General features: G+C 38.1%; 4 protein-coding genes, 1 long non-coding RNA gene and 3 pseudogenes across 16 annotated transcripts; 5 read left to right on the top strand and 3 right to left on the bottom strand.

Annotated features, from left to right (window-relative positions):
• Positions 1–81278: 81278 nt before the first annotated feature.
• Positions 81279–123240, bottom strand: YTHDF3 (YTH N6-methyladenosine RNA binding protein F3). 5 transcript variants are annotated; one of them, XM_034966152.3, is made up of 6 exons: positions 122461–122747; positions 121951–121975; positions 118573–118718; positions 115959–116044; positions 105394–106992; positions 81279–84382 (listed from the first exon to the last, which is right to left on the bottom strand). In XM_034966152.3, the coding sequence occupies exons 3-6, from the start codon at positions 118628–118630 to the stop codon at positions 84359–84361; spliced, it is 1767 nt and encodes a 588-aa protein (XP_034822043.1). In that variant the 5' UTR covers positions 118631–118718; positions 121951–121975; positions 122461–122747; the 3' UTR covers positions 81279–84358. The 5 variants fall into 5 exon arrangements, with proteins under 5 accessions (XP_034822043.1, XP_034822044.1, XP_014201447.2 ...); XM_034966153.3 differs by lacking the exon at positions 118573–118718 and having other exon boundaries at positions 122461–123240; XM_014345961.6 differs by lacking the exon at positions 118573–118718 and having other exon boundaries at positions 122548–122721.
• Positions 123241–153313: 30073 nt separating this feature from the next.
• Positions 153314–155169, top strand: LOC100968687 (TAR DNA-binding protein 43-like; annotated as a pseudogene).
• A 49154-nt stretch (positions 155170–204323) lies between these two features.
• Positions 204324–232619, top strand: TTPA (alpha tocopherol transfer protein). Of its 4 annotated transcripts, XM_055116597.2 has the most exons (6): positions 204324–205529; positions 218262–218415; positions 222225–222341; positions 225272–225465; positions 227043–227153; positions 229938–232619. In XM_055116597.2, the coding sequence occupies exons 1-6, from the start codon at positions 205326–205328 to the stop codon at positions 230109–230111; spliced, it is 954 nt and encodes a 317-aa protein (XP_054972572.2). In that variant the 5' UTR covers positions 204324–205325; the 3' UTR covers positions 230112–232619. The 4 variants fall into 4 exon arrangements, with proteins under 4 accessions (XP_054972572.2, XP_054972573.1, XP_003831429.2 ...); XM_055116598.2 differs by lacking the exons at positions 222225–222341; positions 229938–232619 and adding an exon at positions 229188–229909; XM_003831381.5 differs by lacking the exon at positions 222225–222341 and having other exon boundaries at positions 204331–205529.
• A 15635-nt stretch (positions 232620–248254) lies between these two features.
• Positions 248255–276397, top strand: GGH (gamma-glutamyl hydrolase). 3 transcript variants are annotated; one of them, XM_003831382.7, is made up of 9 exons: positions 249613–252874; positions 255765–255879; positions 261251–261301; positions 264196–264280; positions 265165–265303; positions 267273–267379; positions 267462–267552; positions 273842–273979; positions 276022–276397. In XM_003831382.7, exons 1-9 carry the CDS (start codon positions 252766–252768, stop codon positions 276141–276143), a joined length of 957 nt encoding a protein of 318 aa, XP_003831430.3. In that variant the 5' UTR covers positions 249613–252765; the 3' UTR covers positions 276144–276397. The 3 variants fall into 3 exon arrangements, with proteins under 3 accessions (XP_057159007.2, XP_003831430.3, XP_063462852.1); XM_063606782.1 differs by lacking the exon at positions 249613–252874 and adding an exon at positions 252925–253060; XM_057303024.2 differs by lacking the exons at positions 273842–273979; positions 276022–276397 and adding an exon at positions 267720–267948 and having other exon boundaries at positions 248255–252874.
• Positions 276398–306608: 30211 nt separating this feature from the next.
• On the bottom strand, positions 306609–1046108 carry NKAIN3 (sodium/potassium transporting ATPase interacting 3). 3 transcript variants are annotated; one of them, XM_008956737.5, is made up of 7 exons: positions 1044957–1046108; positions 712532–712669; positions 702586–702666; positions 545440–545637; positions 373001–373061; positions 337551–337621; positions 306609–326168 (listed from the first exon to the last, which is right to left on the bottom strand). In XM_008956737.5, the coding sequence occupies exons 1-7, from the start codon at positions 1045008–1045010 to the stop codon at positions 326115–326117; spliced, it is 657 nt and encodes a 218-aa protein (XP_008954985.3). In that variant the 5' UTR covers positions 1045011–1046108; the 3' UTR covers positions 306609–326114. The 3 variants fall into 3 exon arrangements, with proteins under 3 accessions (XP_008954985.3, XP_008954987.1, XP_057159006.1); XM_008956739.5 differs by lacking the exon at positions 337551–337621; XM_057303023.2 differs by lacking the exons at positions 306609–326168; positions 337551–337621 and adding an exon at positions 340941–346132.
• LOC112440698 (SRSF protein kinase 2-like) lies at positions 423758–435598 on the bottom strand (annotated as a pseudogene).
• On the top strand, positions 440237–442728 carry LOC103783808 (X-ray repair cross-complementing protein 6-like; annotated as a pseudogene).
• LOC129398619 (uncharacterized) lies at positions 1045145–1049212 on the top strand. Its single transcript, XR_008626401.2, has 2 exons — positions 1045145–1045278; positions 1046105–1049212. It is a non-coding gene; the product is annotated as an uncharacterized LOC129398619 (long non-coding RNA).
• Positions 1049213–1088753: the final 39541 nt, after the last annotated feature.

Genomic DNA, 1088753 nt, shown 5'->3' with positions numbered 1-1088753 from the left:
GCAGTGTCAAGATTATGGTACCCAAAGCTGGGTTTTAAAAATTATGCTGTGTTGCTGCTGGTGTGTGGTGTCCATCGTACACTCTAATTATTTTCATAAAGTTCTCCCAGGTACCATAAAGAGCAAATTAAACACTCAAGGCCTTTACTCTCAAGAAAATTACAGCTTAAAAGAGTCAACAAACTGAGAAATCAGGAAAATGACTGTTTCAACTCTGACCCAGCTGAACTGACAGACGTCATTAAAATAAATGATTAGACCACAGAAGGATGTGCTGTTCATGGATAATGGAGACCCAAATGCTGTCTTTGCTACCAACTATCTGTTGGGTCCTCGTGCACCACTTCCGTTTTCTGCATCTCAGTTGTATCCATGAAATAACAAAATTTGGATTAGACGATGCTCAGTCTGTTCAAAGTCTGAGCTTATGGAAGGAATATGTAAAGTAAATAGATAAAGAAACTTGGCATTCATGATGTTGGTATTATGGAATGTGTCATTAAGTCCCAAGAACTGAGTGCCACGTGCAATTTGTTTGAAAAAAAAGAAACATATTCTTTCATTTATTAAAAATCATATGCATGCCCAGCACTTTGGGAGGCCAAGGTGGGCGGATCACGAAGTCAGGAGATCGAAACCATCCTGGCTAACACGGTGAAACCCCGTCTCTACTAAAAATACAAAAAAATTAGCTGGGCATGGTGGCAGGTGCCTGTAGTCCCAGCTACTAGGGAGGCTGAGGCAGGAGAATGGCGTGAACCCGGGAGGCAGAGCTTGCAGTGAGCCAAGATCACGCCATTTCACTCCAGCCTGGGCGACAGAGCAAGACTCCATCTCAAAAAAATAAATAAATTTTAAAAAAAATCATATGCATGAAGAAAGAACTTGAAGTGTCTTGGCTCTAGTGCTTCTGTAAGTGTAATATAACTGTGGTTCATATTTTGGTCCCCAGTTATTGGAAGGCCATGAGCCCTGACCTTAGCCTTGTACTCAACAGGCTGTTTAAGTAAAGTATTCTAATAAGTTTTATACCTTTAGTTAGGTCAAATACGAAAAGAAAAAAAAATAGCCTGTTTGCCAAAAAAGCAGAAACCATTTCAAAACATTAAAAGAAACCTTCAAGAATATTAGGGAATGCAACCATATGTTCTGGTCAAAGTACTCCCATAAGGAGCCAAAAGCCAAACTAATTTTGTGGACATTTGAAGGTTTGCTGTCAGTGTAGTCCCACTTGTAGGGCATGGAGAAGACAAGGGGTCCATGTGCTCTTCCCAACCCTTACCAGCATGAAAGAGAACCCTGCTGAGGAGCTAAGATGCTAAACCTTAGCCTAAGCTAATGGCAGAAGTTATTTAATTGTTTTCTCTGACTCTAAAAATAAAGAGAAGGGGCAGAAATTCAGCTTAAGTCTTTTTTTTAACACCTTATAATGGCAGAAACATTTGAATTTCCTAACTGGTGCACAAGAGAGAGGAAGAAAGCATGATGGGTAGAGATTTAAATTCAATTCTTTTTTTCTATTGTCTGAGACTACAGCATCAACAACTGGCAATTGAGAGAAGAGACACATCATTATACTTATTTATAGCATTAACTACTTTACATTCATCCACACAAGTGAAACTGTAAAAAAAAAAATTATAAAGGGAGTGTGTGGTTCTTTCATTAGCTTGTCTGTAATACTGGATTGGTCCATAAATTAATGTGTATAAGAGGATGGGGGGAAAAAGGATTCAAAGCTCTGCCATTCTAATTACAGCTCTTTAAATATCAAAAGACACAAAGAAAGATTCCTTTTGAAAAGCCTACCGACTCTCTTGGCAAGACACTATTAATTACTTGCATAAATCTGCAGTTTGTACACCCAGAGTTATGGGTGACATTATTATATTATCTGAGCTTTTAACAGTCCATGTTGTTCTCAGGGTGTTTCTTTAAACTCTTGTTTACCAAACAATCCCTTTGTAAACTTCAGCTTCCTGCTCAGAGGGAATGAGCAGAGCTCTGAGACAACAGGTACCTTTGAGCCACTCATATTATCTACAACTCTCACAATTCAATTAAAGAAACTGTACCATGCGAATTATTAAATTAGGCTGGAGATCGCCATGGGCAGTAATAATATCACAATCTTATTTAAAAACAACACATATAGCTTCCATAAACAAACTGTTTATAAACAAACCACATGGGCAATGGAAAATACAAAGTAGGCCTCCCATCTAAATTAATAGGTAAAGCCCCAGAGAAATGACATCTAGAGAAATAATTATAGCTTAGAAAACATTGGCCTCCAAATTTCTAACTTTTATGTATACACTTAATCAGAATTGCTCTTTTGAACATCCATTGCATAGAAAAGTTAACAGAATTAAAATCTGGCCCATGGCTCTATATTTTTGCAATAAATACATACTCTAGAGAACATTCTCCAAGCTGCTTTGGAGGACAGAGGAGAAGTGTGCTGCTTGATAAAATTCAAAGCAGCAAATGTGTCCCCTGTTGTGCCCAAGTGCCAAGTTTCAGCTTTAATCATGCACCAGAACATTTTGCAAAATGTTTAAAAAGGGAAATAGACTTATGACCAAACTGGATTGGTCCACATTATCTATTTGGGGAGAAAGAAGCAGGCAAAGCAGGCAACAAGTCAAAACCTAAACTGTCTGAAGGACCCCATGCCAAGGAGGAAGCGGTAGGTACTCTTTCTCTTGGGATCCCCAGTGCAAAACCAAAGATTAAGCTTCCCTCCAGTCAGACCCTTGTAATGACTGTGAGAGTCAAACACTCAAAGGTTGACCCAAGGCAAGTCTGCTCTTACAGCGGTTAAACCTGATGTGACACCATTTAATAATACAAGTTTATGTGTTCCTCCTAATTGGCCAACAAGCCCATCAATTATAAGGCTTGGCCAACAGCCCAATTCTATTGGCATCATGAAACTTAATCATGTAACAAAATGCAACTGCTCCTTTTAATCTTCTCAGTCTTTTCTGCTTTTAATCACATAGATGAACATGGGAATATTTTGAAGTTTGGAGTTATGGGGGAAGGTCAAGAGTGTCCAGATATGTGTGTCAGTAGATAAATCTAGGTGAGTATAGATTGACTCAATAATAGAGATTATAAGACAAAAACAGGTGCCATCTTAAGCAGATGCCTATATATTTGTTAATAACTTGCTGGGAACTATTCACACTAGCAAAGACACGGAGTCAACCTCAATGGCCATCAACAGATGAATGGATAAAGAACATGTATTACAGGCTGGACATGATGGCTCATGCTTGTAATCCCAGAGTTTTGGAAAGCCAAGACAGGAAGATCACTTGAGCTCAGGAGTTCCAGACCAGCCTTGGCAACATAGCAAGACACTGTCTCTACAAAAACAAAGGAAGGAAGGAAGGAAGGAAGGAGGGAAGGAAAGGGAAGGAAAGGCAAGGAAAGGGAAGGGAAGGAAAAGAAAGGAAAAGAAAGGAAAGGAAAGGAAAGGAAAGGAAAGGAAAGGAAAAGAAAGGAAGGGAAAGGAAAGGAAAGGAAAGGAAAGGAGGCCAGTGTATATATATACAATGTAATACTATTTGGCCGTAAAATAGAATAAAATCATGTCATTTGCAGCAACATGGATGAAACTGGGGGTCATTATGTTACATGAAATAAGCTATGCACCCAAAGATAAATTTCATGTTTTCTTACTCATATGTGGGAACTAAAAAAGCTGATCTCATGAATATAGAGAGTATAATGATATATACTAGAGCAGCAGTCCCCAGCCCTTTTGGCACTAGGGACCAGTTTCACGGAAGACAGTTTTTCCACAGACCGGTGGGGGCAGGGATGGTTTGGGGATGATTCAAGTGCATTAAATTTATCATGCACTTTATTTCTATTATTACTACATTGTAATACATAATGAAATAGTTATACAACTCACCATAATGTAGCATCGGTGGGAGCCCTGAGCTTGTTTTTCTGCTCGGGGGAAATCTGGGGATGATGGGAGGCAGTGACAGATCATCAGGCATTAGATTCTTGTAAGGAGTGTGCAACCTAGACCCCTCACATGCGCAGTTCACAATAGGGTTTGCGCTCCTATGAGAATCTAATGCCACTGCCGATCTGACAGGAAGCGGAGCTCAGGCAGTAGTGCTCATTCACCCACTGCTCACCTCCTGCTGTGCAGCCCAGTTCCTAACAGAACACCAACCAGTACCAGTCCATGGCCTGGGAGTTGGGCCCCCCTGTACTAAAGGCTGGGAAGGGTGGGGAGTGGGGGCAGTGAAGGCAGGCTGATTAATAGATACAAACATATGGTTAAATAAAAGGAATAAGTTATAACCATAAAAAATAATAAGTGCTAACATTTGATAGTAGAGTGACTACAGATAATGGCAATATATTGTATATTTTGAAATAGTTAAAAGAGAGGACTTGAAATGTTCACAACACATAGAAATGATGCATGAAATATCTCCAGGTGATAGATATCCTAAAACCTCTGACTTGACCATTACACATTCTACGCTTATAACGAAATATCACATGTACCTCATAAATATGTATAAATACTATGTATCGATGAAAGAAAGAAATCACTGGGAGCTCCCAGTGCCTCCTGGAGAAAGGCTGCAAAACGTTCCAGCTAAAAGATATTCTGTCAATGTGCTGAAGCAACTCCTTTATTTTACTGATAAGGAAATAGATAGGGAAGGTGCATGGTTTTTTCAAATGTTCACAAATAATTGGTAGTAGAGTTACAATTCAAGCTCAGATTTATCTTGTACTCAAGGAGTTTTCTGCTATTATGCTGAGAGTAGAAAGAGATTCTTAAATTTAGCAACTGTTTTTTATCATGGTGGCCATGACTAGCTAAGTAAATATAAAAAGAAAAGAAGACATCAAAGTTGAAACAATAAAGATAAACATATTGTGTGGTGGAAGATGTTTTATTTTTTGGTGTGTTTCTATTTTTTTTTTTTTTTTTTGAGACAAGGTCTCACTCTGTCACCCAGTCTGTAGTGCAGTGGCACCATCTCTGCCCACTTTAGCCTCAAACTCCCAGGCTCAAGTGATCCTCCCACCTCAGCCCCCAAAGTAGTTGGGACTACAGTAGTGTGCCACCACGCCCGGCTAATATTTTTGTATTTTTTTTTAGAGACAGGATTTTACCATGTTACCCAGGCTGGTCTTAATCTCCTCAACTCAGGCAATCTGCCCCCCTCAGCCTCCCAAAATGCTGGGTTTACAGATGTGAGCCTCTGCGTGTGTGGAGGACATTTTAAAGACTGTCTGGAAAAAGAAATAAGAGTCACAAATTGGATCATGTCACTGTCTTACATTTCAATGACATTTTTATTGCTCCTATAAGGTTGGATTCAAACTCCACCCTGGCCTTCCAGGTTCTGCCCCAGCCTTCTCTCCAGTCTACTCACATGACTTTCTCCTTCAGCTTCTGCATTCCTAGGCCATCAGACTTCTAGTTGGTAGTGGTAGCATATTATCATCTTCCTCCCTAGATCATTTGTCCTTGATGTCTAGCCTAGAGCCAGTCATGCAGCTGGTGTTCAGAGTATGTTGAATAAATGTGCGAAATCATACAGGTAAAAATGCATGGAATATTTTCAGGATGCAAACCACTATTAAAATAGGAGGTGTTTCTTCCTTGAGAAGACTTTAAAAGTTCATGGAAAAAATGGAATTAAAAGATACAAATAAAAACTATAAACTTTATTGAATGAAAATGGATGTCCTTTAAAGATTTTTTAAGATTAGGAAACAAAGAGAAGCCAGAAGGAGCCAAATCAGGACTCTAAGGTGGATCTAATGACTTCCCAATGAAACTCTCATAGCCCTTCTTTGATGAGAAGAATGAGCAGGAGCATTGTCGTGGGTAAGGACTCTCAGGTGAAGCTTCCAGGCTTTTTTTCTGCTAAAGCTTTGGCTTTCTCTAAACACTCTCATACTAAGCAGATGTTATTTTTCTTTGGCCCTCCAAAAAGTCAATATAAACTTTTTGTAAAGCATCAAATATTTCATCATTCTTCCACCCAACTTTTAACATAAATTTGATGTTTACTTTTGCTTTGATTTTAGCAAAATTCATGTTTCTCTGATAGGGGCTCTTTTCAAACTGATGTCATATCCTTCTTAATGCCTCAAACTAGATCCTATTCAGACACATTATATTAAGTTAGTATGGGCTTATTTTGGTGTGAAAAAATTTTGAAATCCATGCATAACTTTTTCATAATACTCATTTTCCATGAACTTTTTGATAACCCCTCATATTTATTTCTTAATGCATTTGGAATTTGATTTTCACATACAACTTTTCAGGGACATATTTATGGCCTAAAGATGCATGCATTGTCTTACACTATGATATCTGGATGAGCCAGGGTAATTTAAAATGCACTAGTTTCATCACCTCTCACCCAGCTCTTGTACTAACCAAACTGAGCATTCTTAACTCTAACTCCTATTAAAGAAAAAGAAGGATATTTCTTGTCCAGTTAGCAAAAAAAAAAAGGCATGAACTATTCAACTCCTTTATTTTCCCATTCCTGGCCGTAAGGCAGGGTACTCTCAGTCACACAGTCATCTCTGAGGACAAATGTGTGTGATGGCAAATATGATGTCATTGGTCCACCTCCAAACATGATTTGATGGATTGAGCTGAATTTCTGCCAAGGGTCCACTCTAGGGATTGCAGAAGGTGTCTTGGACATTATCCAAACAGAAAGCAAGGGCCAGCCACATCTTGAACCCCGAAGGAGACTTAGTTCTCCTCCATTGGTTCCCACCTGCTCTTCACTATCAGAGTGGAGCATGCTCCCCATTGGCTCATCTCCCCAAATGCTGTTCAATCAGGAGGTGGACTTACCTCATAAATGTGTGTGTGTGTATATATATATATATATATATATATACATATATATATACACACACACACACACACACACACATTTATTAGTGTGTGCTGTGTAGGTAAAAGGATTAACTGCTTTATCTTGATGGAGGTGCCATGTGAATTAAAGCATTTTAATGTCCAGGTCATGCTGTCCAGTATAGCATTACTTCTGATTGATTTATTTTAAAAGCCCACACAATTAGTATCTTAAGCTAAGCATTTCATTTGTTCATTTATTCAGTTTCTGAGGAAGATGTGTGCGTGTGCATGTGTGTGTGTGAGACATCCCACAAAGTCTCTATGCTAATACAGTTTACATCCTAATTGAGAGAGACAGACAATAAGTATATACATGTCAAAAGTGATAAGTGCTAAAGAGAACAGAAAAGCAGAATAAGAGGAAGATGATGGGGCTGAGGGAGGGAGGGCGAGACTGAATGGATGGTGGTCAGGGAAGACCTGGTGGATAAGCAATCCTGAGCAGAGACTTGGTGATAAAGCGATTCATGCAAATATCTGTGGAGGTGACAGAACTCGCACAGAAATGAGAAGTGCAGTTGTGTGATATGGGAGCATGTCATATTACCTACAGGTTCTTTTTGGTTTTTTTTTTTTTTTTTTTTTTTGAGACACAGTCTTGCTCTATCACCCAGGCTGGTGTGCATTGGTGCAATCTTGGCTCATTGCAATCTCCACCTCCTGGGTTCAAATGATTCTCCTGCCTCAGCCTCCCAAGTAGCTGGGATTACAGGTGCATGCCATCACACCTGGCTTATTTTGTGTTTTTAATAGAGACAGGGTTTCACCATGTTGGCTAGCCTGGTCTTGAACTCCTGACCTCAAGTGATCCGCCCATCTCAACCTCCCAAAATGTTGGGATTACAGGCGTGAGCCACCACACCCAGCTTGCTGTATGTTCTTATTTTTAGAATTTTTGATGGTCTGGCCTCTGGGGCCTTGCTGGATCCTGGAGAGACCACCCCTCCCAGGGTGAGCTAGTTCCTAGAGAGAGCAATGCCTTTCACTTGCAAATCAACCAACCCAAAGCCAATACCTCCAGCCACCTCTTTTATTGAGCTCCTACACTGAGGGCCAATATTCCCATGTCCTAATCACCCCAGGGCCATGTATCAGACAACCAGAGACAGCCTCTGTACTCCAGAGCCTGCTGAAATCATTCAGACTGGTCCATCCTAAGCCTGGTTACTCTGCCTTGCCTTTCCCCATAGAAATCACAGTAAAAGCTTTTCCCCATACCTCCCCTCACCCCTTTGCCTCCTGACTGACACTGGTGCTTCCTGTGTGGCCCAGCATGGCTTACAATGGTCTCCTGCTTCTAGGAACCATGAGTAAATACTTTTTCCTTCATAACAATCATTTCTGTATCTATAAGTCATGCCATACCTGATTAAAACAAATACTGGGTACACATTTTTAAATGCATGCCTGGTGCATTCAAGGAGCAGCTAGAATGCCAGTGTGGCTGGAACAGAGAGTGAGGGGATGAGACAAGGGAGGGAAACAAAGGGCCAGCCCATGTAGACACCTACAAGGATTGGCTGTTAATCTGACTAAAGCAAAGAACCACTGAGAAGTTCAGAAGAGAAAAATGACGTGACTTCATCTACCTTTCAATAAGAACAATCTGGCCACTATGTTGATAATAGAATGAAGAGTGGCAATGGAGAAGCACAGAAGCAACTTGGGGACTTATTACAATAATCTATTCAAGAGATGCTGGTGGACAGGACCAGGGTGGTAACCGGGGGAGGCAGCAAGCAATTGTTGAGTTCTGGATATAAAGTCTTTCGAAAGTGAAGTCAATATGATTTGCTGATGAGTTGATGTGTTGTGAGAGAGAGCAATCATAGATTACTGTAAGGTTTTTTGGCACGTGAAACTATAAAAATGTAGTCACCACTTACTGACACAGCAAAACTGCAGGAAGAATGTACCCGGGATGGGGAGATGGATTGCAAATCAGGAATTCAGTGTGGAACATGTTATGAGATGCTTATTACACATCATTGATTTTATGATTACAGCAAGCAGGAATAGGTAGAAGTAGATCTTGAAGGATAATGAAGCAAGCTTCCATGTTGGAGAAGCTTGCATGGCAAGGAACTGAGGGGGGCCTTCAGGCAGGAGCCAGCCAGGAACTGAGGCCCTGATTCCAACAGCCGAAAAGAACTGAATCCTGCCAGCAATCATGTGAGCTTGGATGCACATCCTTCCTCAGTCAAGCCTTCTGATGAAACCTTAGTCTCTGCTGACACTTTATTGTAACCTGTGAAAAACCCTAAGTTAGAGGACTCAGTAATGTTATGCCCAGATTTCTGACCCACAGAAACTGTAAGATAATAAATGTATATTGTCTTAAGCTGTAAATTTGGGGGCCAATTTGTTATGCAGCAATGGATAACTAATACATGGTAATTGGAATGAATGTAGATAGAAAACAAAATTGGGGCTTGGCCCTGGGTCACACCATTGTTTAGAAGTCAGTAAGATATAGAAGAGCATGTACAGAAAACTGAGAGCAGTCAGTGAAGAAGGGGAAAGAAAAGACTGTACAATAAAGGATTGAAGAAGGAGGAGGAAATTATCAATTGGTCAAGTGCCCTTGATAGGCCAAATATAGATGAGGACTGAGAATTTGTCATTGAAGTCAACAATGTTGAGGTCATTCATACAATAACATTAAGAACAGCAAGGTAAAAAAAAAAAATCTGCACTTTAATTTCTTTTATAAAGATAGCCCAAATTTCATAAATGAGTTTTCCTTTAAGGAAGATAGAGTTCTACCTATTTCTACTTGCTGCAGCAATTTTAACACTGGAGAAAGATTTAGATTTTCAACTTTAAGTATACCTTTTATAGATGAACACAATGTGCTATGTGAATTATCCAAGGTGACATAGCTAACAGAAGAGTTAGGAACTGAAATGAGACTAAAGTTCCTTGATCTACTGCTCTTTCTGCTATGTCAAACTACCCCTTTGATTTCCTACTTCAAGGTGAACAATTAAAAATCTTAAAAAGCTGTATAGCAGTATTAAATACAGTTATGCACCACATAATGATGTTTCGGTCAGTGATGGGCCACAAATACAACGGTGGTCCCGTAAGACTATTGTATCATATTTTTACTGCACCTTTTCTAATTTTAGATATGTTTAGATCACAAATAGCATTGTGTTATAGTTGTCTGCAGTATTCAGGACAGTAACAGGTTTGTAGCCTAGGAGCAATAGACTATATCATATAACCTAGGTGTGTAGTAGTCTAGACCACCTAGATTTGTGTATGTACTCTCTATGAGGTGCATGATGATTAAATCACCTAAAAACAATTTCTCAGAACTTGTTTCTGTCATTAACAACACATGACTGTATAGCTCACCTTTTGTACCTGAAGCTGATTTTTGTATGCTTTCCCTTATTTAAAAATATGTAAAAATCTTATTAAGAGCAAGGTTATGGGATAATTTTTAAGCTACTGAAAGGATCAACATGTAAAATACAGAAGATAGTCATATGAGAGGTCCCAGAATTTAATTTCAAAGCTCAATAAAGCAAATAAGATGCTGTTAGTTAGAACATCTGCCAGTCACTGTAATACTTTAAAGAATGATCTACAAAGCTCATCGTTAACATGTAAAATTACTTACTTCATAAGATTTTCCAGCTTTCTTTGCCTTCAAATGTAAGCTCATGGATCTTGTTGGTCTTGCGCGCTTCTGTATCTCAGGGCATGTAATAGTTCCTGGGAATCAGTAGGAAGTACAATAAGTTTGTTGGATGAATGAATGTTTGAACTGAGACTCAAAGAACTTAAGTGGAGGCACGAAAAGCAGAAGGAAAAGCCTAAACACAGGCGTGGAAGCATAAGAGGACCTGCCATACTAGGAGATATGAAGGGGCTTGGGTCCCTGGACAGAGAATGGTCAATAGGGAGTGGTGGGAAAAACAATTTGTGTAGTTGAGTGGAGTGAGTCTGCATAGTCCTTGAGTGACAGATGAGGAAGTTTGAGGTCTGGCCTCCATTCTTAAAGCTCAGGGGAGCCACTGAAGAGTAATGATAGGGAGAGTAATACACATAACAAGGCCTGGAGTTTAGAAAGGACTTGGACTTGAGGGTGGATGAAAAGCTGAGACTGAGATAGGAAGCAGGAAGATTCATTGGCTTGTTCTGGATTCATTAAAAAAAAAAAAAAAAAGATGCCACCATATACTTGAGCTAAAACAGCAATCAAGATATTGACCGCTCAATGGGATCTCAAGGGACTCACAGTCCAGTGGGGACACAGATGCATCACAGACCATGGCTGCACAGCATGGTAAGTGTAATAAATGAAGTGAACACAGAATGTGGGTGGTGCAAAAAAAGAGGTTCTGAGGGCCGGGCACGGTGGCTCAAGCCTGTAATTCCAGCACTTTGGGAGGCCGAGGCGGGTGGATCACGAGCTCAGGAGATCGAGACCATTCTGGTTAACACGGTGAAACCCCATCTCTACTAAAAATACAAAAAATTAGTCGGGCCTGGTGTTGGGCGCCTGTAGTCCCAGCTACTCGGGAGGCTGAGGCAGGAGAATAGCATGAACCTGAGAGACGGAGCTTGCAGTGAGTCGAGATCCCACCACTGCACTCCAGCCTGGGTGACAGAGCGAGACTCCATCTCAAAAAAAAAAAAAAAAGAGGTTCTGAGCTGAGATTTCACTGCAAGTGACATCTACTCTTGATGCCAGAGGCATATGAGAAGCATCAGTAATCAGGAGGGTAGCCCAGGAAGAGGGAGACACATAATCCACGGACAGCAAGGGCCAATGGAAGAAGAGAGCGTTCAGTGAGAGCAGAAAGCAAGAAGGCAGTCAAGGCATTCAACCCATAATCTCAAAAATCCAGGTGAACGTGAGTGCAAGTGGGGAGGGGATGGAATAGCTCCAGAAACCCATTCGTTTCCTCAGGCCACTTCATAGTCTGTATCTTGCATTCCCATCCCCCTCCTGTGCCCACCACCAGAGAGCCATTATTCTACCTTCTTCACTGTAGATTAATTTTGCCTGTCTTAAATCTCATATAAGCAGAATCATAGAGTATGCACCATTTCTTTTTAATCTGGGTGGTAGTTACACAGGTGTGTCTGTATAGAAATCAAGCCATATGTTTAATATTTGTGCACTTTGCCATAGGTATAGTATATCCAAATTTTCAAAGTGGGGAGAGGAAAGGGAAAATCAAAGATGACTCCTACCTTGTGTCTCTCAAAGTTTCCACCAGGCACTGGTTTCACAGGATGGGGTTACATTTTTTAAAGGGTCCCATGTTCAAATAAACTTGGGAGATGCTAGGTTAAATTGAGTTGAAGCCACTTCATTCTGCAAGTCTTCTCTGAGTTTTTGCTACATTGGGAAGCATTGGGAATCTCCAAAGGGGTGATAAATATCCAGTTTCTCAGACTTTTCCTTTCACAGTCTCTCTTGGGACTCAAATATTAAGGAACTCACGGTGGAAAAATTTTCTAGCCTGAACACTGTGGGAAATGGATTATGTTCATCCAGGGAAATAATTTTCTTAGGCAAATTGAATTTGAGGTGCCAGTGGGTAAATACATCAGGCACCAAGTCTCCAGCAGCCTGAAATGCAGGAAAGCCCTTCCAAACGCGATCAGGCCTGGGGATATATTTGAACTCTCTGACATATGGTTGGTGTCTGAAAATCTGTGGATAGACATGGATTACATCCCCCAAAAAGAGGCATTGCATGAGATGTTCCCGGGGCCCCGGAGGTAGCTGGGTGCAGGGAAAGGAACCAGGAAAATGACAAATAAACAGAAGTTATGGGATAACAGTGCTCCTTCTTGGGGCAACAGTACAGGCTGGATGCCTTCAACAATATTTCTTTCCCATCTTAAGATTTTGCTCAATGCTCATATCAACAGCCAGCACTCAGAGCTCCTTAAATGTCTTTAGAAGTTCCATCATAGGTCAGATGACAGGATTCTTAAGTTGCTAAGAAGAGAAGCTTAGTCCAAAATACAACACTTGCTGGAAGAGTTTACAAATTTCAAACAAATACATGGTTCTGAAATAAAAACATTTCTGCCAGTCTAAAAATTGGTTAAAAACAAAAAGAAGGGGGAGGAGCCAAGATGGCAGAATAGGAACAGCTCCGGTCTACAGCTCCCAGCGTGAGCGACGCAGAAGACGGGTGATTTCTGCATTTCCATCTGAGGTACCGGGTTCATCTCACTAGGAAGTGCCAGACAGTGGGCACAGGTCAGTGGGTGCGCGCACCGTGAGCGAGCCGAAGCAGGGCGAGGCATTGCCTCACTTGGGAAGCGCAAGGGGTCAGGGAGTTCCCTTTCTTAGTCAAAGAAAGGGGTGACGGAGGCACCTGGAAAACCGGGTCACTCCCACCCGAATACTGCGCTTTTCCAACCGGCTTAAAAAACGGTGCACCATGAGATTATATCCCGCACCTGGCTCGGAGGGTCCTACACCCACGGAGTCTCACTGATTGCTAGAACAGCAGTCTGAGATCAAACTGCAAGGTGGCAGCGAGGCTGGGGGAGGGGCGCCTGCCATTGCCCAGGCTTGCTTAGGTAAACAAAGCAGCCAGGAAGCTCGAACTGGGTGGAGCCCACCACAGCTCAAGGAGGCCTGCCTGCCTCTGTAGGCTCCACCTCTGGGGGCAGGGCACAGACAAACAAAAAGACAGCAGTAACCTCTGCAGACTTAAATGTCCCTGTCTGACAGCTTTGAAGAGAGCAGTGGTTCTCCCAGCACGCAGCTGGAGATCTGAGAACGGGCAGACTGCCTCCTCAAGTGGGTCCCTGACCCCTGACCCCCGAGCAGCCTGACTGGGAGGCACCCCCCAGCAGGGGCACACTGACATCTCACATGGCAGGGTATTCCAACAGACCTGCAGCTGAGGGTCCTGTCTGTTAGAAGGAAAACTAACAAACAGAAAGGACATCCACACCAAAAACCCATCTGTACATCACCATCATCAAAGACCAAAAGTAGATAAAACCACAAAGATGGGGAAAAAACAGAACAGAAAAACAGGAAACTCTAAAAAGCAGAGCGCCTCTCCTCCTCCAAAGGAACGCAGTTCCTCACCAGCAACGGAACAAAGCTGGATGGAGAATGACTTTGATGAGCTGAGAGAAGAAGGCTTCAGACGATCAAATTACTCTGAGCTACGGGAGGACATTCAAACCAAAGGCAAAGAAGATGAAAACTTTGAAAAAAATTTAGAAGAATGTATAACTAGAATAACCAATACAGAGAAGTGCTTAAAGGAGCTGATGGAGCTGAAAACCAAGGCTCCAGAACTACGTGAAGAATGCAGAAGCCTCAGGAGCCGATGCGATCAACTGGAAGAAAGGGTATCAGCAATGGAAGATGAAATGAATGAAATGAAGCAAGATGGGAAGTTTAGAGAAAAAAGAATAAAAAGAAATGAGCAAAGCCTCCAAGAAATATGGGACTATGTGAAAAGACCAAATCTATGTCTGATTGGTGTACCTGAAAGTGAGGGGGAGAATGGAACCAAGTTGGAAAACACTCTGCAGGATATTATCCAGGAGAACTTCCCCAATCTAGCAAGGCAGGCCAACGTTCAGATTCAGGAAATACAGAGAACGCCACAAAGATACTCCTCGAGAAGAGCAACTCCAAGACACATAATTGTCAGATTCACCAAAGTTGAAATAAAGGAAAAAATGTTAAGGGCAGCCAGAGAGAAAGACACTTTGAGGGTCTACCCTCAAAGAGAAGCCCATCAGACTAACAGCGGATCTCTCGGCAGAAACCCTACAAGCCAGAAGAGAGTGGGGGTCAATATTCAACATTCTTAAAGAAAAGAATTTTCAACCCAGAATTTCATATCCAGCCAAACTAAGCTTCATAAGCGAAGGAGAAATAAAATACTTTACAGACAAGCAAATGCTGAGAGATTTTGTCACCACCAGGCCTGCCCTAAAAGAGCTCCTGAAGGAAGTGCTAAACATGGAAAGGAACAATGGGTACCAGCCGCCGCAAAATCATGCCAAAATGTAAAGACCATCGAGACTAGGAAGAAACTGCATCAACTAATGAGCAAAATAACCAGCTAACATCATAATGACAGGATCAAATTCACACATAACAATATTAACTTTAAATGTAAATGGACTAAATGCTCCAATTAAAAGACACAGACTGGCAAATTGGATAAAGAGTCAAGACCCATCAGTGTGCTATATTCAGGAAACCCATCTCACGTGCAGAGACACACATAGGCTCAAAATAAAAGGATGGAGGAAGATCTACCAAGCAAATGGAAAACAAAAAAAGGCAGGGGTTGCAATCCTAGTCTCTGATAAAACAGACTTTAAACCAACAAAGATCAAAAGAGACAAAGAAGGCCATTACATAATGGTAAAGGGATCAATTCAACAAGAAGAGCTAACTATCCTAAATATACATGCACCCAATACAGGAGCACCCAGATTCATAAGGCAAGTCCTGAGTGACCTACAATGAGACTTAGACTCCCACACAATAATAATGGGAGACTTTAACACCCCACTGTCAACATTAGAGAGATCGAGACAGAAAGTCAACAAGGATACACAGGAATTGAACTCAGCTCTGCACGAAGCTGACCTAATAGACATCTACAGAACTCTCCACCCCAAATCAACAGAATATACATTTTTTTCAGCACCACACCACACCTATTCCAAAATTGACCACATACTTGGAAGTAAAGCTCTCCTCAGCAAATGTAAAAGAACAGAGATTATAACAAACTATCTCTCAGACCACAGTGCAATCAAACTAGAACTCAGGATTAAGAATCTCACTCAAAACCGCTCAACTACATGGAAACTAAACAACCTGCTCCTGAATGACTACTGGGTACATAACGAAATGAAGGCAGAAATAAAGATGTTCTTTGAAATCAGTGAGAACAAAGACACAACATACCAGAATCTCTGGGACGCATTCAAAGCAGTGTGTAGAGGGAAATTTATAGCACTAAATGCCCACAAGAGAAAGCAGGAAAGATCCAAAATTGAGACCCTAACATCACAATTAAAAGAACTAGAAAAGAAAAAGCAAACACATTCAAAAGCTAGCAGAAGGCAAGAAATAACTAAGATCAGAGCAGAACTGAAGGAAATAGAGACACAAAAAACCCTTCAAAAAATTAATGAATCCAGGAGCTGGTTTTTTGAAAGGATCAACAAAATTATGATAGACCGCTAGCAAGACTAATAAAGAAAAAAAGAGAGAAGAATCAAATAGATGCAATAAAAAATGATAAAGGGGATATCACCACCGATCCCACAGAAATACAAACTACCATCAGAGAATACTACAAACACCTCTACGCAAATAAACTAGAAAATCTACAAGAAAAGGATAAATTCCTTGACACACACACTCTCCCAAGACTAAACCAGGAAGAAATTGAATCTCTGAATAGACCAATAACAGGCTCTGAAATTGTGGCAATAATCAATAGCTTACCAACCAAAAAGAGTCCAGGAGCAGATGGATTCACAGCCGAATTCTACCAGAGGTACAAGGAGGAACTGGTACCATCCCTTCTGAAACTATTTCAATCAATAGAAAAAGAGGGAATCCTCCCTAACTCATTTTATGAGGCCAGCATCATTCTGATACCAAAGCCGGGCAGAGACACAACCAAAAAAGAGAATTTTAGACCAATATCCTTGATGAACATTGATGCAAAAATCCTCAATAAAATACTGGCAAAACGAATCCAGCAGCACATCAAAAAGCTTATCCACCATGATCAAGTGGGCTTCATCCCTGGGATGCAAGGCTGGTTCAATATACGCAAATCAATAAATGTAATCCAGCATATAAACAGAACCAAAGACAAAAACCACATGATTATCTCAATAGATGCAGAAAATGTCTTTGACAAAATTCAACAAGCCTTCATGCTAAAAACTCTCAATAAATTAGGTATTGATGGGACGTATTTCAAAATAATAAGAGCTATCTATGACAAACCCACAGCCAATATCATATTAAATGGGCAAAAACTGGAAGCATTCCCTTTGAAAACTGGCACAAGAAAGGGATGCCCTCTCTCACCACTCCTATTCAACATAGTGTTGGAAGTTCTGGCCAGGGCAATTAGGCAGGAGAAGGAAATAAAGGGTATTCAATTACGAAAAGAGGAAATCAAATTGTCCCTGTTTGCAGATGACATGATTGTATATCTAGAAAACCCCATTGTCTCAGCCCAAAATCTCCTTAAGCTGATAAGCAACTTCAGCAAAGTCTCAGGATACAAAATCAATGTACAAAAATCACAAGCATTCTTATACACCAACAACAGACAAACAGAGAGCCAAATCATGAGTGAACTCCCATTCACAATTGCTTCAAAGAGAATAAAATAACTAGGAATCCAACTTACAAGGGATGTGAAGGACCTCTTCAAGGAGAACTACAAACCACTGCTCAAGGAAATAAAAGAAGATACAAACAAATGGAAGAACATTCCATGTTCATGGGTAGGAAGAATCAATATCGTGAAAATGGCCATACTGCCCAAGGTAATTTACAGATTCAATGCCATCCCCATCAAGCTACCAATGCCTTTCTTCACAGAATTGGAAAAAACTACTTTAAAGTTCATATGGAACCAAAAAAGAGCCTGCATCGCCAAATCAATCCTAAGCCAAAAGAACAAAGCTGGAGGCATCACACTACCTGACTTCAAACTATACTACAAGGCTACAGTAACCAAAACAGCATGGTACTGGTACCAAAACAGAGATATAGATCAATGGAACAGAACAGAGCCCTCAGAAATAACGCCGCATATCTACAACTATCTGATCTTTGACAAACCTGAGAAAAACAAGCAATGGGGAAAGGATTCCCTATTTAATAAATGGTGCTGGGAAAACTGGCTAGCCATATGTAGAAAGCTGAAACTGGATCCCTTCCTTACACCTTACCCAAAAATCAATTCAAGATGGATTAAAGACTTAAACGTTAGACCTAACACCATAAAAACCCTAGAAGAAAACCTAGGCATTACCATTCAGGACATAGGCATGTGCAAGGACTTCATGTCTGAAACACCAAAAGCAATGGCAACAAAAGCCAAAATTGACAAATGGGATCTAATTAAACTAAAGAGCTTCTGCACAGCAAAAGAAACTACCATCAGAGTGAACAGGCAACCTACAAAATGGGAGAAAATTTTCACAACCTACTCATGTGACAAAGGGCTAATATCCAGAATCTACAATGAACTCAAACAAATTTACAAGAAAAAAACAAACAACCCCATCAAAAAGTGGGCAAAGGACATGAACAGACACTTCTCAAAAGAAGACATTTATGCAGCCAAAAAACACATGAAAAAATGCTCATCATCACTGGCCATCAGAGAAATGCAAATCAAAAGCACAATGAGATACCATCTCACACCAGTTAGAATGGCAATCATTAAAAAGTCAGGAAACAACAGGTGCTGGAGAGGATGTGGAGAAATAGGAACACTTTTACACTGTTGGTGGGACTGTAAACTAGTTCAACCATTGTGGAAGTCAGTGTGGCGATTCCTCAGGGATCTAGAACTAGAAATACCATTTGACCCAGCAATCCCATTACTGGTTATATACCCAAAGGACTATAAATCATGCTGCTATAAAGACACATGCACATGTATGTTTATTGTGGCATTATTCACAATAGCAAAGACTTGGAACCAACCCAAATGTCCAACAATGATAGACTGGATTAAGAAAATGTGGCACATATACACCATGGAATACTATGCAGCCGTAAAAAATGATGAGTTCATGTCCTTTGTAGGGACATGGATGAAATTGGAAATCATCATTCTCAGTAAACTATCGCAAGAACAAAAAACCAAACACCACATATTCTCACTCATAGGTGGGAATTGAACAATGAGATCACATGGACACAGGAAGGGGAATATCACACTCTGGGGACTGTTGTGGGATGGGGGGAGGGGGGAGGGATAGCATTGGGAGATATACCTAATGCTAGATGACGAGTTAGTGGGTGCAGTGCACCAGCATGGCACATGTATTCGTATGTAACTAACCTGCACAATGTGCACATGTACCCTAAAACTTAAAGTATAATAAAAAATAAAAAAAAGAAGAAGAAGAGGGGCAATATGAGTGTGATTTGCTTGTATTTTGTACTCTAAAGAGGCAAAGGAATTTTCAAATGTGTAAGCATTTTCAAATGTTGATGACATTAAACATTTCATATAGCTAATACTAATTTAGTACTACTTGATAAATATAGTTATACCAATAGTTTGCTTTCATTTGAATTTCAAAGCAGATACATAAAGATTTGTCCATAAAATATAGCAAAGATGGGTTGAATCTGAAGTTAAATGTTAAGCAAAAGGAAAAAAAAACTAGTCAAAAAGAGGCAGCAGTGACATGAAAAAAATGTTGGTAATATCTTACGAAAAATTTATAAAAATACAATTTTTAATACCAAAGAGACAACCAATAAAGATCTTGTTTCTTCCATCTGACTAATCCGGGAACAGCAGAGAATGTCGTTCATTTTAACCATCTTAAAAAAATGATCTTATAATATTGCCATCTGTTGGCATATGACAGATACAGCATTCCAACGATGCAAATAATGAAGCAAAAATACAGAAAATTAAAGGGACAGATGTGAAAAGCTCACACACTCATTTGGCTTAGCATTTCACATCTGTTCTCTCCAAAGCCTTCCCAGTAACACAAATCTAATTCCTAGATCCAGTATCTTGAAATATTATGCAACGCAGCAGGCAACATATCTATGACTTGCTGAAGATCCATCCATTCCAGCACATCATGTGTTTTCTCATCAATATTGGAAATCTTCTATCCAAAACTCAGTTTCTGTCACAAGGGAGAATCTACATAGGTATACATAGGTGCATACAATGTTGCAATTTATTTATTCATGTTTCTAAAAAATTGCCTCGTAGGCATTTGAAATCAACTGCAACAAGAAACACATAAATATGGTCCTCCATATATTCTACATACCTTTCTATTATTATCCACCTTCTTGACTGGCAAAGAGATGAAAAATAGTACAGATATTAACCAATTCCTGCACAGTGTATAAACTTATTGATTTACACCTCAAAACTTTTTTTTATATACTTTTAAAAGTTTGGACTCAGGAGGCTGAGGAGGGAAGATCACATGAGCCCAGGAAATCGAAGCGACAGTGAGCCATGATTGCACCCCTCCAGCCTGGGTGACCAGGCAAGGCCCAGTCTCTAAAAAAATAAAATAATATTTTGGACCATGTGAACATATTGCCTATTCAAAAAATATAGTTAAAAATGTAATGAAATACATATTTAATTATTTCACACTTGACACACACTTGCTGCAACCAAACCCTTTCTGTCCACTTTTCTGTTGTCAAGGCAGCATTATGAAGACCAACACTGTGAAGATCGGTGCTTCCCTGAGGCCCTCAGACAACTGGGAGTCTTAATTGTACTCTTGATAGCATGAGGATTCCTAGCAAAATATTTAAAGTTGGTGTCGCTGGCCAGGCGCGGTGGCTCACTCCTGTAATCCCAGCACTTTGGGAAGCTGGGGCCGGAGGATCACCTGAGGTCAGGAGTTTGAGACCAGACTGGCCAATATGGCAAAACCCCGTCTCTACTAAAAATACAAAAATCAGCCAGGTGTGGTGGCGAGTGCCTGTAATTCAAGCTACTCGGTAGGCTGAGGCAGGAGAATAACTTGAACCCGAGAGGTGGAGGTTGCAGTGAGCCGAGATTGTGCTACTGCCCTCCAGCCTGGGTGAGAGAGTGAGACTCCATCTAAAAAATAAAAATAAAGATGAAAAAATAAAGTTGGTGTCTCTATTAAACTAACAGCCTTTAAAAAAGTAATAAAACTATAATTTCAGTCAATGGATAACCTTATAATTTAATAGGACCAAGAAATTCTTTCTCCTTTAAAGAGGCCTATTACTTAAATTTGAGAACATTGGTATAAACTGCCTGCCTCAGCATTTGTTTTTATGAATGTGTTGGCACCCCGTGGCACTGTATCTAAGGCTAATGTGAAATTAACAAAAGTGAATTTCATATGGAAATCCTGCTTTTCAGCCAAACGAAGGCCCAATGACATCAGAGGCTGCAAGACAAAAGGCCTTGCAGTAGTTCCCATGGAGAAAAGTGGCAGGAAAATTGGAGTATGGCAGGGCCCGGAGTACAAGAGTCATGCTGATCTCAAAAGTTCTTTTGCCTTCAGTAGTCAGCAGCATATTTGGGCTGCAACAAACAGGAAATCAACATCTCTCTCACATACTATCAGACATATACTTACATTTTTCATCTTAAACTTACATTTTCAGCTTATGCAAATACCAGTATTTAACAGAATAGTTTACATCCAAATAAGGGCCCAATAATTTTTTTTCCTTAAAAGGATTAGTACATTACTTTAGCTTAAGAAAAACTAGTATCAATGTTAAGGCCACAACATTGAGACCTACTGGCTTGGGTTTCCCCAGGCTCTGGCTCTTACCAGCTGTTTGACATGAGGTAAATTATTCAATTACTGAACTAGAAGCTCAGGCAATCAGGGCGGCACTTCTGACTGACCCTCTAAAGCTGTGTCTTCACGGCAATATGGAATAAGAAAAAACAACCTGGTGCTTGTCAGGAAGATAAAATAGATAATGTTTATAAAAGACGTACCACAGGCCGGGCGAGGTAGCTCACACCTGTAATCTCAACACTTTGGGAGGCTGAGGCAGGTGAATAGCTTGAGCTCAGAAGTTCGAGACCAGCCTGAGCAACATGATGAGAACCGCCCCCCTCCATCTCTACTAAAAGTACAAAAATAATAAGCCTGGCGTGGTGGCACATCCCTGTGGTCCCAGCTACTCAGGAGGCTGAGGTAGGAGGATCCCGATCCCTTGAACCCAGGCAGTGGGTGGGCGAGGGCAGTGGTGGAGTTTGCAGTGAGCTAAGATCATACCACTGCACTCCAGATTGGGCAACAGAGCGAGACCCTGTTTCAAAAAAAAAAGAAAAAAAAGACATAGCACAGAGCCTGGCCCAAAACATAAACTCAATATTTGTTCATTATTTTTATTATTTATCCCTCACAATAACACTACAAGGTAGAAATTATTGAGTCCATTTTATAGGTGAGGAAACTGAGACTCAGGAATTTCCAGTAACAATTGCACAGACAGAAACTGAGAAAGCTGTAATATAAGGCTAGATCCGGCTGGGTCTGAAGCCTGTAATCTTTCCACCGTACCACACTGCTCCTCTAAAAGCAGCCCAAGAACTCTCATTTCTCTAGCTGAAGATACACCTCCCTGGCCATTGGTCAGAACCTCCAACTACAGCTTCCTCTCCTCTGTTTCCAGAAGCTGGGGTAATCGAGGCAGCACTTCTGACTATAGTGATTAAAGTATCAGTGGGCCAGGTGTGGTGGCCATGCCTGTAATCCCAGCACCTTGGGTGGCTGAGGCGGGCAGACTGCTTGAGGCCAGGAGTTCAAGATCAGCCTGAGCAACATGGCAAAACTGTATCCTTACAAAAAAATACAAAGACTTAACTGGGTGTGGTGGTACGCGTGTGTGATCCCATTTACTCGGGAGGCTGAAGTGGGAGGATCACTTGAGCCCTGGAGGTTAATGCTGCAGTGAGCCGAGATCATGCCACTGCACTCCAGCCTGGGTGACAGAGCCCGACTCTATCTCAAAAAAAAAAAAAATATATATATATATATATATTAGAGATGATCTACACAGGAGCAGCTTCTCTGGACAAAGCAGAGGCAACTACTTGCTAATGAGACAAAAACTCTTCTATTCCACCTCCTACTCAGCCTCCTTGGGCTACAGGAAGCCATGAGCAGAAAGGCGTCAATGCTGAATCCAATTGAAGGGAATTTCAACTGGATGGCCTGTGAACATTATATTTCCTTTTTCCTGCCAGAGAATTTCCTGGTTATGCATTACAATTTGAGGATCTGTTGAAAACAAAAGTAGAAATAAATACTTGTGGGGTTTTTTTCTGTTTTTTTTTTTTTTCATGGAAAAACCTCCTCTATATTTTGATATGCCCTCAAGAAACTAAGGAAGCAAATGGATGAAGAGTTGAGTCTATAATGAATGTGGTGGCTCACACTGCAGACTTTACACTGTCTTCACCACACAACAGGGAAATAAAATTCTCTAGACTATCAAATGTGACAAGTCTGCAGTGACAGTCAATCCTTTTTATTTCTTGTCATTAAATGTGCTCTGCATCAGTATAATATGTAATAATTGTCCATGAAATGGATGCCTTTAGACTGACTTACTTTCAGTGAAGGGAAATAATAGAGATTTGCAATGAGGAGATATTAGTAGTGGTGAGGAGGAGGAGGATGAGACAGTATTATTAAATGTTATTTGAAACATTATTATTATTCAAGTATTATTTGAAATCTCTTCTTTCAAAGAACTAAACACAGACTATAAAAACGTCTTGACCATAATCCGTGAGCAAGAATTCTACAGCCATTTTTTAAATAAACCCTTGCAATATTGTCATTTATCCTCATCCAATTTCTGTAGGATTCCTATTAATGGCATGAGTCACAATATGGATTAAGAGGCTTACACCATAAACACTCATCTTTGTCTTTGTTCCCATTGCCACGTGGAGACACAGAGGCAGGCCACCGTGATAAGGCCCATGTAAGGAACCCTTACCCTGATGGTGTCCTACTTTCATGCACAGTGCCAGGCTCAGCTTCTTAGAAATGCATTCAACCAGTATTTATGTGAGCCTATGTCATGCCAGGCATTACTAAAGGCATGTGAAGGATGCAAGCCACAAGGAGCTTACAGTCAGCTGAACTGGCCTCTGCAATCAAGTGTAGTGTGTGTGACAATAGAATTAAGTATGGGGTTCTGTGCTAGCACATAGGACGGGCCCCTAATCCAGTCACAGAGGGTCAAGAGAAGACTTCCCAAATGAAGTGCCATCAAAACTGGGACCTGAAGTTTGGATAGGTGATATCTAGGTGCAGAAGGGTCCGAAGGAAGAGTGTTTAGGGCAAAGAGAACACCACGCACAAAGCACAAAGGCAAGAGAGACAGCTTGGCATATTTGACAAATGGTAAGTGACTCAGGATGCCTGGAGGGAGGAGCAAGAGAGAATGGGGAGAAGTGAGGCCTGTGGGCTAAGAAATGGCAAATTAAAAAGTACAACCTTGAAAGCCTGATTAAGGAATTTTGTTTTGGTCTGAGGCTGATGGCTAGCTATCAAAAGGTTTTAAGAAGGGAAGTCACACAAGCAGACCAAAGATTCATAAAACATCATTCTGCAAGTGAGAATAGAATAGAAGGAGGTAAAAACGAGGACCTATTGCAACTAGGAGACAAGTAGAAAAGCTGTGTGAAAGGGTGGTTTGAATTAAAGCAAAGCGCAGTGGTTGGTACACAGGAAATGCCGAATGAATAAGTGGGTAAGTACTACTAATAACACTAACAATGATGTGAAGACAGAAAAAGATGGATGAGGTACGTTAGGAAGAGGAGGACATGTGCCTCATGGTTATTTCACTGAAGGTAATGAGAAAGCAGCAGCAGTCAAGGATGTCATGGGCTTTCTGACTCAAGCAACTAAATGCACGGCTGTGCTGGTCACTGCCATGGAGATGTGGAAGAGGAACAGGTTGGAGGATCACAGATGAGGAGGTTGAATCTATTTGGGGACATGTTCCGCTCACTATGGCAATGAATATCTCCCAGCTTATCTTTTCCAGTCCTCTCTTTTTAAAAAAATTCACCATTTTAACCATTTAAACTGTAAAGTTCAATGGATTTTAGTACATGCAAGATGCTATTCAAATGTCACCACTGTCTAATTCCAGAACATTTTCATCAGCCCAAAAAGAAACCCTATACCTATTAAGCATTCACTCCCATCCTCCCCTCCTCCTATCCCCCTGAAAACCACTAGTCTGCTTTCTGTCTATGGGTTTGCCTATTCTAGATAGTTCATTTGAATGTAACCGCATACAATATGTGATATAACCCAAACAATGGAATATTATTCAGCTGTGGGAAAGAATAAAATACACACTACAACATGTAAGAAATTCAAAAACATAATGCTAAGTGAAAGAAGCCGAACACGAAAGGCCAACTACTGAGAGTGATTCCATTTATGTGAAACATCCAAAATAGGCAAATCCGTAAAAACAGCTGGGCGCAGTAGCTCATGCCTGTAATCCCAGCACTTTGGGAGGCCAAGGTGGGAAGATCATGAGGTCAGGAGATCGAGACCATCCTAGCTAACACTGTGAAACCCCTTCTCTACGAAAATATACAAAAAATTAGCCGGGCGTGGTGGCAGGCACCTGTGGTCCCAGCTACTCAGGAGGCTAAGGCAGGAGAATGGCGTGAACCCGGGAGGCGGAGCTTGCAGTGAGCTGAAATCATGCCACTGCACTCCAGCCTGGGCGACAGAGCGAGACTCCATCTCAAAAAAAAAAAACAAAGACAAAAACAAAAAAAAAACGGAAAGCAGTTCTGTGGTTGCCAGGAGCTGTGGAGGGAGGAAACAGGAAGTGATTGCTTAATGGATACAGGGTTTCTCTTTGGAGTAATGAAACAATTTCGGAATTGTATAGTGGTTGCACAGCATTGCAGAGGTCCTTAATGCCACCAAACTGTACACTTTAAAATGGCAAATTTGGCCGGGTGAAATGGCTCACACCTGTAATCCCAGCACTTTGGGAGGTTGAGACAGGCAGATCACCTGGGGTTAGGGATTCAAGACCAGCCTGGCAAACATGGCGAAACCCTGTCTCTACTAAAAATACAAAAATTATCTGGGCTTGGTGGTGGAGTCCTGCAATTCCAGCTACTAGGGAGGCTGAGGCAGGGAGAATTGCTTGAACCCGGGAGGTGGAGCTTGCAGTGAGCCGAGATTGCACCACTGCACTCTCAGTGACAGAACGAGACTCTGTCTCAAACAAAAACAAAACAAAACAAAGGTAAATTTATCTTATATGTATTTTGTAAAAGAAAAACAGAAACACTGAAGTGCTGATACAATCCCTCTCTGAAGAGTAGTGTTTCCACCTTTGAAGGGAGTAAGAGCTCTCTAATGATCATCACAGGTTCTGGAGTCCAACTGTCTAGATATGAATTATTGTTCCTCCTCTTAATAGATGTGTGAATTTGCACATCTATTACTCAATTTTTCTAACTCAGTCTTTTTCTATAAAATGGAAATAATAATAGTACCTGCATAGGAAGTTATTGTAAAGGTTATGTGAAATCATAAACATACATGTTGAGCATGGTGCCTGCCCCAAAAATAAATGTATTCAACAATGTGGTTACCTTTAAAATTATCGTTGTTGTTATTGTTATTATTATGTGGCCACAGTGATTGGTCTTCAGGGTGAGCACATGTAGTATGGGCCAGGAGGGACTTTCCCAGGTATTTCTGAAATGGAGCTAAAGAGAAGCACTCTTTTCCTCTCGTATTATGGAGCTCTGCAATAGGAGTTATGATCTACCAGCCGTCATCCTGGAGCCAGTACACCAAAAGAAGCCAGGACATGTGATTGCGGCCAGGTTCAATGCACTAGAGTTCCCCATGCCAGGTGCCCATGATTTGGTCACATTATCCAATGGCTTCCCCATTTTGGCCTTAGTGAATTCAGATTTCAGTTTTGTTTCAATATTAATTTGAACCAAATAGAGCTCAATAGTATAACTGTTGCCTGGTAGGACCAATGGTGCTTTGAAGTAGAGATGTTCAGCAGACAGCTGGCTGCCTACATGGATTGAAAAGTAGAATCTGGGGTAGAAACATGGGGATAGGAGCCCTTAGCCTATAGAAAGTAACAAACCTGCGAGAGTAAATAAGATACATAGAGAGACAGCATAGAATGAGAAGATAAGACCAAACTTCAGGGAACAGAAATATCTAATGCAAAGACAGAGACAGGCGAGCTAAAGACAAGATGGGAAAGCTAAGCAGAAAGGACGGAGAAAAGCCAAGTGAGCATAAAATATTAATAACAGAAGCCAAAAGAAGAAAATGTTTTTAGAGGCAACTGGTCAACAGTCAGTTACTGAAGAGAGGCCAAGTATAAAAAGAGGACCCAAACTGTCCTTTGGATTTGCCAGAAAGAAACCACCAGTCTCTAGCACATTCACTTATGAAGACCAGGAAACCACAGGGCCCTTGTCGCCCCTTCTCTTTCCCTTATTTAGGAGCCCTGAACTCCCCCAGACTCTATCCATTCATGCCTCTTGTATGTTGATGCCATTTCTTGGAAGAAGATGAGGGCAATGATTAGGGCCTCTTTTCCCCCTTCCCTCCCACCAGATTGCTCTCCCTCCTTTCATTTCTTCCTCCAGGCTCTACTCTGTCAGCCCTCCCCTTTTTATGCCCCACCGATACACTGGGACCACCCCTTACCTGGGACGGGATGAATGGATCAAAGGAGTGAGTTTGCTAAAGAACATCCTTTTCCCTCTCATTCTATCCCTTTCCTCTCCTTGATTCCTTGTAGAGCTGCTGCAGTTCTGAGAGGGGCAGTTTCACCTCCTCTGTCCCTTGGCAGAAGGACGTTTCTACACCTCTTAGGGGATGGGCATTAAACTTCTTTTGCCCCCTTCTTGTCCCCTTTGAGGGGCATTTAAGGGAGAAATCAGTTGTGGTTTCATTGAATCGTGGTCACCTGTATTTATTGCTGGGAGAAGCCTGAGGGTGGGGGGAGATGATCGTGTGTGCTCGGGGTTGGCTGGAAGCCCTGGGTGGGGGGTTGGGGGACGACTAATGGGGAGTCAGGGGGAATATTTGTGGGTATTTCTTTTACTTCCTCTTGGTTTCCAGCTGTGACACGTTTTGATAAAAGGAGAAACAATAAAAGGATAAACCATAAAAAAAAAAAAAAAGAAAGCACCAGTCTCTTGCATAAAAACCATCTCATGAGGCATGGGCAAGGAATGTGGCTGGGAAAGGAAGTAGGAATGAGCATGGCTTTGAGGTTATCACTCTGATCCCAACACTAGTTGTACAGCCTTGGACAAGTGTTTGCCTTCACTGAGTCTAGGTCTCATTATTCATAAATCTGCAAACGAGAATTGAAATTACAATAATTGAAGGCTACACGTAAAGCACACCTTTTACAAAGGTCAGAATAAATATTAATGTGAACTGGCTAGGGTAGCAAACCCAGTCAAGGACCTCTCAGGAATTTCCCTGAAAACTCCTGGATTTCATTTTGCATAGGTCCAAGTAGGCTTCCTTAAAAAAATAATAATGATGATGAGGACTTTGGGATTTGTAGAACTTCAGTGTGACCCTGCACTGGAAATGCCATAAACCCCTGGATGGGAACAAAGGAAGGAGGGGGTAAGTCCTAAGTCTTCTAGTCATGGATAGTGTGGTGCGCACCACCCAGACACCTTCTGTACGACTGAAGCCCTCACAGCCCAATGCTGAGGACTTAGGTGGCAGACAGAACTTAGCTATAACTCAACCCAAAATTAGCCTCAGTCAGAGAGTCATGTGGCCAAGATCACACCCCGCCCCGCCCCGGAGCAGGCTGCAGCCAAATGACTGGCCAGTGTGGCTCAAAGACCAAAGGGCTGTCCCTACCCAGAGGCCCTCAATCCAGGGAAATTGTGCTGAGCCAGCATCACGGTCCACCTCCACAGCCCCGTCCTGCTACATTCACACCCCTGCAGTTGTGCACCATGACACCAGCCCCAGGGAACCTTCTGCACACAAATCTCTATCCCAGAGTCTGTTCCCTAGGAAACCCCAACTAAGACACCTACATTTAAAAAGTTGATGCTGAAAGAGAAGGAAAGGTAGGCAGACTGGAATTAGGAGTGAGTTAGCTCTGACTGTATCCCCAAATATTCAGCAGCATCAAAAAGGATAACTTGTAAGTGGTGTTTCTCAAGTGCTCCCTGGAGCACTCTCTGAAGACTTAAAACCTGAAAAACCCGGCGACCCTCTATAGAACCTGATACTAAATTTGTAAAGTGAAGGAGAGAGTCTTGCCCCAGCTTGGCCCTGGTTGGAGCCCCAAATCTGTAGTGTCGAGAGTGGCACTGGTGGTGGCAGTAGAGTCATTTTAACAGTCACCAAGAACAGGAGAGCTGCCCAGGGGTCAAACAGGGTTGTGGGGAGAGCAGGTGAGGTCTGAGGCTGAAGGAGCATGCCAACACCTGTGTCCACCCACAGCCCAGATGCTAGAGCAGTTTTCCTGTACACCAGCACCCAGATCCATCTACGGCAAATGAGGATAACGCCAACACAGAGTAATACTTACGGGACAGGAATGTGAACTGCACAAAGCCAAGGCAGCCTGCTTCTACTCATAGATTCCTTTTAAAAAAAATCAGTTCACGATCCTAAATTGTTGAAAAATAATTTACTTTTCACTTCGGTCTCTGAGAAAAAAAAAGCACACCAAAATTTTTCAAAGTCCTCTTTCCTGTCCATCATTCTTCCACCCTACAGACTCTCCTCTATTCAGGTTTTCTTAGATTCGACTCATTCCTTGTCTTTCCTGCCCCTTCACCCTTCTCTGTCATTTTTTCCTGCCAGTGGCTCACTAACCTCAGAGGTACCGCCCCACACCCTCTCGTACTTCTTCAGGGGGTGGGGGCATGTCTGTGCTGGGGGAGAGACACTTTACCTGTTGTCCCCGTGCACAGGACACAATGTCCTGGCCTTTTACTGCCCATGACATGAGCTCCTTTCTTGTGGAACAAGGGCAGCTTCTTTGCTTTCATTCCTGTCATACTAAATTTATTACTTTTAGAGACTGTCCTTTATTTCAGGACATCCTCTCTGCCTTTGAGTGTTGGAATGTCATACCTTTGACAAAATAATGGTAACAGTAAGTGGTAGATATTTTGGCGTTTCTTTTTCATGTATTTTGCTAAATAAAACGTTTGCAGCCCTATGGCAGCTCTCAAAACTCTCCTTAAATTTTACAAGTCCAAAAGTCTGAGAATCATTATAGGAGGACAATATACAAAGACAGACTACAAAGCAGGAAGGAGGAAGAATTTAGGACCATTGGTCGGCAACAATATGACTGCTATCACTCTTGGAAGATGAATTTGAGGAGAGGCCAGGCGCAGTGGCTCACACCTGTAATCCCGCACTTTGGGAGGCCGAGGCCGGTGGATCACTTGAAGCCAGGAGTTCGAGACCAACCTGGCCAACATAGCAAAACCTCGTCTCTACTAAAAATACAAAAAGTAGCCGGGTGTGGTGGTGCACACTTGTAATCCCAGCTACTCGAGAGGCTGAGTCAGGAGAATTGCTTAAACCCAAGAGGCTGAGGTTGCAGTGAGCCAAGATTGTGCCTTTGCATTCCAGTTTGGGCAACAGAGCCAGACTCCATCTCAAAAAATAAACAACAACAACAAAAAACAATAATAATAATAATAATAATAATTTGAGGAGATGCTGGGGAAGAAAAGGAAAGGAACAACAGGGTTTAGTAACACGCCAGTCACTACGTGACGGCTCTTTACATGCATGATTATATGTAGGTATTACCAATGGTACTGATGATGAAACTGAGTTTCAGAGAGGTTAAGGAAATTGTTCAAAACCACTGAGCAGGAAGGTGGCATAGCTGGAGATAGTCGGGGCTGCCTCACAGCAGAGGCAGGACATTAGCAGTTGATTTTGGAGACAATAGAATTAATGGTTGGGTCCTAGGTCAGTGTAGGACCCCCAAAAAAAGGCTTGGGGGAAAGTCTGCCTCATTCCCTAACGATAGACAGGTACATTCTCCTGAAATATAAATCATTTGAAGAGCCTCAGAGATGGAGCCAAGCAAATAAAAGATGATTATCTTCAACCTCACTAAATCACCGCTCATCACACATCTACACACATCCACACAGAGGGTCATACAGAAGTTTAATTCCCCATCCACCAGCTGCTTCTGCTGTGATCTCAACCACAGAACTTTGCCTCAAGTTATCAATAGTTTTTTTTCTTTCTTTCTTTTTGACTGAGCTAGCTCTACCGGTGCATCCTGACAGTATAATTAACACTAGCCTGGGGAGAGGAATTGTTCAGCATTAAAAAAATAAGTATTGTAGACAGATACTTTTAGATCTTCTCGCATGGCTGAGGAAGAATCAGTACACAGAGCGTGAAGTCAAGAGAAGTCAAAGAACAAAAGAAAAAGAATGCTAATGAATTCTCAGATGTGTTGGAAACCTGTTAAGTCCTAGATTTGACACTAGACATGGAGTTAAGTGATTTTTAATTTTTCTAAATTGTAATTTTAAAATTGAATATAATCCAAGAATGCTGTCTGCCACTTTACAAAACCTCACTAATGGTTACACATGAGGGACATATTAACTCCCACCAAAGGGACTCCCCTAGGAGTCAGTCTTCAAGAGTTTGGGACAAACGTGATCTTCCACGAAATTATGCATCTATTTTCCTGTACGTATTTCTAACTGTGCCGCTTATGTTTGTCAGGAGGGCCACATTGCAAAGTCATGAGGTTTTGGAGGTAGATAGGGAGGTTATCTAGTTTAGTATCTCAGTTTAAAAAGCAAGGAAATAGGCATATTACAGTCCAACAACTACGACACCAGTGACAACCATAGGATAAAAACCAGACCCTGTGGATCTTGATCCAAGACCCATTCTGTCTCATCACTGGACAGTTCTGGGGTTCAGGAGTCCTCTCGATACAAGTATCCCCAACTCTCATCTTTCAGATTGTCCTGTGAGTTTAGTGGTAATAAAATGCTGTCTTTCATAAATCAGCAACATCTTAATTGAACACAACGGCATTGTCCCCAAACAATCATCTAGGAAAGTAAGAATTAGAAAAATATTTCCTGGACTAATTCTCTGAGATGTTTCTGAATTCACATGTAAATTAGTCTACTAGCTTTTCATGTAAAATAAGACAATGTATAGGAAAATGCATGGTCGACTATTTAGAACTCTGTTAATGTGATATGTTGTTATTATTATCATTATTATTATCACTTCCACTATTACCATATTTGAATTTGGTGTTGTGTTGAGACATATAGTAAAATAAACACTAATTTAGGTTAGCTGAAAGAGAACAATCTAACTCATACTCTATGTTATTAAAATGTACTCTTGGTATGGTTAAGTCCGTGGTCTGACTCAACATTACTGCTAAAAAGTATAACCAAACACGGGTTTTTGTCTGTCCTGCTACAGGATAAGAAACATTTGTATATGAAACAGTACATTTGCATGCTGTGACTACTGTGCTAGATTCTTTAAAAATAAATTTATTATCTTAATTATTATAAATATGTCTATATATTAAAACCTCTTGAATTCAGGTTTCCAATAATACAGAGCTCAAACTCATTTCCTCTTTGTCAAAATGAAATGTACCTTTTCTTTCAAGGTAATGTAAAGGTATATTTCAGTACAGCACAAGCTGAATTAATGAAATTTAAGTATCTGGTCTCTGGAAAGTAATTCTACTTGAAAGTCTTTCAAAATCCTACATTGCTGCCATCTGGTGGTCAAATGTGGTTCTCTACTATTATTTTTTAAATTATAATGATTTTTCTTGATAAATAACAATGTAAACTCTACCAATAGGTGGATACTGTTGCAAATTTAAATGTATTGTCATAAAGAAAATGCAAGTACATAATTAAAATAATTACCTGCAAAAGTATATGTTTATATTAGTATTTATACCTAAAGAAATTCTTTACTTGGATATGTTCTATAGTGGGTTATTAATTACCACATAGAACAAGGTCCCTGCCTGGTGAATACAACCCCAAAACAAGGAGAAATCATCTTTGCTAATTACACTTTATGTATTTTCTTAGTATACCATAGAGTTTAACAGTTTGTGGATTTTAGAGTTTCATGGCCATGGGTCCAAGGCACATAAGGTCCTACTATTTATTAGCTAAGTGACTTTTGACAGATTGCCTAACTGCTCTGTACTTCCTCTTCTCATCTGGAAAATGAGAATAATTACACTAAACTCTCATATTTGTTGTGAGGTTTAACTGTGCATGTATATAAAGTGTCTGACACTTAGTAAGCATAGAATTAATTATAGCAATTACTGTCCTAAACAGCATTTCTGAGCTAAATGCAACATAGATTAGATGCAAGGAGAATGTACAGTTGGTATATTTTCCCTAACCCTGAATTTTCAGTCAACTTGTACCTAAAGTGCAAATCAAACATCTTCTTTCTACCTTTCCCATGTAAACATTTAGGAAGAGATTGTCTCTTGAAAGACAAAATATTTGTCTTAGTCCATTTCGGGTTACTGTAACAGAATGCCACAGACTGAGTAATTTATAAAGAAAAGAAAATTATTGGCTGGGCGCAGTGGCTCACGCCTGTAATCTCAGCACTTGGGGAGGCTGAGACGGGAGAATCACCTGATGTCAGGGGTTCAAGACCAGCCTGACCAACATGGAGAAACCCCATCTCTACTAAAAATACAAAATTAGCCATGCGTGGTGGCACATGCCTGTAATCCCAGCTACTCAGGAGGCTGAGGCAGGAGAATCACTTGAACCCAGGAGGCTGAAGTTGCGGTGAGCCAAGATCATGCCATTGTACTCCAGCCTGGGCAACAAGAGCAAAACTCTATCAAAAAAAAAAAAAAAAGAAAGAAAGAAAGAAAAGAAAGTAGTATTTTACAGTTCTGGAGGCTGGAAAGTCCAAGGTAGAGGGGCCACCTCTGGTGAGGACCTTTTTGTTGTGGCAGAAGGTTGGGGGGCATAAGAGCACAAGAAAGCAAGAGCAAGACAGGGCTGAAATCACTTTTATAATAAAGCCACCCTCATAATGGCATTCATCTGTTCATGAGCCCTCATGACCTCATCGCTTCTTACTAAGCCCCACCTATCAACACTGTCACATTTCGGATTAAAGAACTTTAGGGGACACATTTGATCCATAGTAATATTTCTTGCTCTTTTCAAAATAGCCAAGAATATAAGAAATTTATACTCAGACATAGGAAGGATGGGAAATCTTCACTGAATTCAGTCTATCAGCCGTCCCCAACCTGTTCTGGCACCAGAGAACAGTTTCATGGAAGGCAATTTTTCCACAGGGAATTGAGGGAGGTTTCGGGATGAAACTGTTTCTCCTCAGATAATCCAGCATTAGTTAGATTCTCATAAGGAGCGCACAACCTAGATCCCCCACATGCGCAGTTCACGATAGGGTTCAGGCTCCTATGAGAATCTAATGCTGCTGATGATCTGACAGGAGGCGGAGCTCAGGTGGTAATGTTCAGTGGCCTGCCACTCACTTCCTACTGTGCAGCCCAGTTCCTAACAGGCCACAGACTGGTACTGGTCCACAGCCAGGCGACTGGGGACCCCTGCTTCAAATGACTGATTTCAAGGGCAAACTAGAGATAGTGACATAATTTAGAGATGTTTTCTGATTCTGACAATTCTCTACCTTTCTGGGCATTCCAAACTAGAAGCAGGTGTTTTCTGGATAGTTGGTTGCTACCCCCTGCTAATCCCTAAAAGAGGTAATCTACCACCCAGGAACTAACATTGACTCATCAGAAATTGTTTCATACACTCTGGTTTCCCAAAGGACTTGACTCAGATGCTTACCCTTAAATTGTTCTGTATTAGGGTATTTTTCAGCAGGAAAAGAGCATGAGAAGTTTGATCTTACTGACATGGCACACTCCAGGTGACTGCAGAACCCACCCAGAACAGCCTGGCCAGACTTGACCCTCCAAATCTAATAACATTCATTAAGTGCCACATGTATGCTTGTGTTGACTACTGTGCTAGATAATAAAGACTGGTCAGTAATAAATAAAGACAATGTCTCTTTTCAAGGAAAATAAGTCAGGCTGGGAAAGTCCAACAGTAGCAAGAAAAGTATGAAGAAACATCATATTATAGTAATATGATGCAGAGACAGTACATGCTTCTGTGCAGTATGAAGAAGGATAAGATCAGAGCACACCGACTGGCATGTTTTTAATGCTCGAGTGTGTCCTACTCACAATAAACATGATTATCAGGTACTTGGTACCTTCTGTCTACCACATAGCTCATCCCTGGTCTACATTTGGCCCCCCCAAAAGTTGAATAGCTGAATCACTTAAAGCATCCTTTATTAACCACCAGTTACTATGTACATGGAGCCTCTGAAACAATTCAGTGTAACATTCTTATTCTAGGGGCATATAAACAGAAATTGGTTTATAAATTTGAGTTAATAAGCTTGAAAACAAACTAGAGAGAAATTAATGTACAGTACAGTTTTCTCATAATCAACCCCCAGATGCGAGAGTCTAGACAGGCAATAATAAAGATTAACAATCTTATCAGGATTGTGAGGCCGCAAATTATTGAAAAAGATATCTATGATTTATTATCATCATCAAAAGAACTATTCCGGAGCCACAGAAAATAATGTGAGTCAAATTCCAGAAGAGACAGAGGCAATTGTTAATCCCTAAGATGACTCGTATCTTGGTATCTCCAAGTTATTTGAAAATGCAACACAGAAATTAATTTTGTCTATCTTGGAAAAAAGGACATGATGTCAAATTATTAGTACACATTTGTAAGAGCCTGAACCACATCAGACCACATCACATCTTTTGACAGAACTGAATGAGTACACAGGAACACCAGGCTAATGATAACTTATTTAGATTTTAACAAAACACTCAACACTGTTTTATGATGAAAATCCATGAGAAGTCTTTAGATATGTAGATAAAGGAGCTAATGTTGAAATAGTAATTAAATAATTGGTTTCTAGAAAGCTTAGATAAATAACAGTGCTGTTGTCTGTTATATTTCTTCTTGGGTTCCAAATGGCAATACAGGGATTTTTTTATGTGTCCCAACTTTGTAAATCAAAAGATGTGTCTCAGAGCACATAAACTCTGAGAGCATGTGACGCATCAAAGAAAAGATATAGTGGAGGGTCATTGAGGGGGAAAATTGCAGAAACCTCAGAAGGTGGCACAGAGAATTCAGAAAAGTTAGGTTGAAAGGAGAATCAGCATCTTGGTTGATCACTGTTCTGTCATATCCTGCAGGACACCATGAAGTCAAATAAATATTCTGAGTTTGTTCCTTTAGCTAATCATGTCCCTCATTCTCGATGACTGAAACCATATTTTCCCTATTTTCGCCTCTGATCTAGGACAGGGGTTTCGTGTGTTTTGTCAACTGCTATATCCCTAGTACTTAGAAAATTGCTTCATAAATAGTTGTTGGATGAATAGTAAATATGGTCATATGCTCACTGAAATTATCTACCCATTGGATACAATGTATTAAATCAATAGCTTTTCTCTGTGGTAATAATAAACACAAATGCAAACGGAAGACTATTCCTTTCCCAAAAATGATAAAAACTATAACATAGTAACAATACAAGCACAGCACATATATGAAGAACAATGTAAATCTTATCAGAAGACACAAAACAAAATTGGAACAAATGCAAAGATGTACCATTGTTGGATGGGAATATAATAATAAAAATGTCATTTCTCCCAAAAGTAATATGTAAATCAATGAAATTCTAATTAGTATCCCAAAAGAATCTTTTATCTCAATACAGCTATCATAAGTTTCATGTGAAAGTGTAAATATCCAGAATAGCCCAAAAAAAGTATTTTAAATATCGAATGACAATAAGAGATAGACTATACCGCCACTGTAATACAGTTGTTATTATGTTGACATGAAAATAGATTAAAAATAATAAGTCAGTGGAATAAAATAAATAACTCAGAAATAAATAGACATAAGTACATATGTGGCAAAGGGATATATTAATTTTCCCTTTAAAACCATTTTTATTGATGCATAAGAGATGTACATAGTTTTGGGGTACATGTGATAATGTAATACATTCATATAATTTGTAAAGATTAAATCGGTATATTTGGAATATCTCAACTAAATATTTGTTTTTTCTTTATGCTAGAATCATTCAAATTATTCTCACCTATTTTGAAATATACAATAGATAATTGGAAACTGTAGTCACCCTACTAATCTATTGAATACTGGGTCTTATTTATTCTATCAAACTGTATATTTACACCTATTAATCAATTTATCTTTATCCCCCAGTCCCTTAAAATATTTTAATTTCTTGAGTAATAAATTTATTATTCAATTTTCTAAATAATATAATAGTATAATAGGAATATAATTTTCTAACCCCTAGAATAATACTGGGGGTAGGAGGAAATAAAGTTGGACCTCTATTTATACTATGTACAAAACAAAAATAAATAAAATTAAAATATTTAAACAAAATGTAAGAGACTACACATACAATATAGGTGTACAGGAAATTATATTCACCAAATGAGAAAAACCAAAAGCTTAAAGAAAAAAACAATGAAGAAAGAAGGATGGAAGAAAGGGAGGGAAGGAGGAAGAGAGGGAGGGAAAATATTTGACAATATAATTTTTAAATTAGAGTAAAAGTTCACAAATAAAATCAATAGATAAAGACTACTTTGGGGGAAAAAACATTTTACACCTTAAGACATCAAAAAGTTATCTATAATATCTGAACACCTCTTACAAAATAATGTACAATAACATAAGTAAAGAATATAAATAGACAGTTCACAGGAGAGCAAGTCTAAGTGACCAGCAAACACATGAAAAGATGTTCAAATTCATTGGTAGTTGAGTAAATGCCAAAAAAGAGGTAACGATGAGATGTCACATCTGACAAAAAGTAAAGCAAAATAAGGATCAAGAATGTCAGGGGAAGGGAGACTCTCCTACATTACCTGAGGGAAATGTCAGCTTTACAGTCTTTCTGAAAGACAATCGAGCAGTATCTGTTATAATTTAATATATTTGCATCCTTTCATCTAGCAATTCTACCGGTCACATAACAATATATCACATTTTATATCATATAAAAATAAAAGCATCAGGCTGGGCATGGTGGCTCACACTTACAATCCCAGCACTTTGTGAGGCCAAGGCAGGTGGATCACTTGAGATCAGGAGTTGGAGACTAGCCTGGCCAACATGGTGAAACTCCTTCTCTACTAAAAATACAAAAATTAGCTGGGTGCAGTGGCGCGTACCTATAATCTCAGCTACCCAGGAGGCTGAGGCACAAGAATCACTTGAACCTGGGAGGTGGAGGTTGCAGTGAGCCGAGATCATGCCACTGCACTTCAGCCTGGGAGACAGAGTGAGACCCTGTCTCAAAAAAATTCATTAATTAATTAAATGGATAAATAAAGGCATTAGTATCTAAAAATACATACAAGTACGTTTACTGTAGCATTGTTGAGAATGGTCAACAACTGCAAGCAAGTGAATGCCCAGCAACTTAGGGAGTGGTTGAATATATTAAGATTAATTTACATAATGAAATATTATGCATCTATTAAAATGAGTTTGGATTTCACTAGATAAGAGAGATTTTCTTGAAGATCCTTTGAGAAAAAGAAAATGCAGAGGAGTAGAAATAATATAATCTCATTTTTTAAAACAACTGAAAAATTGCCTCTATCTGTACAGTTGTGCATATATCAGTGTGCATATATATGTAGCTTCTTTGTAATTATACAGCATGAAGAAAAACAGATTCATAAGAGGTAAGGCCTGTCTGATTTGGAGAAGAGGAAAGGAGAGTGGCTAAAGGAGGCAAACAAAGATAAAAAAAATTATAGCCCTAAAAAATTATGATACGATTCCATTTAGGCATTTATGTAAATGTATGTGTGTGTATGTATGTGTGCATATATATAAAGAAACATTTTAAATAAATTTTAAAAAATTAGAAAAGAGAAAGGAAAGGAATAAAAAGATGGAGCTGGAAAGGGTGACAGGGAGAGACAGAGAAACAGAAAGAAAGAGAGAGACAGAGAGAAATTGACAGTGGCTTTGGCAATCAGCCTTTTTAGACTCACATTACATCAACTGACTACTTCATTTGCTAGTCACTTAAGACTCAACATTGATAGTTTTCTCTGATATATCAGAGAGCTGGGCATTTGCCTGTAGTCCCAGCTACTTGGGAGGCTGAGATGGGAGGGTCACTTGAACCTAGGAGTTTAAATTCAGCCTGGGCAAAGTGAGACTCTGTCTCTACAACATGCACACACACACACACACACACACATCTATATGTATATAATAATATCAGATACTTAAACAACTTTAGTTCAAAATATGAGGACGTTTTTAGTTTTGTAGTTTTTCTTTTCTTTTTCCATTCCTTGTTCTCTTCCCCCTTTTAGAAGCAGGAATAACCCATTCCCAATGTTGAATATCAAGCACATAGCTCAGAACATTCCTAACTGCTTGAAAATCTTTTAAGCTGATATGTCTACCAAATGATTTTCTAAGCATTTTATGGCATATATGAAATCTTAGATAATCTACTAAGTGAGAGGCTTCTCCTAAAAGTAAAACTGTTCAATTTCAAAAAAGCTTATTTTTGCAAAACAACAACAAAAGCCTCAATATCTTCTAAGTTACCAAAGACTAGATGCTGTTTCCAACACAGAAGGAATAATTTCTGAAACACCTTAATAAATCTCAGTAATTGTTAGAACACCATGAAGACAAGCAGAAAACAAAGAAGGATATCAATTTCTTAAAAGATCAAGGTCAATAGAATTGGTTTCAGCAACCATTCAACAATTTATAATGAAATCAAACTTGTCACCAAATATCTTAGGAAAGTAATTACAGTGGACATACTTTGAGGCTATGGGTTAGCATAAGATGTCACCGGGGAATTAAGAATGATGACGATGTTATAGATTTAGAGAACAATGGATAAGAAATACGAATACTGTGGAAAGAGGTTTTAATATGGACAGCAAGTCTGTAGGGCAAAATTAATATAAAACTTGAATTCAGTTTGGTATCAGCCAAATAATCTATGCCCATTAAAATTTTACATTCAACCTTGATCTAGCCATTCATTCAACCTGCCTCCCTCATCCTTTCCTGCTTTAGAAACAGAGAACTGACCCTGAAATACCTTGATTAATAATAATCTCAGCTTATTTTTTGTTGAGTCCCTTCTCTATAAAAAGTGCTCTTAATGTAATCTCATTTAAGTATAGTTGCAATTTTATGAAACAGGTATTTATTTCACCATTTTAAGATGAGAAGACCGAGGCATGGAGAGGTATGACGAATATGGCCAAGGTCGAATGGCTAATAGGTGGCAGAACAGGAATTCACAGTCATAGATAAGTTCAAAATCTGAGCTTTTTCTATTTCACTGCCATAAGTCTTGTTAAGTCAATCGGCCATAGGGATGGCTTAACATAAACAACCTGTCACATCCACAGCTATGTAGCTTCAAGTCACCAACTCATAAAATTTGGATGTGTGTCCCTCCCCAAATCTCATATTGAAATGTAATCCCCAATGTTGGAGGTGGGGCCTGGTGGGAGGTAATTGGATCATAAGGACAGATTTCTCATGAATGGTTTAGCACCATCCCTCTTGGAACTGTCCTGATGATAGTGAATGAATGAGTTCTTGTGAGATCTGGTCATTTAAAAGTGTATGTGGCCAGATGTGGTGCCTCTGGCTGGGCACAGTGGCTCATGCCTGTAATCCTAGCACTTTTGGAGGCCGAGGCAGGCAGATCACCTGATGTCAGGAGTTCGAGACCAGCCTGGCCAACATGGTGAAACCTCATCTCTACTAAAAATACAAAAATTAGCTGGGCGTGATGGTGGGTGCCTGTAATCCCAGCTACTTGGAAGGCTGAGGCAGGAGAATTGCTTGAACTCGGGAGGCAGAGGTTGCAGTGAGTCAAGATCATGCCACTGCACTCCAGCCTGGGTGACACAGCAAGACTCCATCTCAAAAAAAAAAAATAAAATAAAATAAAGTGTGTGACACTTCCCCTCTTGCTCTTCTGGCTCCTACTTTCACTATTTGACATACCTGCTCCCTCTTCACCTTCCACCATGATTGGAAGCTTCCTGAGGCCTCCCTAGAAACAGATGCCACTATGCTTCCTGTACAGCCTATAGAATTGTGAGCCAATTAAATCTCTTTTTCTTGTAAATTACCCAATCTCAGGCATTTCTTTACAGCAATGTAAGAACAGACTAATACATTGACTCAGCAATATTCACAGTAGACCCTTGTTGTTAATTCCTTCAACACCAGCAAGACAAGTCAAAAGCTACCCACCCCCATGAACCTCATCTTTCTTAAGCACCTTTCTTCCAGTGGAAGACACCCAGCCTACTTCCCCCAATCAGTGCACATTCTTCAACCCACCATCATCACCATCCCAAACTCCCAAAACTCATAAGCAAGTGACTTCCAGAAATTAGTCATAACCCATCCCCATATCCTCTTATCTTGGGAAACATATACATTTTGTCCTCCTAAACTTAGAAAATCTCATGAGAAGAAGAATATTAAAGGCTAATGGGTCATTAAAATAAGACTCCAGAATCTTATCTCTGAGAACATCATGGGTTAAGGCACTCAGAGACTCTAACCTAGAGGTCTGTAGTTCGGCACTTTCATTTTGCAACTAAGAAAATGCTCCTGTTTCAAATGGAAGAAATTGGCCAATACAAAGGGGCCACAGGCCCCATGCAAGTCCAAAACCCAGTGGGACAGTCATTAATTCTTAAAGCTGTAAAATGATCTCCTAGAATGGGTGCAGTGGCTCATGGCTGTAATCCTAGAACTTTGGGAGGCCAAGGCAGGTGGATCACCTGAGCTCAGGAGTTCAAGACCAACCTGGCCAACATGGCAAAAACCCATCTTTACTAAAAATATAAAAATTAGCCATGCATGGTTGTGGATACCTGTAATCCCAGCTACTCAGGAGGCTGAGGCAGGGGAATCTCTTGAACCCAGGAGGTGGAGGTTGAAGTGAGCTGAGGTCACATCACTGCATTCTAGCCTGGGCAACAGAGTGAGACCCATCTCAAAAAAAAAAAAAAAATCTCCTTTGACTCCATGTCTCATATCCAGGGCACACTGATGCAAGAGCTGGGTTCCCAAGGCCTCGAGCAGCTCTGCCCCTGAGGCTCTGCAGGGTACAGTCCCCACAGCTGCTTTCACAGGCTGGCATTGAGTGCCTGTGGCTTTTGCAGGCTGATGGTGCAAGTTGTCAGTGTATCTACCATTCTGGGATCTGGAGAATGGTGGCCCTCTTCTCATAGCTCCACTAGGCAGTGCCCCAGTGGGGACTCTGCACTGGGGGTCCAATCCCACATTTCCCTTCTGCACTGCCTAGCAGAGGTTCTCTATGAGGGCTCCGCCCCTGCAGCAAATTTCTGCCTGGACATCTAGGCATTTCCATACATCCTCTGAAATATAGGTGGAGGTTCCCACACCTCAATTCCTGACTTCTGTGCACCCACAGGATCAACATCATGTGAAAGCCACCAAGGCTTGTGTCCTGCACTCTCTGAAGCAATGGCCTGATCTGTACCTTGGGTCCCGGGCCTCACCCACAAAACCATTTTTCCCTCTTAGGCCTCCAGGCCTATGATGGGTAGGGCTGCCATGAAGGTCTCTGACATGCCCTCAAGACATTTTCCCCATTGTCTTGGCTATTAACATTCAGCTCCTTGGTACTTATGCAAATTTCTGCAGCAGGCTTGAATTCTTCCCCAGAAAATGTTTTTTTTTTTTCTTTTCTACCACAGGGTCAAGCTGCAAATTTCCCAAACCTTTATGCTCTGCCTCCCTTTTAAACATGTTTCCATTTCAAACCATCTCTTTGTGAATACATATAACTGAACACTTTCAGAATAAGCCAGGTCATGTCTTGAATGCTTTGCTGCTTAGAAATATCTTCCACCAGATGCCCTACATCATCTCTCTCAAGTTTAAAGTTCCACAGATCTCTAGGACAGGGGCAAAATGCTGCCAGTCTCTTTGCTAAAGCATAGCATGAGTGACCTTTACTCTAGTTCCCAGTAAGTTTCTCATCTCCATCCGAGATCACCTCAGCCTGAACTTCATTGTCCATATCACTATCAGCATTCTGGTCAAAACCATCCAACAAGTGTCTAGAAAGTTCCAAACTTTTTCACATCTTTCCGTCTTCTGAGTCCTCCAAATTGTTTCAACCTCTGCCTGTTACCCAATTCCAAAGTTGCTTCCACATTTTCAGGTTATTGTTATGGCAATACCCCACTCTGCCAGTACCAAATCTCTGTATTAGTTCATTTTCACACTGCTATAAAGAATACCTGAGACTGGGTAACTTATTTAGAAAAGAAGTTTAATTGACTCACAGTTCCAAATGGTTGGGGAGGCCTCAGGAAACTTACAATCATGGCAGAAGGTGAAAGGGAAGAAAGACATGACATGGCAGCAGGAGAGAGAGGAAGGAAGTACCACACTTCAAAATCATCAGCTCTTCTGAGAACTCACTTAGTATTATGAGATCAGCCTGGGGAAAACCACCCCCATGATCCAGTTACCTCCCACCAGGTCCCTCCCTTGACATGTAGGGATTACAATTTGAGATGAGATTTGGGTGGGGACACAAAGCCAAATCATATCATCTCCTCTATAAAGTCTTCCCCCCTTTTCTAGGAACACTTACTGGATTCCTTCTCCTCTGGGCCATCTTTGTACCTATGTCAGTTATTGAAATATCTATGTTGTATTTTAATACTGTCTTTCATATCAGTCTTTCTTCTCTTCCCCAAATACTGAGTTCCTAGAAGGCAAATGGGGATTGTGTCTTATTCATAGTAGCAGTTTTTGCATTTAGTGCAACAGCAAGGGCAAAATAGATTCTCCATATCTGTATGCTGAAGAAATGAATGGCCTGCCTGAGCTTATACAGTAAATTGGTCACGAAACGAGAGATCTCTAGCTTCCTGATTCTCTGCCCCAGGTATTTGTCTTTCTATCCTGCTGCTTCTTTGAATCAATGGAGAAAGGGGCCACAATATGACAGTGCTGAAATATTATAGAGCAGCCTCCTCTGTTTCTCAAAAGGCCTAGATCAGTCAGGGTTCAATCAGGAAACAGAAACTATACAGTAATTTAGACAGAAAAATGTAATATAAAGAATTACAAAAGAATGACAAAGCACTGAAGGGTAACGTTAATAAGTAAGAAAATTCTATACAGTACTCTAAAGAAGAGTCCTCAAGGAAGGAAAAACACTGAAGGGGTCCCCTTCCCAAGATTCAGGTACAGACCTCACTGGAGAAGATATTGTTGCAATCTACTAGATGACAGAGAAGTTTGCTGGTCTACAGTCCTAAGGCAGGCAGGAAGCAACCCTCTGTGGTTCAGGCAAGCTGTAGCTGGTGGGCAGACATACAGGCCTGCAGAGGGAGCCGGGGAGCACCAGTTTAGACAAGAGGCCTAGAGGGCCCAGTGACTGTGTTAGGAGAGCTTCTGGAAACAAACCTGGGATGCAGGGAGTAGAAAAGCACAGGGAGTTGTTGGGATTCAGTGTGGGCAGGGTGCCTAGAGTGCAGTGTCTGTGACCATCAGGATAGGCCAGGGCTGCGGGGTCAGAAAGGGACTGTGCATTCTGGGTTCATGGCTGGGGCAGACCACCACTGAAATCCTCTCCCCTAGTGCAGCCAGCAGAAACAACAGGAAAAGACCTTTCCTCCTGCAATGTCCTTCCCCACCCTTTATGAGAAAGCTTAACATCATGTTCACTGTCAAGAAGAAACGTGTAAAGGCAGTCTGTCCATTATAGCAGAGCAGGTATTAAAATATAAATTTGGAGCTGACAGCTAATAAATTGATAACTGGCACAAAGCCTAAATGGAATTCTAAAGATGCAATAACTGCTTATGCTGAATCTGTTAGTCAGTTAAAATGCCAGTTAAAAGTTAACAACAAGGCTTTACCACTATGCAATATATGCATGTAAGAAATCTACACTTGTACCCCCTAAATATATTTTTAAAAAATTTAATTTAAGTGGAAAAACAGGGTTGATCTGAAGAATAATGAGATAAAACAGATAAAAATGTAGCACAAAATGGACTTTTAATTAATATTTTTATCCAACCCCCTTAATATTGTTATAAAAGTTTGCTGTATTAGTTATCTATTTCTGTGTGACAAATTACCCCAAAATTTAACTTAATACAATGTACATTTATTTTCCCATTGTTTCTGTGCATCAGGAATTGAAGCTCAGCCTAACTTAGTCCTCTCTGTCAGAGCCTCTAAAAAGGCTTCAGTCAAGGTGTCATCAAGGGCTATGGTCTCATCTTAAGGCTTTATTGGAGAAGGATTTGCTTTCATGCTCACTGAAGTGATTGTTGACAGGATTTAGTTTCTCAAGAACTGTTAGACCGATGGCCTCAGTTCTTTGATGGTGGTTGGCTGGAGTTTACCTTCGGTTCCATGCTACGTGGGCCTCTCCAGTTTGTTCCATCAGAGCAAGCACATGAGAGGAGCCAAAGAGAATGCAAATAAGACAGAAGTCACTGGCTTTCCAAACTTAGTTTCATCAACTTTGCCATATTCCACTCACCAGAAGCATGCCACCAAGTCCAGCCCACACATATGGGGAGGAGGTTCCACCAAGGACAGGTACACCAAGAGGTGGGATCGTTACAAGCACTGGCAGAAGTTGTCTGTCACATTGTCTTTTGCTCTTCACTTGTTACTGTTTTCCCTTAGAAAACAAAATGAATACATGAAACTTATTGTTTCAAAAGCCTTATTGGAAACCTAAAGATGTTATTTTGGTGAGGTTAGAGGTGGCAATGCTGGTGGCAAGCCTGTGATCCCACTGCTTTGGGAGGTCAAGGTGGGAGGATCGCTTGAGCCCAGGAATTTGAGACCAGCCTGGGCAACATAGCGAGAGCTCATCTCTACAAAAAATTTAAAAATTAGCCAGGGGAAGAATGGCAGATAGAAGGCAGGATTAACTTGCAGTTCCCACTCAGATAAACAGAGCAGATTGTAGAGACCCAAATTGTGAACTTTTGCTCCAAGAACTATCACAGGAACATACCAGGAGATCCAAGAGAAGCCACAGACCCTCTGAAGGATGTGGATTGCCACTCCAGGCTCCGTGGGACAGCCAAGGAACTGTGAGCTGGCTTGCTTTCCTAGCTTGGAGGCTTGCAGCCTGGGTCAAGTTCCCAGCCTGCTCATTAGCTGCCTGGAAATAAACTTGGTGCTGCTGGAGTGTGGGGGACACCGTGGGAGTGAGACCAGCCTTTTGGGCTGTGGGCTGCACGGGAGCTGGGTGAGGCCTGTGGCTGCTGGCTTTCCCCAACTTCCCTGGTTACCTGTATGACACAGCAGTAGCAGCTATACTCCCCCTGGGAACATAACTTTATTTTCCTAGGACCCACATCCCCATCCCCCACAGCAGCCACAGCAAGCTCCACCCAAGGAGAGTCTGAGTGAAGACATACCCAATCCTGCCCCTACCTGATGGGTCTTTCTCTATCCACCTTGGTAGCCAAAGACAAAAAACAATCCCTTGGGAGCTATATGACCACCCCCCCCCCCACCACCATCTGATCCTCCCTATATCACCACAGCTGGTGCATTCTTGAAAGTGCCACCTCCTGGCTGGAGGCTAACCAACACAACAAAAATACAACTAAGGACCCTCACAGAGACCATTTCACTCCCCGGCTACCTCCACTGGAACAGGTGCTGGAATTCACGCCTGAGAGACTTGAACATGAATCACATCACAGAACTCTTTGCAGACACCCCACAGTACCAGCCCAGTGCCTAGTAGCTCCACTGGGTGGCTAGATCCATAAGAGAAATAGCAATCACAGCCAACATTATACTGAATGGGGAAAAGCTGAAAGTATTGCCCCTGAGAACTGGAACAAGACAAGAATGATCACTTTCACCACTTCTATTCAACACAGAACTGGAAGTCCTAGCCAGAGCAATCAGACAGGAGAAATAAATAAAGGGCATCCAAATTAGTAAAGAGGGTGCCAAACTGTCACTGTTTGCTGATGACATAATTGTATACCTGGAAAACCCTAAAGACTCATCCAAAAAGCTCCTAGAACTGATAAAAAACATTGAGCAAACTTTACAGATACAAAATTAATGTACACAAAATCAGTAGCCCTGCAATACACCAACAGTGAACAAGCTGAAAATCAAATAGGGAACTCAACTCCTTTTACAATAGCTGTAAAACAGATAAAATACTTAGGAATATCTTTAACCAAGGAAGTGAAAGACCTCTACGAGAAAAACTACAAAAGACTGCTGTAAGAAATCATAGATGACACAAACAAATGGAAACACATCCCATGCTCATGGATATTTAGAATCAATCTTGTGAAAATGACCATACTGCCAAAAGCAATCTACAAATTCAATGCAATTCCCATCAAAATACCACCATCAGCTGGGCACAGTGGCTCATGCCTGTAATCCTAGCACTTTGGGAGGCCAAGGCAAGCGGATCACTTGAGATCAGGAGTGTGAGACCAGCCTGGCCAACATGATGAACCTCATCTCTACTAAAAATACAAAAATTAGCTGGGCGCAGTAGCACGTGCCTGTAATCCCAGTTACTCTGGAGGCTGAGGCAAGAGAATTGCTTCAGCCCAGGAGAGAGAGGTTGCAGTGAGCTATGATTGCACCACTGCACTCCAGCCTGGGTGACAGAGGGAGACTCTGTCTCAAAAACAAACCAAAAAACCCACCATTATTCTTCACGGAACAAGAAAAAACAATCCTAAAATTCATACGGACCCAAAAATAGCCTGCATAGCCAAAGCAATTTTAAGCAAAAAGAACAAAAATGGAGGCATTATGTTACCTGACTTTAAACTATACTATAAAGCCATAGTCACCAAAACAGCATGTTACTGGTATAAAAATAAGCATATAGACCAATGGAACAGAATAGAGAACCCAGAAATAAAGCCAAATACTTGGAGTCAACTGATCTTTGACAAAGCAAACGAAAACATAAAACACTGAAAGGACACCCTGTTCAACAAATGATGCTGGCGAGAATTGCTTGAACTTGGTAGGCAGAGGTTGCAGTGAGCCGAGATGACATCCCTGCACTCCAGCCTGAGTGACAAAGTGAGACCCTGTCTCAAAGAAAAAAAAAATATCATGCTGGGAAAACTGGCAACCACATGTAGAAGAATGAAACTGGATCTTCATCTCTCACCTTATACAAAAATCAACTCAAGATGGATCAAAGACTTGAATCTGAGACCTGAAATCATAAAGATTCTAGAAGATAACATCAGAAAAACTCTTCTGGACATTGGCTTAGGCAAAGACTTCATGACCAAGAATCAAAAAGCAAATACAACAAAAACAAAGATAAATAGATAGAACTTAATTAAACTAAAAAGCTTCTGCACAGCAAAAGAAATAATCAGCAGAATAAACAGACAACTCACAAAATGGGAGAAAAATTTCACAATCTATACATCTGACAAAGGACTAATATTCAGCATCTAAAAGGAACACAAACAAATCAGCAAGAAAAGAACAAACAGTCTTATCAAAAAGTGGGCTAAGGACATGAATAGACAATTCTCAAAAGAAGATATACAAATGGCCAACAAACAAATGAAAAAATTCTCAACATTACCTATTATCCAGGAAATGCAAATTAAAACCACAATGCAATACCACCTCCCTTCTGCAAGAATGGCCATAATCAAAAAATAATAGATGTTGGTAGGGATGCGGTGAAAAGGAAACACTTTTACACTGCTGATAGGAATGTAAACTAGTACAACCACTATGGAAAACAGTGTACATATTTTTTAAAGAACTAAAAGTAGCTCTACCATTTGATTCAGCAATCCCACTCTTGGGTATCTACCCAGAGGAAAAAAAATCATTAAACGAAAAAGATACTTGCACACACATGTCTGTAGCAGCACAATTCATAATTGCAAAAATATGGAACCAGCCCAAATGCCCATGAATCGACAAATGGGTAAATAAAATGTGGCATATAGTAATATATACCATGGAATACTACCCAGCCATAAAAAGGAATGAAATAATGGCATTTGCAGCAACCTAGGTGGAATTGGAGACCATTATTCTAAGTGAAGTAACTTAGGAATGGAAAACCAAACATTATATGTTCTCACTCATAAGTAGAAGCTAGGCTATGAGGACGCCACAGCATAATAGTGATACAATAGACTTTGGGGACTCAGGGGAAAGGGTAGGAGAGGGGTGAGGGATAAAAGACTACACATGGGGTACAGTGTACACTGCTCAGGTGATGGGTACACCAAAACCTCAGAAATCACCACTAAAGAACTTATTAATTTAACCAAATACCACCTGTTCCCCAAAAATCTATTGAAATAAAAAAGTAAAATTAAAATTAAGCAAATGAACTAAAAAAAAATCTTTGATAACGTGAGATGTGAATAGAAAACCAATAGAAAAAAAAGTTTCATAGCTGATCCATTGGCTACCAATCAAAGTTAAACTAGTCATATACACTTGTAAATTCTTTCTCAAAAGATTGATTTGCCATTCTGTATTTATAGCTACCCAATATAATTGACTACAAAGCACTATTATCATGGTTAAAGGGTATTTATTTAAGCCTTCAGTTATGCCCACCCCTCTATGCACATAGAGGAGTCTTACTTTTTAGCAGTTCACATTCTAAAAGATATAACTTTGGTATGACTAAACACAGATATAGCAGTAAGGCAGACATCTTATATTGCGCTTCCTTATCTACTCATAACACCCTTCCAGGGTCAATAGATATTCAGAAAATGATACACATGATAAACATTAATTCAACAAATACTTGTTAAATCCCTGTTGTGTGCCAGAAGCTACCTTAAACACTGGGAAAACAGTGGCAAATAAGACAAGAAACATTCTTGCCTGATAGGACTTACTCTGTACTGGGAGAGCTAGACAATAAATATTTAAACAAATAAATAATATAATGACAGGTTGTGATAAGTGCTACCAAGGAAATCAACATGGTTATGCAATATCTGAGAGAGGTTAACCTCTGTAGGGTGGCCGAGAAAGACCTTTGTGACAAGGTGATATTTCACCTGAGGTCTAAAGAATGAAAATGCACTGGATTTCCAGAAGCCCAGAGAAAAAGTATCGCAGACAGAGAGAAAGGTAAGTACAAAGACTGTTTGTGGCAAAGAATTTGAGTGACTACGAAAAAGAAAAGGAGATGGTGCACCTGGTGCACAATGACGATGAAGGAGAGAATATGAAATGAGCTCAGGGAAGTAGGCAGAGGCCAAGCATCCAGGAAGCTTGAAGGCCAGAGAAAAGATTGTGATTTTAAGAACAGACAGGATAGTGGAAGCTGATGTAAATTTTTGAAATCTCCCTGGTTGTTGTGTGTGAATGGATGGGTACATAAACTTAAGAGGAAGTGGTAGGGACTGTGAGGAAGCTGTCCCAGGCGGACAGGTGCCAAGCGATGACAGCTTGGATTAGACTAGTGGCAGTGAAATTGGAAAGAAGTGAGGGATTTCAAGAAATAGGTCTGAGGAGTTAGATGTGAATAGTGAAGAAAAAGGAGGAATCAAGGTGAGCCTCCTAAGTTGGAAGGCTGAGTTTTTGGAGAGACTGAGCAGAAAAGGTTTTGGAGAGAGCAGGGGGCAGCATTGAAGATGTCTGCAGTAGGATTTACAAGTTTGTTGCTCAAGAGACAAAACTGGGCTAGAAATATCAATTCTAATGTAATCAGCAAATCCATGGCATTTCAAACCATGACAGCAGATGAGATACCTGTGGAGAGATTGTAGATGGAGAAAAAAAGAATGCCCATGGGAAAGCCCAGGGGTGTGGAAATAGACATTGGGTAGAGGAGGAAGAAGAATCAGCAGTGGGGGTTAAGCAGGAGGAAAGCCAGGTAGGTGGAAAACCAGGATGTGGTGTCAGGGAACCCAGGAGAGGAGAGCATTTTAAGAAAAGATACTGGTGCCAAATGCTGCTGATCTAAACACTGAGAAACTGTCCTTCATATTCAGTAGGGTGGATCCTGCAATGACTTTGACATAGAAAGCTGGAGTGGCGTGGTAGAGACTGACTGAATTCGAGTAAGCTGAAGAATAAATGCAGAGTGAGAGAGTGGAGACAAGTGGAGACTACTGATCTGAGAAGTATTAAGAAGGCAAGGGAAGCCTTGAATGAAAGGCATTGTCTTCCAGCTCTTTGAATAACTCACCCCAGACCAGCCCCAGGGTTCATGCCTGCAATCCCAGCAGTTTGAGAGGCTGAGGCGGGTAGATTTCTTGAGGCCAGAAGTTCGAGACCAGCTGGGTCGAGACCTCGTCTCTACAAAAATAAAAAAATAATAATAATAATAGCCAAGCACTGTTGAGCTTCTTTGAAGTTCTTTGAATAAATTGAGAGAAAGAGGAAAATGGGGAGATAGCTGAGAGGAAGAAGGTAAAGGGAAGTTGTCGACATCTATAGCAGGGGAGAGTTGAATACATTTAAGTGCCGTTAGAGCCAAAAGGGAGTGAAAGACAGAATGCTGGAGAGAGGTGAGATTGCTGACAGATGGGAGCCTCTGAGCAAGCAAGAGGACACACCATTCAGAGCCCTACTGGTGGAACCAGCTTTGGCCAGAGAAATTCACTTGGCAAGGAGGAATAATAGAGATGAAGCACACGGGTGGGGACGGTGGTGGGCTTGGGGCAGGGGGATTTCTACATTCTATGTGAAACCGGAACAAAAATCATCTGCTATTGGGGAGGAGGAGGAGGACACGTCTCAAGAGAATGCGAACAAGGGTGTATGAATTAGGAATTGGGGAGACAGACTGGGCTGAACTGAAAAAGGAAAGAGAGTGGAATCAAATATCAGACATTCAAATCTCAGCAGGATTTTCCATTTTAGTCAAATACATTTCTTTGTACTGAGAAGCTGTAAAGTTAGTGTAATGGGGACTTTCTCCAAATCGCAAGAGCAGGGTAATGCCAATGCCCCTTCTGCCTACAGCAAATCAGCTCACTGGACTCCCCAGCTGAGAAGCAAGGGAAGCAGCCTTCAAGCCCCTTCCTGCCATTGGGTTCCGATTTTTTCACAAAGTGCTATCTTATCCCTAGTACCATTCCTGGCCCTGCCCTAGGCTTTTGAGGGCCTTGCTCTGGCCTTGCAGCCAGACCCCTTCCCACCAAGCAAGGATCAGGGGCAGAGCTCACACCCCAGACCTCCAGAACAGGGCCAGAGCTGCCTCTTCCCCTGCCACATTCATAGTGGGGCAGATCACTCCGTGGATGTACTCTTCTCTAAGCCTGAGTCGTGCCTGCAAGATGGCTGCTTGAAGGGAGAGGGCTGTGGACAGAGTTGGGGTTGCAGGTGGAGGGGTCCACATACACACTTACACACACACACACACACACAGCACTCCTGGCACAGGATGGAGCTGGGGGTGGCAGATAGAACAAGTGGCGTTGTGAACTGTGTCAGCCACATTCTATTATAATAGGAAATTCTAAGGCATCTAAGAATTTTAAATTAGCCTGGATCTTTTAGGTCATTATGAATGTATATTTATCATGGCGAGAGGATAAAATATATTTGACTTCAAAATGTTTTCTCCTGATTTATAACTTTTAAATATCTGGGTAAATGGCAGGTAAGCCTGCATTTGTTCTCTTGCCTCAGCCTCACAAAAGATAGGGAGGACCACGTGTCCACACAGTCCTCCTGACTGTCCTGTCCCAGGGGGCTGGCGTGAGCACTCTTAATTCCCTTTATACATTGGCATTGCTGCTGCTGTGGCAAACCTGAAGAATTCAAGTTCTAGTCTTGCCAGATCCAGAAAATGCTCTCTGAGAGGGTGTCTCTTACTTTGTGTACCCTGGTCTGCATAGAGTCGGTTCACCATCTTGGTGCCTGCACAGCGATCACTGTTTAGTTCCAGGCTAGAGGTGGAGTTGTTTTCCAACTCTCACTTGAGTGAGGCCTGCACAGTCAAACTCTGTCCCGCCTCTGGGGGTGAGGCTCGGCATTGCAGTAGGTTAGGGCAGCTCCTTCTTCCATTTGCCCTCCACAGCTGATCCTGGCCTCTGTCCAAAGGTTCACTCTCAAATAGGAAAAGCAAATTAATTCTCCTTCTCTCTCTGTGTGTGTGTCGCTCTCCCTAACTTGCACAATGCGAGGATTCAAGTCTCCCATTTCCTATACTCCCTTCTCCTCCTCCATTGCCCTTCCCTTCATTGATTTTTCTATACAGCTGTCACCGTTGATTTTTCTTGATAAGGATTTTGACCACAGATGACTTACCTAAACATTTTTTATATTTCCTCAACCTCCATTTGCAACTTGGGCAGACAAGCTGGAGCTACTTAGTGTAGTCTTGGGAGATATTAAAGAGCATCTTTAAGGTCATTTGTTTGGAATATTCCACACTTGCACATATTGTAATATGAACTACTTGAGGACTTCAATCCAGTTTACTTATGCACCCAAACTAAGGCTCTTGTTGCAAACTCTGGTCTTAAATGCTTCATCCATTCCATGCAAATTCAACTTTATTTTCAGAGTTGGGAGCATGAAACAGATTATTGTCACCATTATTGAAAATGTGTGTAACTCTTCACAACTGCAAAATGATGTACTCATGTAAGAAAGCAGATCACTTTAAATCAGGGTCCGAAGAGGGATGTCACAACAAGAAAATCAGTTATTCACTGTGTCTCCTTCAAGAAACTTGCTAATGACATTTCTAATAAGAGCAATCACAAATGTTTCTCCATGATTCTCTGGGAAATCATTCCTAAACTCTCAAGCCAGTGGGGAGAAACTGCTTAAAAGGCTAATTTGATATCTAAATTATTCTAATTTACCCTTTTCCCTCAAATATGGGAACTTAAGTCTGCTCCAGTAACACATATTAATGTCACATTTTCTGTCATCCAGTTTTAGTTACATTTAAGTGAAACTAATATTCACTTATTTTCCATTTGCTTATAATAAAAAAAAAATTCTGTGGATTTAGGGCAGCACTAAAACTTTAACGAGGTAGAAATTTCTGTTTTGGTCACATTGCCTTCAATTAACATAGCTCTTGCGCTCACTGTTACAATCGCAGACTGCTGAAGAAACTTGACTATTAAAAGTAAAATAAATAATTAATTAATTAATGGATAATATACACACACACATATATATACATACAGGCACACCTCATTTTATTGCACTTCACTTTATTGTGCTTTGCAGACATTGCATTTTTCACAAATTAAGGTTTGTGGCAATCCTGCATTGAGCAAGTCTATCAGCATCATTTTTCCAACAGCATGTGCTTGCTTTGTGTCTCTGTGTCACATTTTAGCAATCCTCACAATATTTCTAACTTTATTATTATTAATACATCCATTATGGTGATCTGTGGTCTATAAGCTTTGATGTTACTATTGTAATTGTTTTGGGACTCCACAAACCCTACTCATATAAGACAGTGAACTTAATGGATAAATGTGTGTATTCTGGCTGCTCTACTGACCGGCCATTACCCTAACTCTCTTCTGCTTCTCAGGCCTCCCTATTCCCTGAGACACAACAGTATTGAAGTTAGGCCAAGTAATAACCCTAAAATGGCCTCTAAGTGCTCAGGTTAAAGAAAGTGTTGCATATCTTTCACTTTAAATCAAAAGCTAAAAATGTTTAAGCATTTCTACTGCTCAGAAAAAATATTATTTCTAAAATATTACTGCTCATTGGCAATGCACCTGGTCACTCAAGAGCTCTCATGGAAGTGTGCAAGGAGATTAATGTTGTTTTCATCCCTGCTAACACAACATCCATTCTGCAGCCCATGAATCCAGGAGGAATTCTGACTTTCAAGTCTTATAATTTAAGAAATACAAATCATAAGGTTATAGCTGCCACAGATAGTGATTCCTCTGATAGATCTGGGCATCTGTGCAAAGTTAATTGAAAGCCTTCTAAAAAGAATTTGCCATTCTACATGCCACTAAGAACATGCATGGTTTATGGGAGGAGGTCAAAATATCCACATTAACAGGAGTCTGGAAGAAGTTGATTCCAGATCTCATGATTGACGTTAAGGGGTTCAAGACTTCAGTGGAAGAAGTAACTGCAGATGTAGTAAAAATAGCAAGAGAACTAGAGTTAGAAGTGGAGCCTGAAGATGTGACTGAATTGCTGCAATCTCATGATAAAACATGAACAGATGAGAAGTTACTTCTTATGGATGAGCAAAGAAACTGGTTTCTTAAGATGAAGTCTACTCCTAGTGAAGATGCTGTAAACATTATTGAAATGTCAACAAAGGATTAACAATATTACATAAACTTAGCTGATAAAGCAGATGCCAGGTTTGAGAGAATTGACCACTTTTGAAAGAAGTTCTACTGTGGGTAAGATGCTATCAAACAGCATCTCATACTACAGAAAAGTCATTCATGAAAGTAAGAGTCCACCAATGCAGCAAAATTCACTGCTGTCACAGCCACCCCAATCTTCAGCAACCATCACCCTAATCGGTCAGCATCTATCAACACCAAGTCAAGGCCCTTGATTAGCAAAAAGATGTACTCACTGAACATTCAACTGAATGTGAGCATTTTTTAGCAATAAAATGTTTTTTAATTAAGGTATGTATATGGCTTTTTAAACATAATGCTATTGCACACTTAATAGACTACAGTATAGCATAAACATAACATTTACATACATTGGGAAACTAAAAAATTCATGTGACTCACTTTATTGTGATATTTGCTTTATTAAGGTGGTCTGGAACACAATATCTCCAAGATTTGCCTGCTAAAGAGAGATTGGCCTGGGATGGTGGCTCACATCTATAATCCCAGCATTTTAGGAGGTCAAGGATGAGAGAATCTCTTGAGGCCAGAAGGCCAGAAGGATCACTTGAGACCACTGGATAGCCAGATCCCATTTTTACATAAAATTAAAAAAACAATTAGCCAAGTGTGGTGGTGTGTACCTACAGTCCCAGCCTCAGGAGGCTAAGGCAGGAGGATTATTACTTAAGCCCAGGAGTTCGAGGCTACAGTGAGTTATGATCACGCCACTGCACTCCAGCCTGGGTAACAGAGCAAGACCCTGTTTCTAAAAGAGAGAGAAATCACTACGTAATGCTAAATTAAAAGTCATATATCATTAAAAATCCTCTCACTACATAGTATTCCATAAGTAGTAGAGATCCAGAACACCAAAGAGAATTATGTCATTGTGATTGGTAAAACTTAGGCGTTGTGAACAAACTTCTGAAAGTAATTCTCTCCTAATCAGGCAAGCAGGCACATAAAAAAAATCTGTGAGAAAAAATGTGCCTTTTTTTGCATTTTATCAACTGTGGAAGAAACATCAAGGACCTGCCACAGTCTCAACTATTAGCTGGACACTATGGGATTTCACCTGCCCTACTTTGAAGAGAAAAAGCTCCCATTGTCCCTTCTACCCTTGCACTTTTTTATGCTTGTAGATATAAAGGATCTCCATTACTTTTACATTCCCTTTGTACAAATTGAAACACTTATTCCATTGTACTATCTTTTTTTTTATATTCCTATCTTCTATTTGTCAGCCCTCTAAGATGGTGAAAATGTTATCAAATGATGAAGAACAGTGGGAATTCTTAAGCACTGCTGGCAGGAGTGTAAATGATTATAACAACCTCTGAAAACAATTTGACAAATTCTAGTCTAGCTGTTAAGTGTCATACCCTAAGACTCAGTAATTCCATTCCTAGATATGTTCCCTAGAGAAAACCTTTGCACATTTACATATAGATATGCACAACAATGTTCAAGACATTGCATCTCTAATAACAAAATAATATAAAGAACTTAAATATCCATTAATTTTAAAAATGAATTAAAAATTACAATGTACTCATATACTGGGATATTATGTTAAAGTAGAAATTAATGGATTACAGCTACATGAATCAACATGAATGAATGTCACAAACAAATTTGAACAACAGCCCGGGCACGGTGGCTCACACCTGTAATCCAAGCACTTTGGGAGGCTGAGGTAGGCAGATCACTTGAGGTCAGGAGTTCGAGACCAGTCTGGCCAACATGGTGAAAACCTGTCTCTACTAAAAATACAAAAATTAGCCCAGTGTGGTGGCACGCATCTGTAGTCCCAGCTACTCAGAAGGCTGAGGCAAGAGTATCACTTGAACCCAGGAGGCGGAGGTTGCAGTGAGCCAAGATTGCGCCACTGCACGCCAGCCTGGGCAACAGAGGGAGACTCTGTCTCAAATAATAAATAAATAAATAAATCCTAACAAAAAACAAGTTACAGAAGGAAAATGCAGTATAATGTTATTTACATAAAGCTTACCAATATGCAAAAAAAGGAAATGCCAGCTGGTCGTGGTGGCTCATGCATGTAATCCCAGCACTTTGGGAGGCCGACACGGGTGAATTACCTGAGGTTGGGAGTTCAAGACCAGCCTGACCAACATGGAGAAAGCCTGTCTCTACTAAAAATACAAAATTAGCTGGGCACAGTGGCGCATGCCTGTATTCCCAGCTACTCGGGAGGCTGAGACAGGAGAATCGCTTGAACCTGGGAGGCAGAGGTTGCGGTGGGCTGACATCGCGCCATTGCACTCCAGCCCAGGCAACCAAAGCAAAACTCCGTCTCAACAACAAAAAAAAAACAACAACAAGGAAATGCCCAAAGAGATGATTAATTTGCCCTGATTTTGCCCTGATCACATGGCATGTAAGAGCAGAGGTGGAATTTGAATACAACTCTGTCTAAAATCAAATGTTATGCACTTCCCAAGACATTCATTGTCTTGACTGATTTTTCTTTGTGGAAGCAACCTTCCTTCTATCTAAGGCCTATGGCTCACTCCACCCCGTAACTCTCAGGATACACATATAATCTATAAATAACCAATCAGAAAAGTCCATACTCAGGCAAAGTAATAGATTCTAAGGAAGACAGGTGGCAGAGCCAGGTAAGTGAAACATAATCCAGGGACTGTTACAAAATTATTGAGAAAGATATCTATTTATGGGGTTTGCTTCAACAATAGAAGACAGTTAAATTAGGTGTTGCAAGTTGCTTTGGTGTCTAGAATGGAGTTGCTAGGCTTATATGATGTAAACCCAGACCACTGGTAGCCATCTTTGTTACCACTTAAAGAGAACCCACTAGAGGATGAAAACAACACAAAGTAAAAAAAAAAAAGACAAATGATGAAAAGAGATAGATCCCTATTGTAGACCTGGACTCTTCACTAAGCCATTAAATTTCCTTTTCATCAGTTCAGCTTCACATAGGTTTCTGTCACTAGCAGCCAAAAGTATCCTAATACAATAATTTATTTTATTATATGCTTTCATATAACTGTGGTCTTTTCATCACATTAGTGGGTAATTATTCATTTATTTAAATGTATTTTGATTACTATCTCTCTTTCTAAAAGTAAGATCGATGAAAGTAAGAATCATGTCATATTTTGCTCACCATGGTAGTATCAATATTGCCCAGAACAACCAATAGGTGCTTATAATATATTTGGGGGTTTTTTTGTTTGTTTCGCTTGTTTGTTTTGTTTTTTTGAGATGGAGTCTTTCTCTGTTGCCCAGGCTGGAGTGCAGTGGCCACAATCTCGGCTCACTGCAACCTCCACCTCCTAGGTTCAAGAGATTCTCCTGCCTCAGCCTCCCAAGTAGCTGGGATTACAGTCACCTGCCACCACGCCCAGCTAATTTTTGTATGTTTAGCAGAGACAGGGTTTCACCATGTTGGCCAGGCTGGTCTAGAACTCCCGACCTCAAGTCATCCTCCTGTCTCGGCCACCCAAAGTCCTGGGATTAAAGACGCCCAACCCTATATATTTGTTGAATTAATAAAAAAGCAAGGAAACATAGAGCTCTCACTTCTTGTGTTCATGGAAGAAGCTCAATAGCAGAGTAAAGTCACACCAACTATCTATGGTAATCCACCTGGTCATTCATTCTTAAACAGAAATTACCAACCAAGGGTCTCCAGATATTTGGAGAAAACACTTCATAGAACTACAATTGTCCCTCAGTATTCATAGGGTCTTGGCTCCAGGACGGCCCCCAGATACCGAAATTCACAGATGCTCAAGTTCCTAATATAAAATGCCATAGTGTTTGCATATAACCCACACACATCCTCTTATATACTTTAAGTCACCTCTAAATTACTTAGAACAACAAATAACAATGCCTACAGGTCACTTCATTTATGTGGATTCAATGTAATACTCAGCATGTTGCAAATCAAGTTTTGTTTTTTGGGACTTTGTAAAATTCTTATTCCCAAATACTTTCCATGCCAGTTGGTTGAATCCATGGATGTAGAATCCACAGATACAGATACAGACACCTGACTGTACTGGGTGAAAAAAAAAATCTATCAAAATGGAGAACTTGAAAACGAAGAAAAGAATTTGATAAAAGAAAAAAGAGGCATGGAAGTTCATTTCAGAAGGTTCAAATCAACTAATATAAAATCCAATAAGAGAGAATAAGTAAAATAAGGGTGAAAGATAATCAAATAAATACAAGAATAGAATATTGCAAAAGTAAAGAATGCCACAAATCCTGTTTGGAAGTACCCAGCACCATGAATTTAAAAAGATCCATATGTACACATATTGTGGAACTTAGGTACCAAAGCAAATGCTACAAAGGAAGACGTTTCAGATTGGCACTGGAGTTTTTATCAATAACACTAGATTTAGCTGTAGTCCCAGCCACTTGAGAGGCTTGTATGGGAGGATGTCTTGAGCCCAGGAGATCTGGGCTGTGTGTGCTATGGTAATCAGATGCCCACACTAAGTTCAGTATGAATATGATGACTTCCAAAGAGTAAAGGGCCACTACGTTGCCTAAGAAGTGGGGCACTGGTCCAGTTTGGAAACCAAGTGGGTCAAAGCTCTCATGCTGATCACTAGTCGGATAGCGCCTGTGAATGGCCACTGCACTCCAGTCTGGGCAACACAGCAAAATCCCATCTCTAAAAAAACCAAAACCAAACCAACCCAAAACAAGCAAACAAACAAAAAACAACACTAGATTTAGGAAGAAAACAAAGCAATGGTTCAAAATTCTGAAAGGAAAACAGTTTTGAATCTAACAATTTTGAATATCAACAAGTGGGATAGAAAACCATTTTTCACACGTGCAAAGGCTCAGAAACTTTACCATGTACTTATCCTTTATGAAAAAAGGATTTCACACTTGCTTGGGGCCTGTAGCCCCTTTGTTTTGGCCAATTTCTCCCATTTGGAATGGCTGTGTTTATCCAATGCCTGTACCTCCATGTATCTAGGAAGCAACTAATTTGCTTTTGATTTTACAGGCTCATAGGCAGAAGGGACTTGCCTTGTCTCAGATGAGACGTTAGACTGTGGACTTTTGAGTTAATGCTGAAATAAGACTTTGGGAGACTGTAAGGAAGGCATGATTGATTTGGAAATATGAGGACGTGAGATTTGGGAGAGACCCGGGGCGGAATGATATGGTTTGGCAGTGTCCCCACCGAAATCACATCTTGAATTCCCACACGTTGTGGGAGGGACCTAGCGGGAGGTAATTGAATCATGGGGGCAGGTCTTTCCCATGCTGTTCTGGTGATAGTGAATTAAGTCTCACGAGATCTGATGGTTTTGAAAATTGGGAGTCTCCCTGCACAAGTTCTCTCTTTGCCTGCCACCATCCATGTAAGACAGGACTTTGTCCTCCTTGTCTTTGACCATGATTGTGAGACTTCCCAGCCACGTGGAACTGTAAGTCCAATTAAACCTCTTTCTTTTGTACATTGCCCATTCTCGGGTATGTCTTTATCAGCAGCATGAAAACGGACTAATACATTTTCTATATATTCTTTATTCATTTTTCATAATTTATACCTTTCAAGGAATTTATCCATTCCATCTAAGTTATCAAATTTATGGGTATAAAGATGATAATAATATTCCTTTATTATATATACTTATAATATACATTTAACATTTATAGGGTCTGTAGTGACATCTCCTCTTTCATTCCTGGTTTTGGTTATTTGGGCATTGTCTCTTTATTACTTGTCCAGTCCAGCTAGATGTGTTATTAATTTTATTTATATTTACAAATAACTGCCTTTTAGGTTCTTTGATTTTCTCAGCTGTTTGTTTCTATTGCATTGATTTCTATTTCTCCCATTATTATTTCCCTCCTTCTTTTCACTTTATTTTTCTTGCCTCTTAAAGTGGAAGCTGAGATCACTGACTTTAAACATTCTTCTTTTCTAATATAAGCACTGGAAACTATAAATTTTCCTCTAAAGCACTTGTCTAGTTTCATTTTGTAAATTTTAATAGATTTTATTTTTGTTTTATAGCTTTCCTTTTGATGTCATCTTTGACCCATGGGTCATTAGAAGAATGAAGCTTAATTGCCAAATATTTGGAGATTTTCCAGATTTTTTTGTTCTCTATATGATTTAAATTCTCCCAAGTTTTTGAGACTTTTTTTATGATCTAGTATGTGATCTATCTTGAGTGTCCCATGTGTACTTTAAAAAATGTGTATTATGTTGTTGTTAGAAGTAGAGTTTTATAAATATAAATTAGGTTGATTGATAGTGCTCCTAAAGTTTTCTATATCCTTACTAATTTTTTTTGTTTTCTTGTTCTCACTGAAAGAAGAGTATTGAGACTCTAAAAGTAATCACGAATCTGTCTATTTATTTTTCCAGTTGTGACAATTATTGCTTTGTTTAATTTTAGGTCTCTGTCAATGTTTTCATAAATTGACATTTTCATCATTAAGAAATTTCTTTCTTTCTTTCTGTTATTATTCCCTGTCCTGAGTCTACTTTGACTGGTTTTTTATAGCCACTCCAGCTATCCCTACACTTCATGTTTTCATGCTACATTTTTCCATTCTTTTTTTAACCTATCTGTGTCTTTACATAATACAAACTAACCCTAGAATAAATACTACTCTAATCTGCCCTAATATATCTTAATAGCAAGCCTCAAAAAAAATCAAGCTAATCCCCAAGTAGCCTGCAAAATAAAATTCAAATATTTTTTAAAGGAAGACAACAACCAGGAAGTCAAGCACTTAAAATGCCAACTAAAAATTACCAGACATGCTAAGCATCAAGAAATGTGATCTCCAATTAGGAGAAAAGTCAGTCAACAAAAATAGACCCAGGAAATGATGGTAATAATAAAATTAATGTATAAGGACAAATTCAGGTAGTGATGCTGCCTGTATAGGCTATGCTAGCCTGATCAGCCACATTGTTTTATTTAGTCTTATTTCAGTATGGACTCTTCCCAAAAGTATTCACATGGATTATATAAATGCCCCATCTGGCTGTAGCAACGCCTTTCCAGAGCCCACAGCCTCACAGAGATGTGTCTTTAACACACCAGTCAGTCATCACCCAGGTATTCAACCAAATAGTTATGCTGTTAGTCACAGCCCAAGAGTGAGTAAAAATAAAACATATATGGCCCTTAGGAGTATTGTCTAGAGTAACAACAGTGGCTTTGAATTTAGGCCATTGTGCTGCTACCCTTATTATAGTCAATTTTCCAAATTTCCTTGGGTCTAGACAGCTGCTGCCATCTAGTAGATAACATTAGCTTTAAATTTGGCTCAGCAGTCAGGAAACCTGTCACTCTTTGCCAAAGGCTCTAATGAGCATAGTTATTAGCAATAGAGATCTGTAGTTCAAAGAGATCCTAGAGTCTATATGCCTCCCAGATTAGGGCTGCTGAAACAGCCAGTCGCACTGCCTCTATCTCTGCTTGCTGCTGAGATCCCCAGCTAAATTTAGCATATTTTCTGGTCACTTTATATATTGGTATCAACAAAATGCCTAAATGAGGTGTGCTATAGATTGAATGTTTACATCCCCCCAAAATTTATATGCTTAAATTGAATCCCCCGTGATGGTATTTAGAGATTGGGCCTTTGGGAGATAATTATGTCATGAGGGAAGATTCCCTCATGAGTGGGATTAATGTCCTTATAAAAGATGCCAGAGAAGTCCCTTGTCCCTTTCACCATATGAGGACACAACAAGAAGGCAGTCATCTATGAACCAGGAAGAGCCCTCACCAGACATTGTATCTGCAAGTATCTTATTTTGGGACTTCCCAGCCCCTGGAACTGTGAGAAATAAATGTTTGTTGTTTACAAGCCACCCAGTATATGGTATTCTGTTATAGCAGCCTTAATAAACTAAGACAAGATGATACTGTCTCCAATATTCAAATAATCAAATGAATTGCTGAGCTCCCTTTTTGGTAGTGATGGCCAGAAGGTAACTCTTCCTTTACTGTCCCAGTGGCCAGGCTTTGAGCCTTGTGACACATTGTTTCCAAGAAATTGGCTGTTCCCTGAATCTTAACAGAATTAACAAGACATCCTGGGCTGTCATGTGAGTTAGGGTATACTGTAAATAAGTCATTGTTGCTTATTTTTTATTGGGGTGTGTAGGGGTGTATTTAGTCAGGGTTTTCTAGAGGGACAGAACTAATAGGATATATGTATATATGCAAGGGAGTTTATTAAGGAGAATTGACTCACAGTCACAAAGTGAAGTCCCACAGTAGGCTGTCTGCAAGTTGAGGAGCAAGGAAGCCAGTGGTGGATCAGTTCCAGTCCCCAAACCTCAAAAATAGAGAGGCTGATAGTGCAACTTTCAGTCTGTGGCCAAAGGCCCAAGAACCCCTGGCAAACCACTGGTGTAAGTCCAAGAGCCCAAAAGCTGAAGAACTTGAAGTCTGATGTTCAAGGGCAGGAAGCATCCTGCATGGGAGAAAGATGAAGGCTGGAAGACTCAGCAAGTCTACCCTTCCAAGTTCCTCGGCCTGCTTTATCCTAGCCATGCTGGCAGCTGATTAGATGGTGCCAACCCAGACTTGAGGGTAGGTCTGCCTCTCCCAGTCCCCTGACTCAAATGTTAATCCCCTTTGGCAACACCCTCACAGACACACCCAGGAACAATACTTTGCATTGGTCAATCCAATCAAGTTGACAATTAATATTAGCCATCCCAGGTGGGGAGACTCTAAGATAGTCTCCAATAATCACCACCTCCTGGTATTCCTAGCCTTATATGATCCTGCCCTTGGTTAGAACTTGCTTCTAACCAATAGAATACCTCAACATCCAGAAGTTGTCAATTCATAATTAGATTACATAAGAGTGTGATTTCTGTCTTGCTAGCAACCTCTCTCCCTTGCTGGCTTCAAGAAGCAAGCTGCTCTGTGGAGAGGCCCACATGGCAAGGAACTGAGGATGGAGCCTTCAGCAAAAACCAGCAAGGAACTGAGGTCCTCTGTTCAAGAATCCCTGAGGAACAAAACCCTACCAACAATCACATAAGCTTAGAAGCAGATCCTTCCCCAGACTTTTACTGAAGGCACCAGCCTTGGTGGACACCTTGATTGCAGTCTCATGAGAGACTCACCTAAGCCATGCCTGATTCCTGACACAAAGAAACTGTGAGGTAGTAAATGTGCTATTCTAAGCTTTTAAGTTTGTATTAATTTGTTACTCAGAACTAGATAACTAATATAGGGCCGCTCTGCATAATTACATCATGTAGTGGAACTAAACTCCCAGAGGGAGAGAAATTCGTTTCATGTTTCCGTCCACCTATTGGTGGGTATGAGAATTCTCATACTCCTGTTGCAGTATCATAAATATGCACTGAAGCCCCAGCCAGGTAAATGCTACTGATCTTAATCTCTTCGTGCATAAAGGATTTAAAAAAAAGGCATTTGCAATGTCCAAGATGACATTCCGGGTGCCAACAGTTTTGATATACAATGTCTGAAATAGCAGGAATATAACAACTGAATTCAATAGTAATAATCTACCATAATGGAAACCTCTAGCTCCTATCAGCCTGTTCAGTGGGCACACTGAACTACTGTAATAAATTGCATCTGTCAATACCCCTGCTGTCTTGAAGTCCTTAATTATGGTTTTGTGTTCCTTTACTCCTCCTGTAATTATACGGTGTTTTTGTTGCACAACATGGATGGAATTGGAGGCCTAGTAAGTGTATTCATCCCACTATCACAAGCAATTCTTCTCAATTGAAATTTATGAGCACTTACAAGTATGCAAAGTATCAATACCAATTGTGCATTCAGCAATAAGAGCAATAATGGCAGTGCCTAAGAATGCTTTAAGCAGCCCAACACAGATGATTACAGTTACTTCCCTTACATATTTCACTCCCCTTTCAAATCTGGCCAGTTGAAGCTGTGGTCCTCCCCGCTCAAAAGAACCTGCTAAGATAATCATGTGAACACTGATACCCAAAAGAGCCATAAAAATTTGTATGCAGGTCGGGCACGGTGGCTCACGCCTGTAATCCCAGCACTTTGGGAGGCCGAGGCGGGCGGATCACGAGGTCAGGAGATCGAGACCATCCTGGCTAACATGGTGAAACCCCATCTCTACTAAAAATACAAAAAAATTAGCCGGCATGGTGGCAGGCGGCTGTGGTCCCAGCTACTGGGGAGGCTGAGGCAGGAGAATGGCATGAACCCAGGAGGTGGAGCTTGCAGTGAGCAGAGATCGTGCCACTGCACTCCAGCCTGGGCGAAAGAGCGAGACTCCATCTCAAAAAAAAAAAAAAAAAAAATTTGTATGCCAGCTAGGCATGATGGCTCACACCTGTAATCCCAGCACTTTGGGAAGCCAAGGCCAGTGGATCACGAGGTCAGGAGTTTGAGACCAACCTGGCCAACATGGTGAAACCCCATCTCTACTAAAAACACAAAAATTAGCTGGGCATCATGGTGGGTGCCTACGATCCCAGCTACTCGGGAGGCTGAGGCAGGAGAATCGCTTGAACCCGGGAGGTGGAGGTTGCAGTGAGCCAAGATCGTGCCACCGTACTCCAGCCTGGGTGACAGAGTGAGACTCTATCTCAAAAAAAGAAAAAAACTATTGTATGCCGAATCCCTCCATCCTATCCCACTGTATCCTCAATGGAATGCAAGGTCTTCAGTAACTTCTAGGATCAGGGACCTTGTCTATCTTCCTCTCATAGGCTGTCAAATCGGGATATAGGAGCAAGGGTCAGGCAGCCTCTTGACTTCTTTTCTCCAGTATTTGGAGGTTGATCATTTTGGAGGAATCTGATTCTAAAGAAGCACCTTCTGTTTCAAGTGGGTGGAAAACTGCCTGCTGAAGCCCACCTGCCCCCGTTAATATCTTGACCCAATTACTCCAAGTGCCAACCCCATCAGTTTCTTCCTTGGGATCCACATCACCTTATCACCAGGTTCCTTTGAAGAGGGTTTGTTTTTATTCCTATCCTTCGTTTTGTCTCATTTTGCAGAGATATTGCTTTGTTTACAGGGTGTGTCAATCTTTATCCTGGGTAATCAATCATTCACAGATTCTTGCACAGTGACTCCAGCTACCAACAACAAAGTTAATGTTCCCAACATTTAGGGGCAGATTTTGGTACAGAGGTCGTTTTTGGAGTTGCCATTTTGTCCATTGTCCAGACTGCCATGACAAGCCAGTCTGGAGAAGCTATAGTTCTTGTGCTGTGATACCATATTCCATAGTACTTTATGGGATTTTATGGCCCTGAAAAAGTCTCCATGAGTTGGCCATAAGTACATCAGTACAATCAGAGGGCCATGGAAACAGAGATCCAAAGCCTTTCTTTGAAGCCTGATCCTACTCCAATTGAATAGTCTGTGTAATGGCTTGAGGCATGGAATCATATATGAGAAGGCCTAGTTGCTGCCTTTCACATCCAACAACATAACTTTCCTCACTTTCTTGTCATACAGACACACCAACCAAGTTTCTAACAGCTTCCTGCTTAGAAATATTTCCTTCAAGTTCTGCTCAAAAACTAAACTGTTTCTTCTTTAGTTCATCTCTATTTTTTCATGCGCAGCCAAAAGAAATCCATTGGTACTTTTTCTTTCACCTGAAAAATTCCTTTAGCCAAATTGTGTTAAAAGTATCTCTCCGCAACTTACCAGATATGATACTGGACAGACATTTAACTTCCTTTAGTTGGGATTTCCTCATTTCGCTAATAGGAATATTGTTCCCATTCTTAACAAGCTGTTCAGAGGAGTATAGTGGATATATGCGAAGAGCTAGGACCATAAGTGTATTAGTTATATTTTCTATTTTCCATGTTTTCAACTTTCTACCAAGCTTTCTGTTATAAGTAACATGAGTCACCTTTTCTCCTAATGACAAGTTCCTTCCTGTCCTAACAGGCTTCCCTAAAATTGTCCTCGAGGCCCTTCCAGCTTCTACCTATCCCAAAGTCAAACTCTCATGTAATAGTTTACCATTAAGACACACTCCACTTCCAAGAAACAATTTCGGTTTTGGTTTCTACTGCGATGTAACAAACCACAACAAAACTGTAGGCACTTAAGAAAACAATCGTTTTATTATCTCTCATACTTGTATAGTTTGAGCTTAGCAGGGAGATTCTGCTGGTTTCTCACTTGGTTGTAGTCAGGAGGGTATGAGACTGAAGTCATTCAGGGCCTTTCCTTGGACAACAGGATAGATCGATATTGGCCTCCATGTAATGTCATGTGGTCTCTCCAACAGGAAGCTAGATTTTTTATATGGCCACTCAGGTTTTCTAAAACTGCAAAACTAAAAGCTGCCAGACATCTTAAAGCTTTGAGCCACTGAGGCAAATGTCAATTCCATTCCATTCTGTTGGTTAAATGGTCACAGGGCAGGCAGATTCAAGGGGAATATAAGCTATACTTTCCCAATGCAGGGCATGACAAGGAAAGCCCGAACAGTCTTATTGAAGATGTACTTTAGAAGTACTTTAGAAAGTACTTGCTAACCAGGCTTAGAACTGGCATATTGACTTGATTGGCAAAGGTTTTGGTAGGGGTAATATGGGAGAATCATCTGACCTCTTGCTAGAACAATACATCTCATTAAGAACAGATTTTGCTATTGTCATTTTATGCAAAAGTATTTTCACTGACTCATTTCCTGGGATAACAATTTTAGATATTAACAAAAATAGACCTTTAATTCATTCTTAGGAAGGAAAAGGGGGTTAAGGTTTAAAACAGACATTTGAAACAAAAGATAAAACAACACATCTCCTGTTGCTGATAAAAAGCAGTGTCCAAATAAACAGAAAAGCTAAAACCAAGCATACTTGTGGCTTAAAGGAACTAAAGGAGACAGGCAGCACTGAATTTTTATGGGATCTATTTCTGACATGTATTTCACTCACCTGGATGCATCACCTTATCACACTGTTGCAGTACCAGATGCCAGAAGCATCTTCTAGACATATGAACTCTGCCAGCAGTGTTTATATGTCTGTGGAATAATCAAGTCAATCGGCGATTCTTACCATCTGAATGCTTCTCAAGAAGCAAAACAGTTTGATGATATCTCACTAAACAAATGACATACAATTAGATGATTGGAAGGACTATCAAACTCTGGGAAAAGTCATGGGTTGATTGATTGATTCATTCAAAAGTCTGTGTTCAGAAAACTCTGATACAGGGCAACTGCTGCTTACAATTTCAAAATAAAAGCATAATAAAAGGCAGTATGGTAGAGTGCCTTTAAAAAGAGGTAATTCATAAGAGAGGGTGACACTTAAAATTAGAAGACCGTCCACGATCTCTGATGCAGGCAGGTGATACTCTCAGTAGCACCACCAATTTGACTGCTCCTCTCTGCTTCATGCTGGACAGATAAAATTCAAACCATGGGCAGATAGTACAATTAGAGACTACCCATATAGCTGGCTTAAAAATGCCAAAGCTCCACTCTGCATTTTCTATAACTGTGCTCTTCCTAATATGATGCCTGGATACCACCATTGCATTCACCTTCAGGTAAGCCATTAGTGGGTTCTTAGAAACATGTCAGCAGGCTTTAGCATTAAGCCATAATCAGGATTGTTCATCCAAACAACTAGCTGAGAGCTGGCTTGGGGTGAATGAGACCATAGTACAGGTACAATTTGATACAGAAGTCTAGAGAATGAAGTCATGTCACAGGAAAAACTCAGAATAAGAAGCATTACTGTGTTTATTCAATAAAGAACCATGGCTTTAAGAATGGAGTAAACAAGGCCGGGCGTGATGGCTCATGCCTGTAATCCCAGCACTTTGGGAGGCCGAGAAGGGCGGATCACAAGGTCAGGAGATTGAGACCATCCTGGCTAACATGGTGAAACCCCATCTCTACTAAAAATTAAAAAAATTAGCTGGGCATGGTTGCAGGCACCTGTAGTCTCAGCTACTCGGGAGGCTGAGGCAGGAGAATGGCCTGAACCCGGGAGGCAGAGCTTGCAGTGAGCCGAGATCGCGCCACTGCACTCCAGCCTGGGCGACAGAGCGAGACTCCGTCTCAAAAAAATTAAAAAAAAAAAAAAAAAAGAATGGAGTAAACAATCTCCATTCTCAATAATAGTACCCATTACTGTTAGAAGTGTTTGAACCAGAGCAACTCCATCTTGAATAGGGGCTGGGTAAAATAAGGCTGACACCTACTGGGCTGCATTCCCAGGAGGTTAAGGCATTCTTAGTCACAGGATGAGATAGGAGGTCAGCACAGGATACAGGTCATAAAGACCTTGCTGATAAAACAGGTTGTAGTAAAGATGCTGGCTAAAACCCACCAAAACTAACAGGTCAACGAGTGACCTCTGGCCATCTCACTACTACACTCCCACCAGCAACATGACAGTTTACAAATGCCATGACAATGTCAAGAAGTTACCCTATATGGTCAAAAAGGGGAGGCATGAATGATCCACCCCTTGTTTAGCATATAATCAAGAAATAACCATAAAAATGGGCAACCAGCAGCTGCTCTGTCTACGGAGTAGTCATCCTTTTATTCCTTTATTTTCCTAATAAACTTGCTTTCACTTTACTCTATGGCCTTTCCCTGAATTCTTTCTTGTGCAAGATCGAAGAACCCTCTTTTCGGGTCTGGATCTGGACCCCTTTCCAGTAACATTACCTCTTATTGAACACCTACATATGCCTGTTGTCTTACAATGACACTTTGCATAAATTCACTCTGCTCCTAAACAATTGTGCAAGATTAACATCAATTTTCCCACTCTTGAAGTAAAGAAACTGAGGCCAAAGGAGATTAAATTTCTTGTCTAATATCACACAGTGGATAAAGGCTGAGTCATACTTTAATCCAGTTTTATCTGACATCAAAGTCCCTACTGGTTCTACTACATTAAGCTGGCTCCAGTAGAGGATTATAAGTCAGTGTCCACAAAGGAAGTCCACCTAAACCAGACCAATGGGACCATGAAAGGCTTCAGGGAGACACTAATGCTGGAACCAAATCTTGGAATATCAGTATATTTAAATTTACATGTATTTATAAATTATAAGGTCTTGCTAGACAGTTCAAACTAAAGAAAGATATAAGGCAAAAAGTAAAACCTCTTCTCTGTCCTCCCTCACAGCCAGCAAGTCTAGCAACATACTTCAGAGGTAACCATTGTTAGGAATATTTTGTACCTATTTCCATTTTCTCTACCTACTAAATCCTTGCAAAATTTGATTTAAACTTGAATTATGTATTAAAATCAAATGCAAAACATATTTCAATTGTGTATTAAATTTTAAAACTCATGGTACAGACCATTATTTGTGTTTTTAAGAAAATGCATTAACATCTTCCCACATTAGCATCAATGGCTACATAGTATTTCATTGTACTGAATTTCACAATTTAATTTTTAGGTGAACAGATTCATTCCCATTTTTTAAATTTGCAATTACAAACAATACCACAAGTAGTATCCCTGTGAACCCACGCGTTTTCCGTGCACTTATAAACAAAAGAACACATTCCAAGAAAAGGAATTCAGAGTTGTGTTTAATAAATGACAACTATGGCTAACGTGTGGAGGATGGACTTGGAGTGAGTAGAATTCTGAGGCTGAAGGACCAGTTAGGAAGCATAGGAATTGTGGGTAGGACAAGGAGAGATAAAAATATCAAGAGCAGAACTGGGTTGTACACATGAAATGTGGCATCAAGATTGTGGAGAAAGACCTGAAACAAACCTTTCACTTCCCTCTTCCTAACTACCACCCACCTGTACACTACACACACACCCCTAGCCTAAGTACAATCCTCATCTTCTAATGAGTACTCCTCACAAAATTCTATGAATTTTAACCCTTTTAGGTCTCATAATCCACCCCCTATAATGGAGGACAGGGCAGAAGACTTTAGAAGCCCAGGAGAGGTCTCCAGGGAGCCTATAAAAACACAATTAGAGACAATGCCCTGTAAAGCAGCTGATCTTGGATGATCCAGATTTACACTAACAAAATAAACACACTTCTAAAATTACAATGGAAAATTATCATTTTTCTTATGCCAACTACATTTATAGGAGTGATGGGGGTGATTAACAGAATTTAAGTGGAGGTAGATAGAAAAAAAAAGCCTCTTCTTACGCCACCCCCACACTCCATATACATTATCCAATATGATAAAACTTTTCCTGCATATTGATGTGAGATGAGAAAGACTAAGTCAAAACATTATAGTTTTTTCTTTTTTTAAAAAAAAAAAAGCAAAACCCAACACAACACAAAACGTAATCAAATCTCAATAGCTCCCTCTGCTGTCCTTTTGTATAATTTTTTGTTTTGTTTTATCTTTTTGTAATTATTCAACTAGGAGCCACATTAAGCTGGGTAGTATAGAAGAGTAGTTGATTAAACGCTTACCACTCTATCTAAAAGTGGAGGCATCACTCCTGTGTTATGACTAATGACCATTTTCTGGTCAAACTTTCTTTTCCTATATGGTAGGTATAGAGGGATTTAGAGTGATTAGATATCTGAAAAGTTCTATATATAGTTTAATAACAAGGAAACATCAACCTCTAAAAACCAGACTAATTTTTAAAAATAAAACTTTTAAGTTTCACCTGTCTAGACAATCTTGGACATGTGAAAGCTGAAAAGCCAATGGCTTTGAAAAGGATTTAGAGGATCTACAGTTGAACGCAGAAAAAGCACTAGCAAATTTAGAGAAAAAAGCAAGTTCTTCTGCATGAGGACAGCCAGGACTCCTAGAAAAAGAGGGGCAGGAGCAAAAGCTAACACAGTGAAGGCTTCAAGATGGACTGGGCCGGCCAGGCACAGTGGCTCACACGCGTAGTCCCAGCACTTTGGGAAGTCTAGGTGGGTAGATTGCCTGAGGTCAGGAGTTCGAGAGAAGCCTGGCCAACATGGTGAAAGCCCGTCTCTACTAAAAATACAAAACTGGCCTAGCGTGGTGGTGCACACCTGTAATCCCAGGTACTTGGAAGGCTGAGGCAGGGGAATCGCTTAAACCCGGGAGGTGGATGTTGCAGTGAGCAGAGATCACGCCAGTGCACTCCAGCCTGGGCAACAACAGTGAAAGAAACTCCATCTCAAAAAAGGGAGAGGAGGGGAAGGGGGAGGGGGAGAGGGGAGGGGGGAGGGGGAAAGGGGAGGGGAGGGGAGAATGATGGGCTGGGCATGGTGGCTCATGGCTATAATCCCAGCACTTTGGGAGGCAGGCATATCACTTGAGGTCATGAGTTCAAGACCAGCCTGGCCTACAGGCTGAAACTCTGTCTCTACTAAAAATATAAAAATTAGCCAGGCATGGCGGTGCACGCTCAGCTACTAGGGAGGTTGAGGCAGGAGAATCGCTTGAGTCTGGGAGGTGGAGGTTGCAGTGAGCCGAGATAGCACCACTGCAGTCCAGTCAGGGTCACAGAGCAAGACTCTGTCTCAAAAAAAAGAAAAAAAGATGTTATGCATTGTGCATTTTGTTCAATTCTCTGATCAATTCTGAGTAAGGATGTTTCTCATTTTAGAAATAAGAAAAATGATAGAGGCACTTAATTGTTGGGTCAGTCAACAACTAAATACGAGTTGAGTATTCCTTATTTGAAATTCTAAACACCAGAGTGTTTCAGATATCCAATTTTTTTCGACTTTGGAAGATTTGCATTATATTTACCAGGTGAACATCCCTAATCCAAAAACCCAAAATCTGAAGGGTACAGATTTAGATGAGCTTGACATTGAAGTAGGAACTAGAAAATCAGGGCTTTTATGAAGTTCTGATTCTCTCACTCACTTGGGAAAGTTATAGCCTTCCAGGCTGTTTCTTCATCTATAAACAGGAAGATGAGATTAAATGACCTGCATTGGTCCTTTCCAGCACTCTATGATCTCAGAGTAAATCACACTGTATTCCTCCCCCTTATCTGACCCAGAAAAAATCTGGTTTAAATGAGAGTCAAAGGTAATTTTGGAAAGTAGAAAACAACGAACGAAGGGAGTGGGGGAGAGAAGGCAGCTTCACAAGAGCAGCCAAATAGAGTATTAAAGTGGAAGTGGGGATATTATCAAGCAGTCAACTTTCCCTTTGGTAAGAAAAATGTAAGTCGCATGGCTTGCTTTCAAGCAGTTACTAGCATCACCAGTTTCACAGACTGACTTCTGGCTCCCTAGCAATGAAGGCTATCATTGCAGCATCAACAGCAATGATCCATTCGTCACAACTTAAGAATGAGCTTGGAGGATAGTCAATGACTCATTCAATCAGTAGCTGTTAAGGATGCTATGTGCCAGGCAGTGTTTACAGCAATAAAGAAGACAAAGTCCCTTCCCTCAGGAATCTCAGTTTATAAAGATGAAGCCATACACAAATTAACTTTAGAAAATTTCTATGAAGTAAATAGAGAATAAGAAAATAGAGGACAGAGTTACTATTTTAGACAGTGATCAAGGACATATTCACTAATAAAGTGTGATTTTAGCAGACCCGTGCAGAAGAAAGGAAACATCTGACACAAGCAGAGAGGACAGAAAAACCCTGAGGTAAAAATGCACCTGAAAGTTTGAGGGAAGACAACGAAGGCAGTGTGGCTGGAGCACAGCGACAGGGCAGAAGATGGGGTGAGTTGACACCTGAGAGGAAGTCAGGGCTGGTTAAAAACAGAAGAGTGCTGTGTTGGACAGAGGAAACACAGTGGAGAAGAGGAATCAATGATGACAATTTCCTCTGCTTTTGTTACCTCTACCTTTGCTTGGAGTTTGATGAGTTAATAGATTAGTGGTACTGAAAGTAGAGCAGAGGAAAAAAAAAAAAAAGAAGCTTTTTTTCCCCTAGGAGAGTTGGGGTTAGAATAGACAAGGAAGACTAAGGTTAAACACAAACATTTCCCTTCAGATACCAAGAATCTTCACAAAAATCCCTTAAAAATACAAATTCGTATAAATTTATGACACAAACACAATTCAAAGCCAGTTTTGATTGTAAAACTACTCGTTATTTTTATGGGCAATGAATCACCAGATAAGGTAAGAAAATGATATGAAGCTGAAGAAAAAAAAAATTCACTGATAACTAAAAGCTATGACTCAATAGATTCCAAGTAGTAGATACATTCCTTGAGATGAGATGTGATTTTATGTTAATGAGATCAAGGAAAGAGACTGGTGTGCATCTGTAGGAGGGTGGGCAGGCCTGTACATGGCCGAGTTGCCCCAAGACAGGGCTGCTCAAGTGATGCAACAGAACCACTTGGGAATACCCATTCACGTAGAGGAGCTCAAACTGCAAACAGTCCATCACCGACATGTATCAGCGAAGAGTGGTTCTCAAAGGACATCTGCAACGCCAAATTTATATTCATAATACTAAGACTTTTTCACTCGTATTCTTTCATGTGTATAGTGTTTTCCAGAGGCTTCCAAGACAAGAGATATCACAATTGAACGCAGAAGCAGAGATGAAAATCCAGCTGCTTTCTATTAAGTGAAACAATGCTTTAAAACTTTTCAGCTTTAATTTCCAATACGGGAAGTATCAACCGACACAACCCACATGAACAAAAAGCTCTTTGGGCTCCTCAACAATTTGTATTTAAAGGAGTCCTGAGAGTAAGAAGTTTTGCTGCCCAACCTGTTAATAAACGTAAGATTATTATATATCATCTATCATGTAAATATTTCAAATTTGATATTAATAATTTTACTCTTAATTATCAGGAGCATACATTAACACCAGACACCTGGGAAAGTGGGTCTGAGGATCAAAACCACTCAAGAACCACTTAGGTGGTAGATGCTTATATGGGTCTATGGTGGGTCTGTGACACTCCTGAATTGTGTTTCGAAAAATAGACCAAAAATGATGAAACACCTGAGGTTTTCCTTCAAAATGGCAAAAGCTGCGACTTCTTTGTGGAGCAGTTTCTTCACCAAACTATATGAATGAACTAAAAGAGAAAGAGTGGCTGTGGTCTCTATGTGAATAAAACTTGACATTAATTTTTTTCAAATGTGAGCCTTTGTTGAAAAGCTGTTCAAATAACTTCTGTAACATCTTTTTTATCTGCTTGCCTATGAAAATCAACAGTGATTGAAGTGATTTATTTCTACATATATATGCTATTGACAAACTTTCTTTTTTTAATGCATGACCTTTCAAATCTTGCCTGGAAGGTAACAGGAAATTAAAACAAAACTACATAATTCCAAGATAGGTATTTAATGGTTAACTTCCTCTTCCTCAGGCAATTTTTTTTTCCTTATTAAAAGGGAGTATTATGGAGGAATAAGTTTATACAACCTCTGAGAACCAAAACGTGCCCTTCTAAAAGAAATGGTTTACTCATGGCAAATCTCAAGACCTGACATGGTTTCAGTGGCTTTAAATTTAGACACCAAGGTTAAGTGGGGAGGCAGATAGCCTGTAATCCCTGCACCTTGGGAGGGTAAGGCAGGTGGATCAGTTGAGGTCAAGAGTTCAAGACCAGCCCGTGCAACATGGTAAAACCCCATCTCTACTAAAATACAAAAAGTTAGCTTGATGTGGTGGCACGTGCCTGTAGTCCTAGCTACTCAGGAGGCTGAGGTGGGAGGATCGCTTGAGCCTGGCAGATGGAGGCTGCAGTGAGCCAAGATTGTGCCACTGACCTCCGGCCTGGGTGACAGAGCCAGACCCTGTCTCTAAATAAATAAATTAATTAATTTAGATACCAAGACTTGATGTTGGGTTAATTTCTTCTCTCCAACATTTCATACACAAAATATTTCTTACAGTTTAGACACTTAATTATGTAAGCGTTAGCACATTTTCTAAGTAGCATGAATACTTATTTTTATTACATTTATTTACAAAGATATCATAACAGCTTATCATTACATTATGTTCACATGCAGCCACATGCAGAAGATGGTCAACTTGTTTAACGCAGAGGAAAAACGTTTTTGGATTTTAAGTGATACAAACCTATCTTAAAGATTTTAATTTAAAAGACACTTTAGTTCAATTATTTGATACAGGTCCAAGACTTTTTCTTTAAATAAGTCTGTTATTTCAACTCCTTAATACTTTTCTTCTCTGAAGCACACTTGTGATGTATCCTCTAAGTGTTCTCAGTGTAATGAGAAGTGAAAAAACACTTGCAAATTAAAAACTTCTACGTTTTTATGATTGTCCCATGGCTTTTAATAGTTTTCATCTACCTAATCAGACAACTCACCTTTACCAGGTATTTCCAAAGCAGTCAACTTAGTCTTCTTAGAAACAATTCTTTTTCAGTCACATTTTATCAACTTACATATTTAAATTTCATAACAAAACAAGTACAACTGGAATCAACAAGTTCAGAAAGAAGCACAAATGACTCTAGGAAGGCATACAAACACGAGCAAACTAGAAAATAGCTGAGATACAAGTACCAATTGTACTCTCAGCACTGGCTGCTTTCCAGCGGACACCAAGTCACTTAATCTGGCAAAGTAGTAATAGCAAACAATATATTTGTTGGGGATAGCAGCTTTAATATTAGCATGCAACAGCATTATGTTGGAGCTAACTTTCATATTTCATGTGTAAACATATAATCTTCCTTTTGAATATTTACTAGAATAGAATTGCCATCTAAGTTTGTGTATACCAAATACCTCTTCCTTTTAAAGTTACACGACTTCACTGAGGAAATATGGAAGTAACACATCTGCATTAGTGTTTCCATTCTGTAATGATACCAGACATAATGAAGTGCTTACAATTTACTTATATATTTAAATGACACTAAATATCAAGGGGCATTTGTAATAAGCAAATCAAAATACATCTTCATCTAATTTTTATCTTTGGTTTCTTTAATTTTATTCTATTGTTTATACGTTTTCTTACCATTATTCCCCCATGTTTGCTTTCCTTTTAATCCAATTCACCTTTGGTTCTGTCATCTGCTCTAGCAGGATAAGCTCTATATTGCTATATTTTACTTGGAAAAGGCATGGCTGTCACTGAATCCTAAAAAATCTTCAATGGCAATCAATAAATTCTAAATTCTCCCAAAGAAACAAAAGAAGGTAGTTAACAACTAACTTTTGAGGGCTTGAAATGGGTCCAGGGATTGTACTAAACACTTGATAATTACCTCATTTAACCTTTCTGAAATAGGTTCTGTTATCATTCTTTCATATTTTTTAATTGACCAGAAAATTGAGGCTTAGAGTTAGTTAAGAAGTGAACCTAGGATTCCAGGACAGATCAATTAGTCTCTAAAATTCAAGGTCTTGGCCATTATATTACACAGCAGGCTCAAAAGTATTTCAAAAGAATTACATCAAAAAGCAGATGCCAAGCTATTTGGAATGTTTTTTCAAGGGAATGCACCATTCTAACCATAATATATTATGGTTTATCTCCCCCAGCTAAATCTGAATGACTGTTTCTACCTATACCATAAGATCAAGATATTTTGCTTTTATCTAAATATTCTCTATGACAACTTCAATCCCTTTAATACACACACAATTAGAATTCAAGAAATACGTATAAGTCTTTAGAATTCAAGAAATATGTATAAGTAAGTCTTCATTACAATTCCTCCAATATCCGACTGCCCTGTTGAAAATGAGGGGAAAATGGGAGGGAGTGTTCTAAAAATATATAGGCAAAAAAAAAAAAAAAAAAAAAGTGTATTGGCACACAAGCCTGCTGAACCCGGGTCACAGACCAGTAGTGTTATATGTAGCCTGCTGGTTTTGACAACACAAAACAATTCTGTAATTTTCCTATCTGAACAAATACCTTAGATAGAGAGCCCAGCAATAATCAGTGCATCACCCAGAGTTGCCATGATCCTATCCACATAAACTATCAATCCCAAGAGGTAATGCAATGTCAGAAAAGCATTCCTTGGTACCAAGAGTGGGGGATTAGGATTATTAGCTACTGCCACTATTTCCTCCTGCTACAAAAAACAAACAGGCCTTCTCTTTCTCTTTTGCTCTAAACTTAGTATCAAAAGCATTTAAGTCAATAAGCTCCTTGGAATGGATTAAAAAATAGGGTAAACTGTTACCCTCCCTCTGTTTACAAAGGGTATGAAGGACAAATGGTATGAAGACAGATTCCTGTCTTCCCCATTAAAAATACCAGGATAAGGCCAGGTGTGGTGGCTCACGCTTGTAATCCCAGTACTTTGGGAGGCTGAGGCAGGCGGATCACCTGAGGTCAGGAGTTCGAGATCAGCCCGACCAACGTGGAGAAACCCCGTCTCTACTAAAAATACAAGAAAATTAGCTGGGTGTGGTGGTGCATGCCTGTAATGCCAGCTACTCCGGAGGCTGATGCAGGAGAATTGCTTGAACCAGGGAGGCGGAGGTTGCGGTGAGCCAAGATCGCGCCATTGCACTCCAGCCTGGGCAACAAGAGTGAAACTCCGTCTCCCAAAAAAAAAAAAAAAAAAAAAAAACCAGGATAAGAGAGACCATAATTTCCTACTCAGATGTGGGCTGTGACTTCCTTCCAAAGAGTACAGTACAGAAAGTAAGTGGGGGGTGGGGGAGGGGGAGGGGAGGGAGAGTAATGTTATAAAGTGGAGAAACCTAACAAACTCCTACTTCAGCCAGGTGATCAAGGTCCAACATCAACGGTCATAAAGTTGGTAGTATGTATCCTTGATTTGACGCAATAGAAATGGCACTTTACTAATGTGGTGTTTCCTCCCCAAAGCCAGTCTAAACATAAGAAAAACACCAGCCAAATTCCAAAGGAGGAGCATTCTGCAAATCTGATGTTCTGGTGCAGATAGGAGTTTTAAAACATTATCTGAGTATGCCTCAATACTATAAAGGTCATCAAAAACAAGAATGAGAAACCATCACAGCCAATAGGAACCCAAGGACACATGACAACTAAAGGTAATGCAGTATCCTTGATGAGATCCTGAACCAGAAAATGGGTATTATGTAAAAACTTACAAATTCTGCAAAAGTACACATTTTAGTTAGTGATAGTGTATACTGGTTCATTCATTTGTAAGATGTTAATAGTGCCAAGTGCAGGGTGCTGGGAACTTTCTGTATGGTCTTTGCAATTTTTCTGCAAGGCTGTACTAAAAATTAAGGTCTATTTTAAAAATACAAATACAATATGAAATGGTAGAATGTAAAAAACAACTTGATTTCTTTGGGACACACATTATCTTGCTTCTCTTTACTAACGCTTAGAAAAGATGGACATTTTGTACCACTAGACTGTAATTCACGGAAAGTGGTAGTCATATTTGATCAGTTCCAAACATTTATTTTCTGGACTATTTATTACACATACTTTGAACAAAGGATGATTATTAAAAATCATACTGGCCGGGTACAGTGGTTCACGCCTATAATCCCAGCACTTTCTAAGGCTGAGGCAGGAGTTCAAAACCAACCTGGGCAGCAAAGGGAGACCCTATTTCTTTAAAAAAAAGAAAAAAAAGAAAAAAAAAAAAGCATGTTTGGAAACTGACATGTTATATATGTATATATAACATCACTTTCAAAAAAAAATTCACCATTGCTAGAATAAAGCACAGCCTACAAAGCTACCTATTTAAATCATAAATTATAAAATATCAGAACTGCAAGGAACTTTAGATGCCTTCTACTCCCACCTCCTGATTTTATTAATATGGATACTTACAATAAAAGAAATGATTTGATCAGTGTTGAGCCTACTGTTGGAAATAACTACGTCTGGTCTTTCAACTCTGAATACTAAAATCTTCCCCCAGACAGTAATTCCGTTCTGGTAATAGATGGGTCTCTTAGAACTATCTAATATTGTTTTAAGTAACATTCTAATATCTAAATCTTTAAGCGTGTTCTATGAAGGAAAAAGTATGGTGGCAGAAGAAGTGGGGAATCCTCCAGTGTTATTAACCCTGCATTCATAACCTTCCTTAAACACTAAGCTTTACAAAAACAATTTTTCATTTACATTTAGTCCTAACGTTATAAAGATAACTTATAAAGGTGGTAAGTTCTGAATTTGGTGCACTACTTACAAATAAACTACATTTAAACTGACACTACTTATGGGTTACATATATATATAGAGAGAGAGAGAGAGAGAGACAGAGAATTCTTTTTCTCACTATTGCACCAAGAGAAATGAGGAAAGAATACATCAAGATTATGCAATGGCAAGTACTGTGATTAGAAAGTAAAGATAACAACTTTGGTCAGTTAACTTCTGACTGCAAGAATATGTTGGTTCATAGACTAGAATCAGTAAATCCAGTATCACTAAGCAACATAAAACCAAGCCAAATTAGGCCCCAACTATGACTGACTAGCCTCAATTTTAATATGCTGATGAGCCATACACCCTTGCTCTCTCTAGATGACCAGTAGTAAAAGGGAGGATTCTGATGCTGCTGCAGTGTAGGCACCTGGAGTGATTCTTTAAGCTTGTGCCCGCGTCACAGGCCAGTAGTGTTATATGTAGCCTGTGGTTTTGACAACACAAAACAATTCTGTAATTTTCCTATCTGAACAAATACCTTAGATAGAGAGCCCAGCAATAATCACTGCATCACCCAGAGTCGCCATGATCCTATCCACATAAACTATCAATCCCAAGAGGTAATGCAGACAATGTCAGAAAAACATTCCTTGGTACCAAGAGTGGGGGATTAGGATTATTAGCTGCTGCCACTATTTCCTCCTGCTACAGAAAACAAACAGGCCTTCTCTTTCTCTTTTGTTCTAACTTAGTATTAAAAGCATGTAAGTCAATAAGCTCCTTGGAATGGATAAAAAATAAGGTAAACTGTTACCCTCCCTCTGATTAACTGCTCTATTTAATTTAAAGTCAACTAGAAGGAGTGATATAATCTATTTGTACGTGAAAGATATGTCAATCAGGAAATCCATAACAGAGTAGGCAAAAATGTTACGTTTTCTGGCAAGCAATACATATTCATGAAGATAAAATGGAAAGAACACAGATATGAGTGAACAATTTTTATTGAAACCCTCAAAGATTAAAGAGGACCAAATGGTGAGTTTGGGTACCATAACAGAAAATCTCACCTAACTGTACCATCATTCACAGGAATGAACAAACCCAAACACGACAAAATTCAAATTCTCATGTAATTGCTACAAGTGAATGTAAATGAACTAATCATTTTATCATAACCTTCCTTTAATCATACGAAAAAGGGAATTTACATGGCATAACAAAAGATATGCAAAACTTAATGAAAACACAATTCTCTTAAATTTCTTAAACTTATTTTTAAAGGATGCAGAATGCACTTGAAATGATTAAATGACTTAAGCTGATTCATTTTTTTTATTGCAAACTGTTTTAACATCAGCTTAACCCCCATGCATGGTATTCAAAAAGAACACAGCTTTCGAATTAGAAAGATCACTTAAATTAAAAAGAGAAATTAAGTACTAAAATTAGGAAAACGCTGGATTTCTTTTGAAAGGAATCTTCAAGTACCAATACGTATAGAGAAATACTAATTTTGGTTACAGTTTCCTCCTTACTGTTAAATATACAAACTATAATACCTTTCAAAATAAAATACCCACATAAGATAGCTTTAATAAGAAATATTCAAGCCAGAACTTGGAAAAACATTAAGCGAGAAATTTACTGGGCTGATAATGTCTTAATTTGTGATCATTCACACATTTGATGATGTGTCTCCTCTTGTAGACCCCAGGCTCTCTCCCTTTTGGTCCCCACAGTTAAGAGACATTCAGTTGGTTGTGCTTGAGACAACCTGTGATAATTTCATTTAGAGGAAAAATATTTTGCAATATAATGACAGACCAAGAAGGAAGAGAAGGTGGGTGCTCTGGAGAAAACTTATATGAGAAAAACACAAAATTATCACTTGAAAATAAAAAGATTTTTTTTTTCCAAAGGAATGCTGCACCCATTTCACTTAAGATTAGAAATCCAGGTTAAAGGCACTGGGATGTACTCCTCACCATGAATAGACTCTCAATTACATTTATTCACATGTCTGAGTCTATTGCAATCAGCCTGCTCGCTGAGTGCTTCCATGACACTCTTACATAAAAACCTAATGTAAATTAAACATGTTTGAAACCGTTTATAAGGTAACTAGTTTTATAAAAATATCCAGAGTTGCTAATAAAGCACCAAGAAAAAGAGAACCTCAGGGGGAGGACTCAGATCCTTCCTACAAGGTCACCCTTTTATAATATTCTCTAATAGGACCTCCAGAATGACAACAGTCATCTTTGACATGTCCTACCTAGATAATCTTAGGGATGTAGAACATTGCTGTGGTGACTATACCCAAATGCCACTTTTCATTATAAATAGTTAAGAGACATGTTACAAGATTTCATGGCTTACTCTTAAAAAGGTAAAATAGGTGCAATTTTCCTTTAAGAAAGTCTTTATTTTATAATATACCATTAATATTTTGATGTTCCCTTCAGTAAACACTGATATAACTACACTGGGACTACCGAAGAACTGTGTAGTAGCTATGGTTATCTACAAATACTGTATTTTTTTCACTTGAATACAGTATTTGCACATTTAAAAAAAACATTTTACAAAATAAAATTATATAAATGAAAGCCTCAAAGAAATATCCATCACTAGGTCTTTGAGCTGAAGTGACCAAAGACCACAGTAAATGAAAACATTTCTAAACATGATGTAAACATAAATGAAGTAATGCAAAACATCAAGGTATTCAAATCTACTGTATTGCTATTTTCACCCTTAATGTATCTTTCTACATAGCTTTCTCCTTTTGGAACAGTAATACATGGGGCAGTACATTATTTTCATAACCTTATGCCATCAAATCAATTAATACAGATGCTTGACACATTTAATTATACAAAATCAATTTGCTTCAAGATACAAAATTAATGTTGATATGTAATTAATGAAAAAAATAAGATGTTAAAAAGATAACTATAAGAATATCCAGATATATGCTGTATTCCCACTTATATAGATCTGATCAATAAAACATCAACACATTCACTTAGATACTGATTTAATCCATGGATCAAGGCCATATTTTCAAAGTATTTTAAGGATGCCAGGACACTGCAAAAGCTGGAGAAAAGAGCTGAGGAACAACATATGCTTGCTAAACAAGAACTATGTTTATTTAGCTAGTGAATACCTAGAGTAATAAATTTTTACTTCATGATAGCAATCAGGCTCGCAAACACCCAGAAATAGGAATTAAGGGTTTTAAATGTAGTTATAAAGGTCATAAAAAGTCTGATTAGACTGAGGTACATTTACTCAAAATTTTGAGATTCATTAAGTGGTAGCAAACAAAATAATTCCTCAGACAAATGCACATTTTTCAGTATACATATTAATGGGGGGAGGAGGGAAGAAGAATGTGCATTAACTGGTGAAATCCACCAAGCTGCATATCAATATTCTGTTACACCAAACAGTTTGAAGACAAGGGAAATGTTCTAATATAATTTCAGATTATGTTTCATTTGGCTAAAATAGAGCTTAAGGTTGCTTTGCCATATTAAAAGTTTACTACAATAATTTTTCACATCAACATTTAGACTTGAACTCCAGGACTAAATATGGCATGATTATTTTGCTTTTAATCCGTCAAATAGCTAAAAATCGACAATTTAAAAACTACAACAAAGAAAAAGTTGAAGCAGTGTGACTCTTACATCATTGAACCACTTCTAATGGTTAACTGTTAGTATTTAACAAATTCAAAGAGTTAATGAATCCTTGCATTCATTCAGTCTTCTGTGCCTTAGCTAGGATGCATAATTACAAAAGACAGCAGATACTGGTAAAAGCTTCAGGACAGAAAGTGCTTGACGAAGTTACAGTTCTCAAGTGTGTTTGGTGAAGAGTATAAGGGCAGATGCGCTGATGAAAACCATTACGAGAAGAGTCAACTTTGTGTTAAAGTGTTCAAAGATGTCACCTTAAGCAGAAAAAAGCTTTAATACGTCTTCTTTGACTTATTAGGCATTTCCAGAGTCTACATCGTTAGTGTTGTAAATTTAACAGGACATCTTCGTACGGTTATTGTTTGTTTCTATTTCTCTCCTGAAAAAAAAACACACACACAAAAAGAATTACAATGAAAAACTCTCATTATTTAAAGATTTAAACTATATGCACATATAATGTAAATCATCTCCATATAAAGTTCAAGTACTAATTCAAGTAATTAAAAACAATTGATAATTACTTCTATATACCATAGTGAGATTATTACCACAAAACATTTTACATAAAGAACTCTCAAACACAAAGACCTATTTCAGGAGAGTATAGATCCTCTCCACATCCCTATTGTTTGTTTATGATGAGAATATAATAACATCTTTTCAGTCCTTTCAAAGAGTTTTTGATCTTGAGGTGTCAAACAGACTAAAAGCTATTGGCTGAGGTAGGGGCAGGAGAAAAAGGTTAAAAGTTACATTAAATTGCAGTACAATTGCATTCAATGAAGATTTCAGATTAATAAAAAAAACTTTAAATCACAAAGAGAGTATCTTACACTCTCTTTCAGCACACGATAACTTTTCACATTAAAAAGTAAGATGAGGCCGGGCGCAGTGGCTCATGCCTGTAATCCCAGCACTTTGGGAGGCCGAGACAGGTGGATCAACTGAGGTCAGGAGTTTGAGATCAGCCTGACCAACATGATGAAACCCCGTCTCTACTAAAAATACAAAAATTAGCTGGGCGTGGTGGCGGATGCCTGTAATCCCAGCTACTGGGGAGGCTGAAGCAGGAAAATCGCTTGAACCCAGGAGGTGGAGGTTGCCATGAGCCAAGATCGCACCATTGCACTCCAGGCTGGGCAACAAGAGCAAAACTCCAACTCAACAACAACAACAACAACAACAACAAAAAAGATGAGTGTTAGACAAATTCAGTCAAATGCTGGCTTATAACATAATTGGGAGAAAAATTATAATTCCTATCTTAAAAAGCAAAAACTACTTGAACAAAAGTTAAACTGAGTTAAACAATGTTTATTAGAAATCAAGTATTTATCTGTAACACTTCTGATGAAAAAAATGACTAGCATTGTACATGCCTATCAACTGAACACATCAAGTAGTTTGTACAACCTTGTTTTAATGTGTAACTTAGTGGTTCTAAAACAAGTATCAGAGTCACCTACCTGGATGGCATGTCTGGGCCCCAGAGGTCTGACGTGGAACCTAAGAATCTGAATTTCTAACAAGTTCACAGGTGGTTCTGGACTGCTGGTCCAGACACTGCACTTTGAAAACCACTGGTGTTTAACACATTAAAAGACTCTCACTTTGCTTTTGCTACTCTCATTTTATTTTTGCATGAGTAAAACATGTTCTGTAACAAATATAAATCATATTTTGCAAGTGGTCAATTTAGTTTTCCATCCTCTGTGACACCACCTAAAAACTGCATTGTAAATTTCAAAGAGAACCTCAGTTCTCTTTGTTACTAAAAGTCCTTTCTTTTTTATTTTAATACATTCCTGGAACTTGAAGAGCATTATTTCATACATAAAGCTAACAAAAGAAATGTCCTACTACATAACTATAAATGAAAACTATTTCATAGACTAACGAGTATCGGTGAGGTACATTGAAATGGAAGACTAAAATAACAAAAACAGAGCTAGCTAGATTAAGTACATTTCAAGAGAGTAAACAAAAACAAAAATCCCACAATATCAGCAAAGGAAGAAAAGATAAAACAAGGATTTGTACCATGAAGCTGTAGTTTAATTTTACGAAGGTCCTGCAACTTTTCACAAACCAGTTCAAACATAAAAGTTTAATTCACTGCTAAAGGAAATAAATAGCTTTGGATGAGAAATTTGGAAGCACACTCTAATAAGCTAGATACAAAATACATAGAGAAATTAAGTAAAAAGATGTAAGGGCAATCTGCTCATTCTCCCCATAAAATAAGTGATCAAAAATTAGAGAAATTTCTCAACTCCATGAAGAGCCCTAGAAACTACAGGAAAAAAATGCAACTCTTCTTAAGGATAAGTCAGACAAAGAGTAGTTTAATGCCAGTGAGATGATCGGTTGTAACAATGAGGACCACATGTTATGCTGTTTCAGTGTGAATTGTAATCAACTATGTACTTTAAATGAATCACTAAAATATATAGATTACATAGATAATACGTCTATATATATAATGCATAACTTCCAACTCAATGGACAAGGGGAGAATAAAGAAAATACCCCAAAAGGACAGAAAAAGAATGAGTTTGAAAAAATCTAGATTAGAAAGCACAAAATAAGAGGGTAGAAATAAACATTTGTATCATTTACACATTTAAACTAGGAGTCACAATAAATGTAGGCCCATCAATGAAACCACCAGATACCGGCAAAGGAAACTTTAAAATCCCATTATACATAATTTATAAGAAATAAACCTAAAACTTAAGGAAAAAGAAGTTAAGACTAATAGAGACATACAATAACACAAAGCAAATGAAGACTCATACAACTATACTAATATCAGACAGTGGACTTAAAGTCAAAACCACTGTTGGAGACACAATGGTCACAACATGCTACATAACAGTTTTTGAAAAGCTGTAACAATACTAAACTAAAACTACAATTTTAAATATATTAGTAAGTTGTCAAGTACAAGGAGAAGCTGACGAATTTTTAAGAGAGCAGGAGAACTTAACACATTTACACATTAGCAAAAATACAGATTAAGTATACAGAATACAGAAAACTGAGACAAATAATTACAAGGTACATATTTTACCAAGGTATACAATGAGCAACTATCAAGTGAATCTTAGTAAATGTCAAAGAATTAGTATACAGATCACATTTCCTGACATCAATTTTGGAAACAAAACAGATAACAAGGAAAAAAACCCATGTTTGGAATTTCTAAAACACGGTTCTAACAGTCTCCAAAACATCATAATGGAAATTAGAAAAGAGAAACAAAATTAAAAGCTGAAGTTTTAGAGGGAAAAAAAAACAATAGAAAAGTCTCTGAAATTACTGATTTTTAAAAAATGAAGTCTAGATATCATGAACACTTATTAGTATTATTAGTAAATGAAAATGTTAATCATGCTAATATGCCAATAAATCTGAATGTTAAAGACAAAAAATTTAAATCATAAAGACAACTTTAATTAGTAACTTTAGTAGAGTTACTAAGAAGTGCCTGGATTCAGTATATATTTGAAAGCAAAGCCAACAAGACTTACTGCTGATGGATTAGGTAAGGGGTTAGAAAGAAGTATCAAGGATGAGCCCAGAACTTTTGGCCTAAGCAACTGAAAGGAGAGTGGTATCATACCCTCTCCCCTACTAAGATGAATGAAGTTTGGAGCAGGCAAAAGAACAGGAGTTACAGCCAGGCACTGTGGCTCACACCTGTAATCCCAGCACTTTGGGAGGCTGAGGCAGGCGGATCACCTGAGGTCGGGGGTTCAAGACCAGCCTGACAAACCCCGTCTCTACTGAAAACACAAAATTAGCTGGCTATGGTGGCACATGTCTGTAATCCCAGCTACTCAGGAGGATGAGGCAGGAGAATCACTTGAACCCAGGAGGCAGAGGTTGCAGTGAGCCAAGATTGCGCCATTGCACTCCAGCCTGGACAACAAGAGCGAAACTCCGTCTCAAAAAACAAAACAAAACAGGAGTTACACTAAATTTAGGCTGCTTATGAGACAACTAAATAAAGATGTCAAATAGGCAACTGGATACATGAGTTAGCAGACAGGAGAAAAGGGTCCAGATGGAATACAAATTTGAAAGTCCACAGTGCATGGTAAAAAGTCCATCAACAGAACACAAATCCTCCAAAAGTTAATGATCCATTTTTTAAGAACTTCTGCTTTAAGACCAAAAAAACCCCACATTTATATTAGCAAGATGGACTGTGCCTGACAGTGTTACTATTAAAATATTTTAACACAATATCTATGGGCATACTATCAGCTACAGACCACTAGAAGTGTGAGACTAAGAAATGATGAGCGACCGGGTGCAGTGGCTCACGCCTGTAATACCAGCACTTAGAGAGGCCAAGGCAGGTGGATCACCTGAGGTCAGGAATTCAAGAACCACCTGGCCAACATGGGGAAACCCTGTCTTTATTAAAAATACAAAAATCAGCCAGGCATGGTGGCATACACCTGTAATCCCAGCCACTCAGGAGGATGAAGCAGGAGAATTGCTTGAACCCACAAGGTGAAGGTTGCAGTGAGCCAAGATTGCACCACTGCACTCCAGCCAGGGCAACAGAGCCAGACCCCATCTCAAAAAAAAAAAAAAAAGAAAGAAAGAAATGATGAGCTATCAGTGATATCATTAACTTTTGATGTTATTATAAAATGAGGTACTGTATAGTTAACATCATAATTACATGTACTGGTATGTTGTTGGAAAGTAACTTGAGGATAAAGGAAACCTGAATTACACAAAAATAGCCATGATCCCATACACCCGGAGAAGGACTAAGCCCCTAGTTATAGTTTAGAAAAAGATGCTTTAGACAGATTCTGAAATTTGAGGGCTGAATCTCTTGAGGAAAAACTGAGTAGTACAGGGCTTCTTCCCCACCGTGAACTAAGCAAATACAATGGACACCAGCAAGGATCCTAGAGCAAAGACTGGAATTTGTCATATGGAAATGAGCCCAGAAGGAAGTTTACTGCCAACTCCTGTCTTTTTCACAGAGGTTAACAAATGAGCTAAGACCCCTAGTCTTCAAACTAGGAAACAGGCTGAAAACCAAGACTTTCTTCAATGTCCTAAGAGGAGCCTACCGCATGCCCTTAACAAGACAAGACAGATAAATGACTTATTTTCCTTGTAATCTTCGGTAGATTTATCACCATTAGCAATATTTCAGTAACCAGATCTGAGCCTAAATGAGCCACAAAGGAAGAAGTCACTGTGTATCTAAAAGGCCATAGCATTCAAAAGGAAAAGAAGAATAAACAGAGAACATAACAATAAAACAGAACTGCCGAAGAAGGCAGTGAACATCTGAAAAAAGAAGCAATCAGACACTTGCTATGAAATGCAACAAACAAGCCAGGTGCGCGGTGGCTCATGCCTGTAAGCCCAACACTTTGGGAGGCCAAGGTGGGCGGATCACCTGAGGTGAGGAGTTCGAGACCATCCTGACCAACATGGAGAAACCCCGTCTCTACTAAATAATACAAAATTAGCTCGGCGTGGTGGCGCATGCCTGTAATCCCAGTTACTGGGAAGGCCGAGGCAGGAAAATCGCTTGAACCCAGGAGATGGAGGGTGCGGTGACCCGAGATCACGCCACTGCACTCCAGCCTGGGCAACAAGAGCAAAACTCCATCTCAAAAAAAAAAAAAAGCAACAAACACACAAAAAAATTTGTAGCTAAGAATCTTGATTTTCAAATTGAACAAATCAGTAGATTAATTAAGGGAGAAATGGTCGCTGCCTCATTTGTGGAGTAGAATATTAAATCCAAGAAATATCTCACATCACAGAGCAAGAATAAAGAAATGGAAAGCACAAAGAAAAAAAAATGAGAGGATAGATCCAAGACAAAAATGAATATTCCAGTAGAAGAAAAAAGAACAAACAGAAGGGTGACAAACAACAAAAAATGTCACAAAGTCTTTGATATTCCTCTTTGCGGTAGGTGGGGCTTGATTTCCTCAAGTATGGGCTGCACAGTGCATGACTTGCCTCTAGGAACAGAGTACACAAAGAGAATAACAACATTTTATGGTGGAGAAACCTAGCAGACACCACTTTAAGCAATCGAAGTTAAGATCACTAGTAATAAGATATAAGATGAGACGAAGAGGATACATCACTTCTGTGGTATACTTCTCAAAAATCCATAACCCCCAGTCTAATCATGAGAAAGTATAAGCCAAACCGAAATTGAGGGATATCTTACAAAATACCTGACAAGTACTCTTTAAAAATGTAATGGGAAACAAAGCAAGACGGAAAAACTGTTAACAGCTTAGAGAGTAAGGAGACATGACAACTAAATGCAACGTTAGTGTCCAGACTAGATCTTGAAAAAGACATTAGTGAGAAAACTGGGAAAATCTCTGTAATTTAGTTAACAATATTGTACCAATGTTCATTTCTTAGTTTAAATAAATGTACTATGATTATGTGTTAATATTAGGGAAAATGAATAACGAATATACAGAAATTCCCTGTAATCTCTGAAACATTTCTGTAAATATAAAATTATTTCAAAATAAAGTTTTTTAAAAATCACTAAATTTAGTAAACTATAACTTGCATACAACTACCAAATAACAAATACCATATTGCAGAAATATATATGTGTGTGTATATATATTCTATAAGGTATTACTATTTTAATGGTTGTCCTGCTTATCCTTATTGTTTATGAGGATAAAAGTGTTACTGAAATTTCACCCAAAAGTTTAAAGCCAGGGAATATATCAGACTGCATTTTTTTTTTTTTTTTTGGGACAGAGTTTCACTCTTGTCACCCAGGCTGGAGTGCGGTGGCACAATCTCGGCTCACTGCAACCTCTGTCTCCCAGGTTCAAGCGATTCTCGTGCCTCAAGCCTCTCCAGTAGCTGGGATCACAGGCGTCTGCCACCATGCTCAGCTAATTTTTGTATTTTTAGTAGAGATGGGTTTTCACCATGATGGCCACGCTGGTCCCAAACTCCTGACCTCAGGTGATCCGCGTGCCTTGGCCTCCCTTAGTGATAGGATTACAGGCACGAGCCACCGTGCCCAGCAGACTGTATTTTAAAATTAAGAAAAGAATAAAAAACACAGTGTGCATGTTTCAAGAAAAGACGATGTTCATAAACGAAGAATGAAATTAAAACATCTAATAGATTCAATTCTTTAGGAAAATTAATGACTTACCAGGAATGAAATCTGCATAGGTGGCTGATAGGTCTAAAAAAATTCATGCTAAAGAGTAGAACAAGGGCCAGGTGCGGTGCCTCATGCCTGTAATCCCAGCACTTTGGGAAGCTCAGGCGGGTGGCTCACCTGAGGTCAGAGGTTTGAGACCAGCCTGACAAACATGTCAAAACCCCGTCTCTACTAAAAATACAAAAAATTAGCTGGGTGTGGTGGCGGGCACCTGTAATCCCAGCTACTTGGGAGGCTGGGACAGGAGAATCGCTTAAACCCAGGAGGCGGAGGTTGCAGTGAGCCAAGATCGTGCCATTGCACTCCAGTCTGGGCAACAAGAGCAAGACTCCATCTCAAAAAAAAAAAAAAAAGAGTAGAACAAGGGCAGTAACAGATGGATAAAACCCCAGCTGCTCAAAAGCCTGCACATATGTCCACCTTTAAAGTGCTAATAATACTTAGATAAGCTTCTAGCATGCACTGTCCCAAGAAAAGGACGGATCCTTTGGCATTAAAAAAGCAAAAGACAAAACTGTAAAGGAAACAAACCAATTCTGCACTGTAAAACTAATTTCAAAACTATATAGTTATCAGGGGAAAGAACAATCATTATGTTTTGGGGATGGAGAGGTTCTGTTTTGGAAATCCACTCTTCAGATTTCTTAAACTTACATTTACATTTTAATGAGGCTCTAGCATTGCAAAATTATCCAGAAAGGAAATAAACATTTGGCTTCCTAAGTAGACTGAGTTCTAAAAAGGGTCATTTATCTTTGGTGGCTTACGGTACCCTTTATTATTTATCTGTTGAATGAGGGAACACAGTTAAGAAAAGAACATGCAGGATCTAAATATATGGTGGCATAGGTTGATTAGAATACAAGATGTGTGCTGGGAGAAATCTCAGGAAAAAAGACCTGGTAACAGAGGCTCTTAAAGCCAAGCAAAGGAATGCATATGCAATTCTATTTGGGATGCCAAACTTTGGGCTCTTTTCGATAAAATAAAAATAATTATTATATTCTAGACTGTCTTTCACATGCAGAATTATTCACTAATAGCTTTTATAGCCTAGTTCTCTAATTGTAGATTTTCACTATGCTTTTTTAATTCCCTCAAGTTATTTCTAATTCAGCACAAAGTATATCAAGCGCGTCAAATGCAGACAATACCAGAGTTGAATCACCTTTCAATAAATTCAGAACTTTCTGCCACCAACAGTGAAGTCAATTTCACTCAGAAATTGGAGTGCAATGTAAAGTTTGGTGAGGATTCTCTACAATGAAAATGATTAACTCAACATCTGGTAAATTATATTTATTAACTAGAGACCAACAGTAAGTACAATTTTATGCATATGTTAACTGTTAACGGAATGAAGAAATAGTAGTAAAATAAAGGTTTTACTGGCATTCACATAATTTCCCATGTAATTGAAAACACAAAGTAAATTTTTATTTATTTATTTTTTATTCTAAATATAGAGACAGGGTCTATGTTGGCCAGCGTGGTCTCGAACTCCTGGCCTCGAGCAATCCTCCCGCCTCACTTTCCCAAATTCCTGGGATCACAGGCATGAGCCACACCTAGCTGTAAATCTCTATATAAACACATGCAATGGCTTAGATACTTCTCTTACTTTTTGCAATCCTTGTTTGATTGAAGGCTTAGATATTTCTAAAGTGACACTTCAACATATCTAATTTGTATGTAACTTCCTTGCTTAAAAACTTTAAAAATGATTCCTCAATACTATCAGACTTTAGCTCCTTGAAGACAGAAATTTTCTTAATGAGCTCTATCCCTTAAGTGTCTAGCATGTTCAAAAATGCCTGCTGAATAACAATTTCTTCGACTTGTGATTCATCTTTCCAACTTTATCTCTTTTTCTGTACTGCCTCCCCTCCCTAAGTTTTAGCTATTTTCGATTACTTCAACATATCACAATACCCTAGGCTCTGAATGCCTGTCTTGACTTTATTATGAAATCCTACATATTATCATTCAAGGCCCATCTTAAAAATTCACCTTGACACTCTGAAACTCCCAATCAAAATTGTATTTGCTAGAAATAAAGATAACATGTTTTAAATTGAATAAGGCTTTAATCTAATTTTTCAGTTTACAAATAAAAATTTGAAAACCTGATAATCATAACAAACACTGCCAGACCACCATAAATTCAAATCAGGTACCATGATTTGATATAACCATATGGTCCACCCATAAAAAGGTTCAAAAGAGTTGTGGCAGGCAATACCACAATGGTCTCTGCATTCAGGTATTCACACCCTTATAAATCCCCTCCCCTGAGTATGGCCTGGACCCAACGAGTGAATTGCTTCTAATCAACAGAATTCAGCAGATGTTCAATCCCCAGTATCTCAAATTAAAGAATAAGGAAAAGAAAAAAGAAAAAAAAGAAAAGAAAAATGAAAGAAATTTAAAAATTACATTTAAAAATAACAATAAAATTAAAAGAAATTTAAAAATTTTAAAAAAAATTCAGCCGAGGCGACAGTGTCACTTCTGTAATTAAGTTACAAAAGACTGTGACTTCTGTCCTGGTAGCTACTGCCTCCTCAGCTTACTCTATTGCCCTCTCAGCTTGCTCACTTTGATGAAGCAAGCCTCCTGTGGGAAAGTCCCATGTGGCAAGGAACACAGTATAGGCAGCCTCTGGCATACAGCCAACAGGAACTGAGGCTCTTAGTCCAACAACGCTTGAGAAACTGAATTCTGCCAACAAACATGAGTTTGGATGCAGATTTTTCACCAGCAGAGTATTCACAATGAGACCTCAAGCCCTGCCTTGACTGCAGCCTTGTGAGAGGCCCTAAAGCTGAGGACCCAGACAAGCTGTGCCCAGATTTCTGACATGCAAAAACTGTAAACTGTATGTTTTAAGCCAATGAGTTTTGGAGAAATCTATTAGACAGTCGTAAATAACTGAGACAGCAATTCACAACAGACCAAACACTATCCCTACTCATTTAATACAACAAAGGCCAAAGTACAGAGAATGGAGCTGTGATATCTTTCCCTAACTTCAACAGTATTCATGTATGAGTAGGGTAAAATACCCAGCAGATTTTTATAAATTAAAAAAAAAATGTTTAAGCCATTCCAAGGAACAGGTAAAGTCAGTTAAGCACCTCAAATGACCCTTATGGAAGAGTAACTCTTATCTTCGGTAACTACAGCTCTTCATTCATGAAAAAATATTCTTTCCTTGGACACACATACCTTAAATTAAGAAACTGAATGTCACATTTAAAATAAACTATTAAACAGGAATAATTCAATAATTTATTTCTGGAAACATAAGATATTTCATATCCACCTAAGGTTAATTATATTGCTACTCAAGTTATCATGTATTTGCTGAAGAAAAAGATAAATGAAACACAGCTGACCCTTCAACAACACTGGTGTGAACTGCAGGAGTCCACTTACAACGAATTATTTCAACGAAAGAGATAAAAAAATGCAGTATTCAAGGGATGTAAAACATGCCTATATGGAGGCAGAAGCGACTGCAGAACTTGAGTATGTGCAGATTTTGGTATTTGCGGGGGTCCTGGAATAATCCCCTGTATATACCAAGAAATGACTATAAATGAAATTCTGTCCAATTTAATCACCTCACAATTATAGTATGGAAGAAGTATCTCCCAAAGATCTATGATTAACTTGATAAAGTTATCAGCATTGGAACATAACCACTATTAATAATCTGAGAAAAAATAAAAACGAATCAATATGTTAATTGAAGCACCCCCTTTCCAATTCTAACTCATAAAAAATATTTACCAAGTTCAGAATAGAGTAATACTGCAGTAAAAACTCAATCATCTTGACTATTCAAAATACCACTCAATGTTTTTATCAAGGAATTATTTAATCAAATATGTTACATTATTTAATTAAATATGTTACATAAAAGTTTATTGTATCAAATGTGTTACATCCTGGGCCCAACTTTACATTCTAGAAAAACATTCTTCAAATTTTACAAAAGTAGATTTTATATATTAAATTTGTTTCTGTTAATTATAATAAACTTTTTCATCAACAGAGAACTACAACCACAGAAAAATTTACCAAAGGGTAATAGAATACACTTCAATCCACGTTACTAAAAACTGCCAGGGAAATGTTTGCTGTTGTCATAAGTATAACTATTTTTGAAGTAATTTCTTCTATGTTAACACAAAGTTGAGTACTCTGAGATAGACCTAACATCATCTCATCTTAAAGTTATTCCAAATATGAAAAAAAATGTATCAGGCACTAAAACTTAAATCTTCAGAAATGCCCAACTTGGCCAGGCACGGTGGCTCAAGTCTGTAATCCCAGCACTTTGGAAGGCAGAGGTGGGCAGATGACCTGAGGTCAGGAGTTTGAGACCAGCCTGGCCAACATGGTGAAACCCCATCTCTACTAAAAATACAAAAATTAGCCAGGCATGGTGGCGCACACCTGTAGTCCTGGCTACTCGGGAGGCTGAGGCATGAGAATCGTTTGAATCCCGAAGGTGGAGACTGCAGTGAGCCCAGATTGTGCCACTGCACTCCAGCCTGGGCAACAGAGCAAGGCTCTGGAAAGAAAAGAAAGGGAAGGGAAGGTGGGGGAGTGGGGAGGGAAAAGGAAAGGAAAGGAAAAAGGAAAGGAAAGGAAAAGAAAAGAAAGAAGAGAAAACAAAGAAATGGTCAACTATGTAACAGCATAAAGAACTAAAATACACAGAAAATTCTAGAGATTTTATTATAATTATGCCTTGCTTATTTCTGCATAAACTGCAGGGCTCCATCTCTTTCTGGAGGAACAGGTAATGCCATGATTTGAAAGTTTATCTCAATGTTATAGGCAATTGAAAACTCTTAATTATTCCTATGTGGAATTAAAAAAGCAACTGAACCAAAAATAGTCTTGGATTATGTTTCCTGATTAATGAAGATTTACAAGAATGAAGGAATACAGGGGGATTTAAATGACTCACATTCACTACAACAATGGAAAAATTTCAAAAGAAAGAATCACCTCAATAGTCAAAAGTAGATTCTACTGCTATGCAGACTATTTGAATTTATACTGGACAAATATACTCAGGATTTTTATTAGTTCTTTTTCTTTTCCCTTCTATTATTCAGTTCCTCTGAGGGGTTGCCATTATAAATTTAAATAGCATACTAATACAAAAATTGCTTATCAATTCAGATGCTATCGATTCCCATTGTACATGAGTAATTTACCATATCACATTGAATATGGTATATCCCACTTCTCTTCTCCTCTCCCGTACTACAAGCCACGCTATTTTTAATTATTCCAGTGGCTGTGCTTATGATTTGAAACAATATGCTTAAGGTACCGTTCTTGATATATCTTTAAACAATTATGTTACTGTCAAAAAGATTAGACAATAAGTGATTTAATCTTCCTTAAACTCTTCCCATTCCATCTCATAACATTTTGTTCTAAATATAATTAAATCTTTTATATCCTACTGTCCATTTCTACAAATGAAAAAAACCAATAGACAGCATTTTACATAACTTCAATGATCAAGTAACAGCGATTACACCTATAAAGAAGAAAAAATTCTACACATTCATACTTTGCAAATGGGAAGAGATTCTTCAAAGCATTTCCAATTTTAACAAATGTCTACTTAAAACCTACTGTGTGCTAAGCATTTTTCTAGGTGCTAGGGATTCAGCAGAGAGCAAAGCCTGCTCTTTCAGCGGTTATCTTCCAATATGACAAAGGCTATCTAGAAATTTTATTTCTTTTTAGCTTCCTTCAATTCTCCAAGGTCAGTGGTTCCCAACCAAGGGCCCACGCTGTCAGGCGTGAAGGACCATAATGCCAATTAAGTAGGCAGGATGAGATGGCCAAAAGTTCTGATCCTCTATAAACAATGCCAACCTGTGTGACATAAAATGCACATAGGGTCCCTGCTGAGAGATATTTGTTCTAGTATAACCAGGTGCTATGGGTTGTTGTTCTTTCTTGAATTCTTTTTCATTCTGCTGAAACACTTTAAGTATGGTTTCATGAACAGTACGTGGCTAAGCTCTTTTAAGTCTACATTTCTTTTACTCCCCCGACCCTCCAACCCACCTCACTGATATAATTAAACACTCATCTTTACAGGTATAATTCCATAAACCACTCCTCTCCACTCCTCTCAACCCAAAAATAAGATTTTAAATTTGAGTATCCAGGGTTATAGAATTCTGATGACAGTCTGATTCTCCTTTCTTTGTAGGTAATTTGTCTTTTATTCAGGAAGCTTTTAAGATTTTGTCTTTGTCCTTTTTTATTCTTTTCCTTTTTTTTTGAGACGGAGTCTTGCTCTGTCGCCCAGGATGGAGTGCAGTGGCGCAATCTTGGCTCACTGCAACTTCCGCCTCCTGGTTTCAAGTGATTCTCCTACCTCAGCCTCCCGAGGAGCTGGGATTACAAGTGCCTGTCAGCACGCCTCGCTAATTTTTGTATTTTTAGTAGAGACAGCATTTCACCATGTTGGCCACGCTGGTCTCAAACTCCTGACCTCAAGTGATCCTCCCGCCTCAGCCTCCGAAAGTGCTGTGATTACAGGCATTGAGCCACCAAGCCCAGCCTTTAATTTTTTTTTTTTTTTAAGAGGCAGACTTCTGTCGCCCAAGCTGGAGTTCAGTGGCACAATCACGGCTAACTGCAGCCTCAACTTCCCAGGATCAAGCAGTACTCCAAACTCAGCCTCCCAAGTAGCTGGGAATACTGGCACTTGCCACCACACTTGGCTAATTTTTAAATTTTTTGTAAAGGCCAGGTGTGGTGATTCATGCCTGTAATCCCAGAACTTCGAGAGGCTGAGGCGGGCAGAGCGCTTGAGTCTGTAAGTTCTAAACCAACCTGGGCGACATGGCAAAATCCTGTCTCTACTAAACAAAGAAAAATTAGATGGGCATGGTGGCACATGCCTGTAGTCACAGGTACTTGGGAGACTGAGGTGGAAGAATCACCTGAGCCTGGGAAGTCGAGGCTGCAGTGAACTTATGATCACACCACTGCACTCCAGCCTGGGCAATGGGAGTGAGACCCTGACACACGCACGCACGCACGCACACACACACGTAAATACAGGGTCTATGTTGCCCAGGGTCACACACACACACACACACACACACGTAAATACAGGGTCTCACTATGTTGCCCAGGGTAGTCTTGAACTCCTGGGCTCATGTATTTCTCCCATTCCATCTGAAAATATTTATCTGTTTTTGTTAATCATTCCTCCTTTTGATTATTGTTTCCTGTATTCTTTTAACACTCTTTCAGAGAAATACTGGAGCACCTCTCTTTCCATCACATCTTTCCCATTCTGTATTTTCATCTCTATTGCTGCACATTTGAAATTTTTCTTTAATCTGAAGTTTCAGATCATCAACTGGATCTAAAACATGACATTTTATTAATCTGGTTACTCAGATTTTTAAATTCTGATAATTATGTTTCTAATTTCCAATAACACTTTCTGGTTTTCTGTTCTTTTTACACAGGAATCCTTCCTAACAACACAAATCACAATTTTGTTTTGTATTTTTAATTATCTTCCACTCCCGGAATTACTACTTCTTTTAATGGGGTATTGGTTATTCATACATCAAGCTTGATTTTACTCAAATATATCAAAATTATGTTTTCAAATATAATACAAATACTAACTAGCATGGATTTCTCCGACAATTTGAAACTTCACCAATACCCTTCACTCTAAAACAGAGGGCCTGACATTCCAAGTTTTATATAAGCAGACAGGATATGACAGGTTGGCTCCTCCACAGGAAGAGCCTTGTTGGCTGGCAAGGCAAGCCGAGGAACTCCTGTTGCCAAAATAATCAGTCAATAAAAAACATCTAGCAATGACAAGAGATGAAATTAGGTTTTTAAAGTCCTTGTTTGTTGTCATAATCAGGCTCAAGAATTTAAAGAAAAACATGAACATAGGAAGGAAATGAAAGAAAGATACAGTAACTATAGACCTCAATGTAAATTTTAGTTAAAATCTCCCCAAACTTGGGGAAAGCAGGTTAGTATAACCCTTCTAAACTTACTATTCAAAATTGTTGTAACCAAGTTAGATCCTTTACCTGATCCTAGACTGGATTCGCTACTAGAAGAAAGCAATAAGCAATTCCATGGATCATCTGACAGAATATTGTGGTTATGCAAGATAATACCCTTATTCTTTCCTATAGGAAAAAAACACTATAGTTTTTTGGGGGAAAGTTATCTCAAGTGGTTCAAAAGAACCATAAAGCAGATGGGGAAGCATGTTAATAATAAGTGAATCTGGATAAAAGGTATGAATGTTTCACATATTCTTATTCCCCCCAAAATTTATTTTTTCTTTTTACTTTTATTTTTTTTTGAGACAGAGTTTCGCTCTTGTTGCCCAAGCTGGAGTGCAATAGCACGAACTCGCCTCACTGCAACCTCCGCCTACCGGGTTGTTCAAGTGATTCTCCTGCCTCAGTCTCCCGAGTAGATGGGATTACAGGCATGCGCCACCACGCCCAGCTAATTTTTTGTATTTTTAGTAGAAAAGGGGTTTCAACATGTTAGCCAGGCTGATCTCGAACTCCTGATCTCAGGTGATCCTCCCGCATCGGCCTCCCGAAATGCTGGGATTACAGGCGTGAGCCACCATGCCCGGCCTCCCCCAAAAAGTTTATTTACAACCAAAAAGATGAACAAAAGTATAGTTACCAATACTTTCGCATGTAACTACAGTTTATTCTGTTATACTGTCTCGGGCACCAATATATTTGGCCATTTTCCTAATGATGGACATTTGAACTGCTGCCATTTTTTTGAAAAAAAAAAAAAAAAAAAAACTATTGATTGCTCCTAACATTCTTATACATGAAAGTTTCTATTAGGTATGTATCCCAGAAAACAACTGCTGAATTATAAGGTAGATTATCTTCAACTTTACAGGAAAATACAAAACTGCTTCTTGAAGTAGATTTATCAATTTAGATTCTCATTTACAACTGTATAAGAGGTCTTGTTGATCTACAATCTTTCCAATACTTGATACTGTCAAACTTCTTAATTTTGCCAAATGAATGGATATAAAATATTCTCACTGTAGTCCTGACTCGTATTCCCTCATTTTTAGTAAGCCTTTATATTCTTATTAGCTACATGTTTTTCCTCTCATTAAATGCCTACTCACATCTTTGACTATTTTTCTATTGGTTATCTTTTCTTAAATTAATTCACAGAATTTCTATATATATTCTTTTAAAAATATATTCGTTTATTTTAGAGATGGGCTCTCATTGTGCTACTCAGGCTGGTCTCAAACTCCTGGGATGAAGCAATCCTTCTGCCTCAGCCTCCTGGGTAGCTGTGAATACAGGCATGCACCACCACACTAGCTTATATACTCTTGATAAAAATCTTTAGTCAGTTAAGTTCAAATTTCTTTTAGTCTTTTAAGAAACATGGCTGCTGCTGCTTTTTTTTTTTTTTTTTTTTGGACGGAGTCTAGCTCTGTCACCCAGGCTGGAGTGGAGTGGTGCAATCCTGGCTTACTGCAATCCACCTCCCTGATTCAACCAATTCTCCTGTCTCAGCCTCCTGAGTAGCTGGGACTACAGGCATGCACCACCATGCCTGGCTAACTTTTGTATTTTTAGTAGAGACAGAGTTTCACCATGTTGGCCAGGCTGGTATCAAACACCTGACCTCAAGCAATCCGTGCGCCTGGGCCTCCCTCCCAAAGTGTTGGGATTACAGATGTGAGCCACCATGCCCAGCCAGGCCTCTTAAACTTTCTTTAAAGCATCTTTTGATGGACAGATTTTAATCTAATCAAATGTAGCAGTCTTTTGCAATTAGTGCTGCCTCCCCCAAGGTTGAGTTTAAGAAACCCAACCTTTACCCAAGGTTTCCAAGATATTCACTTGGGGATATAGTACATCCACATACCAGCTTTGAGAAATTCCAGCTAAATACATGACAGATAAGGCCATATTAAAACCAGACACTAATAATGACTTACAACTACTTTTATTTAAAAAAAAAAAAAAGGCATAAGTAGTAAAGAAAATCCTAGCAAAATACCACTAATTTGTTCTTTTCAATGAAGTGAAGGACCTAGAATAGACAGGCAGCACATCCTTCCTTCAGCACTAAAATGACCAAAGTATTTGAAAGCAGTTATGCTGGGAAGTCCAAATGCAAGCACAAGCATATCAAAGAGAAAATCAACAAATGAAAATACAAATTGTGCCTACACAAGGCTAAAAGTACCAGGAAGAAAACTGGACAAAAACACATGGTACCCTATATGCTAACCAGCTAACAAGCAAGGAAAACTGGTTCCTAACACAGTGGTTTCAAACTTAAGGGACAGTCAAATACCTAGCACAACCCATTATACTGGCTTTCCCTTTTAAATCTCCACAGGCTGGTCAATCACTTAACTGGTAAAATCAATTTACAGCATGACTCTCCCATCTCCACATTTGCAAAGAGAAAGGTATACGCAACTAGCATTCAGCAATGAAAGAAATGGGGTGGGGAGGGTAAAAGTACCCATTCTGAGACAAATAACTGAACTCAATGATTCTCTTACTGGTTCAATGACTAAACACAAAAAGCCCAAAGACAGTCCTGAAGCCACCACAACCACAAAGGAGATTACAAAATTATGAGTCCAGATGAGTGGCTGTCAGGGCTTAGGCATGGGGGAAGCATGGAAAAACAAAAGGCTAGTATATAAGGGAGGGTTTGGGGGATGACGAAACTGTTCTGTATCCTAACTGATAGGGTGGATACTGTAAAGCAAGGCTTATACATAGTACTTTAAGTGAAAAGGCTGTTGACTAGAAAGAATTCTATACCCAGCTAAATGGTTGCTTACATATTCTGACCAAAGACATTTTATGGATCTAAAGGCTTGCTAATAAATAGTAAGTTAAACAAGGTTCAAAATAGAGCTGTCAAAGGTGGGTTAGGCATTAAAAAGGGTGGCAGCAACGTGACAAAAGAAAAACTTCAGCTGAATTAAATTTAAAGGAGATTAACTGAGCAATGAATGTGATTCATGAATCACAGAGCCAGCCAGAGTAGGCTCTGACATTCAAGCACAGCCCTGTGGTGGAAGTTTTATAGACAGAAAAAGGAAAAGTGATATACAGAAAACGGAAGTGAGATAAACAGCTGGATTGGTTACAGGTTGGTATTTGCCTTATTTGAACAGTTGGCTACATTTGATTCAGCCAAAATTTGGTCACTGGCACAAGAGTAGGCTGCGGTCTGTTTATACCTCCACTTGTTACAGTTCGCCATGTACAGAAAAACCTTTAGGCTGGACTTAAAATATGTAAGGAGGCGGCTTTAGGATAAACTTTATTTAACAAAACAATGAAACAATATAAGGGTAATATTAAAGTTTAAATCACTGTTGTGTATATGGCTACAATATATACCATAATACAGCTACAATATATACCTGTCATTAAAAATTTCCTGAAACAACTACATAATATTAACATACTAAATACATTATAACAAAACTAGGATTAAATTTTCAAGTTTGGTAGAAAAAAAAAAAAAGACACAGAAGGGTGATTATCTCCTCAGTGGTGGGCGAAAGAAAAGTTGGTATTTCCTTGCCATGTATCCTTTGTCCTAAGTAATCTCATCCCACTTCCATGCTATTAAACTGTTTAAGAACAAAAGGTCCCCAAATCTGTGACTCGGACATCTAACTGCCTAATCAGAGATTTTGCTGCCTATATTTCTCAAAGGTATCTTAAAATCAGCACAATCTAAAAATGAAGTCTTAACTTGCATCCCACCTTTCATACCTCAAATCATTTCTCCTGATGCGCTACTTGTAATGGCAGTTACAATATGACCACTTTACTTAACTGCTAAACTGAAAGACTCAGTAGCTACTTTTGATCCCATTTCTCTCATTTCTCATATTTAAGTGGGAGAAAACACAATTATATTCAGCAACCCATCTAAAAGGTTCAGCAGAGCCTTAAAGTCATTTGTATTAATTACTCCAAAGCAAAGTTTCCAACAATCCAACACAGCAATCAATAACTAGCACCAGAATCACCTGGAATTTTTATACTTAAAAAGTACACTGCAAGTTCCTTTATCAAATATACCAAGGGATGGGTCTCGAGAATCTGCAATTTCAATAAACACCCCAATTAACACTTATGTGACTTAAGGTTTGGAAACTACTGCTCTAGGGTCATTATTCCAACACCTTCCCTCCGAGGAATGTTGAAGCACTTCCCTGTGCTGCACACAACCACAAAGACAAGATACTCAGCTTCACACACAGAAACAATCACTGATTTTACATAGAGTTAAATTAAGTTACCTCTTTATCTTAATTTCTATATAGGAACAAGCATTCCATAAGAACATGCTTTCCATAGTAACAAGCATTATTTACTGGAGGAGCTTCTAACTTTACCCCTACTAAGTTTCAAAAGAAATTTAAATGTATCCCCTATAGAAAAGCCCATCCATTTTCTCTTTCCACCTAAAAATAGGACCCCAATTTTATGTTACAGTTTGGAAGAGAAAACTTTCCCTAGTTGAACTGACTCTTGTGGCCCTGTGATCAAAGTCTGGCCAATATTTGGAGGGCTAATCCCCATATGGGCCACTCAATAGGATATTTTTAAAAAATAAAAATAAAAATATTCTGGCCAATATAATACAAGGATAAACAGCATGTTTTATTTCAGGAATGTCTCCCTCAATCTTACAGAGGGTATATAACAGAATTAGGAATCAAATTCTGCAAAGCCTCTATTTTGTACAAGTGCTTTAAGTATAAAAATTATAAAAATACTTCAAGAGTTTTATGTTTTAAAAACATATTTTGCCAGACACAGTGGCTCATGCCTGTAATCCCAGCACTTTGGGAGGCCGAGGCGCACGGATCACGAGGTCAGCAGTTCAAGACCAGCCTGGCCAACATGGTGAAACTCGTCTCTATTAAAAATACAAAAATTTGCCAGGCATGGTGGCGTGCGCCTGTAATCCCAGCTACTCGGGAGGCTGAGGCAAGAGAATCACTTGAATCCGGGAGGCGGACGTTGCAGTGAGCCAAGACCACTCCATTGCACTCCAGCCTGGGCGACAGAAAGAGACTCCATCTCACAAAAGAAAAAGAAAAAAAAAAAAAAAAATATATATATATATATATATATATATATATGTAATTTCTTATAAACACAAAATTAGAGTAAAACATTTATTTAAAAGTTGTTTCAGCTGGGTGCAGTGACTCAGGACTGTAATCCCAACATTTTGGGAGGCAGAGGGGTAGGGGCAGATCCTTTGAGCTCAGGAGACCAGCCCGGGCAACATGGTGAAACCCTCTATCTACAATAAATACAAAAATTAGCCAGGCGTGGTGGTGTGTGACCGTAGTCCCAGCTACTCGGGAAGCTGAGGTAGGAGGATCACTTGAGCCCAGCAGATCAAGGCTGCAGTGAGCCATGTTCACGCCAGTACACTCCTGCCGGGACAAGAGAGACCATGTCTGAAAAAAAATTAAATAATATATAAAATATAAATAAATAAAAACTTGTTTTAAGTGCCAGGTTCAGTGGTACAGGTCTGTAGTCCCAGCTACTTGGGAGTCTAAGGCAGGAGGATTGCTTGGGGCCAGGAACTTGAGGCTATACGCCATAACTGCACCTGTGAATAGCCACTGCACTCCAGCCTGGGCAACACAGCAAGATGTCATCTCAAAAAAAAAGTTGTTTGTTTCAAACTCTAAATATATTTTCTCCTATGTTAGTATGATTAATAATATTAATGATTAGAGCCCCTGGTTAGTTCATGAAGTCTGTTTAGTTACAAATGCCAAAATTCATTCAGCTTTGATGATAAACACTGAGGCCCAATGGCCTTTATCATCTAGGGAGTATGAAGAATGAGCAAGAGGCTAACTCAGCGTGAGTTACCCTGGGAAAGGAAAGAAGAAATGGTTCATATAGGACACACATAGATACCTTCAAGGGTGTTTGTTGAGTTGTTTCTTAAGTAGTTGGTTTCCTTCACAGAAAGTTCTTAAACTCAGAATATACCCATCCATGCACCCCACCAGCAATACAAAGACCCCAAACAAAAAATTACTATATTCTTACCCTACGCATGGCTTCCTCCTCTTCTTGACGCTTTTCATAATGTGCAAAGTCATCAAAGATTGAGGTGGTATGCTTGAAAGTAGCAATTATTTTAAGCACTTGCTTAGCTTTTTCTAGGGGTACCTCTTGAGTGTCCCTTGAATTGGTAACCGGTTTGTTGTCATTATTTTCTAAGCGAATATGCCGTAATTGGTTATTGGGAACATCTTTGACAAAGATCCATTTAACTTCAAATTTGCCCTTCCACTTATCCTGAGACCAGACACCAGCATACGCATTATAGTCCACAACAGACTTCATTTCAGCCACTCCACAAAAATGTCCACTGCCATTCACACTGAAGAGTAAATAGAGTGGGCCTTTCCCATTCAGGGAACGGTAAGCTGCATCCAAACGCTTATTACCATGCTCAGTACTACACCAGATAGAGTATTTAATGGAACGATGTATGTCATCCTCAGAGTAGCTTTTAATTATAAACACACGTCCATTCTTCAGATTCCAATCAAAGTCTTTGGGATTATAGTTGTTTATGGCCTTTAGCTTTTCCAGCACGGGATGCACTTCTACACTAGAAGGTGAAGCACTGACAGGTACAACACCTAAACCAAAGTTTTCACTGCCCGCTCCATTGTTCTGGTTGAAGCCTGCTCCCCTGTTACGAGGAGCTACCCAGCGATTCTGCAGCTGCTGCTGTTGAGGCTGCACTTGGTGAGTCTGGGCCTGTGGCTGAGGTCCTTGTTGCTGCTGTGGTTGTGGTGGTTGAGGCTGCTGTTGAGGCAGTTGGCTTTGCACCAATGGTGGTGGTTGAATTAATGGCTGAGGCTGCTGGATTATAGTTTGAGGAGGCAGAACTGGTTGGGTTGGTGGAGCCTTTACCACTGACCCTTTTTCATCCCAAGTTCCAATATTCATGTTGTGTTTTATAGGAGGTGGTGGTACAGCAGAACCCCCAATTCCCACATTGCCCTTGGGTTTAAGTTTCGGTTGAGGTTTGGCAGGCTTTCTGGCGATGGCAGCCCAGGAGGTTGGTTTAGGTGCTGCACTGCTAACTGGGGGCACACTATTGGTTGCAATGCTAGTCATACCACTGCTGCTCAAAGCTGTACCTACAGTTTTTGTCACTGCAGCTGTCAGGTCACCACCAATTTTCAGTCCAGTCATGCCTTGCTCAATACTGCTAATGCCAGGCACCTTACTCAAAGTATCATTGCCAAATCCAGCCTGTCCATCAGTAATAGCTCTCCCAAGAGAACTAGGTGGATAGCCATAACTGCTACTATAAGCAGAACTTTGTGTTGATTGTCCCTGAGATCCACTTGTCCCCCATGTAGAGAAATCAGCATTACCAGGAAAAAAGTTAAATCCATGTTGACCAAGAAATGGAGGGGTATTTCCTAATGCCCCAGGTTGACTAAATACACCATCTGGTATATAGTGATGTTCTCCATTACTCATTTGTCCATAGGTTGTCAGATATGGCATAGGCTGGTCTCCAGCTGTGGACCACGCTGCTTCCCCAAGAGAATATGGAAATCCAATGGATGGAGCATAGTAACTAGGCATGTATGGATCTGACATTGGTGGATAGCTGTTACTCTGCAAAACAAAATATCACAATCAGTAGCGAAAAGTCCTCTTAAAAGAGCAAAAAAAGAAATCTGAAAGATTAAAATCAAGAAGTTTTAAGTAAATGAAAATAAAAGATGTACCTATTCTAGATAAACAAAATTAAAATTTCAAATCCAGTTTTATCAACAGAAAAATATGCTGATGAGTAGTCACATCTTAAAATATTTCTTACAAAATAACCTATATGGCTTTTTTCAGGGATGAGAGTGGGGGTATAATGAGTATTATTTTTGTTGAAGAGCCAGGCCCTCTGTCACAATTTAAAAATATCATAATTTCTACAAAAGGCTAATATATAAACTTTGTGGACACAAAATTACCATTTACAGCCAGCTGTACTTTAATCAAGTGATGTATGCAATCACTTACATACAAGGATTAAATAAACTAGACAACTCTGCCGAATAATAGAGGAATTACAGCTTATCTATATGATGGAATCCAGTTCAGCCATTAGATTTTGTACTTTCATTAAGGAAAAAATGGAGAAATGCTCACAGTCTTGAGAAGATTCAAGATTATGTTTATAGCATGATGCAAATTTCTTTTTGTTTTGCTTTGCCTTGTTCATTTCAAAAAAAGACATAAAACAAATTCCTTATCATAGTTTCTTATTGGTGGAATAACAGACATGACTTTTCTTTATACTCTCCTCTTCCCCAAATTTTACACAATAAACCTATTACAGAACAGGTTTGGGTTTTTTTTTTTAATTTAGTAATAGTGAGTTCATGTAAATTTTTTCCAGAATTACTGCAATTAAATCAACCTTCACTATACTCATCATTTAGTGAACTGCCAAAAATCAAGATACCAAATTTTATTAAAGGAAAAAAAAAGCTCAAATTTGTTACTAGACAATATGAAAATAAAATACTTTAAAGTATTTTAAATACTTATTTCTTTTGAAGTAAGTTTCTTACGCAAAAAAAAAAAGTCTGAAACTAGATTTTCGATCTTTGATTTAGGTGTGCTTTTATTCTATTTTATTTTTGAAACAGGGTCTCACTCTGTCACTCAGGCAGAAGTGCAGCAGCGCTATCTTGGCTCACTGCAACATCCACTTCCTGAGGCTCAAGCAATCCTCCCATTTCAGCTCCCAGAGTAGCTGAGACCACAGGCGTCCGCCACCATGCCCTGCTAATTTTTTGTATTTTTTGTAGAGATGAGGATTTCACCATGTTGCCCAGGCTGGTCTTGAACTCCTGGGCTCAAGCAATCTGCCCGCCTCAGCCACCCAAAGTGTGATTTAGGTGTGATTTTAAAGCACTGCACAGAGCTTCACAATTTGTAGAATTATGCAAAGTGAAAAAAATCCACTAATATTGTCAGTACAACTGGTATGACTTTTCAAGGGTCAATACCATTTTGAAGGCTAATTTACAGAGACAGTCAAAGTTCTTTGGAGTAAAGTTCTTAACCCGTTTCTTCTACTATTTCACTCTTGTCACTATTTCGTGGCTGCTTTTCCACTCATGAATGTGTGACATAACGTCATAGATCCTGCCTGGAACTAATTTTAAATTATTTTTGAAAAGGCTTATCATTGAAAACTGAGATGTTTTATTACTAAGCTACTTGTTTTACTATTAAATTACCTGTGGTATACCCATCTAACTCTTGTAACTGTCTACTGTCTATGAGAAAGCTAACTTAACATATTGTCTTTTGAAATGGTTCTCTGATATGACTAAAATAACTTAAGAACTAAATATAACGTAACAGAGGTTACATTTAAATTAATAATTCTGACAAAGATTTACTGGCTATTGCCAGTAAAGCTTGGACTTAAAAACCAAAAAACTCAACTCTCACTTACTGTTTAAAAGAAAATCACAAAACCATTTTTCAAATACACTGGATGTTAAAAGTATATTTTACAGCACAGTCCTTGACAGACTATGTTGGTTTTTTATTTGTATCATTTTTTATTGTTGTATTGTTATTTGTTTTTCCAACACAATCAGTCCTTCATATCAGTGGGTTCTACATCTGTGGATTCAACCATTCACAGATTGAAAATAGCTGGGAAAAAGAAATGAATAGTTGCATCTGTATTGAACATGTACACAGTTTTTCTTGTCATTATTCCCTAAACAATACAGTATAACCACTTACAAACCATTTACACTGTATTAGGTATTATAAATAACCCAGAGATCATCTAAAGTATACAGGAGGATGTGCATAGGTTACATACAACTAACTATTATACCATTTTATATAAGGTTCTTGAGCATACGCAGATTTTGGTATCCGTTGGGGGTTCTGGAATCAATCTCCCACAGATACCTTGAGACGACTGTATTTTTGATCCACAACTGACTGAATCTGTGAATGTAGACACTGCAGATACGGAGGGCTGACTATATTTAAAACTGGAAAATTCAGGAGTTACTATTTACTAACTGAACACATTCTTCAGCTATAATGGATAATTAGTAACTCTAACTGCAAATATAGTCAAAGAATGTTCACAATATTCACATGAAAGGAATTAACAGCATTTTTACAACTGCAATAGTAGCATCTTACATAAATCAATACTGGAAGTATTGACTGCTATATTTAAATACATCTATAAAGAAAAGCCTGAGGGAAGTTCAAATACACCAACAATAGTTTTTAAAGAAAAAAATCTTGACAAAATTAATGACTAAACTTTGGAAGCTACGAAGACAAACACAAATGCGTAAAATTTGATCACTGAAGTATCTACTAAAAATGGAAAGTACTCATAGTGCTTCATACTGACAAAAAGTCACTGTGATTAAAAAAACTCTCAAAAGTTTAATAAAAATGAGAAGTTCATCTAGTATAAACGAATATATGTAACTGATTAAAAGATAAAACTGGGCTGGACACCGTGGTTCATACCTATAATCCCAGCACTTTGAGAGGCCAAGGCAGGCATATCACCTGAGGTCTGGAGTTCGAGACCAGCCTGGCCAAAACGGTGAAACCCCATCTCTACCAAAATTACAAAAATTAGCTGGCCATGGGAGCATACACCTGTAATCCCAGCTACTCGGGAGGCTGAGTGAGGCAGGAGAATCGCTTGAACCCAGGAGGCAGAGGTTGCAGTGAGCTGCAATGGCACCACTGCACTCCAGCCTGGGTGACAAGCGAGACTGTCTCAAAAAAGAAAAAAAAAAAAAAAAAAGATAAAACTGTCTACTGTCTTCATCCTTTTTTTAAACAGTTAAACATATCCTTTATTTATAATTTTAACTATTTCAACCACTTATCAAATGCATATTTTGTAAAAAACATTGATACAAGATACTCATTCTAAAAGAAAATCTACAGTTAAATGGATAAGACAAGTAATACAGGGAAGTAGATAAATCCCACATGGAGATGCATAGGAAAGGTGGGCTGAATATGAAGGTAACTGGTTTCCAAGTTTTAATTTTGATTGTTGGCAATGAAATCCAGATTCAGTAGTCTTTATCTGGATGTGGGAGTGGAAAAGCACACAAAGTAGGAAGTTTTTATGTTAATTCTTTATAAGAAAGCATTCAGAAAGTTAAACTCAAAATTTATATTGAATATTCTTATTTCACTATGACAAGTGCTGAATTCTACACAACAGTTACACATCAAGCTCTTAATTTGTCTATACCCATAGTATAATTCAGGGGTCAGCAAACTAAGAGGCCAACAAGTAAATCAAGCCACGTTCAGCCCCTGTCACCTATTTGGGTTTTTTTCTTTTAGCAACTCTTTTAAAAACTATTAGCTTAAAGCCAGGCACGGTGGCTTGTGCTTGTAATCCCAGCTACTCAGGAGGCTGGAAAAGGTGGATCAATTGAGTCCAGGAGTTCAAGACCAGCCTGCACAAGAGACTATCTCATTAAAAAAAAAAAAAAAAAAAAAAATAAATTAGCCAGGCATGGTGGTGCACGCCTGTAGACTCAGCTACTTGGGAGGTGAGGTGGGAGGATCGCTTGGGCCCAGGAGTTCGAGGCTGCAGTGAACTATGATCACACTACTGCACTCCAGCATGGGCTACAGACTAAAACCCTCTTAAAAAAAAAATTTAAAAAAAAACACACACACAAAAATTGAAGTGCTTCAAACTCCTGACATGACTTCCGATTTAACAACCAAAAGTGATGTTCATTCTAATTTTAATGCTTGTATTATGCTATGTACTTTCTCCTATTATAATTTTCTAAAAGTATAATTTATGCATATCTAATCATGTCATAAGAAAAATGTCATAATAATATTCAACCTGAGTATTTCACCAACCGTAATTCTTCATTCTCTAATTCTATTAGATAACCTAATCCATCCATTCACTTAATAAACATGAATGCTATATGTGCCAGATACTGTGCTGGTTACTGGAGACAAAAAATAAAGAATGTGGTCTCCAACTGGGAGCACTTCACAGGTATCGTGAGGAAGACTTATTTACCCTATAATGTGATAGCTACTCTAAATGAATTACAAAGAAAGCAAAACAAAACACTTAAGTACAAAGAAGAGGGAGTAAGTAACTGGAAAATCAGAAAAGACTTTCTGTAGGAAATGCCATAGGTGTGTGTACACGTCTGTATAAAACATACATACAAAAATTGAGATCGTGAAAGAAATATTAAGAAAATATTTATACTTTCATAAAATAATGGTAAGTTCTATTTTGCCAATCAGATGGAGAAAGTTGGCAGAAGATGAGCTAGAAAGGGAAGTGGAACCACTTCAAGGGCATTCATATAATAAATGCATCCACTGTTGAGAAGCTATAGTAATTACTTAACATTACAGTGACACAATCAGACTTGGGATTTTAAGACTGCTGAGTGGCAGTATAGAATTACTAGTTAGAAAATCATTTCAATAGACAAAACTAATGAATACCTTAACTAAGGGCAGTGATGACAAGGGCAGAAAATGACAATTTAATTCTCTATAGTACTTCTCTGATAAAGATAGCTAAGAACTTACTTTCCCAAACACACAAGCAGACAAACTCAACTTCAGTTTTTCCAAATTATTCTTCAAATTTATATGCACAAATTACATGGCATATTTAACAGTGCCAATTAAAATCTAAATTTTCCAATCTATTTAGTCATAAAATTATTCTGAAGAACTATAAAGAACTAATTTTAAGAAATGAAGGACTGACATTTACTTTCAAAATTACTATGAACATTATTCCTTCAGAAACTGAACACTACAAAATAGAAGAAATATGCTGCCACATAAGTAGAAAGGCCAACAACTTGTTTTAAAGTACCCTTGGGTTTGATATGAACTAGATCTAAGTATACAAAGCAATTTAAATCATTAGCAAAAGACTTGTTAAACACCTTTCCATCAAAATATTTATTTTTATTTATAATTTTAAAATCAGATAAATGAATTTAATTTTTAAAACACACTGTGTACAGTGTATGAGGACCTAATTAAATAGTTGTCTAACTCTAAATTTGCCAGTATCTTCTTGAGATCTTTCATCAATAAATCCAGTTTTCACTAATCTGTTATAATAGCACTATTTAAAAGGTCCAAACATTTTATTTAATTTTCTAGCTAGGTAATTGAGAGTACTTAAATTCTCATACGACTTACCTTTAAGATTCCAGATAATTTTCAATAAACCCAGTTTTCAACATTCTACAGTATTAATCCTCTTTAAAATGTAAATATGTATCTTGTTAGAGATAATTATTTTTAATATTAAAGAAAGATGACTGCTGAAAATCTATTTAGTACCACAAAGGAGAGGTAGAACAGGCCTTACTGGAATCAAACTTTACAACTTCTCTTCAAACAGGATACAAATATGTTGATTCCAAATATCATGAGTTAAAACAAATCTATTTTACAAATGTTTTGCTCCAACATAACCTGCAATGATGCAGCTGAAAAAATTCATTTGGGTTCACTAAGGTAAATGCCTTTATATCTTTTAAAAAGTAATGGTTTCCCAAACACTTTTTAAAACTATTTTTTTTTTTTACAAGTAAAGTCTTATGCACAATTCCAACATATAGAACAGATAAAACGCAAACCACAGTGCTGGTTGCTACACTGGTGGGATTCAGGCACCCTCCGCTGGTTTTCCCTAGGAAGACACTAAGGTGCCTCTATGGAATACCAGAAATCCTCCTGACAAAAATTCTTCCTCCAGTAGAAACCCTTCTATGTCCTTGTGACAAATAATAAAGAATTGTAAAATATCTGTTATCAAGCAAAACATGCAAGAAGATTACTCAGGTAGCAATTCCAAAACCGTCTTTTACAGTCCACTAAAATTCCTTAAAAAAGAGTTTGAATGGCTGAGTGCGGTGTTCCACACCTGTAATCCCAGCACTTTGGGAGGCCGAGGCAGGTGGATCACTTGACGTCAGGAGTTCAAGACCAGCCTTGCCAATATGGTGAAACCTCACCTCTCCTAAAAATATAAAAATTAGCCAGGCGTGGTAGCATGTGTCTGTAATCCCAGCTACTTGGGAGGCTGAGGCAGGAAAATTTCTTGAACCTGGGCGACAGAGGTTGCAGTGAGCCAAGATTATGCCACTGCACTCCAGCCTAGGCAACAGAGCGAGACTCCGTTTCAAAAAAAAAAAAAAATAAGAGTTTGAACAAGTCAGGATTTTTTATACTATATCTTCATCTTAAGAACTTCATTTTCAATTATAATTTATAAACTATGAAATCAAGTAGCAAAAAAAAACAGTTCAACTGTTTAGCCTCCAAAATTTCTCAAATCTATCTAAACATGGACATCTTTTTGAAGGAATATTTATTACACCTCCTAATATTAAGATTTCTCAGCAAAGTTGGAAAATACTGCCATACTGCCATAAGCGTTAACTGAGATTACTATGTGAGCCAGAATATAGTAAAATCACGCTTATTTTAAAACTTGCACTACATTTCACAACAAATGATCTACTTTCATAATCTTTACGTGGAAAAGTAATTTTGCTGAGATCGTCAAGTTTTTTTCTTTCCCATTTATTTCTTCTCCTCCCATGTATGCTAGGAATGTTGCTCAGTAGATAGGAAGGGGTGGTTAAGGGGAAGTAACCAAGAGGTAGATGAGGTTGAACACAACCACCACTCTCCATAATCCTAAAAATAAACCTGCATCCCACAAATTGGGAACTACTTTTTGTTCAAATTTTCCCTATAACTCTACTGTACAAACTGTTCAGTTCTGTAGTAAGATTTGGTTCCTTGTTCTTTCAGAGTTTCAAAAATCTAGGTTAAAATTTTAGAGTACGTTTTTCATTTTCTCCATATATGCAAGCAGACAAGTCAAACTTCATTCAGTTTTCCAATTTACTCTTCAAATTTACACACACAAACTAATTGGCATCTTTAACAGTGCCAATTAAATCTGAATTTTAGGCTGGGCACGGTGGCTCATGCTTGTAATCCCAGCACTTTGGGAGGCTGAGGCGGGCAGATTACTTGAGGTCAGGAGTTCAAGACCAGCCTGGCCAACATGGTGAAACTCTACCTCTACTAAAAAATACAAAAAGTAGCCAGGCGTGGTGGCATGTGCCTGTAATCCCAGCTATTCAGGAGGCTGAGGCAGAAGAATCACTTGAGCCTGGGAGGCAGAGGTTGGAGTGAGCCAAGATTGCGCCACTGCACTCCAGCCTGGGCAACAAAACAAGACTGTCTCAAAAATTAAAGAAAAAAAAAAAACTGAGTTTCTAATCAAATTAATCATAAAATTATTCCAAAGAACTGAGTTTCTAATCACATTAATCATAAAATTATTCCAAAGAACTACAGAAGTGGGCTGGGCCCAGTGGCTCACACCTGTAATCCCAGCACTTTGGGAGGCTGAGGCGGGCGGATCATGAGGTCAGGAGATCGAGACCATCCTGGCTAACATGGTGAAACCCTGTCTCTACTAAAAATACAAAAAAATTACCCAGGCGTGGTGGCGGGCGCCTGTAGTCCCAGCTACTCCGGGCTGAGGCAGGAGAATGGCGTGAACCCGGGAGGCAGAGCTTGCAGTGAGCTGAGATCGCACCACTGCACTCCAGCCTGGGCGACAGAGCGAGACTCCGTCCCAAAAATAAGTAAATAAATAAGAACTACAGAACTAATTTTAAGACCCAAAGTTCTTGAGCATTTTTTGCTTTTTTAAAGCAAAACAAAGTTTCATTCCACAGTGTTCTCTCTAAAAAAACTGGTGAATACTGAAAATGTATTTTTTCATTTATTTCTATCAGTGGCTTATTTTTAATAACAGACAGAAATGGATGCAGAAATGGCATACAGATACCTAATAGCATTGTTCTTCAATGTTTAAATTGGAATTACGCTTGTACACAAATACTCAAAGCCACCAGTTACCAATTACTTGATTTGATAAAACTGTCCATGTCTACAATACAGAAGTAACTGTGTTTATAAAGCAAGTATGTTTATAAACTCCTTAATTCTATCACCGACATTACCAAGGTATGTTAAAATTTTCAATAGTTATCAATGAATTCAATCTGCAATGTCTTAAAAAAAGAAAACACTACATTTGACCCAAAATTGCAGGCAATTTCAGGTAACGAATCCCTCCTCCAAATACCCAAATTTCTAGCTAATTAAGCCTTTTATAATTAGCTTAAGCTATGAAGATATAGCAGTGACATTAAAAGATTAAGTTCCTTCAATACACACACACAAAAAACCTAACCATAATATATACAAATAATGGTCACCTTCAAATCTTTATTCTATATTTCATAACCTAGTTTCTGGTGCCTACACTTTCTGAAGAAGAACTCTCCTGTGCCATAAATCTGCAACTGCTACTCACTACTCACTTACTATATAGGTACACTAGATGAATGAATCCATGTTATGGTTAATCTCATTAAATAATCTATTTGAAAAATCAACTAATACTAATAAAAGGTTAATTTCCTAAAATCTGAAACTGTCAGAAGACTTACCTGATTTGTCTGGCTACTTAAGTATGGCTCAAAATCATCATCATTTACAGCATCTTTTTGATGAATCGAACCGTTTTGTACTGAAACTAAAAAAATGTTTGTATTAGAAGTGTTGTAGTTATCTTTATGAAACTCGCAGCACAACCTAATGTTTTTAATATTTTTCAAGCCAAAAAAAGTAATCAGAAAAAATAATACTGAGTTATTTTTAAGAACCCTCTTAAGGATAAACTATTTTAGATACAAATATTCATGTGCCCCAAAAACTTAAAAGTCTTTTGATACATAAGCCCAAGATTACATAAACACAAGCCATATATACACTTCCCCTTACCAAAAACTTTAAGTAAATATCCCAATCTCAACACTGTAGTGAGTAAATTGTTACATAAGAATGTTGGAAAGAGTTCCCTAATGCTATATTTGAATGTAAAATAACTATTTCAAGTAGCGTTGTAGGCAATAAAAAAGATTTCTGAATGTTCTCTACCTTTGTTTAAATCTCTAAATTATTTAGTATAATAAAGAATGAAATAACTATTTTCGATCTAATTTGTTATAGTAAATGTCTTAAATGTCTCCAGTAAAGTTTAGGCTAAAATTAACTTGAAACAATATCACAATGAATAGACTTATAATTATGAAATATCTAAATAAAGAGGGCTTTAATTCTAAGCCCCCCAGAATGAAGACTTTCACGTGAAACTACAAACAAAATTAAGACACAAAAGATAGCCATAATTATCCTTGCAACACATGAGAAACAAGTCAGAGAATAATTTTATTCAAAGGTCATCTCCATAAACACTCTAAAGTTGTTATTCTCTGGATGCTGTTTCAGAGTGCTTTTGAGCAGACTCAGAAGTAAGGTCCTGAATTTGAATCTCAAGTCCAGCACTGAGGAGATGATCTCCAGTTAGGGATTTAACCTCTCTAACCTTTGACTGTTCTCTGTTTCAGAAGGTTATGTATGAATAGTACCTACCTCATCTCATCTGATTATTAAATGAGTGTTCAATAATCTTAAATGTAATCACATTAAATATTACAAGATCCAAATAGGACTAATATGACTTTAGAACCATTTAAACAGAAGTGTTACTAAGCTAATACTTGATGAGGTGGCACTATGTAAATATACTATTCTATACTAGTGAAGATAAAGTTGAAAGTTTCCGATGGATGTCTACAAATTAGAAACAAAAAGAACTCAGTATCTAAAGATTTACTGCTCAAAGGTACAACATCACCAAATTTTATGAAGTTAGGAGGGTGACGGGTTTAAATTGCGTATTCCTCTGTAATATAACATTTTTATTATCCTTAAATTTTCCCATGAGTGTAGAGCACCTAAAATGTAATATTATGAGTTAACAGTGGCTTGGGAGCAAAGATATACAAAATCCCTTAAATCTTTGCCATCCAATGAGTGGCAAAGATCAAAGATATGATGTTACTGTGTAAAGCATTCAAAGTAGACTTCTTACTACACCACACTGCCCCTCAGAGGCCACAAGAAGCAACCTGAAGGTCAACTTGATCCTGGCTCCACTAACATAATTTAACTATGTCTGATAAGGACTGCATCAGAACTAGGATTGAGCTAAATATGCTCCATGGAATTTAAATATGTAATAGCCACTAGAAACCAAAATAAAGAGGGTGCCTTAGGTTACTTCTAGTGCCATTATAAGGCTGGGTTATTCATTTCAGTCCAAGAGATTCTGACATACCTATTCTCCTCTGACACTGGCTTTACTGCTCCTAAATCAAAGGTAGGTATGCATGGTCTATTAATTCTTGAAAAAAAATTCTTCACTATTACACTCGTACATGTTAGTCAGTATTTGAAACAGCTAACAACTTAAAAATTATGACTATCTCTCATATCCACTGGGTTCTCGAAAATCTAGTTCATACAAATACAAAAAGTGCCAGGCCAGGAGCTCAAGACCAGCCTGGGCAACATAGCAAGATCCCACCTTTACGAAAAATGTTTAGAAATTAGCCAGGAGTGGTGGCATGTGCCTATAGTCCTAGTTACTCAGGAGTCTAAGGAGGATCACTTGAGCCAAGGCATTCCAGGTTACACTGAGCTATGATTATGCCACTGCACTCCAGCCTGGGGTACAGAGTGAGACTCTGCCTCTATTTAAAAAAAAAAAAGAAAAAGTACTTACTTAAAATTTATCTGTATATATATATATATATATATAATCCTGTTATTCTTATTTTTTCTGTTCTATTATTTCCCTTCTAAGAGGCTAGGCCTGAGAACAACCCATATACTATTATAAATACAGTCTACGGTCATTTTTAAATGATGCATAAATGTCTATAAAGTCTTAAAATATAGTACAAAAAGTCAATCTACTTTAAAAAGTGTTTAATTAAAAGTACTTCACATATACTGAGAAGCAATTTGCATTAAACTAGCCCTTAAGTTTTGGAAGTGTATCTTTAAGAAAACTATCTTAAAGACTTTCGTTTTTGAATATTTACTTAACGACAAGCTAATGTCTTGGAGTCTGAAAACCATTAAATAGAAATGAAATCCAAGCTAGTTCCATAGTCTGTAAAATTTCTTCAGGGGAAAAAAGAACAGATGACTTACATGATTCTTCGCCTGTTTCCTCTGCTCTATGAAACAGAGTCAAATCAAGATAGAACATGGGCCTTAGGAGCCAGGTGATTCTTTGCTCTGGTCCTGACTACATCAAGTTAGGAAAGTCAACAGATCTGTGCATCATGTTTCCCCACCTACAAAAACAGCGACAATACCATATACCCGCTATCTCCTTACAAGGATGTTGTGAGGATTGATAAAATGAAGCCTAAAATAATGACAGTAAAGTGCTTTGAAATCATTTCTCGGGAGGATGAGGAGAGAATACAACAGAATATTGCCAAAATATAAGGCATTTTCCACTACTTTTCGAAAATTAAAACTTAGCCAAATTTAACCTAATTATTTTAAATTACAGTTGTATAAAACAATGCATACGTCTCTCCGTTGGAAGAGAGCGGAGAGGAGGAAAAAGATAAATCCTGTTCCATGAATTTGCTATTTATAAACTTAGAAAGAGGAGAAAGGAGGCAGTAAGGCCTAACACTGTAAGTATGGCATCTGACACTTCCAACCATAGTACTCCCAAATAAAAGTACTGCACACCTTTATTCCAATAAGCAAAAATTCTACTTAATAAAAAAATAAAATACGAAGTGTTATATTATGAACCAATAGGCAAATAATTATCCTTAAATTTCTACTATCCTTTGGTACTACTCTTGCCAAGGATAATAAAGAGTTCTGATATTTAACACAGGGACAGACTATTAATTAAAAAAGAATTCAAACTTATAAAACAAGTAAACCTTGAATTATTACTTATTCTACAAAAAACATTTTTGCCATATCAAAGACAATTATTTAGAATTCCTTTTGGCTTCTGTAATGAATTAAGTAATTAAGGATATATAGAAAATCAAAGACACTAAAACTAGGTGTTAGGCTAAAGCTGTCAACTGAAGACAATTCAGAAAAGAAACAGAATCTCTGATATTATAGTAAGTTGACTGAAAAGGATTATGTGTTCAAAACTTTAACTGACACCAACTTCTCAAGGACATACTATTTTTCATAAGCTTGCTAAGTTCAGAATTCAAGATTACTCATATTTAGAATACTGAGGTTGCAGTTCAAGAAAAATAACTTCATGAAAGTAAACAGAATTGTAAAACAATTTTACTAGCTGGGAACAAGCTAAGGCAGAAAAGCTTTTCTCAAATACACACATAGCTACTTATATCAGGTTCACTGGTAGTGTTGCCTTTGCCTTGTAATTCTCCCTGCAGTCATAAAAATACAAGTAACGTATATTTGTTATTTGTGCACTTGTAGCATCTGCCATTTTTAAGAAACTTAAATAATTAGCAATACTTTCAGGCCAGTAGCATTTTTCCCCTCCTGCCAAGGCTCCATGCAAAGGAGTCTTCCTGCACCTTAAAAATAGATTAAGTGAGGAAAGTGAAAAGAAATCTAGCAAATATAATTGCTACTAGAGCAGTGAACTATTGTAATTACAAGAATCCTAACAACATACTATAGGAATTATGACTAGAGTTATTTTTATTTTATAGAGGGGAGATTCTGACAAACAGGCAGAATGTTTTCAAGCTCACTTGGCAAGTCAGTAGCCAAAGGCAGTATTAGAACTCAGGACTCCAAGGAATCCCAATCCATTATTCTAACCTTAGATGAAATTATTAAACTGAACAACAAGGGGGAAAGAAAGAAAATTTCTTGAGAATAAAGAACTATCAAAATAAACACTTTGTGTATGTGTCTGAATACACCTAACAGAAGCGATACTGATGGATAAAAATTTTTGAAATAACCAAAAAATACTTATTTGCAAACAGTGGATGTATTATGCACTTTATAGATAACTCATATCTAATATCAAAGATGCCACCAGTGCCTACCTAAGTGAAATGACCACTCATAAATCAAACTTATTTTACTGACTTACAGTGCTGTAGAGGCTCTATTTTGTTTTAACAAACAAGTACCTCATAGAACTTGTGTACTTACCTTAAAGCGGGTAACATAAAACACTTAGCATTTCAAATAGCTTTGCAAAGTGCCACCTCCCCACAGATCTAGGATAAAATAATTTATGCTAGGCAATAATGACCACAATTTCACAATCTCCAAGTCTACATAGTTCCTAATGGGTAGACTAGCAAAAGAAGAAATTAATGGATCATTCTTTTTAAAATTCACAAATTTTTAAAAACTCATTTAAAATAAATCAATATCCAATTTTTATTTCAGGTTTATGCTTACAACAAAAAAAATTCTAGAAATGAAATTTTAAAAATTAAAATGTCTAAATATTTACATACTGCAAGAAAACATCTTTAATGAAAACAAACAAAATGTTACCTAATATGGTGCCATGTAACTGGTATGTACAAATTCCATAATTCAGAGGAAATTAATCTACATATCCAAAACCTATTAAATTCACCAAATTTGCAATAGCAAATAAATACCCTAACAAGAATTTAAAGGGCACCAAAGACAATCTATATCTAAAAGGCTATTATAGATCTTAATTTCTAACACTGTGTTACTGAAATCAACAGAAAGCATAATTTTAGTGTAATTTCAAGCACTACAAAATGTTACATATAATTTGCTCTGATGTTATTTAATTGGCACTATCCCAAGAAAGCAGTTATTGTTCTATACTTAACTAAATGTCACATGACTAATGTCATAATGTTTCAGTCAGCTGACTGCACTGTTCCATATTAATACAAAACACACTTTTTAAAAAAACACTTTACTTTCAACGGTACTTTTACTAAAGAGAAAATTATAAAATCCTGGAAGAAATGTCACAAACTATTTTCTTCTCAGCCCTTTATAAAATACCAGATAGAGTCACACCTTGCAATCAGGACAATAGAGCAAGATGGCATGCCTACTTAGTTCTAACCTCTCTCATGTTGTTGCCTCATTACAACTGACTTCAATAGAATCAGTGATTAATAGTACAATTTTCATTAATGTGATGGAATACTATGTAGACTTCCATTTTCCAGTGTAATCCAGACATGTCAAACAAAATGTCCACTTTAAGAATATACTTGTCTATATACACATGTAGAAATTTTTTGTGGCATAAGTTACATAACACAGAAAAACTGGAAAACCAAAGAAATACCACCAGGTTCACACCAATTCCTGCTTAACTGACAAAGAAACTGTTTCTCGTACTACTTTGGTTTCTATAAAGTGGCTTCAAAGCAACGAACTACCGAAGTTCTGGATAGAACTTGGCTACCTTAGCCATGATGAATATTTTCTCTAATCCTACATTTTTTCCCAAGAGGGAGCAAAAACAAACAAAATACCCTCACAGAGTTTAAAAGTAACATTAAGGCAACATTGAGCAATAAGAAAAAAAAAATCCAAACTCACCTTTATTTCCTTGCCCTTTAGGTCTCTGTGTTGCAAGACGAAAGATGCGGTAAAGAGGAGAAAAAGGAAGAAGAGAAAAAGTGTGTTAATCAAAGGCATTATCAAAGACAAGTTATTTTAGACTATCCGCGTAGGAGTAAAAACCCACCATATCCTCCACAGCCACCAATTTCCCAACCACCCCCAGCCTTTAAACCTCCCACCCGCCACTCGGAATCCGTCTCCCAGAGCTCGCCCGGTCTCAGCCCCATGTCTGCCGCCCTCAGGATCTGTCCTAAGGCCCCTAAGACCGGTCCTTGCCCCCACCCGCCGCGGCACCGCGCCCGCCCGCCCGCAGGCTACGGCGCCAGGGCGCACGCCCCGGCCCGGGTAGCTACACCGCAGCAACTTGCGCCCGGGGCACCGTTATGGGGCCGGCAGCGGCGGCGACGGGGAGGAGCCGAAGCCCCGCGCGAGGGTGGAGCTCCGGGGCTCGGGCCTTCGCCAAGCCTGGGGCCTCTGCTCCCTCACCTGATCCACGCTAGTGGCTGACATTCTTCACCGCAACCCGAGAGCCGCCGCCGCCGCCGCTGCCTGGGCCTCTCCCCGTGCACTCACAGCAGTTGGCTGTCGCCCTTGGCCGAGTGATTGTTCCAGCCGCCGCCGCTGCCGCCGTTCGCTGAGAACCCAAAATGAGGGCCTCGCGCTCGGGAGTCGGAGGAAGAGGCCCGTCTTTTCCGCTTGCACGCTCCTCTTCCCCCTCTCGCTCTCTGCTTCTCGGGTCCACAATGGCGGACAGACTCCCTAGTCTCACTTCCGCTCCGAGCCTCCCTGACCTTCCGCTCTCCACTCTGACGTCCGCGCTCACCTCGCTCTTCCTCCCCCACCCTCCCGCCGCTGATCTTGGCTCCGCCTCCTCACCGCCACGTCACCGGAGACCGGACCCGCGCTCACGGCCGGTGGGCGCATGCGTCATGGAGGGAGCGCGTCGGGGCGTCAGCGAGCGCCAACTTTCAGCGTCTTTTCTGCGGCTTCCTTCTATCCCGCTCCGAGGCTGCAGGGCCCTGGCAGAGTGGCGTCAGCTGGAAGGCTGGCCAGAGCCGGATTTTGTTGCACTCCGGGCAGGAAGATGGCCGAGGCGGCGGCTGACGGAGATAGTAGTGCCTTGCTGAAGTCACGGCGGCCGGCGGCGCCCTCCTGGAGGCTGACTGGACGGAGGCAGGGAACTTCCCGGTGAGCCAGCCGGGCCTAGCAGGAGCCTTCGGCGGCTGCCCAAAGCCGTGGGGACGGCTGGCTGACTCAGCCGCTCTCTGGACGGAGTTGCTGCGTCCCCACAAGCCTGCCCGTGCAGCTGAAGTGGCAGGTTAGAGTTGTGGTACTCAAACTTAAGTCCAAGCAAACAGGAGGAGCACCGGCGCGGGTTCAGTCTTTCCAAACCCAGTTCAGCCGTAATCTCTGGAGTCAGATTTCGCCGCCCAATTCATGGATTTGTGCTTTTGACTCCGCTCTGATGTTTTTGAATGAATACAAAGTTGCCTGGGATACTTAAGTATAGTTGCAGAGCGTCTTTTCGGCCCTGAAAAGAGGGAAAGTTTCCATTGAAAAAGTTCTTTATATAAACATATTGGCAAACCCAAAGTATGCCAATTTGCAACGTGTTGACATTTTCATTGAAATATCTACAATAAAGGCAAAGATTCCTTGTCTCAGTGATACAGAGTCCATGGAAGGAAATAATTTAAATGACCAAATACTTTCTGTACTTCAAAACCATCAAATAAGTGATCATTTAGAAAGTAAAATTGTAGAATCATAAGATTAATTTTGTAGTTTACAGTGCAACAGTATCTTAGAAGCACTGAATAATAGAAAAACTTGAGAGGCCACTTTTCATGTAAATCACCAAGAGGCATTTTTAAGTTCTGGTTAGACAGTTTCCCTTGCCCTTCCATTCATTGCCACGGGTCCCAACCTAAGCACCCTTGCATTTCCCAAGACTCCCCCAACCCTTTCTGCTGTTGCTCTCAATGTCTCCCATCCTTCACTCCCAAACAGACCGTTTTAGTTTTAATGAGTTTGCTGGTACATGCTATGAGGCAGGAACTTGAGAGAGAATATACAAGAGGAGGCTTAAATCTTGCACGCCTTGTCTTTGATCCTTAGTATCATGGCTTTGGAACCCAATCAATTCGAGTTTAAATTCTAGTGGAGCAAGAATTAGTGTTATAATCTTGGTAAAGGCACTGAAACTTTCTAAGCTTTAGCTTCCTCATGAGTAAAATTAGGTCCTTCGTGTACAGTTCCTGACACAAAAGTAAGCTTTCAGCAAATTGTGGCTATATACAGGTAATGAATTGTTCCTTCGCTAAAAGATTCCCGGAAATAGTAATCGCTTACATTTATTGAGAACACATTATATGTCATGTTAATTCCCACAGCATCCTTGCAGAAGTGCCATTATAAAAACTGACACAGTGAGGTTAGGAAACACGCCACAAACAACACAGCTAGTCACTATGAGAGCCAGGATTTGAACTCAAGCAGTTTGACTCCCAAGTTCCCACTCTAATAACTACCATATAATACTGCCTAATGACATAATATTATGAGCTTCTATTCTCTTTCATTTTTGCTCAACAAACTTCTTTCTTTATGGCTTTTCTTCCTAGCAATAATACCTACCCTCAGATATAAACCTACTTAATTTAATATTAACAGACTTTTGAAGTACATCTGGGGACTACCTGAAACCATCTCCAATGCCTCCAGGAGTGTATTAGTCCGTTTTCATGCTGCTGATAAAGACATACCCGAGACTGAGAAGAGAAAGAGGGGTTAAATTGTGCTTAAAGTTCCACATGGCTGGGGAGGCCTCAGAATCACGGCAGGAGGCAAAAGGCACTTCTTACATGGAGGGCAGCAGGAGAAAATGAGGAAGAAGCAAAAGTGGGAAACCCCGATAAACCTATCAGATCTCATGAGACTTAATTCACTATAATGAGATTAGCATGGGAAATACCGGTCCCCATGATTCAATTACCTCCCCCTGGGTCCCTCCCACAACACGTGGGAATTCTGGGAGATAAATTCAAGTTGAGATTTGGGTGAGGACATAGCCAAACTATATCATTCTGCCCTGGCCCCTCCAAATCTCATTTCTTACATTTCAAAACCAATCATGCCTTCCCAACAGTACCCCAGAGTCTTAACTCATTTCAGCATTAACCAAAAAGTCTACAGTCCAAAGTCTCATCTGAGACAAGGCAAGTCCCTTTCGCCTATGAGCCTGTAAAATAAAAAGCAAGCCAGCTACTTCCTAGATACAACGGGGGTACAGATATTGGGTAAATACAGCCATTCCAAATGGGAGAAATTGGCCAAAACAAAGGGGTTACAGGGCCCATGCAAAGGGCACTCAAATTTTAAAGCTCCAAAATGATCCCCTTTGACTCCAGGTCACATCCATGTCATGATGATGCAAGAGATGGGTTCCCATGGTCTTGGGCAAGGAGAATGGAGAGGATATTTTGAAAAATGTTGCCACAGAGCCTAGTTTCTAGGTAAAAATGCACTCTTCTAAAGAGCCACTAGGGTGTGTCAGTCTCCTGGAGCACACAGCACAGTGCAAAGCTTGGAAAGGAGAGGGCAGGCTGGATTTAAGGCCCCATTTTTTCCTCAGCCAACTTTGGTGTTTGTGTGTGCGTGTGTTGTTGTTATTTGTTGTTTTGTTGTTTAATTATAGCAACATGTTCTTGCTATGTTGCCCAGGCTGGTCTCCAACTCCTGGGCTCAAGGGATCCTCCCACCTTGGCCTCCCAAAGTGCTGAAATTACAGACAGTGAAGTTCCAGTCTGCACAACTGTAACTTCTGTATGATTACTTGTATCAGTTCAAATTAGGTTCAGCTACAAGTGGTATCAAGTTCAAAATAACAGGAGCCGAAGATAGAAATCTGTTTTTCTCATACAACAGCAGTCTGGATATACTCCAGGACTTGGGTTGCCATTGTATCAGATAATCCAGGCTTCTTCTAGTCTGTTGTTCCACCATCCTGTTATAAATAAAGTTTCGTTGCCACAAAAGAAGTAGCACTCGAATATAGAATTTACTTTTTAATTCTCAGCAAGGCAAGTTACTTCTACAGAAGGGTGCACCCTTACAGATGGAACAACGGTGAGCACAGACTTAGACAAGGGAAGGGAAGGGGTTCTATCCCTGACGCATGTGGCCCCTTCTGCTGTGTCGTTCCCCTATTGGCTAGGGTGAGACCGCACAGGCTAAACTAATTCTGACTGGCTAACTTAAAGAGACTGACGGGGTGAGTGGTTTGGCGGGAAAAATGGTTATGACAGAGCAGGTAATTGGAATGAGTCAGGGTGGCGTAGGTAATCAGAATGAGTCAGGATGGAGCAGGTAATCGAAAAAGGTTGCTTTATGAGGAAGTTAAGTTTAAAAGTAAAAGGCAAAGAATTGAACATACTGACATATTGATTCTTTGAAAAGAAATTTAGAACTCATATCTAACAATCCTCATTATGATACCTCTACCTGTGGCCCATGATGGCTGCTCAACTTCCAGCCATCATAATCACATTCCCACCGCAGAAAAACAAGGTTAAGAAAGCACATTGTTCTCCTTTAAGGACATTTTGTAGAAATTGCATTTTTCCCATTTGTATTAGTCTGTTTTTGCATCACTACAGAGGAATACCCGAGACTGGGAAATTTATAAAGAAAAGAGGTTTCATTGACTTACTGTTCTGCAGGCTATTCAGGAAGCATGGTCCCGCATCTGCTTGGCTTCTGATGAGGCCTCAGAAAGCTTGCAATCATGGCAGAAGGCAAAGGGGGAGCTAGCTTACATATGATGAGAATGGATGCAAGAGTGAGATGGGGGAGGTGACATACACTTTTAAACAACCAGATCTTCTGTGAACTCAGAGAACTCGATCATCACCAAGGGGATGGTGCTAAACCATTCATGAAGGATCTGCCCCAGTGATCCAAATGCCTCTCCACCCTCAACATTGGGGATTACTTTTTTTTTTTTTTTGAGATGGAGTCTTGCTCTGTTGCCCAGGCTGGAGTGCAGTGGCACGATCTCGGCTCACTGTAAGCTCCTCCTCCCAGGTTCACGCCATTCTCCTGCCTCAGCCTCCCAAGTAGCTGGGACTACAGGATCCCGCCACCACGCCCGGCTAATTTTTCATATTTTTAGTAGAGACGGGGTTTCACCATGTTAGCCAGGATGGTCTCGATCTCCTGACCTTGTGATCCGCCCGCCTCGGCCTCCCAAAGTGCTGGGATTACAGGCTTGAGCCACCGCACCCGGCTGGGGATTACATTTAATTGTGAAATTTGGAGGGGACAAACATCCAAACTATATTAACATTTCTGGCTACTTTCTACTAACTAAAACATAGTTTCCTACAAGTATTTAAAGTTAAGTGAAAGCTGGAAAATATATTCTGAGTGGCCATGTGTTCAGTTAAAAATGAGGATGTTTACTACTACGGAAGAGGGGGAGAATGGGTGGAGGGATACTTAGTAATAAACTCTGTGCCTAGTAATTTCCTGGATTTGCTTTGTTAAGTAGCAGCACTTAAACTTATCTTTGAATTTTACCAGTGTTTAAGCCAAAATTTCTAAGGCTTTCTGTTATCCTTAAGTAACATATATAGTACATGAACGAAGTGTAGAGAATTCAGCTTGAGGATTGATCGATGCACTTTTAAAAGGAGGTATTCTTAAATATCATGCATAAGGTAAAACCACTAATAGCTTAGAAGGACACTGAATAAAGTAAAAAATCAGTCAATCAATCTGCTTTGAAACAGAAAAGCCAAAACTTTTCCATTTATTCTTAAGTTTACTGCAGGGAAATTTACAATGGTAAGAAAAAGGCAGCAGAAAACATCAAATAACCTTAAGATTTGCTTAAAGCAATTTCTTCAAACTGTTTCCTTGGGACTAGCAGCAACATCTCCTAGGAACTTATTCAAATGCAGATTCTCAGGACCCAGCTCTTATTTACAGAATCAGAAGCTCTAGGGTTGGACCAAAAGTCCATGTATTAAAAAAAAAAAAAAAAAGCCGACAGTGGTGGTGGTGTGTCTGGAATTGGTGGGTTCTTGGTCTCACTGACTTCAAAAATGAAGCCGCGGACCCTCGCAGTGAGTGTTACAGCTCTTAAGGTGGCGCGTCTGGAGTCTGTCCCTTCTGATGTTCAGATGTGTTCAGAGTTTCTTCCTTCTGGTGGGTTCGTGGTCTCACTGGCTCAGGAGCGAAGCGGCAGACCTTCGCGATGAGTGTTACAGCTCTTAAGGCAGCGCGTCTGGAGTTATTCTTTCCTCCCAGTGGGCTCGTGGTCTCACTGGGCTCAGGAGTGAAGCTGCAGATCTTCGCGGTGAGTGTTACAGCTCATAAAAGCAGTGTAGACCCAAACAGTGAGCAGTAGCAAGATTTATTGCAAAGAACGAAAGAACAAAGCTTCCACAGCGTGGAAAGGGACTCGAGCGGGTTGCCAATGCTGGCTCGAGCAGCCTGCTTTTATTCTCTTATCTGGCCCCACCCACATCCTGCTGATTGGTAGAGCCGAGTGGCCTGTTTTGTCAGGGCGCTGATTGGTGTGTTTACAATCCCTGAGCTAGATACAAAGGTTCTCCACGTCCCCATCAGATTAGTTAGATACAGAGTTTCGACACACAGATCCTCCAAGGCCCCACCAGAGCAGCTAGATACACAGTGTCCATTGGTGCACTCACAAAGCTTGAGCTAAACACAGGGTGCTGATTGGTGTATTTACAATCCCTGAGCTAGACATAAAGACTCTCCAAGGCCCCACCAGAGCAGCTAGATACAGAGTGTTGATTGGTGCACTCACAAACCCTGAGCTAGACACAGGGTGCTGATTGGTGTATTTACAATCCCTGAGCTAGACATAAAGATTCTCCAAGGCCCCACCAGACTCAGGAGCCCAGCTGGCTTCACCTAGTGGATCCCGCACCAGGGCTGCAGGTGGAGCTGCCTGCCAGTCCCGCGTCGTGCGCTTGCATTCCTAAGCCCTTGGGTGGTCGATGGGACTGGGTGCCGTGGAGTAGGGGGTGGTGCTCGTTGGGGAGGCTCGGACCACACGGGAGCCCATGGAGTGGGTGGGAGGCTCAGACATGGCGGGCTGCAGGTCCCGAGCTGTGCCCCGCGGGAAGGCAGCTAAGGCCTGGCGAAAAATCGAGCACAGCGCCAGTGGGCTGGCACTGCTGGGGGACTCAGTACACCCTCCGCAGCCACTAACCTGGGTGCTAAGTCCCCCACTGCCCGGGGCCAGCAGGGCTGGCTGGCTGCTACAAGTTCGGGGCCTACCAAGCCCACGCCCACCCGGAACTCCAGCTGGCCTGCAAGCGTGGCACGCAGCCCCGGTTCCCGCTCGTGCCTCTCCCTCCACACCTCCCTGCAAGCTGAGGGAGTGGGCTCCAGCCTTGGCCTGCCCAGCAAGGGGCTCCCACAGTGCAGTGGGGGGCTGAAGGGCTCCTCAAATGCCACCAAAGTGGGAGCCCAGGCAGGGGAGGTGCCAAGAGCAAGTGAGGGCTCTGAGGACTGCCAGCATGCTGTCACCTCTCAGTGGCTCACGCCTATAATCCCAGCACTTTTGGGAGGCTGAAGCAGGTGGATCGCCTGGGGTCAGGAGTTCAAGACCAGCCTGACCAACATGGTGAAACCCCATCTCTACTAAAAATACAAAAATTAGCCAGGCATGGTGGTGGGTGCCTGTAAGCCCAGCTACTTGGGAGGCTGAGGCATGAGAATCACTTGATCCCAGGAAGTGGAAGTTGCAGTGAGCCAAGATCGTGTCACTGCACTCCAGCCTGGGCAACAGAGTAAAACTGCATCTCAAAAAAAAAAAAAAAAAAGGCATCTTTGGCTGGGCGTGGTGGCTCACACCTGTAATCCCAGCACTTTGGGAGGTCAAGGTGGGAGGATCACTTGAGGTCAGGAGTTCAAGACCAGCCTGACCAACATGGAGAAACCCCGTCTCTACTGAAAATATAAAATTAGCCTGGCATGATGGTGCATGCCTGTAATCCCAGCTACTCGGGAGGCTGAAGCAGGAGAATTGCTTGAACCCGGGAGGTTGCGGTTAGCCGAGATTGGGCCATTTCACTCCAGCCTGGGCAACAAGCAAAAAAAAAAAGAAAAAAGCACCTTTATTTTGAAATAATTTTAAATTTATGGAAGTATTGCAAAGAGAGTTCCTGTGTATTCTTCACTCACCTTTCCTTAATTTTCACATCTTACACAACATTGTAATTATACCAAGATATGGGCTTTAAAAAATTGTAATTGACATGGGTACAATACTTTTAACATGCGTACAATATTGTTAACTATAGAGTTCCTCAGTTTTCCCACGAATATATATATTTTTCTATTCTAGAATACCACATAACATTTCAGTGTCATGTCTATTTAATCCCCTCCAATTTGTCAGTTTCTTGGTCTTTCATTGTTACATGTAGTTAGACTGGCATGAGTAGGGCAGGAGAGGGTTCTTCCCCTACCCACTAGGAATGTCGGGTGATGGTTCAGCAGTTATCACATTGCCTCTCTAAAAGTGATAAATTGGCAGGTGGTGCCAGGAAGAGGCCATTTCCTGATAGTCTACACCTATTGCACTAAAATGTTAATTGAAAGCAGACACTAGGGAGAAGCAACTTCCCAGGCATGTGCATTAAGAGACAAAATGGTGGAGTATGATGTCTCGGGGCACTCCACTGGAAAAGGGAAAAAAGCCTGATTGGCATGCATACAGGCTGGGTGCTGTGGCTCACGCCTGTAATCCCAGCACGTTGAGAGGCCAAGGCGGGTGAATCACTTGAGGTAAGGAGTTGAAGACCAACCTGGTAAACATGGCGAAACCCCATCTCTACTAAAAATACAAAAATTAAGCCGGGCACAGTGCCTCACGCCTGTAATCCCAACACTTTGGGAGGCTGAGGCGGGCGGATCACCTGAGGTTGGGAGTTTGAGACCAGCCTGATCAACATGGTGAAACCCCATCTCTACTAAAAATACAAAAACTACCCGTGGGTGGTGGCTGGCACCTGTAGTCCCAGCTACATGGGAAGCTGAGGCAGGAGAATTGCTTGAACCTGGGAGGCAGAGGTTGCAGTGAGCCGAGATCACGCCATTGCACTCCAGCCTAGGCAACAGAACGAGACTCTGTCTCAAAAAACAAAAACAAAAATTAGCCAGATGTGGTGGTTCATGCCTGTAATCCCAGCTACTCGGGAGGCTGAGGTAGGAGAATCACTTGAACCTGGGAGGCAGAGGTTGCAGTGAGCCAAGATCATGCCACTGCACTCCAGCCTGGGTGACAGTGAGACTCCGTCTCAAAAAAAAAAAAAAAAAAAAGAGAAAAAAAAAAAGATGGGCATACGTACAACTTCCTAAACACACTGCACATGCTCACTTCCCAAGGCTAGGTAGGGCACGTGCATGTGGGCGGCCCATCCTAAGGAAAGAATCATGAGAAAGGGGTGAGCCTATAAAGTCCTAGGATCAAGGTGAAACATCTCACTTGACCTCGGTGCCCGCTTGGGACTCTTCCAAGTGTACCTTTCTTTCCTGTTCTTTTTTTTTTTTTTTTTTTTTTTTTTGATATGAAGTCTCGCTCTGTCTTTCAGGCTGGAGTGCAGTGGCGCAATTTCCACTCACTGCAACCTCCGCCTCCCAGGCTCAAGTGATTCTTTTGCCTTAGCCTCCTGAGGAGCTGAGACTACAGGTGACCGCCACCAAGCCCCGCTATTTTTTTTTTTTTTGTATTTTTAGTAGATACATGGTTTTGCCCTGTTTGCCAGGCTGGTCTTGAGCTTGTGATTTCAGCTGATCCACCCGCGTTGGCCTCCCAGAGTGCTGGGATTGCAGGCATGAGCCACTGTACCCAGCCCCGTTCTAAGCCTTTTTAAATAAACCTTCACTCCTGCTCTGTATACTTGCCTCAGTCTCCTTTTCTGCCTTGTGTCCCTCAGTTGAATTCTTCCTTCTGAGGAGGCAAGAACTGAGGTTGTTGCAGACCCATATGGATTCACCCCTAGCAACTTGAATACCTTCTACCGGTAACAGGAATGCTTTTAACTTTTCCCCATTCAGCATGGTACTGGCTGTGGGTTTGTCACAAATGGCTTTTATTACTTTGATATTCCTTTACTTTCGTAATAAACTTGCTTTCACTTTACCCTGTCAGCTTGCTTTTGAACTCTTTCCTGCATGAAGCCAAGAACCCACTTGTCCTTCCAGGCTGAGCCCCAATTTGTGAGTTCACCCTGCCACAGGAGGACAGTACCACAAGGAGAGGTGCCTTTCTCATCACATCATATGTCATACATGACTTCAGTATGTATATATTGGTGATATTCCTCTTGATCATTTGGTTAAGATGATGTCTGTCAGATTTTTCCATGGCAAAGTTAGTGTTTTCTCCTTAAGATGAGTCATTAAATCCAGCCCATACTCAAGAGGAAGAGAATTAAAACTTCACCTCTTTGGTGGGAGAGTACTTAGATATGTTATTTAGAATTCATATGTAGGTAAGTCTTGCCCCTTCTCCCCCATTTATTCTTTTTTTTTTTTTTTTTTTTTTTTGAGATAGGGTCTCACTCTGTCACCCAGGCTGGAGTGCAGTGAAGTGATCTCAGCTCACTGCAACCTCCGCCTGCCAGTTCCAAGCAATTCTCCCGCCTCAACCTCCTGAGTAGCTGGGAGTACAGGCGCCTGCCACCACGCCTGGCTAATTTTTGTATTTTTAGTAGAGACAGGGTTTCACTATGTTGGCTAGGCTGATCTCGAACTCCTGGCCTTAAGTGGTCCACCCACCTTGGTGTCCCAAAGTGCTGGGATTACGGGTGTGAGACACCACACCCAGCCTCCCCCATTTATTTATATAGCAATGGACTAGGAACCCAAAATATGTAAGACAGGTCATACTCAACTTAGAAAGTTTATTTTGCCAAGGTTAAGGACACATCTATGACACAGCCTCAGGAAGTCCTGTTGACATGTGCCCAAAGGGGTCAGGGCACAGCTTGGTTTTATACATTTTAGGGAGACATGAGACATTAATCAATATATGTAAGATGCACATTTGTTCTGTCCAGAAAGGTGGGACAACTTGAAGTGGGGATGGGCATCCAAGTCATAGTGATACAGAAGGGCTGGGCTCCCTGCTAAACCCCACCGTTAAGCCTGAAACTGAGGCCCTAAGTGAAAACAGCCAACCCCATTTTTTCCACCCAAATGTTGCCTCTTTGATCTGCCATGCCCATATCATGTGCCCATAAAAAGACTTCAGCTGGCAGAGCAATATAAGCGGCCGTTGGGGATACAAGCAGCTGAGCATTGGGGTTACAAGTGGTTGAGTGGTGAGCAGAGAAGCAACTGAGCATTGGAGACTATGTATAGACATGGCTAACTTCAGATGGTGCGGCTTCAGAGAGGGGCCTGGCCAGAGATGGCCAGTTTTCAGGGAAAGATCACTTTCTTCCCATACCATCCATCCCCTTTCTGACTCCCCATCCCACTGAGAGCCACTTCCACTGCCCAATAAAATCCTCCACATACACTACCCTTCAATCCATTCATGTGACATGATTCTTCCTGGATGCCAAACAAGAACCCAGGTACTGAGAGGGCAGGGGCTGCCAACCTGACCCTTTCAACTGGTTGGCACTTGGCCATCCCCAGATGGCAGAGACGAAAGAGTTGTAATATGCTTTGATGCTGCTGAGGGGCTGCACAGAGCCTGCTCCATCAGAGGGGAACAACAGGTGGGTTCCAGAGTTCATTTGGTTCATTTGCTCCGGTTCCCATACTTGCTTGCTTGCATGCTCCCTCTCATGAGGAGTGGCCAGTGGAGGGCTAAGTGAAACAAACCATTCCAGTTCCTGCCCATGAAGGGGGTCAAGGGAATTATCCCATCTAGATAGGTAGATAAGAGACAAACGATTGCATTCTTTTGAGTTTCTGATTAGCCTTTGACTGAATACACAATTTATAGGAATAGTCGCTTATGCCTTCATCTAGCTTAGTGAAACAATAGGGCAAAAGAAGCACCCACATATGCGTTTGTCTCACAGGAGCAGAGGGATGGCTCTGAATTCTTTCTGTCCTTTGTCTACAAGAAATTTCCTTGTGGGAAAGTTGTGAGGGAGGTATACAGCCTTTTTATCTTTGTAGCTATTTTATTTAGGAATACAATGGGAGGCAGTTTTACCTGACAGCTTGACTTTTCCCTTTGGCTTAGTGAATCTGGGGTCCAAAGATATATTTTCCTTCACAGGACTTAGAGATATTTGTTTTATTCTTTAGGTTATAATCCAGTACAGTTATTACTAATTTTGTTGTTCAAATTACTCTCGTTTTAGCCTTTTGAAGATCAGGTTGGTTCTTGCGTCTTTTTGACATGTCCCCAACCATTTTTGTTTTTTGGTAGCACTTCACTTTTGAGCACAACTTTCTCATTCATGGTCAGTTTACTACAGGAAAATTTACAATGACAAAAAATGGTGGGTGTGGTGCAGTGGCTCACACCTGTAATCCCAGCACTTTGAGAGGCTGAGGCAGGGAGATCCCTTGAGCTCAGGACCAGCCTTGGCAATGTGGTGAAACCCCATCTCTACAAAAAATACAAAAATTAGCTGGATGTAGTGGCATGCACCTGTAGTCCCAGATACTTGAGAGGCTAAGGTGGGATGATCACTTGAGCCCAGGAAGTTGAAGCTGCAGTGAGCTGTGTTTGCACCACTAGACTCCAGCCTGGGCAACAAAGTGCGACCCTGTCTCAAAGAAGAAAAAAAAAGGCAGCAGGAAATTATTTCCTGGAATAAGAGCATTAGCAACACAAGGGAGTTCATTGGAAATGCAGATTAAATCTAGGGCCCCACCCCATAGTTACTAAATCAGAAATTTGGGTTGGATCGCAACAATTAGTTTAATAAGCTCTACTCATGATTCTGATGCACACTAAAGTTTTAGAAGCACTACACTAAAATTTCCTCAGAGATGCAGGTGAAAAATCTATCCAAAGAACGACTTAATTCTGTTATTACCCCTGGTGAAAATATTTCTAAAGAACTGCTGGTTATTTACATTAAAAATAATGCAGACAAAGAGATATGGACAGATATTTTACCAAAGAGAATATACAGATGACATGTAAAAACCGTGAGTATATCCAACATCTTTAGCTATTAGAGAAATGCAAATTAAAGCCATGGTAAGATATCATTAACCACCTATTAGAATGGCTAAAATAAAAAAAAGTAAGAGCACCAAATGCTTGTGAAGTTGTAGAGAAACTATGTCATTCCCATGTTGCTGATGGGATTATAAACTGAGGCAGTCACTATGGAAAACTGACAATTTCATATAAAACTATACATACAACTACCATATGAACAAACTGTTGCACTTTTAGGTACTTATGAAACTGTCCTTGTAAAATTATAACTGAGACAGTGAAAGAGATCTTAACTAACCAAGTCCATTTTGCTTCTAACCTCCAAATTATGCTTGCTCATCCCTGGGCATAGGTTGAACTAAATTTGGGAGGAACTTAGTTTATAGTTTAAAACAAAGATGATAAAAGCCCTTTCCCAAAATAGACCTCCTTCTTGTCTGGGGACAGGACTGCCTTTGTAGGACTAACAAATTAGCCATAAGATTAGAAATTATGATTTTGGAGCCATGCACCTGGAGGATAACATTATTATTGTAAAACCTAAGATCAGTGCTTGAGATATTTTGCAGACCCTGCACTTCATGAATCAGCTGGCACTGTCCGAGGTACATGAACCAGAATGACTCCATCTTAAATAGGGGCTGGGTAAAATAAGGCTGAGACCTACTGGGCTGCATTCCAAGGAGGTCAGGCAGTCTAAGTCACAGGATGAGATAGGAGGTCAGCACAAGGTACAGGTCATAAAGACCTTGTTGATAAAAGGATGAGATAAAGAAGCGGTCAAAACCCACCAAAACCAAGATGGTGACAAAAGTGACCTCTGGTCATCCTCACTGCTCATTATACGCTAATTATGATGCATTCACTTGCTGAAACACACTCCCACCAGTGCCATGACAGTTTACAAATGTCACGGCAATGCCAGGAAGTTACCCTATATAGTCGAAAAAGAGGAACCCTCAGTTTTGGGAATTGCTCACCCTTTTTCCAGAAAACTCCTGAATAATCCATGCCTTGTTTAGCATATAATCAAGAAATAACCATTAAAACAGACAAACAGCAGCCCTTGGGGCTACTCTGCCTGTGGAGTAGCCATTCCTTATTCTTTTACTTTCTTAATAAACTTGCTTTCACTTTATGGATTTGCCTCAAGTCGTTTTTTGTGCAAGATCTAAGAACCCTCTCTTGGGGTCTGGATCAGGACCCTCCTCCAGTAACAGCACCACCCAGACTGATAAACTGGCTCATCTGATCTTGTGACTCAGGAACTGACTCCATGCAAGACAGTTTTGACTCCTTGTGATTTCATCTCCGACCCAATCAGTCAGCACTTCTGACTCACTGGCTGTCCCCAACCCACCAAATTATCCTTAAAAACTCTGATCCCTGAATGCTTGGGGAGACTGATTTGGGAAATAATAAAGCTCCAGTCTCCTGCACAGCCGGCTCTGCGTGAATTACTCTTTCTGTATTGCAATTCCCCTGTCTTGGTAAATCAACTCTATCTAGGCAGCAGGCAAGGTGAAACCACTAGGCAGTTACACTTATCTCAGAGAAGTGAAAATTCACTGTGCCCCCCTAAATAATAGCCCCATAATGATGTACACATCCTAATCCACAGAATTTGGGAACACATTACTTCACATGGCAGAGGCTTTTTGCAGAGGTGATTAAATTAGGTGGATTAATGAAGCCAAAAGCAAGAAATGCCAGCAGCCTCTGGAAGGAAAAGACAAAGAATGGATTTTTTTCCCTAGAGACTCCAGAAGAAAGGCAGACCTCTGACCTCCATAAGTGTAAGATAATAAGTTTATATTGTTTTAAGCCACTAAATTTGTGGTGATTTGTTACAGCAGGAATATAAATCTAATGTACTTTCATGTTCATGGAAAAACCTGTACACAAATGTTTATAGTCACTTTATTGGTGAGAAATCAAAATGAAATCCTAAGACCCTCAACCAACTGGACAGACTCCCTCTTGGCCAAGGGAACCCCAGAGAAACCTGGGGTTGGAAACACCTCCTTGTGCCCCTCCTTATACTCCCTCCTTATACTCCTTCCCTTACTAACCACCGTTAGGCTTTTTTTCCTAAGAGTTAAACAGAAACCAGATCTTTGGAAAGACTCACTCCACCCTGATATCAACCAACTGCCTGATGCTGCCCCTCCCTTTTGAAGTTTCAACAAAATAACCAACCAGCATTCCTTACTGATAGAGACCATTGACAATGGAATCATTCTGGCCAGTCTACAGAGGATGCACAGTGAGGGGTTTTGTTTTTACTATTTTTATTAAGACAGGATCTCACCCTGTCACCCAGGCTGGAGTACAGTGGCATGATAATGGCTCACTGCAGCCTCCACTTCCCCAGCTCAGGCAATCCTTCCACCTCAGCCTCTCAAGTAGCTGGCATCACAAGAACGCCCTACCACACCCAGCTAATTTTTTGTATTTTTTGTAGAGACGGGGTTTTGCCATGTTGCCCAGGCTGGTCTTGATCTCCTGGGCTCAATTGATCCACCTGTCTTAGCCTCCAAAAGTGCTGGGATTACAGGCATGAGTCACTGTGTCTAGCTCAGTGAGGCTGTGTCCTCTGCTTCACCTTTTGATGTCGGAGGGCCAAAAACTCTCCCCTCAGATTGTTTTGGCCACCAGTTTTTGAACATGGGTCCCTGGAGAGGCATGAAGCTCAACTGCACATGTGTATGTTTCTCCTTTCATAAATATTCATGACTCCTCCTATCGCTTATTGAATAAGTATATTTTGCTACTTCATTTAGCATAAATCCATGTCTTATTCTTTCTACCCTCAAGTGTCTGTTTTCAGCTTCTGACCAGAGGCTACATTTCCCAGCCTGTGAGAATGGCCACCCTATAGGCTGCAACTCTTTATGAGAAATAAAGCTCTCCTTTCCAAATTTATGAACAGACCAACCAGCCCAAGGAACATCTCACCAATTTTAAATCGGGTAAGTGGCCTCTTTTTACTCTCTTCTCCAACCTCTCTCACTATCCCTCAATCTCTTTCTCCTTTCAATCTTGGCACCACCCTTCAATCTTTCCTTTCTCTTAATTTCAATTCCTTTCATTTTCTGGTACAGACAAAGGAGACACATTTCATCCGTGGACCCAAAACTCTGGCGCCGGTCATGGACTTGGGAAGGCAGCCTTCCCTTGGTGTTTAATCATTATGGGGATGCCTCTCTGATTATTCACCCACGTTCCATTGGTGTCTGATCTCCTTTGGGACGCCTGCCTTGGTCATTCACCCACATTCCCTTGGTGGCAAGTCAATTGTGGGGATGCCTGCTTTGGCTGCTCCCCACCCCCCTTCTCCATGTCTCTACCCTTCTCTTTAAACTTGCCTCCTTCACTATAGGCAACCTTCCACCCTCCATTCCTCCTTCTCCATTAGCCTGTGTTCTCAAGAACTTAAAACCTCTTCAACTCTCGCCTGTCCTAAAATCTAAGCATCTTATTTTCTTCTGCAATACTGCTTCATCCCAATACAAACTCAACAGTAGTTCCAAGTGGCCAGAGAATGGCACTTTCGATTTGTCTATCCTACAAGATCTAGATAAATTTTGTTGAAAAATAGGCAAATGGTCTGAGGTGCCTGACGTCCAGGCATTCTTTTACACATTGGTCCCTCCCTAGCCTCTGTTCCCAATGCGACTCATCCCAAATCTTTCTTCTTTCTCTCCTGTCTGTTCCTTCAGTCTCCAACCCAAGCTCTGAGTCCTTTGAATCCTTCTTTTCTATGGACTCATCTGACCTCTCCCCTTCTCCCCAGGCTGCTCCTCCCCAGGCCAAGCCAGGTCCCAATTCTTCCTCAGCCTCTGCTCCCCAACCCTATAATCCTCCTATCACCTCCCATCCTCACACCCAGTCTGGCTTACAGTTTTGTTCTGCGACTAGCCCTCCCCCACCTGCCCAGCAATTTCCTCTTAAAAAGGTGGCTGGAGCTAAAGGCATAGTCAAGGTTAATGCTCCTTTTTCTTTATCCGACCTCTCCCAAATCAGTTGGCATTTAGGCTCTTTTTCATCAAATATAAAAACCCAGCCCAGTTCATGGCCCATTTGGCCACAACCCTTAGACACTTTACAGCCCTAGACCCTGAAAGGTCACAAGGCCATCTTGTTCTCAATATGCATTTTATTTTGTTACCCAATCTCCTCCTGACATTAGAAAAAGCTCCAAAAATTAGATTCCGGCCCTCAAACCCCACAACAGGACTTAATTAACCTCGCCTTCAAGGTGTACAGTAATAGAGTAGAGGCAGCCAAGTAGCAATGTATTTCTGAGTTGCAATTCCTTGCCTCCACTGTGAGATAAACCCCAGCCAGATCTCCAGCACACAAGAACTCCAAACACCTGAACCACAGCTGCCAGGGGTTCCTCCAGAACTTCCTCCCCCAGGATCTTGCTTCAAGTGCGGGAAATTTGGCCACTGGGCCAAGGAATGCCCACAGCCCGGGATTCCTCCTAAGCCGTGTCCCATCTGTGCAGACCCCATTGGAAATTGGACTGTCTAACTGGCCCAAGGCTCTGATCGACTCCTTCCCAGATCTTCTCAGCTTAGCGATTGAAGACTGACACAGCCCGGTCGCCTCGGAAGCCCCCGGGACCATCATAGATGCCGAGCTTTGGGTAACTCTTACAGTGGAGGGTAAGTCCGTCCCCTTCTTAATCAATATGGAGGCTACTCACTCCGCATTACCTTATTTTCAAGGGCCTGTTTCCCTTGCCTCCACAACTGTTGTGGGCATTGACGGCCAGGCTTCTAAACCTCTTAAAACTCCCCAACTCTGGTGCTAACTTGGACAATATTCTTTTATGCACTCCTTTTTAGTTATACCCACCTGCCCAGCTCCCTTATTAGGCCGAGACATTTTAACTAAATTATCTGCTTCCCTGATTATTCCTGGGCTACAGCCACACCTCATTGCTGCCTTCTGCCCCAGTTCAAGCCTCTTTCACATCCTCTCCTTGTATCTCCCCACCTTAATACACAAGTATAGGATACCTCTACTCCCTCCTTGGCGACAAATGATGCACCCCTTACCATCCCATTAAAACCTAATCACCCTTACCCCACTCAATGCCAATATCCCATCCCACAGCATGCTTTAAAAGGATTAAAGCCTGTTATCACTTGCCTGTTACAGCATGGCCTTTTAAAGCCTATAAACTCTCCTTACAATTCCCCCATTTTACCTGTCCAAAAACCGGACAAGCCTTACAGGTTAGTTCAGGATCTGCGCCTTATCAACCAAATTGTCTTGCCTGTCCACTCCGTGACACCAAACCCACATACTCTCCTATCCTCAGTACCTCTCTGCACAACCCCTCCATAACCCATTATTCTGTTCTGGATCTCAAACATGCTTTCTTTACTATTCCTTGCCCCCTTCATCCCAGCCTCTCTTTGCTTTCGCTTGGACTGACCCCGACACCCATCAGGCTCAGCAAACTACCTGGGCTGTTCTGCCGCAAGGCTTCACAGACAGTCCCCATTACTTCAGTCAAGCCCTCACAGACAGCCCCCATTACTTCAGTCAAGCCCAAATTTCTTCCTCATCTGTTACCTATCTCAGCAGCTAATTCTTCATGAAAACACACGTGCTTTCCCTGCTGATCGTATCTGGCTATCTCCCAAACCCCAACCCCTTCTACAAAACAACTCCTTTCCTTCCTAGGCATAGTTGGGTACTTCCGCCTTTGGATACCTAGTTTTACCATCCTGACTAAACCATTATGTAGACTCACAAAACCAAACCTAGCTGACCCCATAGATCCTAAATCCTTTTGCCACTCCTCTTTCCTTTCCTTAAAAACAGCCCTAGAAGCTGCCCCCACACTAGCTCTCCCTAACTCATCCCAACATTTTTCATTACACACAGCCAAAGTGCAGGGCTGTGCAGTTGGAGTTCTTACACAAAAGCCAGGACCACGCCCTGTAGCCTTTCTGTCCAAACTTGACCTTACTCTTTGAGCCTAGTCCTCATGTCTGCGTGCAGTGGCTGCCGCCGCCCTAATACTTTAAGAGGCCCTCAAAATCACACACTATGCTCAACTCACTTTCTACAGCTCTCATAATTTCCAAAATCTATTTTCTTCCTCATACCTGATGCATATACTTTCTGCTCCCCGGCTCCTTCGGCTATACTCACGCTTTGTTGAGTGTCCCACAGTTACCATTGTTCCTGGCCCGGACTTCAAACCAGCCTCCAACATTATTCCTGATACCACACCTGACCCCCATGACTGTATCTCTCTGATACACTTGGCATTCACTCCATTTCCCTATATTTCCTTCTTTCCTGTTCCTCACCCTGATCACACTTGGTTTATTGATGGCAGTTCCACCAGGCCTAATTGCCACACACCAGCAAAGGCAGGCTATGCTATAGTATCTTCCACATCTATCATTGAGGCTACTGCTCTGCCCCCCTCCACTACCTCTCGGCAAGCCGAACTCATTGCCTTAACTCAGGCCCTCACTCTTGCAAAAGGACTACGCATCAATATTTATACTGACCCCACATCCTGCACCACCATGCTGTTTTATGGGCTGAAAGGTTTCCTCACTACGCAAGGGTCCTCCATCATTAATGCCTCTTTAATTAAAACTCTTCTTCAGGCCGCTTTACTTCCAAAAGAAGCTGAAGTCATTCACTGCAAGGGCCATCAAAAGGCATCAGATCCCATCACTCAGGGCAATGCTTATGCTGATAAGGTAGCTTAAAAAGCAGCTAGCGTTCCAACTTCTAACCCTCACTGCAGTTTTTCTCCTTCTCATCTGGTCACTCCCGCCTACTGCCCCCACTGAAACTTCCACCTATCAATCTCTTCCCACACAAGGCAAATGGTTCTTGGACCAACGAAAATATCTCCTTCCAGCCTCACAGGCCCATTCTATTCTGTCGTCATTTCATAACCTCTTCCATGTAGGTTACAAGCTGCTAACCTGCCTCCTAGAACCTCTCATTTCCTTTCCATCATGGAAATCTATCCTTAAGGAAATCACTTCTCAGTGTTCCATCTGCAGGCCCCCTCCCTTCCCTACACATCAAGCTCGGGGATTTGCCCCTGCCTAGGACTGGCAAATTGACTTTACTCACATGCCTCAAGTCAGGAAACTAAAATACCTCTTGGTCTGGGTAGACACTTTCACTGGATGGGTAGAGGCCTTTCCCACAGGGTTTAAGAAGGCCACCGCAGTCATTTCTTCCCTTCTGTCAGATATAATTCCTCAGTTTGGCCTTCCCACCTCTATACAGTCCAATAACAGACCGTCCTTTACTAGTCAAATCACCCAAGCAGTTTCTCAGGCTCTTGGTATTCAGTGGCGCCTGGTTTTACCTCAAACTGCCACCCTTAAGTCTCTCTTAAAATGGATAGAAGATCTTCAGTGGCAAAGTATACTCCAATACTTTCACCCTGATGAAGTCCTATTCTTTACTTTTATACTTTTATTCTCGTTCCCATTCTTATGCCACCCTCTACCTCTCCCCAGCTATCTCCACCACACTATCAATCTCAGTCACTCTCTCCTAGCCGTTTCTAATCCTTCTTTAACAAACAATTGCTGGCTTTGCATTTCTCTTTCCTCCAAAATTGCTGAGGTCTCGACTTACTCACTGCTAAAAAAAAAAGGGGGGGCTCTATATTTTTAAATGAAGAGTGCTGTTTTTACCTAAATCGATCTGGCCTGGTATATGACAACATTAAAAAAAACTCAAAGATAGAGCCTAAAAGCTTGCAAACCAAGCAAGTAATTATGCTAACCCCCCTTGCACCCCCTTGGACACTCTAATTAGAAGTCCTGGGTCCTCCCAATTCTTAGTCCTTTAATACCTCTTTTTCTCCTTCTCTTACCTTGTGTCTTCCATTTAGTTTCTCAATTCATCCAAAACTGTATCCAGGCCATCACCAATCGTTCTATACGACAAATGTTTCTTCTAACAACCCCACAATATCACCCCTTACCACAAAATCTTCCTTCAGCTTAATCTCTAACAATAACGTTGGACCCCCTTGGACACTCTCTAATTGGACATCCTGGGTACTCCCAATTCTTAGTCCTTTAATACCTGTTTTTCTCCTTCTTTTATTCGGACCTTGTGTCTTTCATTTAGTTTCTCAATTCACACAAAACCACATCCAGGCCATCACCAATAATTCTATACAATAAATGCTCCTTCTAACAACCCCACAATATCACCCCTTACCCCAAAATCTTTCTTCAGTTGAATCTCTCCCACTGTATGTTCCCACTCCGCCCTTAATCCCACTCAAAGCAGTCCTGAGAAACATCGCCCATTATCTCCCCATGCCACCCCCCAAAAAATTTTCGCCACCCCAACACTTTACCACTATTTTGTTTTATTTTTCTTATTAATATGAGAAGACAGGAATGTCAGGCCTCTGAGCCCAAGCTAAGCCATCATATCCCCAGTGACTTGCACGTGTACATCCAGATGGTCTGAAGCAACTGAAGAGCCACAGAAGTGAAAATAGCCTTAACTGATGACATTCCACCATTGTGATTTGTTTCTGTCCCACCCTAACTGATCAATGTACTTTGGAATCTCCCCCACCCTTAAGAAGGTTCTTTATAATCTCCCCCACCCTTAAGAAGTTTCTTTGTAATTCTCCCCACCCTTAAGAATGTATTTTGTGAGATCCATTCCCTGTCCCCAAAACGTTGCTCTTAACTCCACCGCCTATCCCAAAACCTATAAGAACCAATGATAATCCCACCACCCTTTGCTGACTCTCTTTTTAGACTCAGCCCACCTGCACCCAGGTGAAATAAACAGCCTTGTTGCTCACACAAAGCCTGTTTGGTGGTCTCTTCACACAGACACACGTGAGACATTAGCTATAAAAGAACAACACAAATGACCCTTGTTTTGAGGGAAGATTTTGCATCTTAGTATATTGATGTCAATATCCTGATCGTAATTGAAAGATTCTCCCCAGGGCCTGAAAGCTTAAGGGAATGACTAACTTCTCCCTTCTCAGGCCCAGTCCCAAGGCACAAGACCACTTGTGCCAGCAGCCTCAGTCAGCAAGATAGCAGAAGCAGAAAGAGAGCTGGCCAGAAGACACATACCCGCTGAAGACTGAGGAAGAGGCCATCTGGATACCATGCATAGCAGTTACATCAGACTGAGGCACTTCCTGTTTACAGGAGACTATAAAACCCCTGCCCAATTCTCATTTGGTGCTGACGCCGTTTTAGGCCTCAGCCCGCCTGCACCCAGGCGCTCATTAAAACAGCGTGTTGCTCCACACTGCCTCGTGTTGTCTGTTGGCATGCTCTCGGGGTTTGAATTTATACAAGAACATTTCATCTGGTGCTGAAACCCAAGAGGGGCTCCAGTCCATGTCCCCTGTGGACATACCCCTCCACCCTGGACAGCAGACCACAGCAACTGGACAAAGGGAGCTGCTCAGCCTCCAGTCACCTCTATGTGCATGCATGTAGGTCACTGATCTCACCTACAGGTAAGTTCCCCGGGAGCCCAGTTAACAGGGAAAAATCCACATGGCCTCTCTTGGTTTCTCCAGTCCGAAAATCCAATGTCGGTCCAAGAAGGTTCCAATGTGTGCCAGCCCTCTAGACTGCCTCTTATATAAAAAACCCTGCAAACCTTAGGCCTCAGGCAAGATATCCACCCTAAGCACCTTGTCTTTTTTTGCATTTCAGTCTGGCCACAGTACAAATTAGATGGCCTGCAAATGGAACATTCAACTTTGCAATTTTAACTGATTTAAGCAATTATTGCCGAAGACTGGAGAAATGGGGAGAAATTTCTTATGTCCAGGCCTATTTGCACTCAGATCACAACCCGACCTCTGCAATTCTTGCTCACTTGTTCAAATTCTTCTCCTCCATTCTTGCCGTCCAGATCGCCTTTCTCCTCCTGATTCCACCTGTTTTTCCTCACTGGATCCAGCAGACTGCTGTGCATCTCTCCCAGCCCCTACCTCTCCCTCTCAACTGTCTTCTTTAAACCCCCAAGCCACCTCTTTATTTTCTCAGCTGCGATCTTTTCCGCTGCCATCTTCCCAGTCGCCATCTTCTCCATCGCCATCTTCCCAGTGACCATCTTCCCAGTCAGCAGTATCCACTTCTTTTCCTACACCGTCCCCTCCTCAGGACAATTCTAGTATTGCCTGTACCCATTCTCCTCCTTCATTGCCCTCTCCTGAGGCTTGTAAACCCTTCTCGCCACCTTACACCCCTATCTATCCTCCACTGCCTGTTAACTCAACCTCCTTTCCCCCTTCAAACCCTCAATAGGAATCACTTTCAGGTTCTTCCTTCTCTCCTGCCCATACTCGCTCAGGTGCCATCTTTGGCCCATGCCCCCACCCTTACTTTAGCGCCTGTGCTACAGTGCCCCCTTCGGGAAGTAGCAGGAACTGAAGGTATTGTTAGAGTTCATGTTCCCTTCTCCCTCACTGATCTCTCTCAAATTAACAAAAGACTCGGTTCATTTCCAGAACACTCTACCTCTTATATTTGAGTTTCAGTACCTCACCCAGTCTTATGAACTAACTTAAGCTACCTCAATTGTGTTCCGTCAAAAAGGGCCTGGAACTGTACAAACATCACTAACCCTTATGCCACATACCCCCACCTAAGTGCACTATGGGACAATCCTATGAACACCAGCCTACAATGGATTGCCCCGATGGATTCTTTCGGATATGTGGAACCCAGGCTTACTCATGGCTACCTTATCACTGGCAAGGTACTTGCTTCCTAGGCACAATAAAACCTGGATTCTTTTTACTTCCAAAGCAAGCAGGTGACACCTCAGAGTCCCTGTGTATGATAACTTAAACAGAGAAAAACGATCCTTAAAGGTAGGAGGAAGCCAAAGATGGCAAGAGGGCGAACGGCCTCCACAACAGATCATGGAATATAACGGTCCTGCCACTTGGTCTGAGGCTGGTTCATAGGGTTATTGCATTCCCGTATATATCCTAAATAGAATAATTGGACTACAGGCGGTTCTAGAGATAATCACTAACCAAACCGCCTCAGCCCTGGAAATGCTTGTGCAACTACAAAACCAAATGTGCACAGCAATTTATCAAAACAGGCTAGCACTAGACTACTTATTAGCAGAAGAAGGTGGGGTCTGTGGTAAGTTAATATCTCTAATTGCTGTCTTAACATAGACGATAACGGAAAAGCGGTTCTAGAAATTCCTTCAAACATCAGAAAAGCAGCCCATGTACCAGTACAAACCTGGAAGGGATGGGACCCAACAAACCTTTTAGGAGGGTGGTTCTCTAATTTAGGAGGATTTAAAACGCTGGTAGGGACAGTCATCTTCATCATTGGGTTCCTCCTATTTCTCCCCTGTATTATTCCACGGATAATAAAAGCCATTAAAACTCTTGTTGAAACTACAGTTAGCCGCCAGATAATCCAGACGATCCTCCTGCTACAATGACATGATGGATACCAACCCGTCTCTCAAGAATACCCCCAGCTGAGTGCGGTGGCTCACGCCTGTAATCCCAGCACTTTGGGAGGCCGAGGTGGGTGGATCACGAGGTCAGGAGATCGAGATCATCCTGGCTAACACGGTGAAACCCCATCTCTACTAAAAATACAAAAAATTAGCCAGCATGGTGGCGGGTGCCTGTAGTGCCAGCCACTCCGGAGGCTGAGGCGGGAGAATGGCGTGAACCCGGGAGGCGGAGCTTGCAGTGAGCCGATATCGCGCTATTGCACTCCAACCTGGGCAACAGAGCGAGACTCTGTCTCAAAAAAAAAAAAAAAAAAAAAAAAAAAAAAAAGAATACCTCCAAAATTAAGTTCTTCTTTGTTTCCAAGGTGCCCACACCACCCCCCATGTCACACTTAGAGTAGTTATTGAGAAAGTCGTCCCTTTTCCCTTTTTCTATAACCAAATACACAGGAATGAAAGATTCTTCCCAGGGCCTGAACACTTAAGGGAATGAATAACTCCTCCCTTCTCAGGCCCAGTCCCAAGGTGCAAGGCAACTTGTGCCAGCAGCATGCGTCAGCAAGATAGCAGAAGCAGAAAGAGAGCTGGCTGGAAGACACGTACCCCCTGAAGACAGAGAGAGAGGCCGTCCGGGTACCGTCCATAGCAGTTACATCAGACTGACACACTTCCTGTTTGCAGGAGACTGTAAAACCCCTGCCCCGGCCTCATCTGGCGCTGACGCCATTTTAGGCCTCAGCCCACCTGCACCCAAGCGCTCAATAAAACAGCGTGTTGCTCCTCACCGCCTCGTGTTGTCTGCTGGCATGCTCTCAGGGTTCGAACTGATACAAGAACCTTTCAGTAATATTGAACTCCAGTTTTGCAAAATGTTAACATTGGCAGGAAACTAGGTAAAACTGGAAACAAGAAGCACAGAAACTTTTTATTAGTAATTTAAAATATTAAAAAGTTATGTTAAATTAAGTAATGGTAAGCATAAAGAGTCTGAGTCATTTCTAGATAAGATATTAAAAGACTAATTATTAAACATAAGGTAAAATTTATATACTTTGGCATCTTATGTTTAATATTTAAAAACTCAATATACTTAGATCTGCTAATAAAAAAATGAGCAGATATTTTTCTCAAAATTATGAAATGGTTTTAATCTATTGATACTGACATAAAACAGTTCAAATCACTTCCAGTTTTCTCATTGGAAATAGTGCTTACTAAGATTTAACATTATAATTAATATATGTAATTAAAGCTGCCAGATACAAGAGGAAGACTCTTTATGGAAAGTATTAAAAAAAACAGGATGTGGGCTGGGCGTGGTGGCTCACACCTGTAATCCCAGCACTTTGGGAACCTGAGGTGGGCGGATTACCTGAGGTCAAGAGTTCGAGACCAGCCTGGCCAACATGGTGAAACCCTGTCTCTACGAAAAATACAAAAATTAGCCGGGAGTGGTGGCACACGCCTATAATCCCAGCTACTCAGGAGACTGAGGCAGGAGAATTGCTTGAGCCCGGGACGCGGAGGTTGCAGTGAGCTGAGATCATGCCACTGCACTCCAGCCTGGCTGACAGAGTGAGACTCTGTCTCAAAAAAACAAAACAACAAAAACAACAAAAAACAGGATGTATTTTGTGTGAAGAGCATTATAAAAAATACATGAGGATGAGTGAACTCCCATTCACAATTGCTTCAAAGAGAATAAAACATCTAGGAATCCAACTTACAAGGGATGTGAAGGACCTCTTCAAGGAGAACTACAAACCACTGCTCAACAAAATAAAAGAGGACACAAACAAATGGAAGAACATTCTATGCTCACAGATAGGAAGAATCAATATTGTGAAAATGGCCATATTGCCCAAGGTAATTTATAGATTCAATGCCATCTCCATCAAACTACCAATGACTTTCGTCACAGAATTGGAAAAAACTACTTTAAAGTTCATATGGTACCAAAATACAGCCCGCACTGCCAAGTCAATCCTAAGCAAAAAGAACAAAGCTGGAGGCATCACATTACCTGACTTCAAACTATACTACAAGGCTACAGTAATCAAAACAGCATGGTACTGGTACCAAAACAGAGATATAGACCAATGGAACAGAAGAGAGCCCTCGGAAATAATACCACACATCTACAACCATCTGATCTTTGACAAACCTGACAAAAACAAGCAATGGGGAAAGGATTCCCTATTTAATAAATGGTGCTGGGAAAACTGGCTAGCCATATGTAGAAAGCTGAAACTGGATCCCTTCCTTACACCTTATACAAAAATTAATTCAAGATGGATTAAAGACTTAAATGTTAGACCTAAAACCATAAAAACCCTAGAAGAAAACTTGGGCAATACCATTCAGGACATAGGCATGGGCAAGGACTTCATGACTAAAACACAAAAAGCAATGGCAACAAAAGCCAAAATTGACAAATGGGATCTAATTAAACTAAAGAGCTTCTGCACAGCAAAAGAAACTACCATCAGAGTGAACAGGCAACCTACAGAATGGGAGAAAATTTTTGCAATCTACCCATCTGACAAAGGGCTAATATCCAGAATCTACAAAGAACTTAAACAAATTTACAAGAAAAAATGAAACAACCCCATCAAAAATTGGGCAAAGGATATGAATAGACACTTCTCAAAAGAAAACATTTATGCAGCCAACAGACACATGAAAAAATGCTCATCATCACTGGCCATCAGAGAAATGCAAATCAAAACCACAATGAGATACCATCTCACACCAGTTAGAATGGCGATCATTAAAAAGTCAGGAAACAACAGGTGCTGGAGAGGATGTGGAGAAATAGGAACACTTTTACACTGTTGGTGGGACTGTAAACTATTTCAACCTTTGTGGAAGTCAGTGTGGCAATTCCTCAAGGATCTAGAACTAGAAATACCATCTAACCCAGCCATCCCATTACTGGGTATATACCCAAAGGAGTATAAATCATGCTACTATAAAGACACATGCACACGTATGTTTACAGCGGCACTATTCACAATAGCAAAGACCTGGAACCAAGCCAAATGTCGAACAATGATAGACTGGATTAAGAAAATGTGGCATATATATACCATGGAATACTATGCAGCCATAAAAAGGATGAGTTCATGTCCTTTGTAGGGACATGGATGAAGCTAGAAACCATCATTCTGAGCAAATTATTGCAAGGACAGAAAACCAAACACCGCATGTTCTCACTCATAGGTGGGAATTGAACAATGAGAACACTTGGACACAGGGTGTGGAACATCACACACTGCGGCCTGTCGTGGGGTGGGGGGAGGGGGGAGGGATAGCAATGGGAGATATACCTAACGTAAATGACAAGTTAATGGGTGCAGCACACCAACATGGCACATGTATACATATGTAACAAACCTGCACGTTGTGCACATGTACCCTAGAACTTAAAGTATAATAATAATAAAAAAAATACATGATGATATATTTTTTTTAACTTTTATTTTAAGTTGAGGGCTGCAAGTATACTTTTATTACATAGGTAAATTTGTGTAATGGGGTTTGTTGTACAGATTATGTTATTACCCAGTTGATGAAAGGTACTAAGGTATTAAGCTTAGCACCCATTAGTTATTTTTAGTTATTAAATATATTAAGCCTAGTATCCATTAGTTATTTTTCCTGATTCGCTCCTTCCTTCCACCCTCCACCCTCCCAAAGGACCCGGTGTTTGTGCTCCTCTCTATGTGTCCATGTGTTCTCATCATTTAGCTCCCAGAAGATGTAGTTTTTGTTAAATGCAAAGTACTTTTGTCTAGTTTAGAGGCTGGACACATTTCACATTTTAAAAATTATGTAGAAAAACTAAATGAATATAAAAAGTTGGGAAAATAAAAGAATTTTTTTAAATTGGTAAAAAGTTATAAAAGTTTTATAAAAAACTTAGGTGGTCAAAGCAGATTGAGATTGGATAGATTTATTTATGTTTTTATTAAAATTAGCTTTCACATTAATAATATACTAATGCAAAGGTCTAATTTGGTTTTCTTATATGAACAAGATTTTGGTGTAGTATTAATAAGGGATATTAAAAGGTTTTGTTCACCTTTTGTGTAAACTGCCAAAAAAAAAAAAAAAAGAAAGAGAAGGGAGAGAGGGAAAGATAGATTCCACTGGCCTTATGCTGTCTGTATTGGGTCTTTTGATTGGGAAACTGAGTCTCCTCTCTCTCAAAAAGTAAAGGTGTTTGTTTTTTGAAATGTCTTACTTGTCACTTTGGCTAAATGACTGACTTATTTTATGGTGACTTGTGGCCCTATTTTGACATCAATCATTTCATACTTGATCTTAGTCAAAAGGCTGAGAAATGACAAGTATTTTAAATTTTGATATTTGAAATACTTCCCAAAATCAAATTTCAAATTCTAAAATCAAGTCTATTTCACCTGACTAACTTGGATGGAATAATAGGAACCCCTGGAAGTCCAAAAGAGACATATTAGGCTTGTTTGGTATGTTAAAATCATACAGAAAGCATTGTCAAATAAGAAATGGTGTTTAAGTTATATTTTTATACATATACATGGGTTGGTTACATGTGTTCCAATATTCTATGATATTTCTAAATTCTGATATGTCTTGGTATATGTTATCAGTCATAATTATGATTTTATGTTAACTTGTATGCCACAGAAATAATCAAATTTCTTTGTCACTTGCATTTTTTTTTTTTTTTTGGAGACTGAATCTCACTCTGGTGCCCAGGCTGGAGTGCAGTGGCGCAATCTCGGCTCACCACAACCTCTGCCTCCCTGGTTTAAGCGATTCTCCTCCTGCCTCAGCCTCCTGAGTAGCTGGGATTACAGGCATATGCCACCACACCCGGCAAATTTTGCATTTCTAGTAGAGACAGGGTTTCTCCACATTAGTCAGGCTGGTCTTGAACTCCTGACCTCAGGTGATCCGCCCGCCCCGGCCTCCCAAAGTGCTGGGATTACAGGCGTGAGCCATCGCGCCGGGCCCCAGTTGCATCTTTAATCATAGCTATTCTAAGTCTTGTTATCCACAGAGAATTGTTTTTGTTGTTTCTGAGACGGAGTTTAGCTCTTGTTGCCCAGGCTGGAGTGCAATGGCATGATCTTGGCTCTCTGCAACCTCTGCCTCCCAGGTTCAAGTGATTCTCCTGCCTCAGCCTCCTGAGCAGCTGGGATTACAGGCATGTTTCACCGTGCCCGGCTAATTTTGTATTTTTAGTAGAGATGGGGTTTCACCATATTGGTCAGGCTGGTCTCCAACTCCTGACCTCAGGTAATACGCCTGCCTCGGCCTCTCAAAGTGCTGGGAATTACAGGCATCAGCTAACGCGCCCTGCCAAATTGTTTTAATTTGATTCTCTTAAAAAGCCATTTACTATTGGTTAAAGTCTAAACTTTGCCTTTTCAAAGAAATTTATGGAAAGAACACTGACAAGTACTGTTGAATATAGATTTCTGATAACTTTGGAGATCATACCATTGGATGAGGTTAAAAACTTCCGGATCTCTAATTAAAAGCTGATGTATTCATGAAGACTGCTAGGCCAACATCAAACAAAACAAGAATTCATTACATGGGGCTAAACTGATAAAAGACTGATATAATTGTTTATGACTTTTTTTTTCCTGAAACTCTTATGATTCCTTTAAAAAAAATTTTTTTAAGAGACAAAAACTGCCTCTGATTTTCTCTACTGTTCTAATTTTCCTTTTCTTTTTCCTTTTAACTTTAAAATTTTATCCTTAGAAATTGTGTCTAATTATGTTGTCCAGGCTGGACTCAAACTGCTAGTTCAAGAGATCCTCACACCTCAGTCTCCAGAGTAGCTGGGACTACAGACGTGTGCCACCACACTAGGCCTTCTTTTTACATTTTGTTTTCGAGAGTCGATAAATCATTTTATATTTTTCTTTTGAGTCATTTATAGCTTACATTAATTGGGTAAAATATACTTTTGTGAGCAAAATTGAAACATTTACCTTTCTCTCTACCTGATTTCTCCAGAATTTAAAAACTATTCGGGCCGGACGCGGTGGCTCACGCCTGTAATCCCAGCACTTTGGGAGGCTGAGGCGGGCGGATCACCTGAGGTGAGTTCGAGACCAGCCTGACCAACATGCAGAAACTCCGTCTGTACTAAAAATACAAAATTAGCTGGGCGTGGTGGTGCATGCCTGTAATCCCAGCTACTTGGGTGGCTGAGGCAGGAGAATTGCTTGAACCCGGGAGGTGGAGGTTGCGGTGAGCTGAGATCGTGCCACTGCACTCCAGCCTGGGCAACAAAAACGAAACTCTGTCTCCAAAATAAATAAATAAATAAATAAATGAATAATAAAAACTATTCATGAGTATTATTTTATGACACTGTAGTTATTTGTGTAAGTTCAATAAGAATATGTTTTCTTTTGTAACAGGACACTGGAGACACTGGTTATTTTACCAAGGCTTTGATTGGAATGCCATATTTTCAGATATGAATAGACTGCTTGAGGAATTGATGTTGTCTTTATAGAGTTGATAAAAAGCCCCTAGCATTTTGTGCGAGTGAAGTGGTTGTTGGGCTGTGCTTGGATCTGTTGCTGCCTCAGTGTCCCTGTTGGGATTCCCAGCAGCAGCCTAGCAGAAAAGTAAAAGATGTCTGAATATATTCGGGTAACCGAAGATGAGAACAATGAGCCCATTTACATACCTTCAGAAGACGAAGGGACGGTGCTGCTGTCCACTGTTACAGCCCAGGGGCACATGGGCTTTGCTACAGGAATCCAGTGTCTCAATGTATGAGAGGTTTCCGGCTGGTAGAAGGAATTCTACATGCCCCCGATGCTGGCTGGGGAAATCTGGTGTATGTTTTCAACTATCCCAAAGACAACAAAAGCAAAATGGATGAGACAGATGCTTCATCAGCAGTGAAAGTGAAAAGTTTTGGGTCTCCCGTGGGAAACAACTGAACAAGATCTGAAAGAATATTTTAGTACCTTTGGAGAAGTTCTTACGGTGCAGGTCAAGAAAGATATTAAGACTGGTCATTCAGAGGGGTTTGGCTTTATTCATTTTATAGAATATGAAACACAGGTGAAAGTAATGTCACATTGACATATGATAGATGGACAATGGTGTGACTGTAAACTTGCTAATTCTAAGCAAAGACCAGATGAACACTGAGAAGCAGAAAAGTGTTTTTGGGGCAGTACAGAGAACATAACTGTGGATGAGCTGTCGCAATTCTTCTGTCAGTACGGGGAAGTGGTGGATGTCTTCATCCCCAAGCCGTTCAGGGCCTTTGCCTTTGTTACATTTGCAGATGATCAGGTTGCTCAATCTCTCTCTTTTTTTAATTTTTATTATACTTTAAGTTCTAGGGTACATGTGCACAACATGCAGGTTTATTACATAGGTATACATGTGCCATGTTGTTTTGCTGCACCCATCAGCTCATCATTTACATTACGTATATCTCCTAATGCTACCGCTCCCCCAGCCCCGCACCACCTGACAGGCCTGAGTGTGTGATGCTCTCCTCCCTGTGTCCAAGTGTTCTCATTGTTCAATTCCCACCTCTGAGTGAGAACATCCAGTGTTCGGTTTTCTGTCCTCGCGATAGTTTGCTCAGAATGATGCTTTCTAGCTTCATCCATGTCTCTGCAAAGGACATGAACTCATCCTTTTTTATGGCTGCATAGTATTCCATGGTGTATATCTGCCACATTTTCTTAATCCAGTCTATCATTGATGGACATTTAGGTTGGTTCCAAGTCTTTGCTATTGTGAATGTGCTGCAATAAACATATGTGCGTTGCACAATCTCTTTGTGGAGAGGACTTGATCATTAAAGGAATCAGTGTTCAAATACCCAATGCCAACCTAAGCACAATAGCAATAGAAAGAAGTGGAAGATTTGGTGGTAATCCAGGTGGCTCTGGGAATCAGGGTGGATTTGGTAATAGTAGAGGGGATGGAGCTGGTTTGGGAAACAACCAAGGTAGTATTATGGGTGGTGGGATAAACTTTGGTGAGTTCAGCATTAATCCAGCCATGATGGCTGCAGCCCAGGCAGTGCTACAGAGCAGTTGGGGTATCATGGGCATGTTAGCCAGCCAGCAGAGCCAGTCAGGCCCATTGCGTAATAACCAAAGCCAAGGCAACATGCAGAGGGAGCCAAACCAGGCCTTCGATTCTGGAAATAACTCATAGTGGTTCTAATTCTGGGGCAGCAATTGGTTGGGGATCAGCATCAAAAGCAGGGTGGGGCAGTGGTTTTAATGAAGGCTTTGGCTCAAGCATGGATTCTAAGTCTTCTGGCTGGGGAATGTAGATGGTGGGGTTGTGGTTGCTTGGTATAGAATGGTGGGAATTCAAATTTTTCTAAACTCATGGTAAGTATATTGTAAAATACATATGTACTAAGAATTTTCAAAATTGGTTTGTTCAGTGTGTAGTATATTCAGTAGTATTTTTGACATTTTTCTTTAGAAAAAAGAAGAGCTAAAGGAATTTTACGTTTTGTTACGTAAAGGATTGAAATATTGTGGTTGAAAGTGAACTGCTGTTTGCCTGATTGGTAAACCAACACACTACAATTGATATCAAAAGGCTTCTGTAATATTTTATCCCTGGACTTGTCAAGTGAATTCTTTGCATGTTCAAAATGGAAACCATTGATTAGAACTACATTCTTTACTCCTTGTTTTAATTTGAACCCCACCATATGGACTTTTTTTCCTTAAGAAAATCTCTTTTTGGGAGATCATGGTGTCACAGCATTTAGTTCTTTTGTTTCTTAACACTTTTCTTCTCTCATATACAAAAGCACAATAGCCTTCATTTAATCTCTGCAGTTCATCTCATTTCAAATGTTTATGGAAGAAGCACTTCATTGAAAGTAGTGCTGTAAATATTCTGCCATAGGAATACTTCTGTCTACATGCTTTCTCATTTAAGAATTCATCATTGGCTGGACGCGGTGGCTCACGCCTGTAATCCCAGCACTTTGGGAGGCCAAGGCGGGCGGATCACAAGGTCAGGAAATCGAGACCATCCTGGCTAACATGGTGAAACCCTGTCTCTACTAAAAATACAAAAATTACCCGGGTGTGGTGGCAGGCGCCTGTAATCCCAGCTACTCAGAAGGCTGAGGCAGGAGAATCGCTTGAACCCAGGGGAACGGAGGTTGCAGCGAGCCGAGACTGCGCTACTGCACTCCAGCCTGGGTGACGCAGTCAGACCCTGTCTAAAAAAAAAAAAAAAAAAGAATTCGTCATCACGCATCACAGGCCCATTTTTATCTAGTATTCTTTATTTCATGGAGTAGTATCAACGCTATGAATGCAAGGCTGTGATATGGAACCAGAAGGCTGTTACAACTTTTGAAACCTTGTGTGGGACTGATGGTGGTGCGGAGGCATGAAAGGTTAGTATGAGTGAGAAAAGGAGAGAGCGCGTGCAGAGACTTGGTAGTGCATAATGGATATATATATATGTGTGTATATATATACATATATACATATATATTTTTTTTTTTAGATAGAGTTTCACTCTTGTTGTTCAGGCTAGAGTGCAATGGTGCAATCTCAGCTCACTGCAGCCTCCACCTCCCAGGTTCAAGCGATTCTCCTGCCTCAGCCTTCCAAATAGCTGGGATTACAGGCATGCCCCACCATGCCTGGCTAATTTTGTATTTTCAGTAGAGACAGGGTTTCTCCATGTTGGTCAGGGTGGTCTCGAACTCCCAACCTCAGGTGATCTGCCCGCCTCGGCCTCTCAGAGTGTTTTGATTATAGGGGTGAACCACTGCTCCCGGCCAATGGATATTTTTTAACTTAGTGAGATGTGCCTGTCAATCCTGTGGCTTTGATGAGACAGTGTGCAGAAGGCAATGCTAGCAAATAATGTATGAACTTTTTTTGCATTCAAAGGACATCCACATCTGTTGGAAGACTTTAAGTGAGTTTTTGTTCTTGGATAACCCACATTAGTTGAATGTGTTAAGTGAAATTATACTTGTATTCTCCCAACCCCTTTGTCAACTGCTGTGAATGCTGTATGGTGTGTGTTTTCTTCTGTTACTGATAAGTAAGTGTGGTAATGTGAACTGAAGCTGATGGGTTGAGAACATGGACTGAACTTGCAGTGTGTTTTGCAAGAGTACTTGGAAGCAGAGTTCGCCAGTTAGCTTAGGTGTCTCAAAGAAGAGTGGAAGTTCTAATGTCTGTTAGCTACCCATAAGAGTGCTGTTTGCTGCAGTTCTGTGTCCTGTGCTTGGATGCTTTTTATAAGAGTTGTCAATGTTGGAAATTCTTAAAGAAAACTGATTTAATTTAAAAAAAAACCTCTTGGAAAAACTGGCCTGGTACATTGTCTATGCTGTTCTTTCACAAGATTCTTGACCTATGGTAAGTGAAGAATGTTACTTTCTGACAGGCCTAGGAAACTCAAGATATTTTCGAACTTCAAGAAGAGAGAAATTCACCCAATTTGTACATGTATTACAGGCATAGTCTGATGGTGAATCCTTGGCTTGGCTTCCTAGCCTTGAGAGGTTTTAAAAAATCAATCCAGATGGGGCATGTAGTTCATACCTGTAATCCCAGCACTTTGGGAGGCTGAGGCAGGAGGGTTGCTTGAGGCCAGGAGTTCGAGACCACCTGGCCAACACAGCAAGACCGCATCTCTACTGAAAAATAAATAAGCTGGTTGCAGTGACTCATGCCTTTAATTCCAGCATTTTGGGAGGCTGAGGCAGGCAGATCGCTCGAGGCCAGGAGTTCAAGAGGAGCCTGGCTAACATGGTGAAACCTATCTCTACTAAAAATACAAAAGTTAGCTGGGTGTTGTGGTGCATGCCTGTAATCTCAGCTACTTGGAAGGCTGAGGCAGGAGAATTGCTTGAACCTGGGAGGCAGAGGTTGCAGTGAACCGAGATCATACCACTGCACTCTAGGTGACAGAGATTCTGTCTCAAAAAATAAAAATAAAAATAAATAAATAAGTCCTGGCGTGGTGGTTCACGCCTGTAATCCTAGCACTTTGGGAGGCTGAGGTGGGCGGATCACTTGAGGTCAGGAGTTCAAGACCAGCCTGGCCAACATCGTGAAACCCCATCTCTACTAAAAATACACACACACACACACAAATTAGCTGGACATGGTGGTGGGCACTTGTAATCCAAGCTACTCAGGAGGCTGAGGCAGGATAATTGCTCCAGGAGGCAGAAGTTGCAGTGAGCCAAGATCACGCCACTACTCTCCAGCCTGGGCAACAGAGCGAGACTCCATCTCAAAAAAAAAAAAAAAAAAAGTTCCAGCAAAGCCAATTTAAAAGGAGCCTATGGCTGGCCACAGTGGCTCATGCCTGTAGTCCCAGCTACTTGGGAGGCTGAGGCAGGAGAATCACTTGAACCAGGGAGGCAGAAGTTGCAGTGAGCCGAGATCACCACTGCACTCCAACCTGGGCAACAAAGCAAGACTCTGGCTCAAAAAAAATAAAATAAAACAAAACAAAATAAATAAATAAATAAAGAAGCCTATACGGCTAATCACTATTCTTGCTTCACGTTATGCAAATAATCAGGTCAAGTCTAATAATACTAACTTTTTTTTTTTTGCCAATAAATTGGTCTTTCCATGATTTCTCATTGGTAGGACAGGGGGACTATAGTGAGAAAAATTATGCTTCAGAAGAAAACTATAGTGCAACTGTTAGTTATTCAATTCTAGCCCTGATCATCATATTTGAGCTCATATTATCTTCCCACAATTTGGACCAAATTCTGAATTATTTCCTGGCTACAAGAAGTCTCTGCCAGGCGTGGTGGCTAATGCTTTAATCCTAGCACTTTGGGAGGTCAGCGTGGGAGGGTCAGTTGACTCCAGGAGTTCATGATCAGCCTGGGCAACATGGTGAAACCCCATCTCTACAAAAATTCAAAAATTAGCCATGATGGTGTGTCCCTGTAGTCCTAGTTACTCAGGAGGCTGAGGTGAGAGGATCATCTGAACCCTGGCTCATCTGAGCCAAAGCTGCAATGAGCCCTGACTGCCCCAGTCTGGTCGACAGAGTGAGACCTTATCTCAAAAAAACAAAACAAAACAAAACAAAACCCCGCTGGGTTGTCATTTTCTTCATGATGTTTTCAGTTGACTCCTTAATGGAATTTTTTTTTTCTCATTCTGGCATACAAATTCTTTTTTGTTGTTGTTTTTGTGTTTTTTTTGTTTTGTTTTTGTTTTTGCTTATAAATCGTATGTGTTACCAGAAAACTAAAGTCATGAATTCCAAGGACTAAAGATGATTCAATAGGCCATAGCAGCTCTATAAACCAATGATTGACTGAGGTTTCATTTTTGTTGTTCTGTGATGCCATACCAAATCAACTTTTGAGTGCTCTTTAAAAATTCTTCACTAACAGCATGCTGGCTTGTGCCTGTAATTCCTGCTATCTGGGAGGCTGAAGTGGAGATTCACTTAAGTCCAGGAGAGGGAGACCAGCCTGGGCAATATAGTGAGACCCCATGTATACTAAAACAAAATTCCTCATTGAAATGTCTCTTTCTTTCCCTCTTGATGTGGGACAGGACTATCCAAGAATGAGCCTTCCGGGTGACAAAACACCCTAACACTCAGATTTTGGTAATTAATGGTTTCAAGAAGACAGTTTTTAAATTTTTAATATTTAATATTTATTTTTTATTTCTTTTTTTGAGACAGGATATCACTCTGTTGCCCAGGCTGGAGTGCAATGGCGTGATCTCGGCCTCAGGGCAACCTCCATCTCCTGGGCTCAAGTGATCCTCCCACCTCAGCCTCCTGAGGAGCTGGGACTACAGGCACATGCCCTCAAACCCGGCTAATTTTTGTATTTTTCGTAGAGACAGGATTTCCCCCGTTGCCTAAGCTAGTCTCAAACTCCTGAGCTCATGCAATTCTCCCACCTCGACCACTCAAAAAGTGCTGGGATTACAGGCATGAGCCACCACATCTAGCCAAGAGGAAAGATTTTCTTTTTTTAAATCAAAAGGAGAAATGTGGAAAAAAAATAAAAGAAGAGACATTTTATCTGAGGAATATGAGTTCCTTTTAAATTTTCAGGCCCGGAGAAGCATTGGAATAAAACAGCAGTTATGTTACTTCACCTTGAGCCAATAATTACCTCTTGAGGCCTGGCACAGTGGCTCAGGTCTGTAATCTCAGCACTTTGAGAGGCCAAGGAGGGGAGATCTCTTAAGCTTAGGAGTTCAAGACCAGCCTGCGCAATATGGTGAAACCTCGTCTCTGCAAAATATCCAAAAAATTAGCTGGGCATGGAGGCATGCGCCTGTAGTCCCAGCTGCTATGGCGGCTGAGGTGGGAGGATGCCTTGAGCCTGAAAGGCGGAGGTTATAGTGACCTAAGATTGCATTACTGAAATCCAGCCTGGGCAACAGGGCGACAGCCTGTCTCAAAAAGAAAAAAACCAAATCCAAAAAAAAAAAAAAACTGTTAAAGTCACTTGTTATGTGGGCTTTAGACTAATAATGCCAAGCAGCCATAAAATGCCACACACCCTAGAGTTCAACAATGTATCACCAATCACTAACCAATGTTATTTCTGTAAACCAATGAGAATTCCTGACAAAACTTTTGTAATCACTCCCTCTGCTGATTCATCTCTTTTTCTTTAAAAATGTGATCCTCTCCTTTGTTCCCACAGCACTCCTCAAGGTAAGGTGGAAGTACGTCCTGGTCTGCAGTCCTCAAACTTGGCCCAGATAAACTCTCTACATTAATTTTGCCTCAGCTTCTTCCTTTTAAGTTGACAAACTATATACTTTATTGTCTGTATTCTTTCTTACAGCTTATATGAATCTACAATTATCTCAAATGACATTAATTTTAAATAAGTAGTCACATCTCTCTTAAAAAGTAGGGCAGATATAAAAATATGACATTAAATTAGAATGTGTAAAAAGTTATATTTTATTTTACACATACAGACACACACACACACACACACACATTTTTGAGACAGGATCTCCCTCTGTCACCCTTGCTGGACTGCAATGATGCGATCATAGCTCACTGTAGCCTTTACCTTCCAGGGCTCAGGTGATCCTCCCACCTCAGCGTCTCAAGTAGTTGGGATTATAGGCTTGCACCACCATCCCCAGTTAATTTTTGTATTTTTTGGTAGAGACGGGGTTTCACCATGTTTCCCAGGCTGGTCTTGAACTACTGGACTCAAGTGATCTACCTGCCTTGGCTTTCCAAAGTGCTGAGATTACAGTTGTGAACCACCATGCAGAGCCTATTTCACTATATTTTTGAAGAATGTTTAACGTTATTTAAAACAATTTAACTTTATATGAAAAGAAATCTAATCAGAATGATTCCAATCTTTTAATTTATACATAAAAAGACTGAGAAAAAATAAAATGTTAATTCGGTATTAATTTACATGGTTATTTTCTCCTCCTTGTAACTTTTCCAGATTTCAGATTTTCTATTCTTATAATTTTAAAAAGTTAACAGGAATTTAACGTATAAAGTAGATAAGGTTGAAATGATACAATGTCTGGGATTTGTGTCAAATGCAAGGAGGAGAGAAGGAATTAGATGGTTAAAGAGAAAACAAGTTTGGCTGAGTTGGTAATTTTTGAGGCTGGGTGATGATAGGTCCCCAGGGTTTCATTTCTATTCACTTATCTATTTGAAATTTTTCATAATAAAAATTTTTAAAAGAATTAGCCTATACAAGCAAACGTACAGTCAATTTTTTCTTATCCACAGTAGTTCTATAAAGTCATCTCAAACATTGAATTAGACATTACAGAGCCATTGCTCCTGGGCATAACATAGGGTTAGGTTCCCTCAAGCCCCTGGTCACAACATTCTCATCAGGGGATAACCAGGTAACCTTGTTTTATTCCTGTTTCTGTTTAAAGACACCTTATTTAATATAAACTATTGATTCATTAACACTGAACTCATGGCCAAAGCGCTATAACTGCTGCCTGAAGGAAGTTTGTTTAATGTACTTAATTTTCTTCATAAGACACATTACAGCTTCTTCAATTAGGAACACTGGACAGCACTTCAGAACTACACTTGGGAGCCATTTCAGACAACAAAATCACCAAGAAAAAGTACACAAATGTAAAAAATGTGGCACTATGAAGATCACAAAGAATAAACTTGTTTACTGTGTAAGAACTAAAAGAAGGCGGCAGAGCATCACCTGGTTTGAGTTCAGCTGGGAAAATGGGCCTCCTCCAGCAATGCAATTTTTTTTTTCTGTTCTGTGCACGTGTATGTCTGTGACTATGAAAGCACTGGAGTGTTGATTTGGGGGTTACAAATTTTTTTTTTTTTTTACAGATGGGGGGTTGGGGGGTTCGCCATGTTGGTCATGCTGGTCTCGAACTCCTGGCATCAAGTGATCTGCCCGCCTCGGCTTCCCAAGGTGCTGGGTTTACAGGTGTGAGGGAGCATGCCTGGCATACAAATAAATTTTAATGAGTGGGCATATTTGCAAATACAGAATCTGAAAATAATAAAGATTGACTGTATTTAAAGTAACAAGCATAGTGATTGACACATTGTAATAACTAAGTGTTCCTTCTTGTTGATATAGACTATGATACTGAATTATTAAACAAAATTTTACAGGAGTATTGTAGTTCTCTAAGTTAAATATATTAGAAAGCAATGTATAAACAGATATGTCATTTGTAGCTGATTAAAAGTGGTGGTTGGGTCATAGAAAGTTGGACATAACCTCCTAGCCTATGAGAAAATCAGCTTTAACATGAATGTTTTAAAATTAAAGTTTTTTGGCCGGGCATGGTGGTACACGCCTGTAATCCCAGCTACTTGGGAGGCTGAGGCTGGAGAATCGCTTGAAGCCAGGAGGTGGAGGGTGCAGTGAGCCGAGATCATGCCACTGCACTCCAGCCTGGGTGACAGAGTGAGACCCTGTCTCAAATAAATAAATAAAGTAACAAAATAAACAGAAATAATAACCAAATACTGTATTGGACAAACCATGAGTCCAGAATTTTATAAGAGGCAGCGAAAAATAGTGAGAACGCATGGATTTTTCACTTGTATATCTTACTTTGAATCCTGGCCAAGGTACACAATAGCTGTATGGCTTTAAGTAAGGTAGTTAATGCTTCCTCGGTTTCCTTACTTCAATGTTTTACTTTTAAATTATTTATTTATTTGTTTTTAAGAGAAAGGGTCTCTCTCTGTTGCCCAGGCTGGAATTCAGGGGTGCAACCACAGCTCACTATAAACTCAAACTCCTGGCCTTAAGAGATCTTCCTGCCTCAGCCTCCCAAAGTGCTGGGATTACAGTCCTGAACCGCAGCAACAGGCCAGTTTCTTAATTTAAAAAATGGAATCATGGTGCCCATCTCACAGGGTTGCTCTGAATCTTGCGCCCAGTGCCTGAGGCCCACCGGGGACTCACCCAATGCTAGTTCTCTCTGATGCCTGGGGATGTGCTATAAAACAGCAGAGTAATTGCACTTTACCACTTTCACACACTTACAATTAGCAAATAATCTTAAATTCATCTTTAGAAACCCATCACGAATATTTCATTCAGGAGTTTCAATTATACTTATGAAGCAGGAGACTGATTTTGCAATATTTATCGGTCTCTAGCCAAACCCCCTCTTCTCTTTTCTCCATTTTCCTTTTGCTTCTTGATCCTTTTTCCATATTTAAGCAGCAGCGGGACTCTTAGGTTTAAACTCATGGAAAGGATGTGGCTACAGAAAAAATAAAAAGGTTAGGGGGAGTCTCTTCTTGGCTTTTGAGTTTTAAAAGCAGAGACCTACAGATAAAAAGAAACTGAAGAATAGACAGAAGAGTTGGAAGATATCAGAAAGAATACAGCTCTTCCTCTTCCATGTCCCTATACACCCTTTGCAAACAAGAATCCCCAAGGTTGAGAGGAGTTTGGAGAGTCTGAGAGGAGCGTCGTGGGAGGGCCCGAGAGAAACAAATGGCCCCTGCTGAGCTCCAGAAAGAACTATCCCATGTGGGGGCGAGAGGTCCATACCACTTCCTTACTTCCGAGGCGGACTCCAGCAATGCGCCCAGACTCACTGGAAGCAGCTGCGAAGTGTGTCTGTGCAGGTGCGCTCTTAGCCTCAGGGGAGTTCCCCTGAGCCAGGTTTCAGGACCCGGGTAACCGAGTGGGTCCCGTGGATCCAATAATGGAGAGTAGAGGAGAGAGACCCTGGCTCAGAGGAGTCTGGAATAGGAACAAGGTTGACTCCAGAGAAATCTTGGACTAATTCAAAATGGCCAAATGAGAAATGGATATCTCAGTGACCGAAGGGACAGATGACAGTGAGGATAAAAGAGCTTCATTTTAGTAAGACTTTGACTCAATACAATCACGAGAGGAAAAAGAGGGAAAGACATGGAATTAACCAACACAAAATTTGTGTCCGGAATTGGTGGGTTCTTGGTCTCACTGACCTCAAGAATGAAGCCGCGGACACTCGTGGTGAGTGTTACAGCTCTTAAGGTGGCGCGTCTGGAGTTTGTTCCTTCTGATGTTCGGATGTGTTCAGAGTTTCTTCCCTCTGGTGAGTTAGTAGTCTAGCTGACTCAGGAGTGAAGCTGCAGACCTTCGAGGTGAGTGTTACAGCTCTTAAGAGGGCGGGTCTGGAGTTATTCATTCCTCCCGGTGGGCTCGTGGTCTCGCTGGCTTCAGGAGTGAAGCTGCAGACCTTCGCGGTGAGTGTTACAGCTCATAAAAGCAGTGTGAACCCAAAGAGTGAGCAGTGGCAGGATTTATTGCAAAGAGCAAAAGAACAAAGCTTCCACAGTGTGGAAGGGGACCCTAGCGGGTTGCCACTGCTGGCTGGGGCAACCTGTTTTTATTCTCTTATCTGGCCCCACCCACATCTGCTGATTGGTAGAGCCCTGTGGTCTGTTTTGACAGGGCGCTGATTGGTGCACTTACAATCCATGAGCTAGACACAAAGGTTCTCCACGTCCCCACTAGATTAACTAGATACAGAGTGTGGACACAAAGGTTCTCCAAGACCCCACCAGAGTAGCTAGATACAGAGCGTCCATTGGTGCATTCACAAACCCTGAGCTAGACACAGGGTGCTGATTGGTGTATTTACAATCCCTGAGGTAGACATAAAGGTCCCCACCAGACTCAGGAGCCCAGCTGGCTTCACCCAGTGGATCCCGCACCGGGGCTGCAGGTGGAGCTGCCTGCCAGTCCCAGTGCTGTGCACCCACACTCCTCAGCCCTTGAGTGGTGGATGGGACTGGGCGCCGTGGAGCAGGGGATGGCGCTCGTCGGGGAGGCTCGGGCTGCATAGGAGCCCATGGAGGGGGTGGGAGGCTCAGGCATGGCGGGCTGCAGGTCCCAAGCCCTGCCCTGCGGGAAGGCAGCTAAGGCCCGGTGAGAAATCGAGTGCAGCGCAGGTGGGCTGGCACTGCTGGGGGACCCACCCAGTATACCCTCCGCAGCCGCTAATCCTCTCATTGCCCGGGGCCGGCAGGGCAGGCCAGCTGCTCCGAGTGCGGGGTCCTCCAAGCCCCCGCCCACCCGGAACTCCAGCTGACTCGCAAGCACCTCGCGCAGCCCCGGTTCCCGCTGGCGCCTCTCCCTCCACACCTCCCTGCAAGCTGAGGGAGCCGGCTCTGGCCTTGGCCAGCCCAGAAAGGGGCTCCCACAGTGCAGCCGTGGGCTGAAGGGCTCCTCAAGTGCCGCCAAAGTGGGAGCCCAGGCAGAGGAGGCGCCGAGAGCGAGCGCGGGCTGTGAGGCCTGCCAGCAGGCTGTCACCTCTCATTTCTACCAGCCTTGTAAAAGGATGCCGTGAAATAGAAATAAAGTGGAATTGTAGAAATCAAGTTATATTTCTTGCACGTCTGAGTTTGTAGATGGAGATTCTGGCCTAATATGCCTGTTTTATATGTTCAACATATAAAGCTCAATTTAATTTATTTAATATTTACTACGTGCCCCTTATGTGCCAGGCAGTGTCCTTGCCCAAGTTATGATTATAGTCCAGTGGGAGGCAGGTAGTAAAAAATAATTACAAGTCAAATAAATGTTAGCAAAAGGAAGTACATAGGAGCATGTGGCAAAAGCGTTTAAACCTTAAAATGGTATGGTAAGTGCCTTCTTGAGAAAATTAGTAAGTTTCAGCTGAAACATGAAAAATAAGAATACCCAAGGCAAAATGCAGGGGCAGAAGAGTAGTAGAGGGAAGGGAGGGAAGAACACGTTTCAGAATTGAGAGGATAGAATCAGTACGGGTAGAGCACAGAGGGCAAAGGGAAGAATATTAGTGGGTAGGGCTCAAAAAAGTTTTTAGATTTTTATTATATTATTTCTTTTCTAGGCAAGTTGGTTGCAAAATAAGGTAAATTCCATATTTAGGTATAAAACAGGGAGAAAAGTGTAGTAATTATTTAAAATAGCATTCTATCAAAATGTTCCAAATTAACTTGCAATGAAAGTTTCTGAAAGATTCCCCCTCTCCCCCGGGGCCTGAAAGCTTAAGGGAATGAATAACTCCTCCCTTCTCAGGCCCAGTGCCAAGGCCCAAGACCACTTGGCACCAGCAGCGTGTCTCAGCAAGATAGCAGAAGCAGATAGAAGAGAGCTGGCGGAAGACACATACCCCCTGAAGAGAGGCCTTCCGGGTACCGCGTAGCATTTACATCAGACTGAGACACTTCCTGTTTACAGGAGACTGTGAAACCCCTGCCCCGTCCTCATTCGATACTGATGTGATTTTAGGTCTCAGCCCCCCCGCACCCAGGCACTCATTAAAACAGCGTGCTGGCCAGGCGCGGTGGCTCACGCCTGTAATCCCAGCACTTTGGAAGCCGAGGCGGGCAGATCAAAAGGTCAAGAGATCAAGACCATCCTGGCCAACATGGTGAAACCCCGTCTCTACTAAAAATACAGAAAAGAAAAAAATTAGCTGGGCGTGGTGGCGCGCGCATATAGTCCCAGTTGCTCAGGAGGCTGAGGCAGGAGAATCGCTTGAACCCGGGAGGCGGAGGTTGCAATGAGCCTAGATCTGGCCACTGCACTCCAGCCTGGTGACAGAGCGAGACTCCGTCTCAAAAAACCAACCAACCAAACAAAAAACAAAAACAGCGTGTTGCTCCACACTGCCTTGTGTTGTTGGCTTGCTCTCAGGTTCGAACCGACACAAGAGCCTTGCAGTTTCAGAGTAAAAATATTTGCACTCCTACACCCTGTGCCTATCACTAGACATTATCTGTAGCTTTACACGGTTTCCAGATGGGGATTCGCTGAGCTTTTAGAAAGACTGGGTACTCTTGTAATTATGTCACTATCTTTTACAACAATGGATGGTGTTTACAAGTAGAAATGAATTTAGAGCTTTAAACCACTTCCACTGGAAGTCATTACATTTCAAATGTTTCTTTCAATCAGAATATGATAATTTGTTCTACTTCTGGGTTAACGGTATCCAACTATATATATAATATATATATTTATAAAATATATACAACATATACATCTTTATAAAATATATAAAATATATATAATATATGTATAAAATATAAAAAATATATAATATATATTTATAAAATATAAAAATATATAATATATATTTATAAAATATATAATATATATTTATAAAATATAAAAATATATAATATATATTTATAAAATATAAAAAATATAATATATATTTATAAAATATAAAATATATATAATATATATTTATCAAATATAAAATATATATAATATATATTTATCAAATATATAATATATATATTTTTTAGATGGAGTCTCGCTCTGTCACCCAGGCTGTAGTGGATTGGTGCGATCTCGGCTCACTGCAATCTCCACCTCCTGGGTTCAAGCGATTCCTCTGCCTCAGCCTCCAGAGTAGCTGGGACTACAGGCGCCCGCCAACAATATATTTATTGCGTTATATCTGTGTAGGTTGGCAATTTAGAACTTAAAATGCTTTCTTCCACTAAACTAATATAAATGGTGGCCTATACAATGGTATGCATCCTGTAATGTTGCTGAAATGATTTATTCTGCTTGAATTTATTTATTCTTGACATTTGATTGTCATTGTTCATGTGAGATCCATCCTCGAGATCCATCCTCTTCTTTCTGTTCTTTTTTTCTGCATTCCACAAAGTATTAATTTACTAAGCCTGCTCTATTTTACTTCTAAGTATCACTCCAATATGTCGCTTTCTCACCACTCCCATTGCTATTTCTTGAGTTCCACTTTTCATTATTTCTCACTTTGACTCGTATCTCCGGACTGCTTTTCAGCCATCAGCATTTCTCCACCCTGTTGCGGAGGTTTCAGATCTTGTTCACATACTTTCCCACTTAAAACCCTTTATGGTTCCTCTTAGAGTAGTTGTCTTCAAATTTCATTGAACCCATATCCATAACCAGAAAAACAATTTTGAGGATTCAATGTAGCCTAATTTAGTTTTTGTAATTTACATATTTGTATTATTGTACTAATGTTAGATGTAATATAGATTATATCATAAGAAGACATTTAGTTCCTAAAAATAGGAACTAAAAATAAATGAAAATTATAATTTTTCCTTGCTCTATAGTACCTGTGTTGAGCACACCCACTCTGTAAACTTGTCTTCTCATGTTCTTCCTCCTAGCTACTATCAACTCACATACATATATATTCCTACTTCTTTTTCTTCAAATTAAAATTTTCTTTTTTCTTTTTAAGACTGGATCTCACTTTGTCACTCAGGCTGGAGTGCCATGGCATGGTCTTGGTTGGCTCACTGTAACCTCGGCCTCCCAGGCTCAAGGGATCCTCCCACTTTGGCCTCTCGAGGAGCTGGGACTACAAGCATGCACTACCACACCCGACTAATTTATTTTTATTTATTTATTTATTTATTTATTTATTTATTTATTTATTTATTTATTGTAGAGCCAGGGTTTCACCATGTTGCCCAGGCTGGTCTCCAATTCCTGAGCTGACGTGATCTGCCCCCCTTGGCCTCCCAAAGTGCTGGGATTACAGTCATGATGCACCGTGCTGGGCCTATATTCCTATTAGGTTGGTGCAAAATGGTGGCTTTTGTCATTTCTTTTAATAACATTTCCTAGCTGCAATAAAGTATTTAAATTCTCAGTGTACTGTTATTCTCGCTTTGCACAGATTGTTCTCTCTCCCTGGAAATTCTTTTACACTCTCATTGTCCCCAGCCACTTCTTTGCCTAATGCATACTCATCCTTCAGGGCTCATTTCTATTACTATCCTCAAGGATATCTTTCTTTCTCTTTTTTTTTTTTTGAGACGGAGTCTCGCTCTGTCACCCGGGCTGAAGTGCAGTGGTGCTATCTCGGCTCACTGCAAGCTCCGCCTCCCAGGTTCACACCATTCTCCTGCCTCAGCCTCCCAAGTAGCTGGGATTACAGGCGCCCGCCACCACGCCAGGCTAATTTTTTTGTAGTTTTAGTAGAGACGGGGTTTCACCGTGTTAGCCAGCATGGTCTTGATCTCCTGACCTCGTGATCCGCCTGCCTGGGCCTAAGGATATCTTTCTTGATCCTTTATCCAAGATTGGATAGCTTTCTCTGTATATCAGGAGCATTCTGGGAATCCTTTATGTTGCCTGTGTCCCTTAAAGCTCCTTGAAGATAAGGATAAGGTATTTCATCTTTGGGAGCTAAATGACAAGAACTTATGAACACAAAGAAGGAAACAACAGACATTGGGGCCTCCTTGAGGGTGGAGGGTGGGAGGAGGGAGAGGTGCAGAAAAGATAACTATTGGGTACTGGGCTTAATATCTGGGTGATGAAATAATTTGTAAAACAAACCCCTGTGACATGTATTTACCTATGTAACAAACCTTCACATGTACTCCCAAACCTAAAATAAAAACAAATTTTAAGGTATTTTATCTTTAATATCATCATTGGCTAGTATAGTACTCATAGTGAAACATTACTATTTGAAAATAATTTGGAGGAAAGCAAACTGGTCAACATGTCATTTGGGTCATGGGGATGGTTTTGTAATGTTTTATGCATCTTTAAGCATTTTTTTGCCAATTTCTCTCCCTCACCCCCTAACTGTGGCGGGTTGTACTTAAAAAAGAAAAAACAAAACACAAACAAACTAGATTTAATGTACAAAGGGATTGTACTTTTTAATACTAACTTATTTTCATCTACTTTTAACTGCTCTTCAGTGTCATTTCAAAAATTTGGGGTACCCTACATGTCCAATAAATGGTAAATTGCAAAAAAGTATGTGTGACATTAGGTTGTAGAAAAAGGACACATATTCTTTATATAATAGAATATTGAAGGATATAATCTAAGGTATAGGTAATCATATTTTATTACAAAAATAGATTTGCATTATTAAAACTTCCTGCTCCTTACGGAAAATCAGAAACTACAAACTAGCAAATGAATAAAAGAACAGTCAAATTTTGGTGATTTAGAGACAATTGCTACATGGGAAATAATGGGGAAAAAGAAGATATGTATATGAATTGAGGATTAGTGACTATATTAAGAAAAGGTTACTCTCGATAAGATTTTTGGAGGAGGATATAGAATATCAAGTGAATTTGGTGCTAATCTAGGAGGGGTAGCTTGAAATAAATAAGGAACTCTTTTGAAGAATAGTAAAAATGCCTATGGCACAACTTTGCTCAGGGTACCTGTTGTGATGGTGCTCAGTTGTAGCTAACCTGATCTTCCTACCTAAGATTAAAGCACAATTTGTTCACCTACCCCGAATCTGGATGAATTAAGCTGAACATTCCTGAATCTAAATTTCTAGACTTATTTTCTTCTACTTTTCCAGCCAAATAATGTTCCTCATGCTTCTGCTAAATTCTTCCCTTTCTTAATCTAGTCACTAATCCCCAGTTCACATACATATCTTCTCTTGACTTTGTGTCTATGCATAAGTTGTTTCATAGAACCATTGCCATCAATCATTGTGTACTGAAACATGTTCACCTTTCAAAGCTCACCTAAAATGCTTCCTTCCCCATGAAGTATTCACTTCTCACCCCACTCCTACTACTCAACCACAGGGAATCTCTTTCTTTTGATCCTCCATAGTACTTTGTATTTTGCTGATGGCCTTTACATTCCGGTAGCATAGAAAGGGGGGCAGAGAGGTGAATTCACAATGTGTGAATTTACAATGTAAAGTTCTTTGTAAACTGAAAAGCATTGTAGAAATATGTGATGTTACCACTGTCTCATCCTCAGAATTACATTCTATGCTTCTTTAGGGCAGACATGATACCTTATTCAACTTTTTGTCCAGATTACCTAATGTAATGTCCAACACATAGTTATTTTAAAAATATTTGCTAAATAGGCTGGGCGCGGTGGCTCACGCCTGTAATCTCAGCACTTTGGGAGGCCGAGGCGGGCGGATCACGAGGTCAGGAGATCGAGACCATCCTGGCTAACACGGTGAAACCCCGTCGCTACTAAAAATACAACAACAACAAAAATTAGCCGGGTGTGGTGGTGGGCGCCTGTAGTCCCAGCTACTCAGGAGGCTGAGGCAGGAGAATGGTGTGAACCCGGGAGGCGGAGCTTGCAGTGAGCCGAGATCGTGCCACTGCACTCTAGCCTGGGCAACAGAGCGAGACTCTGTCTCAAAAAAAAAAAAAAATTTGCTAAATAGCATATAGTAGTTCTCTTCCGCCTTCCCTGGCACTGACTCTTTAGGAATGGTCATGGATCTGAAAGAAATGCTTCTTGTTTCTCCTAAGCTATTATTCACAAATTCTGTAGAAGTCTTCGCCGGCTATGAATGATGATAAGATATTCATCCTCCCTATTGAGTTTGTGAGGTATTAGTATATAAGGTTTATTTCCAGGCATCATGCCCAAATGTCTACTGTTTGATGAATAGATAATGAGAAGTTCTCTTTGTCCTTTAGATCTGGGGCGGTTTATGGATATGTGCTTGGTATAGGTGAAGGATTTGTAGTGTAATGCTTTCTATAATGCCCTTAGAATACAGACAGCATTCTAAGGGCATTACAGAAAGTGTTACACTATCTGCATGACCCAAATGACGTGTTGACCAGCTTGCTCTTTTCCAAAAGGGCTTTCTATAATGTCCTTAGAATACAAGGAGAGCAGACATGCTTCTCTGAGTGACACATTTCAGGACACCTGCATTCACTTTGGAATATCTGCCGCACATTATCTCTTGCCCCAGATCTTGTTTTATAGTGCTACCAGGATTTTCCCCCTGCCTCTAGGAGGCTGAAAAGGTAACAGATTCCTTCCACACCAGCATTTTAGATGATTTTGTTATTTATGCCCATTATGAACAGGTGGAACTCAACATAAAATGAAGAAGCCTGGCTCTCTCATTCTACTAGCTACTTCTGGACCATACTGAACTACTTAACAAATGACATAAATTTTCGTTTTTAAAATGTGAGTTATAAGAGTGGGAGGGTTGAGACAAATCACTATTAGATACAGAATTATATTGTTAGACAGATTTATTCATCAGAAAATTTCCTTTATAAATGTGCATTCATTCATGCACACATATTTACAGAAACATGTTTGTTTCTGCACAGACCATTCCTTTCAGTTCAGTACCCATTTATCGTAGCCTTAATTTGTGCCAGACACCATGCTATCTCCTGAGCATGGAGAGTTGCATGAATTGCAGCCGTGTCTCATGGAACTTAGATAAACCCTCCCATATGCCTAAGTGTTCACAGGGAATTGGGGAGGACCAGGAATTTTAATTCACTATGACATGTAGGGCAGCAGACACAAAGTATAACAATAGTTCATAGGAAAGTAATCTTATCACAGTCTAAAAGAGCCAAGGAAAACTTCATAAAGATGGTAAAAGTTTTGAAGGATAAGTAGGGGTTCACCAAGCCCAAAAGTGTAAAATAGTGTGGCAGTTTTGGAGTAGTACAGTAAGTAATGTATTTGAGGAGATCTGTGAGATGATCGATTAGAGTACTAGGTAACATATTAGAGCTTCTATTTAAACAGAAATACCAATTAAATATATGCTTAGAAATAATTTCCCTGTCAGATTAGCAAAAATCCATAAATTCTACACACTTTTTTTTTTTCTTTTTGTTTTGAGGTAGCATCTCACTCTGCTGCCCAGGCTGGAGTGCAATGGTATGATCATAGCTCACTATAACCTTGAAATCCTGGGCTCAAGCAATCCTCCCACTTTAGCTTTTCAACTAGATGAGACTACAAGCACGTGCCACCATGGTCACCTAATGTTTGTATTTTTTATACAGATGGAGTCTCACTATATTGCTCGGCTTCTATACACTCTTTTGAGCACCCTCTACACTGCTAGTAGGAATGCAAATTAATACAGCCCCTAAGGAAGGCAATTTTGAAATATCTATCAAAATGACAAACACACATGTCCTCTGACCCAGTAATACACATATATATTTGCACACTTGCAAAATTACATGCGTGATATAGGTTATTCATTCTAGCATCATTTGTAATACTATTGAGATTCATCCATGTTATTGCATGTACCAGCACTCATTCCTTTTTCTTGCTGAACAGTATTTCATTATAAAGAGGTTTATCCATTGTTTTTCCACGTTTATCCGCAATCGGTTTATCTACTTAACAATAGATGGATATGTATTTTTTTCCCAGATTTTGACTACTTTGAATAAACATTCACCTATAGCTCTTTATGGTATTTTGATTTCTCTTGATTGTCTTCTTATTGACTTGTGAGGGTTCTTTCCATATCCCATATAAATGTCCTTCATCAGGACATTTCATGGAGACATTTTCTCCCAGTCTGGGGCTTTTTTTTTTTTTTCCTTTTTCATAGTAGTTCTTCTAAAGACCAGAGTGTTCAATTTTTATTAAGTCCAATTTATCAATTTTATTTTTTATGGTTCATACTTATTGTATCCTATCTAATAAATGTTTGCCTTAAGCAAGGTCACAAATATTTTCTTGTATGTTTTCTTATAGAAGTTTATAGTTTTAGTTCTAACATTTAGAGCTGTTATTTATTTGAATTTAATTATTCTTACGTAGTGTGTACATGTTAATTTCCAATAAAAACCTTAAAGAGTTTCTAACTTTGTTGACCTTTGTTGGTAAGTATTGTTAGATTAGTATTACTCCACCTAGTGGATACCTAAAAACACACATTTTATCTGTCAGTTCTTATGGCATTTTAATTAAAAATACAAAAGTTGTTTTTTTCCATAAAATAAACAAAAGTATTTTGACACCAAATGTTTTTAAAATTATGATATAATTGTATTTTTGGAACAAATATATCACCTATACAAATTCTCATATCTCCACATGCTTAGGAAACTTACTTAGAAACAGAATTTTTAAACATATTCTAAAGTCCTTCACTTTAAAATGAAGCACTTCAGTGAGATTCCAGTGCTTTTAAAAACTTGAAAATAAAGCACCTTCTAGTTAATTGACATTAGGAAACAGCTAATTGACATTAGGAAAAGTGGAAGTATTAAGTTTTCATTGATTTTCAATGAAAACTTTTGAATAAGTATATGAAATTGAATAGCAAGTATTGGATCTACATATTTTTGTGAGGTATCTTTTTATTTTTAATTTTTTTTTTTTTTTTGAGACCGAGTCTTGCTCTGTCGCCCAAGCTGGAGCGCAGTGGTGCGATCTTGGCTCACTGCAACCTCTGCCTCCTGGGTTCAAGTGATTCTCCTGTCTCGCCCTCCCGAGTAGCTGGGACTGCAGGCGCGTGCCACCACACCTGGCTGATTTTTTTTATTTTTAGTAGAGGTGGGGTTTCACCATGTTAGCCAGGATGGTCTCGATCTCCTGACCTCGTGATCTGCCCACCTCGGCCTCCCAAAGTGCTGGGATTACAGGCATGAGCCACCGCACCCAGAGGTATCTTTTAAAAATATAGCTGATTATCAAAATAAGCTGAACTTACAATTTAACTTTTGATTGTTGTATTGAAAAATGATTACTCAAAATAAAAATGATTATGCATATTCACTGAGTACTCAGCAAAAATATTAATAGTAAGAGCAAAAAGTATCTTTATACCATTAGTAAAACTAAACGATTTTAAATTATTTCTTCTTTATATCATACTGTAAAATGCTTGTCTATATTTTATAATATAAATAATTTATAAGCATTTAGTACATAACAAATAGATATATCCTTAGTCCTACAACTTTGGGAGGCCGAGTCAGGAGGATTGCTTGAGGTCAGGAGTTTGAGACCAGCCTGGGCATCGTAGCCAGACCCCATCTGTACAAAAAATTTTAAATTAAAATAGCCAGGCATGGTGGTGCACATCTGTTGTCTCAGCTACTCCAGAGGCTGAAATGGGAAGATTACTTGAGCCCAGGAGTTCGAGGCTACAGAGAGCTATGATCATAACACTGCACTCCAGCCTGGGCAGCAGAGTGAGACTCTGTCTCTTAAAAACAAAAAGGAAAAAGAAAATTCCGAGCTTAGAGATGAGAAGAACGGTGATATCATAGACAGATTTATGAACATATTTAAAAAGATGTCAGTTTGTGATGGGAGAACGTTGAACTCGATTGCAAAGGTTAAATTTGAAGTCGTTTTGGTAAGTCATTATTTTTCTCTACATTTTACTAAAAAAAAAAAACAGATTGAGGAAAAATGGATTGATATCCTTAATGGATAAAGGTCATGTACAAATCAATAGAAAAAAAAAACACATTTTCAATGAAAAATGGGCAAAGACAGTAGCCAGGAATTCATCAGAGAAAATACCCAAATGACCAATAAACATGTGAGAAATGTTCAACCTCATAAATAATTTATGAAACATGAAATCAAAAAAATAATAACTTATAAAGGTGATCAGAATAGGCTTTAGCAGAATTATGTTGCTTCTTTGGAGAAATGATTCTTTTACATAATTAGACTTGAATGCACTTAGAATATACTCAGAATCGCTGACTGATGGAAATGAGAATCTGAGAGGGAGCACAGTAGGGTGATGCCACAGGACAGATGGGCCAGGAATGGACTGAGAGGGGCTGACAGTTGGAGGAATTAATAGTGACTACACCAAGTGGAGAAGGCAATCTTTCCCAACATATCTGGAGAAGTTAAGAAAGCACCGGCTGGGCGCGGTGGCTCACCCCTGTAATCCCAGCACTTTGGGAGGTTGAGGTGGGTGGATCACAAGGTCAGGAGATCGAGACCATCCTGGCTAACATGGTGAAACCCTGTCTCTACTAAAAATACAAAAAATTAGACGGGCATGGTGGTGGGTGCCTGTAGTCCCAGCTACTTGGGAGGCTGAGGCAGGAGAATGGCGTGAACCCGGGAGGCGGAGCTGGCAGTGAGCCGAGATCGTGCCACTGCACTCTAGCCTGGGCAACAGAGCAAGACTCTGTCTCAAAAAAAAAAAAAAAAAAGAAAAGAAAAAAGAAAGCACCAGACAAATAGAAAAGTATTTTGCAAATACTTTTCTGCCAAAAGGTGCAGAATCTTAGGCACATCAATACAGAACATAAAGTTTGTCATGTACACTCCAGTATCCAAGAAATGGAGAAATGTTGTTTGAATATCTAAGAGGATGCCCTAGGAATTCAAAAGAGAAAAATAGATCCTGTTAAAGCATAATCATCGGGGGAAATAGAATTCTTCCAACTCCATTTGGAGTCTATAGAAAACATTAAGGAACACTATAATTATAAAGAAACTTCCTTTCACCAGCTTCAGGACTTGTGGTGCATTTTATGGCAAGTCTTCATCTTGATCAAGATTAATGCAGTTAGCTAGTTTCCTTCTCAACATACTGCTGATTCTTTGAATGTCTTTAGCGACTACCTTCCATTCTAACTGAATGAAGCTTAGAAACCTCAGAGTGCCTCCTCATTTTGCAGGCTGAAATTTTTGAGGCCAAGCTGCCATGCTATGTAGAATGGACTTTCAGGACCTCAAGCCCTTGTTTATCCACCTTTTGGAAAGAAATTTAAAAAAATTATAAGTAGATTCTGGATCTGACCTTCAGCATACATACTTCTTTGGATCATCTATCTCCTTGGAGAAGTAGTGGCCTTCATTCAGATGCAATTTTTGGTTAGTTTTCTCAGTTTTCACAGAGGATGTCAGACCTCTGACTTGCCTGATAACACACATGAGTCTATTTAAGTGACAGCAGAGAAAATCTGCAGTTTCAGTAACGGTCAAGCATTACGTATCAATTGCTGGGATGTTATCAGTATCTCAGCTGAGTGAGAGAAGTCATGTTCTGGGAAGACTGACAGAGAATTTATACTTTGTGCTGGCTGCTGTGGTGTATTGTCCAGATCTGGCCCTTCAGGACTGACACACTCATTTCCCCAGCTGCTCACACTGTTGGCTACTGATGTCTCACTGTTCCTCTTCAGAAATCACCCTTAGCAGAAGAAGGCTGACTTATCCAAGGTTACGTCCTCTCCCTGAAGACAGCTTCCATCCAGCTATTGGTTGGGGTGAGGGCACAGGTGACCTTCTTTCCTTCATCTCTGAAGGGCGATCCAGCTCCAGGTCTCTCTCTGGGATTGACTGAAGCCTCTCCAGCTGCTGCATCACAGTTTAACTTCTGTCCAGTTTACTTCCCTGGCACCCCTATAGGTGTTCCTCCCCAGCGCACGCCCCAATAAACTCCCTGTGTGCAGATCACCATCTCAGACGTTATTTCCACAGAGCCTGAACTAGGATGTACTCCGAATATTCTTTTAGGTATTGTAAACTCAACAGCTGGATCTAGCTGGATCATAAGAGAGATTACTAGTGGTCACCAAAAAATTGCTTACTTTTAATTTGTTTTAAGGAGTTACCTCTGCCTTTGCGGGATGATTCCTTAAAGAACAACCTGTCTGGCACAGGCTGGGAAATTGTGGGAATAATGGCAAGTTACAGCAGCTTATGCTTGTAATCCTAGCACTTTGGGGGGCCAAAGTGGGAGAAGTGCTTGAGGACAGGAGTTCAAGACCAACCTGGGCAACATATTGAGGCATCCCCCACCTCTCCCTCACTACGTAAAATACCAAAAATTAGCCGGCTGATAATGGTGCATGCCTGTGGTCCCAGGGACTGAGGAGGCTGAGTTGCAAGGATCTTTTGACCCCAGAAGTGTGAGGGTATAGTGAGCTATGATTGTACCATTGCACTCCAGACTCAGTGACAGAATGATACTCTACCTCTAAGAAAAAAAAAAGTTATAATCGCTACTCTAAACTTGCCATTATTCCCACAATTTCATTTCTTTTTTAAAAATTAAAAAAAATTGGTCACTATTTTTACAATTTCATTTCTGCATTGGCTGCATGCAAAGATGTATAAATACAGATAATGATCATAACAGTTTATAAATAAGAAAATAATGGAAACTATGAACATTCACCACACATACATTAGTTAAAATTTGAAAACACATGTAACAATATATTCATATTGTTTACTTGTTTAATCTCATTTTTTAAATGCCCTAAATATGTCCAAGAGTGAAGACATATGAAGTATGTCATGACAGGTCATGACATTAGATGTATAGTAATTAAATACATAGAAGTAAAAGCTGAAACCACATTATTCTTACAACTTCATAAAATGGTATGCATTTGACTCATTTTACTTATTTTTTAGAGACAAGGTCTCACTCTGTCACCCAGGCTGGAGTGCAGTGGCATTATCGTAGCTCACTGTAGCCTGGAACTTCTAGGCTGAAGCAATCCTCCCACCTCAGCCTGCTGAGCAGCTGGGACTACAGGCCCACGCCACTGCACCCAGCTCTCATTTTTATTTAATTTCAGACAGATATTATGTTAATAAAACGTGTGCTATAAAAATTTAACATTTTATTAAATCAATTTAATTTTTAAGCAAATTCTATGAATGTTCTTCAAAATAAAGAAGTTTTAAGGCTTAGTTGTGACAGGTTAATTTTAATAACCATGGAATGACTTTCCAGCATAATTAAATTATTTATTTATTTAGAAATGGAGTCTTGCTTTGTAGCCCAGGCTGGAGTGCAGTGGTGCGATCTCGGCTCACTGCAACCTCCACCTCCGGGTTCAAGCAATTCTCCTGTCTGAGCTTCTGGAGTAGTTGAGATTATAGGCCCCCGTCACCATGCCTGGCTAATTTTTGTTTGTTTGTTTGTTTTTAGTGGTTTCATCATGTTGGCCAGGCTGGTCTCCCAGCCTCAAGTAATCTGCCCACCTCAGCCTCCCAAAGTGCTCAGATTACAGGTGTGAGCCACCACACCCGGCCAGCTAAATGATTTTTATATCTATTAAATTTGCATCAACCACCTTATAGCTATAGTTACTATTTATTAATTATCTCTGTATACTAGTTTTTTATTTGCACAATGTGCCATTTATTCCTATTAACCTTATGAAATTGACTTTATTCAAGTTTTATTGAGAACAAACTGACCTTCAACAGATTTAGCCTGAGGTTGCTTATCTAGTTCATAGAATTTTCAGACTCAACTTCCAGCCTATCTTTTTCAAAGTTTTCTCTTTTGCTTATTTGCCAAGATATATGTTCAAATTACATGTATTTTAACTGAATCCATCCATGAAACATTGAATAGATAAATATTTAATAGCTTGATGTAACCAACGAAGTGTTAAATGAAAACAGTACTACAACATAAACTCCATTTTGAAATGTAAATGTATACCCATGGACATAGAAAAAATGTCTGAAATTACATACATACTTGAATGGGGGAATTATGAATGAGTTTTAACCTAGTAGACTTTTTTATTTTGTAAAATACATAAGATGGGTAAGTTTCAACTTATAACTAGAAAAAAAGGAGTTTTACAAATATAAAGTTGCTTCCAGTTTTTTTTTGAGATAAGATTTTACAATGTTGCCCAAGCTGGACTCTAACTCTTGGGCTCAAGTGATCCCCCTCCTCAGCTTCATAAATAGTTGAAACTACAGGGCTTCTTGTTTTTAAATGGAGCATATTCGTTTCCTTGATCACTTTAGGAAGTGCAATTTACTTTGAGCTGACTTTAAAATGAACTCAGGACACTTTACATTTTTCCTTGTTTGAAAGACAGAAAAAAATCCAATTTATTTCTTCAAACTTTCCACTAGGTGGTGCTAAAGTGAAATTAATTAAATTGCCTTTTAAAAAATCCACTAGTTCTCAAACTTTAGATCTTAGTTTGGTGTTCAAGGTGTCTTTGATTTCCCCTCTCAATCTCTTCATTGTGTTACTGCTGATAAACAAAAGCAGATCAACTTGTTGCAAGTCTAGAGCTGATTTAATGCAACACCTATAAGGTGACATCTATCAAGTATTATGGAAAATTAATTGACATGCTACATGACAAAACAAGCAATGATCTATTAAAAACATTTAAGGCCGGGCGCGCTGGCTCACGCCTGTATTCCCAGCACTTTGGGAGGCCGAGGCGGGCGGATCAAACGGTCAGGAGATCGAAACCATCGTGGCTAACACGGTGAAACCCCGTCTCTACTAAAAATACAAAAAAATTAGCCGGGCGTGGTGGCGGGCGCCTGTAGTCCCAGCTGCTCCGGAGGCTGAGGCTGGAGAATGGCATGAATCCAGGAGGCGGAGCTTGCAGTGAGCCGAGATCGCGCCACTGCACTCCAGCCTGGGCGACAGAGGGAGACTCCGTTTCAAAAAAAAAAAAAAAAAAAATTTAAAAGACATAATTCTGATCCTTATAACTGTGAGGTCCTTGGAAATAACAGGTGGTACCTGGACCGTACTTTGTGAGCCATTAATTTACAATATAGAACTTTAAGAAATTTGGATAAGTAATTTTCCAATTACCAGTAGTTCTCAACTTTCAGGTATTCAGCTAAAGTAATAAAAAATTATGGCACACTTCTGATCACATGCACTTATGTGGCATTACCTATGGTATTTAGAGCAGTCTGCAAAAACTGTAACTTACAATCTTCTCCCTCGTGCTGTGGCCCAGAGGTCCTTTATCAGTGAGGCTCAGTAAGTTTCCCCCTTTACTGTATGTTTGTTCCCCAGTGACCTCTCTGGCTCATGACTGCAGATATTACAAAATTACCTCATTGTAATATATGGTCTTCAGCTTTTTTCCTGGTTGTACCATCAATAAATGCAGGTTAATTTTAATGGAATTAGTTGTAGTTTTATGTCATTACACTGATTTAACAACTAAAGAATGTGAAAGTTTATTACTTGTGAATAAATTTATAGAGTATCTATAAAAGGTTTTTGTGGCTGACTGAATAATGGTTCCCAAACATATGAGGGAATTTCAGAAAGTTTATGGAAAAATGGAGTTAAAAGATAAAAATAAAATGATAAACTTTATTTCTCAACATAACTTCCATCAAGGTCAAGATACTTTTTTGTAAGCAATGATACCAGCTGTTTAGTCCCTTCCTAAAGAACTGAAAATCCTGGGAATTTAACCATGTGAATGTAGTCTTTTTTATATTACTAACAGACATGAGCTCTCTTTAAAGATTTTTTAAGATTAGGAAACAAAAAGAAGTTGAAAGGAGTGAAATCAGCACTGTAAGGTAAATACCTAATGATTTCCCATCAAAACTCTCACAAAGTTCCCCTTGTTTGATGAGAGCAATGAGCAGGAGCATTGTCGTGGTGGTGAAGAACACTCTGATAAAGTTTTCTTCCATGTTTTTCTGCTAAAGTTTTGGCTAAATTTCTCAAAAACGCTCTCATAATAAGCAGATGTTATTGCTCTTCGGCCCTCCAGAAAATCAACAGGTAAAATGCTTTGAGCATCCTGATACACTGTTACCATGACTTTTACTCTTGACTAGATAGACCCTTCCACCTCTTGGTAGCCATTGCTTTGATTGTGCTTTGTCTTCAGGGTCATACTGGTAAAGCCATGTTTCACCTCCTGTTACAATTCTTTGAAGAAATCCTTCAGGATCTTGATCCCACTTGGTTAAAATTTCCATTGAAGCTTGTTCTTGTCTGCAGCTGATCTGCATGCAATGGTTTTGGCTTCCATTGACTGGAAAGTTTGTTCAAATTTGTTTCTTCAGTCAGAATTGTGTGAATGAAATCAATTGAGATGTCTATAGTGTTGGCTATTGTTTGTGCTGTTGTCACTTCTCTTGAATTAAGGCATGAACAAGATACATTTTTTTCCCGACAAATTGATGTGGATGGTCTGCCATTCAGGGCTTCATCTTCAACATTGTCTTGTCCCTTCTTAAAACAAATATCCAATTGTAACCTCTGATTCCTTTGAGGCACTGTCCCTGTAAGCTTTTTGTAAAGCATTAATGATTTCGTCTTCTTTCACCTAAGCTTCACGACAACTTTTATGTTTGTTCTTGTGTTAATTTTAGCAGAATTCGTGTTGCTGTGATAGGGGCTTTTCTCAAACTGATGTCTTATACTTTTTAGTGCCTTAAACTAGATTCTGTTTAGACATGTTGTAATAAGTTAGTATGAGCTTATTTTGGTGCAAAAAAACTTAAAGTCCATGCATGGTTTTTTCATAATATGTATTTTCTGTGAGTTTTTTGAAGACCTCTCCTATTTATGTCTTATGCCCTGGAACTTGTAAATGTTACCTTATAAGGCAAAAGACACTTTACAGATATGATTAAATCAGGGATCTTGAGATGGAGAGACTATCCTGATTATCTAGGTGTGCCTGATGTAATTACAGAACTCATTATAAGAGAGATACATGAGGAATCAAAAGTTAGAGAAGAAGGTGATGTGATGAAGAAGTAGATGAGTAGTGATGACATACTTTGAAGATGGAGGAAGAAGCCACAAGCTAAAGAATACAGGCTAGGCTGGGTGCAGTGGCTCATGCCTATAATCCCAGCACTTCGGGAGGCCGAGGTAGGTGGACCACTTGAGGTCAGGAGTTCAAGACCAGCCTGGCTAACATGGTGAAACCCCGTCTCTACTAAAAATACAAAAATTAGCCTGGTGTTGTTGTGGGTGCCTGTAATCCCAGTTACTCGGGAGACTGAGGCATGAGAATCACCTGGACCCGAGACGTGAAGGTTGCAGTGAGCCAAGATTGTGCCACTGCACACCAGCCTGAGTGATAGAGCAAGACTCAGTCTCAAAAAAAGAATACAGGCTAGAAGCAGAAAAATGCAAGAAGATGAATTCTCCTTTAAGATCCTCCAGAAAAAACCCACACCTTGTAAACATCTCAACTATAGCCATGTAAAACTGATTTTGAACTTCCAGCCTCCAAAATTGTAAGAGAATATATTTGTGTTGTCTTTTAGAAACAGGGTCTCACTGTGTTGCCCAGCCTGGAGTGCAGTGGCTATTTACAGGCCTGATCATAGCACACTACATCCTCAAACACTTGGGCCCAAACAATCCTCCTACCTCAGCTTCCTGAGTAGCTGGGACTACAGGCACATGCCACTGCACCTGGCTAAATTTGTGTTATTTTAAGTTACTAAATTTGTGGCAATTTGCTACAATAGCAACAGGAAATTAATATAGTTGCATACTAGATCCTTATATCCATTAATGTAACACTGCTGCATCTATTTCAGATTCATCACTTGCCTATTTTGTTGAAATATAAAAATTGTGATTCATTGGAAATGTATGGTCTACTTTTGGTAGATTTATTAACTAATTTGATTTTACTGGAAGAAGGTTTATCAACATGTATCAAAATCTTTAAAAACATTTATACTCTTTGACTCAGTGATTCTAGATACCTAAGGAAATAACCTGAATTTTAAAACATACTACAAAACTACAGTAATTAATACAATGTGGTACTGGCATGAGGATAGACATATATAGATCAATGGACTAGAATTGAGAGCCTAGAAATAAACACTTTTCATTGATGGTCAGTTGATTTTCAACAAGGGTACCAAGACTGTTCAATGGGGAAAAATAATATTTTCAACAAATGATGTTGAGGCAAATGAATATTCACATGCAAAAGAATCAAGTTTGATCCCTCCCTCACACTTAATACACAAAATTAAGTCAAATGTTAAAGCTAAACGTAAAAGACCTAAACCTAAATGTAAAAGCTAAACTTATAAAACATATAGAAGAAAATGTAAGAGTAAATTTTCATGATTTTGGTACCGGCAAAACCTTCTTAGATGTGACACCTACAGCACAAGTGACAGAACAAAAAAGTAAATTGAATTTCATCAAAATTAGAAATCTTTGCATTTCAAATGACACAAGCAAGAAAGTCAAAAGACAACCCAGAGAATGGGAGAAAATATTTACAAGTCATGTGTCTGATAAGGAATTTACATCTAGAATATATAAAGAACTCTTACAACTCAGTAATAAAAAGACAGATAATTCAATTTAAAAATGAGCAGAGGATATAAACAAATATTTCTTCAAAGAAGAGATACAAATGGCGAATAAGTACATGAAAATATATTCATCATCATTAGACGTCAGGGAAATGAAAATCAAAATCATAATTAGATACCATTTCACACCTGTTAGTATGGCTATAATAAAAAAGTCAGATAATAACAAGTGTTGATGAGGATGTTGAGAAGTCAGAATCCTCATACATTGCTGGTAAGAATATGAAACGTTTCACTACCTTGGAAAACATCCTGACAGTTCCTGAAAAGGTTACACGTAAAGTTATCATAAGATGTTAAGCATGAAGTTACATCAGTAGCAGTTAGCTGGGAATCTTTTTTTGCTCTTTTTTTTTTTTTTGAAACGGAATCTCGCTCTGTCGCCCAGGCTGGAGTGCAGTGGCGCGATCTCTGCTCACTGCAAGCTCCGCCTCCCAGGTTCACGCCATTCTCCTGCCTCAGCCTCCCGAGTAGCTGGGACTACGGGCACCTGACACCACACCCGGCTAATTTTTTGTATTTTTAGTAGAGACGGGGTTTCACCATGTTAGCCAGGATGGTCTCGATCTCCGATCTCCTGACCTCGTGATCCACCCACCTCGGCCTCCCAAAGCGCTGGGATTACAGGCGTGAGCCACCACGGCTGGCCTTTTTTTTTTTTTTTTTTTTTTTTTTTTTGGCTCTTCCTTATCTTTCATCCTTCAACCTCTTCTCCTTGTCCTTTTAAACCCTGAAAGGGCCATAAAGAAGATGGTGTGAAATGAGTGAAATTTTCAGTTAATTTTCCTTTTTCTAACTACAGAAAGCCCAAGCTGGGAGTCAAGTGCAATTTTTTTTTTGTTATTTTTTAATGTTATTATTTGTGCTCTATACATTCAGAGAAACTTCTCTGGTAACAAACGATAGAAATGATCCCTGAAAGTCTTTCAGGTGACAATTTAAATTAAATTCATAGTTGTGGTTATTACATAGGACTAAACATTGTAATTTCTAAATCAAGACTGTTTTGCTGAAAATAAGGGATCATGGGAATGATTTTAAAAATTTTTTCCAGTGGTTGGGAAAGAATTTCTTCCAATAGACAGATTGTAAAGCCATACTAGGATATAAAAATAAAGTTTCCTTCTGATTAACTTCCATGGGTCCTGGTTATTCAATGTATTGGTTACATATTAACTTTTTTTATTATAAATTTATTTTTATAAAATGATGTTTTTATAAAACAATGGGCATTGCCATATTATAGAAATAAAGTTATAGTAGAAAATTATAAATTATTATATATGTGAGATATGATTCACATATGTAATAATTCATCCATTTAAAGTGTATGTCTCAATGGTTTTTAGAATTTTAATATGTTAATAGAGTTATGCAATCATCCCACAATCCATTTTTTGACAGATGTTTAATACTGTACTGACTCTTTCTCTCCTTCTCCATGATATAGATCCGGGTTTCTCAACCACAGCACTCTTGCCATTTGGGCTAGATAATTGTTGTCTCGTATAGGATGTTAATCACCATATCTGGCCTCTACCCGTGAGTGTAACGCTCGTATCAGTTGTGACAACCAAAAATATCTTTGGACATTATCAAATGTCCCCAAGGGTGCAAAATAATCCCCAGTTGAGAAAGCACGGTTATAGATGATGTATTTTCCAACAGCTGAACTCTGCCCCCTCAACTCCTGTTTTCTATTTGTGGTCTGTAGAAGACATACTTCTGCCCACAACATGGTCTGCTTCATACAGACTTTTTTTGGAACCGGATCCCTCCAGACAGCTTCCCTTGGACCGAATTTAAGGCAGCTCCAGGCTAGCTCTTTTTACAAATGTGCTCCGAATCTCATTCACAGGAAACACTCAGCATTTTTTTACCCTAACAAGCTCTGAGAGTGGAGACACTCAGCTTCCCTCCTCTCCTCTTGCCATAAAGCAGCTCATCAACAGGTCTCTGCCTGGTATGTTTTCCAACCAAGAATTAGATGCTAGTCTACGACATCCCCCTAATTACAGGGGAATCATATTAGCCCTCAGAGTGACTCCATTGAGGGCCAACTTTCTTGATGTAAGAAGAAAAAGAGAAAGTCTTCCTTTTCCCTTTCCCACTGGGACTCAGCTTGAATCTCTCTGGAGAACTCCTTTTTATAAATCTTCCTTTTGTCTCCACTTTTGACCCCTTTATATCCTAGATGAGGATAAGGTATTCAAAAGTTATGAGCAAGTTTTCAGACAATTATTTTGATATTTTTACAGAGTAGTTTGTCTTACAAATCACATTGGTATCTGATATCTAAACACCTTAGGGTCTAGAAAACTTCCATTTTATCATCCTGTTCCAAGTTTAACAATGTTGTGAATGGTTAAGTAATTTATAGTGTATGTTATTCGATAAAATATTATGCAATTATTAAAGTTACCCTATAAAGAAATACAATATGTTGGTTAAAGAAAAAGCTATAAAATATTTTTACCTTGTCATTTTATTTTTATTTTTGACATAGGGTCTTATTCTGTCAGCCAGGTTGGAGGGCAGTGGCGTGATCATGGTTCCCTGCAGACTTGAACTCTGAGCTCAAGTGATCCTCTCACCTCAGCCTCCTGAGTAGCTAGGGCTACAGGCATACACCACCATGCCCAGCTAATTTTTTTTATTAATTGTTTTTTTAGAGATGGGATCTCACAATGTTGCCCAGGCTGGTCTCGAGCTGCTGGGCTCAAACAATCCTCCTGCCTCAGCCTCTCAAAGTGCTGGCATTACAGGTGTGAGCCACTGCACCTGCCCTACTTTATCATTTTAATATTTAAAAGCATGTATTTTAGACAAAAAGAAGGAACTATATTGAAATAGTAATTGTGACAATCTCTAGATGGCAGGATTATTTTCTTTTTAATAATTTATGTTGTTCTCAAATTTTTCACTGCAAGTATGTATTTTTAAACAGAAGAAAAAGGTGTTGTGTGATAATAAAATGAAGTTTTGTCATAATTACATTCTCTTCCTCTTCAATTTAAATATTGTTAAAACTCAGGTACAGTTAGACTTCCAGGAAATCTAATTTATTTCTTCTTTGGAAAGCCTCTTGTTGCCTCAGGAACAATCCAAACCTCTTGGCATGGCATTCCAGGCTCTCAGCAGTTGGCCTTTCGCCTGTCATCTGCCTCTTTGCTCTCAGTCCCTATGCCCACCTCTCCCTTCTGTGCCTGGATACATATTTTTGGGCTGAGAGCCTTGGAAACTTTATTTCTCAGACTCTTTTGCTAGCTGGCTTCTGGTCAACTTCTTTCTACCAATGAGAAGATAGTGGGAGATTAGAAGATGGGGGGAAAGGAAAAGGAACACATCCTTCATTGTGTCAATATTCTTTCAGAAGCAGCCAGCTATGGAAAAGTGTCTTTTAACTGTCTCATTATCCAATGGGCACAGCCCATTCCCGGTGCTGACTTCCTCAGTCTCAGCATCAGCACTCAGATCCTGCTCGTGGTCCCAGAACCTGCTAGGGGCCTCTTCCTCATGATCCCAGCAGTGCTCTGTGGTGGTCCCTCCATCTTTCAGTGGATCCAGCAACAGCTCAAGGGCTCTTTCTCTGTGGTCCCAAGCACCACCCAGGTGGCATCTCCTCTACATTTCTGGTCTCTGGTGACACCAACTCTTCCCATTATTCTTCCAATCATGTATGTGGTAGGTGCTTTCTGACATTACTAATCTGTGTATTTCATCACTTTACTCTTCTTTTTACTTTCTGAGCCCTTCCAATACCTGTGCAAGCAATAATCTGCATTAACTTTCTGTTACTAGAAATGCTTTATATCTGTTTTCCTAATTGGCTCTTGACATCACATATCATATCTGCTTAAATTTCACTGGCCGGAATTCAGGCACAAGTCCCACCCAACTGCAAGAGGAGGGTGCATTGGGAAATGTGGTCTAGCTGCCTGTCCAGCAAGGGAATCACAGATACAGGTGGTACCAGTAGTTTCTTCCACACTGCCTAACGAGGCACATAGTAAGTTGACCATAATGCAAATGTAGACGATTAGGAGATTTTTTTTTAAAAGAATATAATTGTCTAAAGAAAATCTAGGTATATATATATGTATATATACGTGTGTGTGTGTGTGTGTGTATATATATATATATATATATATATATATTTTTTTTTTTTTTTTTTTGAGATGGAGTTTCGCTCTTGTTGCCCAGGCTGGAGTGCAATGGCATGATCTTGACTCACCACAACATCTGCCTCCCGGGTTCAAGCAATTCTCCTGCCTCAGCCTCCAGAGTAGCTGGGATTACAGGCATGTGCCACCACGCCTGGCTAATTTTGCATTTTTAGTAGAGACAGGATTTCTCCATGTTGGTCAGGCTGGTCTTGAACTCCCGACCTCAGGTGATTCACCTGCCTCGGCCTCCCAAAGTGCTAGGATTATAGCCATGAGCCACTGCCCAGCCCAAATCTAGGCATATTTAACCAAAGACCTGAAATGAGTTGATTTGTTTTCTTTTTTCTTTTTGTTTTTGACAGGGTCTCACTCTGTTGCCCAGGCTGGAGTGCAGTGGTGCGATCTTGGCTCACTGCAGCCTCAACCTCCTGGGCTCAAGCCATGGTCCTCCTGGGCTCAGGCCATGATCCTCTTACTTCTCTTGTGAATGACACAGCTTGGTCAGCTCTCCCAGAGCTGTAGCAAGAGGATGCCCCCTCTCCTGATTGTTACATTCAGTTAGGGGGATTTCACAACAGAGACTTTAGGCCTTAACTTTTAAATATTTAGCGAGAAATCTCTGAGTTTACCACTTATGCAATGAGCATGTTTGTATGTCGTCCTTTATATTCTTGTCCAGTTATTTCCTCGAAATAAATCTTTGGATTAAATTTCATGCACTTTTTCCCCAGAGCATTTGAATATGAATTGCCAAACAATTTGGACAGGTGTGCCGAACTATACTCCCACTCTCTGTGGTGTATTGTTCTGTGTAAGTATTGGTTTCCTAATGTTCTTCTTAACAATCATGCTGATCTTTAATCTTCCTTTAACCAATTCTAATCTGATGTATTAAAAATAGTATTTCTGGCCAGGCATGGTGGCTCATGCGTATAATCCCAGCACTTTGGGAGGCCGAGGTGGGTAGATCACCTGAACTCAGGAGTTCAAGACCAGCCTGGGCAACATGGCAAAATCCCGTCTCTACCAAAAAAAAAAAATTATTTCCTTGTTTTATTTCTTTGCTTATAGTTCATGCAAGCTGTATAAAAATACATTTTGGACACATTTAAATCAGGAAAATACCAAATTTTTGTGTAGTACAAAAAAGCAAATACTGTTTTGAAGTATTATTTGAACTTGGCTAATAGGATGAAAGTTAATTTGTATAGCTGATGTCCAGAACTAACTCAAAGGGCAAGGTTAAGTAAGCACATGCTGGCATTGGCCTTTGGATATTTACAACACTGGGTAGCCAACTAGTTTAGTACACTACCCTAAAAAAAGTAGATTACCACTAAATAAACAAACTACAGATGCCTGGGTGCCTCATTCTTCTTAAAAACTCTGCGTTCAGATACTTATTCCTATTCCCAGACTATGACGATCTATACAAATGACTTTCATGTAGCAGAATAATTATGTGTTAACATTATTCTCTGAAACCAGACAAACTGGCATTTTTCATATTCTTAATCTGATGTTAAATTATAACTGTAACACAGAAAATAGTTTCCAGCATATAAAATTCCTTTCTCAATTATCACTCTGCTGCTGTCATCCTTGCTGGGAGTGGGGCATCACTTGGGAAGAGGGCTTTTCTTAGTGTGAATTCTAGATGCTACGTGCCAAGTAGATACAGCTATTTAGGTTTGTTTTACTTTTATACCATACAGAAGCTCTTTCATGACAAAGAAGATTTTTATACTTTCTAGATAACATTAGTCATATTAATACTGCCATTTAAGATATTACAGGAGAAAAAGCAAATTTCAGGTTGAATATTTTTGAATATTTTAGAACTATAACATTTATACCTAAGAAAGTGTCTGGTCCAATTCCTCTCTTTTTAGATAAGGAAAACAGATTGAATGATTTTCTGTCACTTCAGTTTTGAAACAAGCTGTTTTAGCTTGGTGATTCCAAAATAAAGTTTCAGATGATCTTGCAGTGTCTACAACACAGAAAGCTCTTACCCACGTATTTTCTATTTCCCATGCTGTCAGTGGCCTTCAATTTCCCTAGACCTCATTTATGCCATGAATACTAGCATGACATTTATCCATGAAACAGGAGGAATTAGTCAAGCTCACGTGTGCTATGCCTTTTAACTTCCTTTACTGTTTGCCTCTGGATCCCTATGATCCAGTTTTCTTTCCTAAGGCTTTGACTCTAAACTTGGAACTGAATTTGGACAAAAATGTGTCTCAGGGGATTGCATGGACTTTTTATCATAAGCCGAATGCTAAGGCAAAGCTGTGGAATTGAGTCCTCCTCCAACAAGGGAGAGAAAAGGATGTCTTGTGACACACCCAGATAACTGGTAGCTAGAATTATGCTTGCTAAGATTCGGGTGCATGGGGCTTGGCTTTGGTTAGTTCCCTTGGTCTTACGGTCCCAAAAAGAAACCTCTGGACTATGGGCACCCTTGGCAGGATTTGCAGGATAATTGCTCAGAACTAGAATATTGATCCAGATTTTTACATTACCCATCCCTTTTGTTCCTTCTGAGCTGCAGTTGTAGATTGCTGGTTGGTTCACAGGAATAAGCAGAGTTAGTTTAAAATGTAGGCAAAAAGTTAATAACAACTAATGAGTACAGAATTTAATGACAAATGTATGATAAGTCCTGAAACACGATTTCTTTCTCTCCAGTCCTCATTTTTTTTTTTTTTTTTTTTTTTTTGAGACAGAATCTCACTCTGTCACCCAGGCTGGAGTGCAGTGGCACGATCTCTGCTCATTGCAAGCTCCGCCTCCCGGGTTCATGAAGTTCTCCTGCGTCAGCCTCCCAAGTAGCTGGGACTACAGGCGTCCGCCACCGTGCCCAGCTAATTTTTTGTGTTTTTAGTAGAGAGGGGGTTTCACCGTGGTCTCGATCTCCTGACCTCGTGATCCGCCCGCCTCAGCCTCCCAAAGTGCTGGGATTACAGGCATGAGCCACCATGCCCGGCCCTCATTTTTGTTAAAAACAAATCATAATGGGACCGAGTTGTTTGTAAAATAAACTTTAATCTTATACTTGGCCTGATTATTTGCATAAAGTGCAGCAAGAATAATTATTTCTACATAGGCTTTTAAAATTGGCTTTCATGGAACTCTATTCCACAAAGAATCTCAGATAGGACTTTCTAAAGCCAAACCCAGCCATGAGTTTGTACCCTCAAGTACCTGTGAGTTGGGTAAACTTCTCTCTTCTTGAGGTCCCAAGAATATGGAGTTCCTGGGCCTGTTAGAAAGTGACATTCTTTTTTTTTTTTTTTTTTTTTTCAATTGAGACAGACTCTTGCTCTGGAGTGCTGTGGCATGATCCTGGCTCACTGCAACCTCTGCCTCCTGGGTTCAAGCGATTCTCGTGCCTCAGCCTCCTGAGTAGCTGGGACTGCAGGTGTGTGCTACCATGCCTAGCTAGTTTTTGTGTTTTTTAGAAGAGACAGTTTCTCCATGTTGGCCAGGCTAGTCTCAAACTCCTGGTCTCAAGTGATCTGCTCGCCTCGGCCTCCCAAAGTGGTGGGATTACAGGCATGAGCCACCGTGCCCAGCCAGAAAGTGACATTCTTTTCTCACTCATTCTTTATTTGCAGATTAGGAACCCTGTACAGGGACTGTGTAGACAAGTCCAGTTTTCCCAAGGGGCTTTTATTGGCTCTGCAAGTCGAGCTTGACTCCTTAAAAGGAAGCACACCCTTCCAGTCAAAGCCTTGGTAAAAAAATCAGTTTCTCCATTTGTGTCCTGTTGCAAAAGAAAATGAATTTTTATTATACTGATGCAAACAACTATATTGCCATAAGTTAAGAACACTCACAACTAGTTTCCAAATTCTGGAGAAGCCAGGCAGAGAGAAACAAATATGCTCCAAATTTTGTTCTCAGGAATATACCTTACTCAATTATTAAGCGCCATAAATAGCTCAAAATCAGTTTCTTTGACTCTGAATAACAAAATAAGGATCAGCAATGTTCCAAGCAAAAGTCAGAAAACATTACTTCAGTTTTCTATTAGTTCAGTCCATTCTGTTAACTCTTGTTCTGTTTGATATTCATGAACATTTCAGCTCTTCATGAGTCCTGTACGTTTTTCCTTTATTTCAATGTCGTAATCTCCAAAGTTATCAGAAACCTGCATTTGAGAGCACCTGTCAAAGTCCTACAGCTGATTATAAACCAACTTTTGAAAAGAATCAAAACAAGACAACAATTGTCTGTGAATAACTGTCCAGGGTAGTTGCAGTTGGAAACATGATTGACAAAGAAATTTGGTTATCTCCATGGTTTGCAATAACTTAACATAACAACTTCATTGTGATTGATAGCATATAATCAGCTTTTCTCATGTGCCCATATGGGCCATGAACATAATGCAAGATTTTTTGCTTTTTAGTTAAGCTAAAATCTGGGTTCTTGTGTCACGACCAGGAAAAATTAGGCACGTGGACACATTGAAAGGTGAGGAGGGTGGTATTTATTTATTTATTTATATTTTTTGAGATGGAGTTTCACTCTTGTTGCCCAAGCTGGAGTGCAATGGCGCAATCTCAGCTCACTGCAACCTCCGCCTCCCAGGTTCAAGCAATTCTCTTGCCCCAGCCTCCAGAGTTGTTGGGATTACAGGCATGTACCACCATGCCCAGCTAATTTTGTATTTTTAGTAGAGACAGGGTTTCTCCACGTTGGTCAAGGTGGTCTTGAACTCCTGACCTCAGGTGATCTGCTCACCTTGGCCTCCCAAATTGTTGGGATTACAGGTGTGAGCCACCGTCCCCAGGGAGAGTGGAATTTATTAAAATAAAGCTCCCAGTGAAAAAAGGACATCCTGCTAACAGGCTCCCATCTCACAGATTGAATACCAGGACACCACACATGAGCTGGAGAGGCCAGGCTCCTCTCCCCTGCATAAGGTGTGAATTCCTGGTGCTCCACCCCATTCTCCTAGTGTGCAAGTAGACTCCTGGTCTGAGCCACTCCACATTTACTTATTTTCCTTAATGCACATTAAGAAAATAATGTGTTAAGGGACAGAATTTTTCACCATGGGCAGGTTTGGGGAAGCCCCCTGTGCACAATGACCTGGGTGGCATTTGGCTGTCTCCTGTCTCTATCACATGTCTCTCCATGCAATTATCATCCCCTATGGCATCAAAATTCAGAATTTATTAAAAGAATCCGTGAAAGCACTAAGCCCCATTGGTTATGAACTCTAAGCCAGCTTTGCAATTAAGTAAAACTACCATATTTTGACTTTGGGAATGTCGAGCACTACATCCGATTTACCAACTCCCCCACCTCTTCCCCATGACCTTTGGTTTATACTCATGACCTGCTGGGTGGCAAGGATTAAAAGATTGTACCAATTAAAGCCTCTATGGAAAACAATGTGTCATTTCCTCAAAAAAGTTAAGTAGAGAACTACTATAGTATCCAGAAAGTCTACTCCTGTGTATATATCCAGAGAAACTGAACATAAAGACTAAAACATATTTGTATACAAATGCTCATAACAGCCCTATTCACAATAACCAAAAGAGGAAGCAACCCAAGGATCCATGGACAGATGAATGGATCAAGAAAATGTGTTGTACACATAAAATGAACTATTATTCAGCCATAAAAGGGATGTAATTTGATACATACTACAACATGGATGGCCCTTGAAAACATTATGTTAAGTAAAATAGGTCAGGCAGAGAAAAACAAATATGGAACCATTCCATGGATTTTTATTGCACTGATGCAAACAACTATATTGCCATAAATTAAGAATACTCACAACTAGTTTCCAAATTCTGGAGAAGCCAGGCAGAGACAGAGAAACAAATATGCTCCAAATTTTGTTCACAGGTATATTATACCTTACTCAATTATTAAAGGCCACAAATAGCTCAAAATCAGTTTCTTTGATTCTGAGAAATGAAACAAGGATCAGTAATGTTCCAGGCAAAAGTAAAAAATATTACTTCAGTTTTCTATTAGAAAACTTTAGCCTTCTATTACATGAGATACCTATAATAGGCAAATTCATAGAGACAGAAAGTAGAATAGAGGTTACCAGAAACTGAGGGAGTAGGAGGAGGGGAATTATTGGTTAATGGGTACAGAGTTTTTGTTGAGAATGATGAAAACGTTGTATGTACAGATAGTAGTGAATAATTTGGGAATGAATATGTTAAACTGAACTTAATTGTATACTTACAAGCGATTAAAATGATAAATATCATGTTACGTATATTTTACCACCAAAAAAATTTGTGTCATTATTTTATCTCTGGTTTTGCTTCCATGTCACAATTTGAAGCCAGAGGTCAAGGGAGCTCATTGAGGAAATCAATGAAGGTCAGTTTTATGGCACACAGAGAATTGTGGGAAAGAATAGTGGGTGCACCTGGAGTGAAAACAGAAACTATTCAGCACACCGGTCTGTTACACTATTATATGTTAGTTGGGTCTGGTGAGCAGGATATAGCCAACAAATGAGGTGTTTTAGTAAGTTGGCACATGCCAGAGGACAGAAATGAACCTCATATTAGTTCAGGTGCTGCCATGTCAGTGAGGAAAGAGGCACATCTGATTGGCCCCTTGGATTTTAGAAGCAACATATTACCACATTGAAGCCTGCTGCTCCAAACTACTTGGCGTCTAGCTGTCAGACTGTCAGTGTTGAATGGGGCATGAAATAAGAAAAGGCTTTGCAGCAGGTCCAAGCTGTAGCACCAACTGCCCTTCCATTTGAGTCTTATGACCCACCCAATGGTGTTGGAAATGACTATGGCAGACAGAGGTGCCTCATTAGGAGAATCACAGTGCATACTTCTAGGATTTTTTAGTAAGGTCACGCCCTGTTCTGCTCACAACATTTCTTCATTCAAATAGAACTCCTGGCTTGCTATAGGGCTCTGGTAGAGACTGGAGGTCTGACCATGGAACACCAAGTGCATATCTAATCTGAATTGTTTTGTTACCTGATCTAATGAATCATAAAACTGAATGTTTGCCGCAGCATTTTGTTGTAAAATGGAAAGAATATATACAAAGCGGGGCTCTAGCAGGTAAGGAAGCATAGAAAAATTTCATAAGTATGCAGCCCAAATCTTCATAGTACCTGACCCTGCTGTTTTGCCTTCTCTCCCGTGACTCCCGGCTATTGTCTTATGGAGAATTCCTGTAATTAGTTAATAGAGGAGGAAAAGTATGGCCCAGTTCATGAATGGGCCTACACCAAAAAGGCACAAACTGGATGTAAACAACTACTTCATGATGCATTCATTCAGGTTACCCCTGAAAGATGATGGTAAATGGAAACCTTTCCAGTGGGCAGAACTTCAGGTACATCTGGTTGTCTGCTTCATGTTGTAGGAGAAAAGCCTGAAATACATATCTACTCTGTTTTATGTACAGTGGCTAATGGGTTGTTGGGATAACAGGCTTGGAAACAACAGTATTAAAGATCTGGCCATCAGGCAGATGGGTGGAAACATGTGGATGTATCTCCTGAGATGGGCAAAGGCTTCAAATATAAATACCTTTTGGAGACAAGGATTTCTGATGGAAAGGTGATGACAAAAGGTTACTAAAGGTTTCCACTGCAGAGGAGTCTCTCAGTAATCAAGAGGATAAGACAACCCATTCTGTGTGTGATCCTTTTTATCGCCAGGCATCCTATTGCCAATTTAATGGGTTCCATTACAAAGTGGCAATTACATGATGGCAGAAATGTGGGCTGTATACATGACTCAAAAACCTGACTTCCCTTCACTAAGTCTGAACTGGTTCTTCCCCAATTTGACATCAATGTAAGCCAACTGAGCCCCAATATAGCACTGTTCTCTGGGGAGACAATTCAGCTGCTGACCTGTTGATTACACTGAACCACTTACATCAGGGAGAGGCAGTAATATGTTCTCATAGAAAAGTTACACATTTCACATATAAATTGGCTTTCCTCACCAAAGTAGCTTCAGAAACACCATTGTGGGTAGATGCTGTTTTGTCATCACTGATGTGTTGTCATCACTGTAGTATCCCACACATCATTGCCTCAGACTGCAGAATTTATTTTATGGCATAGTAGGCATAGCGAAGAGCTCATTCCAACAGAATTCACTGGGCTTGCCAGCTTCTTACCACCTAGATACAGTTGATTGACTTAGAATCAACTAAAGATTGACAAAGAACCAACCTAAGACTCAGTTATGGTGCCACCTGAGATAAAACGTCCTGCAAGATTTATAATTTGCTTTAGAGGATATCGATATACCTTAAACACATGGTCAATATTTGGTGCAGAAACACTATTGCATAAGACAAGGGTCAGGAAACAATAGATAAAAGTGACCATGTGTCTCTTATTATTACATCTAATAACCTACTTACTAAGTTTTGTTTACTGTATCAAAAAGCTTTGATTCAGAAAATTTAGAGGTCCTAGTGCCCGAGAGAATTATTTGATTAGAGAATACAGTTACGGTTGTAATAAATTAGAAACTGAAACTGTCACATAGCCATTTACAGCTTCTCTTACTATTGAATTGACCTTCAGAAAAGGGGAGTCATGGTACTAGCCAAATTCTAGCCCCTCCTGGGCTTTTCATGAAGAGACTTTTCATGATCTGAATTACTAAGGAGAAATTGGGTTTCAGCTGCAGAAGAGGGGTAAGAAAGACCATGTTTGCACCCTAAGGAATTCACCCAAGAGTTCTATGTTATGTAGTAATAATTAAGAAAAACTACATTAACCCAACAAAGTTAGGGCCACCAAGGACTCAGAGCTTATGAAAGAAAGGTTTGGGTTATACCATCAGATAGATTCTGTCCCACTGGTAGAGAATATGAGAACCATGAATAAAAACTGAATGAGATTCTCCTCTTGTCTTGTTTTAATGTTTTTGAGAGCTTGACTTGTGACCAAGTGGGAGCACTGTCATTCAGGGTGTGATTTTCACGTCTTGTCCAGTAGCCCTGTCTGAAAAGTCTGGAACCCAAGACACACACAATTTTAAGCAGCACACTTTTTGTTCCAAATGTGTCAAGCTCTCAGGACAGTTTGTCTTAATAAAAAGTCCCATCCATAAGAGGCTTTTGTCATCTCAACGTTGTTGTCTGGTTAGTCCTGGCAATGTGCAATCCCAGGAGAAGCTACCCAGTGTCATGGATTAACAGGTCTGTTAACAATATCCACAGATTTGTGGGATATTGGCGGCCCTGTATGCACAAATGCTATGTTTTTTTTTTTCTTCTCTGAGACTTCAGCAGAACAAACACTATTCATAGCCATCTGTGGCAACAAGTATTTTACTATCTCAGCCTATTCTTAGGAGTGAATTTTCTTTCTTTCTTTCTTTCTTCCTTTCTTTCTTTCTTTCTTTCTTTCTGTCTGTCTTGGATAATCATTGAGATTGCTTTTTCTATGCTCTCTCCAAGAAACCTCTCTTGCTTATATGGTGAAAACTTATTCTAAATCTGGAAAATTACCCCCTGGGCTTTTCATGAAGAGAGTTATTGGGTTGAGTCGCTACAAGAATAAGTACACCATTGGAAAGTTATACTTCTAAAAAGATACTTTTGGAGGTACTCTTTTGTTACTGATCCTTTTCCCTTTCAACGACAGGTTTTGATTGCCTGTCTTCTTCCATCTCCGAGAGCACATGAGGCTTTTGGGCCTTTGTAGGTAGATGGTCAGTTGAGAAGCTGAGAGCCTAGAGAATATGGCTGTACAGAAACGTGGGTTATTCCCTGTTTGAGGCTAGTAAAACTTTCCTTTCTTTGAGCCATCTTTGTTGTGGTCCTGCATCTTGTGAGAACTGCTTTGCGACTCTTTGGAGCTGTCTAGGGTGTCCTTAGTTTCAGTAATAACCTTAGTTAAGGCTTATTGATTTTAGTGAGTCACTTGGAAAGATACCTTTGGTTTAACAGAAAAAAAAAGTTCAAAAGCCAGGAATATTGGCTGGTTGTGCTGGCGGAAATCTGATAAGAGATTTGAAAACTTTTTTTTTTTTTTTAAAGAACTCTAAGGTCAGAAGCCAGCTTAACTGAAAGCTGATAACAAGTTATGATTTTTTTTTTTTAAAGATCTTTCTACTTTTTCTCTTTCGGGCCCTGTTCCTGGAAAGTTTTTTCAGTCGACTGAAATCATTTTTAATAAGGTGTTAATTTCAGAGGGACTGGTCCCTCTGTTTGCATCCTCTCTTGTTGGCATTTTTTTTAATGAGAAAAATGCAAAACTTCATTCGCCTTTGGAAAGCTTAAAATCTCTCCCAATTGACTCCTCTAAGACTTGTTCTTCCATTTATTTCCACTTTGGCTCCTCCTTCCTTTTGCCACATGAAGAAATCTAGAGATTTCTCGCACCCTTAGACCCCTTGAGGAACCCAGAAAAAGGTGCCACACACCTCCTCTTTAAGGTCTTTTGTCTTCCTCGTGGAGTCGCAAGAGTTATGGACAGGTTTTTCTCAGGTCTAAAGCTCTGCTTTCTTTTGCATTGAGTTCCATGATCTTTCTTTTTTCCTTTCCTTTCCTTTTCCCTCCTTCCCTCCCTCCCTCCCTTCCTTCCTTTCCTCCTTTCCTTTCCTTTCCTTTCCTTTCCTTTCCTTTCCTTTCCTTTTTTTCCTTTCCTTTCCTTTCTTATTTTACTTTAAGTTCTGGGATACATACGTGGATTGTGCAGGTTTGTTACCTAGGTATACATGTGCCATGGTGGTTTGCTGTACCTATCAACCCATCATCTAGGGTTTAAGCCCCGCATGCATTAGGTATTTGTCCTAATGCTCTCCTTCCCCTTGCCCCCCAACCCCCAAAAGGCCCCGGTGTGTGTTTTTCCCCTCCCCATGTCTGTGTGTTCTCATTGTTCAACTCCCACTTATAAGTGAGAACATGCAGTGTTCAGTTTTCTGTTTCTGTGTTAGTTTGCTGAGGATGATGGCTTCCAGCTTCATCCATGTCCCTGCAAAGGACAGGATCTCATTCTTTTTTATGGCTGCATAGTATTCCATGGTGTGTATATGTGTGTATATATATATATATCACATTTTCTTTATCCAGTCTATCATTGATGGGTATTTGGGTTGGTTCCAAGCCTTTGCTATTGTAAATAGTGCTGCAATAGACATATATGTGCATGTGTCTTTAGAGTGGAATGATTTATATTCCTTTGGGTATACACCCAGTCATGAGATTGCTGGGTCAAATGGTATTTCTGGTTCTAGATCCTTGAGGAATCACTACACTGTCTTCCACAATGGTTGAACTAATCTGCAATCTCACTAACAGTGTAAAAGCATTCCTATTTCTCCACAGCCTCACCAGCATCTATTGTTTCCTGACTTTTTAATAATCGCCATTCTGACTGGTGTGAGATGGTATTTTATTGTGGGTTTGATTTGCATTTCTCTACTGATCAGTGATGATGAGCTTTTTAAAATATGCTTGTTGGCGCATAAATGTTTTCTTTTGAGAAGCGTCTGTTCATATCCTTTGCCCACTTTTTGATGGGGTTGTTTGTTTGTTTTTCTTGTAAATTTATTTAAGTTCCTTGCAGATTCTGGATATTAGACCTTTGTCAAATGGGTAGATTGGAAAAATTTTCTCCCATTCTGTAGGTTGCCTCCTCATTCTGATGACAGTTTCTTTTGCTGTGCAGAAGCTTTTTAGTTTAATTAGATCCCATTTGTCAGTTTTGGCTTTTGTTGCAATTGCTTTTTGTGTTTTAGTCATGAAGTCTTTGCCCATGCCTGTGTCCTGAATGCTATTGCCTAGGCTTTCTTCTAGGATTTTTATGGTTTTGGGTTTTACATTTAAGTCTTTAATACATCTTGAGTTCCATGATCTTTTTGGCTTTAGGGGGTACCAGGGATTACTGTGTTTTGTGAGAAAGCACTTAGCCACTGTGTGTGCAATAGCTACCATGTCACTGGCAAGGGCAGCAATTTTGGAGACGTCTGAGAACAGTTGCAGTAAATAGTTATTACTGCAGGGCGCTGTTCATTTCTTTGTGCATTTAGAGGGGGAGAAAGAACAATTCAAACACTTTGAGGCTGTGGAAACATTTGCCTTCTAGGGCAATAAGATTCCCATTGGAGACAGGCAGATCAGAGAGTGAGCTGATTGATGTTGGGTCGTCCACTAGCATCAGGGGAATATCTTTTGAGATGTACCATGGAAGCATTGCATGGTCCATTCTGAAAGCAATTTCCTCTATTGTGAGGATCTACACTGAGAATAAAATATATATTATATACCTTTTCATGTGATGCACCTCATGAAACATTCTTGCCAAAGTAAGATTTAATCTAAATCTAACCAATCCTCTAGATCTAACTATTCTTTACCAGAAACGCAGGGAAAAGAAAAACAATGTAATGATGCCAGTAAGAAGCAATCAGAAAAATCCAGAAGATGGTAAATGCTGAACAAAATTGACCCGGTTATACCGACAAATTAATAGCATTTAAAAAAGAGAGAGGCTATTCTTGACACTTATGCACAGCAACCAAATGCACTGTATGAACTGTATGTGGATCCTAATTTGAAGAACTTAAACGAGATATTTTTGAGATAATCAGGGAATTTTGAATACAGAGTGGGTACTAGATAATACTGGGGAATTGTTGCTAATTTTTAAAGTGTGAAAAATGGTATCGTGGTGATGTAAAAAATTTATTTTGTAGTATTTACAAGAGTATGATATTTAAAATAGTATGATATGTGGGTATGTCTTTAAAATATTTCAGCTTATTAAAAAAGTAGGGGAGGTGGATAAAACAAGATTGGCAAAATATCATTGATTACTGAAGCAGGCTGTATATTGGTATTCATTACTATTATTTTTACATATGGTTGAAATGTTCTGTGGTAAATATAATTTTATAAATTTTACATAGAGTTTCCCAAGTGATGTGGGGTAATATTTGTGCTTCAATGGAAAATTATGCATTACATAGACTCTAGATGGCACCTCCTGCATTATTTGATTCTCATTCTATCGAAGCTATTTTACAATTCTGTGAACTGTAGATAACTGATAGCAATGGCAAATAATTCTTGTCTAATAACATGCTAATTCTGAACTGCCTGGAGGAGTTTTGATTGACCTCTCTCCCTCACTGTGAAAGAAGTTAGTTTTGCCTCCATTTGCACATCCCTTTCAACATCCTTTACTCCATGTAAATGTGTGCTTTTTTTTTTACTTATTTGAACTTGCAATAACATGTGTCTACTTTCCTCCTTACCAGTTGAATAAAATCTTTAACACTTGTTCCGTTTTACATATGTATAAGTGTCATAATTTTATCTCTTTTTGAAAATGTTATCTTTTAACAGTGAAAAATATTTGTCTTTTCTGTGAAGCTGAAAGTAAAATAAACTGGTATACTTATGAATTATTATGCTAATAAATAACTAAATGTTAAATAATTTCAGAGTAAATTGTAAGGTAGCTACAAAAGTCAACTAACTTTTCATTCCAGTTTTGCTTTTATTTCCTCATACCATTAGTTCCAGAAATCCCTTTGGACTCTTTCAGCCAGAGGCCTGGATGCATTTTCGGTAAACACAAGAGCTCACCAGAGTAAAATATGAACATAGAAAATTTGAAAACATTTCAAAACAAAAATTGAGTAACAGCTCTTGAAAGCTTGTGCCAAGAATTCTAAAATTTTTATATAAATCCAAGATAACATTGTTGAAAGACAGAAGCACGATCTGTATAATTTACCCCCAAAGTAATCAAGTTTTAGTGTAAAATTCTCACCTTTTATATCTGCCCCATCAATTCTTCAACTTTTTTCTCTCTTTCCCATAGTCGTGCAATCTTTTCTACCACTGGGCTAACTGCTGACATTGGCATTGCTTCCCACTTGAGTTATAGATATCCACCGCTTCCTCTGCCACCTCTTAGGTATTTAGGAGCCACCTCTCACCACCATCTGGGCTCCATGTTGGCTTCATTTTCACTGAGTTTAATGGCAATCAATCACTCAATCTTATTGATTTCTTAGAAGAGTTTCACAGATGCAGAAATAACAGATTTATCAGTTCTAAAAAGGGATACTAGGCCAGGCACAGTGGCTGACGCCTGAAATCCCAGCACTTTGGGAGGCTGAGGTGGGCTGATCACGAAGTCAAGAGATCGAGACCATCCTGGCCAACATGGTAAAACCCCATCTTTACTAAAAATACAAAAATTAGCTAGGCATGGCGGTGCGCGACTGTGGTCCCAGCTACTCAGGAGGCTGAAGTAAGAGAATCTATTGAACCCTGGAGGCGGAGGTTGCAGTGAACTGAGATTGCGTCACTTCACTCCAGCCTGGCAATAGAGCAAGACTCCGTCTAAAAAAAAAAAAAAAAAAAAAAAAAAAAAAGGGATACTACAATGAAGGAAACCAAAAATATGCCATTCACAATATACTCCTTTGGTCTATTTTGAGATGGCTATTCAGAGGGACTGCCAGCACAAGAATAGCCCTGAAAAGCTGTCTTTTATAGGGGAGATTTGTATCTGTAGAGAAAATCCATATAGGTGAAATAAACATCCAAGCTTTCTCTGAGGCTCCCCTTCTCTGGATCTAGGAAAGATTAACTTTTGGGAAAAAGGGACTAAAAGTTGGACACCTTAAAAGTCCACTAGGGAAACTGTTACTACAGGCTCCTGTCTTATTCTTTCTGAGAGCTCCTCCCTGGAGGATTTTATCTGCAAAACTAGGTAGGCTCTATGCCATGCTTTCCCCCTCACTTTCCCATAACCTGTGTCTCCATCTCTCCTCGAGAAGCCCCAAGCCCCTATTCTTTCTGTAACCTCAGGATGGTATAAAACTTCATTATCTGGCCCCTTCTTTAAGTCTCATACTTTGTGTATGACTCCCTTGTTTACACACGTTAATATACGCATGTGCCTTTTTCCCATTCGTCTGTCTACTGTCAGTTTGTTTTATAGACTAAAATCATGGAACTTTCAGAGGAGAAGAGACATTCTCTTTGCACCTTCAATGGCTATAGCTAGATAATGTCCCCGATCTCTCACTGAACTTTCTGCCCAATTTCAAAAAAGTGGATGCTAATTACTAAAAACAAGTAGGAGAGTGCGTTGAAAATCTTTTGGAAGGGAGGAAAACATGCTCTATAGGCCCTCTCTTATTACTTTTAGACACTTAAAACTTCTAGAGAAGAAAGGCTACCATTGTCTTTTAATTCTTCGGAGCTTCCAGTAAGGCCTTGCACAGTCAGCCCCTCTTGACTAGTACTTTCTTCCTTCCCCCTCTCTCCTTTGGTTGGCAAACATTCCCAGTGCATTCACTAAGGCCACGCAAACAGCCCCTTTGTGAGGCCTTTCCAGATCTCTTAGGCAGTGTCGGTAGTGTTCCTCTGTGTTCTCACACCATGGTCTCCAAACCTGTTTTGTACACTTGTCACATTGACTTGTAAACCTTTACTCAAATAGCTTCCGTCTCACTCTGAGTATAAGCCAAAGCTAGGAATCTTTTGTCCCCATGTATAGTTGCTTTCTGATTGGATTGGGATTATTTACTCTAATGCTTCCCATCTCCCTCAGAACAGAAGCCAAAGCCCACAGCCTTCCAGTCCCAGATACCCCTGGGCCAGCTTGCTCACCTCACTCAGGTGTTTATTCCAACGTCACTGTAGGTGCTGCCCACTTTTTGGCTTTGTTTCCCCGTAGCATTGACTGCCATTTCTTATATCAAATTATTTACTGATTTATCTTGTTAATCATCCATTCCCTCTCCCAAAAGAATGAAAACTCCTTGAAAGCAAGAGTTGTGTCTATTTTGTTCACAGGAGTGCCCTCAGTACCTAGAATAGGATCTGGACACAGTAACCACCCAATCACTCTTTCTTTAATGAATGAAATGGCAGTCTCTTTCTCCACCCTCTGAGCTCCTTAAAAGCAAAGATTTGGTTTAATTTGCTTTTCTCCAAGTCCAGCATTTACCTGGAGCATAGTATGCATTTAATAAGAAACGGTTTCATGGATTCTCTCTTGGGAAGACAAAGCAATTCTAGGCTAGTTCCAATATGGAGAAATCAAGAAAAGGACAACGGAACAGCCTTTCAAGTTTCCACATTATTTCCCTACTTCATCTTCATTCCCCAGGCTTTCATAGACACAATCATATAACAGCTTTGGACTGTCCATTTTAGCGAGTAGACATGCTTAAAGTTTAGTGATGGTGGAGTGTAACAGAGTAAGTTTATGGTGCTAAAAATATATGGAGGCCAGTCATGGTGGCTCAGGCCTGTAATCCCAAAACTTTGGGAGGCCCAGGCGGGAGGATCACTTGAGCCCAGGAGTTGGAGGCTGCTGTGAGCCTTGATCAGACTGCTGCACTCCAGCCTGGGCGACAGTGAGACCCTGTCTCTAAATAAGTAAATAATAAATTAATAAAATATATAAATATATAAATATTGGTGCGGAAGGGGGTCAGGGTACGCGCTAGTCATTTATTTGTGTCAGTAACAGGGGCCGGTGCCAGGATTAGAGAAGTTTTCCCGAATCGGGAGGAAGGGAGAAAAGTGGTGAGGCTGCTAAGGAGGCATTATGGAATGCGTGTTTTAGAATGCATGCTGTAATCCAGTGCGAGGCGAGGGGTCATCAGTCTGGAATCTGATGGAAGGAGAAGGGAGAGGGCTCAGTAGCGCGTCGGCCACTGGCCATTAAAGGCTCGTTCTAAGGCTCCTTTCAGCTCCAAGATTGCAAGAAGGAAGGAAGAATGGAAGGAAGAGAGAGGGAGGAAGGAAAAAGAAAAAAAAAGATTCTCTAGTAGATTGTAAAAATCATCCCAACTAACTTTGACATCGTTTCCTCGGTGTTGAACATCAGTGGCTTCCCTCGCTGGGAAAAAGCTGGGGTCCCTAACTAAAGCTGCTAAACAGGTGGCTAGCACCCGTGGGGACACTGTGCGGTTTCCTTTAAGAGGCAGCTCTGCTCGCCGCGGGTCCGGCGTGCGAGGCCGGAGGCCGCCCTGCCAGGCTGGAGGGTGGTTGTGCGTCGGGCAGCGGCCGCAGAGGCGGGGCCGAGGGTGGCGCGGGGCGCGCGCTTTTCCCGGGTGCCCGGGTAGCTGCGGCCGCAGCAGCGGCGGCGGGCATGGCAGAGGCGCGATCCCAGCCCTCGGCGGGGCCGCAGCTCAACGCGCTACCGGACCACTCGCCGTTGCTGCAGCCGGGCCTGGCGGCGCTGCGGCGCCGGGCCCGGGAAGCTGGCGTCCCGCTCGCGCCGCTGCCGCTCACCGACTCCTTCTTGCTGCGGTTCCTGCGCGCCCGGGATTTCGATCTGGACCTGGCCTGGCGGGTAAGCGTGCGTGCCCCGGGCGCTCGGCAGTGAGCACCTCACCCGCCCCGTCCCCCGCCCCACGACCCCGGATATCTGACCCCTGCCGAAGCCCAGGGTGCAGTCAGGACCCTGGCGGGTAACGCGCCCCTAACCACCCGGCGTGGGCGCTGAGGCTGTAGATGTTCCGAGAATCCAGAGCTGGTCCTCCAGTTTCTCTGGGTCATGGAAACGACAAAGCTAGAAAGTGTTGGAGTCATGGGATAATGGCCCATTTGATCTCAAGCATGGAGAACTCCTGCGCTAGATGAGTCTCCTGAACCTACAAAGTTTGGGGGACATGCCTTCCTCTCCCTGTAGGAAAGCCTGAGGTACAAAGTAACAGCTTAGAAGTTGGAAGCTCAGACTTATCACACGTGACCAGATTAACTACGTGTAGCGGGGAAAATGAAATTGCTGGTAAAACTGAAGTTCTGAAGCCATATAGTAGCAACATAGTATTATTACTAGTAACACTTAAGTGTCAAGACAGTAAAGCAACCCAGTATACTTCGAGTCTGGGTTGTAGTCGGGCAGTTCTTTTGTGTTTCCGGTATGTTACAGCTCATTGAAAGAAGAGGTGATGGAAAGATAGGAATCAGAAAGAGGGATGCGACCTTGAGTTCTGTCACTTTAGGTTCAGTGTCCTTATCTGTTAAATAATGATGGAAATGCCTGTCTCATTGATTGTTTGTGAAGATTGAACATTAACCAGTTTAACAAAACAAGCTGTGCCCAGCACAGTGCCTGGCACACAGTAAGCATTCAGCAGTTCTACCAGATCTAGCCCTTTCTCTAAGTGGCTTGTTCAGTGTCACACAGCTGCCTAGCAGGAAAGATATTATAGTACAAAATTTCAGTGTGTCTCAGTATGAGGTTTTTGAGGGTTTCTCTTGTTTGTTTGTTTTAGAGTGAAAGCAAGTTTATTAAGAGTGTAAAGAAACAAAAGAATGGCTACTCCATAGAGACAGAGCAGGCTGAGGTTGTTTTTAACTTAAGTAAAATTATAGTAAAAATAATCTAGTTAACACAAAATCCTAAAACGTGAAAAGTAAGTTTCTAACAGTAACTTTCTAAAGGAAAAAAGCTCCCTACCTCAAACCTTAGTTTGTCAGTCACATACCCAGAGGCTGGTTAGTGTTACTCATTTATCTTTTTAAACAGCCGGAGGTTGCACAAGCATGTTTGTGTGTGATTTCTATTTTGCCTTTCTTGCCTGTCTTTGAACTAGGAGCATCCCATATCAACTGGTATACATCCATCTTACTCTTTATTGGGCTGCTGTTATTCTACTGGATGGATATATTAGACTATATTAAAATGTATCTAACCTATTATTGGACTTAGGGCTTATTGCTGTTCATTCCTTCATTCAACAATTATTTTTTGGACTCTACAACTTGCCTAGTAGTACACAAGATGCAGGCGGCTGTGGTTTCTTCCATCACTGACTGGGCATTCCTCATGTCCTCATACTTTGTGCATAAATAGGAATATAAATTTACAGGATAAATTCAACCGGTGAAATTGCTGGATGAAATTAGATGTGTATTTTTCAGTGTTGAGTAATATAACAAACTGTCTTCCAAAGAGTTTTCAGTGCCTTCCAAAGGTCGCAGTAGCTCAGGCCTGCAATCCCAGCGCTTTGGGAGGCTGAGGATGGTGGATCAATTGGGCTCAGGAGCTCACGAACAGCCTGTGCAACATGGTGAAACCTCATCTCTACAAAAAAATAACAAAAATTAGCCAGGTGTGGTGGCACGTGCATGTAATCCCAGCTACTTGGGAGGCTGAAGTGGGAGAATCGCTTGAGCCCAGGAGGTGGAGGTTGCAGAGAGCCGAGATTGTGCTACTGCACCACAGCCTGGACAACAGAGTGAGGCCCTGTCTCAAAAAAAAAAAAAAAGAAAAAAAGAAAAAAACTCTATAACTCATCACTCTGACATTACATGATTTTGCCTTTTCCTCCATAACCCACACTGTATTATCAAACACGATTTGAGTATAAACCTGCTAGAAGAGATAGACTTTTTCATTGTTATAATAATATGCATTTATTTAAGTGTGATTAATAATCTTTTATATACATGTAAAATTTCAAAATTTCTTTCCAGTTAACTGAAAATGGCCTGTTTTTGCTTTTGTTCTTTTTTTGTTATAGTTTTAGGGTACATGTGCACAACGTGCAGGTTTGATACATAGATATACATGTGCCATGTTGGTTTGCTGCACCCATCAACTCGTCATTTACATTAGGTATTTCTCCTAATGCTATCCCTCCCCCAGCTCACCACCCTCCAACAGGCCCCAGTGTGCGATGTTCCCCACTGTGTGTCCAAGTGTTCTCATTGTTCAATTCCCACCTCTGAGTGAGAACATGCAGTGTTTGGTTTTCTGTCTTTGTGATAGTTGCTGAGAATGATGGTTTCCAGCCTCGTCCATGTCCCTGCAAAGGACATGAACTCAACCTTCTTTATGGCTGCATAGTATTACATGGTGTATATGTGCCACATTTTCTTAATCCAGTCTATCATTGATGGACATTTGGGTTGGTTCCAAGTCTTTGCTATTGTGAATAGTGCCGCAATAAACATACGTGTGCATGTGTCTTTATAGTAGCATGATTTATAATCCTTTGGGTATATACCCAGTAATGGGATTGCTGGGTCAAATGGTATTTCTAGTTCTAGATCCTTGAGGAATCACCACAGTCTTCCACAGTGGTTGAACTAATTTACACTCCCACTAACAATGTAAAAGCGTTCCTATTTCTCCACATCTTCTCCAGCACCTGTCGTTTCCTGACTTTTCAATGATCACCATTCTAACTGGCGTGAGATGGTATCCCATTGTGGTTTTGATTTGCATTTCTCTGATGACCAGTGATGATGAGCATTTTTTCATGTATCCGTTGGCTGCATAAATGTCTTCTTTTGAGAAGTGTCTGTTCATATCCTTCACCCACTTTTTGATGGGGTTGTTTTTCTTGTAAATTTGTTTAAGTTCCTTGCAGATTCTGGATATTAGCCCTTTGTCAGATGGGTAGATTGCAAAAATTTTCTCCCATTCTGTAGGTTGCCTCTTCATTCTGATGCTAGTTTCTTTTGCCATGCAGAAGCTCTTTAGTTTAATTGGATCCCATTTCTCAGTTTTGGCTTTTGTTGCCATTGCTTTTGGTGTTTTAGTCATGAAGTCCTTGCCCACACCTATGGCCTGAATGGTATTGTGTAGGTTTTCTTCTAGGGTTTTTATGGTTTTAGGTCTAACATTTAAGTCTTTAATCCATCTTGAATTAATTTTTGTATAAGATGTAAGGAAGGGATCCAGTTTCAGCTTTCTACATATGGCTAGCCAGTTTTCCCAGCGCCATTTATTAAATAGGGAATCCTTTCCCCATTTCTTGTTTTTGTCAGATTTGTCAAAGATGAGATGGTTGTAGATGTGTGGTGTTATTTCTGAGTCCTCTGTTCTGTTCCATTGGTCTATATATCTCTTTTGGTACAAGTACCGTGCTGTTTTGGTTACTGTAGCCTTGTAGTGTAGTTTGAAGTCAGGTAGCATGATGCCTCCAGCTTTGTTCTTTCTGCTTAGGATTGTCTTGGCAATGTGGGCTCTTTTTTGGTTCAATATGAACTTTAAAGTAGTTTTTTCCAGTTCTGTGAAGAAAGTCATTGGTAGTTTGATGGGGATGGCATTGAATCTATAAATTACCTTGGGCAGTATGGCCATTTTCACGATATTGATTCTTCCTATCCATGAGCATGGAATATTCTTCCATTTGTTTGTGTCCTCTTTTATTTTGTTGAGCAGTGGTTTGTAGTTCTCCTTGAAGAGGTCCTTCACATTCCTTGTAAGTTGGATTCCTAGGTATTTTATTCTCTTTGTAGCAATTGTGAATGGGAGTTCACTGATTATTTGGTTCTCTGTTTGTCCGTTATTGGTGTATAGGAATGCTTGCGATTTTTGCACATTGATTTTGTATCCTGAGACTTTGCTGAAGTTGCTTATCAGCTTAAGGAGATTTGGGGTTGAGACGATGGGGTTTTCTAAATTTACAGTCATGTCTTCTGCAAACAGGGACAATTTGACTTCCCATTTCCTAATTGAATACCCTTTATTTCTTTCTCTTGTCTGATTGCCCTGGCCAGGACTTCCAACACTATGTTGAATGGGAATGGTGAGAGAGGGCATCCTTGTCTTGTGCCAGTTTTCAAAGGGAATGCTTCCAGTTTTGGCCCATTCGGTATGATACTGACTGTGGGTCTGTCATAAATACCTCTTATTATTTTGAGATACGTTCCATCAATATCTAGTTTTTTGACAGTCTTTAGCATGAAGAGCTGTTGAATTTTGTCAAAGGCCTTTTCTGCATCTATTGAGATAATCATGTGGCATCTATTGAGATAATAATTTTGTCATTGGTTCTGTTTATCTGATGGATTACACTTATTGATTTGTGTATGTTGAACCAGGCTTGCATTCCAGGGATGAAGCCAACTTGATCGTGGTGGATAAGCTTTTTGATGTGCTGCTGGATTCGGTTTGCCAGTATTTTATTGAGGATTTTTGCATCGATGTTCATCAGGGATATTCATCTAAAATTCTCTTTTTTTGTTGTGTCTCTGCCAGGCTTTGATATCAGGATGATGCTGGCCTCATAAAATGAGTTTGTGAGGATCCCCTCTTTTTCTATTGATTGGAATAGTTTCAGAAGGAATGGTACCAGCTCCTTTTTGTACCTCTGGTAGAATTTGTCTGTTAATCGGTCTGTTTTTTTTTTTTTTTTTTTGGTTGGTAGGCTATTAATTATTGCCTCAATTTCAGAGCCTGTTATTGGTCTATTCAGAGATTCAACTTCTTCCTGGTTTAGTCTTGGGAGGGTGTATGTGTCCAGGAATTTATCCATTTCTTCTAGATTTTCCAGTTTATTTGCATAGAGGTGTTTATAGTATTCTCTGATGGCAGTTTGTATTTTGTGGGATCGGTGGTGATATCCCCTTTATCATTTTTTTGGTGTCTATTTGATTATTTGATTCTTCTCTCTTTTCTTCTTTATTAGTCTTTTTTTTTTTTTTTTTTTTTGATACGGAGTCTCACTCCGTCACCCAGGCTGGAGTGCAGTGGCATGATTCGGCTCACTGCAAGCTCTGCCTCCTGGGTTCACGCCATTCTCCCACCTCAGCCTCCCAGTAGCTGGGACTACAGACGCCCGCCACCACGCCCAGCTAATTTTTCTGTATTTTTAGTAGAGACGGGGTTTCACCGTGTTAGCCAGGATGGTCTTGATCTCCCGACGTCGTGATCCGCCTGCCTCGGCCTCCCAAAGTGCTGGGATTACAGGCGTGAGCCACCGTGCCTGGCCTTCTTTATTAGTCTTGCTAGCGGTCTATCAATTTTGTTGATCGTTTCAAAAAACCAGCTTCTAGATTCATTGATTTTTCGAAGGGTTTTTTGTATCTCTATCTCTTTCAGTTCTGCTGTGATCTTAGTTGTTTCTTAACTTCTGCTAGCTTTTGAATTTGTTTGCTCTTGCTTCTCTATTTCTTTTAATTGTGATGTTAGGGTGTCGATTTGAGATCCTTCCTGCTTTCTCTTGTGGTCATTTAGTGCTATAAATTTCCCTCTACACACTGCTTTAAATGTGTCCCAGAGATTCTGGTACGTTGTGTCTTTGTTCTCATTGGTTTCAAAGAACATCTTTATTTCTGCCTTCATTTTGTTATTTACCCAGCAGTCATTCAGGAGCAGGTGGTTCAGTTTCCATGTAGTTGTGCGGTTTTGAGTGAGTTTCTTAATCCTCAGTTCTAATTTGATTGCGCTGTGGTCTGAGACACAGTTTGTTGTGATTTCTTTTCTTTTACATTTGCTAAGGAGTGCTTTACTTCCAATTATGTGGCCAATTTTAGAATAAGTGCGATGTGGTGCTGAGAAGAATGTATATTCTGTTGATTTGGGGTGGAGAGCACTGTAGATGTCTATTAGGTCTCCTTGGTGCAGAGCTGTGTTCAAGTCCTGTATATCCTTGTTAACCTTCGTCTCATTGATCTGTCTAATATTGACAGTGGGGTGTTAAAGTCTCCCATTATTATTGTGTGGGAGTCTAAGTCTCTTTGTAGGTCTCTAAGGACTTGCTTTAAGAATCTGGGTGCTCCTGTATTGGATGCTTACATATTTAGGATAGTTAGCTCTTCTTGTTGAATTGATCCCTTTACCATTATATAATGACCTTCTTTGTCTCTTTTGATCTTTGTTAGTTTAAAGTCTGTTTTATCAGAGACTAGGATTGCAACCCCTGCTTTTTTTTTGCTTTCCATTTGCTTGGTAGATCTTCCTCCATTCCTTTATTTTGAGCCTATATGTGTCTCTGCATGTGAGATGTGCTATAGACATCTGATGGGTCTTGACTGTTTATTCAATTTGCCAGTCTGTATCTTTTAATTGGGACAATTAGCCCATTTACATTTAAGGTTAATATTGTTATGTGTGAATTTGATCCAGTCATTATGATGTTAGCTGGTTATTTTGCCCATTAATTGATGCAGTTTCTTCATAGCATTGATGGTCTTTACAATTCGGCATGTTTTGCAGTGGCTGGTACCGGTTGTTCCTTTCCATGTTTAATGCTTCTTTCAGGAGCTCTTATAAGGCAGCCCTGGTGGTGACAAAATCTCTCAGCTTGTCTGTAAAGAATTGTATTTCTCCTTCACTTATGAAGCTTAGTTTGGCTGGACATGAAATTCTGGGTTGAAAATTCTTTTCTTTAAGAATGTTGAATATTGGCCCCCTACTCTCTTCTGGTTTGTAGGGTTTCTACTGAGAGATCTGCTGTTAGTCTGATGGGCTTCCCTTTGTGGGTAACCCGACTTTTCTCTCTGGCTGCCCTTAACATTTCTTCCTTCATTTCAACCTTGGTGAATCTGACAATTATGTGTCTTGGGGTTGCTCTTCTCGAGGAATATCTTTGTGGTGTTCTCTGTATTTCCTGAATTTGATTGTTGGCCTGACTTGCTAGGTTGGGGAAGTTCTCCTGGATAATATCCTGAAGAGTGTTTTCCAACTGGTTCCACTCTCCCCATCACTTTCAGGTACACCTATCAAAAGTAGATTTGGTCTTTTCACATAGGCCTATATTTCTTGGAGGCTTTGTTCATTTCTTTTTACTCTTTTTTCTCTAACCTTGTCTTCTCGCTTTATTTCATTAATTTGATCTTTAATCACTGATACCCTTCTTTCCACTTGATGGAATCAGCTACTGAAGCTTGTGCATGCATCACGAAGTTCTTGTGCCATGCTTTTCAGTTCCATCAGGTCATTTAAGGTCTTCTCTACACTGTTTATTCTAGTTTGCCATTCGTTTAACCTTTTTTCAAGGATTTTAGCTTCCTCGTGTTGGGTTTGAACATGCTCCTTTAGCTCAGACAAGTTTGTTATTACTGACCTTGTGAAACCTACTTCTGTCAGCTCATCAAAGTCATTCTCCGTCCGGCTTTGTTCTATTGCTGGTGAGGAGCTGTGATCCTTTGGAGGAGAAGAGGCGCTCTGGTTTTTAGAATTTTCAGCTTTTCTGCTCTGGTTTCTCCCCATCTTTGTGGTTTTATCTACCTTTGGTCTTTGACATTCATGACCTACACATGGGATTTTGGTGTGGATGTTCTTTTTGTTGATGTTGGCGCTATTCCTGTCTGTTAGTTAGTTTTCCTTCTAACAGTCAGGTCTCTCAGCTGCAGGTCTGTTGGAGTTTGCTGGAGGTCCATTCCAGACCCTGTTTGCCTTGGTGTCACCAGCGGAGGCTGCAGAACAGTGAATATTGCAGAACAGCAAATATTGCTGCCTGATCCTTCCTCTGGAAGCTTCATCCCAGAGTGTCACCTGCCTATATGAGGTGTCTGTTGGCCCCTACTGGGAGGTGTCTCCCAGTTAGGCTACACGGGGGTCAAGGACCCACTTGAGGAGGCAGTCTGTCCATTCTCAGAGCAGAAATGCCATGCTGGGAGAACCACTGTGCTCTTCAGAACTGTCAGACAGGGACGTTTAAGTCTGCAGAAGCTGTCTGCTGCCTTTTGTTCAGCTATGCCCTGCCCACAGAGGTGGAGTCTATAGAGGCTGTAGGCCTTGCTGTGCTGCAGTGGGCTCCACCCAGTTCGAGCTTTTGGCCCACTTTGTTTACCTACTCAAGCCTCAGCAATGGCGGATGCCCCTCCCCCAGCCAGGCTGCTGCCTTGAAGTTAGATCTCAGACTGCCACGCTAGCAGTGAGCAAGGCTCCATGGGTGTTGGACCCGCCAAGCCATGCACAGGAGAGAATCTCCTTGTGTGCCAGTTGCTAAGACCTTGGGAAAAGTGCAGTATTTGGGTGGAAGCGTCCTGTTTTTCCTGGTACATCCATCATGGCTTCCCTTGGCTAGGAAAGGGAAATCCCCCAACCCTTTGCACTTCCTGGGTGAGGCAATGCACTGCCTTGCTTCAGCCCACCCTCCATGGGCTGCACCCACTGTCCAACCAGTCCCAGTGAGATGAACCAGGTACCTCAGTTGGAAATGCAGAAATCACCCATCTTCTGCATCGATCACACTGGGAGCTGCAGACTGGAGCTGTTCCTATTCGGCCATCTTGGAATGGATCCCATTTTTATGTTTTACTGATTTATAAAATATTTTTATGTATTTTAGGCCTTTTTATATATTTTAGGCCTTTGTCCTTGATTTTTATCTGTTACATTATTTATACTATTTTTTTTCTGTGCAGAATTTAAAATTTTAATGTAATCAAATGAATTGATTTTATTAGTCTTTGATTGCTTCTGGGTTTTATAATCTCTTCTCTTGTCCAAATTTTTTTCTAGTTATTTGTGTCTTCTCTTTTTTATGTTGGGGTCTTTGATCTATTGAGATTTGTTTTTATGTTAGGAGTAAAACAGGAATCCAACTTTATTTATTTTCATTTTTTAGATGGCTATATAAGTATCCCAATATCATGAGTAATAAACTAATATGTACTTAGTAACTACTGAATATGAAAACACAATCTCAGGTCCTATGAAGAATGAAGCTTAAATGAGGCATTAAACATATATATGTATAGAGATAACTAACAATAAAACATGTTTCATTTACTAATTTCATTTTAGCTGTTTTAAAAAAAGTAATGTTTAAATAGAAAAATAAAATTGACCATCAGCCTCTGGGACATAATATATTTTTTTCTGTATTCCTTAAATAAGGAATTGTTTTCATTGTACCATGCCCTTGAGGAATTGGCTAGCAGGACTGTGTCTAAATCCACCGCATAGAAATCAAGTTTCTGTCTGTGAACTCTTTGTCTTGCTTTTCTGCCAACTGGAAAGGAAAAGGAAAGGGTAAGAGTGCAAAACTTTTTTCATTTTCCTCTGCAATAGCACTTAATTCAACTCTAACTTCTTCATTCATAATATAGAAGCCCTATAGTTTTTGTATAAAGAAAGCTTGATAAGTGCCTCAGTCACAATGAAATTTCTCATTATTCTAGTTTTTGTATTTGAAGTTATGATGAATTAATAAGGTTTTATTATATAATCCTAATAGCTAATGTGCTTATAGAATGCAACATACTTTGGTATGAAACTAGGGTTTTCATGGATTATCTTTTATTATTTTCTCATTTTAGACGAAACAGATATAAAGAGTAAGTAACTTGTCTGAAATTATGTAGCCATTAAGTGTTGAAGCAGGGATTTGAATTTGGGTTGGGCTCAGGAGAGAGCCTGCGCTCTCAAATACACTGCACTTGCCTCTTATATTTAAAACAACAAACATATAAAACAGCTAACCGTTCACTTCTCTGCCTGTTCTACAATCTCATGAATTCCTTATATCAAGTGATAGCCTAGTTCCTTTTACTTTTGTTCCATGTGATAAGCTTTTTATGCTATAATTATCTTTATGGTTTTCCCAAAGCTTTCCAAATTCCATAGATTCTCCCTGCTAATTTCTCTCTAAATGCAGCTTCTTTTATAGAATTTTTCATATCATGTGTCCATTTCAGTTTCTACTCTGCTCCTGATAGTTATTGCCTTTGAACAAATGTGTAATTTCTCAGAGCTTTACTCTACTTTTTTTTTTTTTTTCTTGAGACGGAATCTGGCTCTGTCGCCCAGGCTGGAGTGCAGTGGCGCAATCTCGGCTCACTGCAACCTTCGCCTCCCAGGTTCAAGCGATTCTCCTGCCTCAGCCTCCTGAGCACGCACCACCACACCCAGCTAATTTTTGTATTTTTAGAGATGGGGTTTCACCATATTGGCCAGGATGGTCTTGATCTCTTGACCTCGTGATCCATCCGTTTTGGCCTCCCAAAGTGCTGGGATTACAGGCATGAGCCATTGCGCCTGGCTGGAGCTTTACTTTTCTTATTCTTATAATGCCACAACAGTAGCTACTTCTCAGGGTGATGGTGAGGAGGAATTCAAAAGATGGCATTAGACCCTATAAAAGTGCTCCAAATATGGTGGTTCTTATTTTGTTTCAAAGTACATGAAACATGTAAGAAGAAACCCACTCTGTTACAAAACATAGTTAACCCATAACATTTTAAATGTTTATTTACTTCTAATGTTTGCAAAACAGACACCTTCCAATGATGAATATTTATTTTTAGCCACTTCTTTGTTGTTGTTGTGGACATAGGGTGGTTTGTTTGAGAATTGCTCAGTAGCAGTTTATTTACATAATTTATTTATGACAGCTATACTGTGAATTTATGTATCAGTGGATAAGTAAAGACCAAAGTTCCAGGTTTAGATCTTTCAGTTTGCAAAAATTGTGCGAGATAGTGATTTGTGCCTCTTTACAGAAGTCAGTTTTTCAAGTGTGTGGTTCCAGTTGGTTTACTCATGACTTAATTTATTCTTTCATTCAACACGTGTTGTTATCTCCTGGGTGTGCAGCACTCTGCAGAGATGAATAAGCTGAGGCCCCTGCCAGTATTAAACCTAAATGATCCCTTCTAATGAAGCCACAACTTTTATCATTCCACAGGAAAAAAAAACACATTATTTCTATATAGTTACTAATATGCAGCTTCCAGCATTTTACTTGAATTGGAATGAAAAAGACTTTTTATGTCTGAGGAAACTATCAGAAAAGTAAAAAGCATTGTAAAATACTATTAACAGTTATTCTGGTACCCCCTAAGACTGGAGGAGGAAGAGAAATGCACCGTATAGAGTAGAATGAAGATATTAGGACCTACAATGTGCCTGTTGTTCTCATGCTTTTGGAAACTGCTATTTAGGTCACCAATTATTTCTTTGTTGGCAAATTGACTTTTTTCTTTCTTACTCCTCTCTTACATTTAACTCTTAGCAACATTCTCTCTTTTTTCAAAGTTAAGAAAGGTTTATTAAATACAGAAATGAAATAGAGGGAGACAGACAGAGAGAGAAAGAGAGGGAGATAAATCAGAGATGGGGGTGAGGGGGAGCAGAGCAATGCAGATGGCACTGTCCTCCCTCTCGTGTACCAGTGCTGGTTCTCTTCAGGTCCACTCAGTTTCTGTCTTCCTCCAGCCATTCCCAGCCATTAACATTTTCCAAGGCTCAGCATTTCCCTCTCTAGTTTTTGTCGTTTGTAGTTTCTCCTCCAGATCATTGCGATTTTTGTGGTTATAGTTACCTTGTTTATTCCAATTACTCTCAAATATAAAATCTGTCATTTTCTCTGCACTGCAGTCTCACATTAATGTCTCTTTAAACTCAAAACAAATATATTGTAACTTGTGAAAAATTGAGAGTGCCAAAAATCATGAGAATGAAATTAAAATATAAATATAATAATTTTTAAATACATAATTTGCTTTAGTATTTTCCACAATATGCTGGTAGTGTTTGTATTGTTTGCGTATGTGATTAGCTATTTCCGGTGGTTCTTTTGGAAAGAAAGAAAATGGGATTTCTTCAAACCATATTTTGACAAGATCCAGTATCCAAGTATACTGCTCCTGGGCTCTTCTAACTCATTTGATTGATTTCTATACTTCCTTATTTCAAAAAATACTAAAAGTGGTGTTTCAGCTTTCTATTGCTGAGCAACAAGTCACTCCAAGAATTAGTGGCTTAAAACACAATGATTTATTTGTTTTTGATATCACCAGTTTGGGCAGGGCTCAGTGGGAGTGGTTCATCTCTGTTCCACATGGCATTAGATGGGAACTTGGCTGAGGTCGCACTATCCAGGATGTCCTCTCAACCTCCATGCCTCTCTCCACATGAATTGCTATCATTCAGTAATCTCACATAGTGTCTGGATCCCAAATAGTACATTCAGAAGGTACCAGGCTTCTTAAAGCTTGGCCCACACAGTATCACTTCTGCCAGTTGATATTAGATCAAAGCAAGGTGGAAGGCCAGCCTAGATTCAAGGGGAGTGAAGCAAATAGATGCCATCTCTTAATGGGAAGAATGGTGCATGGGTATCAGGAGGGGAGGAATTGGTGGCTGTCTTTGGAGGATATCTACCATGGGTGGTGAATGAAAATTGCTTGGCTCTGAATTTGTGATTAACCCCTGTCACCTCAGATCCTTGATAAAAGAACTTTCAGTTTTCACAGCTGAAAAGATACCCTAGATTAAACTCTTGACATAATGGATGGCAAAGTTTATACACAATGCCAAAGCTTTTCTTCCATTTTTACAAAATCATTACCATGTATGCCATTTGTAGACAATTTTAATTTTATTTTTCAGTTACTAAAAAACTATTATAAGTGGAGAGCAGAATGTCCAGAAATAAGTGCAGATCTACATCCTAGAAGTATTATTGGCCTCCTAAAGGCTGGCTACCATGGAGTCCTGAGATCCAGGGATCCCACTGGCAGCAAAGTTCTTATTTACAGAATCGGTAAGTCATACACAACTCTTTTTTTTTTCTCCTCTCCTCCAGTTCAGTTGTGTTCCCTCCCCTCTCCTCTTCTCTCTTTCTTCCATTTCTTCCTTGAATACCATATAGAAAGCTTCAATGCATTCATCTTTAGGAATTTGGGCTTTAATTTAAAATTTTAGGTTTTAACTTAGGTTTAATTTAGGTCTTAATGTCCCCCAAATATAATAACACTTTGGTAATTGTGAGAAAATTAACAGATACAAGTGAAAATCCTAGTTTCATTCTTCCACACAGTCAACTGTACAAAATAAGAAGAAAGGAAAATAGTGAAGATGAATAGTGTGAGAATATTTTAAAAAATCATGGAAAAGTGTTTCAAAAATGCTTAGTAGGAAGTGCAAATAAGAATTCTGAACTATTGGCTGGGCATGGTGGCTCACACCTGTAATCCCAGCTGAGGTCAGGAGTTCGAGACCAACCTGGCCAACATGGTGAAACCCCGTCTCTACTAAAAGTACAAAAATTAGCTGGGTGTGGTGGTGCATGCCTGTAATCCCAGCTACTCGGGAGGCCGAGGCAGGAGGATTGCATGAACCTGGGAGGCAGAGGTTGCAGTGAGTCAAGATTGCGCCATTGCACTCCAGCCTGGGCAAAAGAACAAGAGTCCGTCTTAAAAAAACAAACAAACAAACAAAAAACAACCAGAATTCTGGGCTATAATGTAAACTCCATGAGATTGTGGATTTCATCTGCTCTGTTTGCTGGTGTATCCCAGGCACTGAAAACATGGTCTGGTACTTGGTAGGTAGTCACTAAATATTTGTGGAATGAGTGAGTGAATGACTAGTTCGAAAATGCCCCAGGCCGAGGAGCAAGAGGCTCATTCTCTTGGGTGGAGGAGGGTGCAGAGGAAAGGCAACTCCTCTGGGAGCTGTTGCAGACACGGTATTCCATTAACTCCTGTTTATTCTCATTGCATCCCCTTTTTTTCTATTAGGTGTTGCTAGTGTTTCTTGTAGGTTGGTGTCTTAGTATATTCAGGCCATTATAACAAAATGCCGTAGACTGGGTGACTTATAAAAACAGAATTTTATTTCTCACAGTTCTGGAGGCTGGGAAATCCAAGATCAAGGCACTGGCAGATTTGGTGTTTGGTGAGGGCCTGCTACCTGGTTCCTAGGTGACATCTCTCACTTTAACCTCACATGTTGGAAGTGAAAAGGCATCTCTCTTGGAACTCATAAGGGCACTAATCCCATTCATGAGGGTTCCATCCTCATGACTTCATCATCTTGCAAAGGGCCCACCTCTTACTACCATCACTTTGGGAGTTAGAATTTCAGCATATGACTGTTGAGGGGATGTAAACATTCAGATCATAGCAGTTGGTGACCTATAACTTCTGTCCTCCCTCAGACCTGCATATGATTAAAAATGGCCAGCACAGGAGAAGGACTCACACTATTCCCAGAATTTCTCATGGCCCAGTTGAAGGACAAAGATAAACCAACATTTCATGACCAGAATTTTTGAATTATAATTTTACAGAAACAACTATATCTTTAAAGATTTAAAATATTTAAATATTTGCATTTCTTGCCTGCTTATAGATAAGATACCTGCCTGTAACTCAACTGCTTGCCATACTGCAAGAAGTTACTGTATTTAATTTTTGAAAGGATATTGGAAGATCGAGTAAAATGATTTGGGGCTGTTTTTTTATTTTTTTTGCCCTAGCTTAAGTGTCAAATAAAATTGAGTTAATCATGAAATCCCATCTATAAAACAGACATCATGATCTTTCTGTTCTTTCATTGCTGCACCAGTGTCAGAGGAAATTGAATGAGCTCATAGCAATGAAGTTCCTTGAGCTTCTTATGGGTAGTCTTGCCAGATTTAACAAAGTACCTATGTTTTATTTAGGAAATAAACCTATATGTTATAAAAATAAAGGATGCCCAGTTACCTTTGAATTTCAGATAAACAACAGTTTTTTTAAAGTATGTATGGAGCATTCTTATGTTAAAAATTATATACTGGTTATCTGAAATTCAACTTTAATTGAGTGTTGTATATTTTTACCTGGCAACTCTACTCAGGGGTCCAAGAAACATAAAACTGAAACCTGCAGCTAATTATTTTTGTAAATGTCTTGGCTCTGCATTGTCTGGCTAGATTTTATTGTTTCTAGTTTGTTCATAAAGTGACTGAGGCAGGTGAAGAAGTAAAAGTGACACCTTGATAGTGAGAAAGCAGATGTGCAGTTTTGATCATAAATACCTTAACACTGAACCAGTAGGGGTATTTTTCTGGGCCTCGTGTAGCACATTAATTTAGAAGTATATTGTTTAACTCAAGAGATTTGAAAATCAAGAAAACATGTAATTTAGTGATGGTCAGAACAGGAAGGTATGTTGCAAATCTCCTGTATGTTCTGTTATTCTAGGATGAAAGGGAGAAACTCAGAAAGTTTTATGAGTAAATTGAAAACTTTTCTAAATTTGATTGAATTAATGGGAGGAGCTAAAGAAGGAAATCTGTGGTGGAACTTTTCGGTAGAACTTTAGCATAACCACCTCCTCTAGATACCATCTCTGTGCAGTAAAAGCAATGAGAAAATGCACACAGCCCTTTCCTCCATGCGGGCCGGGCAACCCAAGGTGAAGCTAAGTTTTGACCTTTATCAGCCAACATGCTGTAGGATATAATTTTATGTCTTTTGAGATCCCATAGTATACTACAGCAGCAAAAGTAAAATTTAACAGTGAGTGTGAAGTTTTGACTGTGGCTTAGTTCTTGTGAATACAGGTTCTGGAGCATGTGACCTGGATTGGAATCTCAGCTCTGCTACATTCTAGCTGTGTGAAACACTATGTAGCTGTAACTGCATTTTCTCATCTGTAAAATGGGCACATTGAAAAGCTGTCACATAGGGTTGCTGTAAGCATTAAATCAATCTATCAGTCTGTCTATCTAAAATATAACAAGAGCATTACCTGGTACATAAAAGCACTCAATACATATTAAGTAGATACTGGAGAAGGAATTCAAAATATAAGGTATATTTTTCTTTTGCCTCAATGGAGCTTAAATTCTAGCCAGCACTGTACCATAGAACTTTCTATGATGATGAAACTGTTCTACAATAGCTACTATTCTTATGTGGCTATTGAGCACTTGAAATGTGACTACTGCAACTAAGAAACAGATTTTTTTTTTTTTTTTTTTTCTAAGCTAGGATCTTACTCTGCCATCTGGGCTAGAGTGCAGTGGCACAATCATAGCTCACTGCAGTCTTGAACTCCTGGGCTCAAGTGATCCTCCCACTTTGGCTTTTGGAGTAGCTGGGACTAGAGGCATGTGCTACCACACCCAGCCAGTTTTTTTATTATTTTTATTTTTTAGAGATGCATTCTCACTATGTTGCCCAGGATGGTCTCACTCCTGGCCTCAAGCAATCCTCCCCCATCAGACCCACAAAGTGCTGGGATTCTAGTGGCATGAACCACTGCACCCGGTGAAACTAAATTTTTAATTTAAATTTGAATGACCACACATGGCTAATGGCTACCATATTAGCCAGTGTAGGCCAAACAATTATGTTGGTTGGCTCAGAACTTAGGACATAAACTATTTTTTTGATTGGCAAACTTCATTTGTTCTGCTTTTTTTTTTTTTAAAAATCATTATAGCATTCAGCCAATGTCTGAAGTTAGTATAGTATTTTTGATCTGGGTTATCCATGGGTTGATTGTTCAAATTCTTATGAGAAATCTGAGGCTTGTTTTTTTTGTTTTGTTTTGTTTTGTTTTGTTTTTTTGAGACAGAGTCTTGTTCTGTTGCCCAGGCTGGAGAGCAGTGGGCCATCTCGACTCACTACAACCTCTGCCTCCCGAGTTCAAGCGATTCTCCTGCCTCAGCTTCCCAAGTAGCTGGGACTACAGGTGTGCGCCACTATGCCCAGCTAATTTTTGTATTTTTAGTAGAGATGAAGTTTCACCATGTTGGCCAGGCTGGTCTTGAACTCCTGGCCTCAAGTGATCTGTCCACCTTGGCCTCCCAAAGTGCTGGGATCACAGGTGTGAGCCACCATGCCCGGCCAGAAATCTGAGGCTTTTAAAAAACACTAACACACCTCCTGAAGGATCCATTAATATGACAGAAAATAAAAATTTTTTAAAAATAGCAATCCCATTGTGGCTTCTTAGGAATATTTCTGTTTATTCTTTCTTTTTCTAGATCTTCAACTTTTCTCTTGCTACTACATGCTACCAGTTAACATTTAAATCAGTTAAGGGCCAGCCACCAAAAACAAAACAAAAACTCTTCATTCGTTCCACAAAACTCTCCCTCCTTCATTACATCTATCTCCCCTCTCTTTGTTAGTGATGTCCACCATCCACATTTTCTCACAGTTTCTCCTCAGCCCACCCCAGTTTGATTTCACTCCCATCCATGCTGAAATGAATGTAACCAACCATTATTGACTTTCTTTTCACCACATCTAATGGACATACTTAGTCCTATTTCACTTAACCTCTCAACAAAGTGAATCACTTCCTCTTTCTTGAAAAATCCTCTTCCCTTGGCTTCTCTGATGCCATGTTCTCTTGGTGTTTTTCTCTGACATCACTGGCTGCTCCTCCTTAATCTCTTTTTCTGGCATTTCCTCTTCTACTCATCCTTTAAACTCTGAATTTTTTTAGGACATTGGCCTCAGCCTTTTCTTTTTATGCTACTTTATCTCTCCGCTTTGATAGAGAAAAACATATCTCTGAGACAATCCCTGTCGTGGATCATCATGTAGGCACAAACAGCCCCCAGATTTGTATCTTCACTCCCATCTTTTCCTTGAGGATCCAGACCCACACAACTAGCTGCTATTCCAGCTGCACCCAGTTGGATGTCTCACAGTCACCATTTTAACATGTCCATACTTATAATCTTTTCCACCCAAACAGGTCTCTTATCTCAATAAATGGTACTGTGTGTACACCATGGAGTACTACACAGCCATAAAACGAATGACATTATGTCCTTTGCAGCAACATGGATGCAGCTGGAGGCCATTATCTTAAGTGAATTAAAACAGGAACAGAAAACCAAATACCACATGTTCTCACTTATAAGTAGGAGCTAAACACTGGGTATTTATGACATAAAGATGGGAACAGTAGACACTGGAGATGACAAGAGAGGAGAGGGAGGGAGGGGAGCAAGCATTGAACAACTAACTATTGGGTACTGTGCTCACATACCTGGGTGACAAGATCATTTATACCTGAAACCTCAGCATCATGCAGTATACCAAAGTAACAAACCTGCACATGCACCCCCTGAATCTAAAATAAAAGTTGAAAATAAATAAATAAATGGTGCCACGATTCTATCCAGTTCCCCGTGCCAGAACTTTTGTTGTTGTTTTTTTTTTCTGAAAATTTACTATTGCTTAGTTATGATTTTTTTTTCTTTTTCGTTCATCCTGTTAGGCACTTCAGTCTGAAGACTTACATGGTTTTTTTTCAGCTTTGGAGAACTTTTCTCTATTGCTATGATTCCTCTCTCCTCTGTTTTCTGTTACTGCCTTCTATAACTTTTATTAGTTGGATGTTGAAACTCCTGGATCCAGCTGCATGTATTTCTTACCTTTCTATTCATACATGTCAACTCTTGGCTCTTTTGTGCCAAATTTGAGACAATTCTTCAACTTGATCTTCCAAACCATTTTTCCTCGATTGGCTCTGTCTTTTCCAGCATTTATCTCATCAATGAATGTTTTTTAAAAAACTTATCTTTTTATTTCTAAGATCTCAATGGAGTCTTTTTAATAATAGCCTGTTCTTATAATAATAGCTTATAGTATTCTCCCCACCCCCGGCTGAAACTATTATGCTTCTTTAAAAAAATTCTTTAAATTTTTTTGCAGACCGGTTCTTGCTATGTTGCCCTGATTAGACTTGAACTCCTGGGCTTCAGTGTTCCCCCTCCCCCCACCTCAGCCACCCGAGTAGCTGGAAATACAGGCACCTACCACTGCACCTGTGCCCGGCTTCTATTATGTTTTTTAGTGTCTCCTGCTTTCTTACTTTCTCGAGTTGATGCCTTTGTCTGTTGAGTTTGGTTTCCCTCTCTTTGTGTGCGTATGGATGTGTTTAATATTCTAATTTTTAAGGAATAGATGTCTTTTAAAAAAGATTATCTGCTTGTCCATCCATTACTGTCATTTCTGCATGGCGTGGCCTGTCCCGGGGTGGTGGGAAGGGATGAGATGAGTGAACAAGAATCTCAGTAACTCCTGTCTTAGCACAGGTACTCCCTGTTTCTCTTTGGTGTGAGCAGCTACCTAAGTGCTTCCGTGGCTCTTCTTTCCCAAGCCCTCAATTCCTGCTCTAGCCTACAGGGACATGACTCTGCTATGTGCTGCTTACTACTGGAAGGCTGTCAGAAGATCAACTTGCCTGTCTGTTCCTCATGCATTTCTCTTAGCAACCTCTTTAGTTACTATGGGGTCCTAATTGCTCTTTATAATCCAGGCCCTTGCTTTTCCATTTCCAACATCTCTGAGCTTGGAGCATACACAATGGCATTCCCATCTTTATGTGAGGTTGTGACTTCATCTTGCAGTCAAATTCAGCCTGTGTCCATTCCTTTTTCCGCAATACTCTTTAAAAGCCATTCTTTGCTAGAATTTGAGGAGGAAGGGAGAAGCAGGCACATGTTCTTGGACGCCAGTTGGATTTATTAATCAATTCTTGATCTTTGTAGATGTTTTTATTTCAACTGATCTTTTAAGAATAAAATGAATTAGTCTCCCTTTGGAAATCTTTCTGAATTTTTACACAATGCTAAGATATGATATGCTTTATTTTTTTAGCACACTGGGACCCCAAAGTTTTTACAGCTTATGACGTATTTCGAGTAAGTCTAATCACATCCGAGCTTATTGTACAGGAGGTAGAAACTCAGCGGAATGGAATCAAGGCTATCTTTGATCTGGAAGGTTGGCAGTTTTCTCATGCTTTTCAAATCACTCCATCTGTAGCCAAGAAGATTGCTGCTGTACTTACGGTAAATGTATATTTTAACTGTCAGGCATAATACTTCCAAATTATAGTTTTAAATTTTGCTATATGTTAGACAAAGAGAAGCAAAAGTACATTTGTTAGAAATTTAAATACAATTTTGGAAATGATGTGTAGAATTCAACAATGCTAAGAGGAAGTAAAACGTTATTAGTTTATAAAAGAAAAAATGTTGCAACAAACTGCAAAAATGTGTTCAAATTAGTAACGAGAGGATTTATGCATCTTAATATGTGGTGACTTTATCTTTTTGTCATTAAATTTTTTTCCTAAATTAAAAATTGATTAAAATATATAGCAATGGCACAATAAAATGTCACATAAGTCTTGGTAGGTGTATATTGATATCTTTTTTTTCAAAAGGTTTTTAAAGTGGTCATCATCTTTGACTCAGTAATTCTATTTCTGGGAAACTAGCTAAGGAATAATATTTAATATATTAAAGATTGCATATAATAATAATAGCTTACTATGTGCCAGGTACTTTGCTAAGTGTTTCAAATGCATTATCTTTTAATGTCCACACTGAGCCTATGACATATAACTATTGTATTTTCCCACTTTACAATTAATAAACTATATCTGAGAAGTGATATAGTGATGCCCAGGCACACACAGTTTGCCAGTAGTGAAGTGAGAATTCCAGCCCAGGTCACCTGAATGTAAAAGTCGTGCTTATAACCACCACTTCTCCTATACACAAAGACAGTTACTGCAGCATCAATTTCAGTACAGAAATAAAATAAATAGTTTATTAGTCCAGAAAATAGAAACATGGTTACTTAAAAAATGTACATTCATTTGATGGATTCTTGCAACAATAATAAAACATGATATTTGCAAAAGCTGTATTATGTCAGTGGAACACAATGGGATGAAGATTATTTAGAAAGCATATTAGCAATTATGTTTAAAAGAAAATTATGCATAGAAGGGATTTGGAAGGACAATCCCCAAATTAATAATACATCTCTGAAAGTGATGCATGGAAAAAATAAAAGAACTTCACATAAAAGAACCTTGGAATGAAAGGTCTCTGTATTAATAATACAATTTGTAGGTAGGAAAACCATCCTTTTCCTTCAACTCTTAACTTTTTAAACTTTCTAAATAAGCCTATATTACTTTGATGCTAAAGACATATACCAATGTCAAAGTTTAAAAGTGTGTGTTTATTGTGCTAGTCTTTCAATATTTGTGTTTTTTTTCTCAAAATAAACATTTTTGGGGAAAAAGTTTATAAATTTCCAAATGACTCATTGGTTCATTAAAAGAACATCTATGTGTGATGGGAAAGGAATTTTCTAGTGAAAGTGTGCAGATATTTTGTAAAATACTTTGCCAAATCTATAAGGAGAAACCTTTTTAGAGATCTTTACTTAATCTACTGACAGTGAACTGTAAGCCAGGCTTTTGTGCTGATGGAATAAATAATTTTGAAGATGAAATCACGCACTTTAGATATTTCCATAAGTTTAGCAAGTGTTCAAAGAAGAAACTTGACATTAGGTATCAGATTGTAATATTTATGTTTTGTTATTAAGATTTTTTTATTTTCAAAAGGATTCATTTCCATTGAAAGTTCGTGGCATCCATTTGATAAATGAACCAGTAATTTTCCATGCTGTCTTTTCCATGATCAAACCATTCCTGACTGAAAAAATTAAGCAACGGGTGAGTAAAACATATTCAAGTCTGTGTTCCTCTACACCAAACATTCCAACCCTTTTTAATTTAAGGATTGCTTTATCATCTTTCCTCGTACCTGCCCATCTATATCATTAGCCCAATATTTTGAATATTTATCTAACAAGCCAACTAAAAAAAAGTAAATTAAAATTTACTTTTAATTTATAAAAATCAAGTATATTGGTTGTAAGACTGTGGGGTAACTGGGCTTTTCATACACTGCTGGTTGGAATGCTTAATGGTATATTCCTATAGAGGGCAGTGTGGCAAAGACATCAAAATCACTGTCTTGAATTACCTATACGTAAACAAAATTACATATGCTAGAGGAGCCACAGCAGCAGACGACTGAAAACCAGGAAGTGTTCACCATTAGGGCATTGGTTAAATAAACATCTACACAACAGAAAACAACCAGATTGCAGGATATTTTGTAAACTGAAATAAACAAAATGTGGAATAGTGTTTATGGCATGCTACCTTTTGTATACAAAGGGGAGAAATAAGAATATATTTCATAAATTTACATTAAAAGGATATACAAAAAATAATATAAGTGGATATCTATAGGGAACAAGAGAAGAGGTGTGAACTACAGTAGATGAGAATAGGTTTGGGAGCAAGATCTCTCACTGTGTATCTTTTATCTTGTTTTGATTTGTAACCATATGAATTTATTATTAATGCAAATAAAAATAAACATTTTTCTTAAACAGTAAAGCCTACTTAACGGTTTCAGTCTAACTGAGAACCACAGTAACTGAGGTATATGACTTAATGTCATGCTAGTTAGAGCAAAGATACTGGATTTTTTCTTCTTTACCTAGCCTATGGAGCCTTATCTCAGAAAAAGCATCTCATATCTCTTAGACTTTTTGAAAGGTTGAAAATAGAGTCCGCGTTCTCAAGAATGGCAACCATTCTAAACTAATCTGTAAAGAAGAATTTTTAGAGCATCTATTTAGACAAACATTGGCATCATCTAATGCCTTGAACACAAAACAATTTGTAAAGGCTTTAACAGTTTAAATCTAAAAAATTACTGAAATGTCAGCAGTGATAATATAAACTGTAATAGCACATTTGGAATTTTAGAAACGATGTTCTTTCATATTAAGAAAATATAACATCTTATACCTGGTCAGAAAGTTATGACCCTAGAGCTTCTTTAGAGGTTATCCAGTGGATACTTCTGTTTGTCTTCAAGAACCACCCTTAAATTGCCTGCTTTAGCAAAAATGGCCACTTTCAGCTACTTTTCATTCTAGTATTTTTATACAAATCAATTTTGTTTGTTCATTTTTTTCTCTCTTCAGTGTAACTTGATAATATCTGGCTTCCCTCTGTTTAATTCTTAGAGATCTAAAAATAACTATTTCTATTTTGAGTAATATTTTAGATAAAAACAAAAACAAGAATAAACTGAACCTAAGAAATAGGAGAATATGGAGAAAAAAGAAGCAAAAGTAAAAAGTTGAGAAGTTAGGGGAAGGATGTCAGTGAAAGTTAGTTGACGGGAAACAGACTTGCCAAAATAGGGAGAAAAAAACTCTGATCCAGCCACTTTTTTCCTTTTCAACTTTTTGGCAATGCCCCATACATTTTCTTATTTTGCCCCTTCCTGAGGAGATAGAATTTCTTCTCAATTACCTGATAATATTTTACATATTTCAGAAAAAATTAAAGATTGGCTTTGTGAGTTTCCTAAGTGAGTATAGGAAACTCATTTCATCCATCAAACCTCATATCCCAGCACATAATAGATGCTTATTAAATGATTGTTGAATACATAGAGGAACATTTTGCCCTAGAAAGTGAAAAAAGGTTATTTATTTATTTTAGCAGGTATGCTTTTGGTTCAAGTTTCTACGGCTTTCTCTTAACTTCAGGGCATTCTATGATCAATTTTTATAGTTTAAAATATTTGAAAAGTTAAGGTTCTCAACTATCATAATTGTTTTTTAATGCTTTTTTAAAATTTGACTTTTTAATTCTTTTAATTCTTTTTTTTTTTTTTAGACAGGGCCTCACTTTGTGCAGTGGCACAATCTTGGCTCACTGCAACCTCCACCTCCTGGGCTCAAGCAATCCTCCTGCCTCAGCCCACCATGTATCTGGGACTACAGTCCTGCACCACCACGCCCAGCTAATTTTTGTATTTTTTTTGTACCAGCCATGTTGCCCAGGCTGGTGTTGAACTCCTGAGCTCAAGTAATCCACCTGCCTTGGCCTCTCAAAGTGTTAGATTACAGGCATGAGCCACTGCACCCGGCTGTCTCTTAACTTTATACTAACTAACAGTATCCATCGACTGTACCATATAAATTGTTTCTCATAGATTTAATTGTGTGCTCAGATATATGCTTCTACTTAATATGAATTAGTACCAGCTAGTACATTTTTATCGTGTATAGAATAGTCCCAAGGTATTAGTTTGGTAAGAATCACTTGCACATAAGGGAATAGAATTTATAAAATAACTTTATTTAATCTTTAAAAATTTACTTATGAAAGAGGAAAATAACTTTTTATAAATTTTATGCAGTTATAAGAATGCAAATCCAAGAAACAGTAAGGTTATTAGATCCACAGTAATACAACCTAAACATAAGTAAAATTATTAGATTCATAACCAGAGGAATAAAGGATGTGGTATCTATTTATACACTCCATTTTAGAAGTTATTAGAATACCTTGTTTTATGAGGTTGATTTTCCACTGGAAATGCATCTAATGCGGATTCCTTCTAAAGTGTTTTGGCTATTTCAGATTCATATGCATGGGAACAACTACAAACAAAGCTTGCTTCAGCATTTCCCAGACATTCTTCCTCTGGAATATGGTGGTGAAGAATTCTCCATGGAGGACATTTGTCAGAAATGGACAAATTTTATAATGAAGTCTGAAGATTATCTCAGCAGCATTTCTGAGAGCATTCAATGAGAAGTTATGTCATGTGAATGGCTTCCTAACTAAAAATACATGAGTGATAGCCAACCTGGTTAAATGAATGAAAGAAAAGGAGCAAATCTTTTAAACTAATGCTTGCCTAAACTTTAAAAATGTAGAAATCTTCTGACATGAGCAACACAGGTGTTTGGAAAGATTTTTTACTTTTTAAATGCTTTTTTCTCTACTTTTGAAGTAATTAAATGTCAGTACATTTTAAGAGCATAAAAATCGGCGATTTTGTACTTGAAGAGAACATGAAAGTTATTGCTAAAGTAGCTGCTCATGTGCATCTTTGTATGTTTCTAGAAAGTTATATTTTAAACAAGTTCTCTGATTAAATTGGTTTAGAAAAAAATTTAGAAATATTCCACTTAAAAATACTAGCACAAGTCAGCTAATGATAAAAAAATTAACACTTGTTTTAAGTGGATGTCAGATTAAATTATAATTCATTATAATTAAAATCTGAATAGAGTTTTATAGTTATTCCTGTGGACCAGCAAGACATTTCATCTCAGGGAAATTTTATTTTAGTATATTAACACGATAGAAACTTTTTTTTTTTTCAGACAGAGTCTTGCTCTGTCGCCCAGGCTAGAGTGCAGTAGTGAGATCTCAGCTCACTGCAACCTCTGCTAGGATTACATGTGCACACCACCACTCCTGGCTAAGTTTTGTATTTTATATAGAGATGGGGTTTTGCCATGTTGGCCAAGCTGGTCTCAAACTCCTGAACTCAAGTAATTTGCCTGCTTCGGCCTCCCAGAGTCCTGGGATTACAGTCGTGAGCCATCGCGCCTGGCCGTGATAGAAACTTTCAGCTGAGGAGTCTATATGCCATACTACTCTATGTGGCATCTTTAGGTCTCTGTGAAATCATGTTGATGTAATTGATTAACAAAAATAATTTAGAAAATACATCAGGCACAGTTGATGGCTTCTCAATATCTGCTTTGCATTTTTAAACAAATCAAGATTGTAATTTTAACTTTCGCTTATGGTCATTCTTATGACTACACGGAAAGGGATGGAATCATACTTACTTGTCTTATACATGGACTGTTTTTAGTTAACAATAACATAACTACACAAAGGAAAGGAAATGTTTACATTTTTAAAAATTACTGTCAATTACATCTGGTATTTTTCAGATTATGCATAAAATAATATGAGTTTGACTATTGTATCAGAATATTTTAATCAAATCCTGCAATTTATATTAACTTAAAAAAACATCTGGTAAAGACTGGGTGTGGCAGCTCACACCTGTAATCCCAGCACTTTGGGAGGCCGAGGCTGGATGGATGATTGCTTGAGCGCAGGAGTTCTAGACCAGCCTGGGCAACACAGGGAGACCCTGTCTCTATTTCAAAAATAAATAAATAGGCCCCAGTGTGTGATGTTCCCCTTCCTGTGCCCATGTGTTCTCAAAAAAAATTAAAAAATAAAAATAAAAATAAATAAATAAATAACCGGTAAAGATGTACTGTTTCTACTGCAGTTTATAATATTTCATTTATTAAGAAAGATATCATCTCAGCTTTCAAATTCAACATAGCTCTCAATTTATGACATAATTTTTATACTTAGTATTTTATAATTTCTTAATTTTGTTATAAACTTGAAAATGTAGAATATGGGGTCCAAAATCTGTTGAACATTTGTTCAGCTAGTTAGGTTTCAACATTAATCATATACATTAATAGTATCTTTATGTAAGGATATGTGAAGGGTGTTTTTCTTTATAAGAAAATTAGTTTAATCAGGTGAGCTGATACTTATGATTATACATATATCTATGATAAAATTGAAAGTAATTGTGGTTGTTCTTTAGAGAACGTGTTTTGATTTTGACTTAGTATTGGGAAGCTAACAACATTATAATTTTTATTAAAAAACTGGACCCTGCCTGTTTTCTAAAAAACACTTTAAAGTATTTTAAAATAAAAGCATACTATTTAAAATTGTATAATTAAAAATAATAAAAGAACAAAATCACTTAAAAAGAATAAACAGTGTCAATAACAAAAAACCTCTGGCTTACCCAACTTTTGTTTCTAGAAGATTTATATCACCAGTTCCACTTCATTTATTTTTGTTTATTTCAAACACTTTCTTATGACTCTGTGGAGGAGTGATTAGTTTAGTACCCAAATAAAGGATAACATTTTAAAATGTCCTTTAAATTAGATTTTTTGGTGATAGGTTCAATAGTAAATAGAATTAAGATAAGTCAGTTAATCTAGGCATATTTTATGATGGAACTTTGAAGTGTTTATAAATGAAGCAATTCACTGAAGAACATTAAAAGAAAATTGAAATGAATGGTCAAATTAATAAAGTGTCAAAGCAAATAATTGTCTAATTGTCTATATTACTTTAGTGATTATACCAGAAGTGCCTTTTAAAAGGTTAACTGTATTATGTGCTCATTGTGTTACTCAACTGCACGTAATTTATTTGTTTTAATATTGTTTGAAAGAAAATAAACATCTTTCACATAAACCATAGTGTACAAGTTATTTTTTAATTTTAAAATATAAATATGAGGCATTCTTTTTCAAAAACTGCTTTTCCTTACAGAAAAAAAATCTTAGCACATCTATTTGTCCATCACTCCAGTGTCAGTTTTTTCTTCATAAGTTTAATGACAGGCTGGTATTCCAGCTGCTTAGTTCAACACCATATTTCTCTAATGTCTTTCGCTGTACATAAAGGGGACCACAAACTAATTACTAAGCCATGGATAGTCAAGAAGTTAAAAATTTTAAGCAAAAAATGCCATAGTTTGCCACTTAATCAGATAATTTTATTTTCTTTAATAGACTTCATTTTTTAGAGCAGTTTTTGGTTCTCAGCAAAATTGAGCACAAAGTACAAGATAGAGCCATTTAATTTCGAAACAATATGCTATTAGCCTAGATCATGATTTCACTTGTCAAACTAGATTTTTCTTCCAGAAATAGCACTGAAGTCCTATTACAAATATCTTTATCTTTGCCAATCACCTAAATTAAGACTGTAGATCATAAAACACGTTAGACATATAACCAAGAACTCCAGCCAATTAGTCAGATGGTATTGTCTGAAACACTCTTTACTGGCCTTATATATTGAATTTTGCCATACCTAGATGCTGTGGAGGAACTAGAAATGAGAGCAATAAAATTAGGATTGGCAGCGGTACAATCCTACAACTTTTCTGGTTAGCAAGGACATACACCATCCTCCTCCCACACCCATACCTAGCACTCAACTGACCTCTTTCTGAGGCAATCATATTAATCTGTTAAATATCTACTTTTGATAACACTGTAGACTGAATTAAGTACTACAGTGACTAGGAAAATTAATCATATGCTACCTAGGAGAGGGAAAAATATATTCCAAATAGCTAGCTAAAGTGCAGTATATTGTAAGGGCCATTAAAGTGATTCCAATAAAGTGTTTTGAGAGTTTAACAGAAGGAAAGATAATTTCCACTTGGGGTATTGAGGATGTGTTCTTAAGGGAGGTATTATTTGAAGCAAAGCCTTTAAGATAGCAATGAAAACTGAGGAGAAGAAGGATACTTAAAGAAAATAAATTGTGTGAGCAAAGACTTAGAGATCAGAAAGAGTAAGGCATGTCTGAGAAACAGTAAATAGCCCTATATTTTTATGGCATGAGTTGTAATGTCTTCTTTTTCATTTCTGAGTTTGTTTATTTGGGTTTTCTCTTTCGTTCTTAGTATAGCTAATGTTTTGTCACTTTTGTTTATCTTTTCAAAAAACCAACTTCTTGTTTTATTGATCTTTTGTATTTTTTTGTTCTCTATTTCATTTATTTCTGCTCTGATTTTTATTATTTCTTTCTTTCTACTAATTTTAAGTTTTATTTGTTGTTGTTTTTTCTGGTTCCTTGAGGTGCATCATTGGGTTATTTATTTGAGATTTAAAGGGACAGATAGACCCCAATATAATAATAGCTGGGGACTTCAACACTTTACTCATAGCATCAGACTGATCATCTAGACAAAAAATCAACAAAGAAACATTGGATTTAAGCTGCACTTTAGAGCAAATGGTCTTAATAGACATATACAGAACATGTCATTCAACAGCTGTAGAATGTATATTCTTCTCATCAGCATGTAGAACATTTTCCAGGATAGACCATATGTTACGTGACAAAACAAGTCTGAACAATTTTTTTTTAAATCATACTAAATCTCTTTTCGGCCCACAATGGAACAAAACTAGAAATCAGTAACAAAAAAACCTTTGGAAACTGTACAAATACCTGGAAATTAAACAATATCCTCCTGAATGACCTATGGGTTAATGAAGAAATTAAGAAGGATATTTAAAAATTTCTTGAAACCAGTGGAAATAGAAACACAACATACCAAAATCTGTGAGATACAGCAAAAGTAGTACCAAGACGGAAATTTATAAGCAGAAATGCCTATATCAAAAAAGCCCTCTGTTTTTGGAGGAAAGAGATGAGTACAGGAGAGTGGTTCATTTGCCTAGAAAGATGCATGTGAATCAAATTATAAGAGGCCTTGAACACCAGCTGAAGGGCGCTAAGGTGTATGAATTACTTATGTGCCAGGGACCATATTAGATTTACATACATGGCATCATTTCATCTTTGCAAAAAAAAAAAAAAATGGTTAAGTGGCATTAGACCCATTTGCACATCTTTTGCCCAGAATCACAGAGCTTTGTAAGGCAGAATCAGACTGAACTCGGCTGGCCTGGCTGTAAAGTCCACATACTCCACAACACCACCATGCTCCTGTTAGACCAGATTCTGCAGGCCATGGAGATCAGTGGTCATCAGATTCTATCAGTCTTACCCATTAATGTCTGACACTGATCCATCTCTGAGGCTTATTATCTTTCATCCAATCTTCTGCAATAGCTTCCTCTTGGACTACAGGTTTTTCATTGTTCCTCCCTTTACCTACTCTTTCCATGCTGCCTGACTTAGCTTTCTGTAAGATTTCATTTCCTGATCTTCAAGGGAGCAGCACTGTAAGCAGGGTAAACTGCTAATTGGCACCCACGGCCCTCCACACCCAGGCCCAACCTATTTTTTCATTCTCATATTGTAGGACTCCTGACTCCACCTGTACTCCAGGCACACCAACATTTTCACCACTGTGATAATATCCCTTCCATATAAGACACATCAGAATTGGCAGAAAGGAGTGGAGGAATGAGGTGGAAGGGAGGTGAGGTATATTTTTGACTGTGAACCTTTGTTCTTTGTTTTCTCTGCTTGATGCCCTTGTTCTGTCTGCTCATATAGAGATATAAGTCGTGCCCCCTTGTCCCCTCTGTGAAACAGTCTCTAACCATCCCCAGTAAGAATTCTTTGCTCCTACTTGTGTGTTCTCCTGTTTGAACTTACAGGCAGTTACCTGCCTCTCTCCCTTCTAGAAAGTATTCTTAAATGCAAACACTGTCTTTTCCATCCTTGTATAATCAGTATCTAACTAGTGTCTAGCACAGGGTCAATACTCACAGGGCAGACTTGACATAGGCATATTTCTTGTTGCAAGGGTGGGTGACAGCCATCAGCAGGGGCAGCCACAGGTCATATGTAGTGCAATGAAGCCTTGCACTATGCTAAATAGAATATCATTTACTGAGAAGTTGGGCTGACCTCAGCAGCCTCCTCATAAGCTCTTAGACTTGACCTTATCCCTCTACTTCTTCCTTCTCATTCTAAATGTTAGCTGTCTTACAATAAGTTCTTACCCGCTAGTCTTTATTTCCATCTCTAACTTCACTCCAATGTCTCTGTTTTAAGTATCTTAACAAATAGGTTTCATTTTTAATTGATTTTGAATTTCAATTATTTTAATCTCATATATATTCATACATATTATAGGCTGGTCCCTAAGGGGTTTTTCGGGAGCCATTAACCATTGTTAAATAAAAACCTGTTGTAATTTGGCTTTTATGTGTGGCTCTCTCTCCAGTCAACAAGAAAACATGTGCTGCTGCTGTGTTGAGCTCTTTTGGTGGGTTTCCCACAGCAGAGCTTTGCTGTGCACTATATCCCTCTCTTTCTCAGAGCATCATGTACTCGAGAAGATGTGGGGGTCTGAGATGGGAATGGTCAGGCATAGCCCCCCATTGTACCTGGTTATCCTTCCCTACTGCTCAGTCTCATCCACTCATGACTCAGGCCAGCCTCATTTGAGGAACTTCAGTCCATCAGTCACCTCTGAAAGTGTCTTAGCCCCAATCTCACCTGAATTCAGAAGGTAGATGACCCCTTCTCAGTTCAACGGTGATTGCCAACACTCAATATTTACTCCAAACTGTTGCCCACAAGGGACATAACATCATTAAACCCAACATAAAATTAACAGCCCTCAAGTGCCTAGGACATGATATCTCCCTTGAAGGACACACTTTATCTTCTAAAAGAATTAACATTGTCATCAATTTCCCTTTCCCCAAGGCCAAAAGACAACTCTGACTATTTCTAGAATACATTGGCTATTGCCAAAACTGGATCCCTAACTTTTCTGCTATTGCTCCTCCCTAACGCCCTCTAATTGGGCTTCTGAGTCTGCATTTCAGAGCCTCAAGTCCTCTCTATCCTCTTCCCTCACTGCTAGATGCCCCAATTACTCATCAACTTTTCCCTTTTTATACATGAAAGGGATGAATACACTTTAGGTGTCCTCAACCAAATCACAGCTCTCTTCTTCACCACCAAAACTGCTGCAAGACTACAAAGAATACAACCTTAGGTTCACATTTCATAATTAAAAAAATACAAGTCTTCAAATAGAAATTCACTCCAAAAGGAAACATTAAATTGGAGGTCTTTCAAGAGCCCCTAGAAGCAGATGATGACATGAGATAGACTGCTTTCCCAAGAACAACTGCATGATGCCATCAGGTGGCTGACTTCTACCCAAGACACCAGAACAAGATCCCCTATGAGTCCTATTTTTAATTCCCTCCATATTCTCCCTTTGTGTCCTTCTTATTGTCCTCATTATCCTTTTGCACTCATAAGTACAAAAGCTTTCTGAGACAGGTCTGCTCTTTTCCTTTTTGCCCTCCCTACCATTTCTTTCTTCTCTATTCCCCATTTACCTACCTTCAGAAAGGATGCTCAAAACTTTTGGATGGCTTGTAGTGAAGAGACTACTCAATCTTAAAATCTTTCTTAAAATCATTGCTTTTATTCATCCTTTTCCCTCTTGGATCAACCATCTGATATAGTTTGGATCTGTGTTCCCACCAAATCTCATGTTGAATTGTAGTCCCCAGTGTTGGAGGTGGGACCCAGTGGGAGGTGGTTGGATCATGGGGGTGGACTTCTCGTGAATGGTTTAGCACCATCCCCTTGGTGCTGTTGTTGAGATAGAGCATGAGTTCTCATTTTTGACATCTGGTTTTTTAAAAATGTGCAGCATCTGTGCCCTCACTCTCTCTTGCTCCTGCTCCTGCCATGTGAGATGCTTCACTCCTTTTTTACCTTTCACCATGATTGGAAACTTCTTGAGGCCTCCCCAGAAGAAGAAGCCACTGTGCTTCCTGTATAGCTTGCAGAACCAGAACAGTAAGCCAATTAAACCTCTTTTCTTTATAAATTGCCCAGGCTCAGTTATTTCTTTATAGCAGTGCAAGACTATACTTTGCACCATCTTCCCCCAAATTACTCTTCTCATTTTTAAAATCTCCACAGCTATTGATTTAGCTGTTTTCCTCTGCACAATGTTAGGAAATTGTTCCTATATTTTGTATCAATCACACAAGCATCCAAATAGAATCTGAACCACTTTTTTAAAAAGTCATTTTTATTTCTCTCACAATTTTACAGACAATAATGCTCTATGTTCTAGTTTCTGGCTTTACAGCATTTACTCTCTCAACTCTGATGACAGTACTTGTAACGATTAATCATTGTCCCAGAGCAAATACAACATTATATGAAGTAAGTTTACCATGGGGAATTGCTATGGGGACACTAAAGATTTACATATGGAAAAGTACCAATCAAGATATTCCCCTTATAGCCATACCCTTTCCTCAACCTAGTATAGTGGAAGAGAATTGCTCCCACTTCACTTGGTTAGCCACAAAAGACAACTATTTCATTTATGGAAGAGGAAACTACTGGTATCTCCTAGAACACTGGACAGGCTCATGTTATCTAGCCAATCTTGTCAACCCCTACCATATATTATCAGGGGAACCCACCCCCAATATTTCAACGTACGTTCTTTCTATTTTCCCTAAGTGTCAGCCGGTCTGAGAAATAAAGAGAAAGAGTACAAAGAAAGGAATTTTACAGCTGGGCCACCGGGGATGACATCACATATCGGTAGGTCCGTGATACCCCCCAAGCCACAAAACCAGCAGGTTTTTATTAAGGACTTCAAAAGGGGAGGAGGTGTATGAACAGGGAGTAGGTCACAAACATCATATGCTTCAAAGGGAAATAAAGATCACAAGGCAAAGGGCAAAGCAAAGATCACAAGGCAAAGGGCAAAATCAAAAACTCCTGATAATGATCTATGTTCAGCTGTGCACGTATTGTCTTGATAAACATCTTAAACAACAGAAAACAGGGTTCAAGAGCAGAGAACTGGTCTGACCTCAAATTTACCAGGGTGGGGTTTCTTCCCAACACTAATAAGCCTGAGGGTACTGCAGGAGACCAGAGCGTATTTCAGTCCTTCTCTCAACCACATAAGACAGATACTCCCAGAGTGGCCATTTATAGACCACCCCCCAGGAATGCATTCCTTCCCCAGGGTATTAATTATTAATATTCCTTGCTGGGAAAAGAATTCAGCGATATCTTCCCTACTTCCATGTCCATTTATAGGCTCTCTGCAAGAAGAAAAATATGGCTCTATTCTGCTTGACCCTGCAGGCAGTCAGACCTTATGGTTGTCTTCCCTTGTTCCCTGAAAATCGCTGTTATTCTGTTCTTTTTCAAGGTGCACTGATTTCATATTGTTCAAACACACGTTTTACAATCAATTTGTACAATAGTGGTCCTGAGGTGACATACATTCTCACCTTACAAAGATAACAGGATTAAGAGATTAAAGTAAAGACAGGCATAAGAAATTATAAGAGTATTATTTGGGAACTCATAAATGTCCATGAAATCTTCACAATTTATGTTCAGAGATGCAGTAAAGACAGGCATAAGAAATTATAAAAGTATTAATTTTGGGAACTGATATGTGTCCATATTAAAATGAAATCTTCGCAATTTATGTTCCTCTACCGCAGCTCCAGCCGGTCCTTCCGTTCGGGGTCCCTGACTTCCTACAACAATATATGTAGCTCAACTACCTTCTTAAACTATTTAAATTCCCCTCTGTCCCTTCTAATGTCTATCATTGGTCTTGATGGTGCACTAGTAACTGTGGCTCCTGAAAATGTAGAAGTTGGCACCAAAATATTACTGCATTCTTCCTTTCATTGCTAGATCTCAGATCTTCCTTGAAAAGGAAGCTGAGATAGTAGGAAATCTCCAGAAATTAGAGCTTCATTTGATCACATTTAGGCTACTTTTGTGTCTGGAGCAGCTGCAGTATGGGATACTCAGAGTGAAGAGAAATTCTCATATCTTCCATGCTCTAATATGGGAGATAACCATGACTGCAAACAACCAAATAAATAACCTCACTCTTTCCACCCCAGAATTCAAAAGACCCAATACACAGAGCTCCATAACTGACTGGCACTCAATATGACCTTGGTATCTAGAGGTGAGACATGCTTTGTTTGGAAGCAGCTGCTACATGATTGTTATCCAAAATGTCTCTGACCTCTACATCATAAACGAGAATATTCAGTTGCTAGTGAGGAAATGCATGCCGCTGCCACCACAGTCCTAACTCAATCAAAAAAGGACCTCGTCACATCAATTTCCTGGAATCCACTAGATTGGATGCTTCCTGGCCTCAAGTCTCAGTTTTACTCCTTAACACACCTCTCATGGTTATTTTTCTGCTTTTGCTTATAAGTATCTCCTGATTAAAGGTCTTGTCTCCAGAAACCTTCTCAGTTCCAGATCACCATCAGAGCCTAATACAGGCATACCTCAGAGATATTGTGGGTTTGGTTCTAGACCACCTCAATAAAGCAAATATTGCAATAAAGCAAGTCATAATTTTTTTTTTTAGTTTCCCAGTACATATGAAAGGTTTGTTTATACTTTACTGTATTTTATTATGTGTGAAATAGCATTGGGTCTAAAAAAAACCCAATGTACACACCTTAAAAATACTTTATTGCTGGCTGGGTGCAGTGGCTCACGCCTGTAATCCCAGCACTTTGGGAGGCCGAAGTGGGTGGATCACGAAGTCAGGAGATCAAGACCATCCTGACTAATGCAGTGAAACCCCGTCTCTACTAAAAATACAAAAAATTAGCCAGGCATCGTGGTGGGTGCCTGTCGTCCCAGCTACTCGGGAGGCTGAGGCAGGAGAATGGCATGAACCCGGGAGGCGGAGCTTTCAGTGAGCCGAGATTGCTCCACTGCACTCCAGCCTGGTTGACAGAGTGAGACTCCATCTCAAAAAAAAAAAAAACTTTATTGCTAAAAAATGCTAATGGATATCTGAGACTTCAACAAATTGTATCTTTTTGCTGGTGGAGGGTCTTGCCTCAGTATTGATGGCTGCTGACTTCATCAGAGTGGTGGTTGCTAAAGGTTGGGGTGGCTGTGGCAATTTCTCAAAATACAATAACAATGAAGTTGGCTGCATCAATTGACTCTTTCACAAAAGATTGATTTCTCTATAGCATGTGATGCTTTTTGTAGCATTTTACCCACAGTAGAACTTCTTTCAAAATTGGAGTCAATCCTGTCAAACCTGGCAGTTGCTTTACCCATTTTCAACAATGTTCACAGCAACTTCTCATCCAATCAAGTTTCATCATTAGATTGCAGCAATTCAGTCACATCTTCAGGCTCAACTTCTAATTCTAGTTATCTTGCTATTTCCACCACACGTGCTATTACTATTTCCACTGAAATCTTAAACCACTCAAAATCATCCATGAGGGTTGGAATCAACTTCTTCTAAATCCCTGTTAATGATGATATTTTGACCTTGCCCCATGAATCAGGAATAGTTTTTTTTGTTGTTGTTTGTTTTTTTTTTTGTTTTTTTTAGATGGAGTCTCGCTCTGTCACCCAGGCTGGAGTGCAGTGGTGTGATCTTGGCTCACTGCAACCTCTGCCTCCTGGATTCAAGTGATTCTCCTGCCTCAGCCTCCTGAGCAGCTGGGATTACAGACATGCATCACTATGCCTAGCTAACTTTTGTGTATTTTTAGTAGAGATGGGGATTCTCCATGTTGGTCAGGCTGGTTTCGAACTCCTGACCTCATGTTATCCACCCACCTCGGCCTCCCAAAGTGCTAGGATTACAGGTGTGAGCCACCTTGCTCAACCAGGAATAGTCTTAATGATGTGTAGAATGGTGAATTTTTTTCAGAAGTGTTTCAACTTATTTTCCCAGATCCATTGGATGAATCACCCCCTATGGTAGCCATAGCTTTATGAAATATATTTCTTTTTCTTTCTTTCTTTCTTTTTTTTTTTTTTTTGAGATGGAGTTTCACTCTATCACCCAGGCTGGAGGGCAGTGGTGCAAACTCAGCTCACTGCAACCTCCACCTGCTGAGTTCAAGCGATTCTCCTGCTTCAGCCTCCTGTATAGCTGGGATTACAGGTGTGCGCCACTGCACCCAGCCTGAAATATCTTTCTTAAATAATAAGATTTGAAAGTCAAAATTACTCCTTGATCCATGGGCTGCAGAATGGAGCCCATGGAGTCCATCCAGGTATTAAGCACAGCAGTGGCTAAGCTTCCTGATGTGCTGCTGGATTTGGTTTGCCAGTATTTTGTTGAGGATTTTTGCATGGATGTTCATCAAGGATATTGGCCTGAAGTTTTCTTTTTTGTTGTTGTGTCTCTGCAGGTTTTGGTATCAAGATGATTCTGGCCTTATAGAATGAGTTAGGAAGGAGTGCCCCCCCACTCAAGTTTTTGGAATAGTCTCAGCAGGAGTGATCCCAGCTCTTCTTTGTACATCTGGTGATCCACAAAGGTGTTTATAATATTCTCTGATGATTATGTGTATTTCTGTGGGGTCAGTGGTAATATTTCCCTTGTTGTTTCTAAATGTGTTAATTTGGGACTTCTCTTTTTTCTTCTTTATTAGTCTAGCTAGCAGTTTATCTATTTTATTAATTTTTTCAAAAAACCAGCTCCTTGATTCATTTATTTATTTATTGAGACGGAGTTTGCTTTTGTTGCCCAGGGTGGAGTGCAATGGCGTGATCTCAGCTCACCACAACCTCCGCCTCCCGGGTTCAAGTGATTCTCCTGCCTCAGCCTCTTGAATATCTGGGATTACAGGCATGCACCACCACGCCCAGGTAATTTTTGTATTTTTAGTAGAGACAGGGTTTCTTCATGTTGGTCAGGCTGGTCTCGAACTCCTGACGTCAGGTGATCTGCCCACTTCAGCCTCCCAAAGTGCTGGGATTATAGGCGTGAGCCACCGTGCCCTGCCTCATTGATTTTTTAAAATGGTTTTTGTATTTAAATCTTCTTCAGTTAATGTCTGATTTTGCTTTTTTCTTGTCTTCTAGTTTTAAGGTTGGGTTTCTCTTGGTTCTTTAGCTCTTTTATTAAGTTGGTGAAAATGTGATTTCAGTTTTTGCATTATTGGAATTTGCTGTTTGATATTGGAATACATTCTTAAATAAAAGTGGTTATGTTGTACATTGTTTCAATGCACATTTCTTGCTTTTTTTTTTGCTAATGACTTATCACTTGCTGTTTATTTTATGTTTATTTTAGACTATGGAAATGATATTAGACAAAAAGCACATTCTAGCAGTTTTCTTATTCGAGTTCAAAATGAGTCATAAAGCAGCAGAGACAACTTGCAGCATCAACGCATTTGGCCTAGGAACTGCTAGTGAATGTACAGGGCAGTGGTGGTTCAAGAAGTTTTGCAAAGGAGATGAGAGCCTTGAAAATGAAGAGTGTAGTGAACTGCCAATGGAATTTGACAATGACCAATTGAGAGCAATTATAGAAGCTGATCCTCTTACAATTACGTGAGAAGTTGCCAAAGAACTCAACATCAACCACTCTATGGTCATTTGGCATTTGAAGCAAATTGGGACAGTGAAAAAGCTCAATAAGTGGGTGCCTCATGAGCTGACTGAAAATAAAAAAAAAATCATTTTAAGTGTCGTCTTCTCTTATTCTATGCAAAAACAATGAACCATTTCTCAATTGGATTGTGATGTGCGACGAAAAGTGGATTTTATATGACAACCAGAGACGACCAGCTCAGTGGTTCGACCAAGAGGAAGCTCCAAAGCACTTCCCAAAGCCAAACTTGCACCAAAAAAAGATCATGGTCACTGTTTGGTGGTCTGCTGCCAGTCTGATCTACTACTATTCAGCTTTCTGAATCCCAGTGAAACCATTACCTCTGAGAAGTATGCTCAGCAAATCAATGAGATGCACTAAAAACTGCAGTGCCTACAACTGGCATTGGTCAACATAAAGGGCCCAAATCTTCTCTATGGCAATGCCTGACCACACGTCACACGACCAAGGCTTCAAAAGTTGAACAAATTGGGCTACGAAGTTTCACCTCGTCCACCATATTCACATGACCTCTCACAATCCAACTACCACTTCTTCAAACATCATCCCCAAGACTCATAATTATCAGAGTCTCCAAGGTCAAAATGAAAGAAAAAATGGTAAAGGCAGCTAGAGAGAAAGGCCAGGTTTTCTACAAAGGGAAGCCCATCATATTAACAGCCAACCTCTCAGCAGAAACCCTACAAGCCAGAAGAGATTGGGGGCCAATAATCAAAATTCTTAAATAAAGAAATTACAATCCAGAATTTCATATCTGGCTAAACTAAACTTCATAAGTGAAGGAGAAATAAGATCCTTTCAAACAAGCAGATACTGTGGGAATTCCTTACCACCAGACCTGCCTTACAAGAGTTCCTGAAGGAAGCACTAAATATGGAAAGGAGAGACTGTTACCAGCCAGTACAAACAAAAAAACACTGAGGCACACAGACCAGTGACAGTATAAAGCAACCACATAAACAAGTCTATGAAATAACCTGCTAACATCATGATGACAGGATCAAATCCACACATAATAATACTAACCTTGAAAGTAAATGGGTTAAATGCCCCAATTAAAAGGCATAGAGGGGCAAGCTGGATAAAGAACCAAGACCTGTTGGTATGCTGTTTTCAAGAGACCCATCTCACATGCAATGACACTCATAGGGTCAAAATAAAAGACGGAGAAAAATCTACCAAGTAAATGGAAAATAACAACAACAGAAAAAACAGGGATTGCAATCCTAACTTCAGACAAAACAGACTTTCAACCAACAGAGATTTTAAAAAGCCAAAGAAGGGCATTATATAATGGTAAAAGGTTCAATTCAACAGGAAGACCTAACTATCCTAAATATATATGAACCCAACACAGGAGCACCCAGATTCATAAAAGAAGTTCTTAGAGACCTTCAAAAAGACTTAGACTCCTACACAACAATAATGAGAGACTTTAACACCCCATTGATGATATTAGACAGATCATTGAGACAGAAAATTAACAAAGATATTCAGGGCCTGAACTTAGCACTGGATCAGATGAACCTGATAGACACCTACAGAACTCTTCACCCAGAAACAACAGAATATACCTTCTCATTGCCACATGACATATACTCTAAAATCGATCAGATAAACAGAAATAAAACACACCTCAGCAAATGCAAAAAACTAAAATCATAATCTCTTGGACTACAGTGCAATAAAATTAGAAATCAAGACTAACAGCAGGGTGTGGTGGCTCACACATGTAATCCCAGCACTTTGAGAGGTTGAGGTGGGTGGATCACCTGAGGTCAGGAGTTCAAGACCAGCCTGGCCAACATAGTGAAACCCCATCTCTACAAAAAACACAAAAATTAACTGGGCATGGTGGCATGTGCCTGTAGTGCCAGCTACTTGGGAGGCTGAGGCATGAGGATTGCTTGAACCCAGGAGGTGGAGTTGCAGTAAGCTGAGATCTTGCCACCGCACTCCAGCCTGGGTGACAGAGTGAGACTCCATCTTGAAAAAAAATAATAATAAAGAGAAATCAAGACTAAGATATTCACTCAAATGTACAATTCCACAGAAATTGAATAACCTGCTCCTAAATGGCTTTTGGGTAAATAATGATATTAAGGCAGAAATAAAGAAAATGAGAACAAAGATACAACATACTGGAATCTCTGGGGCACAGGTAAGGCAGTTTTAAGAGTGAAATTTATAGCACTAAACACCCACATCAAAAAGTCAGAAAGAGCTCAAGTTAACAACCTAACATCACAACTATTAGGTTGGTGCAAATGTAATTGTGGTTTTGGACCATGAATTTTAAATCATTATAACTAGGTGCAAACATATCTTTATTATTATGTAATGCCCTTCTTTGTCTTTTTTTGATTGTTTTTGGCTTAAAGTCTGCTTTGTCTGAAATTAGAATATGAACTCCTTTTTTTTTTGTTTTGTTTTCCATTTGCTTGGTAGATTTTTCTTCATTCATTTACTTTGAACCTACGGCTGTCATTGCATGTGAAATAGGTCTCTTGAAGACAGCATGTGGTGGGGTCTTGTTTCTTTATCCAAGTTGCCACTCTGTGCCTTTTAAGTGGGGTATTTAGCCCATTTATATTCAAGGTTAATATTGATATGTGCACATTTGATCCTGTCATTGTGTTGTTAGCTGGTTGTTATGTATACTTGAATGTGTAATTGCTTTATAATGTCAATGGTTTATGTATTTAAGTGTGTTTTTGTGGTGGCTGGTACTGATCTTTTGTTTCTATATTTAGTACTCCCTTAAGGACCTTTCACAAAGTAGGACTAGTGGTAACAAATTCCCTTAGCATTGGCTTGTCTCTAAAGATCTTATGTCTCCTTCACTTATCAAGTTTAGTTTGGCTGGCTATGAAATTATTAGTTAGAATTTCTTTTCTGAATATAGGCCCCCATCTCTTCTGGTTGTAGGGTTTCTGCTGAAAGGTCTGCTGTTAGCCTGATGATATTCCCTTTATAGGTGACCTACCCATTCTCTCCAGCTGCCTTCAACTTTTTTTGTTTCACATTGACCTTGGAGAATTTGATGACTATGTGTCTTGGGGATGGTCATCTTGTATAGTATCTTTCAGGGGTTCTCTGCATTTCTTGTATTTGAATGTTCTTTCTAGTGAAGTTGGAGACATTTTTGTGGTCAGTATTCTCAAATATGTTTTCCAAGTTGCTTGCTCCTTCTCTCTCTTTCAGGGATGTCAATAAGTTGTAGTTTTGGTCTCTTTATATAATCCCATATTTCTCAGTGGCTTTGTTTATTCTTTTTTATTCTTTTTTCTTTATTTTTGTCTGACTGAGTTGATTCAATGAAACGGTCTTTGAGCTATGAGAGTCTTTCCTCACCTTGGTCTATTCTGCTGTTAATACTTGCAATTTTATTATTATATTATTGTAGTGAGTTTTTCAGCTTCTTCAGATTGGTTTCGTTCTTTCTTAAAATGGTTATTTTGTCTTTCATCTCTTGTATTACTTTATTTCAACTTTCTCCTGAATCTCAATGACCTTCATTCCTATCCAGATTGTGAATTCTATGTCTCTCATTTTAGCCATTTCAGCCTGGTTAAGAAACATTGCTGAGGAGTTAGTACTATCACTTGGATGTAAGAAGACACTCTGACTTTTTGAGTTGCCAGAGTTCTTGCACTGGTTGTTTCTCAGGCCAGGAACACAGTGGCCTGATGTTTCTTTAAACTTTAAAGTTGCTGTTCTTTGGATGGGGTTTTCTGCTTTTATATTCTTTGATACCCTGAGGGTTTGACTGTGGTATAAGTTGGGTTTAGTTGACTGGTTTTCTTTCTGGAAGATTTCAGGGGACCAAAGCTCAGCTAAGTACTCTTGAGCTGCTTGCTATAATCCTGGAGGTCCAGTACCAGGCCCACGGCTTTGTTCTCTGGCCCCTTGAGGTTAAGCACCTACTGCACCTTAGGGGCTAAGGTGCTCCCAGTCTGCTGGTAACAATACTCTGATGAGGAGTGCCAACCAAAGCACTTCATCAGGGTGGTGGCAGTGGAGTCACTTGCACATGCATGTCAGGAACAGCTATTCAGTGGTGTCCAGACAAAACTATTAAAACCAACTGCAGCTGTGGCAAATTATTAAGGAATACAAATTACCAAAAAATTTTGGTATTTGATGTAAATTTTGACATCAAAATAATGAAATGTGGGTGGGAGGGAGTGAAAGTGTAGAGCTTTTATATGCAATTAAAGGCAAGTTTTATCAGATTAAAGTAAACTGTTCTAAGGATAAGCTATATTATGTAAGCCTCATGGTAATCACAAAGCAAAAAATTATAGTAGTTACACACAATATAAAAAGAAAGATAAAAAGTATACAACCATACAAAGCCACCAAACCACAAAGGAAGATAGTAAGAGAGAAAGAAGGAAGCAAAAGACCTATAATACAATCAGAAAAGAAATGACAAAATGGCAGTGGTAAGTTCTTACCTATCCATAATGACTTTCAATGAAAATGGATTATACTCTCCAATAAAATATATAGAGTGGCTGAATGGATTTTTTAAAAAAGCAAGATCTAATCATAAGCTGCACACAAGAGACTCACTTTAGTAATAAGGACACACATAGACTGAAAGTGAAGGGATGGGAAAGATATTCCATGCAAACAGAAACGAAAAGAGCAGAGGTAGCTACACTTATATCAGACAAAATAGATTTAAGTTAGATACTATAAAAAGAGAAAAAGAAGGCTATTACATAATAACAAAGAAGTTAAATCACCACAAAGACATAACTATTGTAAATATACACCCACCTAAAATCAGAGCACCTAAATACATAAAGCAATTACTAAATGATCTAAAGGAAAAAATAGAATTTAATAATATTACAGTAGGGCTCTCCATATTCCACTTTCAGTAATGGACAGATCATCTAGAGAGAAAATCCATAAAGAAACTATGGACTTGAATTACACTTTAGAGTAAATAGACCAAACAGAAATATACAGAACACTGTATCCAATAGCAACAAAATACGCATCCTTCTTAAGTGCACATAGAACATTCTCCAGGATAGCCCATATGTTAATGCACAAATCTTAACAAATTTAAGAGAATTGAAATCATATCAAGTATCTTTTGAGATCACAATGGAATGAAACCAGAAATCAGTAACAGGAGATATCTTGGAAAACACACAAATGTGTGGAAATGAAACAACATGCTCCTAAACAACCAATAGGTTAAAGAAGAAAGCAAATAGAAAATAAAAAATTACTATGAGACAAACGAAAATGGTAAGACAATGTATCAAAACTTATGGGAGACAGCAAAAGCAATCCTAAGAGGGAAATTCATAGCAATGAACACCTATATAAAAAAAGAAAGGTTACAAATAATCTAACATTACCACTCAAGAAACTAGAAAAATAAGTATAAACTAAGCCCAATGATAGCAGAAGAGGGGAAATAACAAAAATCAGCACAGAAATAAATGAAATAGAGACTAGAAAAACAATAGAAAATATCAACAAAAACTAAGTTTTTGAAAAGATAAAGTTGACGAACCCATAGCTAGACTAACTAGGAAAACAAGAGCCTACTCAAACAAGATCAGAAAAGAAAGAGGAGACATTACAATATACATTGCCTATATCTACTATAATACACATATATACACACACAAATCAATATGATATACCACATTAATCAAGGATAAAAATCATATAATGATTTCAATACATGCAGAAAAAACATTTGAAAAATCCCAACATCCTTTTATAATAAAACTCTTAACAAGGCCAGGCGCGGTGGCTCACACCTGTAGTCCCAGCACTTTGGGAGGCCAAGACGGGCAGATCGCGAGGTCAGGAGATTGAGACCATCCTGGCTAACACAGTGAAACCCTGTCTACTAAAAATACAAAAAAATTAGCCCGGTGTAGTGGCGGGCGCCTGTAGTCCCAGCTACTCTGGAGGCTGAGGCAGGAGAATGGCGTGAACCCGGAAGGTGGAGCTTGCAGTAAGCCGAGATCACGCCACTGCACTCCAGCCTGGGCGACTGAGCGAGACTCCATCTCAAAAAAAAAAAAAACAAAACAAAAACAACAACAACAAAAAACTCTTAACAAATTGGGTATAGGTATAGAGGGAATGTACCTCAACACAATAAAGGCTACATATGACAAACCCTTAGCTAGCATCATTCTCAACAGTAAAACACTGAAAGCTTTTCCTCTAAGATCAGTGACAAGTATGGCTACTTTCACCACTTCTTTTCAATATAGTACTGTAAGTCCCAGCTAGAGCAATTAGGCAAGAGGAAAAATTTGAAGCCTAATAGGAAATGAAGAAGTGAAAATATCCCTATTTTCTATGACATGATCTTATATATGAATCCACCAAAAAACTATTAGAACTGATAAATGAACAGTAAAGTTACAGAATACAAAATCAACATATAAAAGTCAGCAGCATTTTTATATAGTAATAACAAATTAAAATGAAATTAACAAAACCATCCCCTTTAAAATAGTAACAAAAAATTAAATACTTAGGTGTAAATTTAATGAGCAGGTAAAAGGCCTGTACACTGAAAACTATAAAACACATAAAAATACAAGTAAATAAGAAAATACAAGCAAATGGAAAGATATCTCATGTTCATGGATTGGAAGAATTAAAATTGGGAACATGTCTATATGACTGACCTACGGCAATCTACAGATTCATTGTAATCTCTACAAAAATTCCAATGTCACTTTTTTCACATAAATGTAAAAGAATCCTTAAATTTGTATGAAACCACAAAAGACCCCACATACCTAAAACAATCTTGAGAAAAAAAATCAAACTTGAAGGCATCATACTCTGATTTCAAGACATATTATAATTATAGTAATTTAATCAAACTAGCATGGTACTGGCATAAAATTACAGGCATTGACCAATGCACCAGGATTGAAGGCCCAAAAATAAACCAATACATATACTGTCAATTGATTTTTGACAAAGGTGCCAAGAACACACAATGGGGAAAGGGCATCTTCTTCAATAAACAGTGTTGGGAAATCTGGAAATTAGACCCTTATCTCTCACCATGAACAAAAATCAACTAAAGTGAATTAAGCAGTTAAATATGAGACCTGAAACTGTAAAATTACTAGAAGAAAACACATGGGAAAAACTTTATGACATTGGTCATTTACATTTAATATTTTACTATTACAAAAAGATGCTCCAAAGAGCATACTTACACATATTTTTTTTTCACATGAGCACGCATTAATCTAGGTACACACTTATATCCAGAAAGTACTGGGTTACAGAACATGTAGATCTTCACCTTTACCAGATATTGCTTAATTTTTCTCAAAAATAGTTATAATAATTACAATTCCACCAGAAATGCAGAGAACTGTCATTTTACTACATCCTTGACTTATTATCAAAGGCTTACATTTTTGTCAATTTACGGAAACCTGCTTCCAAAGATGGAGGAAGCTGGGAGACCAAAGAGGCTGACCAGTTGAATTTCTCAGAAAGAAACACTTAGTAGAGACAAACAGAAGCGACCCCTGCACTTGCCCTCCAGAAAGTATGCTTTATTTAGCAAGCTTCTAGGGTAAAGACAAGTGCAACTAGTTAGCTCTTAGACTATTGTGATCACTGGGGACGTTAGATAAGCATCTTTATGAGGGGTTATATATGTTATGAGCATTGTTTAAAGACCTTTGCTGCAGAACACCTCGGTATGCTGTGGGTCAAACATCAGTCCCCGAGATAGTTTTGCTTCAAGATGGTGTCACTCTTGCCAGGAAACAGGCTGTTTTTCTACACAGTCTAATGGACGTGACATATTATCTTAACTTGCAGTTTTCTGATGACTACAGAAAGTTTGGTTTGCTTTTCACATTCTTTTTCCATTTTTCTATTGTGTCATTGTTCTTATTATTTCTTCGCATATTTTAGAAATACTTTATATTTTATAACTATATTTTCCAAGTTTGTGCTTTAACCTTAATTTTCTTATATAGTCAATTTTTAATTAACATTTTTAATGTTTTATGAAACTCTTCCAACAGCCAAAGTTATGAACATATATTTATATATTTTCTTATCAAAGTATAATATTTTGCTTTCATATTTACATATGCACTTCACCTCGAGTTTATTTTTGTGTGTAACGCCGGGTAAAAAATTTTTCCTATGTGGATAGTCAATTATTCTGGCACCACAAATTCATATTTACAAGGCTACTTGTCTATTTAATCATGCTCAAAACCAGCTCGGCCCTTTCATGTCTTTCATCACATCCTTTGTTGCTTACCTCTCACCACACCCTTCTACAGAAGCGTTATTTTCTTGTTAAACCAGACTATTCACTGCATTTACTCTTCTTGCAACATGCTAAAATTGTTCCTGTTGTCTCTACGAGTCACGCTTTCTGCCTTTTTTCCTTACTGAATTTAAACCTCTTGTGAAAAAGACTGTCCAATTTATGTTTTACACCCTTAATACTGAGCATTGATGTAGTAGGTTTTCAAATATTCTTGTTTTATTCTGAATTTAAGTTGGCCCTTATAGATGGGAACTTTCACTGAGTACAAGCTATATATCCATGTATTTAGGAACAATCACAACAGTTTTAACGAATAGGAACCAGTCATCTTTTCTGCCCCGGTGGATAGGCTTAGTGGTGGTCGGTGGATGGCGCTGACCGCGGTTGATCAGAGGAAGCTGACGCCGTTTGCAGGCGTGGCCTGGGCGTGCCCGCTTCAAAGTAGACGCCCGGAGTTGGCCCAGTTCTGACCCTAGTGATGCGCCTGTGCATGTGTTCCTATCGCCGTCCCGTCTTCTTCACTTCCTACAGATGCCGCGACCCCCCAAATAGCAAGTGTGGACATTCACATTCAGAGGCACAGGCTGTCCGTACAGCGAACGTTGTCACCATTCCCGGAGATAGGGCCCCGATCTTCAAGGGGGCGGTGCGGTTGGCGCGCAGTTCTCAGGCGCCTTCTAGAATCCCCTGCCAGCCTCCCCGCTGCCTGGTTACCAAACTCGGCGGTGGACACCCAACCTCCCCTCTCGAGGACCTGGGTTGGCCAGCCCAGCTTTGTACGGGTGACTGAAGTCCACATCGACGTAACAGTTGAAAGGGAAGGACGCGGAGACCACCCGGTACCGGCCCCAGGCGTTTCCAGAGTCTCCGCTTAGGCGGCCCGTGGGGGTCGCGGTCGCGGTCGCGGTCGCGGTCGCGGACCGGTGACAGAGCAATGGGGCGGGCGCGCAGCGCCGGCTGCACTCCCAGAGCCGCCCACCGCCGCCCCATGGCCGCCTAGCACGCGCCGGGACTGCATTTCCCATAGGCCCACGCTGCGGAGCACCGCCCACCCGAGCCCCACGCGAGTGCGCTGCCGCGAGGTGTCCCTGCCGCAGCCCCCGCCCGCCCGCAGAGCTTTTGAAAGGCGGCGGGAGGCGGCGAGCGCCATGGCCAGTCCGGGTCGCCTGCTGTGCGTGCTGGGCCTGCTACTTTGCGGGGCGGCGAGCCTCGAGCTGTCTAGACCCCACGGCGACACCGCCAAGAAGCCCATCATCGGTAAGGAGGCTGTGCGGGGCCGCAGCAGACTGGGAGGGGCTGGGTGTTGGCGCTGGGCGCCTCCCGCCGCCGCGCTCCAGCTGGCGCGTCCCGCCGGGAAAAACCCCCAGATGTGCTTCGCTTTTGGTGCAAGGAGGAACCCGGGCTGGGCACCATTTAGGTCGTACTGAAATGTACCTGGTTGAGGTACCTCGTTCATTCCTTTAGACTCATATGACTCTTAAAGGTGGGAGGGAGGAGGGTGCACCATGAAGAATCCTGAGGATTTTCTTTTTTTTTGTACACAGCTAGGAATTTCTACTAAAATAAAACATTTCCTTTTCGCACATAGTTGGGAAGTTTTACTCATTTACATCTACAAATTCTGTACATGCATTGCATTCATCAAAATGTATTGATGGCGTATTTAAAATACCAGTGCATTGTAATATAAAATCAAGAAATTAAGGTATAACTTGGATTTTGTCATGTTCAGTAGCAGAGGACAACAGTGGCTAATATCCTAATGTGGGTTCTATTTGGTGTTAAAATGCAGCCCACAATTTTTCGTTTCCAACATATTTGTGTTTTAAAGAGGTAGTAAAATCAGTCTGTGTTACCAAAACACACATTTGAGACAGGCCCAAGGAAAGCTACCTAGGAGATATCATCCTGGGGTTAAAATTTGCCCAAAGAAATTTGTGTGTGGACATTAAGATTAGTTTTATTTTGGCTGTAGGATTATGCCTTTCATACTATTTTTTTTCTATGAATATTATCACTGTATTCTGTAGCTAAACAGAAAGTAGATGAATGTTTTTTCATATAGGTAGTGCCCAGTTTTCAAATGGGTTGCTTACTAATATTTGGAACTTATTTCATAGCTGTTTAACGTGGTGATTTGATTCTCCACGAACTAACTCAAGCTGTAATTAATGTAACAGGTTGCATATTGTGTGTCCAGAGAAGAGAAAAAAAAGCAGAGGGGATTCTTCCCCTTTCCTAGAATCAGGGGTAGCCCTGCGTCAAATATTTAAAAAAGGGACTTTGCTTTTGGTCACTGAGATCAGCACAACATCGTTAACTGAGTACCGACTATGTACACAATCTTGCTCTGGGAAGTGCAAAGGATTGAAAGATGACAAGCCACAAAAGTTGTGAGATGGCCTTAAATTATTGGTGGAATTTTGGTCATATTTTGAGGGACAGGGAGAACAGCTTGAGCTCTTTTCCCAGGGATGGGAAAAGTGAGTATGCGTGGGCCCAGGGGAAGGGGAGATGTTGGTGGAACTCACTCTGATGTACTTCTCTTTCTGGTACCCTTGTGCTCCCATGATGCCCCATGTCTCCTTTGTGGTACCTCACACCATGTACCCTGTACCACTCCATTTCCTATGACACTCCTAGTTCTTCGTTCCCTAGCCAAACTTTGTTATTCCTTAGTGAAGATGATCTTACCTACCAGTAAGGAGAAAAAGTTTTACTGAACAAATTTTGGCGTTTGACATGTTAATCTGAATACCTGATGAATGCCAATTGTAAGAAGCTGGGAATACAAAAGTGAGTAATACAGACAACAGCTCTTCCTATCAGGTGGCCTACAGAGACACTGAAAGTGTTCCAAATGCTGAAGTGCTGAATAGGAGTAGGCACAGGTACTCACCCGACAGACGTGTTTTGATGTATACTGGTTGCTATACTCTGCTGGGGCTGGGTTTCACTGGTAAAAGGAGGCCAGAGAGATGGGTGGGGCAGAGTATACGGGTCTTACAGAGTTTATTAAAGTTTAGGGACCCACTGAGGTAGTTAAACAAAGTGGTGACACCTGCTTGCTGATCTGTCGCTACCTGATGTCCTTTCCTATTGCTTTCTGCTTTCACTCACCTGGCTCTAATAATATGGATTCCTTGCAACGTGACAGGCACAAATCTGACTCCTGGCCTTTGCACTTGCTATTCCTTTGTCCTGGATTGCTCTTTTCCCAGATATATGAATGTGGTTTACTCTGTCACCTCTCTGAAGTCCTGGCTCAAATGTCATGTTTTACCTTCTCAGGGAGGACTTGCCCGGCCACCGTGTTGAAGAGACTGTCCTTTCCTACATAGATAGGCTCTCCTTCCCCACCTTCTTTCTCTCCTTAGTGCTTACGACCAGCCATCACTCTATATATTATGCCTTTTTGTCTTGTTTATTGTTTGTCCTCTTTCCCCTCCCTGCTACACCCTCGAATTAATGCACACAGGGCAGGGGCTTTTGTTTGGTTCACTCATAGTCATGTGTCCCCAGCAGCTAGTTTGTTGCCTGGCATGAGGTATGATTCAACAGTATATATTGAATGACTGTAGGAATAGGAATGGTGATATGATCCGATTTGCTTCTACATGGGGAGCTGCTTGGAGCTTGGGGGGTTTCTTAAGAAAAGATATAACAAGACCTTCTAAGAGTCTATTATGATAGTGTGGTGGGGAGAGGGTAGATATTGATAGCTTGGGCTAAGGTAATGTTGGAGAGGTGTGGATGGAAGATGTTTTCACTCCTTTGCTTCGTTGTCAGGGAATCAGTGTGTCTGTGAGTATGTGTGGGAAAGGAGTGACAGCCTTGTAAATTTAAGGATCTATATTCTTTAGATGGATTCTAGGTCTACAGTTGTGTGAAGGCTGCAAGTGCTATTGTAAGCCTTCTTTGGGGGCTTATTTGGCCTCCCGAATGAGGTGAGAGATAGATCTACTTGAAAGTAAGATCAGCCTCCCCTGCTGCTTTCCCATAGGCTATGGGTGGACTTGGAGGAGAGACTTCCTATTTAGTTCTGTGGATTGAAATAATAAAATATGATATTTTTGCTGTGATATATTTCAGTTTCTGAGCAAGAAGAAAAGGAATTTGCTTGAAACTAAACTTTTTTTGTTATTAGGAATATTAATGCAAAAATGCCGTAATAAAGTCATGAAAAACTATGGAAGATACTATATTGCTGCGTCCTATGTAAAGTACTTGGAGTCTGCAGGTGCAAGAGTTGTACCAGTAAGGTATGATTCAGTGTTTTTTTTTTTTTTTTTTTTACTCTGTATAAAAAATTGCTGCGTACGGGTGCGGTGCCTCATGCCTGTAATCCTAGCACTTTGGGAGGCCAAGGCGGGTGGACTGCTGAGGTCAGGAGTTCGAGACCAGCCAGGCCAACCTGGTGAAGCCCTGTCTCTACTAAAAATACAAAAATTATCTGGGTGCAGTAGTGCACTCCTGTAATCCCAGCTACTGGGGAGGCTGAGGCAGGAGAATCGCTTGAACCAGGGAGGTGGAGGTTGCAGTGAGTTGAGATCGCACCACTGCACTCCAGTTTGGGCAACAGATCGAGACTCCGTCTCAAAATAATAATTACTGCCTAATATCTCTAAAATTTGTGCTTTCTCTCTTATGATTACATTGTTTAAATGCAGTAACATTGCACCTGATTTTTGACACAAACATGTTGCTTAGAGTCTCTCATTGAGTTGTTTAATGTGGGAAGCTGTGTGTTACCTGTAACGTCATTAGAGGTACCGTATGTCATATGCATTAACATCAAGAATGAAATGATAGTTTCCTTTATCCTAGAAAAGGTGGTCCTCACAGACACTATGAAGGTAATGGAGTAAAATAATCTAAAGTGGTTGGGGGGGCGGAGTGAGGGATGAAAAATTACATATTGGGTACGGTGTACATTGCTCGGGTGGCTGGTTCATTGAAATCTCAGACTTCATCACTATACAGTTCATGCATGTAACCAAAAACCATTTTTACCCCAAAGGCTATTGAAATAAGAAAAAAATTTTAATGAATCTACAATTTAACCAGCTTTATTCTATAATATTAGGATAAGAGAACACTTAGGGAATGAAGGAGGTTTTTAGAAGATGACTTTTAAAATACCTTCACACTCTACTTTAAAAGTTTGTAAATTACCAATGCATTAGGGTTGCTTCAGTGTGGATTATAGGTATTGCAGTTTTAAAGGCACTGCATAATTTTTGTGATAAAATGTTCCTATAAGAATAAAATGATTCATCTCATTTTCATTTAGAACTGAATTCTTCCCATATTTTTCATTTGGAAGGAGCTAACAACCAGAATCTTATAAGTATTTATAATATCTTGTCAGCTAAAATTAATGTATTTTAGAATCTTTGAGCACCCTCATCTAATCCATTTTGAGTGATTTCACACATAAAACGCTATTTATTCGGTACAGCCTGTTTTTGCAAACAATTCCTCATCAAAAATTATAACGAAAGTACTGTTCAAATATAATACTACTAATAAAATGCAAATATTACAATTTAGAGAATTGTACCACAAAATGGCTTTAGGTTTAGATTTATAAGAATTATCTTCTTGTATGATCTTTTACATTTGAATTAACTGTTTCTACACCAAGATTGCCATTTGCTTTTGATATTAGTCTTTAATATTTTAGTAGCCTATCTAATTTTTCAAACGAAATTTTATTTGAAGCCCATATAACGCCAGAGTTTTAGAGCTGAGGAAGAGGCTCCAGAGAGTCTTCAGAACAGTGTTTCAAAGTTTTCATCAGGGAAACTTTTTAATGCAAGCTGTTCTTCTGGGATGTTAGTGCTGACCGTGTGGATGGGAGATAGGAGAGACAAAAGGCAGAGCAGCCATAAAAAAAGAATGAAATCATATCCTTTGCTGCAATGTGGATGCAGCTGGAGGCCCAAGTGAATTAATGCAGAAACAGAAAACCAAATACCACATATTCTCACTTATAAGTGGGAGCTAAACATTTGAGTACACATGGACCCAAAGATGGCAGCAATAGATGCTGGCGGCTACTAGAGGAGGAGGGCGATAAGGGCTGAAAAACTACCTATTGGATACTGTGCTCACTACCTGGGTGACAGGATCATTTGTACCCCAAACCTCAGCATCACACAATATACCCATGTAACAAATCTGCACATGTACCCTCTGAATCTAAAATAAAATTATACAAAATAAATGAAGTAAAATCATAACTGAAAGAGGAGACATTACAACTAATGCTACAGAAATAAAAAGGTTCATAAAAGACTACTTACAAGAAACTATATGCCAACAACATGTGTAACCTAGAAGAAATGAATAAATTGTTAGAAACACACAGTCTACCAAGACTGAATCATAAAGAAATAGGTAACAAACCTGTCACTGGTGGAGAGATTGAAATGGTAATCAATAGCCTCTCAACACAGAAAAGCCCAAGACCAGCTGGCTTCACTGGTGAATTCTACCAAATATCTAAAGCAGAATTGATACCAGTCCTTCTCAAACTCATCCAAAAAATTGAAGACAGTACAATTCCAAGAATGAACCCCAGTGTAAACTAGGTCTTGGGCAATTATGATGTGTCAGTGTATTTTTATCAGCTGTTACAGTGTACCACCCAAGATGTTAATGGAGGAAGCTATACATGTTTTGGGGCAGGGGTTATAAGGGAAATACTTAACCTTCTCTTAATTTTGCTGTGAACCTGAAATTACTCTAAAAAATAAAGTCTTTAAAAAAATAAAACAAAATGCCTAAAGGCAGGTAGACCAGTTTAGAGGTAGTTGCAGTAGGGTAGGTGTGAAGTGTTGAGGGCTTGGCTTACACTGGTGGTGTGGGAATGATAGGTAAGTGTTGTTTAAAAAAATCACCAGTGCATGATGACTAATAAAAGGGCACAGGGAGGAAGAAATATATAAGGATGATGGAAGTTTTGAAATCATGGGAGTTTTGAAAGTGGATGACTTTGCAGAATATTGGTATTTATGAGAGATGCTGAGAACACGACTGTCAGCATACAGGTTTATTTCCAAATTGGGTTCTCAGAGTTCATTTAAGGTGTATTGGAATCATGTGATCCTGTAGAAACAGTGTAATACATATGGGCTGAGTTCACAGACTAGCCTGCGAAGGATTACCTGATGCAAAATAAGACTGGATCATGATGATGTTAGGTTCATTTCTGAATTTTGGATGCTGGGAGTCAACTTCTGTGGTTTAGAAGTGAAAAGGAAGAGATGGGAGACCTGGGAAGCATTCTGAAATAGATCCAGAAATTTGTCTTTGGTTTCCTTCTGCCTTCTTTCTGCCCCTTCTGTCTCAGGCGCTTGGTGCTTCAGGTTGTCATAAATGCCCAATGTGGGACTAGTGGAAAACAGAATGTCCTGCTTCCTCAGAGGTAGCATACAGGAGCCCATGGACTGCTGCTTTTGGTTTAAAAACGTGTTTTGTTCACACAGCGTTTTAAAACACGAATCAGGCTGGGCGCGGTGGCTCACGTCTATTATCCCAGCACTTTGGGAGGCCGAGGTGGGAAGATCGCTTAAGTTCATGAGTTTGAGACCAGCTTGGGCAACATGGAAAAACCCCTATCTATAAAAATTTTTTTAAAAATCAGCCGGGAGTGGTGGCGTGCACCTATGGGCCCAGCTACTCAGGAGGCTGAGGTGGGAGGATCACTTGAGCCCAGGAGGTGGAGGTTACAGTGAGCTGAGATGGCGCTACTGCACTCCAGCCTGGGTGACAGAGCCAGACCTTTCTCAAAAAAACCCCAAAGACCACAAATCAGACTTTATAAGAGTCTGAATTTTTGGTTCTTTTGAAGACAGTTATCTAGATTGAGTTTTAAATGGGGCAAACACTCCCCATTGGCAACAATGCCTTACCATCCTTTTCATGCTGCTAAAGCTGTGTGTCATTTGCCATCATCACCAGGCTTAAGCCATTTCGTTACAGTTAAGGAGAGAGTAAACTGTTTCTCATACCTTGTTGAAAGGGACTTTTGTTTCAAAAAATGTCTGACAACATGCAACTAACAGCTGTATTCTCTGCCAGGGCCCCTAGGCACCAGAGTTGTGACATGGCACACTCCTTCCCCTGTGACAATTAGGTCTCTTAATAGTGATACATGGGGACCAAAACTATACTCATGGACAGTGTGGGAGCCATTTATTTAGAATTAATGAAATGGCTGAAACTAGCTTGCACTGCTAGCTGGCAGGAATCCTTGGAGTGCAGCTGTGTGATCTAAATCCATTTTGGTCCCTGATGGCGGTGGTTGCCCATTTTGGTTTAAATATCCATGGGGAGAATTCTGGGTCCTAACTGGTTGGTTCCTTTTTGTTGCCACAATCTGGGGAGATTAGTCTGGCAGAATACTGGGTACATGTATATTGATATTTCACCTCCCTATCACTTCCCAAGGCAGGGCTACCTGTCAGTATTTTCTCCACTTAAGACCATGGTAAGCACCATTCTGGTATCACCCATTGCTTTGTGGCTCTCTGCCAGGAAGAGATTACTATGAACTTGTGAAAGACCTGGACTTGCAAAGCTTGTTTGGACTTAGAGTAGATCCCAGAGTTGTTTGCTGGCAAAACACAACCTGTGTTCTGGATATCACAGGTGTCTAGTTAATAATGGGTGTGAGGGACTTTACCTCCCCCTAAAACTTCTTTGAGGGCAGAAATGGACTAGTTGACATCTAATCATAAGTCTACTTCTTTTAGGGCAGGTTGAGAGGACAGGTACCATTTATTCTCTCACAGAAACAGAAGGCTGCTAAATGTGGGAGAGTTCTTGCAAGGATTTCACTAACTTGGTGCTCTCTTCCCTTATTGTTGCATTTTATTGAACTTTCGGGAGAGCAGATATCTGTGACTTAGTAAATGTTGTCACCATATGTCACAGATTAATCCCATCTTTTTTTTCTGGAGAAAGGGAATAAAGTCACCAATAACATGGCGATTGTTAGGAGGCCCTTAAGGGGTGTTTGATCAAGGGTCTTTCAGAGTAATTACCTGGGCAGTTAGGCTGTTCTACAGTCATCTCTCTGTAGTCCTCAGTTCAGACTAGATGTGAACCGTCCTGACTTTGAAATGCAGAGTAGTCCCTGGACTGTTGCAACTAGTTTGTTGGGGTGGGATCAGGCAGCGACTTGGCATTTATTTATGTATTTTTTAATCTGCCAGAGCTGCCTGTAGTTAAATAGGCATGATAAATAAAGTTATTTAAAGGAGTCTTTACATAAAACTACTGAATATTCTTAAATTTCTTTTTGTAGTTCTTGGTTAGTAGAGAAATTACTGGTGGCCAAATCTCACGGTCTTTACTGTTTTTGCATACTAACACATACTTCACAATATTAAATTACATTAGATCACGGAAAAACATATTTACTTGTCTGATTAGCAAAACAAGGATAGAATGATGTGGCTTTCAAGTGGTTTGCAAAAATGCCTCTAGAAAAGTAGAGAGGTAATATTGTCTAGTAATTAAAAATTTGTTTTTATTTGGCTTTTAAAAAGTAAATGTGGAGACTTCATTTAGAGGTTTACTTCTAAGTTTCACGAATGTAACAATAACTTTTATTGTTTTCAGGCTGGATCTTACAGAGAAAGACTATGAAATACTTTTCAAATCTATTAATGGGTAAGTTGGCAGCATTGGTTTCATACAGTATATGAGTGGTCTACATATGTCTGCTTTTGTAAAAGAAATCATATAAATATTATACATGTTTCTATGTAACTGTCTTAGAGTGGTATAGTATTAGTGTTCTGAGTTATAGGATTTATTTTCTTGGGAGATGCAAAAGTCCTTCAAAAGAGGAAGAGGCAGGTTAGGAAATGTATAATTGTTACATAGTAGACACACATAATTTTTTTAAATGTGTGACTTAATCTTTGTTCTTTTAATGCTTGTCTTAAATGTTTTGAAGCTACCTTGAATGGCGTGGCATACTGCTTGCATATGGGGTTTATAAGTCCAAAGTCTGAGGATGTTGATTTTTTTTTTTCAGGTAAATTGGAAAAAAATGTTCACCATTACTCTTAATTTTAGGAAAGAAGGCTAATTACAGCAATCAAAAACATTTAATTACCATGTTGGCAGAGATCAGAAAATTTGCTTATACTCTATGGGGCCTGTGAGGAAACAAGTGTGCTCATACTTTATTAGAGGGAATGTAAATCAGGTAGTCTTTTTTGGGGTAATATTGCAATACCTATTGAAATTAGAAACACGTATACCCTTTGACCTGGGAACTTGAGGAGGAATTTTATTTTATAAATATATTCCCACCTTGCATGAAGACTTAGACTCAAATCTATGCATTGTATTAGTAGTATTGTCTGACAGTCACCCAGTAGTCCATCAGGTGAGAATTGGTTAAATAAAACAGACTATGTACATTTAATAGAATACTATGCAGGAATTAAAAAATGCGGCTATCTGTAGATGCTGACTTGGATCACCATTGTCCTATGAACAGTGTGATAGTGTTATGTGAAAAAGGCAAGGCACGTGATGGTGTGTATAGCATACACCCCGTTTCCTTTTTGTTAAAGGTAGGGGTGAAGAGATATGCATATTTCTACCAAATCAACACAGCAGATTTTAATGGCAGTCGTTTCTGATTGGGAATAGGGTGGAAGTATTTTACTGTAAAATGTTTTTTAAAAAGAGCTTTATTATTTTTACTTCTAAAACCATGTTAATTTATTCTTTTAAAAAGCTATGTTTAGAAAATTATTTGCCTTCAGTTCAGTTTGGTTCAGTAAATATTTACCATAAAATCAGTTCAATTTAGTAAAACATTTACAATGCCCAGTATGTGCTGTGTGCAAGGTACTTTGGCATGGACAAAGATCATTAAGTCTAGGCTAGAATATAATAGTAGAACCTCAAAAATAGACCTTTTGAAACACTTCATTTTCTTCCCATCCTCTCCCCAGTTGCATTCCTGTTTGGAGAGGAATCTGAATCAAGTAGCAGTGTAGACAGGAATACATACTTTGGGGAGCTAGCCTGTCCAGATGCTCAGTATGTCTTCATGCAAACCAGCAAAAGGAGTCCATTTTCTGTCTTCCTCACTCGTTTTCTGCATTGCCACTAATTGTTGCTCCTGTAGGCCCCTTTTCTCTCTCATGTAGTCACTGAAAGCTGCACTCCAAAGTGGGTTAAATTAGGGGCCTTATTTATATCTCTGAGTGTCACCAGAAAATGAGCCGTATTCTAATGTGACTTCAAAAGCACCTTTTTTGAGTCACTGTTATGCAGTGGACCCCATAGTATTTTGCAGGGGAATGCAGAGATGAAAAGACAGAGCCGTGCTTTAAGGAGTTTGTCATATAGGAGGGACAGTCAGGTTTTGCTGCATGAAAGGAGTTTGGGGTTAGACATACCGTATTTGGTCATAGGCAGCTTTTTAAATACTAAGTTAATGTCTGTAAGCTGAAGACCTGGGATGCAAAACATAAAAGTTAAAAAAAAAATACTGAGTTAATGGAAAGAGAGAATGCTAATGAGTCTTCACTAAGCCACTTTTAATTGTTGGATTTTCTGCTTGGATTTGTGGTAGATATTCTCCCACATAGATGCTTATATGTTTTCTACCAGACTGTGATCTTCCTAACAGCAAAAGCCACTCATGTTTGTCTCTCCAGGCAAGTCGAGTCTAGCTCATGGAAGAAATAGAATATATTTCTTGAATAACAACAATCACACAAGTGATATTTCACATATCTCAAGCTCGTATTTAAATATTTTCAAAATTTTAATATGATTAATACCATTTTTCTTACCTCTTTTGAATATCCTTGGTTCTTTCAAGACCTTGCTATAAATTTTAAATTTAAAGTTTAATTTTAAAAGTTGGTATAAAAACATGGTAAAATATTTTTCTATATTTCACCTTTATAAGTGTGTAAAATAATATCAAATATTTTTGACTGACTTCTTTTCCTAGACTTTTTCTAGAATCGTAATTATGTTTCTTGAAAAAAATGTTCTAATGCTGTGTGTATTTCTGAAGAGACTCGGGGTGATAAGAATTAAATTCTTGTAGAAATTTAATTCTAGCTTAAATATATTTTTATGACCAGCTTGTTCTTTATAGTTAAATTATTTGTGAGCTAAAACCTACCCATAATTATGGACCTGCAATTGATTTGGCATCACAGATCACCTTCATTTAAACCTGGCTATACCTGGAATTTTGTCTGTCTTTGATGTCTAGCTCTGTGTACTCTTGCCCCTCCCCTACTTATTTACTTTTAATTTTCCCACACTCTATTTCATTAAATAAATTTTTTGAAGAAGTTTTTGGAAAATATGCACTAAAGTGTTGTTAACTGCTGTAGTTTCTGAATGGGATTGTAAATATTTTATATTTTCTTTTTTCTTTACTTTTCTAATTTTCTTCAAGGATCTTATTGCATATGTAATAAGAAAAATTGTTTTAAAATAAAAAGATTGTTTTCTGTGTGTGTATGGGTCGGGGGTGGCAAAATACACCCTATTTGATTTATGTAACGTTGTTTCAGAATCCTTTTCCCTGGAGGAAGTGTTGACCTCAGACGCTCAGATTATGCTAAAGTGGCCAAAATATTTTATAACTTGTCCATACAGGTAAATATCAGTTATTGCTTATTATTCCAGACAGGTTTCTGTAAGTTTTTGTGCAAGTGGTTCATTTTTTAAGCAGATGGTAATGCTCCCTTCAAAATTACCCTTAGCCTCATCATACCTTTAATTTTGAGGTGCCTGTTCTTGGCTGCTCCCGCCTATTTTCCATGTGCTTCATCTAATCCTGGGCTTCCAGAGACCCTTCAGAGCCCTGCTGACTGCCCCTCTCTTGATGCTTGTTAATGTGAACCGTGTCCTCATGTAGTGTAGACATTCTGATGTCTCTCTCTGTCCTATTTTTTTTTTATGGGCATTGTTTCTATGTTATTAATTCTCACCTCTTCTTGAAATCTGTTCTTCTTCCCAACTCATTCAATCCTATTGGAACTTTCTTCACAGTTACCATAGACTCCATGTCAAGCAGAGCTTCTGAGCCTCTGACTTCTCCTTTGTAATGTTCACAGTGGGACTGCCTTTGTACCATAGCTCAAACCTTCGCTGTTTCTCTCCTCAACTATTAACAGTGATTTTTAAATTAATCTTGCTGGCCCTAGAATCTTACCAATCCCCCTTAAACATTTCCCTAAATAACTGTTTTTAGCCTTTGAAATACTTGTTTCAAACTTTTAATAGCTAAGGTCAGTAATCTATAGGCTTTTATAGTCTTTGGGTCAAGATATACAGTGTGTCCACAGCTCATGTTTTCCAGCCTGTGTGGGAGCTTGGTCTGAAGAGAGATTAAGTGATAGCCTACTTATGGATCCTGGAGAATTCTTCAGAAATCCATGTGTAACTCAGGTGCCTATTTGGTTATGACAAAATATATGGCTAATTTTTATTTTGAAAAGTTTGAATAAACTTAGTTTTCTCTTTTTCCACTTGCAAAGAGTTTTGATGATGGAGACTATTTTCCTGTGTGGGGCACATGCCTTGGATTTGAAGAGCTTTCACTGCTGATTAGTGGAGAGTGCTTATTAACTGCCACAGATACTGTTGACGTGGCAATGCCGCTGAACTTCACTGGAGGTAAGAGTACTCTTTTCAACCCTTTGAAAAATATTTGCTGGGCAGGATTAGTAAGTAGCAAATATGAAAGTAAAAGTGCTTATTTTTATTTTCTTTTTAGCCTTTTCCCTGAAGGAAAAAATGCTTATAACATTAGCATTTAAATTATTTACACAGGTTGAAGATGTGAATGACCATCCTTGTACTCATTTATGAGGATGACTTAAGGAATTGTGAATTTTAATAACTCATTGCTTCTAGTGATATCAGGACTGTGCGTGATGAAGAACTCTGAAATGGGATCTGGTTTTGACTCCTAGCTTTCTCACTTTTACCTTGAGGAACCATTTTACCTCTCTGAGGTTCAATGTCTGCATTTGCAAAAAGGTCTAATAACGCTTAGGGGTTTTTTTTGTGAAAATTAAATAAGATTTTTTTTTTCTTTTTAAGACAGAGTCTCTCTCTGTCACTCAGTCTGGAGCGCAGTGACGCAATCTCGGCTCACTGCAACCTCTACCTCCAGGGTTCAAGGGATTCTCCTGCCTCAGCCCCCTGAGTAGCTGGGACTACAGGCACCCTACCACACCTGGCTGAATTTTGTATTTTTAGTAGGGACAAGGTTTCACCATATTGGCCAGGCTGGTCTCAAACTCCTGACCTCAGGTGATCCACCCACCTTGGCCTTCCAAAGTGCTGGGATTAGATGATCTACCAGGAAGCACTATATTTACTCAGCAACCAGGAACTCCAGTGAGTTTTGGTGTCTAGAGTTTTTACTGGAACGTTATTATGAAATAATTGATTGAGTCTTTGCCTGTGTGATTGAACTCAATCTCCAGCCCCTCTTTCATACTTGGAGATTGATTGGGCTGGCTCGAAGTTTCAACTTTCTAATCATGAAGTTAGTTTTTCTGATGATTAGTCTTCATCCTGAAATAATTGAGGGACCCACCTTGAATTACCACATTAGCATAACAAAAATACTTATATCATTCCAGGAATTCCAAGGGTTTTAGAAGCTTCCTGTCAGGAACCCAGGACAAAGACCAGATAGATTCTTAATGATATCACTCTGTATAAATAGATAATGATTATTGTAGGTTACTTGATCTCCGAATGCTTAGAAGTGAAGCCACCAGCTATTTCTGTTCTCATAGGGATTTTGCAAGGAAGGTAGCAGTCATACTTAAAACTTGTAGAATGCTTTATGCTTTTGAAAGCTCTTTCTTCCATTGTCTCACTTAATAATTGCAAAAACCTGGTGGGAAGTACATGTATTAGGTCAGAGTACTTTGGTTGTGTGTTGCCAGAACTCAGTTTATACAGAAAAGGAATGTTTCAAGGTGCTGTGGTTTTCATGGAAGTCTCTAGCAAGAATAAGGGGCCTGGTTTGAAACAGCTGGCACTATCGCCTTGAAAACGTCAGTTTCTTTTTTTCAAAATCTGTTTGTTGGTGTTTGAGTCTGTGCAGAACCTTCAGGGTTGACCACTAAGATATATTGCTTTTTGATCTGTTTACTGAGTCAAAATTTCTTGGCTTGGTTCATGTTCTTTTCTACATTGTTTGTATTTTTATTTGTTTGTCCCAGATACCTCTGAAAATATGTTATATTTGAAAGTTTTGGATACTTTCCTGGGCAAATACATACACCCATGGAAAGTTTTAACTGTTTTTCAGAATAGTCTGTGGAAATCTAGTTAAGATTCCCTGCCTGTTCTTTAGCTTGCCAATACTCATATCAGAAGAATTTTACTTATTCATGTTAAAATTCTAGAAGAAGATTACTTATAGCTGGAACATATTTGAGTTTATGTTAAACACATTTTGTGACTTGATTGGAATACGTCTATGGAAATGATGTGTTTTGCATATCATTTGGTCATCTTGATTATGTCTTCATAATGGCTTCTCTTTGGGTGCAGTAAGTGACTTCAGTGGATTTTATTTTTTTGTGTTTAAATTATTTCTCTTGTACTTAAATTATTTCAGGTCAATTGCACAGCAGAATGTTCCAGAATTTTCCTACTGAGTTGTTGCTGTCATTAGCAGTAGAACCTCTGACTGCCAATTTCCATAAGTGGAGCCTCTCCGTGAAGGTATCACACTAATTACACAATGAAATTAATATGTTTAGAATAACTGCAGAAGTAATCATTTTGTTTTATTTTCGTATTCTAGAATTTTACAACGAATGAAAAGTTAAAGAAGTTTTTCAATGTCTTAACTACAAATACAGATGGCAAGATTGAGTTTATTTCAACAATGGAAGGTATATCACTATAACATGTATACTTTATTTCACTTATTTTATATTTTTAAATTTCGATTTTATATGTCTCATCAATAAAATCATATTACTTTGGGGCTTGAAGAGGGGTGTTAGGGCATTTTGGGAGACAGGAGACATGTTTTGTCCATGTTTCAAATTAATTGCAGTTTTCCTGGGTATTTTCCTGAATGGGGTGGTGAAGAAGAAAAGTAAAAGAATAAAGGGGGCAAGGATGAAGAAAGAAATGAAGAAAATGACTTCTGTTTCTAGCAATATTGCAGATTAAATACCTTGACAGACTTTCCTCCAGCCAACAACAAAATAAATTGGGTGATAGAGAAAAACATAGTAAATACGTTGATGAATTGGCAAAGAAATAAAGATACTCAGGTCCAAAATTTTAAGAGTTGAGTGGAATATTTAAACCAGTGTTATTATGGAATCAGGAGAACTTGAGACAAAGTCAGGACTCTCTATACGAATAGTATCTCATGGAGCGGGACCTGGATGTGAATGTAAGGGTGAACTCAAAATACACCTAAAATCCCCCCTACAGAATGGCAAGGAGAATTGCCCATCCTGAGCTTTGGGGCTAAGGGAGTGGGGTGGGGGACAGTGAATAAAGCCTTGAGTGTTTATAATGATGGGCTGTTCTCCTGGTGTGGCCAGCATTATACTAATTGGGAAGTTGGACAAATCTTAAGTAAGTAATTTTGTTCAAGGTTGCCTTAGACTGGTAATGCTCTCATGTGTGAGGCTGAAGCAAATGTAAATAGTTTTTTTGAGAGGACCAGACATTCATCCCAGGCTTCAAGGAATTTCAATATATGAAGTTTGAAGGAAAATGAGTGCTTCACAGCCAAAATACTACTAATGCACAAGCAAGCACTGTGAATGAGAACTTGCAGACATAACAGATGTGGAAGCAGACCTGCACAAATGTTAGATATTAGTATTATGAGATAAAGTATAATATATTTTAAGTTTTAAAGAAAGAAGAATGCTTGAAAATATAGGCATGAAACAATCAGATTTGAAAATAACCAAATTCAGCTATTAGAAATTATAATTGAGGCCAGGTGTGGTGGCTCATGCCTGTAATCCCAGCACTTTAGGAGGCCGGGGCGGATCACCTGAGGTCAGAAGTTCAAGACCAGCCTGGCCAACATGGTGAAACCCCGTCTCTACTGAAAATACAAAAAAAGAAAAAGAAAAAAAGCTGGGCATGGTGGCATGTGCCTGTAGTCCCAGCTACTTGGAGTTGCAGTGAGTCGAGATTGTGCCACTGCACTCCAGCCTGGACGACAAGAGTAAGACTCTGTTTCAAAAAAAAAAAGAAGAAATTATAATTGAAATAAAACCCTCAGTAGACATGTTAATCAGAAGGTTAGACACAGTTGAGGAGAAATTAATGAACTAGAATAGAAGATAGATGTGAAGGGAACATTCAGAATCCAACATAGCCAGATATGTAAATGTAAATGCCAAATGTGTCAGAAGAAAGGTTGGAATCTGGAGGGTAAAGTGATTTCTAACTTACCTAACCAGAACTCTAGAAGGAATGGGAAAAAGTAGGACAGAGACAGACTCTTTTTTCCATATTTAAAAAAAAAATTTTCAGGTGGATAAAAGACCTAAGGAGAAAGGCACACTACAATAAGGTTTTAGAAAAAATAAAGGAGAATGTCTTTATGATCTTGTTTGAGGGAAGGAGTTTTGAAGACAAAATATAAACAAACCATAAAGGAAAAGATTGATGAATTCAATCTAATGAAGAAGTTGTGTTCGTAAAAAAAAAATTACACAGAGAAGAAAAAAGGGAGGTATTTGTAATGCATATAACTGACAAAGGATATGTGTCTAGCTTATATAAAGTAAAGCTGTGATTTAAGAAGAAAAGATAGCTTATTAAAAATGGATATGAGGTCTGGGCATGGTGGCTCATGCCTGTAATCCCAGCACTTTCAGAGACCAAGGCAGGCAGATTGCTTGAGGTCAGGAGTTTGAGACCAGCCTGGCCAACATGGCGAAACCCCGTCTCTACTAAAAATATAAAAATTAGCCAGGCATGGTGGCGCACGCCTGTAATCCCAGCTACTTGGGAGGCTGAGGCAGGAGAATTGCTTGAACCTAGTGGGTGGAGGTTTCAGTGAGCTGAGATTGCACACTGCACTCCAGCTTGGGTGACAGAGCGAGACTCTGCCTCAAAAAAAAAAAAAAAAAAAAAAAAAAAAAAGGATATGAGATTTGAATGGATACCATCCAAAAAAACTTGATTGTCCTGTCCACTTATGGCTTGGTGAGATAAGTTGCTCAGTGTAATTTCTGATCAGGGAATGCAAATGGAAACCAAAGTAAGAAACCATTTATACCCATCAGATTGGTGAAATTAAGAAGCCTGCTGATAACTAGTGTTACCCAGGATGTCGCACAGCAGGTGCTGTCATGCACTTACGATTGGAAAACATTTTGGCATTTCTTAGTAAAATCAAACATTTTCCAGTTTTGTTACCTGGCAGTTTTATTCATTGGTTAAAAAATATCTTAATGAAATAATTTCATGTAGATAGAAATGTACGTGACATTATGTTCATACCAGCAAAAAAATGGAAAACAACTCAAAAGTCCAGTAGTGCAAAGGATAAGTAATACTATACAGCTATTAAAATCAGTGAACACACCTGCATGTACCACTGAATGAATCATGAAGACAATTTTGAGTTAAAGAAGCAAGTCACAAGGGAATACATGCTGTATGTTTTCATTTATATGATGATTAAAATTTGGCAAAAAAACAATGTTCAGTGGTAAATCTAAGGAAAGGTTGGGGTGATGAATAATTATGAGAGTCCTTCTCACTGGGCTGAAGGGGTGGGAGGGACAGTGGAAGGGCTTTGGAAGTATTAATCATGTTTCGTCCTCCCAATCCGATGTACCTCGCTACATCAGCATTAACCACCTGCCACCTGGATTGCTGCAGCAGCAGCCTCTTAAGGCTTCCACAAACCCATCTTCCAGCCACCCACTCGTGGTCTGCTGAAGTGCCAGTCTGATAGTATTGCCTGAACAAAACTCCTCAGTGGCTCCTCTGCATTGGAGGATGAAGTCTAGATTTATGAGCTTATTTCCTCATGCCCTCTCCCTGCCTTCACCTCTAGCTTGTACCCTGCACGACCTGTTTGCTACACACAGTCCTTCCACAGAGCCATGCTTCTTGCCTCCGCACTGCTTCTCATGTGCTTTCCTCTTCTCTGAAAAGCTCCCCCTTTCCCCTATTCCTTTCTCCTGATGAACTCTTAGCCATCTCGAAAAACCCAGGCCACTTGTCATCCCTAGAGGCCTTTTCTACCATTATTCCTCTTCTCCACAACCTTGGTGCTTTGTGCTATGTGGGAACGTTTCTTAATGCATGTATTTGCTCTTGTTCTGTCATCCCTCTAGATGAAAAGCTTGTTGAGATCAGGAACTGTATCTTACTCTCCTTTGTGTTTCTAGGGCTCATAGATGTTGAATGAATGCCTAATTATTTAAATGATAGAATATTGGATTGGAAGTTAGGAAATCAAGTTCCATGTTGGTTCTGCTTTTGACTATGCCATACCTGGCTCATTTGAAAATTTTCTCCCACCTCCAAAATAGGAACTCTTGAGATGCTTTATTATTTGCATATTTTCTTTCCACTCTTGATACTTCTGTCTAAATCAGTGAGGCAGGGCATGATTCCTAGTTTTCAGGAAACTGCACTGGTCTTTTAGTAATGCAGTTTACTAAAGAAGAGTAAATCTCACTCGTTACTGAATGTCAGTGACTTCAAAAAGTTTGTGGGAAAAATGGAATTAAAATATAAAAATAAAAACTGTAAACTTTATTTCTCAAAATAAGCTCTATCAAGTTTAAGACACTTTTGCCCATGATGATACCAACCTTTTAGTTCATCCCTAAAGAACTGAGGGTCCTGTGAATTGAACCACGTCAAATGCGGTCTTTTACATTATTAACAGAAATGAGTGCCCTTTAAAGATTTTTTTAAGATTAGGAAACAAGAATAAGTCAGAAGGAGCCAAATCAGGACCATAAGGTCCTAATGGCTTCCCATCAAAATGCTCACTAAATAGCCCTCGGATGAAAGGAATGAGCAGGAACGTTGTCATGCTGGAGAAGGACTCTGGTGAAGCTTTCTTGGGCGATTTTCTGCTAAAGCTTTGGCTGACTTTCTGAAAACACATAAAAAGCAAACGTTACTGTTCTTTGGTTCTCCAGAAAATCAACAAGCAAAATGCCTTGGAGCATCCAAAAAAACATTATGACCTGTGCCCTTGACCAGTTCACTTTGGCTTTGACTGGACCACTTCCATCTCTTGGTAGCCATTGCTTTGATTGTGTTTTCAGGTTCATACTGGTAAAACCGTGTTTTATCTGCAGTGGCAGTTCTTCAAAGTAATGCTCTAGGATCTTGATCCCACCTGTTAAAAATGTCCATTGAAAGCTCTTCTCTTGTCTGCAGCTGATCTGTGTGCAATGGTTTTGGCACCGATCGAGTGGAAAGTTTGCTCAACTTTAATTTTTCAGTCAGGATTGTGTAAGCTGACCCAACTGAGATGTCTGTGGTATTGGCTGTTGGTTCTGCTGTTTATTTGCGATCTTCTTCAATTAAGACACGAACAAGATACGTATTTTCCTGGCAAATTGATGTGAATAGTCTGCCCTGAGGGCTTCAACATTGTTTCATTCCTTCTTAAAACAAGTTATCCAAGTTACAAGTTATTGTAAACTGCTGATTTCTTTGGAACGTTATCCCCATAAATTTTTCGTAAAGCATCAGCGGTTTTACCATTCTTCCATCCAAGCTTCACCATAAATTTGCTATTTTTTCTGCCTTCAATTTTAGCAAAATTCATATTGCTGTTACAGGGGTTCTTTTAAAATTGATGTCTTATCCTTCTTAGTGCCTCATACTGGATCCTGTTCATACAAGTTACTACAAGTTTATTTTGGTGCAAAAAAATGGTGAAATCCTTGCATAATTTTTTTCATAATACACATTTTCCATGAGCTTTTTGAAGACTTCTTCTTATATATATGTATATTTTCCAACGCATGAAGCATTATTGAGGACAAAAATAGTCTTAAATCATAAAAAGGATTTATATCCAATATACTGGAAGGTCTGCCTTTCAATTAACTCTATGTAACAGTTAATTTCCTAGTCCCCCAGCCTGTGGGTCTCTTGCTGGTAGCTTCACAGGTAGTCCCAGAATAGAGGGGAAAAACGGCAGTGTCACACGGAAGTGAGGGAGGCAGGGAGCTGAGTGCCTGGAGCTGCATGAGGCAGGTGTTTCCTCTCGTGAATACCCACAAAACTGGGATAAAATGTTTCCCTTCTGTGGCCTGCTCTCTAGTCAGAAAGCTGACTGGGATGAGAACAGACAGTGCTCTTACCCCTAGATATCTCTTCTTTCATTAATTCACTTCATTTCTCCAAGTACTTTCTGATGGTGGTCATGGTTACAATTCCAAAGCAGCAAATAATAGAGGGGAGATTTGTTTTTTTCAAATCAAAATGAGGAAAGGCACATCTGAAGAAGAGACAAATATGTACATTTTTCTGAAGGTAACTATTACACATATTCACTTTTTTTTGAATTGTGGAATTGTTCATGAGTATGTAAACATAGAGAGAGTAATATGAACCCTGGGTGTCTATCTATCAGCTTTGACAATTGTCAACAGCTCTGTTTCCCTTCTTGTTTTATGTCTGCTTTTAAACTTCTAAAAAATATTTTAAAAATTTATACCACAAAGTCATCAGTCATTCCATAGACTGAGAGAGAGACACAGTTTAGGCAGTTTAGGCAGGGTGTAAAAGGATACCAGAAGTGCTGCCATACTTCATTCTCATATGAATAAGTCATTATGGGAGGACAGGAAAGCATGCTACAAGACGGGAGAAAGAGACCCACTGCGGAAGAAACTTGTATCACCAATAAAATGTGCATCTGACTTTTGGACAGGGATAGATCCCTCAGCTCAGCTTCTACTTTGCTATGAGTATCTCGAAAAGCAAATCGTCCTACAGATTGTAAAAAGTTGCTAATCAGTGAAATACGTTACTGGGAATTTTCACATTGATTATGAATGGAAATTATTTTGTGTCTGAGAGAATATGTACAATTTTACCTTGTCTGATAATGTGAATTATAAAATGTTTTACATAAGAAATAAACCAATTTCATTATAAGTAACATTTTAAACCATTCTTAGTACTTACTAATTTGTGTTCTTCTTACAGGATATAAGTATCCAGTATATGGTGTCCAGTGGCATCCAGAGAAAGCACCTTATGAGTGGAAGAATTTGGATGGCATTTCCCATGCACCTAATGCTGTGAAAACCGCATTTTATTTAGCAGAGTTTTTTGTTAATGAAGGTAATATGAGGGTACATAATTTTGTTATTCTGGGGTAGTTTTGAAGAAAATTGCCCTTATCTAAACTTTTGCCTACCCTTTTGCTCTATAAATGTTTTGTAAGTTCTATAGGTTTAACTTTAAAGAATAACACAAATGTTAAATAATGTGAAAGCCCTAAAATCGAGATGTAAGGTATTCTAATAAAACCAGGACAGTTACTTCAATTATCATACATGCTTCAGTGGGCAGAATTCTTGAACAACAGTGTAAAGAATGTTGAGAGTTTTTTTTTTGGTTTCTTTTTCTTTGTTGTTTTGTTTTTTGACAGGATCTTGCTCTGTCGCCCAGGCTGAAATGCAGTGATGTGATCAGAGCTTATTGCAGCCTCAAACTCCTGGGCTCAGGGGATCCTCCTGCCTCAGCATCCTGAGTAGCTGGGACTACAGGTGCAGACTACCACACCAAGCTCTTTCTTCTTGGATACTTTTAATTTAGATTCTTCCCCATTACTCTCCATTTCTTAGAATAATGCTTTAATTCTAACAGTGTCTGAGAATTAGGTGTTACTTTTCCAAGACAGTGATACAAATTGAATATATACCCACCAGTTTGTGATTTTAAGGCTACCTCTCTGTAGGCATTGGCATACTGGAGAAAGCAAATAAACTCTGCCTGCTTTTTGGTGATGAAAACACAGACATATTCATGCTGTGTTATGTTTGTGGGAAAAATCGAGAATTTGGTTATAGATGCCTATTTCTTAGTTGAGCATTATAGGTACAGTAAGTCCTACGATTTAAGCAGAACTGTGTGTAGCAGGTCCTTGAACAACATTGTTTACTTTGAAGTCGTTTCATTATAACATTGATAGAAAAAAATTGGTTTTGTTATACATCGTTGTGCTTAAAAGTAGTACAAGAACCTATCGATGACGTTAAGTGAAGACTAGCTGTGTAAGACAGAGGTACAAAAACAACTTGTAAAGGGTAGAGATCACTTTGGTGAGGTATAGCCATTTAAAGACTTCAGTGAACTTTGCTTTCATTCCATCTCCAAGCTTTCCCTAAGTTTTTATCAACTCTCCTGCCATTGCTGGGAAGTCAAGTACTTCCTACTGAGTTCACTCTGCTTTAGAATCATGCAGAGCTGAGTGGATGGTTTTATGACAAAAACTCCAAATTAAAAAAAAAAGTATCCCATATACAGTATTGGTCCAAAGGAACATTTTCATGAGTGCATGGAGTGAATGAGGGCAGCAGTGGCAGTGCCGCATTTGCTGCAGTAGTAGTCACGTGGCATTTGGTCTATGTGGTCTTTTATCTTCCAATATTCTTCTTTCTGAAAATGCCGTAAGAGCCTGTATTTACTTTGACTTTGGGAGCTTTAGGAGCTCTTACCTCCTCACATTCCAGCTTTCATCATGCCACACTTCTCACTGTGCTTCCTGGTTTTTCATAATGCTGCCTTACCAGTGAAAATGTCTCACTTCTCTGTCCGCCTCAGCTTCACCAGTTTCTCCATCTTTTTTACTCTTGTAGCATCCAGTGATGATACACCATACACCATAAAAACATTTTTATCATATGATTCTGTGTGGTTACAAGGCTGAGCTTTTTGAGTGTTAGGACCTGTTCTGTTTATATTTCCATCCCCAGGCTGTGTATCAAGTCTTGTGTACACATAGCCACTTGGTAAGTATTTGAATGAGTTGCGGAGTGAGCATAGCATGGGATATGCTGCAGGGGGAATGCAGCACAGCTGCTGTGTCCATGGGCGACTGTGCCATAAATCGGGCACTGCTTTATTTGGGGAAATTTTGTCAAGCATTTGCCTCCCTCCCTTCCTCGCTTCCTTCTTCTTCTTTTTATTTTTGGAAAGTAAGTTTGTTAGAAAAGTAAAGAAAAAAAAAGATGGCTGTTCTATAGGCAGAGCAGTCGCATTTCTCTTCTTGTTGATATTTTCCCACTTAATAATGCTGATTGCAGGAAGAAATATTATAAAATAGTCTCTTGAAGATTTTGTCATCTGATCTTTTTAAAAATTAACTTTTTTTCTTGCAGCTCGGAAAAACAACCATCATTTTAAATCTGAATCTGAAGAGGAGAAAGCATTGATTTATCAGTTCAGTCCAATTTATACTGGAAATATTTCTTCATTTCAGCAATGTTACATATTTGATTGAAAGTCTTCAATTTGTTAACAGAGCAAATTTGAATAATTCCATGATTAAACTGTTAGAATAACTTGCTACTCATGGCAAGATTAGGAAGTCACAGATTCTTTTCTATAATGTGCCTGGTTCTGATTCTTCATTCTGTATGTGACTATTTATATAACATTAGATAATTAAATAGTGAGACATAAATAGAGTGTTTTTCATGGAAAAGCCTTCTTATATCTGAAGATTGAAAAAAAATAAATTTACTGAAATACAAATATTTTTTCTAATTGATTTGCTTGGGAAATAAATACCATCCCCTACCTGCCCACTCCATCCTCCTTGCTGAAAAAGAAAATAGTCTTTTAAAATCCTACCACTTGTTCATCTTGTTCATTGTGATGTCTCCGTCCTTTGGGTCTGAGGAGTATTTGTGTGTGTGTGTGTGTGTAGGTATGTGTGTATAGATGTGTGTGTGTGTGTGTGTGTAGGTATGTGTGTATAGATGTGTGTGTGTGTGTGTGTGTAGGTATGTGTGTATAGATATGTGTGTGTATGTGTGTATCTACTTTTCTGCCCTGTGTTAACTTCACATTTAAAGCGTACACATCCTGAAAACAGAGTCTGTGTCTTGAACTTTTTATCTTTCACAATGTCCATAATGTCTAGCCCAGCAGGCCCTCAGTAAGTAATTGTCACTAATTATAAGTTTTTTTCCCATGGAAAATAATTTAAAAGCTGTCATATATTTATTTTGGTACACTTTAATGCATTTTTCTTTCTTTTTTTTTTTAAGATGGAGCATCTCTCTTGTTGCCCAGGCTGGAGTGCAATGCTGCAATCTCAGCTCACTGCAACCTCTGCTTCCTGGGTTCAAGCGATTCTCCTGCCTCAGCCCCCTGAGTAGCTGGGATTACAAGCATGTGCCATCACACCCAGCTAAATTTTGTATTTTTAGTAGAGATGGGGTTTCGCCATGTGGCCAGGCTGGTCTCAAACTCCTGACCTCAGGTGATATACCAGCCTCGGCCTCCCAAAGTGCTGGGATTACAGGCGTGAGCTACTGTGCCCAGCCAACATTAATGTATTTTTCAATCCGTGCTACTCTCCTCCACCCCTCACCATCCCATATAACCCTCAGAAGTATGAAATTTAGGAACTCCTTGAGGACAACCAAGCTGCTGGAAGGAAGAGAGAGAGGGTTTGCTGAGCTGTGTCTGGTAAATGGTGTTTATGCATCTGTTCTCTGTGGGCTTCCAGAGCTTCTGCAAGAGAAGGGGAAACAGGAAACTGATTGGGAATGATGTTGGAGGGCATCGTGGATGATTTTACCTGCAACAAGAGAAGAACAATCACCTGCAGACACTGAGCTAAGCCATAATCTTTGGGGAGTGAGGACAAATAGCACATAGAAATTGGAAGATATTAATACATTTAATTAACCAAGAAAGAACCTTACTAGAAATGTGGCAGATTTAGTTTCTGTCCATGAACATGAAGATTCTTTGTTGAGTCTTACTGTTGAATGTGTCTGGCTAAGTTTTTGTCTCCCACCACTAGAAAAAGGTAGTGACACTATTATTGCTCACGGTGCCAGGGTTCTTCCCAGCCCATTTGTGTTGAAACCATATAGAACTGCTTGTCTTTGCAGTTCCCAAGAACAACTTCATCCCGACTCTCTGGATACTCATGATGCTGCATCCTCCATCCTTTTGCCCTGAAGACTGGCTTCCAAAGATTCTTACTGTGCTTCATAGAAGACGACCACAAATGCAAGAAAATGTGTTTTCTGCTCATGTTCAGCTTATTGTTTTTCCCCTCATGTATTTATTTTTTTTTTTTTTGAAGACTTTGTTTGCTAGATCACTTTATTCCAAGAATGGAATCTCTTTCAAAGCTGACCACACCCTTGCCTCTGCCCACCACCACCAGCAGGAAAGATAGGCCAGCTTGAAGGCAAATGAGAGCAGTGCTGTTCAGAAGCCTGGCGTCCCTATACCAGCAGAGGCAGGAGAGGTCGTTGATTAGAGGTGCCTGTTGAAGTTGCTGGGCAGCAGTCCGGAAAGCCGTTAGAGATGGATAGCCACTCCTGGAGGACGGCCTGACGTGGGGAGCCTGGGGAGGAGGGGAGATCACAGCCCTCTGTCAGCAGGAGAGGGCAGAGGCTCAAAGTGTGACTGAGGGAGCAGGTGTGGATTAGAAAGAATAAGAAGAAAGAACAGAAACAGGAAGGACTGGGTGGGTATGGAAGAGATGGCTAATGTGTACCCTTCCCCAGCCAAAGCTGACTTGAGTTTCCAAGGGTTTTTGGAGAGCGATTGCCAAAGCTCTTACCTCCAGCATTTCCAATTCTCTTCCTGTGCAGAATATCCCAAATGGAGTAGAAACGCTGGGCTTCAGAGGCAGACCCTGCACTCATTTCTGCTGAGCCAGATGTTTCTGAGGGCCCACAGCTTCATGTATCTTGAGGGATGGCACAAGATATTTTATAAGGAGATGTTGAGTGTCTCCATTTCCACATAGCAGAGTAGGGAAATCCTCAAAACCTTGTCAGTAGGCCGAATCCGTCGTTGCACAAATGGTGCTATGAGAGTCCTCACACCTGGAGCCTGGTGCACAGAAGGGCTGCATGTGCTTCCCCATCTTCCCTCCCTCCATTGCAATAATCAAGCAGCCCTACCTACATGCTGGGTCTTTCCATTTTTATCGAATTGCAAGTAAATATTTCAAAGAATTTTCTCCTATGGGAAGAATTAAGCAAAAAAGGTCTTTCACTCCTCAGAAACAGCTTTGTTGTTTGCTTGGGATTTCATTTCATTTAAACAAACTTGTTTCAAAAATGAATACAATTTTTGTTCCACATAGCATTTTCATTATTTTTTTGAAACGGAGTCTCGTTCTGTCACCCCAGGCTGGATGGAGTGCAGTGGTGCAATCTCAGCTCACTGCAACCTCTGTCTCCAGGATTCAGATGACTCTCCTGCCTCAGCCTCCCAAGCAGCTGGGATTACAGGCACGCACCACCACAGCTGGCTAAATTTTGTATTTTTAGTAGAGATGGGGTTTCACCATGCTGGTCAGACTGGTCTTGAATTCCTGACTTCAAGTGATCCCCCTGCCTCAGCCTCCTAAAGTGCTGGGATTACAGGTGTGAGTCACTGTGCCTGGCCAGCATTTTTATTTTAATAGTTAAAAATTAACTGGGGTTCTCCAGAGAGGGCCCCACCGCATACCCTGGGGGAAGGAATGCTGACCTTGCGAAGCTTCCATTAAAGCCCAAGAGGATGGAGTTTGGAGAGCTTCTGGATAGCTGAACACAGGGAGGTTCCTGTAGAGTGATGCGCCCAGGGAGGGCATGGAAGCTCTGTGCCCCTTCCCTGGTACCTTGCCCTATGTGTCTCTTCATCTTTGTCCTTTGTAATGTCCTTTATAATAAACCTGTAAACATTAAAAAAGAAAAACTGGAGGTGTTTTGCAGTAATGTATTGGAAACACTAGATGTCAGGAGAGAACAAGCTAACCTAATGTTTAGCTGGTTGTGTTTCCGTTCAATTATTTAGAATAATAGATTTTAGGAAATTGTTAGAAACCTAAGGAATATTTACCAGTAAATTATATTTATTAAATATTGTATTTAATTTAAATATATATTTAAATATAAACATAAACATAGACTTACACCTAATACTGGATATTTTCCACTCTGATCTATGAGGAGGTCCTGATGACTCGTTAAAAACACTTTTAAGCATCTATTAAGGGCCAGGTGCTATCATGTATATAAATCTGTAGATTGTACATACAATTCCAATTTTCTTTCCCCTGATGCTTAACTGGCCAAAATTTAGGCTAGCAGAGTGTTTCTTTGGGTGGGTGAAGAAAGAACCAACACCTCATATAATGAGAGATGCTTCTGGGAAGGTCTGCAGGGAAGGTACCAAATTAATCAAGCATTCCTTGGTCATTTCTAAGGATGTGGGCAGGAGAAGTGCTTCAAATGAACATGAACTTGGTTTGCATTTTTTTTTTCTATAGCATAAGGTTTCTCAACATAATGTACTCTAAATCTCGTCATGGTTTCCTCTCCAAATTCAAGGGAAAGTTTCTAATCATTAGCTTTCCTGTTGAACTTGTTCCTTTTTGCATAAATTTGGCATGCTTTTAGGCTTCCAGTTCTCTGACATTTGTTATAATTTCTCCTAATCTGAATTTAGAGCCAGTTTGTTTCATAGCATAGATTCCCTTTAGAATTTTACAATAACACTGTAACATCTCTTGCTATAGTTCAGCATTCAAGTTAATCCCAGAAGTTTTTCAGGGAGAAACTCAAGGGTTTGAGGGAATTAGAGAATCTCAGAATGGAAGAGAATTTAGATGATCACATTGGGTAGTGGGAAGACTGTATTTTCATTAATGAAGCCTACATAGTGTTTTAGACCAGCCACGTCACTCCTGGATTATTACAATGAACTGTTCACAAACTAAAAATTGCAATTCTTTCTTAACCAGTTTGTATGTCATACGTTCCATCCAGCTTCCCAGTGGAGAAGAGTGGACAGGCCCACCGGAAGTCAGGATGCCAAGGGTCATGTTTTATGTGTGCCATTTACTAACTGTGTAATGTTAGCCATGAAGGTTTCTATTTATATTCTGCATACTTTGAGTCCTTTAAAATTGTCCTTCGTTTTTAAACTGAGAAAAGATGCTTTTTATTTTATAGTCTCTGATAATCTAAAAATTATTTCATACACTTTTAATAAAATTAATAATTTGTACAATAAGTGTTCAACTGAGCAGCTAGAAGAGCAATTTTACTTTGCCAATAGTTAAAACTATCCTTTCTCTTTCAGTTTTGTAAAATGAAGTGAGGATGGGAATTTGCATTTTTTTTCTTCTCTAGTTAAAAGAATCTAAATTACTTGGTTCCTCTTTGCTCATCTCTACCCAAGGACAAAGGAGTTAACAAATAATGTATGCGAATCTGTTAGTATAATTAAATATAATGATTGACCCCAGTTTTGAGGGAAAATAGCCACATAAAACAAGATTTGAACTTAGAATAGACTTCAGAACAATAACAATGTAACGATGATAATAAAAAATTGAATTAAGGAAGTCCTTTTGTTATTTCCCCTTGGCCTATTTTCACACAGTTGCAAATACAGTTTGTGTTCTGCTCCTTTTACTTAACTAGATCAAAAGCACGTTTCCTCATTGCTGCAGGGCCGCCTGAGCTGCTGGGTCTTTACCCTCTGGGAGGGTTGAATTGCCCTGCCGAGTGACTAAGCTCAGCAGGCTAGGATTGGTCACTGTAGGAGGTGGATCCAGGGTGCAGACAGGTCAGGAATTCTACTTTTATGGCCCAAAGTGGGGCAGGGAAGCATATCCAAGTCAAAGTCCACCTGCGGAATCAAAGTGCAAGAGCCAAAAGGACCAGAGCAATTTAGTAACTGGACAATGGAGTCTGGAATTAGGAATGGAACTGAAGAAAGCTTGACATGCAAGCAAGTTCCCACAAGCCAAGAGAGTCCAGGACAAGTGCCCCAGTGTCTGATGGAGATCGCAACTTACTTTATGGTGTTCAGAAGGGTGACTAGGGGCTTGTCTCTCTGTCTTGGAGATACACTATCAAGAATTACACTTTAAAAAATTTTCAGCGACTGCAAGACATGCCATCTGGAAAAGCTGCCAAACACTTGCCTCCTTTGGGCATGAAGGATGGTTCCTTTAAAGCCAACACAGACTGACGGAAACCCTGCTTCTTCCAACATTCAGGTGCAGGCTCCCTGTTGAGGCCTCCTGGGTTAGAATTGCTCTAGGCCACCAGCCACTGCATACCCCAGACCTCTTCTCTTCCACGCTCTCCCTGGTGTCTCCCCCAGAAGGAGTTTGATATTCAGGATTTTTTTCTTATCCAGCACCCTTGGGTGTGTGGATCTTTGGGGTGATTCGACTGGCTTTGTAATTAACTGAGTAATGTAAAAGTTCAGACTGCAGCCCCAGCCTCGGGCTCAGCTGCGCCAGTGTTTGCTGCCTCGTGGTTAGAACATGACTGAGAGCAGAACATTACCACATGTGGGGAAGACTGGACTGCCCAGCCCAGCATTCACTGGGTAAGTTTAGTTCAGGCAGAAGTGGTGAGAGACCTCATTTTGGCCTTGTGCTTAAGCAGTGTAGCTTTACAGAACAAGAAAATTGGCCAAGCATTGGGGCTCATGCCTGTAATCCCAGCAGTTTCGGAGGCTGAGGCATGAGGATTGTTTGAGCCCAGGAATTTGAAACCAGCCTGGGCAATAGAGCGAGACTCTGTCTCTATTTAAGAAGAAAAAAAAAAGAGCAAGAAACTGATTACTGCATTTGAATCCTCTCCCCTGTGTATAGAAAAAACAAAACAAAACAAAACAAACAAACAAACAAACAAAATAAACCCCTGAAGGACCAGGCTTCCTGAGAGTCCTTAATACCTGCACAAAAACAAGCTGCATAAAAGTCCTTGCTCCCCTTTACCTTGGGCTTTGGCTTAAAATCCTTCTGAAAATGAGGTCCACTGCAGTGGCCTAATGTTGCTGCAGCTTCCTGGAGCTGGACCTCACTGCCTTCCTCAGCATACCCTCAGTGTGCCTATCAATGCTTCCCCTGGCTGGCAGGGGCCTCATTTGCAGTGTCTGCCAGGCTCAGTTCCATGTTCATCTAGTCCTCCCACAGGAAGGGGTTCCAAGTCCAGATTGAGGGAGTGCTAACCTTAGGACATCAAGTGGTTTCAGAAGCTCTTGTTTGTTGTGCAACAACTCTATCTTCTCCTAGTTTAGTGGTTTAAAATAACCATTTTATTTAGCTTCTGATGCCGTGCGACCACTGGGCAGTCCTTGTCGTCTGGGCTGGCAGCAAACAGACAACCATGTGTCCTTCCTGAGACCCAAATCCTCCCAGGATAAGCATATGAGATGCTGAAAGCATCATGAGGGGGTTGATTCCTATTGTATCCATAAGATGTCTTTGTCCAAGCGTTGAGCCAGTTAGATACCATGGACCCCTGAAAACAGAGACAAGACTGCTCAAATTTGCCAGCTTGGAAGGAAGCTGAGACTGCCCATGAGCCCCTTTTAAAATGTAGATTTTATTTTTTATTTAGGTATGGTGAGGCCAACAGATCAGGAGACAACTGCCATTGAAATGATAGTTTATTAGAGTTTCCAGGAGGAGGGGGGCAGGTCAGCCACCCATGCAGGCCACAGGAGGGGCTCTGAGGTCGGTTGTAGGCACAGAGAGTGAGGCGAACTGCCACCTGAAAGAGCCTTTTTGTGGTGTTTGCAGGAAAGCGTGGGTGAGGCAGGGTGAGCAGGCTAAGCAGGTTTAAGATTGGCTCACTTGCATAACTCAATGCCCTGCCTGCGCCTGAGGTGATTAGGACAGGGGAATAGTGTCCCCCAGTGCAAGAGCTCATTAAGCAGGGGGTGAGGAGAGGGCTCTGAATTGGTTAGTTTGCTTATGAAAGGCAACCCCACAGGAGGGTTTGTTACCTCTAAGAATTAGCTGGCACTGGGAAAAGTAGCACCCCGACTCCCCCCACAGGCCCCCCTCCCCTTCAGGAAGGCCTCTCAGGTCAAAGCATCCAATATTGAAGCTAGAAAACAGGTGGTTAATCCAGTCACTTCTGTGCCTTCTGTGCCTTGGCCAGGTGACTTGTGCCACATCTGATCTCCAAATGCCCCCAGGAAGTTCTTGCTTGGACTTCTCTTTCTATTTGACTCCTCTTATGGTTGTGAGATTTATGTTACACCCTCATAAAAATGGTAGATGCCGTCCGCTGGAGTGCAAGTCCCCCATTCCCTTCTCCACTGATTACCAGCGACAGCTGATGGCTTTATGGATGGCCAAGCCAGCCAACATTTGATTCCAGTGCTCAGTTTGTGCCTGGATTCTGAAGCCTCTGAGTCAGGTTCATTGTTCAGGATTCTTCATTCATAGACCCAAAGCGAATCAGAGCTTTCAGGTTAGGGCCTAGAGCCCCCTGCATCTGGTCAAGCACATCTCTGCCACCATTGCTGCCCATTTCCCTTTCACATGAACTATGGTTTTTACCCTGACTACTTCCTCACTTCCTCTGATAAGATACATACCTGGCTGCTGGTCACTGCCTGGGACAACCAAAGGGTCACCCAAAGGGACCTCTGGGGTGCCTCTGACCCACAGGGATTAGGGATCATTGCTGCTTTTTGATTCGGCGTCTTCCTTAGCTATGGTGGCATCTGACAGGTTGGGCTACCAGTGTCAAGTGACATCCTGCCCTGGTTCCTGAGCAAGAACTCTGAGATAATTTCCTCAATTTCCAAAATGGGATTATTGGGAAACCTTTGGTTCTTGATTCAATTTCAAAGTTGCTTTCCACAAGAATCAACATATTTTACAGTGTTTCTGACAGCATATTTTGTAATTAATTAATTTATTATTATTATTATTTTGATACAGGGTCTAGCTCTGTCACCCAGGCTGGAGTGCAGTGGTGCAATCACAACTCACTGCAGCCTTGACCTCCCAGGCTCAGGTGATCCTCACACCTCAGCCTCCCAACTAGCTGGGACTACAGGTGCACGCCACCACACCCAGCTAATTTTTTATGCTTCTTGTAGAGATGGGGTTTTGCCATGTTGCCCAGGCTGATCTCAAACTCCTGGGCTCAGGTGATCGTCCCCCCTTGGTCTCCCAAAGTGCTAGAATTACAGGCATGAGCCACTGTGTCTGGCAATACATTATGGCACCAATTTCACCAGACCCTCAGTAGCCTTGAATATTATTGAATACTGCTACAGTCTGAATGTTTGTTTCACGCACAAGTTCATAGGTTGAGATCCTAATCCCCAAGGTGATAGTATGAGGATGTGGGGCCTTTGGAAGGTGATTAGTGTGGAGCCTTTGTGAGTGGCATTAGTGCACTTATAAAAGAGGCCTGAAAGAGACCTACTGCCTCTTCTACCATGTGAGGTTAGAGTAAGAAGCTGTCCAGGAAACAGGCCCTCACCAGACACCAAATCTGCAAGACCCTTGTTCTTGGACTTTCTAGCCTCCAGAACTGTGAGAAATAAGTTTCTGTTGTTTGTAAGCTGCCTAGTCTATGGTATTTTGTTATAGCAGCCTGAATGGACCAAGCAAGAGAAACATTTTATTTCATTATATGCTAATAAATGAAGATAGGTACATTACTGTTTCTCTCATTTTCTTCATTTCTTTGATGGCTAGTGATAATAAATGAGCTCAGTATTTTTTTTTTTTTTCTGAGACAGAGTTTCGCTCTTGTTGCCCAGGCTGGAGTGCAATGGCACGATTTTGGCTCACTGCAACCTCTGCCTCCCGGGTTCAAGCGATTCTCCTGCCTCAGCTTCCCAAGTAGCTGGGATTACAGGCATGCACTACCATGCCCGGCTAATTTTGTATTTTTAGTAGAGACAGTGTTTCTCCATGTTGGTCAGGCTGGTCTCAAACTCCCAACCTCAGGTGATCTGCCCGCCTCGGCCTCCCAAAGTACTGGGATTACAGGCATGAGCCACCGCGCCTGGCAGTATTTGTTTCTTTATTTCTTTAATTATTAATTTTTTTAGAGACAGGGCCTCTTGGTATTGCCCAGCCTGGAATGCAGAGGCTATTCATGAACATAATCATAGTACAGCGTCCATCTTCTGGGCTCAAGTGGTCCTCCTGCCTCAGCCTCCCAAGCAGCTGAGACTATAGGCACACACCACCACACTAGGCTCAATATTTGTTTTATCTATATTGCGAATTAACTATTCATTTCTTTTACTTTTTATTAGTTTCTTAATGTTTACCTTATTTGGTATACAGTTCTTTTTTTCTTTTGGTACGCAATTCTCATTTTATCTTTCTTTTACCCTACTTTCAAGCTAACAAGTTGGGTATATGGTTCTTTACATAACATTATTAACCTCTTACTTGTCATCTTTATAGAAAATGTTTTTATCTCTGTCTTCTTTGACTTTATGTCTTCTTTTTTCATTGACGTAAATAAATTTTTCTTTTTATGTAGCCACATTTTTAGATTTTCTTTCAATGTTTGTTTAGCTCTTTCTTTAAGCCTAGAAAGTATTTCCCTCTTTTTTGTTTTATTTTTTTTTCTGATTTTCTATATTATAATTTTTAACTCTATAACTCAACCACAGTTGATTTTGGGATATGAAGTGAAGTTAGTAACTAATTTTTTGTTCCATATTTACGACCAGTTTTTCCAGGATTATTGTCAAATAATCTTTCTCCAGTTATTCATGATGCTGTCTATAGGATATAATGAATTATTGTAAACACTGTTGTCTGTTTTCTGCCATCAATTTTGTTTCATTAATTTATGCTTATTCTTATGCCAATATCTCTCATTTAATTGCAATATATTTGTAACATATTTTAATATAGGACTGACTTTCCCTTATTGGTTTTCTTTTAAAGAATTTGTTTTGATATCTTTTCCTATTTAAATGTTAAGATGAATTTTAGGATTATTTTCTCAAAATTTCTCCTCTCCCCCACAATATGGATTTTATTGGGAATACAATAAGCCTATGTATTAGTTTGAAAAAAACCCATATCTTTACAATGTTTAGCTTTTTTGATATGGCAATACGCAAAGTGTCTTTTATATCTCCTAGTTCAGCTAAGTAGTTTTTTATATGATACATTTCTCATTGGATTAGTTATTTCATTATCTATTGGTATTTCTCAATGGGATTAATTTATATACTATCTTAAACAGAAAGTTTTAAGTATACACCCCTTGAACCTATCAAAAGAGTATCTCTAAAAATTTTTAAAAGATTTTTTAGGGATGTGGAAGCGGGGAGTTTGTTTCCTAGCATTCCATTGATATGTTTGTCTGTGAATTTTGTACCTATTCTTTTTATTGAGCCATTTATTAATTCTAGCAATTTTAAAATTAATTCCTAAGGGCTTATTATATTATATATAATATATTTACATGTAAATATGCAATTACATATTGTACATAAATATAATACATTACAATTATTCATTTATATTTTTATACATATGAATATTTCCATATTTCATGTAATGGATTTTTTCAGAAATAAAAAAATTGTGCACATTAAATTAAGAGGGAGCTGAATCATTCTGACATTGAAATGGTATAATTAAAGTAGCTTGGTTAAGGCTTACAGACTTCTGCTTTACATGAATAAAAGCATTCCAAGAGGTGATCATCACAGTATGAAGTTTTCCAGAAGGCATGATTCCAAACCAGCTATTTACATGTAGGATCAGTTGTGTGTGCTTTGTTGCTGCTCTGCTACTACAATTAAGCTTTTACCTTTTCTTTGCTTTCAAACAGAAAGGCCTGACAAACTATGAAGGGCTTCAGGGTGCCCAGAAACCACACAAAGGGTGCCCTCCTGTTGAACTGTACCTTAAGGCAAGAACTGATGCTGAGCTAATGAGAGTGTGTCAGGGTATTACCAGTTCAGGTCTCATCACTTCTAATTAGGGCTTCACGAATTCTGTGAACCTTGCCAGGATTCTTGCTTGGGTCATTTTAATGTGTTTCCATTCTAAAGCCTGGCTGCTAATTTAGATTTTTTTTTTCTGTAGGATTTCCTGAATCATTATGACTTAAAATTATTTATTTTGCCTCTTATAATGGAAACTCTTTATTTTGAAATAATTTTAGTCTTACAGAAAAATTGCAAATATTGTACAAAGAATTCCTATTCCCTTCACCCACACCAAAATGTTAACATTTTACACATTCGCATTATTATTCTCTTTCTCTCCTATTCTCTATTCTCTGTGTACGTGTGTGGTTTGTGTGTATATTCACCGACACATATATACATATTATTTTTAACCACTTGAGATTAAATTGCAGATGTGTTGCCTTTTACACCTAAATACCTCAATGTATATTTCTTAAAAGCAACGACATTCTTTTACATAATATTGCATAATTATCAACATCAACACACCTTATTAAAATTTTACACATCGTCCTGACATCGTCCTCTATGCAAATAAAAAAAGTATTTTCGGGTCTAGAATCCAATTCAGAATCACAAGTTGCATTGAATTTTCATGTCTCCATAGTTCTTAATCTGCTCCTCAGTTTTTGTCTTTTATGACCTTGACATTTGTGAAGACTATAGGCCAGTTATTTTGTAGAAACTTTCTCTTAATTATAAACCTTCAACTAATTCCAGAGGCTGACTTTTAACTTGCAATTGAACTCTCTGATTATCTTAATTTTTCCATGTCTAATCTGAAAACATTTATCTCCAGCTTATTGTTAAAGAATTCAAACATACAAGGGCAGAAACATGGGAAGGGAATTGACATTTGCTGAGCACTTGAAAAGCCCTGGTACAGGGCAGTTGATAAACATTTAATCAGCACATCCTCTTGTAACTTATTATTACTGTTATTACTACTACCCCCATTATGCAAATGGGAAAACGGGTGCTCAGAGACTGTGACCTGCCTAAAGCTACACAGTTGGAGATAAGACGTTTTGTAATCCAAATCCTCCCCTTCAGCACACTCCTTCTGAAACTATCCATGAAATTTACCTTGGCCCTCTCCGACACTTGGCTCCATATAGACTTTGACTTTTGCAGGCTCTTCTAGCCTTCCATGGAGCTCACTAATTTAATACCTTTCTTCTCCACTGGACTGGGAGTTAGCTCTTGAGGAGGAAGGGCCACAGTTGTTTACTTTGTAGCCCCTGTGCCTAACTCAAAGCCTGGAATTTAAACTGTATTTCTTGAAGGAAAGCATTTGAGTGTATAAAGTCCAAGGAATAAGCAGCGCATCCTGTGCCTGTGGTCCATATCTGGGACCAAAGCCTCTCCCTGAGCTCTGGAACTGTCCCCGTGCCCCGTGTACAGCGTGAGCCTCAGTGCCACCCAGGGCACAGGACCCCAGCTGGCTCCCCATGGTGAGTTCCAGCCTGGTGCTTTGATGCCATTGTTTGAACTTTGAGATTTAAAACATTCAAAAAAATATTCACCTTGTGAAGTAGAAAGAAATGTTGCACCATTTTCAAGAGGTAAAAAAGATCAAGGACCAAGTTTTTCATGATTTTTCTCACTTGTGAAATTTTGTGAAACAAATGGAAGAAATGTCACCTGCTTCTAGGAAATTTAAGTCTTTTTTTCTTTAATATTTGCCTGTTCTACTTAAGTGTCACCTACCAGAAGTACACATGGTTAAGTCTTCATGTACATGCTTTCCACTCATCTACGTACTTAGGCTGCTGACAGCAGGATAATATCGAGAGCCACACTGAATGTGAGTCTGGAACCATAATCCTTAGGTGAATAAATATCAGTAAAAAGGGAAGGTCAGTGGATACCATCAGATGTGCATTTAATTTCTCAATTTTCTCAAACTCCACTGTGCACAATCAACAAAAAACTATTGAAAACGCTATAAAGATAAAAAATAAAACGCTGTATTTTGTGTATAAATGGCCCCTAAATGCAAATCAATTCTTTCATTTGGTGCGCATTTGAAGAGGACTGAGCTGGTTTTGGCACTACCATAAGCAGGCCTTCAGTGCTACTGTACCACCTGAATACACTTTCCTAGTCTGTTTTCTTCTTCATTCTCCTCGGTAACTGCTTCTCACCCTTCCTGTCAAATCTCCGACACCTTTCCTCTCTCCTCACTGTAAGATAATGAATTTCCTTCTGTCAGCTCAGAAATATTGAAAAGGATTAGAAGAGAACCCCCAACAAGCCCCACTGTTCAGTGCTCCCCCACTGTCATCTGTACCCATATTCTCTCCCTTCCCTACCTGAAGCTCTGGCCAATCACTTATTGTCATCTGAGACCACCTCCTCTACTGTGCACCAGATCCTTTCCCTTTTCTACTATCCAGGGGCATCACACAAGCAAATGGCCCCCTCCTCCTACATCATCAATATTTACGTCTCTCCAGACTCATTCCGGTAATCACACTTACATACTATAGTACCTCCTGCCTTTAAAAGTCATCTGTTGACTCTGCACATTCTCTCATTATCTCCTTAATTTGCTGTATACCTGTACAATAAACCTTCTCGAAAGAGTCATCTATACTTGATGACTCTCGTTTCTCCCCTCCTATCCTCTCTCAAATCTATTCCACAGGACTTTGGTGTTTTCACCCCTGTGCTCTATAGAAATTACTCTTGTCAAGGTTACCAATGACCTCCAGGTGGCTGAATCCAATGTCCCAAGTCCCTGTGTAACTCGATCCTTCATTTGGTGTGGTTGTCCCTCTTTGCTTCTGTAAACACTTTGGCACTGGGAAGACATGCTCCTTAAAATATTTTTATTATTAATATTATTTTTAATTGTAAAATTGTAATTGTATACATTTATGGAGTACAGTGTGATCTTTTGATGTATGTATACAATGTGGAATGATTAAATTCAGTTAAGTAACATCCATTACCTCATTTACTTATCATTTTTTAAGTGAGATGTCTGAAATTTACTCTCAGCAATTTTGAAACATATCACACACTATTATTGGCTATAGTCACCCTGCTGTGCCATAGATCTCAAAAACTTATTCCTCACCCCTGTAATGCTAGCACTTTGGGTGGCCAAGGCAGGCGGATATCTTGAATCGAGGAGTTCAAAACCAGTCTGGGCAACATGGCGAAACCCCATTTCTACTAAAAATAGAAAAATTAGCCAGGTATGGTGGCATATACCTGTAGTCCCAGCTACTTGGGAGACTGAGGTGGGAGAATTGCTTGAATCTGGGAGGCAGAGATTGCAGTGAGTCGAGATCATGCCACTGCCCTCCAGCCTGGATGAGGAAGCGAGACTCTATCTCAAAATAAATAAATAAACAAACAAACAAACCAAAAACCAAGAAACAACAACAATGAAAAACTTATTTCTCCTGCCTAACTAAAATTTTGCTTCTTTTGACTAGTAACTCCCCATTTCCTTTCTTACTTTCCCTCCCCACCCCTGGTAACCACCGTTCTATTCTCTACTTTTATGAATTTGGTTTCTTTCAGATTCAACGTATAAGTGAGACCATGCAGTATTTGTCTTTGTGTGCCTCGCTTACTTCGTTTAACATCATGTCCATCAGCTTCATTCATGTTGTCATAAATGACAGAATTTCCTTCGTTTTAGAGGCTGAATAGTATTCCATTGTGTATATACCACATTTTCTGTATCCATTCATTCATTGATGAACATTTAGGTTGAGTCCGTATCATGTTATCGTGAATAATGCTGCAGTAAACATGGGAGTGCAGCTATCTTTTCCACATATGTATTTCAATTCTTTTGGCTATATATCAGAAGCAGAATTGCTGGATTATATGGTGGTTCTATTTTTAGTCATTTGAGGCACCTCCATACTATTTTCCATTATGGCTGTACTAATGTGTGCTCCTACCAGCAATACATAAGGGGTCCCTTTTCTCTACATTCTGACTAACACCACAAATAAACTCACACATTTATAGTCAGTTGATTTTTGACAAAGGTGCCAAAGACATACAATGGGGAAAGGGCAGTCTCTTCAATAAATGGTGCTGGGAAAATCAGATATCCACATTCAGAAGAGTAAAATTGGATCTCCATCTCACATCATATTAAAAAATAATCTCAAAATTGATTGAAGACTTAAATAGCAGAGCTGAAACTGTAAAACTACTAAAAGAATATATAGGGGGAAGCTTCACAACAATGCTCCGGGCAATACATTTTTAGATAGGTTCCCAAAAGCACAGGCAACAAAAGCAAAAAATAGACAAATGGGATTTCATTAAACAAAGCTTCAGCACAGCAAAGGAAACAATTAACAAAATGAAAAGATAACTCAAGGATGGAAGAAAATATCTGCAAACCATATGATATAGTTTTGATATTTGTCCCCTCCAAATCTCATGTTGAAGTGTCATCTCCAGTGTTAGAGGTGGGAGATAGCAGTGTTTGTGTCATGAGGATGGATCCCTTATAAATAGCTTGATGCCCTCCCCACAGAAATGAGTGAGTTCTCACTCTATTAGTTCACCTGAGAGCTGATTGCTTAAAAGAGCATGACGTCTCTCTTGCTTCCACTCTTGCTATGTGATGTGCCTCCTCCCGCTTTGCCTTCCATCATGAGTAAAAGCTTCCTGAGTCCTTTCCAAAAGCTGAGCAGGTGCCGGCACCATGTTGCTTGTACACCCTGCAGAATCATGAGCCAAATAACTGACTATCTTTTCTTCATAAATTACCCAGCCTTGGGTATTCCTTTATAACAATGCAAAACAGACTAACACACCATACATCTGATAAGGGATTACTATTCAAAATATATAAGGACCCCAAACAAGTCAACAAGAAAATCAATAACCCAATTAAAAAATGAGCAAAGGGCCTGCACAGACATTTCTCAAAAGAAAAATTTAAAAAGGCCAACAGGTTCATGTAAAACTGCTCAAAATCAGTAATTATTAGGGAAATGCAAATTAAAATCACAATGAGATATCACCTTACACTGTTTGAATGGAAGGCACACTTTTTATTCTCTTCTGATATCACTAACTGCTAGTTTTTAGTCTTAGTTGGTTTATCAAGCAGGAAATTTCATCCAGTTTGAGGTGGTGGGATCGTGATGCAGTGGTAGTTTTTAAAACATCTTTCAAGTTATCACTGAAAGACAAATGGACCAACCACCACAGTGAAAGGAAAAAATATGCATGACAATCATCCTCAAGAAAACTGGATGACAGAAAATCTTCCCAAATCACGAATTCATGCATATCAGCCAAACCCCTACCAGCAACAGGACTGGTGAGGGATCAGGCAGTTGTATAGTGCAAGTGATAGAAAAATGAAAAGCAGCCAGGAGCGGTGACTCACACCTGTAATCCCAGCAATTTGGGAGGCCGAGGCGGGTGGATCACTTGAGGTCAGGAGTTCAAGACCAGCCTGTCCAACATGGTGAAATCCCGTCTCTACTAAAAATACAAAAATTAGCTGGGTGTGGTGGTGAGTGCCTGTAATCCCAGCTACTTGGGAGGCTGAGGCATGAGAATCACTTGAACCCAGGAGGTGGAGGTTTCAGTAAGCCGAGATCAGGCCACTGCACTCCAGCCTGGGCGACACAGTGAGACCTCCCTGTGGGAAAAAAAAAGAGAGAGAGAGAGAAAGAAAAATGACTACACTTAGCTTTTGCTTTATGCACTCATTTTACAACTTAACCCTCTGACTAATATTTGACACCATTGTAGAAGACAGTGTCCATATGGCCTCTTTCATAAAATAGATGACAAGAACTTGGAGACACAAGGGGATGTAAAGTCTCTGAGCACAAATGGCAAATGAGTGCTGATGTGAATGGCCCTAAACATGAAATATATTGGAAAAAATGTACTGGGCTCATAGTCTCAATTTTAATAATTCAACCCAAGTAACATGAGGCTTTCTTGCTTCCAACTCAAACCTCATGTCAACCCAGTACCATACTCAGAAAAACCCATAAATCTGACTCCAAAAAGCCCTAAGGGGTAATACAAGTCTTTAGTTGAAGTTTTTATTTTTATGAGGTTCTGGAGGAGGGGGCTATTGCATTGTCAAAAATATGCTCAGATTTCATAACACACTCACCATACATTGTTCCTCCTCCTCCTCTTTTTTTTTTTTTAAAAAAAGAAAAGAGCTCATTTATTTGGTAAACTGAAAACTAATAATAGCCCTAATTAAACACTTTACTTCTCTCACTATAGAGCAAAGTAAGAACAAATGAAAGCATGTCAATCCCTAATGTTAAGTGAATTATCCAGAATGATATAATTTACAGCTGGTGGATCTGAACACTGACTCTGAAAACCCAGGCTCTTCTCACTCCATTACACCTCACTACTACCAAGGTGACCCTCAAGTGAATCATGAGTTCCAAATCCTCTTAATTTGTTTTTCTTTATCACTTTTATTTAGGTGCCTTGTATATTATTGACCTTTTAGTTTTTTAATTAAAACAAACCCAAAATTTTTTTTTTCTGTTCACCTCTTCATTCTTACTCACTGCCATGGTTTTAAAATCTCCTCCCAAATTTCTAGTTTTTTGTTTTTTCAGAAGTTAATCCAAATACACTCCCATTATCACCTGCCTGTCTTTATTATCACTTTCCATCTAAAATTTACAAATTTTATTTGGAGCTTAATTTCTAGAAATGTGCCAGAAGCAACTTTTTTCCAAAGCTGGGTGGGGTGGGGGAAGGAATTTTTTCTTAATATTTCTTTCAGTAAACAGTTCTATTGCCTCCCAAGCTGGTCTTCATAAGACAGCCTCAGGGAGAACCTCTGCTAAGGCAGTGTGGAAAGGAAGTGTGGCACTGGAGCCCCCACACAGAGTCCTCACTGGGGCACTACCTAGTGGAACTGTGAGAAGAGGGCCACCATCCTCCAGACCCTAGAATGGTAGATCCACCAACAGCTTGCACCATGTGCCTGGAAAAGCTGCAGGCACTCCACACCAGCCTGTGAAAGCAGCCGCAGAGGCCATACCCTGCAGAGCTACAGAGGAGGAGCTGCCCAAGGCCATGGGAGCCCACCCCTTGCATCAGCATACCGTGGGTGTGAGACATGGAGTCAAAGGAGATCATTACGGACCTTTAAGATTTAATGACTGCCCCATTAGGTTTTGGACTTGCATGGTGTCTGTGGCCTCTTTGTTTTGGCCAATTTCTCCCATTTTGGAATAGGAACATTTACCCAATACTTGTACCCCCCATTGTATCTTGGAAATAACTAACTTGCTTCTGATTTTACAGGCTCATAGGTGGAAGGGACATACCTTGTCTCAGATGAGACTTTGGACTTGGACTTTCGTGATAATGCTGGAATGAGTTAAGACTTGGGGGGACTGTTGGGAAGGCATGATTGGTTGTGAAATGTGAAAAGGACAGGAGATTTTGGAGGGGCCAGGGCAGAATGATATGGTTTGGCTGTGTCCCCACCTAAATCTCGTCTTGAATTGTAATCCCCAAGTGTAGAGGGAGGGACCTGATGGGAGGTGATTGGATAATGGAGGTGGTTTCGCCATGCTGTTCTCATGATAGTGAGGGAGCTCTCATGTGATCTGATGGTTTTAAAAGGGGCAGCTTTCCCCTGCGCACTCTGTCTCTCTCCTGCCACCATGTAAGCCGTGCCTTCATTCCCTTTCACCTTCTGTCATGATTGTAAGTTTTCTGAGGCCTCCCCAGTCATGCAGAACTATGAGTTAATTAAACCACTTTCCTTTATAAATTACCCAGTTTCAGGTAGTATCTTTTTAGCAGTGTGAAAAAAGACCAATACAGACAGCTTCTAGCAATTTTACATCACTTTTATGTTCAATGGGAATATTTACAACATAGGTCAACCTAGTTATCATGTTAAATAGAAGGTGTGGACCAGTGGTTCTCAGTCTTGAGAGTGCATAAGAATCACCTGCAAAACTTGTTCACAGACTTTTGGGCCCACCCAAGAGTTTCTGATTCAGTCTGAGGTGAGGCTTGAGAATTTGCATTTCTAACAAGCTCCCAGGTGATGCTGATGCTGCTGATTTGGGTACCTCTCTTTTGAAAACTATTATAATGTTTCTAATATTTTAACTATTTTTGGCTTTATGGAAGTATAGTTGAATACAAATTTTATATATCTATGGTGAACAACTTGATGTTTTGATTTACATATAAATTCTGAATTGATTGTCCACTCTTCTTAAAGTTTCTTATATCACTCTAGCCTTTTCTCCTTCCTACCTCTCTAAACTCCCAACCTACCTTTCCTTCTTCCCCCTTGTGTTTACCATTTCCTCCATCTTCCTTCTACCACATATCTCTATGACATTTATGATATAGATCAGTTTAGCTTTTCTTTGTTTTCAGTTCGGCAACAACCCTAGTCCCTGCTCAGCACAACAGACACAGAGCAGTGTGAACAAAGGTCCTCCCTTCCCTCTCAGGCACCAGCTGAGCAGCTTCTACTGTAGCATTCATCTATACCACTGTGTGGATTCTCATTCATCTACTCTCTTGCTTCTTAGCCTTGTTTAATTCCCCAGCTCTTACCATGCAGCCATTTTGAATAAACTCTTGTAAAGTACAGAGGACAGACAGTTGAAATATCCACTTCTCACCATTAAGCATGCAACAGGATATGCTTCTGCCACGCCCATCTAATTGGGGTTTATTTGCTTAATATTAAAATGCTCTCAGATATACACAAGCCATCTGCTTTTCCTCCAGATTCACTGAGCCCTGATGCATTAAGCATCTGTAGAGCTATTTCATTTTATGTCATTAAGGATGGGAATGTGCAAATGTAAATACCAATTGGAAAGCTTAAGTAGTTTTTCAAATTTTTCAATCATGCTGTTTATTATTATTCTGGATTAGTCTACTTTAGGTACAATTTCACAGTATCATCAAAGTCCTACTCCAATATTTAGATCCCAAATGACAAATTTAATGGCCTTAGTTAACACCCCAATGATGTAGGCTTAATTTTATGGTTCACCTATTTTTGCTATTTACTTTCCTGAGCTTGAGCCAAGCTGAAAAAACTATAAGAAAGCAGAGTCTGATTTTCCATGAAATAAAATGCCACCTTCCTTGTAAAGGGAAAACCTAGATTTTCCTAAGATGACACTTGAAAGGACTCTCCAGATGGAGATGGAGGAAATGTAGGTTACATTTCTCTTCTCTTGGTTAATGCCTTAGTCAAATTCCCTTCAAGGAGATGCTCCTTCTTTGGAATGTTCCAGTTCAAATGAGGAGCTGAAACTCTGCTCTCAGTAGCCTTTGACACTGCTGGTTAAAGATCATAACATTTAATGAATGAATGAATGAATGAATGAACTTGAAGTGTCCAAACAGGTTTTATGAGGAAAGCCTAAAATGTCTCCTTCCTTGATCTGTGGTGCCTAGCCACTCAGTCCTTTTTCCCAGAGATGACCAGTGCAACTGATTTCTTTTACATCATTCCTGAGACATTCTACACTTAGACAAATCATCATACAATCCCTTTCCCACTTTTCACGAACATGGTGGCATACTGCACCTACTTCTGCATGTGGCTTTGCCCCTTACCCTATCTTGGAAATACTGCAGCACACAGACTCCATTCTTTTCTGATAGCTGCATAATGACCCATTGCATGGCAGTACCATAATTTATGTAAGCAGTTTTCCCCTGGTAGGCATTTGGGTTGTTTCTAATCTTTTCTTACTACCAAAATGCTTCGATGAAAGCAGTGAATGACTTTTTTACACATATGTGGGTACATTTGCAGGACAACTTTCTAAAAATTTCTGGGTCGAAGGGTATGTGCATCTTTAATGTTAACACATGGTGACAAATCTACACTACTGATATTCCAATTTAAAGTCTTCCCAAAGTAATCAATGCATTTAACGAGCTTATAAAAGGCTCTGGAATAATGTAAGGGCATTAAACCAGTGACCTGAAGTTAGATAAGATGGTTTATAAGCTATGGGGCATGCTTCTTTCATTTGTGCTTTTCTTCCTGGCTCTCAACTTGCTTTTACAGGGCAGAAATTATCTCAATGAGAAAAGGTAGTTACTTCTACCCCCTTATCTGCCTCATTCATTTCTCTAAGTCACAAAGTAACATAGGCTGCCTTAGGTAATGCAACTCAAAGAAGAGAAAGTTACCAGGACTCTTTTAGCATAGTATTTTTCTCATTTCCATCCTTCCAACCCCAACATCCGGCCCAACCAGAACAAATACCAGAGGCCAAGGACAAGAGTGATTCGTTAGCAAAGGGGCCATAGAAGGCTGAAAAGGAGAAACAGGACATGTGAGAGATTTCTCTAGTGCCAGGAGAAAGGGGGCCATATGGTGCCTCTAGAGAATAATGTTGTGGTGGCATTATTTACTATCCTGGTTTACATGTTATTTTTGTAACATGCACAGAGGATGAAGATGAAGACAGTCACTATTATTCTATGGAAACTTAAAGTTTGAGTACATTTTCTTTTTCTCCTAATTTTCCAATTTTCTTAAGTGTTGGTAAAATCCTAATACATCAAATACACATTACAATGTAAAAAATACTAAACGAAACTATTTGTAATAAAAGGTTGTGTGGCAGAGTTTGCTATGTGTTCACTATATTCTATTTCCTTTTCTTTTTGGGCCACAGCTAGATCCTGTTTTTCTGCTTTCCTTGCTGTCTGGTGGGATACTATGATTATGTTCTGGCCTAAGGAATGTGGGCGGAAAGAGGTAATGCGAACGACTTCCAGGCCTGGCCCCTAAAAATTTCCCCATGCAATCACTCCTATTTTCACTCTTTTTTCTTTTGTACCTACAGGCAAAAAAACAAAACAAAACCAAACCTTCAGGATCCTAGGCTTTCACAAAACCAGAACACAGAATGAGACTGGGTCCCTGAATCTGCTTGGAGGTGAGGTACTCAAGAAAGCTTGAGTTTTATGCCCTCATTAACCGGATGTTAGTTTTCCTTTCGGACTGGCCTCTGATGACAGATTGCTCTTATGCACGAAGGCAAGTATAGGATTCAACTTCGTTATGCAGCTTTCCCCAACCAGAAAAAAATCTTGCCTTTAACTAGCAGAAGGGATTAGGTAATTCTTTTTGAAAGAATTCTTTTGAAAGAATTTGCATGCTAGAATATACTTCTGAGTGTATAAACTCTATACTGGTGTCCTCCAGCCCTTGGAACCCATGGGCCACAGGTAGAGTGAATCATGGCTATATGAAAAACTTGACCTATGGCATGGGCAAGGGAAGGGGAGAAAAGGGAAAGTTGAAAGGGTGGGATGGGTGAGGGTGAGGGAACACTAACACTTGGAGGGGACTTATCGATATATCACGGCCTGTGTTGTCTGTTTTCCATAGCAACCCAATGGGACAGGCGTCAGCCTCCCTTTATATAAAGGCAAGAGAACTCAGGCCCTGGGAAGTTTCACTGATTCAAAAATATGGAGTAAATGAATAGTAGAACTGGCACTAAAGTAACATAGAGAGGGGCATCCCCAAGTATAAGAAATACAGAGAGATCAGAGATACAGGAAGGAAAAGTAAAGAATAAAAGAAAAGTGGTTGGGAGTGGTGGCTCATGCCTGTAATCCCAGCACTTTGGGAGGCTGAGGCGGGTGGATCACTTGAGGTCAGGAGTTTGAGACCAGTCTGGCCAACACGGTAAAACCCCGTCTCTACTAAATACAAAAATTAGCTGGGTGTGGTGGTGCATGCCTGTAATCCCAGCTACTCTGGGAGGCAGGAGGGTCACTTAAACCTGGGAGATGTAAGCTGCAGAGTGCTGAGGTCGTGCCACTGCACTGCAGCCTGGACGACAAAGCGAGACTCTGTCTAAAAGAAAAAAATAGAAGAAGAAGAAGAAAAGAGAAGAAAGGGGGGTGGCGAGGGGAACAGCGCTGGGTATGGGCCCCGGATCTCAGTGGCACCTCAACTCCAGCTACTGATTCCTCTTTTTTCTGAACATATTTGCTCTGTACCAATGCCTGCAACTCAAGGAAATTGCTTGAGCTGTTTTTTATTCACCAGGACACTTTGTCCCTTAAAGACACGTTCAATTAAAGAGCTCTAAAAGGATTGCATTAACAGGAGATATCCAGTCTTCTTTTATTTTTCATCACCAAAATGACAAAGACAGAATCAAGCACCATTAGTGCTGATATTTCAGTTCATGTAAGTCTTCATTAGAGCTCTTTAATGTAACCATTTAAAGAGACATCAGCTTTTCAGAAAAACACTCTGAAAACAAACTTAATGAAGTCATTTCTACATAATCTGGAAGCAAAAATGTCTTTTGTGATTGAATTTCCTTTTCCGACATATTGACTAATGTCAGATTATTATGTGTCAGTGAGCTGAGCAAGCACATACTTTGCTCTGCATTGATATCTGTGTATTCTCAAAGGATTAAGATGGCACAAGCTGGGAGGAATGACATTAAATTTAATTTCTGCTCAAGCAGAGGAAGAGTGCAGTGCCCTTTTTCTTTGCCAACAATTCTGGTTTTTAAAGATACATGCAGTTCCTAGTATTTGCTGGTATTTTATACCCAAAGAGGTGGTATTGAGGTGATTAGCCTTACCCACTGCTATTAACACCTAACACCCTCTCATGGTTTCCTAGTGAATAAAACCTCAACTTCTTGCCTTGACCTACAAGGCTCTGAATAATCCAGCTACCTCCTACCTCCCACCTGTCCAGTCTCAAGCCTCTCTCCTAAACTTACTAGGCTCAACCACAGAGGGCTCCTCTCAGTTCCCTGAACATTGTTCACCTCTTTCCCATCTCATGGCCTTTGCACTTACTCTTTTCTCAGATTGGAAGGCATCTCCTGAGGTTCTCTGCATCACTGACTCCTCGTTCTTCAGGTCTCAGCTCAAATGCTGCTTCTTCAGAGAGGTGTTTTCTGGCCATCCTATTGAAGGTAGGGCATCACGATCTCACATCCTTTTCCCCTCTATCACACTGTTCTGTTAATTTTTGTAAAAAATGCTTTCTGGTTCTGTTCATTTTTTTGTGGCACTATAATGTAAATTTATTTTAATGAATTTACTTTTGCTCCAAGTTTACAATGAGAAAAGGTCTAGTTGGTCCCTCAATGTGTAATTACGACACTTCGAATGGATCGATTGTGTCCGTTTGGTGTAAGGCGAGCTCCAGAGCCTGGCACATTATAGAAGTTCAATAACTACTTGTTGAAAGATTGAATAAATAAAACTGCTGGTATAATAAGATCATGGCTTTTGATGAGCTTGGAGGATCTTAGAGGAAGAGAGAGGTGCTACAACACTGAAAATGGGAAATTCACATGAAAATTTTCAAAAAGTAAAATCAGATTTCACAAATCATAAATTGGTGAATTTAGTGGAAATTCCAGGTAAGATGCTAAGATAATTTATAACATTTTATACAAAGCAATGGCAATCTTTAGGAATCAATGTAAATTCTCAAACAGCACTGCCGGTTAAAAAAAACTCATGCTTTTCATAAAATTTATATATTAGACTGCACTAGAAAGATTAGGAAGATGTTGAATCTGGGGTTTAGAATGACACTCTAAAATAATGCATCACCTCAGTTCTTAGGAAGCACATGAGGCTTGACTGATGTGACAATTTGGCGATAATATCTTACTAATTCTTGCTTATTCAATAATTTGCAGCATCTGGATAAAAAGATGTTTGCATACTTGCAGATCACATGAATCTGAGAATAACCACTAAGTTGATTTTTAAAATATCAACATTTAAATTGATCTTATTAGATTGAAATGATTTGCTGAATCAAACAAAATTAAGTGTAATAAAAGTCAATATAAGTGCCTGAAATCAAGTCTAAACATTCATTGAGCAGATACAAGATGAGGAATTTTTACTTAACACTTACCTTTGTGTGCAGGGCAGGGAATGATAACCTTATGGCTCCAGGTTAGAAAGATTTGATGGGAATGAACAAGGTAATGTGATTGCCAAAAAAGCTAATTAGATTCCTATTTACAAAGCACTCAGAGAATTCATGATGTCATAGGTGTATTTAGGGTTCAATGTCTAATAATGGAAGTAATACTAAATTTCTTAGGGTGTAGAAAGACCAATTCTGCCAAGTAGAACCAACATCTTCCACAGAGTAAATGTTCAATAATTATATATATATATATTTTTCTTTTTATTAAAAAATGATTTTTTGAGACAGAGTCTCCCTCTGTTGGAGTGCAGTGGCATGATCTCAGCTCATCGCAAGCTCTGTGATTTGGCTTGGCTGTGTCCCCACCCAAATCTCATCTTAGATTGTAGCTCCCATAATTCCCACATGTTGTGGGAGTTATAGAATCATGGCGGTGGGTCTTTCATGTGCTGATCTTGTGATAGTGAATAAGTCTCATGAGATCTGATGGCTTTGTAAGGGGGAGTTACCCTACACAAGCTCTCTTCCTTGCCACCATGTAAGACATGACTTTGCTCCTCCTTTGCCTTCTGCCATGATTATGTACTCCCAGCCATATGGAACTGTGAGTACATTAAACCTGGTATTTTTTTATAAATTACCCACTCTCGGGTATGTCTTTATTAGTAGAGTGAGAACAGACTAAAACAGTAAATTGATACCAGATGGTGGTGCACCTCTGTAAAGGTACCCGAAAATGTGGAAGTGATGTTGGAACTGGGTAACAGGTGGAACAGTTTGGAAGGCTCAGAAGAAGAAAGGAAGATGTGAGAAAGTTTGGAACTTCCTAGAAATTTGTTGAATGTCTTTGACCAAAATGCTCATAGTGCTATGGATGATAAAGTCCAGGCTGAGGTGGTCTCAGATGGAGATAAGGAACTTGTTGGGAACTGGAATAAAAGTCGTTCTTTACTCCAGTAAAGAGACTGGTGGCATTTTGCCCCTGTCCTAGAGATCTGTGGAACACTGAACTTGAAAGAGATGATTTAGCATATCTGGGGGAAGAAATTTCTAAGCGGTGAAGCATTCAGGAGGAAGCAGAGCCTAAAAGTTTGGAAGATTTGCAGCCTGATGATGTGATAGAAAAGAAAACCCCATTTTCTGGGAAGAAATTGAAGCTGTCTGCAGAAATTTGCATAAGTAATGAGGAGCTGAAATGCTAATCACTAAGACAATGAGGAAGATGTCTCCAGGGCATGTCAGAGATCTTCATAGCTGCCCCTCCCATCACAGGCCCAGAGGCCTAGAAGGAACAAATGGTTTCCTGGGCTGGGCCCAAAGCCCACCTGCTGTGTACATCCAAGGGACTTGGTGCCCTGCCTACCAGCAGCTCCAGCCTTGGCTAAAAGGGGACAAGGTACAGCTCAGGCTGTGGCTTCAGAGGGTGCAAGCCCCAAGCCTTGGCAGCTTCCATGTGGTGTTGAGCTTGTGGGTGCATAGAAGTCAAGAACTGAGGTTTGGGAATCTCCATCTAGATTTCAGAGGATGTATGGAAACACCTGGATATCCAGGCAGAAGTGTGCTGCAGGTGCGGAGCCCTCATGGAGACCCTCTGCTAGGGCAGTGGAGAAGGCAAATGTGGGGTTGGAGCCCTCACACAGGGTGCCCACTGAGGCACTGCCTAGTGGAGCTGCAAGAAGAGGGTCACCATCCTTCAGACCCCAGAATGGTACACCCACTGACAGATTGCACTGTGCATCTGGAAAAGCCATAGACACTCATCACCAGCCCATGAAAGCAGCTGGGAAGGAGGTTGTACCCTGCAAAGCCACAGAAGTGGAGCTGCCCAAGGCTGTGGGAGCCCACCTCTTGCATCAATGTGACCTGGACGTGAGACATGGAGTCAAAGGAGATCATTTTGGAAATTTAAGGTTTAATGACTGCCCCATTGGATTCCAGACTTGCATAGGGCCTATAGCCCTTTGGTTTTTGCCAATTTCTCCAATTTAGAACAGGAGTATTTACCCAATGCCTGTACTCCCCTTGTATCTAGAAAGCAACTAACTTGCTTTTGATTTTTACAGTCTCATAGGCAGAAGGGATTTGCCTTGTCTCAGATGAGACTCTGGAGTTGGGATTTTGTGTTAATGCTGGAACGAGTTAAGACTTTGGGGGACTGTTGGGAAGGCATGACTGTGTTTTGAAATGTGAGGACATGAGATTTGGGAGGGGCTGCGGCAGAATGATATGGTTTGGCTGTGTTCCCCACCCAAATCTCATCTTGAATTGTAGCTGTCATAATTCCCATGTGTTATAGGAGGGACCCAGTGGGAGGTTATTGAATCATGGGGGGGAGGTCTGTCACGTGCTGTGCTCATGATAGTAAATTAGTCTCATGATATCTGATGGTTTTGTAAGGGGGAGTTCCCCTGGACATGATCTCTTCCCTGCTGCTATGTAAGACGTGCCTTTGCTCCTCCTTTGCCTTCTGTCATGATTGTGAGGCCTCCTCAGTCATGTGGAACTGTGAGTCCATCAAACCTCTTATTTTTTATAAGTTACCCAGTCTCAGGTAGGTCTTTATTAGCAGTGTGAAAACAGCCTAATATACTCCACCTCCTGAATTCAAGGATTCTCATGCCTCAGCCTCCCAAGTAGCTGTGATTCTCCAAGAATCAAGTGATTCTCATGCCTCAGCCTCTCAAGTAGAATTACAGGCACACGCCACCACACCCAGTTGATGTTTTTTTTTTTGTATTTTTAGTAGAGATGTGGTTTTGTCATGTTGGCCAGGTTAATCTTAAACTCCTGAACTCAAGTGATTCAGCCACCTCGGCCTCCCAAAGTGCTGGGATTATAGGCATGAGCTACCACACGCAGCCAATAATTATATATTGAGTGCACTTTTAGTAGGACATAATTGAACTTAGGTCTTAAACAATGTGGAAATATATCTAGCATTCAAGATGATATAACCATTATACACGAAGAGCTCCCAAATCATATAAGCATGAAAGAGCAGGGGCAATGTTTGGATAAGAGCAAGAAAGAAACACGTTGTGTGTAAGAGACAAGGCTGATAACCTATGTTGGGTCAGATAATGGATGAGTTTATATATCAAGATGAGAAATTTGGATCTGAGTCTTTATCCTATTTCAAGATTTTAAGCAGGGTGATAAAACAAGGCTCAGATTTCTTACTTTAGAAATATAATACTGAAAAGCAGAGTTTTGGGGGATGGGGGAGGGTCTAAGCTCCATGAAGAGACTATTTAATAAAGGGTACCATAATAAATGCAATGGCAGTGGGATTGCAGAGGAGGAGCAAAGAGATGATTAAGTTATTTTGACACAGGCAAAAGATGAAAGAGAAGAAAAATAATATATACTAGTCTGTAGTTTAAATCATAGCTATGATTAGATTATAGGAACATCTAATATGTGTTGTGCTTGATGTCATTCACTTTGGTAGGGAGGGCACAATGTTTGAGAGGCTGAATAAGAGACCTGAAGCCAGTGAATGAGACGCAGAGTTTATTGAGGGGACTTACATATGGGGCAGTCCAGTGATAGTGGGCTGGAGAGGAGGACTGCAACCACTTGCAAAAAGCATGCAGTTTATATGACATTTTCACTTATCACCGTTCTGCTAGCAACATTCACTTGGCAACATTCATTTAACCCAAAACAAAGGGCCTCAATCTCCTGCATGGGCTGCATTCCACAGGATGGACTAGGGGCTCAGATGTTCCTTATAGATAAGAGATGAATCTCCGGGTTGGCCACTCCTGGATTCTTTAGCACAGATCTCCAAATACACATTCTTCTTAAACCATAGGGTCATTCTTAGGGTATGCTTAAGTTAAGTTGTTGCTGTGAAATGTGTCTGCCATACAATATGATTTCCATTTGTCCAACGAGGCATAGGAATTCAAATCCTCATCCAAGGGAAAAGGCAGTCATATCAGCAATGTAAACTTTTCTTCTTAAAATTTGGCTTGTAAGTAGATAGACACTATGAGACTAGACTATATTTCTACTTTGATAAATGGAAATGGAAAAAAATGTATGAATTTTTATGTTGTTGTGCTTTCATCTCTAAGAGTAGAATCTGGAATATGTCACTAAAACAAGCCTCCCTGCTTCCTTTTAAATAAAGTTGTAGAACTACAAAAAGTTGCAAAAGCAATACAGAAAGTTCCCATAAAAGTTAACAGCCTCCTCCCCCCTTTTTTTTTCTGTGATGAATGAACTGTGAGGTGCTAGCAATTTGTTCAAGACAAATTCATTCACTGTTTTTGGGAAAGTCTGATCTGGGGATGGAATCCCAGTGCAAATGACTCAGGTCAGATGTTAAATGTTCTGTCAAATAATGTAAAGAATAAAGTGTTCTTTTAAATAATCTTTGTGGAGACTACAGTACTCTCATGTTAAAGGGATTTTACTCCCTGGCTGGGCTGTGGTGGAGGATGTTTTGAGGACCTGTCTCAGAGGCAATGAAGAAGTCAAAAGTGGGCAGATTTCCTTGGGAGCAACAAGATAGAGGCAGGGGGCAAGAAGAGTCTGATGGAGACCAGCCTGTGAAGGTGGATTCAGAATGTCTCTGGACTCATTGGTACCTGAGACCTACTTTAAGGTTTTCTTTTCTGGAGTATATTTACCACAAAACCTTAGTAACACTTGTTAGTTACAAAGGTTTGTTTCAACTTTGCTTGTGGAATCAAAAGAGAGGCCGAGTTCCTGTTTTGGGAAGAGGCAGGGTGGAGTGAGTGGCAGGGGTGAGATGTAATTGGAGTCAGGGGCATTGGTGGGGAAGCCCAGAGCAGCTGTCTGCAGTGGGCAGTGGCATCACCTGGGTACATTTGCAGAACATTTAAACGCTCTCCAGGGTTGCTCAGAAATTTCTAGGGGAGGGACCAGGTTTCCTATAGTCATGTAGCTTAAGACTTTTATTTGTGCATGAAATAGGAGGGTAATCCTCCAAAATCTGAAGAATTCAGGAACATTCAAGTTGCATATGGTTTCTAAGTTTACTACAATAAATATATAATATAGTGAGAAAATATATTAAAAACAGTAGTCATCTTGTACTTCAGTGTACATTTTTATTCATAGTTGAAAAGAATAGTCTATTACTGCTAACTTACTGTAAATTTACTTAGAATCAAAGGGTCCAGAGAGACATAAAAAATGTATGTAGTTTCTGTTAAATAACACTTTCTGATCACTTTCAAATATGAGTATAATATACAGGCATTATATGCACAAAAATGTAAATAGTAATTGTGAAAGCAAGTCTTGTTATCAGTTTGTATAAGAAAAAAGACATTTATTTTTTCACAGGCTACCAACATCATATAAGATAGCTCCTGATAGGCTTTGACTTTTTCAATTAATTCATCTCATAACTCAAACATCTGTAGAAAAGAAGTTAATATACAGTGAAGTCACTACACAGTGTTATGGGACAGTAGAAATTCATATCAGTACAAAATATCATTCAAGATTTTTACATTGAATTCCAGTGTCAAGATCAAGAGACATCTTTGCTGGCAAGCAATCTAAGAATTATTTGAAGATTGAGAGATTTAAAAAAAAAATGATTTCTGCTGGTAAAAATGTTAAAGATTAAAAACATGTAGTAGAAATAGAAGGTACTATGTTCTTGTCTTTCTGTCCCTCTTACCAGCAACCTGTGCCTTTGAAATATAATGAAATGCCCTAGGTACTTCCAATATTTTCCATAAGATGGCAGAGTTGGTATTGTGAATGTGAGAGCAAAGTCCCTTTAGTTCTGTCAGTCACAGCAACAAAAAGAGGCTTAGAGTCATTCTCACCACTTAAACATTGCTATCGTGCTTTCAATAATCATCATCAACATAATAATAAAGCAATAATATCTAGTTTTTAGAAACAATAATGAAAAACCCAAAGATGTGTCAATCTGCAATTACATCATGGTTACCCAGGCACTCCCTTTGAGCATTGCTTTTGATCTTTTACTGAGTTCCTTTAGTTGCCTAGTCTGTTAAGTTTTATTTAAACGCTAACCAGTCAAACTGGGTCCAAAGTCACCATTCTCAGATCACCACACATGTAACAAGAAAATGTCTGTTTGTATCACTGAAGCAAGCAGTGTTCATAGTTGTTTTTGATTGTTAGGAGCTGTAGACGTGCTCTTTTTAATGCAAATTCAGAGGTCTGTCAGAAGTGCTTTGCTTTGTATAAAATGGGTGACCGCAGTTCTGAAATGTTAGTCAGGTCCTGAGCAAGAGGGGGCTTATTTTGTCCATTTGCTCCTTCATCCAGAGCCTTAACTACTCAGATGAATGGGGCGGTCTAGGAGGACTTCAGTCTCATAGCACGAACAGGTGTTGGTTGCAGAGGGCAAACTCAAGGAAAGCAAATCATTGACCATGTGAAATCCACACTAGGATGTATCTCCTAAACTCCCTAAATTAAAATGTGAATTTGATTTGTTTTTATCACTCCCCAAGCTTTTTGCACAAGACAGATGGTCACTAAGTGTTTGTTGAATGCTTAGGGAGACAGAAGAGGGTTGCAAATGGGCTCTCCTTCATCCTGGGATCGCTGGGGCTCTGAAACTGGAAGAAGAAAAGCACTGGCACCTCCTATCAGAGCCCGGCTTGTGCAGAGCACTATTGGGGATTTTCTCAGGGCCTTGAGGGTTAATACACCTCTTCACCACTGGACTAGGAGCTCCCGGTGGGTAGAATCTGTTTTTTTTCGCTTTATATTTCTAGTGCCTGCATAGTGACTCACATACAGTAGGTACTCAGCAGGGGTGTTTTCAAAGAAGGACGCAACAATCATAATTTGTCTCCCAGTGGATACTGGCAAGTAGTGTGGCACGAAGGAGGTCATCTAATGCTGTCTCACCTAGGGAGCTAGTTTACCAAATGCTGATATGGTAGCTACCTGCAGTGAAACTTCCAAGTCAGTAGTATCTTCTGGGTATTGTCAGTTTTACACACCGGAGAGAAAATTAGACTTATCCATGAATGAAGAAGAAACATGTCCCAGTTTGATATAAGCTCTACTATCAACAGACAGGAGATGAGATTTCCTTTTACAGAGTGCTGACAGACCAAGAATGTGATGGGAAGCAAGTTTGTTTTGAGTGTGGGCAAGATTTTGTGGAGGATGACAACTTCCCACAGAGAAAGCATGCCACACCCACGCTTGCTATAAATGCTTCTCTTTTCTGTGAAGTATTCCTGGGATTTTGATAACTTTGGAACTGAAAAAAAATCTGGGCATTCTTCTAGAAGAGACAATTTGGCAACAGCTAGGTAAAGGAAAATTTATCAAGGGGAAAATTCTAGAGAACTCATGTCAGGACTCACAATCTTGAAAATCTATTCATTTTTTTTCCAGAGATAGCATCTCATTATACCATAGCTCCTATTCAGAACATGCATGAAGCATGTCTACAGAATTACTGACGCTTTGCCCTTTTATCCATTTTGGAAGGAGAGGCATTTTGGAAGACTCTAAAATATAGTTTACACAAATCTAATTATTTAACAAGACCATAACGACTGCGGGGCCACCACATATCGTTGTGAGGTTATGGAAGAAACAGAAACGCCACATTGAAAGGGCTCTCCATTCAAATTGTAGACATTGAAGATATGTATGGTTATCAGAAAAAGTTTTCCAGCAGATGAAAATAAGATCTTATTTAAGTAGAAGTCAATAATTAATAATTTCAGGACAGATGAAGGGGAAGTATCTGGAGAAAATGGTACCTGTTCTTAATTCATACAAATGAATTTTTAAATTGATAGTCTGAAATCGTCATAATACAAATGAAATGCTGTTTTGTAAAGCAATACAGTGCTGCCTGCAGGCTCTTACCTTAACTATCCCCATAAAACTGTAGTTTAGATTTTTATATGAGTTTTCTATCTCTGTTCTTTTAGGTAGAGATAGTGTGTTTAATTATTGCCACTATTTGGGCTTATTTACATAATATCTACTATACCTTTCTCATTCTCTGTTTCTAATCTGTTATGTGCTTGAAAATTATTTCATTTAGATAATTCGAACTGTGTATCGTTAAGAGTTAATAGGATTTAAACAAAGGGTTAAAGAGTTTTTCTTTCTTTTCTTTTTTTTACTATACTTTAAGTTTTAGGGTACATGTAAAACTCAGGAGTTTTAGAGTATGGATTTTATAAAATCTATTGGGATAGAGATCTTTTTTTTTTTTTTTGGTCCTTAGTTCTGTTGTGGATACATAAGGTTGCCACACAGCAGAGTTCTTGTCACATTTAGGAAGTCTCAGAAAAATTTGACAGGTAAGCTCACCTGAGAATACCATTTTTGTCTTTTTTTTTCCTACCTGCAATGGCAGAAATTCCTTAGTGTTTTCAGATCACAAGTTCTCAATGTGAGTTATCACTCCTAAGTTCCTACCACAGGATGAGAAAGAGCTTTGTTAGTCTGTGTCAGGCATTTTGCTTTAGGAACTGATGTGGATATTAATTCCTTTCAGTTTGGATTTCCCCCAAAGGAGGTAAAGGTATTTCAAAGTGTTAACACCCAAATTTTCTTTGAGTTATACAGGATTAAAATGGAATATCTATGTCTTTAAAAGAAAACGAGACATATTCTTATTACAGTTATCACGGGTGCTATTAATACTCTGGCCTTCTGGTAGCATCTGTCATCTAGCATCATAGATTTGCAGGGGCCCTTTAATGAAAACTCTCCATTTTCTTAAAGGTTGTAATTATTATGTAGCACTATACTTATAGATGTGGAAATACGAGGCTTAGGCAGAATAGAATCAAGGAAGGTTGTAGATGGCCATGAGCACTGAACAAATGAGGACAGAATAAAACGGGACCAGGAGTTATCTTCTCAACACTACCCTGAAACTGCCGCCCAAACTTCCTTTTTGACAAAGATTAACAGGACCAATGCAATTTAAGCTCTGACACTTCAGACCAAAGACTTTGCGGGCCTAGGAACACAAAGAGAAATTTACAGAGGGCCAGGTGATTTTGACTTCTGGGTAAACCTTAGATAATTTGAGCTCCATATTCAATGGCTTTTCTCTGTGTTATTAAAAATTCTAACACCGATTCTTAAAATCCATAACACCAAACAAGTGGCTTAAAATAATAAATGGAATTAATGAGCTTTGCTTGTGCCATAGAAACAAATTAAGCTAAGCATGCCACACAAATTGTCCAACATTCCATTCTCCACAGTTATTTCACTTGGTGCTCCAGACATTATGTTTTGCCTAAAAATATCATGTACAAGGAATATTTTTTTCTGGTTTAGATACATGTCAAAAATAAAAAGCTATATAATAGCATAAATATTAAAAGATATTAGTAGAAGAAATGGGTTAAATATTATGGTTTGTAATAACAAAACCCCTGGACAATGCAAAGAAAAGGCTGCACAACACAACGCAAGTTTTGATGAAGGAACCAGAAAGCTAATCAACATTTACATATGTCATACTCTTATTTGTATTATCATCATCTGAATACAGTAGAAAAATAATTGCAATGATTATGCTTGGTTTCATATGTGATAGATGGTCCTAGTATATTATCTTATAAAACTACATTGCATGACTGCTATTTGAAGTTAAAAGTAGATTTGAGAAGCCAGAAGGAGAAAAGAGCAATCCCCTTTAAAAAGAGTTGTCAAAGAAATGATACCATGTGAGGCAGTTAAAAAGTGACTTTAGCACTGATTTGCAAAATCAATTCCTTAGGAACAAAATTTTTAGAAGAGACTGACACCCAGCAGTTAAAAGTAAGCTATTTTCATGTTTGATGAAAAATCATCGGGAGGCTTGTCTAGGGCATGTGGGATTACATTTAAACCAAGAGTAAAGAAAGAAGGTGGCAGCCAGGACTGAGCTGTTCTGTCTTTTGGGAAGCAAAGAACAGTGATCTGAGGTCTAGGATTTCCTATTTGCCCTGAGAAGACAAAAGCAAAGATGAATAAAAAGCAAAGACAAGACAAAAGCAAGGCAAAGACCCACTGGAAGGTGGCTTTCTGATGCTCAGACCCAAGCAAAGGGAAGGCGAGGAGCGGGTAAGCCAATAGCAGGTGTCTTTCTGCAGCTGCCCTGTAGCCTTGATTAGCAGGGTCCAAACAAACGCAGGCAAAAAAGGCATTGAATTGTAGTCAACAACAAAGCCCTGGTCTAGTCAGGACTTGTTATAGCTGATGGCCACCAAGTGCAGAGGAAAGAAGGCTAGACTGAGAGCTTGCATAGCAGCCCCAGTGGGATGGGACATGAAGCAAAACCACTGTAACTACCAGCCTCAATCTCCTCATCTGAAAACGGGGCAAATGGAATTGCTGAGGTCCTTTTCAATGCTAAAACTGTACTGTATAGAGAAAATGCCGCATCGTATTAGACATATTATTTCTTTTAGCTTTCACTCCCCAAAATAATAATTTACCATTTATTGTTTAAAGAAATGGGCCATATGGCACATTTTAGCAATGTGATTATTTAGAAAAGGGTACACTCGACTGTTGAAGTTTGATTGTGGATGTGTGTGTACATAAATAAGTCACCCAATCTTGTTTAAATCATCAGTGACAGCTGCCAGATTTGCAAACACTAGGTATTAGGAGAATATAACACTTTTCAGCGACTTCATGGGATATTGCTTAATAAGTAGAACCTGGAAGATGACTCTGTTTCTGTTTCGCTGTCTCTGTCTCCTTGTCTCTGTTTCTGTTTCTCTCTCTCTTTCACACACACACACCCAGCCTAGGAAGAATATGCAATAAAATATAATTACAGATTCCCAGGCAAGATGGCCGAATAGGAACAGCTGTCTGCAGCTCCCAGCAAGACCAACACAGAAAGTGGGTGATTTCTGCATTTCCAACTGAGGTACTCGGTTCATCTCACTGGGACTGGTTAGACAGTGGATGCAGCCCACGGAGGGCAAGCAGAAGCAGGGTGGGGCATTGCCTCACCTGGGAAGTGCAAGGGGTTGGGGAACTCCCTCCCCTAGCCAAGGGAAGCCATGAGGGACCATGCCGTGAGTGGGGGTGCACTCCGGTCCAGATACTATGCTTTTCCCACGGTGTTCGCAATCCACAGACAAGGAGATCCCTTGGGTGCCTACACCACAAGGGCCCTGGATTTCAAGCACAAAACTGGGTGGCCATCTGGGCAGACACTGAGCTAGCTGCAGGAGTTTTTTTCGTACCCCAGAGGTGCCTGGAATGCCAGAGAGACAGAACCATTCACTCCCCTGGAAAGGGGGCTGAAACCAGGGAGCCAAGTGGTCTTGATCAGTAGATCCCCCCCCCCCATGGAGCCCAGCAAGCTAAGATCCACTGGATTGAAATTCTTACTTCCAGCACAGCAGTCTGAAGTAGACCTGGGACGCTCAAGCTTGGTGGGGGGAGAGGTATCTGCCATTACTGAGGCTTGAGTAGGCAGTTTTCCCCTCACAGTGTAAACAAAGCTGCCAGGAAGTTCAGTCTGAGTGGAGCCCACTGCAGCGCTGCAAAGCCACTGAAGCCATACTACCTCTCTAGATTCCTCCTCTCTGGGCAGGGCATCTCTGAAAGAAAGCCAGTAGCCCCAGTCAGGGGCTTATAGATAAAACTTCTGTCTCCCAGGGACAGAGCACCTGGGGGAAGGGGCAGCTGTGGGCACAGCTTCAGCAGACTTAAACATTCCCACCTGCCAGCTCTGAAGAGAGCAGCAGATCTCCTAGCACAGCACTGGAGCTCCGCTAAGGGACAGACTGCTTCCACAAGTGGGTCCCTGACCCCCATGCCTCCTGATGGGGAGACATCTCCCAGCAGGGGTCGACAGACACTTCATACAGGAGAGCTCTGGCTAGCATCTGGCAGGTGCCCCTCTGGGACACAGCTTCCAGAAGTAGGAGGAGGCAGCAATCTTTGCTGTTCTGCAGCCTCTGCTGGTGATACCCATGCAAACAGGGTATGGAGTGGACCCCCAGAAAACTCCAGCAGACCAGCAGAAGAAGGGCCTGACTGTTAGAAAGAAAATTAACAAACAGAAAGCAATAGCATCAACATCAACAAAGAGCATGACCATGTAAACACTCCTTCCAAAGGTCACTAATGCCAAAGACCAAAGGTAGATAAAGCCACAAAGATGAGGAAAAACCAGTGCAATAAGGCTGAAAATTCCCAAAACCAGAATGCCTCTTCTCCTCCAAAGGATCACAACTCCTTACCAGCAAGGGAACAATACTGAATGGAGAATGTGTTTGACAAATTGACAGAAGTAGGCTTCAGAAGATGGGTAATAACGAACTCCTCAGAGCGAATGGAACATATAGTAACCCAATACGAGGAAGCTAAGAACCTTGATAAAAGGTTAGAGGAATTGCTAACTAGAATAACCAGTTTAGAGAATAACCAGTTTAGAGAAGAACACAAATGACCTGATGGAGCTGAAAAACACAGCACGAGAACTTCATGAAGCATACACAAGTATCAGTAGCTGAATCGATCAAGCAGAAGAAAGGATATCAGAGACTGAAGATCAACTTAATGAAATAAAGCATGAAGACAAGATTAGAAGAAAAAAATTGAAAAGGAATGAACAGAACCTCTCAGAAATATGGGACTATGTGAAAAGACCAAGCCAACGTTTGATTGGTGTACCTAAAAGTGATGGGGAGAATGGAATCAAGTTGGAAAGCACAATTTAGGATATAATCCAGGAGAACTTCCCCAACCTCGCAAGGCAGGCTTAGGAAATACAGAATACAAATTCAGGAAATACAGAGAACACCACAAAGATACTCTTTGAGAAGAGCAACCCCAAGACACATAATCATCAGATTCACCAAGGTTGAACTGAAAGAAAAAAATGTTAAGGGCAGCCAGAAAGAAAGGTTGGGTTACCTACAAAGGGAAGCCCATCATACTAACAGCAGATCTCTCTTCAGAAACCCTAAAAGCCAGAAGAGATTGGGGGCTAATATTCAACATTCTTAAAGAAAAGAATATTCAACCCAGAATTTCATATCCAGCCAAACTGAGCTTCATAAGTGAAGGAGAAATAAAATCCTTTACAGACAAGCAAATGCTGAGGAATTTTGTCACACCAAGCCTGCCTTTACAAGAGCTTCTGAAAGAAGTACTAAATATGGAAAGGAACAAGCAGTACCAGCCACTGCAAAAACATTCCAAAATGTAAAGACCATCGACACTATGAAGAAGCTGCATCAACTAATGGGCAAAATAACCAGCTATCATCATAATGACAGAATCAAATTCACACATAACAATATTAACCTTAAATGTAAATGGGCTAAATGCCCCAATTAAAAGGCACAGACTGGCAAATTGGATAAAGAGTCAAAACCCATTGGTGTGTTGTATTCGAGACCCATCTCATGTGCAAAGACACACATAGGCTCAAAATAAAGGGATGGAGAGATATTTACCAGGCAAATGGAAAGCAAAAAAAAGCAGGGGTTGCAATCTTAGCCTCTGGTAAAACAGACTTTAAGCCAACAAAGATCAAAACAGACACAAAAGGCCGTTACATAATAGTAAAAGGATCAATGCAACAGGAAGAGCTAACTATCCTAAATATGTATGCACCTAATAGTGGAGCACCCAGATTCATAAAGCAAGTTCTTAGAGACCTACAAAGAGACTTAGACTACCACACAATAATAGTGGGAGACCTTAACACTCCATTGTGTGTATTAGACAGATCACTGAGATAGAAAATTAACAAGGATATTCAGGACTTGAACTCACCTCTTGACCAAGCAGGCCTAATAGATATCTACAGAACTCTCCACCCCAAATCAACAGAATATACATTCTCCTCAGCACCACATAGCACATTTTCCTAAAATCGACCACATAACTGTAAGTAAAACACTCATCAGCAAATGCAAAAGAATGAAAACCATAACAAACAGTCTCTCAGACCACAGTGCAATCAAGTTAGAACTCAGGATTAAGAAACTCACTCAAAACCACACAACTACATGGAAACTGAACAACCTGCTTCTGAATGACTCCTGGGAAAATAATGAGATCACAGCAGAAATAAATAAGTTCTTTGAAACCAACAAGAACAAAGACACAATGTACCAGAATCTCTGGGATAGAGCTTAGAGGGAGTGCTTAGAGGGAAATTTATAGACCTAAGTGCTCACAGGAGAAAGTGGGAAACATCTAAACATCTAAAATCTAAACATCTAAAATCAACACGCTAACATCACAATTAAAAGAATTGAAGAAACAAGAGCAGACTATTTCAAAAGCTAGCAGAAGACAAGAAATAACTAAGATCAGAACAGAACTGAAAGAGATACGAAAAACCCTTCAAAAAATCAATGAATCCAGGAGATGGTTTTTTGAAAAGATTAACAAAATAGTTAGATAGCTAGCCAGGCTAATAAAGAAGAAAAGAGGGAAGAATCAAATAGACACAATAAAAAGTGATAAAGTGGAGATCACCACTAATCCCACAGAAATGCAAACTACCGTCAGAGAATATTACAAACAACTCTATCCAAATAAACTAAAAAATTTAGAAGAAATGGATAAATTCCTGGACACATTCACCCTACCATGACTAACCCAGGAAGAAGTTGAATCCCTGAATAGACCAATAACAAGTTCTGAAATTGAGGCAGTAATTAATAGCTGACCAACTAAAAAAAAAAGCCCAGGACCAGATGGACTCATAGCTGAACTCTACCAGAGTTACAAAGAGGAGCTGGTACCATTCCTTCTGAAACTATTCCAAACAGTAGAAAAGACAGACTCCTCTGTAACTCATATTTTGAGGCCAGCATCATTCTGATACCAATCCCAGGCAGAGACACAACAAAAAATGAAAATTTCAGGCCAATATCCCTGATGAACATCTATGTGAAAATCCCCAGTGAAACACTGGCAAAAGAAATGCAGCAGTACATTAAAAAGCTTACCCACCATGATCAAGTCAGCTTCATCCCTGGGATGCAAGGCTGTTTCAACATATGCAAATGAATGAATGTAATCCATCACATAAACAGAACCAATGACAAAAACCACGTGATTATCTCAATAGATGCAGAAAAGGCCTTCGACAAAATTCAACCCTCCTTCATGCTAAAAACACTCAATAAACTAGGTATTGATGGAACATATCTCAAAATAATAAGAGCTGTTATGACAAACCCACAGCCAATATCACACTGAATGGGCAAAAACTGGAAGCACTCCCTTTGAAAACTGGCGCAAGACAAGGGTGGCTTCTCTCACCACTCCTATTCAACACAGTATTAGAAGTTCTGGCCAGGGCAAACAGGCAAGAGAAAGAAATAAAGTGTATTCGAATAGGAAGAGAGAAAGTCAAATTATCTCTGTTTGCAGATGATATGGTTGTACATTTAGAAAACCCCATTGTCTCAAACCCAAAACTCCTTAAACAGATAAGCAATTTCAGCAAAGTTTCAGTATACAAAATCAATGTGCAAAAATCACAAGCATTCCTATACACCAATAATAGACAAACAAAGAGCCAAATCATGAACAAACTCCCATTCACAATTGCTACAAAGAGAATAAAATACCTAGGAATGCAACTTACAAGGGATGTGAATGACCTCTTCAAGAACTACAAACCACTGCTCAAGGAAATAAGAGAGGACACAAACAAATGGAAAAACATTCCATGCTCATGGATAGGAAGAATCAATATTGTAAAAATGGCCATACTGCCCAAAGTAATTTATAGATTCAATGCTATTCCCATCAAACTAACATTGATTTTCTTCACAGAATTAGAAAAAACTACTTTAAATTTCATAGGGAACCAAAAAGAGCCCATATAGCCAAAACAATCCTAAGCAAAAAGAACAAAGCTGGAGGCATCATGCTACCTAACTTCAAACTATACTACAAGGCTACAGTAACCAAAACAACATGGTACTTTTACTAAAACAGATATATAGACCAATGCAACAGAACAGAGGCCTCAGAAATAACACCACACATCTACAACCATCTGATCTTTGACAAACCTGATAAAAACAAGCAATGGGGAAAGGATTTCCTATTTAATAAATGGTGCTGGGAAAATTAGCTAGCCATACGCAGAAAACTGAAACTGGACCCCTTCCTTACATATTGTACAAAAATTAACTCAAGATGGCTTAAAAACTTAAATGTAAAACCCAAAGCCATTAAAACCCTAGAAGAAAACCTAGGCAATACCATTCAGGACACAGGCATGGGCAAAGACTTCATGACTGAAACCCCAAAAGCAATGTCAACAAAAGCCAAAATTGACAAATGGGATCTAATTAAACTAAAGAGCTTCTGTGCAGCAAAAGAAACTATTATCAGAGTGAACAGGCAACCTACAGAATGGGAGAAAATTTTTGCAACCTATCCATCTGACAAAGGGCTAATATCCAGAATCTACAAGGAACTTAAACAAATTTACAAGAAAAAAAACAACCCCATCAAAAAGTGGGTTAAGGATATGAATAGACACTTCTTAAAAGAAGACATTTATGCAGCCAACAAACGTAAAAAAAAATCTCATCATCACTGGTCATTAGAGAAATGCAAATCAAAACCACAATGAGATACCACCTCACACCAGTTAGAATGGCGATCATTAAAAAGCATACAACAGAGGCTGGAGAGGATGTGGAGAAATAGGAATGCTTTTAACACTGTTGGTGGGAGTGTAATTTACTTCAACCATTGTGGATGACAGTGTGGCAATTCCTCAAGGATCTAGAACTAGAAATACCATTTGATCCAGCAATCCCCTACTGGGTGTATACCCAAAGGATTATAAATCATTCTACTATAATGACACATGCACTCCTATGTTTATTGCAGCAGTATTCACAATAGCAAAGACTTGGAACCAACCCAAATGCCCATCAATGTTAGACCGGATAAAGAAAATGTGGCACATATACACCATGGAATACTATGCAGCCATAAAAAATGAGTTAATGTCCTTTGCAGGGACATGGATGAAGCTGGAAACCATCATTCTCAGCAAACTAACACAGGAACAAAAAACAAACACTGCATGTTCTTACTCTTAAGTGGGAGTTGAACAATGAGAACATATGGGCACAGGGAGGGGAACATCACACACCAGGGCCTGTTGGGGAGTGGGGGACAAGGGGAGGGATAACATTAGGAGATATACCTAATGTAGATGATGAATTGATGGGTGCAGCAAACCACCATGGCACATGTATACCTATGTAACAAACCTGCACATTCTGCACATGTATCCCAGAACTTAAAGTATATATATGAAAAAAGAATGTAAATAAATCATAGAGAATATTGGCAAATACTCAAGATCTGCAAAGGAATTTTGGGGTGGATTTATTCACCACTGTCTCATGTGTATAATCTGCCTTCACAAATGTCAACTGAGAAGCACGTAAATAGACGATGAACTTGATTCAGAGAGAGACAAAAAAATCTTGGGAAGTTTAATTATTGATGTTAGTATCACTTTTCTATTTGAAAAACTAGGAAGATAAAAGACTGGCATTTGATGTATCAACATACTCAATCTGGTGGTTAAAAATAAAAATAAAAAGTCATATTTTGCCCCCCAATATATACATATTTATAATTACAAAAAATTTTATTAATTCCCTCACTTGTATATTTTTTTGGACAATTTGAATACTCATTCCACTTCAGCCGATATTATGTTCTTGAAGAAAAAGAGATGAAGGGAAAAACAGGTCCAACTTATACTGAGAGAAAATAAGAGAAAAGATCATATACTTCTTATTTATCTCTCGTACTCCTGACTTCCCAAGCACTGATGTTGATTATGTACTTGTTAAACTGAATAACAAGAAAATAACAACACTACCAATCAATTCAGAAGAGAAGGCCCTACCAAAATAAAATAGCCAAGTGTTATGACCATAGAAGAATTAATTTATTGTGGCAGCACAATGAGGACCAAGCAAAATGTTAGATTGGCTCTAGAATTTTAAACTCAATTCTAGAGAAGAAAAGCTAAACCTGTCTGCAAAATTATGGGAAACCTAGAAGGATGTAGTGCTATTGATTTATTTTCATTTCTTTCTAACCACAAAGACAAGATAAGGAAACAAGATGAGGCAGAAATTCTCATTTCACATACTTGATGATTAAATCTCTCACAGTACTGAAGAATATATGTACATTTTTTCTAGAATGTGTTATAAAGTACTACAAATGAAAACACTGTTCCAAGAAATCATGTCAATTAGTTTGAACTGTGTGATTGAAACTGCTAAGTATGATTTTATAAATATTTTTCCTTCTCACTAATAAATGAAGCCCCCCCCCCCCGCTTTTTTTTTGAGACAAGGTTTGGCTCCATCTCCCAGGTTGGAGTGCAGTGGCATGATCTTGGCTAACTGCAACCTCCGTCTCCCAGGTTCAAACAACCCTCCTACTTCAGCCTCCCAAGTAGCTGGGACTATAGGCACACACCGCCACAGCTGGCTAATTTTTGTATTTTTTGTAGGTATGGGGTTTTGCCATGTTGCTCAGGCTGGTCTCGAACTCGTAAGCTCAAGTGATCTGCACGCCTTGGCCTTCCAAATTGCTGAAATTACAGGCATAAGCCACCATGTCCAGCGAAGCTCTTAATTTTTAGTTAAGCATAAAGTCATTAAGAATAAAGACTATAATACCCAGGTTTCTTCACTGCAAAGTTGGGGGTGGACCAAGTTTTGGCTAATGAGATGTAAACAGAAGTAGTGTGTGTATTTCTGAGGCATATCCTTAAAGGAAAGAAACACTCCTTTTGTTCCCTCTTCACCTCCAAGGCCAGAATACGAAACCAATGGCTGAAGCTTCAGCAGCCATTTTGAGTCATGTTATGGTCTTAAAAATGGCGGCCACAGAGGATGAAGCAACAAGAGAGGAGTGTCGGTCCTTGTCTCTAGGGAAATCACATCCAGCTCTTTACTGACTGTCTCCAGAATTTTGAAATAAAAAGAGAAACAGACCTCTATGTTATTTAATCCATTGTCATTTTTCTTTTTCTGTCACTTGTAGGTAAGCCTAATCCTAACTAATATAGACTAAGTTGTCTGCCAAAGCAAATTCTATGAGAAGAAATGGATAGATTATTGGTTTCTTTGAACTGTTTCTAAATAACTCTGAAGAGGAAAGGAAAAACATGCCTTACATGGAAAATGATTCAATGTTTTTAGTCAATCAAAGAAACAAGAACAAAATTCTGAGTTAAAAACTGACTGTTCAAATCCCAATTAGGTGACTTTCAACTTTGGATTCTTCCTTCCTGTCTCCTTGTCCATTCCCTTTCTTTCTCTTTCTCTTCCTCATCTTCTCTCCATTTTCCTCTCCCTTCCTTTCTACCTTCTATTCTTTTCTTCTTTTTACTTAACTTAGCTCTCAAGTTTAAGCTAAAGCATATTTTGGATTCTTTAAATATTTCAGATTTTAAAAATGTTTAGCATTTAACATGATTTTTACCCTTTATTTGAATGCAAGTTCAAGAAAGATGATTCAAGTTTTGCCTGCCACCAAATTTTTCTACAAATACCAATATTTAAGAAGCTGTATCCACCTTCAAGAAGTGGCATTTTTCTTTTTAGTCTTCAATAAGAAACTAAGCTTTTTCAGATGAAAAAGAGATGCTACCCATAACTTTTGAATTTTTTGATAATTCCATTTTTTTGAGAATTCTTTATTGATAAATACATTCTTCTAATAATTAAAACATATCTACTTCTCTCTCTCTCTTTTTAGAGACAGGCTCTTGCTGTATTGCCTAGGCTGGAGTGCAGTAGTGCACTCACTGCAGCCTCTAATTCCTGGGCTCAAGTAATCTTCTTCCCTTCCCTCAGTCCCTCAAGTGGGTGGGGTCGTAGGTACATGCCACCATGCTTGGCTAATTTAAATTTTTTTTAGGTATTTTTTGTTTATTTGTTTGTTTTTGTAGAGATATGGTCTCACTATTTTGCCCAAGCTGGTCTTGAACTCCTGGCCTCAAGTGATTCTTTCACCTCAACTTCCCAAAGCTTTGGGATTACAGGCATGAGCCACTGTGTCTGGTCATCTGTTCCCTTTCTAAATTGTTCACTGTGCAGTTATATGAAGAGTACTTTCCTCTGTCAGTTCACTTTTGGGCACAATATCCTTAAGTTGTGGCCTATTTATCACAAATATTTCAACATGGTTCTTAGACACTTCAACAGACCTTCTATCAAACAAAGGTTACAGATAACTTTTAAATTAGATGGAAATAAAACCGCAGGCATTCAAGTTGTTATAGTTTTAAAAGAGCAATTATTTATATTTTTCCTACTTAATTCAGCTATACCTGGAAAGAACGTATCTTGGGCAAAAATGTCAAGTTAGAACATTTGCATTCTGATCAACTATGAAATTTATCCTAGTTACATACTAAAGTGACTCAGAAAAAGTAAGTGGGGATTTGCTTAAAAAATGATTAGCCAGAATAGACCATATTTGGGGACACAATTCATTTTAAAATTAGGTATGAAATGAAGATTTGTTTATTCTTGGCAAGATTCCTTTTTAATTTGCAAAGATTGAAAAGAGAAATTTTGGTTTTTGCTTCTCAAATTAGCAGAGTCATGATTGTTTTCCTCAGATTTGCAATGTACATTTTAGCTAGTTTTAATGAAGACAAATTCTTCTCAATCAGGAGTTTCCCATGCATTAAGTGAGACAGATGACAGCCTTGGTATATTTTGTTAGAGCCAGCCTCTTGAAACTGGCTGCCTCCCTTATTTAGGTCTATAGGAATAGCAGGGCTTATTTTTCTGAAGGAAAAATCAAAGAAGTCAGTATTTTTCTAGGGCAAAGTGTCGAGTATCTTCAAAACAAATGAGCCAACCACCTCCCATATTTGAAGTGGTAAGAAAGTGTGTTTTCATTTCTTTCATTTGAGGGACACATACCCTCACTTTATGTGGTAGGTGGAAGGCTAAGATACTTGGGGATATACACATTTAGAGATTTTCCTAAGAGATGTTTGAGATTTCTCTGATGTGTGCTATTCCACAACCCAAGACGTTTTGTGTCCTTTGGTAATTCTCTAACCCTCCCTGTAACTCCCTTGCTTAGATTTTGATGGCTTTGAAACATGACCAGAAGCTCAAATAAAGAAAAAGTAAGCTCGAAAGCATCCCAGCTTCCTGCGGTGCTGCACGAGGTCAGCAGAAGATGCTTAAGAAAGGATGCATCATTCACACAAGATAGAATGCACGGCCTGAGGAAGTGCTGGCCAAGGTTTACAAGACTCAGTGCTAAGGTGGCTCCAAGAGGAAAAACACTGGCTTTAAATGTTCACCATTCCAGTCAGCACTAGAAGCTAAAGAGCAGTGGATGTCCTGTCTTCAGTTTTGCCAGGGCCACTTCTGAGGAGAGCTATTGAATCTAGAGCTGCACCATCTCTTAAGATAGTTAAGATTCTGACCAATGAATGCAAGCTAAGGGATGCATTCATTTTCCCTTACTCTGACCAGACACACAATTGCATATGGAGAAGCTGAGGTTTGGCAAGAACATACAGTGCATGTAGTGACCATGTCTTTGCTGAAAACCCTACTGGATACGCACAATGCAGAGTGCATTCTATAAGACTGGAGGCAAAAGCAATAACTGCAAATGCTCATTTCCATGGAACAGTAACTGTGACAGTACTTCATTGGAATTACCCAGATTAACGGGTAATCGCCGAGTATTACTGTACAACTCTGCACTTCTTTTTTTCCCTTTGTCTTACAGAAGCATAGCCCTCAAAGAGAAACCAGGAAGATGAAAGGCAGGGAGAAGAAAAGAGAGAAGAGGAGGTGGCAGATCAATCTAACTTGTTTCTGATGAGTGGCAAATATCCAGAATGTTAGGACAATCTTTATGGATTGCTGAGGTTGGAGATTGAAACAGTTATAACTTCATATTTAAGTGAAGAAAGATTAAAAATGAAAACATATACACCATATTAAATAGTTGCCTACATTGAATATTCATAGACAAATCACTAAGGTAAGGATTTTTTCCTCAAAGCTGTTATCTGCACTTAGACTAAGTTGAGACTCTGCAGTGCCTACTAGAACTATGTACAAATTCACGTGAAGATAAAATAGAAACAAAATTTAGTATGGTTCTATTTTGTGAAATGTTAACCATGTTTTATTTGCATGTGTATGTGTGGGGGTAATTAAGTGACAGTTTAAAATATGTCAATACTCATTTTATCCTTTTTTACTGACTCTCTACAGTTTTGATGTTTTATCAGCTTTTTCAATAATCGTAACAATACTAACAATAATTATTGGCATTAGTTTTGGAACTTGAATATTAACGTTATTTTTAAATTAAAGCATTTTTTAGTTTATTTCAAATCATTTAAACTTGGGCAAGGTTTTCCCAGCTGCTTTTTAAAAAACAGAGTTTGTTTTTTCTGTGGGCTCTTCATAGTGCTTGAGTGGAAAGCAAGAGCTCCAGACAGGGTACAGAGGAGTGTTTTGACATTATTAATAATAATCACCTCCTTTAATTGTGGAGTGCTTCACTGTGTACTGAGAATTTTTTTACATTTTTCATTAAATTCTCACCTCACCTTTGGGAGGTAGGGATCATAGTTCCACTTCATTGATGAGGAAAACTGTAGTGCAGAGATGGCAAACACTGTCCAAGAACATGGTGGTGGATGGGACCCAAACCCCAACTTTTGCTCCCATGTTCTCTGTCCACTGGCTATGGCTTTTGCCCCTGTGTACAGATACAGGTTCTGGACAAGTTCACCAAATCCCTTAGGCTTCAGCCCCCTCATCTGCAGAATAGTGGCTTGGATTCCACCATCTTCAAGGTCCCTGCCAGCTTTTCTTTATTTGAATTTGGATTTATTAAGCAGAAAAAAAAGTAATGGGAGTTTGTGGGTACCAATGGATTAAAGGGGTAAAATCTGGAGGCTAGCGAGTAAATTAGGTCTCCAAATGGCTCACTGTGGTTGTGATGAGCTTGGAGGAATGAAGGCAAACTTTGTCACATTAAACTCTGATTCTTAACAGAGTCTCATGAAACCTATAGGCTCCGAAAGAAGAACAAGAAGAAAAAAGACTTTCACACACATACAAATATTTGTAACAGTTTTAGGTGGTTAATAGACAGACTTCTTAGAGATGCATGGGCTGAGTTAATAACCACATATTCACAACTTTCTGGTCTATAGGGAGCTTCACTGTGGTTGTTACACAAAGTGAGCAAAACTTATTTTCATATAAAAAATAGTGATTGAGAAGTGTGGGCAAAAGTGATGTGAAAAGTGTATATATTTTATATTGAGAACAGACCAAATTATCAGTGATGATGAAAATTAGCACAGTGGTTGTCTATGAGAATGTAGGCATTGCCTGAAAGAGGGCATAAGGGAATTTTTTAAAGGACGGAAATGTTCTGCATTTTGATTGAGGCCTTGGTTACATGGGTATGTACATTTTTCAAAACTAATCAAATCGTACCATTAATATTTGTGCATTTTACCATATGTAAGTTTTATGCCAGTTAAAAAAATACAACTGTGATGCGTTTTCAAGACAGTCCTTTTTTCCACAGATAATTGCTTCCCATATCATTTTCTTGGTTATTGGGAAGGGGTAGGAGAAAGAAAAGCTGATGTTGCTCACACGTGAATGTCTCCTTTAGAAGTATTTATAGAGAATGCTACAGCATTTTCAGGCTTCTTTTGAATATCCTAAGAGAAAAGTTCCTGACTGCAGGTCTATGTTTGTGATTTCTGTCCCACAAGCCCATGAGCTGTATGTTTAGGTCTGACAGCAGTGTCAGGAATGGAATAATGAGTAGAAAATATGGACCTCAGAGACACCCATATTCCCTCCAAAGGGGAAAGGGGTTCTACTAATCCTTTTACTCTTCCATGTGCCTACATATATATATATCAGGAAAAACAAGATATGCACGAATCTGAAAATTTAGATTGCCATAATATCGTTCTGGGTTTTAAGAAGTCAGGAACAAAGGAGGACTCCATGTTTTGTTTTATGCTGTTGAAAAAATGACCCATATTCAATCCAAAAGCTGGATCCATTATTTGTACCTATTTATCAGCTGTCACAGGGTCTACCTTGGTGGCTGATAACCACAGGTAATGTCTGCTAAAAGAAATTCATCAGGCCTAGAATAACTTCAACAGTCAGCAGTGCTGACTTAACATCTCCACAGCACACACTGAGATTTCTCTTAGAATTGACTGTAGAAGGTTTTCACAGATTTGCTTTTTCATTTTGCATGCCTCACATTAAATATTGTTAAAAATTTAAAACCAAATTCTGTTTTTTCTTTCTTTTTTTTTTTACAACTTACAAGTGTTCATATAAGAAGAAAACGACTAAAAAAATACCCACCCAAGCACCTAGAACTCATCTAGAGAACAATGCTAATAATACAAAGGCTGTGACCAAAATGCTCCATGATTCGTGGGAAAGCCAGGAAGCACAGTCCAGCCTCTGGAAGGAATGTCAGGCGGGTCGGATCCACCGAGGCGTGCAGTCAATGGTCCTTTGCTCCCTAAGTCAAGTTCAGCAGCCGCATTTCTGGTTCAATGTCATTACTTATTTCGACCTAAAACAGAAAATACGAATTGCTTTCAAGAACTTCAAAGCTGACAGCTAAATATCTTTTATATTCATTGAGGCCTTTTGAAATGCAAAATAGCTCCTGGGTGCACCTGGTGCTGTCTGACTGTAGCAATAAGAAAGTTAAAGACTTGGGCCTTCCTGCTTTTCAGATTAGGGCATGGTAATCGGGCATCATCATCAGAGTTCAGGATGATTTCCTGGGAGAGAAGTGCCAACCACACAGTAATTGTTGTGTGATATAGAGTAGTAGCTATTGCTTTTCTTAAGGGTAAAGATAACAGGGTTGTGTTGTGTGCGCAAACTATGAGATATTCACATAGCCTGTTCTTTCTACAGTATGCTGGGTAATTAAGTGCTCAAGATCATCCTGCTCTTGCTTTCATAACACCCAATCATTGACTTATGTTCCTTACACACATCCCATCCTGTGATGGCTACTTTTATGTGTCAGCATGGCCAGGCCATGGTGTCCAGATGTTTGGTAAAACTTCAGTTTACCTCTCGCTGTAAAGGTGTTTTTTAAAAATTTTTTATTTTGAAAAGTGATTAATTAACACGTAAATCTGTAGACTTTGAGTAAAGCAGATTGCCGTCTGTAATGTGGGTGGGCCTCATGCAGTCGGTATAAGGCCTTAAGAGAAAGGACTGAGGTCTCTTGAGTTAGAAGAAAGTCTGCCTCCAGACTGTCTTTGGACTTGAGCTGCATCTCTTCCTTGGGTCTCCAGTCTGCCAGCCCCCAGATGCACGCATGTGTGGGGAAACACACACACACACACACACACACACACACACTCTCTCTCTCTCTCTCTCTTTCTCTACTGGTTCTGTTTCTCTGGAGAACCCTGACTCATACAGATCCCCATCTCCAATCACTGTTGTCTCCACACTTTTGACAATGACTCTACTTATTCTATCCTAAGCTGTAAGCCTTTGGAATGTTAGGGCATCAGTTTCTGCATCTTTGCACAATGTCAACCTCAACACAGTACCTACTACATAGGTGATACTTCATAAACATCTGTTCAACACTTTTGCTCTCACAGTTTCTCTCCTATGAAAAGTCTTAGCTAATCCAAACCCTACTCACCTTTGAAGGTTGGCTGAAATTTCTTCTCTACTGTGAAGAAGACTTCCAGTTCTCCCTCAGCCATTTTGCTTTCTCATCCTGCTAAGAGCAACTCTCAGGCTATCAGCTCTTCCCCATGTCAGCTGGTGGCATCCAGGCCTCATGATTAATTACTTTACCCAGGCATGCAAGTTTTCTTCCTTCAACTAAATTATAAGCATCATTCCAACAGACTGCGTTTCACACTCACTTCATAACCACATCTAGCAACTTCTTTTCCTCTACTTCAGTTTGATGACTTTATGCCTTGGAGTGAACTCTTCAGTTATAATTTGGAATGGCTGAAAAATTTCCCAAAAGTTTTACTTTTTGGTTGCCACTCTTCTCGCTGTACAGCATGAAGAAAACGACTAAAAAAATACCCACCCAAGCGCCTAGAACTCATCTAGAGAACAACTCCCTCCTCCACGCCCCAGGAGTGGGAATCCTCCAGGCCTCTCCCTGTGCCCCATCACATTTCCTCTGCTCATCTATTCTCTACATTCTGAATCTCAATGTCTACCCTTTCTACTCCTTGGCATGTTAACAGGGATTTAAACTGAAAGAGAAAGGGATGGGATTATAATGGTGGATTTTATAGCTTTATGCAATCTTTATGTTAGAAGGAATTTTCAAGGTTTATTTATCCATCCGATACATGAATCCCTTCAAGAGTGAGGATAAGGCAACAGGAGAAGGTGTTTTTATTTGTTAGCAGTAGTGTCAGTGAGGGTTTGGGGGCACTTCTAGGTATCCATTACATTTATCTTTAACACCAGCTCTGCCTCTAGCTAATATTTTCTGCTTCTGGGTTTTAGCAACATGGATTGGTGAAGCAGTGAAACAGGCTGAGCCTGTTCTTATGATGTCAGGTAGGAATTCTGGAAGTGTTACTTCAGGAGCTGGGAAACATGTCTGTGGGGAGTTTTTGCAGAAGACAGTGAGGCAACTCTGAAAGAAGGCATTCAAAGGAAAACCTATTGGCAAACCTGTGTTAGGTTTTATTAACAGATTGACTTTTAAAAAATCAAACAGGGTTGGGCACAGTGGCTCATGCCTGTAACCTCAGCACTTTGGGAGGCTGAGGCTGGTGGATCACCCGAGGTCAGGAGTTTGAGAGCAGCCTGACCAAAATGGTGAAACCCCGTCTCTACTAAAAATACCAAAAATTAGCCAGGCGTGGTAGCAGGCACCTGTAATCCCAGCTACTAGGGAGGCTGAGGCAGGAGAATCCCTTGAACCTGGGAGGTGGACGTTGCAGTGAGCTGAGGTCATGCCATTGCACTCCAGCCTGGGCAACAAGAGCGAAACTCCATCTCAAAAAAAAAAAAATTCAGACACAAAGATAGACAGAATGGTATTATGAATCTCTACACATTCATCACTCAGCTTCAACTAAAATAAAAGTTATGCTATTAAAGTTTCGCCTATCAACTAGCACCCCCCACAGCCTTTTTTGGCTAGAGTATTTAAAATCAAATCTCAACTATTATATCCTTTCATTCATATCTCCATGCGTCTCTAACTCAGTGATTCTTAACCAGTCGACACTTGCCAGTATCTGGAGACAGTAATGGTTGTCACAGTTTGGTAGGGAATGGTGTTACTGGCATCTAGGCGGTACAGGCCAACAATGCTGTTAAATATCCCACAGTGGCACAGACCCACTGCAAAGAATTACCTTGTCCAAAGTCAAAAGTGTAGAGGTTGAAAGAACCTGCTCAATTGGTAAGAATTTCTTTTCTTCTTTTTACCTATTCATTAGCATACCTATCAAAATTGACAAAAATTTCTTAATATCATTTAATACCCAGCCCATAATCACTTGCTCCAATCATCTAGAAATATCTCATTACAATTGGTTTGTTGAAATTATGCCTTATATGTCTGGCAGCATCACTATGAAGTGCATATATTTATAATTTTCACTAATAACAAGGTAAATATAAAACTGATCAATTAAAAATCTTTCATAAGAATTCAAAGGACACAGAATTTTGTGAAATGTAGTATTTTTACTTAAGTGTCTTTTTTCTTTCTATTTCTACCCCCAGTCTATTATTTCATAAACCAGTTGATACATAAGTAGTTTCTTGGGGGATAATAGATTACTTACACATTTTCTATGTAGTAAACATGTATGTGCATGTGTGTGGGTGTGTATCCAACTATTTGTTGGAGTGATTCCTATCGTTGAGAACTGCCTGGGCCAAATTTATGCAAAAATCTACATTTTTTGGGTAAACTCCCCATGACTAGAGTAACTTGCCCCAGTATTTGAGAATTCTTCATTTCCTAAAGCTGTGCAAACATCAGATATCAATATTTGTAAGCATCGATAATGTAATTTATAATGAAATTTCTTTCTCATCTAGTAATGTTAACCATATCAAGATGAAGATCATATAGCCTTATAACTCATTTGTGCTATTCCATTTTCCTCTGTTCCTTTTGTTTTCACTTCCCTTGTAATGTGAGTCTGTTAGTACTGGTTTCTGAAGAGTTTATTTATGACTAAAGATGTTAACATTTTGTCAAGAATTGCAAATATGTTTTTTTCTCATCCATTTTATTGTGGTGTTTTATTTTTTGGTTATACAGAAGTTGTGTTTTGAAATATAATCTAGTTCTGTTTTAAAAAAAGTTTTAAAACCAAGCAAACCACATATACACAATGTGTTTGACTATTGTGTCTCCTTAAATCAATAACAGTTTCCCTTCTTTTCTTCTTCTTCTTTTTTTTTCATTTGCTTTATACTATTTCCCACATGCTAGATTTGGCTGATTGCTTCCTTGTGGTGAGATTTAACTATTCTTGTATTTCTATAGTATCAGTCCAAGGTCAGGCTTGACTTTATGGCAAGGCATTCTATAGGTGGTGCTGTGCACTTCTTATTGTAGCACATCTGTGGACATATAATGTCGCGTTGCCCCACTTTTTTTTTTTTTTTTGAGACAGAGTCTCACTCTGTCACCTAGGCTGGAGTGCAGTGGCACTATCTCGGCTCACTGAAACCTCTGCCTCTGGGTTCAAGTGGTTCTCCTGCCTCAGCCTTCCAAGTAGCTGGGACTACAGTCACGCACTATAACTCCTGGCTAATTTTTTTATTTTTTGGTGGAGACAAGGCTTCATCATGTTGCCCAGGCTGGTGTCGAACTCCTGACCTCAAGTGATCTGCCCGCCTCGGTCTCCCAGAGTGCTGGGATTACAGGCATGAGCCACCATGCCCGGCCTGGTTGTCCCACTTTTAATGATGCTATGATTGATCAGTGGGTCTGCATAGAATACTTCGATTTTGGGGATCCTTGAGATCATCTCCCTCTTTCTTTCTCTTTTTCTCTCTCTCTGTTTGCAGATGTTTGTAGATATGTTAGTAGTTACTTAAGGGTAACTGCCCTCAAGGCAGAATGGAATCAATTGTTTCTTCTGATAGAACTGTAAATGTTTCTTTTTCTATTGCTTTTCTAATCACTTCTGTGTGTGTGTGTGTGTGTGTGTGTGCTTTTTTCCTGTGTCTTGTGTAATCTTTCCTGTATATTGTTTCTTCCCAGAACTTATCATCATATGGGGATTATAAATTTTTTTGATGTCAATATTAAGTGAAAAATATGTGTATTTAACATAAAATTTGGTTTATATCATTGGCTTTAATTTTAAAATCAGAGGATACTTTCTCTTGGAAACAGGGCAAAATGACTTTTTTTATGTTGTTGATTTTTTTTTTCAGGGGTGGTGGTGGACTATATCTCCACATCACTGCATAAATCTATTTTCTTGCCATTGAAATCAATGGCAAATACCCAGCAAAGTTCTGAGAAAGTCAGGAATTGATATTCTCCCTGGAGGACACTGTTCAGATATGGGCTTTCTGATTTTGGAAAAAGGCTTTATGTGCTTCACAAGGAAGCATGAGAATCAGGCTCCACAAATTTTAGGGGCAGAGAGTGAAGTCACATGTCAAAGGAAATGATCTCTGTTTCCTTTGACATGTGACTGGCCACTGGTCACAGCAAACCCTCTTGCATGTTGCCAGTTGCACTCTTGGCATCATTCCGTCCTAACAAAAACAGAGGTGCACTAACTGGATACTACAGTGATAAGTCTGAACTGCATAAGCTATATAAACACAGCCATTTCACTGCTGCATAGTCAAATAAGTATATATCAGGATGTGTTCTTACAGTAGTCCATGACATGGTACAACTATTCTTATGATGCATCAAAAAGTTATTAATGTCAGTGACAAAGGGAAAGAGGTCCAAAGCTAGAGAAAGCAACGAGCCCTGAGTGCCACTGCATTGGTGCTAAGTAAGGCAGGCACACAAGGAAGCCCATCTCTCCTTCGGGACAACTAAGAAGGTGCTGAGTGCTTTACAGCTGCAGTGCTCTTGAGACAGCCCGGGAGAGTTAATGCCTCATGAAGTCCTTTCCATTTCCAGGGACTGATGGTAAGCCTCAGGGAACAGGGCTCCACCCTTAGTAGTGGGAACAGTGAGACAGCCACTGATAGGAGCGGATCACAGTCACCTTATAGTCACATGCCACAGGAGAGAGACAGCATGCAGAATTTGACATAGCTCAGTGCGCTCTCTATCTGGATAAATATAAGATGTGAAGGCTAATTAAGGACAAATGAAAACAGTATCAAGACAGAGTTATTCTATTCCTCTTTAGGTGCCTCCAGCTGCAGTTTACTAACACATGGCTGGTGATTGCTGGTTTTTAAAGCAAGGTTTGAAAGCACATTACTCCACCTTCCCAACTCCTACACACACACACACACACACACACACACACACACCCTGATTTGTCCTACTAGCTGGTACTTAATGTAGATGCTATAAATGCAAAATGGCCTGAAATCAACTTACATATAGGGGTACTAATGCAAAACAGCTGTTCTCAGGAAAGTGCAGAGAGAGGTGACCACCTCTGCATCTGTCCTACAGCCTGATCATCAGAGGTGGGTTTCCTGTGTACCTGGATTGTCAGAGACAGAAAGCAGGCAGTGAAAGTACCTGCAGAGCTGGCTGCAGGGCTACCCTGAAATAGGGATTGGCCTTGGCTGTCTTCTAGTACCTAGTTGCAATAGCAGCCACTCAATCAGCAGTGGCCACCTAGCATGTAGCAATTTTTGTGAAGAAAAATTAGCCTCCAGCAAAGGCAATCAGACAAGTTAAGATACCAAAGAAAAGTCAAGTTTTCCTTTGGAAGCCTTAGAAAAAGATTTGCTGAAAGTTATAGGGGAATCTCAGGTCAGCTTTTCTCATCAAGTCTTTCTTAACTGCAGTCATAGGCATCATCCTCATGGAAATTTCTAACATAATCAGATCTAGCTCTACCTTTGCTGTAGAAGTCAGTTCTGGAATTCCAGCTGCTGTCCTTTGATAAACTGCCTTGCTCTAATTATTTTTATGTGAAGAATTACTGCTACATGGAGCTTAATCTTCCCGGTACTCAGTTGCTAACCATTTGGATGGAAATACACTAGTCATGATTTTGACAAACTTCAGTTTAGTTGCTCACTATGTTGTTCTCTGAAATTCCATATCTCTTTGATAGCTGTATATGTTTATGCCATGCTATTTTTCTTCCTGAGGGGTAAATCTGCTTTTGTTAACCCTCTTCTCCTGGTGTTACTGCTGCCCCTACTGTAAGCTGATGTGTAGGTATCCTTTTCAGAGCCACTGCTGCTGACCACTGGGCTCTGGGTTCTGATGATAAGAGCAGTCTTTACTCTTTCCTTTCATTGGCGGTGCTGTCAGTGAGTGGGGGTGGTGATGGAGTAGATCCCGGTGGAGACTCCATGGCAGTTATGGTGAGACTTATACCTCCCTCGATGGCAGTTGTGGTAAGATATTGAAACCCAACACGGATTACTCCTGACCTGTGTATCACATGTCCCCAGGCCAGACCCAGATAACCACCACTGAAAGCATCTCGATAGCTTTAGGCATAATGGTGGAGCCATGGCTGCTGCAGGTCTCTTAGGGTCCTCACCGAGAGCTGTCAAGACACCTGCTCTGCTTAAGCCTCTGCTTCCTATCCGTTCACTCACTTTATACGAGAACTATGGCAAACATCAGATTAGGGAGTCATGAGCTTCAACTTTGTCTTCTGTAGAACGGCCAAGCAAATCAGCCTCCATGCTGGGGATACCCGTTTTCTTGTGCTGCTTTTTTTTCCCCTTAAAGACTTAATATTTTAAGAGCAGTTTTAGGTTCACAGCAAAATTGAGAGGAAGGTACAGAGATTTCCCAAATGCTCCCTGCCCCTGTTCCTGCCCTCACACAGCCTTTTCCATTATCAGCATTCCCTACCAGTGTGTTACATGTGTTACAATTGATGAATCTACACTGATATAGTCACTCGAAGCCTATCGTTTACATTAGGATTCACTCTTGGTGTTGTACATTCCATGGGTTTGGACAAATGTATGCTGAAATATGTCCATCATTCCAATGTCATACAGAGTAGTTCTACTGTTCTAAAAATCCTCTGTCTTTGCCTATTCATGTCTCCCCTCCCGCAACCCTTGATCTGTGTACTGTCTCCATAGTTTTGCCTTTCCCAAAAAGCCATATAATTGGAATTATATAGCATGTAGCCTTTTCAGTTTGACTTCCTTCATTTCATAACATGCATTTAATGCTCCTCCATGTCATTTCATGATGCCATAGCTCATTACTTTTTAGCATTAAATAATCCATGGTATGGATGTCCCAGAGTTCATCCATTCACCTACGGAGGACATCTTTGTTCTTTATCAAGTTTTGGTAATTATGAATAAAGCTGCTATAGGCCGGGCGCGGTGGCTCACGCCTGTAATCCCAACACTTTGGGAGGCCGAAGGGGGCAGATCACAAGGTCAGGAGATCGAGACCAACCTGGCTAACACGGTGAAACCCCGTCTCTACTAAAAATACAAAAAAATTAGCCAGGCGTGGTGGCGGGCGCCTATAGTCCCAGCTACTCAGGAGGCTGAGGCAGGAGAATGGCGTGAACCCAGGAGGCGGAGCTTGCAGTGAGCTGAGATAGTGCCACTGCACTCCCCACTGGGTGAAAGAGCAAGATTCCGTCTTAAAAAAAAAAAGGCTGCTATAAATATCGGTGTGTAAGTTTTTGTGTGAACAAAACTTTTTAGCTTCTTTGGGTAAATACCAAGGAGTTCGATTGCTAGATCTCATGGTAAAAGTATGCTTAGTTTTGTAAGAAACTGCCAAAGTATCTTCCAATATAGTTATATTTATTCTGCTTTTGATAAATTGTGTCATCTTTTCAAAGTAGCTCAATTGTTATTTCTCAGGGAAGCCTTTCCTCGCTAAGCGAGAGTTAACCATTCCCCCTCCCGCATAAAATTTCCTTGGGGATAAATATTGTTTTGCATCTACCCTTTCTATGTAGATCTCCCCTCCTAGATCATTGGCTGCTAAAGGTCAAATCTCAAGTATTATTTATCTTTATATCTCTAGCACTTAGGCTGTGCCTGTTGTGCACAGTGTAGGCAATCAATCAGTGATAGTAAAGTGAATTAAACTGATTGATGCAATCAGTGGGCTTTTTTAAGCTTGATATCATTACTTTAAAAAGAAAGAAACAAAACATGAGAGACCAAATCCATATGTGAACCACCTTACCCCTATCCCAACCCCACTTCCCGTATACACATTCACATACAATTTGACTGTGGACACTTGAAAGGTGCACTTTGTGGTTATGAGCAGTGACACACTCAAACATGAGAATTAAGGCTTCCTGTACAATTCTGCAGTATTACCTAGGAATGAGCTGTTGGCTGGAAACTCTGCATATGGAGTTCAAAGCTACCTGTTCACATACATGTACCTGGGAATATGCTAAGGATTCTTCTGATCCCCTTATTAAAGTGGCTTCCTCACAAAACCTGGCTTTCTACTTCATGGTGATAAAAGAGGCTTAATGAAAGTCAAAGCCAGCATTCATTCCCCTCTCTAACAATTTAGCACAGAAGGTTGGCTTTTTCTCCAAGCTGTTGCTGGGTAGTGATATGGCATCATTGGATTCAATGGAATTCAATATAACAGGCTTATTAAAAGAAATCAAGTAGATTGACAGAGGCAGACTGGATAAATGCTGAAATATTTGCATACTGGTGAAGAGTACAGATACTGACCTCTTAAATTGTTTCATGCACGATGATTTCAATTCAGTCTTAGTTTGATTTTTAGATTTTTGCTTCCTTCATGGTTGAAAGGCATTCCATATTCATCTGACATGATAATATGCATAATCTGTCAAAGCAGAAGCTTGTTCTATTGCTTTCTGTAGAGAATAGCTTGTAGTTTATGCTATATTCAGCTATCCACTGCTAGGTCAGCAGTGAACAGGGGTGCTGAGAAAACCCTTGGAGCAGACAGTGGAGTTGATCAAAGCCTTTTAGATGATCTTAAAAGTATGTTTTGGGTGTTTTTGATTCACAGAGATGGAAGTGACTTTAGAGAACATAAGTGGAAGTCGCTTGCCTCTGGGCCATGCCACAGAACACCCTTTTGAGGTACATAGGTACACGGGCGTCCAGTTTTTGCAAATCATTCAAGAAGAAAATTTCATTATCAACATTTATCAAATGGAGTTTTTAATAACTTTCCCTAATAGAAGGATCTCTCTTAAATTGCAGCATTTTTCATATTGCAATTTCTCTGCTGAGTTTTTTTTTTCAAAGTGGAGATGAAAGAAACCATTCATCATCCTCTTATCACATAACAAATATATGAAGACTCTTTAAGTCACCACTAGGCATTGTCTTAGTTCTTTTCTCACTCCCAATGCACTAATCATCTTGATTATTGTCACAATCCCTGACAAGTTCCCCATATCTACAAATATCAACTTTTGGAACATATCCTTTATGAGCACTTAGTGATATGAGTAATGAGGTGGTGACTGCTTGGTTCTGGAGTGTTATATAGGGTGAATGTTTTTTCCAAATTGGATTTGCTTTAAGAAACCAAAATTTATTTAAACATCTATCATGTGACAGGCACAGTGCTGATTTGTGTTTCCTGTGAGCTATGTTTACTTTAGATCATTCTGCCAGAATAAAGTTAATTCAACCTGGGGAGGTAGAGGAATCAGTGTAGCCTTCTCAGATCTTCAATCCTCACATATGCTGGGTGCGGGAGCTGCATATTTGGGTAAGAACCACTGTGGCAAAGAGGCAGCAGGTGAAACTTTTCATATGTGTTTATTATACAAGCGACTATTTTACATAATTTCTTCTATCGCCATCAAATTACAGAACACTGAGCTGAAAGAACAAAAGATCATCTGAGCAAGTCCATCATATCAGGTTGGGTGATGGTTTGCTACCCAGGAAAGATCTCAGCTCCACAACTTACTAATAGTGGGACTTTGAGAAAGTTGCCTAACCTCTATGAACCTCAGTTTTCTTATTTATAAAGTGGGAATATTAATTAGCACATTGCAGTGTTTTCATGAAGATTTAGTGAGATGATATATGCAAAGTGGTTAGTGTATGATAGCTATTATTAATTTATACAGTTTTATATGTGCTACTTGGAATTTTCTAGGAATGGAGTCACCCTATCTATTTCCATGTTTCCTAGTATTTTATTAATTAGGTGACTTAAGATTTCTTTCTTTTACTCAACTGAAATCTCACCAGTTTTAGGTGGTTTTGTTGTTGCTGACTTCCTTTCATGTCCTCTAAGAACATAGAAAACTTGTTCCTGAACTTGTTAGTCAAATGTTTGAGTACTGGGAAGAGTAATAGGCAGCTTTACATATATCATACACACATTATCCAATTTAATCTATTTCCCCCCTGTGAAACCAGAGTATGGTGATAGAACAAGTCTCAGAGACACTGAGGAAGGCACCTGGATGTCACATGGAGGACCTGGATTTACTGCAGGTCTTTCTCCCCTTTTTACTTTGCTGTGCTGCCCCAGGACACATATTCATTCTTTACTTCTGCAGATTAAATAATCTCATTAAAAAATTTAGTTACCAACTATTGATAAGGGGAATAAGACAGAACTATTGTTTTTGAAATATAAATCATGTCACCAGCTTCAAATCCTTTTTGGAATGAATAATAATAATGATGATGTTGGGTTACATGTGAAAGGTGTGTTTTAAATATGAGTGGAAAATTAAACCAATGATTAGTAGTAGTAGGTTCAAATTATTTCACTTTTGGTTAGTTTTGGCTGAGTTAGAAGGATTAATATTTTCCATATCATCACACCTTTACTTACTGGTTTAACAGGCTTTAACTCAACATGATCCTGGTAGTAGGAGTGTGTATCAAGTCCACCTATGAAATCAACTGAAAATATAACATAGGCCAATATGAATAAGTGTGTAAAAAATACACATAATACTAAATGTTTAAAATAGAATGCATAAGAGCAAAGTTAACAAAAATATCCGTTCACCATAAAATGAAAAAATGTTTAGTAAAAAGGACTACTAAAAATATTGTCAATGAGCCAAAAAGAGGAAATTTAAAAAATACAGAAATAATCTGGATTCATAGGGTCTGAAAAATAAGTTGTTATTGGTTTCAGTAAAAAATGAATTAATATTAAATAGCATGAGATTTCAAATAATGTGTTTGTCCTTAGGCATACAGACATGCCCTTTCTCCCTATATATCAAAAGATATACTGTCTCCTCTTGCTGCTAGAATCCTTTTTTTTCCTTAAGAATATGTATTGCATCATTAGAAAGGCATTTGAGAAGCCACACAATCTATCTCCAATGCCTTCTGTCCCCAAGCCACTCCCCAAAAATCGGCATCTGCCTTTTGCAAAGGTTTTGTTTCCTCCCTAATGGCAGAGTAACTGGCTGTCTGTATAGACTTCTCATTTTTGTAATATTCTTTCCAGTTTCTTCTGGTTTTGATCAAAGCCTCAATCTTTTCTTCTCCCAATTCTAATATACATGTATGATGTTTGTTTCTCCTGTTTCATAGTCCATTAAAGATACTAATTACTTTAAACCAAGCTTTGGTTGCATTATAGCACTCTAACACTAACAGGCATACAGGCATGTAGGAAAACTGAACTCTCAGGAGTGTGTGTGTGTGTGTGTGTGTGTGTAAATGCCAAGCAAGTTTGCTAAATGGAGGATATGTGTAGTATATTTTAGCCCAAATATTCTCCTAGATACTGTAATTTTGCCTCCATACAGGGTAGCATTTTTTTGGCAAAAATTTCATAAGACAAAACCCATAAATAGTATCTATTTATGATTCTTTTCACCAAATATAGACACTACAAAATTGTAAGCCTTCTCAAATCAACTTCTATTCCTTCTGGTGCAGAAAATACAGTTTTCCAATTAAAAACTGGGGCTCCATTCTAAAATGTCTTTTCTCAAGTCAAGATATCTCAAAGGGAAATTATAAAATTAAAAAATCAATTCTTGTGCAACATTTTGAGTTCTCATTTGTCTTCCTTTACTTTTGTGAGGAGATAGGTCAATGTTTTCTGTAACCTTTCAATTATTGCAATTTATGAAGAGTTTTGAAAGTTTTTTTGGAGGTGCTTTGGTTTGTTGAATAATCAATTTAAGTTTTTCAATTGATCTTGAATGTAACACAACTAAAATGTACAAGATTCATTTATAAAAATACTCACAGACATTGTAAGAAACTTAGGTTGATTTACAAAGCAGTTCTTCAAAGGTCGAAATAGTCAGAACTCAGATTGATGAAGGGAAGGGAAGAGAGAAAATGTATATTCTTTCATGATGAATTTCTTTTTGTTTTCAACATTAGCCTCATCACAAAAATATTCTATTTTATTTACTCTAAATGTGTGTGTGTATACATATATATATAAATTTTGAAAACACTTTGAATTTCTGTTTTCATTGGTAAAATAGTGTGGCTTTATTAGGATGCAGTTGTAAGTTTCCTGTGCACTTGAATTCCAAATACAGTTCTGCTTCATGTATTTTTTTAACTTAGTAAGAATATTTTTTGTTGTTTTTTTAACCCATATTTTGTACTTCACAAAAATTGTATTGTATTATTTCCACAAAATAAATATATTTATCTTTAATATTTACAACTTAATTAGATTATGACAGGATTTAAAATAATATCAGAGTTTTACCTTGGACAGAATGAACATCTAAAAGGCTTATGCTTGCTGGGCATGGTGGTTCATGCCTATATTGCTAGCACTTTGGGATGCCAAGTTGGGAAGATTATTTGAAGTCAGGGGTTTGAGACCAGCCTGGCCAACATGGTGAAACCCCGTCCCTATTAAAAATTAAAAAATTAGCTGGGCATGGTGGCACACACCTCTAATCCCAGCTACTCGGAGGCTGAGGCAGGAGAATTGCTAGAACCTGGGAGATGGAGGTTGCAGTGAGCTGAGATCATGCCACTGCACTCCAGTCTGGGTGACAGAGGGAGACTCTGTTTCCAAAAATAATAAAAATAAAATAAATAAAACTCTAAGACTCTGTTTCCAAAAATAATAAAAATAAAATAAATAAAAAATAAAATAAAGGCTTATGCTAAGCCAGGTGCAGTGGCTTATGCCTGTAATTCCAGCACTTTGGGAGACCAAGATGGGTGAATTGCTTGGGCTCAGGAGTTTGAGACCAGCTGGGCAACAATGGGGAAACCCCGTCCCCATTAAAAAAAAATTCAAAAATTAGCTGGACGTGGTGGCATGTGCCTGTAGTCCCAGTTACTTGGGAAGCTGAAGTGGAAGGATAGTTTGAGCCCACAGGGCAGAGGCAGAGGTTGCAGTGAGCCCAGATTGTGCCACTGCACTCCAGCTTGGGAAACAAACTCAGATCCTGTCCGCAAAACAAAGCAAACAAACAAACAAATTTAAAAGGCTTATGCTAATTCTATGAACTGGATTAAAAAATTAAAATTATTTAAATAATTTAATTGGTGTTCTGTTGAAAGCATTTGATGAACTAATGTAATTCCAGTATTATAAACTGGTATATAAGACTGATATCATTATTTTAACTCTGAGAAATTCTTCTTCTCCTAACGTGTCAGTGCATTAACTTACACTTCCAGGTGCTCTCCACTGACCCTAACAGCTGGATATGGTGGGAAGAGGTGCTGGTAGGAGCTGTAGATTGCAGTGCCTCTCCCACTCCCACCTGAGACTGGAAGGTGTTAGCCATCTCCACTACTCCTATCCAAGTACATATCTTTATCAGTGACCAGGTTGCATACTGCCCTTGAAAGGAAGGTGCTAGTTATATTGTGTCTTTTAAGTTTTGGAGAAAAGAGAGTGGTATTGTTGGTTTTCTTACAGATTTAACCATACAGTTAAAAGAGAATTCTAAAAAAAAAAAAAAAAAAAAAAAAAGGATTCTGTTTATTGCTCATGCATCTCACATACCTTGATAAGCCTATGGTAGAAATGGAAAGAGTTGTCTACGTGGCCATTCTAGATTTGCCTAATACAACTATTAATAGTAATATTTCATTTGAAAACTAAAAAATGTAGGACAAAGTCTAAACCAGATAAAGTGCCAGGGCAACTTGTGTAAGCAAGGACTGTTTTAACCAAATTAGGACATCTGGTTCCTGCAGTTGATGGCACTATAAATCAGCCACACCTTCTATGTGTTTTTTCTTTTTTTTTTTTTTTAAATTGCTATTTGTTTTTTTCTTTCTTTTTAAACTGTTACTTGTTTTTTGGCTATACCTTCTCTGCATATCGGAAACCTAGCATGATGTAAATGTTGTAAACCTTAGAAATAATATATCACATATAGGTAAAACTTAAATTATCAAGATTCTAGAACTAGACAAGACTACACAAAATTTAACTATTAAGGAGGAATCTTTGAAAAGTAAGTAATAAAGAAACTGAAATATCAAGAATTCTTCATGGATGGGATGGAGCAATGAGGCTTTTTGGCCACAGAAGCCACCAAGTCCTCAAGATGAGGATGTTTTCATATTAAAAAACAGTTTGTCATGCATGCATCAATACCTTCCATTTGCTAGAGTGGGATGAGAGTTCAAGTAAAGGGGCAGATTAAAGTGTACACAGAGGGCGAGTACAGATTCTTAAAGCTTTTTTAAAATGACATCAAGTGCTTTAAAAAATGAAGAAAATTAAGAAATAGAACACTTAACAAAAGACTTAAAAATAACTCATTAGGAAAGACCTTCAGTTTTTAATTATGTTTGGGGAAAGGCAGTCATATCACACTGATAAGAAAGTAAAGCAACTGCATTTTAAAATTCACTTTTTTGAGAAAGATAGGAGAAGAGAAGGTGCTGAATTAAGTACTTTCTTCAGTGGAAATAAGGGTGTGAATTTCAATGAAACACGAAAAGAAATAGAAAAGGTATGGACAGGTTTTCAAAAGTATTAGAAAAGGAAGGTTGGAATAAAAACATCCAAGGAAATCTGTAGTTATAACAGCAAGAACACTATTCAGCAGAAGAGATGGAGCAACTGAAGGAAGCATCAGGGCACAGCTTGCTGGGAGCCTGCAGTACAGTGAAATTGAGTTCCATGTACTTTGATTATTAGATCCTGGAAGTGAAAAATATATTTTAGAAAAAAAAAAGCAACACAATTAAGAGTTGGCATCAACTGTCCAGAAAAGCCAGCCACACAGTGGGCTCCTCTCTACACCCATTCTCAGAACCTGAGGTGTTACCATCAAAGATCCCCTGGGGAGAGCCTGCAGCCAGGAAACCCTTTTGCAGTCCTTTCAAATCTTCTTCCTGTGCCAACTTCCAGGAGCACAGCCGAGCAACTTCTTGGAAGAAATAATATTACTTGTAACAGAATATCTTTGTGGTTACTCACTCTAGCCACCACCAATTCCTGACAAGGATTCTCACAGAACTGAAGGAATTACAGAGCTACTTTAGATTTATAGCAGCATCTGACTGTGCAAATACAGACTTGTATTCTACTTGTAAAAAAATGCACAACCAATAGCAACTTTTCTATTTGTCTATGGGACACACAAATGAAGTTTCCATTAGATAATTCAGTGCTACTGATTCAGTTCCCCACTCAGCCATGGCAAACCTGACTAACTTTATGCAGAATCAAAGGGGAACTCAAGGCAATTGATTCTCCTTCGTCTCATGCTGCTGTTCAGGAGACAACATGTGCAAGGTGGCTGGCTTTCAACCTGGCAGCTTCCTGTGAGAAATAATTCACTACATGTCACATGAAGTTGAAGATGTAGCCCTCCAGGGGCTATGGGAAGAGTCACCCTCAGCTCTGAGAAATTTCCTGTGCTCCTCAGAGGCAGTCTAAGTGCTAATGTTTCCCTTCTCTTATGGAAATGCTTGCTGCTTATGGTAAATCCAGAATCGATACTTGGATCCTCCTCTGTGGACTGGAGTCTATTTTCCTGTACGTTTATGCACATCTGTTTGGATTTTTCAAGATTCTGCTGAGTTAAAAGCTCAGAACATTGGCACGAAGACGTGAATTAACACTGTTAGATGAAGAAAGAGAGGTTGGAATTGGGCAAATCGAAGCAAGCTCTTCTTTTATCATCTAGACAGTACATTAGTAATGCCTCTGGTTTTATAAAGTATGGCAACTTAACACAATTTAAAGTTTAACTTATTTTTCATGTCTGATCTTAAACATATTTTGAAATTTGATAAGTACTTTGCTTTCATCTTTGAAAAGATACTTTAAAGTTGTAAAACACTTTTAATACACAGAAAAATGTAGAATATAAAATAACAGATGCCTGTGTTTCCACTTTAAGATAAATATTTTTTGCTATATTTTCTTCAAATTTCTTTTTATTTTAAGAAATACTGGCCCGGTGTGGTGGCTCACGCCTGTAATCCCAGCACTTCAGGAGGCCGAGGCAGGTGGATCATGATGTCAAGAGATGGAGACCATCCTGGCCAACATGGTGAAACCCCATCTATACTAAAAATACAAAAATTAGCTGGGCGTGGTGGCGCATGCCTGTAATCTCAGCTACTCGGGAGGCTGAGGCAGGAAAATTGCTTGAACCCGCGAGGAGGAGGTTGCAGTGAGCCGAGATCACCCCACTGCACTCCAGCCTGGGCAACAGAGTGAGAGACTCTGTCTCAAAAAAAAAAAAAAAAAAAGGAAATACTAAGTCACAGATATAGGTAAAACTCTCCCCTTCATCCTCTTGACTTGATTTTATGTATCAGGCAGATCTTGTTTTGAATTCCAGCTCTACACTTACTAGTTGTGTAACTGTGGGCAAATTATTTAACCTCTAAGTGGCAGTTGCTCATATGGGCAAGCTGCTTGCTCTAGTTATCTATTGCTATATAGCCCCCAACCACATAACAGTGTCTTAAAACAATAATCACCATTTGTTTTGCTCATGTATTGGCATGTCTCAGCAGAGCCTAGCAGGAAAGCTTTATTTTTGCTCCATGCAATGTTAGCTGGGGCACGGGAGGCTGCAGGAGCAGCTTCTGAGGTGGTGCATTCACATGGCAGGAAAGTCAGGACAGGCTGTTGGCTGTTTGCTTAGCTGGGGCTGAGGGCTGGAGACCTTGTTGCTCTCCACAAGGGGCTCTACATGTGGCCTGGGCTTCCTTGCAAAATGGTAGTTGAGTTCAAGGGCTAGCAACCAAATATAGCCAGGCAGAAGCTATGTCGCCTTCTATGATCTGGCCTGAAAAGTCACTCAGAGCCACTTCCACCAAACTTGATTAGTCAGGACAGCTGCCCATCCAGCCTGGGCTTAAGAGGCAAGAACAGCAACTCCCCACTTCTTGATGGGGAAGTTAGACAGGAAATACTGTTGTGACCATTATTAGAAATTAAATTCTTCTACAATGGCTAACATTAATAGTGACTTCCAATGGGTTTACTATGAAGACTGACAAGAAAAATGTATATTATATACAGGATAGTGCCTTGCCAGCCCTTGGAAGGAGCTCAGATATATCAATTTAATTCTTCTTCTTCACTAGAACTTTAATTCATGTTTGTTTCCCCAAAGCAGATGTCACGGGACTGCGGAAGTCCTAGGCACTCAGCAAGTGTTTGCTGCCTCAGTGAAGGAGGGGAAGGGGTTAATAATTGTAAGATTTTGAGAATATTTAGTCATGACTCTTATTATCTTTAGGATCACAGACCTCTTTTACAATCTTATAAAACTTGAGGAACCCCTTTGTAAAAATGTGCACACTTCTATATCCATTAAATGATTTTATTTCATGGGGTTCACAGCCCATTGCATTTATAGACTCCAGGTTAAGAGCCTCAGATTGAGACTTTTGCCTTTGATTTTGATACACTTAAAGTGAAAACCTGCCATTTCCAGTGAGCTCAAGCTGTCATTTATGTCCCAGGTTTAACTATATTCACCAAATAATTAACCAGAACGTAGGCATTTTGTTTTATTCCAGCTATGTTGCACACTGCCTCATCACTGAGTTTAGGAGCACAGAGCCCCTATAACATTGTGTTTAGGTCAGAGAAAAGAAAAGACTCAGGAAGCTGAGAGGCAATTAACACATTTATTCTGAGCTTGCTTTCTGGTCCATCATTGTTCCTGGTCCATCATTGTTCCTGCTATGTAGGTATTAGGCTTTTCTAATAAGCATTTATTTTACAAGTTGCCAAGTCCAGCAATAACATCTTAAAGAAACATTTGAAGAACTCAAATATGGGGGCTATTACACTGTGATTTTCTTGTTCCGTGATATAAATTCATAAGGAAAAAGCTGGGGAAGAGGCTTGACATCAACTTAGTTCACACAGAGAGGCCCTTCAAAGACTGCAGAGAGGAGTTCGCAGCACCCCACCATAATGAGGGCTTTTAGGAGAGACTAGTTATTTCAGAGGTAGCTGGCAACTAAACCCTGCTGCTGTTACGAGAGAACGAGCTACTCTGCAGTGTCACTGATCTGTTACTGTCTCCTGTCTGAAGAATCTGAGCATTCAGTAGGCACGGCCTGCTGTGCCAAAACACAGGCCACAGATGGGGCTGCTTATGGCATACCTAGTGGCCACCAAGGCACCATGATGGGTCTGTTGGGCACAGTGGACTTGACAGTGCCTTAAACCATTGCTTATGTCCCGGGGGTGGTTGGGGCTGTGCTACCCCCTGCCTGAAATAACTTTGTGATCCCGAAGAGATGTCCAAGCAGGGAGATGATGCCCAAGTGCCAGCTTTATCACTATTTATGGTTGTTTTCTTTATGCTTCAGGAAGTTTAAAATCTCCTCCACCTTTCAGAAGGCATGTGAAATTGAAGAGAAGCACATGGGACCAATGAAATGCTCAATGTTAAGCCAGTTCCAACTGGAAGAATTAGAGTATGCAGTCCGAGAGCCTGCATTGTCCATATCAGAGTTTCCCAACATTTTTTACCGCTTTCTACTCAGCAATACTATGCAAAATGGATGCTTCCCACTCTGTCTTGTCCCCCTCAGTCTCAGGTACTTATGTGAAGAACTGATATAGTTCAATTGTCCTTGAGGGCAACTTGTTTTGACAAACACTGAGGGCAATCCCCAAGAGTCTGGAGGGTCTGGAAGTCTCCCCAACTCTGTCTCGGATCCTCATTCTTTCTCATTGTGGGGAGTGAGAAGGCGGCAATAAGAGACCAGTGGTCTTCAAACTGGAGAAGGTGTGCCCCAAGTGAATGTAAGACCTCCTAAATGGTGTGTAGGCATGTAGAGTGTTCAATTTCAAGAGACTCAATTCCAAAATTTATGTGCCTTTGAAAAAGTATGGCCATTCTGGACCTTGCTTCTCTCATTCCCTTCTATAATCATCTTCTTTCCAGTTTGCAAGGACAGGCATTTATCTCAGCCATCTGGAACCTTAACTTGGTGCATCATCCTGGCAGAACAAGCCTTCAGGTCACCAAACAAAGTGATAGTTTTAATTTTGTATGCTGATGTTAATAAAGTAATAGCTACTAATAAAAAGGTAGCTGGCTTTCAATCTTTTGCTTCCAAAACAATTGAAGAAGAACCTCATCAGCTAGTAGTAGTAGTTTAAAAATAACTTTAGATGATAGGTCATTATGTAGTTTTGGGCACATATCTCAGCCTCTTTATCTACAGGGTCAACCTTCTGCACATGTTCTATCTCCTTCCCTGCTTTACTTTTTTCTTTTTTATACTTATCACTATTTACTATGCTATATTGTATATTTTACTTAAAAAAATCATTTGTTATCAGACTCCCTCATTACAAGTTAAACTTTATAAGGGAAAAATTTTTGTCTGCTCTTATATGTTTTGCTCCCTGCTATAGCCCCCAAACCTGGAACAGTGTCTAGTACAAAGCAGGTCTTAAAAAATACTTGGGGAAGGAAGGAATTTTAAAAAATTGAGTGACATTGTTATAGCAAATTTCTTCCCATTCTTGTATTTTTTCTGTGAACAAGGTTTCTATAAATAAATAGTAGCATCAAATATTGGAAGTATTTGAGGTAGCCTATCATTCTAGCAATAACTAATATTCATCCATGAAGACATGAACTGATTGAAACAAAACTGCTGCATTCATTTCATTAAGAGGTGCTTTTCCAACAAATATTTCATTTTATGTTTAGGACTTACTCATCAAGATTTATAATAAATTTATGTTTACTCAATCATGTTGATGGCCAATAATTGAAATTATATTCCCATCCAAAGCAGAAATTAAACACTTAAAAATTTCCAGTTTACAGGGAAAATTCATTTTCTGGGGAGAATAAATCTGAAAAGATTTGCAAGCCACTACACTGAATTCAGTAAAATGTAATTGAGAGAAATTAAATATGTCTAAATGAATGAAAGAATATAAAGCATTAATGGATTGTGAAACTCAATATTATAAAATACCAATTGATCTGTGGAGCAATTAATCTATGAATTCAAAGAAAGCCCAATAAAAATTTCAGCAGTTTAATAAAAATGCTGATTTCTAAAATGTATGTGAAAAGGCAAAGACTCAAGATTAGTTAAGACAATCTTGAAGAAGAACCAAGTTGAAGAACTTATACTACCAGATATCAAGACTTTTTTCAAGTAAATTACAGTAATTAACAGAGTATGCCATTACATAAGAAAGGACAATAGATAAATGAAACATAATAGAGTTAAAAAATAGATCTACTTGATTTATGAAAAAGGTGCCATCATAGGACAACAGGGAAATAATAGTTTTATATATATGTTTCAATGGGTTTTTGGAGAACAGGTGGCGTTTGGTTACATGGGTAAGTTCTTTAGTGATGATTTCTGAGATTTTGGTGCACCCATCACCCAAGCAGTATACACTGTGCCCAATGTGTAGTCGTTTATCCCTCACCCACTCCCACCCTTCCCCCAATTCCCCAAAGTCCATTATGTCATTCTTATGCCTTTGAGTCCTCATAGCTTAGCTCCCATTTATAAGTAAAAACATACAATGTTTGGTTTTCCATTCCTGAGTTACTTCACTTAGAATAATAATCTCCAATTTTATCCAGTTATTTTGTTCCCTCTAATGGCTGAGTAATAGTCCATGGTGTATGTGTGTGTATATATATATATTTATATTTATATTTATATACCATATAAAAATAAAAATATATTATACCACATATAATATAATATACCATATAAATATAAATATATAAATATATACATTTAAAAATTTTTTCTTTATATATATATATATACACACACATATATAAATATATGCCACATTTTCTTTATGCACTTGTTGACTGATGGGCATTTGGGCTGGCTCCATATTTTTTCAATTGTGAGTTGTGCTGCTATAAACATACACGTGCAAGTGTCTTTTTCGTATAATGACTTTTCCTCTGGGTAGATACCCAGTAGTGGGATTGCTGGATCACATGGCAGATCTATTTTTGCTTCTTTAAGGAATCTTCACATTTTTTTCCATAGTGGTTGTACTAGTTTACATTTCCACCAGCAGTATAAAAGTGTTCCCTTTTCACCACATCCATGCCAACATCTATTCTTTTTTGATTTTTAAATTATGACCATTCTTGCAAGAGTAAGGTGGTATCACATTGTAGTTTTGATTTGCATTTCCCTGATAATCAGTGAGGTTGAGCATTTTTTCATATGTTTGTTGACAATTTGCATATCTTCTTTTTAGAATTGCCTATTCATGTCTTAGGTCACTTTCTGATGGGATTGTTTGTTTGTTTGTTTGTTTCCTGCTGATTAGTTTGAGTTTCTTGTAGATATTGGATATTAGTCGTTTGTCGGATGCATAATTCACAAAGATTTTCTCCAACTCTGTGGGTTGTCTGCTTACTCTGCTAATTATTTCTTTTGCTGTGCAGAAACTTTTTAGTTTAATTAAGTCCCATCTAATTATCATAGTTTTTGTTGCACTTGCTTTTGGGTTCTTGGTAATGAAGTCTTTGCCTAAGCCAATGTCTAGAAGGGTTTTTCCAACATTATCTTCTAGAATTTCTATGGTTTCAGGTCTTAGATTTAATTCTTTGATTCATCTTGGGTTTCTTTTTATACATATAAGGTGAAAGATGAGGATCCAGTTTCATTCTTCTACATGTGAGTTGCCAATTATCCCAGCACCATTTGTCGAATAGGGTGTCTTTTCTCCACTTAATGTTTTTGTTTGCTTTGTCGAAGATAGTTGGCTGTAAGTATTTGGCTTTGTTTCTGTGTTCTCTATTTTGTTCCATTGGTCTATGTGCCTATTTTTATATCAGTACCATGCTGCTTTAGTGACTATAGCCTTGTAGCATAGTTTGAAGTCAGGTAATGTGATGCCTCCAGATTTGTTCTTTTTGCTTAGTCTGACTTGGCTATGTGGGCTCTTTTTTGGTTCCATATGAATTTTAGGATTTTTTTTTTTTTTTTTTTTAGTTCTGTGAAGAATGATGATGGTATTGTGATGGGAATTGCATTGAATTTGTAGATTGCTTTTGGAAGTATGGTCATTTCACAATATTGATTCTATGCATCCATGAGCATGGGATGTTTCCATCTGTGCCATCTATAATTTCTTTCAGCAATGTTTTGCAGTTTTCCTTGTAGAGGTCTTTCGCCTCCTTGGTTAGGTATATTGTTAAGTATTGTGTGTATATATATACGTATATATACGTATATATATACATATGTGTGTGTATATATATACGTGTATATATATATATATAGCAGCTATTGTAAAAAGATTGAGTTCTTATTTGATTCACAACTTCGTTGCTGTTGGTGTATAGCACTGCTACTGATTTGTGTATATTAATTTTGTATCCTAAAACTTTACTGAATTTATTTATCAGTTCTAGGATCTTTTTGGGTTAGTCTGTAGGCTGTTCTAGGTATATGATCATATCAATGGTGAACAGTGACAGTTTGACTTTCTCTTTACTAATTTGGATGCCCGCTATTTCTTTCTTTTGTCTGATTGCTCTTGCTAAGACTTCCAGTGCTGTGTTGAATAGAAGTGGTGAAAGTGGGCATCCTTATCTTGTTCCAGTTCTCATGGGGAATGCTTTCAACATTTCCCCATTCAGTATAGTGTTGGCTGTGGGTTTGTCATAGATGGCTTTTATGACCTTAAGGTATGTCTCTTCTATGCCAGTTTTGCTGAGAGTTTTAATCATAAAAGGATGCTGGATTTTGCCAAATGCTTTTTCTGCATCTATTGACATGATCGTGTGATTTGTGTTTTTAATTATGTTTATGTGGTGTATCACATTTATTGACTTGCATATGTTAAACCATCCCTGTGTCCCTGGTACGAAACCCACTTGATTATGGTGGATTATCTTTTTAATATGCTGTTGGATTTGGTTAGCTACTATTTTGTTGAGGATTTTTGCATCTATGTTCATCAAGGGTATTGGTCTGTAGTTTTTGTTGTTGTTATTGTTGTTGTATCCTTTCCTGGTTTTGGTATTAGGGTGATAGTGGCTTCATAGAATGATTTAGGAAGAATTTCGTCTTTCTCTATCTTGTGGAATAGTGTCAATAGTATTGGTACCAATTCTTTGAATGTCTGATAGAATTCAGCTATGAATCCATCTGGTCGTGGACTTTTTTATTGGTAATTTTTAAAAAAAATTACCATTTCAATCTTGCTGCTTGTTATTGGTCTGCTCAGGGTTCCTATTTCTTCCTGGTTTAATTTAGGAGGGTTGCATAGTTCCAGGAATTTATCCATCTTCTCTAGGTTTTCTAGTTTGTACACATCAAGGTGTTCATAGTAACCTTGAATAATCTTTGTCTGTGTTATTCTTTGCAATATCTCTCATTTTGTTTCTAATTGAGCTTATTTGGATTTTCTCTCTTTTCTTGGTTAATATTGCTAATGGTCCATCAATCTTATTTATCTTTTCAAAGAACAAGCTTTTTGTTTCACTTATCTTTTGTATTTTTTTTCAATATATTTGGTTCTGCTCTGATCATTGTTATTTCTTCTGCAGGGTTTGGGTTTGGTTTGTTCTTCTTTCTCTAGCTCCTTCAGGTGTGACCTGAGATTGTCTATTTGTGCTTTTCAGACTTTTTGATGTAGGCATTTAATGCTTTAACTTTTCCTTTAGAATTGCTTTTGCTGTATCCCAGAGGTTTTGATAGGTTGTGTTACTATTATTGTTCAGGTCAAACAATTTTTAAGTTTACATCTTGATTTCATTGTTGACCCAGCAATCATTCAGGAGCAGATTATTTAATTTCTATATATTTGCAGGGTTTTGAGGGTTCCTTTTGCAATTGATATCCAATTTTATTCCACTGTGGTCTGAGAGAGTACTTGATATAATTTCAATTTTCATAAATTTGTTGAGACTTGTTTTGTGGGCTATCTTATGGTCTACTTTGGAGAATGTTCCATGTGCTTATGAATAGAATGTGTATTCTGCAGTTGTTTCTTAGAATGTTTTGTAAATATCTATTAAGTTCATTTGTTCCCAGGGTATAGTTTAAGTTCATTGTTTCTTTGTTGACTTTCTGTCTATATGAACTGCCTAGTGCTGTCCATGGAGTATTGAAGTCCCCTGCCATTACTGTGTTACTGTCTATCTCATTTCTTAGGTCTAGTAGTTATTATTTTATAAATTTGGGAGCTCAAGTGTTAGATGCATATATATTTAGGATTGTAATATTTTCCTGTTGGACTAGTCCTTTTATCATAATATAATGTCCCTTTTTGTCTTTTTTTTAACTGTTGTTGCTTTGAAGTTTGTTTTGTCTGATATAAAAATAGCTACTCCAGCTCTCTTTTGGTGTCCATTCACATGGAATATCTTTTCCCACCTCTTTACCTTAAGTTTATGTGAGTCCTTATGTGTTAGGCGAATTTCTTGAAGAGAGAAGAGACTTGGTTGGTGAATTCTTATCCATTCTGCCATTCTGTATCTTTTAAGTGGAGCATTCAAGCCATTTACATTCAACATTAGTATTGAGATGTAAGGTACTATTCTATTCATCATGCTAGTTGTTGCCTGAATACCTTGCTTTTTTTTTTCATTGTATTATTGTTTTATAGGTCCTGTTAGATTTATGTTTTCAGAAGGTTCTATTTTGATGTATTTTGAGGTTTGGTTTCAAGATGTAGAGCTCCTTTGAACAGTTCTTGTAGTGCTGGCTGGGTAGTGGCAAATTCTCTCAGCATTTTTTTGTCTGAAAAGACTATATCTTTTTTTTCATTTATGAAGCTTGGCTTTGTTGGATACAAAATTCTTGGCTGATAATTGTTTTGTTTAAGGAGGCTAAAGATAGGACTCCACTTCCTTCTAGCTTGTAGGGTTTCTGCTGAGAAATCTGCTCTTAATCTGATAGGTTTTCCTTTATAGGTTACCTGAAGCTTTTGCCTCACAGCTCTTAAGATTCTTTCCTTTGTGTTGACTTTAGATAACCTGATGACTATGTGCCTAGGCAATTATCTTTCTGCAGTGAATTTCCTGGGCGTTCTTGGAGTTTTTTGTATTTGGATGTCTAGATCTGTAGTAAGGCCAGAAAAGTTTTCCTCACTTATTCCCTCAAATATGTTTTCCAAACTTTTAGAATTCTCCTCTTCCCCAGGAACACCAATTATTCTTACGTTTGGCTGTTTAACATAATCCCAAACTTCTTAGAGGCTTTGCTCATTTTTTTCTGATTTTTTTCTTTGTTTTTGTTAGATTGGATTAATGCAAAAGCCTTGTTTTTGAGCTCTGAAGTTCTCTCTTCTACTTGTTTGATTTTATTGCTGAGATTTCCCAGTGTATTTTGCATTTCTCTAAGTGTGTCCTTCATTTCCAGAAATTGTGATTGTTTTAAAATTTATGCTTTCTATTTCTCTGGAGATTTTTCCATCCATATCCAGTAACATTGAAAAAATTTCTTTAAGTTGGACTTCACCTCTCTCTGATGCCTCCTTGAAGAGCCTAATAATTGACTTTCTGAACTATTTTTTCTGGCATACAGATATTTCTTGTTGGTTTCAGTCCATTGCTGGTGAGCTAGTGTGATCTTTTGGGGGTGTTAAAGAACCTTGTTTTGTCATATTACCAGAATTATTTTTCTGGTTCCTTCTCATTTGGGTAGACTATGTCAGAGGGAAGATCTGGGGCTCAAGGTCTGCTGTTCAGATTCTTTTGTTTCATGGGGTGCTGCCTTGATGTGGTGCTCTCCCCCCTTACCCTAGGGGTGGGGCTTCCTAAGAGCCTGACTACAGTGATTGTTATTTCTCTTTGGGTCTAGCCATCCAGCAGAGCTACCGGGCTCTGGGCTGGTACCGGGGTGTGTCTGCAAAGAGTCCTATGGTGTGAACTGTCTTCAGGTCACTTAGCCATGGTTACTAGCAACTGCTCCAGTGAAGGTAGCAGGGGAGTGAAGTGGACTCTGTGTGAGACTTTGGTTATGGTTTTGTTTAGTGCACTGCTTTTCTTGAATGCTGGTTGTGCTGGCAGTAAAGTTGTCACATGGAAAGACTCAGGACCTCTGGTTAGCCAGGATGTTACAGGTGGTGAAATTAGCTGTTGTTTTCTCCTTTCTTGGGGCAGTGTTGTTCTTTTATGAGTTGTTCTTTTACGGTTTGAGTTGGTCAGCCTCCAGCCAGGAGGTGATGCTTTCAAGATGGCATCAGCTGTGGTAGTATAGGGAGGATACAAACTTCCCCTACGGTCACCTGGAGGAGCACTCAGCTTTCTCAGGTTGAGGGTAGGGCCATTAGAGCTCCCAAGATATTATGTCTTTTGTCTTTGGCTACCAGGGCGGGTAGAGAAAGACCATTAGGTGGTGGCAGGGTTAGGCGTGTCTGAGCTCAGCCTTTCTTTTGACAGGCCTTTCTGTGGCTGCTGTGGGGTATGGAGTTGTGGTTATCAGGCCAAGGGAGTTATGTTCCCAGGGGAATTATGGCTGCCTCTGCTGTGTCATACAGGTTGCCAGGGTATGGGAGAAAGCCGGCAATGATAGGCTTCAGTCAGTTCTCATGGAGCCAGAAAGGCCAGTCTCACTCCCACTATGCCCCCCTCAATAGCACCAAATTTATTTCCACACAACCAGTAAGCAAGGCTGAGAACTTGCCCCAGGCTACAAGCCTCCCTGCTGAGAAAGCAAGCATGGCTTTCAGACTTCACCCCTCCCTGCCTGCTGAGGCTTCTGTGGTTGTATCTGTACTTCCCTTTACTACAGATTCTGTCCAGGAAAATTCACATTATGTTTAAATTATTACAAAGTTTAGTAGGGAGTTTCTTTCTCCTCATAGTTTTTCCCCAATTCCACTGGCAGCCCTCCCCAAGGTCCCCTGTGAAATAAAGTAAGAAATGGCTTCCCTGGTCTTCCTTGGGGGCCAGGAGTCCTTACAGGGCTCTTCCAGCTGCTGCTTCTGCTTTTATATTTCACTCAGCTCTCTAAATTCATTTCAGCTCTAGGTAAGGTTAAATTCTTCTCCCGTGATCTGAATTTTCAAGTTTCCCAGTGAGGATGTGTGCTTGGAAACAGACATTCCCCCTCTCACACTTTGGGCACTCACAGTTTTCGGCTGTTTCACGGAGTATGCAGTGGCAAGCCACTTCTTTCAAAGGCTCTACGAATTCTTTCAGTTTTCCTGATATGTTCCTGCAGTAGTTCTTGGAGCAGAAGTTCATGATGTGAGTCTCCACATGCTGTTCTGTCTATCTGAGTGGGAGCCGCAAGTTAGTTCTGTCTTCTATCTGCCATTTTCTTTGCAATGTGGTCAAGAATAGTTTTTTATGTGAAGGGTTTTTGGTCAACTGAATATACATATGGAGGAAATAAAGAATGTTGATTTCTACCTCACATGATATGTAAAAATCAATAGATCACAATGTAAGATGCTTAATATATAATATAATATAATATGATATAATATAGAAGAATATCTTCATGGGACATAGTTTAGGCAAAGTCCTAAAAAGTATGAAAAAGTACTAACCACAGAATTTCTTACTTTAAGCTTAATAACTGAACTATACAAATTAAAAACTTTTGTTCATGAAAAGATAACATTGAGAATGGAATTACAATCTGCAAGAATTTTTTACTGCAGAAATATATAATGAGTTAAGAAAACATTTTTAACAGAATAAACATATGACATTAGGACAGAATTTTATGGGGGAAGTGGAATGTAGAAAATGTCCAAAAATAATATGGAATGGTTTAAAATTGTAACTACTGAAGTTTGTTTAGGGACATTAAAGATGGATAATGATGAATATTAAATCACTATAGCATTTAGATTCCATGGGATAATTTCAGAACAGTAATGCTTTCATTTTTATTATTAAACATTGTAGTGATTTTGTATGGTGTTAATTTATCTAAGCTGGAGTTATGTATCCTGGAATTTCCTTCTGTATATGGTTCTGAGTTAGGGTTGGTTATATAGACATTTGTGAGATTATGAAAGACAAGTGAAACAGCAGTTCTGATGCTCAGGAAGTTGGTATGGAGTCCCAGGCTCCACTGTAATTCACATGCGGAGTGCTGACAGCTAAGAGCAGGACATGCTTGACAACTGAGACCACAGTGGGAGTGGGTCACTTACACAGCTCAGTGGATGCCAACAGGAAAGATGGGAAAGGAAGCAGATGTCTACTCCCACTCCTCACAGCCCACACCCACCACATTAACCCTGACTTCAGAATCAGTCCCTGTGCTTGCACTTGATGTAGCTGCGAAATCACGAAGATGGCCAAGTTCTTCTGCAAGCCACTACCATTAGGAAGAAGCATTAAGTCCGGTCTTTGGGAAATAGTGGTGGTTACATTTTTGCTTTTTAAAAATCATACCCACAACATCTGTCATGTCATATTCTCTTACATTGTATCAAGTCAGACTTTAACAATGGTGTATTCTTCTATTTCATAATTTCATTGGATAGCCATATAGAATTTTGCAGCTATTAAAATGAAACACAGTTTTTGTTTTTAAATTTTTTTGTTTTTAGATTTTTTCAGTATTTGAACTGGATTCTGAAATTCTGTTATTCTAATGATAAGCTTCACATATTAAATAGTCTGTGCTGAGACAGCTGATTTGAGAGAAGATTATTGAGTGTGTTCTTTTACATGTGCCTCCTCATATCCACATAAATTTTAGTGGGCTAATCCATTATTTTCTCTATATTGTGCCAGTACTTTATATTATCACTCAATATTTAAATATGAATATTCTGGTTTTAATCTAGCGAGTGACTAACGTCTCTCTTTCTCTCTATGTATATCTATCTTTTTTAGCCTATTTATGAAGAACTTTATTGTTAACAAAATTCTGGAAAGAAAGGTACTACTGCATTTTGGAATGCATTTGGATTTTGGCACCCAAAATACCTGGATTAAATATTAATTGCAGTTCTTACACGCTATGTGAGTTGGGAAAAAAAATCGTAGTTTACTCATCTGTAAAATGAGGACAATGGCTGCCTCACAGGGTGTCATTACCTTATACAGGGTAATGGCGATGGAGTGCCAGCACACAGAAAGCATGCAGTAAACAACAAGCTGTTGCTGACTTATTTAAACATTTATCTTATTTTGAGGATACACTCTCATTAACTGTTATTTCCAAAATTTCAAAGGCTCTGTCTAATGTAGGATTACATAATGATTTGTAAGAATTCCAACATTCTGTCCTTGCTGTCCCCCAAACAGAGTTGTGTCCCTGTGGAACTTTCACGAACTTGTGTTTGGTTGGATTTCTTCATATTTAAAATGAACAGCTAGTTTGGAAGGGAAAATTCATTAGTGTGCCACATTTTGAGGAATAATGGTTTTATCTTCTATGACTTGTTTTTATTCTGGAAAGGAAGCTTGTCTGCATAAAGGTCTCTTAGGAAAGAAAAGAAAACTCCGCGGAGGCAGAATTTGTGAATTTGAGTGTCATGTGGAAGTGCTCGCCTTCCCTCTCTCCAGGGCTGCTGAATAGTCCATGGGCAGGTCAGTGCCTGGTGCTCAGGACATTCCTGCTCACCTTTCCTTTAGCTTTTGACTGGCATTGCTTTCATTTTCTACCCCGTTTTTTCCCCAGTAGCATAAACCATGAGAGAAGATCTCTCTCCTGTCGTGTCATTTCAAGTCACTCCAGAGAGTCTTTGAAAATAATATCTCCTTTGAGTAAGGTGCTCAAAGTGGCTTTTTCCAATTGTTTTCAGTATTATTCCTTTAGATTCATTGATAAGCTTATTCTGGTTATTCTGCGAGGATCTCCTGGACTGTGCTTGCTTTAGTATTTGGTTTTTGATTCTTGAGTCAGGGAACCAGGCTGTAGAGTCCTTACAGGGGTGCATTTACTACTGCTGCAGCTTCTGTCATTGCTTTTTGTTGCAAGAGTTGTACTGTCTTAATAAAGATGTCTATAACACACCAGCTCTCACCATTCCAGCCCTCCCCTAACAGATAAAAACTTTTTTGTGTTGATTTTCTCACATTTGGAAAAAATAAGTTATTTTTCTTACTTTAGTCTGCATTTTTTTTTAAGAGACAGGGTCCTGCTTTGTTGTTCAGGCTGGACTGCAGTGGCATCATCACAGCTCACTGCAGCCTTAATCTCCTAGGCCCAAGAGATCCTCCCACCTCAGCCTCCCAAGCAGCAAGCACCAGCACACCCTGCTACTTTTCTTTCTTTCCTTTTTTTTAGAGACAAGGTCTCACCATGTCGCCCAGACTGGTCTCAAGCTTCTGGCCTCAAGACATCTTTCCACCTTGGCTTCCCAAACTGCTGGGATTACAGGTGCGTGTCACCACACAAGACTTTATCAGTATCTTTAATAGTACATTTTCTCTTATTTTAAGGGTCACTCAGCTCTTTTTAAAGACACACAAATTGTGCTCTCTTTCTCTATAGTAGATATGCCCTTAATCCTTCCTTAATCTTTGTCAACAGCTCAGTAATGAGATGGAGTGGCTGCCTTGGCCTTACTGAAGGCCCTCTCAAAGCTTTTGTAATTTTTCAATTACTGTCTGTTCAGTTTCACTGGTGGCTGAGGCCTTTGTGTCAGTATTGTTGGGCTCATTTGGAGGAACCTTTTATTCAGGAGAAAATAAGATTGGAAAAAATTCTTGAAAACACCTACCTTTTCTATTTTTGGAGCTATTCAACATTTTTATTTGACTGTACTTCTGGCTTTTGCTCCCACTGTGAGTCCAGATCTTTGGAATTAGATGTTTCTCATACTCAGTGCTGACAATTTTTTCCCATTTTAAAATTTTCTAATAGTGTATGATATTTACATAATGGGATAATGAATTTCTAAACTCTTTGGAGTCAATGAAGCAGAATAGAATGGCTGAGAGAAAAAATCATGGTCCAAAAGGTATGAGGCTTAAAACAATCCTGAGAGTTTGCCTAAATAGTTTTAGACAAATTCTTTTCCTATGTAATACATTTTTTCTTAGTTATCCAGTTTTTTCCCGCAATATATTTTTTAATCATTCTTATTTAAGTCTAGCCAATGTTTTACTTTGCTCTTTAAATCAAGTAACAAATGCTTGCTGGCATTGAAGTCTCTTCATAATTCCTTTTTACTGTCCGCTTTCACAATTTTGGACATTTCCGTTTTGAAATACTTTCTTTTTTTATAGCTCCTATTATTACTTTTGTTTCTCTCTTTCCTAGGACAATCTCCATGAAAATGCCATTTGCTCACTGAGATCTCTTTTATAAATCCTTTTCCCTTTCTATGAATTACTGTTCAAAGAAAACTGAATTTGATCATATCATTCCCAAGATTAAATCCATTCACTGCTCCACCTCATCCAGCAGAGCATCTGAAGTGGTGTGACCTGAGTGGGTACAGATGTGACAAGGTATCAATTCTCTCATTCCCTGGTGTGTGTGTGTGTGTGTGTGTGTGTGTGTGTGTTCATTGAGTGAGGCTTGGGGTAGTTAGCCTTCCAGGGCAGACATTTCTTCCTGGGAGATGGCTAGTTTATCTACCACTGGATGCCTATAAATGTTGGAATTCTCCAGCCGGGCGCTTGTAATCCCAGTGCTTTGGGAAGCTGAGGTGGGAGAATCACTTGAGCTCAGGAGTTCGAGGCTGCAGTGAGCTATGATTGTGCCACAGCACTCCAGCATTGGTGACAGAGAGAGACCCTGTCTCTAAAAAATCAAATTTAAAACAGAGGCATTCTCCGTGAGTGCCAAGTATGAAATAGGTTGAAAATCACTAGTGTAAAACGGAATCCAAGGTCCCTCAAGGACTGATTCACCGTTCATTTCGTGAACTGAACGTACCCAGTAACTTATGACTTCCTGATTGATCCAGATTTTCCACAAACATTCCTAAATATTTTATGGTGTTTCTGTGCTTTTATAGCTTATTTTCCCTGGTATCTAAAATGTCTTTCCTTTGTTCTCTTCCTGATGATGTGTATTTTGCACATGAGACCATACTATATGTTCTGAGCAGCCACATTTGATGCCTTGAGACACAGTTAGCCTCTGCTTATGTTTTCTGCACATCTGACTCACTTTACACAAACCAGTATCTGCATTTCACTCTTCTGTAATTATTTGCCTACCTCACTTCCTTATTAGAATGTAAGATCTTCTGGAAGATCGAGTTTTATTCATCTCTGTATCCTTGTGGCATGGCCTAACTCACAGAAGTCTCCCAATAATTGCTTCTTGAATGAGTGAATCAATTAATAAGTGAAAAATTAGCTATTTAGGTTTGTTTATTTATGCTTGTTTTGTTTATTAGGACAATATTTTAAGGACTAAAAAATGATAGTAATCATTACAGTGAATTCACGTTTGCAGGTTAAGTATTTAAGGGACTTAAAAGTCTAAAATTAAACAATAATATTTTGCCTCTGGACTATAAATGCTTTTGAATATGAACAGTTTAGTGACCTCAGAACAAGAAAAGATATGAGAGAAATACAGCCAATCAAACATTTCAATGCGTACAGGAGTTAGCAGCCTACCTAAAATATGGAAAGAATACAGGATTCCATCAGGTAATATGATTAAAAGAAGCAAATGGAATGTCAACAAAGTGTCTGTCAAGCCATATGAAAAGATGTTAAAATGTTTTAAAGGGCTAACAATTATTAAACCAACCAAAATGAGACTCTTAGTAGGAGTAAAGTCTTCTGTATTCAAATCTAATGTCCTTTGAGTCCCGTAGCTGTGGGCTGCTAGATTATTTTATGGAATGAGATTTTCTTTTGTTCCAACAACTATTAAAGAAAAGCTCTTTAAATTCATTAGTGGTAAGCTGTAGAATCTTCTTAGAATTTGGGTACCGCTTCCCCGCCGAAAATTCCTGAACATATAGAAATCTTAAGTTGTCTGAGATGCTTATTTATTGGAGAAGTGTATTTCTAACACATGAAATTAACTATAGAGGAAACAAAGTAAGCTAATCCCATATAGTGTTAATACTATTTCAGAAAGTACAGGTTAGAATTTTATAATCATTGGGATAATCTGTGTCTGCTTGGTATATAAAATCTTTTTAGTTCTTAAAATAATCAGATGGATTATATTAGATTTGTTAGATTAACCCACTGAAACCAATTCAAAATTTTAATTGAGTGATTGATTTTACACTTGTGATTTTAGGTTGAAAGACATGACAATATTTTATTAAATTTGTGTAATGTTATAAAAACTTGAGATTTAATTTATGAATGAGCTTATTTTATTAGATTTATTAGATTTGCTGGATTAGCTTAAAAACCAGCGAATGTTTTGTTTATTGGGACAAATATATGAAAGACTTCCAAAAATGATAATTACAATGAATTCATGTTAAATGTTTAAGGGAATTTAAGTTATAAATGGAACAGATTATTTAAAGGAATGTAGACTACTGAATTTAAACAGATTGAATAGTAATTGAAGTTTCAGTGTGGTGGCTTATGCCTGTAATCCCAGCACTTTGGGAGGCCAAGGTGGGCGGATCATGAGGTAAAGAGATTGAGATCATCCTGGCTAACATGGTGAAACCCCATCTCTACTAAAAATACAAAAACAAAATTAGCCAGGCGTGGTGGCGGGCACCTGCAGTCCCAGGTACTCGGGAGGCTGAGGCAGGAGAATGGCATGAAACCGGGAGGCAGAGCTTGCAGTGAGCCGAGATCGCGCCACTGCACTCTAGCCTGGGTGACAGAGTGAGACTCCGTCTCAAAAAAAAAAAAAAGGATGAAATTCTGATACATGCTACAATATGGATGAAACTTGAAAACCTTATGGGACATTAAATAAACCACACACAAAAGAACAAATGTTGTGTAATTCCATTTGCATGAGGTAATTAGAATAGACAAATGCACAGAGATAAAAAGTAGAGTAGAGGGCAGGTCGCGGTGACTCACGCCTGTAATCCCAGCACTTTGGGAGGCCGAGGCGGGTGGATCACCTGTGGTCAGGAGTTCGAGACCAGCCTGGCCAACATGGTGAAACCCCATCTCTACTAAAAATACTAAAATTAGCTGGGCATGGTGTCAGGCGCCTGTAATCCCAGCTACTCAGGAGGCTGAGGCGGGAGAATTGTTTGAACCGGAGAGGCGGAGGTTGCAGTGAGCCAAGATCGCACCATCACACTCCAGCCTGGGGGACAAGAATGAGACTTTGTCTCCAAAAAAAAAGGTAGAATGGAGGTTACTAGAGGCTGGAGGGAGGAGAGGATGAAAAGTTGAAAAGTTGTTGTTGAATGGGTACAGAGATACTGTTTAGGATGATGAAAAAGTTCTGGAAATGATAGTAGTGATGGTCGCACAACACTGTGAATGTACCTAATGCCACTGAGTTGTACACTTAAAAATATTAAAATGGTTAATATTATCTTACGTATTTTAGCACAATGAAAAGAAGCTCTCCCCTAAAGTGATTCTTAACACTTGCTAGATTTATAAGCAGAATACTTAAAGTTCTATGTAGCATCTAGAGCAGGGGTGTCTAATTTTTTGGCTTCCCTGGGCCACATTGGAAGAATTGTCTTGGGCCACACATAAAATATGCTAACACTAATGATAGTTGATGAGCTAAAGAAAAATCTCAAAACAATCTCATAAAGTTTTAAGAAAGTTTACAAATTTGTGTTGGGCCACATTTAAAGTCACCCTGGGCTGCATGTGGCCCATGGGCTGCGGGTTGGACAAGCTTGATTTAGAGCTTAAAAAAACAAAAAACCACCGTTTTTAAAAAATTTGTTACTTTAAAAAAATTACGTAATGGTTTAAAACCCTGAGTAGATATTAATAGAATTTTCTGGGCAGAAAAGCCTCCCTCATGAAAATGTACAAAGTCATAGAGAAACTTTGGTCTTCACCTGTTTCCCTGAAACTTTCTTTTCTCAGTTAGGAGGAAAACACAGTCAGTATGACACCTTGGCTTTGACTTTAAGACTAGTAACTAAGTGTTTGTTTTCCTTAAGTAAAAAAGAAACAGATTTAATTTACTTTTCCAAATAAACACGTAGGTGAGTAAATAGAAAATGAGGCAAATATAGAGCAAAGGAAAAGAAAATAAAACTTAAGCCCAACGTGTGATTTTTTTCTCACAACATATGAAAACACAGTATACTTTTTATCCTTTTCACAGAGCCCTCCCGCTCAATACGGGATTTACAATGAAGTCTCTGGGACAATCTGCCCTTTAATTCACTACTTTTTTGAGAGTCAGCAGGTCAGGGAAGCCCAGATCATCTCTTCGACCATTTGGTATGAAGCTGCTTCTGAAGACAAGCCCTTTGTTTTGGCTGGAAGCCTTTCCAGTAAGTGATTCCCTGCTTGCTTACTGCTCCTTCTGCCAGGAATGCTCTCCTGGCCTTTGCCTCTTAGCTCCTTTTCATCCTCAGGTGTTAGCCTACATGTCCTCTTCTCAGAGGGAGCTTCCCAGGCATGCTGGAGGCACTTCTGTTTGCTGAATGCTTGATACGCTGGACTCCTGACTCTCCCTTGAATGACAGGAGAACTCCTGCCTGTTTCTACTCGGGGTCTCCCTGTCTGGGAGGGAACCTTTCTCTGACAGACTCTCTCAGGTGCTCCTCAGTGTCTTATGCCTCAAAGGCACTTATCACCTGCTTCTCAAATTATATGGTCAACCTTTCTCTGAGCAACACTCAACGACCCAGGCCCGTTTGATACTGTGGCTCCAGCATTTGAAACGTGCGGCTTCCAAAGCTTCAGTGCTGGTCTATGTCCAGCAGGAAGAAAGGATAAGAGCATGAAGAATCACACGTGGAAGTTATTTAGGGGCCAGGACTGGAACCCTCGTCTAGAATACAATCTCATGGGGCATCTAAATGCCTGGAGGCTGGGGTAGATGGTACAGCTGTGTGCTTGGGAGGAGAACAAACAAACGGGCTTAGTGAAGAGCCAGCCAGTCTCTGACACAAGCTTGTACATAGCTGTCATGACATCACTGAAGGTGGTATTAAATGAATAAGGGTTGGGAAACAATAGGAGTTTTGTAGTTGATTGAACTGTGACAAAGAAAGATGTCTTCAGAAAATACCACTAACTTTAATATAGATTTTCTGTACTTACAATCAGCGAGAAAGAGAGAGAGGGAGGGAGAGAGAAAGAGAAAAATCTGTTTCCTTCTATGAGGAAAAATATGGATAAAATGGAAACACTAGTTTGTTATAACTTAGAAATAATTTATAACTAACTTACTTTGTGTCTTATACAATTTAGAAGGAGAGATAAATGCTTTTACCAAATGTTCCCTATTTTTTTTCACACTTGCATTCAAGTCATATGAATACTCCCTAATATCTCATTTAGGTGGCAGTTTCAAATACTGTTCCCAGAAAGAACACTAAATTATTATTTTTTTCTTAGTAAAGTACATAGTCTAGAGAACATGAAGATGAGTGTTCCATATATGCCCTTTATTGCTGGTTACTTGTATGATACTTCTTTTTAAGGTAGTGTAAAATCAGATCTCCATTAAATCTTAAATAATTGGTCCAAGACTATAGCTCTTAAAAATATTATATGCCATTTTGTTATTTAAAAGGATAAACATCTCTTTTATTGTCTGGTCTTACTTTAAAAACATTTCTGTTTTATTGGCTGACCTTACTTAAAATGCTTTAGTATAACAGTGTGAATGTTAATATAAACTCTATAGTAGGAATGATTAGTTAATATTTTAAGGACATAATGACAGCTCATCACTCCAAAAGCAGCTTGAACAAGTTCTTCAAAATTGGTTACCTGTGTCTGCATCAGAAATCTGCTTAATCTGCATAAGAATATTTAAAGTACCTTTAAAAATTGAGGCATAATAGATGTACATAGTTTTGGGGGCACGTGATAATTTAATACATGCCTATAATTTGCAAAGATCAAATCAGTGTACTTGGGATATACATCACTTAAATATTTGTCTTTTCTTTATGGTAGAAACATTCAAAGTATTCTCATCTAGCTATTTCCCAAAGTGCAATAGATACTGTAAATTATAGTCACTCTACTATTGAACACTAGATATTAAAAATAATTTTTAATTGGCAAAATATGTGCTGTTCAAGAGGTGCGATTTTCTGGAAATCCAGGAAAAAAAGTGTTCAAGGAAGGAGAAGTCAACAGCAGCCAAAGCTGTCAATCAATCTTGATAAGATCCAAGAGAACTTGACAATTAGGAAGTCCCTGCTGGCCTCTGAGACAGCATCTTCAGTGATAACTCAGGAGGCATGAGAGTGAGTGGGAGAGGGGTGAGGAAGGGAGTGCTGTCAGTCTCGGCCACTTTGCAGAGAAGCTGGGATGTGGAGGGAAGGAGTATGAGAGAAGTTGGGATGTGGAGGAAAGGAGTATGACAGACAGGAAAGTTAAATTCACGCCAGTTGGAGTCAAGGGTGATTTCTATTTTCTTTTTCTGGTTGATGTGACTTTGTTTATAAGCTGAAGGGAAAAGACCTAGTGGAGTAAGAAGCTGGGCAGAGGGAGTAAAGTTGGGGGAGGGGACAGAGAGAAAAAATAATTAAGAGAGCAAGGTGCTTAAATAGGTGGGTGGGATGGACATAGCAGCCACAAAAGCCACGGGACACAATGAAGTCTGCTTTTTCTGTCAGGAAAATGATGATCACAGATGGATACAGACAGATCTGACAGATAGAGAGCCTGGGAACTTGAGGAAATCATTCCCACTGCTTTTATTTTTTTGTGTGACAGAGTCTCAGTGATGGAGTCTTAATGCTAAGGGTGCAAGGCAGAGGAGGAGAAAGCCGCCGGCGGTCACATTGCCTCTTTGGGCCTCAATTATTCATCCCCAAAATGAGGATAGAAACTCTAAGTTCTCTAAAATGAGGCTAGGGTGATCTGCGGCACTGACAGCTCAAATAATTCACTTTTAGGGGCCTTGGAGAAAGCAGTGATGAAGAATGAGTGGGAGGCCCCTGGAGCGGGTTGGGCGGCTCACATGTGACGTTGTGAGGTTGCATCAGGCTATGTGCTCCTCTCTGCACCACTAAGCAGCTTAGGGACAGACGTGCAGAAGTGGAGGTTCAGTAAACCCACAGTGGGGCTGGCAGAGCCAGCTTTGTGAGACCATTAAGAAGAGGGGTTGTTGGGATTAGAATAATGAATTTAGATTTAAAATGGAAACACAGAGGCCCTGGCAAGATGCTGTCAACTGCTCTTCTGCTGGGCTCCTAAATTTTACCACTAATAACTAGGATAAAACTATTGCACAAGATCCTCATGAAATCCTTACAGTCCATTTTTTTCTTTGCTGTGCATCCAGGGTGTCACGAGGGTGTGATTTTTAAATTTGGTACTCTGCTCCCTCATTATCACATCTGCATCCCAAATCCCACATTTTCCACTCGGCACCACCTGGATGGCAGATTCTTCATTCTTCCTTCTCAAGTAAAGTGCTTGAGAAGTGCTGCACAACCTGGCACTGTTGGTAATGGTGAGAACTGGAGAGCTCTGACCTGTCTAAAGCAGGGAGTAGGGAGATGTGATTCCTCCTTCTGAGCGGGCAGGCATTTGTGTAGAGGGCCTGTTTTAGTGCTGAGGCTGATGCATCAGACTTTGTTACTGTAACTCTGGAGCATAGAGGTCAGGGTGTTTTGAAACCACTCCTGATGTTGACCATTTGTAAATCAGTGAAGAAGGAAATGTGACGTGCCTGATCACACGTTGAAATCACCCCCACCCAAAAGCATCATCTATAGAACTGCAGTGTCAGAGCTGTCAGTGACTTGCGGATCCCCAAAGAGGTGATGTGATTCAGCAGTGGTCACAGAGCTAGATATTGGCAGTTAGGACCACCATCACTGAAATCATTTCTAACATCTGGTTTCAAGTAGAAACATAGAAAATTAGACCCCCCTCTGGGGTGCAGGAGTTGTCTGCTTGCTGGTCTCAAGTTTTTGGCAAAACAAGCTACACCTTCTCTCCAGAAAATTTCCAGATAATGTAAGCGCATAATATAGGGCCATGCTTTTGCTCTGGAAAATTGATAAAAGATATAAGTGCACAAATACCTTATTATGAATTAATCATTTTTTTTTCTGTGGTACAGGGAATGGGAAGTTTAAATTTTCTTAGGGAGTGAGGAAAGAGATATGAGAGATAATGTAAAGACAAGCATTTTCTCCACTATGTATTTTGTATAACAAATATGCACTGATTTCCTATGATGTTCCATACACTGAAGCAGGTTCTGAGATCCTAGGGTAGGTAAGACATGATCTCCACCTTTTATGAGTGGGGGATGCAATTAATTAAAAAGTAATTTGAGTGCAGATTCAGAGACACACTCAGGGTCTACTGCGGCATGGAGAAGAGGGTGTTTGTGGGAAGAATGTTAAAGAACATGTAGGAGTTTTTAGTTATTTGAAGGGAGATGCTATGGTCTGAATGTTTATTACCCTCCCACCCCCACCAATTCATATGTTGAAACCTAATCCCCAGCGTGATAGTGTTAGTAGGTGAAGCCTTTGGGAAGTGATTAGGTCACTCTTGAATGGGTTAGTGCCCTTATAAAAGAGACCTCAGAGAACTGCCTTGCTTGCTTGCCCATTTGAGAACACAGGAAGAAGACAGTCATTTATGAACAGAGAAGTGGGCCCTCACCAGACACCAAGTCTGCTGGTACCTTGATCTTAAACTTTTCACAACAGAACTCTGTGAAATAACTTCCTGTTATTATAAGCTACCCAGTCTATGGTATTCTGATATAGCAGCCCAGAAGAACTAAGACAGGAGGCGAAGATGTCTCATTTGATGATTAACTGGGTGTGGACAATCAGGGAAGAGTCAGGGAATACAAGGAATATGCCCAAGCTTTTCAGCTGATGTGAAGAGCTGTCATTTATATAAATGGAGATAGAGAAGAGAAAAGGAAGAACCTTCTCCCCGATCTCTGCCATTGGAAACCCTAATCATCTTACTGAGTCCATTTGTTCATACATTGACTCATTCATTTAATATTTATTCATTGAAAATTGTGTAGGGTTCCCTTTATGTTAGGAAATGGGGTCAGCCTTGGTGAATAATATGACTTTAAAAAATTACAGTTGTGTTAAATGTTGCCAAGGAAAAAGCACAGTGTGCAATGAAAGCATCTCACAATATATCATCCGTATCTTCAACTAACCCGGAGAGGGTGGGAGGAAAATGGTTAAATTTCAGAAGAGACAGCTAAGCTGAAATCTGAAGGGTGTATATAAGTTAGTGGGTCAACAGAGGGAGGAGGCCTCTCTGAAAGGCCTGGGTATGAAAGCTCTTGGTGGATTCAGGAAAACAGATGTGGCTGGAGGTGGGGGAGGGAGGAGAGTAGGATATATCGCTGTAGATGATTCTTAGTCAGGCTGAATTATAATCAGGAATCCTGGCTTAAGGAGATAGGCAATATTTTAGGCTCTACTTCACTGTGAGTTTAGTGGTAACCTTGGATCTGGTTCTGGTAAAGGGGCTTCTCTATCTTTCCCCTGTGGGGAATCTCCAGTTGGTTTGCTGGTTTGGGCATTTGAATGCTTATGATATTCTTGAGAGAGAGTCTGTCTCAGTAACCTATTTAAGGGATGGAATCTTGTCACTCAACCAGAGCACTGTAGCTGGGATCCTGTTCTGTGCTGCCTGAACTTCCTGTGTGTGGGGTGGCCGAGGTTACAACCCTGCTGGTCCCCACTCTTTGACAGTAACTCTGTCCCCTTCACCACATGTTGCAGATGAGTCGACTCCTAAATGCCTGCCTTACTCTGTGAGTGCATCCCTTTCAAGTAAGTCCCTGTTTTCTCATCAGTGTCTTGTCCAGGAGTTTACAAAATTAAGCTCTTGTTCTGACGTGGTACAGTGGAGGTTTATTTTATCTCCCTATACCTTGATTTTCAAAATTACTAAAAATATATCTAATTGCATTAAAAATGTAGGACCTCCACTTGCCTCACATAAACATTTGCAAGTGCATCGGACATCTCACTAAATTCGAAATATAAAGCAGTATCAAACTTGAGAAACTTGGAATTTTAAAAATGACTGTAAAACTGAGTTGTTGGGCCCAGAAAATTTATTTAACACTATAAACTCAACAAATATTTCTTTTTCTTATTTTTTTTTGAGACAGCGTCTCTCTCTGTCAGCCAGGCTGGAGTGCAGTGGCAGGATCTCAGCTCACTGAAACCTGGAACCTCCATCCCACCAACTCCCACTTCCGATCCCAAGCTCAAGTGATCCTCCCACCTGAGCCTCCCGAGTAGCTGGGACCACAGGCACACACCACCACACCCGGCTATGTTTTTGTATTTTTGGTAGAGATGAGGTCTCACCGTGTTACCCAGGCTGCCCTTGAATTGCTGAGCTCAAGTGATTTGCCTGCTTCAGCCTTGCAAAGTGCTGGGATTATAGGGTTGAGCCACCACACCCAGCCAACAAATATTTCTTTATTGAATTCTACATGCAAGGCATTTTTCTGAACTATAGGGTTACAGTGGGGAGCAAAACAAAGATTCTACCTTCATAGATCTTGCTAGTGGGAGGATTAGCTAGTCATTGTGTAGCTATTTGGCAGAGCCATCTCAGCAAATTAGGAAAATGTTTCAGGATCTAAATCTGAGCTCTAGTGAGGCTGAAGGAGAGAGAATCAGCCTTTAGGACAGTTACATGCAACCAACTAGATAGTTACCAAAAAAAAAAAATATGCACTGTGAGAATCAGTAGATTCTTAATGGCTTATTAGGCAAATGTGGTGGCTCCTTTGAAATGTTCACTGTGACTTCAGGATCACCCTTACCAATATTGCACATTTTTCCATCTTTGACTCACAGCACTGTCCTCTCCTCTCACCTTCAAATGTTCATACATTGCTAGGGGTGCAAAACAATGGACTGGTTTTCTACTCTGAAGATCTTCCAGGCCTCTGCTTATTCCCTCCCCTGGTGTCTGGCCTTGTGGTCACCTTACTTCTCTGAGGCTTCCATACATTATAAGTTGGGAAAAGGAAATTCATAAATTAACATTCAAACTAGTCTTTTTTTTTCCTACCATTCACTTCTTTCATAAATTCTTAGGTGGAGATAGGATTTTAAAAAGTTTTCAGCTCACACCATTGCTATGGAAATATCACCTCATTTTCTTAGAAGGAGTTCATGGGCAGACAGGTAAATACATGAACATTAGCCAGCAGGAAGCTTCAAGGACAGTAGAGCGATGAAATGTTTTTCTGATAGTTATGCTTCCTTCCAATAAAAAGTTCCTCAAAAGTATAATAGCAAGGGTCAAATGTTTATATGAAGAACTATTTAGAGCTTTTTAATGTAAAATATTGAACCCACATCTGAGGGGTTCATTTCCTTTCAAAAACTGTTAGGGTTTTCAATATACTTTTGTCTCTCATCATTCAACATATACAACCCAGACTAGACTTTGTGAGCCCAAATAAATGTGCCAGTTGCAATTTGCAGCCTAATATCAGAAGGAGTAGTGCTAGCAACAGACCCTCTGAAAAAGCCTGGCAGTATGGATACAAGTAAAATGCTATTTTTCACCTTATCGCCACACTTCTCTGAATTAAAAACATTATTTATGGAAAGTCTAACAAGTAGTAACAAATCCTCGAGTTCATTTTCAGCAAATGATTCCCAAACAAGGTGTTGACAGATTTCTATCATTATGATTCCAGAGATTCTAGTCTCATGAAAGTGTTCATGGAGATTGATATATATTTGTGTATATATATTTAAAAGCAATGAAAAATGGAAGGAAGAGATATAACTAGGCTTTTTCATTAGAATGAATGACGAGAAGCTCTGACCCCACCTAGCACTCTGCCTTTTGTGAGCTTTTTATTTCATTGTCTTTGACCTGCAATCATAATCTTTATAAGAAATAGTTAATAAAAGAGGCTGAGAGGTAACTAAGAAGACGGGTGGCTAGAAATAAGTGTTTCCTCAAGTATTTATTACCCTTCGGAAATGTCTGTCTGAAATGTAAGTCCCATATATCCACTTTAACAGTGCAGAGGAGGGAAGTGGTAGCTGTTATTAATTTTTAAGGCTGGCTGGCAGTTTTCAGCCCAAGAACAAGGCTTAACTTTGCATTTTGAATAATGCAGAAATTTTCATTAGTTAGAATAGAATCAAAATTATGAATGATGTATTGTCTGCCAAAAAACTGACATTATATTATATTTGCAGATCTCTTTTAGAATAAGATTTCCAGAAGTGTACTTAGACAAATTGGAAAGATACCAGTATTGTTTACTTATTTTATGTGTAAGTTTTGGAAAAATAATTCAAAGGACATGTCTTCCTGACTGAGGGTTGGTAATGTCATATCCAAGGGGCAGTTCATTGTTGCACCTAAAAGCTAAGTGTTGGCACAAATAGTACTAGTGTATGAGATCATTGCAATTGGTTTCAGACATTACTTTTTGCTCACATCTGCCTTCTGCACTTTTGTTTCCTACCTCATTCAATAAAAAATATAAAATTACCCTCATTTGAGAACTATCAAATGTTTGTGACTGCTTTCCATTATCATCTCTCTTCCAGCAGATTATCATGTTAAGTTAGTCTTGGGCATATATACTTTGCTTTGAGCACCCAAGTTTCGTTTTGACTCTGAGTCAATTTGAATTGATGACGATACAAGTACTATATCCAGATGTCTCTTGGTAATGTAATGTATGGCCCTAATAACAAATGCTAGAATTAAACCACTAATAGAATAGTCTCCTAGCAGCTGCTTCAATCCCAGTTTGAAGGGCACTGAAATAGCTGATTCGGAGATTTCTGTAGAGAAACTTAAGCTAATTAAAGACATCAAAGTCAATGGAACGACGATATCTGGCAGTGAACAATACAATTTATATACACTGAAAAGAAGGCTAATAGAAAGTTAACAAAAGTATCCATTTAGATGAGTCTTTTATTTTGCATGCCATTTTGCATTTCCCAGCTTTGCTTAAACCACAAGTCTCAAGGAAAAGACTGTTGTGTATTTATTGCACTACATAATAAGACTATTGATTAATCTGCCTTTTCTCCCACTGTTAGGTACAACTGAGCACTGGTGCCTTTTGAGAGTCTTTGACCAGTTTAGTGAGGAGGAAAAGAAAGAGGACTGTTTGTTTTGGTTGTTGTTGTTGTTTGATAACTACTCAAAAGTAGGTATCTACTTTATAAGAGATTCAGCTGGGACTTACCAATTTATTAATTTTTTGACTTATTCAGCTCAAATTCCAATAACTTTCAGGTTGAAATTCCAGTTAATATTGTTCATGCTCAACCAACTGTTTTTGGCTGTGCAGCCTGTCCTAGCTCTGGGTTGGAAGCATGCTGCTAACCTTCTGTATGTTAACTCCATCAGGTTGTAGAACTACTAATAAAACTCCTAAAAATAGAGATTTGAAGTTAACCTCAAAATGAAAAGTGTTGTCATTAGAACTGCACTTGTCAAGTGACAGAAACTTTTTGACTTATCTAGCATTAAAAAAAAAAAAAAACAACTCTGAGTAAGCATTAAATACATGATGCAATTTGTCTGCATGCTTTCACTGCCTGATACTTTTAATCTCAGGGTCTGAGGTTTGGTCAAATAAATTGAGACAAGACCCCATCAGATTCTGGATTCCAACTCATATATCATGCACCACTCATCTGTTTGATGGGAAGCATTCATCAGACCCCTTTGATGTTGTGTTCTGGAAGGAAGTTACAATGGCTAGCTACTTTGCTTCATTTTGTTACAAATTCAAACAATGACTGCAATGCAATCTCTGGTTTGGTTAGGTGTGATTTATCTATATAATTTATTTTTTGAAAGTAAATTAAAATTTTGAAAGTAAACTAAAATTTTGAAAGTAGGCTGGGCATGGTGGCTGACGCCTGTAATCCCAGCACTTTGGGAGGCCGAGGCGGGTGGATCACGAGGTCAGGAGATCGAGACCATCCTGGCTAACACAGTGAAACCCCTTCTCTACTAAAAATACAAAAAAATTAGCTGGACATGGTGGCGGGTGCCTGTAGTTCCAGCCACTCAGGAGGCTGAGGCAGGAGAACGGTGTGAACCCGGGAGGCGGAGCTTGCAGTGAGCCGAGATCACGCCACTGCACTCCAGCCTGGGCGACAGAGGGAGACTCCGTCTCAAAAAAAAAAAAAAAGAAAAAAAAATTTTGAAAGTAAATAAAAAAATGTGAGTCCCTAACAGAGTTGTGCCAAGAAGTGTCTTATACATCAGCAGGTACTCAATGAAGGTCATTTGTTGACCTATGGTGCTAAAGCTCTATCATATAACTTCAGGTCATAATATTAATAAATGTTTTTCCTTTGGGTGTTCTGTTAAAACATGATTTAGCTTTTAAGCATCCCATTAACTTTTTTTTAGCACCTCGTAAATTTTTTTTTTTTTTTGCATCTCATCTGGAAGGTTGTAAATTTTAGTTTTTTCATTGCATTTTATATGGTTTATATACATATAGATCTTTCTGTAATGTATTATTGTATTGATATCATTACTGTTACTCAGACTTCAAAATTCTGCCACCAACATGCCTAAAATTGGTAATAGGTAAAACAACCGCTGACTGTCTACTCGGCATAATGGTTAGGTGTCTGATGAAAAGCTGCTAATATATGATATGACAGCAGTCCTTGTCCTTCTGAGTCTCTGCACGTGCTCTCACAAATTGAGTGTTTCTATATGTAGCGTCACCTTATTTGTGTGCAATTCAGTCTGTCAACTTTTGACTGTAACTTTAGTATGCTGAGTTCAATCATTTTAGACTCCAGATATAAAAGATTTCATAGTCCTGTAATGATTAGTTTTGGAAGCTGTATCTCATTCAAAAGGAACCCACAGGGAGAGAGAAAACAGTACTTACATGTGTCTTCTTCTTCCATGGAAATACTGATCACATAACAGGCATACACAAAACCCACCAACTGCAAAAGGGAAAAAATGTGTACCTTAAGAATCTATGCCAAGTTTCCATACTTAAAGAACCAATATAATCTAATAAAGATAAATATTTATGAGCAACTTTTAAGAGTTTGCGGTGGAAGAAACTCTTTTAAAATGATAGCTGTGATTTTAAAAGAGCCTTTTCATTTCTATGTAGCCTTAATAGCTTTCTAAAAAGTACACAGAAATGGGGGAAGAAACCAGTTTCTAGATATTTCACTTAGATTTTGATTTGGGACTTACAGTTCCTGTATTTTATAATCAGCAAAGATTATTAAGAAATCCATTTTAAAGTTTTGATTTTTTTCTGATGATTGAGCATTTTGTACTAGCACTAATTAACTATAACTATTTTAATGTTTAAAAGCTACAGAAGGAATCAAAACATGTTGCTTATAAATTAAATACCAATCATCTACTTAATTATTTAAAATGCTCTGGGAATGTAAATCATATTTGGATACTAAATTGCTTTGTTAATCATACCACAAGAAAACACGTTAACTTGCTGGTGATTCAGTAGTGATAAAATAAAACAGAAGAGATGATTTGTACTTTGGATACTAGTAATTCAGAGAATAAATGCAGGAGTAGAACTTAACCTCTGCATTTATGATGCTAAGAGGACGATTTTTATTCCATGGAGCCAAAGACACTGCAATTCCTAGAGGACAAAATTGTCTATGAATCTAGTCCAGTCTAAAAATACTTACTATAAGCACTTCAGGTATGAAAAATAGATACTTGATAGCTGCTATAGTTTATCTTCTTGTCTTTGTTAACGTTTGTTTCCACCCTTTACCCCCATTATAAAATAATACCGGGAAAAGAAACTTTTTCTGATAGTCCTGGTGTCAAAGGCTAAAGTTTCCAATGCAGAGAACAAGATATCTGGGGCTTTTGACTGCCCATGTGAATTAGGACCCTGAGCTTGTAATCCATCTCTGGACTGTCTGGACAAAGGCCAAGAAGCCCTGAGAGGGCGAGAGGTTAGGGAAAAGTTTAGGGTGAGGTCTTAGGAGAAGGACTTACAGAGAAATCTGCCAGGGTGCTGATGGTTCCTCCCACCCAGCGGGCACCTCCTCTCACCTGAAGCCAAGTGAGGGGGTGCTGCAGAAAGCACTTGGGGAGCTTAACATTTCTTACATTTTGGGAAACATGGGGGCTTGGCACCCAACTCACACTTGGAAGAGTCAAAAGGCAAGAGGCTGTGTCTAGAGGGGCTTTTGGTTGCAGTGTGTGGAGACAGGACTGGGCAGAATTAGCAGGGCAGGATGTGCGTGTGTGCCCTTAGCCTGGGGGTAAGGCCTCTGGAGAGATCTTCCTGTGCTGTTCTGGAGTTGGAGCCATCCCAGAGGACTTCCTGGTAGGGCAGGTGACCTCAGAAGAAGGATGGTGGTACTTTGGCTATAGAAGGCAAGCAGGGGTGCAAAGTGGCAAACCAGGGAGGCTGATCATCCGAGAAACAGGTAGAGATCCTAAAGGGGGGTGGGGTGGGATTCTGAAGAACCCCTAAAAGCACCCCACAAGAAGAAGCATGAGCTTGTGGGAGCTGTCACACTCAGAGAGTATCCCTGTCAGATTACAGTGGAACCCATCATGCTAACACCTTGTTCCCTCCTTTTCTCTCATCATTTCTCCTTCTACTTCATCCCCATGATAACGCAGAGGAACAGTGAGAGAAATGGGGTGAGAAGAGGAGGAAGCAGTTCTGTGTTCCTTCCTCTCTGCAAATCTGCAAGTTGAAATCAGGCCCAAGCTGAGCGGGAGAGTTTTTAAGTGGATGAGAACTTGCAGTAACCTGGACTAGATATTTAATATCTCTGAGGAGCTAAAAGAGCTATAAATTCTGCTTGAAATATGATCCAAAGGGTGAGATTGAACAAAGCCGTAATGTGTACTTGAAGGGACAGTGAGAGAACAAACAAAATTGCCTTTCAACTGTATTCTACCAACCCATTCAGTAAACCAGTTACATACACAAGAAAGAAATGGTCCCTAATCCCGTCACTAATAACCTTACAATAGATTTCTTTCCAATCTTTCTCTCTTGCAGTTGCTATATATCACTTATACTCTTATGACCCAAGTTAATACTCTTCATAAGCTTAATTATTAATGACTACATAAATTTGTATTATTTAAATATACTGCTATGTATTAAAGTAATGTTCTATTATTGAAAGTTGTTTTCAAGTTGTAAATAATATTGTGAAAAATATTAATGCTTTTCCTGAATTTTTGATGATCTGATTCCCAGAGGTAAAATTATTATTTCAGAAGTGCCATTGAATATTTTTATGACTATTTTTTACACATTATTGGTTTTTGGAAAGTTTGTATCATCTATCCTATCATAGCAGTGACTGACAATGCTTGCTTTTCCACGCCATAGGATAGTTCCACTTAAAGATACATGCCAAGAAAATAAACAAAATGGCATCTCTTCATTTATTTTTGCAATAGTTATTTTTCATCTGACGTATTTTCATATTTTATTAGCCATTTATGTTTTTTATTTTGTGAATTACCTCAGAGGTTTTTTGCTCATTTATTAACTTGATCTTGCTTTCATTAATTTATATGAGGTCTTATGGGGGAAAAAGCCTTTGCTGTATTTGTTGCAAATTTTTTTCTTTATGTTGGCCTGTGATAGTGATGGTTTCATAATGTCGGGACATTTTCTTACTAAACCATATGTTAGAAGGCTTTTGCCAGCAAACAACTCTCTAGTTCTTGGTGGGTTCTCCCTTAGGGGTGTGTGTGTGTGTATATGTGTATACCTGCAAGCATGCATATGTGTAAATCAAGAACTCTCTTGCATTAGTTTTCGGTTGCTGCTGTAAGAGATTGCTGCAAGCTTAGTGACTTAAAACAACAAAAATCTTACAGTCCTGAAGGCCAGGTGTCTGAAATGGGCCTTACGAGGCTAAAATCAAGGTGTCATCAGGGCTGTACTCCTGGAAGATCTGGCAAACTCTGTTTCCTTGACTTTTTCAGCTACTAGAGGATGCCTGTGTTCCTTAGCTGCTGATTCTGTCTCAGGCTGCCATCTCCCTGGTCCTTCCTCCCCTGCCTTCCTGTCCTACTGTTAAGGATGCTGGACACACCTGGACAACTTAGGACAATCCCTCCATGTTAAGGTCACATGATTATCAATCAATTTTATCTGCAACCTTTATTCATTCTCGTTTGCAATGTGCAATGATTTATTCACAGGTTCCAGAGATGAGGACATGGAAATCTTTAGGAAACTGTTATTCCGCCTATCACATCTGTGAACTCATATTTAGACTTGCAGCAGGTTCTGCACAATTTAGGCCACAGTGGAGATGGAGAAATGACACTGAGAAAATTGCTTAAGTCTTACACAGGAACAGAAAACCAAACATCTCATGTTCTCACTCATAAGTGGGAGTTGAACAATGGGAACACATGGACACAGGGAGGGCAACACCACACACCAGGGCCTGTGGGGGGCAAGGAGAGGGAGAGCATTAGGACAAATACCTAATGCATGCGGGGCTTAAAACCTAAATGACAGGTTGATGGGTGCAGCAAGCCACCATGGCACATGCATACCTATGTAACAAACCTGCATGTTCTGCACATGTATCCCAGAACTTAAAGTATAATAGCAAAAAAAAAAAAAAAAAAAAGATTACAGTAACTGCTCAAAAAACTTAAAAAAAGAAAATTACTTAAGTTTTAATGTATGAAGTGTGATTATGACATCCTAATTTTAAAAAATGATGAGAGGAATATTTGACAAGTCACAGTTCATAGCAATCCATTCTTGTCAGCAAATGCCATCTTTTGATATTGGGGAGAAACCTACGATCATCAATTTGGTGTTTGTACATCTAGTCCATGTTTTATCCTGCCTACAAATATATATCCTAAAAGCAGAACATAATTATTTTATTTATTTATTTAACTTTTATTTTAGGTTTGGGGGTACATGTGAAGGTTTGTTACATAGGCAAACACGTACCAGGGGTTTGTTGTACAGATTATTTCATCATGCAGGTATTAAGTCCAGTACCCAATAGTTATCTTTTCTGCTCCTCTTCTTCCTCCCATCCTCCACCCTCAGGTAGGCCCCAGTGTCTATTGTTTCTTTCTTTGTGTTCATAAGTTCTTATCATTTAGCTCTCACTTATAAGTGAGAACATGTGATATTTGGTTTCCTGTTTCTGCATTAGTTTGATAAGGAAAATAGCCTCCAGCTCCATCCATTTTCCCACAGAAGATACGATTTCGTTATTTTTTATGGTTGCATAGTATTCCATGGAGTATATATGTACCACAATTTCTTTATCCAGTCTATCATTGATGGGCATTTGGGTTGATTCCGTGTTTTTATCATTGAGAATAGTGCAGCAATAAACATAGGCATGCATGTCTCTTTATAATAGAGTGATTTATATTCCTTTGGGTATATACCCAGTAACAGGATTGCTGGGTTTCATGGTAGTTCTGCTTTTTGCTCTTTGAGGAATTGCCACACCGATTTTCACGATGGTTGACCTAATTTACTCTCCCACCAAAAGTGTATAAGCAGATCGTAATTATTTTAAATAGCACATTTCAAACAGTTTTCTTGACAATTTCAAATTCTGGGGGTATTGTCTTTTCACTTTGATTAGATCATTGTTGTTTTTATTTTGCATTGTACTTGACAGGGAGCTTGTACTAAGAGGAGGACACCTGTCAACTCTGCTATTAAAATAATTCGTGTCCATAATTAGTTTTATCTTTAATGCATGGATTCTTCCAAGATAACGTCTTTGCCACTTGAAATTTTGTGAACATTAGTTTTCTTAAAAACAGATAATATAATCTGTAAATCTACTAAATCCTGCACAGAGATTGTAATTCATCTCAATACACCCAACACGATCGTCACTGCTAACTGCATTATAGTATGGAGTTTTGCTCCACACAGGTTGCTGCTAGCATAGTCACACATCGCATAACAACATTTCCGTCAGTGATGAACCACATAAATAATGGTGGTCTTATGAAATTATAATGGGGCTGAAAATTCCTATTGACATTGTAGCTGTTGTGACATCAGAGCACATGCAACACTCACATATTTGTGCTAATGCTGTTGTAAACAAACCTACTGTGCTGCCAATCATATAAAAGTATAGCAAACACAAATACATATAGTATATAATACTTGATATTGATAGTAAACAATGATGCTACTGGTTTATGTATTTATACTTTACTTCTTACTGTAGAGTGTAGTCCTTCTATCTAAAAAAAAAATGTTCAATGCAAAACAGCCTCAGGCAGTTCCTTCAGAAGGTGTTTCAGAAGGCATTGTTATCATAGGAGATCATAGGAGATGACAGCTCCATGCCTGTTATTGCCCCTGAAACACCTTCCCGTGAAAGAGGATGTGGAGGGAGAAGACAGTGATATTGATACTGACCCCAGAGACATTGATGATTAGGCTGAGGCTAATGTGTGTGTTTGCATCTCAGTTTTTTCTTTCCTTTTTTTTTTGAGACAGAGTTTTGCTCTTGTTGCCCAGGCTGGAGTGCAATAGTGCAATCTCAGCTCACCAGAACCTCTGCCTCCTGGGTTCAGGGGATTCTTCTGCCTCAGCCTCCCGAGTCGCTGGGATTACAGGCATGCACCACCATGCCCGGCAAATTGTGTATTTTTAGTAGAGACGGGGTTTCTCTATGTTGGTCAGGCTGATCTCGAACTCCCGACCTCAGGTGATCCGTCCTCCTCGGCCTCCCAAAGTGCTAGGATTAGAGGCGTGAGCCACTGCATCCAGCTGGATCTTAGTTTTTAACAAAGAAGTTTAAAAACTTAAAAAAAATTAATAGAAAAGGGCTTATAAATAAGGATGTAAAGAAAAAATATTTTTGTACAGCTGCAGAAGGTCGATGTGTTTGTGTTACAAGCTAAGTGATATTTTAAGAGTCAAAAGGTTCTTTAAAAGGTTTATAAAGTAAAAATGTTACAGTAAGCTAAAATGAATTTATTATTGAAGAAAGTAAATTTAAAAATTAAATGTAGTATAGCCTAAGTGTACAGTGTTTATAGTCTACAGCAGTGTGGAGTAACGTCCTAGGCCTTCACATTCACCCATCGCTCCCTCACCGACTTACCAAGAGCAACTTCCAGTCCTGCAAGCTCCATTTATGGTAAGTGCTTATCAATATACAGGCTTATTAACTTTTACGTGTTATACCATATTTTTACTGTACTTCTTCTATATTTAGATATATTTAGATACATAAATACTTACCATTGTGTTACAATTGCCTATAGTATTCAGTACAGTAACAGTGCTATAGAGGTTTGTAGCCTAGGTGTGTAGTCAGCTACACCACCTAGGTCTGTGTAAGTAAACTCTATGATGTTCACACAATGATGAAATCGCCTAAGGCCACATTTCTCAGAATGTATCCCTGTAGTTAAGTGACATATGACCTTCTGGCATGTGGGCCTAGTGAGGCTACCAGTGTTAAACTATAAGTCAGATATTGTTACAAGCTAATGTTCCTTAGGTTTTTAGATAAAAAATAAATAGAAAAAGAAGCTGCAACTTCCCATGCTTCCACGGATTATCCTGTGTACCCCTTTTGATACATGCATTTTCTGTTGTTACTTTGTATACCTCTTTGAATTCATTACTTTGGAGAACTTACTTCAAAGATGATCCTTTAGCTTGAAAAATAGTTCAGTAAGTTTGGGCGACATGAGTTCTAGTGTCATAAACATTGATAAACCAGATTTCTTTTGAAACCTAAAGAGCTAGACCAAGCAGCAGCCAGGCAGATCAAGAGTCTCTTCCTATAAACTGTGACTAAAATGACTGACACTCTGGATTTTCTTTCAGTGGCACTGCAGGGAAGGAGAAGGATAGTAACAGAATGGAGGAATCAGGCTGCAATGGAAAATTTCCCAACGAGGAGTTCTGTTGTTTTGCCTATAGACAGAAATTTAGATGATGCATTGCGAATTCTATCTTGGAAGTTGCTTATTGGATCATAAGCCCATAGTTGCTTGATAGTTTTTGTATTCCAATGATTATTCCTCCACAACAAACTCAGGTAAGTTAAATCCCACAAATCATTATTTTTTCATGCATATAGGTGAGGAGAGGTAAGCAAAGATATATCAAAATGTTTTGATTGAGTACTATGGGACTTTTCCAGTGTAAAGCTAAAGTCTTCATGATAGCTTAATGCCACAACGAATATTATTTTCTAATGTTCTAATACATTGCCTCCCTCTTTTTTGGAAAAAATATAATACTTCTACCCACACCTTTATATTGACTTAAAGCAAATTATTATTTTGTCTTTTTTGATGTTTTTCAATATGAGAATGATGCCTAAAGTGTACGTTAACATATTGTTAGCCTCTTTGACAGGAAATATGTATTTTGGTGTTTTCTAATATTGGCTCATTCAATTTGTCATGCTGGAGTCCATCAGCATTTATTGGTTGGTCCATCAGCATTTACTGGTTCATCCATTGGCATTTACTGGAAGAAAGGCCTGAGGATTGATGAGAACGTCTCTTGAGAACAAACTCAGTCATGCTGATACGTTGTTTTCACATATCAATATGTAGAGTTAATTTGATGGAGTTGAGCCTGGAAATCCAACAGGAGACCAATTTCCCTTGAAAAAAAGAAAATCCTGTCCCGATGGAAGAATCTTGACCTGAAACTAAGTGTATACCACCCTCTACTAGATTATCTTTCCACTGTTGTAAGAGGACTGGAAAGCATTAACTGTTAGTAGTTGAATCATATATTATTTTGTTATACATATTCATATATTTAAGGATAAAAATCTAAGTACCCTCTAAGAAATCTGTATAATATAAAATAAAATTGTACTTGTTGCAGGAAATTTTTATGTGATTTTAATGCACACTTTCTTCTAGGCTAAAAATGAAGATGTTGACCAGATGACTAACACTGAAAAATAAATGCAAGCTTTGTAGTCTTGATTTTATCCTTCAAGTAAATACAGTTGAAATTCAAAGAGAGGTTTGGGAGTAGGATGAGACATGAAGCAAGCTATGTATGTGAAGATGGTTATAGATGAACTTTTATGAAGGCAAAAGAGAGTAAGCTCTTTGGATAATTTTTTCAGAAATATGTGTTTACTTAAGTTTTATGTAACTTATATTTCTTTCTTATAATTTTAAGACCATGGATTATTATAAAAATATTGGTTTAACTGCATTTTCTGAAAAGATTCATTGTCTATGTGCTAAAGAGAACCGGTCAATTTATTTATTTTTCCTTTTCCAAATAACAAGTCTTTTGATGGACAGAAAGTAAGATTAGTTTCTTAACATGGAAGCATGTTATGTCTCCCTATCCAGTGAATATTTTCTTACTGATAAATGTAGGAATGCACAGTTTTAAAAGAACGGAACAATGTATAGCAAGAAAAAATTTGTCAGATCTAACTATTCACTAATGGACCTTAATATTGTCTTGATAGATGACATGAAAGAATTTTTGGCCAGGCAGTGGAGATAGACAGTACCATTAGCTGAAAACAATAAGACAATGACATGCCATACTAGAAATATTAAATCATTCTTCAAGTCCTCAAACAGAATTTGCCAACCATAATCTCAATATTATTATAAATGAATTAATTAAAACATTTCCTTTTACTTTTGCCTTATTGATGGACACACTCATGAAATATTTACTCCAAAAATTACTTTTGCTATTGTGATTAACCAAACTGCTGCTTAATTAATAATGTTGCCCTCATGAGAAACTGTCTAGACATCATGTTTATCAGCAATTTGTAGATGGCTGACTGTTGTGTAGTTCTTGATTTCCCAGAATTTGAATTTAAATAGTCTCTGTGGCTTTCTGCTTGCCTACAAGAAATGGAAAACGCATTCTTGCCAATAACAAACACATGCAAAGTAAATAACATCAGCACAACTGTCTTGATTATCTCTGCTTTTAATAAAATTTGGAAAGAGTCATTCATTTTAAAGACGTTTGTCTTTCACTAAAGGTATCCATTTCTGTAGTTATATAATTTAAAATGACTTTCTTCTCTATATTGTAAATTCTGACAGCATACATTCCATCTTCTTTGATATATTTAATTAATGCAAATGACATAAAGCTACATTCTAACTCCACTTTTTGTTAAGAGATTGATTAGTTTTTGCAAATAGGATTTGTATGTGGGATTGGTTTGTTTTGACCTGCAGGCCTTGTATAAGAATTGACTAGATTAGGTTTCTCACCTGTAGGTACTAGGAGGATAACCATTGGCTGTGTGTCCTGCTAGCTGTGAATCTTAAGAATGAATTAAAAAATTGAGTCATCCCTGAAATCATGTGTCTTTAGTGACCACTTTTATTTGAAATAGAGGGATTAAAAAAGGTCCTCCAGGGAACTCAGAGAAGAGAGGCATTCAATGAGAGGATTGCTGGGCTTGAAGAAAGGCAGAAGAATCCTTGAACAACATAACTCCCCAGTCACTCTCCTAAGTTTCCCCACATTCACACCAACATTGAAGCCTTAAAGCTTAAAAGAATCCTTAAGGAATGATAGACGTTTCTCTATTTAATATATGGTGTATTAGTCTGTTCTCATGCTTCTAATAAAGACATACCTAAGACTGGGTAATTTATAAAGGAAAGAGGTTTAATGGACTCACAGCTCCATGGCTGAGGAGGCCTCACAATCATGGCAGAAGGCAAAGGTGGGGAAAAGTCATGTCTTTACATGGTGGGAGGCAAGAGAGTGTGTGCTGGGGAACTCCCCTTTATAAAACCATCAGATATTGTGAGACTTATTCACTATCATGAGAACAGCATGGGAAAAACCCACAGCCAAGATTCAACTACCTCCCACTGGGTCCCTCCCATGACATGTGGGAATTATGGGAGCTATAATTCAAGATGAGATTTGGGTGGGGACACAGCCAAACCATAACATTCCACTCCTGGCCCCTACCAAATCTCATGTCCTCACATTTCAAAATGAATCATGCCTTCCCAACTGTCCCCCAAAGTCTTAATGCATTTCAGCATTAACCCAAAAATCCAGAGTCCAAAGTCTCATCTGAGATAAAGCAAGTCCCTTCCACCTATGAGCCTGTAAAATCAAAAGCACGTTAATTACTTCCAAGATACAATGGGGGTACAGGCATTGGGTAAATACACCTGTTGCAAATGGGAGAAATTGGCCAAACAAAGGAGCTACAGGCCCCTTGGAAGTCCAAAATCCAGCAGGGCAGTAAGCGCCAAAATGATCTCCTTTGACTCCATGTCTCACATCCAGGTCACACTGATGCAAGGGGTGGGTTCCCATGGTCTTGAGCAGCTCCACAGCTGTGACTTTGCAGGGTATCACCCCCATCCTGGCTGCTTTCATAGACTGGCATTGAGTGTCTGTGGCTTTTCCAGGTCCATGGTACAAGCTGTCAGTGGATCTACCATTCTGGGGTCTGAAGGACAGTGGCCCTCATCTCACAGCTCCACTAGGCATTGCCCCAGTGGGGACTCTGTGTGGGGATTCCCACTGCACATTTCCCTTCTGCACTGCACTAGCAGAGATTCCCCTTGAGGGCTGTGCTCCTGCAGCACACCTCTGCCTGGACATCCAGGTATTTCCATACATTCTCTGAAATCTAGGTGGAGGTTCTCAAACCTCAGTTCTTAATTTCTGTGCCTCTGCAGGCCCAATACCATGTGTATGCTGCCAAGGCTTGGGGCTTGCACCCTCTGGAACAACAGCCTGAGCTGTACATTGGCCGCTTTTAGCCACGACTGGGATGCAGGGCACCAAGTCTCTGGACTGTACAAAGCAGCAAGGTCTGGGCCCAGCCCATGAAACCATTTTTTCCTCCTAGGCCTACCAGCTTGTTATGGGGGGGGCTGCCATGAAGACCTCTGAAATGCCCTGGAGATATTTTCCCCATTGTCCCAGCAATTAACATTTGGCTTCTATACAAATTTCTGCAGCCAGCTTGAATTTCTCCTCAGAAAACGGGTTTTGCTTTTGAATTGCATCATCAGCCTGCAAATTTTCTGAACTTTAATGCTCTGCTTCCCTTTTAAACATAAGTTCCAATTCCAAACCATATCTTTATTAATACATAAATACATTAATATATTAATACTTAGCAGCACCAAATCACCTCTTAAATGCTTTGTTGCTTAGAAATTTCTTCTGTCTGATACCCTAAATTATCTCTCTCAAGTTCAAAGATCTACAGATCTCTAGGGCAGGGGCAAAATGCCACCTGCTAAACATAGCAAGAGTCACCTTTATTTTACTTTCCAACAAGTTCCTCATCTCTATCTGAGACTACTCAACCAGGACTTCATTGTCCATATCACTATCAGCATTTTGAACAAAGCTATTCAATAAGTCTCTAGGGAGTTCCAAACTTTTTCACACCTTCCTGTCTTCTGAGCCCTTCAAACTGTTCCACTCTCTGCCTGTTACCTAGTTTCAAAGTTGATTCTACATCTTTGGGTATCTTTACGGCAATACTCCACTCCTGGTACCAATTTACTGTATTAGTCTGTTCTCACACTGCTAATAAAGACATACTACCCAATACTGGGTAATTTATAAAGGAAAGAGGTTTAATTGACTTACAGTTGCACATGGCTGGGGAGGCCTCACAATAATGGCAGAAGGCAAATGATGAGTAAAATCATGTCTTACATGGTGGCATGCAAGAAATCATGTGCAGGGAAACTCCCCTTTATAAAACCAGCAGATCTCATGAGACTTGAGACTTATTCACTATCACAAGAACAGCATGGAAAAGTCCCACTCCCATGATTCAATTGTCTCCATCAGGTCCCTCCCATGACATGTGAGAATTATTGGAGCTACAATTCAAGATGAGATTTGGGTGGGGACACAGCCAAACCATATCACACAGGTTCTACAATACTGTTTGTTAGTTATTTTTTCCTCAAGTTCAAAATGACTCTCTGAAATCCTTCACCAAGTCTGCCTATGGGAGGCAGACAGAGACTGACACACTGCTCTGTGCAGAGCTTTATTCCAATGAAAGTCATTAAGTTGAACATTTGTGAATAGAAAGCTTCTATATGTAACGTATTTCAGTTAAGGTATTAAGTAACTTCTAAGAGAAAGCATAGCTACTTAATGTCAGAAACTTTGCAGGGATTTTTACCCTACTTATAAATTAACAAATTAGTCTATTACTGTTCCGTGGGTGCTGGGTCAGAAACAAAGGACTTTTATTCACAGTGCAGAGGGCAACACAAGTTTCATATTTCTTTTCTCCATTTATCATGCCTCTTGGGCCTTGATGGATGCTCGCACACCTGTGGGTTGTGTTACTGGAAGGAAATTCTGTGCTGTTTTCACAGTAAGGTGAAGCCAGCCTACTTTCTGTGGGGGTGAGATGGGGAAGAAGTTACCTCATGCACGAAGGTTGCTTGATGAAAGCACAACACTGAGAAATTCTCAGGTAAAGAGCAATGACACATGTAGAGGTTAATAGAATATCTGTAGATGGTATTTAAAGCCATGTGACTAAGGAAGTGAGTGAAGTCAGAGAAGGGGTCCATGGATGAAGTTCTGGAGCATCACAACATTCAGCAATTGGAGAGAAGACTAGAAACCAGCAAAAGAGACCAAAAAGGACTGACCAGAGAAGTATAAGGGGTACAGAAATTGAGGCTATTGGCTGTGTTAAAGGTCTCTGATTGGTTAAGAACAATGACTGAGCATTGAACACTGGACTGGACCAGTGGAAGACATCAGTGGTCTTAATTATGGTCATTTTGGCAGAGAGAAGAGCAAAAATCCGATCAGAGCAGGTTCAAGAGAACATAGAATGTTAACAGTTCTTTCAAGGAGTTTTACTGAAAGAGGAGGAGAAAAAGGATAGTCGCTGGAGAAAAATATGAAATCAGTGAGGTTTCTTTATTTTCTTAAAGGTGAGTTTTAAAGCAATTATAGCATGTTTGAATTTTGATGGCAATAAGCACCTTCTTAAATCTTTATTCACAATTTGAGGTAGGTACTCAGTAACAAAGATTATTTCACTGGTGCAAATGCACATGCACTTGTTATCCACTTCCAGTCCCTTTATGATCCTGTCTCAGCCTGGCTCCAAGGCTTATCTTCCACTCTCCTCTGCCATGCATCTGTACTCCAGCTCCCTGAGTACACCCCATTCTTTGCTTGCCCATGACCCCCTCACCCTGTTCTCACATCTCTGCATGCACAAACCCTCTCATTCTTTAAGCCCAGTTGTAAATGTCACTTTCTTTGATTTCTTTAGTTGATCCATCTCTAGTCTGAACAGTCTCTGCACTTTGTTCTTATATCTGTAATGGCAGCTTCAAGGTACTTCTTTGTATCACAGCATTGTGTCCATTCGTTATCTTCTAAGTAGGTCCTGGAAGGCAGGAACTACCCTCCGAGAGACCTGATGCAAAGATCATGTCCTCTGAGAGTCCTGCCCCAGCTCCATCAGGGAGAGAATCTGCTTCTTCCTCTACTTTGACACATCATCATACTCCTTGAATAAGGCACATTTCACATGGTGATTATACTTATTTACATGTTTGTCTCTACTATGAAGCTCTTTCAGGATGAGAGCTTTTTCTCAATTCAACTTTGCATTTCTAACACTGAGCACTGCCTGCTAAGAAGAGTGTTTCATCAAATGCTTCTGAATGAATAAATGAGAAGAATTGCATTGCAAAGTGAGGTAAGGGAGGAAAACCAGGATGTCTGAAATACAGTGGATGAATTTCAGAACTCCAGCATGGTAGCAATTCTGAAGTTCCCTTGTGGGTCACCATGTTGCTCAGCCACTGTAAACTCCAGCTCTGCTTGTGTGCATCAGAGTTATTGCCATGATTCAATAAGTTCTCCAGATTTTTGCTGCCTTGCTTTGATATTGTGTGGATCATGCACTAAACATGAGAACAAGCCAATGATTATATAATACCATCTTTAACAGATGGGGGAATTATAAACATGTGGAAAGAAAAAGGATAGCAGAGTCTTTTCATTTATGGGTTAACTTTAGTTGATTTTACATGAAACCAAACATTTGAAAGATATTAAAAATAGCTACGGATATTTCAGAATGCATACTGCTTCCTTCACTGGAGAGAGAGAAATAATATGATAGGATAAGACTTTTCCAGTCACCCGGTTGAACTGATACAGCGGTTTTCATCAGGCAGGCAGTGTTCCAACCCTCATAGCAAGCCTGAATTCAGCATACCCTCTTGTCCTAAGTCAGGATGATAAACAACGGAATGTCCAGATACATAACATGTGGCTACTAATTTGGGAAACTTTCAAGTCCATCTTCTAAGGGGTTGAGGGCTCAGCTTTGTCCAAGGGTTCACCCTCAGTGGATTGGACAGCAATATGGTTTGGCTCTGTTTCCCCACCCAAATTTCACCTTGAATTGTAATAATCCCCATGTGTCAAAAGTGGGACCAGGTGGAGATAATTGAATCATGGGGGTGGTTTCCCCCATGCCATTCTCATGATAGTGAGTGAGTTCCCATGAGATCTGGTGGCTTTATCAGGGACTTCCCCCTTCTCTTGGCACTCATTCTCTCTCGCGCCACCCTGTGAAAAGGTGCCTTCTGCCATGATTGTAAGTTTCCTGAGGCTGCCCCAACCATGATGAACTGTGAGTCAATTAAACCTCTTTCCTTTATAAATTACCCAGTCTTGGGTATTTCTTCATAGCAGCGTGAGAACAGATTAATACAGGCAGCATATTTATCCTTCCTTATTCTAGAGGGCTTATCAAGAAACTCTGAGACTGAAGAAGAGGCAGCAGGTGGACAGTTTCATCTCCCCATGCTTTGTGGCCACATTTCTTTTTCTATGGCTCCTGAGAGGGCCTTTTGGTGCAACTGTCACCCAGGCCCATCTGTGCTGTCTTGTGCGCCCAGCAGAACAGAAGTCTAGGCTCTTAGGATCCTCAGGGGAAGAAGTCTTAGGAGAGACGGTCCTCTTATTTATTTGGATCACTCTGGAGAGAGTGTGACTCCCAGTAATACCTAATCTGTTTGTTTTTAATCAAGCTGCTCCTACTTTTCCTTCAGGAATCCAGAATTAGAGCTGCATCTTTTATGGAAGTGTCTTATGCCAAGTGAAGCCTGAAATTATGTGAAGAAATTTGGTTCACTCTTCTAAGAGTCCCACTGGCACCCTGGACTCCAAATGAATCAATGAATATGGAAATAAGTTGTTTTCTCCACGATGACCATAAAAATGCACAACAGCAACAGCATCACATTTATTCAAGCTCTGGGGATTTACTGCCCTTATGTGTATGGGAAGCACTTGTGGAGCCAGTTTCAAAATGAAAAACAAATGATTCGCTGGCCTCTACCAAGAAAGATAAGACTTTCAATGACATGCTTCTGTGATGCAGACACTCTGCACACACCAGCTCAGCAATATCATGGAGGACATCAATGTTACCCTGACTCACAAAGAACCTTGTTCTAAGATAATGCATTTCTGGTAGCAAGTCATTAAGGAATAAGAACATTGCGTAAGATTTTTTTTGTAAAGGGGCCTATTTAAGTAGATCATTTCATGTAGGACTTTTCTAAGTGTACCTTGCCAAATTCAATAATTCTTCAATGGTATTATGTGACTAGTTTGATAGGGTCATTATATGTGAGTGTTATGAGGTCATTTGAAGAAAAATACTTCTATCAAGGAAAAGTTCCATCTAATCTTTACCCATTTACAATCCAAAATGTAAACTAAAAGAGAATTCATAAATGTGTCACGTGACTATGAGTATATTTTGAGGATAGAGAGTGGTTTTTGTCGTGTCAGAATGTGACAGGTAAGGTCTTGGGTTGGGTTGAGTATACATGTCTTTGTGGCTATGGGGACTTATAAATTATCTAGGTTACACTGAGCTCTGCCTCCTCCATGCCTGATCATTTAAATGCAGTCAGACCCAAAAAACTGGAGTAAAAGTTGGGCTTGGGCAGGAGCTCTTGGCCTGTATCTATTCAGGCTGACCTCAGACTTGCTTATTCAACCTCTGTCCCACATTCCCATCTTGAGCTATTGACTTCAACCTCTAGCTACTTAAAACCTTTGTTCTTACCACTCATTTTGTATCTGGTTTCTGGTTGACTAGAGCATTTGGACTCTTTTTGTGCCCCTTTCATTTTGGGGCACCCTCAGTATTTCAGGAAGCATATTTGTGCCAATGGATCCTCAAATACAGATTTCCACAGAACCACATAACTCAGCAGTAGGTGTTCATCTCCAGGTTGTATGCATTGAGAGCTGAGGTCCCCAGAGCAGCCACTGGGAGGCAGTGGATAGCAGAGCAGCTGTGCTCTGATCCCCATGCTTAGGCAGTCAGGCACCACCCTCTGGGCATACAGACTGACATGTCCACCCCCTGCCTGTCTGCTTCTCACTGAGCAGCTGACTTAGCCAATAAGGAGCCATTGAGGGTATGTTTTTACAAATGGCAATGTCTGGAGCTCTTTCTGTTGCAGGTGCTGCTCCTGCCATCCAGTGAGTCATGGTAAACTCAGTAGACTGTTCAGTCCCTCAATGCAGATAAAGCCACATGTAGAAATATGGAGTTTATAGTTCTCAGGAGAATCTAAGAGAAAGACAGGCATTCCTCTATCCATATGTGTCTGTGGAAGTTGAGAGGAGATGTTTCGTAGTAGGGAAATCTGCTTTCCTGTAATTGAATGGTGTTTCATGGCCTTCCTAACTTGCGGGACGTACGTAAAAGTCCTACCTAGTGAAATGTAGCAGATGCTGTGATATATATGGCTGAATCAGCAGATGGAGTCCATGGCACCTAATTCCACTGCCTTGCACAAGAGTCAAAATTAGGCTGATGATGCTGTAGGCCCAGCTCTGAGAAGGCCCCAGGGTGTTATGTGTGAGAAACTGGCCACAGTATCAGCTTTCTCACTCTCTCTCTCTTCTTTTTTCTTAAGATAGAGTGTTTTGCTGTGTTTTCCAGGCTAACCTTGAACTCCTGGACTCAAGTGACCCTCCTGCCTCAGCTTCCCAAGTGGGAAGTAGCTCATATTGGAGGCCCACACCACTGCTCCCAGTTCAGTACCATCTTTTGTTACTGATAAACCTTTGAGTGAAGCCCATTGTGTAGCCAAGGATCTGCTCATCCTCCATCATTGCTGCAACAGATCACAGACCATCCACTCCAGGATCAAGGGTGGGAGAGGATCTCATGTCATTGACTACTGGGCCTCCCCTATGGTCTTGGCAAAATGGACACCGAGTATCACCACTTTTCCTTTATTGTGCTCCTACATCCTCCTTGGATCTGAGATTTTGTGTCTTTTCTCTCCTGGCTGCTGGAAATAATTCACCTCTATTCTCAGGACCATTACTGTTCTTGGGTGGCAGGGATTCAAGGGGTTCCATCTGACACTTGGGGGATCAACATGAGGCCACTCTTGCCAACAGCGTTGCTCTGATATACCCAGGTCTCAGGATGGGTTTCAGCCTTGTTCCTGGGATCCAACACTCACCTCACAGTTGATGGTTATGGTGGTCAAGAGTCCATCTTTGTGGTCAGAGAGATCTCAGTTTAACTTTTACCTTTGCCACTACTATTAGAGTGAGCCTTGGGTAAGGTATTTAACCTCACTGAGCCTCAGTTTGTAATCTGTCAAATAGATATAATCATACTACTTCACCAATTATTGTGAAGATTATCAAGATAATGGATATCTAGTGCTTAGCACAGGGTTCAGTTGGATAGTATTTTGAACACTGTATGTTCATTAATTCACTAAGTCCTTCTATCTCCAAGTGCTAAGTTGTATTGTTGATTTTATTCTATGTATGAGAAAATCGAGGCACAGAGTTTAATTAACATGTCCCCAAACCACTTAGGTAGGGACACTCTGGCTTTGGAGCCCATGATGTTAACCTCTCTGCTTACTGCTGATCAATATGCAGTTCTCCTTTCACAATCCAAAGCTGCATTTACTTAGCAAAGTAGTGGCAAGGTCTCTTATACTGTAATCCCCAGGATGATGGTGTAATTCTTCAGAGTAATCCTTTCTTAGAATTAAGTGCTATCCACCTCCACACGTTGCCCACTATATGCTATGTACTTTTTAAATGGTGGCTTAAGCTTTTAAAAGCATTTTTCTGCAGCACAAGAATTACAAGATTTGAGTCAAAAGCACAACATAGCTCCGGGATGCTTGTGTCTAATAATCTAGAGTTCTTAGACTTTACGTTTGGCCTTATTGTAACTTTTTCAATTCAGTGAGCAACAACCATCATTTTTTCATAATAATATGTTCAAATCAATAGAAATGAGAACTTTTTTCATGAATGGTACCCATTTTCTTTATTGCTTTTTTTTTTTTTAATTTCAGTAGCTTTAGGGGTATAAGTGGTTCTGGTTACATGGATGAATCGCATAATAGTGAAGTCTGAAATTTTAGTGTACCTGTCACCTGAGTAGTGTACATTGTACCCAATATGTAATTTTAAAAATTATTTTATATTTCTTTGTGGGTATATTGAAGGTGTATATATTTGTGGGGTACATGAGATGTTTTGATACAGGCATGGAATGCATAATAATCCCATCATGTAAAATGGGGTATTCATCCCTTCAAGCATTTTATCCTTTGTGTTACAAACAATCCAAATTATACTGTTTTAGTTATTTAAAATGTACAATGAAGTTATTATAGACTATAGTCACCCTGTTATGCTATCAAATACTAGGTCTTATTCATTCTTTCTAACTTCTTTTTTTATACCTATTAACCATCCCCAGCTCCTCTAACACCTCCCGCTACCCTTCCTAGCCTCTGGTAACCATCCTTCTACTGTCTATCTCCATGAGTTTGATTTTTAGATCCCACATAGAGGTGAGAACATACGATGTTTGTTTTTCTGTGCCTGGCTTATTTCACTTAGAATAATGTCCTCCAGTTCCATCCATGTTGTTGCAAATGACAAGATCTCAGGATCTCATTCTTTTTTTATGGCTGAACAGTACTCCATTGTGTATATGTACCACATTTTCTTTATCCATTCATTTGTTGATGGACATTTATGTTGCTTCCAAATTTTGCCTATTGTAAACAGTGCTGAAACAAACATGGGAGTGCAGATATCTCTATGATATACCAATTTCCTTTCTTTTGAATATTTACCCAGCAGTGCGATTGCTGGATTGTATGGAAGCTCTCTTTTCAGTTTTTTGAGAAACCTCCAAACTGTTCTCCATAGTTGCTGTACTAATTTACATTCCCATCAACAGTATACAAGGGTTCCCTTTTCTCCAAATACTTGCCAGCATTTGTTATTCCTATTCTTTTGGATATAAACCATTTTAACTGGGTTGAGATGATATTCCATTGTAGTTTTGATTTGCATTTCTCTGATCAATGATGTTGAACACTTTTTCATATGTCTGTTTGCCGTTTGTATGTTTTCTTTTAAGAAATGTCTATTCAGATCTTCTTCCCATTTTCTAACTGGATTATTGGAGTTTTTCCTATAGAGTTGCTTGAGCTCCTTATATATTCTAGTTAGTAATCCCTTGACAGAGGGGTAATTTGCAAATGTTTTCTCCCATTCTGTACATCATCTCTTCACCTTGTTGATTGTTTCATTTGCTATGGAGAAGGTTTTTAACTTTATGTGATCCCATTTGTCCATTTTTGCTTTGTTTGCCTGTGCTTGCGGGGTATTACTCAAGAAATTTTTGCCCAGACTGATGTCCTGGGGAGTTTTCTTAATGTTTTCTTGTAGTAGTTTCATAGTTTGAGACAATATGTAGTTTTTTAAAAATCACCTTATCCTCTTTCCACCCTCCTCCCTTCTGAGTCTCCAATATCCACTATACCACTCTGTATCCCTTTGTGTACCCATAGCTTAGCTCCCACTTATAAGTGAGAACACATGATATTTGGTTTTTCACTCCTGAATTACTTTGAATAATGGTCTCAAGTTCCATCCAAGTTGCTGCAGAAGACATTATTTCATTCTTTTTTGTGGCTGGGTAGTATTCCCTGGTGCGAATATATCTAATTTTCTTTATCCACTCTTCAGTTGATGGACACTTAGGTTGGTTTCATATCTTTGCAATTGTGAATTATGCTGTGATAAAAATATGCACGCTTGTGTCTTTTTGATATAATGATTTTTTTCCTTTGATTCCCATTTTCTTATTGCCCAAACTAAGAGTGCTGAGATGTCTTTGGAAAAGCCCCAGAACTATATTAACATGATATTTCCCTTCAAATGCTTGCATCTGGTTTTGGTCCAGGAGATTCATTATTTTTGGAGTGTAACTGATTGCTAAATGCTTTGATGAAATTCAGGTGCACTTGAATTTGCACCTTGAGGTGCATGTGTCTTGGCTTGTTTTGTGTTGCTTTAACAGAATACCTGAGACTAGGTAGTTTATAAAGAAAATATATTAATTTGGCTCACAATTCTGATGGCTGGAATGTTCAGAGTTGGGCATCTGCATCTGATGGGGGTCTTAGGCTGTGTCAACTTGTGTCAGAAAGCAGAGGGAAGCTGGCATGTGCAAATCGATCGCATGGAGGGAGAATGAAACCAAGGAAACCAGACTCTAACAACCTGTTCTCTCAGAAACTAATCCATTACTATGAGAGTGAGAAGTCACTTACTCCCAAAGGAGAGCATTAGTCTATTCATGAGGGATCTGCCCCACTGACTCAAACACCTTCCACTGGGACTCACCTCTCAGTATTGCCATATTGAGGAACAAATTTCAACATGAGTTTTGGCAGGGACAAAACAAACCATAGCACCTTGGATCATAGCACACTTGAATCCCTGCATAGCCTAGTAACTACATCCAAAAGTGAAGTGAGGTTAACTCATTAGGGCTTATTCTTAGAGTGTCTATGTTGACTTTTAGGCGTTCTAACATATTTGTTACTTACAGTACTTAAATAATATGTTTAATGGCCTGTTCCATTTTGGGGTGGGGAAGGGATCTTGTGGAGTTTTCTGCTTTATTATCTTTGGAATTCACCTTTTAGGAAAAAATTAAAAACTACCCTGGGAACAATCTTGTTTCTCTGCCATTGATGAAAGCCAGTTGTGTGATTTCTGGAAGAGAGGGATGAGCTCTGGGTTGTACGAGCCACACTCAAGCTGTTATGATGTAAATATTTCAAGTAGGATGTGCTACCAGTGCTGGTGACTGAGGCTGGGCTGTGGGTGCTCACAGGAGCAGCTGTGTTTCCATGGTGACAGAGCTGGCTCTTAGCAGCCTTGTTTGTCCCAGAGCCAGCCCCTTTGGGGAAGACAACTCAAGCCCAACTGCCAACACCCATCAAGTGAAGCATGTTCATATTTAACCAAATTCCAGAAAGGTATTCTGGAAGGAATTTCGGAGGTTGGAATGTTATTATTCAAAAAGGATATTTGGGCTGAAAGAAAGTAGTTTAAAAACCAGTGACATTTCTAGGTGTTTTAAAGATCTAACTTATAGTTTCTTAAAAAAAAAAATCCTTGCAGACATACCGTATTCCACAAAAATCCTAAAATAGAAAATAGATTTTTTGTAGCCATGAGTGAAAATAAATGGCACATCTGCTTCTATTTCAGGTGTTTAAAAATGCAAATTATTGCTGGGTACAGTGGTTTGTACCTATAATCCCAGCTACTCAGGAGGCTGAGGAAAGAGGATTGCTTCCTCTGGGGCTCACCTCCCAGTATTGCCATATTGAGGAACAAATTTCAACATGAGTTTTGGCAGGGACAAAACAAACCATAGCACCTTGGATCATAGCACACTTGAATCCCAGCATAGCCTAGTAACTATGTCCAAAAGTGAAGTGAGGTTAACTCATTAGGGCTTACTCTTAGAGTGTCTATGTCCCCATTGGGACTCTTTAGATAGTGTCAAGTCCTGAAGGCCACTAGATTACTTTAAACCAGTCTTGGCAAATCAGTTTATTTTTTCATTCATGGTTTCCCATCTCTTTAAATGAAAAAAAAAAATTACACCAACAGATTTGCTTCCATAAGTTTTTCTTACAATACAAATCTTTGATTCTATGAAAGTCCTCAATGTAATAAAAAACATTGCCTGTTCTATTAATTTGTTGAGTGTAAGACTATTTAGGTGAACCAATGTGCAGACACACCTGATTGTATTTTGTGTCTACATTTATTCCTTCATTCTTTCTTACTATATATGAGAAGTTCCTCCTCTTTAGACAACTCCTCTGCAGTGTTCCTTTGTTATCTTTACTCTCGAAGATTTTTCTGTTGCTCTATTGAGTTTGTCTCCAGTATGTCCTTTGCACAGACTCTTTCCCTTCTGCCTTCAAAAATGTGTAGTTCTCCCTTATCTTACAAAAATATAATTTGATTCTGTTATATCTTATAGCTTCTTCCTTCTACCCACAGATGTCAGAAATGAATGTTATCAGCTGCCTCTTCTCCTCGGTTTTTCATTCCTTGCTTAATTCATTGCAATCTGCCTTCTGGCCCTACTTTTCTGCTGAGATTGCTCTCTTAAAGGTTAACAGCCTACATTTTGTCAAATCTAATGGCCTTTTTATCCATCCAAATTCACATAGTGTTGACATTAGGACCCAACTAGACTGCAATTATTAGGTTCTGCTAAGCTTGCCTATCTCCATGCCAGCTAGAGCCACTTAACCAACCTCTGCATTTCAGCCTGGCCCCAGCACCTAGAAGCAGTTCTTGCTGTGCTAACAGTGGACTTAAAAAAATGGTGGGACAAAGCAACAAGTTACACCTTGACATTAGCAGCATGGTCTTTTGGGCATTAGACTGATTTTACCCTTGGGTAAAAGAGAACCATCAGGGACGCTCAAGGCTTGGTATAAACTTACGGTGGAAAAAATCTGCCTGAGATCTGGGAGGCAGGACTGACTCTAAAAGAGACTTTGAGAGGGTGTCAAACTCAGCCCTTAGCCTAGCTACTGTAAATAGCCAAGTGTTATGAACTGAATGCTTGTGTCCCCTCAGAATGTACATGTTGAAACTCTAATCCTTAACATGCTGGTATTAGGAGGTGACGCTTTTGGAAGGTAATTAGGTCATGAGGGTGGAGCCCCCATGATGAGACTAGTGTCCCAATAAGAAGAGACAGGAGAGACCCTGGTCTCCTTTTGTCTCTCTTCCCTACCACGTGAGGCTACAGACAGAAGGCATCCATCTGTGAATCAAGAGGGGGCCCTCACCAGAACCTGACTATGCCGGCACCCTGATCTTGGACTTCCTGTCCTCCAGAACTGCGACAAATACATTTCTGTTGTTTAAGCCACTCAGTCTATGGTGCTGTGTTGTAGCAGCTCAAATTGACTGAGACATCAACGTTGTCCTGACTCAATGAAGCAAAAAAAGAAAAAAAAAAGCCAGGATCTAGGCTTCAGGATGGTGATAAATTCTCAGAGTTGTTGGTTTTAATGATTAGAAACAAGTGAGGCTCATTTGAGAAGAGTCAAGGAAACTGGAAGCAAGGACAGCTCCATAAGAAAAGGGAAGATAAAACCAGGGAGTTAGCTGGAGTTGAATGCTACTTTCCTTCAAGTTTTGCAGAGAGGGAGTGGGGATAAGAGGACCCAGCCCACGAAATTAGGGAAGAAGGACCAGAACTTCTGACTACTGGCACAATCAGAAATAGATCAGTAAGTTTACAGCTTGATGCTCAAACTGGTGCTGGTTTACTCTAGGGTTCTCACAGATACCCCGCCTAGGATATGGAATTACTTCCAGACCCCAAAAGCTAGTTGGGAGAAGGCTCCTAACAGACTCTCAAGCTTTGCTGTCACTAATCTGGAACCTTAGAAGGGCTAAATGTGCATACTGCTTCTCAAACTGAAATCCTCATCCACACTACCTGAGATCTTGTTAAACTACAAATTCTGATTCAGTAGATTTGAAGAAGAGCTGAGATTCTGCATTTCTAGTAGACTCTGGAAGATTTTAGGTAACAGTGATGTTGCTGGTTTGTGACTGCTCCTCTTTGCATAGCAAGGAGTGCAGGAAGCAATTGTTATTATGAGCAGCTGAAGGAGGGCAGAGCCTATCTTTTAGAGGAATCAGCCCTGGCCTTTGGCCTTTCGTTTTAGTACCACTGAAATCTAATGAATGTGGAGGATAGAGTTAAAAGCAATGTGACTGTGTTAGTAAGCTACCATTTGTTTAAAAAATGTGAAGGAAGAGAATACATATATGTGTAGGCTTCTATATTGTGGGTTGCTAGTTGCCTATTCAATATCCCTTCTTCCTTTATTCTTTACCAACAGAACCCCTATATTTGGGACTTGCAAAGTATCCAGCTTAAAACCTACTTAAAACCTTAAAACCTACTTTAGGCTTAAGCCTAAAAGGCTAAACAATTAGATGTGATGTGGGATTTTCAAGAAAGCTCTTTAAAGGGAGCTGACTGCTGGGAGTGATATCCTTTTGTTCTTCCTTCTTCTTGCCTGGAATATTGATGTGATAGATTTCAATCTAGCAATTATGTTGTGCTCATGAGGTGACTTTAAGGATAAAAACTACATCCTGAGAATAATGACAAAGAAAGATTAAAAGTGCCTGAGTCTCTGATATTTACTAGCTTGGTGTGCCTGCCTCCAGACCTCTTTGACATGAGAGAAAAACAAATCTATACCTTCTAAGTGACTTCTATTTGGGCTCTTTTATGTGCTTAATTCAGTGTCTAAGTGATACTTATATGTATGTAATATTTCTGGAAGTTTATCCAAAGAACTGATAGCAGCTGCTGCCTCTGGAGAGGTGAACTATGCCCTGGTTTAAAGGCTGGGAGGAAAATTTAAATTTTGTAGCATTCCCTTCTCTCTAGTTTGGAATTTGCATTCCAAGAAGATAATATCAACAAACAAACACAAATAATAATAAATAAACAATAACAACAAAACACAAACAAAAGACTGAACAAGTGAAACCAAAACAAAAGTAATGTGAAAATCTTGAGTTCCTCGAGTATTCAAGAAAAAGATAATTTTGAATTTTCAGTTCCTAGTTTCAAATCCTTTCAGTGATATTTTCTTTTCACTAAAGGTGAAAATGGACCCAGCTTCATTATATAAGTTTCATCAGATATTTGTACATGAATGGAAATTAGCATGAATAATTGACATTCAGCTCAACTCTAATTTTCTGTCTTGCTTACTGGAGAAATTTACATCAGGATCACTATACAAATAATCAAAACTCCAGCATTTTTGCCACTGAAATCAACTAAGATTTGAAATTCATATTTATGATTGATAATAAGTGAGGAGGAAGAAATATTTTTGAAAGTGTCATTGTTTGTTGGGTCTTGATGCAATTCATTTAATCTATTATATGGAGTCCTGGGTTTTCATTGGTAGTATTATTTTATGTCCGGTATCCTGGGAGACACACATCTTTACATATGATCAACATGTAATTAATTAAGATTGTTTAAGAATTTTCTGCTAGCACAAACATCTTCATCTGCCTTTCAAGGCTCTGTTTTACAACAAACTCAATCTTCTGTCTCCTCTAGCCAGGAAAACATTCTACTGTGATGACCAAACTTTCCATACTTTCCTATCATTCCAGCCATTTGATCATGGATATTTCCAGGGTCTGGATATTGGCCTCCATTTTTACCTTCCCAGTTATATATATCCTTGTGTGTACACAGTTAGTTATGTGCATATGTGCATATGTGTGCACGCACACACACACACACACACATTCAAGGAGTAGCTCAAACCCTGCAGTAAACATCACCGGCTTCCCCTCACTTCTCCAGTTCACACTGAATCACCGGAACAAATATAACACACTGGTGTCCTTAGTCTATGTCCAGCCCATAGCCCATAGCTTATAGATATATTTCATTTGGTTCATATGTTGTTTCCTTAAAATGTTATGATGGTTGTCAAAAGGGAAATATTATTTTAGAAGGTCATTTTGGAAGATTTCACATAAAAATTCAAGTTTTTCATTTCTCTTAAAAAATTAGAGGAAAAATTGGACCTAAATTCTGTATATCAGCAGTCCACTCAAACTGAGTGGCTGCTACTCCTTGAAACAGTGCAATCACATTTTTTGGAGTCCTCACACCCTATTTGCAGGCCACTGAGCCATTTGAGTGTTTCTCCTTAACGTACGGACATGGAGGAGCCTTGACCCAGAGGGAAAAGCATGGATGGGAGGTGAGGTGAGCAAGTTGCCCTGAGCTCAACCTTTTATGCACAAATTTGTAGGTCTCTGCATTTATCTGGAGAAGTTGATTCAGTGACATTTAGAACCATGCTGCACTTCTTGGTACAGAGCTGTCCACTCTCGATAGCTATGTGAAAAAATTATACAATTTATTTTCCTCTTATTAAACCACCTTTTTATACTGATATACACTTTTGAGATGGAATAAAGCCTATTGAGTTAAAGGATCCCTCCCCATCCCTTTATTTTTTAGGTCATGAAATTGACCCACAGAACTAGTTATCACCACCAACAAATCTCATTGCCATTTCTTAACTCTTTTATGCTGGTGTGTCTGACCTTTCCAAATTAATGACAGATTCTCAGAGGAAGGAGTATCACCTTCTTCTATTTGTTTGTGAGAAGCTAATAGAAGACTGTGTGAATAAACAATGACCTAAATAATTTGTTACTAAATTAAACAACTATTTTTTTTTTACCAAATAAAACAACTGAGATTTTGACATGAGAGTACCTTTCTTTCTAATCTTTATATTTAAGAGTTCCTGTTCTTCATATTTGAATTTATTATTGAACCAGAGTAACAAGCCTGATTTTGTTTATTTATTTTCTTCAGAAATATGTTTGTATCTGTATTTTCAAACATGTGATTTCAGCATTTCACTAGGGTACTAATAATCACAGCCTGGAAAATATAAGGATATAACTAATTCATACTTCATTAGATTGAGAAACATTTTCTCACATCAGTTAAAAAGATGACAATTTTAAAAATGTCTGCCTTTTTCTCCACATGGTGCTAATGTGAAGTGAAGTATTTAACACTATGATGGAAGCAGATTTAGAAAGAGATTTTGCAGATGTCATTTGAAATGTTAACCTATGTTAGGATCTGACTATGAAATAATATTGTCTAAAGGACAATGCTCCTTCCTTTCCTTTTTATTTCTGTTTATTATTTTTTTCTAATTTGGAAAGATTTTACATTATATAATACATACAGATACCTCTACTCAGGAAAGTAATTAAATGGTTGTATAAAAAGGAACTATTAAGTATATGTAATCCTTGCTAAAATGAATTAAGGCAGCCTCAGGAATCTATTGTATCTTCTATGTCACTCATCTTCATCAACCCTAGTTTTATTGTTTGTGCCACTGCTACCAATTCTAATCCTACAAATAGCAGGAGTTTAAGCCTTATTCCACTGGTCATGGATTCTCAAATAGTTTTCAGCAGGGTCTTTCCTGACATCCCTACTTTAGTCTCATCATTCAGCTAGTATTTATTGTGTGAAGACGAAAAAGAGAAAGCGGGGGGAAGGCAAGGAAGAAGAGAAAGAGGATGAAGAGTGTGATGAAGAGAAAAGAAGGAGAAAGAGGGAAGAAGCCACATTCTTAAGGCTGAAACTATATCTTGTGGCTTTTGAAGGATTTTTATCTACATCTTAGAAATAGTAAAATTACCATGTGAATTGGTAAATAAGGAAGGAATTTTGTCTCTGTTCAAAAGGCTAACTAGATGTAGCATTTTAATAGTTAATAGTGAAGTCAAGCTGGCTCGATTTTTCCGCCACACAGCGACACTTGCTGTATTAGTCAGGGTTCTCTAGAGGGACACAACTAATAGGATAGGTGTATATATGAAGGGGAGTTTATTACGAGAATTGACTCACACGATCACAATGTGAAGTCCCACAATAGGCTGTCTGCAAGCTGAGGAGCAAGGAAGCCAGTCCGAGTCCCAAAACCTCAAAAGTAGAGAAGCTGATAGTGCAGCCTTTAGTCTGTGGCCGAAGGCCAGAGTGTCCCTGGCAAATCACTCTTGTAAGTCCAAGAGTCCAAAAGCTGAAGAACTTGGAGTCTGATGTTCAAAGGCAGGAAACATCCAGCACGGGAGAAAGATGAAGGCCAGAAGACTCAGCAAGTAAGTTTCTCCCACCTTTTTCTGTCTGCTTTATTGCAGCCGTGCTAGCAGTTGATTGGATGGTGCCCACCCACATTGACGGTGGGTCTGCCTCTCCCAGTCCACTGACTCAAATGTTAATGTCCCTTGGCAACACCCTCACAGACATACCCAGGAACAATACTTTGCATCCTTCAATCCAATCAAGTTGACAATATTAACTATCATACTTGCCTCTGCCCATTGGCCTTCAGAAGGGTCCAGCATCATGGTACCCTCCCACCTTGCTCTCTTTCAGATATTCTCAGATGCAGCAAACTACAGACATCTGGTAGTCTTCAAAGGATAAAAAATTAAAGGGACAAAGCCATTTAAAAATCATAAAGGGATAAAATTTTGGAAATACCACATTAGCAAATGGTGGGGAAGGACTTTGGTGATGAGAGGGTGGAATGAAAAACAAATGCCACACCCTTTCCTTTTGGGTACCACTTCCCTTTTGGGTAGACAGGCAAGCCTGCAGAGAGGGTACCTCAATCCTGTCCCTCTCCTATTGGTGAGAGGCTGCTGGTGAGTGTGCAAGCAGGTTCATTCCAAGAGCATCGACATCTAATGGTGCTCCAGGTGGAAGAGATGAAAACTCAAGTATGGAATGCTAATTCTTTGTTTATATACATTTCATACCTGGATGCTCTTTCTACACTATTGTATAAGGAGCACAGAGGAAAATAAAGTACTTTCATTGTGGGCAGAGAAACTACTTTTCAATAAATTAGAAAATAACTTCATGAAACATAAGTTAGTTGAAAGGAAGAACTGGCCTGAACAGAGAGTTGTGACCTGCATCCTGCATGTAGGCAGTGGGCTTGAATGAGGAAAGTACCTGTATGACATATCCTTTCATCGTTGCTCAAATTAGCTAACAAAAGGACAATTACAAACAAAGACAGAGCTATCAATACTTATTTGCTAAACATCTATTTGGTATTGAGTATACTTATTTGCTATCAGAGAGCATAAAAATGCTTCCATAATCCCCTTGGAAGGGCAGTGTTTTTAAATGTTTAGTAAATGTTGGCTTACTATCCTTCCAAGGGAGCTTATCAGAACATTTTAATGCTGCTTCAGATCAACTGATTGAAGAAGGGTAATTGTGGATTCCAACAGCTGAAACTATCACCTATTCAACTAAAGACATGTTCAAGATAGATTATTTTTACAGCCTTTTCTACACACCACACTCTAATTGGGAAGGTGAATATAGAGCTTGTATTAATATATATTTTCTCTGTCTTGAAACCAACCAAAATCATATTGAGAAACTTTGTTTTTTTTTATACCATTCCACTGTGGCCTCTCAACATGGAATTAGAAATATTAATAAGATATATTTTCTTTCTTTTCAAACCCAAACCTAATTAAAAGTTATGCCACGCTCATCCCAATGTCAGACCTTTGCTCACCAAATTCTCCTCTCCGAATCCTGGCCGTTGCTCAAGGTGTATCCTAGGTGCTCTGTCATGAAGGCTTCCTGAGATCACCTCGATCTTCTCTGGAATTCTATGTTGTGTCTATTCTGCATTTCTAAATGAAACATTACCTAACTAGTTTTTCTCAACTTACAAGAACCAGAAAAATATTTCTTCACTTCCTTAGGTACTTTTTAATCACTAAAAACATACTTATCCAAAAGTGGCATATCAGGTGTTCAATAATGGTTAGATTTTATCAGTGAGAAGTGATGGCTCCCTCCTTGGGAGAATCTACTATTTACTATTCTCATCCTGAGCTTATCAGCAATACTATATTACATTATTTTGGTGGTCTTCTGAGGGACCTCTTATGATGTTCAACAAGTTTTGTTTTATTTTATTTTATTATTATTATTTTTTTTTCGAGATGGAGTTTCACTCTTGTTGCCCAGGCTGGAGTGCAATGGCATGATCTCGGCTCACTGTAACCTCTGCCTCCCAGGTTCAAGCAATTCTCCTGCCTCAGCCTCCTGAGTAGCTGGGATTACAGGCACCTGCCACCATGCCCAGCTAATTTTTTGCATTTTTAGTAGAGACAGGGTTTTACCATGTTGGCCAGGGTGGTCTCGAACTCCTGACCTCAGGTAATCCACCCGCCTCAGACTCCCAAAGTGCTGGGTTTACAGGCGTGAGTCACCGTGCCTGGACTGTTCAATAAAATTTTGAATTTTTATTGTACTGTTACTTTATTTTATTTTTCTTTGTAACTTTGCATCTAGTCCATTGCTGACACACAGCATTTGTCTAAGAAACTTATGCTAAAAATTGAAAATAATTCTTTGGAACCTCTCAAATCAGTTCAACAAAAGGTAAGAAGGTCTCATTAAAAACCTGTTTGTTGAATAAACAACACAGAATAACACATAAATACATAACTCATTGCTCTAAAAGTAAGAAAGACTGATATAAGCTAAGAAGCAAGACAACTAAAAATTGTTCTAGTGGACTAATACAAAACTTCAGATAAAATAGGAAGGGTTGAAATAGATGGCAAAAAGCTAAATCACAAAAGATATTCACTTTTAAAGATGTCTAAAGTTAACAATTTTGTTTTTAAAGGTTACATTTCTGGTCTGGAAGGGAAAAAGCTTAGAAGTCGTCACTCCATGCTCCAACAATAAAAGCTGGAAAAACTGAAAAATCAACAACTCTTCTTAGATACTCAGAGAAGTAAGGTTGCAGGGCAAACCACTGCTCCCAAAATTGAAGATATGCACGTAGATACAGAGAATCACAACTTAATGGAACAGAAACCTAAACCGGGTAGAAAATTTTGGACCGTAATTGATGAATTGTTGGAGGCTTACAGTGGACAGTTTGAAAGTTAAAAAATGAGGACCCCACACATTTTTGTAAGTTTTATTTACAGGAGCTCCACCAAGTTCTCACAGTGAATATTAGAGAAAAATCTCCTTGTGCCCTCAGCAGGGCTAGGGGAAAAGAAACCGTTTTGAAATATGTCAGAGCATTCTGTTCTTAACAAGCCCTGCCCTCAAGAGAAACTTTTATTTTAAACATGACCTAAACTATTAGGATTTTATCAGAACCTAATGACCTGGGGAAAGAGAAACAGCCAACTCTAGCCTGCTTTATTAATCCTTTCTCATCTAAGTGGGAGAGCAAAAAACTAAGACTTATTTGTGAAGGTCACAATTCAGAGGCTCAAAAACTGAGACTTAATCGCAAGGCTGTAAAATGCATCACTTCCCCCTACACCTTACCACCACATTGTTAAAGGCACATTTATCATGTTTCCTTCTGCTCTGCACTTACGTCCAGCTATCAGAAAATAATTACAAGGCATACTAAAAGAGAACTTCAAACTTCTTAGTTGGAAGAGACAAAGGAAGTATCAGAGCCAGACTCAGAAATGGCATGAATGTTGGAATTACTGGAATAAAAATTTGAAACAACTATTATTAATATGCTAAGGGGTTTAATGAAAAAATTGGTCAGCATGCAAAACACAAGGACAGTGTAAGCAGAGAAATGGAATTCTAAGAAAAAAGTAAAAGGAAATGCTAGAGATAAAAAACATTGTATAAGAAATAAAGGATGCTTTTGTTGGGCTCATTACTAGACTAGACACAGCTGAGGAAAATCTCTGAGCTTGCGCATATATCAACAGAAACCTTCAAAATGAAAAAGCAAATAAAAAAACTAAGAAACAATAACAGTTATTTAAAAAACAAGAACAGGTTATTTAAAAACAGTGGGACAACTACAAAAGGTATAAAATATGTGTAATAAGAAGAGCAGAAGGAGAAAAAAGAGAGAAAGGAGCAGAAGTAATACTTGTAGTAACAATGACTGAAGAGTTTCTTAAATTAATATCAGATATCAACCCACAGATCCAAGAAGCTCCAAGAACAGGATAAATGCCAAAAAAAACTACATATAGGCCTATCATAGAAGAGAAGCAGGTAGATACAGAGATTCATAACTTAAAATCAGAAAATCAAAGATAAGGAAAAGAATTCTGAAAAAAACCAGAGGGAGAAAAAAAACACAACACTTTACTTACAGAGGAGAAAAGAATTACAACTGACTTATCCTTGGAAACCATGAAAGCAAGAAGAGAGAGAAGTGAAATATTTAGTGTTCAGTACACACATATGTTTATTGCAGCACTATTTACAATAGCAAAGACTTGGAACCAACCCAAATGTCCATCAATAATAGAATGGATAAAGAAAATGTGACACATAGACACCATGGAATACTATGCAGCCATAAAAAAGAGTGAGTTCATGTCCTTTGTAGAGACATGGATGAAGCTGGAAGCCATCATCCTCAGCAAACTAACACAGGAACAGAAAACCAAACACTGCATGTTCTCACTCCTAAGTGGGAGTTGAACAATGAGAACACACGGACCCAGGGAGGGGAACATCACACACTGGGGTCTGTCGGGGGTGGAGGCCAAGGAGGGAGAGAGCATTAGGACAAATACCTAATGCATGCAGGGCTTAAAACCTAGATGATAGGTTGATGGGTACAGCAAACCACTATGGTATACCTGTGTAACAAACTTGCACGTTCTGCACATGTATCCCAGAACTTAAAGTAAAATTAAAAAGAGAGAAGTATTTACTGTTAAGAAAAGACCTTCACCAACCTAAAATTCTGCACCCTGTGAAATTATCCCTTTAAACTGAAGAAGAAATAAATATTTTATTATAAAATAAAAAATTGAGATAATTTGTTGACAAGAAATTCTTTAGAGAGCTGTAAAGTAATATAGGTTAGAGAAACTTGTATCCACATAAAGAAAGAAAGAGCATCAGAGAAGGAATAAGTGAAGATAAAATAAACATTTTAGTTTTGCTTATTCTTAACTGACCTAATAGGCAATAGCTTATTCATAATAATAATATATTTGATTATATATGTTTACATATGCTTCTGTATGAGTAAAATAAATAAGTAGTGATACAAGGGATGGGAAGATAAACTAGGACTATTTTATTATTATGAGGCACTCACTCTACCTGGGAACTGGTATAGTGCTATTTGAAAGTGGACATGAAATTGTCGTGAATGTATATTACAAAGTCTAGGGCAATCACTAAAAAAAAAAGTTAAAGAAAGTATAATTGATCTGATAAGAAAGGAGAATAAACTTATATAAAATGCTCAATTAAAACCACAAAAGGAAGAAAAGGGTGGAAGGCAAAAATAGAAACAAAGAACAAATGTAACAAATAGAAAACAGCAACAAATGTGGTAGACATTAATCCAACTATATCAGTAATTACTTTAAATGCCAATGATCTAAGTATATCAATTAAAAGACAGAGGTTGTCAGAGTGGATCTGAAAACAAGACCCAACTACATGTTGTCTATAAGAAACCCTCTTTAAATGTAAAAACACATACAGATAAAAAGTAATGGGGTGGAAAAAAATATTCCAAGTTAACATTAATCAAAAGAAATAGGAAATAGCTATAATAATTATTGACAGAGTCAACTTCAGAAGAAGGAAAATTATCAGGGATAAAGTTCGACATTACATAATCACAAAGGGATCACTTCCCCAGGAAAACATAATAATCCTTAATGTGTATGGGCCTAAGAAAAGAGCATCAACATATGTGAGGCAAAAACTGATAGAAGAGCAAAGAGAAATAGAAAAATCCACTATTGTACTTGGAGACTTCAATGTCCCTGTTCAGAAATGGACAGATCCAGCAGGCAGAAAATCAGTAAGAACGTAGTTGAACTCAACACAACCATCAACAGATGGATATAATTGACATCTATTGACTATTTCATCCAGCAACAGTAGAATATACATTCTTCTCAAGCTCACATGGAACATTCAGCAGGAAAGAACAAATTCTGGGCCATAAAACACAACTTAACACAATTTAAAGCATACAAATCATACAATGTCTGCTCTCAGACCACAGTGGGATTAAACTAGAAATAAATCATGGAAAGATAGCTGGAAAATCTCCAAATACTTATAGATTAAGCAACATCCTTCGAAATAACATGAGTCAAAGAAGAAGCCTCAAAGGAAGTTTTAAAAATATTTCAAACTAAATGAAAATAAAAATAAAACAACAAAATTTGTGATATGCAGAGAAAGCACTGCTTAAAGAGAAATGTATAGCATTGAATACAAACATTAGATAAAAGCAACATATAAAATAAATAATCTAAGCTCCTACTTTAGGAAACTAGAAAAAGAAGAGAAATTTAAATCCAAAGTAAGTAGAAGAAAAGAAACAATAAAAATTAGAGCAAAAATCAATGAAATTGGAAAAAAATCAGTAGAGAAAATCAACAAACCATAAGTTTAATAGAAAGCTATTGAATAGAAATAAAAAAAATCAATAACATTGATACACCTGTAGCCAGGCTAAGAAAAAAAGGGAGAAGACACAAATTACTAATATCAAAACTGAAAGAGGGGACATCACTACACATCCATAGGCATCAAAAAGACAATAGAATAATATTGTAAACAAATTGGACCACCTAGATAAACCAGATCAATTCCTTGAAAGACATGTCTGCCAAAATTCACACAAGAAGAAATAGATAATTTAAACAGGGCTATATCTATTAAAGAAATGGAATCTATAATTAATCTTCCCAAACAAAAAGCACCAAGCTCAAATGGGTTCACTGGTGAATCCTACCAAACATTTAAGGAAGAAATGATATAAATTCTTTAGTGCTGACGCGGGGGCTCACGCCTATAATCCCAGCACTTTGGGAGGCCAAGGTGGGCAGATCACTTGAGGTCGGGGGTTCGAGACCAGCCTGACCAACATGGAGAAACCCATCTCTACTAAAAATAGAAAATTAGCTGGGCGTGGTGGTGCATGCCTGTAATCTCAGCTACTCAGGATGCTAAGGCAGGAGAATATCTTGAACCCGGGAGACAGAGGTTGTGGTGAGCCGAGATTGCGCCATTGCACTCCGTCCTGGACAACAAGAGCAAAACTCCATCTCAAAAAAAAAAAAAATTCTCTAAAATCTGTTCCAGAAAATAGAGGCAGAGGGTATGTGACCTGACTCGTTTTAGGAGGCCAGCATTATCCTAATACAAAAGCCAGACAAAGACATTACAAGAGAAGAAAACCGCAGGCCATAGACACAAAAACTTCAACAAAATATTAGTAAATTGAATTCAACAATGTATAAAAAGAGTTCTGCATCATGACTAAGTGAGATTTATCCCAGTGATAGACGGCTAATTTACTTTTCTAATATCAACTAATGTAATTCATCACATCAGCATGCTAAAGAAGAAAAATCACAGGATCATAGGTACACAGAGAGCATTTGACAAAATCCAATACCCATTTATAATTACAAACTTTCAGCAAACTAGGAATGAGAAGAAACTAGGAATTGAATACAAGTATTAGAAAAAAGAAAGATCTAAAATTAATAATCTAAGTTTCAACTTTAGGAAACTAGAAAAAGAAGAGCAATTTAAATCCAAAGTAAGTAGAAGAAATAATAAAAATTAGAGCAAAAATCAATTAACTTGGAAACAAAATCAACTTGGTAAAAAACATCTACAAAAAACCTACAGCTAACATCATATTTGATGACAGCCTATAAGTTTTTCTGCTAAGATCAAGAACAAGGCAAGGATATTCCTCTTACCACTTCTATTCAACATTGTACTTAAATTCTTAGCTAATGTAATATGACAACAAAAATAAATAAGAGGTATTAGGAACAGAGAACTGAAACTGTCTTTTTTCACAGATGACATGATCTTCTATGTAGAAAATCTGAAAAAAAACCCCATAAAACTCCTGGAAATAATAAACAATTATTCCAAGGTTGCAGATAAGCGGTTAACATACAAAAGTCAATCACTTTCCTATGTACTAGCAATGAATAAGTGGCATTTGCAATTAAAAACACAATACCATTTACATTAGAACCCCATAAAATGAAATACTTAGGTATAAATCTAACAAAATATGCACAAGATATTTATGAGGAAAATTACAAAGCTCTGACGAAAGAAATCAAAAGACTAAATAATAGAAGACACACCTCATGTTTGTGGATAGGGAGACTCAATATCATCACCATGTCAGTCTTTCCCAACTTAATCTATAGATTCAACAAAATTCCAATCAAAATCCCGGAAAGTTATCTTGTGGATGCCAACCAACAAAATCTAAAGTTTATGTGGAGAGCAATACGTCCTAGAATAGCCAACACTATATGAAGAAGAACAAAGTTGGCAGACTGTTACTACCAAACTTCAAGACTTAGTATAAAGCTTTAGTAATAAAGTAATACAGTAATAGAGAGAGTGGTGTTGGCACAGAAATAGACAAATAGCTTAATGGAACAGAATAGAGAGCCCAGAAACAGTCCCACATAAGTATAGTCAACTGATCTTTGATAAAGGAGCAAAGGTAGCATAATGGAGCAAAGATAGTCTTCAACAAATGATCCTGGAAAAATAGGACATCCATATGCAAAAAAATGAATATACTCCTTAAAAATTAATTCAAAATGCATTATAGACTTAAATGTAAAACACAAAACTATAAAATTCCTTGAATATGTAAAAAAAAATCTAGGTGATCTTGGACATGGCAATATCTTTTTAAATACAACACCAGGCCGGGCATGGTGGCTCACGCCTGTATTCTCAGCACTCTGGGAGACCGAGGTGGGCAGATCACTTAAGGCAAAGAGTTCGAGACCAGCCTGGCCAATATGGTGAAACCCTGTCTCTACTAAAAATACAAAAATTAGCCAGACAGGGTGATGGATACCTATAATGCTAGCTACTAGGGAGATTGAGGCAGGAGAATCACTGAGCCTGGGAGGCAGAGGTTGCATTGAGCAGAGATAGCGTCATTGTACTCCAGCCTGGTCGACAGAGCGAGCCTCCATCTCAAAAAACTAAAAAATTAAATAATAAATAAATAAATACAACACCAAAAACATGTTCCATGAAAGAAATAATTTACAAGCTGACCTTAATTAAAATTAAAAAGTTCTGCTCTGAGACAGTTTCAAGAGGAGAAGGTAAGTCACATTCTGGGAAAAAACATATGCAAAAGAGGCATCTGATAAAGGACTGTTATCCTAAATATACAAATAACTCTTAAAACTCAGCTATAAGAAAATGAATAGCTCTATTAAAAAATGGCCCAAAGATCTGAATACACAGCTCACGAAACAAAATATACAGAGGTAAGTAGGCAAATACAAGATGCTCAACATCATATGTCACTAAGGAATTGCAAATTAAAACAACGATGGGATACCATTACACACCTATTAGAATGGCCAAATCCCAAAAACGCTGACAACGCCAAATTCTGGTGAGGATGTGTTGAGGATTCTGAGTTCAACAGAAACTTTAATTTATTCCTGGTGGGAATACAAAATGGTCCAGACGCTTTGGAAGACAGTTTGGCAGTTTCTTAGAAAACTAAACATATTCTTACCATATGATCCAGCAATCACGCCTTTTGGTATTCATGCAAAACAGTTTAAAACATGTTTGCACAAAAATATGAACATGGATGTTTATAGCAGCTTTATCTATAATTGCCAAAATTTGGAAGCAACCAAGATGTCCTTCATCAGGTGAATGGATAAACTGTGTTATATCTAGACAATGAAATATTCAGTCTAAAAAGAAACTAGCTACCAAGACTATTGCTGGGTTCTCTATTCTATCCTATTGAGCGATGTGCTATTTGTCTATTCTTCTGCCAGTACCACACACCTTTTATCACTGTAGTTTTATGCCAAATCTTGGAGTTGAGTAGTAAAAAGACATGGAGGAAACTTAAGTGCACATTACTAAGTGAAAGGAGCCAGTCTAAAAAGGCTACTTACTGATTTCAGCTACGTAACATTCTGGAAAAGGCAAAAATATGAGTATAGTAAAAGAATCAGTGATTGTCAGGGACTATAGGGAGGAACAGATGAATAGGTGGGAGACAGGGGATTTTTAGGGCAGTGAAACTATTCTGTATGATACTATAATGATGGATGGAGGTCATTATACATTAGTCCAAATCCATAGAATGTACAATGTCAAGAGTGAACCCTAATGTAAATGCCAGAGTGAACCCTAATGTAAAATGATGGGCTTTTGGTAATGATGATGTTCAATGTATTACACTTGTAATAAATGTAACACTCTGATGCAGAATTTTTATTAATTAAACATTTTATTTTTTTAGAACTGTTTTACGGTCATAGCAAAATTGAGCAGAAAGTACAGAGAGTTTCCATAAACCCCTTGGTATGGGATATTGATGGTGGGGAAAGCTGTGCGTATGTGGGGAGTGGGTATATGGCATGTAAATTAAATATACAGAAATGATTTTCTATGTGCTCTTTAATCAAATTTAAAATTAACCATGTAGTTTCAGCACCTGTACCCTTGGCCATGCCCACCCTCCTACAGTATTTAGTAGATTTTGGACTCTGTTAGTTGACAAGTAGGATAAAGTTATGTGGAACAGGAATCTTCTATCTGGAGTCCCCATAGGGAAGATGCCTAAACCATCTATGTCCTGTGTTGTCTTTGTCATAAAACAGAGGAATCTGGAGGAGGATGTAAGTGTGCACAAAGCTGTAAGTAAATCTTTCCAAATTCCATTTTTTAAGGGAAAAAGATCAATCTACTTAAAGTGTGCAGTTTTGAAGAAATCTTCTCAATTTAACTGTGGTCCTCTATCTCTTCTCATCCCACACTTTGTTGTAAAAAGATGTAAGCCCCTTCACTTCATGCTAAGTTTTGGGCCCAGACTTGGCAGGAGGATGGGATGCTAGGTTTTAAATGAAATCTTTTCGTTGTGTAGGTAACTGTGGTGCTTTTGGGAAAGGATCTGTCTTCTGTTAAGTCATCTGATTGGAGGCATTGGATGATATCAAACACCTGTGTGAATTCAGTCCCCTGGCTTCACTGAGAGATGGGTTTGGCATGGTGGTAAAACGTCCAGACAGCTTGGAGCCATATCCCAGTGTTACCGCTTATTACATGTGTTTCCTTGGCCAAGTTTTTCCCTCTCTCTGCTTCTTTGTTTCCACATCTAAAAGTAAGATAAATAATAATAATAACACCTAGCTCATGCACGAAATTTATGTTTAGATTAAATGAATTATAAATAAATTGGTTAATATCTGGCATGTGGTATTACATGCTCATCTTAATGTAGGGACTAGCGATCTCTTACTCGGAGGAGGCTGTAAAGTTTAAGCAGCTTCTGCCACCTCTTCATTGCTTCCTAATAAGGTGATCTCAGAAGATGGACCCAAGGCTAAGGGCAGCCTAATATGGAGGACTTGGAATGGAGGCACGTAAGGTATGAATGCAGACATGCACAAGACTATGGCCAGTTGAGGGGGTGGGAGTCAGATTCTGAGTCCTTGGTGCAACTCTCTTCAGACACTGCAATACATTCTCTGTGTATGATATTGCAATTCTCTGGGGGATGGATTTGACCTGAAACCAACATGTACTCCCATGAAAGGCTGCTGACCTTCCTGGGGAACAGTCCCTCTGTTAGGCGGGAGCATTGGTCTAAGCAGACAGGATGGGGCTATTCACAGGGGCAAGCCAAACACCAAGCTCCCACATTTGGACCCACCCATAGACAGCTGTGCTCATGCATGCCTCCTGTTCAACAAAAATACAACAGCATAATGCAACAACAAAAACACAACAGTATAACACAGCAGCAACAAAAACACAACAGCTAAAGAGCTTCTGCACAGCAAAAGAAACCACCATCAGAGTGAACAGGCAACCTACAGAATGGGAGAAAATTTTTGCAATCTACTCATCTGGAAAAGGGCTAATATCCAGAATCTACAACGACCTCAAACAAATTTACAAGAAAAAAAAAAAAAACCCCATCAAAAAGTGGGCAAAGGATATGCACAGACACTTCTCAAAAGAAGACATTTATGCAGCTAAAATACACATGAAAAAATGCTCATCATCACTGCCCATCAGAGAAATGCAAATCGAAACCACAATGAGATACCATCTCACACCAGTTAGAATGGTGATCATTAAAAAGTCAGGAAACAACAGATGCTGGAGAGGATGTGGAGAAATAGGAACACTTTTACACTGTTGGTGGGAGTGTAAACTAGTTCAACCGTTGTGGAAGTCAGTGTGGCAATTCCTCAAGGATCTAGAACTAGAAATACCATTTGACCCAGCCATCCCATTACTGGGTATATACCCAAAGGATTATAAAACATGCTGCTATAAAGACACATGCACACGTATGTTTATTGCAGCACTATTCACAATAGCAAAGATTTGGAACCAACCCAAATGTCCAACAATGATAGACTGGATTAAGAAAATGTGGCACATATACACGATGGAATACTATGCAGCCATAAAAAATGATGAGTTCATGTCCTTTGTAGGGACATGGATGAAGCTGGAAACCATCATTCTCAGCAAACTATCACAAGGACAAAAAACCAAACACTGCATGTTCTCACTCATAGGTGGGAATGGAACAATGAGAACACAGGACACAGGAAGGGGAACATCACACACTGGGGCCTGTTGTGGGGTGGGGGGAGAGGAAAGTGATAGCATTAGGAGATACACCTAATGTTAAATGAAGAGTTAATGGGTGCAGCACACCAACATGGCAAATGTATACACATGTAACAAACCTGCACGTTGCACATGTACCCTAAAACTTAAAGTATAATAATAATAATAATAAAAACACAACAACAGAACACAACAACAGTAAATCTCTCTTAGGGGGTAGAAGTATTTATTGAGGGTCTGAGGAGTTGAGGTGCTTTAGTGATTAATGTGTTTGCCAGTGGCCTCCAGCAAGACTCTTCTGTCTGTCGTAGCAGCAAAATTACATACTTATGTTTTGCCTTCTCTGAGGGGACATAGTAATTGATAAGAAAAGGATTATTTGATTCAGTGGAGTATGGTCTTCATTGGGATTTTGTAAAAGGCCAAATTCTTCAGAAAAAAAATTTAGAATTGTCAAATCAATATATTCTCTTCAAACATCTAATCTACATATTTCCTTACTAAAAATTCCTCTTAGTATTCTAAAACACCTGAAGAAAATGAGAAGATTGAAACAAAGCAAATTATTGCACATATTTTATTATTGGCTGAAATGCAAAGTCCCGTATTTGATCCCTTTGTGTCTTTTTTTTTTTTTTTTTTTTTTTGAGATGGAGTTTCATTCTTGTTGCCCAGGCTGGAGTGCAATGGCACAATCTCCACTCACCACAACCTCCGCCTCTCGGGTTCAAGTGATTCTCCTGCATCAGTCTCCTGAGTAGCTGAGATTATAGGCATGTGCCACCATGCCCGGCTAATTTTGTATTTTTAGTAGAGACAGGGTTTCTTCATGTTGGTCAGGCTGGTCTTGAACTCCCAACCTCAGGTGATCTGCCCGCCTCAGCCTCCCAAAGTGCTGGGATTACAGGTGTGAGCCACCGCGCCTGGCCTGATCTCTTTATTTCTTTCTCTTTGTTGATACTATCAATTCATATGAAAATAAGCTGTCCATTTATTCATTAGGAAAATGAAGGAAACTGTGTTGTGAAAATAAAAATATCAGATTTGGGTAGGACTGCATAACTTAAAATTTTAGCATTACAAATTTCAACCAGGAAATGAGGTGTCTGGCTCCAGGCCAAGATCCTATGTGTGACCTTTCATGTCAAACCATAGGAGGTTTCAAAGTCATTATCTGGCAGGCTCATGGGGGAAGCTGCCCTCCCCACATCAGCTAGTGCACTGCCATCCCTGAAGGGGAGTGCAGTCAAGGACTCAGATCCTGACCCCCACTCCCCTCAACTCTACAGCTGACCCTGTCTTGTGTATCTGCATTTCTACCTTAAGTGCCTCCATTCCGAGGCCGCCTAATTGGGCTGCCCCTAGCTTTGGGTGCATCTGCTGAGAACACCTTATTGGCGGAGACTTGAAGAAAATTTTCTTAACTTTGAATGGGTATTTTGTATTTTTTTCACTACTAGTCCTTTCCTCTTCCTCTCTGGGTCCATAAGATAGGAGGAGCCTTTGGTTCAGAGCTCCTTTGGCAGTGAGACCACCCTGGCCATGTGCAACACTGTGGGAGCTGGCACCTTCATCCTGGCCTGCACTACAATGATGAATAAAGGATTGCTGGTTACTTTCAGTTTGGTTCTTCCTAATTGACCCCTTCAAGGCAGGGGAGCTTGGCTTTCACTCTCTCTCTCTCCTTTTCTTTTTTTTTGTTTTGAGAGTTAAAAACCCCAAACTTTTATTGAAAATTTTTTCTTTATTTCTTCCAAACAAACACGGGATACATGTGCAGAACGTGCAGGTTTGTTACATAGGTATACGTGTGCCATGATGGTTTGCTGCACCTATTGACCCATCCTCTAAGTTCCTTGCCTCACCCTCACCCCTCAATAGGCCCTGGTGTATTGTTACCCTCTCTGTGTCCATGAGTTCTCAATGTTCAACTCACACATATGAGTGAGAACATGAGGTGTTTGGTTTTCTGTTCCTGAGTTAGTTTGCTGAGGCTGATGGGTTCCAGCTTCATCTATGTCCCTGCAAAGGACATGATCTCATTCCTTTTTATGGCTGCATAGCATTCTATGGTGTATATTTACCACATTTTCTTTATCCAGTCTATCATCGATGGGCATTTTGTTTGTTTCCATGTCTTTGCTATTGTAAATAGTGCTGCAATAAACATACATGTGCATGTGTCTTTATAGCAGAATGACTTATATTACTTTGGGTATATACCCAGTAATGGGATTGCTGGGTCAAATGGTATTTCTGATTCTAGATCATTGAGGAATCACCACACTGTCTTCTACAATGGTTGAACTAATTTACATTCCCACCAAGAGGGTAAAAGCGTTCCTATTCCTCCACACCCTCACCAGTATCTATTGTTTCCTGACTTTTTGATAATCACCATTCTGACTGGTGTGAGATGGTGACTCACTGTGGTTTTGATTTGCTGATCGGTGATGTTGAACTTTTTATGTGTTTGTTGGCTGCATAAATGTCTTCTTTTGAGAAGTGTCTGTTCATATCCTTTGCCCACTTTTTGATGGGGTTTTTTTTTCTTGTAAATATGTTTAAATTCCTTGTAAATTCTGGATATTACACCCTTGTCAGATGGGTAGATTGCAAAAATTTTCTCCCATTCTGTAGGTTGCCTGTTCACTCTAATGCTAGTTTCTTTTGCTGTACATTAGCTCTTTAGTTTAATTAGATCCCATTTGTCAATTTTGGCTTTTGTTGCAATTGCTTTTGCTGTTTTTTCATGAAGTCTTTTCCCATTCCTATGTCCTGAATGGTATTGCCTAGGCTTTCTTCTAGGGTTTTTATGGTTTTGAATTTTACATATAAGTCTTTAGACCATCTTGAGTTAATTTTTGTATAAGATGTAAGGGATGGGTCCAGTTTCAGTTTTCTACATATGGCTAGCCTGTTTTCCAAGCACCATTTCCTGAATAGGAGGAGATCCTTTCCCCATTGCTCGTTTTTGTCAAGTTTGTCGAAGATCAGATGGTTGTAGATTTGTGTTGTTATTTCTGAGGTCTCTGTTCTGCTCCGTTGGCCTATATGTCTGTTTTGGTACCAGGACTATGATGCTTTGGTTTCTGTAGCCTTGTAGTATAGTTTGAAGTCAGGTAGCGTGATGCCTCAAGCTTTGTTCTTTTTGCTGACGATTGTCTTGACTATATGAGGCATTTGATTCCATATGAAATTTAAAATAGTTTTTTTTTCTAATTCTGTGAAGAATGTCAAATGTGGTTTGATGGGAATAGCATTGAATCTATAGATTACTTTTTGTAGTATGGCCATTTTCACGATATTGATTCCTCCTATCCATAAGGATGGAATGTTTTTTCATTTGTTTGTGTCCTCTCTTATTTCCTTGAGTAGTGGTTTGTAGTTCTCCTTGAAGAGGCCCTTCACCTCCCTTGTTAGCTGTATTCCTAGGTATTTTATTCTCTTTGTAGCCATTGTGAATGGGAGTTCACTCATGATTTGGCTCTCTGCTTGCCTACTGTTGGCGTATAGGAATGGTTGTGATTTTTGCACATTAGTTTTGTATCCTGAGACTTTGTTGAAGTTGCTTATCAGTTCAAGGAGTGTTTGAGTTTTTGGGCTGCGACGATGGGGTTTTCTAAATATAAAATCATGTTGTCTGCAAACAGAGACAACCTGACTTCCTCCCTTCCTATTTGAATATGCTTTATTTCTTTCTCTTGCCTGATTGCCCTGGCCAGAACTTCCAATACTATGTTGAACAGGAGTGGTGAGAGAGGACATCCTTGTCTTGTGCTGGTTTTCAAAGGGAATGCTTCCAGCTTTTGCCCATTCAATAGGATATTGGCTGTAGGTTTGTCATAAATAGCTCCTATTATTTTGAGATATATTTCATCAATACCTAGTTTATTGAGAGTTTTTACCATGGAGTGATGTTGAATTTTATCAAACGCCTTTTCTGCATCTATTGAGATAATCATGTGGTTTTTGTCTTTGGTTCTGTTTATGTGATGGATTATATTTATTGATTTGCATATGTTGAACCAGCCTTGCATCCCAGGGATGAAGCCAACTTGATGGTGGTGGATATGTTTTTTGATGTGCTGCTGGATTCACTTTGCCAGTATTTTATTGAGGATTTTTGCATTGATGTTCATCAGGGATATTTGCCTGAAGTTTTCTTTTTTCGTTGCGTCTCTTCCCTGTTTTGGTATCAGCATGATACTGACTTCATAAAATGATTTAGGAAGGAGTCCCTCCTTTTCAATTGTTTGGAATAGTTTCAGCTCCTTTTTATATTTCTGGTAGAATTCAGCTATGAATCCATCTGGTCCTGGGGTTTTTTTGGTTGGTAGGCTATTAATTACTGCTTCAATTTCAGGGCTTGTTATTGGTCTATTCAGGGATTCAACTTCCTCTTGGTTTAGTCTTGGTAGGGTGTATGCATCCAGGAATTTATCATTTCTTCTAGATTGTCTAGTTTATTTGCGTAGAGGTGTTTATAATGTTATCTGATGGTAGTTTTTATTTCTTTGGGGTCAGTGGTGAAATCCCTTTATCATTTTTTATTGTGTCTATTTGATTCTTCTCTCTCTTCTTTATTAGTCTAGCTAGTGGTTTATCTATTTTGTTAGTTTTTTCAAAAAACCAGCTCCTGAATTCATTGATTTTTTGGAGGGTTTTTCGTGTCTCTATCTCCTTCAATTCTTCTCTGATCTTAGTTATTGATTGTTGTCTGCTAGCTTTTGGTTTTGTTTGTTCTTCCCTTGCTAGCTTTTTTAATTGTGACGTCTAGGTGTCAATTTGAGATTTTTCTAGCTTTCTGATGTGGGCATTTAGTGCTATAAATTTCCCTGTTAACACTGCTTTAGCCGTAACCCAGAGATTCTGGTATATTGCCTCTTTGTTCTCGTTCATTTCAAAGAACTTCTTGATTTCTGCCTGAATTTCATTATTTACACAGGAGTCATTCAGGAGCAGGTTGTTCAGTTTCCATGTAATTGTGTGGTTTTGAGTGCGTTTCTTATTCCTGAGTTCTAATTTGATTATACTGTGGTCTGGGATACTGTTATGATTTCAGTTTCTTTATATTTGCTTAGGAATGTTTTACTTCCAATTATATGGTCAATTTTAGAATAAGTGCCATGTGGTACTGAGAAGAATGTATATTCTGTTGTTTTGGGGTAGAGAATTCTGCAGACATCTACTAGATCCATTTGATCCAGAGTTGAGTTCAAGTCCTGAATGTCTTTGTTAATTTTCTGTCTCTTTGATCTGTCTGATACTGACAGTGGGGTGTTAAAATCTCCCAGTATTACAGTGTGGGAGTCTAAGTCTCTTTGTAGGTCCCTAAGAACTTGTTTTGTGAATCTGGGTGCTTCTTTATTGGGTGCATGTATATTTAGAATAGTTAGCTCTTCTTGTTGAATTGTTCCCTTTACCATTATGTAATGCCCTTCCTTGTCTTTTTTGACCTTTGTTGATTTAAAGTCTTTTTGTCAGAGACTACAATTGCAACTCCCACTTTTTTGCTTTCCATTTGCTTGGCAAATTTTCCTCCATCTCTTTATTTTGAGCCTATGTGTGTCTGCACACAGGATGGGTCTCTTGAATACAATACACTGATTTGTCTTAACTCCTTATCCAATTCGCCAGTCTGTGTCTTTTACATTTAAGGTTAGTATTGTTATGTGTGAATTTGATCCTGTCATTATGATGCTATTTAGTTATTTTGTACATGAGTTGATGCACTTTCTTCATAGTGTCATTGATCTTCATATTTTGGTGTGTTTTTGCAGTGGCTGGTACCCGTTTTCCCTTTCCGTATTTAGTGCTTTCAGGAGCTCTTGAAGAGCAGGCCTGGTGGTAATGAAATCCCTCAGCATTTGCTTGTCTGTAAAAGATTTTATTTCTCCTTTGCTTATGAAGCTTAATTTGGCTGGATATGAAATTCTGAGTTGAAAATTCTTTTCACTCTCTCTTGACTGAGGGCATATGTGGACTTACTCACTCCCTACCCTCTGAGAAATAACCCTTCTGTTCACAATGCCATTTGGCAGAGTTGCGTCTTTCTTATTCATTTAAAAAAACAAAATCACACAATGGTAACGCAATGCTCAAAAACTGCAGTGAGTTCTAGATTGTAATGCTTGGGCAGGAGGGGACATGAACAGTGAGAGTCCAGTTGGATGCTCCTGCATTTGCACTTTCAGCTGTGCTGCTGTGAGGAGATCTCAGCTGTTGTGCATGAGCTTTACATACCCTAGATGTTACTGGGATCTCCTTATCTCTCAGAGGTTTAGAATACTTGGCTCAAAATGAATATTAGTCCTAAGTACTCCCCAAGACTTCAGCAAATTCCTTGCACTACATGTCACCACAGAGTTCTCTGTCCTGAGTTTGCAGATACAAATAACCTCTAGTCATGCATTGCTTAACAACAGGGATACCTTCTGACAATGGCATCATCAGGTGATTTTCGCTGTGTAGGCAACATGAAGTGTACTTACACAAAACTAGATGGTGTTGCCAACTATACACCTAGGCTATATGGTATAAGCTATTCCTTCTAGGCTACAAGCATGTGCAGCAAGTTACTGTACTGAATACTGTGGGCAGATGGAACACAATGGTAAGTATTTGTGTATCAAAACTTATCTAAACATAGAAAAGTAAAATATAGCAGTATAATATCATGGAACCACCATTGTATATGTGGTTTGTCATTAACCAAAATGTCCTTATGCAATGCATGACTATGTTTCAAATTCCTATGTGGATTCCATTTATATTTTTTGAAAGTTAAGTATTATTAATTTCCCTTCTAAATTAATTTGCCTCCTGAATAAAGCATAGCTGAGATATTCTAGATTGGTCAGATCACTGATTCCTCATCATTTTCCACAAGTAAACTGGTGAAAATGGCAATTTTACTGAAGATAGGAAAAGTTAAGGGAGGGATTCCATAGGCATCTTCTGCTACCTTCAACTGTTCCATGCCCTGCTCCCTTCCCAAAGCCCGAATTCCTCTTCTGCCACATTCTTCCTTGGGCTTGGCCCCCAGAAGGGCATCCCATGCCCTGACTTCAGCTGTTTGCAGCCCCTCTGCACTTATAAAATGAATAAGTTCTGGAGACCTAATGTATAGCATGGTAACTACAGTTAATAATATTGTTCATTTGAAATTTGCTAAGAGAGTAGATCCTAAGTGTTCCCATCACACACACACACTAATGGTAACTATGTGAGGGAATGGCTTTTTTTGTTTGTTTGTTTGTTTTTTCTTTTTTTTTTTTTTTTTGAGACAGAGTCTCGCTCTGTCACCCAGGCTGGAGTGCAGTGGCATGATCTCGGCCAACTGCAACCTCTGCCTTCTGAGTTCAAGCAATTCTCCTGCCTCAGCCTCCTGAGTAGCTGGGATTACAGGTGCACACCACCAGGTCTGGCTAATTTTTTTATATTTTTAGTAGAGATGGGGTTTCACCATGTTGGCCAGGCTGGTCTCAAACTCTTGACCTCAGGTGATCCACCCACTTTGGCCTCCCAAAATGCTGGGATTACAGTTCTGAGCCACTGCACCCAGCCTGGATGTGTTAATAGCTTGAGTGTGTCAGTCATTTCATAATGTGTACATATATCAAAACATCACATTATAGCCTTGAATATATACAATTTTTGTTTGTCAATGTTACCTCAATAAGGCTGAAACAGTCAGTCTTTGAGTCTGGTTTTCCCAGTATGATCTTTGTTGTGCTAAAGAAGAGAAATCTAAAACTTTTCCCTCGAACTACTTTTCCAAAGCTAAACAGTAAGAGTAGATGGCTTCATTTAGTGATTTCCATTCTTTCTCGTCTCCAATGCACATGTATTTCTTTAAAAGTCCTTATATTAACCAGGGAATTCCAGAGGGACAGACCCAATACAATATATATATCTCTCTCTATATCTATATATCTATAGATATAGATATATAGATATATAGATATATAGATATCTATATATCTATATATCTATATATAGATATATAGATATATAGATATCTATATATCTATATATCTATATATCTATATATAGATATCTATATATCTATATATCTATATATAGATATATATACAAAATAGTTTATTTTGTATATATATTGTATATGTATATGTTGTATATATATGTACTATATATTGTGTATATATAGTATATATAGTATATATGTACATATTGTACACATATACAAATATATGTGCATATTGTATATATTGTACATATTGTACATACATACAATATATATGTATGTACAATATACAATATAATATGTATATATTGTATATATATGTACATATATATTGTATATATGTACTATATATTGTACATATATAGTATATATAGTATATGCATGTATTTTGTGTATATATATAGTGTATGCATATATTTTGTGTATATATATACAAAATAGAGTTTATATATCTCTCTATATAGATAGATATAGATATATCTATAGATATATATCTATACATATCTATATCTATAGATATATCTATAGATATATATCTATACATATCTATATCTATAGATATATCTATAGATATATATCTATACATATCTATATCTATAGATATATCTATAGATATATCTATATAGATCTATAGATATATCTATATAGATATATCTATAGATATCTATAGATATATCTATAGATATATAGATATATATATACACAAAATACAGTTTATTAGGGAGACTTGGCTCACAGGATTATAAGGCAAAGTCACACAATAGGTCGTCTGCAAGCTGGTGAAGAAGAGAAGCCTGGAGTGGCTCAGTCCACATCCAAAAGCCTCAAAGAAAGGGGGCTGGGGCCGGGCGCGGTGGCTCACACCTGTAATCCAAGCACTTTGGGAGGCCGAGGCGGGTGGATCACGAGGTCAGGAGATCGAGACCATCTTGGCTAACACGGCGAAACCCCGTCTCTACTAAAAATACAAAAAAATTAGCTGGGCGTGGTGGCTAGTGCCTGTAGTCCCAGCCAATTGGAGGGGCTGAGGCAGGAGAATGGCGTGAACTCGGGAGGCGGAGCTTGCAGTGAGCCGAGATCGCGCCACTGCACTCCAGCCTGGGCAACAGAGCTAGACTCTGTCTCAAAACAAAAACAAAAACAAAAACAAACAAAGGAAAAAAAAACGGGGCTGACAGTGCCGCCCTCAGTCTGAGGCCAAAGGCCTGGGAGCCCCACCTATCCCCCGCAAGGGGCTGCTGGTGCAAGTAGACCCAGCAAGCTGCTTCTCTGCCTTTTTCTGCCTGCTTTGTTTTAGCCGCACTGAGAGCCGATTTGGTGGAGTCCACTGAGTTGATTTCTCTGGTTAGATATCATTAATCTTCATTCTAACCTAATTTGCCTATTGGAGAAACATTTCCCTAAAACAATTTTCTTTTCTTCTAATATTTCATCTTTCAAATATTTTAAAAGCAAACTAACACAGGAACAGAAAACCAAACACCGCATGTTCTCACTGATAAGTGGGAGTTGAACAATGAGAACACATGGACACCGGGAGGGGAACATCACACACCTGCGCATGTCAGGGGGCGGGGGGCGCCGGGTGGCGGCAAGGGGAGGGAGAGCATTAGGACAAATATCTAATGCATGCTGGGCTTAAAGCCTAGATGACGGGTTGATAGGTGCAGCAAACCACCATGGCACACGCATACCTATATAACAAACCTGCACGTTGAGCACATGTATTCCAAAACTTAAAGGAAAATTTATTTTAAAAAGTTAGAAATGCCTTTTCTTTAGAATCACCATTTCTTTTCCACAGCATTCTTTGCCGAGGTCATTTCAGAGGACATGCCAACAAAGGCACACCCCACTCTCCTATTCTGCGTAGTTGCGATTATCAGGCCCATTCCCATCAATAGAGTCTACTGCCAGAAGAAAACTACAGGGGCAAGGAGAAAAGATCTAATCCTTTTTTTTTTCCCCTTCTCTCCTGTCTCTGCTGTGAGCAACAGTGAGAAAGGCCTGAATGCTAATTCAGAAGTCTTCATCCTGCTGTAGATCCATCACTTGCAGTCTATTGGCAGATTGTGGAAATACTAGGCATGATGTTCTCATAAGGCAGGGCCTCCGATGACAGCCCTTCCAGTCAACACTCATGCCAGTGTTTAGAAACTGAGCTTATCAGGGTTTATAAACGTTGAATGCATGCAATTTTCCCTCACTAAGTTTTTCAGGATATAAGAATTGAGTAACGGTGTTCAAAAGTAAGCATTCACATGCATGAAAATGCTGGCATTATCACAACAGGGTCCCAAAGCACAGGGCCGATTATTCAGTACACTGGCTGAATCAAAGTTACAGCACCACGGGTATCATCATTATTTTAGTCTGAAGCTGAACCAGGTCGAGGGTTAATCCAAGCAAAAATTCTCCTTTGTCTAAAACTTCTTGCTACTTCAAGTATAAATTGTTTCTGCCTGAATTATTCAGATAAATGCCTCCTTGGTCCATTTTCTTTTGCTAGCATAGTCTTAGTTTATAATAGAAGCAAATACCAGGTCACAAGGAAAAAAAAAAGGAAATGAACTAAGAATAAAGAAGAAACCATGAAAAGAAAAAGAAATACTCTATACCATCAGTATGATGAAATGATTTTTTCTTTCATTAAAGTTCTTATGCCTCACCATAGAGGGTTATTTAAAGCAGTTGTAAAGCTCAAGTGTTCATAATTTGACTTCTTATTCTGGTGAGAATATCTGCTTCCTTTTCTAACAGTCATACTTCTCTTTCTTTTCCTTTAAAGATGTTTTTCAAACTCCAAACACCCTGGTCTCTTAATGCATTCTAGTCAGATCCAGTACATTCTTTGCAAAATGACATGGGAATCTTGAACAAGGTTTCCTGTCAGTTTAATGATTCAGTTGTTGATTTGCTGATATGTTTTAAAGCCATTTATTCTTACACAGCTGCATGTACTACATTGCTCTGTGCGTGTATTTGTGAATATATGTATATATTTTCAGTGTAAATATACTCGTACACATAAAACAAAGGGATCTATTTCATTTTGGAACATGGTTTGATCGAAGGGAAGCTTTTTATTCTTTGTTTTTAGACTGCCAGTGAAGGGTAGTTATGAAAAATATGTCATATGCTGCTTTAAATGTATCGGTTAAACGCTAGGCTATTGGATTCATCAGTATCAGCTAATGTTTCTGCTACTGGGCAGTGCATTTTAGTATGAAATTTATTGTGGAACCTCACTATTCCCATCCTCTGAGTTGACTGTGTGGTCACAGCCTTGCTGAGAAGAGAGCAGTCATGGATGAGTGGAGGCTTTTGGTTCCTCTTGCATAAGTCTTTTGAGCTATGACAGACATTGGTCAATCAATTCTCAGTTCTCTCCTCCTATCTCCTATTTTCTTTTGCTGGACTTTCTGGTGTGTCTTTTTTTAGTTTCATTCTTGGTACATTTATCAGTAAAAATAATAATTACAGTGAATATCATGTACTGATTATACACTGTGCTAGGCACTATGTTAAGGGCTTTATACATGATCTCATTCAATCCTTAAAACAGTCTTATGAAGAAGTTACTACCATTTTCAATTCGTAAAGAAGAAATTGAGACATGAGAAGACTAATGAAATTGCCTGATATGACATGATGTAGCAGTGAAATGTCAGAATTCTAACCCAGATGCGTATGACTCTAAAGATCATGTTTTTAATCATTCGGGTGTTCTGACTGCTTCTTGAATACGAAAAATAGAGACCCTATGGTTACTCTCTCTTTACCCTTTTCTTTTCTTTTTTTTTTTTTTTTCTGGAAACAAAGCAAAACAAAACAGTTTAATTTTTTTTTTTTTTTTTTTTAAGACGGAGTCTCGCTCTGTCGCCCAGTCTGGAGTGCAGTGGCGCAATCTCGGCTCACTGCAAGCTCTGCCTCCCGCGTTCATGCCATTCTCCTGCCTCAGCCTCCAGAGTAGCTGGGTCTACAGGCACCCGCCACCACGCCCGGCTAATTTTTTTTTTTTTTTTTTTGTATTTTTAGTAGAGACGGGATTTCACTGTGTTAGTCAGGATTGTCTCGATCTCCTGACCTCGTGATCCACCCGCCTCGGCCTCCCAAAGTGCTGGGATTACAGGCGTGAGCCACTGCGCCTGGCCAATACTTTAATTTTTAAGACAACCGCAAACACCTCAAACAATGGATTATTGTTACAACACTTGTTAGCTTTTCACAATCTAGTTATTGCAAAGGCATATGGATAAATGTTAATGGACAAAGTAAAAAATGAGGCACCTTAATTAATGTAAAATTTAAAGTAAAAAGACATTGAATCCACTGACTTCTAAAACAGGCTAAATATACCTCTATATGTTACATTCTAAAATTGTATTGCCACCTGTGGTTTGTGTCTTGGATTCTACAATTAATTTTAAGGAAATGCATAAACAAAACTGTGCAACTTGCAAAGGGAAAATCATTTTCTCAACTTCATTTCATGGAAAGACAATAAAAAAGCTGCTAAAATTTGTTGGAGCCACACATAAAGCTACCTATGGAATGAATATGATCACTGTTACCTTTGAGCTGTGAGGAGAATTCTGCCCACTGCACTGCAAATTGTATATACCATACCTTGTGTTCTAGACAAGCATGATCATGCTTTTCCAAAAATACATGTATTTTTTCATTCGACACAATGAACACATTTCTCTTTTCCAATTTAATCTATGTGGAGCTTAAGTTACAGTGCCCAGAGGAGGCATTATGACATGGTACTAAGCCTTTACATTTTTAAAGTGAAATCCCTCTTTTTCTTTAAAAATACTTTTAAAAATATGCAAAAATACAAATGGGACTGCTAAATTATTATGCATATTTTAGAATGAGAAGCATATCTTTTCTTCCTTTAAAGTGCCATATAGAGAATGATATCTTACAACCCGGAGCCACTTTTTAAAAAATCCAATGTGAAAGGACTGTTATGGAATGAAAAGCTTGCACAACTCCTAGAAGCAGTTAAAGTCGGCAACATGCAACATATGCTACACAGAACTCAAGACTTGGTAGCTTTTCTGAAATTTGAGCCCCCCTCCCATGTTTAATGGAAAGTAACATTTACAGGGTGCGTTTACATACACTATAATACAGGAATGATGTCCCTTTGCCAGAAGATAAAATTGCACATTTCCTTGCTATTTCTTGGTTCCAACTTGATAATTTCTTAAGGTTGTCAATTATATAGTACTCAGCTAAAATTTATTTTTCATAAATAGTCACAAACCCTGCCAAAACACAAAGGGGAAAGTATTTCTCATTAAAAAAATGACATTTGCATGTCACACAACACAAGAAACAATGCTTAGAGACACGTTATTGTTTCCAGAAGAAAACGGTCAGTAAACCACTAAGGGAAGTCAAAAGACTGCTCTTCCCCAGGATCAGAGTGCACAAAAAGCAAAATGTCAAACAACAGTACTTCAAAGCAAAATAAAGGTCTGAGGATGAAGCCAGCTCACCTGTAATCCTGTTAAAGAATGAGAGTCACCGTTTAGGTCCAACGCTCTGGGAACACTTGCTAGCTCAGAATGCAATATTGGTAGAATTTGGTAAGAATTCAACCAAGGATGCTGAAGGCATTCGCCAGCTGAGGATCGTTTTTTCTGGAACCATTTCTAACATCGGGATCAGGAAATCTGTAAACTATGCAGCATCTTCATGGGGCCAGCCATACTTCTCCACAAGTACATCAAAAGGGCACCAGGGTTTCAGCTTGGTGATGTCGCAGTTCTCCTTTTCTGGTGAAAAACTCCTCGAAATATTTCCCCAACATGGCGTATTTTTTTCCAGAAGAAAACGGTCAGTAAACCGGACTTTCCCCAGCAGTTCAATGATCAATGCTATGTGATCTTCGTCTCTGGAATAGTCTTCCCCAGAATGTGGTTCAAACAAATAATCGCCCATTGCCAGCTCAAATGCCATACACGCCATGCTCCAGATGTCCGCAGGGGTGCTGTATCCCGCTCCTATTAAAACCTCTATGGAACAGTATTGACTCATCTGGATGTCTTCCGTGAAGTGTTTATGCGCCCAACAAGCATTTCCCAGGTCAGCAATTTCTACTCTAATTTTATCTGCATTCCGTGTATCCAGGGGATTCACCAACAAGTCAGCCTCCCGCGTTTTTGCTTTTGGCAAATCCCCAGTACTGGAGGCTGAAACCGTCCTGCTTCTGTCAGTAAGTGGTGATCCCTCAGAAAGCACAGAGCTGCAGGCCACAGGTTCTAAGGATTCAGAGAACAACGAGGTGGAAAACTCTGGAAACTGTGACTCGGGAATTTTATGCCATACATTTGGCAATTCACTATTGAATTGTTCATAGGAGCTGTTATATGTGTAATCGCTTTCTGCATTTGGCTCATCAAGATTATATTCCTCAGTATTTGGGCCGTCTTCTTCATTATCCTCTTCATCGTCCAGTTGCTGCTCCAGTAAGAATGGGCCATTTTCAAGATGGCCATTGGTTTTAGGTGATTCTATCCACGTAGGGTCTATGTTCGCAAGTTCCTGATCTACATCATCTTCTTTCTCAATGTTTTCTTTCTCAGGGTCTTCTTTCTCTTCCTGGTCCTCAGCTTCAGCATTGTCCTTTGCCGTCTGCCTCGGCCGCCTCCTCTAATCCTGCTGTTTTTAGTTTCACTTCTGCGCAGTATTCGCCATCCGCCAGAGCGGCGTCGGCGGCGGCGCAGGCGCAGTTCCCACCTCTTCGCGGCCGGTTGAGCAAGTGAAAGCCGCAGCCCGGCTGGTTTCCGCGCTCGCGTCGCCTTCGCCTCCGTGAAGCCCCTATAGCCCCGCTTGCGCCGCGTCGGAATGAGCTCCAGGAAAGTGTTGCCCATTCAGGCCCAAAAGCGGAGGCCGAAAAGAGAGAAACACCCTACAAAGCTGGAGCCTCAACAGAAAGCTCCTTTAGTTCTTCCTCGTCCACCTCCACCACCACCACCGCCACCTTTGGCAGACCCCACACCACCAGAGCCAAAGGAGGAGATCCTGGATCAGATGATGAGCAAGAGGACCCTGCGGACTACTGCAAAGGTGGCTATCATCCAGTGAAAATTGCAGACCTCTTCAATGGCCGGTATCATGTTATTAGAAAGCTTGGATGGGGGCACTTCTCTACTGTCTGGCTGTGCTGGCATATGTAGGGGAAAAGATTTGTTGCAATGAAAGTTGTAAAAAGTGCTCAGCGTGATACAGACACAGCCTTGGATGAAATAAAATTGCTCAAATGTGTTCGAGAAAGTTATCCCAGTGACCCAAACAAAGACATGGTGATCCAGCTCGTTGACTTCAAGATTTCAGGCATGAATGGGATACATGTCTGCATGGTCTTGGGAGTACTTGGCCATCATCTCCTCAACTGGATCATCAAGTCCAACTATCAAGGCCTCCCAGTACGTTGTCTGAAGAGAATCATTTGACAGTTCCTTCAAGGGTTAGAATATCTATACAGTAAGACCAAGATTACTCATACTGACATAAAGCCGCAAAACATCTTGATGTGTATGGATGCTGCATATGTGAGGAGAACGGCAGCTGAGACCACTGAGGGGCAGAAAGCAGGTATTCCTCCTCCTTCAGGGTCTGCAGTGAGTACGGCTCCACAGCAGAAACCTATAGGAAAAATATCTAAAAACAAAAAGAAAAAACTGAAAAATAAACAGAAGAGGCAGGCTGAGTTATTGGAAAAACGCCTGCAGGAGATAGAAGAATTGGAGCAAGAAGCCGAAAGGAAAATAATAGAAGAAAACATCACCTCAGCTGCACCTTCCAATGAGCAGGATGGCGAATACCCTTTTCTTAACTTGAGAGATATATGATACAGAGGATCAAAGCACCTAGAGTCTCCATAGTCACATCCTTGCATGTACACGTGTGGTTACATACCAACATATGTATGCATACACATGCACACACATATATGCGTACACACAAACACTTAAAACACTGAAAACTGTGTCTTATCACTCCTGCACTGTGGAAAAATAAACCATTTTTAAGCTCCTTTTAGAGTTTTTGTAAAAAACAAAAGCTAATGCCGTTTTTCCTAATCTGAGCCCCCAAAGCTACACTTATATTATCTAACTTCTCTGTGGAATATTCTTATCTTTTTCATTCTATTTTATTTCCTGAGTCTTCATTCTTTCCATTTCTTCAGGTCATTGACTTGTATCCCATCTCTCCTAAAGGCTATAAATCATTCAATGTTATTTTCTTCAATTCCAAAGCAATTTTCAGTGATCTTTAAAAACTCTTGAATCTATTTTATTTAGAACTAAATTTTTTAAAAATGATTTTCAGCACTCTTTTCATGAAGGAAGGAAAACTCAGGTATTATAATAAATGTTAAATATTTCCTTTTTTTGTCCCTGAAAATGTTTTGAATTATTTTTAATTGCACTCTTTATTTTAGTTTTTAAATATCTGATGCTCTTTTCAAGAAACCAGTTTCTTTAATCTTTTTAATTTTAAATATAAGTGCACTTTAGTTTTCACTTTGTTTTACCTACAAATAATCATGATTTTCTATGTGATATTGAAAATGTCATTGTTATGATTCCATTCATTGATTCCATATTTTCTTTTTTTTTTAAATTACTACTTTCTTTCTAGAACTGACTGCTTTGACACTGCTATCTATGTGAAATATTTCTTCTTCTGTTTAACTATGTTAACATGATGAATCAGATCTGCCATATAAATGAGAAGCCAAATAATGTTTTTACTGCTTTAAAATACAGAGGGGAAGCTGTCTAGTTTTATTAATATTGTTTTTATAATTGAATTTCTGGTGGCAAATTCACTTTTTGGCAATCAGTCTCAATAGCCAAACTGAACCTCAGATGAAACAGATTGTTGTACATAAAATATGGTGAAAGTAGAAATTTAGCTAGGACAAGTACAGCTTTATAAAGCAAGAAAACAATTGGAGCCCTAAATGCACCATATGGATATCAAAAGAGTCAATTTGTTTCACATGTGACACTAAAGAATAAATGAAGAAAGCGCCTATGTCAGCTCCTTCATACACATTGAGATGAATCTGCCTTCTTTATGCACTGATTCATTTAAAGTTATTTTAGAATGTGAAGATTAGGCTGCTGATTCAAACCTGTTCATGGTTTAATTCTAAAATTATTCATACTATCAAACATTAATTAAAGCCAAACTACTAATAAAAATAGCACTCTAGTTTATTTGCAACAAATATGCTAATATCTTAATATAATCAGAAATTACAAAATAGCATTACAATTGTATTATTTGGAAAGAATGAATATGCCATTTCTTTTACAAGGCAGTTACTAAGTTGACTCCATTCAAATAATGCAGTGAGTTCCAACAATATTCTGAAAATGATGCAGGCTGAAAAACTGAACTTCTTGCGGAATCATGACCAAAAAGAAATGCCCCGTTCTGTAATCTTACTGTTGGTTTACCCAGGCAGATGCACTTTTGGGTGGAGTAGAAGAGCAAATAATTTGAGATAATTGTGAAGCAAGAACTGGCATTCCGGCAGATGCATTGTGAAAATGGAGCTTTGACAAAGTCAACAAGATATGGTGGGGTGTGGCCTGGCATGGCTCCCAGGAAGACTAAGGAGGGAGGTACATTCTACATTGTCAGGAGCAGAGTGCAAAGGCTGAGCAAGGAAGAGACAGGGATATTAGCTTTATTCCAGAAAAGGAGGGAAGATCAAGATGCAAGCCGGCAGAAGCCCAAGGTACATACCCCAGATAGCTTTGAGGAGAGTAGCTCGGAACAAGATCTGAAGCAAGTTTCTTTTTTCAGAGACAGCCCAGAAATGAACCTAACAATTTTTGAAACCCCCGCAAAAGTTCGATGAAGTTGTTCTCCTACCAACTTTGTAGCCAGCTTGTCAAATGTTATGTACAAAGTGGAGAACCAAATCCAGCTTCCACTCCAAGGACTTTTCTATAGTTTACTGTTAGTTACTTTGCATCTCTAAGATGGGTTTGCTTCCTGGCCTTAGAATGGTGTGGGGGACAGAGGGCAGAAGGTGCTGAAAAGCAATAAGGATGGAAATGAAGATTAATATGGAAAGGGACATCTGAAGGTAGGGGCTGGGAGTGCTTGAAGAAGCTGGTCTGACTTTTTCTCTGATGATGGCATACATTAAAGATATGGCTTCAAGTACCATCAGTTCTGCTAGAATGCTTGCTTTGAAATGTGAATTTGTCCCAATATGATTGATATATTAGGAAACAACCTGAACATAACAATTGGGGAAGTATTAGGGAACAATTTTCCATAAAATTTCACACTTTTCTTTTACTTCACAGTAACTCAGGCTGCAATTCTTCTGTTGTGAATTTCCACAAGTAAACTGCAGATCCTTTTCAAAGCAAAATACCCCATTTATTTTAGTATATATGTACTTCATAACCATCTAATATGAATAAATATGTTATATCATTTTAATAGACCTCTATTTTTAAATATATAACTGATGGAGTATTTGACTGTTTTTCCCCTGACCCATTTTTCCCATAAGTCTTGTGGCTTTTATTGCATTATTTCTTAGGAACACATATGTCTCATTAAAGCAAAACTTATGGGACATCCAGTTTGTCTGTTAATATGATTGGGATGGATTGCAAAGCGTTTGGAAAGGTATTTGTGATTGTGTTCCATGATTCTGGCAGAAGAACCCTTCTGGTCTATCCTCAATGGCATTAATATAGATTTCTCAGTAGTCACAAAGTAAGGATACTTCCCCAGTGCTTTCATGAAGAAATTGATAGAAACCAATGTGCCTGAAGAGCAATACAGACACAGGATGTGACTGTGAAGGAAAGGGACATTGGGAGTGTGGGGGCCTCCCTGATAATGGGTGCTCTTCTGGGGCTAACAGGTGTTCCCTACCTGCTTTTTGCTGCTCCAAGGTGAACAATATACTTTGCAGTCTTGCCAGAGTTTCAAGATGCACAAATTCTGTGTATGTAGCAGGCAATTGAATAGCTGAGTTCTTCAGGAATTAAAATGCAGGGAGTTTGGAATTGACTTTCTGGCTTTGTGATTGGGAAGGTACTGGATCTGGCAGCATGAGGAAAGAAGAGGACCAGTAAATAAATCTGTTCTTGGCTGACCTGTGTATCTCATTGAGGTTCTGCTGATCTGTGCTAATGGCCCACAGGAGGCTTGGCTCCCCCCAGGAAGTGACACCAACACTTTATGAGTTGATGGTGAGGGTTTGATGGATAAAACCTTTTTTTCTCCAGTGATACAGTCAGATTCCACAGAGATGATCCTCAGAGAGCATTCCCTTACAATGCCCACCCCCCACCCCGCCCCACCTGGGGCCCTCACAGCCTTCCTGTGCTTTCTTAAAGGAGCTGCCCTCTTTAGTTTAATTACCAGAGTGAACAGGCAACCTACATAATGGGAGAAAATTTTTGCAATCTACTCATCGGACAAAGGGCTAATATCCAGAATCTACAAAGAACTCAAACAAATTTACAAGAAAAAGCAAACAACCCCATCAAAAAGTGGGCAAAAGATATGAACAGACACTTCTCAAAAGAAGACATTTATGCAGCCAACAGACACATGAAAAAATGCTCATCATCACTAGCCATCAGAGAAATGCAAATCAAAACCACAATGAGATACCATCTCACACCAGTTAGAATGGTGATCATTAAAAAGTCAGGAAACAACAGATGCTGGAGAGGATGTGGAGAAATAGGAACACTTTTACACTGCTGGTGGGACTGTAAACTAGTTCAACCATTGTGGAAGACAGTGTGGTGATTCCTCAAGGATCTAGAACTAGAAATACCATTTGGCCCAGCCATCCCATTACTGAGTATATACCCAAAGGCTTATAAAACATGCTGCTATAAAGACACATGCACACGTATGTTTATTGCAGCACTATTCACAATAGCAAAGATTTGGAACCAACCCAAATGTCCAACAATGATAGACTGGATTAAGAAAATGTGGCACATATACACCATGGAATACTATGCAGCCATAAAAAAGGATGAGTTCATGTCGTTTGTAGGGACATGGATGAAGCTGGAAACCATTATTCTCAGCAAACTATCGCAAGGACAAAAAACCAAACACCACATGTTCTCACTCATAGGTGGGAAGTGAACAATGAGAACACTTGGACACAGGAAGGAGAACATCACACACCAGGGCCTGTTGTGGGGTGGGGGGAGCGGGGAGGGATAGCATTAGGAGATATACCTAATGTAAATGATGAGTTATTGGGTGCAGCACACCAACATGGCACATGTATACATATGTAACAAACCTGCACGTTGTGCACATGTACCCTAGAACTTAAAGTATAATAAAAAAATTAATTAAAAAAAAAAAGGAACTGCCCTCTGCAGTGCAATAAGTCAAAAGACTGGTTCCTTAATAGTGGAGTTAATATTAAATTGGTAAATGCAAGACTTAACTCATACTAGACCTCTGACAACTGCTAAAATATTTTATTGTTGCATATCAGTTTTATTGGAGAGGTGATTTTAAAAGCTATGTTTTATGCAGCTCAGGGCATTTTAGAGAAATGTCAAGAGAGAAAAAGGGGGATGAATGAAAGAGAGAGAAAGGGCTTTCGGTCTCCCATCTCATTTTAAGGGAAACAGCTTCACTTTTATGTTTTATAATTGAAATTTGTTATGGGTTGAAGTGTGTTCCCCTAGAAATATTGAAGTCTGAACCTCTGGTGCTTATGAAGAGGGTCTTTGTAGAACATCGAATTAAAGTGAGGTCATTAGGGAGGATTCCAATCCAATATGTCTAGAGTCCTTAGAAAAAGGAGCAATCTGAGCACAGAGACAGACATACACACATACAGAGTACACCATGGAATCTACAAGACAGAGATAGGGTGATGATTTCACAAACCAAGAAAAGCCAAAGATTGCTGGTAAACCACAGAAACTAGGAGAAAGCCACGAAACAAATTCTGCCTCACAGCCCTCCAGAGGAATTAATCCTCCAACACCTTGATCTCAGACTTCTGGCCTCCAGAACTGTGAGACAATACATTTCTGTTGTTTAGGCCACCTAATTTGTAGTACTTTGTTATGGTGGCCCTGGAAAACAAAAACAACAACAAACGGATTCTTGGTGAAATTTCATTTGAAAGACAAAGCAAAAAGAGTTCTCAGATTAAAAACATATGAAAAGTATAGAATTAGGGACAGGTGGGTGAGATGGAGAACTGGGGTTGTTTCCAATGTGGAACTCCACTTGTTCAAAGGACACAGACAGACCTCTGTGTCCCCAGATTCTGCCAAGGTAAAGTCAAACACACACTTTCTGACATGGGTATCAGGTTGATGTCTTCATGGTGGGGCTGGCACTGCATAGTTTTTAATGAGTCAGGAGAGCAAGAATAACAATATCACCCAACATTCAGATTATGTAATAGCCAAATTGAATCGTGATCAGAAAAGTCTGCAGCTCTAATATGTACTCAATGTGGTCATAATAAAAAGATATTTTATAACTTTTCATGATTCTGGCTAGTTACGTGTTTTCAGGAATCCTCGTTTGGTGTAAACTATAGTTCACCTGTACTAATACTGAAATCCTGGAGTCCATGGGAAGGTATTGGTTTTAGATAATGATTTTATTTAACACCTGGTGCTCGTTGAACAGATGTGCATCCTTGCTTCTCCTCTTGACAAGGAGGAAAGACAATAGGTGGGTAGATGGAGCCCTTCCGTAGATTTCTTTCATTAAATTCTCCATGGGATGACATCTTTGACTGATCATGAATACATGTACCTGGCAGAAGATCAATAGCTCAGGCAGCAGGCTAGAAGACAGGTGGGCTTTGGGCTGAAAAAGTCTAAATATTTCAAAGTCCTGGGATTTTTGTGTTAGGAACAGTATATTTTGTTTTCTGTTGTACTCCAGTGTTTTCCTACCTGAGGGAGGCTGCTGGAAGTGATGATAAAAGCACCAGGGCTAGCCTTGGCTTTCAGTGATTTCAAGTGATGCCAGGAAAGTCCCTGAGTTCCCAGAATCACAAGGTTGTGAGGGACTAGGTAGTATGCAGAACATATATCCCTGGTGACATTCAAAATTATTTGTGGGTCTGGAAGCTTTTGAGGCATTGATAAAAAATTGAGATTGTCTTTGTTTATTGTGTTCATGGTGTTTTCACCCAGCGGAGGAGTTACTCAGTCATGACACTATGGTTTGTGTGTGTGACTAAGACCAGTTCTTGAATAATGGCCAGTATCCTTATTGAACTAAAGTGGAACTTTGAGGATCCCCAGATAATGAGGTTTCCAATTCTGTCATGTGTGCCTTGACAACCCTCCACAGTAACTATGGGAGACATCATCACTGATCGAGGCACACAATTTATGCTAAGCCCAGAAGAGGACTGGGAATTCTACAAATATCTAGCTAGGCAGCCACTACCAGTAGATTAGTTGTCAAGCATGTTAAGTCTATTTGTCTTGGCTGTCTTAGGCCTTGAGTAAGCATTCAGCATAAGGCCTTCTGCCTGTCCTGAAATGAGGCCAGATGGGTGGATCAGTCCCAGAAGAGCTTCACTGTCCCCTTAGAGAAAAATTAGTCTGAGTAGAAATATCTAGATTTATTTCTAGGATATATGGTCTGGAGGCTGTCTTATCCTGGGTTATGAGCCATATGCAAGAACACAAGTTGTCAGGAACAACTGCTCCTAGTCACCACTTGCAACCTAAGGTCAAGAAGCTGGCCTCGGACCAATCTGCATCAGATAGAAAAATTCATCTGACAGCATTGCTTATGGACAAGTACCACCGACTATCTCCAATGCCTGTTCAAACCTCTCCAGGAACTTGTTTAGCAGGAAGAAGTGGGAGCAAGCCCTCTGCAGTGAATTACACTGTCTCTTCAAGGTCTGTGAGCTGGGCTAGTCTCTTAGAAGAAGCCTTAGGCCTAGTCCTTGATCACCTGTTAGTGTAAATTATCTGCAAAGTTAAAACAGAAGCGAGGGAGAAAAAAGCAAACTGGCATCTATGGTGGCTGGAATTTTGTATACACAATCTCATTAATCTTTTCAACAGCCCCTTGAGTGAGAGGTATGATTTCATTTTACATGCAAGAAAGGTGATGGCTCAGAGGGATTGTGGACCCTGCCCAGTGTCACAAGTAGGAAATGACAGAGGTGAGATTACATTTAGGTCTGCTCAGATGCCGCCCTTATTCCTTACGGCATCTGCTGCTACCATACCATGTGGCCTGTACTTGAAAATAAGCCACATCTTTCCTATCACATATTTTGCCTCTTCCAAATTTTAGCTTCCCACTATTGTTTCAGGTCGCTACTCTACAGTCAGCATTTAAGCAGATTGATCAAGCACTATTACCCACCTATCCAAGCTTAAAGGCTGCCATTAGTAATAATTCTGACATTTCTGAGGTCATTCCTTCTCCTCCCCTCAACATAGAGACACAGTCTGGCTCCACAATTCAAAATGAAAAAGCAAAATGGCAACAAATGTCAAGTGCAACAGTGATTCTTACAGACAAAGCACTAAGAGAGCAAAGCTATTAAAAATTTCATTCTACTTTGCTCTTCCATTTACTGGGCTATATCTTCTTTATGCTGCTGAAATCAGCAACATTGGAAACAATATCTATGACCACTACCTAGGACACAGACACTATCCTGTACATGAGAATCTAGCAGAGTGAGACCCACGAATAGCTTATTTAGTACTGGGGGTTGGTAGCAAAAAGTGAGTAAATCTTGTAGGATTTACTCTAATGAATATAGGGAAATATAGTAACATAAGAGCTCATTATCTCTGAAGCAATGTAAGCACACACACACGCATGCACACACACACACGCATATATGTATATATTTATTTGGTTTTGGTTAAAATGTTATTTATTTAATTTGGTTAAATGTAACTAGGCTACTTCCATGAAGTTTTTTTGTTTTGTTTTGTTTTGTTTTGTTTTTTAGTTGAAGTAAGAGTATAGAAAAAGTTATCTGGGTTACTAAGAATAGATAGGATGGCTGGTGCAGGAGCCCAGACAAGATGATGACAGCTTGGCCTAAGGTTGTGGTGGTCAAAGTAGAATAAAGTAGATACCTCTGTGTTACTCAGGAGATTAACAAGTGATAAGGCTTGGTTATGAACTGGGGTGAGTGGATACAGCAACTTCAACTGAATTATCCAGCTACCCACATTGGGATTGGTCAGGGAAATAACCCAACTCATGGAGAAGAAAGAAAAGCAGGGTAGGGCGATGGCCCACCTGGGTGTGACACAGGGCCAAGGGAACCCCCATATCCAGTTAAAGGAAGCAGTGAGTGATTGTGCGACCCTGGGAAACCACGCTTCTCCCACGGATCTTTGCAACCTGTGGATCAGGAGATCCCCTTATGAGCCCACACCACCAGGGCCTTGGGTCCGACACACAGAGCTATGTGGAGTCTTGGCAGAGAAGCTGCTCAGGCATGCACTGAGACCCAGGAGCTTTACATACTCCAGTCTTGGGATCCCCAACAAAGTTGTCTGCAGCCCAGGCAATGCATGGTGTCCGTACATGCCCCTAGGAAAGGGGCTGAACCCAAGAAGCCAAGAAGCATTGGTCTGTGGGTCCCACTTCCATGGCACCTCACAAGACAAGACCCACTGGCTTGGAATTCCAGCCAGCCTGCAGTAAAAGGGTGCCTGCCTGAGAAGAAATGGGGCCCTGAGGGGAGGGGCAGGCTGCCATCTCTGCTGTTTGGTTGACTCAGCTGTTCCAGCCTGTGGACTTTGAAGAGTCCAAATGGTCTGGATGAGGAAGAGTTTCCCCAGTGCAGCATAGCTGCTTTGCCAGAATGTGGCCAGATTGCTTCTGTAAGCTGGACCTCAAACCATTCCCCCTCATTGGGTGAGACCTCCCAGCTGGGCCTCCAGCTACCTCAACCTGCACATACGGTATGAACAGAGTTCTGATCTCTCCCTGGGATGGAGTGCCCTGGGGGTGGGGCATGTCACTACCTTGGCTGTTCAAGCATCTTAGCCAGTCCAGCTTGTGGGCTTTGGGGTGCTCAATCTGATCGGAGGCTGAAGAGATCCCCAACACGCATGCTGCTCTATCAAAAAGCAGCCAGACTGCTTCTTTAAGCAGGTACTAGATCACATTTTTTCTGACTGGGTGAGACCTCCCAAACAAGGTCTTCAGGTACCTCTTACAACTGCATTTGGCCTGGAAACAGGTCCGTACCCCCTGGGATGGAGCTTCCAGAGGAAGGGGCAGGCTGCCATCTTTGCTATTTCGCAGACTTCGCTGGTGATACCTCCAGGTACAGGAAACACGGAGGTAACTAGGGTCTGGAGCAGACTCCCAGCAAACCACAGCAGCACTATGCAACAGCCATCAGACTGTTCAAAGAAAAACAACAAGAACAAAAAAAAAACACAGAAAACAACAACAACAACAAGAAAAAATCCCTGTGAGAACCCCATCCAAAGGTTGGCAACCTCAAAGATCAAAGGTAGATAAGCCCACAAAGATGAGAAAGAATCAACTCAAAAATGTCAAAAACTCAAAAAACCAGAGTGCCCCCTTTCTTCTACATGACTACAGTGCTTCTGCAGCAAGGGCTTAAAACAGGGCTAAGGCTGAGATGCTGAAATGACAGAAGTAGGCTTCAGAATGTGGATAAAAATGAACTTCGCTGAGCTAAAGGAATATATGTTTTAACCCAACACAAAGAATCTAAAAATCATAATAAAACAATGCAGAAGCTGAGAGCCAAAATAGCAAGTTTAGAGAGGAACATGATAGAACTGAAAAACACAGTACAAGAACTTCACAATGCAATCACAAGTATTAATAGCAGAATAGATCAAGTGGAAGAAAGAATTTCAGAGCTTGAAGACTGTCTTTCTGAAATAAGACTGGCAGAAAAGAATAGATAAAAAAGAATGTAAAGGAATGAACAAAACCTCCAAGAACTATGGGATTATGTAAAGAGATCAAATCTATGACTGATTGGGGTACGTGAAAGAGACGGGGAGAATGGAACCAATTTGGAAAACATACTTCAGGATATCATCCAGGAGAACTTCCTCAACCTGGCAACACAGGCCAACACTCAAATTCAGGAAATGCAGAGAACTTCAGTAAGATACTCCATGAAAAAATTATCCCCAAGATACATAATCATCAGATCTCTAAGGTTGAAATGAAACAAATAATGTTAAGGGCAGCAAATAATGTTAAGAGAAAGGCAAGGTCACCTACAAAGGGAAGCCCATGAGAATAACAGTGATCCTCTCAGAAGAAACTCTACAGCCAGAAGAGATTGGGGCCCTATATTCAACATTCTTAAAAGAAAGAATTTCTGGTCCAAGTTGGTCACTTCCCTACACCAAAGTGAGAAGTAGCCAACATGTAAAGGTGGGAGTCATATTACAAAACTGAGGCCGATGAAGAAGCAAAGAAGAACAAGAAGAGAACCTTGAAGCAAGTGGAGACTATAAGTATTCAGGAAGAGATAGTTTGGTTTCTTTTGTTGATGCCTCCAGGGCTATGTTTGAATCTCAGAGTAAAGATGAGTTGACTCCCTTTGACATGAGCATCTAGTGTATCCAAAGTGTGTACATCAGTAAGATCATAAGCAGTGATTGAGATCTCTTGGGAGTGGTGCTCTATAGTGCAGAGAAAGACAAAGATTCAGTGAAATATTTACATCTTACAGGAGTTGGATAAGCCAGGTGCAAAATAAATTCTAGAGCTTGACCAGTTTAAGGGGCAGCAGGAACAAAAACGTTTCCAAGACCTGATGGGCCACAGATCTGACGACTCACTCAGTGAAGTGCTGTGTGTCTGTGCCAACCTCTTTAGTGATGTCCAGTTCATGTGAGTCATAACAAGATCATGCTGTTCACCAATGAAGACAACCCCATGGCAATGACAGTGCCTAAGCCAGCTGGGCCAGGACCAAAGCTGGTGATCTCTGAGATACAGGTATCTTCCTTGACTTGATGAACCTGAAGAAACCTGGGGGCTTTGACATATCCTTATTCTATAGAGATATCACCAGCATAGCAGAGGATGAGGACCTCAGGGTTCACTTTGAGGAATCCAGCAAACTAGAAGGTTCACTCCAAGGAGACCAGGAAGCAAGCACTAAGCAGGTTAAAGCTGAAGCTCATCAAAGATATAGTGATCTCTGGGCATTTATAATCTGGTCCAGAGGGCTCTCAAGCCTTCTCCAATAAAGCTCTATTGGGAAACAAATGAACCAGTGAAAACCAAGACCCAGACATTTAATACAAATATAGGAAGTTTGTTTCTGCCTAGTGATACCAAGAGGTCTGAGATCTATGGGAGTCTCAGATTATAATGGAGAAAGGGGAAACAGAAGAGTTAAAACAGTTTGATGATCCAGGTTTGATGCTCATGGGTTGCAAGCCCTTGGTAATGCTGAAGAAGCACCATCATCTGAGGCCCTCCCTGTTCATGTGCCCTGAGGAGTTGCTGGTGATTGGGAGCTCAACCCTGTTTAGTGCTCTGCACATAAAGTGTCTGGACAAGGAGGTTGTAGCATCACGCAGATACACACCCCGCAGGAACATCTCTCTTTATTTTGTGGCTTTGGTGCCACAGGAAGAGGAGTTGGATGACCAGAAAATTCTGGTGACTCCTCCAGGATTCCAGCTTGTCTTTTTACTCTTTGCTGACGATAAAAGGAAGATGCCCTTTACTGAAAGTCATGGCAACTCCAGAGCAGGTGGACAAGATGAAGGCTATCGTTCAGAAGCTCTGCTTCACATGCAGAAGTGACAGCTTTGAGAACCCTGGGCTGCAGCAGCACTTCAGGAACCTGGAGGCCTTGGCCTTGGATTTGATGGAGACTGAACAAGCCGTGGACCTGACATTGCCCAAGGTTGAAGCAATGAATAAAAGATTGGACTCCCTGGTGGTTGAGTTTAAGGAGCTTGTTTACCCACCAGATTACAATCCTGAAGGGAAATTTACCAAGAGAAAACACAATAATGAAGATTTTGGAAGCAAAAGATCCAAGATGAATTATTCAGAAGAGGAGCTGAAGGCCAATATCAGCAAGGGCATGCTGGGCAATTTCACCGTGCCCATGCTGAAAGAGGCATATGGGCTGAAGAAGCAGGAGCTGCTGGAAGTTCTCTCTGAGCACTTCCAGGCCTGACCAGAGGCTGTGTGACCAGCTTCCCTTCCACACTGTGGCTAGGCTGGCTGGCCTTTTTCCCAGCCAGTTAAAATGTGTTTCTTCTGAGCTAGAAAGAGTCTGCCCAATAGAAGTTGAGGGATTTTACATTTTTGAGGCTTTCTGTTGCCACGGTGAAGGTGTTGTCCTCCCACTTTGCTGTTCCTTACTTTATTTTAAATAAAGAGCCCTAAGTTTGTACTGAACACAAACAAACAAACAAAAAAACAAAAAAGAAAAATAAAAAAAAGAAAATAATTTCCAGCCCAGAATTTCATATCCAGACAAACTAAGCATTATAAGCGAAGGAGCAATAAGATCCTTTTCAGACAGGCAAATGCTTAGGCAGGCAAATGCTGTCTCAATGAACTGCCTAATAATGTCAGTGGGATGTTAAACCTCTGCCTTACAGGAGCGTATGAAGGAAGCACTAAATATGGAAAGGAAAAATCGTTACCAGCCATTACAAAAACACACGGAAGTGCACAGACTAGTGACACTATGAAGTAACCACATAAACTAGTCTGCAAAAATAATCAGCTAGCATCATGATGACAGGATCAAATCCACACGTAACAATACTAACCTTAAATGTAAATGAGCTACATGCCCCAATTAAAAGACACAGAATGGCAAACCAGATAAAGAATCAAGATCCATCTGTATGCTGTCTTCAAGAGAGCTATCTAACATGCAAAGACACACAGAGGCTCAAAATGAAGGGATAGAGGAAAATTTACTGAGCAAATGGAGAACAGAAGAAAGCAAGAGTTGCAATCCAAGTTTCTGATAAGATAGAGTTTAAACTAACAAAGATCAAAAGGACAGAAAAGGGCATTACATAATGGCAAAGGTTTCAATTCAATAAGAAGTGCCAACTATCTTAAATATATATGCACCCAATACAGGGGCACCCAGATGCATAAAGCAAGTTCTTACAGACTTTAACAGAGACTTAGACTCCCACACAATAATAGTGAGAGATTTTAACACCTCACTGACAATATTAGGCAGATCATTGAGGCAGAACATTAACAAAGATATTCAGGGCCTGAACTCAGCTCTGGATCAAGTTGACCTGATAGATAACTACAGAACTCTCCACCCCAAAACAACAGAATACATATTCTTCTCATTACCACATGGAACTTACTCTAAAATTGATCACATAATCAGAAGTAAAACACTCCTCAGCAAACGCAAAAGAGCTGAAACCCTAACAAACCATCTCTTGGACCACAGCACAATCAAATTAGAACTCAAAATTAAGAAATTCACAGAAAACCATACAACTACACTGAAACTGAACAACCTGCTCCTGGATGACTTTTGGGTAAATAATGAAATCATTGCAGAAATCAAGAAGTTCTTTGAAACTAATGAGAGCAAAGATACAATGTACCAGCATGTGTGGGATGAAGATAAAGCAGTGTCAAGAGAGAAATTTACAGCACTAAATACCCACATCAAAAAGCTAGAAAGATCTCGAGTTAACAACTTAACATCACAGTTAAAAGAACCAGAGAACCAAGAGCACACAAACCTGAAAGCTAGAAAAAATAACCAACATCACAGCTGAATTGAAGGAGACAGAGACATGAAAAACCCTTCAAAAATCAACGAATCCAGGAGCTGCTTTTCCTGGAGAAAATTAACAAAATAGATAGACTGATAGCTAAACTAATAAATAAAACATAGAGAAGATTCAAATAAACACAATTGAAATGATAAGGGGGACATTACCACTGACCCCACAGACATACAAACAACCATCAGAGAATACTGTAAACACCTTTATACACATAAGTTAGAAAATCAAGAAGAAATGGATACATTCTAAATGGGCTAAGTGCTCCAGTTAAAAGACACAGACTGGCAAATTGGATAAAGAGTCAAGATCCATCAGTGTGCTGTAATCAGGAAACCCATCTCACGTGCAGAGACACACATAGGCTCAAAATAAAGGGATGGAGGAAGATCTATCAAGCAAATGGAAAACAAAAGAAGGCAGAGTTGCAATCTTAGTCTCTGATAAAACAGACTTTAAACCAACAAAGATCAAAAGAGACAAAGAAGGCCATTACATAATGCTAAAGGGATCAATTCAACAAGCAGAGCTAACTATCCTAAATATATAGGCACCCAATACAGGAGCACGCAGATTCATAAAGCAAGTCCTTAGAGACCTAGAAAGAGACTTAGACTCCCATACAATAATAATGGGAGAATTTGTCACCCCACCGTCAACATTAGACAGATCAATAAAACAGAAAGTTAACAAGTATATTCAGGACTTGAACTCAGCTCTGCACCAAGTGGACCTAATAGGCATCTACAGAACTCTCCACCTCAAATCAACAGAATATACATTCTTCTCAGCACCACACCACACTTATTGCAAAATTGACCACATAGTTGGAAGTTAAGCACTGCTCAGCAAATGTAAAAGAACAGAAATGATAACAAACTGTCTCTCAGACCACAGTGCAATCAAACTAGAACTCAGGATTAAGAAACTCACTCAAAACTGCTCAACTACATGGAAACTGAACAACCTGCTCTGGAATGACTACTAGGTCCATAACGAAATGAAGGCAGAAATAAAGATGTTCTTTGAAACCAATGAGAACAAAGACACAACATACCAGAATCTCTGAGACACATTCAAAGCAGTGTGTAGAGGGAAATTTATAGCACTAAATGCCCACAAGAGAAAGCAGGAAAGATCTAAAATTGACACCCTAACATCACAGTTAAAAGAACTAGAGAAGCAAGAGCAAACACATTCAAAAGCTAGCAGAAGGCAAGAAATAACTAAGATCAGAGCAGAAATGAAGGAAATAGAGACATAAAAAACCCTTCAAAAAATAAATGAATCCAGGAGCTGGTTTTTTGAAAAGATCAACAAAATTGATAGCCCGCTAGCAAGACTAATAAAGAAGAAAAGAGAGAAGAATCAAATAGACTCAATAAAAAATGATAAAGGGGATATCACCACCGATCCCACAGAAATATAAACTACCATCAGAGAATACTATAAACACCTCTATGCAAATAAACTAGAAAATCTAGAAGAAATGGATAAATTCCTCGACACATACACCCTCCCAAGACTAAACCAGGAAGAAGATGAATCTCTGAATAGACCAATAACAGGCTATGAAACTGAGGCAATAATTAATAGCTTACCAACCAAAAAAAGTCCAGGACCAGATGGATTCACAGCCGAATTCTACCAGAGGTAGAAGGAGGAGCTGGTACCATTTCTTCTGAAACTATTCCAATCAACAGAAAAAGAGGGAATCCTCCCTAACTCATTTTATGAGGCCAGCATCATCCTGATACCAAAGCCTGGCAGAGACACAACAAAAAAAGAGAATTTTAGACCAATATCCCTGATGAACATTGCTGCAAAAATCCTCAATAAAATACTGGCAAACCGAATCCAGCAGCACATCAAAAAGCTTATCCACCATGATCAAGTGGGCTTCATCCTTGGGATGCAAGGCTGGTTCAACATATGCAAATCAATAAACGTAATCCAGCATATAAACAGAACCAATGAAAAAACCTTATGATTATCTCAATAGATGCAGAAAAGACCTTTGACAAAATTCAAAAACCTTCATGCTAAAAACTCTCAATAAATTAGGTATTGATGGGATGTATCTCAAAATAATAAGAGCTATCTATGACAAACCCACAGCCAATATCATACTGAATGGGCAAAAGCTGGAAGCATTCCCTTTGAAAACCGGCACAAGACAGGGATGCCCTCTCTCACCACTCCTATTCAAAATAGTGTTGGAAGTTCTGGCCAGGGCAATCAGGCAGGAGAAGGAAATAAAGGGTATTCAGTTAGGAAAAGAGGAAGTCAAATTGTCCCTGTTTGCAGAGGACATGATTGTATATCGAGAAAACCCCATCGCCTCAGCCCAAAATCTCCTTAAGCTAATAAGCAACTTCAGCAAAGTCTCAGGATACAAAATCAATGTGCAAAAATCACAAGCATTCTTATACACCAATAACAGACAAACAGAGAGCCAAATCATGAGTGAACTCCCATTCACAATTGCTTCAAAGAGAATAAAATACCTAGGAATCCAACTTACAAGGGATGTGAAGGACCTCTTCAAGGAGAACTACAAACCACTGCTCAATGAAATAAAAGAGGATACAAACAAATGGAAGAACATTCCATGCTCATGGGTAGGAAGAATCAATACTGTGAAAATGGCCATACTGCCCAAGGTAATTTATAGATTCAATGCCATCCCCATCAAGCTACCAATGACTTTCCTCACAGAATTGGAAAAAACTACTTTAAAGTTCATATGGAACCAAAAAAGAGCCCACATAGCCAAGACAATGCTAAGCCAAAAGAACAAAGCTGGAGGCATCACGCTACCTGACTTCAAACTATACTACAAGGCTACAGTAACCAAAACAGCATGATACTGGTACCAAAACAGAGATATAGACCAATGGAACAGAACAGACACCTCAGAAATAATGCCACATATCTACAACCATCTGATATTTGACAAACCTGACAAAAACAAGAAATGGGGAGATGATTCCCTATTTAATAAATGGTGCTGGGAAAACTGGCTAGCCATATGTAGAAAGCTGAAACTGGATCCCTTCCTTACACCTTATACAAAAATTAATTCAAGATGGATTAGAGACTTAAATCTTAGACTTAAAACCATAAAAACCCTAGAAGAAAACCTAGGCAATACCTTTCAGGACATAGGCATGGGCAAGGACTTCATGTCTAAAACACCAAAAGCAATGGCAACAAAAGCCAAAATTGACAAGTGGGATCTAATTAAACTAAAGAGCTTCTGCACAGCAAAAGAAACTACCATCAGAGTGAACAGGCAACCTACAGAATGGGAGAAAATTTTTGCAATCTACTCATTTGACAAAGGGCTAATATGCAGAACCTACAATGAACTCCAACAAGTTTACAAGAAAAAAACAAACAACCGCATCAACAAGTGGGTCAAGGATATGAACAGACACTTCTCAAAAGAAGACATTTATGCAGCCAAAAGACACATGAAAAAATGCTCATCATCACTAGCCATCAGAGAAATGCAAAGCAAAACCACAATGAGATAGCATCTCACACCAGTTAGAATGGCAATCATTAAAAAGTCAGGAAACAACAGGTACTGGAGAGGATGTGGAGAAACACGAACACTTTTACACTGTTGGTGGGACTGTAAACTAGTTCAACCATTTTGGAAGTCAGTGTGGCGATTCCTCAGGGATCTAGAACTAGAAATACCATTTGACCCAGCCATCCCATTACTGGGTATATACCCAAAGGATTATAAATCATGCTACTATAAAGACACATGCACACATATGTTTACTGTGGCACTACTCACAATAGCAAAGACTTGGAACCAAGCCAAATGTCGAACAATGATAGACTGGATTAAGAAAATGTGGCAGATATACACCATGGAATACTATGCAGCCATAAAAAATGATGAGTTCATGTTGTTTGTAGGGACATGCATGATGCTGGAAACCATCATTCTCAGCAAACTATCGGAAGGACAAAAAACCAAACACTGCATGTTCTCACTCATAGGTGGGAAGTGAACAATGAGAACCCATGGACACAGGAAGGGGAACATCACACACTCGGACCTGTTGTGGGGTGAGGGGAGGGGAGAGGGATAGCATTAGGAGATATACCTAATGTTAAATGATGAGTTAATGGGTGCAGCACACCAACATGGCACATGTATACATATGTAACCAACCTGCACGTTGTGCACATGTACCCTAAAACTGAAAGTATAATAATAAAAAAATTTTTCCATAAAAAAAGAGGAAATGGATACATTCCTGGCACATATGCCCTCCCAAGACTGAATCAGGAAGAAATTGAATCCCTGAGTAGACCAATAGAGAGTTCTGAAATTGAGACAGTAATAAATAAACTACCAACCAAAAAAAAAAATTAAAAAAAAGCCCAGGACCAGATGGATTCACATCTGAATTCTAGCAGAGGTACAGAAAATAGCTGGTACCATTCCGACTGAAACTATTCCAAAAAATTGAAAAGGAGGGACTCCTCCCTAACTTATTCTATGAGGCCAGCATTATCCTGATACCAAAACCTGGCAGAGATATGACAAAAAAGGAAAACTTTAGGCCATATCCTGGATGAACATCGATGCAAAAATCCTCAACAAAACACAGGCAAACTGAATCCAGTAGCACATCAAAAAGCTTATCCACAACAATCAAGTTGGCTTCATCTCTGAGATGCAAGCTGGTTCAACATCCACAAAACAATAAATGTAATTCATCACATAAACAGAACTAAGGACAAAAACCACATGATTATCTCAAATAGATGCAGAAAAGGCCTTTGATAAAATTTAACATCCCTTCATATTGAAAACTCTCAATAAACTAGATATTGAAGGTACATACCTCAAAATAATAAGAGCCATATATGACAAACCCATAGTCCATAGTGAATGGGCAAAACCTGGAAGCATTCCCCTTGAAAACTGGCACAAGTCAAGTTTGCCCTCTCTCACCACTACTATTCAACATAGTATTGGAAGTTCTGGCCCAAGCAATCAGGCAAGAGAAAGAAATAAAGAGGATTCAAAAAGGAAGAGAGGAAGTCAAACTATCCGTTTGCAGGTGACATGATCCTATGTCTAGAATATCCCATCGTCTCGGCCAAAAAGCTTCTTAAGCTGATAAGCAACTTCAGCAAAGTCACAGGATACAAAATCAACGAGCAAAAATTGCTAGCATTCCTATACACCAACAACAGTCAAGCTGAGAGCCAAATCACAAATGAACTCCCATTCACAATTGCCACAAAAAGAATAAAATACCTAGGAAAACAGCTAACAAGAGAAATGAAGGATATTTTTAAGAAGAACTACAAACCATTGAAAAGAAATCAGAGACGACACAAATAAATGGAAAAACATTCCATGGTCGTGGATAGAATCAATATCGCAAAAATGGCCATACTGCCCAAAGCAATTTATAGATTCAATGCTACTCCCATTAAACTACCATTGACATACTTCACAGAATCAGAAAAACTATTTTAAAATTCATAGAACCAGAAAAGAGCCAAAATAACCAAGGCAATCCTAAGCAGAAAGAACAAAGCTGGAGGCATCATGTTACCCAACTTCAAACTATACTAAAGGCTACAGTAACCAACGTGGCATTGTACTAGTACAAGAGCAGACACATAGACCAATGGAATACAATAGAGAACCCAGAAATAAGGCCACACACCTACAACTATCTGATCTTTGACAAACCCGACAAAAACAAGCAATGGGGAAAAGATTCCCTATATGATAAATGATGCTGGGAGAATTGGTTAGCCATATGCAGAAAATTAAAACTGGATCCTTTCCTTACATTGTATACAAAAGTCAACTCAAGATGCATTAAAGACTTAAATGTAAACCCCAAAACTATAAAAACCGTAGAAGAAAACCTAAGCAATGCCATTCAGGACATAAGCACGGGCAAAGTTTCATGACCAAGATGCTAGAAGCAATTGCAAAAAAAGCAAAACTTGACACATGGGGTCTAATTAAACTAAACAGCTTCTGCACAGCAAAACATACCATCAACAGAGCAAATACAACCTACAGAGTGGGAGACAGTTTTTTGCACTCTAACTATCTGACAAAGGTCTAATATCCAGCTTCTATAAAGAACTTAAATTTATAAGAGAAAACCAAACAACCCCATTAAAAAGTGGGCAAAGAACATGAACAGAGACTTCTCAAAGGAAGACATACATGTGGCCAACAATCATATGAAAAAGAGCTCAATATCACTGATGATTAGAGAAATGCAAATCAAAACCGCAATGAAATACCATCTAATGTCAGTCATAATGGCTATTACTAAAAAGTCAAAAAACAAATGCTGGCGAGGTTGTGAAGAAAAAGGAACACTTTTACACGGTTAGTGGGAGTGTAAATTAGTTCAACCATTGTGGAAGACAGTGTGGTGATTTTACAAAGACCTAGCAGCAGAAATACCATTTGGCCCAGCAATCTCATTACTGGATATATACCTAAAGGAATATAAACTATTCTGTTATAAAGATACATGCATGTGTGTGTTCATTGCAGCACCATTCACAACGGCAAAGACATGGAATCAACCTAAATGCCTGAGATGGTTTTTGTGTTGCCACCCAAATCTCACCTTGAATTGTAATAATCCCCACATGTCAAGGGCAGGGACAGATGGAGATAATTGAATCACGGGGGCAGTTTCTGCCATACTGTTTTCATGGTAGTGAATAAGTCTCACAAGATTTTATGGTTTTATATATGGGAGTTACCCTGCACAAGCTCTCTTGCCTGCCACCGTGTAAGATATGACTTTGCTCCTCATTCACCTTCCACCATGATTGTGAGGCCTCCCCAGCCATGTGGAACTGTGAGTCAATTAAACCTCTTTCCTTTATAAATTACCCAGCCTTGGGTCTTTATTCACAGCATGAGAACAGATTAATACAATGTCTACCAAAGATAGACTGAATAAAGAAGATGTGGTAAATGTATACCACAGAATAATATGCAGCCTTAAAAAAGAATGAGATCATGTTCTTTGCATGAACATGGATGGAGCTGGAGGTCATTATCCTTAGCAAACTAATGCAGGAACCGAAAACCAAATACCACATGTTCTGACTTATAAGTGGGAGCTGAATAATGAGAACACATGGTCACGAAGGGGAGAATAACATACATGGGACCTGTTGGAGGGTGGGAGATGACAGGAAGGAGAACATCAGGAAGAATAGCTAATAGATGCTGTGCCTAATACCTGGGTGATGAAATAATCTGTACAGTAAACCATCATGGCACATGTTTACCTATGTAACAAACCTGCACATCCTGCACATGTACCCCTGAACTTAAAATAAAAGTTGGAAATAAAAAAAATCAACTGGAAAAAGAAGATTCTGTTATTTAAAAGGGAACTAAACTTTCTTTTAACTTTGAAAAAAGAAAATTCTTCTGTCAAAGCTCTTTTAGTTCATGCCTCTCTGTTGCACATTCATCATTTACTGGACTGAAAACACATGGGCTTTCTTTCCTGCCCTCTACATGTTACGTTAGTGTTTTTCTAATCTTTATTCCTCTCTGATAGCTGTGTGATCATAGATGAATTTTTAAGAATTCAAGTTCAAATTGAGACTTTTCTATCTTATGGATAGCAATTAAGTTTTAGAAATTTGACATTCTGAATTCACTCTATATCTTCTAAAAAGACTGGGGTCTCTGGTTAGTTCTGTGTAGCTAGAATCACAAAGCAGGTTTGTTTTTATTAAGTAAATCAATAGAATACAGAAAGCAGGGTGAATGTTGTATTTAGTAAAATTACGTTGAATCTGCTAGCAATTTGGGTGTGTGGTGAACAAAAAGGATTGGTCAGAACAAAGCCTGTCTTTTCCCTAGGCCACTCATTTTTTTCTTTTCCGAATACACTGTTCAGTCCTTGCTTAAATAATGCCAGTTTCCTCTAGCTCCCAGTCCTGCCTGCCAGAATTTTGTGCCTGGTCAGCAGTCTGCATGTCTGTATGGCCTATTATGTGAATGTCTGTTTAAAATTCTCTTTTCTCTGATTTTATTTCACATCTTCTGGGATAACTGTGATAAGCCAAAGTAATAAATGTGTAAGCTACATCAGTTATTTAGAGTTTTCAATCCTGATCCAATCCTCTTTCGTCATTCACTGTGGGTACTATATTTGCTCTGTTCCAGTTCACCACTGCTCCTGGACAGGACTCATATTCAGGTCCTGTGGGATGGTGGCGACAAGTGAGCTAAAGAAGTCCTTAGTCTCTTTTGTTAAACTTCTTGTTTGGGGAAGGACCGATGAGAGTTGGGGGAAGAATCTTTGATAAATACAAGGCAAGGAGCCAACTCTATTAGGTACTATATATATATATATAATCTACTATCCAGCAGGTCAATGAATCTACATTATGAAAAAGAAGATTTATAAAACACAGAGCCAATGTAGGAGCAAGAGAACTGGAAATAGGAAAGCATTGAAAGCATCCCTAACTTTGGACATCTACCTTTATATTAACCCTAAAAAAATCCAACACATGATCTAATATTCCTTTTTTTTATTTCTAGTGATGTCCAAATATGTTCTAGGTCTGGGCAGTGGTTCTTTGATGATTTACGATTGCATACAATATACTTGGTAGGAAAAACGGGCATTATTTCATCTAAACTTCCTTTCAAATGTGAAGCAGGAAGGTGAGTGAACGGGAGGGCGCAGAGCACTAGGGGCCCCTTCGTAGACAGTATTTCCTTGTTGGGTAATGGGAGTATGATTCATGTTGGTGATGCTGTGGTTAATCGACTGCCCAGGCTCAATATTTCTGCCCCCAATAGTCCTGGCAGTGCATTTATGGGAGCCCAAATGGGGACAGCCACCAAAATGAGACAATCTCCTTTGACCAGGAATTCTTTCTCATTCTTGTCTTTTGCCTTAATCTTTTTTCATCTGGACTTCAGGCAGATCACATTAAATTCTAATGTACAGCATTTTGTATCAAAGCAACTAACATAGAACAACAAAACAAAGTGTTCCCATTAAGGCTCAACTATCAATATCTGATAACGTTGAAGTAAAAGACAATTAAAATTTTATCTTGTGAGGCAATGGAGTGAGGACCCACTCTATTCTTGGGTAAAAAATAACATTTTTCTTTTACTCTGACTTCACATTTTCTTGTAAGTGATAACCTACAGCTTAATAAAGACTCCTAAATATAAGCAGTTAATCTGAAATTTTCTGAAGGAATCTGAAATCCCTACCATATGTGGAAATAAATTGTCCTTTTTGGTTGGACATGTGTACACAAGATATCTAGGGAGTTATTTTATTCTGTGGATACTTTCACTTTTTATCCGGTTTAACCTTCAGTAACTCTGGAGAGTTCCCCATTATGCTGTCTGTAAATAATGGAATCCTAAAATATTTAAATAGCTTGAGGCAAAAATGCAAATATGTTAAGTTGCCAAAAAATATTTAAGGCCAAATTTGCCCTGTTCCATCAACCAGGCCAATAATCTGCATGTTTGTGGCATTTAAGTTCTTGGTTTAGCTTTTGCATTGGCAACTACTGTTACTACAGTATTAATTTGTCATGCAAATAACCTTTAATAATGAAGGTGCGAGTGCCTCAAGTCACTTCTTAGTTATCGGATTTAGGATTCTTAGTATAAAGTTTTGGACTCCTACTGACAAATGGGCTAGTTCTCAAACTTTTTACTTCTTGCATGGCATTTCATTTGTGCAGAAAGGTTATACATTGGTACATACACCAGCAAAGGAGAGGAGTGAGGTTGCAGTGAAAAGTACTCCCTCTTACAGCAGACTTTCCTTTCAGAAGGAGACACAGAAAGCTCTCTTATCATAGATGAGAAAAAAATGCGTGAAAAAGCACTCTATTAGTTCCCTATTGTTGCTGTGGCAAATCATCACAAACTTAGTCATTTAAAAAGCACGAATTTATTACCTTACATTTCTAGAAGTCAAAAGTCTAACATGAATCTCCCTGGGCTAAAATCAAGATGTCAGCTGGGGCCGGCCATGGTGACTAATGCCCGTAATTCTAGCACTTTGGGAGGCCGAGGTGGGCTGATCACTTGAGGTCAGGAGTTTGAGACCAGCCTGGCCAACATGGTGAAACCCTGTCTTTACTAAAAATATAAAAATCAGCTAGGTGTGGTGGCATGCGCCTGTAGTCCCAGCTACTTGGGAAGCTGAGGCAGGAGAATCACTTGAATGCGTGAGGTGGAGTTTGCAGTGAGTTGACATAGCGCCACTGCATTCTAGCCTAGGTGACCGAATGAGACTCTGTCTCAAAAAAAAAAAATAAATAATAAATAAATAAATAAATTAATTAATTAATTAAAAAAAAGAAAAAAGACGTTAGCAGGGAACTGTTTTTCTGGAGTCTCTAGGGGACAATCCATTTCCTTGCCTTTTCCAGTTTCATCTGTGTTCCTTGCATCTGGGCCCCCTTTAAACTACAAAGCCAGCAACAACCAACAGCTGGCTGAGTTCTATCTCCTCTGCATGACCCACTCATTCTACTGCCTCTCTCTTCCACTTGTAAAGACCCAAGGTTTGCAAATATTTTTCTCATTGCATGGGTTGTCTCTTCACTTTGTTCATCGTTTCTTTTGCTGTGCAGAAGCTTCTTAATTTGATGCAATCTCATTTGTCTATTTGTGCTTTTGTTACTTGAGATTTTGGGGTTACATCTAAAAAAATCCTTGTCCAAACCAATGTCATGGAGCTTTTCCTATGTTTTCTTCTAGTAGTTTTACAGCTTTAAGTCTTTAATCATTTTGAGTTTATTTTGGGGCATAGTGTAAGGTAAGGGTCTAATTTCATTTTTTTCTGAATGTGGATAACTGGTTTTCCTTGAACAATTTATTGAATAGAATGTTTTTCCTCCATTATGGGTTCTTGGCAGTTTTGTAAAAAATCAATTGACCATGAAGGCATGAGTTTATTACTGAGCTTTCTGTCCTGTTCCATAGGTCGATGTGTCTGTTTTTATGCCAGTATTATGCTGTTTTAATTATAATCACTTTTATAAAACATTTTGAAATCAGGTAGTATGATGCCTGTAGCTTTGTTCTTTTTGCTCAAGATTACTTTGGTTATCTGGGGTGTATTGTGGTTCCACAGAATTTTGGAATTGATTTTTCCATTTTTGAAAAATGACCTTGAAATTTTTATAGGGATTGCATTGAATCTGTAGATTATTTTTTGTAGTATGGAAATTTTAACAATATTAATTATTTCAGTCCATAGAGATGGGATATTTTTCAATTTATTTGTGTTTTCTTCAATTTCATTCATCAGTGTTTTATAGTCTTCAGTATATAAGTCTTTTACCTTCTGATTTAAATTTACATCTAAGTTTTAAATTTTTTTCTGTTGCTATTGTAAATGGGATTATTTTCTTAACTTTCTTTTCAGATAGCTCATATATCTAGTAAGGGTTTAATGTACAAAATATACAAGGAACTGAAATAACTCAATAGTAAGCAAACAAATAACCTGATTTAAAAGTGGGCAAAGGACCTGAACAAACACTTCTCAAAAGAACTCATCCAAATGGCCAAAAGATTCATTAAAAAATGAACTAATCATTAGGAAAACACAATATAAAAACCACAACAAGATATCTATTTATACCCAATAGAATGGCTTTTACCAAAAAGATGAAAGATAACAACCACTGGAGAGGATGTAGAGAAAAGGGAATGCTTGTACACTATTGGTGGTAATGTAAATGGTTCAGCCATTATGGAAACCAGTATGGAATTTCCTCAAAAAACTAAAAATAGAACTCCCATATGATCTAGCAATCCCACTACTGGGTATTACAAGGGAAATTATTAAGTATGCCAAAGAGATATCTGCACTCCCATGTTCATTGCAGCATTATTCGCAGTAGTCAAGACATGGAATCAACTTGTCCATCAACAGTTGGATAGAGAAAATAGAGTACACAAAATGAAATATTACTTATTCTTTAAAAAGATGAAATTCTGTCATTTGGGACAAGATGGATGAATCTAGCAGATGTTATGCTAAGTGAAACAAGCCATGCACAGAAAGATAAATACTACTTGATCTCATTTATATGTGAAATCTAAAAAAGATTTGTCCATGTAAGTGGAGAATGGAATGGTAGTTACCAGAGCCAGGGCTGGGGGGCTTGGGTGGGGAGGAGTGAGAGAATGTGGAGTTACTGTTTAAAGGATACACAGTTTTAGCTAGACAGGAAGTTTAGAGATCTGTTGCACAGCAGGGTGACCATAGCCAATAATAATGTACTGTGTATTTCAAAATAAGAGAGTAAATTTCAAAGATGTCATCACAAAAAATGTCAAGCAAGTAAAGGGATATATATGTTAATTAATTTGATTTAATAACTCCGTATTATATACATATATGAAAACATCACATTGTACTCCATAAATGTAATACAATTATGATTATTATAATTTATCAATTTCAAAATATTATATTGAACTCCTGGGAATAATCTAGGAAAATTTCCATATTCTAGGGTCCTTAATTATAATCACAGCTGCAAAGTATCTTGTTCTACGTAAGATAACACATTAACAGATCTGGGGATTAGGACAGGCCCATCTTTGGAGGTCCATTATGCTACCTACCACAAAGACCTGGCTGCAGTAGATGTGTGAACCCTCTAGCTGAGTTCTTCAATTTGAAAGTCCCTGGGGAAAATGCAAAAGTGTGCAAAAAGCAAGCATACGCATAGCTGTTCCAGAGGTGCCATGATGATGCAATGCTGTTCATACCTGTGCATGAACAACAGAGGCATGGTTTGATGACTCTTTCTCAGATGTTCTCAGTAGGCCATATATTCAATAGAGACATTTTCCCCTTCCTTTGCCATAGTTATATTTTTCCTTTATGTGGGCTGAGTTGCCAACTTTTAAATATAGAAACTGGGAACTGAAGAGGTATGTAATACTGTTAAAATGGTTGGAGAAATCAATCTGGTAATATTTGCTTTGCTTGCAATTATAATATTTATTTGTGAAGTCCCTTTTATCCTAGAAGGTCAATCAGCATTAATACAGCATAGATATTATCAATCTGAGCCTCTCAAACAATCTGGACTTCTGGAAGTCTCTTCGTAAAAAGAAGTTTTAGCACAAAAATGTAGAGAGCAGTGTAAAAGGACAGGAACAAGAAGAAAGGGAAACTCAATTTCTCTCTGATTGTTTTTTTTCGTGACCCTCCAGGTTTAAATAAATCAAGCTCAAAAGGAAAGGTAATATGTTTTACTGTTGATTTTTTTTTTTTTTAGAAAGCTTGATGGATATGTCTATAGTGGAACTGAGCAGACTATGTTGAACAATGGTATATGCATTGTAAACACTAAGTACATGACCAGGTCACTAAATAAGTCAATATCGTTTTGAGATGTCTATTTTTCATGTGGAACTAGCAGTAGGAGGATAATGTAGGTTAAGGAAGATGTACGCCAGAAATATATTTTTTTCTCCTAGTGATAACAGTAAGGCTGAGCTCGTATTTACAAAAGCCATTTATTCATTCAAAAATATTTATTGAATGCCTACTAAGAGCAGTGCTTTGGAGGGGATGTATGTGGATATGAATACATAAGCATGAAAGGAAAATTTACTTCTATCCTCAATCTTGTTTACAATCTAGAGAGAAAATTTTAGAACTAATGTATGATTCTTGAATGTGGGGAAGGCATTTTATAAATGTCTTAGGCAGGCTGGGTGCGGTGGTTCATGCCTGCAATTTCAGCACTTTGGAAGGCCAAGGAGGGAAGATTGCTGAGGCCGGAGTTCGAGACCAGCCAGGGCAACATAGTGAGACCCTAACAAAATTTTTGTAAAAAATTTTCCAGGAATGGTGGCACACACCTGTAGTACCAGCTACTCAGGAGGCTGAGGCAGGAGGATTGCTTGAGCCCAGGAGTTGGGCTCCAGGAGGATTATTGAGCCCAGGAGCCCACAGTTACAGTGAACTGTGATCACACTACCGCACTCCAGCCTGGGTGACAGAGGGAGACTATTTCTAAAAATAAACGAATAAATTAAAAGAAAAAAAGTTATTTGATCTTCTAGTTTGAAACCAACTTCTGATTTCATTTATTTGATACATACCAAATCATGAGGTCTCTACAACAGATTTACTTCCTTTTACTAAGCATTTCAAAAAGCTAAAATAATGCCGCTTCAAATACGGGTATGTTTTGTTTTTTTCTACCAATTTTTAAGAGACTTTTTAGGGAACCCAAATTTATTTGATAGAGACAAAGGTGATTTCTATTTTATTCTGTCGTGGTGTGAAAGTCGTTTTTTTTTTTTTTTAATGTAGGCAAATCCTCTAAAATCTTTAAATAGAATAGTCTGTCAGGCTTAGCAGATTTTAAGTTGGTTGAAAAAATAAAATTGAGTGTGCGTAAATAAAGAAGAAAAAGTTGATAATAGACAAGGAATTCTTGTTTTTATGTCTTTAGAAGGAGGAAAGTAGTAGAGTCAAAAACAACATAACAGAGAAACTGCATCACTATCTGATTTCTGCCTATTAGGGAGATGGCTGTGTGAGATAGGATTGGGTGTGTGTACGAAGAGAGGTAAAATTATGTCTGAAATGTCTACACCCTGGAGAGCTGTGGAATGGAGTTAAATCCCTACAATCCTTGTACTCAGGAGCAAGATGGGAGATGACGCTGGTGTGTATTACAATTTCTACCCGAGTTATCCAAAGCTAAAAGTTGATAAAAAATCACTCTTTTATTTTCCATTAGAAGAGTCCAAGTTTTTCTGGTGATCCCCCAGAAACAAAAATATTGTCTGGCACATTTACATTTTACTGGGATAATTGGAAATCAGCTTCTGAAATGCTAAGGAGTTTATTCTTTTGGATATAATTTTCGATTATTTTGTGGAAGTTAAGATACATATGCAAATGGTGTTTTTAGCGCTGATGCCTAATAATTGTGTCTCACAAATACAAAAGGCTTCCGTATATGGAGTCAGTAAGTCCCTCATCAACCAATATCCCTATCTGCTTGATCTGCAAGATGAATTTTCTCTGGCAGAAACTTATGTAGTCATACATGGGAGCAGAATAACATTTACACATCAATTAAGACAATTATAAGATAATTTGAGAGTTATTCTAGCTATACAATTTTACTTGTTTGCATCTTCCATTTTTAATTAAAGTTTCACCAAACGTACAAATCTCTCTTCTAAATGTCCCACCTAACTCCTCTGGTGTTCAGTGAAGCACTTTGAACAATATATATGTGTGTATGTGTGTATATATGTGTGTGTGTGTATATATATGTATATATATATAATTTACTTTGTCTCTGATGATGAAAATAATTAGAATTTGCAAACATGATTTCTCTTAATTAAACATGAGTTAATATATCTCCCCACCAAAAAGAATCCTATCATAGGAAGCTGCAATATGCTTGAGTATATTTCATGATATGCTCATTTTATACACACACACACACACACACACACACACAGAGCGGTATTGTTCAGAGTGAGATACACACACACACACACCTTTGCACACTTCTATGTCCTAGGACTTAAGTACTTCCTCTCTATACATTTTGTTTTCCTAAGTTTTTACGCATTAAAAGAGTTTATCCTTACTTTTATCATTCTTATCAGCATTAGGATGTACCTTGCACATAATAAACCCAGACTATACAACTAATGCAATTTCAAGTAAATTTGAAGTCTCTCTGGATATCAAGCCCCCAAGCATATTGCAGCTTCCTATGATAGGATTTGTTTTGGTGGGGAGATATGTTAACTCATGTTTAATTAAGATAAATCACCTTTGCAAATTCTAGTTGTTTTTGTCATCAGAGACAAAGTGAATTAATTCAGAATCTTTTGTTCCTCAGTAACCCCAAAGCATATTGCATTTAGAAAAAAGTGTGAAAATTATTTGACAGTGCATCTCATTTTGTCAAATCTACTAGCTATAAAATAATTATTCTGTTACAAATCAGCAGACAGATGGGAAATGGGAAATATTGAGCTACAGAGTTGAAATAGAAATACCATGCTGTGGTCATCAGAACTGGCGCGATGTGTGGGCACTCTAATACAATGCCTTACACATTGTTTTCATGTGAAGAATAAAAAGTTTTCACAGAACAGTTAAAAATTACTTTAAGATAACTCTAAAACCTTACTGGAATTTTCAGATGTAGGAAAATAATTCTTTGTGTTTCCCGATACCAACTATGAGGGCGTTTCCTCCACCTCTATGTTACTGAATTTCCAAATTATGGTTCAGCAGTTGTGATCATTATTAAATCATTCATCACTGATTTAAAAGAATCATGAAGGAATGCTTTAACTGAAATGGAGAGAGTGTTACCTTCCCTATCTATGAAGATACATAGAATCAATCAACTTCAAACATCTTAAATAAATTGCAAGTTTGAGAAGACAGAAAGAAGAAAACATTCATTAAAAATAAATGCCAGTGCATTATACACAATGTCATTTACAAGGTTCTAACACTGGAAAAGCTGACTACTACTAGGTAATGTTTTCTTAGAAAACAAATAGTGGAATCTTGCGAGAATGTCAAAGAGAGGCAGGACACTGAGTCTAGTCTCCTCTGTGAGTGAACTTGGCAGAAACTGCATTTACTCCCTTTAATAATAAATGGACCTATCACACTTCAGCTTTCCAGGAAAACTCATTTTTTTTGTTTAATAAAAGGTTTAGGTTTTACTCTGCTCAACTCTTCATACAGATATTTGCATCTTTAACTCTTTATTAGGCCTAATGCTGCTTAAGTTCTTGTAAGTCCTGTTTCTTAATCATCTCTGGACACTTGTTCTTGCCAAAGTCATCTCCAGCATGGACTTCAAGAAGATATTGAGAGCATTGGAGCCAAAGCATAACAGGATGATGCAGTGAGAAGCCCTCCACTCAGCTCCAGCCAGGCTGACTCATGCTGGCAACTTTGTTATCTACTGTCATTGCTGTCAGAAAAACCATGTAATTCTACCTACTTGACAAAGAGGAGCTACTGCTTTGTCTTCCGGTTTTGTTAAATGGGAATCTTGAAGACAACCAGAAAAGGTCAGACTGACATTATGAAATTTTAAAAGTTCTGAAATTTGCAGATGAAATGTACTATTATATTTAGTACATTTATGAAATCTTCCCTATACATTTTATTGTCACAGGACACCATACAAAATCTAAAATAAAAGGGTATGATATACTAAAACATTTAGGTTAGATGTGGGGTTTGAGTGGAAATTTTTTTAAAAATAATTTCAACTTTTATTAAGATTGAGGCAGTATATGTGCAGGTTTGTTGAATGAGTATATTTCATGATGCTGAGGTTTGGGGTATGAATGATCTCATAACCCAGGTAGTGAGGAGAGCAACAAATAGGTAGATTTTCAGCTCTTGATCACCTCTCTGGTATTCCGTTAGTGTTTACTGTTTCCATATTTATGTCCATGTGTACCCAATGTTTTGCCTCCACTTGTGAGAACATGCAATATTTGGTTTTCTATTCCAGTCTTAATTCGCTTAGGATAATGGCCTCCAGCTGCATCTGTGTTGCTCCAAAGATCATGATTGTGCTTTTTTTTAATGCCTGCATAGTATTTCATGGTGTATATGTACCACATTGTCTTTATCTAATCCACCACTGATGGGTGTCTAGGTTGACTCCATGTCTTTGCTATTGTGAATAGCACTGCAATGAACATACAAGTGCATGTGTTTTTTTTGGTAGAATGATTTATTTTCCTTTGGGTATATACCCAGTAATGGGATTGCTGGGTCAAATGGTAGTTCTAAGTTCTGTGAGAAATTTCCAAGCCACTTTCTATGGAAGGTAATCTAATTTATATTCCCACCAGCAGGGTATAAGTGTTTCTTTTTCTTCACAGCCTCACCAGCATCTGTTGTTTTTTGACTTCTTAATAATAGCCATTGTGACTAGGGTAGGATGTATCTCATTGTGGTTTTGGTTTGCATTTCTCTGATGAATAATGATATTGAGCAATTTTTCATATGTTTGTTGGCCGCTTGTAAGTCTTCTTTCAAAAAGTGTCTTTTCAAATCCTTTGCCCACTTTTTAATGGGATTACTGGTTTTTTGCTTGTTGAATTGCTTTTTGCTTGTTGAATTGAAGAAGTTCCCTATAGATTCTGGATATTAGATCTTTGTTGAATGCATAGTTTGCTAATATTTTCTCCCACTCTGTAGGTTGTCTGTTTACTCCATCAATAGTATCTTTTGTTGTGCGGAAGCTCTTTAGTTTAATTAGGTCCCATTTGTCAAGTTTTGTTTTTGTTGCAATTGCTTTCGAGGACTTAGTCATAAATTATTTGCTAAAGCCAATGTCCAGAATGGTATTTCCTAGGTTTTCTTCTAAGATTTTTAAAGGTTAAGGTCTTACATATAAGATATTTAATCCATTTTCAGTTAATTTTTGTATATGTGAAAGGTAGGTGTTCAAATTCATTCTTCTGAATGTGGCTAGCCAGTGATTCCAGCAGCATTTATTGAATAGGGGAGTCCTTTTCCCATTGCTTATTTTTGTCAGCTTTGTCAAAGTCAGATGGTTGCACTTGTGTGGCTTTAGTTTTGGGTTCTCTATTCAGTTCCATTGGTCTGTCTGTCTGTTTTTGTACCAGTACCATGCTGTTTTGATTACTGCTGCCTTATTGTATATTTTAAAGTCAGGTAATGTGATGCTTCAGGCTTCGTTCTTTTTGCTTACAATTGCCTTGGCTATTAAAGCCAACTACTCTAAAAACTATTTTAGAGGAGTTTTTTCTGGTTCTGTGAAAAATGACATCGGTAATTTGATAGGAATAACATTGAATCTATTGATTGCTTTGGGCAGTATGGTCTTTTTATTTATGTTGATTCTTCCAATCCATGAGCATGGAATGTTTTTCCATTTGTTTGTGTCACTTATGTTTTCTTTCAACAGTGTTTTATAGTTCTCCTTGTAGAGATCTTTTCACTTCCTTGGTTAGATGTATTCCTAGGTATATGTGGTGTGTGTGTGTGTAGTTATTATAAATGGAATTGCATTTTTGTTTTGGCTCTCAGTCTGAATGTTATTGGTGTATAGAAGTGCTACTGGTTTTCATACATTGATTTTGTATCCTAAAACTTTACTGAACTCATTTATCAGTTCTAGGCATCTTTGGGTAGAGTCTTTAAAGTTTTCTAGGTATAGAATCATATTGTCAGCAAAGAGAAGTAGTTTGAATTCTTCTTTTCCTATTTGGATACATTTTATTTCTTTCTCTTGACTGATTGCTCTGGCTAGCACTTCCAGTGCCATGTAGAATAGTAGTAGTGAGAGTGGGCATTTTTGTTTTCTTCCTGTTCTTAAGGGGCATGCTTCCAACTTCTGCCCGTTCAGTATGATGTTGGTTGTGGGTTTCTCTTAGATGGTTCTTACTATTTTGAGGTATGTTCTTTCTAAGCCTAATTTGTTGAGTGTTTTTATCATAAAGCCATTTTGGATTTTACCAAAAGCCTGTTCTACATCTATTGAGATCATCATTTGATTTTTGTTTTTCATTCTGTAATGTGGTAAATCACATTTACTGACTTGCATATGTTGAACCAACCTTGCATCCCAGAAATAAAGCCCACTTGGTCATGGTGAATTAACTTTTTGATGTGATTCTAGCTTCAGTTTGCTAGCATTTTGTTGAGTATTTTTCTATCTATGTTCTTCAGTAATATTGACCTGTAGTTTTCTTTTTTCGCGGTGTCTTTGCCATATTTTGGTATCAGGGAAATGCTGGCTTTACAAAATGAGTTAGGGAGGAGTCCCTCCCCCTCAATTTTTTTGAATAGTTTCATTAAAACTAGTATAAGCTCTTCTTTGTACATCTTGCAGGACTTGGCTGTGAATCCATGTGGGGCTTTTTTTTGTTGGTAGGTTTTCTACTACTGATTCGATTTTGGAATTGGATATTGGTCTGTTCAGCATTACAATTTCTTCCTGATACAATCTTGGGAGGTTGTTGTGTTTCCAGGAGTTGATCCATTGCCTCTGGATTTTCTAGTTTGTGTGCATAAAGGTGTTCATAATAGTCTTTGATGATCTTTTGTATATTTCTGTGGGATTGGTTGTAATGTCAACTTTGTCATTTCTGATTTTGCCTGTTAGGACCTTCTTTCTTTTTTTCTTTGTTAATCTAGCTAGTGGTCAATCTTGTTTATTGTTTGAAAGAGCCAATTTTTGGTTTTGTTGATCTGTTGTATGGATTTGTACATCTTAATTTTGTTCAGTTCTGCTCTGATTTTGGTTATTCATTTTCTTCTGCTAGCTTTGGGGTTATTTTGTTCTTGTATTTGTGTGATGTTAGATCATTAATTTGAGATCTTTCTAACTTCTTGATGTAGGTTTTTTGCACTATAAACTTTCCTCTTAACACTGCTTTTGCTGCATCCCAAAGATTTTGGTATGCTGTGTCTCTGTTTTCATTTATTTCAAAGAATTTTTTCATTTCTGCCTTAATTTTATTATTTACCCAGAAGTTATTCGGGAGCAAGTTGTTTAATTTCCATGTAATTGTGTAGTTTTGAGAGATTTTCTTGGTATTGATTGCTATTTTTATTTTACTTTGGTCCAAAACAATGGTTCGTATGTTAAGTTTTGTTGAATTTATTGAATTGAAGAAGTTCCCTATAGATTCTGGATATTAGATCTTTGTTGAATGCATAGTTTGCTAATATTTTCTCCCACTCTGTAGGTTGTCTGTTTACTCCATCAATAGTATCTTTTGTTGTGCGGAAGCTCTTTAGTTTAATTAGGTCCCATTTGTATTGCCAATGGTTGAAGCTGAATGGTGGATACATAGAGCTTCATTATACTGTATTGTCTACCCTTATTTGTTTTAAAATTTACACAATATATATATTTTTAAGTTTGTAGACTTCTATCTGGTCTACCATATTCATGTGATAGAGAATTGAGGATAATAATGGACTTGGGAGCAGGTGTCAGAGAGACACACAGGTCATCTGCCTCTTGCCCATGTGTTATGCTGCCAGCCAGATGATTTAGGTGAAATAATAAATTACATAAAAATTTCAAGTTAACTATGTGTATTCTTCACAATCTAGCATTTGCTCTCCACATATTTGGAAGAATGATGGATAATTTTTAAAAATCACATTATGAGAGCAAATCAAGGTAACACTGCTCGGTTTAACCTGTAAGGCTATTTTTTTCCCCAGCACACTTGACATATAAACTGCAGAGAAGGCAAATTGCTAGGCTTGTGAGAAATGGAAGTCCTCACTTCCAGTTCTTTGCCTGGTGTGTAAAGAGATCCCATGCTCTCTTAGTCTTTTGTTACTAATGCCAGCTAACAGGAAAGCACTGTATAAAGACTTTATAGCATGGGTACAATTCTACAACATTGATGCAAAGCAATTTACTTTGTCAGAAACCATCACATGCCAAGCTCCTATCTCTTTATTGATACCAGCCTTTTGGTTTGGGCTGGGAAATTGTTTGTTTACTATTAACTCTTACTTATTTATCTATTATTTACCTTTGTAAAATGAAAATTAAACCACCTATACCAGCTTAGTTTGGCTAAAACCTGCCAAATAACTGAGTAATTTCCTTTCCACACTCTTAGACCTTGATAGCCCGTTCTGATAAAAGAAAAAGACTTTGAGAGTAGGTATTGTATTTAAACCAGTAAAGGATCCCAGATTTGAAACAATGACTATAGTTCATTACAATTCAGCATGTCTCAGCTATTTAAGTTCTTACACTTCCTCTGTTTTCCTAGCTACAGTACAAGGAGAGCATTGTATTTCCAATAAATAATGTATAATTAATTAGCATTTCCAAAAGCATAGTACCCTTCACATGTAATTGTCTTCTCACTACCCAAACAGCAGGTACTAATGAGATCAGGTTTTTGTCTTGGAGCAATCAGTGCCTGTTATTTGGTAATTATGGAGTGTTTAGGGAATGGAACTCAATTTCTCTACGTTCATCCATTTAAAATCAGCCTTGTTACTATGGAATGGATAGAAATATTTTACGTGGGAAATCTTATTTAACACAGTTAGAGAAAAGAGACTCTTGCTCCAAGGAAATTTCAATATGTACTGCCTAAGAGAACTTAATAATTCTGAATTAAATAGAATACAGAAGTCAGTAGAGATGATGATCACATTTTTGAGCAGGGTTTGATCTGCCATCATAATAAATGCATAAGGCCTTACTCAAGCAAATTTAAATAAATAAAGTTCATTTTCTTGGACTAGATTTTTAAGAATACACACACACACAAACACACACACACACCACTTGTTACTCTTATGGTAATACCTATTTTTATTTATGCCTTTATGGCTCAAATTGCCTTCATGGTATTTTCAACGATCTATTGTTCTTTTAAGTTAGGAAATGAGGCTAAGATAACATAGGTTATTAAAGTGCAGTATCTCTTTAGGCAATTTCCAACATGATTATCAGAGATGAGCAGAGAAGGGTGTAGAGTACGTGACTTGATGATTAGGGGAGGAGGAGGCCTGAGCCAGGAGCAAGTATTATATTAGAGTGAGGCACTTGTTAGAACTCACCTTCAGGGATGCTATTGACATGGCATGTAAAATATGTTTGTCAGTTTTCACGGCATGGCTGCTGCTGTGCCCTTCCTTCCCTCACTCCAGACCTCTCTGTGACTAGTGGGGCTGCCTGAAGCTGACCAGCAGTCAGGGGCCATAAGCCAGAGGGCAGGACCACTCTGCCCTCTGTAGCAGCACCACAGAGCAGCCAAGCTCTGTCACCCCATACTTTATAATACAATTTCTAAGCCTGGCTGCACTGAAGATTATCTGGGGAGCCTCTCATAGGTAGCTGTTTAGACCACATATCATACATGGTCAGTGCACATCTCCAGAGACTGGGATTCAGGAATATTTGAAAATACCTCTGGGTAATTCTGATTGTCAGTCAGGTTTAGGGACCATTGTTTCGCTCAGTAGGTTTGGCTGGTTTAAATATAGCTATGCATAAAGACGACAAACACACAAACATGCAGATACACAAATTGTCAAAGCCATTCAAGCCAGGAGTTTATCTAAACTAGTGAATTTTGTCTCATTATATCACCTGGACATTTTTGGAAACAGACTATAAAGATTAGAGAGAACAAAAACATTTTCAATATTTTCAGTTTCTCCATAGTAGCTCAATTGGACATACACAATGTATTATGGATTTGCCCCAACCATTTGTTGAATCTCCAATAAAAGATACTTTTGATCTTCCCCTAAATGTGTCTAGTAAAACAGAATAGTCCATGGGAGTTATAAATAAGGTCACTCAGCTTGATAAAGTTTGTCTATTACTTTGGTGAAAAAAGTCTACTTTCTAACACATACTTCAAAGTTTCCTTAAACTTTTTTTAAGACTAAACCTGTGAATGGTTTCATTCATTGGCAGAGATAGTGTAAGGCAATGGGTGGGGTCCATGGACTTGGTCCTAAGCTTAAATCTTTGCTTTCTTTGCTGAAATACCTCAAGAAAATCACAACTTCCTTTCTTGCCTGCCCCACTCCCCTGCATTTGACATGCTTGGTCAAGATCATCTCTAAATACTTTTTGGGTTCTACATTCTGTGATATGACAATCTTCACTTAAGTATTGTGTTGGCCCTGTCCTGCTGGTTTTGCCATTTAGATAGAATGACATGACACCTCCAGGAGAAGGTAAATGGCATGTGGCATCAGGGGCTAATTCTAGTGCAGTTCAGAACAGAGGTTGCTCAGATCATAAAGTGGGTTAAAGAGTGGTAGATATAAAGCTTGTGGTAGAGTTAGGACTGGTCAGAGCCATATAGAAGAGGCTCTAAATAGGTGAAAACGAGTGGAGAGGACAATCAGGGCAAGTAGAAAGCATGGAAATTGCAATATACATATGTTAGGCTCATGCTTCTCCCATGAAAACTGACTAAATTTTCCCAGGAAGTCAAACATTTTCTCCTTTGCATTTCCAAAGCATGTTGTGTCTATCATTTTTAGAGCACTCACCACTATTTGTGTGTGTGTGTGTGTGTGTGTGTGTGTGTTGAAGAGGTGGTATTTTTTCCGCTTAGACTGCAGAATCACTTTATATTCAAATTTATGTTGCCAAGACCCAGCAGATGTCTGGCATCCAGTAGGTTGGGTACCTAATAAATATCTGTTACATTAATGGATAGGAGAAACAATGAGAATACTGCAAAGGTAGGGCTAGTGTAGTAGGTGTAGTGGCATGCCACTCAAATTCCCCATACGGGACCAAGTACTCATTCTCTCAGCTATTGAGAATATTGGTGGTTGATAGTTTACTGCTCAGACACTTTCACGGAATTACTCTCAGCTGAAGAAAAATGTCTGACCCAATGTCATGTCCTCTATCCTGTAAGAGTCCATATCAAATGGCTGGTCAATGCAGGGGTATAAAATCTCAATCTCCTTCCCTCAAAGTGAACAATTTTGAAGGGATATCACAGCTCAAGTGTTCCCATGGAATTGCCTGATGTCTTTGTTAAGATTGCATAGCAGTTCAGTTCTCCCCTCTGCTTAATCCTACTTCCTGTACTTCCTCCAGGTGTTCGTTCATGCAAGCGCATACGCCATTAAATTTCTTGTATGAAACTTTCCACCAGCGAGCTTGTTTCTCACGGAATCCAATCTAAGACAACTGGTGTGAGAGTTTGATTTTAGATACTATAGCGAATAAGGTTGGAATGACACTACCTTGAGCCCGAATGACACTACCTTGAGCCCAAATGACACTTTTCTGAGAACTAGAAAGCCTTGCCCTTAGTCATCTGTCAGAAAATTATTGCCCTAAATATACAAATCTCCAGCGATTATAAGGGTGGAAGGTACTCCTACACTTGAGCTGCATAACAGAAAGTGGCTGTCTTGAAGTGGAAAGGTAGATTTGTGCCAGGTTATGAAGGGCTTTCTTAATCAGTCTGTTTTAATCATCTCAAAGCAACATTCTTCTTTTTGTTGAAATCTGAGGGCCTTAGTATGATGCTAGGTTTTAAAACTAATTACACAAAAAATTCGTTTTATAAATACTGTATTTGACTTTGCTATCAGTCTTCAGCTCCATAACATTATTGAACTATATCCTGTGAGATTTTCTGTTCAGTGTTACAGGTAATTTATCTGTATTAAACATTATGATATCAAGGAAGAAAAAACTATGGTTTCCCTTGCTTTTGTATATAGTCATCTGCTGCATATGACATATTGGTCAATAATGGACTGAATATATAAAAATGGTACCATAAGATTGTAATGGAGCTGAAAAAATCCTGTCACCTAGTGACATTGCAGCTGTCATAACATCATAGTATAATTACTTATTGTTTTAACATAGTTGTGTAGCCTAAGTGTACAGTGTTTATAAAGTCTTCAGTAGTATATAGTAATCGCCCAGGCCTTCACATTCGCTCACCACTCACCCACTGACTCACCCAGAGCAACTTCCAGTCCTGCATGCTCCACTCATGCTAAGTGCTCTGTACAGATGTACCATTTTAAATCTTTTATACCACCTACATTTTTACTGTATCTGTTCTATGTTTAGATATCTACATAATTACTATTGTGTTACAATTGCCTACAATAACATGCTGTACAGGTTTGTAGCCTAGGAACAATAGGCTATGCCATATAACCTAAGTGTGTAGAAGGCTATGCCATCTAGATGTGTGGAGGTACATTCTGTGATGTTCACACAGAGACAAAATTGCCTAAGAATGCACTTCTCAGGATGTTTCCTTGTCATTAAGTGATGCACGACTGCATTTATTCACTGGCAAACACCTTTGGCAAAAGGAAGTCCCCTAAGGACTGCTCCTAGGACTCCTCAAGGTACACATAACAGTGCAGGTTGAATATTTAGCCCAAGAATAACAAGTATAATATAACATCAGTGACCTCCCACATCAGTGCAGAAAATGAGAAAGAGTTGAAAATTATGTTCCAAACTGGGTTGAAACATAAGTGTTCCTTGTATTGTCCTTACTTAGATCCTCCTAGATTAGTTAATTTAGGTATTTAGGTATTTTGGGATACTTTCATTCTAATACTTAAGAAACTATGCAAAATCAGCATGTATGTTAGGTACCTGCGGGTCAGACTGTTAAGGTAAAATGCTTTAAAATTGATTAGTACATAATTTACCTCATATTAATGTTCTTGAAACACTTCTTACATTAAAGATTTCAACTGCTTTCAATTTTTGTATTTTTATCAATAGAATTTTCCTTTTGATGCCTTTTACTCAGACTCCTTCAAAGATTCTCTTCCATTCCAGTGAGAGGAAATAAATTATGCCCTAGCATCAAGAAGATAAAATCAGCAATAGAACAATCACTATAGGTCAGTTGGTGCCTTTTCCTTTTGGAAATATGCTTCATTTTGATAACAGAAGGATTTTTCCACCTTGATCAATCCAATTTAAACTTCACACTGGGTTGTAAAACAGTAATGAGAAAATGAATATTCAAATTTGTATCCTGGAGGGATTTTTTTCCAGCCCTAATCTGTGGCTTTGCCCATCACCCTCTATAAAGGCTTTTCCGTAGCAAGGCTATAGGAACATTGCATCGAAAAGTACAGCTTCTGGGGGGTCCCTTTTGGCAAATAAAAATTCGCCAAATTTTTATTTGGCAAATAAAAATTCGCCGAATTTTTATTTGGCAAATAAAAATTTGGCGAATTTTTATTTGGCAAATAAAAATTCATTATTTTCCCAATTTTACATTTTCAATAATTTAATGTCATTTAGTAAAACTCACACTCATGGGCTTGTGAATACCTTCTCAGGGAACACCCACCTGTCGTGTCCTCCAAAAGAGAAGGGTACAGGAGCTGAAAAAGGTCATTTTAGCAAGCTTATATGTCATATTTTATCATCTCAACTAATGCTTACGTTTCTTTGTTAAAGATGTAGATCAGGACACATAGGTATGTGTCTTCTACTTTCAGTATATGATTTAGAAATTGATGATCACTTTTAAAATAATGACACAATTCAAAAAGGGAAGCAGAATTGTCTTCCAAATTCTGTTTCTTTCCCAAAGAGTTCCCCTCATTACACATGAAATTACCTGTAACACTAATGGAAAGCACCAGCCAGTATTCAACTGCTCTTTCTCCTTCTTCTGAAAAGAAACATCATAACCTTAAAAGAAAAGTTTCCCAGAAACTTTTGTTAAGAATAGAAAAGATATTTAAGTGTTTGAGTGTAAAAACTGAACTTTGGTATGGAGACAAGACCTCTGTCTTGATATAGTGAAAGAGGAAACAAACAAATAAGCAAAGGATAAAATAAAACCCACCATCGTGTTTCTATTTTAATAATGTAAAATTTTGCCACAGATTCTCATGTTTGGCAGGGAGATATCTGAGAATTGACTTTGCAGATACAAAATAAAAGGAAACATTTACTATTAATAAAGAAGGGAAAGACATGATACCAGGGAATTATTGGTATCATTCTTACCTCAACTGTCATTTTATAAAAACCAAGAGCTAAAACCCTGTAGCTCATTGTTATAAGATGCAAAGGCTTTGAATTTTGCAACTGTCTCACAATAAAATGCAATCAGCATTAATTAAAATTCTCCTGCTTTTAATTATGCCCATGATAAGTTTGGGAGAATATAAACTACCAGGAAGCAAATAGCACAAAGATAATTAAACAAAAATAAAGGCTTTGTAGACTCAGATTGCTTCAAATTACTTAGCTAAATATGCACATTCATGTTTATGTTTGTTTACTTAGAGTTTCTTCTTCATGGATTCTTACAGCTCCCTAATATGGTATTCTAACATAATCAAGCATTTCTTCATCTCACTTACTCCAAGAAGTTTTTCTGAAATTACCCTAGACAATATTTTACTATGGTTCTCCTCGTCTCTGCCCATTACTCTTTCAGCCTACAAGTTCTTTCACATATTAGTTTGTCGGTTCACCAGAGTTTTGCCTTCGGTCTTCTCATTCTACAATAGACAATATATTTTGCTTCAGCAAAGGACAGCTAGCCTTCAGCCATGAGCTCTGCCTGGTTGTCCTGTAGAGCTTCATGATTAACATGTCTAATACTGTGCTCATTACGTCCTCCCTCCCGAAGCCTACTGTAAGTTCCATATTCTCACACTTGGTTAATGATGTTACCATCAAGTAATATGTTCCTTTTCTTCCCACCTCTTACAGTGAGCCTCGAAGTCTTAACTGAATTAGTTGCAGACAAAGCATTTACTTCCATTCTCAATGCCATGATGTAGTTTAGCCCTCATTGTCTATTGTTTATACTATTAAAAAAGGTTCCTCAATGATTCCCCTGATGCCAGCTCATTCTTCCTTTATTCCATACTCCGTATCACTACCTGAGATACATACAAAACAAACACAGCTCTGTTATTCCTTCGTTGCAAATCTGCATTGGTTATCTCTTGCCTATAGGGATTAAACAGTAAAATTCTTTGTGGGGAAGAACTTGTTAGTTTGGAAATACTATTAGTCATGTGGTTCCTAACTATCTTTCAGCTTCATATCCTCACCATCCCCACCTTGGTTCCCAGTTTACCCTTGGCTCCAGTCAATATTTCAACATTTTCCTAACATAAGCTTTTTGTTAAAAGAATTGCTGTTTTCCCTGCCTGGAGTGATTTTTCTTTTCTTCCTTCATCCAGCATCCTTAGCTCCAAACATTTTATATTTTGCTTATTTTTAAAAAGCAAAATGTATTTATTGAGACTACTTGAAGTTTTTAAAAAAATTATTGTGCAGTTTTTTGGGTAGAAGGTTTTAAAATCTTATCAGCTTATTCTCAGGGTCAAAAGTGTGGGTTTACAATTTCAGAGCCGATAAAATCACTCACACATGGAATGTTAAAGAAGGCAGAGTGATTTTTTTTTCCCAGTAATTTCTCTGAAAAAAATGTCATCTTCATCCAATGCACAGAGGAAACACAAATAACTTCACTAAATTTTTTTTAATTCCTGATGACATGGCTGGTACCTAACTGAAATACAAGAGACTATGACTGAGAAGAAAATATTACTACCATGACTGAGACAATTAATCAATGCTATCTATGTCTCAGAATAAATTAAAATGAAGATTAGGCGCTAAATAATCTGAATCTGCTACGTAAAATGTTGATGATTGTGGAATAAATTTTACTTTTTATTATGGGAATTTCCAAACATAGAATTAGCACAGGGAGAACAGTGTTAATGAATTTCCATTCACCCATACACCAAGTTCAAGATTTAGTCACTTTTTATTCATCATATGTCATCTGTCTTCCACAATGTTGTTTTCTAAAGCATTTTATGGCAAGTCCCAGTCATCATATCATTTTATTTGTGAATACTTCAGTTTGTAACTCTGACATAAAGGATATAAGTTAAATAACAATACTGTTATTGTGCCTAACAAAAATAACAATTATATATATATATATATATAACGATAATTCTGTAACTCCCAGTATTATTAACAATATTATATCTTTAGGCATGCCATTACTATTACTCAGTATTAACAATAATTTCTTACTATCCATCCAATTTGTTTTCAAATTTCTTTGATTATACCATGAATGTCTTTTTGCAGTTGTTTTATTCAAATGATGACTATCATTTGGTTGATTTCTTTCTTAAGTATCTTTTAATCTGTAGCAATCCTCCCAGCATGCTTTTTATTCATATCACTCATTTGTAAGAAATCAGGCCAGTTATCCCATAAAATTCCTCACATTCTGAAAAATCCCTCCTTACCCTTTAGGATCTAGCCTGTATATACTCTGGGATGCTGTAACTGAGTCACAAAGACAAATGTTCCCTCTTCTGTGTTCTGGCAGCACTTACTTCATATAATTATCAGATTATTTTGTAGCTGCTTACATGTTTTTTCCTTTCCAATAGATTAGAAGAACCTTGGATAAAGAAATTCTATCTTATTAATCTTTGATATTCCAGGGCTTAATGTAGTGCTTGACACATAATTGGTGCTTCAAAAGAATTTGCTATGTGAACAAATAAATGAACAAACAAGACACAAGGCAGATCACACTGGGAAAAAAAGTTGGCATAGAAATATGATTACTAGGAAAGGAGATAAAATAAAATTTAATTAATTCTTTCCATGCATCATGTACAGGGCCAAATGACTTTATATGGCATATCATTTGTTTTTCCTCAGAACTGCCTAGTTCTTGAATGAAAAATGATAAAAGCAATTTGATATTTGTATAACTATATAACCTCAGTTTTTAAACTTTTTCTTTTGAAATAATTACAATCTCACAGAAAGTTGCAAACATAGTACATTGAATCCTGGGAACACTTCATTTGGCTTTCCCCTCTGCGACATCATATATAACTGTTGTAAATATCAAACAAGGAATTGACATTGGTACAATACGATTAATTATTATGGAGCACATGCAGTTTTCTCCAGCTTTTACATTAACTAATTGTGTTTGTGTGTGTATGTATATCTAGGCAATTTGATAAAGCTCTATCATAAAGTCACACAGATAAAATGATATTAGTGCTAGTTCAGGTTTTGTTTCAAGCAGTACCGTTCACATTCTAATATACTTCTTTTACTTCAAATATACAGCAATAAAATATTAAAAGAGGCCATGCAGAAAGGCACTGATGGGTTTAAAAGATGAGTTATATATGCAATCAAAAACAGGAAAGAAACACAAAAAAGGTAAATGAAAATGAAGCCTCAGACCTGCTGGACCCTGGTCTGTGAGCCAGCAGTGGCTGTGAAAGTTTTAATCTTTAGAGAAATGTGGATAGTGCTTTCCACAAAAAATACTAAGGACAGGCTCAATGAAGCCTGGAACTGAGGTAGAAGCACTTTTCTTATGTGGAAAAGGGGAGAATGGCTCTGTTTTTGCTTCCTGAAATTGTGACTTCACAAGATGCTCTCAGAGGTTCTGGGGGGATAGAACAAGCATTCATCCCCATAGAACTGAACCAAGATGCCTGTTGGCTAGGTGATTGGTTTGTGATAGCCACAATATCAGAGGCAGAGAGCTCTGAAAAATCACTGTAAGACCTGGTTCTCAACTGAAAGCCTAGAGTCAGTGAAGGTGGGTGGATACTGGAAGCTGCCAAAAATGCCAGACCAGAAGAAGGTGAATCTGGGAGGAAAAAGAGGGAAAAACTAAAACTTCCCACTCGAAACAAATTTAACAGCTAAAATTTGAAAATATATGGAAAGTTCACAATATGAAGCTCTCTTAGTAAGAAAGTCAGCAAAATCAACAACTGGAACACACATTTATTTCAAGTTTTAAAAAATGATGGTTCTGACAAGAACTTTAAACTGTGCACATTTAATTGGTCATCAAGATGGCTGACTAGAGGCATGCAGCACTCACCTCCTCCACAAAAAAAGATCAAAACAACAAATAGATAATCACACATCAAATAGTATGTCTAAGGGAGAACACTGGAATTCAGCAAATAAGTGACAAAGACCCTCTGAGGCACAGAAACTCAGCACAGAGAGGGAAGCAAAGCACCTGGCTGGGAGAATGGCTTGGAGCCAAAAGAGGCTCCCCATTGTGAGGAGAAGGTAATCAGGAGATCCCCAGAAGTCTATATTCCTACCATGGATGCCTGCAACCCTACCTACAGAAAAGCCCCACAACTCTTGCAGGTCCTGAGCCCAGAATAGGGAGCTGCCTGGAATCCATGTGTCTACATCTTTCCAGGGAGAAAATTCTGTGGAATTTCTGACACAGTTGCTACAGCATGGTGCCATTTTGAGAGTGGAGCCACCACCAGAATGCATCCTGCCGTGGGGCTCATTAGTCCCTGCATCTCCAAATAATTGAAGTCCTGCTGACACTCCCTCATATCCACTCTGAGGGCTGAAGTGTCTTGATACCAGCTGGACTCAATTGTACAGCGCTGACCCCAGCACCAAGCCCACATAGCACTCTACACCCTGATCGCACAAGTGATCCAGCATAGTGGGGAGGCTTCCCCCAGAGCAGAAGGAGCTAATGTATGTACTCCCCAGAACCAAGAGCTGCCATGGAGAAACTGCCTCCAGAGGTAGAACTGCCAATGTATATACCTCCCAGTAGCCTGAGAACCAACCCTCCTGGGGACAACTGTTGCCACAGTGAGCCTACCTTCTCCCAAGGCAGAGTTGTTGCATGCTTATGTACTCCCCAAGAACCCAAGAACCAGCACAACTTAGCAAAGCCATACCACAGCCTTCACAAACAATCACAGCCTAGGCCATGGAGACAATTGTATACACCACTGACATTTATTACAGCTGAACAAATCATACAAAGACTACACTACTGCACCTACCCAGAACCAATGCCAAAGCACCATACCCAATCAACTCCATAGGACACAACTACAGGAAAAAGTATTTCCCTGAGAAAGTTACTCCATAAAGTTGGAAGAAGTGACTGTTCCACCAGATGCACAAACGTCAATGTAGGGACATAGGAAATATTAAAAAGCAAGGAAACAAGACACTCTCAAAGGAACACAATAACTCTTCAGTAATAGAAAAGGAAATCTATGAAATTCCTGAAAAGGAATTCAAAATGACAATCTTAAGGACATTCAGTGAGAAACAAGGGAGTACAGATAGATAATTCAACGAAATCTTGAAAACTATGATCTCAATGAAAAAGTCAACAAAGAGATAGATATAAAACAGAATCAAACAGAAATATTGAAATATTGGAACAGAAGATTCAATGAGTGGAATAAGAATGCAATTGAAAACTTCCACAATAGACTAGATCAAGCAGGATAAAGAATTTATGAATTTATCCATTCAGTATGATATTGGCTGTGGGTTTGTCATAGATAGCTCTTATTATTTTGAGATAGGTCCCATCAATACCTAATTTATTGAGAGTTTTTAGCATGAAGGTTTTTGAATTTTGTCAAAGGCCTTTTCTGCATCTATTGAGATAATCATGTGGTTTTTGTCTTTGGTTCTGTTTATATGCTGGATTACATTTATTGATTTGTGTATATTGAACCAGCCTTGCATCCCAGGGATGAAGCCCACTTGATCATGGTGGATAAGCTTTTTAATGTGCTGCTGGATTCAGTTTGCCAGTATTTTATTGAGGATTTTTGCATCAATGTTCATCAGGGATATTGGTCTAAAATTCTCTTTTTTGGTTGTGTCTCTGCCAGGCTTTGGTGTCAGGATGATGCTGGCCTCATAAAATGAGTTAGGGAGGATTCCCTCTTTTTCTATTGATTGGAATAGTTTCAGAAGGAATGGTATCGGCCGGGCGCGGTGGCTCACGCCTGTAATCCCAGCACTTTGGGAGGCCGAGGCGGGCGGATCACGAGGTCAGGAGATCGAGACCATCCTGGCTAACACGGTGAAACCCCGTCTCTACTAAAAATACAAAAAATTAGCCGGGCGTGGTAGCGGGCGCCTGTAGTCCCAGCTACTCGGGAGGCTGAGGCAGGAGAATGGCGTGAACCCGGGAGGCGGAGCTTGCAGTGAGCCGAGATCGCGCCACTGCACTCCAGCCTGGGCGACAGAGCGAGACTCCGTCTCAAAAAAAAAAAAAAAAAAAAAAAAAAAGAAGGAATGGTATCAGTTCCTCCTTGTACCTCTGGTAGAATTCGGCTGTGAATCCATCTGGTCCTGGACTCTTTTTGGTTGGTAAGCTATTGATTATTGCCTCAATTTCAGAGCCTGTTATTGGTCTATTCAGAGATTCAACTTCTTCCTGGTTTAGTCTTGGGAGAGTGTATGTGTCGAGGAATGTATCCATTTCTTCTAGATTTTCTAGTTTATTTGCGTAGAGGTATTTATAGTATTCTCTGATGGGTAGTTTGTATTTCTGTGGGATCGGTGGTGATATCCCCTTTATCATTTTTTATTGCATCTATTTGGTTCTTCTCTATTAGTCTTGCTAGCAGTCTATCAATTTGGTTGATCCTTTCAAAAAACCAGCTCCTGGATTCATTAATATTTTGAAGGGTTTTTGTGTCTCTATTTCCTTCAGTTCTGCTCTGATTTTAGTTATTTCTTGTCTTCTGCGAGCTTTTGAATGTGTTTGCTCTTGCTTTTCTAGTTCTTTTATTTGTGATGTTAGGGTGTCAATTTTGGATCTTTCCTGCTTTCTCTTGTGGGCATTTAGTGCTATAAATTTCCCTCTACACACTGCTTTGAATGTGTCCCAGAGATTCTGGTATGTTGTGTCTTTGTTCTCATTGGTTTCAAAGAACATCTTTATTTCTGCCTTCATTTTGTTATGTACCCTGTAATCATTCAGGAGCAGGTTGTTCAGTTTCCATGTATTTGAGTGGTTTTGAGTGAGTTTCTTAATCCTGAGTTCTAGTTTGATTGCACTGTGGTCTGAGAGACAGTTTGTTATAATATCTGTTCTTTTACATTTGCTGAGGAGAGCTTTACTTCCAACTATGTGGTCGATTTTGGAATAGGTGTGGTGTGGCGCTGAAAAAAATGTATATTCTGTTGATTTGGGGTGGAGAGTTCTGTAGATGTCTATTAGGTCCGCTTGGTGCAGAGCTGAGTTCAATTCCTGGGTATCCTTGCTAACTTTCTGTCTCGTTGATCTGTCTAATGTTGACAGTGGGGTGTTAAAGTCTCCCATTATTATTGTGTGGGAGTCTAAGTCTCTTTGTAGGTCACTCAGGACTTGCTTTATGAATCTGGGTGCTCCTATATTGGGTGCATATATATTTAAGGTAGTTAGCTATTCTTGTTGAATTGATCCCTTTACCATTATATAATGGCCTTCTTTGTCTCTTTTGATCTTTGTCGGTTTAAAGTCTGTTTTATCAGAGACTAGGATTGCAACCCCTGCCTTTTTTTGTTTTCCATTTACTTAGTAGATCTTCCTCCATCCTTTTATTTTGAGCCTATGTGTGTCTCTGCACGTGAGATGGGTTTCCTGAATATAGCACACTGATGGGTCTTGACTCTATCCAATTTGCCAGTGTGTGTCTTTTAATTGGAGCATTTAGTCCATTTACATTTAAAGTTAATATTGTTATGTGTGAATTTGATCCTGTCATTATGATCTTAGCTGGTTATTTTGCTCGTTAGTTGATGCAATTTCTTCCTAGCCTTGATGGTCTTTACAATTTGGCATGATTTTGCAGTGGCTGGTACCGGTTGTTCCTTTCCATGTTTAGGGCTTCCTTCAGGAGCTCTTTTAGGGCAGGCCTGGTGGTGAGAAAATCTCTCAGCATTTGCTTGTCTGTAAAGTATTTTATTTCTCCTTCACTTATGAAGCTTAGTTTGGCTGGATATGAAATTCTGGGTTGAAAATGCTTTTCTTTAAGAATGTTGAATATTGGCCCCCACTCTCTTCTGGCTTGTAGAGTTTCTGCCAAGAGATCCCCTGTTAGTCTGATGGGCTTCCCTTTGTGGGTAACCCAACCTTTCTCTCTGGCTGCCCTTAACATTTTTTCCTTCATTTCCACTTTGGTGAATCTGACAATTATGTGTCTTGGAGTTGCTCTTCTCGAGGAGTATCTTTGTGGCATTCTCTGTATTTCCTGAATCTGAATGTCAGCCTGCCTTGCTAGATTGGGGAATTTCTCCTGGATAATATCCTGCACAGTGTTTTCCAACTTGGTTCCATTCTCCTTGTCACTTTCAGGTACACCAATCAGACGTAGATTTGGTCTTTTCACATAGTTCCATATTTCTTGGAGGCTTTGTTCGTTTCCTTTTATTCTTTTTTCTCTAAACTTCCCTTCTCACTTCATTTCAATCATTTCGCCTTCCATCACTGATACCCTTTCTTCCAGTTGATCGCATCAGCTCCTGAGGTTGCTGCATTCTTCATGTAGTTCTCCAGCCTTGGCTTTCAGCTCCATCAGCTCCTTTAAGCACTTCGCTGTATTGGTTATTCTAGTTATAGATTCATCTAAATTTTTTTCAAAGTTTTTACTTTCTTTGCCTTTGGTTTGAATTTCCTCCTGTAGCTCGGAGTAGTTTGATTGTCTGAAGCCTTCTTCTCTCAACTCGTCAAAGTCATTCTCCGTCCAGCTTTGTTCCATTGCTGGTGAGGAACTGCGTTCCTTTGGAGGAGGAGAGGCACTCTGCTTTTTAGAGTTTCCAGTTTCTCGGCTGTGTTTTTTCCCCATCTTTGTGGTTTTATCTACTTTTGGTCTTTGATGATGGTGATGTACAGATGGGTTTTTGGTGTGGATGTCCTTTCTTTTTGTTAGTTTTCCTTCTAACAGAGAGGACCCTCAGCTACAGGTCTGTTGGAGTTTGCTAGAGGTCCAATCCAGACCCTGTTTGCCTGGGTATCAGCAGCGGTGGCTGCAGAAGAGCGGATTTTCGTGAACCGCGAATGCTGCTGTCTGATCGTTCCTCTGGAAGTTTTGTCTCAGAGGAGTACCTGGCCGTGTGAGGTGTCAGTCTGCCCCTATCGGGAGGTGCCTCCCAGTTAGGCTGCTTGGGGGTCAGGGGTCAGGGACCCACTTGATGAAGCAGTCTGCCCGTTCTCAGATCTCCAGCTGTGTGCTGGGAGAACCACTGTTCTCTTCAAAGCTGTCAGACAGGGACATGTAAGTCTGCAGAGGTTACTGCTGTCTTTTTGTTTGTCTGTGCCCTGCCCCCAGAGGTGGAGCCTACAGAGGCAGGCAGGCCTCCTTGCGCTGTGGTGGGCTCCACCCAGTTGGAGCTTCCTGGCTGCTTTGTTTACCTAAGCAAGCCTGGGCAATGGCGGGCACCCCTCCGCCAGCCTTGCTGCTGCCTTGCAGTTTGATCTCAGACTGCTGTGCTAGCAATCAGCGAGACTCCATGGGCGTAGGACCCTCCGAGCCAGGTGCGGGATATAATCTCTTGGTGCACCGTTTTTTAAGCTCATCGGAAAAGCGCAGTATTCGGGTGGGAGTGACCCAATTTTCCAGGTGCCGTCTGTCACCCCTTTCTTTGACTAGGAAAGGGAACTCCCTGACCCCTTGCACTTCCTGAGTGAGGCAATGCCTCGCCCTGCCTCAGCTTGCGCACGGTGCACTGCACCCACTCTCCTGTACCCACTGTCTGGCACTCCCTAGTGAGATGAACCCGGTACCTCAGATGGAAATGCAGAAGTCACCCGTCTTCTGTGTCGCTCACACTGGGAGCTGTACACCGGAGCTATTCCTATTTGGCCATCTTGGCTGCCACTGATATTGTTTTTAAAGAAAAACATGGCTTTACTGAAATTCTCCATAGTGAATTTATAGTAGAGAAAATCCCTGGAAGGTACAGGCTGTATGTCTGCAGATCTACATGACGATTTTAGTTCTGTGTACTGGTAATTCCTCCTTTTAGAAATAGATCTGAGGTCATAGCATAAAATTCAGTACTAGAAAGGAATTCCATCACAGCAGATAAGTGGCAGAGTAGTAGACTTGGTCTTTGGTCTTACTCCAGAGTCCTAGAATACTTTGTATCACAAACAATGCCTTGCAGAGGGTCTTGCATGAACCCCTCTGCAAGTAATAATTGGCAGAATCAACCACTGGCATATACAAAATTATAATCCCATTGCATATGCAGTATTGCCAATTTAACTTTTTATGTATTTATTTGTTTGTTTATTTATTATTTATTTCAATAGGTTTTTTGGGGAACGGTTAGTGTTTGGTTACATGAATAAGTTCTTTAGTGGTGATTTATGAGATTTTGGTGCATCCATCACCCAAACAGTATACACTGTACCCAATTTATAGTCTTTTATCCCTCATCCACCTCCCAGTCTTTCCCCCAAGTCCCCAAATTCCATTATATCATTCTTATGCATTGCGTCCTCGTATCTTAGCTCCAACTCATGAGTGAGAACATATGATATTTGGTTTTCCATTCCTGAGTTACTTCACTTAGAATAATAGCCTCCAATTCCACCCAGGTTGCTACAAATGCCATTATTTTGTTCCTTTTTATGGCTGACTAGTACTGCATACTATATATATGCCACATTTTCTCTCTATCCACTCGTTGGTGGATTGATGGGCATTTGGGCTGATTCCATAGTTTTGCAATTACAAATTGTGTTGCTATAAACATGCATGTACAAGTATCTTTTTTATATAATGACTTACTTTTCTCTGGGTAGATAAGTAGTAGTGGGATTGCTGGATCAAATGGTAGATCTACTTTTAGTTCTTTAAGGAATCTCCACACTGTTTTTCATTGTGGTTATACTAGTTCACATTCCCACCAACAGTGTAAAAGTCTTCCCTTTTCACTGTATCCACATCAACGTTTACTATTTTTTGATTTTTTGATTATGTCCATTCTTGCAGGAGTTAGGTGGTATCACATTGTGGTTTTGATTTGCATTTCCCTGATAATTAGCGATGTTGAGCATTTTTCCGTATGCTTGTTGGCTATTTGTGTATCTTCTTTTGAGAATGATCTATTCATGCCCTTAGCCTACTTTTTAATGCAATTGTTTGTTTTTTTCTTGCTGATTTGTTTGAGTTCTTTGTACACTGTAGATATTAGTACTTTGTCAGATGTATAGATTATGAAGATTTTCTCACAGTTTGTGAGTTGTCTGTTAACTCTGCTGATTATTACTTTAAGTAGGAAATATGCTCCAAACATGATGAAATTATTTTGGGCAGACTGCTTCCTCGTTTATGCATCCCTCCTCACTGTGTTCATATTCTCTAGATCTCCACATACAATTCCCCTCCATTTCCAGTCCCACCAACAATTTAAACTTGATAAAGAAAACATTTAACCAGCTCTAATTCCAACCTCAAAGCAGGCCCTCATGTGCTATTTGATCTTCAGCCCCCTTTGATGGACACCTTGGTCCTGTGAGTCCCCATCTGGTTACTGCCTTGACTCCAGGCCAGGGGCCTATTTCTTCCAAAGGCATTATAGTCCAGTTCTTCCATCCTAATTAGTGGTTAGGACACTGCCTCTGGTAGCAATGTTTTCTTGATATCTCCTTTCCTTTCAACATTTTTGGTACTCTTCCTACTTCCAAATTCTTAATTGCTATGTGTATTAGTGTGCTAGGGCTGTTGTAAAAAACAAAATGCCCACAAACTGATTGGCTTAAACAACAACAATTTATTATCTCAGTTCTGCAAGCCAGAAGTCTGAGATCAAGCTGAAAAGGGTCATGGGTGAAAGGAAACATTTTGAACTATTCACGAATCTTTGAACTATTAGGCATAATTCTACTTTTATTTTTACTTTTCTTTTGTTGTTTTTTTGGGGGGGGATGGAGTCTCACTCTGTCACCCAGGCTGGAGTGCAGTGGTGCAATCTCGGCTCACTGCAAGCTCCGCCTCCTGGGTTCACACCATTCTCCTGCCTCAGCCTCCAGGGTAACTGGGACTACCGGTGCCCGCCACCAAGCCCGGCTAATTTTTTTGTATTTTTAGTAGAGATGGGGTTTCACCGTGTTAGCCAGGATGGTCTCGATCTCCTGACCTCATGATCCGCCCACCTCAGCCTCCCAAAGTGTTGGGATTACAGGCGTGAGCCACCACGCCTGGCCTATTTTTACTTTCTAATAATGGAGCTGCAATTAAATATCGGCAACCCAACAGGAGATGCATAGCTTTACAGATCTGACAGTTTACCCCCAAACTCTGCAAGGTGCTGCAAGGAACTGAGAAGTTCTCTTTTCTCACATGATGAGGAATTGTCTGCTTGGATTTGAGGTCCACCTTCACTCACAAGCTGTGTGACCTTGGGCACATTTTTTAACTTTTTCATGTGTCTCAGTTTTCACACTTGTAAAATGACTACAATAACACCACCCTCGTGGGTCATTTTGAGAATTAAGTGAGTTCATATTTGAAAAGCACTTTGGGAAGAATCTGTTCCATGTCTAGCATCTGGCAGTTCATTAATTTGTGGCAGCATAACTCCATTCTTCACATGGCATTCTCCCTGTGTGAGGGTCGGTCTACAAATTTCCCCTTTTTACAATAACAATAGTCACATGGAATTAGGGGCTCACTCTACTCCACTGTGACCGTATCTTAACTAATTATTATCTTCAGAGACTCCTTTCCATAAGGTCACATTCTGAGTCACTGAGGGTTAGGACTTCAACATGAGTTTCTGGGGCATACAATTTAGCCCATAACATTATAGTTGTATTTGCTCATAACATTATAGTTGTTTTTACCTTGTTTAGACATTGCTGGTTACAATTTTTAATTCATTTATGTGTTCATCATTTTCCACTAATATTTATTGAAAGTCTACCATATATGAGACTCTCTGCCAGACATGAGAAAAAATAAGTAAGGACCTGCGAGCTGAGGGAGGTCACTGTCTGGCAGGAGACACAGGTAAACAATGGAAGGGCACTCCATTTTGCATCGTTCATCTCAAGTATAAAAAGGATGAGTCATTTTTTTCCCAACATTATTTTAACTGCTCATCATCTGCAAGATTTTGGTAGAATCATTCTTTTAACTTACATGTGTACACATTTTCCAAAAGTGCCTGCTGCTAAATTCACCTATGACCAAGGAGTCTATTATGTGGATTTCTACCATTTGTTATTTGCAGACTGCATTTTCCTGAACTTTGGGTGAACAAGAGAGCCCATTTATGTAAGTTTTAGGGTCTGGAAAAAATCTATTTACTATGCTCTTGTTTAGCTATGAAAGTGATTTTTGCTAAAGAGCTGTAAGAAAAGAGTTTTAATCCTCCTGAGGAGAGATCCTTCTCGGAAACAAAGAAATTCTGCTTTTTACAGAGAATAAAGATCAAGTCACATACAGAAGAAACAATAGATAGAAGATATTTTCATCCAATTCCTGTTATATCACAGTGGGGCTATTATTCTCTAAACAAATGGAATCAGAGAGCACTTCATGCTCTCTTTAAGTTAGTCTAAAATACTTGTGAGATAAAGTCCACCTTTTTCAGGAGAACCAGCATGTATGAATAAAATCACACTCGAAGTGCTAATGGACAGATTTCAGAATGGTGCCTTGAAATTTTTGTTAAGTTCAATGTGTGTTCATGAGTATTTGTGTGTGTGTGTGTGTGTGTGTATGTGTGATACAAAAACTAGTATTCTTTCAGCATAAAAATCACGCTTCCCCTTTCTACCAAATTAAATTACACAGTGCTCACTATCCTGTACATACTTGTTCCTCTGCACAGTACAAGATAGGTTAAGACTAGAGTCTGGGTGTAAACAATTCTTTGAGATTTAAGTGTTGTTATGAGAAAATATTCTCTGTAAATCCAGATCTCTGGATACATTTAGTCATCAATGGCCTACGTGTGAGGAATTCAGATTGACTGTCTGCAATTAGATGAGTGCCGAGCATCATGTGTGCATTTGGGCAGTGTAATCATCTAGACAAATTGAGCAGCCTTGAGCATCTGCAGAGACTGGATGCAGTATCTAGCATTCATTGCTGACTTTTTTTTTTTTTTTTTTTTTTTTTTTTTGAGGCAGAGTCTCACTTTGTCGCTCAGGCTGGAGCTCAGTGGTGTGATCTCGGCTCACTGCAACCTCCACCTCCCAGGTTCAAGCGATTTCTCCTGTCCCAACCTCTGGAGTAGCTGGGATTACAGGCATGCACCACCATGCCTGGCTATTGTTTGTATTTTTAGTAGAGATGGGGTTTCATTCTGTTGGCCAGTTTGGTTTCGAACTCTTGGCCTCAAGTGATCCACCTGTCTCAGCCTCCCAAAGTGCTGGGATTACAGGTGTAAGCCACCCTGCCTGGCCTACTGCTGACTTTAAAATCACATCACAGATGAGGGACATTTAACTGGTAAGCCTCAAACTAAAGGTGGAGAATTGAAGACAGTCATTTTTTTGGCCAAATCAACACTTTTAAAAAGGGTCTTTGAAAGGTTTTGAGGCTTGGTTGGGATCTGGATATTTGGTGGATTTATACAGATTCACAAATTGCAGAGTTAGGGTCATTTCATACATACACACATGCATACAAATATTTGAAAATGTGATTAATACATAGTAATTTCAACTGAAAACATGACTAGCTGATACGGTTAAAGTGAGTTCATACAATAATGATTTTCTGGGCCTAAGTATCCTTCAGGTAACTTAGTTTAACATGGGGAAAGGTGAATAATATATACTGAACCTAATTTTGAACATTCATAATGTTCCAAGATACTACCTATGTTATCTAATTAAATTTAGAAACTTATAAAACATTATTGTTACTAATTCTCTCTTAATTCCATTTTAGAGCTAAAAAAAAAAGACAAAAGACAAAATGAAGACATTGAGAAGTTAAGTACCTTCTAGCTGAACGTTCTATAGAGAATAAATTCTGGAGCTGGGATCTAAACTTAAGACTGCTTGATTCTAGTATGGGTTGGTGCCTTTTGTGCTACACAGCACTGCTGTAAAATTCCTGTTTACAGTACTTCTCAACCTGGGGTCCATAGGCACCCAAGGGGCTTGTGGATGGAATTCAGGGGACCCATGAACATGGTGGGGAAAAAAGTACATTTTTCTTTTCACTAACCTCTAACTCAATTTTAGCATTTATTTCAATTATAAATGTTGGCAAAAACCTTAGACATATTAGTTCTTGGTTTCGTTTTGTGTTACATTTGTAAGAGAAGAAAATAATCAGGATAAAGTTTTAGCAGCAGATAAGAAAAAGTCAAAGGGGGATCTCCTTGGTGGTAGCAATCCAGGTCAAACATATTTGAAGCTGCTAAATAAGCAGTACTCAGACAGGTCTGAGAATCAGAATCATCTTTAGAGTTGATTAATTATACAAATTCCTGGACCTTGCTCTCTACAGATTTTGATATGCTGAGCTTAAGTCAAATTGTGGTCACTGGCACCATGATATACACACACAGGTACACAATAAGTTGTGTGAAGGGGTTGGAAAGATCATAGATGGATGGATGGATGGCTAAGTATTGGCATGAACAAGCTAGAAGGGGGAAAGGCAATAAAAGAAGCAGCAGGAGCCAAGAGACAGCTAGTGCTGTGCTCTTCAGCTACACCCCCTTCACTATCTCTGCACTCACAGTCCGTGTGTCAGGAAGCTACTCCTCATTTCTACCACGTTAGACACGTCAATGCTGGAATACAAATTATACGCAGTATCACAGGGCTGTAGGCAACTACCAGGAAGTCTGACATTATTTGTAATGCTCTCCCTAATAAATAAGTAAAAAGTGTAGGAGATGGAGAGGAAAGAACATGAGGCTAGAAGAAGGGCTGAGCTCAAACAGATCTCCATTTCTCCTGCTCGCTACCCTTACTTTTCCCTTCCCAGCCCCTCACCTCAAGAAACACTTTAATAGATATGTAAGAACAGTATTTTATGTAGATTTGGTGGCGGGGGGGTGGGTATAGATTTTCCAGAGAGCCGCTTCAGAATCCAGGACTATTTTGTAAGTACTGTTACTGAGCTCTGCTTTTGCCTGATGACATTTTGTCTATTAATAGCGTTCATTAGTGACTGTTGAATGGATTTTTCATGTACTTATACATCACATAGGAAGTGAAAAAGGAGTTTTCTATGACATTTGTCTCATGCTTTATTTGATATTTATTGGAGCCAGACTAGAATCTGAACATGTTAAAAAAATCAGCTCATTTCGATGCCACTTATTACTAGTCAAGCCACCTTACTTACTGTAGAGAAATTAATAGGCTTTATGTGCAAAGGCTACTAATGGTGGCAAACAGAAGGCAAAAGCAGTGATAAGAAGAAGAACAAAGCTATTGCTAGCACTGCAGCTCACCTGTTCTAATAGCCACTGATGTTGTAAGAGAGGCCTTTTATTTTAAAGGGCAGAAAGCAGATGTTCAAGCACATCCAATGTGAGTAGGTAGAAAAGAAATGACTGTCAACAATTGCTTATATGGTCAGAAGCATTTGGTTAATAAAACAGGGCATCTTTCAGTTGTGACTTTATTAGTGATTTACCCCCAACCTTGGGCTCAAATTCCAGTAATGTTAGGAATTAATTAATGTAGAAATATCAGGTTTGATGAAGATTATAGACATTCTGGGTAATGACATTTAGGATGCATATCTTAGATGTTCTTAGAGCTGAAACTTCAATGTTGGAGATTAGGTTTTCTTAGACCTCGAGAATCAACTCAGAGGCTTTTATGCCAACTTTACTGGGAGAAATAAGCAGAGCTGCTCAGCCTCAATAGGCCTGCCCACCATAATCACTTCTGAGGGAAGTGGTCCCATCTACCCTCCTACCACTACGTCTCCACGTTATTCCCACAGTCACAGGTAATGGACCTACTGATAGGTAGTGGACTTAAAGAGGGACAACCAGTTCATAAACTGGCCAGTAACCCACAGCCTAGTAAAAAAAAGATTAGCTGAACCAATGAGATTCATCCTTTCAGGATTTCAAAACAGGTTTGTAAGTTCTCAGTTGCTGAGAAAGCTGAAGCCAAAAAGTTTTGATTTGGAGAAGAGCTTGGGGTGCCATGTCTATAGTGAGATAAAGGCATGAGGAAGCAGAAACTATAAGTCAAAAATGTCAATTGGCAGAGAAATAAAAATGAAATTTACAAAAAAACCAGCAATGCTATGGGGAAGGCAGGGTGGGGATCATTTCCATCAGCTGAGTCCAACTCTTGTTCTTGGACTTTTGGGAGTGCTTTTTTTTTCCCCTTGGTAAAACCACCCACTACCTGAAAAACATTGACTGGGCTTCTTTTTCTCACAAGCAGATGTGTCAGGTTAGGCATACTCACTTCTAAATGCCAAAGTTAAGGTGGCTTAAGACTCCACAGATGAATTGTAGTATTTTGCATCTCTGAAACTCCAATAGTTGACTCTTTTGACCAACATAAAGGATTATCTCTTATGGCTCAACCCAACACTGCACCCTATGTATATCACCTTGGGCATGCCCAGAGTAGGAAGCCCTCCATGGGTTTAGTACCCACCTACCTTTTTGTTCCTTATCTTCCACCACTTTTCCTATTAAATCTTTACACTAAATCATTTCACTCACCTGAATATACTATGTTGTTTTACATCTTCATAAAATTGTCTGTGCTGTTCCCCCCTCACTGGAATATTATTCCCTGGCTTTTTAACCTATAAATTTCTATTCATCTTTTAAGACTTATTCATGTGTCAGCTCATCTGTGAAATGTTCCCACATTTCACCAGATCTCTTCCTCAATCCACTTTTCCTTGATACCTTGGTCCTCTAACTTTATGTTAGTGTGTATCACACTGAGCTACTATTACCTGTTGAAGGTCTGTCTTACCTACAGGGCTATGGGGTCCTTGAGAACAAGGACCATGTTTTATTCTTCTCTCCGTTTTTGGCATGAGCAAGCAATCGTTATGTGTGTGCTCTTAACTGACCCAAGGCCACGTAGAACATCAGAGAAAGATCTCAAACAACTCAAAAACTCAAAATCAAAAGGCAGTCATCATGCAGCTACATCATATCCATCATTCTCCACCACTGACATGTGGTGAGAAATAAGCCTGGAAACTAAAAACAAATCCCATTACTTTGAAACTGAAAGCACCAGACATGACTTATAACCAATGTCTCCACCCAAATAATGTTGAACATGCTGCTTGAATTATAGCCAAGAAAATGAAGAGTGTGGCTTGGAAATAACAGTCCAATTTTCTTGCAAATGTATACTTTCTCTTGTTGAAAGTTTGAGAATAGGTTAAATAAATCTGCTAATTTATTCTGTAATCCATGGAAAATATTGGTTTGGAATGGACTCTCTGGTAGAGAAATTCACTTTTTTTAAGTTGATAAGTTAATAATTGGATTTACATTTTAGAAACATACAGACAATAGCTTTAAAAGGGGGAGGTACAGGAAGGGAGACCTATTCAGGTACTGTTCCAAGCTTAAATTAAGGCAGTGGCTGCATAGATGCAGAAAGGAAGACAGGAAGAGATATTTAGGAGTATTCACAGTGAAGCCACCAGAGTTTCATTTACATGGGTAGGGTTGAGGATAAGAGGTCTCAGACTATTGAAATTTTTATATTAGTATCCCTGGTCATGAATTTAACTAAAGAGGTAGTGATACCTGGAACTATGTAAGGTGACAAATATTTTAATTAACTTGATTGTGTAATTATCTCACAATGCATACATATCAAAACATCAGGTTGTACACCTTGAATATATACAATTTTTGTCAACTGTACCTCAATAAAGCCAAGAAAGACAGAACAATCAGCACAGAAACAAAAACAAACAAAAAATATATTCAATAATGTTTACTTCTGGGTCCTTTGGTAAGGTAGTGCTGTTAATTTTTCTGGAAACTGTTATGAAGATGGATAATAGTTTTTTCACAGGGAAGTTTTCAATCATTATATAAGTGAAAGTCAAAACACCTTAAAATAAGCTAATTCTCACATGGGAGGAATAGGCATTTACAGTGTTAGAAACACTTCAACATAACTGGTATCAATCAGGATATATGTGGAATTTGTTGTAATGGAACTAGTATAAGCAATTTATGTCTTGGTCTACACATTGAAGAATGTTTTCAGTTTTGAGGATCAAAGTCAAAACAAATTCAACAATATTTAATAATATTGAGGATTATGATTCTCACACCAGCCTGAGTCATTTATTTGGACCTTTGAAAAACTCCACATAATAACAAAATATTCTAAAATTGTTGGTTAAATTTTCACTGGTTCTCAATTCAGTACCAAGTGATTTGCAAAAATACCCACATAGTTTGCTCTGGACAGAAAATGTGGTGTCATCATTGGCTCCTTTTTTCCTTTTTCTTCCACTTCCCCATGTCCAGTCATACACTAAGAGCTGTTCATTTTATGTTCTTGTTGGTTCATTTTATGTTCTCCACTGTCATGTGGAAGATTGCCAAAATGGCCATGGCACTTTGCATTTCCTCTAAACGGGTGGAAACTGTATTCTCATCCTTTGAATCTAGGTTGCCTTTGTGACTTACTTTGACCAGTGGGATGCAGCAGAAGTGAGATTTGAGGAGTTTTAAGACTTGGACTCAGAGACCTTGAAGCTTCTGCTGATATACTCTTAGTCATGAGACTGCCATGAGAAAAGACCTATTTAGTCCTCACAATAATACAATTACTACGGAGAAGCTGAGCAACAGGGCTGAGGCTATGGGGGTGGTCATCGGCTGAGATAGGATTTAAACTTTAGCATATTTAAACCTACCACTCACCTAGGCAGAGATAAATGCTCTACTGACTAGGGCTAAGTCGAATCTCCCTGTTATCTGTGATGGGAGGATTATGCACCCATTACTGTGAGTAGCACTTATCAGAGTTGTTATTACTTGCCCAAAGCATGTCTTTCTCAATAGCTTTTAAGTGCAGTGAGGGCAAGACCACATCTGTTTTGTTTTCTGTGTATCCCCAGTGCCTGGAAACGTACTAGACATACATCAGATATTTAAGAGAGAATAATTATTTTCCTTTTAGAATTTCTGCTGTACACACAGACAGACAGACAGACAGACACACACACACAGAGACAGACAGACAGACACACACACACACACACAAGGAAAAGAGCCTCTTGCTCACTGCCTAGTGGTATTCATCATCACACCAAGACAGCAACAAAAACACATTTTGTATTGATGTGCAGTTTTGAGAAATTCTCATAACTTTTTAAAATAAGAGGATGATAAGAGAGGGCATCCCTGTCTTGTGCCAGTTTTCAAAGGGAATGCTTCCAGTTTTTGCCCATTCAGTATGATATTGGCTGTGGGTTTGTCATAGATAGCTCTTATTATTTTGAGATACATCCCATCAACACCTAATTTATTGAGAGTTTTTAGCATGAAGGTTGTTGAATTTTGTCAAAGGCCTTTTCTGCATCTACTTAGATAATCATGTGGTTTTTGTCTTTGGTTCTGTTTATATGCTGGATTAAATTTATTGATTTTCATATGTTGAACCAGCCTTACATCCCAGGGATGAAGCCCACTTGATCATGGTGGATAAGCTTTTTGCTGTGTTGCTGGATTTGGCTTGCCAGTATTTTATTGAGGATTTTTGCATCAATGTTCATCAAGGATATTGATCCAAAATTCTCTTTTTTTATTATGTCTCTGCCAGGCTTTGGTATCAGGATGATGCTGGCCTCATAAAATGAGTTAGGGAGGATTCCCTCTTTTTCTATTGATTGGAATAGTTTCAGAAGAAATGGTACCAGTTCCTCCTTATACCTCTGGTAGAATTCGGCTGTGAATCCATCTGGTCTTGGACTTTTTTTGGTTGGTATGCTATTAATTATTGCCTCAATTTCAAAGCCTGTTATTGGTCTATTCAGAGATTCAACTTCTTCCTGGTTTAGTCTTGGGAGAGTGTATGTGTCCAGGAATTTATTCATTTCTTCTAAATTTTCTAGTTTATTTGTGTAGAGGTGTTTGTAGTATTCTCTGATGGTAGCTTGTATTTCTGTGGGATCGGTGGTGATATCCCCTTTGTCATTTTTTATTGCATCTATTTGATTCTTCTCTCACCACTCCTATTCAACATAGTGTTGGAACTTCTGGCCAGGGCAATCAGGCAGGAGAAGGAAATACAGGGCATTCAATTAGGAAAAGAGGAAGTCAAATTGTCCCTGTTTGCAGATGACGTGATTGTATATCTAGAAAACCCCATTGTCTCAGCCCAAAATCTCCGTAAGCTGATAAGCAACTTCAGCAAAGTTTCACGATACAAAATCAATGTGCAAAAATCACGAGCATTCTTATACACCAGTAACAGGCAAACAGAGAGCCAAATCATCAGTGAACTCCCATTCACAATTGCTTCAAAGAGAATAAAATACCTAGGAATCCAACTTACAAGGGATGTGAAGGACCTCTTCAAGGAGAGCTACAAACCACTGCTCAATGAAATAAAAGAGGATACAAACAAATGGAAGAACATTCCTTGCTCATGGGTAGGAAGAATCAATATCGTGAAAATGGCCATAATGCCCAAGGTAATTTATAGATTCAATGCCATCCCCATCAAGCTACCAATGCCTTTCTTCACAGAATTGGAAAAAACTACTTTAAAGTTCATATGGAACCAAAAAAGAGCCCGCATTGCCAAGTCAATCCTAAGCCAAAAGAACAAAGCTAGAGGCATCACGCTACCTGACTTCAAACTATACTACAAGACTACAGTAACCAAAACAGAACGGTACTGGTTCCAAAACAGAGATATAGACCAATGGAACAGAACAGACACCTCAGAAATAATGCCGCATACCTACAACTATCTGATCTTTGACCAACCTGACAAAAACAAGAAATGGGGAAAGGATTCCCTATTTAATAAATGGTGCTGGGAAAACTGGCTAGCCATATGTAGAAAGCTGAAACTGGATCCCTTCCTTACACCTTATACAAAAATTAATTCAAGATGGATTAAAGACTTACATGTTAGACCTAAAACCATAAAAATCCTAGAAGAAAACCTAGTCAATACCATTCAGGACATAGGCATGGGCAAGGACTTCATGTCTAAAACACCAAAAACAATGGCAACAAAAGCCAAAATTGACAAACGGAATCTAATTAAACTAAACAGCCTCTGCACAGCAAAAGAAACCACCATCAGAGTGAACAGGCAACCTACAGAATGGGAGAAAATTTTTGCAATCTACTCATCTGACAAAGGGCTAATATCCAGAATCTATAATGAACTCAAACAAATTTACAAGAAAAAAACAAACAACCCCATCAAAAAGTGGGCGAAGGATATGAACAGACACTTCTCAAAAGAAGACATTTATGCAGCCAAAAAACACATGAAAAAATGCTCATCATCACTGCCCATCAGAGGAATGCAAATCAAAACCACAATGAGATACCATCTCACACCAGTTAGAATGGCGATCATTAAAAAGTCAGGAAACAACAGGTGCTGGAGAGGATATAGAGAAATAGGAACACTTTTACACTGTTGGTGAGACTGTAAACTAGTTCAACCTTTGTGGAAGTCGGTGTGGCGATTCCTCAGGGATCTAGAACTAGAAATACCATTTGACCCAGCCACCCCATTACTGGGTGTATACCCAAAGGATTATAAATCATGCTGCTATAAAGACACATGCACATGTATGTTTATTGCGGCACTATTCACAATAGCAAAGACTTGGAACCAAGCCAAATGTCCAACAATGATAGACTGGATTAAGAAAATGTGGCACATATACACCATGGAATACTAGGCAGCCATAAAAAATGATGAGTTCCCATCCTTTGTGGGGACATGGATGAAGCTGGAAACCATCATCCTCAGCAAACTGTCACAAGGACAAAAAACCAAACACCACATGTTCTCACTCATAGGTGGGAATTGAACAATGAGAACACATGGACACAGGAAGGGGAACATCACACACCAGGGACTGTTGTGGGGTGGGGGAAGGGGGGAGGGATAGCATTAGGAGATATACCTAATGTTAAATGATGAGTTAATGGGTGCAGCACACCAACATGGCACATGTATACATATGTAACAAATCTGCACGTTGTGCATATGTACCCTAAAACTTAAAGTATATTAATAATAATTTTTAAAAAAGAGGATGATAGTATTTATTAACTGAGTTTTTCCCTTTGTCCTGGTTACACAGGAAGTTTATAATTAAGTATCATGGCTAACTATTGGAGATTTTGGGGGCAGGAGGTTTTGTTCTTTTTCTCTGCCTTTCTCTTATTTTTGACTATTTTCTTTGTTTTATTAATAGCTGTTTTTGGTCTTTTCAATTTTTGTGCTTCTATTGCTAGCTGCCTAAATCTTTTGGAGAGTAAACAGAATATGAAAATACCTGTAAAACAATAAGCGATATGTTTTTAATATTTGTTTACTTGACACATACAGCATATAAAACTGGAAATGAAATATATTTATTGCTTGAGGAATGCCATGCCTTTCAAGGAAAGCATCAGTTATTTCCCTCAAGCCACAATGAATGATTAAAATTATGTAATGTACACAGATACAGAATCATCTCAAGAAAAGTATTTTCTTTTTCTGTTTTTCTCCTGCTGTTCTTGCATTTGTTGCTCTCTAAACGGATTGATTCCTGTACCCAACCATTCAAAGTTAAATCTGCCAATGCCTGGGTTTCCCATTGTCCTGCCTCAGGTTCAGGGTAGAGAGCAGCTGTGGGTTTGATAGCTCACCTACTGAAACATATGCTTACAATTGTCCTCCAGGAACAAGCACTGACAACTGCATTCAAACTGTTCACATGTGCCAAGCACAGTCCAGATTCTAACATATTAAGAAGTAACCAATTCATCAGGGTTTCGTACTTTACTGACACCATGCATGTTACAGACCTTTCTCAAAGGGTAAAAGCTTATGTTGCTTTTTTAGTTCAGCAATAAATATTTATGGGATTACTAGCCCATTGTAAATAGGATAACCGAATGCATTCTAATGCAAAACTGCTGGCTGCTTATCTAGCTGTTTGACAGAATGCAATTACAAGACCAATTTTCTTTTTTGTGCCCTTCTGTTACTGTTCCCTAGATCACCCATGATGGACCCTCTGTAGGTGTTTTTTTTCAACTTTGCTAGGTAATTCAACATGAATCCTTTTATATGAGGAGATGAGAAGTGAAGCAGAATTTGGCCACTCCGAAAGCAGGTGGCAATCCCTTAGGAGTACAGGAGTGGGGCAGGGTTTTACTGGAAAGTACTGATTATCCTCAAGCTGTCCCTCCCTGCAATATATAAAAATGAAAGACACTTAATAAAAATATTACCCCAGATGGGATAAAAACAATTCAGTACTATACTGTTAAATGTGTTATTTAGTCATTTATTTATTCCACAAATATTTATTCATAAGAAGGTTTAATTATGATTCCACATGTCTAGTGTAAGTAGCTCTGCAAGACTACTTGTTATGGGAGTATCATCTATCTCCATTTTTTATATGTACATTTGTAGGGACTAAAACTCCTTTGCTGAGGTTGGGAGCACTTGAATTGAGCACTTTTTTCTTTTTGTTGCAGGGAGGGGGGTGTGGCGGTGGTGGTATGGAAGTAGGGATGGGAGAACCAGCTTGCCTGAAAGCATGATTTGCTCTCTGCCACTTATTTCCGTACTGGCCCCATGGAGAACACCTGGCTGTCCAGTTGTGAGGGTGCTCAGTTTGAGAGGCAGGGATTCGAAAGACACTTTAATTGCCTATCTAAAGCCATGCTCTTCAACTGGATTTATGAGAAATAAGGCTCATATTTTGATTTCCATTTATCCATTTCCTGTGTCATTTTCCAGCTTAATTTTAAACTGAAAAAGAAAATAGAGGAGTGATGTATTGTCTTTTAACAACCCTCTGAAAAGATGACAATATGTCTATTCATTGCAGTATTATTTTTAACATAAAAAGTCAGAGAAAGACTGTATTTCTGGATGTTCGCTAATCTTGCATTCCTGGAATGAATTCCCCTTGGTCATAGTATATAAAACTTTTTAAAACCAGTTTTATTACGATATATTCACATAGCATACAATTCACCCATTTAAAGTGCACAATTCAGTGATTTTTAGTATATCCACGGAGCTGTGCAACTATCACCACAATCTAATTTTAGAACATTCACATAATTGCAAAAAGAAACCCAATGCCCATTAACAGTCACTCTCCATCTCTCCTCCTCCTCACCACCCCATCCCCAGTGTAAGTGACCACTGATCTACTTTCTGTCTCTATAGATTTGCCTATTACAGCATTTCATATAAATGGTATCATATACCATGTGGTCTTCTGTGAATGGTTTCTTTAACTTATAATGTTTTGAGGGTTATCTACATTGCAGTGTATACTAGTGATTCATTTACTTTTATTGCTGAATAACATTTCATTGTATGAAAATTAATGAGTTATAATTATGGTTTGGCTGTTATAAGTAAAGTTGCTGTGAACATTTGTGTACAAATTTTTGTGTGGATTTATGTCTTCATTTTTCTTGGGTATATACTTAGAAGGGAAATTGCTGGTTTACATAGAAGTTCTGTATTTAATTTGTTGAGAAACTGTCAGACTGTTTTCCAAAGCAGCTGCATCATCCTACATTTCGAACCAGCAGTGGATGAAGGTTTTAATTTCTCTACATCTTCACCCACATTTGTAACTGTCTGTCTTTTTAAATCATAGCCCAATTAGTGGGTGTGAAGTGACTATTTCACTGTAGTTTTCATTTGAAAATAAAACTTTTCATATGTTGCTGGATTTTGGATTGTCAATGTCTGAAAAAAGATTCATATATCTATGTTTTTTATTTTTGTGATGTCTTTTTGTGGCCTTGGTGTCTAAGTAATCCAGCCCAACAGAAGCTGGGAAGTGCTCCTTCATGCTCTATTTTCTGAAGGAATTTGTGAAGAATTGGTATAAAAATATTCAATAGAATTCACCAGTGAAGCTATCAGGGCTTAGGATATTTTTGTTGTTGTTGTTGGGTGATTTTTAGTTACTAATTTATTTATTTTCTCTTTTTCAGTACATTCAAAATTTATACTTCTGCTTGAGTCAGTTTTGGTAATTTGTCCATTTTTTGGTAGTTTGTCTAAATTATTGGCATACAGTTGCTCATAGTATTATCTTATAATCTTTTAAAATTTCTGTATGGTCAATAATTATGTCCCTTCTTTCATTTCTGATTTTCATGATTTATGCCTTCTTTCATTTTTCTCTTGGTCAGTCTAGCTAAAGCTTTATCAGTTTTGTTGGTCTTTTGAAAGTAACAACCTTTGGTTGTACTGATTTTTTCCTGTTGTTTTTCTATTTTTATTTTATTAGTTTTTGCTTTACTCTTTATTATTTCTTTACTTCTGCTTGCTTTAGGGATAGTTTGCACTTCTTCTAGTTACTTGATGTGAACATCTAGACAAATTGTTTGAAAACCTTTTTCATTTCTAATATGTCCATTTATAACTGTCAATTTACCTCTCATAACTGTGTTAACTGTGTCTTGTACATTTTGATATGTTATGTTTTAGTTTCCATTCTATTCAATGTTCTTATGGTCAGAGAACACCCTTAAATAATTTAATCCTTTAAAATTTATTGAGACTTGTTTTACAGCCTGTCATTTGGTCTGTCCTGGAAAATGCTGCATGTGCTCTTTAAAAAATGTGTATTCTGGGCCAGACACGGTGGCACATGCCTGCAATCCCAGCACTTTGGGAGGCTGAGGAATGTGGATCACTTGAGCTCAGGAGTTTGTGAACAGCCTGGGCAACATGGTGAAACAAACAAACAAAAAACAAAATACAGGTCTCCACAAAAAAATAAAAAATTTAGCTGCATGTGGTGGCACATGGCTGGAGTCTCCCTTGTAGTCTCACCTACTCTAGAGGCTGAGGCCAGAGGATTGCTTGAGCCCAGGAGGTTGAGGCTGCAGTGAGCAGAGATCTTGCCATTGCATTCCAGCAGCCTGGGTGCCACAGCAAGACCCTGTCTCAAAAAACAAACAAACAAAAAAGTGCATTCTGCTGTTTCTGCTGTTAAGTGGAACGTTTTACAGAGTATCAGTCAGGTCAACTTGGTTGCTAGTGTTGTGGAGGTCTTTTATATCCTTGCTAATTCTCTGTGTCTCATTCTGCTCCACCTGCTATAACCAAATACCATAGACTGGGTGACTTATAGGCAACAGAGATTTTTTTCTCACAGCTCTGGAGTCTGGAAAGTCTAAAATCAGAGTGCCAGCATGGTTGGATTCTGCTGAGGGTCTTCTTCCAGGCTGCAGACTGCTGATTTCTTGCAGTGACTTCACATGGTAGAAAGGGCTATCTGGCTTCTGGGGGCTCTTTTATAAGGGCATTAATTCCATTCAAAGCCCTCATGACTTAATCACTTACTAAAAACCCCACTGTTTATACTATCACCTTTGGGATTAGTATGTTAATGTATGAATTTTGGGGGGACAAAAGCTTTCAGTCCTTAGCACTCTGTTTATCAATTATTTTTGTGCATGTCTGTAAATTTAAAAAGTTTTATTTTATTTTATCTTTCATTAATACATAATGTTTTTGTGGGGTACAAAAATGCACATTTCATGACATGCATAGAATGTTTAATGATCAAGTCAGCATTTGGGGTATCTATCACCTTGAGTATCATTTCTATGTTTTGATATCATTTCAAGTCCTCTTTTCTAATTATTTTGAAATACACACAATATTGTTACTATGTACAGTCACCTTAGTCTGCTAACAAACATTAGAACTTTTTCTTCTATCTAACTGCATTTTGTACCCATTAGCCAACTTCTTTTCATTTTTCCCTTCTTCTATTCACCCACTCTATCCATTGTCTCGTATGTATCATTCCATTCTCTGTGTCCATGTGACCAAGTTATTTATTTATTTATTTTTAGCTCTCACATATGAGTAAGAACATGTAGTATTTGCCTTTCTGTGCCTTGCTTATTTCACTTAAATTAATGACCTCCAATTCCATCCATGTTGTAGTGAATGACATGACTTTATTCTATTTTATGACCAGATAGTATTCCGATTATGTATATGTGCCACATTTTCTTTATCCATTCATCCATTGATGGACACCTAGGTTAATTCCAAATCTTTGCTATTGTGAATAGTGCTGAGATAGACATGTGAGTGCAGGTGTCCCTTTGATGTACTGATTTCTTTTCCTTTGGATAAATACCCAGTAGTGAGATTGCTGGATTGTATGGTAATTAAATTTTTAGTTTTTTAAAGAAATCTACATACTGCTTTCCATAGTGGTTTTACTTATTTACATTCCCTTCAACAGCATATAAGCATTCCCTTTTCTCAGCATGCTTGCCAGCACCTGTTATTTTTGTCTTTTTAGTAATTGGCATTCTAACTGGAGTGAGATGATATATCACTGTAGTTTTTTTTTGCATTTCTCTGATGATTAGTGATGTCGAGTATCTTTTCATGCACTGTTGGCCATTTGCATATCTTCTTTTAAGAAATGTCTATTCATGTCATTTTTCCATTTTTTAATGAGATTTTTTTCCTGTTGAGTTCTTGTATATTCTGGATATTAATACCCTGTTGAATAAGTAGTTTGCAAGTATTTTCTCCATTCAAGAGGTTGTCTTTTCACTCAATAAATTGCTTATTTTGCTGTGCAGATTTTTAGTTAAATATCCCATTCGTTTATTTTGGATTTCGTTGCCTGTGCTTCTGAGGTCATAGCCATAAAATTTTTGCCTAGAGCAATGTTTCAAAGAGTTTTTTCTATGTGTTCTTCTAATGGTTTTATAGTTTTGGGTCTTACTTTAAAATCTTTAATCCATCTTACCTTAAAATCTTTAATACATCTTGAGTTGACTTTTGTATATGGTGAGAGATAGGGATCCAGTATCATTCTTCTGCATATGGCTATCTAGTTTCTTTTTTTTTGAAGATGGTTTATTTTACCCAGTGTATGTTCTTGGAGGCTTTATGAAATATCAGTTGGCTGCAAATATTTGGATTTATTTCTGGGTTCTCTATTCTGTTCCATTGGTCCATGCATCTATTTTTATTCTAATACTATGCTGCTTTGGTTAGTATAGCTTCATAATATGTTCTGAAGTCAGATAATGTGATGCCACCAGCTTTGTTCTTTTAGTTCAGGATTGCTTTGAATATTCTGGCTCATTTTTTATTCCATACACATTTTAAGATTTTTTTTTTCTATTCTTGTGAAAAATGAAATTGTCAATTTGATAAAGATTGCATTGAATCTGTAGAGTCCTTTGGGTGGTATGATTAATGATATAAATTCTTCCAACCCACAAGCATAAAATGTCCTTCCATTTTTTTGTGCCCTCCTCATTTCTTTCATCAGTGTTTTATAGTTTTTCTTGTAGATATATTTCACATCCTTGATTAAATGTATTCATATATATTTTATTTATTTTTTGCAGCTATTTTAAATGGAATTGCCTTCTTGATTTCTTTTTGGCTATTTCATTATTTGCATATATAAATGCTACTGATTTTTATGTTAATTTTGTATCCTGCAACTTTACTGAATTTGTTTGTAAGTTCTAAGAGTTTTTGGTGAAATCTTGGTTTTTCTAAATATAAAATCAGGTTATTTGCAAAGAGGGACAATTTGACTTCTTTTCCAATTTGGAGGCCTTTTCCTTCTTTCTCTTGTCTTATTGCTATGCTAAGGAGGTTCTATACTATGTTGAATCAGAGTGGTGAAAATGGGCATCTTTGTCTTGTTACAGTTCTTAGAAGATGAGCTTTTGACTTTTTTCCATTCAGTATATTAGCTATGGGTTTGTCGTATATGACCACTATTATTTTGAGATATGTTTCTTCTATGCCTAACTTTTAGTTGAGAGTTTTTATTCATGAAAAGGTATTGAATTTTATCAAATGCTTTTTCTGCATCTAATAAAATTATCATATGACTTTTGTGTTTAATTCTATGTGATATATCACAATTACTGATTTTCATATGTTGAACCATTTCTTCATCCTGGAATAAATCCCACTTGATCATGGTATATTATTTTTTTGATATGCTGTTGGATTCAGTTTGCTAGTATTTTGCCGAGAACTTTGGCATCTATGTTCATCAGTGATATAGGCCTGTAGTTTTCTTTCTTTGCTGTGTCCTTGTCTGGGTTTGGTATTAGGATGATGCTATCATTGTAGAATGAGTTAGGGAGAATTCCCTCCTCTTTAATTTTTAGGATAGTTTGAGGGAATTGGTATTAGTTCTTTATACATTTGGTGTAATTCATTGATAAATCTGTCTGTTCCTGGACTTTTCTTTGTTGGGAGACATTATATTGCTGATTTAATCTCATTACTCACTATTTAACTGTTCGGGTTTTCTACTTCTTCTTGGGTCAATCTCAGTAGGTTGTATATTTTTAGGAATATATCCATTTCCTCAGGGTTTTCCAGTTTGTTAGCTTATAATGGTTCATAATAGTCTCTGATGATCATTTATATTTCTCTGGTGTCAGTTGTAATATCTCCTCAATTCTGATTTTGTTTATTTGAGTCTTCCCTCTTGTTTTGTAGGGTAGCAGTTTATCAATTTTGTTTATCCTTTCTAGGAACCAACTTTTTGTTTCATTGATCTTTTGTATTGTTTCTGTAGTCTTCATTGCATTTAGTTCTGCTTTGATCTTTATTATTTCTTTTCTCTGTCAATTTGGGGTTTTGTTTGTTCTTTTTTTCCTAGGTTCTTGAGGTGCATTATTTGGTCGTTTGAATTTTTTCTAAGATTTTCTTTTGATGTAGTTGTTTATTACTATAAATTTCCCTTTTACCACTGCTTTGATTTCTATTTTGTTCCCTTGTGGTATGAGAAGATACTTGGTGTAATTTTGAACTTTATAAATTTGTTGACACTTGTTTTGTGTTCTAACATAGTGTCCATCTTGGAGAATGTTCTGTATGCTGATGAGAAAGATGTATATTCTGACAATGTTGCACAAAATATTCTGTAAATGTCTGTTAGGTCTATTTGGTCTAACATGCAGTGTAAATTCAATTTTTTTTGGCTTTCTGTCTAGATGACCTCCATAATGGTGAGAACAGGGTTTTGCAGTCTATGACTCTTTTGTATCGAAGTCTATCTCTCTCATTATATCCAGTAACATTTGCTATATGAATCTTGGTGCTCCAATGTTAGGTATATATATATTTAGAATGGTTAACTACCCTCTTGTTAGATTGATCAATTTATCATAGTATAATGGCCATTGTCTTTTTAAATCATTTTTGATTTAAATTTTATTTTATACAAGTATAGCTAGCTATTCCTGATTTCTTTTGGTTTCCATTTGCATAGAATATCTTTCTCCATCCATTTACTTGCAATCTATACGTGTCTTCAAAGATAATGTGTGTTTCTTTTAGGCAGCATATACAAAGATCATGTGTTTTTTTTAAATCCATTTGGTCAGTCTATATCTTTTAAGTGAAAAATTTAATCTGCTTACTTTCAAGGCTATTATTGATATATGAGGTTTTGTTCCTATCATACTCTTCATGTTGTTGTTTTCTGTATTCTTTGTTCCTTGTTTTTCTCTTATTGTTTGTTCTTGTAGTTTGACGGTTTTCTGTAGTGGTACCATTTGAGTCTTTTCCTCATTTGTGCATTTGCTTTACAAATAAGTATTAGACTTTCTCATGCTTACATGATGGTAACTTTCATCCTCTTACTTCCAAATTCAGGACTCCCTTGAGTATTTCTTATAAGGCCAGTGTAGTGGTGATGAATTCCCTCAGAATTTGCTTATCTTGGAAAGACTACTTCTCCTTCATGTATGAAGAATAATTTTGCTGGAGATATTATCTTTGGGTGGCAGTTTATTTTTTCTGTCAGCACTTTGAATATATCATCCATCTCTCCTGTCCTGTAAGATTTCTGCTGAGAAGTCCACCGTTGGTCTGATGGGGTTTCCTTTATAGGTTACTAGATGCTTTTCTCTTGCTTTTTAAATAAATTTTGTTTTTTCTTTGATTTTAGACACTTTGACTATAATGTGCTGATATAGTTTAGATATTTGTCCTGACAAATCTCATGTTGAAACGTAATCTTTAGTGATTAAGGTGGGGCCCAGTAGGAGGTGTTTGGATCATGGGGGTCAATCCCTCATGGCTTGGTGCTGTCCTAACAATAGTGAGTGAGTTCTCGTGAAATCTGGTTGTTTAAAACTGTGTGGCACCTCACTCCCACTCTTTCTCTTGCTTCGGCTTTTGACATGTGATATGCTTGCTCCCACTTCACCTTCTGCCATCAGTAACAGTTCCCTGAATCCTCCACAGAAGCTGAGCAAATGTTGGTGCCATGCTTGTACATCTTATACAACTCAGAGCCAATTATACCTATTTTCTTTATAAATTATTCTGCCTGCAGTATTTCTTTATAGCAATGTAAGAATGACTTAACACATGTGCCTTGGATAAAACTTTTTTATGGTAATCATTTAGGGATTGCTGGGCCTCTTGTATCTGTATGTTTAAATCTCTTGCTAGACTTGGAAAGTTTTGGCTATTATTTCATTAAGTAGGTTTTCTAACACTTTTATTCACTCTTTGCCTTCTGGGATACCGATAATTCATACATTTGGCTGCTTTATAGTGTTTTATGTATCATAAAGGTTTTGTTTGTTTTTAAAATTCTTTTTTCTTTATTTTTGTCTATTTCAAAAGACCTGTCTTCAAGTTCTGAGATTCTTTCTTCTGTTTGATTTATTTTACAGTGTGTTTTTTTGTTTTTGTTTTTTACAGGGTCTCGCTCTGTAACCTAGGCTGGAGTGCAGTCATGCAAACTCAGCTCCCTGCAATCTCCATCTCCTGGGATCAAGCTATCCTCCCACCTCAGCCTCCCAAGTAGCTGGGACTACAGGAACATGCCATCATGCCTGGTTATTTTTTTTGTATATTTTGTAAAGACAGAGTTTCACTATGTTGCCCAAGCTGGTTTCAAATGACTGGACTCAAGTGACACACCTGACTTGGCATCTCAAAGTGCTGGGATTACAGGTGTGAGCCACCATGCCTGGTCTGATTTAGTTTATTGTTGAAGCTTTAAATGTATTTTCTATTTCATTCAATGAATTCTTCAGTTCCTGAATTTCTGTTTGTTTCTTTTTAATGATATCTATCTCTTTGGTATATTTTTCATTCATATCCTGAATTGCTTTTATGATTTCTTTGTACTGTTTCTTGGAATTTTCCCATATCTCACTGAATTTCTTTTATCAGAATTTTCAATTCTGTTTCTGAGATTTTGTAAATTTCATTTTGATTGGGATTTGTTGCTGGAGAATCATTGTGTTGCTTTTGAGGTGTCACAATTTCTTGCTTTTTCATGTTTCTTATCTTCTTTTTTTTTTTTTTTGATCTGTCTTTGGTTAGTTTATTTTTTTTTATTTATTTATTTTTTAAATTATACTTTAAGTTTTAGGGCACATGTGCACATTGTGCAGGTTAGTTACATATGTATACATGTGCCATGCTGGTGCGCTGCACCCACCAACTCGTCATCCAGCATTAGGTATATCTCCCAATGCTATCCCTCCCCCCTCCCCCCTCCCCACCACAGTCCCCAGAGTATGATATTCCCCTTCCTGTGTCCATGTGATCTCATTGTTCAATACCCACCTATGAGTGAGAATATGCGGTGTTTGGTTTTTTGTTCTTGCGATAGTTTACTGAGAATGATGGTTTCCAATTTCATCCATGTCCCTACAAAGGATATGAACTCATCATTTTTTATGGCTGCATAGTATTCCATGGTGTATATGTGCCACATTTTCTTAATCCAGTCTATCATTGTTGGACATTTGGGTTGGTTCCAAGTCTTTGCTATTGTGAATAATGCCGCAATAAACATACGTGTGCATGTGCCTTTATAGCAGCATGATTTATAGTCATTTGGGTATATACCCAGTAATGGGATGGCTGGGTCAAATGGTATTTCTAGTTCTAGATCCCTGAGGAATCGCCACACTGACTTCCACAATGGTTGAACTAGTTTACAGTCCCACCAACAGTGTAAAAGTGTTCCTATTTCTCCACATCCTCTCCAGCACCTGTTGTTTCCTGACTTTTGAATGATTGCCATTCTAACTGGTGTGAGATGATATCTCATAGTGGTTTTGATTTGCATTTCTCTGATGGCCAGTGATGATGAGCATTTTTTCATGTGTTTTTTGGCTGCATAAATGTCTTCTTTTGAGAAGTGCCTGTTCATGTCCTTCGCCCACTTTTTGATGGGGTTGTTTGTTTTTTTCTTGTAAATTTGTTGGAGTTCACTGTAGATTCTGGATATTAGCCCTTTGTCAGATGAGTAGGTTGCGAAAATTTTCTCCCATGTTGTAGGTTGCCTATTCACTCTGATGGTAGTTTCTTTTGCTGTGCAGAAGCTCTTTAGTTTAATTAGATCCCATTTGTCAATTTTGTCTTTTGTTGCCATTGCTTTTGGTGTTTTGGACATGAAGTCCTTGCCCACGCCTATGTCCTGAATGGTAATGCCTAGGTTTTCTTCTAGGGTTTTTATGGTTTTAGGTCTAACGTTTAAATCTTTAATCCATCTTGAATTGATTTTTGTATAAGGTGTAAGGAAGGGATCCAGTTTCAGCTTTCTACATATGGCTAGCCAGTTTTCCCAGCACCATTTATTAAATAGGGAATCCTTTCCCCATTGCTTGTTTTTCTCAGGTTTGTCAAAGATCAGATAGTTGTAGGTAAGCGGCGTTATTTCTGAGGGCTCTGTTCTGTTCCATTGATCTATATTTCTGTTTTGGTACCAGTACCATGCTGTTTTGGTTACTGTAGCCTTGTAGTATAGTTTGAAGTCAGGTAGTGTGATGCCTCCAGCTTTGTTCTTTTGGCTTAGGATTGACTTGGCAATGCGGGCTCTCTTTTGGTTCCATATAAATTTTAAAGTAGTTTTTTCCAATTCTGTGAAGAAAGTCATTGGTAGCTTGATGGGGATGGCATTGAATCTGTAAATTACCTTGGGCAGTATGGCCATTTTCACGATATTGATTCTTCCTACCCATGAGCAAGGAATGTTCTTCCATTTGTTTGTATCCTCTTTTATTTCCTTGAGCAGTGGTTTGTAGTTCTCCTTGAAGAGGTGCTTCACATCCCTTGTAAGTTGGATTCCTAGGTATTTTATTCTCTTTGAAGCAATTGTGAATGGGAGTTCACTCATGATTTGGCTCTCTGTTTGTCTGTTGTTGGTGTATAAGAATGCTTGTGATTTTTGTACATTGATTTTGTATCCTGAGACTTTGCTGAAGTTGCTTATCAGCTTAAGGAGATTTTGGGCTGAGACGATGGGGTTTTCTAGATAAACAATCATGTCGTCTGCAAACAGGGACAATTTGGCTTCCTCTTTTCCTAATTGAATACCCTTTATTTCCTTCTCCTGCCTGATTGCCCTGGCCAGAACTTCCAACACTATGTTGAATAGGAGCGGTGAGAGAGGGCATCCCTGTCTTGTGCCAGTTTTCAAAGGGAATGCTTCCAGTTTTTGCCCATTCAGTATGATATTGGCTGTGGGTTTGTCATAGATAGCTCTTATTATTTTGAAATATGTCCCATCAATACCTAATTTATTGAGAGTTTTTAGCATGAAGGGTTGTTGAATTTTGTCAAAGGCTTTTTCTGCATCTATTGAGATAATCATGTGGTTTTTGTCTTTGGCTCTGTTTATATGCTGGATTACATTTATTGATTTGCGTATGTTGAACCAGCCTTGCATCCCAGGGATGAAGCCCACTTGATCATGGTGGATAAGCTTTTTGATGTGCTGCTGGATTCAGTTTGCCAGTATTTTATTGAGGATTTTTGCATCAATGTTCATCAAGGATATTGGTCTAAAATTCTCTTTTTTGGTTGTGTCTCTGCCAGGCTTTGGTATCAGAATGATGCTGGCCTCATAAAATGAGTTAGGGAGGATTCCCTCTTTTTCTATTGATTGGAATAGTTTCAGAAGGAATGGTACCAGTTCCTCCTTGTACCTCTGGTAGAATTCGGCTGTGAATCCATCTGGTCCTGGACTCTTTTTGGTTGGTAAACTATTGATTATTGCCACAATTTCAGCTCCTGTTATTGGTCTATTCAGAGATTCAACTTCTTCCTGGTTTAGTCTTGGGAGAGTGTATGTGTCGAGGAATGTATCCATTTCTTCTAGATTTTCTAGTTTATTTGCATAGAGGTGTTTGTAGTATTCTCTGATGGTAGTTTGTATTTCTGTGGGATCGGTGGTGATATCCCCTTTATCATTTTTTATTGCGTCTATTTGATTCTTCTCTCTTTTTTTCTTTATTAGTCTTGCTAGCGGTCTATCAATTTTGTTGATCCTTTCAAAAAACCAGCTCCTGGATTCATTAATTTTTTGAAGGGTTTTTGTGTCTCTATTTCCTTCAGTTCTGCTCTGATTTTAGTTATTTCTTGCCTTCTGCTAGCTTTTGAATGTGTTCGCTCTTGCTTTTCTAGTTCTTTTAATTGTGATGTTAGGGTGTCAATTTTGGATCTTTCCTGCTTTCTCTTGTGGGCATTTAGTGCTATAAATTTCCCTCTGCACACTGCTTTGAATGCGTCCCAGAGATTCTGGTGTGTTGTGTCTTTGTTCTCGTTGGTTTCAAAGAACATCTTTATTTCTGCCTTCATTTCGTTATGTACCCAGCAGTCATTCAGGAGCAGGTTGTTCAGTTTCCATGTAGTTGAGCGGCTTTGAGTGAGATTCTTAATCCTGAGTTCTAGTTTGATTGCACTGTGGTCTGAGAGATAGTTTGTTATAATTTCTGTTCTTTTACATTTGCTGAGGAGAGCTTTACTTCCAACTATGTGGTCAATTTTGGAATAGGTGTGGTGTGGTGCTGAAAAAAATGTATATTCTGTTGATTTGGGGTGGAGAGTTCTGTAGATGTCTATTAGGTCCGCTTGGTGCAGAGCTGAGTTCAATTCCTGGGTATCCTTGTTGACTTTCTGTCTCGTTGATCTGTCTAATGTTGACAGTGGGGTGTTAAAGTCTCCCATTATTAATGTGTGGGAGTCTAAGTCTCTTTGTAGGTCACTCAGGACTTGCTTTATGAATCTGGGTGCTCCTGTATTGGGTGCATATATATTTAGGATAGTTAGCTCCTCTTGTTGAATTGATCCCTTTACCATTATGTAATGGCCTTCTGTGTCTCTTTTGATCTTTGTTGGTTTAAAGTCTGTTTTATCAGAGACTAGGATTGCAACCCCTGCCTTTTTTTGTTTTCCATTTGCTTGGTAGATCTTCCTCCATCCTTTTATTTTGAGCCTATGTGTGTCTCTGCACGTGAGATGGGTTTCCTGAATACAGCACACTGATGGGTCTTGACTCTTTATCCAATTTGCCAGTGTGTGTCTTTTAATTGGAGAATTTAGTCCATTTACATTTAAAGTTAATATTGTTATGTGTGAATTTGGTCCTGTCATTATGATGTTAGCTGGTGATTTTGCTCGTTAGTTGATGCAGTTTCTTCCTAGTCTTGATGGTCTTTACATTTTGGCATGATTTTGCAGCGGCTGGTACCGGTTGTTCCTTTCCATGTTTAGCGCTTCCTTCAGGAGCTCTTTTAGGGCAGGCCTGGTGGTGACAAAATCAGTCAGCATTTGCTTGTCTGTAAAGTATTTTATTTCTCCTTCACTTATGAAGCTTAGTTTGGCTGGATATGAAATTCTGGGTTGAAAATTCTTTTCTTTAAGAATGTTGAATATTGGCCCCCACTCTCTTCTGGCTTGTAGGGTTTCTGCCGAGAGATCTGCTGTTAGTCTGATGGGCTTCCCTTTGAGGGTAACCCGACCTTTCTGTCTGGCTGCCCTTAACATTTTTTCCTTCATTTCAACTTTGGTGAATCTGACAATTATGTGTCTTGGAGTTGCTCTTCTCGAGGAGTATCTTTGTGGCGTTCTCTGTATTTCCTGAATCTGAACGTTGGCCTGCCTTGCTAGATTGGGGAAGTTCTCCTGGATAATATCCTGCAGAGTGTTTTCCAACTTGGTTTCATTCTCCGCATCACTTTCAGGTACACCAATCAGACGTAGATTTTGTCTTTTCACATAGTCCCATATTTCTTGGAGGCTTTGCTCATTTCTTTTTATTCTTTTTTCTCTAGACTTCCCTTCTCGCTTCGTTTCATTCATTTCATCTTCCATTGCTGATACCCTTTCTTCCAGTTGATCGCATCGGCTCCTGAGGCTTCTGCATTCTTCACGTAGTTCTGGAGCCTTGGTTTTCAGCTCCATCAGCTCCTTTAAGCACTTCTCTGTATTGGTTATTCTAGTTATACATTCTTCTAAATTTTTTTCAAAGTTTTCAACTTCTTTGCCTCTGGTTTGAATGTCCTCCCGTAGCTCAGAGTAATTTGATCGTCTGAAGCCTTCTTCTCTCAGCTCGTCAAAATCATTCTCCATCCAGCTTTGTTCCGTTGCTGGTGAGGAACTGCGTTCCTTTGGAGGAGGAGAGGCGCTCTGCATTTTAGAGTTTCCTGTTTTTCTGTTCTGTTTTTTCCCCATCTTTGTGGTTTTATCTACTTTTGGTCTTTGATGATGGTGATGTACAGATGGGTTTTCGGTGTGGATGTCCTTTCTGTTTGTTAGTTTTCCTTCTAACAGACAGGACCCTCAGCTGCAGGTCTGTTGGAATACCCTGCCGTGTGAGGTGTCAGTGTGCCCCTGCTGGGGGGTGCCTCCCAGTTAGGCTGCTCGGGGGTCAGGGGTCAGGGACCCACTTGAGGAGGCAGTCTGCCCGTTCTCAGATCTCCAGCTGCGTGCTGGGAGAACCACTGCTCTCTTCAAAGCTGTCAGACAGGGACATTTAAGTCTGCAGAGGTTACTTCTGTCTTTTTGTTTGTCTGTGCCCTGCCCCCAGAGGTGGAGCCTACAGAGGCAGGCAGGCCTCCTTGAGCTGTGGTGGGCTCCACCCAGTTCGAGCTTCCTGGCTGCTTTGTTTACCTAAGCAAGCCTGGGCAATGGCGGGCGCCCCTCCCCCAGCCTCACTGCCGCCTTGCAGTTTGATCTCAGACTGCTGTGCTAGCAATCAGCGAGATTCCGAGGGCGTAGGACCCTCCGAGCCAGGTGTGGGATATAGTCTCGTGGTGCGCCGTTTTTTAAGCCGGTCTGAAACGCGCAATATTCGGGTGGGAGTGACCCGAGTTTTCCAGGTGCGTCCGTCACCCCTTTCTTTGACTCGGAAAGGGAACTAACTCCCTGACCCCTTGCGCTTCCCAGGTGAGGCAATGCCTCGCCCTGCTTCGGCTCACGCACGGTGCGCGCACCCACTGGCCTGCGCCCACTGTCTGGCACTCCCTAGTGAGATGAACCCGGTACCTCAGATGGAAATGCAGAAATCACCGTCTTCTGCGTCGCTCACGCTGGGAGCTGTAGACCGGAGCTGTTCCTATTCGGCCATCTTGGCTCCTCCCTGTCCTCTTCTTACATTAATATCTATGCATCTGGTGTAATAGTTGCTTCTTCCTAATTTTTCAAATTTGCTTTTGTAGGGAAAGATTTTTTCCATTTTGCTGTGATAGAGAGACCCTCTGGGCTCTGAGTCAATCTCAACTGAATTGACTGCTAGCTTTCTTCTTCTTTTGAGCCTCAGGTGTTTCCTGTGAGTTCTTTGTTGAACTCCAGTGTTCTTTCCTAGATATTATATTCAAGGTGTGATTATCTATTTACAATTTTGGTTCTCCTTTTTGGAGATGGTCAATGTCCAATGTCTCTATTCAGTCATGTTGAACTAAGCATCCGTTTTATCAATTATTTCTGAGTAGAATATTGATCTATCCAACTATGTTTTTAAAATTTTCTATTTATTTTTAAAATCCTTTTGGCTTTCATATAGATCTCTCAGGATTTTGTTGTTAGGTATATCATCTTGATGTATTGAACCTTTTACCATTTTCAAATACTCTCATTATCTGTAATTACATTTCTTTTTAAAATTTATATTTTCTGATGTTGATATAGATGCTTGCTGTCTGTTATTATTTTTATGAGTCATCTTTTTCTATTAATTACTTTAAATATATATGCATCTTTGAATCTCTAGTATGTCCCTTGTAGATAGCATATAGTTGGAGATTTCCCCTTTTAAAAATTAACATATTCTGGCAATCTGTACCTTTTGAATGAAATATTTTGTCAATTCAAATTTATTATAATTACTTGCATTTTTTATTTACATCTGCCATTTTGCTCTTTGTTTTCTATATGTTTCATGTCTTTTTGTTTCTTTTTCTTCCTTATGATCTTCTTTTATGTTAAACAAATATTTTGTTTGTAGTTTTAATCATATTATCTAAATTATTCTATTGACTTTTAAACTTTATTTTTAAAGTTATTTTCCTTGTGCTTATTTGAAAAATTACAATATGTATCTTAATGCTTCACAATCTAATAAATCTTCAGGTGAATATGGGCTTAACTCTGATAAAAAGTAAAAATTTTGTCTAATATAGCTCTATTTTTCTTTCCTCTTTGTGCTATCATTATTTTTATAATACATGTACATATATTAGAAACAAAACAATTGTTATAACTACTGTTTTATGCACTATCTTTTATTTATTTATTTTTTGAAATAGAGTCTTACTCTGTCACCCAGGCTGGAGCTCAGTGGCATGATCTCAGCTCACTGCAACCTCTGCCTCCCAGGTTTAAGTGATTCTCCCCCTCAGGCTCCCCAGTAGCTGGGACTACAGGCAAATACCACCACGCCCAGCTAATTTTTGTATTTTTTGGTAGAGACAGAGGTTTTACCATGTTGGCCAGATCTCAGACTCCTGACCTCAGGTGATCTGCCTGCTTTGGCCTCCCAAAGTGCTGAGATTACAGGTGTGAGCCAACGTGCTTGGCCACAATCTTTTAAACACATTAGGAGAAGAACAGAGAAGTATTACATTCATGTAGTCTTTTATATTTACCCATACATTTACCATTTCTGTTTGCTTTTATTTTTTCCTTTTAATTCAAGCTATTTTCTTTTTTTTTCAGCTTGAAAATTTTTCTCTAGCATTTCTTGTAACACAGATCTGCTAGCATCCAGTTTTCTTAGTTTTTGGTTATCTGGGGAATGCTTTATTTCAACTTCATTTTCATCTTTATTTTATTGGATATAGAATTCATGGTTGATTTTTTGTTTTAGCACTTTAAATACATCATTTCATTGTCTTCTAGCTTTCACTGTTTTTGATAAGAAGCCAGCTGTAAATTTTATTTGGATTTCTTTGTCTGTGATGAGTTGTTTTATTTGTTACTGCTTTCAAGATTTTCTCATTTGGTGGCAGAGCAAGATAGCAGAATAGAAACCTCCACTGATTGTCCTTGCCACAGGGACACCTAATTGAACAACTACCCACAAAAAATTACCTTCATAAGAATTGAAAATCAGGTAAGAAATTACAGTATCTGCTAACTGTGTCTATGAAAGAGGCACTGAAGTGGGTAGAAAGGAAAGTCTTGAATTGCCAGTGCCACTGCTTTCCCATCCTCCATCAGTGACCAAATGCCACAGAGAGAGAATATGTGGGATTGGGACAGGGAGAGCACAGTGATTGTGAGACTTTGTGTTGGAACACAGTTCTGTGCTGTCTCAGTGGAAAGCAACACTGGAAAAAACTCAGCTGACACCATGTAGGGAGCATTTATAGCAGCCCTAGTCAGAGGAGAATCATCCATGCCAGTGGTCAGAACTTAGGTTCTGGCAAGCCTTGCCATTGAAGGGTGAGTGCTCTAGGGTCCTAAGTAAATGCGAGAAGCAGGCTAAGCATAGGGACTGCGCTCCTGGGCAAGCTTTAGTGCTGTGTGGACTTTGGTGCCAGTGAACTTCGGGAGCATGTGACCTAGTGAGATGCCAGCTACATCAGTCAAGAAAGAGCGTGTGTCACCCCTCCCCACCAACACCATCTAGTACAGATCACAGCTTTGTAAGAGATTCCTTCCCTCTGCTTGAGAGGAGAGGGAAGAGTAAAGAGGAGGTTCTCTTGCAACATGGATACCAGCTCAGGCACAGTAGGATAGGGCACCTGGCAGAGTCCTGAGGCCCCCATTCCAGGCCCTAGCTCCCACATGACATCTCTGGACACACTGGGCCAAAAAGAAACCTGTGGCCTTGAAGGGAAGGATCAAGTCCTGGCACGATTCATGGCCTGCTAACTGAAGAGCCTTTGGGCCTGGAATAATCAGCAGGAATACCCAGGCAGTACCCACTGTGAGCCTAGGTGAGACTCAAAGATATTCTGGCTTCAGGTGTGACCCAGCACATTCCCAGCTATGGTAGCTATGAGGAGGGACTCTTTCTGCTTGAGAAAAGAGAGGGAAGAGTAAAGGGGACTTTTTCTGGTAGCTTAGATACCAGCTTGGCCACAGTGGAATAAAGCAAAAAGTGGGTACTTGGGGTCTTTGATTCCAGTCTCTCGCCCTCTCAAAGCATTTCTGGTCCTGTTCTGGGCCAGAGGAGAGCCCACTTCCCTGAAGGGAGAGTCCCAGGCCTGGCAGTATTCACTACAAGGTGATTAGGAGTGCTTGTGTTTTGAGTGAACATTGGCAGTAGCCAGACAATATTTGTTGTGAACCTGTGGTAGTGGTGACTGTGGGAAGAGTTCCACACTCCTCTGCTTGCGGAAAGGGGAGAGAAGAATGGTAAGAACTTTGTTCTGTGGCTTCGGTGCCAGCTCAGCTGCCGTAGCATACAGTATCTGGTAGATTCCTTAAGTTTCTGATTCCAAGACCTGGTTCTCAGACAGCATCTCTAAACCTACCTTGGACTGCAGGAACTCACTGCCTTAAAGGGAAGGACATAAACCTGGCTGGTTTTCCCACTTGCTGATTTTAAGGGTCTAGTGCCTTAAGAGAACTTAGGCAGTAGCCAGGATGTGGTTACCATGGGCTGTGGGAGAGACTCAGTGCTGTATTGGCTTCAGGTTTGATCCAGCACAGTCTCCGTGGTAATGGCCACAGGGATGCTTGTGTTACTCCTCCCCCAGCTCCAGGCAGCTCAGCATATACAGAGACTCTGTCTGGGGGAAAGTAAGGGAAGAGAATAAGAGTTTCTGCCTGACAATCTAGAGAATTTTTCTGGGTCTTATCCAAGCCCCCCAACATGCTACCTCTACAAGTCTTCAAGTGCTACAATATGGGGCTTGGAATGCCTCCTAATGCTGACACAGCTGCAGAAGCCAAAAACTTAGATCTCAACAATCAAGGACCTTTGAATACCTGGAAAGTGTTTCCAAGAAGGAGGTGTACAAACAAGCCCAAACGATGAAGACTACAATAACTTCCTAATTCTTCTATGCCCAGACACTGATGAACGTCCACAAGTATCAAGACTATCAAGGAAATTATGACCTTACCAAACAGACTAAATAAGGAACCAGGAACCAATCATGGAGAGACAGACATATGTAACCTTTCAGATAGAGAATTCAAAGTAGCTTTTTGGGGGAATTTCAATTAAATCATTATAACAAACAAAAAATTAAGAATCATGTCAGATAAATTTAACAAAGAGACTGAAATACTTAAGAATAATCAAGCAGTAGTTATGAAGTTGAAAATGTCTGGCATATGGATGGATGCATCAGACTCTCTTACTTGCAGAATTGATAGAGCAGAAGAAAGAATTAGTGAGCTAGACAGGCCATTTGAAAACACATAGTCATAGGATACCAAAGAGAAAAAAATAAAAAAGAATGAAGCACATCTACAAGATAAAAAAAAATCCTCAAAGGAGCAAATCTGAGACTTATTACCTGTAAAGTGGAGGTAGACAGAGAGATAGGGTTAAAAAGTTTATTCAAAGGGATAATATCAAAGAACTTCCAAACCTAGAGAAAGATATCAATATTCAAGTACAGGAAAATTATAGAACAACAAGTTGATTTAACCTAAAGAAGGCTCCTCAAACTATTCAATAATCAAACTCCCAAAAGTCGAGGATAAAGAAAGTTTCTAAAAGCAGCAAAAGAAAACAAATAACATAAAATGAAGCTCCAGTGTGCCTGGCAGCAGACTTGTCAGTGGCAACCCTGGAGAGCATGAGAGTGGCATGACATATTTAAAGTGTTGAAGGAAAAAGCTTTCACCATAGAAGAGCATATCCAGTGAAAATATTCTTTAAACATGAAGGAGAAATAAAGACTTTCTCAGACAAAAGCTGAAAAACTTCATTAACACCCGACTTTTTTGACAAGAAATGCTACAGGGAGTTGTTTAATTTGAAAGAAAATGTCATTAATGAGTGAGAAGTAATCATCTGAAGGTACAAATCTCACTGGTAATAATAAGTACACAGAAAAACACAGAATATTATAATACCATAATCATGGTGTATAAACTACTCACAACTTGAGTAGAAAGATTAAAAGATGAACTGATCAAAAATAATAAGTACAACAACTTTTCAAGACATAGGGTATACAATAAGGTATAAATAGAAACTATAAAAACTTTAAAAGCAGGGGCAAGAACTTAAAGTATACAGCTGTTATTGGTTTTCTCTTTCCTTGTTAGTTTATTTGGTTTTCTTTAATGCAATCAGTATTAAGTGGCCATCAGTTTAAAATAATGGGCAGTAAGATATTATTTGCAAGCCTCATTGTAACTTCAAATCAGAAAACATACAATAGAAATGCACACAAACTAAGCCAGAAATTAAGACATACCACTGAAGAAAATCACCTTCACTAAACAGAAGATAGGAAGGAAGAAGAAAGAGAAGGTCACCAAAAAACCCTCAGAAAATAAATTAAAATATTGCAGAAGAAAGTCCTTACTTATCCATAATAACATTGAGTGTAAATAGACTAAATTATCCAAACAAAAGACATATGGTGGCTGAATTGATATAGAAAAAAGAAAGGAAAAGAAGACCCAACAAGTAAGACCCCTAGAAGAAACACACTTCACCTATAAAGACACACATAGACTGAAAACAAAGTGATGAGAAAAGTATTTCATGCAAATGGGAACAAAAAGCAGGAGTAGCCATATTTATATCAGGCAAATAAGTTTCAAGACAAAAACTACAAAAAGAGATGAAGAAGATCATTATATAATGATAAAGAGGTCAATTCAGCAGGTGGATATAAAAGTTGTAAATATATGTGTACCCAGATAAATAAATATTATTTGAGCTAGAGAGAGGTAGATCCAAAACAATAATAGCTGGATAATTAAACACCCCACTTTCAGCATTGGACAGATTATCCAGATAGAAAATCAACAAAGAAACATCAGACTTAAACTGTACAATAGATCAAATGGGCCTAATAGATATTTGCAGAACACTTCATCCAATGGCTGCAGAATATACAATGGATACTAGAAAAAACTAGAAATCAATAACAAGAGGAATTTGGGAAACTATAGAAGCACATGGAAATTTAATGACAGGCTCCTGAATGACCAGTGGGTCAATAAAGAAAATTTAAAAAAATTTAAATTCTTGAATCAAATTATTGTAGGAACATGACCTGCAAAAACCTATGGAATACAGCAATAGCAGTACTAAGAGGACAGTTTATAATGTAAGTGCCTACATGAAACATGTAGAAAAACTTCAAATAAATAATATAATGACATCTTGAAAAACTAGGAAAGCAAGAGCATTGCAAGTGAAAAACTAGTAGAAGAAAAGAAATAATAAATAGCTGAGTAGAAATAAATGAAATTGAAATGAATAAAACAATACAGACTATCAACAAAATGAAAATTTTGTTTTTTGAAAAGATAAACAAAATCAACACATTTTTAGCAAGGTAAATGAAGAAAAAAATGAACGAAGACCCAAATAAATAAAATTAGAGATGAAGAAGGAGACATTACAACTGATACTACAGAAATTCAAAGGATTATTGAAGGCCACTGTGAACAATTATATGACAATAAATTGGAAAGTTTAGAAGAATTAGATAAATTCCTGGACACATACAACCTCCCAAGATTGAACCATGAAGAAATCCAAATTCACAACAGCCCAATAACAAGTACCTAGATTAATGCCATAATAAGAAGCCTCCCAGCAAAGAAAAGCTTGGGACGTGATAGCTTCACTGCTGAATTTTACCAACCATTTAAAGAAGAACAAATACCAATCACATCCAAACTATTCTGAACAATACAGGAGGAGGAAATACTTCCAAATTCATTCCATGAGGCCAGTTTTACCCTGATACTAAAACCAGGCAAAAACATATCAATAAAAGAAAACTATAAACCAATATCCCTGATGAGAATTGATGCAAAAATCCTCAACAAAATACTAGCAAACTGAATTGAACAATAAATTTAAAGATCTCTCGTCATAACCAAGTTGGATTTATCTAGGGATGCAAGGATAATTCATCATATGCAAATCAAACAATGTAATACACCATGTCAACAGAATAAAGTACAAAAACCATGTGATCAGTTCAATTTATGCTGAGAAAGCATTCTATAAAATTCAACATCCTTTGTGATACAAACCCTAAAAAAACTGAGTAAAGAAGGAACATATCACAACACAAGAAATGTCATATTTGACATACATACAGCTAGTCTCACACTAAATGGGCAAAAATTGAAAGCTTTTCCTCTAAAATCTGGAACATGACAAGGATGCTCACTTTCACCACTGTAATTCAACATAGTAATGCAAGTCCCAGCTAGAGCAATCAGACAAGAGAAAGAAATAAAGGGCATCCAAATTGGAAAGGAGTAAGTTAAGTGATCCTTGTCTGCAGATAATATAATCTTATATTTGGTAACACCTAAAGACTCCACAAGAAAACTTTTAGAACTGATAAACAAATTCAGTAAAGTGGCAGGATACAAAATCAACATACAAAAATCAGTAGCAATTCTATATGCCAACAGCAAACAATCTGAAAAAGAAACCAAGAAAGTAATCTCATTTACAATACCTACAAATAAAGCAAAATATGCAGAAATTAACTTAACCAAAGAAATCAAAGAGGTCTACAATGAAAACTATGAAACACTGATGCATAAAATTTAAGACACAGAAAAATGGAAAGATATTTTATGTTCATATGCTGGAAGAATCAATATTGTTAAAATGTCCATATTACCAAAAACAGTCTACAGATTCAATACAATATCTATCAAAATACCAATGACATTCTTCACAGCAATAGAAGAAACAATTGCAAAATTTATATTGAACCACAAAAGACCCAGAATAGCCAATGCTATTGTGTTAGTTCATTCTCACACTGCTAATAAAGGCGTATCCTAGACTAGGTAATTTATAAAGGCAAGAAGTTTAATTGACTCACAGTTCCACATAGCTGGGGAGGCCTCACAATCATGGTGGAAGGTGAGTGAGGAGCAAAGGCATGTCTTATATGGTGGCAGGCAAGACAGCGTGTGCAGGAGAACTCCCCTTTATAAAACTACTAGATCTCATGAGACTTATTCACTATCATGAGAACAGCACAGGAAAGACCTGCCCCCATGATGCAATTACGTCCCACCAGGTCCCTCCCACTGCACTTGGGAATTATGGCATTACAATTTGAGATGAGATTTGGGCAGGGACATAGCCAAACCTTATCAGCTATCCTGAGGAAAAATAACACTACCTGATTTCAAATTATGCTGCAGAGCTACAGTAACCAAAACAACATGGTACTGGCATAAAAACAGATACATAGATCAATGGAACAGAATAGAGAACCCAGAATTAAATCTATACATCTACAGTGAACTCATTTTTGGCAAAAGTGCCAAGAACATAAATTGGGGAAAGGACAGATTCTTCAATAAATGGTGCTGGGAAAACCAGAAACGCATATACAGATAAATGAAACCATACTCCAATCTCTCTCCATATACAAACATCAGATCAAAGTGAATTAAAAAACTCAAGTATAAGATCTCGAATCATCAAGCTACCAAAAGAAAACATTGGGGAAACTCTCCAAGACATTAGACTGGGAAAAGCTTTGCACAGTAAAGGAAACAATAAACAAAGAGACAATCCTCAGAAAGGGAGAAAATATTGGCAAACTGTATGTCTGACAGGAGATTAATAACCAGAATAAACAAGCAGCTCAGACAAACATATATGAAAAAAATCTAATAATCCAATAAAAAAAGGGCAAAAGAGCCGGGCGTGGTTGCTCACACCTGTAATCCCAGCACTTTGGGAGGCTGAGGTGGGTAGATCATGAGATCAGGAGTTTGAGACCAACCTGGCCAATATGGTGAGACTCTGTCTCTACTAAAAATACAAAAATTAGATGGACGTGGCAGCGTGCGTTTGTAGTCCCAGCTACTTGGGAGACTGAGGCAAGAGAATCGCTTGAACCTGGCAGGTGGAGGTTGCAGTGAGCTGAGATCGTGCCACTGCACTCCAGCCTGATGATGGAGTAAGACTCCATCTCAAAAAAAAAAAAAGTAGGCAAAAGATATGAATAGACATTTCTCAAAGGAAGACTTACGAATAGCAAACAGACATATAAAGAGATGCTCAACATCACTGAACGTCAGAGAAATGCAAATCAAAACTACAATGGGATATTGCTCCCCAGTTAAAATAGTTTTATCCAAAAGAAAGGCAATAAATGCTGGCAAGAATGTGAAGAAAAGGGAATCCTTATACACTTTTTGATGAGAATGTAAATCAGTACAACTACTGTGGAGAAGACTTTGGACGTTTCTCAAAAAACTGTCAAAAGATATCTACACTCCCATGTTTACTGTAGCTCTAATCACAATAGCCAAGATGTGGGAGCAACAAAGTGTCCATCAACAGATGAATGGATAAAGAAAATGTGGTATACATACACAATGGTGTACTATTCAGCTATAAAAAGTGAGATCCTGTCATTTGCAACAACATGGATGGAACCTGAAATCATCATGTTAAGTGAAACAAGCCAGGCACAGGAAGACAAACTTTGCACATTCTCACTTATTTGCAGGTAGTAAAATTTAAAACAATTGAATTTATGGAGAGAGAGAAAGTAGAATAATTGTAACCAGAGGGTGGGAAGAATAGTGGGGGGTAGTAGGGATGGTTAATGAGTACAAAAATATAGTTAGATAGGATAAATAAAGTCTAGTATTTGATAGCACAACACAGTGCCTAAAGTAAACAATAGTTTACTCTACATTTTAAAATAACCAAAATGATAAAGCTGGATTGTTTGTAACACAAAGAAAGGATAAATATATGAGGTGATGGATATCCCAATTATTCTGATGTGATTATTATGCATTGTATGCCTGTATCAAAGTATCTCCCATACCCAATAAATATGAATATCTACTATATTCCCATAAAAATAAAAAATAAAAAAGAATTTCTCCTTGATTTTCAGCATTTTAACTATAGTGAATTGAAGTGTGACTCTCCTTGTGTTTATCCTACCTGAGGTTTGTCAAGTTTCTTGAATCTATAGATCTTTTTTTTCATACATGTGATAAGCTATGGGCCATTCATTCTTCAAAAACATTTTTTTTGCTACTTACTCTCTCATCTCTCTTTCTGACACCCCAAGTACATTTATATTGTTATGTTCCATATTTTCCCCAGATCTCTGAGGTTCTTTTATTTGTTCTTTAATTATTATTATTTTTTCATCAAATTGAATAATTTCTGTTTCTCAAGTTTAATGCTTCTGCCATTTCAAATCTATTATTGAAACTGCTTAGTGAACTTTTCATTTCAATTTATTGTAATTTTCAATTATAAAATATCCATTTAAAAATCTCTTTCTTTATTGAGATTTTCTATTGTTGAGTCATTGTTGGGATATTTTCCTTTAATTATGTATTTATTCATTTATTTTTTGTGGAGATGGGATCTTGCTATCTTGCCCTGTTTGGTCTTGAACTCCTGGGCTCAAGCAATCCTCCCACCTTGGCCTCCCAAAGTGCTGGGATTACAGGTGCGAGCCACTGTGCCAGACCACTTTTATTATTTAAACATGATTTTTAAAATTTTGGACATTTTGATAATTAATACTTTGAAGTATTTGTCTGATAAAATGTACAATACCAATTAGAGACAAATATCTATTTATTAATTTTTTATCCCCTTGGAGTTTGAGTCACACTTTCTTGTTTCTTTGCATGTCTCATTTTTTGTTGTCGTTGAAAACTGAATATTTTAGATAATATATCTCAACTCTGGATTCTGCATTCCCTCCACCCCCCGCCCACCAGCCTCCTGTCAGTTGTTACTCGTTTGCTTTGTTTTGTGTTAAAATAACTTTCTAGGTTTAATCTTGGCTTCTGGTCGCTGAAGTCTCTGCTTAGTTTTTTTTTTTTAATTCTGCTTTTATTTTTATTTTATTTTTTATCCTGGGCTGTTAGAGGTCACCTATAAGTCTGCATAACTTAGTGGTCAGTCAATGACTGGTTAGAGGTTTGCTCAAACACCTTGCTATGGACTGCATGTTTGTGTTCCCCCCAAATTTATATGTTAAAATCCTAACCACCAATGTGATGGTATCAGTGGATCCCTTATAAATGTTATTAGTACCCTCATAAGAAGAGACATGAGGGATTGGTTTCTGTCTGTCTCTACCATGTGATGATAGAATAAGAAGCCAATCATCTGCAATTTAGGAAGTAGGCCCCCATCAGACACTGGATCTGCTGGTACCTTGATCTTAGATTTCCTAGCATCTAGAACTGTGAGAAACACAGGTTTGTTGTTTAAACTACTCAGTCTGTAGTATTCTATTATACCAGCCTGAACTGACTAAGACACACCTAAAGCCAGTAAATCTCCTATCCTCTGCTATTGCACCTGTGTGGGGGTTATGGAGTACACTAAAAACTCAGGCAATTTATAGATTATCCCTGGATCTTCTGTGCTCTCCAGATGTTTCTTGCCTAGGCATGCAGTCACCCAATGAGCCAGGTATGTTTGGAGAGCTTGGGCCCCTTAGTTTCTCTTCTGCTAGATGTGCAGGCTCCTCCTAGTCTTCTGTAATGTAAAATAATCATGGGAATAACATCCTAGCACTTTTGCCATATAATGTAATAAATCGTGGGATGGACATGTCATCTTTGTCATATTCTATTAGTTAGAAGCAAATCCCAGATGCTACTCACACTCAAGAGGAGAGGATTATGCAAGGGCATGAGTACTATAAGGGGAGATTATTGAGTCACCTTAGGTTCCATCCACCAATAGAGAAAGTTAATTGGGGCCCACAGTGTCTACATATTCTAGGATAGAAGATAAAAAAGTCATAAATTAGGAAGCTTTTCAGAGAGGACTGTTGAATCTCCAAACTGCTTAGAAGAATCACCTATACTCTTTTAATTGTCCAGGAATGGCCTAGAGATAAGACTTTAGAAACTTTGGGTTTAATGATAGAGAAGGCTTATTGAATTAGGGTAAAAGAGGCACTATAAGATGCTGAAGTTTATTGTAAGTGGAAGGAATAAGCAAAATGAGTTGTTGAAGGAATAGTGAGATGGGAGGAGAGCCCTGGCTTTTCAGACTGTCTTTGCCAAATCTTCTTAGGTTACAACTCACTGATCAACAATTTTGAGAACATTAGCTTGTCAATTCATTGGTGAATTTTTTTGCATATTGAATTAACTAGGTTGAATGAACTGAATTAACCAAATGTTTGGGGCATCATATAGACAGAACTCCAATTTGTGGCTCTTGATAGTAATTGAAACAAGACAATTGGGGAGGGTGTTTGAACAGGCTGTAGAGTGCCTTAGTATGTATTGATATTTTGAATTAGATTCATCAGCATACAATTTATTACTTCCTAAATTGCACATCCGGATAATTGGGGCATATTATTTTATCCACAAATCCTAGATGCTCTAACTAGTGCCTTGTATAAACTTTTGAACTTGTCTTATTTAACTTTTTCATTAAGAACTTTCTTTGCAATAAAAAGTTTTCCATAGATCAGAAAAAACTTTTGTTTGATCACTAGACTAGAATGTGGATTTCAGAGATTAGTGGTGCAATCTAAGCTGAAATGACAGGAAATGAAAAAATGGTTTTGGACAGATGGGTTTTTATTTTCAAGAGTGCCAATTGCCTGAAATAAAAATAATCCCAATTAAGAAGGCATAATTTATCATGGATGTCCACAACATTGCAATGAAAATACTTTGAATATATCATAATCACAGACAACAGTCTTTGGAACCATAACTTTTTTTCTTGAAAGATTTTAATTTTGTTTAATCATGAAAATAGGCATCAAGATCTAAAACTTGAAATCTTCATGACATACTTAAATAACAGTCTGCTGCATTCTACCTTACTTGTTTGGATTGTTAAATTTAAGAAGGAAATTAAATTTATTGGTATTTCGTTAAAGACACTAGTGACATGAAAACCATTTACCTTTTGTCAGCCCCAGTCTGTCTCCATGAAGCTTAGGTTGGAGTAGGTTATGTTGGAACAGACTGTTGTCTGCTGAAAATGAACTCAGAGCTGCTATTTCCTGTTGACAACTGCCCTTTTCTCATCCCAAAGTCCACATTCATTTCCCGTGATAGAACTCAGAGCAAGGAATGACATCCCTGATGGATGTCCTTAACTCCTGTACCTCTCTCATTTAGACTTTTGGGGCAGAGAGAACTTCCGGAGTCTCAAGCAGAAGTCTCTACTTTGTCTGTAGCTTCACAAGAAGATGAAGCCTAATTTATCATTAAGCACAGAAAGATTATGGCTACCAAACCTGCAACTGTTGTCAATGCAAATAGCGTATCCTGTCAGCAGAGCGGGAGTCAAAAATGTCTGTGATGTCCTGTTTCATAAGACTGTGAGAGACAGGTTGGATGGCAATCTTCCAGTAAGAAGTAAAAATAGCTGAATATGTATGAAGAGTAGATACTCTGTGATACACAAGAGGCAGAACTAGTGCCAATAGATGGAAGTTCCAAAGTGATGGATTTTGAATGTAGAGGCACAAAATCATTTTTACACTTAGAACAGTCCAATGATGGATGCGCCTGCCCAGAGGGTTAATTAGCTGCATTTTCAAGCAGAGGCTGCATCACCCTTTGTCAGGGACTAGCACTGTCTAATAGAAATATAATGTGAGTTGCATATATGATTTTAAATTGTCTAGTAGCCACATTAATAAATTTAAAGAAACAGGTAAAATTAATTTTAATAATATATTCTATTTAACCCAATATATCCAAAAGACTTTAAAGATATATAATCAATATAGAATAATTATGTATGATATTTTATCTTCTTTTTTGTACCAAGTTTTCCAAATCTAGTGTGTATTCTATACTTAAAGCACTCTCAATTGGACCTGCCACATGCCTTCTCTCTATAGCAACATGAGGCTGGTGGCTGTCACATTGGACAGCACAGCTGTAGATGATGTTCCTGCATTGTGAGAAGATCGGTCTAGCAGACTTTAAATGTCTATTTCAATTAAGAATCCTAAGCTTCTAAGTAAATGAAAAATACTCAGAAGTTAAGAGACTATGTAGACACTGAAAACATTTTGGTGAAGAAATAATACTGGTAAGAGAAACTCTCCTCAAACTGATTTAAGAAAAAAAAAAAGAGTTTATCGACTCGTGTAATTGAAAAGTCCAAGGGTAGAGCCGGGTTGAGCATAACTGGATCCTCTGTCTGCCTGTCTGTATCTGCGTGTGTCTCTCTGTTTTACAGCCCTGCTTTCCTCTCTTGTAGGTGCTTTCCATGAGGTGGCCACCAGCCTCTTCAGGTGTATGCCCTCCTAATTCAGCAGCCTTGGAGGGGAGGTGAGAATTTATCTTCTCCAATAGTTAAGAGTCATTGAGTTGAGATGCAGGGACCCGTTTATCTCATATGACTATTCCTAAGCCAACTATTAGATCCAAAGCAAGAAATATGCTGACTGACAATTCCTGTGTCTCATGTCCAATCCAGAGCCTGGAGGATAGTGGGGTCAGCTCCATCCTAATGAGAACCCACCTTCACCATGCGGAGGGAAAGAATTAAGTGTGTAGCTCTCTAACTAAAAGGGAATTGAGGTACTATTATAAAAAGTTAGGGGAATGGAAACTGGCAGGCAAAGACAATAGATGTCCACTACTCCTTGCTGGATTCCCTGCTCCCTATTCTCATGGCCAATCTGCAAGTTAACCTGAAGCTATAATGGACAGTTTTCCTACACACTGGCTACTGCGATGCTCGCCGGGGTTGGGGGGTGGGGCTGAGGCTTATTCTGTCCCCAAGGGAACCTGCTCAAGCCCAAACCAGGGCATCCTGAAATGTCATAGGTTTAATGTTCTTAGAAAGCCCTCAACAAAATAGGGATGGGATTTGGTGGACAAGTAAATACTCCAGCTTCTTTGCCCCTCAGTGAGGAATTTCTGAGCTATATAGTACACACTCCAAATTGAGGGGAAAATCTCCAGGGAATTGAGCCTTGTCACTCATAGTGGATAATGTTTTTTTGCTCAATAACCTACCCTTTCCTGGGTTTTCTCCTTCCTTTCTCACTTGTGTGTCCTGGGATCACCTCCTAAATCAATGATCTGCACTCAAGTCTTCATTTCAGCATCTGGCTCAGGAAAACAGCAACTAGGAACCCTCTCACCCATAAATTTCAAAGAAAATTGGAAGTGTCTTTTATATCTTATTGGAAGCCAATTCTGAAGTTAATCTTTATCAGAGAATCAAAATACAGAGGGGGTGTTTAGCAGACACCTGGTGGAGCCAGAGTACTGGTTTCAAATCTCAGTTCTGCCACTTGCTTGGTGTATGATTCTAGGCAAGCCGAATAGCATTTTCTTGCCTTAGTTTTCCTATTTGTGAAATGGAGCTAATAATAACATTGCTAGGAACATCAAATGAGTTAATAAAGTAGTTATTACATTACTTGATTAATCATAAAATCTATTATATGCCTCCACATAATAGTTGTCAGATAATTTTTTCTCTTTTCCTCTGTGTTATTCTAATAACCAATAATCATCAGCATAGGACTGTGTCAACATGTTTTATATCTGTTACATTGAGATACGGAATCTACCCGGTTTAGTGCTAGGCCAAAGGTAAATCAATCAATACTTGATGTTGATGACTATAATGGAAATAAAGCAAACAAGAAAGATTCAAGTAATTTGCAAAGTAGCATCAAAACAACTCAGCAATAAATATTCTGGCTTGATTTGATAAAATTTTAATTGTATTTTTAAAGTATATTTTTAAAATTATAATGAAATATTAGTTGAATATTAATACTAATCTTATAGAAAGTCTTGTACTGAAGTGGAATATAAAATACTGAGTTTAATAGATGAAAAAATTCATTTATAGTAATTATATATGCATACACACATACAGAATTATAGTTATATATTGACAATTTATATCTGGTACATATTTACTCGAATATGATTTAAAGCTTTCTTTTATTCAATTAAATCTAATAGAATCATCTGCAACATCAAGACAGATTTTATGATTAACCAAGGTAATGTAATTAACTTCTTATATAAAAAGGTATTGGATTATTGTTGACTCATCCTTTCTTATACCCTAGCTCCTATACAAATATAAATTCTGACTCAATGGTAAGGAAAGAAGATAAAAACTGAATTTACCACATCTGCTCAAGAAAGAAAGAGTCAAAATGAGAGCACCTTTCTAGATTAGGGGCAGGTGAATTCTGCTTAGGCAGGTCCTTTCCATCAATCTGAAAGTTAGAGGGGCTGAAGGAAGTACTAGCCAGGTTGAGAAGGGGTTCTAGAAATAAGAGAATGAAATCTTTCTATGATTTGCACACTCATGCTCTGATTTCTGTATTTGTTTTTCATCCAGTACCTGAATCTGACATAATTTCTTTTCTTGTTTTGTTTTTTTTTTTTTTTTTTTTTTTTTGAGATGGAGTCTCACACCGTCACCCAGGCTGGAGTGCAATGGCATGATCTCAGCTCACTGCAACCTCCGCCTCCCGGGTTCACACGATTCTACTTCCTCAGCCTCCTGAGTAGCTGGGATTACAGGCACACACCACCACATCCAGCTAATTTTGTTTGGTATCTTTAGTACAGACGGGGTTTCACTATATTGGCCAGACTGGACTCGAGCTCCTGACCTCGTGATCTGCCCGCCTTGGCCTCCCAAAGCACTGGGACTACAGGCGTGAGCCACCACGCCTAGAGAACCTGACATAATTTCATGTTCACATGTAAGCACAGAAAAATCTTCCAAAGCCCCACCTAAAAAATTATCTGATAATTGGATTTTCCTTCTGATAGTTAATTCCATTAATGAGAATAGCTTGAAAAGAATTTGTTTTCTTTGTCCAGTACATGTAGGACACATAAATCTCATGATTTGAGGATTTTGACCTGTATGACATTGTCAAGCAGACGAAATTTGCAAATTGACTCTTTATAACTCTAATATCTTCCCAATGCATGTATTTAAAAATGCACTTATTTCAAGCCTGGGGAACATATTGAGACCTTGTATCTACAAAAAATGAAAATACTAGCCAGGTATGGTGGCACATGCTTGTAGTTCTAGCTATTTAGGAAGGTAAGGTGGGAGGATTGTTTGAGCCCAGGAGTTCAAGGCTGGAGTGACTATAATCATGCCACTGCACTCCAGCCTGGGCAACAGAGCAAGGCTCTGTCTCAAAAAAAATACTTATTTGTATATTACCTTTTATTCTATGTACTAACAAAGTAACCTCAGTAAGTACAGCAGTGTTGAGATACATCAGAACCAAGATTAATGCCCTCTCCCCAACACTGGCCACAGGACCTTGAACAAAATACTTATTTTCTTTATGTCCCGGTTTCTTCATATATAGAAATAATAAAGCCTACCTCACATTATTCTCAAGAAGATTCTGCAAAATAGTACTTCAAAGAAAGATACCAGGCACGTGGAATATGTTCAGTACAGGGTAGCTGACAGAGCAGGAACATCACCATCTTGGACAGGCACTGCCATTTTAAAGTTCCTCTTGATCAAAAACCATCTAAATCCAACCCAAAGGGCATCAGCCAAATGGCTAAGGTCAGCATAATCATAAACCACAAATGACATCTCCAACTGGAAACATTCCAAACCTAAGGTAAACCCCTCCCTAACCAGAGACATGCCAGCCTGAGATAACCTCCCCAACCAGAGAGATGTCAGCCCGAACCTCCCCTCTGACCAGAGACATTACAACCCCCCAATAAACTTCTCCTTCACACAGACACATTCCAAGCCTGTGATAAGTTTTCTTGCCCTGAACCCTTAAATACTCTTAGCCTGTAAGAGAGAATGTGCCTGACTGAAATCGGCCAGAAGCCCCTCTCAGGTTTATTCTCCAAAATAAACCTGTCTTTGACTGTTGAGCTGCTTTTCATATTTCTTTCCTCTTTCGTTAACTCTTAACAGTAGCTGTGATTCTTCTTCTTGTAATCATTGGCTTCAAAATCCATGATAGCCAAGGCTTACAACACAGTTCCCTGCTTATTTGGATTAGTTTAGCTCATTAATTAAAAGCTTTGTGTATCCTGAATATTTTAATTGTTCACGTTTCATTGTCTGCAGGACTTCCTGATTATCTTTGTTACTAAGTAATAATTGTGTATTGCAAATATTTTCTTGAATTTATGTAAATCAATTTTAAATGAAAGAGCTGTTTACATTAATCAATTTAAATAAAGAATACCACTTCCCTGTAGCTTTCTTGTTAGCAGTTTTATTTTTAGTCAAAGGTAAATGCTGATACACACTAATTGCTTTAAGCCATTATGAAATGACAATCAATTCTGAACCACTGGAGTAGCCAGGTTTTCCAATCTGAGAAGGCATACTTTCTGTTTCTAGATGATACTTCTTTTTAGGCTGACTATATAAGTTTTTTTTTTTGAGACGGAGTCTCGCACTTGTCGCCCAGGCTGGAGTTCAGTGGCTTGATCTCGGTTCACTGCAAGCTCCGCCTCCTGGGTTCACGCCATTCTCCTGCCTTAGCCTCCTGAGTAGCTGGGACTACAGGCGCCTGCCACCATGCCCGGCTATTTTTTGTATTTTTAGTAGAGATGGGGTTTCACCATATTAGCCAGGATGGCCTCGATCTCCTGACCTCGTGATCTGCCTGCCTTGGCCTCCGAAGTGCTGGGATTACAGGTGTGAGCCACTGTGCCCGGCCTATATAAGTTGTTTGATAGATCTAGAAAGATTTCTCTAATTATTGAATTTTTTTTTAGTCTGTGTTTGTACTGTACTTTTTATTCAAGTTTAAAAAAGATACAAGCTACCAGTGGAGCAAAATCTCTCAACTCTGTCATCTCAGTAAGCAGCAGTATCATCTATCCTGTTGCTCAGATCCAAAACCTAAGCCTCATCCTCTTTTTTCCTTTACCTAACATACCACTTCCTCTTTTCCTGCAAGAACTGTTGTCTAGGCATTTCTATTTCTGCTGCTACCACCAAAGCCAATCTACCATCTTCTGTCATGTGGTCTACTGTGATAGCCTTGTTCTCTCCAATCCATTCTCTTGAGTAGTTCCAGAGTTGCTTTCCTAAATATAGAATATGCCATTCTTCTGGTTAAAATATGGTGACACCATCCTAATGTCTTAAATTGTGTGTCACATCTTCTTTAACATCTACTTACTTCTCTAATTTCATCTTTCATCACTCTTTTCTTTACGTGCTAAGTTCTACCCATATGAATTTTTGTTTCCCTTGGAATATTCTTAGCCCCAGTATTCAAATGAGTTCATTTCAGCTCAAAAGCCACGTTTCTTTTTGTTTTTTGTTTTTTTGAGACAGAGTTTTGCTCTTGTTGCCCAGGCTGGACTGCACTGTCCTTATCTTGGCTCACTGCAACCTCCACCTCCTGGGTTCCAGCTATTCTTCTGCCTCAGCCTCCCAGGTAGCTGGGATTACAGGTGCCCACCACCATGCCTGGCTAATTTTTATATTTTTAGTAGAGACGGGATTTCACCATGTTGGCCAGGCTAGTCTGGAACTCCTGACCTCAGGTGATCCACCCGCCTCAGCCTCCCAAAGTGCTGGGATTACAGGCGTGAGCTACCATGTCCAGCAATGCTACCTCCTAAGAGAAGTCTGCCTAGGCTATTCTGATAAATATTAACTAAACTAATTTGATTACTTACAATCATAAAATCTTTTTTGGGGGGAGTAGATATCTAGAGGAAGTAAAGGGCCAAATTGTTTCTCTCCCACAACCTAGCTACCAGAAATCAAGTAAGTCTCAATATAAACTCTGTCTTAACACATACCGATATTTATTAGCAAACAGCATAAAAGCAGTTACAAAACCTATTCTGCAAGCTTGCTAAAGTCCCAGCTGTCTGTTCTTTTCGGCAATATGAAGAGCTGCTTCTGACAATATTCTAATAGAAGATGCAGCCATACTTCCAACTGGAGTCAGGCAATGGAATCCTCAAGTATCTGAACAAAGCGTAGGGCCAGAAGCTCACTGCATTCAGATGCTCTGTGAAGGCAAAGCAACTAGGAATGCCTGAAGAATACATCCAGTCAATTCATTTAACTTGAGATCCAGTCATCTGACCAAGATAACATCGTTTCTGATACTCAGTATACTAAGTAAACACTTCTTGGTGTTGATCAGGGAGTAGATGCTAAAAGCTTTTAGAAGCTGTCTCTGACATGTGGGCTTTTGTTTAGAGTCCTTCAGCTGTGAACCACCCTTCTGATTCGCATACTCTAAGTGTGAGCTGAGCACAACTGACCAATCCACCCCCGTCCTCCCCCACCTCCCCAGGATAAGCAGCAAACCCAGTATGCATACACAGAACATTATTTAAAGTAAATTACAGAGCACACAACACATGCTGTCATTACTTTGCAGCACAGTTTTCCTTCCTCCACTTGACTTTTGACTCTCTACAATTAGTTCATTTAGTTTTGCTTACCTATACATAAATGTCTCATATGCTAGTAATTATGCAGTATACACTGTGAGCCTGTTATGTCCAAGGCAAGGTGGTAAAAAAACAGAAAAGAAAAATTAAAAAATTTTAAAAAATCCTTCTAGGACAAACCTACTAGGAGAAATAGAAAAGGTAAATCAAAAGTAAGCAAAAGTAGGATGCAGTAGATGTAAAGTGCTAAGCAATACCTGACGTTACCCGTTCAGAGTCAACTCCCCACCTTGCCGACAGGTGCAGAGGCTTCCTGTATCCCAGGATTTGTTAAGGTTCCTGACTGCCAGGAATAATTCTTTGACTCTCTTCCTTAAATTAAAATTAAACTATTTTTAAATTATGTGATAGATTAAATGAGATGACTAAAGTTTACCTCCCAGTGCCTTTTTTTAAATTATACTTTAAGTTTTAGGGTACATGTGCACAACGTGCAGGTTTGTTACATATGTATACACGTGCCATATTGGTGTGCTGCACCCATTAACTCGTCATTTAACATTAGGTATATCTCCTAATGCTATCCCTCCCCGCTCCCCCCACACCACAACAGGCCCCAGTGTGTGATGTTCCCCTTCCTGTGTCCATGTGTTCTCATTGTTCAATTCCAACCTATGAGTGAGAACATGTGGTGTTTGGTTTTTTGTCCTTGCGATAGTTTGCTGAGAATGATGGTTTCCAGCTTCATCCATGTCCCTACAAAGGGCATGAATTCATCATATTTTATGGCTGCATGGTATTCTATGGTGTATATGTGCCACATTTTCTTTTTTTTTTTTTTTTTTTTTTTTTTTTTGAGACGGAGTCTCGCTCTGTCGCCCAGGCTGGAGTGCAGCGGCGCGATCTCGGCTCACTGCAAGCTCCGCCTCCCAGGTTCACGCCATTCTCCTGCCTCAGCCTCCCGAGTAGCTGGGACTACAGGCGCCCGCTACCACGCCCGGCTAATTTTTTGTATTTTTTTTAGTAGAGACGAGGTTTCACCGTGTTAGCCAGGATGGTCTCGATCTCCTGACCTCGTGATCCGCCCGCCTCGGCCTCCCAAAGTCACATTTTCTTAATCCAGTCTATCATTGTTGGCCATTTGAGTTGGTTCCAAGTCTTTGCTATTGTGAATAGTGCTGCAATAAACATACACGTGCATGTGTCTTTATAGTAGCATGATTTATAATCCTTTGGGTATATACCCAGTAATGGGATTGCTGGGTCAAATGGTATTTCTAGTTCTAGATCCCTGAGGAATCGCCACACTGACTTCCACAATGGTTGAACTAGTTTACAGTCTCACCAACAGTGTAAAAGTGTTCCTATTACTCCACATCATCTCCAGCATCTGTTGTTTCCTGACTTTTTAATGATCGCCATTCTAAGTGGCATGAGATGGTATCTCATTGTGGTTTTGATTTGCATTTCTCCAATGGCCAGTGATGATGAGCATTTTTTCATGTGTCTATTGGCTGCATAAATGTCTTCTTTTGAGAAGTATCTGTTCATATCCTTCACCCACTTGTTGATGGGGTTGTTTGTTTTTTCTTGTAAATTTGTAAATTTGTTTGAGTTCTATGTAGATTCTGGGTATCAGCCCTTTGTCAGATGAGTAGATTGCAAAAATTTTCTCCCATTATGTAGGTTGCCTGTTCACTCTGATGGTAGTTTCTTTTGCTGTGCAGAACCTCTTTAGTTTAATTAGATCCCATTTGTCAATTTTGGCTTTTGTTGCCATTGCTTTTGGTGTTTTAGACATGAAGTCCTTGCCCATGCCTATGTACTTTCTAATCATTATTTCCCTCTTTCTGCAGCATTACTGCAATTTCACTTGTCACCTAGGCTCAAAATCTGAGTATTATCTTTGGGATTTTTCTTTCAATTGCTGTCTTATCCAATTAATGACCATGTTCTCGTGATTTGATGTCCGTCTGATAAGTCTCTCTAGTTCCACATTCTTCATGCTATTCTAGCTCAGGCTTTCATAAGCCCCCACCTATCTGCAGGACTGTTCTGACTCTAAATCTTCCCTGAAATATAGTCTGCAACTGCTACATAATTCATCTTACTTAGGCACATTTCTAATCCTATTACTCCATTGATGAAGTAATGGAGAATTGAATTGATTTCTACCATTACAAATCATTGAATTGATTTCTACCATTACTAAATTAAATATTGTTAAAATTTAGCAAGTTTTCACACTCAAGACTAATCCTTTATTTAGATCTCCAGAACAACCCATCCATGAAGGTTCTATGTAATTAAATTAGTAAGGTATCATATTAAATAAGTTTTCACCAAAAATCCATTTATATAAAAAACTAAAATTCAGACAATAATTTTGATGTGGTTATTATTTTATGGTTAAGAGAATGTAATTTTTAAAAGATTACTTTGTGTTTTCATTGTTTTACAGGTTATAGAAAAAAGAGTGTGATTAACTATGTCTTTACTGATAATACTAGAGTGTTAGGGTTTGAGGAACCATTTGAGAATCTCCAGGGACCATATATTAAGTGAAGAATCCCAAGTTTATTGTTTACTTCTGAATAATGTGGAGATATGAAATAAACCATGTTCTCAAAAATTCATATTGGGATTCTTGTGAATTCTTTGGATAATTCTGTCTCTAATTTCCCTTTCCCAGTCAGTCATTGCAATAGGGACCATTCTGACTGAAAGAGCAAGAGAGGGGATTTCATTATCTCAAGTAGGTAACTAGGTTTAAAACATGTATATGTACCTAAAATATGTTAAGGGCAAGAATGGTGTCAAGATTCATCATGTGTCCACATCTGAACTCATTTACTCTGTCAACCCAGCTCTGAACTCATTTACTCTGTCAACCCAGTTCTTTCTCCCAGCTGCTCTGTGGATATAAATTCCCCTGCCTTTCTTGGGAGTATTTCCAAAAGTGTTTATCTTAGATGATTGATTGGAAATGCAGTTATACTTTTAATTATAAAAATATTTTTAAAGTTTAATTTTGAAGTAATTTCAGACTTACCAAAAATTTGAAAAAATAATGCAATGAATTTTTGTATATCCTTCACCCATATTCCTCAAATGTTAGCATCTTATACAGCCACAGTATGATTATAAAAACCAGGAAATTAACATTGACACAATACTGTTATCTAATCCACAGACCTTATACAACTTTCAACAGTTGTCTCATTAATGTCTGTTTTTTGGTCTAGGGTCACAAGTTTTATTTAGTTGTCATGTTTCCTCAGTCTCCTTTAATCTGGCAGAGTCTCTCACTTTGTTTTCCGTGAGTTTTTTTTGTTTTGTTTTTTAACAGCAAGGTTTCTCAGGAATTTTAATGTGTTAATTCACATAGTGAATCTCCAAGAAGTGGTATAACATGATGCCAGTCAAACTTATGTCACTGTGAAGTCCTCCTCGAGGTTGAATTTCTGCGACAGGTATTTCCAGGGCACTCTGGGGAGAATGGGTCCAAGCTTTCTAGGAATATCCTAATACTTGTTACTGCATATCTGATCCACCCTGCACATGCCATTCAAAATAGCCTCCTTACTTCAGGACTCCATATATGTCACCTGTTTACAAACTGAAACATAGTTCCTTATTTGACTTACTGCAAAGGCCCAAGGCCTTCACTTGGCATTCAAGCCCCTTCATCATTATCTTCAACCTTTCTTTCCAGCTTTAAGCCACTACTGTTCATAAACACTTTGCTCAAGCCAAAGGGCACTGCACTCATTATTCCTCTGACTTCTTATTTTTATTTATTTGCTAATGCTGTTCCTTCTGTATAGAATTCCTTTTCCCTTCTTCCCATCCAAGAGTGAACGCCTTAGATGGAAGTTAAATATCACAACTTTTCTGAACACTACTTCTTTCTATGAGTTCTCATGGCACTGAGAAATTAAGTTTAGAACTCTCATTTTCTGTCCTAAGTTATGGCACTTTGACGGCCAGCTTCATCTCCCCTAGTAGACTGGAAGGTACAGCAGGAAGGACCACGTCAATTCAACCTTGTTTAGTTGATCTCCATCCTTGCATCTCTGAGCTCTCAGCATAGTGCTCTTACAGAGTAGGGGCTTCTGAATATGTTTCGCTGAATGAATGAAACAGCTTGTTTTCATTTAGAAAGATTACAAAAAGTGATATAAAATTTTATTAATGAAATTTATACAAATTGGTAATTTCAAGTGACATGGAAATCTATTTGAATGAACTCTCGTTATTATGAAAAGCTACTTTTTAAAATCTAATAGTTACTCTAACCTAAGGCTAAAAGTGAAAAATCTGCCACCCTCTGAATGACATTAAATTATCCCAAGTAATGCACCAATAAAATTAGCTTTCTTGCCTCTAATATTTCCATAAGCCCTAAGTCACCATGTTGGCTCGATTAATTATTAAACGGACCTCAGATTTTCTATGTTAATGGCTTTTGTACTAGATACGATTTCTAATTAAGTTTTTCATTTCTCTGATGAAACAATATTTAAGTTTATCAAATGTCATAACTCATGTTTGCATTTAATAATCAATATTTGGAGATTATTTGAAACTAGTAAGGCAGTAATAATTTATGAAGATGCACAAACATGTCTGTCTGGGATAATCATGAGCATCAGGGCTCAAGAGACTGAATTCTGTTGTTTAGCGATGGCATAAAATTTGTGGTTGGGATAACTGATTGGCATATAGAAAAAATACTAATCATATGCATACTGTTATGGAGAGTGTTATGGTATAAGAGGAATATAAGCTTTAAATGTTCACATGCTTTAAATTGTTAAAACCCATAGATGCTGTGGACAAAAGATAGATAACCATAATATTGGATTTATATAAGACCAGGCATCCGTGTAAGAGCTGTCAGTTGCTATCTGTAACCCAGATGTTTCCAAAAGATGAACATATGATGTTATGTAGATAAAATATACAGTGGATTGCCTAAATTCCTCTCAGAATTTATCAGTGGGAAGGTGAAGGCTAACTAAATTTAAATTTTAGTTTAGAAAATTTTGCTAAATATTATACATATATCTGTAACAGGCAGAGATACTAAGAGTAAATGTATGATAGAATATTATTCAGCCATAAAAAAGGAAGTTCTGATACATGCTACATGGGTGAACCTTAAAAATATGTGCTAAGTGAAAGAAGCCAAACACGAAAGACCACATTTATATGACATATCCAGTAGAGGCAAGTCTATAGAGACAGAAATTAGATTAGTAGTTTCTTAGAGCTGGGGAGAAGAATGCACAGGTTGTGATAGCTAAGGGGTGGTGCTTTCTTTCCAAGGTGATAAATATGTCTTAAAATTGACCATGGTGATGGTTGCACATATCTGTGAGTAGACTGAAAGCTATTGAATTGTACACTTTAAAATGATGAATTGTATGGTATGTGAATCATATTTCAGTAAGTCTGACAAAAATGTATACACATTTCACCAAGAGAGTATACTGCATAGACACAAATACAAAGAATGAAGTGATTTAAAATCACAGCTCACTAAATGGACAGTTCCAGGCCCCAACAATTTGACCAGGTGTACCCTGGCTTCTGAACACAAATGTTTCTGCCAAAGCCCTTTGAATATTTTTGGCATGGAAATTCTCCCACAACCATAAACCCCTCTCAATATTGTGATGATCCAATAAATGATTCCTTGGGTGAGTGGAACTTTAGATAAACTGTTGCTTTACTTTTCTGAGCATGGAACTGAATATAGAGACCAGAGATGGTGTATAGCGAGTAAGTCAGTCTAAATCTTTAATAGTTCTATCTAGCACTTAGAAGCAGCTCAAAATTTGGTATGAGCAGAAGCCATCTATTTTATATAAAAATAAATTTTCTGGTAAAAGGGTAATTCTGGGAGGCTTTTGGGACAGGAGAGGTTGGTCATGATTTCTTTCCTCTTACTAGACCCTGGAAAGAGCTAGCAAGCAAAAGAGAAAAAAAAAAGAGTCCAATATATTTAGCATTTGACAAATGTTGAAATAATCCATTTAAAAAATAAACAACAATGATCAGAAAGGCGGTTGAGAGATGTTTTCAAGAGTGAAAGGAAACATTTTTAATTATTCGCCAATCTTTTAACTATTAGACATAATTGTACTTTTATTTTTACTTGCTAATAGTGGAGCTGCAATTAAATCCCATCAGCCTAACAGGAGATTCATAGCTTTACGGATCTGACAGAGTTTACCCCCGAACCCTGCAAGGTGTTGCAAGGAGAAGTCCTCTTTTCTCACATGACCAGGAATTGTCTGCCTGGGTTTGAGGTCCACCTTCACTCACAAGCTGTGGGATCTTGGGCACATTTTTTAACTTCTCCATGTGTCTCAGTTTTCACACATATAAAATGACTATAATAACACTACCCTCATGGGTCATTTTGAGAATTAAGTGAGTTCATATTTGAAAAGCACAGAGATCAGCTCCAAGAGCATGCTGAGTTTGTTAAATAAATGCAAATGTTAACACAGAAATTTAAAAAAATCTTTTAACTATATTTACATTTTTGGAGAGGTACAATTAAAAGTAATTGGGATATATTTCAAAAGTTCAGTTTCACCTGTCTTTTGACTTACATTCTTGCACTCTGTGAGCATGTTACTGAAGCAACAGTAGTATTGTCTACTCTGACATTGTGCAATTTATTCTATAAGCATATGAACAGATAGCTATACAGCCTTTGGAGAACAAAGATTCTACAGGATACCTTGTGGTCTAATATTACTTTTTACCCTTCTCTATTAAGTTTTAATTTATCATTAAGCTGAATGTGTCCGATATGAAAGGCAGAGAACAGTGACAAATGTTGATGTGAACAGAGAGATACAATGCAAAAAGCATAGGGATGATAAAAAAACAATTCTCATAGGACCCCAGCTCCGACCATGGTGACAACCTCCAAAGGTTTGTTAAAGAATGAGACTTGTCACCTATCAGATATGAGGGAGAATATATTGACAGTGAGGATTCAAGACAATATATGTGTAAAATTAGCTGCAAAGAGAAATCAATAAGGTGAGTTTTAAAACTCTTTTCCAAGTTTGGAGATTAGGATTTTTCTACTAGTTATAAAAATGAGCTCCTTTATATGTGTGCATGTGTGTGTGTGTGTGTGTGTGTGTGTGTGCGCTAATCAACATGAGCATATGAATCCATGTTTACCAGTAAATAACTAACACTGAAAATTAAAAAGGGACTTAAATTGGATATTATTGACTTATTAACCCCAGAACCGAGCAGTCCACTAAAATGAAATATTTTATAGTAACTAAGATTTATGAGTGCCTCTAAATGATCAAATAAAAGTTATGAGATTTAGGATTGGTTGATAATTTAAGAAAAGCAACTATAACATCTCTTCTGATTTTCTATACAAATCAAATATACAAATATGATAATTAAATAGTATTATTTAAAATATCATACAATGTGTAAAAACATTTTTTTGGGAAGGCATATCCATAATTCTAAATCTTTTTGTATCTGAACTTTCTTCCTGGATTATGTACTTGAATCATAAAAAACTGTTTCATGTTTTATATACGGTCTTAAAATTAACATAGTTATTACTTTCTATTCATCAAGTTGATGTACTATAAATTGTTATACCATGTCTTTAATTGCATATATTTATACATATCCAGATTTGCTGTTATAAATAACACTGAAATGAACATAATGCAGGTAGCTGTTTCTTTCTGTTGAATTATTTTCTTAGAAGAAAGCCCATTGAGTGGGGTTACAAGACCAAAAGTTATAGGCATTTTAATAGTCTTTGAGACAAAGACTGCTTCTACCAATAAGTGAATTACAATTCTATTTAACATTATCTTTACAAATTGCTAAATTAGTGAAAATAATTTTTTCAAAGTTAACTTGCATGCATCAGGTTAGTATCAATAATTATATTTTATACCAAACTGTTTACAATTTGGATGTTTTTCCCTTATGTGAACATATTTGTTCATATTGTTCATTGAATTAATTACTAAATTTTCATGGTTTTAGTACTAATTTAAATGATCTCATTGTGTATTATGAATAATGACCCTTTCTTTGCCACATGTGATACAAATATTAAAATTACTTTTAAATTTCAGTATTGTAAGCTTTCATGTTTCAGATGTTCGGGTGCTAAATGAGTAAAATACAGCACTGTAGAATGACATTAATTGATAATAGAGATTATTTCAAGCAGAAATACTTTATTCACATTCTCTAGCAGAGAAAGGAAATGCTATACTGTGCGTGCGTGCGTGAGTGTGTGTGTGTGTGTGCGCATCCTCTTTAAATCTGTGGTATTAAATTCCCAGAGTAAGAATGTAATTTAAAAATGCCTAAAATACAGTGCTTAGAATTCAACTAGACATAGTTTTTAATTTTCACCAGAAACTGTTTTGAAATCCCCCCACTGGAAGCAAAGCAACTAAGGTAGTCTAAACTTATTAAAATAACTCTCAAAATAAAGAACATGCGGAAGAACAAATTCAAAGATAGAGTTACAATCTTGGAGCAGATTGACTGTCCCTTTTCCTGTAGCTACGTATCCTTACCAATCCAAACAAATCGCGTCTGCATCAGAAATAATTTGACAGTATGTTTTCTCTATAGTTTTTATCAAATGGTATAAAATAAAATCAAGACATAGCCTCATTAAATTACTTCCAATTAAAAAAAAATTACATACTTTGGGTTTTGTAAATCTAAAATCCAGAAAATGTATACAACAATTTACTCAATAACTATGAAAGAGTGGCCACTCTGCACTCAGTACAGTTCTAGTTAATGGGAGATAAATAAAAAGTTAAAGAGTAGCTTTTAGGAGCACACTACTGGCTGTTGACAGGCTACTGAAATCTTTGTTCCACTGTAATAATTCTGATATTTTTTCATGAAAATATGAGAATATATTCAGTCCAACAAATGCTCTTGTGAGGCACAGGTAGGAAAGAATTCTGGGAAACCAGATTGAGGAAAATACATACATATTAAGTAAAAGTTCAGCCCTCCTAATAGGGATTTATGATTGCCGTGTCCTATGAAGATCACAGGAATTATGTTCTCATGCAGGAAACAGTTGTCTGGTGTGGGATTAAAGAAATGAGAATTCAGTAGATGGAGTCCCACCAGAATGGAGCCCTTTGGCCTTCAAAAGAAGGACCAGCCTAAATAGGATAAGGACAAGCACAGAGCAGTGTAATAATAACATTAGTAATAGCAATGCGAAACTAGTATGTATTGAATGCTTCTGTGCAATGCCCTGCACAGAACATTTTACTGACATTCTCTTAACTTCCCAGATGAAGGGCATCTTCACTCTGGCTCCTACATCTTGTCCATGCATTCACTCCTGCTGGTTTTTGCTCAATAGATTCCTTTTGTGTTCACCCTTTTGAGACTTCAGAGTCTCTTGTTTGTTGATCATTTATTCATTCAACAAATATTTATGTGCCATCACTGCATTAGTTGCTGAAACCACAGACATGAACAAGTAAAAAAAGAACACAATTCTATCCTGCAAGAAGCTTTCCTTCCAGTAGATAGAATAGAGACTCAATGATTATAGTGTGCTCAGGTGTCAGGGCATCTGGTATAGCCTGAGGGAGTGAGTGGGAGAGGACTAGGAAATGCTCTCAGTAACACATACACACACACACACACACACACACACACAGTTTTTTAGTATAACATTGTGTATAATAGCTATATGACATATGATTATAATATGTAACACATACTATCTATATATTATACTAGCTATAGTATATATATGCACACATAGACGTGTTATGTATACATCTGAAGTTATTTTCATATTTGGATAGAGTCCAAATGTCCATCAATATATTTAATAGAAGAGTATTAAATAAACAATGATACATTGAGTACTGATAAGGAAATAGTTACAAAATACATAATAATAAAAAGAAGGGCTCAGAAGAGTGCACATCATAAGTTAGCTTGTGTGGGGAGCAAATAAGAATATATAGTCACATTTTCTTGCACTTGCATAAAGGCACTTTGGACTCATGTACAAAAATAAATAAAAAAGAGTAAAACTGGATGCCTGTTGGAAACAGAGATGGGAGAACCAGGCATATGGGGCCCAAATGCCGGACAGAGGTTTTAATGTGTACATTTGTATGTTTTTGAACCAAGTAAGTGTATTAACTACTTAACAAAATTAAATTAACATATCCTGAGGTGTTTTGGGGGAAGATGTCTGCTAGGAGCCAGGTGGATAACGAGCCCAGCTGGGGTAGGAGGGAGAAGGGACTTGGGGGAGAACCCATTCCATGCAGGCCGCTGCCTGAGGAAGGCACAGGAAGGGTTCTTTTGCTGGATGCCAGAAGGGGAGGGTGGGAGTTAGGCTGGCGCAGGTCACGAGGGCCTCCCTTGCACAGTAGGGAATTCAGATTTCATCCTGAAGGTGATGAGAATCACTGAAGGGTGATCGGAAGGAACGTGACTGATAAGATTTGCGCTTTGTGATCATCTTACAGGGAGCAGGAGGCATGCATAAAGTGTAGGGCAAAACTTGGTGGGGAAGATTATTTAGGAGGTTACTGGCCAGCTTCAGGTGAGAAGTGATGAGCATATGAACAGAGACGGGCAGTGGGCACAGAGCGGGTGACTCACCATCCCAGGGCCGGACTCTGCTTGTCTTTGACTTCTCCACTCCAGCATGGATCGCATTTTGCTGCTCCCCGCCAATACCATCCACAACCTTTCTATGGATTCCGCGCTGTTTTTCACCTTGGTGTTGCTGACAATTTGCAGGAACTCTTCTTCAGGATTTGGTGACTTTAGGACAACAAGAACCTTCTCTGTGCCTAGCACTCTCCCTGTGGTTCTCAGCCTGAGAGCCGGGGGAGGATGCACGTGGCGCCCCCCGCCGCCTCCCAGGGACAGAGGCGCCGGCAGAAGCTGGCGACCTCTGCGCCAAGCAAGGCACAGGCGGTGGAGACTGGGGATGCTCCCTGAGCCCCAAGCAACAGCCTGGTAAGGAACCCCGCCCGTCTTCGCCTTTCTGAGTCCAGTTAATTGTATTCGTTTCCGTCAAGCATGTACACAGTCTGTGGAATGCTTATGACAGAGGTGACTTTTCTTCCAGTTCCGAGCTCCACTCACGCGAGGCACTTGCTCAGGCTGTACTCATGGAGGAGATGTGTCGGTGGTCGAAGCACTCAAATACTTCCCTCTCATTCGGTGGAGAGTCGCTCCCCGAAACCACCTTCCTGGCCACCTCCGTCAGTCCCTCCCCTAGGTTATTCTAGATATTTTTATGCCTCCAGTAATGAAAGGGGTAATTCCCTGCAGCAGAGCCGCCGAGCCCCTGCCCTTTCTCGAAGCTGCCCCTCTATTTGCTTGGTTGTTGCCCACGCCCCTCGGGCTGTTAAATATTGCGACCATCACCCCTGTTTTTCAGTAATAAGGTAAACATTTCAGCACATATTGGGCAACAAGAAGGATTCTCCTGAATCAAATGTTTAAGAAGCACAATTCTGGCCAGGCTTGGTGGCTCACACCTGTAATCCTACCACTTTGGGAGACCGAGGCGGGTGGATCACCTGAGGTCAGGAGTTCAAGAATAGCCTGGCCAAATGGTGAAATCCGTCTTTACTAAAAATACAAAAAATTAGCTGGACGTGGCGGCGTGCGCCTATAGTCCCAGCTACTCGGGAGGCTGAGGCAGGAGAATCACTTGAACCTGGGAAGCGGAGGTTGCAGTGAGCCGAGATCATGCCATTACGCTCCAGCCTGGGCAACAAGAGCAAAACTCCGTCTTAAAAAAAAAAAAAAAGAAAAGAAAATAGAAGAAAAAAGCACAATTCTAATAAGTATAAATAATCATATAAAATAAGTGACAAACACAAGAAACCCATACAAAAATCAGTCACACCACTAATACATAATTGGATAGTTGTGAAACAATTTCTTGATATATTTTACTTTAATATAAAAAGATAAAATATTAAAAATCTTGTCCTGCAGGTGTGTTCCAAGAAAAGTCAGTGAGCAGCAACTAATCTTTTATTTCTCAAAGGCTGAAGAGTATAGAGCTATATGTGCAGGGTGGTAGCTTTGAATGTTTACTAAAATAACACGTGGAGAAATTCATTTATAAGTGAAAAGTACTTTTAGGTGGCAACACATACAGTTTATTTAGATTATCCTTTAGGGAATGTTTTTATGTGACACTCCAGCTCCTTATCAAATAAATACTTGCTGTTCATTTGAATTGGAGTTACTATGGGGAAATGACTTTTGGATTCCAAGCGTTCTGCTGCATTATAAAGGTCTGGCCATGCTATCATTCCACAAAATGGTTTAGCAATTTGCTACAATAATTTTTTAAAGGAGAGTAATCTGTCCACGTATGAAAGATTTTAGAAAAACATTTTCGTTGTTCAAGACGATTAATAAAAACTGTTAGTATCTAGTATAGGATAATAGAGTTCTTTTATAACTTAAAATAGCCTACACATTTTTAAAAGAAAATTTGCCTCCACATTTTTTCAAGACAAAAATTTAAACATATATATTTTGCCACAATTTTGTATGTAATGGCTACATTAACAAAGGATCAGAGAATAAGAAAAGACTGATAAGCATATATTGGCAAGTGACTGTATATTATATTTATACCTGTAAATATGATTGTAGAAACCTAGAATGATCAGATTCCCTGTTACATGTCTGAAAAGAAATTCCTTCCCATCAAGGTGCAATCCCTTTCTTTGAGTTCAGTATCAAATTTGCCTTTCTTTGAACTAGAACCCTAAAAGATCTTTGATTTTTGTTTTATTCAGATCTTTAGTCTTTCTAGAAGATTGTAATTCAAATGTGCTCTAAAACATCATTTTAAAACTTGAGACATGCAAATTCAAGAATAGTAACTAGTAGATTGAGTAAATGAGGTAAGATCACTACATTGGTGGCCCTAGAAGAGCCATGCCTCCTTGTCTTCTCTCCTTTTGATAGCCCCCTCTCACATTAACTACAGGCTGAGTCATAGATTTGCTGTAGCCAATGAAGCAATAGCAAGCATTACTCACGTAGAGGCTTGATAAATGCTTGCATGTTGACTTCTCCTTTTATTATTCAGCTAGCTTGTTGCCTGAGAATTGGTCAATTTTTTTTTTTTTTCTGCCAGAAAGAGAAGCCATGTGCATGTGCAGGAGAATGGGGCCAACAGCCAGCACCAGAGATGTGAGTGAGGCCTCTTTGGACATTCCAGTCCCAGCAAAGCTCAAGATTGACAGGCTCACATCAGTGACCCTAGCCAATATTGTGTGGAGTTTATATGAATGACCTTATCTAATACCAAATAAAGCAGAAGAACTACCTGGCTGAGATGTGCCCAAATTCCTAATGCACAGAACTTTAAGCAATAAATTAATATTGTTCCAAGCAATTGCATTTTGGAGTGGTTTGTTACATAGTAGTAGATAATGAATACAGTAAGTGATAGCAAGGATTTCTTAAAGACTTTTCTAGAATTAATTCCAAGGTACCTTCTTCATTGACATACCACTCATATTTCTGTTATCTACTTATTTACTATTGAGTCTGTGTCTCTTATTCCTACTAAGCTAAGCTCAGTTGAACAGAACTGAGATGGTTGGTTTATGTGAAGAGTGGGTTAAGAATGGCTTTATTGGATATTGAATCAAACTAAATGATAAGTCCTTTTCAGGTCTGAAAGGAACATTGTTCTTGATGATGTTATACATCCTTAAATTAATTCCACTCTTCATTGTGGTCAAACTGTGAGTGGGGCAGTCTGGTGGAAGAAAATTACTTTTAAGGAATCCCTGGCACATTAACCTTCTGTGGACTAATCACATCATTTCCTTCTCGTTTCTGTATATGGAATTGTATTCTGATGCCAGATTTTAGGCACTAAAATGCGAAGAGTCTCCAGTGGGATTTGTTTTTTAAGGAATAAATGAAATGTCAGGTTTATTAGACCGAGCAAGCCATTGGCTGTGGGTGTTTCCATCCTTCTTTCTCTGGAACTGAGGTGCATTAGTCAAAGAATGCATTAGCAGAAGAGCCTGAGGTAGCTAAGTGAAAAGGGACCACTTCTGGTGGATGGTGATACTGTTTCATTGAATAGTGTGGATTGTATCTTAAGTTAGAAATGATAGTCACTAACTGCTTCTAAATACAAAATGTCTAGATACCAAGAGAAAAAAGGTGTAACCTGCCATCAGGTATAACTAGTGGTACCATAATTGCTGCTATTTCTGTTGGATGTTCTCTGTGTGCTTATCTGTGGCATTTTCTATCAGGTAGGTGTGGAGAAAAAAATGCCAGCAAAGAAGAGTTCTGATTAGATAATGACACAAAAGTGACACTTACAGAGAGTAGTATTTGGACAGCACTGTGGATGACCTCCAGGTACTGGAAGTCAACGATGCAGCCTGTGACAGAGACGTACGTGTAATCGTCCATCATGCCATGGGCTGAGGGAGGCAGCACTCTTCTGACACAACCAGGCCCATGTTCTCTCCACCATGACCGATGTACAGAGATATTGAATGTCATTAGATCGGTGTCCTAGGTGGGTAGGAGACAAAAGAGCAAAATGAGAAAATTGAATTACATCACGTCTCTGACTTTGACCTTAGGAAGAATTCAGGGTAGATGAAATTGCTACAGTGATTTCAATTTCAAGTGAAAAGTAACAAAAGACAAAGCCCCAAGTGGCTGCATGTATTATATGCCTAAACTATTGGGTTATAATTATTCAATGGGGAGATAATCCTTTGATTACTATTAACATTTTAAGGGTAACATATATTTAAAAAATCCAGACATGAGATCTTCCATATACATTTATTTAAAAATAATTTCTACCTTGAAACTTTTGTCTGCATTTTCTTGTTGCTGCAACATCATGAATATCACTATCATGGGATAAATATTGTTGAATGCTTTTATGGCATGGTAGATGTTGTTCTAAGTGAATTTCACATATTATATTCTTGAATGTTCATGTAGGCACTTTAATGATCAACCTAATTTATAGCAGGCTGAATAATTGTCTCCACCAATGATACTTAGCTTCTAATCCTTGGAACCTGTGAAAGGGTAAGGCAATAAAGGACTGAGCAGATGTGATTAAATTAGGATCATGAGATGGGGAGATGATCATGGACTATCTGAGTGGACCCTAAATGCAATCATGTATATTCTTATAAGAAGGAGGCAGAGAGAGATTAGACACAAGGAAGAAGAGGCAAAGGCAATGTGACCATAGAAGCAGAGACTGGGATGTGGCAGCCAGCAAGGACTGCTGCCAGCCACCAAAAGTGGGAAGAGGCCAGGAAGAATTCTCCTCTAAAGCTTCAGAGAGAGTTTGGCCCTGCCAAGACCTTGAATTCAGCTCAGTGAAGCTGATTTCAGACTTCTGGCCTTCAGAACAGTGAGAAAATAAATTTCTGAGGTTTAAGCCATCAATTTTATGATGATTTGTTAAAGCAGTCATGAGAAACTAATATTGGTGAGAAAAGTAAGTCACAGTGAGGTAATTTAATTTGTCCATGGTAGCATAGCTAGTTAGTGGTGGAGCTGGGACATAATCCTGTGCAGTGTTTACTTTTAGCTATAATGGGGCACTCTCACACATTACTTGCTGTCTTCCACCTCCAAAGCCCTGATCATTCCTTATACTCTGAAGACAGCCAGGTCCTTCCTCCTCAGTTGTTTCAAGGAAATGGCACCACAGTCAATCACAAGAACAAAGAAGACAAACCTTAACTTTTATGTATTAAAATACACTTTCGGAGCTCTTAATGGAAAAAATAGCCTGGTTTTTGATCCTTAAGAGATGCCCTTTAGTATTTCTGGGGTGTTAATGTATGAAGGGCTAAGATCATAATGTTGTGGTCATAAACAATAGATTGAAAAGAACAGATTAGGGACCAGGACCTTGACTTCCAAATAATCCAAAGACTGCAACCACCCATGTAGATTGGGTAGAAGAAGTAGTGGTGATGGAGAGAGGCCAAAGCAGTCCCCGGGCAAGGACACTGCTCTGCAGGGTAGCTGGGGATGCAGGAGCAGAGTGAGCTTTTGTTTATTTTCCAGCCTCCACTCCCTCCAACAGTGAGCTCTGTCTTAGTGCCAGGGGGCCATGTTGGAGCAGAGTCCGTACATGACTTTTGCTGAGAGGTGCAGAGGCTGCCCGCAGACTATGCAGCACAACTGACACACATCAGTGCATTCCAAGGTTCCTTTGAGGACAGTGTCCACTTCAGTTGCCAAGGAGACACCTAAATGCCTGAAATTGAGGTTGGAACTCTGAAAACTTAGAGGAAGCTAGTGGGAAATGGAAAGCCTTGAACTTACACATGGGTGGCACTGAAAGTCATCAGGGCGGAGCTCTCTGAAAAGGACAGTAGGGAAACCCTCCTTTTACACTGCTGTATATGGTAAGTGAATCACAAGGGTAGTAACATTCCCAGTGCATATAAGTAGGCAGGGTTACTATGCAGTTTTAGATTTTCCTCAATTCAAGGAATTCAAAGTATCATTATAAGTACGCCTCAAATTATATCAATAATAAAACATGTTACGCCTTTTTCCTTTTGATTGTTGGTTTGCTATTCAGTTACCTTCACAGTTGTAGCACTTTATTGATAATAAAACATTTAGGTCATTTTTTTGGTTGTTGGTTTGCTACCTGTATCATTTGCAGTTACTCTCTGAAGGGAAAATATTATAGCTACCAAATTCAGTTTAACGCAAGGCAATTTACCTGCACACAAACATCAGAGATGCACACTGATTGCTCCCTTTTTTGGTCATCAGATTTAATTTCTTACAGTTAGATGTGCTCATTACAGAAGAACTATACATTATTTCTCATCTTAATAGAATTCACCAGGTTCGGGATGAACTAGCACGATCTCAAAATTCATAGCGATTTCTATTCCTTAAGCATTCTTACCCAGCGACCTTTCCTATTGCAGACTGTGAGTTCATTTCAGTATGACTTTAACTAAAATTTATATTATACAAATAAAACAAGAGTCAATTTATGAACCAATCATACATATTTGTTACACTCATAAAACCTTTCAGCATAAGTATCACTAAATTTGTTGGAACTATAACATATTTATAAATGGTACTATTCCTCGCAATGACTATATTAAAATTTGAATGAGAATATAAATAACATTAAATTATACTTAAACTTCAAACTTCTTAAGTTTTTTGTTTGGGAGCTCTGAAAATGACACCCCCAAATACAGTGATTTGGCATGCTGAGTACTTTGAACATGAAGGACACTGGAAGAACTTCAGAAGGAAAGTCTCTTTCTGACCTTCTTCTGCCTTTTTTTCTCTTGCTTTCCTTTCTCCCCAAGGCAGGCCATAGAAATTAGTATTCCTCTTCCCTAAGAGAGGTCATAGAACCAGAACCCTTTTCTCCCACAGCTGGCCATAAAACCTAGAAACATTACTCTATCACTTGCCTTTCTGTGTAAGAGCTAGCAATAAAGAAATTCTCTGACCTACCTTGTCTAAAGGTAGACATAAGACTGTTACTCCAGAAAGGTCTTACCCTATACCCAGGAAGAAGAAATGCCACACAGAGAAGCCAAGAAGAATCTGAGCAGATAGGTCTTGTTGGGTTTCCCCATTCAGTCTCTTACCATTAGGTCACACTTTTTTGGTTCAATCATATTTATTTTTTATTTTTGAGATAGTCTCCATCTGTTGACCAGGCTGGAGTACAGTGGTGAGAACATAGCTCATTCCATCCTTGAACTCCTGGACTCAAGCCAATTCTCCTGCCTCCCACTCCTGCATAGCTAGGACCATTGCTAGGACCATGAGCCACCATGCCTGAGTCTGTTCTTCTTTCTACATGGCTGTGCATTCTACATCAAATCAAAACATAAAAATAGACAGTTTTCCCTGAATCTTTAAGTCTTCATTTCTGAAGTCTCCCATGCCATGTAAAACTTTGATTGAATAAATCTATAATGCTTTTCTCTTGCTAACCTCTCTTTTGTTTTAGGAGTGTGGACTGTGACCCTTTCGATGGGGAAAAAAAGTATCACACCCTTTCCACACCTACACTGTAAAATTTTATCTGAAGTTTGTGTCTGATTTCTATCTATTTCAGTACCAGATTAGAAACATTTTTTTTAAACTTACCACATGACAACTCAGTTTTCTATACAAGGTATATCAAAGGAAACACCACACAGAAAATAACATTTTATACAGAAAAAGAAACACAAATCACTTTATTGTTGAAGCTTTTAGTTACCACATCAAAGTGTGTAGTTTTGAAATACATGGGTGATATAGTTTGGCTGTGTCCCCCACCCAAATCTCATCTTGAATTGTAGTTCCCATAATCTCACATGTGGTGGAAGGGACCTGTTGGAGGTAATTGAGTCATAGGGGTGGTTTTCCCCATGCTATTCTAGTGATAGTGAGTAAGTTCTCACAAGATTTAATGGTCTTAGAAGGGGCTTCCCCCTTTGCTTGGTTCTCATTCTTCTCTCTCCTGTGAAGAAGGATGAGCTTGCTTCCCCTTCCACCATGTTTGTAAGTTTCCTGAGGCCTTCCCAGACATGCTGAACTGTGAGTTAATTAAACTTCTTTCCTTTATAAATTATCCAGTCTCTAGAATGTCTTTATTAGCAGTGTGAGAACAGACCAATACAATGGGTTAATGCTAAACCATAAATCAACAAAGTAATCTTAAAAATAATGTCAGTAGTTCAAATGCCATTTCTCTTTTACTTCTTGGAAATAGACTATTGTGTGATGATTTAAGCACATCACAGTTGAGAAGGTTGACAACTGATACAACTGGTGTCTTTGCTTTTGTCTTTAGAGTTAAAACAATGGCATTTGTATTTATGCAAGCATATGTCCAGGGTAGCAGAATATGCCACCCCAAAATGTTCCACTTTGGCATGAGGATTTTTTGAGCTGAAGGCAACTGAGAAGAAGCAGATATATACAGATCTCTCTGTCTTTATCCTATTTGCCTAAAAGCAAGACATAAATTTACAATGATGTCCCTCCTTTCTTCTCTACCAGTAAAAACTAAAGTTAACTACCTGAGATTACTTTAGACCTTTGTCATCCTGGAGAGGGCATAAGAGAAATCTACATAATGAACTTTACTAACTAGTTTTTATCTGTCATAAGTTTCCTATAACTAGCCTGGCCCACACTCTTCTTTCTTTGTTTTCAGTTAAAGATGTTATTTAAGCCTGAATTCTAAGCCACCTATTTAAGAATTAGTCTTTTAATCCTGAGTATCTCCTATATATATATAAGATATACATGTTAATAAAATTCTGCTTGTTTCAAGTTTCTTATTAATCTGCCTTTTGTGAAAAAGAGTCCCAGCTAAGAACTCAGAAGGGCAGAGATAAAATTATTTTTCCTACTTTACATACGTGATGATCAAGGAATAGTTTGTAGAATAAGGAAGAAGAGGGCGAAGAGAAAACAGAGAAACCCCAAAATAAAACCAAGTAGGAGGGTTTGGGAGGTGTGAGGGCAGCCTAGAGACAAGACAGCATGTTAAGGTTGTAGGGAAGGCACAATTTTACCTTTACCCTCTTAGAGTTTTTAGCTGGGCCTGAGAATTAAATTTACATAAGGCAAATTAACAGGAGAGCAAAGCGTACAAATTTATTATCAGTTTTACCTGACATGGAGCCATCATAAGGAAATAAAAACACAAAGCTGCAATTAGAGTTTACAACTTATATACTTATTTGGAAAAAGAGTGGTAAATTGTGAAAATGTAACAAAGCAAGGGGGCTTGGGCTGAGGTAGTTGATTACAGAGAAGTGGCTAGGAAGATAAGGGTTAGTTTAATACAGGTTGTTGGTGGAGATTTCCCTCAGCCTCGTCTCTTCAACTCTGGTGATAAGAAGGTCTTCCTTCTTCCAGTGGAGGGGAGAAGACATTCCACATGGGAGTTTTATCTCCTGCTTTTAGGAAGGTTGGAGTGTGCTTGCTTGCTTGCCTGCCTTCCTTCCTTCCTTCCTTCCTTCCTTCCTTCCTTCCTTCCTTCCTTCCTTCCTTCTTTCTCTCTCTTTCTTCTCTCTCACTCATTCTTTTTTTTTCTTTCTCCCTCTCCCCCTTCCCACTTCCTCTTTAACTCAAAACAATCAATATGCCAGAATGGCATATATTGGAGTTCAGTGTTCAGAACTTCAAGGACAATAGAAAAGAGAATTTCAGGTAAGTTTGTAACGTCATAGACTCAAAGTCTCCTAAAAAAGACTACTAAATTTTCTTATTATTGGGGCAATAGAGAACCTTACAAAATGCAATTCCAAGAGAGTTCTGGGAGTAAAAAACTGGATTACAAGGACGTAAAGAAACTAAGAGGAGAAGATTTGGTGTTTTTTTTTTTTTCATAAAGTTTAGGAGTCAAGGTAGTAAGAACATTAAATGGTGGCTTTAAGGGTGGACAAGGAGAAAAAGAAAAAGCACCTGATAACCATGTGTGAGGTATACCTTATATATTCACAGAGTTATGACTTAAAAGAAATGTATTCCATGGTATCTACCTTTTCCCTAAAATATATTTAAGTAAACATTAAATGTTTGAGCTCTTTCATTTCATTAGTGTGAATTCCAAACTTGCTCTCATATTCTCCAAATATTTCAATTAAAAAAGATACCCAGAATTATTTGAAATGTTGTTCATTAACTATGTATGTGCATATGCCTGCACACATTTTATTCATAGTAAGCTATATTAGAATCAGCTCATGTTCTAAAAAAAAACAATATTCACTTCTTTACAGTATACCACTATACAATTTCTCATTAGTCAAGGAGCTAGTCTCTCTATTATTATTCTTTGCTCTTTTAATAATCTCCTTTTTTTGGGTATGTGTCTAATTTAAATGTAATGCTTTCTATTTCTAGAAATGGACTCCTAACTTCTAACAATATTCATTTTTTTGCCTTTCTCCTTAGTTGCAGCTCAAAAAGTTATTGCATTCATTTTTATATAGCCATCTACTTTCTTTGTCTTTTCACTTTTGTTTCCATCACAAGTCAGCCCATCTGTAAGTGAAAATGTGACCTTAAAGAGAAGCCCATATATACTTAAGAAACCAGATTTTGTTCAGTTTTACAGAGTGTGCTTTGATCTTATATTTATATAGTAGAATTCATGCCAATTGAACTTCTTCTGAAATATTTTTTCGTCTCAGAACATAAATTAGAATAGTTAGGGCAAATGTCTTATTTTTCTAATTGTTTTCTTTTTCCTGAAACACTAAATATTTCATAGAGCACTATGGATCTATATAATAAAGAGTAAATAGAGTGATTGATAGGTTTAAGTGTTTGGAGCTTGTAATACAAAGGCTTAGAATTAGTTCAAATATATCAAAAATTATATGATATTTTTCTACATTAAAAGCATCTCTTACAGATAGGCTTAAAAGGTATTTACGTTTTCATTAGGAGTGTCTGTCATGTCCTGTTGCTTTCTAAAAAAATTTATCCTGCAATTTATGAGCAAGTCATAATCATTTGGACTTTTGCCACTGATGTTGGCTATAAAGAGCAGCCTACAGATTGAGGAGTGGCCACTGATCATTTTGATCTCCTCTTTCTTATCTTTACAACTAGGTATTGCTAGAATTTTTCAATTCTTTACCATTAATTATAGACAAGAGTCAGAGCTAAAGGTTATCGAGCCTTTTATTTTCATTTTGGGGCTTACTTCCTTAGATACGACCACTTCAGGGAGCAATGAAGCCTTATCTATCCATTTAACAGGTAGAGGGATCTTTAAAAAGTTCATGGAAAATGCTATTATTTTTAAAAAAACCTATGCATGGATTTCAATTTTTTTGCACCAAAATAAACTCATACTAACTTGTTGTAATATGTCTGAACAGGCTCTAGTTTGAATCAATGAGAATGTTAAGACATCAGTTTGAAAAGAGCCCCTATCAGAGCAACATAAATTCTGGTAAAATAAACACAAGAACAAACAACAAATTTGCAGTGAAGCTTGGGTGGAAGAATGCTGAAATCATTAATGCTATACAAAAAGTTTATGAGGACAATGCTCCAAAGAAATCCACAGTTTACAAATAGATAATTCTTTTTTTTAATTTGTGTATATATATATATTTTTTTTTTCATAAATTATACTTTAAGTTCTGGGTTATGTGTGCAGAATGTGCAAGTTTGTTACATAGGTATACAAGTGCCATGGTGGTTTGCTGCACCCATCAACTCATCATCTACATTAGGTATTTCTGTTAATGCTATTCCTCTCCTAGCCTCCAACCCCCAACAGGCCCTGGTGTGTGATGTTTCCCTCCCTGTGTCCATGTGTTCTCATTGTTCAATTGCACTTATGAGTGAGAATATGTGGTGTTTGGTTTTCTGTTCCTGTGTCAGTTTGCTGAGAATGATGGTTTCCAGCTTCATCCGTGTCCCTGCAAAGGACATGAACTCATCCTTTTTTATGGCTGCATAGTATTCCATGGTGTATATGTGCCACATTTTCTTTATCCAGTCTATCATTGGAGGGCATTTCAAAAGCCAAAATTGACAAATGGGATCTAATTAAACTAAAGAGCTTCTGCTCAGCAAAAGAAACTAAACTATCAACAGAGTGAATAGGCAACCTACAGAATGGGACAAAATTTTTGCAATTTATCAATCTGACAAAGGGCAAATATCCATTATCTACAAGGAACTTAAATAAATTTACAAGAAAAAGCAACCCCATCAAAAAGTGGGCAAAGGATATGATATAAACAGACACTACTCAAAAGAGGACTTTTTTTTTTTTTTTTTGGAGATGGAGTGTCTTGCTCTGTCACCCAGGGTGGAGTGCAGTGGCATGAACTGGGCTCACTGCAACCTATGCCTCCTAGGTCCAAGCAACTCCTGTCTCTGCCTCCCGAGTAGCTGGGATTACAGGCACATGCCACCATGCCGAGCTAATTTTTGTATTTTAGTAGAGACAGGGTTTCACCATGTTGGCCAGTCTGGTCTTGAACTCCTGACCTCAGGTGATCTGCCCTCCTCAGCCTCCCAAATTTCTGGGATTGCAAGTGTGAGCCACCGTGCCTGGCCAAAAGAAGACATGCATGTGGCCAAAAAACACATGGAAATAAGCTCATCATCACTGTCATTAGAGAAATGCAAATCAAAATCACAATGAGATACCATCTCACACCAGTTAGAATGGTGATCATTAAAAAGTCAGGAAACAACAGATGCTGGAGAGGATGTGGAGAAATAGGAACGATTTTACACTGTTGGTGGGAGTGTAAATTAGTTCAACCATTGTGGAAGACAGTGTGGCGATTCCTCAAGGATCTAGAACCAGAAATACCATTTGACCCAGCAATCCTATTACTGGGTATATACCTAAAGGATTATAAATCATTCTACTATAAAGACACATGCACACATATGTTTATTGCAGCACTATTCACAATAGCAAAGACTTGGAACCAACCCAAATGCCCATCAATGATAACTCATTTTAAGAAGAGACAAGACAGTGTTGATGATGAAGCTCATACCAGCAGATCATTCACATCAATTTGTAAGGAAAAAAAATTATCTTGTTTGTGCCCTAATTGAAGGGGGTTGATGATTAACAGCACATACTATAGCCAACACCATAGATTTCTCAACTGGTTCTGCTTACACAATTCTGACTAAAAAAATAAAGTTGAGGATATTTTCCACTTGATGGGTGCCAAAACCATTGCACTCAGATCAGCTGCAGACAAGAGCAGGGCTTTTATTGGAAATTTTAAACAAGTGTGATCAAGATCCTGAAGCATTTTCTTGAAGAATTGCCACAGGAGATAAAATATGGCTTTACCAGTGTGATTCTAAAGACAAAGCACAATCAGAACAATGGCTAACAAGAGGTAGAAGTGGTCCAGTGAAAGCCAAAGTGGACCAGTCAAGAGTAAAAGTCATGGCAACAGTTTTTCAGGGTGTTCAAGTCATTTTGCTTATTGACTTTCTGGAGAGCCAAAGAACAATAGTATCTGCTTATTGTAAAAGTGATATGAGAAAGTTAGTCAAAGCTTTAGCAGAGAAACATTCAGGAAAGCTTCACCAGGGTCCTTCTCCACCATGACAATGCTTCTGCTCATTCCCATCATCAAACAAGGGCAATTTTGAGAGGTTGGCAGGAAAAAATGGCAGCCAGCAGGCACAACTAACTTGCGGGTCCCACTCAGGAGCTCACATCATGAACTTTTGATGGAAACTCATATCATGAATTTTTGCTCCAAGGTCTACTGCAGGAACACAACAAAAAGCCAGGAGAATCCACAGACCCTTTGGTGGAAGCAGATTGAGGCTATAGGTTCTGTGAGAAAGCCAAAAAACTGTGAGTGCCCAATGGGTGGAAGAGGGATCTCCACCTCCAAACACACATCCTCACTGGGGAACCTGAAGGTCCAGATCATGGGAGAATTTGACCTTACCTGGAGCTGAGATGAATTTAGAGAGCTGAGGAAAATATAGGGCTAGAGGAAGCATTGGGAGAAGCCCTGTGGGAACTCTCAGTGCCCAGGGAAGCCACTTAAGACTTTGTCTCACTGGGGTCCTGTGTCTCGCCAGTCAAATTAGGGAAAGACTACAGGGAGAAGGAAACTTCCAGCTGAACTTTGTAACAATTTTGACTGAATGTGAAGTTTTCCTGGACAGAATCTGGGAGAGAGAGTGAACCAGGAATGCAGACACAGCGCAGAAGCCATTGGCAGGTGGGGAGGTGTGAAACTTGAGAGTCCTGCTTGCTTTCTCAGTGAGGAAGCTGGTAGCCTGGGGCAAGTTCTCAGCCCTGCTTAGTGGCTGCCTGGAAATAAACTTGGTGCTGTTGCGTGGGCATGGTGACATGGTGAGAGTGAGTCGGGGCTTTGGTGCTGCGTGGGAGCTGAGTGAGGCCTGTCACTGCTGGCTTTTGCCCACTTCCTTGGCAACTTGTATGCTGCAGCAGAGGCAGCCATAATCTGCCTTGGAACATAACTCCATTGGCCTGAAATCCACACCAGCAACCCCCACAGTAACCACAGCAAGACTTGCCCAAGGAGAGTTTGACCTCAGGCACACTTAATCCGCTCCCTATCTGAAGGTCTTTCTCTACCCACCCTGGTAGGCAAAGACAAAGGACGTAATCCTCTGGGAGCTCTATGATCCTGCCCACTACCTGAGAAACTTATCCAGGTGACCCTAGGGCAAGCCTATATCCTTCCTATACTACTGTTGCTGATGCTGTCTTGAAAGCTCTACCTCCTGGCTGGAGGCCAACAAACACAAAACCAGAAAACTAAACAAAAATAAAACCAAGGTCTTTCACAGAGTCCACTTCACTCCGTTGCTACGTCCACCAGGGCTGGTGCTGGTATCCATGGCTGAGAGACCTGAAGACCAATCACATCACGGAACCTTTGCAGACACTCCTCAGTACCATCCTTGAGCCCAGGAGGCTCTGCTGGGAGCCTAGATCCAGGAGAGAAATAACAATCACTGCAGTTCAGCTCTCAGGAAGTCCCATTCCTAGGGAAAGGGGGAGAGCACCACATGAAGGAGTCACACCATGGGACAAAACAATCTGAACAGCAGCTACTGAGCCCCAGATCTTCCCTCTAATATAGTGTACCCAAACAAGAAGGAACCAGAAAAAGAATTCTGGTAATATAACAAGACAAGTTTCTTTAACTCTCCCAAAAGATCGCACTCGTTCACCAGCAATGGATCCAAGAAGAAATCGCTGAATCACCAGAAAAAGAATTCAGAAGGTGTATTATTAAGGTACTTAACGAGGCACCAAAGAAAGGTGAATACCAACTTAAAGACATTTAAAAAATGTTACAGGATATGAAAGAAAAATCTCCAGAGAAATAAATAATGTAAATAAAACACAATCACAACTTCTGGAAATAAAGGACACACTCAGAGAAATGCAAAATGCACTGGAGAGTCTCAGCAATAGAATTGAACAAGTAGAATAAAGAACTTCGGAGCTCAAAAAAAAAAAAAAAAAGAAAGAAAGAAAGAAAGGTTTTTGAATTAACCCAATCCAGCGAAGACAAAGAAAAGAAAAACTTTTTAAAGGAACAAAGCATCCAAGAAGTTTGGGATTATGTTAACTAACCAAACCTAAGAATAATTGGTATTTCTGAGGAAGAAGAGAAATCTGAAGGTGTGGAAAACATATTTGAGGGAATAGTCAAGGAAAACTTCCCTGACTTTGCTAGAGATCTAGACATCTAAATATAAGAAGCTCAAAAAACACCTGAGAAATTCATCACAAAAAGATAATCACCTAGGCACATAGCCATTAGTGTATCTAAAGTCAAGACAAAGGAAATAATTTTAAGAGCTGTGAGGCAAAAGCATCAGGTAACCTAGAAAGAAAAACCAATCATATTAACGCAGATTTCTAAGCAGAAACTGCACAAGCCAGAAGGGATTGGAGCCCTATCTTCAGCCTCTTCAAACAAAACAATTATCAGTGAAGAATTTTGTATCCAGTGAAACTTAACTTCATAAATAAAGGAAAGATGAAATTTTAGCAAATTGGCTTTCAGATGATAACCTGCCTCTTAGCTATTCTGGCTAAATTCACAGATATCACTATATATGACACAGACTTCTTGGCACTTATCTTTCTTGCCTTTCAGCAGTTTTTGACATTACTAACTCCTGACTTTTTCTCAAAACATTCTCCTTTCCATGACTGTATTCTCTCTTGGTTTTTCTTATTTCTCTTGGAGTATTCAAATCGAGCTAAGATTTTAGGAAAAGGTAAAATGCCCTGAGAAGAAATTTACCATAAGAAAGGGAATTCTGAATGGGTTCAAGCATTCTTCCTGACTTATCGGGGGAAATTCAAACATTCCTTTCTAAAGTAATTTATCTTAAAACTAGATCCCTCAGGTTTTCCAAAGATTAAGACTAAATAGTTCTAATAATTTCCCATAGTAAAAATTTGCCAAATCCAAAAGGAAAAAAAATTATATGAAAAACAGCCAACAGGAAATATGTAAACAGCACAATTTAAGAATCAGCAACTTTAGATTTTAGAATTATTACATAAAAAGTTTTGTTTGTTTGTTTGTTTGAGACAGGAACTTGCTCTGTCACCCAGGCTGGAGTGCAGAGGCTCAGTCTCGGTTCACTGCAACCTTCACCTCCTGGGCTCAGGTGATCTTCCCACCTCAGCCTACCAAGTAGCTGACACTACAGTTGTGCACCACCACACTTGGCTAATTTTTTAAGGCTTTTGTAGAGACGAAGTCCCACTATATCACCCAGGTAGGTCTTGAACTCCTGGGCTCAAGCAGCCCTTTTGCAATGGCCTCCCAAAGTGATGGGATTACAGGTGTGAACCACTATACCCAGCCCTTAAAATGTTCATAAAAATAAAAACTGGGATGAAAAATCACTAAAGGGAAGAGAATATTAAAATAAACAGGTATGTTTAACTTCTAGAGATTAAAAACATAATTGAAGCAAGAAATCAATAGATAGGTTAAAAAGCAGATTAGAGAGATTTAAGAGACAGTCAATGATTTGGAAGATGTATTTGAAGAGATTACCCATAATTCAACACAAAGAGCTATATATTCAGAAAACATGAAAGGCCAATAGGCATGGAGAATAGAATGAGAAAGTTTGATACACATCTGATCAGAGTTTGGAGGTGAGAATAAGAAAATGAGTAGGAGGCAATATTAGAAAAAAGTTCTTGAAGAATTTTCAAACTTAATGAATGGTAGACATTTTCACATCCAGAGCACTACAGTAAAATAATAATATATTAAATTAAAAAAAAGAAGTTATTAAAACGCAGTCAAGAGAAAAACTTGCCAACAAAAGAATGTTTGATTAAGTGTGGTTGTCAACAGCAACAATGGAAGCAAGAACCTATTACTCTCTTGCTGATTTAACTCAGAAATATATACATATAGATATATATCTGATTAAACTTTTATTTAAAATGATGAAACAAAAGCATTTCAGACAAATAAAATCTAGACTATTTACCACCAATGGAACTTCCTAAGTGTATTTCAGGAAGAAAGAAGGTCCTAGAAGATAGGCAAATTCCCATAAATATTATTCATATGAGACAAAAATAATGCCTAACTTATGAGGCAAAAACAGGGTGGAATTAAAAGTTGCTCATCAGTGTCATGCAAGATGGAAGGAAGGTGAGGTTTTAGTATTGTTTAGGTGGAGGGTAGCAGTAATGATTAATTTTAAATGTAAATGTGGGTGGTAAAAGTTTAGGGTGAAGTTTTATTAGAATAAAAGTAAAATGAGTATATGATTTTGAAGTAGTAGAGAATAAATGGAAAATTTAAAATATAATGATAGTGTCAGGAATAAAAAAAGCATTAAAAATCACAATGAATAGAAAGCAAAAGTTAGATGGTAGAAGCAATAACACATATGTGAATAATCTCAATAAATATTTATTTGACTAATTCTGCAACTAAAAATTTCAGCTATGTGTCATTTACAAGAGGCTCATTTAAGCATCTGGACACAGAAGTATTGAAAGTAAATGTATAGAAAAATACATAATAAAGGTATAAATGTGATATAATTATACTAGTATCAGACAAAATAGACTTTATGGAAAAACATAAAGAGAATCCCCACATAATAATAAAAAAACTGTGAAAACTGTGTATATAGTACATTAGTGTCAATACATAGGAAACAAAAATGAACGGAACTGTGTGTAGTAATTGTCAAGTCCACCATCAATATTTGTCAGATGAAACAAAAATATTAGGGGTGCAGATTAGAACAAAATAACTAACAAGTTTGATTTAATACATGCAGCTAGAACCCTGGGCCCCTAAATTAGAAAATATATATTTATACATTATAAAATTACACATGAAGCATTTATGAAAATTATATTACATAGATAATGTGGACTGACAATAATGCAATTAAAATAAGTATCAATAGCAAAAAAAATGTATAAAAGAATTCCACATTTAAAACTTTTACATTTTGGTAAGACTTCATTCATTGAGAAGAAATCGAAAAGAAAAATGAGAAATATTTAAAACAAAAATAAATCAATGTAACATTATCAATAAAGTTTAATACGATCAACTCTATGCAAATCAATTTGAAAACTAGATACAATAAATAATTTTGGAGAAAAATATAATTAATGACATCTATTGGGGGCAGATAAGAGTTTTCTTAGTTTTCCTAGTTACGACTTTTGGGTCATAAGTGCAATATTCTTAAAAAATCTAAATTATTAAAACATTTTTTAAATTAAAAATAAAACCCAAGTGTACCCAATTGCATATCCGTCTGGTACTATACACACATACAGAAAGCATTTAAAGTGACTTTATAATATGGCATTTTGATTATATATTCTTAATGAGATGCATTCTATGGGCAAAAAAAAAAAAAAAAAATGAAATCTCAAACCTCCCTGTGGAGTTACATTGTTCGTAGTTGTCTTATGTAGGGTTTCCTAGAAGCAGAATCTGACACAGGAGATTTGGTGCAAGTGAATTTTTGAGGAAGTGCTCTTGAAGAAAGACTTGTGAGGGAGGGATGAAAAGAAACTGGATCTGATCTTAGGTAGTCTGTCCTTGATCTGACCTTCAGTGGAGGGCTCTGGATCTTAAACCATGACTCAGTGGTCTCCTCCTCCCCAACAAAGGGCACTGGCTTTTGCGGTTTCGGGGGCTAACTTTTTGTACTATTATGTCAGTCAGTCAGCCGTGGCCTGCTGTCAGGGATGGGAGCAGGAGCTAACTTCCCAGGCAGGAAGGGTTCCCCTGGAGACATCAGCAGCCAATCACTACAGGAGCTGATGAGAGGTCACATTGGGTTTGTCAAGGGGATGAAAACAGGGTACCAAAACAGTATTTACTAGTGTATTTATATCAGTTTGGTATTTTAAAATCATTTTCCTTGTATTGAGGGTTAAAACAATAAGTAATCACATCAATGATTTAATAAAGATTTTCAGTGTAAGAGAAAAGACAGTTATAAGATCAAAGAAAATAAATGTAAATACCGTATTATTGGAATTAAACTGAAAATATCAAATTGCACTCATGATTAAAAATAATTGTATAGAAGGAAGGGTGTGTATGTGTGTGTGTGTGTGTGTGTGTGTGTCCTGTGATCCCTGTCCACTGAAATGGCTCGGAAACAATGTTGCTCTAGCAGAGCAATGAGCACTTCAGTTTTGCTGTTTGATACCATTCCTCACTAAAAAGCGCCAGGGCTCTTCCCTGGAGAAATGCCCAATCTAGGTTAGGTGCAAGGAACAAACAGGGGGAGTGTAGGGTAGATTTTTGTGCTTGAAAGCCTGAAAACTTTTACAAAGTCTTGAGTCACATTGAAAGGATGTAGGAGCCACTCTGAAGGCTCTATCATTGCCCAAAGTTGTAATAATTTGAGCATCAAAAGGAATGATTGAAGCCTACTAAAACACACTGAATCAGTGAAAATCTATGATTCCATAATACTTAAAAATAAAGGCAGAAAATCTCAATTGTTAATAGTTAAAACAGCTATTAAAACAACACCTTACTTGAAAAATGAGTAATTAAAGGGAAAGAAGAATTTATTTTGCTTTTGCAGTAAGAAATTGTATATCAAGATAACTGAGTTGATGAGGTAAAAGTCTTCATTATTGAACATGTGAGGCAATAAATATAAAAAGAACGGAAGAAATTTTTTAAAAACACAATCTCGCAAATTCAAATGAAATTCTTTAATTCTTACAAAGATTAGTGAGCAGTTTTTAAAATAATTAAGTAAATGGTTAATTCATATAGCACCAAAGTACATAATACAGATTTCTTTTTCATGGCAAGTAATACTTATAGAAATAATACATTAAATGACATTTAGGAAAAATATATAGCATTTAATATTTATAATAGAAAAGAAGAAAGGCTGAAATTAATGAGCTGAGCACCCAGTTTAAAAATTTTTAAAGACTAACAAGACTAAAGATGTTAGAATAAAAGATTAACATATTTACATTTAATTAACAAATATTTGTGCCTACACTGTTCTGGGGTTTGCAATTAATATATGAACAGAACAGGCAAGAATTTATGCTCTAGTGGAGCTAAATTCTAGTAGAGCAATTCAGAATATAAATATAACAAGAAATAAATTATATTTTGTGTTAGAAGATGAAAAGTATCTTAAAAGACAACAATAAGGATATTAGAAGTACATGTAAGAGCAGAAAATAATTAAAAATAAAAAATATAATAGAAAAGATCAATAAAGTACAAAGTGGGTCCCTTAAAAATCTGATAAAATTAGCAATGCTGTGGTAAGTGATCAAACTTGGTATTATTTGTTATTGTCCAAACGTGGCATGTTGTTCACTCATATGCAGGACAACGGCCAATCTTAAACAGAACAATATGGCAGCATTTAGCAGTTTAAAATGAGCATATGCTATGATTCTGCAATTTAACTCTCCGCATTTATCCTTGCTTTGTCACACATCCACCTGTGCACACATGTGTTCATAGCAGTAGTTTATTTTCAAATTTAGATTGGAAGCCATCTAAATATCTATCAAAAATTAATGAATTTGTATGAATGCAATCCATGCTATGTGAAGTGGAAATAAATTCAGTAGGCCTACATAGACATTAAAAAGGGTAATCTCTGAAACATAATGTTGACAAAAACAACTTATAGAAAAAATAAATACTGTGTTACTTCAGTTATACAAAGTTTAAAAGTTGAATAAAGATACTATATATATATAGTATATCATATGTCTATTATATAATTATGGATAAAGCTGCAGTAATAAACATCTAGGTGCAGGTTTTTATGCGGACACAAGTGTTAATACCAAGGAGCACAATTGCTAGATCATATGGTAAGAGTACGTTTAGTTTTTAAAGAAACTACCAAACTGTCTTCCAAAGTAGCTGTACCATTTTGCGTTACACCCAGTATTGAATTAGACTTTCTGTTGGTCCATATCCTACCCAGCATTTGGTGGTGTTGGTGTTCTGGATTTGGCCATTCTAATAGGTATGTAGTGGCATCACGTTGTTGTTTTAATTTGTATTTCTGTGATGAACTGTTACGTGGAGCATATTATCATGTGCTTTTTTCCATCTACATATCTTCCTTGTTGAGGAGTCTGTCCAGGTCTTAGGCTTCTTTCTAAATAAATCGTTTCTTTTTTATTGTTCAGAGTACATTGTGTATGTTGGACAACACTCTTTTATCAAATATTTATTTTGCAAATATTTTCTCCCAGTCTGTGGCCTGTCTTATTCTCTTGACAATGTCTTTTGCAGAGCAGGAGGTTTTTTTTTTTTTTTTTTGGTTTGTTTGTTTTGTTTTGTTTTTTGTTTTGTTTGAGACGGAGTCTCGCTCTGTCGCTCAGGCTGGAGTGCAGTGGCGTGATCTCGGCTCACTGCAAGCTCCGCCTTCCGGGTTCACGCCATTCTCCTGCCTCAGCCTCCTGAGTAGCTGGGACTATAGGCGCCCGCCACCACGCCTGGCTAATTTTTTCTATTTTTAGTAGAAACGGGGTTTCGCCGTGTTAGCCAGGCTGGTCGCTATCTCCTGACCTCGTGATCCGACCGCCTCAGCCTCCCAAAGTGCTGGGATTACAGGCATGAGCCACCGCGCCCGGCCAGGAGTATTTTTTGTTTTGTTTTGTTTTGTTTTTTGTTTTTTGAGACGAAGTTTCGTTCTTGTCGCCCAGGCTGGAGTGCAATGGCGCGATCTCCGCTCAAGGCAACCTCCGCCTCCTGGGTTCAAGCGATTCTCCTGCCTCAGCCTCCTGAGTAGCTGGGATTACAGGCTTGCGCCACCATGCCCAGCTAATTTTGTATTTTTTAGTAGAGACTGGGTTTCTCCATGTTGGTCAGGCTGGTCTCGAACTCCCGACCTCAGGTGATCCGCCCACCTCGGCCTCTCAAAGTGCTGGGATTACAGGTGTGAGCCACCGCACCCGGCCATGGAGTTTTTAATTTAATTGAAGTCCGGATTTTCAATTCATTCTTTTTTTTATGATTTTTTTATTATTATACTTTAATCAATTCATTCTTTTATGTATTGTGCTTTTGATGTTATATCTAAAATGTCATTGCCAAACTCAAGATCATCTGGACTTTCTCTGATGATCTAGGAGTATATAGTTTTGCATTTTACATTTGTGTATGTGATCCATTTTGAGTTATTTCTTTTGAAGAGTATGAGGTCTATGTCTAGATTATTGTTATTTTGCAAGTGGTTGCCCAGTTGTTATAGTATCATTTGGTGAAAAAAGTATCTTGGCTTCCATTATATTGCCTTTATCAATTCAAAGGCCAAATATAGACCCATATAATATAGTTACAAAACTTATATTTTTGCAAAACTTATCCAACTTTTGCAAAGATTATGTCAGTGAAAAGAAAAACTCATCCAACCATACACTTACATGGGTACTTTTTATAGTATATAAATTACACCTCAATAAAACAGATTTTTTAAGTAAAAAACAAAGAAAGAAACAGTTTATCGATAACCACAGAACAACTTTGGATTTCAATTAAGATTTTGTTGAATATATAGACTAAGTTTGGAAAGACTGACATCTTGACAATATTGAGCCTTCTTACCCATGAACATGAAATATCTCTCCATTATTTATTTCTTGGATTTCTTTCATCAGAATTTTGTAGTTTTCCTCATAAAGATCTTATACACATTTTGTTAAATTTATACCTATATAGTTCATTTTGGGGGTGCTACTGCAAATGGTATTGTGTTTTTAACTTCAAATGCCACTTACTCATTTCTAGTATATAGGAAAGTGATTAGCTTTTATATATTAACCTTCTATCCTGCAACCTTGTTATAATTGTTTATTAGTTCTAGGAGTTTGTTATTGTTGTTTTTGTTGATCTTCTACATAGATGACCATGGCATCTGTGAACAAAGTTTTATTTCTTCCTTTCCAATCATTATATCTTTTGTTTCCTTTTGTTGTCTTACTGCCTTAGTGAGAACATCCAGTATGATGGTAAAAAAGAGTGGTGAGTTGGGACGTTCTTGCCTTGTTCCTGATCTTAGTGGGAAAGATTGTAGTTTTGCATTATTAAGTATGATGTTAGCAATAGAGTTTTTGTACATGTTTTTATTAAATTTAGGAAGTCCCCCTCTATTCCTAATTTGCTGACCATTTTTACCAGACTGCATATTGGATTTTGTCAAATGCTTTTTCTGCATCTATTGACATGACCATGTAATTTTTCTTCTTTAGCCTGCTGATGTGGTCAATTACATTAATTGATTTTTTAACACTAAATCATCTTCATATACATGCAATAAATCCCACTTGGTGTGGTATGTAATTCTTTTTGCACATTGTTGGATCCAATTTGCTAATATTTTGTTAATGATTTTTGCATATGTGTTCATGAGAGATATTGGCTGGTAGTTTCCTGTTCTTGTCATTTTCTTCTCTGGTTTTGGTATTACAGTAATGCTGGTCTTAGAGTATGACTTAGGGAGTAACCTCACTGCTTCTATCTTCTAAAAGAGGTCATAGAACAATAGCATAATTTCTTCTTTAAATGTCTAGTAGAATTCACCTGTGAACTCATCTGGGCCTGATGCTGTCTGTTTATGAAGGGTATTAATTATTGATTGAATTTCCTTCATAAACATGGGATTATAAATATAATAAATATAAGGATGTAAAGATTAAATAAAGGGATGCAAGAATAGTTCAATATATGCAAACCCAACAATGCAATACATCATATTAACAGAATGAAGGATAAAAACCATGTGATCATTTCAACTGATGCTGAGAAATCATTTGATACAATTCTACACCCTTCCATGATAAGAATCCTCTAAAAATTGGGTAAAGAAGAAACATACTTCAACGTTAAGAAAAGCCATATAATACAGACTCACAGCTAGTATTATACTAAATGAAGATAAATGGAAAGCCTTTCTTGTAAGATCTGGAATACAACAAGGATGCACACTTTCACCACTGAACTAGCTAGAGTAATAGGAAAAGAGAAGGAAATAAAGGACATCCAAATTGGTAAGGAAAAAGTTATGCGTGTTTGCAATTGATATAATCTTATGTTAGAAAAAACCTAAAGACTCCAACTGATAAACAAATTCAGTAAAGTTGTAGAATATAAAATTAGCATACAAAATCAGTAGCATTTCTATATGCCAACAGCAAATAAACTGAAAAAGAAATCAAGAAAGTATTCCATTTACAGTAGCCCCAAATAAAATAAATACCTAAGATTAATTTAACCAAAGAAGTGAAATAGCTATACAATAAAAATTATAAAACATTGAAAGAAGCTGAAGAGTTCACACTAACAATGAAAAGATATGTCATGTTCATGCATTGGAAGAATCAATGTTGTTAAAGTGTACATGCTACCCAAAGCAATCTACATATTGAATGCAATCCTTATTAAATATCAATGACATTCTTCATATAGATAGAAAAAAAAATCCTAAAATGTATATGAAACCACAAAATACACAGAATAGCCAAAGCTATCCTGAACAGAAAGAGCAAAATGGAAGGAATCACATTACCAGACTTAAAATTATACTGCAGAGCCATGGTAACCAAAACAGAGTGGTATAGGCAGACACGTGGACCACTGAAATAAAATAAAGAACCCAGAAATAAATCCGTACATCTACAGTTAACTCATTTTTGACAAAGGTGCAAAGAACATATATTGGGGAAAGAATAGTCTCTTCAACAAATTGTGTTGGGAAAGCAGAATGAAACTCTCCTATCTGTCTGCATATACAAAAATCAGATCAAAATGGCTTAAAGAGTTAAATCTAAGACCTCAAACTATGAAACTACTAAAAGAAAACTTTGGGGAAACCCTTTAGGATGTTTGGGTGGGCAAAGATTTCTTGAGTAATACCCTACAAGCACAGGCAACCAAAGCAAAAATGGGCAATTGGGATCATATCAAATTAAAAAGCTTCTGCACAGCAAATGAAACAATCAACAGTTAAGAGACAACCCTTACAAAGGGTGAAAATATTTGCAAACTATCTATCTGATTAATAGCCAGAATGTATAAAGAGCTCAAACAGCTCTATTGGAAAAAATCTAATAATCTGATTTAAAAATAGGCAAAAGATCTGAATAGATATTTTTTCAAAAGAAGACACAAATAGGAAACAGATACATTAAGAGGTGCTCAACATCACTGATCATCAGAGAAATGCAAATCAAAACTACAATGAGATACCACCTCACTCCAGTTAAAATGGCTTATATCCAAAAGACAGGCAATAACAAATGCTGGTGAGGGTGTGGAGAAACAGAAACCCTTGTACCCTGTTGGTGGAAATGCAAATTATCACAACCACTGTGGAGAACAGTTCAGAGGTTCCTAAAGAAACTGAAAAAAAAAAAAAAGCTATCATGTGATCCAGCAATCCCATTGGTGGGTGTAAACCCGAAAGAAAGGACATCGGTATATCAAAGAGATATCTGCACTCCTATGTTTATTGCAGCACTCTTCACAATAGCCAAGATTTTGGGGCAACAAGTGTCCATCAACAAAAGAATGAATAAAGGGAATGTGGTATGTATACACAATTGAGAACTATTCAGCCATAACAAAGAATGAGATCCTGTCATTTGCAACAACATGGATGGAACTGGAAGTCATTATGTTAAAAAAATAAGCCAGGCACAAAAAGACAAATTTCACATATTCTCACTTATTTGTGGGAGGTAAAAATTAAAACTATGGAATTCATTAGGATATAGAGTAGAATGATAGTTATCAGAGGCTGGGATGGGTAGTAGGGTGTAGTGGGGATGGTAAATGGTTACCAAAATATAGTTAGATAGAATGAATAAGAACAATTATTTGATAGCACAACAGGGTTACTACAGTCAACAATAGTTTTTGTACATTTAAAAGTAACTAATACGGAATAATTGGATGATAACACAAAGCAAAGATAAATGGTTGAGGTGATGGATATCTCATTTACTCTGAAGTATTGTACATTGTATGCCTGTATCAAAATATCTCATACATCTTGTAAACATGCACCTACTACGTACTCACAAACATTAAAAATAAAAAATTTAAAAACAAAAATAATAAATAAGTATAGGGAGGATAAGCATACTTTCTTATGTATAATCAAAATAATCGAGACAGTATACAATACTAAAAGGAAATGAACCGTGCTTAAAAACAACCTAATTTCATTCCTTCAGTTAGCTTGTCCGTGCCATTTGGTTCTGGTGGAAGGGACCAAATAAAAGCTTCCAGTTTCCTACCAATAACTCAAGAAATCATTAGTCCTATAACACAAAGTGATGTGAAGAAGTCTACTTTTACTGCTGGACCACCTTGATGGAATGCAGAGAAAACACAGTAAGAAGTTAGAAAAAATCTGTAGTTTGCTAGAAAGCATTTTCGTTTAAATGTCATGCTCCTCTTCTCTTATTTGTGATTATTTCTTAGTTGGTCATTCATTATCCATGCTTTCCTTTATACTGCTTTGTCTACTTTTAAAGTGTGTCAGATCCATAGGCAGAATCAGATATATCCTTGTGAAAACAGCCTAGCAAAAGCTTCAAAGAATTTGAACACCTAAGACATTTAATAAGGGATGCTTTAAGTATTCTATGTGACAGTATAGTTTACATCTATGAGTACTGTGTGTTATTGCTGTATCTGAATATGATAAGATTCAGCTACAGGTAATTTTTAAAAAAATAAGTATACATTTCATTAGTAATCTATGAGTTTTAAACACCTGCAGTTTCCTTAGTTAATTACTAAGCCCATTCAACACATCCGGCTTTGTGTTAATCAATAGTTATTTGATTACGATGTTTTCCCTTTTATGCTAATTAGGATTTTAAGACTATAAAATTGTGCTACCTTTGTGATTCATGCTGGTACTAATGTGTTACATTTATAGTTTGGTGTACTTATAAATCATGCATGCATATGCATGTATGCACACATTTTACCTAATTTACACAAAACAATTTTTTTTGTGTGTGTTTTTTGTTAAATTTACCACCTGGGAAGAATATATGCTTATTTTTCAACTTAGGTAGAAAAAGATTTCTTTTTTCAGAAAAATAATAAATGTTGTTTTAATGTGATAGGATTTTTAAAAAACCATATAATTATTTTAGTTATTCCATTTTTGAAGCATAGCTCAATAAATAGAACAAAATTGTTATTTTTGACCTATGGATGCGGCAGCTGATGTGGTTTTGAATCCTCTGCAAAATAAGACATTTTTCTTAATTGCTTCCTTTGCTGAAATAATTACCAAGGCTGGAAACAGTTCTGATTAATTGCAAAGTTGAAGATGGTAAAAACCTCTCTGGCAGGTTCTTATTTGTCACCACCAATCTCAAGTTGTTGACTAACCATCTAGGATGGCTGTAGGAGACAGCCTCTTGTGATCTGGAAGTTTCAGAGACAATGATTCAAATACAACTCCCTGGGTGGATTTTCACTGTAGCCATGAGATGTTTGTTAGCCCATTCTTGTTGCCTGACTCTCCATTAGAGTCATGAGGGTTCCATACATATTTTGATGTGTCTGTGTGGGAAGGAGGGATGCTATTCACTTTGCTATGGGGGAGGGGATGAACTGAGATGAAACTCCCACATTTGCCCACTGTAGCTACATTTATTTTAAGAATATTGTCTCTCTTCATGTCTCCATGGACTCCTTGATTTGACGGTAAGTAATCATACCAATCTTGCAGATTCTTCATGCCAACATTAGCTGTATGCCTCTCACCTAAACAAAATTATTACTAACCAGAGAGTTCATGAGTGTATAAGGGCCAATGGCCACAAAGGACTTATCTAAATCATGAACATCATTTTGTAGTATTCCTATTTAATTTGTTGGGAGGAATGATAATGAGGGTTATTTCATTCTTCAAAATTTTTAAATTCATGGCTGCATCATGGAGGTATCTTTCGTAGTGTTTTAAGGAGCCCAGAGGGCTTCCAAGCCACTACTTAATTCATTAGAAAATGAATGATTTTATTGTTACTGGCAAAGATTAATCTCAACAACTTTAATTCCCTTAAATGAAGCAAGGCACTTTTAGCTTTTCTTTAATTAAAGTTGAATTTGAAATTTTCCAAACAATATTTACATTCTTTTAAATTTTCAGATCATGGGGAGACCATTTCTTCTATGAGGCACTGGTCAATTTCTGGTTGTTCTCCTTACTGATAGTGGCTAATCTTAAAACATCCTCTTTTCTCCCCAAAATTAGACTTAGCTATGCTTTCCATAAACACCTAGATGAATACAAATATTCTTATCCAAAGTGGAAAAGCTCTTCCCTTTCACAGACCTGTCTCTAGCCATGAAACAACTCTTCTATCATAAGTTAGGATTATATCCACAGGGACACTTGCCAGGTGGAATATTCAAGAGACGATGAATAGATTATTATGGCTACATGTTTCAAGGTGTCTGAAGTGACAACAGTTGAGGCCACAACCATTGTCTATGTTCTGCCCTATTTCACCTTTAAATAACACACAAGGAGTCTTCAAATGACGTAGGTTTCCTCCTTATGAATGTAATAATCTTCCCACATAGAGATCATTATAAATTGAAAAATCTCACTAGGTTATCAAGATCTCTAAGAATGAATGCATATTTTTTTTCTTGCTCATATCTACAATACAAAGGCAATTTACAGTCATTGTTCTCTACTCTAAGGCAACATTTGTCTGAAGAAGGACTTATAGTGCACAAAGCCAGCAGTTGTACCACAGACCCAGTGAGTGAGACTTAAGAAGCACAGTTTGGCTGGTGTTCTAATCATAGTCTCATCGTTAAGAGGAAAAAAAGCATCTCAGTTTGCCTAGTAAGCTGTTGCCTGAATTTTAAACTTGAATCAAAGGAGAATTGAAATAGTAGAATTTGCACTCTTTATATATCCTTGAGGAGTTTAATTTTCATTTACCTGCTTAACATTCTCTAATTTCAGGCCAAGCACAAAGTAGCAGTATGATAATACCTTAGGCAAGTTACAAAAATTTCAATTTAAAACTCTCATAGTTTTCTTATATTTTAGAATTGAGGCAGTCTTCAGCAAAGTATTATGCTATCTGGTATATTTGGCTCTATTTGGGGAAAGTCATATTGTAAATTTCCGGCTTCTATATGTGACTCTGCTACAGGGATATTTTACTCCTGGACAGACGGGGCTACGTAAAAAGTAATGAATAGAGTAGCATGTGTGACATAAATTTTATAAGGGCAAAGATTTTCCTAGCTATTGCCTCTCCACTGTTTCACACTATCTCAGAGGTCAGTATATGCTCTTACGTGGCTCTCTATAAAGACCCATGAAGTAAGCGATGCGGCAGATGCATAATATCGACCACATGTTGTTCAAGTAAGTCTGGACTGTAATTGCAAAAACTCCAAAGTACAGTTAAGTGAAAGGGTGCTGAAAACATATCAGCCACCTCTTCTATGAACAAGTTAATGTGCAAGTTAACTTGAAGAAGAACAATTTCCCTCTTATTCTCAACTCCTCTCCTTGGTTCAGGATCAAAATAGTAGCTTCTTCTGGAGCCCTCCAACAAATGGAACCAATTTGCAGTAAGAGGCCATATAACTTGATGGCTTGAGTCAGTCATCATTGCCTTTGGAGAATATGCTATAGAAAAAAGTTTTCAAGGAGGAAAAAGGGAATAAATATTGCCATTGTTAGCTTAGTCAGAAAGACTGACTACCTGGGCACAGGAGAAAAGAGAATTTTATAACATTCAATAAACCTGGAATCCATGGGTCGGATCCATGCATTATAAACAATTAACAAAAAACAGAATTCAAATTATGAAATCATAATTCCATTGGGAATTTTGACAGATATTTAATAATTCATGGTATTGTTTGGGCATTTATTTTACTCATGACCATGAATTCTGCTCTGAAATTCAGAGAGTTGTAATAGAATGTACCACACACAATGCATATTTATTTATTAACATTTAGAAATGAATATGTTTCTGTAATTTAATGTAAATGTAAAAACGTGTTAAGGTAATCATCATAAAATACCAGGAATTATTACTGAAGGCATTCTGGACTATTTATATAATTATTCTCAATATTAAAAAACGTTCTAACTTGGGATGTATGAATTATAGCTTCTTATTTTTATAAATACTTCATTTTGACACAATCCTACATAAAATGAAGGCTTTTGTTTAGTGTCTATATCTGAATTGTGATAATTCTTGCATCTGATAGAAATATCGGCTCGGCGCAGTGGCTCACGCCTGTAATTCCAGCACTTTGGCAGGTGGAGGCGGGCGGATCACAAGGCCAGGAGTTCAAGACCATCCTGTCTAACACGATGAAACCTCGTCTCTACTGAAAATACAAAAAAATTAGCCAGGCGTGGTAGCGAGAGCCTGTAGTCCCAGCTACTCGGGAGGCTGAGGCAGGAGAATGGCGTGAACCCGGAAGGCGGAGCTTGCAGTGAACCGAGATCTCGCCGCTGCACTCCAGCCTGGATGTCAGAGCAAGACTCTGTCTCAAAAAAAAAAAAAAAAGAAAGAAAGAAAAAAGAAATGTATAAATGTATGCAGAAGATTACAGGAAATGTTAACCAACTTATGGCATTAGTGTTGGTGATAGTTATGACTTACCTGTCAGGCATAGTATAAGACAAATGGATTATTTGATGAAAATCAATTCAGAACAAAGCCATATGCTCAGAGGAAAAAGCCAAACAAAATCTCAGCTAATTACAGGACAATGATTTATAGGACTAGATCATGTCAGAACTTTTCAAAGCTTTTTATGGTGGGTTAAAATGTTGAGGCTAGTTCCCAAGAGAATATAACCAGGGTTCTGGTCAACACAAATTTAGCATCAAGAAAAGCGTCCATTTTTGGTAGATTAGTTTCTTATGGTTCCCAGATTTTTAATGAAGTAATGGGTCACAAAAATTATGAGGACCATTCTATGCCTAATAGCTCCCTGGGAAATAATCACAATACTCTACTCTTTTTGGACTTATGAGATGAGAGTGGCAGCAACAGTGCTTCCCCAGTGACATTTGTCTATTGTTCTTGTTAAGCTTTGGTCAGCAGTCCTGAGCCAGGCCATAGTCAACCACACACCTGCTTTTATCCACTAATGTGAGCCCTGCTTTGTAAAGAGAGTTTACTATGAACTCAGCATCCCAGTGCACCAAGAAACAGAACCCTAATCAATGGAGAAACTACCATTGGCACAACAATATGTCTCCTTATTACTCTTTGGACCTTTCCACACTGTAGTGTAATTTATCTTTTCATAGCCTGTGTTGCCCGCTGATTTTACATCTCTCAAGAACTAGCATGAAATCATCTATTTATGTGTGATGCCTACCACAGGGTCAGATATATAATGAGCAGGTAATAAATATTTATTGAATGAATTATTTGGTCTTAAATAAAACAACATGTATACTTTAAAATAAAATGATCAATTCCACATATATTAAAGAGTTAAACATAAAATGTAAACTATAAAAGAATTAGAGAAAACTGAAATGAATATCTTAGAGTGAGGAAGTACATTATAAACAAAAAAGTAAAGGAATATAGCAAAGAAAATGGTTAAAAATAGATATAAATTTGCTGTAGATGACAGCCAATGAGAATTGACATTGGAATCAAGAATTGGTTTCTTCCTAGTCTGTGTTCTGCTAAGCTACTTTGAAAAAATGGTTTTACCACAATTGAATATTTTCAATGATGTGTTAAAAAGAACAATATTCATATAAATAATACTGTGTTTACACAGATAAATTAGTTTAATAAATTAAGGAAAAATGATACATGAATTAGCAAGGTGAATTGAAATGTATTTTAGAAAATCATCAACAAATAATGATTTGACTATAATTCTTGGAATTTAGTCAATTAACCTGGTGTCCCTTAGATGTGATTCTGGAAACAAAGTACTGGGGAATTACATACTATTAAATATGTACAGTTAACTTCACAGTTATATAATAAATAATCCTTCTGTTTATCTCAGCCTTTACTGATAAGGTTGTTTTACAAATAGTATGCCATATGATATGGTTTGGCTGTGCCCCCACCCAAATCTCAACTTGAATTGTAACTCCCAGAATTCCCACGTGTTGTGGGAGGGACCCAGTGGGAGGTAATTGAATCATGGGGGCTCGTCTTTCTCATGCTATTCTCGTGATGGTGAATAAGTCTCATGAGATCTGATAGGTTTATTAGGGGTTTCCACTTTTTCTTCCTCATTCTCTCTTGCCACCACCATGTAAGAAGTGCCTTTCATGCTCCACCATGATTGTGAGAATTTCCCTAGCCACATGGAACTGTAAGTCCAATTAAACCTCTTTCTTTTGTAAATTGCCCAGTCTCAGGTATGTCTTTATCAGCAGTGTGAGAATGGACTAATACACCATACTAACCAAGTAATTTACCTATGGTTAAGGACGCTAAGAAATAATCTAAAGGCAGTCATGTTCTCAAAAAGCCATATACTCTATTCTTACTTACACCTATAATTTTTGCCATCTGATTCACCGTCACAAAGATTTTTTGGGAATTATTGTCTAGTAAATTAAGAAGATTCAAAAATCTATTCATAAGGTTTATTTTCTATAGTCATACTGAAACAGACATACATAACAAATAATAAAACTAAATACTTGTTTAATAAGAATCTCAATATGTGCATATATTAATACTGGACACTTTCAAACATTAATTTGACCAATTTAGAATTCAAAATTAGCACTTGATCAAATTAGCTGGATAATGATTATTCATTACTTGCTACTGTAAAAAAACCCTTAATTACAATAAAGCATATAAAACACAATAAGACACACAACTTTGGTTTTATTCAAAGTCTCCTGTGTTACAATACCAGTCTTATAGGCAGAAGTCACTAATTGATGAAAGCAACACATAAAGCATAGGTAGACATAAAAAAAGTCACCTTCCAAATTTGAGAAGCTTAATATGTTATAGTTAATATCCTGATACTTGTAGGAAAATGAGTGAAGTAGTTCCAAAATATTAAAGAATACTTTAAATAGAAAATGAATATTCTTTCTATAAATAACTGTGACTATTCAGCAATAGAAGCCACATGATTACTTACTGAATTGTGACCTCTTCACACTCTACATTCTGGGTATGAAACTCTTTTCAGCTCTAGTCAAGCCCTTGTTTGCTATAACATTGATGCTACTTCTTGATCAAAAGCCCTTTCACACAGTAATTTTTAAGGTAGAATTGAAACTATGATAATTCAGTCATTGATGTAGCTGCTTTGGTAATTTAGGATATCAGGCACATCTTCAGTAACAAATGTTAATGTTTAGGTAAATTTTGGTTGGGTTTTTTTTTTTTTTTAAAGATACAGGGTCTTGCTATGTTGCCCAGGTTAGTCTTGAACTCCTGGCCTCAAGTGATCCTCCCACCTCATCTCATAAGTGCTGGGATTATAGATGTGAGCTACCATGGCTGGCAGTTTGGATTTCTTGAGAGATAATTCCTGACAGCTGTTATTCTCTAAGTTTTGTTTTGTTTGTTTTTTTTTTCTTCTCAGAATTCCAGTTTCCAGGTCAAAGGGAGAAACTCTGTATATCTATTAATGTTCTGATGCCAGCTCTTTAGAATGATATTAATCTCTCTGCCACAGATTCACATATTTTTTTAACCTACTTTAAAAATAAAGAACAAAAAGGATATAATGGCCCAATAGGAAACATCAAATTCTGATCATTTTGTTAATGTTCTCGCTAATATGTGTTCTATAAAGTTGCTCACTTTTATAACTAAGATGTCAGTGTCATGGGTTAATGATCCACATAGCTTCTAATGTACAACTGTCATGAATCCATTATCAGAAAAGGCTAATGAAGCACCCTAGCAGATAGATCAGAAATCTTGTAGGTGTAAATTAACCCCTATCCTTCACTGCTATATACAGTCTTACAGGTTTAAAGAACATTTATTCACATATATTATCATATTTGATTCTTAAAACCATTCTCTAAAGTTGGGATGACATGTATTATCATTTTCACTTGTTGGTAGGGCCTGGCAGGAAAGCATGGTGTCTTGTGTATCATTGACAAAAAAGGGCTGTGGAAAGGGGTGTCTTCTTATTGGGAGGTTCATTGACTGTGCAGCTACAGGAGGGACACCATGGAAGTAGAAAAGGAGGAACAGGATCTACACTCATTCAGTCAAAACAACCTTGAGGGATGTTCCATTTTTTAAATGAGGAATAAGTGTTTCAAGCAAATAGCAGTTCCATGGCAGGGATGGAAGGCAAACTTGCTCCAAGAATGCTGCCTTGCTCCCTGTTCTCTAAACACCCCTGTGCTAAGTGCCTTTATGTCATCTTCATAGCAGACAGGAAAGGTTGTTGCCACCCTGCTCCTTTTATGCCCCATCCCTGCATGGCCTTGTGCCTCAGAAAAGGTGACTCTACCCTCAGCTCCAGAGTGTCCCAACTGTTGGTCTAAGGGTAAACCTATTATCCCATTAGGTGACTTCTTCAGGAATTGGCTTGAAATCCAACTCCCACCAGGCAGCAATTTAATTAAATCCACATCTAAGGCAGTGCCATAATTTCTTCTTGACATTGTCACAATAACATAACAATGACAACAACAACTAATGTATTTGTAGCACTTACAGTGTGACAGACACAGTTTTTAGCACTTTATGTATCTCAACTTAACCCTCACAACACCCACGGCATAGATAATATCATTATGTTGACCTTGCAGATGAGGAAACTGAGGTACTGAGATATGAACCCTTGGAAATGATGCAGTCTTCCTGTTTCCAGTCCTGCACCAACCCTGGAAGGCTGTCATTCTCAGTTACATTTGAATATATTTAGGGTCAATAAGTTTAAATAGCTTGCTTTAATTGATAGCCCACAAGAAGCAGAGAAGCTAAACTGATATGGTAAAACAGAGACATGGGAAGAACCTAGGTTTTTTATGACATTATCACATTAGTCAACCTGGACACTGGCCCTACTTCTGGACTTTGTGATGTGCCCTTGATATGGTTTCGATTTGTGTCCCCACCCAAATCTCATATTGAACTGTAATCTCCAATGTTGGAGGAGGGTCTTCATGGGAGGTTACTGGATCATGGGGGTGGACTTCCCTCTTGCTGTTCTTGTGATAGTAAGTTCTCCTGAGATTTGGTTGTTTAAAAGTGTATAGCACCTCCTACTTCTCTCTCTCTCCTCTGCTGCCATTTGATAATGTACCTGCTTCCCCATTACCTTTCACCATGATTGAAAGTCTCCTGAGGCCTCCCCACCCATGCTATCTGTACAGCCTGCAGAACTGTGAGCTAATTCAACCTCTTTTCTTTAAAAATTACAGTCTCAGGTCTTTATAGCAGTGCAAGAATTAACTAAACAAACAGCACTGTTAACGACCTTAATGTTGGAGGCAGTTTGTGTCAGAGTCTCTGATACTTGTAGCATAAAGTTTTGCAAGTGATCCAAGCATCGTATTTTAGCACAAGCTGTGAATGCAGGTGCTTGTGTTTGAATTTTGGCCTTGTGATCTTTGGATCATTTGTAAAAAAAGAAAAATTGCACCTATTTCATACTTGTAGTGAGGCTCAAATAGTATAATACACATGAAACACTTAGAACAGTGCCCTAAACATAGCTTGTATTCATTAAATATTAACTATTGTTAACATGACTATCTTATTCTTTTATTTTTTATATTAAGCCTTGGTATTTTTCTAATCTATAAAATGTGAAGAACAATAATGTATAGGGCTATTTTGAGGATTAAATGGAACAACCCATATAAAGTGTTTAGCAGATTTTCTGGCTTTTAGAAAGTGCTCAATAGGTATTAGCTACTTTATTTCCTATTAATTTTTAATTTTAATAAATAACATACATATGATATAAAAGATCAAATAAATACAAAGATTTATAGCTAAGGAAAGCAGTCTCCTGTATTTTTTTTCTTTTTTATTTCAATGAAGTCCCCTCTATTTTTGAGTTAGGTACCCTAGTATGTTATTTTACTTTTTAAAAATATCATATACATTAAAAATAATGCTGTCATCCTTTAAAGATTTACACTTCAATAAACTTATCTGAATATAAATCTTATACTTTTTAAAATAAATCAGAACCAATTACAGTCTGTGAAACTGTAACATAAAAAAGTCATACTCTTGTACAAGCAATGATTTATTTCTGAAATGAAAAATGGAGAGGTATGGCAAATTATATTGCCTGCTGATCCATAAACTTTTATAGATCAAACATCCAATACAAAAATTATGTTACATCTCTAATGTTACATCCTTAAGGAAATATTATACTATCTGGATAAATTGAATCTGATCTATCACAATCTAGTGGTTTTATATAATTCTGGTTGAAAAAACTAATAATAAAAGCAACCTGCTTCTAACCAAATTCCAAATACATTACAATTAGCTTTATAGCTTCCTCAGAAACCTAATGAAATTTATACAGAAGCAATAAACTGAAACTCCATTTGCATTATTAAATTTAGTAATAGAATGTGAGAGTCTATATATCAAAGTTCTATTTAGTGACACATAAACCATAGAAATGTTTACTTCAATCTGTTCTTGATTTGAGAAATAACAAGTCTCAATATATAAAAATTTATTGAAGGGACATTTTTACTAATTGAATGATGTCCAGTTTATAATAGACATGCTGTATAACAAAACGCAAACATTAATCTTGGTGTTTATTAGTGACGTTGTTGCTCAATAAGTGTTTGTTGGATAGATAAGAACACAGGGATAGATAAAATGCTCACTCAAATTATTATTAACTTTTTGAAATATAGATTTTTTAAACTGATGAAGTTATCTATATGTTGCATTACTGGAAGAGGAAAGAGACATTTAATTTTACTAATTTGTTAAAGGCATAAATCTGTAGCATGTGCAAATGCCGTAGTTCTACGTTTTGGATGTATTTAAAATATTCATTTATTCAATCCTACAAATACCAGGTAAGTGTCTACTATGTGCAAGCTTTTGTCATATGCTATGAGAGTCAAAAATAAAAACCAAGAAGCTGACAGCGGACCCCAAGTGTGTGTGCACCCTGGTGGGAGCCCTGCACCACCCAAGGTCTCCCTGCTCCTTACTCAGACCTCAGGTGCAAGCAATCCCAAAAGGACCCATAGACCCTCTGAAGGAAGCAGACTGCTCCTGCATGACCCAGGAGACACCCCAAATACTGTGAGTGCCCCCACTCTGGAGACAGGAAAGGGAAACTCTCCTCTACCGAACACACACTCCCACTGGAGAAGCTGAAGTTCTGTTTGTGGGAGAAGTTTCCGACTTTACTTGGAGCTGAGTCAGTTTAGAGAGCCAAGTGAAATACAGTGGTAGAGGGAGCAGCAGAAAAGCCCTGGGAACTGGCTGGGTCCCCTAGCAGGCCATTCCTGCCTGGCACCACAGGGATCTGTCAGGAGAGTGGCCAGGGAAGCAGGGAGTAAAATCCCACAGGGAGAAGGAAATCTCTAGTTGAGCTTTGTAACAATTTGAATGGGGTGAGAAACCTCCTGGCCAGAACTCAGGGGAGGGCACAAACCCAGTGTGCAGACTCCACAGGGAAGAACCAAGCCTTTTTCTTTCAAGGCTGAGAGGCGGGTAGTCTGGGGCAAGTTTTCAAGCCCTCTGCCTGGAAACAGACTCAGGGCTGTTGGCAGGGTGGTGCACGCTGGGAGTGAGACCAGCTCTTTGGTTTGTGTGGGAGCTGGGTGAGGCCTGTGATTGCTGGCTTTCCCCTACTTCCCTGATAAACTGCATGACTCAGCAGAGGCAGCCATAATCCTCCTAGGTACACAACTTCCGTGACCTGTGAATCTTACCCCCATCCTCCACAGCAGCCACAGCAAGACCTGCCCAAGGACAGTCTGAACTCAGACACACCTACCCCAACTCCCACCTGATGGTCCTTCCCTACCCACCCTGGTGGCAGAAGACAAAGGGCATATAATCTTGGGAGTTCTAGGGCCCTGCCCACTGCCAGTTCCTACCCATACTACCATAGCTGATATTCTCTGGAAAGTGCCACCTCCTGGCAGGAGGCCAACCAGCACAAAAATAGAGCATTAAACCACCAAAACTAAGAACCCTCGCAGAGTCCACTGAACCTCCCACCACCTCTACCAGAACAAGCACTGGTATCCATGGCTGAGAAACCCATAGATGGTTCACATCACAGGACTTTGTGCAGACAACCCCCAGTACCAGCCCAGAGCTGGGTAGACTTACTGGGTAGCTAGGCCCAGAAGAGAGACAAAAATCACTGCATTTCAGCTCACAGGAAGCCACATCCATAGGAAAAGGGGAAGAGTACTTCATCAAGGGAACACCCCGTGGGACAAAATAATCTGAACAACAGCCTTCAGCCCTAGACCTTCCCTCTTACAGAGCCTACCCAAATGAGAAGAGACCAGAAAACCAACCCTGGTAATATGAAAAACAAGGCTATTTAATGCTCCCAAAAAATCACACTAGTTCACCAGCAATGGATCCAAACCAAGAAGAAATTCATGATTTACCTGAAAAAGAATTCCGGAGGTTAGTTATTAAGCTAATCAGGGAGGGACCAGAGAAAGGTGAAGTCCAATGTAAGGAAATCCAAAAAATGATACAAGAAGTGAAGGGAGAAATATTCAAAGAAATAGATAGCTTAAAGAAAAAACAATAAATAATTCAGGAAACTTTGGATGCACTTTTAGAATTGCAAAATGCTCTGGAAAGTCTCAGCAATAGAACTGAACAAATAGAAGAAAGAAATTCAGAGCTCAAAGACAAGGTCTTCCAATTAACCCAATCCAACAAAGACAAAGAAAGAAAAATAAGAATATACAAACAAAGCCTCCAAGAAGTCTGGGATTATGTTAAATGACCAAACCTAAGAATAATCGGTGTTCCTGAGGAAAAAGAGAATTCTAAAAGCATGGAAAACATATTCGGGGGAGTAATCGAGGAAAACCTCCCCAGCCTTTCTAGAGACCTAGACATCCAAATACAAGAAGCACAAAGAACAATTGGGAAATTCATTGCAAAAAGATCTTTGCCTAGCACATTGTCATCAGGTTATCCAAAGTTGAGATGAAAGAAAGAATCTTAACAGCTGTGAGACAGAAGCACCAGGTAACCTATAAAGGAAAACCTGTCAGATTAACTGCAGATTTCTCGGCAGGAACCCTACAAGCTAGAAGAGGTTAGGGGCCTATCTTCAGCCTTCTCAAACAAAACAATTATCAGCCAAGAATTTTTTATCCAGCAAAACTAAGCATCCTATATGAAGGAAAGATACAGCCTTTTCAAACAAACAAATGCTGAAAGAATTTACCATTACCAAGCCACCACTACAAGAACTGCTGAAAGGAACAAATCTTGAAACCAATCTAGGAAACACATCAAAACAGAACCTCTTTAAAGCATAAATCACACAAGACCTGTCAAACAAAAATACAAGTTAAAAACAAAAAAGAAAAAGAAACAAAGTACACAGGCAATGAAGAGCATGATGAATACAACAATACCTCATACTTTAATACTAACATTGAATGTAAATGTCCTAAATGCTCCACTTAAAAGATACAGAACCACAGAATGGATAAGAACTCACCAACCAACTATCTGGTGCCTTAGGGAGACTCAAGTAACACATAAGGACTCACATAAACTTAAAATAAAGGGGTAGAAAAAGGCATTTCATGCAAATGGACACTAAAAGCGAGCAGGGGTAGCTATTCTTATATTAGGTAAAACAAACTTTAAAGCAATAGTGGTTAAGAGAAAAAGAGGGACATTATATAATGGTAAAAGGCCTTGTCCAACAGGAAAATATCAAAACCCTAAACATATATGCACCTAACACTGGAGTTCCCAAATTTGTAAAACAATTACTAATAGACCTAAGAAATGAGATAGACAGCAACAAATAATAGTGGAGGATTTCCATACTCCATGACAGCACTAGACAGGTCATCAAGACAGAAAGTCAACAAAGAAATAATGATTTAAACTACACCTTGGAACAAATGGACTTAACAGATATATACAGAAGATTCCATCCAACAACCACAGAATACACATTCCATTCAACAGCACATGGAACAATCTCCAAGATAGACCATATCATAGGCCATAAAATGAGCTTCAATAAATTTAAGAAAATGGAAATTATAACAAGCACTCTCTCAGACCACAGTGGAATGAAACTGGAAATCAACTCTAAAAGGAACCTTCAAAACAATGCAAATACATGGAAATTTAGTAATCTGATCCTGAATGAGCTTTGGGTCAAAAACAAAATCAAGATAGAAATGTAAAAATTCTTCCAGCTGAACAACAACAATGACACAACCTATCAAAAACTCTGGAATACAGCAAAGGCAGTGCTAAGAGGAAAGTTCATAGCCCTAAATGCCTACATCAAAAAGAATGAAAGAGCAAAAACTAACATTCCAAGGTCACAAATCAAGGAACTAGAGAAACAAGAGCAAACCAAATCCAAAACCAGCAGAAGAAAGGAAATAACAAAGATCAGAGCAGAACTAAATGAAATTGAAACAAAAAATAAATACAAAAGATAAATGAAACAAAATGTTGGTTCTTTGAAAGGATAAATAAAATTGAGAGACCATTAAAAAGATAAACCAAGAAAAGAAGAGAGAAAATCCAAATAACCTCACTAAAAAAAAAACGGTGGATATTACAACTGACACCACCGAAATACAAAAGGTAATTCAAGGCTACTATGAACACCTTTACACACATAAACTAGAAAACATAGAAGAGATGGATAAATTCCTGGAAAAATACAACCCTCCTAGCTTAAATCAGGAAGAATTGGATACACTGAACAGACAAATAACAAGCAGCGAGATTGAAATGGTAATTTAAAAATTACCAGCAAAGGAAAGTCCAGGACCAGATGGATTCACAGCTGAATTCTACCAGCCATTCAAAGAAGAATTGGACCAATCTTTTCGACACTATTCCACAAGATGGAGAAAGAAGGAATCCTGCCTAATTCATTCTGTGAAGCCAGCATCACCCTTATACTGAATCTAGGAAAGGACATAGCCAGAAAAGAAAACTACAGATTGATATCCTTGATGAACATGATGCTAAAATCCTTAATAAAACACTAGCTAACTGAATCCAACAACATATCAAAAAGATAATCCACCATGATCAAGTGGGTTTCACACCAGGGATGCAGGGATGGTTTAACACATGCAAGTTGATAAATAGGATACACCATGTAAACAGAATTAAAAATAAAAATCAAACAATCATCTCAATAGATGCAGAAGAAGCATTTGACATAGTCCAGCATCCCTTTATGATTATAACTCTCATCAAAATCTGCATACAAGGGACATACCTTAATGTAATAAAAGCCATCTATGGCAAACCCACAGCCAACATAATACTGAATGGGAAAAAGTTGAAAGCATTCCCTCTGGGAACTGGAACAAGACAAGGATGTCCACTCTCACCACTCCTCTTCAACATAGTACTGGAAGTCCTAGCCAGAGCAATCAGAGAAGAGAAAGAAATAAAAGGCATCCAAATTGGTAAAGAGGAAGTCAAACTGTCATTGTTTGCTGAGGATATGATCATTTACCTTGAAAACCCTAAGGACTCCTCCAGCAAGCTCCTAGAACTGATAAAAGAATTCAGCATAGTTTCCGGATACAAGATTCATGTACACAAATCAGTAGCTCTTCTATACATCAATAGTGACCAACTGGAGATTCAAATCAAGAAGTCAACCCTTTTACAATAGCTGCAAAAAAATAAAATAATTAGGAATATACCTAACTAAGGGGTTGAAGGACTTCTATGAGGAAAACTACAAAACACTGCTGAAAGAAATCATAGACAACATAAACAAATGGAAACACATCCCATGCTCATGGAAGGGTAGAATCAATGCTGTGAAAGTGGCCATACTGACAAAAGCAATATACAAATTCAATGCAATTCCCATCAAAATACCACATCATTCCTCACAGAATTAGATAAAACAGTTCTAAACTTCATATGGTACCAAAAAAGAGCCCGCATAGCCAAATCAAGACTAAGCAAAAAGAACAAATCTGGAGGCATCACACTACCTGACTCCAAACTATACTGTAAGGCCATAGTTACCAAAACAGTGTGGTACCAGTATAAAAATAGGCACATAGACCAATGGAACGGAATAGAGAACCCATAAATAAACCCAAATATGTACAGCCAACTGGTCTTTGACAAAACAAACAAAAACATGAAGTGGGGAAAGGACACCCTTTTCAACAAATGGTGCTCGGATAACTGGCTAGCCACATATAGGCAAATAAAACTGAATCCTCATTTCTCAGCTTATACAAAAATCAACTCAAGCTGGATTAGGGACTTAAACCTAAGACCTGAAACTATAAAAATTTTAGGAGATAACATTGGAAAAATCTTTCTAGACATTGGCTTCGGCGAGGATTTCATGATGGAGGACCCAAAAGCAAATGCATCAAAAACAAAGATAAATAGCTGGGACTTAATTAAACTAAAGATCTTTTGCATAGCAAAAGGAACAGTCAGCAGAGTTAACAGAAAACCCAAAGAGTGGGAGAAAATCTTCACAATCTATACATCTGAGAAAGGACCAATATCCAGAATCTACAATGAACTCAAACAAATCAGTAAGAAAAAAACAAAGAATCCTATCAAAAAGTGGGCTAAGGACATGGATAGACAATTCTCAAAAGATATACAAGTGGCCAACAAACATATGAAAAAATGCTCAACATCACTAATGATCAGGAAATGCAAATCAAAACCACAATGTGATACCACCTTACTCCTGCAAGAATGGCCATAATCAAAAAATCAAAAAACAGTAGATGTTGGTGTGAGTGTGGCAAACAGGAAACACTGCTACACTGATGGTGGGAATGTAAACTAGTACAGCCTCTATGGAAAACAGTGTGGAGATTCCTTAAATAACTAAAAGTAGAACTACCATTTTATTCAACAATCCCACTACTGGGTATGTACACAGAGGAAAACAAGTCATTATTTGAAAAAGATACTTGCACACACATATTTATAGCAGCACAATTCACAATTGCAAAATTGTGGATCCAACCAAAATGCTCATCAATCAATGAGTGGATAAGGAGACTGTGTTTTATATATATGTGCGTGTGTGTGTGTGTGTGTGTGTGTGTATGTATGATGGAATACTATGCAGCCATAAAAAGGGATTAATTAACAGCATTTGCAGTGACCTGGATGAGATTGGAGACTATTATTCTAAGTGAAGTAACTCAGGAATGGACACTCAAATGTCGTACGTTCTCACTGATATGTGGGAGCTAAGCTATGAGGATGCAAAGGCATAAGAATGATACAATGAACTTTGGGGACTTGGGGGAAGAGTGGGAGGGGAGCAAGGGATGAAAGACTACAAATATGGTGAAGTGTATACTGCTTGGGTGACGAGTGCACTAAAATTTCACAAATCACCACTAAAGAACTTACTCATATAACCAAATACCACCTGTATCCCAATAACTTATGGAAAAATAAAAATAATAAATAAGTAAATATTAAAAATATGCCATTTTAGTCTTTCATTAAGATAGATTACTGGGACATACTTACAAAAATGATAGCAAAGGGGTGTATATTCTTAAAAATATAAACCACAAGGATGGGGAAATCAGGAGCAGTAAAGGGCACAGTTTTGGAAACTATAAACGAATGAATGGAAACTGCCATCAGTAGGGAAGGGTAGGGACAAACCCAATTTACACTTGCAGAATCATTGAAAGTATCCATTACTTTTAGAATGAAGACGAAGGGAGTGGTTCTGAACTCTGGCAGCTTAGGTAGAATATGTCTGAGAACCAAATATATATCTGATGTTTCACTGCTGCATGTCCCTCCTCCCCTAAAAATCTGGAGATGTATTCACTAGAAAGGGAAAATAAGATCTTCAGCTGGGGAATGCTACACACAGTTGTGTGTATGTACCATACTGACAACATGGGGATTCATCATCAGATGCATACTGAATACTGAATGCAAACACCCCCAGCTCTTTCTTCTACTTGGAGCTGGCTTCTAGATCCCTTCATGTAGATAGAAATTAGAAGTCTTTCCTGGGTAATTTGATCCACTCTACAGCAGAAAAGATAAAGACAAAAACTATTGGGATTCCCCAATAAAATACTCACACAGGTCAACTTACAATGTAGCTCAGGGTGGAGAAGTCCCATCATGTGTTTATCAGGAGCAATCAGGCTTTAAATCCCTTACTTACAGGAATGCATAGAAAGTCAAAGATGAGAAAAAACTGTGGAAAAGCTCTTGCCATAAAGATCAAAACAAACAAACAAACAAACAACAAAATATCTAAAGCAACTTGGAGGAAACACTATGCAGGGAGAAAAATCAAAACAAAGCTATTTGTAATATGCAGAAACCATAAACAGGTTGCTTTAATGCAGAAAACTCAAACAACAACAAAATATATTCAATATCAGAAACATAAGTGCACAAGCAAAAAATTCAATAGAAAGATTAGAAGACAAAATTTTAAGAAACCTCTCTGAAAGTAGAGTAAAAAAATTAACAAATAGAAAGTAGAAAAGTCCAGAAATAGAAGAACGGTCCAGAATACCCAATATTTAAGTGATATAAATTCCCATCGAAAGGCAAAGGACACAAAATATGGAAGGGAAAAGATTATCAACAAATAATTTAAGAAAAGTTTCCAAAAAAAGTCATGAATTTCCAGAGAGGACTGGCTAAATGTCCAGCATGAGATGTCTTGCCTGTAAAGAGCCCCGCTTCCCCAGACTGTGCCAATTGCTAGGTCCAATGTTGTCTCTAAAGGGCTCTCATAATCCCTCGAATCAAACTATAATTCAGGGTCTCTGTTCAGTTGGTCTTCTCCTCATTAAACTCTCTCAGTTCCTCAAAATATGAAAGACTAAACTCTGAAATTCTTAGTGATAATTTAGTTGAAAAATAATAAAGTAGTATAAAGTGAAAGAGAAATTGTTCATAATCTCATATTTATGCAACTTTTTAGAACATTCATATCCATATCAAATATGACGTACCTTCAGTACTATCAACTTTTATAAAAAAGATGTTTTATGGTTCTGAGTTGTGCCAGGTATTGCCAGTAAAAAAAATGGGAGATTCTTAAAGCCTTTCATTCCATTTAACCAAATCATTGTTCTCAGCAACAAATGAGCCATTCAATAAGTTCTCAAGGACTTTCAGACACTTTGGCGTTGGATTTAAAGTAAAACCCTTCCTAAAGAAAACACAAATAAGTAGTAAGGATAATCCTGTTTAACTTCTTAGATTCCTTCTATTAATCATTTATTCACTCAACAATTATTTAGTTATTACATAATTTTGCAAGTTATGCTCTAGCTGCCAACACTATCAAGAAAGAAAAGGGAATTCTTGGCCAAGATGGTGGTTGCACAAATATGCTCTGGTTCTTTCCTCAAATGTCATTGAAATGTAAATAAGAGTTTTAAGAAAAGTTTATAAGCTTGCAAGGAGGAATCCTGGCTTTTGTTCCAGGTGGAAATCTAGAAGACTCTCTTTGGGATATCTGACCAGCTGGAGAGCCAAGCCAAATCTGTCATCTTACTATGAAGGAGACTGGCAATAAGACTCACAGCATGTATTAAGAGCTTTTGAGCAATTCCTATCCCAACTTTTACATTTGAGCCTACAACTAAGAATTGTTAGACATTTGAGTAAAGCCACTAAAATGGGGAACAGAGACCACAACAAACAGGAAGAAACATACAAAGTACTTGAAAGAAACAGACACCCTAATGATGAAGATAGCTCTCCTTCTCTAGAAAAAAGGACTATTGTTCATATCTGCAGAAAGCCAAGATAAATATTATAACTACGGAGCAGGATTAAAATACTATAAAAAGGGAAAATTTAGGCAGAAAAAAAGATCTTTTAGGTATGAAACATATTGTAATGTAAACTAAAATCTCATTTAGAAAGTTCAGAAAATACAGTTAAAAAATCTTCTAAAAGATATATTATTTTAAAAGATGAAAATAAGGAAGAAAAGATAAGAAAATTAAACATTCAACCAGGGAAGATGGGTAACCAAATATGGATGTTCCTGGAACAGAGGAAGGGAACTGAATGAGCAATAAAATATTTTGAGACCATTTCTCAAATCAATTATCATAAGTTGACATATTGAAAGAGTCTATGGAGTAACCAGCACAGTGGATGAAAATGGACCAATATCCAATCAAGTCATCCAGAAATTTTACAGTATATGAACAGAGAGCAAATGCTACAAGCTTCAGGGTAGGGTAACAGTCATAAACAAAAGATTAGGATATAAATTGGCTTTGACTTTCTTACCAGTGATACTGGGTGCTAAAGAATATAGAAAGAATATAATGAAACAATGATGTTATGCCCAGCATTTTACACCTAGACAAATAATAGATCAAGTGCGTAGCTTAAATAAAAATACATTAAACATAAAAGTCTCAACAAATGTACTTCCTGTGCACACCAAGATGTGCGCCACTAAATGAGAGAGAAAACCAAGCAAGAGGGAGACAGGAAATCCCCAGGATGTTTCCACAGGGAGATTTCTGAATGAGAGCTGGGCACATAGCTTAACAAATCCAGATTGCATTACCGCAAAAGATTTTAGGAGGGAGTTCTCAAGAAATGAAATTGGCAATTAACTTCTAAGTAATTAGTAATTAAATTGGAATAAAATTGGTTAAATAGCTGATATATTTAAATGTTTTGAGATTTTTTTTAGGCAATTTGTGGGGAGTTGGGGAATAATTTAATGGTACATACAGGAAAATATGTAGAAGCCTAGATTTAATAATTATCTTGCTAAAATGTTCTGTTGATCTTAAAAATCTAAATAGATAATAATATTGTTAAAACAAAAATGAGAATTTGCTTCAGAGAATATCCAGTGAAAGATGACCAAAAACAGTGAATATCATAAGATTAAGCAGTGCTATTACTTAGTTAACTGTGGCTTTAGGTAATATATTTTTAATATATTAAAGTAATGAATGTATGTACTGCTAGCAGGGTACAGGTAATTAAATTTATTAGTAATGATATGGAATAATATTTCTCTTTCCCAACCCCCACCCATAAGGAGCTATTTTGGAATATATTACTCTAATAGTGCTCATTCCCACGATGCTACAGAATGAAAGGAATGACATATGGGTGTAAACGGAGGCGATCATTAATGCTGACAATTTGATTCAGTGCAGCATAATTCCCTGTGGGTTTTATTTTTAATCCTTCTATTATTATATGGCTTCATTGACATTTACATTGACATGTTGTATATGTGGTCATAATATTTCTACAGAAGGAATCTTAAATTTAATCTAGGAATCCAAGTGAAACCAAACAAACTTTCCTAGAACAAAGTTCTGGAAACTAAACCTTAAATGTTTCTAAGTAGGTTCTACAACAACAGAACTATTTGAGATAAAATTAAAATCAAGCCATCTAGAATTTTTCAAAAATAGATCTGTGAGTAAGGATAGCATGTTGGTGACATAATTTACAAGAGTGGTTAAAATGTAGTGCTAGTCTCCAGCCTCTAAACTTCAAATTTGAAACCATCTAGAAAACCACATAAACGATGTTTACTTTAGTCATTGGTATTTACCCTTGGTAATACAAGTACAATAATTATTAATTTGATCAGGAAACAAATTTTCCACAGAAATTTTGTCTTTCTATAATATGTGCATAAGAATCTAACGTAGATAAGAATCTAACTTTCAAGATTGTAATAACCAAACATATGCTTCTGTAACGTCCATAATCTCCATATTAAAATATTTTTCCAATGCCTTTGACCCCATCTCAGTTTTTTAAACATTATAATTTTGTATTCTCCTGTCTTAAACTGGATACTTTCTGAGTGGAATGATACCAAAAATATTGGTTTAGAAGTTGTATATTTATGTCAAATATAATACACAGCTGACATACTCAAATTCTTCAAATGAGCATATGCCACTGTAGAAGAATTGAGAATTACAGAAATTTATTTGATACTATATATTTACCCGACTTCGAACATCCTTTGGTTGCAGGTCAAGTGTGAAGACACTGTGGGAACGATCTATAATCCAGATATGAGGACGAGAGTATAAAGAACTAAATCAAGCCACGAAGGATGGAAACGATACATAACGCGCACACAAGGGCAGGTGGCTACTGTTAGCCGCTGGGGAGCCCTAGCGCAATTCGAGGAAAAAGACGCCCCCAGTGGACAGATGCCGCACTGCGCATTCTGAGTATATGGGGTTAAGTGGAGCGCAGGTGGACTTCAGCCCCCGGAGTTCGCGCTTTGGAATTGCAGCAGAAATGTCAGTTCCAAATGGCCATGCAAGAGAGGCTTCAAATAAGAGGTGAAATCTGAGATTTTGAAGAATGTGCAGCTCCTCGGTTGGGAGAGAAGCCTGGGAAATGTTTGTTTTTCCCTCTGGCTCATTGCCAAATGATGGAAACAGGGTTCCAGAGACCCCTTCTGAAAAGAGCTATTTGAATAGCTGAGGTGATTGTATACTTCACATCATTTTTTTCACATATAATTCTGTTGCATAGCACTCTAGCGACCCCATTTACTCAATACTGAAAATAGGATTTTACTTTAATTTCAACATAAACTGAGCGCAGGAGGGATCGTTAGTCACTGGCCTGCGAGGATACTTCCTTGCTTGATGTTTCACTGCCTGCCACGTCTTTCAGCTGTCTGGTCATTTTAAGGACCCCTTGTGCTCTCACAACCCATAAAACTTGTAATGACTAAATTTGAGATTTTTCTAATTGAGAGTTACAAAGCGTGACTAAAGTCCATGTGGCCACAGTAAACTGTTGGACACAGGCTCTGCATTTTTGACAAATGGCTGGTCATGTGTAGTAAGGAGGGAACATCAGATGTAACACCAAACTGAGACTCCACTGGTCTGCTGCCATGTTTTAAAATGCCCAGATGGCCAAATCCTAACATCTATTGCATTATAGTGGCATTATGAATTAAATTGAGAGAAAAGATTCTGGGGCCAAAAAGTGGTTCTAGCACAGTGATAAAATCCCTAAGCAACAAACAGGGATTAATAAAAAGTAAATCTGGCTGGATTTAATGCTGACCTTCAACAAAATAATTTACTTTTCAGCAACCACAGATGGGTTTATAAGAGAAAAGACTAGCTATGTATAATTTTACAGTTAAGATAAAGGATCAAAATGCAAACATAATATTTAGAAATAATTTGTTTCTGGCCAAGAGCACCATGAAGCAGTTAAGGTACATAAACTAAATGGACAGAAGACAACAGTATAAAAATACAATATTTTTCAGCTTAGAAAATATGGTCTGATGATAATTTATTTTGCATAAAACAAAAGGTCTAACTTCTTCAAACTATGTTTGTTGAAGAATCAGTTAACTAGATAACACAAAACAGTTAATTATCATTTTAAAACTGGCTTCTAAGATAAATTTCTCTTTTTTTAACTGAGTAAATACAGCTTTGCTGCAGATCATGTATTTAAGCTTTTTATACAGAACCTACTTTTGCATCTCCATTTTCTTTGCCAAAGGTGATGATTAATAGGTGATTCAAGGTTTAAATAATACATGTCTGCCAAATTGACCATACTTATTGAATTAGGGGATGAATGGAAAAAGAGATTATATTTCTGGGAGTCTGCAGTGCATTTCATAGTTCATAAGACACTTCCAAATTTGAATGAAATTATCCTGAGGCAATTCTGGAAAATATTATTTCTCCATTTTTTAGCTAAGGAAATTGCAATTCAGGGAGTTGTAACAACCTGACCGAAAACACCAATGTTTAAGCACAAGATGTGGAATCTGCGTGGTCTTCAGGTTCTTTGCCTCTTTATTTTACCCTGTGTAACTTCTCTGAATTGTCAAGTACATTTGAACCTCCAAAATTGTCTGAGAGATTTCTTCCTACTCTTTACATTTTTCTAAGTTGACCATTTTTACATCATAGAGACATAACCTAAACTACCTAAAGTCATTCTGAATTTTAAAATCACCATCAAGCAACTAATTTTTTTTTCGAGACAGGGTCTTGCTCTATTGCCCAGACTGGAGTGCAGTGGTGCAATCATAGTTCACTGCAGCCTTGAACTCCTGGGCTCTAGTGCCTACTTTAGCTTACCCAGTAGCTGGGACTACAGGCGTGTGCTACCACATCCAGCTAGATTTTAAAAAGAAATTTTTTAGAGATTGAGTCTTACTACATTGCCCAGGCTGGTCTTGAACTCAAGTGATCCTCCTGCCTTGACCTCCCAAGCAATTAAATATACAAATTTTCTTTAACATTCTTGTTCTTAAAACAGCAGATTCTAAGTAATAATTCATTGGTTACTTATTTTTTCATTCTGCATAGTAGATAAGTTTGAATAACATAAGATACTATGACTTTACCCTTCTGTGGAATTCCACTACAGGCTACAGTTCAAGACTAATCATAACTCCAGGAATGTTAATAACACCCAAGCAAGTTTAAATATCTTCCTATAACAACACCAAAGGACAGGACAAGCGTGAATAAACCATGGAAAGGCTTTTGAAGATCTTAAGTTCAACTAAGAGACCTCTTCTTTTCTCCCTCCTCATCACTGCCAAATGATAGAAAAGTAGGTGGAAGAGAAGCAGATATTTAGAAGCATTCAATATGCAAGTTTGTCCAATTAGCTACAGAAGCAATCATGTAATCAGATTTTCACAATATCAAAAGCAGTTTATTTCATTAGCACTAATTCCATTTTGAAGGGCAATGCCATTTAAAGACGTTTTTAATTGGTCATCATTCAAAGTTTAATATAGGTTCTCAAAGTAATTGATTTAGAATTAAAAGTATAATCACAGAGAAATCTAGCAGTGTGCTTTATAATAATGCAGCATATCATACTAATTTCCTTGAACTTGTTTGACCTTTTTTGAACAGCTTCTGTGTAGCTATATCAAATTAATTTCCTAGTTTTCAAAAAGTAGGAAGAAAAATTATGCAAATTATTGATATGAATCTTGAAAGAGATTTTAGAATAAATTATTAAGCGATAATGTGTAAATATCCCGAGAAACGTCACAAGAAAGCCAGCGTGTTTCTAATGACAACAGCATATCCGAATTTATTTCTATGATAGGGTTAGCAGATGAAGAACCTAAAGAAATAATTGTCCAGGACTCATTCTTAAATTGGGAAAATCTTAAATTGTTCTTATTCTTAATATAGAAAAATATGAAATTCAAAAACAGTTAAGTAGCTCAATCGCTACCTCAATAGTGCTTATCAGTGCATTGATGTCAATCACAAGGGAGGTTTCTAGTGGATTGTTGCGTGGTTCCGTCCTTTCCATTATCTTTTTCAGCATTTTCCCAATAACTTATATTTCTTAAATAAAGAAATAACATACTCTCCCAAATTTGTAGTTGAAATTAACTTTATGATTCATGAATATGCTGAATCAAAATTGCACTGACATGATATAGCCACGAGCTAAAATCTATCAAATTGTTATTTAGTTGGAAAAGAATGAGGTCCTACACTTGGTTGTACACAGTAGAGTATATGTAGCGTAATTCTGAGGAATTAAATTTGGGAAGAACTCCATGAGAGTCATTAACATAGCCTCAAAAACATGATCTTAAGGTGACTCATAAAAGCAAAATATCTAGAGCAAGTGAGAGGGTGTGTGTGCTCTCCTTTGTGTTGCAGGGACCACAGCTGAAGTTTTTGTCCAATTCTGGCATCTAATCTGCAGGAGGAGCTTGAGTAGGGGACTCAGATGAGAGAAGAACTTGAACTTGTGTTCTATGTGGGACAGTTCAAAGTCTATCATGCTTCACACATACTAAGCACTGGGTGGGACATGACAACTCTCTTCAAGGATTTGAAGGTCTGTTATGTGGAAGTCAGGTTTAAGAAAAGTACTCGAACATTTTCTTCTCATGGCATCATTACTCTAAAATAATGCTTATTCCATTGATGCTGTTTGTAAATAGTGGGAACTTATTCTCCCCATTTTTACTTTGTCCCTTATATCTTTTTTCTATTTCCCAGTTTGTACTGATTTAATCTGTTACTTTTAGATCCACTTTATGATTACATTATTTTATTACATTATGTTTTCTCTTTCAATAATTGTTTTTGAAATGTGTATTATATTTAAAAAGGTTAACAAAGTGAACAAGATTTCATTCTATATTTTATTGGTATTGATATTCAGCCTTAATTATTTTATACTTTGCCTTTTCATCTTATTTTCAGTTGTCTTTCAATTTGCTAGAGTATATCTTTGAGTAATTTTTCAGGAATGGCAACTTTTTACTCCTCTGACTAAAATATGCTTATATAGAAATTACATCTTTTGCAAAATAAAAGCTACCTACTAGTCACTTGTAATCATTGCTCATCTTAGTTAATGAGTATTAGTTCATTTGTACAAAACATATGAAAAACCTAATATGTGACAGACACCATTTTGAAATTAATCAACAAACATCAACTAAAATAGACAAAGATCCTTGCCCATCAAGAGCATATGTTCTAGAAGTTGGGAGATTCTAGAGGTTGGGGGGAGGGGAGAGACAACAAAAACAAACATAAGTAAGCAAGTTATGAAGAATGTGAGAAAGTAACAAATATTATGTAAAAAAAAGAATTCACTGGAGGTGGAAGAAGTTTGAAATTTTAATTAGGGGGTAATGAGGATAGTCTCATTGAGAAAGTAACACTTGAGAAAAAACTTGAAGAAAGGGAGGCAGAAAGCCATAGGGATAACTCATGGAAGAGAATCCCGGGCTAAGGAAACAGCACATGCAAAGGCCCTGAGGCAGGCGTGTTCCCAGCAGAGGGACCACAAGGCAGCCAGTGTGGCTGGAACAGAGTAGGCAAGTAGTAGGGCAGAGGATGAGGCTAGGGAGGTAGTGGGGAGGTGGGGAAGAGATAGCTCTGTAGATCATGTAGGGCTCTGTTGGCTTTTGAAAGGACTTGGCTCTTCCTCCAGGTGAAACAGGGAGCCATGCAGAGTGTTGATTAGGGGCTGCAATGGTCTGACCTATGTTTTTAAAGGATTACGCCGGCTGCAGTTTTGAAAATAAACTGTAGAGAGGCAAGCATGAAAAGATTCAGCCCAAGTCTCTTCCTTTTATTCCCTGCAAAAAGGAAGCAATTTAACAGTGTCATTTGGCATTTATATATGTATTTTTGAGTCTTATTAGGAAAAAATGTAACAGAGCATATCAAAGAGAAATCATTGAATTCTATGACTACAGGAAATCTTGATAAATAATTTATTTCACCTTGCTTCAGTCAGATAGTATCCCCACAAACTAGATCAGACATACATGAATCTGCTTTATGTTAGAACACTTCTAGTAAAAAAATTTCACAGCTTCTTCTAATCCACACTCTCAAATCTCACAAATGTCTCTCAGAAATATCTTCCTCACATCAAATTAGAATTATTCGTTTTGTACGTTACAATTTATTGTTTCTTTTTTTTTTTTAAATTGGGAACTTAAAGCAAAGAGAACTAAATGTAGAATCAAAAATGCAGAATTTCTATCACATTGGATTCTAATCATACAGCGTAATCTTTGTCAAATGACTTTGTCTTTATGCATAAATTACGTAACAGATGCAGACTTTCCTTTAGCTCCTAGGAAGGAATGAACTCTTCAAGTCCGAGATATAATTAGAATCATTGTTGGTATTATTCTCTTCTCATTAGAAATGGAGAATTAATCCAATCCTTACTAGGATTTTAACTCAGCAAGATGGTGCATGTTGCCTATAGATATGAAATCTTCAGGGAGCATTAAGTCATTAATTCTGAGTCTGGGGAAAAAACACTCCCAATTCACCAAAATCTTTTAATCCAGATTTAGATTCATTCTTACTCCATTACAATGAATGACCTGTAAGGAAAAAATCCTGACAATAATTTAAAAGTTTAACAGAACAGTTCAGTATTGTTAACATGGATTCCCTTGAAAAATATACTTCAGACACGAAAATACAGTGATCAAATTAGATATCTGGTTGAGTGAAAATTAACAGAGGCCATTAAAAATTAAAACTCAAAAGCTCAGTTTCCCAATACAAACATTGTATGTTTGTGTATGTTAAAACTTGTATATTTATTTTTGCGTTTTTATATATACAGAAATAAGTGCACTATATGTGTGTGCATATATATAAAATATGTGTTTCTTTAAAAAAATTCCTTCATTTGGGACCATTCATTTTAAGGTGCAGGAAATACTCCCTTAATTAAAAAAATTTTACTATTGTATGCTCTCCAATGTGAGAGAAGAGCAAATGGCAGAGATTACAGCCTTGACCATGACTACCCTCAGTGCTCTTAGACATATGTCACGCAGTCGACAATTCTGAGCCTTCACTCTCCCCTGAGTTCTGCCTTCAAAACTGAGGAGAGTACAAAAAAGCAACATGTCAGCAATAGCTAGCATTGTGCACAGCATAGAATCCATGTTTATTATTCCCAAAACTGAGTTATTCAGCTTCCCTCCTGCTTTCCCAAGGCTTGTTATTAAAATCATTCATTCTTGGCTCTGGCCTCAATTTTGGATTTATTGTCAATTACTCCTTCTGCCCTTTCAAACTCTTGCTGCGTATTGCAGATTCTGTTTTCAGAGATACCCAATATTATTCCTTGCTCCATAGGCATTGACAATTTTCTGCCTCATTATTATTTTTACCTCATTATTATTATCACCAGCCAGGATTATCTCAATACCCGTTTAACTGATCCCGTGCACGTGGCTTTCTCTCTGATTCACTTTCCATGCTGTTCCTATATTTATTTTCTTAAAGCTTTGCTTCCATAATTCATTCATTGAATGTCACTAAACCATTGCCTGATATCATGTACTGTGTTAGGTGTGGGTGATGAGAAAGTAAATAAGACTTGGCCCTTTCACCTGTAGAAATTGCAATTAAGTTTGGCACAACGACATGTCATGAAATAATTGTAATACAGTATGATTGGTGAAACATTTTGAGCATGTAAAAAGTGCCATGATAAGGCAAGGAAGGAGGGATCAAGGCTAAGGTGAGAGGATTAGAAAAGTCTTCAGAGAGGAGAAGGCAATATGAAATCTGCATAGGGATAGATGCGCTTGCACTAGTTAGACACTAGAGAAAAGCTAATTGTAAGCAGAAAGAACAATATTTACAGAGATATGGAGATATAAAATGCAGCAAGTTTGAAGATCTCTAATTTTTCCCAGGATTACTGGCGTTTAGGACGTGAGTTAAGAAAGGCAGGATTGACCAGAGAGTTTGGTCAGGGACTCCTCAAGGGTGGTTTTTTTCTGGGGAAAGCTGTGTAATTTGAACTTTACTCCATATTTCACAGATAATAAAGCTATGAGATAATATTTGGTTTTAGTGAGATGACTTTGGAAAGTGTTCTACTCATTTGCTGGATGGGTCAGGAACTAACAGCAGGGTAACCAAGTAGTTTAGTTCAAGAATCCAGGTAAGATATGATCAGGGCAGTCCAGGTAAGGGAAGCAATGACAGAAGATTGGGGAGAAAAAGCCTCATTCTAGAGTTGTGACATAGAGGAGGTTCTACTGGAATTGAGGGAGACGTCCTCTCTCTTTCTTTGTCTGGTCAAGATTCTGAATCCACTTTGATATGATCCATTATTTTGGCTCCCACATATGACTGAGAAGATGTGGTATTTGTCTTCTACGAATGGCTTCTTTCACTTAACACAATGATCTCTAGTTCTATCTATGTTGCTACAAATCATAAGATTTCAGTCTTTTTTTGTGGCTGAATGACATCCTATTGTATGTATATACCATATTTTTAAAAGTCTATTCATCCATTGATGGACAAAAGTTGATTCCATATCTTGGCTATTGTGAATAGTGCTGCAATTACCAGAGGCTAGGAAGGGTAGGGGGGAGAGTGAATGAAGAGAATTTGGTTAATGGGGACCAAAATACAGCTAGATAGAAGGAATAAATTCCAGGAGTTGATAGTATAGTAGAAAGACTACAGTGAACAATAATTTATTGTATATCTCAAAATAGCTAGAAGATTTGGAATGTTCCCAATACAAAGAAAAGCAAATGTTTGAAGTAATGGATATTCCAATTACCCTGATTTGATCATATTATACACGTATCAAAACATCACTTGTACCTCCAAAAATATGTATAATTATTATATATCAATAAAATATGAATTCTTTTATGATTAATGCAACTTTTTTCTTTTTTGTTGTCTAGGATTGATCAGATTTAGCTCAAGTCATGATGTACTTCTGTATAAATGACATTTGCTCTTTTCCTAGAGTATATTGGTCTCATGTTTCCCCTAGGTTCGTGATATTTTTAGTTGGATTTTTCAGAGGCTTAAGATTAGTTAGAGTGCTCCAAGGGCTTTGCAGGAGGTGATTAGAAATATTGGGATGGAGACCAGGGGCAAAGTTTGGATACTTTTATCCATACTTTAACAAAGCAAGCTCTTCTTTTATTTGCTTTATGTGTGAGGTTCCACATAAGATGTTGTTTTTAGAAAGCTGCTTAAATAACCCTTGCTTAAGGTGGTGAGCAGAACTTATGAAATTTCAGTGTTCATTGTGTGTATTGTTGTCAGACTTGGAGGAAGAGCCCAATTCATATCGTGCCAAGATGTAGATGGGCTAAGCCTTTGCACTGACCATGGAGAAATGCTATATGCCATATGACTGCAAGTCACATGAAAACAAGATTTCTGGGTCTGGTGCATAAAAAGGTCAAAAGTTACATTGAAAGGCATGCTCTTGCCAGTCTTTCAGGATAACACACCTGCCTCTTGTAATGAGGTGTATAATCTTAGGTTATTAGAAGCAAATTATGGAATGCTTCAAAAAATAATTTTTTACTTATATATGACTTGGTCAAGATATCATTAAGACATCAGTAAAACCATCTTCCAATTAAAATTAAGTGAGGCAAATTATCTCTGTCCTTCCTACACAATTTGAAGCACCCAATGAGCCACAGCCACAGCTCATAAATAGAGCATTCAGATACTGATAACATATTAGGAAATATAACTGACTCAGGACCTGCAGACTCAATGTAAGAAATGAGGGAGAGAGAGGATGTTCAGGTGTTTCCTGACTTCCTGACTTGTGTATTTGAATGGATAACAGTGGTCTTTAACTAGGAGAATACACAGAAGAATGAGGAGCATAGAAGGCAAAATAAGGAGATTGTCTTTGAAACAAGTTAAGTTAGAACTGCAGATGTATGTCCAGGATGCAGTTATATAAACAAGATCACAGCTCTCCAGAATCTGGGAGGGCTATAGATCTGACAGCCATCAAATGACATTAGTGAAAATTAATGAAGTGGATGAAATCGTTGAGGAGGTATTTTTGAACAATAAAAGGCTAAGCAGAGAATGTTGAGTGGCCTCAAATTAACAGAGGACAGAGACAGAGAACTAATACAGTGAAGAATAAACATTAGAGAAATAATAAGTACACTAACAGAGAGTAGTTATCATTGAATGCACAGAAGGGGGCAGTTTCCAGAATAAGGAAATGGGGATCAGTGATCAATGCTGCACAAGAGAACTGCTATAATTCTTGGTTGCTTCAACTGATCATAGATTCTTTAGTGTGGAATGGAAGGTCCTCCCAGGTGTTATTTCTAGTCCTCTTTCTCATAAATCCTGAGTGTTCTTCTAGGCCTGCACACACAAAATCTTTGTTCTGGCAGCAATTCTCTTAGCCCTTTATAGAACCTGTGTTGTGCTTTTCTCAAATTGCTTCTTATACCTGGATGCATATTTACACATTATCTTTGCCAGTTGTGCTTCTACTTATCTTTGAAGTTTGTGGTAATTTGATTATAAAAATGGACCCTTATCTATGCCCTTTGCAATACAACTTTGAAGATCCTTCCTTCAAGAGACTGAGTGCATTTCTCCAGCTCCTGAATCTGGGCTGGCTTCTTCATTTTCTCTGGCCAACAGAATGAGAAATGTGAAGTCTGCCAGCTCAAGACTAGGCTTCAAGTGGCCTTGAGAACCTGCATTCTCTCTCGGAACCTGCCATGACCAGACAAAAAGCCCAGGACGGCCTGCTGGAAGATTTTGCCGAGAAGAGCCAAGATCATTATAGGCCAGCTAACAGCAGTGCTATCTCCAAATATGTAAAAATGCTCAAAGATCAGCAAAGCTGCCTGCCTAACCTGAAGCTGGCCATGGACACATGAATAATTTAAAGAGAGTCCAGAAGACCTATTAGCCTGCTCTTAGATTCGTGAGCAATAATAATGGCTATTATTGATACTTCAGGCTACTATGTTTTAATGTGGCTTGTTTTGCAGCCACATTAAATAGCTAACTGACACAATGTGCCAGCTCATACCTCCTCACTTCCATGAAACCTGCCTTGATAAATCTTGTTAGAAACAAAATGAAAACAAAGTAGTTTCTTTCCTTTTGTACAGGTGAGTGGCCTGAGATGAGGTGACAGAGGAAGACAGAACCCAGAACACGCAGGGCTTAATAGGCCTTATTAACGATTTTAGAATTTAACATTCTCAAATATTCCAAATGTTTTTCTCACTTGGATTAAAAAACAAAATCCACAAACCAATAGCAACAATATTGTAGTTATGTTAAAAATTCTTGAATCTTGAGACAACTGGAAATCTACTTGAAAATATTCAAGAATCCTCCATTTCCTTTAACTCAGGCAAGTCCACCCAGAGGGCAGCCACCCTAGCGCTCAGCCTCAACATCCCCCGCTCTGCTTGTTGTCTAAGCCGTGCAGTTGGAACAGCGTCAGGATCAGACACAATGGAATGTCCCCGCATCTCTCCTCTTTCTCGGGTTACCTTCTAGAGCACAGGCACTTAAGATCCTCCAGGCTTTCTTTCAGTGCGCCTCTCTACAATAACACCTGCTTCAGGGCTGAAAGCACTTCTACAATGTAGGAGATAATGGGTAATGCAAGATAAAGAAGGCCAGCTGCTACTTAGCTTCAAGAACTTCTCATAAGACAAACACTGAACTACGTACTTGAAACTGTGAAAAACTCTAAAATACGTGAATGTTTTTAATGGCCTCTGAGAGTCGGACAACTTGATCCCGTGTTTTAGATGGCAGGGATTATAGCCCTGATACGAACCTGCATTATATTAGGGGAACAAATCGTTGTTTTCATAATTTATTCCTTGGCTTCTGCTCAGGATCTAAAGTATCAGGGCACATAATGGAAATTGGTAAGGAAGTTACCATCCGCAGTGTCTCCTTCCACCTGTGCTGGAAGCAATGAGAATGACAATTGCTCTTGCATCCTTCCCTTATAGATACTGCGCGGTGAAGCTCATGACTTTACACTTTCCCAGAGGTTAGCTTATTCAGAAAATCTCAAGCTGGTGCCTCATCAGTGGACCGTTTTGCTCATGTGGCATGTGTGCAGCTGTCAGGGAAAACCTTAACAGCTCTGCAAACTGAGAAGTTGGCTGGGAGTACCTCTGTCACAGGATTCCAGCTCCCACCTACCCAGCCTCTGGACAACCGTCTACTCTTCAGTGCTGCCAGCCAGACTGACTGAGGCAGAGACAGAAACTTCCACGGAGGCGCTAATGCTGAATACTCCATGCTTTCCAGTGATGAATTTGGAAAACTTCCCAGATTGTACATCTGCCGTAGCATAGTAGCGTGTACTTCCGAGAATAAAGCTTTCAAGGGAGACAGTGAGAACAATCACATGTATTCACAGAGGGAGGGTGATATTTCTTCCTTTTTTCAAGGACAAGTGCCTGCCTCGTTACCCTCGGGCCCTGGCATGGTAGCTGCTGGGGAAGGTGTGTAGTCAGGACTGGTTCAGGGGCACGGGGCCCCGTTGTAAGAAGCCCTGTAATTGGTGCATGGCCCGGTTGGGAGAAACCTCATGATGGTGCATGGCATTTCTGGGTGAGGCGCTATGATTGGTGCACAGCCCTGCTGGGAAAAACTCCGGGACTGGTGCATGAGCCCCTGGGAAACACGCTGTGATTAGTGCGCAGTCCCACTGGCTCTTCTGAAGCAAGCTAATTCAGATGGGTGGGGTGGGTCAAGAACGGAGCTGAACTTAAAGACACTCAGTAAGGCGAAGGAGTCTTCTTTCCCTCTTACCTCCTTTCCTTAACATGTGCAATTTTATTTATTTATTTATTTTCAGTGCGGTGGCCAAGGAGCCCAATGCCAGTGAACTTCCCTTGGTACAGCTGAGGAAACTGAGATATAATGTAATTTTTCTCAGGGCTCGTTCAGGTCCAACTGAGACTTTGTCAATTTCTTTATTGGGAAACTCACCTGACTCGATGATTGAATCTCAAAATTAATATTCAAATTTATTGAATTCCAGGGTCAAAGAGATAAAGAAGAGGAAATTCAGATAAGGGGATAGGAATTCTGGGCTAAGTAAGATTATCTGAACATTCTTTAAAATGCATTCTTCTAACATAAAGGCACAGTGAACTCCAAGGAGATTTATTTTACAAAGAAAGGGAAAGAGTATTTCGGGAACAAGCACATCGTCTACTGAGGTTTTAAAACCTGATATATCAGTACAACTTTGGTTGTTAAATGTATATTAATGGGGTAAAGAGTGCAAATTCATTGGGAGCTTCTGATGGGGTCAATTCCATGCCTGAAATGCAAAATGTACAAGTAATCTCCAAGTGCAAATTCTTCTTAAAACCAGAAGAAAATGAACAATGTGAGATAAAATCAGACTGATGGCTTAAATACTGAAGTGTGCGGAAGGAGGGAGAGACCTGGTCTCTGGGGGCTGTGTTCTGTGAGCAGGAGCCTAGGGCAGCTAGACAGAGTAAGCATGAGACTATAGGTACTTAGTTCGGATGTCTCCTTATAAAGGATGATACCCAAGCACTTTTTGTCACATCACAACAGCAGTAGGTCTAGTGATGAGGAGAAACTTAGAAATTCAATCTAGATATAAGGAATTTTAAAAATAAGTTTCCAAAAGGAAATAAATTATAGTTTCTCTTAAAACTTATTTTCCTTCTCAACATTGAAGAAGAAAATATAATAGCAAATAAAAATTAGCACGTACAATGGGCAAACTATAAAAGGAATATACATACTTACAGTTGTTACTGTATACGTTGAAAGAGACAGAAAGAACATGAAGAACTTAAAATAATATAAATTCTTTATTAAGTTTAAAGTTAACATAAAAAAGGATTTTTCAACATTCCACATTGTAATAGGAAACATTAAGCCATCAAATAACCATGCTATCTGAAGAATAGATAAAGACTTTGGAGTGTTTATTCCTGATATAAAAAGACTCTGTAAGGGGAGAGAATACATTATGGTTTTGTGTGTGTGTGTGTATGTGTGTGTGTCTGTCTGTGTCTGTGTGTGAGATTGAAAATAGATGTTTTTAATGTTTCCTGTTGCATGTGCTCTCTTTATACTAAGTAGAATTTTTACTTGACAGAACTTCTCACATTAGTAATTCAGTGTTTATACTGGATACACTCTTTCCTTATGCCAAGGTATAAGTTTGTTTTATTCTCTGCTATACTACCAGGGGTTTATTCCAGGATTTGGAATAAGATAAATGGTCAATCAATATTGTATGAATAAATGAATGAATGAGTTTGGACTGTTACTGGATGTTTTAAGGTGCACAGATTTAATGTTTAGCAAACATCTACTACAACAAACAGTATACCAGGTATTTATGTATATTTATTTCACTTAATCTTCCCAATAATTTTGAAAGATATCATCTGCTCCATTTTGTAGATAAAGAAACTGAAGCTTCTAGAGACTATCTGAACCATCTCTGGCTGTTTAGATCCAAGGCCAATATTATTCCCGTCAGCTTCTGTTACCCATAATGGAAACAGATGCCTACTAAATATAAGAATGAATTTTCTAAGAAGTCTAATGATTCTTGAAGGAATGCACTCTCTTATGAGGAACTGAATTATTTGTCACTGAAATTATGGAGTCTGTTTGACCATCTGTCAGGAACATACAACAGAGAAGATAGGAAAAGAGGTTGAATTTGGAAACTTCTAATGTTCCTCCCAACTCTAAAACTTTAATTTACTGTCTAGCCATATGCTGAAGTGGCAGAATAATATGCTTCTTCCTCTCTTGGTAGTTTCCCCTTTTTCTTTTCCTTTTAAAGCAGATGTTTGCTGTTGTGCTTGGTGCCCCAGGAGAAGAATCTACAGAACAGCAATCAGAGAAAGCTTGCTATCTTTTGGCTTTCCAATCCAAAAGCCTAAACCTTCAAGGGAAGTTGAAAGCTTAGGGACACAGACAAAATATTTGAGAGAAAGATCAAAAAAGAGAGCAGGGGTTTCTGACAAATTTGAAAAAGATAATGTCGACTGGTGAATTAGAATTAGATGAATGAAATATGGAAAATTAATGGCCAGCAGAGTGCTTTTGATGCTTCAGAGAAAGGAGTGCTTTTACACTCATTTTTGGGTAGAGCCATGTGGAAGTAGAACTGTTTCAGAAAGAGGGGTTGGAGGGCTTGGGAATACAAGAGAACACATCTGTTTTCAGGTAAAATCCTGAGTAGATAGAAGGACCCAGCAAAACATTGTCTGGAAGGATTATCTAGGCAGACACAGCCAGAGATAGCATCAGATTACTCAAGGATGAAAGGGACAATCCCCACTCAGGCACCTTGGCTCCTCAGGACACTCCCAAACTTGGACACAACACTGGGAAAAAGAGCAGTCCCTGAAGGGACAAGAATAGTGTAATAGGGGACTTGAAGATTTGTTCTGAAGCCTGAAGACTAACCAAATAACAGATTGAACATTTCATTTTTAACTCTTCACATTCCTGTGTTTTTCTTCTGTTTTTTGCTAGTTGAAATGAAAACACACATATTCCTCTAATGAGAAAAGTTTAATTTGTGTCCTGAACAATTCAAATGTGATCATGTGATGGAGTTTGCACTTTAAATTGGTTAATAATTAGAAAATTTGTGTAAAATGCACTCAGTAAAAACTGATGTGCTCTTCCTCTTCCTTTTCATAATCATTATCATAGGAAACTTTATGCTTATGTTGCCTTATGTAATTATATTGTTTGATACAAGTAAATTAGAGCTCTTCACTGATTAAATTGCATTTGTTACCTTCCTATTCTAAATATCTGTTAGCCTTGGGTAAACACCAATCCTGTCATACAGATGACATCTCTAAGGGATCTTGCAGTTTTTGTGCTAAGTAATTAATCCATATGCATGTGGTTGTTTACTTAATATATTTATAATGTTCTTTGTGTACAGGGAGATATAAGGCACAAGAAGTAATGGGCATGTGTTTATTAAAGTATAGTTATTGAAAATGGATGTTAGTTTTTAGTTTAAAGTAAGATGTAATTGAGTTGAGAGTGTTGTGGGCAATAAAAAGATGGACTCTAAATGAAAAAAGTGGGATTAACTTGCTTATTTTGAGAGATCGTCTTCATCTATTTTCCATTAATTATTCTAGTGTTAAATGTTTTAAAAAAAACCTAGATTTGGAATCTTATATTAAATTACACCCTTCTGTTTCCCCCAGAAGGTAATGGTTTGCTGCAGTAAGAGTAGCGGTGAAGAGTATCTCTCTACCCCTTTCTCTAAAAACACTTTTTTTTCTGCAGGCTGTACAGAGATTGTCACACTGGGCAGAGTCCTTTGTGAAGCAGACACCAAAAATGCAAGAGAATAAATTGGGAAAATGGGTGAAAGATAAGGCACAGGAGAGTAGGAATAGGCAGGGAGAGTTTTCAGTACGCAATATAGGTCTGACACCTTGGACAGGAGAGAAGGAAGGAGGAGAGTTGGGTTTGAAGGGTTTGGATCACCTTGTACCTCTGAACAACGACTGATGCAAGATGGTCTGCTAAAGGAAGACCTCATTAGGCAGAAATAGTCTGGTTTGTGCCCTTGCTGTGATCAGTGATTTGCTAGGAGCAGACTGGGGAGAACGTGGCCTTGGAGAGTAAGCCGTGATAGGTCCTGAAGGACTGGTAGCTGCAGGCTGTCAACTAACTGACTTCTTCAATGCAGATTTCTCTTGAAAGGAGATGTGAATGGCATCTGACCATGGCTTCCATAATCACCATTATTTAATTAAAAAAATGTAACTAATTATTAAAACTTTATGGATACAGATATAGAGTCAGTTCATGAGGAAAGCTTTGGAGAGAGAAAACAGGAAGGGGATGGGATTAGACATATAGACAAGAAATACTTGACCTAAATTATCTGCCAATTATCTGAGAACACTTTATCCAAAAGACTTAATAGTTGCGCAGTCAGAATGAGTCATTTTTCCACACCATACTTGCTAGAGAAACTTAACTGTTCATATGTACACTTTTGCAGGTAACTTCTTTTATATGGATTCTATTAACATCCCAATTAAACCTCTTGGGGCAAGTATTTGAATGCCACTGTGACTATCCGTATCAATGAAGCTTAGACAAAAATAAAATTCCCTACTTGACTACAAGAATAAGCAAAGAAGAATTAATTTTCCTGAACTTGCTTTGTTAAAAGGAAAGAATAAGGGAAGTCTTCGTGATTTATTTAAAATGATTGTTATTGATTACTTTTCCAACATGAATGAACCAAGCAAGTGGTTCAGAAGTAAAAAATTATAGCTTATTAGAATCACTTTCCTCAGTTGTGAGGAATACACAGATAGTAAAACCGAATAAAAGGGAGGATAGTTTACAAATCAGTGACTGAAAATGAGGACTGAACCCTTTTAACATCATTTTTTTCTAAACCAAGTGACATAATAATAGAGACCAATCAGAAGATCTCACCCAAGTTCCAGTCTTCTTGAATCCAGTTTGCTCCCTTGAGCTCTGGTAAGTTTAAACTATATATTCCCCAGAGAAAATATGAAAACCCTTTCCTACCTGCTATTTTGTCATGAATCTCGCCAATGTTAACCTAAGCCTTCTTGGGCAGAAAACCATTGCTGCAGGTAAGAGCCTGTACAACAACTTGGCAACACTGTCTTCTGGAGCATTTGAACATGGGATGTTATGTGTACAGCAGGCTCTTGCCTTCCTGACTATGCGAGTCTCTTAGGACTTCCATAACAAATACCACAGACTCAGGGGCTTAAACAACAGAAACTTATCTTCTCACTATTTTGGAGGCTAGAAGTCCAAAATCAAGGAGTAGACAGGGCTAGTTTCTTCTGAGGAACTCTCAACTTGTCTTGTAGCTGGGCATCTTCTTCTGCTGTCTTCATATGGTCTTCCTTCTGCACATGTCTGTGTCATAATCTCCTTTTCTCATAAGGGCATCAATCATGGTGGATTAGGGCCCACCCCAATGACCTCATTCTAACTTAATTACCTATTTAAAGATGTTGTCTCTAAATACAGTCAAATTCTGAACTACTGGAGATTAGGGCTTCAACATAGTAGTTTTGGGGCTACAAAATTCAGCCCATAACCCTGATTTATATCTGAGAACAGAGGTGTTAGGTAGACCTATATTCTTCTCTCATAGATCTGACAGCTTTGAGCCAGCTATGCCCCATCCGGTTTTGCAGAGAAGTACTGTCTCAGCAGCATGGCTTTACATCCTTCTCGTCCCAATATTCTCACTCACCATACACACTCAGACTAACAAGGTGACATGGAAAGGGAAGAGATACCGCTTTGTCAGGAGAACAGACTTTGTTAGGGTGTGGAAGGGAGCACTTTATTTTTCCAAATCTAAGAAAGGAAAACCTGAAAAGAATAACTCATTAGAGTTAGATGTGCCTATAAGAAGAGGAAATTGACAGTTCTTCCCTAGCTGGACATCTGCATTGACACCAGAATTTCTGTGCTGGTGGAGTAGGGGATGAAAACACTGGGGAGAGATGGCATGGTGGCTTCTGCCAGGCCAAGGTGAGTCTCACACAACCTTCAACTTGAACATTCTTGGGTTTCCAGTTTCTAATATGTAAGATGGAGTCTGAACAGGCCTGTGGACCTCAAGTTGATAGTGGATGTCTGATGAGATTGTTGGCTGCAGTCTGTATTTGAGAGGAATGCAAGGTAAGGTTGTAGCGGGAGTTGGGCAGAAGATGTGGCTAAATCTCACATGGAAGCACTAATACTGGGGAGACTAGCTAAGAATGAGCCTTGACTAGTTGACAATACCCCATCCATCTTTGTCAAACCATGCACCAGCCAGGTCAACAGTGAGACCATCCAGACAGGAACTGCCTCCTCATTCAGGGAGGCCTCCTAGAGCTGCTTTACTTCATCTCTTTCATTTTTGCCAACATGTGGGCAATACATGTGAGGGAAAAGCTTGTGAGAGCCAGACCAAATCCCCTTTCATTCCATCTTCTCAGGGTGGGTCAGAAGGAGAGAGGAGTTACGAAATGCTTATGAGATTCTGAGTTTTAAGAACTCTAAGTGACTGTTTTAATAAATGAATGAAAGTCAAGATTATAGCTATGATTCTATTATTGAAGCTCACCCAGCAAGTGTGAAAGGTGAGATTCAACAGAGTACTTTGGGGCACTTACTGACAAATAATAACATAGTTTTATTTTTATACCCTAACACATTATGATTTCTCAATAAACTAGCTACTCCTTGCACATAAAGAGCTAATAATATCTCATTTCCTGCTGCATGAGAATTTGACCTTTGGTAACTCCTTAGTATTGTTTTCCTGGTAACTTGATAAAGACATGTACCAACTGCATTGTGAAGCAACAGCGAGTATCATTAAAAACTGACCCATAGTGGCCAGGCATGGTGGCTCATGCCTATAATCTCAGCATTTTGGGAGGCCGAGTTGGGCAGATCACGAGGTCAGGAGATCAAGACCATCCTGGTTAACACGGTGAAACCCCGTTTCTACTAAAAATACAACAAAATTAGCCAGGCATGGTGGCAGGCACCTGTAGTCCCAGCTACTCAGGATGCTGGGGAAGGAGAATGGCATAAACCCAGGAGGTGGAGCTTGCAGTGAGCAGAGATTGTTCCACTGCACTCCAGCCTGGGCAACAGAGCTAGACTCTGTCTCAAAAAACAAACAAACAAAAAACAAAACAAACAAACAAACAAAACCTGACCCATAATTGGCAAATTACTACTTGGAAATTATAAATTGGATCAGGTGCTGAGCAGGGCCCTAGAACTTCCAAGAAAATATGGCTTTTGTCTTTAGCTACCAGGGTGGGTAGAGAAAGACCATCAGGTTGGGGCAGAGTTAGGTGTGTCTGAGCTCAGATTCTCCTTGGGTAGGGCTTGCTGCAGCTGCTTTGAGGGATGGGGGTGTGGTTCCCAGGTCAATGGAGTTATGTTCCCAGGAGGATTATGGTTGCCTCTGCTGTGTAATGCAGGTTGCCAGGGAAGTGGGGGAAAGCTGGCAGTTACAGGCATCACCCCACTCCCATGCAACTTAAAAGGCCAGTCTCACTCCCATATTGAACCCCCCACCCTCCACCTCAAAAGCATCTAGTTCGTTTCCAGGCAGTGGGCGAGCAGTGCCCCAGGCTACCAGCCTCCTGACTGAGAAAGCAAGCAGAGCTTTCAGGTTTCATGCCTCCCCACCTGCCCACATCTGCACTTTGTATTCAACCCCTCCCCCACGTTCTGTCCAAGAAACTGTGCAATCGTTTGGAATTGTTACAGAGTTCAGCTGGAGGCTTCCTTCTTCCTGTGGTCTTTTCCCAGTTCCCCTGGCAGCCCTCCCCAAGGACACCTGTGAGACCAGAAATGGCTTCCCTGGGGACTGAGAGAGCCCACAGAGCTCTTCCTGCTGCTTCCTCTACTCCTGTATTTTCCTCGGCTCTCTGAATTATCTCAGCTCCAGGTAAGGTCAAGTCCTTCCTGTAATCTGGTTCTTTAGGTTTCCCAGTGAGGGTGTGTGTTCAAGGGGGAACGATCCCCCTTTCCTACTTCCACACTTTGGGCACTCACAGTATTTGGGCTGTCTCTCCGGGTCCAGGAGCAATCTGCTTCCTTCAAAGGGTTGGTGGATTCTCTTGGCTTTCCTGGTATGTTCCTGCAGAAGTTCTTGGAGCAAAAGTTCATGATGTGTCTCCACATGCTACTCTGTCCCTCCGAGTAGGAGCTGCAATTTAGTCCTGTTTCCTATCCACCATTTTCCTACTTTCTATCCCTTTAAAAACCTGGTTTCTTCTTTCCTCATTTGAAACTCCTAATTTGTCTAAGAAAGCAGATGCTTCAGAGGCAGCCTGCCTCTGAGAGCAGTTTTGAGCCTGATTCTGATAATCCTCATTTTAAAGACCAAGATAAGTTTAAATAATTACTCAAGATTATACATTTATAAAGTGGCATGACCAATATTCAAGTATGGTATCTGGGAGGATATATAAAGTCATATTCTAATGACATAGAAGATCATTAGAATGATTTTCCCTTTAGTGATTTATATACATAAACTTATTTATTAAACAAATACATAAAAATAACATGATTTTCTAACACTCTGTTTTGAAAGTCCATCTCCCCTGCCTTCAACCCACTTAATCACTTTGAATCAAAAAGAAGATAAATGGCCACACGGTCTGGTTTTTCTTATACCACTCCAGAATAGTTTTACTGGTAAACCACAATCTGAAAAAATAAGGAAATTAAATATGAAAGCCCATGTTTTTGAGAATAAAAGAAAAATTAACTGAGTATCAACTCTATGTCTAGAACTCCCTAGAAAAGACTAAGAATCTCAAAGGTAGACTAAATCCATGAAATGAATATTTTTTCTTTAGGAAGGGAAAGGGAATGTGAAAGTTCATTTACTATAACCTCTCATTCAATAATCTCAAAGTTCTTTCCAAAATACATTTAGTCTAAGGCATCATTTAGTAACACTGCAGTTACAAACACAATTTCTAAAGCATTAGCATTTTATCCACTTTTTAAATGGGCATTCAGAGCAAGTACAGATTATTGAGACAGGATTGGCACTGAGTATCTTGAATGGTTGCTCTAATCAAGTGGGACGATTCAGGTGTGGTATGGCATGATTCAACATCAAGGGGCTAAATAGTCACCAGAATTGCTGTTCTCCCTTATTGAAATAATTCTAATTTTAATTCCATATTACAAAAGTTTATGTTCAGTTGCTACTGTCTCGTAAAAGTATAGGAAGGAGATCTCAAAAATATATATGAGGTTGCTCGATTCACTAAAAACAATTACTTATCTTTATAACTTTCCTGTACAATACCAATTGCTATAATTGGAAGCAAAATTGGTTATAATTAAATAAAAATCAGCAAGGAAAATTTATATAACTGAGTGGATAATTATTTTTCAAAATGATTTATTATAAAAGTTTGGTGAAGCATTTTTGTAAAGAGACATTAAAATGCACACACACACACACACACACACCAGCCTTCAAATCACACATTACATTTTTCTTTACTGAATTTTAGGGCGGAAGACGTTAGAAAATCCTATCATATAATGTAAGGGTTCTACAGAGTATGTCCAAAGAAATAATGAAGTCACTTTTGTCCCATTTCTGATAACAGCATAATACTAAATTTCCCAGTATCTTGACATTTTAATATTTTAAACAGGGAAACAAAGTAAAAGAGAGACTAATAGACAAAATCCTTTTTAAGTCATGAATGGGTCAATTATAAGATGTCTTTTACTATCTATATTAGTTTTCTATGCCTGCTATAACAACTGACATAATTTTAATGGTTTAAAACAACACAAATTTACTATCTCACAGTTCTGCAGGTAGGAAAACAGATGGTTTTGGCTGGAATTGTGCTTAGAGTTCCACAAATCTAAAATCAACATGTCAGCAGGGCTGTGTTTTTCTCCTGGAGGCTTTGAGAAGAATCCACCTCCAAGCTCATTTCGTTTAGTGCTACAATTCAGTTCCAAGTGCTTGTAGGACTGAGTTCCAAGTTTCCTTGCTGACTGTTAGCCCGGGGTTACTCTAAGCTTCTAGAGGCTTTTGCATTCCCTGGTTCTAGGTCTTCTTCACCTTCAGAGTCAGCAATGATGGGTCAAGTCCCTCTCATGCTTTCAATCTATCTGACCTTCCCTTCAACTGCATCTTGCCAATCTCTCCTCCCAGCTGAAGACATTCTCTGCTTTTACAGGATCATGTGATTAGATAAAGCTCACCTAGATAATCCAGGATTATTATTTAAGGTCCCTGAACTTTATTATACCTGCGAAGTTATTTTTTGCCATGTGATATTGTTTGAATCTGTGTCCCCACCCCAAATATCATGTTGAATTGTAATCCCCAGTGTTGGAGGTAGGGCCTGGTGGGAGGTGATTAGATCATGAGGTTTTTCTCATGAATGGTTTAACACCACCCCCTGCTATTCTCATGATAGTGAATGAGTTCTCATGAGATCTGGTTGTTTAAAAGTGTGTAGCACCTCCTTGCTCTCTCTCTTTCCCTTCTGCTCTGGCCATGTAAGATGTGTCTGCTTCCCCTTAACCTTCTGTCATGATTCCAAATTTCCTGACACCTCCCCAGAAGCAGAAGCTGCTATGCTTCCTGTACAACCTATGGAACCATGAGCCAATTAAATCTCTTGTCTTTATAAATACCTAGTCTCAGATATTTATTTATAGCAGTTCGAGAATGGACTAATACACCATTCAAGGCAACATGTTCACAAGTCCCAAATATTAGGATGAGGTCATCTTTGGAGGATCCATCTACTTACTGTGCTGCAAAGAGTTGGCCATTTTTCTGTCCTATTGTCTCTCACGTCTGCTAGATGCACCCTTTCACCTCCCGCTACAAACTCTGGATGTGTCCCCCAGGCTTTGCTTACTTCTGTATGGGAAGCATATGATGATTCTTGTCAGAAATGGCCTCAGTTTCCAAGGTTCCCATTTTTAGTGAATCCTCAAATCTACTCTTCTGCCATTTTTTGCTGCCCCTTTAATTCTGACAAATGACCTCTTTGCTGCTATTAGTCTGGATATTGGAATATATGATTTTCTCTGTTCTCAACCTGTCTGGGTTGAATAGCATGGCTTTCAAACTTGTCAGTCCCAATCTGGGATCTCTAATTATCTCTTTCTGGAAGGTCTCTGGTTCTGGCCTGTTACTCATCCTTTATCACAAGGCACTGTTGCTCCTTTTTTCATATTTCTTAAGAGCTACCACTTGGTATGGAATGTTACAAAAATGTCCTGTTTGTGTTCCAGCCTTATTCACTAGATACATGACACATTTATTAGCTAAATTAGTATTCATGTGTTATGTGATAAATCACAACACTAACTCAAAATAATGTTTTCAACAATCTATATACCTAGGTTAATAGAAAAAAATTTATATAGCATGGATTAACTATTTTCTAGATATTTTTGATAAATTATTCAATGATAATATATAATATATCATTATATTATATTATCAATATAATATAATGATATATTATCAATGTAACGATATAATATAATGATGTTATATTATCAATATAACATCAATATATAATAATGATGGTATTCATATGTTTGAAATGACTGGCCTATAAAATATTCATCTTGGTGACTTGGGCCATTTTAATTAATGAACTTTATTAATATTGTAATGATCTAAGAAGCTATTCGATAGTTGGTTATTATGCAACCAGTAAGAGTGGGAGAGAACAAAATGTCGGTATTGGGTGGAACTGAGCAGCCCGTATCAAATCTCTTACTCGTCTATTTCGAAGATTGCATGATATCATAAGCTCAATCTACAATTTTTAAAAAATGTCTACCCAGTGTAATTCACTGCAATACAAATAAGGCAGAAGTAGATTCTTCCTTCAAGGTTCTTACAGCCTATTAGAGAAGGTAACTGATACCTCAGTGCCTATAATTCAGGGTAGAAAGTGATAAACATCTTAGCAAAGGCACAGATGAAGCATTAAAGGAAATGAGAAGAGAAAAATGACTCCACTATCTGCCTATTTTAGGGTCCCTAACCTTTATTACATCTGCAAAGTCTTTTTAGCCACTCAAAGTAACATACTCACAGGTCCCAAAGATTATGGTGTGGTCATCAGTGAGGGACCTAGTCTAGGGTAGACACTTCAGAAATATTACTGAGTGTGTTAAGCTTTCTCACTGAATTTGAATCTTGGTATGTTTGGACTCAGAAAGGGAGTAAAACTAGCAATCGAGTCAAATAAAGAAATGCAAACCATAACAGAGACCAGCCTAGCTAGACCAGGGGATAGGGGGACATACTATCTTGTAGTTAGGCCCAATGTTAGGGGTACATCTTCAAGTGTAGCACCATGGCCTAAGGAGGAGTCCTAGACATCAGAGATGCACAGGTGGGTCATTCTACCAGGTAAATCACCTAGAAGAGCAGAAGTGAGAGGATTTAAGATTGGCATATAATTAGCTTTTGGTGTGGCCTCAGAATCAGTGCAGCCATGGAGCCTGCCGCTTACCTCACTGACCTTCCTTTTATGAGTTACCCCAGGAAATGAGCCCATCCAGCATCCTGGAGCTGGTTCCATATTAGGTGAACATACTAGATGATTCAAGTGGACCCTGAGGACACAGGGGACTACAGTGCATGCTGCAATGAGCCTCCCATGGCCTTGTCATGATCAAAGCACTCTTGCTATCTCTACTGCACCACGTAGCTCTCAATGGGGTCCTTTTCCAAGAATTGCCCTCTGTGGAAGAAAGTAGTGTATCCCTGAGTTATGCCCCCTTCTCACATCCAATACTCTATAAGAGAGTGCAAAGGCCCAGCCTCCTTGCCTTGATGAATTACTCTGAAGGTTAATGCCAGCTGAAGAGTTCACCGGGGATGGCACAAGGTATTATCTACTGTGAATAATAGGTTGGTACAAAAGTAATTGTTGTTTTTGCCAACCTGATATATCACCGCTCAGATCTCTGCTAACCCTGCTTCCCTACCTTCCTTACAGGTGCTGTTTCTGAGAACACACCTCAGTAGTCCTCCAGACAATGTCCATTTCAGAGTCTATTTCCTGGGAAATCAGACCGATTGAATATTTAAAAAATTCAAAACAAACCAAAAAATATACAAGACCCCAGCACTTGTGCATCATACTTAAAAATTTCTATATTGGGCCGCTGCAGTGGCTCACGCCTGTAATCCCAGCACTTTGGGAGGCTACAGTGGGAGGATCGCTTGAGACCAGGAATTTGAGACCAGCCTGGGCAATATGACAAGACTCTGTCTCTAGAAGAAACGTTAAAAAAAAATTAGCTTGGCATGGTGATGCACACCTGTTATGCCAGTTACTCAGGAGGCAGAGGTAAGAGGATCACTGGAGCCTGGAAATCGGAGGCTACAGTGAGCCATGTTCATGCCACTGCATGCAAGCCTGAGTGACGGAGCAAGACCCTTTCTCAAAAAAAAAAAAAAGACTGTTATTGATATACTACACCACAGTTGGGTTATGGATACATAAACCTCATATAACTTAGCCACAAAGTTAGAGATATTTTTAGCTTTTAAACCTTTGGTAATTTAATTTTACCCATAAGATAGTATACTTTGTCTTTGTTTTTAAGACGGAGTCTTGCTCTGTCGCGGAGGCTGGAGTGCAGTGGCGCAATCTCCGCTCACTGCGAGCTCCGCCTCCCACGTTCACGCCATTCTACTGCCTCAGCCTGCCGAGTAGCTGGGACTACAGGCACCCACCACCACACCCAGATAATTTTTTTGTATTTTTAGTAGAGACGGGGTTTCACCGTGTTAGCCAGGATGGTCTCGACCTCCTAACCTCGTGATCCACCTGCCTCGGCCTCCCAAAGTGCTGGGATTACAGGCATGAGCCACTGCACCTGGCCGATAGTATACTTTCAATATCTGTCCTGTTCTAAGCTAACAGGTGTGTTCTTTGGAGTCAGACAGATCTGGGTATAAATTTCTGTCTTTCCACTTGCTAACTGTGTATCTTGGCACAAGTTACTTAGTCTCTCTGAGCTTCTGTAAGGTGAGGATCAATGTTACCTAGCTACCTCATAGGATTTTTGTGAACATTATATGAAATATCCTTCCTGCAGAAACCTAGCTCATTGCCTATCATGTAAGAGGCAATTTATGAATGTTATGGAAAAGCTGTTCTTTTGCTTATAAACTTCTTCAGAGAATAATTGGAACACAACAGCAGGGAATGTATTGTTTGTGGGTGGGTACTTCAAATAAATATAAAGGATAATAGAGAAAACGATGTCAAATAAATCCCCTCTTTTCTAATTTAAAAGCAAACTCAAAATAACAAGGTCCATACTAGAAGGCATGGTTGGCCTGGCTGTGGTCTATCTATGATGGCAGGTAGATTTGATGAGCCTGAGATGACATGTCCACCTGCTTTTATAAGGATCTTCCTATGAGGTCAGCGTCATCTCCTCTGCCACCAGCATGCCATTGCCCGGTGGTCCTGAAAGTGCACCTTGCAGCTGTCAGTGAGCAAGAGAGGGCAACAATAGCTGCCGGTTCAGGTGTTCTTCCTTCCCAGCCCACACTGGAATCTTAGAGTCCCCGGCCCTCAAAGCCCAGCATGGAATTTCCACAGGTGTCTGGCATACCACTGGTGTGGGTGGTTTAAATATGGTTGCCCTACTCTTGCTACTTTCCATCGCCTGCATAAATCAGGCCACCATAAAGTTTGGATGAATTTCTCAAGCTTTAGTCAGAAGAAAAATGCATATACTCTGTCTAAATAGAAGGCCATAAGAAAAAGCATTAACTTTGATTTGCAATAAATTATTCATTTATTTTTGTGAATACCTATCATAGTGATTTATAAATATGGGTGTATAGATCATGAATAAAGGAGCAGAAATCAGTGATATTTGGCAATGTAATTGAATTGACACAGGATAAAGGTCTTGCTACGGTGGGAAAAAATCACTTCTAATTTTTACATCACTTTGCAGTCTACAAAGCTCTTTGGCATATATTAATGCATGTAATAATCCTTTAAGATAGGTAGGTTACATATTCATAACCTCATTTCGCAGAGGATCATACTGAAACTCCAAAATATTAACATGAAAAATATAATTAACTTCCATGCTCCCAGACAAAAGCTGAGCAAAGACTACACTGTTCCTCAGCACTTGAAGGAAGCCTGTGCAGACGCTTCATCTGGACGCCTGTGTGTCTTACAATTTAGTCTAAGATTTGGGGAGGAGAATGTTGAGTGAAGAACTGGATGCCAGACCTGTCCCCCACTTTAATTATCCTTACGTGGCAGTTTTGTGATTGGCGCAGCAGAGCAAGACCATCTGTTCTTCTCTGTAAAGTAGGTAACAATTTTAAAGGATTTTCACAATCCTAATGCCTCTTCCCTTCCGGCTAGTCTCTCATTGGAATATCTTCTACAACTGAGCTCACTCCCCATTTACAGAGATTTGCTGGGCATCCCTGCCTGATTGTCCACCTGGTACTAGCTGATCATGTTAGTACTACCCCTCCACATGTTAAGCAAATTTATAGCCAGGCACCAGAAACTTTTAATTGCAATTAAGTAGTTAATTATTCACTTCCTTGCTATTTATTACGTTTAGTGTTTCTAACAACAGTGATACCATTCTCTCGCCCCCATTCCCAAGCAGGATACTTGAAGTCATTCATTTAATTAATGCAAATTGTGGCAGTGCTGGGCACAAAGAGCTTCATTAGTAGAAGGAGTCTGACACATGGACAAATAAGAACAGGATGGTGGATGTTTGCAAAAATAGCATTGATCTTATAAAGAAGGTAACAGTTACATCTGCTTCTGATGAAATAAACAAGGACTGCTGAGCTGTTTTTTGCATAAGTTCACCTGGCAGACAGGCAGCAGGCAGGAATTCCAGGTCTACAGACAGCATGAGCCAAGGCCCAGGCCACAAGAGTCCGACTTATTTGGGGAATTTTGAGTTCCTCCATATGTCTGGATGTGGCCAGAGTGATAGGTGGAGGAGGTTCAGATCGCAGGCATTTGTGTGTGTTTGCTAAGTAGGGTGGACATTATTCTCTACCCCAGTAGTTAGCCCTGGCTGCATAACTTCACAACAAAGTAACATTGAGAGCTTTTAATAAATAAGTCCCCTCCCTGCCAACACACCAACAAACAAAAGACTGATTTAATCCTTCCATTAGAACCTGGAAATTATTTTTTATAGTGCTAGAGGTAATTCACAGGTGATTTCTAGGTTTTAAACCAGAGAGCAACACATTCAAATACAGTCATATGCTGCAGAATGATGTCTGTCAACAATGGACTGCATATACAATGGCAGTCCCATAAAATTATAAAACCAAATTTTTACTGTACTTTTCCTGTTTGAATATGTTTAGATGCACAAATAGTTACCATTGTGTTACAACTGACTATAGTATTCAGTATAGTAACATACTGTACAGGTTTGTAGCCTAGGAGAAACAGACTATACCATATAGCCTAAGCATGTAGTAGGCACTACCATCTGGGTTTGTGTAAGAACACTCAATGACTGCATAATGATGAAATTGCCTAACAACACATTTCTTAGGATGTATCCCTGTCATTAAGTGACGCATGACTATAGCTAGCTCCCCGACACTATGGAGTTCACCTAAGAGAGACAAGACCCTAGGTAGATATTCTGCTATTTACTTTAGCTCTTCCATCTCTTTGGTCCCTTCCTTTTTCATGTTTGGCAAGTCATAAAGATTGTACCCTTGGTTTTCTTGAACCACTTCTCTCTTTTCTGTTTTCATGATGGTTTCTTGGTCATTACTGTACATTCTGCTTTATAGGGACTTGTTTACTCTATGCACAGAAAAAATATAATAAATTAATACTTTTCAATTAAATTTGAAATAATGAATTAAGAATTGCCATTGTCTTTAGACATGAAGAATTTTCCTTTTCAGCAGTTTAATAAGGAATTGTGAGAAACACAAACTTGATCTTAATATTTCCCCATAGTGATTACATGCATAGACCTCTGACGCTGGAATCAGACAAATATGGAGTTGAATCCCACCTCATCATTTACTAACCGTTGGACCTTGAGAAAGCTGCTAGACTTTTTTGAACATTAGTATCTTTTTCTGTAAAATCACATGGCTATTGCAATGTATAAATAAGATAACATAGGGCATGTGTTATGACCAGTAAACCAGTTGGCTATAGTAGATACCCAACAGGTATTACTTCCATTTACATATATTAAAGTATTTAATTCTATAAAAACCTGTAAAGTATGACATTTACATGGCATATAGGAGAAAAAATCAAATTTTTTGGATAAAATTGACTGTATAGAATTAAACTTTAAATGGACACACACTGTGAATATAAAGAGATAGAGTAAATCCTAGACAAAAAGACTTAATTTAAGGTTTAAGTTTATCTAGAGAATAAAAGAGTCATTCAGGAAAAGTTATTAGCAGCCATAAAGCCTAGGAATGGGGGAGACAATGAGGCAAACATGGTCAGTGCCTGTCTAAGCCTGTGCCTGATCAAGGACTCATCCACTCACATCTTGTAGACAAGGTGAGGATATCTGACTATAATGACCTGATGCCATAAATATTTGAAATATAAAACTAACCATGCCTCTTTTGGTTCCAAGTATAGTAAACATCCTTCTGATAATAATGTGGCTTTTCTCATAGCTGGCAAGTATCTAGTCACTTTGAAAACAAGGATGTTTTTATTTTATTGGATCAACAGGCTTTTTGAGTTCTACATCAGAGTCTCATAAATCCTGTTAGTGAGGATTAGTGTTTCTTGGTCTAATACTTCTAGGGCACTCATGAGGCCAACATTCTGAGACATTCAGGGACAAGCCACAATGAATAGTTTTCCCTGGCCATTATATGACTTCTTTCTGTTGCTTCACACAACAAAGCTGTTGCACAAAGTGATGGATGGCATGGGTGAACCTTGAACCACACATCTAGCTGTAGTTCTTTTTCCTAATTTACAGTAGAAATACAATGGAGGTGACTGGACACTTGTTGGTTGCCTGAGCTGTGTACTTTTCTGCATTTTCCACTTCCCAATAGCTTCTTTTAGTGATTCATGTGGTTTTAGAGAAGCTGAGGCCATTATTGCTCCAGAGATGGGACACATGACCTACACAAGTCAATCAGTACATCCCAGCAATCTGGCTACAGTGATTGGTTTCCGGTGGGCATGTGAGCTAATCCAGACCAGTCAGACCGAATCCTAGGTCTTCTTCTTGGAGTTGGAGGACAAAGGTAAGTTAACTTCCTATAGATGATATGTGGGTATGACAGTCACACCTGGGACTGCTGAAGTCATTTTTTTCTATTATGTGGGAAGCTATCCTAAAGAACATACCATGGAAGGAGGAAAAAAAACCAAGACAAATTCAAAGAGGCAGAGACAGAACCCCAGTAATAGTTTAGTCCCAAGAATCAAACTATGCCTGAAGCCTGACTCATGTGTGACACACACGCGCACACACACACCCCAATCTAATAAATCCTTCTGTATTATTTAAGTTTAGTTTAGTTTCATACTACTTGGAAAACAAAGGGCACTTATCATTAATTTTTATTTCCTCATTTTGAAAATAAAAATCTAGGAAAGTAATAAAATTATAAAGTACATAGCTTCCTTGTATTAAATTACCCAGAAAAATATCATATTTTCATTCTTTTAAAATAATTCTACACTTTAAGCAACTTTCTGATGTCATGAAGAAGAGATGTTTATTGTGCTTACTTATCTCTGTTCTCAAGTCAATACAATCTCGGCACTAAGTTTTTATGTTTAAGCATCTAAATCTGAAACTATTGTTTGTCAAGAACGCCTGAAGGATATAACAGAATGTTCTTGGCTATAAACAGGTTTTTTCAAAGGAAAACGTTGTCATGCAGGCTCTCAAAAAAAAAATCTCAAATCATCAAGGGAAGTAGGATAAGAGGTGGCCTGTTCTCATCTGGTCTCATCCTGGGAGACCTGTCTCCCACACAGACTTAAGAGTTTCAAATATGTGAGAATGAAGACAGCATGCTAAACCATTTCAAACGTGCTGAGAATCTTAAATAAAACAATAGGAATTTATGGGAAGCCACTGGATATAGCTTCTTTTTTACATAAAAACATCTGTCATGCCACTATTTTTTCACACAAGTTCACTGTAAATGTTCAATTTTTGAGGACTGGAACAGATACCTCACTGAGTTTTGCCTGTGTATACGTGTGTGTGTGTGTGTGTGTGTGTGTGTGTGTGCTTGTATGTGTACATAAAAATAGGAAACAGAAATCCATTTCCATTCTTTAACTTGTTTTGGACCCCCATACCACAGGGATTTAAAAGAAATCTGCCACCATTGCCTCTGTCAAGGCTTTACTTACCTATTTTGAAGTCTCAGAAGAGAATTCCTTTTGGTCACCTGCTTACTCAGGAAGGAAAGAACCTGGTCTCTTTTATCTTCTCTAGTGAGCACCTGAACTGCCTTCCCAAGGGGACCATATGCAATGGTGAAAAGGGCCATTTACAAAAGAAAACTGGGGCCTATTAGGAAGAGACTACTCTCTAACCAACCAACGCAGCACACATTTCCACTACGGTATTTATAAATCCAGAGAACCTTAGTTACATCCCTGCCTCCCCAAATAGAGAATACCAAAGGAATTAACAGTATGGTAACTGCTTTCTTCGTTGTGTCAGAAGTGTAAAGTACTGGGTCAACAAATGTATATCTCAAGGATAAAACACCTATCCTCTTCAAGACACGGGGACTGAGTAGAAACAATTTCTTAAAGGAAATGTCTATGATTAGATGTTCTTTATATTGCAAGTAGAGGAAAATGCCTGGGGACTCCCATGCTTGTCCTGTTCTCTCATTTAAATACATTGAGCCCCTGAAGCCACACACACATAATAAAAAATGGACCTCATAAGAGAGAATGGCTGATTTCTTTAATCCTTGAGCAAGAAATGGGGTACAGTGTTTTTCATAATAAGTATTCATTCTCTATGTCTCTTCTCATCAATGGTTTTTTGTTGTTGTTTATGGTATAGACTTGATTCTAATTGTGTTGTCTTCGCTAATCTGGATTATCCAAGACTAGCTGAAAAACATATATTTCATCCTTAGACTAAAACTTTCATGGAAAAAGACATTGGGAGTTTGCTTCCACTATAATCAAGAAGCACAAAACTGGTGGGAGGAAAAGGAAAGGAAAATATATCATTTTAAAAATCAAGTGACTCTTCAGTCAGTAGCTGGTTTCCTTAACATGCAGAAGAACATAAAAGAGGAGGCAATCACACTTCCTTGTCATGCAGCTATTTGTAAATGTAATGCACTCATGCAGTATCTAAATACTCAGTGGGTTTCTGACAACCCCATCCATCACAACACAGCCCTCACCATGCCACTGCCCCAGATGGAAGGATACAAAAGCACGGTCATTCAAATAAGCCAAACAGAAGAAAAAGGTGGATAGATTGTGAAGCCACTCAGGTCTTTGACATAACTTGGCAATGAGTGTCTTTTGTACTGTTTTTTTTTTTTGTGTAGTCATGATTATACATGCTAACATGGTTACACGTTATGTAAAAAGTCATTTGATAAAATACCTTTCCCCTAAATGGATGAATAAAATAATTTAGAAGATGTGTCATTTTAAGAGGTTTATTCTGAGCCAAATATGAGTGACCATGGCCTGGGTCACAGGTTCAAGAGATCCTGAGACCATGTGCCATGAAGATGTCATTTTGGTCCTCTTGGAAGCTGAGGCAAAGTTAGGAGTGCGGGAGGTTTATTAGGAGTTAATGCCTGTGAAGGTAAAAGAGGAAGGAAGCAGAATTGAGGACGAAAAGCCTTCAGATGGAAATGCAGATCTCATAAAGTTTAGGTCAAATGAACAGGGAACTCTAAAGCAGGAATTGTCCACTGGAGGAGTTCTGTGTTGGGCAGAAGTGGCTAATGTTAACATCCCAGTCATGCTCAGTCATTGGCTGGGGACTCCCTGGAGTGAGTGAGGCTTTGCCTTAAAAGATGAGGCAAATCTTGCATGAGACGATCAGCTTACAGTACTCCTTGATAATAGATGACCAGGGACATCTTGAAGGGAGATCTGAGTGGTAGACCTTTCTGATTACCAAGGAACAGAAAATGGTTAGTCTAGGATTAGATACAGAATTAGTTGCATTGATTGAGATCCAAAAATAAGTGTTATTGATTTACTTTGTCATTGTTATGACTGCTATCAAGAGGCACCATCCTGACTTTATAGGCAGATTGAAGGAAACCTTGACAATTAGTTATAATGACTATTCTCTTTAAAAAATGAATGAATTTACTATGAACTGATTAAAATTTTAAAAATATTTTTTAAATTAAGGAATACATATATAATTAATTGATTAATTAATTAATAAGTATACACTTATATCTCTTTCCTTCACCTTTCACAGGTTTATTTTCAAGCAAATTGCTTAGGCATGCCAATAGTCAGGGTGGTGTGGTGTTAATTTTGTAATTTTTATTCTAGACGTGTTATCATGGATGATTGCACAGTGTGGAATCTTGAATAAGCATGTTCTTACGTAACGTATCATTTAGGAAGACAACATGCATGGTGTAATGGAAAGAACTCTGGGCAGAAAGTGAGAAGGCTTCAGCACTGGTCTTGAATTTTCCTTTCATAGTTAAAATCTAAGTTCTAAATTCAAAAAAATAATTTACTCTCTACTAAAAATTCCATCGTTGCTTTTATCAGTATGTCATAGACAATACCAAAAGGTTTTAAAGCCTTTAAGGATCCTTTCCATTTCTCAACAAATATTTAATGAGTACAGAACTGATGTTAGGCCCAGTTCTAGGCACTGGGGATGCAAAGCAAAGTCCATGCCTTATTGGAGTTTATGGTTTCGTGGGAAGGGCATCGAGAAAAAGAAATGCAATTTGTGATGGACACAAGTGCTGTGAAAAACAATGAAGTACACCAAGGAGGCAGAGAATGCCAATGTGACTGTGTGTGTGTGTGTATGTGTGTGTCGTGGGGCCTGGATTTACATAGGGTGTTCTAATGGAGAAGAGAATCTAGGAGCCCAAATCTGGATTATGTGAACGGGAAGACAGAGGAGATGTGGGGGCAGAAGGAATGGCAACTGTAAAACCCTAAGGCAGGAATAGCTGTTTCCTGGTGGTAAAACCCTGAGACAGGAATAGCTGAGTTTCCTGGAGGAACACCTTGAAAGTAAGTGTGGGTGGATGATTGTAAAAGAGGCAAGTTGGAGAGGTGGGGTGCAAAGGCAGGGTATATCATGTGAGGCGGTAAAGGCCATGCATGGAGTTTGAGGTTCGTGCTAAACTTGAAGGAAAGTCCCAGATATTTTTAGATAGGATGGCCTGATCTGATTTATTTTTTAGAAAGATCACTCTGGATGCGGTGAGGAAAGCACCAGCGGGGTGGCGAGCATGGAAACTGGAGGCTAATGCAACAGGTGAGTAATGAGGATGGCTTAAACAGGAATGGTGGTAACAGTCTGCTTCATGATACATTTGGAAGGTAGAGTTGTCTTGAATCGAGGATGAACTGGGCATAGGATGTGAAGATAAGAAAAGAAGGATAAGAATGACTCCTAATCTGAGTTACTGCATAAAGTGTGGCGATCACATCTGTGGGTTGGTCCTCATTTTTGGTTCTGCTAATGTAAGCAATGAGTGGGAATTTCTTTATATATATATATAATATATATAATTATACTTTAAGATCTAGGGTACATGTGCACAACGTGCAGGTTTGTTACATATGTATACATGTGCCACGTTGGTGTGCTGCACCCATCAACTCGTCATTTACATTTGGTATATCTCCTAATGCTATCCCTCTCCCCTCCCCCCACCGCACAACAGGTCCGAGTGTGTGATGTCCCCCTTCCTGTGTCCAAGTGTTCTCATTGTTCAATTCCCACTTCAAGGCATGAAAAGCGGTGTGCTGTTCTGTATTTTCTACTCAATACTTTATTTTTACTTACTCACTAACAACACAGTACTTGACCTTTGATAGGAGTTAAATTTTTTATATATCCTACAGGATCCTCTTTTGGGGAGATAGAGGGAATTTAGGTTGTAATTGGGCATGTGCATCAGAGGAAAGAAAGGATTGGCAGTGATGACATTCAATCAAATCTAGCACCTCACTTGAAGTGGGTTTGATGAATAAGCCTCCTTTCCTTTGGTAAGGAGCTGGAACAATTTTTAGATAAGGATTCCTTGTAGGAACTTGGTAGCATTAAAGTTCTATTTGGCACCATAACATAAAAATTATCTTTTTGAGAAAGGCACATAAATATAGTGTTAGGACTTCCTTTAGAACAATAACCCAGGACAGAACCAGGTCCTTTGTTACCTGAGGCTTCAAGGTAAGGGATAAATAATTATACATACAAAAATTAAAATGAGAAATTATTTAGTATGAGAAAAAAATCACAAAATGACAGATATTTAAAGCTGATAAAACTAGAAACATAACAAAATATGCATACATAATCTTCCTTCATAAATGCACTGCCTGATATCTCTCTGTAATGCTTTTTCATACTTTTTTTGGTTACATAGACTTTGATTGTCTTAACATAAAATGATAATCATATCATTTGGATATAAAGATAATTCTGTTTTTACTTTGGCATGGTTGATCAAACTTTGAAAAAATTTATAGTTGGAATGCATAAAATGTGTCTTCTCACACACATATATTTACTGTGTGTATGGTTACAGAATTTATACAAGCACAGGAATTCTAATTAATTAATTAATTAATTAATTATTTTGAGACAGAGAGAGTCTTGCTTTGTCGCCCAGGCTGGAGTGCAGTGGCGTGATCTCGGCTCACTTCAACCTCTGCCTTCTGGGTTCAAGCAATTCTCTGCCTCAGCCTCCTGAGTAGCTGGGATTACAGGCGCCCACCACCACACCCAGCTACTTTTTGTATTTTTAGTAGAGACAGGGTTTCACCATCTTGACCAGGCTAATCTTGAACTCCTGACCTCGTGATCCACCTTCCTCAGCCTCCCAAACTGGTGGGATTACAGGCGTGAACCATTGTGCCCAGCCGAATTCTGATTAATTCCATTTCACATAATTTCCGTAGAAAATCATGTGGTTTGATGGTTAAACGTTTGAAAGACTAGCTTCCAGCTCCATATCCTTCCAACATTATCTTCCTCCCCTACTCATGGAAACTTACTGCTGGGCACATAGACACCTTTCCATTATAGTGAGCCCTGACCCTGCATCACTGTATCAGGATGCTGGGGGAGAGGGCACAGGAAGCCACCAGACTATTCTTGGAAGCCATTCCTATACTGGGAAGGCTATATGAAGAATGATCTATGAACTTCATAAATATACCCCTTTAAACTAAAACTGAATACATTCTCAGCTTAATTTCCCTGTGGCCCAATCACCAAAATGCCCATGTTCACTCCAGTGCCATCTTGTCACCCAGAAGTGTGGAAAGGATAAGAGAAAGTGGTCTTAATTTGCATAAATGATTTTGGAAAATTATGCAAAGCAGGTGATAGTGTGAACACATTGGTGGGACCTCTCCCAGCAGCTTGGAAGGGGCATGTACAGTAAGGGGCTCTGAAATGTATGCTCCTTTTTTTATGGTAAATCTCTTTTACTCAAAAGTTACAACTTGTCTTACATAAGGCCTAAATAAGCAGTAAGCTATGAAAGGGCTTCAGACTGATAGAAGGGAAATTTGACCAAGAGTCACTTAGAACATTAAAGAGAAACAAGAATAAATAGTCTGCTTAGGAGATAATAAGATTGAGATGTTTTACTTTAATGCTTCTTAAACCTATTATGTGCATGTGCATGTGAATTTCCTGGAGTTCTTGTTAAAATTGAGATTCTGACTCAGTTTTGGGGTAGAGCTTGAGCTTCTGCATTTCCAGTAACTTCCTAGGTGCTCACAATGTTGGTTTTAGTAACACATTTTGAGCCACAAGATCGTAGAATAAGTTCAAGTAGAAATTTCAAAAGTCTCTAGAATTAAAAGAAGAGTTGAGGTTGGAAATAGAGATTTTGGATGTCATCAGCGTAAGCTCATCTAAGTCATAAGGATATTTAGAGATGAGAAAAGGGCCAAGGACTGAATTTTAGGTGCATCGACATTTAGAGCATTCTTTTGCAGCTGGAGTTCTTCATCTGAACCATAGAAAATGACCTAAGTGACTCTTTGTCCCATCCCAAGTATGTTACCTAAACACTGTAGATGCATAGGGGGAAGAAGAACATGAGTGGAATCCTTCCGCATTACAATCTCATGCTCTGGGGAGCTCTGGTTGAGAAAATATGACTTAAAATACAGGAAAAGGGGAAATGGTTTATTACAGTAGACTGAGAGTGCCTGGCTGGGAAGTTGCAGTAATATCATGATTCCAGGGCTTCACAGAAGCTCAGTAAGGAAAATGTATCAAAAATGAGAGAGGAATCCACTATATGAAAAGTTATTAAGAGACTGATGAGAATGAGGACAGATAATTGATTATTGTACCCTCTTCCCACAAAGTTGAGGTTGAGGAGATCTTGACAAGGGCAATTTCAGAGGACAGGGAGCTAGATGGTTTGATTTGGGTGGGTTCAGGAGAAAATGGAATCACAGGAAATTCAGATGGTGGGTCTAAACCTGTTATGGCACAGAGAAATGGGTGCTGGCTGAACCTCAAACTGGAGCAGATCGGGAAGTTTGTTCATTAAAAGATGGGAGCTTGTATAGCTCCATCTTAATCAAAGTGATCTAGTATACTTTGATACTTAATCAAAGTGATCTAGTATAGAGGAAAAACTGTGGATTCAGAAGTGAGAGGTGAAATTCTTACAGGTAAAAGCTTCTGCTAGGAGAAAGGGGATCTACCAGGAAATAGAGGTGTTGGCCTTGGGAAAGAGCATGCATGTTTCACTCATTGTAACAGAGGAAACAGGGTATTCAGGCTCAGGTGTAGGGCCCAGATATACGATGAAAAATAGTGAAAATATAAGTAAGGAAAATATATCTCCAACAAGATCAATTTTTTTTCATCCTGTGCAATACTCTTCAGGGTTATGCAGGAAGCTCCATGTAACTCCTAAGATCCATTGGAATTGTTTGAATTTATTCAATCAGCAAATACTCATGGAGGATCATCTGGGCATCACGCACTGTTGCTTTACATGGTTAACTGGACTCATTCACAGATCCTTTATTCTTTTGTATTACTGTCCCACAACATTCACTTGGGCTGTTTTGTGAGCTTATTGGAAAAAAGCAGAAAAGAAGTAGGGAGATGATGTTATATAGAAAGCACTGTTTAAGATTAAGATGTGGGAGTGTGAGTTCTGATGTCACTATCCCTGTGTGCAGAGATAAAGGGTGAACAACCCTAGAATTGTCAGTATAAGATATTACACAAAGTGGGTATTCAGATGTAGTAGATTGTCTCATAATCTCTCCCTGCCCCAGTGTCACCTAACTCCCCAACATCCTAGTGGAAAACGCCTGGACATCTTATTCAGCTGCTTATTAAACTATCGCATCCTATATTGTCAATCGAATCTACTGCTGTCTCTTATGCCTGACCTCTCATTTTCATTTCGACACCTACCTCTGTATCTCAGCTTCTCATAATTACTGCCTGAATTACTACAATAGAGTAATAGAGACAAGTAAGTATCTTTCCTGCTTCAAACTCATTATTCCTTAAGCTGTATTTTAAATAACAGGCCAGATCATGCCACTCTCCTTCTCAAGAACCACTGTTTAAAGAAAGCCTAAACTCAATATGACATCCAAAGCCTTCATATCTGACATTTTCAACTTCATCTCTTCTTCCACTCATCAAATCACTCTCTGCTTTGGGCAGCACAGAGCACTTGCTCCTAATACCCTTTCTTATGCCTTCCCATGCACTTTCCTGCCTTATTCATGTCTGTAATTCTATTTCTCAAGTCTAAAATATAACTCAACTTTGTCTTGGCCTTTTGCATTACTTCAAAGGTTCATATAAAATTCTGTATTCTCTGCAAATTCTTCTGAAATATTTCAAGTCAGAATGAATTGTTCTTTCTTCTACATCTTCATAGGAGTTGAATGGTACAGCCATTACAGCACTTATTTATGTCTTGTGTCATAGATATATGCTTTTTAAGAGAGGGACAGTGTTTACTCATCACTGAATCATCTCCCAAACACATTCACATACTGTCTTTTAAAGTGGTTTGTACATAGTTGGTATCCAAAGAATTTTGCTTAAATACATCAACCAACTAATCTACTAAGTAATTTTTAAAAAAGGAAATAAAAACAAATTTGGGTCACTCACTAGATTGTGTGTGCTATAAAGGTAGAAGCTTTTATTAACTTTAAAAATTACCACTACAAGGAATAAAGCTCACCTCAATAACTACTTGTTGGAAGAATGATTCAAAAGATTCTAATGATCAATGTATATCTGAAGGTTAGGGGGATACGATGATTCTAGTAAAAAAAGTAATAAGCAAGAATTGCTAAACAAAGGGGAAGAGAAAGAGTAGAATTGTGGAGTCAGTCATGGATGGATTATTGGTGGTTGGGATTTCTAGGAGACGTGCACTTTCAAGAGAAGCCTAGAAAGACACTGTGACCCTCATCCCTGACTGAGAGAGGAGCCATGAACACGATGAGAATGTTGACAGAAAATCTGAGTTGAGGTGGTTTTGTCCACTCCCATTTGGACAGTCTGGTGAGAGCCAGGGCTGCATTTTGCAGAGACCTCAGTGAGTACCCAAGGCAGCTCAGCCAGTCTGGGCCTGATGGTGCTGGGGTTAGTGCTCCTCAGCCTGCCTGGGCTCTCGTGCAGCACAGAAGAGATCAGAAATTTCTGTTCCCTATTGAAAAAGGGACAATTAGAAAAAGCTGAGGAGCTTTCAGGGGGCTCCTTTTGGTGGGGGCTAAGTGACCTTGAATCTAAGGGCTGATGGACAAGCCTCTCAGAGTCACATAGTGACCTTGGTGGGTGAAATATACTAGTAAGACCTGGAGACCTTGGTGGGTGGAATATACTGTCAAGAGCTCCGTTCAGCCAAAGAAGGTGCTGGGCTCCCAGGAACATGGCCTGGCTAAGCAAACACACCTGGAGCTGCAACAGGCAGGGCTTTAACAGGCACACAGGCAAGACTCCTTAGTTAAGGCTGAATCCACCAGGTTTCAGCAGATACCAGCCAGAGGACAGCAAGGACCAAAGAGGTAGTGCAGGGGACACGAGCCCAAGCCCTTATATGAGACGTGGGACCCTTCCCCATCCTGACATCAGGAGAATGAGAAGCTTTCCTTATAGCCAGCAACCAAGTGGGGAAGGAGGAAGAGAGAGGGAGGGAGGAACAGGTCTGTTAGAGTGAAACTCTACACCGACAGACTACTTACCCAGTAGAGATGATCTGGACTGAAATAAACTGGAAGACTGCTAAGTTTAAATCTCCCCCACCTTCTTGGCCCCAGCCCAGGGAAGTAGAGGCTCATGAGAAAGATTCAATCAGCTAGAGAAAATTAAAAAATGCTCTTTATTTGCTTTATGAACCCAGTGTGTTAAAACTGTGACCTATCAATTTGGAAGTCAAGAAGCTGTGAGCTGTGAGAAGAGAAGTTTCAGGAGGAAACAAGCAGGTGCCCTGTGGCACAGACAGAAAAGTGCATTACCAACCTCATGATCATGATGGCCCAAGGAGACCTTCTCTCGATTGTGAAGGGTGGAAAGAGAGAAAACAGCAGGAAAGGCCAGGTCATGGCATGAGTGCTGACCCAAGAAGTGAAGATAATCAGCCTGGAAGGATGGCATACGTGCTTCAAATCTGCTTTCAAAAAACTGAATAATGTATGTTTCTCTATTGACTCTAAATTTTGGAGCTCTAGCTTACTCAAATTGCTTGTGTTGAGTATCTGGAAAAGCACTAGAAAGGTGGTAAAAATACTTCACGTGTATCAACCCCTGACATTCTGCAGTGGATGCTATACAGAAGAATAAGGTGGGGAAAGGCTACAAAAGCAGGAGAAGTCTCCTGATGCCTGAAGGGACCCAAGGGATGGTCCCCAACTGGGCTGGCTGAATGGGTTCGAGTTGCAGCTTGGCAGCTGCTCACATTCTGTCTCCCAGACATCTCCTTTGGCTGAGGTATGTGGACTTAGAGGATGGCTTGAAGAGATGGTTTCTCAGTGTGTTTTAGTACTTAGTGGACTGGTTACTACTGTACTGTAATATGCCCACATCCAGAACTGGGTTAAGACCCTGAATCTTTCATATCTAACTACCTTTGACTTGATTTCTTTTCTTTGTGAATCAAGAACAACCTATCACCTTTTGCCTTTAGTGGTGTACTGTCTGTTCTACCTTTAATCATTTCACTAACAGTTTTGGTATCATATTCTCCTGATGCATTAAGAACTTCTTATACAATGAAGTTTTCTGGGTCTTCATCTCTACTAATATAACACCAGGTGTAATTGGGCTCTTCACTACTGTTAGAAAGGAAAAAAAAAGCAAGCCTAGTTTTTAAATGTATAATTCACACATGAATACCTCCTCTCTATCCATATACTTAATTATAGATTGTAAAACTAATTATGTACACTTTGGCATTTCCCTCTGATGCTCCTTCAGATATTCTACATTCATCTTCACAACATCTTTGTAAGGTATGACCAAAAGATCAATTATTTTCCTCTAATGGAAAGAAGAAATGGAAAGTAGTTTGCCAAGGTCACTCATCATTAGTGCTGGAACTTGGTGGCCTGAAGCCCAGGTCTCATGATTGTTGCTCCAGTGCTCAATCCAGGAAGTCATGTTGCCTCCCCAACCAAGTTGGTACCTTGGGAGTGGCTCTAGGTCAGATAAGCAGGCAGACCTCCCCCTGAGGCATTCACCAAGTATATTAGTCCATTTTCACACTACTGATAAAGATATACCTGAGACTGGGCAATATACAAAAGAAAGAGGTTTAATGGACTTACATTGCACATGGCTTGGGAGGCCTCACAATCATGGCAGAAGGCAAGGAGGAGCAAGTCATGTCTTACATGGATGGCCTCAGGCAAAGACAGTGCTTGTGCAGGGAAACTCCCCTTTATAGAACCATCAGATGTCATGAGACTTATTCACTATCAGGAGAACAGCATGGAAAAGACCTGTCTCCATGATTCAATTACCTCCCACTAGGTCCCTCCCACAACACATAAAAATTCAAGACGATACTTGGGTGGGGACACAGCCAAACAATATCAGCAAGCCAGAGAGGATGCAACCAAGTGCATGGTCAAACCTGTTCTCACCCTTCAACCAGAAAGCAGCATATACGCAACAGATTACACAACAATCAAGAAGCAGCCCCCATCTCCATCCAGTGCAACAGACCATGCTGGAGCACCTCTGCCTTATAAAGCCCTTGTTGTTACAATGATAGCAAAAGCAGAGGTGCTATGTCACATTAATGGCATAGTCAGTCACATTAAGCTCCTTAAAAATAAAGTTTAATATATGTAAGGCTCTAAGGTATTTCTCATGGCTCATCCCATTTAATCCTTACAAAAAATTATGAGGTAAATATAATAACCCTGATATAGAACTGGCAAGTGCCAGAGTGAGGTTCTAAACCCAGTTCTGTTCACTCTACCCTCCCATTGCTAGAGCCGGAGGCTGCATGAAGGTGGGATGTCACAAAGCAGGTCACTACCACTTTTGGGGACAGGAGAGACAAACTCGAGTAAATGACTCTTGGAGGCCAGCTCAGTAGAGAAGAGCAAGCAAAGTGGAACAAATGGCCCTTGAGTTACCTCTCGACTGTGGTACTAATTTAACTTTGTGACCTTGGCATAGTCAAGCCCAGTGACGAAGTGATTCCATAGCCATACAAATGATTTCTGACTAAAATGGGCACCTGGAGGGTGAAAAATAATGAATTTCCATATGAATGAGCGGATTATGGGATACGCCTCTCCAGTGGGCTGGGCCTCACTCTCACTTTTTGTCACTCTTTTCTCCTCATCACTGCTGCATTTTTAAGGGCCTTGAATAACCCCTGCATTCTAGATATACACTCCAGTGTAAATATGCAGAACATTTTGACACTTAAAAATATGTCCATAGCGAAGTAGGACAGGTTGGAATTATAGTAGCCTGGAGGCATAAGGAAGAGAAAGGAGTAATACTTTACTTTCTGAAGTTACAAGGAATAGTTTTACCAGCCAATTGCTGCAGAGGGAGGATAAAATTACTAATCAAATCAACAAATGCATAGGCTAGAAAACAAATAAATTATTTCAGCACTATTTCAGAAACCCATGTTTCATCAATGATAAATCACTAAGTAGAAGGGAAGCTACGAGTACTGTACTTATTTTAAAGACTCAAAATATGACTCAATATCTTCATGGAGTGATATATTCATTTATTCAACAGTGAACCATCATAATATATGAATGGGTATACCGCATTTACATATAATATGCCAGGCAGTGATAAATCAGAACTACGAACACCCACTGCCTCAGTTCCCCGATGATAGCCTCAACTAATTTCTGCCTGATAAAGCAAACAAGTAAACAAAATGATTGTTCCAGTTTCCTAAAGAGTCTTGTACTGAATCCTCACCGCGAAATTAAATTTCGCGAAAGGCTGATGTGCCGTGTTTATGATGCCCGCCTCTTAACTGACAGAGGGCTGTGGGTGTAATAAGGATCCTTAATGCCCGGGGAGATTAAGAGATTGTTACAAGTTTACCCCAAAGCCAGTGTCAGAGAACTGGATCTTTATAGCATGATTTCATGACTTTGTGAGAATACACTCTCAAAATGTTACACAGAGCACATTCAGTTTAATTCCAAAGCCAAACATAAGTACTTGGGATTATCTATGCCTCGGCTGCCCTTCATTAATGCAAATAATTAAAAGCTGAGTGTAAACACAGAGGCACATGGACTGCTGAGATAAAGCGAGAGATCTGCACTCTCTTCAGCCATACTGTTTTCTTTTGTCTTTTTGGTTATTTGGATGTTTACAGAGCTCTCCCCATTTGCTCCACTAAATGCCTGCTGAAGGACAGGACAGGTAGTATCATTCCCATTGTGTAAATGAGGAACTTCAGGCTGTAAGGGACACGAACTTGTCCAAGGTCATTCAGAAAAGAGCAAAAACCAGAATAGATTTCAGAGTTCCTATTTCGTGGTGCAGGCTTTTTCTGCTATACCTTCTCCATGGCATGTTTTTCAGAATGCACCAATAGTTGGCACCATCGATCATACAACAAGTGTTTACTCAGAGCTCACTGCATGCGTGAGACTATTTTAGGTACCACAGATAGAATGATGAACAACAAAAAGACCCAGCCTTTCTGACACTAAGAGATTGATAATGCAATATGTAAACCACAAAGTTTTATACTTTTTTTTCTTTCAGCTTTCTACTCATAGGGGAAATTAATACAATTGCAGGATTAACTTTGAACACAGAAGATGATAAAAAGAAGATTGCTTACATATTTGTGAAAGTCCTGTTCTCTTGCTCTTGAAATTGGCTAGGGGCACATGATAGGATATGATTTGCTTTTTAAATAATGCATATGTAAAGTGGATCCAAATGAATTATAATTAAACATAGAGTATTGACCAACCAGTCTATTAAAGTGAATATTAGTAATGCTACATTATTTCAGTTTCTAAAATGGATTCTGATATCTTAAGAAGTTTTATTGTATACGTATGAAATATTGAAAAACGTATTTTGGGCAGTTGATAAATGATGGCAAATTTCAGATATACTCAGTTACTTTGCAAGGTAGAATTCCATATATAGGCAGCCATTTTAAACAGTACAACAATTGAAATGTTTAAATACTGTTTCTAGCCTGAACAAAATAGCCAAAAACAATGAGGGTTATAAATGGAATAAACTGTAACATAGCCTCATCTACTGGAAATTGATGTTTCTAATGTTTTAGCTTAGAAAACACAAAGAATACCCTTTTGTTGAAAAATGATTCATTTCTCATGATAGATGTTTTTTAAATCTTCAATTATTTGGTAACATGTTGATTTAGTAATCACTTCCATTGTCTTTCCTTATTCATAAGTGTATCAGTCCTGAACAGCTAGAGGTGACCTCAGGATACCACTACAGGTTTCTCTTTAAAATAAGAAAATAATTGGTGAGGCCAAGGTTACAAAAGAGCTTATAGGAAGCCTGAGAACTCTATTTTGTTTGGGGACCAGGGAAGTGGTTGTGACTAGACATTTTACAGTAACCAACCATAAAACAAACACTCTTATCGCAATTTGCAAATTCAAAACCTAAAATAATGTATGTTTTTGGAAAATGTGATTTTTAAATATAAAGACCATCTACAAAGTGAAGCTCTAATTTACAAGACTAGTTGGCCTAAGCCACAGAACTCCAAATAAGATTCTCTAACGCTATGCACCTACCTTCCTTCCTTCCTTTCTTTCTTTGTTCTTTTATTTTTTATTTTATTTATTTATTTTTTTATACTTTAGGTTCTGGAGTACATGTGCACAACGTGCAGGTTTGTTACATATGTATACACATTCTCAGCAAACTTTGTTTCTTTAATTTGCTAATGTTTCCTGATGTATGAAGTAACAGCTGCTGAAATTCTGCAAGCCACAAAAATACTCTTAAGCATAAAAATCTATGTCCTGATTTTCAAGGCTGAGATGAGAACAAGTTGTTGAATCTGATTATCTAAATGGGAAAACAGGGAGTGTGAAGAGCGAATCAATATTAGTCATGGCACAAAACGGCAGCAAAATCGGCTCCTGAAAGGTACTGCAGCTTTCCATGAAGGCGAGGCCACTGCCACAGCACTTTTCTCAGCTTCCACCTTCTCCTTGAGATCTGCCTCTGGAGCCATCACTCTGGTCTTTGTGGGGGATAAGGCCATGAGGTTTGGCCAGAGATGATTCTTGTTTAATTTCATTTGGATATTCAAAGAAAATGGGGCTAATTTTATTTCTAACACAGTCTTTCTTAGAGACCAAGTATTTCAGTGTTAGTAACTTCCCATACCCTATATTTGCTCATGATCCACCATAATTTTATGCCCCTTTGTTCTTCATTACATATTCTTCATAGGTGATCTACCCATGTTTGCAAACACCTGTTGTTTGGACACCAAAATATACATCATCATCCCCTTCCTGAATTCCAAACCTGTATATCCTCCTCCCTGCAAAACTTTGCCTACTGGATGCCCAAAATGGGCATCTTTATCTTCCTCTACCAGTCTGCTCTTTCTCCTGTATTTTCTTTGAATATTAGCAGATAGACTATCACGAACATAGTTGTCTAAATTAGAAATTTGGAAGTTATTTGCATTCTTTCTCACTTTGCCTCACCAGTTCTATATTTATTCTACCTGTTTTTTATATGGCTATATTGTCCTTCCCTTTGTTCATCCCTATAGTGACTATTTAAAATTCAGAAGCTTATAATACCTTATTTGCACTACCACAGCCTCCTAAATGGCCTCCTTTCTTCTAATCTTACTTCCCTCTAATCTATTCTCTATCCTGGAATCAAAGTCATATTCTAAAATTAAAATCAAATTATATCACTTTCCCATCTAAAATATTTTAATGACAGCCTATAATAGAGAGTAGTGACTGTCAATATTTTTGTTATTAAAGGTTCATTCATATATATTTAAAGTATATGCATGAGGCAGAGGTGGACTCATTCTGGTTGAAGAAAGGGAGTGGAACCTCTGGACCTCCTTCAGCTCAGGTCCATCTTGGTCTCCTCCACACCCACTCCAAGAGTCTGCAAACAGCTGGATGGTCATCATAGCCTTAAGCTCCTCTGTTTACCCCTTATACAGACTCTTATAAACTCTACCAACCCCCAACAGCTGCATTTATAAGTTTCTTTTCGTCACATCTGAATTCACAGGAAAGAGTGACTATGAATATAGAGCCCTTGGCTATCTTTGACCACACACTTTCATCCTCGTTCCAGCCTGGACTACATCTACCTATAGCAATAATCCTGCTATCGTCCTTCCCCATAACTATGGGGATTCCCATGGCCTCTCTCTTATTTGAGATTTCCTGTTTCCTGTTTCTAATGAGTTCCTCTTTTTTGTTTCTTTGCCTTGTTTTTAATTCATTCCCTTGTTTCATGGAAAAAAGCCTCCTGTGTTTCATGAGAATGTGTGTGTGTATGTGTGGTAAATTTTTGAAAATCTTGTTTGCCTGAAAATGTCTTTAGTATATCTTCATGTGATTGATAGTATGGTTTGGTCTACATTTTAAACGAATAATATTTTCTTTATAAAGTTCAACTTCAGGGACACTACCATTGTCCTCTAGCTACTGTGGAACCATTAAGAGATAAAGTCAATAAAGTCATTCTAATTTTTGATCTTCTGTAGTTGACCAGTGGATTTTCTTTCTTTAGAAGCTTTTATCATCTTCTTGTCCCAACTGCTCTGAAATTTCACAGTGATGTGCCGACAGTGGATTTGTTTAAGCCATTGAAGCTTTTGAGTGTGACAACTTATGACCTGTCTTAGGAGAGTTTCTTGAATTATTTTCTGCTTGCCTTTTTCTAGAACTCCTATTATTTAGTCGTTGGATTTTCTTAACTATTCTTTTAACTTTTTTATCTTTTCCTTTCTATTTGCCTTTTCTTTCCCTTCCAGTCTTTATGAGAAAAACATTTTATTAACTCATTTATTGAATTCTTTATTTCTGCTATAATATTTTTAATTTTTATGAACTCAGTTGTAGTTTTCTTTGCATTATTTTGAGCACTTCATTCTTTTGCTGATGTTACAAAATATTCTCTTATTTCTCTTAGGATGTTAGTGATAGGAGTCCCCTAGATTTTTCTTGTTTCTCTACCATCTCTGTTGCCTCTAAGTTTGTTTTATTTATGCTGTGTTTAGGTCATTATCCTTCATTTCAAGGGCTTTCTGTAAAAATCTGTAATCCCTTGAATTATATTATTAAGGATGAGGGATTAAAACCATGGTTAGAACCCTTGAGTCCATAGAAAATGCTTGTCAATTTTGAGTTTCTCTCTAGGGTGACTATATGTAGTCCTAACCCAGAACATCACAAGGTTTCTTGTTTTTGTAGAATAATTCTGAAATAAGATTGTACAGGTAACAAACTCCACCCTCCCACAGTGGAACAGTAGGGCTGATGGACCCTTTTTCATCATGAGCCAACTACACATATTCCAGACTCGGTGCAAAGTCTCTTCCTCTGTAGACCCTGCTTTGATGCCATCCTGCTCCCAAGATCCAAACAAAATTAATTGCATCCTCCTTGTTCCTTTCAGGACACTTGTATATTCCTTTATTTTTGAACTATCAGGTTGCAATAACTGGCTTATGCATCCCCTTATATTTTTATTTCTTTGAAGCAAAGAGCTGGATCTTTTTCAACTTTTCTACCATAATACTTGGATGAGTACCTATTATGGACTGAACTATGTCCCTTCTGCTCCCCCAAAACTCCTACACTGAAGCCCATCATAATGTGATGATATCTGGAGGTGGGGCTTTTGGGAAAGAATTAGCTTTAGATGAGATCATGACAGTAGGGGCTTCATGCTTGGATTAGTACCCTAATAAGAAGAGGAACCACAGAGCTTGCTCTGGTTCTCTCTCTCTCTCTCTGCTACTTAAGAACACAGAAGGTGGCCCTCTGCAAGCCAGGAAGAGGGGCCTCACCAGAACCTGTCCATGCTGGCACCCTAATCTCAGATTCTAGCCTCCAGACCTTTGGGAAAATACATTTCTGTTACTTAAGCAACCCAGTCTATAGTACTTTGTTATGGCAGCCTGAGCTGACTAATCTAGTACCCAACACAGAGAAGAATCTCACAGTAACTCCGAATAAACCAAGATGGGGTTATTGCCCTGAACACAAATTCATAATGACAATAGAGAATTTGGTTCAATGTGCCCAAAAGAAGAAAATCACATTCCCCCTTTCCTGGTTCTGTTTCTTTCAGGCTCTTGTTATCAGTGCATAGTAGTTCAGATCTATGGCTTCAGGATCAGACCTGAGTTTTGACTTTGCTCTAACACTGGTGGAGGGACCATGAGCAAGTTCATAACTTGTCCATGGCTCAGTTTCCTCCTCTGTAAAAGAACAATAAGTATTACCTATTTACCTCAAAGAGCTATTTGGAGGATTACAGGTACAGTGCTTAGAAGAGCTCTGGCACAAATTATTTTCACTAAAAAGTGCAGTCTTAAAGCTTGAGCATCCACATCATATGCCAGGGTGATCCAGACCAGCAACCAGCAAGCTGGTATATATCAGACTATTCCCAGTTTACCCCAAATAATCTCCCTCTTTAAAACCTCCTCAGAAATATTTTTTTGCTAATTATCTAACTAAAAAGGAGAATACATGGACTTTATGTCTAATAAAGAACAATGGGAATGAGAAACTTTTCTTATAATTCTAAAAACTGTTATCTTTATTGTGAGAACAAATGATTAATCGCACCTATGTCTGGCAGTGCTTCAGCCAAGCCACAAGCCAGCCAGTGTGGGGAGAGCCTTTGCATAGTTTATTAATTGGTCTAAATGCCAAATTCTCTTAAAAGTTGAATGATTATTCTAATATTAAAGGCCAAAAGTTATTGAGATAATATCACATAAAGTGTTGAATGACATTGTGGATCTGCCATAAAAATTGCCAAGTAATAGTTCTCTTAAACTGCTGTGGTCTGAAAGTTTAAGCCCTCTCAAAATTGATACATTGAAACCTAATCCCCAAGATGATGGCATTTGGAAGTGGGGCCTTGGGAGCTGATTAGGTCAGGGAGATGGACCCCCTATGGGTTTAGTGACCTTCTAAAATTTTGAGACCCTAGAGAGCTTCCTTGCCCCTTTCGCCATGTATGTTAGGCCATTCTTGTGTTGCTATGTCCTGAGACTGGATAATTTATAATGAAAAAGAGGTTTTTCTGGCTCATGGTTCTGCAGGCTGTACAAGCATGGCACCAGCATCTGCTTAGCTTCTGGTGAGGGCCTCAGAAAGCTTATAGTCATGGCAGAAGGTGAAGTGAGAACAGGCATGTCACATAGCAAGAAGGGGAGCAAGGGAGGAGGGAGGTCCTAGACTTTAACAACCAGAACCCATGTGAACTGAGTGAGAACTTGCTTATCACCAAGGGGATGGTGTGAAACCATTCATGAGGGATCCAACCCCATGATCAAATCACCTCCCACCAGACCCCCACCTCCAACATTGGGAATCACATTTCAATATGAGATTTGGAAGGGACACATGTCCAAACCATATCACCATGTGAGAACACAAAAAGTGCTATCTATGAACCAAAAAGTAGGCCCTCACCAGACACCAAATGTGCTGTTGCCTTTATCTGGGACTTGCAAGCCTCTAAAACCATGGGAATAAATTTCTGTTGTTTATATGCCATGCAGTTTCTGGTATTTTGTTATAGCAGCTTGAATTGACTAAGACACAGACCTTCTACTAGGAAGACAATGATCTGTCAATAAGATTTAATGAGATGAAGATTAGAGAGTAATGCAAATTGCTCCAGTATGAGACTTGAATCTTTTTATTCCTGTTTGATTTTTTGGGTGTCTTTCTTTAGCAATCAAATAATATAAGGTGCTAAGAACAATGTGGCACCTTTTTATCATGCAAATATGAATATAAAATATGAATAAAAATTAAACTATAAGTTGAATAAAATGAAAATGTATCAGCATTGTTCTGTAAAAAATTGCACTTTTCCTAAGAGGGAAATAATCTTGCAAATGCATCCTTTTATCTTTTCGAAGAAGTTTTTTTTTTTTTCTTTTAGGTACTGATGGGAAATAAAAATTATACTCAAGTGAAGGTTTATTTAAAAATACACATCTTATAGAGAGTCTCTGAATTTTTAAAACAGTTTGAAATGCTCAATTAAGATCCTGCAAAAACAAAACAAAAGAATTCTTGTTAAAAAGTCTTGCAATAGAAATTTATATTTTTCTCATAAAGAAAATATTATTTCGGCCAATATAAAATAGCTAAGTATTATTTTTCTAGAATATTCTCAATGGTGCTTATGCCAATCATATATTTTCTATATATATTTAAAAATATGGCACCAGGACTGACCTTTATTTCTATCCTCATCTATGCGATAAAATAATGAGAATAGCATAGCAATGGCAGGCATCTGACAAGAGCCTGTGGTCTACCTGAGAGCCCAATGTTCCCACGTCATACTTTGGTCCTTAACTGGTGATAATCAGAAATGTAGGACTCAATATCTACATGCTGTATATTGGTATATAATTAGTTATGGAAAATGTATCTTTATTGCCTTGCTTACGAAATGAGATCCACTAAAACCCATCTCATCCTCAAAGAATGTACAATCGAGAAGAATAGAAATAAAAACACAGAAGCATACACAACTAATACTAATAACAGCAGACAATGTGTCCTTAGAAAACATAAATTAAATTCTCTAGGAGTATTTAGGAATGTGTTTTTTCACTGCCTGCTTTAACTGATGCTGGCACATTTAATTAGTTTGGGGATTATTTGCTTGATGACGGATTGGAGCAAAGAGTGACTATAGGCACCAAGACCAATTAGAGCATTGTTACTCTATTGCGAGGCAGAAGTAGTGAGCACCTGAATTCTAGAAAATAATTTGAGTAGGAAAGAAGGGCTGATAAGAGAAATGTTGTGAAAATAAATTGAGACTGTGATGACAGGTTTATTACAAGTTCAAATAAAGAGTTATGATGAAGCAAAGAATCCCACAGAACTGATAATAAACATATCTGCCTTCATAGTCACCAGAAGAGAAGGACCAAACTTGGAATCAAAATGCAGGTTTTTTTTTCAGCCATCAGAAAGAAACTGTAGAACTCCAGATGGAGTAATTCTTGTGGGCTGATCCTTGCTCAGGTAGGTGGGGAGTCTCAAATGAATCTATATTTAATAAAAGCCCACTGGCACAGGATTAAATACTTGGGAAAAATGGAAAATTAAGAGCAAATCTATTATCACGGGGACTTTGCAGTTGTTTAAAATAGATGGGGCCTGTTTGGACTCTGGAAGCACTGGGGAACCTTCCCCCAGCCCCTGCCCAATGCAGCACACCTGTTCCTCAGGTGAGGCCCAGAAGAGGGTGGCTCTGAGATGCCAACACTGTTTTCTGCTTACTCCCAAGAGCACTCTACACATTTAGTTCATTTTCCTCCCTCCTTTCACAAGTAGATAAAACCGTGTTTTAAGAGTTGAAGAAAGAAGACGAAGAGGCAGTGAGAATGTCCCCAACTTCTGCCAGCACCGCTCAGCTGACACCATCCTTACTGAGGGCTCCAATAACCTTTGTCATTATATCTAATGGATTTTTTTTGCTTCTGTAGTAATTAGGCATCTTTCGGGTACAAATGACAGAAAAACAACTCTACTTGGCTTAAGAAGAAAAAGGTATTATTCACAAAATTTAAATATATTCAGTCTTCAGTTCTTTACCAATTGTTCCAGCACAATCCCTGGCATGAAGTCCCATTGGCCTGTTTGGCTCAGGCCACCCCTATGCTTAGAGGAGTCACTCACAATTGTTTGCAGTTGGACCATTTACTGACCCTGGGAATTACTGGGTGGAATTCACTCAACCCAAACCAAATAAACCAAGAATAGGCAAGGCATGGTTTCCCACAGGAAAATCAAAGTACTTTACTAGAATCACAGGAATCCACAATAGACATTACAGTTTTTATTTTATTGGATTTGAAAGAAACATTTGACACTGATGATCCATTTTTGAAACATGCTTTTTTCTTTCAATCTTTGGCATTATTTGTTTTCTCCCACTTATCTTACCAATCCTTCTCAGGCTTCTTCACAGGATATACCAGACCCAGTTTACACATTACCCAAAATTGTTTCAGATCATCAACTGCTTGCTCTAATTCCTGGCTGAAGAGAATCCATTGAGGCTCACATCACTGCATCACTTACAAAATTCCAGCTCCGGATGCCATTGCTCCATCTCCCAACACCACCCTCTGTCTCAGCCTCTTCCAGAGCTTACTGACTGACCTGTGGCAAGGCCTCCCTCAGGTTCATCTTGGGGAGGGCATAAGAAGCCCCAGCACCTTGGCTCAACCAGCCTGGGCCCATGGAGGCTCTGGTTTCTCCAAGAGCTGCCTAGATTAACTAAGCCCTAGAATGGCTAAGAGGCAAATGTTGATCAATGAGAGGCAAGAAAAGGGAAGAGGCTGGAAGACAAACTGTACATTCACCTTTTTGTTAAGCGGATTCCTTCTGTAAGATAAGGTTTTCCTGAAAGTGTCTCAGTGACTGAGCACCAGGCTGTGATTCCTATGAAGCTAACTAGGTGATATACCCCTGTGTATTTACTTTCTTGACTTTCTTACCTCACTTCTATTTTTCTATTTCCTCTATCCTGCCATGGTATCCTCCTGCAACCCCCATAAGGGGTTAGCGTGTAGCTTTGCTTCCAGCTTGCTTCTTAGGGAACATGGGCTAAGACATAGGACTATTTTTCTCTGCTCATCACACATTTATGGTGCTCTGTAGGGTTCTCCCTAGGTCATTTCTCCTGACACACATTCTTCTAGAGAGACAACACCCACTCAATAAAATTCAACCGCCAATTGTAATCTCATGACTCTCAGATCTCCATCTCTATCCCAGGTTCCTCTCTGGAGCTCCAGATCCACGGATCTACACGGATCTATGTCTTACAGGACATAGTACTTGGACGGCTCACAAGTATTGCCAACCCATTTTGCCCAAAACGTATCCATCTGTTAATCTCAAACTGCCCTTCCCTTGATGTTTTTCTTAGTGACTGCACCACCATGCACCCAGCTGTCTAAATCAGAAACCCGAGAATCACTTTGGTTCCTCACTCTTTCCTACTTCTCATTCTGTACATCCTGTTTCTCATAGGCCTTGACGATATTACCTCTAAATCCACCCCACCTGCATCAAGTTCTTTCCATCTCCACTGCCATAACCAATCCGAGCCATCCGCCTACCTCACCTGCATTCCTCCAGTCCATTTTGCATGGAGCAGTTTCTTTGAAACATCAATCTCAAAGACTCTTGTCTCAAGTAAAACTGCTTTAATGAAACTTACTTTAGATTTTATGCCTTATTCCCTAACTTTATCTCCAGGCTCACTTCTTGCCTTTCGGCAATCGAGGGGATTCAGGCTTCATTCATCCCTATTGAATTTTTATTTTCTCTTGGATCCATGTTCTTTCTCACCTCTGAGTCTGAGTAAGCTATTTCCTCTCCTTAAAACAGTCCTCCCTCCTCTCCACTTTGCTAACTTCTGCTAATCCTTCAGGTTTCCCCGTGGATATTCCTTCGTCCAGGAAGCCTTTCTGGATCCCCACCCCTTTCCTAGTTAAGGTCAGAGATCCCTGCCAAACCCACCCTGCACCTGTAGATTTGTTCTCACAGCACTTAAAGCACTTAATCAGAGATACTGTTGAATTCTCCTTTCCGCCTTAGGCAAGTTCTCTGTCCACCTTGCTCATAATTGCTTTCCTCAGAACCTGATTGGCTTAGAGATTAGCCTAATGGATGAACAACTTTAAAAGTAGTTCTGCCACTTTGCTTGTCATCTGCATGGAGTCCCAGAACATTTACTATTTTCTCTCAAGAATTTTAGACAACCACTGTATGCATTTATGCCTTTGCAGACTCTTAACAACTTTGCTTACAGAATCGCAAGGGATGGTATCAAAATAATTCTAAGATGTCAGTTCCGAGGTGGAAATTTTCATTGAATAGTTCTAAGAAATTACCACATATAGATGTGAATGCTATTGTTATTATGAATCTCAACATTTGTCTTTCTGTCTTACATTCTAATATTTGGTGAAATACAGAGTGTAAAAATCCACACATGGTCTTTAAGAATTGACTTCATAGCAAGTGAGTAAATTAAGAACTCATCCAAGCTGCTTGCCAGGGCCTTTGTGCTGGGAGCTGGGGGCACAAGTCATCTTTTTATTCATTGATGCATCTTGGAGCTGACATTCACTACCATTTCTTCCCATGATTGTCTATCTTGGAGTTTTTATTTTGTGACTGGCCTGTTCTACTGTACCTTTAAAATATTTTTGGTCATCATTTTTTATTTTATTTGATACTGTTACTTTATGTGTTATATGCATGGTTTCCGTAATAGTTTTTGCTCTGTTTACAGCTTATTATCTGTTAAATAGAAGATGCTGATGGTGATTTTTAGGGTTACAAAATGTAATACGGGCTCATATTATGAATGAAAATTGTTTAATGGAATAGATTTGCAAAGAAATCAACTTTATACAAAAGCTAAGCCTGTTCAAAGTGGATAAATACAGTGGTTTATTATAAACATTAGAAACATAAAAATTAACTTTTACATTTGAGTTTTATGTTCAGAACAGGATATTATAGGTTCAAATAAGGACATATTTTATGTCTAAGCACATCATCTTCTGCACTAGTTCTCTTTAGTATCTTAAATGACTTATTTGGAGTTGGGCTCCACAAGCACAGATTCCAAACCTAACTCTCTGCTCTGTTTTGCAGTTTTGAATGTAAATGAATGCCTCCTACATTATTAGCAGGAGTAGGTTACATCTCTAAAAATTCACTTTCTTAGTTTTATTTTATTTAAACCTCTTAATTGTGGTTGGTATGGGGGATGGGAGGATAAAACTGTTTCATGGAAAGACACATGACCAGAAATGTCCAGGCAGCAGAACATCTGCATCTGTTTTTTTTTTTTTTTTTTTTTTTCCAGAATGAGGGAAAACGCCATTTGATTTTTAGGCCAATGCATCTATGATATATAATAGTTATTATATATAATAGCCATTGCAATATAATAACTCCATCTCCAAAGATTTTGGTATGTATTTCAAAGTAATAAGTTTTGAGATTTAATTATCAACTAGAAAACACATTTTGAGAGCAGTATTATTTTCGGAAAGTAGAATGTAATTTCATATGAATGGGTACCTAAATTAACCAGAACATAGTTTTTGAAAGTTGTTTTGTGAGCTAAGCAATTGAAAATTTGAATTTCTTAAAAATTGCTTTGTGGGCTAAACAAGGGAAAGTTTGAACCTCAGATGATTTGCATCCCAAAATTGGACCGATAAGAGCAGTAGCTGAGGATGAAAGCCCCAATAGATGTTTAAATGCCCAAAACAAAGTTGGTGCTCAGCAGTAATGATGCCCTTTACAAAATCCCTCCCAAAATTCTACTTAAGAGAAGCCCTTTGAGCTTTCAGATAATCCGTCACTTCATATACACTTGATTAATTTAAAAAATCTTCAATCCACTGTTGTATCTGATTTTAAAAGGGGAAGGATTTAAAAGTTGTATGTTTGTGGTTGTTGTACAGGCAGCCTTTTTACTTCTTGATTACTTTAAGGATAGTTATCCTAATTAATATTTAAATTAAGCCTCAGCAAAACTGAGTATTCTCCCTACATCTATCCCTTTCCAAAAGCAGTATGACTTCATTACATTTATCACAGAGTCATAAATAAATTCTGTCATTCACATAGTATCTGGTAGGATTTTTCTCTACTTACAAACTGCAAAAATATAGAATAAAAATTTGGGGTAAAAGGAAGGTTTTGTCCAAAGTATAAACATGCAATAGCTTCAAAGAACTGCAGATTTGGCTTTGCCCCAGAACTATCCTTATTTTCCTGCTGTTCAACTCTGTGATCTGAATCCATTGAAGAGTGGTCCGCTGTTAACAGCCACCCAAGCTCTATTCTTACACTCTTTGGCTCCACCTCCCCTGCTGGCTCTGAATTAGCGCTGGAATCAGACCATCAGGAGACCACTGTGATTTGACTTAGGTGACAGACAGATAACCTAATCAAGCAAAGTTAAAGCCCTTTCCAACAAGTAATATTTGCTACATAATTTCCCTCTGGGTGTTCCTTTAATCTATTGAATGAAAAAATGCAACAGAGTTCACATTTTCCAGAGATGATATAGCTATGGATGGTCTGCCTGCATAAAAAACAACAGAGTAGAATGCAGACAACTGCACAAGCAATTAATTATGCAAACAAATTGATCAGCAACCAGTTATTACTCATCTGTTTTGTGCTTAACCCTGTGCAAGGTGCTGTGGATGATGAAAATTAAAGACCTTCCAAATACATATTAATTTCTGAGGAACCATCAAAAATCAAAAGTATTAATAAAGAAAATGCCAGTCAATATTTATAATCAATAAGCCGCCACTACTTAACCTTTTAGTCACAACCAAAGCTAACCAATCTATAGTTGTCCTTTCCACGGACTTCATTATATGAACATCCGATTCACTTAATCTTTAAAAAGTTCCTAAAAGTAGTAGTTCTGAATTTCCAGAAAATTGTGGATATAGGTGTAGAGATAGATATCAGGGTAGACATATTAAACACAGATTTATTATTTGGGTAGTCTAAAAGTGTCATTTTGAAAGGCTTAAAAAAACACTATTAGCCTTCTTTCAAAAAAAGATCTAACTATATTTCTTAATTAGGATGTTGCACCTAATTTATTTGTATCTATCAGGGTCCCAAAAAGAGAAGTTGGTACACTGAAGTCAGGATATTTTGAGGAGACCTTTGTTTGCAAAGAGAATAATCATAAAGACAATGAAAAGACCTACGGGAACTACAAAGAATGGTGCAGGAGCCTAGTAGCAGCAGGAGCAGTGAGGATGTCACCCCTCCTAAAGCTGAAGGGACTAAGAGAGTGAGAGTTTAGCCAGAAAGAACCACATGGAGCAATGGCATGAAGTCAAGGGACCCCAGCAGCCTGAAGTGGTTTCATAAAGAGTAAGCCGGGAGAATAAAATCCCTGGCTTCATCTTCCTCTTTCTTTTTCATCCATTACTGGGTCTTCTTATTCACCAAAACTAACTGGAACCCAGAGAGCATGGGTGTCCTTTAATAGAATCCATGCAAATGTAGTCTGAGCATTTAGGGGAAAGAGAAGGGTGAAAATCAAGTGGAAGATATCTGGCATTTCAGTGAAAGAAATTTTGCATCACAACAATTACTTTATTAAAACATCAAGAGTTCCAACCACTTATATATAGCTAAAACAACAAGAGATCCAACTACTTATATATAAGAACAAGAAAAGCTCTTAAGAGATAGAAAGGCATGCTTAGTAACGTTTGGAATGTGGATAGGAAAATTCCACAGGTGGATGTTGTGCAACAAAAGCACACACAATGGACCTTCTGAAGCAGGGTTTATTTGAGGAACAGTTGTGCAGGTCCCTATTGCCCCCTGTGTTCTGAGACAGGGAATCCACAGTTCCTTCAGATATAGGGAATGTGGAGAGGGGATCCAGGCCTTGGATTAAGCTGCACAATCAGGGAATCAACAGCTCTGTTCCCAGCATGATCAGAGGGCAGGATCAAAGCTTGACTCTTGCAGCTCCTATGATATAGTGGGTTTTGGGCCCAATTCTCCACGTCGGTATTCAACTAGGATTAACTGCCTTGGACATTCAGCTTTAGCCAATTTTCTTGGAGACTTATATGTTGCCAACTCCTCCTTTGGGAGACCAGCCTTCAGAAAATCACTCCTGGACAAGTTACTCTTCACCTCTTTAAGTTATGTTTTAGTGTGTTAACTTCCTAGCTGATTGTGCATTATTTTTATTCTTAGCACATTAAATTTGTAAAGTCATATCTAACTTGTAGAATAATGTTACTATACTGGAGGTGAACAAAATACAACTGTGCATTTAAATCACTATACTCTAATAGAATAAATGTGGTTACATTATTTTATTATTCTGGTGCTAAGTTATCTTAAAGGCCAAAAAAGATGATATCAAAGGATTCTTTTAGCACTAACATTCGTTGGTCATTTCCATTTATTTCTAGAACCAAAAAATGCTCCAAAATTATGATCTGAACAAAAACCTGAAGGTGTCCCTTTTGTGCTTAATAATGTATAAATTTCAGATAGTTCCAAGAAATTTTTTATTTTATTCAATCTTGTTATTATAGAAAATGCATGCCTCTTTTTGTATTTACTAACAAGTCTTTCTGTTTACAATATGTTAGCATATAAACTAATTGAGAAAAATGGTAATATATAAAAAGGAGGGAGGAATCTGCCTACATAAAGCTCATCATTGTTTCATTTGTACTTAACGTGACTTTGGACAAAGTAAACTGCCTACTTCGTCTGCAGGAAAAGGAGCCAAGGGAAAAGCTCCTAGAGAAAAGAGATTAACATTTTTAAAAATAAATTATTAAGGTGAGAATTAAGTGGGTATATTTGCCTCACCAGATAGAGCAAAAAGGTGTATATTCAGTTATTTGCTTTGTTTCCTTTGTGCACTATATTGTTTAGCATTGTACCAAGAGACCAAGAAAGGGGGAATAAATTACAAAAATGAGGCTGTCCTTTGAGAACCTGGCAGTCAGAGGTCAGCACCAACATTATCCAATGTCAAAATCAGAAGCCTAAAAGACAATATTAAATACAAACTACTCTATAGGTGTGAGAATGTGTTATGATAATAAATATAGAAAATGATATTATGTCTTTGTAATGGACTGTGCCCATTAGTATCCTATGGGTATACGTTTTGTTGAGAAATACAAAATTCTGACTGAGGTTTCGATGACAGTTCTGCTATGTCATGCTACATGGTGACATGTTGAAACCTCAAGCTTACCAGTGACAAACTGGTTTCTATTTCAATAATGGGTTTCAAGTGGTAAGCTCAGAACAGATGGGTGTAGGAGCATTGTTTTTGTCGTCGTTATTTTCTCAACTTCTAAACTTTAAATAAAAAACATATATTATCTTTATTTTGTTAAAAAGCATTTTTCCCAGGAGTACAGTGCGGTTGCATGGTCTGATTTGTTTCATCCATATATCTCTTGGCAGGGTGCATCCCAGCATTCTCAGAACATGTTACCTTGTGACCCACCACTCTGGGCAGTCAATAAGGGCCTCTTTTATGGCTACTATTCATTTCTAAATGAGATTAAAAATACAGGTAAAATTTCTGAAATTAATCTTAGCCAAATGCATCATAGTCTTAGAGAAAAGACTTTCAATAAACATATAAGATTTGTAGCACAGAAAAAAAGCTATATCTAACTTTTTCATTTATTTGTTCTCACACACATTCTCTTGAAAATAATTATGTGATTTCCATATTCAAGAATAGGTTACTCAGATAACTAACCCCTTCCTAATCTTGCCTCTCGCTTTATCAATGAGCTATTTAACTTGCTAAGTAGCATTTGAATGCCCAGGAAACATTCTCTGCGTCCAGGAATTTTGAGTCTGTCTAGAGTCAGGCTCTTAAAGAATACAGATGTTTTTCTGACTGCTGGTTGTCCTCCCAACCACTTATCAAAAACCTACAAAAAGCAAATGTGCTACAAAGAATTTATGGATTACTGAGAGCATTTCTTTTATTGTGATAAGGTATTTCATAGCTAACTTTTTAGCTGCAATTCACATGGAAGAGTCAGCCTACATTAAACAGAGTTCAGCTTTCCTGACAGCTATCAAAAAATCCTTCTCTTCCTTAGGTCCAGCAAGACACACAGCAATACAGTGTGTCTTTATTTATGAACAAAAATCAAAGCAATTATTAAAATTTTCATTTATTTTTCAAAGCTTTCTGTTAGCACAATTACATAACTGTATTTGGGAGCTTCTTTTATCATCTAGAAGAGTGCTTATCAAATTTTGGTGGTGTAAGGATCATCTGAGCATCTTGTTAAAGTGTAGATTCTGATTTGATGGGTCTGGAGTGAATCCATGAACCCAAGAACCAAGATGCATTTCTAATAAGCTCTAAGATAGTACTTGTGCTGCTGGTGTTAGGACCAACTTTGAGAAGCAAGGGACTAAAAAAAAAAAATAAATGAGGCTTTTCTATTTCTCAGGCACAGTGTCTGACTTTTACTACCATAATGCTGAGGGTTAGACATTATTGGGGTTAAAAAATGTGGACACAAAAACATGACTGAATAGAACTGGCCCTAGTTTTCAGCTTCGATTTAAGAAACTAGAAACAGCCACCTCACACCAGTGCTTCTTCAGGTCCTAGACCAGATTCGATGAGTAGAGGACATATTTGAGTAGATGGAGAATTTAGACCCACCTCTGGGGTGCTCAGAGGAATCCCACGGATCCCTTTAGTGATATGAGGGCTAAGCCAGACGTGTTTGCCAGGCTGGGTGTGCGCAGAGGAAAAAGAGCAATGATTTCTATGAATACCTCTTTTAATACGGTTCAGGGCAGAGGAAAGAAGGGCTAGAAACATTTCCTGAGGCATTTAATTCACAATGGTAAATTCAGTCTTCAATCTGAAAGTTCACAAATGTTTATGAGATACTGTATTAGTTCATTCTCATACTGTTATAGAGATACTACCCAAAACTAGGCAATTTATAAGAAAAGAGGTTTAATTGACTCAGAGTTCCTCATGCCTGGGGAGGCCTCAGGAAACTTACAATCATGGCAGAAGGGGAAGACACATGTCTTACATGGCGGCAGGTGAGAGAGAGGGCAAAGCAAAGGGGGAAGAGCCCCTTATAAAACCATCAGATCTCATGAGAACTCACTATCATGAGAAGAGCATGGGGGAAACCGCCCCCGTGATCCAATCACCTCCCACTAGGTCTCTTCCTTGACATGTGGGGATTACAATTCAAGATGAGATTTGGGTGGGGATACAAAGCCAAAGCATATCAGGCACGTACTTGCCAGGTCACGGAAGTATGCCCTGGAGAAGATACCAATTAGTACAACCTTGGGATTCCACCTTTGAGAAACTTGTAAATGATTGGGAAAAATACGATTTTCACATACAAAATGGTTAGTAATGATGTGATGCAGTGCTAAACGTCAAATTAGAGATAAGGGCTAAATTTATGACTACAAAGTTTGAATGGACATTTGGTAAAGCTTAGAAATCCTACTATAATTTCCTAGTACATTTGTGTTCCCATTCTCCAAGATGATTATTGACTTATATTTCTCTCCTCAGTGTCCAAAAGCTCTTTTCCTCATCAGTTGTGGCCCCCCTCATTCTTTATTAATAAAAAGGGAAGTAATCAGAAAAAAACCACTTCACTTCTCATCACTAAACTAACTCAAATTTATACTCTCTGCACCCACATCCTCCCCCTTTTCTCTTTTTGCTTGTTCCTGCTGATGACCAACTTGTCTATTTTTATCACTTCTAATCCACTCAAAAATCTTGATTTTATGATTTCCCCTCTCTTTTGCAAGGTCAATTTCTTTTTCTCAACAACAACCTCGACTTGCAATTATGCTTTAATATTGTCTGTACATAATACAAATAAGAAACCAAAAACTCCGTGTAAACTATGTCTTCTGGGCACTGCCTCACTTTTCAGCTCTTTTCTGTACAACTCTTCCAAGCAAGTTACTCCTTTTTCATTTTGTCCTCATCTCTCTTTGGTGAGAGGGATTCCTTCCAAACCCTGTGAGTTTCATTTCTTTTCTGTCTCTCTAGCCACATGGGTTTCATTTTGTCAAATCTGGTAGTCTATTTTCTAACCTTATCTCATTGGAACTTCTAGTAGCATTTGACATGGTTGGCCACCTCTCTTCTGGAATTACTTTCTTCTCTTGGCCTCCATATCAACACTCTCTTGGTTTTCCTTATATCTCACTGGAAGCTTCTTCCCAAAGCAATCTCCATATTTTGGAGTTCCCAGGGCTCAAACATTGATCCCCTTCTATTCTCTGTCTGCTTTCCTGTGTCTGTCTGACTCAGCCTACAGTGATCTCACTCAGTTCCCTGACTTTAAATCAAAGGGCATAGTGTGAGGTTTTGAGCATTTTTTTTCTAATTCTGAGATGTAAGAAGAGTGATGAGATAGTAAACTTGCAGAGAAAGTTACAAATTTCTTCAGGGCAATTTTCTAGAAAAGTCTAGGTGTAAAAGAGTCTGAATTAGTTTAGCACACTACATTAAGAAAACAAACAATGAGGCCAGAATTGCCTTTGGGAGGAGCACAGAGATTGTCAAGCCCCTAGTCTCTTTTGTGAACATTTGGGATTACAAGACCTATCTACCGCTGCACTTACAGAATACTGGTGACTGAGGTACACAAAAGCTATACTGGGGCTTAGAGAAGGAATATATATGGTTGTGGGGTCAGGGTTAAATCAATAGCAGTAGGAATGTCAATAGCAGTAGGAATGGGCTGGCTTTTTTTGTAAGTATTAAATTGGGGTAGTGTTGAAAAAAAGAAACAGCATCAGCAATACTAATAAGTGATGCCATTTTTGGCATTTGGGGTAAAGGAGACGATGATACACTCTAGTTCTGCACCCACGCAATAGTTATTCTTCTCATTAAATCTACTCCTCCAAGGGCATGTAGACCTTTCAATCACAAGTTGCCAAGATAATACTGAAGATTTTGAATGGTGGGTGTAAGTCAAGTGTTGATGATACATACCATATCCTGTCTCTAGCTTTGTTTGCCTCTCTGTGACTCTCATTTCAAAGTACTGCTCTGCAACACTAGTCCCTGTACGTTCTACATATGTAGAATGTACTTCTCAGATTAGGAAACCCTGCCATGAGGTTGAGGATTAATAAGAAAAATGGAGAAAGTGTTTTTTTCAAAATGACAAGTGTGAGAAAAACAGTGGAGATGGGTTTTTATCCAAAATCAGTCCTCCTCCTACCATCACTGCTTAATTTTTTGTTTCCCTGAGGAGCTTGAAAACCTTATTAGCATGAGTCAATCATTCACTTTCTTTGCAAGGTCTTTAAACAGGAGTCAAACATACTAGGAACACTCATAGTTGGAGGAAGTCACATTTCCAAGATTTTACATATTTCCACAAGGCAGAACATGTTATTCATACACTGTGAGCTGTTCCACAGCTTTAGAATATTAAAGCCCCCAGAGATAGTGAATCAACTGGCGAGTCCTTTAGGAATGAATGAAGAACTGCCATAAGTACATTTCTCTGCCTTCCCAGAATGGTGTTTATAATGTGTTATAGGCAGAGGGGTCAACATAAAATAGTTTGCATATCTCACCTCGTGGAACCTGACCTTACATGTTCCTGTGTGTTCTTATTCCTCATCTCCCCTCGTTGGCCTCACTCTCATGTGTGGGACAGAAGGACCCCACTACCAGGCCCCAGACACTGGAGGCATCCAGCCAAGCCCTGGGAGGCTTCTTTCTGCTGCACTATTTGAACCATCGCTGTGCAACTTGAATCTCCCAAATGAATTAATGACAAATGCCCAGGAATTCTAGTACCCCCTTGAGTCAAATGAAGTAAGCCTGGAAGTCCATTTAGGCTCGTCTAATAGTAGCAACAAAGGACTAAGGATTCCTAGTGATGGAACGCTAAATACAGATAAAGAGAACATTCCCTGGGAGCATTATTGCTTGGCTTCATTATTTTTTTCTGTGTAAGACACTTCAGGCTGAAAGAGCTTCCAATTTCTCAGCAGTAAACTGATTAGTGTCTCCTTACTGCAGTTTACTTGTGGGGCCAGAAAAGAGCAAAACCACCTGGTCCAGCAAGGTTTGCAGAGATAGGAAGCTCATTTATTTGCATGTGCATCCTACTGCCCAGGTGCTGTGTTTCCTCCACGGCTTGCTTGATCCATGCATTAGGGGATGTCACTAGGAACTCTGAGCAGCCTCAGGGATGTTCTTCAAAGATGCCAGGAAATGGAAAGTATGAAAAGTCTTTGGGAGAGACACTGAACTTTATCCATTAGAGGCAAATGTTTGTTTCATACCTAGTTATGTCTGCTGTTAGATTTTGTTATTTAAAAATTGTTTTGTCAACAGAGTCATAAACTTGAAACCATACCTTTCCAAAAAAAAAATGGATTCCCACTTTTCAGAGAAAACTGATAGCTGTAGTTATACATGTGAAATGGAAAAAAAATTTTCACGTAAAATAAGAAAGCTCATTTACTACAAGGAAGCAAAAATTCAACTTTCAAGCAATTATAAGTGAGAGAGTATAGAGTTAATCACAATAAAATGAGTTTAGGTAACTATTAGGCATTTTCAAATATCAATTTAACATCACTAATTACTATTATTATACAGTATGAACATAAGATTAATTGGGATTTCTAAGTTTTGTAGCAAAATGTATACCAGTGACATGATTTTTTGTTGTTTACAATATCAGTATGAAATTAATTCAGTTCTCTATGTGTGAGGAAATTCCTGACTAGAAAAAGAAGTTTCATCAATGAAAGTATGCCCACTAAAATGCTCCCCTAGAGGTACTTACAATACACAAACACAAGATTATTCTCTATGAGACCTTTTATTTTGCCTTGGCATTGCCATGGGCATGAATTTTCAACCTCAACATTGTTCAGAGATTTGTATTTTAAAATATGCTCTTTACTACTGTAAATTTCATCTTTTGAAAGTACAAGGAGAAACATTACTGTCCATTTTACACCATTGTTAATAACGTATACTAGGAAAATTCTGATGAGAGCTATTGATAGCATGTGTGCTTAAGGGTATATATATGTGTGTATGTGTGTGCATGTGTGTGTGTAAGTCTTCACAGGCTACCTTATTTCTACAATTTTTGGAAGCTCAAAAAATGAGTATGTCCCTTCATTTAATAATTCATCATGAGACTGATATAGAATATTTTGTGGATTGCTGCATCACAGACTGTGAAATGAGTACAGTAAATAAGTTAGTTATTAAGAGCTGGAAACTTGGCCTTCTCAAAGTACAATTCTCAACTTCAATCTATTTTTGAAACTGTAAGAAGGAATAAAATCAGTTGTATGTTTTCTCATTGCCAGCTGGAATCATCTTCAGCCACCATCACTTTGATTTGAGTTTCTTATCACACGGCTCCATTCTGAACTTGGTGCAGACTGAACTTGTATATGCAGACTGCTTAGGCAGTGGTCTATTCTGTGTAGACAGGGCAAAGTCACTACTCAGATATTTTCTCTTGGATTTTTCCAAATTATACTAAGGCTTCTGCTAAAATTCTGTCACTGATTAGTATCATTAAGAGACAACAATATGGGAATATGATAAAACTTTCTGTCTTAGTCCATTTAGGCTGCTATAACAAAATACCATGGTCTGGTGGCTTATAAACAACAAAATTTATTTCTCACATATCTGGAGGTTGGAAAGTCCAAGATGAAGGTTCATGCAGATTTGGTGTCTTGTGAGGGCTGCTTCCTGGTTCATAGACAGCACCTTCTCACTCTATCTTCACATGACAGGAGGGGCAAGGGAGCTCTCTCACAGTCTCTTTTATAAGGACACTAATCCTAATCACCTTCCAAAGGTCCAACCTCTTAATACCATCACCTTGGGGTTAGGCTGTCAACATATTAATTTTGGGGCGGAAAAAAATCTCCTGACCATAGCACTTTCCTAAGCAGTTCCCAACAATAAATCCATTCAGGCATGATGTGCAGAAGGAAGTTCCCAAGGTCACCAGCTGGTGGAAAGGACGACCCTCCTTTAAGAAGCACAGGATTTGACTTTGCAATTGTTACCTCAAACTTTCACAAATCGGGCCTTTTATCATCAGAATCTCTTTATATGTATATATGTTTCATACTACAATTTATGGAAAGCTCAGAGTAAAATAATGATTGAGAGAACTCACAACTAGACACTATCTCATGTAGCATGGCATATATTTAGAGCATTTAAAATATTTTTCAGGTGTTTCCTGTGTTTGCCTGGTTTATTTGATCTTTGATTTATTTTTTATTCTTTGGATGCAGTCCATATCCTGTCACAGTCCCTCCAGTGCCTAAGGTCTCTGCAGAGGTGATGTTTGTTTCCTCCCTCATGCCCACTTTCTCATGGCTGACCCATGCCCCCGACCCCCCAGGTAAATTAGAATCCCCAGGTTCTCTCTTGTCTGCTATGAATGTTGAGCTTTTATCTTTTCCTTCTCTGAGCTTAGCCTCCTATGTAAAACAGCATCCTAAGTTTTCTTTCTGTCTTCTTTTCTCTCCTCCTTCTTTCTACTTTCCCTGCTTCTCTTCCTCTTTTCTCTTCTCTCTCCATTTTCACCATGCTGTTCCAAGGCCAGTTATAAAGTCCATTCTTGTTTGGTTTATCCCATACAAGTAACTCCATTCACTCACCCTCTTCTTTCTCTTCTTTGTTTAAAGGCAGTTTTGGAGAATTTTCACCACAAGTCCATGCAAGCATGACTTTGCTCCTTTCCATCTCTGTCTCTCCTCTCCTAGCTGTCCCTGCAGAGCCCCACCAGGGCCCACCTCTTCCCATCTCTGAGGAGTGCAGCTACTACTCTTTGTGGACAAAACTTTCTGAGAATAACAGTTGTCTATGTAATTATGTTATCACAATGCCAGGGGTTTGGTCTAGGTCCTGTTGCTTGCTGCACAGAAAGCCAATCACTGAGACGAACAAGTATTGCCAGGGAAGAAGCCTTTAATTGGTTGCTGCAGCTGTGGAGAAGGGAGGTCAGTCTCAAATCCATCTCCCTAATGTACTAAAATTAAGAGTTTGTATAGCTGGAAAGAAATGTAATCATGTGTGGGAAAACAGGAATTAGGGAGGGATATGGAAGAGGAGCTGGTAACCCAATAGCAGGTGGTTGCTTAGGCACTCATGATGGGTAAGGTGTCTAGTATCTCATTGTCCAGATGAAGTGATCTGGTAAGTTTCAATTCCTTGATCTATGTGGGAGGCCTGATTGTTGGTTTCCTGAGGGAAAAAAAACCTCAGATAAGACATTTATAAGTTTCTCAAGTTTTAAGATGGGGAGGGTCAATTTCTATGTTTATTCAACAGAAACCATAAATATATGTTCTATGAGACAACTGGGCTGGTTTCAATTGCATTTCTTATTCCTTGGTTTCAGTTAAATTGAGCATACATGCCTACATTCACCCTATTTTTTGTTTGTGTTTTGGAGAGAGGAAGGAGAGTCCAAAATCTACAAGTTAATACTGAACCCTCCTACCCTTATTGCCCACATCAGCTGTACTCTCTTAGATGCGAAGGGACAGAGAAGTGGGGAGGTTACCAGAAATGACAGGCACATCTTATAGGAATGGCTGCCTTCTTCATATTCTTTCCCCCTCCAAACGCTAAGCAAAGGCCTCAGGGGTTTCTAACAGGTGGGGTTCTGCCAGTGTGACAGACACGTTGGCCTTCAGTAAGGTGGCTGAAGTTGGAGGGGTCCATGACAGACAGCGTGGCATCTGTGCTCAAAGATGAGCTGGACTTTTGGCAGCTTTGTTCCCAAAAGGCTGTGGGCACGACTTCACCAGGCATTTCATAGACTGCCCTCCAGCTCACTATTTCTCTCTGTTATCTGTGGTGCCCCTCTCTCCTGCAGCCACTGATGCCTGCCCTGTGGGGGCTGTCATGCAGATGAGAAATAACATATGCAGGGGCCTGACATGGTGAACACTATTATTGTTACTATTGTATTTTACTGCCCAATGCAGAAACATGTGACTTGACAAGTAAGTCAGAACCATAAATGTATATACGAATCCCCCATCCAAGAACAGAAGATTACTGAGATAGTAAGCATTCAGGACCCTATGTTAGTGACAGACAGGGTTATCAATAACAACGCTAAAGAAATAGTCATATGGAAAATAAGGTGAGGGTGAATCTTCAAAACTAGTTTTATTTTCCCATTTTCAAAATATTCTAAAATGATAATGTTCATAACAGTCCTGCGAGGTGCGAATTAATTTTTCCTCATTTTACAGATGTAGAAACTGAGGCTTAAAAGAGATTCAGTAACTCTCAATCATGTAGCTATTAGGTGGCAGCATAAGGATTTGTAGTTAGGAGTATTAGGCTCCCAAGGCCCTGCTCTAATCCCATACTTCACAGCCTCTACACACCCAAAACAAGGAACCATTGATCCACCCTGCTGTGCCTCTGCAGCCAAGTGCCACTCTGCCTCCATTCCCAGGGCAAGCATTGCAGCATAAAATAGAGATGGGGCATTTCCCCTAGGCAGAAAACAATATTTTAGGGGCATATTTTTATTAAATTTACTAAAAATCAGCATGTGAATATATTCTCTCTGTGAGAAGCATGATCCTTCAGGAACACTTAAACTTAATTCTTAATTAAAGACATTTTTACACACCTGTCATCCTAGCACTTTGGGAGGCCGAGGGGGGTGGATCACCTGAGGTCAGGAGTTTGAGACCAGCCTGGCCAACATGGTGAAACCCCGTCTCTACTAAAAATACAAAAATTAGCCAGGTATGGTGGCACACGGCTGTAATCCCAGCTACTCGGGAGGCTGAGGAAGGAGAATTGCTTGAACCTGGAAGGTGGAGGTTTCAGTGAGCCGAGATCACGCCATTGCACTCCAGCCTGAGTGACAGAGCAAGATTCTGTCTCAAAGAAAAAAAAAAAAAGACATTCGTAAATCAACTATCTTAGAAGATTACTATTCAAATAACTTTTCTACTTCAAACCCAGAGAAACTTTGTTTTCTGCTCAGATTTGAAGGAAGAAAACTATACAAGGTTTATAATAATATATGTAAAAGGTATCTTGATATTTTCATTTTATACTCTAGTCCAGCATTTCTCAGTTATGTTCTCCAAAGGGTTAATAAGCACTTCAATTTTTGAAGACACAAAAATTTCATATTAGCAGATTATATTAAAAATATATAAATGTTATGTTAGAAATATGGAGATAGATGTGGGAATCTACTAAATCAATATAAGTGGTTGCTCTTATTTATGGGATCACCTTCCTGTAAGAAAGAGGGTCATATCTGAGAAATGGAGATAGCCACTGAGAGGCCACCACATGAAGGGAAGCATCAGGGTCCGCTTGGGTGTGACCCACTTGCAGTGTTTCCGAATGTACCACAAGGGGCACTGGTGCATGTCATTTCAGTGTTCACTGGGCTATGCACATAGTGTTATAATTTTAATGTATGTATTATCCAGTGCCTAACCTGAATCAGACATTGTGATAGACTTGATGATTAAAGCATCAATAAGACACTGTACTCACCCTTAAGTGACTTAAAACATAGTCAAAGAGACTTTCAAACGAGGCATGAGCTAATGCACAGATATTAAGATGGCAGTAGGGTGGCTGAGAGCTCCTAAGAGAAGAGAAATTTTTAGCAGAAACATTTTCAGAAGAGGTGGCACTCAAATTGAGTTTTGAAGACAAGAATTTCATTAGGTATTGGGGGAGCAGGACTGTTCTGGAGATGTGAAAGAACAGAAGTCTCCGGAAGCTAACATAAGTTTGGAACAGATGGAGTGACAAATACATGTGGGAGAAGGTTAACATGAGAAGTGAAAATTTAGCAAGGGCAAATTCATGAGGGACTCTGAGTATCTTGCTAAATATTTTGGCTTTTCTTTCAAAAGCTGTGAGAAGCCACTGGAGAGTGACAATTACAGAAATGGCATGACCATATTTTCATCTCAGGAAAATTATTCTGACATCAGGACATTGTGGATATAGACAGTAGGGAGGATATGGAAAGATTTTTCATGTTTCTGGATTAGGTGATGGGTGAAGGACAGCATCCCTCACCAAGGTGAGAAATATCAGAGATGGGGCAGGGTGGAGAGGGGATTGCAAGGTTAATCTCTGACATGTTAAGACATTACAGAGGTGACATCGAGGAAGAGTAGGCATAGCTTGAAACACTGGTGTGGAGGTCAGGAACAATGTCTCTCTGGAGATGTGGGTTTTCGAAAGAGTTGATGGTAGTATGGTCAAAAGTTTCTAATGCTACAGAAAGTTCTAGTAAAAAGGAACCTGACAGTGGAGAGGTGTTGGCTTGAATTTACATGAAGTGGTTATTAGTGGCCACTGAGAGAGCAGCTCCATTGGAATGGCAAGGGTCCCTTTCTTTGGGTAGAAAATGGGAGACTTGGAAATGGAAACAGTAAAAACGTATTTCTCTTTCCAGAAACTTGGCTGATAGAAGAGAGATACAGGATAAGAGCTGGAGGAAAGTTGCTTTTCTCTTAATATTAAAACAGAAGCTTGAGGCTTGTTTATATGATGAAAAGAAAGATCTAGCAGTTGCGGGAGAAAAACAGGTGAAGAAAGATGTGATTTCTAGAAGGAGTTGAAGGTTTTGGGTGGAGGCAGATTTCTCTGAGTCAGACAGAGGGAGTGCTTTCAGAAAGAGAAGGTAAGCTGAGGAAGTTCACAACTGATAGCATTTAATTCAGCTTTTGAAATAACAAGCAATGTTTGCAGAACTTAGGGGTGATGAGAGTCCAGTGAGTGACTTGGGGAAAGCAATCAAGATGGAAGCACTGGAGTAGAGGATGTATGGTGTTCTGGATACACACCCCATCACAGTTTTAATCAAGCACGTTTTGGCGATTTGCTGAATACACTTGGAAAATTTAGAAACACTTTTTTTAAGGATCAGATCTCCTGTCAGCCTTTAAGAACCAAAGCTTCCTGATTACATGATTATGAAGTGCTACTTTTAATGAAGACTCTCAGTTCTCCAATACTAATTAGGTTAAATCCCATTATAATTGTCTGCTGTATGGCTTATACCTCATTTTATTGCAGAGCATTATTTGTGTTCAGTTGGAAGAAAGGGCTCCATCCTATGTATGTTTTTATAGTTCAGGCTCTACTTCTTGCTCAAACAATTTTCTAATATACAGTACTCCCCCTTTATCTGCAGGGGATGCATTCCACGACCTGCAGTGGATGCCAGAAAAAGAGAATAGTACTGAACTCTATATGTACTCTGTTTTTCCTACACACACATACCTATGATAAATTTTAATTTATAAATTAGGTACAGTAAGAGATTAACAATATATTACTAATAAAATAGAACGACTATAATATATTATAATAAAAGTCATGTGAATGTGGTTCTCTCTTTTTCTCTCCATATTTTATTATACTTATTGTACTCAGCTGTTTTCACACAACATTTGACCACAGGTAACTGGAACCATGGAAAGTAAAACCACAGATAAGTGGAGACTACAGTAATTGCATTAGAAAGATTAGTATGCACCTTTTAAAAAATCCATAATGAATCAAACCTTTGAATACAGATCCATATATAAGGTTTATAAATTCATATGCTTAATGAAAAGAAACAAATTGAAAATACTGTGATTAGTATTTTCCAGTCTAAAAAAGCATATGTTACCCCAAAAATCCTGAGTTCATCATAGTTCAACAATTTTAATTTTTTAGAGTGATGATTTTATATTAACTATTTGCTTTCCTTAAATTCCCTCAGAATCAACAGAAAGCATGTATTTGTCTACTTATTCTATGCATGTCTTTGCATCAAAATAATGCCTAGCATTTATGGAGTGCCTACTATGTGCCAATATTGTTCTTGGTGATTTTACTAGCATCATCTCATTTAATCTTCCCCAAAATCTTATGAAGTATGTGCTGCTATGGATGTATTATAACTTCATGAAGGCAAGAGCATTGTTCATTGTGTTCACTGCTGTATCACTATTGCCTACAACAGTGCCTGGCATAGTAGGCATGCAAAATATAAGTATTCAATAAATAAAACTCCATTTGACAGATGAAGAAACTGAGCCATAGAGCGGCTAATTAACTTACCTTACTCACTAGGGTTATGGTGTATATTAGATAAGGAAATATAAAAAAATCATGCAAAAAAGGGTAGAGGTGAGGATGAAATACATCCATACAAGTGAGGTGTTAAACAAAGCCTGGCACAGAGTCACACTATCCAGGTGATTTGCCAGCATTACTAGAATTATCTGATTACTTCCCATCAGGGACAGGCAAGACCTGATTCATTTCTCTACTGCCAACCCCTGGGGCTATGTCTTACATTAATTAGGTAGCACACAAAAATGTTAGGAGGGAGAAAATGTTTACAAATAGATATTTGAGAGCTTAGTGAATTATTTGCTTTAATAAAAGGAAAATGAATTTCAGCTACATATTCAGTATTCATTCAACAAATATGTATCAAGGATGACTACATTGCAGCCACTATGCTAGGTGTTCAGAATAAAATATTGAAGAAATTTTAAAAAAGACAGTCTTTGCCCTCATAGAGGTTGCTATCCTGGGAGAGACATAGACACCAATATATGGGTGTAAAAAAATATCATCTTGAATAGGATGTTGTCTAAAACCATTACTTATGCATGAGAAATCTATAAGAACTTCTTGATAAACTGGAACACAAATGAAACTGATAACAGTGATTAAAAGCATGAGCTATGCAAAGACATTAAGAATATTGCACATGTATAGATTACAGATAAATAATACTGAGAAAAAAGGATAACTGCTTATTAATATTTGGAAGACAGTAACAAAACAGGCTAGAAGAATTACTTAACAATGATTTAGCATTGTATAATAAGAAGTAACATTATACAGTCAAGAAATGAAACATTTAGATTGGAAATGAAAAAACTTAATGATGAAACTCATTAGATAATGGGATCATTCGTCAAGAAACATCCTATTTTCAAATACAGGTGATGACAAAATGTGCAAAATTCGCTGTGCAAAATTCGCTATGCAAAGCACGGATAAACCCAGCGGGAAAACTTTAGTACATCAATAATGCATTTTGTTGTGCAGCAACATATACAAGCACTTAATTCAGTGTAGAGATAATGACATTTTAGCATCTGACTGACATAAACTTGGATGTGGGCCCGCTTTCCTCTCCAGGCCCATGCCTTACGTGATGTTTCCCAAAGCTGATGTGCAAGATGGCTTTATAGGCTTCATCAAGCCCTTTGATCTTTGTGGGCTTCAGCTTCCCACTCTGCGAAGCAGTGTAATAATCCAAGTCACCATGAATGGAACGTAACCAGCATTTATAGATCTCCCATAGTGCTTCCGATGGCAAGATACCTTGACAGATCTGGGTGGCTGTGATGATAATGGACTCCATTTACTGAGTGCCAGGAAGAAGGCCAGTTGGATGAAGGATCTTATTTAATCTTGATCACAGCCTTTGCAGTGGGTGCTGCTGTTCTTAAGGATAAGGAAACCATGTCCCAGTTGGATTCGGGAACTTGTTTAAGGGCACATGGCCAGTAAGGGGTAGAAGCAGTCTACTTCTGTCTCCAGTACCCTGCTGCCTCCTACCACATTGGTCTTTCCTTCAAACCACCATGAAACTAGCAATCTAAGGATGACAAAAAGTGTATTTCTCATCCTCTATTTTACCAGGAAATGATGAGTTTTTCAAGAGAAAAGGAGGTTTTTAAGCTTGAAAAGGGTTGTGAAAGGTAAGTTGTAATTACTGAAATCACCATCATCCTCTCAGTCATCTTGATGAACAGTTTTATCAGGTCTTGCATCCACATTTCAAAGCATGTGAAACTCACAGAATTCTACAACCTTTCTCTCTGGACCCTTTCCCATCCCAGCTCCAGAGTACCTCATGTTCCAAGAAGTCTTATTCTTTACCCTTACCACAGCAGAGGGAAAGCTCTCCCATCACCCACCATCCCTGGTCCCAGCTAGGTCTATGAGGAAAGCAGCCTGATTGTGAGATATTTTATAACAGGCTGTAAATAAGCACTTAGACCCTCCCAGGACATAAGCATTTGAATGATTGCATCAGTGTAGTAAATAATAGGTAGCATTTGCACAGGGCACTATTTGTTAAAAAGACATTTAAAGACATTTAAATACATTTACTTGTGTGGGTGCTGTTATCTGTATTTCTCAAATGGAAAAATTAAATTTTAGACAGAGTAACTGGCACAATTAAGTGCTAGAGCCACAACTTGAACACCGAACTTCTCATTCACAATTGTGTATTCTGTCCATTATATCTCCCAGTTGCCCCGAGGCATTGGGGGAAAGAGGCGGGAGGCTTTTCTTGAGGAAGATAACTTTCTTCCTTAGTTCTTTCCTAGCTCTGGCTACCAGTGCACCATTCCTTTGAGCTGTAGCATGTGCAAATCATGCAATTAGCAATTTGGAAAATGCCTTTAAAAACTTGCTAAATTCCCCTGTTTTCACTGACATGTTGAACAGATTTAATTGTTAAATTTGGCAACATAGAGGCAACAGTGGTTGACTTACTGTCTGAAATTAGCACTGAGGCCCTATGGGAAGGTGCATTCAGCAAAAGTGAATTATTATTTTGCTGTTTCATTTAAGGTGTGCTGGGTACTATTTTCCACACTTTACATATGCTGTCTCATTTAATACTTATGACCACCCTAAGATAGAAAGTGCTATTATTGTGTTCTTTTTATAGATGAAAACACTGAGGCACAGCTAAGTAACTTGCCTGAGAGTTAGCAGGTGAGAGTTAGCAGGTGGGATGCAAAGCCCAGGAGTCTGTCCCCAAAGCCCCCGCCTTTAGACATGTGTCATAATGCACTGTTGTCTCCTTCCTCCACCCTGGGAAATACTGCAGAGTTTAGTGCTGAATAGGACTTCTGGAATAAATTTCTGGATAGTCTGAAAGCAACCATGACCTCATGCCTCTGATGCTTTTTTAGTATCTGTGCCCAGCGGGCCACACAATGTGTTTGCTTGGTAAGAATGATCTCTGGATTCTTCACTGATCTGAATTCAGCCTCCCCACTCACAGCACTTACTGAGCCCAGCATGAAACACCAGGTTATGTCAGGAACAAATAAGTCCTTTGCTTTCCATCTGAATGGGGCTTTTCTCTATGAAAATCAATGGGAGTTGAATCATTCTGAAGGGCCTGTCTGAGATATGTTAATGGCAGAATCAGTGGATACCCTTCCTACCTATTTTGGTGATGAGAAGAATCTCCAGGTGGTCTCTTCACCCCAGTGAGGAGAGAGTGCTTAGAAATTAATGAACAAGAAATGTCTCAGAGGCAAGAGAACTCAAACACTAGCCTCTTCAAAAATAAAGCACACATGAAGTATAGCACTCATAAGCTATGGTCTTTATGCAAGTCTCAGTTTCCTCGACGCCTCAGTTTCCTTACTTATATGATTTTTTTGGTCAATTATGTCATGTTAACACATGAAAAGTGCTTACAACAATTTTTGACATCACTGTAGTAAGTGTTCAATAATTATTTGTCTTTCCTGCTCCAAGTCTCCTCTGTGGATAGTAAGAATGGTGGGAAAACAGTGGTTATGGCTCAAAAAGAATCCCAACAAAGGAAACAGGAAGAGAAGATGGCAATTTCCAATTCCTTCTCACTCTTTCACTCCTTTGCCACCTGTCTCCTTCTATTAGGTACCCTTCTCAATCCTTATGCAAATTGAAGTATTACCTGTAGTGTAATTCATAAAGTTAATTTCTCTGTCAGAGTTATTGTCACATTTATCACAACCTGATGAGGCAGGGACTATTATTGTCCCCATTAGTAGATGAGAAACCTGGAATTTGATGTTAAGCAACCTACCTGGGTCACAAACTTGGTAAGTAGTGGAGACAGAACTTAAATGGATCAGAAATGTAGTTTCTGGTTTTACATAACTCAGTGTAGCACAGTGCTTAAGTAGATTTTGAGTCAAAAAAAACCTGAGTGGGAGGAGTCTAGGTTTCTCCATTAATTAGCCATATGACTTCAGGCAAACTCTAGCTTCCTTATCTGTTACGTGTAGATGATGGTGCCTATCTTTTGGACTGTTCTAACAATTAAATGAGACAGCACTTATGATAACACTTAAAGTCAGCTACGAAAAGAAGCTATGATTATCTTTCCCTGCTCCTACACCTTACCACTACATTACTAAAGGCCACTGTTCCTTTTACCCAGTATATAATGTCTATCTTTTAACCAAAAGTTATAACAAATACTAGAAGGCAAGAAATACAGTTTGAAGAGGTTGAATAAGCATCATAGCCAGAGTCAGATATGGCAGGAATGTTGAAATTATCAGACCAGGAATTTTTTTAAATGATGAATATGCTAAGGGCTTAATGGAAGAAGTAGAAAACATGCAAGAAAAGATAGACGATGTAAAAAGAGCAATGGAAATTCTAGGTTTTAAAAAATTTCTAGCAATAAAAAAGACTAACAGAAATGACAAATGTTTTTATGGACTCATTGGTAGACTGGATACTGATGAGAAAATAATCTTTGAGTTTGAGAATATGACAATAGAAACTTCCAAAACTGAGAAGCAAGAGAGAAAAGATGGAAAAAAAAAAAAAAGCAGAATGTTCAAGAACCATGGGACAACTAAGAATGCCATAACATTTGCATAATGAGCACACCAGAGGAGCAGAAAAAGAGAAAGGAGCAGAAGCAATATTTGAAGCAACAATGACTGTGAATTTCCCCAAAACTAATGTAAGACACTAAACCACAGATACAGGAAGCTCATAAAACTTCAACAGATAAACGTCAAACAAACAAACAAAACCTACAACTGGTTATATCATATTCAAACTACAGAAAATCAAAGATTAAAAAAAAAACCTAAATAAAGCCAGAGGAAATGAAAGCTCCCCTGCAGAGGAGCAAAGAATTACATCTGACTTCTCAGAAAACATGAAAGTAAAAAAGAGAGAGTAGAGTTAGATATTTAAAGTGTTGAGAGAGAGAAAAAAATACCAACCTAGAATTCTGAAATTTTCAGAAGCGTTTGAACCACAGCAACTCCATCTTGAATAGGGGTTGGACAAAACAAGACTGAGACCTACTGGGCTGCATTGGCAGGAGGTGAGGCATTCTTACTCACAGATGAGATAAGAGGTTGGCACAAGACACAGGTCACAAAGACCTTGCTGATAATAAAGCATGTGGTAAAGGAGTTGGCCCAAACTCATCAAAACCAAGTTGATGATGAAAGTAACCTCTCTTCATCCTCACTGGTCATTATACAATAATTACAATGCATTTTCATGCTAAAGGATACTCCTACCAGCACCACGACAGTTTACAAATGCCACGGCAACATCAGTAAGTTACTGTATATGGTCTAAAAGGGGAGGAACCTTCAGTTCTGGGAATTGTCCACCCCTTTCCTGGAAAGCTCATGAATAATCCACCCTTCATTTAGAATATACTCAAGAAATAAGTATAAGTATAATCAGTTGAGTAACTCACACTGCTGCTGTGGCCATTCTTTTATTCCTTCATTTTCTTAATAAACATCCTTTCACTTTATTTTATGGACTCACCCAGAATTCTTTTTGTGTGAGCTCCAAAGATCCCTCTCTCGGGGTCTAGACTGGGACCTCCTCCTGGTAACAAAATTATCCTTCAAAAGTGGAGGAGAAATAAAACCTTTCTTATACAAACAAAAATTCAGAGAAGTTGTGGCCAGCAGACCTGCCTTTCAAGTAGTTCTTTAGAAAGAAGGAAAATCATTTAAGCCAGAAATTTGTACCTACATAAGAAAAGAAGAGCATCAGAGGATGAATAAGTGGGTAAAACAAAACTTTTATTTTTATTATTCTTAATTGATCGAATAGATAACAGTGTGTTCAGAATAATAGATTCAAACATATACATACACACAAGCATATACTTATGTATAAGTGAAAGAAATGACAGCAATGGTATAAGGATGGGATAGAGGAATTATTCTTGTAAACAAATACACATATACTGTTTTATTTAAGATCATTTTACATTTGCCTAGGAAGAAAATGCTATGGTGGTTATATACATAAATTTTATTTCTAGTGAAGGGTTTCCTGATCTTAGGTTGTTTATAGTATCTTTCCTTTGTTGGTCAAAGACCTCTCCAGCTTAAACGAATAAAGGGAAAGTAGTGAAGTGATTAATGTACATACTAAGCTAGACCTTTGGAGAACTCACCAAAGAAATATAGGCAGCCAGGAGAGTTTGTGATTCCTTTGAAACTGATTCAAATGGACTGTAGTTTATTTTCACTCAATATATTCAATCATGCCTCTTTTCTCCTGGCCTCATTTCATCAGTACATTTTTTATGTGACACACACACAGACTCTCACACACACACCACACACATAACGTTCTTCCCTTGTGAACATATTAATTTTATCTTATATGAGAAATAAAAATACAATTTAATTAACTCAAAATGGATCATAGACTTAAATATAAAACATAAATCTGTAAAACTTTTAGAAAAAAGTAGGAGAAAATCTTCAGGATTTAGAGCTAGCAAAGAGTTCTTAGACTTGACATCAAAAGTACTACCAGTAAAAAGAAAATAAATTGGATCTTATAAAAATTAAAAAGATTTTCTCTGTGACAGACCCTGTTAAGAGGATGAAAAAACAAGCTACACACTGGGAGAAAATAGTTGCAAAACATATCTCTGACAAAAGACTAGTACTTAAATTATTTAATGAAATCTCAAAATTTCACAGTAAAAGAACCAAATAATCCAATTAGAAAATGAGCAAAAGACAAGAAGAAGCATTTTACCAACAGCAAATAAGCACATGAAAAGATATTCAACATCATCAGCCATTAAGGAAATGCGAATTAAAGCCACAATGAAATATCACTACACACCTATTAGAACAGCTAAAATAATAATAGTGATAACACCAATGCTGAGAAGAATGTAGAGAAACTAGATCACTCATACATTGATAGTGGGTATGTAAAATGGTACAGTCATTCTAGAAAATAGTTTAGCAGTTTTATATAGAACTAAACACACAACTACCAAATGACCTAACAATTACACACTCGGGCATTTATCACAGAGAAATAAAAACTTAGGTTCACACAATACCTGTACATAAATGTTCATAGCAGTTTCATTCACAATGGCCAAAAGTTTGAAAGAACCCAGATATCCTTTGGTAAATGGTTAAACAAACCATGGCACATCTACCATGGAATACTACTCAGTAATAAAAAGGAGTGATCTACTGATACATGTAAGAAGAATTATGGAGAGTTATCCTGAATGAGAAGAGCTCATCCCTAAAGGCTATATGCTATAAAATTGCATTTCTATAACATTCTTGAAATGCCACAATTATAGACATGTAGGATACATTTTTGGTTTCCAGGGGTTAAGAATGGAATGGCAAGAAATTATGTGTGGTTATAAAAGGGTAAGTTGAAGGATCTTGCAGGAGGGAAATATTTTGTATCTTGACTGTTCAATGCTTTGAAAGATGTTACCATTGGGAGAAACTTAAATATAAAACATAAATCTGTAAAACTTTCAGAAAAAAGTAGGAGAAAATCTTCAGGATTTGGAGCTAGCAAGGAGTTCTGAGACTTGACATCAAAAGTACTACCAGTAAAAAGAAAATAAATTGGATCTTATCAAAATTAAAAAGAGTAAAATTAAAAAGGGTACACAAGATCTTCTGTATTATTTCATGCAACTGCATGTGAATTTACAATAATCTCAAAGTGAAGTTTAATTAAGACATGGTTTTCAAATAACATTTATGACATAGGAAAATGTTTTTATTATATGAAAAAGTGAAAAATGCAACTATATTTTAAGTAATGAAAAATTTAAAGAAAGCATATATTTATATTTATGCTGAGCTTAAGAAATGGGAGTACTAAAATGTTAGGTTTACCTTTGAGCAATAAAATAAAGAAAGATAGATTTTTCTTTCCTCCTAATAATTAAATGTATTTTTCAGTTTTTAATATTACATTTTTATATTACATTTATTAATAAAATCAGTAACAACAAAACAGAACTGCAGAGGTCATGATCATCCATTCAACTCACAAATCAAAACTTCACACTTTTCCTAGTAGAGTGTCAGAAGAAATGGCAATTTATTGAAAACCTGGATTTGATATTAAATAAATGATCCTTTCCTACTCTCCAGAATGATAACTCTTATAATTAATGGGCTAATTTAACTGCAAATCTTCCAGTCAGTAATATTAATTAAAAAGAAGACATGTAAATGACCTTCTGTAAAGGACTTGTCTCTTAATTTACCCACAAATGAGCACTTGCGATTACTTCTTAATCAATACCAGGAAGTCAGCTAGAATTAATACCAGGCCTCTTAGTTTCAGCCACTTTTAAGAGCACTCAGGATCACCACATTCATACTCTTCAAGGCCAGCCCTATATTTTCCTCTAATTTACCTGACCTTTCAGACAGTAAGTGAATTTCAGGCGTTTATAGGCTTGGCCTGAATAACTGGCAACTTTCATTACTTTGATAATTGACCAAAAGCTTTGGGAAATGTCAGCCTTTCCTGGGTTATTCAATATGTTAATAAGATCATTAACATGTTTCTTAGCTGAGAAAAAGACCTGATACATAAAGAAAGTTGTAGGAGGCTGGAGAGGGATGAATAAAAAACTGTATTTTTATTTCTAGGAAAAAAGTAGAGTTCTTTCCAAACTACCTTTCTTTTTGTGTTAGATGTAGCATAAACAGTGGCTAATAGGTTTCAAAGAATTGATACTTAAAGACAAATGCACTTGCCTCTTTTGGGGAGGTCTGGGTCTAAATTAGCATATATTTGAAATTACCCCTGCATCTCTTAAATTGTTGGTTGAGGAAATTGCTAATATACTTCTGTACTGATGAGGTTCAGGACACACTACCCCCAAATATGGCATATGGCATATGGCATATTGGATCTGTTAAGCTGAGGGAATTTGAGAAACAGAATGTGCACGGAGAACTTTCTGACCATCACTTTAAGTAGGTCATAAAACCTAGGAAGGGCTTTCTGACCCTCCTGTGAAGATCATAAGACCCTCATTTGAGAGGTGCCCACCCTATACCTGGAGGAAAGAAGCATCCTTACATCTGAAGACACAGGGACACAGAGAGGATTGAAAGGAACTGGCCTTGCTAAGTCTCCCCAGTTTATTACCATGAGAGCATACCCCTGTGTCCTATCATATTCTTTTATGACTTTTCACTCTTCAACAAATGTATCAAAAAAACACTCAGGTTTAACTGTTTCTTTGGGTCTTCATTTTCTTATAAGGCTTCTGTGTCAGGTAAAACTCTTTTGAGATAAATTTATGTGGTTTCCTCTCGTTAATCTGTGTTTCATTACAGGGACCCAGCCAATGCACCTAAGATGAGTAGAAGGAAAAGATATTTTTCCTCCCTTACAGTATATAGCATATTCTTTCTGTTCAAGGATAGTGCTCGATTAATTCAATTTATTTTACAAGGGTGTTGATTGTTGTTTTGGACATCTTAACTAGCATTTCAATGATTTGTCAACAACAGTTAGGAAGACCCTAAAAGCCAAAGGCATGTTCGTTCAGTGGTTTTACCAACATGCATTAGTGGTTTCAGGCTTGAATATTTCCAGCCTTTTTTTTTTTTTTACAATATTTGAAGAAATTTATTCTGAGTTAAATATCAGTGACCATGGCCTGTGACACAGGCCTCAGGAGACACTGAGAACATATGCCTGAAGTCGTCAGGGGCACAGCTTGGTTTTATACATTTTAAGGAGACATGAGACATCAATCAAATACATTTAAGATATACATTGGTTGGGTCCAGAAAGGTGGGACAAATTAAAGCGGGGGCTTCCAGGTTGTAGGTAGATTTAACAATTTTCTGATTGGCAACTGGTTGAAAGAGTTATTATCAATAGAAAGGAATGTCTGGGTTATGATTAGAGGTTGTGGAGACAAAAGTTTTATCATGCAGATGAAGCTTCCAGGTAACAGGCTTCAGAGAGAATAGACTGTAAATATTTCTTATCAGACTTAAGGTCTGTGTTGATATTAAATGCTGGTCACATTTTCCTGAATTTCAAAACAGAAGAGGCCAGCCCCTTCTTAAGGTAAGTGACCCAGTATGGGATTGTCAAATTCAACTTAGCTAAGGTAGGTACCAATGAGCTTGTAGTCCTAGCCACCACAGTGTTTTCACAGATGAAAGCAGGTGATTGCATCTTTACACGAAATCACCTGTTACACTGCACTGGTTACATTAGGATCCGATTTCTCCAAGTTGGAATCTGAGGCCTCTGAACACCATTACCACCAAATTAGAATGCTTAACCCAACAGCACCATGGTGGAAACAATTGTAGGTATCTCTTCTCTTTCTCTTCACTTTCCCCTTCCATTTCCCCTTTTCTTTTCTTTTGTTTTTTTTGAGACGGAGTCTCACTCTGTCGCCCAGGCTGGGGTGCCGTGGCGCGATCTCAGCTCACTGCAACCTCTGCCTCCTGGGTTCAAGCAATCCTCCTGCCTCAGCTTCTGGAGTAGCTGGGATTATAGATGCCCACCACCATGCCCAGCTAATTTTTGCATTTTTAGGAGAGACAGGTTTTCACCAAGTTGGCCAGGCTTGGCTTGAACTCCTGACCTCAGGTGATCTGCCTGCTTCGGCCTCCCAAAGTGCTAGGATTACAGGCGTTAGCCACAGCCCCTGGCCTTCTTTCTTTCTTTCTTCTTTCTTCTTGTTTCTTTTAGTGGAGAGGAAAGCAATGCAAAACAAATAAACACATGGGAAAAGAAAAAAAAAGCCACCACAACTAATTGTCCACCACAAGCAAGCGAAGCAATCATGAGGGACTACAGCAGTTTTCAGACACAGCAGGATGAGACAGCTGCTTTGAACTGGCTTGACTTTGTGATTCCACTTCCTCCCTTCACTCCCTGCTGGATCGACTCATGAAGTTTTGGATCCTGATAAGTCAATTAAATGCTTCCAATCCCAAACCTGAATCACATCCCGGAAAACATCCATGGATGTGGGTGCTGATGTTCTAAATTTGACTCTCACTTTAGCCACTCATTTTGTGTGTCTTCACTAGAGATTTTAATTTCTCAGAAATAGGATTTCCTCAACTGCAGATGAGATGAATGGTGCCACGAAGGACTAAATGGGGAATGTGAGTTGAGCTATGACGATCTGCAAGGTCCCTTGGCAGATGTCATGATAAAGATCACCAAGGAACGCAGCACGTGGAACGGCCAACATTTTAGATCCTAATGACAGAACCGTGAGAATATAATCTTTCAAATAATTCCAGACGAAAGCCATATGAATGTTGGTTTACAGTCTTTGATGCTTGAATTCACAGAATTACTATGCTAAGTCTTCCTATCACTTTGTATTATGTAGTTCTGGTGTCAACTACTCAAAGAGAGTATTGTTTAGTCATAAATCTCTCATGTCTTAGCCTTTCCTCTGCCTAGATAAGACAGAACACTTCTCCTGGGGGAGGAGAAGAAGGTATGAACACAGTAATATGTTTTCCCATTTTCTTTTTTTCCATTTGGTGTTTCTCTTACATACCAGAGGCAGCTGTCAATAATGACTATAATCTTAATCTTGGAGTGAGCAGCTCAGGATTAAGCACAACATTTTCCAGATATCATTTGGCTGACCAGGATTAAATTATTTACTTTCTATAGGCTTCCATCTTTCTATGCAACAGGAGAAAGGGCACTCTTTGGGAGACTGATGTTAGGAGGAAACAAGCTCCCTGAGTAAATTTGCCTGGTACCCAGCAGTCCTTCAAGCTGTTGCCTTTGTTTCTTTTTACTTGGCTTCAAGCTCTTTGCACTTATATTCAGTATCTTCCTCATTCTGGTTTAACTTTATCACCTAGTGTCAGAGTCCTTCCAGGAGCTCTTTTCTCAATGGGTTAGTAATTAAAGATTGCATGATTAGTGTGGTCTAATAAAAATGTACATATCTGTGCCCATTCTTGGCAGAGCTTCTAAGCCTTGGGATTTCCTGGGTAATGGGAGTGTCTTTTAACATTAATAAGGAGCTCCTTTTGACCTTATCTGAGTGTGTTAGGCCATTCTTGCATTGCTATAAAGAAATATCTGAGACTGGGTAATTTACAAAGAAAATAGGTTTAATTGGCTCACAGTTCTGCAGGCTGTAGAAGCATGGCACTTGCATCTACTCAGCTTCTGAGGAGGCCTCAGGGCGCTTTTACTCATGACAGAAAGAAAAGTGGGAGCAGGTGCATCACATGCCAGGAGCAAGAACAAGGGAGAGAGAGGGAGAAGGTGCCACACACTTTTAAACAACCAGATCTCCCAATAAATCATCACTATCATCAGGACATCACCAATGTGATGGTGCTAAACCATTTATGAGAAATCCCTCATGACCGAAACACCTCCCAGCAGGCCCCAACTACAACATTGGGGATTACATTTCACCATGAGATTTGGAGAGGACATCCAAACTATATCGCTGAGTTTATTTTAATGAGGTGACCTTTGAGGACCATGAGGTTGGATCTTTTCAAGATGGGAGCTGGTTGCTAAAGGAACAAACCACATGATTAGAGGGTTGGAACTTTCAGCCCCGCTCCTGAAGTGGGAAGGGAAAGGGGACTGGAGACCAAATGAATCACCAGTGGACGATGATTTAATCAAGCATGCCTACGTAATAAAGCTTAAAAAACAAAAAACAAACAAACAAAAACCCCTCTTGAACTATGAGGTTTGGGAAGCTTCTGGGTTGGAACAAATCAACACATCAACACATCAAAGTGCTGCCTGTGGTACACTGGCAAGAGGGCATGGAAACCTTGCCCTCATATCTTGTCCTGGGCTTTCTTCTGTTTGGCTGCTCCTGAGTTGTATCCTTTATAATAAACCAATAATCTTCAGCAAAGTGTGTTCCAGGACTCTGTGAGTCATCCTAGGGAGTTATCAAACCTGAGGAGTGGTCAAGAGAACCCCTGAATTTTTAGGTGGCTGGACAGAAGTGTGAGTAGTCTGGAGACCCCGTTTGTAGCTGGAATGAGATGTAGGCATAGTCTTGTGGAACTGAGCCCTTAACCTGTGGGGTCTATGCTAGCTCTAGGTAGTGTCAGAATTGAAGGGAGTTGCTGGACACCCATTTGGTATTGGAGAATGGGTTAGAGACAGAAAAAAAAACAAAACCCCACAAAATTAGAATTTTCCCAACAATAAAAATGTGAATTTTCACATAACCTATTCTCATTTAAATTAGAAGAATTTCAGGAGAGTTGGGGTAAGATGGTGGAATAGAAAACTCCACCGATCATCCCTTCAGCAAGAACACCAAGTTAACAACTATCTACACAGAGAAAACACCTTCATAAGAATCAAAAATCAGGCGAGCACTCATAGCACCTGGCTTCAACTTAATATTGCTGAAAGAGGCACTGAAGAGATTAAAAAAACAGTCTAGAATCACAGATGCCACCCTTTCCCTATCCCTGGCAGCAGCAGCAGTGTGGTGCTAAGAGCAGCTCTGGGCACTGGGGGAGTGACAACACAGCAATTGTGTCATTGAACTCAGTGCTGTCTTGTTAGAGCAGAAAGGAAAACCAGACCAAACCCAGCTGATGCCTGCCCATGAAGGTATCTAAATCAGCCCTAGCCAGAGAGGAATTGCAGATGCCACAGGTCAGAATTTGAGTGCGTGCAAACCTCCCTGCTAAGGGCTACTACACTCTGTGTCTACAAGTAAACTTGAAATGCAGTCTAGGCCACAAGGACTGCAACTCTTAGGTGAGTTCTAGTGCTGAACTAGGCCCAGAGACAGTGGACCGAGGGGGCATGTGACATACTGAGACACCAGCTAGGGCAGCAAAAGGAGTGCTGGCATCTCCCCTCCCCTAACCCCACACTTCACAGCTCGCCACTCCAAAAGAGATCACTTCCTTTTGTTTGAGGAGAGGAGGGGCAAGATTCAGGAGGACTTTGTCTTGCTTCTAGGAAACCAGCTCAGCCACGTCAGGATAGGGCATTGGGCAGAGTCATGAGGTCCTACCTCCCAGACAACATTCCTAGGCACACCCTGTTGCCTTGAAGGAAAGGACCCAGTCCTGGCATCATTCACCACCTGCTAACTGAAGAGCTGTTGGGCCCTGAATAACAAGCAGCAATACCCAGGTACTACCTTGAGTGCCTCAGGTGAGCCTCTGAGGCTTGCTGGCTTTAGGTGAGACCCAGCACACTACCAGCTGTGGTGGCTATGGGGCGAAACTCCTTCTGCTTGAGAAAAGCAGAAGGAAAAGTAAAGGGGACTTTGTCTTGCACCTTAGGTACCAGCAGAGCCTCAGGGGTGCAGAGCACCAAGCAGGCTCTTGGTGTCCCTGATTCCAGGAATTGACTCCTAAATAGCATTTCTGGACCTGCCCTGGGCCAGAGGGGAGTTCACTGTCTTGAAGGGTGAGTCCAGGAAGCATTCATGACAAGCTGATTTAAGAGAACTTGGGTTTTAAGGGAACATTAGAGGTAGTCTGGCAGTACTCCCCATGGGTCTGTGGTAGCAGTGGCTACGACATGAAGCCCCTCTGCCTTTGCAAAGGGGAGAGAAGAGTGGGAAGAACTATATCTTGTGGTTTGAGTGCCAGCTCAGCCACAATACAATAGAACACAAGGTAGATTTGTAAGTTTTCTAACTCTAGTTCCTGACTCTCAGATGGGACTTCTGGACTCATCCAGGGCCTGGGGGAGCTTGTTACCTTGAAGGGAAGCTCACAGGCCTGGTTGGTTTTGCCACCTGCTGATTGTAGATCCTCAGAGCCTTAAGTAAACATAGGCAGTAGCCAGGGAGTGGTTACAGCAAGCCCTGAGTGAGACCCAGTGCTGTGTTTGCTTCAGGTCTGACCCAGCAAAGTCATAGTAGTGATGGCCACAGGGGTGCTTGTGCCACTCCACTCCCAAATTTAGGTGGCTCAGGGCAGAGAGAGAGACTCTGTATGTTTTGGAGAAAGTAAGGGATGAGAACAAGAGTATCTGAAAATCCTGAGAATTCTCCCAGATTTGATTCAGGATAATCAAGGCAGTATTCCTATGAGTCTGCAAGAAACACAGAGTTACTGGGCTTGTGATGCCATCAGCTCAGATCACAATACCCATGTCCTTTCAAATATCTAGAAAGCCTCCCCAGGAAGAATGGCTACAAATAAGCCCAGACAATGAAGACTATGATAAATACCTAACTCCTCAATGGCCAGACACTGAAGAACATCTACTAGCATCAACACCATCCAGAAAAATATAACCTCACCAAATGAACTAAATAATGCACCAGGGATCAATCCTGAAGAAATAGAGATGTATGACCTTTCAGACAGAGAATTTAAAATAGCTGTGTTGAGGAAACTCAAAGAAATTCAAGATAATGCATAAAAAGAATTCAGAATTCTATCAATAAATTTAACAAAGTGTTTGAAATAATTAAAAAGAATAAAGCAGAAATTCTGGAGATGAAAAATGCAATTGGCATACCAAAGAATGCATCAGATTCCTTTAATATTAGAATTCATCAAGCAGAAGTAATAATTAGTGAGCTTGAAGACAGCCTAATTGAACATATACAATCAGAAGAGAAAAAAGAATAAAAAACAATAAAACATGGCTAAACAATCTAGAAAATGGCCTCAAAAGGGAAAATCTAAGTCATTGGCCTTAAAGAGCAAGTAGAGAAAGAGACATGAGTAGAAAGTTTACTCAAAAGGATAATAACAGAGAATGTCCCAAACATAGAGAAAGATACCAATATCCAAGTACAAGGTTACAGAACACCAAGCAGATTTATCCAGAGAAGACTACTTTAAGGCAATTAATAATCAAACTCCCAAAGATCAAGGATAAAGAAAGGATTATAAAAGCAGCAAGAGAAAAGGAAAGAATAACATACAAAGGAGCTCCAATACATCTGGCAGCAGACTTTTCAGTGAAAACCTTACAGGCTAGTAGAGAGTGGCAGGACATATTTAAAGCCCTGAAGGAAAATAACTTTTGTCCTAGAATAGTATATCCAGTGCAAACATCCTTCAAACATGAAGGAAAAATAAATATTTTCTCCGACAAACAAAAACTGAGCGATTTCATAAATACCAGGCCTGTCCTACAAGAAAGGCTAAAGAAAGTACTTCAATCAGAAAGAAAAGAACATTAATGAGCAATAAATAATCACCTGAAGGAACAAAACTCACTGGTAATAATAAGTACACAGAAAAACACAGAATACTATAACCCTGTAACTGTGGTGTGTAAACTACTCTTATTCTAAGTAGAAAGACGAAATAGTGAACCAATCAAAAATAATAACCACAACAACTTTTCAAGACATAGCAATTACAATAAAATATAAATAGAAATAATAAAAAGTTAAAAAGCAAGGATAGGAAGTTAAGGTATATAACTTTTATTAGCTTTCTTTTTGCTTGCTTGTTTGTTTATGCAAATAGTATTAAGTTGTTATCACGTGAAAATAATGGATTATAAGACAACATTTGCAAGCCTCATGGCAACCTCAAACCAAAAAACATATAATGGATACACAAAAACTAAAATGAAAATAATTAAGTCATGTCACCAGAGAAAATTACCTTCACTAGAGGAAGACAAGAAGAAAAGAAAGAAGGAAGAAGAGACCACAAAACAACCAAAAAGCAAATAACAAATTGGCAAGAGTAAGTCCTTACTTATCAATAATAACATTGAATGTAAATGGGCTAAACTCTTTAATCAAAAGACATGGACTGACTTACTGGATTAAAAAAAAAAAACAAGACCCATTGATCTGTTGCCTATAAGAAACACACATCACCTATAAAGACACACAAAGACTGAAAATAGATATTCCATGCCAATGGAAACCAAAAAAGAACAGGAGTCATTATACTTATATCAGACAAAATAGATTTCAAGACAAAAACTATAGGGAGTGACAAAGAGGGTATCTATGTAATGATGAAGGGATCATTTCAGTAAGAGGATACAACAATTTTAAATATATATGCACCCAATGTGAGAGCACCCAGATATAGAAAGGAAATATTATTAGAGCTAAAGAGAGAGATAGGTCCCAGTATAAAAATAGCTGGAGAAAACATTTGCAAACTATCCATCTGACGGGATTAATCACCAGAATATATAAGGAATTCAAACAGATTTATAATAATAATCTAATAATCTGATCAAAAAATAGGCAAAATATTTGAATAGACATTACTCAAATAAGACATACAAATGGCAAACAGGCTTATGAAAAAGGTGTTTAGCATCACTGATCATCAGAGAAATGAAAATCAAAACTAAAATGAGATATCATCTCACCACAGGTAAAATGGCTTATTTCCAAAAGACACGCAATAACAAATGCTGGCAAGGATGTGTAGAAAAGGGAACCCTCATATGCTGTTGGTGGGAATGTAAATTAGTACAACCATTATGGAGAACAATTTAAAGGTTCCTCAAAAAACTAAAAATTGAGCTACCATATGATCCAGCAGTCTCACTTTTAGGTATTTACCCAAAAGAAAGAAAATGAGTGTATCAAAGAGATATCTGCACTCCTATGTTTGTTGCCCCACTGTTTAAAAGTGGGAAGATTTGAAGCAACCTAAGTATCCATCAACAGATGAACAGATTTTAAAACATGGTACGTATACACAATGGAGTACTATTCAGCCATAAAAAAGAATGAGATCCAGTTATTTGCAACAACATGGGTAGAACTGGAGGTCATCATGTTAAGGGAAATAAGCCAGGCACAGAAAGACAAACATTGCATGTTATCACTGTATGGAATCTAAAAATCAAAACAATTGAATATATGGACATAGAAAGTAGAAGGATGATTTCCAGAGCGGGAGTCTGATGGGGGGAAGTGGGGATGGTTAATGAGTACAAACAATAGTTTAAAAGAATGACTAAGACCTTAGTACTTGATAGCACAATAGGGTGACTCTAGTCAATAATTTAACTGTTAAATAAAGAATGTAATTGGATTTTTTTAACTCAAAGCATAAATGCTTAAGGAGATAGATACCTCATTTTCCATGTTGTGCTTATTTCATATTTCATGCCTGTATCAAATCATCTAATGTGTCCCATAAATATATACAGCTACTATATACCCATAACATTTTTAAAAAAGAAATTAGAAGAATTTCAAGGTGAACATATATAACTGGGTAGAATTGACTCTAAATTTCAAAAATATTTTCTTTTTAATTCTCAGTGCTAAAGACTATCTGGCTGATAGTGGAAGCAAGTATTCCATATTTAGCTTTTTTCCCCCACTGAAATTTCAGATGTATCTATTAGAAGTACATCAACTATTATGCCAAGAGTTTTATGGAAACCAAAAAAGAGCACAGTAGAATCACTATTCTACTATGAAACTAAGATTCTACTATGAAACTATATGTACGTAAGAACATAGTAAAAAACGTAGTAGGCCTCACTTCAACCAACCCCTTCTGTATTCAAAGAGAACAATGAACAGAATCTTGGCATCTAGAAATAAGACAATTGGAGGGCAAGGACAATATATGATGCAACAAAGTAGGAAACACAAGGAAAAGAGAAATAAGCAGTGTGACGTTATAGGGAATAGAAAGTAAGAAAGAAAAAGGCTAGTTGAGAAGTGGGAGACAGGATACATTTTTAAAGCATCAAAAGTATACTCTGCACAAGGTCTCAGTTTTCTCAGCTGTTCATCAGTTTTCTCTGATGTAATTACTTTTGCATTTTTACTGGTAAGAAAACTTTGAGTTTCTGAGACAATAGCACATGTGTCAGAGACAGAATTTAAAGATTCTGTCTGTGACACACCTCTGTCTCATGCACCACTTCTACTACTATCTACTATCACTATCTACTCTGCTTTGAAATTGGATATTTGAACTGATTATTCAAACTCATTATTCTCACTTCAGCCACTGTCACCCCCCTCATCCAAGCACTTTTTTTTTTTTTCTGAGACAGAGTTTTGCTCTTATTGCCCAGGCTGGGGTGCAATGGTGTGATCTTGGCTCACTGCAACTTCTGCCTCCCAGGTTTAAATGATTCTCCTGCCTCAGCCTCCCAAGTAGCTGGGATTACAGGCATGTGCCACCATGCCCAGCTAATTTTATATTTTTAGTAGAGAAGGGGTTTTGCCGTGTTGGTCAGGCTGGTCTCGAACTCCTGACCTCAGGTGATCCACCTGCCTCAGCCTCCCAAAGTGCTGGGATTATAGGCGTGAGCCACTGCACCTGGCCACCACCTTTGTTTCTTACCTGGACCACCATGATCTCTGTGGGTCATCTTACTTTCACTCTTGTCCCCTACACAGTAATTGCTGATCCCGTCAGTCCCCTATGCTCAGTCGCATCCAATGGGTTTCCATTATACTGAGACCAAATCCAAATCATTTTATGACCTACACGACGTTCCTGTAGGATCTTGCCATTGCTCTTTCTTCTGCTCTCCTCTACTGGCTCATGGCGTGCTAGCAACATGACTCGGCATCCTTTCAGTTCTTTGTGCATGCCAAACATGTTCCTATCTGGGAGACTTGGCATTCCCCCATATTTGTGCTCTCTTCTGCCATCAAGGCCTCTCAACTCCTTCCATTCTCATGAAGTTACTCTCTATCCTTTTATTTCCTTTTATTTTATTGTTTTTTTCTCTTGATAGCACTTAATACAACAAGCAATTATAGTGTATATTTATTTATTTATATATTATGTCTCTTTCCCCAGAATAAAAGCTCTGTGAGAGCAAATTCTTTTTATCCCCCAGTTATATTCTCAGTCCCTACAAGAATACTTGGCAAAGAGCAGATGCCCAATAAACTTGTTGAACAAATGTGTCTGATTCTAAAGCCAAGAAAAGAAAATGTTAATGAGTTGGAACTCATTTTAAACAAAATCACTAAAAAGATTATATTTAACAAAATATGTAGAAAATAAACATTTTCCAGCAAGTACAATGCCTTCAGCACATTTATAACAGCATTATTTCTCACTTTACTTACCTGACAAAGTGTTTTGATGACTGCTGTCATGTTCTGTAAAGCACCTCAAGCTACTTGAGGGAAAATACAATATAAATGCAAACTAATAATAAACCAACTCTATGTTTGGTGTAACAAAGGGCACAAGGTTTTTGATGATTTAGTGAAAAATAAAGTAGGGAGTTTCTAAAGGTAAAGAAATAGATCAAGTCGAAATCATTATAGCCTGACCTGAGCAGCAAGAGGCCTTAGAGTGTAAACCTATCACAGTTTAGACTTAGAGATTAATTTCCTGATGTTTGCAACAAAAGTCAAAGCTTACTAAGTTGAAAACATTCTGTTAGGCTGCCACCATTATTATATTCTAGTCTAACATTTAGTCAAACACTCAAACACAGAAAACCGTGATTTTGTTGTCTATAGCATAGCTATTTCTAAATCATTGGACATTTTTCCCCTTATGAAAGTATATCTTAATTTATATTAAAAATGCTATAGACAATGAATGGACAATAAAACTATATGATTTCATTGATTAGATCCCCCCAAAGCCAAGACTGTACAAATAATTTAAAACTTTCTTTCTGTAATAATTATAAAAATATTTGTGACTTCTATAAGAAAGTTTAAGGAAGTTAAAGTTTACATGCTATAATTGCAGATGCTTGCTTGTTGCATAAAAGAGAGTATCTTGGAAAAGTTGAATGTGATTTCCATTTCCATTCCAAATCTACGCTTCCCAAACTCTCATGTAAAATAATGCATGTTTGCCAAGAGTGGCAAGAGTATCATTTGCCATAGACGGCCAAGAGAGGGAAGCCTGCTGAGCCACTTCAGAGCTGTGCCAGTTTTCAACATAAAGTTTTAAAATTAGTCCATTCATGTACATTTTTATTTTATTGATTTATTTAATTGAGAAAGCCCCACAAACATTTGGGCAAAACCAGAGCTATGGTCTAATACTAATCTCTATTATTAAACAGTTCAAATTTTGGCTTTTATGATCAATTTTTAGCATCTTCAGGTTTCACCTTTAATACGTGACACAGGAAACCAAAACCAATTTATCAATGTTTTTCTCCTTTTAGGAAAAAGAAAAGTGTGGGAAAGAATGATTAAAGCAAAATACAAGAATTGCCATCACTTTATAAAGGAGCTTATAGACTCAGCTAGGTGGGCAAATATAGAAAGGGTGAAAAGAAGAAGAAAGAAAGTATATGTCTTAGTTTTTAGATTTATTTTATTGCTAACAATGACACACATAAGGAGTCTTGATTTGTTTCTCATATTAGAAGTTTAACTCAATTTTTTAAAATAGTTACATTGGCATATGTGATTTCAGATTAGGAATAACAAAATTGGATTTGCAAGATTATGCTTGCTAGGAATCCTTGGAAAAGTTAATAAATTAATGTAAATATTGAGAATACATTTCAACATATACAAAAAGCCTATTTTTGGTAACATTCAGAAAATGATCACTCATAGGTTATACTTCATGGTGTTTAAATATGAGACGCAGTATTTTATAAATATTCTTTCAATAGCAGTCATCCTTCAGGATACTATATTGGTTTCAAATTTCTCTGGGGGCCAAGGCTACCTTCACTTCAACTTTTCACAAATTCAAATATGAAAAAAAATGATTGTTACTGACTTAATACCAATAGGAAAAAGAAGTGGAAAGAAATTACACTAATAAAAAGTGGATTTCCCTTTAATCATTTTCTTATGAAGTACTGAAATGTAAATTCCTGGTGCAGGATGAAAGTGATTACAACCCTCAGGATCGCACAGGAAGAAGAAATATATAGACAACATTTTTTTCTCCAAGAAATAAAAGCTCATTACCATACTGTCATGAACACCAAGTGCATTCAAGCACTGAGTGATGCAAAGGTGCTGAATGGTCCCAAGAGAAGGTGCATCAGCCTTCCATGACAGTGCTCATTTGTACACACATAGTTGGCCCCAGCAGGGGGTGTGCATTCAGGGATCTTCCACAGCAGAAATATAGACAGTCTCTGGGAAAATCAGTTCTTCATAAACTTTATAACCTCATTCCAAAATCCAGGTGTCAGTTTACAGCTTTCCAGATTGACATTTTAAATCAAGAATATGTCACATGTGTACAATAACTGGCCTAATCTTTTCTGTAAATTGCTGCCTGTGGTTTTCAAAAAACACAGCAAATTGCTGGCAATTGATAAGGTGTCTCCCTGTATGGCTAACTTCATTTCTGCATGGTTAACAAATCAGTCTTCAATTATTCATGTGATCACCCAATGCCCAATGTCTAGGCTCTTCTGACAGTCATTGATTTCAGGGATCAGTAGCCTGCCTGCGTTTTATACTGAACCAAAATTAATATAATGCTCTTGGCATGCAGCATTAATTGTATGTAGGAAATAACTACACCCACTGTCTCAGTATCTCAGTTAATGATGAGCACAGCTCACTACACAATCACTGCTTCTGATGTCCTATGCTGCCTTGAAGCAGGACAGAGTATCTTCTCAAACTAATACTTAAAATGACTTGATGCCCTTAATATTTCAAATACACAGAGGAAGTGTTTTCTTCATTAATTCTATAATTACAGGACAAAAATAAATGGTGAATTATATCTACAAACTGAAACATCAGATGGCCCATTTAAAAATGATTCTGTCAAGCCATTGCACATTGTTCTGGAAACAGGGTCAAATCAAGTCCCCAGACAACTCAACCAAATTGAATTTCTGTGGCTAAAATAAGTGTGGGGATATAGTGCTTGTTCTGAAAGGACTTCTTTATGCCATTTTTTTTTCAGCAGCGTACTTTCTTAAGGGGATTTTGCAGGAAGTGTATTTACCCTTCCTTGAAATACTTTTTGAATCAGTATTGACTCTAAGCTAAATAGTGCAGTTGTGCACTGAAATGGTCTTAGAGTTGAGGAGCACATTTGTCTATTTATGCTCAGGAAAATTACAGATAACCTCAAAAGGAACACTAGTAGACTAGCATTTTTTCCCCAACCGTGCCTGAACAGATATTTTCAGGCCACTGATTGTTACAATCTGTAACTCGATACCTCCCTTGTTTAGAGCATGACCCTACAGGATCAGCTCTCAAGGGTAGTGACCTTAGTCCTGATCCATGTAATCCTTGGAGGTTCTCTGTTTAATATGTGCTTGCCAAAGGACAATCTGAGAAAAGAGGGTAAGATGGAGATGGTGGATCGACGCACATTTATTATAAGGAATTTTTAAGAGTGGCAACGCAAAGCACTTTTCTCACTGAAGATAGGTCAATTACAGCATATCTGTGAAGATCAGCATGTTATTTGCTATAATGTTCTTTGCTCTTAATTCCCTCTTCCTTAGGAAAACTGTGTTCCCTGCTTTAAAATACCAAAATTTGTTTTCCTTCCATTATCATAATTCTCACTACATTTTATTGTGAATACTCATTTAATAGCAAATTTGTTTCTATTACAATTGTTCCTCAGTATCCACAGGGCATTGATTCCAGGCCCCCTGCAGACACCAAAATCTGAGGGTGCTCAAGTCCCTGAAATAAAATAATATAGTATTTGCACATGACCTGTGCACACCCTCCATATACTTTGTAATCTCTAGAATACTTGTAATACCTAATGTAGTGTAAATACTATGTAAATAGTTATGCCATATTTTAAATTTGGTATTATTTTTTATTTCTGTATTGTTACTTTTTATTGCTTTCTTCCAAATATTTTTGATCTGCAGTTGGTTGAATGCATGGATGTGGAACCTGTAGATTCAGAGGGCAGACTGTATACTAAATACTTTATGGGGGCAACAACTGAATGTAGCCCTAGTTCCCGGTACAGTGCTTTTAACTGAGTAAATATTAGATAAAATAGACTATAGAATGATATAGGCACGCTTTTCAGTTGCATATTTCAGACCCTCAGACAATGGCTTGAACACATTTTCTAATGTAAAACAAATCCGGTCATGGGCAGCTCAGGGCTGGTCTGAAAGCTCCGTTGAGTTATTAGGCTCATTTTGTTTTCAGCTCTACCATTCTAATGCATGGTTGACATCCTCAAGGTCACATTAGAACCTCCAAAAAGGAATACAGCCCCTGCTCACACCTCGATTTTGAGGTGTCATTAAGACCTACATGAGACTTCTGACCCACAGAAGAAATGCAAGAACAAATTTGTATTCTTTAAGTCACGAAGTTTGGGTCTGCTTCTAATTCATTAGCTCTACAGCAGCCCTTCCAGAAGTTCCTCACAGTCCTTCTGCATGTATCACAATGGCCAGAACTTACTTAGATGACCACACCTACACCTACAGAGACAAAGAAATAGAGCTTTTTAGCCCTGCCACCTGTGACGAGAGCAGGATTTTCCTAGACTCTTGACCAGAAGAAGGGGGAATAGATTATGGACGATAACCAGAAACTTCTGCCATCATTTGTTCAATGAAAGAATGATTTGATGAATATAGTTGAACACTTAGAAAATTTGGAAAATGATATGATTTTTACAGAAAGCTATACTTCCCATTTGTAAATTAATTTAACAAATGGATATTCTTTCTTTCTCTTTGAAGTTTGCTAAATTTCAATTAACTTTTGTCCTTCCCCATCCAATTCTAATCCTAGAAATGTATGCTTTTAAATTTCTATTCTTTTAGAAAATTACGAGTTACTAATATTTGGGTTCCATAAATAAGTTCTCAGAGCCTTGAGTTAAAGTGGCTCCTACAAGAATAAAGTAGAATTATGTGTTGCATGCTTTTATTGTTTTCCAGCTTCATCTGTTATTTGATTGTGAGATATTCCATCTGGTTTCTGTAGCGGGATGAAAGTTTCAGACAAAAGCTAGCCTTAAAGTGAGCATAGACAGCTGGATGCTTCAATATACTGATTTTAACATGCAAGCACACCGACAATTACTACACACACAGCTGTGTACTGTATTTTTCCTGTACTACTGTTATTCCTGAATCAGAAAGCAGGCAAAGGTGAATCATTGCTGAGGGCTTCCAAACGGCAAAGGCGATTCTAGCTCATTCTTATTATCAGACACTCGGATTCTTCCTCTTTTTTAATTCTGTCACCTTGTTGCCTCCATTCAGTGGCCTCTACTGGGACCAGCCAGTTCTGCCTCATCTTCTGGACAATCTTCACTCTAGTAACTTTCTCACTATTTTCTCTCTGTCAGTCCTCAGATGGGACATGGAAGGATGGAATCTCTCCTGTTTCCTGACTCTCTTCCTTGGGCAGTTCTGTGCTGCAGCAGACATTCCAGGCAGCCCTGCTGTGGGGCAGACACTGGCTTGTTAGGAACTTCATACCAAAGGGTATCTTGTTACAAGGGTTTCTGCAGAAACTGTCATTCTGTTAGTGGCTTCCTGCAGATAAAACAAAACCTGTCTCTCTTTCCACCTCTCTCAGCTTTGACACTAATCTGACCAATCATTTTTCACATATTTCTTCATATATTTGATTAAATCTTCCCAGAATTCTCTCTACCTTGCATTCTCAAACTTATCCTTCCTAAGTCAGGGATCCAGACTCCTATGCTAAGGTAGCTGGTACAATATCAAAGTTGCAGTGACAACCACAACCAGAGGAAGCACAAATCAGATGCACAGATGCTTCCAGGGCCATATGTGTGCAAGACACTAATTAAGTTCAATCTGAAGCCTCAGCCTATAATTCCTCATGCCATTATAGCATGGGGCTCAGAGACAAACTTTCTCTGTGCAAAAATAACTGTTTAGAAATGATTAATATTATCTGTGATTTTTTCCTTCAACTGTCTACATGGAAAAATTTTATCCGAAGAATTTAAATGACTTGAGTTTTGCCTCTGTAACATACGTGGGAGTAGCATTGAGTAATTGTTATCTAAGGCTCCTCTGCTCCTGCAGGGCACTTCAGCTTACTACTCATCAATCATAATCTCACCATGTGGTGCAGTTTTATTTTATAAGGCTATCCAGTAGTACACACTGCTATTCTGGTTTTAAAAACTAAATAAATGTCACAAAACGTGTTTATCAGGGTCTCTTTTATAATTTGTTAATTGTTGCAAATGTCACCAGAAATTCTTCATCAAGACTGTACTCTTAATTGGCATGTCACAACACAAAGATTTTGCATTCGAAGCAAATTAACATCACAAGAAAATCCAAATCTTAATGTCACTTATAAGAATAATGGTTCTACATATTGTTCTTCTACAATGATCTTATCTTCAATCGACTGCATGAAAAATTCTGCAGCAGTAGTTTTTAAATTGTCTTCAAAAACACAGAAAAGCATTTGAATATAAGCTATAAAAGTGTGGTTTCTTCACAGCACCAAAATTCTCTTGATAATGATGCTTACATGAAAATTCAGCTCAGCAGTTGGAGTCTACTCAGAATGGCTTAATGTTATGTAATGTTCTGAAATGTTAACAAATTTTCATGTATTAGAATAATTATAGACTCATTAAAAATAAATATTGACTTATTGAAGTTAGTGGAAGAATTTGCCATGTTTGGAGATTCATCAGCAGAGGCCACCAGCAGTAGCTGGAACAGACCAACATCATTATGAGATCAGGATCCTTCAAACCTTCCAGCATAATCTTAAGGCTGGTTATGTAAGAAGACCCACTACCTCCTGTTTCTTCTCCCAGAGTAGAGTTGGGATCAGGGAGAGGTCAAGGCCTAAAACAAGGTCAGCTTTGGTAAGGGGAAAGAATAGATGTGAATCAGACCTGAAACAAGCTTTTTATGACCAATGTTGTCATAGACTCTGTATACAATGTTTTACGAAACAGAAAGAGGGTTTGGGGCAGAAGATTGGGGAAGCAGTTTATTCAAAGAAATAAAACCATTTCATGATTATTATCCCATGAGTTGAGTCAATAAACTAGATACAAAGGTAAAATGTTTATCTTTAAATATTGATCTCAGGTGTATTTTCATTAGAAGAAGAAAAGATAAAATACAAAGAGCAAAAACAACATATTTCTGGATAGTGTTTCAATTATATTTGCATAGGCTTTGTTCAATAAGTGATTCTAATCATATAATAAGAAATACAGCTACTGTTGATAGAATAATATATTCATCTGCTCCTTGGTAAAAATGATTTGAACCCTTGTGGAAAGGCATAAGATTACAATACAAATTTCTGATTAAAAACTCTTAATACTACCCAGGTTGTGGCAATTACTTGGTAGTTTAGATTGTGTTTTATATATGTCGTTGGCTTATAATGTAGCTTCAAATTGGCTTTTTAGGGTAAAGATTTTTGAGGTATTTGTATTTGATGAAATTTATGAAAAATATAAGACTGAGTTTAACCTTGCTTGTGATTTTCTTTATTGTAGAAAAGCTACAGGAGGAATCAAATTATATCACTATAAAAAAGAAACTGAGGACTGTATTTTTAGAAGTTATGTTCACTTAGGCTCATGCCAAAGGAAAAGACGTAGCTTAAATTTTTGGAATAGGAAACTCACACCTATATTTACATTGCCTTGCTATTTTTTAAAAGAATATAATTGCGTCTCTTTGGATAAAGATTGTGCAGGAACCAAACATAACAATAAACATTTTCAGGCTTTTGTTCTCATTTAGATTTAGTACCTGGAAGCAGATTGTGATGATTCTTCCTTTACAGATCCTTAATAAGTGGGCAGATACTCACAGCCACTACCACCACCATCAGTCAATATTATAGACAAAAATATTCCTTTAGCTCAGCAGGATACATAGCTACTAATATGTTAGTTCAGAACCTGAAATATTTTGTTATTCTAGTGAAATGAATATGTATCTTTCCCAAAGTGTCCATTGATATAGATAGATATCCCATTTACTTCAGGATACAGAATAGTGCATAGGATATTATTCTTGTAGTTCCAGAAGTGGGCATAGTTTGGCTGTGATTCTAGGATGCTATTTCTGTACAATTTGCCAGATATACTATCTCTGAATATAGATATTCTGTACCCTACCTCCATTCCTCTTTAAACATCACATTTTAGGATTCATTTTGAAAAATGTCCAAGTAGGAAGATATCAAAAAGAAAATATAAATATGACTTAAAAACTTTACTAGATTCAGTAGGTTGTATTTGTTTAAATAAAAAAGGAAAGATGCTAGATATCCTTGATTTAATTTCAAACTACCATCAGAAAAAGAACTCTATGAGATGCAAAAATAATTGAATGTTTATAAAAGACAATGGATAGATTGTAAGCAGCTGAGGGAAACTGAGAGTTCTGTTTCCTCTGCAATTGTTCATGTACTGAACTCTGAATTGACTGTCTAAAATATTTTACTGGAAATTGCCTGCCCAAAAGCTAAAGTTGATAGAAGAATCCAACCTTGAAGGAAAATGAATCTTGATCAAGAAAAAAAATTTTCCCAGTAAGTGCAAAGGAACAATTCAGGGTAAGTAATAAGAATGAGCCTTGAAGAGGAAGAACAATTTCACTGATGCTGCCTGGCTGCTCAGGTGAACTACTCAACTAAAGATTTAAAAAGAGGACCCTCATGAATGATGGTGTCAATTTAAGTCAAAAGAGGACAATAAGGTGCTATTATTGCCTTCTGAGGAAATGGCTTAAATTTCTCCAAGAATCAAAATGCCCACAAGTTAGAAAAAGCATAGCTGTTAAAACATGTCATAGAGAAACAAATGCAGGTGGGTTTTCCTTCTGTGTAGGAAGCAACTTGCTATAATGGGAAATGAAGTGACCTTCGGAAGGAAGCATTAAGACCTGACATCTCAGTTTACTGCTATGTGCCTTGAGCAAGTTAGCCTCTCCTGGCTGAGGTTCCTCATTTATAAAATAAAGATACTAATGTCTACCTCTGAGGTAGGGATAAAATGGAAAAAAACTGATGGAAAGCCCCTGTGCTGTGTAGGAAACCAGTAAGAGTTAGTCCATTTTCCTCCCCTGTCCCCTGCCTATAAGATTTTAGAAGGCCCCTGATCAAAGCTCATGATTAATATAAAATAAGTCCTTGTAGAATGTCTTTCATTCATTTTTATGTCAAAGTTATGCTTATGCACAGTTGTACAGGTTCAGAATTCTATGAAAATGTGACACATTGAAAATTCTCTAAGACTACTAATATGTAAGTACCAAACCTTTCAAGATAAGTCAATTAGGAGAAATATTAACCTAAATTTTATAGGTAAAATGTACCTAGAAATTTTTAAATTATTTTAAATGTAAAATAATTAAAAGATGCCACTAAGACAGATTGGACTAATTTCTTTGGAATAAAAGTATTAAAACTTGGGTTCTTTATCTTTAAGTGTAGCAAATAAGATGGGTTTTCATATTTAATTCCAAATGTATTCCTCAGGAGGAAAAAATTATTTCAAGTCTTGTAACTTCCAAACAAGCAGCAATAATTTATTAATTGTGCCCTTGATGATCTTAAAGTGTGGCAAGAAAAACAGCCTTGGAGACTTCCAAAGATGCTTAAAGTACTCCTAGGGGAAGTGGTAGGGACACCAGGAGAATCTGGCTGCAGATGTATACCAAAAAGCTATTTACATGTTGAAGGAAATGATTTAATTAATACTGTTACAGCTGTGAAGTTAAAATGCAGATCTGAGGTCCTATCACAAGGGACTCTTTCATATTTTTAAACGAGTCACTCAGTCCTACAATTCTTCCCTTTTACAGCTCTTGCATAGTAATAAATACATCCCAAAGGTTTTCAGGATGAGGATTGTGATGTCTGTTAATTTCTCCAATAATAATAAAGATGATGATGTTGAAGGTAATAATGAGAACCACCATTTACTGAAACCTCACAATATGCCAAGATCATTTCTAAGCCTTGCATAGGTATTATTTAATTCTTTCAACAACCCAGTGCGATTATTGTTGTGGCTTTCTTCATTTTGCAGAACAGGAAATTGAGGCTTCAGGAGATTACCCAAGTATAGACAGACACTTTTAGTTACCTACCCACAGTCATTCCCCACCCCACCATACATATACACATTCCTTAAAACAAGGCATCCATTACCTTCAAGTGCTGAAAGGCATGGGGAGAACTAAAACACTCAAGCCTGCAGTAACAAATGCCTGCTGCAGGGCAGGCTGGCAGATGAGACAAAAGGAAAGGGAATATCTGGAGGCTGTGATCAAGACTCCCATAATATGCAAGAGGCATAATTGTTTATGCCCATGAGAATATACATTACTAGTTGATAAGAATGATTAAGACATGCTCTGTGGTGGCCATGGTTGTCTCTCTTTTCTTGAGACTACCCCATTTTGTTTTGTATTGAAATTAGTTTTTTCCCAGCTTATGGAATCAGTGAGACCTCTAATCTTGAACCCTGTCTTCCTGTGGCAAAGAGGCAGATGTTGATCCAGCTGGGATCATTACACCCTCCATCACACCCTAGTAATTTAAATAGTGAGCAGGTGGACAACAGCTGGATCCTGTTTGCATCTCAGCTGTGCCTTTCTGACAAGACAGTCATTCCTCTGAGCCTCCAGTGTCTACCTAAGCTCCTAGCTGTTCCAAACCCAGTCCTCCTGCCTCCTGCTTCTCTGACCTCTGTTGTCCCTCCAACACAGTGTCCCTTCTACGTGAATCAGAAGGGACATGAATTAGAGAGAGGAGGCAGTTAGAGGCTGGCTAGGCAGACACAGAGGGAGGGTCTAAGGAGAGAGACAGAACCCGCGGGAATGCATCTGCACTGCCCCTATGTAGCAGGGTGGAAATGTGGTTAAGAACTTCCTCTTATACCAGGATGTCTGCTCAGAAGGGACTGTCCCAACTTAGGTGAAGGCAAAATAAATCCACTAAATGTCCTTAACTTGACCCAGAGCCAATTGTAATATCATTAACATTGGAGTTTTGTCCCCACCCTCCCTCTATGGGTTTCGCTTAGGCACTCATGAGTAATAATCAACATGGAGTCACTCTGGCCAACCTTAGGCATACACAGATGCAACACCCACAGGGGGCAGCTTTACCTCTCTCATTAAGGCAGAACACACAGAAGACTACCTTGTTTCTGCCACATAAAAGACCCAAACTCAGCCCCATTTCTGGCAATCTACTCTCGGTTCCCCTCTTGCTGTTGAGAGCTTTTCTGTTGCTTAATGAGTCCTACTCTGCCTTACTCACTCTCCGGTGTCTGCATGCCTTATACTTCTTGGTCATGGGTCAAGAACTTGTACCTTGCTAAACTAAGGAGTAAGGAAACTGCAAAAATAACTTTTGTCAAGTGATACCCAAGAATATTAACACAATCTGTGATGACTAGTTCATAAGGAGTTTGATGTTGGAACTTTTAGTTCACATCCTCTGTGATTGATTCTGTTACTCAAAACTTTCCTCCTGAATTCTCTAACATAATTTTTTCTCAATCTTTCCTAAATTAATTAAAAGTTAAACATAATGAACAAAAACAAAACTAAAATGAGATATATAATATACATTATATATATTTGAACAGATTTATTCTAAAATCATCTGTAAACCAAATGTATGAGGTTAAGTCATAGACTTGGGAAGACTGGATTGCAGAGAGATAATTCCTATTATAAAGTATATACAAACTAATATAAAGTAGTATGTGCCGAAAATGATGATATTCTAGAAATAGACCTTATAGAAATGTATTATATCATAAAAAAGCAAAACCAGTGAAAAGCCTACTAAGTAAATATTGTTTTTGCCATTGGTCAGTTATTGGTAAAAAATACCTATTCAGATTTCCACCTTGAAAAATAGAACAAAATTATGTTCCATAGAGACTAAAGCCTAAAAACATCATTACTAAAACACAAAAAGACAAACCCTATTAACAAAAAGTGAAAATAAAAGCCGACTATCAAACACATTAGGAGATATTCAACTTTGAAGAAATAAAAAAATTATTCTTTAAACAAAGAAATAAGAATTTTCTTTTCACCATGAAAAGCGAAATAGCCAGGCTATTATACACACTAATTAAGGAAACTCAGAAAGCCGATACTCATTTAGTAAGATGGACACATGAAGCAGACGTGGCTTTCCAGGCCCTAAAGAAGGCCCTAACCCAAGCCCCAGTGGTAAGCTTGCCAACGGGGCAAGACTTTTCTTTATATGTCACAGAAGAAACAGGAATAGCTCTAGGAGTCCTTTCACAGGTCCGAGGGACCAGCTTGCAACCCGTGGCATACCTGAGTAAGGAAACTGATGTAGTGGCAAAGGGTTGTTCTCATTGTTTATGGGTAGTGGCAGCAGTAGCAGTCTTAGTATCAGAAGCAGTTAAAATAATACAGGGAAGAGATCTTACTGTGTGGACATCTCATGATGTGAACAGCATACTCACTGCTAAAGAAGACTTGTGGCTGTCAGACAAGCATTTACTTAAATATCAGGCTCTATTACTTGAAGGGCCAGTGCTGTGACTGCGCACTTGTGCAACTCTTAACCCAGTCACATTTCTTGCAGACAATGAAGAAAAGATAGAACATAACTGTCAACAAGTAATTGCTCAAATCTATGCTGTTCGAGGGGACCTTTTAGAGGTTCCCTTGACTGATCCAGACCTCAACTTGTATACTAATGGAAGTTCCTTTGTAGAAAAAGGACTTTGAAAAGTGGGGTATGCAGTGGTTGGTGATAATGGAATACTTGAAAGTAATCCCCTCACTCTAGGAACTAGTGCTCAGCTGGCAGAACTAATAGCCCTCACTCGGGCACTAGAATTAGGGGTAGAGAAAAGGGTAAATATATATACAGACTCTAAGTATGCTTACATAGTCCTCCATGCCCACGCAGCAATATGGAGAGAAAGGGAATTCCTAACTTCCGAGGGAACACCTGTCAAACATCAGGAAGCCATCAGGAGATTACTATTGGCTGTACAGAAACCTAAAAATGTGGCAGTCTTACACTGCCAGGGTCACCAGAAAGGAAAGGAAAGGGAAATAGAAAGGAACTGCCCAGCGGATATTGAAGCCAAAAGAGCTGCAAGGCAGGACCCTCCATTAGAAATGCTTATAGAAGGACCCCTAGTATGGAGTAATCACCTCCAGGAAACAAAGCCCCAGTACTCAGAAGAAGAAATAGAATGAGGAACCTCACGAAGACATAGTTTCCTCCCCTCAGGATGGCTAGCCACCGAAGAAGAAAAAATACTTTTGCCTGCAGCTAACCAATGGAAATTACTTAAAACCCTTCACCAAACCTTTCACTTAGGCATTGATAGTACCCATCAGATGGCCAAATTATTATTTACTGGATCAGGCCTTTTCAAAACTATCAAGCAGATAGTCAGGGCCTGTAAAGTGTGCCAAACAAGTAATCCCCTGCACTGCAGGCCATACATTTCAATCCTTGTATCTTTAACCTCCTTGTTAAGTTTGTCTCTTTCAGAGTCGAAGCTGTAAAACTACAAATCGTTCTTCAAATGGAGCTCCAGATGCAGTCCATGACTAAGAGCTACCGCAGACCCCTGGACAGGCCTGCTAGCCCATGCTCTCATGTTAATGACATCGAAGGCACCCCTCCTGAGGAAATCTCAACTGCACAACCCCTACTACACCCCAATTCAACAGGAAGCAGTTAGAGTTGTTGTCGGCCAACGTCCCCAACAGCACTTGGGTTTTCCTGTTGAGAGGCGGAACTGAGAGACAGGACTAGCTGGATTTCCTAGGCCGACTAAGAATCCCTAAGCCTAGCTGGGAAGGTGACCACATCCACCTTTAAAAACGGGGCTTGCAACTTAGCTCACACCCGACCAATCAGAGAGCTCACTAAAATGCTAATTAGGCAAAAACAGGAGGTAAAGAAATAGCCAATCATCTATTGCCTGAGAGCACAGTGGGAGGGACAAGGATCGGGATATAAACCCAGGTATTGGAGCTGGCAATGGCAACCCCCTTTGGGTCCCCTCCCTTTGTATGGGAGCTCTGTTTTCACTCTATTTCACTCTATTAAATCTTGCAACTGCAAAAAAAAAAAAAAAAAGAAAATAGCCCCAAAAAAACCCCAAATGGTGAAACAGATTAACTTGTGCTAATGACACTCTAGATACTCATATTTTACAGCTAATGGTATGCTTTTTGGAGAAGAAATTCAGCAAAATGTATCAGAAGCCTTTAACATCTCCTGTTAAAGAAAGAGCAGAAAAAAAAACTATTCATGATTGATGTAATATTATACAAAATTTAAAAATATTAACCATGACTTTAGTAACAACATAAAAATGTTTTTCATTAAGTCCAATTTTAAAAAAGTCAGTATGTCAATTTTCTCTATAGTATTATCTCAACAATAATAAGAAAAACAGAAGAGAAAAACCACGGAAACACAGCAGAATGAGAATAAACTGGAATCAAAATATTTATGGCAGTGGTCTTCAAATGTTTGAAGCAAAAATGGTGTTTCTTCTTGTCTTTCTAGTTTCTGCAACTTATATATGTAATTTATATTTTTTATTATGAGAAAAGAACTCTAACCAAAAAGAACCCTTACCCTGTTGACGAAAAAGAAGAAGGGAAAGGAAAGGAAAGGAAAGAAGGAAGGAAGGGAGGGAAGAAAGGAAGGGAGGAAGGGAGGGAGGGAGGGAGGGAGGGAGGGAGGGAGGAAGGAAGGAAGGAAGGAAGGAAAAGAAAGAAAGAAAACAAAATCTAAAGTCATTGTCTATTTCCAGTAGAACAAACTATTAAGATTGATAATAACTACCACTTCAAAATGTAGTGAAATGTAATGGGGAATTAAAAAACAGTCTTTAAATACAATCTGACTATAGATGCTTCTGCCATGTGACAGAGTGACATTTCTCATCTGCAGGACAGAGAGCTCATTTTTAAGGAAAACATTTGGTTGGGCCTTTGTAGATAAGGAAAGTGAGGATGTCTGGAAATAGCTTGGATTAGTGAGGGAAACAAAAAGGTAGAGCTGATTTGATTTGATCTATAAAGGAGAAAGAATTTTGATCTTAGCAAAGAGCCTGGGAGTGAAGAGAAGGGAAGATCAGGTGGTGACAAACAATTCACCGTGTGGAGTCCCTCTTGGCAGAATGGCTAATGAGGAATTTCCTGGAGAGATGGCCAAGGATTGCTAAAACATAGATGTCAATTTAATTCTTGTCTATAAGGTGGTATCAGGATTATGTTAGCTCACCAAATTATTTGTGAAATGGTCCCTCCTCCTCTATTTTCTGTAGGAGTTTGAGTAAGATTAGCATTATGTATTTCTTATGTTTGATAGATTGATCCTGAGCAAGGACCTCCACCCTGACCTTTTTTTTGAAGTCCTGCAAAACTCCAAGCAGGGAAATAAAGGAAAACCCCAAAGTTTTTTAAAAGAGAAATTCCAGGCATCTGGCTAGCCCCAGAGGTAATTAAGTAACTTGCTAAACAAGAAGGTAATAGTAGCCTTAACAATAGCCAAGGGAGTTAAAGCTCCAGGGATGTTTGCTTTCCCTATAGAAACTAAAGACAACATCTGAACAGACCCCCACTGAGGATCCCCACCTAACAGATCTGCTAGTACACAGAGCCCAGATTTGGGGGAAGTGAAGACTAAACTTTAACTATTGCCTTTTGTTCTAAGTTTTTACCTGAGAGGCTTGCAGAAAGTTACTCCCTCTAGCAAGGTGACATTTTTCTACTAACCCCAAAATTTTTAAACAGAAAATTCTGTTTCCTTAACCAATTGCATACCAGTTGTTTCTGTTTTGATTTTTTTGTAGAAAGATTTTTAATTATAAATTCATGGCTATCAATATTTTTGATTCTTTAATTTTTTTCTATTAATCTTTTAATTTCTGTTGAATCTGTAGTTATGTCACTTCTTTCTTTAATGAATTGATAATTTGTATTGTTTCTTCTTTTTTTGGATCAACCTTACTACACGCTTGTTAGTTTATTAATCTTTTCAAAGAACCAACTATGAGATATTAGTCAAATTGCTCTTCTTAAGATGGAAGTGTATATCACTGATTTTTAACTTTTCTTTTTTTCTAATAAGCAACTTAAATCTACATTTCTTCCTCTAAACATTGATAGGAATTCATCCACAAAGAAGATTTTTTTTTAATTATGTACTTTAATTTTGTACTTTTACTTTTCAATTTTCCTCTAAATTTCTTCTTTGATTTGTGAATTATTAACAATTATTACTCTTGTATTTGTGGTGGGAGAATATTATCTGTATTATTTCAGTCATTCAACATTTACTGAGACTTGCTTATGGCCCAGAATGCCATCTTGATCATTGTTCATATGCACATGAATAGAAAATATATCTTGTAATTTTAAGGTAATATCCTCTATATGACAGACACGTTGTTTGATAGTGTTGTTCAAATATTTTATTTTGTACTGAATTGTGTCTACTTTTTCTCTCAATAAGCAAGAAAGGAGTATTAAACTCTCCCCCTATGTTAATGGATTTGTCAATTTCCCCCTTTAATATTGCCAGTTTTTACCTCATGAATTCTAAAATTCAGTTATTTGGTGTAGTTTTGAATTATTTTGTCTATTTAATACATTGACCGTTATCATTGTAAAACATCTGTTTATCTCTATTCATACTCTTTATTTGAAGTCTACTTTTTTCCTGACATTAATATGACCACAGAGGTTTTCTTCTGATTATCGTTTACATAGCATATATTTTCCATCTTTTTAATTTAAATATATGTATGTATTTATGTTTAACGTGTATTTCATATAAATAACATTAACTATTGTCATTTTAAAAATCCATTGTTCTAATCTCTGTCTTTAACTGGAGTGCTTGGTCTATTTACATTTCATATAGTCATTGACATGGTTGTGTTTTAATCTACCATATCATTATTTGTTTTTTATCTGTAACATCTGCTTTGGTTTCTTACTGTTTGCATTATTTTTATTTAGTTAGTTAATTAGTTATTTAGTTATATTGGTTACTCTATGGGAGTGGTTCTCAAGCTTTTTGGCCTCAGTTTCTTTCTATACTCTTAAATGTTAATGAGGATCCTAAACAGCTTTTGCTTACGTGGATTACATCTATCAGTATTTACCTTACTAGAAATTAAAATGATCTTTTTAAAACACAAGAGTATGCAGCACTGTCAGCCTGCCCAGCATTGTGAGAATCTCAATTTCCAGGCTCTCCTGCCCATGAGACAGCTCACTATCTTTCAGGTAAGACAGGACTGCTGTCACTTCATGAATGCAAATTGTCAGCAAAAGAACACCTTAGCGTACAAATGTGCTATTCATAGGCCATGTCTGTCATTGGAATAACACCCCAATCCACAGAGAGGTTGTGGAAATCACTCTGGATCCCATTTTTAAAGAAAGATTCACTATCCCAGAATGTATATTTTGGACCAAATTGACAGTATAGGGAGGTTTCTATTAATCTATCCGAATGGATAATTCCAAGAAGTACCTTCATGAACTAGCAGGAGATGGAGAATCTAGAAAGTTAGTATATAAACCAACTCATATGGACGAGGAGTTTCCTACACAATGGAACGAACCTGGAAAAGTGGCTGGTATTTGTGTTTGTCAAGGGTCCTTAACTTTGCTTTATTTTCCAAAATAGATTTCCCGTAGACTGGAATTGAGGCTAAACTGTGGCTAACAAGGGAGATGTTACCAGTCTTTGAGGCAGTAAATAGGAGACCAACAGAAAATCTTTAGGATGCTCCTTTTGGAGTAATCTATCTTTTTAATGACCTAGAATACTTGGTTGACTGCTTAATGGCATTTAAATAGGTAATAAAATGAGTAACCAGGACTACTATGTCCATATTTTCAACCTTGTGCCCAAAGAAATGAGATAAAAACTTTTAGACATGCACATGGATATTAGAAAAGCAGTTACAAAGATTCACAGAAATAACCTTGAGCAGCAGTGGGAAATCAGAGTTATATGAAAAAAATGACTGCTGTTACTTACTTATTTGTTTTATTACTTCACAGATTTGTTTCAAAGCTTACCTGAGTTACCACATATCATGTGTATAATAAACATTGACTACTATTATTATTGGAAAATCTGGTCTTATTATTTTTCATAGAGACTCCACGGAGCCAAATGATTTGCCTCAGAGTTCACAGTTAATAAGTGCTGAAGACCAGATTTGGACTCAAGACTTATGATTCAAAATTCAGCCTTCTTTCAAAATACTATGAAGCCAATTCCATAGGACAAATTTCTCTGGTCTAATTTATCCCAAATTAGTGTATATAGAAGAAAAAATAATTTCTACCCAGTGAAATAAAAAATATGATTAAAATGACCATTCAAATCGCAAGATACAAAATGCAGTGAGTTGAAAATGTTGTGCTTAATATATTATTTGCAATTATTTTATTCATAAGATTTGCATTTGAAAATTACTTCATAATCTGCATTTATAGAATATAACTGGGCATTAATTTAATTACTTTTTTATATCTTAGAAATTAGTGGTGTACTACAATCGCTAGCACAGTTATTTAAGTGAGATGTTAGTCCAAATATACTGAACTCAATATTGGAAACGTTGCTTCTGGTTCCTGAATACAGTTGCCAATGTGAGAAAATGGTGACAAGTTCTAATTACAGTTATTATAGTGGAGAAAAAAGAGTAACCACCTCTGGAGGCTCTGGAAAAATCCTTCAGGGATTTTTGCTGCTTGGCTGAATCAAACATGTTTTGTTACCACAAGGACTTCAACGGAACCTAAGAATTCTTAAAGTATCCTTGCTGCTCAAGACACATTTTATAAAATCTAAGCCACAGGTGCATTACTTAGAAAATTTGAGACTGTTATAAAGCAGTAGAATAAGTTAGTATAAATATATTTGATAATGAGAAGTTTTAAAATATGACAGCTTTCTTATACTTTTTGTAATACTGTTAAGTTTCTTCTCTATAGTGAAAATTGTGCTGGTTCGCACAAAAACTGTCTAAGAAACACAACTAGAAACTTAAGTTGTTCTTACATTTGGGTGGTGAGACATTTTTGCAGGAGGCATAATAAAATCATGTGCTTTGCTGACAGTTCTAGACAGGCAGAAATAACGTGTGTATCATTGCTGCATTAAGACAACTGTCTTCTGTGTGATTAAAATTTCAAAATAGGAATCACCACGCTGATGCATTTACTTCTTAGTAAACATTTAATATAAGAGTTTTGTTCTTGGTCAGTTTTTTCCAGAATTAATATTCCAGCAAAGATAGAAAATTGCCATTCATGTCTGTTACGTTAACATCTTCATCAATCCCTTTTCCTACTTTAAACACAAGCATGTTCAAAACCATTTTCTACTTAATATTTAGGCCTGCAGTCACTATGATATTATGTCTTTTTAAAATGGACATGAGGATACACTGTAAGTTCAGTCCCACTTCAGTATAACAAACTAAACCAGAAGGCAGTTGTTTTTAAGTTCCATTATATTAACACACTCCTAAGATCATTCTTTCCTAAGTGGTACCTAAAGTCTTCTTTGAATAGTATTTTATCATTCTACACACACACACACACACACACACACACACACACACACACACACACACACACACAATATACCTATATATGTATGTAGTCACAATACTTAGAAGTGTACTCATTTTAAAGTGTACTTTAAAAGCATGATAAACTCACCTTTGAGAGTCCACCTACTTCCAAATAAAAGCAGATAATGAACACATTCCAGGTGACCCAGAGGGCAGTCCACACTGTATACTAGATAGAAATGGGGGAGGGAGAAAGAGAAGAAAAATATGGAGATGAAAGGCATGTATATCAAATAAATCAATAATAAAAATGTCAATAAGTCTGTCTTCTGGGAAGAAACTGACGGAGCGCTCAGAAAAGAGTGCTCTCTGTGTGGTCCCCTAAGCTTTCCAGAAATTAAAAATTCAATAATTTCTACTGCTTTCAGTAGACACCAACAAAGTTAGATTTACTTTTAAAATGCTTTGCTGGCTTCTAGGTACAAGTTAAACCAAAGTGTTGATTTGATTTCTGTTTTCTGAGTATTATCTTTTCTAGGGAACACAACTATGCAAATCTTCTGTGAGCTCTCTATCATCTTTAAGTTACAGTATAAAACTGTCACATTTTAAGGAATATTTATTGAAACCTAGGACTGAAAGAAGACCATGTTTGAAAAAAACATGCGTGGAGTACAAAATTAACAAATTTTCATTTGTTGGACTATTTTATTAGTAGAATGTGTGCCTCTAATATGATCATATAATAAAAATATAACCATATAAAATATTTTAAAGCAGAGAAATTAATAAATAGGATTAAGAATGAGGAAATGAATAACAGATTTTCATATCTTCCAATCATATCCAGCCAACAAATTTTAAACCTACTGGTCTTACTGATTAATTGATTTTATTAAGATATTATGTACTAGGAAATACCTTCTCCCAGAGTATTAGTCGGTCTTAATTAAGGTAGCCCTAGATCGAGAGACTCATCAATGGAGAATCAATGATTGGACTATGGCTCCTCTCATCCAGTCACTTTCTTATGCAGACAAAGAAATGGAGGCCCAGAAAAGTGACATACAGACCAGCTAGGATGACTGAGGATAGTACTTACTGTAGAACACAAATAACATATCAAATACAACAGTTTGCCTATTCGTTTTATTTTATCACAAAAATGAATGAATTCTTAATGTCTTAAGCAGACTTATTAATTTAATTATTGTTTTCTATCAGTGATTACAATAATTGCATACTGTTTTTAAATTAAAATAAATACTGAAATCATTTATTTAGCTTATTCTATGCTGTGCCAAACAATAGAATTATAAAATTTAGACTCTGTGTAATATAGGTATGTCACTAATAGAAACTTTATCAGAAGCTTTTAACTATTTATGAAATTCAATTTATATTTTGTATTCTGTCATTTATGAATTTTTAAAATAATCTCATATAGTAGTATAGTCCTATAATTGGTTACATTTAATGTTCCATCATATATTTGTTTTTCTGAAAGGAGGTTTGCTTTCATTTTTAAGATAATACAATTATAATAATGAGTTAAAGCTCAAAAATCACTGGAAATTTAGTTGGAAAACATGTTAAAAAGTTAAGATAAGTAAAAATATATAGTGAGATTTTTGGTATATGCAGGTATTGCTGATGCTGTAATATATTCTGTTCATAAAGTCTTCCAGTAAGAGTGGACTTAGTAAATTTTAAACTTTCAATAAGTTTTGAAGCTCTTGCTAGCAAGATGGCATCTAGTGTTCGATATCTTCCATTCTAAATAAATCTAATTATAAGTATATTGAAATGAGAGAGCAATGCTAACCTCTAAGTCAAGAGAAAAAAGCCATTGAAAAAGATTAGGAAAAGAACATAAAATAAACAATATTAAAGTAAGGCAAGAAACTAAATTAATTACAAAACCATATGATAGGACTTAATTATTGGGACTAATTCCTAAACGCACAGGTATTTTTTAGTGAATCAATTCATAGTTATAACAAATGCATAATAAAACACATCTATTTAAAGATCATAGCACAAACTTGGTGATTGAAGTATATTCAGGATCTCTCACAAGTTGTAATCTTGATGCTACTTCTGAACTTGCAAAGGCAAAATTACCAGTCTATGTAAACCTCAACTGTCAGTTCCTACGTTTTTGACAATAAAAGGGTTATTATCCTGGTGCTTTCTGTGTTCCTGGTATTGTGGTAAGTGCTTTACATATATCATGTCATTCAATCATCACACTAAAACCGAGGTAGAGGGATAATCATTTAATCACCTATTTAGTGTCAGAGTTAGGATTTGACACCTGATAGTTTGATTTCAGAGCTGGGATGCTTAAGCATACAGGGTAGGCTTCGTTTTAAAAGATTTTAGTAAAAGGATTATAGATTCATGGCAAGATAACCAGTCACCAAATTAAGCAATTTGTCAAATGACCAATTCACCAAATTACCAGTTTACCTCAAATTTTTTTTCATATATGTTCAATAATTGGCAATTTATTTTAGAATGACAGTATCTTTAGTATTTTACAATTAGTGTGACATGCATAATATGGAATTCTTGTGTTGTTTGTTTTAGCAATATTGCGTAATATCTTCTAGTACATTTACATTACAAGTTTCTTCTAATAAATTTGTGTTTCTTTGCTGAGAACAAAGAAAATATATATTTTCGATTTTTGAATTGTTATAAGGTATGAAGTATACCTTAATGTGCACTTGAGACACAAATCTGATCATGAGTATAAAAGAAAAGAGATAGCTAGAGATACAAATATGGCCATAGAAATTTAGCTAGGCAGGAAGCATTGGGATAACCAATGGCCAAAGAGACTGCCTACCTTCCCTATCTTCTTTTTGAAGTGGGTTATTTCATTTATAATTCAACTGAAGCAATAACTTAAAAAATAAGACTCTCCATTTTTAAACAAATACCCTTTGGTTATTATAAAGCAGGGTTACATCATGTATTTAGGTATATTAAATATACTTGTAGTAAAGAAAGCTTTTCAATATAAGAAAAAAATCACTCTGCATAATCTCTCCATCTCTCTTCTACTTTGCTTATGTTTAGTATATATATTTTAAATCCAGATCCACATAGACAAGACCTATAATAATGAAAAAAGAATGTTTATGCATTCTATGTGGCTTCCTAAATATATCCTAGTTTTACAAGGATATTTCAGCATTTTTTAATGGAAATAAACTTTGGACATCTTCCAGTCTATTTCTTCCCCATCAAGCAATTAGTTTATAATATGAATTATTTTTACTTTCTGAGCTTGCTTATTTTCTAATTACGAGAAAGACCATTCATTCATTCTTTCATATACACATCAATTTGCTATAATATCATATACAATATGCTAGACTTATAATAAAAATGTAGAGTAAGTTTCTTGCTCAGTCATTGTTGTAACATTTTTTAGTAGAGTAAAGGGGAAAAAAAGACATATGAACATCTCAAACATTTGTCAAACATTTACTCTGTGTTAGGCTATAGTAAGCAAGTCACATACGTTATATAATTATTTAAAATGATATATGGGTCAGGTTTTTCAAATGAGGAAACTATGGCAAAAGGAAACCAAACAAACGTCCCAAGGCTTCACAGCCAATAACTGGTGAAGAGGAATTTAGGTTTGACATTTACCAATTGAATCAAAACCTAACACTCAACTTCATGTTGAGCAGTGACTCTGGAATGGGATTTATGCTGACATAGCAGAAAAATTTTGCTATGTAACAATTCAGATTAAAATGAGTTGTCCTTTGCACATGAGCATTTGCATAAAAGTCCAGATAACTAAATTGTGGACTTTTCAAATTCACTTGACCCTTTACAAATTTTTAAAGGCAGTTTTGAGCTAATTTTAATTTTAAGGTTAATCTTATTTCAAAAAATGTTAAACGAATTTGCTAATTCATCTGCATGTGATTTAAAACCTGCTTGATTAAATTATCACCCATGAAATAATGAAGATTTAAGTAATTCTAGGACAAAAATCTTACTTTTAAATTTACAAGTAGAATAAAACATATTTGACCGAGGAGTAAACAGATAGGAAATAACTGATTCTACAACAATGCTTTGTGATGGGTAAATATGATTTCACTGCTTCATACTGTCTATAGCCAAAGAAGCACATAATGCCCATTCAAAATGCAAGACAGAACACGGTATTCCCCTAAAGCAGGGGTTCCCAATCTCCAGGCCACAGACCAGTACTGCCTGAGCTCTGCCTCCTGTCAGATCAGCGTGGCATTAGATTCTCATAGGAACACAAGCCCTATTGTGAACTACCCATGCGAGACCTCTAGGCTGTCGCTACTTATGAGAATCTAACTAATGCCTGATGATCTGAGGTGGAACATTTTCATCCCAAAACCAACTCGCCCAACGTCTGGAAAAATTGTCTTCTGTGAAATGAGTTCCTGGTGTGAAAAAGGTTGGGAATGGCTGCCCTAATGTACACATTCCACCTTGCACCTTAGCCAAAATACTTTCATGAGTAAAGGAGTACTATGTGGCAAAGTTGTCTTCATATTCTAAAAATAAATACAGAAATAGTAAATTGTACCTTAATAGTGTGATGGTACCTGGAAGGGAATTATTGATCTTTGATTCTGTGATTTGGAGTGGTTTTTCTAACAGTCTTTGCCGAGAGGCCTCCTCAATTATAGTGGCAGGAGCTCGCAACACTACATCTTAGAAAAAAATAAGTCTTGAGGAGTAAGTCAGCTAATGGTAGGTGCAGGCAGCACAGCACATACTATTTTATCATATAATTAATTCCCTCAACCAAGTTCAGGCTGAGATAAGCAAGGCAGTACATTGCTGTCACGTTCTGAGATTTTAAAAAAGTCCCTGTCCATTCTATCTTGTAAAATCCTTTCATCCAATAAACTTTGATTCATTTATTGTTTGCCCAATCAAGTATTAAGCATATCTAATGGTCTGTACATACAGGAATTGGCCTAGAACACAGGAATAGGCTTAGAATACAGCAATAGATGGGCACAGTTCTGCCTTCCAGAAGTACACATTGTTGAATGGGGCAAGACAGGTAGCGAAGCAATGATGACAGCCGGGTAGGGTGCTGTGGTAGAAAGTTACCAGGATTTACAGTAGCAGAAGGGAAGAGATACTTTCCCTTGCATTCAGTGGTCAGGCAAGGCCTGTAAAAGGTGACTATTTAATTGAGGATTATTAAAGGTTTTCCAAGAGGATAGAGAGATTAAGGCATTCCAGGCAGAAGGAGCAGTATGTGCAAACTGAAGAGGCAAAAGCAGCATGTGGTCTTTTGAAAACACAAATCATTCAGCGTGGCTGGCACAAGGTAGGCAAATGGGGAATGCAGGAGGTGCTGGAGAAGTAGATAAAGAAACAATTTTCATAAGCTTTGATTTAGACTCTAAGAGTTTGGAAAAGCTAGTCACTGGTGAGCTTGAGTCTCATGGTCCTTTACCCAAAACATTTTCATAAAGGTGATCAATTACTTAAACTCAACTGTGATGAACCCTGTCTCTTGTCCAAAACGGCAGTAAATTATCTGTGTTTTTGTAAAACTAGAGCTCTATTAAATTGTCTCAGTGAACATACATATTTTATTAATCTCTGCGTGAGCACTTAGCACATACCTGGTGCTCCAAAGTGTTTGTTATTTTGAAATGGATTAAATTTAATTGACCTATCTGTATGGTGGTTTGGCCAATAAAGTAAGCCAATACTAAAAATAGAAGAAGCAATTTTGAGAGAAAATCTCTTGCAATGAAAAAGCTCTTTCCCCTCACAGTGAAAAGTCAGTATGGATTTCTGCTCCAGAATTCTTCTCACTGCCATTGAAAAGCTGCTGCCTCTAATGGGACATATGCCACATTCATTCAGTTTTTTTAAATATCAGAATTAATTCTAGGCCACCAGTTGTAGCTTCAAACCAAAGCATTTGTGACAACAACTCAAGAATGAATTAAAAAAAACCTTCCCAAATAACAACATGCTCTTTTTTAAAAGGCAATTTTTGTGAACAGATTTCTCATACTCATAGATTAATGATTCTTTAGGTACTTTTATCAAATAGAAAATTTATACCCATATTAGAATAAGAGGTAATCTGGAGCTTCATAAAGGTAACAATATCTGACTGGGAGGTAGGCCAAGACTGTTTCCTATATCACAACTTATACTGACAATGGTAACATTATCATCTGGAATCTGCCAGTGAAAGCAAAGCACAGATCATGCTCTAGCAGCTCCTTGAACCTAACAATCACAGGCCAGTACACACCCAGTTCTGCTGCCCACTACCACCTGTGTTCCTTGGGCTAGTCACTCAATCTTTCTGACCTCTTTTCTCATCTGGGAAATCAGAGAAGCTAATACATGCCCTGTAGGATATTTATGAGAATGAAACCTAATGACATGCATGGACAGCTTTCACACAAATTTGTTGCTTTCTTTCTCTCCCCTTCCTGAGAGAGGATCCTGAATAAGATAGCAAATAAAATGAGAGAGATTTGGTTGGCATAATCCATAAAAAGAGACCATCAAGATGAGCAAAAACATGGATTGTTGGTCTTGTTGATGCTCTTCTTTGAAGATTCTGAAAGACCTAAAACTGCCTTCCTCTACGCATAGGAGGGAGGAGGGAGAGAGGGAAGCAAAGGAAAAAGTACCAGCAGAGAAGTGACAGCAGTTTCATCATGGGTGGACTCTGTGAACTAGTAGGACACTAGATAGGAAAAATAATCAATAAGTATGTACTGAGCGCTAATTACATTCTATGCTCTCAAAGAACACTTTGCCTAGAAGACATAAACATGAACAAATTTTAAAACATACTCAAGACACTCTAGAGGTGAAGGAGCAGAGAGTGATTCACCATTAACGTGTATGGAAGAAGGTATCCATGAGAGACTGAGGAAATATTGCTAGACCGGGACACAAACACCAGGCAAGGCTACCAGAGCATGAGGCTGGTGAGGCAGGTGCAGCAGGAGGCCCATGACACTGAGGTGTGCAGACTCTCAGCCCTCCTGGGTCTCCACACCTGGCTCAGGCCTTCCCCTAGGCCTTGCCCCACTGATGATCTCATTCCTCTTCACTGCCATTTACTCACCTCTAGAGAGCCCCAGAACCTGCACCTCCTCACTCCTTACATGGTTAGTGCCTGCAGAGCAGGGCCTCTGACATTTGAATTCTTTCCTATTTTTCCAAACTTAGCACAGTATAGGTCCTCAATAGATGCTTAATGAGTAAATCAGAACTGCTCTGATAGTCCCCCTTCTATGGGCCTTGTGGTGCCTCCGGCCCAGACCCCCCTTCACTCCCTTGTTCCCTTGTGGACTCACTCTCATACTTGTCTCATACTCGTGACTCACTCTCATACTGAGAGCAGACCTCAGCTCTCAGCTCCCTGCAGGGTGCCTAACCCCATTGCCCTGCTACAGGCAGATACCCCATTAGACATCTCATGGCTAGTGTGCTCCTTCGTATCACTTATCGCAGTTGCAATTTAACATTTATGTGGACAATTGTTTGATAAAGGCACACCTCTCTTCATTGCACTGTAAGGTAAGCACCCAGGAAGACAGAGAATGTGTCTGTCTGTTTTTGCTCACCAGTATAGTCCACACCTAACACAATGCCAAACACAGGGTAGAAGCTCAATTAATATCTTTTGAATTAATAAGTAAAAGAAAAAAGGGAGAAAGAAAGTTAGAAAAGAAAGAAGTGAGTAAAGGAAAGAGGATGGGGAGAGGAAGGGAAAGAAGAAGGAAGGAAGGAAGAAAGGAAGGAAGGAAGGAAAAAGGAAAGAGGGAAGGAAAGACAGAAGGAGGGAGGGAGAGAGGGAGGGAGGAGAGGAGGGAGGAAAGAAGGGAGTGAGGTTGGGTGGGAGGGAGGAAGGAAAAAAGGAAAGAGGGAAGGAAGGAAAGAAGGAAGGGAGGGAGAAAGGATAGAAGGAAGGGAGGGAGGATAGGTGGGAGAAAGGAAGGGAGGGAGGGAGGAAGGAAGGAAAGAAGGGATGGATGGATGGAGGGAGGGAGGCGGGGGACAAAGGAAGGAAAAAAGGAAGAATGGTTAGATATGAGTTTGGTCAAGTACATCAGGCAAGAATATTCTTAGATCTTATCCAGCTAAGGACCCAGTGGTGGTTTTAAACCAGTAATTTAAGAAAAGTACAAAGAGCAAATTGGAAGGGAGAAAGGTAGAAAATAAGAGGCAAAGTCTATCTATAGAAGAGAGAAGGCATAAGCCTCAACAAAGGCAGCAGTTGTGTGAATAGTGCATACGGTTAACATTTAGAGGGTAAAATCACCAGGACTAAATGTCACTGGTGTTTACTTATAGCTTCATTCTCTGGAAGCCATCTATGGTTTCAAAGCCACCAGGCATTTTGTTTCGCAGCAGAACACCAATATCATAAAACAAAAAGTCTGTAATGAGTAAAACTGCTCTATATTCATAGTAACAAACTAGAACACATTTAGAATTTGATAATAGCTTGATTATGCATGTTATGAAAGCATCTTAGGCCTCAAGTCCAACTCCATGAAACCCCCTTCTAGGAGATTGTGTAGTTACTTAGCAGAGGCTACGGTATTTTTATTTTATTTTATTTTATTTTATTTTATTTTATTTTATATTTTTTTGAGACAAGGTTTCTCTCTGTTGCCTAGGCTGGAGTGGAGTGGCATGATCATGACTTACTGCAGCTTTGATCTCCTGGGTTCAAGCGATCCTCCTGCCTCGGCCCCCCAAGTAGCTGGGACCACAGGCCCCCCAATGTCTGGCTACTTTTTGTATTTTTTTGTAGACACTGGATTTCTATATATATATATATATAAAAAAACCCTAGCTGCTCTTGAACTCCTGAGCTCAAGCAATCCTCCTGCCTCAGCCTCCCAAAGTGCTGGGACTACAGATGTGAGCCACCGTACCTGGTTGAGGCTATTTCTAAGAGAAGGAAAGTAAAGCAGAAATTGTTTAACCCTGGCAGCAAATTGAGAGCTATCAAATGCTCCCAAGGCCATTGGAATGCAGTCTATTCAGTTATCTATATCTCTGTGAAATGGTGAAAGAAATAAAAAAGCCAAGTTTAAAAATCAAAATAGAGAATGGATTAACAGAGAAAAATTATAACTTTATTATTTTCCACAGGTGGAATTAGATTATGTCAAAATGGAAAGATGGCATGTTTTTAAGTCTATGATTTTCTTCTAGTGAGGCAATGTCAGTGTATCCCAAGAAAATATCTAGTAATTCTACTGAACACTGTATATTTATTCAGGCTTAATGAACATTTTAAAGTATGTTACTCCAACTTACAATACGTATATATGCTTATTATTTCTCACAACCTTCTCACATGGTAGCCTATAGTAATGAACTCTTTTATGTTATAGAAAAGACAACTAATTACTGTGAATAACTTCCATAGATTGTGGGTCACAGCATACACCTCATTAAACTGTCCTATAATGGAGTGTGTGCTGACCAAGTTTTGGATATATGTTTCAAATTCATCTTGACAAACAGAGAAATATTCAATATCAATCAGTATGAAATGTTAGGGATGTGTACCAAATATCCATCCATACATGCACTTGTAACGTCCTAAATCAATTAAAATTAAAATACATTATTGTTTTCAGTGACTAAACAATTATGCTAGATAGATTTGTTTTTTGGAGTTAGTGACAAATCTCACTGAAAGTTATGATAAATTAATGGTTAATGTACATTGCATCTAACTATTCTATTACCAAGACTACAAGCAGACCTCCTACTCTATCCAACCACTATTTTGAATTTCCTTGTAAAACTTGAATTCAGTTACGTTGTGAGTGACACCATGTCATCATACACTTTTGAGCATGTTGTTTTGATCTGACTGTACAACATTCATTATTTTGTATTTTCCACAGATAATCACTTCTTAACAAAATTTAACATTTGAGGGCTAGAAAAGCAATGCCACATTATATCAGAAGGGGCCACTTAGAAATATTTTATTTATATTCTTATAGAAATTTTGAATTGTTTATATGAAGCGAAATGATAAAAATAAGACTTACCACCATTATGTATCGAGGTCTGTACTGAATGGTCCCAAACAAACCCAATATGACAACTATTATGTGTAGAAAATTTCCAAGAATAGGCGCCCACTGGAAACCAAGGAAGTCAAAGATCTGCCTCTCCAATGCTGAGACCTACAACAAAAAAAGAAAGTTCATTAGCATTGAATCCAAGCATCATCATACTATTTTAATCTTTATCTCATGGCTGGAGGAGTCTGCATATTCAACTTCAATCACACTTTTTGTCACCGTTATTATTAGAATTTTCATTCTTATTTCATGTGCTGTTTTATGCACCTTCTCTCAAAATATACTAAGATAGTTTTGAGCATTACAACTTCAAGTATAATTAGATTTTAAATCTATCTGGAGAGTTAGAGATACACCTCTTAAATCATTTTCTACAGTAGAAAATCCAGACAGATTTTTTATGTTTTAAGTTCATCATTATTATTTTTATATTAAAAATTATGTTTAATTATTAGGGGTACATCATAGGTATATATATTTATGGGGTACATGTGATGTCTTAATATAGGCATACATATGTAATAATCACAGCAGGGTAATTAGAGTATCCATCACCTCAAACATTCCTCTTTTCTTTTTGTTAGGAACATTCCAATTCCACTATTTTAATTGTTTTAAAATATGTGATAAATTATTGTTGACTATAGTCACCCCGTTGTGCTATCAAATACCGGATCTTATTCATTCTATCTACCTCTATTTTTGCATTTATTAACCATCCTCATTTTATCTTTTCCTCGCTCCCCTTCCCAGCCTCTGGTAACCATCATTCTACTCTCTATCTCCATGAGTTCAATTGTTTTAAATTTTTGCTCCCACAAATAAGTGGGAGAACATGTGAACTTTGTCTTTCTGTGATTGGCTTATTTCATATCATTATTTTTAATAAAACGATTGGCTTAGTATAACATAATTGGATCAAAAACAAAGAACTCCAGGCTTGTGACACTAGAACTAGTACCATTTTGGAAAAAAACAAAAAACAAAAAAAACCTTCTACCTATCCCTGCTTTCTTGTGTGAAATATACGTTAGCCAAATCTTGTCTCTTTCTTTTCCTTTCCTAAGATTGCCAATGGTGATAATGACTAACCACCTGTTCAAAACGAAGCTTACTCATTTACTTACTGTGGGCTCAAGACTCTGATCTAAAACTAGAGTTAACCCCTTTGAATCACATTTTATTGAGATCATATACCTACAAGAAAATTTATCTTGGATTAGATAGCATCCTTTTAGAATACCAAACAGAAATTATGAGGTCGTTACAATTTTAGACATGCCAGAGTTTATTATATTTGTATTACATACATCTACATTTTAAAACAATTATAAAGTGTGTCAATATATACACAACAATTTATGACGAAACAGATGCATTTCATATGGTCCAATGAATACCAAAAATGCCATTATTATGTTCTAACAGTATTTCTTGTATTCTACATTGAAAAATTTTACAATATCACCTGCTGTATTTGGACACAAATCATTATACGTTTCAGGCATTTTTCTAGTTTTGTATTGATAAAATAGTAATTCTAATAAAATGATCCAGTGATTAGCCATACTGATGGCACTGGAAACTGCAGCTTTGAAATGAAAATGGCTCCCTGGGTATTTTTCTAGTTATGTGGCAGGTGTATGCTTGAATAGCTTTAATTTCCTTGGACATAAAGAAACGTCCTCTATCCAGTAAGCTGAATTTACCTTGGTTAAGATTTGCCTTCAGCAAGCGGTGGCGGAAAAGAGAAGAGAGCGAACGCCTAAAGAAAACCACAACAGATCCACATTCATTTCACGGGTATTTCCTGATCATGGAGTGATATGATTCAGGATACATTCAGGATTCATCTCTTGAATCCATAAATGTTCAGACATGGCTAAAACGCAAAATATCAGAGCAAGATAAGAAGCAACGCAGTGTTTTCAACCTCCTGCTTGTCTCTGCTTGTGACTCTAATTAGTCCCCAGGAACCTTTCTCTAAAAATTAGTTCCTGGGAACTTTTCTATGCAGCATTTTATTTATAGGGCCATCAGTGATACAAATATGTATTTTTTAAATGTCCAAACATAACTAAAATACTAAAAAAAAAAAAAGGAAACCCTGAAGAGCAGCTGCAGGCCATTCATTCAGAAAAACAAAAAAAAAAAACAAAAACAAAACAAACAAAAAAAACCCCACGCTATTTTAAAGCAGTTGTGCATGACAAAAAGCTTTAAGGTGAACTTTCAAAGAGAAAAACTCATTTTCTTTTCTGTCAGTAGATGCATAGATAACATTCTCTTTTATGATATTAAAGAAAACACAGGTAATGAAAGGGAAGCCAAATTAATGCCACTTAAGAGAAAATATGCATTTTATATTCAAGGCACTCTCTCTATTTATTAATATTTATTCCCTGAGAACTTAAAAAAATGAATTGAGGTGGGAAGAAATAAGAGCACAAATAAAAAGCCATGAAAAACAGAGAAGGGAGCATATTGAGAATACAGAGAAGGGCAGCTATCAACTAAACAAACTGTGAAAACTAGATTTGAGTATTATAAATTTGAAAAGGTAACTAACAACGACAAGGCTTCAAAAATAAACAAAGCACCATTGTATTTTTTACCTAATTATTCTATCTAACTTCCATTTTAGTTATTTAGCCATTTTGTTTACTGGCTAATATTTTCTCTCTAAATGTCATAATCTCTAGAGACACCACTTTTTGCCCTTGACTGTAATATTTATAATAATAACCCAGAGACCCCAAATAAGATGAAATTATATCCAAGTTGCTTTGTTAAGTCAGAAAATGGATGAATGTTCTTTAGAAATATCTCTGTTAAAATGGCTCTAATCTGTGGTGTTGGGGAGATGCTAGCCTTGGTTGAGGGGGCAGGAGGCATCCCTTCCCCATTCTATGGTCAGTGAACTTAAGTTGGGAACTTGATGTCTGCCATGATGGGAATATTTGCAAAATGGAAATCAGAAAATGCTGAAAATTAGAATTTGTTTATATGCATGTTTCGAGAACCTATGTTAAATTTTTACCTGCACACCACTGAATATGGCACCTAGAAAACAGTGGTTGCGATTCAGAAAAGCAGGGGAAGGAAGTCACTAAATTGTAATGTAGCATAAATAGAAAGCATTCGGTCCAGATGAGGGCAGAAGGACAGAGGACTGAAAGAGGATCTCTGCAGAGATGCCCAAGCGAAGAGAATGAATGAGACCTTTACAGAACTTGAGTTATAAAAAAAGTAGAGAAATAAAGAAAATCTAAAGGCAGTAAGATGCTCCAGAGAAGGTGAAATCAGCAGACCTCAAGAAAAATGCATCTTTTGCTCATTTTCTGATCAGATTATTAGATTTTTTAATAGAGATGTTTGAGTTCCTTATATATTCTGATTTATTAACCCTTTGTCAGATGGGTAGTTTGCAATTTTTTTCTCCCATTCTGAGAGTTGTCCCTCCACTTTGTTGATTGTTCCCTATGCTGTGCAGAAGCTTTTTAACTCGATGTGATCCCATTTGTCAAGTTTTGGTTTGGTTGCCTGTGCTTGTGGGATATTCCTAAAGAAATCTGCCCAGTCCAATGACCTGGAGAGTTTCCCTAGTGTTGTCTTCTAGTAGTTTTATAGTTTGAGGTCTTAGATTTAGGCCTTAAATCTATTTTGATTTAATGTTTATATACGGCAAGAGATACGAGTCCAGTTTCATTCTTCTGCATATGGATACTCAGTTTTCCCAGACCCATTTATTGAAAAGATTGTCCTTTCCCCAATTTGCGGTTTTAGCATCTTTGTCAAAAATTAGTTCACTTTAGACATATAAGTTTATTTCTGGGTTCTCTGTGCTGTTCCATTAATCTATGTGTCTGTTTTTATGCCAGTGCCATGCTGTTTCAGTTACTATAGCTCTGTAGTACAATTTGAAGTCAGGTAATGTGATTCCTCCAATTTTGTTATTTTTGTTAAGGATAGCTTTGGATATTCTGGGTGTTTTGTGACTATATATAAATTTTAAGATTGTTTTTTCTATTTCTGTGAAGCATGTCATTGGTATTTTGGTAGAGAGCACCTCAGATCTGTGGATTGCCTTGGGTAGTGTAGACATTTTAACAATATTGATTCTTTCAATCCATAAACATGGAATATCTTTACATTTTTTGGTGTCCTCTTAAAATTTCTTTCATCAATGTTTTATAGTTTTTATTGCAGAGATCTTTCACATTTTTGGTTAATTCCTAGGCATTTAATTTTATTTGTAGCTATTATAAATGGGATTACTTTCTGGGTTTCTTTTTTAGATTGTTTGCTGTTGGCATACAGAAATGCTACTGATTTTTGTATGTTGATTTTGTATCCTGCAACTTTACTAAATTTGTTTGTCAGTTCTTATATTTTTGGTGGAGTCTTTAGGTTTTCCCAAATATAAAATCATATCATCTGCAAACAAGGCTAATTTGACTTCTTCCTTCCCAATTTGATGCCTTTTATTTCCTTCTCTTATCTCATTGCTCTAGTTAGTACTTCTGGTACTATGCTGAATAACAGTAATGAAAGTGGGCATGCTTGTTGAGTTCCAGGTTTTAGAGGAAACACTTTCAGTTTCTCCCTATTCAGTATGATACTAGCGGTGGGTCCCTTGTATATGGCTTTTATTTGTTGAGGTAATTCCTTCTACACCCAGTTTTTTTAAAAGGTTTTTATCCTGAAGGGATGTTGAATTTTATCAAATGCCTTTTCAGTATTAATTGAAATGATCATATGGTTTTTGAGTTACTTCTTGAAAGAAGACATATAAATGGCCAACGGGTATATAAAAAGGTGGTCAACATTACTGATCATCAGAGAAATGCAAACCAAAACTACAATAAGATATGATCTCACCTCAATTAAAATGGCTTATATCCAAAAAACAGGCAATAGCAAATGCTGGCAAGGGTGTAGAGAAAAGGGAAACCCTGTACACTGTTGGTGGAAATGTACATCATTACAACCACTATGGAGAATGGTTTGAATTTATTTCTGGGTTCTCTATGCTGTTCCATTAATCTATGTGTCTGTTTTTATGCCAGTGCCACGCTGTTTCAGTTACTATAGCTCTGTAGTATAATTTGAAGTCAGGTAATGTGATTCCTCCAATTTTGTTATTTTTGTTAAAATAAACTAAATAAAATAAATTCAAAAAACTAAAAATAGAGCTACCATATGATCCAGCAATCTCACTTATAGGTTTATACCCAAAAGAAAGGAAATCAGTATATCAAAGTGATATCTGTACTCCCATGTTTATTGCAGCACCATTCACAATAGCCAAGATTTGGAAGCAACCTCTGTCCATTAACAGATGAAAGGATAAAGAAAATGTGGCACATATACACAATGGAGTACTATTTAACCATAAAAAGAATAAGATCCTGTCATTTGTATCCTGTCATTTGCCAGAGCATGGACAGAACTAGAGGTCATTATGTTAAGTGAAATAAGCCAGGCACAGAAAGACAAACTTCACATGTTCTCACTTACTTGTGGAACTAAACATAAAAACAATTGAACTCATGGAGACAGAGAACAGAATGATAGCTACCGGAGGCTGAGAAGGGTAGTAGGGGTTGGAGGAAGTGGAGAGGTTAATGAGTACAACAAAAACAGAAAGTATGAACAAGGTCTAGTATTTGATAATACAACAGGGTGACTATAAGTAATAATTTAATTGTACATTTTAAAATAGCTAAAAAAGTATAATTAGATTGTTTGTAACACCAAGAACGAATGCTTGAGATGATGGATACCCCATTTATCTTGATGTGATTATCACACATTGCAGGCCTTTATCATAAAATCGCATGTACCCCATAAGTCTATACACCTACTATGTACCCACAAAAATTAAAAATTAAAAGCTTAAAAAGAATGAACAAAATAAAATAAAACTTGAAAATATTAGATACTTAAAAAAAGAACAGTGGAATTATTTCTAAAAGAAAGCTAAAGTAGGTAAGAATCTGTACACTATAAAGAATAGGATGAAAATAAATATCTTTTATTAAAAAGTTACAAAGTAAAGGCAATCAGGATCTTAATAAAAAGGAAGAAAAGAAGGCAGGAAAGAAAGAAGGAGGAGAGGAGGGAAGTAAGAAGGAAAAGAAACCAAATCATATACATAACGAAAGCATGGTTCAAAAATACCAAAAAATTAAAATGAGGCATGATTTTCATGCAAATTGAAGAAACCATTGAAATAGCCTTGCTGAGTGGCACAGCACAGGAAGCACTGTAGTTGCAATTGAGGAATGAAACCCTAGCTCGTGCTAGGTGCTGCATGAAAAATATTTCACAGTCATTATAACTATTTTATTAGATTATACCTTTAAGAATCAAATGGTAAAAAACTTCAAAGTCTTCAGTATGGTTATTGAATAAAATATTAGTGTTATTTGACCATATGAAGTATATCTAAGTGAGGTTGGAATGGGCTGAATGTTATGTGTCTATATTTTGTATGTCATGGCAAGGAGGAAGGGGCATGTTTTAAAATTCTTCCTGCAGAGTCAGGTGTTTTCTTATGAGGCTCCAAGGTGAAAATAACATTTCCTGCAAGTCTATGAATCATTAGCCATGCCCCACATTAACGACCTATACTCCCAGTAACGCAAGAAATGTCCCTGCTTGCTTATTTCATCCTCAAGCAATGTATATAGAGACAAATGGGAGTGCCTTTAAAATACAATGTTTCTTATTGACACATTGATGTGGTTTGACTCTGTGTCCATACCCAAAGCTCATCTTGTAGCTTCCAGAATTCCCACATTGTTGGAGGAACCTAGTGGGAGATGATTGAATCATGGGGACAGGTCTTTCCTGTGCTTTTCTCATGATAGTGAATAAGTCTCATGAGATCTAATGGTTTTAAAAAGGGGAGGTTCCCTATACAAGCTCTCTTCCCTTGTCTGCCACCAAATGAAATGTGTCATTCACCTCCTGCCATGATTGTGAGGCCTCCCCAGCCATGTGGAACTATAAATCCAATAAACCTCTTTCCTTTGTAAATTGCCCAGTCTCACATATGTCTTTATCAGCAGTGTGGAAACAGACTAATACAGTAAATTAGTACCAGTAGAGTGAGGTGTCGCTGAAAATATACCCGAACATGTGGAAGCGACTTTGAAACTAGGTAACAGGCAGAGGTTGGAACAGTTTGGAGGGCTCAAAAGAACACAGAAAGATGTAGGAAAGTTTGGAATTTCCTAGAGACCTGTTGAATGGCTTTGACAAAAATACTGATAGTGATTTGAACAACAAGGTCCAGGCTAAGGTGGTCTCAGAAGGAGATGTGGAACTTGTTGGGAACTGGAGCAAAGGTGACTCTTGTTACGTTTAAGCAAAGAGACTGGCAGCATTTTGTCCCCTTGAACTTGAGAGAGATGATTTAGGGTATCTGATGGAAGAAATTTCTAAGCAGCAAAGCATTCAAGAGGTGACTTGGGTGCTGTTAAAGGCATTCAGTTTTGAAAGGGAAACAGAGCATAGAAGTTTGGAAAATTTGCAGCCTGACGAGGCAATAGAAAAGAAAATCCCATTTTCTGAGGTGAAATTCAAGCCAGCTACAGAAATTTGCCTAAGTAAAGAGAAGCCCAATGTTAATCCCCAAGGCAATGGGGAAAATGTCTCCAGGGCATGTCAGAGGTCTTCATGGCAGTCCCTCCAATCACAGGCCTGGAGGCCTAAGAAGAAAAAGTGGTTTCGTGGGCCGGCCCAGGGTTCCTATGCTGTGTGCAGCCTAGGGATTTGGTGCCCTACGTCCCAGATGTTTCAGCTATGGTGTAAGGAGCCAACATAGAGCTCAGGACAAGGCTTTAGAGGGTGCAAGCCCCAAGCCTTGACAGCTTCCATGTGGGGTTGAGCCTGTGGGTGCACAGAAGTCTAAGAAATGGGGTTTGGGAACCTCTGTCTGGATTTCAGAAGATTTATGGAAATGCCTGGATGCCCAGCAGAAGATTGCTGCAGTGGCGGGGCCCTCATGGAGATCCTCTGCTAGGGCAGTGTGGAAGGGAAATGTGGGGTTGGCGCTCCCATGCAGAGTCTGCACTGGGGTACTGCCTAGTGGAGTTGTGAGAAGAGGGTCACCATCCTCCAGACCCCAGAATGGTAGATCCACCGACAGCTTGCACTGTGTGCCTGGAAAAGCTGCAGACACTCAACATTAGCCCACGAAAGCAGCTGGGAGGGAGGCTGTACCCTGCAAAGCCACAGAGGTGGAGCTGTCCAAGACCACGGCAACCAACCTCATGACTGGCCATCATGGTGAAACCCCTGGTCTACTAAAAATACAAAAATTAGCCAGGCATGGTGGCTCTTGCCTGTAGTCCCAGCTACTTGGGAGGCTGAGGCAGGAGAATCACTTAAACCTGGGAGGCAGAGGTTGCAGTGAGTCAAGATTGCAACACTTTACTCCAGTCTGGGCAGTAGAGTGAGACTGTATGAAAAAAAAAATAAGCCTATTTCAATAACCCAAGACTTATTTGAAATGGCCTAGGAAATACCAATTTAGCTAATAAGAATATATTTAGAGCTTTTAAATCACACTTTAAGGAAAGAATTGATTCTTCATGTTTATGAAATATTTATCACATGAATTCGTAGGCTAGAGACTACACACAAGAGAGTAGCAGTCATACAATACACTTTAATTTGTTTTGTGAAACTATCGTTTGATCAAATGCTTTCTTAGGATTCTGCCAATATGTGTGACCCTGTTTTAATCTTTTTCATTGTGTCTACCTGTAGTGAACAGTGGAAAAATCCAAGTGGAATGAGAGTAAAAGGCAGCTCACTTTGAGCTGCCTGTTGGAAAGGCATGATTGGTTTTAAGATGTGATGAGATTTGGAGGGACCAGAGGTGAAATGATATGGTTTGGCTCTGTGTCCCCACCCAAATCTCATCTTGCAGCTCCCATAATTCCCATATATTATGGGAGGTACCTGGTGGGAGATGATTGAATCACAGGGGCGAGTCTTTCTTGTGCTGTTCTCGTAATAGTGAATAAGCCTCACGATATCTGATAGTTTTAAAAATGGGAGTTTCCCTCCCCAAGCTCTCTTCTCTTGTCTGCTGCCATGCGAGATGTGCCTTTCACCTTCAGCCATGACTGTGAGGCCTCCCAACCACGTGGAACTGTAAGTCCAATAAACCTCTTTCCTTTGTAAATTGCCCTGTCTCGAGTATGTCTTTGTCAGCAGTGTGAAAACGGATTAATACACCCATATATGATGATTAATGCTTCATGTGGCATTCTTCATAATTGTTCATAACACTTATTCTTAATTGTAAACATTAATTTACACATAAAACTAAAGAGCTATGAAAACTTCAGGTGACTAAATATATTCCTTGGTATCTGACCAAACTGGTCTATAGGATAAGCATCTGCCCAAAGAAGAGCTAAGAAAGAAGGCTCATTCTTGTAGAGTGAGTACCCCTGGAGATTCAACTTCACAATAAGGAAAGTGAGCTGCCTTTTACTCTCATTCCACTTGGATTTTTCCACTGTTCACTAAAGGTAGACACAATGAAAAAGATTAAAACAGGGTCACACATATTGGCAGAATCCTAAGAAAGCATTTGATCAAACGATACTTTCACAACATAAATTAAAGTGTATTGTATGACTGCTACTCTCTTGTGTGTAGTCTCTAGCCTAGGAATTCATGTGATAAATATTTCATAATCATGAAGAATCAACTCTTTCCTTAAAGTGTGATTTAAAAGCTCTAAATATCATTCATATTAGCTAAATTGGTATTTCCTAGGCCATTTCAAATAAGTCTTGGGTTACTGAAGTAGGCTTTTTTTTTTTTTTTTTTTTTCATACAGTCTCACTCTACTGCCCAGACTGGAGTACAGTGTAGCAATCTTGACTCACTGCAACCTCTGCCTCCCAGGTTTAAGTTATTCTCCTGCCTCAGCCTCCCAAGTAGCTGGGACTACAGGCAAGAGCCACCATGCCTGGCTAATTTTTGTATTTTTAGTAGACCAGGGGTTTCACCATGATGGCCAGTCTGTTCTCAAAGTCCTGGCCTCAAATAATCTGCCCACCTCAGCCTCCCAAAGTGCTGGGATTACAGGCATGAGCCACTGTGCCCAGCCTGAAGTAGTCTTTTTTATGTCTGGACAGTTCACATATGCCTCAACTCCACTAACACATTCTTAGCTCTAAACTCTCCTATCTATTCAACTCCCAAGGGACTTTTCATGCTTGAGGTTGATGAAGCCCAACTTCTATGTACATCAGCATGCGTTAGGCCAAGTACAGTTTTATATTTGAAACTGTAATTTCAGAGTATTATTTTCAGAGCTCTGAAAAAAAAGCTCAATAGCATTTGTATCATGATCCTACTTCATCATGTAATACCACAGAGTCCTAATAACCTGGAGACTTGCCACTATGCTAGACAGAGCTACTCTGGAGAAGTTTCCATGTGTCTACAGGCAGGTGAATAAGCCTTAGGATGAACATAGACTTTGAGATGGATCCAGGAATTCTATATTTGTAATGCTTGTGATGCAGTTCAACCAACAGACAGTTGTAGTCTGATATATCACCTCCTTTTCCTGTTACTTGGTTTTTAGTACCATCCCTGGTGGCCTGAATGATCATTAGTGCTTATGTAGCTAGGTGAGGTGGAATTGCACATGCTCAGAGGAAGAGTAATTTCCTTAATGTCAAGTGTGATTGTCTAGGTTGTTCCTTGAACTAGCTCTTCTAGGTGAAAAAATTGTCTCCAGAATATTTGAAAAGGCTACTTGAATTCTGTTTATATGTGTTTTAGTCCCTATATCTCAAGAAGTGAAATGGGGATTTCCTATCATTAAAATTCAATAATAAAGATGTAAACTACTTTGCCAGGCAAACAATATGGGATCTCAGAAAACAGCTACATGTTGTGCGGCAAGTCTATTTTATTTTAAGACATAAGGAACTGTGGATCACATCTTAAGGAAAGTTTTCTGTTAAAAGAGGAATGAATATTACATTGCAAATAGACAGATTTATGGAAGTTGATGAACTGAAAAAGTGCATGTGAAGGACATCTATGTATCACAAATTCACTCAGGAAAGTCTTTTGTTTTTCCTGTGCACTGACACAGAATATCAACTGGCAGAGTGAAAACGATTTCGCAAAATTTTCAATGTGTCGAAAAAGGCAAATATATTAAAGAAATATTCTAAAGCCTACAAAACAGTAATACTATGGATATGACAATATTTGTCACTTCAATTTTTTATATTTATTAATCTAATCTGATGCTATCCCTATTAGATATAGGAAGATACTCAGAATGATCAACTAATTAACCTCAGAGCTGGGACTTAGTGTATTTATGCTCTGACCATACCACTCTGAAATCATGCAGTCAAAATGCACACTGTTTAATGAGTTTAAATTCAGAAATAAGCTTTATCATAAAATGTAGGAAGAAATATAGGATGCATGATGCTGTGTTTCATGATTTAGTCCTCTTTCTTCTCCAACCCACCCATATCTAGGTGTGGCAATTTCTTCCTCAAGTGTTTACAAAAGGAAAGTTGCACTTTTCAGAAACTTATTAGCTGTGCTATCTTAGTCAACCTTCAATTTATCAAAAGCAGGTAACAGTAATCTTTAATTTGATACACACGTCAAAAACATAGATGGCATTCAATAAGTAGAAAAAGTAGTGTATTTATTTCCTATTGCTATTTCAGTGTTCTAGCAAATTACCAAAACTTATATTACTTTATTACTTTATAATCTTTTTACTTTATAATATTATATTACTTCATTATCTTTTGTAGTCCAGAATCTGAAACAGGTCTCAATGGGCTAAAATCAAGGAATCAGAAGGGCTGCATTCCTTCTGGAGGCCATAGGGGAGACTTCCTTTTTTAAACTTTTCCAGCTTCTAGAAGTTCCCCACATCTCTTGATGGGTGGCCCTCTTCCACTATCTTCAAAGCCAGCCACAGTGGGCTGAGTCCTCATGCTACTATCATTCTGTTCCTTCTCACCTGTCTCCTTCTTTCACTTATAAAGACCTTTATAATTACATTGAGCCCTTTTGGATAATTTAGGAAAACTTTCAATTTCCAGAACAGCTAAATACTTAATTTCATCTGTGACGTGCATTCTCCTTTGTCATGTAAAGTAAAATTTCAACACATTCCAGTGATTCGGACATGGACATCTTTGGGACCAATATTCTGTCCACCACACCATTTCTTCTTGCTCTGTCAATTCGGAGTTCCCTTGTTAATGGTACCCTGCCTGCTAGTGGGCATGTATGCACATCTCAGCCCGGCCCTGACCAGTCTAAGAAGAATCTTGAGTCTCTCTTTTTCTTCTCCCAACCCCAGAAAACCACATCTGAGCTAATGTTACTGTCTGTTCCACTCCTTCTAGTACCAACCCTATTACTTAGGTGACCAGGACTTCTCCTACACCATCCTGAATCCACTGGAAGTTTTCATTCCAGAAAAATTCACTGAAGTAGCACTATAATTTAAAATTTGTAATATAGGTATAAGAATTTTGATATAAAGAAACGTAGCCTTAACTCTACAGAAGTACTTATAAAACTATATCCACAAAGCGTAACAGGAAAAGACAAAGATTTCCAGTATATATCCTAGAGTATATATATCCTATATACTACTAATGCCCCAATCGAGATTAAAATATTATGAATAAGTTCCTTTTCTTTGCCTAGAAAAATAACTTTTATGTCTATAATAAGGAAAATCATTTGAGTTATGTCTAGTGATACTTAATGATCAATAGTAACATTCAGCACTTATGCAGTGATTTTTATTTTCAAGCCGCTCTACTGACATTCATCAAATTCAAGATACTCTGACTCTTTAAAGATGAATCAACTGAAAAAAAAGTTGGAGCTGGTGTCTCTGGAGTCCAGAGTATCGTATGTTTTGTGGTGGCAGGGATTATGAAAACCAAATGATAACAGATAAATAGATGGAGAGAAAGATTTTACATATATGATTAAAGTAATGTGGAAAGATTGTGATGCAAACATAAAACATTTTTAAAAATACTTCTGCTCCAACCATTAGAATATAATTCACTATTTCCTTTTAGATTCGGTTTTATAAATTTAAAGCCATTAATTAATTTTTTTCTTTCTTTTGTTCACTCATTCATTTATTCAACAACTACCATTTAACAATTATGAGGTAAGCACTAGGAGTACAAAGGTGAATGGCAGAATTCTTGGTTGGAGGAGTTAGTTCTTACTCTGGTGGAGAAGACAGGCATAAAGCAAATAATTATAATAAAATATTATATATGCTATAGTAAATGGGTGTCCAAAGAGCCAAAGGAACACAGAATAAAGGTGTTTAACCTCTGCCTGAGAAGACAAGCATATTCAAGGCACCTTTACAAAGAGGCTGCTGTTGAACACTATTCTCAAGCCATGGTCAAAGGTATTCCAGAAGAAAAAGGTGGGGGCAGAACAATGAAAGCTAAAGGTAGAACAAAGCATTTCTATAAGCCGTGCAGTATCTGATGTGCCTCTGAAATAAATGCCTTAAAAACGGAGATAGCCTCTGCCTTACAAGGATGATGGATTGACTTGGGATTTTTTGACTTTACAGTGGGAAAAAGCAACAAGCATTCATAGAAAGTGTACTTTGAGTACCTATACAACCATTATGTTTTTCATTTATAGTATAGACATTCAATAAATTACAAGATATTCAATACTTTATTATAAAATAAACTTTGTCTTAGGTTATTTTGCCTAATTGTAGGGTAATTTAAGTGTCTAATGTGAGCACATTTAAGGGAGGCTAGGATAAGTTATACCACTCAGTAGGTTCGGTTCGATGTATTAAATGCATTTTTGACTTTCAATATATTCAATTTACAGTGGGTTTATCAGGACATAACCCCAACACAAGTGAAGTAGCATCTATATTCAATTTTAGTTTCACCAAATTTAAATCCACTTTCAAGTCTTTTTCTTAATTGCACAAGTTGTAGAAGCAACATTATGTAGTAGGAGATATTCAGACTGTTGGGCCAGACCATTTTGTTTCAAATCCTGGCTCTGCCATTTAAACTGAAATGTGATCCTGAGCAACATCCTTAAACTCTGTGCCTTGGTTTCCCCTCTGTAAAATCAGGAAAATAATAGAAACTTTAGTTGTTGTTTTGGTAATGAAATGAGTTAATATGTATAAGGCATTTAAATCCATGCCTGGTGCTCTCTGTCTGTCTCACACACACACACACGCACACACACGTATGCCCATGTATACATATGCACATACATATATATTGGTACATACATACATATGGACATGTTTGGTCTTATATAATGATATGAAAATGATGTTTATAAAGGGAGAGCTTGGAAATGAAATGTCCGATATTATAGGATAATAAAAGTACATGTTGATATATCAAAAAATAAAATACTACATGCCCATAAAATAGTGTATATCCAAGATGTATTGATATAAAAATCTGATCACAATACTTTATGTAGGAAAAAATCATGTGTATGTATAATGGGATTTTAGTTAATAACATGAAATTTATATTTATTCATTGAATCAACAAATATTTTGAGATTTTCCAAGTGTATGAAATGCTTGTGTAGCTATGCATATAAATCATGTATGTGTACAGCTGTGTGTATGAAAACATACAATATTAAATCCATATATCTAAGTTACCTCTGAATGGTGAAATATTGGTTATTTAAACATTATTGCTATTCTAAATTTTCTAAATATTTTAGCCAACAAACTCAAATTATCTGTGTTAAAAACGATTTTCTCCATGTGTGTGTGTGTTTGTGTATCCACCCACAATAGGTAATACATTTTACATCTTCTACCACATACATACTGAAACAAAACATCAAGAAGCAACGGTTAACTTTATTATGTGTGCCATAACCTGCTCTGTTCTGTTCTATTTTATTATATTTGATTATATAATGCTAGCCTAGACCTACTGAATTGATTTTCCAACCTAAAAGTGGGCAGGCCAAGAATTGGAGTTTGTATAACTCCAGTGTAGAACACATATGGTGGAATGTGCCTCACAAGGAGAAAAGAAAAGCAAGATGCACGTGGTTAAAGACTTCGGAATTTACCTTGCAGGTACTGGGAAACCATTAAAGGATTTATTTCTTGCTTAAAGAAGTTTCATAAACAGCATTATTCTTTAAAAACATCTGGTCAGGTTTGGAGCTGTTTTGATCTTGCTCTGTAATGAGAGTGGGGAGGTAGTGGGGGTGAGGGTGGGACTCTGGCTGAGGGTAGGGAGCAAGACAGAAGGTATTGCAGTGAGCAGGTGGAGATGGCGTGGATGTGAACTCAAACTGTGGCCAAAGGGATTTAGAGGAGGGACCTTGTGTTAATATTTTTAAAATTAGTATCTAAAGGACAATCATTTGTGTGAAGTGAAGAACAAAGTAGGTCAATTCTGCTTAAGTCTTCACACTGACCAAGAGAACTTGTTGGATGGATATTGTTACAATCATTGAAAGCAGGGAAGAAAATCACCATTTTGAAGCTAATCTGTTTGAATCCCTATGGAAGGTCTTACACAGCATCAGGTTACAGAGTCCAATTGTGGGCTTTCTCTGTCCTTTGATTTAAGGCAAATTAAAACCTAGTGTGTATGGTTTGCCTGACGGTTGTGCACTTAAGTGACTCAAAGCAAGGAGTTTTGAAATTCCCTGCAGAGCTCAATACTAGGTTTGGAAGCTCTCTCCTCCCCGTCTGTCAGTGTGTGCATGGAGAAGTGAAGTGTTTTCTTAATGTACATTAAACCAAATATAATTAGAATAACTCAAACAATAGCTGCAGATTGGGTACAAAACATCCTGTAGAGAAACTTAAAGCCTGCTAAAAATAACTTTTGGGTTATTCACTGTGAGAGATTATTTTAATCACTGCTTCTCTTATATCAACCCAGTTAGCTTAACTAAATATAAAGAGTTTCAAGCTATGGTGCTTAACTCTGGGAAATGAGGTTCTCATAACTAAGTAAACTTTTTAAATATTTCCTTTGGTGGTACACATTTAAAAAATAATCTTACATTTTACTAACAGGTTCTTGCCAAGGGAAGGGTTTTTATACTTGTTTTCAAGCAGCACTAAAGACACTGATATAGATATAAAATAAATCATGCCATAAAAATTTAGGGAGTGAATACTCTCATTCCTTCTCTTATACTAACTCAATAATGCTTTAGGTAAGAATGTCACAAAAAATAGGCAAAAGGAAACAATCTGTCAATATTGCTCAAGGATATTACTTGATCTCAAAGAGTGCGACTTCATCATTTGATTCAGCTTCTAAGTATCCTTCCTCTGCCAAAAATTGTCCCCAAACCTAACTCCTCTTCCTTCTAACTCCCATGCTAAAGGCACCCTTAAAAAAATGCAGTTACAGTCCACAAATAGCTCAAGCCAGGAATAAGGCAGCTATTGTAGCAAAAGCCCAACTTGCCAATTTGTTACAGAACAGTGATTGGAGATTGAATTTCAACCCTCCAGTGGAGCCATAATGAACCTGAGAGCACTAAAGTTGAACCCCTAGGATAGGTGACCCACACAATCCCACAAACAAGCTGGCAGGAACACAGCTACCATGGCATTTAAGACTCCCACAGTGGTTTTACGTAAATGGCAACCCAGCATGAGATGACAGGAGACAGGGTTACGGGCCAAAAGTTTCTCTAAGAACCTTTTCTCATGTTTATTTGTGATAGAGACCACCTGCAAGGAGTTCTTCTTTTAAAAAGTCTCTTTAAAGTACACATTTTCAGCAAGAACTAGATATTTCATTTGGAAATGAAATTAAATGTTTCCTCTTTAGAAAATAATATATAGAAAAAAACCCCTTGTACATGTGAAAGTACTTATGCTATAGATAAGTGACTCTCATTTGAAAATCAACATGTACAAGAAACGCTTAAGTAACACACAGTTGATGGTGTTAAAGTAGGTTAACACCATCAACTATTTATCTTTCGTTTTGCCTTTTTTCTGCTACCCTAAATTAATTACGTAGCAGCTTCTTGAGTACTCTATTTCTGTTCATATCCTGGGAAAGGTAAACCATTGACAGTTGCAGTAAACCACTGACAGTAGAATGTGTCCTTGGTTGTAGAACTAATGAAAACGTTAGAAAAAGATAGAAGTATTTCTGCTGTAACCTTGCATTTTATTTTTTTCTTCTTCACATTTATCATTAATGAAAAGCTGTGACCTAACCTGGTGAAATGGTCTTCATCAACTTTATGTGGGTGTTTTTACTCTTCAACATCTCAAGGGACAAACTCTTTTAAAAAACTCTCAAGGGACACTCATTTCTTTTCATCATGCTCTCATACTCTGTGGACATTGGAATGTTTCTTGAAGGTCCAGGAAAGTTTGAAAGTTTGATTAGCCTCTTAATTTTTGAGGTTTTTAAAGAATATATGTGTATAAAGAGGCTAAATAAAACAGAAGCTATCAAATGCTCTGTCTCCTGGCTTCTCTGCTAGTGACAGGGATCTAAGTGTTAAGTCCTTGACCTCTGATGCAGGTGGTCATATGGAGATACACTGTCAACACCCTGAGCTTTCATCTCAGCCACACCCTCATTCTTGCTTCCAGGAAGAATCCATATTTGTAAGTTTCTTTATAGGAATAATGACTTTTCTGATGATTTTATAGGCAATAAATGTAATCAATCACTATTCCATACTTTAGCTGAAAGTGTTAACATTACAGAAACACATATTTACAATGCTATGACCTATGTTTCAACAAGCCCCATATTTTAAAGTAAAATAAAGACTCATGTTTTTACAAATCTATTTCCATTTCTGATAAAGTTAGGGGAAGAAGTATTAGTATTTGCCCATCATTATTTTGTGGTTGGCATTATGTACAGTATCTCATTAATTCTAATTTAGAAACTCTATGAAGTGAGTATTTTTGCCCTAATTTTACAGAGATTTGAAGAAACACCTACCACAATGAAGAAACACAACTAGTGATTATTGGAACCAACGTGAGGACCTCCTTCAGATTTTTACACCACAGTATGGCCTCTCCCTGAAGCTTTAGAGTAATTCCTACATTGCTTAAATATTTTATTAAACACATGTGGAGTTTATAAAGTGGTATACAGACAACTTTTTATTTGTGCCTCATTCATGGATTTTTAAATCTGCAGTAGCAAGTTTATAGGAATAAACTCAACAAAATACAGAGAAGACTTCCACCTGCAGGAAGTTGTAGTAGACATGCTTTTCTATAGTCCTCTTGCTAAGTACATCCAAAAACTTTAACCATCATGTATACAATAAACACAAAATAACTCTAAAAAGTGGAGAGAAGATGGCAAAACATCCAGCTACCTGAGGAATGATGAGGTGATGATTTCCCTGGGTTTTCTTTTTGCTACATATAACTCACATTTGGAAGAGGTAAAATTGGTAACTCAGAAATGTTAATGAGTGCAAACAAAAAAGCCCCTTGCCTCCATATCCTTCTCTCTTTAGCCAAAGGAGCAGGAAAAGGGCAGCCTAGCAAGAGAGAAAACTTTTAGACAATAACCATTATACTCTAGTCAAACACCGCATAAAAACTGGCTTGAAACAAATGGGAGATTAAAGATCTTCAACAAAAAATAAAAAGTCTCAGCTAAGAAATGGGAGAAATAAAGAAGAATAAAAAATTGTAGAACTTGAAAATATGATAAATGAAATTAAAAGCTCAGTAGATAGGATCTACAACAGAAAGGAGAGGAGAGAGAAAAGATTCCGTGATGGCTCACCCCTGTAATCCCAGCACTTTGGGAGGCCGAGACGGGTGTATTACCTGAGGTCAGGAGTTCAGGGTCAGCCTGGCCACCATGGTGAAACCCCATCTCTACTAAAAAATACAAAAATTAGCCAGGCGTGGTGGTGGGTGCCTGTAATCTCAGCTACTTGGGAGGCTGAGACAGGAGAATTGCTTGAACCCAGGAGGCGGAGGTTGTAGTGAGCTGAGATGACGCCATCGCACTACAGCCTGGGTGACAAGAGAGAAACTTCGTCTCAAAAAAAAAAAAAAAGAAAGAAAAAAGATTCAGTGAACTGGAAAATGAAATAATAAAAATTATGCATATGAATAATATACAGAAAATAGGCTGAAAAAAATGAACAAAGACTGAAAGTCCTGTGGTATTATAACAAAATATCTGACATTTAAGTCACTGGAATACTGGAAAGAGAGGAGACAGGGTAAGGCTAAAAAATACTTGAGGAAATAATGGCTGAAAACTCCCCAAATTCAGCAAGAGAAATAAACCTACAGATGCAAGAAGATGAGTAAACCTTGACAAGAATAAACCCAAATAAATTCATGGCAAGCTATATAGTAATTAAACCTCAGAAATTTAAACACAGATAAATTTATATTGATAGCAGCCAAAGACAATAGCTTACTTGCAGAAGAAACAATATGAATGACAAAATATTTATTGTAGAAATTACTAAAGCCAGAATGAAAAGCAAAATATTTATCAAATCCTTGCTAAAAACATAAAACTGTTTACCGAGTATCCTATATTCTGCAAAAATAACCTTTAGGAATGAGTAGAAATCAGGAAAGTCTCAGATAAAGAAAAACTTGTTCTTGACAAAATTTGTTGCCAGCAGACTTACCCTGAAGAAAAGGCTAAAGAGAGTTCTCAAAATAGAAATAAAATGATCAAATAAGAAATTTTGAAGCAACAGGACAGCAGAAAGAATTACAGATATGGGTAAATACAGTAGGTTTTCTTTCTCCTCTTGAGCTTTCTAAATTATATGTTATGGTGGAAGCAAAATTGATAATACCATCTGTTGTGGTTCCAAATATATGTGGAGAAAATATTTAAAACAATTATATTATAAAAATGAGGAAGCAAAGAGATGTAAAGAAACGTAAAGTATTTATACTACCCCTGAAATGGTAAAACAATAACACTGAAAGACTCTTATATGTATGCCACCATGAGAGAAACCACTAAAAAAGCTATGCATGGAGATACACTCAAAATCACTATAGATATATTAAAATGGCGATCTAAAAAATGTCCAAGTAACCTAAAGGAAGGCAGGGAAAGAAAGGAGAGAAATTTTACAAATGAGAAAAAACAGAAAGTGAAAACTAAAATGTTAGGCTTTCGTCTTAATATGTTGAGAATCACATGAAATATAAATGGCCTAAATAAATCAATAAAACAATTGTCAGAGTAGATTAAAAAACACGTCTGTATATTATCTACAAAAAACTCACTTCAAATAAATTATATAGGCAGGTTAAAATTCAAAGGCTAAAAATGAGTGTATTATGGAAACCTCAATCAAAGGACAGCAAAAGTGGCTATATTAATATATAAAAAAAGTATACTACAGCACAAAGAAAATTACCAATATAATCAAACAACTAGATCCCATTGCTTCTGCTACCCAGAAGCAGTAGAAAACATATTCTTTTCAATTTCTATAAAATATATCAGATAGACCATATTTGGAAGCATAATCAAATTTCAACAAATTACAAAGAATTGAAACTGGCAGTTTGTTCTTTGACCAAAATGGACTCAAACTGGAAATTAATAGCAGAAACACAAGAAACTCTCTCAAACTTTGAAACTAAATAACACACTTCTAATTAAGCTATCTTCAAATAAAAAGTCTCTATAGGAAGAAAAACACCTGGAACTGTATGAAAGCAAAAACACAACATGCCAATGTTTGTGGGACACAGCTTAAACATGTTGAGAGGAAAATTTAAAGGATAAAATTAATGCATATATTAGAAAAAGAAAAAGTTCAAATCAGTAATCTAGGCTCCCACCTGAAAAACCTAGAAAAAGAACAAAATAAACCCAAGTGTGCAGGAGAAAGGAAATGGTAGAGATAAGGAGAAATCAATGAATTTGAAAACAAAAAAACAATAGAGAAAATTAATCAAAAGGATACCACCAGTAATATGTTTGTTGAGACTTGTCTTATGAATCATAATGTTAGCAATTTTCATAATTGTTCTATAACTGACTTTTAAAATGTGCATTTTTGCCCATGGATGGGTAGACTCAATATTGTGAAAATGGCCGTACTGCCAAAAGAAATCTACAAATTCAATGCAATTCCCATCAAATACTACCATCATTCTTCACATAACTAGAAAAAGAAATCTAAAATTCGTATGGAACCAAAAAAGAGCCCTTACAGACAAAGCAAGACTAACCAAAAAGAACAAATCTGGAGGCATCACATTACCTGATTTCAAGCTATACTATAAGGCCATAGTCACTGAAACAGCATGGTAGTGGTATAAAAACAGGCACATAGACCAATGAAACAGAATACAGAACCCAGAAACAAACCCAAATACTTAAAGCCAAATGATCTTTGACAAAGCAAACAACAACATAAAGTGGGGAAAGGACACCCTATTCAACAAATGGTGCTGGGATGAATGGCAAGCCACATGGAAGAGAATGAAACTGGATCCTCCTCTCTCACCTTACACAAAAATCAACTCAAGATGGGTCAAGGACTTAAATCTAAGACCCGAAACTATAAAAATTCTGGAAGATAGCATCGGAAAAACCCTTCTAGACATTGACTTAGGCAAGGATTTCATGACCAAGAACTCAAAAGCAAATGCAATAAAAACAAAGAAAAATAGCTGGGACTTAATTAAACTAAAGAGCTTTTGCACAGCAAAAGGAACAGTCAGCAGAGCAAACAGTCAACCCACAGTGTGGGAGAAAATATTCACAATCTATACATCCAACAAAGAACTAATATCCAGAATGTACAACAAACTCAAACAAAATAGCAAGAAATAAACAAACAATTCCATCAAAAAGCAGGCTAAGGACATGAATAGAGAATCCACAAAAGAAGATATACAAATGGTCAACAAACATATGAAAACTGCTCAACATCACTAATGATCAAGGAAATGCAAAACAAAACCACAATGCAATACCACCTTACTCCTGCTAGAATGGCCATAATCAAAAAATCAAAAAACAGTAGATGTTGGCGTGGATGTGGTAAACAGGGAACACTTCTACACTGCTGGTGGGAATGTAAACTGGTACAACCACTTTGGAAAACAGTGTGAACATTTTTTTTTAAGAGCTAAAAGTAGAACTGCTATTTGATCCAGCAATCCCATTACAGGGTATCTACCTAAAGGAAAATAATTCATCATATGAAAAAGATACTTGTACATGCATGTTTATAGCAGCACAATTCACAACTGCAACAATGTAGAACCAACCCAAATGCCCATCAACCAACAAGTGAATAAAGAAACTGTGGTATATATACATGATGGAATATTACTCAGCCATAAAAATGAATGAATTAATGGCATTCACAGCAACCTGGATGAGATTGGAGACTATTGCTCTAAGTGAAGTAACTCAGGAATGGAAAACCAAACATCATATGCTCTCACTCATAAGTGGGAGCTAAGCTATGAGGATGTAGAGGCGTAAGAATGACACAGTGGACTTTAGGGAAAGGATGGGAAGGGAATGAGGTACAGTGTATACTGCTCAGGTGATGGGTGCATCAAAATCTCACAAATCGCCATTAAGAACTTACTCATGTAACCAAACACGAACTGTTCCTCAATAACCTACCAAAATAAAAAAAAAATTTTAAAGTATATTTTGCAACTTTTAAGTTAAATATAAATATATCTTTTACATACTTTTACTTTAGTTGATCTCTCAAGCACTAAACCATGTATGTTAAAATAGTCCAATAGGATGGTGGGTTTTTACGTTATCTTTTAGCTCTTAAGATTTTTGTTTTATATATTTGATGCCACTTTTTAGATTAATATAAGTTCAAAATGGCTATACTTTTTGACAAATTTAATATTTTATTATAATATTTATCCATTATAATGTTTTTTTGCCTTAAATTCTATTATATCTGGCATAGCTATATCACCTTGCTTTGCTTTAGTATTTGATTAATACCACTTTTTCATACTTTCAATTGCATACTTTCTATATTCCTGTATATTATGTAGCTGGACTTATTTTTCAGTCTCACCTGAGAATCTTTGTCTTTTAAGTCAACTCTTTTGTATAATTACATTTATTGAGTTGTGATATATTTAATTGTGTTTATATTATCCTAGTTTTGATTTTATTAATAATTTCTAGGCTCCTTTTTTCTACTTTATGTCCTTCTTTTGAGTTGATCAGTTTTTTCCATTTTCATTTTTCCCTTTATTTGTTTCAAGTATATATGAGTTATTTACTGTTTTTAGTTACCTTACAAAAGGTAGCATACATATATGTTATCAATGTTTGAAGTTAATCATTATCTTTTACTTCTTCCAAAGACAATATAATCACCTTAGAACACCATAATTCCCCAAATAGGTATTTTCTAATGTATACTATTCTATTGACATTATTAATATTATTTTATTCAGTCAATGTTAGTGTCTGGTTTACCAATATATATACCACTTCCTTGTTCATCATTTCTTCTTGTCTCTCAGACTTTCTTTCTGAAAAATATTTTTCCTCCTAAAGAATATACTTTCCAATTTGTTAAATGAGGGTCTCTTGATGGAAAATCTTTCCATTTTTTTTCACTTGAAGGTATATTTATTTCACTGAAATACTTTTAGACATTTTCCATTAGGCACATTTTAATTTCTGTATATTAAAAATGTGCTTGATTCTCTTGATGGAAAATCTTTCCATTTTTTTTCACTTGAAGGTATATTTATTTCACTGAAATACTTTTAGACATTTTCCATTAGGCACATTTTAATTTCTGTATATTAAAAATGTGCTTGATTCTCATGATGCTAGCAGGAAGTGACTATTTTCTTCTGGAGAAAATTTGTCCGTTTTCTTTTACTCTATCAGGTCTTAAAATATTTCTATGTTCTTGAAGTTTTGAAGATTGACTACAATATCTCTTTGTGTGGAATTTTAAAAAATGTATCTTTCTTGGTAATTTGCAGTCTTCCTGGAATTTGATGATTGTTGCTTTTCATTTGTTTTGAAAAATTCACAGCCATTTCCTCTTTAAACATTTACACTTACCCTAGTATATCGCTGTCTTTTTTTCCTACTAAACCTCCAGTAAGTAACAGAGAACTTCTCATTCTATTCCCATGTCTCTTAATTGCCTATACTTTCTAAATCTTATTTTTCTATACTACTTTCTGTATAATATCCTTAGAAATATTTTCACACTCTTTTTTCTTCCATTCTTTTGAATCTGCTAACCCTATCCACTTAGTTTTCTTTAAAAAAATACTATATCTTAGTTATGTTAATTCTGTTTTGTTTCTTATTCAAATATGCTTACTCATTTTACTCCTTCTTCATTTCAAAACTCTTTCATTTTTTAAGCATATTACCTTATACTTATTTCATATTCTATGTCAAATATATTTGTGGATTTAATTCAGCAATTTGTTTTTTCTATCACCTCACAAGCATGATACCTTGGTTCTTTATGCATTCTGAATTTTTTATTGTTAATTTAGTTCTTTGAAATTTTATCTTTGGGAGTTTTTATATTGCATATATTTAAGGTATACAACATGACATTGTGGCATACATATTCACAGTGAAATAATTACTACAGTCAAGCAAAATGACATATCCATCTTCTCACATAGCTAGGCGTGTGTGTGTGTGTGTGTGTGTGTGTGTGTGTGTATAGATTCTGCCATTTGTGACAGCATAGATGAACCTGGAGGGCATTATGCCAAGTGAAAAGAGCCAAACAGGAAAAGAAAAATACTGCATAATCTCACTTATATTTAGAATTTTAAAAAGCCACATACATACAAACAGAGAGTGAGTGATGGTTACCAGGGGTGGAAGTAGAGTGTGGGGAGATATAAGTCAAAGGGTTCAAAGTGGCAGTTATGTAGGATGAGTAAGTCTGGAAATCTAATGTGCAACACCAGGATTATTGTTAAGCATATCTTTGGGAAATTTTGTGATTTATTTTGAATTTAAATAATTTCAGGTAGGAATTTTATTTGTTTTTGGATTTTCATCTCTGTTCGCCTGATGCCTTGAGGTACCAATAGCCTAGTACCATTTAAAATAAATTATTGCTTATATGTTTTATTAATTATTCAAGTGATGTGAATTTAGTTTACAAATCCATGTGAAGAATAACTTATTTTCGTGAATATTCAGGAGAAATTTTTCTGTTTCTCCACTTAAAACCAAGACTGGAGGCAGACAATTTGATTTATCTTCTGGGGATGGGTTAGGTCTAGTTCAAATTTATTTTGAAGTTGTAGTTGTTTGGGGTTCCTGCTTCATTAAAAGATTCTTCTATTAGACTCCTAGCTTGAGTATTCCTTTAGGATTTGTCTCTTCTTTCCCATTCTTTGAATCTTGGAAACTGAAGCTCAAGTTCAGAACTACTTAGTTTCTTGTTAGCTCACTGATGTAAGTAAAACTTTCTAAAAATAAAAATCTGATGTTTACAGTTGTTTTTAACAGTAGTGATGTACAGAAAAATTATTCTATCATGAGGCCATAAGTCTTCCAAAGATGTTTCTAATCTCAAGTAAGAGATTGCCTCTATTACATGTCCCTCTATGGAATTACAAAGAAAAGTATCTATTTTTTCAAGGTAGCAAAATTTCACTGATGTGCTTTATTAGGAAACTACTAACACAAGTCATCTCTGTATGTTGAGGTGAAGTGGGAAATGGCATGCATCTAGTTTTCCATCAATAGATATTGTTTCCTAATGCTAAATACTGGAACAAGTAAAAGTAGAAATCCTCTCCTATAATAGTGATTAAAGTCTGAGTTTCCATCATTAAATTGTACATTTTTAGAAACTTATGGATAAGAATGTGTTCGGGGCCAGGTGTGGTGGCTCACACCTGTAATCCCAGCACTTTGGGAGGCTGAGGCTAGCAGATCACTTGAGGTCAGGTGTTCAAGACCAGCCTGGCCAACATAGTGAACCCTGCCTCCAGTAGAAAATACAGAAATTAGCCGGGTGTGTTGGTGGGTGCCTGTAATCCCAGCTATTCGGGAGGCTGAGGCAAGAGAATCGCTTGAACCCAGGAGGCAGAGGTGGCAGTGAGCCGAGATCGCGCCACTGTACTCCAGCCTGAGTGACAGAGCGAGATTCTGTCTCAAAAATAAAAAAAAAAAAGTGTTCAGTATAAAAATACAACATGCTCATTTTCATCGTGTAAACATTAGAGGGAAAAACTATTTGTAGTGTAAGATGCAAGGTTTTAATAATCCAAGGCCTAGATCAGCTTCTATTTTTATAGCACAGCATATAAATAAGGAATGTAACAATGGTTTGCATATTGTGGCTGCACAATAAATCTGTATTAAATGACATTCATTTTTCTTCAGAGAAAGAAAAGACAAACTTTTTGAGAGAATTTGTAGTGCAAATATTTAGTGGGCAATCTTGCTTTAAATCATAATAGATTTAGTAAATAAAGTGGGTATTGACACGAGTTGAATGAAATAAGGAGAATGGTTTGGCAAGCCAAGTGGAAGGGGTGAGTCCAGAGCTGGGAATTAAGTAGGTGAATAATGTGATGATTTTAATAATACATTTCTGCACTAAAGTGATAAAAATAGCAATATAAACTTTCCAAGCATACACAATGTCATTCTTCCCCAAATTGCTGAATTCTATGTAACTTTTACTTGGAAGGAGATTTGGGGCTTTTATTTCTTTGTCTCCACCACAACTACCACCATCTGTTTTTCTTCTTATAGCCATCTCTCCATGGCAACCCATATTGACTTACCAGCATGATTGCAATTGTATGGCCAACTTCATGTAACCCTGTGCTGCCAACCATGGATCCAGCAATTTTCTCTTTCTACCTCTGCTTTCAGAATCACCTTCTAGTGATTGTGTTGCTGCACGTTAGGGCACACCACACACAGGGGAGAAGTGGCGTTTTTAATGAAAGGTGGCTTTTATCTCAGCAGCTTTCTCAGGGCCAGAACTTCTCCAGCAGTTCTTTTGTGAAAGTTAAGACCTGGCTGGCAACTGAAAGTGTACATACTTGTCAAGAGCATTAACTGAGATTTCAACATATCAAACCAGACAAAAGAGAAGCAGGAAAACCGGCATCAACCTCAGAAACGGCATGTTTCATTTTTCATTTGTTCCATGCAGTACCATTCAGGATACAGTTTAATAAGAACTGGATGCTCCTTCACTCATTAAATAGTGACATCCATAACAACAGGAAATGTGAATAGATTGTTCATTGAGATTGGACTTTCTTTCTCTTTATGGTTTAACTAAGAAGAATTTGGAAGTTTTGCATTATGACAGATCAACAGGGCAAATAAATCATCAAACTCTCCATCGAGGGATTATCAGACTCATGCTGTGAATAGCTTGGCAAAATTATGAACTAGTATTTTTTCAGTGACGATCTGGAAGCAGAGTACTATTTTTCTTTTAACCAAGTTAATCAGAATAATTTTTCTTAAAATAAATGAGAAATGAGAACCATACTTGGAAATAAAACAAGAAACATTACAACTGATCATGATATGTAAATATAGCTCAAACAATAATCAGTGAGGTCTTCACTGTCAACTTTCACAACAATTATATGTGTTGCATCGCAATATACGGAAGATGTGAAATTCAATAGTTATGTGTCTAGTAAATGAATTATATCCTGGATTAAGGCAAAAAGAACATAATGGAAAGGCCCACATTTTTAATGACTTTAATATTTTCCATGAAATTTGATCAAAAACGTTTGCCAAGAAATGTGATCAAAGAGAAAAGTTTTCTACCCGAGTAAAAGTATAGCAAGTGTTTTCAAGAGCAATTAATCAAGCCAAAGAAGCAGGATAAGTAAAATGTAGATGGCCAGAAATATCTCTGATATGAAGGTTTGTCTACCAATATTCCAAGAATAAGATGTTTTGCATATTTCCCACCTGAGTCCTGCATCTAAAATTCTTTTGCTAGAACTACCAACAAAGTGACTGGTTGGTTTTTATAATGATATACCTCTGCTTTCTGTGAATGGGACTCATTACAAACTCATTTTCCAATGGTCTCAAAACAACTGTTCAAACAACATAGTGTTTTGTCCTCTCTGACCTCTGTGGGCTAAGTCAAAAGTTTGTAAGTCAGGGGCGAGCCCTATTCCAGCACCAAACATACAAACAATACAATATCAATTTCTCTCCATTTTAAAGATTCTTTCTTATGTTTCTCTGTTAAAATAATTACTAAGGCACTGGTAGGCATAATTCCTACAACTCCTTGAATTTCCCTCCTCATCATGTTCAATTGTACTGATGTTTCAAACTAAACCAGCTAGTTCTAAAAATCAAGACCAAAAACAAAACAAAAACTCTACTGCCGTATGACTGTTCAGATTACAGAAGTAGATCCTAAGAATGAAGTACAGGAGACTAGAGACTCCACTTTTACTCTTTCCTTCCCGCTGTTCCTCTTCATTCCCTCTTATCTACTTAGGAGAAGCACCATTAAAAAAAATTAATGTAGCTATAGAAATTGTATTCTTGCATTCCAGAATAACCACCAGATGGAAGTTTTCTCTCTTCATATTATTATTCACTCTGTGACTTGTATAAGCAATACTTTATGTGTTTAGCTCTCTACTCTGCTTCAAGGCCTAAGTGTGATGCCAGGACCCATGCAAAGCTGTCATGTTGAGGAGACAGGCAAAGAATTCAGCCATACAAAAACTGCAGTGCAGTGGCAGAGAGGAGGAAGAGAGTGGCAGAGGTGATCTCAGGACCTCTTGGCAGATATCAATAGTTCCAAAGTGCTTCTAGGACACCAGAGTTGGGATTTAGAAATATACTAGGAATTTGTATTATTCTCCTTGTGCCAGACGAAAACATATCTGAACTCTTCTTCTTGTACATACTCACTCTTCTTCCCATTTCCTATAACAAAGGAGATTCTGTTTCAAGAATCTATAAAATTCCTTAAAATTTGTAGCACCTCTAATTTTATTGGAGCACATTAAATACACTCAAGGCTTTTTATTTGCATGCAAATCCAATCTGCATTTTTGCTTTAGAGAGTTTTCCTTGAGAACTTTACTCTTTTAAACTCATTTCTACTCTCCATTTTTGGATAAACACTGTTTAATGTAACTGCGTCTCATTGTTCATAGAGAATGTCTCAAATTCCAAGTTCAATTCAGCCAATGTCAGTGATTTTCTAGGAACCTATAGGTCTCTGTTAAAGATTTAGAGAAACAACAACTGAAAACAACAACTCCCTCCCCCCACCACACACACGTGCACACGCGCACAATCCCATAGAAATCATTACGTTCCTAAAAGAACTTAAAATCTAGTAAGGGTGATAAGTCTCCAAATGATAAAGCAGAATGACATATGAGAATCATACACCAAGTGCTGTCCTAGTTCAAAGAAGATGGAATTAAAGCTTCTAAGTGTTGTCATATTTATCAAAGGAAAAAAGGGGAACAGGCATGAAAATAAAAAGGTAAACACCTTTTAAAGGCCATAGTTTGATGGCAAATAGCAAAGCAAAAGAGAAAGAGAAATGTTTCTTAACATAGCTACATGATTGACAGTGCTAGCAAAAGGGCAGTCAAATGTGGACCCATGTATTATAATTGTAAGAGTTTCTAATAACTTGGTCTCCATAACTAGTTTTTATCTCACTAATAGGATCCATTCATACTTTAATCCACGTAGCCATTTTTTGAATAAACATACAAATAGCTACCGATGTCCAGTGATCTAGTAGGCCCTAGAGGTACAAGGTGAGCAAAGGGAGACTCAGTTTTTCTTTTCATGAGTATTGGGCTTCTCAAAGTGTAAAATAATGGCACAGCATACACGTTCAGGTATGCACGTGCATGCATTTGAATATGTAAATATCACCTTAGTAACTTTGGAATAAAAATCAATTCTAAAACTTTTATCTAGCAAGGCAGATTATTTAAGAGAGAAAAAGAGTAGGAGATAGAGAAGAGAGAAAAACTGGCAGGGAAAAGAATGGGAGAAAGAATGTCCACTGGGATAAGAGAAGGATCAATAGGCTAGCGTAAGAAAAAGAGATTTATCTACTGCCATTAGCCAAACTATTCCTACAAGGACTCCTGTTGTCAAATTTCTAGGCAGACTATTTCTTTACTTCTCAGGTAAAAATGCAAAATTTAAAGTGATCCTATCAGCCACTAGCTGGTTTTATGGGAAAACCTTTTTAAATTTTTCAGTTTTAGGCAGAAAGATGAAAGGCCATACTTCTTATTGAGGCTAAATTTTACACAGTATGACAAGGAAAAAACAATTTTAAATTAAACAAAAATAACCTAACTATGTGGAACAGGTCCCCCTGTGACCCCCCAAAAAAAGAAGTGCAGCAGAGAAAACAATTGGATTTAAAGATGTGAGCGTTTTGCTATACTTCGTTTAATAAGGTGAATTACTGACAGACTATTACTCATTTTACCGAGTGCCTGGGTGAGAAAATATTAAAATGTATAGGCAAAAGCTCTTTCTTAAGGACCCTGTGAGTTTCAGCAAATTTTAGGAAATACTATAGCGTTCACAGTAAAAGGAGAGCATGAACATAATCTAGAAAAAATTTATTCACTCTTACAGTTAATTAAATGTTTTCAAAATTTGCTCCAGTTTCTCTAGAGAGTCTTAGAGCAGGCTTCTGAAAGATTAAGCATGTGGAGGGAAGCAAGAATGATACCTAATGATGCTAAAATATTACTTATCATAGCTTCTTCTTTACCTGTAACTTACTGAAAACTGTAATATGAAAAAGGAATAATTTTATAAAGAAGTTAAATAATAATCTGTTACATGACTAGCCTATGTTTTCATTTTTCAGTTTCATTTTATTTGTTCATCATATATATATTTTCCATGTTTACAATTGTATATATATACTATTATATATATTTTTATAAACTATGTACATAAATACATATAATTGTAAACATAAAAAATACACTATTATATCCAGCTCTTTTTTACTTAACAAAATATAAAATTTCCATGTTAGAATTTTCACAATTTTTATTTTCTGACACTTTACTCCACTGGTTTGACGTGCCATAATTTGCTTTATTTGTTCTAATAAGGATTTGTTTTCCACTAACATTCATTGAGCACTTAAAGGTGCCCAGGACTCTGTGGTGCCTGGACAGAATGGAAAGCATCAGAGCTGGCTGTCAGTGCAGCGTAATGACCCCCGACACAGGGGGAGCCGTGGCTCTGTAAGGGCTATAGCCCCAGGCCCCTGGACAGGGGCAGACTGAGTCCTGACAGAGAAGTAATAGCTTGGAATCTAAAATATATTTGATCACCATTTCATCAACACTACCCTTCTTAACACATGCTCCAAGTATTATAACTCTTGTTCAGTAAAATGTTAAGTATGTTTCAAACATTAAAATATTGAATATATTTTCAGTTCATTTATTAAAGTTCAACTCTAGCTAGTTGAAGTTGTGAGGAATGAAGGTATTTTCAGAAGAAATATAGATCACCTTTTTGTCACAGTAGAAATTGAATTTCTGTTCACTTGTGTGCAGGTAAGAGTCCAGGAGGGCATAAGAGTGGACAGGTTCTATGAGATGAACAAGGCAAGAGATTAGAAGCCAACAGAGGTTGCGTTTGTACCTTCAGCTAGAATTACAACATTTAAAACATAAGGCCATGTGTACTCAAAGTACAGGCTGTGAACCAGCAGCATCCACATCAGTATCACCTGGGAGCTTGAGAGAAATGCAGAATCCTGTGTCTCATCAAGAAGTACAACATCTGACTCTGCTTTTTAATGTGGTCCCCAGGTGATGTTACGTGCATTCAAATTCGAGCAGCACTGTCTTAGAGGATGCCTTCATCTCCATAGCATGCCATGTTATGTGCCAATCAATATGGCAATGGGGAATAGTCAACCCAGGCTCTCCTCACAGCTTGAAGCCCAGTAACAGCTGACCCCAACACTTGATATCTAAATGCTGCTGGAAGTTGGAGGAGCAAATCTATCATGTTAAGACCATCACTGAGCTGGTGGGCAGAAGCCATTTTAAATTTCAAGTGACCTTGAAATTCTACAAGTATTTTAAAGCAGATTCAAACAATGGCACTTTTTGAAATCACTGAAGCCCTGTAATATAGATTTCTAACCTCCTCACTCACCATCAGATTACTGGCCTCTGAGTTTTTCAGTTTGATCAGAAATAAATAAACAAGATGTAGCCCCTGACAGTCAACTTAAAACACCATAAGCAAGAACCTTATTTTTACTATTATTAATGATAGTCCATTTTACACAAGGCTTCATCTAGTTATCTTTGCTTTTGGCAAACTCATATAGAAGAAAATTGAATGTCTGAGATTTGCAGAGCAGATGTGGTCCTATGTTAGTAACTGAGAAGGAGTTAAGAGAGACATGTACCAGTGGAGATCTCTCTAAGGACAGGTTTGAAATCACCATGATGCTAATGTAAGAAAATCCAGGCAGCTCACATAAAATACAGATCACTAGAGACACTCTCAAGTCATTAAAATTTATTTGATCATAGCAATTGCTGATGTCTTTTTTGGGCACAGTTGTAACTCATTAACAACTTCACCCTTGTCTGCCCTCCTCAAGTGAGTCTTTCAATCCATCTTTAGACCACAGATAGACAACAGTAATGAAAAGGATTGTCTCCTGTGTAGGCTCAGCTGCACCAGGTCTCCACAAATCCACTTTCCTCTCTGGCATCACACATGAGATAACAGAATATTCATTGTTCACATAAAACCATATGCTACCTTGGCACGAATCCCATCATTCAATATTTAAAGCTGTGCTGCTTTCTTGGCACCCTCTGTCAGGATCCCAGGGACAGCATGCTAAGTGTAAGGCAAGCCCTAAACAGCTACAATTTTATTTCCTTTTCTTACACTTTCCAATATTTTTAAAGGTTATGTTTAAATAGAAGTGAAATCATAGAGAATAATTTATCCAGAGGCATTCCAGAAACTTCTGGTTTGAAATAGTGTCTGGTTTATACTCATGACATGGCCTTTCCAAATCCAAACAGTGATAATGATGAAGACACCAAAACAGTGAAAATTCACCAAAGTAATACACAAGCAATAGGCCATTTGAAGAATCTGGGAGAAGTAATTACTGCTATAACTGGACCAAAAAGCACAATGGGTGCCTACTTGTGCTTTGTTATTTAGAAACAAGCAAGCTTGCAATTATGAGTGTAGCTACTTACATGCCACCTCTTCCTACCACTTCAGCATCTCATTATGTGCTCCTGAGATCAGAAATGCAACAGCCATAGCAACTCTGAAACTGGCTTCTGCTTTTTTTGGTAGCCAGTGTACTGCATTAGCTTTGCCCCCATAGGTGATTTTTCTTATATCCACTCTAATATCATGCCTAGGAAATGAATGAGATTGTAGTATGGATGGTGTAGTGAAAGTCTCTTGACTCTTTTCCTCAGATTCTGATACGAGCACATAAGGAACGCATTAACCTATTGTAGACAAAGGTAAGAATAAGACAAGCCCTGGAAGAAATGCATGCTGGGGAATGTAGCTTTTCATCTGCTATCCAGAATGTCAGACAACCAGCAGCAAGCAGTCAGTCTACTTGCAAAAGATCGTGTTTGGATAAATGCTCAAACTCACAGAAAGGTATATTAAAATAAAAACCAGTATTTTTGTACTTCTCAGATTGGTAAATGTTTAAAGATTAACAATATTCAGTATTAGTAAGAGTTTGAAGAAATGGGCATGTTTATATATTTTTGTGACTTACACTGCCTTTTTGGAAAGCAATTGGACCTTCCATTAACATTTGTATATTTTTTGATTGAACAATTCTATTTCTAGGAATCTATTTGATTGAAAAATTTTTACATACCTATGCAAAATGGTTTATGTACACAGATACACACAGCAGTGTTTTGTGTAACAGTAAACAATGGAAAATAATTCTGGAAACAATTGACAAGTGTCTGTCAGTTGGAGAGTTTTTACATAAATTATTGCACATCAATTCCAAGCAGTCTTTAGAAAGAATGAGATCAATTTATATATAGTAAACATGTATTATTGCAATCACAAAAATTATCTTTTAAAAATAGCATGTTTAATTTTGTTTCTATTCTCATAGAAATAAGATAAAATAAGTTGAAAAAAATACACAAGTCTGGATTCAGTGGCTCACAGCTATAATCCCATCACGTTGGGAGTCAGAGGCAGGAGGATTGCTTGAGCCCAGGGGTTTGAGACCAGCCTGGGCAACATGGTGAGACTATGTCTGTACAAAAAATACTAAAAATTAGCCAGATGTGGTGGTGTGCACCCGTAGTTCCGGCTACTTGGGAGGCTGAGGTTGGAGGATCCCTTGAGCCCCGGAGGCAGAGGTCGCAGTGAGCTATAATTGCACCACTGTACTCCAGCCTGGGTAATAGAGTGAGAACTTGTCTCAAAATAAATAAATAAATACAGTTACACAAAATTAACAGCAATTCCCTTTGATTAATGGGACTCTAGATAATGTTTTTGACATTTCTCTTATTTTACTCCAGTTAAAAATTTTCTGTAAGTTTTACTTTTTGCACTGATAAAAAAATAAAAATAAGACATAATACAACAAACTTACAAACCCTTGGGAGAAGAAGCATAACAGTTATATTTTACCAAACATCTAAAATGGTATGCTAACAGTGGAAGAGAATTACATTCAGAAAATCAATCTGAGATTTTCAGTTTCTTATGTATTAAAAATGTTACACATTGGCAAAGATTTTGCCAAAGTACCCAATAATTAATGAACTCATATAAAGCAGATAAAAGGTTAGCATTGGCTCTGGGTGCTAAGAGTACGGTACCCATGAACTATTACACTCTAGGCCAATGTGACAGACAATTCAGAGGATGTGTTGGCATCTATGTTTCCACTAATTCCAAAGGTGTTCTGCAAAGTGATTTATAGCGTCTTCTATGGGACCCTCAAAGGTGTCACATTGAAGCTATTGAGCAACATCATCTGTTCTGCCTCTGACCCACTATTTATATAGACACTGAATACGTAATTTACTAGAATGAAGTTTATATGATTCCTTTGCATGTTACTTCTGAAGTGGGCATGGAAGGGAAATGAATGATTTCTAAATTCTCTATAGGGCATCTATGAGCTAGATGGACCAAAGGAAGGCTAGTAGCCTGAAATGCTAGAAGAAGCCAGCAGGTGAAAAACTGATCCAAAAAATAATATGAGTGTGGAACTCTGAGGCAGCAACACCACCAGTCTCAGACAACCAGATGATTTGCCTGAATCCTTTAATATATACCTTTTGTTGAAGAGATCACCCCTTCAAGTATGGGTTATGTTGCAAAGAGACTGAATGTTGAGAGAAACATTCATTCTAAATGTTATTTAGCAACCAAGCAAGCTTGCAATTATGAGTATAGATACTTACATGGCACCTCTTTCCACCACTTCAGTGTCTCATTATGTGCTCCTGAGATCAGAAATACAAGAGCCATGGCAACTCTGAAACTAGCTTCTGCCTTTTTAGGTAGCCAGTGTACTGCATTAATACTTGCCTGTTTAACAACATGCAAATTACTACACATTGCTTAGATATATATGCATGTGGGAAAAACAAATAGCAAAGCCAGAACAAGGGCAATCATGCAATGACATATAAGGAACATTTAACTGCATGGAGGACTCTTTCTTATGTTTGATTGTAGGTACATGGGTAGACACTATCCCATTTTTAACATGTTTGACATGTTTTAACATGTATCCCGTTTTCAACATGTGGTTTAAATATTGCGTGAGTAATTACAAATTAGTCACTTTTTTTTCTGAAATACCTAATTACCTTGTTGGACTTGGGATAGAGGAACTCAAATGGTCTTTTTATGGTGGATGACTGTTATAGATAGAGATGTCATCCATTATATGCTTACCCTTTCTAGATTCATGTTTAGTTTTGTCTTCTAAATTCTGAGTATACTTTGTTCTTATATGTTGATTAATCTGGCATTTGTTTAATATTTCATAGTTACGCAAATAAAGTTCACATATATCATGTTGTTTTATCCAAAAAAAAAAAGAACAGTTAGACCTGAGAAACCCCTTTTCACTCCATGCAGCAGAATGACTGTCCCTTCTTAATTCTGGCAGCAGATGGAACACTTACCCTCTAGATATGGTGATCCAGAAAGAATTTAGAGTAGGCAACCAAAGCTAATTGGGAGTAAAGCTTCCATAATGAAAGCTAGAGGGTTACACAAAACTCTATGAATTTAGTATTAAAAACTGCCACTTCTCAGCTCTCTTCCCAGGTGTGGTTCCAGAACACTGGGATTTGTGTTTTTACTCTCAGGGGAAAGAGCCTCTCTGAGGGATTTGACCAGACCAGGAGAAAAGACCTACGAATACTGTCATTTGAGTCTTCTCAGTGAAGCAATCTAGCCAGATTTACAGTGAGGTCCACAGGCAGCAAGCCCCACTCACATGAATGGAGTTTTTTATTAACTCACTCTTAAATGTCAGCAGTTAGGGATCAAAACACAACTTTAACATAAAAGACATTTTAAAAGTTTAAAAAGCAACAAAGAAGAAAGATTTGCAGGGAGAAAATAGTTCAACAATAATTAAGAACAATTTCAAATGTGTCATTTATATTTTTAGAAAAATAATAGATTACCTTTATAAAGCAAAGATATAATGCTATGAGAAACATCAGAAATGCATAAAAAGAGCTTGAAATTTAAAAGATAATAGATGAAAAAAATAAGATAAATTTGAGAAAATAGAATTAAAAGCAAAAAAAATGGATAATAGAAAAAAGATGAGTGGTGCAATATCAAAATCATGGAAGTTTTTAAGGAAAGAACAGAAAACAAAATAATTTAATAGACTTTCTCAGAGCACAAGAAAAAGTTTTCAGATAAAAGACCCTTCTCCTCACAAACAAGCATCCAGAAAAATGAATGAAAATTACTCCAAAAAGCTACATCGTTAGGACATTTCAGAACAGTGGATACAAAAAGAGGATTCTATTAACTTGGGCCAGGAAGGGAGATGTTCTACAGATAGTCTGAAATCAGAATAGCATTGGACTTCTTTTTTTAATTGTATTATTTATTTATTTTTTATTTGTTTGTTTTCTGAGACAGAGTCTTGCTCTGTAACCCAGGCTGGAGTGCAGCGGTGAGATCTTGACTTACTGCATCTTCCCCCCTCCCAGGTTCTGGCAGTTCTCCTGCCTCAGCCTCCTGAGTAGCTGGGACTACAGGCGTGTGCCACCATACCTGGCTATTTTTTTTTTCTTGTATTTTTAGTTGAGACCGGGTTTCACCATGTTGGCCAGGCTGGTCTTGAACTCCTGACCTCAAGTGATCCCCCCACCTCAGCCTCCCAAAGTTCTGGGATTAAAAGCATTAGCCACTGAGCCTGGTTGGCTCTGGACTTTTTAATCCAACACTGGAAGCTCATGAACAAACTAGTGTCTTAAAAATTTGAGGGGAAAACAATTTTGAAATTACAGTTTTGTTTATAGCCAAACTCCCATTTGAATGATAGGATGGAATAAAACAATTTTGGACACATAGATTCTAAGAAAAAACAAAACATACTTCTTTCACCCTTTTTTTTCAAGACTGAAGGAAACACTTTATCATAATAAAGAGTGAACCAAAAATGCAAAAGACGTGGGATCTAGACAATAGGAGATTATTTATTAAAAAAAAGACAACACACACACACATGCACATCACATACCCTCAAAATGATGATTGAGGGAGCTCTTCGGATGACAGCTGAAGAATAGGCCTAGAGAGGCTACTCTAAACTCTCTATTTTAAGCCAGAGGGTTCTGAGAAACATGTCTCCAAGAAGATAAAATTTATAGAAAAGCCAACGTGTTTGAACATATTGACCAATTTATACTATGGAGTAGAGTTGGAGGTTAATTGGAGACAAAAAGGTAGAAAACAAATAAATGAAAAAATATGACTATAAGAATGGAAATGTAGTATACTACATGGCTCACTTATGAATAGTTCTTACATAGTTATGTAAACACTGAAAACTGATCCATCAAAAATTATGATTTACTTATACTGGGTAGGTAGTAGGAGGTTAATTATGAGTGGGAGGGTTTGAAACTGGTAGGGGATAGCGAAAAATGTTAACTCTCTTTCAAGGTGAAAATTTACTAGTGAATTGTATAAAGCTAAAAAAGAGAAAGCAGCTAAAGCACATTTTTGAGTGATTTGGAGGTAAATGACAAAATAAACAATAAGAAGAGTTGTAAATTGTTTCCTTTTGAGAGCAGAAATTAGGAATGGGAGACAGAGAAGAAAATGATGTTTTTTATTTGATTGTTGAACTAAATGATTGTTAAATTATGTTGATGTATCTAACTTTGATAAAAATAAAAACAATAAAATACCATAATAGTCACCAAGAGTGTTACAGTTCTCCATGATGTAAGGCTGACACAATATTTATTAACACAAAGTGAAGCAATGCATAGATCATTTATTGCCTTTTGTTTGAAAGTGATTGACTGACACACTTTAGAATGCTTACTTAAAAAAAGCACCTGGCTAGGTAAAGTGGCTCATGCCTGAATCCCAACACTTTCAGATGCTGAGGTGGGAAGATCACTTGAGCCCAGAGATAGAGACCAGCCTGGGCAACACAGTGATACCTTGTCTCTACTAAAATTAGCCAGGTGTGGTTGTGCACACCTGTAGTCCCAGCCACCTGGGTGGCTGAGGTGGGAGGATTGCTTGAGCTCAGGAGATCGAGGATGTGGTGAGCCATGATTGCACCACTGCACTCCAGCCTGGATGACAGAGCAAGACTGTCTCAAAAACAAAACAAACAAACAAACAAACAAACAAACAAACAAAAACACCACCCAGGTGCAGTGTAGGTGTTATTTGATGTCTTTGTGTGATTGATCAGAAGAAACTCTGAATCTTTTTAAAGATCTGCACACCATATACCTCTAATTTTGGTGATTTATAGGAAGAGTCTATAACAAATGGCCAATTTCATACTGCAGTAAAGCTGAAATAAATCCCTACACTTGTTTTCTGTCAGTTTTACAATGGACTTTTTGGATGTTTCAGGTAAAGCCTTTAGTTTCCCTTCATTGTTCTGGATGTTTGCATTTTGCAATTCTGATAACTTTCCCCTTAATGATGATCATTTCTACTGAGTTATCTTTCAAGAAATTAATTCTTCCTGGTGTCACATTTGTAAAATGATGTTGCTAATTTTGCATTCAAGCTCAAAAGGAATGGAGATCATTTCAGATAGTTCCAGCACCAATGTGAGAATGATAAACACATTTCAGGACACAGACACAGGAGTTGGTAGATAGTGTATCAGGATTCAAAGTTCAGAGAACTGGATGCCCTTCCAATATCAAGTATTCATTTGCCAAACATTCACTGAATGACCCTCCTGAGTTGGGAACTTTTCTAGGTGCTTAAAGGATAGTGGGAGCAGATAAACAAACAGGCAATTATTTAATATGTAAAATGATACAAAGTAAAATGAAATAAGGTAAGGGGATAAAGTGGTAAGCAGTGGCATTATATATTTCATTACCTGCTTAAATGAACTTGCATATGTTCAATTTCTCAAAATTAGAAAAAGTAGACATCTACTAGGATTCAAGGTAGTAGGAAAAACTCGTTGTAGAAAAAGTGCTATGTAATGTATAGGAACATACTGACAAAACAAGAACACGGAGACCAACAGCAAATTCGCCTGAGACCACAGGGGCTGAAATCATATTTAGTGATATGGAATATCTGAAATTTGTTACTAGTAGAAAATCCTCTTATAACATGAAATCCCACAAGAATTGATTATGTGGCTGAAATTATTCCATGTGAAATTTATGGCAATAGACACTTTAAAACCACTTTCTTTTGGAAGTCTGTTTAAGGTTTACTTTGGAGGGGGGAAAAGTTAAGGAAAACTATAAAGCTACTTTATGGCTGCGAGTGGTGGCTCATGCCTGTAATCCCAGCACTTTGGGAGGCCGAGGTGGGGGAATTGCTTGAGCTCAGGAGCTCGAGAACAGCCTAGGCAACTTGGTGAAACCCATTTCTGCCAAAAATACAACAAATTAGCTGTGTGTAGTGGTGGGTGCCTATGGTCCTTGCTACTCAGGAGTGTGAGGTGGGAGGATTGCTTGAGCCTGAGAGGTCGATGCTGCAGTGAGCCAAGATTGCACCACTGCACTCCAGCCTGGGCAACTGTGAGGCCCTGTCTCAACAACAACAAAAAACAACAAAAAACAGGCTACCTCATCATAAGAACTACCTTTCCAAAGTACTTGTATAGAGATCAAGCCAGATCTAGAATTTTTCAAAGCTCCTCAGGGCTCTGTTTTCCTTTCCCTTTCCCTGTGTTCAGACACCTGCTTTCTGTCAGGGGAAGCAGCTCCTGGCATGGACCCCAGACTCTGGGGATAATCACAGTTGCCATCCACTGTGAGGCCAGGCACACAAATGATGCAGCACTGTCACTGAACTTGGTTTATCTGAGGTTGTGGAAGAAAGTAAATATTCTCCTGCACCAGATTCTGCAAATCCAGTGTTGAGCAGCAGTATCTTCCAAAAGCAACCTGACCAAAGTGGCTCAGAAAGTATGCCAACTTTGAGTCACCAGTTCCATTTTACATGTGATGAGGTTCTTGCATGTTGTCAAATAGGATTTATTTTCTGAGATTCTGAAAGAATTCATAACTGATATTTCTGCAACTACACATTAGTGCTCAAAAATTGCTAATTGAGAGTTGTTGAATAAACAAAAGGGGGCATTAAAGCATTACTAGATATAACAAAATGCAGTTAGGGAGAAGTGGCTTGGAGTAATATAGTCAAAATAAAAAAAGGAGACTCTTCCTGATTCTTCAGAAGTAAGACTGGAGAAGAATTTTCTCCTAACAGAAACCAACATCACTTACGAAACCTTTAAAACTTGCTGGGCACCTTGCAGCAGTGTAAAATGCTTTAGATCCCCAATAACTTATATTGGCTTCCTCTTCCAGCCCCCATGAAGAAAGAACTGCTTAAGTAGAAAGAATATTATGTAAAATTTAAATAAAGGCATATTTTAAGCCTTATTGGTATTCCCTAAGTAAAATCAGTTCCTTTATTTAGCAAATGAGCTTCAAAGAGTCCTTAACCTCTTCCTTCTAACTACACTGTTGTTCCTGAGCCACACCAATATAGAAATTCTAGAGTAGGCCCTGCTTGATGAAACAACAACCAATTACATAGCGAATTCTTCCTAAGTTTAATTGCCAAGATATTGTTAGTACTTTGTCCTTATTCAAAATATGCCTCTACCCAGAATGTATCCCAAAGTAAAGACATAAGGTAACTGGTTGTCTTTTCTTTCTTTTTCCTGAAGTGCTATAGTGCTTGATGCAAAAGTCCAACATTTCAGTGTATGTTGCCATGTCTGCATGTCCCTGCTCCCTGAGTTTCAACAACTGTGGCTGTCTTTTTTCTCCTGATGGGAGGGCAGAGGTTCTCAGTGATATGGAGCCAAGTCCACAGATCATTTTTCTCTCCCCATGAGTGCCTCATAGATTGCTGGAATGCAGGCTAAGAACTGTTTAGATTGTATATAAAAATGTATTTCAGTTTGGGAGAAGTGAACTAAAGTTTATTGCCAGTATTCCAATATAATTTAAGAGAATATGGGCAAGTAACCCGTCTGAACTCTAACTGCTTCACTTGTCAAAAAAAATTTAATTCAGGTGACAAGAAAAAATAGCAAATATTTCAAAAGGATTTTATAGCTTCTTCCAGAGACAGCCTCATGGTCTCAAAACCTGTCCCTGTTTGTCATGTTTTCCTCAGGCCTTACTAGATGTGTCCCCACAGCCACCACTTGGAACATTCAGGAAATGCTTGCTGCTGTTCTACTGAACTCCTTCCTTATTCAGTTTCTACAGACAATATATTAGAGCAAATGTAATTCAGTAAATCCACTTGATAAGGTCCTATCTCCTCTTGAAAGGACATATGTTAACATTATTGTTAAACTAATGGCTAACATGCACACCATAGGTATTCCATAACTGTTCTATATGTTGAGGACTTAAAAAATATTTGTTTTGCAGGCCTAATAGAGAAAGCAGCTTGTCATCCATCTTCAGCTAGAGATCTGTCATCTTGGAGCTTGCCCGCATTGCTTTTTGAAGTAATTATTATAATAAATTTATTTTAAAATGAATTTTAATCTTAAAAATGCTATAAGCATTCTTCATTCATGTTCCAAATGGCTTCACTTATAATTAATGCTCCAAAAATACTTAGAGTCATTTCTTTGAAATTTTTCATGCATGTCTATACATGTCCTAAGATTCACATATATAGTCACATATATGTGTGTGTTTCTGTACTTATGTATATACATATATGACATATGTGGTCTTAGGATATATATTGGTGTTCATCCATGGTTCCTGGCTCATAACTCCCATAGCCCTTGTTACAGTCTTTTGTTACAATGTTGGGTGTATTAGGACTCAGAGGCAGGCCATTGATGTCTGGCCCTCCTTTTACCTGCCCAAAGTAAGACTCTAATCTTCCCTGGACTTTCTGATTGTGGGTCTTAAGACTCTCTCATTAGAGGATCCCACCCTATTCTCTGGAAGTAGGAATGCTGAAGTCATGAGGCTTCCATAAAAACCCAAGAGGACAGAGTTCCAAGAGCTTCCAGGGAGCTGAATACCTGGAGGCTGCTGGAGGGTAGGGCACCCAGGGAGGGTATGGAAGCTCCATGTCCTTTCCCCCATACCTCACCCTATACATCTCCTCATCTTGATCCTTTGCAATATATTTTATAATAAATCAGCAAATGTAAGTAAATGTTTCCCTGAGTTCTGTGAGCCACTCCAGAAAATTGATGAGCCTAAAGAAAGGATCATGGGAATCCCAACTTGAAGCCCGGTGGTCAGAAGTTCTGGAGGCTCAAACTTGGGACTGGTAGCGGGATGAGTGGAAGGCAGGGCAGTCTTAGGGACTGAGCCCTCAACCTGTGAGATCTGACACTGTCTCCAGGTAGATAACATCAGAATTGAATTAGAGGACACCCAGCTGGTGTTCACTGCTTGGTGTGTGGGGAAAAACACCCCACACATATGGTCACAGAAGTCTTCTTCTGTATTGATGATTGCTTTAGTGTGAGAATAGAAAACACAGAGAGAGTTTTCCGAACATAACATGAATATGAGCATAACTGAAACAGCACGTGGACTGTGGCATGTGCTGTCAGTACTTCAATGAGACAAATAGTGTATGAATTCAACTCAGTGCTCATCTGCTAGCTCTACCAATTTTGGATGCAAAGAAGAATCACTTAGTGTTGAACTGAATGGTAGTAATGACTCCATAAAGACACTCCAATTCCAAGTTTATAAATAATGCTCATAAAAAAGCATGCACACAAATCAATTTGAATTCCAATTATACATCTGCAATGGATAGAGTGTTATTTGTCTAGTTGTGTTTCACAGGAAGCTGCTCATGAACACTTTCTTTGCGACCATTCTGTGGAGCTTTCAGAAAATCAGAAACTATACGAAAAAAAAAAAACAATAAATGCAATGTTTTTACATTTTTACCATGAAGAAAGAAGCACTTCCCTGGCAGGCAGGGGCAGCCATATGGAGAAGTAGAGGTCTCTGCTAGACCAGTGGTTCTAGAATTTAGCCCAGAAGCAGTAGCATCAACAAATTCAAATTCTTCTAATTCTGTTAGTACAGATACCCAGGCTTTACTCCAGATTTACAGAAGGAAAGTCTGGGGGTGGGGCCCAGTACTCTGATTTAGCGAGCCATTGAGGTCCTTTGGCTGCATGCTGAAGTATGAAAACCGCTGTGTTATGTTTTCAATAAGAAACAGCTGATGCGTTTTACAGTTCACAGGTGACATTCATCTTATGTTGGTTTTGGGGGGGTGAAAAAAATACATTTAATGATGTTCAAAATGACATCCTTTCTAACTAACAAATGACGTGCTGGTGGGTATGATTTCGTGGTTCGGCAATATCAGCACTGCGAAAGAAGGTTGCACTAGAGTCAGCTCAGCGGGTGACCTGTTCTATTTATGAGCATGCCTGTTGTCAGTGTTTCTTCCAGACAGGTGTTTCATTTAACCTAGCTTGGTTGTCATTAACCTTCAAAGGAAGAAACTCAACTTTTCCCACATGTGGTCGCTGTTTAACTCAGACCCGGGCTTCCTGTGCACGCTCACTGGAACATACGTATGGGAACAAGCCTAGCAGGGGGCAGAGCTCTCATCTCATGCCCGTGGTGCTTAATAAAAAGTGGGAGATCTCAGGCAGGAAGATCATCAGACAATAGAGAGAGACTCAGAAAATTCAGTAGCTGGGAAGAGCTCAGCCTACCCTCCTTGTTTTCACGAAGTTGCCATGGTAATGTTGCGTCTGAAGTCAGCCGGAGACAATCACAGAAAGGGACTTGCAGTGCCCTCCATGGACCCCACATTCTCCCTCATATTCCAGTTCCAGTTTGTGGTATTTCTTTCATGTCTAGCAACTTGCAAGTCTGGATGATATTGCAGAATAAGTATTATCACAATTTTGTTTTCCATAATTTCATGGTAGATGAGTTCTACTAATATTTACTCAGGGTCTGAAAAAACATTTTAAAAATTCAGGCTTAATTCCCATTCCTGTGAATATAACACAAACGACCAATTTATACATGGGACTTTTTCTCTGTATACAGCTAACGACTAAAGATTCAAGGAAAAGGGAGAGCAATTTTACAAATTTAAGAAACTTTTAAAAGATCTACTAAGGAAGAAAGCAGCAGAAAAAAGGGGAAATATTTCCTGGGCCTTCCAAGTAGAGAGAACTCAGTCTCCCAAATGTAGTTCATGTTCTTCAGAGGATGATTCTCCTGGTCCAAGCATCCTGAAGCCCTGGTTTAGGAGGTAGGGTGAGAAGATGAGCACATAAGGCCCTGCCCAGCCATGGGGCTAAGCCCGCTTCAGGCGAAACTATACATTTAGGAGACTTCCTTTTTGGTGTCACCATACAGAGCATCAATCTATGTTCTACAGTTTGTTCCACTGCAGCTGGGCCATTCTATAAGATTATCCCCCCAGAAGGTATCGACTGTTAATAGCTCTAGTTATTACTGGTTAAAATTCCATCTTTTTACATGTGTCCCCTCGAGATACTCATTCTTTAACAGAGTGCTTACTCAAAGTCACATTTTCAATGAGGCCTTTCCTAATCAAACTGTAACTTACAGTTTCCTCCCCAAACTCCTTCATTTCCTGTTTTCTTTTCCTTATCACATAACCATATATCATTATTCCACTATTGTATATTTTATGTATGTATCTGATTTATTTCTGTTGTCTCCCCCACACCATTAGAATGTCAGAGCATTTTGTTTGTCTGAAAATAGCATCTAAGTGTCTAAAGAGTGACACAGAGCAGACATTCCAAGACTTGTTGAATGAATGAATAAAGAATATTCTAGAAGAAAATATGTACTAGGTCCAAAATATTGACTCATTAGTCCTGGAATGTACAGTGCCAAGCCCAGCAACAACATGGGATGTGGAGTGGACGTTTTCATTCCTAGTCACTCAAATCTCACTACTCCATCCATGCGTAAACTTAACCTACAGTGAGGGGGAGAATCCAGAAGCTGCTGGGGAAAGCTTCAGTCTCAGGTTCCAGTAATAAGCCTTTTCATAGAATGGAATTGGAAGCAGAGCGGGATAACAATGAGATTTTAACAACACTCACTGCTAATCAGACTCACATATAAAAATGTGCTCAATATGGTGTTCATCCAGATATTGCTAAAATGCTGAGACCAACAAACCCACTATGAAGCCATGCATTATCACAAAACAATTGCAAAATGCTGAGCCTGTCTGCCAGGGACACTAATTCTTAAAGAGATTAGCTTCCCAGCTCTATGAAAACATGGATAATTATAGCATCATGTTTATTATGCTGTAGTTAACAAAGCACACATTCATTAGAATGCAGTTTTCTTCCCTGGGGGCTTCAGGACAAGTATAGACGTTATATGTGGTATTGGATCATGAAGGTGCAAAGCTTTAGGGGACTGGGCAGGGGATAGGCAGTGAAAGCAGATTATAGCCCTGGCATAGATGAGTGGCTTTTCTCTGCCAGGTTTTGATGTCCACTACCCTGGTACCATGAGGCTGTCCTTGACCTTCAGATAACAGTCCTTATCAGTGTGATGGCATGGTACACTTTCAACGGTCATCTCATTTCTCATGGACAACACTGAAAAACAATAGTTTAATAGAGCCCCTGACTAAAATGAGCATGTTCAAGAAAGAAAGCATCAGACTAGGAGCCTTAACCCAAGAACAGACATCAAAGTTAGTCAAAAGAATGCATCTGTTGGGTGCTTCCAAAGAGATTATAAATGACAGCATGATTTCCCAGACATGCTGGAGTAAGGTGTAATAAGTCCTTTCTTTATTACTGTCATCTGAGGGAGCTGGGCAGTCACGATAACACTTGGCAGGAAGCTGGGCACATGGGCATGATCTAGATTTCCTACTCCCTAGGAGAGAGCATGATTTTGCACAGCTGAAAGCTGGCATTCATGCCTAAGGAGTAGGTGGTGGTGTGGCTGCTAAACAGTACAGATAATCCAGTGATTTCCCTTTCCCTGAGTGAGTGCCCAGTTAGTTATTTCAGACCATCTCTGGGTCATTCATCTTAAATGACACTATGGGTTGATTCATTTCTTCATGGTTTTAGTCAGAAAAAATGTATGCACCATCTACTCTGCACCAGACAGTTGGCTGGGGATGCAAAAGAAAGCATGTCCCTGCCCTTGAAGAACTCAGTCTGGTTGGGAAAACTGACATGTGATTAGCTCCTTAAAATGAAAGATGAGAGTGCTGGAATTGTGAGTTTTTAAAAAAGAAAAAGTGACACCCAGTGTGGCTTTCTACTGAGAATACAGGCAGGGAGAAACCACTATTATTGAAGTTTTAAACTAAGAATAAAGGGAATGGCTAAGGAAATATAGGCAGAATTTATGTGATGTTTTAGGGATAAGTAAGTGAGTTTCAACCTATGAGACATGTTAGGTAAAGATTTAGTAGAGTGTGGGGTTTTCACAACAGATAGAAAGGAAAGGAAAGAACATGAGACTCTTAATGTTCATAATCACCAAATATCCATGATGTACTAAAACGACATGAGAGGTACCATTGGGTCTTTGGTGAGCTGTAGATGTGGCCAGGAGTATTTGCTGATGTGTCCCACAGAGACAGCACACATGGTTTTTAAGCTTAAGCATTTTTTTGTCTCAGGCCCCCGACTGGGGCTCTCTGAACTACACCATCTGTGGAAAGGTCCATGTGGGCAGAGAGAGAGAAAACATATGAACATTATGCAAACCAGGATTCCTGGAGTGTGGTTGCTTTTTAATGTGAACAGACTACTCATAGGGAGTGAGTTGAAGCAAAATCTGAAAACCAGGAAGTGGGCCAGGCACGGTGGTTCACGCCTATAATTCCAGCACGTTGGGAGGCCGAGGTGGGCAGATGACCTGAGGTCGGGAGTTCAAGACCAGCCTGGCTAGGCTAACATGGTGAAATCCCGTTTCTACTAAAAATACAAAAAATTAGCCAGGTGTGGTGGCACACACATGTAATCCCAGCTACTTGGGAAGCTGAGGCAGGAGAGTCTCTTGAATCTGGGAGGCGGAGGTTGCAGTGAGCTGAGATCATGCCATTGCACTCTGGCTTGGGCAACAAGATCAAAACTCCGTCTCAAAATAAATAAATAAATAAATAATACATACATACATACATACATATGTACCAGGAAATGCAGAGTAGAGAAAAATGACTCAATGCAATATTGTCCACCTGTTCTTACCTCTTAGGGGGATTTATTTGCAGAGGAAAACAAGGAATTTTCTGTGTTGCTTTCAAAAGTAATCCCACATATCCAAGAACCAACAGCAGCAGAGCCAGTGAGTATCACTGTGTCTGGGTGTGATTTCACATGATTCCCCAGGCAACTGCCAAGATATCAGTTCTCAGGGTCACAGGATAAAGACCTAACTTTTAAAAGTTACTTGACTATGAGTTGTGATTAAGTTCTGGTTTGCCAACCCAGGTAATTGAAGTCGTGTAGGAAATATATTTCTTACATCATCTTGCTAAAGATTTTGAAACTATGAGGCAGAAAAAAAAATGAATCTGGTGTTTGAGTCACATTTCAAAGTCAACCTGTGTCCTGGACTCTCTTCCAGGAATCTAATCATCCCCCTCCTTAGTTGACTGCTTGGCTCCTAACTTTATACTGTTGTCCCCTTTGTTTCTATTATAATTACAAGTTCTATGACCTTATTGTAAGGTGTCTCAAACTTTTTTGAATTGGGTGTGTACATTTAGAGTAACCAAATTGAGTCAGTGCAAAGTCAACAGAGCTGGGCAGATAGCCGAGCCAGAAGAAATCTCAACTGGATGGTGCCAGAACTGGTAGGGGAAGCCTCTAGTACTGCTACCAAATATATTGTGGAGATTTTCCTTTTTATACAAAGATAACAAGAGCTCAGCTTGACACCTCTGACCTCGAGTGCTCATTTTCTTCATGGGTAAAAACTTCTTGGCTCTCCAGCATGCTCTGAAAGTACAAGAAAGCACATCCACTTAGTATCGCCTTAGTCTGTTTGGCTTCTATAACAGAATACCATGTACTGGGTGGCTTATAAACAACAAATATTTATTTCTCATGTTCTGGAGGCTGAGCTGTCCAAGATCATGGCACTGACAGATTCAGTGTCTGGTGAGGGCCTGCTGCTTGCCTCTCAGATGGTTGTCCTCCCACCTTCTCACTGTAAGCTCATATGGTGGAAGGGGGAAGGGGCACCCTAGCTCTCTGGATATCTTTTACAAGGCACTAATCCCATTCAGGAGGGCTCCACCCTCATGTCCCAATCACCTTCCAAAGGCCTGCTCCCTTAGCACTATCACGTTCGTTGTTAGGATTTCAATGTCTGAATTTTTTGTTGTTGTTGAGTGGAGCAGAGGAGGAAAAAAACATTCATTCAATAACAAGCATAATGAAAAGCAGAAGGGAGCAATGTGTCAATGAGATTTGTCAAAAATAATTTGAAGTAAAACTACAGACAGCCTCAGTGGGGTTAGGGTAACTTTTTGCCTTTTAAATTAAAGAAATGTCAAGTTATCCTGCAAGAAATGCCACTACGCCTTGCATCCTGATTTGCTTTCTTGAGTAGCAGATAAACAGGTTGAATTATGGGAAGAGGACAGGATTACATTCAGCTCTAGATATGCCCATGCGAGTGTGTTCTGTACCTGTACCTCATCTGCTATGGATGATAAAGAAGAAAAAGGTTGAGAGCTGCTTGTCTAGCAGAATGAAAAGGGGCCTTGGTTTCAGAGAGTCCTGATTATAATTCTGCCTCTACCCCTATGGCTTCATTCAAGTTACATAGCTTCTATATACCTCATTTTTCTTATGTATAAAATTAGGAAAATGGTATCCATCACTTAGTGGGATAAAATGATATAAAGTGTAGGCACTCAATATATTACTCAGTTCCTCGCCCTTTCCCAGGTATTCTGAATAATTACTGTGCCAGGGAGCAAGCTTGTGGTTGCAAATAACAGAAAACCACGTCATACCGGCATACACAACATGGAATATATTGGCCCAATAAGTAAAAAGTTATAAAGGTCAGGTTTCAGGGAATATAGTGTCTGCTGGCTAAGATGGGTCACCATGGATATGCTTCTTTTCACCTCTGAACTCTGCTTTTAACAGAGGCTAACTGCCCTCCTGGTTACAAGATGTCTACCTATAGCTCTAAGAGCTATGAGCTTCTTAGAGAGAGAAGAAGGTGGAGAGAAGATTACTAGGGACAATGACAAATGCCAACGCTGGACAAATAACATGAATTCTACACAGAGGGAGAAAGTAGTGGAATAGATTCCATGCTTGTCAGAAGGAACCACAAAGCCCACCACAGTGACAAACTGGCATTTTTAAGTCCTTATAGAAACATTTTGTGTTACATTTATTCTACAACAAAAATTATATTTTTATATATATATAAATATATATATTATATATATATCTCACAATACCAAATGAGTAGGCTTTCAACTCTTGCCCCACTTTCTCCCTCCCTCTTCTTGTACTCCCCAGTGCCTATTGTTCCTATCTTTATGTCCAAGTGTGTATATATATATATATATATATATCAGGAGAGTAGAGAGAAACCATGAATTGGGGTCCACCCATGCTGACACAGCCTCATCACCGCCTGAACTGGAAGTGTGGGAATCAGGGATAGTGTTTATCTTCTCTTTAGCATTCTTCAAGTTGTTTCTTATTTTTATAAAATCACACAAATAGATTTAATGGACAAGAAAGAACTAAATAATTTTCCTCACAAAATCTCTATCTTTCTCTCTTTGTCTCTCTCTTTCTGTCTCTCTGTCTGTCTCTCTCTCTCTCTCTCTCTCACACACACACACACACACACAGACACCAAAAAAAACTTACTAATTCCTTCATAAGCAACCAATTTAATATTGATATTATTAAGTCACAAGTCAGACCTAGGAAGAATCTTTAGGATTTATTTCACTCTTGATATTTCTGAAACAGTTTTGTACATAAAGCATGAACACTTCTGATTAATGTTGATTACTGGGTCCTGACTGGATTGGAGAGATACATATAATAATACATTTTCTAAAACATTGCTTCTTAATTGGTCCATAGTGTTTTTTTTTTTCTTTTTATTTATTTATTTATTTATTTATTTTTTATTATACTTTAAGTTTTAGGGTACATGTGCACATTGTGCAGGTTAGTTACATATGTATACATGTGCCATTAAAGGGCAAACATTCTTTATATTTCAAATATAGGAATGTAAACTGAGGGTCAGTGAATTAACTCATAATGGTAGTAAATTCTCTGCTAATTATATCGGAATGTGTGTCCTTAAACTTTTGAAACAGTCACAAATTTAAAAAAGTTACCTTGCTGTTTCAAATGCATGCCCTATATCCATTATTATTTTATAAAGATATGGTTTATGAGGTTATCTGGTCTGTTGTCCTGACTAAGGAAGAAGGTTTGGTTAGCCTCAAATTCCATTTAATGTTAAATAAATATCTGGTAGCCTTTGGAGTCACATAACTTATTTTTTATTTTCAACAATAGAAGAAACAGTAAACCTCACAGCAATGGTCAGTCTGATTTGTCTGCTCCATTTAGAAAGCTTCAATAGAGGGGCCAGTTATTTGACTGAAGTGTTGAGTCGTTTGGCTGAGACTGAGTTGGAAAATTCTGGTGTACATCTCAGCTGAGGATGGGAGGCTGGTTGGATGGGATTGACATGCAGTCTGTCATGAGCTCCTCTCTCTCTGGTTTGGGGACTATGATGGGATTCCAGTCTAGAGACCATAAAGACTGAGGTTTTCCTCTTATAGATGCTGATGTGAGAATATGCGGAAAAGACAGAAGCTACGGTGGGGTGGAGCAAAAACTGGGGATTAGTGCTGAGCCTCAGGCTGGATTCCTGAGGCTGCTTATTTAGCGGGTGCAAGTCAGGGATAAGGTGAGTAGTGGGTAGATGCAGGAAGGTGGTGTCAGAGACTTTTGTTTTTACTGCTGAGCTGATCGCTGTGGGCTAAGCCTTAACCAAATGGGTGGAAAGAACTGTGAAGTGGAGAGATGATCAGGGGACAGTGCTCCACCCATTACTAACCAAGTATCCGTAGGAAGGGCTGAAAACTCTCTGGGTAGTTATCTGTCACTTCTGCAATGAAGTCCATTTTAGATCTAATGTTCTGTAATTCTGTATTTACACAGAACCACGGCGTTTTTTTTTTCTCCATCTAGTAAGATTTTCAGCTTTCTTCTGATGCTAAATAAACACTCCTAGATGATAATATTGGAAACTGATGTGGTTTCTGAGAGGCATGTGTCAAATATAACAAATAAATCAAACTAGTAATCTGCTGTTTAAAATGTTGTCCTTTAAGTAAATAGATGTATAATATCCATAGGCAATCTAGTTCGACCTCTACTCTGAGGCAGAAATCGAGTCCAAAATATCCTTGACTAGGCAGTAGTTAATTTCATGCCATAATGGAAATTTTGCTATAGGGGACTCCATTTTGGGAGATTTCTAAGTTAGAAGGTACTGATTTATGTCTTTCAGCTGAACTCTGGTTTTCTGTCAAATCCAAAGGTTTTTTTAGTTGTTGTTGTTGTTCTTTGTAATAACCCTTGAAATATTTACATTTCTACTGTGTACTGTGTTATGTCATTGTTATTAATGTTCCTCCCAGCTCTTCCCTTTCTTATTCTAATTCTTGTTCCTTCAGCCCTTCTCTCCTTCCATAGTTTCCAGGCCTTTGATTGTGCAGGTTGTCTCCTCTGCTCCACTGTAAATTATCAATGCTTCTCATAAATGTACCAGATACAATCTTCCAGATGGGATCCGCTCCCATAAACCTGGGTATGACCCAAAAATATGAGCACTAAACTGGGGAATGTGATGTTTTTTAAAAAACCGTGTTGTAACTTGTATTCTGTAATTCTCTGAATCACAGAAAAGACCATGTAATCATGGTTCTATAAAATAGCCCTTGAATACTTAACTCCAATTTTTGAAACTTTAGATAGGAAAACCACTAACAACAATCTAACAAACACCTATAAAAGTTTTACCATAGATTTTGTAGCCACACCAGACCAACTTGCCTCAGCTTTCATGTAACGAAGTTGGGAGTTGTTTTTCAGTTACCATTGACTCCCAGTGTGAAGGTCTTATAAGCTGAGTATGCCCAGATTAACCAAGGGTGCAACCATGGGTGGAACCTCAGTGCTCGACCGAGGGGCAGGGACTGAATTAAGAAGTAGACACCTGCATGTGCCTTTATGATAGAATGATTTATATTCTTTTGCAGGGACATGGATTGAGCTGGAGGCCATTATCCTTAGCAAACTATCACAGGAACAAAAAACCAAATACTGCATGTTTTCACTGGTAAGTGGGAGCTAAATAATGAGAACACATGGACAAGAAAAGCAAGAAGCTGGTGTACAAAACAGAAGAGAAAGAGGTGGTTGCTGCATGCCTTTGTATATTTACCAAAAGCAAGAACTCCTTCTGATATCCTTTCCTTAACTTATGAAATTGCCTCTTCTACTGCCTCCTCCTCCTCCCACTACTCAATATTTGTTTCTTTTGAAATGTCAGTTTTGAAAAGGTTACAATTCACTTTTAAGTATGCATCCTTGTGTAAGCATTTGAAAAAAATGTAATCAGCTCTCCTTAGGGGGTTCTGTGGCAGGATTCTTGGTACACAGTTTCCCCATTAAAACTAATCTGAGTGTAGTCGATAGCTCGCAGCAGGAATTATAAAGCTGTTGCTAATTGAAGAAATTTATATGAAATCATTTACCCTTCAAGGGTCTCTCCATACCAACCCCTACCACAGTAGCCTCTTCAAAGAGAGTTGACAGAACAATAGATGGTTTTGTGTGGGATTTTTCTCATGGACCCTGCAGCAAAATCAATCTTGATGTGCAATTAATACATCTTTAATATGACCATATAGAGCATCAAACTAGTGTAGCTATTAAACCAGAGTACCTCAAGAATTCTCTGTAGATCTGTATTCATTTATAAAATGTCAAGATGTACTCGGTAGTGAGTACAAAGTAAACAAGTAACCAACGTGGATGAGCGGAGTGCTTTTAAGAATAAAGAGGGAAAATATCACAGCTGTTCCGCTTAAAACCTTTGCAAAGAAAGCAAAACAAACTTGAAATGTTGTAAGTAGCTACCTCAGAAGGATGGGTGTGCCTAGAGATTTCAAATAATTGAAGAATGCCATGAGGGTTAATTGATGTCAGTAGTGCAAGGCTGAGGAAACCACTCACTGTGGATTGAAGGTGAGTAATTGGTTCCATCCAGGGCTATTTTCTAAGTGACCTATGCTGATTGCCATCAGCAGACAGAATTAGTTATTACTGCCAATGTGTTCCTTCAGGGTCTGCTCATTTTTCAATTCACTACCATTTGGTCGAGTTACTCCCTAAATGAATCAATCATTAATTCATAATTAGATCCAATGACAGCATAAATCTCTGTAGTGGAAAACTTTGGAGATGACAACCTGAATCTTTAGACAAATCAGAGATATAGCCTGTTTGTTATTCTTAAAAACAATTACTTGCCTTAAAATCTTTCTTGGCCAAGGTATATTTGCATATATATATATATATATATTTTGGTGGGGGGTGGACTTAGCCTGGTGAACTTTTTACTTCTTTTTTCCATCTTTCCTGGTTTTTCATACACATGCATGACCAGGATTCTAGAGTAGTGGTTTTATCAATGCCATTAACATAAAGAGTCTTGTCTTCAGCTCTACATTATAGAAAATATTATATAAAAGTAATTATTGTTAATATAAGACTAGATCATCATCATCCTTGAGGACCAAAGCAACACAGTAATAATTCCTTTTGGCTATGCTAAATATCTGTAAAATAATAAGGCTGGATAAGACAGCTGTATTTCTAATTCATCCTCCTCTTCCTGAGGCTTGGAAGAACCTGGCTCCAGGTAGTGCTACTGGTATCACAGTCAGAACTCAGTGCTTCTTACCCTTGCTCCACTGTACACTCCAAAGGAGAGCTGACGTACCTGTACCTGCGATACACACTTGCTATGGGTTCATTACTCCCTTGTCCTCTTTCAATATTCAGAGCCCTGGTGTCTTCATGGTCATAAGAAATCCAGAGATGCCCCACTGAGGTACCTTGGAGGGCCCCACAGTGTCCCATGTTGTGCGCCCTATAGTGTAGACCTAACCATTTTCCTTCTCCTGCTCCTAAAAACATATTCCAGTCCTAAACATGTTGATTTCTGGTATACAACAGTGAAACCCAGTGGGTTATTTAATTACTCGCTTTTACAAGTTTGCCTAGTCATTCACTTTTGACTGAACTGCTTTAAAGTTTTGTATTTATTTAGGTAAGTCATTAAAGAATATTGAGAAACATGGTCAATATTGAGAAACTTGCTCACTGTGTTATTATGGCCCAAGGTCAAGCGTTCCTCAGCTCTCTCAAGCACAATAAAATCATGCTTTGTTTAACAATGAGATATGTTCTGAGAAATGTGTTATTAGACAGTTTCGCTGTAAGGACATCACAGACTGTACTTACACAAACCTAGATGGTATAGCCTGCTGCACATCTAGAGTATACAGTATAGTCCGCTGCTCCTAGGATACAAATCTGTACAGCATGTTATTTTACTGAATACTCTAGGAAATTGTAATGAAATTATGAGTATTTGTGTATATAAACAGAAAAGGAACAGTAAAAATACAGTATAAAAGAAAAAATGGCACACCTGTATAGGACATTTATCATGAGTGGAGCTTGCAGGACTAGACGTTGCTCTGGGTGAGTCAGTGAGTGAGTGGTGAGTGAATGTGAAGGCCTAGGACATTACTGCACACTACTGTAGACTATAAACACTGTACACTTAGGGTACACTATATTTATTTTAAACAGTACTTTTCTTTCTTCAGTAATAAGTTAACCTTAGCTTACTGTAATGTTTTCACTTTATAAACTTTTTAATTTTAAAAACTTTTTGACTCTTGCAATAACACTTAGCTTAAAACACAAATGCACTTTACAGCTGTAAAAGAATATCTTCTCTTATTTTATAATTATTAATATGAAATATTATATTTCCTATATTTATTTTATAAGCTTTTTCTATTTTAACTCTAACTTTTTAAACTTTTTTATTAAAAATTAAGACAAGAACACACCCATTAGCCTAGGCCTACACAGGGTCAGGATCATCAGTGTCACTGTCTTCCATTTCCACATCCTGTCCCACTGGAAGCTCTTCAGGGTCAATGACACGCATGGAGCTGTCATCTCCTATGAAAACAAGGCCTTCCTCTGGGTACCTCCTGAAGGACCTGCCTGAGGCTGTTTTACACTTACTTTTTTTTTAATAATTAGAGAAGTACACTCTAAAATAGGGATAAAAAGTATAGTATAGTAAATAAACTAGCAACATAGTCATGTACTATCATTATCAAGTATTTTTGCTGTACATAATTGTATAGCTATACTTTCATATAACTGGCGGTACAGTAGGTTTGTTTACGCCAGCATCACCACAAACACATGAGTAATGCGTTGTGCCATGATGTCATGATGGCTACAGTATCATTAGGCGATAGGAATTTTTCAGCTCCATTATAATCTTATAGGACCATCATTTGTATATGTGGCCTGCTGTTGACCAAAATGTCATTATGCAGTATATGACTATATTTAATACATGTTTTATATGTGAATATGATGAGATCTAACCTCAGAGAAAATCCTAGACTGCTGCCTTTTTAGGCTCTTTGCAGACTGTTCACTCTCACCTTCGTGAGAGGACTGGGGTAGCCAGGCAATTTAGCTGACATTGCCACCACTGTCTGGTCCAGAAAATTCATGGCAAATCTCAACTAACACAATGATAGCTTCTAGTCCCTCATTCCTAACGTTTTAAAAGCAATTATAGCATTTAAGAATTCAGACTTCCCTTGACTAAGAAATAAAACAATTTAGGGGGAAACTTAACTAAATCTTATCCAGGAAAAAAGATATTTGATGACATCAGCCAGAGATGTTTGCCAGTTTCTAGAATCATTCTTTCTTGAATTGACAGCTCCTCAGTTCTCTGCATTAATGAATCTTCAGAAGTAAATGGGAAACAATATTGTAGAGAGCCAGATCCAAGATGCTCTTTTTGTCCATGATTCAGCTACATTACCAGCAACTAAAGCAATTCAAGATTATTTGCCAGTGGGAGCCATGGGCCCACCCTCTACATTTACCTGAATGTGAATGTGTCCTTGATCTCAGCATTTTTCTGAAAACCATTTAAATAGGAGGAACATGTGTGTGCCCCTCTGAAATACACATGGGATTTACTGCCCATTGAAAACACAGCCATAGAAAGGACTCTTCCACCAATTCACAGCTTCCCAGCATTCATAGCTAAGTGCTTGCTCAGTTTTCAACACATTCCCAGACAAGGGAAAAGAAAAAAAGTTTGAAAACTCTATAGCACTAGTCATGTAATCACAAAGATTAATTGTCCTTGCAAAAACGGCATTTGGAAACAGCTGGCAGTGTGGCCTTTCTACCCATGGGTTTTCCTAGAATCAGAGCGTCACAGCAGGAAGAGACCTTGAGAGACGATTGGTGCAATCCCCTATCCTTCAGGAAGGGCTGCAACTAAATCATCCCAGACAGAGGCACATTTGCCCTAATTTCAATGTGCTCCAGGGACACAGTTCTCATGACTTTCTATTCTGACTAGAGAGAAATTTTTTCTTACGGCTAAACAATCTCTCCCATTAGAGCTGAAATCCATTTATCTGTGTCTAGCTGTCATCTGAGATGGAGAAGGGCCCCTCTAACGATTCTTATGCCATGCACTCTTTCCACACAAGCAGAAGTCGGCTACTTCCTGGTGAATCATATTTTCCCAAAATTTAAAAGTATTTAAGATAATTTTTGTGACATTTCGCTTGTCTCTCAAAATTACTTCTATTTCTTCTTAGCTTTTAAGTCCAGACCTATATATTGTTTTCCAGTACAGTCTCACCAAATCTGAGTAAAATAAAAGGCCTTTGGCTGTCTAAGATGGGAGCCACTAGCCACCTGTATACTCGAAATGAGGCCAGTGTGACTGAGAAACCAAACTTCAAATTTTATTTAATTTAGATATTAAACCTGTAGTTATTTCAGTGTTTCAAATACTTTAATTATGTTTGAAACAACTTGAGCTTGTGAATCTGCTTTTTCAAATTAAATCTTATGACATATAAGTAGTGTTCAAGTACTGCCAATAAAAATTTAGCACCCAGTTTAAGATGTGTTTCAGGGTAAAATACAGAGGATTTCAAACACTTAACATGACAAGAAGAATTTATGTTATTAATCTTTTTATACTGATTACCTATGGAAGTGATAATATTTGGAATACCTTGGTTTAGATAAAATATATTATAAAAATTAATTTTACTTTATGTTTTTACTATTTCTTATGTAACTAAATCAAAATCCTGAAAAGAATCCTTTAATCGGTGGAAAATCTTTTATTATACTTCCCTAAGTATCATAAATCTGACACAGTATTAAAAGGTTGAAAGAGGAAAAGAAGGAAGTCAGAACTGTGGGATTTTAAATAGTGCACCACAAGGTCATGCTGAGAAGCAGCTCAAGGAAGAGGATTTTAAGGATATCTACATAGTCCCAGAACTCCAGCTTGCTACAAATCTAAGGTGGGTGACATACATCTAATGTATACAAAAAAAGTTAATTTTAAGGTTTTTGTTTGTTTGTTTGTTGGATTGTCTTGTTTGTTTCAGATTTTGTGTATGAGAGATACGAAGCAAAGTCTGCAAAAAAAAAGGAAAATACTGAAAAAGGAATTTTGCGAGTCCATCAGGACACATTCCTAGTCCTCAGGAGGCCTGGCTGGTCCAGGAAGGCCTCTGATCTGGCCAGTCTGCACAGGGCTGTGCTGAACTATGTGTGAGATATGGCTTGAGTCTTGTACTCTAAGGCTACATTCAGAGAGCTAAGATGCCCCGGCAATCTGAAAACTTAGAAAGCTATTTTGAATGCAACTGGCTGTGAATATAAGAGCAGTGTTATACCTTGAAAATGATGTTTTTATATGTTAACTCATGGACTAGTGTTGAGAAAAGGCCTCTTGTCAGAACCAACTTTGTCCAGGAGAAGCAATCATACAGAATGATCATGCAGATGCCCACAGAAGGCTGAATTTCTTGGGATCAGCATTCAATTCTATCACTTTAAGTTAAAAGCCATTTTTTATTTCTTCTTTGAATCCCCTTCAGGTGTCTTTTAATGATACCAAAAGAAGATGCTATACGTGTAATCCCTGTGATTGTAGGCATTCATATTGAGTATATGATCATAGATTCTGAGCTTCTAAGAAAGTAAAATATGCACTAAACCAGAAGTTTTCTCTGATGTGACATTTACTAATGACAGCACCATTTTAAGAATCATGGAAAGTGAATTTGGCCTGTATAAACAGGGTAGCACCCAGAAGGATGAAAACAGAAGACATGAGATTTCTGCTTCCAGAGATTCTAATGAATCATCATGAGAATTTTATCAAGTCAACCCTCCTTCCATCTTTTCCTTGACCTTTTGAAATACAAGTCTCTGGTTACTTCATCTGTTGGTAATATGCTAACACTGTCAGGAATTTAATCACTGGTATTAGAAGCTCACTGAAGGCAGGAACTGTGTCTCCAACTTCTTTTTTGTGTCCTATTTTTTACTATGTATAAATTTGGTACAAAGATCTACATGAAATATTTTGGAGCATTTATTTTACCCTTAGGGAAAATATATCCACTTCACACATTGTGAAAGCTATTCAGTATTAGAATTCGAGTGCTAAAATGACTCTGAGAGATTGCCTAGTAAATCCCTTCATAGTAGAACCAACAAAACTGGGACCCAGGCATTAACGCCACTTCTAAATCCTGAAGCTAGTTAGCAGAAATCTGAGCTAGAATCCAGGTCACTAAAAAATTTGTTTCCTTATGCTGTCTTAGCAACAGCTGAGATTATTTGTGAACACCTCAGATACACAGACAAACTATTTCAAGGTTCATTTTTTTGTCTCACCTTTTAACTTTGAAAAATCATAGTTTTAAAAAGCAATTTTATGTGTTTTTAGGAAAAAACAATTTTTAAAATCTTTTGATGCCTAATGTACTTGATGCCAAAAGTTAGGACCAAATGTTTAAATCATGATGAAATCATATATTCTCAATACTCCTGATTATTTAGCATTTACTAAGTGATGGGGACCACGGAAACGGTTCACATGCATTATCCTATTTGATATTCCAACACCCCAAGGAGGAGGCACTATTACTATTAATACTTGGCAGTGTGAAAATGGATACACAGAGAGATTAACTAAATAGCCCAAAATCAGACATAAATTCAGTGATTGATGGAATCAACTGGATATCTTTTTTTGTTTGTTTGTTTTTTGAGATGGAATCTTGCTCAGCCTGGAGTGCAGTGGCGCAATCTTAGCTCACTTCAACCTCTGCCTCTTGGGTTCAAGCAATTCTCGTGCCTCAGCCTCCCAAGTAGCTGGGATTCCAGGTGCAAACCACCATGCCTGGCTAATTTTTGTATTTTTAGTAGAGATGAAGTTTCACAATGTTGGCCAGGCTGGTTCAAACTCCTGACCTCAAGTGATCCTCCCACCTTGGCCTTCCAAAGCGCTGGGATTACAGATGTGAGCCACTGTGCCTGGCCCAAATGAGCATCTTAAGGTGCTGAGTTACATATGAGTCTCCAACATTTCCCTCACAATTAACTTCCTTGGCTGAATATGACTATAGTCATGGCAGCTCATTCTATATGATTCCCAGGCCATTTGAAATGGAAGATATAGATATATAGATATAGATATAGATACAGGTATAGTTCTAGTTAGATATAGATATAGTTTCTCCAGGATCATTCTCCTTTCTAGTAAAATTCTAAAAAGCAAACATTGAGAACTAGAACCATTCTGAACAAACCGTAGACCATATTATCTCAGAAGAACTTAAAATCGATGGTCCTGACATAACAAAATGTCCACAACACAATATGCTAATGCTGGAAGGAAACGTGAAGGATTTTGTGTTATGGGTGAGCAGATTTGCTTTTCCTTTCTTGATCATACACGTTGTGGGGTGGAAACTACTGGTGCCCTCCCACATCCCATTCTTCTTGGGGGGATTAAACTTCCCTGCCTCTTTGTAGTTAGGTGCAGTTCCAGATAATGGTCTATGAGTGGAAGTGAAATGTGTCACTTCGATCTAAAGCTTCTCATTGCTGATGAAAAATCATACGGTATTCTCTTTGCCTTCAAAGTCAATGAACAAGACTGAGTTCCAGATAATGTTTTTACAGGATGGTGAAGATTCCATGCACTTGTATCACTACCAAAACTGGGATGAAGAACAATTGCCCTAGAGAGTTACCTATACCCACAGCAGACTTTGCTTAGTAAGAAATAAACTTTCAGAGTTTGGTGATATTTGTTATAACAGCATATTTTATACTATTCTTATTAATACCCACTGCATTTTAAGGGCAAGTTTATTTTAAAAACAGTACTTGCGTCAACAGCATTATATTTTATAATTATGCAAGAAAAATATTGCTGCCATGACCTAAAAGTCACCACCAACCTCTGCAATCAGAGAAAAAAAATTATAATTTATTCAATAAATATTTATGTGCTAATTTTGAAAAGACTGCTTTTATAAACAACTTTAGCTTTAAAGTAAAACTTAATGAGGCGTCAAATGAAATGGTGAAAAAGAGGATAGTTTAGGTAGGAAATCAGTAAAAGATTTATAATCGGATGTCTGGAAGGAGCTGAAAGTGGTAGCTATTATTAAAATTGTAGAAGAATGAAGGGGGAACATTCTGGAAGCGGGGTGGAGATCAAATGCACATTTGGGTACATGTGAAGTTTTAGGTAATGAGAGATGTTCAAAATGAAAATATCAAATTGACAGTTTGGTGTATCTACAGGGAGAATCTCAGAAAGAAAGCTACAGACTACTGATGTAGATTTACAACAGCAACAAAATTAGTAAATTTCTAGGGAATAACTTAGCCAAGAATCCATAAAATTTGTACAGAGCACATTTTAAAAACTCTGTTAAAGGTCTTAAAAGATATTTAAGTAAAATGAGAGATAAGTTTTGTTCATGGGTGGGATTATTTCACACTTTAAAGATCTTAATTTTCCTCAAGTTTACATATAAATTTGATACAATACCAAACAACAATTTTGAGAACTTTGGAAAACTTACTTGAAAGTGACACAAGTAAAACAAACTAAGGTTATTTTGACAAAGAGCAAAAGCAAGGATTTTGCTTTACCATATATGAACACACATATTAAGGTCCTGCTAATAAATAGATGCATGCTGCTGGTGTAACACAGAGAACTCAGAAAATACTACATGACAGGGTTAACTTAATATATGATAGTGCTGGCACCATTAATCAATGGTGAAATGGTAGACTGTTTAGCAGAAGGTATTGGGAGAAAACTACCAATTAAAGAAAAATCAACAACCTTGAATCCTTACCTCATACCATACAGAGGGGAAACTTAAATGTGAAAGGTGGAACTACAAGGTTAATAGAAGAATATATAGAAAACATTGAGACTGCTAAATATACAAACCATACATCTAAATGTGGGATCTTTAGCACTCGAATCTCCTAAGTTGCCAGCTTGGCTCTCTTCCAAGTGTACTTTACTTCCTTTCTTAAAAAAAAATGGGGCTTTTTGTTCAACAGAGAATACCTTAGACAAAGTTGACAGACAGATCACAGACTGGGAAAGATTTACAATCAACAAGGAGTAATATCTTAACAATCTAAGGAAATACCCCCAAATCAAGAAGACAGGAAACACAATAGAAAAATAAGCAAGTAATTTAAATATATAATTTATAGTGAAATCCAAATGATTAACAAGTATATGAACAAATATTCAGCCTCACTAGCAATCAAATAAATGCAAGTTAAAACAAGGGTTTTCTTCCATCAGACTGGCAAAAATTAGAGAGCCCAAATAATACCAAGTGTCAGAAAGATGTTGGGAAACAGAAACCCTAGTGGATTCTTGTTGAGAGTGTAAATTAATGTAGCGTTTCTGGAAAGCAATCCGTGGTGCAATTGATTAATCACACACCTAGGATATAACAGCTCCACTCCTGGATGTATATACTAAACACATTTCTCTCTTTTGAGTAAGGGAAGTTGTACAACAAACTCCAGTGACACACAGTTTACCCATGTAGACTGCGCATGTATCCCCTGAACCTAAAATAAAATTAAGAAAAGAAAATAGAGGGTGTGCATAATGATACTCACCACAGTGTTGTTTGTGGCATGGGAGAGATAGAGGCGATTTAGGAAAGGAGGAGAAAATGTGAAAGGTTTATGCTATGGAACTGCAAGTAGGCATCACAAATACATTAAAATATACACATATATATCACATCATGTTGCACACAATAAATATATATACTTTTTATTTGCTAACTAAAAAATAAATTTTAAAACAATACATGTAGAAACTTGAATAGTTTTAAAAGTGTTGAATAGAAAAAAATTAAGGTCAGAATGACTCTTTAGCCCAATTTTCTTTTCTTAAAATGTAGCATAATTTTGTTTTTGTGAAAACATACCCAGACAAAACAATATTGTCATGATGTATTACAGTCAAGGAGATATTCTTGATTATGATGGTAGAGCCTTTGGAAGAGGACAGGGACAAGGGAGTGGTGGTCAGGGAGGACTGGGGGAGAAAATGAAAATTAATTCCCAAACTAAGGATTATGATTATATCAATACTTAATCACATATCACTCATATATCATTATAGATACTTTTGGGGTGGAAGGACCTGAAAGCTGAAGGGAAAGTGAGATCAAGGTGGAATTGTTTTCAAAGATATGAGATGCCACTGCAACTTTGAATGTTGACGATTCAGGAGAGAAGGAAAGAGAGATCGGTGGAACAGGCCGCCTAGTTCCACACTCATCCCTGAAGTTAGAATATCCATCTTTTGCTTTTAGGTGTATTAACATCCCTTACACTACATCCATCTAGGAAGGGTGGGGAGTAGTAACACATGAATTATTTATTCACTTTGCCATGACTAACTCATGCAGAACATGAACTTCTCAAAGAAGTGTGGACTCTGATTGAACTACTATCAGCCTACATTTAAGTGTGTAACTGTTGTTCACGGTAAGGAAATCATGTGACTAACAATCTCATATTTTGTTCCCCTTTTTATCAGTGAAGTATCTGTGAAAAGTGAGGAAATATAACAATATTTTACAATTACTGTTTCAATTACTGATTTAATTTTACCCTCTTCCTAAGATGTTCTTATATATAATTTCATCTATTTATAGGGTATATCACATTTCCATTTTATGGCATTTTCATCCAAAGCATGTATGTTTTAAAGCACATCTCATAGGTTGAAATATTTCAGAGAATCAGAATTGGTGGCATTATCTAAAAACATTTAAAAAAACGAGTATCTATAGCTCACATCTAGAATGTCTGAGTGCATACTCTGATGCTGAGCATGAGTGGATGTCATAGAATGCAGCTTTGAAGACATAATGCCTTTAGTTGCAAAATGAGCTTTTTCAAACAATGAGAGTAAGCTGGGAATTCTCTGCTGAAAGCACCTGTCCAAGGATTCCTGTTAGTCTTAGGAGAAAGAATAACAGGAACTCTTGGAAGGCCCTAACATTTCACATTGAGCCCTACAAGGGGCCTCTCTCTTCCACACCGATGCACATTTGTCTCCTTGCTTTCTGTGCCACAACTCAACTGGCCTTCTTTCATCTACTCCTAAGTTCCATGTCATCTCCTTCCTCCACCGGATCTTTACAAATGCTTTTATGCTTTTTTTTTTTTTTTTTTTTTGAGACAGGTTTCACTCTGTTGCCCAGGCTGGAGTGCAGTGGCAACTGCAGCCTTGACCTCTTGGGGTCAAACGATACTCCCACCTCAGCCTCCCTAATAGCTGGGACTACATGTGTGCGCCACCACACCTAGCTAATTTTTGTATCTTTTTTTGTAGAGATGGGATTTCTCCATCTTCTCCAGGCTAATCTCAAACTCCTTGGCTCAAGTATCTGTCCACTTCAGCCTCCCAAAGTGCTGAGATTACAGGTGTGAGCAACTGTGCCTGGCCACAAATCCTCTTTCCTTTGCCTGGAATGTTTGTCTATCTTCTCTACCTTTACCACACTAACGCCTACTCATCTATCTGATTGCAGCTCAAGAATCACTTCCTGGAGGAGGCCTTTCTTATCATTCAAATTCATGACTTCATGGAGCTTTTCTCACTCATTCATTGTGCTTATATTTATGACCATGTTTTTGTGATTGTTTGATTAATATCTATTTCCCCCTCTAAACTGCAATCTCTGTGAGAGCAGCAACTGGGTCTATTTTGCTGACGGAGATAGTTGCATTTAGCTTCAGTCCATCTAGTTGCAGTCAAAGGCCTCAACATTTTTCTTTCCTAGAAAGGTGTGAGGCATCTATTTATCACAATGCATTACACTATTTCCTTACATGAGGCTAAACAGAACTCTGCTGTCTTCTAGGAAAGCAAATGCTTTGACAAGAAAAGATTAGTTATTTTTCCCAATAATTGTGTTTGGAGGAAATATATATGAGGTTAACTGATCTGTCTAAATCAGTTTCTTTGACTATTTTATATATATTTTTCAAAAGTGGATCTCATGATGCCAGTAGGGAAGCAAATAATGTGATAAACTCATTTACTTTGTGAGCTTCTTACTCACCCTGCTGCCATATTTCTTGTGGTTAATTTTATTTGTTTCTAAATACTTGTTGGGAGGATAGTCATTTGTCACTTGTTGGTAATGCACCATCTGTTCAGAGAAAATGAAAACCATGATAAATAAAAGATTTCCTAATCAGAAAGGAAAGGCAGGATGAGAGGATGCTGAAGGTTTACCTGAGCTTCAACATGTGGTCACATAAATAGACCCTGCAGGTGAAAGACACAGTTTTCTTTGTGGCAGCAGCTTCAGTACTAACACAGTTTGTTCACTGCTAAGTACACATTGCCATTTAGGACCTGGGTCCATGAAAGTGTTCAATGTGCCTCCTTCCCCAATGTCACTTCTAGATGAAAGGACTTAGCAAGTAGAATAGTGGAATTTGAGATTAAGAGAGGCAGCTGGGAGAATTGAAAAAACACAATAAATAACAGACTGAAACAGAACAGACTACAAAGTTGGCAAGACGGAGGCATCTTAGAACATCAAATCCCTCAAAACCAGGGAAACCATGGTCACATATTAGAGAAGTTCTGCTTCCTTGGTCTGATCAGAGGTGAGAACATGTTTCCAGGCCCTCACTGACCATTTAAAAGAGAAAACTGGGGCAGAAAGAATGGATTAGGAACATTATAGAGAAATACTGGGTGAGGGTATCTGGGATTAGCTGGTTAGGGCAATAAACGCCTGCAAACACACAGTCTTCCATCAATAATCACAAATTAATTAGCCTGATATCCGCAATGCCTTCTTAAATCAATCATTTATCAATAATTTTAGCAATCTTCATAGATAAAAACTCTTCAAGGTCCTCAGAATATAGCATTAAACCAGGCTTGTCTCAGTTTCCCAGAATTTCATGGTATAAAAGAGAAAGTTCATTTTGCTAAAAGCACTATATTTATTAAGTGTCTATGACGTGCCAAGTATCATACAAGATAGTGGGAATAAAAACATCAGCAAAATAGCCCCAGCTGCTGCTCTTACAGAGATGACTATTTAGAGAGGGAAACAGATATTAATCAAACAATCACAAAAACAATTCCATGGTCATAAATAATGACAAACACAATGAATGAGTGAGACAAGGCTCCATGAAGTCAGGGATCCAAATGTTAAGAAAGGCTTTCCCAAGGCAGTACCTCTTGAGCTGCAATCGGATAGATGAGTAGCAGCTAGTGTGATGAAGGTGGAGAAGACAGACACTCCAGGCAAAGAAAAGCATTTGTAAAGATCCTGTGGAGGAAGGTAGATGGCATGCCACTTTGGAGTAAATGAAAGAAGGCTGGTGGAACTGTGGTAGAGAAAGCAAGAGGGAGACAAATGTACATCAAGGTGGAAGAGGGAGGCCCCTTGTACGGCTCTGTATGAAATGTCAGGGCCTTTGTCTTTCTCCTGAGAATATCAGGAATGCTTGGAAAGATTTTGGGCAGAGGATAGTCATCACACCACTATTGTTTAGAAAAAATCATTTTGCTACCACATAAAGCACAATTTGGAGAACAGCCAGAGGGGTACAAGGAGGTTGATAAGAAGACTATTCCAGGGATCTGGGTGGCATCTGAGAGTGGCCTGCAGCAGGCAGGCTGCAATGGTTTTGGAGTGACCTAGAGAGTTGCTGGTCCTTGAATCAGTGACTAGGTACAGTGAAGTGAGCATGAAGAGAGGCACTAAAGAGGTGAGGGAGGGCACAGGGAACCCCGCGGAAGGCGGTAGGAACTAGACTGCAGAGAGGCAACCTGAAATAAATTCCTCTTGAATGAGAAGTGATTGTTGGACAACACCAAAGAAAGTGTGTGGAATTCCAGGGTGTGGGGAAAGCTTGAGGGAAGCCACAGAGGCTGAGCTACATGGGGAGGGTGTGGGGAGGCAGATCCAAGGCAGAAAGAGCAGTTAAAGATTTGTGCTGGAGGTTTAAGAGCAATGTGTATCAAGTTGTTGAGTTTATGTGGGTTTCCTTAGGAGGACTGAGAAGAGAGGACCTGGACAGAAACCTGGGAGCACTGCCATTTATGTGGGAAACAGAGGGCGGACACCAGCAAACGACCTTGAAAAGGAGCAGCCAGAGCTTAGGAAGTAAACACAGGAAAAAGCAGGACAGAGGGGGAAGGTGAGTCAACAGAGTCCAACAGGTGAAAGAAGAGGTCAAGGAAAAAGACTAAAAGCTGACCATGGGATTTACCAGTTTACCCATAATATGATCCCACTTTGTAGCCAAAATGATCTCACTGTGCCCCTAAAACTCAAGTTTTAAGCCATTTTCTCCTTACTCCTCTTCCACCTCCTCCTCAATCTTTTCTTTTTATTCTTATTCACTTCCACATTCTGCTTCCTTCCTCCTTCCTCTTCCTCCTCTTCCTCTTCTTTCTCATCTTTCCTTTTGTTAACAAACCCTATTTTCATAAGGGCTCTGAATACAGTTAATCCCAGAAAATCGTAACAAACCCATCACCTTCCCAGCGATTGACCTAGAGATGGACATGTGCTTCTGCACTGCCGTGAGTTGTCATGGTAAGCTGACATCAAGAGCCGATGTGCTAAGAATGATGGAGTGGAAGAAGAGGAGAAGGCTAGCCCTTGATGACAAAGCTGGCCCTGAACAAAGAATGAAGGTGGTGGTCAGTCTGGGACAAAATACCTCCAGGATTTTTTCAAAATACCTCCAGGATTTTTTCAAAATACACCCTTAATGCCCTTTCAGTTTGAGCTAGTTTGGTAGCGTTTATTGTTTTTGATGTTGATATTCCTTTCACCTGCAAGCATTTCTAACAGATACAATACCTAACTATTCACTGTTCTTTATACAAACTCAATTTGGTCTTCACTTTTCTCTTATTCACCCTGATTCCACCACCAAGATTACCAAATCATCATATATTCCAAAATCAACCCAACTTTTAAGGCCCTCTTAAAATGTCACTTCCTTCATGAGGTTTTCTTTCATCCACCCAGTCCTAAGGAATTACTCCTCACTTCTCATCTCTCAGCCATCCATACCATTATCTGTCAATCCTTTTGGTCACTTAAAATATACATATTTATGCACATGTCCTATGTCCCTTGGTAATTTTTTCAAAAGCAAGATCCACATGCTAATTATTATTATTTCCCTGCACCTAATAGAATGCTTTGCCTATAATAGGTGCTTTGCCATAAACGGTCTTCATGGAGTGAGTGACTTAATGAAATGTCTAAAAAGTCTCAATATAAATGAGGCTAGTAATAGAGAACTATGGATAATATAATATTTAGGAGAGTTACGATAAGAAAGAAAATTCCTAGTAGAAGAACCGAAGTCAGAGGAAAGAGTTAATAGCAATTTCAGATATAGCTTTATGGCAAATGACACATTCCTGGAATTGTGGGCCCGTGTCTCATGGCAATTTAGTGATCACAATATACACTTGGCACTTGGATGCTCATGGTGGTTAGAGATAAGAATGAAACCACTGCCGCATTTCATTAATAGCCCATAGATTAGAAATACAAAACCCAAGGCTGTTTTTATTAAGTCGGAGACATGCACCATTGACAGTAAAGGAAAGGAGCAGACAGGGGAAGCTCAGCAATAAGCAAAGGTAGTGGATAAAGGAGGAAAAGAACTAGGGCTGCATATCTTGCCGGATGGAACTCTTCCTGGATAGAAGGGTGTGGCGGGTGGTCAAAGTTAATATAAGACAGCAAAACAGGATCTGGGGTGCAAAGTATAGGGTGAGGTGAGGGATAAGAAGAAGAAATGTCTCTGTAATACCTTTCCCAGCTTCTGACAAAGCTTTGCTTGGGACCCCCTCCCCACCCCACATGATTATCTCCTACTCTCTATGATCAATGCCTTAATCATCACATGTAGAGTTCATGCTGATTTTGCACACATTGGAGTTCAATCCTTTAAATGTCCTTCACTTGTTGTAGGTATTTTTGCTTCCGTAAAAAGGCTGTAGGCTACACCTTGCAGAGAAAGTGACCTTCTCACTAAAGATATACAGAGCCATGCATACTGGGGAAACCATAGATGACTACGTAGAGAAGTCACTGGATTCCCAAAAGACACTGTTTTAGAAACCTGTTGAATTGTGAGGAGCATGAGTTGTGCATCAGGGCACTGACGATGGTAATGTCCTATTTCCTGATCTGGATGTTTGTTATATGGGTACCCTGACTTCGTGAAAATTCATTCCACCACACACTTGAAATTGGTGTATGTTTCTGTATTTATGTTACACTTCAATAAATTGTAACTTAAAAATATGTATTAAAAATGTCATGCTAAATTATCACCATTCTGAAAGAAAATCCATAATAAAACTCACATGAACACAAAAGCCTGGCTGAGAGGTGAAGACAGTGAGGGACTAATCATCTTTACAGAAGATTGATTCTGTCGTCTTTGAAGAACACTTTGGAGCTGGCCATGCATGTCAAACATATTATTTTATCAAGCTCTCCCAACAAACCAGGTAGGTAAACCAAGTAAGCATGACTAACTGGTCCCCGGACAATGAGGGGCTTGGCTTGTGGCTCCGAGGGTTGTCACAGAAGCCACATCCTAACTTGAGGGTGGATGGGGCTTTTGTGATGTGCAGCAAAGGAAAACTAATGTTTGTGACTTGGCTTGAGTGAGCTGTAAAGTGACAAGAAGGTCTAAAAGAGTGATGTCCAAGGTGGAGGGGGAGGGGCAAGAATGGGTCTAAAGCAAATTGTTGCAAATGGAGAACCTGCCATTAACTAAGCAAAAAAATGTCCCTCTGTTGTGAAGGGTTGGACTGGAATGATTCGGGGTCATCACCTGAAGGGATTGCCTTCCTCTTCCTTGTGCTTCCTCTGCATTTGCAGGGAGGGTTCACCACTCTCTAATCAGATTCTTCCCAGGTTTTCACAGAACTACTTTCTCCACAGCCCGGCACACAAATTTCAATAGCTATCTAGGGAATGGGACATATAAAGAATTATTTCCTGCAAGGAATAACATATCACCTTCCCTTAGGAAGCCCAATCACTACCTTTGACGGATATCTGTCTCAGATGAGCCTAAAAGACAATATACTAAGATGTTTTTCAGCACATTTTTATACTGTGAAACTAAAACACAGAACTTTCAAGCACTGGTGCATGAGCCAGCAGAATCTCTCCAAAGGTCACTGGATTCAATCTCAGCCTGCATCTCTTTTTCCGTGTTCTTTCTGCCATCCCTTACTCTGTTGGTGGCCTTTGCAGTCGGGAGCCGAGTACAAGCATCATTTCTTTTACAGATTCCATAAGGAAAAGCTTTTAATCTGCCTAATAATTTCTTCCTATTGTGGGAGAGGGAAACAAGTTCGTAACAGAAAGGAAAAGCGAGTCATATAAATCATGGCTTCTTTATCTATTCTGGGATACCATTTTTTTTACAAAGAGAGAGAGAAAGAAATGATGGCAGCTTTGTGGTTTGCAATTAACAAAGTATAATTATAAGGCTTCTGGAAAGGTATAGCATTTGGCAAAAAGGCTGAGTCATGTATTCTCCAAAACAATGTAACAAATTTGGGAGTGTGTATTAATTTGAGGTACAGGATGAACAATTGTAGTATAAGGCACTGACTGGGAAGAATAGAATTCAACAACTATTGACGGGAAGACAAATAAAATGATTCTCTTATTCAAATAATAAACATTTAATGAGTGCCTGCTGTGTGAAGAACTAGATAGTTGCTGAGGTACTGATTACGTTGTTCTAAGATAAGTCCTAGTAAATAACTCATAATCCACAAACAGCATTTTACGCTTTGTCCACATTCCAGACTGGAATCGGAAATCTTCATCCATCTGGTTGTACTCATAACTTCCAAGATTGTTTCAATTTTGTATAGTGAAACTGACAGACATATAATAAAAATATTTTTTCTAACCACTCAAACACTTTGGAAAACAAAGGGAAATTATTCATACAGTATAAAATTATCTTTATTCAGAAAATCACATAGCAGCATGTTCACAATCAAAAACATTTTACATTAGCAATAAACACCAGTCATTTATGCAAGAGCTTCCCAGTGTTGGTAGATATTTTTATGGCTTCATTTTGTTCTAGTCAAAGAAATGGAAAAGATGCTTTTAACCCATTATCAATTCTACATCAGGTGTCGAAAAATGCATAACATTAGAAAGAGAGAGGGGAAGAGGCATCTCCAATGTTCTCTGTAAAGGAGCAAATTCTGACATGGTCACCTCAGACACCCTCTTTTAATTCCAAAGTCTAACCTTACAAAACCAGTAAAAGGCTGGGTGTGGTGGCTCATGCCTGTAATCCCAGCACTTTGGGAGGCTGAGGTGAGCAGATCACGAGGTCAGGAGTTCGAGACAAGCCTGGCCAATATGGTGAAACCCTGTCTCTACTAAAAATACAAAAATCAGCGGGGCGTAGTGGTGTGTGCCTGTAGTCCCAGCTACTCGGGAGGCTGAGGCAAAAGAATAGCTTGAACCCGAGAGGCAGAGGTTGCAAAGAGCTGAGATCACACCACTGCCCTCCAGCCTGGGTGACAAAATGAGACTCTGTCTCAAAAAAAAAAAAAAAAAAAAAGAAAGAAAAAAGAAAAAGCAGAAAAAATAAAAATGCACATGTCCTAAGTTGCACATGCACAAATAGCAAGTACTCATGCATTCTAAGGAAATGTAATCTTTGTTGCTGTTGTTTTACGGGAGGGGTGTAGAATTATATCCTGCAATTTGCTTCTTTGAAATGGCACTTTGGAATTCGTAGTCTCTATTATAAATTAGAACATGACAGTAAGATATATGGCAGGTGAAATAATGTCCCCCCCAATATTCTCATATGGACTGAAACCTGTAAATATATTATATGACAAAAGACTTTGCAGATGTGATTAAGCTAAGGATCTTGTTATGGGGAGGTTATCCTGATTTATCCAGAAGTGTCCAATATAATCACATGAGTCCTTTAAAGCAGGGAATCTTTTTCAGCTGCAGTTAGAGGAAAATGTGAGTATGTAGTAATGATCAGAGTGATGCAACACTATTGGCTTAAAAGATGGAGGAAGAGTGCCATATGTCAAGGAATATGGGTTGCCTCTTGAGGCTAGAAAAGGAAGGGAAAAAGATTCTGCCTTTGAGTCACCATAAAAGAATCCAGCCCTGCCAGAGTCTTGATTTTAGCCCACTGAGAACTACATGGGACTTCTAAACTACAGAATTATAAGATAACTTTGGTTATTTTAAGCCACCTGTTGTGTGGTAATTTGTTGTAGCAGCAATGGGAAACTAATACATATAGGCCATCAGACAAAGATTCTTTGGTGCCAAATAAATAAATTCACAAAGCCATTTTGATTAAGATACCAATGATACTACTGGATATGGATCTATCAGTATTTGAAAAAAGATCAACAAAGTCAGATCATAGTGCTTGATTTCAACAACTATTTAGCAAGTCCCCAGTATGTAAAGGCATTCTATAGAGCAGGGTATATAAATGATTTTCAATGTTATACCTCAACAGTCATATAAAACCATGCTTCTATATTTATTATAAGACTATTATTGAGAACCTTATATGTTATTTCACTCAATATCCCCTACATTATGTTACTAATGAGAAAGTTTTCTCAAACTTTAGTACCAGGAGAAATTTTGCTTTTCATCATAAACTGTTGTATATATTCCTCTAAGGTTGTTTGAAGTATATAACATTTTCCCATAATTTTTTTCTGAGTAGGGGCCAGAACAGTCTTGTTAGTTGCTTTTCAATACCTAGGGCTAAACACAAGGAATTCACCCCAAAATTATTTGTCAAGTGAATGAATTAATAACCAAATCTTAACTGATAAATGTTTCACAGCGAAGTTTTGTGCATAGCCACAGTAATTGCCCTTATTGCTGTATTGACCTTATTGTTCGCATAATTACATTTCTTGGTTCTTCCTTTAGCATTTGAATTTCTTTTTTACTACCTTTATTGCCTTTATGTAGTCTGATTTCAAAGGACTTAGCTTGTGGGGAGAAAATGCTTATTAACTACAATAAATGCAGAATGAAAACAGAGATTCAAGTAAGTGTTATAGGAACAAAAAGGAAGACCTGGCTAAAGTAACTGGCATTTTATTCAGAGAAGAAGAGCATTCAAAACTGAAAGAATGTCATTAACCTGGATAGCTTGTTTGAGGGACATTGAGAACTCTGGTGTTACTAGAGCAGAAAGAGAAGTAGTGAGGGAACAGTCTGGAAAGACAGTAATTATAACACTGTAAGGGAGATTGACAGCTAAAAGAATTATAGCATCGTGCTATAGGCAACACAGAGCTACTGAAGGGTTTTAAGGAGAATAACCTGAGTATTGCTGTGTTTCCTGAAAATGAAAACAGCAAAACTCTGATAATGAAATAATGGATGGTTTGGTTTTCCATTTATGGAAAACAGAGAAATCAATTTGATTGTTATTGCAACAATCCAGGAACAAATAAGGAGCAAAATATAGACAGCTAAGGGTGGACTCCATGGAATCTAGAGAAACAGAATCTACATGACATGACCAGTGATTAGATGTGAGGATTGGGATAGAAGGAAGAGGAAATGATTATGGGATGATGATATGATTAAAGGAATAGGAATACAATAGGTGGAAGAGTCATTGGAGAGAACGTAGTATAGCAGAATATCTCACATGCATTAAGGGACAGCAATTTGCCAGGTTTTGTTTCAGATATTTTATATTCATAGTTATTCTGCAAAGTAGGTTTTATAGCAGTGGTCCCCAACCACTATGGACTGGTTTTGTGGCAGACAATTTTTCCACAGACTGGTGGTGGGGGGACAGTTTCAGGATGAAACTGTTCTACCTCAGATTCAATAAGCATTAGATTCTCATAAGGAGCATGCAACCCAGATCCCTTGCATGTGCAGTTCACAATACAGTTCACACTCCTATGAGAATCTGTTGTGGGAAGTCAGGGACCCCGAATGGAGGGACCGGCTGGCGCTGTGGCAGAGGAATACAAATTGTGAAGATTTCATGGATATTTATCACTTCCCTAATAATACTCTTATAATTTCTTGCATCTGTCTTACTTTAATCTCTTAATCCTGTTATCTTCGTAAACTGAGGATGTACATCACCTCAGGACCCTGTGATGATTATGTTAACTGTACAAATTGATTGTAAAACATGTGTTCGAACAGTATGAAATCAGTGCACCTTGAAAATGAACAGAATAACAGCGATTTTAGGGAACAAGGGAAGACAACCATAAGGTCTGACTGCCTGTGGGGTTGGGCTAAAAGAGCCATATTTTTCTTCTTGCAGAGAGCCTATAAATGGACATGCAAGTAGAAGAGATATCGCTAAATTCTTTTCCTACCAGGGAATATAATATTAAGACCCTAGGAAAAGAATTACATTCCTGGGGGGAGGTCTATAAATGGCTGCTCTGGGAGTGTCTGTCCTATGCGGTTGAGATAAGGACTGAGATATGCCCTGGTCTCCTGCAGTACCCTCAGGCTTACTAGGATTGGGAAACCCCAGCCCTGGTAAATTTGAGGTCAGACCAGTTCTCTGCTCTCGAACCCTGTTTTCTGTTAAGATGTTTATCAAGACAATACGTGCACCGCTGAACATAGACCCTTATCAGGAGTTTCTGATTTTGCCTTGGTCCTGTTTCCTCAGAAGCATGTGATCTTTGCTCTGCCTTTTGCCCCTTGAAGCATGTGACCTACTCCCTGTTCATACACCCCCTCCCCTTTTGAAATCCCTAATAAAAACTTGCTGGTTTTGTGGCTCAGGTGGGCATCACGGACCTACCGATATGTGATGTCACCCCTGGTGGCCCAACTATAAAATTCCTCTCTTTGTGGTCTTTCTCTTTATTTCTCAGACTGGCCAACACTTAGGGAAAATAGAAAGAACCTATGTTGAAATATTGGGAGTGGGTTCCCCCGATAAGAATCCAGTGCCACTTCTGATGTGACAGGAGGCTGAGCTCCAGGTGGTAATGCTAGCCCACCACTCACCTCCTGCTGTGCAGCCAGGTTCCCAACACGTCATGACCAAACCAGTACCAGTCTGTGGCCCAGGGGTTGGGGACCTGTTTGGCAGTTTTCATTTTACAGCTGCACAAGAAGTTCAAGCATGTTTTCCAAGGTCCTGTAGCAACTAAGAGCCAGAGATCTAACCCTGGTCCATCTGAAGACAAAGGCCATGCTCTTGTGTTACTTCCTCACAGTCCAATTGCACTTTGAACACATTGAATTTGGAAGTCCAGAGGAACATCTGTGCCCATCAAGCTGCTACATATGTAAATGTGGAGCCTAGGAAAATAACTGGTATATACAATACAAATTTCAAATCATCTGAGGGTAGATAATGGCTGGAGAAGTGTCTGAGATCATACAGGGAGAACACATAGGGACAGAGAATACCAAGAATTCTACATTTAAAGTGCAGGTTAAGAAAAAGAAGGTTGGAAGTAGATACTGAGAAGAAGAAGGAGAAGGAGAAGGAGAGGAAGAAGGAGAAGAAGAAGAAGAGATAAAAAGAGCAGTGTCATAGAAATTAAGTAGGGGAAGGAATGAATGGTTAACTCTGGAAAATTACATGAGTGTGAGGGCTGGGAAAGGGGCCACTGGATTTTGCAATAGGATATTCATTAGGGACTCTGAAAGAGCAGCATCATGTCAATTAGCAGGTACTGTTAGAAGCAGAAACAAGATAGTGGAGTTGAGTGGTAAGGAGTAGTGAAGATGTGAAGTCTATTCTTCATGACATTTAGCAATGACTGGAAGACTAGAGATAGAACAGAAGATGAAAGGGCAAGGAGAATAAAATATATACATATATATGTCAATAGGAGGGCTTGATTGAGTACAAGAAGGCAGTAGAGAGGGAGGAATAAATTTATGAGAAAGAGACTTTTCTTCATTGTCTTGGCAGATTATATAGCAACAGTGCAAGGGATGAGTCATAAGTGCTAAGCTACCCCTTTGATGACCATCTGCTGTGACAGCATGAGTTGCCACATGGTGGGCAGCTCTCTGGCACACCTAGAAAATTGGAAACACTTTAAATCTTTTTTTGCTTAAACATAATCTCCATCTAGGTTCTGTTGGTATTTAAAATGCATTCACTGAGAAAAATGTGGTATCCCAGGCATGACTCATCACTTAGCATAGGTATATTGTTAGTAAATACCCAGGATGGTCACTGAAGCTTATGATTTTATTTTGCATGCATATAGTAGCACTGATTTGAATACTTATACACAGGAAATGTAAGCCCAGTGGCTTATGTTTGCTACAAAAATGGATTTCAGCTTTTAAGTTGAGTAATCACTAAGCAAACATTTAGGGAACCATAGGAAGAATAATTGTGAAGATTGCAGGCTGTTTGGTCAAGCCTATGTCATACAGAATACACAACAGTGGTAATGCATATTTCTCGTAATGACTAGACACAGAGGATGGAGAGATAGAATATACTTTGACTCCATAGGAGGAACAACAAGAGCAACAACAGCTTTGGAATCAGCTGCAAACAGAAATGAGATGACCAGAAAGACATGAGAAAATAGAAAGCCTTGTAACTTAGGAGGAATTGAGAAAGCAAATGAAACATAGCAGAATACCAGCCCTGAAGAAAAAGCCCAAAAGGAATGAAATCAATGTTACATCCTAGATTATTCTGTTCCTAGAAAAGTGATTATTTTAAAAAAGAGAGGAGACAGACCTTAGAGGATTTAATAAGGTCATGAGGGTGGCAGTGAGTATGGGGCCCCCAATAGCTACTCATGGATAGTGAGGGTGTGATTTCTTCCTTTATCTCCCATGTTTTCATATATTCAATATAATTTCATATTGTATTCACCAAATAATATTAGGAGATTTAGACATAATATGGTTACATTATAAATGATCTTTGCTTTTCCAAAATTCACAGCTCTATCCAGTGGAAATAAATAGCATACATGGAATAACTAGAAAAAAAGGAACACGTATAAGAATATGTTTATGTGAATATAATTAGCATAACAAAGAATAATGGATATTTTCTCAATTTTTTTCTTTTGAGAAACTGAAATGTTGGCAAGAACATTTGGCCTAGCAATCCCCGTTATGATGGCGTGCATCATCCCTGCAGCTCTCTAGGTGAACATTGGGCCAGGATCATCACATAGACATAGAGAGTGGCAAGAGAATATAGTTTGACTCCATAGGAGGAACAAAATAAGAGCAAGAAAAGCTTTGGAATCATTCCCCTCTTGGTGCCTTTGAGGCTTCTGCCTTCTCTGGTTCTCCATGACAACCTCCCTCTTGGTCCCGGCAGTATCCTTGTCCCTTCCTGCCCAAACCCATTGCCCTCCACAATGGTGTCAAATACAGCCTATGTTTCAAGGTCCCATTAATGTGTTGTCTCCTTGATGAAATTCTTCCCCACTGCTGAGTGGCTCTTTTCAGTCGGCCCACACATTATGTACTACCACAGAGGTCACATCTAATTGTCCTCCCTCCCTCCCTCCCTCACTCTTTCTTTCTTTCTTTCCTTCTTTCTTTCTTTCTTTCTTTCTTTCTTTCTTTCTTTCTTTCTTTCTTTCTTTCTTTCTTTCTTTTCTTCTTTCTTTCTTTCTTTCTTTCCTTTCTTCCTTCTTATTTCTTTCTTTAAAGAATAAAGTTCTATATTTTTCTTAGTACTTAAACCCATTGAGTGTTTTTCCTTGGTAATGGAAGACATGGTGTCATTATCTAAAACTTCCAACTGCCAAAAGAAATCTTGAAGAAAGCTGACAAGATTCAAGGAACACTGGTTATAGACAGAATATTTGGGTTCAAATAAATCCAGGCTCTGCCACTAGCTCATTCTGGCACTGAAACAGCACATTTAACTTCTCTGGGTCTCAGGTTGCTGGAATGCAAAATAGACGGATTGAGGATGATAGAAGTCTCTGGCATTCTGCGAATAGGACCCCCTGCAATCTTGCCCAGTGACAAGCGGTACTCATGCTCAGACCCATTTCAGTGAAGAGGTTCACTGTAGTTGATGTCAACCTTAAAATGCTAGGTCTGATCTTCCTCTTAAAATAAACAATCAGTTATTTCATTATAAGTTGCTTCAACCATGACCAGACATAATAAAAAGAAAGAATAATTGGTGAACTAAAAAATTGTTGTTGTGACAAGGACACAAAAAGAAAAAAAAAGAAAGAGAGAAGAAGGAAAGAAGGAAAGAAAGAAAGAAAGAAACAAACAAACCTGATCACAGCTTTCTTTTGCAGTACTTTTTTAATCTCTGGTTTCAAGGTTTTACTAGTGGGATGGCCAAATCCTTAAAATATATGCTGCCTAAACTGTTAATAAATCAAAGGGGATATATAAGTCCTAATCTTGTCACTAACTAACCTTAATTAAAGCACCTATTTACAATGACTTTCAACCCTTAGGAGATATGATGCTGTTTCCTTTGCCTCTTTATATCCCTTCCATGGTGCCACATGAAACATAATTTTCCTCTAAATTGACACAAATAAAATTTAACTTTGTTCGGAGACCTTCGGTGAAATACTTCTCTAATAAATTTGAGATACCGTGAGTATTGCAAAGTTGGTTTTGGGAATCATTCAGTGGAATTCCCTCCTAGATAGGCATCAAAAAGAACAGAAAATACAGTTACTATCTCCAGACCTTCAGTGAAACACCTCTCTAATAAATTTCAGATACCATGAGTACTGCAAAGTTGGTTTTGGGAACCATTCAATGGCATTCCATCCTAGAAAGGCAGCAAAAAGAACAGAAAGTACAGTTACTATCTCCAGAGTGTGACACTTGCAGCTAGCTTTTACCAAGGCCTTAGCATGGGCAGGAAGTACCTTTTCACATTCACAGCAGTTTACGCCTAGTCCTCTTCCGCTATTACCTCCATCTGAGTTATGTGTAGACCAATCACATGGCACAATCTGACAACTACTATCGAACTCTGTATCAACAAGGAAACTCCTCACAGCATCAAAGAATCTGAATTGATAAAAATGAGAGAATATGGACTAGAAAGGATTATAGCTGGAATCAACTTACACAGAAGGTGACCTTTGAGTCAGTCTTGATACTCTTATTAGATATAAATAAATGGTTTTAAGGGGGAAGGATATCTCGGAACAAAAAGGAATATTGTATGGCAAAGATCTTATCACAGTAATTATTATGCTTGTGATTTGGTTGCTTCATGTCAGTCCTCCCCATTACATTGTGAGATTGATGGGGTCTGAGCTGCTGTCTTGCTTATCTGATGGACTTGCTTCCCAAGTCCTACTATATAGCAATACAGGCTGAATGGAAAAAAAAAAAAAGACATACATCCTCACTTGGTTGATTGGATTCTTGGTCCCAAATCTGTATTCAGCATGTATTCAGTACCTCTGCCATGCAACTTCTCAGGTCTTCCCTAAAAAGGCAGAATGTTCCTTACCATTCATTGACTTGGAACTTGGCAATGCAATTTGCTTTAGCCAATGAGATTATAGTAGTTATGATCCAAGCAGAGGCCGAAAACATGCGTGCATTTGGTGGTAGAGTGTGAGAACTGAGGAGGCAGTTATACAGGGTAATACAACTAAGGTGAAGCAATATGGTGCTGAATGTGTCAGAGAGGGTGGAGCTGAAAGGTAGGGAATGAGATGAAGAGAAAGTGGCTAAGAGGTAGTCTTAATAATCAAATTTAAAACCTTAAATTTCAATAGGGGGTCTGAGGAGAAGAGCAATTGCATTGAATAAAATAAACCAGAAACTAAGTATTATAAACAATAAAGCATTCTTCAGACCAATTCTTCCCTGCTCAACAAGTGTCACAGTCCACTATCTTCATGCCACTTTGTTTGACAAAACAACCAGGGATCTCATTTTACGATACGTTATATACCAATCTGGGCTAAATATTATTTTCAGTTCATCCAACCCAAAGGTTTGACGATTACTGTCTTCCTCACCTGTGATGTGATGGTGATCTACAAACATAATCAATGTACATTTGTAAACACATGAGCACATATGACATCTTTGTAAAAAAAGAAAGAAAGAAACTAAGCAGCAAGAGAGGGTTTGAATCCATGAAGGTTAGCCACCTTTCCCTTAACCACTCAATCACTTCAGAGGTAGGTGCCATCAGGCTTACTAATGTTAATCCTAAGATTTTTGTAGCTTATAAACCCAACCTGGCAATGCTGGAAACTCAGGCTGCAGAAATTTATAAACTTAATTCCCTGTGGCTTAGAACCCAGAGAGTGACTTCAAGGGCCTCAGAGTCAAGGTACCAACTGCACAGTGCAGGACTCCTGAGCTTCAGTGTCAGGTTCAAATTTGGCACTCAGCATACTTTGGATCAGGGATGTTTTGGATCACTCCTAGACACTTAGGGTCTTTTCTTAACTGTAATTGGCCTCCTCTGACATAGAATAAAATTCTCTGGTGTGTCTCCATTGAAAATACACCTGGAACCAAGTAAAAACTTGTAGGTAGGAAGGGAATAAGCAGGCCATTGTCCTCTTACTTAGAAACAGTTTATTCTAAATTAAACTGTTTTCAATGCTATAAACGCCTCTAAGACTTCTGCTATGGGCTTGATAAAAAAATTAGGTTATACTTAGAAATCACCGTCCACATACATCATGTTCCACAGGACATTGCTTCAAGTATCATTGTTTCTACTGATAAGACAGTATATATCCTATCTTCTACTATTATTTTCAAGTCTACAACTGAGACAGACATCCTATGTTTATTTCATTTTCTATAATTTCCATTCTCTTTCCCTTAAATTCTGTATTTTTATAACTAAAAACCATTAAATTGTGCATTTTGATTTTTTTCTAATAGCAATTAAAATATATATCAAATACTTTTTAAATTTGTCAAGCTAAGAGCAAAACTTTAGCTGTAAAACAGAAGAAACAACGTCTTTTCCAGATTATCAACTCTTTCAATAGTAGCTGTATCATTAGGAAAATGTCTTTTTTAAAAAAAAAGAACTTGAACTTCAGTGCCTTCTTAATTGTGAACACTCATTAAGAGTTCATAAATGACATTATTCTCTAAAGCTCACACTCATTAAGCAAAGCATAGCCGCTGCAGTTATTAAGACACTAGGGAATCACTGCACCAGTAAGGAGGCAGGAAAATTGGAGGCCACATACTGAAATTAAAATTTCCTGCTAAGAAACTAATCACACAAACAATACAGAAGAAATGAAACCTCTGCTACCAGAAAGAGGAGCTAAAGTTAGTCTAATCTACGCTAATCATGTTATACAACATGTTTTAGCTCCGTTTTTTTGAAAGCGGGTCTTCATAGCCTTTCAGAACCTTTCCCATATTCCCTGACACCATTGAAATCTACTCTTTATATTATTTCAATCATGAACTCTGTTGAATAAATGCATGCATGAATAAATAAATAAATGGATGATGAGCCTAGGCTTTGAACAAATGACACTAGGATGACTTCATATTGAACTTCTTGAAGCAGTTTTATGTGTTAACCAGAATCAATAAGGAAGATGGAGATCCATGGAATTGCTTTTCCTATAGTACTGTTCCTTTCATTGGTACTCTCTCAGTCTCTGATAATCCAGGAAGAACACACTGGATGAGCCTGGATACTCAGCACTTTTAACATCATTTAAATAAGACTAAAGGTGGAGACCAGAAACTCATGGGAGTTATAAGAGCATGCAATTTTTCCCCATAAGCCACAGTAAGAATCTTGGCTCCATCAGTTTTTCATGCTGATTGGAAGGCAATATAAAAGGGACCTCATTAATAATGTAGTTTAAGATAGCTTATTTCTTCTTGTGTGCATTTATAATTTTCTGCCTTTCCTTTTATGCTTAGATATTATAAACAGTAAGCACATTATTAAAGACTGTTAAATTAATAGGCCATGATGCACATCATTAAAAGATGTTAAATTAATAGGGCATGATGATCTTAATAAAAGTATCTAACCACAAATTACAACTACACACAAAATGTGCCCCAAAACTCAGTGCACATTTACTGTAGTCAAAATTCCTTGCTTAGACCAATTCAGTGGGGACAAATTGTGGTGTGACTGTGCTGTGGCATAAGCACTGGCCTGGAGTCAGCATAGCTGGGGCTCCATCACTGAAGAGCTTTCCAGTGGGAAAGAAAGAGCTTGGAAGTCAATTCATGAATTAACTTGTTAGCTATCTGACTTTGGGAAAGTTACCTAACCCCTGTGAATATCAGTTCTCCTATCCAAAAGTTAGGACTCAGTTCAGGAAGTTGTTGAAATATTAAATTAGGTAATGTGGATAAATGGCTTAGCACAGACTGAGATAAGTCAGTAAATGATAGTTTAAAAATCTATGCTTTTCAATCAACTATCTATACTCTAGGTTTATTCTGTTTTATTTATTAAAAATCTTTATTTTTGAATCCTCTGTTCCCATAAGAACATAAATTTTATATTATATTTATATAATATATATATATACTCTCTGTCTCATTGTTCCCCAAGAGCAGACAGCAGGTCTACTTTTGTATTCTTCATAACACTTTAACCAAAAAAAATTTCTTGATAAAAAGCCAATTTTGCACTGAAGAGATGTGTGCAAAATGGATTGTGTAATTCTCAAACATGATGGCATTTTAAACACTTTATTCATATTCTGCACTCATTTATCAATTTATTTCTAGCTGTTGTCTATAGATTGTCTTTCCTTTTGCTGGCATATTGACCATTTTTTCTGACTATTTATCAATACTCTTATTCTAGTACTTTCAATTCCTCATTTAAATCTATTTTTAATTTTTAATTCAAAAACTATTTTATCAGAATTCATATAAGCTACATGTAATTGGTCATGACATAGTTATAGCAAAACTGCAGTATGGCAAGCAAAGAGTGTGAACTACAGCTGCTGCAGCTAGATATGAAGATGGATAGTAAGAGACAGGAAATAACCACGCAATAAAGGGCCTCTGATAATGGAGGGAGTGATTTCCAAGTAACCTTTAAAACAGACATTGTTCTTTCCCTCCCAAATTGCTACCACAAAAAAATTCAAAAGATCAGCAAATCCAGGAGTCATTTTTTTGAAAAAGCTAATAAGATTGATAGGGTGCTAGCTAGACTAATAAAAAGAAAAGAAAGAAGATCCAAATAAATACAATTAGAAATCACAAAGGGGACATTACCACTGACCCTATAAAAATACAAACAACCATCAGAGACTACTATGAACACTTCTAGGCTTACAAACTAGAAAACCAAGAAGAAGTGGATAAATTCCTGGACACATAACACCCTCCTAAGACTGAACCAGAACGAAATTGATTCCCTGAACCAAGAATGAGCTCCAAAATTGAATCAGTAACAAACACCAATCAAAAAAAGCCCAGGCCCAGAGAAACTCACAGCCAAGTTCTACCAGATGTACAAGGAAGAGCTGGTAGCATTCCTACTGAAACTATTCCAAAATATTGAGGAGAGTGACTCCTCCTCAACTCATTCTGTGAGGCCAGCATCATCCTGAAACCAAAACCTGGCAGAGACACAACAAATAAAGAAAACTTCAGGGCAATATTCTTGATGAACATTGATGCAAAAATCCTCAAAATATTTGCAGACCAAATCCAGCAGCACACCAAAAAGATAATCCACCATGATCAAGTAGGCTTTGTCCCTGGGATGCAAGGTTGGTTCAACATATGCAAATCAGTAAATGTGATTCATCACGTAAACAGAACTAAAGACAAAAACCACGTGATTATTTCAATAGATACAGAAAAGGCTTTCCATAAAATTCAACATCATTTCATGTTAAAAATTCTCAATAAACGAGTTATTGAAGGAACATACCACAAAATAATAGCCATCTATGACAAACCCACAGCAAGCACCATAATGAATTGGAAAAAGCTAGAAACATTTCCCTTGAAAACCAGCACAAGACAAAGATGTCCTTTCTAATCACTCCTATTCAACATAGTATTGGAAGTCGTGGCCAGAGCAATCAGGCAAGAGAAAGAAATAAAGGGCATAGGAAAATAGGAAAATAGGAAAAGAGGAAGTCAAATTATCCTGTTGGCAGACAATATGATTCTATTCAGAAAACCCTAGAGTCTCGACCCAAAAGCTCCTTCATCTAAAAAACAACTTCAGCAAAGTGTCAGGATACAAAATCAATGTTCAAAAATCACTAGCATTCCTATACACCAACAGACAAGCCAAGAGCCAAATCAGAAATCAATCCAATTCACAACTGCCACAAACAGAATAAAATACCTAGGAGTACAGATAACAACAGAGGCGAAAGATCTCAACATTGAGAATTACAAAACACTGATCAAAGAACTCAGAGATGGAGATGACACAAACAAATGAAAAAACATTCCATGCTCATGGATAGGAAGAATCAATATCACTAAAATGGCCATACTGCTCAAAGCCATTTACAGATTCAATGCTATTCTATCAAATTACTGATGACATTCTTCACAGAACTAGAAAAAATTTTTAAAAATTCATATGGAACCAAAAGAAAGTCTGAATAACCAAGGCAATTCTAACCAAAAAGAACAAAGCTGGAGGCGTCACATTAATTGACTTCAAATTATATTACAGGGCTATAGTAACCAAAACAACATGGTACTGGTATAAAAACAGACACATAGACAAGTGGAGCAGAATAGAGAGCCCAAATATAAGGCCAAACACCTAGAACCATCTGATTTTTGACAAAGGTGACAAAAACAAGCAATGAGGAAAGGAGTCCCTATTCAATAAATGGTTCTGGGATAACTGGCTAGCCATGTGCAGAAGATTGAAATTGAACCCCTTCCTCAAGGTAGATAAAAGACTTAAATGTAAAACCAAAAACTATAAAAACCCTGGAAGATAATCTAGGCAATACCATTCTGACATAGGAACTAGCAAAGACTTCATGACAGACACTAGAAGCAATCCCAACAAAAGCAAGCATTAACAAATGGGATCTAATTCAACTTCAGAGTTTAAGTTTAATTAAGTTAAAAATACTTAAGAAACCATCACAGACAACTTGCAGAATGGGAGAAGATTTTTACAAACTACGCATCTGACAAAGGTCTAAGATTCAGCATCTGTAAGGAACTCAAACAAATTGCAGAGAAAAGGGAACACTTACATACTGTTGGTGGGAGTGTAAATTGGTTCAACCATTGTGGAAAGAAATGTGATAATTCTTCAAAGAGCTGAAAACAGAACTACCACTGGACCGAGCAATCTCATTACTGAACTTAAAATGAAAGTTTAAAAAAGACAAACTGCTATCAATTAAACTGCTGATAGTGTTTTTCTGTTATTCACATGAAGCTGCAAAAAAAGCGTAATTTCAAAATTGGTAGAAAATTGTATTGCTGACATTTCCACAATTTGCGAAGTAACAAGTAAGAACATTTGAATTAACTACTATAATAGAATAATAGTTGAAAGATATGTGTTCAGACCATTATTTTAGCAATTGCAGACAGAGTTGGGTACCACCTTGCATTTAGTATGTCAGTGCTGACATAAAGAAGAAAACAATTTAATAAGGTAGGACATAGGCAACAGATATAGTATCCAGTAAGATAAGAAGAAAATTAGGACCAAAGAAGACTCACTGCGCCCCAGAAATGTTGGTTCAGTAGAATTGAGGTGGGGCTTGGGCATCTATATTTACAAAGTTTCACAGATAATTCAGGTGTACTACCAAGACCAAGTGTTCCCAAATTCCAACATTATACCTAGTAAATAAATACTGCACTCTACACTTGTGGAGAAAAGAAACTGTGCCACATTTTCCATTGAACACAATTGTGGATCACTAAGCTCTACTAAAATCCCTGACCCGGCTCTTTCTTCATTCTTTCCTTCTTAACTAAATTTCTTGAAAACGTTTTCTACAATTTGCTATGTCCCCACTTCACCTGTCATTTTTGTCTCAAGGGATTGCATTCCAGCTTCTATACTCACAACTCTAAGGAAACTGTTCTCAGTAAGGTTATTGCTGATTCCTCAATTGATAAATGTGATGGATAATTTTATCCCATTTTTCTTGACTTATCCTCTCAGGAACAACAGACATTACTGACCACACCCTCTTTAAAACAGTCACATTTTTTCATCTCTTCTTTTGGTGTCTTTATAGGCTTCTCTTTTTATTCTCACAGCTTGATACTCCCCGGGGTTCCATTCTCAGTCCTCCTTTCCCCATTCTCAATACTCTCCCTTACTCATGAAGGATAGATAGGCTGACAATACTGAGTAATTCTCTTTAACCTAGACTTTTATTTCCTACAGCTACTTAATTAAGACTTAATGTCCAAGCTGGAATTATTTCCATCATCTTCACCCTCCCACAGCAGGACACCTTCTTTTCCGCATCTATTTACATAATTTGTAACGCTTTTAAAATTTTATTCAGGCTACAGTGAATTGCTAATCTCTGGCTTTGTCATTAACCCCTCAGAGGTCACTATTTGTGTTTGCCTCTATTAAGAAATAATGAAAGGAGAAAAGTCTAGAAGGAAAGGATAGCAAAGTCTTTCAAAAGACGATTCACATGTGGGGGCTAGTTTGAGAGGGCAAGGGAAGCTCTGACACTCAGTTACTTCTAATACATCTAACTTATGAATAGGTAGGAATCAACAAGTAATCTAGGCAAAATAACAATGGAGACAACATGGAGATAAAGGCCAGAACACTATCTGACCACTGGCCTATAGGATCTATTTGTAGTGTATCTGTAATTTGATGTGTCTAATAATGATGTAGAGAAAACCACACATTGCCAGTGGAGGTGATTAGAGGTCCACTTCTTAGGAAGAAGCACATTGAGATTTATAATACATATTTCTACACAACTTGGGAAGTTTGATGTGATAGTTTTTCGGGGCATTTACTATTTCTCCTTCCATATGACACAATAGGTAGGAAATATGTGAATGCTCATAAACAGTAAACATTTACCACTACTGAAGATGCTTGTCAATCAGTATTGGTTCTTACTAAGATGATCAGAAAATGAGCAAGGGCCTGGTGTGGAGAATCCATGTTTCAAGGGAACATTAGGTACTACTTATCGAGTGTTTGTTTGGTGCTGGCACTATACATGAATTTGGAGAACTATTATTATTTCATATTTACATTAAAGTTAATGTAATGGAGCTTCAGCAAGGTTAAATAACCTGTCCAACTTCAGGCAACCAGTAATGATTCTACGTCTGTTTTATTTCAAAGCCCTTGTTCTTTCCTGTATGAAGGGACATGCTGCCTTTTCCATGATGCCAGCACTGGGATGGCATCGTGATGGGCTGGGCCATCATTTGGTACCCATGAATCAATCTTACACTTTATGAGACACACATAAACATTCATGAATTTCTGTTTTCTTGTAAGTAAACATATATTCCTGCATTTCTGAATGAGGACTTACTATTTCCCATAGCTTTCCTCTCTACCAGACTTTCTGAGGAAGATTTCTATTAACCAGAATCCTTGAGTTCCATAATGTGATTGCTTCATCTCTTATTAGTGTCTATATTTTCTAACATTCCTTCTTCACAAAGAAGGTAGCCATGTAAATTGCTACTGTATGAACCAAAAAGCAGAACCAGGACATATATATTAAGAGATTTATTGCATGTGATTTGTTTATACGATTGCAGGGCCAGCTAAACCGTCTGAACTTCGTAAGGCAGGCCATCAAGAAGGGCAGATTAGGACCCATGGGCATGGGCACAAATGGAATTTCTTCTTTCAGGGAAGTCTCAGCCAAACTTGTACAGCCTTCCAACTGATTGAATCAGGCTTGGCCACATTAAAGTCAACTGGTTATGAACTTTAATCGCATCTACAGAAAACCTCTACAGAAACTGCTAGATTAGTATTTGAATATGGATGAAATGTACAGTGCCAAGTTGACACACCAGAAAGACTATCATAGTTATTATTACTACTTTTAATGTAAATAAATTACCTTTACTGTAGTACTTTCCATATTTTAATTTATTTAACATCTGATAGTTAAAACCCTAAGAAAATTGAATAAGGGCTTATTTATAAAAGAAAAAGCTGAAGCTCAGATACCTTAAATTTATCTAGAATCACACATAAGAAAACAGTGAAGTTGAACTGGAAGCCAGACCTTTGGTGTCATGACCTAGTCTTGTCCGCACACCTTGGTGAAGGTCACTGCTCCACGTATCCACCAAATGCACAGGATAATATTCATAAAGGGATGATATTAGAACTTAAGTTTGCATGTCAAGAAAGTTTAGTTTCAGACAACTCTTATGAGTTATATTAAACGCAGTATATTAAGTAGGTTATTGATTTCCTCATTGATACTTGTTAGGAATGAAGAACACAATTAAAATAAAATGCAAACACACTCTTTTAAATATGCTGTTTTGTCATCATTTAAAAATGTTACTCCTTAAAACCTATCTATAGTGGAATTTTATTTTTAAAAAATCTTGGTTACCCAGATATTAAAAACAAGGCATAGAGAAGTTTAAGACTGCAAAGACCTTCAGAGACCCTTAGAGTTTCCGTTCATTCTGAAACATGTTCCTATATAAGATATAACAGATAATTGAGGTTATCACATGTCTATAATGTAAGGCTATAGACAATTTTTAAAAATTGAGAATATATATTTTTATTTAATGGCTATGATTGCATTTTAAGACTTAGACAGCTGGGCGTGGTGGCTCACGCCTCTAATCCCAGCACTTTGGGAGGCCGAGGCAGGCAGATCACGAGGTCAGGAGATCGAGACCATCCTGGCTAACATGGTGAAACCCCATCTCTACTAAAAATACAGAAAAAAAAAAATTAGCCAGGTGTGGTGGCGGGCACCTGTAGTCCCAGCTACTTGGGAGGCTGAGGCAGGAGAATGGCATGAACCCAGGAGGCAGAGCTTGCAGTGAGCCAAGATCTATATATACTTAGACTAATGTGTGATTAATTTTAAAATTTCAAATTAAACAAATAGATGATTGTCCTATGATAAATGGAATAATAATAGCTAGCATTTATTGAACACTTAGCACGCCTGCCATTTTGCTAGAATATATAAAATATGAATAGGTGGAAGCTATAATTACCAGGGAGGTTAAGGATACACAGGTGCTAAGTGGCAGAGCAACAGTTGAACCAATAGTTTGTAGTCCTGGAAGCTAACTACCCCTCTGATTAATACAGCCCTACACATAGTTATTCCTCAGCATCTCAAGCTTTGCAAAAATTTTGTTTTGCTCACAATAAAATATGGTTTATTTTTCTATTAGTAGCAGCCTATTCAGATGTCGTTATCTCCTACTGGTAATATTCTACTAATTCTAGGCTAGTAAGAGACCTATACACTGATAACTTTTACCACAAGTCTTTTATGGACTGAAAAGGGCAACAGGACTCACATTAACTAACAATATACCTTCATCATTTCCTCATGTATTCATTCATTCTAAATAAATATTTATTGAGAGGATGTGCTACCCATTCAGCTAGGCAATAGGGATATGAAGATGAAAAAGAAAGGATTTTAGCTGTCAAAGAGCTTGCTGCCTATTAGGGATGGGGCAATGAACAGTTACATAAAATGATGAGGCAAGTGTAATAATAAAGAGGCACAGTGGTGCTATGAAGTCATGGAGATCCTTGATGGATAGGCCAGAATTAGCAGAGGAAAGAAGGAATGCCTTCAAAACACATAGAACACTATGTATGGTGACACTGAGGTAAAGCAGAGCCTGGGATGTTTCCAGAAAACTGAGATGTTCTCTGTGGGTGAACCAGCAAAATCAGGGAAGGAGGTGGTGTCTTTGGAATAGGAAGACGTTGAGTTAAGACTTGATTGGGTTATAGCCAAATTTATTGCAGCACTGAATTCTGTTCAGCAAGAGTGATCTCCAACTTTATAAAACTTCAGTTTAAAGATGCAATGTCTAATTCATTAAATTAAAAATTAGATTTTAAGGTAAAACATTACCAACAATGAAATGGACCAATAAATCTGCCCGGTGGCCCAGTTACCTTTCTAGAAATCTAATAAGCTACAAAACTCACTCAAAGTTCTCACACTTATTGATAACATCCAGACTCCTCAGCAGATTTACTCTTTGTCATTTTCCTGGTATACTACCCCAAACTCTACCTGTACTTGTAATTTGTAGCTGGCAATGAAACTAGTCTAAATGCAGCTGTTAGAAAGAATGACAATGGACACATATTAGGATAAAGTGATATGTTTGCAAGATGTGTGGTGATAATGGGATTGAATTACACTACTATTAGTAGCTTTCAACTCATTCCCTTCTACCTAGCCATAAATTGTTGAATTTTCAACAATTTTGTGATTATATTTTACAGTGCAGATATTCAAAACTTGAAAAAAATACAATTTTAAAAGAAAGTAACATTAAGGCAGTAAACCAGCTATTGAGACAACGTGGAAATTCACCCATGTCTCTTCATGATAAGATCACTGCTGGAATTATAACATGCAATGCTGTCTTAACTTTTAAAAATAAAAAGAAGAGTGAATTTTCATTTTAGAAATCAGCCCAAGAATGACATTGTCCATATTGCCCTTATCTCTTTCTCTCCATGGGTAATATTTATTTAAGGTTCCAACTACTGCCATCCGTGAAAAGTGCAGTCCTTTATCCAGTGAGTGAACCTCATAATTCTGAGCTTCTGCTGATTACAAAGAAAGCAAAAATCCTCTCAGTTTCTTAGCACAACCCATGCCATTTTGGAAACAGAATTTAGTGTGTCAGAAAATCTGCTTTACAATCTCAAGCTCATCAGTGACCATTGCCAGTGAGTGCCTGGGTAAACGGGGAGCCAGCAGTCCTCAATGCCCTGAGAAAAATTAGCACCTTTGTGATATTTTAAATGTCCAGGCCTTTATTTTGATTATAGTGAACTCTCTTCTCTAGCATGGTCCACGAATCTGGCATTTCAGTGCATGGCCCCATTGAAAGAAAGAGAAGGTAATGGTGTCAAAGCTGTCAGTCCTTATGAGATTCAGGGAGGGTCTGCATGAGATGAGTGTTTTTGTGGGCGTGCTTGCTTCCACTTCATTGGGCCATCAGATATCTAAACAGCAGCAAGAACACTTCCCAAACTGCTTCAACCATATTTTAAATGCCACCCCCTCAGACTTCCTTCATTCTTCCACTTTGCAGTCTTTCCTCAGAAAAAGGATGCAGAATGAAGTTGTTGCCAGTTGCCATTTACTGAGCCTTAAGACAATTGCAAATGGTAGTAAGAATGGCAGGAGAACTGCCCAGCGATGATTAATAATGTCTTCCTCACTTTTCCAATCCAGGGTGTGTGTCTGAAGTTTTCTCTGTGTGTTAGTAAAACTGTAATAAAGGGTATTACTTTTTCACATTGCCTTAGGTCAAGGATACCAAGTCAAACGTCAGATACAAGTGCAAGAGATGCCCCACTCAGCTTGTGGTTAGCTACACCAGACATAAAACTTACATCCAAGCAATATTTTGAATTACCAAAGGAAAATATTTCAAATATCTAATACATTAACTTTTAGACCACCTAACATTCTGATGAAAAAAGTTACACAAAGACTTTTTTTTTTGAAAAAGAAAGAAATCCTGTGAGTCTGAGCTAAGCATGCAATAAATTAAAATAAATTAACTTATAAGATCATTCTTCTTTGAGCTAAACAGACACCAACATACTAAGGGTCCCTTCCTTCTCAACTCTGATACCGGCCTGCCTTATTGAACTCTCTTCACTTAGAACGTCCACTCTATCTGTCTCAACCGATTCTCCACTCATCAGACTTTCTCAATCTCCTTTGCCGACTCATTTTATTTTGCCTCTAAAATGTTGGTGTCCTTAGGACTCTGTCCTCAGCGTTCTCTCTTTTTGTTTTGGTGGTCTTGATTGATTTAATTCTCTCTCACAGTTTTAACTATACACCAGCAATTTCCCACATTTTCTTTTATCTCTAACCCTGATCTTATTCCTAAACTGACACTCTCATTTTTACTGCCTGTATTCAACTAAGAAGCCTACAACTATTTTCTAATTAATATGTACTTGTTGTCATCACTCAGCCCTGCCCCATCCCTATTTCAAAAATCAGTTTATGCACTGTCAATCTTCTGCTCACTCAAGCTAAAACACTTTCCTGCAGGGTTCATATCTGATCTGTTGTTCAACCTCTCAAGTTGACCACCAGAAAAGCTCTCAAATCCATTCCCTCTTCTCTTTTCCCAGGATCATTGTCCGGTTTAGATTTTAGTCTCTTCTCCCTGAAAGAATACTACAGCCTCTTACCTGATCTTGGCTCCCAACACTTCTCCCTTCACCCCGTCCTCAGCACTGCTGCCAGAATCATCTACATGACACAAAGTTGTGTTGTATTCAGTGCTGTTCTTTGCTCCACAGTCTTAGAGAATAAAGTCCAAACTTCTTGGCATAAAATAAAAAGCCACATAAAGCTGACCCCAGATACGTATAATTTAAGCTCTATTACTGACCTTCAAGTACAAGGGATTACACAAACATGTCGGGCACACAATAACATCTACTGAAGGAACAAATAAATGGGTGTTTTTTTAAACAGGATTTAGCATATTAGTGCTATAAAAATGTTCTTTTGCACTCATTGTGGTGAAAACAAATAAAAATAATCAAACACATCTATCTTGAAATTACATATACAGAGACCACGTAGCTTTCTAAAGCCTCTCGAGAATGGATCTTAAGAACATTTACCTCACAGTTGACCCATGGATTCTCACCGCCACAGTCACCAATCTTTCTCCCTTGGGCTTTTGTCCTCATTGTGATGCTGTGAGGGCAGAAAGCAAGCAGGAGGCACCAGAATTTAGCATACATCATGAAAAGGACTCAACCCTGGGGCAGTTATGACCATGCCTCTCTCTGGCCCCTGGGAGGGGCAGGGCTCTGTTGTTCCTGACAGTCAGGGACTATGCAGTTCCTGTTGAATCAACAGAAATAGTAATTAATGTATAATGTGGTAAATTCAATGACAGAGTTATGTACAGGAATGCATTTGTTGGCTGGATGGGAGGTGCTGCTGCCACTAAGTCCACAGCCTAGTGAATGCCAGCCTACACCTGGACTGAGACCCTCCCTGGACCATTGCTGTTGCTGCCCAAACAAAGTCTGTTCCTGGCTTGCTGTGATGGAAGACACCACTATGTGACCCTTTGTGCTGCAGCAGAGGCTACATCAGAAAGTGATGGCCCAAGACCCAGGTTCCCCGCCTTGGATCTCTGTTCACATCTGAGCAGAGAAGAAATCCCATGCAGAATGAAAAGGAAAGGAATAGATTTCTGCTTATCCAGAAAGATAACTTAGAGTACATTTATTCCATTCACCATATTAGTGCCATAATGAGTGCAATCTGTCCTGGATTGGAAAGTTTGTAAACGAAGATTTGAGATATGAACTCAGAAAATTCAGCTCTGAGCAGATGCTCAAAACCAAGATGCAATGCTCCCTCTCTATTAAAAATCACAACAAAAGGGCTATTCATAACCAAGATCTGCACAGGCCCCAAACCCCACGGAGCAGAAAGCAGAAGTAGTTCAACTAATGGTGAATGAGGAAAGCCTTCATGGGATGCAGACCTTCAAGCTGAATGATTGTGAAAAATGAGTAGATACTTACCTAGTGGATGAGTGGCATGGTGGGTGTTGGGGTAGGAAGATGCCTGGGGGCGAGACATCCTGGAAAGAGGGAAATACTGGGGTGAAACAGACATAGAAAGAGCCTAGAGTCTGCTAAGAGCATCCCGAGGGAGATGAGAGGTGACAAGAGATGAGTCCAGTGAGGAAAACAGGAGGAACCCATCAGAGAGGGCCATGAATGCCACTGTGGGAAGGGCTGGCTTTACCCTGAGTGCACAGGAAGCCAGTACAGAGCTTGAAACAGGAGGGCAGCACCTACCGACTTGTGTATCTGCTGAAGACATGTCAACATGTGTTTCTCTGTCAGCCCTTCACTTGGCGTGTCTACTAACAGGTCTGTTTGCTGATTGTGTCTGCAAGGTAGACAGTAGATCCAGGGGGCCAGTGTTGAGGCGGTGAGACCAATTAGGAGAGTACTGTTGTAATGCAGGAGCTTGACTTACAGGGATGGAGAAGAGGGGACCATTTTAAGAAGGATTAAGAAGCTGGATCCTAGGTTCCAGCTAGGGAAAGGGGGCAGCCAACAGGAGGCTGGTAGAGGAGCTTGAAGAAGCTGCAAATGTGGAATGAAAGCCTCCCGCAACATCCAGGTTGAAGAAGCTAATTTATTGACTCGGCAAGGGCGTATTGTCCCTGACAACCTCCATAGGATAAGGAGGCCTTCAGAATCAAAATCAACCTATGAGAAGATTACCCATTCAAATCACAAAAGACCAGATTTAAAACAAAGATCTATCACCCGAACATCGACTAGAAGTGGAGGTCCGTCTGCCTGGAAATTAGCACTGAGAAGAGAAAGCCAGCAACCAGGGATGACCACAAAGTCCAGTCCAGCATTGGTTACCCAGCCTGAGCATCTGCTCAGCCTGACACTCCTGGCTCACCTAGCCGAATAATACTCTATGAAATGCTGAAGAGTTCACAAGGAAACATGGGGAAAGCGACCTGTGGACAAAAGTCTGCCAGGGTGCATTCCACCACGTGTGAACAGAGCCTCCGCAGTGTGCTCCAACACTCTGCAAAGCAGGACTGTGGAGAAAGGACACATCCATCCCCTGCCTTTTGCTTGTGGTAGTGACTAACTTTCTACAGTTTTCTCAATCAACAGTGGTCCAAGTAAACTGTAATTAAAGGATTAAAAATGAAAGATGCTCCAGTTCTGCTTTCTTTGTTTTAAAAATCACTGCTGCAATCTGCTTCAAAACAACAGTGCTTCTTTTCTTGCCCAAATTTATTCAAAATCTTCAAGTTGTGTTTAGCCGAGAAGGCTCTGCAAAGGAGAAGAGATGGCTCTGGTGTCTCTGGTGGGTTTTCTTCTCCCGTACTGCACTGCTCAGTGTGGGAGTTAATTCAAATTCTCCTGACTCCAGATTATAACATCCTTTTGAAAAATTTAAAAACAAGCAAATAACAACAGCCCTCCTATCCTGACTCCCTTCTCCAAAAACAACAACAAAAAGCCATGAAAAGGCAAGGCCTAGCTCTGGAGTAAAATTCCTGCTAATATGACCCCAGTAATATCGATGAAATGGGCAAACCCTGATGTCAGTGCATGATTGAACTCTAGCACGGCCGGCCCCTGCAAATGCAGGTCTGCGGTGACCCCGAAGGGAGGGCCTGCCCACCAGGGCCACTGTGCATGCTGGGTGTGATGAATCTCTCACCAGAAAGGCTCCTGAGGCCAAAGGCTGGCACTCTTCCCTGAATCCATTTTGGAAGACTTGCTGGTCATTGCAGGCAAAGCTAAGCCAGACTATCCCTTTGAAATTCCAAGCTCATCTGTCACCAAGCTCCATCCCAGTGTGCCACTGAGCTCACTCTTCAACTCCTCAGGGTGGCAGCCCCACCACAGCTCTCCCTGAGCACAATTTGACCTTTTGCATGATTGAAATTGGTGGAAGTAAGATATTAGCCAGCACCAGTCTGGGATTGCCAGTCCCTTGCTCTCCCCTTTATTCTTTCCTTCAATGCAGCCCAGGAGCAAGATGGCCTTCCCTCTCCCTTCGGACTCACCGCTTTTGCAGACTCATGCTCCACTTAAAGCTTACTCAGTATTATCCTTTAAACGTGTTTTATATTGTTTTGCCTGCCTTTTTGTGTGAAATAAAAATTAACCTTAGAATTAAAAAATAAAGAAAGCAAAGACATGTGTGAGAGGGAATAAAAGAGGAGGCTAGAAAACTACAACCAACAGTGAAAGGCAGACTATGTGTAGGAATGGAAAGTATCTTCCTAGAAGTGACGATAGGGAGATGGGAGAATCTCAACAAGGCCTCAGGGCCCATGATATGTTTGAGTGCAGAGAAACAGCAGAGAGGTATTCACAGGGGAGAGAAGCTCAGCTGCATTATGGGCTGCATTGGGTTTTGTGGGCTGGTGAGCTACTGTGGCCACCTAACCACCATTCACAGCATAGATTCATTCGGTAAACACACTCTGAAGTTCAAATAAATTAGATTTTCAATTGAATGGAGTCTAACCTGTTCACAGTTAGGAATTTTCTATCCAATATAGGACTTTATCACACCTGACATTTAATTGTATCTCAAAGCATACGATGATTTCTTTGATTAGTGAACCCCTTGTCTTGTGTTCTGCCAAGTCATAAAGAGAAGGGGAAATTATTTTTAAGTCTTGGTTATTGGTATCGATTTCTAGATGACCTTTTGTAAAGGTTTCCTATCAATTTCATCCTTTTTTAGTTTAATTGGTTATCACATCAACAGACTTTTACCAAATGGTACTATGGGCCTGCCTCTGTGCTAGCTGGTGGGGATTTAAAGATGAGCAAGACCCAGGCCCAGCCCTCAAGCAGCTCATAGGTCTAGTCAGGATAACACAAATAAATAGATAGTTAATGTATGACATGGTAAGTCCAATGATAGAGTTATGCACAGGAACATCTATGTCCATATGAGAGGGATACATAATCCAGCTCGAGGCTTCTCGGAGGAAGTGCCACCTGAGAAGTGCCCTCCAGGATGAATGCAAGATGGCTAGACAAATGGAGGATGAAGAGGGTAGAGTGTGCAGGTCAGAGGTGGTGAGGGATACACCAGGAATTACAAGTTATTACTGTTGCTGGAGCATTAAGTATGAGATGAGGAATGATGCAAAGGATACTTTGAACACTTACTAACCTCCTCCAGGTTAGAGGAAATTAAAACTCAAGAATCTGACTATCTAGATCGGGGAGGATTTAGAATTACATGTGACAAAGGCAATCAATAAACATGAAATGACAATGATATGATGATTATAAATATGAGAAGCATGAGATGTTGAGTTTTTAAATAACTACTTGGCTGTCTTATCTTATAGTCACTGGCAGTTCAGGAAGGTGAGGCTGTTTATACTTTTTTGGGATTCCAGTTACTTCCCGGTCAGGGTGCCCTCTCCTACCTCTTTTCAGATCCCTGAAGAATGACTCCATTCTGATCACTTCTCAATTTTGTCTCTCCACTTTCTGTTCCCTAAGACACTGAGAAAATGCATGCCCCACCCCCAGGTCCCACGTGGGACCTACTGCTCATCATTATTCAATTGACTTCATGAGTCCTTGGATTTGGTTTCTAGCTTTAAAGAAAGACCGAAAGTAATACAGGAAATGATTTTCTGGGTACAACTCAGGACTGCCATTTAAATAGAAATCTAGGGCCTTTTTTTCAATTAGCCCTGAAGCTTCCGTCTCCTAGGGCCATTTTGAAAATGTCTTGGTCGGGCTTTTTCTCTCCTGTTAGGACTCTTGGAAATCATTTTTCTTCTCTATTCCTTTTTTTTTTTAATCCAAACATTGCTTCCTTCCTAACTAGCCAAGTTAGTTACTTCATTACTTTCCCCCTGACCTTATCCTGAAAATACTGTAACATGGCAAGCTATGGAGTGATTTCCCCCCCAGCTTTATTAAAGTATGATTGACAGACAAAAATTGTATATATTTAGGATATAAAATATGATGTTCTGATATATGTATGCATTCTTAAATGATTACCACATTGCACTTATTAACATAGCCTCACACAGCTATCATTTTTTTGTGTGTGGTGAGAACGTGTGAGATCTACTCAGATGATCTCAGGTATATGTGGCAGCTAAAAGAAGTCAAATTCATAGTAATGGAAAGTAGCACAATGCTTATTAGGGTCTGGGAGATGGGGAAAGGGGGAAATATTGGTCAAAGAATACAAACCTTCAGTTATAAGATGAAGAAGTACTGAAGTCCTAATGTAAAGCATAGTGGCTATGCAGTGACTGAATTCCAATTTAAATTTTTGAGAAAAGAGATGCTATATAAAAACAAAGTGTTCCTTTAAAAACATCTTTGATTCAAAATAAAATCAAGCTAAATTCCAAAATGTTCTGGGGAAACGCTGGGATTTTTCTCATTTTTTCCTATTCTTTTACCTTTCTCACTTGTTTCCTTATTGTCTACAATTTCTCTGGGAAAGGCGGGGAGCAGAAATATCCTGACCAACCTTGCAACTATTGGAGCTTGTAAAATAACATATCTAAGGTTTATTTACTTCTGGACATTTACTCTGGGACCCTGAGGGCTGGGACATTCCTCATCTCTTCTCCTAACAGCCGTGATCCTCAGGATCACAGAGGCCATAGATACCTTTTTTCTCCTCTCTGACCTTTGAAAGGTTCCTGTTGGGCACATCCAGTGTTTCTAGAACCTTCTTAGTCCCTATATGACACCCCTCTGCCCTCAGAAACCAAAACTGATCTTTTATTTTCAAGACTGAGGACAACCTGGGATGAATCCAGATCTGGCAAGAAGCTGCTAACAGTTCTAGCAAGAGCTGGGCAGTCTTAGCCATGACAATACGAACCCAGTGGAGGGAACAGGGCCTTTGGAACTCAGATCTGGGTTCAAATTCAGGCTTCACCATGTAGAAGCCATGTGATTTGGGGCAACTTGATTTGCTCACGTCAGTTCCTTCACCTGCCAAATTTGGATAATAGCTCCATTCTTGCTGGGTTGCTTAGGGGGCCAAATGAGATAATGTAGGTAGAGTACCTGTCAGAGAACCTAGGATATAAGAGGTGCTTAATAAACTACAGTTCTAATAATAGTGTTAATAATAACACAATTGATCTATAAAGATTTAAGGCATTTCCCACTGAAACACTCATGTCCAGGAATGAATCCTCAAAGTCCTCAGGTTTGGTGAACAAGGAGCCTGAGTGACATATCGAGTGCAACACTGCATTTTATGGCCTCATGAGGCTAGCACCTGCAGGCGACACTAGACACACAGTGAGAAGCAGAAACAGTGGATTGGAAGATAAAGGAGTGGAGGCCCTGCCTACTCCCCAGGTGAATGCCATAAAGCTTTACGCTGAGAGCTCTACAGGGCAGGGTGCTGTGTCTTACGAGAACCTCCTTGCGAGAACCTCCTTGGTGTCCAGCAAAACGTCATGTCCAGCAAAACGTCATACCCAGCAGACTACCTTGAAAGTTCTATGAGTATTTGGTGACCAATGCAATTTTTATTACTGTCTGTAACTCAGAATTGTGTGGGAAGTTTTAGAAAAATACGGGTCAGCAACCCCCTAACCCTGACTCCATCCCTGATCATCTGGTTTATTTGGTTTAGTGTATGGCTCAGGAAATAAATATTTTTTAAAACCTTTCCAGATGATTTTAAAGGACTATCAGGTTAAGAAGCACAAAGGAAAAAGTATTACTTTATTTATATTGATAATAAAGATTATTAATAATGATAATGATGATACCACAAACAGTAACACTTATCTTCATGCTGCAGACTCTGGTAAGTGCATGATTGCATGACTTAGTGTTGGTAGAGTCAGGACAGGAAGCTGGATGTGAAGGACTTCAAAACTTATACCTTCAGTTCTTCTGTGAATTATATATTTTATGGGGCCATCCACAGAGTTACTGCACAATGCATGACTTTACTTTCTTCCAAGGTAACAGACAATCATTTTGGCAGTGGCCACTGGAGCCTGAGACCTTGGCTTTGTATAGTGGCATAATAGTCTAATGGTTAAAAGCATGCATAGATTCTGGACCTGTGTCACCTTGGTTTAAATACTGGAGCGACTACTAACTAGCTGGATACCCGGCTCTACTAGTTACCAGTTGATTAACTATGTCTCAGTTTCCTCATCAGTAACATGGTAATAATAATAATAATAATAACTCCTATCAGTTACATGTTTGTGCCCCTCCAAAATGCATATGTTGAAACCCTAATCTCCAATGTGATGGTTTTTGGAGATGAGGATTTGGGAAGTTATTAGGTCATGAGTGGGGAGAACTTCTGATGGGATTAGTGCCCTTTTAAGAACAGACGGAAGTGAGCTTGCCTTTTCTGGGAATAAATACCTCTATTCACATAAAAATAATTCTGTTATATATGTATTGATTTTAGCTCACAGATATTAGTTTGTTTGCCAGGTTCAAGGCTGGCTCTGGAAATTACATACTTTTTAAATATTGCTCTAATCCCCTCACTGTTTTAGGCAGTCCTGCTTTTCTTCTCTGGGTCCCAGAATGTCAATCCTCTTATCCCCAGCTTCTGGCCTGTGCCCACAGGGTTCTTGCCTTGTTGATTACATCTTGACGGAATCATGACTAGAACTTCTATTTTACTGCTGAGTTACTCCATTCCATTTTCCTTCTCTGTGGTACTTTTTGGGTCCTGAAATACACACCTCACAGCAGCCTTCTCCACAAAATGAAGCAAGCATCCTCATCTCCTAGCAATACTATTTCTATCACCCAAGGAAGCTCCATATATGCACATATAAAAGGAATGGCCATAAGCAACCATCCTGTGAGGGAATAGTTTCCCGGACTCTGAGGCAGGGAGGAGAGAACATGCCCTCGGAGAGCCATGAAGTCAATGAAAATAAAGCCTGCATTGCTCTTTCCCTCATTGCCTGAGCCCTGGCTCACACAGGGAAAGCCTACAGTACTCATTCATCCAATTCACCAGTTTCATATTTTTTTTTTACTGCCAGTGCAAAATAGATGTATTGTTGTCACTGTCTTTGGCAAAGGGCTCCAAAAAACATGCGTTTGTGTGTGTGTGCATGCGTACATTTGCGGGTGTGTGAATTATGTAAATCTGAGCCCATCCTTGCCCTCATTCCTGCAAGGAGCCTGCACTCCCACCTGGCTCAGCTCCATGTGTTTCCACACATGATTGATACGCTAACATTTCACCAGCTGTTTCCTCCCCATCTCTCTGCAGGAACATTTCCTGCCCTGACTTTTTCCTCTGCCCAGGAGATCTGTAAGAGTTTCCTCTGATTGCTCCTGTATCTTCCTATGTTTCCCTCAATCAAAGCTGACTATACATTTGTAGTCAAACCGCATCTCTTTCCACCCTGAAGTCACAGCATTCTTCCTTGCCTTTCATTTCCCCTGTCTTGGTGTCACAAGCCACTTTATTTCTTTCTGCTGACAATTCAAAGGGGCCACAGGAATTTTACATTAAAGCAAGAGAGAGGGACAAGCCAACAGAAGTTAAAAATAATAGTAAGTTACTGAAAAAAGCTGTATATGAGGTGGGGCACAATGACTTTTAAATTACTATAGAGGCCGGGTATGGTAGCTCACGCCTGTAATCCCAGCACTTTGGGAGGCAGAGGCGGGAGGATCACGAGGTCAGGACATCGAGACCACCCTGGCCAACATGGTGAAACCCTGTCTCTATTAAAAATACAAAAATTAGGTGGCTATGGTGGCACGTGCCTGTAGTCCCAGCTACTCAGGAGGCTGAGGCAGGAGAATCGCTTGAACCTAGGAGGTGGAGGTTACAGTGAGCCCAGATTGTGCCACCACACTCCAGCCTGGTGAAAGAGCGAGACTCCATTCTCAAAACAAAACAAAACAAACAAATGAAAAAAAAAAAACTACAAAAAATCACCATAGAAACAAAAAGATACTAACTGTCTAACATGTGCATGGGTCTACAATTCTTTAACAGCAAACAAAACATGGCAATAGTCAACGCTTCCACAATAACAGTTTCAAAAATGTGAGGGCTCAACTCTTCTAAATTCTATCTGAATAAGATGAACAATGTGCTATCTTGTCACTTCCCTCTGTGCTTTTATATATCTATTTTTTAGTCACTACATTCCCTTGAAATATATGCCATGGTCATAAAACTTAAGCCTTCTTACTTTGTCTTAGAATTGAGCAGCAGAATGCTCCAAATTCATCCTAGTACAACCCTCATCTGAAATCCCTAGCTATTAACTATATGAACTAGAATGATGATAGTAATTACTGACATCTGGGGGACTTGATATGTGCCATGTATTTTTTCAAATTTCCTTATTTTGTTTCACTTTATTCTCATTATGAATCTCATGAAAATTGTGTTATTTCACAGAAGTGGAGGCTGCATGAGTTTGAGTAACTTGCCCAAGTTCAAGAAGAGAGCTGTAATCTGACCCCATTCTGCCACAGTACTTGTTCTTAACCACTACTCTCCACTGTGCTTCATATTAGTTAGATAACATGTTTGTTCATATTCCTTAGCAAGAATTTTTATTTTATATCAACATGAGTTTCCAAGGGCCCCTAGGCTGCATCACACCTGGGAGCCCATCACAAACATGTGCCTTTGGAGCTATTAAACTTTAGTATTCTCCAGAATCACTTGTAGGATCTTGTTACAGTACAGATATGTGTAGTCTACCAGCAGAGGTTCAGTCAGTTGAGGGTGGATTCTGGGATCCTAATTGGTACAAGCTTTCTTTAGGGATGATGAAACATTCTAAAATTAGGTTATGTGATGGCTGCAAAATTCCGTAAATATACTAAAAATCACTGAATCATACTCTTTAATTGGGTGAACTATATGGCATGTAAACTATATTTTAATGAAGCTGTTGAAAAAAAGTCTGGAACAGAAATGACCATGGAGGCACAGCCTTCTAGCCAAGTCTCACAGAAGGGCCCATGAAAAGCAGGGCTGGGATGGAAGTGTTGTGGCTTTCTCATTCATTCATAATATTAAAGTCATTTATAGCAAAGATAGAGATAGTAATAATTAATATCGTGAAGACTTAACATGTGTCAGGTATGTTTCCAAATAATTTTCTTATTTTGTTTTACTTTATTCTCATCATGAACATCATGAAAACTGTGTTATTTCACAGAGGAGAGCTGAGGTTCTATGAGTGGAACACATTGTCTTTATTCTTTTTTTATCCCTTCTGTTCTTTGTTTCTTTGTTTTTACTTTCCAGTTTGTAGTTTTGGGAGGGAGGAGGGGATATAAATGAGTAGGCTTTAGTGTCTCTCTACTGGCTTTTTAGCTATGACTTTTAAAATTATTTTATAGTCATTGCTCTGAGAATTACAATATGTATGCTTAACTTATCATGATCTACCTTAAATTAATATTTCATATATCTCTCACATACTGTAAGAAATTTTAATTGACTTTTTAAAAATTTAGAAGAGAAAATAACCTTTTATATTTACCCTTTCATTTGCCATTATTGGGGTTCTTTATTCCTTATTAGATCTGGATTTCCATCTGGCACTTCATCTCTTTAGCTTACAAAACTCTTTTTAGCATTTTTGATGATTTGGATCTGTTGGCAACAATTTCTCTCATCTTTTGTTTATCTGAAAATGTTTTTATTTAACCTTAATTTTTGAAACATATTTTTAGAGTATACAACATTTTAGATTGATGATATTGTTTAGTTTTTGTGTTTTAGCACTTAAAAGGTTTTGTTCTATCTTCATGCTGTCATTGTTTCTTAAATTTATTATTATTCCTCTCTAAGAACTGGTCTTTTTTTCTGGCTATAAGACCATGTGGTCTTTGTACGTTTGCCAATCCAGCTCCCATTCTCTGCTTATTCAGTAAAATTCTATGAGAGGGAATTAGTAGGCTCCTTCAGATTCAAAAGTGACCTGCCAGCACACAGATTTGTCCAGCGTTTGCAGGTTTCTGTTGGACACAACAAAGACTGCCCTTCTCTAGCAGGTGGCTTCCCTGTGCTCCCTGTCTTAGGAACTGGTCTCACCTCCAACAGTTTGTCCCTCTGGTGCTTCGTTCACATAAGATTTCTTTGCGCCCACTGTGCTTCAACGTCTTTAAGGAAAAGTATATATTTTTTGTTTCTATGTCTGCTTGGTGATTTCTGGGGTTTGATCACATGAATGAAGATCTTTTACACCTTTCTGTATCCTAACTGAAAGTGGGATTCCACTACATTTCCAAGGAGCTTAAAATCTGACTGAAGACCACAACAACATTAGGTTGGAAATGCCAGGTGACAAGTAAGTCATGAGGACAACAAGTCTCTCAAGAGTTCAGAGAAGGAAGTAAGGTTGCTCGATACAAAACAGTGACACAGGTAGGAAAATTTCAGATATAAAAATAATCCATATTTAGTAGAAGTATATCCTAAATATTGCACGAGATAGACATATTAAAATTATTTCTTACCTATCTGAAATTCAAATTGAAACTGAGCATTTTGTATATTTATTTGCTAAATGTATCCCTGGGAAAGAGAGACCATTAGTAGTGTAGGGAAAGGACTCAGGAAGAAAGTAAAAACTGAGGTAGGCTATTAAGGAAAGACTGAGATGTTCAAAAATTGCCACATAATGTATATGCAGACAAGTACCAGGACAAACGATCAGAGAAATGTGTCAAGTTCAAAATCCCTAAGGGTTCTGAATGCCAATCTAAGAAGAATGGATTTCATTCTGCTGGCAAAGATGAATAAGAAAGATTCTTTATAAGCTCCCATTTTTGACCCCTTTAAAGGTAACAGTAGCAATAAGAATCAATTTTATGGTATAGGTCTTCCATAGAGAAGTCCTTTTCAGATTTTATAGGGCTTTTTGCTTCAATAAGGTCCCATTTTCCTTTTTATGTTTTTCCTCAGGTTTTTACAGTCTTCCTTTGTTCAAGTATAAGAAATGATGATGGCTCTACCTTCAGGAAAGTGAAACGAATAAGATTTTTCTATTGCTGCCAAATAAATGAAAATGATAAATGATCGTGTAAAAATTGACAAATCTCAAGCAATAGACTTTTAACCATGTTTATTTGAAGCAACTTGCTGTACTTCAGTGCACAATTACAAATCATCCTTTCAAGTTCTTCAGAAGCTAAGACCTGCAAAGAGCTAATTAACTGCTCTGACAGCAGGAAGATGTGGCAACAGAAGGCACAGTTTCTGAATGACTGCAAGGTATTTAATTTGAATAAAAGGAGAATTAAACAGCAGCAGTGTGCAAACATAGCAGTAGATAGAGAATGCCTATATTAAAGACTCTTACTTGCCTTCAAAATCGACCACTGGAAATGTATATTGCAGTGAATGTTTTAAAGCACAAGACAGCCTCGCAGAGCAGACAGCAGAGACAGAAGAGTTTGTGTTGGTGCAGCTCATGCAGCGGAAACTCAAGTCTCCCCCTTGAGCACCTTGCCTGCACTGCGGATCAGTGTCTGGAACATGAATGAGCATCCTTGGTGCTTAGTGTTGTGGTCAGACCGCTAAGCTTTTCCTAAGCATGTGTAACTGAGTCAAGTGGCTGCCGCATCTTGACCAATTTGAGAGATGCATGCATAATCTAATATGTTCCTTCTTCATTCATTTGCAACTCTTTTCAGTCACTGAATGGACTTATTCTTCCCTGGATCCCACTGACAGGTGTGGGGAGTGGCAGCATCAATGGCATTTTTCTTGGATCCCTTCTGAGACAGTGCTTGAGATAACTTCAGCTAAAGCCTGCCGGCTGCTTCTCTGTCTCCTCTCCCTGACCTACTCCTGAAAGCATGTACCCTACTAAGTGGAGGTGATACTAACCTTTATTGAGGTGCCAAGTACTTTCATATGTTATTTCATTTAATTCTCATAAGAATATCCTCCAGATAGTGTTACCCTTGTTTTGAGATAAATAAACTGAGTCTCAGAAAGATTGGTATCTTGCCCATCACTCAAACCCTGGCTTGCTGACTCCCCCCGCATGGACTGCCTGCACAGCTTCCCCACTCAGCTTCACCTTCCTTGCTTCTAGGATCTTCTGCTCTGGTTTTCCTTGTAGCCTATTCCTGATTCAGTTTTTATTTCATGTGGAGTTAAAGGCCCGATTCCTTCCTTCCCACTCAAGGGTTGAATCTTATCTGTAACCGAGTTCAGCTCACCCAGGACTGAGGCTGGCTTGTCCTTGTTGGGTTGCACTTGGGTCAGCTCCCTGAACTCCTGAGATTTTTAGATACTTTCTCCAGCTCCCTTTCACCCCAGTGAGTTCAGTGAGCTGAAGACTTTTTTTTTTTTTTTTTTTTTTTTTTTTAAACAGAGTCTTGCCTTGCTCTGACACCCAGGCTGGGCGCAGGCTGTTTGTTTGTTTGTTGGTTTGAGACAGGGTCTTGCCTTGCTCTGACACCCAGGCTGGAGCAAGCTGGAGTGCACTGGCACGGTCATAGCTCACCACAGTCTTGACCTCTTGGGCTCAAGCAATTGTTCTCTCAGCCTTCTGAGTACCTGGGACTACAGGCACGCTCCAGCACACCCAGCTATCTTTTTCTTTAATTTTTGTGGAGGTGAGGTCTTCCTATGTTGCCCAGGCTGATCTCAAACTTCGATCCTCCCTCCTTGGCCTCCCCAAGTTCTGGGATTATAGACGTGAGTCACTGCGCCCAGCCCCCAGTGAGCTGAAGTAGAAAGTGCCATTTAGTTTCATAGTTATGTGAACCCTATTACTAGCTGAAATTTGATGTTTTTTCACAGCTGGTTTTCTAACTCATATATACTTCCTCCAACAGGAGACAGCTGAGTGTTTGCATATAAGGCATTGTATCAGTAATTCTAATGTTCTTATGGTACACACAAGATTTTTCTTTTTTTAAATAACATTGACAACTTTCGTAAAACTTCGTTTTCACAGAACTTACAAAACATTTCAAGCATATTTAAGAGTATAGGAAAAATACAGCATCTATGTAATTATCATCACCAGGATCAAACAGATGTTAACATATTGCAATTTGCTCCAGATCATTTTTTTTTTTTTAGAGAAGTAAATTGTTACAGATATTGCTAAAGTGCTACTCTCATCCCTTAACCCGCCCTCCCCAGGATTATCCACTCTCTTGAAAATGGTGTGGATCCTTTTTCATGCATGTTTATGAACTTCTACACTATGAATAAATTCATCCATAAACAATGTTTGTGAGTTTTAAAGATTTAGATAATTGCAATCCTACTGCACATTTTTTTCGCAAGTTGGTTTTCCCCCACTTTTTATGGGTGTCTATCCGAGAGAAACTAGATAAGCACAGGAACTATGTACAGAATTTTTCACTGAATGTCTGTGTGTTTTAGTTTTTTTAAAAAAGGAAAACATCCTAATTGTCCCTCTGTTGTACAATGTTTACATAAACGTGATTTATTCATTAAGTTGGATGCTATCAATGCTATCTAGCAGTTAAAATGAATCAATAAGATCTACACATATTTATAGAACCTAAGTTGTTTTTTTTTAACTGCATTTAGGCCAAAGGAAGCAAAGAATATAAAATAATATTTTTTGTATGTGAGAGAGTAGGCTTTCTGCTTGCTTCTATTTAATATTGTTCCCTTGATAATATAAAATATTGAATAATTTGATATACGAAACATCTTAACGTTATCACTGGTGGGGGAAAAACAATGTTTCAGTATTTTCATTGTCTAAATCTCTGCTCTGCCTTCAGCTCATGTGATGAACACTGCAATGCAGGAGAATTCTGCAATCCATGAGTTTGTGAAAATGTTGACTTAATTTAGTGTCTAAATCCTGCATCTGCAGTTAGCAAAAAGATTCAGGATTTAGACATTAAATTAAGCCAACATGTCCACAAACTCCTTCAGCCCCTGTCATTGATTCTACTAGAAAACTTAAGATAATGGAAAAGGTATCTGTCATTCATTCCAAAGAAATTGTTCCCAATTACTATATTTGTGGATGGCTATCAGCTCAGTGGTGGGCTTTCTTGCCCTTTTGTTTTATCAAGTTAGTTCTAAAAAGACTTCCAATAACTCATTTGTATGCATACTGGAATTTCCAAATTGGCAGCCCTAAGTACCACAGCACTAGAACTGCCATCTATAGACGACAGTAAATTACTTTCAATATTACCTCCAGACTATTAAAGCTGTAGTCATATGAGAATAATGCACACTTGTATATTGCTACCATCAGTAGGTACCCAATCAATAAAACAATATTGCTCAGTATTTCAGCAGAGTAGAGGTCTGATAAGGTAATGGTAGCTGGAAATATGTTAATAAATATATTTAGTAAAACCTCTATTAGTAAAGAAGAGGCTGCGGGGAATTGGGAGAGCTGCAAAGCATACCAGGATCTGTGCAACTCAAAGCTAGAATTCTGCTGAAGACACTTTGTTGTAGTTTAACCTGGAAGAGAAGTGATGTGTGAACCACACAATAAGTATTGAGCCATACAATGGAGTTGATGAGAAATGTAGCAATTCCCTGACCTGCCAGAATAGGTTAGGTCATCCTGTTGTAGGCTTTTACTGTACACTGCAATCTTTCTTAGTAGAGCTTATCACTACTCTGGATGTGCAATTCTTTGTAAAATTAGGTGATGAAGGTTTCTTTCCTCTAAAAGCCTCTAAGGTGGATGGAAGGGACCATGCCTGCCTTGTGAGTTACATATCCTCAGTACCAAGCAAAGCTCTTTGTACACATTTAAAAATAAAGTCATAAAAATAGTAAAGGGAGATGAAAGGGGAAGGGCCCAATCTAGAGGTCTTATTGGGCGCCAGTCTTGACAAGGCAGGTCTTCTCTGTGTCTGCACTCTGCGTGCAACCTGTCCAGCAAGAGCAGAATGTTAGTAAAACCAGTGGGGCAGTAGAGTAGAGAGCTCATGTTCATATTCAGATAACTTGGTTCATATTCAACTGTATCGTTGACCTGCTTTGTGACTTTGGGCAAGCTACTTAACTTTCCTATGCTCTCACACATAAGATGAATAACTGTTTCATACATTGTTTTTTAAGGATGAGATAATCCCAGGTATTGCCTAATAGCCTAGAGTCTGTGTTCAAAACATGTTTTCTAGTATTGCCATTATTATTCAAGATTAGAATCTATTCCTAGGGAATTGGAGTTGATAAGAAATCAGAAGGCATGACACTAAACTCTAATCCATTGATACTATTTTAGAATGGGGTTCTAGGCTCGGAGGTGTGAAGTCTCAGAAGGAATCAGTAGCAAATTTCAGGAAATAATAAAGACTTACGGTCCAGGCCAACACAGGTGACAGGCCAGGGGAGGGTGGAGAAGTCCTAGGCATTCAGGGATTGAAAAGTAACAGAACGTTGGGTTAGACAAGAATAAATTTGATTATTGGGAAGAATGCAGATATCCAACCTAGTAGATGTCAACTAGGTGCTGGGATTAGGGTTGCATTACTCAGAATTAGTTGATCCAATTTTGAGAAACTTGCAAAGAGATCGGAATTAAGACGGGGGATGACAAATTCATTCTGATGATGCCAATTACTTCCAGAAATCTTATCCAGAAACATAAACATGACATTAAGCAGAACTCAAATTATAAGAACATTAGGAAAGAAAAGTGGTGGCCATACACTCATAATGCATTTATTAAAATTAAATTACAAGAAAATTGGAATAAATAAATACTAAATTTGGAATATTTTTCACTTTTGGCAAATGGCTTTCACTGAACAGTGAGAAATTGTAGAACAACAATGAAGAAACTTTAGAAAATGACTGGCAACTGTAATCTTGTCCAGGCATTGCCAATGCACAGCAAATGTGCTGCCATTTCCAAATTCTGTGGGCTTGGTGGACCTCAAGGAAACATCTCTTCATTGCTCCCTGGTGAGCTCTTACCTGACCTCAAGACACTTCTTAACACAGTGCAACTGCCTCTTCCAACAAAACTGGTTTGGCACACAAGGGAGGACATACTTATCTTCCTTGATCTAGATTAAATGATAAAACTGAGATCTACTGAGGCTGAATCACTTTCTGCCTAAAATTTCACCTTTCCTGGTTAGTGTATTTTCCCTTCTATTTTCATGATCCTAATTTCTGTTTATATTTATATTCGATTAACATTATTGTTGCATTAGATACACTTAGACAAAATATCAGGTGTTAAATAAACAAGTAAATAAAATGACATTTCTTAAGTCTCATGACTACTTCTTAGAATCAGGATTCTGGTCAAATAATAATTACTTGTGGCTGAACTTATGTAAGAAAAAAATGAAGGAAAAATGTGCTGGTTAAACTCAATTAAAAATAAAAACTCTGAGGCGGGTGGATCACTGGAGCTCAGGAATTGAAGACCAGCCTGGGCAACATGGTGAAACCCCCTCTCTAACAAAAAATGCAAAAAAATTAGCCAGGCATGGTGGTGTGCAATTGTAGTCCCCAGCTGCTTGAGAGGCTGAGGTGGGAGGATGATTGCTTGAGATCAGAAGGTCAAGGCTGCAGTGAGATGAGCTCGTGCCACTGCACTCCAGTCTGGGTGACAAAGTGAAACCCTGTCTCAAAAATAAACAAATAAATAAATAAATAAAATAAAAACTCTTTTCAATGAAATAATATTTTATTTATTTTTATTTTATTTATTGAGCATCATGGTTACTCTCTTTGATGTAAAAATAATTCACTGAGAGAAAAGGACATAAACACAACCTATTTTATATGATTTTAAAGGAGACCTGGAAGTTCCAAATTATCTTCTTCCAAAGCCTTGTAAATTCTAAACAGTAAAAAATTAGTTAATGAAAAGTGTGATGCTTTGTTATAGCTTACATATTGACTTCAGATACATTTATGACAGAGCCAATTATATTTTTGTGTCAAGTATTTTTACACTGATCAAAAAGGAGCACTAATTTATGAGATTTCTGATAATTTAAATTAGCTATAGGAGTTTACAGGTGTTGTACCTTTGTTTTCATAAGGTTGCTGATCATGATTGTGATTTCATTGCCACAAAATTCTTAGGATTTCTCCAATTTTTCTTTTCTAAAGAAGTATGTAATCTCTTTGTGGTGATGCGGTTTTTAATAAATGCAATGAAATAGTATGAGGAAAGCACTAACCAGAATCTCTGACTTGGTTAGGACTTGGGAATGAGGAGGCAAGAAGCAACATTCTAGGCAGAAGCAGCAAGAGCAAGTGCAAAGGTCCTGAGGCAGGAATTAGTCAAGTACCTCTGAGAAATAAAAATGAAGCTCCTGTGCTTGCTGTAGGGTAGAGCTGGAGAGCAGGAAAAGAAGTGAGGTGAGAGGTTGGAGGCAGGTCCTATAGAGCCCATTGTTAGGCCATGGATTCAAATTTAAGCCCAATGGAAAGATATTTGAGAAATTTAAGCAAGCAAATGTGTGATCTGATTAACCTTTTAAAATGAGAGTATCTCTCTCTTTTTTTTTAAAGGCAGTAGTAATGCCTTTTCAATTTATTTAACTCTCATCCACATGTGATATGAGTGATTGCTAATAACATAAAAGGGAGAAATAGAGATGTTAGAACTATGGATTGCAAAAGAAGAATATGCATTATACTCCATGATATGAGGCTTTTAAGACCTAAGTTTATCCTATGGCAGAATTCATCTTTGTACCATGTGCTATGGCAACAAGAAAGTCAGCAACTTGGTGTGATGACATTGCAGCAAAACATGATTTTAGTGTGCTCACCCAGAGTACACATTGAAGAAAAGTGACATTTAATTGAAGAATATACTATTAAACACAACTCTCCTTGCCCTTTCTTGTGTCAGGGTATGAGCTGGAAACCGCAGGACTGGTTAAGACTTTGTCATTGTCCTTTAACCCATGTGCATATGGCTCATTTGCACAGACATTTATTTTGGAACTTTCTCAGTTCAGTTGTTTGACATCTGAGTACTAAGTATCTACATATTACTATCTTAGAGATGAAAACACTGATCTTTAATGAAATTAAGGAAACCTAAATCACATATTTTGGAGAAAAATTGGTCATTGGAAAGAAAGGTAGATACTACTGCATTAGTAATAGGTCATATAAAATAATTTTCATATCTATATTAAACTATTACTTGAGGAAAACAATTGACTTACTTTTTCAAATTTCCTCTGTCCAAAAACCTTCAATAATAATAATAATACATTATTAACTTGAACTTTCATTAAGGTTCTCTTCCAATTTGTTTAAAGCTCCTGTTTTCACTGTGCTCTGAGATTCACCCAATCTAGAAACCCTGGAAATTACCTTGCTATCGTGTCTCTCAAAACTTTTTTTTCTTTCTTTTTTCTTTTTAGATGGACTCTCGCTCTGTTGCCCCAGGCTGGAGTGCAGTGGTGCGCGATCTTGGCTCACTAAACCTCTGCCTCCTAGGTTCAAGAGATTCTCCTGCCTTAGCCTCCCAAGTAGCTGGGATTACTGGTGTGTGCCACCACACCTGGCTAATTTTTGTATTTTTAGTAGAAATGGGGTTTCATCATGTTGGCCAGGCTGGTCTTGAACTCCTGACCTCAAGTGATCCACCTGCCTCAGCCTCTCAAAGTGCTAGGATTATAGGCGTGAGCTACCGTGCCCTAAAATGAAAGTATCTCTTATATTTGAATTAGTTTTATTTAAACAAGTAATTAGACCAAGAGCAGGAACTGCTGCTTCTCCTTCATCTTCAACACCTTCACATTGTTCAACTCACAGCTGTCCAAGAATAAATGTTTACTGAATGAAGGAGACATTGGATGGTTTACTGAATGAAGAAATTAATATAGGAAAATGACTATCAATGTACGTAGAGGTCAAAACACATATTGAAACAGTCCTGGCCACAGCTAAAGTCTGAATGGATGGGAAAATACTTTAAAATAGTAGGCATTTATGATTTTTTGTTGCAGATATAATTAGTCCCTTGTTTTTTTCCTTCTTGAAAAGTTTGTTTATTCTGCAGTTGTTGTTGTGTTAACGTTCTTGTTTTATTTAAATGTTTCATTGCCGATTAGCCTGCATTTATGTAGCCAGGATAATCAGGTTGAATTACATCATTTTGGGGAGGTTAAATTCTAGTAATTATACATTTGCATCTTACAATTATAGTATAAATCTGATGATGTTATGTTACTTGCAATGTATACAATAATGATAATTTAAGAAAGATGTAAACTTAGAATTCTGGATTTTATTGAGTTAAGCAATCTCTTTAGTCTATAAAACTGTTTGAGCTTGAATATTTGAAAAGAATAAAGCTGTAAAGTGATACCTTTCCATTTGAGAGTTGGAAATGCGATATTTAATCTGTCTTTAAAATGTTTTCCAAATAGGCAAAATGTCACTTAGGATATAGCATAAGAAAACTCCTTCTACATGCTAAGCTCAGTACATTGAAATGCCAATTCTATCTTCACCTATAAATAATACTCCCAGTTATTTTTGCAAACAAATTGTAAGTTTCATTATGAAATATCTCTAGGATGCATAATTCACAGGTATATCTTTCTTACAAAGTGCAAATAATTGAATGATACAGTTAGGCATGTGAAATGTCAATAGTATCAAGAAAGATTCTACTTTTAACACTTTTCCGAGTCAGGACTAAAAAACTGGAAAGTTCAGTTGACAATAAACAACTATTTTGCTTTTCAAAAACTGTTATACTTGAGCATCTTCCTGACCCATCACGGGAGACTTTTCTTATATTAGAAGATTTAAAATATCATTAGGATATATCTGTTACTATCTTCAAATAGAACATTCTAACTGGCACTTAAGATAGATAATCTTTAGCACTACGCTTCTATCAGGCAATAAAATGTCACTGAACAAAAAGACGGCCCACATAGTAACTGATTTTTTAAATGTTACTTTATGAATTAAATATCAGTGACTTCTTTTCTAACTTGCTTCTGTGTGAATCCAAATATATATATTTAAGTATACTTGTATGTAGGAAGATTAGACATTGATAATTATTTGATGAAATACGCTGTTATCAACAACAGGACCTCCCAAACTCAGGAGAGTTGTCAGATGGCACCAGCTTTCTGAGTTTTAATTTGAGAATACTTTCCAAACATTGCACCAACTTCTATTTATTGATTTTTAGAGAAACCTTATTTTGTAATATTTGTAGAGCTACAGGGAGGTTGCACAGACAGTATGGAGAATTCCCACATACCCCTCACCCAGTTTCCTCCATTGTTAACATCTTAACAATATCAAGGTACATTTGTCGAACTAAAGAAGGCAACAGTGGTGCATTGTGATTCACTAAATCACTTATGTGGATTTCACTAGGTTTCCCATGAAAGTCCTCTTTATGTCCTAGGAATATCCCCAGTTTTGTGTGTATCTGTGGTACAGTATTCCCCCTCATCTGCAGTTTTTCTTTCTGTAGTTTCACCTTTCACAGTTTCAGTTACCTGTGGTCAGCTACAGTCTTTATTACAGTATTTTCATAGAGACAATATTTATATAACTAATTACAGGATATTGTTAAAATTGTTCTACTTTATTTATTGTTAATCTTTTACTCTACCTAATTTATAAATTAAACTTTATCACAGATATACTATAGACATAATATAGAGAGAGTCTGGTGTTATATACAGTTTCAGGTAGCCACTGGGGATTTTAGAACATATTTCCCATGCATGAGAGAAGACTACGATATATACAACAAATACACACAAAGCAGAAGAAAAATTGCATATAAAATGACAGCATTTAGGGACAAAGATTCAGCTTTAGTGGCAAGGAGAATAAACAAACCACCAATAGTTGGTATAGCTTTCCATGCTGTATATAGATTTAGATGCCACAGAATACAGTCCAAGGGCATGAGTTTTGATAACAAATTTGCATTCAACATTTTAGAATATGCCTGCTAGCTTCCACGACAAGACTTAAAAAGCACTGTTATAATATGATAGTGTAGAACATACTAGGGATTTTGTTTGTCTGCTAAGTACCTGTGCATTCCAAGGTGAATTGAATAGATTTTCAACATTTTCTGAGGTAACATCAATATTAATTGCTAATAAGCATTCTACTGTGCCTAAGATAGATTCAAAATTTACTATAGTCTCTTAAACCGAATTATAATGGACCAAACTTATTATTCATTGCACATTTTGTTGATCCTGTTTATACAGAAACATTTATTAGCTGTGAGTGAAATTGTAAAAATGGATTAAAATGCCAACCCTCCCTCTAAACAGCTTAAAAATCTAAAAGGAGAGACAAAAAGGTAGAACAAATAAGTTCATAAAGATAGAAGATGAGAAGTGCTATAACATTTGAACCTACAAAATGTGGTAGGAACTTTGGGAACACAAATAGCTGGGAGAAAGCCGTCTTTATGGGAATGACTGGAATGTTTTGGGCATTCAGTAACAGGAGAGAAGTTCACTCATTCTATGAAGTGAAAATGGACTGCACCAAGGTTTGCAAAGCCCATATGTGAAGTGCAGATCCCTGAAAAGAGGCCGGTTGCTGCCTAGCTCCAGCCAGTTGCTCTCAGCCTGGTTCACTGTGTCAGATTTTCCTCAGACCCCAGGAACCAGAAACACAGATTTTCATCTATAAGTCTCTTCATTATTGAATATTGCCAATGATCCTTTTTCTTTTGTAAAGATGTTGTAAAGGTAAATATATATATGTCTCCTAGTCCAAGTTGCCTCATGGTTCCCAGATTGTGACCTCAGGCAACATACAGGCAAAAAATGCAGCCCAGGGAAAGGTATACAGGGGTTATTCAGAGAACGTAAAAGTATAATTTAGCAGAGGTTTAATCTTCCTGCCAAGTAGGGTGGACAGCAGGGACTTTGCCCAGAGTACTGACATTTTAAGATTTAAGCATTTAAATTAATGTAAAAAGTTCAGTGTCAGTCAACAAATAATTAGTTCAAGGATGAAGCTCCCACATTCCATGCACTGCTAATAGCAATGAACAATCGGTGCATTGTGAATTATATCATTGGTTTGACTTCAGTACTGCTCGACCTTGCAAAAAAATTGCTAGTGATCTTTATGCCTCCATTCTTCCTCTCCTGCTCTCCCTCCAATTCTGAGTTGGTGGTCTTATGCCTAGCTTCTTTGAAAAAATGGAAGCATTAGAAGAGAAAGGATTTCCACATGTTCCCACCACCAAAACTGCCATCCCATCTGCGCCTGTGCCCATGGACTCTGCCTCTCTTCTTTCATAATGAACCACCTGCCCACGCTCTTTGTCTGTGAGAAGCCATCTTTATTTTGCTCCTTTCAAAATTCTCTCTTGGTCTTTGCCTTTTGATAGTTTAATTATAATGTGTCCATTATAATTTTCTTTGAATTCATCCTACTTGGAGTTCACTGAACTTCTTGGATGTGAAGATTAATGTTTTTAAGCAAATTTAGAAAGTGTTCTGCCATTATTTCCTCAGTTATTCTTCTTGCTTCTTTGTCTCTCTATTCTCTTTTGGAAGATCACATTTATGAGTATGAGCAGCAAGGTCTGCTTGACAATTTCCCACAGGCATCTGAGGCTCTGCTCAGTTTTCTTCGTACTTTTTTATTTCTGTTACTCTCACTGAATAACCTCAATTGACCCATTTTCAAGTTGGCTGGTGATTCTTTCTTCTATTGGCTCAACTCTGATCTTTCGAATTTTTCTTTTAGGTTATTATACTTTTCAACTTCAGAATTTCTATTTTTATAATAATTTCCATCTCTTGATATTCTCTATTTGGCAAGATATCATTCTTACACTTTAGTTCTTCAGACAATATTTTCTTTAGTTATTTGAGCATATTTTAAATACCTGATTTAAAGTCATTGTCTAGTAAGTTCAACATCTAGGATTCTCTAGAAATAGTTGCTATTGATTGCTTTTTCCCCTTTGAATGGGCCACTGTTTTTTTGTGCCTTTGAATGTCATGGTATTTAAGAACTGGATATTTTGAACATGGTAAGGTGGCAACTCTGGGAATGCACTTACAGTCTTACCCAGGGTTTGCAGTTATTTCTTGCTGTAGTTGTGTTTGTTTGATGACTATTCTGGAATAATCCTGTAAAGTACACATTCTTTGCTGTATGCAGCCACTGAAGTCTCTGCTTTGTTAACTTAGTAGAGTAACTCAGTGGTCATCTATTCATTCCTAACCAATCTTCTGTCTTTGCTGAGGGACTCTATGTGTGTGTTGAGACATACTTTCAACAATCATCAAGGCATCTGCAACTCTGCATTAGACTTCACTTCCTGTTTCTGCAGAGCCTCAAGATTGACCAAAGGTGAGTGTTTAGGGCCTCTCAGGTTTTCCCTGAGCAGGCACAGCCCTGGACAGGTACTCAGCCTTATACCTGTGTATGTCCTTCCAGGTTCTCAGAAATATCTCAAAGCTTTTAAGCTCCTACGGACAATTCATTCCCAAGATTTTCCTTTAAAGCTTTCTGGTTATTCTACTGATTGCCACAATTGTTATCCATCCATCTAGGCAGACACAAAATTAAAATACTTCCCTCTAATTGTTTTAACACACAATCCTCTGAGCAAAGGCTCTTCTCACTTGGTAGCTCTGAGTAATGTCAAGTACAGAGAGTTGTGCAAGTGAGGTCTATCGAGTAAAAAAGACAGGTCAAATACTGACAGTTCTGTGGGAGTGAGGATTTGAGTAAGCTCTAGCTCCATTCTTCCCTCTCTGATGCTTGCCAGGCTGCAGTGGGAATGTGAGCTCTTCTTTATCAATACTGTTGTAGATCTGGAGAGCAGGGAATGGGACTCAAGTGAATTAAATACTACAAAGCTCATTGTTCTTACCAACATTCAGCTGTTTTTCTTGAATAAGTGCACCCTGATTTCTATAAGACTTTACTTAATTTCTAGACTTCTAAACAAGTTTATTCTGACCATTTTGCCAGTTTTCTTTTTTTTTTTTTTTTTTTTTTTTGAGATGGAATTTTACTCTTGTCACCCAGGCTGGAGTGCAATGGTGTGATCTCAGCTCACGGCAACCCAGCCTCCTGGGTTCAAGTGATTCTCCTGCCTCAGCCTCCCAAGTAGCTGGGATTACAGGCACCTGCCACCACACCTGGCTAATTTTTGTATTTTTAGTAGAGACGGGGCTTCGCCATGTTAGCCAGGCTGGTCTCGAACTCCTGACCTCAGATGATCCACCTGCCTCGGCCTCCCAAAGTGCTGGGATTGTAGGCATGAGCCACCGCACCTGGCTGCCAGTTTTCTTATTGCTTTGATGGAGGAGAGAATTTTTAGAGGCCCTTACTCCACCGTTTCACTGGCGTCCCACCGCATTCTCTTAACCGTTCTATTATAAGAGCCTCCTAACTGGTCTGTTTTGAATTGTACCACATTACAGTCTATTCTCACAATAGCATATAAAGTCATGTCATGTTACTTCCCTTGTTCAAAATCCTTCAATGACTTCTCATCTCTGTCAAAGGAAACACTAAGTTCTTAGCATGACCTAAAAGTCCCACATGATATTTTCTTCACCTCCCTCTCTGGACTCATTTCTTACTGTATTCTCTCTGTTTACTCTTTACTCCCCTTCAGTATCCTGGCCTGCTTGCTCTGAGCACACTTTATCTTTGCATATTGCTGGAATGCTTTCTTCTCCGATCTATGTATTGCATACTCCATTTTCCCATTAGATTTCTGATCTCATATCAATTTATCATAGAAACTTTTCTTGACCTTATCTAAAGTAACATTTCCCTTACCAAGTCACTCTGTACTCTGCTTTGTTTTCCATCATTGCATTTATCATCCCTTGACATTATATATTTTTTCATTGTTTGGCTTCTTCTACCAAAATGTAAACTGCATAAAAGCAAGCATGTTCACTGCTGCATCCACAGTGCTTAGAATAGAGCCTAGAAAGTAGCAGGCACTCCATAGACATGTACTGAGTATGTGATAAATGTCTGTAGGGGAGTAGTGATCATTGTTCACTTGGCCTAGTAAACAATAATCATCCTTATCTAAAGCCTCTGCTGAAATTTCAGCAGCCCTGACAAGGCTGACAGCCTTTAATTATCATGAACACTCCCTGTTGCTCAGCTGACCTAGACTTCTGGGAATGTCCTCGATCTCCGAGGCCACAGTCAATCAAAGTTGCCAAGCCAGGCTGAATTTCAACTCCAAATATTAGCTGAGGCCCTGATCTAAACTGGAAGCCTGGCCTAGATCAGATCAAGATGCCTCATGATCAAGCATTGCTGAGGACAGAGGCCTGCCAGTCTAGGGTCTAATAGCCCAAACTTGCTAGGCTTTTTTTTTTTTTCTCTGACAACACACACATAAACTCTACCTTTTTCTCCTGTCACAAGGGCATAAAATCTAATCTTTCATCCTATCAGTCATGATGTTTGAATGTTTACTGCTACAGAGAGTCTAAAAATCTCACAGGAAAGATAAAGAATTCTAAAGAATTTCGATTTTACTTGTATTGACCTGTTCCAAAATAGACTCGTCCCTACAGCCCAGAAGGGGTACCTTGGACCAATCAGCCACATATGCCCTTTCCTTCTCTCAATACCTTCTGCAGAGGTGCAATGAATTCTGATGATAAACTTTAGATATTGGGAAGTTATGTCATACATCACAGACATTCATTAAATGTTTCTTGAATTTTGGTGAAGGTTTTCCAGTCCTTATTTATTGAGTGGGTGGACAATGTTTTAAGAACATGAGAAAGACCTTTCATTTGACAAATGAATTTTGTTCTACAAAGGCAAACTTTTAGAAAAGTGTCTGCCTCAGCTGCTTTTTCTAATCAAGATGACTTGTAGGACATGCATTCTTCCAGGCCTTCACAGTGACAGATGACTCAAGGTCTGGTACTAAATTACCAACAACCTTTATTCACTGTTGTCATAGGGTTGGGTCTATCACCTCCAAACCCAAACACACATTACTCTGCAGTCTGGTTCCCATGGACAAATAGGTTTTGATGTGATTTTATTCTTAAAATGCCTTACCCCTTTCTTGTAAACATTATCTACTTAACATGATTATTTACACATGGTCCATCTTATATAACTTTTTTTTTATAGCTTTCCTTACTCCTTAGGTTTGGCAAATAAATTTTTGTAGAGATGGCTCTAGGAGTAAGCAATGAAGTCATAGGGTTGAGATTTAAGACCAGGCCTGTTTCAGAAGCAGCAGCATCAACTAAGCAGCTGGGGAACAGAGAGAGATTAATCTTGACAGAGTTAGACATGCAGATACTTAGAAAGGTGATAATATGCTTTGAGCTGTCTATTATGATGCTGTTATTTTTGTTTCATGTAAAACTATAGCATTCGAAGACCAGACAAAGCTGGATTATACACTAACCAGTCCCGTCGAGGGCCTACCTATGCATAGAATCCAAATAAAAGAGACAGAAAATCAGTAAGTAATCAATAGTGAGATAATTACAGTGTAGTGGCTTAAGTAATCTTGGCCACATGTCTGTTTTATCCACCTGAAAAAGACTTAAATAAGTTCCCCCTGAATAAAAATTAAGTACAAGCAGATGCTAATGTCTGTGGTAAGAAAAAGCAATTTATAATATATGGCAAATCCAAGTTATTTTTTATTATCCACCTATGCCTAATTTAATACACTAAAAATATAATAGGAATTATTTGTGTAAATTTAAATCAATGGTAAACTGTACTTAAATCACACTTCATTCAATATTTTTTTAACCAATCATTGTCTGCCTAGGAAAAAGAACTCACAGCTAGAAAAATAAGGAAATGGATTTTCAAATGAAATTAGGAAGCATCTTTAAAAGACAAAAAATAACATTTACAAGCAGCAAGTGGAAATCATCAAGTGCTCAATTATATCAAAGTTACACAGTCATAGTTGGAGAGGACTTCAAAGGCAGCATGCTTACCCTCCAACAGATGAAAGAATTTGCTCTATCACCCATCACTGCAATGTTTATCTCACCTCTTTGTGAACACTACTGGTGACAGAGAGCTTGATACTTTGCAAGGGCTTTGCTCATGTGTGAACACTCTAATTTATTTTTAAGTTCTCCTGAACCAAAACACTTACCAGTAGTTTAACCCAGTAACAGATCTTTATATTTCTCCCTGGAATAACATAAAATTAAAAAATCCCTCTTCCATTCATGGTCCTTTCAAATATTTGAAGATGACGTTTATATCCCCCACCTAAGGCAGTCCTTTCTCCAGAAACATCCCCGATTCAGCCACTTCCTGTGTACACAGTTTCCCTAACTTTCATTACTTTAGTTTCCATCTTTATTCATTCAGTAAATATTACTTAAGCACCTACTACATGCCAGGCACTGGAGATATGCAGATGAATGAAAAACCCAGCACTTTCATTCATGGAGATTAAAGTCTGCTAAGAAAGGCAAACACTTTAAGCATGATAATTTAAAATGAGATGAATGGTACAACGAGAAAGGTCATGAGCACTTTTCAATTACATTCTTATAAAGTAGTGCCTAGAACTATGTGCAAAACTCCAGGAATCGTTCTAACGAAGGCTGGGTGCATTAGGATTATTTATCACCTGATCTAAGCCATGATTTTTAAAATTTGGTTAAGATTGCAATAACTCCAAAATCACATCGCAGAGTGCGAAATATTCATACTAAGGCTGAGATAAGTGGAAACTTGTATAATCAGTTCACAGCAACAGCTGGGTCCTATATCTACATCTTGCTGCTCCAGGTGAAAGTACAAACTGTGTTGGGGAAAAGGCCAAGGCAAACCTATGATTCAATGACTGAATGCCGACTTCAGATACATATCAGGAAAAAGGCCCTCTCAGAGATCAAGAAAGATTTCCTTTTTTTTTTTTTTTTAAGACGGAGTCTCGCTCTGTCGCCCAAGCTGGAGTGCAGTGGCGCCATCTCGGCTCACTACAAGCTCCGCCTCACAGATTCACGCCATTCTCCTGCCTCAGCCTCCCAAGTAGCTGGGACTACAGGCGCCCGCCACCACGCCTGGCTAATTTTTGTATTTTTAGTAGAGATGGGGTTTCACCATGTTAGCCAGATGGTCTCGATCTCCTGACCTCGTGATCCGCCCACCTCGGCCTCCCAAAGTGCTGGGATTACAGGCGTGAGCCCCTGTGCCTGGCTGGTTTCCTTTTCTTAAGACTTCTAGTACTGTAGTTCCTGCTTATCCACAGTTTTGCTTTCTGTGGTTTTAGTTACTCGTGGCCAACTGTGACCCAAAAATATTAAACGAAAAATTCCAGAAATAAACAATTCATAAGTTTTAAATTGTGTGTTGTTCTGAGTAACATGATGAAATTTTGTGCCATCTAGCTTTGTGCCAACTGGAGACATGAATCATCCTTTTGTCCAGCATATTTAATCTGCACAGACCACTTATCCGTTTTCCACATAGTAGCCATGTCTGTTATCCCACAGGAAAAACATAGTATATACAGGGTTGAGTACTATCTGTGGTTTCATGTATCCACTGGGGGACTTGGAACATATCCCCCAAAGATAAGGGGGATTACTGTATATTCAAACAATGAAGAACAGACAAAATGAAATCTGCCAGTTAATTTATTTGAGGCTAACAAGCTTGCAATTTTATTTTTGTGTGTGCGCTAGTTATTCCTTTCAATGGAAGGACACTTTGATATTTTCTTGAACATTTTCAAACATAGTTCACTGTGAGATTGAAACTACGTTCATTGTAGGTTCAGGGGGTACAAGTACAAGTGTATTACATGCCTATATTGCATAATGCTGAGGTTTGGGGTCCAATTGATCCCATCACTCAGGTAGTGAGCATAGTACTCAGTTAGCATTTCAGCCCATGCCCTCTCCACTTCCTCCCTACCACCTCTTGTAGTCCCCAGTATCTATCATTGCCATCTTTATTTCCATGAGTACACAGTTTTAGCTCCCACTTATAAATGAGAACATGCAGTATTTGGTTTCCTGTTCCTGCGTTAATTCACTTAGGGTAATGGCCTCCAGCTGCATCCATACTGCTGCAAAGGACATGATTTTGTTCTTTTTGATGACTGCATAGTAGTCCATGGAGTACATGAACCACACTTTCTTTATCCAATCCACCACTGATGTGTGCCTTGGTTGATTCTATGTGAATAGTACTTTGACAGACAAATGAATGCAAGTGTCTTTTCGTAGAACAGAGCTAGCAATCAGTGTAAAGATTAAATCAATGTAAAGATTACTTAATGTATGATCATATTCTCTAGGGACATCCCCCAGAATTTTCTCTACCTCTTCTCTGACTTTATCCTATCAAGACACAGGACTCATCTTTCTGTGTGTGCTTTTGCTGTATTTTCCTGAGCACGAAGAATTAGCCAATGGTGCATCTCAAGACATGAGAGGGACCTTAGGATTCCACCTGAGTTGGCATGTGCCAACTTCACTTGAATTGTATCACAATGATATTCAGCAAGCCAAGATCACTATACAAGGCGCTTTCAGGACAGAAAAGGTTGGACAAACTGTTGCTGCTGACCTCGAATTCTTGTTTCATTCTAATTCAACATCTCAATTTGATATTTTCATGGAATTTGTTTTATTTATTCAATAGTATTTGACTATTTTTCCCTTTTGGTGTATCTGTGTTTATATACAAGGACCAATTGAAAAGAAAAATTTCAACACAATATGAGAAAGCTCATGGTTTGTTCTCTTTAATCATTACACTTAATATTCAATGTCAGGAATGCTGAATTGCTATGTTACTCATGATTCTAGATATAATGATGCTGAGAAAGTGGAAGTGTTTTAATTAAGTTGCAGAAAGTCTTCACTAATTCATGTGGGCATGAATGACAGTTCAATTTATAGTTTTTACCCCACTGTATAGTTGGTAATAAAAATTATAGGGCAGGAGTTGTGAATTTCTCTGAATCTTTGTGAAAACCCTAAGACAGTATAATACAAGCTTGTCCAATCCAACCCACGGCCCACAGACTGCATGTGGCCCAGGACAACTTTGAACGTGGCCCAACACAAATTCAAAAACTTTCTTAAAACATTATGAGATTTTCAGATTTTTTTTTTTTTGCACATCAGCTATTGTTAGTGTTGGTGTATTTTATGTGTGGCCCAAGACAGTTCTTCTCCCAATGTGGCCCATGGAAGCTGAAAGATTGGACCCTTTTGGTTTAATATATAAATTGAAGTAGCATATTGTTATGGAGTGAAGTCCGCAACACTGGATCTCAGTGCAGTTTGGAACCTATTGGCTAAGTGACTCTGAGCAAGTCATGCCATATCTGAACCTCAGTTTCCCCATCTACAAAATAAAGGTAGAGATTAGATAATCTATGAAGTCTTAATTTCTAAATGTTTATAATCAAGTTTTAGAAAATTCTTTGGAATAGTTTCAATAGGAATGATACCAGTTCTTCCTTATACAAGGAAGGTGGAATTCAGCTATGCATCTGTCTGATCCTGGTTTTTTTCTGGTTGGTAGGCTTTTTAATTTTTATTCCATTTCAGAACTTGTTATTGGTCTGTTCAGAGATTCAATCTCTTCCTGGTTCAATATTGAGAAGTTATATGTTTCCAGGAATTTATCAATTTCTTCTATGTTTTCTAGCTTATGCGCATATTGGTGCTTATAACAGTCTCTGAGGGTTTTCTGTATTTCTGTGGGGTCGGTGGTAATGCCCCCTTTGTCATTTCTGATTGTGTTTATTTAAACTTTCTCTTTTTTTCTTTATTAGCCTAGCTAGTGGTCTACCTATCTTATTAATTCTTCCAAATAGCCAGCTCATGAATTCACTGATCTTTTGTATGGTTTTCATGCCTCAACTTCCTTCACTTCAGCTCTAGTTTTGATTATTTTCTTGTCTTCTGTTAGACCTGGGGCTGGTTTACTCTTGGTTATCTAGTTCCTCTAATTGTGATGTTAGGTTAATTTGAGATCTTTCTAACTTTTTGATGTGGATGTTTAGTGGTATAAACTCCCCACTCGACACTGCTTTGGCTGTCCCAGATATTTTGATATGTTGTATCTTTTTCTCATGTTAGTTTCAAAGAATTTATTGATTTCTGCCTTAATTTCATTGTTTACCCAGAAGTCACTCAGAAGCAGGTTGATTCTTTCTTTAAAAAATTTTATATTCAGATTGAATTTTAGCGTATGATACCTCAAAAAAAGTATGATATTAAATTTTTTCTTAGTCAAATAGGCAAGTGGAACTAAAGGTTTATATACATCTTTTTAAATAATTGCTTAACTTATTTTAAAGAAAACTTAAAATACTCAAAAAGACTACAAGTAAAACAAACACATAAGTGATATTTATTCAGTTTGTAAATATTTCATTTTCTATAACTCAATGTGGGTATTTGTGAGAATTTCTTTTTTCTGATTTACCCAAACTTAATTTGGGTCTACCTTATTAAGAATCCATTATGCCGAGTGATGTACACTTACAAAAGACACCCTCTTAGACTGCCAAATACTAATGAAAGCTAACAGTTTTCAGAAATATAGATTTTTTACTTTTGGAGTACCCCACTTGGCATAAGAAATTTTCTAAAATATTTAAGTGATTTTTCAAAAAAGTGTATTTTAAAATCAGTATACTAGTTTAAAAATAAGCCATATACCACTTTCAATAAGGAATTAAGAAATCAAGAGTAATGATAAGGGATAAATTACAAAATGATTAGGAATCAAGACTCTTTTATTTTGTTTTTCCTCAAAATATATTTTTGTAAGTTTCATTTCTGAACTCCTTCTCATAATTACTGTGTTCCAGAGAACACCTTCAATATTTAAACCTCACATTGGAAATGACTTTTGCTCAAGCCACCACAAAATAAAAGTAAATTCTATTTGTTTGTTTGTTTGTTTATTTATTTAATTAATTTATTTATCTTTGAGACAGAGTCTCACTCTGTCACCCAGGCCGGAGTGCAGTGGCACAATCTCAGCTCACTGCATCCTCCGCCTCCCAGATTCAAGTGATTCTCCTGCCTCAGTCTCCTGAGTAGCTGGGATTACAGGTGCGTGCCACCACGCCCACCTAATTTTTGTATTTTTAGTAGAGATGTGGTTTCGCTATGTTGGCCAGCCTGGTCTCAAACTCCTGACCTCAGGTGATCCACCCACTTCAGCCTCCCAAAGTGCTGGGATTACAGATGTGAGCCACTGCACCCAGCCAGTAAATTCTAGTTTTAAAGGGAAACTTGGACACTTTTGGTTTAATATATAAATTGAAGTAGCATATTGTTATGAAGTGAAGTCCACAACACTGGATTTCAGTGCAGTTTGGTACCTATTGGCTAAGCCACTCTGAGCAAGTCATGGCATATCTGAACCTGCATTATTCTACGGGGTTCATGACATTGTAATGTTCAAACATTTACAACTACCTATTGTTATATCCTGGAAAATAAATAAAGCAGCAACCAGTCTACATATAAAGGTAATGTTCTGAAAGCAGCTGTGGAATCTTTCATGTATGATTCCTTGAGTTTTTCTGATCTCAGACATATTTTGGCCTACCAAATAAGAGGTCATTTCTGAAGCTTTCTAGGCTCTTCGAGCTTTAATATTATACAAATCTGAATATTTTAAAATTGTGTTTAGATTAGTTTTCCATCAACATCTCCATAAAGTATGCAAATTAAGAAAACTCTTTGATAATTAAGAGACTAATCAAAAAACATAAAAGCCTCAAGATACTTGACTGTGAATGATTTTAAGTAATATATTTTAAATATTTGAAACATTTAGGTCTTAGGCTTCTACAAAATGTTTTAATGCTAGTTTTTAGCATAGATGCTACCATTACAGGCCCAGCAAAGAGCATGAGTTTGGAAAGAGATTGCTCACGTGGTGCTTATACGTTCTCCTGATTTATGTACTTTATGAAGATGGTGCCAAAGATTATAAAAACTCATCTAGATTACTATCATTATCTGACAACGACATTTGACAAAAGGCTATCTGAATTCACAGACTTTGCAGTACCTAAAAGAGAAAGGTGATTCGATGAAGAGAAGAGGAGAGGACAGGAGAGGAGGGGAGAGAAGGAGAGGGGAGGGGAGGGGAGGGGAGGGGAGGGAAGGGGAGAGAAGAGAAGAGGAGAAGAGAAGAGAGAGAAGAGAAGAGAAAAGAGAAGAGAAAAGAGAAGAGAAGAGAAGGCGATTCAATGATGAGCACTTGATTTTTGGTTAATTGTATTTTATAAGAATATACTGCTTTAAAATTACTATAACCATAGTCATGGGTGACAGCTGCCTATTCTCCAAAGAAATGTGATCCAAACTGATATAATAAAAAAGATAATTATAGTTCTATTCAATATTTAAAAAATTAATGTTAAAACATAATTAATCTGCTCCACATTGCATAAGTACTACCTGTATGACCTTTTGGCAAAAATCACTCTACCTTTCACTGCACACTGTATCTGTTCCTCACTTACAAAGTGGATTAGCCATGTCTTACCTTCCTCTTTCACAAGCTCATAGTGAAGTGTGTTCAAAATATATCACACCACAATAACATAAGACATTCTTTCAAGATCCTTTATTTATGAATTTCATCATTTTTTCCTTCTGCAGGGATCCAGTTTCTACATTCTGATCCTGAGCTATGGTGTAGATTACATGAGAATCTCAGACTACACAACAGAGATTAGGAGCCATAATTCTGGAGCTACACTGCCTGGGCTTCATCTGTTGATTTTGTAGTCAACTGGCTGTGTGATTTGAACAGGCCAGTGAAGTTTTCTGAACCTCTGTTCTTCATCTGTAGAGTGAAGATAGTAACAGTACTCCCTCACTGAGCTGTTTTAAAGACAAAATGAGTCACTATTTAAAGTGGATAAAGCAGTGCCTGGCACATAGCAATTATGTAATTATTATTATCATCATATTGGATTAAGCGGCATTTGCTCTGGGTAAGCAGATCTGAGGCAACTATTCACCTGTCGAATTTTTAGCAGGTTTGAAGTGTAATTGGAGGAAGAATTCCAGTACTTGTTTTCCCAACTCTTCTGGGTTTGAGAAAACCATACTTTTTGAATGTCTCCTACCTTTCTATCTTACCCATCCCTTAACAAGGGATCCTATCCTCACTCCACATTAATAAACATTTTTTCAACAATGTAAATGTTAATAAAAATAAAAAATAACTAGCTACATGCTTTAAATGTTGGAGATTAGGCTTCAGTTTAATCCAGACATCCTTGTCAAACATCATTCTCACATAATTTTGATAAATCTAGATGGATTTTGTTTATTTCCTGTGCTCTTGCCAATATCCTTATGTATGTTTTTAGCAAAAGCTATAACTTTCTTTAGCTTACTTAATCATAATAGCAGAAAATATTTTTGTTTAAACTAAAGACTGCAATATTATTGATAAAACCAAAATGCCTTGGTCATTATTTTGCTTCCTCTAATTTTAGACATTATGCATACATGTTTACCTTCTCACTAAGATTCTCTACAACCAAAGCCATTTATAACCATGGTTGACTGATCGCAATCCCAGGAATGAAGGACTATATGTGGCAGCTTTCCTTCCAGCCCACGCCGAAGTGTAATGTATGAAATTCCAATAAACACAATGTTTTCTGATGACTCAATGAGACAAAAACTCATCAACAAGTAAAGGGGAAAAATACGCTTATGGATTGTTCTTTTTCTAAATCATAAACATACCTTTTAGTATTTTAATACTTAAACTTATACGTTCTGAAAAATTACACCTCTCTCAATCAGGTATACATGAACCAAAAGCTATAAAAGAAAGAAAAAGAAGTAGAACTTTAAGTACATTTCAAAGTTGATTGTTTGTTTTATGATAGAACTCAATGAAACATAAGGAAGAAACAATTACACTTATATTTAGCTATATTTTTCCTAAAAGCCAGCATGGTGACATATATATGAAAGAAATAATTTTGACAGTCCTGAGTGCTTCATGCACTTTACATATTTTATGCTTTCACCATTTGTTAATGTTTCCAGTCTAATATAGATATAGAATGGAATACAGCAGGTGGATGGACCAGGAAGTTAGACACGATTTAATAGATTACACATAAAGTAAGCTCAGCCACTAAACCGGCTTCTTTTCATTCACTTAGAGTCTCAAGAAATCATGGAATTTCCATGACGCCACAGTGTGCAATCATGGAAAATACTGGAAACCATAATTTTTAAAACACTGCTTCTAAAGGCCAGTTATTTTTCACTTCAATGAAGCTGTCTAATACTACATTAAAAAAGGGATTTTGAGATTTCTGGTGCATTTTAAACACTTAGTGTTTCTTTCAGAGATCACATTACACACTTTTTCTCATAGTAAATCTTTGAGTTAGCAAGTGTAAGACCTACAAAAAGAGAAAGGCAAACAACATAGCTTGGGAATCCTAAAATAACATTTTTTCCTTCAATAGACATTGGATAAGACAATATAACCTCAAATTAAGAACTGTGTTCTCATTAGCAATACCACCAAAGAAGGAAAAAAGCTGGGAAGCCTGATTAAAATGGTGCTTAAGAATTTTCTGCACTTAAAAAACCCATACAACATCATATGCTTTATAACTTTAAAATTTGATCTAGACTTAAGCTCAATGACTCTTTACAAAAAGCTCAGAAATTCTTGTAGCAATAGCCTTCCACATCTTCCATTATTGACTAGCAGAGCTGCCTCTTCTAGGTCTGCTGTCTTTCTGTCAGTTTTTCTAATGAGTTTGTTTCAAAAATACCCTTTAGAATATCTGATGTTAACAGAATAAAGCAAACTGTGAGACTACATGTATTGTACAATCTCAATTATGTTAAAAAGAGAGATCCAAACAGCTAGAAAGCATTCTCTGAAAGGCAGGTGATTTTTCTTTTTATCTTTTTTTTTTTTTTGGATTTTCTAGAAGCTCTACAATATGTTACTATTATTTTTATATATTATCTTTATAAATCTAAAAATAAATACCATCATAGGCCTTCAATCTCTCATCTACATATCTGAAATCTAAAATTACTGAAAACTAAAAGTTTTCCATAATATTGGTACTCCCTTGTTTGTCTGCAAAATCTGGCCTAACCTGAAAAGAAGCTCTTTGTAGTCTCTGTCCTCCTTGTGAGAATTCTGATATGTTCCTCTGCGGAAACACTAATTTGCTTCTTTATGGGGTTCTATAACAAAGGGATCTATTTTTTCAAAAAAACTCATCTGAGACATAAATGTGGCATATGTCAGAGCAAAGAGAGTGAACTATAATATATAAAACAATCAGTTTGTTCATTATAAATTATACCTAATTATTAACTGAATGGCTACTTAAATCCAACCTAGCTTTCTCCCTTATGTTGATTTATCAAGGTGATTTCCTTTCCTTTGGCGCAGTTACACCTAATACTCTCTATTCCCCCAACAAACAAAGTGTTAATCAAGTACTCAGATAAAGGTTTTAGATTTCAAACATCCCACTTATCTAAACAGTTTCCCACCTATCTTGATAATTTATCAAAGGAATAAAATTGTTGGGGCTTGGTTCTTCTATTTCCATTTGGCCTTGAAGTACTAATTACATAGATATAATCAGTGTCCCCCTAGACTTTGGATATCCAAGGAAGGGGGGATCAAATTTGCTACCAGGATCAATGGGATGCCAGAATGTCTGAATTTCTGCTTCTGATGAATGAAGGGAAAAGTCTTGAGATCCAGACAAAATTAATTCCCTTTAGAAGTGATTAACTATATGCATTGGTTGGTTGGACCTATGTCAGAGAAAGAAAAGAACCCAAAGTACAAAATTCATTTTTATTGTGTCCAATTATTCTCTTCTCATGGAGAATCTGAGATAATTACTGACAAAAGTGCTAGCAATAGAAAACAATGGATTCACCTAGACCTATCGCTTGGTGCCACCTCTGTTAATAATTATCATTTCTTTAAATAATATCAAAGGACAGTATTAAGTGGTTAACTTAAGGGAAATAGACGGGTTTGACTTCATCTCACTAAATGGAATCCCAGAGGTTTAAAACTACTAATACACTTCCTAATATGAAAATTTGACCACAATTCCCAGTGAAATTAAATACAATATTTTCAAATGACAGATTCCAGTACCTGGAAACAAAAGATTCTATTTATTAAACTGCCTTTCAAAGGGATAAGGTGGCCACATGACCTGGTTTGCCTGGGATAGTTCTGTTTTGTGCCGATTTTGTCTAGGTAAATATTAGTCATATTATTTTTATTGTCAAGACTATCCTGGTTTGGATGATAAATTATGTGGTCACTCTATAACGGATACTTCCAAATGATTCAAAAATTTCACCAGGTATGGCATCCCAGTTAACACCAAGTATTAGATTTCTAATGTCTTATTAGTTTGTCTTATATAAAAGATTTTGTTTTAGGTACTCAAATCATATATAGATATACATGAAAGCTTTGCACACCAATGTTTATAACAGCATTAGTCACAATAGCCAAAAAGTGGAAACAACTTAGATGTCCATCAACATGTGAATGGATTACCAAAAGTGATACATATACATACAGCGGAATATGACTTAACCCTGAAAATGAAGGAAATTCTGACACATTCTACAACCTTGAAGATATCACGCTGAATAAAATATGCCAAGCACAAGAGGACAAATATCGTAGGATTCCACCTATATGAGGTACCTGAAGTAGTCAAATCCATACAGATAGAAAGTAGAATGATGTTTACCAAGGTTGGTAGGGTTCCGGGGGAATACGGAGTTATTGTTTAATGGACATAGAGTTTCAGTTTGGAATGATGAAAAAGTTCTGGAGGTTAGAGACAATGATGGAACAATAATGTGAATGTATTTAGTGCCAATGGAGTGTACACTTAAAAATGGTTAAAATTGTAAATTGTATGTTATGCATATTTTGCCACAATAAAAATGTGTGTTTTAAAAATGGCGCTCATTACACAAGGCTTAATAATTAATTTTGACATATATTTAAATTATTTATTGCTATTTTTATTGAAAACTAATAAAAACCAGCCATATGTCAAGATATTAATGCTATATATCATATGGAATTTTAACAACACTAACTCTTCCTTCAGTGTTATAATCGTGTCTGATCATATGCTAAGATCTCTTCTTTGTGTTATTATTGAGGAAGACTCTACAACCACTTCACATAAACTTCAATTAGCTGACTTATCAACTATTAAAAGGAATTTCTTAGTTTCTTATTTGGCTTCAGGTTGAATCCTAAAATTGGCAAGTGAATAAATGGGCATTTTCACTCAAGTTAGAACAGAAGATGTTTCAGGATATTTAATCGTTAGTGTCTATAACAAGTTAGCAATTGCTATGACTTCATAACACCATCATTTCTTGCCACTCTAAACTGCTACCATGGCATTTTCTTTACTCACCTCTTTAAATGTATTATTTTGTAATCTATGAGTTTCGTGCTTAACAAACATAATCTCTATATGCTGAAATACTCTGGAATCTAAAATTTTCCTCTAATGTGTTCTCTTACCATTAGACCCAGAAGAAATAACTAACTCCCAGTCCCCAGACTTCAGTATGAATGGATTTTGCTGCTCCTATTTTGAAGGTACATTTTTGATGGGGTAAGAGAAAACCATATAGAAAACCAGAATGCCTAAGGAGAGGAGAACAAGGAGTGAGGACAGAGAGGACCAATACAGAATGAAACTCTCACCATCTCTACTACTGTATTCTGAACTTGCATCTTGTGCTTCATTCCTTTGATGTCTTGGTGCCTCCCCAACTTGTATTTCACCTTCTCACTTCTGTATAACTGTATAATATAAGAAGTAAACAGAAAATAGTTGGGAGTGTACACTCAAGAACCAAATTGATTAGGTTCAAAGTCCAGCCCCAGCATTTTGTGTGGGCAATTTTATTTAACCTGAGGCTCAATTTCCTTATAAGAAAAATGGGTATAATATAAGGAGCTCAAACAACTGAACAGCAAAAAACCAAGAAAATTGATGTTAAAATGGGCAAAAGATCTGAATAGATATTTCTCGACCAAAAAAAAAAAGACACGTAGATGGCCAACAGGTATATGGAAAAGACTCAAAATCATTCACCATCAGAAAAATGCAAGTCGAGGTTGGGCGTGGTGGCTCATGCCTGTAATCCCAGCACTTTGGGAGGCTGAGGTGCATGGATCACAAGGTCAAGAGATTGAGACCATCCTGGCCAACATGGTGAAACCCCGTCTCTACTAAAAATACAAAAATTACCTGGGCATGGTGGTGCATGCCTGTAGTCCTAGCTACTTGGGAGGCTGAGGCAGGAGGATCACTTGAACCTAGGAGGCAGAGGTTGCAGTGAGCCAAGATAGTGCCACTGCACTCCAGCCTGGTGACAGAGCGAGACTCTGTCAAAAAAAAAGAAGAAAAGAAAAATGCAAATCCAAACTCCAATGAGATATCATCTCACCACGGTTAAAATGGGTTTTATCAGAAAAGACAGGGAATAATGGATGCTGGTAAGAATGTGGAGAAGGCAGAACACTAGTACATTGTGGGGGTTATATAAATTAGTACAGCCACTAAGGAAAAGTGTATGGAGGTTTTTCATAAACTGAAAATAGAACTATCACATGATTCAGCAATTTTGTTATTGGGTGTATATTTGAGAGAAAGGAAATAAATATATTGAAGAGATACCTGCACTCCCATGATTGGCACTATTTACAATAGCCAAAATATGGAATCAAGGTAATTGTCCATTAATGGATAAAGAAAATGTGGTGTATATATACCTAATGGAATATTACTAAGACATACAAAATAATGAAATCCTATCATTTTTAGCAACATGGATAGAGCTGGGAGTGACTTTATTAAGAGAAACACAGATGAATACTGCATGTTCTCAGTCACAGGTGGAAGCTAAAAAAGTGGATTTCATGGAGATAGAGAGTAGATTGGTTGTTACAAGAGGTGGGGAGGAGGGATAAAGAGATGTTGATTAGTGGGTACAAATACATAGTTAGGAAGAAGAAATAAGATCTAGTGTTCAATAGATCAGTATGGTGACTATAGCTAATATTAATCAATTGTACATTTCAAAGTAGCTAGAAGATAATGATTTGAAGGTTACTAGCATAAAGAAAAGATAAAATTTTAAGGTGATGGATATCTAAATTACCATGATTTGTCCTTCACATATTATATATTATATAAATTATGAAATTATCACTTGTATCCCAAAAATATGTACATGTATTACATATCAATAAAAAGGCATTATAAATTTATTAGAAGGCAGCACGTCATAGTGGTAAAGAGTATAGGCTCAGGTTCAAGTATTGGAACCATTAACTGTTTATCTTTAGGCAAGCTATTTAAAATTCCACTGGCTGTTTTTTATATATAAAGTAACGCTAACAGTAATGCCTGTTAGAGCTTTATATAAATGAAATGAGATGATACAGGCAAAGTGCTTACAAGACTGCTTAGAGCATAGTTTACAACAAAAAATTATTTCTGTAAGAATGAATTTTTAGAAATTGTTCTAAAATATTACCTATGAGATATACATATTAGTGGCAAAAAGATGCAGAAAAAATCAAAAAGAAAGAGAAGAGAAAAATTATAAAATAAGAAAATAATAATAACTAATTGACAATTGTGGTGGCAGTTAAAATACCAGTCAAGGCTGGGCATGGTGACTCACGCACCCCAATAAATCCCAGCACTTTGGGAGGCTGAGGCGGGTGGATCGCTTGAGGCCAGGAGTTCAAGACTAGCCTGGCCAAGATGGTGAAACCCTTTCTGAACTAAAAATATAAAATTAGCCTGGCATGGTGGCTCGCACCTCTAGTCCCAGCTACTCGGGAGGCTGAGGCAGGAGAATCGCTTGAACCCGGAAGGTGGACGTTGCAGTGAGCCGAGATTGTGCCACTGTGCTCCAGCCTGGGTGACAGAGTGAGACTTTGTCTCAAAAAATAAAATAAAATAAATAAAATACCAGTTAAAATACAAAGTAGGACAACAAGCAAATTGAAAGCAGCAATGAAGGACAATATATAATACTACAAAAGATAATAAGTGAAAAGTCCATAATAATCATAAACAGGTATGAGTCTATCTATACTTGAAATACAAAAAAGCAGAAATCATCACGTCTATAGGAAAAATAGATTCATAAACAATTGTGCATGAACAATTGTGATTTGGATTTTAAAAGAGAAAACTTAGAAACTGATAAAGAAAAAAGAATAAGAAAAATTCTAGAACTTTTGAATAAGATGGCTCATAAACTTAATAGACATATGCCTAATTTTATATCAGACAAGGAGAAAAGACATGTTAAGTACACATGGAGTATACACAAAAGTCAATGCTGAATGAACTCTCAAAGGAAGCCTCAATAAACTTCAAAACATCAATATCATACATATTATGTATATTTTTCACTGATCAAGTGAAAAATAATTAGATCAATGAAGAAAATAGTTAAAAATGGACATATTTGTATCCTAAAACACTTACGACCAGATGAACTTGGGTCAAAATGGTAATGGTATGGGGGAATAAGGAACAATTTAGAGCTAAGTGACAATTAAAAACCTATATATCAACAATTGAGGGCATAGCTCAATCAAGAAATTTATGGAAAAATTACAGCTTTCAATGGATCTATCAGACCACAAGAGGAAGTGAAAACAAGTTAGATATTATAAAAAACATAAAAAATACTATAATAAAGCCAAAAATAAAAAGAAAATAAAAAAATTAAAGACAGCAATCAGTGAAATAAAAAAGAAACATTAACCAGTCAAAAAGATGAGGAAACCAAAAATTGATTATTTGAAAATACTAAAAGTTAGATAACCTCTGTTAATACTTATTTTTCAGTGTCTATGGGAGGGCAATAGACCAAATAAATATATTATAGAATTTAAAAGGGAAATATCTCCAGGTATTAATGCTATAATAATAAACTACTGTTTTGTGCATCCATATGCTAATAAATTTAGAAATCTAAAGCAGAATACATTTCTAGAAAAATATAAAATGCCAAAACTAGTAATATTAGCCTAATGAATAGACAATGACTATTAAAAATTGAAATATAAATTAAATATATTCCTTTCCACCAAAATAGTACAAGGCTCTGATAGTTTTACAAAGAATTCTAGCAAGCTTTCAAGGAACAGATAAGCTAAACTGGATAACTAAAAACAGAAAATTGTATAGGCATTTCTCAGGTGTGAAAAAAATCCAGATTAATTAAATTAGCCTTTATATCTCAACAATTTACAAAAATATATCATGTTCAATAGAGAATATAATGATTTAATATCAGAACATCTATCAATACAAGTCATCAAATTAACAAAATAATAGACAAATGTATATGATTTTCCCAAATGCAAAAAAAGGGGGATGAAATTCAGTCTGATAATCAAAGTCTGGGAAACTTAAAAGTACAGAGAAATCCCTTAACTTGATAAGGAGAATTTATCAAAACCCCACACAACACAACGGGGTGATTTGGTACATATTTTTTAAAGGAGGGGATGAGATAAAGATGTTTCTTATCAATGTTTTTAATTAGATTTGATTTTTTCCATATTGTACTAAAGATCCTAGAAAATGTAATAAGAAAATAAAATAATAGGAATAGATAAAAAATTATTAATTACCAATATATGTTCATCTACAAAGCAAAACTAATGTAGTTAACAGGCACATTCTTAAAAATTATAAGGTAGTTCTGGGAAGTTGTTTGATATGAGATTAATTTTAAAAAATTTACCTATACCAGGCATAATCAAGTAAAAAATAAAATTAAAAATAAGATAATATTAAAACTCACAAGATAAAATATTTAGGAATTACAATAATAGTTGTGTAAACAATGCACAAGACATTATAGAGAATATTTTAGATTTTCAAGCTTTAGTAATTCCACTTACAGATATAAAAACTTGAAGAAATAAAGTTACACTCTTTTCCCTGATAGACAATTCAACATTGCAAAGATGTTAATTCTTTTCAAAGACATCTATAATGAAGACTTGGGAAAAACAGCTGATCTTATCAGATATGAAGGCATACCGAAAAACAAAATAAAATAAAACAAAATCCCACAGCTATAGTGGTAAAAATAGCATATTATCTCTTAAAATCAGTAATATTATCTCCTACTTCTTTAAAAATAATAAAAAGCTTAGCCCTTTGAATCAATAAGACCTAATATTCCTGGAGAATATTTATATTCAAAACTATAGATGTCATGAAAAGCAAGAGGTAAAACAAAGTAGAAATAGGATAGCAAACAAATAAAACAAAAAACCAAGGTGAATGTTGATTAAGTAGCACCAGATGAAGCCTTCAAAATGGAGGCGGGTAACATGGCAGCACAAGACGGGTTCCGCATTGAGGATGATTTTGAGGATAAAATTTGAAAAAACCATGGCAGTCGAAACAAATTAGGATATTCGGAACAGCAGTTTTGTGCAGACATTCATCACCCTGCACTGAATAAACTCTTGCAATAGCCAGAAAACAGATCTACTTGCCTCTGGCAGCCCATGGCTACATTAATCTTTCTGGAACACTGCATGCCAAGGTCTTTCATTGACATCTGTATTTCACAGTCGTTAGCTCTCTCTTGAAGAAAAAAAAAAATAAGAAGAAGAAAAAAGAAAAAGAAGGAAGGAGGGGAGTGAGTATGGTCATTAGAGAGTTAATGAAGAGCAAGAGATTTGGGTTTTTTGGTAACAAAAACTTGAGAATCAACATGTACACAGGTCGCAGGGACACTAGCCAGTGTTTCAAGATGAAGGACGTATAATGGCAATGAAGGAAATGGGAAAGATCTGATGAAGAGCAGAGTTAGACATGATGACCTATGACAAGAGGAGGGAACTTTTATTTTCTAAGACTGAGGAAAAGTGACATACTTGCTAATATATTGGTTAAATTGATTCTTTCCATATCTACTAACAAAAATGCTCTCATTTCAGCAGCAAATTTTGTCTGAATCTTGACCAGCTTTTCATCCCCAGTGAAGCTTGGACAAGAATCCTTTGATTGGTAATAATTTATGAACAAGAGCAGAGAAGTCATAAAATTCACACATGAAGGGCACCTTTAGTTTGGGCTGGACTTTGTTATTTATTTTTTAGGTCCTTTTAGTGTTCAGTATGAAAGGTAAATAAGAAGACTCTGACAAATCAATGTTAGAGGTAATGATGTTTTCCTAATTCAAAACTACCCAACCTTGGAATTGCAAAAAGGAGTAAATAAAACGCACCTTTTAATAAAAGCAAAGGACCCAATTTTGGCTAAAAAGAAAGGCAGAATTCAATGAAAAAGTGGGTCCTGAATGTCTTTCTATTAAAATCAGCATCTACAGGAAAACACATTCTCCTCATATTAATATCTGCTTCCTAACCGATTAAAGTAAATCTATAAACACAGCAACAACAAACCATAATTGAAGTAATACTTATTTAAATGCAGTAAAGTACAACACTTTCCCAATACAAGCACATGCCCAGAACCCAACAGCAAGCAAACAACAACAAAAAAATTGCTTCTCTGTTGACTGCACCTCATGTTCAGTGGCAATGGTTGTTCTATGCAAATTAACAGAGGAAACTGTGAAAAGAGAACATCTTTGATAACATCTGTCTGTAAATGTTCCAAACATTCAGCATTTGAATCCATGTGGCTAAGTACAAATGTTAATGATTCTGAATTAGATTGGATGGAGTGTTGAGATTGCTAAGTCTGACATAGAAAGTAACATGAGAGGGAACAATCTGTGTGCTGGATACATTTTTTTACTCAGGATGAATGCTTAAGTGCAGAGACACTTAAAGGAAATCTATTCCTTAGCCAAAATGATGTTGGTATTTTTAACTTGCTTTCTTGCTTCCAGGCTCAAACACCTGCTAAATTTGGTCTTTTTAAGACAGAAAAGCATGGGTTGGCTGGGATCAAAATTATACTAGCAGAGAAACTGGAGCTGCATAGTAATTGTCCTAACAGTCTCTTCAAATGTGGCACCTCTCTTAAAATTTGTAAACTGTAAGTTGCACTTACCAGAGTCTTCCCTGTAGTTGTGGACAGATTCCTTATTTCCTAATCCAGAGGACTCAGGCTCATACCCTTGTTCATCTCTCACCAGTTGTGCCAATGTGGACCATATCCAGCATCATCATTTACTTTTCACATCAGATCATATCACTCTTTCCTGCTTAAAATATTTCAAGAGCTATCTGGTGATCCTTGGATAAAGCCTAACATCTTTAGCTTGGCCTAGGAGGTCTTGCCTAATTTGCCTCACCTGACTCTCCAGTCTAAAGTTGTGTCATGCTCTACTTACTTTCTATGGTCTAGCCACAGTGGCCTCTTCCAGTTTCCCAACACCAGCATTGCTCCTGCACCTGGCCATCAATCAGCCCCTGTGAGGATATCTGAGCTCTTGAGAATGAGCATTGGCATTTTAATAGTGGCTGTTCCTGGCCAGGCTCAGTGGCTCGCACCTGTAATCCCAACACTCTGGGAGGCCAAGACAGGCAGATCACTTGAGATCAGGAGTTCAAGACCAGCCTGGGCAACATGGTGAAACCCCATCTCCACCAAAAAGTACAAAAATTGGCTGGGCATGGTGGCACACACCTGTAGTCCCAGCTACTTGAGAGGCTGAGGCAGGAGAATCTCTTGAACCCAAGAGGTGTAGGTTGCAGTGAACTGAGATTGTGCCACTGCACTCCAGCCTGGATGACAGAGTAAGACTCCTTCTCAAAGAAAAAAAAATAGTGGCTATTCATGACACCGGCCTTATTGATGTCCCTTACGAGTGGGAGCCAGAGCAGGAGAGAGGTAACACGGTAGGGAACCTGAGGTGATTCCAGGTGACAGATGCACTCACAAGTGCCCCCAGGAGCCACAGAGAGGGTGAGTGGGGCTCACAGTGTAATCAGGCACAACACAAATGTCACCCTATTTGTGAATACAGGTGGCATTTGATTTTAGCATACAAATTTCTCACACAAAATATAAACAAAGAGAAAGCAAAGATTGATTTTATTCTCTCCTTCAGATAAAGATAGGTCCTTTACCTGTGAAAATTTACAAAGAAAAATGTAAAACTTGCAGAAAGCAGCACAGACAAGAGGCTGATAGGAAGGGACGAGAGGGCAGCTGGGATAGCAAAGCAGCCCAGAAGAGGAGTGTGGAGCCAGGCGCAGCCCCTTCTCTTGGAAGCTGCACAGCTGCCCCGCTCTGCATTGCTCATGGGACCCACAGTACAGTTTAAAATAAGGGTGGGTTGTATTATGGAAATAATTAATATAGGTTTATGAGAGAAAATTTGCAAAATCATAAATGTGGGAAAGTAAGAATAACACACAGGGTTCATGAACAGCAAATCAAATAACGTTAAACCTCTGCTATATTTTCTTTCAGCTGTTTTAGAAATAAGAAAATTTTAAAATTATTTTTAATTTTTCCATCGTTGACTGCTCCTTTAATAGCAGTTTCCCAAGCTATCACAAATTCTCTTTAAATTTCAATCTAATTAACTGTGTTGATTCCATTGGGAAGAAGGATCATCATATATTTACCCAATTTCTCTATTTGGGTATTAAAGTGATTTTTTTTCATTTGTAAATGCTCACCGTGGTAATTATTTTTGCCATCATATATTTCTAAGTTCACAGGTCCTAAGCATTACCTGAATAATTCTAAAATGTTGTTTTTATTGCTCTCCGTAGCACCCATAACTTAAAATTTCATAGCCCTTTCCTTGCATGGCAAGACAGGAGGACTTATGCCTCAGCATCTATAAGTCATTCCTGGAAATGACAGAATAGCACTGACCAGTCTTCAGTCAACCTTTGAGGATGTCCACATCTGCAGCTAAAATGGAGGCATTGTGTAAATAAGACATCTAAATACTGTGCTGTCTGTAAACCTGGGAAATTTATTTGGAAAAACTTAATTTTACTTCATTTAACTATCCGTGTTAAAGTTTATGTTAACTATTTGTGATAAAGCCTTACGTTTCTATTTGGGAGATATTTTATGATGATTCCTTAAGGTAGATTCACATAAGCTACTTGTACCTATTTTCTTGTTTCAGTGGTTATTCTTTGAGATATTATAGGTCACTAATGGTCTCAGGACTTTTCATATGCTTTTAGCCTCTCTGTGTCAAAAAAAATCTATTCTACCTCTGTCCATAAGGATGTCCTTGAAAATCTCACAACTAATAGTACCAGTCAGTCTTTAATCATTGCATCTCTCCTTGCTAATACATTCGTCTATATTTTAACCTCAGGTAATTAAACAATGTGATTAGGAAAACAATGTGCTGAAGAATCTAAACAATCTTTCATTGACTTTGGCCCATTTTCTTTAGACTTAAATATGAATGATTTTTATTTCATTTTAATATGCCACCCTCTTTTTGGTGTGTCCCGCACATTACAGTTACAGTTTTTCACTTTGTATGGATTTTAATTTCTTACTTTTACTTGTGCGAAGTCCAGTACTTTTGAGAAACATGAAAAATGCACCTCTTCCTTAACCTAGGACATCACATTGACTCCACAACAAAGTGAATGTCTGATTCTGTAATGCATAAAAAGCTATTTGACATTTATAACATCATTATTTTTTTAAAAATTGTCATCAAATAACAACTCCTAATTAAGTGAGCAAAACTAGGCTTTCTGAAAAAGAAGAAGGTCTCTAATTTCTATGTGTTTACATATTACTTTATTATGTACTTAATAACTAATAAAAAGAAGATGAAGATGGATATCTATCCACAGTTAATGTAAAATTTCTACATTCATTAAGCTGGTGATCACAGCTGTTTTATAACCACTTAAACTGACAAGAAAAAATGTGATAGCTTTATTCTGTCTCATTCAAAGTTGCAATGTTAAGCACTATTAAATAAATAAAAGATGTCTGTAGAGTTTAGAGTTTTCTTAAAAAATAGCTTCATGTATAATTCTCAGCCTTGATTTCAGCCCCACACAGGACCAAGAAAGGCTTCACCTGGTTACCTTAATTAGAAAAGAGTCAGTAATATTTGCGGTAAAATTCAAGTGGAAGAAGACTTATTTAAAGAACTATTGTTGGCACTTTAAAATCCTCATTTATTAGTGAGAATAGAGAAATACTGCCTCTTCCACCTAGCCCCTGAGAGACCTGTAAGATATATAATATTTGAGAGCAGTTTGACAACTTGTTATAGTTTTAAAAATGTTCACATACTGTGACACGGCAATTTGCCTTTAGGGATTTACTTTGAGTAAAAATATCAAAGGCAAACAAAAAGATTTAAAAGTCAGAATATGAAAACATTGGGAATGAAATAGAGTACAATTAATTGTGTTAAAGAATTGTATACTCATATAAAGTCATACTGTGTAGAATATTTAATGGCTAAAGAAATGTTGTCTTTACATTTTTGAATGAAGAAAATCTACAAAACAGATTTTGTCTACAAAATAGATTAGGTATACTGAAGTAGACATGAGGTTTAAAAAACTTATGAACACTTAGATGTACATCTTGGGGAACAAACTGAAATAATGTACATCAAAATGTTATTTATAATAACTTGTATTTTATATCTTAATTTTTTATATTTCCAAAGAACATATATCACTTCATAATCTTGGATAACAATACATATTAATTTCTAAGCATTTTAACGATGCTAAAGAAGGTAAAATTTATCTTGGAACTCCTTATATGTGCTCACAGGCATGAATGTGACTAAAAATTAGCATAGTGATTTTTTAGCAACAACTTCCCTTCGTTTGTTTGTAAAGAGATGGCAAAGGATTGAATTTTGAAAAGGGTTGAAATTATTTCTTGGCTTCGTATATCTACTTAAGTAGATTACATCTTTTTATTTTTAATATGACCCATTGCCCAGCAATTCAGTCCCCCTGGCCCCACATACTAATTCTGTCAGCATGTGGTTTTTGGTAAGAGTGCACGAAAGCTCATGCTGGAGAGATTTTATTGTGTCCATAACCTTCAGGTGTCAGAATCTGATGCTGCTATGAGTCAGAAACTGGTTATTAGGCCCCCAGGAGGAAGTGCCTTAAACCATCAGAACGTCTACCCTGAGACCCTTTAAAGTCCTCACACTTTCAGTAGCTGAATGTGGCCACAAATGACAGCAAAACAGGGGGAAGCATTTTAGGACATGAAGGGTCATCTCTCAGTCAGCTAGAGGTGTCAGCGCTGACCAGAAAATTGTCCACTTATCCAAAATCTCCTCCTTATTTCCACCCTCTTCTCCTGTCCTCCTCTGTTTCTCCCTGTCTGATCTTCCATCCCTCCATCCACCAGTTAGAGCTCAGTGTCCTTCAGCTCAGGAAAGGGAGCTTATCTTGCTGTTTAAAAATGATTGATGTGCCTCAAAGCTCTTTCAGCATAATAGATGTTCTGCAAAAACTCAAGGGGGAGAGGTGTTCAAAGGTCAGTTAACTTATTTTTTAACCACAGGATTCCTATGCTCCTTAATTTACAAGTGCATAGTTAATTTTCAGGAGAGGTCTATGGATTGCAGTGTTTCCCAGATTTAATTATTATGAAACCATTTTTTTCAAATCACAAACATATCCAGGATGTGTGCCTTTCAAAAGACATTTGGGAAAATCCTAGCATTAATACAGTGGCATCTCCTTTAGGTAAAGTTTGAAGACTTTATTAGAAGGAATGTCTTGATCATGATGTAATTTGTTTAATTCCCTGTGTCAGAGGAAGGGACAGATACTTGGAAGAGAAAAAGCAGTCTTTTCCTAAAATTTCCCTAAAATCATACATTATTGGGTTCCTTACACCCTGATTTATCTTAAGATAAACGCTGGTCTGATAACATCCGGAATCCAGTCCTCCTGAGTTCAAAGAAAACGATCCTCCTGCCTCGCAGGACCTTTTCAGGGCTGAAAAGCCTTGCAATCATATTTCTGCCTCCTGCAATGCCACTGCATCTAGGAATTGTTCCCTGATTACTCTAAGCTCCTCATAACTGTTGAATGAAGGAGAAATGAGGTTGAGACTTTCATCACTTAGTGATGGCAGCAGTGTCTAAATGCTGCTTAACTTTGTGACTCAGCTCAAATGCTACCTCCTGAAGGACAACTTCATGGACAGTCTTAAGAAGAGTGGTGCTCTTCCTCTGCAATGTCAATACAAGTCTCCATCAGACTACTTCTCTCAGGCTGTAATTATTTGTTTTATGTGCCTTCCTTCCCTGGATCTTGTCATTTTCTCTTTGGCATGCTCAGCATCAGGCTCACACAGACTACAAGCTCCATGAGGACAAACGGTTTATCTGCCATGCTCATATCTGTGTGCCCAGGACTCAGCTGACTGCTGCTCTTAGTGAATGCTTAATAAAGATATGGTGGATGGATGGATTGAAGGCTGAAAATCAAAGGAACAAAAGGCTGACAAGATATTAAGGTATCTATTACATGCCCTTGCCTGACTTTCAGATTCCTTAGCTATGGACTTAGTTCTAAAAACCACAAAAAGGGGTAGCTATAGATATTTATGCCAGGGAAGTTTCCAACTCCTCTTAATCCAATTAATTTAAATAACTAAATTTAATGTCAAATAAAATTTAAATTATTAGGTTGGTGCAAATTAATTGCGGTTTTTGCTGTTAAAAGCAACGGCAAAAACCTCAATTACTCTTGCATCAACCTATAATAATCTGGACATAGAACTTGCTTAGGGAAAAATCCCACCGTCTGATAAAGTGTAATAGATATCTAAATTTCTATTTCTAATAGAGCTTTGTAAAACCATCTCAGTGGACATGAGGCTTAAGAAATCACTATAAAATGCAAATAACTTACCCAGATCCCATATCTGGCATAATAATAATTGTTGTAACTTTGCTTGTATTTTTTTCTATTAATTTAAGAAATTGATACTTGAGATTGTATTTTTATTTTACTAATATCTGTAACTACCTGTCATTTGCATTGTTTTTGTTTTTTTCCTTTCTTAACCAAATTCTGTGAGCTGATCATTTTTGTTCCCCACCTACCACCACAAGATTGATAATAACTTGAGGTAATAAACTTAGTAAGAATTGATGCTTCTGCCCAGAGATGGCTCGCAAACCTGAGATTTGGAATTTAGCAGTAAATATCCTTTAATGACACTATATTTTCAGTTGCATTGAACTGAAATTATTACAGTTTTATTTGAATCAAAAAGTGGCAAAAATATTTAAATCATTTTTAAAAGTACCAGGACATTTATTAAACATTTACAAACATAAAATGCTTTGGCAAAGTAATTAATTAAAGATTATCCCTTTTGGGGTTAAGAGAACAACAAACTACTTCAAGTGTGGCTCTCATGTGCCTTGGAATGACACAGATTCACTTCCTTGGTTCAGACATACCAAATGGCTGGTAGGGACATAGGGCTTTGGTGTAGTGAATACTACTGAGCACTGATTAAATATGAAAGCCCTGCTTTGGGATCAGTAGGAATAAGGTAGTGTGAAATGCATAGTGATCTTCTCAATGAAGTGTCCAATACCAAGGGAAAAAACAGTCTCCTGTTCTTCGACTCATTACTTCATGTTCAGGTTGAGAAATAAGTAAATGTTTGAAGCAAATATGAAATCTATATTCAAAATTTAATTTCCATGATCCAGGCTAAGGGGTTTAGACTGGGATGCATCTCTTCAATAGCACATTACACTTTAGATAGTGATTTCCCTGATACAGGCTCAGGAAAGATCAAAGACAACATGAAATAATGTGCAATATTATGACAGACATCAAATATCATGCTATTGTACAGTTTTTGTCACAGATTAATTTGATGCATAAACCCTTAAGTCACATCAATATCACAGAGGGTTTTCTGAGTCACAAACCTAAACCATTCTACAATCCTCTCTGCTAATGCAGAAGTAATTCATTAAAATTATTCTCAAGTTGTAAACAAATAATTTTGGCTGAAAGAGATGCATCCTCATTTCTTGAAGTTCCTCCAAATTATAAAAGAGTTCTTAGGAGAAGATTTTCTCCACTGGAAAGGCAGTATTCAGCTGGGAAATTAAATAAAATCACTTCTGCAGGGATTCTTTAGTCTCTGATGATTTCAGACTTGTGAAGAATCATCATAATGATTCTATTTTCCTTTAGTATTTTCATAACATCAGAGACCTTTTTGTGCATTTTTATAGATTATTTTGAGTGATTTTTCTATTTTTTAAGGAGAAGCAAATTGAGAGATTATAAAAAGGAATGATCAAATTAGAAACATTTTGAGGATAAATCCACACAGTCAACTGTTTGGTTCTCCATTAATTTCCTATTGTGTATTTTATTTCTTTTGCTAAGAATGATTCTCCCTTATTTCCTACAAAACCTAAAGGCTTATGACATGGGCTAACCACAAATCAGTTATAGTTTAACTGGGTGAAAACAGTTCTTAGAAAAAGCTTTTTTTTTTTTTTTTCCTTTTTATAAGCTTCTCTTCAGTTCTCCTGAGAGCATCTCAAAAGATAATTAAGCATTCTCTAAGGAACTTTTACAGTTCTTGTTACTACCGACTGGTAACAAGACTTAGCAGAAAATAAATCACCTTCTTTTTTTCAGGTTACCTAAAAACATTTTTAAAAATCCTTTGCTATTTTAAAATACAAGAAAATCAATTGCTACAGCAATAACGCTTTTCAGATACAAGCCTTGGGCAAGAACAAACACAAAGATGTTATTTGGTTCATTTTGTTAAAGTTTAATTCTATTCATCAAAAAAAGCTTTTACATGAATTTCCACATCATTCCCATTTCCACATTTATGATTTCAAATATAATATTGGTTTACTATCGGTCATATACCTTAGTCAAATTAGCACAAATGGGTTCAGCCAGAACTTTGGGCAAATAAGAAAAAATGGCTAACAGAAAAAAATTGCTATATATGTTTATTGTAAAAACAAGCTATATTTAACCAAAAAAGTAGAAATATAAGTGAAAGAATCATGATGTTCATCTTGGGTCTTTGTTAGGATCTTTGTTAAATGAGAGTTCTTTGTTAAATACATTTAGAGAATTTAGTTTTTATAATTTTAGAACATCTACTTTAAAAGAATGCAGCCTGACTAATGACTAGAATTAAAGAAATCCAACAAGATATAAATCTTTGATTCGGACTATCTTTGGATGTGACAAAAATCATTTACCTAATAAAAGGAAAAATGGTTTCCAAGTAATATTAATATAAAATACAAAACTGTAAACATATTTGTAAAATGCTATAAGTGCTTTCTCTCCCTCTCTTTCTAACAAACTTTCTCCTAAGTCCAAATGCTTTGCCATTTCTTGGTAAACTAGATTCATCCCATCTGTACTTATTTTGGACCCTATGCCTATAATACTTTCCTGCTTTTTCAGGGTCTAAAAGAAGCTTACTAATGATTGAACATCTATGTGAATTTCCATCTCCATGATGCTTTCCAAGCTGCCTGTTTTTAAAAACAGCTCCCTTTATGTGGAGACCACCATCTTCATACATACTACTCATACCACAAAGAGTAGAACTTACTCACATTACTGCATTGTATTTTAATCATCTGGGTTGATTTTCATAACCCATTTATAGCCCTGTTCTCATATTCCCAATTAAAGTAAATTTTAACATCTACCCCCTCACTTCAGAAAAATGTCTACCCTTAAATGCAAAGTTCTTATTTTGACTTCCTTTAAGAATGTGTGAAAAATGAAGGCATGAGAATGTGAATAAATTAGAACCCTTATGCACTACTGGTGAGAATGCAAATGGTACAGCCACTGTGGAAAACCGTATTGCGGTTCATCAAAACATTAAAAATGATAGTATCATAAAATCCAGCAATTCCACTTCTGGATATATATCCAAAATATTGAAAGCAGGGTCTCAAATACACACCCATACACACACACACACACACCACAATATATATGTATGTATCTCAGAGAGTATATATAAATAATATTGCTATGAATAATATCACAGCAGTATTATTCACAATAACTACAATATGAAAGCAACCCAAGTGTCCATCAATGTATGAATGTATAAGCAAAATGCAATGTACCTATAAAATGGGATATTATTCAGCCTTAAAAGGGGGAAGAAATTCTGATACATGCTACAGCATGGATGAGCTTTGAGAACATCATGTTATGTGAAATAAGCAAGTCACAAAGAGGCAAATACTGTATGATTCACTTATATGAGGTACTTACAGTAGTAAAAATCATAATGAAAATCACAGAGAAAGTGAAAGTTGTTTCCAGGGGATAAAGGTTGGGAGAATGGAAAGTTAATGTTCAATGGGTATACTGTTTCAGTTTTACAAGATAGAGTTATGGAGACGGATGGTGGTGATGGTGGCTGCACAACATTATAAATGAATTTAATACCACTAAACAATACACTTAAAATGATTATAATAGTAAATTCTATGTTATGTATATATTTATCACAATAAAAAAATTATTAAAAAATTGGTTGCAGTTGCTAGTGCAGCTTCAGTGCACAAAGACTGGAGTATCCTAGATGTAGTAACTGTGCTGATGTGAAACATTAATGCTTCCAGCTCCACGGTGGTGCACTATTAGACAAAAGTGGCAGAAAGTAGATCCTCGAATAATACTAATTCTACTCAAACTATGCCAAAACAATAGGGATGGAGGAAAACTTCCAAACTAATTCTACAAGACCACCATTACCTTAATATCAAAACTAGACAAATAAAACTATAGGCCAATATCAGTGATGAACATTGATGCAAAAATCCTCAGCAAACTGAAGCAAATCCTCAGCAAACTGAAGTCAATAACCTATTAAAAAGATCATTCTTCCTGATCAGGTGGGATTCATCTCAGGGATCCAAGGATGGTTCAATATACAGAAATAAGAACTGTAATAAATCACATTAATAGAATCAAGTACAAAAACCATATGAACATTCAATAAATTCTAGAAAGCGCATTTGATAAAATTCAACACACTTCATGATAAAAACTCTCAACAAAGTGGGTGTAGAAGAAATATACCTCAAAACAATAAAGGCCATATATGACAAACCTATAGCAAGCGTCACTGTGAATGGAACGAGACAAGTATGCCCACTTTCACTACTTTTATTCAACATAGTACTGGATGTCCTAGCCAGAGCAATTAGACATTTACAGCCAGCTAATTTTCCACCAAGTAACCAAGAACATACAATGGGGAAAAGGCAGTCTCTTCAATAAATAAGCTGGAAGAACTGGATATCCATATGCAGAAGAATGAAGCTAGACCCCTATGTCTCACCATATTACAAAAATCAAATCAACATGGATTAAAGACTCAAATCTAAGAATGGAAACTATGAAACTACTAGAAGAAAACATTGAACAAATGCTCCAGATCATTGATTTGGGCAAATATTTTTTTCTGTAAGACCTCAAAAGCACAGGCAACCAAAGTAAAAGTTGACAAACAAGATTTCATCAAGCTAAAAAGCTTCTCTACAGCAAAGGAAACAATTAATAAGTGAAGAGAAAACCCACAGAAGAGGTGAAGATATTTGCAAAAATATCTGAAAGGGTATTAATAACCAAACAACTCAATAACAAATAAACAAATAACATGATTTTGAAATGAGCAAAAGTGCTAAATGGACATTTCTCAAAAGAAGACATGTAAATGACAACCTGGTATATGAAAAAATGCTCAACATCACTAGTCACCAGGGGACTGCAAATCAAAACCAAAATGAGATATTATCTCACCCGAGTTAGAATGACTATTATCAAAAAGTCAAAAAGATGATAAATGCTGGTGAAGATGCTGAGAAAGGGGAATACTTGAACACTGTTGGAGATTATACAAATTACTGCAGTCAGTCACTGTGAAAACTCATATGGAGGTTTTTCAAAAAACGAAAAGTAGAACTACCATATGAGCTAGCAATCTCACTGCTGGGTACGTATTCAAAAGAAAGGAAATCAATATATTGAAGAGACACCTGCACTCTCATGTTTATTGAAGAACCATTCACAATAGTCAAGATATGGAATCAACTTATGTGCCCTTCAATGGATGAATGAATAAAGAAAACATGGCATATATACACAATGGAATATCATTCAGCTGTAAAAAAGAATGAAATCCTATAATTCGCAGCAACATGGATGAAACTGTAGGACGTTATTTTAATGAAATAAGCCAGCCACAGAAAGACAAATATTGCATTTTCTCATGCACATGTAGAAGCTAAAAAAAATAATCTCCTGGAGATAGTTAATAGAATGGTGGTTGACAGAGGCTGGGAAGGGTAATGGCAAGTGGGGGGTGAAAACAGGTTGGTTAATGGGTTCAAAAATACAGTTAGATGGAAGAAATAAAATCTCATGTTCAGTAGCACAATAGGGAAACTATGGTTAACATAATTTATTGTATATTTTAACATAGCTAGAAGAGAAAATATGTAATGTTTCCAGTACAAGGACATGATAATTGTTTCAGGTTATGAAATATTACAATTACCCAGATTTGATCATTACACATGGTATGCTTATAGAAAAATAACACATGTACCCTATAATGTGTACAACTTCTATGTATACATAAAAATTAAAACCAAATTTAAGAATTATAAAAATATAATTTATTCTTGAAAATGCCACAGAAAACATGACACTTGTAGGAAGAACCTAAGGTAGCAAGCTTTGTACACAGAGACATGCTCTATGAGTAGAAGATTTACTAATAAATCATGTCTGTTAGTGATATTATTAGCTTATGGTTATTTTGTACCTAATACTTCCCAGTAAGCTAATATACATTATCTCAATTTTCTTTCAGAACATTTTTTAAAGTGTAATTAACTACACTTCAGGTGAGGAAACTGAACCTGACAGATGACCACAGTCAGACAGTAGGGGACCCAGGATCTGAGTCCACATCATAGCCTTGGAAGCTTTTGCTCAGCAGAGGATCTCAGCTACTCTTTCACTGGTGAATAGCAAGGCCTCATAAACACATGGAGAAGTCCAGAATACTTCCAGTTTTTGAGTCTCTTGTAATATTTTGTTTCAATGCCATAATAAAACAGGTTTCCAAAAATTGTGATATATTTAAATTTATAGTTAACCTGTTAGTAATTTTGACAAGAAAGTAATCTCTTTTACAGACAATATCAAAAGCCTGTATGTGTAGCTTTCTCTGGATTGAGAAATGGGCCCATTGGCCATCTTGAGCTCCCTCTGACAGGCTTTGATTGACAGTAACACTGCCACTAGCTCAAACATGAAGGTGCTGCTCTATGGGTATCACCTTATACAACAGTCCCCAGCATAGGAGTGTCCTGTGATCTACAGGTGCTTACCAAGGATCCAGTGTGATATTACCCATGTTTCCACCTTATCCACATAGTGGCCAAGCTAGCTGATGTGGGTAGCACATAATTTCTTCCTGCTAGCCAGGCGCTTCTGAGATAACAACTTGACATGGATAAATCTAATAAAGAATAAAACAACTCAACAAACGAACTGGGGGAAAAAAAAGGAAAACTAAAATCAGAAACTTCAGCATTGCTCCTATGCAATGTCTCCACTATATATTCACTTCAGCCTTTTTTTTACTAAAACTCTTAATTAATGAAATATGCTCCACCCAATTATACACAAGGAATCAAGAGGAAAATGGAGCAAGTTTGGGAAAGCACTGCAGATACATGGTCTTCCAAGGTTAAATGGCTAATCAGAAATTCTGCACTGCAAGGAAAATGTTTTCAAAGGGTAACATCCCCACAGGCAAATGGCTACTTTAAAGTTAAATGTGTCCACCACCATAGAAATAGTTACAAGCCACTACTGAGTTTTCATAAATACTCCAGTAGTTTAAGATGATGCTGTTTGGCCTTTGAAGAAGCAGATTCTTATTCTATATTCATATTCTGAAGTAACTAGCTTTTAAAAAATTACACCTTACTTTAATGATTAGTGGAGTGATTTTCTGGTAAGGCTCAAATCAGGAAAGAAAGACTTCTTTAAAATACCCATTGTCAAATTTTTCATGCATTCCTCTTATCCTTATGAAATTGAAAACCAAGGTAATTAAGTCACTGTTGTCACCAATGGTAGATTTCCCTGTTCTCATTATCCTTTCTCAATGCCAAGATTTTTAATATAGACTCCCAAAGACTTGAACCGCTACTGACTTGACATTTCCAGTCTCACCAAAATGCACTTGATAATTGCTCATTATAATATAAATAAATTTTTGAAGAGTGTGAAAAACTTTTGAATACAACCATTCAATCAATCAAATCCATTAAAGTAGACAGGATGTTAAATGTATGTTCTATTCTGAAGAAATATCCTAACATCTGATAAAATTAAAATATTGGACTCCATAGTTTATTTAACTGTAAAGGATAACAGATTTTAAGATAACATCATACAAGTAAGACAGACATGGAACGTGCAGAGGATACTAGAGCAAAACAAGCTACTAAACAAAGCATGCAAGACACTAAAGGTCACACTGAATGTCAATGCTTGTATTTTGAAGAAAGCATTCATTCTAAGATACCCACTGCATCAATTTATCATTCTTTAAAAAATAATTTTTCTAGCCAAATTAACTACTCTCTCAGCATATATACAAGTTTGTTTTCATTATTAAACCCATCAGGAACTACAACTAAAAATAGAGAAAATAGAATACATTCCTTTAGCTGACTACAAGTCAAATAACAGCAAATTTAATTCCACAAGACCCTTATTTAACCCAAAGTCTATAAGATTAAGTGTATTTATTCATACTTCCAAAAGATCTCCTCCAGTGTGGTGTTGTGCAACAGATATATAATGTAAATATCATGTAACTTTGAGTTTTGTAGCAGGTACATTGAAAAAGACATAAAATTAATTTTAATAATGTATCTTGTTTACTCCAATGCATGTGGCTTACATTTATCATATTAGACAATGAAAGTATTGAATAATTTTCCCTCCCTGGGAGGCTTTTCCTTGTTTTAAAATTGTGATAAGAGTACATAATATGAGACATACCCTCAACAAATTTTTAAGTGTATGGTGCATATTGTTAACTATAGACACAATGTTGAACAATAGATCTCTAAAAGTTAATCTTGCCTAACTGAAACTTTATACCTGTTGAATAGCAACTCCCCATTTCTCCTCCCATTCAGACCCTGGAAATCATTATTCTACTCTCTGTTTTTATGACTTTGATATAACCTCATATAAGTGGAATCATGGAGTATTTGTCCTTCTGTATCTGGCTTATTTCCCTTAACATAATGTCCTCAAGGTTGATCCATGTTGTCAGATATGGCAGGATTTGCTTCTTTTTTAAGGTTGAATAATAATTCATTGTATGTACACATCATAGTTTCTGTATCTATTCATCTGTCAGTGGACATTTAGATTGTTTCCATATTTTGACTACTGTAAATGCAACTAATAGAGTGCAAATATGTCTTCAAGATTCCAATTTCAGTTCGTTTGGATAAGTACACAGAAGTGGTATTGCTGGATCATACTATATTTCTATATTTAATTTTCTAAGGACACTGCATACTGTTTTACTAGTGGCTACATTACTTTATACTCCCATCAATAGTGTACAAGAATTCTAAATTGTCTTTTAAATACTTGTTATGTTTTTGGGATTTTTGATAACAGCCATCTGAACAGGTGTGAGATAATATTCTTTGTTTTAGTTTTGGTTTGCATTTCCCTGATGATTACTGATGTTGAGCATTTTTTCGTGTCCCTGACAGCCATTTGTAAGTCTTCTTTGGAAAAATGTCTATTCAAGCCCTTCACACACTTTTTAAGTGGGTTATTTGTTTTTTTGCTATTGAGTTGTATGAGTTCCTTGTAGATTTTTTATATTAACTGCTTTTTAGATGTATGGTTTACATATATTTTCCTCCATTGTGTAGGTTTCCTTTTTACTCTGTTAAATGTTTTCTTTTGTTTAATGTAGTCCCATTTGTCTATATTTGCTTTTGTTGCCTGTGATTTTGGTGTCATATCCAAGAAATTTTTGCCTAGACTAATGTTATGGAGCTTTCCTCTAAATTTTCTTCTAGTGGTTTTACAGTTTCAGGTCTTATCTTCAAGTCTTTCATTCAAATTGAGTTCATTTTTGTATATGGTGTAAGATAATGGTCCAATTTCATTCTTTTGTATGTGGATATCCAGTTATTCCAGCATTAATTGTGAAGAGCCTGGGAGGTGTTGATAAAGAATGTGATTTTTGGGTGAAGAATCTTTTGCTTCAGCCTTCAAAATTCACACAGAGGAAATAAAGAGTGATGTGTTCATACAAAAAACAGACCACAAACAGCTGGAGAACTACTCCCACAAAGCCAGTGTTCAGCTAAGTAAAAATACATGAAATGCATCATGCTGCTGCATGTCTTTACAAGATAAAATGTTGGCATTCATTAAATAAATGAAGAATGTTTTTAGTATAAGATATGTTAGAATTAGTCATGGGGAGCTAAATGTGCCAGTAACAAAAAAGGTATTAGTTAGTTGGAAATGAGAAATCCCCTTTAGAGAAGGGGCCATGATAATTTCAGATTGAAGTAGATTCAGGAGAATTGAGAAAAAGTATTTAAAAATCACAGCTGAAAAATAATCTTAATTTTTATTTAAAGATTGGATAGACCTGGTTAAAAGCTTGTGAAGAAGCCAAAAATAGCTCTATATTAGTAAAGCTGTAAAAAAATAAGAATGCCAATAATAGAAAAGAGAAGTGCATAAATTTGTGTTAATTTGAGAATGATGGACAGTTTCAAATTTAGGCAGTGTGTGTGTATGTATATGTTGGTGTGAATAGATGAATATATGTATAAATTATATATATATATATAATATGAATGTTATATATACATAGAGATGACCACAGATTTTACAGGGCACATGCTGCTGGAGATGAAGAACTTGAGAATCAGCACGGTTTGGAAATAAAGAGTTTATTAGGTGGTAAATCTGATGAGTAAAGGACTATGACTATTTCTTTCAGAGATGACTAGTTGCCTATTAAAATATTCAGGCTATCCTTCCTTCCACAGTTTCATTTAGGAAAAGGAAGTCCAGTCAGTGGCTACATTTCCTAGTTTCTTTGCATTTAGTTGAGGTGGTGTGACTTTTTCTGGCCAGTGGATATAAATAAAAGTGATTTGTGTCACTTCCAGGCCGACATTGTGGTTAAATGTGCTATGGTTTTTCCCAGCAACCTTGAAAATGGAAAAACCACTGTTAGAAGGAACCAGAGTTCTTGGATCTCTCCTTGGAGGACAGTTGCCTCATGGAGTCACCCAACCAGTGATATCTGCAATGCACTTTGCATAAGTGACAAACTTATTTGGTGAAGTCATTGAGTTAAGGGATTGTTTCTTATGACAGCCTACCACGAATTTAAAAACTATCTTAATTTTTAAATTATTCTATTTCCATTGTTTAGCACAGAATATAAAACATAGTAAGTAACCAACAAATATTTCCTTTTTAGCTATGGTAGAGATAATAGTGGATTGTTTAAGTCAGAGATGGAAAATAAGTCAGAGATGGAATACAGTAAACACCTATACTAACTCCAGTCAACTAAGAGTGGCTAGTGAAAGCCCTGTCTTGAAAAATTTCTGACATAACATTCAGTTTCAATGGGAAAGAGCATATGATTGATTAGTAATGTCTCATATGAGTGCCAGATGGAGATGATGGGACAAGTGCTATTTATCTGCCATTTGCGATTTTCTACATCACCAGTGTAGAATACTTAAAACCAAGTTAAAAAGATAAGACTTCACTGATATGTTAATCAAAACTGAAAAGCTGATAATTTTTTATTAAACTCTTCTCAAAGTTATTAGAGACTATTTACATGGCATAGCATTCAAAATTTTTCACATTCCAATTCTGTTAGAGCATTTTATTGCCATAACAAGAGATTCCTAATCTTAAAAATGAATTAAAATGTTGTTTATTCAAACCACATTGTTTTTCTAGGAAAGGCAGCATCAAATTAAGAAATAATTCTCACCATAATAGGCCTTTTAAGATCATCTTTTATTTCCTTAAATATTTAAGAATGTATTTCACTCAACATTCAAAGTAAACAGAATACCTAACTTTACTAATTGTCATAAAATAAAAAAGTTATTTTACCCCAAACAAAATAACTTGACATATTTTAGTTTATTTTCTGCATGAGACTTGAATGAGAATATTATCATACTCTTGAGTAGGCAACTAGCAATATTCCTAAAAACCTGCTGTAATAGCAGCTGTTAATGTAGATTCCTGTTCACCGCGATGGTTCTCTGAGCCACTGTGTGCAGTGATGAGGAGTCAGAGCCCTGGAGGCTTGAGTTTGAATCCCAGCTTCCCACCACATACTGACTATATGACATCATAGCTCCACATTGTTTCATCTATTACTCAATTTTCCCCAATACATAAAAAATGGGACAACAGGACCTATATTATGAGGTTCCTATAAAACCTCATGATATACAAAAATATATTGTATCAATATAAAGCATGCTACAAGCATTTAATACACATTTGCTTCTAAATGGGGAGGAGCTACAGCCTGGTTTCCTGTGGGGAGTACATTCACAGCCATAGAAAGGTACATATATATATGTATACAGAGAGAGAGAGAGAGAGAGAAAGAGAGAGAGAGAGACTCCAACTGCAGCCAAATCCTCCTCCCGCAGCATTTTCAGCTAATACAGAAAAATGAGTTCCACCCCAGGGAAATGGTGTATGTATTCCCCAAATAGGTTACTTCCTCAAAAAGCAAAGCTGTGGGGATTAGATCCTCTCCTGCACTGCCAAAGTACATACACACTTAGACTTGAATTAAGGCAAGCTGTGTCAGGGAGGAAACAGTTAAGACAGGTGTTCTCAGGAACTGTCAATAGGAGTAAAAGTTGGCACAGACTTCTTGAAAGACATTTTGCTCACTACCCCACTGAAGTAGGGACAAAGATTCTGGGACAGTCGATCCTGCAGCAATACACTCTTCTATCTGCAACACCTGCCTGGCTGGGCTATAGCCAGAGGTTAGTACCAACAGGCACAGGAGAGCTGATGCTTTCTGCTTAGGGCCAAGTAGCTGGGAGGAACTAAGAAGGATAGAAGAAATATCCACCTCATGGTAAGGACTGACCTTCTGGGCACCTGGCTGCTCTGGTTTATAATCCTCAACCTTGTGCGGTGTTTCTTTGCCAAAGTTGTGTGGTAGGCTGCGTGCCTAAGAATGATGAGTGGATTATCTGCCATGTTTAAGACCCGATATAGTCATCTCATGAAGTAAATTTTTTAAAGTTTTCCTTTTGGTGTTTATGCCATTTCTGTGTAGTATAGCTGTTTAATCTCTGGGCTCTGTTCTATAAAAAGTGGTTATTACCCAAAACCATATTTTAGCAAAATTTTGTTAAGAATCATACTACAATTAAATTTTCTGAAAATTTTTAAACTAATTTATGATTTGTGTAAATTTATCTGAAAATGATCTAATTCTTATTTTCATTCTATTTTTATAATACACAGATTATTTATTTCTTCTTGAAATTTGGTTAATCTTAATATAAATCTTCAAACTTAATCCAAAACACATCCTTTTATTTAGATGGCTATTTGAGTAGTTTCACACAATGTCACAAAGCCTAAACTTGTAAAACTAGCCACACTTATTTTTAAAAGGCTACATAAACTCCATATTTTCTGTTACTTCTGTATCTTATGTTTTGTTGATATGCTTACAGCCATGGCTCCAGAAAGGAATACAAAATTTTCACCAAAAAGTATCTTGGTGAACCCTAGGACTCATTATTCTGATACTTAAAAATGTGTAACACGGAAATACCAATTACATTTTAAAAAATGAATGCTTGGCTGTGGAATACTAATTGACTATGTAATTGGAATCACCCTTTAAGTTGAGTACAATCAGATCTGCTGAGGCATGAGTTTAAGTGAGAATAGCAGTAGTCCATTGTTTGGTGAAATTATATATTTAGATCTGGGCCTGAGTAGGTCCAGAAAGCATGAGTAAATTACATGAACAGGTAAATTTCATAATGCCTACTTTATTTACCCTCTTCTCACACACGTGACTCATAAGAGATTTCCTACAACAAAATGATAGGGAAAAGAGAACTCTGGCCTGGCTCATTGATGATATGTTGGTGCTAGCTAAAAGTTGACTGCTGACACATGACAGCTCCCCTCCTAAAACATAGTAGGAAAGGGAAATGCTCTCAGGTGACATGATTGTGGGCTGTAAATTTGGTCACCTAGTTTATATAGAAGTGTCCTTCACTATAGATATGCATAAATTATTGGGTGGTGGGAAATGGCTTGATTAATTGAACATGGGTTTCAAAGGAATAAGATTGAAAAAACAAGGATGGGCACCTCGAGATGGCCTTTGTGGTTGGACCTATGGGAACAGATGCAAAACATTTTAATCTTTGCATCACATATTAATATCCATTGGAGAATTTCTCCCAAAGTCAGAGCTCCAAACCACCAGGAAATAGGAAGACTCTTCCTATGAATGGCAGCCAGCATTTCTTCTTGATTATCTCAGGACTGCTATAATGAAACCATGAATAGAGTAGCCATGATAGCAGACAGAAATTTCATAAGTACACTTAGTAACACAGACTCCTTCTCTACAAGATTTATCTATTTGTCACTACTGAATGTACAGCCTATTAGCAGCAAAAACTTACACTGAGCCCTCTCTATGACAGCATTACTTGAGAATACCATCTGGCCATTTACTGGCAGGTAAGTTACATCAGAACTTTTACAACCTGGAGAGCTGTGATTTCTCCTTATCGAAAGTAATCCCTTCTTCCAGAGTTCTTTCCTGGGTGGGAGAGACCATGTAGCATGACTTTGCAAAGATATACCTTAACTATCAATGTGATATTGCATATAGCATTGCTTCACTGGAAAAGACATAATTTATGGCAAAGGAAGTGTACCAATAATTACATGTACATGGAATTCAGGTACCCAATCACCCACATGCAGTCAGCCTAAGAGACAGATGAAATTGCCTGCTACAATCTCAGTTAAAGTATAAGCTTAAAATGAGTACTCTGTGGTGTCAAGGTGTTGACTTCCAGAATGCAGTACATGCAGTGAATCAATGGCCAGTATATAGTCCTACGTCCCTTTAGTTAGACTACTTGTGTCTTGAAACCAAAAGATAGAAGTAAGACTGGCTCCTTTTACCATCACTCAATGACCCACTTGTAGAGTCATGCTTCTCATCTCTGCAACTTTTGGCTATGTAGGGCTATAGATCCTGTATCCCAGGAGAGAAATGCTTCTGCTAGAGAACATATTAAGGGTCCAATTAAACTTGAAGCTACAACCTTCCCTGGTTCATACAGTACTTTTCATGCCAGCGGATCTATGAGCAAATAAAGCGGTTGCAGTACTAGAGGAGGCTAACCTCCATGATTACCATAAAGAGTCAGGGTTGCTGCTTAACAATGGGGGCAGAGACAAGTAATACTCACGGGATTCAAAGCGAGACAGTACTTGATGCTTCTACCTCTAGTTTTGAAAGCAAAATTGAGAATGTAGTAACCACGTCCCCAGAACACTGAAAAATGTAATAATTTAGACAACTCTGAAATGAAGATCTGCATCATTCCATGAGACAAGCCACTCAGACCAGTCAAAGAATTGTTAAGGGTGAAGGGAATCTAGACTGGGTGGTAGAAAGGGGAGATCGCAAAGATCAATTGCAGCCCCAGGACCAGCTACAGCCATGGGAGCAATAGTCGATCTCCTAGCCCACTTGCATTAACTTTTCAGAGGGTGCAGCTGGCTACTACCTTAAAGGAACTTCTCTGAAAATAATTGATTTACTTCATCTCTATCAGAGAAGAAGTAAGGACAATTTTTTTTCATATCTTTTTTATGAGAGCTAGATATAATGGTGGACACTCAAGTAGCTGAGTTGTGTGAGGAGCTAATTTTACATTTCTTAGTCACCATTTCACATCTTAGATTCACTTGCCTCTTATGATAGCTCTATGATTTTTGACCATCTTCACACAGGTACCTTTTACTCCCCACTTATGGGTGATTCCAAGACTCAGTCTACACTTCTTAGGGAACAGAGTTCCTGAATCAGACAACCACTTGCACTTGTTGGCAGCTGGACTGATAATGCACCTCAATCAGGGCTGTAACTGGGGAGAGGTGAGTGAGGTGTGAAGCACTTGCTTTGGATGAAAAATTTAAGGAGATACCAAAATATCATACTCAAAATAGAATTTGATCTCATTGGTTTCTCACTTCTCTCCTTCACTCCACTGTTCTTCATCCTCTCTTTTTTGATTATATTCCTTAATAAAACAACATCCTGCAAATTACCCATCTGACAAGGGATTAATAAGCAGAATATACAAAGAATTTAAGCAGTTCTACAGGAAAAATCTAATAATCTGATTAAAAATGAGCAAAAGGTTTTAATAGAAATTTCTCAAAAAAAGACAAATAAATGGCAAACAGGCATATAAAAAGATGCTCAGCATCACTGATCGTCAAAGAAATTTAAATCAAAACTACAATGAGATATCATCTCTCCCCAGTTAAAATGGCTTTATCCAATAAACAGGCAATAAAAAATGCTGGTGAGAATGTGGAAAAAAGAGAACTCTTGTATACTGTTGGTAGGAATATAAATTATTTCAACTACTATGGAGAACAGTTTAGAGGTTGCCCAAAAAACTAAAAATAGAGCTACTGTATGTTCCAGCAAGCTCAATGCTGGGTATATACCGAAAAGAAAGGAAATCAGTATATAGAAGAGATATCTACACTCCAATGTTTGTTGCAGCACTGTTTACAATATTCAAGATTTGGAAGCAACTTGTGTCCATCAACAGGTGAATGGATAAAGAAAGTATGGTACTTATACACAATGGAGTACTATTCATCCCTAAAAAAAGAATGAAATCCTGTCATCTGCAACAACATGGATGGAATGGGAAGTCATTATGCTAAGTAAAATAACCCAGGCACAGAAAGAAAAACATTGCATTCTCACTTTCTTGTGGGATCTAAAAAATCAAAACAATTGAACTCATGGAGATAGAGAGCAGAACGATGGTTATCAGAGGCTGGCAAGGGTAGTCAGGAGGATGGAGATGTAGGTGGGGAAGGTTAATGGGTGTGAAAAAATAGAAAGAATGAATAAGATCTAGTATTTGATGGTACAACAGGGTGACTATAGTCATATATATATATATATATATATATATTTATTTAGATGGAGTTTCGCTCTGTCACCCAGACTGAGTGCAGTGGTGTGATCTCAGCTCACTGCAGCCTCCGCCTCCTGGGTTCAAGCGATTCTCCTGCCTCGGCCTCCCAAGTATCTGGGATTACTGGTGCGCCACCACGCTCAGCTAATTTTGTATTTTTAGTAGAGATGGGGTTTTACCATGTTGGCCAGGCTAGTCTCAAACCCCTGACCTCAAGAGATCTGCCCGCCCCAGTCTCACAAAGTGCTGGGATTACAGGGGTGAGTTACCATGCCTGGCCAATAATAATTTAATTTTACATTTTAAAATAACTAATAAAGTATAATTGATTTTTTGTAACACAAAGGATAAATACTTGAGGGGATGGATATCTCACTTTACATGATGTGATTATTACGCATTACATGCCTGTATCAAAACAGCTCATGTACCCCATAAATATGTATACCTACTATGTACCCACAAAAATTAAAATTCAAAATTCAACAAATAGCCATTGGTCTTTTTTGTTAAGCTCTGCTGTCTGGGAGAACAGGTTAAGATCATTCTAACAAATGTGTCTGAAAGGAGACACATTAGGAGACCATCTAGAGAAAAATGAAAACTTTTTTGAAGGAGAATAAAAAGGGAAAGCCAAGGCAAGGGAAGAAAATAATGCAAGAGAAAACATCTAGGGCTTCTTCACCCTCACAAAACTATAAGAAACTAAAATGCCATTATTTTAGAGGAAGAAACATATTGACTGAATACAGCTATTGAATCCTTAATGAGTATGAATTGTAGATGGTAGATGGCTGGAAGGCAAAGAGTGGAGCAGATGTCTTTATGAGCCCCCAAATTTTCCCAGAAAGGCTAAGATGAAGACCTTAGACATGGCAGTGAGGGTGCAGAGAAAAGGGGACTCATTATTCAGGAGTATGAAAAGAAATAATTCTTAGGCCAGGCGTGGTGGCTCACGCCTGTAATCCCAGCACTTTGGGAGGCCGAGGCAGGAGGATCACGAGGTCAGGAGATCGAGACCATCTGGCTAACACGGTGAAACCCCATCTCTACTAAAAATACAAAAAATTAGCTGGGCATGGTGGCAGGCACCTGTAGTCCCAGCTACTCGGGAGGCTGAGGCAGGAGAATGGCGTGAACCTGGAAGGCAGAGCTTGCCGTGAGCCGAGATCGTGCCACTGCACTCCAGCCTGGGCGACAGAGCGAGACTCTGTCTCAAAATAATAATAATAATAATAATAATAATAATAACAATAATAATTCTTAATAAAATTATTATAATGAATCATCTGTACCTGCAAAAGGAAGAAGTAGTTTCTATAGTTTATAAATGTAGATTATATTCAACATGTCCTTATAGGATATGCATACACATCAACAAGTGCTTTAATGCAAAACTGAACCTTAAATCATCCGTAATATGTAACCTGTAATTAAAAAATGAAGGTGTTGAAAGAGTGGAGTCTATATGCAGTTAATATTAGCTTTTAATGTATCATTAATCACTTTATTATTTCAGAAAATAAAAATATGGCAAGCCAAGATGCTCAGCTTCTTGACAACTATGCAGACAATTGATGATGATGATGCTAATAATAATGAAGAATTACTATTTATTTAGCAATTATTATAATCCAGACTTTTCTGATCTCTCTCTCATCATCATCATCATCATCTATTTATCATCACAAGCTTTACAAGCCTATTAAGTAGATATATATAAAATATTATATTTATTGTATATTATATATAATAAATATAATATAGTATATATACTATGGTATATTATATTTATTATATATAATATACTATATTATATATAGTATATAAAATAATATAATATATACACTATAGTATATTATTATATATAATATATATTATATGTAATATAGTATATATAGTATAAAATTGTGTAATATAATATAGTATATAAATATAATATTTCTAATTAATTCCCAATTCACAGAAGAGTAAGATGACATCTAGATCAGTCTGATAGTTGCCTGAGATTCAACTCAAAATACGTGAGTTTCAAAACACATGATCCTAATCCTACACAGTGAATGACTGACTTGAAAGTGTGCTGGGTAAATGCCCTTGTCAGTCTCTGAATTTCCACTCTGAAAATATTTACAAATTATTAATGATAAATTACTACTGTATATAACATGTTTCCTAATATTTCTTGATTTTTCTTATTACCTCTAACCTAAAAGAAATAACATTTCATGTATCATAGTTAAATACTGACTGCTGACTAAGACCCTGAAACAAAAGGGACAATCAGAGATTTCACGAGATACTGTTTTTTTTACCTATACCCAACTCAGATAAAAGCTTTATAAGACCAGTTGAAGACATACTTATTGTACTTTATTGGATCCAATTTATAGAAAATATCTAGAAAAGTTGACTCATTTTTCACACTCCTGCAACTCCTCTTATCAAATCTTCGGCATTAATGCCACGAACAGCAGAATTGTTGCTAACTGTCACACAACACATTTTATTAAGAGGTCATTATATACTAAAACAAAGCATCAAAAGAACAGTATCGTTGATTTTTTTCCACACTTCCCATTCCTCAATGTAAATGGCAAAATATTTGAAAACTTAATCAAATCCTCAAGTGTCTTGACAACCATACATTGTATTTGCTTCATTTATAATGCAGCTCCTTTTATTTACACAGTATACAGAAAATCCCATTGAAACAGAAATAACACATTTTAAAGAAAATCTTATTATACAGCTTAAAATAAAGCAATCTATGGTAAATATAGTCTGTACTGAAGGCTGGAATGCAGGCATAAGGTAGATAAATAGAAAATGTCTTTACTCATCCTGAATAGTATTCAGGTGGCTTAATTTTACAAAAAGTCCCAAATCAAAGACATACGTATGCACACAGAAGTACACAAAGATATTCCCAAGCTTTATCAACATTTACTTCAGATTTTGGTCATTGCTGATTTACTCAATTACTAATCAGTAATTTATTATCTATGTCTAATAGTATAAATAAGTTCCTATTATGTCTAATATTAATGAGAAACAGTTTAAAAAAACAAAATCACATAAGGCTTTCTGTGAAAGCATATGGCAATAAAATTAAATATTTTGGAATTTATTAGAATAAGAAGTTATAACTCAATAAATCATAAGTTATATCATCTCCTATTTTGGTGTTGGTTTAAAGTATGCTAAAGTAATATAAAGACATTCCTATATTATGATATCTTTTATTTATTAAAATGTACATTTATTCTGAGACAGCTGAACATTTTCTTTATGAAGAAAATAAGCTTATTCAAAACGTGATTTGAATTTTATACTTTAGTTTTTTCCTTGAATGTGTTTAGAGATTTAAATCACCAAGTTTTGACATTAGCCTCTATTTATTTAGCTCTTGATTAAAATGGAATTGGGAAACCAAAGTTGTAAATAATGCCTTAAAATATATTGAACTTTGAATACCCTCTACATATGAAAAACAATTAATAATTCAACATAATAAGGTAGAAAAATTACATAATGTGAGGCTCAGGCAAAAACCAATGAGTAAACCCAAGGGTGATAGTCAAAAATATTTAACAAGTGGTGTGGCAGTTGTCCCAAATATTCAGAATGTATCCTGGTAGAATATACCACACTCCAGACGTGTGCTTACTGAACACCAGCCCTGGAGAAAGCAACAAAACAGAACTGATAGTCCTTAAAGAGATGTTAAACTCTAAGAAAAATCTCCAAACTGCTTTCCACAATGGCTGAACAAATTTACATTCCCACCAGCAGTGTATAAGTGCTCGCTTTTATCTACAGCCTGACCAGCATCTGTCGGTTTTGACTTTTTAATGATAGTCATTTTGACTGGTGTGATATGGTACCTCACTGTGGTTTTAATTTGTATTTCTCTGATGATTACTGATCATGAGCATCTTTCATATGTTTGGTAGCCACTTGTATGTCTTCTTTAGAGAAGTTTCTGTTCATGTTCTTTCCCCATGTTTTCATGAGGTTATTTTGTTGTTGTTATGTTTTGCTGGTGTTTTTTTTTTTTTTTTTTTGACGGAGTCTCAGTCTGTCACCCAGGCTGCAGTGCAGTGGTGCAATCTCAGCTCACTGCAACCTTCACCTCCTGGGTTCAAGGCATTCTCCTACCTCAGCCTCCCGAGTAGCTGGGGCTACAGGCACCCACCACTATGCTCGGCTAATTTTTGTATTTTTAGTAGAGACAGGGTTTCACCACGTCTCTACTAAACAGTTTGAGGCCAGGCTGGTCTCAAACTCCTGACCTCAAATGTTCCGCCCGCCTCTGCCTCCCAAAGTGCTGAGATTACAGTTGTGAGCCACCGCACCCAGCCAAGGTTATTTGTTTTTTGCTTATTGATTTAAGTTCCTTATAGATTCTGGATAGTAGACCTTTGTTGGATACATAGTTTGGGAATATTTTCTCCCATCCTGTAGATTGCCTGTTTAAAGATTTTCTTCTGGAATTTTTATAGTTTGAGGTCTTACATTTAAATATTTGATCCATTTCGAGTTAATTTTTGTATATAGTGAAAGGTAGGGGTCCAGCTTCAATCTTCTGCATATAACTAGCCAGTTATCTTAGCACCACTTATTGAATAGGAAGACCTTTCCCCACTGTTTTTTTTTTTGTTCGTTTGTTTTTGTTTGTCAGCATTATTGAAGATCAGATGGTTGTAAATGTGTAGCTTTATTTCTGCATTTTCTATTCTGTTCCACTAGTCCATGTGTCTCTTTTTGTACCAGTACCGTGCTACTTTGATTACTATATCTTTATAGTATAGTTTGAATTTGGGTAGTGTGATGCCTTTGGCCTTGTTCTTTATGCTCAGTATTGCTTTAACTATTTGTACTCTTTTTTGGTTCCACATGAATTCTAGAATACCTTTTATTTTTTTCCTTCTCATTTTGCGAAGAATGACTTTGGTAGTTTTTTAGTAATAGCATTGAATCTGTAAATTGTTTTCGGCAATATGGCCATTTTAACTATATTAATTCTTTTAGTCCATAAGCCTGGAATGTTTTTCCATTTGTTTATGTCATCTCTGATTTCATTCAGCAGTGTTTTGTACTTCTCCTTGTAGAAATACTTCACCCCTTTGGTTAGCTGTATTCTTAGGTATTTCATTTTCTTTGTTGCTATTGTAGAGGTGGGAATTGTGTTCTTTATTTGACTCTTAGCCAGGACATTACTGATGTATAGAAATGCTACTGATTATTGTACACTGTCTTGTAACCTGAATCCTTAGTAAAATTGTTTATCAGTTCTAGTAGTCTCTTGACATCATCTTAAGGGTTTTCCAGATATAAAATCATATCATCAGGGAAGAGAGATAGTTTGACATCTTCTTTTCCTATTTCGATGCCTTTAATTTCTTTCTCTTGTCTGGTTGCTCTGATTAGGACTTCCAGTACTACGTTGAATAAGAGTGGTGAGAGTGAGCACTTTGGGAGGCCGAGGCGGGCGGATCACGAGGTCAGGAGATCGAGACCATCCTGGCTAATACGGTGAAACCCCGTCTCTACTAAAAATACAAAAAATTAGCCGGGCGTGGTAGCGGGCGCCTGTAGTCCCAGCTACTCGGGAGGCTGAGGCAGGAGAATGGCGTGAACCCGGGAGGCGGAGCTTGCAGTGAGCCGAGATCGGGCCACTGCACTCCAGCCTGGGCGACAGAGCGAGACTCCGTCTCAAAAAAAAAAAAAAAAAAAAAAAAAAAAAAAGAGTGGTGAGAGTGGGCATCTTTTTCTTGTTCCAAGTTCTCAAGAGGAATGAATGGTTCCAGCTTTTGCCCATTCAATATGATGTTGGCTGTAGGTTTGTGATAGGTGGCTCTTACCATTTTGAGGCATGTTCCTTAAATGCCTAGTTTGTTGAGGCTTTTTATCATGAAGGGATGTTGGATTTTATCAAAAGCTGTTTCTCCATCTATTGAAAGGATCTCATGTTTTTGCTTTTAATTCTGTTTATACTGTAAATTACATTTATTGATTTCTGTATGTTAAACCAGCCTTGCATCCCAGGAATAAAGCCTAATTGATCATGGTGTGTTAAATTTTTTGATATGTTGCGGGATTTGGTTTGCTAGTATTTTGCTACAGATTTTTATATCTATGTTCACCAGGGATATTGGCCTAAAGCTTTTGTTGTTATTGTTGTTATTGTGTCTCTGACATATTTTGGTGTTAGGCTGATGCTAGCTTCATAGAATGACTTAGGAAGGAGCCCCTCTGCCTCCATTTTTTGGAATATTTTCAGTAGGATTGGCACCAGCTCTTCTTTGCATGTCTGGTAGAATTCAACTGTGAATTAATCTCGTCCACTGCCTCTTTTTGGTTGGCAGTTTCACTGATTTTTTTGTTGTTGTTGTTTTGTTTTTTTCTGACTCAATTTCAGAGCTTGATATTGGTCTATTCATGGTTTTAATCTCTTCCTTCTTCAGTCTTGGGACATTATGTGTTTTCAGGAATTCATCATTTTCTCTAGATCTTGTAATTTATGTGCATAGAGTTGTTCATAGTATACTCTGAGGATCTTTTATATTTCTGTGGGGATCAATTATAATGTCATTCTTATCATTTCTGATTGCACTTATTTGGATCTTATCTTTTTTTTATTTGTTAATCTAGCTAGTGGTTTATCAATCTTATCTTGTTTTGTTTTTTTCCAAAGTACCAATTCTTGGTTTCACTGATCTTTTGTACCAATTCTTACATCTCAATTTCATTCAGTTCTATAATTTTAGAGCTTAACCCAGCCATCCCATTACTGGGTATATACATAAAGGAAAATAGATCATTATACCAAAAAGACACATATACTTACATGTTCATTGCCTTGTTATTCACAATAGCAAATACATGGAATCAACCTAAGTGCCCATCAGTGGTAGGTGGGATAAAGAAAATGTTACATATACACACCATGGAATACTACACAGCCACAAAAAATAATAAATCATGTCATTTGCAGCAGCATGTGTGGCACTGGAGGCCATTATCCTAACCAGGGTCAGAAATTAATGCAGGGACAAAAAGCCAAATACCACACATTCTCACTTATAAGTGGGACCTAAACATTGAACACACATGGACATGAACATGGAAACAATAGACAATGCAGACTACAGAGGGGGAAGGGAGGGAGGAGGAGGGGGTCCCAAAATTACCTATTGGGTACTATGCTCACTACCTGAGTGCAATGTACCCACGTAACAAACCTGAACATGTGCTCCCTGTATCTTAAAAATAGTTGAAAAACATAAAAAAAAAATTCATTAAACATTTTTAAAAGTTGCTAAATATTGAGGATAACCTTATTCTTTTTAAAATCATGTGTGTACAATTTTTGAATATTTAATAAAAAGTGAGCCAGGACTATAAGGTAGTGAACCAAAAAAAAAGTGCTAAACTATATGAGCACAATATAAAATCTTCTGAATTTTTACTTAGTGTTAAATAAATAATTTTAAAAATTAGTAAAGAAAAGTAAGTATTTTAAAAAACTCTGAAGTTGGATATTTTTCTTCTTAGCCTTAACAAACAACAAAAACAAACAAAAACCCTAAAGATAAAATAACATTTTAAATAAAATCTAAATTTATTTAATCCTATAATGAAATATTAATAAATATTAACATCTTGGGGAATGGAAAAACTTTCTAAGTATAATGATAATAAAAATGTGATCATAGGCCTGTAAATTTCCAATAAATAAAAAGTAGTATAAGAATAATACTTAAAATGAGTATAACCGATAATATACGCCAGGCACAGTGGTTCATGACTATTATCCCAGCACTTTGGGAGGCCAAGGTGGGAGAAGCACCGGAGGTCAGAAGTTTGAGACCAGCCTGACCAACATGGTGAAACCCCATCTCTACTAAAAATACAAAATTAGCTGGTTGTGATGATGTATGCCTGTAATCCCAGCTACTTGGGAGGCTGAGGAAGGAGAACTGCTTTAACCTGGGAGGTGGATGTTGCAGTGAGCTGAGATTGCTCCACTGCATTCCAGCCTGGGCAACAAGAGAGAAACTCGATCTCAAAAACAACAAAAAAAAGTTAATATAAATATTATACAGAAAGCCCTTTCCAAAAAACACTTCCGTGACAAAAATAGCACAGAGCACTAACGTGTAATTGATGTAAGAAATTATATAAGCACATGAAAAAATGTCAATCTCACCAGTGATCAAATATATTGCAAATGTAAGATTCTCTGTATGGCAGAGAGTAATAATTCTTCAAAACCATTTTTCTATTTTTTCCCCAATATTTAATTCCTAGTTTTCAGATGGGTCTTGACAAACTCAAAATAAACACTACATCTCCCAGTTTCTCTAACAATTAGATTTGTCTAAGTGACTAATTTGTGACTAATGGATATGAACAGAAGTTTTTAAAGCAAAGTTAGAATTTTTTTTTTATAAAGAAAACTGCATTGTTCCCTTAAATAGAAAGGAAATTCTACTTCCCTTCACTTTTTCACTTTCCTCCATAATGCTGTTTGGACATGGTAATGGCAGTGGTGTACTAACTTAGACCAGGTGGGTGAGAGCAAAAGTTTACAGCCACAGAGATCTTTGAAAAACATTGTAGAAAAACCTACTGCCAGACACGAATCACCTCTACTTCCTCTAAACCACTAAGTGAGAAAAAAATAAATGTCTATAATGTTTACAACACAGTTTTTAAAGATCTCTGCTAAATGCAATTGAACTTTAGTGCTCTATAAGAAACATGTTTATTTTTAACCTTTCATACTATTAATAATTTTAAATTTATTACATTTAATATTAGTGATAGTGAGATGGGTACAGTCATACTCTACAGGAGAGAGTAAAATCACCAGTTCAGTCTTGTGGGCTGTATACTGCACAACTCCAAGGGCTGTATATATTCACATATACGCAGAAATACAACTATTGGCCCCAGATGGATGTATAAATTTTCACGGCCTTTAAAAATATATTTCGAAAGTGTTGATCAAGATTCTTAGGAGATTATGATTCCACTTAAAATCTACTGTGATAAGTAATGTGATGAATAAGTAGAGCTGTATTCAAAATTTTGTGTTCAAAGTTTATTACATAAAAGGAAAATGGGAAAAAATAATATCTAAAATATGTGGTGAAAATAAATGAAGCAGATGGGTAAATACATAGACTATAATACAGTGCGATCCTATGGGGTCTCACTCTGTAACATATATGTATTTAGAGACAAGGTCTCACTGTTACCCAGCATAGAGTGCTGGATAACTGTGCGAGCATAACTCATTGCAGCCTCCAACTCCTGGCCTCAAGTGATCCTCTCGTCTCAGCCTCCTGGTAGCTATTAGGGACACGTGCCACCACATAGACCAAATATATGTATGTTGTAGAGACGTGGTCTCTCTGTGTTGTCTAGGCTGGTCTCTAACTCCTGTCCTCAAACCATCCTCCCACGTCATCATCCTAAACCAATGCAATTACAGGCATGAGCCTAAACATTATATTTTTGAAAACTATCTAGTCAGGCTGGGCACGGGGGCTCACGCCTGTAATCCCAGCACTTTGGGAGGCGGAGGCGGGTGGATCACGAGATCAAGAGATCGAGACCATCCTGGCTCACACAGTGAAACCCCGACTCAACTAAAAATACAAAATTTACAAAATTACAAAATTACAAAAATTACAAAAGTTAGCTGGGTGTGGTGGTGCGTGCCTTGTAGTCCCAGCTACTCCACAGACTGAAGCAGGAGAATCGCTTGAACTTGGGAGGCAGAGGTTGCAGTGAGCGGACATCATGCCACTGCACTCCAGCCCGGTGACACAGCGAGACTCCGTCTCAAAAAAAAAAAAAAAAACCAACTATCTAGTCTTGTCAGATAATAAATTCAATGCAATGTTAATTTTTTAAAACTCTCTATATACCATGATCCTAAAAGATAGAAAAAAAGCATGCAAGTATATATATATATACACACACATATACATATAATTTTTATGTGTGTATATATATACATATAGCTGTATATATACACAAAATATTGGAAAAATCTATTAAAATATTAATATGTTTATCTCTGAATGGTTGATTTATGATTTTTTTCTTTGTTAATACCTACTTTCTTTTTTCTCCAGTAAGCATGTAATATTTGGAAAGTCAATTAAAATTAATACCTAAATGTCCAGTAAAAGAATCCTAAATAGAAAAATTATTGCAAATGTTTTACATTCAAATGTCTATATTGTTACAAACATTCTAATTCAGCCAGTGATGACAGTATCAGCATTGTGGCTAATTTGATAATGATACAGGAAAATATCTTGTTCACAACTGAAACAAATTGAAACATTGCTTGAAACTTATTCTAAATGAATATTTTTCATGAAAGAGTTTCTAGAAAGTTACATATGGAGCAACAGAGTTGTCTATTTTAATTTATTTGCCATGATCACATAAGAATTTGAGAAAAATTCAAGTCCCCTTTTCAGATGCAGAGTTAGAGACAGGAACACCTAATAGAGGAATATTCTTAAGTATTTAGTGTGCATAAAGACTTCATATAAATCAGCAGATTCATTAAAATATATTTTGAGGTCTAAATTAAAATGACATAAATGGTATCTCAATGTATATAAATATGATGCTTTGAAATAAAATATTTTAACATTATTATTACAGGTCTTTCTCAGGTCCAGTGATAAAGCAAATTTTACAGCCCAGAAAGCAACAGCTTCCAAATATAAATGTATATTGTTTTAAAATAAAAGTGACTAAAGTATCTTACTTTTATTTTTATGAGAAAGAAAAGACTCATAAAAGACTTATACCTTCAGTGATGTATTTTATTTTCTTATGTTTGAAAAACAAATCTTGGGCATGATCTAACTTTCACATATTTCTTAAATTTATGTAAGCTCTCTCTTAAGAGCTCACATACATAGTTCATATTTTACAGCAGACAAATTCAGGTGAGGTGAGGTCTTCTCCATTTTAAGACATTGAAAGCATAAGCAATGAAATTATATGCATGAACTAAGTATTTAATAGTTGCCCATATCAGTTCAACAAGCATTTATTGAATACCTTGTATGTACTCAGCCACGTGTTAGGCACTGAGGATAGACACTAAGTATAAGGAGTGACTTCTCTTTGGAAAAACTTTGGAACAATACTTCATTAAACATTATGGTGAGTAAGATAAATTATCCTTGGTTTTACTGTAGTGAGCCATATTGATCAAAGAACTTATATTCTTATTGGAGAAAGGAGACTCATAAATTTCAAATAATTGGATACTGGTTTAAAAATGATTTACAGCCAAGTAATAACTTGTATGGTGTAAATTATTAATAGTTTGTTAATTAAAAGAAAAGAGAAATCAGTGAGCTTCTAAAATGAGAATGGCTCATGAAGAACACTTGAATGTCAAGGCAGAGCAAGGTGGCCAAATAGAAACATCCACTGATGATCATCTCCATGGGAACACCAAATTGGACAACTATTCACATAAAAAAGCACCTTCATAAGAACCAGTAATCAGGTGAGCAATTACAGTACCTGGTTTTAGCTCACATCACTGAAAGAGGCACTGAAGAGGGTAGGAAAGGCAACCACACCACCCCCACACCACTACCACCCAGCAGCAGCACTGCCGCATGGAGAATCTATGTGCTTAGGGCACGGAGAGAGCAGTGATTATGGGACTCTGAATTGGAACTCAGTGCTTCTCTGTCACAGTGGAAAGTAACACCAGGCAGAACTCAGCCAGCATCTGCAGAGGGAGCAATTATGCCAGCCCTAGCTAGAGGAAAATTGTTAATCCCAGTGGTTAGAACCTGAGTTCTTGCAGCTCCACCACCACAGGCTAATAGAGTACTCTGTGGTCCTACATAACTTTGAAAAGTGGCTTAAGCCACAAAGGCTGCAATTCCTGGTCAAGTCTTGGTACTGTGCTGGGCTCAGAGCCAGTGAACTTGGTGGGGATGCAACCCAGTGAGACGCCAGCAGGGGTGGCCAAAGGAGTGCTTGTGCCACCCTTAGCCCAATGGCAGGAAACTCAGCTTGCAGCTCCAGGAGAGGCTCTTTCCCTCTGCTTGAGGAGAGGAGAGGGAAAAGTAAAGAGGACTTTGTATTCCAACTTGGGTATTAGCTCAGCCACAGTGGGATACGGTACCAGGCATAGTACTGAGGCCCCTATTCCAGGCCCTAGCTTCCAGTGACATTTCCAAACATACACTAGGGTGGGAGGAAACCGTCTTCCTTAAAAGGAAGGACTCAGTTGCAGCAGGATTCATCACCTGCTGACTAAAGAGTCCTTGGGCTCTGAATAATCAGCAGTAATACCCAAGCAGTGCTCACCATGGGCCATAGGTGAGACCCAGAGATGGCTTGCTTTCAGTGTGACCTAACACATTCTCAGCTATGGTGGCCACGGGAAGAAACTACTTCTGATTGAGGAAAGGACAGGGAAAAGTACAGAGTATTTTGTCTTACAGCATAGGTAAGAGCTCAGGCACAGTAGGGTACAGCACTGTATTAATCCATACTCACACTGCTATAAGGACATGCCTGAGATTGGGTAATATACAAAGGAGAGAGGTTTAATTGACTTATGGTTCTGCAGGGCAGGGGAGGCTCCATGAAACTTAAAATCATGGTGAAGGAAGAAGCAAACGTGTCCTTTCCTTCTTTTCATGGTGACAGGAGGGAGAAGAATGAGAGCCAAGCAAATGCATAAGCCCCTTGTAAAACCACCAGATCTTATGAAAACTTACTCATTATCATGAGAATAGCATGGGGGAACCACCCCAGTGATTCAAATACCTCCTACCGGCTCCATCCAAGGACATGTTGGTATTATTGGATCTATAATTCAAGACGAGCTTTGGGTGGAGACACAGCAAAACCATATCATTCCTCCCCTGGCTCCTCCAAAATCTCATGTCCTCACATTTCAAAACACAATCATGCCCTTCCAAAAGTTCTCCAAACTCTTATTCCAGCATTAACTCAAAAGTCAAAGTCCAAAATCTCACTGGAGACAAGGCAAGTTCCTTCTGCATTTGAGCCTGGAAAATCAAAAGCAAGTTAGTTACTTCCTAGATACAATGAGGTTACAGGCATTGGGTAAATACACCTATTCTAAATGTGATAAATTGGCCAAAACAAAGGGGCTACAGGCCCCATGTGAGTCCAAAACAGTACCGTCATTAAACCTTAAAGTTACAAACTTATCTCCTTTGACTTCATGTCTCACATCCAGGGCATGCTGTTGCAAGAGGTGGGCTCCCATGGCCTTGGGCAGCTCTGCCCTGTGGCTTTACAGGTACAGTCCCCCTCCCAGCTGCTTTCATGGGCTGGCATTGAGTGTCTGTTACTTTTCCAGGCACATGGTGCAAGTGGTCAGTGGATCTACCATTCTGGGGTCTGGAAGACAGTGGCCTTCTTCTCACAGCTACACCAGGCAGTGCCCCAGTGAGGACTTTGTGTGGGGGCTCTGACCCCACATTTCCCTTCCACACTTTCCTAGCAGAGGTTCTCCATGAGGGCTTCACCCCTGCAGCAGACTTCTGCCTGACATCCAGGCATTTCCATACATTCTCTGAAATCTAGGCGGAGGTTCCCAAACCTCAATTCTTGTCTTCTGTGCACCCTCAGGACCAATACCGCATGGTAGCTGCCAAGGCTTGGGGCTTGCACCCTCTGAAACAATGGCCTGAGCTGTAACTTGACCTCTTTCAGCCATGGCTGGAGTGGCTGGGATGAAGGGCTCCAAGTCCTGAGGTTAAACAGCAGGGGAGCCCTGGATCTGGCCCATTTTTTCCTTTTAGGCCTCTGGGCCTGTGATGAAAGGGGCTGCCATGAAGGTCTCTGACATGCCCTGGAGACATTTTCCCCATTGTCTTGGCTATTAACGTTTGGCTCCTTGTTACTTATGCAGATTTCTGTAGCTGGCTTGTATTTCTCCCCAGAAAATGAGTTTTTCTTTTCTATCACATTGTCAGGCTGCAAAATTTCCAAACTTTTATGCTGTGCTTCCTCTTGAATGTTTTGCTGCTTAGAAATTTCTTCCACCAGATATCCTAAATAATCTCTCTCAAGTTCAAAGTTGCACAAATATTTAGGGCAGGGGCAAAATGCTGCCATTCTCTTTGAAGAGCAAGAGTGACTTTTACTCCAGTTCCCAACAAGTTTCTCATCTCCATCTGAGACCACCTCAGCCTGGTCTTCATTGTCCATATCACTATCAGCATTTTGGTCAAACATTCCACAAGTCTCTAGGAAGTTCCAAAGTTTCCCACATCTTCCTGTCTTCTGAGGCCACCAAGTCTCTAGGAAGTTCCCAACTTTCCCACATTTTCCTATTTTCTTCTGAGCCCTCCAAACTGTTCCAACCTCTGCCTGTTACCCAGTTCCAAAGTTGCTTCCACATTTTTGGTTATCTTTACAGCAGTGCCCCACTTTTTGCGGTACCAATTTACTGTATTAGTCTGTTCCCACGCTGCTATAAGGACATACTCAAGATTGGGTAATTTACAAAGGAAAGAGGTTAAATTCACTTACAGTTCTGCAGGGCTGAGGAAGCCTCAGGAAACTTATAATCATGGCAGAAGGGGAAGCAAACAAATCCTTCTTCACAGGGCGGCAGGACGGAGAAGAATGAGATCCAAGTTCAAAGGGAAAAGCCTCTTATAAAACCCTCAGATCTTGTGAGAACTTACTCACTATCATGAGAATGGCATGGAGGAAACCACCCCGATGATTCAATTACTTCCCACCAGGTCCCTCCCACAACATGTGGGGATTATGGAAAGTACAATTCAAAATGAGATTTGGGTGGGGACACAGCCAAACCATATCAAGCACCAACTGGGCTCTTGAGGTTCCCAATTCCAGGTCTTGGCTCTTAGAGAGCATTTCTTGACTTGCCCTGAGTCAAAGAGGAGTCCACTGCTCTGAAAAGAGAGTTCCAGGCCTGGAAGCATTTACCACCAGCTGACTGAAAAGCCCTTGGGGCTTGAATAAACATTGGTGGTAACCAGACATTACTCACCACAGGCTTGGGTGGTGGTGACCATGGGGAGCAAAACCTCTGCAAGTGGAAAGTGAAGGGAAAAGTGGGAAAGACGTTTTCTTGTTGCCTTGGTGTCAGCTGAACCACAATAAAAAAGAGCACCAGGTTGATACCTAAGGTTTGTGACTCCAGGGACTGGCTGCCAGACAGCATCTCTGGACCTAACTGTGATCAGGGGACACTTGAAGCCCTGAAGGTTGAGACAAAAGCCTGGATGGTTTCACCACCAGCTGATTCTAGAACTCTAGAAACTTGAGTTAACATAGGCAATAGCCAGGCAGTGGTTATCGTGGACCTTGGGTGAGACCCAGTGTTGTGCTGGCTTTGGGCCTAACTTGGTGCAGTCCCCATGATGGTGTCACCCCCTTTCCCAGCCCTAGAAGCTCAGTTCAGACAGAAAGACTCTGTTTATTTGGGAGAAAGTAATGGGAAGGAACAAGAGTCTCTGCCTGATAATCCAGTGAATTCTTCCAGGTTTTATCCAAGACCACAAAGGCAGTACTTCTAGGAGTCATTAAGATCCTTCGAGTTACTGGGCGTGGGGTTCCTCCTAATGCAGATATGCCTGCAGTAACCAAAAACTTAGATAAAAACACCCAAGTCCCTTTGGATACCTGGAGAGCCTTCCCAAGAAGAATGGGCACAGACTGCAAATACTACCATAAATGCCTAACTCTTCAATGCCTCGATAATGATAAACATCCATAAGCATCAAGACAATCCAGTAAAACATGCATTCACCAAATGAACTAAATAAGGCACCAGTGAAACATTATGGAGAGAGAGATATGTGTCCTTACAGACAGAAAATTCAAAATAGTTGTTTTGAGGAAACTCAACAAAATTCATGATGACACAGAGAAGGAATTCTGAATCCTATGAGATAAATTTAACAAAGATTGAAATAATTTAAAAGAATCAAACAGAAACTCTGAGTTAAAAAAATGAAATTGATTCACTGCAGGGTGCATAAGAGTCTTGTAACAGCAGCATTGATCAAGCAGAAGAATTAGTGAATTTGAAGAGAGGCTATGTGAAAATACACAGACAGAGAAGACAAAAGAAAGAATAAATGAGAATAATGCATGCATGCAAGATCTGGAAGATAGCTTCAAAAGGGAAAATCTAAGAGTTCTTGGCCTTAAAGAGGATGTAGAGAGAGAGAGAGAGAGAGAGAGAGAGAAAGAGAGAAAGGTAGAAAATTTAATCAAAAGAATAATAACAGAGAATTTCCCAAACCTAGAGAAAGATATCAATATCCAAGTACAAGAAGGTTACAGAACATGAAGCACATTTATTCTAAGTAAGTCTATCTGAAGACATTTAATAATGAAACTGCCAAAGGCCAAGGATAAAGAAAGGATTCTAAAAGTGACAAGAGAAATAAAACAAATAATATACAATGGAGCTCCAATACATGTGGCAGCGGACTTCTCAGTGGAACCCTTACAGGACAGGAGACAGTGGCAAGACATATGTAAAGTGTCCAAAGAAAAAAAAAAACTGTTAACTTTTATTGTAGAATAGTATATCCAGTGAAACTATCCTTCAAAGATGAAGGAGAGATGAAGACTTTCCTAGACAAAAAAAAGCTGAGGGATTTCATGAACACAAGACCTGTCCTACAACAATTGCTAGGACACTCCCCTTGTCAATGCTTCCTCTACACCCCTATGGTTCATACTTCTAGTCAACCTTAACAAAACATCCAATTTCTAGAAAATATAGCATTTGACCAGGTGTCATGACTCATGCCTGTAATGCCAGAAATCTGGGAGGCCAAGACAGGTGGATCACTTGAGATCAGGAGTTCGAGACCAGCCTGGCCAGCATGGAGAAACCCCGTCTCTACTAAAAATACAAAAATTAGCTGGGCATGGTGGTGCGGGCCTGTAATCCCAGCTACTGGGGGGCGGGTGGCTGAGGCAGGAGAATCACTTGAACCCAGGAGGCAGAGGTTGCTGAGATCTGAGATCACACCACTGCACTCCAGTCTGGGTGACAGAGTTAGACTCTGTCTAAAAAAAATAAAAAGAAAATATAGCATCTACCACACAGGAACTCTCACAACTGACCAGCCTGAATTGCGATCTCTTGTTTTCCCTTCACTACTGAATAAACAAAACAAAACAAAACAAAAAAATATTCCTCCTCTCATGTAAGCCAAACTCTCTACTTCTGCTGGAAGTCCTAGCCCCTCTATGTTCAGGAGCCTTGTCTTATATACTGTCCCTCTCTCTCATGTGTCATCCACACTGTTTCCCCTATATTAGACCATTGTCTCAGTTTTTAACTCTGTGAAGAAGCTTGCACATCTCTGAGACAATTCATGTTTCCTCCTTACTTCAAGCATGTTAGCTGATGTTTCCATAATGACTCTCTCCATTTCCTCACTGCTCTTGCATCCTGGAACTTACTGAAAGCTGGCTTTTCTATGTCTTTCATTTAGGCAGATGCTTACTGAGAGCTGACTATGCACCAGGCACCATTCTAAGGTGTAGTTAATGAGATTCATACATTCTGGTCATCAGGAATTGTACCAAAAGCTCCTTTGAGAGATCACATAGTCATTTATATTTTCAATATTTACCACACTCTCCATTCTTTCTTCTTTTATACAATTGTTGCTTGTTTAAGCAAATCTCAGCACTGAATACGTATTTCTTTCTCTCTCTCTCTCTCTCTCTTTTTTCTTTTGAGACAGAGGCTGCCTCTTACACCTGGGCTGGAGAGCAGTGGCGCGATCTTGGCTTATGCAACCTCCAACTACCAGGTTCAAGCAACTCTCTTGCCTCAGCCTCCTAAGTAGCTGGGATTACAGGCACCCACCACCACTCTCTGCTAATTTTTGTATTTTTAGTAGAGATGGGGTTTCACCATGTTGGCCAGGCTGGTCTTGAACTCCTGATCTCAAGCGATCTACCCGCCTCGGCCTCCCAAAGTGCTGAGATTACAAGCATGAGCTACCATGCCCGGCCCTGAACATGTATTTCATGCCTTAAGTTTATCTTCTGAAAAAAATGATGTAAATATCTCCAGATAATAGAAACAAAAAAAGTTGAGTAGTTTTATCTCATATAAATTTTGACAATTTTTTTTTTTTGTTTTTTGAGAAGGAGTCTCGCTCTGTCGTCCAGGCAGGAGTGCAGTGGCATGATCTCGGCTCACTGCAACCTCTGCCTTCCGGGTTCAAGCGATTCTCCTGCCTCAGCCTCCAGAGTAGCTGGAATTTCAGGCGTGTGCCACCACGCCCAGCTAATTTTTTGTATTTTTAGTAGAGACACAGTTTCACCATGTTAGCCAGGATGGTCTCGATCTCCTGACCTCGTGATCTGCCTGCCTTGGTCTCCCAAAGTGCTGGGATTACAGGCATGAGCCAATGCTCCCGGCCTATAATTTCTTATATTTAACATCACAACCCACTCTGATCTTCAAGAAGATATATTAGAAATTTCTGAGTAATCAAAATAAAGACAATCATAACTAAAACAGGACAGTAACAGTTCACTCTACTAACAGTGAACACGCTACAGTTTATTGCTGCAAGACACCATGTCCAAATACTACCTATGTGAATAATCTCCCTATTGAGCCTTGTAACATGTTTGTTTTGTCACCATTCTCACTTGGAAACTTTTAAATTACTACCATGTACTTTCAGTCATGCCATACCATTGATACTAGAGATTCAACAGCTTACATGAAATCTGCCTATGCAATGGAAGTTCTTGCAGAACTGCCAAAGCTCTAGCTTTTAATGTTACTTGCTTATTTTGTGGTTTAGATTTGCTTTTATTTTTATTTTATTTATTTTTACAAAAGTTGATTCTTAAATGTGCAGCAGGCTCTAAGATGACACTTCATTCTAACTATAGGTGGCAAAGGATGTTACAGCAGGAAATTCAGATGTTTAAATAGGAATGGAATCCAGGGTCACCATGGCCTCCGGCACAAGAAACAGCTTGCTTTTTACCAGATTTCTTAATTCCACCTGTGCCCAGGGGGCCCTTCCCTGCAGCCTCTCCTTTTAGTTTCTTGAGTTTCTTCTGCTCCTCTTTCTGCTTCTGCTTGAAAATGTTATCTCCTTGTTCATCTCCTCAGCCTGCTTCTTGTGCTGTTTGGGGGGCTTCTTGCCAGCTTCGTGGCCAGACATGGTGCCTGCACCCCTCTCCCACCAGGTTTACCCTTATGTTAAGTTAGTGTCCATGTTTGTATGTGGAAAATGATGTATAAGGATGGAATTCCATCTCAATTTGTCTCCATCTGCACAAACATAGATGGCGGCATAGTCTTGACATCCAACTCCACAACTATTAATGTTCCCCTGATTTTTATAAGTTCTGTGTTTCCCACATCCAAACTCCTTCTGCTCCCTTTGCTCTCCTCCTGCTTGCCTTTCTTCCTGGCTTTGCCACAGTAGCACAAGACAGCTGATCCACAGGTTTCTGGCAGATGCCGTAGCACCGACTCCAGGGCAATGATGTGAATGTAAACCAGCATCTGTAGGCGCTCATTACAAACTGTAGGTAATTCAGAGTTAGCCTTCTGTAAAATTTATCATCTATTTTCCAAGGACTGAGGAGTAGGGAGTGTGATCTAGTGGATAGAGAACTAATTGGGAGTCAAGAGACCCAGATTCCATTCTGAATTCCATTATAGTTGTGATTTCTGATTCTGAGCAATTAGAGGCAACCTCTATTTCAATTGTCCTCCCTGTAAATTGTATATACTACTTATCACCTACAACTCTCTGCAGAATTTGAAAGATCTAAGTGAGTTATTGCCTGTAGAGTGGTTTGTGCTCCTGAGGAAAACAAAGTACATGCTTCAAGATAGAAATCCTTTAATTTAAACAAAATAAACAACTCTAATACTATCACATCTTTGTTCCACCAAAAAAAAAAAAAGGTGAATTTTAGAAGCTTTGGTTTGTTGTGCTTTTTTTTTAAGGAAAAAGATAATAAAAGGCACAAATGGGATGATAAAGTTTATTTTCTCCTCTAATTAAATATCAGGGTGGTAGCAAGGATCAGTGGTCCTTTGAGCACTGAGGCCAGTGGCTTTCCTGTTAAACCTTAAAACCTTAAAGATCTGTGATGGCAACACTGATAACAGACACACCACTTTTGTGCTGGGAGAGTTTTAAGATGATTCTTCTAGAACACCCCAAAGAACACCCCACATATCCCAATATCCTAAATAATATTTAGTTTACATCTGTTTTGCACAATAAATTGTTAAAACCTGTATGTATATCACTGCCTGCTCAAGGGCTTTTGTCCTTTTTCCCTCTGATGATAAACTGAGGTCAAGGAAGTTCAGACATCACAATCACTTGGTATAACAAATACCAAAGTAAGTCGTTATAACCTGGTACCTGGGAAACAAAGCCACAATAAGAAGCTTCTCTGAAGTGATAGGTAGGGGACATTTTCCTAATAGTGATTAACACAAGAATAGTTACAGGGGCAAAATAATGAAGAACTTGTCATAGCAGTAAAGTGTAAATTTTGTAATTTGGTTTAGCAGAATAGACAGGGTAAGTAGGGCTAAAATTATCAGGTTATTAATTAGTAGAAAGTTAACACACACATCAAATTTATTCTACTATAAATTAAAAGCCACAATTGTTTAAGCAGAAAGTCAAATAAAAATACTATGATAAACACATTGGTATCTTAAGCTATGGAGTGCCCAGGAAATACCTTGTCCTTTTAATACAAGGAATATCTGAGAATTAATTCTGTAAATTAATTTACATTCCAGTATAAACTGCCTTTGTAAGAAAAGCCTAAGCTTTTCATTGTATAATTTTCCTGAAGAGCACTAATACACTAAGGAGAGTATAGGCTTAGGCACCGGGTTGTGGCCTAGCCAAATAAGAAGGGGGCTTTTGAGGGGACTTCTCTAAACTGAACTGCCTAAGATTCTAAAAGGGAAATAATCACACAAGGGAAGCTTCTATAGTGGAAACAATCACCTTTGTGCATAAGGGTCTTCTGAGGATAAAAATAAAGCAGCTCTAAGAAAGTGTGTGTGTGCATGTGTGTGTGTGAGAGAGAGATAATTAACACTAAACATTACACTAAAGGATTATTAAGGTTTTCCCTGTAAGTACTGATGTCTGTATAGTGTGCTATTAAAATAATGTGGTAGTACATTTTAAAAAACCTCCTTTTTCTTCAAAATAAATTGCCACATTTCTATAATTCTGGTAGCTCATAAAGTAATAAATCTGGAGACTTAAGACTCACTATATGGGTGATTTAAATACACATTTTACAATTTTTTTAACAGGAAAATTCATCAGTTTCTTTGAAAGAATAATTAACATTTAAAAATAGCTATGCAACTACTTTTTTAATTTAAAAAGCAGAACCTCTATTGATCAATTGCTCAAGTATTTCTATCTTCTAATATGTATATCTAATTACAATCTATATCTACTTATCACTTCAGAGAAGCTTAAGATATCTATCAAATTAAGATATATGTGTAATTAAGATATGTTGCTAATGAAGATAGATATCAGGATATATATGTATGTGTGTGGATATATGGATGTGTGTGGAACTTTGGATAAATATCTTTATTAAAATTGAAAACAATGTTCCAGAATTTACATAAGCATCTACAAAAAATACTCTGATATTTAGATATTTAGCTATAAAGAAAAGTCTCTTGCTTAAAATAATTTTAAATCTGTACAATGGGACGATTCTCAATTTGTTTGTTTCATAGACTTTTTTTTCATGAATCCTTAAAGATATTACCAAATAGAGTGCCTCCGCCTGGTCCCCGCACCGCCTGGGAAGTGAAGAGTGCTTCTGCCGGGCCACCCCCCACCACCACCTCCCTCAGTCTGGGAAGTGAGGGTCGCCTCTGCCCGGCCGCCCCACCGTCTGGGAAGTGAGGGGGGCCTCCGCCTGGCCCCGCGCAATGTCTGGGAAGTGAGGAGCGCCTCTGCCTGGCCACCTTTCCCCGCACCTCCCTCGGTCTGGGAAGTGAGGGGCGCTGCTGCCCATCCGCTGCACCATCTGGAAAGTGAGGACCGCCTCTGCCCCGTCGCTGCCCCGTCTGGGAAGTGAGGAGCACCTCTGTACCGTCGCCCCATCATCTGAGAAGTGATGAGCGCCTCTGCCTGGCCGACCCACCGTCTGGGAAGTGAGGAGCGCCTCTGCCCGGCCTCCTCACCATCTGAGAAGTGATGAGCGCCTCTGTCCAGCCACCGCCCCGTCTGGGAAGTGAGGAGCGCCTCTGCTTGGCTGCCCCACCATCTGAGAAGTGATGAGCGCCTCTGTCCAGCCGCCGCCCTGTCGGGGAAGTGATGAGCGCCTCCCCCGGCTGCCCCACCGTCTGAGAAGTGAGCAGCGCCTCTGCTTGGCCGCCCCACCATCTGAGAAGTGATGAGAGTCTCTGCTTGGCCGCCCCACCATCTGAGAAGTGATGAGCGCCTCTGCCCAGCCGCCGCCCCGTCTGGGAAGTGATGAGTGCCTCTGCTTGGCCACCCCACCGTCTGAGAAGTGATGAGCGCCTCTGCCCCGCTGCTGCCAGGTCTGGGAAGTGAGGAGCACCTCTGTTTGGCCACCGCACTGTCTGGGAAGTGAGGAGTGCCACTGCCTGGCCACCACATTGTCTGGGAAGTGAGGAGCACCTTTGACTGGCCACTGTGCAACCCTCCAAGTGTGAAGTGGCAGCCTTGTGTGTGATCTTTATGCCCTCCCCAGGTTTGCATTTTGACATTAAAGTTTACTTTTAAATAAAAAAAAAATACCAATTACAGTCAAGAAAAAAATACAATAACTCACCAAGAACAAATGTAATTTTTCCCATGTATACACAGTTGGTTTAACATCCGAAGGTTAACAAATGTAGTATTATATAAATGTAACGTATCTAAGCATATTACCTAAATGTAATAAAGAGAAAAACTGTAAGATTATCTTAGTAGAGGAAGAAAAAACATTTAACAAGATTCAGCACCATTCATGATTTAAAAAAAAAATGCAATGAGAAATGGAGGAAAACGTCTTTAACCTGATAAAGCGTATCTATGAAAAATGTAAAACTAACTTCATATTTAATGATGAAAAACAGAATGTTTTCTCCTGAAATTGGGAAAAAGGCAAAGAATGTCCACTCTCACTGCTGCAAGTATAGCAAGACAAAAAAGAAATAAATGAAAGGCACATGTTAGAATGGAAGTAACAATAGTGCATTTATTTGCATATGACATGGTGTATGTAGAAAATCTTAAAGAACCTAATATAAAGCTTCCTAAAGCTAATGAGTCTAACACATTCTCAAGATATAAACTAACATGCAAAAGTCAATTTTATTTTATACACCAGAAATAAACAACCTGACAATAAAATCAAATTTTAACTACAGCATATACCATAAAAAGAAAAACTCTTACAAATAAATTTAACAAAAAGATGTGCAATGTCTGTGAACTGAAAACTCTAAAGCATTGCTTTAAAAAGTTAAGGCTTATCTAAATGGAAATATATACTTTTTTATTAACTTGAAAATTAACCATTTTTAAGAGGTCAATTCTTCCAGAATTGACTATAAATTGAATACATTCAGAATCAAAATCCTAGCAGTCTCTATATAAGAATTTGACAAGCCAATGTTAATATTTGTAAGGAAAGGCAAATAATCTAGAAAAGCTTAAAAATTTTTTTAAGAAAAAACAAAATCAGATGAATCAAATTAGCTGGTATTTAAGATTTACAATAAAAGCACTCTAAGGAGTATGAGATTGGCATAAGGATTGACATAAAGATCAACTAAAAGGAATTTTGAGTCCAGAAATATACCCACAATTATTATATTGTAGATGGGTTTTCAACAAAGATACCAAGGAAATTCAATGAAATGAAGATTGTGTTTTCAATAAATGGATTTAGAATAAATGAATATAAATATAGAAAAAAAACTTTGACCCTTTCCTCATACCATAAACAAAAAGTATACAAACCCGATTATCAACTTAAATATAAGAGGTAAAACTATAAAGCTTTTAGAAGAAAATCTGGGAGAAATCTTTATCAATTTCCTCAATACCAACCATAGAATATTGTATTACAAATGTAAACACTTTAGTTCTTTAAGAAAAATCATGGATATGCAATACTCTGGTGTCTCTTCATAAACTAATAATGTTTCATTTACATTTTCCACTAAGTATGACCAGCGATTCTACTGAAATTTAGAGTCCTGCACCGTGTTAATCTTTCTTAACCTTTCACTTAAACTTTCATGCCAATAAACCAACACTTCTGCACATTGTCAACATGAAGATTTGTGCTGCTGTTACAGTCCAGGAGACTGAGAATGCTGAACATAAAATTAATTTTCCTTATTTCTAAGTCATATATTTTATTTGTAGTATTTTTGAAGAGGGTTGTTGAAATATTTAAAAAATTCTAATCTGCAGTTTTAAAAAATGACAAGACCATATGAATTATGATGATAAAAATGGAAAGACAGTTACTAAAAATAGTTGCTTCTCTGTTCATCTTGACAAACAGATGCAACACTTTGACAGCTAATCAACACAGGTTTTCTTTTTTCATACTATATCTATCATGTTCTGGAATGACCTATTAATTTTAATTGCTTTGCTAGGCTCCCATTTAATGGTTCAATGAATATAATACATTTATGCTTTTCTTTGCATAATGAAGTGGCCAGGTAAGCGAGATAACTTTTTGAAGTTAATACAGCCAAAATATAAATATAGCCAAAGTAAAATATATATAAAATACAGCAAAATTTCAATATTTCAACTTCTCATTGCTACTACTAATAAAACTTATTTAAATTATGTTTGTAAACTTACAAATTGGCAATAAAAGTGAGCTTCACTCCACTACAAAAGTCTCCTTCAAATTATACACATTTTTTAAAGTTTATAGTTACCAAAATGCTCTTTATGATGATATAATAAATATATTTCCCTTTGTTACATGTTTATTTGGTTTTAAATTACTGTGAAGCCAAGTGATTGCCAATACACTTAACTCCTACTCAGAGTAAAATGACCAGTAATAACAATTTCAAAAGCATGGAGTTTTCCTACACATTTTTTTCATAGTCTTATTCTATTAAAATGTTGAAATATTTGGCAGCTCTGATAGTTTGTCAATTTTGTTTCTTCTACTAAATACTTTTTAGGGCTTTAATTAGAACTTTCTTATGTTGTCTAGTGAATGTTTCCTTGTTGTTGTCATTGTTGTTGTTGTCGTCATTGAGAGAGGGTCAGAGATTAATACACCAAAGATAAATTATTCCAGTTGAGACAGAATGAGCCAGGTACCAATATTATTTCATGAAACATAACAAGATGTGTGTGACATTTTTGATGCTCTGTATATTTCCTAAATGAGTCTAATATTTTTCACACACACCCACACACGCATACACACACCCACACATTCACACACATTCATCTTCATAATGCATTAAACAATGAGAGGTTTCAAAAACTTAGATAACGTTTCTTATTATCCATCGTGATCTGCAAATTATATTTCAAAAACTGCCATTTGCCCTTACTTATATCATTGCCTTTATTTTCACTAAAATCTATTTTAAAATAATATTACATATGCTTTTCATTTCTTATCCAGAGAATCTCATAACTTCCCTATTTTATTCCATTTCTATGTATCTTTTCTCTTCTTCCTTCATTGTGCCCATATTACTTGTCCCTATTTAAATGCTGCCTTTTTCTCTAGTTCTCATCTTTTATCTATTTTTCTATTTCCCAGTGTAATATTAAATGCTCATCGTTTTATGTAATGTTGTCTTATGACTTTGACCTTATTTCACAGCTGGGATTGGATCTTTGTTTTTCTCAGCTAAATTAGTACCAGTTCATTTATATCTCTTCTAAAGGACTGTTTCAAATAAAAGCAGCCCTTTGACCACTAAGGCTGCAAGGGAGACTTGGCTATACAAAACAATTCAGAAAAATTCCCAGGATACCAAAGATAAGGTACATATAGTTTTGGGTTTTACATTTAAGTATCTAATCCATCTTATTTTTTGCATATGGTATAAGGAAGAAATCTAGTTTCAATTTCTGGAAGACAACATTCTGGACATAGGAACGAGCAAAGATTTCATGAGGAAGACACAAAAAGCAATTGCAACAAAATTAAAAATTGACAAACAGGATCTAATTAAACCAAAGCGCTTCTGCACAGCAAAGAGAACTATCAACAGAGTAAACAGGCAACCTACAGAATGGGAGAAAAATTTTGCGAACTATGCATCTGACAAAGTTCTAATATCCCACATCTGTAAGAAACTTAACAAATTTACAAGAAGAAAAGCAAACAGTCCAATTGAAAAGTGGGTAAATGGATGTGAACAGACACTTTTCAAAAGAAAACATACATGTGGCCGACAATCATATGAAAAAAAGCTCAACATCACTGATCATTAGAGAAATGCAAATCCAAACCACAATGAGATACCATCTCACATCAGTCAGAATAGCTATTATTAAAAAGTCACAAAACAATAGATGCTGATGACGTTGTGGAGAAAAAGGAATGCTTTTACTCTGTTTGTGAGAGTGTAAATTAGTTCAACCATTGTGGAACACAGTGTAGTGATGCCTCAAAGACCTAGAGGCAGAAACACCATTCAACCCAGCAATCCCATTAGTGGGTATTACCCAAAGGAATATAAATCATTCTATTATAAAGACACAAGCATGTTTATATTCATTGCAGCACTATTCACAATAGCCAAACATGAAATCAATCTAAATGCCCTTCAGTGATAGACTGGATAAAGAAAATGTTGTACATATACATCATGGAATACTATGCAGCCCTAAAAAAGAACAAGATCATGTCCTTTGCAGGAACATGGTTGGAGCCGGCAGACATTATCCTTAGCAAATTAATGCAGGAACAAAAAGCCAAAGAACACAGATTCTCACTTATAAATGGGAGCTAAATGATGAGAAGAAATGGACACATAGAGGGGAATAACACACACTGGGGCCTATTGGAGGGTGGGGAGTGGGATAAAGGAAAGGATCAGGAAGAATAACTAATGGGTACTAGACCTAAAACCTGGGTGACAAAATAATTGCACAAAAAACCCCATGACACAAGTTTACCTATATCACAAGTTACCAATATAACAGGGATGCCGACACATATACCCCTGAACTTAAAAGTTAAATTTAAAAAAAAGAAAGAAAAAGTTACATATATCTACACAGGTGACTTGTTCCCAAGACTGTCTGTCCCTGAAGAGGCTATAAAGGCAAAGTACGCTCTCTGTTCAGTTTGGACTGAATGTCCATTATTCTCAAACACAAACAAAGAGCAAAGAACATCAACAACAACAAAAACTAGATAAAACAACATTAATTATCTAAGATAAGGGACTACTGCTACTGAGCCCTAAATGACACCCACAAGGCCTGGACACTTAATTGCATTCTCTCCAAACTGTATCAGGAAGCCACATAATAAACAGTTACTCTGCATTTTTTGGAGTGTAGAAACATTGAATCATCCATCCTTCATACCCACCTATATGTACTCCTATACCCAGATAGGCAACATAGATCCACAAACTTACTCAGTTTTCCCTTTCTGCAAATATATTTATTGTTAGATGTCAGAAAGAGCAATGGGATAATTATTCAGTGGTATTAAACCTTTTCTGTACCCTAAAAAGCAGGAAGCCCAGAGAAGAATTCCCTCAGCTTGATGTGACAGAGGCTGCCCTGAGATGGCCAGACACAGACACCTTTCTCTCTTTTCATTTCCTACTTTGGCCTTAATATAAAAGTCATGTCTTCCAGCACCTCCTTTGCTCTTCCAATCCTTTCCATTTCAAAACAGCGAAAAGACTAAGTTTTAAATTTTCTCACCACAAATAAATGATAGATATTTGAGGCGATGAATATGCTAATTAACCTGATTTGATCATTCCACCATGTATACATGTATTGAAACACCAAATTTTGCCCCATAGATATACAAAAATATTATTTATCTAATAAAAGTAAAATTAGATAAAGTACATGTTATGACACTGCAGCTCTTATTTTCCTGTAGATGAAGTTCTATTCAGGCTGCCTTTCTAGTTTCCATGCAGCAGCTCTCCCTTCCCTCTCCAGGACCTCCACGCAGACAGGCTGGCTGCCCTTCAGTTTCTCTACCCACAGAAAGGCAGGTGAGCTTAATATGGGCTGCTCCCTGGAGGGCTTGCTCTGGTCTTCTTTACATTTTTACCACAGATGGGGCCTGTATTTGGGTCTGTGAGGCACTGGGCTGGCCCATTAATAAAGCTGACGACCCAATTGCTTATTTAACCACAGAGTTGTTGGTCAACTAGAGATTTTATTACAACTGGAAACACTAAAACCCTGGAGGCCAATGGTGCACCTTACACTCAACAGCACGCATGGCAGAATGGAAATCCCAGAGACCCGACAGCAACCAGAGCCGGCTGAAATCCCAGTTTGGAGACATGGTAATTAGAAAGGTATGTAATCTCAGTCTGATGTCTTAATTTTAACATTAGGATAATGCAACTTTGATGGGTGTTTTAAAAAACCATTTAAACATGGTTGTTTTAGATCATGATTGTCAAGTGTCTAAAGTAGCACTTGGTGTTCAATATCACAGCCAGGGTTTGATAAAAGTAGCCAATTAAATGTGAATTTTAGTTAATCCACATATGCTTGGCAGTCCTGCCCATCCCCATTTGTTACCACATATTACCTTTGCTAGGGCCTGAATAGGCAATGACCAAGAATTTCAAACAATTTTTTCCTTAGCTTTGTTTTTCAAATCATGAAATAAATCCATGCTTCAAATATAATCTTCAACTATTAGCTTGGAGGTAGCTAAATTTTAGATGAACAAAGACAAGGCAATCTAACAGGTTTTATATGTTAGGAATAATCAGATATAAACATAATCTGAAAAAGAAGAACAATTTTGGGGTCCCAAATACATTTCTAAAAACTAAGGCCTTTCAGATAACAGGTGGATTTTCACACTAATATTTGGAATGTAAATGTTGATTCACATGAAGCATATATTCTAAATTTTTTAGCACCAAATTAGTAAATGGTGGCCTGTAACTATTTAAAATAAAACATTTTGGAAAATTATTTAACGGTGTTAAAAAGCCAGTTACACTCCACAATGTCATTACATAGTAAGGCACATGAGTGAAATTTGCCCATGGCTAAAACCACCATGGCCTATGGGAAGATGTTTGAAAATGAATTTTTAAAAATTCATATAAAAGGAAAATATTTTGTTGCAGGATATTTGCTAAGATAACAAGAAGCCATAAGCAGAGTTTTTTGCTTTTCTTTTTCAAGATAAGACAGAAAAGCACGTTGAAAAGTATGTTTGAAATTATATTTACTACCAATCTCACTGTAGACTCATGGAATATTACAGGTGAAAATCACTGCAGATTTAATCTAATCTACTGCCTTCATTTTAAAGATAAGGAACGTGGTTAAGTGACTTTTTCAAAGCACTAGAGGCATCACCAAAATATGTACCAACTTGGGGGAATGTTATCACAATGGAAAAGTTACTGCACCTTTCTCCTCCAAATTGGGAGTAGGATCCTACTTAACAGAAACTAAGGTGATGATGAACACACATGATCTATTCTTTCATATGTCTTATGTATCTTCCATAATATAATGGGTCCTTTCTGAATGTAAGCATCAATGCTCAAAGTAAGATGAACTGCTGAGCTTGCTTCACATGGCCGTTCAATGTGGATGGGTGTTTACATGCAGAAAGCAGCTGACAGTGACTTAATCAGAGGTCAAAAACGGCAGCCTGCATGCTGAATCTACCATGTATTTTTTTTTTGCTACATTTTTATTTTATTAGCTCTGTGTTTGAGATAACAACTCCATCCGAAACTCTAATATTCCAGTTTTATTGAAAAACCACATGGGCCCTTTTACCATGTGGCCCACGCTCCCATGTGGCAAGATTCATTTCATTAAACTAAGCAGTGGTTGATGATTCCCTGATTTTAATGGGACAAAAACTCCCTTATTTACTACAGGATATACCATTTCCTGTTGTATGACACTCATTCAATTATGTCAACTGCCTGGCCTGGCCTGGGTAGTATTTGTGACTATCCGAAAAGATGATCCTATAAATTAATAAAACACTGTAGTATAGTCACTATGACCTTTCATGTTTATCCCAATTCTTTAAGAAGTATAATCTATTATAAAGTGTTATCATTTCTCTCTCTCTCTCTCTCTCTCTCTCTCATATATCAATTTGGAAACACCAAGTATACTATTTCACTGGGTCCTCACAATAACATGGGGGTCAGTTGCATCAGCTGTATAAGCCACATTTTACAGATCAGAGAACTGAGACTTAGAAAGGTAAGATAACTTGCTCATGGCCATAGATTACATGGCAAAGCTGGTGCTCAAAGTCTGGTCTTCTAAGACCAACAGGCATTGAACCATATCCTGCTGCGTTACCATGTCACCCATTCTAATAATAATGTGTATTTTAATAATGCTTTTAACTTTATCCCTAATAACCTTATTAGGTTGTAAAGCAAGATTTGTCATATTAAAATTCCTTCATGTATTCATTATTTTTATTGCTTATTTTGTAATTTATTTTAAAAATTAGAAATAAATCAAATAATTAACTTGCAATCATACATTGAGATCGTAGAACAATAAGGAACTAGTATTCCTATAGGAGAGAGTCATGTTCTTCACGTTCTGTGTAACTTAGTGTTTTTTGCCTAACACTGTTCTTTCCAGATACTCCAAGGATAATCATAGTCACTATTTATGAAAAGACCATATTTTATTAGGAGCTTTTCATTTTTAAACATTTTTTAGTTTTGAAAACAATCCTAAGAGGTGAGTGTTATTATAACTACTTCACAGAACAGCCAACTGAGATTTGAAGAGAGTAATAAGCCATTTACCTGATTTCACACAACTTGCAATGTGACTTTCTCACACGTGCTTTCAAAAAGTGGAGTCATAATTCTGGGGGTTGTCCAAGTGACTCTCTTTGGCCCATGTATAGCAACAAATTAGATGTAAGTAAACATACCCGCAAGCAAGAGAGGAGAAGTCTCAGTACACAAGTACTTTTGTACCCAGCGCTTTGAGAACACTGAGACCACCACGTGGAGGAGCCCATGCTGCTGTTGGAGAGGCAACGTAGAGGAAAACTGAGGCTCCATGGCTGACAGCCTGCTGACCACTAGTTCTAGGAGCAAAATAATCCTAAAGTGTTGAATGGATGAACAAACTATGGTGCATGTACAGATGCATTTCACACATACTGATGCACACAGTAACCTATGAATCTCAGATTTTTTTCTGATAAGTGAAAGAAGCCAGACCAAAACACTGCATACTGTAGATGCCATTTATACACCATTCTGGAAAAGGCAAAAGTACAGGAACAAAGAACACATCAGTAGTTCCAAGGAGTTAGAGATGTGAAAGGGTTTGACTATATAGATGGACAATATGAGGAAATTTCAGGGTGCCCATCATAGAACTATCCCGTATATTGATTGTGGTCATGCTATATGATGTTATGCATTTGCCAAAATTTATAGAACTGTAACCAAAATGAGTAAATTTTCTTGAATGTAAATGAAAATGAAATTTAAAAATACTTCCCTTTTCCCCTCTTCCCCATGTTAACTGTGAAACTGTGTGAGTTGGTGGATTTAAAGGTGGAATAATCTGGATTATTTAAATACTGGATCTGCATTTTACTATTTGAGCTATTTAAGTAATCATCATTTCTCCGTTTCAGTTTATAATATGTAAAATGGAGAGAACAATACCCACCATAGGCTTCCAAATCTTCATCTGTGATGGAGTTGAGTTGTACCCTCCAGGGTTATGATAAGAGTTGAATGGGATAATGTTTGTAGAGGGCCTGGCATAAGTAAGTACTCAATAAAGGGAAATGATGATAGTGCAGAGGATTATGGTAAAGACAATGATGACCTCCATTAGGGAGGCACTCTTTGGAGAGTACTTATTCCTCTGGGAAACTGGGGGGACTCGCACTCCTGATTCTAAATTTACATTGTGTTGTCTGTTTCTCTAAAAGATCCTCATGTCCTGTGGGTGATGAGACTTTCAACAAATGGAGGGTCCCAAAATGAATAAATTCAGCAGATATCTACTAGGCACTTATTACATACAAAACACTATCAAGCAGGAGTTCCGTGTAGTAATTACAATGATAATATCTAATAAATTTTCTACAACAAACTACAATGATATCTTATACATCTTTGATTTATACTTGATTTAGGAGGTCCCACAGTAATCCTACTCATTACCCCTGAGGTCATCCTTTGGGAACTGCAGTCCCTGAACTCTAAAGCTTTATGGAATTCTAGAGTCTTTGCATATTTGACTGTAATTTTTAAGTGAACACTGCTTATATTATGTCAGTTTCCTTGCCTATACCAAATTCTTAGAATTAAGAAAAGTGTCTGAAGACAATCTTTGGATCATGCTCAAAATACAATTGACTCTTGAACAATATGGGCTTGATCTGCCTGGGTCCCCCTACATGCATATTTTTTCCAATAAATTTATTTAAAATTATTTTTGAGATTTGCAATAATTTGAAAAAATTCACAGGAGAAAATTGCAGCCTAGAAATATTGAAAAAATTAAGAAAAAGTTAGTTATGCTGTGAATGCATATATTTAGATATTTGTCTATTACTATTATAAAATGTGTATGAATATTTTATGAAAATTTAATATTTATTGAAACTTAAGCAGACAAACATTCATGGGCCATAGATGGCATCATTCAAAGTCAAGAGAAATGTACACAAATGTAAACATGCAATGTTAAATCATAACTGCGTAACGTTAACTATATTAACTACTGCACTACTGCAATAAATTCATGGCCACCTCTTATTGCTATCAAGTGTTCTGAGTATCTGCTTAAAATGCCATGTGATGCTAATCATCTTCACATGAGAAGTTCATCTCCTCAGCAAATAGTGTATCACCGTAAAAAGTGATGTCCCATAGTTTTGCATATTTTTCATCATATTTACTGCAATACTGTAAACCTATTTGAATAGCACCATGGAATCCATACAAAGTGCCATGAGTGACGCTGAAAGTCCTTCCAAGAAGCAGAGAAAAGTTACAAAATTACAAGAAAAAGTTGAATTGCTTGATATGTACCATAGATTCAGGATTGCAGATGAGGTTGCCCACCATTTCAAGATAAATAAATCCAGCCCAAGGTGTACTGTGGAAAAAAAAAAAAGAGAAAATTCATGAAATTGTCACTGTAGCTAAACCAGCAGGTGAAAAAACCTTGTGCTTTTTGCAAAATACATATTCTCTTGTATTGAAAACTTAGCTTTTATGTAGGTGCAGGATTGCTATAAGAAAGTCATACCTATAGACTGTAAATGATTTGAGAAAAAGAACAATCATTAGATGACAACTTAAAGCAAAAGGATGGTGAAGGACCAAAAGTTGGAGAATTTAATGCCAGAAAAGAATGGTTTGATAATTTTAGAAAAGCACTTGGCTTAAAAAACTGTCAAGATAACAGGAGAAGCATGTTCTTCCAACCAAAAGGCAGCAGATGAGTTTCAAGATGCCATTAAGATAATCATTGAGGAGAAAGATCTGCCTGAACAGGTTTTTAATGCAGACAAAAGTGCCCTATTCTGGAAACAAAAGCCACAAAGAGCATTTATTAGTAGGGAATAACAGTGAGCACCAGGATCTAATACAGGAAGGAAAAGGCTACTCCACTTGTTTGCAAATACAATTGTGTTGGTGACCAGGACTCCCCTTATCTATAAAGCTGTTAACTCCAAGCCTTCAAGGGAAAAGATAAACACCAGCTTCCAGTCTTTTGGTCATACAAAAAGGGCTAAACAATGAGAATCATTTTTCTGGATTGGTTCCATCAGTGCTTTGTCCCTGAAGTGAGGAAGTACTTTGCCAGTAGGGGACTGCCTTTTAAAGTTCTTTTGGTATTGAGTAATGTCCCTGGCTGCCCAAAACCCTTTGAGTTCAATATCAAAGTCATCAAAGTGGTCTACTTCCCCCCAAACACAATGTCTCCAATTCAGCCTCTAGACCAGAGGATTATAAGGACCTTTGAGGCTCATTAAACATGGTACACTATGGAAAGGATTGTCAACACTATGGAAGAGAACCCTGAAAGAACATCATGAAAGTCTGTGAAGATTACACCATTAAAGTGGCCATCGTTATTGTAGAAAAAGCTGTGTCCAGATGTTGCACATGACTTCACAGGATTTCTGACAGAGCCAATCAAGGAAACTGTGAAAGAAATTTTGGATATGGCAAAAAGGTGGAGGGTGAAGGGTTTCAAAATATAGATATTGGAGAAATTAAAGAGCTAACAGCCACCACACCAGAGGAGAAGACAACTTGATGAAGATAAGAGCTTCCAAACCAGTGCCAGAAAATGAGGAAGAAAACATAGAAGAAGCAGTGCCAGAAAACGAATTGACATTAGACAAATTGGAAGAAGGGTTCCAATAATTAAAGATTGCTTTTACTTCATTTATGACTTGAACCCTTCTTTTATATGGTTACTGGACTAAAGAAAGTGGTGGAAGAAATGTTGGTATAATATAGAAACATACTTAGAGAAATGGAAAAGCAAAAAGTTAGACAGAAATTATCATGTATTTCTGTAAAATTATATAAATTTCTGTAAAATTATGCCTGCCTCTAGTTCCACTTCCTCTACCTCTTCCACCTCTGCCACCTCTGAGACAGCAAGACCAACCCTTACTTTGCCTCCTCTTCCTCAGCTCACTCAATGTGAAGATGACAAGGATGAAGATCTTTATTATGACCCACTTAATGAATAGTAAACATATTTTCTCTTCTTTATGATTTTCTTAATAACATTTTGTTTTCTCTAACTTACTTTACTGTATACAAAATAATTGTATATTATACTATACAACATGTAAATTTGTTAATTGACTGTTTATGTTAACCATAAGCCTTCCAGTCAACAGTAGGATATAAGTAGTTAAGATTTTGAAGAGTCAAAATTTATACTTGGATTTTCAACTGTGCATGGTGTCAGTTTCCCTAATCCCTGGGTTGCTCAAGGATGGGCTGTACTAAAACAACATGCTAGCCCACATCTGAATGCTGTGCAGTCCCTAAAGACAGAGGGCATTACTTTAGTAGAAGGAGCAAGGAGGATTCTCCAGCACTCTGACTCCTCCAACCAAAGAACTTTTAAACTTAGAATTGATGGAATTTAACCAGAAGTTAGAAAAAGGAAAAAGTAGCCTATACATGCAGGTTGGTAAAAATATTAAGAAGATATTCATGCCTAGGGAAAAACTTATTGAGAGTTATACAGTCATTGATATTAACCAACTATCATGTATTGGAAAGAACATTAAGCTAGTAGTTAGGAGAACTGAGTTCTAGTCTTGTCTGTAGATCAAAGTCTCTCCACTCCATCTATCAGAGTCCTAGACTGGAGTGAGTCTATTCAATGAAACTATTCAGAAAACTGGCCATATTACCTACTATGGGGCAGGCTTCGGGAAAAGATATATGGCTTTATATGGCTAAACACCACCTAATTGCCTTGTTCTAATATATATATGTATATGTGTGTGTATGTATATATATGTATATCAAAAGTACTATCTAGTCAAACAGTACATTCTAAACCTAAAGGATAAGAAGCTTGACTTTCGAGGGTAGAGAAGAATATAGTAAAGGGCATCCCTTTATAAAGAAGATTTAAATGCATAATCAACGATTTAGGCTAAGAGTAAAATTTTAGCTTGAATTTGATTGAAAGGATAAAAATGTCTTGATGAATGGTGAAGAAAACTGATTCTCAGTCTTTTAAAACGTCTTCATACAAAGAAAAAATAGGTAAAAATTTTAACTACAGGAGAACTTATCAATGACAAGGGAAGGAAAAAGCAAACTGATTAATAATCCACATATTCAGAAATGATAAAGAGCCTTGGAAAGTATGGAAATAATACTTTATTCACTTTTATGATACTGGAAAATGTAATATGAAATAAAGCATAGTTAATTTATGTTTTTAATTGGAAAACTAAGTAATTGATATTTTTTAAAGCAGGGATACTCAAAAGTACATCACAATGGGTTTTCTCAATAGAACCCGTAAGAAGTAAATTATAAAGTCCCCATTTGTGCTTCACAGGGAAAAAAAATCCATTACCATTTTCTCTTTATTGGCATAATAGTTCTTCAGAATGGCTTACAACCGAGCTTATATTTCACACATGAATGTTTGATTGAATTCACCTGTTGTGATCTGCTTTAAGTACCCACATTTTCAGTATGAGCTGTAGACTGCCAAACCAAAGCTTTTATAAGATTTTAAAGTAATTTGAGAGCTTTTCCTTTGTTTTATTTGCACTTGAATATTAAACAGTAATTACTCAAATTTGCAAACTCAAAGGTTGACATGGGAGCTTGCTTATCTAACAAACTTTAGACAACCTTTTCTACCACTTTCCTACAACAAGGCATTCCTAGGACCAGCACAGAGACACTCAGCCTTGTTTACTGTCATTTCTGCCAAAGCTCTGACACAGGCATATATGCTCAGTACCTGGGGTGGTTAGGGCCTTGATTGCTTAAGACTAGTGCTGGAAAGTGGGGCATGCACCTGCTGGATTATCTAATGAGCCAGAAAAACACTGAAATGTTTTAGTCTTTCTTCCCATTGGCATCTGATAGGAGAAAGAGATGAAAAAGCCCATTATGTATACAAGAGTGACATTCCATGAGGGACAGAGACAACTAGACTTATAGCAAAAGATTCTAGAGGTCCAAGTGGTTGTCTGAGTTATCCTAATGAGACATAAGAATGAGTTCATTTATCCTTTGAAAATGCAAACTATTTATTAATTTAAAAATTTTCTCATAACAGGGATCCTAGCTTGTAGTAAAGGCTACATTGTCTATATTTCATTCTTTAGGCAGAAGTCTGCCTAAGCTATTTCAAACAAATACATGTTAACAATGTTAACATACAATACATGTTAAAGTACTAGTTACCAACCCCTTTACCAATCCATTTTACTATTTAACAACCTTAATTGCAAGGCACTTTTCCTTAAATACATTGAATTGCCTCAGACATGAGATATCATGACAGGGACATTTATTTTGACTCATATACCAGCTCTGTCACCTGCTGAGCCCTGCCTGAGCCTCTGTATCCTCATCTGTAATATGAAAATGTGAAGAATGCCTATTATTTATAGTCAGTTTGAGGAGGTAAACTATGTAGGAGTCCCTAGCGGAAGGTCTGTCCTGAAAAAAAATGAAGGCTCCTTTTTCCTATGTGTATTAGTCTGTTCTCATGCTGCTATGAAGAAATACCAGAGACTGGGTAATTTACAAAGAAAATAGGTTGAATTGATTCACAGTTCTGCATAGCTTGGGAGGCCTCAGGAAACTTACAGTCATAGCAGAAGGCACCTCTTTACAGGATGGCAGAAGAGAGAATGAGTACAAGCAGGGAAAATGCCAGACTCATAAAACCATCAGATCTTGTGAGAACGAACTCACTCTTATGAGAACAGCATGGTGGAAAATGCCCTCATGGTTTAATTACCTCTCACTGGGTCACCCACAACACATGGGGACTATGAGATTACAATTCAAGATGAGATTTGAGTGGGGACACTAAGCCAAACCATATCATTCCACCCCTGGCTCCTCCCAAATCTCATGTCCTCACATATCAAAACAAAATCATGTCCTTTCAACAGTCCCCAAAAGTCTTAACTCATTCCAGTATTAACTCAAAAGTCCAAGTCCAAAGTCTCATCTGAGACAAGGCAAGTCCCTTCTGCCTATAAGTCTGTAAAATCAAAAGCAAGTTAGTAACTTTCTAGATACAATCAGGGTACAGGTATTGGATAAATACACCCACTACAAGTGGGAGAAATTGGACAAAACAAAGGGGCTACAGGCCCCATGTAAGTCCAAAATCCAACAGAGTTGTCATTAAACCTTAAATTTCCAAACTTATCTCCTTTGACTCCAAGTCTCACAACCATGTCACACTGATGCAAAAGGTAGGTTCCCACAGCCTTGAGAAGCTCCATCCCTGTGGCTTTGTGTGGTACAGCCCCCATCCAGGCTGCTTTCACAGGCTGGCATTGAGTGTCTGGGGCTTTTCCAGGCACAAGGTGCAAACTGTTGGTAGATCTACCATTCTGGGCTCTGGAGGATGATGGCCCTCTTCTCAGAGTTCCACTATGCAGTGCCCCAGTGGGACTTTGTGTGGGGGCTCTGAACTCACATTTCCCTTCTGCATGGCACTAGCAGAGGTTCTCCATGAGGGCTCCATCCCTGCAGCAGACTTCTGCCTGGATATCCACGCATTTCCATACCTCCTCTGAAATCTAGGTGGAGGTTCCCCAACCTCAATTCTTGTCTTCTGTGTACCCACAGGACCAACACCACGTGGAAGGTGTCAAGGCTTGGGGCTTGCACTCCCTGAAGCAATAGCCTGAGCTGTACCTTGGCCCCTTTTAGACTATACTGGGACACAGGGCACTAAGTCCCAAGACTGCACACAGCAGGGGTGCCCTGGATCTGGCCCAGGAAATCATTTTTCCCTCCTAGGCCTCCAGGCCTGTGATGGGAAGTGATGCCGCAAAGCGCTCTGACATGCTCTGGAGACATTTTCCCCTTGTCTTGGTATTAGCATTTGGCTCCTTATTACTTATGCAAATTTCTGCAGCTGGCTTGAATTTCTCCCTAGAAAATGGGTTTGTCTTTTCTACTGCATTGTCAGGCTGAAAATTTTTCAAACTTTTATGATCTGTCACCTCTTGAATGCTTTACTGCTTAGAAATTTCTTCTGTCAGATATGCTAAATCATCTCTCTCAAGTTCAAGGCTCCACAGAGCTCTAGGGCAGAGGCAAAATGCTGCCAGTCTCTTTGCATAGCAAGAGTGACCTTTACTCCAGTTCCCAACAAGGTCCTCATCTCCAACTGAGACCACCTCAGCCTGGACTTCATTTCTCATATCACTATCAGCATTTTGGTCAAAGCAATTCAACAAGTCTCTAAAATGTTCCCAACTTTTCTACATTTTCCTGCCTTCTTCTGAGCCCTCTAAACTGTTTCAACCTCTGCCTGTTACTCAGTTCCAAAGTCACTTCCACATTTTGAGTATCTTTATAGCAACACCCCATTTCTGATATCAATTTACTGTATTAGTCCATTCTCACATCACTATGAAGCAATACCCAAAACAGGGTAATTAATAAAGAAAAGAGGTTTAATTGACTCATCGTTCTGCATAGCTGGGAAGGTCTCAAGAAACTTACAACTATGGTGGAAAGCAGCTCTCCACAGGGTGGCAGGAGAGAGAATAAGTGCAAGCAGGGGAAATGACAGACTCACAAAACCATCAGATCTCATGAGAACTCACTCACTATCATGAGAACAGCATGGGGGGAACCACCCCCATGTTTTAATTACCTCCCACCAGGTCCTTCCCACAACTTGTGGGAATTACGGGATTATAATTCAAGATGAAATTTGGTTGGGGACAGAAATCCAAACCATATCACTATGCTACACTTAGAGCCCATTATTTCGTTATTTTCTACTCCACAAAGGCAATAACAGTGTGTTAGTGCATTAATGCTATTCATATACTTGAAAATGACTGAAACTTCACCTTTGCTCTTACACTCAAAATGGTTCTGAGAATCAAACCATTTAAAAGAAAAATAAGACTTTAATTATTTAAGAGCCTAAATAAGCTCTTAATAAATAAGAGAATTTTGGAGCTTTTATTTGAAGAAAGAGTAGAGGAAAAAGCTGTGTTTATGTATATGAAACTATGCATCTCTGTGTGTGTGTAGTAAATACAAAGAAACAAAGAGGGAAGAATTTTTTTTAAAGAAGAGTGCATATTTTTGAGCAATCTACATTTTTTTCATAGCAGAAATGAAAACCCAGTTCTAATTAAATGCGAATTAGGCAGTAAAATGTGCTTTTAGTCTATTGTTAATTTTCCATTACATTAACCTTCTCATCAAAACTTAATGTTTATGTACTAAAGTTTTTCACTGAACTTCTTGAACTTCATGAAAAAAGTTTAGAATGCTTTATCTGCATACAATGTAGGTCTTTCTACAGGGTTATTTTGTGTTATATATAGAAAAATCAAAATATATATAAAGTCAGTATAAAAGTAGCTATTGTGACTTAATTATCTTCCATGGAGGGTTGATTCTAGATAAGAGAATACGATTATATGTAAATTTACCAATATCTAGAGAAAAGTTTTTTTTATATTTACTATTTAAATTATCCTAGAATGGGCTAAACAACTCCCTTTTACCTAAAAAAATAGAGTGTAAATATATTTGCATTTTTAATCCCCATGATATAATCCCTAGGCTGAACATTTGAATATAGGAGAAGATTGAGAGGCAGTTATTACAGCTTTATATTAGGAAACTTGAGTTGGAACTGAGATCAGTACCTAGAGAAAATGGTACAATGTCACAGAGAGCAAGGTAGACAGGCCAAGATGCAGAGTGGTCCCAGACAGGTGCAAGCACCTGTAGACTAAGAAGAAGGACTCACCTGGGAGTCCCTATCACAGAAAAAACTGTTTTTCAAAGGTGGGAATTTTAGTACTTGAAAAGACTAGCAGACTAGAGACAGCATTTAGATGATAAGCTGGTGTCAGAATAGATGGAGATGTACAAGTAAGGCCTGGGCCCATTTCATGAAAAGAATTAAATTCAAGATTAAGGCAAGGAAAGAAGCTAGAACATTTAGGTCATCAGGGAAAGCCTTTCTGCAGAGAGTACTATATTTTAAATTCCATATTAGGTGTTAGTCATTAAAATCCCATTCATACACCATAGTGTTTCCCATGCGTGAAGGATCTGCAAACATAGAGCACATAGATTCAGGAATAAAGTCAGAGAAGCTCCCTGTGTCTGGGGGAACTCTCTGTGGCAGGAAAGTTTTCATAGCTCAGCGTAGTGCTCCTCACTCCTAATACAATTGCAGTTCAACATTTTACATTTTATTGGAACAATTTTCATTAGTGACTGCATATGAGCACCATTAGGAGAGAGATTGCATCTCTTCTCTTTGTCTTCCCAGCACCTAACATAGTGCCTCACAGAAAGTAAGAAATCCAAGTAAGAACTCCTTAAGTGAACAAGAGCAAGTATAATATAAAGGTAAGAACATGTTGAAACTGCTGCAAACAAAAATGACTCAGAACAGCAGCATCAAAGTCTGTGGACTGAAATTTTGTCAAAAACAAATCCTTAGAATTTATTGTTAAACATATATATTCAATTAGAGTTTTAGGAGTACATGTAAATTAAGCATTTTAATATCATTAAAGATTCTTTCTGTAACTGGTTTTCTTTTATCCCATATAATCTGTCCAGGCAGTAGGGTGTGTTCTGAGCATATGAATATACCTTATGAAATGTCATCTTCTGTCTCTCCGATTGGTAATTTAGGTAGTAGAGTTAACATTTGGCAGTCCTAAATATAATACTAGTATTTACGCTTATGAATCAAAAAATCAATTGAAGTTCAGAACGGCTAAATATATAAAATGTGGGCTCATGGATACTAAGTAGCCTAAACTATGTCTTAATCAGATCTCTCTGACTCTCAGGTCTGAGCTCTCCCTCCAGCACACCACCTTGAATGATTGTCATGGCCTGTGGTTCAGATTTACTCATTTCCAGGGTGTGCTATCAGTGGGTTTCAAACATGTTTTCAAAGGAAAAACCTGCAGTGCTTATCAATATTGATACACAGCATTTGAACTGTACTTCATAGGATTCATGGACCTTATATAATTGATCTTCACACTATGTGAAGAATATAGGCCTGATGACATCGGTCCCATTTAATAGGTGACAGATTTAAATCTCTGAGTTTAAATGGCATGCTTATGATCCAGAGGCTGGAGAGTGAAAAAGCTGGTCTGGTTAATTCAAAATGTGTAAGGTTGACTTTGAATTCAATATTGATAATAATCAATTTGTTTCAAATAATTCATCTTCATTAAAGTAGTGTGGATTATTTAATTTGGTGTAGGGGAACAGAGCATTTACACATAAGAAGTCCTGAAAATGAAATAATTAACGATTGACAACACACAAAGAAAGAAGCAAAAATTGTGCAAATGTTGCCACAAAGTTGTGCAGCTCTTTTTATGTGCATACAGGATTTAGTTGTGATTATCTTTTCCCAAGTTCAGTAACATATGTTCAAAAGATCCACTTTGTTCCAAATAAATGGACTAGGTAGATAATATGCTATAACATTACAGACTAAAGTTTGGTTAAAATAGCCAATTTTAACACACATTTGTTTGAATTTCTATTGATTTGGGCTTTGTCAGATTTACTTCAATCCTTCAATCCTCCCCTAACCCTGCTAGAACTGTTTAATTTGCCAAGATTTTCTTTAATAGTTAAACAATGTGAAGCTTTTAAGTAAACCATGAGAATTGACTGTATCAATGTACAATTTGCCACCAAGAAGCTCTCATTTCATGGTTCACACTCACAGTTGAAACCTAGAAGCAACCTTCTTAGGAGGGAAAATACTTCTTATTTTGATTAAAGCTAACAAACCATTTTCCTTAGCCTGGACTCCTGAATTCTCAGGTAACTGACGTACTGCATCACTCCTGCAGAAGCCAATGCATAATTTGAACTTCATTTGCCAATTTATGCTAACTAGAGTTAGGCTGCAATTGCCAGTACTTATGAATATTCTTAGTCTCTGCAGAAGTCTACTACGGTCTAGTAAAGAAAATACTTTAAATGGAATTTTGAGTGAATAGCACTAGCTAAACATGACTTAACTCCAGAGACGGCCACTAAAATCCTTCTCATTTTGAGAGTTGTATTTTAATTGTCTTTCTGAAGTCAAGAAGTATAATTTCTCTTTCTCTTTCTTTCTTTCTTTTTTCTTCTGTCTTCTCTTTTTTATTTTTTGGAGATGGAGTCTCGCTCTGTCACCCAGGCTGGAGTGCAGAGGCGAGATCTTGGCTCAGTGCAACCTCTGCCTCCCAGGTTCAAGCAATTCTCCTGCCTCAGCCTCCCAAGTAGGTGGGACTACAGGCGCCTGCCACCACGCCTGGCTAATTTTTTGTATTTTAGTAGAGACAGGGTTTCACCATGTTGCCCAGGTTGGTTTCAAACTCCTGAGCTCAGGAAATCTGCCTGCCTCAGCCACTCAAAGTGCTAGGATTACAGGCATGGGCCACTGCACCCGGCCAAGAAGTATAATTTCTACAGAGGGTATTGGGATTCAGTCTACAGCTTATTGAAGTGACAGTGCACACATTTGTGATAATAAAGTACATTTGTTGATGGACTGCTGCAATTAATGGCAACTCATTTTCTTCAGTGCAATAGATGTGTAACTTTAATCTTCTTTTAAGTGTTTGACTTGCTTTGCTTGCCTTGCAACCTTACATCAAATGATCCATTATTTCAACTATAAAAATCTTCATGAGACCTAAACTGTAAATCTGAAATAACTCCAAAAAGCCTTGGTTTGGAAGGGTTCTAAATTTCCAAACTGGCAGAGTATAAATAAGGCATAAGAGCAAAACAGATCAGTATAATCTCTCCTCTCTCAGTGAGAATAAAGGTATCCAAAAATATTGGTGTGTAGTCAAGATTTCTGATGTTTTCTCTAAGAACTCTCTTAACAATTATGAAATCATACAGCTATTTCAAATAAAGTTAGTAGAATTTCAGCCTAGAAATCTTAAAAGTAAACCTGGCCAGGAAGATTTTATAACACATATTTTATTCATTTGATGGTACAGCTATCAACATAAAATGTTTTTATTGTAAGAAATGTGTCTAAAATTTGGCAGTCTTTTAGAGTAACCTCTATTTATCCGAACCAAAAAGGGATAATATTTGGGATGAAATGTAGCACTTCACACAGATCCTGGCACTTAACTACCTTAAATAGCTACATAATGCCTCTCTTTCTAGTGATATTTTTGAATAACCCAAGACTATTTTCTCAAGTTAACTTTCTAGAAGTAGACATCCTGAGTCAAAGGAAATATACAAATATCTAAATAAAATAAAATAAAATAAAATAAAATAAAATAAAGTTCAAGCTAAAAACTCTTAAAAAAAAAGTGTTTTGCAAAGTTGCTTTGCAGAATTTGCTTGTCCTGCTGGTAGGTGTAAGAATGTTCTTTCTTTTCTAAAGGAAAACCAACAATAGACAATATAATTTTTAAAAATGCCTCCAAAAAGACAGAGAAGGGACTGTTAAAAGGTTTATTTTAAAATCAAAAGGTAAAAGATGTAAAGGCAGAGATAAAGCAAGAGGTCATGGTTAGCTTTGTATTCTTCTGTATCAGCTTTTCTGCTATTTTGATTTTCTTAATTGTAAATAAAGTGAAGGTAAATAATCTAAGTAAAGATAAAAATTATATGAAATACTGTACTACAATTTAGCCAATCTCCAGAATTATTCAATGGACTTACATTCAAGAGGACTTTTAGGTCACACATCACTAACAAAAATATTTAAGTACTTAGAATCCCAATAGTCACTTGAAACTTATATAAAGGTACATTTTTTTGCCTGTTTATTGAAAGATTTGTGAGAAAAAAATAATACATGCACAAAAATGGGAGTGGAAGAAAGAAAACACATAAATTCTCCCTTTGCAATTTTAGAAGACACAGTATTTTTTCTGGTGCCGAGAACCACAACAGTAATTTCTTAAGTCTAATAGGTTCCAACAGTTCCTTAGGGATAAATAAAGAGCAGTATAGCACCATGAGTTGTCTATATTCATCTAAAAATTTCCATTTGTACTCAAATTAAATTGCAGCTAAACCACTTTGGGAAGGCAAACACTTTGGAGACAAACATTGGCGGCACTACAGCATAGATGAGAATTCAACTTTAGCAGCTTCTGAGATGTAGGGCCTATATTTTCACTTATCAGAAATTCCACCAGAATGTTCTGACTGGTTCATGTCAAAACCAAATCCTATCAATACTCAATCAACTTTCCTTCATGGAGGCCTCATGTGAGCAGTCTACTCCCAGTTTCTCATATTTTTCTTACAACCATATTTTAGGTCCCATAAATTTATCTTTCTTGGGTTTAGATGAACTAAAAGTAGAAGGAAATTTAAGTTCCAGCATTTACTCAATATTCCTCAATCTAATTTATTAGGAACAATTGTTGAAATGATTACTTACAGGCACACACATAAACACTCTTAACTCAATATTTGTTTTTACACCCAGATTGCAAATATAACATATTAGTATACTCTTTTCATTTTTGTACTGTCCTTTTGTTATTTTGAATTCCCTTTGAAGACATATATTTTCCATCAAAAATTAAGGCATAATTAACATAATAGTAAAATTCACTCATCTTAGTGGATAGTTTTGCAAGTTGTAATAAATGCATACAGTCCGATTACCTCTACCACAATCAAGATAAGGAACATTTCTATTAATTTCCCAAATTCCTCTGCGCTCCTTTGTAGTCAGCCCCTCCTCATTAATTCCTGGCAAGCACTTTTCCCATAGTTTTGCCTTTCCAGAATAGCATATAAAAGGAATCATATACCATGTAGTTTTTTGGGTCTAGCTTCTGTTACTTAGCACATGCCTTTGAGATTCATCCATGTTGCTCTCAATATCAGAAGTTCATTCTTGTATTTTGATGAATAGTATTTCATTGTGTAGACATATCACTCTCTATCCATTCCAAAATTGAAGGACATTTGGGTTATGAAACCTCATTTTTATGTGTCCTTTTTTCCTTCATTTACAATTATGTGTTCAAATTTTCCATTTGTAGATCACAGTTAACCTATGTTTCCTTTTAGAGCTCTTGGCATGTGGATTGTATTTATCTTTACCCTGGATTTTAAGAAAAGCTTCTGATAATTGTTTTTATTGCGTTCTCCTGTTATTGTAAACTTGAAGGTACAGACTTCTTTCAAATGTTACCATCACTTCCACATTTAAAAGTTGTATTTCTTCAAATAACTGCACATGTTCCTAATAATGGAACATGTTTGAACCTATTATTACATAATTTTAAGAAAATCAGGTGCTGTTAAATGAAAATATGTTTGTTTTTACCTTTATGTCTAGGCAAGCATGTGGGACTTGCTCCTTTCACAGAGAACAGATGGAACTAGATTTCCTTTCAGTGTCCCCTTGCTATTGAAAATTTTGTCATTGTGCCATGGTCAAAGTAACCCTAGCTATTGCTTTAAAAATGTCTTTATGTAAGTTGAATTTAATAAAATATGAACTATAGCTCATACTTGATAGAGACTCTTATAAAAAGTGGTCTATCTGTGCCTCTATGTGTGTTGTCTTTTGTAAATACTTCATGAAGTTTTGATTTTATGAGATTCTAATTGCTTGCTGTCTTCATAAAACAACAAGGAAACATAAAATAAAAATGAATTGGGAACAATACAATTTTAGAATGAATCTGGCATATAGACAAGTATATAAATTTTAAATTATAGCTATCAAAACTATAAGGAAGTATACCCATAGTTAAATAACATCTATTGTTTCAACTACTTAATTATGACACAAAATATATGATGCGAATCTCCACAACCAGATAAATGGATGAATGTCTAAAGGTATTCACTTAGCTGACAGTTTTCTTCTCATTCAAGAGGAATACCATATATTTTTTCAGAAACATGAAAAGGAAATATATCAGTACCAAAATTCAGAGAAAATAATGACTTAACTTTCTACTCATCTTGCAAAATTAAGAGAAAACAAGTTGCATCTATTTATGACATTTTAAGTCTTTTTAGAGAAATAAGACTGAAGATTAATAATCTTCAGTATCTACCTAAACACTAAATATTACTTAAAGAATATATGTGTGTGTGACCTAAAACATTTTTTTTCTTTTTTTAAGTAAATGCCCTATACATAAAGGCAAAAGATTCATGTTTCAATTTTTATAAATTCCTTGTTAAAATCTGATGGATCTCCAAGTTAATCAGTTTGGCTTTCTCTATCTCACAATATCTAATCAGTATTAAAACCATTATGTTTTCATTGTTTAAACCAGGACTAAGATATATCTCTGACACAGGTTTCTATCATCAAGTATAGTAAATAGAAAAAAAAGCAAAACAGAAAAGGAATGGCATTTTGATAATCCTTTGGCAAAGAAGGTAAATGGAGCCTTGTCTGTAAGAAATAAAGGTGGGGCTGAGCACTGAAAATAATTTACCATGGGAACTGAAAGAAAGTTTTAGAAACTTCCTTAGCATTCTCACTGTTCACAGAAAGCAGAATAGTCTGAAACTAAAAACAGCAACATACAATAAAATAGGGGTATGTGAAATAAAGAATGCATTAAAGTATATTAAGTACAAATTATTTATTAATGTATTAAATAATTATTTTAAAGTGTATTAAATAAATGGAGGTATGTGAAATAAAGAATGAATTCAAGTTTATTAAATGAAATTATTACAAAACAGAAACCCAGAATTAAAATCCATATTGAAAGGCAAAAATTTACATTGCAGAATTTATATTGCAGAACATAAAATCAAGGAACTGGATACAGGGAAAGTTCTCCCAGAATTCAGTAGAAAAGCTAAAGACAGTGAAACAAGGGGACCATAAGTCTGGAGGGTAGAAAACAGGTAACCAATGGATTGTCTCAGAGGAAGAAACAATAACTGAAGTAGAATCACAATTTTTAAAATGGAACTAAGTCTTTTAATCAAGAAGGTTTAAAAAGTTCTTACTATGCATATAAAAACTAGTTTCATTGTATTCCAAAAACACCTAAACATAATCTATGTAGATGGTTCTTGAAAGGATTAAGAAAAAAAATTGTTTAAAAAAAGACTAAGAAAAGTGAAAAGATGGAGAGAGAGAGATAAGAAAACAGGCTGCCTTTAAAACAACAACAAAATATGTTGTCTGAACTTGGCTTTGCAGGGGTATTAAACAGAAAACAGGAGCATAATTTTCACAGGCTTTGAGGATAAGATGACATGGCAAGACATCAACCCAGTAATCATTAATAAAATAAAGCAACAGAAGGGTAAGTTAAGTTACTCTATGACTCACGATATACCACGTTTATCTGCTTATGTTTAAAAATGTTCTCTAAGATTTACTACAGACAGTCTTGAAATGAAACACATTTACAACTGAAGGCTCATATAGACTTGATTGGTACATCTACTTTCATTGGTTTTAAATTTCAAAAGAAGCAATTCCACGTCTAAGGTAGCTGGACTTTGTAGAATTCCTGCCGCATTTCTTCTGGGTCTGCTCCAAGTCCAGTCATAGAAAATGATTTTCTAACACCACATTCTTGCCCATAGTTGAGATGTACAGAATGTTTTACAATTTTAAAAATTTAATAATAATGTTTTACAATTTTAATACAATAGGTAGTGCTAGCTGTTTCATTCTTGATAAAAATTCCTTAATAATATTGAACAGATACTAGGCCAATTACTAGTAAAAAGGATATTTTTCCGTTTATAACAGCCAAATTATGAAAATAAATATGGTCAAGTTACTTCAGTACAAATTACTAGAGGAATACGTATATGATCATGTGTTTGTGTATGTGTGTGTGCATAGATGTGTATATATACATGTGTGCAATTTCCACAGCAGTTTGATTTTTTAATGCTTTTTGTCTTTTGTTCCCCCCTGTTTTCTTTTTTCAGCTTCAAGCAAGTTTAAGGGGTTAAATTTTTAAATGTTTACATTTTGGGTAGGACTGGCTGAATCATGTAAGAAAAACAAACTGCCCAAGCATCCTTGAACTACTAACAGATTATTCTTTTGTTTGCTGGTCTGGTTTGTAGTCAGTGTGGCCAGGAAGAAATTATACATTTTTTTAAGTTATTATTTTTTTTCTTCAGCAATTTCCAGACCTTGTGTGACAGATACAGCAATTTTAATGCTGACAGAGATACTTTATACTATTTCTCTGAGTTCAATAATTTGACACTGTTGATTTGGTAACTTTTATAAACATTTAAATAGCTCTTTTATTTTAAAATATCAACTCTTCAACTAACTGCTTCATCACACTAAGGAATTGTTAGGCAAGCCAAAATTAACATCTCAAAAAGAAATATAGGTGTTGGTTGCCATGGAACCACTGTACTTTGTAAGGCATTAATCTCAAAGTTCTTTAAGACTTTTTTTTTCTATCTTGGCCGGAATGCCATAAGCAGTAAATTTATCTCAACACCAGCAGAAAAGTCAGCAGATTCAAAGTAAGCAGGCAAAGAAACAGTGAGATAGGCAGAACCTGGAAGGCTCTATCTGTTAAATGTATAGTTACAATTCTCTTAAAAAAAAAAACAGACTTGGGGGGAGTTCAAATAATCCCCCTGATGGTTATGGATTTGAAAACATGCACGAGGAAAATCTATGTAGCCATCAGGAGTCAGAGAAAGTTTTGGTATGCCTTAATATTTAAGAATCCAATTTCATTTCTCATTATTCTCTCAAGAGCAAAGACATTCCTATAAATTCTCTGGGAATGTCAGTAATTTGAACAGGTGTTGTAGATGGTAGTATGACTGCTCTGTTGGCCATTCCATGTCCACCATTTAGAATGTTTATTTTTGCTCTTGGAAATGTTCAGAAACATGCAAGGGAAAAGGAGTCAAATCATTTACAGACATGCATAACCAAAATGAAACCAAAATCAGAATACTCACAAACATTTTAACCCAGGTATGCAGATCAAAAAAATATTAAACCTGTTATGCAGAATCAAAAGTGAATTCACCAAAAAAGACACCCTCATAGACACAATGTAAATTCTGTAAAAACCAGAATACTTAACCAGAAGGACATTTGTCTTTATACCAGAAAGGGCTTGCCACAAAAACAACAGAGAAAACTTTCATAGTCTTAAGACGGATACAAGGTCCTTTATTTAGGGCAGCCTTATTTATAGCCAAATCAGATCTTGAATAAAGTTAAAAAGAACTCACCAAAGGAAGAAGTAAAAGAATCTGAGAGGAGATTTACCAGCACAGAAAAGGTGACTCATGGAAATGAAGAGTGCAAAGGGCTCAATTGCTACCTTACATGATTCCAGGAGCCACCTATTGAACCTAGGTGAGCTCACTTTGGTTTAACTTCTGACACCATTTTGTCAATAAATAACAAACTGCAAGGGAGACTCTCTAAAAGAAAATAATATTCTTCCTAGAATAGGCATTGCAATGGGAATACATGTGCCATAGTAAGCCACATGCATATTCAGGGAAGTTAAAAAAAAAAACAAGAAAAAGTTTTTAAAGAAAAAATGAGAATAATTAAATAATAGTTTTGAGATAATTATCCTTGACTACATGTATTAATAACAAGTATGATACCAGTCTGAGTTTGGACAAACAGATGATAGGCAGATGTCCACAAGACTTATGTGTGTGTGTAAGGTTGTGATGGCCTTTTGCACAAGGTGTTTTTTGCAGAATCTTTTATGATAGTTCTTGTTATCAGGCATTTGTTCCGGAGAAGCACCCCTTCATGCCCTTCCCCAGCTGTATTTGTGGTGGTTTTTAATACCAGTGCCTTCATTTTGATTCTGACAACTTTCACCTGCATGTGGATATTGAGGTGTTCCAACACCATTTATTAAAAAGATGATCCTTTCTGTGTGTGTTCTCAACACATTTGTCAAAAATCAGTTGACTGTAAATGCATGAATTTATGTCTTGGCCCTCTATTCTGTCTACTGTTGTATATGTTATTGTGAAATACCATTCTTTTTGGATTACTATAGCTTCATAATAGATTTTGAGATCAAGTACTATGCTATTTCAAGCTTTGTTCTTTTTTATCTTTGGGTATTTTGTGGTTCCATATGAATTTTAGGAGTGTTCTTTCTATTTATATACAGAATATCATTGGGATTTTGACAGCAATTGTAGTGAATTTGTAGATCTCCTTGGGGGGAGTATGAACATTTAAAAAATATTAATTCTTCCAATGTATGGACATAAGATATCTTTCCATTTATTTGTGTCATCAAGTTCTTTCATAGTGTTGCTGAGCTTTCAGTGTACAGGTCTTTTACCTCCTTGGTTAAATTTATTCCTAAGTATTTTATTTTTTGTAGCTGTTTTTAATGGGATTGTTTTCTTAATTTCTTTTTATGATAGTTCCTCATTAGTGTAGAGAGACTACTGACTTTTGTATGCTGACTTCATATCCTCTAACTTTACTGAATTCATTTACTAGTTCTCAAAGTCTGTAGGGTTTTCTATATATAAGATTGTGCCATTTGCAAACAAGGACAATTTAACTTCTTTCCTTCCAATTTGGAGGTCTTTTATTTCTTTCTCTTGCCTAACTGCTCTGATTAGGACTTCCAGTTATTATGCTGAATAGTAGTGTTGAGAGTGGGTATCCTTGCCTTGTGCATAAACTTAAAAAGAAAACTTGCAGTTTTTCACCATTGAGCATAAATATTAGCTGTAGGCTTATCACATATAAAATTGCACCTTTATTGTGGTAAGGTGCAATCCTTACATACTAAATCATATCTAATTTGTTGAGAGTTTTTATCATAAATGAATGTTGAATTTTGTTATAACATTTTTCTGCATCTATTGATCACATTTATTTGGTTTCTGTCCTTTGTTCTATTAATGTAATGCATAATGTTTATTGATTTGCACATATTGAACCATCCTTGCAGCCCCAAAATAAATCACATTTGATTATGATGTATGGTGTTTTTAATGTGCTTTTGAATTTGGTTTGCTAGTATTTTGATGAGAATTTTTGCATCTATGTTCATCAGGGACATCAGCCTATTTTTTTTTCTTACACTGTCTTTGCCTGGCTTTGGTATCAGGGTAAGCTAGCATTATTTGTTATTATGGTAATGCTAACAGATACACACAGAACATTCCATTCAATAGCAGCAGAATACACATTGTTCTGAAGCACACTTGAAATATTCTCCAGGATAAATCATATGTTAAGATATAAAACATGTCTTAACAAATTTAAGAAGACTGAAATAATATCAAGTATCATTTCTGACCACAATGCTATCAAAATGAGAATCCATAACAGGAGGAAATCTGAAAAATTAACAAATATGTGGAAATGAAACAACATGCTCCTAAATAACCAAGAGTCAAAAAATAAATTGAAAGGAAAAATAAAAAAATATCTTGAGTCAAACAAAAGTGGAAATATTACACACCAAAACTTATAGGCTACAACAGAAGCAGTTCAAAGAGGGTGGTTTGTAGCTATAAATGCCTACATTAAAAAAGAAGAAAAATCTCAAATAAACAACCAAGTGTTATACCTCAAGGAACAAGCAAAAGAACAAGCTCAATCCAAAGTTAGTACGAGGAAAGAAAAAATAAAGATCAGAGCAGAGATAAAGAGAAACTAGAGAAACAATAGAAAAGATCAATGAACTGGAGTTGTTTTTTGAAAATAAAAATGAAATTGACAATTGACAATACTTTAGTGAGGTTAACTAGAATAAAAAGAAGGCTCAGACATGAAAAAGGAGACATTAAAACATACCACAGAAATAGAAAGAAGCGGCTGGGCGTAGTGGCTCACACCTTTAATCCCAGCACTTTGGGAGGCTGAGGCAGCTGATCACTTGAGGTCAGGAGTTCAAGACCAGCCCGGCCAACATAGTGAAACCCTGTCTCTACTAAAAATACAAAAATTAATCAACTACAGTGGTGCACGCCTGTAATCCCAGCTACTCGGGAGGCTGAGGCATGAGAATTGCTTGAACCCTGGAGGCAGAGGTTGTGGTGAGCCGAAATCACACCACTGCACTCCAGCCTGGGCGACAGAGCGAGACTCCACCTCAATAAAAAAAAAAAAAAAGGAAACAGAATCACAAAAGACTGCTGTAAAGAATTATACTCCAACAAACTAGATGACTTAAAATAAAACAGTAAATTCCTAGAAACATACAACCTACTGAGACTAAATTAGGAACAGATAGAAAGTCTGAAAAGACCAATAGTGAGTAAGGAGATTGAATAAGTAATTTAGAACTTTACATCAAAGAAAAGCACAGCACCAGATGGCATCAGCGCTGAATTCTATGAAACATTTAAAGATGAACGAATACCAATTCCTCTTAAACTTTGAAAAATTCGAGCGGGGGAAATACTTCCAAATTTACTTTAGGAGGCCAGTATTACCCTTAAAATTTTTTAAAAATACATAAAGCAAATAAGCAAAACTGCTCAAGCTCACACTAATCAGACAAACGCAAATTAAGTCAACAACTGGATATCACTTCACACTCAAAAGATTAAAAAAAAATTTTATAGTGAGAAAGAACTGATTGATATCAGTGCAATATGCAGTCTATGTCCTGCAGGGATAAGTGCAAACTGAAAGCTCCAGACTTAGTGAAGTTGAAGATATGCACAAATGCTATGATTTAGCAATTTCACACCGATAAGCTTAGAGAAATTCTTGAAGCATGTGTACAAGATGATATGCATAAATGGCAAGAGTTTATAAGAATAAAAATTAGAAACAACATAAATGTTCATTCCTCTATATAGAATACAACATAGAAGTTAAAGTAAATGAACTAGCACTACATACAACGATATGGATAAATATCAAAAACATTATGCTCAGCAGAAAAAGCAATAATGGTGTTATACTGCACATATTTAAATTTTATGTACTAATATTTAAATAAAGCTTAAATATGCAAAACAATACCATATTGTTTATGAGTCTATAACTATAGAGTGAAACACTAAGAGATTATTGGAAAAAATAAACACCAAATGCTGCAATGTGGAAGACAGGAGAGAATGAAACTGGCAAAAGACACACAGGTATTTGGGATATTTGCTCTATACTTTTCTGTATACTTGAAATTTATCAAACTAATAATAATAGAGTGTTATGAGACAAAATCTTCTGAAGTTAAGCTAACTTCCCAATATTAAAATGAAGTAAGTTGTAATAAGAAGGCATCTAGATTTTGACAGATTTCTAGATGCTGTCCATTTTGATTCTTCACCCCGTAATATCTTTAGAAAATTACAAATCAGTTGCTTGTTAGATTTAATATTGTAACAAATCATCTTTAAGCTCTACTGATTCACCCTAAAGGGCAGCTTGGACAATTACTCTGCAAATAAAGGTTTTTAACAAATGTATATTTTAATTGACTGAGGCAAGAAAAACTTAAGTGTACTATGGAAGTAAAATATCCCATAGATGATTTTGTGTGTGTGTGTGTGTGTGTGTGTGTGTGTGTGTGTGTGGTGGAGTCTCGCTCTGTCACACAGGCTGGAGTGCAGTGGCGTGATCTGCAAGCTCCGCCTCCCAGGTTCACGCCATTCTCCTGCCTCAGCCTAGGAGTAGCTGGTACTACAGGCGCCCGCCACCACGCTCCGCTAATTTTTTGCGTTTTTAGTAGAGATGGGGTGTCACGGTGTTAGCCAGAATGTCGATCTCCTGACCTTGTGATCCACCCGCGTCGGCCTCCCAAAGTGCTGGGATTACAGGCTTGAGCCACCCAGCCCGGCCAGATGATTTTTTTAATTATTAAAAAGGGAAGAACAAAGGAGTAGAATTTCTTGTAATGACTTTTGAAGCTCCATGAAAGAGAAGCACCATTATAAAAATGTTGGAGGCTAGGTGCAGGGCCAACAAATTTAGTAAGAAAGACCACTGGTTTTGCTACATCCTTTAGGATCAGATTTCATAATTACATAAACTTTCCAAGTTAGAGAAGTGGAATGGTTTGGAGAAAAAGTCTTTTACATAAGTTTTACAACGACCTTTAAGACATTACTACAAGTCCCGACTTGCTAATTAACTTTTTGTATGTTAATAGGCTTGAGCCAATTAATATACACATTAAGTAAAGCCCTAATTTGTTTCAGTGCTTTCATTTAATGGACCTACAACAGAACACATACAGGAAACCATTCATTCACTCATTAATATGGCTAACAGACATTCAGTTTTTCTTATACTCTGATGGGCTTTAAAGAAAAGCATACATGAAAAAATTTAAGCTCACATAAGCCTCTATACAGAGAAGGAAACCCAAATAAGAGCTGTCTTCTGGGTAACCATTTCACCTTAGCATGGCACACTGCATCCTTCCACATCGTTTTTGAAATTATTTCTAATCTGTATTGCACAATAGAAAGAGACTAAGAACTGATTAAACATCTTTCTATTAATACTTTAGACAAGCAATTCATATTTTTCTGCTTGAAAAATAGAAACTATCTTTTTCTTTCAAATAGAGCTAGTCACTGAGATAGCAGATTCACCAACAGAATTTATGATAAATGTTAGATTGCTCAAGGGGTAGCTTATTGGACAGAAACAACATAATTTTCATCTAATCCCCTTGGAGTTTTTGTTTAGTCACTCCAAGTATAAATTATTTCTCCTTTCTCTGACAATTTAAGGCACTTGTAACATACTTTTTTTGTATTGTAATTTTTGAATAATATATTTTATCGACCCCAATAATGATCATTAACATTTGAGAAGCACTCTACCATATGCTGTCAGAGAGCTGATGACACATTCATTTGATGAGACAGTCTGCAGCTTCACCTAAGTCCTTGAAGAAAACAGCTATCAGGGTAGCATTAAAGAACTGTGTGTTGAGGAGAAAGGCGGAATGTTCAGGGTCTCAGACGTTGTTAGGTAGCTGCCTACTGTTCTACTATAAGGGCTCAGGCAGGACGAAATCTGAGCTGAGAATAACAAAGCTAGAGGAAGATCCATTCCAAAAAGTGAGCTCTCCTTACAAGACCCTGGCCCATCATCATGCTGACTCATTATCAAGAGAATCAAAAGTCCTGGAAGATGTCTTAGGTATGCACAAAGGCAAACGAAGGGTAACAGCGTTACCAAGGATGTGTCAGAGGAAACTTCTATTGACTGCAGCAGAACAGAGATCAATTATAACTGTTTCTCTTAGAGCTGTATTGCCCTCTGCACATAATACTAGTCATACTGTTACAGCAAACTTAAGTATGGACTGAGAAGAACTCCGTACTCCTATATTTGAGTCCTTGTGGATGAACTGCAACCTAACTTAATAGGTAGACAAGACTGAAAACCTAATTTAGGAGTGTACGCCTGTAACATTACCTTAATCTCGGGAGTCTTGGCCAATCCCAGCAGCCATATTTCAACCAGTCACACACTGTTGAGTGTTCAAACTGCATTCAAATAAGGCAAACCCGAGCTATAACCAATCCAGCTGTTTCTGTACCTCACTTCCAATTTCTATATCTCACTTTACTTTCTTTGTCTATAAATTTGTTCTGACCATGAGGCACCCTTGGAGTCTCTCTGAATCTGCTGTGATTCTGGGGGCTGCCTGATTTTTGAATCCTTCATTGCTCAATTAAAGTCCTTTGAATTTAATTCGGCCGAAGTTTTTCTTTTAACAATACTTTCTTGCTCTCCTCCACTATTCCTTTATCCTTGTGGTATCACTACCTTGTGGTATCCTTCGCTTTTGCTGCTGTTGGTGTACTGTGCAGTTTCCCTTGGGTTCTGCAGTTTCTCTTGCCTGCTTCTCTTACAGTTTCCAATGTCTTATGGGTTTCTCCACCCACCTCGGAAACTGTCCTTACATTTGGCTCACTGTGCCCTTCCTGCAGCTGCTGTTTCCTCACCAAGTGTTTCTTATTCATTTTCCCTGGTTTTATGTTCATTCTCCTTGCTTCTGGGATTGGCATAGAAGGTTGGAAATTACATGGCATGAGCTGATAGATACATGCCCAGCTTTCAAAAAGCCAGAAACCATTATGACCATTTGAGTTATGCAGGGCAGTCTAAATGTGTCCCTCTGATTCCTGCCTGGGGCTCCTATTCTGTTTTACAGACTCATTTACTGTTACTTGAGAATAATTCTTATAGCATGCCCACTTTCTTAGTCATTGATGCTCATTCATTTATTCACTCAACTCATTCAATATTTATGTTTTTCTCTGTCAGCTCCTGTACTAGGTGCTAAGAGAGTCTTAACATCGAAAACAATATGGGTTTGGGGAAACCATCCAGTAAGACCAGTAAGCTACACTGCATTATGAAGGCAGCCAGAGAGGTAGCAGAGAATGTACACTTGGCCCAACTTGAAGGGCCTAGAAATGTTTCCTGGAGGAAAAGATGTGGAAGCTAATATCTAAACGATAAAAAGGAGCTAATAAGATGAAGGGGAATGCATTGAGCATTATAGGGAGAGGAAATCATATATACAAAGTCTGGACGAAAAAACAAACAAGCATAAGACTGTTTATTATTAAAGCTGTTGGGAATTGTAGGGAAAATATTTTTAAACACAACTCTTCACTGATCATTTCATTTTACATCAATTAAAAATAAATAAGTACATACTTGTGTTAAAAATATGAATCATTAACCACACACTTATATGAAGAATATGAGTCATTAAGTACATTTCGTTTAACAAAATCATAGACCTGCGAGGATTTTAAATAATTCATTTGTCTCATCTTTCTAAAACAATTGAGTTATTAACAATAGTTCTCCATTTAAGACTATGTAGACTATGTTTATAAAGATACCAGGTCACTATAAGCTAAATAAACAATTAACTTTTTAACTTCATTCATTCATTCATTCTTTTAATCATTCTACAAATACTTTTAAAAATCCTACTATTGCTGAGCACTTCTTTCACAGAGCTTACGCTATTAGTGGAAGGAAGGAAATACCAACACACAAAGAAGTAAACAACTAAATAAATTTGGTAGCACTTCAAATATAAACATCAAAGGCACAGCAAAACAAATGATCCATAAACATAAGATCAGGTCATATAGAAATGAGCATTTGCTAAAATGTTGCTGAAATCAAATCCAACACTAAAAATTGCTTTTAATAAATGGTATTAGTTGTATCTCCTTTAAAACTAAATAAACAAACACAAGACACAGATTTTTTTCTAGAATTGGACTCGGCTTAGTAGGAATCACCAGTGATTCTACTGCATTGGTGATAAGCAGTGTGATGCGGGGGTTTGGTGCTCCAGCTGTAGAGATGGGCTCTTGTCCTTCTGTCATTTTTTTTTTTTAGCTGGGGAATGTCAGTAGGCTATTTAGCCCTCTAAGAACCTCATTCCCTCTTTCATAATAGGAAGATAAAACAAAACCTAGTTTCTGACAAAACAGGCTTTAAACCAACAAAGATCAAAAAAGACAAAGAAGGGCATTACATAATGGTAAAGGGTTCAATTCAACAAGAGAGCTAACTACCCTAGATATATATGCACCCAATACAGGGGCACCCAGATTCATAAAGCAAGTTCTTAGAGATTGTCAAAGAGACTCAGACTCCCACACAATAATAGTGGGAGACTTTAACACCCCACTGACAATATTAGTCAGATCATTGAGACAGAAAATTAACAAAGATATTCAGGACCTGAACTCAACTCTGAATCAAGCAGACCTGATAGGTATCTACAGAACTGTCCACCTCAAAACAACAGAATAATAGTAGTAATCATCCCAAACGGGCTTTTCTGAGACTTAAAATGAATTAATTTACTTTAAATTCATTAATTCATGTTAGGCTATTAGAACACTGCCTGGCACATTCTAAACATGTTAGCTACTTGCATTACACTTCATTAAGAGGACAGTGAAGATCCTTGCTTGTCCAGAATCACCATGAGATTTATCAACTATTTTGGCTTTCTTATGCCTTCAACAGCTGTTATGAAACAGTGATTTCACCTTTAACAAACCTTCCTGGTTATATCCTGATACCATTTGCTTTGATAAGACATAATCAGGGATTTAGACACAATCTTCTTAGGAGTCTCAATCAGTAACCAGCCCATCCACGTGGAGATCCCATGCAATGTGCAGACTGTCACAGGAAGAACCAGGGATGACCACTAATAGCTACCCGGTGACTCAATAATCAGGACAGATGCCTCCTCCCCGCCTTCCTGGCAGTCTCTCCCTTTGGGTGGCTGCATGGAGTGAAGCCTGGGAACACCTCCAAGACAAGAGCATTTGAAGAGAGACTGTCTTATGCTCCAGTTTTCTGATGTGGACAGCCCTGAGTAGGTCAGAGACACACATTGTGGCTGAGGTTGCTGGACGCTGATGAGCTTAACACCAGGACCTCTCCTCTTTTACCGTTTATGTAATAAGAGCCTTGAAATCAACCTCTGTCCCCTCAACCAAGGATGTTCCCATCCATTTCCATCTACTTTTTACACAAGAAATAGAATAAAGACATACTATGTTTCCCATTGCCTACCTTAAGACAATACAAGGCAGTGGCATCATCAATTAGTGTGCTGTGTGTGTAGCCCCATGTCAGGAGGTTTAGGAAGCATAAAAGGTGCTTGCTGCTATTACTCTGGTTTCCAACAAAAGACCTGTTCTGGCTCTTGTCTAATTCTTAGTACTCTTCATAGTAGTGGAATGAGCTATCTGTTGGTGGATGACAGCCATTGGTCCTCTCATGTGAGTGGAGCATGGGAGACATGGTCTCTATCTGTCCTCTTCTCTTGGACTGAAGCGAGGCAGCGATCCTGAGGAAGTCTCTCTGCTCTGAAGGTTCAAACCTCCCTCCCAAGTACTGATCCTCAGGTTAGCCTGTGTATCAGAACGTGTTAGTAGATCCACTTGACCTGACATCACATATAAGCTACAAGCTCCAATAGCTCCTTATCAATTAAAAAAAGGAATATTTTGATCTCCATCGGTCTGTAACTGTGTCTCAATGGTTTCTAAACCAGGTAAGTAAAAAGGATGGTATTTATTGGTATCCTCAAATCCCAACACTAAGTTATTTATGAAAAATAATTTTAAAATATAAGAATTGCTCTAAAGTAGATGGGAACTAGTAATATATATATTTTGATACAGAGTATCGCTCTGTCGCCCAGGCTGGAGTGCAGTGGCACATCTCCGCTCACTGCAAGCTCCGCCTCCCGGGTTCACACTATTCTCCTGCCTCAGCCTCCAAGTAGCTGGGAATACAGGTGCCCGCCACCATGCCCAGCTAATTTTTTGTATATTTTTTTAGTAGAGACAGGGTTTCACCGTGTTAGCCAGGCTGGTCTCAATCTCCTGACCTCATGATCCGCCCACCTTGGCCTCCCAAAGTGCTGGGATTACAGGCGTGAGCCACCGCGCCCGGCCATAGAATATTTTCAAAACATGGCTAACAAAATAGAATATTCACCAGAAACTATACTATGCACTATCTCTTTTGTTGTTTGTTTACCTCTATAAATTAACAAAGTCTGTAAGCCTAGCATAAATAAGACAATAGACATAGATTATCATTTTATATTAATAAATGTGAGCCACTTACACAAGCAATTGGTCTTAGAGCTTAAAGCACGATTCTTCAGCCACACAAATGCTGAAGAGATCTTTTCCTTAATTTTCTATTACATAACAATTTGTGTCTGAGAATCCTGAGGTGCACAGTGTGAAGAGGTGCTGGCTTCAGCAGTGCCCATCTCTTACAAATTACACATTCTATTACTCATATATAAGAAAGAAATGTTTAATTTTTTGAACTAATGCATAAAAAATGCAAATGGGAACTCATTTATATCTACGCTTAACATATAATGGAAAAAAACTTTTTCATTTGGCTTACGTAGCATTTTGTACCTTATCAACCACCATTAAAATGCATTAAATGACTTTAATAATGATGAGCAACTGACCTGCCCAGTGCTTCAGCATTCCTAATCATGTCTAATTTCTGTCTGAAAATGAAGTACAGCCTAATTATCAAACTACTAACTTTGGATCTTTTGAGTACTAAAAAAAAAAAAAAAAAGGTATAAGATCATTAATTAGCTTCAACTCTCAATCTCATAAATGTAAGTACTTCTTGGTAAAACTATCAGTGACATAATTCAGGCCTTTCCTCCATATGCATGCCTGAGATATGAACACTACCTAGGTTTGATAAATTAGGCATACCTTATGCCGCTTTCCCATCTGTTATCTCCATGATATGAATCTGTATGGTATGCCAATATACTGACTCTTAAAATATCAACCAAAATTTCAATCTTGGTGTTGAATTTAGTCCTTTAAAATTTATGTGCTACCTCCAAAGAACAAATAGCCTGATGACATCTACATGTGTCAAAGAGAAAGATAAGGTGATATGTTATCATCTAAAAACAATTTTAAATATAAATTATAACTAATAAATATTATAACTTACTACAGTTTTAAGAGTGTAGACTACACCTCAATTTTGGAGGACATCCAACATATCTCTCTTTTTCTTGCAAACTCTGCTAACAGTTACGAGCACTTGGGGTTGGGGGCTCAGGAGAGGTCAAAGGCAGAGAGAGAAACAGGCAGGTCGAGGTCATGAAAGGAAGCCTCTGGACCATGTTTAGAAGTTTGGGCTTTATTTTATGGGCTTGCGTTTTGATGTGTGCCTTTCTCAGAGCAATAACAGATGTTTTGCCAAACAAAAAAATTTCATTTAGGAATATCACATTATTTGGGGAAACAAAAAGATGCCTTTATTCTAGGACTCCTATAAGGCCTTACTATACAAATAAGAGTTTTTCAGCAATAAAAATTTCGATTACACAGAATTTCTAATTATTTCTATTATGGAATGCTTTTCTTCCTTGTGGAGACAGGAAGAATCTTGCTCTGTTGCCCAGGCTGGAGTGCGCTGGCACCATCTCTCTGTAGCCTCAAACTCTTGGGCTCAAGTAGTCCTCCTGCCTCAGCCTGCCAAGTAGCTATGATTACAGGTATACACCACCACATCTGGCTAATCTTTTTATTTTACTTTTTGTAGAGACAGGGGACAGGGTCCCAATATGTTGCCCAGGCTGTTCTCAAACTCCTGGCCTCAGTTTCCCAAATCATTGGGATTACAGGTGTGAGCCACTGCACCTGGTCCTGGAATGCTTTTTTTGTTTGTTTGTTTGTTTGTTTGTTTTTTGTTTTTGAGATAGGGTCTCACTCTGTTGCCCAGGCTGGAGTATAGTGGCATGATTTCAGTTTACTGCAGCCTCAACATGCCAGTCTCAAGCAATTCTCCCACCTCAGCCTCCTAAGTAGCTGGGACTACAGGTGAGAGCCATCATGCCCAGCTAATTTTTGTAGAGATGGTTTCGCCATGTTGCCTAGGCTGGTCTCGAACTCCTGGGCTCAAGCAATCCACCTGCCTCGGCCTCCCAAAATGCTGGGATTACAGGCATGAGCCACCGTGCCTGGCCTGGAATTACTTATTAAGAGGAGATTTCTTTATAGAACTTGGAATTACTGAATGCACTTTGGGTGTGTTTAGGCAAATGTCAACCACTGGAAGATTTTAATTTTAAGAGTGACACAATTTGATTCATCTTTATGTTGATTACTCTGAAGGCTGTGTGAAAAAGAGGCTCTCAGGTGATCATAGAGCCTGCCAAGACACAGTGAATTAAAGCCAGAACAAGGCAGTAGTTAGGATAAGAGGACAATAAAGACGAGGATATACTAAGGTAAAAATTTGGCAGGACTTGATAATAGTTTATAGGGGGAGTAAATCAAAGACTCTTTCCAGGTTTGAAATTTAGGTGCCTGGGTGGATATGGGTGCCAACAATCAAGATAGAGAATGACAGGGGAGGAACATCATAAACAAATACATAAATACATGTAAGTTATGGTTTGTAGATTTTCATACTCATTATTTTATCTAACACTCATAACTACTCTCAGACACCAGCAGTATATACATTTTTCCTATTTTGATGAGAAAAAATGGGATTAGAATTGTAAATTACTTAGTTAAGGTAAGCTAATATCACATGCATAATGAGGTGAGGATCATCTCTTAGTAAAGAGGGAATTTTTCTATATTCAAGTTCTTAGGAAGTTACTTATGGTCCAGGACCCTTTCTTTTGAAGAAGCTGCATTATCTTGAAATGCCCTAAGCTAATTCTAGTTGAGATGCTCTGGAGCTCAGTTAAATGAGTTGATAGAAAGTGGGGCAAAGAAATGTGACCTGGATTTAGGATTACTCACTAGGGTTATGCCCTTATACCTGCCACCGTTGGAAGTTACTATTCACAAGGTTTTTAAATATTGTCTTTAAAAGCCACAAACTACATTGTTAATTTTTAGAGATCATGAAATATTCACAACACAGATGTAAAAACAAAGCTTTCTAATATATTTATATTTAAGATAAAATTTATGCACAGAAACAACAGCTGCTGTATTAAAAATAAACTTAATATGAATGTAGAAATGATGGTCCTGGAAAACCACGTCAGATGGCCCCAAAATGGCTCTAAATGTCGCAAATGCATGTGTAGAATTTGAGTAACACTTTTTCAGGAGACGGGAGAAAGAGCAATTTCACTAACATACCATATAATTGCATATGTGATTGAAGTATGTATGAGTAATTAAAGTCATAAATTAAGTGTTGTAAGTAAGCCACAGAATTTCATCTACATCCCTAAGACTTTGTACATTTAGACTGGTGACAAATATTAGAAAAATTGAGAAAATAGGAAAATCATCTGTGATGCTGAGTTACCTTGTATTCAGACTTACTGGACATTTGGTTCCATCTCCTTCTTAACTACCTCCACTGCCTCCATCAGCCTAAGCAATGCCGGGCCACATTCTATCCAAGGTAAAACTGGGATGCTGATGCTGATCCCAGAAGCAAGGGAGGCAGTAAAACAACCTGGATATTTAGAAACAGCATAAACTGTCTTGACTTCGTGAATCTTATTATGAAGATTTCAAAGTTTGCCTCTCCAATGGAAAAAACAAATTTCCAGAAAATAGGAATCTACGCATCATGAAAATGCTGATGTGGCTTCAGGTATTTATGGGGAAACAGCATAATGATGTGAAAAGAACCCTCAGCTTGAAGACAACTGTGTGGTCTTCTACAAGTGACTCATCCCTGCTGAAAAATAATTCTCTATGAATCTCTCACATTTCTGTGCATCTTGACAGTGAAGTGCTGACTGCCCTGTGTTCTGGATAAAGTTTTTGAAGGTGTTTGGAAAGCAAACAGCCTGAGAAGATAGAGGCAGTATCACCCTCTAGAGAAAAGGGATAGCTTGCTTACTCACTAGTGTAATAAAGATAAATCACCCTCCAGGAGAAAGGGCCAACTTGCCTTCTACCCATTGGAAAAGGTCCTGGGTCCTAAGTGCAGGGCTCTCCTCCTGCCATGCAGCTCTGCCTGTACATGTATCAGGGAGCCTTCTTTATGTCCCCTGTGGGAAATGGGGCTTAAGGATTGGATATACAGATGCTGATACATTGGTTATTGTCATTCCGTGTATAAGAAACTGTCGGCCTGGCGCGGTGGCTCACGTCTGTAATCCCAGCACTTTGGAAGGCCGAGGCAGGTTGATCACCTGAGGTCAGGAGTTCAAGACCAGCCTGGCCAACATGGTGAAACCCTTCGCTACTAAAAATACAAGAATTATCCAGGCACAGTGGCACATGCCTGTAGTCCCAGCTACTCAGGAGGCTGAGGCAGGAGAATCACTTGAACCTGGGAACCAGAGGTTGCAGTGAGCCGAGATCGCACCACTGCACTCCAGCCTGCATGACAGAGACTCCATCTCAAAAAAGAAAAAAGAAAGAAAGAAAAAAGAAACTGTCTTTCACCTCTTATCCAGGAGTCTTGCATTTTCTACCAGCATTCATGAAACCATGACAAGCTAACTAGTTAGTTTGCAAATAGCCTAAAATCTCAGACCCTTCCCAGTTCTTGAAAAATCTCTATATTCTCCAGTTTACTCACCTAAAAAAAGAAGGTAGGCTAAAAGATCTTTAGTGCCCTTTCCAGCTTGATGATTACATATAATTTGTATTAGAATAACAAAAACCATGGCAAGAATGGTGCTTATATTTTGTTTTTATTGTTTAATCACAATGTTGTTTTTCTAAAAGAATTTCACTTCTCTAAAGCTTTGAGATATTCATGGTGTCTCCTTCCTAAAACAAAAATAACCTGTATGCTTTCCATTTTCAAAACACAATCTCTTCTATTCAGTTAAAGATCCACTCTTAAACATCTCAGATTGAGCTATAATCAACCCTTCTCCTCACAAATCCCTTATGCACACTCGCTTCTTTTAAGGAGCCATTAAAATGTAGCTTTAGTTTTGAAATTTCTCCCAGCATCTGAAATGTTCATTAACATCATGCCTGTGAAATCTTAAATCAATTTACCTATTTTATATTATAAATTTTGTCTTTGTGACTGTTTAAATCCCAATAATATTAGTCACAAAAAAGTTATTCTCCATATGGGATAAGAAAAATTAGTTACTCACATTTGACAAAAAATTCTCTATAAGGGTAGGAAATTTATTTATTTATTAATAAGTATTTATGGAGTTCCTACTATGTGCCAGGAACTGCAATAGACATTATCACATAAAAATTAATGACACATTATCAATTACTGCCTTCCTAAAATGCCCAGTGAAATAGGCGAGGCTATAATCTAGTGCTATATCTCATAGTTTTAATTTCCTTAAAAAACAGGTAATATACCATTCATACATTAACAAATATTTGTGACTAATAGCTTAATGAATGAATAGATGAATAATGAATGAATAAATACAAGTATGCAAAGTGAGGAGAATCGAGGCTATGGATCAAATTTCAGTGTTGGCAGCCTGGGGATTTCTGAAATCATTTCAGATCAGTAATGTTAATAAAAACTCATTTCTTTGCAGAAACAGAATTTAAGTTCTAATTGCATTAAAACCCCTGGGCTAATATTTCTTACTAAGAATGTACATAGGAACTATTAAACTACACTTAAACTAACCCTGTCTTAGAGTTGACTTATTTTTTTATTTTTTTGTAAAACAGACCAAGGTTCACCTGGGTATACATACCACTGCATGACTAACCCTTGTCACAGATCTCTATAGCACAGTCTTCTACACTGATGGCACAGGCCTACTAGGCACTGGGCGGCACACTGAGGCTTTGTAGTTTTTTAACTTAAAGACACAGCCTACACAACATCTGGGAGTGCAGACTGTTGGTTTGATTTTATTATTGATCAAGTAACAAGAAGGCAGATGGACTCTTGTTCTTCCTATTAGTACAGACCCCTGAAGTCATCAGTCTGCCTGAATGTCCTGAGAATTTATATCATGAATTCATTCACTCCAAAATACTAATGTGGTACCTATAATATTTCTTCCAATCACTGCCTAGGTAAGAAAGTAGTGGGTGTTCCACAAAGATGAATGGTCTCTCTGTGGACCTGGAGAATTTGCCGTGAAGATGGGAGACAGGCATGCTCACCTGTAATTATAACATGATATACAGTGTCCTCACGGTGGTTAGCAGTTCAGTTAAGGTTCAAACAATGTGAGATAAAGTAATTTCAAGAGATAAAAAGCAACCTTTTCTATCTGACTCTCCAAGATGTAGATCAAATGCCAGTTATCTTTAATGTTGCGGGGAGAAGGCTATTTTAGAAGACGATGCTCAGCTTCTTTTCCCTCAAAGAATCCTCCAGAGCCTCTGACTGGCTCATGCATTGCAGAGCCTTCTTGTCTGTGCATGTTTTTATTTGATTCATTGGCTCCATAACTCCCAAGGAGGCAAAGAAAATGTTGCTTCTTCTTTCAAAGCACTTCAAGTCTAATATTGGAATCAGCATGAGTGAATAAAATGGTCCATGTGCTAAGAGAGAAGGGTGTGTCAGATGCAGAAGAGAGTTGTCACTTCTCTCAGGAGCTTCGGCAAGGAGATCTTGATCAGAGTGCTGAGGGATGAGAGGTCACAGGCGAGGAGGGCTAAGCCTGAGCTGAAGCTCAGCAATGGGAAGGAGTCAGGTCGACAGAAATGTCTCAGCACCTCTGTCCTCTTCCTTGCCTGATTTCCCTAAACATCCCTTCCTTCTCTCTAAGTCTAATTTGGGCTAATAACATAACTATCTCTTCCTAATATGTCCTCTCTCCAATTTGTAGCTGATCCTTTAGTTTCAACCCATTTCCCTGCCTGGTTAGTGTTGCCAGTTCATACTTGGTGTTTGACCAGCCCACGAGCTTCATCCATAGTGTTCATCCATACACATGGGGACCCTGACCAGGAGGAACACCTCTGTCTCCATCCTGGAACACAACTTCTGTAAACCTGCTTCTTCTTCCACAGTTGCCCAGGATGCCTGCATAGCATCTCAAAATCAATCTGTCATTACTTTTTGGTGATGCTACCTCCTCTTACAATCATAAATTCCAGAAAACTGAAAGGTAATTTTCATTATGTTCAGTACAATAGAAATTAACATTTAATGGACATTTGATAAACCACAAAAACTGGTCAATTTCATATTATGATGCTATTTGGTTGTTATAACATCTTTTCAATATAGGAACTGATTTATATTTCATAAACAAAATACCTGAGGTGTGGTGAAGTTATAATTTGTCCAATTTGCACAAACTACAAGATGCTTTAAAGAAACCACAAATATACATATGTATTCTTATTATATATGATATATGTTGTGTATTTAAATGTTTATATATTTATATATATATTTATTTTATATATTATAATATAAACAGTCAGGCCTCCGTATCTACAGGTTCCACATCTGTGAATTCAACCAAATGAAGATCAAAAATATTCCGAGGAAAAGTAAGAGTAAACAATTATAATACAACAATAAAAATAATACAAATACAAATATATGTAACAACTTTTCATAGCATTTATATTGTGTTAGGTATTATAAATAACCTAGAGATGATTAAAAAGTATGTGAGAGAATGTGAGGAGGCTATTTACAAATACTCTCCCCTTTTATACAAGAAACTTAGCACCCTCGGATTTTGATATCTGTAGACATCCTGGAATCAATCCCCAGGGAACACTGCGGGATGACTATATTATCTATTCTAACATTTACATAACTTTTTATAGTATATATGTTAATATATATTATATATTTATACATTTATTATATATACTATTTACATTTTTATTTTATATCTGTTTTTATATACTTCTGTCTGATTGCTCTGCTTGATCACTGTCAGTGGTGAAAAGCTCATTACTCAGCTGGGAACGGTGGCTCATGCCTGTAATCCCAGCACTTTGGGAGGCCGAAGCGGGTGGAACACTTGAGGTCAGGAGTTCGAGACCAGCCTGTCCAACATGGTGAAACCCTATATCTATTAAAAATATAAAAATTAGCCGGGCATGGTGGCAGTGCCTGTAATCACAGCTACTCTGGAAGCTGAGGCATGAGAATCACTTGAACCCGGGAGGCAGAGGTTGCTGTGAGCCAAGATTGCGCCACTGCCCTCCATCCTAGGCAACAGAGCGAGACTCTGTCTCAAATAAATAAATAAATAAAAATTAAAAAGCTCATTACTCTCTAAGGCAATATATTTTAATTTTTTTGATGATTAAAATATACATAACATAAAATTTAACACTTTAACCATTTATTAGTGTACATTTCAGTGCCATTAAGTACATTCACATTGTTCTGCAGCCATCACCACCGTTGGTCCCCAGAACTTTTCATCATCGTCCCACGCTGTAACTCTATCCATTAACAATAACTTCCCATTCACCCCTGTCCCCAGCCCCCAGTAACCACCACTCTTTTTGTCTCTACCAATTTGATTACTCTAGGTACCTCATATAACTCGAATCATATGCTGTTTGTCTTTTTGTGTCTGGCTTATTTCATTTAGTATAATGTTTTCAAGGTTCATGCATGTTGTTGCATGTATTGAAATTACATTCCTTTTTAAGGGTGGATAATATTCCATTGTTAGGTGTGTACCATATTTTGTTGATCCATTTGTCTTTCAATGGACTTTTGGATGATTTCCACCTTTTGGCTATTGTGAATAATGCTGCTATGCACTTGGTTGTGCAAATATCTGTTTGAGTCCCAACTCTTTTGCATATATAACCTGTAAATGGAATTGTCAGATCATACTGTAATTCTGTCAAATGTTTTGAAGAACTGCCATACAGCTTTTCACAGTGGCTGCACCATTTTACATTCCCATCAGCTATGCACAAGAGTTTCATAAGGCAACATATCTTGGATCACATGAAATTAAACGTAAACAGTAATTTGTCAAGACAAGTTCTAGCCTTGCTAGAACACAAATCCAAACCTGAAAGGAGTAAGAAAGTTGTAGATGTGTCTCTTCAGGTCCTGGGAGGAGCAGGAGGAAGAGATGAAACAAGGCTTCACCTGGAGAAGGTCTGATGTATCTACCTTCACTCTTTGAGGCTGGGAAGAATTCAAACTTTGTATTCTGGTTGGCACAAGCCTGAGAGGCTACTTTCCCTTCAACTCATCCTAACAAGGATTTCACGGACTTTAATAGCCTAGCTACTGAGCCTGGCCTGCTTATTCTTTCCAGATGGACCCCGACTAGTGTTCTGTGTGTGCTGGGACCCAGGCCTGTACCATGTGCATATGCTTTACTGTCTGTACCCACAGCAAATTTCAACCTCTGCTTCTCCAATTACACTTTTCCTAAAGTTTTATATTTTCTTCAACTTTACCTAAACCTTCTATTTAAAGCCAGTTTTATTCACTAAATGTATACAAATTACTAATAGTTGAACAAATCACAATCTGTCATCTCTAACACCTATATCTAGTTCTAACCTTTACCTGTATAGTTAGGTTTTTGCTTCAACCCAGGCTTAAACTTTCCTGAATCAATTCCCGCCTCTAATTTCAGCATGCCAGACTCCCAGTCCCTCTAAAACAAGGCAGCTTGCTCTAATCCTCCCTAGAGGGATTAAATATTAAAGAATCCCCTTGCTGCACTTCCACATGAAAACACCTGGACCCTCCAAGCAACTGTGCCACAAATTTCGTTGCACAATTAAGTATGGCAGAAGATGCATGATGATGTGCAATAGTCCCAAGAACTAATGAGGCTCATGAAATACTCAGGCTTTTCCTTTGTCCATATGGAGTTATTTTTAAATGATAACTATTAATACTAGGATTGCATATTCCAAGTCAGGGTATGTTTGTGTAATGACCTGCTCAAGGGTTACACAGCCACTTAAGCAGAAGGGACCATCATTTCTGCTAACCTAAAATGAAAATCTGAAAACACAGAGGAATTTTCTGAAAGTCAGGCATGAGCAAGACATTACTTGCCTTTGTTGAGTAGGACAGGCAGGCTTTGGCTCGTATTTCTTAGTTCAATATTTTGGATGAGAAATGTGTAAATGATATTATTTTTCTTATATTTAAAAATAGTCATCACGTGGGATTCCTTCCAAACTAGTATCTCCAATGGTTTCAACAGTTTCTTATACAACATAGTTCTCACTCATCTCAGGTGAGGACATTCTTGTTTATTAGGGTTCATCTTAAAATTCACAGCCCAGAGTAAGCCAAATTACTCAGATGAGAACTGCTCAGTGGAGAGCTTCTGCAAATCGCAGCTAGATAGTCCCATAGAGCAGCCTAAGATTTGTGTTAGATATTTTAGAAGCCAGAAAACACAACTGGGTCTCATAAAAACTGTGAGCAACTGAAACCTCTGCCTGTTTTTACCTTAATGTTGTTACACATGTATTTTCCTATTCCCTGCTTTGGAGGTGGATTTCTAACAAAGTATATCATCTTGTCTGTCTTTTCCATCATGCAAGCCAACAGACTTTTCAAATTTGGTAACGTTTTTAAATTTATCTACAATGCCTAAAAAATTATGTCATCTACAAATATAAACATGCTTCCTGGATTAGTATTCCTTCAAAACAGACCAAATAGTTTAAGTCGAATAATTTATTCTTAGTGAACTCATGAGGCTTTCTAGTGATCACTATATTCTTTTCCAAGTATTTCTTTTTTTTTTTTTTTTTTTTTTTTTTTTTTTTTTTTTTTTTTTTTGAGACGGAGTCTCGCTCTGTCGCCCAGGCTGGAGTGCAGTGGCGCGATCTCGGCTCACTGCAAGCTCCGCCTCCCGGGTTCACGCCATTCTCCTGCCTCAGCCTCCCGAGTAGCTGGGACTACAGGCGCCCGCTACCACGCCCGGCTAATTTTTTGTATTTTTAGTAGAGACGGGGTTTCACCGTGTTAGCCAGGATGGTCTGGATCTCCTGACCTCGTGATCCGCCCGCCTCGGCCTCCCAAAGTGCTGGGGTTACAGGCGTGAGCCACCGCGCCCGGCCCCAAGTATTTCTTATGTCCTCTATTTATTAGTCCTTTGCTGGAGACTAATACACATAATAATTGATAGCTGCTTAAATTCACCTTTTCCTAAATGTTGGAAATTAGGATCAAGGCTGCCTATCGATGGCAGCCTAGCATATTTATGAACAATAAAATACTGATAATAAATAAAACAATAAAAAATACCGATAGTTAGTCTAAAATAATATCTTCAAGTTCATTTAAGTTAGGCCTGACAATTCTTCTGAGACTTGATTTATTTAAATGCTATGTGTTTTCTCACTCTCTGATCCCCTATCTGATTAATGAAGAATCTCTTCCTTGAACTGAAAGTGTATTCTTTGGCTAGGATAGAATGGAAGAAATGAAGAATGAGTAGCTCTTGCTTTCCCATTGTCATTTTGCAACCTCATACTTATCTACTCCAGAATGAGCCTATCATATCTTCCTTGTTAGTTTTGCTCTAACTAGCTTTGCAAAAATACTTCTTAAATTTTTTAACATTTTTTCAAAAAATCATCCCATCCTACACTTTGTCTGGCATTATTCTTACATGTTTATTCATATTTTTTAATCCTTGCTTAGTTATGCATTTTCCTTTGATATTTTTATGTGTTTTCCTTTCAAAAGTTGGATTTATTAAAAACCTACTAATATTTCCATGGAAATGTCTACTTTTTGATCTTCCTTAAGGTAATTTGTAATTGTATAGTCAAGATACGCCTTTGAAACTCTTCTATCAATTCTTAGATAATCTCTTTAGAATCTTTGAACATGGAAATAAATCTTTTTATTTTAAGATATTCTGATATCTTTTTCTTTAAAGGCAAGACTCATATCTGGAGATGCCCAACAACTCCTTTTTCTCTCTACTGCAACTTTTATGTTGATAGCATGACGAGCTCCCAAGGTTCCCACAAGCACCAATACATTGTTCTCTTTGGATAGAATAAATTCAAGCAAAGCTCCTATCTTCATTCATAGAAGTGTAATTTTAAGTTATGCAGCACATAGATAAGCCAAGGACTCTCTGCTTTTAGTAAACTGAACTTACGGTAGATGCCTTCACATTAAAATCCTGTTACTACTACACCCTCCAGAACCAACTTACAGTTTGTATGGGAAAGCATCACTTGTAACTATCTGTCCACAGGAAGATCTTTGTGTTGGCTCTTCAGACATGTATGCCACCAAACCTTTATTCACTATTCTAAATGTCCTCAGTTCTCCTGTTTAAAATGTCGCTTGTCATTAGGATTTTCAGATTGGCCATAATAAATGAAAGGTAAAGTGGGGATGTTATGTCATGCATTTGCTCCTCGAGTAGGCTACTTAGCAGTTATTGTACCCATTCCAAGTACCTTGTGATAGTCACTAAATTATTGTACCCTGTCTTTTCCATAAATCTCAGAAAATTCAATCTAAGTCTTATAGTTTGCAGTAACCCTGATGGTTCTGTGGTGAATTACTAATGTAGAATAACCGGACTCAGGTCAACCTTTCTAGTGGCACCTAGAACACAACTCCCATGATGTCTGAAAGTAAAGGCTTTGGTAGACTCAGTAATATCCATGTTGTGCCACTTCCAGACCTTCAAAATCTAGGAGGGCCAGTCAGCCCCTTCACACTGGCCTCATTTCTTCTGCATGTATATGATCTCAAAGCTCTTAAAATATACATGTGATAAATTATTTCCAAGATCATTTTAATGCAAAAAATAGGATTTGCTAGTTTAATAGCTGCATAAGGTCTACAAATCATTGAAATCTTATAATTTATTGGCTAATATGGTACAGTTCACAATTCCAAATTTCCTAGATTTTAAAAAATTTTTCTTTTACTTATAATTGGCATCATAAGTGTACATATTTATAGGTTACAGTGTGATGTTTCAATACATGAATACACAGTAAAATGTTCAAATAAGAGTAATTGACACATCGATCACTTTAAACATTTATCATTTCTTTGTGGCAATAGCATTCAAAATCCTCTCTCTCAGCTATCTTGAAATATATGTTACTTTAGTTACATTGACCCTACTGGGTAATAGAACACCTGAACTTATTCTTCCTGGCTAACCATAACGTTTCACGTGTTTACTAACCTCTCCCCACCTTCCTCTCCACTCTCTCCTCCCCTGCCTCTGGTAACAACTATTCTACTGTCTACTTCTATGTGATCAACTTCTTTATACTCCACACAAGAGTGAGGTTATATGATGTTTGTCTTTCTGTGCCTGGCTTGCTTCACTTACATAATGTTCTCTAGTTTCATCTATGTTGCCGCAAATGACAGGATTTCATTCTGTTTTATGGCTGAATGGTATTCCATTGTGTATGTATGCAGGAAAACATACACACATACACACACACACATACTGTTTTATTTTTCTTCAACATAGTAATGGAAGTTCTAGCTGAAAAATTAGGCAAAAGAAGTAAAGTATAGGATATCCCAATTTGGAAAGAAAGAAGTCAAGCTGTCCCTGTTTGCAGATGACCTGATTATATATAGTCTGGTATATATATTCCAGGTATACATATGTATATATGTGTATATATACATATATGTGTATATATACATATATGTGTATATGTGTGTATATATACATATATGTGTGTATATATACATATATGTGTATATGTGTGTATATATACATATATGTGTATATGTGTGTATATATACATATATGTGTATATGTGTGTATATATACATATATGTGTATATGTGTGTATATATACATATGTGTGTATATATGTGTATATATGTGTAGATATACGTGTATATATACATATATGTGTATATATACATATATGTATATGTGTGTATATACATATATGTATATGTGTGTGTATATACATATATGTGTATATATGTGTATATATACATATATGTGTGTGTGTGTATATATACATATATGTGTATATGTGTGTATATATACATATATGTGTATATGTGTGTATATATACATATATGTGTGTATATGTGTGTATATATACATATATGTGTATATGTGTGTATATATACATATGTGTGTATATGTGTGTATATATACATATGTGTGTATATATGTGTATATATACATACATATGTGTGTATATGTGCATATATATGTGTGTGTGTGTGTATATATATATACCCACATGTACATATTTTGGTGGCTGTGTCACCATGGCCACCACCAAAAAACCGTTTTAATTAATAAATAAATGTGGTAAAGTTCCAGGATACAAAGTCAACAAACAATAACCAGTAGAGTTTCTATACACCAATAGCAAAATATCTGAAAATGAAATCAAGAAAGCAATCCCATTTCCAATAGCTACCAAAAAATAAAATAAAACAACTAGGAATAAACTTAATCGAAGACGTAAAAGATCTCTACAATGAATACCATAAAACACTGATGAAAGAAAATGAGAAAGACACAAATAAATAAAAATATATTGGATTGCACTGGAAAAATTAATATTGTTAAAATTTCCATGCTACTCAAAGTTATCTACCAATTTAATGCAATCCCTATCAAAATACCCATGACATTCTTCACAGACACAGAAAGAAAAAAATTTAAAATTCATATGGAACTACAAAAGACTCTAAATTTCTTAGTTTTATCAGTGGCTTACTAGTGTGTAGCAAACTGGAGTACTGACAGCAGTCAATATCCATAGGCAACTGGGTTGCAGGATAAAAAACATAGCAATTAGAAGTATAAAGTACTTGCTAAATCACAGTTCACCCTTCCCACTGCCAACTCATAAAGAAAAGCAATAGGGTATGCTTTTCTACATACACTGTTGTAGTATGCTTTTCTACATACACTATTGTAGTGAGGAGAGAAAATATAGTGTACCATTTTCTATTGAATACCTACGTAAAAATATTAAGCTATCTAGCTAAATAAGGGTAATCTAGTGTTCACATTTTAAAATGCTTTTAATCACTCTCCTCCCTGTATATAGAGCTTTGAAATATCACAAACATGAATATTGTTGTGATAACAATAATTCAAAACATAGACATCTGGAAATGTAGTATACACTATGCACTTATGTATAATATATGCACATAATTACATAATGTACACTTATGTACATTATATTTCCCATTTACATCAACTGTTCTAAATAGAAGTCATAGAGGTTGGGCTACCTGACATTTAATGTTCTTTTAAACTTATTTTAAAGAAGTGATTTCTTTATTTGTGTTTCAGATGAGTCCATCAAGGTCCAGCTCCAGCACTGTGTTGCCCCAGAAGCCACAATAACCCTCCACCCGCCAGCCTGGCTGTCAAAGGGATTTCTGAATCTCAACGACCAATCCAAACTTTCATGTCAAGATGAAATGCCTTTTCCAATTTGCCTTCTTGTCTTCTATTTGCATAATTCTCTAATGTTAATAACATTAACTTTTAAAATGTTAAGTATCACTTGGATACTAATTATACATTGACCATATAACAACCTTATTCATCCATAAAGAATCAAAATGTGATCTCTATACTACAGCAATTTTATACTCACTTTCAACTTCAAAAGTTTCTATAAACAGAACACTAAGTATACTTTTTTTTTAAGAGATAGAGACTTGATCTGTCATGCATCCTGGAGTGCAGTGGCGCAATCAGAGCTTACTGTAGCCTCAAACTCCTGGACTCAAGAAATTCTCCCACCTTAGGCTCCTGAGTAGCTGGGACTACAGGCATGTGTCACCATGCCCAGTTAATTAAAAAAATTTTTTGAAGGCATGGGATCTTGCTGTGTTGCCCAGGCTGGTCTCAAACTCCTGGCCTAGAGGAATCCTCCTGCCTTAGCCTCCCAAAGTGCTGAGATTCCAGGTGTGTGCCACTGTGTCCAGCAAAGAATACATTTTTAAACACTTGTTTAAATGTTTGTTAAATAAGATGTTCAATTGACTATAGAATAGTAAAATTTATAGTAGTTTTATGTATATAAATGAGAGAATAATGTTGAAATAAAAATAATTTGTCACCTGAGTAGATAGGATACATTTGTAAAAATAATAATGACAACTCAGATAAGGCTGACTCTATGCCAGGCAGAATTCTAGGCAACTTATAAATATTACAAATATTAACTCGATTAATCCTCACAACAACCCTATATAATAGGCACTATTATTACCCCCATTTTGCATAACAGGTAGGGCAAAGCCAGTTTAGGTAAATTGCCCAGGGTAGCCCAGGAGCTATGTCACAAAACCAGGATTTGAACATGGTCAGTCAGACTCTGGAGTATGTACTCTTATGCAGGCTCCAAAGTGATTTCTGAAGGATTAATAAATAATAATATTTGGTTTTAGTCTGCAATAATAATAATGATGAAAAAGGAAAGATGATATGTAATAGCTAGAAATCCAAAATAATATCCCATACTTGTATTTTCCACTCTCTGAGTTCTCATCAGACATGCTTCCTGTAAGTATGATATTCCCAGTTTCTCCCCCAAATGTCTATTGTTGGCACATTGATAGTTATATTAAAGTGTGCTTTGCTCCATTCTTCTAATATCTACCATGACTCCCACTTGATTTTAAGAAAGTGAATCTTAACCTCTCAAGAGTAATTCTTTCTGTGACTGACAGCCTGACCCAACTTTGGACATTATTAATACATTCTTTTCAAAGAACATTACAAAGAGTGTGGGCAGCTGTGCCACGCTGGCTGGGGCTGCTGTGATAACCCTTCTTCCAGTCAGCACTTCAATAGAAGAGAAGCCCTGTAATTCAGTGTCACAAGATGAGAAACATCAAGAGCTCCAAGAGTTCCTTTGTGCAGGAGTCTCAAGCTTCCACACTGGAAAGGCAACCTGATGCCCAGCAGTATGTAACTGGGTGACACTCAAAGGGCATTAATGGATTCAGGAATCAAGGGACTAGACGCTTTTGTTACAGAGGAAAAGCTTGATTTAAAAGGTTTCTATTGCATTGGTCTTTGTACATATAATCTGTATTCAAAAGGATACCCAAGCCTGTTCCAGGCTTCACTGTGAATATATAGACATTTCCATCAGGACTCTGCACAGCTCTGAGTGCCAATAAAATAATATACCTCCAAATTTCCAAAGCAATCAAACAAAAAGAAAGATTTTCTTTTCTTCTTTTCCTTTTATTTTATTTTCTCTTTTTTTTTTTTTTTTGGTTCAGTGGTTGAGAGGTGCAATTCTTAAGTTTTAAAATTTGAGCCAAAGTTATATAGGGAATAAGACACCTCTTTTATATCTCCCTTTTGCACAAACATTGGAAACATTTTTTTCTATTGAGAAAGGAATTGTCAGAGATATTAACGCCTTTCCAATCATGATAGAATGGATTGAAATTTACACTGGGAGATAGAAGATCTGGATTAGAGTTTTGCCTTTGTCACTTAATATTTATTCCTGAATAATTTATAGTTTATTAGCTTTCAAAAAGGATTTGTGGGGTGACTTGCAATAAAAATTTACATACAAAAGCACAGAGAAAAGTTAAATGGGAAACAAGAAACAGCATAGAGTAAAAAGGGAGAAAATTTCCTTAGCCTTTGTCATCTAACTCCGCAGGTCCTGGACACAAAGTGAAAAAGAGAAACACAATGAACCTCATGGGTCTCATGTTGTCAAAAGAAAGCCTGCCAATTATTCAGAAGAGATGTAGTTTCTGCTTGTTTTGTTTTTTTTTCTGGCATTAAATTGCAAAAGAATTTTTTTCCTGTGGATCTTCATACAAAAAGACATCAGGTTTGACTCTTCATCCTGAAAAAATGCAGCAGCTCTGAATAAAGGTTAAAGGCATTTTATTGAATCATATTTGAACAAAGGTAATTTCTTTGGAGAGTTAATCCACTGTAGTTCAAGTAAATTGCTTTTGATGCTCTAACTTGACAGAAAGAGTCACCAAGTAGCAATGTGACCTCTCTTGCCTCTCAGTCAGTAAAATAGGGGATTTTGATTACATGCACTTCAAGGTTGCTTCTAACTCACAAGGTGTATTATTTCTAGAATGAATTTCATCTAGACTAACTGTTATTGTTAACATGTCATCCAAGCTCAGATGCCAACAGTATGGGAACTCATATCACCTTCTTGATTTTTTATAAAATTAACATCATAAATGTCTTTTGAACCAAATCACATACTTTAAGTAAGAGAAAGGGTCTATCACAGTACCTGAAAACAATGCCTGTTGAACTCATAATTACATACACAAATAGATCAAATTCCCCATTGTCACTTGTGTAACTTGTCTTTGAAAGCTCAAATTAATGGCTAGAAAGTGAGCTGTCCCATGAATTCTAAAATAAACAGCACAAAACACTTGCTGTAGCTGAGTGTTTCCAAGGGTAATCTAATAACACCGAAGCATGTAGTTAAAATTTCTGGAAAAATAAAAATGTAAGTACTTTAATGGGCAGCACATAAAATACAACCATTAATCGGTGTTGTTTTGTAGCAGCTGTATCTCATGTCTGTTTTGAAGAATGAATGAAGATGACAAGATGCTTTCCTTGACCAAACTTTCATTAGGCTCCCCTAAGCCCCCTTCCTGACAATGCCTCAACCTTCCCTCCGAGCAAACCACCATCTGTGGGAAGGCTGCGTAGCCCAGTTTCAGCAAGAATGCTCCTAAGTTTACAGGGAATCCTCCCATCCTTAATATCTGATCACCCTAGCCTGCCCTCAGCAGGAATCCTATTATGTCAGTTTAGCAAGATTCCCCCTACCCTTGATGTCCTGGCTTCTGAATTTTCCATCCACTATCACGTCCAAACCTGCTTTTTGGCCATTACTGCAGCTCAGAGCATCATACTCCAAAGTACAGTGCTTTGGCAGGCTGAAGACTTTGAACTTCTGAAAGGGATTGGCAGGGCCTCAAAAGCAGGAAGTTCTCTCTGACCTTCTTCTGCCCTCCTTTCTCCTTCTCCTATTTCACCCACAAAGCAGGCCATAAAAACTAGAATTCCTTTTCCCCAAAGCAGGTAATAGAAACTAGAACTCCTCTCCCCCAAAGCAAGCCATAAAACCTAGAAATGTCACTCTCTGAACTCCTTTCTCCCTTGAAGACCCTCATTTGATAGGTGACCTGCCCCATACCCAGGAGGAAAAAATTCTAAAAAGAGAGGCCAAGAAGAATTGGAATAAATAGTCCTGGCTGCCTTCCCCTGCCTTAGGTTTATATCATTACATCATATGCTTTTTGTCCAATTATATTTCTACATGACTATTCTTCATCAAACCTAAACATAAAAAATACATTAAAAAACATAAAAATACAGTTTTCCTGCAGGCTTCTATGTAACATAAAACTTTGTTAAATAAATTTGTTATACTCTTTTCTTATTAATCTGTCTTTTCCCATATCAGTGTCAGCTAGACCCTTGTGATGGGTGAGGAAAAGGTATTAAACCTATTTGTCCTAATGATATAAATCCCTACTTGTCCTTGCATGTATTTGCAGTTGAGACCCATTTCTCTCCTCAATTCTGATAGTTTTGACACCTATCACAATAGTCCTGAATAAAGTCTTCCTTACCATTTCAGCAAATGTTAGATTTTTTTTCTTTAACAATCAGCCCACCGTTCTTACATTATAAAATCCTTTCTTTAGAAAAATATGCACATTACTTTCTAACTTGGGGTACAGAGCATGTAAATAAACACATGGTGATTTCTGACACCTCTTAGGAATTATTACCATTTTCAAGGGGAAATCAGAATTAAATTTAAAGGAGTCTACAAGTTTTTAAAGAAAAAGATGAATCTCATTTTGCAAATTGCTATTTACAGGATAGTTTAGACAAAACTAAACAGAACCCTTGCCTTTTTAATTTAAATTTAAGGTGTCTCCATATTTCTATGTTCAATTTAACTTACAAGAACCAAAAATTCCATAGGAAATAGTCAGTGTAGAAGCTGAACTTTTATCCCCGGACGTTCAAAACGAATAAGCCCAGTGTACACCCCACTTCCACTTTTGTTCCACTCTGGTTCAATCTCCAAGCAGCAGTCAGAATGAGCTTCTTAAAATATAAATTAGACCTTTCCCTCTCCTGCAAAGACACTTGAATAGCTTCCTATCTGGCTAAGGAAAGAAAGAAACTCTAAATGCCTTACTATGGCCTAGTAGGCCCTGTGAGATCAGTTCCTGTCTACCTTTCTCTCTCATCTCAGACAATCTCTCACTTAACTCACTCCCTAGGTATCACTCATTCTGGGGTTTCAGTTGCCCAAACAAAGCAACCTTACTTATCCTGACCCCAGCACTTCTGCATTATGTTTTACCCACCATCTGGAACATTCTTCCTAGTGGTCTAATCACAGGCAGCTCCTTCTTATTCTTTAGATTCTTCTTAATGCCAACTACTCAGAGCAGAGAGCCTCTCTCTGACCACCCTGTGTCAAGAGCTGTGATGGTTAATACTGAGTATGAACTTGATTGGATTGAAGGATGCAAAGGATTGATCCTGGGTGTGTCTATGAGGGTGTTGCCAAAAGAGATTAACATTTGAGTCAGTGGGCTGGGGAAGGCAGATCCACCCTTAATTTGGCTGAGCACCATCTAGTCAGCTACCAGCCTGGCTAGAATATAAAGCAGGCAGTAAAACATTAAAAGACTAGACTGGCCTAGTCTCCCAGCCTACATCTTTCTCCCTTGCTGGACCCTTCCTGCCCTGGAATATTGGACTCCAAGTTCTTCAGCTTTGGGACTCGGACTGGCTTTCTTTGCTCCTCAGCTTGCAGACGGCCTATTGTGGGATCTTGTGATCACGTGAGTTAATACTTAATAAACTCCCCTCTCTCTATATATATACATATATCTATCCTATTAGTTCTGTCCCTCTAGATAACCCTAATACAAGAGCTGACCTTAAAATTTTCTATTTCAGCTCATGTTTAATCCTTTCATGGCATTCATCACAACTCACAATTATTTCATTTGGCTGTTGACTTGTTTTCTTCTATTTGACCTTGCAGAACATAAGTTCCATAATGGAAGATTTGTGTTGTCCTGTTCACTGTTGCATTTCAAAACTAAGTAAATACTCATTTACTGGAAAACTAAAGAATGACTCTATATTTTATAATTGTATATTAATGGCATAGTATAATTTATTTTATAATTATTTCCCATTTTTTTCTTTTTCAAATCATCAACATGAATATAGTTTCTAAACAAACGAGAAAAATTATAAACTTTTCACATCATGAAATATGATAACTTCTACAAGGACCTAATGGTATTTTCACAACCTATCAAAGTTTAAAAGGTTTTATGGCTACTTCAAACTAATGTGTTACCAAAGCAGCTCAAAATAAACAGACACATCATTGGCAGATAATAAATAACATATATCAAAATATACTGGACATATATTCTATCAAAGAAGCCACTGAGAAAGAAATTTGTGAAAAGTTTTTTTCCTATCCCCTTGTTAAATCAATTCCCAGATCTTCCTATAAAGAATAAATTTTAACAATAACTTATTGTGCAACAGCGACTCACAAGGCTTGTTGACCTCCACATCTTCTTGACCAGTTGTTTTTCACACTTCAGTTTATGAAATAAACTGCAGTTGTGAAATTAATTCAGTGGACAATGATCAGAATTTCTAAAAATTAAATATAATAGAAAGAAAGGAATATAACCAAGTACATTGCCGAGACTTACAGTAACTGCTATGTGAAGAAACTTGTTTCAGTTACGTGTTTGAAAGTCCATGTGTGAGTTGGTGTGTGCACGTGCTGTGAATGTGTGAGTGTTGTTTGTATATGTGTACACACATATATATGTGTGTGAGAGTGTATGTCTGTTATGTGTGTTGTGTTTTATATATATATATATGTACTATACTTGACAGTAAAATAGACAGAAACAAGGGCTAGCAACTACTTGTAAAACACAGGCATATATTCAAATTCATGACACTCCTTATAGGAGTGCCTATATGTTTTTTTTTCCTGTCCCTGATATACTTCATTCTGTCCTATGCTCCAGATAATTGCTTTCATATCTGTTTCCAATTATAATGTAAGCTCCTCGAAGGTAGAGAAATGTCTTATTCATCAGTGAACTAAGGTGATCATTGTGTTGAATGGCCACAAGTTATCTGATACCCTTTCCGGGCAAAATATCCAGTAAGGATTTATCTCTCTTCCTTTTCAATATGGGAGGAAGGGATCTATGATTGCATTGACCAGTGAAAATGGCAGAAATGATATGTTGTGCATTTCTAGGCCTACACCTCATGAGGCTGGCAGCTTTCACTTTCTGTTTGTTGGACCACTGATTCTTGGGGCCTAAGCGTCCATGTGAGAAAGTGGACTGTTTTGCTGGAGAAACCATGCAGAGACGCCCTGCAACTACCGAGGGAGGGAGAGAAGATGGGCTGAGCCCACTCTCTAGCCATCTGCATGAAAGTAAATGAAATGTGTTAGCCTTCTTGGGTTCTCTAGACCAGGTACTAGCAGACTGAGCACCCACATGACTTTGTCATTCAGTGGTCAGGCTGAGTAGCTTTGACAAACAGTACAGCCCACAAAGCCTAAAATACATACCTTCTGGCCCTTCACCAAAAAACTTTGCTGACTTCGGTTGTGGACCATCCCAGCCACCTCTGAATGACTACAAGTGGCATCACATGGAGCAGAAGGACCTCTCAGTCAAGCTCAGGCTGTTTTTTAGTCTACAAAAGTCATAAGGTATAATAAAATGGTGCTTGTTTCAAGCCACTTGTTTTAGGGTCAATTTTTACACAACGGTAGAAAACTGGGACAAAATCCATTACCTGGGGGTGTGGTGTTGCTGTACAAAACCTGTCACATGTGTGGACAGCTTTGGAATCAAGCAGTGGACAGAAGCTAGAAGGGCCTCATGGAGACTGTTAGTGGAAAGAAGAGGACTTCAAGGAGACTGTTAGCAAAAGCCCCAAGGGCCTTGAAAAGACTGTTGGTGAAGCCTTTAGAGACAATGAAAATATGTTACTGGAGGCCAGAAAATATGTGATACTTTTTCTGTACTGGCAGAAAGTTTGGCATTAATGTTGCACGTGATAAGAAACTTAATGGACATCCACAAAAGTCTGGCAAGAAAGATGAACAGGCAAAATGGAGAAAGCGCCAACTGGTTCCTAGCTGCCTATGGTAAAACATGGAAAGGGATAAGCCAAAGAGGAAATTTTCTGTTTCTAAGCAAGATTCAGAGGAAAAAAGGACCAGAACATGCTGAATATGAAGGTAAAATTGTTTCTCATTCCCAGGCTCTCCCAGCAATAGACTTGCAAAGTTACAAATGACCTCAGGGCAAAGATTAAATCCAGGCTGCTGCTACTTGTACAATATGGTTTTAGGAAAATAAAGCTCATGGATGTTCCTTTGTTGACCTCTCAGAAATATCTGAAGGTAAGCCTAATTGGACTTATAGAAATCATAATGTATGTCTCTATGAATTTTAAGGATGCCTGATGAACCCTTTCAACTAGAAAGAAGGCTTCTTTTCATTTCCCCAGAATGCCCTAAGTTCCAGCAAAAAAGGACTATGTCAGAACCAAATGTGTACATGGCTTTTCTTTGATGGATTGGATCATTATTTGATATACAGGGGTCCCATAAAGTTTTTATGGAAAAGGAGGATGGATTCAAGAGAGAAACGGAGAGCCAGGGCAATAGTTTCCAGGAAACAGGACTAGAGCCTAGTTAAGGATCTAGTGACCTGCATCTGGTTGGATTTTAGAATTACTGTGGAACATGTTTCCCATTTTCTTTTTTAAAGAGGAGAATCTACTCCTCTCTGACCATTATATGTTGTGGGGAGGGCACAAAATTTGTTCCTATGGTCTACAGGTCTTCAGATGGAGAGAAAATATACACAAAGAATCTCATCTCTACATAGAACTGATTTTACCAGCGGCTTCTTAAATTCAAGGCAGGGCTCTGATGGAATAAGATTTTCTTTTCTTTCTTTTTTTTTTTTTTTTTTTTTTTTTTTTGAGACAGAGTCTCACTTACTCCGTCACCCTGGCTGGAGTGCAGTGGCACAATGATCTTGGCTCACTGCAACCTCCACCTCCCGAGTTCAAGCAGTTCTCTCATCTCAGCCTCCCAAGTAGCTGTAATAACAGGCATGAGTCACCACACCCAGCTAATTTTTGTATTTTTAATAAATATGGAGTTTCACCATTTTGGCCAGGCTGGTCTGACCTCAAGTGATCCATCTGCCTCAGCCTCCCAAAATGCTGGAATTACAGGTTTGAGCCACTGTGCCCTGCTGGCATGAGATTTTCAAAGATGGGAAAAATGTAAGCTATCTGTGGCCAAAAGGTGAACAATAGTCTTTCCACAGAGAGTTACACCTCTCCCCTTAAATCTGAAGGTATGCTCTGACTATAATGACAAACAGTATTATGGAAGCTATGCTGTGCCAGTTTGGGGGCCTGTCCCTTATTAATGACAAGCAGTTATCAGTTCCTGTCTCTTTAATTACTTACTCTTAAAACCTTGAACTGTCATTTAAAATATACAGTTACTCTGCTAGAGAGAGTGTGTGGAAAGGTCCTGAGCACACAGGGAGAATGAGAGAGATTAAGCCAAGCCCAGCCTTCTAGCTGTGAACAAAACCATTTTTCACTCCCCAGCCAAGCCATTAACTGGATACCACCAGGGATGCCACATGGAGAATTGCCCAGCCAAACCCCATCCAAATTTTGACCCACAAAATCCTGATATATAACAAAACGGCTGTTGTTTTAAGGCACTAAGTTTTGGGGTGATTTGTTATGTAGCAATAGATAATAAACACGTTTCATACTGGTTCTAAAAATACACATTTATATTTTCAATATCACTAACTTCCAAAGCCATTGAGTTAGGAAACGTATGGTCTTTGTTGAATTGGACAAAGGGTCTTTGCAGATGCAACCAAGTTAAGGTAAAGTCTTACTGGATTATGGGAGGTTCTAATGCAAGGACTGGTGTCCTTATATAGTGTGGGAAGTTTCGACCTAGTCTTACCAGGTAAAGGCCATGTAAAGATAGAGGTAGACATTGGAGTGATGCATCTACAAGCCAAGGAATGCCAAGGATTACTGACAACCACCAGAAACAAAGAAGGAATCTTTCCCTAGAGCATGGCTCTGCGGACATCTTGATTCTGGACTTCTAGCTCCAAGAACTGTAAGTGAATAAATATCTGTTGTTTTAAGCAACTTGATTTGTGGACCTTGTTCCTGCAGCCATGAGTAACTAATAAAGTCTCCTACATCAGGTAGCACAGAGTAGAACTTATATGTTATTATAAATGCTAATGATAACCTATCTTTTGGAATGTGATTAATACTGAGTAGCAATCTTCACACGGCTCAGCACATACAAATTCCAAATATTTCAGCTGCTTCTCCATATTGTGCCAATACTCTTTTATATGCTGTTTCTTGAAGTCATTCTGGGCCTCTGGTCTTCCTGGCCCTTCCAATCCACTTGATGGCTTATAGACCTTACACCTGAGGAACAGCTAGAGTCATAAAAAGGGATAAAATCCAATGAGGCAATGCCATTACTTGCCAGCAGTTTGGTGATGGATAACTGTAATTATTCTCCAAAATGCGACTTGTAAATTTTCTTGGCTTTTAGTTACTCATTCTAAATGCTTTCAGATAATGATACTAGGGCCCAAAGCCATGGGTAAAGCATTTAATGATGTCTATTTATATCCTATCAATACTACAGAATGCCTGTCACTCTAGAAACAGAAGAAAAGTTTGTGCTGCTTATGTTTACTATACGTTCATATATATAGCTAAGAAAAATGATGCACAGGTCCATACTTAGTAAGTCCCCCTCTAAAGTGATTATTTACACCTGACTTCATAAAACAACGAGAGAAATGTGACTATTACAAGATTCCAGTAAGGGCACTGCAGTGTTTCTTAATTGACATTAAACCTCACTTAAGTAGCCCCTGGTACACCTACACAAAATGCAGAATTATTGCCTTATTACTATTAAAAATGCATGTCATATTTCCAGATTGTGTTCATTTGGCCGATGGGACATGCACTATAATGAAGCTAGTACCAGGTTCATCTGAGCTGTAAAAATAAATAATAACTACATAATCATCTTTTGATGTACAGCCAAGAATCATTTAACTTCTGGAGTCATAAAAAGGTGAAATGAACCACAAATTCAAAATTACCTGTGGGTACTTGAGGAAAATATCCTTTAGAGACAGGTAACTCTATCTCTTTCAGACAATGAAAAATATTAATTTCTTAAGGGAAAAGTTGATAGAGAAATTACACATTTCTGTACTTGTGTAATGGAAAGTCAAAAATATCTTTTAAAGTACTAGTTTGTGCATTTTAAAAAACAATCTCATGAATTGTGCTGGAAAAACAACTGTTTTTTGTTGGTTTTGTTTTTGACACAGAGTCTCATTCTGTCTGCCAGGCTAGAGTGCAGTGGCACAAACACAACTCACTGTCGCCGCAACCTCATTTTCCCAAGTAGCTGGGACTACAGGCCATGCCAAAATGCCTAGCTAAGTTTTGTATTTGTTGTAGAGATGGGGTTTCGGCATGGTGCCCAGGCTGGTCTTGAACTCCTGGGCTCAAGTGATCTGCCTATCTTGGCTTCTTGACGGAAGTGCTGAGACTGTAAGTGTGAGCCACAGTGCCTGGTCGAAAACTTCTTAGAAACAAATAAAAACAAAAACAGAAGCATTCAATAGAGAACAGAAGTTTGTCAGTTTGTGATTGCAAATCTAGGATCACATCACAGCTCATTCACAGGTTAGCAGGGTTAGTTAAGCAACCTAACCTTCTCGGACTGCAGTCTCCTCATATCTAAAATGAAATTACATTATTATCCATGTCACTCAACCACTATAGTGAAAAATGAGAAAAGCATACAGAAATTTTCATCATAAACTGTAATGCATTATAAAGATGTTATGTTATTCATTTTCCTAATTGGAAAAGTAACACCAGATTACAAATTTTCAAATATATCCTAATTCAAAGATTTGAAATTTAGATTTATGCTCAAGTCTTTCTGATGATGACTTTTTATTTTTACTGAAAATATAAGTACAGAATATACCAAACCAGTTCTTTATTAGTAATGGATATCTAGAATGGCAATATGTTCTTGGAAGTCTCAAGCATTTGCTGTTAAAACATTCTCACTGACCTTTAACAAAGTCCGTTAAGCAGAAACAAGAGGTTAAGAATGTAATGGACTGAGAAACATTATCTTATTTCTGAAGCATTTATGATTTCACACGTTCCCTTTTCAAAGTCTTTTAACAGCTCTGTCATGAGGCTCTATTGAAGTTTCAGCTGGCATGCAGACAGGTTGAAGGGCAACAAGTAGAAAAGCTTGCTATTAGAATCAAAATGGAAATAATTCCTTAATTGTTCCCTTTGAATTCAGATCATGATCATCCGAGCATATTTCTGCCCAGGTCTTCTAGCTGGGGATGTCCCCCAGACTTCAAAGTAATCTCCTCTCAAAGAAGACATTAGGTGACTCATATCTGAAGACAGAGTTAAACATGAAAAAAACAGAATTTTAATCTTTTTAAAAGTATTAATACAAAGCGGTATTTGATTGGTCTTGCACAAACAAGGACAATATACGTAATAACCTATTGGTCCTGGAGCTATAAATTAGTTGTCAAAAGTTCAAATAGTAGATGTTTGTCTCTTCATGCTTGATAGTTCACTTTCCAGTGTATCTAATATAAAAAATAAAAAATTTTCCTATACCAGATAAGAAAGAATTATTCAAGCTTTTCTAACTCTTAAAGAAGATAAAAAGGTTCTTAATGTTCAGTACTTTCCTGTTTGGACTGTATCATTCAGGACACTAAGCAGAATGTTTGAATGCAGTGCTCAGTTCTAGCCTTTCACATTTGTGGAGTGTCTATTTTATGCAAGACACTACGCTGACGGTGCCAGGCACATGAGGTGTGGTCCCTGCCTTCAAGGAGTTTGGAAACTTGTGGGAGAGACTGGATGCAAATCACAAATTGAATATAGTGAGGTGAGAGCTAGGGGAGATAGGCATCAGGTGGCAGCTTATGTATCCAAGAAGAGGCAACACACAGTTGGGTCTTAACATGTATGAGTTCTAACTCCTAACATGTAGGAGTTAGCTGGGGACAGGAGGGAGTGAAGATCCATATAGAGAAAAGAAAGGGTTTAAATGTACATAAGTGACCCCAGTAGTTTAATATGGCTGTACAATAGGGCTTTGTCGGGGAGGAAGAGGGGGTGGAAGAGGAGGGAGGAAGGGATATACATACATATATACATATATATAGAGAGAGAGAGAGAGAGACAGAGAGAGACAGAGAGAGAGAGAGGAGGAGGAGGTAGAAGAGGAGGGAGGAAGGGAGATACATGCATATATATATATATACAGAGAGAGAGAGAGAGAGAAAGAGAGAGAGAGAGAAGTCTAGAGATTAGAGAAAAATGATTTGCATCCAAGCCAAAGCATGTGGACTGTGTCCACAGTGGCAGAAGAACCAGTGAATGTGTCTAAGCAGGGTGGGTGAACACTCATATGAGTGTTTTGGATGGGCCTGGTAGGGATACAGAGAATTCATGCAAAGAAGGTATGGCTAGGAGTGAAACTGTTAGGAACCATTACAAAAATTGAGGGAAGAGGTGGCAAGGGTTTACTTAACACTACTCAGGTGGGGAAAGAAGGGAAGGGACACTCTAATTAGAAAGATCTTGGGCATTAGACATGTAAAATTAGGTTAGTAACTGGATACAGTTACAAGGGAAAGGGAGGTATTTCCAGTCATGTCCAGGTTGCCATCTGGAGCGACTGAGTCATCTGTGGTGTCAATCACCAAGATGGCCATACTAGAGGAGGTGCAGGTATGGGTTAAGTGTCCAGGGGTCCTAGTGGGGTAAATTAAAAGACAAAAATGCCAAATTATGTATTTCAGCCTCAAATCTGTCGATTCTAACCTCTTAACATGCCTCAAACTCAACTCCCTCTCTTTCCTACTGCCACTACCCTCTCTTAGACTCCCAGGACCTTTTCCTGTTTCTGCAGCCAGTGCCTCCTTGTCTCCTACTTACCCTGGCTTATACTCTGAATGGTAGTCATGTTTGTGCTTAAAAATCTTCAGTGGCTCTCCTCTAACTCCTTCTTGTGATATATACCTTCCTTCCTCATCTGTTCCCAGCTCGCCTCCCCATCCTCATTATTCATCACCCCTGTTGCCCACATGAAACCAGGGCCTGGAAACTACTGTACTCACCTCTCCCTAACCTCAACCTTGGCTCACCCTTTCTCTTCTATCTGGAATCGTCCATGCTTTTCTCTTGCTACTTCCTCGTCCTCATTCTTGGAGCCACAAATTAAGAATCTTTCATTCATTTGGCTGTTCTTGTCACCAAGACTGAGATAGGTGCTGCATCTAGGTGCTGTCGTGGTACCTACCCTTGGTTTAGTGGTAAGTCAACAGTTCACCAGTTTCACTGAGCTAGTAGCTCCTTGAAGGCAGGACAAGAATCGTCGTTCATCCACTTAAAATAGTACTACTATTTGACCCAGCAATCCCATGACTGGGTATATACTCAAAGGAAAATAATTCATTCTCTCATAAAGACACAGGTACCTGTATGTTCACTGCAGTGCTATTAACAATAGTAAGGACATGAAATCAACCTAAGTGTCCATCAACAGTGGACTAGATAAAGAAAATATGGTACATATACAGAATGGAATATCATGCAGCCATAAAAAAGAACAAAATCATGCCCTTTGCAGTACCACTGATGGAGCTGGAGGCTATTATCCTAAGCGTCTAATACAGGAACAGAAAACCAACTGCCACATGTTCTCACTTATAAGTGGAAACTAAACATTGAATACACATGATTGCAAAGATGGGAATGAAAAACACTGGGGATCACTGGAGGAGAAAAGGAGCAGAATGTAAGCTGAAGAAACTCCTGTTGGGTACGATTCTTCCGGACTGGGTGATGGGATCATTGGTACCCCACACCTCAGCATCACACAATTTATCCATGTAACAAACCTGCACATGTACCCTTTAATCCATGATAAAAATTGAAATTAAGAAAAGACTTGTTCATGCATGTATCTCTGTATTAATTAATGATTGCTGTATAGAAAATTCTTTCAAATTTTTCAGGGTAAAAGAGTAAACACTTATTTTCTCACAGTTTCTGAGAGTTTGGAATTCTAGAGCAGCTATTCTTGGTGGTGCTGGCTCAAGGCCACTGATGAGGCTGCAATTAGAGTGTCAGCAGGGTCTGCAGTAACTTGAAACTTGACTGGGCTGAGAAGATATACTTCTCAGCTCACTTCCATGGCTGTTGGCAGAAGGCTTTAGATCCTCACCTCCTGGGACACTTCACAAAGCTGCTGATGACATGGATTCCCCAGAGAGGGTGACCCAAAAGAGGTAATGCAAAAGATGGAAGTCGATCTTTTACTACCTATCTTGGAAGTAACATACCATCAATTCTGCAATATTCTATGGATCCCACAGACCAACCCTGGTGCAACGTAGCCCAAGGGTGTGTAGCAGGAGACAGGGATCATTGGGTGGTATCTTGAAGGCTGAATCCCACAGCCACCAATGCACAGCAGTGCAATTAGCCCATATAAGGTACTAAACAAATATTTGAGAATGAATTACTAAATAAAGAAATGAATACAAAGTAAACACATTTATGCAAAGTTCTGGGCTAATTACTCTGGAGAATGTAGAGATGTAAAATATCTTTTTTAATCCTTTTAACATATTTGATTCCTAAAAATGTATAATCTCTGAGATGTTAAGGTGTTCCTTTACATAAGACATCTGGTGCAATGAGGATTGGTTTAGTGGCATATGGTTCTTTCTTCCCAGAAGACTGAGAAAACAGGAAATCTCTATGAGATAATATCAACATCATCTCTTTACAACTAGAAAAAAAACTAACCAAACAAATTTTGCTACCCACAGTTTCTCATGCTTTCCTTGTAATACGACCCCTCTCATTATAGGTATTTTACAACGTTTAAGCTGATTAAAAGGTAAATGAAAACAATACCTGAAATAGCAGGTCCGTTAAGTAAGAAAACAAGAACCATAATTGTTAATGTATATTGAACTATATTACCTTTCATTGGACTTGTAAATTTGGTAGAAGATAATACTGAGCTGTGTGAAATGTAATTCAAAACCACATTATTATAGTAATAGATTTGTGCACTGGAATTGTTTTCCAGCTGTACTACATTAAATGTCATTTAACTGTTCTAATGAAGTTTTAGCCCACAGGTACAAAATTGATATACATTTTTCAGTCTATAAATGGAATAAGTTGGCATAATATATGGATCAGTATGCAATGCAAAGTTGGATCAAACCAGTAAGAAAAAGCCCCATGAATGGCTTTAAAATAGTTACATTTTTAAAAGATTCCTCTGCAATGAAAACTCTAAAACATTGCTAAAAGTAATTTTAAAAGATATAAGTAAATGGAAAGAGATCCCATGTTCTTGAATTGGAAGACAATATTAAAATGTCAACAATCCCCCCCTCCCCCCACAAATGATCTATAGATTCAATGCAATTCCTATCAAAATCCCAATGACTTTTTTATAGAAACAGAAATTAAAATTCATATGGAATCTCAGGGGCATGAAGTAGCCGAAACAATCGCGATAAAAAAAGAACAAAGCTAGAGGATTTACATTTCCTGATTTCAAAACTTACTACAAAGCTATGGTAATCAAAACAGTGCATTTGGCATAAAAGCAGATGTAAAGTTCAATGGAATTTTTCATATATGTGGTCAAACATTTTTGAAAAGAGTGGTAAGGCTATTCAATGGGGAAAGGCCAGTCCTCAAAAAATGGTGCTGGGGAACTGGATATCCACATGGTAATGAATGAATCTGGACCCTTACTTAATGCCATATACAAAAATTAGCTAAAAGCAGATCAAAGACCTAAATGTTACAGCTAACCTATGAAATTCTTAGAAGAAAACATAGAGCAAAATCTTCACAACATCAGATTTGGAAATTACTTCTTGAATATGACACTAAAGACACACGCGACAAAAGAAAAAACAAACAAATTGCACTTCATGAAAACTTAAAGCTTTTGTGTATCAAAGAACTATATTAACAGAGTATAAAGGCAATCCATGGAATGGGACAAAGTATTTACAAATCATATATCTGATGAGAGGTTAATACCCAAAATATGTAGAGAACTCCTAAACTCAACAGCAACAACAAAAAATCTGTTTCAAAAATTAGCAAAGGACTTAAAACAACATTTCTCCACAAAAGACATACGAATGGCCAATAAGCACATGAAAAGATTTTTTACCATCACTAATCATTAGGAAAATGCAAATCAAAACCATAATGAGATATCACCATTAGGTTGGCTACTATCAAAAAACAAAAACAAAACAAAACAAAAACAGAAAATAGCAAGTGTTGGCAAGGATGTGAACAAATTAGAATCTTTATTCCCTGTCGGTGGCAACGTAAAATGATGCAGGACACTGTGTAAATCAGTATTGCAGTTCCTCAAAAAAGAAATAAACATAGAATTACCATATGACCCAGCAATTCCACTTCTGAGTTTATACCCAAAAGAATTGAAAGTAGTGACTCAAACAGATATTTGTATACTCATGTTCATGGCAGCGTTATTCACAATAGCCAAAAGGTGGAAACTGAAATGCCCACTGACAGTATGAATAATGTGCCAGTGATATTTCTTAAGATATAAAAGGTACATATATTTAGTTTTTTGAACCAACTTCATCTGAATTTATTTTCATAGGGAAGTTGAAAATACCCATTATATTCTACATATTTTAATAATTAATAATTATTAAATAATAATTTAATAGTGAGCTTTGCACATGTAGAAGAATGAAACTGGATCCTCATCTCTCAGCTTATACAGAAATCAATCAAGATGGATCAAAGACTTTAAGACCTTAAATCATAAACATTCTAGAAGATAACATCAGAAAAACTTTTCCAGAAATGTAACAAAATCATAAGTAACAAATGTCCAGTAAGGCAAAATGTAACGAATGTAGCAAAATTATAAGTAACAAATGTACAGTAAGGGTCCAGATTCATTCATTACCATGTAGATATCCAGTTACCCAGCACCATGTTTTGAGGACTGACCTTTCCTCATTGAATAGCCTTACCACTCTTGGATATTTGTGTCTTTCACTGACTTAGAAAAAAAAGATGCAATATAAAAAGAATGTCATCCTGCAGTGTTTCTTCTTTCCAAAGCCAATAATTATTTTTAAATACATTTTTATCTTTATTTCAATAAATGTAACAAAAATAAATATAACAAAATTAATAATAACAAAATTAATAAAACTAATAAATGGGAGCTAATTAAACTAATTAAACTAAAAAGCTATTTCACAGCAAAATAAATAATCAATAGAGTAAACAGACTACCCATAGAGTGGGAAAGAATTTTTGCAAACCACGCATCCCACAAAAGACTAATATCCAGACTCTATAGGAAACTCAAACAAATAATCCCTTCAAAATACAGACAAAGGGCATGAATAGACAATTCTCAAAAAAAGATATACAAACAGCCAACAAACACGAAAAAATGCTAAACATCACCAATTATTAAAGTTACTTGAATTTCAAACAAACAAAAAAATGCAAAATGCAAATTAAATGCAAATTGAAACCATCATAAGATACCACCTTATTCCTGTAAGAATGACCATAATTAAAAAGTCAAAAAACAACAGATGTTGGCATGGATGTGGAGAAAAGGGAACATTTTTACACTGCATGTGGGAATGTAAACTAGTACAAACACTATGGAAAACAGTTTGGAGATTCCTTAAAGAACTAAAAGTAGAAATACCATTCAATCCAGCAATCCCATTGCTAGGTATCTACCTAAAGGAAAAGAAGCCATTACATGTAAAGGACACATGGACATGCATGTTTATAGCAGCACAATTCACAATTGCAAAAATATGGAACCAACCTAAGTGCCCATCTAACCAATGAATGATTAAAGAAAATGTGATACATATACACCATGGAATACTACTCAGCTATAAAAAGGAATGAAATAATGTCTCTTGTAGCAATGTGGATGGAGCTGGAGGACATTACTCTAAGTGAAGTAATTCAGGAATGGTAAACCAAATATTGTGTGCTATTACTTCTACATGGAAGTTAAGCTATGAGGATGCAAAGGCATAAGAATGATATAATGGACTTTGGGGACTCAGGGTGAAGGTTGGGAGCTGGGTAAGGGATAAAAGACTATCTATTGGGTACAGTGTACATGGTTTGGGTGACAGGTGCACAAAAATCTCAGAAGTCACCACTAAATAACTTATCCATGTACTCGTAAACCACATGTACCCCAAAAAGTATTGAAATAAAAATGTATTTGAAAATAATTATTGGCTTTGGGAAGAAGAAACACTGCAGGATGACATTCTCTTTATATTGCATCTTTCTTTTTCTAAGTAGTAAAAACACAAATGTCCAAGATTTTCAAGCTTGCAGCCAAGAGAGAGAGAATAGCCAATTTGCTATTTTGAACCATTAGCAAAATAGAAAGTTACATTTCATTCTCATGGGTAGGATACTGTGACTTATTAACTACTTATTCTTCAAAGATCCCATTGCTCTTACTAGCGAGCAGTTAAAATGGTTTAAATGTACCTTGTTCTGTTAACTTTTCTGGAATATAGTTCTTTCTGCTTTTCCTGGCAATTTTTGTTTAACTTAAGGGAATTTCAAAAGACTGGTGCCTCATGTTTTAGCTCTCTCTTGTAATGAATATTTCCTGACAAAATATGCATTACATAAGAATTGATAAAACAACCCATTTCTAATATGCATCTTATTAATTCAATCCATTGTTTGTGCCTTAAAATGAAATCAATCTTGGTTTTGTATTATTGGTAGAAAGGTCAGTTGAAATTAGTGTGAGAGAACTAGACTATGTAATAAAATGATTTTATTAATGTAATTTTATTACTTGTAAACATATTTTTAGGTCGTAATCATTATTTAAAAGTTTCTATTTAGGGACCCTGCAGAGCCTATTTAATAAAGATTTATGTTCTTTCCTTTTTCAATACTCTTTTTAGATAAGTTTTACATTTACAGAAATATGACCAGAAAGTACAGAGTTCCTATATATCCTCTCCCTTCACCTCCCTTGGATCCTCAGATTACACTCTTATTAAGATTTAGCAACATTGTGGTACATTTATTACAATTGTTGAGTCTATATTGATACATTATTGTTAATTAAAGTCCATAGTTTATATTAGGGTTCATTCTTGGTGGGCATTCTATGGGTTCTGACAAAGGTAAGTGCCCATCATTACAATATCATACAGAATCATTTCATTGTGCTAAAAATCTGTTGTGCTTCAGCTATTCGTCCTTCCCTCTCTCCCTCCCTCTGTCCCCCAAAATCCCTTAAAACCACTAATCGTTTTATTGTGCCCCTAATTTGTCTTTTCCAGAATGTCATATATTTGGAATTATTCAGTTTGTAGCCTTTTCAGATTAGCTTATTTAATTTAGCAATATGCTCTTATGGTTTCACCATGTCTTTTTATGGCTTGATAATTCATATCTTTGTATTGGTCAATAATATTTCATTGTCTGGATGTATCGCAGTTGATTCATTCACCTACTGAAGGTGTGAAAGTTTTCAGAGTCTAAATGGAGGCACTTGTGTCAAGCATTGACAAATGGAGAGACGGAAAGCCACTGGGGGAGGGTTCTCATGCACATATCCCTGATAATAAGAACTATCACAAAAGACGGCAAAATCCACAACTTTACACAAAGGCCACCACAGCTTTACACAGAAAATACTTCTGTGAGGACACCTGTTAAGCAACTGCCTGTCCAACCTTGGACTCACAGCATTCTTGTTATTTATTCTTGTTTCCAAGGATAATTGATTCAAAATAACTTATGTAATCCACCTCATTTTGTCTTTAAAAACTTTCCCTTGCCTCAATATTTTTGACTACACACATAGTTAACTATGGCGTGCATAATCCCATTGTAATATTACTCCTGAATAAATATCATTTTCTTTTAGAGAGTATCTCTGTAAAGGACATCTTTGTTGCTTCTAAGTTTTGGCAATTATGAGCAAAGCTGTTGTAGACATTTGGGTGTAGGTTATTGTGTGACTATAAGTTTTCATGTAATTGGGGTAAATACCAAGGCATGTAATTGCTGAGTCATAAGATAAGAGCATGTTTAGATTTATAAGAAACTGCCAAACTGTCTTCCAAAATGCCTCTACCATTTTGCATTCCCACCAGCAATGGATGAGAGTTCCTGCTGTCCCATATTTTCTCCGGCATTGGATGCTGTCAGTGTTTTGAATTTAGCCATTCTAATAAGCATACAATGATATCTCTTTGTTTTAATTTGCATTATCCTGATGAGTTATGATGTGGATGACATATGAAATGGAGCATATTTTCCTATGTTTATTAGCGATCTGTGCATCTTCTCTGGTGAGAAACCTGTTCACATCTTTTGCCCATTGTTGAGTTTTCAGAGTCATCATATATGTTGGATACTAGCCCTTTATCAGTTACGTTTTGGAGTGTTTTTGTTTGTTTGTCAGCAAATGTTTTGTCCCCATCTGTAGCATGATCCAATTTAAATAGCTTAAGTAACTTCCTTTTTCACTTTTACAAGATCTTTACAACTTAGAATACGTCCCTCACATAGTATTTATCTAGCAACTGTATGAAGATGCCCATTTAACATGGTTTTCCAATACAGGTTGAGTATCCCTTATCTGAAATGCTTAGAACCAGAAGCATTTTGGATTTTAAATTATATTTTATTTTGGAATACTGCATTATATACTTACCAGTTTAACATCCCAAATCCAAAAATCCAAAATCCTGGGGTGGAGCCAAGATGGCTGAATAGCAACAGCTCCAGTCTACAGTTCCCAGCGTGAGCAACACAGAAGACAGGTGATTTCTACATTTCCAACTGAGGTACTGGGTTCATCTCACTGGGGAGTGTTGGAAAGTGGGTGCAGGACAGTGGGTGCAGCGCACTGAGCGTGAGCCGAAGCAGGGCAAGGCATCGCCTCACCCAGGAAACACAAAGGGTCACAGAATTCCCTTTCCTAGTCAAAGAAAGGGGTGACAGATGGCACCTGCAAAATCGGGTCACTCCCACCCTAATACTGCACTTTTCCAATGGTCTTAGCAAACAGCACACCAGGAGATGATAACCCATGCCTGGCTCGGAGGGTCCTATGCCCACAGAGCCTCACTCATTTCTAGCACGCAGTCTGAGATCCAACTGCAAGGCGGCAGCGAGGCTGGGGGAGGGGTCCCGGCCATTGCCGAGGCTTGAGCAGGTAAACAAAGTGGCCTGGAAGCTGGAACTCGGTAGAGACCACCGCAGCTCAAGGAGGTCTGCCTGCCTCTGTAGACTCCACCTCTGGGGGCAGGGCATAACCAAACAAAACACAGCAGAAATCTCTGCAGACTTAAATGTCCCTGTCTGACAGCTTTGAAGAGAGTAGTGGTTCTCCCAGCACGCAGCTGGAGATCTGAGAATGGACACACTGCCTCCTCAAGTGGGTCCCTGATCCCTGAGTAGCCTAACTGGGAGGCACCCCCCAGTAGGGGCAGACTGACACCTCACACAGCCAGGTACTCCTCTGAGACAAAACTTACAGAGGAACAATCAGGCAGCAACATTTGCTGTTCACCAATATCCGCTGTTCTGCAGCCTCCGCTGCTGATACCCAGGCAAACAGGGTCTGGAGTGGACTTCCAGCAAAATCCAACAGACCTGCAACTGAAGGTCCTGACTGTTAGAAGGAAAACTAACAAACAGAAAGGACATCCACACCAAAACTCCATCTGTACGTCACCATCATCAAAGACCAAAGGTAGATAAACCACAAAGATGGGGAAGAAACAGAGCAGAAAAGCTGGAAACTCTAAAAATCAGAGCACCTTTCCTCCTGCAAAGCAACGCAGCTCCTCACCAGCAATGGAACAAAGCTGGACGGAGAATGACTTTGACAAGTTGAGACAAGGCTTCAGATGATCAAACTTCTCTGAGCTAAAGGAGGAAGTTCGAACCCATGGCAAAGAAGTTAAAAACTTTGAAAAAAAATTAGACGAATGGCTAACTAGAATAACTAATGCAGAGAAGTCCTTAAAGGACCTGATGGAGCTTGAAACCATGGCATGAGAAGTACATGACAAATGCACAAGCCTCAGTAGCTGATTTGATCAACTGGAAAAAAGTGTATCAGTGATGGAAGATCAAATAAATGAAATGAAGTGAGAAGAGAAATTTAGAGAAAAAAGAATAAAAAGAAATGAACAAAGCCTCTAAGAAATATGGGACTATGTAAAAAGACCAAATCTACATCAGATTGGTGTACCTGAAAGTGACAGGGAGAATGGAAACAAGTTGGAAAACACTCTGCAGGATATTATCCAGGAGAACTTCCCCAATCTAGCAATGCAGGCCAACATTCAAATTCAGGAAACACAGAGAATGCCACAAGGATACTCCTTGAGAAGAGTAATTCCAAGACACATAATTGTCAGATTCACGAAAGTTGAAATGAAGGAAAAAATGTTAAGGGCAAACAGAGAGAAAGGTCGGGTTACCCACAAAGGGAAGCCCATCAGAGTAACAGCTGATCTCTTGGCAGAAACTCTACAAGCCAGAAGAGAGTGGGGGCCAATATTCAACATTCTTAAAGAAAAGAATTTTCAACCCAGAATTTCATATCCAGTCAAACTAAGCTTCATAAGTGAAGGAGAAATAAAATCCTTTACAGAAAAGCAAATGCTGAGAGATTTTGTCACCACCAGGCCTGCCCTAAAAGAGCTCCTGAAGGAAGCACTAAACATGGAAAGGAACAACCGGTACCAGCCACTGCAAAAACATGCCAAATTGTAAAGACCATCGAGGCTAGGAAGAAACTGCATCAACTAACGAGCAAAATAACCAGCTAACATCATAATGACAGGATCAAATTCACACATAACAATATTATCCTTAAATGTAAATGGGCTAAATGCTCCAATCAGATGACACAGACTGGCAAATTGGATAAACAGTCAGGCCCCATCAGTGCGCTGTATTCAGGAAACCCATCTCACATGCAGAGACACACGTAGGCTCAAAATAAAGGGATGGAGGAAGATCTACCAAGCAAATGGAAAACAAAAAAAGGCAGGGGTTGCAATCCTAGTCTCTGATAAAACAGACTTTAAATCAACAAAGATCAAAAGAGACAAAGAAGGCAATTACATAATGGTAAATGGATCAATTCAACAAGAAGAGCTAACTATCCTAAATATATAGGCACCCAATACAGGAGCACCCAGATTCATAAAGCAAGTCCTTAGAGACCTACAAAGAGACTTAGACTACCACACAATAATAATGGGAGACTTTAACACCCCACTGTCAACATTAGACAGATCAATGAGACAGAAAGTTAACAAGGATATCCAGGAATTGAACTCAGCTCAGCACCAAGCGGACCTAATAGACATCTACAGAACTCTCCACCCAAAATCAACAGAATATACATTCTTCTCAGCACCACACTGCACTTATTCCAAAATTGACCACATAGTTGGAAGTAAAGCACTCCTCAGCAAATGTGAAAGAACAGAAATTATAATAAATTGTCTCTCAGACCACAGTGCAATCAAACTAGAACTCAGGATTAAGAAACTCACTCAAAACCGCTCAACTACATGGAAACTGAACAACCTGCTCCTGAATGACTATTGGGTACATAACGAAATTAAGGCAGAAATAAATATGTTCTTTGAAACCAACGAGAACAAAGACACGACATACCAGAATCTCTGGGACACATATAAAGCAGTGTGTAGAGGGAAATTTATAGCACTAAATGCCCACAAGAGAAAGCAGGAAAGATCTAAAATTGAGACCCTAACATCACAATTAAAAGAACTAGAGAAACAAGAGCAAACACATTCAAAAGCTAACAGAAGGCAAGAAATAACTAAGATCAGAGCAGAAATGAAGAAAACAGAGACACAAAAAACCCTTCAAAAAATCAATGAATCCAGCAGCTGGTTTTTTGAAAAGATCAACAAAATTGATAGACCACTAGCAACACTAATAAAGAAGAAAAGAGAAGAATAAAATAGACGCAATAAAAAATGATAAAGGGGATATCACCACTGATCCCACAGAAATAGAAACTACCATCAGAGAATACTATAAACATCTCTACACAAATAAACTAGAAAATCTAGAAGAAATGGATAAATTCCTTGACACATACACCCTCCCAAGACTAAACCAGGAAGAAGTTGAATCTCTGAATAGACCAATAACAGGCTCTGAAATTGAGGCAATAATTAATAGCTTACCAACCAAAAAAAGTCCAGGACCAGATGGATTCACAGCCGAATTCTACCAGAGGTACAAGGAGGAGCTGTTACCATTCCTTCTGAAACTATTCCAATCAATAGAAAAAGAGGGAATCCTCCCTAACTCATTTTATGAGGCCAGCATCATCCTGATACCAAAGCCTGGCAGAGACACAACAAAAAAAGAGAATTTTAGACCAATATCCCTGATGAATATTGATGCAAAAATCCTCAATAAAATACTGGCAAACCGAATCCAGCAGCACATCAAAAAGCTTATCCACCATGATCAAGTGGGCTTCAACCCTGGGATGCAAGTCTGGTTCAACATATGCAAATCAATAAACGTAATACAGCATATAAACAGAACCAATGACAAAAACCACATGATTATCTCAATAGATGAAGAAAAGGCCTTTGACAACTTCAACAACCTTCATTGCTAAAAACTCTCAATAAATTAGGTATTGATGGGATGTATCTCAAAATAATAAGAGGTATCTATGACAAACCCACAGCCAATATCATACTGAATGGGCAAAAACTGGAAGCATTCCCTTTGAAAGCTGGCACAAGACAGGGATGCCCTCTCACCACTCCTATTCAACATAGGACGTTGGACAACATAGGACGTGCTGGACGTTCTGGCCAGGGCAATCAGGCAGGAGAAGGAAATGAAGGGTATTCAATTAGGAAAAGAGGAAGTCAAATTGTCCCTGTTTGCAGATGACATGATTGTATATCTAGAAAACCCCATCTTCTCAGCCCAAAATCTCCTTAAGCTGATAGGCAAATTCAGCAAAGTCACAGGATACAAAATCAATGTGCAAAAAATCACAAGCATTCTTATACACCAATAACAGACAAACAAAGAGCCAAATCATGAGTGAATTCCCATTCACAATTGCTTCAAAGAGAATAAAACACCTAGGAATCCAACTTACAAGAGATGTGAAGGACCTCTTCAAGGAGAACTACAAACCGCTGCTCAATGAAATAAAAGAGGATACAAACAAATGGAAGAATATTCCATGCTCATGGGTAGGAAGAATCAATATCGTGAAAATGGCCGTACTGCCCAAGGTAATTTATAGATTCAATGCCATCCCCATCAAGCTTTCTTCACAGAATTGGAAAAAACAACTTTAAAGTTCACATGGAACCAAAAAAGAGCCCACATTGCCAAGTCAATCCTAAGCCAAAAGAACAAAGCTGGAGGCATTCACGCTACCTGACTTCAAACTATGTTACAAGGCTACAGTAACCAAAACAGCATGGCGCTGGTACCAAAACAGAGATATAGACCAATGGAACAGAACAGAGCCCTCAGAAATAATGCCACATATCTACAGCCATCTGATCTTTGACAAACCTGACAAAAACAAGAAATGGGGAAAGGATTCCCTATTTAATAAATGGTGCTGGGAAAACTGGCTAGCCATATGTAGAAAGCTGAAACTGGATCCCTTCCTCACACCTTATACAAAAATTAATTCAAGATGGATTAAAGACTTAAATGTTAGACCTAAATCCATAAAAACCCTAGAAGAAAACCTAGGCAATACCATTCAGGATATAGGCATGGGCAAGGACTTCATGTCTAAAACATCAAAAGCAATGGCAACAAAAGTCAAAATTGACAAACGGGATCTAATTAAACTAAAGAGCTTCTGCACGGCAAAAGAAACTACTATAAGAGTGAACAGGCAACCTACAGAATGGGAGAAAATTTTTGCAATCCACTTATCTGACAAAGGGCTAATATCCAGAATCTACAATGAAATCAAACAAATTTACAAGAAAAAACAAACAACCCATCAAAAAGTGGGTGAAGGATATGAACAGACACTTCTCAAAAGAAGACATTTATGCAGCCAAAAGACACATGAAAAAATGCTCATCATCACTGGCCATCAGAGAAATGCAAATCAAAACCACAATGAGATACCATTTCACACCAGTTAGAATGGCGATCATTAAAAAGTCAGGAAACAACAGGTGCTGGAAAGGATGTGGGGAAATAAGAACACTTACACTGTTGGTTAGACTGTAATCTAGTTCAACCATTGTGGAAGTTAGTGTGGTGATTCCTCAGGATCTAGAACTAGAAATACCATTTGACCCAGCCATCCCATTACTGGGTATATACCCAAAGGATTATAAATAATGCTGCTATAAAGACATACGCACACATATGTTTATTGTGGCACTATTCACAATAGCAAAGACTTGGAACCAACCCAAATGTCCAACAATGATAGACTGGATTAAAAAAACGTGGCACATATACACCATGGAATACTATGCAGCCATAAAAAATGATGAGTTCATATCCTTTGTAGAGATAGGGATGAAGCTGGGAACCATCATTCTCAGCAAACTATCACAAGGACAAAAACCAAACCCCGCATGTTCTCACTCATAGGTGGGAATTGAACAATGAGAACACATGGACACAGGAAGGGGAACATCACAGAGCGGGGACTGTTGTGGGGTGGGAGGAGCGGGGGGATAGCATTAAGAGATATACCTAATGTTAAATGAAGAGTTAATGGGTGCAGCACACCAACATGGCACAAGTATATATATGTAACTAACCTGCACCTTGTGCACATGTACCCTAAAACTTAAAGTATAATGAAAAAAAAAAATCCAAAATGCTACAATGAGCATTTCCTTCGTTACTGTATTAGTCCGTTTTCATGCTGCCAATAAAGACATACCCGAGACTTGGTAACTTATCAAGGACAGAGGTTAAATTGACCGACAGTTCTGTAGGGCTGGGGAGGCCTCAGGAAACTTACAATCCTTGTGGACGAGGAAGCAAATGTGTCTTTCTTCACATGGTGGCAGCAAGGAGAAGTGCAGAAAAAGGGGGAAAAGTCCCTTATAAAACCATCAGATCTCATGAAAACTCACTCACTCTCATGAGAACAGCAACAAGGGGGTAACCGCCCCCATGATTCAATTACTCCCACCAGGTTTCTCCCACAATGTGGGATTATGGCAACTACAATTAAAGATGAGATTTGGGTGGGGACACAGCCAAACCATATCAAGCCATGAAGAAAATTGTTTTGTGCAGGCACATTGCTGCAAAAGTTATTGAGAATAAGTGCTAACATACTTCTACTCTCCCTCCACAAACACCACTTGAGCACTTGGACCAGAGATAAATTTGATAAAAAAATATATCAATTGGCTTTCAAAACTGCTGCTTGTTTTGCAAAAAGTTACTGCATTTCAGGTAAAACAACTCATTTTTTTAACTGGACACCAGCCTCTAAGGCAGAAAGATGTACACTACATTGGTGCACTAGATCAAGATGGCCACATCCCTGATTTCTGCTTTTGCCAAAGCTAATAATAGCTGCTTCTCTCATTTACATTTTAGGTATTGAAGCTGGGTTACCCTCTCATTTCAACTTCCAAGATAGTCAACTTTTCAAAAAGATTTCTCTTGCAAAATCAACTTCTATGAAATACTATGAACTATTGAGGGACCCCAGCAGTATTAAAGATCATCCTTCTTTTTCATTTGCAATAAATCCTGACGAATCCCAGGGGTACCCTGGAAATTAAAATAAAGACACTAAACAAGTGGGCCATGGCATGGGCTAAAATAATATTTCACAGGGCATTATGTTTACATTACAATTTGTGCTTGTAGTTGAACTCTGGAAAGTTGCTATATAAGAGCCTTCTATGAATTCCATTTTAGACAAGATTTTCCTCTGTAGTCGCTTTTTCAAATAACTATAATGTACAATTAACCCATAGCTGTAACTTAGATAATGTGCTAAAATGGATTTGCTATCCTTGTTAGAAAAACAAGAGATGTGTCCTGCGTGATGGCTCTGTCTTAAAAAATCTATTAAGTCTTCCTTTGCAATCTATTTATACCAAACATCAGGCTATTATATCCCCAGTAAAGTCCTATAAGCTGAGCACAGCTGGTGGAAATATGCACACTGGACAAATCATCTCACCTGCAACTTCTACAATCAGAGCTCTCAAGATTTAAACTCCTGAATCAGTTTTTCTTCACAGGAGAATATTAGGTTCAGTGTTTATGATTATAGATACCCATCATATAATAGTTGGCTAGTATTAAATACATCACAAAGTGTGTGTTTTAAAAATCTGCTGCAAGGTAAGCTGTGTTTTGATTATTGGCGGCAAACATGTTATTCAGAAAGACATAAACACCACAAGGGCATCTCAAATGCATAGGATTCTCCTCAACTAAAGACTGTCAAAGAAAGTTCCAAAACCTAGCTTGACAAGCGAGGGACCTAATGCTTAGAATCTACTTCTGCCAAGCAGGGAGAAGTGTGTGGTACAGGCTAACACTCAAATTGGAGCCAGGAAATATTTGAAAGCAGAGTCCTTTTCACAAGGAAAGATCAGCTTCCTGTCAATAGAATCAAGCTTGCTCTACAAGGAATACACTAGAATCAAGGAAGTAAGTCCGGTTTCATCGCAAACCTCAGGCTATTACCATAGCAAGAAGGAGGACTTTTAACTTGTTCAGTTCAGGTGGGCAAAATCGGACCTGACCAGAATTTTGGACAATGGCACTCCAGGTTACACAGGCTGTAACTGTAGCCAGATATGACTCTGGATTATGTCAGCAGAATGACAGTTTAATACACCAGGAGCATTTTCTGGGGTGGTTTTAAATGTTAAAAGAGCTAAAATTTGCCTAGCAACTTAACAATTTAAAAGTTTTCATCCAGCTCCATGTTATACATTTAATTCAATATTGTGTTACATTATGGAATATTTAAAATTTTCCCTAAACATATGATCTTATTCTGAGTGCCTGGGAAGAAACTTGAGAGATAGTTATTCAGAAGGTAGATTCACCCACTGTAGGATGTTTATAATCCGTCTAACATAAAGAGATGATTATCAGGAGAAATAATGATAAAAATGCATTACACATTTTATTTTATTTCTCTTTAATTGAGAGTACTTTTGTGTTCCTCTCTGTGACTAAATGGGCTTTATCTTTATAGCAATGTCTCCAGTGTTTTGTACATAGTAGGTTTACAGTAAATGTTTTGTGAATGAATAAATGTATGAATGAGTATGGAATATTCAGGTCATAAATATATTTGGCCTGAATGTGAACTTAGTGCCTTGTGAACAGTTGTGCTGTTTGTCTTCTTTGAAAAATGGTGCTGAAATTCTTATAACACAGTTTTTGAAAGGACCCTTATATGTCTTTTGGAACTGTAAGTGAAATATTTTTTAAATTTCCCAAAATAGAATCAAACCTGTTTTGCATTCATCCCTTTGCATCTATTATTTCCATAGGGAATATCAACTATTTCCCCTTGAGCTCCTTATAATTAATAATAGCTTTTTCAAAATTGCTGACATTTATGCCCTGAGTACTTGCTCTTCTAAGAAAACATTCCAACTTACATCCTAGTGAAGTTTATGTGCCAGTTGTACATCAATACATGCATAATTGCATTATTGTTCTTTTTTCAGCTTTCAGAAAAAATTGGAAGAAGAAAAAACAGAATTCTAAATAGGATTCTGAAAGAAGAATGAATGTATTAGTATTTCAAAGACACAACTTTCATTGTTTAAATGACTTACAGCAATAACCTCACTTCATTCAATCTGCAGAACGATTTCCTAAAGGAAATTCTTGATTATCTATTTGATCAAAAACAGGGTGAGAGAGTTTACATAAATTAGTGCTTTACAACAATTTTATGTATTAAAGGCATACATTCACAATTAGTTTTTAATAGAGACAGAGAAAAAAAGAAGTGGTTCTTTTTTCTTTTCTGGAAACAATACTTGGTAATAGAATGGGGGATAGGAATTGATAGTTTAAACTCAATAGGTTTCCATGTTGTCTCACTATTCACCTGAGTTTTTTTTTCTTACATTCCTGCTTATGCCAACTGTCAACTATTCTCTCCTGAAAACTGTAGGTGGAAACATATATTACAATTAATTAGAAGGAAGTTTAAATATTCAACTTCGAGCTCTCTGTTTACTTCTAGGGGTTTCTTGGGGACCATAAGCCTTGCAATTGTAAACTCAGAATATCTCCCACATCTCCATCACAGCATTTTTTTTTTTTTGAGACAAGGTTCACTCTGTCACCCAGGCTTCAGGCTGTACCACAGTGGCATGATTATGGCTCACTAGAGCCTCTATCTCCCCAGGCTCAGGTGATCCTCCCACCTCAACCTCCCAGGTAGCTGGGACCACAGGTGCACACCACCATGCCCAGCTAATTTTGTATTTTTTGTAGCAATAGGGTTTCACTATGTTGCCCACGCTGGTCTCAAACTCCTGGGCTCAAGAGATCTTCCTGACTCAGTTTTCCAAAGTGTTAGGATTACAGACGTGAGCCATCGCACCTGGTCCCACCACACCTTTTAAATTGTGTAAGTAAAAGTCATGCTGAGGAAGTTGCATATTTGCCTGTCTCTCTTTCCCCAAAGTTGATCCTGTCTAGCCTGGTGATAGAAAAGATGCCAGTGAAGTGGCTCATGCAATCCAAGGGCAGCCAGAATTGACAGTGCTCATCAACATTTTTTGCTTATGAGCCTAATATTTTCTTTCAAACCCTCATTTTTATGTGACTGACATCCAAAAGAATAAGCAGTCACAAAAGGTGTTATTTCCATTGTCCTCTAATTAATTACATTTTAAAATAAAACTGCTACATAACTCTTTTAAAAGTATCCATTGAATTAATCAATATCATCTATTTCAAAAAGACATGAAGGAAGTCTTCAAAAGTCAGAAATCTTATGTAGTTCCTTTTTCTCTTTGAAGTCATGTTGACATTTTACTTCCCCCATAGAACATTCTCCTGTATTTTTTTTTCTGAAAATTTTTTCTCACTTGATCATACTTCTTAGAAACAATTTACCTGTAATTAAGATTTTTATTTTCTGTCACTGCAAATCATTCACTCTCGATACTAGCATCAGTATTTTGAAAGTTTCCTTTCTTTGGTGCTGCAGTGGTTTTACCCCTCCAAACATCCCACAGTAAAATGAGGGGTGGGTGAGAGTTAGCCTTTTACTTTGCAGAGTGGGAGAATGGAATTTAGAGTTCAGATGTGGGAAAGGGAGCTCACTTCAACTATTTCAGGCAGATGGATTTTATGGAAACTGAGGATCTGAAACTCATTCTCCCAAAGTCTTCACACACAGGAGCACCCCACGCAGTCTTCGTGTGCCCCAGGTGGCACGTCCATGTGGAGATGAAAACCACTCGGCTTAAAAGCTCATTGGCACCAACAATCTCACACAGACTTGATCCAGTTAAAAAAATGCCCCATTAGCCTAAGTCACCCACAGGGGCTCATGGAGTTCAGGGCTCTGTCCTACTTGACCTCCCAGTTGCATGCAGTCTCAGGCACTGAAATGATGGTGGAGTTTCGAGTCAGACAGGCATTAGTTGGATATATTAAGATCTATTGCTGATTATCAGAATGAACTTAGTCAAACTACTTAAATCTGTAGGCCCCAGTTTCTGGACCATATAAATAGGTCCCATAATGCCTGCCTTTTGTGAGGACTAACTGAGGCCATGTCTTTTGGAAGCACCTAGCTCAATGCACACACAGCTGCTTTCTTTGACCCTTTCCTTCCCTCTCTCCACAGTTACCCAGTACCCGTCTCTGCTGTGTCCTATCTCCTTACCAAAATATATATACATTTAATTAGATCTATATTAAATTGAAGACATAAAATGTCAGAAAACAATCAAATGTTGGATTTTTCACTTTTCCAGTTTTTTGTTTTTTGGTTTTATTTTTTGGCTTTGTTTGTTTTTAAAAATCAGTTTTCAAAGCCTGCATCTAAACAATGATTCCTCCAGGAATGAGATTTCAGGTATAACTCAGTAGTGAAATGAATTTGAGGGAAGAGATAACCTCTCTGTTGTCTAGAAATTGTATGGCACTATTTGTTCCTGACTCAGTCTGCTTGTCAGGTGGCCTTGATTATAATCCTGGATTGAAACCTGAGGTTCTCCAAGTCTGAAGAGGAATATTTTTAATCTTTGGAGTGATCCTAGTGTCATCCTTGTCCACCCACATGTACTCTCAGCCTCTCAGCAGAATCTGCAGCAGAGGAGTCACCTCGCTGGTTGATTCAGGGTCTTATATAACCAGCTAGCTCCATTTCAGATGAGTACACACTCGGGCTGGGCAGATATGACTGTACAACCCCCGAGGATGCGCAAATGGAACCAACTCCTCTACTTATTCAGTACCTGATCAGACACTTCAAACAATGGGGCACCACCCACTTTTACTTTATTTACACTTTCGAATATTATGGACTAATCAGTTTGCAGACTAATGAATAGTATTAAAAAGAAATTAAGGAAAAAGTCCCATGTATCCTAGCAGCAACTGTAGGGTAGGAACATTTACGTTAAGGAAAGTAACATACACATTACGTTCTAAATACTTTCTAATCATGCTCAAGTTAATATAAAATGGTTCTTTTTGACAATATTAGAATTAATATTTGCAATTTGCTTTGTAAGACTTTAAACACAGTTACCTTTCCTGTCTTTAGTTATCTTCCTAACCAAACTAGCCTTTGAAAGATCCTTCCCAGTGTTTCAATACTTTCAAAAAACAGGCAAGATTTGGCTTTCACTTCTATAGTAATAACTTCAATGCCATTTATCATCTTCTTTAAGCCTTCAAGTCCAATATTTTTTTTCAACTGAAGTTTCACTTAAAGTTTTCCTCCCATTTCAGCATGTTATTGTCTCTCACACTGAAGCATTTCATAAGACTCAATATAAAGGAGGCAGTTGAAAATAGATGATAGACTATTTTATTTTATGACAGCAACAAACCAGTTACACTCCTAGGTCACTAGGGTGACACTGTGTCATTAACCATTCTATTTTATGACATAATAACTTTAGAATTTTTCTATATGTATCACGGTTTATGCAATTAATTTATAGTTGAGGATGAATGTGAGATATATAGTTCCAAGCAGAACTGTGAGAAATAGATGAGTTTCAGGGATATACCATCTCATCTATTTCAGGGTATGTTGCTTACACATTTGCCTAGAACTTTTGTAGATATACTGGTATGTCAAAAGTTTCACTATAAGCTATCATGGCTGCTTCAAAGATCTAAGAGTCCTTCCTACTTTCCTGCTAAATTATGATGCAGAACATATTTCTATTTCAGACGGTACAAAAAATCTGAATAATCATACTTGTCAAGATTCAACTGAAAATCAGAGAAACACACACTAGATGGGTCTGAAATCCCACAGCTGAATTCTCTGGAGGTAACAAAGCCAAGGATTTGGGAGAGTACAGAGCCATAATTTGCATTAATGTTGCAACCAAGTTTATTATTTTTCCTTTGAAATATAACTTAGAACCTGTTAACTATCAGCTTCATGATGCATGCCCTGACCTAGGTGAGTGATGATTGTATCTTCCACAATAAATTACAATTTAGCTAGATCTGTAGCTCCTTGCTTTCTAGTCTTTCTGAATGTGACTTGTATGTGCATTATCAAAATAGGAAGTATTCAGGCAGGACACTTCCTTCTCAGTAAACACAGGATGCTTTTTATAGCCATATGTGATTTAGAAATTCAAATAAAATTTTATTTTGGCAATTTAAATCTTTTTTTAATGTTACACTTGCAATTCCTTTAATCATAATTAAACAAATTTGTCTTAATTTGGACATACAACAGGTGTACAAATATTATTTTTAAAAATTCAGACTTAAAATGCAAATGAGCACCATTTTATAAAACAAAACACCTTTTAGTATATGGCTTGAGCATGGCATCATAATGGATAGATATTTTCAGTCTTAAAATTATGGTTTTATTTTCTTTAAATACAACACAGGACATTTCTATCTAGTCTGAATCTCACTGATTTTCAAAACAACCATTAGCAAATAACAAGCCCTTTAAATATCAACACATGGTTGAGTAAATGACTCACTTTTCCAAGAGAGAGGCAAAAGAATATATATTTTATTATGAAGGTAGATCTCCCGTTGGTCAATGAGTTGTACAGGCAGCCCTTCAGCTGTAAAATGCAAGGTTGTTCTGCAGTTCGGAAATTTCTATTTCTGAATTTAGTATCTCTTTCTGCACCTGCTCTCTTCTCTACCTCTGCTAATGGTACCTTCCTTTCTACAGTAGCTGGCTTGTCACCTGGATTCAAGCTCTTTGAATGTCATGACTCTTGCATCCCATTGTTGCCCACAGTTAATGAATTACCAACTTCTGTTAATTTTACCTCCACCATGACCCATGAAGGTGACCTTCCATGCAGAATGCAACTACTCTAGTTGGCCATCCTTATATCTTTTCCCAAGATGATGCAATATGCCCATAAATTTTCTCCTGTATCCAGACTTGCTTTTGGTGACATAATCTTCTAAAATACAGCTCTTGATCATGGCCTTCACTGATAAAATTTCAAAGTCCTCACATCACCATATAAATTAAGTTTCAATTCCTTAATTGAATTAAGGCTCTCACTAGTCCCCCATCAGCTGTCTTAATAACTACACTTACTTTATGCATTAGCTTGAATGACATACACATCACTCCTCAAAAACACCAAAAGCAGAAGGCACCAATCATCCCCAGTCATACAAGTGAGGAGGGAGGAGTGGCAGAGGATGCAGTCATATAAACAAGCCTTTGAGGTACAGCTGACTAAACAACACAGAGTTATCCTCAAGAAAAAGTAATTAAAAGGTATCATTTTATTTAAATATTTTCAGAGTAATTAGCTATCTGAGGAAAGTGCTTTTGGCTTCAGCTTTAACCTAATTATCCACCCAAGTCTGCCCTGTCTTTTCTTCCTAGACTCACAGCTCTTGACTTAATGCTATGTTCTCCTGACCCATTTCACTGTAGTGTCCTGAGTTTGAGGAAACAGCATCTCTAAGCCTTAGCATCTCAATCACTTCTGACCAGCTCTATTTGCCTTAGTCCATCTTCCCCACAAGACTACTTTGGCTTCAGTCACCTAGCTTAACTCTCTATCCAACCTTAATATAGTGAAAACAGTCATACTACACAACCTGATACCACTCACTTTACCAAAAATACTTCAGCTAGAAGTGCTATCTCTTCTTGTCTCAAAAAGTTTGATGCAATTCATATAATATTTCTCATGTTGCGCTTAGAGCATTATTTGTTTACAGTTTCTAAACATTTAATATAACTTTGTAGATACAAACAACTTGAGGCCAAGCCTTATGCATTTTAATCTTTCCAAAACCCAAAACAGTGATTGTGCACAAGAGAGGCACAAAACATACATGTGGAGTTAAACTGAATTCATGCCACAGATGAAAAATATTTCAACTTGCTGCAGATTTGTGTCTCTCTTTCTTCCTACAAAATCAGAAGGTTTTTGTTTTCCTAGTACTTAGTAAAGTGTCTGACGCACATGGTGCTCAAAAAAGACAAGTGGAAAGAAGGAAAGAAGAAAATTAAATATATAAAAGGGCAGAGAGATAGGGACAGAGGAGGGGATAAAGAGAAGGAGAGAGAGAGGAGGGAGAGAGGAAAGAAGGAGAGACAAGGGGAACAGGGTTTATATAGAATTTTGGCTTGATTTCCATTGACTTTCAGAATTTTTTTTTTTTTTTTTGCTAGAAGAGAATGAATTAAACTATAAGGGGACAAAAAGCTGTGTTTTTTTAAACAATTAAGTAGGATATTTAAAATGGAGTCACATATGGGGTGGTCAGTGTCACCAGGAGATACCAGCTGCTTAGCTACCCGAGGACTCATGGGGTGCAGGAGATTCACCAGGGCAGGCCCCTCAGCTCTGTTGCCTCAGAAATTTGACCACATTCCAGCAGTGAATCATTCTCAGAAGGGGATTCAAATTATTCAAACTCATAAAAATCCAAGTAGCAGAATGAGAATATTTCCTGATTCTTCCAATGTATACTGAGAAATAAAACTGTTGCAGAACTTGTAAGGTCATGACCAGTATGCTTTCCCCTATGGACACATCTGCAGTGGGTGTCAAATATTAAGGTTAATTTTTCTTGGTGAGCACCGAGATCAGAACCAGGAAGTTTGTTATATGATTTCAAAGGGTAATGGCATTAGGCTAAGATGGTTTGAGGTACATATCTGCTCAGTGGTCATTCATCCTGAACATGGAATCCTATTACCTGGCTCTTTGGCCAAACCTATGATTCCACTAAAACCATCAGATGTTGAATGATCACTGTCAAAATTTGACCTTCTGACTCTTCTTATGTTCTATTGCTGACTGATACCACACTTTGCTCCCTCCTCCCCCACACATAAACTAAACACACACACACAACACACACACACACACACACACACACACACACACACACAAAGCCTTCAAAGCCTTCTAGGCATTGACACATCCTTTCTTTAATTTACGAATACAGTCAGTCAGGTAGGGCTCGCACTGGGAAAAACTATCTCATTAAGATTTTCACTGCCCTCCTTATAATTATTGCATTCTGCTTTAATAGTTTATCTTTCTGAAATGTTTCATTGTCATTATTTCTTAATTCTTGGGAGATATCTAATTACTGCCCACCTCCCCTTCCCCCACCATGTACAGTAAAAAACAAGAGAGTCCTCCTTTCAAGAACTTCTTGACAAGCAATGATAAAATTTGGTTCTCTCCTCAAATAGTAAAATTTAATACAAAAAAGTGTGAAAACAAAAGTCTGCACTTAAAGAGGAAGTAAATACTAAGATAAAGTACAAGCAGAACTGAATTAACGGCAGGTATAAACTAACTATTAACACAAATGGTGTACAACTAATACTTGAAAATGATGTGCAATCAAAATAATTTATTATAGACAAAAATTCCTAGAGAAACATTAATAGTTCAAGAAAATGGAATACACTGAAAGCAGTAGGTCAGGAGGCATCCCCATGCCTACACTATGTTCTTTTGTGCCCCACTGAATGCTGGCCAACAGGATCCCCCTAGCACATGGGGAAATGGCTTGGAACATTGAACAGCAGAAGCAGTAAGCTCAGGACTCACAGGCCAAACTCCTCATTTGCTATTTTGACGAATGAGAATGAGTCAAGATCCTCAGTCCTAACGACACATACCCAATGACCATAAATGCTTAGGACCCAGAAGGAGAAGGCCAGCGAGACCAACCTTCCATTCTTTTCCATCCATCATCACACTTTAGTGCTTGTGGCCCAGAGGGAGGGCCTGGAGACACCATGGTATTTAGACCTCCAAAGAGATTTACAGCATCCTGGACAGATATTTTAAAGGACATGCAGGGAAAGAGTATAGATAGCTTCCATAATTTCTAGAAAGAAAGTTGAAACTTGAGTTTTAAAAATAGCGATTCTCTAGGAATGCATTTGTCAATGAGAAGCAATAGTCAGCAGGCACTTAATGAAGTATATTGGTCCATGTGTATCCTAACTAATGACCATGACCATATTGTTCAGCATCAAGATGAGTTGTTAAGGTTGTTGCAATTTTTGCAGTAGGACCTTGTCAAAATTATATCTGTATGCGTTATGGAATTCCCTAACTCAAATTCGATTTCTCCCTTTAAAACCCAATTTATGTTGAATGATCTGTAACCACTGGAGCTTTAAAGTCGTATTTCATAGAAATATCTATGTTCAAAATAGCTATCAACAACTAAAGAAGCAATAAAAATGGATGTGCTACTGAGGGTTGAAAGACAAAAAAAAATCCTTTAAATATTATATAATGAATGGTGAGTAACATGCTATGATAAATGTAACCACACACTAAGAATAACCATTGCTTAAAGATAAGCTATTCTGTGCCAGGCAATGTACTATTTCCTTTACAGACCCTCCTTCTGATCTTTAAACCAGCTGATAATTATTCTCATTTTACACATCAGTATCTGACTGACCAAGGTGACATAGCTAATGAGGCCTAGAACTGAGATTTCATTACATTTTTGCCTCACATCTCTGACACTTTCCAGTACAACTGAGCCTTTATAATGCAAGATTTGGTCCACCCAAAATCGATTTTCCACTTGAGTATGGAGTAGCTTCTGCTGGCCTGTGAACGTCATGCCGAATGTCCACACACCAAGGACACAACCACAGCAGGATGCTGTCACTCTGGTTGAGTTCCATCAGAAGATTTTCTAAGCCAGTCAGTGGTGGGAAATGAATAAATCATAGAATATCAGGTCAGGAGTGTTTAAGTAATTACCCCAGAAGACAAGGTCAGTTAGTAACAGGTTGAGACTAGTACTTCATACCTGCTGGGTTTCAATTCCCCATTCTTGCTTCATTATGTTTGCATCTTTACATTTTAACAAATACACATACAAAGAAATGATAAATGTTTGAGGTGATAGATGTGCTAAATACCCTGATTTGACCATTTACACATTGTTTCATGTATCGAAATATCACACTATTCCCCCAAAATGTCTATAATAATTTTGTGCTGATTACAAATCATACTAAAAGGGGGAAAAAAGCATGTAGATGACTACTTTGTCCTAAGCAACTCAGCTCAGAAGATTAAATTATGCATTAGAAAACAGCTTCTTAGTGGACCATATAAGAAAAGAAGTGAATTGGAGCTCCACAAAAAACACTTGCACCAAGCCATACTACATTTCTCTGTGCTTAGATTGGGGCTGAGAGAGCACTGAAAATTTCTTGCACCAGTTCTCTTCCTAATGGACAATCTGCTTAAAGGTAGGGCCAAATCTCTATGGATTTAGACAGACACATATCTTCTCAGCAACTCATTTTTACACCATCCCTTAGGATGTATATATGCTGATGGCTATGCCCATCTTATTTCAATTTAAATATAAAAACAGGTTTACCCCGGATCTTGTGGCTGATTAGGAAGAAGGTGAAGTCTTGTTCCATTTTCCTACTTCCCTGCTCCTGGCAACTTCTTTAAAAGACAGTACTAATGATGTTTTTCAAAATCGAAATTAGATGTAGAAGATTATCAAATACTTCCTTAGAAATTAAACTTATAGAACTGTAACAACCTTCACAATTTAAATGGCTATTTTTATTCTAGGCATTAATAAATAATCTTACAGTATTAAAAATAAGACATTAGGTTATGAGTTTTAGAGGCTGTATTTCTTTTATGCATCAGGCAATGTTTTCAATATGCACTTTTTTAAATTATACAGTCTCAACAATTTGACTTGGAATTTGAAGTTATCTGATTTTTTTCAAATTAAAACTCTCAAAAAATAAGCTGATTCCTAACTAAAATGTATCATATCCAACTTGATAGATAGAGCAATAAATTGGATTGTCTGTCAATGCTATTCTTTGAAAACGCAAGTATAAGATCTCATAGCTTCTAAATTATGTGTGTGAATCCCTTCAACACATTAACCTACAATTCCAAAAGGAGTCTTCATTTTAAGACAATCTATTCTGCAATTAGCATCATCTGGTTCAGATAAACTTCATTTGGGTACTCTGAAGTGCAGTTCACTGTTAGCAAACAACTTTTTGGAGGAAAGATCTTATTAAAAATACATGAGATAGGAAATGAGTGGACTAGAAATTGGATCCTCAGTCATTGGCTGTTTTTCAAGAGCCATGTGACAACCTTAGGAAATTAGAATGTGGAAATTTGCTCACACTGTGGATCATTCCAGGGCTATTAGGTTTATCTAGGGCTCATTCAACAACTTCACACATTTCATTTTAATTGTCACCAATTCAGTGACCAAAGAGCACAACTGTTTTTAAAAAACACAGTAAATCAACTGCTGGAGAACACATTTTCCCAATTGTCCCTACTGATTTGAATGTTATACCTTGTTTTTCGTTATCCCAGGGTCCACAACAATGACCAGGGAACTAAACTTTCTTCTCCTTATATACTCATCCCCTGAAGTAGAACTCAGGTATGCAGCTCAAGTGATTTGCAATGTGAATGTGTCAAGAGGCCACTGTGTTCCTAGGTGACACAATCTGGGAGGAGTTAACAGCCCAAACCTCTCTATAATGTTACCACTGTAAAGAAATCCCAGGGAGCATGAGAAAACAAACTGTGAATCTTTTAACAAAGATGCCCTAAATAATACTTTGTTATGATCAGATCAAGCCCTATCATTCTATTTTTCCCTTATGCTTTTGTTTACTAAGAAGAAAATAAACTGTAACATTTTCTCTGGAGATCAGTTGACAGCTTTTTCACCTCTGAAACAATGTAGGGGATAGGATTTTATCTATATGCAGTGAATACCCATTGAGCACCTTTTATGTACTGGCACTACAAGAAAAGCCAGAATTCACTATCAAGAATCCAACAAGTATATTGACATCCCTCATGGTCACTTACTTGGGATAGTCTGTGACTATAACAAAGTATAAACTTAGCTAAAATGATATTTTAAAATAATGTTTCTACTGTCTTTGTTATTGATACATCTTTCAAAAAGGAGCTAAGGGGAAAAGAGCCTCTGTGTAACAAACTTTAACTATTTTTCTCTATAGGAGCTAGAAAGGATGTCTAGTCTTTGAAATATTGACCTGTAGAGCTCTCTTTGATGAAAAGGACTGCAAAAGAAGTGCGGAACCCAGCTGAGGTAAGAAGAAAGAATGTCTTTTATTCATGTGGTTTAGGGAAGTAGAAGAGATTAATGAGCAAGTATACAGAAGTGCTTTCTTCCTAATGAGTAGGTAACCCACATCAATGCCCTGGTTTACCCATTTGCCGAACCTGAAATAGAAAACACTGCCAAGTCATGACTCCATGAATAGCTTCATTTGAGAATTCTGAACATGTAAGGAGGCAGTTCTAGATGAACATGTTTTTATTCATCTTGGAAGCCTTGTAGAATAATTAGGGAAGTGAGAACACTCAGATTAATTAAAGGATGGCATTCAGGCTACTTTTACGAATGTCTGTGGTGGCCACTGCTGAAAACCAAGAATTTCCAAATGGTACAGGTGGTAAGATAGCATGGAGTAAGGCTTTCCAAGATGAAATACAACGTTTAAGTTTCTATTGGCATCCCTGGCTTTTTTCAACTTTGGTTAGCAGCATGGTAACAGCCACATTTATATTTATTGCTTTTGTATATGCTTCTTTGAAAGGCTGATTCAAATTGGAAAAACTAATTATATTTAGAATTATACAAGAAAATATTTCTGGGAAACCGGTTCTATTTCAGAAACCTATTTGTGTACCAAACCTACAAAATGCTGTTTTGAAAATTAATTCACTTTTTAATATATCAATGCTACTGTTAAGTTTAGTCTAAAGCTGCCTCCTTACATATTTTAAGTTCAGAAGGCTTTTTCATACATAGTGAATTGTAACCTAACTGAATATGTAATGGGCTGTAATCTACTCTTAAGCCAATCACTGGGTTTGGGCCAATCAAAGGTGCCCAACTGTTCAAACAGTGTTCAAATGAGACAAATGCCAAGTAACCAGTCCAGTTGTTTTGTATCTTACTTCTATTTTCTATAGGTAATTTTCCTTCTTCTGTTCATAAATCTTCAATCATGAGGCAATGCTAGAGCCTCTCTGAACCTATTCTGTTTTGGGAGCTGTCCAATTGGCAAATACTTCTTTGCTCCATTAAACTCCGGACAATTTAATTTTTCTAAAGTTTTTCTTTTAACACTAGCTATAGAGATGTTTCCCTTAAATAACATTTTAATTTTATGATTAAAAATACACTATTTACTTCAAGTGAATATTAGAATGATTTCTTTGAATTTATAGAATTTCCTCTTTGAATTTGATTTAATTTTATTAAACTTATGAATTCGACTGCAAAATTTTCATACTTTTACTACATTTAGTATATCCAAAATAGAGCAATGCCCAGTCTCTTCATGTACTAAAGTCTTTATTCTTTAGAAGATTTGATAGTCTTCTGTTCATAGTTCTATACAATTTCTGCCAAGTTTACTACTATTATAATGTATATTTTGTTTTCTTATACTGCACTGTGTTTTTTACTCTGATTTGTACTTTGTAATGATTTCTACATTAAAGGAGATTCGAAGTCTGGCTAAGGAGAAAAGAAAGGCACACATTTAAGAACATGTAAATAACTCAATGGAGCTAAAACACTCAGTGTGCTCCCAACACCATCACACACTCACTGCTCCACAAAAGAAAATGTTTGCTGCAGCTGACTGTGACTTCTCCAAACCTTTTCAATAATTTATATGAAAATTGTGTTTTTCCATTTTTTCACTTGACATCAAATGCAAAAATGTAAGATAAATTCTAACAATTATAATAAGGAATTATTTTGGCCAAATAAGATACTTTTAAAGCTCTTTTTACGTATCCTTTCTGAAATATTTTTATCTCATAGACTTTGATTTACTTTTTAATTGCTAGAAAAATATATTTTAAAGGTGATAATAAAAGGTTAAAATTGACTGTGATTTTTACTTTTTATATTTAGAAATTAAACTTTTCACAGAAGTCTCTGTTTTTCCCTTTGAGTAGATAAACTCATTATGATCTAGATCTACCTTTATTTAACTATGTTACCCAGATAAAGTTAAGTGAAATAACAGCAGGATTATAATCTCATTTGTTTGTTCTCGTTTAATTTAATATTGTTTATACATCTGTTCCAAAGAGGTTCTTTCCTACGTTGAATTAAAAAATATGATTAGGTTTCAGATGACTGTGAACATATTTTTTCATTGTTATCCTGTGGCCACCTCTTAGAAGGGTTCCCCCACCCCCACTGACTCACATGCACACCAACCACCACCACCATGCATACAAACCTGTATGCAGCTAAGGATACAACTGTTGCATCCAGTTAACAGTATCGATCTGTTACAGCTACTATAGGACGTGAAAATCCTTTAGCCATTCAAGTTTTACCAATGAAACAGAAATGATTCTTGTTCTGATCATGATTTTAAATACAACACTACTACTCTCCAAATTTCTTATTTAAAATGTACTGATCCACACTACAATTTAAAGCAGCATATCAATTTTAAAAGACAATTTTTAAACTAAAACTATGCCAGGAAACTGGTAACAAAATACTGTGTTCTTTTTCTCTAAGAAAAGGTGACAAAAGCAATAAAAATAAAGCCTTTCCATGTTCACATATTGTTAAAACTGTCTCTCATTTCTAAGCATAACTAAAATAAATACCTATTTTAGTAGACTATATATGAACATTGCCATAAAAATAGGAAGCAGAAAAATTTGGGGTAATACACAGAGAGGTGTTCCTTTTTTTTTTGAGTCAACATCAAGTCCTAAATTTACAATCAAATGTGTATTTCTCTAAAACTAGTTTGAATATAAATCTTGACTTCATATGAAAAAAAGGTAATGATAAAATAAAATTCATTTGAGTTAACCATTGTGCTTTCAATCCTGAGTTCTCAATCTGAGGAGCACTCACTATAGCAAAATTATAGACCTCTTGGTCGCCCTGGGAGGCCAACCTGTGTGAACAGGGAATAAGCGTTTCCAATCCCAACATCAAGGCCAAATTTCTGACATGGGCCACTCAACCAAGCCACTGTGGCTTCCATTACTGTGAAACAGACCCATGACAGTGCTTTCATCTGAACACCTATCACATCAAATCCACTGCTCCACTGAAACAGGGAGGATAATAAATTGGTGTGGGGGAGAGGAGGTTTTTCTCTTCTTTGCACAGTGTTTAGCCATAATTTTAAATAAATTTTTATAAAAGTGCAAAAAATGATAGAAAAACAAATTTTTTTTTCTGTTTACAAGTACACACCATTGTACTAACTTTAAGTTGGTTAGCTTCATGAGAAGCATGGGCTTATTTAACATGAAAAAGCTATGTCTTAGACATACAGGGAAAACATTATCTTCTCATCTCTAAACTTTTCATTTATTCATTTATTCATGCAGCAAATATTTGTGAAGTACCTGCTGTATTGTGATAGGAAACTGTCAAGTGATAGGGATCTTGCATTGTATTGGGGAAGACATAAAGCACACTCATAATTATATATCATTAATGTATGGCTATTAATATATTAATATTATTGATTAATACTTAATACAATTATTAATATATGTATTATTGGTATACATTTATTAATATATATGTTAATAGCTAGCTACTGGTTATGATAAATGCCACAAAAACAAAAACAAGATCTATAGCTGGAGGAACAGATTTAGGTTGGAAAGATTCTTTTTAAAAAGTGCCCTTACCTTACACTGATCCCGAAGAGAAGACAAGAAAGGTGATACACACATGGCTTACCGAGGAGGAGTATCACTTGGGAAAGCTCCTGACAGAAAGAACATGGGACTTAGGAGCACAGAAACAAAGGCCAGTGTGGCTGCAGTGCAGTGCAGTGGACAAAAGGAGCTCATGCCAGGGAGGGAAGTGGAGATCAGAAGAGTCTCTGCTGTGGACTGGGGCTTACCATCTTAACTGTGGTGGGAAGTAGTTGGTAGGGTTGATACTGGGGCATGCCAGAATCAGATCAGAGGTATTCTTTGAAAGATCCTTTATTTTATTTTTTTATTATTATACTTTAAGTTTTAGGGTACATGTGCACAATGTGCAGATTTGTTACATATGTATACATGTGCGATGCTGGTGTGCTGCACCCATTAACTCGTCATTTAGCATTAGATATATCTCCTAATGCTATCCCTTCCCCTCCCCCCACCCCACAACAGTCCCCAGAGTGTGATGTTCCCCTTCCTGTGTCCATGTGTTCTCATTGTTCAATTCCCACCTATGAGTGAGAATATGTGGTGTTTGGTTTTTTGTTCTTGTGATAGTTTACTGAGAATGATGATTTCCAATTTCATCCATGTCCCTACAAAGGACATGAACTCATCATTTTTTATGGCTGCATAGTATTCCATGGTGTATATGTGCCACATTTTCTTAACCCAGTCTATCATTGTTGGACATTTGGGTTGGTTCCAAGTCTTTGCTATTGTGAATAGAGCCACAATAAACATACGTGTGCATGTGTCTTTATAGCAGCATGATTTATAATCCTTTGGGTATATACCCAGTAATGGGATGGCTGGGCAAAATGGTATTTCTAATTCTAGATCCCTGAGGAATCGCCACACTGACTTCCACAATGGTTGAACTAGTTTACATTCCCACCAACAGTGTAAAAGTGTTCCTATTTCTCCACATCCTCTCCAGCACCTGTTGTTTCCTGACTTTTTAATGATTGCCATTCTAACTGGTGTGAGATGGTATCTCACTGTGGTTTTGATTTGCATTTCTCTGACGGCCAGTGATGGTGAGCATTTTTTCATGTGTTTTTTGGCTGCATAAATGTCTTCTTTTGAGAAGTGTCTGTTCATGTCGTTTGCCCACTTTTTGATGGGGTTGTTTGTTTTTCTCTTGTAAATTTGTTTGAGTTCATTGTAGATTCTGGATATTAGCCCTTTGTCAGATGAGTAGGTTGCGAAAATTTTCTCCCATTTTGTAGGTTGCCTGTTCACTCTGATGGTAGTTTCTTTTGCTGTGCAGAAGCTCTTTAGTTTAATTAGATCCCATTTGTCAATTTTGGCTTTTGTTGCCGTTGCTTTTGGTGTTTTAGACATGAAGTGCTTGCCCATGCCTATGTCCTGAATGGTAATGCCTAGGTTTTCTTCCAGGGTTTTTATGGTTTTAAGTCTAACGTTTAAGTCTTTAATCCATCTTGAATTAATTTTTGTATAAGGTGTAAGGAAGGGATCCAGTGAAAGATCCTTATGGCTGACACGTGAAGAATAAAAGACGACCAAGCAGTCTATTTAGCAGGTGATTGCAGTGATCTAGCAAAACATGGTGGCACAGAAAAGCAAATGCATTGCAGAGCTATTTGGAGATAGAACCTGAATGACTTGGTCATGGCTCGGGAAAGAACAATGAGAAAGAATGTGAGGGTCTTGGGTCTCTATAATGAGCAAATGGGTGGAGACAAGCACCAGAAGTAGAAAAATAGGCAAAGCCACTGAGAAGCATGAGAGGGAGGAAGAGACCAAGGGCTACATATTGGAATTCTTACATTAGGGAGGCCAATGAAGAAGAAGAAACTGGCTGCAGGGATCTGCAACACAGCAGAAAGTCTGGGCTAGAGATAGGAATCCTGGAGCTGTTGCCATGTAGATGGACACCAAAGAAGCATATTTATTTTTTTCCTCTCAATACAGATCTGCTAAATTTACAAGTCTAACATAGTGTCTCTCACACTAAACTGTGAAAATTTAAGGTTTCAATCACTTGAAATACATCCTGTCTTTTCTTGCTCTGTTGAAGATGTTAATTACAATAACTGTAAAATCTCTTTTTTTAAAAAAAAGTTACAGTTAATATGCTACAACCAGCCTTGAATAGGAGATGGTGTGTTCAAAGATTTTCAAACATAAGGCCCACAGAATTTCTTATAACTGTTTATTGGCATAGCATCTTAGGTTCCTATCACATTCAACTCCCACACAAATTAGTGGTAGGTCATGATGAAATGATTACAGAGAGTCTACACTAACACATTCAATTTAGTTAGTCAAGCTTTTTCCAGCAGTCTGGTTCTCATGACTGGCTCAGAAAGTTATTCAGCCTCCTCCTACTTTTCACTCTTCCTCACCTTTAACTATATCCCAGCAGGAAATAGCAGCAAACATTCCAGCATCCACTTCTTTAATTTCCCTATGAAGGAGTCCTGTTGTATCCTTGTGTCTCCTTAACAACTCTTCTCTTCTCCAAACACAAAAAGAGTTTTAGGTCCACGTGGAATTACACAGATCACAGCAAATACTAAGGGTGCATTTGCTGTAGTCAAAGCCAGCAGTGATTTTTGAAATAACTCAATACAGCCTTACAGGTCAAACAAAAATATGGACTAGCTTTATTTGCTGATGTGCAAGTTGGTCTTGGCTAAAGCAGAACATTTACACTAAGGTGTGAGGTTATTAGAAATGTAATTTTATGAAGGCACAGATTTGTCTGTCTTGTTCATTGCTATATCCCCAGCACATAGAATCTGCTGGTCTAAAGTAGCTTCTCAATAAACATTCTTGAATACACAAACAAACAAATATAATTAATTAATTAAATGTTGACATTAAATGAACATTAAAAAACACTTATGAGAAATTTTATTTTATGTTTAGCAGATTTTCTACCCGAAGAGGGGAGCTAATAGAATCCAACAAACAGGATTTTCTCTTTTTGTTAGATAAAGTGATCTTATTTTATATGCAAGAATTGAAGAATTCCCCCATAAAAGCTGTGAAATAGAAACCGCTATACTACATATATATAAATAAGCCTCAAAAATACATTAATATTTATTCCCATTTTTATAGACTACAAAACTGAAGCTCAACAATAGTTATTTTGCTCTAGTTCACACTGCTGCTCAGTGAATCAGGATTCAAACCATGATGTGAGGTCAGAGTAACCCAAACTCCAAGTTGTTGCGTGAAATCACGCTGAGTCTAATATCATTAGGATGTTTGCCTGACACACCTATCAGCTTCACTGATGCATTTTTGCTGGACACTAGAGCTGAAACCTTACAAAAATTAGAGTCAGAAACTAATCTAACACTTATACTGCCACAACCTCCTATGAACCAGAGGTCTACTATAATCTGCATGTCTCAGACAAGGGCACATTCCCTTATATCCACATGTTGATTTGGTATGCAATGGCTGACACATTGGTAATGAGATGAGGTACACCAAAACAAATCCAAAGAAAGAAACTATTCTATTTAAGGTTGTGCCTCCTTTCAAAGTACTCCTTAATTTGTTATACCCTCCAAAGTCTCAGGGACAGGTGCCAAATAGATTTACAGAAGAAAAAATGATCCAAGTATCCATGTAAAAGGTTACCCCAACAACATGACACAAATACTGGAACATGCCCCAGAATATCAAAAGGACCTGAGAGATGTGTGTTTGTATGTTTCTGGAAAGGATAGAAGTGTTGAGTCCTCTCTAGAATTTGAACTATGTAGGTAATTACTTTGACTCAATTTCGACAGGAGGCCAGGTGCAGTGACTCACACTTATATTCCCAGTACTTTGGGAGGCTGAGGTGGGAGAATAGCTAGAGCCCACCAGTTGGAGACCAGCCTGGGAAACATAGGGAGACCCCATCTCTACCAAAAAAATTAAAATACAAAAATTTACCATGCATGGTGACACGTGCTTGTGGTCCCCAGGCTAAGGTGGGAAAATAGCTGAAATTGGGAGGTTGAGTCTGAAAGTGAACCATGATCTTGTCACTGCACACCTATCTGGGTGATAGAGTAAGGCTCTGTCTCAAAAAATAGGAGTATTTAAGAGTAAAAAGAACACATCTGTTAGCAAATCTCTATGGAGCAGGGTGTTCAATGTTTATAATTTTATTTATTATAATCCTTTTTGTGTAGTCAAATAAAAAATACTGAATATGAGGGAAAAATACTCTCCATCAAAGTTTTTCAAATCAATTCATGTCAATACATATTTTCGAGTGCCTACTCTCAGAAAGGAACTAGGCTGAAGATGGCCGAATAGGAACAGCCCCAGTCTGCAGCTCCCAGCGTAAGCGATGCAGAAGACGGGTGATTTCTGCATTTCCAACTGAGGTACCAGGTTCGTCTCACTGGGGCTTGTCAGACAGTGGGTGCAGCCCATGGAGAAGGGCAGAGCAATGCCTCACCCAGGAAGCACAAGGGGTCAGAGAATTCCTTCCTACCAAAGAGAAGCCGTGACAGACGGTACCTGGAAAATCAGAACACTCCCACCCTAATACTGCTCTTTTCCAATGGCCTTAGCAAACGGCATGCCAGGAGATTGCATCCCGTGCCTGACTCGAAGGGTCCCACCCTCACAGAGCCTCGCTCACTACTAGCACAGCAGTCTGAGATGGAACTGCAAGGCTGCAGTGAGGCTGGGGGAGGGGTGTCTGCATTGCTGAGGCTTGAGTAAGTAAACAAAGTAGCCTGGAAGCTCGAACTGGGTGGAGCCCACTGCAGCTCAAGGAGGCCTGCCTGCCTCTGTAGACTCCACATCTGGGGGCAGGGCATAGCTGAACAAAAGGTAGCAGAAACTTCTGCAGACTTAAACTTCCCTGTCTGACAGCTTTGAAGAGAGTAGTGCTTCTCCCAGCACGGAGTTTGAGATCTGAGAACAGACAGACTGCCTCCTGAAATGGGTCCTTGACCCCCGAGTAGCCTAACTGGGAGACACCTCCCAATATGGGCTGACTGACACCTCATACAGCTGGGTGTCACTCTGAGATGAAGCATCCAGAAGAAGGATCAGACAGCAACATTTGCCATTCTGCAATATTTGCTGTTCTGCAGCCTCCGCTGGTGATACCCAGGCAAACAGGGTCTGGAGTGGACCTCCAGCAAACTCCAACAGACCTGCAGCTGAGGGTCCTGACTGTTAGAAGGAAAACTAACAAACAGAAAAGGCATCCACTCCAAAACCCCATCTGTATGTCACCATCATCAAAGACCAAAGGTAGATAAAACAGCAAAGACAGAGAGAAACCATAGCAGAAAAGCTGAGAATTCTAAAAATCAGAGCGCCTCTTCTCCTCCAAAGGAACGCAGCTCCTCGCCAGCAACGGCACAAAGCTGGACGGAGAATGACTGATAAGTTGAGAGAAGAAGGCTTCAGACAATTGGTAATAACAAACTTCTCCGAGATAAAGGAGGATATTCGAACCCATCAAAAAGAAGCTAAAAACCTTGAAAAAAGATTAGACGAATAGCTAACTAGAATAAACAGTGTAGAGAAGTCCTTAAATGACCTGATGGAGCTGAAAACCATGGCATCAGAACTACACGATGAATGCACAAGCTTCAGTAGCCAATTTGATCAAGTGGAAGAAAGGGTATCAATGACCGAAGATCAAATGAATGAAATGAAGTGAGAAGAGAAGTTTAAAAAAAAAGAGTAAAAAGAAACAAACAAAGCCTCCAAGAAATATGGGACTATGTGAAAAGACCAAATCTACGTCTGATTGCTGTGCCTAAAACTGATGGGGAGAATGGAACCAAGTTGGAAAACACTCTTCAGGATATTATCCACAACTTCCCCAACCTAGTGAGGCAGGCCAACATTCAAATTCAGGAAATACAGAGAACACCACAAAGATACTCAAGAAGAGCAACTCCAAGACACATAATTGTCAGATTCACCAAAGTTGAAACGAAGGAAAAAATTGTTAAGAGCAGCCACAGAGAAAGGTTGAGTTACCCACAAAGGGAAGCCCATCAGACTAACGGTGGATCTCTCGGCAGAAACTCTACAAGCCAGAAGAGAGTAGGGGCCAATATTCAACATTCTTAAAGAAAAGAATTTTCAACCCAGAATTTCATATCCAGCCAAACTAAGCTTCATAAGTGAAGGAGAAATAAAATCCTTTACAGACAAACAAATGCTGAGAGATTTTGTCACCATCAGGCCTGCCTTACAAGAGCTCCTCAAGGAAGCAATAAACATGGAAAGGAACAACTGGTACCAGCCACTGCAAAAACATGCAAAATTGTAAAGACCATCGAGGCTAGGAAGAAACCACATCAACTAACGAGCAAAATAACCAGCTAACATCATAATGACAGGATCAAATTCACACATAACAATATTAACCTTAAATGTAAATGGGCTTAATGCTCCAATTAAAAGACATAGACTGGCAAATTGGATAAAGAGTCAAGACCCATCAGTGTGCTGCATTCAGGAGACCCATCTCACATGCAGAGATACATGTAGGCTCAAAATAAAGGGATGGAGGAAGATCTACCAAGCAAATGGAAAACAAAAAAAAAGCAGGGGTTGTAATCCTAGTCTCTGATAAAACAGACTTTAAACCAACAAAGATCAAAAGAGACAAAGAAGGCAATTACATAATGGTAAAGGGACCAATTCAACAAGAAGAGATAACTATCCCAAATATATATGCACCCAATACAGGAGCACCCAGATTAATAAAGCAGGTCCTTGGAGACCTACAAAGAGACATAGACTCCCACACAATAATAATGGGAGACTTTCACATCCCACGGTCAACATTAGACAGATCAACGAGACAGAATGTAAAAAAGATATCCAGGAATTGAACTCAGCTCTGCACCACGCAGACCTAATAGACATCTACAGAACTCTCCACCCCAAATCAACACAATATACATTCTTCTCAGCACCACACTGCACTTATTCCAAAATTGACCACATAGTTCGAAGTAAAGCACTCCTCAGCAAATGTAAAAGAACAGAAATTATAACAAACTGTCTCTCAGACCACAGTGCAATCAACTAGAACTCAGATTTAAGAAATTCACTCAAAACATCTAAACTACATGGAAACTGAACAACCTGCTCCTGCATGACTACTGGGTGCATAACAAAATGAAGCCAGAAATAAAGATGTTCTTTGAAACCAATGAAAACAAAGACACAACATACCAGAAACTCTGGGACACATTCAAAGCAGTCTATAGAGGGAAATTTATAGCACTAAATGCCCACAAGAGAAAGCAGGAAAGATCTAAAATTGACACCCTAACATCACAATTGAAAGAACTAGAGAAGCAAGAGCAAACACATTCAAAAGCTAGCAGAAGGCAAGAAATAACTAAGATCAGAGCAGAATTGAAGGGGATAGAGACACAAAAACCCTTCGAAAAATCCATGAATCCAGGAGCTGGTTTTTTGAAAAGATCAACAAAATTGATAGACTGCTAGCAAGACTAATAAAGAAGAAAAGAGAGAAGAATCAAATAGATGCAATAAAAAATGATAAGGGGGATATCACCACTGATCCCATAGAAATACAAACTACCATCACAGAATATTACAAACACCTCTATGCAAATAAACTAGAAAATCTAGAAGAAGTTGATAAATTCCTGGGCACATACACCCTCCCAAGACTAAAACAGGAAGAAGTTGAATCCCTGAATAGACTCATACCAGGTTCTGAAATTGAGGCAATAATTAATAGCCTACCAACCAAAAAAAGTCCAGGACCAGACAGATTCACAGCCGAATTCTACCAGAGGTACAAAGAGGAGCTGGTACCATTCCTTCTGAAATTATTCCAATCAATAGAAAAAGCAGAATCATCCCTAATTCATTTTACAAGGCCAATATCATCCTGATACCAAAGCCTGACAGAGACACAACAAAAAAAGAGAATTTTAGACCAATATCCCTGATGAACATTGATGCAAAAATCCTTAATAAAATACTGGCAAACTGAATCCAGCAGCACATCAAAAAGCTTATCCACCACGATCAAGTTGGCCTCATCCCTGGGATGCAAGGCTGGTTCAACATATGCAAATCAATAAACGTAATCCAGCATATAAACAGAAACAAAGACAAAAACATGATTATCTCAATAGATGCAGAAAAGGCCTTTGACAAAATTCAATAGCCCTTCTTGCTAAAAACTCTCAATAAACTAGATATTGATGGGACATATCTCAAAATAATAGGAGCTATTTATGACAAACCCACAGCCAATATCATACTGAATGGTCAAAAACTGGAAGCATTCCCTTTGAAAACTGGCACAAGACACAGATGCCCTCTCTCACCACTCCAATTCAACATAATGTTGGAAGTTCTGGCCAGGGAAATCAGGCAAGAGAAAGAAATAAAGGATATGCAATTAGGAAAAGAGGAAGTCAAATTGTCCCTGCTTGCAGATGACATGATTGTATATTTAGAAAACCCCATCGTCTCAGCCCAAAATTTCCTTAAGCTGATAAGCAACTTCAGCAAAGTCTCAGGATACAAAATCAATGTGCAAAAATCACAAGCATTCTTATACACCAATAACAGACAAACAGAGAGCCAAATCATGAGTGAACTCCCATTCACAATCGCTTCAAAGAGAATAAAATACCTAGGAATCCAACTTACAAGGGATGTGAAGGACCTCTTCAAGGGGAACTATAAACCACTGCTCAACGAAATAAAAGAAGACACAAACAAATGGAAGAACATTCCATGCTCAAGGATAGGAAGAATCAATATTGTGAAAATGGCCATACTGCCCAAGGTAATTTATAGATTCAGTGCCATCCCCATCAAGCTACCAATGACTTTCTTCACAGAACTGGAAAAAACTACTTTAAAGTTCATATGAAACCAAAAATAGCCCGCATTGCCAAGACAATCCTAAGCCAAAAGAACAAAGCTGGAGGCATCACCCTACCTGACTTCAAACTATACTACAAGCCTACAGTAACCAAAACAGCATGGTACCAGTACCAAAACAGAGATATAGACCAATGGAATAGAATAGAGCCCCCAGAAATAATACCACACATCTGCACCCATCTGATCTTTGACAAACCTGACAAAAACAAGAAATGGGTAAAGGATTCCCTATTTAATAAATGGTGCTGGGAAAACTGGCTAGCCATATGTAGAAAGCTGAAACTGGATCCCTTCCTTATATCTTATACAAAAATTAATTCAAGATGGATTAAAGACTTAAATGTTAGACCTAAAACCATAAAAACCCTAGAAGAAAACCTAGGCAATACCATTCAGGACATAGGCATGGGCAAGGACTTCATGACTAAAACACCAAAAGCAAAGGCAACAAAAGCCAAAATTGACAAATGGGATCTATTTAAACTAAAGAGCTTCTGCACAGCAAAAGAAACTACCATCAGAGTGAACAGGCAACCTACAGAATGGGAGAAAATTTTTGCCATCTACTCATCTGAGAAAGGGCTAATATCCAGAATCTACAAAGAACTTAAACAAATTTACAAGAAAAAATCAAACAACCCCATCAAAAAGTGGGCAAAGGATATGAACAGACACTTCTTAAAAGAAGACATTTATGCAGCCAACAGATACATAAAAAAATGCTCATCATCACTGGCCATCAGAGAAGTGCAAATCAAAACCACAATGTGATACCATCTCACACCAGTTAGAATGGTGATCATTAAAAAGTCAGGTAACAACAGATGCTGGGGAGGATGTGGAGAAATAGGAAAGCTTTTACACTGTTGGTGGGACTGTAAACTAGTCCAACCATTGTGGAAGTTAGTGTGGCAATTCCTCAAGGATCTAGAACTAGAAATACCATTTGACCCAGCCATCCTATTACTGGGCATATACCCAAAGGATTATAAATCATGCTGCTATAAAGACACATGCACACGTATGTTTATTGCGGCACTATTCACAATAGCAAAGACTTGGAACCATCCCAAATGTCCATCAATGATAGACTGGATTAAGAAAATATGGCACATACACACCATGGAATACTATGCAGCCATAAAAAAGGATGAGTTTATGTCCTTTATGGGGACATGGATGAAGCTGGAAATCATCATTCTCAGCAAACTATCACAAGGACAGAAAACCAAACACCACGTGTTCTCACTCATAGGTGGGAATAGAACAATGAGACCATTTGGACACAGGGTGGGGAACATCACACACCAGGGCCTGTCGTCAGGTAGGTGGAGGGAGGAGGGATAGCATTAGGAGATATACCTAATGTAAATAATGAGTTAACGGGTGCAGGACACCAACATGGCACATGTATACATTTGTAACAAACATGCATGTTGTACACCTGTACCCTAGAACTTAAAGTATAATTAAAAAAAATAAAAAGAAAGGAACTAGCCTATGTAAGGTAAACGCTGATGAAAACACTGTTCTCACGAAGCCCACAGTCCAACACGCAGGACACGTATATAGACCCAAAGGCAGAATGTGATTCTACCAAAGGCACTGTAGAAGCACAAGGCAAATGGAGAGGCTTATTTTACTCGGAGGGTTAGGAGGTTTTATTGAAGAGGAGCTATATAAACTGAGAATAAAAGCCTTCATAGGCTATTGTCAGGTGAAGGTAGAAAGAAGAGAAAGAGGTCATTAGGTGAGAAAACACGTGGAAACTAGGAAGTGCTAGAACATACAGGTTAAGCGGAGGCTAAGCAAGTCAATGTGATTAGAGCACGACCAGAGGGCATGAGATGCCTGTGCTTCCCAAAGGAGTCTGCAGGAAGATCACAGTAGAGGGAGATGACCAGAAGGACACAAAGAATAGCCAGGTTAGAATCAGAATGTGGAAGGACCATGTTAAGAATGTGCACTTTTTCTGTAGGCTATGAGACACCAGAATATTTTAATAGGCTAAAATTTTAATAGATCAAATCTTGATAAATGAACATAAAAAAACTCCTAAGAGAAATTTTATTTTACATTTAGTAGGTTTTCTAACCGAACAGAGGTGCTAATAGAATCCAACAATCAGGATTTTCTGTTGTTAAATAAAGAGATCTTATTTTATATGCAAGAATTCAAGAATTCCCCCCAAAAAGCTGAGAAATAGAAACCTATATACTATGACTATATAAATAAGCCTCAAAGATATGTGTTAATATTTATTTCCATTTTAATAGACTACAAAACTACAAAACTGAAGCTCAGAGATTGTTGTGTTGCCCTAGTTCACATTGCTGCTCAATGAATCAGGATTCAAACCAGGATGTGAGGTCAGCGTAACCCAAACTCCATATCAATGCATGAAATCACGCTGAGTCTAATATCATTATGATGTTTGCCTTACGCACCTGTCAGCTTCACTGATGCATTTTTGCTGGACACTAGAACTTAAACCTTCTAAAAATGAGAACCAGAGACTAATCTAACACTTACATTATCACAACCTCGTATGAGCCAAAGGGCTACTGTAATCTGCATGTCTCAGACAAGAGGGGCATTCCTTTATATCCATGCCCTGATTTGGTCTGCAAAAATCAGGGCATGGATATAAAGGAATGTCCCGTTTTCTGAGCCATGCAGATAGTAGTATGAGGGAATAATCCAGGGATTTCCATGCCCCAGTTGAAATACACTGAAGCTACCCTTTCAGCCTTTCATATAAGATGTTTTCCTCAAAGATCTGCAAAGAGTGTAGAAATAGTCCAAAATAAATTTTCTAAAATGAAGGAAAACAATAAGACAAACATACTTCCAAGTATCTATATTCAAAGTACAGACAAATGCCATTAACACATTTCCATTTGCTCCCCAAAGACTCCCCTGCAGCTCAATCTTATGCTGAAATGAACTGGCTTCTGTCCAGGCAAAGAACACAAGTCAGGCTCCCAAGCCACCCACCACTGAAGGTCACCTTTGCCTCTTCATGTCAGTACTTGAAAGTACGGATTCTTTATTTAATCAGTAGCAGTGACTTGCCATGGTACAGACACTTGTTAAGGAATCACAAACTGATTGGTTCTGGAAACTGGCCAAGAATACTATTTGAAAGTGATGGTTTAATAGAAACCTATTCATTTAAATTATTCAAGTCCTATTGTATTAAATTACACTATAAACAGAGGATTCCTAGACAACATTATCTGTCTTCCACAGAGAATTCCTTCATTAAATTACGGTTCAGTATTGTTCCTTCTAGCTTTGAGAGTGGGCATATGAGCACTGTTCATTTAAAAAAAATACTGTATCTTCTTTTATATAAATACAAAAGAGTCAAGGATGCTAACCACTATATTTCACCACGTCTTTATGTATAGCCTGCTAAGATAAATTTTGTATTCCTTTTCTTTCAAGGTAAGGTTGTTATGCACTGTTTTGTGAGAAACTAAATCCTGCACAATTTATTACAAAGGGGTTAGTGTCCTGAATTTAAGAAGCTTACAGTCAAATGAATGGCCCAATGATAATATTCCGTTGTATTCAGATATCTGGAATGATCACTTCCTTCCTTTAAATCATCTTTACTCTATTTTAAAGTCATTTTGATTGAACAAACATTTACTGAGTGCCTACAATATACGTAGTACTTGGCTAGACATTTGGATGCAGATATAAATAAATATCTTGCACATAAAAATATGTAAGCCACTGCAAGTACAGTAAATGGAAGAAGGTGCATCATACATAAATACGCCCACATGCATAATACACAGATTCGATTGTCTAGAATAGCTGCATCCAATTCAGCATTTCCTTTTTTCCACCAATATTCAAGTATAGAAAATTGAGTTGATAAATTATGTAAAATCTTAAGTGAAGAAAAACTGCCATTGCTTTCAAGCTGTCTGGTTCAGATATTTTTGTATGACTGGGTCACCCTAATCTGCCAAGTTCAAGGAAAAAGGGATTGGACAGAGTGGAGTTTGAAGGCCCTTGGGCATCAGGTTTCATCCTAAATTCACGTGGTGACATCAGATGGCAGGGGGACCAACACCAGCTATGCTCACACAGAGAGCTCTGAGAGTCACTCTGAGGAAAACCTGAAGTCTAACTCAGAGCCCCACTGGGAGCAGAAGAGGAGAGATCGGAACACACAATGAAACCCAGGGCAGGGTTCGGGGACTCTCTAAAGAGTTCCTCCACATAGTCTGCTCTAGCCACAAGCTGACTTTTGGTTCAGCCTCTTCAGCTCTCATTCCAAGGACTCCTTAAAAGAATACCACAGCTCCTGATAATGAGATACAACAAAGCTAGAATTTCCCCCCTTAAAGCAGATGCTATTTCTGTAGGTAAGTACAGTATACATTTATGTATTCTCTCAACTTTTCATCATCATGAAATATACAACCCAATAGAAGCATTATTTTGCCAAGATTTTATAGCTGGCAACTTCAAATCAATAGTTTAGAACACATACATTCTCCATTTTACAGTGACGTTTTCTTTTCTAGTGAAACCTAGATTTGGGGGACATTAGCATCTGTGAAGCGTGGGATACACCAGGAGTAAGATTAAAGGATTGGTTTTATGATGAGTATTGAAGAGCCCCAGGATAGTACCCCTTTAGTTTCTAAAAATAGCAATATATTTGAGATGAAATTACAGAGTCATTCTAGTATATTCCTGAACCCACACTTTAAAAAACTGCTTTGCTATTTTTCACTAAAGAGAATCTAAAAACTAAGAGGTCAATTTTCCCCACCAACTTACTCACAGATGCATGTCTGACCCATTGAACTCAGATGCCCTTGAGGAAATCTGAACCACAGTTACCCAGGAATTCTTGTTCACCTGCGTTTAGGTAATTACATAGGTGAGATTCTCCAGTTTTCAGAGTTTTTTTTGCATCTCATTTACACCACATTCATGTTTTATCCCTTTCTTCCTGTTTTTCTACCCAGAGTGCTTGGTTACTGCTGGATCTTGAATGAGCTGTACTTCCTGAAACTAAGCACCACACAGTCTACATTTATTTTATTTATTTATTTATTTATTTATTTATTTGAGACAGAGTTTTGCTGTTGTTGCCCAGGCTGAAGTGAAATGGCGCGATCTTGGCTCAGTGCAACCTCCACCTCCAAAGTTCAAGCGATTCTCCTGCCTCAGCCTCCCAAGTAGCTGGGATTACAGGCATGTGCCACCATGCCCGGCTAATTTTGTATTTTTCGTAGAGACGGGGTTTCTCCATGTTAGTCAGGCTGGTCTCAAACTCCCGACCTCAGGTGATCTGCCCTCGACCTCCCAAAGTACTGGGATTACAGACATAAGCCACCGCGCCTGGGCACAGTCTACCCTTTTAACCAGCACAGCAAGGACAGCACCAAAAAAAGTGGAAGAAGACAGAAAGCCACCACTGTCTCCCCGTAAGTCCCAGTCACAGAGGTTACAACAATCAGAAAATTGACAGCTCCCCAGAGTTTCACAAACCTACTTTTGTGAGCCAGACAGCACCAATGCCTGTTGGCCCACCTCACCCTGGCAAACTTTTCTCTGATACCCCTTCTGGGACTCCCATTTTCCTAGGGAGAATATATGCACGTGACATTCTCGGCTATGTGGTCACAGGTCTCAAAAAGGAAAAGTGGAAGAAGAGTTCATAATGAGCAGGTAGGAAGGCATTTCAGTTTTTCCATGCCCAAGAATTTTTACACGTCACTTTCATAATTTTTGATGCTTTTGTGATGCCTGTTGTATGATTTCTTTTTAAATCAATACATTAATTTTTAAAGTATTCCCAAAGAAATAAAAAACCTTTCATATGTTTTTTACCATAAATTTTTTGAAAGTATACAAGATACAAAATTTCTAAAATAAAATATTTGTCCACGCATCACCTAAAATGGCTTTTGGGACCATTATAGGACAAACAGAAATGCTGTGACATAGTGTGTAAAGAAGATGGAAGAAAAGTTGTCATTATTTGCAGCTTATAAAATTATATTATTTTTTAAATTAAGGGAATCTCCTGAAACACTGTTAAATCAAAGATGAAATATATAAGATAATTTAAAATCCTACTTCAATAATCAGTTAGAAAAAATATGCTATATAACTTCAATAATTAGTTAGAAAATATAATGACATATATATGATTTAATATAGTAACTTTGGGTTAATCCAGGTACTGGAGAATTTTCCAGTAAGGGATCCTGTGAAAGAACTTTGATCTGTGGACGAAACCAGGGATCCAATTTAAATTTTCTATTTGTGTAATTTGCTTGTTATCCATGACCCTTGACTAACGTTTTGTTCTATGGAACAGTCCTGTCTCCACAACCACTTCAAGGAACTGAAAAATGAGTTTGTGATCAGGATTGACACAAATGTATTTGGAAACTCAAAAAAAAAAAAAAAATAGCCACGTAAAAGCAGATGGTCTCAAGAAAGCAAAAGATAACTTAAGGACATTTTCTAATTCTGGATTAAGTTCAAGATTTCAAATACAACTGGACTCGTTTCTGATTAGAAAGTTTGATATTTATCATAGTCTTCCCTGTCTTCCGTAATCAGTGTTAGAGAGATTGCAAAAAAATAACTGAAAGGGCCCATTCTTTTATTTAACAATTAACCCCATCTGGGTAAATAATACCAGGTGTGGTGCACTTGAGCCGTTGCTGTTAGGCTCTGAGTTCAGAACTCAACACGGCTTCAAAGCACGACCATGAACCGATGACAAGATGCTACAGAAATGGCTTTTTATGTGGACTATAATGCGCATCTAGTGTTACATAGTACAGTAATGAGGGAAGAGGGTTGTAAAGACAGAGAGGATAGAGTGTCTGGAAGTACTTACCTGAGGGAAACACAATCTTGGTTTAGTTCAGGCCCTTAGGCCTAGAAGGACAGTATATGGTCTAGAAACTTGAATATTCGAAAACAATTTCACTAAGGTTGTAAGGTTTCCATCACAGGCAAATACAGACAAAATTCCCTGGCAGTCACCAAAGCAGTCAAGAGCTAAGATGCTTCAGAAAACCTGAGCTTCATTCCCTGTTTTATCAGGTAATTTCATTATACAAAGGGGCATATGTGTTTTAAAAGTATCAAACAGCACATTAGAACTGTGAAAGCCCATCAGTCAACAAATCCTTTTGATAAAGATCGATCGCTCCCTGAATAAGGGGAAAACACAGTCCAGGTCAATCTGTCAGCAAACGCATTCAAAAATCTATACTCTGAATTGAGACAAGAAGCTCTAATAAACTGAGGTTACTTCCCTAGAAAATATTTGGGTATCCCTACAAGCCCAGGCCCCACACCTGACTACATTCGCCATCACAGGAAGAATAGGCCGAGGGACACACAGAGGTGTGCAGGCATCTTTGGTTACTTCTGAGAAGCAGGCCTCACCTGATTTCCACCCACCTGTATCACTTTTAGTAAATGGTGCAGGGATGGAAATTAGTGGGATAACCAGCCCAAGACTTGTCAGCTCCAATTTCCCGAGTGGGTTTTCTATTGTAATATGGGTAGTCTGAAGACCACATGAGAAACCCAAGGTCTGGGGTGGGCTTGAGAGTAAACTGTTTGCAAAGCCCCCCGGAACAAAAAGGATTTGTGCATCTAATTGCTGTTGGTTACAGATGTCTCGAGAGAGATCCAGGAGGAAAATAAAACATGGAGAAAATTAAAAAAAAAAAAAGATAACTTGAAGGAGGACAGAGAATTTAGGTGAAGTGACAGGACATGAGATGTGAGAGGAATAAGCATGCTTTTTTAAAAAAAATTGCTTTTGTCCTTCCTGTGATATTTGTCATCACAACTCATAAAATGCCTGGGCTTCCTGTATTCAATTTGAATATTTGCTCAACATAAAAGAAAATGTGAACTCACACTATAACATATCTGGATGACATACATGCATAAGTTTACATATATGTATATAAATACATGCTTAATATATCTAAACAACCACCATAAACTAGAACTCAGGATTAAGAAACCCACTCAAAACCGCTCAACTACATGGAAACTGAACAACATGCTCCTGAATGACTACTGGGTACATGACGAAATGAAGCTAGAAATAAAGATGTTCTTTGAAACCAATGAGAACAAAGACACAACACACCAGAATCTCGGGAAACATTTAAAGCAGTGTGTAGAGGGAAATTATAGCACTAAATGCTCACAAGAGGAAGCAGGAAAGATCTAAAATTGACACCCTAACATCACAACTAAAAGAACTAGAGAAGCAAGAGCAAACACATTCAAAAGCTAGCAGAAGGCAAGAAATAACTAAGATCAGAGCAGAATTGAAGGAGATAGAGACACAAAAAAACCTTCAAAAAATCCATGAATCCAGGAGCTGGTTTTTTGAAAAGATCAACAAAATTGATAGACTGCTAGCAAGACTAATAAAGAAGAAAAAAGAGAAGAATCAAATAGATGCAATAAAAAATGATAGAGGGGGATATTACCATCAATCCCACAGAAATACAAAAACCATCAGAGAATACTATAAACACCTGTATGCAAATACACTAGAAAATCTAGAAGAAATTGATAAATTCCTGGGCACATACACCCTCCCAAGACTAAACCAGGAAGAAGTTGAATCCCTGAATAGACCAATAACAGGTTCTCAAATTGAGGCAACAACTAATAGCCTACCAACCAAAAAAAGTCCAGGACCAGATGGATTCACAGCTGAATTCTACCAGAGGTACAAGGAGGAGCTGGTACCATTCCTTTTGAAACTATTCCAATCAATAGAAAAAGAGGGAATCCTCCCTAACTCAGTTTATGAGGCCAGCATCATCTTGATACCAAAGCCTGGCAGAGGCACAAGAAAAAAGAGAATTTTAGACCAATATCCCTGATGAACATCGAAGCAAAAATCCTCAATAAAATACTGGCAAACCGAATCCAGCAGCACATCAAGAAGCTTATCCACCACGATCAAGTTGGCTTTATCCCTGGGATGCAAGGCTGGTTCAACATATGCAAATCAATAAATGTAATCCAGCATATAAACAGAACCAAAGACAAGAATCACATGATTATCTCAATAGATGCAGAAAAGGCCTTTGACAAAATTCAATAGCCCTTTATGCTAAAAACTCCCAATAAATCAGGTATCGCTGGGACATATCTCAAAATAATAAGAGCTATTTATGACAAACCCACAGCCAATATCATACTGAATGGGCAAAAACTGGAAGCATTCCCTTTGAAAACTGGCATAAGATAGGGATGCCGTCTCTCACCACTCCTATTCAATATAATGTTGGACGTTCTGGCCAGGGCAATCAGGCAGGAGAAAGGAATAAAGGATATGCAATTAGGAAAAGAGGAAGTCAAATTGTCCCTGCTTGCAGATGACATGATTGTATATTTAGAAAACTCCATCATCTCAGCCCAAAATCTCCTTAAGCTGATAAGCAACTTCAGCAAAGTCTCAGGATACAAAATCAACGTGCAAAAATCACAAGCATTCTTATACTCCAATAGCAGACAGACAGCCAAATCATGAGTTAACTCCCATTCACAATTGCTTCAAAGAGAATAAAATACCTAGGAATCCAACCTACAAGGGACGTGAAGGACCTCTTCAAGGAGAACTACAAACCACTGCTCCACGAAATAAAAGAGGACACAAACAAATGGAAGAACATTCCATGCTCATGGATAGGAAGAATGAATATTGTGAAAATGGCCATACTGCCCAAGGTAATTTATAGATTCAATGCCATCCCCATCAAGCTACCAATGACTTTCTTCACAAAATTGGAAAAAACTACTTTAAAGTTCATATGGAACCAAAAAAGAGCCCACATTGCCAAGACAATCCTAAGCCAAAAGAACAAAGCTGGAGGCATCACCCTACCTGACTTCAAACTGTACTACAAGGCTACAGTAACCAAAACAGCATGGTACTGGTACCAAAACAGAGATATAGACCAATGGAACAGAACAGAGCTCTCAGAAATAATACCACTTATCTACAGCCATCTGATCTTTGACAAACCTGACAAAAACAAGAAATGGGTAAAGGATTCCCTATTTAATAAATGGTGCTGGGAAAACTGGCTAGCCATATGTAGAAAGCTGAAACTGGATCCCTTCCTTACATCTTATACAAAAATTAATTCAAGACGGATTAAAGACTTAAATGTTAGACCTAAAACCATAAAAACCCTAGAAGAAAGCCTAGGCAATACCATTCAGGACATACGCATGGGCAAGAACTTCATGTCTAAAACACCAAAAGCAATGGCAGCAAAAATCCAAAATTGACGAATGGAATCTATTTAAACTAAAGAGCTTCTGCACAGCAAAAGAAACTACCATCAGAGTGAACAGGCAACCTACAGAATGGGAGAAAATTTTTGCAATCTACTCATCTGAAAAAGGGCTAATATCCAGAATCTACAAAGAACACAAACAAATTTATAAGAAAAAATAACCCCATCAAAAGTGGGTGAAGGATATGAACAGACACTTCTCAAAAGAAGACATTTATGCAGCCAACAGACACGTGAAAAAATGCTCATCATCACTGGTCATCAGAGAAACGCAAATCAAAACCACTATGAGACACAATCTCACACCAGTTGGAATGGCAATCATTAAAAAGTCAGAAAACAACAGGTGATGGGGAGGATGTGGAGAAACAGGAAAGCTTTTACACTGTTGGTGGGACTGTAAACTATTTCAACCATGGTGGAAGACAGTGTGGTGATTCCTTAAGGATCTAGAACTAGAAATACCATTTGACCCAGCCATCCAATTACTGGGTATATACCTAAAGGATTATAAATCATGCTGCTATAAAGACACATGCATACGTATGTTTATTGCAGCACTATTCACAATAGAAAAGACTTGGAACCAACCTAAATGTCCATCAATGATAGACTGGATTAAGAAAATGTGGCACATATACACCATGGAATACTATGCACCCATAAAAAAGGATGAGTTCATGTCCTTTATAGGGACATGGATGAAGCTGGAAACTATCATTCTTAGCAAACTATCACAGGGATGAAAAACCAAACACCACATGTTCTCACTCATAGGTGGGAATTGAACAATGAGAACACTTGGACACAGGAAGGGGAACATCACACACCGGGGCCTGCCATGGGGTCGGGGGAGTGGGGAGGGATAACATTAGGAGATGTACCTAATGTAAATGATGAGTTAATGGGTGCAGCACACCAACATGGCACATGTATACATATGTAACAAACCTGCACGTTGTGCACATGTACCCCAGAACTTAAAGTATTAAAAAAAAAAAAAAACAGCGGTAGGATCTCTGGGTCCTGTCAGGCATGGTTTTATGCTTTGTACAGTGGGTCTACTTTGCTTCATTCCTTAGTTCTATCATGTGACCCTTACTCTAGGATATGATGACTTACTCCTTGGCATAACCCTTATGGTGCTAACTGCCTTAGGACTTCTCAGGGAGGCCTCTTCAGTCTACATGACCTGAGTCTCTTCAGCTCTCCATCCTGCAGCAGCTTTTCTAGGAGAGGCTCCACAGAGTCTCAATCCAGGCATGTGTGGCGGCCCAGGCCATAGGCAATGTCTTGAGATAGAACCACATCAACGCCTTGTTCCTCTCTATGTAGCTTTCTCTTACTTGCTCTGCACGTCTCCGTGCTGATCTCCAATACCTGTCTTGTCATGTTAGCAAGACTGCTGTACTCCAGTTAGGCTCCAGGTTCTTGCTCTACACTGGAAAAGCACCTTAAAGGTAAAGTCTCCTTTATCTCAAGATCATAGTCCCACATTACCTGTTGTGCAGTGCCTGAAAACTACTGCCTCATCTATTTTATCCAATGATATAGCTATTACCCTCAAAAGAGTAGATTCAAAACCACCGACTTCATCCTTGCCAGAAGCAGAAGTCCTCAGAAAATTAAAAGTGGATTTTAAAAGTAAGTAAAGTGAACTTTATTCAAGGCCATATCCAAAATCCATCTGAACTTACCTTAACCTTTTTCACAAGAGAAATTTTAAATCCCCCTTTTTAGGATTTCTTACTAGAAAAATAGCTTAGCTTAAGTGAATTACTTTAGAGGTGACTATATATTAGACAGTTTCAGAGAAGATGATAAATTTTCATACCACACAAGCTATGTCGTATAAAGGATAATGACTCACCTTTCTTACGCATGAGACGTCAGTCACCACCAAAGCCCACAGAAGGAGGGTTTGCAACACTGGGCAATTCAGAGGGATTAGGAGTGGGAGACAGTCATTATTAGCTATCAATAAATCCCGTCCACCTACACCCCTACACATCCCCACAATTCTACCTAGGTCTAAGTTTAATAATGAAAAAAGCCAGATGCTTAAAAATACAAACTGCTTTCTGTTCAATTACAAAACAGTAATCATGCAGATTACAAAAAAATACCCTAGGAAAAAATGTATCCTACTTATATAATTTCCTACCCAATAACTCCTTTGACAGATTCATTAAAAATGTAGCTGAAATATGCTTGTTCTGTAATAACAAATTTTTATTAATTTCAATAGTATTTACCCTGGACTTTCAAAAATAGTTTTTAAACATTTTCTGAAAAACGCTTTCCATATGCATCATTATTAAATTTGAAACCCAGTGATCAATAAAATTTAACTATTATTAACAATTAATTAAAATTATAATGCCAAAAACTTACAGAATTCAAAGGTCAAAAGTTTAGAATCTTATATGGTAAAAGTATAGAGTTCTAGGAAAAATTAAATATAGAAAAAAAATGAAAACATGCATTTTATTCACCACTGAAAATGAAGCAGAGAAATCACAGTTGTATTCTAAAAAGAGTCCAAATAATTATTTTAATGCAATGTTTGACTTAAACAAAACTATTCCTACCAAAAAATGTATTGACAATTATCTTCTCATTAATTTAGCAAAGTATGACTGCTAGTAATTACAAATTCCTGGCCTTTACGTTTAACCTTTCATAACACTCTCTTGAACATTACTTTTTTCTATCTTGAAAAAGATAGATAAATTAATAAATTGGGAAATTTGCCAACCTAATTTTAAAGTGATTTTAACAGACAAAACCAAATATGTAGGTACATTCAAAATCCACATGAAGCATGTGTGTACTTAATAGAACATCATCTCTCATTTTCATAACTGCTCATTAGTATAGAGCTTGAGATCATCAGCAGCACAATAATTGATCTATATCTAGATTTCTTTTCTTATATCCAGTGCTGCCATCAAGCAATGGAGTGCCTTGTCACTACTCTGAAATACTTCTCCTCCATTGCTAATGAAAAAAGTCAAAATCAGGCTGGGCGCGGTGGCTCACTCCTGTAATCTCAGCAATTTGGGAGGCCAAGGCAGGCGGATCACTTGAGGTAATGAGTTCGACACAAGCCTAGCCAGTATGGTGAAATCCCATCTCTACTAAAAATATAAAAATTAGCTGGGTGTGGTGACACAGGCCTGTAATTCCAGCTACTAAGGAGGCTGAGGCAAGAGAATCGTGTGAGCCCAGGAGGCGGAGGTTGCAGTGAGCTGAGATCGCACCACTGCACTCCAGCCTGGGTGACAGAGGGAGACTCTGTCTCAAAAAAATAAAAGAAAAAAGAAAAAAGTCAAAATCAGAACTGACATAGTAGACCGATACAGTAACTTACCATGCTCTCAGATTTAATATTTTTTGTACATTTCCAACCTTTTGGGTATTATTAAACCAAAAAAAGATACCCTGAGTTTCTACATAGCTGTTACAGCCTCAATAAGTTTATTTCCTAAGCATCTAAAAATGCATGGGATATTCCAAGAAGAAAATAAATGGTAAGCATCAAATTTAGAAGAGTCGATACTATTCAATATATTATCTCCATTTCAATATCAAAATAATTTAAAGACTCACATTATGGTAATATACAAATAATTTGCTGATATATATAATATTAGCATTTAAAAATTGTAATATGCCAAATGTGATTCATTGCACTAAACTAAATAAGCTTTTAAATGTAAATTTCATAGGATTCTTCTACTCCTTTAACCTAAAAACATTTAGCTATGTTTCACACACTTAAATTTATTCTTAGTTGGTCATAAAAGCTGGTCTTTAAACTAGAAAAGGAAGAATTTTTATGATTACAAAAATGAATTTGAAGTAAGTCTATCAATATGGAAGCAATCAGCTTAATAGGCTCATAATGTGGGGGAAATAACAGAGAAAATTCAGAATTACAAAATTTCTTTCTCCACTTTTTCTAATCAAAATGGAACATCAAATAACAAGTACCTTAAAAGGAAATTTAACTTAAGAAATCAAGAAATGCTCATCATCACTGGCCATCAGAGAAATGCAAATCAAAACCACAATGAGATACCATCTCACACCAGTTAGAATGCAATCATTAAAAAGTCAGGAAACAACAGGTGCTGGAGAGGATGTGGAGAAATAGGAACACTTTTACACTGTTGGTGGGACTGTAAACTAGTTCAACCATTGTGGAAGTCAGTGTGGCGATTCCTCAGGGATCTAGAACTAGAAATACCATTTGACCCAGCCATCCCATTACTGGGTATATACCCAAAGGACTATAAATCATGCTGCTATAAAAACACATGCACACATATGTTTATTGCGGCACTATTCACAATAGCAAAGATTTGGAACCAACCCAAATGTCCAACAATGATAGACTGGATTAAGAAAATGTGGCACATATATACCATGGAATACTATGCAGCCATAAAAAATGATGAGTTCATGTCCTTTGTAGGGACATGGATGAAACTGGAAACCATCATTCTCAGCAAACTATCGCAAGGACAAAAAACCAAACACTGCATGTTCTCACTCATAGGTGGGAATTGAACAATGACAACACACGGACACAGGAAGGGGAACATCACACTCTGGGGACTGTTGTGGGGTGGGGGGTGGGGGGAGGGATAGCATTAGGAGATAAACCTAATGCTAAATGACGAGTTAATGGATGCAGCACACCAGCATGGCACATGTATACATATGTAACTAATCTGCACATTGTGCACATGTACCCTAAAACTTAAAGTATAATAATAACTAAATTAAAAAAAAATGAATTTCCAGGCAGTTTGGGGCAAGAAAATGTATTAGAAATTTATTAAACTGCTTTGTTTAAATAGAAAAAAAAATCAAGAAAATGTAAAGCAACCAGAGACCTTCCCCAACGCCTTAGATGGATTCAAGTCTGAGGACCATCTGCATTTTATCATAGTGCAGAATCCCAAAGAGTTACATTATCACAGCTGGCTCATAGGAATCATAGATCATAGACTACACCCAACTTCAATGGAGATTAGTGAAGCATATAGTAACAACAGAAACACAGGCAGTAACAAAAAAGACTTCAACTGTCTCTCACAGTCTCCAAAAAATTGCTTTTATTCAAATGGGACACAGTTTGGTTCCAGAATAACAGATGAATGCTCATTATGTGTGTGGTGCAAGCTATCTCAGAAAACAAATAATAATAAGTTTAAGGCTTCTTACTTATTTCTCATGCAGATAAAGAGCTCATTGGACTAACTTCCACTCTCCAGCCATATGCATCAAATGAACCCACGAATTCCAGGTTTAGTTATAGTAAGTAATCGAGATAGAAAAAGAATACCCAAATAAAAACATTCTTATATTTGAACCTCCTAGGTCATCTTTCTGTTACTAAATCTTGGAATGTTTACAGGAGGCCTGGTGGAGGTCAGCACCTGGCCCAGATTGTCTTCAGGAAGGGAAGGGGGGATTTACATATCACAGTTAACTCCTTCCTTCCCATTAGGGTGCTAATGGACTCATAACTATGATTTCAGAACCGTAGTAAGGTGTTTACATATTCATGCTACAAAGGAATGAAAGCCCCATTTGGGTAACATCTCATAAGAGGGTACAGGGCTGGGCTGATAAAATTCACATCTCTTCTAAGCTGACTGCAAAAATACATAAGTAAACAGATGATTTCCTAAAAGCCTGTTATATTTGACCAACATTAGATTTGTTGGTATTAACACTGTGGCACAACAAGAACTTGTCATAGACATGCATCTTGATTTCGGGAAGGAAATGCAGACAAGGGCCAGTACTTCCTATAAAGAACAGAAAGAACTGTCTGCTGCATGATAGAAGAATGGTGTAGTTTTATCATTACAGTAACCAAAACATGTTTATCAATTGTATCACTGACCATCTTAAACTGAAAAACTAGTATATGGTATAGGGCCTTTTTAAGGCTTTTTTCTATTCAGGTATTGTTTTTGTTTTGGAATGGAGAAGAACTATTAATACATAAAAGCAAAGAAGTCATGTGTTAGGTGATACAAAGTTGAAAAGCAGCATAATTTTTTTAAATTAAATTAAATAACAGAACTCCCACAATTAGAATTCAAGAGGTTCTCAGCTGGTTGGAATGATTGGCTGAAATCAACAAAATAATATGAACAGACATAATTAAAAAGCACTAAATTTCTATTTTAATCTAATATTTCTTTAAGTATAGAACAAGGATCAGCAAACTATGGCCCAAGAGCCAAATATATCCTACTATCTGTTTCTACAAATAAAGTTTAATTGAAACACAACCACCCCAGTGATTTCTGTATTGTCCATGGCTACATGCTACAGCTGTGGAATTGAGTAGTTGTGATGGAGACTGAATGACCTTTGGTATCTAAAGTATTTGCTATCTGGCCCTTAACCAAGAAAGCTTGCTAATCCCTAGCTCAGAATGATGGATGCTCAGACTGACAACAGTTTATGTGAAGATCTGAAGTTTTAGTTGATAATAAGCTAACAAAAATTTTAAAAAAATTAATGCCATCTTAGTTTGCAGAACTAAGGAAAAAATAGTAGTTATGACCGCTAGGGCTGTACGTGTTATTTATACCACTTGGCAGGCCATAGTTAGAGGATTGGATGGAGTTCTGAATGCCTCACCTTGACAGGGACAGAGACAACCTGGATAGCGCCCTCAAGAAAGTAACCAGATGGGCAACATGGGTAAATGAGTTGTAAGAATAACCTTAGTAGAAGCTGGCAGGTCTCTATTCTTTGAAGGACAAAGCTGGTACTGAGTACAATTTGCAATGTTTTGGCAAAGTATAAGGAGTCTTTTTTGAATGTTAAATGTCCAACAAAGTTGCCAATTACTTGAGAAATGAGGACTTTTGTCTTTAGCCTTCCTGTCGGAGAACCCAGAGAGAGACTCACTGCTTCTCATTGGGGATATTATTTACTATCGTAGGCAAGAATTCCTCGTTGCACAGGACTTCCTGTTCATCACTGGCATTAGCATTTCAGTGCTTTGGGAACTAAGTAACCACAACACTCATATCCCCCATACTCCCAACACTATGATAACCTACTTGTCTCCACACAGGCTTAAATGTCCTAGGCGAGTAGAAAAGTACAATGCTGCCCTGGGTTAAGAATCAAGTTGGGATGATCTGCTGTATGAATTCCAAAGGAAAATTATTGAATAACTTGAATCTAGGAACAACATTTTCATTCCAAAATTCTATCCACTTATTCCCTCATTTATTCATTTGTACAACAATCCATTTATACAACAAACAATTGAGCAGTTTTCCTGGTAGAATCTATGATTCTACTGTTTTATCTGAGGCTGGTTGGAGGGCAGATATTTTTTGTAGGTTAACGTTACTGCCTCTATAATAGCCACATCTCTGTGAACTGTTCAGCTGAGCTACGTAAATAGCACAACGCTTCCACCCAGCAATCCTGCCCCTCACCGCAACATGGAGGCAAGTGGCTTCCAGCTCATAACACATCTCTGTGGAGTTTCCCTAAGTGTTTTGGATAATAAAGCTGAGGAACCAAAATATTTCAGCATTCTAGAATGTTCTTTGAAGAATCACTAGAGCTGAAATCAATTCTCTCTTCACTGACAAAAGTGACTGTAGTAGATGATCTCTAAAACATAATTTTTTTAAAACGGGGAAAAAAATCCCAAATCCTCTCTAGTGCTATCACACCAATGAAACCCTTCATGTCCCGAAAAAATTAAAACAGCTAACATGAGTCTATTTATTGTTGGTACTCTTTACTATGTGAAACTCCAGCATTATGCTCATTATGTAAGGAAGACATTATATTATTGGTTGGGATACAGTACAATTGAAATTTTCATTTCATTTCATACTAACCCTGCAAACTTCCTGATACTACCATTTCAGATATACCTCAGCTCTTAGGAACACCTTGATATTTCCTCCCAGACAAAACACCAAACAGTTCTCAATTCCCAGCTGGAGTCAGTTCCATTTAAAACTTTCTTTTCTAAAATTCCCAATTTGGCGGCCACCTACAAATCTTGTGCTTAAAGACAACAGTAAGAACAGATAAGTCAAAGAATTTATTGGAATAAAAAACCTCATTTGTTGTCCTATCTTGTTGTCATGAACTATTTTGTTGAAAGTTTGGGTCACAGTAAATTTCATCCATGCTGCATTCCAATCTTGGCAGAATGCAGAGCCACTTAGATTTATAATTTGAGTCTTTGACTCTCTATATTATTTCTAACTAAAACTAAAGCAGCCTGTAAAGACATTAAAATGTATTTTGGATGTTTTTTCTTATGTTTCTTGGTTTATACTGAGAAATGTGATGAATATGTATGTTCTTATGAGTGACATTTAAAAATATCAGTTATGTTTTTAGTACCAATTTTTAATATTTTCATAAGTTTTCAAATGAACAGTAAGAAAAATTATTTCACAAGACATGCTAAAGCCAACCCTTCAATATTGCTCTCGTTTTTCACTGGAAGGCATTATGCTAAGTGAAATGAGCTAGGCACAGAAACGCAAATGCCACATGCTCGCACTTACATGTGGAATCTACAATAATTGAACTCAAAGAATCACAGAGTGAAATGCTGGCTACCATGGGTTGGAGATTGGCAGGAGTAATGAGGAGATGATTGTCAAAGAGTATAAAGCCAATTAGAAAGGCAGGATAAGGTTTTTTTTCTTTGTGATATATTGCACAACGTGGTGAACACAGTAAATAATAATGTATTATACATTTCAAAATTGCTGAGAGTAAAAATGTTTTCATCACAAAAAATAAATATTTGAGGTGATATATGCATTAATTCAATTTAATTATTCCACATAGTTCTCAAAAATTATAACTTTTTTCTTCATAAATATATACAACTATAATTTTTAAATTTATAGTTTAAAATTTATTTAAAAAAACACATTGCATATGATCTGAAAGTACAAAGCCTATAATATGGGCTGGGCCCAGGGGCGCATGACTGTAATCCCAGCACTTCGAGAGGCCAAGGAAGGATGACTGCTTGAGCCAAGGAGTTCATGACCAGCCTGGGCAACATGGCAAGACCCCATCTCTACAAGAAAATTTTAAAACTTTGTTGGGTGTGGTCACACATGCCTGTGATACCAGCTACTCAGGAGACTGAGGTGGGAGGATCACTTGAGCCCAGGAGTTCGAGGCTGCAGTGAGCTGTGATCATACCACTGCACTCCAGTGCTGACAGAGTGAGATCCTCTCTCAGAACAAACAAACAAAACTCTGTGATCTGAGTTACAAAACAATGGAAAAATAAAATAATAATAATAATAATAAGGACCTCCACATTAGCTAAAGAAAGATAAATTAAGTAAATTGTTTTCATTGTTCATACTTTAACATAAATTACTTTTTTATACTTAAAGGAAAGTACATGGAAATTTTTAGACAATAGATAGACTTATTATACCCCATGTTTTGTTTTTATGGCTTCCTATAAAACAGTGAATCTCATGAAATTATGCATTATATGCATGCTGAGGTTTTCCATCCAAAGACAATGTCAGCAACATTAATGAGCATTATCAAATGCCACACAAGTCAAAGTTGCTGACCTAAAGTAACTCACAATTGAGTATCATTAACAATATAGGACTGTGAAAGGAAAAACATACCTTAAGGTGGATCCACATAGTTTAATAAGTAATACATTTTCAGAAATGTGATAATAAAATCTACGTATTTGAACACTGAAGACAATGTCCCCAAGCTTATTTTCATAGCCTTTTAAAATTTGCTATGCACCCTGTATTAGCTAGAATAGACTAGCACCCACAGAAAGGAACATAGTCAAAGATAATTAGGATTGTATACCTAGCTCAGCAGTGGAGTAAAAAAAATAATGGGCTACTCCAGAAATATACTGTCTACTCTTTCTCAAAAGCAATTTTCTAGGGAATTGGAATATGAGGAAGTATAAGATCAAGAAAGAATTCCATAAACTGGGCAATTTTCAGCTTATCAAAGAGCTGTGTTGCCAAGAAGTGTTTGAAAGTTGGTTGTTTGGCACTCTCTGGGGTTAAAAATGGTTTTTGATAGCCCAGGAAAGCCTAGCTAAGGCACAGTGCTATTGATATATAGCATGGCCATAAAGTATTAGTAAAGTTGCAAGCAATACTTATCCACCATGCACAGGGGTTTTATTGAGCAATGTTCTTCTAGATTCCAGAATTACAAAGAATACATCTCCCGCACATTACATCCAAACTCAAGACAACAGCAGGGTCCTGTGACATCTGGAACAGCAATGACAGGGACAGATGTTGTACAGGAAGATGTATTTCAGACAGCAACAGAGAGGGTCACATTTTAGTGAGCTAAAGGAAAAAGTCCCACGTACCAGAAATGCAATAACTGTACTTAGAAATGTTAAGAGAGTTTATGTTGCCTATTCAGAGAGCCCTTTTCTCAAGCTAGTATCCCTGGTCAGGCCTTCCCAGATTTGTAGTATTATGCATATACAGGCTACCCAACCAGAACCATACAAAAATAGCCTTTGTAGCAGTAGAGAGAACCTGGGTATAGACATTCATGGTGTTAGGTTGGAATCTCAGCTCTGTTTATCGGCCAGCAATGTGACCTTGGGTGAAACACTTAACTGATGTCTCCTTTTCCCTATCTATAAAAGAGGGATAATACTGACTGTGTGGAGGGAAGCTTTACAAAATATGAAGAGTTATGCACAATACCTAACATAACAGGTATTGCATAAAACTTGAGCTATTTTTATACCTTCCCACTTATTGAAATATTGTCAGTGGTGATGTCAATTTCTGATAATTTTAGGTCTTTGTAGAAATTTGCAGAACAGCCATTCTCCAGTCCTTCTTGCTGAGAGATCCCTGACTCTGGTCATGCAGCTAGGTGTCCCACCCAGAGGATAGATCACACTGGACTAAGCCATGACCATTTTACAGGGATTGATCCAGGGGAAGACAGGGACCCAATTCTGGTCAATTAGATATGGAAAGAAGTATGAACAGTCTTCTAGATATGGACAGTCTTTCTCTCCAGACAAAAAGAGAGCTGTGAGAGAGAAGAGGCTGTTCTGCATCTGTCCTCTTCCTTCTCCAGTTGAGTATTTTCATGTGGAAGCATGAGGCTTGTAACTGCTGACGGCATATTGTAGCTAAGCTGGAAGACCAAGGGAACCTGAGAAACATCAACTGGGAGCCCTACCACTGTTGAACATTATTGAATCCCAATCCAGCAACTATTTCTTCCTTGATTTCTTACTATATGAGATTTGTTATTAATAAATATCCATTGTCTAAATCTGTGTTTCTTAAACACCCTGTAGTTAAGAAATTAGATTTTTTAAAATTTTCAATAAGTTGAGGACAAAAACTATTGTAAAATACAATAAAAACAAATTCCTAGAATAAATGACCAGCCACTGGATGTCATGATACATTAAAGTTGCTATAAATGTTTCTAAATGCATGCTTTTAATTACTTGGCTACTTGCAGATCAGAAATAAACAGTTTGTATTCTGACCAACAATCTATGGGACATACTTTCAGTAGCACAAGTTTAAGCAATTTTTTCCTGAATTCTCTGCTTCCTATGACCAAAATCATCCTGATGGTGTAGGAAACATAATAACTCATTTACCAAGAAGTCAGTGAATACCTATTGAACAACTGTTAGGTGTATATCAGGACACAAGCACTGTGGGGAATACAAAAGCAAGTAAGGCAGGACCCTTTCTATCCTTCAAATAGAAGAAAAATATATATGAATAGTAAAAGGTTAACTAAAAAGTAAAGCAATGTGGAACATTAGCATTAAATAATAGTGTAGAGAAGACAACCACCTTATAATATTAAATGTATTAATGTCACATGTTATCTGCCAAGAGAATCATAACAAATAATTAAGGGAAACATAAGAAACTGCAGATATTTAACCTAAAAACACTGAAATTTTACCATGTTTCACTGACTTAGTAATCTATTAAAAAGGAAACAAACTGGCAAGTTTTCTGTATAAGTAAAAATGTTTTGCAGGAAAATCAAATTGAATGATTTGTTCTATTGCTTCAATTCTGAATCATATCTACATGCTCCAAAATTGTCACTGTGGAACACAATAAGAGAATTCTATTTATATTTTGTTATAACTCAGAAACCAGAATTATTATGTTTTTGAAAGTAATATGATATCATGCAAACATGTTTGAAATGTAATTACTGTACTACAGCAATGATGGATGTGATGCAGGGCAGATGCGCCCCATAACTGGGGCTTAGCCTGGGAGGTTTTGGGTTCACCCAGGGAATAATTCAAGGGCAAGCCAGTGGTCTTAGCAACATTTACTGAAGTGGCAATGCACAGCAGCAGCAGAGATCCTACTCCTTGCAGAGCAGGGTTACCCCATAGGCAGTGTGCCCAGAGGAGCAGCTCAAAGGCAGTTCTGCAGCCATATTTATACCTGCTTTTAATTATATACAAATTAAAGGGTGGATTGTGCAGACATTTCTAGAAAAGGGGTGGTAACCTTTGAGTTGTCGGGTCACTGCCACAGAAAGGGGCAGTAACTTCCGGGTGTTGCCATGGCAGCAGTAAACTGACCTGGCACACTGGTGGGCTTGTCTTAGGAAGAGGCGCTTCTCCCTCTTCCCTGTTTTAGCTAGTCCTCAACTTTGTCTGGTGTCTGAGCCCCGCCTCCAGAGTTGAGTCCCGCCTCCTGACTCAGATGGAGCCAACTACAACTATTACATGAGACATATGTTACAATTTCTCAAGATTTCCTTTAAATTACATAGTATGTAAAACTAACTCATGCTACATTTCCCTCGAATATGTCTGAAATTTTGATAATATCTATTTAAAATAATCGTTTTTCTTTCATATGTGTATATTACTAAAAGGGGTTTGACATCATTTAATAAGAAGGCATGCATATGAAGAGAGAAATCTTAATTTATTTTAATATGGTAATTCCTACCAAGGTTACGTAAATCTCGAAACTATTTCATGTTACACTCTAAAGTAGTGGTTTTATGATTGTTTTCAGTAGTATAACTCCATTCCCAAATTAAGTCTTATTTAGACTCCAGTGTTTTATAAAACATAGAATCTTATTTATTTCACTCAAAATCCTCTGAGCCTTCATTTCCTATGGAGTAAGGCCAGGAGAGGGGTCCAGGGCTCCTTGCTTCGTGTCCCCTTATTTCTCCCCTCTGAGGAGTCCAAGAGGAGACTTTCTAGGACCCAAACATAGGACAGAGAAGAGTGAACAGAGGGACACAGTAAGGAGAGAAGGAGGGTGAAGAGACCAAATTCCCTTTAAAGCAAAGGAGAACTCAATTTAAATCAGTTTTGTGGGCCATGGAAAATTCTGAAAAATAGGTCCCCAGGGTACTGTTCATTGGCACTGTGGCCTTATGTGATAAATGCAGGAATCACACCATATTGAGGCCACTAACTTTCAGATACTTAAAAATCTCAAACTAAACTGGAAAGACACCACACACAAAGGTTGAAAGTATTGAATTGTTTTAAATTTCCTTGTGTCCAAAAATCTGAAGTCACCCGGTTACAGTGTTAATGCCACATCTTTGTATAAAAATGTGTACTATAAAAATACAGCCAAAAAGATTTCACCATGCAGAGCTTTCCAGCGATTCTACTTCAGAGTGTTAAAAATTTAAGTGTGAATAAAGAAGGGAATAGGCTTGAAGACACAAATAAAATATAAAATAGATTTACTTTCATATTTAAATAAAGTTACATTATTTTAAATTTATGTTAAAATGTATAAATATTAAAAATGTTTGTTTTGCCAATGCCATGTACCAATTACGTGTCTATAGATGTTTACTGAAAGCTGCTCAGTTTATTTCTTTGCCTCCAATAATGGCTGTATCTACCTTTTTGGACAAAAGTTTCCCCAATCTACTCTATTCTACAGATCTTCAAAGAAATAATTTCCCAAATATTCTTCCATAAGCATCACAACACATCTTGTTCAGACAAAAGTGTTTACAGAATTTGATTATGCCTGGCAGTTTGTAGAAGAGACTAATTATAGAATAGTCACTTTCATGGCTTTACGATGAAGAGAAAAGCAAAGAAGTAGTAGAAAGAAGGATACGCGTACTCTCAAGCCCGAGGTAGCAGTTTTAAATAATGATTTGGGCAGTAGACAGTTAAGAATACATCACTTATACACTGACTTAAAATTAATGCCAAACTCCTTTTCTGTAATGGCACCTTTTATGTACTTGTTTCATCCATGATGTGCTGCCATGAGCTGTATGCTTCTGATATCACTCTTTTCTTAGGTCAAGAAAGTGGCCATGTTGGAAATATCACATGGCTCCTTTCTCAGCCATATGGGTGGAAAAGGCCAGATCATAAAACATTGCTCTAGGTGACCTCCAAGAGTCTTCATGAGAGTGTCACATTCACAAAACATGTGGCTAGTGAGAAAGATTCATGGTGTGACGCAGCCAGGCTACAGTCCCAGGAGCAGTGGCACATGCACCGTGATGTTGTAATTTTACCATCACAATGGACAGCTGGACAGATCAAGCTGCAGCTAGGGTCCTGCAGGGTGAGGATGCTGTATCATAAAAATTGGAATAGAAGCCTCTGTGCTTGTATCTTTCTCAGTAGTAAGAGCTTGACATAGAGCATAAGCAGTAGCTGTAGCTAACTTCGGTGCCAAGTAAACTCCAACTGCATCTTATTATATCCATAGGCCCAGACCAATAACATAGGGTAGAATCACCAGTTAGCAGGTACCAAGACTTGGGAACCACTAAGGAAGCTTGAGAACCAAGTGGGGAAGGAGTAATAAGGAAGGTGCCCAAGTTTCTCTAGTCAGCCACTTACAATATCGTTACCTTGTTATTCTTCCCACTTCTAAAAAAGAGAAGTTTAAGTATTTGATTTAATTAATGTTTTAATGGATACCAACTGAAGAGCTGAAGATAATATACACACTGTCTTGACTCTGTCAATATTGGCTCAGGAATTGGGGTGGGTCAGAACATGCAAAGTGGGACAATAACACCAGGAATGGAGAAAACAGGGCAGAAGCAGGTGGCCAGCGGGGAATATATTCCTTTCAACATTCTGAGACAGCTCCTTAGGAGGCAAATAATCCACCATTAGGCTAAGCAATATGAATTCCCTCATTTTTCCTTCTGAACTATTTCCAAATTAGCTTCCTCTTCAAGTTTGACTGTATAGTTTCGAAAATACTTCACTATTAGAAATATGAAACTATCATATTCCTTTGTTTAAATATATCTGACCAATGTTCAGTGGATTGCTACATATATTTAGCAATTAGCCTATATTTAGGCATTCCAATATTTACAGCTTAAGAAAATATTACACTTCTGATTCATCTTTTGTCTGTAGTTTATTACTGTTTAGATCTTCGTACTCAGGACTTTCTTGTAAATTGGCATCATTGCATGTATCGAAGTTCATATATAAATACGTAATATGGTCCTGCCCAAAACACCATTTCCTCTATACTTGAATGGAAAATAAGTCCAAAAATATTCAACGATTTTATTCCTTAGGTCTACAGATGAAGAGTATTAAATTTGCAGTGGTTTACTACACTATGTTTTCAGTCACATCTATTTCAATCTGGGCCACCTATTTCTAATGTCATCTGATTTTTGGCTACTATCATAATCATATACCAACTTGGATTAAGTTACGTCACATTAAATATTGGTCCTAGAATACTAGTCCTGTCATCTAGTTGTGATTCTTCACCCATACATCCATGAGGTCAGCCTGCAGTACTCACTGGAGCACCTTGGAGAAATGCTTGGCTGCAGAGCAGCTGATGGCCCATCAGCGTAATTCTGATGCCTGTAGGATAACAGTTCTCCAGTGTTTTTCCTTTCGTTTTGGGCCATGAAAAGCACATAGGCATTACAGCTGACACTTAATCCAAATGTACATTCCAGATTACCTCTTCATTTAATATAAAGCAAACTACATATTGACTAAAGAAGTACATTTCTGTTTTTATAAGAGCTTTGACTACCATTCTCCTAAGAGCATTTTAAACCTCTATTTGGTAGAATGAAAATTAACCAGGATTTTGGAAACAAATTAAATTTTATGATAACTAAAAATATAAAAATATAAAGTTTAAACATCTTAAAATATGTTTAAATACAATTATCTTTTTAGCCTTGATGTGGTCCTCTAAATGTGAAAACAATATTATTTCCTAAATATAGTGGGACAAAAATCAAGAATTTGGAATTAGAATTCATGCAGAGTTTTGCAAATACCAAACCAGTTTTTCATCAATAAGGAAAATATACTAAGACAATTAATATGCTTCACTTTGTGTTGTGTTGAAAGAAAAACTGAGCTATAAAAATCATATTACTTATATCTTTAATGAAAACCTCTGCCCTCTAATAAATGTATCATTAGTAGGGAAGGAGTTAAAAAGTGTGTATAAAGACACTTTTGGTTGAGCCAAACAAACATATTAATAATAGATGACCAATGTGCCTCTGTATGACATAGGCTCTGTGAAATATTACAAAACGTTGTCTTCTACTTGTGAAATGCTTCAACAGAACCACGTGCGGGAAGAGCACATCCCTAAGGACAACTCCATCTGTGTATTTCCAACCACAGCTCTCTTGTAGATGAAAAGACTCTTAGGGGATCTTTGCAAGCCTCCTAATGGTTCAGTGGCTTCATCTAATACTTCCCTCTAATTGGCCCTGCATTCAAGACACTCTGTCAGTGGTCTGGCTGCCACATTCAAATCTTTGGCAATCACAATACTACAAGGCCAAGGAAGAGTTTCCCAACAGACATCAAACAGAATTAGTGGCTTAAACTTTTATGGAGAAAGAAGACACTTGTGAGTGTAGGTCCCAGTGGTATTAGCAGATTATATCCGGACAGTGAGAAAGCTTTGTCAGAAGTGGTTCATCGGCTGAAGAAAATAGAGCAAGCAAAAACTGCAAAATACTTGGTCTGCAGAAAGCTTGCATTTCATTCTTTTGTTTCAGGATAAATTGGGATTCCTCCTGAGGGATTCCAAAAATAGATGTCAATAATGAGGGAAAGCTACCTTCTACCAACAGAAATGGCAAAAACAAAACAAAAGAAAAAGCCGTGTCCCAGAGTTAGTGTCTCTTCTTACTACTCAAGTCATCTGGATTACATTTTTAAAATCACATTTCATGTAAAGAAATTGTTTGCTTAAATAATTACTCTTCACAACAGGTTTGACCTAAGCCCAGAAGAGTGACTCTTTTTTTTAATGCAGTCACAATACCAAAATCTAAGATCTAATCTAAGATCACACACACACAGTTTTGTTATCTGCATTTCTACATTTCTCATGCTTTAAGCAATAGCATAACATATAATTTCAACATACTCCCTAATTTTCCCACATTTCAGTTTTCTCATCTGTGAATGAGAATATATTAATATCTGCCTCATGAAAATAAGAATGATACAATGGAATTTGAAGCACAAGAGGATTTTGTTCCGCATTGTAACAATGATTGCTTTTTAAAATAATTAGAAAAGAAATTTTATGAGCTAAATAAGTTTTGGTGTGCTCACAAATAAATCACCTTCCTGAAGCCTTCTTCAAGATAGAATATTTAGTATTTCGATGTGGGGACAATGGAAAATGCAGATTATCCCAGCCTGGAAGAACCAGATGTGGGTGTCAAAAGGTATTTCAATCATTTCACCATTGATTACTTGACATCCTTGTGGAAGAAGCTAATTAGGACCAATGATGCCAACAGGTGGAAGAACTGGGTGTTGGAGTAAGTCCAGCTTTCCTCATGGGAACTAATCAACACTCATTAAGCAGAAATAACTTTCCCTCATAGTGAGAGATTCTAGATTCTAGTCACTCACCTAGAAGTGCAACCTATAACCCATTATCAGTTCTGAATCATTTAGCCACAGATCAGTTACCAACAAATCAGTTATGCAATGTGCATGAACACTTTAGGGAGATCCAAAAGCTATTATTAAAACCAAAGGATTTAATATTGTAATTTTTTGAAAATAAAAAACTTCTCTATTATGTTTAAACAATTTTACAGACGTATTCAAAGCAATAAATAAAACACTTAGGTTATAAAATATACTTTCTATACATGCATTAATTAGTTACATTAAAAGCCTATGAATCAGTTCCAATTTGGTACAAGGAAAAAAACTGGCCTTATGAAGAAAGCCCCTGCCTGGTGATATGCTAGTAAATAATTTAACAACTGGCCTGGGGAGCTTAAGAATGATATTTCTATGATATAAACACTTCATAAAAAAATTTTAGCTACCAATATGATGTCACTGGATGTACAATTGGGAAGAGATACTCAATAGATAATCCTCTGTTATACAGAATTTCCACCATACAAACTGTATGTAAAATACGTACCGTGTAGATGTAAAATAACCCCCAGAGCAGAGATAACAGTATATTGCAATAAAATCATTAGAAAGTGTTGACTTTTAAATATGTATACTTTTGTTTTTATATAATTTAATTATAAGTTTATATAGTTAATGTTTAATAAAGCTGTATTTAACAACTGGCTCACATGATTCCTGGAAACCCACCAGGAAGCTATCCCCAGTTGGTATGAGTCAGCTCCAGCCCATGACTGCCTCCATCGGCCATTCACCATCCAGATATAAAGCAAATGAATAGAAGACAGAATGGAAATCAAAGCAAGTTTTACATTCTCAGAGACATTTAAGATTCAACAGGAGAGGCTTCAGTATTGAAGCATCACACACATAACTGCTTTGGAGCAAACAATGGCTCTAGATGATTTCTTGAGGACCTTTTGAAGCTAAGAAATGTTACTTTTCATAAACTACAATTTGAAAGAACTTCATCAAGAATTTATATTTTAAATACAAATTTGGTAAAGAATTATCATTAACAACAATTTATATATCCCATTGTCTTAATTATGATCATTTACAGCTAGTTACCAGCACAGGAAATATAACTTGAGTGTAGAGCATTCCTGTTTGTACCTTAATTAACCAATTAAACCAATCAACATCTGTAGCCTATGGCTTCCCACATGCAAACTCTTATTATACTAGATATTAATCAATACCAAATTATTACTGTGTCTCTCATTACTGGAATAGAAACTTTCGGAAATATATTTATGACTTATCGTCACCCCTGTTGAGCTCATATCTCTTACGAGAAACTGATCACTAAAATCCTCTTTCAATACTTCTTGTTAATAAAGGAACAGAGCATTCTAAAGAATGCTACTCTATGCAAAAAATGAAAGGAAAAAATCTAAAAAACGAATAATATCATTAACACTGCCAAGATCTTGCTTCCCTTAACAATAAGCTATCTAATTCTTGCAATTAGAGCCCTTGTCAGTACTCCAACTCCTGCCGCCCACCCACCTTCACCTTCGTCTCCCTTTACCAATGGATAAATGTTTCTCCTCCAGTTCAATGAACTGCAGATGCTCTTACCAGTGTCAAACAGAACAGCAACCTACCAGTTCAAGTGTTTCACATTCTCCAACTTAAGTCAACACCTTCATCTGATTTTTTTTGTTTATAACTATGCTCATCTTAAAATATCTATTCTCCTATACTCTATCAAGACCTAAGGTAAGAATGTTCCATTACAGGGCATTCATAGCCTACCTTCCATTTTATTTCAATATCTTTGCAAAACATATCACATTAAAAATGTAAATTAGATAGTTTGTGCTATATGTCATTTGCTTGTACTACCATTTAACTGGCATTTGGAATACTAATCATTGATGAAGTATTTTAGTCTAATATTCTATTCTGCTGTAGATGCATGTTCACACACATTAACACTAATTAGTTTTAATGGGGATTAAAAGCATGAATTTTTGATGCACCTAAGAAAGAAGCTATACCAAATATAACCTTATCAAGTATTTGCCAAATAGTCTTCCTAAAATTGACCTCAAAGCATCCACTAATTGGAAAATCTCTCCTCTTTTTCAAAATTAATGTTACTGTAAAGTACAACATAGAAAGTATTATAAGAAAATCAAAATAAGCAATAAAGAATAATTTGTGGTTTTCTTTTTAACTTCTCATTGTTGTCCAAAATACTATAAATCTTAACTTCCACATTAATCAGCTTTATTTTAAAAATAAGTAATATATTTATTGTCCCATTGCATATCATCTGCACAATGTTATTAATCAGCCAACTCTCAACATATAAAGCCAAAAGGCACCAATACTCCAGCACTATGCCCACCATACCCTTCATGCAAGCAGAGCAAGTGCTGAATTTCTGTGTAACACATGAACACCTTTGTGCAGTGTACAGAGTGCACAAACTAATATTAAGGCCTTGGGCCAAATACACTCTACTTGTCTCCTGGATTCTTCAATGTTGCTGATCTGCTGTTTGCTCCAGTTTTCTTCCTCACACTATTTTGGTTTCATCCAGATACTGGGGCCTTGGAAAAAAGGGAAGGTCTATGTCTCTCTAGCTCAGTAACATCTTGTCTGTCATCTTTTTCCCAAAGCATCCCAATATTGTGTTTTCCATTCTGATTTTTATTTTTATTTTTAATGAATGATTTGTATTAAGTGCTTGTAAACCTTATTCTTTTTTTTCTTTTTTAGACAGTGTCTCACTCTGTCCCCAAGGCCAGAGTGCAGTGGCACCATTAAGGCTCACTGCAGCCTCGAACTCCTGGGCTCAACTGAACCTCCTCCCACCTCAGCCTCTCAAGTAGCTGGGACTACAGGCACAGACCACCACAACCATCTATATTTTATTTTTGTTTCCTTTTTTTGGAGAGGGGGGATCTCCCTGTCTTTCCAGGGCTGGTCTGGAACTCCTGGGCTCAAGGGATCCTCCCACCTCAGCCTCTCAAAGTTTGGGGATTACAGGTCTGAGACACTATGCCCAGCCAATCTGGTTCTTTAAGCAAGAGGCATTTCATCTTCACCTGATGAAAACAAATGCCTAAGGAAATAGTTCAAGTATGCACATGTAGATTTGTTCATTTTCCTGATCACTCATCAAAACTTCTGCAAAGAAACCATGCAATGCTTTTATTAATGTGTATCTTGTCCTAATGCCAAAATATTAAGTACTATTGGCTCATTTTTTAAGCATACAATATTTGAAATTCCTTTCTTATATAATCTGGATAACTGTTCCAATCCTAGAGACTGAAAACATATATTGCTACAACACAGGTACAATTTGTGAGAGAAAGGTAAAAAAATAAAATAAAATAAAATAAGTAGTTCATGTTTTAAAAGCAAAGACTTGATGTTCTGGGGATAGAAAACAATTTATTTCCCAAAATCTTATGATATAGATTATTCTCCTAAGGAAAATAAAGGACTAGGCAAAACAAAAATCTATATGTAAGTAACCAGAATGAAAATGATTTGATTAAAATGGAGAATATAATTTGAAAAAAAAAAGCAATTCATTATTTTATAAAGAATAATAACTACAGGTATATATAAATACTTCTTTCTATTTCAGTGAATTTTGTTCATCTCCATTTTCTTAGTTTTACAACCTTGAAATTTGCTTCAAGAAGCCTGAACTACATATGTTCAAGGGTATGAATATGTGTTCATGAAATAGAAATCTGTCCCTATGGAACTGAGGATGCAGACCTGGAGAAGTAGGAAATAATTCTATTTTGGTAAGGCATTAAGTGGCAGCTTACAGAGACATTTTTTTTTGAAGAGGAGTGACAGGATGAAGTTTCCACTTAAGGAAGATTAATCAGGCATTGTAGAAAATGAATTCAATACATCTCTTGGCAGGGCAAGAAAGCTAAAGGGGGAATTTGGGAAAGGAGGTTTCAACCTAAAGAATTAAAAACAAATTAGGTTTCAGCCTAAAGAATATGAAGTATTAGTTAATAAAACAAAAGGTGAAATAAGTAACTGAAGCTTAAGAGAGAAAAGGTCTGATGGATGTTATAAATTTCATAGTTATATGTCAGGGAGGCTTAAGTCATGAGAATTGCAGAACTTTCTTATGAATACTTATTAGAAGGACATATTCAAACCAATGCTGATCAGGGTTACAAACATAAAGACTCTAGTTTGAGATCTATTACACAGCATATTGACTATAGTTAATAATACTGCATTGCATATTTCAAAATTGCCAAGGGAGTAAATTTCAAATGTCTTGCCACAAAAAAATGATACGTGAGGTGATGAATGTGTTAATTAGCTTGTTTTTTTATTCCACATTTTATGCATATATCAAAACATCAAATTACCTCATAAGTATATACTATTATTATTTGCCAATTAAAAATAAAAATAAGAAATTTGGTTTGTAAAGTAGAGAAACAGGAACATTCGTCAGCCTCACAAATATGGTCTAAAACCATTTTAGTGTGTCCTCTAGAAGGAATGTTGAAACCATTTACTTCAAGTAAACCTTGAAACCATGCAGTATGAGCCCTGAGGCACTTTTATAAAAGCAAAGTGATCTTTACTGTCCTGGACTAAAGAAATAGATGCAATGTCAAGAGGGGCTGTGAGGGGGCACTTCACCCACTTCCTCCTGGGGCTTCTATCTGGACTCCCTCTCCAGACCAGGCTCTGAACCTGACCCAGCCTACGACCTAAAAGAGCAGACGGCCTACTGCAGATACACCAGATGCTACATGTGCAGAGGACAGGCAGTCTCAGTGACTGACCTATTCAGGATGTGAAACACGACACTCCCTCTGATAACAGACCACAGCCCTTGAAGAGCCTGTTAGGATGATTCCATGCTATCATAGACATTAAGTTTCCATAAGAGAAGCAACTCTTCTAAAACTTTATTTACTTATTTGTTTGTTTGTTTATTTATTTAGAGACAGATTCTTGTTCTGTCATCCATGCTGGAATGCAGTGGCACGATCATAGCTCATTGCAGCCTTCACCTCCTGAGTTCAAGCAATCCTCCCACCTCAATCTCCAAGGAGGCAGGACTACAAGTATTCATCTTACTGTTTGGTTATTTTTTTTTTAATTTTTTTTTTATAGAGACAGGGTCTCACTTTGTTGCCCAGGCAGGTCCCAAACTCCTGGCCTCAAGTGATCCTCCCCCCTCAGCCTCCCACAGTGCTGGATTACAGGCATGAGGCACCACACCCAGTATCCGTCCTAAAATCTTAAAAACTAAGGACATTTAGAGTGGCAACTCAGCTAACGCGGCTCTCAACTGACCTTCAGAAACTGGGTTTGCTCCTAATAGCCTTAGGAAGTATCCACAGTCTTTCCTCTTCAAGTTCTTCTGACCCAGGGAACTCTTCATTTGAGTAAACGTTCCCAAACCTCGATCTACCTCAGAATCATGCAAGGAGCTTTCAATAATTTGAGACTCTTGAGCCCTTCTCCAAAATATTTCTATCCAGTAGATCCTGGTGAGCCTGAGCCACTGCTGTTCAGAAGCTCCCCCGGGTGATTCTGATACTGCTGATCCAAAGACTCCCATGAGGGCAGCACTGTCCAGGAGTCCTCAGGCCTGGCCTATTGCCTCTGCTGGCCTAAGAACTTAACCCTTTGACTCTAATTATTCCTGCCATGACATGGTCTCAACCTTCTGCCACCCGTAAGTCCAAATCCACATGCACATTGAACATAAGCATTTCTTTCACCATTTAAGTGGTTTTAATTAAACCTAGGGTTTGTTCTACCTTAAAACATACTCCAGACTAGCTCTCTTTCTGTATTAAGTTCCTAGGGTTTCCTTGTATCACAACCAAGTGGTTTAAAACAAGAGGAGCAACTTATAGTTGTGGAGGCTAGAAATCCAAAATCCAGGTGTCAGCTGGGCCTACTCCCTCTGAAGCCTGTAGGGGACTCCCTCCTTGCCTCTCCCTGGCTTCCATGGGTTTGCCAGCAATCCCTGGCTCACTCCAATCCTCAGTCTTCATGTGGCACCTTGGAAAAAAGGGAAGGTCTACTGTCTCTCTAGCTCAGTAACATCTTGTCTGTCATCTTTTCCCCAAAGCGTCCCAATTGCGTGTTTTCCATTCTGATTTTTATTTTTATTTTTAATGAGTGATTTTTATCTCTCTGTGTCTTCCCAGTGTCTTTCCTCTGTACTTTTCTGTCTTTGTGTCAAATTTCCTGGTTTTAATGCCATCAGTCATAAGAAATTAATGGCTTCATTTTAGCTTAATAACCTCTATAAAAACCACATTTCCAAATAAAATCACATTCTGAGGTATGGGGAGTTAGGACTTCAATATATCTTTTTAGAGGACGAAATTCTTCCCATAACACTCTTCTCAGCAGTCTGCTGTCAGAGTGTTCTGCTATTTACTCAATTGTTCATAAAAACAAAATGCTCTGTTAACTGAAGGGTCTATGTCATTTATTACAACTAATCCATGTTAACTGTATTAATGTTAACGCTAATTTAAATGACTGCTTAGTACTTTACTAAACATTTAATAAAATTATTTGTTAATTAATTCTTATTAAATAATATGACTCTCTTGCTGTACCATGATTTACATGCCACGGAAATCACTGCTTATGTTGACTTTGCTTCCACAGACCTGGCTTCCTAGGACAGAATACAAAAGTATGACAATTTCATGTATTTTTATTAAAATGATACTTTTGCTCTTAACCTCTCAGAAAAAAAAATCAAAAGATATAATTTGATAATAATCATTTATTGGCATATATCCTTTTTATTACCAATGATTCCAGCTCTATGTTTTTTGTGTTTTGTTTTACTTTTATCTTGAAATGTCAGCCCTATTTTTAAAGTAAGTTGATTCTTTCCAATCTCTTCTTCTGTATCCTTTGCTGGCTCCTTGTTCTCTACTCACCTTGTATTAAGTCCTATTTTCGGTTCTAGTCTCAACTATGTACTCTCTCTCCCAAGGTGATCTCATCCAGGGCTTTTTAAATACCAATATTGTTCATGATTCTTAATTCTAAATATGCAATCCAGGCTTGCCCTCTAGGTTCCACACTCATGTACCTGACAGCTACTTGGCCTCAAGTCTCAGAATCTTAAAGTATCTAAAACAGAACCCTTATGTATCCAAACACATCTGCTAGACCTACACACACACACACACACACACACACACACACACACACGATACCCAAGCACAACAATTCATTTTGTTACTCACGATGTAACCCTTCAGTATTTGCCAACGCAGAATGGTTTCAATACCAGTCACAGTATAACTCAAGTCTCATTAGTAGACAAAATTTGAATTTCACTAACCTTTAAGTTTCACTAACTTTAAGTTTCATAGCATGAACCACGGTATTGAAATAAAGAAAGAGAATGGAAACAAAATGATTAATAATTATAGTGCAGAGGAGAAGAAAAGAACTATTAAAACCATGTCAAAGCCAAAGTATCAGTATGAATACATAGTAAAAGAAATATATTTCAGCATTCGCTGTCCAATATCTATGACAGGTGAGCTGCACCTTTCATAGAGCTTAGTTAAAAACATGTTACCACAGCTACACCACCCCCCTACAGACACCTCTTAACACATTTATCTCAGCATTCTAGTGTCATAGGTGCTTTGCTCACAGATGGTTTGAATGTGGTATGGAAAGGAAGTTAACTAAACTTCGTTTCCACTGTGAGAAAAAATGCTGATTTTCTTTAATTTGAGAGAATGTTCTCTATTTATTTATTTACTTATGTATTTCTTTCTTTTTAGATAGAGAGTGTCACTCTGTCTCCCATGTTGGAGTGAGTGGTGGCATCATAGTACAGTGCAGTCTCGATCTCCTGGGCTCAAGCGATCCTCCCACCTCAGCTTCCCAAGTAGCTGGGGCTAGAGGCACAACTCACCACACCTGGCTAAAATTTTTTGTAGAGATGAGGTTTCGCTATGTTGCCCAGACTGATCTGGAACTCCTGGACTCAAGCAATCCTCCTACCTTGGCTTCCCAAAGTGCTAGGATTACAGGCATAAGCCACTGTACCCAGTCAGATGTTCTCTACAATAAAAAATATACATCTATGAGTTAGAAGCTGCCTATTTTCTTTAAATCTTGTAGGGTTTCTGGTACCACAGATATGTCTGGTGAGAGTTTTGAGTTTTGTTTCCCTTATTCCTAGGTCTAATAGTAATAAGACTTTCACCTTGAAGTGATGAAAGGTGCAATGAATGTCCATGGGTAATAACAACATCCTGAGATGAAGATGTGTTGAACATGCCAAAGTTACATTGAACATGCCAGAGTCCGACCTCTGTGAGGTTGGGAAGATGTCTAAAGCTCTGTGGGAACAATGCCTGCCAAAATTAGTTCAGTGCTTCACTGAGGCTACTCTCAGAAAATGGCTCTGAAATGAGATGTGGCATGTCAGACTTTGAAACCATGCAATTAAGGTTTATTTAAATGTGGTACCTGAAAAGAATGTACTAAAAGCACATGATCAAGTGTTTCTTTTTATGTATAAATTACACATATCTAATGATAAGTATATACAGTATTATAAAACAAGCAAAACTGAAAGTATCCTTACAAAAAAAATGTACTAAAGGCTCTTGGATGACTAGATGAATCAGTGACACAGTAATGAATCACTTCTTTAAAAAAAATTATTTCACATCGTTTTTGATGGGCCTGTATTCATACTTTTCACTTTCTCTTTAATTTCATCTAGGAAAATCAGGAGGATCACAAATGAAAACCATGAGGCAAACATCTTGAGGGCAGAAGCCTGGAGAAAAACTAATGATGAAAGACAGCCAGAGCAGTGGAGTGAAAAAAGTAGAAAATGACTGAGATTTTGCAAACCGAAACTCATCCACAGATACTAGCTTGAAAAGGATATGTTTTCTCCAAGTAAATTTCCCAATTTGAGTTTTTATTTTCCCACTCCAGACAGTAGTTCAGACAAAATGAGAATAAGATAATGAAAAGCTTTTATTTGTTTCTTTAACTTTTAGGAGGAACTAATGTACCATCTATGTGATGACCTCCCAGTTAAGCCTTAGTCATGAGCATGTAGATTGTCTTCAGCAGATGTGTTCTCCCAACGCCATCCCCTTTCAACACCCTCACTAGTTCACTGCCTCATAATCTCCATTGTCTGACAGTTGGTGGAAGCAGAAAAAAACATAAAAGAGCAAAAAAAAAAAAACAGTGGGTTTCAGTAGAAAGTGCACCAGATCTAGGAAACAGGGATCCCTATCCTATGATATGCTGAAGCAGGCTTATACGGGCTCAGAGTTAGAATTGGTTTTGTTAGATTTTTAGGAATTTTGTGAGCCAGTTGTTAAATACAGCCATTATTAAAAATTAAATTATGCAAACTTAAATTTAAAGAAATCCTACTAAAAACCAAGGTACTGAATAGTTAACAGTTATTCCTTCCTAATTATTTTGCTGTGTTTTACTTTACCAATGCTTTTGAGGTTAGGCCTATCTTATGTATATGACGGAAATGCTATATAAAGTATACTTGAAATTGGTCGTGATGGGAGTATTTACACCAAAGAATTTGGCAAACCCCACAAATCAGTGGTTGCTTACTGTTTTGTTGATTGTCTAGGCTTTTTAAATAATGGGGAAATATTTTAAATAATGCATATTAAACCTAAAAGTGTGTCATGTCTATAGACATTACATTGTCAATAGCTATGAAAGAAACTGAGGAAATAGTTTTTAAGTATTTAAAAACTATTATCCAATTCAGCCAAGAATCTTTTCATGTAATTGATGAAGTAAAGTTCGAATATTTTCTTCAAATTTTCACTTTCCTCTTTTTTCTTAAAGCATACAAAAATATTCACCAGCATTCATGTCAGATTTATAAAACCAAGAGTTTTTCAAACTCAGCAAAAAGATTCTGCCAAAATTGAATGGCTGTATGGAATTCACACTAAAGACTATTACATATTTTACTATTGCTATCATTTGTCAACAGAGAGCTACACATCTTTTACATAAAGAAGATTATCTTGTATGCTATTATAATGTAATATATACATTTGTTTTGTTTACAATCCAGTTGTTAAATGCTTACCATCACCCCAATATTTCTACCATCCAAAAACTATTGATTATGGAAAAACTGTTTATGAATATCAACTTCCTCACCTGCAAACAAATGAAATGAGTATCTACCTCACAGGATAGTTTTAAAAGTCAAAAGAAATGTTTATGTCAAAGCCCTGTATGGATTGCAAATGTTATGTATTATCAAAAATTCAGCAAATATGTTTCAGCTCCTAATATGAGCTCTAAGAACTTGCAGAGTTTGTAAAGATCACTAATACTATGGTCCCTACCCTCAAGTTGCTTACAATCTAGTGGTGAGAAATACGTGTAAATAACTTAAAATTATTTAAGAGTGTATCAAATGTTTTATAACAGAGGAAAAAGCGAAGTGCTATGAGATTATAGGAATATAAGGGATTTTACCTGGAGCACCAAGGAAGACTTCATTAAAAAATGGAATTTTAAGATAAGCTTTGACAAATAAGTTGCATTTGTATCAACTAAGAAAGTGGAAAGAAGGGGCATGCTTGGCTGATGGATGAAATCTCAAAAACATTATCATCACAATGCCTGTTAAGAAAATCATAATTGCATTGATAAATCTGCTACATAGAAACCTTACTTGTTATTTCCATGTAAAATAGAAATTAGGCATTATAGATTATGCAATCCAGCGTGCCTATCTATAATCTTACATTGAATCAAGGGTTGACTCAATGTTTAGTCAGTTTTTCCAACTTATAAGCCATGTCCATTTCTGAAAACCAAAATACAAATCAAGCTCCTGCCTTCTTTTCTTAGTGAAGGAAAACATTCATATTGTTTTAAATTTTTGAAATTTTTTTCAAGAAACTATAAAATATGTTTGATTCAAGTATTTCACAAGACAGAAGGCACTATCCAATAGGCTTAAAAAGTCACTGATTTCAAACCTACGAATACATAAATTATGCATGCATTATGTGAACAATGAAGTGAGGTTTTCATGGGAGACTGGAACACTGAGGCAAGAGAAAAGTGAAAACATTCTAAAGCCTTCAGGTAAACAAGGACTAACTACTAAAAAGCACGATTTTATCCCTCAGTTAATAAGTCTTGCAAGGGATGACATTACTAAGTAAAGTTCATTGCAAGCTTTTTCCTCTCACTTGTCAAAATATACTAGTTTATATTTGTGACTCGAAAAAAAATACAATGCTTCGAAGAAAGCTTGGCAGAGCACTCAGAATCTGTCTGAAGTATAACGCAAGGGAGATGTCTATTAATCTCTCACACACAAAAGTCTGACTCAAAAGGTCTGTGGCCTTGACCTCAAGTGACCATGGAATAGACCACAGAGCCAGTCCAGGATCCAAAGGGATTAAGAGGAGCATTTGCTCTGCTCTGAAAGGGCCTTTTTTCCCCACTCTAGTTTCTAACTTCCCATTACACACACTCCCTCTGCAAGGCACCGCGCCAATGGAGCCAGTTCACTCTGTTCTCTCCTTGATGACAGCTGTCAGTCTGTCGCCGCCTGAACATGCAACATTTCAACAAAATCCAAAGCGGAACTGGAAGGGCAGGGGCTGAAGCACACAGCCTGATCTCCTTCCTGGAGGTCCCAGATTCCTTAACCATCACTTTTCAACCTGCTTAAGGTTAAGAACCACCTCACTCTTCACTAACAGAATTGAGGCAGCTTCTGTCTCCTCAGAACCTGGGCATTCCCACACAGTGTAATTAAGCAACATTCCTGGAAATCATCCTAAGAAGAAAGAGCCCGCAAGTCCCCGTGTAACTTCAGCATGAACGCGGAGGGTGCTAAACCAGGTGTCGGATCAAGGGGCGGGAAAATCGCTCACTCCGCCGGCGCCTGGCCCCTGGACCGCGTGGCGACGCCCGGCGGGAGCGCGGCGAACCCCAGCGCACGGGACCGGGGGTGAGACCGCGCCCTCCTGCAGGGCAGGGGCGACCCGGCGAGTGCCCGCGTCTGGAGAGCAGTGCGAGCCCAGCCAGGCGATGGGGAGGGTGGGAGCCGGGCGGAGCGCCCTGTTCACCCGTTCGCCCCTTGCCTGGAGCTGCGGAACCGCAGAGGGAGTCGCAGAGGCCGGTCCTGGAGCAGGGACCTGTCCTGGGGCAGGGGCCCTCGGGGCACTCACCAACTGCAGCGCGCAGAGGCAGATGAGCGAGCAGCGTCCGGTGCAGCAGCCCATGGTGCCGGCAGCGTCCGAGCGGCGCTGACTGCCAGAGATCCTCGTCCTCCGCCGCTGCTGCCTCCTGACTCCGGAGTAGTCCCCGCCCGGCCCGGCCCAGGCTCCTCGGCCCCGCGGCCGCCGCTCGCGGCTACTGGGCTCGGGGCTGGCGCCTCCTGGGCTCGGGGCTCGCGCCCGCCTTTGTTAATTTCCCGGCGGGGCGGGCCGAGGTCAGTGCGGCGCGCACGACCCGAGCGTCTGGCGGGGGTCTCTGCGTCCCACAGTGCAGGTCTGTTTCTTGGGGAGGGGGAGCCAGGCGGGCGGGGCGGGGGGTTGGAAGGAGGCTACAGATGGCGAGTGGGTGAATGTCTGTTTAGGGGAGGGGAGTATGTAGGAGGTGGGCGTCTGGAAAGTGGAGTGGGCTGTCTGGGTCCGGGTGTGTGTGTGTGTGTGTGTGTGTGTGTGTGGTGGGAAGGGAAGAATGAAAGGGAGTGCCGCTGGGGAGGATCGGCCTGTCTAGTTAGGAGTCTTTGGGGAGAAAGGAAGAGGGGCAGAGAGAAAAGAGAATGAATATGAATGAGCGTGAATTAGGGCGGCCGGCGGCGATGGAGACCCTCGTTGACCGGTGTAACTGGGTAGACCCAGCTGGGCTTTCTTGCTGAGGGTTGTGCTGGGGGTTGGGAGGGTGGTCGGACGCGTTTGCAAGGGAGGGGACACGGCTTAGTTGAGCTGCCCCAGAGGTGGCGAGGATGGGAGTTGGGTTAGCTTGGGTTCGGGGGAGGAAGGGCCGGGACGCGAGACACCCAGGGTGGGCGGGCGCCGGGGAGCGCAAGGCCCAGCTCCGGAACCTGCCCGGATGCGAGGGGGCCCGCGGGCGCTGCGCGGGCAAGTCTGTTCAGCCGGCGCTGGGCACGCAGCTCGGGGGTCTCCCATCCGAGCTTGCTTCTGCCGGCCACAGCCGGTTGCCTGGAGGGCGCCCCTGCTGGAGTCTGAAAGGGAAAGTTGGACAGAGTTGGGTGGCAAGGGGCGCTGCGGCGGAGCGATGCACCCGCCCAGGGCGCCGGGACTAGCCAGGACGCCGCGGGGAGACCTGGCTTAAGGTTCTTTTCTCACAGACCCTTTGAAATCCTCACCGGGAGGGAGAAAAGAGAAGTCGAGGAAGAAGAAGATGCGTAGCTTTTTCTAGAAATGGAGAAGGTTTCCGGAATAGGTATAAATATATCTTCACAGAAATAAATTGAGAAGGATTTGGAAAGAAGATCTCGGATAGTTAAGATACGGACAAACTCTCTCTGAATCCTGTGGAAACTCTCCTGCTCTCTCCCACTTAATAAAACAGAGAGGAGGCGTTCTGCAGAGGATGAAATTTCATCAGGGCTCAAAGACAGATTTTATGGGCGCATTTGTTGTACCTGGTGGAACTGCGCAAGGAGCTCAAAAGCACACCAGAACAGGGAACAAGCCTGCAGGCCAATTATCTCAGAAAAGGCTGTTTTCAGAATTTGGCACAGAAACCCTCTTTCTAGCCCACTGCTGCCCTCCTGGGTTCTTGGCGGTAGGTTGGTAAGAAAAGGCAAGACATCTTTGCGTTTTTAATACTTCCACTCCAGACATGGAAACTGCTCAAGCCGTTAGTTCAGGCGTTAAAAGCAGTCCTGTTTTTATTTTTATCCTTTCTGAAACGTTTCTTCAGGATCTATGTTTATAATTTAAGACAGTTATCATTCCCAAGGAAGTCTGCACATCTTTGAAATTCTAGTAGGGACACAGGAATAACCTCAGGATTTGGGTTATTAAAAGGGTCAAGAACATTCATTGTTTACATTCCACCTCTGATATTATCATGGAGACGGGAGAAGTCCAGTCAGAACTCCTCCTCCTTTTTTAATTCAAGCTTGAAGACATCAGTGATCAAGGATCATGTGAGCACGCTGCCTTTATGCACAATCCACATACTCGTCATCATTCTTGATGGATGAAAACAATAGAAAAAAATGAACACTGACAAATAAGTAGTTTAGCATGTAGAAAAGGACATTGCAGAACATCTCAGGCCATTGACCCCTCTAAAAGCTGTAGGAAGCAGCTGAAAAGTGAGAGGACATGAACAAGTCTTCTATCTATAACTTCCAGAAATTGTTGTAACCTTTTCATCTCCAGAGACTGTGATGAATGATGGTAATAAAAATACTGACACTTCCTTCTCTCCAAATTACACATGTTTACCCCAGTATACTTTGTCATGATTTTATTTATTTAGGAAGTACCATATTAGCAGCTAACCTGCACTGGGTCCTTGCCAGGTGCCATACACCCATCTAAGTACTTTATGTGTGTTCACTCATTTAATCATCACTGCAACCTCATTGGGGTGGGTGCTGTGAGCATCATCATTGAAAAGATAGGGAAACAGGAGGAGGGGCTCCCCTGGCTGCTAAACCAGGAAGAGGAATGCAAAGCCAGGGAATTTGACTCTAGAGCTCCTGGATTTACATATTCCCTGTGCTGCCTCTGAAACTTGGGACACAAATAGCAGTTACCCACAGGGAAGCTAACTGTTCCCTCATAAGCAGGTGTAATAATGTACATTGATCTAACATTCAGAGTTAGTACCACCCATGTGGTATGATTTTAGGAGACCAGGAGGGTCCCTTGTACCTCTCCCTTTCCCATTGCTGCCTTTACTGATAGCCTCAAATTGGAGTTTCTTCCTTGTGTAATTTAAGACGTTGAAAAATGCATTTGTACTAAATGCATTTAAATAAGAAACAAAGATAACACAATGCTAATAAGAAGTCTAGAAATTGTGTGAAGCTACCTTCATTTCTCTCTGCAATCTCTTATTCTCATTTTCTAAATTGTATTACATCCAGAACTAAAAATCTTTCTCCCTTCCTTTTTTTCCTTCTTTTCTCCATCCTTCCCTCAAATACTTCTTACAAGTTCACTTCTTAATTGCTTCTATGCAAAGGGCTGTGCTAGTTGCGTGCTCTGCAAAGGTAAATGATACCACTCCCTCTCTTCCCCTCAAGGACTTACAGGTGGGAAGGGAGAGCAGATGCAGGCATAAAGTAGCACTCCCTCTGAAAGAGGTTAGTGCCGACTGCTGTCATTAAGTTTTCTTCCTGTGAGAGTTAGAGAAGGTTTAAAAGAGGGATTACCAGTCTCTTGGGGAGAGGAAATGAGACTAAAAAATGACAGAGCAATGGAAAGGATGCGGCCTGGACAGGAGTTGGGTAAAACCAACTGGAGAGGAAATAATCTAAGTAGAACAGCCCATCAGCTATATGGCTGTTCATGCTGCTTCTTGGCCATAGAATCTCAGAGAAGCCATTTTGCTCCCCTGTGAGCCCTGTTTTCCCCATACGTAAAGTGGGTGTGATAAAAATGACTTGCCCCAGAGGGCTAAGCCTTAGCATTTGCCCTTTGCCTGTCTCTGTGGAGTTTACAGCCTTGGCTTATGCAGGTCTCAGCCTCATGTCACATCCCATGGAGGCCTTTACTTAACAGGCTTTCTAAAATAATACTCCAGTCACTCTATTTTTCTTCAAACTGATTGTTTGCTTACTGTATGATTTCCTGTCTCCCCAACTCAAATACAAAGCTGTTTCCCCAGTGCTTATAACAGTAGTTAAATTCAATATTTGTTGCATGAAGAACAATATGTGTACATTTTTAGCATAATACTTCACACATCATGTTGAACATATATGTATATGTGCACATATATAGTATGTAGTGAGTATTAAACATATGTATACACACACACTCCTTAATGCCATTTGAGTCTGTTTGTTTTGTTTTGTTTTTGTCTCATGTCTATCTCTTCTATGTTTTTATTTCTTGGTGAAATTCCTTTTGAGAAACTTTAGTCCTATCTCCCTTAAAGGAGGAGTGAGTTGTAGTTGTCCAAACTAACAGATAACTTGGGGGAGACAGCACATCCAGAGGCCAGATCTAGAAGTGCAGATTTCCAGATTCCCAACTTTTGGGGGTTCAGTTTCAAATACTGGATATGGGACACCAGCTTTAAGTTTCTCCTTAAATTAAGATTGTTTTGAATTAAAATTACTCCTTAATTATTGCACTGTTTTTTGTTTGTTTGTGTAAACCTCCCAGTTCTGCATTTTCATTGAGTTGAATAGTTTATTGCCTGATTAAGCATTCTACCTCCATTGTGAAAAGTTCTTCAATGTATTAGTAAATATTTGTGTTTCCTCTGATGCCTGCTTAATTGTGAGCACCTCCTTGGGGCCTTCATGGAGCAAGCAAATTATAATTCTCTACACCTTCTCCTACAACTGGCTTCACTTCATGATTATCTGACAGACATTTCAAAGCAGTATGCCAGCTCAAGTGGAGCGAAGATAAGGTTTACACTGGAGCAAAATGTGGACACACATGTATGGCTAGTTTGAAGCATGCCTGCGAAGGGCTGCAGAACATAAGTGTGCCATTGCGTGGCTGTTGAGACCATCCTTCCTGCTAGAATTGGTTCACTTATTATGCATAGCATTGAATGTATGAATGTTGGGGGCATGCACGAGGGAAACATGATAAGTTATATTTTTTATATTTTCTTACTTTCTAAAAAGATAGATATTTCTTGATATTTTAAGCACTTTACATATAAACATTTAAAAATGCCCCGGAGATGGCTGTTTTTCGGGAGATAAGAAAGAAATTAGAGATGGACATATGGTGTGGGGGTGTTTCTAAGGTCACTGGAAAGCTTGTGGAGTGGGAGAAACCGAAGGAGAAAGGATAAGAAAAGTTCTTTGGTATATTTTGATTGAATAAATGTTACTTATAATTAGTTCTGCAATTGGAAAGATATAGCCAAGCACCTTTTTTCCATTTCTGTTTTGGTTAATAATAAGCCTCAATTAACATTAACTCCATCAATGGCCTAAAAACACTGATCTGGTTATGATAATTAGTATTGCAATGATATACATTTAGTGTTTTTCTTTTTTTACTTTTTTTTTTTTTTTTGACAGAGTTTCACTCTTTTTGCCCAGGCTGGAGTGCAATGGTGCGATCTCAGCTCACTCCAACCTCCGCCTCCCAGGTCCAAGCAATTCTCCTGCCTCAGTCTCCTGAGTAGCTGGGATTACAGGCACCCACCACCACTCCCACCTAATTTTTGTATTTTTAGTAGAGACGGGGTTTCACCATGTTGGCCAGGCTGATCTCGAACTCCTGACCTGCAGTGATCCACCCGCCTTAGCCTCCCAAAGTGCAGGGATTACAGGCATAAGCCACCGCACCTGGCCCATTTAGTGTTTTTTTAATGTCATGCAGTGAGCAGCCCAACCAACACTGGCAAGTTCAAGAATTCCTCACTGCTTAATTTATTGCGGAGTATTGGCAACCACTGGGGATTTCTCTGCAACGAACATGCATACTGTGTATCTTGGGAGCCATGTGTCACAGTCCTCATATCAGAGATTCAAACAATTCATTACAACCATTAAAAACTCAGCTACTCTCTGCTTTCAAGATTTCAGGAGCTCAGATCAGACAAGTCCTCATAGGCTAGAGCCCCAACAATTGACAGTAACAAAGTAAGAGCGAGGGTAACATGATTGAAATGAAAAGAAAACACAAATACAGCCTCTGCAAATCCTGATGCCACCCTGAACGTTTTTTGTGAGCATGCATGTGTGTATTTATTAGATTACATTAAGCGCTCCAAAGTACAGAGAATACTGCCCCCATTACCTCCCGTTTTCAAACGAAGGAGGCACTGCTATAACATATGCAGAAAGACTATTAATATAATGAACTTTTGGAGTAGATTTTCTCACACCTGTGTGGCTCAAGAATCAACTCTATGTTATTGCATTATGTTTCCGTAAAAGGTTTCCACTAAGAAAGGTGAGTGAAAGGTAATGGGATCTCTGTGTATTACTTTTGCAACTTTTCTGTACATCTAGGATTATTTCTAGTTAAAAATAAGAAATAATCTTATACAAATGTGTGATGCATATACAGCAAGCATATGAAGTACTGAACAGATTGCCCATCAGAAACGTAAAACCTAACACAAAATACATTAACTCAGGCTAATATGGAATGAACTATTTTTCAGAAACATGAATGATAGATTTTTCTTAGTTGTTCATGATATATTAATATTCATATAAAATCACCAAATACTTACACCAAGATATATAAATATACAATTTGTATTTTTTAATCACTAAGACAAGCTTACATCTCAATATGAACATGACTCTACTTTTTCCTGTACATTTTTATTCAAGAAATTGAGAGGATTTTTAAACAACCATTAAACTATTTGGTAAAACCAGATAGTTTCCCTCTGTGTTCTCAAAGGAGAAAATTAGAAAATGAAATTGGTAGCAAGGAAAAGTGAGTAAGTAGTCAGTTGTTAAAAGTACTGTGATGAGAGGGGTGGCTGACAAGATAACTTAATAGGGACAGCTCCGGTCTGCAGCTCCCAGCGAGATCAACACAGATTTCTGCATTTCCAACTGAGGTACCCGACTCATCTCATTGGGACTGATTAGACGTAGGTGCAGCTCATGGAAGGCCATCCGAAGCAGGGTGGGGCATTGCCTCACCTGAGAAGCTCAAGGGGTCAGGGAACTTCCTCCCCTAGCCAAGGGAAGCCATGAGGGACTGTGCCCTGAGGAGCAGTGCACTCTGGCCCAGATACTACGCCTTTCTGATGGTCTTCACAACCAGCAGACCAGGAGATTCCCTCAGGTGCCTATGCCACCAGGACCCAGGGTTTCAAGCACAAAACTGAGTGGCCCTCTGGGCAGACATAGAGCTAGCTGCAGGAGTTTTTTTTCATAACCCAGTGGTGCGTGGAATGCCAGCAAGACAGAACCATTTGCTCTCCAGAAAAGGGGGCTGAAGCCAGGGAGCCAAGAGGTCCAGCTCAGCGGATCCCACCCCCGTGGAGCCCAGCAAGCTAAGAAACCACTGGCTTCAAATTCTCACTGCCATCACAGCAGTCTGAAGTCCACCTGGGACTCTGGAGTTTGGTGAGGGGAGGGGCGTCCACCATTACTGAGACTTGAATAGATGGTTTTTCCCTCACAGTGTAAACAAAGCCCCAGGGAAGTTCGAACTGGATGGAGCCCAACTCAGCTCCTCAAAGCTGCTGTAGCCAGACTGCCTCTCTAGATTCCTCATTTCTAGCCAGGGCATCTCTGAAAGAAAGGCAGCAGCCCCAGTCAGGGGCTTATAGATAAAACTCCCTGGGACACAGCACCTGGGGGAAGGGACGGCTGTGGGCACAGCTTCAGCAGACTTAAACGCTCCTGCCCGCCAGCTCTGAAAAGAGCGGTGGATTTCCCAGCACAGCGTTCAAGCTCTGCTAAGGGAAAGACTGCCTTCTTAAGTGGGTCCCTGACCCCCATGCCTCCTGACTGGGAGACACCTCCCAGCAGGGTTCAACAAACACTTCATATAGGAGAGCTCCAGCTGGCATCTGGCAGGTGCCCCTCTGGGACAGAGCTTCCAGAGGAAGGAACAGGCAGCAATCTTTGCTGTTCTGCAGCCTCTGCTGGTGATACCCAGGCAAACAGGGTCTGGAGTGGACCTCCAGCAAATTACAGCAGACCTGCAGCAGACGGGCCTGACTTTTAAAAGGAAAACCAACAAACGGAAAGGAATAGCATCAACATCAACAAAAATGACATACACACAGAAACCCCATCCAAATTTCACCAACATCAAAGATCAAAGGTAGATACCTCCTTGAAGATAAAGAAAAAACAGCACAAAAGGCTGAAAATTACAAAAACAGGAACCCCTCTTCTCCTCCAAAGGATGAAAACTCCTTGCCAGCAAGGGAATAAAACTGGACAAAGAATGAGTTAGACGAATTTACAGAAGTAGGCTTCAGAAGGTTGATAATAACAAACTCCTCCAAGCTAAAAGAGCATGTTTTAACCCAATGCAAGGAAGCAAAAAACTTTGATAAAATGTTAGAGGAATTGCTAACTAGAATAACCAGTTTAGAGAAGAACATAAATGACCTGATGGAGCTGAAAAACACAGCCTGAGAACTTCGTGAATCTTACACAAGAATCAATAGCTGAATAGTTCAAGTGGAAGAAAGGATATCAGAGATTGAAGATCATCTTAAGGAACTAAATCAAGAAGGCAAGATTAGAGAAAAAAGAATGAAAAGGAACCAACAAAGCCTCCAAGAAATATGGGACTATATGAAAAGACCAAATGTACATCTGATTGGTGTACCTGAAAGTGACAGGAGAATGGAACCAAGTGGGAAAACATTCCTCAGGATATTATCCAGGAGAACTTTCCCAACCTAGCAAGACAGGCCAACATTCAAATTCAGGAAATACAGAGTACACCACAAAGATACTCCTGGAGAAGAGCAACCCCAAGACACATAATCTTCAGATTTACCAAGGATGAAATGAAAGCAAAAATGTTAAGGGCAGCCAGAGACACGAAAAACCCTTCAAAAAATCAGTGAATCCAGGTGCTGGTTTTTTGAAAAGATTAACAAAATAGACTGCTACCCAGCCTAATAAAGAAGAAAAGATAGATGAATCAAATAGACACAATAAAAAATAATAAAGGTAATATCACCACTGATCCTACAGACATACAAACTACCATCAGAGAATACTATAAACACCCCTACACAAATAAACTAGAAAATCTTGAAGAAATGGATAAATTCCTGGACACATACATCCTCCCAAGACTAAAACAGGAAGAAGTCAAATCCCTGAATAGACCAATAATAAGTTCTGAAATTGAGACCGTAACTAATAGCCTACCAACAAAAAAAGCCCAGGACCAGACAGATTCACAGCTCAGTTCTACCACAGGTACAAAGAGGATCTGGTACCATTCCTTCTGAAACTATTCCAAACAACAGAAAAAGAAGGACTACTCCCTAACTAATTTTATGAGACCAGCATCATCCTGATACCAAAACCTGGCAGAGAAACAGCAAAAAAAGAAAATTTTAGGCCAGTATCCCTGATGAACATCGATGTGAAAATCCTCAATAAAATACTGACAAACCGAATCCAGCATCACATTAAAAAGCTTGATCACCATGTTCAAGTTGGCTTCATTCCTAGGATGCAAGTCTGGTTCAACATGCAAATCAAAAGGCATAATCCATCACATAAACAGTACCAATGACAAATACCACATGATTATCTCAATAGATGCAGAAAAGGCCTACGATAAAATTCAACACCCTTTCATACTAAAAACTCTTGCTAAACTAGGTATTGATGGAACCTTTCTCAAAATAATAAGAGCTGTTTATGACAAACCCGCAGCCAATATCATACTCAACTGGCAAAAGCTGGAAGAATTCCCTTTGAAAACTGGCACAAGACAAGGATACCTTCTCCCACCACTACTATTGAACATAGTATTGGAAGTTCTGGCAAGGTTTGTCAGGCAAGAGAAAGCAAAAAAAAGGGTATTCAAATAGGAAGAGAGGAAGTCAATTGTCTCGATTTGCAGATGACATGACCATATATTTAGAAAACCCCGTTGTCTCATCCCAAAGTTTCCTTAAGCTGATAAGCAACTTTTGCAAAGTCTCAGGATACAAAATGAGTGTGCAAAAATCACAAGCATTCTTCTCCACAAATAATAAACAGAGAGCCAAATCATGAGTGAACTTTCATTCACAATTGCTACAAAGAGAATAAAATGCCTAGGAATACAACTTACGAAGGATGTGAAGGACCTCTTCAAGGAGAACTACAAACCACTGCTCAACGAAATAAGAGAGGACATAAACAAATGGAAAAACATTCCGTGATCATGGATAGGAAGAATCAATATCATGAAAATGGCTATACTCCCCAAAGTAATTTATAGATTTATTGCCATCCTCATCAATCTCCCATTGACTTTCTTCACAGAATTAGAAAAAACTACTTTAAATTTCATATGGAATGAAAAAAGAGCCTGTATAGCCAAGACAATCCTAAGCAAAAAGAACAAAGCTGGAGGCATCACGCTACCTCACTTCAATCTATACTACAAGGCTACAGTAATCAAAACAGCATGGCACTGGTATGAAAACAGATCTGTGTGTATATATATATATGTGTGTGTGTGTATATATATGTGTGTGTGTGTATATATATGGCATAAATAGGATTCCCTATTTAATAAATGGTTTTTCTGTTTGGAGTAGTGTATATATATATATATATACACACACATATATATACGTGTATATATATACGTGTATATATATACACACATATATATACGTGTATATATATATACGTGTATATATATATACACATATATATACATGTATATGTATATATATATACATATATACGTGTGTATATATATACATATATATACGTGTATATATATATACATATATACGTGTATATATATACATATATACGTGTATATATATATACATATATACGTGTATATATATACATATATACGTGTATATATACACATATATATACGTGTATATATACACATATATACGTGTATATATACATATATATACGTGTATATATATACACATATATACGTGTATATATATACACATATATATACGTATATATATATATATATATACGTATATATACCAATGGAACAGAACAGAGGGCTCAGAAATAACACCACACATCTACAACCATCTGATCTTTGACAAACCTGACAAAACAAGCAATGGGGAAAGGATTCCCTATTTAATAAATGGTGTTGGGAAAACTGGCTAGCCATATGCAGAAAACTGAAACTGGACCCCTCCCTTACACCTTATACAAAAATTAACTAAAGATGGATTAAAGACTTAAATGTAAGACCTAAAACCATAAAAACCCTAGAAGAAAACCTAGGCAATACCATTCAGGACATAGGCATGGGCAAAGACTTCATGACTATAACATAAAAGCCAATGGCAACAGAAGCCAAAATTGACAAATAGGATCTAATTAAACTAAAGAGCTTCTGCACAGCAAAAGAAAGTATCATCAGAGTGAACAAACAGCCTAGAGAATGGGAGAAAATTTTTGCAATCTATCTATCTGACAAAGGGCTAATACCCAGAATCTACAAAGAACTTAAACAAATTTACAGGAAAAATCCAAACAACCTCATCAAAAAGTGGGCGAAAGATATGAACAGACACTTCTCAAAAGAAGACATTTATGTGGCCAACAAACATGAAAAAAAGCTCATCATCGCTAGTCATTAGAGAAATGCAAAAGCACAATGAGGTATCATCTCATGTCAGAATAGTAATCATTAAAAAGTCAGGAAACAACAGATGCTGTTGAGGATGCAGAAAAATAGGAATGCTTTTACACAGTTGTTGGTAGAGTAAATTAGTTCAACCATTGTGAAAGACAGTGTGGTGATTCCTCAAGGATCTAGAATCGGAAATACCATTTGACCTAGCAATGCCATTACTGGGTATATACCCAAAGGATTATAAGTCATTCTACTTTGAAGACACATGCACACATGTGTTTATTGCAGCACTGTTCACAATAGCAAAGACTTGGAACCAACCCAAATGCCCTTCAATGATAGACTCAATAAAGAAAATGTGGCACATATACACTGTGGAATATTATCAGCCATAAAAAAGGATGAGTTCATGTTTTTTGCAGGGACATGGATGAAGCTGGAAACCATCCTTCTCAGCAAACTAACACAGGAACAGAAAACCAAACACCGCATGTTCTCACTCATAAGTGGGAGTTGAACAATGAGAACACATGGACACAGGGAGGGGAACATTACATACCAGGGCCTGTCAGGGTGTGGGGGCTAGGGGATAGATAGCATTAGGAGAAATACCTAATGTAGATGATGGGTTTATGGGTGCAGCAAACCACCATGGGACGTGTATACCTATGTTACAAACCTGCAGTTTCTGCACACATATCTCAGAACTTAAAGTATATATATATAAAAAAAGGTTGGGAAGAATTTCCTCTCCCTCTAGTCTTTTAATGGTCTAATATACTACTTGTTATTTCCTCCTGTGAAATGAAAAATTCTCCTGCACCTGGGGTTTTTTTGTGGAAATATAAATAATAAATTCAATAATAATCTACTGTATAAACCAAATAATAAATTTTTTAAAAAGGCAGAACATCACCTTGTTTGACTTCAGCTAAGAATATCTGCCTCAATTTTTTTCCTGCTTTGCACATGACAATGAATGACTGTAATATGTTGTGAGTATTGATTTGAAGGTTACAAATAAATTTTAGCTAATAGGTGAATTTGGTAATACGTGTTCTGAGAATAGTAATCATTGACTACATATATATTTTGTGTGTGTGTGTGTGTGTTCACTGGTGCAGCCTCAATTTTTTTTTTACTTACAATGATGAATTTTTAAAAGTTTAAATAGAAGTGACCTGCAGAATAAAGCTGAAGCTACTCATGCAGGCATTTAAGAACTTTAATAATCTAGTTTTCTGTGTGATATATGCATGTATATATATGTATATATTATATTATATATAGATATACGTATATATTATATATACACATACATATATATATTATATTATATATAATATATGTGTATATTATATATAACATATGTGTATATTATATATGTGTATATTATATATAATATATGTGTATATTATATATACATATACGTATATGTGTATATTATATATACATATATGTATATGTGTATATTATATATATGTATATGTATATATTATATACATATATGTATATATTATATATACATATATACCACAGAAAACTACTCAGCCATAAAAAGGAGTGAAATAATGGCATTTGCAGGAACCTGGACAGAATTGGAGATAATTTTTCTAAGTGAAGTAACTCGGGAATTGAAAACCAAACATCATATGTTCTCACTCACAAATAGGAGCTAAGCTATGAGGACACAAAGGCATAAGAATAATACAATGGACTTTGGGGACTCGGGGGAATGGATGAGGGGGTGAGGGATAAAGACTACATATTGGGTAAAGTGTACACTGCTCAGGTGATGGGTGCACCAAAATCTCAGAAATCACCACTAAAGAACTTATTCATGTAAACAAACACCACCTGTTCCCCAATAACCTATTGAAATAAAAAAAATCTTGTTTTCTAATTGTCTTTACTGCTAACTAGTACTACTACAACTATTCCTTACATATTATGAGATTTGCGATTATTTTTAAATAATCTTGTTTCTCCTGCAGACAGTAAGCTAACTAAGGGCAGGGGCAAGGTTTTATGTCATGTATACCAACCTCCTTCTACAGTGCTTGGTTTATTGTAGAGTCTCAATAAATGTGGGGCCTTCTTTTGTCATTGTATTATTTTTAGTAAAACTGCATTGGATAATACTGGAAAATAATGCTCAGATAAGTAGGAGAAGAGACCAGCCAAGAAAGGCATGGTCTGCGGTGCCAAGTGCTAAAGAGAGATTAAAAAGGAACAGCAACAGCTTTAAGAAGGAATAGGATCTGAAGATGATCACAGCTATAATTCAGGGGGCCCACTCTCATGACCAGCAGAAAAGGCACCTCAAGCTCAGATATGTTTCTTTCCAAAGCCCATAGTCCTTCCCTTCAGACCACATCATTTCCACTACAGAAAGGAGCATAGAAAAACAGGAAGCCAGATTTACACTAGCTTTTGGTGTTTTATATTAGCAAATGGTGGTAGTTATATGTGAGTAAGTGTCCTGAAGCCACCTTGTGAAGGGCCTTGGGTCCCAAACAAGGTGCAAAGAAAATGTGATCTCTAACTTCCTGTAGGGAAGTCAAAATTCAACCAGGCCCTCTCTGGTGAAACTTTTATCCCTGGGTCATCCAAAAGGCCACCAGGGCTGAGAACAATCTGGTAACTTTGCATAAGGGAGAAAAACCCAGAACCTCTTTAACCAAAATTTTTAGGAATAAATATATTCTGCTGGAGCTGCTGGTCATCATTAGCCATGCTTCTGCACCAGGCATTAAAAGATAAAGACATTAACACTAAGGTCAAACTTGTAGTTAGGATCTTACTTGAAGAACCCAGAGCTTTGCTTTGTCATTCATGATCAAAGTTAGTATTAATCCTGTGCTTTCTGATATAAGGATTAAACCATCTGAATTTCCTGTTTTTGAGTACCTAATGATGTTTATGAATAAAATGCTTGTTATGTGCTATACAATATTTGTTCTATTTACCTTTATTATTATCCTATGACAGACACAATACTAATGAGAGAAAACATTGCCTGAATTCCTGTGATAAGTTAAGCCCGGAAAATATACTCCTGTTTTCTGCAGAGTAAATTCAATCTACACAGATTAATAGCAGATTTTATATTGGTTATGATAGGGAGACTCTGATTTTTTCTGCACTGTTCTTTAAAAAAAAAAAGCTTCTCAGTTTGCTTACAAATACTTAGCAACTTAGTCATTTTACATAAACTGCCTCAATTTCGATAAAGAGTGCTGTTTTCTAACATGAGATATGGGCATATGAATTTAAAACTAGATCATATTTATGTCTGTCTATTAAAGAAAAAATTGAAAATATGATTTGTTAAAAATATTGATGAAACTATAAAAAATTCTGTGGTGTCTATACAAAAGATAACAGCAGACAAAAATCTTCTGAATCACTTGTGTCAGCATAGGGTCAGCCAGAGTGTGAAGAGGTGACACGCTGATGACTTATCTTAGTGGGCACCCCAAATGCTTCAGGCAATGGGTGTGAGCATGAGACCTCCTTGGACAGGGACAAACGGTAAAAGTTTTTGGAAGCATTTGTTTTTTTGACCACATGCGCAGCTTTTTGGATTGGCATCTTCAGTGATTCTCATTTTGGCTCACCATAAATCTTCCCTTCCCACCACTGTGCATTAACAAACATTTATTACATTTCCTATATGTGTCAGAGACTGTGCAAGGAGCTTGGCAGGCACAAAGAATAAGCCAGGACTGTAGCTGTGACCAACTTGAGAGGAGCCCTGGTGGATTTCTGTATAATATGCCTGTCCTTTGGGTTTATAACGCTGTAGTTGAAATGAATGTTAATGTCAACTAGTTAAAAAAAAAGAAATAAAAATTCTAAAATTCCTACTGAATGTGATTCATGGATGTGACAAATTTCTCAGGGTTCTTATGACTATTTCCCCTTTCTTTGATATGATAAAAGGAAATAAGCCATCGTATTTATAGAGTTAAACATATTTCTGTTCCCCACACCTTCTCTACTCCACTGAAGAAATAGCAAAAGTCAAATTCCTTTGTCATTTGTTATACCATAGCACATAGGAACAGCTTTCAAAGAACCAGGTACTTTTTTTCCTATTGCAAATCGTCACTTGTCATTATAAACAGAGAACACATGCCACTGGAGAAGTATAATGTGGTGATATTAGTGGGGCTAAAAGAGGAATGAAAAAAATCACTAGAGCACCTTGGGAAAAAAAATGGCCAATAATAACATTTTACATGTCAGCCATGTAGGGAAAAAACCCAAACAACCTTGCAGACATATGAAATAGTAATTATGCCATTCACAGTCAACAGTATAGCTCTTATTACTACACACTACATGCAGAACATAATTATGTTACCTTTAAATGATGTAGTTAATGATTAGCAAGATAGACATAAGTGATCATACAAGATTTGGTTATCCTGCCCATTTTAATACTGTGATGAAATGATGAATTCAAAGCTGAAAGAAAAAACTACAACAACATACATCCTGCATAGGCTCAGTCATCATTGTTGCCCACGTCGAGGTTGGAAGGGAACAGCAGTACTCATACCCAGGGCCCCTTTGCTTCCCCAAAACCCCACTGTGGCTGAGCTCATATTCCAGTACCACTCGGGAAATGCTGGGATTCAACACCCTGCCATGTGTCTGGGAAGATGGCTGATAAAGTCTTTGTAGATATCCTGTTCCATCCACTTAAATGTTAGGTTTTCTCCTGTTAATGAAAAGTCTAATGTGTACAGTAGTTTCCAAATGTGGGTGGCTGAAGTGTTTTTAATGTGCAGGTTTCTAGGCCTTACCCTGCTTCCGTTATGCTGTGTAAGACACTGCTGAAAATCTCAGTGGCTCACGGACATTTATTTTACCCACTACTGTGAATTTGGTTGTGGCTCAGAGGGAATGGTACTATGATCTGAATGTTTATGTCCCCCCAAAATTCATATGTTAAAACCTAGTCACTGAGGTTAGAAGGTGGGGTTTTGAGGAGATGATTAGGTCACCAGGGTAGAACTCTCATAAGTAGGATTGCTGTCCTTATACAGGTGACCCTGGACAGCTAGCTAGTCCCTTCTGCTATGCAAACACACAGGTGGAAGTTGCTGTCTTTGAGGAGCAGGACCTCACCAGACACAGAATCTTCCAAAGCCTTAATCTTCGACTTCTCAGCTTCCAGAACTGTGAGAAATAAATTTCTGTTGTTAATAAGCTACTTTGTCTACAGTAGTTTGTTATAGCAGCCCAGATAGACTAAGACAGCTGGTCTGATCTGGGCTGGGCTTGGGTTCAAGTCTGCCCCAGGACTCTCTTTCCAGAACACAGACAAAAGGAACAGCAGCTACACGGAGTCTGCACTTTTTATGACTATGGCAGGAGCATAAGAAGATGGATGAAAACATGTCATGGCCCTTAAAGTCCCTGTTTGGAACTGACCCACCCTAGCTTCCAGACACATTTTATTACTCAAAATGAGTCACATGACCAGACTTAAGTTCAGTGAAGTCCAGAAGTATCCCCTGCTCCGTGGGGCAAGGGAGGAGGAATGATCAATTGGAGATTGATGCTAAGGGACTGGGTATTACAAACTCCACAGGTGAGCCTTCTTTCCTTTTCTTTTTTAAGAGACAAGATCTTGCTTTGTCACCCGGACTAGTCTCAAATCTTTGGTGCCAAACCATCCTCTCATCTTGGCCTCCCAAAGTGCTGGGATTACAGGGATGAGCCGTGGGTAATTCTTATGAAGCTAATCCTGCACCTGTTGGAGGATTGCCATCTTGGTACCACTAGAGAACATGTCATAGTAAGAGAAATGATGGGCTCCATTCTTTCAGTCGCTTAACCAATATGTAGTTAGTCACTAATATGCACTGTCCAAAATTAGAAACTGTTAACACAACTCATGTGACTTAATAATAGAGGATAGATAAGAATGGAAAGGGAACAAGAAAAGGGGCACCTAATACAAATTGAGAATGAGGATGAGCGTATCAGGAAAGGTCTCCCAGATAAGGCAATATCTGAGCTCAGTGATCATGACAGGTGAACATTTTCTAGAGCTGGGAAGGGCATGAATTGGTGGGAGTAGTCTAGGCAGAGGAGATCACAGGACAAAATGAGGAGTTTAGAAGCAGCATAATATATGTGGCAGATAGTGCCATATGTTCTCCAAATCTTTCTTCTTTTCCATCTCAGTCTCAGAATTTGGTAACATTTCCAAGCCTAGCTTCTAGTCAGGTATGGCCATGTGGCTGATTATGGCACAAGAATGAGGACATAATCAATATATTATCTTTCACATCTGGCCTTTAGAAACTTTCCACATGCAAACCTCCATTGTCTCCCTCTTTCTTCTCAATCAGGTGAATGCTAGGAGAGTGAAGCAACAAAGGGAAGACACAGAGACACTGGATGATCATATGAAAAGTCTTCCCCAACTAGGAATGTTCGCATGAGTCAAAGATAAAGTTTTATTGTGTTAAGTCACTAAAATTTAGGATGTTTGTTATATCAGCTAATATTACTTGCCTTAATCAATATAGTATCCATATGTTATGCTGATGGTAAGTAATGGCTATGAGGCAGGAAAAAGAGATGTCAATCATTGACTAGCTGTGTTAGTCATTTCTTCTAGATACTTTGGGGGTTATTCTAGAAACCAAGTGGATTAAAAGATAGAGTAGCACCCTAGAAATATAAACCTCGGCAAGGCATTAATATGAACATGTAATCATGCCCAGCTTAAGGGCTGGTTTATGCTGCAGAGACTGTGTGTGAAGCACAATCATTTATAATATGCACGTATGGCAGAAGAACAATGAAGATGTTCTTCTGGCAGCTTTTTTATTCCTAATGTGTTTGGATGTGTGCCCCTCAAAGGTTCATGTTTAACTGCAGCTGAGTTGAGCTTACCCTGTACCTTTCAACCTTGGAAGTGTCTGTTAGCCAGTGAGACCTAAAGGAAAAAACCCAGCACATGAATCGGTAAGTCGTTACATGACTGGAATTAAATAGTATAACAATAAAACCTCTGAGTTGAAGCCATGACAAGTAAGACAAGATATATGTTTCTGCTTCCTTTTTAAAGTAAGATATGACCTGGAAGTTATTCTTCCTGCCAAAGAAAGTAGAGACATAAAGGCTCCCTTTTCCTTTCCAGAATAATGACTCATAGAAGAGCTGAACTCTAGCAAATAGAGAAATAAGCCCATACAAGGGATAATAGGGACTGGTGAGAGGCAGGTAAGAGAAAGCCCTTTACAGAGGAAACCTTTTCTTAACACACAAGATATTAACTCTGTATTGAATATGGATTTTGGCCACACACAAGCAGAGGCTTGGAATATTTGGCATATAATTATAATAAGGGTCTTGACACAAGGGCAAGATTACTTCATTGGGGATCTTCATGGAAAACAACGACAGAGGAAACCCAGAAGCAGGCTTGGTAGAACCCATCAATACCAGAAGAGAAACACAGAATTGACCAAAACAGAGGTAATTCTTCTAGTTACTTCAGTAAGTAGAGAATGGAAACACATCGGCCCTCCCACTGTGTCGAATCTCTGATGCTTGACCCTATGTTGTAGGTTCAGTCATTATCTTCTAATCTTGCTCCTATATTTATAAAATCAGGATTCAAAGACTCCTTCAAATTCTTTTCATATATAAAAAATGGGGTTGAATCCCATTGATTATTTATTCAAGATCCTGGTGCCAAGAATGAACAGATTAGGAGAGTGCAGCCATGTTTAAGCGTGAGGTTTTAGGGAAGCAGACCCTTGAGACAAGAATTAAAATGCAAGCAGTTTATTTGGAAGATGATCCCTGAAACCACAGTAGATGAGTGAGAAAGTAAAGCCGGAAGAGGGAGGGCCAATAAAAGTTGGATTATGAAACAAAATACCACAGTATTCCACCAAATCTGGGGAACTTTGGAAATGGTACAGAATATGCACCCCAGAGCCATCTTCTCTGAAGGACAAGGGTGCAGAGGTATTTACATAACAGCTCTTGACAAGTCAGAAGTTGAGAATTGTTCCTGGGAGATTTTAATTCCTCAGACCTGCAGCCTGCCCTAAAGGAGAAACACAGGTGCTGGCAGGAGGAAGCTAAACCTCTGTGCACTGAAATAGTAAGGGCAGGAGATATGCGTGTGATATTAAGGGCATCTATAAACCCCTGTTGGATGCTTTTTCTAGACTGGACATGCTGCTTGGTAAAATTACTTCCATGTATTTCCCATTTTGTCCCAACACCAGTGATTTGGCTATACACTGGAGAATCTGTATGCAGGTACTCAGGGTTATTTTTAGGCAAAAGTTGGATTTCTGTGCCTTTTACTATTTATGTAATACAATTAAAATTGACTTTAAGTAAAAAATGAGCTAGGTCTACAACTGTTTTCAAAATGTATCAATTCCTTACCATTGTTCAGTATATGCATGCTATGGAAAACACACGGGTTTTCCATAGGACATTGTCTAATGAAATGTGTTCTCCCGTAGTGAGCTGTACATTATTCAGGTGAGACCACAGCCTTACTGAGGGCACATTTGTGATCTAGTAAATGCAAAGCAAATCTATACTATTTGGCCTTGAATGGCACTTCTAATTTTCAAAACTGCTTAATAATATCAACCATCACAGTACTTTTTTTAATTATTATACTTTAAGTTTTGGGACACGTGTGCAGAACGTGCAAGTTTGTTATATAGGTATACACGTGCCACAGTGGTTTGCTGCACCCATCAACCCAACAAGTACATTAGGTATTTCTCCTAATGCTATCCTGTTTCTAGCCCACTAACCCCTGAGAGGCCCAGGTGTGTGATGTTCCCATCACTGTGTCCATGTGTTCTCGTTGTTCAACTCCCACTTATGAGGGAGAACATGTGGAGTTTGGTTTTCTGTTCCTGTGTTAGTTTGCTGAGAATGATGGTTTCCAGCTTCATCCATGTCCCTGCAAAGTACATGAACTCATCCTTTTCTATGGCTGCATAGTATTCCATGGTGTATATGTGCCACATTTTCTTCATCCAGTCTATCATTGATGAGCATTTGGGTTAGTTCTAAGGCTTTGCTATTGTGAACAGTGCTTCAATAAACATGCGTGTGCATGTGTCTTTATAATAGAATGATTCATAATCCTTAGCGTATATACCAAGCAATGGAATTGCTGGGTCAAATGGTATTTCTGGTTCTAGATGCTTGAGGAATCACCACACTGTCTTCTGCAATGGTTGAACTAATTTACTCTCCCACCAACAGTGTAAAATCATTCCTATTTATCCACATCCTCTCCAGCATCTGTTGTTTCCTGACTTTTTAATGGTCACCATTCTAACTAGCATGAGATGGTATCTCATTGTGGTTTTGATTTGCATTTCTCTAATGACCAATGATGACGAGATTTTTTTCATGTTTGCTGGTGGCATAAATGTCTTCTTTTGAGAAGTGTCTTTTCATATCCTTTGCCCACTTTTTGATGGGGTTGTTTGTTTTTTTTTTTCTCATAAATTTGTTTAAGTTCCTTATACATTCTGGATATTAGCCCTTTGTCAGACGGATAGATTGCAAAAATTTTCTCCCATTCTGTAGGCTTCCTGTTTACTCTGGTGATAGTCTCTTTCACTGTGCAGAAGCTCTTTAGTTTAATTAGATCCTATTTGTCAATTTTTGCTTCTGTTGCCATTGGTTTTGGTGTTTGTCATGAAATCCTTGCCCATGCCCATGTCCTGAATGGTATTGTCTAGGTTTTCTACTAGGGTTTTTATGGTTCTAGGTCTTATGTTTGTTTTTAATCCATCTTGTGTTAATTTTTGTATAAGGTGTAAAAAAGGGGTCCAGTTTCAGTTGTCTGCATATGGCTAGCCAGTTCTCCCAAAACCATTTATTAAATAGGGAATCCTTTCCCCATTTCTTCTTTTTGTCAGGTTTGTCAAAGATCAGATGGTTGTAGATGTGTGGCCTTGTTTCTGAGCGCTCTGTTCTGTTCCATCGTTCTATATATCTATTTTGGTACCAGTACCATGCTGTTTTGGTTACTGTAGCATTGGAGTATAGATTGAAGTCAGGTAGCCTGATGCCTCAAGCTTTGTTCTTTTTGCTTAGGATTGTCTTGGCTATATGGGCTCTTTTTTGGTTCCATATGAAATTTGCAGTAGTTTTTTCTAATTCTGTGACGAAAGTCAATGGTAGCTTGATAGGGATAATGTTTAATCTATGAATTACTTTGGGCAGTATGGCCATTTTCATGATATTGATTCTTCCTATCCATGATCATGGAAAGTTCTTCCATTTGTTTACGTCCTCTCTTATTTCTTTGAGCAGTGCTTTGTAGTTCTCCTTGAAGAGGTCCTTCACATCCCTTGTAAGTTGTATTCCTAGGCATTTTATTCTTTTTGTAGCAATTGTGAATGGGAGTTCACTCATGATTTGGCTGTCTGTTTGTCTGTTATTTGTGTAGAGGAATGCTGGTGATTTTCACACATTGATTTTGTATCCTGAGACACTGCTGAAGTTGCTTATCAGCTGAAGTAGATTTTGGGCTGAGACAATGGGGTTTTCTAAATATACAATCATGTCATTTGCAAACAGAGACATTTGACTTCCTTTCTTCCTATTTGAATACCCTTTATTTCTTTCTCTTGCCTGATTGCCCTGGCCAGAACTTCCAATATTATGTTGAATAGGAGTGGTGAGAGAGGGGATGCTTGTCTTGTGATGGTTTTCGAAGGGAATGCTTCTAGCTTTTGCCAGTTCAGTATGATGTGGCTGTGGGTTTGTCATAAATAGCCCATATTATTTTGAGATAGATTCCATCAATACCTAGTTTATCAAGAGTTTTTAGCATAAAGGAATGTTTAATTTTATCAAAGGCCTTTTCTGCATCTATTGAGATAATCATGTGGTTTTTGTCATTGATACTGTTTATGTGATGGACTACGTTTATTGATTTGTGTATGTTAAACCAGCTTTGCATCCTAGGGATGAAGTTGACTTGTTCATAGTGGATAAGTTTTTTTATGTGCTGCTGGATTCGGTTTGCCAATATTTTATTGAGGATTTTTGCATCAATGTTCATCAGGGATATTGGCCTGAAATTTTCTTTTTCTGTTGTGTCTCTGCCAGGTTTTTCTATCAGGATGATGCTACTCTCATAAAATGAATTAGGGAGGAGTCCCTCCATTTCTATTGTTTGGAATAGTAAGACGGACTGGTACCAGCTCCTCTTTGTACCTGTGGTAGAATTCAGCTGTGAATTCCTCTGGTCCTGGGCTTGTTTTTGTTGGTAGACTATTAGTAACTGTCTCAATTTCAGAACTTGTTATTGATCTATTCAGGGATTCGACTTCCACCTGGTTTAGTCTTAGGAGCATGTATGTGTCCAGGAATTTATTCATTGCTTCTAGATTTCTTAGTTTATTTGTGTAGAGGTGTTTATAGTATTCTCTGATGGTAGTTTGTATGTCTGTGGGATCAGTGGTGATATCCCCTTTATCATTTTTTATTGTGTCTATTTCATTCTTCTCTCTTTTCTTCTTTATTAGTATTGCTAGTGGTCTATCTATTTTGTTAATCTTTTCAAAAACCCAGCTCCTGGATTCATTGATTTTTTGAAGGGTACTTCATGTCTCTATCTCCTTCAGTTCTGCTCTGATCTTAGTCATTTCTTGACTTCTGTTAGATTTTGAATTTGTTTGCTCTTGCTTCTCCAGTTCTTTTAATTGTGATGTTAGATTGTCAAATTTAGATCATTCCTGTCTTTTCCTGTGGGCATTTAGTGCTACAAATTTTCCTCTAAACACTCCTTTAGCTGTGTCTCAGAGATTCTGGTACATTGTGTCTTTGTTGTTATTGGTTTCAAACACCTTCTTTATTTCTACCTTAATTTTGTTATTTACCCAGTAGTCATTCAGGAACAGGTTGTTTAGTTTCCATGCAGTTATGCAGTTTTGAGTGAGTTTCTTAATCCTGAGTTCTATTTTTTTAAAGTTTTTAATCCATCTTGGTCTGAGAGACTGTTTGTTAAGATTTCCAGTCTTTTGCATTCGCTGACGAGTGTTGTACTTCCAATTATGTGGTCAGTTTTAGAATAAGTGTGATGTGGTGCTGAGAAGAATGTATATTCTGTTGATTTGGGGTGGAGAGTTCTGTAGATGTCTATTAGGTCCACTTGGTCCAGAGCTGAGTTCAAGTCCTGAATATCCTCATTAATTTTCTGTGTTGTTGATCTGTCTAGTATTGACAGTGGGGTGTTAAAGTCTCCCACTATTATTGTGTGGGAGTCTAAGTCTATTTATAAGTCTCTAAGAACTTGCTTTATGAATCTGGGTGCTGCTGTATTGGGCGCATATATATTTAGGATGGTTAGCTCTTCTTGTTGCATTGATCTCTTTACCATTATGTAATGCCCTTCTTTGTCTTTTTTTGATCTTTGTTGGTTTAAAGTCTGTTTTATCAGAGACTAGGATTGCAACCCCTGCTTTTTTTTTTTTTTTGGCTTTCCATTTGCTTGGTAAATATTACTTCATCACTTTATTTTGGGTAATTCTTTCATTACTTTATTTTGCGTGTGTCTTTGCATGTGAGATGGGTCTCCTGAACACAGCACACCAAAGGTCCTGACTCTTTATCCAATTTGCCAGCCCATTTACATTTAAGGTTAATAATAATATGTGTGAATTTGATCCTGTCATTATGATGCTAGCTGGTTATTTTGCCCTTTAGTTGACGCAGTTTCTTCATAGTGTCGAGGGTTTTTAAAATTTGATATGTTTTTGCAGTGGCTGGTACCAGTTTTTCCGTTCCATATTTAGTGCTTCCTTCAGGAGCTCTTGTAAGGCAGGCCTGGTGGTGACAAAATCTCTCAACATTTGCTTGTCTGTAAATGACTTTATTTCTCCTTCGCTTATGAGGCTTAGTTTGGCTGGATGATATGAAATTCTGGGTTGAAAATTCTTTTTTCTTAAGAATGTCGAATATTGGCCCCCACTCTCTTCTGGCTTGTAGAGTTTCTGCAGAGATATCTGATATTAGTCTGATGGGATTCCCTTTGTGGGTATCCCTACCTTTCTCTCTGGCTCCCCTGAACATTTTTTCCTTCATTTCAACCTTGGTGAATCTGATGATTATGTGTCTTGGAGTTGCTGTTCTCGAGGACTATCTTTGTGGTGTTCTCTGTACTTCCTGAATTTGAATGTTGGCCTGTCTTGCTAGATTGGGGAAGTTCTCCTGGATAATATCCTGAGGAGTGTTTTCCCACTTGGTTCCATTCTCCCTGTGACTTTCAGGTACATCAATCAAATGTATATTTGGTCTTTTCATATAGTCCCATATTTCTTGGAGGCTTTGTTGGTTCCTTTTCATTCTTTTTTCTCTAATCTTGTCTTCTTGATTTAGTTCTTAAGTTGATCTTCAATCTCTGATATCCTTTCTTCTGCTTGATCGATTCGGCTATTGATACTTGTGTATGGTTCACAAAGTTCTCATGCTGTGTTTTTCAGCTCCATCAGGTCATTTATGTTCTTCTCTAAACTGGTTATTCTAGTTAGCATTTCCTCTTACCTTTTATCTAGGTTCTTAGCTTTCTTGCATTAGGTTAGAACATGCTCCTTTAGCTCGGAGGAGTTTCTTATTAACCACCTTCTGAAGCCTACTTCTGTCAATTTGTCAAACTCATTCTCCATCCAGTTTTGTTCTCTTGCTGGTGAGGTGTTTTGATCCTTTGGAGGAGAAGAGGCATTCTGGTTTTTGTAATTTTCAATCTTTTGTGCTGTTTTTTCCTTATATTCATGGATTTATCTACCTTCAGTCTTTGATGTTGGTGTCTTTCAGATGGGGTATCTGTGTGGGTGTTATTTTTGTTGATGCTGGTGCTATTCCTTTCAGTTTGTTAGTTTTCCTTCTGACAGTCAGGCCCTTCTGTTGTAGGTCTGCTGGAGTTTTCAGTAGGTCTACTCCAGACCCTGTTTGCCTGGGTATCACCATCACAGGATATAGAACAGCAAAGATTGCTGCCTGTTCATTCCTCTGGAAGTTTCATCCCACAGGGGCACCCGCAAGATGCCTGCCAGAGCTCTCCTGTATTAGGTGTCTGTTGACCCCTGCTGGGAGGTGTCTCTCAGTCAGGAGGCATGGGGGTCACTGAAACACTTAAGGAGGCAGTCTGTCCCTTAGCTGAGCTGGAGCTCTGTGCTGGGAGATCCATAGCACTCTTCAGGGCCGGCAGGCAGGAATGTTTTAGTTGGCTGAAGCTATACTCACAGTCACTCCTTCCCCCAGGTGCTCTGTCCCAGGGCGATGGGAGTTTTATCTATAAGCCCCTGACTGGGGCTGCTGCCTTTCTTTTAGAAGTGCCCTGCCCAGAGAGGAGGAATCTAGAGAGGCAGTCTGGCTACAGCAGCTTTGCCTAGCTGTGGTGGGCTCCACTCAGTTCGAACTTCCTGGGGGCTTTGTTTACACTGTGAGGGTAAAACCACCATTCAAGCCTCAGTAATGTTGGACACCCCTCCCGCCACCAAGCTTTACAGTCCCAGGTTGACTTCTGACTGCTGCACTGGAAGGGAGAATTTCAAGCCAGTGGATCTCACTTGCTGGGCTCCTTGTGGGTGGGGTCCACTGAGCTGGATCACCTTATTCCCTGGCTTCAGCCCCCTTTCCAGGGGAGTGTATGGTTCTGTCTCGCTGGCATTCCAGGTGCCACTGGGGTATGAAAAATAACTCCTGCAGCTAGCTCTGTGTCTGCCCAAACAGCTGCCCAGTTTTGTACTTAAAACCCAGGGCCCTGGTGGCATAGGCACCCAAGGGAATCTCCTGGTCTGCAGGTTGTGAAGATTGTGAAAAAAGTGTAGTATCTGGGCTGGAATGCATCATTTCTCACAGCACATTCTCTCAAGGTTTCCCTTGGCTAGGGGACAGGGTTCCCCAATTCCTTGTGCTTCCCAGGTGAGACAATGCCCCACCCTGCTTTGGCTCGCCCTCTGTGGTCTGCACCCACTGTCTAACTAGTTCCAATGAGATGAGCCGGGTACCTCAGTTGGAAATGCAGAGAGAGACCTTCTCCGTTGGTCTCTCTGGGAGCTGCCAACTGGAGCTGTTCCTATTTGGCCATCTTGCCAGCCACCTGCTCTGCCTTTTTATTAATTAACAAATAAAATTTGTGTATATTTTGGGTTTACAAATTGATGTCTTGAAATACTTATACATTATAAAATGATTGCTGCAATCAAGCTAATTAAAATATCCAATACCACATATAGTTACCATTTCCTTCCTTCCTTCCTTTCTTCCTTCCTTCCTTCCTTCTTTTCTCTTTTGTTGGTGAAAACACTTAAGATATTCTTTCCCAGCATGCTTCAAGTAGACTGCACAGTATTGTTAACTATAGTTATCATGTTGTACCTTAGCTCTACCGAACATATTCACCTTGCTTAAGTAAACACTCCATGCAGCACGTTCTGACCAACATGTTCCCATTTTCCCCCTTTTCCCAGATACTGGAAATCACTATTTTACTATCAGCTTCTATAGATTTTAGTTATTTAAATTCTACTTATAAGTGAGATCATGCAATATTTGGCTTTCTGTACCAGTCTTATTTCACTGAGCATAATGCCCTTCTGGTTTATCCATGTTTTCCAAAAGGTAGGATTTTCTTCTTTTTTTAAAGCTATTTCGTTGTATTTACATTTTCTTTATACATTCATTTATTTATGAACATGTATTTTACTATCTTGGCTGTTGTATTAATACTGCCTTGAACATGGAAGTGCAGATATTGATGTCATTTCCTTTTGATATACACCTTGTAGTGGAATTGCTGAATAATATGGTAGTTTTATTTTTAATTTTTTGAGGAACCTCCATGTTTTCTATAATGTCTGTACCAATTTACATTCCCACTAACAGAGTACAAGTGTTCCCTCTTTTTCCCATATCCTCACTTATACTTGTTATCTTTTGTCTTTTTGATTATAGGCATTCTAAAGGATGTGATGTGATAACTAATAATAGCTTGGATCTGCTATTGGAAAACTATTAAGAATAGCAATAACCACTACAATTTGTTAAAGTATGTACCATATAAACATTTTCCTGATGATTCGTGATGTTGAGCACTTTTTCATATATCTGTTGCCTATCTTATGTCTTCTTTTGAGAAATCTCTACTCAGGTTCTTTGTCCATTATTTAATAGGGTTATTAAATTTTTGGCCTTCAACTTGTATGAGTTTCTTATATGTGTTGGATATTAACCCTTTATCAGAATTATTGTTTGCAAATATTTTCTCCCATTCCATAGGTTAACTTTTCACTCTGTTGATTATTTCCATCACTGTGCAGAAGGTTTTTAATTCAATGCAAACCTCACTTGACTATTTTTGCTTTTGCTTTTGTTGCCTGTGCTTTTGGGATTATAGGCAAAGAATTATTGCCCAGACCGATATTAAGAAGCTCTTTCCCCTTGATTTCTTCCCATGGTTATTTGGCTTCAGGTGTTAACATTTAAGTCTTTAATCCACTTTTTTGTATTAGGACACAATTTCATTCTTCTGCATGTGAGTATCCAGTTTTCCCAATACCATTTATTGAAGAGATTATCTTTGCCCTATTGTGTATTCTTGGCACTGTTTTTTGAAAATCAGTTGACAGTATTTATTTCTGTGTTTTCTATCCTATTCCATTGTTCTATACATGTATTTTTATGCCAGTATCACTCTGTTTTGATTACAATAGCTTCATAATCCACTTTGGAATCAGGCTGTGTGATGCCTACTGCTTTATTCTTCTTGCTCGAGATTTCTTTGGTTACTTAGGATTTTGTGGTTCTGTATGAATTTTGAGATTTTTTTTTCCATTTCTCTAAAGAATCCCATCAGGATTTTGATAGGGATTACATTGAATCTGTAAATAACTTTGGGTAGTACAGACATTTCAACAATAAGTCTAATAATAATTTCAATAATCCAGGAACACAGATATAGTTCTATTTATCTGTGTCTTCTTTGATTTATTTCATCAATATTTTATAATTTTTACCACACAAGGCTTTTGCTTCTTTAAGTTTATTCCTAAGTCTTTATTTTTCTTTCATTGCAATTTTAAATAGGATTATTTTCTTAACTTTATTTTTGGATGGCTTGTTGTTTGTACAAAGAAACATTAATTATTTTATGTTAATTTTTGTGTCCTGCAACTTTACTAAATTTGTTTATTTGTTCTAATAGTCTTTTTATTGTTGAGTCTTTAGGGTTTCTTGCATATATGTTTATGTGATTTGCAAGCAGAGATAATTTTACTTTTTCCTTTCTGAAGTGGATGTGTTTTATGTCTTTTTATTGCTAAGTTTTCTGAGTAGGGCTTTTAGTACTATGCTGAATTGAAGTGGCAAGGGTGGGCACCCTTATCTTGTGCCACCTTAATATAAAAGTTAAAAGACAAAACTATTAAGAATAGCAATAACCACAAAAAATTGTTAATGTATGTGCCATATATAAAGAACTAAACTCAGACTATAAGAATATAAAACTACAGAGGAGAGTAACATTGTAAAGTTTTTGTATGCTATGAAGCTGACTTAAAATAAAAAGTTATAACTGCAAGATATTTTATGCAAGCCGTGAGGTAACCACTGATTTTCTAGAACATAACTACCATGACTAGTGAAACTAGACTGTGTGTATGTGTTTCCATATGCATTATAACAACATGCTATATAATTCATATGACATACCCGGAAAACTGCATTAAGACACAGAAACCTTAGGTCAGGGTTAAGCTTCTTTCAGGTGGGCATACAAAGAGATTACATTGAATTATATAGACAATTCAATTGTTTCTTCATGTTCAGTTGGCTATTAAGCCAAAATAAACCTATCTTTGAATAAACATTTAGTCTAACTAGAGTAGAACCCTAGGATTTCACCTGTTTTTGCTCACATATAAGCTTAATAAAGACTCCATCATAGGACATTTTTCTATCAGTAAATTTATTGAGTAGTTATCCTCTGGTGTGCAAATTCTATTAGTGCTTGCCTTATGAAACCCCATCTCTGCCTGCTGTCATCTATATAGGAAACAAAAATCAACCATCCTCGATAAATGGAGTCAGGGAGACAATAGGAGGAGATGCTCAGAAAGGAGGTATGTGGTGGCAGCATAAAATGACACATAAAGGTCACTATCAAAATCTGAGGAAGACTAGTCTATAGTCTAATAGACAAAGTTGATTTCTAGCAGGCACTAGATTTGAAGAGTGGCCTATAGGAGTTTGAGATTTCACAGATGCATGGTTCTGGCTGATGCAAAAGTCCAAGTTGCAATCATTGGGAGGGAGTGGCTTAAACTGAATGAAAGTGAAAATCATTAGAAATCAAATGGTCAAATAATTCTGCTTCCTTTAAAAATGTCAGGAATTGGGATGGGGGATAAATCTATGAACCAGGCCTCCAAATTCTTCCTAAATGCAGAAGAGTGACCCAGAAACTGAATATCACATAGAGGTGGGCAGACAGGTGTATTATAGCTGGATGCCCTGGGCTTCAGTACATTTTTGTTTAACAATGGAACAGTAAACATTGGGAAATACACAGCATAGATGGCTCTGGGTTCAGAATAGGAAAAAACACTAGAAAAATAAAAATAGCATCTCCTGCTTTCCAGGACATCTTTTTCCTCTTGGTAGTTTTAGAATATGTAAGGATGATAAAAATGTGTGAAGAACTTGTTCAAGGTAACGCTTAATTCCACTGGGCACAATGTAAGGGGTGAGGAGAAAGATGAACCCGTAGGTGAGGATGAGTGCAGAGGTGGAGGAGCGGAGCCACAGAAGTCACCAGAGAGGCCTGACTTTGAGACTGGGCCCAGTGATTCCCAAGAGAAGAATAGAAGGAATTTACTAGCCTAGGAAAGGTTTCCTACATTTGATATAAATGTCATTTAATGCTAGAATTGACTGAAAGTCTCAGGTGTTATCAGAGTCTGGTCTATCCAAGACTTCCCCCTTTGAGGCATAATAAATGGCCCATAGCATCCAGAAAGATTTTTGGCAAGCCCTGTATTCCAGCTTGGTGAGCTGTGATCCAGGTGTGGCGTGAGGCCCTAAGCAGGATTTACAAAGTCCTTTACCATTTATCTTCATCTCCTACTATTTTTTCTGGCAAGAGTAAATTTCCAACAACACTCCCGTCTCCACAGCCAAGTTCCATATGGGCACAATTTATGCGTCCTCTCTAACTCTATCTGGGGAGTTCTCAATCCAATTCAAGGCTCAACTGAAATGACAGCTCCTCTGTGAAATCTTATGCAACTGCTCCTTCTCTCCCCAGGCTTCATCGAACTCCTCTTTCATGTCAGAAAGTTCACAGAGCACTTCAAACACACTGAAGGTGGCATGGGGAAACTGAATTAGACAAAATTAGACAGAATTAATGTGCCCTGAGCCCCCAAATAACATGGCTCATGTCCTTTCTAATGGAGAAAGCATTAGCAAAGTCTGATTATAAATCCAAACATAAACATATATACCTGGCAAACGAGAGCCAACAACATGTAGTGATAAAAACTCCAGACCCAGATGTCTTGGCCTGGAATCTTGAGCTACCAGGGATTTACTTGATAGCTTTGAGAAACTTATGTTACTTCCAGGTCCTTCTTTGTAAAAAGAGGATGATGCTAAAGGTATTTAAAACATGTAAGTGTTACGAAAATTAAATGAATAAATTAACGTAAAGCAGTTAGAGGTGCCCCACACTCATGGATAATGTGCAGTAACAGATAGGTGTTATTTTTATTAGAACAACTTTTAAAATCTTCTTTATTCTAATTGAAAATTGATATTAAATTTGTTTACATACTTTTTATTTTTGTTCATTATTTTTTACTTTATACTTTTTCTTTTTGGAGAATACAAGTAATAAAAAGTAAACTAAAGAATATTATTAGGAAACATTTCAGTTTTTCCTAAATCTCATATAGCTAATGCTTATTTTCAAATTATGATTTGATATATTTATATTTACACACACATATGAACACACATATGATAATCATTTAAAAATGATTGTATTTCATTATTAGTTAACTAACCTAAATTGTTTAATAGTTTATGTCATTGTATTCTATACATAATTTTAAAAGGAGATTTCTGTAAAGTAATTTTAAATAGATGAGGTGAAAATGGGAGTATGTTTAGACAATATATTTTAAGAAACTTGTACTTTTTCTTACCAGTTCTTGTTCTTACAAGTCTATGTTATTACAGACAGGGATTCCTTACTTTCACTTCTTATTTGAATCATGTGGGAATGTAAATATTGGTAGCTTTTCAGACAAAACTGCAAAGTGAAAATGTATTCTGTGTTTTAGTGGGGCTTTTCCCTGCTCTTAAAATAAACCAGCAAGTGGGAGATTTTCAGACTTGAGGTCTATTTATTAGTTAACAGTCTGCTTAAGACAGCATTTGTTCTAAGCATTTGCCAAATTTCTAAGCAGTTAGAAATCTTACTAACTCAACCCTAGCCAATCCATCACAGCTTCACAAAGGAGGCAATGAAAAGCATGCCTGTCTCTTGCACTTAAAATTGAAATTAGCCTGATTGGATTGCACAAAGAGTCCTCGGCAGTCAGCCCTGATCGCCTGCAAAGGATTCATATACATAGAAAAAAATATCCAAAGCTACGAAGACTTGAGAATCTGGCACAAATAATGTCATCTTCTACTTGAAGCTTTTAAAAAAAAATCTGCTATTCCAGAAGTTTCCAAACAGTTTTAATACTATATTTATTTGATCAACTTATTTATTTGTCATGCAATAGCTACAGGTGGCTCTAAATATGACTATTCAAATTTAAGCCTATTATCTTTACATAACTTTTGAAATATATCTTGTTTAGGGAAGTAAAGAAAATAAATAATGTTCCTGAAATTCTGCTGTGCTCACTGACCATTTACAGTAGGCGTGGCAAATAGAAATGCATTCATGGCCAGGCAGGAGGTGTGATCAGGGGCAGCAGGCTGGGTGGGGATGTTGTGAATGGAGGGGAGAGTGTTGATTAAAACAAGTGGCCAATACTCAGCTTCAGCTAATTTTTACTTTGCATGGGAACTGAAACTCTGGAGTTTATCAAGAGAAGGCTGAAAATTGGATTTTTATGTGGTAACTTCCATTTTTTCCACGATTTAATTAATTTAAGAAATTAAAGCACTGTGTGGGTCAGCAAAACCAATGAGTCATATTTATCTTTGGAGCAATTATTTAGCCACCTCTGTTTAATAGTTTGTTTCATAATTAGCATTCTAGAGAATAATCTTGAATTTTTATGTTTTATAGTTTGTTTTTGTTCTTCTACCATAAGACTTTTGGTCAGCCTCTAGGATATTCTAATATAATATGGTGTCATGAATATCAGTTAGTAATATTAATATCTAGATTTACCAAGCTGGTGTCCATAAAAACATTTCACCTCCTCCTTCTCCCTCTTTTCTCCTTTTGTAAATAAGAGTTAACTCGTACTCCTTTAAACAAGGAAGGGAACTAACATTCAAGTGACTCATATACCAGACATTTCTCTTCCAAATACTTTTATCCTAATGAAACCCTCCAAGAATCCCAGATAAAGAGAGGAAGTCCAATGGTGAATAAATAACTTATTAAATATCAAACATCTAATAAATAGAATAAAAGTAATTGAAACCAAGATCTGGTGATAGTAAAGCCCAACCCATTTTCATTTTAGAATGCTGCCACTGAGAACAAACATTTATTTTCTCTTTTATTCTATAGGTAATTCAAGCAATTTTTCATTCTTTTATACATCATAAAACAACTGGAAAATAAAAAAAAGGATACCAGTGCTAACATCAATTTAAATCTAATGAACTAGACTGGGCGTGGTGACTCACACATGTAGTCCCAGTATTTTGGGAGGCCAAGGCAGGTAGATGGCTTGAGCCCAGGAGTTTGAGACCAGCCTGCGCAACACAGGGAGACCCCATCTCTACAGAAAATACAAAAGAATTTGCTGGGTGTGGTGGTGAAAGCCAGTAGTCCCAGCTATTCGGGAGACTGAGGCAGGAGAATCACTTGAGCCCAGGAGGTCAAGGCTGCAATGAACAGTCATCGTGCCACTGCACTCCAGCCTGGGTGACAGAGAAGAATGCTGTTTCAAAAATAAACGTAAAAATAAATTTAATAAATTCTAGGATTTCTAATTTGAAGATAGAAGCAATAAAGAAAATGAGAAACCAAAGTAAATTATGTTTGATTAAACCAGAGGTCAGCCATAATTCTGAGCCTAAAAATACGAGGAGGCCACCTGAAGCAGTTGTGAGTAAGCTGGGTGTGATAGGAAGCAGAGCGAGGTTGCTCATTGCCAGATCTTAATTAAAAAAATATTAAATTAGGATGATATACTTTTGCAAAATTAAAGAAATCCCCTGAGGTGCTAATACAAAATTTCCTTTTTGCAAGAGGTCTAATAAAGAAATTCAGGTAGTAGTGGGATCTGCCATGGACTGAGTTTGTTTCCAAGAACAGAAGAGTCAGGACCAGTGAAAAATAGCACAGACATATTTGCAAAAGCAGTCCTCCCGCGTTACGAAGAAGGGATACTTTTGCACAGTGAACAGCACTACAATTGCTTGTTTCTTTCATATACTACTTACACATGGAATTAATGAGATAATCTTGTGTTCCATACATAGTCCTTCCTGCCCCTATTGAATAGAGAAACACAATTTCACCTTGGTTATCTCTAGATCAATTACGTGTCAATAGATTTACTGTTTTCTTTACCTTTAGTTTCAAGAAGAACTAAATATGCCCAAGTGGTATTTCAAATTCCACTTAATGGAACCTGTCATCTAAAGAAGTTTCCTCCCTTGGGAATTAATATCTCTAAACGGGGAGAACCCAAAGTTTCACAAAAGGGAAGCGAAAGTCTGCAAGTGCAAATTAAGCATAATAGTGCAGGGTGCTCCCTCCCCTTGATTTTCAGATTCATGTGTTTTTGTTGTAAGAGAAATTACACGTTGGTCACTGATTCAAAGTTTATACCACACACTGTAGGACAACATCCGAACCTTACGGTGTGTTGTTTACCAGCTGGGAGCATTAACTGAGTTACATGATTCCATTCTATCATTTCAGATTCTTTTAGGTGAAGAATCCAATTGTTGTAAATCTAATGAATTGCATAAACGTGAGCCTATTACCACGTCTTTTTTGGCAGCAAAATGAGTTCCTTAGTCAAAAACAATATTGTATGGGATATCATGATGGTAAATAACAAATTATTTAAGTTCATGCATGGTAGTACCAGCAGAATAATTACAAATGTGAAAGGTGAATTGGTACCCGAAATAAGTATCTATTTCAATGTGGACAAATTCCCTAAGGGATGTGTCTCAATGTCATCAATCTGCAAGTTGACTGGGTATCCCCTGAGGGAAGGTTGTCATATTAGCCTTAGAGTTGTTCTATATTGGTCCAGATACAATTTGATTATGTAAAGTCATAAATACATTCTATTCTTAATGTCATGTGCATTTGTCCATGAGCCCATTGTACAAGTGTCAGGTGACTAACATTTATTATACAACATGTCATTTTATGCATATGATTACTCCTCTTCAGTGGATTCCCTCTAATGAGAATTTTCTTGGGATACAAGTATTTTCATACTTTGTGTCTATTTTAAGAAGTCATCCTCTCATCATCCATCTTTTAATATTCTTCCTTTCAATTCCCTGATCATCTAGCCAAACTATTAGCAGCTACTCATGAATCAGGGTCTGCTTCTTGTAAAACCATGAGTACACCAGGTAGGTAAGTGAACCAATGTGGGAAATTTGTCAGTTTCCAAGCATGTCTGTTTAGCTATCGAATGGACCCAGAGGATCACTGAGCCAACTGTGAGACAATCAGGTAAAAATTTCATTATCATTTGACCCCCAAAAACCTAAACTCTTCTGACTTTTTATTTTTAAAAACATCAAACTATTCAAAAGTAAAGAGAATAATATATCAATTCCCCATGTATCCGCTGCACAACATCACAAATTTTAAACCATGCATGAGTTCACATTTTGAATAGAAGGATCCAGGGCACAGGGGACACTAAAAGCCCCCAATATGGTCATGTGTCACATAATGGTTTTTTGGTAAATGCTAGACTGCATACAAAGGTGGTCGCTTAAGATAACAGAGCTGAAATATTCCTACCATCTAGTAACACTGTGGCCATGATAACATTATAGCACAATGCATTACTCATGTGTTTGTGGTGATGCTGGTATAAGCAAACCCACTATATTTGTCAGTGGCATTAAAGGTTAGCACATATACTTATGTTCTGTATGTCATACTTGATAATGATAATAAATGACTACGTTACTAGTTTATGTACAGTTGATCCTTGAACAGCATAGATTTGAAATGCATGAGTCCACTTATATGCAAATTTCCTTCTGCTTCTCCCATCCCTCAGACAACAAGACCAATTCCTCTTCTTCTTACTCCTCCTCAGGCTGCTCAACATGAAGACGCGGATGAAGACCTTTGATGATCCACTTCCACTTAATGAATAGCAAACATATTTTCTCCTCCTTATGATTTTCTTAATAAAATTTTCTTTTCTCTTACTTTATTGTAAGAATACAGTATATAATTAACAAAGTATGCCTTAATTGACTGTTTATTTGATCAGTAAAACTTGTAGTTAAGAATAGGCTATTAGTAGTTAAGTTTGGGGTAGCCAAAAGTTATATATGGATTTTCGACTGCACAGGGGCTGGTCCTCCTAAACCTTGCATTATTCAAGGATCAACAGTATTTTACCATACTACACATTTTATTCATATTTTAGAGTGTAGTACTTCTACTCATTAAAAAACATTAACTATAAAACGGCCTCAGGCAGGTCTTTCAGGAGTTATTCCAGAAGAAAGCATTGTTATCATAGGAGACGACAGCTGCATGCATGTTATGGTCCCTGAAGAACCTGAGGACTTTTCACTGGGACAAGATGTGGAGACGGAAGACAGTGATATTGATTACCCTGACCCTTAGAGGGCTAAGCTAGTGTGTGTGTTTGTATCTTAGTTTTTAACAAAAAAATTTAAAACAAAAAAAAATAAAGCTTATAGAATAAGGATATAAAGAATTTCTGTACAACTGTTCAATCTGTTTGTGTTTTAAGATGTGTTATTACAAAAGAATCAAAAAGTTTAAAAAATTAAAACGTTTATAAGATAAAGTTATGATAAGCTAAGATAAACTTGTTAAAGAAAGAAAAATTTTAAATACATTTAGTGTAGCCTAAGAGTACAGTGTGTATAAAGTCTACAGTCATGTACAGTAATATCCTAGGCCTTCACATTCACTCACCGTGCACTCACTGACTCATCAGAGCAACTGCCAGTCCTGCAAACTCCATTCATGATAAGTATCCTATACTGGTGTACTGCTTTTCTTTTTTACTTTTGTTTTATATATATATATCCCTGAATATATGATATATCTATATATCATATATATCCATATATATCATATATATCTATATATCATATATATCCAAATATATGATATATATCTATATATATATCATATATATCCAAATATATGATATATATCTATATATATCATATATATCCAAATATATGATATATATCTATATATATCATATATATCCAAATATATGATATATATCTATATATATCATATATATCCAAATATATGATATATATCTATATATCATATATATCCAAATATATGATATATATCTATATATATCATATATATCCAAATATATGATATATATCTATATATATCATATATATCCAAATATATGATAAATATCTATATATCATATATATCCAAATATATGATATATATATCATATATATCCAAATATATGATATATATATCATATATATCCAAATATATGATATATATATCATATATATCCAAATATATGATATATATATCATATATATCCAAATATATGATATATATATCATATATATCCAAATATATGATATATATATCATATATATCCAAATATATGATATATATATCATATATATCCAAATATATGATATATATATCATATATATCCAAATATATGATATATATATCATATATATCCAAATATATGATATATATATCATATATATCCAAATATATGATATATATATCATATATATCCAAATATATGATATATATATCATATATATCCAAATATATGATATATATATCATATATATCCAAATATATGATATATATATCATATATATCCAAATATATGATATATATATCATATATATCTATATATCATATATATCTATATATCATATATGTATATATCATATATATCTATATATCATATATAGCGATACATCATATATATCTATATATCACATATATGTATATATCATATATAGATATATATCATATATATCTATATATCACATATATCTATATATCACATATATCTATATATCATATATCATATATATATCTATATGTGAGATATATATGATATCTATCTATATAGGACTATCTATATATGTCTATATATGACAGATATCTATCATATATATTTGTCATATATGATGATAGATATATATCATATATGTCTACATATAGATATATATGATATATATCATGTCATATATATGATATCTATCATATATATCTATATGTGATATCTATCATACATATGATATCTACATATATATCTATATATGATAGATATCATATATAGATATCATATATATGATATCTATCATGTATAATCTATATGTGATATCTATCATATATGTCTATATGTGATATCTATCATATATATCTATATGTGATATCTATCATATATATCTATATGTGATATCTATCATATATATCTATATGTGATATCTATCATATATATCTATATGTGATATCTATCATATATATCTATATGTGATATCTATCATATATCTATATGTGATATCTATCATATATATGTGTGATATCTATCATATATATCTATGTGTGATATCTATCATATATAGCTATGTGTGATATCTATCATATATATCTATGTGTGATATCTATCATATATCTATATGTGATATCTATCATATATATCTATATGTGATATCTATCATATATATCTATATGTGATATCTATCATATATATCTATATGTGATATCTGTCAATGTGATATATATATCCGTATGTGATATCTATGAATATGATATATATATCTATATATGATATGTATCATATATCTATCTATGATATCTGTGATACAGATATCTATGATATCTATGATTTAGATATCTATGATATCTATGATATATAGATATCCATATATCTATCATATATAGATATCCATATATCTATCATATATAGATATCTATATATCTGTCATATATAGATATCTATATATCTATCATATAGATATCTATCATATATAGATATCTATATATCTATCATATATAGATATCTATATGATATCTATCATATATAGATATCTATGATATCTATCATATATAGCTATCTATCATATATAGATATCTATGATATCTATCATATATAGCTATCTATGATATCTATATGATATCTATCATATATAGCTATCTATGATACCTATATGATATCTATCATATATAGCTATCTATGATATCTATATGATATCTATCATATATAGCTATCTATGATATCTATATGATATCTATCATATATAGCTATCTATGATATCTATATGATATCTATCATATATAGCTATCTATGATATCTATATGATATCTATCATATATAGCTATCTATGATATCTATATGATATCTATCATATATAGCTATCTATGATATCTATATGATATCTATCATATATAGCTATCTATGATATCTATATGATATCTGTCATATATAGCTATCTATGATATCTATATGATATCTGTCATATATAGCTATCTATGATATCTATATGATATCTGTCATATATAGCTATCTATGATATCTATATGATATCTGTCATATATAGCTATCTATTATATCTATATGATATCTATCATAGATAGCTATCTATGATATCTATCATAGATAGCTATCTATGATATCTATCATAGATAGCTATCTATGATATCTATCATAGATAGCTATCTATGATATCTATCATATATAGATATCGATGATATCTATCATATATAGATATCGATATCTATCATATATAGATATCTATATCTATCATATATAGATATCTATGATATCTATCATATATAGATATCTATGGTATCTATCATATATAGATATCTATGATATCTATCATATATAGATATCTATGATATCTATATGATATATAGATATATCTAGATATACATATATATCTAGATATATCTATATAGGATAGATATCCTATATAGATATATATGATAGATATCCTATATCTATCATATATCATTTATATCTATAGATATATATAGATATGATTTTGTTTTTGAGAGAGAGTTTCATTTTGTTGCCCAGGCTGGAGTGCAAAGGTGCAATCTTGGCTCACTGCAACCTCTGCCTCCCGGGTTCCAGTGATTCTCCTGCCTCAGCCTCCTGAGTAGCTGGAATTACAGGCACACACCACCACGCCCAGCTAATTTTGTATTTTTAGTAGAGACAGGGTTTCTCCATGTTGGTCAGGCTGGTCTTGAACTCCTGACTTCAGGTTATCTGTCCGCATCAGCCTCCCAATCTACTATATTTTTACTGTACCTTTTCTATGTTCAGATACTACTATTGTGATATAATTGCCCACAGCAGTGGTCCGCAACCTTTTTCACACCAGGGACTGGTTTTGTGAAAGATAATTTTTCCACAGAGTGGGGATGGTTTGGGGATGAAACTGTTTCACCTCAGATCATCAGGCATCAGTTAGAGTCTCACAAGGAGCATGCAACCTAGATCCCTCGCATGTGCAGTTCACAGTAGGGTTCGCGCCCCCATGAGGATCTAATGCTGTTGCTGATCAGACAGGAGGCAGAACTCAGGTGGTAATGCTCGGCTGGTCAGCCACTCATCTCCTACTTTGCACCCAGTTCCTAACAGGACACAAACAGGTGCTGGTCCATGGCTTGGGTGTTGGGGACCACTGGCCTACTATTTTCAGCACTGTGACATGCTACACAGGTGTGTATCCTAGGAGCAATAGGCTATACAATATAGCCTAGGTATGTTGTCTAGGTATGTTGTAAGCTACACTATCTAGGTTTGCATAAGTACACTCTATGGTGTCCATACAGACACAAAATCACCTAATGATGCATTTCTTGGAATATATTACCATAAAGTGAGATTTACCTGTATTAGGTCATCTCAGGTTTAGTGTCTAGTAATTTCAAAAGTATTTGTATATTCTTCTTTCCTGGACACATCATTATGCTCTGGTGCATATCTCTGTTTTATTCCCTAGACCCACTCTTTACTTTTTCAACATTCTGCTTTGTTCCTCAGGAGGCTGACCTGAATTGGATACTTCAGGTATCTCTCTTACCCTCATGCTTTTATTGGGGTTCAGCTAATGAAGGAGGTGGCAGAAGATAGGAGAGAGAAGAGTGTGTTTATCCCCCACTTCTGCCCTGCAGGGTCAGCACAGGCAGACTGTTTCCCTTTGCTGAAGGTCACAGCTCCTGTCTGGTGCCTTCTTGGCAAGCTGGCACTGTCTCTAGTTAGGTGACTGCCTTGCCTCTTACTACTTACACTCTTCTTTCTGGTTTCTTCATATCTTTCCTACTGTGCTGTAAGTAGTGCCTTTATTAGAATCCCTCCACATTACCCAGTTATATAAAGACAAATATTTGTCACTGATCTAGCTCACTCCCTGAGAATCAATTAGCCTTCATCAAAGATCTCTAATAGTCAGATATTCTGTTGGCCGCTCCATTCCTGCTACTCATTATTATAGTTGTGTCTTCCTTGTCTCTAGTGCAGTCACAAAAAAAAAGTGCCTCCACTGTCACTTGTTCTTTGCATCTCTAGGATCACATCATTCCCCTTGAAATCAAAGAACCCACAATCTCCCCAAACCCACAAAATTCAGCCATCACAGCACTTTTTGAGCATTCCAGTGCTGACCCCCCGCCCCCAGTAAATTAATTCTTAATTTCTTAGAAAAATATTTTTTGGGCCTTCTTGTGGGACAGAGTGGGGGATGGCTTGGTGGATCATACCTGATATTTTTACCCCAACCTTCTACTATTCCTGTGCCTTTGTATGCATCTCTCTTTATTATGCTAGGAAAGTTCTGGCAACACAACCTCAAAATAAGCAGGCCAGTGTGGATTCACAGTTTCTGTTAGACAAAGTTGAACACCCCTTCTAACTTCTTGGGCTAAGACTTTAACTTCAGAATCTGTATGTATCCATGTTGATAAAGTTAGCCTATGTCAAGATTATATTCTGCATGCCTTAGTCAAACACCATGTACATTTATGCCTCATATATTTTCTAGGCTTTCGCTGAAAGGAATTAGCAAAATAGTGTGGTCGTTTTGGTCTTTAAACGATGTCCATTTTCTACCTGCTCTCCGTTGTACTCTTACAGACCTTGTTGACAATATTATAACTGCAACAGTCAACTACAATAGCCATTTTATCTCTCATATATCACTTTAAAACACACATCATTCCCAATAACCACATTTGATGATTTAAGTAATCATGATACCACAGTACAGTACAGATGACCAGGTTTCTGTCTTCTACCAACAAGAAGGTCAGGTTTTCATTCAAAGTGAAACAGGTCAGCAAACCACTTCCAGATTCTCATCTGTAAAGATCTATTTTGAGAACAATTTCTAGTGTCTATACAATATTAGTAAGAGTCAAGTCAAGAAGCAGGAAACATTCTAGATATTTTAAACAGAAAACAATTCAGGGAGAGATCAATTACAAGAGTATGTGTAGCAAAAGATGAAAGGATCAGGTTGTTAAAAAATAAGTAACTCAATAAATTTCTGCTTCTTTTGTGTTGGGCAAGTAAAAATGTTGACTAGAGATCAGTGGCAGATGATCCAAGGCGTCAACTGTCAAAGTTCAGCGTCTGGAGCAGGTGCTGAGGAAATGTGCAGTTCTAGGTCTGGGGGCCATTGGACCATTACTAGTGTCCTTGAAGATGCTACCATGAGAACTCACATCTCAGCTGCTACAGCCAGAGCTGATATTGTCATTGCTTCCAGAGTTATTTTCATTGCTCCATCATGGGGATCCCTCCATACTACAGCTGCTGAAATCACTATTGTTATCTTTTCCAGTACTGTTGGCATTGCAGCATTATTATTACTGCAACTACCCCTGGAGATGGCTACAAACACCAGAAACAGAAAAAGAGTCACCTCTCCCCTCCCTAGCAGTGTGATTTTCAGTCGGCTCCTCTCATAGCCAGATGGTATAGAAATGATACACCAATGTCCTTAAGAACATAGATGCAAAATATTTAAAAACTATTAGAAATTCTATTCTCCTTAGAAAACTAAGTATACCTATATATTTTTCAAAAATCCATCAGTAATACAAAATAATGGCATTGGTTTTATACAGCATTGCGAGAATGTTTTAACAATAGAAGATATTTTAATGCCATTCACCACATTAGGAGATTGAAAGAGGGAAAACATAGGATTACCTCAGAAGATGTAGGAAAAAATAAGATGATAAAATACAATATTCATTTATATTAAAATCCTTATATCAAACTAGGAAAGGCAGACAAATTTCTTAACCTGGTAAGTTTATCTATAACAAAACCATCAACACCTCCATATGTAATGTTGAAGCATAATCACTATTTTTTACTGCAATCTCATTGTGTGGAGATTTTTAAATTACCCATAGAAAACCAAAGAAAATTTGTGGATGCACTAATCAAATCAGCAAGGTTTTTAGATATGAAGGCAAAGCAAAAAGAAACATGAAATTCTTATAAACAGTAGCAATCTATTAAAAATATTGTAATATCACATTCATGATAACACAAAACATTAATGTACCTAAGAATTCAGAAAACATAGACATGATCTTTTATTTAATTTTATAGAATGACATAACAGAGTACCTAAACAAAACATAGGTATACCATATTCATGCATGGAAAGGCTTACAATCACAAATATACCAATATATACATTTACAGTTATTCCAATAAATATACCACCAGTAATTTTTTAGAACTTGATTGGAAAAGTCATATTAAAATAATCAATAAAGGAAGAACCAAAATTATTTTGAAGAATAATACCCTATCAATATTTAAATGTATTTTAATTATAATAATTAAAATGATTTGCTTTGGCTCAGCGATACACTGAAACCAATTGGAAGAAAATGGAACATCAAGAAATATATCCATAGATATGCTGAATACATTGGACTTGTAATGAAAGATATGATACTACAAGCCAGTAGAAAAATTATACTATTCAATAAATGATGTCAGAATAAGTGACTATCCATATATAAGTAAAAATCTGTATATTACACTATATCACAAAAACCTATATCTATTTAGGCTG

Source organism: Pan paniscus, chromosome 7, assembly GCF_029289425.2.
Source record: "Pan paniscus chromosome 7, NHGRI_mPanPan1-v2.0_pri, whole genome shotgun sequence".
Lineage (NCBI taxonomy): Eukaryota > Metazoa > Chordata > Mammalia > Primates > Hominidae > Pan > Pan paniscus.
The sequence above is the reverse complement of the archived record's forward strand: the minus strand, read 5'-3'. Positions and strand labels throughout refer to the sequence as shown.

What these genes read in the sequence shown, in the direction of transcription:
- NKAIN3 (XM_008956737.5), bottom strand. Translation starts at nt 1,045,010, where the DNA reads ATGGGCTGCTGCACCGGACGCTGCTCGCTCATCTGCCTCTGCGCGCTG. An exon ending in GACCTCGATACATAATGGTG is followed by an intron (nt 702,667 to 712,531) that starts GTAAGTCTTATT and finishes ATTTCTATCTAG; the next exon opens with TATACAGTGTGGACTGCCCT. An exon ending in AGTTAAAGCCTGTTAAACCA is followed by an intron (nt 326,169 to 337,550) that starts GTAAGTAAAGGT and finishes TTTCTGTTTTAG; the next exon opens with GTCGAAATAAGTAATGACAT.
- TTPA (XM_055116597.2), top strand. Translation starts at nt 205,326, where the DNA reads ATGGCAGAGGCGCGATCCCAGCCCTCGGCGGGGCCGCAGCTCAACGCG. An exon ending in ATCTGGACCTGGCCTGGCGG is followed by an intron (nt 205,530 to 218,261) that starts GTAAGCGTGCGT and finishes TTTATTTTTCAG; the next exon opens with TTACTAAAAAACTATTATAA. An exon ending in AGATTGCTGCTGTACTTACG is followed by an intron (nt 225,466 to 227,042) that starts GTAAATGTATAT and finishes TATTTTCAAAAG; the next exon opens with GATTCATTTCCATTGAAAGT.
- YTHDF3 (XM_034966152.3), bottom strand. Translation starts at nt 118,630, where the DNA reads ATGTTCTATCTTGATTTGACTCTGTTTCATAGAGCAGAGGAAACAGGC. An exon ending in GGAAACAGGCGAAGAATCAT is followed by an intron (nt 116,045 to 118,572) that starts GTAAGTCATCTG and finishes ACATTTTTTTAG; the next exon opens with TTTCAGTACAAAACGGTTCG. An exon ending in AGGAGGAAGCCATGCGTAGG is followed by an intron (nt 84,383 to 105,393) that starts GTAAGAATATAG and finishes TTTTTTTTTCAG; the next exon opens with GAGAGAAATAGAAACAAACA.
- GGH (XM_003831382.7), top strand. Translation starts at nt 252,766, where the DNA reads ATGGCCAGTCCGGGTCGCCTGCTGTGCGTGCTGGGCCTGCTACTTTGC. An exon ending in CGCCAAGAAGCCCATCATCG is followed by an intron (nt 252,875 to 255,764) that starts GTAAGGAGGCTG and finishes TTTTGTTATTAG; the next exon opens with GAATATTAATGCAAAAATGC. An exon ending in GTTTATTTCAACAATGGAAG is followed by an intron (nt 267,553 to 273,841) that starts GTATATCACTAT and finishes TTCTTCTTACAG; the next exon opens with GATATAAGTATCCAGTATAT.